At 39.9% G+C, this 999,658-nt stretch overlaps 4 protein-coding genes, 1 long non-coding RNA gene, 2 other non-coding genes and 2 pseudogenes across 19 annotated transcripts; 2 read left to right on the top strand and 7 right to left on the bottom strand.

Annotated features, from left to right (window-relative positions):
• Nucleotides 1–45,540: 45,540 nt before the first annotated feature.
• Nucleotides 45,541–66,280, bottom strand: DAPL1 (death associated protein like 1). 2 transcript variants are annotated; one of them, XM_033231411.1, is made up of 5 exons: nucleotides 66,109–66,280; nucleotides 56,911–56,998; nucleotides 54,172–54,232; nucleotides 53,479–53,578; nucleotides 45,693–45,826 (listed from the first exon to the last, which is right to left on the bottom strand). In XM_033231411.1, exons 1-4 carry the CDS (start codon nucleotides 66,164–66,166, stop codon nucleotides 53,495–53,497), a joined length of 291 nt encoding a protein of 96 aa, XP_033087302.1. In that variant the 5' UTR covers nucleotides 66,167–66,280; the 3' UTR covers nucleotides 45,693–45,826; nucleotides 53,479–53,494. The 2 variants fall into 2 exon arrangements, with proteins under 2 accessions (XP_033087301.1, XP_033087302.1); XM_033231410.1 differs by lacking the exon at nucleotides 53,479–53,578 and having other exon boundaries at nucleotides 45,541–45,826; nucleotides 66,109–66,268.
• Nucleotides 66,281–173,816: 107,536 nt separating this feature from the next.
• On the bottom strand, nucleotides 173,817–183,797 carry LOC117094974. Its single transcript, XR_004441761.1, has 3 exons — nucleotides 183,574–183,797; nucleotides 181,890–182,012; nucleotides 173,817–174,149 (listed from the first exon to the last, which is right to left on the bottom strand). It is a non-coding gene; the product is annotated as an uncharacterized LOC117094974 (long non-coding RNA).
• Nucleotides 183,798–193,514: 9,717 nt separating this feature from the next.
• PKP4 (plakophilin 4) lies at nucleotides 193,515–426,777 on the bottom strand. Of its 12 annotated transcripts, XM_033231424.1 has the most exons (23): nucleotides 426,458–426,777; nucleotides 352,917–353,053; nucleotides 352,699–352,795; nucleotides 299,762–299,874; nucleotides 273,378–273,412; nucleotides 254,721–254,852; nucleotides 254,421–254,611; nucleotides 250,446–250,995; nucleotides 243,897–244,085; nucleotides 241,545–241,764; nucleotides 235,123–235,255; nucleotides 233,195–233,408; nucleotides 217,559–217,742; nucleotides 214,449–214,566; nucleotides 212,827–213,018; nucleotides 212,470–212,643; nucleotides 208,673–208,823; nucleotides 205,363–205,558; nucleotides 201,181–201,265; nucleotides 200,942–201,059; nucleotides 198,064–198,192; nucleotides 196,290–196,363; nucleotides 193,515–194,513 (listed from the first exon to the last, which is right to left on the bottom strand). In XM_033231424.1, exons 7-23 carry the CDS (start codon nucleotides 254,577–254,579, stop codon nucleotides 194,265–194,267), a joined length of 3,135 nt encoding a protein of 1,044 aa, XP_033087315.1. In that variant the 5' UTR covers nucleotides 254,580–254,611; nucleotides 254,721–254,852; nucleotides 273,378–273,412; nucleotides 299,762–299,874; nucleotides 352,699–352,795; nucleotides 352,917–353,053; nucleotides 426,458–426,777; the 3' UTR covers nucleotides 193,515–194,264. The 12 variants fall into 12 exon arrangements, with proteins under 12 accessions (XP_033087315.1, XP_033087310.1, XP_033087307.1 ...); XM_033231419.1 differs by lacking the exon at nucleotides 352,699–352,795 and having other exon boundaries at nucleotides 241,545–241,761; nucleotides 254,727–254,852; XM_033231416.1 differs by lacking the exon at nucleotides 352,699–352,795 and having other exon boundaries at nucleotides 254,727–254,852.
• A 109-nt stretch (nucleotides 426,778–426,886) lies between these two features.
• Nucleotides 426,887–717,891, top strand: CCDC148 (coiled-coil domain containing 148). The gene is made up of 15 exons (XM_033231425.1): nucleotides 426,887–426,963; nucleotides 520,157–520,219; nucleotides 534,489–534,610; nucleotides 541,664–541,767; nucleotides 546,330–546,412; nucleotides 546,617–546,768; nucleotides 553,708–553,803; nucleotides 553,885–554,066; nucleotides 579,310–579,448; nucleotides 581,891–582,097; nucleotides 633,031–633,171; nucleotides 657,815–657,933; nucleotides 710,383–710,500; nucleotides 712,740–712,880; nucleotides 717,435–717,891. The coding sequence occupies exons 1-15, from the start codon at nucleotides 426,933–426,935 to the stop codon at nucleotides 717,579–717,581; spliced, it is 1,845 nt and encodes a 614-aa protein (XP_033087316.1). The 5' UTR covers nucleotides 426,887–426,932; the 3' UTR covers nucleotides 717,582–717,891.
• LOC117094976 lies at nucleotides 451,129–458,115 on the bottom strand (annotated as a pseudogene).
• A 33,155-nt stretch (nucleotides 717,892–751,046) lies between the features above and the next one.
• UPP2 (uridine phosphorylase 2) lies at nucleotides 751,047–782,686 on the bottom strand. Its single transcript, XM_033231427.1, has 7 exons — nucleotides 782,342–782,686; nucleotides 778,341–778,458; nucleotides 772,080–772,238; nucleotides 769,384–769,498; nucleotides 765,405–765,614; nucleotides 763,103–763,249; nucleotides 751,047–752,270 (listed from the first exon to the last, which is right to left on the bottom strand). Exons 1-7 carry the CDS (start codon nucleotides 782,401–782,403, stop codon nucleotides 752,128–752,130), a joined length of 954 nt encoding a protein of 317 aa, XP_033087318.1. The 5' UTR covers nucleotides 782,404–782,686; the 3' UTR covers nucleotides 751,047–752,127.
• A 36,244-nt stretch (nucleotides 782,687–818,930) lies between these two features.
• Nucleotides 818,931–819,455, bottom strand: LOC117094979 (annotated as a pseudogene).
• Nucleotides 819,456–906,406: 86,951 nt separating this feature from the next.
• LOC117095447 lies at nucleotides 906,407–906,512 on the top strand. The gene has a single exon (XR_004441990.1). It is a non-coding gene; the product is annotated as a U6 spliceosomal RNA (small nuclear RNA).
• A 72,553-nt stretch (nucleotides 906,513–979,065) lies between these two features.
• On the bottom strand, nucleotides 979,066–979,171 carry LOC117095470. The gene has a single exon (XR_004442011.1). It is a non-coding gene; the product is annotated as a U6 spliceosomal RNA (small nuclear RNA).
• Between the last annotated feature and the right edge of the window lie 20,487 nt (nucleotides 979,172–999,658).

Below are 999,658 nucleotides of genomic sequence, written 5' to 3' on the forward strand. Positions count from 1 at the left end.
CTCATTTATGTGAACATGTATTTTTATTTTTATTAATCTCAGTAGTATACACATACATAGGAAACAAGGTGATATATATCTTTGTGTGTGTATATATACACATATATGTATTTATAAATACATGTGTGTTAGATACATGTGTTATACAATATATGTGTTTTATACATATATATGTGTGTGTATATATGTATGTATGTAAATAACACACACCTTATTTGTTTAGCTATAGACAATGCCTGGAGTGCATTGATGGATTTGGAAGGCCCCATATTAGACTTCCATCAACGTTCTTTGGCTAGGCTTTCAACAAATACCCACTCCTAAACCATTACAGGCAAGGATAAACTAACTCAAAATTTTATATTAATCAGTATATTCTCCTGAAATGGGCATAGAGTCCCCTAGCCTGAGAGGCGGAGATGTGAAGATAATTGGGATTGTCTTTTTTTTTCTTTTTTTTGAGATGGAGTCTCACTGTGTGGCCCAGGCTGCAGTGCAGTGGTGCGATCTCAGCTCACTGCAACCTCTGCTTCCTGGGTTCAAGCAAGTTTTGTGCCTCAACCTCCTGAGGAGGTTTACAGGCTGGTGCTTAAAAGTTACCATCACTCCTGGCTAATTTTTGTATTTCAGTTTCACCATGTTGGCCAGGCCAGGCTGGTCTCAAACTCCTGACCTCAAGTGATCGGCCCACCTCAGCCTCCCAAAGTGCTGGGATTACAGGCACGAGCCACCGTGCCCAGCCAGGATTGTCTTGACAAGGAAGAAGTCCTGCTGCAGGGGTGGCTACAGGCTTACCTGAGTCTCCCTCCTGGGCGACCTCAGGAGGTGGGGGCTTGGGGACAGGCCCATGGGAGCATCCTCCCTGTGCAGGCACTAAGGCGGGCATTACCCGAAGAAAACTGAAAAACAATAGTAAAACTAACTAAAAGGTGGCCTGCTCTTTATTATCACCATCAGACTGTGATTCTAAACAACAGTGATTAACTCATTCTCCCTGAACATTTCTCATTTAAGTTCTAAACAAGGACTTTGCTTTCTTTCCAGTTTTAATTCTGTATGCTTCCAATTAGCATGTTTTCATTATATATCCTCTCACAAACATTCTGTTCTATGTCATGGAAGTCAGTTCGGAGAATTCCCAGTTACACAGTTGGCCTATGACATTTGCAGCTACAAGCATTTGTTTCAGGAGTAAGTTCGTGTTAAATTGTAATTGTTAGACCTCAGATTGGACACAGTTGTACCACGCATTTCTGAGTCTAAACTGTAGATTTGAAATGATCAGTGATAATACAGTGATTGTAAAGACAAAGAAACAGCTTGGGTAACTTTAATTCTGTCATTCTATGTGACCTCACAAACATATTAACAAACAGCCAGAATCAACCTAGAACAGTGTACAGTGAAATTGTTTACTGCAGAGGGAACATAGACTTCAAGAAGACCATTAACTCTGCAGAAACAAAATATAAGGAAATGGACATTTCAAAGAAAAATGTCGGGAGAAACAACAAAAGATGCAGGTCTTACATGGCCAGAAGCAATCAAAAAGACAATTTTGAACGCCTGAATTCTTTTCAGCAAGAACTGGACATTCATTCTAAAAGGATCAAATACGATGAACACTTACTATCACTCAGCCACTTTCTCTGATTTTTGCAAAAGAATAACTTGAGAAATTTTAACTAAACGCGGAAGAATTTATCATGAATTTCCTGGTAAGAATACTTGAGGGGATTTTTTTTTTTTCACTGCAGAGATGTTTGAAAACTGCTATAATTCATCCTCAAGAAACTACATGGACTGCATTACAATCTCAGGTTGACTTTGACATGGAATTTTTATGAATCAATCTCATCCTGATGCTTAAGTTTTTTCTTAACTATTTGTGTTTGTACTGACTCGTTTGAAAGCAGCTTCTCAACATTAAACTAATTAAAATATTATTTGTTTAATATGAGTGAAGAAGTTTGATTTTCACAGTTCTTGACAAATTTGTAGAAGGCTTGAAAATAGAAACCATAATCCTATTCATTAGTGCAACAGACCAAATGTACGTACGTGTTTGCCTTCTTTTTTCTTCATTTTTGAGACAGAGTCTTGCTTTCTTGCCCAGGCTGGAGGCAATGATGTAATCACTGCTCACTGAAGCCTTGACCTCTTGGGCTCAAGTGATCCTTTCATCTCAGCCTCCTGAGTAGCTGGGACTACAGATGCATACCACCATACCCAGCTATTTTTTTTTAAGAGATGGGGGTCTCACTATGTTGCCCAGGTTGGTCTCCAACTCCTGGGCTCAAGTAATTCTTCCATCTCGGCTTCCTAAAGTGATGGGATTACCTCTGCGAGCTACCATGCCTGGCTTGCCTTCTTCTTCTTCTTTTTTTTACACTAATGTGTTTTAGAGGTATCAGTCCATTACATGTTTCCTTTTTTGTTCTGTATATTTTTTATTAAAAATTTTAAAAATTGACTTGATTATATTGTTGGCTGCTGTGGAGGTCACTAGCTTGAAGAAATCTTAATAACAGGGAAGCCAGAGGTGGGGATATTTATGAGGTTTCTGGGGTCTGGTTTAAGGTGGGTCTTTCAATGTCAGGCTTGACTGAGATGGGACAAAGCTCATAATAGTTTAGTATTGGTGAATACAGAGAAGATGGGCTTTTGAAATGAGTCTTCAAACAGTAAACAATCATTTGATAATTTCAACTGAGCTTGCTATTGCTTTGAGAAGGTGCTATTTACCTGTGTTTTGGGCTGAATGTTTATGTCCCTCAAATTCATATGTTAGAGTCCTAGTCCTCAATGTCATGGTACAGTTGACCCTTGAATAATGCAAGAGTTACGGGCACTGATCCCCCACAAAGAAAAACAAAAATCTGTGTATAACTTTTGATTCCCTGAAAACTTAACTACTAATAGCCTACTGTTAACCAGAAGTTTTACTGATAACATAGTCAATTAACACACACTTTTTGTGTTATGTGTATCATATCCTGTATTCTTACAATAAAGTAACCTAGAGAAAATAAAATGCTATTATTAAGAAAATCATAAGGGGCCAGGTGTAGTGGGTCATGCCTGTAATCCCAACACTTTGGGAGGCCGAGATGGGAGGATCACTTGAGCTCAGGAGTTCAAGACCAGCCTGGGCAACACAGTGAGATTTTTGTCTCCATAAAACATTAAAAAAAAAAAAGAAGAAAATTGTAATGAAGAGAAAAATATTTACCATTCATTAAATGGAAGTGGGGCCAGGTGCAGTGGCTCACACCTGTAATCCCAGCACTTTGGGAGGCTGAGGCAGGCAGATCACGAGGTTAGGAATTGGAGGCCAGCCTGGCCAACATGGTGAAACCCCGTCTTTACTAAAAATATAAAAATTATCTGGGTGTGGTGGCGTGCACCTGTAATCTCAACTACTCAGGAGGCTGAGGCAGGAGAATGGCTTGAACCAGGGAGGCAGAGGTTGCAATGAGCCGAGATGGTACCACTGCACTCCAGCCTGGGCAACAGAGCGAGACTCTGCTTCTAAATAAATAAATAAATGGAAATGGATCATCATAAAGGTCTTATTCTTGCGGTCTTCACATTAAGTAAGCTCAGGAGAAGGAAAAAGGGGGTGGTTAGTCTTGCTGTTTCAGGTAGAGGTGGAGGGAAATCTGTGTATATGTGGACCTGTCCAGTTCAAACCTATGTTGTTCAAGGGTCAAGTGTATCTGGAGTTGGGGCCCTGGGATGTAGTTAGGTTTAGATGAGGTGATGTGGGTGGAGCCCCCATCATGGATAGTGTCCTTATAAGAAGAGACTACACACCAGAGCTTTCTCTCCATGTACACACACTGCAGAAAGGCCGTGTGAAGACACAGTGAGAAGGCAGCAGAGAACCAAATCTGCTAGCACCTTGATCTTGAACTTCTCATCATCCAGAGCTGTGAGAAGAAGAAAATCTGTTGTTTAAGCCACCCAGTCTATGGTATTTTGTTATAGCAGCCGGAACAGACTAAGACATCCTGTGGAGAGCAAATTGATAGCCTATTTAGAGAAATTGCTATTTCAGGAAATTCAGCTTTATCTTCCTGATCAAGAATATTCTGGATGAGTAAAGTGATGTTAATACAGACAGTAAGCTGTATGACTGTAGAGAGTTTTAGTTCTCAATATAGACAAAGTTCAATAAAATAAAATGATCACTGCCTGCATTTCTTTTTAGACTATCATTCTTACGCACTTCATTTCATGATTATTTCTTTTCTTTCTTTCTTTTATTTTGAGACAGAGTTTTGCTCTTGTTGCCCAGGCTGGAATGCAATGATGCAATCTCAGCTCACTGTAACCTCCGCTTTCCGGGTTGAAGTGATTCTCATGCCTCAGTTTCCCACATAGCTGGGATTACAGGCACCTTCCAACATGCCTGACTCATTTTTATATTTTTACTAGAGATGGGATGTTGCCATGTTGGCCAGGCTGGTCTCGAACTCCTGACTTCAGGTGATCCACCCACCTTAGCCTCCCAAAGTGCTGGGATTACAGGCATGAGCCACTACACCTGGCCCATTTCATGATAATTTCTAAAAATAATTTTGTTGCACAGAGGAGGGCTCTTAAAATCTATCTGGTTGCCAATTATGCTAGGAAGGCCTGCTAGAAGAATCATATAAAAAGAGCCTACGGCAGTCTGGGGTGGGAGCAGCAGGCCCACGTTGCCCTGGCCTCATACCCTCAAAAGAAAATAAAGTTATAGGAGCCATCCCAGAGATACTCCGAAAGGGCCAAAGAAATTATTTATCATGAAATATTTTTGATGTTAAAAATGTTTATTTGTACACCCACATTCATACCAACATTATTTACAGTAACCAAAAGGTAGAAGCAACTCAAGTGTTCATCGGCAGATGAATGGATAAACAAAATATGGTCTATACACACAATGGAAATTCTTAAAAGGGAAGGAAATTCTGACACATAATGCAACATAGGTGAACCTTGAGGTCATTGCTAAGTGAAATAAGCCAGTGACAAAAAGACAAATACTGTACGATTTCACCTATCTGAGCTACCTACAGGAGTCATATTCATAGAGACGGAAAGTAGAATGGTGGTTGTCAGGGACTGGGTAGAAGGGAAAATGGAGTGTTATGACTTAATGGGTATAGAGTTTCAGTTTGGAAAGATGAAAAGGGTTCTAAAGATAGGTTGCACAACAATGTAAATGTATTTAACATTTCTAGACTATATACTTAAAAATGGCTAAAAGGAGGCTGGGTGCAGTGGCTCACGCCTGTAATCCCAGCACTTTGGGAGGCTGAGACAGTGGATCGCTTGAGGTCAGGAGTTCAGGAGTTCAAGATCAGCCTGACCAACATGGTGAAACCCTGTCTCTACAAAAAAGATAAAATTAGCTGGGTGTGGCCGTGCATGCCTGTAATCCCTGCTACTCAGGAGGCAGAGGCAGGAGAATCGCTTGATCCTGGGAGGCAGAGGTTGCAGTGAGCCAAGACGTGACATTGCACTCCAGCCTGGGCAACAAGAGTAAAATATAGTCTCAAAAATAAAAAAGGGTAAATTTTATGTGAGATATATATACTTTTTTACCACAATTTAAAAAATATTGATTTGTAACATGGAAACATTGATGTCTACCACAATTTGCATAATGCTATTTTGGCATAGTTTTCTTTCTTCTTTTCTTTTCTTTTTTTCTTTTTCTTTTTTTTTTTTTTTTGAGATGGAGTCTTGCTCTGTCACCCAGGCTAGAGTACAGTGGCATAATCTCAGCTCACTGCCACCTCCACCTCCCGAGTTCAAGCAATTCTCCTGCTTCAGCCTCCTGAGTAGCACATGCCTCCACGCTTGGCTAATATTTTATATTTTGTATTTGTCTCCAACTCTTGACCTCAAGTGATCCACCAGCTTTGGCTTCCCAAAGTGCTGGGATTACAGGTTTGAGCCACCGCACCTGGCCTGGTGTAGGTTCCTTTTGAAAAGAGTTAGCACTGGAGCTAATCTCCTAAGTACCTTTGTGCAGGTGAGAAAAAACAACTTTGCCCCAGATGCTTGGCTGCCATCTGCAAAAAACGTATCCTAATGCATGCGCAAGTCTACGGTGACTTCAACATGAAGGGAGCCTCCTAGAGTTGTACAGTATACTACCTGCACAGTTGTTCAAAGAGTCCCCAACAAAACACAAGTGCCCAGGCCTCTCTACCTCTGGGAGGCTCTGCAAATAGTCCAGGGATGAGTGGTGGTGGGAAAAAAATAATTTTTTTTTAATATGGAGAGTTTGGATTATACTGGTTGTAGCAGTTGAAAATGCTATTCCATCAACATTAATAAGCCAAAAACAGTCTCCCAAGGTGCCCAGCTGACAACTCGGGAGGTGGCTTTGAATCAGAAGTGGTGGGAGTGATGTGTCAGGAAAGAAAGAAGCCACTGCCAGGGTCGGCCTTATTCATGGATAAACAGTTTTATATTATGCGAACACTGAAGAGGCCCTGTGCACATTTCTATTCTCTAGTTTCAGGGATGCCTAAAATTCCAGTGACTTTCTTCATGACTTATAGCTTGTCAAAACTACAAAGAGCCTTTGACGTCACCTGGTTCTAATCTCCAGTTTCTCAGATGAGACTCTGTAGTCTAGAGATGTAAAATGACTCAGCCACAGGCACACACTAGTTGGTATTTTGCTTTGCTCTCTACCTGAGTATCTGGCAGGGAAGAGGGTTCTCCAAGAGAGGAGAGAACATCAAAAAGGGCAGGGACGTGGTTCTAGAGTCAGGGGTGCTCCACTTCCCAGTCATTACAATTTCCCTTTTCCCATAACCCCTAAGCCCTAGGAAGGGTGAATGGGGAGGGAAAGGCAGAGGCTCGAGAACATTGATAACCCTGAGAAGTGTATTAAGGCTTAAGAAGAATCTATCAGTAGTGTGTATTTAACTTTTCATTCATTTATTCAGTAAATATATTGAGCATCGACTTAAGACAGGGATTATGTATCTGAGGATCTTGGGAACTAGTTGGGGAGAGAGACATGTAAACAGGTAAATTACAGTAAGACCCGTGATATGCTGATTTAGGTGTATGAACCTAGTACTGAGGGGACCCTGAGGAGGGAACAGCTCTTCTTCCACAGAGGCCTTGGGGAAAGCTTTCCAGAGGAAGCAATATTGGAGTGGGTTTTGAAGGGTGAATAGGAGTTTAGTAGGTGGGAAAGGTGTGAGGGAAGGTTCTAGGAATTCCGGGTGGAAATAACAGCCTGTGCCCTGGGGTAGGGTCTAGAGAGTGTGATCCCTTTAGGAATGGCAGGAGCACTCTGTGTTTTAGTAGCACATGGGAGGTGACCTGGGCCAAGGTACCGAGTTGGCATTTTATCCTGTAGCCAAGCAAGTCAACAAACGCTGTGAAGCAGAGCCTGACAGGATTCCCTGTGGAAGGAGAGAAGGGCTCTGGCTTCCAAGGAGGATGAACGGCAGTGAGAGAGAGCAGAGGTGGGGAGACTGGGCGGGGGCTGTGAACACTCAGGCTGTGCTCCATCAGTGAACAAACTTGCCAGGACAAGCCGGGCATGGGGGTGGAGAGTGGCTCAGCCCCAACCCCCTGCAGCCATCTGTTCCTCCACACGCACATTGTGCCTCCTCCCACTCCTGAGCCGACAGAACTTCTGCCACTGACATTTGAAACAGTGGGGGAGGCGCAGAAAGAGGGAGGCCTGTGGCGAATGCCCCCCACCCCATCCCTCCTTGGGCTTGGTCTGAATGCAGGATATGACGTATGTGGTTCCATGTATGGCACATTCCTCTAGCAGTCAGGAGGTGAGCAAGGAATGTCACTTTATTCCTTCCAATGGAAACAAACTGCCTCTAATTCTGAGCACAGCAGGAGAAACTGAGCATCTGGGTGTAAAGCAGAGGAGATTGCTAGTGGGAGAGAAAAGGGCTTTAGTCTGGTAGTGGCTGGTACCAGGAAAACTACATTAGAGCAACCCTAAGGTTGTCACCAACTTCTGTAGGAACAGGCAGAGGGTCTGTGGCCAGGGAGTCAGCTCAACTCCAGAGGCTGAGGTGACGTATTGGACCCTCAGCCTTTGGGTTAATGTAGCCTTAGCCTGAACCAGCTGAGGACATTTTCTAGCTGAGGGTTTGAGGAGAGTTCCTTATTTAGTAACCCCCAGCTTAGCACAATGCCGGGTTCAGTAAATGATTCCTAAATAGAATCAAACTCAAGTGAGGAACCTGCTGAGAGTCTTCACTTGTAACTGTACACACCTGTATATAGCCCCATGGCTTGTAGCAACATGTTTTTAAAAAGCTGCACATTGGCCACACATAGTGGCTCAAGCCTGCGATCCCAGCACTTTGGGAGCCTGAGGCGGGTGGATCCTTTAAGTGTAGGAGTTGGAGACCAGCCTGGGCAACATGGTGAAACCCTGTCTCTACAAAAAATACAAGAATTAGCCAAGCATGGTGGTGTGTGCCTGTAGTCCCAGCGACTCAGAAGGCTGAGGTGGGAGGGTCACTTGAGCCCAGGAAGTGGAGGCTACAGTGAGCTATGATTGTGCCACTGCACTGCAGCCTGGGTGACAGAGCGAGACTCTGTCTCAACAACAACAATAGCAACAACAACAACAACAACAACAACAACAACAACAAAGCTGCACATTATTATCTGGACAGGTGAATATTGAGAGAAGGAGGTGCAAAAAGCATGTGGGAGGCAGGAAACATGAACAGAGGCAGGGAGCAGAGAGAGAACGGTGCTGAGCAGGGGCTTGGAGGCCCCTTGTGTAAACGCAGAAGAGATGTTTAACCTTCAGTTGCCTGACAGAAAATGGAATGTTCCAGGAGTAGTGGTGGTGATAGTGGTAGAGGACACTTGAGGGACTTGCACACCTGAAGAGAAGTTTCTCAATATTTTAAATAACCACTATGGCCATACTGGTGCACGTGGTTACTGAGGGCAAAAGCTGAGGGGGCAGGAAAAGAGCTGGGCAAGTGCACAGCAGGATTTACCGAGACAGCTTCATGGCAGACGGACTGCTGGAGTGTCCAAGCTGGAGAAACTGGGAAATATTAATAATAGAAATACTTTCCAGGTTCTCTACACTTAGGTAAGTCATTTAATCCTCACTACAATTCCGTGAAATTGATACATTAATTTTCCTTATTTTACGGATGAGGAAAATTGAAGAGTGCTCTGGATCATAAAGTAATTGAAGAAAAACTATGGGTAAAACATAAGCCCCCTAACTGTCTCGTTATAGCCACCCTATCACAACCTGCTCTCTACCTAAGGTCTCCCATGACTGTGACGCACACCGAAACCTTGTTTTAACTGATGGATTTGAAGGTGGGAGATTCAAGTAGAATATGCGAGAAATAGCTTTAACATTTCACAAGGAGATCAATAAAAGCTGAAAACATAGTTGCCTCTCCCTGTATTAACCAGTGCTGGGATCAGGCAAAAATATGTGAGTTGCTTGCTCTGGGAAACGAATAGCCCTGGAAGGCAGAAATATGAACCAACTAGCAGCTTGCCCATGAAGACATCCCTCACGACCCTAACCTCATGGAGCCACCACGCAAAGCTATTATGTCACAAACTCTACCTCATTCCAACCAGTTCCCCACTTTGCAAGACCTGCCTGAAAATCCTCAGCCCTGGTCCTGAAAACCTGAAGACATCTCTCTCTACTTTCCTGTGATGAGACACTATGAAGACTTTGTCAAGGTGATATTCCCCCTTAGCTTTTCTTGATCAACAGGTTTTTCTGGGTTTCTTTGACAAGAGTTGGCGTTAAGCATGTATTTGACAAGACAGCCCTGGTAACATTGCGACCTTATCAGGACCAGGTATTAAAGCAGTATTATGGGTGTAAAACATGCATTTGGATCCTTCCTGCTGCAGTGATGTGTGCCCCAAAACCAGGACTGGAGACTCAGACACTGGGGAGCTGAGGGGGACTGTTTCCCTGTGATTGAACATGGTCATCACAATGACTCAGGAACCTTCAAGTACTCAACCACCCACACAGCCCCTGGAGTTCCTGCCTTCACCCAAATTGCTATGAAATGTGTCATGAGACCCTGCCACCCTGGCTGTACAGACTGGACCAGAAATGGAGTTCTAACAAAGGCACCTCTAGATGTTACAGGCAAGGACAGTGGAGGCTTTTGAGATGGCAGGATATGAGAGATCAGACCAATAGTCAGGGAATGCTAATTAACTCACCCAATCTTATTCTCTCTGGGGGTGACAGAGAAGCATAGGAAAAATTACAATGGGAACCAAGAGAAGTAATGAGAGAGGCAGCAGGAGAAATAATTGGAGAGTCGAGAGAAAATCTGAGTCATGAGAGCAGAGTCACTATATAAGGGAATGGCAGATGCTCAGTTCTGATGGGACCACAAAATATTGGAGTCACAGAGCTACTGGTGTATCCTGAACAGCTGCAGGTCCTGTTCCCGTTCTCCACAAGGCCTATGGCGTTGTTGATGATTTGTTGCAATCATGATAAAATAATAAGTAACATAAGTTATTTTAGATTGATGTGTGTGTGTGTGTATGTGTGTGTGTGTATATATATATACATATATATATATATATATTTTCTTTTTTTCCAGACGGAATTTCTCTTGTTGCCCAGGCTGGAGTGCAATGGTGCGATCTCAGCTCACTGCAACCTCTGCCTCCCGGGTTCAAGTGATTCTCCTGCCTCAGCCTTCCAAGTAGCTGGGATTACAGGCATGCACCACCACACCTGGCTAATTTTGTATTTTTAGTAGAGATGGGGTTTCTTCATGTTGGTCAGGCTGGTCTTGACCTCTGGACCTCAGGTGATCCACCCACCTTGGCCTCCCAAAGTGCTGGGATTACAGGCATGAGCCACCACGTCCGGCTGTCAATATATAATTTAACACAACAATATGCACAGATCTTAAATGCTCAGTTCTACGAATTCTGGAAATTATATACACCCATGTAACCACCAACAAAAACAGGATAGAATATTTTCCTGATCCTAGAAAGTTCTCTTGTGCCTCTTTCCAATCAATCCTTCTTGTACCAAAAGCACCATAGGTTAACGTGGCCTTTCTTGTGCTTCATATGCAATGTCCTTTTTGTGTGTAGTTTCTTTCACTCAACATAATAGTTTGGAGCGTTATTGTGTTGCAAGTATTGATAGTTGTTTTCTTATTATGGCTAAGTAGTATTCCATTGTAGGAACATGCTGCTATTTGTTCATCTTTTCTCTGTTGAAGGGCATTTGGGTTGTTTCTGCTTTGGGGCTACTAAAAATAAGGCTGCTACAAACATTCATGGGCAAGTGTTCTTTAGATTACAGCTTTTAATTTTCTTGGATAAATATAAGGAGTGTAATTTCTGGTTTATAGGCTTAATGTGTGTTTAAACTGATGGAAATGCCAGGTTGCTTTTCAAAGCAATTGCACCTCTTTATATTCCTGCCAGCCAGGTCTGAGAGTTCCAGTTGCTCTGCCTCACTGCCGATGTTTAATCAGTCTTTCTTGATTTTAGTTATCCTATTGAGTGTGAAATGGTGTCTCACTGTTGCTTTATATGCATTTCCTGGATGAATAATGATGTTGAGCACCTTTTCATATGCCTTTAACCATTTGTATACCTTCTTTTCTGAAGAGTCTGTCCAAGTTTTCTGCCCACTTTTAAAATGAGGTGGTTCATGTTTTTATTGTTGACTTCTGACAATTCTTTATATATGAGGATACAGATTCCCTCCAGCTTTTTTTTTTTTGAGACAGGGTCTTGCTCTGTTCATTCAGGCTAGAGTGCAATGGTGTAATTATAGCTCACTGCAGTCTCAACCTCCTTTGCTCAAGTGATCCTCCTGCTTTGGCCTCCCCAGTAGCTGGGGACTATACTCACAAGCCACTGTGCCTGGCTAGTTTTTTTTTTCCAGTAGAGATGAGGCGAGGTCTTGCTATGTTGTCTGTTCTGGTCTTGAACTCCTGGGCTCAATCTTCCTGCCTTGGTCTCCCAAAGTGCTAAGATTATAGATGAATATGCTGTATTTTTTTTTTCCCCAATCTGTAGTGTGCCTACTTAATGGTGCTTTTTTTTTTTTAACGGAGTTTCGCTCTTATTGCCCAAGTTGTAGTGCAATGGCGCAATCTCAGCTCACTGCAACCTCTGCCTCCCGGGTTCAAGCAATTCCCCTGCCTCAGAGTAACTGGGATTACAGGCGCATGCCACCATGCCTGGCTAATTTTTTGTATTTTTAGTAGAAACGGGGTTTCACCATGTTAGCCAAGCTGGTCTTGAACTCCTGACCTCAGGTGATCTGCCTCGGCCTCCTAAAGTGCTGGGATTACAGGCGTGAGCCACCATGCCTGGCTCTTAATGGTGTTTTTTGATGAAAGAACTAACATTGTTTTAAGTACCAGCCATTTAAAACATTAAGTGCTTTACCAGCATTATTTCATTTAATCTCACATAAGATTAAAAGTTGGATATTACAGATAAGAAAATGAAGCCCAAAGGCTTCATTTTAATTATATAATTTGCACCTAGCTCAGGGATGGGAGCATCAACATTTGAATCAGTCAGCTGTTTCGGCCTGAGGTTTTCTTTTTAATCATCAGAACCCATTGTTAAAAGTAGGACATTTAAGCTTCTTTCCCTGACAATCTGAAAGAGCCCCTACTCAGGTTGGGGTGATCTCCCTCCCTGGATAATGCAGACCTGCTTCTGTAAACCTGAAGTCGGTGTGTTACCCACTTTGATGGTAAACAGCCACTGGGGATGAGTTTTTACCATAATCCCAGGGTAAAAACTCCATCATCAATTGCTCTGAAGGGCATGAAGTTATTATGATCATACTGACCAGAATAATTCATGCTGTAAAATTGCTTTGAAGTGATGTTATAGAGCTCAGAGAAGAGAGGCTTCCTTCTGGGGAGTTGTGCAGATTTGAAGCTTACCTTGTCTTTTTCTTACTTCTTCCCCATTATAACAACCACCTCAACCTCTCAGATAGGGTCCTCTGAATAGTATTAACCGGTCTCTGCCACTTTGGGTGCTACTGCTAAATACTTAGCCCTTTAGAATCTCCTGTGACCAGTAAAACATCATCATCTGAATGTGCATTACACAGTTCGTTTCCACAACTCAGTGATAGTAGTAGCACTTGAATGTACATAAAGGCAACAAAGAACACAGCATTATGAAGTGCTAGACAGGGTAGAAGAGTGAACAAGAGCTATAAAACTTCAGGTACAAAGGACTAGGGGAAGCCTGAGTACTCAGGCAGAACATAACTGCAACAAAGGGAGCTAAGGGCTTTCCTAAAATTAAAGGTAAAGAGAGAAATCCTGGGTAGAAGGTCTCGCCCAGCAGGAGGTCTGCAAAGGAAGGGGCCCCTCGAGCTGAGAAAGCTGTTTAATGTGCAGTTGACAAAGGGCAGGGGAGGTCTCTGGAAATGTTTACAGGAATGCTCCAGAATTTAACCTGACACCACCAACCAGTCCTGTGAGCTTTGTGCTCTGGGCTCCTAATGAGCAAAATAGAGACACGGAGATTGTGTTTGTCTCACTTGAAATGATTCAGTGTTTATCTTGGCTTGATTGGTCCCAAAGTACTCGTTTTACAAAGACGTGTGATGCCTCGTGGGAAGCCTTGCACTGCTATTTCCTCAAATTCATGTTCCTTTTCACTCACCCTTAAATGCCAAAACTGAGAATCATAAAAGTCTACTCCTTTTGGCCATCTGGCTTTCTGCTGGCATTAACATTCAATAAAACAGACAGACCCAAACCTTTCTTTTCTGGTATAGGGTGAATATTAAAGCGTTTCATGAGCAACTGATCAAGTTCTAGTTCAAGAGAGAAGGCTAGATGTATGGCACAGCAAGAACAGCATGTATCTTGAGGGCACACTTACTGGCTGTGTGACTTTGGGGAAATCACTTTTCTGAGCCTTAGTTTCTTGGGGATGATAATACTCACTTATTTGTCCACTGTGAACACTTCATCTATAAAATAAGACTTGCCTCCTCTTTGCCTCATAAAGATCAAAAAAGAAAATCTATGTGTGGATGTGTTGTAAGCTGTGAAATGCTACACGTAGTAGCAAAACAGGTCATTATATTTTCATCAGATTTGAGTCACTCACTCTTCTGTGTTCCAGACATTTTAAAATGCCTTTTTTAAAGTCAGAAAACAACATGAATGACAAGTTATCTGTAGGTCCCCCAAACCTCCATTTTGAGGGGACTGGAAAATAAAGCAGCAAGGTTAAGAAAGCTTTCAGAATTCATCACAATGAGAACAGAGTCATAATGGGAGGAAAAAATGTGTTACACATTCTTCCAGACAAAAGGACATTTCAAGTATTGTCTTCAACATTCAGTTTGGAAAGGTATTAGCTTATAAAAGTGAGTTGTATGAAAGATCTAAAATTGACACTCTAACATCACAATTAAAAGAACTAGAGAGGCAAGAGCAAACACATTCAAAAGCTAGCAGAAGGCAAGAAATAACTAAGATCAGAGCAGAACTGAAGGAGATAGAGACACAAAAAACCCTCCAAAAAATCAATGAATCCAGGAGTTGGTTTTTTGAAAAGATCAGCAAAATTGACAGACCGCTAGCAAGACTAATAAAGAAGAAAAGAGAGAGGAATCAAATAGATGCAATAAAAAATGATAAAGGGGATATCACCACCGACCCCACAGAAATACAAACTACCATCAGAGAATACTATAAACACCTCTACGCAAATCAACTAGAAAATCTAGAAGAAATGGAGAATTTCCTGGACACTTACACTCTTCCAAGACTAAACCAGGAAGAAGTTGAATCCCTGAATAGACCAATAGCAGGCTCTGAAATGGAGGCAATAATTAATAGCCTACCAACCAAAAAAAGTCCAGGACCAGATGGATTCACAGCTGAATTCTACCAGAGGTACAAGGAGGAGCTGGTACCATTCCTTCTGAAACTATTCTAATCAATAGAAAAAGAGGGAATCCTTCCTAACTCATTTTATGAGGCCAACATCATCCTGATACCAAAGCCTGGCAGAGACACAACAAACAAAGAGAATTTTAGACCAATATCCCTGATGAACATCGATGCAAAAATCCTCAATAAAATACTGGCAAACTGGATTCAGCAGCACATCAAAAAGCTTATCCACCATGATCAAGTGGGCTTCATCCCTGGGATGCAAGGCTGGTTCAACATTCGCAAATCGATAAACGTAATCCAGCATATAAACAGAACCAAAGACAAGAACCACATGATTATCTCAATAGATACAGAAAAGGCTTTTGACAAAATTCAACAGCCCTTCATGCTAAAAACGCTCAATAAATTCGGTATTGATGGAACGTACCTCCAAATAATAAGAGCTATTTATGACAAACCCACAGCCAATATCATACTGAATGGGCAAAAACTGGAAAAATTCCCTTTGAAAACTGGCACAAGACAGGGATGCCCTCTCTCACCACTCCTATTCAACATAGTGTTGGAAGTTCTGGCTAGGGCAATCAGGCAAGAGAAAGAAATCAAGGGTATCCAGTTAGGAAAAGAAGAAGTCAAATTGTCCCTGTTTGCAGATGACATGATTGTATATTTAGAAAACCCCATTGTCTCAGCCCAAAATCTCCTTCAGCTGATAAGCAACTTCAGCAAAGTCTCAGGATACAAAATTAATGTGCAAAAATCACAAGCATTCTTATACACCAGTAACAGACAAACAGAGAGCCAAATCATGAATGAACTTCCATTCACAATTGCTTCAAAGAGAATAAAATACCTAGAAATCCAACTTACAAGGGATGTAAAGGACGTCTTCAAGGAGAACTACAAACCACTGCTCAGTGAAATAAAAGAGGACACAAACAAACGGAAGAACATACCATGCTCATGGATAGGAAGAATCAATATCGTGAAAATGGCCATACTGCCCAAGGTTATTTATAGATTCAATGCCATCCCCATCAAGCTACCAATGAGTTTCTTCACAGAACTGGAAAAAACGGCTTTAAAGTTCATATGGAACCAAAAAAGAGCCTGCATTGCCAAGACAATCCTAAGTCAAAAGGACAAAGCTGGAGGCATCACCCTACCTGACTTCAAACTATACTACAAGGCTACAGTAACCAAAACAGCATGGTACTGGTACCAAAACAGAGATATAGACCAATGGAACAGAACAGAGTCCTCAGAAATAATACCACACATCTACAGCCATCTGATCTTTGACAAAGCTGAGAGAAACAAGAAATGGGGAAAGGGTTCCCTATTTAATAAATGGTGCTGGGAAAATTGGCTAGCCATAAGTAGAAAGCTGAAACTGGATCCTTTCCTTACTCCTTATATGAAGATTAATTCAAGATGGATTAGAGACTTAAATGTTAGACCTAATACCATAAAAACCCTAGAAGAAAATCTAGGTAGTACCATTCAGGAAATAGGCATGGGCAAGGACTTCATGTAAAACACCAAAAGCAACGGCAACAAAAGCCAAAATTGACAAATGGGATCTAATTAAACTAAAGAGCTTCTGCACAGCAAAAGAAACTACCATCAGAGTGAACAGGCAACCTACAGAATGGGAGAACATTTTTGCAATCTACTCATCTGACAAAGGGCAATATCCAGAATCTACAAAGAACTCAAACAAATATACAAGAAAAAAACAAACAACCCCATCAAAAAGTGGGGAAAGGATATGAACAGACATTTCTCAAAAGAAGACATTCATACAGCCAACAGACACATGAAAAAATGCTCATCATCACTGGCCATCAGAGAAATGCAAATCAAAACCACAATGAGATACCATCTCACACCAGTTAGAATGGCAATCATTAAAAAGTCAGGAAACAACAGGTGTTGGAGAGGATGTGGAGAAATAGGAACACTTTTACACTGTTGGTGGGATTGTAAACTAGTTCAACCATTATGGAAAACAGTATGGCGATTCCTCAAGGATCTAGAACTAGATGTACCATATGACCCAGCCATCCCACTACTGGGTATATACCCAAAGGATCATAAATTATTCTACTACAAAGACACATGCACACGTATGTTTATTGTGGCACTATTCACAATAGCAAAGACTTGGAATCAACCCAAATGTCCATCTGTGACAGACTGGATTAAGAAAATGTGGCACATATACACCATGGAATACTATGCAGCCATCAAAAAGGATGAGTTGGCGTCCTTTGTAGGGACATGGATGCAGCTGGAAACCGTCATTCTTAGCAAACTGTCACAAGAACTGAAAACCAAACACCGCATGTTCTCACTCATAGGTGGGAATTGAACAATGAGATCACTTGGACTCGGGAAGGGGGACATCACACACTGGGGCCTATCATGGGGAGGGGGGAGGGATTGCATTGGGAGTTATACATGATATAAATAATGAATTGATGGGTGCTGACGAGTTGATGGGTGCAGCACACCAACATGGCACAAATATACATATGTAACAAACCTGCACGTTATGCACATGCACCCTAGAACTTAAAGTATAATAATAAAAAAAAAGAATGCCACATAATTAACATTATAATGGAATAACTTGATAGGTAAATTTACTAACTGCTTCTAATTTCACAAGGGATTCTGCAGCTTATTGATTTTTCAGTGATTGCAGCTACCATACATAATTGGAATATGTTTCAATATCATGGGTTATGTGTCTCTAATAAACTTATGAGTTATTTTTCGAAAAAATAAAATAAAATAAAAGTGAGTTGTATGTACTTGACAATGCTGTGGAAACTCAGAGACTCAGAGGTACTCAGTCATGAAGAATCAGCTATAAACGATTTGTTTTGAAATTATTGTCTTAATTCTTGACTACAATAGAATGTTAAAATGGAAGTTTCCACTAGGTACCAAGCTGCAATAGATGTGATATTCCAAAGTGAGCCTCTGGGCCGCCATATGCAGAATGAAGAAGCAGTGTCCTGACTTCTGACCTCCCTACCCGAGAGGGAGGTGAGGCCTGTGTGTGGGATGGGGTGGGGTACCACGGAACCAGGGGTCAAGCGGGTGTGGCCTTGAGGCTGGAATGCATTCTCAGTGATGGGACTCTCTAAGAACTCACAAAAGCTCCCACAAAAGAAAAAGTGAGTTGTGATCAAGCCATCAATAAGAAACTCAGAAACTTCTCTGATTCCCTTTCCCCAGCTCTTGCCCACTCAGGTGAGTAAGCAGGGATGAGGGAGTGGGCTAACGGAGACTTTGACAGTTCCCCTCCCTCCTGCGGATTCCCCAACAGCAGCCCTAAACCCCTGGGAGTTTTGGTTTTCACACTGGATCAGGTATTCTAATGGCTGAATAGAGACCTGCTGGGACTATGAAACAATGACTCCCTGAGGACCTGAGAATGAAGGAAGTCATGGGGCTGCCTGGGTTTTTTGGCAGTACCACCTCCCTAGAGATCATTCAGAAATATGTTGGAGTGTGTTTTGATTGTCACAATGATTGGCAGGGAAGATACTATTGGCATGTAGAGGGCAAGGGCCTGAGATCTTGATATCCTAGTAACGCAAGAACTGTCCTGCTTGAAATACCAACAGTGCTCCCAATTGAGGCCTACACTCATTGAGGCAGGTGCAGGATCACCCCTTCCTGAACAAGTTTTAAAAAGACAGTGGAACCTATGCCAGGCAGGGAAACCAGAACTGTAATTGATTACCTGCTGGAGGCTCAGTGTGGACAAGTCTGAGAAGAAAACTCCAGGGGGACCCAGTTACTTTCGTGAATTTTACCTGCTGGAGCTCAACCAGGTTCTCACAGTAAATATCTGAGAAAAAAAAAAATACAAAAATACAAAAAAAAAAAAAAAAGACAGTGGGAGACAAACATAGAAATAGATTTTGATTATGTTGCCCTTCATGCTTATTCACCACATCGATTACACTGAGGTTACAAGTATTTTGCAGTGACTTGAGAGCTCTTCCCCACAGCTGCTCAATTACATCCCAGCTGCTTGGATGCATTAGAGCCAGAAGCAGGCCGTGAAGTGGGTGAAGGACCCAGCAGAAGGTGCTATGGCATGCTGTGGTAGCCTGAACCCTTAAAAGCCCTAGCCCAGGTTAAACTTGCTCTGGTGACTGAAGACCAGGATCAGCCCCAGGTTTGAGAAAACATGGCTGTTCTTGGTGTGGTCGTCTGAACAATGTCTACGTTCTTAGCCCTGAAATCTGTGACTATGTTATCTTCCATGGCAAAAGAAGCTTTGCTAACATGATTAAATTAAGATGTTGAGATGGCAAGATTATACAGATCGAGGGACAAGGGGATCAAAGTCAGAAAAAGGACACATGACAACAGAAGCAGGAGTTGGAGTGATGCTTGTTGGAAATGGGGGCATGAGGCCAGGGCAGTGGCTCACGCCTGTCATCCCTGCACTTTGGGAGGCTGAGGCAGGCAGATCACCTGAGGTCAGGAGCTTGAGACCAGCCTGGCCAACATGGTGAAACCCCATCTCTACTAAAAATACAAAAATTAGCTGGGCGTGGTGATGTGCGCCTGTAATCCCAGCTACTCAGGAGGCTGAGGTGGGAGAATCGCTTGAACCTGGGAGGTGGAGGTCGTAGTGAGCCGAGACTGCGCTACTGCACTCCAGCCTGGGAGACAGAGCAAGTCTCTGTCTCAAAAAAAGAAAAAAGAAAAAAAGAAAAGAAAAGAAAAAAAGAGAAAAGAAAAGAAAAGAAAATGGGCATGCATGTGGCACTAGAAGCTGGAAAAGGCAGGAAGATAGATCCTCCTCTAGAGCCTCCAGAAAGGAACACAGACCTGCCAACACCTTGATTTTAGCCTGCAAGACCAATTTTGGGCATCTCATCTCCAGCACTGTAAGATATCCAATATGTGTGTGTTTTTAAAAGCCATTACATTTGTGGCAATTGGTTACAGCAACAATAGGAAAATAATGTACCCGGTTTAAAGTGTAATATAAACCTTTCTACTCAAGAGACCTTAGTAGTTCTCCCAAGTTCACCCGAAGAACCCCCAAACCCCAACACAACCCTCTCTCCCCTCTCTGAAGATTCCAAGGAGAAAGGAAAGCAGTCCTGGCAAAATCCTCCTCCGGACCCAGTCAACAACCTGCAACTATGGCACGTTGCTGTGTGATATAAACGTGTGTGTGTGGACGAGAAACCGAAAGAAATCAAAAGGAATTCTGTATTATCTGTGGTTTTCTTCACTAACCTTTCCCTTTCTGTCTACATAGATAATTGAGGACTCACTCCATTCTATCAAGGACAGCCATTGCTTGCTTTCAAGGGCTTTCCTCACCCCACAGATTCCTAGATCAGGTTCAATGCAGTCTCCGATCATGCAGAAGCCTTGATTAGCAAAGCAAAATAAAAATTAGAGAAAATTAAGTGGATATTGTTGGAAAAACAAATAAATCCTCCTTTATTGGCAGACTTGAGCGTTTAATAGAGCAGTAACTATATCACCATTTTCAACACTTTCTGATGACGGGTGTGTGGAAACACTTTCCATCACAACCGACTTGACTTTTCCCTCTTTCTTCAGACCATAGATAAATATTTAGCTACAAACTTCCAAACAGAATAAAACCAGACTTTCAGTTTGTTTGACAGGAAAGCTTAGTATGGGATACTTAAACCATTAAGGAGAAAAGACAGTTAACTCACTGTAAAGCTAAAGATTAACCAGGAGTCAACATGAATTCTCTTACAGTCTGTTTTCTACTCCCCTTGGTAAGAAAATGTTAATTCACTGAGTATGAGATATCTTGAGCCAAGTCTGGATTCCTTGGGAAGGTTTGTTTTCTCTCAGGAATACTTAGTTTGGCACAGGGAAAATGAAAACAAATTTTTAAAAAATCGTTCCTGGGTAGTCATTTTCTCTGGAGACTTGAAAGAAAAAAGACACCGATGTTGAGCAAAAAGCTTTCCCTGCAAGCTTCTACGGCAATGTCAAATAAAAATGCACAGAATTGGCTCCCCTGGCAGCTTGTGCCTACCTTCAACCTTTTTTTTTTTTTTTTTTTTTTTGAGACAGTCTCACCCAGGCTGGAGTGTAGTGGCATGATCTCAGCTCATTGCAACCTCCACCTCCTGGGTTCAAGCGATTCTCCTGCCTCAGCTTCCCAAGTAGCTGGGACTACAGGCACCTGCTACCATACCTGACTAATTTTTAAATATTTTTAGTAGGGAAGGGGTTTTACCACATCAGCCAGGCTGGTCTTGAACTTCTGACCTCAGATGATCCGCCCACCTTGGCCTCCCAAAGTGCTGGGATTACAGGTGTGAGCCACCGTGAATGGCTCCTTCAACTTCATGTCTAAAACACCAAAAGTAATGACAACAAAAGCCAAAATTGACAAATGGGATCTAATTACAATAAAAAGTTTCTGCATAGCAAAAGAAACTATCATCAGAGTGAACAGGCAACCTACAGAATGGGAGAATATTTTTACATTCTGGCCATCTGACAAAGGGCTAATATCCAGAATTACAAAGAACTTAAACAAATCTCAAGAAAAAGAAAAAAACAACCCCATCAAAAAGTGGGCAAAGGATATGAACAGACACTTCTCAAAAGAAGACATTTATGCAGCTAACAAACATGAGAAAAAAAGGTCATCATCAGTGGTCATTAGAGAAATGCAAATCAAAACCACAGTGAGATATCATCTCATGCCAGTTAGAATGGCGATCATTAAAGAGTCAGGAAACAACAGGTGCTGGAGAGGATGTGGAGAAATAGGTAGGAATGCTTTTACACTGTTGGTGGGAGTGTAAATTAGATCAACCATTGTAGAAGACAGTGTGGCAATTCCTCAAGGACCTAGAACTAGAAATACCACTTGACCTAGCAATCCCATTACTGGGTATATAGCCAAAGGATTATAAATCATTCTATTATAGAGAAACATGCACACGTATGTTTATTGCAGCACTATTCACAATAGCAAAGACTTGGAACCAACCCAAATGTCCATCAATGATAGACTGCATAAAGAAAATGTGGCACATATATACCATGGAATACTATGCAGCCATAAAAAAGGATGAGTTCATGTCCTTTGCAGGGACCTGGATGAAGCTGGAAACCATCATTCCCAGCAAACTAACACAGGAACAGAAAATCAAACACCGCATGTTCCCACTCATAAGTGGGAGTTGAACAATGAGAACACATGGACACAGGGAGGGGAACGTCACACAATGGGGCCTGTTGTGGGAGTAGGGGGCTAGGGGAGGGATAGCATTAGGATAAATACCTAATATAGGTGACGGGTTGATGGGTGCAGCAAACCTCCATGGCACATGTATATCTATATAACAAAACTGCACGTTCTGCACATGTATCCCAGAACTTAAAGTATAATAAAAGTTTTTTTTTTTTTTTCTAAAGTAACAGGTTGCCTTTTGTTAACTGAAAAATGGGAAAGGAGAAATTTTTATGGGTGTTTAACAGGAAACCGTAGAGTACCGAGTTAATATCGCACACGTGAATCCCAATTTTGTTAAAATCTGACCAATGTGAGGAAAATACCTAATGTTTCATGCTTAGCACACTTTACAGAGTTTTACCATGTTAGGATGTGTTATGTTAGTCCCTCGTATAAACTTACTACTTCATGTAACATGCCTATGGGCTAAACTGGATGAAGATCCAATAGTAGAAAGTCTAAGGTTTGGCTCAATAAACTGAACACATCCAGCATCTGTTCAGCACTGGAAAGTTCTCTGGCTTTCACTGAAGACTTCAGCACCTGACTCATGGTTCTATTTTCTATCCTGTGACTTGCTTTATCCTTGATGACCTTTTCAACAACCTTGTCTCCTCTTGCTCCACATAGCCACCCACCTCCATGGCCACAGCCCAGAGCCTGTCCTCAGAAAGGCTCTGGCCACACCCTCTCTTATGTCCTCCCGGTGGCCATGAGGGCTCTTGGAGCCCACAGAGACCTCCAATACTTTGTTACTGGCAGAACATATTCATATCCATATGGGGCTGCAGCAACCTCAATTATTGCCTCCTCAGAAGAAAGAATGGGACTGAGGGGCATAAGGTAGAGAGAGAGACCAAAGCAAGTTTCAGAGCCGGAGTGAAAGTTCATTAAAATGCTTTAGAGAAGGAATGAAAGGAAAGAAAGTACACTTGGAAGAGGGCCATGCCGGCAACTTGAAAGACAAGTGCACGGTTTGATGTTTTGACTTGGGGTTTTATATGTTGGCAAAATCCCGGTGTCTTGTGTTACTTCTTACCACTCACCCAGCTCTGAGATCTTATTGGGAAGCTGCTGATCACTAGTTTCAGGTGTTTTCTATTAGGAGACTGCCGTTCCCTGGTGCCAGGTGTGACCAATTATTACTTTAGTGAGAGAGTTAACAACAGCCTGACCATCATCTGATGGTCACCCAACACTCCTGGTGTGTTGAGGGAGCCTTCTCCTGCCCTGCTCATACCCAACTAGCTACCTACTGTAACAGGTTGACCCCTCCTTTTATTTCCCATCCCTGATAAGAGTACCTCATCCAGATGAGACTACGTAGTTACTCACTTGAAAATCAGGGAGGCTGCGTGCGGTGGCTCACACCTGTAATCCAGACACTTTGGGAGGCTGAGGCAGGAGGATCTCTTGAGGCCAGGAGCCAGGAGCTCAAGACCAGCTCGGACAACATAGGGACACCCCATCTCTATACATAAATAAATAAATAAATAAACAAATAAGCGAGTCGTGTTGGCATGCACCTGTAGTCCTAGCTACACAAGAAGGCTGAGGTGGAAGGACTGTTTGAGCCCAGAAGTTGGAAGTTGTAGTAAACTATGATCATGCCACTGCATTCCAGCCTGGGCAACAGAGTGAGACCCTGTCTCTAAACAGTCAAAAGAAATCAGGGCTAGATGCCCTAGGTGCTGAAAAATCATGGAGCCCTTGTCTCTGAAGGCAATTCCAAAAGTATAAGTCAGTCCAGTTTCTGATTTGGTTCACACGGTGACTAGTGTTCTTCAGAGGGAGGGGAGGGAGGAGGAGTGGGGAGAATATAGTGTTCTTAAAATTTGTTTTTCAGTTTTGAGTGCCCCCTCATTGGTACCCCAAGTGTGGGTTTAGTCTGTTCACTGGGTAATTGGAAGCATTCTTTTACAAATACCCACATCTCTGCTGCACACTTGTTTCCCGCTGTCCAGCCAGGCAAACTGAGTTCGGTCGTGCCCCACCTTAGCACGCCTCAGAATCACCTGAAATTCTTGTTTCTATTGCTTGTTCCAAATGTGGTGGGATTGCAGCCCACCTCAGCTCACACCGGTCACACACACTTCCCTGAGGTCTGCCACCACCCAGACAGTCCACCCTGAAGCCCTCAGCCACAAGGTCCTCTCATCCCTCACCATGGTGACCCTTGGCTTGCAGGCCAGCCCTCTCAGTTCCTCTTCTCCACCTCCTCCAAGGCTTGAAATTCAGTACCCTCTGGGTCTCTTGAGACAGAGAGGCTTATGAAACGAGAGGCTAGCTCAGGCCCTCTGTCTAGACCCATCCTGCTGAGATTGCTACTTGAGTGCAGCTGCCCACGGCTGGCAAGGAGCCTGGAGGAGATGGCTTCCTTCCAGGGATTCAAGAGGGAAGGAGATCATAAGCCCCTCCCCTCCCTGCATGCCGTCAGACCTAGCTAAGGGATTTAGGAGTCACTCTCCTATCTTTAAAAATTCCTTTTTGTAGAGATAGGTTCTCACTGTGTACTTCAGGCTGGTCTTGGATGCCTGGCCTCAAGTGATGGTCCTCCTTCCTCCACCTCCTGAAGTGCTGAGATTACAGGCGTGAGCCATTGAGCCCAGCCTCACTCTCCTGTAATACCCCTTCCTCCTCTCTGAATGCCCCTTCCATCCAACTGGTCAAATTCTTCCCTTGATGGAAAATTGCATCTATATTTTGCAGAACTTGTTCTCCTATGGGCTCTGAAAGAGCCAGGTTCCTGTTCTAGATATTTAAGAAGAAATTTTTAGAATGCAGGAAACTGCATTCTAGGTTTTTTTCTCTTAAAAACCTGACTCTTGGCCAGGCTCACGTCTATAATCCCAGCACTTTGGGAGGCTGAGGCCGGTGGATCACCTGAGGTCTGGAGTTGGAGACCCATCGGACCAACATGGAGAAACTCCGTCTCTACTAAAAATACAAAATTAGCTGAGCGTGGTGGCACATGCCTGTAATTCCAGCTACTTGGGAGGCTGAGGCAGAAGGATCACTTGAACCTGGGAGGCAGAGGTTGCAGGGAGCGGAGATCGTGCTATTGCACTCCAGCCTGGGCAGCAAGAGTGAAACTCCATCTCACAACAAAACAAAACAAACAAACAAACAAACAAAAAGGCAAACCTGACTTTTGCCATTGAAAGTTTGAATTCAAACCTAATGTTTCTGCTATGTTCTTTTAAGAAAGGTGTATTTTGAGCATCACAATTGATCAATGACTTTTTTCTTCTTCTTTTCTATGTTATATAAAATTCTTTTTTAAAATAATAGGCTGGGTGCAGTGGCTCACACCTGTAATCCCAGCACTTTGGGAGGCCGAGGTGGGTGGATCACTTAAGGTCAGGAGTTCAAGACCAGCCTGACCAACATGGTGAAACCCTGTCTCTACAAAAAAATACAAAAATTAGCTGGGCATGATGGTGTGCACCTGTAATCCCAGCTACTTGGGAGGTTGAGGTAGGAGAATCGATTGAACAGGAGGTGGATGTTGCAGTGAGCCAAGATTGCACCATTGCACTCCAGTCTGGGCAACACAGCAAGACTCCATCTCAAAATAAATAAATAAGATAAAATAAAATAAAATAACAGAGACGGGGTCTCACTATGTTGCCCAGGCTAGTCTTGAACTCCTGGGCTAAAATGATCCTCTCACCTCAGCCTCCGAAAGTGCTAGGATTTTAGGTGTGAGCCACTGTGCCTGACTTCAATGATTTTTTTGTTGTTCTGAACTGTATCTCACCCTCTGCCCCAAACAAGCATCAGTGGGTTAAAAGGTGTTGGGCTGTAAAAAGTAGAGGAATAAAAAAGACCTAGGGTTCTATTAAAACAGCATGCACACTACACGTTACTTCCCACTCCTACTTGCAGCTATGGGCTCCCAAGTTTGGTTTGACCTGTATAGTGTTTGAAACAACATTTAACTAATTGTCAATGTTTCCAATTGGATAATTTCATCTACAAAGCTGTATTTCTGCCTTCTCTTGGATCATGGAGACACTGGGCTGTGGTGGAGGCTCTAGGGCCCACCTTGATTAATCCTGCCCTCTTCAGTTTGCTGGAAACCCCTCCTGGCCACCTCACACATTGGCCTCTGAGGGCATTTCTTTCTTTCTTTCTTTTTTTTTGAGATGGAGTCTCGCTCTGCTGCCCAGGTTGGAGTGCTGTGGCATGGTCTTGGCTCACTGCAACCTCCACCTCCTGGTTCAAGTAATTCTCCTGCCTCAGCCTCCCGAGTAACTGGGATTACAGGTGCTCACTACCATGCCTGGCTAATTTTTTGTATTTTTAGTAGAGAGAGTGTTTCACCAAGTTGGCCAGGCTGGTCTCGAACTCTTGACCTTGTGATTTGCCCACCTTGGCCTCCCAAAGCACTGGGGTTACAGACGTGAGCCACCGTGCCGGCCCCTCTGAGGGCATTTCTAACCTTGATCTTAGGCAGAGTTTCTCACTTAGCCTCAAAAACTTTTCTGTCTTTCCTCTTACAAGTGCTTTCAGACCTTTGCACCTTCGTGAAAGTCCCTACTTCCCCAACACCCATTCCCTACACTCTCACCAGATGACTAATTTTGTTGAGAAAACTGAGGCCAAAAGTACAGAATCTTCTATCTGCTGTCCAACCTACAAACTTTTCTCTATCTGTACAAATCTTTTCTCACTCTCAGAGGATGGGATAGTCCTGCTTTTGGTCAAAGAAATTTCTTCAGTTATGCTATTTTAAAAACATAGTGTTTTTTATAATTGTGAAAATGATATAGCCTCAGAACCCTAAAACCAAAATTAAAAATAAGTCACCCCTCCACAAGCCCACAATGATATCACTGCCCAAAAGTAAATACTGTAAAATTACTGTTAAATATTTGGTAGCCATCCTCCAGTTCTATACACACACACACACACACACACACACAACTAAACATATGTGTACATATAATTTTATTGTATTTTTCCAAAACAGTGATTGTATATTTTTGTACAAATTGTCTTTACTACTTAACAGTGATTGTGAATGCCTTTATGTGTTAGTACATGTAAATCTACTAGGGCTATTCAGTGTTGCATGCATTGAGTATGTCATACTTATTAAAACCTTTTAAAAAATTGCCAAAAAGTAGTATGTACTTACTAAAAGTAATACAGATTATGCAGAAGTGTAAAATATGAAAGATGCTTTTTGTTCTTATACTCCCACTCCCATTCTCCAAGGGCTATTATTAACAGCTTACTGGGAATCTCTACAAACTTTTTTTAAAGTCTGGTTAATTGATGTGTAATTTACATACAGCAAAACTCACCATTTGTAGTGTACGGTTCTATGAATTTGTAAAAATACATATAATTGTGCAACCAAAGCCATAATTGAGTTATGGAACATTTCCATAACAATGAGAAACTTTTTTTGGGTCCCTTTACAGTCACCCGCTCCCTGACTCCCAGCCCTGGCAACCATTGATCTGTTTTCTGTTCCTATAGTTTTGCTTTTTTTAGAGGGCCATATGAATGGAATCATACAACGTGTAGCCTTTTCAGCTGAGTCTCACTCTGTTGCCCAGGCTGGAGTACAGGGGCACGATCTTGGCTCACTGCAACCTCCATCTCCCAGGTTCAAGCGATTCTCCTGCCTCAGCCTCCTGAGTAGCTGGGATTACAGGCATGCGCCACCACACCCAGCTAATTTTGTATTTTTAGTAGAGATGGGGTTTCTCCATGTTGGTCAGACTGGTCTCGAACTCCTGACCTCAGGTAAATCCATTTCTTTGTAACTTACTACGTCTAGATCTAACGCTTTCTTTTTAATAGCTGCCCAGTATTCAGTTACATACTTTCTATATAATGTATTTAACTATTCTTCTCTTTTTTTTTTTTTTTTTTGAGACAGAGTCTTGCTCTGTGGCCCAGGCTGGACTGCAGTGGCTGGATCTCAGCTCACTGCAAGCTCCGCCTCCCGGATTCACGCCATTCTCCTGCCTCAGCCTCCCGAGTCGCTGGGACTACAGGCGCTCGCCACCTCGCCCGGCTAGTTTTTTGTACTTTTTAGTAGAGACGGGGTTTCACCGTGTTAGCCAGGGTGGTCTTGATCTCCTGACCTCGTGATCCGCCCGTCTCGGCCTCCCAAAGTGCTGGGATTACAGGCTTGAGCCACCGCACCCGGCCAACTGTTCTTCTCTTAATGAACAATCAGGTCATGTCCAATTTTTCACTGTTCCAGCGTGTAAAAAGTATGAACAGGTAAAATACATACTGGTTCATAATTTCTTGTTAATATATAGATAGATTCTTAGCAGTAGAACTGCTGAGTGAAAAGGTACATTTAAAACTGTGAATTTGGGTGATAGATACCCTAAAAGCCCTGACTTCACCACTACACAATCTCTGTATGTAACAAAATTATACTTGTACCCCATAAATATTTTTATTTTTATACAAATAAAAAGAATTTGATAAGCACTTCCAAATTGCTCTCTACAAATGTTGTATATGTTTAAGCTCCATCAGTCTGCATTGGAGTGTTTTTCTTACCAACAACACATATTAATCTTTCTAATTTTTCTCAATCTTACTGACAAAGTGAAGGATCTCATTTACATAGCTTTCATTCTTAATGAGGTTGATTATTAAAAAAATAATATATATATATATATTAGTTGTTCTAGTTTGTTATCTATGAAATGCCAGTTTCTAGCTTTTGCCCATATTTTCTATTAGGTTGTTATTTTAAAAAATGAATTTGGGCTGGTATGGTGGCTCATGCCTGTAATTCCAGCACTTTGGGAGACAAAGGCTGGCGGATCACCTGAGGTCAGGAGTTCGAGACCATCCTGGCCAACATGGCGAAACCCTGTCTCTACTAAAAATCAAAAACTTAGCTGGGTGTGGTGGCAGGTGCCTGCAATCCCAGCTCCTTGAGAGGCTGAGGTAGGAGAATCACTTGAACCTGGGAGGCGGAAGTTGCAGTAAGCTGAGATCACGCCACTGCACTCCAGCCTGGGGGATGGAGGGAGCCTCTGTCTCCAAAAATAAAAAATAATAATAAAAAAAGAATTTGAAGGAGTTTTTTTATATATTAGGTGGACTAGAACTGTTTTTTTCCAGACTTATTTGTGGAGTCTATAGAGGCTGTATACTTTTGTTATCATTCTGTAACAGCTTCCTTTTATTATGTCTGGAAATTATATACTATGAGGGAGACCTTTCCACTGCAAGACTTTAAAGCAATTCTGTAATGCATAGCTTAACTAATCTTTTCTGATAGATATGTGAATTGTTTCAAATTTTCCCTATTACTAGTGATACTGCATTGAATACTCCTGTACATACATCTATCTCTTTGCCTTTGAACAATATTGTACAATTTTTCCTCCTTATGTGAACATTTTTATAAGTTCTTTTAAAAATTTTTTTCTTGGATGATAAATTCTGAGAAACTGCATCAAAGAATAGGCATATTTTAAATTTCAGTGATCTGAGCTTTTGAATTCCTACCCATCAGCCTCTTTCGGAACCTCGTTCTCTCAGTGACTCTTTTCCGCATAAATCTTTAGCCTCTCCCAATCCATGAGCTCTTTGTTTTCAGCCTACAAGCGTGCTCCAAACTCACGTCTTCTTAGAAACAAAGCAGAACAACACAAAACTGCTTCCTTTGTTGAGTCTGCATTTCTTTGTAGTTGCCATCATGCCTCTTTTCTTTTCTTCTTAGCCAGCTTGTTGAAAAGGTGGTCCATCTGTCCTCATTGCCCATGACTGCTATTTGCTGCCATCTGATGTCTTTTTTTCTTTTTTTTTTTTTTTGAGACGGAGTCTTGCTCTGTTGCCCAGGATGGAGTGCAGTGGCGTGATCTAGGCTCACTGCAAGCTCCACCTCCTGGGCTCATGCCATTCTCCTGCCTCCGCCTCCCAAGTAGCTGGGACTACAGGTGCCTGCCACCACGTCCGGCTAATTTTTTTGTATTTTTAGTAGAGACGGGGTTTCACCGTGTTAGTCAGGATGGTCTCAATTGCCTGATCTTGTGATCTGCCCGGCTTAACCTCCCAAAGTGCTGGGATGAGAGGCGTGAGTCACCGCACCCAGCACTGCCATCTGATTTCTACCCTTTGCACTTCACTGAAACAACCATGGAAAAGATGCCGGGGACCTCTAGGTGGTTTACTCAATGTCACCTGCAGCCCTGGGGACCTCTAGGTGGTTTACTCAATGTCACCTGCCGCCACTCCCTGTAACTCTCCATTCTTCGCCTCCATGACACCAGTTCTTTCCTAGTCTCTATTTTTAGTAGAGACAGGGTTTCACCATGTTGGCCAGGCTGGTCTTGAACTCCTGAACTCAAGTGATCCACCCACCTTGGTGTCCCAAAGTGCTGGGACTACAGGTGTAAGCCGCCACACCCAATCAATTATTATTAGTTTTTGAGACAGGGTCTTGTTCTGTTTCCCTGACTGGAGGGTAGTGGCATGATCTTGGCTCACTGCAGCTTCAGCCACTTGGGTTTAAGTGATCCTCCCACCTCAGCCTTCCAAGTAGCTGGGACTACAGGCACATGCCACCATGCCCATCTAATTTTGTTTATTTTCTTTGTAGACACAGGGTATCACTGCGTTGCCCAGGCTGCTCTCAAACTCCTGGGCTCAAGAGATCCACCACCTCGGCCTCCCAAAGTGTTGGGGTTACAGGCATGAGCCACCATGCTAGTCCAGTGCTCACTCTTCTAACTTTGGTATTTCCAGTATTCTGATCCTGAACTCATGCTTTTCTCTCCATACATATTCACCTTATCAGTTGTATCTACTCTCAGTAACTTTATTCTATCAACACCTACTAGGTTGAATAATGGCTTCCAAAGATGCCCAGGTCTTAATCTCTGGAAACTGTGAATAATATCTTATGAAGCAAAATGCGCAGTTGTGATCTTGAGATGGGAATATTATCCCGGATTATCTGTGCAATGTAATCACACGTGTCCTGATAGAAGGGAGGCAGAGGGAGGCATGACTACGGAAGAAAGCTATGCGACAACAGAAGGAAGACGCTGCATTCTTGGCTTTGAAGACGGATTAAGGACCAGAAACTGAGGAATGCAGGCAGTCTCTCAGAGCAAAGGCAAGGAAAAGGAGTCTCCCCTAGAGCCTCCAGAAGGAACCAACCCTGCTGACACCTTGACTTTAGCTCAGTGAGACTAATTTTAGACTTCTCACCTCCAGATTCGTAAGAGAATAAATTTACGTTGTTTTAAGCTACTAAATTTGTGGTAATTTGTTACAGCAGTCTCAGGAAACTAATATAATGCTTGAGTATGTATTTTTCATACCAGAACTCTCCTCCGATCATCGGATTCATAGCTGCATCTGCCTGTTATGCTCACAGTCCACAGGACTCAAACAGGACCCATCATCCTTTCCCTCCTGCTGTGTTTCCCTGATTCCTTTAATGGCCCCATCAGCCGGGCGCGGTGGCTCACGCCTATAATCCCAGCACTTTGGGAGGCTGAGGTGGGTGGATCACCTGAGGTCAGGAATTCGAGACCAGCCTGGTCAAATGGTGAAATCCCGCCTCTACTAAAAATACAAAAATTAGCTGGGCGTGGTGTCACACGCCTGTAATCCCAGCTATTCGGGTGGCTGATGCAGGAGAATCGCTTGAACCTGGGAGGCAGAGGTTGCAGCAAGCCAAGATTGCACCATTGTACTCCAGCCTGGGTGACAAAGCAAGACTCCATCTCAAATAAATAATAAATAAATAAATAAATGGCCCCATCATTCCCTGAGTCACAGGAGTCAGGACCAAGGATCCTCCTGGACTCCTCCCATGCACAGACCAGCAATCATCAAGCCCTGCAGTGTCTGCTGCCCAAACCTTCCTCAAATATGCCTCCTCCTTTTGGCCTCTATGTCTCTCTGCCCATAGATTTATCCCTTCCCACATTCATCCTCCATATCAAAGCCAAGGTGAGCCTTCTGAAAGGAAGCCTGACCAAGGTCCTTTCTTTAACCACCGCTTAGATTCAAGTCCGAACTCCCTGGCAGGCCATACAAGGCTCTCCCTTTTGCAGCCATGTCTCCTGCTGTGGACTCTAATGATGCTCAAATGGTTTGTTACTTTCCCACCTACAGTAGTTACCTTTGCGTGTTCATGAAATTTCACGACCTTTGCTTCTGCTGCTCCTGCCCTTCTTTTTCTGCTCAGCTTTTACTGGTCTTCATGACTTAGCTCATTTTCTCTAGTGAGGCAGGGCTCAGCATTGTTCTTTTGTCCTCCTGTAGCAGCCTGTGCCTGCTTGTGTACCATAGCAGTTTCCACATTAAAGAGAAATTATTTGTGTTCATCTGAGGCCAGGAGCAATGTCTCATTCATCTATTAAAGCTCAGTGGTTTGCACAAGGCCCAGTAAATGTCTGTTGAGCTGAGCTAAACTGCATTGCAGATAGAAAAAAAAAAGATTTCACTTAGTCATAATATTTCAAAAATTTAGAAACTCTTCTCTTATAAACTTAATCTCCTCTGACAGTTCTGGGTTGTAGCCATGTATAACAAAGGGCAGGAATACAAAACAAAGATTGTCTGAAAATTCCCCAAGTGAGGCATTTAAAAAAGGAATCATGAAAATGTAAGTAAACTCTGTGGCCAGCCCATCTTCTCTGTGTTCTTTCAAGAAAAATATTTGAAGTATCATTTTTCCTTGAAGTTCAAAACGAGTCGGAATATTTAAGAAAGTGTCTAGACATTCTGAACTTGACCTTTGACAACTGTAGGAGTTGACTTTTCTAGCCAGCTGTGAAGTGCAAATGCAAAGCACAGTTCATTTAATCCAGAGCCAGGTATCAGGCTTGGGTACACTCTCTGTGTGAATAAATAGAAGCAGCGATTTACGTCCGCCTTTCTACAGGCAGGGATGACATCCTAAAGGGATGAAGAGACTACGGGATATACTGCTAGGTGACCAAACCAAAGCACAGAAGGGTGTGTACAGCATGCCTCATTTTGTGTATAAAGGAGGGAGGGGGAATACTATATATTCATATTTGTTTGTATTTGCATAAGTAGTCACTGGAAAGAGAAACCAGAAATGAATAAATATGGTTACCTGTAGAGTGTGAGAGCAACGGAGTTGATGGGGATGGGAAGGAATGACAGTTCTCAGTACCTACCTTTTCATAGTGTTCAGAGTTTTCACTCATCTAAGTGTATTTTCTATTCAAAATAACTATTAAAAAAATGTCAGATGTAGGCATTACATTAATATCCTCAGGGTGCCTTGTTACTATTTGAGAAGCATCAATATATTCTTAGCTTTTGGCTTAGAGAGTCTTTTTTAATGTTTAGCACTTGATTTAGATATGATGGCAAGGTTTATTTTGTTTTTTTCCTTAAAAACAGACATGGTGGCTCATGCCTGTAATCCCAGCACTTTGGGAGGCTGAGGTGGGAGGATCACTTGAGCCGAGGAGTTCGAGGTTACAGTGAGCTGTGTTCATGCCACTGCACTCCAGCCTGGGCAATAGAGAGAGACTCCATCTCAAATAAATAAATAAATTAAATAAATAAATAAATAAATTTTAGATTTGGGGTACATGTGCAGGTGAATGTCATGGATATATTGCGTAATGCTGAAGTTTGGGCTTCTGTTGAAAGCCCAAATAGTCCATTCTGTCACCCAAATAGTAAACATGATTTAAAATTTTAAAAATATTACAAAAATAAAAACAGCACAAAGATCTCTATGCCCTCTGGGTGCAATGGCTTACAACTGTAATCCCAGCACTTTGGGAGCCTAGAGAGATGGCTCACTTGAGCCCAGGAGCTCAAAACCAGCCTGGCCAACATGGCAAGATCCCATTTCTATGAAAAATATAAAAATTAGCTTGATGTGGTGATGCACACTAGTGTTCCCAGCTACTCTGGAGGCTGAGGTGGGAGGACTGCTTGAGCCTGGCAGGTCAAGGCTGCAGTGAGCTGCCAGCCTGCCCAATGAGAGTGAGACCCTGTCTCCAAAAAAAAAAAAAAAAAAAAGATTTATATGCCTTAACCAGATTCCCTGTTATCAACATTTTATCCCACATGCGCTTCCTCTCTCTCTCTCTCTCTCTCTCTCTCTCTCTCTCTCTCTGTCTCTCTCACATACTGTATCTGAACCATCTGAGGTTCTGGATCCTCTACACCTAAATGTTTCAGTATGTATTTTCTAAAAATGCAACCATTGCACAGTTACCCACTTCATGAATTTATGGTGATGTAATACAAACAAGAGAGATTTTTTGTGGAAACAAATGTTTCCTAAACAGAAGATCAATCTTAACTTTCATATTGTACAAAATAGCCATTGGGCAATCTACTGTTATAGGTGAGGAAGTGAATTGGGTGTGTCACTGTGGAGCTCATCAAACACTCTTAATGGCATCCATTCATCAGTCTCTAGAGGGTTTTCTCATCTTCCTTTTGGTAAAATCAAGCCATTAATTTCTAAAAGTCTGCAGCTTCCCTTAAGTCCTAATGAAAAGGTTGCACAGGTTCCCATTATAGTTCAGTCATGAAGTTGGAAGAAGATTCCTCAACTACACCTTGTTTAAAAGTAATTAAAAATATATAGGCTGGGCGCAGTGGCTCACGCCTGTAATCCCAGCACTTTGGGAGGCCAAGACGGGTAAATCGCTTGAGGTCAGGAGTTTGAGACCATCCTGGCCAACATGGTGAAACCCCGTCTCTACTAAAAATACAAAAATTAGCCAGGCATGGTGGTGCGTGCCTGTAGTCCCAGCTACTTGGGAGGCTGAGGCAGAAGAATCGCTTGAACCCGGGAGTTGGAGGTTGCAGTGAGCTGAGATTGTGCCACTGCACTCCAGCCTGGGTGACAGAGCAAGACTGTGTCTCAAAACAATATATATATATGTAAAACTTTGTGTCAAATTCACTTGTTTGCTTCCAACTGCAGCCATGGTGAAAGGGCTGGACCTGCCTTTCATTGCTCACTCCCAGCTGAGCTTGTTCCTGTTGGAGAAAGAGGAGAAATATGGAGGTGGAGGTAAGCATGGAAGGTCTACGGAAAGAAAGGGGGCTTTCCTTTCCACAGAGTCCCTGTGGCTCTGGCGAAGACCCAGAGTCTTACATGGCTGCTTTAATTACTATGAGGTAGTATTTTTCAGCCTCCAAACCAGTTTACTTTTATTTTTATTTTTGGAGATGGAGTCTTGCTCTGTTGCTCAGGCTGGAGTGCAGTGGTGCGTTCTCGGCTCATTGCAACCTCCATCTCCTGGGTTCAAGCAATTCTCCCGCCTCAGACTCCCAAGTAGCTAGGACTACAGGCACATGCCGCCACACCCAGCTAATTTCTTTTTTGTATTTTAGTAGAGACAGGGTTTCACCGTGTTGCTCAGGCTGGTCTCAAACTCCTGAACTCAGGCAATCCACCCTCCTTGGCCTCCCAAAGTGCTAGCATTACAGGCATGAGTTACCTCACCCGGCCCCTAAAACTAGTCTAAAAATATTTCAGAAACATTCTATGAATAGATTAATGGTAGATGATATGTTTTGGGTAAATGACATTGAAGAATGGTTCTGTCCTTAATAGACACTGCTCTACAATCCTGGTGAAGACTGGAATGGTGGTGAGGAGGTGACATTTCCAAGAGTGTGACACACACATCAGCCCAGGCTGGGCCTTGTGACCTGGTTTGGTGAAGGGTTCTTCCTTCCTATTCTCCTGACCCCTCCTGCTCTCCCCAGATGCTAATCCACAGAACATCCCTTTCCTGAGCTCAGCTACACTGCCAGAGGGATGTGCTGGGCTATAATTTAGACAATCCTTTGTGGACATAAATACGAATTTTTCTTTTAATAAGTTTTTTTAAATTGGCTATTGCTATATATATATACAATACCTTGATGAACATCCTTATATTTGCATAGATATCTTTATTTACTTGTCCAATAATTTTTATAGAAAATTTTTAGGAGTAGCTGGGTTAAAAAGTATGGTTTTTCAAATAACTTTTGACACACCCTGTCAAATTACCCTCCAGAAAGTTAATATGTACCAATTTACAATACCACCAACAGCGTATGAGCATGTGGGGTTTTGTGTGGAAAGTCCAGGCTGTGACATCCAGCTGTCTGGTTTTGCACCCTGACTCTGCTACATACCAACTTCATTGCTTAGTAAATGATGCAGTCTCACTAAGCATTTCCTCATCTTTCCCATGGGAGTGATAATAATACCCTTCTTGTGGGGCTGTCATGGAAGTAAATAAGATACTGTATGTGAAATTCTTATGTGAGGGCCAGGCACAGTGGTTCATGCCTGTAATGCCAGCAATTTGGGAGGCTGAGACAGGAGGATCACTTGAGCCCAGGAATTCAAGGCCAGCCTGGACAACATAGGGAGACCTTGTCTCTACAAAAAATTAAAAAATTAGCTGGGTGTGATGGCTCACACCAGTAGTCCCCAGCTATTTCGGAGGCTGAGGTGGGAGCATCACTTGAGCCCAGGAGGTGGAGGCTGCAGTGAGCTGTGATTGCACCACTGCACTCCAGCCTGGATGACAGAGTGAGACCCTGTTTCACACACACACAAAATGCTTATGCCCTGGATAGTCTAAGGCCCGAGGTGTAGCCAAGCCACAATATTGAGGGATTGGACTACAGTTTGGGTTGGTGAAGAAGTTAGAATATAAAATTGGTGCCAATCTTTATTAGGTAATAATTTGTGTTTCATGACATGGAACAGATATTTCAAAACCAATATTCTCTTTATATCTTTTTTTTTTTTTGTAAAAATTCTATTGAGATAATTGATGTATCATACAATTTCACTTATTTAAGTGTATAATTCAATGATGTTTAGTATTTTCAGAGTTGTGCTACCATCAGTATAATCAATCTGAGAACATCTTCAGCATCCTTCAAAGAAACCCTATACTATTAATATTTAGGGTCAAAAATGCAACCTCCAACTCTCCCTGTCCCTCAGTCTTAGGCAACCACTTCTACTCACTACCTGTATAGTTTTGCCTATTCTGGACATTTTATGTAAATGGAACAATATGTGGTCTTTTGTGACTGGCTTCTTTCACTTAGCATAATGTTTTCAAGACTGATCCATGTTGTAGCATGAATCAGCACTTCATTCCTTTTTATTGTCAAGTAATATGCCAGGGTATAGAGATACTGCATCTTTTTTACCTGTTTGTCAGTTGATGGACATCTGAGTTGTTTTTAATTTTTGGCTATTATGAATAAAGCTGCTGTGACATTTGTGTACAAATTTGTGTGTGGAGATGTGTTTTATTTCCTGGTTATATATCTAGGAGTGGAATTATTTGACCATTTGTTGGCTTTTTAAACACATGAATAGTGTTGCAATGAATATTTTGGCAAAAAAAATGTAATGGAAAGATTTCCAGTTAAAGAAGAAAGCATAAAGGCCCAGAGACCTGGGTGCTGTGTGCCTTAACTCCTCTGAATAATCCTTCGGCGTTTGTAAAAGGGGTTGTTGTAAATATTAGAGATTAAATATAACGCACAGCCTCTGGCACACAGTAAATTCTCAGCAAATGATAGCTATTATTCTACACCCTCCAAACCTTGAAGCAGAAATCCTCATGGGCCTAGCCTCTTCATCCATCCATACCATCCGTATTATCAGATTTCTCTGTTTTTTATTTTTATGACTTTGTGTATTATTTTGTCAGTGCTGATGTAAACCTTCAGTAACTGCCAGAATGCTACCACCTGCAGAAACTAAAACCGGGCTCTGCTTAAAGTGGGCCATTTCCTTTTCATCTTCACATCCTACTTCTTGCCAAACTCTAAGGTTATTAACTATTTTCTTGCATCCCCCCTGCAAGAGAGGCAAGCCCTGCCCTTACATCCCTCAGGTCATCAGGAACGTAGGACAGTTGTGAAGGCTCGGCGTGAAAATCCCGGCGTATACGAAACGGTGGCCCATTGGCCAAATTGAACATGCAAATTCAACTGTTTGTCTGCACAGTGTATGGTAAAAAAAAACAAAAAAAGACAGGGTGCAGTGGCTCACGCCTGTAATCCCAGCACTTTGGGAGGTTGAGGCGGGCGGATCGCGAGGTCAGGAAAACACGGTGAAACGCTGTCTCTACTAAAAATACAAAAAATTAGCCATGCGTGGTAGCACGTACCTGTAGTCCCAGCTACTCAGGAGGCTGAGGCAGGAGAATGGCTTGAACCCGGGAGGCGGAGCTTGCAGTGAGATCGCATCACTGCGCTCCAGCCTGGGCAACAGGGCGAGACTCCGTCTCAAAAAAAAAAAAAAAAAAACCAGAATAAATAAATAAACATAAGAAAGTTGAGCCAACGTATCAAATTCAGAAGATTTCACACAAAACCTATATTTCAGATTGCTTTTGAAAAGAACAAAAAGATATGGCAGTATTGGGCCTTCCTTCTTGCCTGATAAAAATAGACTGATTTGTGCTACTCCAGCCCCTTTGGTGTGTTTCAAGAATTGGAAAAGGGAGGCCAAATGGCTAGTCCTTGGAGACACAGCAAAAAGGCTTTTTTCTTTTTTCTTTTTTTTAACAAATGCTTGTGTGGTCAGGGACCATCCCCCTCCCCCACCCCCACTGTTGATTATCCCTGCTAAGCCCCTGACATGTTTGTTGTTTCATCCCAGTCCAGACAACTTTTTAAAAAATTTTGTCTAGAATTCTGCTACAAAGTCTCCTACTACAAGTTTGTAAAGATAGTGACCTCTAGTTCCCAGCATCTACCTTGTGTTTCTTTTGGAAATATCACCAGCTCCTTGTTTTACTATACAGGACACTCCACCTTCCTCTCAAGTGTCTGTCATGGAAAACAGTGCTTTGCTCAGTTCGTAAATGCCTAATAGAACTACGCAGGGCACCTGCCACACCCGGGTGCTTCCTTCCTTCAAAACCCGCTCACTTAGAGCCACTTGACCCATGATGTCCGCTGTCAGATTGCTTGTTTCTTCGTCCACAGCCAAGCTGGCCACTCAATCTTTCTTTGCACTTGATACATTTGGTTAAACCTTTCCATTATCTCAAGGTTCTCTTCTGGTGCCTTCTTATTCTGTCCATTTTAATCTTGTGACAGTCCTCACTCGTCTCCCAGACCTCAGGTTTCTGGTGAGAGTGTTTTTGTTCTTGCCTGACCTTTTCTGCTCTCATCCTCCCCATTCTGTTTCATCTGGTCTTCAATTTCGCTATTTCTGCTCCAGTGTCTTCACCTCCATTTTATTTAACTGTGCTGTCTCTTAAACACTTCTGCAGCAATATCTATTTTATCCTTAAAAGCCTCTGGCTATACTCCTTTGGAAAACTCTCTTTATTTGTTAAAAAAAGTTTCATTTTTCTGAAATCTTTAAAGGGGAGCAGGACTTCTGTTCTTCTTCACTTCTACCCAATTTCCTATGTTTTTAGAAATTAATTTCAATCTCTTCATCGTGTACACAGAGATGACAAAATCCTGCACTTTACATTTTATGACCTCTAGCATTTTTGCTTATGATCCTCTCAATCCTGCCATATTCAAATGGCTAGCATGGGCAGCTAAATAAATATTCTTCTCTCCACTTGAATGGTTCTTTAACTTGAATAACTGATAGACCTTTTAAAAAAGAAAAAAAAAATTTCTCTGCATCCACAGTGTTGACCTAAATTATTTTATTTATGATCAATGGCTGTTCTAATATAGATATGATTCTGGCTAGTTTCATAACTTTAGCAAGCTTACAATGACTCAGTTCTTTCATTTTTCTGTTTTCACACTACCATGAAATTTTGTTCATGAGGAACATTTCTATAAGTCCTCCTCCCTTCTTTTCTCATAGGTCTCTGAGATAGAGTACTGGCACTGTTGATGGGTTAAAAATCCCATTGTGAACTTGGGCCACAGGTCCTGTAATACATTTGCTCATAAAGTAGGCATCCAGGCCATTCAAAACATGCTTCTGCAATGATTTAGACTTATTTGCAAAGCCATTGTAGAAAACATTCAGATGTCTGTTACTACACCTTACAGTCTGATAATGAATACTTCAGTGCAAGGTCATCTTTCCCCTACCCTAGCTCCTTTCCCAAGCCTCACTTGACATGTTCCCCAGCCTCATGTCTTTTGCTGTACACAGGAGAGGTGTCCTGTGCAAAGTTCCCTCTTATCTTTCATTTGTCTTTCAAAGGCTCATCCTGTACATTTGATCTTTTCTCCAAACCCAGTTCATTTCCATGATCTTTCAAGCTTTCACATTATATCTGTCTTAGTCTGTTTTCTGTTGCTTACAACAGAATACCGGAAACTGGGTAATTTATAAAGAGAAGAAATGTATTTCTTACAGTTATGGAGGCTGAGAAATCCAAGGTTGAGAAGCCACACCTGGGAGCCCTTTCTTTTTGGTGGAGGTTCTCTGAAGAGTCCCAGGGTGGTACGGAGCATCACACATGGGGAGGGGGCTGAGCATGTTAAGCCAGGCCTCCCTTCTTCTCCTTATAAAGCCACCAGGCCCACTCCCATGATAACCGATTAATCCATTAATCCCTGAATGCATTAATCCATGCAGGAGGGCAGAGCCCTCTTGACCCAATCACCGCTCAAAGGCCCCACCTCTCAACGCTGCCACATTGGAGGTTACATTTCCACATGAGCTTTGGAGGAAACAGACATTCAAACCATAGCACCTTTCAAAGAAAAATCTGAGAAGCTGTGTTTGTGTGGCTCTTGCCCTATTGAGGTATTCGGTGAATCCCACATCAGTTCTTTCACACACAGAATTCTCTCTTCAAATTCATCTCTATCTCTTAAGTCAAAATTACATCTCGATCCTCTCTGTTTGGAGACTTCTAAGCTTCAGCTCCAACCTATTTTCTTATGGGGTAGCAGAGATAGCTCTAGATTTGGGATTAAGAGAGCCCCAGATAAATTTCTCTGCTTAACAAACTGTAAGACATTAAGGAATCTCTTAATTTCCCAGAGGCTCATTTTTCCCATCGGTATAATAGGATAATAATAGCTATCATCTTTCAGAATTCTTGTGACAATTCCATGAAATACTGTATGGAAAACCGTGTTTAAAATTCTGTCTTATATATTTTTTAGTGGAAGCTCTGCTTGCCCTAATTTTGTGAGTGTATTTCTTTCAGGCCTTCAAGATTTTATTTGAAACTTCTCTTCCTTTTCCTTTGGCTTCTCATTTCTCTTGCCTCCAGTTCTCTATCATTTCATTTGTTCTAATGAATTCATTGTTCATCTGTTCTATCATATTTGGACAAAAATGTTGACATCTTGACAGTTGGTGTCAGAGCTGTTTGAGTGTGAGGAGACTATTTTGGGGTAAGGTGACATGGTTTTCCAGGAGTCCAACAACCAGAGAAGTAGCTGAATTTCTGATTTGAAACTGAACAGGGTAAGGGAAGAAAAGTGACGGAAGGGAGAGTGGGAGAGGGGAACACTTCCAGCAAGATGGAGGCTGCCCCAGGTGACATGAGCAGTGAACGAAGTCCTGGGGTGGGGTGCAGTGGGGGTGGCAGTAGGAAGTGGGTGGAAGGACCCACAAACAGAATGAGGGTAGCAGACGTCCTACTGGATATCGTCTGGTTACCATGATGTAAATTCTCTACCAAGTCTTTAGTAAATGTTGCCACCCACTGAAGAAGACTTTTAGGGAAATCATGGGAAAGAGCTGGGTCCGGATCAGGGTGGTGAGGGCACAGGGACAGCAAGCAATGAACAAATTCACTGAAAATCAGAGGTAACCACACCAGTGTAACCCTCCTGGGAATTTACACACATCTTGGAGAGGGCTTTAAATATCCACTGGGGACAATATGGCAATTGGAGCCAATCATATTCTGAAGGGGGTGGTGACACCAGCTGACATCTAGACATTCTTTAAAACAAAATATAGCTCAGGTCAGGTGCAGTGGCTCATACCTGTAATTCAGCACTTTTGGAGGCTGAGGTGGGAGGATCGCTTGAGCCTAGGAGTTTGAGACCAGCCTGTGCAATACGGGGAAACGCTGTCTCTACAGAAAATGAAAAATTAGCCAGGCATGGGTGTGGTGGCGTACACCTGTGGTCCCAGCAGCTTGGGAGAATCATCTGAAGCAGGGAGATTGAGGCTACAGTGAGCCATGATTGCGCCACTGCACACCAGCCTGGACGACCGAGTAAGACCCTGTCTCAAAATGAATGAATGAATGAATGAGTAAATGAATGAATGAATGAATAAAATAAAACAGATAAAACACGACATGTCATATGCCAGGCATATATTGCTTGACTTGGCATCTATCTAAATGAAGCCTATCACACAGGAGAAACCTGGCAAGTGTTTGTTGGATAAATTGATTTTAGTTTTTCCTGCCAATAATTTATCATCCTTTGTTCCTCTCTTACTGTATGTTTTTTTGAGTGACCTCAGAAATAGCTATTTCTAAGTGTTCTCTACATCTTTTTCCTCAGCAAGACCTAGTTTTGCCTGTCATTTCTTCCTGTTTGCTCTCAGCAGCTTCGTGTTTCCTGGTTCCCTCCTTTGACCTGAGGGCCAGCTTCATCATCTACTGTCCGAACTCTACCTGCTCTCTCAGCGATCCTGGCTCAGCGGGGGGTCTTCTGTTTGTTTTGGCTCTTGTGCCTAGCATAGCTAGCAATGCCGATCTCCCTTCTGTGGGGAAAGATTCTCCTCAATCTTGGTGAAAATTCAGTTTACAGAAGGAGAAAGAGATGAGAGAGAGAGAGCGAGAGCAAGAGAGAGAGAGAGAGAGAGAGAGAGAGAACGAGAGAGCACACACGAAGGCTTGTCTTTTGGAGATAACGTACTGAAGTATCTCTAGATGAAATGATATGAGGTTTAGGGCTCACTCTAAAATAACCCAGAAGGAGAGAGGGAAAAGAGCAAAGAAGTAGGCGGCCGGATGCTGTGGCCAAACCAAGATGGTCCACGTTGTTGAAGCCCTGTGATCGGTACGTGAGGGTTCAATATAATATTCACTCAACTTTTGTGTATGTTTGAAGATTTCATAATAAGCTTAGGGAATGTCTGTTTATTAAAGATCTGAACATAAGTTATTGGTCTCCATAGTCACCATGGTTTTTTTTTTGGCCTGCATGTGACCTTCGGGTGAGTTCTTGAGCCTCATCCACAGCATGACCCTGGCCCCCACCAAGCCGCATCTATACTCTCTCTTGTTATTGATTTGTTGGGTGTCCATTTCCCTTTGGTCTGAGAGATCCTGGTGGATAGGGGCTGTGTCTTATTCATCTTCATGTCCCAGTGCCTAGCATAGAATCTGGTGAATGGAACTCAAATGAGCTGAAGAAAGTTATCTGCCAGTGGATTCCCAGCCCATGGCAGCCCCTCCTCCTTGTCATGGCCTTTGCTGGGCCCATGACCTATGGCTGAGGGCTCCTGAGTGGAGCCACAGCACATCCATGCTGGGCTGTCTTCCTCAGGAGGGACAGTGGGCAGCTCTTGCACATGCCTCCATATCACCACAGAATTCTCTCCTGGACCTTCTTCTGCTGCTACATTAGCCAAGGGAATTCCAATTTCCTTTCAGATCTGAAGCTTGTACCAAACTTCTGACTTCCTGTGACTTGGTGATTTAAATGACTGTAATTGTAGACCTAAGTTCATGCGTGGGTCCTCACTGCAGAGGCTCCCTTTGAGCAGCCTCCCTTCCCCCACAGTACATCTCCCGTCTCCAGACAGACAAAATGGTACCCTTTCTCCCTTCTCACTTCCTTTGGGTGGCTGGCCCTCATATCACCCTAAAGAAAGGCAAATCTAGCAGTGCCACCATCTGTGTTCCTCATTTCTCTTATCACGCCCTCCCCATGTTTCCTTCCTGCCTCCATCCAGTCCCAAATCTTCAGCTTTTCTCTGAATTTCCTGTTCTAGTCTCAGCTTAATAGAGTTCTACTATTACTCTAGTTCTGGCAGCTTCTAGGATAGGCATCCCAGCACCATTTTGCTCTCACCACTACTCTTTAATTAGCTTTTACCAATCTCAGTAGTCATTTTATCTTCTTTGCAGTACGCAACACTGAAAGGGTTCAGTTGGGGAGTCAGGTGTTATTGTCCCCATTTGGCAAGGATTGGAAAGGTTGAGTGGCTTGCTTAAGGTTGCAGAACCAGTGAGGGTCAGTAGTAGCATCTCCGTCTCCTGAATGTTAGTCCAATGTTCCAACCTGTACCCACCATCTGGTCTGTGTTACTGTCCCGTTGGAAAACAGTGGCTGACCTTGAACTTCATCCATTTTCCTCACAACAGTTATCTTCCTGGGATATATCTAACAACAGTCCCAGAGGACTGGAAACTGAGCTAAGCCAAAATGAGGTGGTAATAACTGTCTTACTGATTCATGCTGGCATTGCCTGAAGGCCTGCTATTGTCTCTAGCAATTCCCTTATTCCCAAAAAAGAGCCAAAAAATGGAGGGGAGGAGGTGGATGCATCCCCACATCCAAGTGGGCATTAGCCAGTGCCTCTTGTTTCCAAGAATCAGAGACAGGTTCAGCACCAGGTCATACTCCAAGAGTTGTCAACCTGTTCAATGAAGGACTGAAGTGCTGGCACCCTGGGTAAAGAGTAGGGCTAGCATTCTCAACTGGAGGTGCAGAATGGTGAAGCAGTGAGTGACAGCCAACCTCTGTGAGGAAAGGATATGGCCGTCCCCAGCTGTCACCTGAGGATGCCCTTGACTGTTTACGTGTGAATTCATGAAAAGTGTGTGTGTGTGTGTGTGTGTGTATGGGGTAGAGGGGAGAAGAGCTAGTGCAAGCTCAGTTATGGCAATACTCTCTTTCCCACCCCACCTCCAGTGAAAATAACTTCTGTAGCCCAACCATGATGTCCTGTTCTGGAGCTTTCTGGGAGGCCTGAGCAACTCTCTCACTGAAGCTATAATTCTACCTTCTGTCTTTGATTGCTTGGCAGAAAATAATATGTTTGTAATCAATTTAATTTTTCATTTTCCCACATTGAGCCTTGAAAACAAACTATGTACTTATGTGGGAAACTGGAAAAGACATTTCACCTCAAGTGAAAACTTGAACATCCTTAGACAAACAAACTGAGAAGAGTCACTTCTTATGTTTGCATTGGATATTGGCCTTTTCCAAACCCAGTCTACTCCTCTCCAATCTCTGCCTACAAGGAGAACTCAATGAGGGTGGAACAATTCAGGGTCAGCATCAAGAAGAGTGCTTATGCAGGGAGGTGGATGGAACAGTCAGGTATTCTGGATGCTTCACTTAGTCTACAGAATTACACATGCAAACATCAATGGGATTCTGACCTGGACCAAAAAGAGGCACAGGGATGTGTTAGATTTACAAGTTTGGATGCTTTATTACCTAAAGTCAAAGGGGAAGATACAAAAGCTGTTTAATTTACCAAGCAAGTGCAGCACGCCTATGGAAAGCTTTGGCCCTTTTTGCTAAGCTGTCAGATGTTTGAGGCAGCTGGCCAGACGGCTGTGTTTTAAATCCAGGCTTAACATTTTCGAGGCTGCTGAATAATGTAGATCCTTTTCAGTGGAACAACCTTTTCCACAGCAGGTGCGGGTTTCTGATGCGCCATGTGCACTGTTGCTGGAAATTTATGGTTGAGCTAAAGGTGAGAAGGGAAGAAAAAATAGGCATATTGGATCTTCTTGGTCATGAAATATTAAACTAGTAGAAAGTGATATCGTTGATCAAGGGAATCTCATAATTTTGTTTATTTATTTGATAATATCTCTTTTTTTCCCCATACTATTTCTAGCCCTAAACCCATGGGAGTATGTTTTAACCTGGGTCTTCTCTCATTTACTGTCTTTAACTTTAAAAAATTCCAATTGACATTTTAAAAAGTGGGAATGGTTAAGTATGTCTGCAACAGTTCTCTGTGGTGTTAGCAATTATTCTGGCACTAGTATGCATCTATGAATCACTGAATTCTAAGAAGGCTACAGAGATATTGGAGAAGGTCCAGAGGGGGGACAAAAAACTCCTCAATTGTCAAAAGAAATAAATAACCTCTGAAATAAGTTAAGAAGAGTTAGGGTTATTTATTAGGTCTAAGTATGTACATTTGCTATTTTTAAGGTCAAAAATGGTGTGATATTGGCCATTCCATATGGTTCAATCTAAATATCCCAGTGAAGAGAAGGCTGAGGGCTGGCTTACTAGCCTCAGGGAACAAAAGTTCTGATTAGTCTTCTCCACAGAAGACATCTGTAAGTAAATAAGCTTAAATAGACTTATTAACACAGGCTGAGCCTTTTTGACAATAAGAGACATTTCATATGGAACCCAGAGACCTTGCGGAATTTACATTAATGATAACTTAAGACAGAAACCATGCCCAATGGTGCTGACCACTTCAGACATGGTTTTCCTAGGAGGAGAATTTGGACCCAGTGACCTTTTGGTTTTGAAAACCAACTGTCTTGGTTTCCAAGCCCATCAATTCATAAAAGTACCTAAAGAAACCTCCCTTGGCCAGCGAGGAAGGGATGCCTCAACTCAGTAGGAATTTAACTTATCACTATTGAACTTAGATGCCCTTGCCTTGACACTCTAAATAAGAGGGGAGATAAACTGTTCATGACCCCAGCCATCACACTGTTTATGGTTTGTTTGCACTCTTCTAAGCCAGAGAAAACATATGTGCCTCACATCTCTTCTCAAATATCTCTGCCCAGGCCCTAGGCACACAGCAGTCCCTTTCATTTGAAATGTGACTCCAAAAAGTCCTTTCTTCTTGGTTTTAAAAAATTAAACACACTGGCAGAATATACACTGAAGTGTTAGCAATGGTTACCTCTGGGGGATAGAATTACGGGTAATGCCTGGTCTTTTTCTTTGCTTTATTTATCAGTACTATTTTTTTTTCTTTTATAATGAGCAGGTACAAGTTATACAAAAATTAAGCCCAAGGATTATCTCTGCCAACATTCTAGCAGTTGGAAACAAAACATAATTGAGATATTGATCATAAATGTTGCATTAGAGTTTAAAAAAGACCTGGTGACTTTTTTTTTTTTTGTCAGATCAGTTATCATCAGACCATATGATGTGCATTTTACAACGTGTTAAGGGCAGAATGTTTTGTTTTGCTTTGGTTTTCTTCAGCATTAGATCCAGAAGGAAATTTAAGAGGTCATTGACTTCAGTAGTTTACTTCCAGACTGGGTGTCTTTAGTCTCAACTAAAATAGATGAATTATTTCAGGTTAGTTTTAAATCACATTTGAGAGATTGCGGGTAGGAATAAAAATTTGACAAGTTAGTGAAGGTAAAAGGGGGTGAGAAGGGAAACAAACAAACAAATTCTGATATAATAGAAATGTGGGCAATTAGCCAAGGTGAGGTGGGGTAAGAAGACAAGTTGGGACTGGAACAAAGAAAGCCACATGCTGATTGTTGTTCTTAAGTGTGAAAGAGATGATGGGTGGAGGTAGGAAAAGAAAAAGGAAAGGAGAGTAGTGTTAGAATAACTGATCGAAGATATTTTCTGCTTAATTTGGCACTAATTTGTTATTTGATCACCTCCAGGGTGATCTCCACAATTTAGGGGCTACATTGTTTGGGCATGTAAAGAAAATTGTGCTAAGATATACAAAACTTGCCATTTTAACCATTTTAAACTTTTAACCAGTTTAAAGTTAAACTGTGTACAGTTAGTCCAGTGGCACTAAATACATTCACATTATTACACAGCTATCAACACCATCCACCTCCAGAACCTTTTCATCATCCTAAACTGAAACTTGGAACCAATTAAACAATCACTCTCCATTCCCTCCTCCTCCAAGCCCCTGGCAACCACCATTCTACTTTCTATATCTATGAATCTTTCTACTCTGGGTACCTCCCATAAGTAGAATCATTCAATATTTGTCCTTTTGTGTCTGGCTTATTTCACTTAGCATAATGTCTTCAAGGTCCATCCATGTTACAGTATGTGTCGGGATTTCCTTCTTTTCTAAGGTTAAATAATATTCCATTGTGTGTGTGTGTATATATATATATATATATCACGTTTTGTCTATCCATTCATCCATTGATGAATACTTGGTTAGGATCTCTTCACCTTTTGGCTATTGTGAATGATGTGGCTATGAACAGTGGTGCAGGAATATCTGTTCTGAGTCCCTACTTTCAATTCTTCCAATATATGGGAAGATTATATTGGAAGAAGTGGAATTGCTGGATCATATGGCAATTCTCTCTCTCTCTCTCTCTCTTTTTTTTTTTTTTGAGTTGAGATTTTGCTGTGTCACCCAGACTGGAGTGCAGGGGTGTGATCTCTGCTCCCTGTAACATTGAACTCCCGGCTCAAGTGGTCCTCTTGCTTCAGCCTCCTGAGTAATTGGGACCTCAGGCATGTGCCACCATGCTGGGCTAATTTTTTATATTTTTAGTAGAGACAAGGTCTTTCTATGTTGCCCAGGCTGGTCTCCAACTGGGCTCAAGCGATTCTCCTGCCTCAGCCTCCCAAAGTGCTAGGATTCAAGTTGTGAGCCACTGCGTCCAGTCTGATATGGCAATTCTATATTTATTTTTTGAGGAACCACCATGTTGTTTTCCACAGCAACTGGACCATTTTACATTCCCACCAGCAATATAGAAGTGTTAAGGGTTACATTTTAACTGAGGCATTCAACCAGAGTTCTAAAAGCACCGCTCAACTATTTCCCAGAAGAGGAATTTCACAGATTAGAATATTTGAGAAACAAAGTCAGCTCCTGTGGCCCATTGGCCATCTGAACTGATCTGGGAAAGTTCGAGAGAAGAAAAGAAAATCAACAGGATTGAGAAAAAAGTAGGAATAATTCTGGCAAAGATAATAGACAAATTGCCCATAATTGTTAAGCTACAAGTGTACAGGTTTTGGGATTCCAGGACCAGGTTTCCATAGCAACTTGAAAATATGATAAAAGGAAAGTTCTCCTTCTCATCTCCCTACCTGCCTCAGTCAGGGGCATCCTCATGTAGGACTTGAGGCTATGGGTGGAGAGTCTATAAAGAATCTTCCGTCAGAATTGATGAAACTGTCAATAAAATGGTCAACTCCTCAATGTACTAATTCTTTGTTGTAGATTTTATATCAATGGAGATAGGAAAGGTTATTTTCAAGTCTAAACTACAAATAAGTAGAAACAGCTTTCCAGAGTATAAGCTACAACCAGCTGTGTTTTAGTCTGACATTTTAACTTTGGGGAAGCTGTGGAATTTTCATCATTAGTCTTTGTAAAATGATAGTATTTGTAGAATGAAAGGTGTTTCTTGTGTCATTCATTAGGGTAAGAGAATGCAGGGTAACTCCACGAGAGAAAGAATTCAAAGCCATGTATGTACGAGGATCCTGCCTTGCTGTGGCTCCATTATAGGGGCAACACATTGAACTCAGAAAGTGGATCAGTAGAAACTTCCACATGGAGATTTACCTTCATCTTGGGTAGCTGTGACCTCAGAACCTATATTTTTCCTTTCGGAGAAAAAGCAAAAGAAGTGTAATGGAGGTCTTTATGACTAGAGCGCTGAAATTCTAGATGCAAGAAAATCAGCTGCAGGTTTTGTTTTAGAGCCTGAAGTTGGGTGGTGTTAGCAGACTGGCAGGGCTTTCATTCATCTTTCCAGGGTGTTAACTTCCAACTCGAATGTTGGCACTTAAATTTCCACACCCTGTTAAGCAAACTGCTTAAAACAAAACATTCAGCTCTCGTCAATGAAATTCAAGGATACTCCTATAGTGATATTAATCTACAGAACAAGAGAAGCCTTTTAAAATCTGCAGATGCCTTTGATAGTTTTCTCTCCCCCAGGATCCCATTTCACATACATCTCACTGGCTTTGGCAGTGGTGACCTAGAGTCTGGCAGCTTGAAAAAAGTAGCCCCAACTTTAACCGGGCTTCAGCATTCCTCCTCCACACCATAACGCAACTCCATTATGGATGTTTTAACTGGATACTTTTATGGTCTGAGAAGTTTCACAACTATTGCCAAATTTAATTGCCATGGCTGTCCAGAGGATTAATATATTTGGCAGTATCATTCTTGTTCACTCCCTGTCTTAAAATAATTTTTTAAAAGTAAATGAATGAGCACAAATCCCAGGGGAGTTACGTGATATCTAAAAGGTCAGATAACTTCTAAGTAGTGGGTGGAACTTGATCTAAGACCAGGTCTCCCAGATTTCTAGCCCAGAGAGCTTTTGGGTTACATAACCTGTTTTCTGCAGGAATACCATGTCATATATTCTGCCACTGGGCAACATGAATTCTCTTAATATTGAGGGCTCCAAGAGGTGGGGAAGGCTGGCTGGAGAGCGGGGAGGAAAGGAGAAATGAGGTAGGGTGGGAGAAAGCAGTCTGTGTGGAGGGGAGAGGTGGGGAAATACTGGGGGGCAGGGGGCGTAGATTCTAGGCTGCTTCCCACTTTGATTTACACAATTCCAGCCCTTTGGAGATTATTTTCAATCTCCAAAATCTTAAACCCCATGTTGATTTTAAAGTAGGAATTCAGAGATGAACAGCGTACAGAGAGAATTTTCCTGCCACGGTTGAATGGTTGATGAGTTCCTATGGAGAGGGGTTGCTTTAGAGACTTCATTTCTTAAAATAAAGTATGAGAAATAACATGGGTTCTTGGGACTAGACATGATTGTAACTGAGGGCATGAACACATGTTAATAAATGCAGAGGATGTGACTCTCAATTCTGCCACTGCGTTTATTCTGACCAACTGCATATTGTTAGGTCTCTGTGGCAATACATATTGTGAGGAGAATCATTGTAATGCAGGACAAATGTATTAAAAGATACCTGTGTCTCTGTATCTTTTATATATTGTTTCCTATATTTTTTGAATCACCCTGTATAGTTTATAGCAGCATGGCTATTCAGTTTTTAAAATCAAAGTATTTACCTAAAGTAAAATTTACCCTTTTTAGTGTGCTGCTTTATGAGTCTTGACAAGGACATACAGTTTGCGACTACAACCACAATCAAGATAAAGAACCGTCCCATCATTTCCCCAAATTCCCTCTGGTCATTTGTAATCAACCCCTCCTACTCAGCCCCACACAACTGCTGATCTCAGTAGATCTAGTAGTCAGCAGATCTCAACCCCAGGTTGACCTTTATTGTGAAATCTTACTAGGTTTCTGGTTGAATGATGGATTCGGTGGGATTTTTCTTAGCTATAGGGAAACACATGGATCCTACCAATGTTTGTTTTTGAGGTAGTCCCTTACAGTACTCTTGGAGCTTATTTTTGTTGCTGGTGCCTTACCCTTTACCTGGGTTCCCAAGTGATGGTAGGATGCAGGCCTGGGAACAGAAGATATCACTTGCTGAGGGCTAAGTGTCCTAGCACTGTGCATGTATTATGTTTTACTCTCAGCATGTACCTGTGAAGCAGATACTGGTACTCACACTTCCATTTACAGATAAGGAAAGAAGAGCACAAAAAAAGTGAAGAAACCTGCCCTAGGACACAGAGCTAGTGAGAGACACAGCCAGCACAGGAACTGGGCAGCCTATGGCTAATGCCAGGACCTGCTCTCCTAACCAGTAACCTGTACAATCTTAGCCACAGTCCTACTCCATTAAACACTGAGCTGAGCACAGGGGTATATTTTTAAAAATAGGTATAGTTTCTGTTAAAAATATTTCTGTTTCTTTTCCTTTCTTTTCTTTTCTTTTCTTTTTTTTTTTTGAGATGGAGTCTCACTCTGTCGCCCAGGCTGGAGTGCAGTGGCGTGATCTCGGCTCACTGCAACTTCCTTCTCCCGGGTTCAAGCAATTCTCCTGCCTCAGCCTCCCGAGTAGCTGGGACTACAGGCGCGGACCACCATGCCCGGCTAATTTTTGTATTTTTAGTAGAGACGGGGTTTTACCATATTGGCCAGGCTGGTCTTGAACTCCTGACCTTGTGATCCGCCTGCCTCGGCCTCCCAAAGTGCTGGGATTACAGGCGTGAGCCACTCTGCCTAGCCTGTTAAAAATATTTCTAACAGCACACCATCTCAATGTTCTCTTATGGTTTCCAAATACAACTGATTATTATTGTTAAGTATTGTTACTCAGGGAAGAGATTATTCTTTTTACCTTTGAAATAAAGAAGTGATATGTCAAAGACATAAGCATATCATCTGTCTGTAAGAACACAATGTAAACTCTGGCATCGTACCTAATACACAGCATGACCAATCTTTATTGACCATTCCTTTTCAATACTTTATTTTGAGTTAACAAATATTTTAGGGGAACATGTCTAGTCTATCTAGTTCCACTTACAACTGTGAGCATTCTCTTGCCCTAAGGAAGAGGTGTTTAGTGGGCAGAAGCAAGAGAATGTAAGACGTGGGAGCAGACAGCTTCTGTTACCCTGGCAGGGTATCATGCACCAGCCCTGCCTCTGAAGCCAGGAAGGGAGAGAGTCACTTCTGACTTCACCCTAAATTGACCTGAGTGCAGAACCAAGGCTCCCACGTGAGAAGGCTCGATAGCTACGGCTCATCATCAAGATCTTACCTTGTACAACATGGACTTCAGATATGCTGTCTTATTTCACTGTCATAAAAACCAATGCTACTAACCCTAACAGTGCAAAGAGGCTACTCTGTGCTGAGACTCCCAAGACCTTCACGTTTGTGAGCTCATTGTCTCCACATAACAACCCTATAAGCCGCGTACTCTTCCTTCCTCCATTGTACACACATGGAACTGAACCACAGGATAAGTAACTTGCTCAAGGCCATACAGACGGTGATGAAGCCAGTGCCAAATGGGAGGCCCAGGGGCCAGCTGCACTCATCTTTTTCAAAGGCTGAGCTGCTGGTCCTCAGGCATCTGATTTTGGCTGCAACAGCAAGTCTTCCTTCTACAGGGGATGCTTTATCCCACCCCTTCCATAAACAGGGCAGTAGCAGAAAGAGTGGCTCTATATTACCTTGACTGTAACGTACCTGCCTACTAGACATAGAATAAGGGCCCTCGCTCAGCTCACCTACAAAATTTGAAAACAAACTTTTGAATCCAGAAAATCAAACCACTGTCTACTTGGTAAGAGTTTTCTGAGTTTCTAGAACTACCTAACAGGAATTCAGGATATATGGCTGGGCGCAGTGACTCACACCCATAATCCCAGCACTTTGGGAGGTCGAGGTGGGTGGATCACCTGAGGTCAGTAGTTTGAGACTAGCCTGGCCAAGATGGTGAAACCCTGTCTCTATTAAAAATACAAAATTAACTGAGGGTGGTGGTGCGTGCCTGGAATCCCAGCTACTCAGGAGGCTGAGGCAGAAGAATCACTTGAACTCAGGAGGTGGAGGTCGCAGTGAGAGCCGAGATCGCGCCATTGTACTCCAGTCTGGGCAAAAAGAGCAAAGTTCGTCTCAAAAAAAAAAAAAAAAAAGGAAAAAAAGAAAAGAAGAAATTCAGAATATAGAAATAAAAATAGTTTTGGTCAACTAGCTTTTTAAGCAGACTTTACTGGATAAACCCAGCTGGTGCCCAGCCTTCCTCCAACCCTAGACCATGCAGCCCTCTACCACCCACCCTCTCCTCAAATCAAATATCTCCTTATAGGAACACAGGGGCAGGGAGGAAGATCAAAAACTGCTGAAGCCCCACTCCACAGGCTGCCTTTTATAAAAACATGCCAATGTTTCCAAGAAATATTTGGGATAGCAAAGTACCATTCTGCAAATTCAGTATCACAATTTCCACTTTCTTATCTTATTTTGGAAAGGATTTATTAAATGGATACTTTAGGAATTTGAGAGACGCAGTTTCTCCCACTCAAATCACTTTGTGTTCCTCTGACCGAGAACAAATTCTTTCACAAGGACATAAAACCCCTGGGTTGGAAAAAACCTCAGTGGTCATCCGCGCATTCACCCAAGCAGCCGGATCTGCTTGGCAGACTGACTTGGAGCGTTATGTGATTTGCCCACGGCTCACCTTCTCCAGCGCGTCATTCAGGGCATCCAGTGTCTGTATTTTGGCAACATTTGCAATGGCACTGTGAAGATGGAAAGAAACTTTGAACAGGACTTAAAAAATTTTCCCACTGAAAAGGCCACATGATTTATACAGAGGGCTGTCTCTCCGGCCTTTTACGCTTTCACTCTGCTTAGGAACACCTAGAAGACACAGATTTTGCCTCTGTGTATCTATGTGCTACACACAACAAGCTTTGCAGGCCAAGTTATTACTATTGGTTTTTTGTTTTGTTTTTTTTTTTGAGACGGAGTTTTGCTCTTGTTGCCCAGGCTGGAGTGCAATGGTGCAATCTCGGCTCACTGCAACCTCCACCTCCTGGGTTCAAGCGATTCTCCTGCCTCAGCCTCCCAAGTAGCTGGGATTACAGGCGTGTGCCACCATCCTGGCTAATTTTTTGTATTTTTAGTAGAAACGGGGTTTCACCATGTTAGCCAGGCTGGTCTCAAACTCTCGACCTCAGGTGATCCACCCACCTCAGCCTCCCAAAGTGCTGGGCTTACAGGCATGAGCCACCGTGCCCAGCTATTATTATTATTATTTTAACTTTTTATTGAAATATGATATACACACAGAAACATTCACATACTATAAGCGTATAGATTGAATAAAATTGAAACCACTAGTCAAACCAGCTGTCCCTAAGGATAACTGCTACCCTGATTTATAGCCTCAAAGACTGGTTTTGACTGTTTTTGTGCTTCATAACATAAACCGTCTATAGCTTGTACTCTTTTGCATCTGGCTTCTTTCTCTCAGGCCAAGTTATTTTGTAGGAGAGTTTCAATCAGGGCCGAATCTACAGTACAATATGAATGTCTTGAAGAAACTCTGCACTTGGCATATATTTTTTTTCTGGATGGTTTGTGTTGGTTTGTAGAAGCTATTAGGAAGTAGACATGGATTGATGATGTTTGGAAAATTCTGGTCCAGAGCATATTTTTAAAAAGCTATTCTCTAAGATGACATAAAAAGGAGTGTTTGTCCATGAAAACAAGGCTTTCCTATCCTGTGCACATGCCCCGCTAGGAGATGTAAATAGCAGAGGGGGATACATGTGGAGATGATACTTAATTCCAGGGTCTCCTACCACAGTTGCTACTCCCAAGGCCCTGGGAGGGGCCCTACCCATTCCATATTGGTCATTTTTGGTTATTTTTCTTTTAAAATGGCCCTGAAAGTCTGTAAGTTTCAAGCTCCACATAACCTGTTTCTGTCCCTGGTACTTAGGGCAAGAGCCATCTTTTGCTGTTTAAGTTCTGTAAAAGTCCAATTTCTGTCATTTAACGACTGTTAGAAAACAATTGAGTTTTTAAAGAAGATTCCAATCACCACCTTATTACTCTCTAGCCAACTCCTCTACCTACATTGTTCAGTGGATGTTAGAATTAATAGTAAATCCCATTTTTCTGAGATGCAGAGAAATGAATGACCTGTCCTTTGGCTGCCCACTAGTAAGTCATTTCCAAGACAAGACGCTTTAGTTCCTGAGCCCCTGGCTCAGGCAGGTTAACCAATGTCACAATCAGCAGGGCACATGCTTGAGTCAGGTTTTAGATACAGAATGAATAGTTCTCAAAATTAATCAGCTTGCAATTCAATCGAAGTCTGATGTCATTGACAGAATGCACTCACTATTCTAGGAACTGTCCTAGATGCTGGGTCAGAAGATAAACAACGTGTGACCTCCACCCTTGACGACGTACAGCTTCCCTCTTGTCATGTGATGGCTAGTTTCTGATACAGCAGTAACAAATGACTGGCTGCTAATGGGGCAAATCAGCATCTCGTTCTAAGGTGGAGAGAGGCAAATCCTCAAAAAACGTCTTCCCAGAAATTAGGAAGAAATCTTTAAAAGTGACTTTAAAATAATTTTATAGAAAAGAGTCAAAGAAGTGCCATAGTCTATTTCCATTCTCTTTCTGAGATGGTTTAACTCTCATGGAGGTGCCTGGAGCATCCTCTACTCAGCTCCTTTTGAATTACTCATCAACTGATCTGTGGAAACCATTTCAAAATTAATAGTCTTTGAAACACTCCTCAGAAAGAACCAGTTCGGCGTGTTTATTGGTTTTTGAAATGCTCTGGTTTTCCTTACCCAATGCCTAGAGTGATTGGGCCATTTGCGTTCCTGATCCAGCCCACAGCTCTCTGCTGAGTTCTGAGAACAGCGCAGGCGTCAAGGTTATGGCGGAAGGAGCAGCGGGGAGGCTGCTCGGTACCTATGTGCCTTCCAGCTGTGCCAAATATAGTGGCCATTACTTTCTAAATAATTCAGTGATGGATTTAAGACAAAAAAGACATTCATTTTTAATTCAGGACATTTACTTCAGCAGAAAGTGTATTATGAAAACAGGGCCAACCTAGGAACAATATTTTAAAGGCTGATCTGAAAATAGGATAAAAGGATTGGTGTCAGGTTTGGATGCATTTAGGACGGTGCCTATTAAGTGCAAAGCCGCTGGGCTGGACACAGAGAGGAGGAGAATGGGTGGGGGTGCTGATGGGAGCCCTCCAGAGGGTAGCCACCTAACTTCCCCCCCCACCCCACCCTAAGTCACCACAGATTACACCCTCCATCCCCACCCTCTTCTCTGGCGGCCTCCAAAGGCACAGGAAGCCTTGGTTTGTCCTAAAATAACTCCTGGAGGCAGAGTCATTCAAAACTCAAGGTGATGGAGAAAAATTAAGAGTCTTTACCTTGTTTTCTCGAATCCTGTTTTTTTGGTATGTCTCTCCAAGGCGCCAATTTCTTGTTTTTTGGAAATTCTCATTCCTCCAGCTTTTACTACAAACAGATAAAAATCAGCAAGGAAGTTAGAATAGTGAGAGAAGGCTTGCTTTGTTATTAAAGGTATGACTTTAGATTTGAAAATAATTTTTGAACTTATTTTTTAAAGATCTAAACTTTTGTATAAAACAACACAATAAAAGGAAAAAATATATATTTTATTGGCAAACCAGGTGTGGGTGGAGGAAGGGCTGAGAGCTACTTGTTTATGCTCAGAGAAGTGGAACCAAGGCTGAAAAAGCAGAAGGTTACACCTTAGATTTAGGGAAGAGAATAACAACATACTCCCTCAGGCATTTCACTGAAAAACATTTTTTCTTATTATCAAACCAATTACATTCCCCACAATAGCAACCGACAATTACAATGTGACCCTTTGTGTTCCCACCAGATTAAAGTTGTGCGTGGCTTGCATTTTTCTTTTTCTAACCGAAGTTTTCAAAAGCCAGATTCTGAGAAATGAGCCAAAAGTCAGGGCACACAGCGATAAAAGGCATTTAACTCAACAGAGGTGGTTCTGAGTCTACCAGATACCCACCTTCCATCCAGACCCCAAACCTCCAGTGTGGGCCAAGCTCAGATGTTCTAATGAGTAATTAAACTCCATTAATAATCCTGCCATTCAAGTGATCAATTAGTGTTAATTAGGCTACAGATGACCTAACAGCAATTCAAGTGTTTAACAATGTCAGATGAAATCAACTTTTGAAAAGGAACAACCCATTTCAGATAACAAGTCAAAGCAAATGCTTTTTTTCCATTCCCAGGAAATTTGCACATCTAAAATCTGACAAGCTCAAATGAGAAAAAGCTAAATGGACATGGATTTGTTTGAGCCTGTTAATTCTTTTTATGAAAATGCCAGATTGGCGATTTTCTAAAACTGTGGTCCAATAAAGTGAAAAATAAAGAAAATCTATTGTATTTCTCTGTGCCCTTGTGAACTGACTTCATCATTGTTCTTTACAATTATTACTTAATTTATCATCTTGGTTATGTTATCTGCATAAGGCACAAAATTCAAAAGCCATAAAAAGGTCTGTAGTCTCCCTCCTACCATTATTTTCCAGCTTCCTAGATTATCTCCCAAGATACTGCTAATGTTACAAGCTTCCTGTGTCTTCATCCACAGTTATTCTACACATACACGTAGGTTTTATTTTTTATAAAAATGGTAGCATAAGGTACACATTGCTCTACGTCTTGTTTATTTTCTTCACTTAATCACACATTTTAAAGAAAGTTCCATATCTATATTTACATCTACATCTATATCTCTATATATCATGTATGTGTTTTTCTTTTTAACATCTGCTTTAGCATTTTATTATATGAACACCCTGTGTTTACTTAACCAGTTCCCTAATGTTGGACATTTCATGTGTTTCTCATCTACTGCTATCACAAACAATGCTGCAATGAATATCCTTTTGTTACCAGAAAGAGGTATCTTGATCCAGACTCCAAAAAGGATTCTTGGATCTTGCACAGGAAGAAATTCAAGGCAAATCACAGAGCTCAGTGAAGTAAGTTTATTAGAAACATTACAGAGTAGGGTGTCCTCAGAAAGCGAGTACACAAACAATGTGTCTCAGTTTTTCTTATATTGGGGCCTTGTCTATGTAAAGACTAAACTGTGACGACATGCAGGTGAGCAGACAACATGACAAGATTTATTATTCTACTGATGTAAAGAAAACCATCCTTGACATTTGGTCGGTGTGTGAGTACATCAAAGCGTAACTGTTATTATCTTGAAAGCATTATTGTTATGGGTATTGGCACATCTGGACTTTCTGTGGTTGTAAGAGTTTGTTCTTGCAGGCATTACCAAGCTGTTTCCTCAGCTGTAAACATCTTAGCACCATGGAGTTGTGACTGGCAAGGAATGTGCCTCGCTCATTCTAAGATGGAGGTGATTTTAAAATGGTGTCACTCTGGCTCTTTTGGACTCTTGCTGTCCTAACAGTTTTAGATATATAATTTTGCACAAATACAAGTATACCTGTGGGGGAAATTCCTAAAAGTGATCTTGTTAGTTCTTAAGAGTATGCGTGTCTGGAATTTAGTTAAATCTTGCCAAACTGCCCTTAGCGGAGGTTGCACCAGTTTAGAATCTCACCAGCCACGATGACAATGATTGTTCCTCCATACCCCTGTTAACAATGAGAGCTACAAAGTGTTTGCTTTTGTCAGCCAATAAGTTACAAAATAGATAAAGGTATCTCACTGTTTTAATTCTCATTTCTCATTTTTTGTTAAAGGTTGAGCTTGGTTCTGTGTTTTAGAAGACATTTGCATTTCCTTTCCTGTAAGCTGTTCAAATCTTTTGTCCTTTACAATTGGATTGTTAGTCTTTTTCCTATCTTTTTCTTATTGATTTATAGGAGCTCTTTTTCCATGAAATACATTGCAAATATAAAATATTATATTGTACCAGTTACTGCTTTTTGGCTTTACTGATAATGTTTTTGCCAGTCAGAAATTTAGTGTTTTTATGTGACCTTGTCAATCTCTTATGGGTTTTGTATCACTAAGGAGATCTGATGTTTTACTATTTAACCATTCCTGCATTCATGGAATAAACTCCATTTGGTTATTTGAATTACCAAGTTTAAAGCAATATTGATTTCTATATATAAGCCTCAGAAAATGCTATCTTTATACATTATCTGCTTTAATTTATATATATGCATTCTTTATATATGTAAATTATTTATATACACATATGGCATACAAAGTAATCAGCAACAAAAATGAAATTATATGGACACATTTCTGAATAGCCACGGAACACAGGTGAAATAAATCAAGGGATGGGCTTTTTCCCAAAGAATGTTTGAGGAGTGTGTGCCTCTGTATGGGAGATGGTGTCTGCTCATAGCTCTGTTGTTTGATGATAAGAAGAATCAAATAAGAGCTCTAGGGCCTTTGATACACCTCCCAACAGTATTTTTCATTCTCCTTATGACAAGTGTCTTTTATATATGGTGTGCTATAATTATTTTCTTGTTAGTGTTCCTTTTGCTTTCCCTGATGCTATTATTCCTACACATTTTCTTCTGCCTGGACTAATTATTATCACCAACTATAGAAGCAAAATTGTTTTAGTTAAAGATGAGAAGACCTGGCTGGGCACGATGGCTCACACCTGTAATCCCAGCACTTTGGGAGGCCGAGGCAGGTGGATCACCTGAGGTCAGGAGTTCGAGACCAATCAGACCAGTAGGGCAAAATCCTGTCTCTACTAAAAATACAGAAATTGGCCGGGTGTGATGGCAATTGCCTGTAGTCCCAGCCACTATTTGGGAGGCTGAGACAGGAGAATTGCTTGAACCTGGGAGGCGGAGGTTGCAGTGAGCTGAGATCGCACCACTCACACCACTGCACTCGGGCCTGGGTGACAGAGTGAGATTCTTCTTTCTTCTTTCTTTCTTTCTTTCTTTCTTTCTTTAAATAAGACCTTTGGAATATTGAGCTCTGTACCACTCATTTAGAAGGACATTGACAGTCTGGGAATCTTCAGAGGAGAGTGACGAGAGTGAAGGCAGGCATGCTACATGAGGAACTAGGGAATCTGGTAAGATAACTCCAGAAGAAGCAAAGACTCAAGATAGCTTAGGGAATCATCTTCAAAGATCTGAAGGGCTGTCATGAGGGCAGAGGAGCAATTTACTGATGAGGAAATGTTATGTAGGGTTGGACAACTCTACTCCTCCTAAGCTCTGTGACTGTGAGCAAGACACTTAAAACTGCTCTCAGACTCAGTCTCCACGTCCTTCAATAGGGAATAATACTGACTATTGCTGCCAGAAAATAGAGGTGACATAAGAACCTGGTGCATGGTAGGCACTTACTAATTACTAATTATTATTTATATTTATTTTATGTGGTTCCAGAGGTGAGAACGAAGATCAAAGACTAAGAGTTCCAGAAAGGTAGAATCTGGCTACTTGCAACAGCTTGTGTTATTCAACATGAAATAGATTGCCTAATACAATAATGAGTTTTCTGTACCTCAATATATTAAAGCGAAGGAAAGAAGTTCTCTTGTCATGAACACCTTAGGAGAACTTTGGGGAATTCAGTGGAAGTTGAACTAGATTATGTTTATTATAAAGTCCTTATTATAATTTCAACTCTTTTCATCTACCTCTAAAAAAAAAAAAAATCCATCACTTCTTTCCCTTTGGAAAGAACATAAGGCACTGAACAAAGAAATAAATGCCAAAATAAATTTTGTTTTAGACGGAGTCTCTCTCTCTCGCCAGGCTAGAGTGCTGTGGAGCGATCTCGGCTCACTGCAAGCTCCATCTCCCAAGTTCAAGCGATTCTCCTGCTTCAGCCTCCTGAGTAGCTGGGACTACTGGTGCGTGCCACCACACTCAGCTAAACCATAAACATGGGAGTTCTTCATCCTTAGGAACAATAAGGTAGACATTTTAGGGGGAAGAAGAAAAAGTCTTCCCCATAAGATTCCTACTTCCATCCAGCAGTCTTTAAATCCTCTCTGTCATAGGGCTGTGGGCTCTAATTCAGCAATTTAGGAAGCATAAGGGAACCACACATTGGATTTCCAGAACACGGTTCTTGTACCAAACTTGTTCTGGTAGTTAATCTTACTCAGTCATCTACGTATACTAGAAAGAAACAGAAGATAATATCCTAGACTACAGATGGATGCACTGATATAGATTTGGGCTCTCATTACACTGGGGTGACTGAACCAGGTGGAGTCAGTTTGTGAGAGGATCATCTTAAAATCTCTGCTGGAACACTGATCACAATGATCTCCTGGGGTCTAGACAAGCCATTATTTACAATGTAACACAATCAGGTTCTTGCTCATTTTGCTTATACTGGATACCTCTGCCTCAAGAGATCTTTTCAAAGTTTCACTGTATCCAAATCAATCCATTTAAGTTTGAAATTCTTTAGGTAACTCCATATTTGGGAATATCCTGCCTTTTGAACCTTTGCAGTAAGATCAGTTGGAATTGGGCAAAGTAAAATATGAACTGATTTAACATTTTAACAGAATTTTGAGTACAAATATGTAAATTAAGACTTTCAGTCCTTTCAATAATGAAGATGAACTAGAGATAGACAATGTAAAAAAGGGAGATGCTCTTTTAGATAATTTCACTAGAAAACCTAAATTTATATGGGGAAAATGAAGCTTTTCTTTCCCATCTCTGCATGAGAATTACACTCTTGTGACTGTTTTGTGGTTTGTAAATTTTTGAAAATACATCATTTAGTTTAGAATTCTAAATAATAATTTTCCAGTTAAGATTTTCCAATCTTTTTCAAAGTTTTTGGTAGAGAGTAGTGAAGATAAACATAAGCCTGCAAAAAATTAGGCTTTTTCCTTCACAAATACATGGACAATGTATGTGAAAAAGCTGAAAAGCACAAAGGTTTGTGCAAACTCTGCCTTGTGAATGAGAACATCTATTTGAAGGTTTAATGAAAAGTTTAGATATTTGCAAAATGCTTACTTTAGGCTGGGCGCGGTGGCTCACGCCTATAATCCCAGCACTTTGGGAGGCTGAGGTGGGTGGATCACGAGGTCAGGAGATTGAGACCATCCTGGTTAACATGGTGAAACCCCATCTCTACTAAAAACACAAAAAATTAGCCGGGTGTGGTGGCGGGTGCCTGTAGTCCCAGCTACTCGGTAGGCTGAGGCAGGAGAATGGTGTGAACGGTGTGAACCCGGAGGCGGAGCTTCCAGTGAGCCGAGATCGCGCCACTGCACTCCAGCCTGGGCAAAAGAGCGAGACTCCGTATCAAAAAAAAAAAAAAAAAATGCTTACTTTGTATTCACGGTTAATTTATCAGGAAATTTTAGGCTGCCAATCAAGACCCCCAAAACCCTCATCAAGAGAAGTTGTGGAGCAAACAGAAAAGGTTTTAGAGCAAGAGGGCTCACTAGCTGTGTGGCTTTCAGCAAGTCCCTCTATCTCACTGAGTCTCCGTTTGCTCCTCTGTGAAACATCACCCATCTGCAGGGCTGTTGCCACATCTAGAAGTCTCTGCTGTGCCAGGTGCAGTCAGCATTGAGCGAATGGCAGCTGTTCTTGCAGTCCTCAAATCCGTGTCCCCTGGGGCAGGAGGAGCTGAATCTCACAGCCTCTCTCTTCTGACTTCATGGTTCTGTCCTGTTCCAATGCCCACAAGTTGACTTGAGCAGATGGAATTAAGAGACTCAAGCCTTTGGAGTGTGTGAGGGTTTTCAAATGACCGTGGTCCATACGCAGTTTATGGTTGTCTCCCATTTTCTGCATTAATTTTACAATTGGACATACTCCCCCTGCAACTTCCTTCCCTCTTTAATGAGTTATAAAACCTATTCTCTTTAGGGATTCAGCGGTAACCCCTCATGGCTCTGATTCATTTGGCTTAGCCCCAATTAAAAAGTGCAGGAAATGTAGAAAAAGTCATGAACCACGGCTCTTCTTTCTATTCATCATATATCTGGCTTCCTGAAATCACCTTCTACTCACACATTTTTGGTGCTGCTGTTCATATAATGGGGTTCTTCCGAAAGTGAGAGTGAAACAAATCAAGAAAGCAGAAAATTCCCTGCTCTGCTTACTGGAGCCCAGGCCACCTTGTGTTTTATGTAGTCTCATTTCATAGCATAAATATATAGCCAGGGCTAACAGAGGTGCAATATATTAATATACATGAAAACAAAACCACTGAGTGCTCCGTATATAGGTAGGAAAGAGGTGCAGCTAGCTGACTTCTGAGTCTTTTTTTTTTTTGACAGAGTCTTGCTCTTGTTGCCCAGGCTGGAGTGCAGTGGCGTGATCTTGGCTCACCGCAACCTCTGCCTCCCGGGTTCAAGTGATTCTCCTGCCTCAGCCTCCCAAGTAGCTGGGATTACAGGCACATGCCACCACACCTGGCTAATTTTTGTATTTTTAGTAGAGATGGGGTTTCACCATATTGGCCAAGCTGGTCTTGAACTCCTGACCTCAGGTGATCCACCCACCTCAGCCTCCCAAAGTGCTGGGATTACAGGTGTGAGCTACTGTGCTGGCTGAGTGATTTCATTTTTAACTGTGATGGGATAGGCACACATTTTTTCTATTGCAGTTTTCTTCTGTTCCAACTACTGCAGTAGTGTCTTATGCCGCTCCAGCATCAGGATGTCTTGAAATTGGGGAGGATAATTTCTGTTGATAGTAATGTGTTCTACCAGCCTGCATTTTAAGGGGGCTAACATTCAGGTGCCAGGTACTTTACAGAGGTGATCTCTTTTAATCATTACAACAAACTTACTAGATAGATGTTATTTATTGCATCCTATTTCAGAGATGAGGAAACTCAGGCTCGAAGATGTGAAATGAAATCAAGGTTCGAACCCAGGTCTGTCTGATCCCAAAGGCTATGTATGTCCCACCCTCCCTACCAAATCACCTCGTCTTCCCACTTTTAGGGATCTGTATTTTGCTTATAAAAATCAAGTGAAAAATTAATAGAATTTTGGCTCTTGTTTTTATTCCATAAATAAAATTTTGCACCACCACAAACAGATTCAGACTTAAAATTAGTGGCAAGACAGGCTGAAGGATGACACTTCTTTGTTCCCTTGTGCTCAGTGGGGAGGCAAAAGTCTGCCTTCATCTCCATTCTAATTATCCAAAACCTCTTATCTGTAGTGTCACAGTTCATAATAATTAATTGTCATGCCAGAGGCATTGTGGCATGCTTGATGGAGTCATGGTGTGCTATGTACACAGAGTAATTAGCAATCATTAGTGGTGGGGACAGAAAGTTCCCGGTGGTTTCATTCAAACTTTCATTTGGTTAAGTTTATGTCTGTTCTTTGTGCGTAAGTGTTGCTTAGCAAAACAGGTTTCAGCTTAGACATTTTATGAAGGATTGGAGTGGAAATGACATAATGAGAATGGAGTTCTTTTTTCTTTTGTCTTTGTCTATGCAAGAAGCCTCTCTTTCAATTACTTGCATATATACTTCCAGATTAATAGCTAACATCATTAACTTTAAATATAGGTAATGTTAAATACTGCTACGTTTGATTACAAATATAAAATATCAGTAATCTGCTAGAGGAGATCAGAGCACGATGTCTAGAACTGGAAACTCTTTTTGGCTAGGCTACCTGCCAGAAAGCCACCAAAACAATGTTGCATTTTGACTTTCTGTGAAGAGGATACTGCCATCACCCTCTGCAGCAAAGATTATTAAAATAACCATGGCCTAGAGGTGCCAGAGAATTAGACAGTAAATATGTTTTGTAAATGGAGAAAGGCAAGAACAAAGCAGTCGAGCTTTTGAGGTCTTTCTTCAGTAAAAAAGAAGGAAGGCAGTTGGAAGAATGTAAAACTGACTAAAAATAGGCCTTTACACCTCAGCCAACCTATATGACATATGGTTAAGTACAATACAACTAATTTCCATATTCCCGAGGGTCAATATAGATAGCATAAATTAAAAAAAAAAAAGACAACCATGGATGCTTTGCAAACACCTTGACAGCTACCTTTTCCAGTCAGCCTCCTCAAGACCTGTGTCTTTATTTAAAAGTACTTCTCAGCTTATTGACAGGTAAGCTACATCCCCAAAGCCTGAGGAGGGAGAAAGAAACGTGATTGTTATCCTCTGTGCAGAAGCTGCTTCGCCTGGGTAGAAAGTCAGATGATGTACAGGCATCTTGGGGAGACTAAGTCTTACAGCTGGAACCTCTAAAGAGAAAGGTTTCCATGGTAGCAAATCATCTTCCTGGTGTGGATGTGTCACTGCTAACCTACAGCCAGGGCCCCAGGAAAGGAACGCTGCCTCAAGAGAGGAAAGGTACAACCTCTCTACCTATGCCTTTCCACAAGCACCAAATCCATACACTCCCATAGGTAATTAGGTTTTAACTCACTGGGGGGGTCTGACAAATCCCCAGGTGGCTTTACACATAAGCCAAGAAGGATCAAAGGCATAGGAGGAAGTCGGGCTGTATGGAGCTAAAGTAATACTAGGTAGGCAGAGAAGCTTCCGTCCGTTGGGGTGCTCCGTGGAAGACATTGGTGGAAGAGGGGTGCAGCAACAGCCTGCAGGACTGAGGGCAGGTGGCAGCCTACCTGCGGGAGGATGTCCCCCTTTCCGGGGGGAGAGCAGGTCTTGCACTTCATTTGTCATAGCGCGTGCCAGTGCCACTGCCAGTGCTGGTGCTCTGGAGGCTGAATGCCAGCTGTGGCTGTCCCACCACCGCACCCAGCTTTATACAGGCAGGGGGCAGGGCCCCTTAAGGGCATTGCTGAGCAGCAACAGGGCTTGTCATCCAGCTCTCTGGGAAACCTGCATCTCGTTGGCAAGTTTTCTCTTAGAAGAAGACTTTCTTCTTCCCTTCATCTGGGAGGGCAAGATAGATGTCTACAGGAGACAGGATATTCTTATTTTTTTTTCCACAGGAGGAAAGGGGGAGGATGGAGTTCAGTGGAATTCTTTTTCTCTCCAACTGTTGATCCCTCAAGTGTGTATAGTGCACCTACAATGTAACAGGCTTTTGTCATATTCCAGCATGGCAAGGAGGGCAAGACAAGTTCTTTGCTTCAGGACATCTACAGTTTTTCTAAAGAGACAGGTAGAGAGCTTTTAGAGGTATAGAGGTATAGAGACAGGTATAAATAAAATGGTACTTTTAAAGTCTTGTGCCTCTGTCCCAGTTTTTGCAGTTATAAGCATTTATACTAAGAAAGTAATTGGAAATGTATACAGAGATATCCGTGCAAGGATGGTAATCATATGCTTCTTTTCTTTTTAAAATATTGATGGGAATCAACACAAACATTTCCAAATACAGGGGGACAGTTAAGATGAATCAAGACCTCGCTGTGAGAGTATACCTTACAATCATGTTTTCAAATAATAGTTAATGATGTAGAAATATTAATGATATGATAGTGAAAAAGTAGACAAGAAACCAATCAATGCCAATTTTGTTAAAAAGGAAAAATACAACTTTAAGCTTAGACATTATTGTAATTCCAGTGCCAATAAAAGTTGAGCATGTGGCAGACACTTATAAAAATTTCTTTGTTCTTCAGTACAGTTAAAAAACAACTTAAAGATCTGTTGTCTTTTCTTCAAAAAACCCTGTTAAGAAAATAAAAACAAGCTACAAACTGGGAGAAAATATCTGTAAAATACATTTCTGATGAAGTGCTGCATTTAGAATATATAAAGAATTCTTACAACTCAATAATAAGAAAGCAGGCAACCCAATTAAAAATGGGCAAAAGATTCAAACAAAACTTCACAAAATAAGGATATTGACAACACATCATCACATAAAAAGATGCTCGACATCATTAGTCATTAGGGAAATGCAAATCAAAGCCACAATAAAATACTTCTACATATGTATTAGGATGGCTCAAGATAAAAAAAAAAAGGAAAAATACAAAATGCTGGTGAAGACGCAGAGCAACTGAAACTCTCATGCATTGCTGGGGGAAACGCAAAAGAACAAAGGTGTTTTGGAAGTCAGTTTGACAGTTTCTTATAAAATTCAACATACACATACTATATATGACTAACAATCCAATTACTAGGAATTTTCCCAAGAGTAACGAAAACATATGTACACACAAAACCCTATGTGCAAATGTTTGTAACAGCTCTATCAGGATTGCCAAAAGTTAGAAACAACTCCAAAGTTCAACTGTAGAATGGATAAACAGATTGTGGTGTATCCATATCATAGAATATAACTCAGCAATAAAAAGGAAACATGGATGAATCTCAAAAGCATCACGCTAAATGAAAGAAGCCAGACTAAAAAAAGCTACTTCCTGTATAATGTCACGTACACGACATTCTTAAACAGTTGAAATCCTAGGAACAGAAATTGGAGCAGTTGCTAGAGAGAGGTTGGGGAGAGTGGTTTAATTACAAAGGTGAGAAGGGGACTTTTTGAGGGTGATGGAAATATTTTGTATCTTGATTGTACTGGTTGTTACATTCATCATACATCATACACACATCACCTTAAAATGGTGAATTTTACTGTATGCAAAATATGCCTCAACAAATGACAAAAAATCTGTTTGTAAATAAATGAATGTAAATACTCCAAAATGTTAAGAGTGGCATTCTGTAGGTGGGAGTATCACTTGTGGATTTTTAAATCTTCTTTCAGTATTCTGTATTACTTGTTAAATAAATGAAAACTAAGAAAAGTTTTTTTTTGAGAGAAAAGTATGCTAAAGTGTTGTGACAAAGGTAGGTACCTCTTTGGGAGCAAAGAAGAAACATTCATATCATCTAGCAGATATTTTGTGAGTGGCCTTTCCTGCAGGGCCCTGGGCTAGGAGCTGGGGTTCAGAGATGAGAAAACCTCATTCTTGCTTTCAGTGATCTCACATTCTCATGGGGATATGGACAAGACGAGAAGGCTAAGAGAATTCCTTCTATGATTGACAAGGTTTATTGTGGCATTATTCCTCAGAAATTTCTGAGAAGATGGAAATATTTGTATTTGCTCTGACCAGTGTGGTAGCCACAAGACACACATTCATTTGAGCACTTGAAATGTGGCTGGTGCAACTGAAAAACTGAATTTTTAATTATATTTACAGTTAAATAGTTTTAATTAATAGAAATAGGAATAGCTACATGTGGCATGTGACTCTGGTATTGGACAGCACTGTGGGCAGCTGAGGCCAGCCTATTGCTTGAGCCCAGAAGTTAAGAGACCAGACTCCTGGGCAACATGGAGAAATCCCATCTCTACAAAAAATATAATACAAAAATTAGCCAGGAGTGGTGGCACATGCTTCTGGTCCCAGCTACTTGGAAGGCTGGGGTGGGAGGATCACTTGAGCCCAGGAGGTCAAGGCTGCAGTGAGCCAAGATCATGTCTCTGCATTCCAGCCTGGGCGATAGACTGAGACCCTGTCTCAAAACAAAAACCAACGAACAACCCCTAGAATTTGTGTTCTTGGCTTGGTGGGGGTTTTGTGCACCTGAGTCCCAGCTACTTGGAGAAGCTGAGGTGGGAGGATTGCTTGAGTCCAGGAATTCAATGGCAACATAGCAAGGCCTCTCTCTAAATAAATAATAAATAAATAAATAAATGAGAGAGGAAGGAAGGAAGGAGGGAGGGAGGGAGGAAAGGAAGGAAGGAAAGAGAGAGAGAGAGAGAGAAAGGAAGGAAAGAAGAAGGAAGGAAGGAAGGAAGGAAGGAAGGAAGGAAGGAAAAGAAAGAAAGAAAGAGAGAGAGAAATTTGTGCTTTTGAAATCCAAGTTGGAAAATACTGATCTGAGGTAATGGGAGTGGTGGTATCCAGGGGGTGATGGTAAAAGGTAAGGGGCGGCCGGGCGCGGAGGCTCAAGCCTGTAATCCCAGCACTTTGGGAGGCCGAGACGGGCGGATCACGAGGTCAGGAGATCGAGACCATCCTGGCTAACACGGTGAAACCCCGTCTCTACTAAAAATACAAAAACTAGCCGGGCGAGGTGGCGGGCGCCTGTCGTCCCAGCTACTCGGGAGGCTGAGGCAGGAGAATGGCGGAAACCCGGGAGGCGGAGCTTGCAGTGAGCTGAAAGCTGGCCACTGCACTCCAGTCCGGGCGACAGAGCGAGACTCCGCCTCAAAAAAAAAAAAAAAAAAAAGGTAAGGGGCAAAAGCTAAAATGAGGCCAGTGTGGCCTCCTGGGGGCCCCGCCCAGCACATCCTTCCTGCCCTGCCAGTCTTTCTGCTTCCACTGGAGGAGACCCAGGGTCCCAACTCTGTCTCCTTCTGTGCACGCTTAGGCACACAGGGCAGCCCCAAAGCGGGGTGGGGTCTTCCCTTGCCTTGTCTTTATGTTCATCATCAAAAGCCCAGGCCTGTTTTGTACACTGTGAGGTAAGTGGAGCCCGGGTGATTTACTCTGGGACATACTGGAGCTTCCGTCAGGGTAAAAGTCTCGTGGAAGGAAGGCAACATGTTATTACTCTTTAAATGGGCTTATAAAGCTCACTTTAAAAATGGCGTTAGTCTAGTTAACTGCAACAGGAGAGCAGTTCATGCTAGGACCAAAGTATTTGAAATTGTGCTTTGTAATGCGAAAAGCCTAGTAAAATGGATTCTCACGATGTTGAGGTTGCCAGAGAGCTTTCTGTTGTAAAATGAAAGGATGCTATAATATTAAAGACATTAATCATATTTTAAAATCATACAACACTTTCATCATAGTGTTGCACTTTCTTCTTTTAATTTGTATGTGGGAGACATTACCTTCCTCATGCACCTGTATATTTGCAGGGTGCATCTAATTTTTATATTTTCTCTTTTGTTTTAACATTAGTTACATGCTGTATCTAATGCTAAGTTCTGAAAGTATGAGAAATCTATGTTAGAAATCAGGGGCAAGAAAGCTAACTGGGAGGGTGGTGACTCTCAGGTGGTGAGGTGGTATCTTAATTTGTTTTCTGTTGCTTATAAAAGAATACCTGAAACTTGGTAATTTATGAAAATAAGGGGCTGGGCACAGTGGCTCATGCCTATAATCCCAGTAATTTGGCATGTCAAGGCTGGAGGATTGCTTGATTCTAGGAGTTTGAGACCAGCCTGTGCAACATGGCAAAACCCTATCTCTACAAAACATGTGAAAATTTAGCCAGGTGTGGTGGTGCATGCCTGTAGCCCCAGGTACTCAGGAGGCTGAGGCAGGAGGATCACTAGGCAGAGGTTGTAGTGAGCCAAGATCTTACCACTGCCTGAGGGATAGAGCGAGACCCTGTATCAAAACAAGAACAAACGAACAAAAACCATTATTCAGTTATGGAGGCTAAAAAGTCCAAGGTGGAGGGCATGCATCTGCTGAGGGCCTTACTGCTGGTGGAGTCCCACTCTCTACTGAGTCCCAAGACTCAGGTGGCACAGAGCATCACATCACGAGGGTGCTGAGCATGCTAACCTGCTCACTCGGGGTTTCTCCTCCACTTCTTTTTAGAGTCTCACTCTGTCACCCAGGCCGGAGTGCAGTGGCACTGCAACCTCCACCTCCTAGGTTCAAGCAGTTTCTCCTGGCTCAGACTCCCAAGTAACCGGGACTACAGGCATGCGCCACCATGCCCAGCTAACTTTTGTATTTTTAGTAGAGATGGGTTTTCACCGTGTTGGCCAGGCTCGTCTCAAACTCCTTACCTCAGGTGATCTGCCCACTTTGGCCCTCCCGAAGTGCTGGGATTATAGGTGTGAGCCACCATGCCCAGCCTCTCTTCCACTTCTTATAAAGCCACCAGCTCCCCTCCCAGGATAACCACTAACCTTTTTTTGAGACAGGGTCTCACTCTATTCCCCAGGCTGGAGTGTAGTGGCTCTATTATGGCTCATTGCAGCCTCAAACTCCTGGGCTCAAGTGATCTTCCTGCCTCAGCCTCCTGAGCAGCTGGGATCACAGGTGTGCACCACCATACTCGGCTAATTTTTATCATTTTTGTAGAGATGGGGTTTCACCATGTTGGTCAGATTGGTCTCGAACTCCTGGGCTCAAGCCATCCACCTGCCTTAGTCTCTCAAGTAGCGGGGACTACAGGTATGTGCCACTATGCCCAGATAATCTTTAAAACATTTTTAGTAGAGATGAGGTCTCTCTGTGTTGACCAGGTTGGTCTTGAACGCCTGAGTTCAAGTGATCATCCCTCCTCATACTCCCAAAGTGTTAAGATTACAGGCTGCACCTGGCCCCTTAACCTATCAATCCATGAATGGATCAATCTGTTCCTGAGAGCAGAGCCCTATGGTCACCTCTTAAAGTCTTCACCTCTCCAAACTGGCATATTGGCGATTCAGTTTCAATATGAGTTTTGGAGGAGACATTTAAACCATAGCAGGCGGTTTAGAGAACGCCCTCTCCAAAGTATCTTGCCCCCTGTTTTGTAAGATGCCTCTGAGCTTCCAGTGCCTGTCTAGACATTTTCACTCCAGCTTCTCCCTGTAGTCTATATCCATGTGTTTAGGTGCTTTGCTTTCTCTTTAGAGTTCATTCCGTATTTTCTCTGTTGTCTCTCCATTATGTGTGTTCTAGGTGGGGTGTGTCGCGGGCTGGGTAGGGGGCGTATTGTGGGAGCTACATTATGGAGAAAACTGTGCTTACCAGCTTTTTTGGTCTGTTTTTAAGGTATAGTGTGTCTTTCTCTTCACCCTCTCCAAAACACTGGGATTTTCCTTTCATCCGAGGACATTTTTAATTCCTAGTATTCTTTAGCAGAAAGTGCTCACTGTCTTCTCTCTCCATTTGCTGGACCTGAAACAAAGAATCCATTAATAATTTGGAGATGTGTAAGGATCAGAGGAAACTCTGAGTTATTCTACAGATAGACACTTTTACATAGAGGGGATTCCCCCAGCAACAAAACAATCACAATTCTGTGTGCAGGAATATAGAAACATAGCTTTGAAGTTAGCCAATCTTGATAACAAGGTAAACAATGAAGAATACATTTTTTTCCTGCCTTGGGGTCTTGAGGTTTTAGTGGTGAGTGTTGGAGCCAAGAGGCAAATAATATTAATTAGAAGATAATAATAGTTCACTTTGCTTTTAGAAATAAACTTGAGATTAGTTAAAACACAAATTTCTGCAATTCCCTACCTTCCACACCTATAAAGCCAAAATTTACTTACCCCATTTTACAGGTAGGAAAAGGCCATAAAAGGAAACAAAGAGAGGTAAATTAGTTGTAAAACATAACAGGATGGCAGTGGAATGATCAGAAGCTGCTACTGATCCATTGTTGGCCCAATCTTTATTATTGTCCAGCAGTTGGAAACCAGCATTAGGCATCTGAAAAGTCATGCCAGGAATCTACATAATGCACCACTAGTAAAGCAGACAAAGGACAGCACACTCTCTGAGCAGCAGATGCTAATAAGTTATCTGTTACAGGTTGTGTACCCCTTCCATGGGCCAAGCTGTTTCAGGTACCAAAGATTCTGAAATGACTTCCAACCATAGCCAGACTAGGCCATGGGAAAGACATACCTGGAAAGATGGCCAGCCTTTTGTGGGCCAGGATTTGACTTTTTTGGACCAGTGTTTACTGCACTGACTCCTTCCCTCTTCTCTCTGCCAAGGACCCTCCCTGCCTTTCCTGTTAAAGGAAAAACTAGAGCTGGAAATGTATATAAAATGCAGTCTTTATAGACATTTGCACTCCAGTTTTTTCCTTTAGTCTATATCCATTTGTTTAAGTGCTTTCCTTTCTCTTTAGATTTCATTCAGTATTTTCTTTGTTGTTTCTCCATTATATGTGTTCTAGGTGGGGTGTGTGTGGTGGGATCATGGGAGTGATTATGAAGAAAACATTCCCTTGGTCCTTGGGCTTAAAAGACCAAGACATTCTTGTCTGTGGGCACTATCTCTTGGTGTCACTCAGGTTTCAGTGGTGAATTTCAGACGCTGGAGATCCCTCTTCATGAATCTGGGCCCTTGTAGTCATGATATGATGACCCTTCTTTCTTCTGTAAGTCCCATCCTACTGTTGGGAAAACCCTCCAATTCAGTCATCAAAAACTATTGTTTATCTCTTCATCGGCAAAGCCCTGTGTTAAGTCTCCTACAAATGAATTTAATTTCTCCAAAGATTTTTACATTTTTATTTATCGAATGGGTAATGATGGAGACAGGAGGCAGAGAAATTTCAGGCAGAAAAGGCATGTCCCTAGGGAAAACCTCACCCTCAAGCTGAAAAGCCTGAAATGGTGGCCCGAAGTGAGAACATATATCCCTGGCTTCCTGCTGGAATATTACCCTTTCCTAAACCACCCAGGGCCCTGCCCCACCCCATCCTGTGCCTATAAAGACCCCAGACTCAGCCAGCAGACAGGAGAAGCAGCTGGACACCAGAGACTACGGCTGGACGTCGTCGACTTCAGAGGGACAGCTTGATGGGGTAACTTCAGAGAAGAATCTTACCGGAGACAGCAGGACTTCAGGGGAAGATTACCTACCCCATTCCGTCCCCTTTTCAGCTCCCCTTCCCACTGAGAACCACTTTCTTCGGTAATAAAATCCCCAGCATTTACCATCCTTCAATTTGTTCATGTGACCTCATTTTTCTGGATGCTGGACAAGAGCTTGGGAACCATGAGTGTGGACACAAAAGGCTGTCATACTGGCTCTTTTCCTGCTATGGTGAACGGCAGCTGCCTCATGTGAAAAGGTAAAGAGCCCACTGAACTGTTGACACGTAAGCAGTCTGAGGATGGCAGTGCTGAAAGAGCAATGTAATTTGCCCTCTGGGGCTTCAGGGGTCACAGACACCCCACTTGGATGCTGCCGTGGGGCCTACACAGTTTGCTCCTACCAGTGCTGAAGCAGTAGGCTGGTTCCAGTGCTCACGCACTCCAGTTCCCATCTTGTTCACTCACGTGTTCCCTCCTGTGAGGAGTTGAGAGTGGCAGGCTGAGTAAACCAAGCATCCCTGTCGTGAGTCCTTTGAAGGGGTCAGGGAAATATCCTGTTTCAGTAATACATGCATATGATTCAAAACTCAAAAGATACAAAAAGGAATATAGTGAAAATTGATTTTTTTCCCTCTCCAATGACTCCAGGTCCACTCTTTGGGGACAATGAAAGTTATAAGTTGTCCTAAGATGTTTCATACATTTAGGAGAAATTCATACATATGTTTTTAAATTTTTATAACACATACGGTAATATATACATATATTATTGTGTACCTAACTTTTTTCACTTACAGAATATCTTGAAGATACTTCCTTCATTAGACATAAAAGCTCTGAAATTACTTAGTGACTGTACCCTTCCACGTTATGGATGGATCAGAATTTATTTCATCAGTGCCTTTCTGATGAAGATTTAAGTTGTTTCTAACCATTTACTCCCCTAAATAATGTTGCAGTGAATAATCTTGGACAAATGCAACTTTGCCTGTGTATGCCATTTTATCTATAAGATAAATTCCTAGAAATAGATTGCTGTGTCAAAAGGCATGTGCATTTGTAATACTGATACTGTCAATTGCTCTCTATTGATGTTGGAGGGCAATTCCTGCCAGAAATAAATGAATGTCTTTGTCCCCCAAGTCTTACCAATTTGCCAAGTCTTACCAACTTGCTCTTTGTCAAGCTGATAGGTGAAAAATAGTATTCAATTTTGTTTTTGTCTACATTTCTCTGAGTATAAGTGAGTTTGAACATCTTTTTAGAGGTGGGTCTCACTCTGTCACTTAGGCTGGAGCAGTGGTGTGATCATAGCTCACAGCAATCTTGAACTCCTGGGTTCAATAAATACTCCTGCTTCAGCTTCCCCTGTAGCTAGTACTACAGGTGAATGCCACCACACCCAAGTAATTTTTTAATTAAATTTTTTTTTTTTTGGTAGAGATGAGGCCTTGCTATGTTGCCCAGGTTGGTCTTGAACTTCTGGCCTCGGGCAATCCTCCAGTCTCGGCTTCCCAAAGTGCAGGGATTAGAGATATGAACCAGTGCTTGGCCAGTGGAGTATCCTTTGTTTGTTTGTTTGTTTGAGACAGGGTCTCACTCTGCCACCCAGGCTAGAGTGCAGAGGCATGGTCATGGCTCACTGCAGCCTCAACCTCCAGGGCTCAGCTGATCCTCTCACTGCAGCCTCCTGAGTAATTGGGACTATCGGCACACACCACCATGCCTGGCTAGTTTGTTTTTTAAAATTCTTATTTTTTGGAGACAGTGAATATCTTTTAATGCTTCAGACTTATTTGAATTTTCTTTGCTGTAAATTATTATTCACCATGTTGATTCTTGTAGGGGTTTGATGGTATTTTGGTCATTTTTGTTATTACTTTTTAGAAGCTCTTTATATACTGTAATCAGTGTAACAAGCAACCCTTTTATAATTTTCTTGTGTAAATCAAAAGAGATAAAACTTATTGATGTATATGTTAAAAGATTCTAGAGGAAATCTGGTTATTTTTTAATGCTTTTACATATTCATTAAACAAAAACTTTTTTTTTTTTTTGAGACAGGGTCTTGCTCTGTCAGGCTGGAGTACAGTGACATGATCATAACTCACTGCAACCTCAACCCCCTGGGCCTATGTGGACATCCCTCACTCAGCCTCCTGAGTAGCTGGGACTACAGGTGCACACCACCACACCCAGCTAATTAAAAAAAATTTTTTTTTAAGAGATGGGACCTCAGGCTGGCCTCAAACTCCTTGGCTGAAGCGAACCTCCAGCCTCAGCCTCCCAAAGTGCTGGGATTATAGGTGTGAGCCACCATGGCTGGGCTAATTTAAATTTTTTTTTTTTTTTTTTTTTTTTTTTTTTACAGAGTCTGGGTATCACTGTGTTGCCCAGGCTGGTCTCAAACTCCTTGGCTCAGGCAATGCCCCTGCCTTGGTCTTAAAACTTTTTTTTTTTTTTTTTTTTTGAGACAGAGTCTCACTCTGCCGCCCTGCAGTGGGGCGATCTCGCTCACTGCAAGCTCCGCCTCCCGGGGTCAGGCCATTCTCCTGCCTCAGCCTCCCGAGTAGCTGGGACTACAGGCGCCCGCCACCTTGCCCAGCTAATTTTTCGTAGTTTTAGTAGAGACAGGGTTTCACCGTGTTAGCCAGGATGGTCTCAGTCTCCTGACCTTGTTATCCGCCGGCCTCGGCCTCCCAAAGTGCTGGGATTACAGGCGTGAGCCACCGCGCCCGGCCAAAACTTTTTATTATTGCCACTTTTAAACATGTACAGAAGTAGAGAGAATGACATAACAAACCCCCATGCACTCGTTACTGAGCTTCAGCAATTATCAACACATGGCCATCTTATTATCCATAACCCTCTCCCTGACCCGCCCCACTTCTGCCACAAATTTTCCCTTGCCCCTTTGACCATTGAGATGTAGAAATCCTGGGTGTTATATAGTTTCACGATAATGACTGCTGTTATATTGAAGTATTACTATTACGTATCCTTAGCAAAAGTAACAGACATTCTTTAATATCACTAAATACTTAGAAAGTATTCAAATTTGTCTGATTGTCTCATATGTTTATTTATTTATTTATTTATTTTTACAGATGGTTTGTTCACACCAGAATCGTTTCAAACTGGCCCCTTCCTTAATTTATTTATTTTTGCAATTATTTGTTGAAGACGCTGGGTCTTTAGTCCTGTAGAATTTGCTACGTTCTGGATTTGGTTGGATTTGTCGTATTGCATGAACATGTCCTGTTCTTTGTATTTCCTGCAAACTGGTGGTTAGATCTAGAGGTGTGATCAGACTCTTGCTTGATTGATTTTGGGCAAGTATATCCAAGGGTGTTACTGTGTACTTCCTGTTGAGGCACATCTACAGGCATGTAAGGTCTGGTTGTCTTTGTGTAATCAGTGTTGAGGTTAATCTGTCATTTTAGCTGACATTCTGTTCTTAAAGAATGCTGTTAGATACAGAAAACAAAATTTGCCTCTCTATAGAAAATGAAGTGCCAAAGGAGAAACCCACGACTGCATTTTCGAGAGGAGAGAATACACAATGTGGGTAGCTTGCTTTTATATTTAACACAGTGAAAGACTCACAGAAAAAACTGTGCCCTTCTGTTTCAAGTTCCCTTTAGTCCTCAGTTCAGCATCAGATACTTGTGTGATTTGGCTGGGCACGGTGGCTCATGCCTGTAATCCCAGCACTTTGGGAGGCCAAGACAGGTGGATCACTTGAGGTCAGGAGCTTGAGACTAACCTTGCTAACACGGTGAAACCCCATCTCTACCAAAAATGCAAAAATTAGCCGGCCATGGTGGCAGGTGCCTGTAATCTCAGCTACTCGGGAGGCTGAGACAGCAGAATCGTTTGAACCCAGGAGGTGGAGGTTCCAGTGAGAAGAGACGGTGCCACTGCACTCCAGGCTGTGCGATAGGGCAAGAATCCACCTTAAAAAAAAAAAAAAGATATTTGTGTGATTTATTTGATGGCTTACTGTGTCAGAATGTATTTAGATTTCAGGCATTTTCTACCATCTTTTCTTTTTCATTTGACTCAGAATATTTTCATCTTGCTTATTATGTTTCACTTTTAAAATAGCTGCCTCAAAAATGTGAGTGATAATTTAGGGGGTTTGGAAGACGTCTTTCCAGGAAGCCTTGGTGGCTGGGTCTCGGCTGTAGTCATACTGAACTTTCAGTGGGTAAATGACGGGCGCCCACTCTTCTTTCCCTGCCTCTGAGCTTTCATTTTCCTCTGTATGCTGTAATCCTCTACTCTTGGTCAACTCCCATGCCTTCCATGACCCCATCCATCCGTGAGTTGCTCCTGCAATCATTCCACTCTTCTCATTCATAATACTTTATGGGATTGATGAATTAAATCTCATAGTATCCTGAATTTAAATCAAACTGTAGATCTTCAGTAAGTACTTTTTAAAAGGGAATCAAATTTCTTTGTTTTGTATTACTTTAAAAACTGCATTTCTTCAAAGACAAGTAGCCTGAGTGGTTTCTCAATGGAAAGTTACTTTCCCAAAGCCATTCTGCAGTATCTGCAATTGCCTTAAAATTCTGCCAATCCGATTAGTTAACCTTATTTTAACCACAAAAATGACTTTCCTAAACCCATCTTATGATGATCCTAAGTGATATCTAAAGTGATAAACAGATGTTTCGACAAGTGAAGTGGCTTGTTTGAAAGGTTTCCGCAGACAGCCCTCCTTTCTGTCGCCCTTCCCTGTGGGTATAAAATAAACTGCAGTCATGTGAAAGATTTGTGCTTGCGTGGTTTGGGAGTACCCGGGCTTGGAAAAGAGGTGCGCGTGCCCTGTTCTCTCTTGGGTATTTTGCTGTGGATGCATGTGTTTCTGGTCTCACAAATGGCTGATGTGCTTTAGAAATTGAAAAATAAATGAGAATCCGAAGACACTGACAGATCATGTAGAATTTAATTTCAACTGTTACTTGAAGAGAAGTTGTGAGAAAATACCCACTTTCTGAAAGTAATCTTCTCTTTAATAGCACTGGTTTGAGATTTTCAAAATGGTTATGCACACACATTTATACACATTTATGCACACATATTTAAATTTTCATAGTAATAGATTTAATGGATTATCTTACCCAAGAATTTAATTTCTGAATAAAGAAACTTTCTAAGGTAGCTACTTATAATACAATTCTTCCTTTCCTATATGACCACAACTTAATGTAGAATTTTTACAAAACAATCCCTTAATTTCACTCCCTTTGCTTTGGAATGCCCAGTTAGTGTGCTGTTTGAAATCCCAAGGCTGGGTGTGGGTGGAAATAGTAAGTCAGGGGTTTTAAGATGCAGAACAATCAGGAAAGGAACTTTGGCTCTGGACTGTCTCTTCAGCCCCTTTGTGGATTTTAGCAAAGCATAACTTGCAACATCAGCATTTCACTCTTTGCGTGCACTTCTACCTTCCGGGCAGGATTAGAATCTCTTTGAGAGTAGGCTCTGTTTGTTATTCAGATCACATGGCATGCGGTTGGCAGGAAATAGATGCATGTTATTGATGATGCTGAGAATACCAGGATGGACAGCTGTGGGAGGTGTTTCACTCTTAACTGTGTGGCATGAAGAGCAGTCAGCAGGAGAGCTGGCAGCTCTGACTTTCAGAATTCCACTTAAGGAAGGGAGCGCCACCGATTCAGATCACCAGAGAATCTTATGGGTGCACCTCGAAGGCAATATGACAAACAGTGTGATCAATAGTCATTTCAGGGGTTCTCCTCTGCTACCAGTGTGTATTCCATGAAAATAGACATGCCAAAAAAGGAATCTTAAGCCTGTGAACCATGGAAAGGGTCAGAAAATAGCTATGGTAGCAGGCAAAAACTAGAAATGCCAAAAATTGGGCAGAAAAGAGAAAGGAGGAGGTAAAAAAAAAAAAAAGCAGATGTAAAGAATACCTTGTATAACAGAAAACCAAACACCACATGTTCTCATTTATAAGTGGAAGCTAAATGATCAGAACACATGGACGCATAGAGGGGAACAGCACACACTGGGGCCTATTGGAGGGTGGAGGATGGGAGGAGGGAGAGAATCAGGAAAAATAACTAATGAATATTAGGCTTAATACCTGAGTGATGAAATAATAATCTATGCAACAAACTCTCATGACACACATTTACCCATGTAACATAACAAACCTGCACATCCTGCACATGCATCCCTGAACTTAAAAGTTAAAAAATTACCTTGTATAAAATAGAAATTGGGTGGGGGAATACAGGGCTGGGAGAGGGAGAGGAGCTGATTTCAAGAGCAAACTCACATAGATAACTGCGCCTTTTAAAATGCCAGCATTCTGTGTTTTCAAGCCAGCAGGAAATGCTTTAGAAGAGTAGCAATATCCTTTACTGAAGCCCATTTAGTTTCAAAGTGGAAATGTCAGTAAGACTTGTGTGCTTGTGCCTCCCAAGCCAGAGGGATCTCCATGCTTTGTGTTGGGCAGTAAAAAACAGAGCTCTTAGGTCTGCGAAGAGTATTTCTTCTGAAAATAAGCCTACTGAAAATCAACTTTTATTACATTTTCTTGCACAATCCACATGCATTCTGGTTTTCTTCCTAGCACGCCAGATCCTGATTCATTAGGAGAGAAAAACAACTCCATTGTAAGCACTCTTTTCATCGTTTTCTAGCCCATGGACTCCATGTTTTGAAAGATTTTGTCAGCCAAACTGCATTTCATGAGCAATTTATATTTCCACTTTTCTTAAATCAAATGTATAGACCGAAGCTTTGTTTGGATGGGTATTTCTTTACTGCTGATAGAATTTTAGCAAACAACTTCGTGTCTGAGGTAGTCTGGGAGGCAGGACTTGCAATTTGACCCTCTGACTGCCAACATAGCTGACTCTTTTTGGGCAGTTTTGCCAAAATTGAATTTCAACACCTTGAGGTGGGACAAATGCTGTCTAGTTTTCCTTTGGTGTTACTTCGGCTTCATGCATTGTGATGGAAGGTCTGGCTCCTGAGGGCTCCTGCCAGGAGAAGGTATAACTTCCACAAACCTTCTGAATGAATGGAAAATAGCTCTGGATCCTGATTTCTAAGTCTCTGAGCATCCTGGAGACCCAGAATAGAGACCATAACTGGACATTCCAGGTAACCTATGTGGTTTCTGTCTGGTGTGATCGTGTTCCAAGGCCATCTTTTTTTATGATTAAAATTTCTATTTTGAGGTAACTGTAGATTCACATGCAGTTGTAAGAAATAACTCAGACAGACCCCATGCACATTTTATCCAGTTTCACCCAATGGTAACATCTTGCAAAACTATAATACGCTATCACTATAGGATACTGACACTGATACAGTCAAGATACAGAACATTCCTTCACCACTACAATCTCTTACCCTTTTGGCTTCACACACTTCCCTCCTGCCAACCTCTTTCCTAATCCCCAGCAATAACTAATCTGTTCTCCATTTCTGTAATTTTTGTCATTTCAAGAATGTTCTATAAATGGAAGCATACAGTCTGTAACTTTTTGGGATTGACTTTTTTCACTCTGCATGTTTTTCTGGAAATTCATACAGGTGGTTGCATGTATTAATAGTTCATTTCTTTTTATTACTCTGGTATAGATATTCTATAGTTTGTTTAGGAACTATTTCTAGTTTTTAGCTATTACAAATAAAGCTATACTATATACTTTATAGTGTGTACTATAAACATTTGTATATAGGTTTTAGTGTGAACATAAGTCTTCATTTTTCTGGGATAAGTACCCAGGAATGTGATTGCTGGGCTGTACGGTAGTTAAATGTTTACTTTTTAAAGAAACTGCCAAACAGTTTTCCACCCCATGGCATCTTAATCACCAACTATCTCTTCAAAGGATAGGCTGTTTCTATTAACTTTTTCATACTTTGCTTATAACTTTTGTGCAACCTTTTGGCTACAATGTGCTATGGCAAACTATCACTTAGGCAATGGAGAAACTCTCTTATCACATGCCTTTTGTTCTCTGTTTGCTTGTTTCTTCTTTTCATCTTCTGATCTTTAGAGAGCAATAGAGATAATAACCAGCTCTACCCAGAAAGGAAATCAAAATAATCTTTTAAAAACATACTGTAATATCTGCTCCTGTTCTCACCTTGGGTTAAGCAAAAAAGGAAAAGGAAATTTGATCTGAATATTACAGGAAAAAATAGACTTTAAACTCTGCCTAAAAAATGTCACACCAATTTGATGCTGCAGTCAACATCGTGCAAAAGAATGAAAATTTATAAAAAGTGAGTCCCTATGCAATAATCTTAGTTGCTTTTCTTTTTATAATGAAACATGTTTTTAAAATTACTCTAGTATTAAATATACACTGCACCTTTGTTGAAAGGTACAGTGCTTTGAAAGTACACTGCTCATTGCTGAAATCCTGCCACAATTAAAAAATGAGGCAGAAGAATAGCATTTTGGGTAAGGCATTGATCACAACAAGAGGAAGGAAAATAGTGAATAGTAATAATAGTAACAATATGGAAGTAGAATGATGGGCCCTGAGGGCAAGAAGAGCCAAGTAGAGGTCAATTAGCCCATCTGACTCCTTTAACTGTGTTTTGGATGACAGTATTATTCTGCAACACAGTACCTCCACATTTCTTTTTCATAAGTGCATACAAGATGGACACAATTCAATAGTCTCTGTTATCCTGGGGGAATATGCTCCAAGGTCCCTAGTAGATGTCTGAAACCTTGGATAGTACTGAACCCTACCTATATCTACTATGTTTAAAAAAATACACACATATCTACGAGAAAGTTTAATTTATAAATTAGGTGCAGTAAGAGATGAACAACAATAACTAATAATAAAATAGAACAATTATAATATTGCACCAGCATCACCACTTTTGTGTTTTGGGCCATTACTAAGTAAAATAAGGGTTCCTTGAACACAAGCACTGTGATAACGTGACAACCAAGAGGGCTACTAAGTGACTAATAGACAACTGGCCACTTGAATACAGCGTGAAGATGCTGGACAAAGGGAGGTTGCATGTCCCAAGTGGGATGAAGTGGGATGGCGAGAGATTTCATCACGCTACTCAGAATGGGGCACAATTTAACATTTATGAATTGTTTATTTCTGGAATTTTCCATTTAATATTTTCAGACTGCAGTTGACTGAGAGTAACTGAAACCATAGAAAGTGAAACCATGGATAAGGAGGGGACTTCTGTACCATCTGTTCTAAAAATATAACTAAAAGTTCAAAGCTTCAATTACAAGAAAAGCCCATTCTCATTGGGGCTTAACTCTGTAAACCTGAGCATAGTAATTTAAGAGACAGGATTGCACATAGGTTTTGATGTCTGAGGGAGCTGGATTTGAATACTGTCTTCACCTCTTCTTAGCTAGCTGTAATTGTTGTGAGATGATTCTCCGTCGGTTTCTCACATTTCTGCATGTCTTGTGTCAGCTTTTGTTTCAGAGAATCTATTCAAGCATGTTTGTATAGTGAATAGTCTTCGAAGATACAGTGTCTCCTTCCAGATCAGTGAGCAGATGTGTTTGCCATTCTAGATCATAAAATTAATGGCATCTTTGGGGGAAAAAGTTGGGTGAATTTGCTAGCAGCCCTCTTGCAAGACTGGATGTTTCCTAAGCTTGGAGTTCCTTAGCTCTCAGGTCCACTGCGTGTGTGTCATCCACCCGGACTGATCCCCATAACTGCGCGGGACTTGGAAGGTAAGGGGAACTTGAATGACTAACTGTCCCAGTTTGCACGGGACTTTCAATGTTAAGTTGAAACAGTCCTGGGCAAAATGATCATTTTAGCTGGGAAACCGATGAGTACCTGATGTTTACACAGCTGTCTGCTATGTCATGAAAATGAAGTCCTTTGTCTCTGACCCAGGAATCATATGTCTTTTGTGAGCACACATGAAACTGGCAGCCTAACTCATTAGTTTGCAAGTAGGGTAAAGTCTGGGACACCTCACGGTTCTTGATAGTGAGAGATGTTTGGCAAGTCCTTCCCTAAGCCTCCATTTTCTTTACTGTATAATGCAGATGTCAACATCCACCTCAGAGAGTTGTAAGAAATGTACTGGCCAGGCGCGATGGCTCACGCCTGGAATCCCAGCACTTTGGGAGGCCGAGGCAGGCAGATCACGAGGTCAGGAGATTGAGACCATCCTGGCTAAAACAGTGAAACCCCGTCTCTACTTAAAAAAAAAAAAAATACAAAAAATTAGCCGGGCATGGTGGCGGGCGCCTGTAGTCCCAGCTACTCAGGAGGCTGAGGCAGGAGAATGGCATGAACCCTAGAGGCGGAACTTGCAGTGAGCAGAGATCGTGCCACTGCATTCAAGCCTGGGCGACAGAGGGAGACTCCATCTCAAAAAAAAAAAGAGAAAAAAAAGAAGAAAAGAAACGTACCAGTTTTTCAGAGTCCTCTGCCCAGGACATAAGTCTTCAACAGATATTGACAGTTAACTATAAATCTTATTAGATATAATTGTTCTAATTCAATCATCTAACTGGTTGGGTTGGGTGTGGTTTGTATATTTGTATCTTCTTCTCCATGTCTTTACATAATGGAATGTGTCAGATTTTAAATGCCCAATTATTTTTAATCATTTTAATTACCAAGATCAGAGTGATTCATAGTTGAGTCTACCTACTGATTAAAATGTCCTTCAACTGGACGATTCAGTAACCTTATATAGTTGATGCACTTTTTGTAAAGCTCTTTGTAATCTGATAAAAACAATGTCTAATGGTGTTTAATGAATGACGTTTGACCTCCTTCCTTAAAGATCTCCAGGAAATCAAGTTCCAGGTAACACTCTTGAGAGATTATCTGCATAGAGTAATATGGAAGCATTTTGCTTTGATCGTATAAAATAAATGTCATATACATATTTGTTCATCTCAGCTGCCATGGCAAACAAAGTTGGAAAATAGCATTCCCGTTTTTCTTCGTATTTCCAAAGATTTTATATATTTTTGTTGTTGTTGATATGTGATATATTTATGGCTCTTTTTTCTAACAGTCAGAGACAATTTTCTTTTTTCTTTTTATATACAGAGTCTTTCTCTGTTGTCCAGGCTGTAGTGTAGTGGCACGATCATGATTCACTGTAACCTCGAACTCCTGGGCTCAAGAGATCCTCCCACCTCAGCCTCCTGAGTAGCTGGGACTGCAGGTGCATGTTACCATGGCTGGCTTATTCTTGTTTTTCTTTGTGGAGATGGGGTCTCAATATGTTGCCCAGGCTGGCTTCCAACTCCTGGCCTCAAGTGATCCCCCCACCTCAGCTTCCCAAAGTGCTGGGATTATAGGCTTGAGCTACTGCACCCAGCCGACAATTTTCTTCAGAAGAAAAAGAATCCCAGTTTTTCTTGATTTGGAGGATTCAGAATAACAAACATCTGGGCAGTCTTTTGCTCATTTGGAGACATGGATAATGCTCATATTTTGTGTGACAAAGGAATATAACATTCCTTTCATGGTTACCAAAAAAGCATATTTAAACTGAATGTGGTTATGGGATGATTTGAAACTGTCTAGGAAAATGGATCCCATTTGGGACACTATGATTATACCTTAGCCAGTTCATTTCATGTGCAAGACAAGAGCGACAAACAGAAATGAAAACCCAGGGCCTCTGCCTCTACTCAGATGTCATAAAGACTGGGTAGAGTTCACACATTATTCTATTTCTGTTCTCAACTACTGATTTCCATTTCACTCGCAGGCTCAGTTCATTTCTGGTTGTTTTGCAAATGTAACATGAAACTCAGTAAATTCACTCCGAGGCCATCTGACTTTATCTTTTCTGCACTGGCAACTGCCTTGGTAGTTTCCTTGGATCAAACATGAGGATTTATGGCTTGATGTTTATTTGTAGGAAATAGAAAACAATCAGAAATGTTGCCTAAAGGAGCCAATTCTTGGTGTGATGTAACCATATGAACATGGGCATCCCTCTCTGACCAAAGTTGGAAATCCTCCAACAGCCTCAAGTGTTCTATTAATTTCTATAAGGAAACTAGACCCATCATTAATGGCCACTAATGTACATTTTGATTTTTTTATCTTATTTATTTTTTATGATGGAGGTAAAATTGACATACTATAAGCACATTTTTATATTTGAAGAACTGTTTGTTCCCATTTTCCTTTTGAATCCAGTGGCTCTGCCCTGAGCCAGGAACTCCTTTCTCCATCTCCTAATGGCTCAAGCTCTGAACATGCCTTTCTTCACCCCAAGGTCTTATCTTTAGACAGTGTCCCCTTTATTCTGTAGGCCCAAGGCTCTATGGCTTTGTCTTACTCCTGTGCTATTAAGGAGATGTCTGTTGGCCTATGGCCTACTGCCCTGTGACTCCATCAGGCTTTCACTTACCCTCCACCCTTCCTTCAGGACAGGCCTCCATGTCTCCCCAACAGGGTTGCAGTTCTGCAATTCTGCCCTAGGTTTGTTTATTTATTTATTTTTATTTTTATATAGTTTTTGCCTCAGCTGAGTGCTTTCCACAGCCTTGGGAGACAGCTTTGGACGAGTGGTGACCTCTGCTGTAGTCTGGCCTTCGGCCCAGGTCATGCTCTGTGGCTGTGCCTTCTGCTGCAGCCTTGCTATTGGTCCCTATATTCATTTTCTCGGGCTGCTATAATAAAGTACCACAAACTGGGTGGTTTAAATGATGGGAATTTGGCCGGGCATGGTGGCTCACGCCTGTAATCTCAGCACTTTGGGAGGCTAAGGTGGGTGGATGGCTTGAGGCCAGTAGTTCGAGACCAGCCTGGTCAACATGGCAAAAACCCATCTCTACTAAAAATACAAAATTTAGCTGGGCATGGTGATGCACACCTGCAGTCCCAGGTACTCAGGAGGCCAAGGCATGAGAATCGCTTGAACCTGGGAGGTGGAGGTTGCAGTGAGCTGAGATCACACCACTGCACTACGCCTGGGCAACAGAGTAAGACCTTGTCTCAGGAAAAAAAAAAAAAAAAGGAAAGAAAGACAGGAATAATCATCAATCAACAAACCCTATTTCCAAATAAAGTCATGTTCATAGGTACTAGAGGTTAGGACTTCAATATCTTTTGCGGCAACACAATCCAACCCAGAACAGTCCCATTGCTTTCACTCTGCTTTCAGTGAAGGACCAGAAAAGAGCCCATCAAGAAACTGATCTGAGACTCAGGCCGTGGTGTGAGCCCAGGCAGCTGGCTCAGGGGCAGTGAAGGCTAAACTCCAACTAGGCCCCCCTCCAAGCCACGCCCCCGAGCCTTCTACCACAATGTATGACACATCCCATGAGGCTTCAACCACCCAAAATGAATTTTTTGTTTTTGTTTTTATTGTCTTCTTTGTTTTCTAATTTGCACCAAGGTGCTCTACAAGCTGGCTGAAGTCTCACAAGGTGAACATCTGGTTTATTCATGGATATCTGCTATGCTGAACTCAGATTTTTTTCCAATTTAAGCTTGTGATCCTGTATAAGCTCTATAGTTTGTCTTGCTTTAAAAATGAGTTTAGCCTTCTTTTAGCAGAAACAGCATAACAATTAGAATTTTTATCATCAGTCCAAAATTTGTTTTTCTGTAAAAACTGTCAAGGTTCAGAAGAAGGCAGCATAACAAGCCTATGTTGTGTGTTGGATGAACTAGGATCCACACAGGTGAGGCAGCCTGGCTTCCTGCCTCCCCTCCAATCGGCCTTCACGTGTGCCTCACAGACTCAGCATATGAAAAGCTGGAAGAAACAATGATCGCTATTTTCTCACAGCAGCCAACTGTGGAATGAAAATGGAGATCTGGACTTGCTTATTATTTGCAAAATTCCAGACATATTTCGCTAGTAGTTTGTAATTAAAACAGAAAATACCATCCACCACAGTGCAAACCTCCTCTCCCAGCAGCATGATTGAGCACTGAAACATCTGAATCACTTTTAAATCTAGTCATTGTCCATTCAATTCGTGGGACCACAGTAGCCCAGGCTCAGCTTTCTAATTCTGGAGTTTGGCAAACATGGACAGGATCTTGGTTGTTCACTGGGGATGGGAGTGCCAGCTTTGGAGAGACCAGCCTGAACAGCATCTGTCTCTCCATTTAGTGCTGACGCTGTGCTCAGCCTTCCCATGGATTTATTTGCCTGGGCATCTTTGCCAAACGAGTCGGGTACATCTGAATGGGGACCATGTTTCCTTCCCTACAACCTCTCTGGAGAGCTCGCAGGTACAGGACTCTGAGATAATGACCTAATTGCTCAGTATAAGCCATAAAGAAAGCTATTGTATATCTGAATCTACTGTGGGGATAGATTTAGGGGTAGATTAATAATTTTTGTCAGCATATACTGCTTTTCTAAGTAAAGTCTGAGCATGTCCCCTAATACTTTTAGATAAAATAGAGGATTTTTACATTCCTTTTTCTTCTTTATCTATAGTGATGGTTTACTGCTGTGCAGAAGAGCCTGAGTTTTGCTCATTAACTCATATGTTCATACAAATATTATAATAAAATATTCCCAGGGGGTTAAATCAGAGCCCGAGGAGCTCCAATGTGAATGGTAGATAGGGCTTCTTAGAAGCAAAATGAGAGTGAATATCCAAGAGGCCTGTGAAAATGACCTTGGGAAGGGATATCCTGGGAGGTCCACTTTGTAGCTGTCCTGTAACAAAGAGAAGCAGGGGCTGTGAAAAGCCTCTCAGGGCCGGTGCTGGCTGCAGCACAGTCAGGGCCTCAGGGCAGTAGAGGTCCCCCAGGCAGAGACCAGGTTTAGGACTTGCAGCGTTGGCCACTGGGATAGGGGTGGGAGGGTGAGGGAATGGGGAGGCCTTGCTGAGGGGAACCATACAGATGATTGTCCAAAATGGAACACTTTTGTGAATGAAAAAGGATTCTCTTTCTGAGCTTCCTACCTGCATGTCCTACTGAGGAATTATGGCTTTTTCCTTATGCTGTAGAGGTTAATGGGATCTGCTGAAAATTATATGTATAGTTTAGGGCCCGGAGCAAAGGGTCAGACTCAACTCTATTTCAATTCTCCAACTGCAGTGGTTAATTTTATGTGTCAACTTGGCTGGGTTAAGGGATGTCCAGATAGCTGGTAAAACATATTTCTGGGTGTGTTTGTGAGGGTGCCCTGGGAGAGATGAGCATTTGAATTGGTGGACTGAGAAAAGATCGGCCCCTTATCAATGTGTGTTGGCATCACCCATCTGTTGAGGGCCTGACTAGAATGAAGAGGTGGAGGAAGAATGAACTTGCTGTCTTCTGGAGCTGGGATGTTTCTCTTCTCCTGCCTCAGTCATTGGAGATTCTGGTTCGTGGGCCTTTGGGGTTGAAGATTCTGGTTCGTGGGTCTTTGAGGCCTTATATAAGTTCTTTCTCCCTCCCTGCTTGCCAGTTCTCAGGCCTTTATATTTGGACTGAATTACATCACTGGCTTTTCTGTTCCTCAGCTCCAGGTGGCAGATCTTGGGACTTCTCTGCTTCCATAACTGCATAAGCTAATTTCTATAATAAATCCCTTATCCATATATATATATATATATATATATATCTCCTATTGGTTCCATTTCTCTGGAGAACTATGACTAATACACCAAGATAAAGTCAGTAATGTCTATTTTGCTAAATGTCCGTTTAACTTCTTTACCAGAAAATATGGAAATCCTAAAGAGTAGACTTTTCTAGAAGGATAATACCTACCTGCCTTTAAGTGAATATGCAAAAGTATTCTAGATAATGCTCACCAGGGACAGTAAGTTTAAGAAAAAAAATGAAGCAAAAAGGAAAGAACTGCATTATTTTTAAGGAGTCCATGAAATTAACAAACCATGAAATGAATTGGTAATTGAGGATATACCTGAGATAAAGTTAGTGGTTCCACGGAAATCCATAGGACAGAAGCATACAGAGATGTTTTATTCTTTCAGCTTTTCCTTTGAGCAGGGTCTTCTGTTTGTTTGAAAGAAATACATATGAGAAGCTGCAGAAAAGAGTGAGGCCCCAAAGGACAGTCAGGCCACAAAAGAGAATGGGTAAACTGCCTTTCAAAGAGGGTTTCTGTCCATTGATAGGCCCTTGGTTAAGCATCTTAAAGAGTTTGGATATGCAGGCATGGGCTATGCAAAAATGGGCTTGAAGCTGGAGCAGAGCTTAAAGGCTCTGTACAGATCAGGGAGTAGGAAGTACAGAAGGAGAATAAGGGAGGGAGAAGCCAGAGGGACTGGGAACCATATGGAGAAGTCTTGGAGAAAAAAGCTTTCCTACATCAATTCTGCTGGGAGCAAGACTAGCGGGTGCCTTTAAGAGAAGAGAAGTATCTAATGTGCTGCCTAATTTGACCTCTCTTTGTTATCCACAGAGCTTCAGTAAAAACCAGAAAAATGAAATCCAAATGCTAGGAGTAATGAGTTTCTTGTGAGAGTCAGCGTTCTGCCTTCAAGTTGGCGTGGGACCAGGATGTAGTTAATGCACTGGGGTGAAGGGGTGGCTGACCCAGTGGGCATCTTCCTTTATAAAAATGTGCTTATTTTTTTACAGGATACAAAATTATGGCTAGATAGGAGGAATAATAATTCCCAGTGTTTCATACCACTGTAGAATTACTATAGTTAATGATAATACATAGTTGCAAGTAGCTGGAAGGAGGATATTGAATGTTGCCAACATTGAAACAATGTTGGATAAATGTTTGCAATGGTGGATATGCTAAGTATCCTGATGAGATCACTGTACATTACACATATTGAAACATCACGATGTACCCCATGAATATGTACAATTATTGTTGATTAAAAATAAATACATATATAAATAAAAATGTTAAAAAAATTTTTAAATGTGCTTATTTTGAAACTTGGCAAGGAGTCAGGAGAGGGAGGGAGGAAAGAAACATCAGGGGACTAAGGAGACCATAACTCTGGGAGAGCCGACATCGATGAGATGAGGAAAAATACGGAGCAAGATAAAAAGGGTTAGAATTCCAGAGGGAATTTGAGAAGGGAGCTCTGTCAAGATTTTAGCTCAAGTACAGACACGGAGTGACAGCATGGTGAGAAGAAGGACAGGTGATGCAGACATCCCTGTATCACTGAGGCTTAACTAGCTCACACCACGAGTCTTGGAGAAACATGGTTAAGAGGCTCAGCTAGGCAAAACACTTGGAATGCCTGGGGACAAGTTTAAACAATGTTGTTGAAGATAACCCTACTGAGCTTTGGTGAAGCCGTGGGCTTTGTTCACCCATCTGCCTTTAGTTTTCTTTCTCCAAATATTGCCTATTATTTCTCCAATTATGCCTAGTAGATTAAGCAGGTGGCTGTACATGGTGGAAGAGGGCACACTTGTGACTTTTCTCCTACCCCTACTTCTTCCTCTCTTCACTTCCAATTTCTGTCCCTCCTCCAGAGCAGAGAGTGCAAACATTTTTTTCTCATGAAGATTGTTGAATATCAGAAATATACAGGCCAAGCATGGTGGCTCATGACTGTAATCCCAGGACTTTGGGAGGCTGAGGTGAGTGGTTCACTTGAGGTCAGGAGTTCAAGACCAGCCTGACCAACATGGCAAAACCCCCATCCTACTAAAAATATAAAAATCAGCTGGGTGTGGTGGTGAACACCTATAGTCCCAACTACTTGACTTGGGAGGCTGAGGCATGAGAATTGCTTAAACCTGGGAGGTGGAGGTTGCAGTGAGCCAAGATTGCACCATTGCACTCCAGCCTAGGTGACAGAGCGTGACACTGTCTAAAAATTACTAAAAAAAAAAATCCAGGAAAATTGTAAGAACATTTATTTCTACTGATTAAAAAAATACATACAGTCAAAAATATTGCAAATGCAATAATATTTCAATGGAATATTTATCTTATTAATTTTAAAAGCATCTATAAACAGTTGAAAATATACATGTATTTGTTAGGATTAGACTAACTGTAACAGAGATCTGAAAAACAGTGGCTTAAACAATGTAGGGGCGGAGCAAGATGGCCGAATAGGAACAGCTCCAGTCTCCAACTCCCAGCGCAAGCGACACAGAAGACCGGTGATTTCTGCATTTTCAACTGAGGTACTGGGGTCATCTCACTAGGGAGTGCTGGACAATCGGTGCTGGTCAGCTGCTGCAGCCCGACCAGCGAGAGCTGAAGCAGGGCGAGGCATCGCCTCACCTGGGAAGCACAAGGGGGAAGGGAATCCCTTTTCCTAGCCAGGGGAACTGAGACACACAACACCTGGAAAATCGGGTAACTCCCACCCCAATACCGCGCTTTAAGCAAACGGGCACACCAGGAGAATATATCCCACACCTGGCCGGGAGGGTCCCACGCCCACGGAGCCTCCCTCATTGCTAACACAGCAGTCTGCGGCGATCTATCCGCAAGGCAGCAGCGAGACTGGGGGAGGGGCGCCTGCCATTACTGAGGCTTAAGTAGGTAAACAAAGCCGCTGGGAAGCTCGAACTGGGTGGAGCTCACAGCAGCTCAAGGAAACCTGCCTGTCTCTGTAGACTCCACCTCTGGGGACAGGGCACAGCTAAAAAACAACAGGGGAAGCAGCAGAGGTCTGTGCAGACGCGAACGACTCTGTCTGACAGCTTTGAAGAGAGCAGTGGATCTCCCAACACGGAGGTTGAGATCTGAGAACGGACAGACTGCCTGCTCAAGTGGGTCCCTGACCCCTGAGTAGCCTAACTGGGAGACATCCCCCACTAGGGGCAGTCTGACACCCCACACCTCACAGGGTGGAGCACACCCCTGAGAGGAAGCTTCCAAAGTAAGAATCAGACAGGTACACTTGTTGTTCAGCAATGTTCTATCTTCTGCAACCTCTGCTGCTGATACCCAGGCAAACAGGGTCTGGACTGGACCTCAAGCAATCTCCAACAGACCTATAGCTGAGGGTCCTGACTGTCAGAAGGAAAACTATCAAACAGGAAGGACACCTATACCAAAACCCCATCAGTACGTCACCATCATCAAAGACCAGAGACAGATAAAACCACAAAGATGGAGAAAAAGCAGGGCAGAAAAGCGGCAAATTCAAAAAATAAGAGCGCATCTCCCCCTGCAAAGGAGAGCAGCCCATCACCAGCAACAGATTAAAGCTGGTCAGAGAATGACTTTGACGAGATGAGAGAAGAAGGCTTCAGTCCATCAAACTTCTCAGAGCTAAAGGAGGAATTACATACCCAGCACAAAGAAATTAAAAATCTTGAAAAAAGAGTGGAAGAATTGACAGCTAGAATAATTAATGCAGAGAAGGTCATAAACGAAATGACAGAGACGAAAACCATGACACGAGAAATACGTGACAAATTCACAAGCTTCAGTAACCGACTCGATCAATTGGAAGAAAGAGTATCAGCGATTGAGGATCAAATGAATGAAATGAAGTGAGAAGAGAAACCAAAAGAAAAAAGAAGAAAAAGAAATGAACAAAGCCTGCAAGAAGTATGGGATTATGTAAAAAGACCAAATCTACGTCTGATTGGGGTGCCTGAAAGTGAGGGGGAAAATGGAACCAAGTTGGAAAACACTCTTCAGGATATCATCCAGGAGAACTTCCCCAACCTAGTAGGGCAGGCCAACACTCAAATTCAGGAAATACAGAGAATGCCACAAAGATACTCCTCCAGAAGAGCAACTCCAAGACACATAATTGCCAGATTCACCAAAGTTGAAATGAAGGAAAAAATCTTAAGGGCAGCCAGAGAGAAAGGTCGGGTTACCCACAAAGGGAAGCCCATCAGACTAACAGCAGATCTCTCGGCAGAAACTCTACAAGCCAGAAGAGAGTGGGGGCCAATATTCAACGTTCTTAAAGAAAAGAATTTTCAACTCAGAATTTCATATCCAGCCAAACTAAGTTTCATAAGTGAAGGAGAAATAAAATCCTTTACAGATAAGCAAATGCTTAGAGATTTTGTCACCACCAGGCCTGCCTTACAAGAGACCCTGAAGGAAGCCCTAAACATGGAAAGGAACAACCGGTACCAGCCATTGCAAAAACATGCCAAAATGTAAAGACCATCGAGGCTAGGAAGAAACTGCATCAACTAACGAGGAAAATAACCAGTTGATATCATAATGGCAGGATCAAGTTCACACATAACAATATTAACTTTAAATGTAAATGGACTAAATGCTCCAATTAAAAGACACAGACTGGCAAACTGGATAAAGAGTCAAGACCCATCAGTCTGCTGTATTCAGGAGACCCATCTCACATGCAGAGACATACATAGGATCAAAATAAAAGGATGCAGGAAGATCTACCAAGCAAATGGAGAACAAAAAAAAGCAGGGGTTGCAATCCTAGTCTCTGATAAAACAGACTTTAAACCATCAAAGATCAAAAGAGACAAAGAAGGCCATTACATAACGATAAAGGGATCAATTCAACAGGAAGAGCTAACTATCCTAAATATATATGCACCCAATACAGGAGCACCCAGATTCATAAAGCAAGTCCTGAGAGACTTACAAAGAGACTTAGACTCCCATACAATAATAATGGGAGACTTCAACACTCCACTGTCAACATTAGACAGATCAACGAGACAGAAAGTTAACAAGGATATCCAGGAATTGAACTCAGCTCTGCACCAAGCGGACCTAATAGACATCTATAGAACTCTCCACCCCAAATCAACAGAATATACATTCTTCTCAGCACCACATCGCACTTATTCCCAAATTGACCACATTATTGGAAGTAAAGCACTCCTCAGCAAATGTAAAAGAACAGAAATTACAACAAACTGTCTCTCAGACCACAGTGCAACCAAACTAGAACTCAGGACTAAGAAACTCAATCCAAACCACTCATCTACATGGCAACTGAACAACCTGCTCCTGAATGACTACTGGGTACATAACGAAATGAAAGCAGAAATAAAGATGTTCTTTGAAACCAATGAGAACAAAGATACAACATACCAGAATCTCTGGGACACATTTAAAGCAGTGTGTAGAGGGAAATTTATAGCACTAAATGCCCACAAGAGAAAGCAGGAAAGATCTAAAATTGACACTCTAACATCACAATTAAAAGAACTAGAGAGGCAAGAGCAAACACATTCAAAAGCTAGCAGAAGGCAAGAAATAACTAAGATCAGAGCAGAACTGAAGGAGATAGAGACACAAAAAACCTCCAAAAAATCAATGAATCCAGGAGTTGGTTTTTTGAAAAGATCAACAAAATTGACAGACTGCTAGCAAGACTAATAAAGAAGAAAAGAGAGAGGAATCAAATAGACACAATAAAAAATGATAAAGGGGGTATCACCACCGACTCCACAGAAATACAAACTACCATCAGAGAATACTATAAACGCCTCTATGCAAATCAACTAGAAAATCTAGAAGAAATGGATAATTTCCTGGACACTTACACTCTCCCAAGACTAAACCAGGAAGAAGTTGAATCCCTGAATAGACCAATAGCAGGCTCTGAAATGGAGGCAACAATTAATAGCCTACCCACCAAAAAAAGTCCAGGACCAGATGGATTCACAGCTGAATTCTACCAGAGGTACAAGGAGGAGCTGGTACCATTCCTTCTGAAACTATTCCAATCAATAGAAAAAGAGGGAATCCTCCCTAACTCTTTTTATGAGGCCAACATCATCCTGATCCCAAAGCCTGGCAGAGACACAACAAAAAAAGAGAATTTTAGACCAATATCCCTGATGAACATCGATGCAAATATCCTCAATAAAATACTGGCAAACCGGATTCAGCAGCACATCAAAAAGCTTATCCACCATGATCAAGTGGGCTTCATCCCTGGGATGCAAGGCTGGTTCAACATTCGCAAATCAATAAACGTAATCCAGCATATAAACAGAACCAAAGACAAGAACCACATGATTATCTCAATAGATGCAGAAAAGGCTTTTGACAAAATTCAACAGCCCTTCATGCTAAAAACGCTCAATAAATTCGGTATTGATGGAACGTACCTCCAAATAATAAGAGCTATTTATGACAAACCCACAGCCAATATCATACTGAATGGGCAAAAACTGGAAAAATTCCCTTTGAAAACTGGCACAAGACAGGGATGCCCTCTCTCACCACTCCTATTCAACATAGTGTTGGAAGTTCTGGCTAGGGCAATCAGGCAAGAGAAAGAATCAAGGGTATCCAGTTAGGAAAGAAGAAGTCAAATTGTCCCTGTTTGCAGATGACATGATTGTATATTTAGAAAACCCCATTGTCTCAGCCCAAAATCTCCTTCAGCTGATAAGCAACTTCAGCAAAGTCTCAGGATACAAAATTAATGTGCAAAAATCACAAGCATTCTATACACCAGTAACAGACAAACAGAGAGCCAAATCATGAATGAACTTCCATTCACAATTGCTTCAAAGAGAATAAAATACCTAGGAATCCAACTTACAAGGGATGTCAAGGACCTCTTCAAGGAGAACTACAAACCACTGCTTAGTGAAATAAAAGAGGACACTAACAAATGGAAGAACATACCATGCTCATGGATAGGAAGAATCAATATCGTGAAAATGGCCATACTGCCCAAGGTTATTTATAGATTCAATGCCATCCCCATCAAGCTACCAATGAGTTTCTTCACAGAATTGGAAAAAACGGCTTTAAAGTTCATATGGAACCAAAAAAGAGCCCGGATTGCCAAGACAATCCTAAGTCAAAAGGACAAAGCTGGAGGCGTCACACTACCTGACTTCAAACTGTACTACAAGGCTACAGTAACCAAAACAGCATGGTACTGGTACCAAAACAGAGATATAGACCAAAGGAACAGAACAGAGTCCTCAGAAATAATACCACACATCTACAGCCATCTGATCTTTGACAAGCTGAGAGAAACAAGAAATGGGGAAAGGATTCCCTATTTAATAAATGGTGCTGGGAAAATGGCTAGCCATAAGTAGAAAGCTGAAACTGGATCCTTTCCTTACCCCTTATACGAAGATTAATTCAAGATGTATTAGAGACTTAAATGTTAGACCTAATACCATAAAAACCTAGAAGAAAATCTAGGTAGTACCATTCAGGACATAGGCATGGGCAAGGACTTCATGTCTAAAACACCAAAAGCAACGGCAACAAAAGCCAAAATGACAAATGGGATCTAATTAAACTAAAGAGCTTCTGCACAGCAAAAGAAACTACCATCAGAGAGAACAGGCAACCTACAGAATGGGAGAAAATTTTTGCAACTACTCATCTGACAAAGGGCTAATATCCAGAATCTACAAAGAACTCAAACAAATATACAAGAAAAAAACAAACAACCCCATCAAAAAGTGGGCAAAGGATATGAACAGACATTTCTCAAAAGAAGACATTCATATAGCCAACAGACACATGAAAAAATGCTCATCATCACTGGCCATCAGAGAAATGCAAATCAAAAGCACAATGAGATACCATCTCACACCAGTTAGAATGGCAATCATAAAAAAATCAGGAAACAACAGGTGTTGGAGAGGATGTGGAGAAATAGGAACACTTTTACACTGTTGGTGGGATTGTAAACTAGTTCAACCATTATGGAAAACAGTATGGGAATTCCTCAAGGATCTAGAACTAGATGTACCATATGACCAGCCATCCCGCTACTGGGTATATACCCAAAGGATTATAAATTATTCTACTACAAAGACACATGCACACGTATGTTTATTGCGGCACTATTCACAATAGCAAAGACTTGGAATCAACCCAAATGTCCATCTGTGACAGACTGGATTAAGAAAATGTGGCACATATACACCATAGAATACTATGCAGCCATAAAAAAGGATGAGTTTGCGTCCTTTGTAGGGACATGGATGCAGCTGGAAACCATCATTCTTAGCAAACTATCACAAGAAGAGAAAACCAAACACCGCATGTTCTCACTCATAGGTGGGAACTGAAAAATGAGGAAACTTGGATTCGGGAAGGGGAACATCACACACTGGGACCTATCATGGGGGGGGGAGGGATTGCATTGGGGAGTTATACACGATATAAATGATGACTTGATGGGTGCTGATGAGTTGATGGGTGCAGCACACCAACATGGCACAAGTATGCATATGTAAGAAACCTGCATGTTAATCACATGTACCCTAGAACTTAAAGTATTAAAAAAAAAATGTAGAATTTATTTTTCTATCACATGAAATGTGGTGTAAGGCTCCACAATCACTGGCAACCCAGGCTACTTCCAGCTTTTGACTGCATAGTCACTAGAGTGTGGCTCTTGTCATCACTATCCAAAGATAGAAGTCTATCTAACATTTCCACATCTCGAGAAGTAGGGTGAAGGAAAGAGGAAGAGAAAGAGCCAAGGGCACACATCTCAGTTGTCTCTTAAGGAAATTTCTGGAAATTTCCATGTTATCTGTTTCCTGTTACATCCCATTGGCCAGAGCTTAGTCATACCTTACATCTAGCTGCAAGGGAGGCTGGGAAATTGAGTCTTTATTCCTGGCTGTCATGTGCACAGATAAACTGTGGGCACTGAAGAAGGGAAAATTTAGAATGTGCTTATTTTGAAATTTAGCAGGGATTATTATTAGGGGTAACTAGCATTTTCTGCCCCAATAGATATGTGTCATTGGCCTACAGCCACAGGGCAATTTAGTCCAGGGTTGGGGCTAGATAGAAGCTAGTTCTTCTAGATTTCTGGCTGCCTTCTGTCCCATAACATTTTTATTTTCACTCCTTATCTTGTCCACTGAATAGTGTACATATCTTTACCATGGGTAGATGCCTCTCTAGCTTTCTTAAATCATTTCCCTTGTGTGTGTGTGTGACATTCTGGTAATATTTAATATATGTGATGCTGTGTATGAGTCTTCTTGCCACACTTAATTCCACACAGCATAATACTCTCCAGTCACCATAGATGAGATATTTGAGGCACCTAAGAAAGTGCAGAGAAAGCAAGGAGCAAATAAGAATTGGTTGCAGCTCATGGAGTAATTCTCGAGATAATCAGGGGAAGCTGCCTTTGGCAGAGACTGGGATGAGACCCTTGAGGGTATGTAAGATGGTGAAATATGTGAATAACAAAGGAAGTTTTATTGCTTGGGTGGTCTCTTGTGTAATATACTTTCAGAAGGTGAAAAAATATTTATGATTTTTGACTATGTTGTTGCTGTACACAGCTCAACACTAAATATGGGAGTTTAATCATTTGAACAGGGCATAATAACCATGGCTTTCAATTTCTTTTTCCTTTGTGCACTATTTTGAAGTAGCAAGTAAAAGTGGGGTATCAACATTTGCAGAAATTTGACACATCCTACTCAACACTGTATCTTAACTTCCAAATCTTGCACAAATTCTTCTTTTGGCCAACTCTATCTCACCTTTGAAATTAAAATATGTATATATAAAACTAATAACTTTTTAGCCCTTTTACAAGGCCAGACCCTCATTTTTGATCACAGCAAAAGAATGAATGCATAGCTATAATTGGATAGATGTAGATATAGGTGAAGCTTAGCTTTGTATGCCTTTCTTCAGAAACAGGAACTGTGGAGCCAACTCTCGATTCTCTCTCAGATTGTTTAATGTGGAACTGGCAGGGAAACCCGGGAAGCCGGACACACCCAATTGCTACCATTAAGGAGGCTTTTATTGAGTGAGCATTGTTGGAGCCATTAGCAGTATTATGATAGTAGCTGAGGGAAGGTCTCAGAGGGACACTGCAATGGAACATTTTTACAGGAGCAGAGACAATGGAAAGTCTGAAGTAAGGCACTGGCCAATGAAAGCTGGCCTAAGGAGTGAACAATACTGAAAATGACCTTGGGCAATCAAAGTCTTCATGAGGGCCAGCCTACATGGCTCACACCTGTAATCCCAGCATTTTGGGAGGCCGAGGTGGGTGGATCACCTGAGGTCAGGAGTTCAAGACCAGCCTGGCCAACATGGTGAAGCCCCATCTCTACTAAAATGCAAAAATTATCCAGGTGTGGGGAATCTGGGAAGCCAGATATAGTCAGTTGTCAGAGTTGGACCGTGAGGGAAAGCTGGTTGAAAGGTGTGATCTCTGCATAGCAATTGCTTCTGAGGGTCTATAGCCAGGAATCTGGCGGTGGGCTGTCGGATGTGGTTGGTCAGCAGTGTTGGCAGTCAGCAAAAGCTGAACACAGAGCAGGAGAGAGCAAGGAGAAGCTACAAGCTGCCGCCTCCTCTCCATCTATCTGTCACCTTCAGAGAATAATGGCTATTGCTTTACTCCTGCCTTACGAATCTTGCACAAATTCTTCTTTTGGCCAACTCTCTCAGAACCATATGGGGTTCTGGGAAATGTAGTTCTAGATTGACCCAGTTGACACAGTACACATTCCCATAGTAAAATAGCCAAAGAAAAGAAAATCATTGTTTGTACATTTTAAGGAAAATTCCAATATTAATGAGCCCCCAGTTCACCTGATTCATATATTCACGTGTACTTGAAAATGAAAAACTCACAGAAAATTTGCCAGTTGCAAAATATTGTACAATGTTTATATTTTATAAATATGAAATTGCTGTAAAATCTTGCCCTTAAAATTCCCATTATAGATACAGTTTTGGTTTCTAGTAGGTAGAGGAGAAAACTGTCCAGGAGAATTAGTTGAAATATTGAATGCTTTCCTGAGTTTGACAGAGTATTAAGAACAGAGGGCTATACTCTGTGGACCATAAAGTATCCCACACCATTTACAAAGGCGATTTATCCCAGTGACAATTTTACTAATGGTTTCACACTTGGTGCTTATTAATGCTCATTACAGATTATTTCCCTTAGCTCCATTACACTTTAATCTCAGCTGTTTTCTGGCACATTAACAGTATGGCAGACCCCCAAAGGAAGGCTGGTCACAGACCCAATGTTATGCAAAAAATAATTTGGCCAGTGAATTGGATGGATTAGAAAACCCAAGTAGGATCTTATTCTCCTCAGAAGACTCCAGGAGGCTGTGGAATCTCAAGTGTGGATAGCTGTGTCTTCTTTATAGAGTAGAGGCCTCAGAGAAGCGTTGGGTGGAAAGCTGCCAGAGAAGAGGCCTCTTTAGTCTGGATTTTTTGGAAACTAACATAATATTTGAAAGTATATGCCATTGTTTCAACCTTTATACTTTATCCATTCCCTCCCAGGCTCTGACTAGTTTGGGAGGCATCAAGAGGTTGTGTCTCTTCCTCCAAAGGCTTCCATGAGCCATCTGCAGGGCTGGCCCATGGCCAACCCGTGCAAGAGGATGACAATGCCTTCTCTGCTGCCTCTCCTTCCACTCTCTTTGGCCCTTTAGACAGTCACTCTCCTGGTGCTAGGTGTCCTCATGAAGACTTTGTTTTGTTTTTGTTTTGAGACACAGGACTCTCACTCTGTTGCCCAGGTTGGAGTTCAGTGGCATGATCTCAGCTCACTGCAATCCCAGCCTCCTGGGTTCAAGTAATTCTCCTGCCTCAGCCTCCCCAGTAGCTGGGGGTACAGGTGCGCACCATGGCACCTGGCTAATTTTTGCATTTTTAGTAGAGATGGAGATTCACCATGTTGACCAGCCACACCTGGATAATTTTTGCATTTTTAGTAGAGATGGGGCTTCACTATGTTGGCCAGGCTGGTCTTGAACTCCTGACCTCAGGTGATCCACCCACCTCGGCCTCCCAAAATGCTGGGATTACAGGTGTGAGCCATGTAGGCTGGCCCTCATGAAGACTTTGATTGCCCAAGGTCATTTTCAGTATTGTTCACTCCTTAGGCCAGCTTTCATTGGCCAGTGCCTTACTTCAGACTTTCCATTGTCTCTGCTCCTGTAAAAATGTTCCATTGCAGTGTCCCTCTGAGACCTTCCCTCAGCTACTATCATAATACTGCTAATGGCTCCAACAATGCTCACTCAATAAAAGCCTCCTTAATGGTAGCAATTGGGTGTGTCCGGCTTCCCAGGTTTCCCTGCCAGTTCCACATTAAAAAATCTGATAGGACGATAATTTGGGCAAGCCTTTGGAAGTTTCCACTGGCCACCTACTCCACCTGCAAGTAGGGCCAATTACACACATAAATGTCTGTTTGGTTAGTTGTTAATGCAATTGATGGCTAGTGATTGCTCAAACTCAAATTTCATACATGTTTTGCATCTGTTAGGTACTTAATAAATGCCTGTTGGCTGAAGTAGTTTTGAATAGTCTTTGTTCAAAGATTTTACTCTCTAAATTACAGAGACAAGTGGGACATCAATATTCCAGGAAAGAGTTAGCAGGAGTTTCAGAGGAAGAGTGGTAATTATGGATGGCAGGGTTGGGTGTGTGGCCAGGAGAGCAGAATCCCTAGCAAGGATATCTGAGGATCTAGGCCAGGGTAATCAACATATAGCATGTGGCAAGATTTGGAAAAGGAGGTGAGTCACTGTTGGGGTCTATCATGGAAAAGGTCTAACTGCAAGTGTCCAAACAAAAGAACTAACTGAGACTAACTCAGCCATTGCCTACAGGGATTCAGACCACTCCTATAAGAACGTCCTTTTTCAGTAGGTCTTGGGTCTCTGGATTCCTTTCACGGGTCCTCTCAGGGTCTCAGTCCTACAGGGTTTAGACCCTGCTGCTCAGGGCTAGGAGGTTTAGACCCTTCTATGTTTCTATGGATTTGAGCACACGTGGCCAGGTACCTCACATAAGTGGAGTCATAAAATATTTCTCTCTTTGTGACTGGCTTACTTCACTTAGCATAACGTCTTCAGATTCACCCATGTTGTGGCATGTGTGAATTCAGCCTTTCTTTCCAAGGCTGAATAATATTCCATTGCATGCATAGATCACATTTTTTTTTTTTTTTATCCTTTCTTCCGTTGATGGACACTTGGGTTGTTTTCACCTTTTGGCTATTATGAACAATGCTGCTATATTGTGAGTGTGCAAATATCCCTTTGAGTCCTGCTTTTACTTCTTTTGGGTATATATACTATATATTAAGTGGAGTTGCTGGATTATATGGCAATTCTATGTTTAAATTTTTGAGGAATTCCACACCATTTTCCCCGTGTGACTGCATCATTATACATTCCCGCCAGCAATGCACAAGGGTTCTGATTTATTCACATTCTCAGTTACAGTCTTTATTGATGTATCTTAAGTGTGACACAGGTTAATTTAGCTTACATGCTTACCTGTTTTAATTTTTTTGACACAAGGGTTTTATTCTGTTAGCCAGGCTGGAGTGTGGTGGCGTGATCATAGCTCCCTGCAGCCTCAACCTCCAAGGCTCAAGCAATCCTCCTGTCTCAGCCTCCCAAGTAGCTGGGACTACAGGCATGCACCATTATGCCCAGTTAATTTTTAAATTTGTTTATTTTTAGTAGATATGAGCTCTCACTATGTTGCCCAGGCTGGTCTCAAACTCCTGAACTCAAAGAATGTTCCTGCCTCAGCCTCCCAAAGTGCTGGGATTACAGGTATGAGCCACCATGCACAGCCTTACCTGGCATTTTTGACAGCACATGTACCTTACAAAGATTTTGTAAGCTTGCCTTTGAGTGTAGGGGATTTGAACTGTGATAGCTGTACTGTAACATGAATGGATGGGTTGAACTTGTTTTTGGTGATCTATACTCTGTTTCCTTGGTAATACCTGTGAATCGTGTCCTGATCGCCAAATATAACTCAGCTTTGCTCCTGGAAAATGAAAACATGTTTTAAAAACTTGCTGGATTAGAAATTTCTAACCTCTCTTTAGAAAGATGTTATTGTCCACTTTATTCCAGACGGTTTGCAGCATACCTTGGGTCTAGGCAACATAAACTACTCATAAAAGCCTTCTGTTACCACAACCTGGCCAGAAACTCACGGATTTTAAGCAAATATGTATACAAAAATAAAATCTTCTTTAAAAAAGTGGGAGGACAAGGACAATGTAGAGTGGCGGTGGGAATGGTAGACATGCCTTTCGATGGGGGTGGTGGCAGGTGGTGGTGATGGGGGGTGGGCAGAGAGAGGAAGCTTCCCCCACTTCCTCCCTACAAGTCTCCCCTGCCCAGGGCAGGCAGGGCTCTTGTGGCACAGCTGTTGAAGAAGTCACAGGATGTGGCTGCATGTCACTGATGTCCGCATTTTCAATTTGCTCTTATTTAAAGAGCATCAAAAATCCAATATGGAGTATGTTGTTTTTCTTTTTTTTTTTTTTTTTTTTTTTTTTGAGGCGGAGTCTCGCTCTGTCGCCCGGACTGGAGTGCAGTGGCCGGATCTCAGCTCACTGCAAGCTCCGTCTCCCAGGTTCACGCCATTCTCCTGCCTCAGCCTCCCGAGGAGCTGGGACTACAGGCGCCCGCCACCTCGCCCGGCTAGTTTTTGTATTTTTTTTTAGTAGAGACGGGGTTTCACCGTGTTAGCCAGGATGTTTTTCAAACTAACTTTTATGTTTGTTTGTTTTACTAATTTCTTGCTTACATTTTCTAAATAGGAATCCTTTACCTCTGCCTTTAGGAGATGTTTTCTGAGCCAGTTCTTCCTGAATCTTCCTGGCTTTTTTTTTTTTTTTTCTTTCTGAGGAGGCTCTCAGGATTTATGCTCCTGATGGCATTTCCCAGCTTGGCAGAGAGGGCACCTCAACCAGTCAGGAACCCACCTCTCACCCAGGGAAAGAAGCCAGCTCAACACAGGGATCCACCTGCCTTCAACTCTGGGACAAGCCAGTTTTAGAGCTGATCGCTGACCCAGTTACCGATTCCACGCTAGCTTAGTGTGGGTGTGATAAACTGGGTTAGTCTGGGCAAAGAGTGTCGCATCCCTACGGACATGAAAGTAGTAATCCAAGGCCTGGTCTTGTTTCACAAGCGTCTTTGCAGCCAATGACTCTCCTATTCACCATTGTGGAGCCTCCTTTCTCCTACACACATTCTCCAGACAGGTTCTTACCTGACCTGGGATGGCTGGAAGGGAGGGAAGGGGGAGGGAGGGACTCTGCCTTCTGGAGGCCATACTCTTGCTCAGTCGGTCTTCAAGAACTTGTGCTGACTTGGTTAGGAAGCATCTACTTGCAAACCACGCTGTTAAGCAATGCATGTCCACACACAGACCTTAGAAATCTATTATTGGGCTGCCCTTCCCTGATTGATCAAAATGTCTGGTGCCTTTTGAAAAATATTTACTTGAAAATTAACAAGTTTCTTGTATAAAAAAAAAAAAGCAAACGCAAACGATAGAGAAAGGTGAAATGTAGGAGCTCCCCATTCCCCCTCCTCATACCAGCTCCCCAGTGCCGGGTGTGTATCCTTTCAGAGAAGTTCTACGTACGCACAGGTGTACACACACATCTTCACATACACTTAGAAAAAAATCCCAAAGAGATCATATTATGCATACAGGTATACCATGTGCCTTTATCAAGTATCATATCAGTTAGATCTTTCTCTGTTCATTCAGTTTTGTTTCATTTTTAAAGAAAAAGTATATTAAGAAAAGTCATCGACTTTCTAATAGGTACATATTCAGACGAGGTTCTGTGGCTCCACTAAGCCAAGTTTAGCTGAGAATCGTTGGTACCACTGACCCCAGGCTGCCAGCTCCCTGACCACTGCTGCCTTGTCTCACCTCACACCCCAGCCCCCAAGCATGTGCCCACACAAGGACTGTGGCATCTTATCAGGTACCCATGGAGGTGCAGGCATGAACTCCTGGCAAGGGAGAGTCAGCACGTGGCCAGTTTGGCAGGGAAATGAAAAGACCGGAAGGCCTCCTGGCTCAGTAGTTACCCTGGGTTTGGCAGAAGCACTTCAAACGCTGTCTGGTTTAGTGGATGCTGATGCCATTTCTCCGTATGAATGGCCCAGCATTGGTTGCCAGGCAGAATCTCCAATAGCCTATGATTTGTTGGTGGCCCAGACATGCTAAGGGGGTCAAATAGCTGGAGTCTTGTTTTTTTTTTTAACCCTACACTATGGTGTGGAGGCATTTTGCCAATTCTATTTTAGGGGTGCAGGGAATGTGGAGGTAGGTGGGGGAGCTTTGATCTTGTATGTAACAATTATAAAGGAACTTGAGTCTGACATATTCCTTTGGAAAGTCATAATTTGAACAATTTCTAGTATTTCGGAGGTTAATTCTCTTGACTAACACTGTCTCTTGTAAACTGCGTCTCTGTGATGGTGACTTCTAGACCTCCTATCTTTTGCCCCAGCCATTCTTAAATTCCCGACCTGTCAGACCTACTTTGTTTTCTGGATTCCCAGTCCCCTCAAATCTAATATGTTCAAAAGTATGCTATTATCTTCACCTAGTTCTTATTTCCACCCATTTTATCACCTAAGAGACAAACTGCTAAAACATTCTTAATTCTTCCCTTTCCTTCCTAATTGTTGGATAAGTCCTATTGACTCTAGCTCAGAAATGCCTTTCAAAATTGCTCCTTTTTTTCTATCCCCTCTGCTACTGCCTCTGTTGACTGAAATCATTTCCCAATAAATGTTTATCAACACTACTACATACCAAAGACACTCCTACCATCCAAGATTCATCATTTAATGATCCCATTTAACCTACAGAGGGATTGTATTAAATTACAAACCTGCTTGTAACTCTTCTCTGCTCAGAAAGCTACATTAGCTCCTTGCTGCCTAGGATTCAATCCAACTCCTTGGCTGGACTCAATCTTTTCACGTCATTCACTCCGTCCTGCAGTCTTGCTCCCCACCATTCCCCTTAATCTCACCTTCTGGTGGGGTTCCAGTGCACCTGCCAGGCCACAAGCCCTGACTGTTTCACAAATCCTTGTTTTTGCATATGCTGATTCCTCATATGGAACTTCTTTTTAAGATTCTGCTCAAATACTAACTCCTTTCTTCAGCCTTTTCCTGCCCTCTGTATTTTCACAACACTTTGCTCAGTGCTTCTGCAGGTACTTATAACCCTGTATTGCATGGTTTGCTAATATCTTGGACTCTGCAGTAGCCCGTTTCTAGACTGTTAGTAACCAGAAGGAAGGGACGGCATCTTCTTCATGTCGGTATCCCTCACATTCAGCTTGATGCCTGGCACATAAAACTAAAATAGGTGGGTATCAGATTTGTCAACTTCTGGGTCACACATCCACCCCTGTGGATAGGTAGGTGTGCAACACTGATCCAGCATTGTGAATGACTATCCCTGTAGGAATGACATAGGATGGGGACAGTTCTCCAGCAGGAAGAGGAGTGCTGGGCAGACAAAGCATCAGATATCCACTCCAGTTGCATGTTTGTGTTAGGATAGTAGTTCACTTTACTTGTCATTAAAAAAAAATCATTCAGTTTGCCTGTTAGCTCTTATGAGTGTATAGCTGAGGTTTGTGAGTGGCCCATTTTATCACACTGAAAGCAGAATAGAGGTTAAAGACAGCAGGTATTTGTTTTCACTTTCTGTAGCTATAACTGAATACCACAGACGGGGTGATTTATTTAGCTCATGGTTCTAGAGGCTGGGAAGTCTAAGATCATGGTGCTGGCATCTTGTGAGGACCTTCTTGCTGCATCATAACAAGGCAGAGGGCATCACATTGTGAGATAGAGCAAGTGTGTTCACTCAGGCCAATCTCTCTTCTTTTAAAGCCACCAGGTCCATCATGGGGGCCCCACCCTGATGACCTTGTCTAATTTTCATTACCTTTCAAAGGCTCCAACTCCAATCAACATATGAATTTGTAATTTATGCTTCCAACACCGGCTGGGTGAGGTGGCTTAGGCCTGCAGTGCCAGTATTTGGGAGGCCAGGGTGGGTTCACTTGAGCCCAGGAGTTTGAGATCAGCCTGGAAACATGGTGAAACCCCATCTCCATCCAAAATACAAAAAATTAGTCAGGCATGATGGTATACACCTATAGACCCCACTACTTGGAAGGCTGAGGTGGGAGGATCACCTGAGCACAAGAGGTCAAGGTTGCGGTGAGCTGTGGTTGCACCACTGCACTCTGGCCTGGGTGACAGAGTGAAATAAATAAAATAATAAAATTTCAAAATAAATAAAATATAATAAAGTTTCTAATGCATGAAATTTGGGGGACACATTTAACCATAGCAGTATTCTAGGACAATGCTTCTCAAACTATGTGCACAAAAATCCACCTGTTAAAATGCAGATTCTCATTAGGTTGGGTGGCACCTAAAATTCTGCATTTCTTACAAGCTTGTATTAATCTACTTGGGCTGCCAGAACAAAATACCACAGACTGGGTGGCTTAAACAACAGAAACTTATTTTCTCACATTTCTAGAGGCTGGAAGTCTAAGATCAAGGTTGTTTTCTGGCCTCTCTTCCTGACTTGCAGTTGGCCACTATGTCCTCACATGTCCTTTCTTCTGTATATTCAAGGAAAAAAGAGAACTCTCTGATGTCTCTTCCCTTTCTTATAAGGGCATCTGTCCTATTGGATTGTGGCCTTATCCTTGTGACCTCATTTAACCTTAATTATCACCTTAAAGGCTCTACCTCCAAATACAGTCACACCAGGGAAACACAATGTAGTCCATAACCAAGCTTAAAGTTGAATCTGTGTACTGCAGCATCAGCACCACCTGCCTGGCCAGCAGTGCTAAAGTGAGCTAGAGGCAGGTCTAGAGCTTTGAGGCAGCAAGAACCAGCCGGAGCTGAGGGCCCCACACTCTGAGGATCCAGAAGGAGTGTGGTTGACTCTCTTAAGATTCTCTGGGTACTGTTCTCTGAGTAGGTCTTCTTTGAATATTAAGACAAAAAGTGTCTTTAATTTGGTGACTATAGTTTTTTGTTTTGTTTGCTGAGATGGAGTCTCACTCTGTTACCCAGGCTGGAGTGCAGTGGTGTGATTTCAGCTCACTGCAACCTCCGCCTTTCAGGTTCAAGCGATTCTCCTGTCTCAGTCTCCCGAGTAGCTGGGATGCCCACTACTCGGGATGCCCACCACCACACCCAGCTAATTTTTGTGTTTTTAGTAGAGATGGGGTTTCGCCATTTTGGCCAGGCTGGTCTTGAATTCCCAACCTCAGGTAATCTGCCCACGTTGGCCTCCCAAAGTGCTGGGATTTCAGGTGTGAGCCACCATGGCCAGTCAGTTGTTCAGTTATTTTTCAAGTTGGTTTGAAAGTTTCATTTTATAATAGCCTTTCTTTCATTTTGAGAATGTGTGATAATAATAAAGGCTGAGAACCTGTGCCCGGAGTGTACCTTAAGGGGCTGAGAAGGTTCCCCAACACAGATGACTGCATCCTGCCCTGTGGAGAAGGCCAGGGCTCTGAGTCTTCCTTTTTCAAGGAGTGATCATCCTAGAATGGAGCATGTCAGAGAAAAATCTTGGCCCTGGCCTCAGGTGGTGCCTGGTCTGCTCTGTGGGATTCTAGGGTAGCCTCCTGGCTGGCAACTCCTCTCCCCACTCGGCTGGTTATCCAAGCAATTGAAACTGACTTTCACAGGACATACAGACTTAATGAAGATATATCTGTGAACTATGTGCCATCTAATTCTCTACCCCTCGGTAGAGCCCTCTCCAACCCCAAATCTGTCATGTGCTCCGTGTCCAACCCATGGGATTACTTGCAACAGCTCGAGTTGCCCAGTTCAGGCTGTGTTCCTCTTACTCACGATGCTATCTCTGATTCAAATGCCTTCCCCTAGGCCATCTGTCAAGACCCTGCTGTCCTCCTGCTCTCACGTACCTCTGGAGTGAACCTCTACTTTAAAAAAAAGTGACTGAGGTGAAATTCACATAACAAAATAAACCACTCTAGACTGAACGATGCCATGGCATTTAGTACATTCACAGTGTTATGTAACCACCATCTCTGTTTAGTTCCAAAACACTCCCATCATCCCAAAATAGAGCCCCACAGTCATTAAGGAGTTACCCCCCACCATTCAACACTCTCCCCAGTCCCTGGCAACCATCAATCCACATTCTGTCTCCATGAATTTGCATAATCTGCATAATTCATATACATGGGGTTACACGATATGTGACCTTTTGAGTCTAGCTTCTCTCACTTAGCATAACAGTCCACAGCTTCATGCAAGTTGTAGTGTGTATCAGTACTTCAGTTTTTTTTGTTGTTGTTTTTGAGACAGAGTCTCGCTCTGTCGCCCAGCCTGGAGTGCGGTGGCATAATCTCGGCTCACTGCAAACTCTGCCTCCTGGGTTCACACCATTCTCCTGCCTCAGCCTCCCAAGTAGCTGGGACTACAGGGGCCCACCACCATACCCAGCTAATTTTTTATATTTTTAGCAGAGATGGGGTTTCACTGTGTTAGCCAGGATGGTCTCGATCTCCTGACCTTGTGGTCCACCCACCTCAGCCTCCCAAAGTGCTGGGATTACAGGTGTGAGAGCACTTCAGTTCTTTTTATGGCTGTATAATACTCCATTGTATGTGTGCAGACACAATTTCTTTACCTCTTCATTCGTTGACGGACGTTTGGGCTGTTTCTACCTTTTGACTCTTGTGAATAATGCCGCTATGAATATTTGCGTACAGGGATTTGTCTGAGCACCTGTTTTCAATTCTTTTGGGTATGCGTGCTGGGTCATGTGGTAATTCTGTATTTAACTTTTTGGGGAACCGTCAAACTGCTTTCCATAGCATCTGAGTCATTTTTCACTCACACTGGCAATATATAAGGGTTACAACTCCTCCACAGCCTTGTTATCTGAAGCTTTACTTTTTTGGAGGGGGTGCATTTTTTCTACTTATTTTGTAATTATTAAGTAAAAAGTAGTTTGGTCCTTTCAGCCAAACATGTCAATCAAACTTAGAAAACATACAGGATACATTTTGGTGAGCAGAAAGTCTGATTTAATTAATTTAACTAATTAAAAAAGATTTAACGCTGTTTTTCCAATTATTTCATTTACTACAATTTGTACTGAAGCTGTACTTTTTAAACCCTGCAGTAACTTCCTTTTGTACCCAACTGTGACTCTCTCCACACCCAAACCTAACCCATCCCTGCAGCCTACCTCTTATCATGCTATATTGTGATTCTCTGTTCACGTGTCTCTTTGTGTTAGACTTGGCAGTTGCAGACTGGCATTACTTGTGGGCAGAGAGCCTCTGGTACCTGCAGAATGTGGACTGGCCACCTCACAGGTGGGCAACGGGTGTCCAGGAATGTGTTACTAGGAGGGCACAGGGGCGCCCCCTCGTGGCAATCAGGAATAAACTTACACACTCTCTCACCTTCCCTGGCCCTGACACTAGCATAACACACTTTATTGACTTTACAGCGATGAAACGAAGATAAACGAGACACCAGATGGGCAAGCATGCTGAGCTCTTTGGAGAAAAGAGGCTGTGTAAATCCAAGTCTTTCTTTTATTGAAGAAACAAGGCAAATGACTCCAAATTGTCTTTATTGTGCCTGCAAAAAAAACAGTCCGGATCATGGAAATGGCATTCGGTGGCATCCGAATGGAATTCTCATGCAATAAATACAAGACTTATGGGCAAGCTGTGAGTCTGGGGTGCTGCACTGTCATCTAGTGATGAGGTGAGAGTGTGCCACTGCGTGACTAAGCCCTTCCTTTTCGTTTGTTGTCTGTCGCTAGGAGCATATGAATCCTTCCTGCTGCCCACGTGAGAACATTTGTCACTTCCCGTTTATCAAAAGACATCACAAAGGTACTAAGCCCCAGCAAGGCAAAGATAAATACAATCTCATCCTACTCTCGATGTGTCCACATAGCAGATGCCACATGCTTTAAAGCCACATACCTGGAATATTTTGGAAGGAAGAAGTCTCAGTGGGAAGGAATATAAAATTTGCTCACAGGCACACACGAAAGATGTGGGGCAGAGCAGTTACAGTTTCTTTACTTGGGTTTTATTTGGTCAGTTGGGTCCCATCCTTAGACAAAAAGCTAAATATTTTTCAGATGTGTTGGCAGTTTTAGGGCTGTTATAACACTGACTTTTCTAGTACCAATAGATGGGCAGTACAGTAAGTCAGAAAGAAGCATTTGACTATGAGCTTTTCTCAACTGAAGTTACAATAGTTTCCCTTTATCTGTGGGTGATACATTTCAAGACCCCCAGTGGATGCCTGAACCATATATATAATGTCTTTTGCTATATATATGTACCTATGATAAAGTTTAATGTATAAACTAGGCACAGTAAGAGATGAACAATAATAACTAATAATAAAATAGACAGGCCAGGCGTGGTGGCTCACACCTGTAATCCCAGCACTTTAGGAGGCCAAGGTGGGTGGATCACCTCTCTACTAAAAATACAAAAATCAGCCAGGCCTGGTGGCATGCGCTTGTAGTCCCAGCTACTCGAGAGGCTGAGGCAGGAGAATCTCTTGAGCCTGGGAGGCAGAGGTTGCAGTGAGCCGAGATGGTGCCACTGCACTCCAGCATGGGCAACAAGAGTGAAACTCCGTCTCAAAAAAAAAGAGAAAAGAAAAATTACAACAATATGCCAACATCACTACCCTTGTGCTTTGGGGCCATTATTAAGTAAAATAAGGCTTCCTTGAACACATGCAGTGCAATATTGTACACCAATTTACCAAGAAGAAGGCTTCTAAGTGACTAACTTAGAAGTGTGAACAGCATGACTATGATGGACAAAGAGATGATTCATGTCCTGGGTAGGACAGAGCAGGATTGAGCAAGATTTCATCACGCTACTCAGAATGGCACACAATTTAAAACATATGAATTATTTCTGGAATGTTCCACTTAATATTTTCAGACCCTAGTTGACTGTGGGTAACTGAAACCATGGAAAGAAAAGCTGCAGATAAGGGGAGACTACTATATTTCATCATTAAAAACACACACACACACACAAACACACACACACAACACAATAAAAATAGGCTTTTTGTATGGGTGAGGCAGCATAACACGTGAGACGAATATGGGATTTGCAGTGAAAAACCTGAGTTTGAGTCTTATCTCTGCTACTCATTTGTCCAGTTCCAACAGACAAGTCTCTGAACCTCAGATTGCTCATCTGGGTCTGTCTTCTCTGTTTGTCCTCCCTTCCCATCTCTTGGAAAATTTAGATAACTAAACCCAAAGGAGTTTCTGCAGCTTATTTTACTGTTTGAAGATCACAGGTTCTGTCCCTGATCCCCAAAGTCATATTCTTCATTTCTGATTGGTATGGACCTTTATCAAGCTATCTTATTGTTGTTATTATTACACGAATGTTGGCATTCAGACTGGAGTTGCTGTTAAGTTTGCTTGTTGTCCCTGAAAACCCAAGCCTGAACATCTATTTTAGCCATGTTTATGGCTGTGTAACCTTGGTAGCTAGGGTTCCCCTCCCCAAAAGAGATCTGGTTCACCATGGTCCCACCCAATCATTGTCTCACTCCTTGCATGCTAGCTGTGACCTCCTGGGGCTTCCCTCCTTGTACTTCTCTAGGCCACCTCACTCCTGCGCTCATGGGCTATTTTCACCCTTGCATCAGCCCTGATGCAGAGCTCAGCTCCTCTTCGAGGTGCTCAAAAGGATCCCTCACGCACTGGTGGGCAGTAGACACGAATGTGAAGACTTGGTAGGGGTTGTGGTGGGGCTGGAACTGGGAGAGCTCACACATGGGAAGTGGGCATCCTTCCCTCATCTGGCTTTCTTACTTTCTCTTTCATTTTCATCTTCCCTTTCTCAGGCAGCAATTTAAAAAACAAACCCTAGGACGGGTGCGGGGGCTCACGCCTGTAATCCTAGCACTTTGGGAGGCCAAGGCGGGTGGATCACCTGAGGTCAGGAGTTTGAGACCAGCCTGGCCAACATGGTGAAACTCCCTCTCTACTAAAAATACAAAAATTAGCTGGGTGTGGTGGTGCATGCCTGTAATCCCAGCTACTCAGGAGGCTAAGGCAGGGGAATGGCTTGAACCTGGGAAGTGGAGGTTGCAGTGAACCGAGATTGCACCACTGCACTCCAGCCTGGGCAACAGAGCGAGACTCCATTTCAAAAACAAAAAACAAAACAAAACAAAACACACAAACAAAAACAAACCCTAGACCATTCTGTCCACACAGGCCTCAGCTTCTTACCAAATATTTTCCCATCAGAAATAACTTTCCCTTCCCAAGAGGAATTCTGGCTGGTGGATTTTCTCCAGCTCAGCATCCTTGCTTTGCAAAACCAATCAAGCCTTAGGGGCTCTGTGCTGGGAAGCTAATCCTGGGAAGCTTCAGTAGGACCAGAGAGGATTTGTGCACCGCTCAGACGTCCATTTCAATATTCACGACCTGGATTTGGTATTTTCAATAAAATTCAAAAGCAAATGGCTTTCCACCATTACAGCTTATTATGTAGGTGTTCGGAGGCATTCTCTTCTTGTCTCCCACACTCTGTACCGGTTCCTCCTGCTGTTTTCTGCGGAAAAGACCATCTGGTTGGGACTTCCTAGAGATGACCACTAGAGGGCACATGATTCCCAGCTCACAAGCCCTTTACACAGCCAATTCCCGGGGCTTTGCTGCAGAAAAAGACAGTTTTTGTTTGTTTGTTTGTTTGTTTGTTTTCCCTCAGAAACAGGAGGAAAGCACTTGAAATTCCCTGGATGCAGCTAAGACATTTTCTTCGGCATTCATCTGTGAAATGCTGGCTGCAAGAAGCAGACATTCTGGCGGGTAGAGGAAGGGCCGTATTCTCTGTTACCGTCACTCATTCCCACCAAGGGGAGGAGAAAAGGGCTGCAGAAAGCTGCTCAAATGAGTTTTGTTCTTTCTCAGATGGCTAAAGAGAATATACTTGTAGGCCACATGCGTCTATTCAGGCCTCATGGTGTAGTGAAAAGCATGTGTTTTGGAAGCAGACAAACCTGGGATTTATTTCCCACACCCAGGCTTCCTGCCAAGAGGGTGCACTGGCCTGGCCTGCCGGCTCCTCTCCCAAGTCAGCCCTGGAGAAGCTTCAACATTAACTCGAAGGGAGATAGGGGAGTGGTTAGGGAGACCAAATCACACGGGAGTGTCCCTTGGGCTCAGATACTCTGGAGGGAAAGAGAGAGCGCGATGGCACCGATAAAGTAACGTGGGAAAATAAGCATGAGTATGGTCAAACATTGGGAGTGACCAGGATAACATCAAAATTAGAATGCTTAACTTAAACTGGTAGGTAAAAACCCATGGGAAGTGGAAATGGAAAAAAAAAAAAAAAAGAAATTTTAAAATCCTGTATTATGAATGAGAAGTCTGAATTAAAATGCTGAACTAAGTCTTCATAAAATAGTAACTAAATATTGTTCAGCTGCAGTACTTAATAATTCCGTGATCTTGGATAGGTTGATAAACTTTCCTGAGCTTCAGTTTCCTCATCTCTAAAATGGATAAACTTTGTATGGTCACAAGCTTGCTGGGAAGGTTGAATTCTATGATGCACATGAAACAGGCCTCCGGTGCCTGGCTCCTGGGATATGGCTGGCCTTCTAGTTCTCATCTCTCTTTTCCATCTCTAGTATGTTTAACATCTAAATACCTATGCAGTCAACAATATTTCCTGAGTGTCTGTCAGGTTATGTTCAAGTGACAGAACATGTTACTTAAATCAACAACAAGGAAAACAGTATTATCTCTACAGTGAGATACAATCACAATATTATTATATAGGTAATATAGTGAAAAGGTATTATCGCATCACAAGAAGTCAAGCAGCAGGGCAGTTCCAGGGCTGGTTGATGCGAAGTCTTAGCAAAATCATCAAGACTTGGGTTCGTCCCATACTTTGGCTCTGCCATCCTCAGCAGGTGAATATCTGTCCCTGTGCCTTTCTTCATGGCTGTAGAACAGTTGCCTCCCACTCACCTGGAAACAGGGATGGGTTCTTTCCTCTCCTGAAACTCTTTAAAGTGTTCCTGAAACTCTTTCTCAGATGTCATTCCAGCATATCTCCCCTCATGTCTCACTGACCAGAGTGGGTCACATTGCCCATCTCTAAGTCAGCCTCTGGGAGGGTGAATAGGTTTCCATGATTGGAACAGACCAATCATGAATCAACCTTAGATCTCTCTTGGTCTTCTGGAGTTGTTGGTACTAGAAAAGAAATCAATTCGGTAAAGAAAAAGGGAAAAAATGGCTGTTGGGTAGGCAACCAAGACTGTTTTCCAGACACTGTATTTGGTGTTGGGCATATAGTAGTTAATAAGTCAGATGGCATCCTGGAGAGCTTACAGTACGGAAGGTTCCAGACAAGCAAACTGGTATTTATATTCTAGCATCTAAGAACTATGCAGATAGAACTAAAGGGCTCATAACTGGTGGTGAAGAAAGACTTTCTGGAGGGGGTGCTGTTTGCCTGAGACCTGAAGGATAAAATAGGCATTTTCCAGATGATTGGGTATAGAAGTAGAATGAGAGACTGAATGAAACCCTGGGAACAAAAGTGATTATGACATATTCAGGTAACTGAAAATGAGTTACGTGTGGGAGGGGAGACTGGGACAGAGGAGGCTAAGTGGTCAGCCGAGGCCAGGCATGAAGGCCTCGGAAACCATGTTGGAATCATATTATGTGAGCAATGTTCTTTAAAATGTGGGGTGTGAAACCAACATAGTGGTTCATGACCGGCATATAAAAATAAAATAATGGCAAATTCCTCAATGGCACTTAGTACATCCAACGCACTGCTTCGAGAGTTTTATGTGTTTATTAACTCACTGGTCCTCAGAGGTTGGCACTATTGTCATCCCCATTCTGTGCATGAGGGAACTAAAGCGCTTGCCCAGCGTCACTGTCACCCAGGGTCACAATTCAGGGTTGAATTGTGTCCCTCTCAAAGAGGTGTGTTGAAACCCTAATCCTCAGTTCCTCAGAATGTAGTCTTATTTGGAAATAGGAATTTTGGATTGAGCAGATGGAATTTGTTCAGATGAGGTCACACTGGAATAGTGGGGCCCTAATCCAATGCAACCAGTCCTTCTTTTTTTTTTTTTTTTGACAGGCTGTCACTCTTGCCCAGGCTGGAGCACAGTGGCACAATCACAGCTCACTGCAGCCTCAGCTTCCTGGGCTCAGATGAAATTCCCACATCAGTCTCCCAAGTAGCTGGGACTACAGGCATACACCATCATGCCTGGCCAATTTTTTAAAAAGTATTTTATAGAGATGGGGTCTCACTATATTGCCCAGGCTGGTGTCAAAATCCTGGGCTCAAGCAATCCTCCTGCCTTGGCCTCCCAAAGTGCTGGGATCGTAGGCATGAGCCGCTGTGCCTGGCCATGACCAGTGCTCTTGTAAGAAGATGGCCATGTAAAGATAGAGAGACAGGGAGAACGCTGTGTGAAGCTGGAGGCAGAGATTGGAGTGGTGCATCCATAATATAAGCCAAGGAGCACCACAGATCACCTAGAATAAACACTGAGCAGGTTCTTAATGAGTATTTGTTGAATGAACATAGAAGGAGATATAGTGAGGAATGTGAATGAAATTTAGTCAGACAGTTGTCATTTTTTATGTCGTTGCTTCCCCATCCCCCACTACTGACTGCAGAATCAAACACCTCCCCACAGAGCGCTGGCTACACACCTCCGCCTGTGTCCCTTCCACCTCTGTGACTCTGCAATTACATGTGTGCCTCTCCCTTTCATTATACACCAGAGGAAAGGGATGCTGGTGGCAAGTTGTGTAGCCTCTGCTGAATCATATCCCCTCCAACAATGAGCTGAACACTATTAACAGCCCCGAGTCAGCTGCAGAGGCGTGTGTGACATTTGTGGATGCCCTGAGCCCTGTTCCACAGCAAGGGATTACAGCAGTGTGCACAAATCCTTGTCTCTAAGACCTCGGTACTGTCTCAGAGTGACTGACAGAATGAAACATGGTCTAGACTGATGAGAAGTCCAAGGAGGATTTGTGGCCCAATATAAAGAAATGTAAATTTTGTTCTCATTCAAATCATTCCTATGCTACCATTGATTTTTTTTTTCTAAGTGTCAGGATGAATTCCGCTTTCTGTATTAGGAAGTTGACTCAATCCCAGGGAGGCCTCCGGCCTAGCCAGGCTCTGAGCCCCCAGACCTCTTTTTTCTTGGTGTACACACTGATGAGGGCTTGTGGCTCACAGATGCATCACAATGACCCAGCTGTCACCTGAGTTTTGTTTTAAGGGAGATTGTCCCTGCATCTGAGACATGTAGGGAGGAGCCCATCTAGGGTGATCAACTGTTACAGTTTACCTGGGACTTGCCCAGTTTTCACACTGAAAGTCCCATGTCCCAGGAAACCCCAAAGTCCTGGGCACACCAAGACAGTTGGCCACTCTGGCAGGTTCCCCTCCCACCCTCCCAGTCAAATGGATTAGAAGCAAAAGCCAGACTGCCTGCATTTCAATTCTGACCTCAGAACTCACTAACGGCAAGTTACTCTACCGCTCTGTGCCTCAGTCTCCCCATCTGTAAAATGAGGATGAAAGTACCTGCCTCAAAGGGTTGCTTAAAGATTAGAAAATAACACACACACGCACACACACACACACTGCTTCTTTGATTGTAACTAGTTGGAATAGGTACTCAGGGAAATGTGAGCAATTGATATTGTCTTATTGTCAGATCTCCACCTGCAGAAATGGAATTCTTCCATTTTCTGGAGCTAGCATTGCTTCCTTGCTGATGGTGATGGATGGTAGAAAAAATCCCTTTGCTATCTACAAATGAACATGACTAAGAGACATTTCCAGTGGGAAGATGTGATCTCCCCTTCTTTTAACCATTTATGTTAAATAAAACACAAATACAGAATATGGCATAAAACAAGTGGATTCTAAATAAGGCCAAAAGTCTTATAACGAATATGTGTTGGAAGACAGAAATTTGCCAGCCACCCAAGGAGTCCTCCATTGCTCTCTCCAAACTACCCCCTTTTCCCTCCCCAAGAGAGGAAGGAATATTTATTATATCCAGAAGTGCTCCATTTTATTGTTTTCTTTAGGGCATAAAAGAGGGCATTGTGGTGCTATTCAATCATGACTCTCTTATGTCATCTAGAAAACAGAAGGATCCATGTCTCCTTTATTTATTTATTTGTTTATTTATTTATTTATTTTTTGGGGGTGGGGGGGAGCAAAGAAATCTGATTTCTAAAGGAAAGTGTTTAAGTAGGAAGTTGTAAATATTACCTTTCTTTTTGCAGCTATGCATTACGATCACCTGTAAGAGGTGCATAGATCTTGGTGTATGTTGCTTAGAGAAAATAGACAATAGTCACAGTCCATTGAAATCCCATCTGCTCTCTATAAAATGGAAAAGTCATTACTGCTGAGTCGGGGGTCTCAGACCCACTGCAAGGAAGACATCACCTACTGATTCTTTACATCATTGCAGCTTGCAAAGGATAGAGTCACCCCCTTATTTTTCTACTAGGTCAAGTGCTTTTTACACAAACCATGCTTCTCCCTCAACAGCTGTTGGTATGAAACATTCTGATTACTATTTTGAATGATGCTGAAAAGAATACAAGGCGCAGCTCTCTGGTTACAGTATTAATTGTAAGATCTAGAAAGGGAGAGGCTGGGCAGATGTGGAAAACCGGGACTTCAGACTTGACTCACACAGCCAGGGAACATGCATCCCTGGGGAATGGGGTGTGGAAGGGAAACAGAGCTTAATGGAGGAAACTATTCATTGATGGGGCAGGCAGTTGCAAATAAAGACCAGGAAGCACAATTGGAAATATGGTCTGGTGTATCTGTTAGTATTAGCTTCATCTGCATAGAATAGAAAACCCAAATAAAGGTGGTTTAAATATAATAAAGCTAATTTCTCTCTGGAGGTATGCAGTCCATAGCTGGCATGTGGGTTCCATGATTGTTAGGAACCCAGACTTCTACCTTCCTGCTTTGTCATCCTTAGCAGGTGAGGTACATCACCTGCTTGAGGTTCAGGTTGGCTGCTGACACACCAGCCATCACATCCAGGTGTTAGGCAAAAGGATGCAGAAAAAAGTTTGACAAGGTGTGTCTTGAAGCAGGGTAGCCTTTTTAAGTAGCCATCCCAGAAGCTACTCCTGACAACTTCTGCTTCATTGAGCACACCTAGCTGAAAGGAAGGCTGAGAAATACAGACTTGGCTTCCTGGAATAAACTGAGATTCTCTTGGAAGGGTTGCCATGTAGGTGGGGCAGCCTGTCTTCTTTTCCACATATGATGAGGCAGTAAAGCCTCATGGTTACGCATGGAGCCTCTAATGCCAGATTACTTGAATTAGCATCTGGGCTCTATCACCTACTAACTGTGTGATCAATGACAAGACACCTAACATTTCTAAGACATAGTTTCCGCATCTGTGAAATAAAGAAAGTAATCGAAACTCCCGCAAAGGCTTGTGAGAGTCTGATAACGATGTAGATGTGGAGGGCTTAGCACACTGTTTGGCACCCAGAAAGCAGTTCAAAGTGACAGCTATTACTAGGATTCTGATTTAAAGGGCTCAGGAAGCAAAGTTTCAATAACTTTTATAACATGTGATAAAAATTAAATCCCATTCAAACAAACATGTCATCCAAAAAGTGTGATGGAGGGGTTCCCAAATCTGGATTGGTGGCTCCTTTTAAGTGTGGTTTCCATAGGACTAAATGATTTGAGGTTCCTTGCATTCCTGTGTGGTGGGGTGCGACAAGTTTGAGAGACTCTCTCTGAACTTGGGGGGACGTGGCCCCACTGCTGCCAACCTGGTGAAGATGGAAGGAAAGATGCTGCTCTGACCACACAAGTGGGCCAGGCCACCACGGAAGCTCTGCAGCTGGACGTTCTGCTCTCAGACTTGCCCTGTACCCACTCCAGGAATAAGCTCCTGCTGTTTGCATTTTTTTCTGAGCTTCAGATCATTCTGCTTAGATCATCAGCCTCCTTTACCTCTCTGGAAAGCTCTTTGTTTCCACGTTTTGGTGGTCCTGGTTTCTCCTGGGTTCAACGACCCACCCATTTTAGTCTGCACTTCCCAAACTGTGTCCTAAGGAACATTAATCTCAAACACTATTCCATTATCAACTATGTGTGGGAAACACTGTATACTGTAGTCTCACTCTGGGAAGTCAAAATGCACATTAGCATATTAAAGGATCTGAGAAGTCCTGCAAAGAAATCCTATTAATCAACCCAGTGTTTCCCACTTACTGACTGAGAAAGCTTGACTTAGAGGTCAGCTTTAGAAGGGTGTGTCCTGAACATCTCAAATTTCCTATAATTCCTAGTCAAATATGCTTTTCTCTCATATGTAGTTTTCTTGTTCCTGGTGGGGGTGGGTGGCGGCAGGAACTCCTACTGAGTCCCTCTTTTCAGTCAAGGAGATATCCAAGGTTTAAATCCCTTTTGCAGATCTGAGATGATCATTATTTTCTTGAAACCAATACATGATGCATCTTTTCTGGTTGTCTCTTATAAACTCTTCCACTTTTTTATGCTCTCTGCTTATTATAAGAAATGAGATCATGGTTATGAAAGCTGCTTTATCAACCACTAACTGCTGTATAAATGTTAATTGTCACTATTACAATGACTCACTCTGGTGCTCCAATCCCTTTCTCCCTGGGATGCAGCATTTACAGAATTGTAGTTTCATAATATAAAAATAATTGAAACCTACACAAATTGTAATAGTCATTTATATTACAAGAAGGTCCATTCTGTTAGTGTAATAAAAAAATGACTATAAAGTACACCATCGGTTGACTGTCAAGTGCAAGAAGAAAGAAGTGTAGACATCACCCCCCTTGAATCCTGAGGTTATATTCAGACATGAAAACCCAGAAACTTCCACGCCGACACGTCCAGACACTCAGAGCTGCCTCCTGCCTGACCTCAAACCTCCAGGGTCAGATCCTCTAGTTACCTGCAGCTCTGCAGTAGAGCTTTCTTCAGATCACTTTAAAATGGAGACAGTAAACACCAGCTGAGGCTTGATTTGCCCACGCTCCCAAACAACGGACCCTTCCTTGTTTGTTTTGAGAAGTTTGAACTTGGCTCTGCCTTTTCTGTAGACTGCAGCAGTTTCCACAGGCACAGCCGTACAAATATTGTATGATTCCACTTATAGGGGGTACCCAGAATAGGCAAAGTCACAGAGACAGAAAGTAGGGTAGAGGTTACCGGAAGCTGAGGGGAAGGAAGGAGGAGGAGTTATTGTTTAATGGGCATGGAGTTTTTGTTTGGAATGGTGAAAATGTACTGGAAATGGATGGGTGTGACAGTTGCACAGCATTGAATCGTACACTTAAAAAAAGCTAAAGAGTAAATGTTATATATATTTTGCCACAATAAACCAGAGCAAACAATGACAACAATAACATATTCGGTATCAATTCCCCTAAAATGGCGTCATCTCCGGGGGACAGCTCCTAGTCTGTGTTGTGTGGCAGCGACATGGTCATGGGAGGGAGGGTGAAGGGGACTGGGTCTCCAGTTCTGGGAGAATGGGCCCCATACAGGAAGACCCAGCCAGGAGTGCGGGTCAGACAGCTGCAAGAATATCCTAGCACTGAGAGCTTGTGTAGGTTTGGACATCAGCTGGAAGGCTCAGCTCATCTTTCCTGGGTACCTTTCTTACTTCTGAAGACAAACCAAAAAGTTCTTTTCCTTTGACAGAGGCTAGAAAGTGTTAGAAAGCTGTTCTGGTTGAGTGGGTCTGCTTCAGTCTGGGGACTCCGTGAGAGGTGTGTGGGATCACAGAAAGCCAACTTCGAGAAAGTGGAAGCACAGTGGAGCCTACTCAGGAAACACAGCCTTTCTGGGGTCTTTCTGTTGGTGAGGGAAGGAGACAGGTTGCTTACTGGAAAGAGTTTAAGACAGTGGCCTCTAGGTGGTGCACAGACCGTGATAAATACCTGAGAAGAGGATGAGATTTTATCAGTGAATCAAGCTTCATGGCTCAGTTCAGAAGCAGGGGATTTTTATAAGGACACTACTCCCTGCCCCACCTGAAGGCAAGCCCTAAATGTGAACCTCCTGGATTCGATTTAAAGATGGCAGAGCTTTGATCATCTTGATGGCAGTAGGGGGAAGGCATCACAGCTCCCTGAGGATGCCGCGGAGCCATCAGCTGTGGCCTTTCCTGGGAGGACAGAGGTGAAGTGTGCCCATGGAAACGTTCAATGCTCTGAGAAGAAAAGGCCTATTGTTACTCCCGGGAGGGTGTCAGCGGGGGCGCTGGCTGAACGCAGTGGTGGAAGGGGTGATCTCCCAGCCGTCAGGAAAGAATGCATTCAGACCCTCAGCCCCAAGAGTGTGTTTTCTCCCCCTCCTCTTTTCAAGCCTGTATCATCTCAGCAAGCGCCTCAAGTGAGCAGGAGACAGGACGGAGGTCAGCCACTGGGGAGGCAGGGCTGGAGGAGCAGGCAGCTCCTCTCACCCTCCCAGGGCCATTCTCATGCAACACACAACACACACACGCAAAGACCCGTGAGGACAGACTGACACGGCCTGGAGAGTGCGGCAATCCATTGCTGCAGAGTGGAGCAGGTGGTGCTCACTTTCAGTGCCCAGGTTAGTTCTGTTTTTCTCCATTAAACCACAAGAGCTCAGTCACTCCATCTTTGCTGAGCAGGTCTATTCATGATTCCGTGCAAACTGGGAGCACTTGGCTAGTTGGTGACATGCATTTACGGGAGGCCCTCCAAGGGCCCCATACTTGACTCAAGGCAGTGGTGAGGTACAGAGGAAGCAGAAACTTCTGTCTCAGGCTTCAGGAAGGTAGAGTCTAGAGCTACACTACCTGTTCTGGTAGCCACTGGCCATATGTGGCTATTTCAATTAAAAGCAGCTAAAATAAAAAATTCAACTCCTAGGTTGAACTAGCTATGTTTCAAGTGCTTGGTAGCCACATGTGGCCAGTGGCTACCGTACTGGACAGCACAAAAACCATTCCCATCCTTGCAGAAAGTTCTGCTGGACAGTACTGCGGCATTTTGGGCATCTATGGGAACGATACAAGGCCACTTACAAAGGTGGAAATTAAGAGCAAATGAATGGGGGGAAATGAAGGCTCAGAAGAATTGTGTCTTCCAGCCAGTTAGTGGTCTTCTGATTTCTACTCCAGAGTTTAGAAGCATCCTGAGGATGCTCTTGACCCTAATACATGAAATGTTTGCATTTGGGGCAGGGAGTGGGGTTGAGCACTAGTGTGGTGATGGTGGGTTAGCTATTGGAATAGATTTTAAGGTAACTAGAAGCACATTGTCTAAGCTGTAGCCCCCAGATATGTGAGTGATTCATTTCTGGTTTCACTTCACCTGTGGTGTTCTTCCCCACCTTCTGCCTTCCTCTCTCTTACTGTATTTACTCTCTCTCACTCCCTCCTATTGTATTTACTATGTGTCAGGGGCCGGGCTAAGTCCTTTCACACATCTCATTTAATTACCACCACCTTCTGTGAATTGGAATTGCTGCCTATCTAAGCAGCAGATCCATTTCCTCTCCCCAAATACAACTCCTGCTCTCCCCAGCCCTTGGCTGTCCCAGTAAGAGGACTGCACTCCCAGCTCTAAGGGAGGGCTTCACTGATCCAAGAGGAGTCCTTTGTGATCACCAGGCTGAGGAACACAGCTCAAGGCCGATCTCCTTGCCATAGCAATTAGTTGAGAAATGAGGTGTGACTTCTTTGGGCCAATAGGAAACAAGAGAAAGTTAGCTAAGTGCTTCTGGGAAAGAAGTTTGCTTTATCTTAAAAGAGAGTTACTAGAGATGTCTCTTTCCACTGACTTCCTAGTGTATGGATATAAGGCTAGACCTGCTGCATCCGTTTCTGTGCTGCTCAACACATAGCAGAGAGAAGAGCCAAAGACTCGCAGAGAAAGGCTGTGAGAGGGCCTGGACGAGGCTATGGCTGGTGCTCTGGGCTCAGTGATGCCAGCCAGTCAACCTCTTGGTTGTTTCAGCTTTTAGCCCTAGGCGTTCTGGGATTGCAGCCCACAAAACAACAAATGGTCATCTCCTTCGGCAGAAAATGAAACTCTGGCTAAGAAAATTTGGTAACTTGCCTGGAATCACCTAGCTAGGAAAAGGCAGAGCAGGTTAGAAATACAGATGTCCTTGACCTCAGACACATGCTCTTTTGTTCATCACACTGTTTCTTCTCTACATGAACCATGCTAGTATTTCAAAGGACTTACAAGAGAAACCAAGACAAAGCTGAATAAATCATACCTTTGAGGCCCCAAGAATACTTTTACCTTGAATAGTACCTGAGAATGCTCTGATAGTCTGATTTTTGTAGGTAATTGCAAACCATATACAGACTTTAACAATTCACTGGCAGCTACAGTTGATGGTCCTATTTATTTCTTGCTTTTTCCCAGGGCCCTTAGGGAACTCTTTTGGGCTTTTTTTTTTTTTTTTTGGAAGAGTGGGTGGGAAACTTCTAGACAGAACTGCTGGAAAAAAAAATGCCTTTCACTAGGTGATTTAAATTAAATACCTGAGCTCTTTTAAGGATTCAGCCAACTGAGCTCCTGGGCAGCTAGGGAGCTCACCTTTACCCTTTGCTTTTATTTATTGCATATCCAGGGAGCGTGCTGGGAAGCCAGCAGGTGACTCGACTCCCTTCAATGTTGGGAAGCTGTGGTTGCTGCCTTAGGGACTTTTCAATCTTTCAGAATTCAGTCAACAACCCCAGGGAGAACTGTGATTCTGTCTTTGTCTCTTTGTCAGTCTTCTGGTGTCTCTCAGCTCCCTCCCCTAATGGTGCCCTTGACCTTATTTAATGAAGGTCATCCTCATTGCAAATATCATTTTAAACGTATCAGGCACTGATCAACTGAAAGATTTCCTAGCAGAAAGGTCACAGCTGAAAAGCATCATCTTTCCTTGCTCCTCTTAGCAATTACTCTGGAGGAGATGCCCTGGGGGAGGCAGAAGTTGCCCACACAGGAAAGCCCTTAGGAGTCTGTGGATTAGCGTCAGCTGCACTCCTGCTGCTGCACGAAATGGGAGCACTGGCTGAAACAACACTGCCTTCAAGAACTTTTGTCTTGGCCCTGGTGGAAATGCTAGCAGTGGAACATATCTGTATCTGCACAGGGCTGCAGCAACCTCAGTTCTTGCCTCCTCAGAAGAAAGAATTTGACTGAGGAGCGTAAGGCAGAAGGAGAGATCAAGGGGAGTTTTAGAGCAGGAGTGAAAGTTTCTTAAAAAGCGTTAGTTAGCCTGGTGTGGTGGCAGGTGCCTGTAACCCTAGCTACTCTAGAGGCTGAGGCAGGAGAATCGCTTGAATCCAGGAGGCAGAGTTTGCAGTGAGCTGAGATTGCGCCACTGCACTCCAGCCTGGGTGGCAGAGCGAGACACCATCTCAAAAAAATAAAATAATAAAATAAAATAAAATAAAAAAGCTTTAGAGCAGGAATGAAAGGAAGGCACACTTGGAAGAGGGGCAGGCAAGTGGCTTGAGTGGCCACCCGCCCTGTTTGATCTTTTGACTTGGGGTTTTATATGTTGGCATACTTCTGGGGTCTTGTGTGTTACTTCTCCCGATTCTTTCCTCGGGGTGGGCTGTCGTCTGCATGCTCAGTGGCCTGCCAGGGCTTGGGAAGGGAACATGTGCAGTGTGTTGACTGGAGTTGTACGCATGCTCACCTGAGGCATCCTCCCTTACTAGGCTAGCATTCCTAGAGGAAGGTCACATAGCAGTTGAACTCTGCCATTTTGCCTCTTAATGCGCATGCTGGAGCCCTTGCCCAACTCCTGAGATGTTATTGGGAAGCTGCTCATCACCAGTTTCAAGTGTTTTCTATTTATTGGGAGCCTGTCTTTCCCTGGCACTGGCTGTGACCAATAACTATTTGAGAGAGTTAACAACCGCCTGACCATCACCTGATGGTTGCCTGACACTCCTGGTATGTGTGTCAGGGAGCCCTCCCCTGCTAGGCTCATGCCTGACTAGCTACCTACTGTAACAGGAGCTGTTCACTTCAAGAACTAACAACCTGCAAAACCTGCTGCTTTCAATGCTTAGGCTTCGTGGCTGAGTTGTTAGACATTTAAAGCTGCAGAGAGCTTTCCTCTCTCATCCCCACTGTCCTCTGTGTTTGCTGTCCTTTTCTGATTATTGAAGAAGCATATGGGTTTGATTTTTCCCCAAAGAAAAGACCAAGGGTTACCAACCCATTTCCTAACTAGCAACAGGGCCACTGGGCAGCCCAGAACAGGATGAATTGTATGTACCTAAAGACCTGAAGTAGGTGAGCCTTCAAGCTTTAGCCAACCCAAGTATCGGGCTCTTCCCAACCACAGGATGAAAGGTTAGCTGAGTAGGAGACGTGGTCTGCTGTCCATAGACACCTTTGGGCTTGGTGCCTTCCAGAGATTTTCAGACCAATACCATTGGACTGCTGTGTTTTTCATTCTCTTAAGTGCCTGCCCTGCCCCCAGGAGAGCTTCCACCCTGCAAACACAATCCCAGAAGGCTCCCTGTCTCCCACTATAAAGCAATTCTTATGTGCATGAGGGAGAGAATGTACAAGAGGACTCGTGTTGGATAAAAAATGATGGATTCTGGCAAAAATTCATGCTTTAAGTAATGATAAGAGATAAACTATGAGGGCAACATATTGTGAGCCTGGTTCTAAACCATGGTAACTCTGCACCATTTCCACACTAAGAAGATTTTATTGACTCTTCTGGGATTGAGACTGGGCCATGTGTTCCTCTAAGAATGAATTAACATGAGGCAACCATAATCCCGGAGGGAGACTTGGGGAGTGTCCTGCCCGTTCCCTTAGGTGCTAGATGACCACTTCAGCTAGCATCTGGCTTTGTGATTCTGTCCATCAGCAGGAACCTCACTGCAACAGCATTTGCTGGAGAATTTGGAACAAGAAGACCTCATTGGACTTTATCCAAGGGGATTTAGTCACTGAAGATCTAAAACTCCTCATGATAAGGCTGTGGCACAGTTCCAGAACCTGGCTCCAAGGAAGAGGTCATACAAGATACCATGTGTGTGTGTGCTGATGTCTTTTTGTGTTGTGTTTGTGGGAGGTACGTATGTGTCACGAGTTTGTTTGCAGATGTGCCTGTATAGTATGTGTTTGTGGGGGATGTGTGAAGACAGAGATGCTCAGTTGCTTATAGTAGACACTCACTGTATATGTTGGATTGAGACTGGGGCCTCCCCATCACAGCCTCCATCTGGGACAGAGGCGCAGAGATGCTGCCTTCCATTTTTCTCTCACCCCCTCCTCAGGAAGTGCCTCAGGCGTGTTTGTCTCTGTCAGGGCCAGTCCCCATGCAGATTAGCTAAAGCCAAAGGGTGACATGGACTGCAGCTTTGTCCAGCCGAGGCTGCAGCTCTTCCTGGGAGCCTTTCCTTAAATTCCAGATTCCTTGCTCAGCCAGCCGAGTCCATCCATTTCCATCTCAGGCCCTTCCAGTCCTGGTTTCCAGAGCAGTTCCTATTTCCTGCATCCAGCCTGCATCATCCCTGGGTCAGGGGGTCAGGCTGCCTTTTAAATCTTTTTTTTTTTTTTTTTTTTTGAGACAAGGTCTTGCTCTGTCACCCAGGCTGGAGTGCAGTGGCACGATCACCTCTCGCTGCAGCCTTGACCTCCTGGGCTAAAGCGATCCTCCTGCCTCAGTCCCCCAAGTAGCTGGGACTACAGGCTTTAGCCACCATGTCTGGCTTTTTTTTTTCTTCTGTAGTGACAGGGTCTTGAACTCCTGGCCTCAAGAAATCCTCCTGCCTCATCCTCCCAAAGTTCTGGGATTACAGACATGAACCACTGCACCTGGCCCAGCTGCTTGTTAACCAACTTTTCCACAGCCACTGAGGGAGCAGTTGCATTCCCCACCACCACCCTCAAGAAAGAGCTAGCCTCTGTCCCCACTCTGAACACCCTCTCACCCGCCAGCCTCCTCTGTCCTGCTAGCTGGCCTCTGCCTCCACCCACTGCTTGTTCTCTTTTGTTTGAACAGAACCATCTAACATCTCCCATATGCCCACTGGCTCCAACAGGGGCAGTGACTGCTAACAACGAGTCCCATCCCATTGATTCCCTCCCCTAAAGGTGTCTGCAAGGAAGCACTCTCCTGGACAGACACAAACAGGAAGAGAGGGCAGGTGGCTTTCCTCACAGTGAGAGAGCATGCTTGTGAGGTATGGAGGTGATGCCAGCTACAACTACATCAGGCAGGCTCCATGTGAGTCTCCCCTGTGGCTCTGATGCCTGGCAGGGAAGGGACCCTGCAGGGGGACTGCTGCTCAGGTGTCCAGACGCCTGGCTGAGGGAGAGAGGGTAGGGACCCACAGATCCTCTAGGACCACGACAGCCCAGCCACCCTGGACGGGATCCGCAGCGGGCTGTCAGGGCATGCTCCTTGGAGCTTGGTCTGGCTTCTCTTTGCTGTTCTTGGAAGCTGTGTCTTTGCAAAACAGAAGCTGGAGTTCCCCCACCCCTTCAAGGGGCTGGTGTTTGCCTTCTCTCTCTGCCCTACCAGCCGCACCTCTCTGGAACACTCTGATGTGCGTTTATGGAATGCCCCAGTCACTAATCGTACAATCAGTTTAATAAAAAGGAAAAAAACAAATCACCCAGTCACATATCTATGGCATTAGTCACAAAAACCTTGACCTCAAGTGCCCGGATTACACCAGCCCCTCCATCCCATGAGGCAAATGGTGCCCACATCACCACTCCTTCCAACGGATGGGTGTCTGAGCACTGGCCTGGCAGACTGGAGACTCACTTGGTGCCCTGTTCTCCTGTCCAAGCCATGGAGAACTCCAGAGGCAAGACTGCCTGGGTTCACTCTCCAGAGCCGATACTCCCTTGCCATGGGCTCTCAGACAAGTCATTAACCTCCCTGCGCCTCAGTTATCTCTAAAGGGCAGGAGGTAATTTTAGTGCCCACCTGATAAAGTCATAATGGGGATTAGTAAGTTTCCTGAGGACCTGGAAAGTGCCAGCTCTTACTGCTGACGCTAATATGGCCATGCGTAGCCCAGTACAGCTGCGGAGAAAGCCTATGCAAACAACCTTCCAGAGCAGAGATGATACTGCTTGCTCCGAGCCAGTTCACCCAAGGGCGATATGTGATCCTGGAACAAATGCACAGCTTGCTTCTTGCTATGGGATGCTGTTCCCAAAGACATCCACCATTTTGCTGTCTCCATCAGGACTGAGAGTGGCACCTCTTTAACAGGGTAGAGTCTCTCTGGTTTTGAATGGCTGCCACTTATCACATGCCTCTGCAGTCTGGCTAGGAGTGAGTCAGACGCAAAGAGAGGGGTGTGTGCAGTGCATAACCACAGCCTGGCCAGTGCTGGGCTCACCTGGCTATGTGTTGCACCTGATGACATCAGGGGTTGCCTTGCTCCCCAGTGGTGACAACTCGGCTGTCATAGGGACAGATTATGAGGGATTCCTGTCCACTCCCATGAAGGAGAGAACGGAGAAGCCAGGGAGAAGTGCTGCTCACTGGCTCTGTTCTTCTCTGCAACGTGGGATGTGTACTGATCTTCAGCTGAAACCCAGTAGATCACCTCTCATTTCCTTGTATCTGCAGGACTTTTCTTTATGTCTATGAAATTAAAGGCCTTGGAGCAAGGGGGTGCAGAAATATGCAGTGAGCTCATCTCAGACTCATTGCACCCAAATCTCTGCAGGTGGAACCCAGTCTTCCCCCCCTGAATCTGATGCACCTCCATGCTTGCAGACTGTGGACTTACAGGAATTACCTGACCCTTAGGTGTATGGAGTCAGGTGGTCATTTAGTAAGAGCCTAGCGGGTTCTAGGCAAAGGCAAACAGAAACTGGTGAGTCTCCATCTAGACTCTGGTTTTCTGAGAACTGCCCAAAGAAGTGAATGCTTGAGTCCACATGAAAACTGTCATCTGATCTTTACTAGTTGAATTCAGACTGCTCGCTGGGTGGTTTCTCAGCCTCATTCTGGGCCATATGCTGACATGGGTGCCACCACCCAGGTAGGAGATTCAGGTTGAGCTGTGCCCTGGTCCAACTGCAGAGCAGGCAGGCACTGGGAAGGAACCCAATGGCCTGGCTGGGAGCCAAAGTGAGAGGCACTGCAGGTTCTTAACCAGGCCCAGGAAAGGAAAGGGCTGTTGAGCAGGCTCTGTGAATGAATGAAGACAGCTCCCATGGCTCCCACCCCTCACTAAGAGCCTGGGGGCTTGGCAGGGGAGCCTGGGCCACCGCTTGGTCTTCCTCTGAGTCCTTTAGATGCTGTTTGGCCACCTCAGGCACAAGTGAGAACATGTGGCTGAGATGTTTCCCTGCAGGCTTGTTCCTGAGAACAGTCACCTGAACAGTCAGTCCGAAGGTGGCTGCTGGGAAACCTCAGGCCTAGGAGTTGGACCCAGGACTCACATGGTGTGAGCCCAGCTCAGAGAAACAAAGCTCATCCTTGGAGCAGGGCCAGTGGAGGCAGCTGAACTTCACGGTCCAGACCAACAAAGCCATCCTTAGTGGTGCTCATGGGAGAGGAGCCTGGGAGGGACAAAAGCCAGACACTGGCCACTCTTTAAAACATAAGGAGCTTCATTGTCTCATACCCTGCTGGTGGGGCCAATGGACAAGTGAGGACTGAACATGTGTGAGGTGCCATGTCACTTCTCAAAGACGGATCACAGAGGCCTGTGCTGTCAGTCTGGGCTCTGTCAGCTGCGTCAGCTGACAAGGCTGGCCACTCACCAGTTTCTAAGGCTGGGAAACATCTGTTGCTATTGTTTGCCTTGTCTCTTCTTGACTTGCTACAGAAAAGGCTTGTAATAGTTATTTGCAAAAACAGGTGGAGTGCTTTGAAGAAAAGCCCTATATAAACAGAAATGACACAAACAGGTTGCTCTGCTGCGAGGCCAATCTGACTCCACCCTGGCTCAGTTCTGTCATGTCAGCAAGCCTGCTGTCTTCCCCAGAAATGGGCCACTAGAGGTCTTGGGGAAGAGAATACTGAACATAGCATTGGGGTGAGAAGACCTTAAATCGCGCCCTAACCTGACCCTTACTGACTGTGTGACCTTGGCTAAGTCACTCAACTTTTCTTCCTCAGCCTGATTCTGTCATCTGGGAAATGTGGGTAAGCAGAACTCTTTTGGTGTTGTGTGAAGATTAACTAGACAGGGCTTATGAAATGAACTGGCTCACATTAGTTAGAAAAGTCAGAAAGTTCTGGCTTTGGGTATGACTTTATTCAGGTTCCAAGAATGTCAGCAGGTTTTGCCCCTTGGTCCTTCTTCCCCTGGGTTGGCCCTGTTCCTGGCTCCATCTGGAAGCTCTGGCAGCCTCAGCCTCACACCACAACAACACTTAGCCCAACAGACCAAAGCAGGTGCCCATGACTCAGTGTTCTGGTAAAGTCCTGAGATTCACTCTGCCTGGACCAGGTTAAGTCATGTGACCCCCAAACCAGAACCAACCAATATGGCTGGGACACTGAATGCTCAGATTGACCTCACTCGCTCACCAAGTGTTTATTGAGCATCTATTATGTACCAGATACTATTGTGTGTTCCAGAGACATAATATTGACAAGACAGGTTAGACCCCTACTCTGTTGGGGCTTACTTACCAGTAGGAGACAGAAAACAAACAAGTACATCAAACAGAACAATACAAAATTAGGAAATGATAACAAATATTAAAAAATAAGCCACCCACAGCAGATTAAGAGGGTAGAGAGTGATGTGGGGTATGGGGTGGAGTGCTGTTTAAATAAGATGGCTCTCTTAGGAGGTGACATTTGAGCAGAGACCTGAATGCAATGAGAATAGAAGCTGCAAGAAGATCCAGGAACAGAATATTCTAGGTAGAGGGGCCAGTGCAGAGGCTGTGAAGCAGAACAAGCCAGGCTGATGAAGGAAGAGCCACAGTGGCCAGTATGGACAGAGGAGAGTAGACTGACAGAGAGCAAGGGGAGGAGAGGTGGGGAAGTGGCAGACACCATGGGAGGCCAGGCCCTGCTGGCATGGGAAGGAGACAGAGCTTCATTCTGACCATGGTGGAGTCTGCAGACTTTTCAGAAGAGAAGAGGCACGACATGAGTTATGCTCGGAAAAGCCCCCTTGCTGCTGTGTGGAGAGGGGTGGGGGAAACAGGGGCCAGACAATAGTGGCTGGAACGGGGGTGGTGACAGAGCTGGTGAGAAGTGGCTGGACTTGGGACACGTTGTAGGTCATGAGTTCCATCCCTGGAACCGGAAGCTTGTGACCTCCCAAATGGAAATTGGGAGCTGTTGCCAGAAGTCATGGGGGTAGAGTTTTCCATGACTTTCACCATTTGTAGTTTCATCAACGTTTCCCTGTGGTGCTACAGTTTCACCATCATTAGCGTTTCCTTGGATGGAAACTGTATCTCCAATTTCTTTTTTTTCCTCCAAGGCCTAGAATCATTTCGAGGGATTTTAGAGATGATGTGGTCCAACTCCACCTCTTTACAGAGCAGAATCCTAAAGCTTAGGAAAATTTTGGAATTGCACAAAGTCCCTCAGCTAATCAGAGCTGGAACTGGCATGCAGCACTCCTGATTCCTAGTGCTGGCTCCGTTCATGGAACAAAGGCTTAATTTGGGATGCTGCCAAGAACTGGTGGGGGTGCTGCGAGAGGGTCTTACCCTTCTGCATTCTCCATCAGCATCTCCTCAAAAACCAGTGTGCTCAATAAGCAGATACCCCATTCCCTCTGACAATTACACCGTCCCCAAATCCCTCGATACAGAAGTCCTGGAGCTGCCCCCACGTACAGCCAACAGCTTTTCTTCAGCAATGCTAATGAGAGTCAAGCATCTAGGCCGTAAAAGGCAGGCTCACATATGGGAAACACTGGGGTAGTGCTTTATTTTTATTATTTTTATGTTTTTAGAGGAAACTTTATTTGAAGTACAGTCTTTTTATTCCAGCTGGGAGAGCTGCCAGTGGACAGTTCATTGCTCCTCAGCCACAGGGGCAAGCGTCTGCCTTTGAGGCAGAGCTGCAGTTCTACAATCTATAAAGCAAGACGGATGGGCAGCTTTGCAGGAGCAGAAAGGGCCGGCATGGAGCAGCCTGGGAGGGGACTACCTAAACTCTCCTGCAGACGCTCAGTGTGTCCTGGCCAGTCTCCTGTGGTAGAGGGGCCTGGGGACAGCTTTTGTCCTTGGGCCCAGCACAGTGCCTGACACTCCGGAGGAATCAATATGCTGGGTGAAGAAAGGGCCAGAGTGGTTGGATCCCCGTGACATGCACACTTGCTGAACTGTAGCACAAGTCCTCTGGACCATCTTCTGGGTGATGGGGGTGTCTGGTATCATGAGAGGGACATGCCTTGAGCAATCTGGAGTTCTTATTAAGAGCATTACAGTGGAACACACTCTCCCTCCATCTGTGTGTATGTGGTTTTAATTTTCTACTAAGAAAAATAATCCAGATTCTCTTTCATCAGTAACCACTATGGTCAGAAGAAGCTGTCACAGAGGCCAGTGGGAGTGGTTAGTGGGTTTAATCATGAAAATCGCCGGCTGTCCTCTCTGAAGAGGACACGAAATGACACCTTGGATGGCTTTCTTTCCTTGCTCATCCTCGTTTCAGTAGAGGGCCAGCTGGCTGTGCAGGGCTGCCATCTCTCAGTGTCTGGGCACTGCTGAGGGGACAACCAGGGAGGTGTAAATACTCACTAATAAGCTCCAGGCAAGAGCAGAGGATCTCGACAGAAGCTCTTCTGAGATGGTGAAGGCAAGAAGAGCCATATGTCTGGCGTCAGGCAGAGAAGTAGAGAGAGGGAGCCCTGACTCGCAGGACACACGTGCTGTACATCTCTGGACTAAACAGAGACATCCTTTCTCTCGGGTCAGCTGACGCATGACAGCAAACAAACAGAGGCAGCGATGGCCCTGCAGCCCGTGGCGCGTGGGGAAGCGGAGCCAGGGAGAGGCTGCTGGTGGTTGATGTTCGGGGGATGGCCAGTGAGGGATGCTGGGGTCCTGACTAATGACTGCCTAGTGCTGGCTTTGGTGAAGACGTGCAGGGGCTGCCCACATGAATGCCCACTACTGATACTCTTGCCACTGACCTTCAGCAGGGGTTTGGGGGTTGTTCCTGGGGGTCCACGTAGGCTGCGGACTTCAACGGAACACTTTCTGTGGCCGCTCGCCATAGGAAATTTCCCTTGCCATCAAGAAAGAACATGCAAGGGCATGTGGCTGAGAGCGCTCAGGAGGCTTCAGCTAATGTGTCCTCCACAGGGGGCCGGCTGGGAGGGGCCAGTCCTGGGCGGAGGTTTCCTCCGTCGTCTGCTACTCCAAGCTCAGCCAGCTGCCCAATGCCCCTGCCCAGGCAGTGACAACCTGGTTCCTGGGCTTCCCCCCACCTCTCACTCCTCACCCCAGCACCGTGTGGAGCCTCTATAGCCACGTGGAGAACAAGTCCAGGTGAAGGGCTGACTCACACCTTCTTTCCTCCCCTGTCCCCTGCATCTAGGAAGGGCTCTGTTTGAAGAAAGACGCCCCCCGCTCCTCGACCTGTGTCCTCCAAGAGGCTGCCCACCTTCCTTTTCACACACAACCTGTACACACCTGCGGGGAACAGATGGAATTTTCTAACCATGCTTTCCTCAGAGCTTTCTCTCCTCAGAATTTCAGCATCCAGAATGTGTGTGTGTCCGTGTTTATGTGTTGACCAATTTCTGCCCACCTAAAAAACAAATCACCCTAATATCTTTGCTTACATCACTGTGAGACCTGCAGGTGAGGTCTCACCTTAAAAGGTGTTAAATTCACTGCAAGGCTTTGTTTAGAGAGCAAATCTGAAATGTCTAAGGGTAAGCACCCCAGAGCCACAGCACAAAAGGCTCTCTCGAAGGAAAGCAGTTGCTGTCATTCTCGTTCCACACGTGGAACACATGTGCACCACAGAAATGCCGGTTGTCTTTCTCTGGTAACCACTCACATCAGAGATACCCCCTTGGCCCTCCCTTGTCAGATGAATTTAATTACTGGTATGGATGCCCACTGGGGGGTGGGGAGCAAACTGGGATCCTTGGATTCCAATAAAGTCCAAACTGCTTTGAAATCCAGATACAGCCAACCTTCAATTATCCACACTGAGGAAAGGGAGCGTGGATAATCCCAAACAGCAGATGATTAAAAAATCATTTCTTTTGGCTTTTGGGCAGGTACCATATGCTATTTGCAACAGAGCAGCAAAATTTCCTCTCTAGTTGTGTTTTGCTCAGATTAATATTGCAATGAGCTTGCATTTCTCCTCATGCACCACCTGCCAGCAGAGGGGTTCAGACAGAGGAGGTGTTCAGAAGCACATTGAGTGGTGGGGAGGGAGAGGGATGGCCTGGGGTACTGATGAGAAGCCAAAGGCTTGACAGAGAGGAGAAGGGAAAGAATAAAAGAAACAAATTAAAAACTCCACGTGGAAGGACCAGATATTAGAGGGTAAATCCTCCTAGGGCATTGCCTTACTCTTGTCCAACTTTCAAGCATACACTTTCTGCCTGTGTGCACGCACCATCTCTTTAGATGCCTGGTCGACCGTCTATGGTGTGTGACTAGTGCTTGCCTGCCTCCTTGCCTGGGCTTATGCTGTACCACCTGCCGGAAATGCTCCTTTCCTCTCCTGTCCCTTCCAAATTTCATCTATCTTTCAAGACCCAGCACATTTCTCGTCTTCTCCACAAAGTCTTTTCTAATCACGCCCATATGAGGATCTTCTTCCTCTCTTCCATCCCCCTTCTGAATGCCCCTAGCACAGTATTCTCTGTGGCAACCTATCTGGAGCATAGGCTCCATGAGGTGGGGACAGGTGCTGTGCCAGGCCTCTTGGTGTTCCCTCTGGCACCTGCACAGTGTTTTGGACATGCCCAGTAGTTGTCCCCTACTGGAAGACTGATGGACTAAATCTTTCAGGAAGGCACGAAGGCACTAAACCAGAGGTTCTCAAGCTTGTGTGGCCTAAGACTCCCCTGGGGGACTTGGTAAAAGGGTTTCCTGGGATCAGCCCCCAGAGATGCTGCTTCAGCAGGTTGGGTGGAGCTCAGAGTCGGGTATTTTCAACAAGTCAGTGCTCAGGTGACTGCTGGGGAGTCAGTTGTAAATGCACATATCACCAACACTCACACACCAAGGAACTTTCATCCTTGTGTTCCACATACAAACGTGAAGCCAAAAGGTTAAAAACAGAGACACAGCAAAACACACTGGTGTTATTAGTGTTATCTCTCATAATTCCAAATGCTGATTTCAGCATTTTCTCAAAAAGAAAAAAAAGGCAAAATGTGGAAGCTAGAAGTACAGAGGTTTGCAACAGATTCTCCATATTTCTTTGATCCCAAACTGCACCTTCTCTACTTTTTAGCATCTCTGATATCAGAGTACAGCTTGCAACTGGTGGTATGCTACAACTAGTTTGATCCTAGCTCCACTCTCCGCCATCACACTTCAGTGAATTATGTGCAATGCTGGCGCTACACATGTTGAGTTTCACTGCTATTTAAGTGTTTTTGAAAAGATTATGTGACAATTTGGCATTGAAATGAAAAATTACTGCATATACAGAAGAGCATGAAAACAGAGCAGCACGGCATAAATTTGATATTAGTGAAACAACCATTTGTTGGAGGAATAATCACACTTCCATATTTTCTTACAAAGAAGCAACCAATAGGATCAATTGCTTTATAGCTTTGCTGCTCAAACTGTAGCACTGGGGCCGGCAGCGTTGGCCTCAGCAGGGAGCTTGTGAGAACTGCGGGATCTCAGGCTCTAGCCCAGACCTGTTGTAGATCTATGGTTTAACAAGGTCCCCAGGTGATTTGTATGAACAGGAAAGTTTGAGAAGCTTAGCTTTATAGGACTTATGAAAGGAAGATATCCACAAGTAGATAAAGCTGAGTTAGGTTTGTTACCAAGATATGCACAAAAGGATCATCTATCACACACTAGGCAAAAAAGCTTGTGAAAAGAGATGTCAGCGGCTGGGAAGAAAATACGGGAGAGCATAAGAGTGTATCACCAGTTCACATGAAAGCCCCGAGGATGTTAATTGTGTGGGGAAAACGTGGGCATTGATGACTGCAAAGTGATTCAGAAGAGTGAGAATGTGAAGTTTTGTGGACCACCTTAAGCAATTCATTTCACATGTGTTTTCCTTTTTAGATATGTGGAGTGCTACATGGTAATAGGAGATGTTTAAATACATCTGAAAGAACTCTTTCAATACGGAAAACATTGTATCAGGAAAGAAAGCATTGTGTCATAGTTTAATTTGCAACTATTTTTTTTTCCTTACCCACATAGAAAATGCACATATCTTACAATAAAAGGCATCTCAGATTTAATGAAATATATACAGAAGTTGCCCATACTTTGCTATAAATGCCTTTTGCCTTTTAGAGTTGAAATTTCAGTAAACATTGTCTTCGCTCTGATGATTACTAACATCAAGATATTTTACTTAAAAAATAAAATTTTGAGTCTGTTGCTTTTACTTTTTTTTTTTTTTTTTCCTTTTCCTTGAGACAGAGTCTCACTTTGTCACCCAGGCTGGAGTGCAGTGGAGTGATCTCGGCCTACTGCAACCTCCGCCTGCCAGGTTCAAGCACTTCTCCTGCTTCAGCCTCCCGAGTAGCTGGAATTACAGGCACATGCCACCATGCCCAGCTAACTTTTGTATTTTTAATAGAGATGGGGTTTTACCATGTTGGCCAGGCTGGTCTCGAGCTCCTGACCTCAAGTGATCCGCCAGCCTCAGCCTCCCAAAGTGCTGGGATTACAGGTGTGAGCCACTGTGCCTGGCCATTGCTTTTGCTTTTAAACTTTATGTTTTTAAGGGCTACATACTCAATGCCATTAATCTACTAAGAAAAGAACAGTTTGTCTGCTCTAGCCACCTTACTTTAGAAAGCTAAATGAGAAGGGAAAAAGTGTCAGGTGAGAGGTGGAAATGACGCAGCACGACTGCCGTGCAGACGGACTTCAACAGCGATATATCCTCTCTTGCTATTTCAAACAATGGCAATGACATTTTAAAAAAACCCAACAGCTGCTTTCACAATGAGCTCAACCTGAGCTCATTTAATCCTGAGAAACCTGTGGAACAGGTAGTACTAGCTTGTTTTTCACAAATAAGGAGAGCGAGGTCAGAGAAATGAAATAACTCACCCAAGAAGAGAAGGATTGTCAGTGGTGGGCCCAGAATTCAAAGGAGGCATCCCCCAGCCCCCTAAGCCAGCGTCTCTGCAGTGGGAGCTCCGCCATACGCACTGGAGCCTGAAGCTTGGATTGGCCCTCTGGTGACAGATTATTTGAAAATCATTCCTCAGTTTTAGTGAATAATCCGTACATTGTCTTCGTGGACTTGAAGGTCTTCAGTGGGCTGCCTCCTGACACTGCCTTTTGCTGGGTAATACCTTAGGATGTGAGAGTCGCTTGCCTTTGAATACGGAACCAGCTGCCACGTGCTCTTGACTGGCAAAGCTGGCAGGACCTCAGATTTCCTTCCCATGTATAAAATGTCCCCATTTTTTGCAGAGTTTCTTGGAGCGTCCTTTTAAGGTTGAGCTCAGCTCGCTTTGCTAGGTTGTCACTTAAGAGCGTATTGTGGGACTGACCTCCTGCCTGAGCCTGGGGTGCCATCTCACTGCCGGCCTTTGACCCCACTTTATGGCCTCACTGAAAGCCTTCTCCCCAAGATTCTCATTCCTTTAAATAACTCAGAGTGCTAGGCTAAAAAGTTCTCCCTCTTCCTTCTCATTAACTACGTTAGTGGTTTTCCATCTTTGCCAACATTGGAATCACCTGGGGAGCATTCCAAACCTCTCCAGGGCTCAGACCACACCTCCTGTCAATTAAATCAGAACCTGTGGATGTGGGATCCAGGAACAGTGTCTTTGAAATTGTGCAGGTGATTTCAATATGCAACCAAGTTTGTGGGACAGTAAATCGGTTACTTCCTTTAGTTGTCCACAAGCTTTACTTTTATAAACCTTTCCACTTACGTTTTTCACTTTAAGTGAAAAGCCCTTCATTATTAGGCCAGACAGGGTGGCTCATGCCTGTAAACCCAGCACTTTGGGAGGCTGAGGTGCGCAGATCACCTGAGGTCAGAAGTTCAAGACCAGTGACCAGCCTGACCAACATGGCAACCCCATCTCTACCAAAAATACAAAAATTAGCCCTGTATGGTGGTGGCTGCCTGTAATCTCAGCTACTCGGGAGGCTGAGGCAGGAGAGTCACTTGAACCCAGGAGGTGGAGGTTGCAGTGAGCCGAGATGGTGCCACTGCACTCCAGCCTGGGCAACAGAGCAAAGACTCTGCCTGAAAAAAAAAAAAAAAGCCCTTCCAGTATTCTTCCCTCACCTACATAACCACTTTCCAAAAGCACCTTTTGTTTTTATTACAAAAAGAACACACATTTATTGTGCAATCTTTAGTTTTGCAAATACAGCCAAGCAAAGAGAAGGAACTACAAATCACCAGTGATCTTACTATGAGGCAATAATTCCTGCTAACGTGTTCATGTGGATTTCTCCAGCATCTTTTCCTTGTTTCTATCATGTGCATGTGTATTTTATTGTACATGGTTTTGTAGCCTCCTTTTCTCATCTGGACACCTTTTCAATTGAACTTCTCAACCTCCCGTCTTTTCCTCCTCTGTCCTGACCTCTATAACTTTAATAAGTCAGTTTTTCTTGGGCCTTTCAACTTGACCTTCCGCTGTGAATTCTGAAGTCTCCTTTTAACCTAATGGCCAATTCAGTTCAGAAGCACTAAACCTGTTCCTTCTGGAGTCACTGTCTTTCCAAATGGTTCTACCATCTGGCTGCCCAACTGCTCAAGTCAAATGTGTCTGAGGTCATCCTAGATTCCTTGGATACATTACACTGCATTTCTAACCAACTATCAAAGCATGTCTATTATGCCTCTTAAATATTTTTTGAATCTTTATTCATCTCTCCATCCATGGTTGCAACTTCCATCCAGGGCCCCATTACATTTTGCCTCCATTGCCACAGCCTCCTAACTAGCCTCTTTATCCCCAGCCTTGCTTCCCTCTAGACCACTCCCCCACAACATCTGGTGATGTCATAAAGTTATTACCTTTGAGATAAAGTTTACACTCCTCGCTAAGGCTTTCAAAGCCCATAAGAGCCAGTGTCTGCTTAAATAATGCCCCCTCTATCCTTCTCCCATGACTCTACCACACACCTGGTCCATGATGCTTCAGAAACACTGCTTCCCTCTTTGTTCTGCCTAAAACACGCTTCTCGTTTCTTCTAGTGAATGCTTGCTCATTTTGCAGGACTCAGATGGGTCCTCGCTTCTCTGGAGAAGTCTTTCCTGACTCCCCAAAGCTGGATCAGATATTAGGATTTGTGCTCCCCTAATATCCTGTATTGCCCTATTGCAGCACACATCACATTGAATTGCAATGGCTTCTTTGCTTGGCTGTGTCTTCTCCAAACTGGAACACCAGGGCCACATCTGTTTTGCTCGACATAATGTCTCCAGCATCTACCAACACTAATGAAAACACTTGTTGAATGAATGATGAATGATTGAAGCCCCTCATACCACAACATGCAGTCTTGCAGCACAGATAGGGGTCTTTTCTGTATTCTCTTAGTTGCAACACAGAACATCAACAGGTACTGGGCAGTGTCTTCTCTATAGAGCAAAGAGGCCCAGTGATAAGGGGATGACTTCTTCCTGCTCTAGAGATCAGTCTCCTAAACTTTCTCTGCTGCATAGCCTTTCCTAGTTCTTTTTTCCCCCTCTTTCTGGCTTCCTCCTGCTTTGCAACCTTCAAGTCAAATTAGCCAAGTTGAATTTTATATGAGCTTAGTTTTATTTTTCACAGTGGAAGCTCCTCATCTTTTTATCAACAATAGACGTCACTGTAACCCAATGCTCTGTGGCCCTTCCAATAGAATCATGTTAATAAATATCTAGTGTCAGCTTCTGTTGATAGCAACATTTCCAACTCTTTAGTATTGGCAAAAGAAAAAAGAAAAAAAAAAAAAAAGAATTGGCAAAAGCAGAGGAAAGGAGGCATGGTGTCTAGACTTTCTCTCAAAATGTGAATCCTTAGTGCCCCTGACTAGCTGGATGATGCCATTCTGGGGATGGATCAGGTTTTACAGAAGCTTGTGTATTTATAATTTGGGGACTTTAAGAAAAATAGTACAAAACTATAGATATACAACTTGCAGGTCTTGAAAGTTGCTTGTGCAAGTACAGTGGGGGCTCTTGAAAACTATTCTTCATTCAATAAATTTGCTTTCCATCTTCTATCATAATTTTTATAACTGGAGAAACTGAATCCCAGAGTAATGGAGCCAAGCATGAGTCAGCTTGAGAAGCGCTGGCTGCCCAGCGCTCTCTGTTGCAGGACCTGCAGTTCATTGTGAAGCTAGATGGACTCGAAACACTCAGGAAATCCCCAGCTCCTGGTTTCATTCACAGGCCATGCCAGAAGGGAAAAAACAGAAAGGTAAAAACTAAATATTTTTCAATGAACTGAGCCTCTGTGTGGGCAATAACCTGCTTGGTTTGGTAGGAAGAACCCCGGGCTGGGAGTTGAGAGGGGCAGTTGTTTTTCATTGTATTAAGCACTTACAAAAATAGACCTGCTGATGCTGATTTTGAAATGGATTAATATTGAGCCAGATAACAAGTTTCTACTCCACATTGATAGGAAAAAAAAAGATGGATTCTGAGCTCAGTGGAGCTAAGAATTTAGACAGGTAATCAGTTTTGTAAGAACAGGGAAGAAAAAACCATTGCACTGCTTTAATCACTGTGACCACCACAGCCCTTCAGGAGCAGAAGGCCACTCTCAGAACCCCTCCCAATCACTGTGACCACCACAGCCCTTCAGGAGCAGAAGGCCACTCTCAGAACCCTTCCCAATCACTGTGACCACTACAGCCCTTCAGGAGCAGAAGGCCACTTCTCAGGACTCCTCCCAATTGCTGTGACCACTACAGCCCTTTGGGAGAAGAAGGCCACTCTCAGAACCCCACTTCTCAGAACCCCCTCCCAGCCTCGAAGCCAAATCTGATGCCATCCCAAGGTCTTATACCTGGATTGCCTCTTCATATCTTACCTTTTGGAAGGCATCTTTGAGACATTTTGATCAGTCTGTGCCTGTTTGTAGCTTCAGTTTTGCCTCTAGATTCTCTTTCACGGATCAGCCTTGCCCAACCTGGGACCCTGAGTCCATTCTGTAAGCTCCCACTTGTCCAGGATAGAGGTTGAGATCTTCATTTAAGGAAAGTCCTACCAATGATAAGACTCCAGTTTCTAACCTTGTCATCAAGGTTGTCAAGGAATGATAATGTGTAGGGGTGGGGGACTGTCACATGATTTAAAACTCCAGTCCCAGCTACATGCCTTGGAGGCCATTCTTGCTTCAGTTTCCTAACTTACAAAACTAGGGGCTGCATTGACCAATGAGTGGTATATACACACCATGGAATACTACTCAGCCATTAAAATAAACGAAGTAATGTCTTTTGCAGCAACTTGGAGGGAGCTGGAGGCCATTATTCTGGTTTTTTGTTTGTTTGTTTTGTTTGTTTTTGTTTTTTTTTTTTTGAGACGGAGTCTCACTCTGTCGTCCAGGTCGTCCAGTGCAGTGGCGTGATCTCGACTCACTGCAAGCTCCGCCTCCCGGGTTCATGCCATTCTCCTGCCTCAGCCTCCCGAGTAGCTGGGACTACAGGCGCCCGCCACATGCCTGGCTAATTTTTTGTGTTTTTAGTAGAGATGGGATTTCACCATGTTAGCTAGGATGGTCTCGATTCCTTGACCTCGTGATCTGCCTGCCTCGGCCTCCCAAAGTGCTGGGATTACAGGCATGAGCCACCGCGCCCGGCCTGGAGCCCATTATTCTAAGTGAAGTAACACCAGAGTGGAAAACCAAAAACCATATGTTCTCACTGATAAGTGGGAGCTAAGCTCTGAGTGTACAAAGGCATGAGTCATAAAGTGGACTTCAGAGACGCAGAAGGGGAAGAATGAAAGGGGGGCCAGGGATAAAAAATGACACCATAGGTACAATGTATAAATATACCACTTGGGTGATGGGTGCACTAAAATCTCACAATTCACCACTACGTAATTCATCCATGTAACAAAAACCCACGTGTACCCCAAAAGCTATCACAATAAAAATTTAAAAAATAAATAAAATAAATAAAACTAGGGGCTGGACCTCACCACCTTGAATGCTTTTTGCAGCTCCACACTCTGCAGATGCTAAGTAAAGTTTTTATAAAATCCAAGGAAATTTGCCCACTTGTCAGGGATGCCTTTTTGTTTTGTTTTGCTACTGAGGTCATAGATAAGCAGGCCCCGTTCACGTGGGGCACGTCTCTATGCCTGCAGTACTTTTCATTTTAGACGATGAACATTGAGACTTGTCAAATTTCGATGAAGAGAGGGCACACCGTCGTGAGCTGGATGTGAGCCCTGGGGTCAGCCTGCACTGGTTGTTTACATTTGGGCAAGGCTGTGACAAACAGAAAGGTGCTTGGCTATGAGCCACCAGGGAGCTGCCAGAGCTCCTTGGGGAGCTTGGATCTTGTCACACTGCCTTCTCTGAGGGGCTCGGGAGAGAAGCAGAAGCCAGTGATGGGATTCAGGGCCGGAACTAGAGACAGCAGGTCAGAGCAGTAGGTTTGGTACTGAGGGGAGAAGGTTCATTTGGGACAAGTTCACTGAGTGAGGCCTTGGGCAGAGTGATAGTGCATTTCTATAGGACATCAGCCCCTCACCTATGACGGGAGGGCAGAGGTTGGCATACAATGGCACTCATACAAGGGTAGATTCCCTCCTTTCTGGATGACTGTGAGGTACACCTAGAGTGTGGGTTATGGGAGATCCTGCCAGGCCTGGAGTGCCTAGAGCCACTCAGGCAGGGCCACAATGGTTTCCCTGTGGGTGCCCTGGGCTTGGTGACCTCCAGAGTCAATGTTAGTCAGGCCATTGTTAGGCCGGTTGTGTTTGTCAAAGCTCTTTAAAACAACATGTACAATCACAGGCCTGTCCCACAACTGGATTCATGACTCTGAAAGGGTTTCTTGTCCAGGCAGAACCCCCTAGAAGGCTGGGGGCAGGGACGGGGCCCCCCTTGCTTTCCCCAGTCTGGCTGCCAGCCCCGCGACTGCAGCTGGCACTGGCTGTGAGGCTGGGCCTGCAAGAGGCTCTGAGCAGCGGAACAACAAAGTCCTTGAAGCCCATCGAGACTCAAGTTGGCCATGGGGGTGGAGGACAAATGGGGAATTATCCTGAGGCTTCCCTGCGCTCTGCTTTGCTGAGGGTTCATAGTGGACTTGCTGGGAGGCCCAAGGGCAGGGGCTAGGAGAGTCCAGCTGTTACAAACCCAGGAGCTCCTCTGTCTAGAAACCCCTTTCTAACCAGGCCAGCCCAACCAGCTGCAGATGGTAGTGGCAAAGCAGCAAGCATCCATGCTTGGGTACTCTCCACCGTGCAAGGGAGGGAGGAGCTGTGCTGGGGCAGGCCCTGCTTTCCACACCTGGGCAGGGCTGGGGACATTAATATGAGTTATCTGAGTGTTTTCATGCCAAATGCTGTGCTCAGCACTGTGCTTATCTTACAACAATTAACCCACGAGATAGACGCAGGCAGTGTAGCAAGGTGGTGTGCAGGATCACATGGCCAGTAAGTGCAGGGCCAGGATATGACTCATCCCAGCTCTGTCCAACTTGCACGTGAGCTCTTCCCCACGACAGGACTTGCGGGACTCAGAAGATGGACATACAGTGTAACTGTGAGCCCGTGGCTTCAGGTTGCCTGTTGCTCTGTGAGCTGCAGGTACCTTACATGTGAAGAGGGGCTAATATGACCCCCTTCTGGGGCTGGGGTAGGGATTAGCTAAGATGAAGTATGAAGAGTGCCTGGCTCTGCTTGGCACACTGTAGGAGATAAACTTGACTTTTTGTCCTTCTTCAGACCTGGAGTGCCCTCATCGAGGCCCAAGCCAGGCATGAGGGGGGTCAGAGTCACTTCCTGCTTCCCTTTCTGCCTCAGAGCATGTGACACTGTGTGTGCTTGGGTACCCATCATATCTGGGAGGCTGGGCAGTGACCTTGACGCAAGCACTGCACCCCCAGCCACTCCCTTCCCTGACAAGTGGCTCCATCTTGAGCTGGGCTCCTGCTGGGTTGGGAGAGCACCCCCGACACCCAGGACCTACAGAGTGGGGCCCTCCCCTGCCTGGGATGCTCATCCTTCCCCTGGACCTGCTGCCCCTAAGGCCCAAATCCCAGCTCTTTACTGCCTTTTTTTCTCCTCTCTCCACTGTGGCCCCCATTTCCTGGGAACTCTGACAGAGAGTATGGTAGGCCAAATAATGGTCCCCCAAACATATCCCATCCTAATCCTTGGAACTCATGAATGTTACCTTGCATGGTGAAAAAGAACTTTGCAAATGTGATGGAATTGAACATCTAGAGGTGGGAAGATTATGCCATCCTAAGTGCTCTTACAGGAGGGAGTCAGAGGGAGATTCCCCACCCAGAGAGAAGAGGAGAAGGTGATGTGAAGATGGAGACAGAGACCGGAGTTTTGTGGCCAGAAGCCAAGGATGCACCAGACGCTGGAAGAGGCAAAGAAGGATTGTCTGCTAGAGCCTCTGGAGAAAGTGTGGGGCTGCCAATGCCTTGACTGCAGCCCAGTGATACTGATTTTCAACTTCCAACCTCCAGTACGATGAGACAGTACATTTCTGGGGCTGGGGTTGTTTATCTCACATAAAATTTACCATTCTTACCCTTTTAAAATGTACAGTTTGGTGGCATTGGTGCATTTACATTGTTGTGCACCCATCAACACTATCCATCTCCAGACCTTTTTCATTATCCCAAACTTAAACTCTGTATTCATGAAAATAAATCATCCATCCTGCCCTCCTCACTAGACCCTGGTAACCACTATTCTACTTTCCATCTCTACAGATTTGACTCCTCTAGGTATCTCATATACATGGAATCATATAGTATTTTTTCTTCTGTGTCTGGCTTATTTCATTTAGCATCATGTCTTCAAGGGTCATCCACGTCATAGCATGTGTCAGAGTTTTCTTCCTTTTTAAGGCTGAATAATATTTCACCGTGTGTAATATCCATTTTGTTTATCCACTCATTTGTGGATGAACATTCGGGTTGCTTCCACTTTTGGGTCATTATGAACAGTGCTGCACATTTCTGTTGCTTTAAGCCACTAAATTTGTGGCAATTTGTTACAGCAGCCCTAGGAAACCTTGAGATGTTGGTTGGATCCTCGGCCTTCCTGCATTCCATGCCATAAATCAAGCAGAAGCACAGAGTTGCTCCAGGTGTGAGCAGCTGATACCCTGTATCAGAATCACCTGGGGGAGGGTGGCGGTGAAAGACTTTACGAAATAATAAAAAAAAAATAAAAATAAAAATAAAAAATAGAAAAAAAAATTCTTCCCAGATATTTTATGCTTAATAAAAAAATAAAAGCTGGAAAAAAATGTAGATTTCTAGGTTCTACTGTCTGCTGTATCAGGTTAGGGCCAGGGAAGCTGTATTTTTAACATGTGCACCAGAAGATTGGTATATCTGCTAAAGTTTGAGAACTTGTAGTTTGAGATCTGCTGGGTTATTCTTCCCAAATGAAATGTGTGGTTATGTGCATCTTCTGGATATAATCCCTTAACCTGAAGAGATGACCTTCTTGGTAGGGGTGTCAGGCATGGGGGTTAGGCAGGTCTCTCTAAGCTTTCAAATCACGTGGTAGACAGTGTGGAAAGATGATAGAAAACATCTGTTACTTCAAAAGTTGAGTGCGATTTTTTTCATTGGTCTCGGAGGAAGAAGAATTGTTTCTAGAGGCTGAATGGCCCTATTGTTTGGGAAAATGACAGGAGCCCTGCTACTGCTGAGAGATCAGGTTCTGGGCCTGAGCTGGATGAGTAAAGACAAAACAAAGGAAGGCTAAATTGCTCTTGGAAATGAAGAAATATTGAAGGTTTTTGGTGTCCAGGATGTAGATGAGTTGAGAAGCTAGAAGATCAGACCAGCAGGAGATGACACAGTCATCTAGAGGGAGCTCTGAGGGGTCATGGGGCCCAGTGACATGGCCTAAGGCTGGAACATATGGAAGGCGGGACCAGAGAAGAAGCCTCCCTGGGAAGCAGAGGTAGCCTAAAACTAGAAGTGGTGTCTGCCTGGTCATGAATTTACCTCATAGTCTATGCGGTAATGACCCTCTTTTGGCCACCAAACCTTCAGTAAAATCTGTTATGTGTAGCTTGTGTACAAAGACCTTTGCAGAAAAGAGATTTTGTGCCAGAGCAGAACATCTCAAGAAAGGGGAGAGGTGGGCATTGCAGAAATTGTGGTCCAGTGAGGAAGCAGACTCTAGGCAAGGACCTACCGGAAGAATGTGAGCTCTTACCACTGCAAATGCGTGGATACATCATTCGGGGATACTAGACTTCCTGCACCAGGAATGGGGACTTTTCTCACTACCAATACCATTTGATTTGGTATTGAAGAAAAGGAGGATCCAGAAGGATGGAGAATCTTTGGAAAGGATGGTTACACATAGTCAGAGACTGACTAGCCTGTCTGGGGAGCTGGCTCCATGGAAGTCACCTAACTCCATGTCTGTGCCTTTCAGCACTTTTTAGGTTAGCGGGTCTCTTAGCTCATCACTGAATTGAGTTTTCAGACACCACAGTTGGAGGATCTTTGGTGAGAGTCTCTCTGATAGAAGGCGGGTGTTGTGTGTGTGAAACAGAAGGTTCATCCAATTATTGATGGGCTAATAAAAACTTTCAAAGTTCTGAAGGTGGAGATGAATAAAAAACACAAACTTTTCTTTTTGATATTTTTCTGACATTCTCCTAAGCCAAATGCTCAGGCATGTAGAATTTAAATAATTGTTTTTAAGTCAAATCAATTTTGGAACAGAGAGAGTTGGAGGTTTATAGACTCCTCAGTCACTGGCGGATTGCTGATTAATGATGCTAGCATCTGTAATTATACTGCTGTCAGGAGGCTGAGTGTCCTCGATAAATCCAGGCCCATCTGCCTTCCCAAGACACCAGGAGAGGAGAGTCTTGATTTATGCCCTGATTGGCACATATTCTCTTTACTGTACCTTAGAGAACTCTCAACTACATAATGGTTTGAGAGGTCAATTTTCATCTTGCTTGTATTGAGCAACCTAGAATTTAAGTGTCCTTGCCCATGATTGTGATGACATAAATTGGGTTTTTCTTCTCATTGCTCTTTTTGTTCATTTTTCTCTCTCTAACTTACCTCTTTCATATGAAAAACTGGGTGTGGTAGATCACAGAAATTCAGAAAGGGGTGACAATTCCCACCCCTCTCTGAATCCATGCCCTTTAAATGTGACATCACCACTCTTCCCATTAAGAGACAGAGTCTATTTTTCCATCCCTTAAACCTGAGCTGGCCTTGTGACTTGCTTTGGCCAATAGAATGTAGCGAAAGTAACAACGTGCCAGTTTCAAAAACCCCCGCGGCCTTTTGCTCTTCTCCCTGTAAGAGCGCTGCCAGGCCTTGTTGCTGGTTGATGAGAGACACGTGGTCCATCTCTCTCCACCACCTCCATACGCAGAAGCAGTGCCTACATGGTCTGTGGCTGGGCCCAGTTGAGACCAGAAGAACCCCCCAGGCAGAGCTTGGCTTAAACAGCCTGGTTGCTGAATCATGGGCTAAATGAACTGTTGTTTTAAGTTTGGTTTGCGGTGCAGCATTATTGTGGCAGTAAATAACTGATCCCCTGGGTACCTACTGTATACTACTGCTGTTCTAGAGTTTGAAGCCACAGAGAATCAGAGATACAGAGGTGGATAGCATAGTTCTGGCCCTTGAGGAGCTCACAGTCTGTGGAGGCAGGCAGCCCAACAAACATGCCATTCTAATGGGAAGTGACAATGGGAACAATTTTTCTTGAACATCAGCTATGTGCTGAACATGATGCTAGGCATTTTATCTACATTATCATCCCACTTAGTCTTTGCTGTAAGGCTATGAAGCAGATGCTATTATTGGCACATGTTATAGGCAAGAATACTGAGAACCGTGGAGGTTAAGTCAGGACCTGATTCCAACCAGCCCCTGGTTTCTGCGCCCCTGACGCCCCTCTATAACAGGTATAAAGCATTAAGGAGTCAGAGGAAGGGGAAGCTGGCACTCAGGGGGTAGGGGCAAAAGGTTCACTGGGACCTGGCCAGTGGGGGAGACTGGAAGCCTGAGGTCTTGGCCTCCCAAATCAATCCAGGGGTGAGCTGTTGTGATCTTGAGCTGGAGAAGCTGATAGGATACATTTGGATGGAGACTGTGCTGGGGAACCTGGAAATAGCACCAGCTATTTTTAGGGTGCAGGCTGAAGAAGACAGGACATAACCCTCAGGGACCAGGGTGCATAAGGACAGGAGGAATTGTGTGTCCCTCACGACAAGCAGCATTTCTCTACCGCAGAGTATTCAACACGAGACAATGTCTGATTGGGAATTTCCGCATGGATTGTATTTTTAAAAAAACACATCACAATTAATAGGAAACTCAGTTTTTTTTCTTCATTGCTTTATCTGCAATGCCCTTTTAAGATGCTTGTTTCTAAATGGGTTATCTAGCTTCCTTCTGATGGCTCGTCTGGCTGAAGCGATTCCACACTGTGATGCTGCCACCTGTGTGATGGGTCAGTCCTGGTCAACTCCTTAGCTACGCTCCACTCTAACCAACATCTCCTTCCCTCCTTCCACATGGAGGGGCATGGAACAGACAAAAAACGGGTCTTGACATTTGCGGGGGCGACTTTCAACTGTGAGCTCCTTAAAGGTAGCACTCACATCTGTTACAGTTATCGCTCCCTTACTGTAAGTGAAAGTCAGATGCAATCAAAACAGCTGGCATGTAGGGAACATGGTGTCCAGGCATTGTTGTGGTTCTGTGTGTTCATTCACAGAAACACAGACACTATTATAGTTGTAGTTTTGCAGATGAGGAAGCAGGTAGGCAGGGGGAGCTGTGTCTAAGACCTCACCGTGGGAAGGACCTCACATGGGTTTGAACTGGGCTGTTTGTGTCTGGAGCCCGGGATCTTAAACACTCCCCTCCGCTCCAGTTGTCTGGAAATGAAGCCCTGGGGTCAACAACCTGGAGGAGGTGAAGCTGCGGGGCTGGGAGGGTGTTTTACTTTTCACTTCATGCACTTCTGTCTTGGTTGAGGTGAACATGTGATAAATATGCAAATCTGGGGTGGTGGAGGGAAGAAAAAAAAACTTAAAATATATATTTTAAAACATGGCATGTTAGAGCTGAAAGTGGCCTTGGAGTAGATCTAGCCCAAGGAGGAAGTGGGCTTGAAGGTGAAGCCATTTCCCCAGGCCCCATAGCTAGGTGGTAATGACAGAACCTGGCTCTCTGGACTCTCCTTGTTCCTTCCTCTCAGCGCTGCCCAAAGGACAGTGGTGGTGATAGCACGTGGTTGGGGTGGAACTGTGGTCTGAGGCTGGCGCTCCTTCACCTGCCTTTCACACCCCTCCTTCCCTCTCGCTGTGTCTCCTGGACTTGCCCAAGTGCCTGGGGCTCTCATGCCGGCCCCAGACTGACCACAGTAACTTTCGGGGTCTCCTCTTGGGCCAACTGTTTCGGACATGCTCCATGTTCTCCTGACCTTTCTCCCAGTCAAATCAGTCTTACGTCCAGGAATCAGTCTTATGTGGGATTCTTTAAGCCTATCTGGTCAGGCTGGAAAAACTAATCCAAGCTAAAGAGTGAACAATGGATGCTATTTTCCCTCCTACAGGCTGTAGCTAGGTTCCAACAGTGGCCTTCAATGACTTAAAGCAAAAGACTCCTATTGCCATTGCAGCAGCCAGGCTTGGCAAGTGGGGGAAATATTTTAAGAATTTAATGCTTCACTTAATGTCTTTAGCAGCAAGAAGAATTGTTAAGTGGGAAGGAAGAACTAATTGCAGGGCCAAAATAAATTCCATTTTCTGGCAAGGCCCGTCAGACCAGTGATGTCAACCATAAAATCCCTTGTTCTCTCAGTTCTTCCCTTTCCAAAGAATTGCCTTCCTCTGTGGCCATTTGCAGAGAAAAGGGAGGCTGTGCTATAACCATGGAGGCAGAGAAAAGTAATCGTTCAGACAGGAGCTCTTTTCTGGGATGAATGTTTCGTTTTTACAGCATCATCCCATGGCTCATTTTATTCAATGACCTTGCCCTCGTCCTGAACTTTTCTCAAAATAAGAGTGGTCATTTCCTTTTCCCCATTCCCTGAAGGCGACATGGCAGACAAGTCACTATTGTGTAGTTCTGAGGGGAAGGGGGGGCATGCCTCTTGGAGGTTATGTTTACTGGAATCATTTCTTCCCAGTAAATCCACTTTCTGAAGTCCCAGCCACTTCCTCTCTCAAGTCACACAGTGGGCTGTGATGGCTGCAGAGGAAGTGAGGGCCGGGGAGCAATTCTGAGCCTCATCCTGTATTTAGGATTCTGGCTTCCCCTCACCTCCCTGGAGGCTTTGTTCTGGAAAACAGCACTTGTTTTCCATGGAACAAAGGTTTCTGGAAAGCAAGAAGGCCATCCTGGAAGAGCCCTGTATGGGACAGTGAGCAGGGAGCCATGTTCTAGAAGCCCCTTGGGGTTATTTATTATTATTATTATTATTTTTACTAGGGAGGCCGAGCTAGGATTCAGGGTCTGGGATCCTGGAGGGCAGGCCCAGGAGGTGAGACTGTATCTGTTTCTGGCAGGGTGGGACTCCAGGCTGGAATCACAGGGGCTCAGTAATTACGGAGGGCCCTGTAGCCCAAAAGGTGCGCTTCTAGATCTGGCTCCTCTAGGAATATACTTTTATGTCTTTGGGCCTCTGTCACCTGCAACATGGAGATAGTAATACTTTTCCCTCTTACCTAGTAGAGGTTGGTATAGACTTAAAGGAAAGATAAAGGCACAGAGGTTTTTGGAATTGAAAAAATGCAAAGGATTACTATGTTCTCCCCACCACTCTCCTCTGCATGTTCTGTCAAGACAGAATGACCTTTGATCCTTTTGTGGACCTGGGGGCACAGCACACACAGTAAGATGCCAATCCCCTCCCTTGTGAAGGGTGGGTCCTGAGATAGCTCCCCAGATTATGTGGCTCAGTGGACACTATTTCCAAAGTGGACAGGAGTACAGGCTATTGTAAGTATGCTGGTAAAGCATATTTCCTGCTTAGTTGAATTTGGAAAACACTGGATTAAAAAAATTAACTACATTCAGATCTTCTCAGAGTATTTAATATGCTAATTTCATCGAGAATTCCAAAGTGAGGGGGCATAAAATGCAACCTTTCCTGGATGTTTTTGATCACAGAGAAGTATTTTCCTCATGGCGCAACTATTCATGTGTCTCAGAATAGGGTGGCAAGTGCTGATGTTCGTTCTTATGCTTTTGGCTATACAAAATATCTATGGTCTTGATTGATTTTGACCAAACAACATCATGTTGTTCTTGAAATCAGCCTCATTAGAAAAAAAAATCCACTGATAAAAACCATTCTCTTGGACTTATATTTTTGGGAAGATGGGATAACATACTTTCCCCTATTCTTCCTACAGCTTAAAGCCATTAATGTTATATGTAAAACAAATGTAAGGACTCTGAAAGGTAGAGGGAAGAAGGCAGAGTGGTTAGGACCTTGGGACCCGAGGGATGACACAGTGATGAGTTCTCTGGGTTTTCTTTTTGCCTCATACATCCCAGACTTGCAGCTGAAGAAGCCAGAAACCTGGAAACAGCAACAAGCACGGGCAAAAAAGTGCCCACAAAAGCCAGCTCTCTCCAGCCAAAGTACCAGAAGAGGGGCAGCCTAGCAAGACAGAAACCTTCCAGACAATGACAGCTCTACTGCAGCCAGACACCATGGAAAAACTTTGGCCCACTTCCACCCTCACTAGTGAAAGCCAAGTGGGGAGCCCAGATGTCTGCCCTCATTATGCCTTGATGCGGAGCCCTACTTAACACCCCCAAAGAGTGGGATTAGAGAAGGCCAAGCAAGGAGCCAACTTTTGTCCCTGCTGGACAGTCATGTTGCACTCCTGTCCCCACCATGTCTGTGGAAACCACAAAGGGAGCTTGGACTTCCCTCCCCACCTGAGAGTATGACATGCACCTCTATCCTTGGATGGGGTGTTGTTAGAGGACACCTAATAGAGAGTCAGGTCTTCTACCATTGCCCAGCTATAATGAGGCCACCTCCACAATGGAGTTAGTGGAGACCACACTGGAAGCCAGAACGCCCACCCACCAGCAACAGCAAGGCACACTCCCCTCCCCCATGGCAATGGAGACTGAGTGGAGAAACTGGTATTCTACTTCCATCTGTTGATAATGAGGCAGCAAACGCCCTCTTCCCCTGCATTGTCAAAGAAAGCCAGCTAAACCAGAAAATAATATGAAAATGTCCAGGTTTCTCTTCAATTGTCATCATACGTAAAAAGAATTGATAGATGGCAACACTGAAATGACAGATGATAGAATCATTTGATGAAGGTTTTTAATGCAGCTGTGATAAAAAAAGCTTCAACAAGCAATTATGAACATGATAGAAACAAATAGAAAAATAGAAAGCCTCAGTGAAAAAGAAACTCGCAACAATGAAATTGATAATATAAAGAACCAAATAAAATTTAAGAGCTAAAAAATACAATCAGCAAAATCTTAAAAACTAATTGATGGGCTCAACAAGAGAATGGAGGGGACAGAGGAAAGGATTGGAGAACTGGAAGATAGAAAAATAGAAATTATCCATTCTGAGCAACAGAGAGAAAACAAACTGGTGAGAAAAACTCCAAACAAACAAATAGAGCTTTAGGTGTTGATGGGACCATAACAAAAGATCTAACATTTGCATCATTGGAATCTCAGAAGAATAGATAGAGAAAAGAATTTTAAAATATTTGAAGTAACAATCACTGGCAAATTCCCAGGCTTAGCAAGAGATATACAATTACAGACTTCTGAAGCTAAGGAATTACCAAAGAGAATAGACTCAAAGAAATCCACACCAAGACATAATAATTTAGTTTCTGAAAACTAAAGACAAACAAAAAATCTTGAAAGTGGCCAGACAAAAATGAAACTTTATGTACAATAAAAAAAAAAACAATTTAAATGAAAGTGGAGCTTTTCATCAGAAACCATAGAAAACAGAAGGAAGCAGCATAATAATTTTTAAGTGCTGAAAGGAAAGAATGGTTAGAATTCTATAGCTAGCTAAAATATCCTTCAGGAACAAAGAGAAAATCAAGACATTTTGAGATGAAGGAAGATAAACAGAATGTGTTGCAAGTAGACCTAAAGGAAGTTCTCCACACATAAAGAAAAGAAAAAAAGAAGAAGGAACTTTGGAATATTAGGAAGGAAGAAAGAACATGTTAAGCAAAAATATGAGCTATTACAATAAGCTTTACAAGAGTTTTCTAAATTACGATTGATGGTTGAAGCAAACATTAAAACACTTTCTAATGTGGTTCTGAATGTATCTAGAGGAAATATTTAAGGCAGTAATAAAAACAGGAGTGTAATGTAATATAAAGGAAGGAGAGGTTTTTATATTTATTCAAACTGGTAAAATGTCAACACCAGTAGACTGTGATAAATTATGTACATAAAAAGCAATATCTAGAGCAACCACTAAAAAGCTATGCAAAGATGGCTGGGCGCAGTGGTTCATTCCTATAATCCCAGCACTTTGGGAGGCCGAGAAGGGCAAATCACTTGACACCAGGAGTTTGAGATCAACCTGGTCAACATGGCAAAACTCTGTCTACTGGAAAAAAAAAAAAAATAGCTGGGCGTGGTGGCACATGCTTGTAATCCCAGCTATTCAGGAGGCTGAGGCATGAGAATAGTTTGAACCTGGGAGGTGGAGGTTGCAGTGAGCTGAGATCGTGTTACTGCACTCCAGCCTGGGCAACAGAGCAAGACTCTGTAAAAAAAAAAAAATCTCGGCCAGGCGCGGTGGCTCAAGCCTGTAATCCCAGCACTTTGGGAGGCCGAGACGGGTGGATCACGAGGTCAGGAGATCGAGACCATCCTGGCTAACACGGTGAAACCCCATCTCTACTAAAAAAATACAAAAAAAAAAAAAACGAGCCGGGCGAGGTGGCGGGCGCCTGTAGTCCCAGCTACTCGGGAGGCTGAGGCAGGAGAATGGCGTAAACCTGGGAGGCGGAGCTTGCAGTGAGCTGAGACCCGACCACTGCAATCCAGCCCGGGCAACAGAGCGAGACTCCAGCTCAAAAAAAAAAAAAAAAAAAAAAAAAAAAAAAAAAAAAAACTCTGCAAAGAGATAAACTAAAAAATTATAGAAAAATCCTAACTTAATTCTGCAGAATATTTAAGCAACCCATTAGAAGGTGAGAAAAGGAAAAAGTAACTGAAAACAAAAGAAATAAAATGGCAGAGATAAGCCCTAACATATTAATAATCACTTTCACTGTAAATGGTCTAAAAACACCAACTAAAGGCAGACATTGCCTGAGTGGATCAAAAAACATAACTCTACTGTATACTGTCTATGAGAAACTTGCTGCAAATATAATGATAAAGGCGAGTTAAAAGCAAAAGATGGAAGCACTCCACACCCATTAGGATGGTTATTATTAAAGATACACATAAATACACACACACACAAAACAGAAAATAACAAGTGTTGGCAAGAATGCGGGGAGTTTAGAACACTTGTGCACTGCTGGTAGTAATGTAAAATGCTGAAGTCACTGTAGAAAACAATATGGTGACTCCTCAAAAAATCAAACATAAAATTATTATATGGTCCAGCAATTTTACTTTTGGGTATGTATCTAGAAGAAATGGAAGTGAGGACTTGAAAAGATATTTGTATACCAATGTTTACATCATATTTATTGACAATAGCCAAAAGGTAGAAGAAACTTCTGTGTCTATTAATGGATGAATGGATTACAAAAACGTGATATATACATACAATGGAATACTATTCAGCTTTAAAAAGGAAAAAAAACTTGACACATGCTACAACATAGATGAACCTTGAATACACTCTGTGCTAAGTGAAATAAGCCAGTCACAAAAGGACAAATACTGTATAATGTCACTTCTATGAGATACCTACAATAGTCAAATTCACAGAAATAGAAAGTAGCATGTTGATTTCCAGGGGCTGAGGAGAGGGGGAAATGGGGAATTATTGTTTAATGAGTATAGAGTTTTAGTTTGGGAACATTAAAGAAGTTCTAGAGATGGATGATGGTGATGGTTGTTCAATGATGTGAATGTACTTAACACTACTGAACTGTACACTAAAAATGGTTAAAGTGCTTAGTTAAAAAAGTAAAAAGCTAGAAAATGATATATTATGCAAACATTAATAAAAGGAAAGCAAGATTGGTTATATTAATATTAAAGTAGATATCAAAGCAAAGAAAATTACCAGAGACAGAGAGGGATGTTACGTCATGATAAAAGGGTCAATTGTAAATTTAAAAAATGGTAATTCTAACTGCATAGGCACCGAACAATGGAGCTGCAAATATGGATAGCAAAAACTCACAGAATAGGCAGGAAAAATCGGAAAATCCACAACTGTATTTGGAGAGCACAACACGCCTCTCTCAAAAATTGATGTAGGCCAGGCACAGTGGCTCATGCCTGTAATCCCGGCACTTTGTGAGGCCAAGGCATGTGGATTGCTTGAGCCCAGAACTTTGAGACCAACCTGCACAACGTGGCAAAACCCCATCTCTACCAAAAATAAGAAACAACAACAAAACCCAAATTAGCCAGGTGCAGTGGCGCACACCTATAGTCCTAGCTACTCAGGAGGCTGAGTTGGGAGATCAATTGATCCTGGGTGGAAGAGGTTGCAGTAAGCTGAGATCACGCCACTGCACTCCAGCCTGGGTGACAGAGCATATCCCTGTCTCGAATAAATAAATAAATAATTGATGAAAAGCTAGACAGAAAATCAGCAAGGATAGAAGAACTCAGCAAACATTAATCAACAGAATCTTATCAACATTTAAAGAAAACTCCATTCAAGACCAGGCACAGTGGCTCATACCTGTAATACCAGCCCTTTGGGAGGTCAAGGCAGATCATTTGAGGTCAGGGGTTCGAGACCAGCCTGACCAACATGGTGAAGCCTAATATCCACTTAAAAAAAAACAAAAAATTAGTCAGGTATGGTGGCGGGCATCTGTAATCCCAGCTACTTGGGAGGCTGAGGCAGGAGAATTGCTTGAACCCAGGAGGTGGAGGTTGCAGTGAGCTGAGATTGTGCCACTGTACTTCAGCCTGGGCAACAGAGCAAGACTCTGTCTCAAAAAAAAAAAAAAACAAAAAAAAAGGGGGGCAGAGCAAGATGGCCAAATAGGAACAGCTCCAGTCTCCAACTCCCAGTGCGAGCGACACAGAAGACCGGTGATTTCTTCATTTTCAACTGAGGTACTGGGGTCATCTCACTAGGGAGTGCCGGACAATCGGTGCTGGTCAGCTGCTGCAGCCCGACCAGTGAGAGCTAAAGCAGGGCGAGGCATCGCCTCACCTGGGAAGCGCAAGGGGGAAGGGAGTCCCTTTTCCTAGCCGGGGAACTGAGACACACAACACCTGGAAAATTGGGTGACTCCCACCCCAATACTGCGCTTTGAGCAAACGGGCACACCAGGAGATTGTATCCCACACCTGGCCAGGAGGGTCCCACGGCCACGGAGCCTCTCTCATTGCTAGCACAGCAGTCTGCGATCTAACCGCAAGGCAGCAGCGAGGCTGGGGGAGGGGTGCCCGCCATTGCTGAGGCTTAAGTAGGTAAACAAAGCTGCTGGGAAGCTCCAATGGGGTGGAGCTCACAGCAGCTCAAGGAAACCTGCCTGTCTCTGTAGACTCCACCTCTGGGGACAGGACACAGCTAAACAACAACAACAACAAAAGCAGCAGGAACCTCTGCAGATGCAAACGACTCTGTCTGACAGCTTTGAAGAGAGCAGTGGATCTCCCAACACGGAGGTTGAGATCTGAGAACGGACAGACTGCCTGCTCAAGTGGGTCCCTGACCCCTGAGTAGCCTAACTGGGAGACATCCCCCACTAGGGGCAGTCTGACAGCCCACACCTCACAGGGTGGAGTACACCCCCGAGAGGAAGCTTCCAAAGTAAGAATCAGACAGGTACACTCGCAGTTCAGCAATATTCTATCTTCTGCAACCTCTGCTGCTGATACCCAGGCAAACAGGGTCTGGAGTGGATCTCAAGCAATCTCCAACAGACCTGCAGCTGAGGGTTCTGACTGCTAGAAGGAAAACTATCAAACAGGAAGGATACCTATATCAAAACCCCATCACATATGTCACCATCATCAAAGACCAGAGGTGGATAAAACCACAAAGATGGGGAAAAAGCAGTGCAGAAAAGCTGGAAATTCAAAAAATAAGAGTGCATCTCCCCCTGCAAAGGAGCGCAGCCCATCGCCAGCAACGGATCAAAGCTGGTCAGAGAATGACTTTGACGAGATGAGAGAAGAAGGCTTCAGTCCATCAAATTCTCAGAGCTAAAGGAGGAATTACATACCCAGTGCAAAGAAACTAAAAATCTTGAAAAAAGAGTGGAAGAATTGACAGCTAGAATAATTAATGCAGAGAAGGTCATAAACGAAATGACAGAGATGAAAACCATGACACGAGAAATACGTGACAAATGCACAAGCTTCAGTAACCGACTCGATCAACTGGAAGAAAGAGTATCAGCGATTGAGAATCGAATGAAATGAAGTGAGAAGAGAAACCAAAAGAAAAAAGAAGAAAAAGAAATGAACAAAGCCTGCAAGAAGTATGGGATTATGTAAAAAGACCAAATCTACGTCTGATTGGGGTGCCTGAAAGTGAGGGGGAAAATGGAACCAAGTTGGAAAACACTCTTCAGGATATCATCCAGGAGAACTTCCCCACCTAGTAGGGCAGGCCAACATTCAAATTCAGGAAATACAGAAAACGCCACAAAGATACTCCTCGAGAAGAGCAACTCCAAGACACATAATTGCCAGATTCACCAAAGTTGAAATGAAGGAAAAAATCTTAAGGGCAGCCAGAGAGAAAGGTCGGGTTACCCACAAAGGGAAGCCCATCAGACTAACAGCAGATCTCTCCGCAGAAACTCTACAAGCCAGAAGAGAGTGGGGGCCAATATTCAACGTTCTTAAAGAAAAGAATTTTCAACCCAGAATTTCATATCCAGCCAAACTAAGTTTCATCAGTGAAGGAGAAATAAAATCCTTTACAGATAAGCAAATGCTTAGAGATTTTGTCACCACCAGGCCTGCCTTACAAGAGACCCTGAAGGAAGCCCTAAACATGGAAAGGAACAACCAGTACCAGCCATTGCAAAAACATGCCAAAATGTAAAGACCATCGAGGCTAGGAAGAAACTGCATCAACTAACGAGCAAAATAACCAGTTAATATCATAATGGCAGGATCAAGTTCACACATAACAATATTAACCTTAAATGTAAATGGACCAAATGCTCCAATTAAAAGACACAGACTGGCAAACTGGATAAAGAGTCAAGACCCATCAGTCTGCTGTATTCAGGAGAACGATCTCACATGCAGAGACATACATAGGCTCAAAATAAAGGGATGGAGGAAGATCTACCAAGCAAATGGAGAAAAAATAAAAGCAGGGGTTGCAATCCTAGTCTCTGATAAAACAGACTTTAAACCATCAAAGATCAAAAGAGACAAAGAAGGCCATTACATAAGGGATCAATTCAACAGGAAGAGCTAACTCTCCTAAATATATATGCACCCAATACAGGAGCACCCAGATTCATAAAGCAAGTCCTTAGAGACTTACAAAGAGACTTAGACTCCCATACAATAATAATGGGAGACTTCAACACTCCACTGTCAACATTAGACAGATCAACGAGACAGAAAGTTAACAAGGATATCCAGGAATTGAACTCAGCTCTGCACCAAGCGGACCTAATAGACATCTATAGAACTCTCCACCCCAAATCAACAGAATATACATTCTTCTCAGCACCACATCGCACTTATTCCAAAATTGACCACATAATTGGAAGTAAAGCACTCCTCAGCACATGTAAAAGAACAGAAATTAGAACAAACTGTCTCTCAGACCACAGTGCAATCAAACTAGAACTCAGGACTAAGAAACTCAATCAAAACCACTCAACTACATGGAAACTGAACAACCTGCTCCTGAATGACTACTGGGTACATAACGAAATGAAGGCAGAAATAAAGATGTTCTTTGAAACCAATGAGAACAAAGATACAACATACCAGAATCTCTGGGACACATTTAAAGCAGTGTGTAGAGGGAAATTTATAGCACTAAATGCCCACAAGAGAAAGCAGGAAAGATCTAGAATTGACACTCTAACATCACAATTAAAAGAACTAGAGAGGCAAGAGCAAACACATTCAAAAGCTAGCAGAAGGCAAGAAATAACTAAGATCAGAGCAGAACTGAAGGAGATAGAGACACAAAAAACCCTCCAAAAACTCAATGAATCCAGGAGTTGGTTTTTTGAAAAGATCAACAAAATTGACAGACTGCTAGCAAGACTAATAAAGAAGAAGAGAGAGAAGAATCAAATAGATGCAATAAAAAATGATAAAGGGGATATCACCACCGACCCCACAGAAATACAGACTACCATCAGAGAATACTATAAACACCTCTACGCAAATCAACTAGAAAATCTAGAAGAAATGGATAATTTCCTGGACACTTACACTCTTCCAAGACTAAACCAGGAAGAAGTTGAATCCCTGAATAGACCAATAGCAGGCTCTGAAATTGAGGCAATAATTAATAGCCTACCCACCAAGAAAAGTCCAGGACCAGATGGATTCACAGCTGAATTCTACCAGAGGTACAAGGAGGAGCTGGTACCATTCCTTCTGAAACTATTCCAATCAATAGAAAAAGAGGGAATCCTCCCTAACTCATTTGATGAGGCCAACATCATTCTGATACCAAAGCCTGGCAGAGACACAACAGAAAAAGAGAATTTTAGACCAATATCCCTGATGAACATTGATGCAAAAATCCTCAATAAAATACTGGCAAACCGGATCCAGCAGCACATCAAAAAGCTTATCCACCATGATCAAGTGGGCTTCATCCCTGGGATGCAAGGCTGGTTCAACGTTCGCAAATCAATAAACGTAATCCAGCATATAAACAGAACCAAGACAAGAACCACATGATTATCTCAATAGATGCAGAAAAGGCTTTTGACAAAATTCAACAGCCCTTCATGCTAAAAACACTCAATAAATTCGGTATTGATGGAACGTACCTCAAAATAATAAGAGCTATTTATGACAAACCCACAGCCAATATCATACTGAATGGGCAAAAACTGGAAAAATTCCCTTTGAAAACTGGCACAAGACAGGATGCCCTCTCTCACCACTCCTATTCAACATAGTGTTGGAAGTTCTGGCTAGGGCAATCAGGCAAGAGAAAGAAATCAAGGGTATTCAGTTAGGAAAAGAAGAAGTCAAGTTGTCCCTGTTTGCAGATGACATGATTGTATATTTAGAAAACCCCATTGTCTCAGCCCAAAATCTCCTTCAGCTGATAAGCAACTTCAGCAAAGTCTCAGGATACAAAATTAATGTGCAAAAATCACAAGCATTCTCATATACCAGTAACAGACAAACAGAGCCAAATCATGAATGAACTTCCATTCACAATTGCTTCAAAGAGAATAAAATACCTAGGAATCCAACTTACAAGGGATGTCAAGGACCTCTTCAAGGAGAACTACAAACCACTGCTCAGTGAAATAAAAGAGGACACAAACAAACGGAAGAACATACCATGCTCATGGATAGGAAGAATCAATATCGTGAAAATGGCCATACTGCCCAAGGTTATTTATAGATTCAATGCCATCCTCATCAAGCTACCAATGAGTTTCTTCACAGAATTGGAAAAAACGGCTTTAAAGTTCATATGGAACCAAAAAAGAGCCCACATTGCCAAGACAATCCTAAGTCAAAAGGACAAAGCTGGAGGCATCACCCTACCTGACTTCAAACTATACTACAAGGCTACAGTAACCAAAACAGCATGGTACTGGTACCAAAACAGAGATATAGACCAATGGAACAGAACAGAGTCCTCAGAAATAATACCACACAACTACAGCCATCTGATCTTTGACAAACCTGAGAGAAACAAGAAATAGGGAAAGGATTCCCTATTTAATAAATGGTGCTGGGAAAATTGGCTAGCCATATGTAGAAAGCTGAAACTGGATCCTTTCCTTACTCCTTATATGAAAATTAATTCAAGATGGATTAGAGACTTAAATGTTAAACCTAATACCATAAAAACCCTAGAAGAAAATCTAGGTAGTACCATTCAGGACATAGGCATGGGCAAGGACTTCATGTCTAAAACACCAAAAGCAACGGCAGCAAAAGCCAAAATTGACAAATGGGATCTCATTAAACTAAAGAGCTTCTGCACAGCAAAAGAAACTACCATCAGAGTGAACAGGCAACCTACAGAATGGGAGAACATTTTTGCATTCTACCCATCTGACAAAGGGCTGATATCCAGAACCTATAAAGAACTCAAACAAATTTGCAAGAAAAAAACAAACAACCCCATCAAAAAGTGGGCAAAGGATATAAACAGACATTTCTCAAAAGAGGACATTCATACAGCCAACAGATACATGAAAAAATGCTCATCATCACTTGCCATCAGAGAAATGCAAATCAAAACCACAATGAGATACCATCTCACACCAGTTAGAATGGCAATCATTAAAAAGTCAGGAAACAACAGGTGCTGGAGAGGATGTGGAGCAATAGGAACACTTTTACACTGTTGGTGGGATTGTAAACTAGTTCAACCATTATAGAAAACAGTATGGCGATTCCTCAAGGATCTAGAACTAGATGTACCATATGACCGAGCCATCCCACTACTGGGTATATACCCAAAGGATTATAAATCATGCTGCTATAAAGACACATGCACACGTATGTTTATTGCGGCACTATTCACAATAGCAAAGACTTGGAATCAACCCAAATGTCCATCTGTGACAGACTGGATTAAGAAAATGTGGCACATATACACCATGGAATATTATGCAGCCATAAAAAAGGATGAGTTTGCATCCTTTGTAGGGACATGGATGCAGCTGGAAACCATCATTCTTAGCAAACTATCACAAGAACAGAAAACCAAACACTGCATGTTCTCACTCATAGGTGGGAACTGAACAATGAGATCACTTGGACTCGGGAAGGGGAACATCACACACCGGGGCCTATCATGGGGAGGGGGGAGGGGGGAGGGATTGCATTGGGAGTTATACCTGATATAAATGACGAATTGATGGGTGCTGACGAGTTGATGGGTGTAGCACACCAACATGGCACAAGTATACATATGTAACAAACCTGCACATTATGCACATGTACCCTAGAACTTAAAGTATAATAAAAAAAAAAAAAAGAAAAAGAAAGAAAAAAAGAAAACTACATTCATTAACAATAAAATACACATTGTTTTCAAGGGCCCACAGAACATTATACCAAGATAGACCATATCCTGTGCCATAAAACAGACCTTAAGAAATTAAAAAAAACTGAAAACATACAGAGTATGTTCTCTGACCCAGTGAAATCAAACTAGAAATCAATAACAGAAAGATAAATGGAAAATCTCCAAACACTTGGAAACTAAACAACACACTTCAAAATAATCCATGGGTCAAAGAGGAGGCCTCAAGGAAAATAAAAACTACCTTGAAGTAAATAAAATGAAAATACAACATCTTGGCATTCGTGGGGCACTGCTAAACAGTGCCAAGAAGGGAATGTATAGCACGAAATGCTTACATTAGAAAAGAAGGAAAGTCTGAAATAAATAACAGAAGCTTCCACCTCAAGAATTTAGAAAAACTCAAAATAAACCCAAAGCAAGCAGAATGAAGGAAATAATAAAGGTAATATCTGAAATCTATGAAACTGAAAATAGAAACACAATAGAGAAAACTGATGAAACAAAGAGCTTTTTTTTAAAAGATCAATAAAATAGTCAATTTTAAAAGTAAAACTGACAAAATTAGAAAACACAAACTATCAATATCAGGAATGAAAGAGGGGCTATCACTACAAACCCTGCAGTTATCACAAGGATAATAATAAGAGACTGTTATGAACAAGTCTATATACATAGTTTGACTGCTTAGGCTGAATGAACCACTCCCTCAAAAAAGCACGCATTACCACAACTCACCCAACATGAAATATATAATTTGAATAGACCCTATAATAATTAGGAAATTTAGGCCAGGCACAGTGACTCATGCCTGTAATTCTGGCACTTTGGGAGGCCGAGGCGGGTAGATCACCTGAGGTCAAGTGTTCAAGACCAGCCAGGCCAACATGGCAAAACCCCATTTCTACTAAAAATACAAAAATTAGTGGGGTGTGGTGGCACGCACCTGTAATCCCAGCTACTTGGGAGGCTGAGGCATGAGAATCGTTTGAACCAGGGAGGTGGAGGTTGCAGTGAGCTGAGATCGTGCCACTGCACTTCAGCTTGGGGGACAGAATGAGAGTGTTTCAAAAAAAGAAAAAGAAAAGAAGAGAAAAAAAATTAGGAAATTTAATTTCTAATTTAAAAACTCTCAGAAAAAATAATCTCCAGGCCATATGGCTTCACTGGAGAATTCTATCAAATGTTTAAAGGATAATTAACACCAGTTCTTCACTATCTCTTCCAGAAAGTAGAAGAAAAGGAAATATTTATTAATTCATTGTATGAAGCTAGTATTACCCTGATATCAAACCACAGTGAGATACCCACTTACACACTTATAAGAATGGCTAACATAAAAAATAGTGACAACATTATAGGTTAGAGAGGATGTGGAGGAACTGATCACTTCTAGATTGCTGGTGGGAATGTAAAATGGCATAATCATTGTGGAAGGCAGTTTGAAAGTTTCTTTAACAAAAGAAAGAAACACGCAACTACCGTATAACCTAGCAATTGCACTTTTGGTCATTTATTACAGAGGAATGAAGACCTATGTTCACACAAAAACCTACATGTGGGCTGGGTGTGGTGGCGCATGCCTGTAATCCCAGCACTTTGGGAGGCTGAGGAAGGAAGATCCCTTGAGGTTAGGAGTTTGAGACTAGCCTGGTGAAACCCCGTCTCTATAAAAAATATAAAAATTAGTCAGGTATGGTAGCATGTCTCTGTAGCCCCAGCTACTTGGGAGGCTGGAGGGGAGGACAGCCTGAACCCAGGATGTCAAGGCTGCAGTGGGCCGAAATTGCACCACTGCATTCTAGCCTGGGTGACAGAGACCCTGTATGAAACAAAACAAAACAACAACAACAACAACAAAAACAACAACAACAACCCTACACATGAATGTTTATAGCAGTTTTTTGTAATAGTCCCAATCTGGAAACAACCTAGATGTCCTTCAATAGGTGAATAGCTAAGCACACTGGTACATCTATACCACAGGATACTACTCAGCAATCAAAAGGAATGGACTATTAGTACAGTAACAACCTGGATGAGTCCCCAGAGATGAATATAAAAAGACAATCCCAAAAGCTTATGGACTGTATGATCCCATTTATATAATGTTCTTGAAGTAATAAAATTATAGAAATGGAGAACAGGTTAGTGAATGTCAGGAGTTTTGAGGGAATCTAGTGTTCATAAAAATGTTCTGTACCTTGACTATCAATGTCAATATCCTGGTTGTGATACTGTATTATAGTTTTATAAGTTTTACCTTTGGAGGAACTAGGCAAAGGATACCTGAGATCTATTATTTCTTACAACTACATGTTACAGAATTGTAGTTGTTTCTTACAACTATGATTATTGCAAAATTAAAAGTTTAATTTAAAAAATTCTACATGGGTAGAAGAGCAGATGAAATTAAAATTCCCTTTCACCTGCTTGACAGGATTGGCATTCACCCAGCACAGGTGCTTGTCTGAAAGACAACTTGCAGAGTGAACCAAGGTGTAGTGGATGTCTCTGGAGAAGGGGCACAGTGTAGTAGAAGAGGGCTGTATTTACAGCTGAAGACCTGGGCGTGAGCCTCAGTTTCCCAACTTACTAGCAGGTGACTATTGGTACCTTATGAGTCCCAGTGTTAACATTGGCCAAATGGAGATAACTATACCATAAAGGGATGCTGTGAGGAGCAGACAGCACCTGTGAGTGAAAGCCTCACACACAGATATCCTCCAGCAGTTGGTCTGGAAATCACAGATCCAGGCTGGGACTCCATATGCTAGCACTGGTTGAGATTTATCCAGAAACCCCTGCTGCATGTGTATGGCATACTGTGCTATGCCTACTGCAGTGTGAAGTTAAGTCATCTAGTATAATTCAGCACTGAAAGTTTATTTCATAATGGAGAAGGAATATATCCCTCTAAATCAGGGGTTCCCAAACCCTGAGCTGAGGTCTGTTAGGAACCGGGCCACACAGCAGCTGAGCAGTGGGCTAGGGAGCATTATGGCCTGAGCTTGCTGTGATTTTTTTGTTAAGCCAGACATGATGCATTGGGTAAAAGAACATGAGGAAATTTAGAAATGTAGTGGCAGGATACTGGGGAAAGGAGTGTTCTATAGTCCTATGATTAGCCTCAGTGTTCTAGTGAGTCCGTATCCCTGGTCTATGACCTCCACAAGAGTGTCTCTGCCAGGGGCACAGCCTTAGGTGGGACAGGAAGTCTAGAGGGGCCTGGACGTGGGTATTTCCCTTTCCCCAGGAAGGTTTGGCTCTGATAAAACTCCAGCAGTTTAGGGTCTAGTAAAATAGCTTCTCCTGAGGTCAGGCCCTGTTAAGAATAGAATACTTTGATATATCTAAAAACAGTTTTTGTGTGTGTGTGTGTGTGTGCAAAAGGTACAAGGGGATATTTCTCTAATCTTTGCTGTCAGAACCTAGTTGGCTCCTAGAGGTAGAACCCACAAAAATGTTGAGGTCCCCCAGAGTTTTTAATCCTCGGACTTACCCACATTGAGCTTCCAGAAATTGAACAATTACAGTTTAGGGTTTCCTCGCCCAGCTCTGGTTCCCATGGAGGTCTCTGCTCATTGGTTTCTGCTCCAGTAAGTTGTGGTTCTCTGTATCCTCCTGTCTGTTTCTGCAGTTTTGGGAGCAGCGGTTTGCTCTAAGACCTAAGAAGAGCTGTTGAGTTTCAGTTTTTTTGGCTTTTTACTTGTTAGGATGAAGTGGCAACTTCCAAGCTCCTTACCTACTGAACCAGAAACCACGAGTCTAAAGGGTTGTTTAAAAGAAATATAAAGTTGTTTCTTCAGTTTTCTGTTTTACAGTTGGCATGGTAAGCAAGCTACTTTAATTTTTTTCTGGACAAACCGATGTCAGGGTATATGATGAAAAAGCCCCAGGAAGCATAGGACCCTTGGAGGGGCAGAGGAGCATCGCAGCAACCAGCAAGCACAGCATTTATTTTCTGCCCAGAAACCCTATGGTTTGTCCATTGTCAACCTGCTTTCCCACAAAGGATAGACTTGGAAATCAGGACCCTGTCCTTTGAAAGATCTCTCACTGTCAAGAAGGATATTTGTCATAAGCTTTAAGGGCAACATCCACATAAGGGAACCACATGAACATTGGTTGTGCCATCTTGGCAAAACATGGCTAGGGATGCTTTGATACAATTAATTCTTCCTGTGATGCTGTGCCCCTTTCAATAGTGTCCTAATGAAACTGCCATTGCAAAATTATAACTGAGACAAGTGTAAGAGTTCTGACCTAACCAACTCCATCTTGCTTCCAACCTCCAAGCTGTCCTTGTTCATTCCTAGGCATAGGCTGAACTAACTTTGGGATAAGCTTAGTTTATAGTTTAAAACAAAGATGATAACAGCCCCTTCCTAAAACAAACCCCCTTCTTGCCTGGGTACTAGACTGCCTTTGTAGGACTAACAAATTAGCCAAAAGATTAGGAATTATGATTTAGGAGTCATGCAGCTGGCGGCTACAAGATTCTGACCCTTCCCAAATTGCTCTTGGAGTTGACATCACTATTGTAAAGCCCAATACGTTAACTGGCTCATCTGCTCTTGTGGCCATGACTCAGGAACTGACTCTTGAGGCCTTGGCCCAAGTGCAAGAGGACAATTCGACTTCCTATGATTTCATCTCTGACCTGACCAATCAGAGCTCCTGACTTATTGGTGCCCCACCCACCAAATTATCCATAACAACTCTGATCCATGAATGCTTGGGGAGACTGATTTGAGAAATAATAAAACTCCAGTCTCCCACCCTGCTGGCTCTGTGAGAATTACTCTTTCTCTGTTGCAATTCCCCTATTGTGATAAATTGGAAAGGTGAACCTGTTGGGTGGTTACATTAATTTAGTTTTCTCAATAACACAAACTTCTAGAAAATTTGTATGGTCTTTGTATGAAGATTATTTAGGTGATTATCTAGGCAAGCTGTGCTCAAAGGCAAGACAGCATAGAGGCTTGGAGCAAGGTCCCCAGAGTCCAGTGGAACTGCTTTCATGCCAGGCTCCACTACCTGCCTACCTGCACTGCTTAACTTTTTGAGCCAATGTTTCCTTGTTTCTAAATCAGAGAGAATAATACCCACTTTTTGGGGGCAGTTGTGAAGATACATGGGAGAATGTATGTCAAGCATTCAGCACAGTGCTTAGGACATGGAGGGGATAAATAAGTGCTGCAATGACCTCATTCTTTTTCCTTCTGTGGAGCTGTTTGCTAATATAGAAGCCCAGAGACAGGGAAGGAGGGGAGGCCACAAAAACTATGAGGAACTTGATATCTGTATTTGTCTGTTTTCACACTGCTATAAAGGACTGCCCAAGACTGGGTAATTTATAAAGGAAAGAGGCTTAATTGACTCACAGTTCAGCATGGCTGGGGAGGCCTTTGGGAACTTACAATCGTGGTGGAAGGTGAAGAGGAAACAAGGCACGTTGTTCACAAGGCGGCAGGAAAGAGAAGTGCTGAGCGAAGGGGGAAGAGCCCCTTATAAAACCATCAGATCTCATGAGAACTCAACTATCATGAGAGCAGCATGGGGGAAACCGACCCTATGATTCAGTTACCTCCACCTGCTCTCTCCCTTGACATGTGGGGATTATGGGGATTACAATTCAAGATGAGACTTGGGTGGGGACACAAAGTCAAACCATATAAATATCTGACAAAGGCCCTCCCAGGTTGAAAATGGAGTTAGAGACTTTCAATTGTCTATTGTTGTATAACAAACCCCCTCAAACTTCATGTTGTAAAACAGCAATCATTTAATAATGCCAACGGCTCAGAAATTTGGACAGGTGACAGTAGAAATGGCTTGTCTCTGTGATGTTTGGGGCATCAACTGGAAGACTGAAGGCTAGGAGGTGGAATCTTCTGGAAGGTTTTTTACTCAGATGTCTACCACCAGGGTTGGCATTATTTGAGTTGGGGGCAGGGGACTCATGAGTCATTTCTTTTTCTCTTTCTCTCTATATGTGTGGTCTCTCCACCATAGTTGCCTCAGGATGGTCAGACTATTTACCCAGCATTCCAGTGAACAATGTGGGACTCTTACAGCCATCTACGACCCAATCTTGAAAGCTGTTGCATCATTTTCACCCTACTCTGTTGGTTGAGGTAGACATAGGCTCACCCAGATACAAGGACAGGGGACATGGGCTCTGTCTTTCAATAGGAGTGCCAAAGAAGCTGTGGCTATGCTTGAAAACTGCCACCAATACCACGGACCCTGTACTAAAATTGGTGGCAGAAGACTGGGAAATGCAGAAGACTGGGAAATGCCAGATTCAACTTCTTTGTTTTCACTTCTCTGTAGCTGCAACCTGGGTATTTAGGAGTTAAGGGTAGGCAGTGGATTTTTTGTTTTGTTTTGTTTTGCTTTTTAGCATTGACTGCCCTACTGTTACTTCCGGCTAAAAGGTAATTTTTTTCTAGGGTGTGGTGGGTTGAATAGTGTCCTCCTAAAATTTATATCAACCTGGAACTTCAGAATGTGACCTTACTCGGTAATACGGTTTTTGCAGATGTAATTGGTGAAGGATATTGAGATGAAATCATCCTGGTTTTAGGGTTTTCCTAAATCCAATGACTAGGGATCTTTTTTTTCCATGATAAGCAACACTTTATTATGTTCAGTTCTTCTACGTACATAAAAGAAACACAACATTTCCATTTTTAAAAATCTGAAAATTCCACCTTTGCCCTTAAAATCAGCCTTTTGACCCCAATTTAGCAAACTTACTTTGTAAAACTCAAGATAACCAGGAAGGGCAAACATTTCAAAAACAGTAACAAGAAGGAAAAAATAATTAAAGCAAGTTACCCATGTGTAACAAATTGGGCACATTTATCCTCTATATTTCCTTTGAAGGCCACAAACATTGTGGAACCCTCCAAAATACTATCACTTTTTATGTCATCATCTTCCAGTTCAGAGTCAAAATCTATCTATGAGTCTCTCACTGTTGATGAACACAAGGATATATAGATGTCTTCTAAGTCTGGAAGGTCATCCAAAACCCTGGTGAATATTATTCCAGAAGGGTACACCAAGGAGACAATAAGAAAACCAGAATCTCTTTCTAAATTTTTATCATGTATTAGGTCATCTTCTAAGTCCAAACAACTTGGCATTTTTAGGGTTTGGATTTCAAGGTAGTGGCCATATCAAAGTTATGTTGAAGAACTCTCTGACCACTCTCAGGAAAGTTAGTTAGTAGGTCCTCTCCCCATTCTTCCCAGTACCTGAGCCCTGCCCTAGCCCTCCAGGGAGGGCCTTGAGTGCCAGCCCGAGTCATGCACGCCCGCTGCCCTCCATGTGTCCACCTGCCAGTTCTTGTGTGCACCCGCCTGTCTGTTCGGCTGCTCACAGTTGGCCTCATGGAGCCAGCAGGGAGGGGGAATGGGCTGGTCCAGGCCTGACTAGGGTTCTTATAAGAAGAGAAGACAGAGAGGCTCACAGGGAGGAAGGCCAGGTGAAGATGGAGGCAGAGATTGCAATTTTGCTGTCATGAGTCAAGGAACGCCCGAGGCCCTCAGAAGCTGTGAGGAAAGAAAGGATCCCCCTCAGAGCCTTTGAAGGGAGCATGGCCTTGGTGACACTTTGATTTTTGACTTGTAGCCCTCTAGAGCTGTGAGAGAACAACTTTCTGTTGCCCAGTTTATTATGGCAGTCCAGGAAACTGATACATAGGCTAAATCCATGGATGGATTTTGGATCCACAGAAATGTTAGAGCAAGATTTGTAACTCTTGCAGTATTGATGTTTTGGGCCAGATAATAATAATAATAATAAGATTATTATTATTACTTTTGCAAAAGGGTGGGCTGTCCTATGAGATGTCAAGCAATGTCCCTGGCTTCTACTGGCCAGTAGCACTTCATCCCAGTTGTCACACCAAAAACTTCTCTAGCATTGCCAAATGCCCTTCTTTGAGAATCACTGCATTAGACAGACAAGCCTGTGACCCATGAAGATGACTGCTCTGAAGAATTGGAAGCAAATAAACACCTGGGGTTTTGCCTTTGATACGGTTTGGCTTGGGGTCCCCACCCAAATCTCATCTCGAATTGTAATCCTCATAATCCCCATGTGTTGAGGGAGGAAACTAGTGGGAGGTTATTGGATCATCGGGGCAGTTTTCCCCATGCTGTTCTTGTGGTAGTGAGTGAGTTCTTGTGAGATCTGATGGTTTTCTAAGTGTTTGATGGTTCCTCCTTCACACATGTTCTCTCACCTGCCGTCATGTAAGATGTATCTGCTTCCCCTTCCACCATGATTGTAAGTTTCCTGAGGCCTTAGCAGCCATGTGGAACTGTGAGTCAATTAAACCTCTTTTCTTTATAATTATCCAGTCTTGGGCAGTACTTTCTAGTAGTGTAAGAACAGACTAATATAGCCTTCTGGGTTTCCCTGCAGGCTGAGAGAAGACAGGTAATAAAATTGATTTGACAATGCTATTGGTTGTCCCTTCTCTGCTTGATTTATCGCTCTAGCCTGGACACATTCTATAACTCATCATCTTGAAAGGAGAGAGAGAGAGAGAGAGAGAGAGAGAGAGAAACAGGTGGTTGCAGAACCCAACACCCAACCACCCAACATAGGTCTTTACCCTGGTCTCAGCAGGGGCCCTCCTAGGAGGTCACATTGGAACAATAGAATCAGTTCCCCAGGGTCATAGTTTCTGTGGCTGGGACAGGGAGTCCTATACCCTGGTCTAATTTGGCTCCTTGGAGAATGGCTCCGGAGGACAGGCTGACAGGAGACAGGAACGGTGAGTGTAGGTCCAGCCAGTTCCTCTGAGGCCTTAGTGCTTCAGAGGAAGACAGCCTGGTTAAAACAGGATTTACACATCCATTGATTTTTTTTCCCATTTAATCTTGACATCATTCGTTTTCTTTCCTGAAGAGTCAACTCATTAATCGTTCAGGTGCAGCTGACTCTTTCTTATTTGTAGTGACAGGAGCTACTGATGTGTAGCTAATGGGAACCACAGATAATCCCAACCTTCACTGGAGTTCCTCAACATGGCTTTGACATTTCATTGAGAGCCTGGGAGAGGAGAGACACCCAAAGACAGACCAGTAGGGGAGGGAAACAAAACTAGGGGAGGGAAAAAAAAATATTTTGTGGATCTGTGAGATCCACAAAAATAACCAGACCATGGCTGTTTGAGTTGATTTTCTTTTTTTGTTTGTTTGTTTTTCTTTTTTTTCTGCCTTGGTTCTTTGGGTGGGGAAGCCATACTTCAAAACGAGTTAGCAGAGTGTGACAGCACAATACCCTCAATGTCCCACCTCCCACCTCATTCCTGGCAGGACAATAGCCTCCCCTCAAATCTGTGAAGAATACATGCCAACAAGCTCCATGGGTGCCTGAAACCTTGGATAGTACCTAACCCTGTGTGTGCTGTTTTTTACTGTCCAATAAGTCCTCACTTAATGTCATCAGTGGGTTCTTGGAAACTGGGATGTTAGCAAAATATAATGAAACCAATATAGTAAAACCAATTTTACCATAGAGCTAATTGATATAAACAAGGGTTAAATTTCTAGGGCAGATTTCTGGTTACAAAAACATCACCAAACTTCTCAATAAAGACCAAAATACTTCTAACATTAAACACTGGAATAAATATGAACTATACATACATTTAATAAAGTAATAAAAATAAGATCATGATTTACCTAATTTTTGATGAGTCAGTGAGTGACAGCAGTTGTAGCCTGGTGGGTTAAATCAAGGAATAAATATTTACAAAGAGAAAATTGTAAGGAATACCCCATACCACCACATGGTTCAGAAACAATCATAAATACTGCCGGTTTGCTGAGTAATTTTGTATTGCATAGTTTATTGTCATGCATTTGTATGCTTATTGTCTACTTTTTAAAAATTTTACAATAGTTTGTATTCATTCACTCATTCTTTTACCTACCCACTTACCTGTGGGTGGCTTAAGCCTATTTCTGAAGCTCAGGACATAAAGTGGGAACCAGCCCTGGCCAGGATGACATCTCATCACAGGGCACCCTCACACACACCCTCACACTCACTCACATGGGGACATGTAGACATGTCAATGAACCCAAGGTGCACATCTTTGGAGTGTGGGAGAAGACCAGAGTACCCAGAGAAAACCCACACAGACATGGAGAGAATGTACGACTCCACATAGACAGTGGCTCTGGCACCGAATCAATTTTTTTCTCATCAGCGTTACAATGAAACAACGTTGAATGAAATGACATTATTTGAGGACCTGCTATACTACACACCTATGATAATGTTTAACTCATAAGTTAGGAGAGGTAAAAAATCAACAACAATAACTCCTACTAAAATAGAACAATCATAACAATATGCTATAATAAAAGTTATGTGAATATGGTCTCCCTTATTATCTCCTTCTAAAAATATCTTCATATTTTTGGACAGCTGTTGACTGTGAGTAACTGAAATCATATATATCAAAACCATGGAAAAGAAAGGACTGCTGTATTTGGTCCATCTCTACAACAATCAAGCGCCCTCTCACACTTGGCAGGAAAAGTCACCAAGGCCGTTTACAGTCCTGACCTTAGACCTGGTTGAAGAAAGGGGTTCCTGTTCCAGGCCTCACACATCACATACACACACACACACACACACACACACGTGCACACAGCATTTATTAAAGAACACATGAGAGCTTCAGTCACTCAGGACTCATAACTCTCAACAACTGCTGTGCAGACACACTGCTCGTGCCTCAAAGAGGAACTTCTGCCCATCTCGTGCCACAGAAGCTCAGATCTCATTGCTATTGAGACTGAAGGCCTTGAAGGTGCAGGTAGAACTGAGGTCTAGGTCAGAGACAGAGTGCTTCAGAGTGCAGGAAGAATTTCAGTAGTGAAAATGCCAAGGACGGAGAAAGAAATAAAAGGAATCCATCACGGTCATGCTTCCCTTCCCATAGCATGAATGTGATGGATTCCTGCATCACACAGTGTCAGATCCCAATGGACAGGAATTCACTGCCTGCTTCTTTTCAAGTTGTTCTCCTTTATTCCTCTTCCTCCTCCTCCTCCTCCTCTCCCCTCTCCCCTCCTCCTCCTCCTTCTCCTCTTCCTCTCCTTCTCTTCTTCTTTGGATAGGTCTGCATTTTATTCTGGAATAATCATTATAGTCTAATACAGTTACAGTTCTGAAAGGTAGTGATGAAGGGAGATCCTCTTGGAGGCAGAACTTAGTCCATAAATCTGGTTTTCCACATTTTACAGGAGGAGAGATGGCCTGAAATATAGATCTATCCTATGCTCAACTTTATTTCAGGTTATTGTCTATAGTCTCTTGAATTATTAATTTATGTTTTTTATCTTTTTACTTTCTCTGTGTTGCAATGGCCTAAATTGTTTTCCATTTTCTGGGTATACCACAATTTATCCACCCACCTTTTGACGAACATCTTGTTTTTTTCTAGTTTTTGACAATTACGAATAAAGGCGCTAGAAACATCCATGTGCAGGTTTTTGTGCGGACAGTAGTTTTTAGTTCCTTTGAGTAAATACCAAGAGGTGCAACTAGATTGTATGATAAGACTATGTTTAGTTTTATAAGAAACTGCAAAACTATCTTCTAAAGTGACTGTATCATTTTGTATCCCTACCAGCAATGAATGAGAGTTCATTGTGGAACAACAGCTCCACATCTTAATCAGCATGTTGTGTCAAGGTTTTGGATTTTGGCCATTCTAATAGGTGCATAGTTGCATATTATTGTTGTTTTAATTTCATTCCCCTAATGATGTATGATGGTAACATCTTTTCATATACTTACTTATCATCTGCGTATCTTATTTGGTGAGATGTTTGTTCAAGGTTTTTGCCCATTTAAAAAAAATTAAATTAATTTTTTTACTTTAAGTTCTGGGATATGTGTGCAGAAAGTGTAGGTTTGTTACATAGGTATATGTGTGCCATGGTAGTTTGCTGCACCTATCAACCTGTCATCTAGGTTTTTAAGCCAAGTATGCATTAGCTATTTGTCCTAATGGTCTCCCTCTTCTTCTTCCCTACCCCCCGACTGGTTCTGGTGTGTATTGTTCCCCTCCCTGTGTCCATGTGTTCTCATTGTTCAACTTCACTTATGAGTGAGAATATGTGGTGTCTGGTTTTCTGTTCCTGTGTTAGTTTGCTAAGGATAATGGCTTCAGGCTTCATCCATGTCCCTGCAAAGGACATTATCTCATTCCTTTTTATGGCTGTGTAGTATTCCATGGTGTATATATACCACATTTTCTTTACCCAGTCTATCATTGATGGTTTTTGCCCATTTTTAATTGGGTTGTTTTCTTATTGCTGAGTTTTAAGAATTTTTTTGTATATTTTTGGATAACAGTCCTTTATCTGATGTCTCTTTTGCAAATATTTTCTCCCAGTTTATGGCTTGTCTTCTCATTCTCTTGACCTTGTCTTTTGCAGAGCAGGTTTTTAATTTTAATGAGGTATAGTTTCTTAATTAGCTCTTTCATAGGTTATGTCTTTGGTACTGTATCTAAAAAGTTATTTCCATACTCCAAATTATTTTCTCCTCTGTTTTCTAATTTTTTTTTTTTTTTTACAGTGTCTTGCTGTGTTGTCCAGGTTGGAGTGCAATGTTGCAATAATGGCTCACAGCAGCCTCAGCCTCCTAGGCTCAAGCGATCCTTCTAAGAATTTTATAGTTTTGCATTTTACATTTAGTTCTATGATCCATTTTTAAATCAATTATCATAAAGAGTGTAAGGTTTGTGTTTAGTTCATCTTTTTGCCTGTGGATATTCTGTCATTCCAGCACCATTTTATTTAAAAGACGATCTTTGCCCTATTATATTGCTCCTGCCCCTTTGTCAAAGATTAGTAAAATATATTTATGTGGGTCTATGTGTGGGTTCTCTACTCTGTTCCACTGATTTGTCTATCTTTTTATCAATATCACATTGTCTTAATTACTATAGCTTTGATAGGAAGTCTTGAAGTTGGGGAGTGTCAGTCTTCGAAATTTGTTCTCCTTCAATATTGAGTTGGCTATTCTGAGTCTTTTGCCTCACTGTATAAATTTTAGATTCAGTTTGTTAATATCTACAAAATAGCCTGCTGGGATTTTGATTGCAGCTCCATTGAATCTAGAGATCAAGTTGGGAAGAATTGACATCTTGACAATCTCATGGACTATCTCTCTGCTTATTTCTTCTGTTTCTTTCATCAGAGTTTTGTGCTTTTCCTCATATAGATCTTGCACATACTTTGCTAGACTCATACCTAAGAATTTTTTTTTACGGGGGGTGCTAATATAAATGGTAATGTATCTTAAATTCTGAAATCTACTTGATCATTGCAGGTATAAAGGAAAGAAAATGATTTTTGTTTATTTAATTTTGTACTCTTCAACTTGGCTGTAATCACTTATTAGTTCTGGGAGGGCTTTTTGTGTGAGTTATTTTGGATTTTCTACATAGATGTTCATGGCATCTGTGAAAAAAAAAGTTTTCTTTGTTTCTTCCCAATCCATATACTTTTGATTTCCTTTTCTTGTCTTATTGCTTTAACTAGGACTTCCAGTACACTGTTGGAAATCAGTGGTGAGAAGAGACATCCTTGCCTTATTCCTGACCTTAGTGGGAAATCTTAGATTTTCTCACCATTGATGTTAGCTGTAGGCTTTTTGTAGCTGTTCTTCAGCAAGTTGAGGAAGTTCACCCTTACTTCTATTTTACTGAGATCATTTATTTTTATATTTCTCAATGTGTATCTTTTTGGCCATATATATAGTGTTTTTCCCAAACCTCGGAGGGCTGACTATTGACTGACCATAACTATTTAGAGGAAAAAAATGGATATATACTCTTTTTAAAAATTGTGGTAAAAAAACATGTAAAATTTACTATATTTACCATTTTTAAGTGTTCAGTTCAATATGTTAAATATATTCACATTGTTGTGAAACGGATCTCCAGAACTTTTTCATTTTGCAAATCTGAAAGTACCCATTAAATAACAACTTTCCTTTCTCCTTGCTCTCAGTCCCTGGTAATCACCATTCTACTTTCTTTTTTTTAAATACATTCAACTACTTTAGAACCTTATATAAGTAGAATCATACAGCATTTCTCTTTTTGTGACTGGCTTATTTTACTTAGCATGATGTCCTCAAGGTTCATCCATGCTGTAGCACGTGACAGGATTTTTTTTTTTCAAGATGAGGTCTCAATCTGTCATCTAGGCTGGAGTGCAGTGGTGTGATCCCAGCTCACGGTAACCTCTGCCACGTGGGCTAAAGCGATCCTCTTGCTTCAGCCTCCCGAATAGCTGGAACTACAGGCACGTGCCACCAGGCCTGGCTAATTTTTGTATTTTTTGTGGAGACAGGGTTTCATCATGTTGCCTAGGTTCATCTCAAACTCCTGAGCTCAAGCAATTCTCCTGCCTTGGCCTCCCAAATTGCTGGGATTACAGGCATGAGCAACTGTGCCTGGCATCCTTCCTTTTTAAAGATGAATAATATTCCATTGTATGTGTATACCACATTTTGTTCATGCCTTCGTCCATTGATAGACATTTGGGTCACTTCTTCCTCTTGGTATTGTGACTACTGCTGCTATGATCATGGGTGTGCAGATATCTCTTTGAGATCCTGCTTTAAATCCTTTTGGATGTATACCCAGAAGTGAGATTGCTGGATCATATGGTAGTTCTATTTTTAATTTTTGAGGAAGCTGTTTTTCATAATGGTTGCACCATTTTATAGTCCCACAAACAGTCCACAATGGTTCCAATTTCTCTGCCTCCTTCCAAACACTTCTGCTTTTATTTTACTTTTTATATTGGCAATCCTAATGGGTGTGAGGTGATATCTCTTTGTGGTTCTGATTTGCATTTCTCTGATGATTAGTAATGTTGAGCATATTTGCAAATGCTTGTTAGCTATTTATACATCATCTTTGGAGAAATGTCTAATCAACTTCTTTGCCCATTTTTAAATTGGGTTGATTTTTGTTGTCGTCTCTTCAAGTTCTAATGTGTGGTTCCCACAGTAGTAAATAAGGAGCACTGTATACACAACAGTTGCACATGGTGATTGAGGAACGTTTGCAGTATTAATTCATGTTACTTTAAATTTGAATACATGACGGTCTAGAAGTAACATACACAAAACATGAAAATGATTTGGTACTAGGTAGATATACATGCTAGAATTATTAAAAGTTTCATATTGGTCAAAATAGGTAAAATATTTAGTACAAATTTTAAAAGTTAAATTAATGGCAGCTTTATTTAAATTAATTGATTTAAAATTTTATATTAATACATTAAAATTTATAATTTGCCTTTTATCATCTTGAATATATTAAAAGCAAAATGATGTTTTGGAAACATATGAAAAGTAATTTTGGCTGGGGGTGGTGGCTCATGCCTGTAATTCCAGCACTTTGGGAGGCTGAGGCAAGCAGATCATGAGGTCAGGATTTCGAGACCAGCCTGGCCAACAGGGTGAAACCCCATCTTTACTAAAAAATACAAAAATTATCTAGGCATGGTGGTGGGCACCTGTAATCCTAGCTACTTGGGAGGCTGAGGTAGGAGAACTGTTTGAGCCTGGGAGGCAGAGGTTGCAGTGAACCGAGATTATACCATTGCACTCCAGCCTGGGTGACAGGGTGAGACTCCATCTCAAAAAAAAAAAGGGGGAATTTTATGTTTTTGTCTCTTACATATGCTTTATGCCTTGATAAAAATCTATTTCTACTTTTTGAATACATTATAATTTAAATATAATTACATTTTATTTTCTAATTTAAATATTAGTAGAACAAAAATTATGTAAAAACCTTGACCATAAATCATCAGTGATTTTGTTAAAATACAGGAAGTGTTTTATGAAATATTTATAATAATAAATTGTGTTTGTATTTATTACTCATCCAAATAATGCTTTCCCTGAATGAGATATATGCAATAATAATAACATTCAATCATATTTTACATTTTGCAAACTTTTGGTCATATAAAAAATCATACCTTTATGCATACTTTAAAATTTTGTTTTTACAAAAAATAATTAAGATAAACATATGAGATACAGTGTATGTAAGAGTTTGTTAGCAGACATATCTTTAAAATATCTATGTTATCTATACAGTGTCCAGAATTTTGTTATTACACTGAGCTCTGCAAACATTAAGGCTGGGCCTGCACTTTTACTTATCTAATCATGTTAGAAGGTGAGCGGGAGTATGGAATACTGGTCAGCATTTATTGAGTGCTTATTGTAGGCACCATGGTAAGTGCTTTACATGCATGATCTCAGCCAATCCTACAATAACCCATTTTACAGATGATGAAACTGAGACTCAGATGGGCCACGTACTTTATTCAAGGTCACCCTAGTAGTTAGTGGCTAATGGGATCTATATCCTAGCCATTTAACTCCAAAATCAGACCTAATCTGAGCTTCATAAATGCAGGTTCTTGCCTGTGGGAACAAGTGTGTCGCTACTGCCATGGTACAAGAGGGATCCCCAGGGCTTCCTTTTCTCTCATTTTGGCCCAAAGCAGAAAAGCTGTTAGTTGTCTCTGACTGTTCATCTGCGGTCTCTACAGACCAAGGACCAACCCAGGCCTTATTCTTCTGGACCCATCTCTCACTCTATCTTAGGAAGTTGGTCCAAGGGAGGGGGCCCCTGCCTCGGGGTGTGGGGGTATCAACAGCATGTGGCCTTTACACTCAGATCTGCTGAGGCTGGTGTCTTCCTTTCTGTCTGTCCCTTTTCTGTCTAATCTAAAAACCTACCCAGGGCAAAGATGAAACACTGTTTCATCTTGTTCTATGTGTGAAGAAGAACAAAAGATAGATCTTGGTTTGCTCATATCATAGACCCACTGACACCCTGTAGAACAGAGCATGGATTATAGATAAAGTTTAAATTCATTTTTGCAGGAATTAGGCAGCTTACAAATGAAGGCAATATCTGTGTTTGGACAATGACTACCTTGGGGCCCTATAGATTTAATGAAATTCTATACATCAAAGCTCTTTAAAAATCTCTGAGTTGAGATCATGCAAAGTGAACCCTATTCCTCTGGGCCCAGGGACCATGGTGAGAAGCGGTGAGGAGGGGAGAGAAAGAGGCATCAGCCTGGCTGGGCCATAGTGGATGACAGCACAGGCTGACTTCTAGGTAGCCCCACCCCAGGGCTTTCTGAGAGGTGGCCCCACTCTGGGTTGTGAACCTGTTAATCTCAGGAGCCACGGAGACGCATCCATCCCTTCGCCCCTCTCATGGGGATGCAGAGCAAGGAGGCACTGGGTCACTTATCCCAAGCAGTGGTTCTTGAAGTGTCATATGGGGACCCAGGGGTCTTAGAGACTCTTCTGTGGGGTGGGCCTCAAGATCAAAGCTATTATCATCATGATGCTAACATGTCAATTCCCCTTTTCACTCTTACTCTTTCATGAGTGTAGACCCGCGTGCTCTGGAGGCTACATGATGTGTGGTGTCGCAACAGTTTGAGTGCAGAAGCAGGTATGAGAATCCAGCTGTCTTCTCTTATGCCAGACAGGAAAGAGATCTGCAAACATGTAAAATGCTGCTATTATGCTTCCTGATTGTTTGAAAAATAGTTATTTTTCATAAAATATATAATTTATGTTAGCATATAATGAACTCATTTTTAAAAATGTATTATTAGGTAGTTTTAAAATTTCCAAATTTTAATTGCTAACATCATAAATACCAAGAGAGATAACCCCCATAAACTAAAGTTTGCTGGATTTTTCAGTATTTTCTAAGAATGTAAAGGAATTCCGAGACCAAAAGGTTTGAGAACTACTGACATTACTGAGTCTATAGATCACCCCAAATCGTGTGGCATCAGGGGCTCTGGGCCACATTACATGCTCACTCTCGACCTTTACAGAATGAGCAAATGGGTCTGGATTTCATTTAGGCTATTTTGAATTTAAGGGGACCTTACAGTCAAGAAGATATATTTTAATTATAAACATATAGATTATGTAAGAAAAAAAGCACCTTCAGCTATGAGTAGGGAAAAATAACTTTTATCTACTTTCATATTTCAGAGATACTGGATTTCTGAATTCAATATTTACTGTAAATCTTCTCCAAGCCTTCAATATGAACATTAAAGGTATTGTGAATCTCCAAGAGAAACACACTATGCTATATTTTCCAGACTTATTTGATCATAAACTTTTTTAGGAACGACTTGTAGAGCTAATGTTCCAAGGAATGCACTTCGGGAAAGTTCTTTACTCAGCAAAAGGATGAAGTGCTTCTGAGACCTGAGAGCTGCTCAGTGACTACAAGCCCAACGGCTTGCTCCAGTGCGGGAACAGGGAGGACTGACTGTGCCCTGTACTCTGGGGGTGCAGGGCTGGGTCTGGTAGGGGGTGGAGTGGGCCAGGAAGCATTCAGCCCAACCCGATGGTGAACAATGCAGCAGAGGGGAGAGAGAGGTGATTCTGAAGCCCAGGGCAGGCCTGGGTGGAGAGCAGAAATCGAAGCTTTCTAGATCTGGTGAGAATGGGGGATACTGGGGATGGGAGGGGAAGAGCAGCGCAGAGATGGGACAATGATGCTGTAAGAGATGGGAAGCCTAGGGCAGGTCTCACCTGCCTTATCCACCCAGTCACAGCGCAGGGAGTTGGAACGGAATGAGAGCTAGTCCATAAACCATCATACTCAGCAAACTAGCACAAGAACAGAAAACCAAACATCGCATGTTCTCACTCATAAGTGGGAGTTGAACAATGAGAACACATCACACACCGGGGCCTGTCGGGGGTGGGGGGCTAGGGGAGGGATAGCATTAGGACAAATACCTAATGTAGATGATGGGTTGATGGGTGCAGCAAACAACTATGGCACCTATGTAACAAACCTGCACATTCTGCACACGAATCCCAGAACTTAAAGTATAAGAACAAAACAAAACAAAATGGGGCACCCACGCTCACTCTCCCAAGTGACAAGGCTGCCAAGAGGAGCTCCTGTCCCTCTTTCCCTGTGCTCCCCAGCAGAGGGCCATTGCTGATCTGACAGGTGACAGCCTGACACTGCACTGTCACTTGGGGTGGGCTTCCTAATCTCCCTTTACTGGGCTTCCTTACCTGCAAAATGGAGTTGACAACAGCGCTTTCCTCTCAACCTCCCAGTGAGGTCATTCGCCGGAGGATCTTGCTCAGTGCTTGAGGTGGAAGCATGGACAGTTGAGGGTGGTGGTGTTATTTCTTAGGCCATGTTTCACCCCTGGGCACTGGGCTGAAGGCTGGCCACCCTCTTGGGTTTTGTTCCCATGTGTAAGCACATGACTGGGTGGGGAGGTCAGTTCACACCTCACTGTGGATTTGGCTGTCTGAAGTTCCATCTGGGGAAGGGAGGGGAGAAGTGGGAAATCTAACTTCAACCTTGGGTTCAGCCATGTTCTCCAAAGAGCTTGCTTGAAGTTTTGTCCCTTGGGGTGATGGGTGCTGGCCCAGGCTAACCTGGTGGGAATTCCACCCTCAGTGTGTGTTAGCCCTAAGGCACTGGTGACAGCCCCTTCTTATCTACTCCCGGGAAGGAGTCCTGTTTCACATTCTGAGATTCAATTTGGTCCACAAGTTTGGATGTGCTGGGGTTTCTGAAAGCCCAGACATACTCCTCTTAGGGCTGAGACCAGAACCATCGAGGAATATACCCAGGGGTCATGTGGATTAAAACCCTATTGGCTTTCTCACTCCTGAGGTGGATTTGGGAACTATAGCTTGAACCAGAATAAAAGTCAGTCTTCTATAGACGCCTGGGTTAACTGAACTCATCCAACCAAGACTTGAAGCCTCCGTGCAGTGCAGCACCAGCCACCATAGTCTGCCCTGCGAGGGAGGCCGTATGCTCCAGCTGTTCGCCTGGCAGCTTGGCTCCCTGAGCTTACTTTGTTTCTTCTAGTCTCATCAGATGATCCCTCCTTTGCCGTTGAAGATGAGTGAGGAGTGAAGAATGAGTGAAGATAAAGATAAAAGGTTTCATTCCACATCTTCCAGAATGTCTGTGCTTCCCTTTTTATAGACTTGCAGGGCTGTGAGTGAGTCCTTGTTGGAGATGGTCTTTAGCGGGAGGGCCCTTCCCTCCCTTTGAGGTAACAGCCCTTTCCCAGCTGAACGGCCTGGCCTCCTGCCCCTGCTCCTGCCCAGTGGAGCTGCTCCTTGAGGCTAAGCGAGTGGGGGTGGGGGGCAGTGGGATTGGCCCGTGCAGGGGAGGGCCTCTCTTCTGGGTTCTTTTGATTCCATGAAGTCTTTAGTCACACGTCTGGACTTGGAGCATATTTTGTAAACAGGCCATTTGATAGTTTTCTTTTCAAAGGCATCAACTTTGATTTGTGCCAACATGCTATTTTCCTAGTAATCTTTGCTAAGGCAACACTAAAATGGGTTTGTATTATTTGAGCCTAACTTGTCTGCAAAGCTGGTAGGAAGCTGGAGGGGGATTCCTGGCTGGGAGAAGGTTTGACATCACAGGGGTTAGCGTAAACATGAAGGCTGGAGGGGATGGCTGTTCTGCTTCCTTAGGGACACAGGAACAGCTAATGGGGTCTCCGGCATGCAAAAGATCCACCTGGCAATCCCCAGTTGATGTGGCCTTGGGCCACTTTGTAATTCTGAGGACAGTTTTCTCTTGTACATTGTTTTAGGATTGTTATGAAGATTAAACGGGATAATGTGGTTAAAGCATATAGTACAGTCCTTGATATCTTACATCCTAGCAATTACTCACCAAAAGGTTATTATCATTATTTTTAGGAGTGATTGAAAGGCTGGGATTTCTTTCATCTTTACCCCAAACCGCTGAGAGAAACTTTTTTTTGTCTCTCCCTCTTGACTTTCTTCCTGTCCTCAGGTTCCCTGGTTTTCTCTGTAGTCCGCACCCCACCATTCTCAAGTATTTCCTGATGCCTTTGTTTAAAATTAACCCAAAGTTTAGCTTGAGTCCCTCTTGTTCTATTGGGCTTTCCTTGACAGCTCAACCCGGACTTGGTAGCTGCTATTTGCTCCAATGGCCTCAGGCATGCTACAAATTCTTGGGGGCAATGGCAGATGTGTCAGCCCCAGATAACCCCACAGTGCCCAGAACATTGCAGGAAGATTGCCACAGATATACAGTGAGTTGCAGCGACTCTCATCTGGGTGGCTGAGGGAGGCAGCTGCTGCCTCAGCCTACCTGGCTTGCCAGTCAGGGGCACACAGAGCCACAGGTCTCTAGGGAGCTGCTTATTAAGGTCAGGTGTTGGCTATACATGGTTTATCATTATTTTTGTTTTTAGCTACATAGCCTTTGCTAAAATGATCTCAGGTGGACGTAGAATATAGAAAGCAACGCACAGCGGGCTGCTCTTTGTGCAGTGGGGAGAGGCACCTGTCGCCCCTCCCTTTGACTCCTGCACTTCTGTGGACTCCCCATGGCTCTGCCTCTTGGAGACTGGAAGCTACCAGGAGGGTGGGGCTTCTGACCATAGATTGCTGATGGTTACTGGCTTTCCACGGTTAACTTTTACACTACGACATGGAGCCTGACCTGCTGAGGACTCCTACCTCGAGGACAACTTGAGCTTGAAAAGTTTCATCCAGCCTTACTTATCTTTCATGTCTAGGAGCCCTGGGTACTATGGCTTCTGCCCAAGCATGGGAATAATACAACACAGGTCTCCAGGTTGGAGCCTACATTCATAGGAAATGAAGAAATAAAAGTGCAGAGGTCATCTGTCATCTTGGGCAGAGACTGAGAATGCCTTCCTCCTATCCACCCCCTCCTTTTCCTTACTAACAGAACCTACATGAGTAGAGGTGCCAATAGGACTTGGTAAAGATTCCTTTTCCAAGTGTCCCTTATAGATAGGAATGGCCAATGAGATGTATAGGCAGGGATTTATGGAAAGCTTTTTTAGGGGTTTGACTCAATTGACAAGCTCCACTTTCCCAACTCCTTTCTCTTTGTTGAGGAATGAGGATGTGATGGTTGGAGCTCCAGCAGCTAGCCAGGAAGCCATGAGGATGAGGGTCCTACCCAAAGAGTAGGATAAAGCTTGGGTCCATGAGGGCATTTGTGGAACCCCATACTAGAAAGACAGACATCAGACTTTCTGTGGTCATCCCTTTCTGTGGTAGAGGAAAAAATTACAAATAAAACCTCTTACAACTTGTCTTGTTGAAGCCTCAATTTTGGATTTTTTTTTTTTTTTTTTTTTTACTGCCAGCCAAATGCAATTTCTCAGTGATGATATATCATCACCACACTCAGTGATGTGGCCTCAGAGGACAATATTTGTAGCTTCAGGTGGTTTAGCATCAGCTTTTCTCCAATTAAGATGTTATATAGTGACAGACCTGATTTCAACACCACTCCACCTCTCCTCTGATAGCCTTTTCCAAAGCAGTGTTAATTTTCAAAGAAGTGATTAAAAGGTTATGCAGAGATGAGAGGAAAATGAAAAACAAGAACCTCATCATTTGCAAGCTGAATAAACACACCATTATCTTTTGACCACAGTGAGAGACAAGGAGACTACTGGTCACTGTGGCCAGCCATAATTGCAGTGATTTTGGTAGACATATACATATACTTAAATCATTCAGCGATAGAACCTCCTGGTTTTTGTTTTTGTAAAGGCTCAAAATGCATTCCTCACAGCACAACACAACCATTTCTACGATGGCCAGGACCCCTCCTATGACCGTCATTTCTAACCTAGAACCCATCAGGATTGAATCCTTTCCTCTGGTCCCCAGGAAACTGGGCAAACCTCACTATGCTCATTCTTACCCCTGGAAATAAGAGAGCTGCCCTGAGTTGCGCTGGCACAACCACTGACTCTGGAGATCTGAAATAAAGACCCTAGAGGGGTTTCGTCCTCCCTGAAGTCATTTTATTAGATTATTACTCAGTGGATGGCAGCTCCTCAAGGCCTTGGAAGCCAAACACATTACATTTCATTGCCAGCAAATAAAGGCACATTTCAGGAGGCTTCTGGGGAGTGAATTAATAGTTATAAGGGATTTCTGAAGGAAGAATTGGATGTGTTCCCACTGATTTCAGAATTACACCTTTGACCCAGCATAAGTTGTGTTTTATTTTCCAAGACAATGCACTGGTCAGTCCTGGAATCACTGGGATGTGAATGGAGGGTGAAATAGCTCATCATATCATTAAGTCTTTATCAAAATTCCCCCAACCATTAGATGGGGCTTTAATAATGAAAGAGCTACTTATGGCTCATGCAAACGATTATGACAGCACAAAATGCTTTTTAGTGATTTCATTAGAATTAGGCATTAGTGACAGGCACAAACAGCCACTTCGGGGACATGCCAGCTGCTTCCAGTGAAGCTGCTGACATGAAAACAGGGAAAGGCACTAAAACAGGCACAATCCAAGTCATAATCTGCCTATTAATAATTTCCTTTTTGTGTCTGCAGCCTTTAAGGATAGTCCTGAATAAGGGTATTCATAAAGACAGAGAGTTAAGTCAAGCCATCACACAGGGGCAGAGCAAACTGCTATCACGAGGATGAATAAGGCTGGAGACCAAAGACGAGACTGATTAAAGGGTGGCGGAACTGAGTCCCAGCTGAGAAGCGTTCCTCTGTGTGGGTGGCAGCCCATGCTGCACATGGTCTCTGAGGCCCAGTCCAGTTCTTGGCACAGGCCAGCAAAGGGCAGCTGTGTATCAGCGGTGGAAGCTGCCCCATGGAATTCCAACCATCATTTGCATCTTTGCTACCCGCTAACTCCCTTCCCAGTTGCACACTAATTAAAGACTGTTTGGTTCCTCCACAGCAAAGATGCCTTTGACCTGCTGCAAAGTTCTCCTTTGAATTCAAAGCCTGCCCTGCATTTGTAACATTAAAAAAAAACCCATTAGCTGCTCTGCCTCTGATTTCACTGACCTGTTTGTTTTTCTGCTGACATCTTTCTGGTGCTTTGATGAAGGGGCTTCGCTCCCACACTCCTTCCCTGTGGCTTGGGAAGTACTGAAATGAGTGAGGTGGTTATTTACACATCTCTTTGGATCGTTAGGTAAAAGGGGTGACACACTTCTCTCAGCAACATGTTGAAACATGTGCCTGAGTGTTGCTTCTTAACTTTCCTTCTCGTTAGCACACACCTGAATCTGTACAATCATAGCTCATCCAAAAGGACACCCCTTGTAGTGCTTTCCAAGTGTATATTTTCCAGAATTCTGTTTAAACAACTTGGTAGGCTGTCAGTTTTTAAATGGACTTGTGTATAGAACTTTGTCCTAAAACCTTTTGTGTAAGAAACTATGTTTTCTAGGCCAGGCGTGGTGGCTTACACCTGTAACCCCAGCACTTTGGAAGGCCGAGGCAGGCGGATCACCAGAGGTTGGGAGTTTGAGACCAGCCTGGCCAACATGGCGAAACCCCGTCACTACTAAAAATACAAAAATTAGCTGGGCGTGGTGGCAGGTGCCAGTAATTCCAGCTACTTGGGATACTGAGGCAGGAGAATCACTTGAACCTGGGAGGTTGGAGGCTGCAGTAAGCTGAGATTACACCACTGCACTCCAGCCTAGGCGACAGAGTGAGACTCCATCTCAATGAAAAAATAAAAAAAAAAAGAAAGAAATTATGCTTTATGTTAGAGGTATATGGATTTTTCTTAACTCATGGGAGATTAATAATCAAAATTTTGATTCTAGTTCATAAAACTAAGTCTCAGACAATGTCGTGTATTTCCTTACTGATTTTTGAGGCAGATTTTACATACAATGAAATGAAGATCTTATGTGTACATTTTAATTTTTTTTCCCTTTTCCTTTAAAATTTTATTTAAAAAACCTTCGGTGCAATATTAAAAAGCAATACAGCCAGCTCAAGTGACAATCAACAGAAAGAAAAGAGGGAGGAGAGGAAAGGCCTGAGGAACCCCAACCCAGCTAGTCCCCTAGGGGTTGGAGGCCAGCAGCAGACTGAGAAGGGGGGCATCGGTAGTAGGGGAGGGAGGAAAGACCACCCACCAAAATAAACAGGCAGATCCAAACATTTATACAGGAAACATCTGGCTGAACGGAAGAGAATCTTGGGGAGATGAGAAGCCCCTCACATTTCATTTTTTTTTTTTCTAAAATGTCCTGCGCTGGGTGGGGAGCGTCAGCCACCTGGGGTTTAAGGAGCAATTCCCTCCCCACACCGACGTGCTGAGGGGCAGATGTGTGTGTGAGAGAGACACAACGGGCAGAGATGAGGACAAGAGGGTGCCCTCTCCCTGGAATCTGTTATGAGGGCTGAGGGTGTCCCCATCCAGAGAGTTTTGCTCTTTTTGCCCAGGCTGGAGAGCAATGGTGCGATCTCGGCTCACTGCAACCTCTGCCTCCCAGGTTCAAGCAATTCTCCTGCCTCTGCTTCCCAAGTAGCTGGGATTACAGGTATCTGCCACCACACCGGGCTAATTTTTGTATTTTTAGTGGAGACGGGGTTTCGCCATGTTGGCCATGCTGGTCTCAAACTCCTGACCTCAGGTGATCCACCCACCTCAGCCTCCCAAAGTGCTGAGATTATAGGTGTCAGCCACCATGCCCAGCCTATTTTGATGAGTTTTGATCAAGGCATACCCCTGAGTAACTGCCACCCCTACCTAGATATAGAGCATTCCCATCACCCAGCTCTCCAGTCAATACCTAGCCCCACAGGCAACCATGATTCTGACTTCTATCTCCATAGATGAATTTTTCCTCTTCTTGAATCAGTCATGCTTTATGTACTCTTTTCTGCAACTTTCTCCTGCATTTGAGCAGCATATTTTTGAGATTCATCCATGTCTCTGTACTGTGGCTCATTCTTTTTATTGCAGATTAGTATTCTATTACATGAATATACCATAATTTTATCTATTCTTGGATGTAACTTTTGTTTATCCATTCTTCTGTTGGAGATTTGGGTTGTTTCTAGTTTTTGGCAATTATGAATAATGCTGTTAAAAACAATGGTATTTTAAAAATCTAATAAGTGAATAGCAATGGCCGTTTTCAAATGTCTTTTCCTTGCAAGCCAGTTTGATCATGGAAATAAAACCACCATCCAATAGGTTTGGATAAGTGTTCCATCAAATGTACTGCTGAGGCCCCCAAATGAGAGGGTTGCCTAGTGACAGATTTTGTTTTAGTGGGCTTATAGGCATAGCTCATAGCATTCTTTTAGGGGGAGTTGTCAGCCAAACCTAAATCATCACACACATCAGAATAATCAGAACTCAAGTTTCCCAAAATGAGGTTCATGTAACACCAGTGGTGGTAGACAAGATAAATTTTGGTGGTACACAAGCATTTTTTTTTTTTTTTTTTTTGAGATAGGGTCTCCCTCTGTCACCCAGGCTGAAGTGCAGTGGTGCAATCATAGCTCACTGAAGCCTTGACTTCTTGTGCTCAAGTGATTTTCCTGCCTCAGCTTCCTGAGTAGCTGGGATTACAAGTGCACGCCACCATGCCCAGCTAATTAAAAAAAAATTGACATTTTTTATGTTTAATAGTGTTCATTTTTATGGTTACTAAAAAGGTATATGAGAAAACCATCACTTGCCCACAATTTATAGCAAGTGATGGTTTTCTACTTTAGAGTAGCAATAGAGTCCTTTGGCAAATTTAAAGCAATGGTGAAAAACACTTCGTAGAAGTTCAGTTGAAACTCAAATTATTAAATATGGAAACCACTGGCATTGTGGTTAAGATAGAGTGTAACGCTAATGGCCCCTTAATGGCTATATGATCTTCAGCAAGTTACTCTTCCAAGTTTGCTTCAGGATATGTGAAATGGGGTATCAGTACAGATGTCACACGTGCTGTGAGGGCTGGATGATAACGTATATGGTACTTTCAGTACATAGTGAGCAGTCAATAAAGTGAACTGTTGGGATTTCAGTGCAAGAAGCAGCATCAGGTGGACAACCAAACACTGGCCAGGGATTAATGATTGGAACAGTTATGGGACTGTGTGGTCATCACTTCTGATACTCATGGACTTCAAAGGACATAACCTTAAACAAGTGTACACAGGCAAAAGACATACTCTGGCAAAAAGAAAAACTTCACATCGACTTTCCAAGTTTAAGATCTCAGTGATAACACTCCAAATCTAACCCTCACTTCTAGGCAAACTCCGCACCCTAAACCCCAGCTGCTAAATTTTCAGGTCGTGCAACAGCAAGGGATGGAGGGAGAATGGGGAGTACCAAGTGGCTCTCAGCTGACTGCATGCTGCAATCACGCAGGGAGCTTTTCAAGAATATTGATGCCTGGACTCCACCTCTGTGGTTTTGATTGGTCAGGGTGGGGTCCGAGTGACTCTTAATGTGCAATCAGGGTAAGGAAACCCTTGTTTAGCTCACTGACATTGGCTCAGTTCAGCCCTGACCCTCTGGGACAGGGTGGAAGTGGGCTGAATTCTATATGCTACTTAGTGACGTAAAGACAGCAATAAAAAGTCAACTTTGTTTTAGCAAAGCTTGTTTATTCCCACACCTTGAAGGAATAGTAGGCTTGGTTTTTCCCTCAATGATGCACTTTTGTATCATTCAGGCTGTGTCTGCGATTTCTCTTCTCTGGTCTCAAGGGAGGAGTCTTAAATGGCATTAGATCTTCTGCCCAGTCCCCATGCACAGGCCTCTTTCTGGCTGTGTTAGGTCTGATTGGAGACCTAGGTGAGTTATTTTCAATCCAAATTTGGATCCGTTTTTGAAATGCTGCCTGTTACAGCATTACTCCAAACTAATGCGGTCACTAAAAGAAAGTTATTGTCAGTCAGCTTGGGCTGGCTCCGATTCCCTTGTTTTCCTGATTCCCCAACTGACAGCCTTTGGCCTCATCCCAGATTTGAAGATACCAGGTTCAGAGAAGTCAGTGATTGGAAAGTGAAGTGGTTACATCCCACAAGTCCTGATGCCAGTTCCTCAGGAACATCTGGTGACCTCTGTCGTCTAACAAGGGCTGTCTCCTGAGCTCCGCCAGATGTGAGGCAGCCAGCGCTCAGTAGCTGGGCAGTCAACTCCGCAGCTGGCTCGGTGTTCTTCAGAAGGCGCCCAGAAAGACTCCCAGCTTGTAGACCTTAGGAACCTTCATGCTCGCACTGGTATTTCCATTTCACTTTGGATGCTAATCTTGGGCTGCTGTCCATTCGGCAACAAAACATAGCTTTCTCTTGGGTTTCTTTCCATATACTCACAAATGTAAGCAAAACTGTTTTAATCTGTGATTTGTATCACACTTGCAGGGTATACTGAGCTAGACAACACTTCTGGGTTTGACTTGCCATGGGGGTTAGTTCCTAGTTTTCCTAGTACAGCTATAGGTAAATTAATTCCTAGTTTTCCACGATGGCACTTAACCAGTGTGGCATTTCCATATTTACACAAAGATCCAGGAGCTAGGGCTGAAGGGTGGAAACTGCAACACCCGAGAAGGCCTCAGATTTTGGGCCTGGTGCCCCTCATTGTGTCCACAGATGGAGAAAAGCTCCCAAGTAATCCTGTGTGGTGCTATGCGGACCTCTGCCTACCCTATCTGTGGGGCTTCTTTCCCCTGCCCCATTCCTAATCCAGGAATTACTGTCTCATGGAATTACTCAACAAGATCATAATTTAGAATTTATTTGATTATATTGGTGCCAACGAAATAAATGCCCAACCACTATTATTATGAAGTTACTGAGGTCTTAAAAACGATGCCTAAAAAAGTATCAATTTAGTTATGGCCAGGCTGCCAGATATAACTTGTCTTAGGTGAAGAGCGATGATATGTACACATGGGTCTGAGAAAAATATGATAAAACTGTAAAGTGTACTAGATTTAAAATAGATTCCAAGAAATAAAAATACCTAGACAGTCAGAGGAAGAAAGTTTATAGCTTAATTCTTTGGTGTGGTCCATCTTACAAAGTATATATAAAACTAGGAAAAGTCCAAAATAGTTGGATATGTTTAGGCTGTTTCCAACATGCAGTTAGATTTGTGTTTATTAAATCTGCTTTTCCATATACATACAGCAAATTTAAAAAGAATAGAGAACACATTTCCAAGGATGAAATTTCCACATTTATTTTTCTTTTATGTGCATAGAAAATGGCAGTGAAGTGTCCTATGAACGAGGCGAGGAATGGGCATGGTGCTGTGGTACCAGCCTGGACGTTGTGCTTCCAAAGTACACTACGCGTGGTGGGGACAAAGGGTGTCGCAGTTTGTTTTTAATTGCTCACAGTTCCTTGGGCTTCCCATTTGTTTTTGAAGTTGTCAGTTTCTTCAAATCTCTTCTCAAGTGACACACTGCATTACAAATGATGGCACTTAACCAATGTGGCATTTCCATATTTACACCAACAAAGAAATTTACAAGACATAATAGCATACAATCTTGACATTTAGTAATAGCAATAAAACATGGGCATCCATTTTATTTTTTCTGTATAAACTATCAGAACATAACTTTATTCACATTAAAAAAATCTTTAATTTGATTTGACCTACACATCCCCCATTTCATTTCACCCATTTCTCAAACCTCTCATCACGTCACCCACACCTTCACCAGACTACAAAATCTATAATTAGATCTAACAACTAAATACAGCTTAGAAAGTCCTCTCCCAAACATTTCCTCACTTCCCTGATAATTCCTCAAAAAAGAAAAAAGAAAAAAAAAATGCACTTCACTCATTCCTTCCACTTCACTTTCACATTTCAATCATCAAATCAGCAAGATGACTTTTCACCTCAATCCAAACAAGGTTAGAAAGAAAGAGTTCCACTGTCGGGCATCTTGATGCTACACCCATGAGTCCGGGGACCCTGGGTACTGTTCTGCTCTATAAGAAGGTCGTTTAGTGGAATAAAAGTCTACATAATTTGTGGTCGATTTCAGTCCGTACTGTGTTGAGTAATCAGTAGAAGCTGGAAAGTGAACTCGGTCATCAAAATAAGGGTCTTCATAGCTATGAGGAGACTGCAAATACAATCTGTATGCATCAAAGTTCTTTCTGTTGGAGTCATCTTGACTATAATACAGCTGTTGATGCTGTTGACAAAATGAAAAGGCAAATAAATAAAAGCAATTTTTTAAAAAGACATGTGTCAGGAAAATGAATGTGGGCTTCCTGCTTCATATTTTTAAAGCAATATTCAATATTTGCAGCTTAAGGTTAAAAGCTGCTTCTGGCATACACTATGTGTTTGTTTACTATTGGACTCTAAGGATTTTAAGCTGCACTCTCAGGCAGGCTGCTGAGTTTCCTGTCCTAAGACCTCTAGAGAAGTAGGTGCCTCAGGAGATCCTGAGATCTCCAGGCACTTGGCCCCAGTGGCCTCCCCTCCTTACTGGAGGCCCTGCTGTGTGCTCAGCTGTGGAGGGACCCATTACCTGGGCATGCTGAATGAGACGATGGTCTTGACATTTGCTTTGACACAGGGGAATTACTAGCACATCACTAATTTAGTCGAAGATTGGGTTTCTGGGCCTTGGATAATTGCATAATTACCGAACCATCTTTTAAAACATTTACTTCGAATATGAAGATGGAGTCCATCGCTCCACTTTAAAAGATGTATGTGGCTAGGTGAACGACAGTCACACTTTGGAAATTCTGCTGTAAGTCTAATATTAAAGGAATAAGCAATCTCAAGGCAGAAGAATAGTAAAATTAGGAGAGACATGTGAGCAAATACGGTTCTAGAGGAAAAGGCTTCCCCAAGCTAGGGCTAAGTCCATCTGTAAGTGGGCAAGGCCAGGCACAGGTAGGCACCCACAAAGGGCACACTGCTCTCCATTTCCTTTTGTTCAGTCTTAGCTTTGACCTCATGTTAATTTCTTCAAATTGTGATGGTTATTATGTCTACCTTCTTGATCATGCCCAAATCCCCCTACTTAGTAAGATGTAACAAATTTACCACACAGGAATCAATGTTATGTCCTGGAACTCAATGCATTCTAACATTATAAGGATTTCAGAGCTAAATTCTCTTTTCAAGCCAGAGTTATGTTTCTGGTCTATTTTTCCTGACTAAAAAAGTATAGCATAAATTATGAATAAGTTGGAAAATTCTTTTTCTTCCATCTACAGAGAAAAGATGATGAGAAGGAGAGGTCTTAGAACACATTCTTATCTGAAGGACAGGATATAGTCTTGTTTTAGGAAACTCCAGCTGCTCTGTGTTATTGAAAGGGAAGAGGAGCGACCAGATGGTCCGGGTTCACCATGGCACCGGGAAGGACCTGAGACTGACTGCAGGCCCTTCATGAAAGCAAAGCCTGGATGTGTTATAACTGGCAGTCCCACTCTCCCACAGTGAGGTCCATTCCGGCAGGGGCTGAGTCCACTTTGACCACTGACACAAACAGACCTGGCCATGGATTCAGTATTTTTAAATTGTGGAGCCTGGACAGAGAGGGGTGAGATGGAGAATGAGATATACACAAAAGAGAACAATGTGATGAGGGCATAAAGTGTGCTTACCAACCTTCCCTCACCCAGAGGCTGGAAGAGATTTTAGAGCTTAACAGAAAAAGAGTGGGAAAAGGACACTGCTGGGCAAAGGACATGAACTAAAGACTTCTTGGCTGTCCCCATCAGTGGCATGGTGGTCTCAGCAGTAGCGATGTGGATACTTAAGAACGTGAGGCTACCGTGGAAGTGCTTTGCTTAAACCACGGATGAGTTTCCAAGGAGTGAAGATCCCCAGGGAAAGCATCTAGGACCCTGCCGTGTTGGCCCAGCTCCGGGAAGTCAGCCGACGTGGACCCCTTACTGTGTTAACTGCTAATCGGCCTTCTGTAAAAATGATATTGCAAATTCACCTGTAGCCGTCTATTTTGTTCTCTTGCTGGTGAGGAATAGGAACTGATGTAAATTGGTGAAGGTTTGCTGGAGCCTGTAAGAAAATATTTTATGAAATTAAAACTAGTGCTTATTACTCTGGTCCATTAGGCTGAGCGGTCTCCCCCGCACTAGGGCTAGTGCTGTCCCCGACAGGGCCTGCCTTCCCCAGTGCCAATGCAGGCTGGGAGAGGTAGCAGCTCAGGGTCTGGATCTGGCCTGGCTGCTGCTTAACTCAGGGCTGGGGGCGGCTAATAGCAAAACCATGGCAAAAACAGGCCACATGTGTTTCCCCAAAAAGCAATGCCAGTGCAGAGCCCATGCGCAAAGGTTCCTGCTCAAGCTCTGCTCATACGTGAGAAGGTTTCTCCGGCTGGCTTTGGACAGCAGCACAGGATCCTGAGCTGAGGAACATCCTTTTTCCAGGGCTCTGAGCCACAGCAGTGGGTCAGAGAGAAGCAAAACACAATATTCGAACAAGCCCCATGCCTTCCAAACAACTGGGATTCAAAATCTCAGGTCAAGGAAGGAGCAGCAGTTGGACAACAATGGAGGCACAGTCTTGTGCCTGCTATATTTAAGTATGTTTTAATACAAAAGGAACTTGGTAATAATGAGATAATTGTCTTCAAAAGTCCATAGTAGACTCCTGATGATGTTACCCTTCCATTATTGTTAAGGCTAGCAAAGATTTTTATTTTTTTAATGAGGAAAATGAAACGTACTTGAGGCAAATTAGTTTATTGAAGCAAGCGAAGAAGATACAGAAGGGCATGCATGCTAAAGAGGCGATCTGTAAGATAAGGCAGGCTGCTGCAAGTCGGAAGCAACCATGCACTTCAGCTGGTATGTGCATTTCCTTTTGCACAGAGCTTGGTGCTGAAATGTAGCATCTGCAATTTTCTGAGCTATTAATTGCCATAGTAACAACAGTCGATTAGTAAATAGTCCTGTGAAATCACAATTTCAAAGGTAACAGTACAACGGAGACTGCTCCCCCAGCAGGAGTAAAGCTGCCACTAGCTTTTATTTATTTTTAATAGACAGGTTTGAGAAAAGAGTACTTTTTGTGGGGTAGTCTTAAAGTAGTTATAATCTGCTGGACGGTTGAGAATGGGAAGAGTATGAAATCTTAGTAACCCTTTGGGCTGGTATCCTTTAAATAAATTGTATGCACAGCTTTCTGAATAGGATATAAAAATATTAATACTATGTAACATTATTTGTTATTCTTAAAAAATAATCACTTTGAGAAGAATCACATTATACCTTTTGCTATTTATTCAAACTCTTCTCCATGAAAATGTAAATGAAACTGATCTCCATTCTCTGGTTTGAAGTTAAGAGATGAGCCTGTCTAGAAGATGTAGCCCCTGCAAAGCGACACTGGGCTGAGGGTTCTGATGCATGTGGAAAACACAGAGACTGCTCAAGGCAGGAGGGGGTGGAGCAAAGGGACTGTGCCAGTGAGCAGCCAGAAATGATTTATTTGGATACAGCCCTCTTTTTATTTATTTGTGGCCACCGTACAGCTACATACATACATACATACATACATACAAGTACATGCTTGTTTCACTTTAAACAAGCAGAAAAGGCAACAATCCCCAAAGTAGGAAAGGGAATGACTGGAACATGGTTTGCTGCTGGGGGACCGTCTCAATACAAGCACAGGCTACTTCCCAGGCCACTGGCTGAGTGCCTGCAAATGCGGCTTTTCAAGAGACTGTATCACACACCCAACTGGCGTCTTACCAGGGTACAGGCCTTTATGTGTGGCATCCCCTTGGCTATTGTAATACTGCATAGGTGGCTGGGTCCTATCGTATTCAGAGCGAGGGTCTCTGATTCCTAACAGTGCTGGTGAGGAAGAGGTGCTGCCGACTGAAGGGAGAGGCAAAGGAGGAGAGAAAGAGGGGAAGAAAGAGAAATCAGCATCAGTATCTGTGGAAAATCCTCTCCAGAAACACAAAGGTCAGTAACTAGAAATGACACACAGCTGGTGCTGAAAATATCTCAGAGGTGCTGGGAGTTGAAGAGCAGCTAGACTCAAGTACTGCAAGTGCGACCTGCACGCAGGCCTGCCACTGCACAACGCAGCAAAGTCAGCATCGAGGCTCACTCTCAAGCTGGAGGGCAAGCCGCCCGGCTAAAGAGGCACAGTGTAGAGATCATGCAGGTTTCCCCACCAGTGTGTCTCAGTGTCTTAATTAGGCCTTTGAAACTGAGTGAGTGATCATAACTTACTAGCCATGCAAGAGTTATACCTGTTATTTTATAATCTCAGTTCAATTGCTTGCAAAATACCCACCTATTATCCTTTAAGTATAGCTCTTCAGTCAACAGAAGTTTTATGGCATGTTTTGATTTCTAATTATTTAAAAAATATCTACATCTCTAAATGTGTTTGAATAAGAGCACCCAGTCTATAAAATTTATAATTCTTTTTATGGTTATCAAGGAAACAATTTAAACCCAGTAAGCCTGGCTCATCAGAAAATGCACATGGTGCTAAGTCCTGACCTCAGAAAGGCCCAGAGGATTTTTTTACCCCAGCTTCAGTCAACATCTAATAATACCGTATCTATCCTTACGACTCTTTTTGGACACTCTGGCACAGAAGGAAGAGAGAAACATTTCACATACGTTTTTTTCTTTTTCTTATTAAAAAAAAATCATCTTGCTTCCCTTAAAGTTAATTTCAAATAATAGCGGCCACTTATTCACTTGATACACTCGAAAGCAACAGCACCCCAAACCTTGACACCAGTGGTTTTGTACAAATTGACACTTTCAGAGGAAGACTGATAATGAAATACTTTTCCTAAAAAGTCACCTCGCTGACATAGGATTGCTCAGTGTTAAACATGTAAGCATGTATGGACAATGTCTATGCGCTGCTCACCTTGCTTACTTTCCAGAAGGTAGTAGGACAGAAAGCATACCCGCCTGCCTCCAATGACATCAGCCAGGCATCAGACATGCCCAGAAGCAGATCCCACACTAGTGTGAAGGGATGCATGATCAGCCCTTAGAATAACTGGAGAGCAGAAGTGGAATATTCCCTACCACTGACTAGAATCCCAACAGGCACCTAGGAATTTGAGTGGGGCTAGTCAACACTGTCCAGCATGTAAATTTAAGGGGTCCTGAAAACAAGGTCACTATTCAGTAACTATGTGCTAATGAGACCAGGGGTGTGCAATCTTTTGGCTTCCTTGGGCCACACTGAAGAGTAATAATTATCTTGGGCTGCACATAAAATACACTAACGTTAACAATAACTGAGGGACTAAAAAAAAAAAAAAATCACAAAAAAATCTCATAATGTTTTACGAAAATTTACAAATTTGTGTTGGGCCACATTCAAAGCCATCCCGGGACGCATACAACCCCGGGGCTGCAGACTGGACAAGCTCGCACTGATCTAAAATGATCCTTCGCTTGTCTATGTGCGTTTCGTTACGCAGCCACACCTCTTTATTTCCCTGGCACCTCTGTTCCCAAGACCCTAAAAGGTTCTGAACATTTTTCTAAAAGAAAGCAGTTTCAGGCTATACCTGGGAGCTTAGCAAGGATGTTAAAAACCAGACATGTAGGTTTCTTTCAAGAAAGCAACCCATAATTTAAAAACTAAGATAAATACCATATACAACAAGCACAGATAATTAAAAAAAATTCTAGTTCAAGTGGGGACATCCAATTATGTGGCAAGAACCACCGGCCATGTATATTAGTCTTTTTGGCCACATTTGTCCACACGAGAAATAAGACTGCCAGCAGTAACACTGCTGAATAAAATAGGTAATATTTTAAAGTCAGAATGGGTGATTTAAAGCGAAATAAAAATAAGATACTTATTACTTTTCCTTTCTCATTTTGGAAAGAATTAGATTTACAGGACTGATTGGCTTGGCAGTAATAATCTGCCCTTACATGTAAAAAAATTTAGTCTGAATCTCAAAACATTCTTTCATGAAGTTAAACATTACAAAGAAGTAGGTAGTATGGTTGCCAGGATTCCCAACTTAAAAATCAAAAGGAATTCCCACAGACCCACCCGTAAGGCCTACTTCCATTAGCAGCAGATGCTGGGGGTCTGCAGAGGAAGAAGGTTTAACTGGAAAGCACAGAGCTCTTCCAGGTTGCGGATCTGAAGACCTTAAAGGTCCTCTGTTAAAGGACCCTGCTTCTAAAAGGTTTCACTAAGAAAACTTAAAAAAATTCACTTTGGAGGAGATTCCAACCTTACGGCCAGCTAGCATACAGGGCAGCCACTTTCAGGCATAACCCAGTGTGTCTCGAAGTGTGGCCCTCCACTCTTGGGCACCCTGCTCCCCTGTCCAGTCTGTCAACTGCAGATTTCAGGGCCCCTTCTCACACTTAGTGAGGCAGACTTGAGGGCAGGGCCTGGGGTGCTCTTGCTGATGTAAACTGGTATAAACTTTTAAAAAGGAAGGAAGAAAGTGGGCTTGTGGTTTATAATGATGTGTGATTCCTACAGAAGGTTCTCTGCTGCATGGGTAGCGTTGGAGATGACAGGCTTAACCAGCTTATGTTTGATCTTCTCTGGCCGGGAAACAATGTTCTGTCACACAAAGGCTCTCGCAAAGGAGTGGCGTTTCCCACTGACCTGACTGAATGATGGGTGACATCTGTTGGTTGGTGGTAGACAAGGAAGGATGTGATTTGAATCGCTCTCGCTCCAAAGTCGACACAGGTGTAATAAAATGGTTCTGATTCCACCCATCCTGCAGAGTTAAGAGAAAAAGAAACCTCTCAAAATGAATAATGACATTTCATTACAATAAATGATCATGAGTGTGTGCTTTGATGAATGCTAATTATGCCAGAGCTATTCTTGTAGGTTACCTTTTTATAAATGCTCCGGAGGTCCCGATATTGCCATAATGTATTCAAGACCTGGGCTGCTGCCTTCACCACTTTCAGAGATGATCTAGGGAGAGAGCAAGGATGTTAATGAATGTGGGTGGCACAGCCTCAGCCCCACTCGGAGGGGTGCAGGATGAAAATCAGTGGCCAAGAGGCCATCATTCTCAGGGTCACAGGGACGGAGGCTACTGCAGGACACACCACAAAGGGACCAGGTGTGCCTGGGAGTTGATCAGGTTCGGGACTGGCCAGAGGTGGCAAGAACTGAAGTGAGGCCATCAGGCAGTGAGCTCTGTGGAGCAGCTGTGGCTTGGACGAACCTGAGGTGAGGATCTCTGTAGGTGTCAATCCCAACCTCCCTCCACATCTTCACTGAGGGCCACTGATCTCACTGGGGCTTTGGGATTCATGCAACCATGACTCTACATTCTGAGTGTCTGGGGACCCTCCCAAGTGAATATGTTTTATCCCTCCTTCTTTATTAAGCCTTCATCTAAATACCTCCATTGCCTTATCATTCATATCTCTAAGTAAAAAATGGGTGTTCTAATGTTGAATTTGGAAAACATGGTCACAGATATGATTTCCCCTCTCTGAGGGCATTTTGCAAATGCTGGTGCTCTGTTTAAGCACTGCCAACCATGAGTCACTGGATTCACCTTGGGAGTCGCTGCTGTAAGTCAGTGGCCTCACCAGTAAGTGAAAAGGGGACTTCCTGCCTCAGCTAAGGCCCTCAGATCTCTACATTGGGGTGGTACTCATGGACCAGTGCTTGGGGAGTTAGCCCTAAGAACAACTGAACACTTCTGTCTTAAGACTCCATTGACAGTTTGACTTCAAATGTATACACCAGATCTAAAATCTGGTTTTCTCTTCTACTCCTTATCTTCCCAATTAAACTCTCATGAAGTGGAGGAGGACGAAGGAGGGGAGCAGGCGGTGAGCTACTTCCTCAGCCCCTAACAACAGAACGTGGGTTGCTAATGATTCTGAGGGTTTAGGTGAACAGAGCCAGGTAAAGCCAACCCATTCAAAGCCTTTCCAACCTTTTTATTTCCAAATTGGACTATGGAACAAGAAATAGCTAAATACCCCAAAGAAATAAACAGAGATGAAATTTCAGGCACCCAAGACAGCCTCTGGAAGACAGATTTAGGGGAGCAGGGCACTTGCCCCGCATAGCCACCTGTTCTCAGCTGGGCCCTGCTGTTGCTGCTTTGTTCACCCATCTGTCTTTAAGTGCTAGGCAGCAGGATGAAGGCTCAAAAGGCAGATTCCACAGCTGCCTGGGAGGATGACAGCTGAAACACTTGACCAGGCAGGACCGTGCCCAGGACATGCCTTGACAATAACAGGCTACATATTTTCAGACACAAATTCCATGAGCAGAAACCTGACCCATGACAAAAGCAAGGAAGTTTCTTTGCTCTCCTTTGCAGCAAAACTCCTTGAAACAGTTATATACTTATATCTCTAATTTCTACCATCCCGTCTTCTCTTAAACATAGGACCTCCATATCGCTACATCCGAAAGTCAAGTTGCAGTCCTCATCCTGAGTCGTTGTATTTCACCTTGGGAGCCGCTGCTCTAAATCGGTAGCTTCATGGGTAAGTGTAGAGGGGATGTGGTGCCCTGCCTTGGCTAAGGCCATCAGATCACCATGCTGGGGTGGGCCTCCTATAACCCTCACTGGCTCTGCTCCAGCCCCACTGGCTTCCTTCTGTTCCTCAAGCACACGAGGTCCTCTAGCTTCTCAGGGCTCTCTCATTTGATGCCCCCCTCTAACTGAAATGCTCTTTCCCCAGGGAGCTGCACTGTTCCTTCCCCGCCTCCTCCAGCTCTGTGCTCAGAAGACACTATCTCTGCAAGGCCTTCCTTGATTAGCTTCCCTCTCCCCAGCACGGCCCATCACCTGCCCTGACATCATTATGTGTCCTGCCCCTCAGCACCACCCACCATGCTCCACGCGTTTCTGCTCGTTTGGCACCTCGTCTGCGTCTATCTTGCCCATGGAACGTAAGCTACCTCGGGTGGGGCTGTCGTGCAAACTTCCTGCTGCTGCAAGCCCAGCATAGAGAACAGCGTCTGGCACACAGCAGGCAGGCACTAAGTACTTGTGAAAGAATCAGGAGAAAAGTTAAGTGTGTGGAGCTAGCAGACAATTTGATTTGGTCCAAGACTTTCCGAATCTCTGGTTTTGAAAAAACAGATTAGACTGGGTAGCAATTTTCTTAATATGCAAAGGTTCTGGCACTAGCTCAGCATCTCAGCCTCTTCTTATGCTGCTCACAAGTGTAGGCTGTCCAGCGACATTTTAAGAGCATACGTGATTATGGTTTCACTCACTCCCCTTCCCAGCCCACTCCACCCCCTATAACCATTTATTACTAATGAAATAGAAAAATATACATTTAAAAAAAGGACTGAAAGGAAATATCATTACTGCTGATAGATGTGGTTTCTGGCAGATGAGAATATGGTTTGAGATTATTCTTATATTTTAGAAACTCCTTCAAAAGTATAAACTAAAGATTAGATGAGATGTAACGTGAGTTCCAACACTGTCATTTGGCCAATTAATAAATATTCACCGAACACCTATTATGAACAGGCCAGGTTTATTCTAGATGCTAAGGATATAGCAGTGAACCAAAATAAAAATCCCTGCTATGGAAGAGTCAGGTACAAGAGGAAGACATAACTTCCACAGCAAGGGGAAATCAGCACTATGGAGAGAGCAAAGCAGAGATGTTGGCGGAGAGGGCTGCCAAGCTACTATGGCTCAGGGAGGTCGCTGTCCTGCTGTTCTGAGATGGCACCAGGCATCCTACTAACATTTCTCTGATCTGATACTAAGGCAAACTTACAGTGACTGCTACAGCTCCATGACAAACGGCCTTCAATTTTTACCACTGATTCTCTAGTCCTTCCCTCCTGCTTCATCAGTGAGGTGTCATGCAGAAGCAAAGGGAAATGCGCCATCCAAGCCTGGGGCACATCCTGAGGCCACGCAGCAGCCCTGCTGCAGAGCAGTAATTTTAATACTTTCTGGGTAAGTGGCAGAAAACTCAGTTCCAGAACTGGGGATTCAAGAAGACGTTCTTCCAGAACAGGCACTCAGGCCTGGAGCAGAGACAAGGGCACGAGGGAAATGGTGCCCCCTAGATTTTCCGCATCCTGGCATTTCCAATTCTTCCAGGAGTTGGCACGACCAGTTGTGGCTTTAGGGACTGCTATGGTCTGAAAGTCTGTGTCCCTTCCAAAGTTCGTATGTTGAAATTCCAACCCCCAAGGTGATGGTATTAGGAGGTGGGGCCTCTGAGAGGTGATTAGATCATAAGGGAAGAACCCTCATGAATGGCATTGGCACCCTTATAGAAACAGGCCTGAGACCTCTCCCTCCTTCTACCATGCAAGGACAGCTGAAAGGCACCATCTATGAACCAGAACTGGGGCCCTCACCAGACACCGAATCTGCTGGTGCCCTGATCTTGGATTTCCCAGCCTCTAGAACTGTGAGAAAAAAAATTCTGTGGTTTATAAGCCACTCAGTTCACAACATTTTGTTGTAGCAGAACAAACAGACTAAGACAGAGACAAATACCAATGTAGGAGTGAGGGTGTTACAATAAAGTGAAAACCAAAAAAAGGCCCCATAACAGAAAACACTTCTCCCGGCACAGCAGGTTGTAAGTGCTGGAGACTGCTTAGCTTATCAGCATGTAAGAAATGCAAAAATAAATCCTTTCCAATAGGAAAGGTATCCTCGGCCGGGCGCGGTGGCTCAAGCCTGTAATCCCAGCACTTTGGGAGGCCGAGATGGGCGGATCACGAGGTCAGGAGATCGAGACCATCCTGGCTAACACGGTGAAACCCCATCTCTACTAAAAATACAAACAATTAGCCGGGCGAGGTGGCGGCGCCTGTAGTCCCAGCTACTCGGGAGGCTGAGGCAGGAGAATGGTGTGAACCCGGGAGGCGGAGCTTGCAGTGAGCTGAGATCCAGCCACCGCACTCCAGCCTGGGCGACAGAGCAAGACTCCGTCTCAAAAAAAAAAAATAAATAAAAAAAAAAGGAAAGGTATCCTCAAACAAAGGCCTCATCACAGCACAACCTCAGGAATAAGAGCCCTACTTGCACCTCCTTGCCGCAGACTTGCCTGTCGCCCCTGCCTTTGGTTATGTTCACCAGCTTCTCTATGCCTCCTGAGTCGGCCAGGGCTTTCGCGTTCTCCATGTTTTTGCTGGTGACCTCGTGCAGAGCACAGCAGATGGCTGCCATGGTCTCATCAGACAAGACACTGGGGCCGTTGCCGCCGGGGAGCCGGTTGACCAGGTCTCGCATGGCGTATTTACCTGCCAAAGGCAAAAGGGTAAATTCTACTTCCAGATACTAGGCTTTGGTTATTGTTGTTCAGATTCTGGTGGTATGCAATCTCTTAAAAATAAAACCCCCAAAGAGACAATAACAGGGGAATATATCAAAACCCATAGCACAGAAGAAAAGGACAAATGTCATTATAAGGGGAAAGCTAACATTTATTGCAACGTCACTTGCAGAAATGATTCATTTATAAAACATTACCGTCAACTGCTGAAAGCAAATGTAAATCAATGCATAAAACTGGGTAGACAAATCAAGTTGTTTTCGTTCAAGTATTTTCAGTAACATTGAGTAATGAAGGAATTATAATAGTAAATTTTATCCTTAAGGGAATTCCTATGCATCACAAATACCTCAATTTCCTCTTAAAGCTTTTTAAAACTTACCTTTGAATCTGGACCAAGTCAGGCTGTCAAACAATACTTTCCATTAGATCTTTCTGGATCTTAATGTGTGAACTGGGTACAGTTACACATTTCTGTGTACAGCAGCTGATATGACAACGGTGGCAACATGTTAGTTTCTTTAAAAGATGACACAAGTAAAAGTTCTGCTATGAAAATTATAGGTATGTTATCTCCCAGGAGTAATGCGATGATAATGAAATTCTTGCTAAGACAAGGTGAGGGGAGTCTCACAGTTATTGAGGTATTTCTTTATAGATACTGAATTTTTCTTATTCCTCTCCAAAAAGAGATTACCAACTGACAAACTCTAAGTGTACTACAAACAAAAAGAAATGAACTAAAGTGCAAGTAAACATTTTCTTAGTTTCCCCCATGCTAATAATTGAGTGGATGTGAAATGGGGTTTTTATAAAGGCTGTTTATATACAATGGTAAGCAGAAGACAGGTCTCAACTACATGCTGTGCAATGTACAGCACGTTGGAGGGAAGGCTCTGGCTCGCTCACAGCAAACACTGTTAGGAAGAGTGGAAAAACAGTGCTGACACTGTAAGGCCACAAGATAAATGTGGTTTACAGAGCAGATGATAAGTTAGCCCTGGTGATTTTGAATACTCATGAATGACCAAAAGGCCCATGACATGTAATTTGTCATTTTGCCAAGGCATAACTTTAAATTGCACTCCTGGGGGTTAGGCTGAGGCAGCTCGCTCTGCCTATGAGTGAGTGAGCGTGGTGGTCCCCTCAGAACTTGCAGCTCCAGACAGCAGGGTGGGTCTCACTCAGTTAAGTATGCAGTAACTTTTATGAAGTGACAAAACTTTGCTTCTTTGTGAAAAATGGCTCTGAAAAGAAAGTCCTTTGCTAGTGCTGATGATGAATGTGAAAAAAGAGGGAAGAGGTCAGAGAAGTGGAAGGTTCTTAGGAACTGAAGTGCTGGGTAAATTAGAGCTAAATACTGAATCCAGGAGGGGTACAGATCTCACAGGAAGACTGGAATAGGGAAACAAACAAACAAAAAAAACGGATTCATAGAATAGTTCAAGAGTGCTTCAGCCAGGTAAAAAAAAACGCTCATCACTGGAGAGACAGGCCAGTGGAAGTTAAAAAGGGTTATTCACAGAAAACACAGAAATGCACTGGGAGGAAGCCAAGACTTGGAACACACATTCCTCTTGCCAAAGGTCTTAGCACTTCACAGTACCAGCTCAAGGCCTCCTGTCTACCTGTGTCTTTGCGTTGTGAAATATAACAGGCCACAGGATACACGTGTCAAGCATGTATATTTTAGCATTAAAAATGTCCAAATTATATATGCTTCTTATAAGAAATCCAAACAATATAGACATAAGAAAAATAACTTTAAAGAATATCTCTCTTTAGGGACTTGAAGGATTTCTTCAAGGAAGTGTGGGAACTGAGAGATATGGCACATTTACAAGAATTGGGCGCGAGCTGGACCATGAACAGGGTGTGGAGGAACTTCCTTTCCTTTCCATAGGGGGATGATTTGGCTTAAAGGAATGGTGTGTTAAGAGCAGGTTAATCTGGGCAACAATTCAAAATAGCAATTCTGTCAGGCACTGTGTGAAGGGCTTCCATTGTAAGTCATCACGTTTAATCCTTACAGCAACTCTTTATGGTAAACGTCATCACCCTTGTTTCTCTCTCCTTCTCTCATGGCAGGTGTATTTTAAGTTTACTATAGATTCAGATGAATCCACATAAGATCTTGTCCCATTTCCCCTCCTTCTCCCCTGACCTGTCACCAGCTGTAGGACTTGGCATGGAGTTCTCTAATTTCCTCTTTACAGCAAACCCACAGTTAGGACAGCAGGCATCAACAGCTCCCCCTCAGAGATGAGGAGTTTCCTTTCCTTTCCAACCTAGAGAGAATAATGGAGCCTGGAGGGGGTTATACAGGACACCTCAGGTTGCATGGCCAGTGAGCAGCAGATCCTAGGAATGAAGCTCAGGTTTATGGGGGGGGGGTCCCTGATCTCTTCTTTAGCCTGCATCCTGCCTAAGACGTGGCAATGTCTCAGAGGCAAGCAAGCTGCCTGGGATGCGGAGCTTACAGAAGTCCTCACTGTTTGGTTTGTGCATGTGCCAACCCTACCTTTACAAACCTGAGAGTAAAGGCCTCCTAAAATGTTGTGGTCTTGGGGCCTTGCTTAGCTCACCCTAGTCCTGCCCCTGCCCTGGGTGGAAATGATGCTGGGACAGTGGTTCTTCTCTAGGATCAACATTTATACCGATGTGAGAGGGGAAAGCTACAAAACATTCATGTGATTTTTTATTTAGAGTATGGTAGTGTTGGTGAATTAGCAGATATCAGTCCAAAATTTGGAAAGGGAGAATTAAGATTTTTTGTCGCTCAGAATATAGGGAACTCTCTTAGAAATGAGAGACACTAACTCTACTACTGTTGTAAGGTACAACTAAAATTGCTGGCCTTTCTGAAAATTTACCTTCCCTAATCAATGATTAATTAATGAGCTTGACTCCTGCTGAAAAAGAATGGTCACAAAGCAGGAGTACTGAAATATGCCAAGAAACTGGAGACTAGGGCTCAGCTGTTAATGATTTTAGAAGCCATATATTTATCAATCAAAAGAAGAGCTTCACGAGTTTTGTAGCTGCTCTCACATTTACAGCTCATCTTGTCACCAGAACATACCTATGAGCTCCTTGTTGCGAACATCGAGTGCCATATTCCTCAAGGCGGTTGCCACGGAAGAAACAACTCTATCATTATCCATTCTCAGAAGCTCCACAAGGATGGGGAGCCCCTTTTCTTTTCGGACGGCCGCCCGGATGTATGCTGCAAACTAGTGAGAAAAATAAGGCAAGAAGTAATATAAAACAGAGTTCCACTCTCATATGTTACTGTCACCTAAAAAAGGTGTTTCCAAAAGATGAACTAATAGATTAAATGGTTTCTTTCCAATTGAAGATCAAATCTGTGGTGTCAGTGAAGAGAAAACCAAAGTTGGGGAGAAAGATAGGCTAGAATGACTGATTTAAAAAGAAATCCCAAAGCCTGAAAATCTGAAACCACCATCTGCCAGATATTTTTGTGCAGAAAAGAGAAGGCAGTGATTACTTTCTATCTCAGATACATAAACATGATTAAGGAAGGATCGTGTGTTTTCTTTGCAGTTGGTCCCCTGCCAAGCCCAGAGGCTATAAATAGGATGGCAGAGACAGTAACCCATCAGCACACATGAAAGGATAACCTGTCTCCATCAAGTCAGTTTTTTTTCTCCATTCCCTGCAACAATATTTAGAGTTCAGTAACCTGTCAAAGAGATTGGTTGGAAAAATCCCTTGCCTCAGAAGAAAGAGAATTCTCCAGAAACATCCAGCATCATAATTCATAAAGCCTGGTGAAAAAGTAAGTATATTTGTGTGCAAAATGCATTCTCACTCAAGATTAGTTAGCTGCTGATGCTGTTTTTTAAAAATCCATAGTCAAGAAATTTTTCTGTGACTATGAAGAAACTCTATATAGTGAGTCAGTTTGTGTATCTTATAAAATGGAAATGAGCGCTAACTCATCAGTGAAACAACCAAAAAGAGTAACATTAGAAAACGGTTCTTTAATCTTGAACGGTTCTTTAATCTTGTTTTCAGCTTTGAGCTTTAATTGACTTTTTCAACCAATGCAAATCATCTTTCAAATTTTAGGGTAATTGAAAGATGCTGCTCACAAAACATCTACTTTCCTACTGTGACCAAGACATGAGGACAGAGATCTACCAGGCCTTTGTATTATTTTGAACATTAAAATATGTGATTGACCATCCATTTTCTTGAATACCAACAGAATAGATTATTTTAATAATACAAATAAGAGGGAAAGATGCATTTCAAAGATCCTATTTATATTCTGCATATGAAATGCATACTCCTATTTTTCAAATCAAAAGAAGTCTACAGGGGGGAAATGAAGTACATGACTTGTTACTGGGCAAAGCACTCAGGCAGTTTTATGAACTTCTCTCTCTGAAACTTGCAACAACAGAACCATCTCTTTCTGTCTCACTTGGAGACCTACCAGCCCAGCCCAGCCCAGCCCAGCCCATCTCCCTTCTGGAGAACTACAGCTATTGCTCCTCCCGAAATAGCTTCTTACTTGATAACACTTGTGGCCACGATTATCTCATTTTCTTAGTGAAGGTCCAGTATTTTAACTCACTATTGAAATTGCTTAGATACAATGTTTACATTTTAAATGAGCTTGCCATCTAACTATCTCACTAAATGATCCCAGACACGAACTTCGAAACAACTCAAATCACACCGATTTCAATTATTGCCTTTTTAAGTATCATCAAATGATCCTCTGGTCATAGAAGCTGAAGGTGAAGGCTGTTCTACAACATAAATGTTTATAAATACCTATGTGCTGGGAGTATCTCACTAAATCCTCACAATCACCTTATAAGGCAGGTATTAATATTCGCTTTATTTTAGGGAGGTGGAAACTGTGGGCAGAGCCTCTAGGCTGCCAGACGGTAAGCAGAGTTGCCTGGATTCAGAGCCAGCATTTACACATGGAGTCACTGGCACTTCAGGAGCCACAACAAAATCACCACACTGGCTTAGCACTAGACCATAGTTATCGGTCTATATTCAACATAGCGGCCACTTGCCTGAAACAAACCATACCTAGGTTTATCAATTCTTTTCACTATCTTGAAAACACCATCACCAAAAGATTCTCATTTTGGGAGGTTAAGGTGGGATAAGTGGCCAAAAGCAAGCATTGTAAAAACTCTACAAAATACACCTGTCAGGAACTTTCTAGAGGTTGAAAATGTCTCAGACAAGGACTGTCTGGGAAGTTGCTGGGGGACATTTAGAAAGTTCTGAGAACTCGGCCCGGCGCGGTGGCTCAAGCCTGTAATCCCAGCACTTTGGGAGGCCGAGACGGGCGGATCACGAGGTCAGGAGATCGAGATCATCCCGGCTAACACGGTGAAACCCCGTCTCTACTAAAAAATACAAAAATCTAGCCGGGCGAGGTGGCGGGCGCCTGTAGTCCCAGCTACTCGGGAGGCTGAGGCAGGAGAATGGCGTAAACCCGGGAGGCGGAGCTTGCAGTGAGCTGAGATCCGGCCACAGCACTCCAGCCTGGGCGACAGAGCGAGACTCTGTCTCAAAAAAAAAAAAAAAAAAGAAGAAAGTTCTGAGAACTCGGCCGGGCGCGGTGGCTCAAGCCTGTAATCCCAGCACTTTGGGAGGCCGAGACGGGCGGATCACGAGGTCAGGAGATCCAGACCATCCTGGCTAACACGGTGAAACCCCGTCTCTACTAAAAAAATACAAAAAAAAAAACTAGCCGGGCGAGGTGGCGGGCGCCTGTAGTCCCAGCTCCTCGGGAGGCTGAGGCAGGAGAATGGCGTGAACCCAGGAGGCGGAGCTTGCAGTGAGCTGCGATCCGGCCACTGCACACTCCAGCCTGGGCGACAGAGCGAGACTCCGTCTCAAAAAAAAAAAAAAAAAAAAAAAAAAGAAAGTTCTGAGAACTCGCTTACAGTGGTAACAAGAGGAAACTGTCTTCAGTTTTCATAGTCATATACCTGCAAAGAGATGCAGAAACCTTAGACACAGGCATGTCTGTAACTACCTGAGAGGAACAGAGTGAGGTCCTCTATCCCTCCCCATAGCACTGCCCAACCTGTGTTCTGTTCTGCCACTCAAGATCTCTCACCTGTTTGTACTGCTGCACTGGCTCCCAAATGCAATCCCTGCTTCTAACTCTCCCTTCCTTGAATCCACCTTTTGCACTGCCATGTAAATGGGTGAGCAGTGATGACATTAGCCCGTCTCTGTCACTCATTTGCCCAGACTCTTTCAGTAGCCCCTCCTGTGTGCAGGTTAGGACTCAGCTCCTGAAATTTGGCCTTCAGGCCTATCCATGATGCCTGGCTCCACACTGGGCCCCAGAGGGCAGCCAGTAGTCCTGGCCCACACTGTCTTCTCTGCACCGCGAGACTTTCCTCCTGTTGTCCCTGTTATCTGGATGGCTCCCTCTACACTGCAGCCTCAGCCTCTACTGGCTTACTTTCATTCATCCTTAGAGATTCTGCTGGGCGGCATCCCCTTCAGGAAATCTCCTCCATGTCCTCACTCTGCTCTTTTCCTGACCTTCCCTTACTTGTGTGGCTGGGTTAGATGTCTTCTTTCAGGACCCCACAACACACACATCCTGTGGCTTCTACACTGTGCTGGCACCATCTATTTTTCTCACTAGCCTTCTGTTTCTCACAGTGAGGGACTTGTATTTATCTTTGGATCCCCAGAGCAACTGCTTGTCTCCCTTTTTTCCCTTTACCCTCTTCACAGACAAACTAAGTAACTGTGACCATTTCATCATCAGGGCTGATCTGAGGCAGAACATACACATATAACATTTCAAGTTAATTTGCAAAGATGGAAAGAAGTGTAGATACACGGAAGTCATCCTACCTTCCAGTTGCCAGCAGAGAGGTTCTGGAGAGACCCGGCAGAGCCTTCCAAGGTGGCTGGGTTGGAACTTTCTGCTAGAAGAGTCAGATATGGTTTTACCACCGATGGGTGCCACAGCATCTCAACCCCTTTGGGGGACTTCGACAATCCTGGGATAGGACCAACTCCATCCCACTGAAAGACAAACAGCACACTTTAAATGGAGGCAGAATGAACATGATCTTCAATACTTGAAAACATTCACCTTTGCGGGACTCAGCTATAGCTATGCAGAAAATTTATTTTCTTGCCAAATATGTGATTCCTCACTCCCAGAAAAATGAAACTTGAGAGTCTCATATCAGATAAAATGCTAACTTGATCTTCTTGCGGAGTCCTCTTTTTCTTTTTCTTCTTCTTCCCCCAGCAGCTTGGCTCAGAGTCTTTGCTGGGAGACTCTTTTCCTAGTAAGTCATCCAATTCGTTCAGTCCCAGTAACCGGGCCTGGGGCACCTCCAGCTCTAGCCGATAGGACAGGTTCCTCAGGGTGCACACGCAGTTCTCCACTGTCTGAAACCCAGCATGGCGTATAATTAAAAACAACTCGGCACATTAGAGCAAAACACTTCTGTACTGAACACTACAGACAGGAAATAAATGGGAAATATGAAAGAACTACTTTTTATTTTTGGGAACTTGAAACAATCTGAAGAGGGAATTATGATTCTAGAGTGTTTGTGGAATACCCAGATGACGGGATGCAGAGCCCTTCTCAGTCCTGCTGAGGATCTGACTTCATGCCGACTGAAATGCATGAGGCTCCAGCCCAGTGTTTCTCCTCAGGGCTGCTGCCGTGCAGGATGCACCCAAGACGTCTGAGCCTCACTTCTCACTACTGCAGATCCTTGGCATGACAACAGATGCCCCAACTCCCTCCCTGGGGACAACCATATCCCCAAGTTCCATGTCTGCCTCCTTCTCAATCTCCCAACTCCACCCTCCTTTGGAGCCATGTTCAGAGGTGTCTTTCTCTGTTGACATTTGCCTTCTGTGCATGGTCTTTTGTTCCCTAAAAGACTGTATCACACCTCTGATTGGGAGGCCAACTGTCATTTAACTGAGTGTCTAAAACCAAGTTCAGCATTTGCCTATCTAGCAAGCTTCCCTTTCCAACTTGCTTACTCCTCTCAATTTCATCTGCAGATCTCCTGGTTCAATGAGACTCAAATAAAAAGTGTTCCCTTGTACTCCTCTCTCTTTTCCCAGACACTTGTCATCCTTTTTCCTCTCAGGCTCACCCTTACAATCCAACACCTTCCAAAGGCCTCTCCTAGTCCAGTCCATCCTGACACCAAGTATCTGGCCCACTTTGGAAGTCCTGACACTTTCAGTCTCTCTTTCCTGTACTTCCCACTTTCCTTGGTCCCCAGGAAGATCCTGGATGGTCGTCACAGCTGACAAATGATGAGCAGAACGCCCTGCACTCGGACACAGGAGGGACAGGGTAAGGGGCTCATGCTGGGGACAGACCAACTACAGGGCAGCAGCAGGAGTGGGTGTAGAGAGGTGCAGCAACACTTAGTGCTGGGGGTGGGGACTGTGGACTGCACTGCAGCCAAGAGGGCAGAGAGTTTGCGGGGATTACAGTGCCTCAACCAGGAACTTTTATTCAGTAGATACTCAGGTACTGATGGCTCTGATTCTAGTGGGGATGCAGAACTGGAGGAAATAGCAGCATGGGCACCACCCTGAGAATGAGCCTAGGAGAACCAGAGAGAAAGCCTTTATCACACCAGCCACTCTGTTCTCACGGTTCTCAGGGTATTTTCTTAAGTTGCCACGCCCTTCCTCCTGTAATTTTGGAGACTTGCCCTTTGATCTGGAGAGTGGCCTCCTGAGGAGGACAGGCTCTACAGGTCAGAAAGAACCAATGGCATGCAAATAGTGGCACCAGGCACCATGGTAACCTGCCACCACGCCTTCCTGCAGCCAGCACTGACCTTGCTGTCATAATCAGATGTGTTCACACACGTGTGGATCACATACAACAGTGAGTCTACCAGCCCCTCGCAGGACCGCATTTGCTTCCGAGCTTCTTCCCCCGCGGAGCTGAGGTTCCTAAAGGGGTGGAGACAGGAGGAGCTGCTGAGATGAATCATGCATGCACTCATCAGCCACGTGGACTTACCTTAAGGATCTGAGAAAGCAGACAACAGGTGGCAGCCACTTAGAGGTCTGAGGCGGCACTGAGGGCTTGCACAGTAACATCCCTGAAGCTCACAATGGTGGCTGGCTCCTCATTATCCACACATGGAAGGGAACCTGCACATTTGGACTGTATCTCCCTCATGATGTGTCACTTTCTAACTCCCTCATGTAATTCTTTAGGGGCCTATTCTCCTGAGCTTCTTCATATGTAAAAGGAGGAAAATAACAGTAACTATCTCACAGAGTTGTTGTGAAGAAGAAGTGAGTTGCTACATAGAAAACAATCAGAAAAGTGCCTGCTTCCTGGAAGGCGGCCTGCTCTCAGTCATGGTGGTTGCTACTTCTAGACATGCTTCACCTCCCTTGTTAGGCCAGAAGCTTCTTGCAATCCCCCGGGCCTATTATAATATTTTGTGTGCAGTAAGTAGGTGGTCATTAAATGTTTCTTGGATGAACAGAGGAAACATATAATTTCTTGTATTATAAACATTTCAAGTTAAATATAGATATTTGCTTATGCTAAAACTTTTCTCATCTTTTCAATTATAAAACACCCAGAAAACAGTTTTGTGTCTACATTTTTTTATATCAATTTGCCTTCATAAATTGATACCAAATAAGGATCTATTTTATGTCCTATTAACAATGGTTCTAGGCTACCTGTAAAATTATGCAGATTGAGAATTTGCAAAACTGCGACTAGATGAGGGGGCGGTGGAACGGTGGCTCTCATCTGCCCTGCCTCTCTGCACCACCTTCTTTTTCTCCACTGGCTTCTGGGACCCCACCCGGCTTCTCTCTCATCTCGCACATCTCAGACTCATCTGCCCATGGGAGCGCCCCAGGTCCTGTCTTGTCTTCATCTTAGCACTCTCCGAGGTGCTGCCTTCTGCTCCTTGGCTTTAATACAACCTATGGACCCATGGCCCTGACTGCTCTCTAGAATTGCGGATTCTTTCCTCCAATTGCTTTCTTGACACTGGCATGTAGATAGCTAATTAGACTTCTCAAACTGGACATTGTCAAAACTCTGAGCTGCTCACCTGCTCACCCTTCCAAGCATTCTTCTCCCTTCCCCCCATCAATAGCACTTCTGTGCTTGCAGCTGATCCAGCCAAAGATCTAGGTGTATCCTTATTTCCCCCCTTTCCTCGCTCCTAATACTCAATCTATTAGTAAGCATTGTCAGCTTTTCCTCCACAAAATAACCCAAATCTGCCTACCTCACCCCAGCACCTGGGTCTAGGCCACTCTCACTGTTTGTCTGGATCTCTGCAACAGCCTGATGTTCCTGTCTCTACTTCTGCCCATACTCACTCTTCAACACTGCACCCAGAAACGAACCCCATTACTCCACTGCTTAGAACACTCTGATGGTTTCCCATGGCACTTGGAATAAAATGCAAACCCCACCTGACTTACAAAATCCTATATAATCTGGTACCACTCTGCCCTTTGCTCAGTAGGCTATGGCTGCAAGCTCATTTCTGGCCCAGAACCTTTACTTAACCATTCCCTTGACTGGCTTATGACTCTTGTCTTCCCCAACACCACCCTCTAGTGAGTCACTCCTTGTGGTATTTCAGATGTAGGCTTAAATTTAAACTCGAGACCCCCTGACCACCAAAGTAACCATTCAATAACCCTCATTATTTATTTTTATAGCACCCTATTTATTTTTATAGCACCCACTGTTATTTTCTTATTTCCTTGTTTGTCCGTCTTCCTGGAAGAATGTGGTTCCATCAGAGCAGGGACCTAGTCTGTTTTATTGGTCATTGGTTTTACACAGAGGGCATTCACCAAATGTTTCTATCCCTCACCCACTGGGGGAGTTAGGGTGAGTCCTGCCCCAGGCTCTCCCTGAAGCCTACCTGGCTGGCTGAGGAGTAATCCTAGCTCTTTGGATGATTGCTACGCCACGAGACCCACCCTAGGATGCAGGCATCTGAATTAGGAGGAGCTGGCCTGCATTCTGGGATCCTAACTCTTGTTACCTCCCCACCAGCACTGCCCCCTGACCGGGGCTGATAGCTACCAGTCACAAGGCTGCAGACCAGCCACGCAAGCTCTGCTCTCTTTCGAGCTGTCTGTCTTGGTGATGCTTAGATGTTAAACAACACTCACTGAGTGCTCACATGATGACACTGCGCTAAGCACCTTCCACAAGCATCTGCTGACCCCTCACAGCTCTGAGGCGGTATTATCATCCCTATTCTACAGATGAGGAAACGGAGGCTCAAAGGGGTCCTGGAAGCCAGGCGGTCTGAGACCAGAGCCCACTCTTTCTGTCCCTGTTCCACTCTGCCCTAAGGCTTGCTTCCAGTTCCCAGGATACTGTAAGGCTGGGAAACAGGGTCAAAATGGAGCTGATGAGTGTTAACGGCAAATAATGAACTCTACTGTGCACGCTTGCAACAGACTTTATATATAGACTTTAACTGTAAAAGATAATGACTAAAAAAGAGTATTTGGGCTCATGTTCACTTATTTATAAAACTTGAAACTGATTGTTTAAATCACACACCTCTTTAAAAGCAAAATGGTTTTAACCATCACATTTTGAATTTAAACAAACACCAGGCTGCAAACACATGAGCAATCAGAATGCGATTACCAGAAAAATGCTGTTAAAGTGGAAAACACTGGAATTTTGGCAGTAATCTTAGACTGAAAGGGCCTTTCTGGGTAAGTCACAGAAGAGTCATTTACAGGATAACTTCTTTAAGGCCACAAGTCTGTGCTCATGATGTTTTTCTCCCAGTTCAGTGGCCTAAATTTTGAAATAAAAACTGGAAACTTAGATAGATGTTAATAAAGCAAGTCCTCCTAAAATCAATTTACCTATGACACATATTATTTAATCACAGAACTAATTGGAAAGAAGAAATAAAGAATTTACCTCAGGCAACCTGTCGTGTTACGCAGAACTAGTGAAGTCTGAAATTTAATTTTATGATCATCATCAAAAGAAGAGTTATTCCATCCAGAATGTGGAACGATCACAGTGTTTGTTAAGGTTGAGAGAGCATCTCGAATGATTGTCATTTTTACAGCATCACATGAGGATAAATTCCAAAGAACTCCTAAAAAAGGAGATTTAAAAGATCAAATAGTTAGAGATCCTGTGGCTTTAGAAATAAAATAAACATATTAGCTCTAAATAATATGAAGTTAGTCTGTTCCAAACCTAATCTATGGCCTGTATTTGCATCCAGGTTGGGGAGAGACCTCTAATGAGTTTTGAGTGAATATATGAGCCTCCAACAGCATATTACAAATTCTTAATATTCACCCTCTTAGATTTTAGAGCCTCTGTATCTATCAGGCAAGGTGACTGTGGATTTTGCAAAGCAAATTAGTTACTCTGTAAAGGGAGAGGGGCACAATCCAGCAAGGGTCTTGAATATCATGCATCTATGATTTTTATAAAACTGCTATTCATTGCATTGTATTTTACATTTAATGGCTATGTGACAAACCATTTTTAGAATTTAGTACTTGGAAAAATATTTTTTTCTTGAAAGACTGGCATGTTTTTCTTCATCTGCTTCCTTTTCTTACTTTTGCTATCAGGAAACTCAAGCTTCAATAAAGCACTTGCCATAACTTTCCTGGCACGACATTTGTTATATTTGCTTCATCCACCTTACTTAGATAAGGTTTAAACACTTCTATATCAATTTTAAGAGTTTTATTATCATGTGCTTTAGAAATACATGTTACTGTCATTCCTTTTTGGAGACAGGTGAAACTAACAATAAATTAAGAAGCGCCTGTATTGTAATTCATATCAAGATTTCAGGATAACAGATCCTAAATGGAGCTTATTAGAGTTCTATTTAATGATATTACAGGGCCTTAATCTTTGCATCAAGTATGAGGTAGCTTAAATTATTATTATAGCACAGGTTTTCCAATAATTGCTCTCATAGACATTGGAGCGAATTTGAGATGATACCTACCCTAACGTCATTTTCACATCAGTGCATCTTCCTGAGTAAGAGGAAAGTAGGTGGAGAAGAGATGGTACAGCTGGTTTTCTCTGCATTCAAGTTCCCCAGAGCCCTCCACTCCTGGCACATCCCTGGCAAGTTGCTGGAGTCTGTACAGTGCTTTCACAACTACCAACACACAAAAACGTTTGTGGCCTTGCAGAGAGGGAGGGGTGGCAAAATCTGCCTATGTCCACGAGAGTGTGTCAGGCCTGTGAACATGACTGATCAAGAGCGTGGCCCAGAGACAAGACTGAGCACTGCTGCTCCAGCTGTCATGGCCCAAGAAGCCAGCCTGGACACTGCCTGCTCAGCCTTCTCTGGGTGCCCCTGTAAAGGAGGGTGGTATGGGGAGGAAGACAGGAACCCCTTCCTTTGTGGAGGAAGGGGAGGTAGAAGCCAAGGGCTAGAAGTGAAGAGAGTGAAACAATCCTCTGACTCTAAACTGCGTGAGGACTGCCCCTTCCCAGGTCTGTCCAGTGGAGGGAATGGTCGGACTGGAACCTGATGCTTGTGCTCTGGCCTCCTCTTGTGTTCTGCTCTGGACCTGTGCCCATTACTTTCCTCTTTCACTTGGCTTTGACTTCTGGATCTTGCTGATTTGGTTTCCCTTGTTCCCCAAGGACTCTTGCCCCTTTTCTGCTCCTATTCCACCATAACTGCAGCCTTCAGGACACAGAATGGGAGGGAGACTTAAGACAGTTCTAAATCAGGCAAGTAAAGACTCTGCTTTACCTCTGAAAGCTTGTTCTGTTCTTCTTTTCTTCTGTTCATGACAGACCTTTGCTTATATAATTATGTTGGGGTACACAAAAACTAGGGTCCTGGTTAGAAGGCAGCACACATTATGGGTACTTATGAAAAGAACTTAAATTCTACAGTTGGAGCTATTGCTCCACGGATTCTTAGAAAATTGGCTATGCTTCTATATAAAGTGCTTTTGGGCAATGGTTTTAAACTGTGCTCCCTGGATCCTGGGGGTTTTGCTGGCCTCCTGTAGCGGCAGCCACGTGGGAGTTGGGGAAGAAATGGTCCTAAGGCTCCGGATCCCCACCCCAATTGACTCATAGCAGCTTCATATTATCTATGCTCCATTTTGGGCTTCATTGTGTTTCTGTTTCAAATCTAAAAGACATTTGATAAGCCTGACGACCACAGAAGGGACCCGGGAGCTAAGGATGAGAAACACTTCTTTTGGCAGTCTGTCCTAACCAAATAACAGGGCAAGGGAGTGAAAACAGAAGACAGAGTTGGGTCAAGGCATAGCAGGGCAGGACAACAGACTCTGTCACTAACATGGGCTTTAACATTTCCTGCTAGGGAGGCCAACCATAGCCACCCTGGGCCCTGATGGGGCCTCCAGGAGCATGAGCCAGCTACAGTGGCAGCATGCGGCCCAGAAGCCATCAGTGGGAAAAGGGTGATTCCCTAACCTCCCCTGCGGACAGTTTCATAACATGTGATTCCTAATGCCATTGGCACAAATTTTCTGTCACAGCTTTCGAATTCCTCAATGCATGGTGGAGAGCTGCATTTTTCAGTAAGATATTTTCAACTTCACAGAATAAATGCATTCCAGTAAAGTCAGCTGTTTATGGAGAGTCTCTCATACGATAATACTGGATATATATACAGAAAATTAAACAAGCTGTGTCACAAACTTCAGGTGAAAACATGACTAAGAAGAGTGGTTCTTCAGCATATTGGATCCTGGAGGTGATGCCTAGAAATTATCTGATTGCTTTCAGAAAAACCCGCTTTTTTGTGGTTTCTGTCTCTACTCCCAGCTACTTCTAACACCTACTTCTGGCAAGAGGATATTTCTCTGATTTGAGAATTTCCCTGATTTTCATGCTGGTGGTAGAATTTTGTCCTGCTCTTTCTTTTTCTTCCCAGGCATTCAGAATGACTGATGGAGCTGTATGTCACTCTACAGCTTAGTATTAGCCAGTATATATACTTGGGATTGGACATAGCGTAAACATTCCTAAATCAATGTAAAGAATGGTAGCATCACCATTTACCGTGGCTTTACTCTGTGCTAGGCATTGTGTGCTTTACATATAATACCTTAAAGAGCCAAGTTGTCCCAAATTAATTAACTTTCCTTTTTAAATATTTTTATAGGTTTGAAATTCTACATGTCGATTAAAAAAAAAAGATGAACATTTATATGCTGAAATGTAATTTTAATTTCATTAAGCAAGTATTATATAATGAGGAAGAAATACCCTATTATTATCCATCCTTTTATATGTATGTTGTGTGACACAAATGCAGGACACATAGTAGGTGGTCAAAAATATTTGTGATGGATCCATTTTTATATCTTGTATTTGTTTTTAGATTTCTCTTTTATTTCCTGCCTATCGGACTTAGCTTATAAGTATTATTATTATTACCTAGCCTTTGTGCCTTTTTGTAAAACTGAGTATTCAGGAGTGTCTTTAAAATTTGCAACTGGGGGAGAGGATCTCTAACAAAGTTTGTCAGCATACTTTTGCCTGCCTTTCACATTGAGACCAAAATAGATGGATGCTGAAACCACCATCTTAGTTATGGGGATAGGAGAATCCAGTTGCCATTCTATCTCCCAGAATCAGAAAAGTCACACCAACATGCCAGAATCCCCATCCCTCAAAGTGCAAAATAGAAAGGAACAGTGCTGACAAATTATAAAACATAAAGTTGTTAAAAAATATGTTCCCCTTCAGTAGACAGGCTGACTCTGCTATCTTTCAGTCAACTAAAATGACTTATGGATCATAACAGTAGCCTACCATAGAAATTCAGGCTTCCATTTCTGCAACTTCCAAAAAAAAAAAAAAAAAAAGTTCACAGTTATTCTTGACCAGAAAAAAGGAAAGGTTCTATTTTTGCTAAGTATGTGGTGTTCAAGGGACCCACAAAAAGGCAGCTTTATCACCCTGCATTGCGTGTTATATTATCCCTCTAATCCTGCACTTCACAATGTAACACAAAGCTGCAGCCTTTGGTATGGATTTAACTCGCCATTCTGAGCAGCAAAGCAAGTCTCAAGGCACTGCTTTTTCTTCCTCACTTTCTATTCCAAAACTAAGGTTATATAAAGCCAAAACAACCAGTTCTAGTCAACAAATAATGGATGAAAAAGATTTAATTAAACTTCAAAGCCTTAAATATGAAATGATTAATTTGGCTTTTTTGCTCAAAGTAAAAAGCACCTCTCTTAAGACCGACTAATAACACCTGTGTGTGCTCGACCTCACTAAAACAGTGTTCTCTCTACTTTGTCTAGGGCTTCATTTAATGGGTCAGGAAGAATCTTGCTAGGGCAGTAAATAATGAATAGAGAATACACCAAGTCCCAGATGTAGTAAGACTGATGAGAAAATGAAGAGCTGTAGGATTAGCCTTCTCCATCAACATGACAAACCTCTAACTCCAACATCCTAATGCAAAATTTGTTTCAAAAACATTTATTGCTATATTCCATTATCTCCTGGTTCCCAATGGGAAAGTTAAAAATAAACTAGAATTGGGTTGAGGAAGCTTGAGGTTTTATTTAATTTAAAGCAATTAGCTATTTGTTGTGAGGACTAAGAATATAAATATACAAACTAATTTAGAAAATATTAGGGAGTTTCATGCATATTATTGTAGAAAATGCTGCTTATTCTCTGTCACAGGAACAAGTACATATAATTATGAGTAACCAATAATCACAATGAAATACTGCCATGAGAGATGAAAGTTCATTTTCCCCACAAAGAATGAATAAAGTAATTAAAATACCATTTCACATAAATCCTACACTGCACAATTTTGAAAGAGCTCACATTTAAAACTAGCTTTATAGCTATTCTAATGGCCAACTGATAATTTTATAGTCGAATTAGAAGCTGATTTTACTGATTAATTAAAATAATAGCAACTATTTGAAAAATGCACTTCTTAAAGGATATTAAAAAACAACCAACAACATTTGGAAAATGCGATTTCTCTGGTGGCGGATACGCAAGGCAGCCTACTCAACTGTTTTTCTTTTTGATGTGAAAGACAATCTTAAACCATTCATTTTGAGACAGCAGTCAATTTACGCCATGTTTCCTAATTATATTTTAAAAAGCCCAAGTGTTTGTAGACACAGTCAAAAGAAAAAAAGCAACAGCTAAGAAGGTGCCAATGTGCTTCAAACATCATCACTGGACAGGCTCCTGCATTTTCCTTCTTGAGTGAACCTTGCTCTGAGTGCTCTGGTTTCAGTTGTGCTCCTTCACAACACGTTCATGAGGGAGGCAGGTAAAACTACCCAGGCTCAGGGTATGAGGAATCGTCAAGGAGATAACAGATGCTAAGGTCTTGTGCACACTCAACCCCCACTCCATTCCCAGTACAAAGCAAGTATCATGACCAGTGGCTAATGGGACTGTGCATTCCCAATGAAGCTCTCTGGGGGAACACTGACCCGTATGTATTCCTCCCCACCGCCCGCCCCAGCTCCTGGCAATTCTGCATCTATGGGCTCACTGGAACAGACTGGTGTCATAAATAACCACCCTGCAAACATTCTTGAAAAATGGGGGTAGAAATATTAGATTAATAGCACAAACATAATAATATCAGGGTTGCAGATTTTATCAGGGCCCTTGCCTGCTTCTCCTAGCACATGCCTCCATTATCATTCCCTATATAGTCTCTGGCTGAAACACTCAGGACCTAGCAAACACACATCTTCATTTCTTCTCTATACAGCTGCCACTGAAGTTCTCCCCTTAGCCCAACGGGTTTTTATAAACTTCTGTGGCTTTTTCTTGGGAAGAGAGTAATGCCAAGATGCTATGGGGCCTACATCCTGCTACGATATGGCTTCCCGCCAGCCTTAAAGTTACACACCTTCCACCTTTGAGATTTACGTTACCTCTACCCAAACGCAGTATAGACCTGTGCTGCCCTATATGGTGGCCATCAGTCACATGTGGCTACTTGAAATATGGCTAGTCCAAATTGAGATTCACTGTTAAGTAAAAAAATAGATTATGAAGACTGGGTACGAAGAAGTGAATGCAAAACATCTCATTAATAATTTTTATATTTCTTAGAAGTTGAAATACTTTGAAACTATCAGGCCAAATAAAATATGTTATTAAAATAGGTTTCCCATGGCTGCTAGAAAACGTAGAAAATATGCAGCTCATATTATTCTCCTGTTGAACAGTGCTGGCAGAGATGCTTGCTTGCTTCATGCCAGACTCCAAGGGAGACACACAGGGGAGCTGTCTGTTCTCAGGGGGGCCTTACCACAAACAGTTACACCACTAGGCAGTTGTGACAAAGGGGAAGAAGAGCAACAAGTATGGCTTGAATATCCTGTGTGCCAGGCGCTAAACACACATCATCACAAAAACACCAAGCAGCAAGTAATGTGTTATCGCTGGCGACACTGAGGTTTGACAGTGGTGATGTGCCTGGAGCCACAGAGCTGGAAGGAAACAAGTCAACCTGGCTCCAAAGCTCACGCTCATTCGAGACCATGCCACTTCTCCCTGGATGTTTTTCAAAGTGTGTGAACTTCTGTTTGATAGGAGAATGGAAGACCACATTTGAGTTGGAGTGTCAAGGACAGAGGCCAGAAAGAAGCAGGTTTGGGGTGCAGAGCTCTTTAGGCCAACTATAGCCTGGGAAATGAGCAGAAGGGGCGACGGAGCTGGCTGGCAGGTCACAGGAGCTACTGATTTGGACAGGCAGGTGGGAAAACCTGAACTGCAGGCACAGGTGTTATCTCAGGGAAGGGGGTGAGGCCGATGGGCCAGGAGGGGCAGAGCCTATTTCACAGGACAGGATGCAGGAGGGAGGTGATGAGGACCTGAAGGAGTGAGGAGGCCAAAAGGGAAGGGAAGTGCCTGTAGTGAGAATTTGGAGCCAGTTGCAAACTGAGGGTGACGTCACAGGTAAGCCAGCAGTTTGAATTATGTGTGAAAATATGGTGCTGTTAACAGAAATGAGGAAGTCAAGGGGGTGGTGGGGAGAACCAGTGCCATAAAAATGTCTGCTGGGCTAATCAATTGCCCAAGCTTTCTAACAGGGCTGAAGGCTGTCAACAAATTATGAAATCTAAGTGAAACTGAAATAATGGGAAAACAATTATTGAGACAGGGATAAAACTACTGTCCTCAGTTATAGAAAAATACCTTTCTCTGGATAAATTCTGAGCAAAACAAGTCGTGGTGGTACATAGCCATTCCCAGCATTTCTAAGATGCCACTATCTGAGCAGAGTTTCTGAAACCTGTGCAGTGATCCCTCCATGCAGTGAGGCTCCTGGTCTACAGGTGTGGCTTGAGGCTTTCTCCTTCCTGCCCCGAAGCATGACAGACTGACTGCTGCACTCCCTGCTGGCTAGCACAGAGCACTGCAGGTGGTGGACAGGCCTGCCTTACTCACCTCTGTGTTCCCTGGGATTTCCTGCACAGCAGATGCATAATCCTCATGGGGCATGGGGGAGTTCACCAGGTCCAGCTGTGCTCGGAACATCACCATCTCAGCTTTCAGGGCAGTGGGAAGTGGATGTTCAGATGGTCTGAGGGCAAGATGCTTCCTAGGAGGGAGCTGTGTGGAAGTAAGCACCTGGGCTGGCCACAGAGGCTGCACACATGGGCCCCAGCCTGTATATTCCATTTGAAGGTGATTGTTCCTGCTGTTGAAATTTGCCCCTAGCTGGGACAAGATAGATCTTTAGTGCCTTTAGAGAATATAAGGGTTAGCCCGAGTTTCTGTGATTTTGCAGGCATAAAGGTGGATCACAGCACCTTTGAAAAGATCTATCAATTTTTAGAGATCTATTTACAGAATCATATTTGCATTTTAACGTATTCTTCTTTATTCTAATTTTACCACTTCATGGGCATGCTTTGAGGATTAATGACATAATGTAGTTAAACAGTTCTATGTTCCCTGGAAAGGCATTTCTATAGAAAATATATAAGCTTACAATTCAGAAATGCTGACTGAGAATTGCCCATATGGGACACAAAGAGTGGTTCCTTCTGTTGGAGCAGCGCTAATAAAAGGGAACAGGCCACACGAAAGGAAATTAGAGAATCTCTCTGGGGCAGAAACGGCAGTGGGAGCAGTGGCCCTGGCCACCCTTGTTCTGCAGGTTATTTCAGTGTGACACAGAATTAAGTCATTTACACTGTCACAGTTACACTCTCATAGAGATCTGCCCAAGAACTGTCACTGAAGTCATATATTCCACAGCTGACCTACATGTTCCAGGAACACACTTGCTCATTTGTAACTGCACTATTCAACACCCAGTTGTCTGGTGCTGGCAGAAGCTTAGAGACAAAGATGCCTCCAGCTGTAAGCTACAGAGCATCACACTCAGAAACCGCAAAGCATTTGCAGGACCTGGTCTGGGATCTCCAAATTTCCACCTTCCTTGCATTTATAGGCCATCTAGTCAACTGAGGGAGCATGTCATAACAGGGTCTCTCTCGTGCTGAGAAGTTTCACTCTGACTGATGTCTGAATACCCAAGTCTTATTGGTAATCTTCTGAGACTCCCTACTTGACTGCCTCCTTGTGCCTGGCACTCGGAAGCCTACACTCAAAATATAGGGTCATATTCCACTTACAGAGTTGAATCTTTTCATACTCAAAACTATAAATCTTGAATTACAAGACCTAAAAATCACATTTCATAGGTTTCCTAAGCAAACTGAAGCTTTACTTGATCCCTAGTTTGATATTATAGTGCTAGTGACAAAATTCAGGGATATTTCTCTATGGTCCCGGATAAAATGCAGAGAGTAAAGTTTACTGTGGGGCTTTTTTCTTCTCCCTTTTTGGTGGTAATCTTAAAGAACAAAGGAAATAACATTTGTACCCTCCAGGTTTAGCTCCTGTTCAGCCCTTTTCAGTGGCCAGGGTAGGCAGGGGAAGGGTCAGGGAAGAAACACCTCCAGCCTGGACATCAGGAACTCAGCCTGGAGACTTGCCTGCTCAGCCTTCCTGAACTTCAATTTCTAATCTGTAATAACGGGAAGATAGATTTCTTTAGGGTTCTTTCCAGTTCAAAGTTCTCTACCAATTGAGAATTGGTCTATTTATAATAGACGTTTGTCTTCTTAGCAATTAAACTTTTAAAAATTTGTCATTTCTCATCACACATTTTCAGGGTTTGAAATGTTCAGTAAATAAGGGAATCTGTTTCTGTTGTTATTGTTTTATTTATTTTTTTGAGAGAGAGTCTCTGTTGCCCAGGCTGGAGGGCAGTGGCGCGATGTCGACTCACTGGAACCTCTGCCTTTCAGGTTCAAGCAATTCTCCTGCCTCAGACTCTCTAGTAGCTGGATTACAGGCGTATGCCACCACACCTGGCTAATTTTTGTATTTTTAGTAGAGACTGGGTTTCACCATGTTGACCTGGCTGGTCTCAAACTACTGACCTCAAGTGATTTGCCTTCCTCAGCCTCCCAAAGTGCAGGGATTACAGGTGTGTGCCACCACGCCCAGCTATGTTTTATAAAGTGGACCAAGTGATATGGATCCTTACTGATTTGGGCTGGGAATTGGGAGGAGATGTTGCTAGATTTCTAAAAATGACCCATACAGCTTCTAACAGCCCTAGTGGTCCATTACAGTAGGACAGAAAGTAACAGACTGACTCCTCTCTGGATCAGAGAATAAATGACCTGTTGTGAAGGCATTTATTAACTAGGCTAAGGGGACATGCTTCGTAAACTGTTTTCATCCTGTAATGGCAAGTAACTGTCCAAAAGGCATGTCCACTAAGCTCCTGCTTTTTATAGCACATAAGACTAATTCTTGCCAGACTATTCTGCCCTTTGTTAAACTTTAGCCTGGCCCATCTACCCTTCCTTAGTTACAACTATTATTTTCTTATTAATTTATCATCGAATTAGAAATATGGAGCTAATGATCAGGAAAACAATACGCTTCATTTAATATTCTGCAGTGTCTAGAATCCATTGCTGGCATCCAAACATTTCACAATAAACAGTGGAAATATTTTACTTTGCTATATGGATGAATAATCACTAGCTAAATTGGAAGAAATGTACATGTAGCAGTCATATGAACAAAGTCTATTATTACTGAAGAACAAAGGCTACTTTCTGATATTTAAGAGGGTAACAGAAGTGTGACGGTTTGGGACATCTGGTATGCACATTAAAAAGCAGGCCTCCAGATTCTGTGCAATATCTTCAATGTCTATAGTTTCAAAAAATGATGTTTTCAGGATGCGCAATAACTTGAAACTCCTATTTCCTAGCTTAGAAACACTATTTAATTATCTTGAACAAATGAGTTCAACATATCTTTCTTAGTGACAAGATGTTTCCATCTTCCCTCCATACTTTGTGGCCCAGTAGACATTCATTTTATAACCAAACTGGGGAACAACCATACTTCATCCAGCTTTCAAGTTTAAGTACAACAACAGCAATACCTTTGGAATAAAAGAAAAATTACCCTAAGCACTCACATGTATCAGCACCTAACGAAAAGCTCATTAGGTTTCAACCTGGAAAATGTTCAACGCAATGAAGAAAACACAAGAATCATGTTACATATTAGAGAACCATTTTAATTAACAACGACAGTCATACTGTCTTGGGAAAATACATTTGAAGAAAAGTCCTTTTTCCCCTCTAAAAATAAAGATGTGGCCAAAAATATAGGCCCTGGGCAGTTATTGTGTTTAAAGCAAAGGCAAGGCATCTTTATAAAAAACAGCTAAAATTTCTCCACTTAAGTACAGTAAAAACTGCCAAACTGAAACAAAGGGAACTAGAAAAAAAAGACTGGATTAATAACTGGGTTGAATTACTTAATACTAAGAATAAAAAATTTCTAGTTTCAAGGGGATAGCAGTTTCTTCAAATTATATAATATTTGGAACACAATGGTTCACTGTATTTTAACATTTCATGATCCTAAGTTGACTATAATTTTCACTTAGGAACGCATAGACCCTACGGGCTACCCACAAAGGCCAAGCACCTGCAAGGCTGGCCATGGTATTTGTGAATGATACTAGCAGAACACTAAAATCTAAGGCTAATGTTCTGTTTTCAAAGGGGACTTTATAGGAGATGGGCACCTGATGGGGAATGCTGGGTGACATGGTCACACAGCACCTTGCAGCCTGAGTTTGGAGCAGATGTGCTTTAGTGACAGTTCAGATTGGGGGCTTACTTCCTTGGTTAGGAGTGCTGGTGGCTGGATCTAGGGTGGAACTGGTCTTTTTGTAGGGCCATTCCTATGCAAAAATGACCTCCTGAGCGTTTCTATTTTTTGCCTTTTCAAGTTATATAAGATGTCTTCTTGCTGCTTTCTGGATAACCTTGTTGTCCAGCCTTAACTCCACCAGGTAATGAGCTTCCTGTCCTGTGGGTTCATGCGCGTGACTGCGACTACTTTGTATGGAATCTGTACAGGAGATTCAAGCACTGGATGGATTACTGAACAAAATGAGTTCTGAGGTCTCCCCCAACCCTGTGATTCTATAATTAAAGACGGCTTGAGCATTTAATGTGAGGAAGACTTAATGAGAGAAGAAAGAAGAGTTCAAGGATCTCTTGATGTTTCCATGCTTTAAAATGTATCAAGGATCAATCATCCTTAAAATATTACTGAACATCAGTTAAGGTTAGTACCACTAAATTGTAGGACTGGAAAATGTGAGCAATTTTGCTGTCTCTATAAAGCTTAGACTATAAATACATGTACACACACACAAAAAGCAACGATGCTAGATTTATATTGTGACTTGTTTCATATTAGTTAGACAATGTTTAGGTATAAATCAAACACAGCTGCCATTTGGCTTTTTGAACTGGAAACTCATTGCTGAAGTCTTCTGGTCCAACCTACTTTACTTATGGCAACTGCGTGAAGTGTTTGCCCACTGACCACTCTCATTTCAATGTTTTGAAGAAAACATTTGATAATCAGACCACATGTCAAAATAAATGATTAGTGGTAAAAGTATACAGTTACAAAGCAATTCTTAATGTCTCCTACTCCAGAAGTATGGCAAAAAAATTGCTTCTTACAGCCTAAAAGCTACTGGCAGATATTTTCAAGAGAAATATCAGAGGTACTTCTTAGTTTTACATTAGAAATGATAGATCTATTAGGAAAATAGCTCTTTTTGAATTAGAAAACACTTATATCCTCTTTTCAAGGCCAAGGTCCATGTCTTAAAAGATCTCATGTTCTCAATAAAATAAGGAGGAAAGCATCTAAATTAGCACTCAATTCCAGAGTGTGCTCCAGGTAACCTAGTACATAAAAGTCCTTGGTAGTAAAGTCGGGCTCTACTTAAAGTAAATTTGACTTATTTTTAAATGTAAAGAAAAAAGAGCACACAATCATGTACTTTTCTTCCTGTTTAACACTAAACCTTACAAATTCCTTGAGCTCAGCTCAGGAAAGGCACTGTAATAGTCTCTCCCAAGGAAAAACCTCAAACAGAAATTCAGAAAAGACTCATTCCCCCTTTATAAGACGACAGAAGAGCAGGAAAAAGCTTCACATTAAGGATGTAAGGATCAAGTCATGATGAATCTGGCTAGTTAGATTTGAGGAGAAGCTATGTTTTCCATGTCATTTGTCCCTGCATCGCCACTGCTGTCTCAGGGAGCAGCGCACACAATTGTCTGCAGCCCTCCTGGCTGCATGGTGTTACTATGGGAAGACAATTGGACATGACACAGGAAGTTCAAAGTGATGGAAAGAGAGACATCAGACAAAGCAGGAAAGCACTCATGTACTACAGATGATTCTGTCTCCTCTATGCCTCCCTAACAGGCGGCTCAGGGTAAATTTGTGGGCGTAATCACGGTGACTGTGTTGACTTCTAGGATGAACATAGCTACATTTCAATGTTTTAAAAATTCTGTTTAGCTTGCTCTAATTTTCATTTTATAGCTACATGTACATGTTAGCAAAAATAATTTGTTTTTTGGTGAGATGCCCCAAAAGCATTTTAGAAAGTGGGAATATTAATTTAGAAGCACTGAAGAATTAATATTCGAAATACATTAAGGCAGATAGTCCATTCCAGACTTATGATTGTTTGTAAAGTATATTCTACGTTTGGTATTTTGAGTACAAGGGAATATTAATGTTGTATTTTGAACATTAATATCTTATGAGAAAGTTGATTCCCCTTAAATATTGGATGCAGGATGGTTTATTCATTCCCAAGGGTTACAGAAACTACAACTCTGATTTCATACTGGAAACCTGGGGGAGAACGAAATTAATTGTGAAGAAACGTTGTTTTAAAATTTTAAATTAAATATCTCAAGCATGAAAAAAGGCAAAGAAAATATAAAACAAACACCCAGGTATGCTAGCTTTATCAAATATTAACATTTTGTCTTATGTATTTCAGAGTTCTCTAAAGAAATAGAGCTGGAATACAACCCGCAGTCCCATTTTCCTCCTTCCTCTTCACAGAGGTAACCTCTATCCTGAATCTATTTTTATTATTCCAATTAGAAATTTTAATTTTATTGCATGTGCATATATCTATATCAATATACATATTTAAAAACTTTATTCAAATTGTATTGCTCTGTAGTTATCATTCTGCAAGTATTTCTAAAGCTATATGTATCTATGTTGTTATGTATAGTCTAATGTGCTTACTTTAACTGCTGTATGTGGTTTTGTTGTGTGAGAGTACTGCTACTGATGTAACCATCCTTTTGCCAATGAATTCTTAGTATTTTCCCTGAATTATCTATTACAAACAATGCTGTCATCAATGTGTCCTCCTGCAGAACCATTCTTCCAGCTCAATCTCAAGTATCCTTGAATCCAGCCACTAACACTGCAACATCCAGGCGTTACTTACTCCTCCCTCTCTCTCACTCCCCACATCTGACCATCATGCCCAGACCATGAAATATTTCTGACTGCTCCATCCTACTCTTTCTTTTCATCAGTGAAATAGTTCAAGCTGTTATCGTTGGACTGTTGGTCTATTCACAGGTCTCCCAGACTCTCCCACTTCATATCAATCCTCTACCCTGCTGCCTGCTGGAAGGCATTTAAAGGCCTAAACTGGCCATGCCATACCCCAGTGTCCCCACTGCATGTGGGACACAACTAAGTTCCTTATAAAAATTCCCTAAATGGCCGGGTGCAGTGGCTCACGCCTGTAATGTCAGCACTTTGGGAGGCTGAGGCGGGCGGATCACCTGAGGTTAGGAGTTGGAGACCAGTCTGGCCAACATGGTGAGACTCCATCTCTACTAAAAATACAAAAATTAGCTGAGTGTGGTAGTACATGCATGTAATCCTGGTTACTCAGGAGGCTGAGGCAAGAGAATTGCTTGAACCTGGGAGGCAGAGGTTGCAGTGAGCTGAGAACACACCATTGTATTCCAGCCTGGGTGACAGAGCAAGACTCCGTCTCAAAAAAAAAAAAAAAAAAAGTTCCCTAAATGAAGACTGTATCTCTCTCTGGCCTTGTTTTCTTAAATTTTTTTTTTTTTTTTTTTTGAAACAGGGCCTCACTTGTCATCCAGGCTGGAGTGCAGTGGTGTGATCATGGCTCACTGCAGCCTCAACCTCCTGGGCTTAAGTGATCCTCCTACTTCAGACTCCCAAGTACCAGGGACCACAAGCACGTTCCACCACATCCAGCTACTTATTTTTATTTTTTGTAGAGGTGGGATCTCCCTGTGTTGCCCAGGTTGGTCTTGGACTCCTGGCCTCAAGTGATCTTCTTGCCTCGGTCTCCCAAAGTGTTGGGATTACAGGTGTGAGCTACCACACTTGGCCCTTCACTAAGTTTTAATACGGCAGCCCCCTCTTGTTGGTAGCTCCAGAACTATATCCCATGCTGTTTCTGCGCTTGTAACTGGAAAGACCTCTGCCTCTCCAGCCAGTGCTTCCTACCCCTTTAGGCCAACTTTAGTTTCATGTCACCCAGGGAACTTCGCTACCCATCCTCTGTGCCCAATGCAACCTCTGTTGAGTGAGACTTGCCACATTTCCCTGACATTCACAAAACCACCTGTGTTCCTCACCAGTCTGAGGGTGACTTAAGCGCAGGCACTGGGTTTTATTCCTCTTTCTATCCCTGGGGCCTAGTAAAGTACGTGGGAATACAAACAGGCACTCAGACACCAGCTGAGCTAACATGAAAGATAGCCAATCCATTAAGCATATTTTATTCTCATAATAAAGGAGAGTCTGTCTATTTAAAACAACTAGATTTACTATGAAATACATAGTAAAAAATGTGGTATTTAGTCCTCCATGAAAAAGACATCTGTTAGCTGATATTTACAAATTATTAAGTACAGTAACTGCTACTAATAGAGATGACCACATTGTAAACGGTTTCTGACTCATCAGACTAAATAATACTCAGCCGTCACAGTTGTGAGCACTATATATATCTTATTATCTACTACCTGGAACCTCCAACTCCTCCACAGTGCCACTATACAAGGGCACAGTCCAGTCTGTTTTCAACATTTCCTCTAGGACAAGATCACATTCTATACCTACCTGTAACAAGCTCCCTTACTTCTGCATCAATAGATTTTCTCAACAGTCGCAACAAGGCAGGTATCCCACCAACATTCTTCATTGCTATTTTATTTTCATCTGTAGACTTGCCAAAAACGAGGTTTCGAAGGGCACCACAAGCATTCTTCTGAACTTCTAAAACTCTGTGGTCCAAAAGGTCAACCAGATGCTTGATTCCCCCTAACCTACAAACCTAGAATGAAAAATACTAGGTATCAGGCCTAAGTAACATGCAATTAATCAGTGATCAAACAGAAATCTGTTATGGAGAGATCACAGGATGTGGATATCTCCAGACCATTTCAAAGGTTACTTTTTATTCCAAATAAGACAACTTTTATAAATTCTAAGGAGAGGCCAGGCGCAGTGGCTCATGCCTGTAATCCCAGCACATTGGGAGGCCAAGGTGGGCAGATCACTTGAGGTCAGGAGTTCAAGACCAGCCTGGCCAACATGATGAAACCGTCTCTATTAAAAATACAAAAAACTTAGCTGAGTGTCGAGGCACACGCCTGTAATCCCAGCTACTTGGAAGGCTGAGGCACAAGAATCACTTGAATCTGGGAGGTGGAGGTTGCAGTGAGCCAAGATTGTGCCACTGCACTCCAGTCTGGGCAACAGAGCAAGACTTTGTCTCAAAAAAAAAAAAAAAAAAATCTAAGGACACTCTCTTAGCTGATACTTTTCCTGGGTTCACGGCTTAAAAAAGAGATAGGAGATATAGGTGGTTTAATATTCATTGGCAGGCGGCACAGTCCTCCTCCAACCCTCAGAGCACACAACAAGAATTGTGCTTTCACTCCAGCAGGGCAATGTGCAAATATACAAACATAGCAAAGTTATATGCAGGGCTTGAGACAATATAGGAAATAATTTTTGACTTAAGTTATTTAGTTTCTAGAAAGAGTTCTCTAGGCTACTCTCCTTAAATTTTCTTCCATTTGTCAATGCATTAGTACATTACTTGAGTATTTCTGGGCTTTATTTACTACATTCACTTTTAGGTCTGGAGCTGTATGCTGTTTTGCATATTAAAATGATGAAAAACACTTCAGTTTTATATAACACTGTGGGTCAGAAGAAGGTTTGAAACATTAAAGAAAGAATCTGTATGTTATATAGAATTATAGCCAATAACCAATAACTTGCTATGTTTCTATAAATACCAAAAAAACCCTGAAATAAAATATTCACATATGTTTAGCATTAGTGATGGTTATAATCCTCTATAACTTATTTATAGTTGGCATCAACCTGACTAGAATTCCATAAAACACATGAGCTCACTAGTTCAATGAATACTATAATTTTTACCTAGTAATTTTTTTTTTTTGATACAGAGTCTCGCTCCCAGGCTGGAGTGCAGTGGCTCAATTTCGGCTCACCACAACCTCTGTCTCCCAGGTTCAAGTGATTCTCCTGCCTCAGCTTTCTGAGCAGCTGGGATTACAGGCCACGTGCCACTATGTCCAGCTAATTTTTGTGTTTTTAGTAGACACGGGGTTTCGCCATGTTGGCCAGGCTGGTCTCGAATTCCTGACCTCAGGTGATCTGCCAGCCTCTGTCCCTCAAAATGCTGGCATTACAGGCATGAGTCACTGTGCCCGGCCTAAAAAATATTGTTTAAATGCAAGTTAAATTGATTTTTGCTTCATGATTTTATAAATAAGCTAATGAAGTAGACACATGATTTGAAAATGCTGAAAGCACTCCAAGAAATATATTTATCCTAGTTTTTCCTGAGAGATGCTGAAATGCATAGTTAAGTGAAAGAATATCCGGTGTCAAAATATCCCTTTAAAAAGACTCTTGAATTACATTGGGTAATTTCTTAAATACAGAAGCACGTGGCTGTTAAATGCAAAGGCACTGTTTTCCCCAGTCATCCCAGGCACCGTGTCCTGTACCTCCATCTTCACTTTGTTGTCGCCAAAGCACAGGTGCTGCAGGTAGGCCGCTGCATTTGCTTGAACAGATGGGAACTGGTGCTGAAGCATGTGAATGACCTCAGGCAACTCAGGATCACGCCAGGCAAACTCCCTACATGAGAAAAACATGGCTTCAGAAAGGAAGGCCCATGTTGTAAAAATACACTGAATAAAAACACTTGTTTTAAGGGAAAAAAGCTCTGCTGAGATAAAAATGGGAAGTTACAAAAATCCTAAAAAATACGTACCTAAATAATTTTTCCCCCTGATGAACATATGCAGAGGCCCAGATGCTTACGATCTTAAAGAAATCATGACGCACAGATGCACAGAAAGAGATTCAGGAGAACAAAGAAAATTCTTAATATAAGTAACTTTTCCACTCTAGTGCTCCTCCTCCTGGTTCTAATTTTATGTCTTTCTACCTATGTAAGAAATCTGCAGGTGCTAGGCACAGGTAAACACGTGCACTTTAACGAAGTGAGATGTCATGCCTGAAGGGAGAGGAAGGGCTGGTGGTAACAGACAGAGCTGGCGTCAGCCTAGAAATCACAAACATTGTGTGCCTGAGGATTTTTAAGAAACAATGTTTATGGTTGCTCTTGAGTATAACACAGAAACACAGAAAACTATAAAAAAGAAAAAGTATTTGACCAGTCATCCTATATTATTACTGCTGACATTTCCTATTTTTCTATATATGTGTGCAAATGTGCACACATGTGTGGGTTTGGGATTTTTTCCGTAAAACTGGGTTATTATTAAATAGCAGTTAATATTTCATAAACCCCTATCCTGTGTCAGGCACTATTCCAGGCATTTTATATGTATTTATTAATTTATCCTTACCGCAACCTTAAAGATGCGGACGTTGAGGCAGAAAGGCCATGTGACTGGCCACATGGCTGTAAACAGTGGAGTGGTACTCTGCCTTCAGAGTTTGTGTCCTCCAACACTATGCTATACCATTTTTTTGGACAATGAATATATAATCATGCTATGTATATGTACTTTTATACTTTGCTTTTTTTCAGCTAACATCCATTTTCAGGATTTTCTAACGTCCAGATGACATTACGCCAATAAGATATTGGCATAGTGTTTGGAATTCTTGTTAAATGTAAGTTTGCTCTTTTATTATGTGAAGAGCAGATTGTTAGAAAATGGCTTACAGAACAACAAATATACAGACTTTGATTACAGGATAAAGTTAGTTGTTTATTAAAAAAAGAATTCATACTGAGTAAACTTTTAAAATTATCTTTAAAATTAATGACCAAGTGATACTTCTCTTGCCTGGTTTTTGAAGCCTTAGAGTCTCTCTGGTCTGGGAAGGCTCCATGTATTAACTTGTTAGACCACTGCAAAGGGGCTTGTCATCCCACACCTGTGTGCACACATGCATCCACACACACACACCATACTCAGTGAATCCTTACTGTGCTACAGTGCTGGAGATACAAATACTGGATACGATATGATTCCATTTACAGGGTCTTCTAATGCCAAACTAAAAAGTTCCATCTTAATATCAACAACAGGAGGAGTTATCCTTTATTGAGTTTACCTTTATCAGGCTTTGTGCCAAGAACTTTACATTCATTATCTCGTTTACCTTTACTGTTCCTCATGAGGTAAGCACTATTAAAATAACATTAGACACAGATAAGGAACTCAGGATTAGTAATTAGTGGTGGAGGTTAGTGAAACCCAGGTGGTCTATATGTGTGCCTACACATAAGGAATGAACGTTGTGAAGCAGGAGAGTGAGAGGATATGACATGGTCACATTTATACAGACGATAACTCTGGTGGCCAAGGAAAGAATGCCCTAGAATACAAAAAGATGGGTGTCATGCAGAGTATCCACTATCCACACAGAAATCTACATAGCTGCTTGAAATGAAATAGACTTCTCTTTGATTTCTCTTTTCTTCATCTTCCCTCATGGAATCCATCGGCAAGTTCTGTTGACTATCTACAAAACATTTAACATATACCAAATCCATTCATTTTCTCCATTTTGCCCAGAAGAGTCTAACAGTTTCCTACATGTTCTCTCTGCTTCTAATATTATCCCCCCACCCCATCTGCACCCCCAATCCATTCTTTATACAGCAGCCAGATGATCTAAAAACTGAAGTCAGGTGTGAGATGGAGTTTCTGGCTTGGGGAACAGGTTGGATGATGACGTCATTAACAGACATTAGGAATATAGCCAATGCCAAGGAAGGCAAGATAACAGCATAAAAAGCACAGAATATGGAGTTAGATTGCCTGGGTTTCAGTCTTGGGTCCTTCAATTTCTGTGTGATTTTGAAAACCAATTAATTATTTGGAGCTTCAGTTTCCTCAACTGTAAAACAAGATCAATGAAACTAATATTTCAATCTTCACTGGTTGGTTGGAATGATTAAATGTGATATCAAATACTAAAATATTTTACATATTTTTACTTCGGATACAGATGTTTTACTAATATTCATCGTCCCTAAAAAATGAGCTATTCCAAACAGATGAATTCCTAGTAACAACTAATTTTCCTTTTATATATTGAAACTATATCAATCATTTCTCATGAAAATCTGTCTAAAGCCTATTATGTAAATCTCTGTTGTACTTAACAGAGTGCAAGAAGTATGATTTACTCTTTCTTTCATGACTCACAATCATTACAAATACACGTTTTTGTCCTCTTTAAATGGGACACTGAGGGTCAAGATTTCCTGACATCCCTGGGGCCAGACAGCCCCGAGGGTGGGCTCCTGCCAGAGCTGGGTAATTAGGCTTGCTTGGCTTCATCTCCAACCTTGATGTAAATTCAGTAGAAATTTACCCTGGAAAAACTGCTATCAATTTGTAGGCTGGCTGGACGGCATCAATGCCTGCCAGGATTTGCTTCAGTAAAACCTAAGCTCAGACTTCTGTTTCTAGCCATGATAGAGTAACTCGTACTGGATTTTGCCCTCCCACTATAAACAATGATAAAAGTGAATTTAGCTAAATGTAGGAGAAAACTGTTTTTAGACCCTCGACAACAGGCAACACAAGAATATAATCCTTGAGAGGAGGGAAACATCAATGAGTCCCATGTTTACCTGGCTTTCTGCCAGGGGGCACTTTCTGGACCATGATACAGGAAGCTGAGGACAAGTAGTACATGAGGGATTTAGTGAGCTGAGGCAGGGAGTGAGTGGAATTTGCAGGTGCTAAAGTGGTTATAATGTGCAAGGCAGAGTACTGAAGACAAGCGAGCTAAGCAGAGGTGATTCTCTGGGTTTGTGTGTGGACTATCTGCAAGTCCTCAGTTGTACCCTGAGCTGTAGGGCACATGCACAGGTCTGGTGGAGAGTGGCTGCTGCATGACTCAATGCTGAACAGGTACCAGTTGATGTGGACTCCCAACCTAGTCAGAGCACAGACATCACTGAAAACCTTGGGAATTTAGTCAAGACTCCACAAAGGCCAAGTTTTAGGAGTAAGGACCATGTTCTAAGGTTTAAAAGAAATATGAACTAGACCTAACAATGAACAAAACCAATTTTGATGGGATTGAAAGGATCTACCCGTAATTTAGTTCTCTGCCACAATAAAACTCAGCATCCTAACAGGAGACAGCCTAATCCAGATTCCCTATAATGTATCATCTAGAACAGTCGGTATATAATTTAAAATGACTAAACACGAGAAGAATCAGAAACATATGACTTATAAATATGTAAAAAAGGAAACCAATAGAAACAGACCCAGAGACACCCCAGATGTTGAAATTATTAGAGGAAAAATTTTAAATGGTTATATTAAATGTGTTCAAAGACTTAAAGAAAAAGATGTATATATGGAGTAAAGAGATGGAGAATCTCACAGGAACACGGACTATATAAAAGGAACCAAATTCAAGGATTAGAAATAAAAACAAATTTGCAAGGGCTTCACAATAGATTGTAGTCTACAGGACAAAGAAAACTAAATTTGAAGGCATCAATAAAAATTTTTGATTACAAGAATATAGGGAAAAAAGACTTAAAAATGAAGACAGATTCAGTAATGTGTGAAATAATAAAGTGATCCTGTGTGTTTAATTGGAGTCTTAGAAGGACAGAAGAGAGTTTGGGGCAGAAAAGAAGCTTAAAGAATTAATCGTTGAAAATTCCCCAATTTTGACAAAAACATCAACCTACATTCCAAGAATCTCAGGGAATCCCAAGCAAGTTAAATGCAAAGAAAATTATATTTAGGTTCATCAGAATAAAACAGATGAAAGCTAGAGAAAAATCTGAAAAGCAGCCAAAAAAAAGATACATTACATAATGAGAAGAATACACATGATGTCTGCCTTATCAACAGAAACAACGGAGGTCTGAAGACAATGAATGACATCTTTTAAAGTACTGAAAGAAAAAAATCCACACCTGTAAATCTTGAATTGTATATCTAGCAAAAAAAATCCTTTAGAAAAAACAAGTGAAATATTTTCAGATAAACTGAAGCTGAGAGAATTTGTTACAAGCAGAAATGCAAGACAAGAAAGGTTAAAGGAAGTTCTTTAGGCCAAAGGGAAATGAGATGGAAACGTGAATACACAGGTAATCTTTCATGTTACTCCTTTTAGAAGTATCATTGGTGTTATTGATAAATTTGGTTCCCAAGTAGACGACTATAAAAAAACTCATGGATTTCCTTTTATACAGTAAAGATCAATAAATTCCTCAGTCTTACAGAGAATTTTTCAGGGTAATTGTAATGTGGCATTGACAATAAAGGCTTACAAGTGAATAAAAATATTACTTCCAATTGCAATTTTCAAAACTAAAAATTAACAGCTGTCATGAGCTTTTAATTTTTGTTTAAATATTCAAACTTCAAAATCATCTGAATTCCAGTTTCAGCTAGAATAAATGCACCTACCAATATAACCACTTATTCACCTTACAAAATGCATTATCAGTAAAGTTTCACATAATCAAAGCTAGCCATAACAGTTTTATGCATTAGACTATGAAATTATCACACTATGAATAGCTGAGGTATATTATCATACATGAAGTCCTTGTTTATAGCGAATCAACTCATATTAGAGGTCAAAACTGAAGTCTTCAGGGACACATATTAAACTCAAAGCTCTCATCACACTTCACTGCCTTTCTAGGCAGCTATTATTTTCTCTTCAGGTCCAGTCAAGGGATGGTCTAAATTACCTACAATTCAAAACCCTTTTGGGAATTTCTGCATCTATTTGGGTGTCTGAGGCCTTTGTAATTTTGAGGACTTGGAAAAACAAAATCAGTAAGAGTATTTCTGACAAGCTGTAGGTGTTATTAGACAAGTTATTATGACAAAAAGGTGGCAAATCAGGAATAGCAGAACCAAATGCATTTATACAGCTTAAAGAATTTCAGGAATAAAAGTGAATAAGGGCAGTGGTTTTAGTGAAGCAGTGGATTTCCCACTCAACTTTAAAGTATCTTTAGTCATTTTGTTTTAATGACCAAAACCTCACTCATCATTTTAATTCACATTCATTAAAATAAGTTGGTAGGTTGCTAAAAATGAATTGATAATTATAACAATTTTCCAGTGAAGCAACTATTTGTGGGCGAACAGTGAATGAAATCTTGCATACACGCCTTAAAATAACACTAAAGCTGCTTAAAATTTAGCAGCAATTTCACTCTTTCAGAAATGAAAATTCCTTTAGTTTCAAAATATCTTTATTTCCTGAATATTTTAAATGGCTTTAAGGACAAGGTCAGTTTTTCAAAATCAATCAAGTATTAAATGACTCATATTATCTTAATAAAAAATGCTGTCTACAGGGCCAAACAAAATCAGGAGGAGGAAACGTCTACGATGTGCCAAATACTTTTTGCTTATTAGATAGAATTTCTTACAAAGACTATCTTCTCCTAAATGTCAGAAAGTTTTTTCAAAGAACCTGGTTAATAAAAGCGTTATATATTGTTGACCACTATGATTCAAAACGTATATAACACTGGTCTTTCTCTAGTTTGCAATAATCAAATCCATTTCTTGAAGCTGTTATCCAAGAAGTCGGTCAGGGATAAGGGCAAAGGGAAAACTGATCCTTCAAAGCCTTGTTTAATTCTAAGAGGCTATTCCAGGTAGTTGTCTTGATGAAATACTTCAGTGATGAATGCTGCAGATATTCCCACGGATCTGTGCATTCTCTAACTTACTATTAAAGGATGGAAAGAAGGAAGCTATCTTTAAAATGAAATTAACCTCAATGACCTATATAGCTGGAATACAACTGGAAGTATTAATAGATATGGAATTAATGATAGTATAATAGACTTAGCAACTTAAAAAGAGTCAAAAGTGAGGAACTGGCTAACTCCTGCAATACTGTAGCCTTCTAGAGACTCCTAACTGGTACTCGCCTGGGGTCCTTCTGAATGCTGTCTATTGATGGGGATCTTGTGGTGCCATCATCAGCCGACACTACGTGCTGAAGCCTGTTATAATTGCACTCTTGCACTCGGTATTGTATAGGCCTGTAGGGCTCCGCGTAGGTAGCTGTTGTGTTCAGAGCATAATTGTTTCTTTGGTATGTAAGGGTACTTCGTTGGCTGGATGTCCTTTGTAGATTTCCAATACCTACTAGAAAGTCAACATTTTGAAAAAGATTAGTATGTTCTCCATGAGCTCACACTTTAATAAAAGGTAAAACATTTTTAATTTTAAGGATTATAGTTTTTGGCAATTATATAAATCTCACTTTTATATTTCAAAATTCTACCTTATTAGTGCTAAAAAGGGTACTTAAGTTTTTAATGTACCTAAATATTTTGTTAATTTTATTAGCAAGAAAGAACAAAAGTGAAATTACAAATCTGCTTATATAATATGTTCATTGAGGTTCAGTAACAAAACTGAGAGAAACACAAGAATCTTAGAGACAGACAAAATACAAAAATTTATTAATTTCATTCTAGTGGTAAAAACAAGACTTCTTCAAGTTTGTAAGTAATTAAAACTATCAAAATTTTAACACTTCATGCATACAGGTTACTTGTTTTATTCTACAGCAGTCCATCCTTACCTTTTGGTTTTGCTTTCCATGGTTTTAGTTACCTGTGGTCAATTGTTGTCCAAAAATTTATCAAATGGAAAATTCCAGAAACAAGTAATTCATAAGTTTTAAATTGCACGCCATTCTGAATAACATGATGAAATCTGCCATTTGGCTGTGATCCTACTGGGATGTGAATAATCCCTTTGTCCAGTGTACCCATGCTATAGATGCTACTAGTCTGTTAGTCACTTAGCAGCTGTCTTGACTATTATATCTACTGTCTCAGTACTGCAGGGCTTGTGTTTAAACAACCCTTATTTTACTTAATTGTTCTATTTCATTATTTGTTATTCTTGTTATCTCTTACTGTGCCTGATTTATCAATTAAACTTTATCATATGAATGAATATATAGGAAAATATATAGTACATACAGGGTTCAGTACCATCTGCCATTTCAGGCATCCACTGATGGTCTTGGAACGTATTCCCCCTGGATATAGAGAGACTACCATACCTTTTATTTCTAGACCTGTGGATTGTAATAACACTGGAAAATCTACTTCACAAGAGGGAAAGAAGATTGATATATCAAATTATTCTACAGCTACTCCCCTAAATTACTGTATGATGCTATTATAAAGATACTATATACTGAATTTAAAATGACTTTCCTAATTATTGCAGTGGGTATCCCTCCAGTAACTATATACATATCTTCTTGCAATTAAAAAGATTTTAAACAATATCTATTTCTTAGTCCTATTAAAGGAATTCCTCAATTTACAGACATAAGGAAAAGAAAAATTTTTTTTATTAACATCTATTAGAAATGGTACATTTTATTAGAAGATAAATCCCTCAGTGGATCAAACTGTCAGTTTCCTGCAAAGAACCAATTCAAATACAGTCTTTCCCATTCTGGTGTTGAGATAGGTATTTCTCCTAGAGTTGTACCTTTGAGGGGTTATTATTGCTACCTAGGGTTCATTTGTAAGCATGTTAATGAATCTGATACCTCCTAAAAAAAAAGAGTAGTCTTGAGACTCCATGAGCCAGCCGTGCAGCATGACCTGGCAGCTCACACCACCATGGGCTACAGCTTCTGTTCTACCAGCCTTGATGGTGTGGCATAAACATGAGGACTGGTGGTACAAGGGTGTGATGCTCCAGCTCCCTGCTTTTATAAATGTTGCTATTGAATCCTGCCCCAGTTTGAGTCCATCACAAGAGGTATCTATTTCACACTCTCCATTTAACTATTCAGAGAACATCCAACATTAAAAAAGGAGTAATGCCAAATACACTTGGGCTTCACGCTTGCTAAATCAAAGATGGCCAAGTAACTCAGTTATGGATTTTCTCCAAAAACTTATTCGGCAAAAGAATTACAAAGAAATATTCCGACAAGGCTTTCCTTTTGATATTGAATATGCGTCCAACTTGGAGTCAGATTTACAGTTTTACAAACTTATTCCTGAACTAACAGTATAATCACTATGTTCATTGATTATATTGTACTAAGGTAAAAATATGCCACCTACAAATAGGTACTAAATGAACCTGTTTTATTGCTTATTGATCTGCTGTCACAGCTGATTATCTGACAATCAAATGGACATCATGATTTCCTTCTAACAGGGAACCCAATCTCAATAAAACGCTTCTACTGTGGGGCCTGTGAAATCAGGAAACCAGTAAACAGAGCTGATGCCCACCTGAACCTGTACGATACAACGCCGTCTGCGATCCTTGGAGCTCCACAGTTCCATGGTTTGGGCTGCGGTACACTGGGCTGTAATAGGTCCTCCCCTCATATATAGGAGTAATGTGCAAGTCGGGAGACACGGCAGAACGAAGGTCTTGCCCAAGCTGACTGTGCTGACTAGCATAGGAACTCCGTAAGCCTAGAGGCACAAAAATTACATCATTAAGAACTGAGACAATCACAGTGAGGTTAAAAACATAAACCCTAATTAAAATCCTAACCCCTGTAATCCCAGCACTTTGGGAGGCAGAGGTGGGAGAATGGCTTGAGCCCAGGAATTTGAGACAAGTCTGGGCAACAGAGTGAGACCCCATCTCTACAAAAAATAACTTTTTAAAAAATTAGTTGGGTATGGTGGTGTATGTCTGTGATCCCAGCTACTCAGGAGGCTGAGGCTGGAAGACTGCTTGAACCCAGAACATCGAGGTTGCAGTGAGCCATGATCACACCACCGCACTCCAGCCTGGGTGACCAGGTGAGGCTCTGTCTCAAAATAAATACATACATACATACATACATACGTAGATATATACTAAAAAAATCCTAACCAATAGGACCAAGTGTTAAGTCTAAACAGTAAAACTAGTAAGTTTTACCAAAGAGAAATGACACATGTGAAAAGGACTCCATATATATATTTCAAATACAACTTTCTCGGCCGGGCACGGTGGCTCATGCCTATAATCCCAGCACTTTGGGAGGCTGAGGAGGGTGGATCACAAGGTCAGGAGATCGAGACAATCTTGGCTAACATGGTGAAAACCCATCTCTATTAAAAATACCAAAAAAAAAGAAAAAAAAAAATTAGCCAGGCATGGTGGCGGGCACCTGTAGTCCCAGGTACTCGGGAGGCTGAGGCAGGAGAATGGCGTGAACCTGGGAGGCGGAGCTTGCAGTGAGCCGAGATCCATCACTGCACTCCAGCCTGGGCGACAGAGCGAGACTCCATCTCAAAAACAAACAAACAAACAAAACACTTTCTCTTGGCAGCAAGATGAAAGTAGGTTTTCTAAGAAAAATAACAAAAAATTAAATGATTTGATACACTGAGATTCATCCTTCAATAAGCTATTTTATGGTGGTGATCAAACAGAGAATGACCTATTATTATATTATTTTCACTTTAAGAGCTTTATACGAGCAGTGGTTCATGCTGCTCTCTTCCTACCCTGCGGACCTGCCAGTCTCATTTAGTGGACAATCAGCTTCTCTCTGGGTGCAAGGCCCACCATCTCACACCTCTTTGAATCCCAACATCTAACAGAATGCCTACATTATGTACTTGGTAAAGGTTGATGTTTAAAAGCTGTTTTGAAATGTCTATTAACTCACATATAATTTTTACAGAAAAACACTGGAAATTTTGTGCCATAAGTTTTGTAATATTATCAGTGAACTAATATTATTATAAAATACTATTTATCATTATGTTTTTTCTTTCTTTAAAAAAAAAATCAAACCCCAAAACTGTTGTTTTTATAAGAACTCACATACCAGATTCTTGTTTACTTTCTTTCTAGTATAAAGAAAAAACATAAAGTTAGTAGTACATGAACATTAAATCATTTTAAATATTTTGATTCAAACTGCTAATAACTAATGTTTACACATGGGACTCATGATAAAAAGGTATACTTCAAACCCAAACATTTCATTTTCTTAAAAAGACTGAATGAATATTTTCTATATTATGATGCTCAGAAGTGACTTGCATTATTAGTAAGTAGAGTCTGTCACTTGTAAAAATATCAATTAAGGGTATATCCCAAACATAAGAGAAAGCACAAACATATCTGAAGCCAGTCAGTATATATTTGCTTTTTAAAAAATGGCAAATCATTAACAAAATAAGTAATTATAAAAAGGTAAGACTGGCCGGGCACGGTGGCTCATGCCTGTAATTCCAGCACTTTGGGAGGCAGAGGCGGGCAGATCTCGAGGTCAGGAGTAACAAGCCTGGCCGAGGTGGCGAAACCCCAATTCTACTAAAAATACAAAAATTAGCCAGGCATGGTGGCAGGCGCCTGTAATCCCAGCTGAGGCTGGGCAGAGAATTGCTTGAACCTGGGAGGCTAAGGCAGAAAATTGCTTGAACCTGGGAAGGGGAGGTTGCAGTGAGCCAAGATCGTGCCACTGCACTACAGCTTGGGTGACAGAGCGAGACATGAGACTCTGTCTCAAAGAAAAAAAAAAAAAAGATGGTTCCCATCCTGTTAGTTCAGTTAATCAAATCACAACTAAAAGCAAATAGGCCTGAATATGCGTGCTAATTATATGTTGCTTAGTGAGGAGAGGCAAGAAAGTTAATGCATGCATAAAGCTTCTAAAGTGAATGATTATTACCTACTCTGGACAGCAATGTGACACGGAAAGAAACTAAACGAATCAATGTGGGTTTTAGCTACTGGTTCCCCTCTTGCTATAATGAAGACCATAGGTTTACACAATCTTATAACTGGGAGATTATCCAGCCAAACCTCATTTCAAAACCGAGGAAACAGAGTCCCAAAGGAAATGTGATTCGCCCCCATTGGAGAGCTACTTCCTTGCCGAGCTGGGAGGAAAGCACACGCCAGTGCTCTGTCATTATACATCCAATACTGGACACAGCTATGCCTCATGGAGCAATGGCATGTGATGAGGAAAAGTCTGAACTCCACAGAGCCCTCCACAAACACCAGGTTAAAGAGGAAGGTAAGCCCACCAAGAAGGGGGCCATGGAAAACAACTTCAAAGATGACACTATGATTGCTATTGCAAAATTCCCTTTTGAGGATTTCAGCTTTTTAGTCACTGGCCAATTTCTTCTTCTTCTTTTTTTTCTTCTTCTTCTTCTTCTTATTTTTAGCATAGTCTAAGCTCTTTCTTTATGGAGCCCATGAATACCTTAGACAAAAGTACACAGTTTTTGCTAACAGTGACATAAAGCAGAAAGGTTAATGTACCTAGTGCTCAATAATCTTATCATTATGAGGTGCTGTTGTAACACCCAACAGAGCCACAGACACTCACGGCTCAGTGCAAGACACTGAGGATCACCGACACTTGGACAGAGCCAAGCCGGGGACTGGATGCTTCTGACATTGGTTGAGTCCTCGTGCTCCCACCACTGCACTGGGATGTGAAATAAGACAAAGCATTCTGCATCTCCATTACAATGTTATATTCTCATTCTCTAAGTATCTGGCTGGATTCTTCACTGGAATCCACGCAATCTGAAAGGTTTTGTAAACACTGACTATGATTTCATGAGAAAGGTAACAAAATGAGCTCTTTGCATTTAGAAACATAAAAAGTAACTGGCAGATGTTCACTCACTATAGGATCATTAGTAAATTGGAATTACTATTATGTGATAAGACTATAATGGGAAATAAAAGACTTAGAACTTTAGTGGGATGTAGCACTTTCTTGATATTAAGAATCCTTCTAAATAACACAATAATGTCTACTACTATTTTTGTTTACCCGCTCATGTGTTTAAAAACACATGTACACAGTCTTATAGATTAGCATTTTAAAAAATTACAGTAAATAGCCTCTGTAGATTAAGTAAAATGAATATGTATAGAGAGCTCACTATAACTTACTATTATTGAAACTGGAATTCAAATAATTATGTTCTATAATTGGTATTAGAAATAATTTTTTCAGGGCCGGGTGTGGTGGCTCACGTCTGTAATCACAGCATTTTGGGAGGCCAAGGCGGGGAGATCACGAGGTCAAGAGATTGAGACCATCCTGGCCAACATGGTGAAACCCCGTCTCTACTAAAAATACAAAAATTAGGTGGGTGTAGTGGCGTGTGCCTTTAGCCCCAGCTACTCTGGAGGATGAGGCAGGAGAATCACTTGACCTGGGGGGTGGAAGTTGCAGTGAGCCGAGAGCAAGCCACTGTACTCCAGCCTGGTGACAGAGTGAGACTCTGTCTCAAAAAATATATATATATAAATAAACAAAATTTCATAGGTATTCCCACAGATTAATTTTTAATAACATTACTTCCCCTTCCAAATAATGGAAAACACTGATATGCCACTGCATTATTTATCCAACAATACCTTCTATTTACAATTCCACAAACATATTAGTTTAGCTAGTATTATAGTGATTCCATGTGATTCAAAATCTTTATATTTATGGCATTAGAAATAAACATAAATTTATCTTTCAAAGATCGATTCTTTATCTCCTCTAAAGTTTTCTTGACATGCTATGATTATTCTGAAATGAGCCTATTAGAGCATATATATATATGTCTGTAGTAGAAAGTAAGTTTGTGTCATCATTTAAATTACAATCACCAAATACCCAAGTCCCTGAATTTAGTACAAAACATTGCTTTAGGCTTATCAATTAGTAGGCTATTAATCCTTTGAAATTAAGAACACTTTGCTTCTTGAGAACACTGCAGTATTTCTAGAAAAAAATCACTGAGAGTCTAGGCCTAAAAAATAGACATTATATATATTTCTCCCCAAAACATAAAGTTTAATTTTACCTGCACTGTCAGAGAAACGGACTGTTTAAACCAGAGGAAATGAGCCCTCTTAGGGTTAAACATGGAGACAATAATTTATATGCTGGCTTCCTTCCTCCAGTCTTCTCTTTACTCTCTTACAAGCAGGAATTTCTGCATAGCTGTTCTATACACACAGGGAGAATATGGAAGTCCTCAGAACTATTTATTTTCTAAGATTTCCTTGGGAGGTAAAATTTCATAAATGATTCCTACATCATTTTGCTGCATACTTTTCAGAGGCATTGCAGAAAATATCTAAGCCAAACATACTTCTTGGATGGATGAGTGAATAAGAGGTGGTTTCTCCACTAAGAATTTCTTTGAGCTCAAAAATCAAGTTCAATATAAATTCTCCAGGCAAAATTATTCAATCAGAAAAATCTCAAAAGGCTTAAACTTTCCTAGAAGCCATAAAAAGATACTAATTTTACTATGTAAAAATGTTAAACAGTTTTGTAAATTAAAACTAAAATGAAATAAAAAGACAAGTGACAAAATGGAAAAAATACTTGAGAAGCATATTATGAGGTGCTAACTTATCACTAGTAAAAAAAAGCTTTCACAAATTATAAAAATAGACAAAAGACTTGAACTTGTAGTTTAACAAAATGAAATAAAGCTGTTGATGAACATATGAAATCTTCAACCTCAGTCATAACTCAATAAAAGCCCTTTAAAAAAATGAGGTACAGCTTTTTACCTATCAGATTGGCAAAGATGAAAAACTTGGAATATGCAGTGCTAGTGCAGTGTAGACAAGGTATAGAGAAACAGGCACTCAAACTACTGGCAGAAATATAAATCCGTGTGTAACCTTCTTAGAAGGCAATTCTAATTAATATCTCTCAAAGTAAAAATACACACATATTCTGATGCAGCAATTCTACTGGATCCCAGTTACCCTAGTACTTATGTGAAATATGCAGGAAGAACAATGTATACTATACTACATCATCTCTAATAGCTAAACATAACAAACAACCTAAATGTCCATTAGTAGGAAAATGACAAATAAATTGATATATCTATAAAAAATGAGTCCCATGCATCTATTAAGAATGAGGTAGAGCTCTTAAGACACAGTAAGTGAAAAGAACAAAGTATAGGAGATCTATATGACAGAATTCCATCAGTAGAAAACACAATGTGTGTGCAGATTTGCATAGATTGTGTGTATCTGTAAATGCAAAGAAACATTCTGAAAGTCACATCAACCGTGATGGGACTGGGTGAGGGTAAAAGGCTTTCACTCATTTCAATATTTCCAGTATAGTTTTAATTTTTACCATATGTTACTTTTAAAATATAATTTAAAACACTACAGTTAAATTGCATTTTATTTAAAATAACCAAATCTTTACATCATGTGGGAAACCCTTCATGAAAAACCCTGAAGTTGGAACAGCTGTATTAGGGATCCGGTGTCGTACTTCTTTAATAGGAGTGGCATGTAAAGGTAATTTTTAAGCGCTTTGTGCATTTTCCATTAAAATGCCAAAGTCAAGTAGGCGATAAAATTCATATTCTAGTCTATACTACTGAAGTATTTCTAAAGAAAAAATTTAAACATTTAAACAGATATTCTGATACCACCTTTTAATATAACTTTAGGGTATGTTTAGGGGTAGGCCTGGCTGGTAAAAAATATTTCATTAAAAAAAAGTCAACTGCTTAGAATTCCAACTAATACTTCTGAAATGCAAAAAAATGTACATCTTAAACCCTAATATTTTGAGGGGGAAATATTACAAAAGAGTTGTATCCATTGCAAAATGATTCTATTGATATAAATATATATAATTTCATGTATTAAGAATTACAGAGCCTGAAAGACAAGTTAACCTTAAGTTCATAGTTTAAATTTTGAGATGAAAAACATGAATGAGCCCTTTCCACCTTTTCATTCTTAGTTTCAGCTTTAGTTACACAGAAGATTTCCTCACTGGGTTTTATGTAGCACTGTCACCTTGTACGCACCTGTCAGGCTGTCTGGCCTGGGTGGAACCATCCTCTCATAAATGTCATACTGCTGCTGTCCGAATTGCTCCATGTCATGAACAGTCCTTTGCAGTGAAGGTCCCAGATGCTGTGGTACGGCGGTCATCCCTGAGCGTTTGGGGGACGACGACCCCACCTGGCCTTGGGATGGGGAAGCTACTCGAGTCTGTGCATCCGTCAGGGTCAGTGGGGACCCCACTCTGGCGGTGGTTTGGTATTGAGGGGTTGGTCCGTTGGGATTGGAGGTCTGCCGGGAGGTGACTGACCCAATCCGCCGTATAGCTGTTGGGGAGGCGGGTCTCTGTGAGTACGGAGAGGCTGCCCGCACAGCAGGTAATGTGGTGGAGGAATATGCACTGGGGTTCAGAGGTCGGGGGTCGGTCACTGACGGAGAGCCAAATCCACTACCCAGAGAAGTTCTCAGTGACCCCCTTGAAGGAGACACGCCTGTGCTGATAACATAAGAAGGAGACTGTGCTCTAGATGGAACTGAACTAACTCTTCTCATGGCCCGATTGGCTACTGATGGCTGATGAAAGGGGGGAAAAAAGAGAATGGGTTTATCCAGGGTTTTGTGTTCATTGCCATTACAAAAGAAATACACATAGCTCACTACAGAACGTGAGTCCACTATTTATTTTAGGTGTCTAAGTTTCTTTTCCTTTTTACGCTTTGAGCCAGACATTAATTTTTCCTCATGGTGCTTCAGTTGTTTTACATTTTTTTTTTTTTTGGTGGTTTAAACCAAATGCTAAAATTAACCCATAAAAAGAGATCTGAAGACATTTAATACTCCTTTTTATCTTTACATTTTTAACTATTGCCCATGCGTTTTTCACAGCACATAAAATGTTTTATTCTAAGTGTTACAAGTAATTCATGAGCGGGAAGGGGCACTGGAACAATGTACTTACTTCATTCCCTGTGAGGCAAAGTTTGGCCAAGACAATGCATTTATGTAAAACAAAAATTTGAATATAATTTGAATATATCAGTCTAAATGTAGTTAGTGGAATATTTATCATTATTTTTCTTTATGGGTTGGTCCCATTAACAAAAGGAACATGTTCTTTCATTGTGGAATAAATGAACATTTGGATCAAGTGTGGGTCTGGCACTCTCCACTGTGAATTTACTTCGGGGAACAGCTTGGCTACACAGGTGCTCTAGGCAAATTTGTTGATTCCTTTAGATCAAGCATAGCTTCTCCTCACTTTACCCATTTCTTTTTACCTCTTCCGATCTATGAGTTCTTAGCTTTAGTTGGTGGATTTAAAGAGATGTAAAAAAAAAAAAAAAAGCACCCCAAAATCTATTCCAGCAGGAGGAATGGTTAAAGCCTCTGCTGGGTTCTTGGCCTAGCCAGCTGGAAAAGACTACGCTGGAAAATGAACATTTCTGCCATGGCTGATCCTACTATGAATCTGTTGATTCCTGCAATTACAGCAGGTGCTGGACACTGTTTTTGATGCTGTGCAATAAAAAGGAATGGCTGGGCTGGAGAAGGGGCCCAAGGGGAACAGGTATGGGAAAAAGGAGAGCCAACTGAGAAATAAAAACAGACATTAGGGCTCCAGGTTAGAAGCTCAGGACCAGGCTGCTCTGTTATCTCCTTAGTGGTTGCTAGAGTCTAGCTGTCATCACTTTTAGGACGACAACCCACAACCACTTTTAGTTCGGGAGGTAAGGAAAGAAGTGGGGATCAGATAAGGGCTTGTATACCCTTAGAGGTCATGCAAGGATGTCTGCTCTGCCTCCAGGCATCAAATGCAACTGGGCTGGCTGAAACACTTGCAGTGAGACCTCACCGTGTGCTCAAGTTCAACAATTTTGGGAAGGCAATAAGCAGTGGAGAAGACATGGGGAGGAAAGAGGATGGTAAACAAACAACAAGGCAAAGAAGATGGGGTTTAAAAATCAGTAGATAGCTAGAAAGTTAACAAGCATGATTGGGGTTGGGTGTGGCGGCTGACACCTATAATCCCAACACATTGGGAGACTGAGGAGGGAGGATTGCTTGAGGCCAGGAGTTCAACACCAGCCAGGGCAACATAGTGAGGCCCAGCCTCTACAAAAAACAAACAAATTAGCTGGGCATGGTGGCATGTGCCTGCAGTCTTAGCTACTCCAGGAGGCTGAGTCAGAAAGATTGCTTGATTGTGCCATACTGCACTCCAGCCTGGGTGACAGAGTGAGACCTTGTCTCTATTAATTAAGAAAAAACAAAAGCATGATTGGGTGGTAATAGTGCTAACAAAATGCAAAGAGAATCCCACATGACTTGCAACTACCAAAATGAAGTGATAGTTGGTCCAGACAACTAGGAAATGTGTTGCCTAGACTACATGCAAATTAAGTCTCAGATGCCCCCTTGCAAACAATTCTTTAGCTCTAGTGAGAAAATCAACTTACTCTTAAAGAAAAGAGTGTTTACATGACCACTACTAAGGGCAATAAAATTTATATAGCTACACTGCTTTTGAAAAGTGTGATTTCAGACCCGCTGACATAGAAATTCACCTAAGTAGATGAACTCCCATTAGCATTTAGTCCAGAGCTTCTCAAATTTTTCCACCAAAGCAACCCCAACAGCAAATGAGTAAATGTATAATCTGAGGACCGGGGGTGCAGCCTGCAGTCGCTTGCCACATGCACAAGATTTCCCATTTTAGCTTGAAAAATTCATGTGCTATATTTGTGTTTAATACAAACATGTTTCAAATGACTTTGAAATTTCTCTTGAATTGCTCAGCAAAAGTGACAAAGTTGTATTATGTATCTCTGTGGGCACTGGGAACTGTGACCCATTGCTGTGTACCTGTAGAGCTTCCTGTAATGCAGTAGAAGAAGCACAGTGTCCTCCTAACTTATTTGATTATCTTGCTACTTTTCAGCTCCAAAGCAAGCACTGGGGTTTTGGGGTCCTGGCACAGATAGTTATCCTCACTGGTTACCACAATGCAGGACTCCTATTGCCTCTCTGAATCCTGGGACATGTTGGTGGACTGATGTGAATACAGTGGTAATGAGAAAGGAGCTAAATAGTTTTTAGAAATACACATGCAATATGTATTTTTTGCTATCAAGTTAGAGAACCCTCACTTAACAGAATGGATATGTTTCTATACAATACCTTTCTTTAAGCAGTAATATCTCTATTCTAGTAAAAGAAAAGAAAAGTACTTTTAGAGAATAACTCCAGTGATGATGGTAATAGTCTTTGGTTAGAATGGGCAAATCCCATTTTATGCAGGTGTGGGAATAGCACTCTGCCCTCTGGAGCTGTTTAGAGTGTATTTTAGCCCTAGTATTTTTAGGGACTCATAACCCCTCAGGGACCAAAACATTCCATCCAACCCTCTTACATTCCCCTTAGACTCTTCTCCTCATGCCAAACTTGTTGTTTCCAGAAGAATTACTCTACTGTGTCCAGGAACTAATCAGAATTCATCAGTGGGAGCTAACTCATAGAAACAAATACATTTAACATTGTATCTCAAATAGAATAAAATGATTTTACTATTTTATCCATTCTACAAAAATTGTACATATTGATTTCTAATAAGAAATACCTATAACAGATCTTCAACTAGGAGGGTATTTCTTTTTTTTTTTTTCTTTTTTTGTTTTGAGACGGAGTCTCGCTCTGTCGCCCAGGCTGGAGTGCAGTGGTGCGATCTCGGCTCACTGCAACCTCCGCCTCCCGGGCTCAAGTGATTCTCCTGCCTCAGCCTCCCGAGTAGCTGAGATTACAGGCGCCCGCCACCACGCCCGGCTCATTTTTGTATTTTTAGTAGAGATGGGGTTTCACCATGTTGGTCAGACTGGTCTTGAACTCCTGACCTCAGGTCATCCACCCACCTCGGCCTCCCAAAATGCTGGGATTACAGGCGTGAGCCACTGCGCCCGGCCTCAGGGTATTTCTTTGCAGAGATCTTGATGTGTTCAGCTTACCTGAACCAGTGTTTGTCCTTCAGCTCTTGAATTCCTCACCACATGGTTGTTAGTTGATCCTATGAATGAATGCTGCTGTCTGTTGTCTGCCTTGCTCACGTTCTGGCTGTTGTGGAAACTCCCTGCTTCCTGGTATCCGCTGTCAGAGTAAGAATTCATTTGTGTTGAACTTCTTGAGTTACCCAATGATCCTGTAAGAATGAAACCAAGAAATATCTTTATTATACACACTTCTGACACTCGCTTTCAAGACTAAAATCTTAAAAGCAAATCCAATACTTAAAAGATAACACAACAGACCCTCACTTTCATGAAGAGATGTCTGTTCTGGTGAATAGAGGGTTCCTTGTTCTGGCTCTGTCCTGATGAGATAGTTGTTGGGATGGACAGCGTCAGAAACTCTAGGTTTGCTTATACCAGTATTTGGCACATCTGTAAGAAGAAAAGTTTAAACAGCTAAACATAATAATATTACATAAAAACTTGCTAAAAAAGGTTCAAATATTTGTCAATAGCATCTTAGAATCTATATACTAATACAAGGCTGTATTTTCAGATTATACAGCACATTTGACTCTTAACTATATGAATGTGCTCCATAAACTTATACTTCATTAATATATTTTGCTGAATTTCATAAACATTGTTTGTTGTGATTGTAAGTCTCAATATTAAGTCAAAATCTGAAAACTGATCCTGTTCCCCTTGGAAAACTGACCTCTCAGACACCTTCCTCCAAGGGATTAAAAGACTGAGAATGGAGACCAAGTATTTTAAGAAGGGTCCTCCATCTTATGAACAATTAAAAATGAAAAATTACACAACGTTCATATTATTGAGCTTGGTGATGAAGCCTCTGAAGGTAGAGCACATTTTATGTTATATTTCATGTCATCTACAGTCAAAGGAACTCTATACAAAGTTTTAGAATTGCCAAGCAATGAAAACTTTCCTGTTCATCTGCTTATTTTATTCCTTTAGTCTTTTTTAAAGGAATACAGGCAAGTCTAGCCTAATCATTGTTTCTTCCAGCCAAACCCATCTCTTCCATTATCTCCTTTAATTTAACAGTACCATTTGCCATCTTCAACTTGAAAAAAACAAATCCCATTCAAACTTCTGTTTTTTATGCTGTAAACTTAGGTGGTATAGATCATGCTGCCTCTTCCCAGTTCAATTCCCATATGTCTGTCTTTCTCTAATATCTTCAAAATATATTTTCCCATTTTCTGATGGACTTCAATACAAGCCATTTCTTCTTCGCATTTAACCCTTATATTAACAAACTTTTTTTCAGAAATGCTGCTTCACTCTCACTTCAAAGATTTTAATTAAGTTCTAACATTCTGAGTTTAACATACAATCCTAAAGATTTAAATGTCTACCTCCTTTCCTCCTTCCCTTTCTCCCTCTGGGTACTATTACACGCCAGGCCCTATGCAGTTATGAGAGAAGATATGGGGTGTGTGCGCGTGTGTGTGTGTCTGGGGGAATGGAGCTTAGGAAAATTTTCCTAAAGGAAGTAACATCTAAGTAGCATCCATTTACCACAGGAGGCCAGCTTTCCCTTTCTGTATCGCACTTATCACCATCTCTCTCCACTAGAATATAAGCTGCACAAGGGCAGACAGACTTTTATCTGGTTTGTTATATCCTCAGTGTCTAGGATGGTGCAGAGTACTCAGTAGGTGCTCAGTAAATATTTGTTGAACAAGCAAACTCCTAGTAACAACAGCAGCTTCCTTTTACTGAGTGCTGACTCATGCCTGGTATTGCACTGTGGCTTTACCTTACTGTGTTCAATGAAGTTTGGCTATATAAAGCAAAGTAAAATTTTTAGGGACTGCTGATTAAGCTGCTCTAGAAGGTGAATACAAGGTTTAAGGGAGAAGTGGGAAATCCCAGTGCATTCTAAACCTTTAATTTGATGTCAGATTCAGTTCAAGATTTTGTTTCCTAGCCTCTGGAAAGATTAGCTGACATTCTTAGTATAGGTTTTTAACGACCTGCCTCCCGCTACATTATTTGACAGAATGCTTCTATGTGGTAGAATTCTGTGACAGTTCTGATTGCTTAAGTTTGGAATTTCAGCAAAGATTAAAGATTGTATATGGTTTCCCTGGTATACGTTGAAACATGAGCTGAGTCACCGTCAGGCTGACAATACCATAAAGTGCTCTGCTTCATATGTACAGCTTCTATCATGAGTTTCCAGAGTTCTAAACATTCTTATACAGTAATTCTCAAAGGAGTTTTGCTAAGGATTAAGTAAAATGCTAAGGAATTGGAATAGCTGGGAATAGCTGCACAGGTGCTGGCCTGAAATCAGAGCTATGCAGCAGTCAACCTTTGTTCCATCAGGAACGGAACCCTGGGAAAGCAAATATGAACTAGCAACAAACTACAGATAAAAAGTACCACTGGTAGCCTCAAGGCTTCACATACATGGAAAAATGTACTGTCTTGGAAAAGAAAAAGATGTTCAGATTGTTCTCAGCATTAGTTAAATGTAAGGTAAAATCTGGGACACTAATATTTTAAAGCTTTTGGTTTAAAAACACTAGGTGGCATGTAGTGTCAGGGTCTCAACATTTTTCACCATGGAAACCAAAACCATTAGAATTTTATGTAAGCTGCCCACCTACTTTTTAAAGAAAGCTATTCAGAGCTTAAAAAAAAAAAAAAAAAAAAAACACCGAAAAAGAGGAATATATACCCTAAAAACTGTAGCTCAGCAATTGTGTCTTTCCACTCAATGAAACATATTCTCAGAAACCATGTAACAATCTTGCTCATTTAAACTCTTCCTTATGAGAAGCTATTTAAAATAACCTCAGAGAAAGCACAAATCATGATATATGTGATTCCATACCGGTTGCCCTAATAAAACTTCACGAAATTAGTATCTTAAACAATACAAATTTATTCCAAAAGTAATAAAATAGCCATATTCCTTTTAAATATTATGACCTGACTCTGTTTCATATATTTTTTAATGCAACACCCTAGAAAACAGAATATAGAAAAGGATACTGAGATGCTAACTAGAACACTAAAATACAAAATTCTCAGGTACCCAGGATCCAATTTGAAAATCTAAGGAACTGGGTTTAAAGGATAGGACTTAGGTTTTGTGACCTATCTTTAAGCAAATATAAAACTAAGAGTTAATAAAAGATTTATTTAATATGAACTATAAAGCAATCAACTTCTATACTATAAATAGGGTCTTCAGTTATTTTTTCTTTTTCTTTTTTTTTTGAGACGGAGTCTCTGTCACACAGGCTGGAATGCAGTGGCACGATCTTGGCTCACTGCAACCTCTGCGTCCTGGGTTCAAGTGATTCTCGTGCCTTAGCCTCTTGAGTAGCTGGGATTACGGGTGTGTTCTACCACGCCCAGCTAATTTCTGTATTTTTAGTAAAGATGGGGTTTCACTATGTTGGCCATGCTGGTCTCAAACTCCTGACCCTAAGTGATCTGCCCATCTTGGCCTCTCAAAGTGCTGGGATTACAGGCATGAGCCACTGCGCTCAGCCATTCAGTTATTTTTCTGTTTCCTTAGCAGAGCCCAATGATAATGAAGAATAGCTGCAGAGATCAAAGTATTTTGAAATCTATTCTGATTTATGAAAAGAAATTTAAATGGTTTTCAAAATAGTGTTACTATTTTGTTTCTTTGAAAACTTGTAATCCACAAATTATCTATATACATGCACAAACCTATGTATGCACAGACATCATATCTCAGGTAAACAGAAGACACATCTTCTAATTTTACTGGATAAAGTATACCTCACTGTAGTATGGTAGGGTTCACATTTATCAATTATGTATTATTTAAACAATCTTACTTTAAGATGAATGAATTTTAAAAACCTCTGCTATGTGGAATGAAAGATGCTAGTCAAATTCACTAGAGAAACACAGAGGCATATAGTATGCAGTTAACCATTTCATGATGAATGCTGTAACCTATAATTAAATAGTGGGCATATTACAATTTAGCACAATCAGAATAAGACATCAAGAGACATTTTTATAAGTAAAAATGGCAAACAGCATGTGAATGTTACTTCTTTAATCAGTGTACTGAAGAACATGTGTTGCTTTAAAAAAAAAAAAAAGAAAATCACAAACATGTTTTCTGGGACACCAGAAATACACTATGGGGAACTTTCAAACATCAAATTAGCATCTTTGAAGAAAATATATATCTAAGAATACAGAAATTGAACAAGCTTCAAGGTAGAATGAAATCTCCATTTGTGCCAAAGACTGCAAAATTATTGGAATCATGGGCCTTCTTGTCTACTACATTTCATTTGAGTGCTCTAATATTTAAAAATATATAATTAGAAAAAGTGTTATGTTACATCTATAAAAAATACTAGCGGGTAAGGGACAATAACACTGTAGGGCTAAGAAAATCTGGTATATCATCCACGTCATTAAGCTCATGGTAAAAGATGGAATACAAACTGAGATATTTTATCTTTTTTATAATGTACATCCCCAAATATACAGAGTGTGCACGAAGATATGCTTAGTAAAAGAGTCTAAGGCCTCTCTAATGAACCTGAAATTATTAAAATGGTTCTGCTTTGTTAATCTATGTCTTGCTGTATGAAAGGAGGAAGGTCTGTAGTGTGTGTAAAATCACCATGGAAACAGGAACTGAGAGATCAGTAAGGAGATTTTTAGTATAGACAACTCTGTGACTAGTCTTTCATAGTCCAGCACACTGGAACCTCATGATAGATTCTCCTTGCTTGAGTCTGTTCTGAGTTGCTGTGGTATTTAGGGGTTTGCCCTTACATAAAGAATGTGTACTGTGAGTTCTGGCAGGACTCTTGGGACGGCAATAGCACCCGATGTTAAGGCAGATGATACTCTCCTTGACGGCTTCTTCCAACTCTCTGGCTTGTGAGCTGAGGTTAGGCTGTCATACCAAGAGGGGCAACATTTTGTGGAAAAAATGAGTAGAAAATATTGTGTTACATGGACTCAACTTCCTGTCTGGTCATGGGGCTCTCCTTTCCTGTAGGATCACAGGCTTACAAGGGAGTCTTTCCACAGAGGTGCAGAAAACGTCCAGTGCCTCCTATGGCAAAAAAGTAAAGCCAAATTCTGGAAGAGAACATGGGTGGTGGCACCAAAAAGATTTCTCCTCTTTATACCTTCTGTGACATACAAGATTTATTTCTATAGCAGGCATGCTTATCATCAGAGGGAATAAGGCCACTGGGAAACCTTGTTTCAGAGTGAGAAACGTTGTTTCAGGGTGATGGAAACATGAAGCACCAATAGTATTCCTTCCTCCACAGGAGAAAATACAAGTTGACAGATATTTTAAGAATATTACACATACTTGGAGTTTGTTGATTCAAATATAAGCTACTATATACATAGGATATCATTTAAAAGTTGGATTTTAGTGGAAGTAAAGACATAAGGAAAGGCAGAAAGACCATGTTTCTTGAAACTATTTCTGGTCTGGTTCTTGAGTATTTCTAGATTCTTGTGTCTTGTGCATATTTATATTATCTTTTCAATATTAATAAGGCAATGGCTCTAAAAATTTTACCTGTCTAAAAAGTGTTGCATAAAAGGCCTTGGAAAATGGAAACCATTAATGAAGTATCTTCTACTTCACTTTAAACTCTGCTTTAAGCATCAACTAGTCTGCCTTGCAATTCACTGTAAAGCTTGACTGCCTGGATTCAAATCTATAGTATAAGCAAATTTTGTGAATGCATAAACTGGTATCATAGTGATTTCCATAATGCCTAAACTAAAAGAGATCCCTTGGTCATATAAAAATTCTGTCCAAGAATATAAAACCATTTAAAAATAAATTTTACAAAAAATAAACTGAAGAGAAATTTCCACAAACAGTCATATAAAAATGAGTGTCAAGTATTTTTAGTCTGGATAGTAATTAAAATACAGATGTCACACCTACTATAAAAATTTATACTTTATACCTATAAAAAGAAAACAAGAAAAAAAAACAAGGAATTAAGAATTATAAATACAAAATGAAATGAACAAGACATAAATTGCCCATTACTGAGTTTAACGGGCTTCATAAATGGCTGAGGGGCTCTCGCTTCCTATGTAGGAAAGCTGAAGAAGGGATAAGTAAGGGATCTGCTGTAATGTAAAAAGTCAGCTTATGGAAAATACAATTAAATGCTCAAAAGTCACCCTAAAATATTTTTCAAAGACATTTTTTATTCTCTTTGGGAAAAAAAATGTTACCAAATATAGAAATGAGAATATCTGTCAGTGGGAGATACAAAGTAAGATTCCTTTTGTTAAAAACCAAAAAAGCCTTCTTAAAAACACAAACCTATAAAGGATGGTATTCACTATCAAAAAGAAAGAAATGATTTTTTGAAATAAGATCTTCTATATTTTTCCACTAGTTATCTTTTTTTCTTTAGTAAAATACACTAAGATAAAGCCACATGCCGACTAACTTTGTCATAAGAATGAAATGTGAAATTACAGAGGGTGACTTTCAGATGTGTCCCAAAGCAATAGTTATAAATTGAGGAACGAAGGCTCTGTGTTCTGAGGAGGTAGTAATAGAAAAAGGGTTTTCAGACTTGACAATTTCTATTTTATTTTAGATAGTTAGTAGCACGTTTCTTCACATATCACTAAAAGCACAAGGCAGTTTAAATATTTGGCATGTTTATATCAAACATAAAACATTAAAGGCTAAAACTGGATACTTGATTTCCATATAATGTGCTTTTGGGGATCTGTTCACATATTATGTGTAAGTTTGCTAAGGCAAAATCTAATATTCTTATTTGGTGGTGGCCCATGACAAACATATTGAGACATCTATGGTTCTAAACTCGAAAGGCTGATCTTCTGTATAATATAGGTAATTTGTTCAATAAAAATTCATTTAACAAAATCCCAAATATGTGGAAACTACAAATTAAATAATATCCACTGGCTGGGAAACTCATGCATCCATTTCATAGTTGGTTTCTTCATACCATTTATGTCAGGGCTGACCTTCAGAACATGGTCAAAATGTTGCTGGCTTTACCATGTCACTCCAGCACACCATTTTTAACCTCATATTTCAAAACTTTTGTTTAAGCATTTCTATTTAATTTTTTTAAGTTTTAAACATATATAAAGGTAGAAAGAAAAGTATAATGTATTCCAGGTTTAATAGTTATCAGCATTATGCACACTTTTTTTCCATTATCTTTTTCCTTTGTTATATAATTTCAAAACAAATCTCTCACATCGGATCATTTCAACTCTAAATACTTCCGTTTGTATCTCTAAAAAATAAGGACTTCATAAAACCATAATTATTCCATAATGCCATTTAGTGAGTTCAAATTCAAAGTTTTCAGATGTCTTGGAAATGTGTGTCTTCAGTTGGCTTGTACTAGCAAGGCTGAAATAAGGTTTACTGATTGCATTTCAGTACAATTGTTATTTAAGTCCATCAATTTAGAAAGGGGCACCCATTCCTTCATTTTCATGTTTTTGATGCACTGAGGAAACTGCAGCAATACACTTTTAAGTTGTTCCACATCCTGAATTTGTCTGATGGTTTTCTCATGTCATTTACTTATTCCTGTAAATACACTATTTCTTTAAGCAGAAGGTTATAGCTAAAAGCTTTCAGGTCAAACCTTTGTGGGTAGCATACTTTATGAATGGTGCCATGTATATGACACCTTTCATATCACAACTTTCAGGGTTGCTAAGATCTATCAGGCAATGCAGGTAGTGGCAGCTTAATCCTTCTGTCAAGTTTATCACCAACCTGTCTCCTAATGCAATGGTTCTCAACCTTGGTTGCAAAATGCAATCACCTGCGTTGAAAATTGTAACACTACTGCTGTCCAAGTCCCACACTCAGATATTCCAATTCAATCAGTCTAAGCTGTATTCTGAATACTGGAATTTTAAAAAACTCCCAGGGTGATTCTAATGCACAGCTAGGATTGGGAACTTAAGAGGTTTTAGCATCCATTGACAATCTTTGCTTGATTTATTTCATTAGGGCTTGCAGACTAGTGATTTTTCTAATTTTGTTATTCTTTTTTTTTTTTTTTTTTTTTTGAGACAGAGTCTCGCTCTGTCGCCCGGGCTGGAGTGCAGTGGCCGGATCTCAGCTCACTGCAAGCTCCGCCTCCCGGGTTTACGCCATTCTCCTGCCTCAGCCTCCCGAGTAGCTGGGACTTCAGGCGCCCGCCACCACGCCCGGCTGGTTTTTTGTATTTTTTAGTAGAGACGGGGTTTCACCGTGTTAGCCAGGATGGTCTCGATCTCCTGACCTCGTGATCCGCCCGTCTCGGCCTCCCAAAGTGCTGGGATTACAGGCTTGAGCCACCGCGCCCGGCCAATTTTGTTACTCTTTTTACATTTATCAGCAGGTTTTCTTTTGGAATATTTTACATAATAGCTAGGATTATTTAGTTATCCTGAAATATGAACAGGACAGGCAGGATAAATGTTTAAATCTTCTTTTTAATGACTAGGTTTTAGAATAAAGCAGTGGTTCTCAAACTGTGCACACTGGAGTCACCTGGGGACTCGTTAAACGCCACTGACGCCTGGTTCCCAACTCAGACTTTTGAATTGAATTGTGTTGGGGTGATGCTTGGGCGTCAAGATTTTAGTAGCTCTACAGGTGACTCTACAGTGCAGCAGTGTGTAGGAACCTCTGGAGTGAGCTGTTGGCACCCACAATTATATCTAATGGTGAGTTTTTAAACGTTTCTTTTTGCTTGATTTGGTAGTGGTTGTTGCATTTTTCGTGATAGAAAAATGTATCTGATCATTTTGAGCCAGCTATGAAGACAGAAGAAAGCCAAATTGACAGGAAACTTAGAATTTTACTAAATTCTAAGGTCATGCTGATCTCCAATCTCCATGAGAACGAGTTAATTAACATGGTGGTCAGGGGTATGCTCAAGTTTCTGGAGTGTTATGATTTAATGAATAGTTAATAATGATATTTAAAAATTATCTTACTTCATTCAATCTGTTCCTAAGTTTTATGATATAGAGAAATTTGAAACAAATGTTTTTGTTAAAGCCTAGTAACTTACTAAAATTTTAAGTATTCATGAAAATTTACATTCCTGTACTCTGGTAACACAGTAAGTGTAGATAGAGTGCTATCAGTAGGAGCATAAATTCTTAAGCTTTCTGGTGGGCAAATTGACAATATTTGCCAAAATTAAAATGTAAACACCCTTGTCCAGGAAGTTGCAGTTACAGAAATCCTATCAGAGACACTCATATGTGTGCAGAAAGAATCTTCGCCATTGTCTGTCAAAGTAGAAAACTGGAAAAAACAAAATGTTCACTGATAAGAAACTGGTTATATAAATTTTCAAACGATGGATAGTACTTAGCCATTAAAAAGAAACAGGGCTTTATATACTGACATAGAAACACATCCATTAATTTGTAATGTTAGGGGAAAAACTTAAAGGTCACAGAACAACGTAGAGTGTATCTTTATTTGTGTTAAACCAAAACTAACAACTCCAATGTGTGTGGATACTTCAACATACATACAAACACAGTTAACAGTCTGGGCTGTTTCATTATTCCAGACTTTTTCCTATACGTTGTGTCTGTGTATAGTTGTGTAGGTGTGGTGGTCATGGTATGGAAACGTTGGAATGAAGGAAATTTCTACCTTTTACTCAGATTCTTCTAGACTTTTTTTTTTTTTTTAAAGAAGCATATCTTATTTTCATCTTACAACAGTAAGTTAAGAAGAGCTTTTATAGTGGCAATCAGGAAGCTATCGCACTGCAGTTGGAAAGAAGGCAGTCATGACTGTGTGGCTAAAATGGGCCTGCAAAAAATAAGGTAGAGAAACTTGTACTCTACAGCTGATTTTAAAAGAAATTCTTACCATCCTTGTATTTAGAAGAGAAACAGGAAGAAATATGAGATAAAGCTTTGTCATTTGTAAAGTTTATGGCTACAATAAATGATGGCATCCAAAATCCTCAATAATAGTCCTTTATACATGACTGCTGATCTAATATTCTGTTTATGAACATGTATAATACAATACTCACTTCCTACTGTATCTCCTTTATAAATTCAATACATTTCTACTGAGGCATAAAGTGTTTCCATTTAAGTAAACTTCTTATCTCATGATGTGCTGATGAATTTTTGTGTTGTAAATTACTTGTACCAGATGGAGGAAAAAGAAAAGATAAATTGACTTAGGTCTACTTTCTCTTTTGTCATTTATTTTCAGTATTGATGGTTTTTTTTCTTTTTTTTAAAGCTCATCCCAGTGGAAGAAACTTATATCCATACATTTTAGAAACAAAATTTAAATACACAAACAAAATGCACAGCCTAGCTCCTACAGTCTTAAATTTAGTAGTAAACATTAACTAATGCCAGTATTCCACACAGTAATGATTTAAATGAATAGTATGTTAAAATCATACCACTTCAATACATGTTACACAATAAATGATGTAGCACTGTGAAGTTATGGAATCAGTTTTAAACTTCCCATTTTACTAAGGTCTTTTTTCTTCCCTTCCATATTTACTGTCTAACATCAACACTCCTAACTGCCTAGAATTGTTACTATTTTCTCTCCTGTTCATCTGAATCTATTAACCCCTTAGTGCCTTCTGAGTCAACCAGAAAATTTCTCTCACTTGTTTTGGTAGAGATTCCAATCTTTTTTGGCCTCTAATTTCATGAGTACCAATTCTTTATCACCTACGTAACATCCACTGATTTCTTGAACACTTTCTTTCTCTAGGAACACAGCAGTGTTAAAAATAATGAGCTTGGGTGACTGGCTGGTGGGGACAGAGCAGCACATTCCAGCTCTGTAAGATGGGCTGCTCCTGGTCTAATGTGCTAGGAAGAGCTGGGGCAGAGGGAGGCTGAATTCTGAGGCCGATTCTCCTCCCTTGCATTTTATACAGATCTACTCAAGTTGGCAACCACCTTAACTCTAGTAATGTTTTTTTCTCACAAACAGAAAAACTGTGATATTGTGGCTTGTAGCAAAATTCATTTCACGGAATGAGACTGGGGGACCTAAGTAACAATCAATGACTGCTTTGACCAAAAACTTCAATCCATGGCTTCAATCTGTGGATTCTTTCTGATGGGTAGCATATACTGTATGTAGCTATTTTTATTACTGAGTTGGTGTTTTTCTTAAAAAAGAGGTACATTCAGGCCGGGCGCGGTGGCTCAAGCCTGTAATCCCAGCACTTTGGGAGGCCGAGACGGGCGGATCACGAGGTCAGGAGATCGAGACCATCCTGGCTAACACAGCGAAACCCCGTCTCTACTAAAAAATACAAAAAACTAGCCAGGCGTGGTGGTGGGCGCCTGTAGTCCCAGCTGCTCGGGAGGCTGAGGCAGGAGAATGGCGTGAACCCGGGAGGCGGAGCTTGCAGTGAGCTGAGATCTGGCCACTGCACTCCAGCCTGGGCGACAGAACGAGACTCCGTCTCAAAAAAAAAAAAAAAAAAAAAAAAAAAAAAAAAAAAAAAAAGAGGTACATTCAAAGGATTTAAAGAAAAAGATTCTGTATAGTATTCTCCCTCATGAAGAATTATGATTATATATGCATTCTCACTTTAGTCACCCTTTACCTATTATTCTAGTATATATTTTCTGTGATTTTGATGTTTATTTTTTATTGTATTATATATGTTCTTACAAGTTATTTCAAATTTTGATGGCACACATAGATTGTATATTTATAGATGTGAAGAAGTGAACAATGGAAAAACTGACACACTAATATTATGGAAACAGAAGGGAACACCAACATAACATTCTCTCGGAATGTTTTAGCAGAATATTCAAGGTTATAAGACATGCAAGAAAAGACAAAGCTGAAACATAAACTGCTCCTCATAAAAAAACACAAAAGATGTGCCTTTATATTTTTAGAATGCAAATACGTAACACTGGTAAGCTAGAGGTACAGAATAATGAAGAGAAAGGGCAAAAGTCAAGATAATCATAAAGCATAAATGCTCCAAAACAACTTTATTACTTCTAGGGAAGAAGTTTAAAGACCTGAGAAAATAAAAATGTTTGGCAGAATGGGCAGCTCTTCCTCATTCTTTGGGTAGTATCACTCTCCGCTCCCATACTTCAGAAACTTGGGCTTTTTGTTTTCAAATGTCCTCCCCCCGCTTAACTTCCACCCCCTCCCCCAATAACAAACACACAAACAAGCAAGCTAGAGTCTCCTCAATCAAATGAAATGAAAGTGAAATGAAAATCTTTTCTGCCTAGGGCATCCTAAGCTCTTCCTTAGAAAATGGTGCTGCAGTAGGTTAGCTATTCAAAATCCAATTCAGCAGCTGGTTCCAGTTTACCACATTTCAACAGAATGTAACATCCTGAAAACATCTGAGTAGGCAGGGATCGCTCCTAAGCAGTGATCAAACCCTTGAATCTCTAACAATCCACCTATTGCTGAAAGGCTTTTAAAGAGCTAAGCTTTTCAAGTCAAATTTGTAAAACTTGAGAAAAGGTAGAGAAAGTGTCTGCAAGTAAACATGAGAAGTATAAAAATAAATGAGGACAAATGAGGACCTTCTATTTCACTATTGTGAAATGTTGTATAGGAAACCAGAAAACGAATAAAGATTTGCTTTTGTCAAGACCCAGCCAAAGACTAAGTGGACTGAAGGTCTTTTAAATATTTTTCACATTTAAGCCACTCCTCATTTATTCTGAGTAGGGCTGCCTAATTCTAAAATAGATGATTTTCATACTATGTTCAGTATCTTTGCAGTCAAAGCAGCAAAGAAAAAAAAAATTGTCAAAATTTATAGGAAAAGCAGCAGTGACACTGTTGTTTTATCCCAATTATTAATATATACTCAAAGTTATAAAGAGCATCTATAGTTACTAGAAAAGGAAATATGGGCCAGTGCAGTGGCTCATGCCTGTAATCCCAGCACTGTGGGAGGCAGAGTTGGGCAGATCACCTGAGGTTAGGAGTTCAAGACCAGCCTGGCCAATATGGCAAAACCCCGTCTCCAATTAGAAAAAAAAAATACAAAAATTAGCCGGGTATGGTGGTGCACGTTTGTAATCCCAGCTACTCGGGAGGCAGAGACAGGAGAATCTCTTGAACCCAGGAGGTGGCGGTTGCAGTGGTACCACTGAACTTCGGCTTTGGCAACAGAGCAAGACTCCTTCTCAAAAAAAAAAAAAAAAAGGAAATAGGAAGAAAATAAGATTTTACTCTTTTATTCATAAATTTTCAGTTTTCTACTCTTCTAACTATAGCTTATTGGCATGGTTACAATTTAAATGTCATAAATATAGCTGAAAAGTGGGTAAACTTAAGAAAAACCACAACATTATACAGTTAAAATATTAGAAAGTAAATACCAGTTGTGATTGCCATGTTTAGAAGTTAATAACCTTCCTCCTTCCCCTCAAAGGAAAAAAACATAAGTAAATGTAACTACTAGGCTTGAATATGAGTTTTAGGCAAGAGTGTGCTCTGAGAAAAATAAGGAACTATGCAGTTATTAAGTGTGAATTGTGGACACACCTGTGGCGAGGGGAGATGAGCCACTGAATTAGTATCTGCCTAACACTAAAGTACTTGAGTACTTGAGGAGCTATTTGGACAACACTTAATTATTATGTATTCAATTTAAATCATTTAATACATTTGCTTGTGTATTATATATATTTTTATATTTAACAGCTGATTGCTCAGCCTACTAGAAAAGTAAAAAAAAGATTTGAAAACTTTAATGTAAAGGAAAATACTAAGCACATAATAGTATATATGGTTGTCTCTTAATTTTTTAATTTTAAATTTTTCTGGGTACAGTGAAGGTATATGTTTATAAGGTATATTAAGTGTTTTGATACAGGCATGCAATGCATAATAATCACATCATGGAGAACAGTGTATCTATCCCCTTAAGCATTTATCCTTTGCGTTATAAACAATCTAATTATACTTATAGTTATTTTGAAATGTACAATTAAATTGATTATAGTCACCCTGTTGTGCTATCAAATAGTAGGTCTTATTGGTTTTTTCTATTTTTTTGTACTCATATTTGTTACTTGGCCATGATAAAAACCCTGAAGATGGCAGTCAAATGACTTAAGCAATGGGGATGCCAAGGCCCTAGGTATTTCATCCACTATAATGTGTCTTCATAATCTAAACTCATTCTCTCTAGACTGTAAATCAACATATGATTATATGCAGGGTCTGCTTAGCTTTTGGTAATTAAAAATCTAAAAATGCCCTCTCCAGCTCAGTTCAGCCAGTGTACAGACTGGTGAGGGTTAGGATAAAAATTGCATGGGGAAATCAGGGTATTTCTCTGGCTCTATTTAAAACATTTCTGGCAGGGGTGGCATCTCCTTCCTGGTTCCAACTAATGCTAGAAATCTCCCAATCCAAAGCCCCTACAACTGCTCCAGCTCTAGGACTCTGACAAAACCACCTACTTACCCCTTTCCCTTTGTAGTCTTAGGGATGATAGCAGCTTCCTGGCATCATTATCTCTTGGGTGCTTCATCATCCTGTTTAATCACTCAAATCTTCCAACCCACAATTTCATAACTGTACATTTTCTGTATCAAATTCCATATGTTGAACTACCCGGCATGGGTTCTGTTTTCCCAACTGAACCCTGGCTAATAAATACACCTATTATCTCTGGGTTACAAAGAACTCTTATCCATCAAACACTAATTCTCCAATAGAAAAGGGCAATCTATATTGTACTTCTATATTCTCCAGATAATTAGAAATACAAATGATGACACTAATGTGGCAATATGAGAAGATCAATCCCATACACCTGGAAGGAGGGAAAATTAATACAATCTTTCAGGAAAGCAACTTGATTACATATAGCAAAAGCATTAGAATATTCACGTACTTTAAATAAATTTCTTCCTGAAATTCTAGCCTAAGGAAAATCAAAGGTGCCGATATAATTTTATATACAGGGATGGTTACCACACTGTTATTTAAAATAGTAAAAAATAAGAAAAAACCTGAATGTCCGATACTAGAGATATGGGTAAATACGGTATATACGATTTTCCCTTATAGAATTCCCCTATCCCCCAATTGTAAGTGAATATAGTTATATATCTCCACTATAGTTCACCTTCATTAAACCTGAAGTTCTTAAGAGGGCAAGGATGTTTGCTTTAAACATTGACAATTATGTGCTAGACAAGTGTTTGTCTCAATAAATATTTCAGAAATAATTATGTAGTCTTAAAGATGAATTTGAAGAATTTTCACTCAAAAGGTAAAAAAAAAAACTGTGTGTAACACAAGAATGTACAGAAACGCTAAGTGATGAGTTTGATTATAAGTAATTTTATCCACTTTTTGTACTTTTAAAACATTTTCCAAATATCTTTTGATGAGTATATACTACACTTAGAATCAGGAGAAAAATTATGTTTACAAAGTGAAAAAGAAAGTCGAGATGAAAGCAGTTGGTAAAGTTAAAATACAACAAGCTCTATATTATTCACCACTGCTTGTATAACTAAAACTAAAAATTAACCTCCTCTCCCCCCAAAAAAGGAGTATTTGCTGTCAGGGAAATTTAATTCAAAACCACAATCAGATATTACTTCCTACCCACTAGGACAGCTATAATCAAAAAGATAATAACAAGTGTTTGAGAGGATGCGGAGAAGTCAGAACTGTTATTTTATTTTTGAGACGGAGTCTCGCTCTGTTGCCCAGGCTGGAGTGCAGTGGCGCTATCTCCGCTCACTGCAAGCTCCGCCTCCCGGGTTCATGCCATTCTCCTGCAGAACTGTTATTTTTAACTGGTGGAGATGTTAAATGGTACAGCCACTCTGGGAAATAATCTGGTAGTTGCTTAACAGGTTAACCACAGAGTTACCATGTGACCTAGCAATTCCACTAATATTTATACTTAAGAGAATTGAAAACATATATTCAAAATTTTTATATAAATGGTCATAAAAGCATTATTCATAACAGCCAAAAGTAGGAAGACCTAAATGTCCACCAATGGATGACTCAATAAATGAAATATTATTCAGCCATAAAAAGGAATAAACTACTGTCACATGCTACGATAAGGATGAACCTTGAAAAAATCATGCCAAGTGAAAGGAACCAGCCACAAGGACAACATGTATGATTCTATTCAACTGAAACGTCTAGAATAGGCAAATCCATAAAGAAAGAAAGTACAATAGAGTAGTGGTTGCCTAAGACTGGTAAGTTTGGTGGTAAAATGGGTGACTGCTAACTGGCACATTGGTTTCTTTTAGGGGTGATGAAAATGTTCTAAAATTGATTGTGGTGATAGATGCACTACTCAGAATATATTAAAAAACACTTAAGAGTATTCTAGAAGTGGGTAAACTATATAGTATGAATTGTCTCTCAACAAAGCTATTATAATAAAGAAATTTGTATATTATACATAAAGAAAAGGCTGTTAAGAGAAACAAAAAGAATTAAGTTCACATGCATGTGTGCCAAATTTGCCATAAAAAAGACAAACCTGCAATACTGTACTAAGGTCCTGCTAGGCTATAAAGGTTTTAAGGCATTGCGGGTCAAGTTATGAATCAAAAATAGTTCTTGTCATTTTAAAAAACATAACTTCCTTGTGTATACATTTTTTCAAAATACAGATTTTGTTACTAAATGAAAATATTCATCTCATTTACTCATTAGGTATATTTTTAACACCTTCTAAAGGTTGGGCATTTTCTAGGGATGAAGTAGGAGAGAAAAAAGAGACACTTTTCAAGGGCTTACAATTTGGTTGTGAAGCTAATATATGCACACTAAATATTCCTAGGACAGTGTAAAGAAGCATTTACTATTCATTCATGTATACAGTAGTCATTTGCTCAGGTGGTGAGTTATCTAGGGTCTACCATCCACAAGGCCCTTGGAATACTTCGTTGAACAGAGCAGACACGGCTCCGGCTCTCGGTAACCACCTTAAATGCTCTGACAAAGTGGGGGAAATAATACCGCATCTCAACTGACTCCCTCTGTCCACCCTGGTCAGATTTCAGATCATTCTCTCATCACCTCCCAAGAACAAAAAGCAGCAGCTTTCTCCTGGCATAGGCTGCTCTCCTAGGTTTCAGGCATGCTTTCTCTAACTCAGTTGTCCTTTATCCACAGCACTCTGGCTCACATGTCTGAACCACATAATAAAGTATTAATATGCATGGACCTATTGGTTTAACAGAAGTGTTTTCTTCACATTTGAATAAGGGCTTTCTTGAGTAATCACATTTCTAAATGCTTATTGAGTGGTGTCACTTGCTGCCCTTTAATCATCTCAAATCCAACATATCTCACACTGTGGTCCAGAGCACCCCCACTAAAACTGGCTCTCCATTTTGACACTCCTAATTGTTTTAACTGTACCATCCTTCCAAACACAAAACCTCACAGTTATTGCCTACCCACCTCACCATCACACCAGCCTCTAAATCCTTACGAATTGCCTAGATGATCTCACACACGAAATTCTGCAACAAGCTTTCACTTGGTCTATCTTGTCACTAATTTTTCTTCCCACTAGTTGACAGCTCTGCTGTTTCTTCTGAGAAATGTTTAAATAATACGACATTTTGCTTCAAGGATTTTTAGTGTCTCCCCACGGAGAGAGTATCAAGTCCCTGGAACTTACAGATCTCTGTAATTTCAGCCAGTTCAGCCCTCTGCCTTTGCACATCTTACCACCTCCCAAACCAGTTTTAAATGTTCCCTTCCCCTGACACTTGTGTTGTCTCTTCTCTTGCCCAGTGACAATGCCCTCTTCAGAGTGGTCCATTAAGCCCAAGGCTGCAGGACCATCTCTTCTGCCATCTCAGATGTGGCTTGTCCACTTCTATCAATATTTCTCACATAATACTTACTTGGCAGTCAACCACATGTTATTTCAAGGTGTGTCTTGCCTTGTATTAAACTGTTGTTTAGAAGTCTTACTGTTAGGTAGCTTTTCACATGTTTCTGCCTCATCAACAGTTTGAGTTAAAACCTTTTTTTGGGGGGATATAACTTCTTTGTATGACAGCCAAGTATCTTGTATGTACTATAAGGAACACCAGAATCCTGGCACCAGGTTTAGATAAACTCAGATACTGGGCATTTGGTTATCTAAGTCTTCCTCAATTCAAGTCTTGTTTGAAAAGGGCCAAAGTATTTACATATCAATGCCTATTCCAGCATTACAACATTGTTCACACTACTATTTACAATGTAAGCTCCATGGGGGAAGGGGACAGGGACAAGTGTGTGTTATGCCCATTACTGCCCAGCAATGTGCACAGCATCCGGTACATGATGTGAATGCTCAATAAACATTTACTGAGTGAAGGCTGGGTATGAAGACATCAACGATTTGTGTAAGTGGCAGACAGTCTCCTTAATGTAATTCATCCTTCCTATGTGGTGAATTTAGGTTAAAAAGAAAAGATAGACTACATGAAAAGCTACCACACTGTGTTAGAAACATGTGGATACATTAAAAAAATGAAAACTTCAAACAACTTTTCTTTGAGTATGATAAACACAGTGAAAGACCCAACTTGTATAATTAGCAGGTTTCTCGATTACATAATAACTTTTTTTGAGGTCAGCCCTGTGTTTTCTTATGATGGAAAAGGAAACTTTCAGATATGGGGTTGATATTAAAAATACTGCTGTTCAATGCTTTTTCATTACAGTTGACATATACAAATTTACTCAATTATACTAAAAACTTAAGCATATTATGAACTACTATTCCAAAGCAACATAGCTCAATATTGTCACTATTAAAGGCTGTGCTTGGCTTATTTCACCAAGAAATAGTAAATTAAGAGAGTAGGCTATGTAATTTGTGTTTATTAAACATAACTCTTATATAATAAAAAACATACCTGTTGATCTCCAAGGAAATGACTTCTCAGTTGAGCTAAAGAAAAAGAAGGAAAAAATGAAACATTTATTTATTTTGTCATAAAATTTAGCTTGGGACCTGTTTTGCATATTAACATTTAATTTCCACATTAAATTATACAAAGGCATAAAAACCCTAAATAAAATTTAAACTTATCTAAGTTAATTTTTAGATAGTATTTAAAATTGGAACAAAAATTGTTTCTATTTGGAAATTAAGGCAAATTATAAAATGACATAAAATTCTACTTGAAGACAAAACAGCACAACTGTATGATATTCACAGTACTTACATGATGTACTACAGTTTTTCTGTGATAATATGAAAACTACATATGTATCATATATATGAAGAGGAACCAAAAAGGCTGTTAAACAGTTTATTTTACTTATTTTCAAAAGTGGCAATTAGAACAGAGACAAAACATATAACAGAGACAAAAATTACCAAGGCCACTTTTGAATTGAATGTTGCCTTATAAAATTTAAAACACAGAACTTTATATCAAAAATATAAGGTCCTATAAGCCAGGATAAAGTGACAGCTATGTATTTTGCTTGGTTATTAGAGTATGCACTTAAAAAATTTGTGCATAAAAACATATCACTGCCTCCCCGCTTGCCACCCCTCTTGCCCCAATCAATACAGGAAATCATGGTGTTACAGGGACAGTGCGGCAGAATACAGGAACAAAATAATGGATTATTAAGCATTTATTAAAAGGTAGATTAAGCATTTCACATATGATCTCCTTTATATTATTTATCACCATCTTGTGAACAGGTACATCCTCATTGTTATCTTACAGATAAAGAAACATATGCTGGTAATTCGAAGAGCTGGAACCACACCCAGGACAGTCAGATTCCAAACTCTATCACTGTGCTATTCCAAACCGTATCACTGTGCTACCTGGCAGAACAGCTTGTGATCCCATTTTTGCATTAAACACACGCAGACACATAGACAATATGACTAGAAGTCTAGAAAAATAAAAACCAACGTGCTAGCAGTTATATCCATGAGTACAGTCATTACATTTTTTTTCTTTTTAATCATTTGTACTTTTTTTCCTTTTAAAAAACCAGAAAAAGGACATACATTCATGGTATTTTTTTGAGTGCTTATTAAATTTATAGAAAAAGGAGTGTGACTCCGGGCTTAAGGAAACATTTTGCAAAACAAAGAATGTGGAGCAGGGGAAGAACAGTCCTTTTAGTGCTGTATTTCTAAGATTTTAAGTTCTTATTACCCCCTTGATACTTTCCCCAAGTCATTATGTGGTTATGAAACTTGCTGGTTGAAAACCCTAGATTCCATAGAAACTCCCTGAACTTCAATTTTGTGTGTGATTTGCCTTTTTTCCATCACAGGAGCAATAGTTCACATTCCAGGACCCTGAACGAGCTGCAAGCAGGGGGACATGCTCCCAGCAAGTGGAGTCAACCAGTTAATGCTAATCTCCTCCAGGGCTCTGTGATGTTCCTTTATCTGAAACACCCTTAGTTGATTTCAAAGTAGACTGATAGGAAAAAGTGAAAACTTGGTCAAATATCAGTAATGAGACATTTGTCTTGCTCCTAAGGGTAGGCCATCACTGTCTTGTGACTCCAAAAGTGGTTTTGCACACTGCATTTCAATTTCTTCTCAATCTGTTTTTGTTATTTAATTGTATTATCTAAATTAGTTTTCTAAGCACTGAGATTGATATTACCCAACTGTGTTTCCTCAAAAGCATCATATTTTATGTCAATATTAAAACACATGCTAAATCAAACTGCCATCCAGAAATGTTTAGTATACCTCAAGTTTCTTGGGAATCTTAAGGAAGTTTTATCTTCTGAGTTTGAAACTTATATAAACTTTAATGAAATACAAGACTTTTTATCCTCAAAATTGTGAGTCACAGAATATAATTCCAGATAATTGCTCAAATGGAGCAAGGGCTGTGGCTGTTTTGCTCATCTCTTTATACCAAGTGCCTAGCATTTGTCAGGCACACAGCAGATGCTTAATTATATTGTGAAAAAATCAAGTTCTTTATTGTTTTGAAAGGTCAGGATTATATAAATTACCACATATTACCTAGTATAAGCAGGTCAACTTATTCTCCCTGAGTCTAGGTAGGAAGTTCCAGTAGCCTCATTGTGTAGCAATCAAGCAAACAGCATTTCTGCTGCTGAAAGAACCTTTGGTTACCAACATATAATAGGTATTCCTAGGTGAAGGCAATGGGAAGCCTCGGTTAACCAACATATAATAGGTATTCCTAGGTGAAGGCAATGGGAAGCCTCGGTTAACCAACATATAATAGGTATTCCTAGGTGAAGGCAATGGGAAGCCTCGGTTAACATAAATATTCCCTCCTCTATTTAAGGTAGAATATATAAATCATTAGAAAAACAAGCTAATAAAGAAAATTAAAAATAAAAAGTTCCATGGTGTATTTTGAAGATCATGTATTCAGCCCAACTAATTTCACATTAACTTCTATAATTCTGGGAAATAACTGGTCATTATACATTATTCATAACAGCCTATTTTCTTTTTGAATTACTCACTTCAAATGACTCTCAAATTGTTCACTACTTTGGGACTCAGGGATTGGACAACAAAACACATGGAATTTTGAAATGCTGTTTTAAACCACCAAATGCAATTGTTCTAATAAACCCAATAAACATGGGTTTATTAGAACAATCACAGGCAGCTTCATGTTAGAAACATAGGCTTATTTCCTCCTTCTCTCCCTCCAACCATCTATTCCTAGAAACACTTCCCCAACTTTTACTGAATGCCTACAATGTGTCTGCAGGCACTGTGCCCACAAATGACTCCATCCCGGTTCCCTTTCACTTCTCTTCTGAAGATGCCAAGCAGCTTGCGTTCTAGGAGCTTCCACTGGAATGTGAAACACATTTTAAAATACATACAGGAACTGAGTCACCCATGATAACTTTATTTCATTGGGAAGATATATTCATAATGTAATATGTTAATAACTTAATAACAATCATTTAGAATGAAATCCACTAAAAACCTTGGGGCTGTCCGGTCAGATGGTGAACATCAATCAGAAGCAAATTTATTACCAAATTAACAATTCATTTTAATGCAAAAAATCAGTTTGGTTTACAGGAAGACAATGTGCCTTCATCATATTACATGAAAATATGTTGTAGATCACTATAAAATTCTACACACTCCTGAAATTAATTTTTTTCATTCAGATGCAAATGGAGGCAAAATATCTTTGTTGGACATTGATGGCTGTGCAATATCTTTGAAAACTCTCCTTATTTTGCTGTTTTCCATATTAGGACTCAGAAAATTACCTGCTCATAATCCCCTGCAGCCAGAGGCAGGCCAGTGAGAGTCCACAAGAAGCCACATGTGGAGATAGAGTGGTCCTGAGCATTTGTGGTGGATACAGTGGTGGCAGTAGGTACTGCTCCCGGAAACCCAGATTCAGATTCTGGCTCCCTGGCCTTCCTAGAGACTCCATGAGTTGACACCCAATAGCTCTTAAAAAGTTCCTTTTCTGCTTACATAAGCCAGAGAAGATTCCATCGTTTGCAACCAAAAATCCTGACTGATGTTATCCTAAAACTAACAAAGACAAACTAGCCCTCTGAAAAGGGCCCAAGACTCGTAACTGTAGACTATTTCCAACTGCATACTGGATATATAACACAGATCAGATTCAATGTATTGAAATTACTTCCCTCTAAACTGACTCCTGCTTAGTGACTCCCACCTAGTCACTCAAACTGAAGAGCAGGGAGTAATTTTACTGTTTGTTCTTCCCACTAGTGTGTAAGCTCCATGAGGGTATGGGAGTCGGCCTTATTTACAGACAATGGTCAGAGCCTAAGGCAGTATCTGACACATGGCCATTACTCATTTTGAATTAATCTCTACTACCACTGCCATAGTTCTGGCCTTTATCCTCTTTTGGCTGGGTCCTTCTTCAGTCTCTCTCCTAACTGGTCTTACTGGCTTTAACTTCTCATCCTGGCAGGCTCTCTTCTACGCTGCTACTACTGTGATTTTTTTCAAACACTCACCTCTGATGTCATTCTTCTGCTGCTAATGCACAGCAGATCCATAGAGGATAAAATGCAAACATCTCAGATGGCACAGAAGGCCCTGCACCACCTGGCTCCTTCTACTGTGCCCTTTCCCACACAAACCTACATTCGAAGCACTTCTAACTGCTTGCAGTTGCCTCACACACCATACTGTTTCACACTTCCACTGCTATTTTTAGGGTAGAACATGCAGGAATAGAGCCTGGAAATTCTTTCAGAATTACTCAAATTCTAGAATGGCACATGCAGGTACCATATAACCTGTTTATATACCCATGAAACAGAACGCTCTAAAGTTTACCTTCACTTTGTATCACCTTCTACAATAACAGGAATATTAAAAAAAAATGTTTTACTTAAGTTGGTACCCAATTTCCTCCTGATTCTTCTGTCTGATGTGAGCAAGCCTGCTTTAGTGGATACCAGTAGGTAAATGCTAGGAGAAGGGATAGTAGAGAACTGGATGGAGCCACATGGTAATTCTGCCATGCCATTTCCCTCACCTTCTTTCAGGTCTAGGTAGGGCTCATTTTATCACAAGTATACACAAGCTACTGTTACTAGTCTCTTAGCAAGACATATTGAATTAGGACAAGATCCAAGGGTTACTCCTTTCTGAAAAAGAACCAGTTCTTAGCCTGAAATTAGAATATGGTCAAATTGCAAAATTTACTGCTTTATTTAAAAAAAATCAGGCTGGGCACAGTAGCTCACACCTATAATCCCACCACTCTGGGAGGCTAAGGTGGGAGGACTGCTTACCTCAGATGTTTGAGACCAGCTGGGGCAACAAAGTGAGACCCTATCTCTACAAAAAAGTTTTTTAAAAAAATAGCCGGGCATGGTGACATGCGCCTGTAGTCTCAGCTGCTTGGGAGGCTGAGGTGGGAAGATTGCTTGAGCCTGAGAGCAAGGCTCAAGGCAAGCAAGGCTGCAGTGAGCTGTGATTGTGCCACTGCACTCCAGCCTGGGCAACAGAGACCCTGTTTCAAAAAAAAAATAAACAAAAATAATTGTGTCAAGAGATTTTACACATACATGTATATTTATATATCAATATAAGTCATTAATAGCTGAAAAAATAAACCACAGTCAATAACAAATTAAATTTTACTCAGTATTAATTAGAAGGGATAACTCAGATTATCCTAGAAATTGTTTTATTTATGAATGGAGCATGGGTGTGTACCACTGTCTGGACTATGTGCCATCTACAGCCTTCTCTCTGGTGACCACCCATCATCCTTCAAGAATTACCTGAGGAGAGTTGGTCACCTCCTCCTTTTTGTCGTGAATGTACTCAATAATTTACCTGTATTTCTGCACTTTTCACATTGCAACCATAGTATTTGTTTACCTACCTGTTTCTACTACCAGACTGCAGCCTTCTTGAGAGTAAATATAGTATATTAATTCTACTTGCATCTAACCAAGAACTGGCGTTGAGTAGGATGCTTAAACAGATCATAGCTGATCTTAACTCTTTGGGTTGTTGTTTTAAAGATTAATGCTACATAATTTTAGAAACTGTTTCAATCATTCTGCAAAAGAGACAGATTCTTCATGATTTGGGCTCTTTGTATCTCACAGAAAAGATGTTTACTGCATATATGCATACATCACATGGATTCATTCAATAAATATCTGTTGACCATTTATTGAGTGCCAGCCATTGTTAGAAGCTGGGAATACATGGTGAGAAGAGCATCCTACAAGAGAGGACTCTGATGTCACTGTCACAGGGCCCAGCACTATTCCGATTAAAGACATTCACATATCTATCACAAACAAATGTGAAGCAACTTTTAAAAACAAAAACCAAGATCTAATTCTCCTTATCCTCATCTATGAAAAGAAGGTCAACTGGTACTGGGAGCACCCAGGTAGGAATTTGAACATGAAGTCTCCAGTGAGACAGGTATGGAACAATATGAACTATACGCCATAGTCTAGACTGCACCTCGATTTCCACAGCTCACAAACTGTAAGTGGTTGGGAATAAGACAGTTTGGGAGACCACCAAAACAATATGCTACATGTGTAAGAAATCTGACATTTCTCCCCTCTGTCATGACAGATGATCTCTTTAATGGCTATTTAAACCATCTCAAATGAGTAGCATTACATGATCTACTTTCACTATCACACCATAGTTTTTTACAATATTACAATATTCTTTTCTTTCTTTCTTTTTTTTTTTTTAGAGACAGGGTCTCATTTCATTTCTCAGGCTGGCATTACAGGCATAAGCCACTGTGCCTGGTACACAATATTCTCTAAATTATTCTTAAGTGTTCTTCTACTAAATAGGGGTAATCAATACACGAATCAGATGTATATTAATCTTTACTATGAAAAACTTTAAAAAATACATTTGTACATTTTTGGCCTTTCCTTGATGTTTCACTCCTCAGTTTCCTCTCAGTTTTACTATTTTGAGCTCTGATTCCAAGTTCCACAAGTCTGTATTTTTGTAAATATTAATTCTTGAGTTAGAGTTTAAAAACTCCCACATTTACAGATGAAATCTCAGTAGCTTCAGGACATAAGTTCCAAAATGCATTTCTCTCTTTCTCCACCAATTCGTTATTGTCTTACTTTCAATTTGTGATTTGCTCTTTTTTTTTTTGAGACGGAGTCTCGCTCTGTTGCCCAGGCTGGAGTGCAGTGGCCGGATCTCAGCTCACTGCAAGCTCCACCTCCCGGGTTCACGCCATTCTCCTGCCTCAGCCTCCTGAGTAGCTGGGACTACAGGCGCCCGCCACCTCTCCTGGCTAGTTTTTTGTGTATGTTAGTAGAGATGGGGTTTCACCATGTTAGCCAGGATGGTCTCGATCTCCTGACCTCGTGATCCGCCCGTCTCGGCCTCCCAAAGTGCTGGGATTACAGGCTTGAGCCACCGCGCCCGGCCGATTTGCTCATTTTATAACTTATGTTTCATATTTTCTTGTGCCATTGGTGGGCTTTATTTCTCCACTAATCAAAGTTACTCCATTCACAAACGTATAGGCTTTCTGGATTCTAAATCTATTGTGCGAAGTTCTAGCTAAGTCTATTTTTTAGTCAATTCCAAGGTCTATTTCTAAGTTAAAACAAAAAAAAAGGGGGAAAACTCATTTTGTGTTTTTATTTTTTGGCAACGAATTAACATTGCAATTACTTAATACCTTGTCATCCTCTAGGCATTACAAATTGCTTTTTAATGAATTACTCCAGAATCCTCTTAGTTAACGTGAACTGGGCTCCATAGTTCCCTGTTACTCTGTATTTCCCATTATGCATCTGGGATTTTTTTCCCCTCCCCAAGGGAATATGGCAAAATAACTACTAATGATTCTCAAGTTTGTCTCTACTTAAGAATATTACAGGACAAATTTTAAACAAACTACCTTAACGAAGTAACACATTCTGTCAAACACTTAAATTTCTATATTGTCATTAATTATAATTAAATGCAATCTTCAATTATGATCAGGAGATATAACATACTTTAAGATTTTTATTTCTATCTAACATTGCTTTGGCTTCTGTTTTAATTAGTACATTTAAATCTTTGCTCCGTCTTTCTCTTAACGCATTTGTAAAATATTCCATTAGTTTCTTGTGAGTTCTTAGCTAGGTAAACGCATTCTGTGCTTTAGCTTTCTTGAGTGCTCATGAATTCATGCTGAGAATGCCGCTTTCTGAATGTAATTCCTGTGGAAGTCCCTGGTCTTATTAGGACCTGTGGGCAGGTCAGATTTCTCCTTATCCCGACCCTCAACAAGAATGTCCATGAGCTCATTTTACACTTACAATTAGCAAGGTGAGAAGTAGGATCTAGAAGACTAAGATGGAATAAAGCGTTCTCTAATGCTATAACCTGTCTTCTGATGTTCTGAAAACTCATACCACCTACTAATAGGTAACTGTCAGGTTACAACCAGTTTTGCTTTTCCTGTTTGGGAAACAGGGTCTTTGGCTGTTGCTTTTAGTTAGATAAGGATTGCCCAGGAAATACATTCTTTATGCTAGAGACTTATGCTCTCTGTCTTAACATCAGAACAAATAGAGCAGTTACACAAAATTAAACAATATACCATGATTATTCTTCCCAAAACAAGTTTGGATACTCTTCATCATTGCACTAAGCTAGTTCAGTAACGTGAAGACAGGAAGGTCAACACGTGAAGACAGTGAAGGTGAACTGCTTTGCCCAGCTCAAGGACGGGTGAGTTGGAAGGCAAACAATTATCTCCACCACCACATTCACTACCACCTCGGAGGGGTTCTCAGGACCCTAGTTTGAAAAATCACAAATCCAGGCAGTGATGATTTCTTAGCAAAAATACTCTGAAAGCAATCCTCCTTAGTATTTAACTATATTTTTTGAAACCCCTTTCAAATTTACTTAGTGTCCATTCACAATCAATCTCAATGAAAACAAAAACAAAACAAAACCTCTTCCTCCAAATTCCTGGTTTTTCACTGACCGAGTCTCTCTTTACCATACTGTCAGATCCTGGGCAATTCTCTGTTGGATGGAGACTGATTTCTTTCTTCCCAAGAAAGGGCCACTAATTAATTCTTCCTGGCTTTTCATCAGAATGGCCATTAGTCCCCTCTCTTCCTAAGTCCATTCCCAAGATCTCAGCAGCCAGGAAAAGTGAAAATGTGACAACAGGTCCCTAACTGTAGTTTAGTTACTTTTATGTGTTATGACCTTGCCCCGAAAATGGTACATGCCTACAGTTTGAACTAAGCAAGGCATAACAAATGAGACAGGGCAAAGGGCCTCTTTTCATAATTCTATGATCCGAGGGCGATATCGAGGTTACAGAAAAGCAAGAGCACTTGAATTAAAAACGACACCCTTCATGTAGGCTACAGCTGTTCCTGACCCACCAGCCACAGGACATGAGGCTTGAGCTGCCTTCCACTAGTGAGGCTCTGCATCAGTCCATCTCCACTCCAAACCCAATCACTGCTGTGACCAACAGAATGAGCAAATGAGATGGCTACAGGAAGGCAGACCTGATGCCTCATGGAAGGCAGGAAAGCTCAAGGGCCTATAGTCAGACTCATATTTCCCTCAGTGACACTTTACCTGAAAAACTTGGCCATGCTCAGAATATACTTTTACAATTTTAGTCTTTAAAAAGTCATGAGCAACAGGGACAGCAAAATGTGGAATAAAAGTCCAGTCTTGGTTTACATTGGATGCTAGCAAGTTTGAGTGAAATGTATGCCCAGATACTGTAGTGAACATGTTTGGTCTTATTCATAGTCCTATTTTGTTTTCATACTTGTTTTCTCAGTTCTTCATTCTAGTTTTCCTTTGTGCTACTCTACTATATATTTTTGGACCCCTATAACAGCTGTCTAAAATGCATTCCAGGGAAAGGTAAGATTTAAATAAATAATACCATGACCAGCCTCCTGAAGCGAAAATTGCTTATTTGATGCGGAGCAAAAACATGAAAGGAACAGGAAATACAATTCAAGTAACCTTCATAGGGACTAGAGGTGAACAAATTTCAGAAGATGTTAAATATTCTGTGACAAAAGCATTTTGTGTTAGTGCTTTGAATCTATGAATAAAAGATTCAGAAGACCATATGGGAAAGGGAAGATCAAAAAGGATGTAGTACTAGACAAAAAATGAGACAAACAGTTCCCTCTAGTATCCCTATAAATTATACAGGAAACATGACTTCTGTTTATGCCCATTCCATAACAGCTGTTCCAACTAGCCAAAGTAGAAATCAGAATATGAAGGTTTTCTAATATTTCAAATGACACTTGAAAGAATGAAAGCAACTGAGATGAAAAGAGTAGAATGGCTAAACGCAACAAGACTCTATTCCTAAATATCCTGCCACAAACCTAGGATCCTATTTGGGCAAAGGGTTGGCCTTGAACCAGATAGGCTACCGGGAACTGTGTCCATGGTTTACAAAATGCTGTGGCCTCCCTCATTTCTATTCTTCTAAAACCTTCCAAAGTTGAAGAAATAGAAAGGAAACTTTAAAAAATTTAAAATAAAGAAGAAAGGGCATATAAACATACTATTTTCTGCTAGAAGTGCATGGAAGTATCTACATCTTATACTTGTCAATAAAGCAGATGCTGGTAAGGAGCAAGAAAAGGGCCCTGTTTTTCTATTTGTTCTACGTGAATCTGGTCACAGCATTAACATGGGACTAAGTTGTAGCAGTCTATAGTAAGAGACAAGCTGGGATACAAAACCCTTGAAATTCATAATTACAAATAATTTTATTTGATGCATACAATTTAATTTTGTACATTATTTCATATTTTAGGTGCTTTGAAAAGCCTATGTAAAATTTTACTTAAAAGGAATTTTAAGCCGAAATTTGTAATTAAACACTTATACCTCCAATCACTTACACAGAGAGTTCTTTGCTACTCATGTAAAGGTACTATCAAATCTGGTGTGTGTCTAAAGAATGATATTCACTTTCTGTCTACTGATTATCTGGAGTAAAGATTTTTAATTTTTATAAACAGTAAAGTTCCTTAAATTGCCAAAAAAAAAAAATTATAAGTGTGAAAAGAGAAGCATAATATACTTGTTAAATTTTTGCTTTACTTTTGGAAAAAGAAAGGTTTCTCTCTGTGACAGCATTTTCAGCTCTTGATTCACGGACAAGCAACATGAATAGCTGTTTTAGTGCAGAAGGAGGAATGAATCCACATGTGGGACAGTCCACAGACCCAGGATTATTAATAACTATCCTGGAAGAAGAGTGGACCCATAAGGAAACAGACAATATTCTACATAGTATATACTATGTTTCTATGTGGTAAAACATCTGGATCCTAGAAAAGTGGTTCTAGAATGCTTTAAATCCCTCTGAAAACTCTCATGGGTCCCTAATTTGTCTCATATCCCCTTACCCACCACTCTGGTTTCCTACCCTTCTCTATTTATCACCCACATGTTCCTAACTACTGCTGTAGGGGAATGAAGCAGAAAAAAGCCTAACAGGATGAATAAGGAGGAATGATGATAATGACAATGGAGGGACAGGGTAAAGTCTCTTAAAACAGCATTCTTGATAAACAGTGCATGATCCATAAACACTGATCAGGAGCTGAACAACTACCCTTCAAGGCAAACAGAAAAGGTAAGCGGTTGGTCAAGACTGCCTTAAATTTCTAGCTTTAATGTCCAGGCTTCTTTTGAGAAAAATGAATCCAAAAAGAAATGACAATTTACAACATACCAGAGGAGAGGTTGACTAACTTTATCTTTCTTTCCCTCTTTTTTCTCCCTGTCCCATTCATTGCCATGAGTGAACATCATTGATAGGAAAGGTATTACACGGTATGTGGAGCATATTATGTAAATTTATAATGTCTACATTGTAAAAATTAGAGCTAATAAATGGCGTTTATTTAAATATTCAAAAAGTTTATCACTCAGATCGTAAGAAATATAACCATACTAATCTTATAAACATTGAAATTATGGTTAATTTTTAAAATGCAATTTCATTCTGAAAATTAAGATCTGAATCACCTAACATTTTAAAAACTGTTATGCAACATTTAAAATATATACAATAAAAAACAGTATAACAAACACTCTGTATTTATTACCCAGCTTCAACAAGAAAGTGAACATGTGGTCAAACTTATTTTATTGACATCTTTATTCTACATTATATTCTCTACATTACTGGATTATTTTGAAGCAAACTCAAGACATCTTATTACTTCAGTAATGCTTTAAATGTATCTTGAAATATAGATACTTTAAAAAAGAACATAACCACAATAATATTATCACACCAAAAATTAACAGTAAAATTCTTAGTGTCAACAAGTATCTAGTCAGTATTCATACTCCCTGTTTCAATTTAAAAACAGTTGGGAGGTTTAAATCAGGACCAAAATAAGGTCCATATGTTACATTTGGTTGCTATGTCTCTAAAAATCTTTTGATACATAGTTTTACCTCCCCCTCTCTTCTTCTTCCCATTTGAAATCATTTCATTTGCTCTGTAGAATTTTAGCCTGGTTCTAATGAATGTATCAGCACAGTATCAATTGACATGTTCCTCTGTCTCCTGTATTCCCCATAAACTGGTATTAATATCTAGATGCTTAAATAATTTTAGGGCAAGAACATGTCATGGGTGACATTACATACTTCTCATTGCATCATATCAGGTGACTAAGATTTCTGGCTGTCTCCCTTTTGGCGATATTAACATAAGATAGATCAGTGGGTTCATGTCCTGTCAGCCCAATCCATTCACTGTAAAATTTCCCATTACCTTTCCAGTTGATGATTTTAGTAGCCATTGGTGGTCACTGGTTTGTCACTATTTTGTCAGTGGTTGCTAAGTTCAACCGAGTTAACTTCTAGACTTATTCTGATTAAACTACTTCATACAATAATATAATTTCTCCCTTTGTTTTATGTTCATAAGAAATATGATATAATACTATTTCAGTTGTCACTTATAAATGCCTTTACTGAAAAGTATTTTGCTAATGTTGTTCAGCAAACAGATATACTTCCGCATTTTGTACTTTGTAAACATTAGTTCTTGTATTATGGTTGATAATTTTACTTTAATTTTCTCTGTGGCCGAAATAGCCCTCTTATTGATAGTGTAACTCAATCTGGGAAGTAGATCAATCTCTAATTGACTTGGACTGAAGCAAAGACTACGCATCATAGGATCCTAAAATAACTGGCTATTCTTTTTCTCCCCCCCCAAAAAAAAACCTCTAGAAGAAATACACAATACACACACACACACACACACACACACTGAAGACATTCCTCTTTGGATTATATGCAGTCTACTAATGCAAACCAAACATTTGACAGTGGTTAAAATGTGTAGGGAGTTTTTTTAGCTGTGAAAATCTGTAGTCTACATACTTTTTCCTGCTTCAGTTTTAGAGTGTTTTTCTCCTATTTAATTGTGGAGTAACACAACAGCAGCATAGAAAAATCTATGCAGAAACAGATTAGATTGATTTGTTATTAAATAGATTGTGAAGCCTCAGGGAAGATAACTATAATAACAATTCAGACACTATAAAGTCTGGCAAACTTGTCATGTTAGTCCCCCACCCCCATCCCTAGGCAGACATGCCATGTACATTTTTATGACAAGCTGATTAACTGCTGAAAACGCACTAATGGAGGGTCCTCACTTTTAGGTAGATAATCACATTTTCAGTTTTCTTTCCCATACATCACTGGATTAGAGCTGTGTAGGGTAGTTCTCTGAAGGGTTAAGGATACATCACACATATTGCTCTTGTTGCTCTATGTCCTTAACCTGCCAGATGGTAATGAGAATGAGAGTTTACCACTAACCTTCTTTTATTTCATCATGAATATTAAAGTGATTAGATGAAGGAATTACAAAAAATTTCCCCCTAAAATAATTAACTGTGCTAAGTACATTAGTGGCAACAGGCAATATATTTTTAAAGGTTGTTTCCTAGAGTTGTTGAATGAATATTTATATGACCTCTTGTAACATGTTTGTGAATGACTAGGAATAGAAATATCAAGCACTTCAGAGTTTCCAGATAGGAGAGACAAAATAGTGGTAGCGGAGGTGGAGCTGGAGACGAGGACTCTCACAGATGCCTCTGTACAGCAAACACAACTTTTACCCAGATAGCATGTGTTTGGAGGGGTGCAGTGGCAACAAGGAGGTAAATGAAGTACTGAAGTCTTTCCAGCCACTTGAGACTCCAATGGAAAAGCAAGAGAAAAACACTGTCTTTAGGGGAAAATGTCATCCTCATGTTAGGTTCAGGTGTACAATAAATAAAACCAAATCAAAGCAAAACACACCACCACCGCCAAGACCAAAAATGAAACCCTACTGAAGAGTAAGAGGATAACATGCACAAAACATTTACTATCAAACTGCAAATTACATAATAGGTGTTTAATGGCTGCTGTTCTCTTTCCTACACCATAATTATAAAAAGGGATTTTACCTAAGGATATGATGATCAAAGGTACCAAGGTAAGGCATCCTGGGATAGAGCTAGGAGAGCCAGTGCAACCTCATCAACAGCATTCTTCACAAAATTAAAAATAATAAAATACAGGCAAACATTTTATGCTGCTAGGAAGACACTTTATCATCTGGTTTAGTTACAATGGTCCCTTGCTGATAGAAGGCAAATTTCTAAGCTTGTATCTTTGTAGCTCTAGAAAACAGCAAAAGCTAAGTATTTGGTGAATGAATTTAGAAAAGACCTCATAAATATTTGCAGAAAAAAACAAATGCAGAGTCATTAAAGAAAACATGGAAATAGAAACCGAGAGTAATGTTAGTATAATCTGTTTCGGCTTTCACTTACCCTAAGTGGCAGGTTTGGATAATTTGAGATTTATTATTATATTATATATAGAAGGTTATTTATTCTACATATGTGTCACTGTACTAAAATGTTCATATTCTATAAATAGATCAATATGGTGTACTTTGTTCTACAATGTACTAGGATCTGTACTATTTTAAGAAATATATCCCAGAGTTATTTTAGCTTTAAAAAACTAGCCGGACGCGGTGGCTCAAGCCTGTAATCCCAGCACTTTGGGAGGCCGAGACGGGCGGATCACGAGGTCAGCAGATCCAGACCATCCTGGCTAACATGGTGAAACCCCGTCTCTACTAAAAAAAAAAAAAAAAAAAAAAAAAAATACAAAAAACTAGCCGGGCGAGGTGGCGGGCGCCTGTAGTCCCAGCTACTCGGGAGGCTGAGGCAGGAGAATGGCGTAAACCCGGGAGGCGGAGCTTGCAGTAAGCTGAGGTCCAGCCACTGCACTCCAGCCTGGGCGACAGAGCGAGACTCCGTCTCAAAAAAATAAATAAATAAAAATAAAAAAATAATGATAGAACCAAAAATAACAAGCCAAATTACTCATTAGAAAAATGAGCAAACATGAACAGCGGAGGACACTCAAATGGACCATAACACATGAAAAGATATTCAACACCAACAGCAATTGAGAAAATGCAAAGTTAAATGAAATAACGTTAGTTTGGCAAAAATTAAAGAGACGGTTCAATATTAAACATTGGCAGAAAGAAAGAAGGAAAGAAAGCAAGCAAGAGAAAATGAACCTGGAACTTTTTTACACTGCTCAAGGGGGTGCAACTGTTGAGCTGCTTCAGAAAGCTGCTTCAAACCAGCAAGATCTAGAAAAATTAAAAATGTACATTCATTATGATCCAAATAGTCTACTTCTCATTATATATTTTCCATAATCTTACACATGTGAACCAGGATATATGTTCAAAAATGTTCACTTACAGTATTGTAAAACTTCAACAATGGAATGGCTAAACAGTTTAATGTCTATGGTATAAATATACAAGAGCAGTTAAAAGAATGAACTAGATTTACACATATCAATGTGGCTGGATCTCAAATGGAAAACATCAAGGTGCACAATGACACATAAACCACACCTACCATCTTTGATGTTAAAAAAAAAGCAACACAAAATATTGGTTACACAGGTGTTAATATATATGTATATAATATGTAAGTACTGTATATGTATTGACATAAAAGTATACAAAGTAATTTGAAACACTACACACTAGTGGTTAGCTATGGGGAAGAGAAAATGTGGCAAAAGGGACTTGAATTTTATGTTCAATATTTTTTATAAAAAATGAATTTTTAATAATTTTTAATTACGGGATGTGAGTACTTACATTTTCATGCTATTCTCTGCACTTACAATTTTTAACATTTCTCAAAACAAAGAAGATTTAAAAACACAGATAAAGGGAAAATAATAATAATGATAAGAAAATACAGGATTTAAGAGCATTGGTGCTTTTATGAGATGATAAATGTAATTACTAATTCCTATAAAGCAGTGCAAGCAAATTTGTTCAAGCATCTTGAAATATCCTGTATAACTGATTAAAGTACTTTATCAATATGTACACATAATTTCAAAAACTAATGATGAAGAGTAAGGGCTAATATTATAATTCTTATTTTGATTCAATAATTCAATACTGCTAAATAACTTAGTAATATAATTATAGAAAGTGAACTATGAAAATTTACAGAAAATGAAATACCGTTTTAACTAAAATTGTTTTTAAAAGATAATTAAATAATGGCATGATATATATATTTTAGATATATGGGCCTCTGAATTTTTGAGAGTATTAGAAAAATTAATATAGCTGAGGTGCCTCCATTTTAACCACATATATTAAAATAGTCTTAAAATAATCTGAAACATTTATCCTATTAACCTGATCTTTTTTGTGGTTCTTCCTAACCACATTATCTATTTAACATTTAAAATGCTCAGTCTAAGAGACAGGTAATTTATTTTGGAATACTTATTTGCTGTGATTAAAACGTTTTGTAGTACAACATTCTAGGTTCAAAAAAGATTCTATTATGAAAGGTATCTTGTTTAAAATTCTACATGGTGACATTTTTAGCTTAAAATATGTTAGCTTACTGCAATACTGGTTGAAATACCTTGGGGTCACATGTCCTAGGCAAGACTTAGTTATACTAGTTTAATTCACATGTGTGGAGATACTTGTCACTTGGATTTGTATGTCCCAGTTGAAATTGACTTGTGACTGGAATGGCAATGAGATATCATAATTAAAAATGCCTTCTGGAAGAACTGTGTTGAGCAAACTGCTCCACATAAACAACTTCTGTAGAGCTGCAGGTCAGCTTTGACACATTTGGTATCTTTCAGATGTGGAACTCTTTACTGTGTTTACAACAGGAGTTGCATCACGAAAATGCAATGTTACCAAATTTGCTCATAAGAGCACCAATTTAATAACTATTCACCATAGAGATCCCAAGGGTTTCTGGTAATTATACTGAAATATTAAACAGTTTAGTCTTCATTTAGTCTGAATTAGAAATGAAGTTAGGGAGCTTTAGAATATTTGACCATTAAGAGAGCCACTAGTGACCAAATACACTAAAAAATTAAAACTAAATCATTACAGACAACTAACTCACCAATAAACAAGGATTTACTAAAACAGGAAGCAAAGGAGAAAGGAAAGGAGGCAAGCCCACATGAGAGAGTGGGAGGATGGGTGGACAGGCCAAGGGAAATCTCCCTTTGCTCCTGCCGCCTCCAACTTAAGAATGTCTAGAGCAAAGCTCTTGATATTTTTCCCTCTTAAAATTCAATACCCGGCCGGGCGCGGTGGCTCAAGCCTGTAATCCCAGCACTTTGGGAGGCCGAGACGGGCGGATCACGAGGTCAGGAGATCGAGACCATCCTGGCTAACACGGTGAAACCCCGTCTCTACTAAAATATACAAAAAATTAGCCGGGCGAGATGGCGGGCGCCTGTAGTCCCAGCTACTCGGGAGGCTGAGGCGAGAGAATGGCGTAAACCCGGGAGGCGGAGCTTGCAGTGAGCTGAGATCCGGCCACGGCACTCCAGCCTGGGCGACAGAGCGAGACTCCGTCTCAAAAAAAAAAAAAAAAATTCAATACCCAGCAGCACTATTCATAACAGCCGAAAACAGAAAACAACCCAAATGTACAGCTGATGAATAATAAACAAAATGTGGCATATCTACATGATGGAATATTATTTGGAAATAAAAAAGAAGTACCAATACATGCCACAACATGGAGGAACCTTGAAAATTTCATGCAAAGCGAAAAATGCCAGACACAAAAGACCACAAATTGTAATATCATTTATTAGAAATGTTGAAAATAGGCAAATCCATAGATACAGATAGAATAGTGTGGTTCTCTGAGGATAGGGAAAAGGAAAAAAGGGGGAGAGTTTTTTTTTTGGAATGATATTTCAAAATTAAGTAGTGGTAATGGTTGCACAACTCTGAATATACTTAAGAACACTGAATTGTACACTTCAAAAGTATGGATTTTATGGTATGTGAAATGTATCTCAATAAAATAGTTACTTTATAAAAAGCATGCTCAGGTTTTGCCTGGTGAGTGCACTGAAGGTCAAAGGGACAGAACTTTCTCAAACATTCTCCTAAGTGGTGTATTAAATAAGTAATAAACTTTTAAAGCACAAACATTCAATCTATTCAAAGATTCTTCATGTTTTAAAGAATACATTATTTGAAGAGGTTGATTTCTCAGTGACTTAAAAATATTCACTGAAGAAAATATTTGAACCACAAAAAGGCCTTTTATGCTGCTGTCAGCCCTAAAATATTTTTAGAATTTTTAGTAATATCAGTTGAAACCTGATGACCCAATCAAGTGTAAAAAATAAAAAGTCTGAATGGCAGTGGGAAATCAAATCTTTTCATTAAAAAAATAACAGTTCTTTTCTTAAGTGGTAGTAAGAACACTATTTGTCAAAACTGTATGACCTTTTTGAAATCATAAAGAATTCTATTTTAGCAGGGCTTTAAACTAACCAAAAAAAGGAAGATAATCTTAGGAAGACTGTGAAGTTATTTAACTTCAACATTGCTACCATCTTCCTAATACCAGCAGCAGCCAGCCAAAGAATGAACAATGTGAAGGGACCAACTGCTTCTGAACGGGATAATCAAGTTTCAAAATCATTCGCAAAAAGCAAAAATGAAAATCTAAACTGTGATTTACTTCCAAAAGTTGCCATTAATATTTTCTACAATTATTAAAAGGCCCAATTTTTAAATATATATTTTTTATTTCAATACAAATCAAAAGTCAGGGCTTTGTTTTAGTAAGGAGACAAACTACGATTTGTAAAATCAAATATTTGGAACCAATTTATGATGTACAAAGAAATAAACTTTCTCTTTCACCATTTACAATTTATTGAGAAGTAAATAAAAAACAAAGAAGAGATAACCAAGATGAGTTTCTGGGAAACAGTAACATTCCAAGTCTGTTGTCAAGAATAGTTACAGTTTTGAAATTCTTTACTATAAAATTTCAGGGATAGTTTCTAGAATTCTAAGATGATCATATTTTATTTATGAAATTTTCAATTCTAACTATATACTTTTAATCCTTCTAGTTTTTATTGTTTAAATTTTTTGTAGAGATATGGTCTCACAACGTTGGCCAGGCTAGTTTCAAACTCCTGGCCTCAACTGGTCCTCCTGCTTTGGACTCCCAAAGTGCTAGGACTAAAGGCATGAGCCACTGTGCCCGGCCTATCCTTCCAGTTTCGCTACACAACAAGCTGAACCACTAGTGTAACTTCTCTGCTTGCATGAAATGTGAACACTGACCATACACTGTACACTGGAATGCTGAATTTATTTTGCAATATTTCTCCTGGCCGAATCTTTCACTAGTATGCACCTGCCATTGGAAGGCTACACTAGTCTCTAACCCACTAAGTTAGCATCCCTAGGCCCCAAGCTATTCAGCACTTGGGAATTCTGCTGGCACATGGAAACCATTAAATTTGATGTATGTGCTTGGCTGGGGAGCCAATGGGGCAAAGCTACCATCTGTGGGATTATGACTCAACACCTCTAAGTCAGAATCCCTCCCAGGCAGAGCCACACAGCAGGGTCACAGCAGGGCTGTGGACCCTCGGTTGGCCTCAAATCACTGGTCCCCTGTCGTCCCCGCCAGCAGGCTACTTGGACGCATGCTGGGACCCTGGTGCGGAGAGCCCCTGGTCCTGGGAAACAGAGTGTGGCTGGAAAGGGGGCTGCCCACTTACCCATCATGCAACGCATGTTGGGAACCTGGCACTAAACCATTTGGACAACCCGTTTCTGGGTTGGGTTTCGTATGTAGCAGAGCAGCTCCCTCACTGTGATCTATTGAAAGTCTGCCCTCGATACAACGGTTTGTAAAAAGAAGAAAACAGAAAATATAAAAATATAAGAAACAAACAAAAAAACAAAACATAAAAAAAAGTTGTTTAAAGAATATCCTGGCATACTAAAGTGGGACATTAGGAACAAGATAAAAAGTTACCTGTGGGGAATTACCTCAAAATTAAATTTAAATTTAATTTTTCAGAAAGTATTTTTTGAAGAGAAAGAAATATAGCAAACTTTTAAAAGTGGTTGCCTCTTTTTGGGGGGTTCATGAAAATGTTCCATATGTCAGTTGTGGTGGTGGTGGTCATCACACAACTGCATGCCAAAAGTGCTAGTAAAGGATTGTAAAACTACACTACAAAGGGTTACATTTTATGGTAAGTAAATCACACTTCAATGAAGTTGACTTAAAATGCATAGTAGTTATCTCTGAATGGTAGAATCATGAATTTTTCTCTTTATACTTTCCTGAACTTTACAACTTGTCTAAAAGGAACATCATTTAACTCCATAATCAATAAAATACAGAGTAAGAATACGGTCTTGTCTATACCCTTGCCTGCTCCAGTGTCCTTGGAGTGTAGGCATAAGGGGAAGTCCTAGGGGGAGTAGATGGCTACAGAATCCAAGTGGGCCCTGCAATGTGGGTTATTGGACCCTTTTACTCTCACTGTGTCCAGTGAAATCTCAACCCAACTAATGTGAAAATGATACCCCATCAATGATATTGCAGGGAATAAAAGAACAAGTTCCATGCTCATCGAAATTTGGATTTGAAGGATGTTGCTTAGCCTGTGGGAGACATGAGATTTAAAGGACATATTTCCCTCTGAGGATTCTGTGCCGTGAGATTTCCTAAGACAAGCTGTACATACCCCAGCATCCCCTGGGAGTCATTTCTGTTGCTAAGATGTATACACTATGCACCTGCACAATGACAGGCAACACAGGCCATCTCACATCTCAGCACTCATTGCCATCCATGACTCTAAAAGGCTCTACAGACAGAAACAGTCACGGTAGGCTGCCTGCTTAGTGGACCTAAAATTGATTCATCTATCTACATATGCTAAGTATTATCCTGGAGCCAAGCTGTAGTGTCAGAATTGGCCCCCTGGAGAATTACTTTTAGTTAAGGTGCTATTCCATCCATTTATATTCCATTTAACAATGGAAGAAAGAGCCCTATGAGCTTGTTTTTGTAATTTACTAGAAAGAGACCACTGAGGACACTGCTTGCCTCATCATACAGCGGTATGTTAATGGGGACACACGGGAGAAACCACTCAAGCCTCAACCCCAGGAACGGTGTGGATCCTCCTGAGCAACTTAGTTTGTTTTTCTCTTACAGACACGTGAATTGTGGAATTCATTAGTGTTTCTGTCTTTAGCATGGCTATTAGGTCACTCAGAGCGAACGTGGCATGGAAGGTTACAACATACATTTTGTGTACTAGTTTAACCTCGGCTTCATCTTATTTTTCTAAATTTTATCTTCTTTTTGCCCGCATTTCCTTTTAGTTTTTGTATTTTGAAAGGTGTTTCACGTACTTTTGGATGAGGTGAAATACTGAATGCATAAGCAACGATAGCATACTCAGAACAAACGCAGAAAAGCTTTTTCTTCCCTATTAACTGGTTCCTTTCAATGAGGTGAAATATAACTATACTCTACTCAATATAAATGCAGACAAACAATAACTTCTTTATTAATTCATTCCAAAACCAAACTTCAATGAGGTGAAATATTAAATACACTGATAACATTATCTGCACAGATAACTTTAGTGTACCTGGTACAAATGAAGAAAGGCTACAATTGCTCTGTTAAATGAGGCCATAACGCATCTTCAGGGCTTTTCAAGGTTGCAACGATTATTTCTGGTGTGATATATCATCTCTTGATACAGGCTTCATCAATTCCAGATGAAAGTTCATTATAATATATTGATAGTGCAAGTTTTATTAATTTTTTTAGAAGTAAATAAAACCAATGGAAAAGTAATCAGAAATGAGGTTTTTACCTTGTTGGGAAGACTACTACTTCTAAAGAGTCATTAATAGAAAAAGTAAGGAATTTTATCTTAAGATTTTAAAAATGTTCTCAAGAAGGCATACTGCAAATAAACTGCCAATGATTATTATGCAGTTCACCTTTTTGAGACACTTCCTGACAGGTGCAAATGTATGCAGAGGACTAGTTTCTACTTTTAAAATGGAAACATATTCTGGCATGGGTTAAAAATGAATCTTTGATCCTACAAGTGTGAGGAAACCAAAGTACTCACTCTTAGAGCCACTCATTCGGGGAGGAGGATTCCACAGTTTATTTATCACAACATAAGCATAATTAAACAGGTATTAAACAGGACCTCACGCCACTGCTGCATCTTTCTTCACAGGGTGAGGCCAATAATGACAAAAACTTTGGATAGGTGAAAAGGGTGAAAACAAATCCTTTTTGTTTTCCTTTGAGTCATTACTGTCATCTTTGGACCAGGAAAAGTAAGAAAATCTTATAGATCACCTTGCCAACTCTGCCACAGGATCCAAACACTATGAAAGGTAACTGGTGATCAAATCCCCCGTTTTGCTGATTAAACTCATTCCATGCAAAAACGAACTGAATCAAACAGAAGCTCGATGGCCCAAAGTAGCAATTCCACTTTTAATTGCTACTTTTTTAGCAAACTGGAAATGGCAGACGGGTCTGAGAGCTAATTTCTGTTCTTCTGTATCCCTTAGATTCTGGTTCCAAGACTGACAGTTGGCATGCACTGGAGACGCAAGGGGGATCTCTCAAGTGACACAATAAAAAAAAACCTTGGCTCCTCTAATGGCAAAGCACCTTTACTTGATGTGCCTGAAGCATCCTGGACTTAAGGTTCATTATCCATTCAATGATCATTTGGCTGGGAGCCCACCTGCTGAGCACCAGGCTCTGTGCCAGGGCCATGGGGTTGGAATGGGCCTTACTACCTGTTGAGCAGCTAACACGCACAGGGAAACAGTGATGGGAATTCAGATGAGGGAGGTGACTTTTCCTGAGAAACTTGAGAAAGGTTGTAAAGAAGGGTAAGCATTTGGTTGGGACATCAAAAATAGATGGGAATTCAACATGAGAAGAAAGTAGGGCAATCCAAGTGGATCAGTTACCATTCCAACCACAGCTCAGAGATCACTGAATGAAGAAACCCACCTTACTCATAACCCTTAAAATTTCATAATAGATTCCTATCTGGCTGCCTGGTCTCTTTATTCTGTTTTACACACTGCACTCTGAAAAAAGGAAAACTTCCAATAACCATCACCACCACCAATAACAACTTTCAGTAGGTCTCCTTTAAAGATCCAATAAAGTTCCTCACAATTAAATGCCGGCTTCACCTTTCCAATTTCATAAGGTCCTTTTAGGGCATATCCTAGACACTGAGCCTCTTAGTGCTCCGGGACGACTGTAATGTGGGATCATATATGCCTCTGTGTACATTTTCCTCCTTTCCCTGGTCAATCCCACTCCCATTTCTGCATGACCCATTCATTCACCCGACATTCACTGGTCGTGCCACAGTCACATGCCAGGCACAAATGCCAGGCACTGAGAACCAGAGAGGAACCACAAAAAAGAGTCACTGACAGAAACTACTGCCCACAATATGTATTTTACTTAGAGATTTTTGACAAACATATGGAATTAGCCAGCTGAATGATATAACCTTAAAATTATTCAACACTTTAAAATCCACAAGTCCAGAACATGATCTAATAGCCATGCATATATCAACCACTTCTTCATTTAACAGTTGTTAACATTTTGTTATATTTGCTCCAGATGGCTCTTGAATAAAATGCTACAGATTCAGTGAAAGCCTAATTCCTAGTATCGTCCTCCTTTCTTCCTTTCTAGAGGTTCCACCATCTTAAATTGGTGTCATTCCAAAATATTTTATACTTTTACTCCAAATGCATACACTGAAAAAAACACCAAGTACTGTTTAATTATTATGCAGTATTGCTATATATGTATATTTTAAATTGCTCATAGATTATTCCTCCTATAATTATTCTTCTGCAACTTACAGCTTTTCAAGTCTGTTTTGCAAACATGTCCATGTTGATACATGTAGATCCAGTTATTTCATTTTAATTGCTCTAGAGTTTCATTTTAACTGCTTTAGAGTGTACCTATTAACAGTTTATTTTCCATTTCCGTCCTGAGGAATAAGTATACTCTTTGTAATTTTTTTACTTTTGCAAATGATGCTGCAATGAGCATCCTTTGTATTTTACTGTGCACACCTGTCAGACTTCCCCGATGGTATCCAGTTCTTGGAGTGTGAAACTCTACTCTTTTGCTCACTGATTCTCTCACTCATGGTCAAGTTTATGGTATGTATTTCAATGCATTTTTTTTTCCCCCAAAATCAGAACTAATTCAGAAATACATGATGAACAAAGCACAGTGTGAAACTGTCCTTCCTATCCTCTTCGATACATCTTTTCTTATTTTTGTACACTCAGGTGCTATAATCTCTCATCTGGATTCCTTAGCTCTAGTGAAGGTATTTGTGTGTGTGAATGGTTGTTCAAATTGATGTTTCTGTGAGAGGATGAGCACTGACAAGTCCTATTCTGTCATCTTGCTGATGTCACTCATAAATCTGTGTTTTATACTATCTCACTGTGAGCTCATCTTTAGTGGTGTCATTTTCTCAGCTGGGGACTCCTAAGCAATGTGGATAGTTACATTTGGGCTCCAAACCCACATATGGTAGAAGCCTGGGGTTTGCTAATCGTGGGGTCCTTTAAAGGACATGGCTTAGTACAGTGATCTTAAGTTCAAACATACCATCTTGAGCTCACACAAGATTTCATTCTTCGGCTCCTATATGGGTATAAAACCCACCTCTAGTGCTTACTTTGAGGTTTGACAACTGTTCTCACATCTCCTACAGAGGTAGCTCAAGCTTCTGGCTCTGGCTTTCGGTGCTCTTTCTAGTTTCAATATCTGGGGATTTTCCCTCCTCTTGTGCCATTTCCTCTAGGTATTGGTCTTTATTATTGATATACCAAGTATTACTAGGAGTTTATCAAGAGAATTTCTATTTTAATTTAGTTAGTAAAATTGCCAGAATAAGAAGTACTAACAGAATTCTGTTAAATGTTGAATCACTTTTCCATTAAAATATAATTCTGGTTAGAAAAACAAAACCAGTTGGTTCATACCTTTTAGAAATATATAATACCATATTATTGAGTTTGTGAATTGTTCTTTTTGGTGCTAAAGATATGGATAATTTCTAAAAAATATTATAGAGAATTAAAGCTAATTTTTGTTTTCACAGTTTTAATTTCCTTAACAAATTATTTCATTGGGTATTGCAAAGTCTGAGTTAGAAATTTCTAATTTATTATTTTATACCTTGCTTATAATTCTCTTCCTATAAAAACCTTCCTGGATATTTATAAAATAATTACATAATCTTATATTTGTTTTGTAAAGGTTTTGGTGACCTTTATTTATATGCTTTATGCCTTACCAAACATATCAATATACACAACTGTTAAGAGAGATGAACAATTCATATGACTATAACTTACCAGCCCAATAGTTTAATGTTCATACCAACAATCAGTTAGAAACAACAGACAGCATTCTATTCACTAAGAAGTTTTTTTGCCCATGAGTAACACAAGATACTGAAAAGCAGAATAATTATGAGGTTAGAAATGACTGAGAGAAGTTATTGCAGGCATGTCTACCTAAGCATAAGCAGATCAAATTTAAAACTGCAAACAATGAAAGCATTTTACAGTAGGCTTTATAGAAATATGTAATTATTAAGGAAGAAATCTATAGGTAGGATAAGCAGTGATTTAACTATTTGGAACATGTAGTAATTTTTACAAGAATGATGCTTTTAAATAGCATGAGAGGTATTTAAATAAAAAAATAACAATCATGACTATGTTTTTATAGTAATGCACTCATTTTGTATTTACTATATGTGAGTACAGTAAATTATTCCTTATAGTAATTAGTTTGTGTGGTAGTTTCATAGAGTTCTAGAAAAACCCAAAGTAAACTGGACACATTTTTAAAAGTTAATGCAATCTTATTTAGAAATATTTCTTAGTTAAAAAAAAATCAATACCAGGTGTTCAAAGCACCAGCCAATTAGCTTTACCAAATAATTAGCAATCAATCACAACAACATCCATTAACTGTGTGGACATATGAGGAATTTGAAGGCAGCACAGTAGCTTTTGCTACAGAAGCTTGCCAATGCTATAGAAAACATTTTGAGCACAGGACTGAGGGATAGTTGATACAGCAAGAAGCTTCTCAAAATTAGAATAAATGGACATTTTTGGTTTCAAATTATGGAAGGCAAGTTAACAGTAACAACACTAACAGAATCATTTGCTGCATACAGAACAACTTAATAAGGCATGTAACTTGAGTGTGCATAAAGATGGAGCCATTGGCCCTGTACCTGGTGCTGGCGATGCTTGGTGATTCTGCTCCAAGCCTACATCTTTCTAGCTGACTGGCAACAATCTGCCTTTCCACTTCCAGTTCTCGGGTGAGTCGTTGAAACTGAAGCTCCTGTGATTCAAGGAAATAAAAGGCATATAAGGCTCCGAAGTATGCTGCTCAGGCGGATATATGAAGTAATGCATGTCACAGGAAACACAGGAACGTACCCGTAACATACAGCTATGGTGTGGCTTTGTGAAATGCAATTTGTGGATGAAATAAATGACCTATTGATTCCTAGCTTTTTCAAATCTAAAGGCAATAGAATATCAGCCTTTGTTTGGCATAGAAAACATGTAGATCTTTATTTGCCTTTTCTGATTTTGGTTCTAACTGAAGTCTTTAAACAGTACTTCTGCTATAGAGCCTTATTAAAGTTAAGGCTTCCAGAGACCTTACTTAATGTATCTACATCAGAGGCACAGCAAACAATGGCTAGTTTTTATATTTCTCATACTATATGTCAGCATAGTTTAAAAAATGTAAATCCCCATGATCAGAATCACTTTACCATGTTTGATATATAGTCTTTTAATGAATTAAAAAAAAATGATTCCAATGCCACAGAAAAAGTCTTGCTATATTTATCTATAATAAAACCAACAAAAATTTGCTGTGTCCAAAAGCAATCATATGCCACCGTGCAAAGGGGGAGAAGGAACACAAGAAATGAAAAAGACTAAGCCATAACATGGAATTTAAAATTTATTCAAAAGCTGGAAGAGTGTCTACAGAAATTATATTCTTCAATCTACATTGCAAAGTGAAGGCAAACAAGTTCTATGAAAGGAGAGGATGTTTTAACTTTATTTGTATTTCTCTCATTGCTAGCTTGATGGGATTTTAATAAGTAGAAAACATGTCATGTTATAAAATATCTAAAGATCAAGTATATTCCAAAGGTTTTAAGCCACAAATAGCATCTCAAGCTCCCCTGTGCCATCTCCTCACAAGTCTACTCAAAGCAAATGCTGAACTGTAAGTAGTTTAATTTGATGACTGCTAGTTCAAAATACCAGACATATGAGTATTAAATCTAGAAACTATTCAGAAATAAAACGACCTAAAAATATTATTTATGATTATATGTATACGTTTGCCATTAAAAATTTTAATTGAAAAGTACATGAACTCCCTGTGAAATCAGGCAAACATGTAATTGCTTGACAGCACTGGCTCTGCAAATTCCACAAGCTATTCCTAGAATAATTTTTAAGAAACAGTCCCTAAACTCCTTACCACCTTCTGATACTGCAAATCCTTTCCTAATGATCCCAGTTGGTGTGGGCGTATTGGACAGGGCCTAGAAGAATAATAGCTGGCTCAATAATGCTGTACAATATGATCATAATCGGTATGTGGGACAATGCTTGCCTCTGCCTACCAATTCTTAGGCTCTTAATAAATGTTCAGTAACAAAAGACTAGATAGACATAAATTGTTCAGAATTCAGTACAAGGCTAAGATCCAATTTGAAAATACTATTATGCTTAACTCACACTTACTCTTTCTTTGCTCTGTAACAGTATCTTTTTTTTTTTTTGTGATAGATTTCCATTCGTTCACTTCTTTTACTCACTTGTTATTATATGCATCTTTTCCCACAAGACTGCCTAGTTCTATCATGCTGGCCAGGAAAGGACTACTCGGGAATCCCAAAATGTTCCCCAAGCCATCACATTACCTTCGTCCTCTGAGTTCAGTGGCTACTAGGGATTGGGAGCTGGAGTATTGTCCTCATTTTGAGATGGCCAAAAGTTACCATATCAGGTATAGTATGAAGATACATTGCAAATAAGAACAAAGAAAAAAAATTCCATTCATAGAAAAAAATTCCACTGTACAGGAATGAATTTTTATCATGTCTGTGGCTGCCTATGACCTTGTAAACAACCTTTCAAGGAAATGGTTGGGAAAGTTCCTGCTTGAAGGCAGAAGTTGGAATTTCCCATATTTCCTTCCCTCAAAAGCACAGACAGGTGACTTTGGCTCTGCCAAGAAGGTACACTCATGCCAGACTGTGATGCAGGTGCTGACAGAGACTCTGACTCCAGTAAAAAGGACACTCATTTTCTCTATTGCCTTCTTGCTGTGCTTCCTGCATTAGTTCTCAAGGTCAAGTTCCTGACATAGAAACAACCTCCACACACAACTCTGTGTGTTTGGTGGCTATAACAATAGTTTCTTTATCTGATCAACTTTGTGGCACAAATTTGGACACCGTTCCTGGAATCTTAGTCTCAAGTCTTGTTCTCCAGTACTTGTAACAAGTGTAGGAATTCACTAATAATCCCTTAATGAATTACTTTTCTGTTTAATTAGCCATGTCAGTGTCTGTATCTTACAACCAGAAACTTTGATCGACGCATCCACAGAAACAATTCACAGTTGTTGAGTTGCTAGGAAAGCCTATACACACATGATGTAGCTATACGTTTTATTTAAAAGTAGGGCAATTCCTTTAACATTCTTATGGACTAAGTCCACATTATATCCCTACTGGCGCAGAGCCCATAATATTGAACATCACTTTTATCAAAATCATTCAACCTATTATGTGCCCACAACTTCTCACAAGTAGGACTTCATCAAAGTGCCAAAAGCAGACTATCAAGAAGCTATAAAGTAGTGAATCTGTAAAAGTTTCTTAACACCTGTGAATGTTTACAAACAAAAAATATGCTTTCTTGTAAAATTATTACTATTATTCCTACGGAATACAAGTTGAACACACACACATGTGAATGGCACCAAGATGTATGAGTGGGATATCAATATTTGACAATTCAGTCTCTACTGGGTTCTTAGACTGACTGATGAGGAGGAGGACAGCATTATGCAGTCATATGAAAACACATCTAATAATTTCCAAAATAACACTCACTAAGATGATGATGCAGAGACATCATCTATGAAGTTAAATTCTTGTATTTTATCCTCTAAACAAAAAATGTGAAGACTGGTTCTTAAATCAGTATCCCAAACTGGGAATCTAAATTATAGGGCAAGCTTATATTTGTTCTTTCGTGAGAAGACAAAAGTTAATGTTAAAAACATTTGTCAGTGATTTAGTGTATGAAAATTTCCTCGTAGAGCCTAGCAAACAAAACCACACATGACTTTAGAAAGTCAAGGCTACTAATATGCTTTAAAAATGGAATCTGTTCACATGTGTTACAAAGCTTGTCTTTTATATTTACTTCCTTCCTCTCAAATAAGAATACTGATAAATATTCTTTGAGAGAAAGTTAAGGAAATAGATGAAAATAAAGCAGCACTTTCAGATGAGCCATATTTGGTAGACAGAGCTACACTGCCCATGGAAGCCCACCGAAGGGTTGGCTGCCCCATCTGCCAGCAGGTAGCCTGTGGTCATCAGCTCCTTCAGGGGTGTCTTGGCTGCAGAGAGCCACTTGCATTCAGGCACTGATCAAGGTAAGAAAATAAAGACCAGGCCCAGATTTGCTCCCTTTGGCCTTGGCCAAGGCTTTGTCAGCCTGATTTGGAATTCTCCCTTGCCTAATCCTGCTTTCGCGTCCCCTCTCCTCCACAGGTGTTGATCCCTGACAAATATTCTGCATGTAAAACTCCACGTCAGTGAGAACCCAACCTGAAACAGTCTTTTTTTTTTTTTTTTTGCCTTCCATTTCTATAATGATAGATTTCTCTCTCCCAATTTAAGAATATTGTGACACTTCAAAAATACAGAAAATTATAGACAATAACACAATAAACTTCTGTGAATCTGACCAAGCTATAGCAAACTTTAATATTTTGCTACATTTGCGTCAGATGTCTTGTGAAGTAAAATATTACAATTTTATTTTAAAATACAATGAAATCCTGGGTTTCTCTTTCCTACATCCCATTCTTCTCCTTTCTTCCCTCCCTAGAAGGAATCATTACCCTAAATTTGGTGCTTAATATTCACATGAGTATTTTATATTACTACTACACATATACATATTTACAGAGCCATAAATGGCAACAGATATAGCATTGTTTTATACGTGCACACAATTTATGCCATTGGTATGTTGTACAGGTTTTGCAGATTGCTTTTACTGCAACATGATTTTGAGATTTATTAACATCAATACATGTAGATCTAGCTAATCTATTTTCACTTCTCAATAGTATTCCATTGCATAGCTATCAATGTCTTTATATGTTCTCATCATGAACCTTGGGTTGTTCCCAATTTTATGTTATCATAAACATTCTGTAAAATAATCTTTCTTGTATAAACCACCTTGTGCACCTGAATCATACTTCTCCAGAGTAAAGAGACCTAGAAGTGGAATTGCTTGGTCGAAAGATACACACATCTTCAGTTTTGCTTGATAATGATTGTCAGGTTACTTTTCAAAGTAGTAGTACTAATTTACATTCCAGCCAGTAATAAATGAGAGTTTCAGCTTCTCCACATTCTTACTGACATCAATTGGTATTCTGGGCCTTAAATTTCTCTTTTCTTTGGTCGTCTGATAGGCATGGAATGCTATTTTGCTTGTGTTTTATTTTGTATTTCCCTGATAACAAACACCTTTTTCCTATGTTTATCGACCAATTTAAGTTTCTGAATCTCATAGGTATCATAACTATCAGGGAAAATGTCTTCCTCCTGCCAGCACCCAGACCTGTCCTCTTCTGTGGGACAGATTTCTTACCAGTTTTAGCCAATGTTGTAGTTTTGGCAAGTTCTAGCTTTGGGCAAAGGATCTAATTTGAACCTTCACCTTAGGCCTCCTCAAATGCCTTTGGCATGGAGCTGTCAAATGGCATGCTCAAGATGACCTAGATTTGCCAGATATCTTCAGGGTAAAAGCCAGGTTTATTGCTTAGGATTCTCATTTGCATTTTGCTTTTAGTTTTTGTGAACTATTTCTTTTCTTTCTAGCTTAGCCTTGCTTTAAAAAAAAATCCAATATTTTATTGAGTATGTTTAGTTTCTTTCAGGAGAAAGACTGGTTAGAATACTGAATCTACAGTATAGCTCTTTCATATTTTCTCTTAATTTCTTCAAGCTGTAGTCAGGGAGAATTTCTCAGCACTGCCTTCAATTCACTATTTCTCTATGTGTCCTGTTGTCCTGTTTATGGTTTATCTCATCTACTTAACTTTTTTTCCAAAGACAGCATTTTCCATTTCTGAGACTTCTTATTAGTTCTTTTTCATGTCTGTTCCTGCATGGTCATTGGGTATGAAATCTCTATCTTTCTTCTTTTGTTTTCCCTTCTTGTTTAGGTTGACTTTTACTTCAACTCCCAAGTTACTCAGTTCTAAATAAGGCTTTAAAATTGTTGATTACTGTGTTTCTTTCAAATAGAAATACTAGGATACTGCACATCTAGTCACAAGGGTACCGTCTTCCTTCTGGTTTTCAGAAACCCCAGGTAGCTTTCAGAATTAGGTCTCTGCACTCCCGCTCCTTTGATAAGCAGGAAGAGCTCCACTCTTGTTCAAGGCTCAGTCCCTTGAACCATTTTCACTTAACAGTGAAAGCAGGTCATACTTCATCCTCCTGTGGCCTCCTAGTCTCTTACCCTCATTAAGTTCTCACTGATGGCCATAGTGACATATCTCCTGACCCTTTCCAACTGTGCCCTGTGGAAGCCTCATTCCAGTTTACAAACTCTCTATTTACAAACTCTTTATCTTTTAATCAGAATGTTCTCCACCTCTGAGTTACTAAGAATACTCTCCCCTTCCAGGCTTTAATTGAAATGTAGTTCTTCCTTGAAAATACTGCATTTTCCTACAACCCTCTCTGGTGAAGACTATGAATTCCTCCACACCCCAAACCCGAGGTGCCTGGAAGAGGGCAGAGGAGAGATGGTGTGCTCCTGGCTCCTTACTACCTCTAATTATTAGCATAAAGTGGTTCATAATATTCTTCGCTGTCAGTATATGTTATATAATTGTTCTCATTGTCAGTAGGATCCGCAGTCATATCCCCCTTACATTCTTGATATTAGTAAATCATGTTTTCCTTTTCTTCCTAATCAGTAAAAACCATTATGCTTCCAAAATATGTGCAAAAGCTCATTGTCTTTTGAGCCTCCAGCCATCTAGCTCAGTTGTCAATTTGCATCATTATGTGGATTTACTTCAAGTTAGTCCAGCTGACTAATTCAGGAGTAGCTGCAATAGCTACTACAACTATAATGACGACAATTAAGAAACAGTAAGAAACAGCAGTAGGCGCTCATTTCAGACCATCAGCTTGACAACTCAACTCCTGCCCCCCCATTCACACTAATCCTCAGTTCTCTTCCAGGTTTAGTGGAGGGACTGTCCCTTTCTCATCCAAGGCTGGTCTCTGCATGCTCTCCTGCCTCCTCCAGAATCTTGCTTCTCTCTGGAATCCTCCATGTTTCATTTAGTCTAACGCTCAAGTTTTTCTCATCTGAGAATATACCTTCTTGATTATAGGACTCCTCAGTCTGTTTCTTTCTCTTCTGACCTATATTATCTCTTTCATTGAGTATTTTCTTTAAAATGACTCCTATTTAAGACAGTATCATTCCAGGCATTGAAGTCATTGAAATCCTGGTTTCCAATGCTTGTATATTTTTCTTAATATAAAATATAGTAATTTTTAGAAATGTTCATCTGTTTGACAAAAATCATCTCATGCTAGCAGTGTAACACACCAAGAGACAACATACCTTTCCATGACTATATATCTCAGCAGGAAAGTACTTAGTTCCAGATATATTGAAAGAAGAAAACAGATGGTCGTTATGTGATGGAATTACTGGTTAAGCAAGCAAGCATTGTTATTTTATCTGTTAAAAATCTTTGAAAAAAATCTACTTTCTGCCTTAGTGTACTGAGAGTTTTATATCACTGAAATACTAATTACCACTGACTAGCTTTTTAAGATAGAGGGGATTGGGCAGGATTATGTCCTGTACCCAGGACATGCTATAGCATTTCTCCCCATTTCCCACATCGAAAAGATGAGTCAATTATGGTCATGATCATATCTTTGGGCCAAGTTTAGGAAACTATATTAAAAACAAATATTTAAGAACTACTAAGAAATCCCCCAAAACATCCTAAATATCGTCCTGTAACCTAGGCTGGTGCAAAAACCAAAGCAGTCATATTTACAAAGGTCCCTGAATTTCTCATCCTTAAGACAACCAGCAAATTCAACAGAGGTAATCAAATGTCCTGACCATCTACTACAATTTACTTAATAACTGATAGACCATTATTATCTACTTGGTAATCCCTAAATCAATGTATTATTAATTATAGAAATGCTGGGCATACGATGTCAGTCACCATTGTACTGGCTACCTTCCTTTGTTAAAAGGAAATTAAAAATCAAAGATGAATAACATTATGTTTCTCAAACTGAGAACACCAGCGTCCCACAGGATGTTAACAGATACTCCCTTCAAGGAAGGGTTCCGAGTCAAGCAGATTCGGGAAATGCTGCCCAGGAGACTCTAAATCTTGGAAAGTCACAGCAACCCTACCATATTAAAAGTTCTGAGAAGTCTACCAGCAGGAAGTCAGCTTACCTTTGTTTAACCCAGCACTTCTTTGATTTATTGAACACTAAGCACACTTTTTCTTTTGCAAAGAACAACTATTAACATCTCAAGGAACTATCATTTTGAGAACACAACTTACAAAACACTGAAAAAAAAGTTTATTTGTTGTATTTAGGGAAGGCTGAATTAAGAGGTACTATACTATATTCTACATTTAAAATATTTTTTAGAAATTGGAAAACAAAATTTTAATCACTTTTGTCAAGACTGAATACTTACATAGGGAAGGGCACTACAAAGGGTTAGCCTTCAAATGGAAACTGCTGACGTTGCATCAATTTGAAGACATGAAGGATATACATTATTAGGACAGCTCTGCGGGATTTGTTGCCCTAGGCTATGCCCATCGTCTGTTACATTGAGATCTCAGGATCAAAGAAAAGTGCAACATACAGCTACCCACCTAATTTCTTGCCTTACTAGCTAATATTCTAATAGGAGATGAACAATATTAAGATCATTGTTGTTTTATCCTACCACCAAAACAGGAATAAACCAAGTTCTAGTTGACATCTTTCCTTCAGTTTTAATGAAGCAGATTGAAAATAGTAAAGTTTATCAGATGTTTGAAGTTTATATTCTAAGACTCAGGCTCTTATCTGTAAACTTAGCTCCTCTATTAGGAAACCAAAATAAAGGAGGAGAGGTTTGGGGGTACATTAAATATACACAAGAAAAGCTTTTTACTAAAAACCATGTGTGGATGAGAACTTCAAAGAAAACAGAGTCCCATGCTTTTCCTACGTACCCACCACATGGATGGCTTTTTTTTTGGAGACAGATTCTCACTCTGTCGCCCATGCTGGAGTGCAGAGGCATGATCACTGCAACCTCTGCCTCTGCGGTTCAAGCGATTCTTGTGCCTCAGCCTCCTGAGTAGTTGGGATTACAGGTATGTGCCACCAAGTCTGGCTAATTTTTGTATTTTTAGTAGAGATGGGGTTTCACTATGTTGGCTAGGCTAGTCCTGAACTCCAGACCTCAGGTGATCCACCTGCCTCGGCCTCCCAAAGTGCTGGAATTACAGGTGCGAGCCAATGGCTTCTTAAAAGACTGTCTACTCAACAGTGACTCACTATGTAACTTGCCGTTGGCTTTTCAGCCTCTCACTTGACAATATGACCATCACACGGGTCCATGTATAGTGGTGATGTCCAAATTCACTATCTTTAATCGAATTTTCAGTGGTCTGCTATGTAGCTACATTTAAATGATGGATGAGCCATGGCCTTAACCAGACACACCTCTCTCCTCTCCCATACTTTCCCACCTACTGTGTTTTCTGTTTCTGCATGGAGTAGTTCTCAAAGTGTGGTCCCTGAACCAGCAACATCAGCACCACCTGGGAACTTCTTAAAGTCAGAGGGGTGGGGTTCAGAAACCTGTGTGTTTTTTTTTCTTTCGGAGATGGAGTTTTGCTCTTGTTGTCCAGGCTGCAGTGCAATGGTATGATCTCGGCTCACTGTAACCTCTGCCTCCTGGGTTCAAGCAATTCTCCTGTCTCAGCTTCCCAAGTAGCTGGGATTACAGGTGTGTGCCACCACACCCAGATATTTTTTTTGTATTTTTAGTAGAGAAGGGGTTTCGCCATGTTGGCCAGGCAGGTCTTGGACTCCTTAGGTGATCCGCTGCCTGGGCCTCCCAAGGAGCTGGGATTACAGGCGTAAGCCACGATGCCCAGCCAGAAACCTGTTTAAACAAGTCCTCCAGCAGATTCTCATGCACACGGAAGGTTGAAAACCACTGTTCTAATGGAACCACCATTTCTCTTTCATTCAGGCTCAAACTATAAGTGTTCTCATCTTTTTGTCATTTCCTCCCTTTACCTTGTTCCCATTCTTTGCACATTAAGTGATTTCCCAAATCCTGTCAGTTCACATCTTTATCATAGGCAGAATCCATTTCCTTCCTCACTATTCCTTCAGGTTCACATTAATTTAGACTATTGCAGAAACTCCTCATTAAGTTTTCTCCCTGCCATGGTGGTATGGGGTCCTGCTTCCACTACTTACATTTTTTCCTGATATATTTGCCAAAGTTCAATACTACTCACCAATAATGTCTATGTTTTAAAAAAGGTTTACTGGGCTCTAGGCTCTACGCTAAGTGCCAAGTATTTCTTCATGAACACCACATAATCAGTCTGTGAGGGAGTCAGAGTCAGCCTCATTTCATAGAGAACTGACTTGCCTATGGTCATTCAAAACCAAGATTTAAAATCACCTCAATCTGTCTTAACCCCATGGTGTTAACGACTGCACACCATGCTCTACCCAACCCAACCCATAAAACCACTTATAAAAAGCCAACTCAGCCTTGTTTTAACACACTCTGTATAGTCTGGCCCCCAAATATCTTTTTGTGGTCTCCCATCACTTCCCTTCACATACCTACACAGAATTATTTGTGGTTTCCTATACACACCACTCAAGGCTTTTCCTCATTTGTTCCATCCACTTGAAACACCCTCCCATAAACACCTACAGTTCTTTATCCAGCCCTTGGGTATAGTGCTCTGTGACATCTTCTCACTTTACGAAACAGGACTCCTCTTAAAGAAGAGTGGAACCTGTATTTCATTCATCTTAGTATCTCTGCAGCTTTTTGCAACAACAACGACAACAACGACAACAACAACAACGACAACAAACCCAGAAAACCCTGGTAAGTAATTCAGGGTGATTTTATGACTTACTCCCTTATTACAGCCTCCCCTTCCTCCTTGATTTCTTGATCTCTCAGACATCACATGATACGTTATCAAAAAACCAGGGGTTTTCAGCCTTAGCATGCCACTTTTGAAAACTCATTGAACAGACTACTGACATTTAATTGTTGAACTGGGAATGCCATTTATTTTCATTTACTTTTTCTCCTAAAATGTAGAATGTATAGATAGGATGTATAGGTATGTGTGCTGCGTGTGTGTGTAGATATAAATAATTCTAGTTCAGTCTTGTAGTTGAGGTTTTATTATGTTTAAAATTCCTTCAATTTGGGAAAGCCCTAGTAGTCAAATAAATATTGAGGAAAAGAGATATCACAAGGAAAATGGAAGTTGGAGGAGTGTAAGCTGTAGTTGTCAAGGACAACCGTTGCTATCATTGTTCAACAAGGTAGTTATGTGGTAGAATTAATGTCAAAAACACCATGAGATTTTCTTTAAAATGTAATGTCTTGAATATTTGATTAGCTATTCCTTTAAACCTTAAGAAATTACGAAAACTAATAATGACTTAACACGAACAATTTGGGTTTTCACTGTGCATGTGTATATATACGGGTGTATATACATATGTATATACATACACACATATGTATATCAAAATTATTAAGACCAATGATGCATATCACCTAATGTTAGATGCTTATTTGGGGGTTAATTGACTATACAGTATATGACAATAATCCACATAAATCATTATTTGCTGAAATGGAAAACTAAAAAGAATAAATGACCAATTTTCTCCTTCCTCTACGTAGACTAGTTAATGAAAACACTGTAAAAAACATAAAAATGATAAGAGAAACAACAAGGCTAAACTTAACCTTCTATTCCTCAGTAGGGGTAATCAATTGCACTAGAGAATAGGAGGCTTATTTTAAAAACTACTAATTTAAGGTTTGGTTAGCAAGTTAATGAAATCTAATGGTAATGAAAACAAATACCACCTAATACAGGTAGATTTTTTTCTTAAGACTACACTAGGTTTACTTTTACAACTGTCCTTTCTGCTCTGCAGATATTCTGTGTCTTAATGTGTGTGTGTGGGTGGCAAGGGTACTAGAATTAGAAAACATATTTATTAGTTATGCCCTAGTCAATTAAATGGCTCCTTGGGAATGCTGGGTAGCTGGCTCAAGAGGTACAAGTGTTCAAAATCTTGTCTTAACTTTTTTCATGTTATCTGTATGGTTTCAATAATATCATCATTCCTTTAGAAACTTCCAGAAGTTATCGTGGGCTTCTTGGGAAAGAAGGTTAAGAAAGATCAATCTATTATCGATAACCATAAGCCATATCTAACCTATAAGGAACATTAAAGCTGTAGAAGAGCTCAGGCACATCCAGCTACAGGCTGAGTCCAACCTCAGTGCATATATGCATCCAGAATAAAGCCCATTTCAGTCTTTGGGTCCACGAGTGCTCTGTTCCTTGTGCTTCCATATTTGATGTCCCTGTCTTTCTCTGACTCTCCTGCTTTCTCCCCTATCATTTGGCTCCTTCCAGCTAAATATAAAAGCAATTTTACTTTTTCTTACCCTTATTGAATATCTGCATACTCCCTATTTACCAACAACAACAAAAAAAGCAGGCAAGTAATGTTACTTTTCACTTGTGTTACATCTATAGGGCAGTCAACAGTCAACAGAAAAGGAAAAAAAAGAAAAAGGGAAAAAGAAGTTCCAGATTTGAATATATACTTTGTTCAGACTAATTTATTTGACCAAAAGAATCTTTAAATTGCCATATTGAGAATTCTTTTTCTCTTGCATAAAATACATCCTCACTTATGAAGAAATCTATTTGCTTATGTTTGGAAAGGGCACAATTTAATATCAAATGTCTACCTTTCCTTTTAAGTCATAACAAAAATAATAATATCGAGCAGTACTGAATGGATGCCAATTGTGGGTCAGGCACTCTATTTATATTTTCTCTAATCCTTAAAAAGCCCAGCAGAGTTTTGAGTTAAGCAATCCTAAAATGGGAGGGGCAAAGTAAATGATTTGCTCAAGGTCACATGAATTAGTAAGTGAAGAGTTGGACTGAAATTCTAAATTCTTGCTCTTTCCATTATAGGAAGCTGAAAAATTAAGGTTGTGTCATTTTCTGTTGCTGAAGGTTATATTTAGAACTGTACTTGACTTTATTACTTCAAAACTTTCTTCTCAAATCAAATAAAACCCCGTAATTTAATAAGAATTAAAGAGCCAGATGCAAGTATACATGGGAACTTAACTAATGACAAAGGGGAAATTTCATTCAATGGGAAAAGTACTGCTGTTGTTAAGTAGAGAAAACAAAGCTAGATTACTACCTCAAACTGTACACACACATGTATACACACATAAACACAAGTTCCATAATTAATATAGAAAACAAAAACAAAATGACCTAGGAAAATGTTTTTATAATCTTAAGATGATAGAAATCTTAAATAAGGCAAAAAAAAAAAAAAAAAATCCAAAACCATAAGGGAAAAGACAGGCATATTTAACTATACAACAATAAAACTTTGGCTGGGCGCAGTGGCTCATTCCTGTAATCCCAGCACTTTGGGAGGCTGAGGTGGGCAGATCACCTGAGCTCAGGAGTTCAAGAACAGCCTGGCCAGCAAGGTGAAACCCCATCTCTACTAAAAACAAAAAATAGCCAGGAGTGGTAGCTTGCGCCTGTGATCCCGGTTACTCAGGAGGCTGAGGCAGGAGAACTGCTTGAATCCGGGAGGCAGAGGTTGCAGTGAGCTGAGGTCCTGCCACTGTACTCCAGCCTGGGCGACGGAGCGAGACTCCGTCTCAATAAACAAACAAACAAATAAACAAAACAAAACTTTGTACTCAGATCACATAAAGTTAAAAGATGAGCAAGAGAGAGAAATATTTGTAACACATAACCTATAATGGATCAATAAAATGTTATGCACAATTTTTTAAACATGTAAAAATAGTCAAGGAATATCAGCAAGCAAGTCTCCTAAGATGAAATGTAAATGCTAACTAAAATATTGAAAAAACTGCTCAATTTCATTAGTAAGGAGAAAGAAAATCAAATAACAATGACATGTCATTTTTAATCATATTGGCAAACATTTAAAAAAGTAGTAACAGCCAGGGCTGGTGAGGAACTGGAGGGAAATGGGCACTTGCACGTACGGTTCATGGGAGTGGGATTTGCCATAACCCTTTGAAGAAACAATCTAGTAATAACTATTAAAATTAAAAAGCCGTATTCCTCATTCTCTGTCATCCACTTGGAAATCTAGTCTACAGAAATAAAAGCAATGGTATGTATTAAACAGTAATTGCAGCATCATTTGAAACAATTTGAATGTCCATCCACATAGCAATATTGTAATAAATGATGCCATTTCCATTCTACAGCATACTATGTCCTTATTCAAAAGAATGAGTTGGACTTTTATCCATTGCTTCAGAAGGACGATTACATATGATTATGTTAAAAAGTCAACTGAAGAACTGAGTAAAACACAACAAAATTTAAAAACCCAAAGGCTACATAGGTTTGTTTGAACAGACACAGCTGTGAATGAGACACAGCAGATCAGTACGATTGGTCACCTCAGAGGGGTGGTACTGAGAAAGAACAGAGAAATTATCTCCACTTTTATATTATCTCTTTTAATTGTATCACTTGTTACAACACAATTTCTGTAATTAAAATTGAATTCAGAAAATTAAGCAGAAAGAAGAGACACAAAGTATTATTTGCATACACCAGGACAAACCTGTTGAGGAAACTGTCAATTCCTCAAACACGGTATTCTGATTTAGTGGACAACTGATATTTCTGCTTTTCTGAAGCCATTAAAGTATGCTAACAGTGTTCAATAATATTCTAATAACCCATTATGGCCTATTCTAACAATTGGAAACAACACATCAGATTTGAAAGTACACAGCATTGGTGAGGCTATGAAGAAATGGTGTTGCAGGAATGTAAACTGGTACAAACTCTTGGTGGGGCAATTTAACAACATCTAAAAACAGGTAAATACTACATATCTACCTGTTGTCTCATTAGTTTCAATGCTGAGGTTTTGATATACTTGGAAAAGTACACAAAACTAACCAATCAAATAAAACTGGAAACAACCCAATAATCATCAAAATGAGAATAGCTAGATATATACATACATCTACATAATAGGATTCCACGCAATTGCTAGAAAGGATTGAAGTAAGTCCAAACGTGCTGATGCAGAATATCTTTAAGAAAGATTATGCAGGAAAATAAAGCCAGGCAGTTGTTTTTAAAAAGACATCTATGCTAAAATATGCAGAAATAAATTTTTTCTTGATGTATCCTCAAAAAACTCAATTTTAGAGGAAATTTTAACCTTTGGGAAATGGGACTGGATGCCTGTAGGGTGGCTTACTTTTTATTTTATACTTCTGAGTATTTAATTCCTTTTACCTTGGGCATTTATTTTTGTGATTAATTTTTGTAAATAAAATAGAGTAAGAGTTGTTTGCTTATGTAAAACCACACTACGACCCCAATTTTTACTAATGCTAAATGTTCCAATTCTGACCTATCAAAGAAAATGTTTTAAGACTTAACTTTCATGAGGGGCATGAAATATATAACATCTTAAATATATATGCTGTAAAATGAACTGTTTGCTTTAATAGATTCTACCGTATGTATTTCTCTGGAAACTCCACAGGATTTAATAAAGAACTAGTATCTTTAGAATGATGCTTTTTGGCTTACTCTATGGTTTTAATTAATTTCTTCCATAAACTGCTAACCAGTAAGGAAGGAAAGAGTAACTGATAATCAATTGTAATCTTGTATCTACCTAATCTTTCTTACAAATTTTATATAAATATGCTTTGAAAATAAAACATGCAAGAGGACCCAATTAACTTTAAATTTGAATTATGTCAGGGCTGAATCACTTAGATACCATGTATCATATGGTAAATTTTTCAATTGATAAACAAATAGTTTGAAAGGGTAATCTTTCTTTTGTAATATATAATTTTGATTAGGTATTCAAAGTAGACATGATGTTTTAAGTAGCTGATGATATATGTGTATATTTTTACCGTGGCAAAATATATGCTAACAAAATGTAATATTTTAACCATTTTTAAGTGTACAGGGCTATAAGTATATTCACATTGTTGTGCAACCATCACCATCATCCATCTCCAGAACTTTCTCATAATCCCAAACTGAAAAAACAACTCCCAGTTACCCCTTTTACCCAGCCTCTAGCAACTACCATTGTGCTTCTGTCTCTATGAATTCGACTACTCTAGGCATCTTGTATAAATGAAATTACTTACATACCATTTGTCTTTTTGTGACTGGCATGATCTCACTTAGCATAATGTCCTCAAGGTTTACAGAATTTACTTCCTTTTTACGGATAAATATTCCATTGCAATATATATGCCACATTTTGTTTATCCATTCATCTGTCAATGAATTGTCAATAGAAACAACTTGTCAATAAAAACTTGGGTTATTTTTATGTATTTTTTAAAAATCCCAAAAGTCTATACAAAACTTAAGCCAAATTCTGCAACAAAACATATCTTAAAATTCACACTTCTATTTTCTCCTCTCCTGGCTTCTTTTCCTGTCAGGAAACTATTAACATTCACAAAATTCAATAGTGAAAGGTCTTATCTCCCAGGATGAAAACAGTACTATGACTTTTTCTTCTGTAATTTAAATGGTTGACTTGATTATAAGAACACTTGGACACAGGGCAAGGAGCATCACACCCCAGGGCCTGTTGGGGGTGGGGGACTGGGGGAGGGATTGCATTGGGAGAAATATCTAATGTAGATGACGAGTTGATGGGTGCAGTGAACCAACATGTCACATGTATACCTATGTAACAAACCTGCAGGTTGGGTACATGTACCCTAGAACTTAAAGTATAATTAAAAAAAAAAAAAAAAGACTTGATTGATTATACATTCATTTGTTTAAATACTGTGGTGGGTAGAGAGAAAGAGGGAAAGGCAGAGGCAACACCAGTGCCTGCACTCCACAGTCACAACAAAGTGCAACAAGCACTCATGTAACCCAGGAAGTCGGCCTGGGGCTACAGAGCAGAGGTGGTCTAAATCTGACATGCAGTTTCTCCTTAAGGAGGTAGGGGAATTGGATTAAAACATTCAAGCTGAAGGGTCAAAACAAATCCCTGTTTTAAGATGTCAAAGAAAAGTAGGCACCTAGAAGTGAACATGAACAAACTGCATGGTGCTGATGAGACCACAGAGCTTGGCATCCATTCCCCATTGGTTCAACCAAGCAACACCATCTGCCTTGCCGGCTGCTGGAATGATCAAAAGACCTAAGGTGTGAGAGAGCTTTAACGTGCTTTCGGGCCCCATACAGAACTTCTCATCACAGATTTTTGTTCTAATATCCTAGAGCAGCAGTAGGCAAACTTTTTCTAGAAAAGGCCAGATATACGGTAAATATTTTAGGCTTTGTGGGCCATAGCATAGGTCTCTGTCACAACTGCTCACCTTTGACCTGGGATTGCAAAAGCAGCCATAAACATAAATGAAGAGTGTGGTTGTGTTCCAATAAGATTTTATAATATATATGGAAACTGAAATTTGATTTCATCTAATCTTCAGGTGTCATCAAATATTGTGCCTTTGATTATTTTTTAACCATTAAAAATTGTATAAAACATTCTTTTTTTTTTTTTTTTTTTTTTTTTTGAGACGGAGTCTCGCTCTGCCGCCCAGGCTGGAGTGCAATGGCCGGGTCTCAGCTCACTGCAAGCTCCGCCTCCTGGGTTTACGCCATTCTCCTGCCTCAGCCTCCCAAGCAGCTGGGACTACAGGCGCCCGCCATGTCGCCCGGCTAGTTTTTTGTATTTTTTAGTAGAGACGGGGTTTCACCATGTTAGCCAGGATGGTCTCGATCTCCTGACCTCGTGATCCGCCCGTCTCGGCCTCCCAAAGTGCTGGGATTACAGGCTTGAGCCACCGCGCCCGGCCAAAAATTGTATAAAACATTCTTAGCTTGCAGGCTATAAAGAACAGGCAAGGGCCAGATTCGGCCAGTGGGCCACGTGTCCTGTAGTTTAAAAACTTGTAAGCCTCTTTAAAGGCATACGATTTGACAAAGATTAGAACAAATATGGAAGGATTACAGGATTTTGGTATCAACTTGAATCTGACACTAGGCTCTGTCACTTACTAGCTATTATATAATATTAGACAAGTCACTTTAACATCTGTAAACCCGTTTAATCACCTGTAAAATGGGAATAACAACCACATCAGAGGAGCTGGGTGTGAAGTACATGAACAAAATGCTAAATGTTGTTAGCTATTTTTTAGAGTCATGATAAAGTAAAAAATAAAACTTTATTTTTTTTTAATATACCATGTTCTTTCCTAAGAGGTTCACTTGCCAAAAATTTGGAAATATATTTTCAATTCCTAAGTATAGAAAAAAAATGAAGTAATTTCTGCCACAGACAGATGCCTTGGATTCCATTTTTACTAAGCTCTTAGCATTGTACAATGTTATTATGCCACTTAGTTAATAATTTACCTCTTTTATCTTCTGATCATATTCTGTTGTCAATAATCCTATTTTGTTCTCAATGTCGTTTTTTGTTCTTTCCTCTTAAACTTCATATACAGAAGATCCATTTTTTTTTTTTTTTTTACATAAAATCACAAGAAGGAAGCAGTGGCGGAAGCACCACTCATGACAAATGAGTGAGAAAAATAGTGGTTCCTTTTTGCTACAGCCATAATGCTCTATTTATTTAATTTCAAAGCAAGTAATTTACACAAATTAGGTACTCTCATAACCCTTACAAAATTAAAATGCATGATTTCTTTATATAGCCAGTCTGCAGACATCAAAATATCAATGCTGGCCAGGCATGGTGGCTCACGCCTGTAATCCTAGCACTTTGGGAGGCTGAGGCGGGCAGATCACTTGAGAGCAGGAGTTCAAGACCACCCTGGCCAACATGGTGAAACCCTGTCTCTAATAAAAATATAAAAATTAGCCAGGCGTGGTGGTGCATGACTGTAATCCCAGCTACTCGGGAGGCTGAGGCAGGAGAATCTCTTGAACCCAGGAGGTGGAGGTTGCAGTGAGCCAAGATCACACCACTGCACTCTAGCCTGGGAGAAAGAGTGAGACTCTATCTCAAAAAAAAAAAACCAAAAAAAAAAAAAAAAAAAAAAAGGAGTCCAGTACAGGGATGGTGGGTACATTTGTGTTGTTCTTTAATATTCAGATACTGATTTAAGGTAACCCAAAGTCTTAATTCAGTATTTCCCATCATATTACTCTTTTAAGAAATTCCTTTGTCAATTTTATGAAAATACTAAAAAACAAAAAAAACTCTTTGCCCTTGTTTTCTGAAACTACTCTGGGCAGTTTTCATGGTAACAAATCCCCACCTCCAGTTAATACACAGGAAAAGATCAAGTTTACTTCCATAACAGTCTTCTCTCCTTCCAGAAGCAGGAGCCAGAATTGCAAGATAATGCTACCTCTAAACCAAATGCTTGGTGTAAATCCTCCGCAGAGTGCCAAGTTAGGTCAGGGCTCCCGTGTAGGGCTTGAGGCTCCTGCAAACAGCAGCCAGCACGCTGGCCCATACCTCCCCAGGGATATCGTCAACCTTAATGCCTGGGACAGTGCCTGCCTGCCTCCCTGCAAGCATGTGTGTTAACAGGGTTAGAAGACTGGGTCCCTTTGGAAAGAAAGGACAACACAGTCTACCACCGAGACCCACAACCTTCTGAATTTATCAGCAAAGTGAATAAAGGGGCTATAGAAAGGATCACCTCTGGGCAAGCCATGGGTTGATCCCAATTCTCTTGGGCCTTATGGGGAAAAAAGTGGTTCTGTGAACAGGTCCAGGAACCATGAAGGAATCAACACTTCACTGGGCAATTTTTGCTCTTCACAAGAAATATCCTAGGATCCTTACAACTCAAACTGGAGTCTGAAATCTAAAAACAGACAAGGCCTTCCATTCATGAGAGTTTGCGGTTTCCCACAAAAGAGAACAAACTAACCCAACTTCCTACATAGCAGGCGAGACTTTTCTCTGAAGTACCACCAATGCAGCTGTGGTCAGCTTTTTCCAAAGTCCTCCCATTCACTCAGGAGGCAGTGGTTTCCAAAGGGAACCCTTCTACTGAAGCACTGACCCTGATCCTCCCTTACTCATTTTGCTTGGGGACCTCCTAAACTACTCAGAACTTCTACAGCCTGCAGTAGCACCCACGACACCTTCACCTTCTGTTTAGGTATTTCCATATTCAGCCTGACCATCGCATCACTCTCTGACAGTGCCCCGATTCCCCAGTCCTTCACTTCAGACACTTCCTGTTTCCCTTTCCAGACACACGTATTTCAAGGACTCTCCACTTATTCAGGTCTCATTTTCTCTTCAACTCTTGTCATCCGGCTGCTGCTCTAAACTCTGTACCAACTGTTCTCCCCAAGGTTACTAACCATTTCTTGGTGGCTACATCCAAAGGGCACTTTTCCGTTCTCCATCTATCTACCCTGATGTTTCTGCATCCTTCAAAATCACTGATGACATCCTCCTTGACATTCATCCTTCCTCTGGCTTCACTGATACCATCTTTTATTTTTTGCCCATCCTGCCTCCTCTGGCTATACTGTCTCCTTCATAGAATCCTGTTCCTTCCTCGCCTCTTGTAAATACTGCTTTTTCCAGTTTTCGACTTGCTCTAGAAATTTTCCCTAGGTGAGTCCCTCAATAATAATAGTGACAACATCAGCCAAAATGTACTAAAAGCATGTACTATGTGCTACCTGTCATTCTAAGTCTTTAAATCAAATTGATTGAAAGGCAATGATCTCTCAGTCATTGTGCCTATGATGTAGGAACTGTTAACACTTATTATTCAGAGGAGATAGAGCCACGGTCATATGGTGCACAGGGAACACTGGGGACTAGATTCCCTGAGGATCACTGTAGGGCCTGTGTTCTTCATGCGTCTGTTGCTCCCATGGCTTCAAGTAATGACTATGTAGTTGTGGATCTCATATCGACAACTTCGACCTAGATCTTCCTGACCAAGGTGCAAGTCCATGTGTCTGGCTATCTAATGGGTCTCTTCTTGGGGATGATCTACAATCATCTCAAGTTATACACCTGCAGAACATTAAGTTTACTCTCACAAATTCTAGCAATCTGTAATCAGCCGCCTGCTTCAAACCCAAGCATCCTCTTAAATAGCTCCACCACCTTCCACACACAAACGTAAATAGGTCCTATTCCATCTCTCATTCTCCTTGGATCTAAACCTAACTTATCACTTTACTACACGTCTGTGACACTTATCTTTTAAAATGAACTAATGCATTACAATAAAAACAAAGCATTTTAATAGTATTACGTTATGAATGACATGAATATCAAACAACAGGTAAAAATACAGGATCTGGCAAAACCTGACATTTTCTCAGCAGCACACATTAAGTTAATTTGAAAAACACTGTGTTTTAAAATGGCATGTACTTAGCTGGATTTAAGAACAGCAACATTTTCACTGAAAAGGCTCCTAGGATGACTTCAGTCCCAGAAACCTTGCATGTGTATACTTCAGGGCAGTATAGAGAATGACTTGATGTTTTCTGGTTCACTACTCCGGCTCATTCATTCATACAACTAAAATTTATGATAAAGTCAAATTTTAGCCATTCCCTTATATTTCCTCCTAAGTTTTCAGTAAGTCTGCATCTGACACAGACTCATTTAAGGTATCATGATAATAGTATTACTATTATTTATTAAGTGCATACAATGAGCTACATACTATATACTAAGGCTTTCTATGCATATCAAAAGTGTGAATATAGCCAACACCCAATGAATAATTTCTATGGGTGAAGCATCTTTTATTTAAATTCTACAACCACCCCATGAGGAATATATTACTATTACCCTCATTTTAGAGATGTAGATCATGAATATCTAAGGTTACACCAAGTAGATGGCATGGTAGGGATACGCAGTTAGAAGGTGTGACTCCAGAGTTGGTGTTCTTTATCACTCATTCAGCCGCATTCCATGATCTCCAGGGTGTGGAAATGAAATTGATTTCAAGGTGGAGGGGACAAGATAATAATCTCTTAAAAACAATATAAGCCTAAGTAACCCATCAGAAGTCTCACTACCTGGCTTTACTCTGACGTGATCATCTCCTGCAATTTAATAACCGTGACTCATAAGCCTTTCTTTGACATTATCTAAATACGATGGCAGTACCAAACAGTGATGGTCTGCAACAATTATCACAGCTGCCAAAGTTCCAGGGAAGCAGCTGTGGGTACAGAAAATCTAGTTTGCAGGGTTTTAGAGATTATCATCTTCACAGTTTCTCATCTGATAAACAGTGCCTTCTATGACATCCAGCATCCGTTACAGTGAGAAAGTAATATCTTTGGTAGATCTTAAGGCTCTTGGGATGACAAACAAGAATTGGTAAGTACAAGTTAAAAAAAAAACAGAGAGTCACATTGCTTCATTTATGTATCCGAATTTCTCCATTCTGGATTTTCCATGAGTTCTGTTTTTAAGCTCATTTTTGTCAATATATCTGATTGAGAAAGCTACTAAACAAGTCCCAGGTGAGACTGCACCATAGCAACAGGCTTCCCAATAATTCTTTGGGGAGCAGAATCTCAGAGAAGTATTTGATTGCCTATTCACACTCTTGATTACAACACACCGAGCTGTTAAACTAAATTGTACGCCATTAGTGCATTGAAGGAACTTTAAAAACTAAACTACCCAATATGAAGATATTTTTCACACATACAATCACACTGAGATGTGTTTAATTGTTTGTAGCCCATTTCCCTCTTATTTAGAAAATAAGGCAGACATCTTCAAGATATTTCAAAACTTGCCAATGTCACAGTATAATAATATGATAAATAAGACATTGCCCTTTATCACTAGCAAATACTGAATCTTGGCTCTGATTCAAAAATGTCTTTAATTGTTCACTGTTAATTATGACAGAATATAAATGCACTGTCCTTAGAATTTGATCAGGAGTTTTAAAGTATCTTGAGTTAGATCAGCAGTGGCCAAAATAAGCTATGGAAAAAACCAAGCTCAGTCCCAGAGTAGATTATACTTGGATTTGGCCTATTAGTTCAGCTGGCATGGTATTTTGAGAACAAACAAAAAACAGGCCACAGAAGAAAAAAGCAGTTTATGTCTGTGGGTTGTACAACTCAAACTGTTAGCCACCCTATGAATTATATCATGACCAAAAGTGAGACCAGGTGATGATACAGGTGGCATGCACAAAACCCATGACACAAACCCATGACAATCAGAAAATCAACCAAAGGCAAACCTAGATGAGTGTGAATTACTAATACCATGCATCTTCACATCCAAATACAACACATTTAACAAAGACATTTTCTGCACTTGGGTATAAATTGTGTTGGAGGCAGTAAAACATTTCGGAAATATTTAAATCAAAGAACACAGAAGCATTTATTATGTAAGGTTATTTTTATACAACCAATTCTTAGTTATTGATGCTAACAGAGCTATCCAGTGGTGTCTACTTCAAATTATTAACACTTGTATCTGTAATGCAGAGTATGACGTTTCTGTAGCAGATCTAATGACATTTTGCTTTATTATTAAAATTAGCTAACATTTATTTAATATACACATGTATGGGAAAGGTGGTGTCCCTGAAACCTGCTAAGCAGGAGAACAGCTGGCTCATAATTACAAAGACACCACAGACAGGCTTCACAGACAAAAAATGGACTGAACAACTCAAACCTTAATTACTTTATAAGCACTCATAATTTACATAAGATTGGCACAGGTCACTTGGTATAGATCATTTTTGCTGATGTTGCATTTCACCTTCTTAGGAGCCTGGGAAACTTCCTGAACTACCTAGAGAACAATTAGAAAATATTTCACTAAAGAAAACATGTACTAATATTTAAACACAGCTTTTAAGAAGAAATACTCTTTGGAAGTTATTCATACAATTAAAATATTCAGGATTATTTATTTTAAACAATAGCAAAAAATCATAACACAATATATGTACTGTGCAAGTATTATGTAGTGGACCCCTATTGTTCTTGCTACCTAACATCTTTGTACCTTTCTTCTAGGTGTGGCATTTTGATTTTTCTCTAAAGAAACCTACCTCCCCTATTCTTGGGCCACAAGAGTTTGGTATATTAAAAGTAGGGTTGCTTGAGGTATAGAAAAAGTGGCAAGACCAATGGATAGCAATTTCTGATGAAGAATTATTTCTGGCAGGGCGTGGTGGCTCACACCTGTAAATCTTAGCACTTTGGGAGGCTGAGGCAGGCGGATCATGAGTTCAGGAGATCGAGACCATCCTGGCTAACATGGTGAAACCTCGTCTCTACTAAAAATACAAAAAATTAGCCCGGCGTGGTGGTGGGCTCCTGTAGTCCCAGCTACTCAGAAGGCTGAGGCAGGAGAATGGTGTGAACCCAGGAGGCGGAGCTTGCAGTGAGCCAAGATTGCGCCACTGCACTCCAGCCTGGGCAAAAGAGCTAGACTCTGCCTCAAAAAACAAACAAACAAAAAAATTTCTGCATGAATACTAAGAAAGTGAACTGAAGGACAGGAGTTTGTGGCCTAAGAATATAATGTCTAAAGGAAATGCAAGATGAGAAAGCCAAGGGGCTGCCCTACCAGAGACTGGATGGGCTGTTTGGGTAGATACTGAAGTCACCTACAGACCCATAGCAGAGGTGAACTGGAGAAGGCGGCCATGAGCTGAACCTTCAGTGAATGATAGTGAGTGCCAGAAGGGTAGTGAATGTCAGGAGAGAGGAGGAAGCATGGTAAAGCCAGGCATGGAAGTCTCAAAGAAGCCAGGAACGTGTAAAGGCAGGCAACAACTGGGGAGCAAGGAGAATGCTGACCCCACCTACTTAGCTTGAGAACCCAAAGGGTAGGAGAATAACCAGATTTTAAAGAAACAAATTCATGTCTGTCCCATGTGCCAAATATATGCAACCCAGTCCAACATCTCCAGAAGTCTCAAACCATTACAACATCAACTAGAAGGGTCAAATCTCACATAAATTTCATTGCTCAAAAATCCCAAATCTCATCATCTAAACATCTAAATCAGGTACAGGGGAGACTTTGGTATAATACATCCCGGAGCAAAATTCTTCTCCAACTATTGATTCTGTACTAAAAGATAAGTTATCTGCTTCCAAAATACAGTGGTGGGATAGACATAGGATAACAGTTATGACACTCCCATTCCAAAAGGAAAACAAAAATGGAAAGAATAAAGGAGTCACCTTTCCTAAGTAATTTCAAAACACAGCAGGGCAAGGTTTAAAGTTTGAGAATATGACTTTAGGCCAAAGCTGTATCCTTGAAGTCATTTTTCCTTTACCTTAAGGGTAGCACATATTTGCAACTGAGCACTGTTTTGATAAGCCTGTATAGTTTGATAAGTCTAACAGCCCTCTCATATTTCATCCTGTCTCTGTCCTTTTCAGTTCAAGCTGGCAGTATTTTTGCTGATAAAACACTTTCAAAAAACCTATGGGTTTCCTGTGTATTTGTGCCATTAAACAAGTGGGTCCTCCACTGATCTTCCCTGGATAATTTCATCTCCACTCCTGATTTCTGTTGAGTCACATGCTTGATATCTTCAGCACTAGTCAAAGGTTATCTAGTTACATCCTTGACCTTCTCTCTGGAGTACTTTCCTAAAAGTGAATCTCCTAATTTTACCATCTTTTGCAACCTGGACAGGCTGAGAAGTTTCCAAATTATCAAACTGTGATTCATTTTTGCTTGAGAGGTTTCCCCTTGATTTGTTTTTCCTCTCACATTTTGTTATTAGCAGCAAGAAGAAACCAGACTGTAACTTTTGCGCTCTGCTTGAAAATCTCTTTACCTAAATATCCAAGTCCATCATTTACATGCTTTCTACAGGACTGGGAGAGACAATTCAGCTAAGTTTTCTACCAGTATTGGCCTATCTTGTTTCACTGCACTTCGCTTCATTACTCTCTGCGGCTACTGCATCTTTTACAAATTGAAGGTCTGCAGCAACCTTGAGTTGAGCAAGTCTATTGGCACATTTTTTTTCCAACAATATGTGATCATTTCACTAGCATTTTTAGCAATACAGTTTTAAATTAAGGCATGTACATTGGTTTTTAGACATAAGGCTATTGCATACTTAACAGACTACAGTATAGTGTAAACATAACTTTTATATGCACTGGGAAACCAAAAAAAATTATGTGGCTCACTTTATTGGAATATCAGCTTTAGTGTAGTGGTCTAGTACTGAACCAGTAGCTCCAAGGTATGCTTGTAAATATTAAGAATCACCTCTCTTTCCTCTAGTTTCCAATTACATGTTCCTCATTTCCTTCTGAGTTCTCACCCGAACCACCTTTAATACCCACATTTCTACCAATATTTTGCTTAAAGCAATCTAGGCTTTCCCTATCATGGGGCTAAAAATTCTTCCAGACTCTACCCGTTACCAATTCCACAGCAATTCCACATTTTTTGGTATTTGTTACAAGGGTACTCCCCTTCCTGATGCCAAAATCTGTAGTAGCATCCTACGGCTGCTGTAACAAATCACCACAAACCTGGTGGAATAGAACAACAAAAATTTATTCTCACAGTTCTAGAAACTGGAAATCAGAAATCAGTTTCACTGGGCCGAAATCAAGGTGTAAGCTGGGATGTACTCATTCCAGAGGCTGTAGGGAAAAACCTCTTCTTTGCCCCTTATAGGCTCTGGGGACAGCTGGCATTCCCTGGCTTGCAGTCACATCTCTCCAATCCCTGCCTCCACCTTCACAGAGCCTTCTCGTGTGTGTGTGTCCCTCTGCCTCTCTCATAGACAGATACTTGTGATGGCATTTAAAACTCACCTGGATAATCCAGGATAATTTCACCATCTCATGATTTTTTAACTTATTTACACCCATAAAGTTTTGAAATAAGATAACGTTTACAGGCTCCAAGCGTTGGGATAATAAATCTCTGGGGAGGAGAACATTATTCTGCCTCCCACGATCACAGTTTAGACAGACAGTATATTAATTTATAATAAGACTATCCTATCTATAAAAAAGTTATAGTTCTTTCAAAATTACTACTTAATATTACAAAAGCTGCAAAATTACTTTTCTGAAGCTAATATGTAAATGTGAGATACTTATTTTGATTTTTTCATTTACAAATAAGTATAATTAACTTTTAAACATAATTTTAAAAATGAGGTTGATGGTACAGCTAAGTAGAGTAAGTACTGGTAAATTAGCAAATATAAATAGTTGCAAAAATTTAAAAAATACTTCTGCATAAAGTAAAAACATTTTAGAAATAGATATGCCTTTATTTTAGGAAATTACTCTTTAGGAAAATACTATATTCCCTTAAGAGTTAGAGTAAATAAATGGCTTTATCTCTCTTTCCAATCTTGGTTATGTTTCAGTCTTTAGGGTTAGGAAAGGCAAGGGTGATTGAATACCAGAAGGGAGAATACTGACAGAGATGGTTTTAGTAGAGCAACAGGCAGCTAAGTTCCTGTCAATATGATCCATTACCTTGGGAATGGCTTCACAGTCTAGCAATTGGCTCCCCCACTTGCACTGTCCACTACAGGGAAAAGGGAAGATTCAGAGAGGCAATGGTAATGCTAATTAATGTTTTATCTCTAACAACCTAGAAGCAAACAGTTTGGGGTTTTCTGTCTAGAGCTTTAATGGCCAAATAAAATGGTGTGCTTGTTTAACAGCTCTAATTACTTTTATAAAGTTTATAAAGCTGACCCGAAGACCACAGGCCTGACAGGATTCTTATTATTTTTTTCCATGTAAGCCTAAAAGCAAATCAGAGTTACATTATAGAATAATAATTAATACTTAATAGTGAAAATGACAACTGTATTTGTAAAATCTTATTCTAAAAAATGGTGATTCATGCATTGTAATTTGAATATATGGCCAAATTTTTTATATTAAAAAACATAAATAACACAGCAAGGCAATGTAGTCTTCTTTCTCTGTTATGTGCATCTTTAAAAGGCCAGGTTGCCTAGGTTGTAAATTCCCAGAAGGGCACCACATTTGCTTCCTAGACATTTATAAGCTTTCTCTCAAAGTGTTCATTTTGTAATTCTAAACTAACAACAAATATTACTTCGTAAATGTACCTAAATCAATAAACGTCCAATCCTGCAAAAATTTAAAATCCACAGTTTAAGAACCTGAGTGATAAAAAGTTTCAAACACTATTTCTCATTGTGTTGCAGGAATTCTCCACTAAGTCTGAGAAGTAGACAGGCCCCACCAGTCTATCAGAACACAGGGTCTTACATTAACATGATTCCAAGTTGCCACCTTTGCTGAGAGTGCAGCCGAACAGCAGGACTAGAAATCACACCCTACCAGGGAGTCAGCCCTGGTGGCAAAGTGCTTGTTGGGTCACATTGTGTTTGTCCAAGGACTCACAACCACTGTTTGAAAACTGCTTTAAAGAACATTTTCTGGGGTGATGAAAATGTTATATATATTGATTATGGTTACGTGACTACATTCATTTGTCAAAACTCATTAAATTTTATTTTACATAAATTATACCTCAGTAAGCTTGCCTTTAAAAACATTAACACACACGTTCATATTTTCTTTTTATTAAGTTATGACTTTGTAAGCTATAAGTGACATTCTTACAACTCTGGCAAAATACTGCTATAGATTCATTCATGAATCCACTTTGATACACATTACAAACAGACTTCTGTGTTTGAAGCAACATTTTTCCACATTAATAGATTGGTTAACTTCTTGGCAGAAGGATAAAGTTTTATTCTGAGAGATCTATAAATGCAACCTTGTTTAGAGAGCACAGCCATAGATGGAGCCTCAGGAGAGAGAGATTTTGATCTTCCATCTGTGCCTGACCCTCCTATGTTGGACAATACTACTCCCATTAGTGACAATGCTAGGAGATAAAATATTATTTACATTAGGTTGAATAATTTTAAAACCACAACCATGCATTTATTAGGCATAATCTTAAGTAGTTTTCACAACCTAAATGTTTTGTTTCTATAAATTCACAGAATTTAAGCAATAATGAAAAACAAAAACATGTTTTATGAAAACAAACTACTATCACTTCAATAAAATCATCACAATTAAATCAAAAAACCTTTTTAAACTTTTGTGAATAAATGCAAAATATGAGTGTTGGAATACTAATGACCCTTTCCATACTGGTCAATATGGAAGGTTAAAATACTGGGCCATTCAGTTAAATCAATCTTTACCTCCTCCCTCTGCTTATTAAAATATTATAAGAAAAAAAGTTCTCTTTTTGAATTTCAAGCAGAGGGGCAATGGCACCCAATCACTTGCCGGCCCAGCAGCCCTTAGTGTGTAGAACAGCAAAGGGCGGGGGAAGAGGTCTAAATCTAGGAGTAGTGGTGGGGAGGAACATATTCAACCAAAGCACTTGTCCCTCACAGGGATGTAGGTGCAGGGCCACTAAACAATTTCCCAAAAACTCTGAAAAATACTGCAAATAAAATTTAAAAGGATTAAGAAGCAGAATACACTGACTCAAGCCTATTTTTTTAGACATGAAATAAAACATGATCCACCCCTGTAAAAGTACCTTTCTGATAATACTGAAAACTTACTTATTTTTGGAAGGAGAATTTTTATTATTTTTATGTGCAGAAAACTCAACCACGTACATTTAACCCAGTTTAGTGGCAAGTCCTTTAGCGTTTGCCCTTTCCAGCTTGGCAAAGCAAGCCACAGACTTGGTACTCAGGATACTGCCTCCCCAGTGATGGTGGATCTCATCATATCTGTCATTGTAATTGGTCCTGATAGCTTCCACCAGCTAACCGAAGCTCCTTTGTCTTCCAAGTTAACCCGTGTGAAGGTAACAGTCATGCGGGGTCTTCCTATGCATAGACATCCCAGGCTTGCCTTCCCCTTGATAATGTAGTCAGGGACCCCCATTTTAGGACACAGGGCAGGCAGGAAGACAACTGGCTCAATGGGATCCATGTCACATGCCATCACAACCAGCTGAGCCTTCTTGTTCTCCAAAGGTGGTGACAGTGTTAACCCCTACTCAAAGGACAGGTGGTCTCTTAGTGGGGATGTGCCCTTTGCCGGCAGCTTTCTTCTTAGCCCAGGTCAACAGTCTCTGCTTCTTCTCTTGCTTTGTCTCTTATAGGCCAGCTTAAGCAGCTGAGTAGCTGTTTGGAGGTCCACAGCCTGGATGAACTGGTTAATTACAAGAGGTACTTTCAGCTCTGGATAGAGGACAGCTCTTTGCTGCTGCAACCTGATGCAGCAGGGGCATTTGAGAAAGTGGGTAAGATTCCATTTGGGCTAGATGTTCTGTCCAATGCCAAAATTCTCAGGCCTTTTCTCAAACAGGGGATTCATCACTTTCTTGGCCTCCTGCTTCTCCGCAACAGCAGGGGACAGGGCCACTTCTTTTCCTTGGCCTTCTTTCCTTTTGGCATTCTGGGTGGCTGGAGGAGTGAAACTTAGCATTCATGAAGTTGTATAATCTAAAGGAATTTCTTCAGGGTTAACATAAGCCAAATAAAAATATTATTTTTCCACAGGGTTAAAATTTTACTTATGCACACATTTTGTTCTTTCATAAATATGAGTATAACTGTTCCAACCCTAAAATTCTCCTGAAGCATAAGATGTTATTTCTATAATCCTGGTCCTCCAATAGATGAGTCAGGCTTGATTTTATTAAAACTACCAATTCAGGCTCCTTACGTTATTTCAATAAAATTGTTTCCTATACAGAGTACTCCATAGGCGGTTAATAGTCTGAATCCCTGTCTGCCATTCAAAAGACTTTATCTGTAATTCTAGTCACAGTGGATTACATCGCACATATTTACCTCCAATAGAAAAATAAATGTTAAGATGAACAAACCTAAAACAAAAGTTTTATATCCAACAGCTTTACCTAGCCTCAGCACAGACTTGAACTCTGGCCTTGAGCATTGCTGGCCGACTTCACGGAGCTTCACTCCTCAACGCTCAGCCTAATGTGCTGTCTTGTTTCTTTCTTTCGCTCAGGGATCTGCTCAAAAATATTTTATGGGTGCCTAATATTAAGCTGCATGCTGGAGTTTTGTAAAACAGTGTCTATCCAAGAGTCTGTGCTCTATGGAAGCTCACAATCTAGTTTAAGCCAGGTCTTACTGTGATTCTTAAAAATATGTTAATGTGTTTTAAAAAGTCAACTTTATTGAGATATAACTTACATACAATAAAATGCCCCCATTTTAAAGGCAAAGAGTTAGGGGTTTTACTAAATGTACACAACGACGAGCCACAGCTCCAATCAGATTCAGAATATTTTGGTCATGCCACCAACCCGCAAAATTGCCTTAGCTCCTTTGCAGTACTGCCCCTCCCTCTGTTCCCCAGCAATCATGGACTTGCTTTCTGTTGTTACAGATGAATTCTGCCTGCTCTAAAATTTCTATCAGTGGAGTAAAGCAGTATGTACTCTTTTAGTTTACTCCCTTCACTCAGCATATTTTTGAGGTTCATCCATGGTGTATGTATCAATGGTTGGGTTCTTTTCTCTCGTTGTATGTATGAATATAATTTATTAATTCACCAGTGACAATTAAGTGGTTTCTAGTTTGGTGGGTATTTTTGAATAACAGTGCTATTATTCACAAATAATAGACAAGTTTTTGTGTGGACATACTTTTTCTTTGATTCTTATGTGTGACCCAGGAGAACTGCTGGGCCATATGGTAAATGTGTTTTAACTTTATAAAAAATTGTCAAATTGTTTTCCAACATGGTTGTGCCATCTTACACTTACCACCGCCCTCCCCTCCCACAGCCCAAAAATGTAAAAGTCATCTTAGGTCACAGGTGATTAAAAAAAATAGGTGGTAGACTGCATGCAGACTGTAGGCTATAGTTTGCTTATTCCTGGTTAAGAATTTTCTATATACACAGTAATATCCTTTGTGAAAAACAATTTCACTTTTCCTTTCCAGTGTGTGTACCTTCTATTTCTTATCCTACTGCATAAAAAAGAAGTCTTTTTACTTACTATAGCCTCTTTGTGAATTCAATCCTCTGACCTTTTCTTCTCTCAACTTGGAGATGTCAGCATTTCTGCAGTGCTCCAGGCCTAGTTTCACACTGTCTCTATGTGTGTAAATCACATCCCCTTGCTCTTTATCCTTAACCTGTGCCCACCTCAAAGATCCCATGCTGTTTTTCTGTGCTTATCTTCTATCCTCTGAGCTGCACTGTCTGAGAGGAAATCTTCTTCTCAAAAGTGAAATTAGCTTGAATTTGACACCTCTCTTGGGCTGCCTACTGCTACATTTTTTGGCTCATGCCCTATGGTGCTACTTCTCTCAACCAAAATTTCACGTTTCTTTCCTGTGTACTGAGAAGGACAACCAAACTCCCAAATATCTTGTGATTACTTAAAAAAAGATTTCAAAAGCATCACATTTAAATATGCAGTGCTTACTATTTTTGCCATCTAACCATCTTTACCTGGGCATTTCCTGTTTGCAGGTTTCACTCTGAATGCAGTTACAGAAGAGACAGTTTTCATAATCTTGCAAAGAGAGTAAAGCAAAAATCCGAAGAAAAATGATATCTGAACGAAAGGAAACTATATGACAAAATAAATTGGGAAAAGAACATACGGCAAAAGAATCTAAAAAGATTAATATTTGAAATCACTCTTTTTCATTTTATTTAATGCCACTTAAAGTATATCAAAATTCTTTACTTAACTAAAATTCAGTTCAAATAAAACCCAGAATAGACACACAAATTCAGAATACATTTTAAAAATAATCGGGCCGGGCGCGGTGGCTCAAGCCTGTAATCCCAGCACTTTGGGAGGCCGAGACGGGCAGATCACGAGGTCAGGAGATCGAGACCATCCTGGCTAACATGGTGAAACCCCGTCTCTACTAAAAAAAAAAAAAATACAAAAAACTAGCCGGGCGACGTGACGGGCGCCTGTAGTCCCAGCTACTCTGGAGGCTGAGGCAGGAGAATGGCGTGAACCCGGGAGGTGGAGCTTGCAGTGAGCTGAGATCCGGCCACTGCACTCCAGCCTGGGCGGCAGAGCGAGACTCTGTCTCAAAAAAAAAAAAAAAAGTAATCGACAGTCAAATACAAAGAATTTAATGGGCACTATCCAAATGTCAAAAACACATTCTCGGTACTAAAGAGACACCAATTTAATCTGAATTTACATTTCATTTTCTTCAAGATTCAAACCAGCAAGAATAATTCAGTATCTACTACAACCAAAAATATGCTTCTAATCTTGAAATATTTTTAAAAGGCACTGTGTATAAACCTTCCTTAAGAGAGGAACTATATGTAGGAGAAACTGAGTCTTAGAAATTACATGACAAAAGTAATCATAAATCTTGGCATTTATGAAAATATTTTACCTTCAAACAATTTTTACAAACACTAAATTAATTAAATTATGCAATACACATGTGAAATCTCATCATCAGTTTACAATTAGGAATAACTATGGTACCAGGTTTAAATCAAGCATAAACCTAGGGGGTAAATATGCAGTTATATATGGATATAAGAATGAGTAGCTATAATTATTCATGGATATGATGAAAAATGACTAGAAACAGGTTTAAATAAGTGTGAAGGTTATGAATTCAATGCAGTTATTATTAGGAAAATCCTAACCTCTGCAACTGCTTAGACTCCATAATAGCTATGCTCTGTTATATCAAAAGTATTAGGTTCATGAGATTTTATTAGTGCTCTATAATATTTAACAAGGGCACTTGACCTTCAGCGGTTTATGACTTAAAAGAACATATTTATTCATTTCTCAAAATTTTAAAAATCTTCTCTACCTCCCTTTCTTTCTCGTCCTTATTTCCAAACAAAAGGGAACACTGCTGCTGGTGGGATTACAGAAAGTGCAAAAAGGACAAAGCTAAGGGAACAGGAAAAGGAAACCTTTGTCAAAGGGAGTACAGAGGGAGAGAGTGAAGGCCCAGATGCCTGGTGAGGAAGCTGAGCACCCAAAGGGGGAAGTGATGAAAGGCTTCCTCGTGAGCTAACAAAAGCTAATCAGAAGGAATACCCAATTGCCTTGTGCCCAGTGGCTCAAAAAAATAAAAAATTAAAAAAAGAGGAAGACTTAGGTTAGGCCTCCTCTCTTTTACACTTTGGACTAAAAAATACAAGTGCTGGATCTCTGTGTGCTCAATGGCACCGTACATTCAGAAGATGGAACCAAATCCTAGTCCTGTGAATGAGAGGCCTTGGAAAGTAGATGGCTCTAGGTGGGACAGGGGACTTTCATTCATTAAGCTCCAGCTTCCTTCGAAGTCACTTCATGGCTATTGCTCTGTTTCCACCTGCAGTTAAAAAGGGCCCTCTTGACACAGTTTTTGTCTTCTGAAGCTCCAACAGATGAGGAACATGAACTCATCCAACACCTATGGATAACAGGTAAGTTGGAGTAGTGGCAGAGAAACACTCTGTATTTACTGGGTTGAAGAGACAACTGAATGACAATACAGGACCTTCTGGCTCCTGGTGGGATGTTCAATTCATACCATATTCATCGATCAGTGTAAGAAGCAAATTCATTACTCTTGCTGTCTTTTTTATGCAGCCTACATATCATTAGAATGAAATTAATACAATATAACAAGAACTTTTCTTGTTGAGTTGGGGGAGGGGAAGGTAAGAGAATATTTATGGTGGGGAAAATCAAATTAAAATTTCTAATTTGACAATATTTAGGACTAAATTACTCTAATTCTTATTTCTTAGTGCATAATGTTATATAATACCTCCCAAAAGGAAATAAATATATTTTTATTCTGCTGACTATAAGGATATCATAACAATGCTTTATAACAATCCTTTTTTACAAAATTGTTTTTGGATTTCTAAGAAACTTTATACTCATGAGTCTTACAATGCCCCTAGGCAATAGGCAGTCAACTACTTGCTCTTATCCCCACTGTCTAACAGGCAGACTGAGGCTTGGAAACACTACCTGGCTGGATGCCCTGGAGCCACAAAGCTAGGAAGTGGTTTTGCTTCACTTAAGCATGACTCTAGTAAGCCCTGGCAAGAGCATAAGCTCTGTGAGTAGTGGTGGACTAGGGGTGGGGAGGAGAATTCAGGCTGATTGCTTATGCATTGTGTGTCACCATCAACAGCTTTAACAACCAATTTACACCTCAGTTTCCTCTCATTTCAAATGAGATAATCCTCGTAATTCCTAAACTGCAAAGTGATGAGAAACTATATGAGGTACACATGTCATCACCTGCACAGTGATACCCATAGTAACTGTTCAGTGAACACTAATTATCATTCTAACAACAAAATTCTACCTTGCCTTTCTGGGTGAGAGTAACCACATGCGGAGAACTACCCTGGTCTCTCAGTGCTCTTCTCCCAAGGGAGTTATGACCTTTTAATGCATTACATTTGAAAACTGGCTACCTTGGTCCTTTGCATTAGTTAATAATTTTTCATTTCTCTCATCTTTGAATCAAGAGCTGTTCTGCAGGATTACAATTTCTGGATATCCAAAGTTTATCCTTCAAATGCCAATTTATTTTCTGATTTCAAATATGACTCTACTATTATGACTTATTTTCTGCCTTATTAACCAGAATAAATAGAACACAGACTTTTCTTGATGACTGAAAGCACCACTATGAACATTCACAACTGCAGGAGACACCGTTAGGCCCCGGACCTATCTTGCAGTTGTTCTGCCTCTTCCCCTGACACAAGACCATCAGCTGCTGCTGTCACTGTTCCTCTAATTGTGATCTGGTGTCTTCTCTTTCTTGTTCTTTGGTCCCTTCTCCTCTCTTTAGCCTCTACCACTAACGTAACCAAATGTGCACATCTAAAATACATTCCACAAAAATACAAAGACACCAAATATATACCAGTTAAGCATTCCTAACCAGAAAACCCAAAATTCAAAATGCTCCAATATTCAGATATTTGGGACTAGAGATGCTCAATTGGTATGTATACTTTGCAAATATTCCAAAAGTTAAAAGAAAAATCTGAACTCCAAAACACTTCTGGTCCCATGCATTTCAGATAAGAGAAACTCAACCCATATTTCAAACTACAGCAAATAAGGTTGAGTGTGTGAGGGCCTAAAGAGCAAAATACAGGCTCTTTCTTATGCAGAGACATTCAAGTACAATTTTAGTGTGTTTCCAAGAGCTGCAGTTGCTACAGCCTAATGCCACATGAATACATATGTGTATGTATGCTTCCTGTCCACACACAAGGGTGTGCTTAAGTATATGTGTGTGGGTGCTGTATGTGAATGTATTGAGTATCAGGAGGCAGTTACTACAGTCAAAATATTTTAAGTACTTTAATAGCTTTGAGGATAGAGATTACAAATGGGGATTTTTTTTTAATTTACACATGTAAATATGATTTAGTCAACAAACACTTGAGTACTACACTTATCACATGACAGCCCCTCTACAAGGTACTGAGAATAAAATGTTCAACAAGATAAATAATTATTCTACTCTTAAAAAATCCTGTAATCCCAGCACTTTGGGAGGCCGAGACGGGCGGATCATGAGGTCAGGAGATCGAGACCATCCTGGCTAACATGGTGAAACCCCGTCTCTACTAAAAATACAAAAAACTAGCTGGGCAAGGTGGCAGGCGCCTGTAGTCCCAGCTACTCTGGAGTCTGAGGCAGGAGAATGGTGTGAACCCGGGAGGCGGAGCTTGCAGTGAGCTGAGATCCGGCCACTGCACTCCAGCCTGGGCGACAGAGCGAGACTCCGTCTCAAAAAAAAAAAAAAAAAAAAATCAAAATGTTTGAGGATAGAACACTTTGTCTCCTTAAAAAGAAATGTTTTTTGTTGTTGTTGAGATTGTACTTTGAGTTTTGCTCATTTCCAATTATAAACTGTAAACAAAAAAGGTTTTCCGGCAATGGGGAAAAAAATCTGTGTTCAATAGCCTTACAAATATTAACTTGAGATTCTGAATTCTCTGGAGAGAAAATTGGCGATATTATAAAAATAAACTAAAATTAAAACCCTGGAGTAGCACAACAATTTTCCCAAATGCAGGAACTGAGAAGTAAGGAAATAGAAACACAACATTCAGGATATCAGAACAACATTAATTACTCATATTGGGCGTATTTAGTGATTTCCATTACTATTTATAAAGGGGTAAGAGCATGAAAAGTTCAATACAAGGATTTTATTTTTTAAATTTAAACAATATTTACAGGATTTCAAAAACCAGACTATTAAGGCTTAAAAGGAAAATGAACTTAAAAATATTTTACAATAAAAATGTATTGTGAACACAAGAAAATAAAATTATATCCTATCCTCCATAGTACTTATTACAGATATTAAACAGTGAAACAAAATCATCTTCTAAAAAAATATAAGAATCAGAATAATGCTTTTGGCTCTTTACTGACCACTATGGAACATCCACAACAGTCCAGTACATCCTAGCCCGGCCTGACTCTAATCAAAAGGAGGATACAGTAAAGCAGGTAGAAAAGAGAGCAGAGGAGCAACCAGGCTCAGGTGCCAGGGCACCCGCACTCTTCCAAAGTAGACTGTGGCAGAAACTGCTAGTTGTTTAGGGTCATTTTAGCTTAGCATATGGCTGCTCACTGGAGCCTGCAATTCCCAGCTTCTGGGGAAGCTTGCAGCCATGAGACCGAGTTCTAGCGTGTGAGGAACAAGCCTCTTCTAGACCGTGCTTTTCCAAAGAAATGCATCTGCTCCCATGGTTTTTTATCCCTACCTGCTGCCTAGGACCTGATGAGAGCTGGGAGCTGCCTCAGGCCCAGAGATGGCAACCTTGCAGCAAAGCTGCCCTGGATAGCTCTGGACCACTACTCTCTGGACTGTATCCTAAGAAATACATTATCATCTTGTTTAAGCCAAGGTATTTTGATGCCTCGTTGTTACAGCTGTAAAACTCGAGGCCCGTTTAACACCCAGTTTTACAACAGACCTGACTGTTTTAGTGTCTAGCTGCCTCAACTCCTGTCCTAAAGCTTAGAACCACCTGGTAACTGATGTTCCTAAACAAAGTACATTCTGAGCACCTTTACTGGGTTGTAAGCATCTTCAGGGGATTATGCATCTGGAGGGCTAGGACTATGTCCTCTATACCCTTTTATTTCTCTGAAATGTTTAAGCTGTAGGTTTCAGGGTCAGACAGCCCCCTGCAATTGAATTCCTTGGCAATTCCTGGGCTTTAACCAGATGTTCAAAATACCAACTGAACGTTCCATTCCAGAAACTAAGGCTTGTGATCACTGCAATCTCTGCCTCCCACGTTAAAGCGATTCCCCTCCCTCAGCCTCCCGAGTAGCTGGGATTACAGGTGCCCACCACCACACCTGGCTAATTTTTGTATTTTTAGTAGAGACGGGGTTTCACCATGTTAGCCAGGATAGCCTCAATCTCTTGACCACGTGATCTGCCTGCCTCGGCCTCCTAAAGTGCTGAGATTACAGGCGTGAGCCAAGGCACCTGGCCTGTTATTGTAATTTTAAAGAGGAAACAGGCTATGAGAAGTTAAGGGGCTTGCCCAATAGAATAAAGTCCTTTGTAGGAGTCTGGATTTGAATCCAGGTCTGTTTGATATCAATGCCCGCATTCTTCTTACTATATCAAGATGCTTTTAAAAACTCTACTAACTTCTTCAGAAGAGTACAGTAAAAACACTGGAAGAGTTTACTGATGAGTCAGAATTATTCAATTATCACACTAAGTAATAGTAAATGTAACACTTACAAATATTCTTTGTGGTATAATATCCCAGGACATACTGAAGCCCCTGGGGTCCATGCACCTCTTCTAGAGGGTCCTGGGGGCTGGCTGGTGGTGGGAATGTCCTGGTTGATCAGCCTATCCAGTAGCACCCTCCAGAGTGCTCAGCTGAAGGAAATGGGAGAGAGCTCAGTTTTCCTTGTTGGTAGACTCCTCTGACTGGCTCTCAGCAGCCATTTGACATATATTTTTCTGAGCGGTCAGGGGGCTAGTGCTTCCAGCTTGCCAATACTAGTCTGCTATGGGAATCAAAACTCACTGTACTGGTTGACATGGTAAAACCTTATTTAGCGCTTACTTTGGACAGTCGAAATGCTAACTAAAACAGTCACAGAATAGCAAGATGTTGTGCTTTGCAATATTTTGTGGCCAATCTACTCTATTGTGCATTTCTAGTCAGCCTGGATAAAGGACTATGAAGCTGGGACATATTTTTTTTTAACACGCAAGAATTGTATTGGAAATGTCTCCATATTTTTTGCATAGTGCTAGTCATAAAATAAGACAGTCCTAATTACTACATTTACCTTCTTCTGTGTAGGAATATATCACAAGGAACATTTAGAGGATACCGACGTGAGCTCTGCCAGTTCAAATAAATCAGTCAGAGTGACTACAGTTGGCTTTGGATTGCAACCAGGTTATGGAAGGCAAGAATAGATTAGGGGTATGTGCCATCTGAGCAGGGACAAAATCTTGACTTTGTAAAAGCCCCAGTATTTCTTCAGGCTTAGACATGACTTACTAGAGCTACATTTTCAATGAAATATTGCTGGAAGCATTTAAAAGCTGGAAAATACAATCTTGTCAGTAGAGATGCTCCCCCAATTCTCCAAAAGATGTGTGACATCATTTCAAAATACAGTCAGTCTGCTGTCACCAATAGGTTGGATTAGAGGGGGCAAAGTCTGTCCAAGTAGAAGCAGCCCAAGTTTGGTGTTGTCCTATAGTCAAGATTCAGGGACCACCATTTCACTTTAGAAACAAAAAAGATTCACATTGGAACAAAACTGTTTTGACTATTAATTTCGTGCAGAATTGACTTAATAGAAAGGAAAAAAGTATTGGATGTAAATTATAGCATACATGTCTTAAGAAAACTTTTTTCTGAGATAGAGTCTTGCTTGGTCATCCAGGCTGGAGTACAGAAGTGCGATCCTAACTCATTGCAGCCTTGAACTCCTTGGCGCAAGCTATTCTCCTGCCTCAGCCTTCCAAGTGGCTGGAACTACAGGCACTTAGTGATTTGGAGTAGGTGGGACTACAGGGATGTGTCACCATGCCCAGCTAAATATATGTATGTATATATAGTCTCAAACTCCTGGCTTCAAGAGATCCTGTTGCCTCAGCCTCCCAAAGTATTGAGATTACAGGTATGAGCCACTGGGCCTAGCTGAGGAAACTTCTGGGTTTTCCCTTGGACAGCTCCTCCCAACCAGTATACTGTCTTGAGAGGAGGGGCTTTTACTTCCTCCCTCACCTCTCCTAGATAATATGAATGTGAATTTGATATTCATTAGCATATTTGTGTTTAGTTTCATGAAAACCAACATTTTTAACAAACATGTACTCTACAAGTACTGAACACGAACTAGCACCGCAGTCCATTCTAATCTCTGAAATATAGTGGAAAACATGTTTGGACTTTATATACTGAGTGGGACAGTCCAGAAAATGGAGGCCAGGCACGGTGGCTCACATATGTAATCCCAGCACTTTAGGAGGCTGAGGTGGGAACATCACTTAAGGTTAGGAGTTCGAGACCAGCCTGGCAACAGGTGAAACCCTGTCTCTACTAAAAACACAAAACTTAGCTGGACATGGCGGTAGGCGCCTGTAATCTCAGCTACTCAGAAGGCTGAGGCAGAAGAATTACTTGAACCCAGGAGGCGGAGGTTGCAGTGAGCCAAGATCATGCCACTGTGCTCCAGCCTGGGTGACAGAGTGAGACTCCGTCTAAAAAAAAAAAGGGGAAAGAAAAGAAAATGGGGTATTTTACATACTTGTGTGTAACTTCCTTCTCTTAGTTAACATACTTTGTGGAATTCCCTCCGAGGCAACAGGTAAAGATACATGTGAATGATCTCTTAATGAGATTCCCGAATATATTCTGTAAAGCTATCTGGAAAGAGTTGGATTTGCAGGATTATTTTAGGATGACACAACCCATATCTCCATGAGGCCAGACAGATACTGACCTTTTCCATCAGCTTCTGAAACATCTTGACCGCATAAGGCTGAGGCACATGACCGAACTTCTGCCTCACCCTTTGGCTAGAATCCTTACTGTGGGGCCAAGTCTTAGCCTGAGCCTTCCATCTATGAGCATTCCTCAGTCTGGATCCATGTCCCTCATAAGTGGCCCCAGGCTAGAACATGTGTTTCCACTACCGTTCTACATATCACCTCAAGGATAACAACTGGAGAATGTTTACTGAACATTTATTCTTAGCAGGATTGGAACCATTACCTTCATTTTACAAATAAGGACACAGGAGGCTCCACTCAAAGTAACCTGCTCGAAGTCACACAACTTAGCAGGTATGCAGGTGGGAGTTCTTGCTTTTAACTTCTGTTCTACGATATCCTTCTGGATCTGTGGTCATACTAAACATTCCATTTATTTTTTAGGCAAGACAATCCAGTTTCTCAACCATAATTCATTTGACAAGTTTTCCACATCTTGCAACCTATAAAAACTTGTTTTCTTTCTGTCAACCCTAGCCTATGGTAACCTTTTATTATTATTATTTTTGTGATAATAAAAATGCCATTTTTAGTATCTTTTATTCTAAATTACCATTTTATTTTGTAGCTTTAGAATTTTTATGAAATACTCTATGCTTTTCATAAGCAATTTGCAAAATACAGGGGGAAACTTAGCCAAAGACATCTATTCAACATTTAGGAGTATCTCCTTCTATTTTATTAGTGAGTGAATATGTGTTTGGATACACACATGAATGTGTATTTCTATAGCAAAACTGGATTATTCTATAACCGTTTTTAAGACCTGTACTACAGATCATTACTTTCAAAATGGTTGTGCCACTGTACTCGCACCAATACCACATGAAATTGCCCTGCCCACATCAGTACACCCACACTATTTTATCTTTAATTTTTGTTGTGGCCAGTGTGAAAAGCAGATACATTCTCAGTACATTAATGTCTATTTCTGTCATTACTAGTGAGGTAGACCATTATTTCACATGCATATTAGTTATTAATGTTTCTTTTCACAATTGTTAGTTGATGGCAAGTACTCCCTTTTCATTAGGTGGTCACGGTTTTGCCTTACTGATTTGTAAGTAAGGCAAATCAGTACTGATTTATTCCGCACAGACTGCATTCATTTATTCACTCATTTGATAAGTACCTGCCAAACCCCTGTTGTTTACTTCCTCCTTTGCTTAGGACACAATTCTTATCCTGTGTAGCCAAAAACACCTTTGAGAATTGCCTTACAAGACTTTTTCAAGTGAGTACATATTTTAACATAACATAACATAACATAACATAACATAAATATCAATACTGATATTTTAAGCACAATTAAAACAGTTCTCATGGGTCCAAGAAAGATGATAACATGTATAGGAATCTGATCTCAGCTTAAACATCAGGGTTTTCCTTTGCAAATTCAATAAGCCAACAACCTATGACATAATTTATTACACAAAGTCTATCAATCTGAACTACTTGAAAGAAAACATGGCTTACGGATGGTGAGAAGCAGGAAAGCAGAGGACTTCAAAATGTAATTGACTAATACCCAATAACCCTTGACTCTTGGTTTGGAACCTTAACTAAGAGAAGATCCACTAGTAATTACATACTATGAATTTCTAATTTTTGAGTCTTAAATTTAATTCCTCCCTAAAGGGAACAAATCCTTAATTATCAAAAAGGGTAAACAGGGGGGAAAGAGTGAACACATTTCATGAATCCTTGAATGTCTGAGAATATCTTTTTAATCTTTCACATATTAAAGACAACTGAGCTGGGTATAAATTCTTGGATTACAAGCACTTTCCCTCAAAACTCTATACACATTGCTCTAATCTTCTCTGGAATTTAGTTTCACTGAAGCCTGATTTTATCTTTTGTAGATAAACCATTTCTTTTATCTGAATTGCAAAGGTTTTTCTTCCTTCTCTTTGTAAATATGACATTTTATAAAAGTAATTTCGAGACTGGTCTTTGGTGCCTGGAATACGATGATTGCTTTAAATCTATACACTCAGAGCTTTATTTTCTGCTCATAAAAATTGTTTTTAAATTATACTTATGTACTGCTTCTAACTACTCTAAAATCCTTCTCAAGAAAACCCACAATGTTTTCATTAGATCTACTTTCTATGGCCTCCATGTCTAGCAGAATTTATTACAACATTTTCATTTTTTTCTTCCATATTCCAGGATAAGGTCTCACATGCTTGTCACCATCAGTGTTCAGTTTTCCTCTGTATGCATTCTTCTCATTAATGACTCCACTGCAGATTTTAATTGTTTACTATGCAAATCTGGCATAAGACTGCCCGGATATGAATCTCATATTCCCTATTTATTAATTATATAAGTTTGAGCAAGTTACTTAACTTTTCTGAGCTTAGTTTCCCAATCTGTAAATAGTGGTAATAATGATACTGACCTGTATAATCAGGGTTTTTAATTACAAGCACCAGAAAACACTCTGGGTAATTCAAGGATAAAAATATTTACTGAAAGGATATTGTACAGTTCAAGACTATATATTGCTCCACTAGTTGAAAAAGGTAGGTAAACACATAGAACTAAGAAATTGAGATGAGATGTTCAGTGGCCAAAATAACCTGAAAGACTTTTTACTACATTAACTCCAAAATTTGTGATAAGGAACATAGAAGATCTTCCACTTATAGAATTAAGTACAATGCCTGGTACATAGTAAGTATTCAATAAATGTTAGCTATTACTCTCCTATTGGATTTCTATTCCATAGAGATCACCGATTCTTATATCTTACTCACAATTATAATTTTTCTAGATTTGTCATTTGTTTCCTGTTGTGGTAGCAGCAGCAGCAGCAGCAGTAGTAATAGTGGTAGTGGTGGTGATAGTAGTAGTTGTAGTAAGTAGAACAGAGACAGCAATCTAGCTGCATCAAAAAGCAGCAGGCCCAGTAAAGCAATGAAGGGTCTTTGTTCGCACAATGGCAGACCTGCCAGACATGATCCATTCTTTGCATTTCTGATCTAATGGTTTTAAACTAAGAAGAGCACTCTCCAACTCTGACAAGGTTTTCGTTAATAAGTTTGCTTTCTTAAAAAAATTGTTCAAGTAGATAAATTATTCCACATCAATAAAACAGATTTGCCCAATTTGTAGGGCAGATCAAATGAGCTAAGTGCAACAGCATTCTGTTCAGTACCCATAAATACACAAATATTTTTCACAGTCATACCTACAGACCTTCAAATCTTCTACTCAATCAGCTTAGAATGTCAACAGCAGCAATCACTAAGATATATTTTTTTCACATAATAGTTTAACATGAATTTGCTTTTCATTATTCTTTGCTAACTGAAATAAAATCAAAATCTTGCTGTTAAGAGCTTACATTATAGAAAAATAATATTACTTATCTTATTAAGGAACAAATGAGAAAGTAGGACAATGGGAAAACTCCAGTAAGCATCGTCCCTTCCAACAGTCCTAGACTTAAACCAAGGAATATATAAGGCAGCTAAGCTTATGAATGAAAAACGGTGTTACTTGACTCTTCAGTTGGGCATAAAGGGCTTACTTTAAAAATAATTAATAGAAGTATTTTCAAAAGAAGAGAAATCATGGCTTATGTCGACTTTGTGATGGAAAGGTATTTCTAAAGGAATATCAGAATACAGAAATACTACATATGAATGAAATAGTAAGAGTTATTAATTCTGCCAGAATAGTTTATTAGAAGGCCATAGCTAGTGGTTAAGACCTTAATCTTGGTTTAGACTCTAAGAATGATTTGGGGAAATTTTAAAAATGAGATATATGCCTATTAGGGTAGATGATAACTCATGATAAACACTTCACTGATGTCACACTGCTTTATAGGAGTTTTCATAAGAAAAAGACTATAAGTTAAAATACTAAATAGTTTAAATTGAAATGCTTTGAACTCCAATTTTTAAAGGAAAATTAAATTTTCTTTCAAGAGCCACACAGATTGAAATTCTAAGTATATTTTTAATTTATGGTAGCTATTTTCATATTTGAAATATAACTATATAGAATATAATTGCATAGTATGTTATTTGTCTTTAAGTTTCAATAATGTGTTATTTCAATTTGCTTGCAGACTATTTCTACTTTGTGTAACTCCTACATTATTAAGGTTTGGGTACATAAAAACTCTTAAGATTCTATAAGCTAAAACATAGATTTATCTTTGAACTACTTGAAAAGAACTTTACATTTTAAATGATCTTTCTTAGGAATGCCTGAAATAAAATAACCATAACCCAAATTACTTTGCTGAGGTACAAGCAGATCTGATCACTTTGGGAACAATACATTCGTAAAATATAAACAGATGGAGTAAGACCATATGGACACATTTTTGCAAAGTAACAAAAATGGCAATTTAGAAATTGGGAGCCCTTAAACATGAAGATAGGCACTAGATAGGCTATGTTTTGCAAAAGCTATGGAATAACTTTAGGGTTATACCTGAAGGGAAAAATATGTTTCTGAAATATTTTTCTCTCCAGAAGTGATTCTAAAGAGAAAAATGATCATGCAAAGCAGAGAATTCAATGCTGAATAATCCTCTCATCCATTTAATCTCACCAACTCAGCAGTCACTCATTTCAAATTTAACAGCATAAAGTTTGCGTGTACAGGGGGAAATTATTCCATATATTCATAATTTAACTCTGAAAAGAAACTGTAAACTGGATTATTCAACTGAAAAGGAAATTACAACTTTAAACATGCAGTCACGGTTGGCTTTAAGTGTTAACAAAGGAAAAATATTCTATCACTTTCAATGTAAACGACACAATGCTAATTCAATGGTAAAAATTAAGTAAAAATATTCCATTATTTTCAAATGTAATGGTAATTCAGTGGTAAAAATTAAAGCTAAAAATGCGTAAGTTAACAAACTTACCTAAAATTGACATAATACATATAGATAGCCTGTTTAAAAGGGGGCAAAAGTACAAACATTCTTGTCTGTTAGGGATCAATTAATGAATATTTATAACGTGTCAATTACTCTATATTGAAGTATAAATATGGTTTGTGCCTCTGCATTATTCTGAGAGTAGAAACTATATGAAATAGGTCATCTTTATATGTCTGCTTATCCCCCCAACCCATTCCTTGACAAGGTACTTTGCTCAGAGTAGTCTTTGAACAAACAATTCTTAATTAATTAAAAGCAAGCTTAATCTAAGTATGGAGGCACTGTAAACATGTTTACATTTTTAGTTCATTAACTGATAAATATTTTGGGCACCTACTATGTTTTCCATGTTTGCATGTGTGATCCAGTTATGTGTGAACAGTCACAGGGAGTCTGTTCAAATTCATAGAATTTAATAGTCTTCCAAACAAACCCTTCAGTGTCAATACAACCTAAAATGATGCTTCCAATGAAATCAAAGAGAACAAATACTAAGTTATTCTGAATATATAACTGAAGACATATAAGACTGGAAGCTTTGCTAGCAGGTCCATCTGATCATTCATCAGACTACTGGAAAATGTAGACAGGTAGCCAAATGCATATGCTTGTTGTTAGCTACCTCTTGGCAGTCTAATTTTTTAAGGTTGAGAAGGACAACTTCTTTGGCAGGTGGGGAGTACTCAAATACTGAATAAACCTGTTGGCCATACTCTGTAGTATTCTTTAATCACAGGGATGCTTGAGGTGGAGGACACCCTGTATCATTAACAAAATGAAGGGAAATGTTACATTCTGACCATGGTACATGCAACTTAAGAGGACTGATCTCCTGAGAGCCATTTTAGAGTTCAGAATTCTTGAATACAAGTCAAACAGTGCCACAAGAGCTTTGCCATTTGTCCTCATTTTGAACCTCATTTCTACAATATTATGGATATAAAGCTGTAAAATTTGATGATCCCACAAAAACCACTGAGATCCAATCTTACCTTGGGTTAGATGATGCAGTTCAGGCACTGGAAACTTCACTATAGGTTATACACAGTAACAACAACTGCCAGGATAAGTTAGTTACCAATTGGAAAAATAACTAAGTTGCCAATGGGAAAAGTCAGAAGTTTCAGGCATTGTACTTACACAGCACAGGGCTTCTAGTTAAGTGACAAACTATGCTTGTTTACAGCTGAAACAAAAATTCTCTCTTCTGCATGTGGCTGAGGTGTGTCAAAGAGGACTATTTCATTGTAAATAAGCAAAACGGCCAAACAAAAGGAAGTTACAAAGGCAGGTGTGTAACAGTTGAGTTGTTTCAGTTCCAGAGGAATAAAGCAATAATTGTACTGGAATTTGTTCACTTCTGGGCATTTTGCCATACAGGAAGGGTGTGTAATTACTGAAGCTAAGATATCTATGTAAAAATGAAGTAACATCAATAGGACACAGCTGGGCTTCAGATTTTCTTATTTTATCTTCAAAAAATTAAGGATCTCTGGCTCTCATTTCACTCTTTGATATTTAAATATTGCTTAAGTTAATATGGACATACTGAAGATAGAATGGTTATTTTCAAAAAAGCCAGAAAATATCTTGAAAGTGGTATTCTCTTTAAGAGCCACACAAATGAGGAACATTGCAATTTTCACTCATCAAAGATAACAAAAGAAGCACACACAGTATCTAATTTGAGACCTCACCAGAGTAAAAAGAATGCATATAAAATTAGCATATTTTACCAAATCTATTCTTTGCTTACCAGTTCATACTATCTGGATTGGCTTCAACCTTAAATCTAGATTCTAAGCTTCGGAAATCATTAACCAAAATATAAGAATGTGGTTTGTGGGCCAGGCACGGTGGCTCATGCCTGTAATCCCAGCACTTTGGGAGGCCAAGGTGGGCAGATCACCTGAGGTCAGGAGTTTGAGATCAGCCTTGCCAACATGGAGATACCCCGTCTCTACCAAAAATACAAAAATTAACCGAGTGTGGTGGCATACACCTGTAATCTCAGATACTCGTGGGAGGCTGAGGCAGAAGAATTGCTTGAACCCAAGAGGAGGAGGTTGCAGTGAGCCAAGACTGCACCACTGCACTCCAGCCTGGTTGACAGAGCGAGAGTCTATCTCAAAAAAAAAAAAAAAAAAGAAGTGGCTAAAGAGCCTGAAAATATGGCCAAGTTCAAATAGAGATCTAAATTATTCAAGCAAATTTATGACAGAAGATGAAAGACTCTAATGAGTATTACATGTGCAATTCTACAAAACCAGAAATCAACTTGTACCCTGTATAGAACTGTGAAAGACATTTGCAAATCCTAGCCATGATTGGCCATATTGTCTTTTTTAAAGAGTGTTTCTAAAACCAAGAGATCATATCAGAACCTTTATAAAACTACAATGTATTCTACCAATTGATAATAATACCCTGCACATGGTGCTTGGCTCACTGCTTCCTTGTGCCTGTGAGTGAGTATTCTGACACATCTAAGTAAGTCGCAGAGGGCAGCAGCAAGGCTCTCGATGAGCAGCGAATGGCTTATGAAATTCCAATTCCTCTGCATCCAAGGGTGTGCTGTGCATTTCAGTGACAAATCAATCAGTTTAATCTAAAGTTTTCACAGGAAGAGGCAGGATCCTTTGAGGGCACTACATTTTTCTTTCTTTTTTTGGAGACAGGTTCTCGCTCTGTCACCCAAGCTGGAGTGCAGTGGCATGATCACAGCTTACTGCAGCCTTGACCTCCCAGACTCAAGCGATTCTCCTGAGTAGCTGGGACCATGGGCGCACACCACCACTCCTGGCCAATTTTTTATATTTTTTGTAGAGACAAGGTTTTTGTCATGTTGCCTGGGCTGGTCTTGAACTCTTGAGCTCAAGCCATCTGCCCACCTCAGCCTCCCAAAGTGCTAGGATTACAGACAGGAACCACCATGCCCAGCGCTGTATTTCTTTATCTAGTTATTACATGTAAGAGATTATGCTAGGCACTAACCAGCATCAAGTTTGTCAGATATTTTTGAAAACTATTAGGAGATTCCTCCTTCCTACATCTGTATTCATCATGGACTCCTGGATTCTTACTAGGAGTTGAGTTGAGCAGTAGAACCTGCTAAAGGATGATCCTAATTACAGCCAACTGGTGGCTGAAGTTCTGACATTTCCTGTAATTTCAGAATCATGTCCAGGAATCACATCACCTTGTTATTCCTGTGGATTGACTTTTTATTTCTCTTAAAGCATATTTCTTAACATTTCTTTAGTAGTTACCCCACCCGACATACATAACACTGGTGGATAGTTTGTGACATCACCAAGATAACCACGTCCTTTTATTCCCTAAACTTAACTTTCAACTAAATTGGACAGATGGGAGATGAAAGTTATGACACTTATATCATTATTTGACCATAGACACAAAATAAAATTTTATTTTGCACTATGAAGAGATAGGATTTAAATCCTGTATCAATATGGATATAGTGCAATTCAAATTGTCTTAAGAAGAATGTTCAGCTGAGTGACAAGTTTTCTAGGTGCTGTGAGACTCTCTTGCTCACAATATTTCTGTGAATGTGGCTATAGGTTTTGTTATCTTAATAAAACCGCAAATTGGTGACAAAGTAATCGACAGTAAGTATTATCTATTCATTCCCTGCTCAAACAACCGTTTATTGCAGGTCTAATATATCCATGGTGTTGGGAGAGAAGCAACCTGTAACACAGGTATAAAACAATGCATAAAACATGGCTCTATCCTTAGGTAGCTGATTATATAAATTCAAAAAAGCATACTATTAAGAGTCATGACAGTGGCATAAAGTGCTAAAAGAGATCAGGAGAGAGATTTGACTTCAGGCTGAGTATGTTTCATGAAAGAGGCAGTGTTTGAACAGAAGTAGCAAGGATTCTTTCTGTCAAGGAGCGAGGATTTTTCTGTACCTTCGCGGGTACACATCCACATGACTGACATCACTATGAGAGGTTATCACTTCTCAAAAGACATTGTAAATTCTAACATTATGCGAAAGAACAAGGAACAGCTAGTTTCTGGCACTGGAGGATTCTACGGAAAGCATAGCCCAGTGAAGAAAGAGTTCGTTGTTTCATGACACTGAATGTCCAATTTCAGATATTTAATAGACTAATGGTTTGTTAACAAGACTGCTATTGGTTGCTTGCCATTTCCCTTCCTACAAATTACCATGAATTGCCCAAGGGGAGTATGTGTGAGGTATTTTACTGGCTTAGATGTACTTTACTGAAGAACCCAGACTTTTCCTCTCAAACTTCAGGTGAATTTTATAAGATACTTAACCAAGTGCCTTGACATTATGTTTGGGGTTGCAATAAATTAGCATGTTCATAAAATTTATTTTTATATGCTCTTTCTCATAACATATACATAAAACTATATGTTTATGTATAGTTTTTGTGAGATCAATATGAAGTTTTTAAAGTTTAGTGTCTGCATAAGTAAACTACTGTCACAGCATAAACATTGCTCAATATTCAAAGTTCGTCTTCTGCTATCAATGTCCAAAAAAAGGGCTCACTGAATCTTTAGTATGGTTACAAGTAGAATCACTAGCTCCTCCTAAGAGGAGCCTTTTCTTCTTATGCAGAAATTATAATGACAATTGTAATGTTAGCCCTTACTAAGTGTCAGGTACTGTTGTAAGCATTTTACCTACGTTAATTTAAGGTCCTCACTATTATTATCTGCATCTTATAAATAAGCAAACTGGGAAAGGAAAGGTTAAGAAATTTTTCCAAGATCACATGGTCAGCAGAGAAAACAGAATGGAAACCCAGTCCATGTACCCAGTTGCACTGCTAGGGTCCCTTCCTTTCGTGACCTAAGGAAACACCATTCCTAAGACACGGCTGCCACTAAACAAGGACTGTTATTTGAGATCACAGAGTGGATACCATTATGGCATGGCAGTGAGACTTTTAAAAAAAATAATAATTATGGGCCAGGTACAGTGGCTCATACTTATAATCCTCACACTTTAGAGAGGCTGAGGCAGGAGGATTACATAAGGCCAAGAGTTAAAGACCAGTCTGGGCAAGATAGTGAGACCCCGTCTCTACAAAAAAAAATTAAAAACTAAAAATTAGCCAGGCATGGTAGTACATGCCTGTAGTCCTAGCTACTAGGGAGGCTGAGGTGGAAGGATTGCTTGAGCCCAGGAGTTTGAAGCTGCAGTGAGCTAAGAAGGTGACAGTGTACTCCATCCTGGGCAACAGAGCAAGACCCCATCTCTAAAAAGTAATAATAATTATGCATTCCATCTAAGAATATTGCTCTTTTGGATATAAAATATGACCAACACTTATTGTAACTGCATGTAACAGTGGGCTAAGAGTGTCACACTCTGACCTGTAAATTTTAAAATCAAACATATAAGGTGAATGGTAATTAGTTTTCTTACTTGGATCTAACTTTTCTGTGCTCTATCCCATTGGGTAGATGATAGGAAGCGACATATTTCAGGAGTGTCTTTTTTTTTTTTTTTTTTTTGAGACGGAGTTTCGCTGTGTCGCCCAGGCTGGAGTGCAGTGGCCGGATCTCAGCTCACTGCAAGTTCCGCCTCCCGGGTTCACGCCATTCTCCCGCCTCAGCCTCCGAGTAGCTGGGACTACAGGCGCCCGCCACCTCGCCCGGCTAGTTTTTTGTATTTTTAGTAGAGACGGGGTTTCACCGTGTTAGCCAGGATGGTCTCGATCTCCTGACCTCGTGATCCACCCGCCTCGGCCTCCCAAAGTGCTGGGATTACAGGCTTGAGCCACCGCGCCCGGCCAGGAGTGTCTTAAGAAATTTTTACTCCAACTATATTTTGCCTAGTGCCACAAAAATTGCAGGGGAGCTATTTAAAACCAGGAGAGTACCTTGGAAAAAGACACAGATGTGGTCTCCTGGGTTAAACAATTGAAATGCTAAGTACTTAAAAATTTTAAAATAAATTATGTATGAAACTGCAAATATATATTAATGAACTCCAATTTCTCACAACAGGAATAGAACCAAAGACTAGAGTATAGCATCCCACTAACTAACTAATTACATATAATAATTGTTTTAATGAATAGGATAAGTACATTTTTGGCTGCCTTGAGAAGCTAGAACTCTTCTTAGCATTTCCCACAAAATACTTATTCAGAACGCTATTTACTGCCAGAAGATAAAATTTTGAAGTCATTTGAGGCCATCAAGGAATTCTAGTGTCAAAATGTTAACAAGTTTCCTTATTTTCTTACATATAGGGTATATGGTCTCAAGGTACAAACAGAACGTTCCCATTGCTATGTTTACTGCACGCAGCTAATAGTTTTAAGTCATTTCTAAACATTCTGATAAATTTACCACATTTCACCAAAACACAGTATATACTAAGAGCCCCAAATAAATCTGAGGCTTCTCATCCTTAACAGCTCCGTGGGTCAAATCTTGACAACTATGAAGGGTTATCGAAGAGTCCTTTTTTCTCCCCTAAGGATAATAGAAGCTTAGACATTCTATAGTTTGGTGGAAGATGAAAATTGTACTGACTATATCTTTTACCTTTTCAAACTCTTTGTGGAAAGTTTAAAAACTTCAAATTTCATTGAGGAATAAAAAAATTATTTTGACATCTTGTTACTAGAATAAACTGAAATAACTTTTCTTGAAAACGTAGTTCTAACGTCAGACATGTGTCACGGTTATAGAGCAATCTTTCACGCCACATTCCAAGTTACAGCAAATAGTACAACAATAAGGTAATAAATGTTTCCTCAGTCTTCGTCATCATTAGTCATCTGAGTTACTGATACTGACTTTTAAAGGAATATCCCAGCCAATAAAACATTACCTATCTTGAGAAAAAAAATCCAGTGGCTTAATTATAAGATTTTTTTAAAAAAAACTTAATCTTAGATTATTTCAACAAAATAACCCTCACAGGGGACATATAATGTTTTTTGAAGAGAAGAAGCAGGAAAAAAACAAAAAACAAAAAACTATCCCTAGAGCTTTAAATTTACATTTACCTTATTAAGCTTTTAAATCTTAAGAAATTAAAATTGCAGAATTCTAATTTCTCTAAGCACAACAGATAAGACCTAATATAGAAGGTTACTTGAGTTTGAAGGATAAAGAGTATTAATGCCTTAAAAAAATCAACATAAGCATGACATTGAAGCAAACTGGCACAGTTCGACAAGTTTTAGAACATTAGCTCACAAAATGAATATACTTAAATTTAGACAAACACACAAATATAGCCTTTATCCAAAAATCACAGAGACAACCCTATATACTACCTATGTTAAAATGTTCAAAATACCTAACGCTATTACAGGCCTCAGGTTGTCAGAGTCCTGATAGAAAAGTCAGCACTGAGAACTATGCTTTACACAGCTTTGCGTGCATGCACACACTCTGCAATGTGGGAGAGACAGAGACACCGATCACCATCGAGATTGTCCTTACTTGCAGACGCACAAGTATCCTGCATGTTCCGATTCTGACTGGCACCTGGAGCAGCTCTACATGCCAGTCATCCCAATGTACTCAGGGATGTAAACACCTTATAATTAGAAAACGTGAAGGCGTCAAGGACGTTAGACAAATTTAAAACATATCCAAAGATTAATTTTTTAAAGGCATTAAAGAAATAACTCATTGCAAATTTCAATACGAGTATGTACCTGCTCCTTCACGGATGCTAGAATAGTGGTGGCTGTGGTCTCGGGTTCCATGCCTGGGCCAGTGGAGGCAGCTTCCTGGCGGGTCTGTGGTTGCCCCTCCTCCACCAATGAGGCCTGCTCAGGAGCTGGCATTCCTCCTGCAATCAAGCAGGCAAAGGGTTAACACTTTCTTCTGGGCTCCCTTGCAGGAACCGAGGATTTACAGATGGTTCCTAGCAACTACAGTAGACTATAGTCTACACACCATGATCAAAAGCTTGTTAAATTGCTAAATTTTCTAAATGGTAACCAATAAGTAAATATGACTAACTTATCAAGAAACTAAATAATAAACATTCTAGATTGCTATAGGGGTCTGTTTTCAAAGTAACATGCACACAAAAAGACATCTACAAATGTTAACTAACATGAGGAGAATGTTTTACCAATCGCAGAAGAGGTTTTTGCAACAGAAAAGAAAAAAAGAGTTTAAAACCTAAAGAAGCCTTAAAAATAAAAGTCTGCTTATTTTAAAGAAATATAATATATTAATAACTAGCAACAAGTTCATCCTTGGTGGAGTCTTACAGCTAGCTTGGTTTCTTTAGAAGAATCTGATTATTCAAAGATAACAATGACTAGGAATGCGGTGTTGAAAAGAAAATCTATTTTTTAGGCCCATAGCTTATGACAGAAGAATAGGTTCTTGGCAGGAGATAGAGTGCCTTTCCTAAGACAACACATAGTGAGAGCAATGTGTTTGTCAAGAGACATACTGACCTAATACGGACTTTCTACAATTTTGGAAAATAGGGGGAAACGATGGTTAGCGTAAAGTATTATTAAAATTTTAATAACTCATTTACATGTCAGTCTCTCTGTCTTCTTGTGAGTACAGTCTTTATCATACCATGAAACTAGTCAAGCGTCTGGCATATTAAATGGTATTCAATTAATGTTCACTAAAATAAATGAATACATAAATGAAGGATGATATATTTTCATTGTCTCATTCCAGTCATTAGGTAAATTCCGCCAAGTCCTAAGATGTCCGAGAGACCCTATCTGTTTAGATGTGTCACACTGTATATTCAAATACGGACATCTGAGGCTATAAACATTTTCCTCAACATTCTTCAGTTTTCTCTTGCAAATTACTCTACTATTATATATTTCAATTTAATCAATTAACTTCCACAGTCTTCAATTCTATAGTTGATCTGGGACTTGTTTCCCCATTCCCTCAAATTTCAGTATCAGTCTTGTTTCCAAAATAATAATCCATAAGTAAAAGGGGAAATTACATACCCTTTGAGCTCCCATCTTCTTCCCTACTCTCCTGGCTTCCACGTTAGTGGAGAGGGTCTAAGTTTCAGGTTTCTGCTGGTGGCTGTTTTATTCTTGTCATATTAATAGGCATAAATGGACAGTGGATCTGATTAGTTTATCTGTGCATTTCCCCTGACACCAGCCTCATGAGTTCTCATCCCTGCTCTATCTAGCAAGTGAATTCTCAATCTCCCATTTTCACAGCGCATAAGGCCTAGATAGACTTTGAACTGCAAGCAGGATCTTCTCAAGTATGAATAGAAGGATCCTGAGACATGGAGATGAGTAGGATCAAAACCTAAGTGCCCTGGGTGGGGTGGGGGTGGGGGGTTCTACCTCACTACCTCACCGATAAAAATGGCTAGTTCTTTATACAATGTAATAATTTTATGGCAATCTATATTTTTTAGCGTATGTGGAATGTTTATTGAGATGTAAAACAAAATATTATCAACTGAATAAAATTTTCTCTATCAAGTGCTCATTAAAGAGAAGATATAAGCTCTATAAAGGAAAAAAATGCTACACAAAGATCCTAGATTAGCATTTAAGGCAAGTAAAGATATAAAAGTATTCTAGCCATTGAAAAATTACACACCTTAAAATAAGCAGATGGTTGCAGAGAACAAACATGTTACTATGCAACAGTGAAACAAATAATGCCAAGAACCAAAAATTTTAAATGTCAAGAGTATAATATCATGAAACAACCACTGTGTAAGAAGAAAAAGAAAAGGAAAAATTCAGTGAACAAAGAGAATTTGAGAAAAGGAGAAACAGAAATGTAATTGGGGAAGTAATTATTTATTAACATAGAAGGAGTCTTACTGTTACAAAGACCTAGAATTATATTATGGTATTACATCACTGTGAGGATATCATACTTAATTTCACAATATTTATCTTGCTGACCCTGCTTCCCAGGACCAATGAGCCCAGAGGAGCATTTTCTGAGTACCACTCTCCCAGGGACACTGACCATTAGGGGGCTCATCACCTAGCTGATGCAGCAACACAGAATCAAGGCAAAGTACAGCAAGATGTAAATGAAAAGTAGTAATGCTAAAGTCAAGAGGAGGAGGGTCAGAGACTGTATAAAAGAAAGTAATATAATGCTGAGAATCTTGGCAGGAGAGGAGATTTTCATAGACATGGATGATATCTATTCTGATTCCTCAAAGGTTAGGTCACATCACAGGCAGCCATGAACAGTCACCAGATGAGGAGCAAAGCCAATGGTACCTGTCATTACTAAGCGTGAGACACTTCCCTACCCCTTATCTCTGGGGCTGTCTCAATATGCCACAACCAACACGGGGCAGGGGAGCGATCACTGTGCTGACAAGTTATAAACCTATGAATGTTTCCTAACCATTTTCTCGTAGTTTTCATAATTGTAAGATCATTTAATGAACTGGAAAGTATCAAGCTAAGACTGGAGTCACAGAATAATATTATTGCTCCATTCCACTAGCAAAAAAAAAAAAAAAAAAAAAAAAGGACTTATATTGTAAAGAGACTGTGAGAAATTAGGCCTCACACTTCCCTCAGTGACCTCAATTTGCCTGATTTGAGTGATCACATTCAGGAGAACTGGGAAAACTTACAGATAGGTTGCTGAATCATTTTTGAGGGTACGGAGAATGAAGGCATGCCAGAAAACTGGAAGGAGGAAAATGCCATGGCTGTTTTTGGAAAAAGGGAAGGTAGACTCTTCACATTACAAACTACAGAGCTAGACACAGATCTTGGGTGAGATTCTTTAAAGGATTTTATCCAAGAGGTGATTTGTGAGAAATAAAATGGGGCACCAAAGAAAAGTCATGTTAAGCTGGTCTAATATCTGTCTGTGGCAGTGTAACCATGCAGTGTTGCCTGAACTCTAGTGGGGCGTATATGATATCAGAAGTCCCCCGTGACATTGTCATTAACAGAGAAATGGGGCTGGAATAAGGGCAACTGCTGACTTCAACAATCTGTAAACAGCTGAATGAAATACATCAATCTATAGAGGTTTCTAATGTAATGCCAGAGTTCTGACCTTGACCCAACCCCACCAAATGTTTTAACCATGATATCAATACAAGTCATACACAAGTTCTTCAATGATGATGAAGAATATAGAATTTACCAGAGGGAGATAAAATTAAAATACAAAAAATATACTGCTACACTGCAGTAATGAGCTGCCTCTGATGAGATTTAAAACAACAGGAATAAATACAAGGTCCTGTATTTAGGTTAGCTCAGCAGCATACTGGGAAATAAATGTAGGCATTTCGGGTTCAAGAGCAAAATGAGTGAATCATAAGTGAAACAAGACTGCCCAAACCTAAGGTGATCTTATGCTGTTTTGATATAAGTCATTAGGATGATAGGAAGGGCATAAGTGAGCTTACAACTTTCCTTCAGGCTCCTTGGGACATAACTACTTCCAGGTAAGGGCAGCACATTAACAGGAATGGACACAGTGTACCCATTCAAGAGATGATGAGTGGGATGTTAAAGGGATCCAGTCATTTATTTCCAGGCAAGGGGACAGGGAGGATGTGAATGACACAGCTCCTGCTCTTTATGAGCTCAAAGCTCACTGGGAGACATGAGAGTGGTAGTTAATGGAACAAGAAGAGAAAATTTGACCTGAAGAAGAGAAATCCAGCATTGACAAGCAGATGCCTATAAGCCTCTGAAGGCGGCTTTTTAGATTATAATCCCAAGAGCCAGACTAAAAATGAATGGTTTTGTAACAAATGTGTATTAACCTATATTATTACTATCTTTATATTTGGAATCAAAATTAAAGGTTGGAACAATAACGGAGGGCTTTCCTTTTGGAGCTAATACTCAAATGCTTAAAATTTCAAGAACTGATTGCCTCTGAAGGTGGCACACTCCCATGATGAGAGATCTTTAATCAGAGTCTGGATGATGATTGCAGGAGGGATAGTGTAGAAGGGATGCTGCACTGTGTGTGGCAGAAACAGGAAACTCTAAACCTTGAGGCCCACACTAAGATTAAACAAGTTCTGGATTCTAAACAGATGTGAATGTTCCTCAGGAGTTTTCAGAATGTTGTCTACTGTGTCACACTGTCTCTGTATCAGCCATCTGAAAACCAGGACCTAGGCTTTTCCTAAGGGAATGGTGGATGCTATTGGCAACTGTAGCATTAGCTGGTTTTCTCTTTGGCTATACAAAGCTCAGAGATGAATCTGACCAGCTCTTACACGTGTGGGTATGCCTATCTGTGTTCTCATTTTATTCTAGCCTTTACTTAATAAATGTTTTCTTTGCCCAGGTCTCTTTTTTTAAATCATACCATTAGACTGAATTCTTTTGAGGCTTCTAAAAAGCCTCCTCTGGGTTCATTGGTCCTGGGAAGCAGAGTCAGCAAGATAAATATTGTGAATTAAGTATGATATCCTCACAGTTTTAGAGGAGGGTTGACTATGAACAGCTGTGCATTTTCATCATAATCTTTATTGAACACAAAGAGGTTCATATGTGAAACTGGCAGTATAATTGTGTGTATACGCATGCATATATCTTAATCTTATATTCAACTATCAGTGATTAACAGGCAGTTTTTCTGCTCAAGGCTGCAGACCACATATACTCTAGTATGACTACTGAAGGCTTTCTTGGCATATTATAGATGTAATATATAGGTGTAACCTATTATTCAATATGTATAATCTCTTTTACCACAGCTGATAATAGTCCACAAAATCATCTGTCTTAAATCTTCCAGAGATGGAAAATCAACTAAATACTGGATTTTTCTCTACTTAATTCCCTTCTACTCGCCTTACTAATAATTTTTGGTGAAAGCATACCAAGTACACTTTATTTCATCTTTTTAGTAAAATAAGTTGGACTCCAGTTATTTTTCTCTTTCTCGATTTAGGTGTCCAGAGTACAACATATAGTTGTCATTATGAACACTCAAAAAATGTTGATGAGAAACACAATTTCAAAACTGATATGACAAAATAATGATGCCTAAGAAAAATTAATAAAAAATAAAGGTTAAAGTGTGAATATTTAAATTTGATTCAAAAAATAAAGATACTAACGTCAAATAAAAGTATAGAAAATAGGCATTAGATGAAGAAAATATTTTAACAGTAATAAGTAGAAAAAATTGCTAAGAGTATCATCATATAGCAAAGATAAGTTTCTCTTTGTTTTACTTATAATGAAACTGGAACAGATATTGCAGAAGAATGAAGTACTAGGAAATTAAGAATCTGCCTGAAAAGTTAAACATCTTCAGGAGCATATGGCATCGAGTCTAGAATTCTAAAAGGAGTATCAGATAAACTTTTTGCAGTTATATTTTTAAAATATCCTGGAAATAGAAATATATCCAAAAGCTGCAACTCTTCAGGAGGATTAGAGGTAGCTGCATACTAACCTTCTAATCGGGCGGTTCATAAAAAATTCAAATGTCTTGGCAAGAATTTGCTTAGAAAAGAGCTCTATGCCAAACAGCATAGTAGTTCAAGAGAATAATCTATGCATAGTAGTTAAATGTTTTTGATTATGAATTTATTTTTCACTAGAAATATCACTGCAAGGTAATCTGGTAAAAAAAATTAAGCAAAAGGTTGTATAAAGAGGAGAAAATCTAGATGACCAATAATGAAGTTCTCAACCTTATTAGTAATTAGAAAAATGAACATTAATACTGCAATGAGTAGTCAATACACAAACACCACAATGGCAAAACAGTATCAAATTCTGGTGAGGATGTGGAACAATGGTAACTATCCCATGCTACTGATGACAGTGTAAAGGGCAACGACTCCTTGGAATCTATTTTGGCATTATCTAGTGCAGCTGATGACATGTACATTCTGTAGCCCTGTAATTCCATTCCTGATTAAGTAGAGACACTCTTGTACATGGGCACCTGGAGAGTTATAGAAATATGTTCACGGCAGCACTCTTTGTGAAAGCGATAGGCTGCTAACAACTCAAGTGACCATTAACAGTAGAATGGATAAATACAATGTAATATATTCATTCAATGTATTTCATCTATAGCAATAAATCAATGAACCAAAGCTCTATAAAACAAGGATGACTGTCAACCATAATACTGAATAAAAGAAGCAAGGTGCAAAAGAACACAAACAGTGGGATTCCATTTATGTAAAACTCTACAACAGGCAAAATAAAACTATGCTTACTAAGAATGCATGCAGAGGTAGCAAGGAAATGACCATCACCAAAGTCAGAGGAGTGGCTACCTCCGTGGAGAGAGGGGGCTGTGATCTCAGAGGGGCACATGAAGAACTTCTAAAGCGCCGGCGTGACATGGGTGGCAGTTACACAGATGTGCTTGCTTTTCAGTAATTTTTAATTGTATGCATATTTTATGTATTTTCATAGTTTTCTCATAAAATGGAAAAAGAATAATATAGTGGAATAAACACGATATAGTATTAAATGAAGTTTACAAATCAAATAATTTAGAATAGTTCAATGATGATAAATAGAATAGTATTTAGTAACTTAAATACTAAAGATTATCCACTTTCAATAGAATTAAACTAATTCTTGTTTTAAAACTAGACTAAATATAATTTTATGATGCATAAATGCCTAGAAGGAATCCACTTCAATAATAAGTGGTTTAAGTTACAAAATATAATGTCCTCAGCCCTGTATAACATTCAATAACAATTTTTGACAATAAAACACACGGTTAACGTATAACACCAGAGTCAACACTGTTGGCATCCTGGGCTGCTCACACTGTCTTTTATGAATGGTGCTCCTCTGGCCTTACGCAGCATTGACTTGGCCTCTATAACACAAGGAAAGCACTGCAAAATGGTTAATGAAAACTGGAAATTCTATCTTGATAAACATGAATTACATGTGGGCATTTTCAACCTTTCCCCAAAATATCTTACTTCTTATAGAGAAGAAAAAAGGAAAAAAGGAAAATCTTTTTTGGAAAGTACTGCAGGTTCATTTTTGTTTTCTTTTTGAGGATTCAGGATCCTTTATAGCACCATAGATGCTAGGAGGAGAAGAAATGAAAATCATGACAAATTCAGAGCTCTACCTGGAATGTTAAAGAGTATACCAAGATAGGATGGAGGTAATCAATACAGTAAGAATGTAATTAAAACTCTGATGGGGAAACTGGATCAAGAGGCAAGATGAGCACAAATTTCAACTTTTCTCCAACTCACAACTCCATGAAATAATAGAAAAGGCATTTTCTCATTCTTAAGATAAGAAAATTAGCCTGGAGATTTTAAAAATGTCATCAGTGTGCCAAAATGTCAGAAAGATAACTGCTATAGACCTTTGGTAAGGCAACGAGAGGAAACCATAACACAAAAAGGCAAAGGCTGGCTTTAGAGGGTGGAACATTGGGTGAGAGAGCTCAAGGCTCAGAGTCTGGTAGATCCCAGACTTGAGGCTCTCAGGCCTGGGGCCAACGTCAGGATAATCAAGGGGAGAGAGAGTACAGCTAGATGGTCAGCGCCTACCCTGCAAGTGCCCAAGCATTTTGTCACTGGCAGAGAAGAGATTGAGACAGAGCAGGCCTCAGACACTGATACCCAGGAGGGACCAAATTCCCCAAACAGAAGAAAGTAAAGTAGAACAGGTAGAACTAATATCCTAGTGTTAAAACTAAGAATTGTATGTAGGAAAGAGAAGCAGCCAGAAACCTTGAAGAAAAAGTTACAGGATAAAAAAGAAGTCTTAATCATGAGATGAATAGCAAAATGAATTTTTTAAAACAGAGTATTTCATAAGAGTGACCTAAATAAATCTCTCAGGAACAACAACAACAAAAAAGAGTGAGAGATTTTACAAAAAGATAAAAGAACAGTTTGGTGACTAGAGTTCAGATGCAGGAATGACATCTGTTTACTCCAAGATCTTGGAAAAGAGAAAAAAGAAGAAATACTACAAGAAGTAAGAAATGAAAATTCCCAGAGCTGAAAACAAATCACTTAAAATGAGACAATAAGTGAATAAAATGAACGAAACAAGCTACACCTGGACCAAGCCAGTGACATTTCTAGGTTCCAAGGATAAAGCAAAAGTTATGTATGTTACTATAGAGAAAAAAGAAATAAAATCAAATTAGCATCACACATCTTCTCAATTACAGATTTATCAATAGCTTCCAAGTACTGACCAAAAATTATGATTCAAATATGAAGGCAAAATAAAGAGTATTTTAGGACATACCAGGACTCAGAGAATTTGTTTCAACAAAACGAAGTTCTGTAACCAAAATCACCCAACCATAATGCTGAATAAAAGGAAATTCTGCAGCAAAATAATAAATATGACAAAGGAAGGTTTAAGGACACAAAAAAACAGTGCAAAGCAAATGATTTAGGAAAACTGAAGATTAAACCTACATACCTTCTGTGTAGTATCAACATGAGAGGAGTGAGGAGCTGATAAAAGGGAAATGACACTAGTGTTTTTATTTATCTCGGGGGAAGAAATAGGTAGACAGTAAGTCCAGGTGACTGCAATTTTGCGGCTCTCAAAATTGCAGGAGGAGGGAGCATCTACTGCCCCACCCCTGGAATCTGGGGCCAGCCAGGTGACTTGCTTTGATCACAGAATGTGGCAGAGGTGATCTTGTGCAACATCTGAGTCTAAATCTTAAGAGGACTAATAGCTTCTTTTGAAACCCTGAGATCACTAAGCTGTGACAGAACTTGGGATTAAAAGACGCTATGTATACACAGCCCAGCAATCGCAGCCATTCCAGCCAAGACCTCAGAATATGTAAGACAGGCCATCTTAGTCTTGCCCTGACCTAGTCACCAGCTGACTGCAGGCACCTGACTGAGCCTAGGCCAGACCAGGAGAACCTCCTTGCCAACTTAAAAACTCATTGTTGTGGCCGGGCGCGGTGGCTCAAGCCTGTAATCCCAGCACTTTGGGAGGCCGAGACGGGTGGATCACGAGGTCAGGAGATCGAGACCATCCTGTCTAACACAGTGAAACCCCGTCTCTACTAAAAATACAAAAACTAGCCGGGCGAGGTGGCGGGCGCCTGTAGTCCCAGCTACTCGGGAGGCTGAGGCAGGAGAATGGCGTAAACCCGGGAGGCAGAGCTTGCAGTGAGCTGAGATCCGGCCACTGCACTCCAGTCCGGGCGACAGAGCGAGACTCCGCCTCAAAAAAAAAAAAAAAAAAAAAAAAAAAAAAAAAACTCATTGTTGTTTGAGCCACTGAGATTTAGGATGGCTTGTTATACCCTGAATAAGTCAATACTACCTGAAATAACCATCAGCAGATGACAGGGATACAGAAAAAAGTTTTAAACTTATTTTTTCAGTATAATATTTGATGTACGAAATTATCTTATTTTGGTTTTTTTTTGAGAGAGGGTCTCGCTCTGTCACCCCAGCTGGAGTGCAGTGGTGGGATCTTAGCTCACCGCAGCCTTGACCTCCCAGGCTCAGGCAATCCTCTCAGCTCAGCTTCCTGAGGAGCTGGGACTACAGGGGCATGACATCACAGAGCTAATTTTCATATTTTTTTTGTAGAGTCGGGGTGTCACCATGTTGCCCAGGGTTGGTCTCAAACTCCCGGGCTCAACCTATCTACCTGCCTGGGCCTCTCAAAGTGCTGGGAGTACAGGCACATGCTACTACCCAGAATTATCTTATAACAATATTATTTATTTAATGTATTATTGATATACTTATGTATCAACCACATTATAAACCAGGTGTAAGAGTACAAAGATAAATAAGACCCTGAATTCCCATCCAACTTACAATCTAAAAGGCACAAGACAAATTAACAAACTACAATAAAATGCAGTGTGAGATAAATGAGGAAATAACAGCTGAAACAGATGGCAGGGGCTCAAAAGAATTTCAACAGAAATGCATAAATGAAGACACTATTCTAGGTGGGGCAGAAGGACCCAGGTGGGAAAAAGCCCATCTATAATGTAGTAATTAATTTTATTCAGCTTTTTTTTTTTTTAATTTGCTTTAGGTTCAACAGATTTCTAAAAACCTCCCTAGACTGCTGTTTTATGTCATTTGTAATTAGGGTATGGTAAACCATATCAAATCTCAATCTGTTTAAATAAAAGATTTGTTTTCATCATTAGTTTTTCATATCAAATACTAGTGTTAACAAAGATTAAAGACTAATGAAATCACCAGCAGAGCACATATGGGGATTTAGAAATACGGCAATTTATATGTGATTACTAGAGGCAGTAAAAACAAAGTAAAATTGTTTAAAGACTTGAATATTTAACAATATTTATAAGGTCATTAAAAATAAAGAAAAGTAGGCTGGGGGTGGTGGCTCACGCCTGTACTCTCAGCACTTTGGGAGGCTGAGGTGGGCAGATCATGAGGTCAGAAGTTTGAGACCAGCCTGGCCAACATGGTGAAATCCCGTCTCTCCTAAAAACACAAAAACTTAGCCAGGCTTGGTGGCAAGTGCCTGTAATCCCCCAGCTGCTCGGGAGGCTGAGGCAGGAGAATCGCTTCAACCCAGAAGGCGGAGGTTGTGGTGAGCCAAGACTGCACCACTGCACTCCAGCCTGGGCAACAAGAGAGGAACTCCGTTTCATAAAAAAAAAAAAGAAAGGAAAGTATATAATCCAGTGCACTTGCTTTCTTACCTAGTGGTTGTCTTTTTAGCCCATAATGGTTTTTCCTTCTACATGAACTAGCTAAATGATTTTTTCAGTGTCTTGGGATTTACACGGGGCTGTTTGGCCAATCATAACTTAGAAGATCTGCATGAGACTTCTATTTAAATTATACATTAATTCATCTGTAATTTTAAAGATTCAATTTAAAATTCTCAAATGTGCTCCATGGACAACTTCCAGCATCTCAAAATGAGGTTCCTATGGTTAGCAAGTCTGGGAAATGTGGCAGAACATGGTTCCTCTTGAAAATCCCTAAGAATCTTGTTACTTTAAGTGTGATCTGTGAGCCAGTTGTGCAGGCTGCACTTTGGAACTTGTAAGAAATGCAGAATTTCAGGCCCGCCCCAGACCAAAGAAATCAGACTTTACATGTGGGTCAGATCCCCAGTGTTTTCTATACACATTCAGCTTTGAGAAGCACTGGTGTGGAGCATCATAAAGACTCCGAGAAATCATGAAAAAAGTGAACCTGTTTAATCTCACCTAACCCTACATGTCAACACTTATTAACCAGAGACCCTCATGTGTATTTAAAAAAAAAAAAAAAGAGATGGATTCTCACTCTGTCACCCAGGCTGGAGTACAGTGGCACAATTATAGCTCACTACAGCCTTGAACTCCTAGGTCACGCAATCCTGCTACCTCAGCCTCCCTAGTAGGTAGGACTACAGGCACACACTACCATGCCCAGCCCATTTTTAAATTTTCTGTACAGACAGGGTCTCACTATGTTAGCCAGGCTGGTCTTGAACTCCTGGCCTCAAGCAATCTTTCCACCTCAGCCTCTCAAAGTGTCAGGATTACAGGTGTGTACCACCAGACCAGCCAACCCCCATTTTTTTTGAGGATCACCTATTAATATTCAGAGGAACATACTTTGGGAAATCCCACAGTATGATAATCATCATTCATGAGCAAATGTAGATGGAAAGAGACATTGTTCCATCCTTCACAATTTGGCTTTCCTCAGCTTTTCCACTGATGTTTATCTATTAAAGAAAAACATTAATACTTTTAAGAAATGGTACAGAAAAATTAAAGCTCTTTTCAATAAAGATTCCTGACACCAAAAACATGAAATTGTGTTTTTGCTGAAGGCTGGGTAGCAATTATTTTCTTTCTCTTTTTTTTTTCAAGAGATAGGATCTTGCTATGTTGCCCAGGCTGGACTCAAACTCCTGGGCTCAAATAATTTTTGAGCCCTCAGACTCTCAAGTAGCTGGCACTACAGGTGCACATCACCATATCTGGCTTACATTTCTTGACAACTTAGCTTGAAAGTAAATGAATAAATGATTTTCCAGAAAAAAAGCCCAGCCTACTCCAGGCCAGGTGCAAGTTTTAGCTACTTTTTCATTCTTGTTTCATGAACACTCACATGGAAATGACCTTGGTATACTGTACACTCTGGTACTTTGGTTGACAGAGAAATTCCCCATCTGGGTTATAAACAATTTGCCTAAAACATATCCAGTTTATACAGACGTTAATTTATAAGTTACTTTACTGAAAGCAGGGGCAAAAAAAGCAAAGTCAACAGTTTTGAATTATAACATCAGAAGTGTTGATTTTATACATGTTTAAAGTCTCTTAATAATGCTGATTTAAGCAATGATGCATTGAGTAATTTGCAATTTTTTTTTTTTTTGAGACAGTCTCACTCTGTCACCCAGGCTGGAGTGCAATGGCACGATCTTGGCTCACTGCAACCTCCGCCTCCTGGGTTTAAGTAATTCTCCTGCCTCAGTCTCCAGAGTAGCTGGGATTACAGACGTATGCCACCATGTCTGGCTAATTTTTGTAGTTTTAGTAGAGATGGGGTTTTACCATGTTGGCCAGGCTGGTCTTGAACTCCTGACCTCAGGTGATCCACCCGCCTTGACCTCCCAAAGTGCTGGGATTACAGGCGTGAGACACCATACCTGGCCTAATTTGCAATTTTTTAAAGTAGCTCTTTAGAGTTAAAAAAAAAAAAAACTCTTGATTTTAAAAGACATTTTTTTTAAAAGTACCATAGATTCTCAGTTGTGATAACACCCTTTCTTTCTGTCTGGTCTTCAGCAGGATAGAGGAATGATGGTTATCTCTCAGTCTCCTTTATCCCATTTAGAATCTGTGTGCTTAATACTATATTTTGTTTTCAAGGAGACAAATTTTCACACTTAACATCTCCAAACAGCTTTTTGAAGAAAGTACAAGAAAAAATAACAACCACTACAAAGTTTCTAGAATTTTGTTGATCACAGATGGAGAATGCAATGGACTGGATGATAACTTATTTACTTTTCTGCAATCTAACCATACAGTCTTGGTTCAGTAATGGGAGGGACTATTTTCATCTGGATTGCCACTGCATTCTCAGCAGATCCAGAAAGTGCCCGAAACTCAGTAGGTGTTCGAAAGTGTTTGTTCAATGGGAGCATGAAACAAACTGAGGGAAGGCATGACAACATATCTGTGTTTTCAATGAAAACACATTTATACACCAGATGGTGTTAGGTTTTGTGGCCATTATGATTCTGAAAGAGCTGTCTAGCAGGAACAAAGGAGTAAAAATAGTGTGATAAATGCAAGAGTAAACATGCATAAAATATACCACCACAGAAGTGAGGGGAGCTCAACTTCGCACGGGAGAGCAGGGTCGTCAGGGAAGATGAGACTTACTACAAAGACATAGAGGCATAAAACACCACAATGTGCTATGTTCAGAGAATGCCAACAGTCTAAAATTGGGGTGGACGTGGGGTAGGAGAGAAAAAGAGAAAGAAAACTCTGGAGATGAGAAGACGAAGGAACAATAATAAGCGCAAGGAAAGACATGAATTGTCTCCACAGCCTTTAAATTTGCCTAAGATGATGGTGACAGTTGAGGCAAAGGGTCAAACTGAATCAGGTTTCACCGGTCCCAGTGAAGGTAATGTGACCTGCAGTTAGGAGAGTAAAAGTGAGATGGTGTCAACTTAGGACTACTGGGGAAATGTCTGGAAGGCCCGGTGAGGAGCTAGGAAGCAACTGTGAGAAGAAAAGAAGACTTTAAAGACATCAAAAAGAAGAAATCTCCAACATCTGTAAAAGAAAACAATGTTCTCCTCTCCTTCATGTGCCAGATCCCTGGGGGATACAATCATGAATCGAATCCTAGGAAACTTCGTCCTTCCTTGTCTAACTGGGCCACTTAAGGACACTAGGAAGATGTTCTCGGGTATTGCCATCCTCCTCGTTTCAGTATCCTCACAGGTAGAAGCATCAGGGAGCTGCTCCTCAAAACTTCAAGCGAAAGGACACAAGGTTGCTTCTAGGAGAAGAAAATTAGAAAAATCAATAAAATGAGGATAAGACTGGAAATGGGTGGACTTATATAAACTAAGAATCAGTAAAAGTATCCCCCGAAGAGCTCTAACCTATCATCAAGGAACAGACTCTTAACACATAGACCAAAATCAGATGATGATTATGACTTATCACATGTGATTGTTGTCACAATTGGAGAAGAGGTTAGTTAGTATGAAACACAGAAAAGGAAAATCCAGATTCCTGCCCTCCCCAAAGAAGTAAAAACAAGTGAGATTACAAGAAAGATCTTTGCTCTCAGGGACAGAGATGGTCCTGAGATGAACTCTCTTGCAAACACGTCTTCCCCTTTGACAAGATTCTAAGTTCACAATGGCAACAGTCACCTGATCATAGAAAGGAGAAGTGTATTTGGCAAATATGGACATTGTGGTAATTATGAATTAATAAATTTGTGTTCTGGTTTATATACTACTCCAGGTTCTGAGAACTGTAAAACTAAGGACAGGCTCAGGACTGCAGTGACTTCAAAGCTCCGTGATGTGACTTTAGGGAGGTCTGGTCACTATGGTGGTTGTTCTCCACAGACAATAATCTAGCTGATTATTCCAATTCAAAAATTTAAGAAAGGGTTAATATGAACCTATACAAATGAAAAGGTTGGTCACCATGAGTAATATATGTCTATTAGTCACTTTAGAACATGATGAAAACAGCTATATGGTCATTCACAAGTGTACAGTGGGACAGCTGATGGAGTTGTGTTCCATGCCACATGGGCACACCACAGCTTGTCAGTCAGAATCTGCACTAATTGACAGAGCTGGCAGAGAATGTTGTAGATGTCAACCGTTCCACAAATCTCTACCACAGTTGTGCAATGGCTATGCTCATGCACTGTATCACCACCGCGAGCATGTTAATCTCTGTTCTTTGAATATTCATGGGTTTAAATCACCTTTTCCAAAATAATGCCTTAATTCTGAGATATCATCTGTGTCTAATAATCTGTTTAAAAATTTTGTTTTCATGGCAGTGTATTTCCATTTCACCTAAAGTGCAATTTCAAATCCAAGAACCAAGATACCTGGGTTTAGTATTTCATATGATATCTAGAAACGACGTAGGCAATTACTCCAATTTTGTATATTTTAAAATAAAGCCTGCCCTTATTAAAATAATAGTAGTTTGTTTCTAGTCTGGTCATCCCAAGAGCATACATGCATGCAAATGTGTATGTAATATAATTATCTTCAAATATGCTCTAAGCAACCAGAAATACTCTCTAGACAAGGCATACCATAACATTTTAAAAACTGAGTTATGATTCATGCCATACCATTCTTGCTGGCTTTAATACAACCCATTTTTAGGACAATATGGTTTACTCAGCATTTTTTTTCCTTAAACACCCAATGGGCTGATTCAGAGTAGGGTATCTTTCATGACTCGCTTGTGTTTGCTTGTGCTTCTACTTCATGTGTAAAACTTAAATGCCATTTCATAGTCAGAGGAAGGTAAATAATCATGTTCTACATGAAAGCTTGTACAAAAATAAAACTGCAAATCAAAAATATTTCATTTTGAAAATTTATTCCTAATTGGTTGGCTGGGTTCTCCCTTTCTCTCTCTGATAAATACAATTTGTCACTGTTTTCTAGAAGGAAATTAAGTCAGGTGACAGTTAATTGAGCAAATATAGTACATCAGATAAACACCAGATTAAATTTTTCAAAGTTAAAGAAAATTCTTCCATTCACTAATTTCTTCCAAATGATAGAACATTTGTTTTGTAGTAATGGTAAATTATAAGATTCAAATAAAACTGTTTAACCAAAATCACACTTTTGATACATAATACACTATGTACAGAAAATAAAGAGCACCTACTTAACTTATTTATTTATTTATTTATTTTGAGATAGAACCTCATTCTCTCCCCCAGGATGGAGTACAGTGGCGCCATCTTGGCTCACTGCAATCTCCGCCTCCTGGGTTCAAGTGATTCTCCTGCCTCAGCCTCCCGAGTAGCTGGGATTACAGGTGTGTGTCACCACGCCTGGCTAAGTTCTGTATTTTTAGTAGATACAGGGTTTTACCATGTTGGTCAGGCTGGTCTTGAGCGCCTAACCTCAGGTGATCTGCTTGCCTCAGCCTCCCAAAGTGCTGAGATTACAGGTGTGAGTCACTGCACTCAACCCCTGACGTGGGTTTTGGCAGAGCTCTGCATGCTCCCTCCAGCCCAGCTCTCTCCAGGGTTCTTCCTTCACCATATTCAGGCTCAGAGAGGCCTTCCGCTACCACTCTGTGGTCTGACACAACAGGAATTGAGCTGCACTTTGAGGAATAGTGAGAGAAAAGTAGAGCAGGTGCTGTGGTAGAGATCACTAAAGAAATCTTGGGCAAAAGCTAGGTGTAAATTTGGAAGGGGGTCCCTCTGCATCTGCTTGTCCCCAAATGGTGGGTACGTGGGCATTCTTGCTGAAAGCAGTTTCCTTTCAACATAGCTGCCCTAGAATCGGTCTATTCTCATGCCTTCCATCAGCTGCCTGGGCAGGGGAAGTGAACTCACCCTAACCCATCAGCCTAGTCCAGCCCAGTCCTCCTGGAGCTCCAGCCCTGCTCTTCCTGTCATTTTAAAGCCCGCAAGCAAGTGTCAAACAACTTCACTACCACTTGAATCACCAAACCATTTCTTCCTTTGACACACAGGCCCTCTGCAAGTGCCTCATCCTTAAGAAGACATTCATTAATGTGTTCTGAAATTGCCTTTTTTCCATGACTCACTCCTCTAGTCCAACCAATCTAGTTCAAGTCTTAGCAACATGCAATGCTCATTTTCACCCACTTGTATTTGCTCTTTAAAATGCTCCCACATCTTTTTAGATTTAAGTTTAATAAGACCAAGATCCCTGTCTTCTATGTCTGTTATTTTCTAAAATGTCTAACACATGTTCTGAGGCATTTAATAAAATGCCTGCTGACAGAACTGGTTTTACTATTTGAGGAGTTGAAAATAGAAACTCGCACTATACTGCTACACTTATAGAAAAATGTTTAATATATTAGATCAGTCATATTCAGACACAAAGAACCACTGAACAACCTGCTTCCTTAATGAAGTCTTTTGTTCATTAGTTGGCAGCAAAAATGTCAGAAAGAATCCGATTTCATTTTCAATCTTCTTATTTGGGTAACTTCTTTCCTTTTAGGTGAGGGTTCTGAATTTCTTAAAAGAAGAATTCAGGGAAATAACCACAAGTCAAGGAAGCTACATTCCATTAACAGGAGATAACACAACCTGTGTCACAGTGTGGTCACACTGGTATTTCTTTTTTTTTTTTTCTTTTATGAGACGGAGTTTCGCTCTTGTTGCCCAGGCTGGAGTGCAGTAGTGTGATCTCGGCTCACTGCAACCTCCACCTCCCGGGTTCAAGCAATTCTCCTGCCTCGGCCTCCCGAGTAGCTGGGATTACAGGCATATGCCACCACGCCTGGCTAATTTTGTATTTTTAATAGAGACAGGGTTTCTCCATGTTGGTCAGGTTGGTCTCAAACTCCCGACCTCAGGTGATCCACCCACCTCAGCCTCCCAAAGTGCTGGGATTACAGGCGTGAGCCACCGCGCCCGGCCCATGCTAGTATTTCTATATCATCACCTCCAGACCTAGTGTACACAAAGGTGTACTTTTAATGTGACCCTATAAATCAGAGCTATAATTTACCAACAATCTAGAAAGCTGTTAACAAAGTCTTGATTGTCTTATGTCTCAATATACTGAAACATCACCTGTTTAGATTAAATGAGCAAGACAATGAAAGACTGGATTATTTCCTCACAGACTGTTTTGATTGTTGCCAATAAAAATATAGATATCTGTTCCGATTTGATGAAAAGATCAAAGTAGCATTTGATGATTCTAAAAGTGTACGGTAAAATACCTCAAAGATTTTAACTGTGTTTATATCTTTTAAAATATTGTTACTTTTAAAATTTTGCTTGATACTTTATTCAGAGTGCAAAGATAATTTCTGTATATAAAATTGAAGTGATTACAAATTCATAATCTATCAGAATCTAAGTCAAATGTGACATAATCAAATCTCAAAAAATTAGTATTCTCAGTTTCAACTATTGTGATGTTCCCAAGATGCGTTTTTGTGTCATTTTAATTTTCGGTGAGGGTGAGGGTGGAAACTTGCTTTTCATTAATCTGAAGATCATAAACTATAATTTGAAATTCACTGATAGGTAGATATTTCTCTTAGATACTAAAGAAAGTCTATCTAACGCCCTCCAAAAGATGGAACATTCACCAATAAAGTATGGCATTATAGAGTATAAATAAATAATGATTAATAAATATTTAGAACCCCGGCAGTGCAAAGAAAGAGAACACATGTTAGATGACTTTCCACAGTCACCCCAGAATCTCTCTACAATTAAGGTAACAGTAGAAATATAAAATTTTGATGTCCACCCTACTAGGATTATAAAGCCTGTGTCAACAGTACCATCTGTTTACTCAGAAGAATGTATGCTCACAATTCATAAGAATTACAGCAGCATATGCAATTTTGAACATCAGAGGTACCATGATAAATAAGACATTTAACCTAATGTTTAGCAAAGATGGAGCAAGCTGGCACTTCAATGGGGCAGAAAAAGAAAGTGAAAAGGCAATCTGCTCATTTTACAGTACGACAATTCTCTACTCTTTCTGAGTTACTACTAGTATTCTAGGAGCAGCTGGGTTTCTCGGTATCAATTTTCTACCTATATGTCAGTTATAAACTATTATAAAACCCATGCTAGAATTGTCCATGGGAGTTAGGAACTGCCTAGGACATGCAGTGGTTTCTAACTTTCCTTCACTTTTTCTTTTTCTTTTTTTTTGAGATGGAGTTTTGCTCTTGTTGTCCAGGCTGGAGTGCAATGGCGTGATCTCGGCTCACTGCATCCTCTGCCCCCCGGATTCAAGCAATTCTCCTGCCTCAGCCTCCCGAGTAGCTGGGATTACAGGTGCCCGCCACCACACCCAGCTAATTTTTTGTATTTTTTTTTTTTTTACTAGAAACGGGGTTTCACCATGTTGGCCAGGCTGATCTTGAACTCCTGACCTCAGGGGATCTGCCCACCTTGGCCTTCCAAAGTGCTGGGATTACAGGCGTGAGCCACTGCACCCGGCCTCATTTCTATTTTCAATGTCCTGTGTGGAATGTCTAAAGGATGAAATGCTCTTTGAGTGGCGCAAACTCAATGTACCTTATTAAAGGAGAAAGGCAACAGCCACTCTGTGGCAGAGCGGAGGTAAAGGAAGTCCACTTCTGGCAGTGAATCCAGGAATATTTCAATTATGGAAAGCCCACCATGGAGAGCAACAGGGTCACATTACTCTACATTCAGCCAGCAGAAAAAATTTAGAGAGCTTTTCCTACACAGCAATCCACACTCAAAGAAATTCTATGGACCTGGAGATTCCACACACTACCTTCTTATCAGACTGCTCAATTCAATGTATTAACTCGGTTTTTTGAAATGTGTGAGAGAAACAAAATAAGTTTGAGCAAGACATCAATGTTAACTTCAGTAATGTGATGGTCACAAAAGACCTGAAACTTTTTTAAAAATTAAAAAAAAAACAAACCAAGAAGTAAAGAGTCCAAGTCTCTGTCAAGACCTGCAATCCATTCTCCTTCCAAAAGTAGAGTTTTTCAAATGGGGAAAGGTAAGCAAGGGATTGAACTGGGAAAGAGACAGATGAAACACATCAGAAACAGTTAGCTAGAACAGCCTCAGGTTGCCATGACCGAGTCCCCGTTTCACGGCACTCTGTTGATCTTCACCACTGTGATATCTAAACCATCTGGCTTTGAATTTACCTTCGACTAACAGCTGCCATGGGCAGCTACTGAAATTACATCACAACAAAGCTACCCCATTAGCAGCATAAACTCATCTTCATACCTTGACAGTGGTGAGTCACATAGTGAAAAACACCGAGAAACAATTCTCTCTAGAGTTGAATACATGTACCTTGATTCAGTATGTAACACCAATCACTTATGGATCAATATATCTGCACCACTGCAAAATATATGGAGCAAGAGAGAGGTATAGAACGTAAAAACATTCAAGTAATGGGCATGTCATCTTGGCCTTCAAAGCAAAAGGAAGAACAAAATAGTCAGTTGCTGGATGGAACAGGCTTTATGCTGACCAGGAGAATCACAAGACTATTTTCCCACCCTTTCTTTTTTATAATTCCACACTGTTATTTAGGAGAGACAAATAGTACCAGCAACCTAACAAGAACACATCCTCTAAAGTGAGTGCAATCATGAATAACCAGAAACTAAATATGATCCTTTTAAAAAGACCCATCCACCCTATAAGCGAAACTGCCTCTATAGGAACTTCTTGGCAAAATGTCATATGAACACTCTAGTCTGAGGGAACTGGGTAAAAGTTCCATTCTAACAATCCGTTCACATTCTCTTCAGAATTTTAGAATACTCCAAGTAATAAAGTTTTCCTAAAAGGTTAAAAGTAGGCATAAGTATAAATATCGAAGAGATTTATTGTGTCATTTCTTGATCAGATTTCAAAAATAACAGAATAGTATTTAAAGAGAGTGGAAACTATCACCAAGGAAGCCCTTGTACTAAATACACAATCAGTCAAGAAGCACTTTTGTCAGGAAGCCCTGAGGTCCTTGACACGTATCTAAACATTTTTGTGGCTAAATTGTATGGCAGCAACATATACTTAAGGACTAATGAAAACAGCAGCTTCAAATAGCTTTAGAAATGACAAGGACCTTGGCGATCATCTAAGTGAGCTGTATGACAAATTCTTAAATTTTGTTAATACCTTTACCTAAATACCCTTGGGAGGGAACACTGATACAAAAAATTATAAAAACGGGAGCTGCTCCTCTTAGGCCTTCTTCATCTCCTCAACCACAACCCGCACTGAGACTTCCTAAAGGTTGGAGGAAGGCCATTTAACATCAAGGACTGCACTGCACAGCAAGGTGACTGAAGGCTCAAAGCCAGGGCATCACTTGCCCACAGTCCTGCTCCTGGGATCTTTCAGTTGCCATGTGCAAGCAAAGCAACACAATTCTGAAGGAAACGCAGTCTGATCATCTAATTTGAAAGTACTTTCTTCATATTTACACAACCATTCTTTTTAAAATTCACATTTCACAGTATAGCTTGGAGGAAAAAAGTTCAGGCTTATTATTTTCCAAATGTTTTACTTAAGGTTTCAAAACAGGGCTCTTGAAGCTCACAGTTGAGGGATGCGCCTCCTGTGTACTTATGATTTTCCTCACCAGATCTGCTGGTAGAGAGGTGGGCACACTGCAGACCCCACCTCCTCCATACCTGTACTTCCAGGGACAGCAGCACTCTACCCCTCCCTGCCACTACCTCTGCACTTACAGTTCCAGGCCCTGGCATGTCCTCTCCCCAGCTTTATCTTTTCCTTCTTTCTGCTGAGTCACCTCACCTGAGAAGGCTTCCTTGACTTGACTCTGATCCTGATGAACCCCCTTCCCTGCCACTCCAAAACCCTCACTTCTCCCGTCACCCACCCTGCTTCCTTTCTCACCTTAATGCTTATTACCACCACCTAATACATCTCTCATCCTCCCTACCCCAATCTCAAAGAGAAAGCTACATGAGTACAGAGGAGACTTTGTTCACTGGTTTATCAAATGCAACAGCTGTCAGCAGGCAGCACGGTACAGGAGGAAAAACCTGGGCCTCAGAGAAGCCCTGGACAAATGACTAGGGTTCAATCTCCTGATTCCCCCTAAGCTCCAAGAGTTCCTTAGTGGTTGTCTTTGGTTTTCCTGATAGGCCTACATTTGGCAGTTGGGTAGAATCTTAATACTCTGGTGATCATTTCTAGGCTACCCACTAAAAATTTTATTCTGGATCCCTGAGCTCAGTTTTGATTTCATGTCTCCCAGTCATCAACAGGGTTTCCTCCCAGATATTCAGCATGCCTATGGCAGAACTCATACTCTTCCTATACCTGTATAGTTAACAAAGTACCTTTCCTATCAGTGCCTTAAGCCACTCAAAATAGTTATTTAATTAACTCTTACAATATCCTCATGAAGTAAGCAGGAGCAGAATATAATTCTATAAGCATGCTATCAGTCCCAGAACAGGAATAGAACTCTTAATTTCCACCTGAAAACACTATTAAGCTCTTCTGTCCATTTTCTCCTTTGGAAGAAGCATCTTTGTGAAGACGATAGAAACAGATGGCTTGGCAACGTACAGTAACTCTTATCCGTTATCTAATCAACAGGATAGCCATCAAAAACAGACAAAACATGACTGAAATTGCACTGAAATAGTTGGAAAATGAAGCACTAAAGAGATTTCAACATATTCAGTATCTTCAGAACTCTCATAATAAGCTTTGTTAGAATGCAATAACAGAGTACTGGAAATTCCTGTGAATTTGTAAGAAGGATATAAAAGTAGTATCTGATTTACTGTACATTTATGTTCCAGATTAGGTAATAAAGTTGTTGTTTTTTTTAAAGGATATTTAGAAGATCATAAGGCCAGCTTGAATAAATCCACCTGACTCAACCCCCGAAGAACTTTTAAGTGAATACTACCTATTCTAGTAAATAATTAAGTACTACTAACAAGAGACAAGTGAAAACTTAATTTTATGTTTAACTTGTCTCCTCTCTTAGAAGGGCTAAATTGCCAGTGAGATAACCATCCTCAGGACTACAAGAATGAGAAGCAAAGAAACAGTAAAGATCAATAAATCAGATAATTCTCATATATTCAAAGTTGGATCAATCAAGTTTTCAAGGAGTAACTATTACACTGCGGGGAAGTAGGACAATTGTTCATTTGTTCATTCCAGCATTTACTCAGTGTTCAGTATGTGTCAGGCCCTGGGCCATGTACTTCATAGGAACTTGTTTACATTGACTTCCTAATAACTAACACAATGTTGACAGTATAAAAGTCATTGGAATGCTCCCTTCATGACCTAATTATTAAAGTAGCAAATGTACATTGGTCATTTACCAAGTAATATCAGTCATATTGTCAGCACTAAATACATTTAAATCAAGTACGAAAAATGCAATATTATGAGAACAACAAGGGGAAGTTAAAAAGGAACTTTAAATATAATTTTGTGAACTATAAAATCTATGGCAAACCTTTCCTATGTTCTCTTATATCTCAAACCCATTACTCAAAAAAAAAAAAAAAAAAAAGCCAATATTTATCAGAAATCCTAAAGCAGTAGTTCTCAAAGTATGGTCCAGCACTATCAGCAACGCTCCAGACCTACTGAATCAGAAACTCTGGGTACAGAGAGCCCAGCAACCTGTTTCTAGCAATCTATCCAGGTGATTGTGATATACACTCAAGGTTGAGAAGCACTGTCCTGAAGTAACACATCATGAGGTAATATAACTGAATAAAATGCTTTCAGAATTGTGTATACAATTAAAAGACAAAAAGGCAGTTTGGGTGGTGGGGTTAAAATAGTTCTAAGTATATGAATGATACAAACTTTGCTCAGCTGCTAAAATTTCCAATAAAAAAGGTGTTTAAAATACTTGGAATGTCCAAAATTTTAACATAAAATTTCAATGAGAAGTGGAAGATCTTAAGTTTAGAAAGCACAATTAAAAATTACAAGTGTATTCCCACTTTAAGAAAACAGGATTTGATAAAGTATGAGTTTATATATGAGAATATAATTTCATTTTACAAAACTATTATTTGCCCTATTATTCATGGAACTTACTTTGCATAGCAAGTTTCCTTAGTCAGCCATGGAAGTATTTGTTTATAAATTATCAAAATATTTTTTAATCCTAGGTGAGGGAGGAAATTAGAGGCAAAAGGAGAGTCAAGGGACTCTGCACTGCTGAAGTGTTAAAGCCAGCCACCAAGTAAATATGGATTGAATGAAAGATAACGCATTACTGGAATTCCTTTTGACATATCTTCTACATGAGTTGATATGCATCTATGAAATAGCAGAAGCATAGTAAGTACAGCTAACAAATTGGATATTGCTTACATCATCTGACAAATGTTGCTTCCAAGAGCGGTCCAATTCCTTCACATGTGTTATGGCTCAAACTTTTAATTAGGCTAAAGAAATCCTACAAGGGGAGGTGCCTAACTAGATTTATGCAAAACACATGTGGACAGCAAAGCTAAGAGAGGTATATTACAGGCCTAAAGTCTTTAAAATTTCTTAGCAAGAATAAGGACAGCATTCTTAATATATAAATAGACGACCACAGAGCAGAAAGTCTCGAGGATTTGTGCCAAAAGTTTATTTCAAAACAGAGAGAACTTACTATTCTTTGCTTTTATGAATGTCTACTTCTATTCTTACAAAAACCATGTCTAACACACTGTAAAAGTAGTACTAAATGTAAACAAATATTCTGCATCACCATTAACTCCTATCAGCATGAGGGTTAACCCAACTTTTGAGCCACCTTTTGTGTCCATCTGCACCAATTGCAATTGGGCATTTCCCTTAAGGTGACTTGGAAAACTTGTGTTTTACAGACTAGTTGGGCTACAGGACTGGAAAGAAGTCAGGTGGTAGCAGAGATTTCAACTAGAAGTGACTGCAGTGATCCACAAGGAAGGGGACCGGGAAGAAGGTGAGGGGTGATGAGAAGGCAGTTCACTTGGAGACAAGTATGTGTTAGAGAACTGAAGGTGAGGCCTTCTGTCACTGAAATTTAAAGCTCAAATGGATTTGAGCGACAATTTAAACTACGATTTCCAGCCCAGGGCACTAACTTGGGAATGAGGGCTCTAACTTCTTTGGAAGCTTTTTGGGGATCCCTCCCCTACTGCAACTAGGAAGACTTCAATTTCAGAAAGGCCAGAACCAGAATTCTTATAGACCCTAAGCTGCAAAGGAGGAATCTGGTTTAAATAGAACTAGAGGTCACTTCTGTGTCCAGTGCTTTATTTGCAGGAACCATCATCAAGAACAGTTCCTAAAATATGATTGGCTCATTTGTTCTAACATCTTGGGATTTCATGATCATAGTTTTAAAATCCAAGTGGATGGTCTACTTTTCAGGATGAATGCAATACAGCAAGGTCAATTAATGGATTTCATTATACTCTATTTTACTTAGGTAAGTGTTTCCAGCCCTCAGAAAACCTTCAATTATGTTGTAAGCATCATCAAACATGCTTTATAAATACTGTTCAGATGCTGCCTGATGCCAACCACCACGCTCCTGAGACACACATTCAGGAAAGCTGCTGAGATCTTACACATGATCCTGAAACCTTAACGATACCAAGGACTGAAAAGTAGGAAGATCAAAGCCACCTGTCTTAAACAGGCAAATCTTACCTAGCCAAACATCTGCATGGTGATACTGTGCATGTGCAGACAGAAGACAGTATAAGAGTGAATCAAAATAGGCACACAATAGAGACTGAAATAATAATCATGCACCTTTCATAGATCTGTGAAATTTGGTTTGCCCTCACTGGGTTTAAATTTCCCTCTTCAACAAAACACTTAACATCGGCTGGCCAGGCAGGGGTGGCAAAGTCCTGGAGAACAGCCAGTTCACTGGCACTACAGCCACATTCACTGCAGTTGAGCTCAGTTGGCTAGGCATGTGCTGTGGACGGATGTCAGCAGGGCATGCAGGCAGCTGCTACATGAGAACCTCAAGCAGGGAGGCTGTGCAGGGTAGGGAGGGAGAAATCTGTGAAGATGCACAAAAGCACAGCTTTGAGTAATGTGGCATCTGTGGAATGCTGAGAAACAGACGCATACAAACCAACCTGGCATGTAGCAATTAGAAATAAAATGGTTCATTTTAAATGATGTCAGTGGATACCCAGAGAGGCCAAAAAGGCACAGTTGCAAGGCAACAATAAATATTGGGGTATGTTGTTTTGTTTTTGTTAAGTGAGCGGTTACCATTGGTAATATTAGTCTTCTTGTTAACATATCTCAGAAGTCAAATGGACCACTGGAGGCCACAACCCAGAGAGTATTAATGCCTGGTACAGCAAAATAGGGATGCCTGCCTGAAGGGAATATGGTGTCTGCAGTGTTGTTGATCTGGACCCTTCCTTAGGGAGTTTCCAAGATGCCTGTTGTCCCTGCCAAGTTTAATCTAAAATCCATCTGTGCCCAGGTCTGGCAGTCATGATAAATTTTTCTAGGTTTCTCAGGCCTCAGACAAAGTAACTGCTCTATGAGAATGGCTCCTTCATTAGAGGCAGTTATCAAGCAGCAGAGTAAAAGCAGGGAGGCTGGGCACCAAGATTCTGGGTCTTTCCTGCCCCTCTGCTATTCATTCTGCCCAGAACAAAGCTGCTAAGAGACGAGATAGCTTCTAAAGACAAACTGTCAGGAGCTCAGAATATGAGGACTTTCTCATGAGTGCATGCCCTCTCCCAGATACTTGCATCTCTGAATTTACTTCCCATGCTCAAACTCCAAAGTGGACAACTCTACAAAGGTAGCTCCATGGCCCTAGGCCAACAATGTAAGAGGGCTGACTCAATCTTATCCCTGCTGTTGTGTGCTCTGTGGCTGAAGGAAGGCATGGGCTCTGAATTGGAGGAAACTTGTGGAAGAAAAATAGAGGCCATTGCCATCTGCAGGCTTATATTTTTACAAGGCATTGCTGCTAAGTTAAATAAGCACTGCATTTTCTGTTGCTCAGGGAAACAAAATATCTATAAACAGAGCAGGCTTTGTGTCTTTTCTTTATGGAACTTAGGTTTTAATGAGGATGGGTTATCTTTATTTTTTGCTATTATACATGTTTACGAAAGAACAAAAACGTATTTGTGAGTCAAAAATGAAAATTTCTGCACACTTAATAATAAACCTTGACTGGTACAATCAACAAGGTTGTCATTACCGGCAGTTATCAGGGTGATTGCTTTCTCTACAGAAACACTGGATTGACTGGGGCCCTCATTTGCTACTGTTCTGTGGGTGTATGCCCTGCACTGTGGTTAGGACATTCCAACTTCTTGCAGGAGAAAGAGAAATGATGGGAGTAGTAAAAATAGAATAATTAGAAACAAATATGCAAGATTAACCTGCCCTGATTATTCATGAATGTAAAATACACTAAATTACCTTATATACTGTCCATAAAAGTGCCAGCAACTTAGTACTGAGGATGACTTTCATGGTTGCTCTCTAGCATCAGTACAGTAATTAAAACTTTCTAATATTTCTGAGAAATTATCTCACTTTCTGATACATGCTGTTGTGCATAGTAGAATCAGAAGTTGCAAATTCAAGTCTGGAGAGGTGAGACTTGGTTTACTTCATGCATCCTGTTCTCTAAATTTTGTCTATATTCTATATGTTTCAACATCATTCATTTTATTCAAGAAGTCTAAGACAAATCTATGGGCAGGTGCAGTTTTTTACTTAATCCAAGTATTACCAATTTTTTTTTCAGGAATAATTGACCTCATTTCTAACTGAGTGAATGAAGACTAAGTAAAATCGCATGATTTAGAACACACTGCTATTGAAGCAAGGCCACTGTGCTTTCCAATGGCAGGAGGGGTCAGTGGTGCTCTGCTTGGCCACTCACACAAATATGTGTTCCTCCAGGCCAGTGAACACAGGCCCAATTATCCTTCAGGATTATCAGTACTCTGATCTCTGCTATTCTAATGCAAATGCAGACATGTGTTAAAAATGTTATCCAGCTAAAACCCAGTGGTGTTACAGTTTCTCTATAGCTGGAAACACAACTGGATCACAAGGAACTAACTTCTTTTAAGAGCAAGTGAGGAACCTGAGCAAGGTGGGTCAAAGGCAGTACTTCACTAACAGAGGTACTGCATGGGGCAGGCTGTTGGAACTGCTCTGGGTTCAGGGTGGGTGGCCCCACTGGGATGCTGACCACTTTTGTTGGCTGATGTGCACCTCAGGTAATGTATCTATCTTCAGTGTTCAATTAAAAAAAATCAGTGGGTCATTTGATCTTATGTATTTAACATTAACCTTCACCAAGCCTTTCCCCTTACCACCATAGTATAATAAACTGCTCAGATTGTGGAGAATCTAAAGTAACTGCCATTTTGGACCACTGAAGGCACCCCTAGGGCAGGCTCTTTCATGTAGGGTATTTTACCGTTCTTCCTGAACAATATTCTACAACTGTTTTGAATCCAGGAGCTGGTGCACTGAACTAATGCACCAGCCCAGTGGGCTCAATCCTTAGGTGACCACAGGAGTTCTGTTTTCTTCTGTGGCCACAGGCTGTGCTGTTACCACCACCAGCTGTGCTGCAGAAAGCTGTGCCTGGTCAGCAGAGGCAGAATTGAATGATCACCAAAAATCTCTCACCCCTGAAGGAAAAAAAAAAAAAACCCTCTCACAACCTACCTACTGCAGGCACTGGGTCAGCAGTATTATTTGGACAAACTGAGCAGGAGTTTATCAGAGCAGAGCACAGAGGAGTCAAGGTTCTAGAACAGGCCAAACTGTTTGCCCTATCAACCTATCTCCACTGTTTAACACTGCAGCACCCCCAGCCATTTAGAAGAAACATCCTGGGGAAGATGGCTGCAAGGCCAACATCAGCAGAGTGCACGAGATTCCCAATCATCACTACTACAAAAGGAATGATGCTGAAGAGAAAGCTGAAGCCCAAGAAACAAAATCAATCATCTAACAATTGAAATTTGATATTTACATTCACTAAAAAATGTGTGAAAAAGCTGGGCCTGGTGGTACATGCCTGTATTCCCAGCTACTTGGCAGGCTGAAGTGGGAGGATCCCTTGAGCTCAGGAATTCAAAGCCTAGGCAACATAGAAGGCCGGGCGCGGTGGCTCAAGCCTGTAATCCCAGCACTTTGGGAGGCCGAGACGGGCGGATCACGAGGTCAGGAGATCGAGACCATCCTGGCGAACACTGTGAAACCCCGTCTCTACTAAAAAAATACAAAAAACTAGCCGGGCGAGGTGGCGGGCGTCTGTAGTCCCAGCTACTCGGGAGGCTGAGGCAGGAGAATGGCGTGAACCCGGGAGGCGGAGCTTGCAGTGAGCTGAGATCCGGCCACTGCACTCCAGCCCCGGAGACAGAGCAAGACTCCGTCTCAAAAAAAAAAAAAAAAAAAAAAAAAAAAATTACATTTCACAACATAGTTAACCTTTTTGGAAAACTAGGTGAAACTGGTAACATGATAAAATGTTAACACTTTTAAAGTATCTCACAACAAAAAATCTGAAACAAAGTACAGAATCCATCATGAGAATGTAGTGGACTATAAAATGCTTTTAATATCTGGATAAGTTTTGATTTTCCCATTCTCAATCATCTAACAATTGAAATTTGATATTTACATTCACTAAAAAATGTGTGAAAAAGCTGGGCCTGGTGGTACATGCCTGTATTCCCAGCTACTTGGCAGGCTGAAGTGGGAGGATCCCTTGAGCTCAGGAATTCAAAGCCTAGGCAACATAGAAGGCCGGGCGCGGTGGCTCAAGCCTGTAATCCCAGCACTTTGGGAGGCCGAGACGGGCGGATCACGAGGTCAGGAGATCGAGACCATCCTGGCGAACACTGTGAAACCCCGTCTCTACTAAAAAAATACAAAAAACTAGCCGGGCGAGGTGGCGGGCGTCTGTAGTCCCAGCTACTCGGGAGGCTGAGGCAGGAGAATGGCGTGAACCCGGGAGGCGGAGCTTGCAGTGAGCTGAGATCCGGCCACTGCACTCCAGCCCCGGAGACAGAGCAAGACTCCGTCTCAAAAAAAAAAAAAAAAAAAAAAAAAAAATTACATTTCACAACATAGTTAACCTTTTTGGAAAACTAGGTGAAACTGGTAACATGATAAAATGTTAACACTTTTAAAGTATCGCACAACAAAAAATCTGAAACAAAGTACAGAATCCATCATGAGAATGTAGTGGACTATAAAATGCTTTTAATATCTGGATAAGTTTTGATTTTCCCATTCTCAATCATCTAACAATTGAAATTTGATATTTACATTCACTAAAAAATGTGTGAAAAAGCTGGGCCTGGTGGTACATGCCTGTATTCCCAGCTACTTGGCAGGCTGAAGTGGGAGGATCCCTTGAGCTCAGGAATTCAAAGCCTAGGCAACATAGTAAGATCCCATCTCAAAAAGAAAATAAAAATAACAAAAAATAAAAATGTGTCAAAAGCTGCACAACTTAAAATCTGCCCATCCTCACATTGCCTCAAGGCAGTCATCCAATCTTCTTTTTTTAACAAAATTTAGTCAGAAACAAGACTTGGGTTTTTCCCTTCCTCCATTATCCTCTCTTCATTCTCTTTCTACAACACTCCATATCTAAGCTCATAACACTTATGAAACACCAGATGCACCTGTGTCTCACCCTACACTTCTGTGTTGTGGATTTGTTTTGGCGAATTCTGATTGTATACTGAACAGGCAATATTTACTGGGATTTTTGATTTGTTTTGGGGAATTTTGACTGTATACTGAACAGGCAACATTTACTGGGATTTTTAAAGTTACAATGGTATTTGAAATAAGATGTCTGGCCTCTACCTTCATCCCTAAAAAGTTAATGTTATAATAGCAACATCAGCAACCACCTATTGAATACTGTCTATGACTCATACAGTGCTAAGCACTTTAAAACATTCTATCATTTAATCTTTAAGGCAAAACTGAGTTACACATTATCTCTGTTTCACAATTGAGAATACAGAGCCAGAGAAGTGAAATAACTTGCCTAAGGTTAAGCAGCTAGTAAGTGACACAGTTTAAATTCAAGCCCGGGTCTATCTGACTCCTAAGCTCTTCACTACCACTCTGTGAGTTTCCAGAATAACTGTCAGACTGTTTTTTAAAGCCACATTTTAGAGAATTAAAAGGAAACAATTTAAGAGAACACAACTCCTAAATCAGTATTTGTTTTCTCCATGTGATTCTTATCTAGCACTGGGCAAGCAGAAGCAAGTGAACTAAAGAGAAAAAGCAGGAAAGAGGGAAGGTACCTTGAAGATAAATTCTAGGCAAAGAACCAAGGGGAAAAGGCAGGCCACTCAAAAATATACAAATGCAAATACTGCCTAACACTGAAAGTATAGTTAGAATATCACTCTAGTCATATAAAAATATACAGGAGCTTCTTGATAGTTGAATGCTGCACATGGAGGTTCCTGTGGGGTGGAGGCTCTGTTCCCTTTCCCTGACACCTGGCCCTGTGGATCTTTTCATCTCTAGGTGAGGCACTGTCCAATGGATAGTCTACAGAACCTGATTCATCTTTAACCAAGCTGAATAACTGCAAGTTCCTAGAGCTGAAGAATCATGGCACACCTATAAAATACCAAATTATTCTTTCAAGAAAATCAACATACCACTAAAAATGCATAGAAAAAGATCTGTTACTGGGACTTCAGACCATTATTTTTTTTCAAGATATAATGAAAAAGGCAAGTTATCAAGAGTGCAGGAACCTAAATGTCTTTTTACAGGAAGAATCCATAATTGGTTATTTGAGAGTTTCGTTCATCAAGAACCACCTACCCAGGAGAATAAAGAAGAGACAGAGACAGAAAGAGTGAGACACACACACACACACCACACACACACACACACACACACGGGGCGGGGGGTGAGGGGGTGGGGAGAGAGAGAAAGAGAGAGAGAGAGAGAGAGTGAGAGAGAGAGAGACTGGCTGAAACTGAAACTTCTCAGTCAGCTTGCTTTTTTCTGAAGTAAGAACATTTTGGGGAAATGTAAACATGAGAAGGCTGAATTCTGGAGAGACAAAAGACAAGATTCTGGTTAAAAGCAAGAAATGAAAAACTTCTGAACTTGCATAGGTGAAAATGAAAAAGGAGATAGATATTTCAGACCAGAGGACAGATCAATGTGGATCATGAGGAAAAAGAGTGTTTACAGGAGACTGATCTGCCACCACTTTTGATTTTTAGTACATTGTCAAGAGGGATGCACCAACAGATTCACAGCATCGATAAATTCAGTCCTCAAAGCCAAGGCCTTCAATTTAAATGAATATACACTGCTAAACAAGAAAACATAACATGGCATTTATTAGGTAAACTATCAAATGTTTATTTAAATTTCTATTTAAAATATTTCTGGGCCAGACGCGGTGGCTCAAGCCTGTAATCCCAGCATTTTGGGAGGTTCAAGCGGGTGAATCACTTGAGGCCAGGGGTTCCAGACCAGCCTGGGCAACATGGCAAAACCCTGTCCCTACTAAAAATACAAAAAATTAGCCAGGTGTGGTGGCACACGCCTGTAGTCCCAGCTACTCAGGAGGCTGAGGTGGGAGAACTGCATGAACCCAGGAGGCGGAGGTTGCAGTCAGCTGAGATTGCGCCACTATATTCCAGCCTGGATGACAGAGTGAGACTCCAACTCAAATAAAATAAAATATTTTCAAGTAAAAATGTATACAAAAAAGAAAAATATATGTTTAAACTGATACGATTTACCAAAATGAAAGGTTAAAAATACATACATATACCCCTCTTTATTTATTTATTTATTTAGAGATGGAGTCTTGCTCTGTCATCCAGGCTAGAATGCAGTGGTCCAATCTCGGCTCACTGCAACCTTCATCTCCTGGGTTCAACCAATTCCCCTGACTCAGCCTCTAGAGTAGTTGGGATTACAGACACCCACTACCACGCCTGGCTAATTTCTGTATTTTGAGTAGAGTCGAGGTTTCGCCATGTTAGCCAGTCTGGGCTCGAACTCCTGACCTCAAGTGATTTGCCCACCTCGGCCTCCCATAGTGCTGGGATTACAAATATGAGCCACGGCACCCGGACACTCCTTTTTTAAAAACATAGTTATTACTAAGGGTTACAAAAAAATTCATTGTCTGATGTATTAATATTTAGAGTTTTTGATAGTATAAACAACTCAGCAGAAAAAAGGTTTTATCCACTTTTGTGATTATTTCCTTGTAGCACATTAGAAGTGATGAGCCAAGCGAACTTTCTGGGCCTTTTTTTTTTTTTTTTTTACTCTCCAGAATAATTGTGGCAATGTGAGTCCAACTTGATGACGCTCACCCACATGAGGTTTTATCATTCTTTCCAGTGTTTGTCAGTCTAATCTATGAAAAAATGGTACTTCTTATTTATTTATTTATTTATTTATTTTGAGACAGGGTCTCACACTGTCACCTGGGCTGGAGTGCAATGGTGCAATCTTGGCTCATTGCAACCTCCGCCTCCTGAGTTCAAGTGATTCTCCTGCCTCAGCCTCCCGAGTAGCTGGAATTACAGGCACCTGCCACCGTGCCCGGCTAATTTTTTGTATTTTTAGTACAGACAGGGTTTCACTATGTTGGCCAGGCTGGTCTTGAACTCCTGACCTCATGATCTGTCCACCTTGGCCTCCCAAAGTGCTGGGATTACAGGTGTGAGCCACCGTGCCCGGCCACCTCATTGTTTTAATAGTTTTCCTGACTACTAAAAATGCAGAACTTAAAAAAAAAAAAAAATAGAGCAATGATCATTTATTTCATCTCATTAAAGTTTTTGCAAAACCTCTAGAGGTAGGAATGATCCTCACTTCACTGATTAGGACATAGGTTCAAAACAGTTTAAATATCTGCCCAAAGTTTAAGAGCAAGCAAAGAGCAAAACTAAAATCTCAATTTGGTTATAAAAAATTATTTGCTGTTTGCTTACAAATTAAAAGAACCATTAAGTGCACTTTATTTATAATGGGAATATTTAGTACTTTGAAAAAGTCTTTGCAATTGGTCTAGAAAATTTCATATTAAAAATCTAAATAACTGAATAATGAAAGTAATCTACTACCATATTTTAAAGTGCCTTAGCTATCCATGATTGCCTAGTTTAAATATGTTATTCCAAAACAAATCATCCTTAATTGTATTAATCATCACTTCAGACATATCAGGTTCTTAATTCGCTCACCTACTTTCAAATAACTAAGACATACTTCATTTATTCATACCATGCAAATAACGTTCTAGTTGACAAGTATATTTTTTGGCACAATGGATATTTCAACTAACTTCAGGTAAGACTATATAAAGGACACATTTTTTAGTGCTAAGTGTTTCTTGTTTTATACAGAACTCATTTTCCCCTCCACAAAAAAAAAAAAAAAATGCACATAATATAAATATATACTCTGCTGTCGCAGAGTAGTAGAAACATAGCGAGATGCCTAAATTGGTGTAATAGATGAGTTTCTTAGTTGAAGTCGAATAAGCAATATGCTAAGTACAAATAGCTTTTCCCTTCTCATCAGTGTTTATCATTTAAAGTTCCTAAATTATATTTAAAAAGATCCAACTTTTATAATGGCAAGAATCTGCCTCCTTCCTGATAAGTCTGAAATGAAAATGTCAGCTTCATTTTAAATGAATTTTGCATCCCTGGACTCCATTCACTTCTTCCGCAAAGACCAAGGGATATTAGTAGAGAAATCAATAATCACACTGGAGAACAAAAGACGATGGTCTTGAAGGAAGGGGTCTACATGGGTGGGGAAAGGGGAGAGTGAGGGAAGAGGAGAGAAAGGCAACAGTAAAACCTAGATTAGCAGGAAAAGCTCACCAGTCCTGAAACCTCAAGGAGGAAAGCGTGTTGCCAAGTGAGCAGCACTCATAAAACAGAAGCCCAGGCCAAATGCTGCTCGATGCCCTCAGGCAGCAGTGCTAGACACCTACAGGGACTAGAAGCCTCCCGAGACCTTCTCAAATCTCTCAATTTGCTAACGTCACTGTGTCACCGACTTCACTTTTGGAAGAGGGCTACTCAGGCATTAATGACACTGTGCAGCAGGCCTAGAGAGCAAGCAGTCCAGCCTGGAAAAGGAGGACAGACGGCTGGTCCCAAATGTGAGGGTTAAATGGGATTCACTGATGAGCTGCTAGGGTAACCACATGGAAAATGGCACTAAGAAGCTGAAGGAGGGTGTGAGAAGATTTGGCTGTAGATCAAAACGAAGTTAAGGAATAGAAAAATGAGGCAGGTATTTCCATTGGTGGAAAAAACACTTGTACTTAAAACACGATGAGAAACTATTTGGCTCATTGGTGAATGATATATGTAGTCAAAATAATGGAAACAATAAATAGTAATTTAATAAAAAATCATGATCTGTCATTACTAGGAAAATGGGAAGAGAGCAAAGGAGTATAACGCAGAGATTCTCATCTATGTATTAATAATAATAGATAATATCTAAAATTAATGATTAAGAAATAATATGTTATTTAGAAATAAGGAGATGAATATCAGAAGAAATAGACAAAATAATTGAAAGTATATACTTCTGGCAAAAAGAATGAGACAAGGGGGTCAAAGGACTTATAATTTGTTATAAGGCTTTCAATATTATTTAACTACATGCCTGTTAATTTAAAAGAATAAAAAACTAAAACAAACCAACATTAAATATAAACAGTTTAGAAAATAAATATTATTAGTAGGGAGCAAATAAAGGTTATGTATAAAGACTATGCCTATGAAGCATAATCCCCCTTTTTTAAAGAAACAAAACCAAAAAGCTATTCTAAATGACGAAATTATGGGTAGTCCATCTTTTGGTTAGTTTGCATTTTCTACTGTAAACACATATAACACTTCTGTAAGAAGAAAAAATAGTAATTTAAAAAGGTACGCAGGAGGAAAGTGGTCAGCTGGAAACAGAACTTAAGAAGTAAGAGTCAGAAAGATAAAAGGAGACAAAAGAATACTATTTTAACAGGCAAAGTAGGAAAGCAATTTTCCCATGGAGTGGATAGTCAAGTGTGGCTGGGCAAGACAGATGAAGAGTCCTCAGGAGCAAAGCCTGGGCAGGGTGGCAGGAGGGGAAGCAGGGTGGCAGGAGCCAAGCAGAGAGCAGGGTTGAGGAAGAGGAGCCTGCACCAGATTTTTAACCCTGAAAGGAAACAGGGTTGGGTTGGTAGAGGGAAGAGGGAGTGCCAGTACAGCCCTCTGGAGGTGAAGGCAGGTTGCTGGCTGTTGTTAAAATCTGAGGAGACAGAAGATACTTAAGGAGAAGCAACCAGTGGAGAGGAAGCAACTGAGGATAAGACAAAGATGATCCCTCTGTTAAAAAAAAAATTAACTTCGCATAACTTGCTTTTTGGGTTCTAATTTTTATAAACCTTAGTTGCTATTGACTACCTGAATATGTTCTACCATTTGGCATAAAAACATAGTACCCATGAGGACTTTGGCCATTCATTATGAATTTTGACTAGCTGAGTCCTAATGTAAAAAGGGAAGAATTTTATGCTATTATATGCAAGTCAAAAGCTACCATTATTCAAAATACTTTGTCCCTTTATAATAATTGCTCTTCAGGCCGGGCTCAGTGGCTCACGCCTAGAATCCCAGTCAAGGTGGGTGGATCATGAGGTCAGGAGTTCGAGACCAGCCTGGCCAACATGGTGAAAACCCATCTCTACTAAAATACAAAAAATTAGCCAGGCGTGGTGGTGTGCTTCTGTAGTCCCAGCTACTCGGGAGGCTGAAGCAAGAGAAACTCTTGAACCCGGGAGGCGGAGGCTGCAGTGAGCCGAGATCATGCCATTGCACTCCAGCCTGGGCGACAGAGAGAGACTCTGTCTCAAATAATAATAATAATAGCTCTATAATATTAATCAAATTGATTAACAGGGTTTGCGTGCTTGAAAACATTTTCAAAAATAAGTGGAATTTTTCATTACGGTTAAGTTTTAAGCCAAAGGTAGGGTTTTAAATATCACTTAGTAAGTACTTGGGGGAAAAAGGCAAGATGCTGAACATTATGTTTGGTATGATGTTTTTATTTTTTCAAGTGTTGTAAGAGCCAGTTATTTCTAACCAAGCTGCATATTAGGATCATCTAGGGAGCTGTTAAAAAATACCAGTGCCTGGGACCCACCTTGGCAATATTTGTTTATCTGGTCTGGGACATGGCCCAGGCATTAAGGTTTTGTCATCCTTCCTCCACTACCCTCATCTGTATGATTCTATGTCACAAAAGTAGGAAACGGTTGGGGTTCAGAACTTTTCATTTCCTCCTTTGTACATTTCTGCACTGTTTGACTTCGGAAACAATGAGAATGTGCTATCATTATAATTTAAATACAAATATCTCCATTTAAAAATTAACAGGCCGGGCGCAGTGGCTCAAGCCTGTAATCCCAGCACTTTGGGAGGCCGAGACAGGCGGATCACGAGGTCAGGAGATCGAGACCATCCTGGCTAACACGGTGAAACCCCGTCTCTACTAAAAAAATACAAAAAACGAGCCGGGCGAGGTGGCGGGCGCCTGTAGTCCCAGCTACTCGGGAGGCTGAGGCAGGAGAATGGCGTAAACCCGGAGAGCGGAGCTTGCAGTGAGCTGAGATCCAGCCACTGCAATCCAGCCCGGGCGACAGAGCGAGACTCCAGCTAAAAAAAATAAAATAAAATAAAATAAATAAAATAAAATAAAAAAATAAAAAAATAAAAATTAACAAAAGAAATACCTCTTTATAAGTTTTCAAATGACTTAAGTAGGCTTAAGTAGGGAAAATACCTTTTGAATTATGTCACAATGCTCATTTTCCTGTTAGAGGGTGCTTTTAGAAGATATCAAACTCAGTATACTTGGAATACAAAGGTGAATAAGAGACCATGTGGGAATATCTGAACAGGGGAAGGTGTGAAATAGATCCTGAGGAGCTTCCTATGCCCTGTGATGTCTTGGCTTCACTCTGTGGGTAACTGAGGCCATTAGATTTTTTTTTTTTTTAATCAGGGCAGTGACACAATGTAGACTCCAGGTACGAGAGAGCCAGATTGTATAAAGTAAAACTATAAAGTTAAAAAAAGGGGCCCAGTGCAGTGGGTCAAGCCTGTAATCCCAGCACTTTGGGAGACTGTGGCAGGAGGACTATTTCAGCCTAGAGGTTTGAGACCAGGCCTGGCAACATAACGAGACACTGTCTCTAAAAAAAATTTAAAAATTACTCCAGTATGGTGATGCGCACCTGTGCTCCATCTACTCCACCTCCAGCTACTAGGGAGGCTGATGTGAGGGGATTGCTTAAGCCTGGGAGGTCAAAGCTGCAGTGAGCCATAGTTGCTACACTGTACTCCAGCCTGGGTGACAGAGTGAGACCCTGTCTCAAAAATAAAAAATAAATAAAAAAGAAAACATGAAGAATACCTTGAGAACTAGGGCTAGAGAAGGATTTGAATAAAACCTTTAAGCTATATGGCTGGGGTAGGGTGGGGGGAGAATGAACGATGATTTTGATAGCACATTTAATGGTTTCTGTTCAATAAAGTTTACAGGCAAGTGAGATATTAAAGATTTTTGTAACGCCATAACATGGGATATATATCCAAAATATAATGATGTCCCTCAAATCAACATAAGATTGGAATCCCCAAAAGAATATTGGGCAAAATGGACAGAAAATTTGCAGAAGAGGATACCCCCAAAAAGATAACAAGCAGGTGAAAACATTATCAAGTTCATATGTAGTCAGAGAAACACAAACTGAAAATGAGATGATTTAAACCTGGCAGACTGAACCATGCCAAGTGTTGGGTTGTGGAGATATATAGATGGATGCAGCCATTCTAGAGAATATCAGCACAGCACAGCTTAAGCAAAGTAAAAGTACTCATAGTCTATGATGCAGCAATTCTGGTGCTAGGCATATTTCCCAAAGAAACTGTCACACAGGTTCCAAAGATCATGCACCCCTCTTTACAATGGTGAGGAGGTGAATGCAATGTAAATAACCATCACAGAAGGAGGGGAGAGATAAAACTGGATGGATTTATATCATGAAATACTCAACTGTGGTCAGAATCAACAAACACTACCCAGGGACACATCTTTAAAATAAACTAAGTGAAAAATATTAACTGAATGAGAATAACAACATTTATGTAATGACTTACATAATGCAAAATACATATTATACAAGAGTACACACAAACAAAAAAAAAAAACCACTAAACACATTAGAAATGCTGACAGCCGTGGGAGGTAGATGTAGAAGATGGGGATAAAGAAATAAAACACTGACCTGGTCCTGACAAATGCCATCAATGGAGATATAGGAACAGCTCAACCCTCCCTAACATCCAACTAAAGAATTTCTCCAAAATAAAGAGCAGCAATGTGAACAGAAAAGAGAGAATCCAGAGCCAAGGAGAATAAACAGGAGGTGGTCAGATCAGTCTTCTAGAGGATTTGCTATTGTAAACCTACAGAGACTCATGCCTTCCTTAAGACAGAGGAAATCAATGTTTAAAATTATTGTCCACATTGACTCCTGAGGAACCCTATTTGCACTTCTTCCTCCAGAAAAACGCCTGCTTATCCCAACTTGTTATTTCCCATTTCTAAACTTCAATCTTCTATGACAAATCAGCTACTCTTACCATTTAAAACCCAACAGCATTCTTTTAAACACAAGTGGAAATCTGTTACAAGCTTTTTGAAAATCTAAGAAAAATCCATCTACTTTACTTATGCATCTTTTAACCCCCTAAAATATTCTAGTATTTTTTTTCTTGTAAATATCACATTTGTTTGCCATCTTCTGGTGTTTAAAAAAAAAAAAATCAATTTGGTGACCTGGTCTGTTATCAGGAAGGTACCAGAAGCTTAGCAGGAAAGATGGACAACAAAAGCTCTAAATCCTCTTGCATCGACACACTCAATTTGCACTGACCAATCTGTTGGCACAGTAACTGTTTATAAGCTAAATTTGTACATTTTGGATACAAGTATCCCAAATCCACCTTTTAAAAAATCCTAGATAGATGCTATCTGGTGTTAATGATTTGCACACCCCTTAAATTGAAAATATTTTAAATAAATCTCACTATTTTACATAGTATCATTAATGTGATTATTTTAAAAAGACAATCTGAGAATAAGACTTCCCCTAATTGTTGTCTTAATAATGACCAAGAGCTGAAGAAAAATGATTCACACTGTTAGTTGTTTTGTTGTTTTGCTCACGGGGGAAGGGGGTGAGGTAACTGGCTCTCCCTGGGTTTGGAGTTCATCAGCACTAGAGCCACACTTGAGGAATCCAGACTCCTCTCACCTTAAGGTTTTCCTACTATAGATTGTGAGAGTTTTGTTGGACATAATTATGTTTTTAATATGTATACTTTCGTCTTGCTTGATAAACACAGCTTAAATTGATTTGCAAATGATACCAAAAGAAAAGAACATTTTGTAAATGACATGAATAACACAGGGCTTAAATGCAGCAAGTGAGTAGAATTCCATTTCTGATACTGTAACACTGAAAAGAAAGGGTTAATAAATCTTTAGACTAGCTGGGAAGAGCCTCAGCAAAAACCCACCTGCCTGCATCCAGTTAAGGCAGCTGCAGGGGGCAGAGGAGTCAGGGAAGTCCCAAATCAGCATTCTGAGTGCTGCGATGGGTAGCTGGAATATTTTAGGTACAGAAGATGATTTCAGGGATGACATAGCAACTCCACTGGAGGAACAAAAGACAAGCAGCCAATCGTTTTCTTCTAGCAAGGAACTCTGAGAAGGGTTATTGATAGGTTTTAGCTTCAGAAATCTCTTTGATTTGTCAGGGACACAAACTCAAAATGATTAAGAGAGCGTGGCCACATTAAAACTCCATAACTATGAAAAGCAAAACCCTAGAAAGTTACTATAAATAGCAGTTCAAAAAGAGAAGCTCAGATATGCTAATACCCAGAGAAATAATATCAAAAGATGTAAGATTTTATATAAATTTCACACCCTACAATATATGATTTCTGAAGGAAACAAAATGACTTCACAGTATGTGGATGAATTTTGTTTTAAATAAAATCTTATCAAAATGTAAAATATTGGATTTCTGGATGTAGAGAATGAGAATTGAAAAGATTTATCAAAACCATCATCATCAAGTTCAACTCCACTGTACAGATGAGAAAATAATGGCTCTGAAAGATGTAATGCCTTCCCCAAGGTTGTTAAAATAGTTGATGCAAATGAAGACACATTTTTTGAAGACACTCTGCCTTGTGCACCCGTTCCTATCTGATTCCAGGCACTCCTTGGACAGTTCTCTTTTAAACACCCATAGGCTTCATTCTTTCCCTGACTCAGGTGTGAATTCTAAGCTCTTTCTCCTGAACACCATCAAGAATATTGATAATTCTTGATAAGATATTGTTAACACTGCTATTCTTGGAAGTGATGCACTATCACCCGAAGAAATAGTCTATTCATCAGAAATGAATAATAAATTCAGGCATGCTCAAAGGACAGGGATTACACAAAGGCATAGATTCCAGGAGGTGGGATCACTGGAGACTATCTTAAAGCTGCCTCCACAAACCTATTGGTGAAAGGATACCTGGATATAAGTGAGACAGTGAGTGTCAAACAGAGTCAAAACAGGGTTGGCAATGATCTCTCTTCTCTGTGAATGCTTCCCCACATTGTTTAGAAGTAGTGGGACATTACAAGTGGTGTAATAAACATTAAAAAAGAGCACATGGTATATATGGGAATTTAGCAAGGCACCATTTCTGGAAAAGCCTCAATAGTCAGAATAAAAACATATGAAGAGTCATCTCAGAAGGAAATGTGGAAAAGTGCTCAAGAGAAGCTGAAGGAACTCTAGTCGGGGTATGGCACCTAGGAAGTGTTAAAGAGGATGCCCCAGCACATAGTAGGCTCAACAAATATTTGTTAAACTTTCATATACCACCTATATCTTTCACTCCTTGCCTCCGTTTTTTTATAATTTGGTTTCATGACAATGTGAAACTTACTTAGCAACACATGTATACAAAAATCAGATCATACAATGGTTATAAATAATTTAGTAGGTGGCAGTAATAAATTTGTGGATACAGACGGAACAGATTGAAAAATATAAAGGGTCTACCTAGAATATAGTTAGATCCTATGCAACGAAATCAGAAGTGTGTAATTCCACAACTGAATAAACAAATCAATATTTTCATTTATGATTTAGGCACATCTCCACAGTTTTCTTTTCTTTCTTTTTTGAGACAGAATCTCGCTCTGTCACCCAGGCAAGTGCAGTGGCGCGACCTCAGCTCACTGCAAGCTCTGCCTCCTGGGTTCACGCCATTCTCCTGCCTCAGTCTCCCAAGTAGCTGGGACTACAGGCACCCGCCACCACGCCCAGCTAATTTTTTGTATTTTTAGTGGAGACGGGGTTTCATCACGTTAGCCAGGATGGTCTCGATCTTCTGACCTCGTGATCTTCCTGCCTCAGCCTTTGGATCCCAAAGTGCTGGGATTACAGGCGTGAGCCACTGCGCCCGGCCACATCTCTGTAGTTTTCTACTAAACTTATATTACATGGTATATTTCAAGACTATATTTATTCCCCAAAGACCTTCTCTTACAAAACACATTCACTTGTCAAATCTTTGTCCTTCCTCCCTTCCTTCCTCCCTCCTCCTTCTCTCTCTTCTCTCTTTCTTGGTCTTTCTTTTGCCATCAAGTCTCTATAAGCCAGAACTATGCTGGGCGATGGTACAGTACAATGTCCTTACTCAGCATTCAAAGTGGTATAAAGACAGTGTGGAATAGTATTTGCAGCAACTATTTTTACCTTCAAGTTGTTTCAGCATGTGTCTATCTAAATTTAACTTGAATAATTATATAAACATTATACTTGAACAAACCAAAACTCTAAACTCATGGGTACTTTACACATATGACATCTCCCATATTAACTCATAGCAACAGTGTGATCCAATCAGAGGCCTTTTCTTTATACATCAGAAAATTAAAGTATGAATTCTGATTGAATTACTCACTAGTTGCAGGATCCTAGGGCAAGTCATAGATTTCTTTTACTGTTTTCTCATGTGTAAAACACACATAATGAGGCCGGGCGCGGTGGCTCAAGCCTGTAATCCCAGCACTCTGGGAGGCCGAGACGGGCGGATCACGAGGTCAGGAGATCGAGACCATCCTGGCTAACCCGGTGAAACCCCGTCTCTACTAAAAAAATATAAAAAACTAGCCGGGCGACAAGGTGGGCGCCTGTAGTCCCAGCTACTCGGGAGGCTGAGGCAGGAGAATGGCGTGAACCCGGGCGGCGGAGCTTGCAGTGAGCTGAGATCCGGCCACTGCACTCCAGCCTGGGTGACAGAGCAAGACTCCGTCTCAAAAAAAAAAAAAAAAAAAAAAAAAAAAAAAAAAACACATAATGATTATAAGATTATATGCACTTCCAAAGATTATGGTGAAGACAACCAGTAAATGAGAAACTATACAGAAACACTGGTTTATACAAATGTGCTTTTTTTAAAAAAAGGCTTTGTGCCAGTTAAAAATTCCTCTTTATGGCCTTAAGGCTCTACTATGTCACTTGCAAATTGTTTTTAACTATCACACAAAGCTGACAGGCAGTGTGAAAATCACTCCCACAAGCTGAATCATAGTGTGACAAACTCCATTCTCTGGCCACTACTTCTCTGTCCCACCCCGGTTTATAGGTATGCTTTATATAAGGATGCTAACGTAATGTTTCCTATGGAATATATCAGAGGGCTGGGAATAGGTACAGAACTATGAAGCTGACATGGAAGATACTCTCCTTTGTGTTTAAAATGTTACTGTAATTCCGACTCTAATCATTCCGTGGATGCATTACAACTAAAATGGCTAGTAGACAAATAGTCTTACTCAACCTACAAAGACTGTCACTGGACTCACGTTTTATTGTCTACAATTCTGCCTCAAGCTGCTCGTGCTTAAGACAGACCATCCCAAGCAAGGGAGAATGACTTTCAGTCACTGTTTTTCTATACCATGACAACAGCCTGCTGCTGGCATTACACATCAGTACATCTTTCAAGTATCTTTCTAGACTGCTTCCCAAAATCAGTTTGCCATGTGACAGGTCCTAACTTATTATGCCTTACTTAGTCTATTCTCTGCCTTATAGTTTAGAGGAGTTGTATTTGGAATGTAGGTCCCTGTGTTCTGAACACCCCCTGCCTCACTGCCACACATTACCTTCCACACTCTTAGTAAACTAGAATACTGCTCAGAAAGCTGAATAATATCTGTAGGTCTTATGGGTCTCATGGTCCTTCAAAGTTTCGTCCTTTAAATACTCAGTTTTACCTAAAACTCAGTTCTATACTGCCACCAAACTATAGGTTTTCCCAAAACCCATTAGATTTGACACAGTGGAAAATATTCAGTCATATGCTGTGTAAATTTCTTCACTTCAACATGATTTATTACTCTAGTAATAACCTCAAAGGAAAACAATTCTACTTTACAAGATACAATTAATATTGTCTCTATGCCTCATACAAAATAATACAATTTTCTCCTTATATCATATCTATATATATTCACATAGGAAACAACTAGTTTAATTATAGCCTATCATAAAAGAAAGAATTTTAAAAATTGAGCTGCCAAGTATCTTCAAAATAATATTGCTATGTACAAATTTAATGTTATAAAATCCAATTTTCCTGATCAAATTCCATTTCTGTAATTCTTTTAGTTTGAACTCCACTATTAATAATTACATAGATTTAATTAGAAATAAAAAAAATTTAATGTGGCCAAAATTAGAATGTGTATTTTTGTTTGGTAACAACTGCTATTTAAAAGGTTTTCAATAAAATAACAATTTACTGTAAATATAACCTTAATTAGATTACATATGCCAATGTATTTTAATTATTGACATTAAGGATGGGTGTTATTGAACATAAACTAATTAACATCTATTCTTACACTTGAGATAAAAACAAAACTACAAAAACGAATCTTTAGCCATTATGAAGTTACACTTTTTTTTGGTATTAGAATCCAATAGGCATATAGAAATTTCAGTATCATTCTCCCATTTTATAAAAGAGGCCCTATTCTCATGTTTAAGCTCAGTGATTAATCATATCAAATCATTTTCATTCATTCAACAAATACACACTGACCAACTAGTATATGTAAGGTGCTTGCAACGGCTCTAAACATGCACGGTTCATGGAGCTTAGAGTCTTGGAGAGGCTTCAAATAATTCGACAAATATGAAATTATGAACAATGGTGTTATAGGTTACATGGAGAGCCTATCTCATCTCAGAGAGTAATGTGGGTCTAGGGTTAAGTGGGTTGGATGAGATTCCAGCACTGTCATTTCCTCGCTATGTATTTCTGAATGACTTAACTGTTATGTGTTTCTGTGTTTTCATCTGTAAAATAGGGCTAATAATAATTGGCTTGTAGAGTTGTTGTGATTAAATCAGTTAATTCACATTAAATGTGTGGAATAGTGCCTGCCATACAGTAAGTGCTCAATAAACAATGACTATTGTTTTAAGAGTAGCTGCAAATCTCGCCTTGTATACAGGCCAGGCGGTCATTTGGGACATTCTAATTATAGAGAAGGGTGGGCCACAAAAGGCCTTGAAGACCATGGTCAGGCTTTCAGTCTATCACAGAGCAATAGTTAAGTCATTCTGGTAGGAAAGGAAAGTTACCTAATCAAATGGTTTTTCTTTTTCTTTTTAAAGATCTGGCACTTGGGGAGAACTGAGTGAGGTATATTGAGGTGAGATATGAGTATACTAGGTTGGATGGCTTGCAGTAACAAAATCCTGTACCATTTATTCTGACTGTCACCTGCCAAGCTTTTCCTACTGGAAGTACTCCCTTCTAACAAGTTCATATGGGTCTGTGCTTGCACGCCACTTATGAGCAGTTTTCGGCATTTACAGAACCATGCAATCTTCTATTTACCATACTCTGTTACCACACCTTAAAAAAACAGCTTCGTGGCTAACAAACCATTTATAAGGGAAAAGAATCCACTTATTGCAACTCTATAAAATGCCACTTGGTATAAAGGCCAACTGTCGTCAGCTTTATCATAGAAAATATGCCAGAGGCCTCTTAGGTAAGGCCCTCTTCGAGAAAGTCATCTACGTGTATATTCAACAGGAACCAGGCATTTTAGTCATTAAAAGTTCCGAGTATGCAAACAAAGGAGAAATCCTCACTAAGAATAGACAACAATATGCATATTAAGGAGAAATGCTAACTTGGAACCATAAACATCTCTAACACATTCACCACATCAGGACAGCAATGGACACTTGGAATAGCAGAACCTCAATGCTTCAGTTCTCAAGGACAAACAGAAATGATGCTGAGTGAGCTCAGATTCAAGAGGCTTTGAAAAAATGTGCAACTGTGCATGCTGTTATGCTCACTTTTAATGTACACACACACACACACAGAAATTCATTAGTCAGGCTGGCAATAGATGGAAAAAGGAAAATAAAATCAGCTGACCATGGTTTCTGCTGGCAGTTTTAACAATACTTTGGCAGAACGATGACGAAAAACAATACCTTTCAAATTATTTGTTAATTATCTGTTAATCTCCTAATTTTATCTACACATTTCCTTAGAACAGAACATAATTCCAAATTCACTTGGTTCTAATAAGATGTTAATAATAAATTCAAGAGTTAACTTTAGTGAAAATTATGTCCCTTAGTATTTTTCTTTATGTTAGGGGCTTTAAAGTTTCAAAATGGCATTTTTAAAAAAAGAAAGAAATCACTACAATGACTTTTCCAGATAGTAGATCCCCCAAACACCATTTAACACACAAAAAGCTACTTGCTTTCCAACCTGCCACACTGATGGTCTCTATGATGCTATATTGCATATTTTATTATTAATATGTAGCTAGAGTTAATTAATGACCAGTTGTTAATTCATGACTCATGAAACTTATATAAGATCATCAAAGTTTAGAAACAGCAAGTTGGGGATCCAAACCTCAATAATAAAACGAGAGAATGAGAAGACAAAACGATAAAAAAAAAAAAAAAAACTAACAAATAACACATAACAATGAAGAACAATCTGTTTATACACAGAAAGGAAAAATTAGAGAATGATCAAACATTCCCAGAATAGCATCAGAAATTCGGGAGTCTTTGAATAAAATGCATTAACAATGAATAGAACAAACAATTGAGGAAAAAAATTCCACCATGAGAAAGGGATAAACAAAAAAGAAAAAGAAAACCAATCACAGGTTCCTAATCCTTACCTCAACTTTCTAAAAGATACAACTTTCCCAACTCAAAACACTGATTTTTTTTTTTTTTTGAGACGGAGTCTCGCTCTGTCTCCCAGACTAGAGTGCAGTGACGGGATCTCAGCTTACTGCAAGCTCTGCCCCCCAGGTTTACGCCATTCTCCTGCCTCAGCCTCCCGAGTAGCTGGGACTACAGGCGCCCGCCACTTCGCCCGGCTAGTTTTTTGTATTTTTTGGTAGAGACGGGGTTTCACCGTGTTAGCCAGGATGGTCTTGATCTCCTGACCTCGTGATCCGCCCGTCTCGGCCTTCCAAAGTGCTAGGATTACAGGCTTGAGCAACCGCGCCCAGCCAACACTGATTTTTTTAAGGACACACTAATGCAACAGACAGCTAACTGCTCGTGACTTAGAGATGAACCAATGACTACTTCTGAGGTCTAAATTTCAGGACCTAGCTCGCCATAAGTATTCAGTATTTCCACACTGGATGAAGAAAAGCTACTTAAAAAATAACCAATTGGCCTGTGTGTAGGCTAAGAAATACTTTACCACAAACTTTAATAATACATACAGGTATACTTCCATTCTGTGCAATGACCTGCATGTTCTCTAAATTTCTCCCTTCCCGCCCCTGCCTCCCTTTTATTTTTTGAAACAAGGTCTTGCTCTTTCTGGAGAGAAGTGGCATGATCGTGACTCAGTGCAGCCTCAACCTCCTGGGCCCAAGCAATCCTACCACCTCAGCCTTCTGAATAGCTGGAACTACAGGCAAAAGCCACCACACCCAGTCAAGTTTTTTATTTTTTGTAGAGATACAATCTCCCTATGTTGCCCAGACTGGTGTTAAATTCCTGGGTTCAAGCGATCCTCCTGCCTTGGCTTCCCAAAGTGCTGGAATTACAGCCATGAGCCACCATACTCGGCCAAAATGTTCAATTTCAAATGGTAAGGCTCTAAGATAACGTGGGTTAAAACATAAATGAAATAAAACTTCCACTGACATTTTCCTTAGAGTAAGAAACTTCATAATAAACCAGGTGCAGTGGTGTGTGCCTATAATTCCAACTACATGGGAGGCTGAAGCAGGAGGATCACTTGGGTCCAGGAGTTTGAGTCCAGCCTACGCAACACAGGGAGACCCTGTCTTAGAAAGAAAGGAAGGAAGGGAAAGAATGGAGGCAGGGAGGAAGAAAGGAAAGAGAGAATTTCAGGATATAGTACATCTACATTAGCACTATTCAACTGAACTTTCTGTGATGATGTGGAAATGTGTATTTGCAGTGTCCTACATGGTAGGCACTAGCTATATGCGGCTACTGAACACTTGAAATGTGGCTAGTGTGACCAAGTAACTTTTTATTTTAATTAATTTAAACGTAAATAGCTACACGTGACTAGTAGATATATTTTAGACAGCACAGATACATAATTATGGCATGAGAGATCACAACTGACAACTCTATAAACTTTACCAACATTATTCTAAGTAGAATATAGTAAAATATCACTAACATTACAACAGTTTTTAAAATCAGACACTGAAGTTATAAAATAATTTGGCACCATTTCAATAATACATGTAGGTGAATACTGTCCACTTGTATAAACCAGTTTTGCTTATTTTTATGTGTTATGTGGAAATCAACTCTCCACATACATTTTACTTATACATTATCATTCAATTCTACAAAATTCTCTCCCTAAAACTAATCATAGTACTTATAACAGCACTTGAAATATGCCCATTTTAAAAAGGGCAAAGGATTTAAATAAACGTTTCTCCAAAGAAGACATACAAATGGTCAAGAAGCACATGAAAAAATGCTCAAATGTATCTAGTCATTAGGGAAATGTAAATCAAAACTACAATGAGGTATCACTTAACACTCACTAGGAAAGCTATAATTGAAGACAGACAATAACATGTATTGGTGAGAATGTGGAGGAGTGGAACCCTCATACACTGCTAGTGGGAAAATAAAAACTGTGCAGCTGCTTTGGAAACAATTTGGGAGTTTCTCAAAAAGTTAAACATAGAGCTTCCATATGACCCAGCAACTCCTCTCCTAGGTATATACCTAGAAGAACTAAAAACATATGTTCACACAAAAATGTACACAAATGTTTATAGTATCATTATTCATGACAGCCAAAAACATGGAAACAATCCAAATGCCCATAGCCGATGAATGGATAAACAAATGTGGCATAGCCATATGATGGAATAGTATTCACATATAAAAAGAAATGAGGCCAAGAATGGTGGCTCACACCTATAATCACAGAACTTTGGAAGGTTGAGGTGGGAGGATTGCTTGAGCTCAGGAGTTTGAGACCAGACTGGGAAACACAGTGAGACATCATTTCAATATTTAAAAACAAAAAGTATAGTATCAATTTTAAAAAGAAATTAATTTAAAAAGAAACACTGATTTAGGCTACAACATAGATGAATCTTGAAAACATGCTAAGTAAAAAAAGTGAGACACAAAAGGCCATGTACTGCATAATTCTATTTACATGAAATGTCCAGAACAGGCAAATGCATAAAGACAGAAAGATGAGTGGTTCCCAGGTGCTGAGGGGAGAGAGAAATGGCAAATGACTGCTTAATGAGTGCAGGGTTTATTTTTGGGGTGATAAAAATGTTCTGGAATTAGATAGGGATGGTGATTGTACAACTTTGTGAATATACTAAAAATCGCTGAACTATATCCTTTATAGGAGTGAATTTATGGTATGAGAATACATCTCAATTGTAATATGCATTTCAATTCTTAGTTTTAAAATTTTACTAATTTCCTATTTATATGATTGGGTATGGTTTTTATATCCTCTTAAAGAACTGCTGACCATTTTAATCATTTTTCTGTAAGTACAAACATCTGGGGGGAAAAAAAAAGCATCCCAGAGGCCGGCACGCTGGCTCACACCTGTAATCCAGCTACTTTGGGAGGCCGAGGTAGGTGAATCACTTGAGGACAGGAGTTTAAGATCAGCCTGGCGAACATGGTGAAACCTTGTCTCTACTAAAAATTCAAAAATTAGCTGGGCGTGGTGGTGGGTGCCTGTAATCCCAGCTACTTGGGAGGCTATGGCAGGAGAATCACTTGAACCCAGGAGGCAGAGACTGCAGTGAGCCAAGATCGCATTATTGCACTCCAGCCTGGGTGAAAAGGTAAGACTCTGTCTCAAAAAAAAAATAAATAAATAAATAATAAACAAATTCCATATAGGAGGCAAATTTTCAGAGTTGCTAGATACTTAAAATTAAGACAAAAGCAAATATTTTACAGAAATCTTTAAAACCTGTGAGTTGGCACTGACTTCTGAGCAGAAAAAGACAGGCATGTACTCCTGACCTAGAGATACGGGACAGATCTGCAATTTGGTGCTCTTTGTAAAGCAGCAGCAGTTCTGAGTCAACGTCTTGAGAAGATGAGTCTCCCCTCTTTCTGATACCCTTCTCAGCTGACGAAGGATACAAACATTTAAGCCACATGGGCAGCCCTGGTTGTAGCTAGGACAGAAGCAAAACTGTGGAGTCAGTTTATGGGCAAGTCCTAGATTTCAATATTAAGTCAAGTAAACAGAGGAATCAGAAATGATTTAGATACACACTTCCAAGTTATGACTTGGAAAAAGGATTGCTTGTCTGGGTCATACAGTAAATCAGAGACTAAAGAATAAACCAAGAGTTATTAATGCTTTTTATTCACCTGCCATCAATGACAGAATATAAAGCTTTTTTCCCTTAATACAGCTGATATTAGTTGAACTCTTTCCCAAACTGATAAAGACATCATGATGATTCTAATTTTAAGTACAAAAGTGACAATCTGCCTATAGAAGCGTAATAAGACTATATTAAGGAAAAATAAAATTTAAACATTTTAAATTACAAAATAAAAAATTAATTTTAAAAATTGGGCTGGGCAGTGGCTCACGCCTGTAATCCCAGTACTTTGGGAGCCTGAGGCAGGCGGATCGCTTGAGTCCAGGATTTTAAGACCAGCCTGAGCAACACAGCAAAACCCCGTCTCTAAAAAAATACAACAATAAACCGGGCATGGTGGCATGTGCCTGTAGTTCCAGCTACTTGGGAGGCTTAGGTGGGAGCATCGCTTGATCCTGGGAGGTGGAGGCTGCAGTGAGCCAAGATTGTGCCACTGCACTCCAGCCTGAGGGAGACCCTGTATCAAAAAAAGGCAAAAAATAATAAAAAAAAAATAAATTTAAAAATTAAATGCTGAACTAAAAGTTAGCTAATGTTTAATATTTAAATTGTTTGAGAATTAAAAAGGTTTTAAAAACAATACTACTTAGGTAACTCCTACTAATGGAAAAATAAAAATAATAGAAATGCTATTTTGGAGAATGCTGGCTTGGCAGCCTAGCCTAGAAAGGAATAGAAACAAGTCTCTCCATGGAAGTACTTAGTGGGTGGGATTTACTAATTCCAATACTGGGGAAAATGTGTCAGGAAATCATAACTATAACAAAGATTTTCCGCATCTAAAAGCCCATGTTTATGGAGATACAGACATGTAGTAAAAATAAAAACATAATGAAGAGGATAAACACCAACTTCAGAATCCTTAAGCAAGGTTGGCAAACAAGATTTAAAAATATGAGTAAGTTTCATGGGCACTCCATACATTATTCTCTGTACTGTTCCATATTTAAAATGTGCCATACAAACCCTAAGCAAAAAGTTTAATTATCATTAGTGATCATCAGTTTCATTTACAACAAAAGTTCAAATTATGTTTTTAAACAGTTACCAAAATACTATGTGGATAATTCACATTTTGTTTGTGTTTACCACACTGAATTAAGGTTTAAGCCATCACTGATAACTTAGGCGAGCTATCCAAATATTTAGAAAACTACTTAACAAAAAAAGATGAGCTATTGCCAAGACAGAGAGCAGTGGGCAGACCACATGCTTGCTGATGATTCCATTTATCTTGATTAGGACAGCACTTAGTACCACTCTTCTAAAACATATTAATGTCTTTAAACACAAGAATGTAAAAAACACTTCTATTGGCATAGTCCAAAGGGTTTACTATGAAAATCAAAACCATAGCATGTCATCTGCCTGTGAAAACCCCATTTTACAACATTCTAACCCACTGAATGGGAGAAACAAAACATACAACTTAATAAAATTACTTTTAAGGTTCAGAAGTAATATTTCTGAACACTTCCCTAATCATAAAAAAAATCTAAATAATAATGTCTTTAAAATCTGGGATAAAGCTATAAGCTCCTATTCAATAGCCTCACATCTTATAGCTAACATGAGGTTAACATTAAGCTTCAAACCACACCCTTTCAAAACAAAACTGCAAATTTAAGATCTCTAACCTTTGCCAGTCTACTTTAGGACACTGAAAACATTTTTTAGCCTGAACTAGAAATTTCTCTTAGAACATAAGAACTGAGGGAATAAACTTTATCCCTGGCTTATCAGTTATACATATGAAGCATTAGTATAGCCATCAGTTTATTTATTGGCACACCTCAGAAGCTGGTCTACAGCTCAGTTAGCATGAGGCCCTGGACTTTTTTTTTTGAGAGATGGGTGCCTTGCTATGCTGCTCAGGCTGCAGTGCAGTGGCGATTCACAGGTAGGATCACAGTGTACTGCAGCCTCACTCTCCTGAGTTCAAGTAATACTCCTGCTTCAGCCTCCCGAGTAGCATTGATTACAGGCGTGTGCCATCCTGCCCCGATTTAGCCATTTTTTAAATCAGGATATTGTCGCCAGGAAATTGAACTTCAGCCTAATCCCAGTTGATCAATATGACAGCAGAATTTCAGGAAATCTTACTTTAAGACTGATACTTCTTTCTTCTTTATGGGGTCTATCCCCTGCTGCTTGACTTCCTGAGGTATCAGGCCATAATTACTATCTCAATGGTACAGGAGCTGATACTTCTGCTTCAGTTAAGTAGTTCACTCATTTTGGTATGGTTTTCTTCTAATTTCTTATTTGTAAAAAGCACACCTCCAGCGGAGTTGGCTAGATCATTTCCTGTTTTTTCAATTAGTAGGGGAGAGGAGCAGCAAAGTCTGATATTTCCGGCCAGATAAGCTGATGGGAAACAAGATACGTAGCCCAGGCCTCCTGATACAGGTATGCATGCTGACCTCAGGGACCGTGTCTCCAGATCTCAGGCTCTTCCCCTGTAAAAGGGAAGAACTGCATATGGTGATCTCTAACATCTTTCCTTAGTCTAAAAGCTTGCGATTCTACAAGCACTAACCTCATCAGCAGTGTCATCCTCAAATAAATGTGGTCATATCTGTGGCTTAACTTCAAGGCAGTCATAAACTAGAAGTGGATTTTCATTATTTATAAAAGCAAAAAAAAAATTGTCCAATTATAAGGGATGAATTAACATTTACAAAGAATTCTATCACACAGGTGTTCACAGAAGAAAGAATATAATTCTTTGTAAATGTTTTAAATACTTGTGTTAGAAGAGCATTTAATGGAGTAAGAATATGATGATTATTGATTCTAATTCTTTTAGATATATACATGCAGAGGCTTAGAAAATAAAAACCTCCTGGAAGCATATAAGACAAAATGACAGCAGTGGTCACCTGTGAATGCAGCTAAACTATACTTGGGTTTTACTTTCTTCTTTTGTGCTGCTCTGTATTGAAATAGTGTTCTGCAAATGCATGGATTTCATTTACAATCAGAAAAAGAAAACTATTTTAAAAGTGAGATCGCCTAAATTTGAAACAGCAGGTCTCTAATCTGAGACTATTTTACTTCAAATAAAATCTTCAGGGGCCGGGTACAGTGGCTCACACCTATAATCTCAACATTTTGGGAGGGAGAGGTGGGAGGATCACTTGAGGCTAGAAGTTCAAGACTAACCTTGGCAACACAGCAAAATTCAGTCTCTAGAAAAGAATAGCCAGGCAGGGTGGTGTACGCCTGTAGTCCCAGCTACTTGGGAGGCGGAGATGAGATGATCACTTGAACCCAGGAGGTCAAGGTTGCAGTGAGCTATAATCACACCATTGCACTCTGGGCTGGGCAACAGAGTGAGACTGGTCTCTAAAAAAATAAAATAAAGTTTAAAAATCATCAGAGGATGAGCCCCCAATTCAAAAGTGCAGGAAAGCAATCATATGACATCCCAGCACACTTTTCACTGTGCATGTGGATGATAACCAATAACATGAATATAAAAGTAAAATCCTATCTTTGAAATTCAGTTACTAGGATACAATCACATGTGTACCTAAAACACACCCCAATGATTTCCTGATTGCATCTAAAAAGATTCAGCGCACCGGTCCTCTGAAAGGAAAATAGCTGCTTTAATATTCTAAGTTAAAAAGATAAGGATGTTTCTTTGTCTTTATTGCAATGAAAATGAATTCTATGAGAGGAAGGGAGAGGCAAGAACATTTGAAAATCTGATGAAAGCTGTAATTGCCCTCTAAAAGCTCCTTGATTTTGCCGACTGTCCCTATTAAAGAAAACTATTCTAAATATCTGAAAATTTATGTGAATTATAACTGCCTGTATTGGGTTGTGATTCTTCCAGAATCAGAACCCAAGACAAGAATTTCAGTGCATGTAGTTTATCTGGTAGGTGGATATGGGAGATAGGCCAGGGAAGTCCATATGGGGTGCACTGAGTCACTTATCACAGTGAACAAATGGGTCTTACTTCCACTCGGCACTTCTGCCAGCCTACAAAGAACACACCTCAAAGATATCCCAACTAAGGGGTGAAGACACTTAGCTACTGACTGAGGGTTGCTCCTGGAGGGATAACCCACTGGCACTTCTTACCTGCCCCAACACAGGTAGGTGGCAGAGAAGTCTTCTGGCTAAAAATTCTAGAAGCTTGCAGTAGAAAGCTGTCAGGCCACTGCAAGTGCCACAGGATGTGGACAGAGCACAGACAGAATCTGCTGCCGGGTTGTTCCTACTTACTGAGAACAATAAGAAAGTAAAAATGCCCTCCCTGAGATTAAAATGCAAACCGCTGTGTCTAAAATACTGGGCACCTACTCTATGCCACGCACTCTGCTGGGTGCTGAAGACAAAAAAAAAAAAAAATAATGAAGTCAGTTTCATGACTTTCAAAGTCCACAATTTAGTGAGGAGACAGCATATAGATATGTTATCAAAAATAATAAAATTCTAATAAAAAGATTTAAAAAGTGGCACCAGGGGTCCTTGGCATTTTAAATGGAAAGGTGAACTTCCTTAAGGCAGTTATAAAATTATCTTACTTTTCTTCTAGTAGAAAGATCTTCTAGTAGAAAGATCTTACCCTGGTGACAATAAGAACAACAACAACAAAAACGCCACACATTCTGCTAATTGATGATTTTCTTCAACCCATCAGAGAGCTGATATCTCAGTATAACCAATTAGCCTGAAATCCAAGGAAGGAAAGGCATCTCCAAGGTTGGGCTTGCTTACCTGGGACAGATGATGCTGGACACTAGTAAGAAAAACTGAGTTAAAAATGTTTAGCAAATTGCTAAGTGTTGAATGTGGGCAGGCAAGAGAATACAGAACCCCATAGGGCATCAGTCGGGCGGTGAATTCATATCCCTTGAGGGCTCTTCTACATGGACCTCCCCTGATGCTAATTTAAAAAAGATTGGCCAGAGTCCTGAGAAGGCCTCCCACTGAGTGCGGGCCTGGGAGAGGAGCAGCAGCCAGTGTGGGAGAGGCAAGAAATCCTGCCTGCATCCTTCTCCCCTATCTCTACTATGGAACAGCCTTACACTGCTGAGGGAAAGGCAAAAAACCCTAGTCTTCCTTAGGGCACTGGTGAAAAACCATTGCAAATGGGAAGCAGGAAGTAAATTTTCATTTTCGAAATGGATTATGGAAAACATTTTACGCACAAGCAGTTGTCAAATTATTCTTGCCTTCACTTAAAATCTCATGGTTTATTTTTTTAAAATTTTTATTGGGCTTAACTTTGACATTTTCAGTGTAATTCTGTGAATTCTCATCAATAACTGATTTCTGAGGCCCAGTGCTAGGAGTGGGCAGGGGTTCAATAATCAACATGGCCTAGATCCTTTGTTTCTAATACCTTTGGTATTATAATATCTTAGAAGTGATACCGTAACAGCAAGTGAGCCTCAGGGATCCCAGAATGTCATTACTGATTACAGAAAGACTCTATTGTTTTCAGCTATGTGGTAGCTTCAAGTCAGCCAGAGTCTTGTACTTTCGGAGCTTCCCTCTGTCTTTGCTCAGTACTTTAGGGGCAGCAAACGTGTAAAAGGCAGATTATCTGTCCTCAAGTAGCTTCTGCTAAAACTTGTTCATGGTTATGAGGATGAAAGAAGGAAAACAATTGTTCTGGTTATCTTTGTAGTTTTGCTTTGGGAATTAAAATGAAAAAAATACCCCGTAAACACAGAAATTGTATTATGTAATCCACATAATAAATATAATTCATTTAGTATCACCTTGCTTCGTAACCATTGGAAAATCAGAGTCCTCCACTTTCCTTAGGTTTTTTAATGCTGACCTTACAAGCCACACAAATTTTACCTGATTTTAAAATTTCATAAGCTAGCTTCAAAGCAAAAAATAAGCTAAGATACAGTATGAGTTGCTTTAAATGGATATATATGTATTTTAGACTTTTATTTTAGGTTCAGGGGTACATGTGAAGGTTACATAGGTAAACTCCTATCACTGGGGTATGTTGTACATATTATTTCATCACCTAGGAATTAAGTCCCATATCCCATAGCTACCTTTTCTGCCCCCTCTCTGCTCTCACCCTCTAACCTCAAGTAGACCCAAGGGTTGTTTTCTTCTTTGTGTCCATGAGTTCTCATCATTTAGCTTCCACTTATAAGTGAGAACATATGGTATTTGGTTTCTAGTCCTGAGTTAGTTTCCTGAGGATAAGAGCCTCCATCTCCATCCATGTTCTTGCAAAAGACTGGATCTTGTTATTTTTATGGCTGCATAGTATTCCATGGAGTGTATGTACCACATTTTCTTTATCTAGTCTGCCACTGATGGGCATTTAGGTTGATTCCATGTCTTTGCTACTGTTAACAGTGCTGCAATGAACATTTGTGTGTGTGTGTATTTATAGTAGAATGATTTGTATTCCTCTGGGTATACACCCAGTAATGGGATTGCTGGGTCGAATGGTAGTTCTGCTTTCAGCTCTTTGAGGAATCACCATACTGCTTTCCACAATGGCTGAAATAATTTACACTCTCACCAACAGTATGTAAGTGTTTCCTTTTTTCTGCAACCTCACCAGCATCTGTTATTTATTGACTTTTTAATAACAGACATTCTGACTGGTGTGAAATGGTATGTCATTGTGGTTTTTCGATTTGCATTTGTCTAATGATCAGTGATATTGAGCTTTTTTTTAATACACTTGTTGACCACATGGATGTCCTCTTTTGAAAAGTGTCTGTTCATGTCCTTTGCCCACCTTCTACTGGAGTTGTTTTCCTCTTGTAAATTTAAGTTCCTTACAGATGCTAGATATTAGACCTTTGTCAGATGCACAGTTTGCAAATATCTTCTCCCATTCTGTAGGTTGTCTGTTTACTCTATTGTAAATGGATATATTTTAACATTTCATGCTTGTAACATTTAACATAAATCTATGCTACAGAGTCTGTAGTCTTTTTTTCACTGCTTTTAAAAAATTAGATGACTGGCCCTCCTCATAGGAAAAGCATAGGTTGTAATGAGTATGCAGATCTTTTCCTTTTCTCTATCTGACTCAATTTGGTTGAAAAGACATAAAAACTGATATGGTCAGCCTAAAGACAGTTTTTAATTCTACTTTTTAAAATTCATTTTGATTTTAAATTTTTAGAAACTAAAAATAAAACTGTATTTATTGAGTACAGCACGATGTTGAAGTATACATACATGTGGAATGTTAAAACTAGCTTATTAACAAATGCATTACTTAACATAGCTATCATTTTTGTGGTGAGAACCCCTAACATCCACTCTCTGCATATTTCAAAAATATATTATCATTAATGATATTTACTATGCTGTGCAACAGATTCCTTGAACTCATTCTTTCTGTCTAACTAATTATATATTCTTTAACCAACATCTTCCTATTGATTCACTTTCAGTTCTGTGCTAAGCTTCCTAGATAGAACTTTATTGGTACAGAAAAAGAGCTGAAGAGGAATGCATTCCTACTCTATACCTTTCAGAAACCACTTGATAAGCTATGTTTAAATTCTAGCTATGAGTAGAATGAGACCAAATAATTTAGGCATGTTTAATTTTTCAATAATCAGAAGTGTTTAAATGCTATTGTTAAGTTTAATGGAGTAACTGAAAAAGGAATTACTTTCAATGACGAGTTCTTTTTTCTTTGAAATAATGCTTAGTTCAATAAATGGCATTTAATAGAAGAAATAAATTGTCCTGATTTTGTAACTATGAATAAGATTGGAGAAATATTAAAACAGGCATTCACTGATATTTAGTTGGATAATACTGCTTATGTCAAATCAACTAGAAGAGATGAATCTTACTTCCAGTATGTCTTCTCTCATGTGTGATGAGCCTCTGTTACTGCAGTGATGTGCACAATTTGAAATAAAGCACAATCCTTCGTGTCAGCACTTAAAGGCTTTTTTTGACAATAAGCAAAATGTTAGACATTTCAGTGTGAATAGATCTCATGATCCAGAAAATACGAGCAGACAATTTAATTGTTCTTGACTGTAAAAATTAAATCTGATACTAAATTTAATCCAGGAATCTATTCATGTAGGGTTTTTCCCCCATTTTAAACAAAAATTAAACTTGCATGCCTAAGCATCTACACTGATGAAACATTCAGGAAGAAACTTCATGCTATATGATTTACAACCTATCCTCCTTACTCCCTGATTTCTATTAATTCTATTCTTTGGCTTTCCTCACTCCATCCATTACCATGCTTAAGTCCTCTCTATCCTAAAACTTTTTCAACCAAAACCTTGTCTTGGGCCATCATTCTCTCTCCTTCACCTCCAAGGCTCTGAGATTCCCCTGCCCGTGGTGGGTGCGTAGTGTTTGTTGAGGAGGAGCTTAGGTTGGTGGCTGGGCTGAAGGGGCTGTGTTTGCAGCAAGCATGCTGTTTTTGAATTGGCATGGCTTAACAATACTCTCAGAAATTTTCACTCTCAATGGTTTTCACTAGTGCCCTAAGGAAGACTGAGGTTTTTTGCCTTTCCGTCCTCAGGCTGCTGCTCCCCTCCCCGGGCCCGCACTCAGTGGGAGGCCTTCTCAGGACTCTGGCCAATCTTTTTTAAATTAGCATCAGGGGAGGTCCATGTAGAAAAGCCCTCAACGGGTATGAATTCACCACCGGACTGATGCCCTATGGGGTTCTGTATTCTCTTGCCTGCCCACATTCAACACTTAGCAATTTGCTGACAATTTTTAGCTCAGTTCTTCTTACTAGTGTCCAGCATCACCTGTCCCAGGTAAGCAAGCCCAACCTTGGAGATGCCTTTCCTTCCTTAGATTTCAGGTAATTGGTTATACTGAGATATCAGCTCTCTGATGATGGGTTGAAGAAAATCATGAATTAGCAGAATGTGTGGTGTTTTTTGTTCTTGTTGTCATCAGAGTGAGCTCTTTGCTCTTTCCTTCCTTCTACCAGAAAAAAAGTTAGATACTATTACAGTATCTATTTGAACTAGGTCTTGAAGGACTATGAAGATGTGAACCCAGAGTGGAGGGAGACAGAGAACAATGAGTAGAGACGAGTCTTGCTGATGTGGAGGGTTCAGGAAGGAGAGTAATTAGGGTTTGACTGTAATGGGCCTTATATGGTAGGTTGTTAGAGAATCTGAATATGATCCTGCAGGGCAAACAATGGGGAGCCACTTAAGGTTAGAGGAGAAAGGGATAACTAAGGTTGTAAACAAATTATTTAATTATTCATTCACTCAAAGAAAGCACCTGTTGCTTACTATATGTTAGGAATACTGCTCCACGAGAGAAATACAGTGATGGCTATGACACAGTTCTAACCTGCTGAGAGCTCACAACATGGCCAGGAAACAGACACAGAAACTATTCACAATGTGACAAGTGTTCAAAGCAGAGTTATGTGCAGAGTGATGACAAGCACAGGTGGGAAGGTTGAAATCTGGAGTGTGGCAGAGCAAAGAGCCAGGGAAAGCCTCATTAAAGAGGGGTCATTGAGTTAGACCCCGAAGAAGAAAAACAAGGGCTCACCAGGTAGAGAAGGACATAATAAGTAATCACAGAAAAACCTTCAGGAAATACACGACTTATTGGGAGGATCATATTTCTGTGAAAGTAAATAATGCTGAGGTTATATCATTCAAATATAGAAAAAGGATCAAGTCCTTAAAAGCACCATATTAAAAATGAATGTTATTGTATAGCTGTATTTTAGGACTGATTACAGTCAACACTTACCTTCTCAGCTAGGATTTTGGAAGACTGAAGTAATGATAATAAAAATATTAAAATGAACGTAAAATTAATACCGAACAGAGTATAAAGCTCGTTAAGTAATCTGATGGTGTTTTAAACTACGAAAATAAACAGATTTGACCTTCAAGGTAGAAAAGACATTAATAAAAACTAACCAAAGTATCAATCATGAAGACTTTATTTAGCCAGATGCAATTTCAACATATTTCTCTGGCAGAGGTATATACAACAGTCACACAAAAAGCATGGTGGGAAGGAGGGGATAAGAAAATCACTTTAGAAAATGTCTTTTCTGGCCGGGTGTGGTGGTTCATGCCTGTAATCCCAGCACTTTGGGAGGCCAAGGCAGACAGATCACCTGAGGTCAGGAGTTCGAGACCAGCCTGGCCAACATGGCGAAACCCCATCTCTACTAAAAACACAAAAATTAGCTGGGCATGGTGGTGTGTGCCTGTAATCCCAGCTACTCGAGAGGCTGAGACAGGAGAATAGCTTGAACCCAGGAGGTGGAGGTTGCAGTGAGCTGAGAATCACCCCACTGCCCTCCAGCCTGGGCAACAGAGCAAGACTCCATCATAAAAAAAAAAAAAAAAAAAATGTACTTTCGGAAGCTGGGGCAGGAGGATTGCTTGTGGCCAGGAGTTCGGGACCAGTCTGGGCAACATGGCCAGACCTCACCTCTACAATAAACAAAAACAAAAAAAATCAGTTGGGCATGGTAGCATGTGCCTGTAGGGCCGGGTAGTAAGAAGGCTGAGGCGAGTGGGTCCCTTGAGCCCAGGAATTTGAGGCTGCAGTGAGTTATAAGAGTACCGCCACTGCACTCCAGCCTGGGTGACAGAGTGAGACCCTGTCTCGAAGAATAAGAAAAGAAAATGTCTGATTTCTTTTCTTCTAGGAATGAAACAATCCTCACCTTTTAAAGTATCACATATGCTTATTGGCTTCAACCTAATGACTGGATTAATTCCAATCACACAGAAGAATACTGTCTTCATTTCACATCCTCACCTTGCCTGTTAGCATGGTGCACTATCAACATTTTTTTGTAAGAATATTACCTATGATCATATACAGGTGAAATTCTGAAAGAGTCAACATTAATGATTACATTTTAAAATACAATACTGTTACAGAAAATGAAATGTGCCTGCTATCTAAAACAAAATAAAATATAACAAAACCAAACAAATCCTGAAGCCAAGTTACAAAGCAACTTCACAAATTCTGCTTAAAATCAATGGGGTTTTGCTAAAAACTAAGGTAAACTTGTGGGAAGTACTACTTATAAAACAGTAACAAAAGATAAAAGACTTGATTTTATAGACAAGTTTTTGTAATTTACCAAGCTATAAATCTAACTTATAAAATTCTTTATTTTAATTTACCAACACATTGATAAAGATGGCTGGATTACTGAGGTCTCACATAATTCAGTGCATAATTTAGAAAGAAAGCTTTAAAAATTATGATTCGGGCTGGGCATGGTGGCTCAGGCCTGTAATCCCAGCACTCTGGGAGGCCAAAGTGGGCAGATCACGAGGTCAGGAGATCGAGACCATCCTGGCTAACATGGTGAAACCCCGTCTCTACTAAAAATACAAAAAATTAGCCAGGCATGGTGGCGGGCGCCTGTAGTTCCAGCTACTCGGGAGGCTGAGGCAGGAGAATGGCCTGAACCCGGGAGGTGGAGCTTGCAGTGAGCCGAGATCGCGCCACTGCACTCCAGCCTGGGTGACAAAGTGAGACTCCATCTCACAAAAAATAAAATAAATAAATAAATAAAAATAAAAATTATGATTCAATGCAGCAATTGCATTTCTGGGCGTTCCCCCAGAGAAAAGTATACTTATGCTAAACTGTACATACATATTCATAGTAACTCTATTTGTAGTAGCTATAAGTTAGAAACAGCAGGTGAATGGTTAAGCAAACTGTGGTACATCCGTATTATGGAATATTACTTGGCTATAAAACAGAACAGACTACCCATACATGCAGGAATCTGGAATAATCTCCAAAGAATTATGCGGAATGGGAAAAAATATCCAAAATTACATACTTTATCAACGTATTTATATGTTTTTTTTTTTTTTGGAGCTAGAGTTTCACTCTATTGGCTAGGCTGGAGTACAGTGGCACTACCATAACTCCTTGCAGCCTCAACCTCCTGGGTTCAAGCAATCCTTCTACCTCAGCTTCCCAATTATCTGAGACTACAGGCACCTGCCACCACACGCAGCTAATTTTTAAAATTTTTTTTAGAGACAGGGTCTGCCTATGTTGCCCAGGCTGGTTTTGAACTCTTGGCCTCAAGCAATCTTCATATCTTAGCCTCTCACAGTGCTCAGATAATAGGAGTGAGCCACCGTGCCTACAGTTTTTTTTTTTGGAGACAGGGTCTCACTCTTTCACCCAGGATGGAGTGCAGTGGTGAGATCATGGCTCACTGCAGTCTTGCCCTCCCAGGCTCAAGCCATCCTCCCACCTCAGCCTCCTCAGTAGCTGTAACTACAGGTGTATGCCACTAGCATTCTTAAAATGACAAAACTATAGATGTGATGAACAACGAATGGTTGCCAGAGACTTAGGAGTTGATGAGGATAGGCGAGATGAGCTTTGTGGTGATGGAAATGTTCTGTATCTTGATATTATCAATGTTAATATCCTGGTTGTGACATTGTATTACAGTTTTGCAAGATGTTACCATTGGAGAAAAACGATAAAAAGGGTACACAGGATCTTTCTTTCTGTAAATTTTATTACAGTAATTATATGAGGTTGGGAGAGGGACAATCAAAATGTATAAGAACATTTCTATCTACTATATTAAGACCAAACAAAGGTTTACTTACTATACCAACTAGGTCAAAACAAGCTACAAAATTTCGTTTTGTTACTCTTAACATTTATGTAATTTTATAGTACCAATAATACCCTTAGCATTTTTGTAACATTTCCCCTTTGAAAAACTTCATGTGCTTTAAATTATATCTACTTCTGTCTTCAACTCTTCAGCTGACTATACAAAGATATTACTGATCCACAAAAGGTATGGATACAGAAAGTTTGCTCAACATCACACTTTCAAAGCTTAGTTTAGTCTTGGTGCTTGATGGGTGCCTAGTAATAGTATGATAAAGAGCATTATGAAAACTCATCTCACTGTGGTTATAATCCAGGCAATTAAGGTTAAAATGAACATGAACCAATCTGTTTATAATCTTCTAATTTAATTTCTTTTCTTTCTTTTTTTTGAAATGGAGTTTCGCTCTGTCACCCAGGCTGGAGTGCAGTGGTGTAATCTCTGCACACTGCAACCTCTGCCCCATGGGTTCATGTGATTCTTTCACCTCAGCCTCCCACGTAGCTGGGACCACAGGCGCCTGCCAAATTTTTTTTTTTCTTTTTTGTATTTTTAGTAGAGACAGGGTTTCACCATGTTGTCCAGGCTGGTCTTGAACTCCTAATCTCAAGTGATCCACCTGCCTCAGCCTCCCAAAGTGCTGGGATTACAGCTTGAGCCACTGCACCCGGCCATTAATTTCTTTACTAAAGAATTTGGTATAATGAATTATTTATCTAGCAAGTTGTATTACAAAAGCATTTTTTTAAAAAGTCTAAATAGTTTTTTCCTTTGAAACATGCAGGATAAATGTCATTAGGGTCTCAGACCAGTTTACAAAAGGACAGAGAATAAGTATTAGGCACAGACAGACAAGATTATCAAAGAGTAGTAGGTGAGGGTATTCAAAAGTAGAAGTCAAACTCATTCATTCACTTAAGGTATGGAGAACCGTTGAAGGTTGAGATTAAGTCACGCAGAAAGATAAAGTCCCTGCTGTTGAGTAGCTTAGAGCAGGACTATGTTCCCATGGAACTGATATACTCTAGTTACACTATAGGATGGGAGATTTATGGATTAATGTTGCTTCTATGAAAAATTATATTCACAGTTCTAAACCATATTTTGGAAGATTGACACTTGCCAATATACTATCCAAAGATTTCAGACTGACACTTATTTTTCATCTGTTAACAGTCTGAATTAGACCTTTAACATCTGAGTTGTTTATCACAAGTCTCAGACTAATAGTATTAATAGTTCTTGTGAAGTCCAGTTCGATTTTCTGATTCCTTATTCAGTGCCTTTTTTAAACAGACTTACTGCTTATGTAGTCATTGACAAACTGACAGTAAGTGAAAAATTCCCATCAGTGCATCATTCTGAGATTCAAGGTAGAGTCAGCGAGACCATTTATTCTAGCATATGTCACAGAGATTTTAAAACATTCTGTTTATTCCTAACAATGGGAGGGAATATTTTCAACAGTAAGTTTGGGCTTATAAAGGCACACAAACATAGAGAATACAAGAAAAGCAAAAAACACAGTAAACCAAAATATTGCTGTATGAAAAATAAAAATAACAAAATGGTAGATCTTAAGACATAAATTATGATTTCTCATAAATAATGTATTGTCATTATGATTATTTCACATAGGCTATATGGTAAAGTGTTTCAAGAGATACAGCCAAAATAATCAAGTTCATAATTAAAATTTGTTTTGAAATCACTATTTATCTTTGGTGCAGACTTATCCCAAAGAAAGCTAATGAGAGTGGTTAATGCATATCTCCAGAATCGGGTAATTTATCATGTAATACACAACTAAGCAAGTAGAAGTATGAGCTAAAACCTGGTTATTTTATAGCTCATCCTTAATACTTATGAAACAATTTTACATGTTTATTTATATACCAACATTTCTAGGACAATCTTCTCTACCTTATGTGTCTTATCTTTCCTAACCAGATTGAAAAATGTATCATGGATTCCTTAAAGACTGAGACTCCCATTACTGAATCTAACACAGACAGTAAGTATCCCTGGAGGAAGCCATCTTTTTTGGCCATAAGACCTATCAGAGTCTGATATGGAGCAGGGGACTAAAAAATGTTGGTTAAAAGGAACTAAAATGAATCATTTCAAATAAGTAGAATGGTTTTAAATAAGTATGCAAAACGAAACACAATACCTCACACACAGTAGGACTCCAACAAATATCTAAAGTAATAATTGTCTACAGTCCCCTCACTTGCACCCCTAGTGGTATACAGGAATAAAGTTACCTTTAACTCATCAAACAGGCCCTGTTTCCCACTCAACCCAGGATACAGGTATCAGAACACATGATCCATTTTACTGCAAAGTGGTAAATAATGGTTTGTTTTACATGAGTGTTTACAATTCTCATGAAGGTATGGGAACAACAGCCAGTTCTTCAAGGTTTTACTTTGATCGTGACATTGACAATTCATTTAATACTGCATACCATAGTAGTATAATTAATGCTTCCCTTTGCAAATAATGTCCTTATTGCATTAGCAAAGGGGAAGAGCTAACCTCAATACTTTTTAAAAATTGTTTTATAGATTTATACATACTAGAGTTCTGTAGGGACTTTTTTTCCTCCACAAAGGAAGAGAACAGGGTCTAGAAGAAACTTTCATCACTGAATTTTTAAATTACTTTTTATAGAAGAGCACAAATCCAAGTAAAAAATTATCCTCAGGAAATGTGCCACAATTTCTGAACACTGGTAGATTGTCTATTTGTAATAATTAGAGTTGAATGAAAAGTACCTATAGTCTATGAGATACGGATTAGTGAGTTCCCTATGAACCTAAAGTATTCATACAAAATGTGTTCAGAGGAGCGACTCTGTGTCAGTTGTTTAACTTCTCTGAGGACAAATCAAACCATCTGAGCAAGTAAGAAGTGGGTCATTCTCACTGTAACAAGACTAGTCCCTTCTAATCACCATCCTAAATCCCCTTTCTTGTTTCTATCCAACTTCTAGAAAATGTAGTCTCAATCAGAGGTGAAATCTCCAGTGTGCACAGTGGACTGGTTGTAGATAAATGAGTCCCAGAAGGCAGGGCTGTGACAAACTGCAGATGTGCAGCTCCATAAAGGCTCACTGCTCAGCTCCTGCCCCGAGGAGCCCCAAGGATCCTCACTCCTGGAGCACTTCACACCACTATCACACAAGACACGGAGCCACTGACTCAGCCACAAAGGGGTCACAGGTTTGTCTGGCTGCGACACTTATATTTTCAGGAGCTGAGAATTTCAAGTATACAACTTCAAGTTTCTCTCCTTATCCCAAAGGGTAAATTGTCATAAATCCTTGGGAAGACAGTACATTCTTGCTGAGGAAAAAATGTAATGGCTTGATGTTCTAAGAGTTGCGAAATGTAAGTACTAGAAGGACTCTAGAGAGCATCTGGACCAGCTCCCTCATTTTATAGACAAGAAAACTAAAGCCCACGAGAGTTAAATGACTTGCTCATGGGACACACACCTGCACAGTGGCAAAGCCAGGACTAGAACTAGAGCCTCTTGATATCTGTTTAACCACTGTCTGTTGATTTATATCATGTATCTTCCAAACCTCCTTCCTCTTTTCTAGCCTTTCTTGATTTGGGAGTCTCCTGCTGATTTCAGATATCCATTTATTTATTTTTTCAACTGTGATCACTTTCAGACAGAAAAGCCAGCTTAAAGAGTTAACTTACAAGTTGCATTTGGGCAAATGGCGTTAAATGATCAACAGTTTCTAACGCTTTATTCATGTACTGACTAGCAAAGACATTTTATAAAATGACTACTAACCTGGGATTACAAATGCAATAATTGTATACATTCTCCTATACTTGTTGGCTAGTGGTGGTTAATGCCTCTCCAAGTATTACCTACCACAAGAAGCTACAACTTCCTTACTTAAAAAGGCCCTTGGCCGGGCGCGGTGGCTCAAGCCTGTAATCCCAGCACTTTGGGAGGCCGAGACGGGCGGATCACGAGGTCAGGAGATCGAGACCATCCTGGCTAACACGGTGAAACCCCGTCTCTACTAAAAAAATACAAAAAATTAGCCGGGCGAGATGGCGGGCGCCTGTAGTCCCAGCTACTCGGGAGGCTGAGGCGAGAGAATGGCGTAAACCCGGGAGGCGGAGCTTGCAGTGAGCTGAGATCCGGCCACTGCACTCCAGCCTGGGCTACACAGCGAGACTCCGTCTCAAAAAAAAAAAAAAAAAAGGCCCTTAATTACTGTGCTGGATTCTCTTTCTTACAGACAATGCCCTGCAAACTATCAAGCTCATAATGGTTCTCTTCAGCAGTTTATTTCTTCCCTGAAATATCCTGTTGAAATCCATAATCATTTTGACAAAACCCACACAGAAAGCAAGCCAATAATTTCCCTGGCATTTGGTAAATGCGGCAGAAACCATCATAAAGCACCACAATGTAAAAATAATGATTTAAAATTATTAAGTGCTGGCTCTGAGCCAGTTCCTGTTGTAAGCACTTTACATGTATTAATTCATTTAATCTCCACAAAAACCATATGAACTGGGTACTTTCATCACTCCATCCTACAGATGAGCAAAACGAGGAACATAGAGTTTATACAACCTGCCAGGTTACACAGCTAGCAAGTTGCAGTGCCAGAATTGGACCCCGACAGTAAGGTTGCTAACCATGACACCTCACTACCTTAATGACACTTCATGAGCCTCACTGAATGTGAAGGTGAAATCTCCAGCACTTTCCCTGGCCAAAACTACCATATGTAATCTTGGACTAGGGTAGAGGTAGCAAGACTTTGAAAACATGTGCTTCATCCCTTCCTCTCACTTCCCAAAATGATATTGTTTTAAAATAAAACAAAACAATTAAAAATGAACGTGAAGAAGGTTCAAGTCTCAAAAGAGAAATTCAAATTCCTTGCTGCCATGAATTGAGATACAAGAGGGAACAGTATATTCAAGCTTGGAAAAGTTTTTTTTTCTTTCTTTCTTAAGAAAAATTTTTAAAAACCACCGTGAACTTCAGGAATCTTAAGCTAAAAATGTAACTCAGATCAATATAATCCAAACTGTATTTTTAAAAGGAGGAAACTATCATCCAAACGTTAAATGGTTTGTCAAGGTAATAAGGTTTAATGGCAGATCTCCTAATTTCTGATTTGGGATACTTTTTACCCCCCTCATGCTTGCAATTAAAACACAGCTTGCAATGGGACAAAACTTCACATACTACCTAGCCAATAAGGAAGAGCAGTACTAACACCACTGAATATTTGCAACTCACCAAATTTGTATTTAGTGGAGAGGAAACTATAGAAGTCAAACATGCCTCGGATGTCAAAGAAAGGTGCTTCCCCTGGCCCCCTCCCTCCCTCCCCTACAGTTCTGGATTTTGTGAGGACTGTATCATTCTATATCTAGCTACCTGGACTGGCACCCACCCAACCACCAGGCATTATTCCATTCAGGAAAAATGCTTTGCAATCACATGACTTACAATAACTCAGGCACTTCCATATTTTAATTTATATATTTAGTAGTAATAATATCTCACAATGCAATCCCTAATAGTTTATCAGCTGCAATGAATCATTATATATGAGTCATAATAAACTATAATGTTATCAAGACTCTGAATAATAAAATGATCAGTGATATAACCAACACTTATTGGTATATCAAATAAATCTAAATTATGAAAAGGAAAAAACAACAGGTCAATGATGAAGAAAATGTCTGCAACATTCCTGAGTTTAATTGAAGATCACCATCATGTAACATCCCCAATTTAGTAATGGTAACATAGCACACTAAATTAAGATAATTCCACTGAATTATTAAAGTGACAATGTAAGAAATATTTGAATGTTGTGCAACTTCCAGCAAGTACGTTCTTGGCAACTCAGGGCCTGACTACCTTACCCTGAAATAACCCTGTTATTTCTTATCACTGAGCATCGAACTGACCTGCTGACTGCTATCATCACTTCCACTGATGTAAGAAAGAAAGCTTACATCCATGTATCTTAAAAGTTTTCCTTCTTTTCTCCATTTGCAGCTGTCTGTAGTACTGTCTGGCTGTGAAACAGTCATTTAATTCTCCAAACATACCCAGTCCACTGGTGTTATGTTTCAGATTCTTCTTCCCCTTTAGTGCAGGATGGGCACTACAGAATCATTTCACACATTGAAGGAGTAATTATCTCCCTGTACACTTGAAGGCGTGAAGGCAAACTTCCCAAAGTGACATGCAATTCCATAGGCATTTATGCCCTAAAATAACCCTATAATAACCTCTGTTTTACCTTACATTTAAGAATGAAGATATGATGTTCATTTTAGAATTAAGGAAGGTAGGGAATTACTGCTCAATTGAAATAGAAAAAACACATTCAATTACAGAGCATTCTCGAAATACCTTAATATTTCAAAAGAGTCAGGTAAGAGGCTAGACTTACCTGATGGTTGGCATCATCCAGGGTATGAATATTATTTAAACTGATCCCTGAGTAACAGCATGGAAATTACTCAGGTCAAAAATTGGCAATAATTGCATTTTTAAAAATTAAAGTGAGTTTCAAATTTTTACATTAAATTTACTTTGCCTATTTACAAGAAAAGGAAGAAAACTGCGTTTCTGATTTAAACCTAATCCAAATACTCAAGGTCATACAAGTGCTAAAGTTTTTATTAAACTGAATTTGGTAGTAGTTTCTTTAAATTCATATTATGTCAGAACTAGTCACAAAATTAGATTTGATTTATTCAGCTTATAAATGCGTTATTGCTGCAATAAAGTATATAATTTTACTTTCTGGTTGAATACTAGCTGACCCTAGTTTCTTCTTCCCTTGTTTTCCATCAATACTCTCTGCTCCCTTACCTCCCTCCAAAAACAATACAGGTAAAAATTAAAATAACTGGATACTTCGCTTCCCCAACTTCAACTCTTCAGTATAATATGTAAGACGCCAGATGCAGCACCCTCTCCTTACATAATAGTAGGGGGTGGGGAGGGAATGTACTTTGGTCAAAATATGATTTCGGTTATTTTCAATTGTGTAGGATCTCTAGTTGAAAAACTTCCTCTCTTCAAATATCTGTAACAAATAGAAAGCATTTCTAACCGAAAGGTTACCTTTACCTGAAGCAGGCAAAACTATTTGCACAGCCAATTGTGTGTGTGTGTGTGTGTGTGTGTGTGTGTGTGTGTGTGTGATCCATACATCTGAACAGGGTTTTCAATTTCTAATGCGGCAGGGAAACTAAATTTGCTTTTACTTCCTCATCTTGACATTAAGTCAAATAAGCACGGGTTAAGCATGGGTTAAACTCTGCTGTAATATGATATTGTTACATAATAAAAGTTTCCTGTTGGCATTTACAAACACCTCCCAATATCCTCCACAGTGTTACTGGACACAAATTAAACCTCTAAATTAGAAGATTCACTGATTATGCACACAGCTGGAAAACAACGTAGCAACCAAAAGATAAACCTTTCTGAGTGCAAAATATTTTTTTCTATTTTTTTTCCTTTCTGTTGAGTCCTTAACTAAAGGCTCCTATTTGATAGTTTTCGATGTCCTTGATCTACACAAAGTAGGTGTTGGAAGAAAGCTGATTGGTCAGACAACTGACTTATTATTTTACTGAATCTGACATAAAATAACCAGGTGCAAAGAGGTTTATCATAAATGCAACCTCCCAAGCAAATTGTGTCAAATAAAAACACACATATGATGCTTTTCAACATCCGGAAACACTTATTTCAGACATTAGTTGTTCTCGTTTTCATGTTGCCATTTTCCGTAACTGTTTCACAGGCACCAAAACGAAGATACTCTCACAGCAATATACTGCATTCAAGACAAGCATTCTTCTAGTTTCTCTTTTAAAATAAAAAGAATCTAAGCTCAATTCTCGCGAACCATTTTCTGTCAAAATTTTGCTCTCCCGTATTAAGGAAAACAAAATTTGACCAAAAATGCCTACTGACCATCATTGATTTTACACGTAAATAATTACCGTTCTTTAAAAGTTGTAGGGCAGCATTTATTTTTTTTTAGTCAAACTCAGTAACAAAGAACTGAGACCTCCACTAATAAATAACATCTTGAAATATACATGATTGTGGTGTCCCCGTGTTACTTTCAATGGTAACTGACACGCCCCGAATTTAACTGTACCAGACAGTTCTATCTGTCCCATCGCTGACCAAACAGTGCTTCTCTGTTTCTATTCATTATGTATTATACGAAGTCTAAACACAGCCCAGTATGACGAGGGAAAAAAATTACACTTCTTAGGATACCAAAGTGATGCATTCAAGATCTCTCTTGCAATACATGCCCGTCCATAAGCACTAACAGGCATTTTTCTGATAGAGCTAAAATATGTTGGCTCCAAGCTCATTACTCTATGAACCTTCAGGTCCCCTGTTACTGTTGGTTTTCAGAAAACCCTGGTAAAAACCAGGCACTATCCAAACCTTGCACACCAAACTTGCAAACAGCCTTGTGCAATGATCCATAACCTTGGCCACTGAGTCATCGGCCCCAAATTCACGGTCCTGAAGACCAATGCAGCAAAAACCCAGACGAAATGCTAGCTGGAGCCCCAAAGAATTACCGCGCTCCCCCTCTGCCGCATGGAGGGAAGCAATGGGAGAAGAGGGGTGGAATGAGGCTCACCAGCTCCGAAGATGCTCCGGTGACCTCTGGCTGCGCGGCGAGAGCTGGGGAGGGAAGGCGCTAGTGCAGCCTCGGCGGGCTGTGTGGACTCTGCCCCTGGTGCATTCCTCGCATTCCTGCACAATCTGTCGCCAGCCCAGGAGCCGGCAGCGCGCGTCCCCCGCTGTACACACACACCTGACTACCGCTGCGCCCCGAGCGGCCACTGCCGCCGCGGCGCCTCCACTGCCCGCGCTCGCGGTGTGTCGCACTCAGCCAACACGCAGCCAAATCCCGGCCCCGCCGCTCGCTCTCCGGGTGGCGGTCCAGGGGAGAGGGCCGGCAGCCTCAGCAGCCGGTGGGGGGGGGGATACCAGATCCGCCAGGGAGGTGCCGCAGCTCCGCTTCAACTCCTGGCAGGGAGAGGAGGAAGCGGCGGCGCAGGAGGGCAGCGGCGAGGCTCCGGGCTGGGAAGCCGGGAGGGGTGGAGCGTGAGGATCCGCGGCCAGTAGAGAGGGGCGCACTGGGCAGAGGGGGTGGGCAGGACCGGCAAGGAGTGCAGGACTTCGGGGAGAAACGCAAGACAGCGCGGGCAGCAGGGGCGTGGGAAGACAGGGAGGGGGCCAAGGTGCAGGATCTGGGGCTGGAATGACAGCCAGCCAGCCCCGAGGGCTGAAGAGGGCGGGCGTCCTGTGGTGTCGGGGGCGCAGGGGGGCGCGGGGCGGCAGGCAGCGGGGAAGCCGCCGCGAGGGCGTCCAACAAGGCTCAGTGCGGCGCTCAAGTTCGGGGCTGGGGGCTCCTGATCCGCACAGCCCAGCGTAGGCAGAGGTCGTGCGCGGCGCGTACGGGAGAGGAGGGAGAGGAATCGCCGGGAAAAGCAAATGGAGGGTGAAACTTGTGCGCCTGCCGGGGGGAGGGGAGCAGCAGGCGAGTGCGGGCAGGAACACGAGGCGGGGCAGGAAAGCCGCGGCGGCCGCCAAGCGCTGGGGACCGGGCAGCGGGAGGGAGGACCCCAGCCCCCGGTGCGCAGGTCCCGGCTCCGGCGCGTGTTTGGGGCGAGGGCCGAGGGGCTCGTGGGCAGGAGTCTCTGCGCCCTCCCGCGAGCCCACACACTTACTTTCCAGCTTAGGCTGCGGCCGTCGTCGCTCCAGGGATCAGGGACATCGGCGCCGAGGGGTCGCCGCTGCGGCACCCGAAAAAATTAAAAAAGTGCCGCGGCCGCGCGGCTGCCCGCCCCTCCCTCCCCCACCCGCCCCCTCCCCCGGAGCGGCTCTCCCACCACCCCCGGCGGCGGCGGTGGCCAACTTGCCCCTCTACCCCTTGCCCATGGTGCCGCCTCCGCGGCCGGCGTCGACGCGGACTCAGCCTCGGAGCCCCCTCTACTGCCCAGAGGCCGCCGCCGCCGCCCGCCCCGCCGCCAGCCCTCCCGCCCGGCCAGCCCCGGGCTCCCGGGAACGTCAGCACGCCGCCGTCCCCGGGCCAGCTCCCGCCACCCCATTGGCGGGAAGGAGAGGGCTGGCCCTCCCCATTGGCCCGGCCCTCATATTGAACGGGCCAATGGGAGCTGCGGTTTCAGGTCGCCATAGAGACCGATGCTGTTCGGCGCAAGAGGGCCTGGAGAAGGTGGGTGTGAGGATGAAGGTGTCTCAGGTCTCCGGCGCGGGAGGGGGTGGCGGAGAGGACAGGGAGATTCCCCAGCGCTGGCTCTGAAATCTGGAGCAGGTTTTCCTTTGCCCTACTGCCAACCCCAACTGTTCCTGGTAGGGTTTGTCCCTGGCATCAAAGGTAGGAACAGCTGAGCCCTTAGGCGTACCCCTGACGGTGAGAGCCCAGGAATGGTCGTTTCACTTTTCCTGCGTTTGGGGAGTCCCTGAGGCTATGCCCTTTGACCTTTGATATGTGTGCAGCTTCTGCTTCTCCAGGTGAGTCTGCACCCCATCCCTTCCATCGCTGCTTCCTCCTGACGTCACTGAGCCACCTAAATCCTACTTACGCTGTTCTCCCCAGCCACTCCCCCTTCCCTGAGGTGGATCTTGCCTCAACGTTTTGGGTCTTCAAACTTATAACCCTTCTCAAAGAAGATTCAAAGAGGATTTCCTTTGAAGTTATTTTGGTAAGGGAACAAGGTGGCGGATTGTATGATAGATGCCAAAGCGTCAACACATGAGCTAGCCTGTTCCCTGATTCTCAAAGCAAACCTCTAATCTCCCTGCGGGCAGATATTTATTAAACACATCTGTGTGTACATCCTGCACGATGAGCTTGACAGGTGCATGTTCTTTCGCTTGAGAAGTTACAGGCTTGATAAAGATAGAGGAAATAGAAGCGGTACTTAACGCCTTCTGATGATTTCACAAAAGAGTAAGGGAAATGGATTACAGTTGATGGATTTTGTTTTCTATTTTCCAATATCTCTTTAAATTTGATATGGAAATAACCTGAGGCATGAAATCAGTACACACAAAAATCTTGAGCTTTAGTAATGTCTTCTACTTTCATTTAAAAGCATTTTGTGCTAGTTTGTCAATACTAATTGTTTTGTCAATATATTTTATATTTAGATATCACCTTCTTAAAGTAGATTTCATGAACATATTAGGCTTTAAAACATGATATTGCTCTAGCTTATAGCCACTGATATTCTTACATTCTTCTTTTGATGATTTTACTTTTTTTAGACTAATCTCTTTAGTAAGGAGACTATGTTTACGTTACTGCCCCTCAAATTGGAGGGACCATATTGTGTGAAAAAGCTGATAGGATTTTGGAAATTACAAATATTTTGTTGAGAGAAACAGATTAATGTGTATGCAAGCTGCATATGTCTCAGTATTCTGAATTTTAAGTTGGGTGATACGCTTTGCTACCGGTTTTTATCTTACTATATTTGAAGATTACAAAGATGAAACCTAAGAAATGTTAATATGGTGCCTTGATTGGAAAAAAAAAAACCTCTCCACGTTTGTAGTAAGAAACAGGTGAACATGTGAATGTTCCCCCTAAATATTTTCAGAATTGAGAAGGGATCTGCAGGGGCCAGGAAGTGCTGTGCCATGGCTGGCCATCATGGAAATAGGCTGTTTTTAACTTCTTCTGGCTTTTTAGTATGTGTTTTTGTTTATAGAATAGAAAAAGTAAACGACAAATTGTTATATAAGACACATGTTCAATGAAAAATACCAATGATTTTCCTTTTTTAAAAAAAAATTTCAATAACATCGAATGAATGGAAGATGTGTTAATGGAAAGAAAAAATGGGTCTTTCCTTTTCTCTTGTCTTAGGCTAGCATAGAAAGAAGAAAAAAGCTTATTATTACTCCAATAATCTTTGTGTGTGTGTGTTTTTCTCTGATGACTATTTTGATATTGTAGATTTCGTGTTTGTCATAATTAAAGTGTTTCTAAAATCCACCATGAATAATGTCCTCTGAAATAGTTGCCACTCAACATTAATTATTTTATTTTTGTATTTAGTTGAAAGGTTTCTTTTGAACTTGCTCCTGCGCTACTAAGCATTGCTAGATAGGGTGAAAGAATCACTTCATTCCACTAAAAGTTCATGCTATTCAGACTTGGCTGCGTCTTCACTGATTCTCAATTCCTTTCCTCATCAGGAGGATGAGTATCTGGAACTTATCCAGGAACATTATCCAGGCCACTTCCAAACCTGTCCTATGTCTGCTTTCCTCAAGCCCCCACTTTACGTGGTTTTCCTCCACTTCTGCAAATGATCTTGCCTCGTACTCTACTGAAGGATCCACCATGAGGTTCCTCAACTTAACTTTCCTAAAACCCAGTCCTAGTTTTCACACATCTGTACCTCCTTCAGTCATGGCTGAGAAGGGGTGTCCTCATTTCTCTTCAAAGCTCATACTCCACTTATGCTCCTAAACATAAGCCATCTTCTCTTTACCAGGATTTTGCTCTATTGATTATAATTTATCTCTTACATGATGTGTTACACCCTCTCCTCCAAAGATTTTTCCTAAGTCTTCCGAATATCTGGCTTTTGGTAAAACCACCTTCTTTCTACTCTACCACCATCTGTATCTACTGGCCTTTCTTTTCACCAATAAACTGTCTGAAGGGAATTTCTTGAGGTTTCTACTTTGTTGCCAATGTTTTGACCCTTGAATACAACAGAAATAATTTTGAAGATTGTGCTCTTTCTCCTCAAAATCCTAGCTTATTTTGCCAATTAAGTTCTGTCCTACAAAAATGTCCTTTGCCTCCAAGTTGCAATGGCCCAATTCCAGATTTCCAGTGAAGGAATGAAACCATTGTCACCTAGCCTGAGGATCCACAGAAATGCAAATGACCAGCTTGAGAAGAAGATGATTTAAACTGCTAGCCTGGCGGCCTTGGAAAAAGTGTTGGGAAGTAGGGGTGGGAAGAGGGCCTGTGCTCAGGCTGACACTGGGGCCCAGGGCAAGGTTAGAATATTAAGAGGTTTGGTTACTCCACCCTCAAGAACAAAAGTAAACAGCAGAAATTCAAACAACTTTTCAATTACCAGCTCAGAAAGAAGTCAACCTGAAACTTTTAAGGTTATGAAAACTTTGTAACTTTCCAATGTTTATTATTTTCATATTATCCCATAAAAATTAGTGGTAAATTCCCTAAGAAGCATAGCAGAGGCAGCAAGGAATAGGAGGAAGCAGGAACACTGAGTCTCTTGTCGTATCTGGGTGTCTATGGAGGAGTAGGGGAGGTAAAGATAAAACCTTCAAAAAGTACACCAATACTGATAATTTTGGGGTTTTCTTTTTAAAGAGGAATGTTAAAACAGAGGTGGGTGGCAAAGGAGGGAAAGAGAGTGGTGGAATAAGCGGGTCCTGAGAAGGGTTGCTAGGGCTTAATAATAGTTCTGCTCAGGTGGCTATGGTGGTTTCAGGATTGGCTGAGCCCCACCCCATCCCCATCCTCTGAATATATTATTGCAAATCCTCCCATGACTCTGCCTAATAATTACCTGTAAAAACTTTCTGAAAGTTTCCTGGCCTTCCCCATTCTTGAGAGGGTGAGTTCTTTCTTACTGTATTGTGACCCTTGATACTCTCTCTCATGTTGTGGTTATTTTTGTGTGAGCCTTTTCCCCTAACGGATAGGATCCACATCATGGTCATGACTGTGTCCCTCACTGCCTTAAACTACTGAAACACCTCCCACACTAAGAAAAGCCAATATTTAGTAGTCCTTTGTTTAGTTCTTGGAAGAACTTGACTTTGAATAATAAAAAATTGGAATCAGGATGTTGGGAGAGAATCAGGAAAAGTTGGGATTAGCTGTTCAATGCGGAAAAATCAGATAAAGTATGATAGAGCAGAATAGAGGTTTTGAAACTCAGCTTTGCTAAGCAAGTTAAACAAGGGTTACTTTTTTTTGGTGTATAAAACTTCTAGGTTGTTCTGTCTCTTGGAAAACAGTGGGGTCATGAGATTTTAATAACTTCGTAAAATCAGAATGGTGTCAAACATCTGGTATGTGTAATAGTCATGCTTCCTAGTACGTATATCCACAGCCCTTGAAGGAGGCAGCCCTGCACACCTCATAACAATGCACCTGGCATGGCATCAGCACCTGTGGAGACCTGACCCATGTAGCCAACCCATTGCCCCCTAACTGGTAATGATGCCAATCAGATTATTTCCCAGGGAGTTTGAAATTGAGAGGACAAGTGAACCAGAGAGAGCACTGTCTTGGTCCTGATGTTTTCTGGGTTCCTATTGATGGGACAACAATATGCCTACCCCAAAATGTGCCATTTTGGCATAAGGAATATTTTGAGCTGAAAGCAATTGAGAAATAGCAGATGCAAGAAAAACTCTTTCCCTTCTGCTTTTCTATCTAAAAGTAGGCCATTACTTTCTATTTGTAAAGTTGTCTCCCTCTCTACTACCAGGAAAGGATCTACTTGGAAATGACTCTTATTACTGGAGAGGACACTTATGCACGTAACACACGTTAATAGACAACCCTTACTTATATGTTTCCTAGCACCTTTCCATAACTTTCCCCCCTCAACTCTGTTCTCCACAGGAAGCCCCATACCCCCTTTCCTTTGTGTAGCCTCTTCACACTTTATCACTTCTGTTAAGACGGTATCGGTCAAAAATTCTAATTGCCTCCTTGAGTCACATTTCTTTGTGAAGCTTTTGTGTACATATGTAATTAAATGTTTTTTCTCTTGTCAGTCTGTCTTTTATCAGTTTCATTCTCAGACATTGAACCTAGGAGGATAGAGGAAAAGTGTTTTTCCTTCCTTACACTATTCTCCTCATAAGGTCATACTTAAATAAACTTCATTTTCTTTTTGTTTTGTGAGATTTTTGTTCCCTGTGATCATCCCTACTCCATTCTTTTCCTTGTTTGCCTTTAGTGAGTCCCTGTTCCTTGCCATCCAAGGCTTCATTTACAAATTATGCAAATATTTTAAAACAAAAGAAAACAGGTATGACTTGTTGAACTATGAAGAGTAACACCCTAAAGGTTTTTTTAAATAAGCAAATAATAGAAAATGAATTATCTATCTAGAATCAAATTACTGCCAACCTGAGTTAGCCAAAATAATTTTTTTTAGTGCGGTGTTTCTATCCCCTACTCTCCCATATCAAACCCTGTATTCCTCAATTCTCTGTTCTCATCCTTTCAAGTTGGAGATAAGAGAAGGACTTTGAGAAAATTAGTGATATAATTTTTTTTCAGGGTAGAATCATTTTGCCACATCATTGGTATGGAAAGAAAATATTGGAACTTGTATTTCTATTATACATTTTAGGAATCAGGCTGGAAAATAATTTATTAGAGACATCAGTAGTTTTACAATGCAGGAGAAATAGATTCTGATGTTTAAGTTCCAGCAATTTAAAAATTTCTCAGGAGGAAAATCTGATGTCATCCAAAATTGCTACACTATTTTATTTAAAATACTGAATTATCAGCAAAAATTATGAGACCTGCATAAAAACAGGAAAGTGTGACTGAAATTCAGGAAAATAATCAGCCATTAGATACTCTAAGTGGCCCCACTTGTTGGATTTAGTATACAACTAATTCAAAACAACTAGTATAAGTATGTTTTAAAACTTAAAGATGAAATGACTAAACAAATATGGACTCTAAATAGAGAAATATAAACTATGAAAAAGAAACTAAAAATTTTAGAGTTGAAAAATATAACAACAATTAAAAAATCTGCTGTATGGGTTCCATAGCAAATTTGTGATGGCAGAACAAGGAATCAGTGAACTTGAAGACAGACTAATAGAAAATATCCAACCTAAAGAATAGAAGAAAGATTGAAGAAAAATGAACAAAGCTTCTGGGACTTGTGGGACAGAATCAAAGTATACCAATTTATGCTGGGAGCCCCAGAAGGAAAGGAGGGATGGAAGGGTATAGAAAAAATATTTGAAGAAGCAATGTCCTAAAACTTCCCAAATCTGTTTAAAATCTTAATGCACACATCAAAGACACTCAGCAAACACCAAGTAGAATAAACATAAAGAGAGGCACAACTAGATACATCTTAGCCTGCTGAAAGACAAAAACAACAAGAAAATTTTGAGGCAGCAAGAAAATAACAACTCATTTTACACAAGGGAATCACAGTAAAATTAACGGCTGACCTCTCATTAGAAACAAAAGATACTAGAGGGTCGTAAAAGGATATATTCAAAATGCTGAAAGAAAAAACCTGTCAATCAAGAATTCTATATGTAGCAAAACTGTTCTTCAAAATGAAGGTGACACTTACCATAAGTGGACCTATGTTGGAAGTGTGCTAATTACTGACAGATCCCATACAGCCAGCAGCTTTGTGCAAAACTCAAAGTAAAAGAAGGTTGTCAGACAGATGCAGGGCACCTGGCAAGTCATCCATCATCTCCACTTGGAAAGCAGCTCTTTACTCAGTGCTAACACTGGGTCATCAAATGATCACCACAGTAGAGGGCTGTTGTAAAACGCTAGATCTGAAGTTCTTCTAAAATAAAACCTCAGAAAATATGACCTCATTATTTCCCTAACTTCAGAGCTCTTTTGTCTGCTTCATAGAGGTAGAAAGAAGCTTATTAGAGCAGTAGCAGAGAGAAAATAAATCATTCAAAAAATATCTGCCTTCACTCTGTCCTTCAGCCATGATGCCTGGCCCTTTACATCCCTGGGCCACTGTTGTTGTTTTCTGTACATCTCTGGGGTTGGATCAGCACAGCAAGACAACAGTACCTACTAATACATCATCTTGTCAGGAACTTCCACATTTTTCTGTAGTTTAGTAAATTTTTAAAATACAAAAAGAAAATGAAGATGACAATATGTGCCAGAAAAAGCAATTGACAAGATCCAACACCGATTCATGGTAAAATGCTCAGCATACTAACAGTATGACTAACAGTATGATGAAGGGAACTTCGTCAGTGTGATAAAGTGCATCTATGAATACCAACAGATAGCAACATGTTTATGGTGAAAGACTCCATGCTTTCCTTTTGAGAATAAAGTATATGGCCATGCCACCTTGAACATACCTTATGTCTGATCTCAGAAAGTAGGGAGGGCCGGGCATGGTGGCTCATGTCTATAATCCCAGCACTTTGGGAGGCAAAGGTGGGCAGATCATTTCAGGTCAGGAGTTCAAGACCAGCCTGGCCAACATGGCAAAATGTCATCTCTACTAAAAATACAAAAATTAGCTTGGCATGGTGGTGGGTGCCTATAGTGCCAGCTACTCAAGAGGCTGAGGTAGGGAGAATTGCTTGAACCTGGGAGGTGGGGGCTGCAGTGAGCCGAGATCCTGCCACTGTACTCCAGCCTGGGTGACAGAGTGAGACTCTGTCTCGGAAAAAAAAAAAAGAAAAGAAACCAAGGAGGGCAAGAAGGGACAGAGCTCATTAGTACTTGATTGGGAGAATAAATAAGGGTATCCATTCTCAATTCTTTCAGTCAACATTTTACTGGAGATTCTAGCTAGTGTAACAAGGAAAGAAAAATAAATCGAAGGCATATTGATTGAAAAGGAAAAATTAAAGATATCTTTATTTACAGATTACTTGATCTTATACATAAAAAATCCTACTAGGACCTAATAAATGAATTTAACAAGGTCACAAAATACAAGATCAATATATAGAAGTCAGTTATATTTTTATATGCTAGGAACTAGGAATCTGAAAATGAATTTTAAAAGACAGTTGTGGCTGGGCACGGTGGCTCACGACTGTAATCCCAGCACTTTGGGAGGCTGAGGTGGATGGATCACAAGGTCAGAAGTTCGAGAGCAGCCTGGCCAACATGGTAAAACACTGTCTCTACTAAAAATACAAAAATTAGCCGGGTGTGGTGACAGGCACCTGTAATCCCAGCTACTCAGGAGGCTGAGGCTGGAGAATAGCTTGAACCTGGGAGGCGGAGGTTGCAGTGAGCCAAGATTGTATCACTGCACTCCAGCCTGGGTGACAGAGCAAGACTCCATATCGGAAAAAAACAAAAACAAACAAACAAAAAAAGTTCCACTTACAATAACATGAGAAAGAAGACAATATTTAAGAATAAATTTTAGAAAACAAGCATAAGACCTCTGATCTATAGATTAAATGTCATCTCTAGCAATATCTTAGCAAGCATTTTTATAGGACTTGAGAAGTCAATTTTAAAATGGAAATACAGGCCGGGTGCAGTGGCTCAAGCATGTAATCCCAGCACTTTGGGAGGCCGAGGGGGTGGATTGCTTGAGCTCTGGAGTTGAAGACTAGCCTGGGTAACATGGCAAAAACCCATCTCTACCAAAAATACAAAAATAAGCCAGGCATGGTGGCTCACACCTGTGGTCCCAGCTCCTCAAGAGCCTGAGGTGGGAGGATGGCTGGAGCCCAGGAAGTCAAGGCTGCAGTGAGCTGTGATCACACCACTGAACTCCAGCCTGGATAACAGAATGAGACCCCATCTCAACAATAAATAAAAAAATAAAAATAAAATGGAAATACATATCAAAAACAATCTTGTAAAAAAAGGTTAAGAGTTATTACAATACTAATTTCAAAACTTACAAAGCTATAATAGTAGAATGTAATATTGGCATGATGATAGACACTTAGATCAATGAAATAGAGGGTACAGAAATTAATATATTTACAATCAGTTGGTTTTCAGCAAAGATGACAAAGCAGAGCAATAGTGAAAGGGATGCTTTTTTAAAGAAATACTGCTGGAATAATTGCATATTCATATGCAAAATACTGAACTTAATTTCTTACCTCACACCATGTAGAAAAAAATTAATATATATCACAGACCTACATGTAAGAGCTAAAATTATATCTGAAAACAGTAGAAAATCTCTGCAACCTTGCTTTTGGAAAGGTTTCTTAGATACAACACCAAAATTGTGATCCATTAAAGAAGAAATTGATAAATCGCATTTTATAAAAATGAAAAGTTTTGCTCTCCAAAAGATACAAGTAAGAAAGTGAAAAGACAAATAGCAGCCTGTGAAAAAATTCCTAGGTCAAATATCTGATAAAGGTCTTGTATCTAGAATATATAAAGCATGCTAAATGTCAAAAATAAGATAAGCAATTCAATTAAAAATAAAATGTTTTAATAGCGATTTCACCAAAAAGGCATATGAATGATTAGTAAGCACATGAAAAGATGTTCAACATATTAATCATTAGGGAAATGCAAATTACAACCACAATATGATACCAGCACACTACCAGTTAAATGGATATAAGCCAAATATTGACAATACACAGTGATGACAAAGATGTGAAAAAACTGCAACTCTCATAAATTGTTAAATGTGTAACGGTATACATACTTTTTGGAGTCATTTAGCAACTTCTTGAAAACATAAACATAGCCAGACACAATGTTGCATGCATGTAGACCTAGCTACTCAGGTGGCTGAGGCAGGAGGATCCCTGGAGTTCAGGAGTTCTGGGCGATAGCGCACTATGCTGATCAGGTGTCTGTACTGTTATGCGTCAATATGGTGACCTCCTGGGAGGAAGGGACCACCAGGTTGCCTCAGGAGAGGGGAAGCAGCTCAGGTGGGAAACAGCAGGTCAAAACTCCTGTGCTGATCAGTAGTGGGATTGCACCTATCAATAGCCACTGCATGCCAGTCCAAGCAATGTAGAGAGGCCTAGTCTAAAAAAAAAGTTATATATGTAAATACAAACTTATACTGTATGACCCAGCAGTCCTACTTCAATAGAAGTAAATATGTATGTCCACAGAGACTTTTACATGAACGATAGTAATATTGTTAATAATAGCAAAACATTGGAAATAATCTAATTATTTATGAGCCGATGATTGACAAAACAAAACATGGCATACCTGAATACTATTCAGCCCTAAAAATAATGAACTACTGATACATGGCACTGTATCGATAAACCTCCAAAATATTATGCCAAGAGAAAAAAAGGCAGACAAGAGGCCTCATTTGTGTGATACCATTTATATGAAACTCCCAAAAAGGGAAAAAACATAGAGATAGAAGACAGATCAGTGATTACCTTAGACTGGGATGGGAGGATTTAATACAAGTGACTGAATGTCCTAAAAGTGGATAGTGGTAATGGTTACACAATAATACATTTATTAAAAATCATACAGTTCTAATGGGTATATTTTTATGGAATGTAAATTAGACCCCAATAAAGCTATTACAAATAAAAAAATTTTGAATAATGACATAAGCACATCTTAGAACTCGCTTATATGAAGACTTAATAAATTTGAAAACATTTTCTAACATGATTAAAAATATTCCTAATGGCATTTCGGTGGATCAGAACCCAGCTATTAAACATTAAAAAAAAAAAAAAACTTTGTGAGGAAAACTGTTTGACCTCAGAGAAGCCAGAAATTCACTAGAGAAAAAGACTAAATTACAATCTTTGCATAATTGGTGGATGGAATTGATTTTTTTTTTTTTTTTTTTTGAGACAAGGTCTTGCCCTGTCAGAAAGCTAGAGTGCTGTGGTGTGACCATAGTTTACTGCAGCCTCAGACTCCTGGGGTCAAGCAATCCTGCCTCAGCCTCCTGAGTAGCTGGGACTACAGGCCTGTGCCACCATGCCTGGCTAATTTTTACATTTTAGGTTTTTTTGTAGAGATGAGGTCTCACTATGTTGCCCAGTCTGGTCTTAAACCTCTGGCCTCAAGTGATCCTCCCCTTTTGGCCTCCCAAAGTGTTGGGATTATAGGTGTAATCCATAGCACCCAGCCCATGAATTGAAATTTGAGCATCGTAATTGATTACATAGAGCCTATTTTGTACTTCTTCCATATTTTTTCCAGTGTCTATTTTAATGACTGTATTCATTAAAGCCAAGTATAAGGGTGAACTGATCTTAGAGTTTGAATTCTTCTATGACCAACCATTAAACCAAGATTTTCAAGTAGTGAAGCACAGTCCATCACATAACTTTCACTAACATTTATTCGAATTGTCTATACTACATATGTCCACATTATATATCTTTTTTCTTGTACTCATAGATTTTCTGTATTTGTACTTTATAATATATATAATTTACAACACAATTACACTTAAAGAATTTAAAATAAGTAAATTTGGAAATATATCCTCAAAAGTGTTAGTAAGAGAGATGTGTGAGTGAGACCTCAAAGTTTTAGTAGAATATCTTTAGATAAAATGTTCATTATTTCCCTGCCATTTTTGTGTATTTTGTTGTCGTTTTAGTTTTTTCTCTTCTGTCTACCCCAATTACTAGAAGTAAGTCTTTGAAAGACTATATTTTAATCTTGTTCTTTTGCTTTTTTCTTTGTCTTAAAGATCACTTAAATTATTTAGCTCCAATGAATTTGAATCTCAGATACACTGATTATCAGGTACAGTGATCATTATTGTGATTCAAACTGAGAAAGGTCAATGAAATCTCCAGTGGTATTGAGAGGAGTAGGCTTCTTTGGACATTTCTAAATGATGTAAAAGTAGGACATAAATAACAAAAACACAATAGGAAGAAAGACAAGGAAATTCCTATAATGTAGAGAATTTGATAAAAGAAAAATATCTGCCCACACAGAATTAATTCATTTTTATGGTCCATTGAAAACTTGATTTTTAAAATCATAGGCATTTAATGATTTACTGTTTGGCCTTGGAAAAGTCGCTTATTTTTCCATTGTCTCTTTCCCACATCTATGAAAATGAGGTGTAATGTACTTTTCTATTTCTTACAACATTATTAACGTTTAAACTTAAAAAAAAGTGTGAACTATGTAAGCTTCTGAACTTTTTGTATAAGTATGCTAGTGTTCCTATGCTAGTGTGCATAAACACAGAGGGCTTTAGTATCTAAGAGTTTATATCAGGAAATAACTTCTTATTTCTACTTTACATTAACTGTTTGCCCCCCCCATTTCTATTTGTTAAGAGTAATAAAAATTTCTTTATTAACTAACATAATTTGTAATCCCATAGATAACATAATCACCAGTATTTTATCAACTTTTTGTAAATCTTATTATTATTATTATTTTTTCAAGACAGGGTCTTGCTCTGTCACCCAGGCTGCAGTGCAGTGGCAAGATCTCAGCTCCCTGCAGTCTAAACCTCCCCAGCTCAAGTGATCCTCCTGCCTCAGCCCTCCTGAGTGGCTGGGACCACAGGCATGTGCCACCATGGCTGGCAAATTTTGTTTATTTTTTATAGAGATGAGGTCTCCCTATGTTGCTCAGGCTGGTCTTGAGCTCCTAGGCTCAAGCAATCCTCCTACCTCAGCCTCCCAAAGTGCTGGGATTACAGGCATGAGCCACTGCATCCAGCCTCTTCTCCCTTTTTTGAAACCACTAGAAATAATTTTCTTTAGGTGGTATGTCATAATCTCATTAGTCAAATACTTAAATTTAATATTTTAATCCAATGTTTTTTTCAATTATGAGCTTTCTAAAATTATAGAATTTTAGGACTAGAGGAATCTTAGAGATTATAAATCAGTGTTAATACTGGCCTAATAACTCTCAGCTTAAATCCCTTTCTATTCAACCCTTTGATTTCCCTTATAGAGAAGAAGAAATTAATAAGATTCAGTTATTTCACCATGTTTGCTGTATATATGTGTATATGCATGTGACTAAATTTTCCAAGTTTAAAATAATGTAAATATTGAAAATGTTATATGGATAAAATATTGGAAGAAAAAAAGTGCAGTTATGCCAATAATTCTCCTCCTATTTAAAAATGACTACTTTATCTAACTACTACTTTACAATATTATTTGGCTATTGAGAAGGTGATAGCCTGAGGTATTGTGTATTTAACCTTCGATATGGGTACACTGTAATTATTTTTTATGTTCTTAAAATTGAATTGCAACCTATTGACTATGGCTTTTGTGTTTTAAAAGCTGATAAATTGTGTTTAATATAGTTGGTGGAAGAGCACTGAGCTCAAAGTCAGGAGGTGTGGGTGGCTTGTAGCCTTGCCTGTCCTGCTTGCTTCCTCAAGTCTTGGGCAGGGCATTCAATCTTTATAGCCTGTGTTTACCCATCTGTAAAATGACTCGGTTGGGCAGAAATATTTCCTGGCCTAGGTTAATTTGTGTATAAAATGAAATACTACATGGTCTCAGTCTATATTTTGATTTTTTTTTATTTTGAAAGAAATTTCCCAAAAATGTTTATCACATTACTATAGCTCTTAAGTCTATTTTCACCCCCTTGTTTGTTTTCAATTTTTCCAGAAGCTATGTTTGAATAGATTTTTCTCCTGCCTTCACTTTTTTCTTTTTCTTTTTTTCTTTCTTTCTTTTTTTTTTTTTTGAGACAGACTTGCTCTGTCCCCAGGTTGGAGTGCAGTGGCACCATCATGACTGACTGCAGCCTTGGTCTCCCAGGCTCAAGTGATCCTGCCACCTCAGCCTCCTAAGTAGCTGGGACCACAGGCACAGGCCACTACACTTGGCCATTTTTGTTATCATTATTGTTATTTGTAGAAATGAGATCTCACTATATTGCCCAGGTTGGGATCAGATTTTTGGTCTCAAGAGATCCTCCCACCCCAGATTCCCAAAGTGCTGAGATTACAGAGGTAAGCCACTCTGCCTGGGTGACTCTTTATTTTGTTGTTGTTGTTCGAGATATGCCTTTCTGCTTTGCTCCTACTTATATCTTGCCTTCCTGTCCCTAATTCTAGGACTTTACCCCTACCTTAACAAGGGAGCAGCTGTTTACTGGAAAAAAAAAAAAAAAAAAAAAAACAGTGACTGATCTTCTTCTATGCCTGTTGAGGAGCCACTAACTGTAGTCATCTCCCTTTACTGGAGAGAGAGTAGAATAGAAACCTTTGCAGGCATTGGAGGCAGACTGCCTGGGTTTGCATCTGGTCTGTCCACTCAGCAGCTGAATGATCTTGAACCACAGTTTCTCCATTTGCAAAATGAGAAGAACGGTGTTACTCAAACATTGTTGTGAGTATTTAATGAGTTAAAAGAGCTAAGACTCTTAGGATAGTGTCTGCCACATAGTAATTGCTACTGACTCTCATAAAGTGGCAGTGACTTCAGCACAGGCTGGAAGAGAGGATAAAGCTGAAGCAGGGGAACAACACTGGGTGAATGGAATGCTGTGTTCTTACAGTTTCTGGGCCTTTTGCAATGGCACTCAATTCTTTGCTTCCTGTTCTTTTCCTGCTATCATCCTGGGATGTAAATGTTGGGCAAAAGCCTGATGAGAAGAGGAAGACTGGCATAATTTGTGGGTGATGTTCCTTTTATTTAATTTGAAAGAAAGGCTACCTATGGTAACTTTTTCTCCCAGTACATTTCCTGTTTGAAACATGATTTTTTGTCTTCTACCATGCTTCTGAACTGGCATGCCATAATTATTATGCTCTAAGACCTTAAGATCTTAGAAAAAAGCCCAAGAATTGTCCTTTGGACAGGCCTGTTTATAATATTATTGCATTTGAAAAACAGCACTGGAAAAACTGTTCTTAGCAAAGAATATTAATTGACAAAAACATTTCTTTGCTAAGAATCTGAGGGAAGCAATCTGTTCTTAGCTCTTTGAAACCACAAAATAGATTTAGCCTCTAATGAACAAAAGCCAATTATTTATTTTCAATACTACTTTTAAAAAGCCTTTGTTTTTTATAACAGAGCTCTTTTTCTATTCTCTATCAAAGCAAAAATTTTAAATACAGCAGGTCTTTTTATAAGAAAAAGGCAGCCAAATCCAATAACAGGATTCTAGTTTGGGTGTAAAACATACTTTCCACCTCAATATCTAAGTATGTAGATTTTTAAAATAAGAGGGTATTTATCCATTTTGATTAAGAAATACCATTATGCCAAATGTTCTGTAGAGTGAGCATGACAAATATGTCATATGAAAAGAAGGCACGTAAAAAGATTTTTGCTGGTAAAATGTTAAAATTCTATGGTAGTTAGAAAATTATAATATTGCACATTCTTGATGAACATGGAAGATATTAAAATTAAATCTGGATAAATCAATCACTATTTAACTTTTCCTCTTACTCTTCTAAGGTGGAAGTAAAATAATACTAAACAATATTGACAAAAGGCCAATTAGTTCATGTACCTTTTCAGATCATAAATACTGTGTTTGAAATTCAAAAAGAAATATGTCAATAAAAGAAAGAATTAAAATTCCTGAGCCATAGGATGTCACATAGCAAAGATTTTGGCCTTTGAATAAAACATCTTCAGCATATTTTTTATTTCAAATATGTTACTAAGAGGAAAACAATCATACTGCATGGTCATGTCAGAAATCAGTAGACCTTTCTGTATGTATAAGGCAACTACATTCTGTACTTACTTTGTAAACTTTTAATTAGATACTTCTGATTTACTTTAAAATTTTTGGTGTGATATTTAGTTAGAAAATATTATTTTAAATACAATTCATTCAGAAGATATCTTGATTTTGTGTCTTGCATATTGTTCATTTAGGGTTCTATAGTTCATTTTGGTGAATTGACAGTCCTAGAAATAAAAATTCCATTTTTCCAAAGGCTCAGAAGAAGAGATGTTGAAATCTCTCTAGTTTGTCCAAACCTGGAACTGTAGCATAATCCACTCACCCCAGTATTATAATAGTAGTGCAGATTCTCTTTCAAGCTATCTTTCCCTGAAACTGCTGGTCTATTTGTTTATATAGCCTATACAGGGAGTAATTGTCATTGTCAAGTATGGTACTTTTTCTTTCTTTTTTCTTTCTTTTTTTGAGACAGAGTCTAGCTCTGTTTCCCAGGCTGGAGTGCAGTGGCACAATCTTGGCTTACTGCAAACTCCCCCTCCTGGGTTCACACCATCCTCCTGCCTCAGCCTCCCGAGTAGCTGGGACTACAGGTGCCCGCCACCATGCCCAGCTAATTTTTTGTATTTTTAGTAGAGATGGAGTTTCACCGTGTTAGCCAGGATGGTCTCAATCTCCTGACCTCGTGATCCACCTACCTTGGCCTCCCAAAGTGCTGGGATTACAGGCGTGAGCAACCGTGCCTGGCCTCCTTTTCCTTTTTTTAAGAGACAGGGTCTCACTGTGTCACCCAGGCTGAAGTGCAGTGTTACTATAAACATTCTATTTTATTATTGGTTATTTTGTTAATCTTTAACTGTGCCTAATTTATAAATTAAACTTTATCATAGGTATGTAAGTATAAGAAAAAATAGCGTATACCGGGTTTGGTACTATTCAAGGTTTCAGGCATCCACTGGGGGTCTTGAATGCATCTCCCGAGGATAAGGGGGGACTATTATGCATATATTTATTTCTTTATTCATCTGCCTGTTGATGGACATTTGAGTTGTTTCAGTTTTTGATTATGATGAGTAATGTATGTATATTTATGTACAGTTTTTTGTGGAGGTGTACGTTGTTTCGCTTGAGATTGCTGGGTCCCAGAATAAGTTTATGTTTAGCTACTTAACAGTTAAGAAACTGCCAAACAGTTTTCCAAAATGGCTATACCATTTTACACTCCTGCCAGCAATGTGTAACGTTTCAGTTACTCTACTTTCTTGTCCACACTTGATATTATCAACATTTAAATTTTAGGCCGGGTGCTGTGCCTCACACCTGTAATCTCAGCACTTTTGGAGGCTGAGGCAGGAAGAACTCTTGAGCCCAGGAGTTCAAGACCAGCCAGGGCAACATAGTGAGACATCTCTACTAAAAGTAATAGTAGTAAAAAAAAAAAAAAAAAAAACAGCTGGGTGTGGTGGCATGTGCCTGTGGTCCTAGCTACTCAGGAGGTGAGGTAGGAAGATGTTTGATCCCAGGAGGTAGAGGCTACAGTGAGCCATAATTGCACCACTGCACTCTAGCCTGCACGACAGAGAAATACCTTGTCTATAAAGTAATAATAATAAATGTTATCCATTGTAATGTGTGTGTAGTGGCATCTTATTGTAATTTAAATTTGCATTTTCCTGATGACTAAGGATGTTGAACATTTTTAAATATGCTTATTGAGCATTAGTATGTCTTCTATTGTGAAGCATATGTTCAAATAATCTACCCTTTCTAAAATTAGGTTGTCTTACTATTGAGATTTTAAAAATTCATTATGTATTTGGATACAAGTGCTTTGTCAGATATCTGTACCATAGATGTTTTCTCCTAGTATTTTGTTTACAACTTAGGTTTCTGAACAGTTTTTATGACAAAAGTTTTAAATTTGATAAAGTCCACTATATTGTTTTTCTTTCATTTGTGTTTTTGTTATATATATATATATATTTGAATCAAGGTCTTACTCTGTTGCCCAGGCTATAGTACAGTGGTTTGATCTCAGCTCACTGCAGCCTTGACTTCCTAGGCCTAAACAGTCCTCCTGCGTCAGCCTCCTGAGTAGCTGGGACTACAGGTGTGGGCCACCACACCCATTTTATATATATATATATGTTTTATTTTTTGTGGAGGTGAGGTTTTGCCATATTACCCATGCTGATCTCAAACTCCTGAGCTCAAGCAATCCACCCACCTTGGCCTCCCAAAGTGCTGGGATTATAGGTGTGAGCCATTGCACCCAACCTATAATTTTACCTGTGTTAATTTTTGTGTATGATGTGAGGCATCACATCATGCACATGTTCACCATGTTGGCCAGGCTGGTCTCGAACTCCTAACCTCAGATGACCCACCCACGTTGGCCTTCCAAAATGCTAGGATTACCGGCTTGAGCCATCGCGCCTGACCTCTTTTCCTATAATTTATTTTTTGGCTTTGATATCATGCAAATACCAACATTATAAAAATATTTGGGGTGTATTCTTTTCTCCTTTAATTTCTGAAAGAGTTTGTATGGGATTGATAATTATTTATTCCTCAGAAGATTGATGAAAGTTACCAGTCAAATGGTCTAGATCTGGAATTTTCTCTTTGGGGAAGTTTTTAATAATGTAATTGAGTTAATAGATATAAGGAATTCAGATTTGCTGTTCTTCTGGAGTTATTTTTGGTAATTTGTGTCATTTAGGAATTTGGACATTTCATCTACATTGTTGAATTGTTTTCATGGTATATCTTTTGCTGTTCTTGTATTTTTTACCTATACTTTTGTTTGTATTTAAAGTGGGCTTTTTGTAAATACCATATTGTTTTTCTTGTTTTTATCAAGTTTGACAATCTCTGCCTTTTAATTATAGTATTTATGTCATTTACCTTTAATATACTTAAAAATATGGTTGAATGTAAGCCTACCATCTTGCTGTTTTTTTTTTACTTGCACCATCTATTATATTTTTATCTTCTTTGCCTTTTTCTGCTCCCTTTTTATTATGTTTTATTCTACTTTATCTGTACTATGAGATTATTAGTTATAATTTTTAGTGGTTCCTCTAGAATTTGTAGGTTAGCTCATTACAGTATATCTTAAATTATGTTTTATCAGTCTGTTCCTTATATAAAACCCTTAACACATGATATTTCCATTTCCCTTCTTCTATAATTTGCCGTTGTTATAATTTCTTTTTCATCTCTATATATGCAGTGAACACTGCTACATATATTTTCCATCTGTTATCATTTTTCTTTCTTGCTCTGTTGCCCAGGCTGGAGTGCAGTGGCACAATCTTGACTCGCTGCAACCTCCACCTCCCAGGTTCAAGCGATCCTGGTGCTTCAGCCACACAGGTAGCTGAGATTACAGGCACACACCACCAAACCCAGCTAATTTTTTATATTTTTGGTAGACAGGGTTTGGCCTTGTTGGCCAGGCTGGTTTCAAACCCCTGAACTCAAGTGATCTGCCCACCTTGAGCTACCTGATGTGCTGGGATTATAGTCGTGAGTCACTGTGATTGGCCTTTCTTTAATAATTCTTATGGTGCAGGTCTTTCTTTAATAATCCTTTTTGGGCAGCTAAAAATCTCTTCACTTTTATTTGCCTGAAAAAATTTTTGTTTTGTCTTTATTCTTCAAAGATATTTTCATGGAGTGTGTAGGATTATAAATTGACAGGTTTTTTTTTTTAAAAAAACAACAACAAACTTTTTTTCAGCACTTTGCAGATGTTCTGTCATTTTTTTTGACTTGTATAGTTTCTTAGAGTGATCATTCTTATCTGTAAAGTCTTTGATCATTCTTCTCTGTGTTTTTCTATATATAATGTCTCCATTCTTGACCCCACCACTGGCTGCTTTTAAGATTTTTTTATGACAGTTTTTTTTTTTTTTTAACAATTTGATTATTGAATGCCTTTGAATAGTTTTATTAAGGCTTGTAATTCTTGGTTTGTGGTTCATCGGTATTCTTCAATCTGTGATTTTATCTTTTTTTTCAGATTTGAAAACATTTTGACTTTTATTTTTTAAAATATTTTTTTTTCTTCATTCCCTCTCCTTTCTTCTAGCACTCCACTTACATGTATATTAGTATTCTTGGTATTACCTGATATATCATGGAGGTTCTGTTAATTTTTTGGTCTTTTTTCACTCTGTGTTTCATTTTAGATAATTTCTATTGTTGTATCTTTAAGTTCATTGATTTTTTTTCTTCTGCAGTATGTAATTTGCTGTTAATTCCATCCAATGACATTTTCATTTTACATATTATATTTTTTCAGCTCTAGAAATTTTGTCTCTCTTTTTTCCTTATGTTTATGTTTTCTTTTAAGCCCTGTAGCATACTTATAACACTTATTAGATCTATTTTCAAGTTCTTTCATACTAATTCTATCATTTTTGCCATTTATCTATCTTTTATTTACTGGATTTTTTTGTGCTTTTAAAAATTGATACATAGTAGAAACGTATTTTTCAGGGTACTTGTGATAATTTGATACATTCATATAATCAAATCAGGGTAATTGGGATATATATCACCTTAAATATTTATCTTTATGTTATGAACATTTGAAGTATTCTCTCCAAGTTATTTCAAAATGTACAATAAATTAATATTAACTGTAGTCACCCTACAGATCTATAGAATACCAGGTCTTATTTCTTCTGTTTAATTGTATATTTGTACCCATCGCTATTTATGGATTTTTATTTTGTTCATTGATCAACTTTTTTATCTGATTCTTGGTGCTTCTAGTGTTTTTTGAGTGGATACAGGATATTGTAAATGTCAATATTGTTGAATGCCTGATTTTTCTTTTTTAAAAAAATTAGTTTTGGGCCTTGTTTTGGCAGGCAGTTAAGACTCATGGATGAGGTTGAGGCTTGTTTTTAAGCTATGGTAGAATGTGTGTGGAGTAGCCTTTACTGTAACAAATTTTAGTTTTTCTACTAAGGCTCCTGAGGTCTCTCCTGTGAATGACTGGGGTGATTCACAAAGACTTTCCACCTTAACTAGTAAGAGGTCAAACATCTTCATCCCTGTGTGAACTCAAATAACTGCTTGCGTTTTATCTTCCTGTTCCATTTTTGTTGGGATTTGTACTACTTTCCTCTCTGCACACACCTCTCAGTATTCAGCAAAGACTCAAGAAGAGCTACATGCAGATTTATGAACTGATTTTATGCATAGCTCCCTCTTTTTTATAACTCTGCTTCACAACTTCCAGAGGCCTTCCATTCCCTGACTGCTGATCTCTGTTTCCTGAAGCTTACTAATGCTTGAGAATGCCCTCCCTGTTGTATGGCCTGAAGCATACCTCCAGTCAGAAAGCTATGGCAATCATGAGTTCCACCCAACCTGTTTCATTTTCTTCAGTGATCGCAGACATGTTTTGCCTGTTATCCAATTTGTGAAAACATGGGTTTTATATATTTTCTCCAGTTTTCTAGTTGTTCACAGTGGAAGGGTAAGCCTGTTCTTTGATACTGCATTATAGCCAGAAGCAGATGTCTGGTTTGTATTCTTAATTTTGTTATTACTATCTTAATCCCTTAGAAAAAATTGTAACAATTTACATTTGTGTTTATGTATGCACTTCTGCATTGGATATGTTGGCTCCTTCTTTCTTGAAAGGTTCTCTTCCACTAGTTTCTAGAATATCATACTAATCTGATTTTTCTCCTTTTTCTCTTGCTATTTCTTTTAAGATTCCTTTTTACCTCATCATCCTTTACCTTAGCATTATATCTTGGAATTTTTCAAGGCTTAGTTCTAAGTACTCCTGTCTGTCTGTCTGTCTGTCTGTCTATCTATCTATCTATCTATCTATCTATTCATTCTCTTTCTAGGAAATCTTACCTATCACACTAAAGATCATCAAGGACTTTCAAACTTCTGTTTCCAGCCTAGCCCTCTCTTACATGCTCTAAACCCTCCTGCCTGCTTTGACATCTCTAAGGCAACTCAAAGTCAAGTTAATGAAATTGCTATCTTCTCACCTTCCCTGACACCTGCCTCCAAATCTGGCCCTTTTCCAGTGTTTCATATTTCAGTGAATTATTCCTCCATCTCATCTAGTTGTGCTGTTAAGAAATGAGGAAGAAATCTTGGACAGTTTCCTTTTCCTTATTCCGCTGCAATCCCTGACCCTACCTCCTTGTATAGTCTCTCTATCAGCAAGTACTGTAGTTTTATCTCTTAAGTCTTTTGACCCTATTTACTTCTCATCATTGCCACTGAATTAGTTTAAGCTACATATCATGTTTCATCTGATCTACTGTAACAGTCTCCTAAGTGGCCTCTGTATATCTCCTCTAATCCTCCACTCAAATCTGCTCTCAATACCCCAGGCTGAAGTGACCTTCCAAAGATCAGATCTGAGCATGTCAGCCCCTTCCTTAAATCTCCTCCATAGAGTCTTATTGATTTTAGGATAAAGACTGTAATCCTAAATAAAGCCTAAAGGACTCTCTGTGTTTTGGCCACTGTCTACCTCTCCTGCTTCTTCTCTACCACAGTGATCTTGACTGTGCTCCCCAAACAACTGGCTTCTTTCAGTTTTTGGAAAATGCCCCACTTCCTTCTTTTTCTTTGAATAAAGTCCCACCCTGCCACCTAGGCTACAGTGCAGTGGTGTGATGATTGTTCATTGCAACCTCGACCTCTTGGGCTCAAGCTATCCTCCTACCTCAGCCTCCCAGGTAGCTAAGATTATAGGCATGTGCTACCACACCCAGCTAATTTTTGTATATTTTGAGAGACAGGGTCTTGCCATGTTGCCCAGACTGGTCTCAAACTCCTGAGCTCAAGCACTCCTCCCGCCTCAGTCTCCCAAACTGTTGGGATTATAGGTATGAGCCACTACTCCTGGTCCCCCGTTTCCTTCTTGCCATAGGATCTCAGCATATGCAGTTCTGTTTGAGATATTTTTTCCCACCTTTAAATCACACTCTCCTCCAGGTTAACTCCCATTTATAATATCTATAGATTCTAGCTTTGCCACCTCTTCAAGAAAACCCCTTTTTCCCTTTAAATACACACTCTGTTTATAATTGTATAAAACTGATTATGACACTGCCACTTTGTCCCCCAGTGAAAATAAGATCCATATCCTCAGCACTGGGCCCTACATAAATATTTTTGAATGGATAAGTGAATGAATTACTCAATGGTTTCCATTTACTTTTATAGAATCAGGAACATAATAAGTCATAAATGAAAATTTGTTGAACACTTTGTGAATTGTTGCCTAATGTGCATCATCATTTCATCTGTTCTGAATGTCTATTTATGGCCTTTAAAATGAGGTTTATATTTTATTGAAATTATAGTATAGACAATTTTAGATAAACTCTCACTGTGAGGTCAAATTATTATTTCTTTATTATTTTTATGTATTTCAAAAGCCTTTATTCATTTTTGGTCAGAGAAAAGGACAATCTCAAGGTCAACTTTTCACTTAATTATACATTTGAACTTACAGGATTCACTGCGCTAGATACTGTACCTACTGACAACACAAAATGAACTCCCTCCTAGTCCCTAAAGTTGCATGTTGAAAGAATAAGCAGAGTCCCTTGCAATAGCCAACACTGGTACTTATCCTAGGTATAAGGTGAAACAGAAAAACAGAAGCAAAAACGGCCAAGAGCATCATAACTTGATAGCCCGACAAGTACAAATATCACTGGAACAAATAAAGTTGTAGGCACTAAATTTTTTTAAAAGGCAAGTTCATAAGCATAAAAAACTTAAACTGGTTGCACAAGATTAACTACTCTACATGTGAACACGTGTGCCAATCCCAGTAGTTAAGCTGGAGACAAACATCCTTAAATCCAACTAACTATACTGAATGCAAAATTCAAAGTTTGTGTTTACGCAGGTCCTCTAAAACCTAGATATGAAATTATTTCTTTTCAATGCACCAGGAAAATCTACTGTAATGACACGAGTCAGGCACACTTGGATCAACATTAACATACCTAAGACTTACCTTTTCCACTATTCCTTCCAATGTCTGAATATACAAATGCTTACCTACTCGAATTTATTCACTAACTACATTAAAATGATATTTAGTATCATGACTTTTTCTAAACTCACATGGCATTTGCAGTTAACTGTAATACAGCTTCCTCAGAATGCCCAAATAGAAAATATTTGGTTTGGTGTTGTGATGGCTGTGACGTAACACTAACAGAATATAACTAAATTAGTAACTCTGCCACTACTTCAAATTTTAATTGAACTTTTGATCATACTTGAATGGATAATCTGTGAAATTCCTTGTGTTATTTCAATACTTTATAGCTCCTTCACAGTTTTACAGTGTTCTTTTCTATATTTATTTGGATTTTTACTAAGAGAATTAACATCATGGTGTTATGATTATAATTGCATATAAAGCTTTTTCTAGCAGACCACTGATTAGCTCTAAAGTCAAAGAAGTAATTAGCAATTCAAAAATGGCTTTCCAGAGACAAGAACAAAGCAAACGAAGCTACTAACAATCATTATGTTACAATCCAGAGGACAAATTGTCTACTAGAAAGCTTCCAGTGATCACAACACTGTGACTCTGTCTCAGGAAAGTGTCGTCAGATATCCAGAGGGGAAAGAACATCATCCGAAGATGTGGTGGAAGCTTCAGTTAACAGAGAGATAAAGCCTTAAGAGCATGGAATATAGCTACATATTGGGAAAGAGGGTGACACTGTGGCTGGCTATTTATAAAGGACCACAGTTTCTCCCTATGGATCACTTCTCCCTGCAAAACAAACTGTGCCTTAATTATTGCTTATTTAAAATTATATTTTTATGGAGCTATGCAGTACCTGACACAGAAAAATAATCATATAAGGAAGCATTTATTTGAGGTTTAATATAAAATCATACAAATAAAATGTGTGTAAACACAAATCCACATTGAGTCATAACATAAATAGCAAAGGACAAAGTAAAAACAAAGAACATGAATTGGCAGCTATATACATTTGCACACAATTGTGTCTTGTACACTAGAAAGTCTTCTACAAAATAATCATCTTAGATCAACAAAAGACCAATCTTCAATGTCATCCTGCAAGATAGGTTATTTTAGCATCTCCTCCTGTTTTCTCCAATGTCCTCCTTTAGTATGACTGATAACTGTTTTGGTGATTGCCACCCCCTGGAGATGCCTTGCGATAAGTGCTCTTTTGGCCACTATAGTCTGCATACACCTGTGCATAGTCATGGTTCCTATAGTTTATACCCAGCATGATCGTATCTGCCATAGCCACTACAGTTTTGATCACTCCATAGGCACTATTGTAATTCCCATATCCAAGATCATAGTAGTCACTTGATCATTGATTCCAGTTATGTCCTGACCTTGGTCATGACCCCCTAGGGCCCCCTCATTGACTGGTTGCAGCACCTGTTCTTCCTTTTTGTTTTGGTGTTGCAGCTTCCATACCTCTTTGGGTTGTGCACCTTTGATTTCACACTTCCCAGAACCAATTTGATAATAATCTGCTGTCTTACCATTTCTTTACTGGCTCTTCATCTGTATATGTGAGAAAACAAAATCTTCTTCTTCATTTGTTTTTGTATCCATGGGAATTTCAGTATTTTCAAACTTCGCAAAGCCTCCAATATATTCTTTAATTTGTTTTACAGAAGTATCTGGGCTCAATCCACCTGAAAAACCTTTTTGGCAGAATTTTTCCCTTTTTTTACATTATTTTACTTTAAGTGCTAGGGTACACGTGCACAACGTGCAGGTTTGTTACATATATATACGTGTGCCATGTTGGTGTGCCACACCCATTAACTCATCATTTACATTAGGTATATCTCCTAATGCTATCCCTCCCCCTACCCCCACCCTATGACAGGCCCCGGTGTGTGACGTTCCCCTCCCTGTGTCAAAGTGTTTTCATTGTTCGGTTCCCACCTATGAGTGAGAACATGTGGTGTTTGGTTTTCTGTCCTTGCAATAGTTTGCTGAGAATGATGGTTACCAGCTTCATCCATGTCCCTACAAAGGACATGAACTCATCCTTTTTTATGGCTGCATAGTATTCCATGGTGCATATGTGCCACATTTTCTTAATCCAGTCTGTCACTAATGGACATTTGGGTTGGTTCCAAGTCTTTGCTATTGTGAACAGTGCTGCAATAAACATACATGTGCTTGTGTCTTTATAGCAGCATGATTTATAATCCTTTGGGTATATACCCAGTAATGGGATGGCTGGGTCAAATGATATTTCTAGTTCTAGATCCTTGAGGAATCACCACACTGTCTTCCACAATGGTTGAACTAGTTTATAGTCCCACCAACAGTATAAAAGTGTCCCTATTTCTCCATATCCTCTCCAGCACCTGTTGTTTCCTGACTTTTTAATGATTGCCATTCTAACTGGTGTGAGATGGTATCTCATTGTGGTTTTGATTTCCATTTCTCTGATGGCCAGTGATGATGAGCATTTTTTCATGTGTCTGTTGGGTGCATAAATGTCTTCTTTTGAGAAGTGTCTGTTCATATCCTTTGCCCACTTTTTGATGGGGTTGTTTGATTTTTTTTCTTGTAAATTTGTTTAAGTTCTTTGTAGACTCTGGATATTAGCCCTTTGTCAGATGGGTACATTACAAAACTTTTCTCCCATTCTGTAGGTTGCCTGTTCACTCTGATGGTAGTTTCTTTGATGTGTACAAGCTGTTTAGTTTAATTAGATCCCATTTGTCAATTTTGGCTTTTGTTGCCATTGCTTTTGGTGTTTTAGACATGAAGTCCTTGCCCATGCCTATGTCCTGAATGGTATAGCCTAGGTTTTCTTCTAGGGTTTTTATGGTTTTCGGTCTAACATTTAAGTCTTTAATCCATCTTGAATTAATTTTTTTATACGGTGTAAGGAAGGGATCTAGTTTCGGCTTTCTACATATGGCTAGCCAGTTTTCCCAGTACCATTTATTAAATAGGGAATCCTTTCCCCATTTCTTGTTTTTGTCAGGTTTGTCAAAGATCAGATGGCTGTAGATGTGTGGTATTATTTCTGAGGGCTCTGTTCTGTTCCATTGATCTATATGTCTGTTTTGGTACCAGTACCATGCTGTTTTGGTTACTGTAGCCTTGTAGTATAGTTTGAAGTCAGGTAGCGTGATGCCTCCAGCTATGTTCTTTTGGTTTAGGATTGTCTTGGCAATGTGGGGTTTTTTTTGGTTCCATATGAACTTTAAAGGAGTTTTTTCCAATTCTGTGAAGAAAGTCATTGGTAGCTTGATGGGGATGGCATTGAATCTATCAATTACCTTGGGCAGTATGGCCATTTTCACTATACTGATTCTTCCTATTCATGAGCATGGAATGTTCTTCCACTTGTTTGTGTCCTCTTTTATTTTGTTGAGCAGTGGTTTGTAGTTTTCCTTGAAGAGGCCCTGCACATCCCTTGAAAGTTGGATTCCTAGGTATTTTTTCTATTTAAAGCAATTTTGAATGGGAGTTCACTCATGATTTGGCTCTCTGTTTGTCTCTTATTAGTGTATAGGAATGTCTGTGATTTTTTCCACATTGATTTTGTATCCTGAGACTTTGCTGAAGTTGCTTATCAGCTTAAGGAGATTTTGGGCTAAGACGATGGGGTTTTCTAAATATACAATCATGTCATCTGCAAACAGGGACAATTTGACTTCCTCTTTTCCTAATTGAATACCCTTTATTTCTTTCTCCTGCCTGACTGCCCTGGCCAGAACTTCCAACACTATGTTGAATAGGAGTGGTGAGAGAGGGCATCCCTGTCTTGTGGCAGTTTTCAAAGGGAATGTTCCCAGTTTTTGCCCATTCAGTATGATATTGGCTGTGGGTTTGTCATAAAGAGCTCTTATTATTTTGAGATACGTCCCATTAATACCTAACTTATTGAGAGTTTTTAGCATGAAGGGTTGTTGAATTTTATTGAAGGCCTTTTCTGCATCTATTGAGATAATCATATGGTTTTTGTCTTTGGTTCTGTTTATGTAATGGATTACGTTTATTGATTTGTGTATGTTAAACCAGTCTTGCATCCCAGGGATGAAGCCCACTTGATCATGGTGGATAAGCTTTGTGATGTGCTGCTGGATTTGGTTTGCCAGTATTTTATTGAGGATTTTTGCATCAATATTCATTAGGGATATTGGTCTAAATTTCTCTTTTTGTGTGTGTGTCTCTGCCAGGCTTTGGTATCAGGATGATGCTGGCCTCATAAAATAAATTAGGGAGGATTCCCTCTTTTTCTATTGAGTGGAATAGTTTCAGAAGGAATGGTACCAGCTCCTCCTTGTACCTCTGGTAGAATTTGACTGTGAATCCGTCTGGTCATGGACTTTTTTTTGGTTGGTAGGCTATTAATTATTGCCTCAATTTCAGAGCCTTTTATTGGCCTATTCAGGCATTCAACTTCTTCCTGGTTTAGACTTGGGAGGGTGTATGTGTCCAGGAATTTATGCATTTCTTCTAGATTTTCTAGTTTATTTGCATAGAGGTGTTTATAGTATTCTCTGATGGTAGTTTATATTTCTGTGGATCAGTGGTGATAACCCCTTTATCATTTTTATTGTGTCTATTTGATTCTCCTCTCTTTTCTTCTTGTCTTGCTAGTGGTCTATCAATTTTGTTGATCTTTTCAAAAAACCAGCTCCTGGATTCATTGATTTTTGAAAGGTTTTTTTTGTGTCTCTATCTCCTTCAGTTCTGCTCCGATCTTAATTATTTCTTGCCTTCTGCTAGCTTTTGAATGTGTTTGCTCTTGCTTCTCTAGTTCTTTTAATTGTGATGTTAGGGTGTCAATTTTAGATCTTTCCTACTTTATCTTGTGGGCATTTAGTGCTATAAATTTCCCTCTACACACTGCTTTAAATGTGTCCCAGAGATTCTGGTATGTTGTATCTTTGTTCTCATTGGTTTCAAAGAACATCTTTATTTCTGCCTTCATTTTGTTATTTAACCAGTAGTCATTCAGGAGCAGGTTGTTCAGTTTCCGTGTAGTTGGGTGGTTTTGAGTGAGTTTCTTAATCCTGAGTTCTAGTTTGATTGCACTGTGGTCTGAGAGACAGTTTGTTATAATTTCTGTTCTTTTACATTTGCTGAGGAGTGCTTTACTTCCAACTATGTGGTCAATTTTAGAATAAGTGTGATGTGGTGCTAAGAAGAATGTATATTCTGTTGATTTGGGGTGGAGAGTTCTGTAGATGTCTATTAGGTCTGCTTGGTGTGAAGCTGAGTTCAATTCCTGGATATCCTTGTTAACTTTCTGTCTCATTGATCTGTCTAATGTTGACAGTGGGGTGTTAAAGTCTCCCATTATTATTGTGTGGGAGTCTAGGTCTCTTTGTCGGTCTCTAAGGACTTGCTTTATGAATCTGGGTGCTCCTGTATTGGGTGCATATATATTTAGGATAGTTAGTTCTTCTTGTTGAATTGATCCCTTTACCATTATGTGATGGCCTTCTTTGTCTCTTTTGATCTTTGTTGGTTTAACGTCTGTTTTATCAGAGACTAGGATTGCAACCCCTGCTTTTTTTGTTTTCCATTTGTTTGGTAGATCTTCCTCCGTCCCTTTATTTTGAGCTTATGTGTGTTTCTGCATGTGAGATGGGTCTTCTGAATGTAGCACACTGATGGGTCTTGATTCTTTATCCAATTTGCCAGTCTGTGTCTTTAATTGGAGCATTTACCCTGTTTACATTTAAGGTTAATATTGTTGTGTGAATTTGATCCTGTCATTATGATGTTAGCTGGTCATTTTGCTCATTAGTTGATGCAGTTTCTTCTTAGCATTGATGGTCTTTACAATTTGCAGTGGGTGGTAACGGTTGTTCCTTTCCATGTTTAGTGCGTCCTTCAGGAGCTCTTGTAGGGCAGGCCTGGTGGTGACAAAATCTATCAGCATTTGCTTGTCTATAAAGGATTTTATTTCTCCTTCACTTATGAAGCTTAGTTTGGCTGGATATGAAATTCTGGGTTGAAAATACTTTACTTCAAGGATGTTGAATATTGGCCCCTACTGTCTTCTGGCTTGTAGAGTTTCTGCCGAGAGATCCACTCTTAGTCTGATGGGCTTCCCTTTGTGGGTAACCCGACCTTTTTCTGTCTGCCCTTAACATTTTTTCAACTTTGGTGAATCTGACAATTATGTGTCTTGGAGTTGCCTTTCTCGAGGAGTATGTTTGTGGCATGCTCTGTATTTCCTGAATTTGAATGTTGGCCTGCCTTGCTAGGTTGGGGAAGCTCTCCTGGAGAGTATCCTGAAAAGTGTTTTCCAACTTGGTTCCATTTTCCCTGTCACTTTCAGGTACACCAATCAGATGTAGATTTGGTCTTTTCACATAGTCCCATATTTCTTGGAGGCTTTGTTTGTTTCCTTTTACTCTTTTTTCTCTAAACTTCTTTTCTCGCTTCATTTCATTCATTTGATCTTCAATCACTGATACCCTTTCTTCCAGTTGATCAAATCAGCTACCAAAGCTTGTGCATTCATCGCATAGTTCTTGTGCCATGGTTTTCAGCTCCATCAGGTAATTTAAGGATTCTCTATACTGGTTATTCTAGCTATCCATCCATCTAATCTTTTTTCAAGGTTTTTAGCTTCTTTGCAATGGGTTCAAACATCCTCCTTTAGCTCAGAGAAGTTTGATCATCTGAAGCCTTCTTCTCTCAACTTGTCAAAGTCATTCTCCATCCTGCTTTGTTCCGTTGCTGGCTAGGAGCTGCGTTCCTTTGGAGGGGTGAGATGCTCTGACTTTTAGAATTTTCATCTTTTCTGCTCTGGTTTCTCCCCATTTTTGTGGTTTTATCTACCTTTGGTCTTTGTTGATGGTGACGTACAGATGGGATTTTGGTGTGGATGTCCTTTCTGTTTGTTAGTTTTCCTTCTAACAGTCAATACCCTCAGCTGCAGGTCTGTTGGAGTTTGCTGGAGGTCCACTCCAGACCCTGTTTGCCTGGGTATCACCAGCGGAGGCTGTAGAACAGTGCATATTGCAGAACAGCAAATGTTGCTGCCTGATCCTTTCTGGAAGCTTCATCTCAGAGGGCCACCCGGCCATGTGAGGTGTCAGTCGGTCCCTCTCGGGGCTTGTCAGACAGTGGGTGCAGGACAGTGGGTGCAGCCCACTGAGCTAGAGCCGAAGCAGGGCGAGGCATCACCTCACCGGGGAAGCACAAGGGGTTAGGGAATTCCCTTTCCTAGCCAAGGGAAGCTGTGATAGACAGCACCTGGAAAATCGGGTCACTCCCCCCAAATACTGCACTTTTCCGATGGTCTTAGCAAACGGCACACCAGGAGATTATATGCTGCACCCGGCTTGGAGGGTCCCATGCCCACGGAGCCTCACTTATTGCTAACACAGCAGTCTGAGATGGAACTGCAAGGCGGCAGCAAGGCTGTGGGAGGGGTGCCCACCATTGCTGAGGCTTGAATAGGTAAACAAAGCAGCTGGCCAGCTCCAACTGGGTGGAGCCCACCTCAGCTCAAGGATGCCTGCCTGCCTCTGTAGACTCCACCTCTGGGGGCAGAGCATAGCTGAACAAAAGGCAGCAGAAACTTCTGCAGACTTAAATGTCCCTGTCTGACAGCTTCAAAGAGAGTAGTGGTGGTTCCCCCAGCATGGAGATTCTTTCCCTTTTAAAGCTTTGATCGTCTTGGGGTCTATCAATTTGCCATCCAGTTTGTGTTCTTTCAGTTCCAAAGCATTATCAACACTAGCAGTGTCTCTGAAAAGCACAAATCCAAATCCCTTTATCTCCCAGTGATTGGATCTGTTTTAATTGTGCAGTCTACAACTTCCCCAAATTGAGGTAAGTATTCAGTCACATCTTTTTTGCTTTTATCCCAGCTCAAACCTCCAGTACACATTTTACTATCATTTTGCTGATTCTTGCTTGCATTGATCTTGGGTCCCTCTGTGAATTCTGTTGCTGTATTTGTTCGTGTCCTCCATAGTGGAGGAGTTGTCAGCAGAGAGGTGCTGGCATGCAGTCTGGGTTGCTGCGGTAGTGGTGGCAGAGCAACTATTTCTGTATTTAATATGGTTAAAAGATTCACCTCCTGGTTCCAGTTTTTCTTTCTAGGAGTGGGACAATTTTTCTTTCTAGTGGGGGGAAAGGCCTACTTTCAAAATATTTCAGCTTTCAACTGTATAGATTGTATATTTTCACAAAGGAGGGGATGGTTATCCAGTTTCTAATGAGGGAAATGGACTTGTAGAGGTAGTTCTGACATCTATCCCCTTTCACACACATACTCCTGATCACCATAGACTTAAGTGGTCAATGTATTTTTATTGTTTGGCTTAGCTACCTTTTATTTTTTAATTTTTTAATTTTTTAATTTTTCTTTTTTGAGACAGAGTCTTGCTCTGTCGCCCAGGCTGGAGTGCAGTGGCCGGATCTCAGCTCACTGCAACCTCCGCCTCCCGGGTTCTTGCCATTCTCCTGCCTCAGCCTCCCGAGTAGCTGGGACCACAGGCGCCCGCCACCTCGCCTGGCTAGTTTGCTACCTTTTATTATCTCATATGTTCCTAGCTGTATGTTTAGTGCTTTAGAGTATTACTAATCTCCAAAACAAGCATACAAACATTACTAATCCTATTTTACAAATTAAAAAATTGAGAGCCAGAGAAATTAAGCAAATTGTTCAAAGATATAGTTAGTAAGTGGCAAGGCCAGTATCTCTGAAGCACCAAAACTGATATATACCCTTCCTACTACTTCTTCATGAGCTAATTCCTGGTTTTATCATGGAAAATAGAGAGTTGACTTCACATTTGGCTGTTTCTTAGTTTTTGTGACATAAAATTCAATTCCAAAAAAAGGTTTTTTAAAACTTCTATGACTCATTCTTAATATAACCTTTCCATAGTAATTAAATTTTCATAGAGCTATTTGATGACTTTTTAAAATTAGGCATCATGATTTTTAATTCTTTGGAAGTCAATAGAATTATTTTGATGCTTGCTTGTTTCCAAATATTAAAAGCTGAGTAATTTAAGCCTGTGAGCTCAATTAGTTAGAACATGATCTTGGTATTGATCATCATACAATTCTATTGATGTCCCACAGAAAAAACCCAGTCCAAAGCTAAACATAACGCTACTCCTGGCACACATTTGGTTTATTATCTTCTGTAATTATGAAATACAGCATGGAAAGCCAACTGTATTTCTGCTTCTATATCACCCTAAAAAATGGAATGGGGGTGATTTTTATACTTTCACTCTTCTAAAAGTTGCAATTTTGTTTTCTTTTAGCATGCACATATTGATTCCCTCATTTGTTCATTAAAACACATTTATTGTATGCTTTCTATATGCCAGGCATTATTCTAAGAGATAATATATGATAAACAAGACAGAAAACATGTTTGCCCTGTGGAGCTTCTGTTCTAGTGGGGAAAGACAGACAAGCAACGACAACAACAACAACAAAATAGTGATAATTGTTTGTAAAATAATATAACAGAGTGTTCTGAAAAAAGCAGTTGGGGATTGGGGATATTATTTTGGGCAGGATTGTCACATATTGTCACATAAGATCTTCTGGTAGATGTGACTTTTGAACCACAAGACTTGAACTATGAGAAGGAACTAGCCATTTGGGAACTACTTCCCAAACAAATGCAACAGACTTGGAGGCAGAAATGAACTTGGGAGGTACCAGGAACAGAAAGAAGGTGTTACTAGCATAGTTTTTAAGGCTGGAAGAGGAGGCAGAGGCCAGACCTTGAGGATTTAAAATAAATTTAATTTTTTCCATCAGTTTCTTCTGAAATGACATTACTGATATTATTATATTGGCCTTAGAGTTAGTTTTGCCTTCTTGATACTGTTATGCCAGAGAGAAAATCATATATTATCATAAAATTTTAGAATGGAAAGTCTCCTTAGAAATTACCTAGTCCAACCCCTTCATTTTAGAGATATGGCAATTTGAGCCCAGAAAAGTTAAGTGACTTGTAGGAGGTTAATCAGCAAGGCTAGGTAAGCTAGGATTTGAGCTCAGGCTTTAGTATTATAGGGTACGATGTTCTTTCCATAAAACTAATTAAAAAAAAAAACACTCAAGGGATTTTTAAATTTATGGTGTTTTAATGGCTCTCTTGTTACCTATTTGATTTTTTTAAAAAAATAAATTACTATAATTTAACCAGTATTTAAATATAGTTGTTTTAGATTTGAACTATGCATATTGTAAAAAAATCATTTGCCAAAGTTTTATAAGAGCAGAATGATGCAAAAATTGGCTTAGTATCCATCTTTTAATTGCCTTTAATTGTACCACGTGCTGAGGTTCTTAACTTGGTGTCTTTTTACCTCAGGGGGATCCACAAATGGGCTTCAGGGTTCCATTAACCCTTTGAAAAAATGTGCAGTGTTTTACACACCTGTGATTATCATTTCAGGTCCTCTGAGGAATAGACAACAAGACAGAATTACATAAGCTTAATTTATAGGGGAGTGCATGTGGAAGGCAAAAGAGAGGGAGGAGGAATAGAAGGCAAGAGCCTTGAGACCACAAGGCAAGTCTGGCGTCTGTGAAAGGAGAGAGGGGAAGGAGGATTAGGTCGGAGACATCAGACTGCAGTATAGTTCTAAGAAAGTCTCATCCAAGCTAATGTGGAGTCCCCAAGCAAAATTTGCTTATTGGAAGCATCCTATATTGGGCAGAAAGGTACAGGTACCATTACCTCTTCCATGCTTAGTTATTCGCTCCAAGCAGCCCTAGGGCAAGTGCTGTGAGCAGTCATGAATCCAAGGGGTAGTAGCTGAAGCTGTCTATAAACTCAGCTCCTGGAAGGAGTTCTATGAAGGATATCTGAGTGGTACACTTCCAGGGCCACCACAGTATGCTTATTTGCACTCCTTTGAGGGAACTATCTGTGGCTGTTGTTACATTTACAAAGTGTTTGGGTTCCAAAGAAAGTTCAGAACAACTGACTATTCAGACACCTTGATATAGTTTGGATTTGTGTCCCTGCCCAAATCTCATGTTGAATTGTAATCCCCAGTGTTGGAGGAGGGAACTGGTAAAAAGTAACTGGGTCATGAGGGTGGGATTCTCTTTTGCTGTTCTTATGATATCGAGTGAGTTCTGATGATATCTGGTTGTTTAAAAGTGTATAGCACCTCTCCCTTTGCTCTCTTCCTCCTGCCCCAGCCATTTAGAATGTGTCTGCCTCCTCTTCTGCCATGATTGTAAGTTTCTTAAGGCCTACCTAGCCATGTTTCCTGTACAGCCTGCAGAACCATGAGCCAATTAAACCTCTTTTCTGTATAAATTACTCAGTATCAAGTAGTTCTTTATAGCAATGTGAGACTGGGTGAATACAGAAAATTGGTATTGAGAAGTGGGGCATTGCTATAAAGATACCTGAAAATGTGGAAGTGACTTTGAAACTGGGTAAAGACAGAGAGGTTGGAAGAGTGCAGAGAGCTCAGAAGAAGATAGAAAATGAGGAAAAGCTTGGAATTTCATAGAGACTTGTTAAATTGTTGTGACCAAAATGCTGATAGTAATATATGGACAATGAGGCTGATGTGGTCTCAGATGGAGATGAGGAACTTATTGGGAACTGGAGCAAAGGTCACTATTGTTAGGCTTTCACAAAGACAGACAGCATTGTGCCCCAGCTCTAAGGATCTGTGGAACTTTGAACTTGAGAGAGAGAATTTAGGGTATCTGGCAGAAGAAATGTCTAAGCAGCAAAGCATTCAAGATATGGCCTGGCTTCTTCTAACAGGATATACTCATATGTGTGAGCAGAGATGATCTGAAACTGGAACTTCAAGCTGGCTGCAGAAATTTGCCTAAGTAAAGAGGAGCCAAATGTTAATAGCCAAGAAAATAGGGAAAATGCCTTCAAGTCATTTCAGAGACCTCATGGCAGCCCCTCCCATCACAGCCCTGGAGGCCTAAAAGGGAAGAATGGTTTCCTGGGCTGGGCCCAAGGCCCTGCTGCCCTGTGTAGCCTTGGGACACTGCTCCCTGTGTCCCAGCCCCTTCAGCCCCAGCCATGGCTAAAAGGATCCCAGATATGTCTCAGGCCACTCCTCCAGGGGGTGTAAGCCACAAGCCTTGGAAGCTTCCATGTGGTGTTAAGCCTGCAGGTGTACAGAGGACAAGAGCTGAAGCTTGGGGGCCTATGCTTAGATTTCAGAGGATGTATGGAAAATCCTGGATGTGCAGGCAGAAGTCTGCTGAATGGGTGGAGCCCTCATGGAGAACCTCCTCTAGGACAGTGCAGAGGGGAAATGTGGAGATGGAGCCCCCACACAGAGTCCCCATTGGGGCACTGCATAGTGGAGCTGTGAGAATAGGGCCATCATCCTCCCGACATCAGTATGGCCTGAATGTGAGACATGGAGTCAAAGGAGGTTATTTTAGAGCTTTAAGATTTAGTGACTGCCCTGCTGGGCTTTGGACTTGTACAGGGCTTGTAGTTCCTTTCTTCTGGCAGATTTCTCTCTCTTGGAAAGGGAGTAATGCCTATACACCCATTGTATTTTGGGAGTAAATAATTTGTTTTAGATTTTACAGGCTCATAGGTGGAAGGGACTTGCCTTGTCTCAGATGAGACTTTGGAATGTGTGGACTTTTGAGTTAATGCTGAAATAAGACTTGGGGGACTGTTGAGAAGGGATGATTGTATTTTGCAATTTGAGAAGGACATGAGATTTGGGAGGGGCCAGGGGAGAATGTTATGGTTTGGATTTGTACCCCTGACCAAATCTCACCTTGAATTGTAATCCCTAATGTTAGAGGAGGGGTCGAGTGGGAGGTGATTGGATCAAGGGGGTGCACTTACCCCTTGCTGTTCTCATGATAGTGAGTGAGTTCTTATGAGATCTGATTGTTTAAAAGTGTATATAGCACCTCACCCTTCACTCTCTTCCTCCTGCTCCAGCCATGTAGAATGTGTCTGCTTCCCCTTTGTCTTCTGCCATGATTGTAAGTTTCCTGAGGCCTTCCTAGCCATGCCTCCTGTACAGCCTGCAAAACCATGAGCCAATTAAGCCTCTTTTTTTTTAAATGAATTACTAAGTCTCAGGCAGTTCTCTGTAGCAATGTGAGAATGGATAAATACACACTTAAATAGTTAAATTATGGCCCCAAACTATGGACTCAAATTTATCACCTTGAGTTTGGTAAGTAATACATACCAAATCATTGCTAATTGTGATACTGTTGCCATTATCTCTTTATGGGTGACAGAGACATTTATACTTTTTACATTCATATCTATCTCTGTGAAAGCAAGGAGTGTCAGACTACTGGCTCTAGGTTTATACCACAGGGTATGGATGTACCTATTTTTCCTTAGGAGAAATGCTAAAGTTTCAGATCATGGATGATGGAAACCAAATTTCTGGATTAATGTCATCATTCTGGCACTGATTGACTGCTTGACTATAGCAAATTACTTCATCCCTCTGTCTTACATTTCTCATTTCTAACATTGCACATAATCATGATAGTGTCTGCCTTCTGCAATTGTGGGAAGGATTCAATGAGATGATTTCCAGAAAGCTCCTCATATTGTGCCTAGCACACATTATTCTTATGGTGATAGGCTATTGGGCATTGGGCATTGCAGTTTGCCCCACTTGAGCAAATTCAGCACTCTAAAATGTGAACTTTGGGAGTGAATGAATGGATTAAGCTCTGATCCTATCTGATCCTACAAGCTGCAGAAGAATCCTATGAAGACTTGGCTCTTCTAACATATTTGAAAACTTTTTTAGTAAAACAGTAGTGTTTCTGGTTTGGTAAGATTTGAGGAGATACTTATTTTTTTCTTTGGGCTTATTTGTATTTTTAATTATAAAATTATGCATTATTTGTATAATTAAACATTTTAGATTTTATGCCTGTTTAACACATCTGTTTTTAAAGCAAGTTAGAGCTATAAAGATGATTTTACATAGAAGTGGATTATTTCATAATATATTACTATTACTGTTGTTGCATATATGTTTTAAAAGTTTTCAGATTTCCCCTAGAGAGCTTGACCTTTACTGATGTATCACTTTCTGTTTGGGTGACACTGCCTTTTCTCCTTTAACAACTTCCTTGATTTATCTCAGTCTGTTTTTTCTGTAATTCCTTTTAAATTTCCTATCTTCTTGGTATAGCTACTTTTCACTATTTCTGGTATAAATATTTTAGTAAGGCAGATATGATAAAAATTTGAAATATTAAATAAGCACTCACAAGTTATTTAGTCCAGTGGTAGCAAATTACAGCCCAAGGGACAAATCTGGCCAGCAGCCTATTTTTGTTATTAGAACCATGCTTTTAAAATTACACATTGGCTATACAACTCTCACGCTACACAACTGAATTGAATAGTTACAACAGAGACTGAATGACAAGCAAAGTAGAAAATATTTACTGTCTGTCCTTCTACAGAAAAAGTTTGCAAACACCTGATTTAGTTTCCTCAAAATAAAAAAAAAGACAAGAGAAAAAAATGTTCTAGAGCAAGATACTTCTTTGAGGGTAGGAACTGTGTCTTACTCATCACTTTATCCTTAGTAGCTAACCTACAGCCAGGCTTATTTGTATGAGATAATAATCAAATATTTGTGGAACTGAGTTGACTATGGCTTTATTTTACATTAATTTTAAAAATTAAATGGCTTAAATTAAAAAGAGATTTCCTCCCAGTATGTTTTTATTAAAATGGCACTGTAGAGTAAACTAGCTGGGATAGCCCACTGAAGTGACCATTATAAATAATCTCTCTGGGGTGATTTGTAATACATTGGACAAACATTCCTTTTGTGAAAAAAAAAAAAACTATTAGTTTAATGGGATAATATGTTTGAGAGAGGCTGCTTCACCACCTTCTGCTTCTTTTAACATTTTGCTTTTTATACTAAGACTCCTTTATAATTTCTTAATACTTTAGGGATGAAAACTCATCAAATTACTAAACTCAAATGCATTTTTTACAAATATTTTCTGTAAGTTTATTTTAGTACCTTGTTTGGAAAAATTGTTGAGGTAGTAAAACCTTTGTATGTGGCTACATGTGAATTACAAAATTAATTTTTAACACATATTGCTATAAAGGTCAAAATGTTTTAAACAATTATAATTTATTAATCATTTCTATTATGCAGAATTTCACAAAGTAACAAACCTAGCATTAAGTGGAAAATTGCTATGTTAAAATTGTTAAAATTGGGGCATAGATTTCTTGTTTTCTGTTTGTAATCCATTTGTTTTTGTTTGATGAACAACAACAACAATTATTAATAACTTTGGCAATTTTCCATAAAGTGCTTCCTATTGATAGAAATAATCTGAGATATTTCTTTCAAAAAATTCCTATGCCTCTCTCTTTTAAATTCTGATTCAGTATTTGTGGGCCGGGACTGGGGAATTTTCATCTTTAGAATACAAGCACTATGAGTTCTTCACATCATAAGAGGACTTTAGGAAATGTTGATTTAAAGAATACCTTCATGGGAGTGATGTCACCAAGATGACAGACTGGGAGTCCCATTCCTCATCTCCTTCAAAAACAATGACTTACTATCCACAGATGAAAATAGTTCTAGGAGAGTTTTAGAGTACAATTTAAAAGCTACAGCAACCCAAGGAGCACAACAGCTGGGGATAGGCACATAGAAAAGCACCGGAAACAATTTACCTGTGTTATCCCATCACTTAGGCCACCACAACTCAGTGCCAAAAAGTTTCCTTGGCTGAAACTTCCTGATGTAGTGGAAAAGGAAAGCAAGAGGACCCCAGTAATCATCACCATCACAGACCCTTCAGCTTTTCAGCCAAGGATCCCCACAGCCTTTGTCAGTAAAACCGCAGCTGACAGAGCTGCATACAGCCCACACCACTGCACCACCCCGAGCCAGAACTACCTCTATGACCCTTGGAGCTGGAGCCACTGCACTACTCCCAGCGCCAGCACTGATGCACACCTATGCCCCTGACCTGGTTCCACTGTGCACCCATGCACCCAGCACTGCTGCACATCCCACCCAGTTAGTACCCTTGCAGACACTCTCAGGTTAAGGCCTCTCCCCACCGAAGCCAGATCATAAAGTATAGAAGAGGTAACTCCTTCAAATGCACAGACACCAACACCAGACTATAAGGAACGTGAAAAATCAGGGAAACATGATACCATCAAAGGAAGACAATAAATTTTTAGTAATTGACCCCAAAGAAATGGGGATCTACAAATTGCCTGACAAAAAATTTAAAATAATTTGTTTAAAAGAGCTTGATGTACAACAGGAGAACACAATTAGACATCTTAATGAAATTAGGAAAACAATACATAAACAAAATGAGTTCAACAAAGGAATAGAAATAACAATGAAGAACGAAACAGAAATTCTAGACTGCTTTCTGGTGCTTTTCTATGTGCGTATCCCCAGTTGTTGTGCTCCTTGGGTTACTGTAGCTTTTAAATTGTACTCTAAAGCTCTCCTAGAGCTATTTTCATCTGTGGATAGTAAGTCATTGTTTTTGAAGGAGATGAGGAATGGGACTCCTAGTCTGTCATCTTGGTGACATCACTTCCATGAAGGTATTCTTTAAATCAACATTTCCTAAACTCTTCTCATGATGTGAATAACTCAGAGTGCTTGTATTCTAAAGATGAAAATTTCCCAGTTCGGGCCCACAAATACTGAATCAGAATTTAAAAGAGAGAGGCATAGGAATTTTTTGAAAGAAATATCTCAGATTATTTCTATCAATAGGAAACACTTTATGGAAAATTGCCAAAGTTATTAATAATGGAATGAATGAAATGCAATAGTTTCTACAGCAAACTCAATCAAGCAGAAGAAACAATCAGGGAATTTAAATACAAGTTACTTGAAGTTATTTAGTCAGAGAAGGAAAAGAAAAAAGAATGAGAAAGAGTGAAAGAAGCCTTCAGGATTTATGGTACATTTTCAAGTGAACCAATATACAAATTATCAGAGTCATAGGGAAGGAGAAGAGAGAGAAAGAATAGGGCAAAAAGGTTACTTAAAGAAATAATGACTGAAAACTCCCCAAATCTGGGATAGGAAATAGATATCCAGATTTTAGAAACCCAAAGGACTCCAAATAGCTTGAACATAAAGAGGTCTACTCTGAGGTACATTATAATTGTAAAAAGTCAAAGACAGACAATTTTGAATGCAAACAGAAAAGGAATCACATATAAGAGAATTCTGTAAGTGTACCAGTAGACTTCTTAGCAGAAACCTTGCAGCTCAGAGAAAAGTGGGATGGTATATTCAAACTACCAAAAGAAAAAAAAATTGCAAACCAAGATGATACCTTGCAAAACTATCCTTTAAAAATAAAGGAGTAGTTAGAGTAGTTCTCAGACAGACAAAAACTGAGGGGTTTATCATCACTAGATTTTCTTTTTTCTTTTTTTTTTCCTGTTTTTTTAAAAATTATTATTATACTTTAAGTTCTAGGGTACATGTGCACAACGTGCAGGTTTGTTACATATATATACATGTGCCATGTTGGTGTGCTGTAGCCATTAACTCATCATTTACATTAGGTCATCACTAGATTTTCCTTTGAAAAATGCTTAAGGGAGTTCTTCAATTTCAAACAAAAATATGCTAAACAGCCACATAAAAGCATATGAAAGCATAAATCTCACTAATAAAGATAAATATATAAACAACAAATAATTTAACATGGTAATGGTGGTATGTAAATTTTAACCCTAATATTAAAGTTAAAAGACAAAATATTTGTTAATGGATACACAATACAAAAAGAAGGAAACTCTGACTGTAAGAACACAGTGTGTGTATGTGAGGGGTGATAAAAGTATAGAGATTTTATATGTGATTGAAGTTAAGTTGTTATCAACTTAAAATAAATGAATACAAGATATTTTTTGCAAGCCTCAAGGTAACCACAAAGAAAAAAAACCTATAATTGATACACAAAAGATAAGAGAGAAGGATCAAACCAAATTACTATAAAAATCATCTCATAACAAAAAAAGACATCAAGAAAGCAAGAAAGGTAGAGAGGCAACTGCAAAACAAACAGAAAACAACTAACAAAATGACAACAGTTAGTTCTCACTTATCAATAATTACATTAAATATAAATGGATTAAACTTTCTAATAAAAGGCTACAGTGGCCGAATGGATTAAAACCAAGATCTAGCAATATCCTGTCTCCAAGAGACTTACTTTGTTCTTAAGCACACACATAGGTTGAAAATGAAAGGTTGGAAAAAAATATTCCATGCAAATAGTAACTGAAGAACAGCGGGGGTGGCTACACTTACGTTAGACAAAATAGACTTTAAATCAAAAACTGTTCTAGAGGAGGTCATTGTATTAGTCTGTTTTCACGCTGCTGATAAAGACATACCTAAGACTAGGGAAAAAATAATTTTAATGGACTCACAGTTTCACGTGGCTGGGGATGCCTCACAATCATGGCAGAAGGTGAAAGGCATGTCTTACATGGTGGTGGCAACAGAGAATGAGAGCCAAGTGAAAGGGATTTCTTATAAAACCATCAGATCTTGTGAGACTTATTCACTACCACAAGAACAGTATGTTGGAAACTGCCCCCACAATTCACTTATCTCCCACCGGGTCCCTCCCACAATACATGGGAATTATGGGAGTACAATTCAAGATGAGATTTGGGTGGGGACACAGAGCCAAACCATATCATTCTGCCCCTGGCTCTTCCAAATCTCATGTTCTCACATTTAACAACCAATCATGGCCGGGCACAGTGGCTCATGCCTGTAATCCCAGCACTTTGGGAGGCCAAGGCGAGCAGATCACAAGGTCAGGATATTGAGACCATCCTGGCTAACACAGTGAAACCCCGTCTCCACTAAAAAATACAAAATAGTAGCCAGGCGTGGTGGCAGGCACCTGTAGTCCCAGCTACTTGGGAGGCTGAGGCACGAGAATGGCGGGAACCTGGGAGGTGTAGCTTGCAGTGAGCTAAGATTGCGTCACTGCACTCCAGCCTGGAAGACAGAGTGAGACTCTGTCTCAAAAAAAAAAAAAAAAAAAAAATCGTGCCTTCCCAACAGTCCCCCAAAGTCTTAACTCATTTCAGCATTAACTCAAAAGTCCACAGTTCAAAGTCTTATCTGAGAAAAGGCAAATCCCTTCCACCTGTGAGCCTCTAAAATCAAAAACAAGTTAGTTACTTCCTAGATACAATGGGGGTACAAGGATTGGATAAATACAGCCATTCCAAATGGGAGGAATTGGCTGAAACAAAGGGGCTACAGGCCCCATGCAAGTCCGAAATCCAGCAGGGCAGTCAAATCTTAAACTCCAAAATGATCTCCTTTGAGTCCATGTCTCACATCCAGGTCACCCCGATGCAAGAAGTAGGTTCCAATGACTTTGGGCAGCTCCACCCCTATGGCTTTGCAGGGTGTAGCCCCCCTCCTGGCTGCTTTCATGGGCTGTCATTGAGTGTCTGTTGCTTTTCCAGGCTCATGGTACAAGCTGTCAGTGGATCTACCATTCCATGGTCTGGAGGATGGTGGCCCTCTTCTCACAGCTCCACTAGTCGGTTCCCCAGTAGGGACTCTGCGTGGGGGGTCTGACTCCACATTTCCCTTCTGCACTGCCCTAGCAGAGGTTCTCCGATACATAACCAGAAAATAATTATATGTACATATATATATATATAAAAAATATTTCAAACAACTCAACTCACTAGCAAAAGCACAAATAATCCTGTGAAAAAATGGGCAAAAATCTGTATAGATATTTCTCAAAAGAAGACACACAAATGGCTAACAAGTATTTGAGAAGTTGCTCAACTTTAATAATTATTTGGAAAATGCAGATCTAAACTACAATGAATTATTACCTCACACCAGTTAGAATGGCTATTATCAGAAAGTTGGTGAGGATGTGGAGAAAACAGAACCCTGGACATTATTGGTGGGGATGTAAATTGGTACAGCCATTATGGAAAACAGTGGGTAGTTACCTCAGAAAGTTAAAAATAGAACCACATGATGATCCAGCAATCCCACTTATGGGTATATATTCAAAGGAAATGAAATCAGTTAATGGCAATATGATTCAGATAGCCCAGATATGGAAACAACCTTAATGTCCATCAATGGATGAATGCATAAAGAAAATGTGGTATATATGTGTGTCTATATACGTGTGTGTGTGTGTGTGTGTGTGTGTATGTGAACATTATCCTTAAAAAAGAAAGACACCCTGTCATTTGTGACTACATAGATGAAACTGTAGGACATTACGCTAAGTGAAATAAGCCAGGTGCAGAAAGACAAATAAGACAAATGCTTCATGATCTCACTTATATGTCGAATTTAAAATAGTCAAACTCATAGAATTAGAGTGTAGAATGGTGCTTGCCAGGGGCTGGTGGAAGAGGAAATGGGGAAATATTGGTCGAAGGGTACCAAGTTTCAGTTATGCAAGATGAATAAATTCTGGAGATCTAACATACAGCAATGTGACTATAGTTAATAATACTGTATTGTATATTTGAAATTTGTTAAAAGGGTATATATTAAGTGTTCTCACCACAGAAAAGAAAAAAGAAAATGGTTATGTGAGGTGATAGATATATTAATTACATTGTGGTACACATTGTATGTATATATCAAAAGATTCAGTTGTATACCTTAAATATTTATAATTTTGTCAACTATACTCCAATAAAGCAGAAAAATACTTTCACATTTTCTTATTCATATATAAAGTGTTTTGAAGGAAACTTGAAAAACTTACTTGGATCCATAGGGTACTCCCACCAATGAATGGACCATTTTTATATTTATTCAAAGAATTTAGTGTTTGTACTTAAAATAGGCTAAATATTAGATAATTTTATCAGTACTTAGAGTAAGTTTCTTTTAATATTTTAGTGACTGACTCTCCTTCAATATCTTAACCTTATTTGGGTCACAGATTCCCTCTGAGAAGTTGATGAAATCTGTGTGATCTCTCCCCAGGAAAATTAACACATGCAAATTTTGCATATAATTACAAGGCTTCTACAAACCCAGACATACAACAGTGGATTCCAGCCATGAACCAGTTTAAGGTCTATTCTTCAGTTAGGACCTACATTATTTTTAATTTTGCTCTATGCTAAGTATTTTAGCCTTGCCCTTTAACTTTTTTTTCTTGCCGGATGCTATATTGCCAAAATTTAATAACTGGTCCAGGGTTCTGGCTGAATATACCTCTCTTTCCAGTTAAATATGACATATGTTACCATTGTACTACTTTTCCTTAATATGTCAATTTTTAAAATCCCATGTATTGTGGTACAACTCCAGTTTTGGAGAAGCTATAAGAGTAAGAAGTTGACAATTTATTGGGGGAATAATAGAGGGAAAAATACCTTAAGATAGGGTGACTCCTAATAGACTACTGATCGTGCAATCCAAGAAGGGAGATGCCTGGGGGAAGAAGGTAAGGTGACCAGAAGCTAGCCACAAAAAGCCTAGTGCATACTGGAATCAAAGGGATGAGTTCAGAGAGCTGGCAGCATATGCCCTTGGTCCCTCCCTAGTTTTAGAAATGAGAATTCAGGGAGGAATGAAAACAGCTTGGGTGGCAGATGGCTGCAGAGAAAACTGTTTCAACCCAAATTTGAGGATTGTATCAAAAAGCCCAGGCAGAAATAATTTTATTTTCTTCAAGGTCTTAGAGTTGACATCCGGGGGTAGAAAGAGAAATACTGAGTGGGGAAGAAATGGGAGTAGAGGGGAAAAAAGAGAGAGACAGAGGGAGAGAGCAGCTCAGGAAAGAAGCCACACTTGTATTAATCTATACAAAAGTAGTCTAATTGATTATCTCATGGAAATATAAAGTGGCAGGCTGAGCGTGGTGGCTCACACCTGTAATCCCTGCACTTTGGGAGGCAGTGGTGGAAGACTCACTGGAGCTCAGGAGTTCAAGACCAGCATGGGCAACATGGCAAAACCCTGTCTCTACAGGTAATACGAAAATTAGCCAAGCATGGTGGTTCCCACCTCTAGTCCCAGCTACTCAGGAGGCTGAGGTGGGAGGATCACCTGAGTCTGGGAGGTCGAGGTGACAGTGAGATGTGATCATGCCACTGCACTCCAGCCTGGGCAACAGAGGGAGACCCTGTCTCAAAAAAAAAAAAAAAAAGAAAAGAAAAGAAAAAGAAATTTAATCTGTCTACCTGGCTGTAACCTCAAGAGTGTGCACTTTAAAATTAGTTACTGAAAGTGTATATGTACTACTTTATGCTTCATTGTGAGAAGAGGAATATTAGAGAAAACAAAAGGGCCAGCATCTCCCCTGTATGTCAAATTGTGGCTCAGAGCTCACAATAGCCCACAGGACATTTTATTTTGAACTAGAAACATACAGGTCCAGCACCCCACTAGGACTTGTGGCCTAGCGAGCACAATGCTGTTGGGATATCAGTGCCAATTTCTCTCCATTGCCATCCCTCTCTGTGTTAACCCTATTAAAAAGAACTGAATTTCTGCTTAGGCTTCAGGCAGCAGAGGGGATGCGGACAGCCTTTGGGTATGTGTAAGCATATTCAGGTCTCTTGCAAGGCCAGAGCCCCTACAATATTATTCATTTCTAGCATTCCAGCTATCCATGTAAATGTGAATCTGGGTAGGAAGGTTACAGAACAGCAATTTGGGAGAGATGCAGGTGGAGAGATCAAAAAGGAAAGAGGTGCTGGTTCAGCAAGCCATACCACATAGAGCCACCCCGACGGTCAATAAGGAGGCAGATGTTTCAGCCAGACTGCTCGTCCATCCAGAAACTACTTGTAATTTTAATCTTTTCATAAATAATCATAGAAATCATTCCAGAATTATATTTGTATGTATTTATACACATACATTTATATATGATTCATATACATTTTTCCTATATTCATGAATGCTAGCCATTCTTTCATATGAGTTACTTTAAACTATTACAGTATTCAATGAATGTACTATCCAATAAATGCACTTAATGTCAATAATTCCTATTATGTCTACTCTAACAAAATATGAAACATGTAAATTAGGTAAATCATTAACTTATGTGAGGAATTTTGAAACCATGATCCAATCTTATTGAACTGTTCTTTAATGTTTAATGCTAATTAACCAGTCACATAAATGATTATGCTAAAAATATTTTACACTTATTTTCAATATTTAGCTTTTGCTTTATCTTCTTTTTCAAATTCAGTGAAAATCTGGGCAATAAGATATTGCTGATCAAATATGATTTGTGTCCATGTCTTTATTTGTATCAGTTTGGATTGTCCTCAATTAAGGCTGCTTCATTTCCTTCATTTAGGCTTACTGAATGTCACATATTGCCACTAGTAAAGCTTACGGTTATAAGAGGTATACAAGCACTATATCTTCCTTTGTATTTAAAACCTATATTACTGTTTGCAGGTTCAAGATAATCTGTAGGGCTTTTTATTTTCTTAAAATAGGCAATTTAAAAATTCTATTACTGTTTTGAATATGTAATACTTGATAATGGTTCAAAATTAAAATGTCAGAATGTATACAAGGAGAAGTCTTGTGACTACTCCTTCCCCGTTCCCCTGTTCCTCCTAGCCCCATAAGGAACCATTTTTAGTAGCTTCTTCTTAATCATTTCTGTATTTCTTAATGAAAATAAAACACAAATATATGTTCTTATTTTTCTCCCTGTCTTTCAAAAAGAGGTGATGTTTAAAAATTCTTCCCACAATGCCTTTTAACCTTGCTGCTTGACTTATTTTTCCAGTTGGTAACTTACTGCTTTGCAAAGAGAATTCATTAAATCATCTATGTATGCATTCACAAGATCTCTATAAAGTTATCAAAATTAACAGGATGATTTTAAATAATTATTAATTGATTCCACTCTTACAAGTTTTCAGAATGGATTGGTTGATTTGCTGGGAACACAGCGCTTGAGTTAAGGACGTCAGAGAGGGAGTCTGGTCCTCCCTAGTGACTGGAATGTTCTGGCGCACTATGCAGGTTACTGCCTTCCTGGTTTGATGATCTGGATAACTGCTGAGCTATTTTTTTCATAGTTTAAAAATTAGTTTAATTTCTAGCGTAAAAGCTGTGCTAAAGGCATGACATAGGAAAGTATATACAGATGTAAAAAATGATTAAGGATGTTTTACACTCAATGCAAATTTTAAAAACTTGTAATTTCAAAGTCTTGTAAAAAGTGACGTTGCAAGAGTTTGAACTGTTCAGAATGCTGAAGAGGAGTTTGATGCTAACAATTATCTCTCGTGTGATCATATCACCAACTAATTACAAAATTGGAAGTTTTTATTCACTCAAGCACTTTCTTGTTCTCATTGCTAATATTTCTTTTCAGGGTCTCTAGGCATCCTCATTCACTAATACGATTTTGTATTTCATGTTGTGTAGCATTAGAACCTTGCTCCCAGTCCTCAGCATTCCATGATACATGACTATGCTGCACAGACCATGGTTAGGGTGTGCTTCCATCCTTGCCACTATGTTGCAAATAGAGCCCCCTTTCAACCTCAGGAGTGCCCTGGATTTGGTGTTAAATTCTGTGGTCACTCTGTGAGATTTGTCAATGATAATAATGGCTTTTATTGAGCATTTGCTCTATATCAGGCACTGTGTTAAGGTCTTTGCATGTATTATTTCTTTTATTACTGCATAGAGCATAACTCTTCCATTAGGCAACTGTATTAGAATGCTATTTTACAAAAGGCAATGGGAGCCAAGAGAGGTTAAGTAATTTACCCAAAGTCAAACAGCTAGTAACTGATAAACTGGGACTTGAATTCAGACTTGTTGTATCTGCACAGTAACTGTTTGTGCCTTTGCTGTGTTATGAGAACAAGTCTATGGCCACCGAACCCAAGTTAGGTTGGTAACAACTTGTGATGCTGGGACAACTGAGTTTCTTTTGATTGCCTTAAATTTATTCAGCCCATTCATCTGTCAACTAAAATAAATACATTCTTTTTATTTTTATTTTTTAGTAAATGACAAGACAAACAATGTTGTGTGTGTGTGTGTGTGTGTTTGAGACAGGACCAATAATCTTGGCAGTGTTATGTTACAATGGCTTTTTAAATTTTGTACTAAATGCCAATTTAATTGTTTAGTTTGATGGGTGCATTAGGAACAGTGGTTCACTGTTTCACTTTGGAAAAGCTGCTCTCTGTCAGGTTTATGAACAGCTTTATTGTTTAGTTCATATAAAGGTCAGTAGCTCTAAAAATACACACTTTAATGTGTGATGTAATAGACATTTTATATGTGTTGCAGGTACTTTCCCTCAGTGGTTGAAATGAATACCTTTTGTGCCTTCTGGAGAAGGTGTCTGTATGTATGGTGTGGGAATATGTGTGTGTCTGTATATGCACACATCTTGTTTGAAAGCCCCAGTCTTACAAAATTACGAACTGGATTCTTCAATCTCTTTCTTATGAAATATCAACATCTACTGTGAATCTATCATATATCATTGGATTTGACAGACATTTTGACTGTGTAACTTGCAAATACAGGCTTCGGGTTGGAAAAATAAAGAAAAAATATTTGTGGTGGATTCTGTTTGATTTAAAAAAATGGAATCAATTGATTCAATTTAGCTTGGCAGCCTAACAGGTGACTTCAGCTTCTGCATCTTCAGACCTTTCTCAGCTTTTCCCTTGCTCAATAAACTATTTCTTTTCTTGTGTTTCTTTTCTTAGCTTGAGGAAGTGTTAAGATTTGTTCATTTCAAAACAGATCATTTAAAAATGAAGAAGTCACATTGTTTAGTTCACTGGACTGGGGGCCTTAGAGACATGTTCTATTCTCAGCTCTGGAAAATCTCTTAAAACAAAATCACATGACCGGCCGGGCGCGGTGGCTCAAGCCTGTAATCCCAGCACTTTGGGAGGCCGAGACGGGCGGATCATGAGGTCAGGAGATCGAGACCATCCTGGCTAATACGGTGAAACCCCGTCTCTACTAAAAAAAAATACAAAAAACTAGCCAGGCGTCGAGGCGGGCGCCTGTAGTCCCAGCTACTCGGGAGGCTGAGGCAGGAGAATGGCGGTAAATCCGGGAGGCGGAGCTTGCAGTGAGCTGAGATCCGGCCACTGCACTCCAGCCTGGGCGGCAGAGCAAGACTCCGTCTCAGAAAAAAAAAAAAAAAAAAAAAAAAAAAATCACATGACCTTCAAATAAAGATATTACTCTAGTTTGAGATAGTATACTTTACTTTCTAATCAGCCCTGAAAGCACAGTATTAACTGGAAAGACCTTGGCAAAGTTATGCTGTCTAATAGGAAAGTTCCAAATCCTGGCGGAGAATATTCCTTTGAGTTACATTTTTCTACAACTTTTAAAAGTCTCTTCTCAACTGTAATCCTTCACTTCCAATAGGATAATACAAGATTAATATATCTATTACGAGAATGAAGATATTTTGGATGAAGTTATTATACATCCCTTATGGAAATATTACCACATTATTATCCCCAACTGGAGACTGGAGTAGTGGTGGTGGAATTAGGGTTATTCTGATCTGTAGCTGAGACTGTTGATGATCCCATACCTGACACCTCAGGAAAACGGATCTGTTTAGCTATGTTGGCCCAGGTTCTGATATACCTTTTTTTTTTTTTTTTTTTTTACTTTTTTCTCTGTATTTAACAAAGCCAATCTGTATTACAAACAAAGAACAAACAACAACACAAACTTCCTTAATCATATAAGGAAAATTATAAAGAAAAAACAAACCAGGAAAGTATGTGGTGAATGACATGAAATTTCTGAACATAGTGCAATGAACAGTACAAAGTATTTGGTTTATGAAAAATTTAACTCTAGTCCTTACCGTTTAACTGATTTTGTACCTTTAAACAATTGAGTTAATCTTTTTGTTCTTTACCTTTAAAATAGGAGAATAACACTTCATATGGCTAGTTTAGGATCAGATGATAACTATGAAAGTACTTTGTAAAAGACAGATGTTAGTTATTGTGTTGATGATACAAGTCCCGCCTATGGGCTATTAGGTACATTAAGTACACAACTCAGTTGTTTTTCTTCACTCTGTGGAAGCCCTAAGGAGATAAATTTCAGATTGTGTGCACTCATGCTTCGTGGGATTCTCACTGTCTACATGGTCATCCTTTTCTTCTGGTCTATTCTTTGGTTCTGTAGCTGAGGTCTGGGCTGCTCTGCTCTGGCCACAGTTTACACTCCATTTCCACTTTGCAACAATTCTGCTATTTTCTCCCTGTCATCTCCTTTGCCCTGCCCTCTCCCTCATTCCCAAAGAGAAAGGCTTGTTTTGCTTGAGTCAGAATCAACTTCAGGACATTTCCTTTTTCCCTCTGACATTTTCTAGCTTCAAGTCTTTTTTTATTTTTATTTTCATTTTTCTACTCTTCATACTTATTTTTTATTTTTATACTTTAAGTTCTAGGGTACGTGAGCACAACATGCAGGTTTGTTACATAGGTATACATGTGCCATGGTGGTTTGCCGCACCCGTTAACTTGTCATTTACATTAGGTATTTCTCCTAATGCTATCCTTCTCCCAGCTCCCCGTCACCCAACAGGCCCAGTGTGTGATGTTCCCCTCCCTGTGTCCATATGTTCTCACTGTTCAACTCCCACTTATGAGTGAGAATATGCAGTGTTTGGTTTTCTGTCTTTGTGATATTTTGCTGAGAATGATGGTTTCCAGCTTCATCCATGTCCCTGCAAAGGACATGAACTCATCCTTTTTTATGGCTGCATAGTATTCCATGGTGTATATGTGCCACATTTCTTTATCCAGTCTATTACTGATGGACATTTGGGTTGGTTCCAAGTCTTTGCTATTGTGAATACTGCTGCAATAAACATACGTGTGCATGTGTCTTTATAGTAGCATGATTTATAATCCTTTGGGTATATCCCAGTAATGGGATTCCTGGGTCAAATGGTATTTCTAGTTCTAGATCCTTCAAGAATCGCCGCAGTGTCTTCTACAATAGTTGAACTAATTTACACTCCCACCAACAGTGTAAAAGCATTCCTATTTCTTCACATCCTCTCTAGCATCTGTTGTTTCCTGACTTTATAATTATTCCCATTCAAACTGGCGTGAGATGATATCTCATTGTGGTTTTGATTTGCATTTCTTTGATGACCAGTGATGATGAGCATATTTTCATGTCTGTTGGCAGCATAAATGTCTTCTTTTGAGAAGTGTCTGTTCATATCCTTTGCCCACTTTTTGAGGGTCATTTTTTTCTTGTAAATTTGTTTAAGTTACTTTGTAGATTCTGGATATTAGCCCTTTGTCAGATGGAAAAATTGCAAAAATTTTCTCCCATTCTGTAGGTTGCCTGTTCACTCTGACGATAGTTTCTTTTGCTGTGCAGAAGCTCTTTATTTTAATTAGATCCCATTTGTCAGTTTTGGCTTTTGTTGCCATTGCTTTTGGTGTTTTAGTCATGAAGTCTTCGCCCATGCCTATGTCCTGAGTGCTGTTGCCTAGGTTTTCTTCTAGGGATTTTATGGTTTTAGGTATTACATTTAAGTCTTTAATCCATCTTGAGTTAATTTTTGTATAAGGTGTAAGAAAGGGATCCAGTTTCAGCTTTCTACATGTGGCTAGCCAGTTTTCCCAGCACCATTTATTAAATAGGGATCCTTTTCCCATTTCTTGTTTTTGTCAGGTTTATCAAAGATCAGATGGTTGTAGATGTGTGGTGTTATTTCTGAGGCCTCTGTTCTGTTCCATTGGTCTATATATCTGTTTCGGTACAGTACCATGCTGTTTTGGTTACTGTAGCCTTGTAGTATAGTTTGAAGTCAGGTAGTGTGATGCCTCTAGCTTTGTTCTTTTTGCTTACGATTGTCTTGGCTATGAGGGCTCTTTTTTGGTTCCATATGAACTTTAAAATAGTTTATTCCAATTCTGTGAAGAAAGTCATTGGTAGCTTGATGGGGATGGCATTGAATCTATCAATTACTTTGGGCAGTATGGTCATTTTCACAATATTGATTCTTCCTATCCATGAGCGTGGAATGTTCTTCCATTTGTTTGTGTCCTCTTTTATTTTGTTGAGCAGTGATTTGTAGTTTTCCTTGAAGAGGTCTTTCACATCCCTTGTAAGTTGGATTCCTAGGTATTTCATTCTCTTTGTAGTAATTGTAAATAGGAGTTCACTTATGATTTGACTCTCTGTTTGTTATTTGTGTATAGGAATGCTTGTGATATGATAGAGTTTTGTACACATACAATCATGTCATCTGCAAACAGAGACAATTTGACTTCCTCTTTTCCTAATTGAGTACCCTTTATTTCATTCTCTTGCCTGATTGCCCTGGCCAGAACTTCTAATACTATGTTGAATAGGAGTGGTGAGAGAGGGCATCCTTGTCTTCTGCTGGTTTTCAAAGGGAATGCTTCCAGTTTTTGCCCATTCAGTATGATATTGGCTGTGGGTTTGTCATAAATAGCTCTTATTATTTTGAGATACATTCCATCAATACCTAGTTTATAGGGAGTTTTTAGCATGAAAAACTGTTAAATTTTGTCGAAGGCCTTTTCTGCATCTATTGAGATAATCATGTGGTTTTTGTCATTAGTTCTGTTTATGTGATGGATTACATGTATTGATTTGTGTATGTTGAGCCACCCTTGCATCCCAGGGATGAAGCCAACTTGATTTTGGTGGATAAGCTTTTTGGTGTGCTTCTGGATTCCGTTTGCCAGTATTTTATTGAGGATTTTTCCCATTGATGTTCACCAGGGATATTGGCCTAATAGTCCCTTTTTGTGTGTGTGTCTCTGCCAGGCATTGGTATCAGGATGATGCTGGCCTCATACAATGAGTTAGAGAGGATTCCCTCTTTTTCTGTTAATTGGAATAGTTTCAGAAGGAATGGTACCAGCTCCTCTTTGTACCTCTGGTAGAATTCAGCTGTGAATCCATCTGGTCCTGGACTTTTTTTGGTTGGTAGGCTATTAATTATTTCCTCAATTTCAGAACCTGTTATTTGTCTATTCAGAGATTTAACTTCTTTCAAGTTTAGTCTTGGGAGGGTGTATGTGTCCAGGAAATTATCCATTTCTTCTAGATTTTCTCGTTTATTTGCATAGAGGTGTTTATAGTATTCTCTGATGGTTGTTTGTATTTCTGTGGCATTGGTGGTGATATCCCCTTTATCATTTTTTATTGTGTGTATTTGAGCCTTCTCTCTTTTCTTCTTTATTAGTCTGGCTAGCGGTCTATCAATTTTGTTGATCTTTTAAAAAAACCAGCTCCTGGATTCATTGATTCTTTTTGAAGGGTTTTTGATGTCTCTATCTCCTTCAGTTCTGCTCTGGTCAAGTTATTTCTTGTCTTCTACTAGCTTTTGAATTTGTTTGCTCTTGCTTCTCTAGTTCTTTTAACTGTATTGTTAGAGCATCGATTTTATATCATTCCTGCTTTCTCTTGTGGGCTTTTAGTGCTATAAATTTCCCTCTACACACTGCTTTAAGTGTGTCCCAGAGATTCTGGTATGTTGTGTCTTTGTTCTCATTGGTTTCAAATAACATCTTTATTTCTGCCTTCATTTTGTTATTTAGCCAGTAGTCATTCAGGAGCAGGTTGTTCAGTTTCCATGTAGTTGAGCGGTTTTGAGTGAGTTTCTTAATCCTGAGTTCTAGTTTGATTGCACTGTGTTCTGAAAGACAGTTTGTTGTGATTTCTGTTCTTTGACATTTGCTGAGGAGTGTTTTACTTCCAATTATGTAGCCAATTTTAGAATAAGTGCAATGTGGTGCTGAGAAGAATATATATTCTGTTGATTTGGGGTGAAGAGTTCTGTGGATGTCTATTAGTTCTGCTTGGTCCAGAGCTGAGTTCAAGTCCTGAATATCCTTGTTAACTTTCTGTCTCATTGATCTGTCTAATATTGACAGTGGGGTGTTAAAGTCTCCCATTATTATTTTGTGGGAGTCTAAGTCTCTTTGTAGGTCTGTAAGAACTTGCTTTATGAATCTGGGTGCTTCTGTATTGGGTGCATATATATTTAGGATAGTTAGCTCTTCTTGTTGAATTGATCCCTTTAGCATTATATGATGGCCTTCTTTGTCTCTTTTGATCTTTGTTGGTTTAAAGTCTGTTTTGTCAGCGACTAGGATTGCAATCCCTGCCTTTTTTTGTTTTCCGTTTGCTTGGTAGATCTTCCTCCATCCCTTTATTTTGAGTCTATGTATGTCTCCTTGTGGGAGATGGGTCTCCTGAATACCGCACACTGATGGGTGTTGACTCCTTTTTTTTTTTTTTTTTTGAGACGGAGTCTCACTTTGTTGCCCAGGCTGGAGTGCAATGGTGCGATCTCGGCTCACTGCAAGCTCCACCTCCCGGGTTCATGCCATTCTCCTGCCTCAGCCTCCCGAGTAGCTGGGACGACAGGCGCCCGCCACCACGCCCAGCTAATTTTTTATATTTTTAGTAGAGACGGGGTTTCACTGTGTTAACCAGGATGGTCTCGATCTCCTGACCTCGTGATCCACCCACCTCAGCCTCCCAAAGTGCTGGGATTACAGGCGTGAGCCACCGCACCCGGCCAGGTGTTGACTCTTTATCCAATTTTTCCAGTCTGTTTCTTTTAATTGGGGTATTTAGCCTATTTACATTTAAGGTTAATGTATGTGTGTATATATGTGTATACACACACACACACACACATATGAGGTTAATATTGTTACATGTGAACTTGATCCTGTCATTATGATGTTAGCTGGTTATTTCACCCATTAGTTGATGCAGTTTCTTCCTAGCATTGATGGTCTTTACAATTTGGAATGTTTTGCAGTGTCTGGTACCGGTTGTTCCTTTCCATGTTTATTGCTTCCTTCAGGAGAACTTGTAAGGCAGGCCTGCTGATGACAAAATCTCTCAGTGTTTCCTCGTATATAAACAATTTTATTTCTCCTTCACTTATGAAACTTAGTTTGACTGGATATGAAATTCTTGGTTGAAATTATTTTCTTTAAGGATGTTGAATATTGGCCCCCACTCTCTTCTAGCTTATAGGGTTTCTGCAGAGAGATCCACTGTTAGTCTGATGGGCTTCCCTTTGTGGGTAACGCACCCTTTCTCTCTGGCTGCCCTTGACATTTTTTCCTTCATTTCCATCTTGGTGAATCTGATAATTATGTCTCTTGGGGTTGCCCTTCTCGAGGAGTATCTTTGTGGTATTCTCTGTATTTTCTGAATTTGTATGTTGGCCTGCCTTGTCTAGCTTCAAGTCTTTAGAGGTCTTATCCTCTCCATGCCATAGTTCTGTCTCCTTAGTTGGTTTACCTGAAACATATTCCTTACTGAGATTTTGAGACAGATTTTTGCCTTCTTCACCTGGGCTTAAGTGTGGGTCTGGCTTGCTAGTGGTCTTGCTGACTGGAGAGTGGGAGTGCTCTTACTTCATTCTGCACCCTACCTCCCTGTTCTGAAGGTCAGCAGCAGATAGAAACTGCTCTTTCCCACTTTTGAAAGACTCCATACTCCATAAGGGTTTCCAAATGAATTTCAAGTTCTAGCTTGAGAAAGCAGAAATAAGATTGAAGAAAGCCAGTAAGTGTTTTTAACCTTCCCACCTAAGAGTAGTAGTAATTTTGGTAGTGCTGCTAGAAGTAATTTTGGTAATAGCAACAAAGCAATAATAATAGTAGTAGTCGTCGTCATCATCTTTGTCTTAGTAGTAGTTAACATTTATTGCCCCTTTTTACAACCAAATATGATTAAAAGTTCTGAACATGCATTACATGATTTAAACCTTGCAATGACCCTGTGAGGTGAGTCTGTTACTGTTTCTCTTTTAGGGTTGAAGACGCTGAGGCTCTGCAGGTGAAACAACTTGCCTGAGTAATAACATGGAGAATCGGTATTCAAAGCCAGGTTTGATTTCAGAACCTGAGTGTACCACTCCACATTCTGGAATACACTAATTGGCTCTTGGGGCAGAGGCTACTGACTCAAATGCCTATAGGAGCCAGGTCAGAAGTAAAAGTTGGTGGACAGGGCCCACAATTAGGAAGACAGCAGTGTAAGCTAGATGATAAATGGCAATTGACATTCTTCCTCAGTGTTGGGGTGCTATGAGGCACAGCGGGGACTGGGGTTTTTGGAGAACATGTGTCCTATCCAAAAAAAATGATAGCTACTTAATCCAGCAGTTGTTCTCACAGAGAAATAAACTTTTTAATAAGAAATTTTAAAAAGATGATGAAAACATGGATTTTGTATAATATTTCTCAATTATTAAATATTAGCATTGGATGCAAATGAAAAGCTAAACAAAACACTGTGAAGGTTAAAATAATTATGTCTGGGGACCAAGTAGGGCCTGATGTGTTACCTCTCTCAGGAAAAAATTTTGGAACATTCAAACCATGTGAATGAGTGATGACACAATACAATAAGAGATATAATGTTCCGTATTGGCCAGTAGTTGGACTGTCCTTAGCCATCCAACAACGATTTCTTTACAGAAGACTCTGGGGAAATCCCAGTTTATTAAATGCTGTATAAAGACTGAAAGAAATCACATAAATAATAATGATTCTATTCTTAAGCCCCTACTGTGTGCCAAGCACTTTGTATAGCTATTTTATTAATTTTAATTCCCATAACATTCCTGTTAGCCATGTGAGGATAGATATTTGAGAAGTCAAAAAGTAACAGCAGCAACTTGCCAAAACGTATGTCTCTAGCAAGGGGGCAGTGTGGGGTGTGAATCCAGATATGCATGATTCCAGAGCCCTTTGTCTTCCTGCGCAGCTCTGCTGCCTTTACAGTGACATACTGCTGTGAAGTTTGCATTATGCTGGATCTCACATAGGCAAGGAAAGGCTATCCATGTTGTTCAGCATGACTTTCAGTTTCAACAAAGAGATTCCTCTAATCAAAATTATCTTTGTACACTACCAGAAGTTCTTCCCTTTCACATTATCACTCAGCCTGAAATTTGAGCCTTTACAGATTTTTTAGTGTTAGCAAGCATACTCCTGTGAAAGTGCCTGCTTAAGCAATCTTTCCTTCATTCACGTGTTAACATGAAGTTAATCAGATTATATCCTTCAAACAACTAGCTGAGATCATGGGAATTTCTCTGGACAGCAGGGAGGAGGAAGTGGCTCTTCAGAAGTACATGTCATTGATTAGATGGGGTGACCAGACTGTAGAAGTTGGGATAGGCCCTGTGTGCCATGGGCAGGTTTCTGGCTGCTTCAGAAGCAGGAGAGTGGGCACAGAAGTTTGTTAATTATGTTACCTTTTGCCTAGATCTGTCTTCTCAACTAAACAAAACCAAAACCACATTATTGGCTGGTGATTTTTATCCTATTATATTTATGGTACAGAAATGTAGCATTCTTTTTTCTTTTTTTGCTGTGAATTAGATTTTGAATATCTTTTCTGTTTCTAAAAACTATTATCTTTAGAAAATTAATGTTCTTTTTTCCTGATTAAGGAACAGACTCTGTCAATAATTAAAGAGAAAACAAAGCTGAAGAAATACTCACAAAATAGCTGTCTCTAAGGGATAGGATTATGGACTTTTAATGTGTTGTTTGAATTTTTTTATAATAAGATAACTCATTTTAGAAGGAGAACAAACAATAGAGTTTTGGTGTTGGAGGAGGGTGAATGAAAAAAGTCTTAGTTGTCAGGGTGTAGTCAGAATGAGGTGGGCAAGTTTTGCTGCCTGTGAGTTAGAATCTGTAATTACCTCAAGGAGAGGGGCCCTATTGAGGATATGAGGCTCATGAAAGGGAAGAGAGGAGGGGCGGGCTCTCCAAGTTTTAGTTGGTCTTTCCTTCTCCCTACTCCTGAAGCCCCAAGGAATATGGGGTTTCTCCACAGTTTTTTTTTTCCTTCTGGAAGTGAGAATGAGAATTCGGAAGAATTCAGGGTGATTCAGTGCTTAGAATTCCCTGACATCTGTTAAACCTTAGCACTGACTGTTATTTATTAGACAGCTTTGCCCAAAACAGCCCCTAAATGTTTACTATGCAAGCCTTGCTAGAGTTTACTCCTGCCTTCTTGTAATCTGAATCCTATCTCCCAACTTTTCGGAAGTCTCAGAATAGTTCTATTTTCTTTCCCTTTTTGTTCATTTTGGATATCAGCTATGAAAAATTTTATTCTTTCATTTGGTTCAGATGCAGCTTGGGATCCTCAACTCATTTCCCTATTTATCTGTCATTGAAAATTGTTGCTTTGCCTTACTATAGTATACTGTCTCTCTGCAAATTCTGAATTTTCCAGGAGTAGAATATATGCAAATATTTTGCATTTATTAGTGTGTAATAACTAAGCTTTACCCTCTGTAAATAAACTCAAAACTGGTGAACATTGGTTGTAAGTGGAATGAATCAGGTATTACTGACTTATCCATTTGAACCTTAAACACACCTCTTTGGTCAGTCCTCAGAATCCCTTACTGGTATTGAAGAGTAAGAGCTCTACAAAGAAGAATATTAGGGTCTAGGAACTCAGAAGGCTCTTTGGTCATTAAAGGCAAAATGACAGTCACATCCTTTAAAATCAAATTTGTTATGTAATTATTCCATTTGTCTATCCCATAGATATCTGGTACCAGGAAAGACTTTTATGGGTGAAACTGTTCTATTCTTTGTAATATTGTTGGAGAAAAGACCCATTTATTTAGTTCCCAAGAAAGCTTTTCTATAGCAGTGTCTTTTAATATGACATATTCCTCAATGATTTCTCTTTAAAAATCCATCCACCTCTGTGATCTGCTCTCTTGTCAGCTCATCTATTTAATTTTGGCTGCCCTTTCCAAAATTGAAGCCATCAGTGTTCTTGGCATCAGCAGATTTCTGTCAATCCTCTTTTTATCAATTTTTTTCTCTGTCTATATCTGAGGCTGCCCACTTGGCCCCCTAACCTGTAGTCACACAGAATTGCTTGCTTGTACTACTTCAAGCGTATCCCACCCTTGTGGCCCCTTCACTCAAATATCTCTGTTTTCTAAGACCTTCTCTTCCCTATAATTGGTGAAGGGATTAGAGACTGCTGTTAAAGACTCACCTTATATATCACCTGTCTATCTTTCTCCACCTTGTCCCTCCATCCTAAGCAAAATTAGGCTGTCTGCCTTTTGTGCTCCAGTAGCATAGCTACGATATCATGATCTCTGCCTCACTCCACAGACCAGAATTCCTTCATGTAGAGTACAAGATGATCCAGGCAGTGTTAGACCTATTTATATTGATTTGAAATCTAAGGCAATACGGTAAGCTTTTCTAATCTTTCATATATACATCCATCCTGGCACCTTCACTCAGTCCCGCCATTATTCCAGGTTTGCTCTCACACATTTGCTCATATTCAGTGTATTATGAAATGTTATAGTTATTTTTATCTGATTTTAAGAGGATTTACAGATTATGTTACCTTTTTTTTTAAAACTAAAACTACCTTCACAAGATGGACAAGTATCTTAAATACATTCCTATAAAAACACCCTGACTTGTAGATAATACTTGTAATGTAAGCACAACACATGACAGGAAAAAGCCAGAGCTGACTCCTCTATACTGCTACGAAGACTTTGTCAGCAATAGCGTGGCATGTGGTTGTGTGAAGTCATGTGCAGTGTCTCTGACATCAGGCCCATCACAGTAACAGCAATGGTAGCAATCCAATAACATCTTATAGAAGATTTAAAATGACTCAAGTAATTTAAAATATAGATTTATATCTGTATTTCACTATTGCTTTCTAGTAACATTATCTTAAGGGTTTATTTTGCCCTGAGAGAGTAGATAAAAGTAAGATAGCAATACAAATAATTTATATAGTATATAGTAATGCAAATAATTTATAATAATTATAATAGTTTACAAATATAGGTTTAGTATCCTTTATCCAAAATGCTTGGGACCAGAAGTATTCTGAATTTTGGATTTTGGAATATTTGCATTATACTTACCAGTTGAACATCCCAAATCCAAAAATCTAAAATCTGAACTACTCCTCCAGTGGACAATTTTTGAATATCATATTGGTGCTCAAAAGTTTCAAATTTTGGAGCATTTTGGATTTTGAGATTAGGATGCTCAACCTGTAATATTCATTATTGACAGAACATGCTTAAAAGTATATTAGTAGGCATATGTAATAAAAAAGTAACAGACCACCACTATGAATTTAGAGATGAATGCCCAGAGCTGAATAGAAACTGTATTGTTTTCATCTTTGTAGCTCAAGCACCTAGCACAATGACTGGACCATATTATGTGCTCAGTAAATATTGAGTGAGTGAATAAATCAACAGAAGAACAAGTATAGGTCGGGGAGTGTTCTGCAGAGAGACTCTACCTGGTATAATATCCAACTAGAGGTGACAAACCAAGATGAAAGAATCTGATGACTCAGATGTGGGAAGTGGATTTATGCCTGAGTATGCAGTGAAATTATGACCCTACTGCAGTGTGAATTTATCTGGTGAAGTCATCACTTCCTATCTCATGGGGAAAGAGAGATACTGCTAGTTGGGAAGAATCAGGGACTCTTCTTCATTTGATTTCACCTAAAACTGCCCCCTCTTTTTCAGATCCTCCTCCAGGTCTCATCCCCTCACACCACCACTTGTGCCCCTGTTACCAAGGAAGCTTTATTGTCTGAAATGCTCACCTGAATTACTGAGTGGTTTTGCTTATGTCTGTGTAATCACAGTCCCAAGGCTATTTTCTGATAAATGATTGCAACTTTACTTACAGTAATTCTGCAAGCCTAGGCCTCATCCTTCAGTATAAGTGAAAAGAATCTCTCTAATTCATGTCATGATATTGCAATACAAATTTCACCTTAGGACTCAATTGTTTTACTTTTTAAGAATTACTTATCCTTGGATGTTGTGGGTTCCTAATAGAGGGATCCATTAATTATTTTTATTAATAAGTAATAATAAGTGCTGAGGCAAGCAATATGGACTAGCAATATACTTGTGCTTTCAGAAATAAGGAAAGATATCATTTTTCTAATATTTTAATAGAGCAGAACAATTTCAGCATCTAGTAGTAGAAAATAAAGCCTCATTACTTGGGTAGCAAATGTTTAATTCATCTGTGTCATCTTGATTAAATGTTCTCTAAAATTTTATAGTTATAAGGTTACCATATATGTTTCAGGAGTAGTAATATAGGCATTTCACAAGTAATACTCATCTTTTAATTAAATGTTCATGGTAAATATAGAATATACATTTTGAGCACAAATATTTTTTATTGCATTATTGGGAAAGAGTTGCAACCATCAATAACAAACGGAGCTTGCCCTTCTGTAATTTACTCTTCATAATCACAAGAGGCCACTGACAGTAAGCACCATGAAAGCAAGAAGCATATCCTTTCACTCACCATTGTAGCCTCCATGCATAGTAGAGTGCCTAGCATGTAATAAGAATACAACAAATATTTTGTCAAATGAATGAATGAAGTATGTGTATGTTCACCCCGGCACTAGCCATGTGTTACACCTTTGCTTGCCCATAAAGATAAGTCTCAAATAATATTGTATAGGGCAGGGTTTTCAGTTTCTGATCTGGGGAAACTTGGTGCTCTGTGGAGATGCTGAGTGGTTCTGCCAATAGCAAATTGCTTTCTGTCGAACCTTTACACTGCTGGAGTGTTATTTGTCAGGATTCTTAGTTACAATGCAATCTACCTTAAGAAAAAAAAAAGATTTATTGGCTTAGAAATACCAAAAAAGGTAGAGCAAAAGACATCAGGGAAAGGCTAGAATGCAGCCTGGGTCCCAGAGTAAACATCACCTTTTCATCTCTCAGTATGTTGGCTTCATGCTCACTGCACACCAGTTTTTTCAGTGGGAAACATAACTTATGACAGCTGTTAAGCTTTAGTATGTCTTAGATCCCTAGTCACTGGTTAAAGACTGACTTCAGGCTTTCTTTGGCCTCAAGTTTAAAATTTTGGAGAAGGAATTTTGTTTACAAGAGTTTGGCTATTTAAAACGAGTTTCAGAAATTTCTGCTGTAACAATTAATTTGCAGCCCCACCACTCTTTTTTGAGTCTCCCACTTTTATCCCCATCTGTTCTTTCTCAGCATCATTTCCTTAATTCCAAACTTGGACTCTTGGCCCAGTCTTTCTCACTTCTTAACTCTCTTCCTGGCCTATTTGGCTCTTAGCTTTCCTGTTCTTTGTGTCTTGGTATGTTGTTTGGTCCTTCCATCCCTTTGTCTTGACTGAAGACTCGTTTCCCAGAGAATCCCCTTCCAGCGTTTTGTCTGGGAGGAATTGAGCCATATAATGTGTAAATTTCAAGATTATATAAACCATGCTGTTTTAAGTCTTCCTTGTACTTTCAAATGGTTTTCACTAAAGGACAAAAGGCAGTTATTTTATATCTACTGTAGTCCTAAGCAGCATATAGGGTAGAAGTTCTTAAAATAACTTCTTTTGTAAAGTGGGACACCTTCAGTCATTAGGCTAGAATTTTCTCTGATGCAAGTGCTAAGAAATGACCTTGATCAGTAAAAAGGTACATACATATTGAAGCATGGGAATTACCAATATAATCTTTCTTTTCTGTTTCTGGAAAGGCAATTAAGGCTTCTACTCCTCCAGCAGCCAGTGCAAAGCCTGCCCTGAGTCGGATTTGACAATAGCATTTTAAAATGACCAGAGGAAGTGTAAGACTAATTTAGAGCAGGACATTTTATCTGCACTACTCCACTTAAACTTTTGTGCTGAATTTTTTTAATGTGCAAAAATTGTCATGGAAATACATTTTGAATCTTGAGAAAATAATTACAAATAAAGTCAGAGAGAGAGCAGGATGAATTCTAATCAAAGAGGACATCTTTACAAATAAATAGGTAATGTTGTGGTCCTACAGAGCATTTTTCACTTAGCTCTATGGTGAAATGATTTTAAAATGAAGAAAGATGAAGTTTTACTTTAATTAGTTTGTGAAGACGTGGATAAGTGCTTTTGAAAGAGTAATTATCTGGCCCTTCTTTTAAGAGAATGTGAATTGAGAATTGAAGTTGATCTGGGATCAGCCCCATTGACTTTATCACAGTTTTGTCATGTTCTGCAGTAAATTAGCATGAATTCTGTCATACATAAACTTCATTTGATTTTCTTTTGTTTCTTTTTCATTCTTGTTTTGTGTTTTATTTATTTAAAATAGTTGAAAGGAGTTCTGGCTAAAACCAAATTCATTGAAGGACTATTTGGTCTTTTTATATATTTCCTCGAGTCATAGAGAGAATGAAAAATATATTATTATGTTATACAAATGTGTTTCTCATACTGGGGACCACCAACATATGCTGTGAGGTTTTTAAGTTCTCTGTGAGAATTTAAATATTTTGTGTTATTTCAAACATAATTTTTAAAGAAGTGTATGTGTAGTTTAAATCCATCCACAGAATATTGATGCCTATTTTTGTGTCTGTGGATTTATGACATTAGTGCCAAGACAGTCACCTATGTGACAGTATCTACATTTTAATATATTGCTTCTCAAATCAGGCTCTAAGAATCACAGAACCTCTGGACAGGTTTTCAGGCATCTGCAACTACCTTTGTAATAACATTAATAACTAATATTTTCAGATGATATTTTTGACACCAGATATCTTCTAAGAAGTTTTTATGTATTATCTGCTATAATCCTCACAACTCTAGAAAGTATTACTATTTTCCTCATTTTAAAGACAGGAAGAGGCCAGGTGTGGTGGCTCACACCTGTAATGCCAGCACTTTGGGAGGCCCAGGTGGGTCACCTGAGGTCAAGAATTCGAGACCAGCCTGGCCAACATGGTGAAACTCTGTCTCTACTAAAAATGTAAAAATTAGCTGTGTGTGGTGGTGGGCATCTGTAGTCTCAGCTACTTGGGAGGCTGGGCCAGGAGAATTGCTTGAACCCAGGAGGTAGAGGTTGCAGTAAGCCAAGATTGCACCATTGCACTCCAGCCTGGGCAACAAGAGTGAAAATCCATCTCAAAATAAATAAATAGATAAAATAAAGATAGAAAAACATAAACACAAAGAAGTTAAGGAACTTGCCAAGGGCGTTAGAGCTGGGGTTTGAACCCCCAACTCTAGCTCCAGAGTTCATGCTCTTGAATACTGTGACCTTTTCCTCCCTGGTGGGGATAATGGGTACTGTCCCCTGCCTTTGTCATTGGTTACCCATAATTATGAGGACTTAAAAAGTAACTGCTTTCATTAATTTGATGAATATGGGTTTCAATTTCTTGGAATAACAAGACTTCGGAAAATGTTGACTGGCTTCTATTCTAAGGGTATGACTACTTATAGAAGGAATTTGTGATCAAACATTTTTAGAGTTGTCAATAGAAAACTGTTAAGCCATAATAGCAACAAATTAGAGAATTTCTGTTGTTGTGCATTATCCATATAGGAAGAAAACAATGTTTCCTCTACCCAATTTCCTTCTCTTCTTCCTCCCTTCCTAAACTTTCAGTCCTAAGTCCATTATAAGGAGCAGAACAGTGCTGGTCTCTACACTGGAACTAGGAGGGAGCTGCAGTGGCCCGAACTATGGTGTTGGAGCCCAAAAAGGGGAAAAGAGGGCATTTGTTTAGGAAGGCTGACCTTCAGTGGGTCAGAAACCAATGCGGGTAAGGATCATGTTTATGTGTAAGGGAAGCCTGATATGGGTGTCAGAGCTCAAGCAAGGTGGGGGTGGAAGAGGTACCATGAATGAGTGTGTCAGTGCCCAAGCAGAGTGAGAAGAGCATCATCATGGAGGGACAGCCTGACATGGGGTTTTGAAACTCAACTGGACTGGGAAGCATGTTCATGCAGTGGGGTAGGGGGCAGAATGGGGAGTCAGAATGAGGACGAAGTATATTTGGAAGGGTAGAATGGAATATTGTAGCTCATGTGAGTGAGGGCAGGGGAGCACCTGCTATGGGCTGTTGGGACCCAAATGGGATAAGGGAGGCATCTGTGTAGAAGAGAGGTGGTATTAGAGATGAGGGATGAGATTTTATATAGGGAGTTGATCAAATAAAAGATAAAAAGTTAATGGCAGCTGGGCTTCTCACTGTTGGAGAAGGAAGTTACAAATATAGGAGAGGAGACAACTATAATGACCCCTACATTGTTGTATTGCAGTTGGAGATATCAGTGTATGTTCATAGATATAGATATAAATGTATGGGCCTGTCTTTTCTAGCTTTGCCTACTGGGTGGGCCTAGAAGTAGTGACATCTCAATGACCATGAACACATCTAGTGCCCAAATTTTGCCTTCTAATGCCATTCTCCAAGGAACCAGAGGTCCTTAGAAAAATATTTGATCTGGACTGTGACCAGCAAAGACCCAGAAGAGCCTGGAAAATTATGTTGTGACAGAGAGAAAGAAAGGAAACGTTTAAAGAAAGGTTTCAAAAGAACACAGAACTCCACAACCATATATGTATTTTTTATAGTCCCATTTTTGTCCCTGCAAAGACACTTGTTATATGGCTGGAATGTAACCATGAGTTTGAATTGAATGCCAGAGATTCACTGGCAAAAACTAGGACAAGAATGGGGCAGATTGTTGGAGCTAGAAATGGGTGAAAATTAAAGGTGAATGAAGGTGAATGCAGATTTAATATGGGGGGAGGTACCATATGTAGGAAGGAGTATGGAAAGGATGAGGGGAAAGTCCCTGAAGGAGAAATGGACAATTTGGTGACTTCAGGGCCCCTAGGCATTGATTTTTTTAAAAATCAAGAATTGTGTCAGAGAATAGTATGAGGTAGAGAAAACTAGCCTGGTTGTTGAATCTATGAAAAGATGATAGTTCCAAAGATTATGGAGTCTGGAGCATCTCTCTTTGGGTTGAGATGATGGGGAAAAAATTGTTCAAGCTGAACTTGTAGTATATCTGTTAATTTGAAATTTAAGTTGTGGGAGGCTACAGCTGAAAAAATACTTAGGAGAAAAATTAATCTGTATTGCAACCACAGTGTATATGGTTAATTTGCCTTCGGTACAGGGAAGCAGAAATGGTTACTGCAGTAATTCTTAAACTAGACTAATTATGAACATTTCTTGGTGAGCTTTGAAAACAAATACACAATCTCAGAAATTAATAGTAATCACTGGTATGGTAAAAAGGGTGAAACCAGTTGTTTCAAAACATGGTTTCTCCATTTTCTAAAGGTGCATCCTTGAACAAGTTGCTTAACCTCTTTGAGTCTCAGTTTTTTCACCTGAAAAATGAGACTAATAGCAGCTGTTTTATAGTGTTATAATGTATGCAACAGGTGGTCTCTTAGTAATTACCTCCTGCATCAACTCCCCGCACTGCCCCCCAACCGCTGATACATACTTTGTATTGTGGGATGCTTCATATTGTTGCTAAAACCAAGCAAAAGCCATACTCTAGAATCTTGGCTGAGAGTATAATATAACCAATTTAGTATAAAGGGGACAACACATTAGGAGTGAGAGGCCAGACCCCACTATTTTGCACTTTAAGGCTTGGATGAAGCTGTAGCACGGAAAACCAGGGAGACAGTGCAGAGGCTTCCTTCCCAGGATGCCCTTGTTTTGGCAGATAGGCATGACCTAGATATTACCATAGACAGATGGCAACAGGGTATGCTCTCTTGCTTTTCAAGAGACCCTATCTTGCGAAAGGCCACCTCACATTCCAGGAAGAAGGCTGGGTCTCCCTAAGAAGTTGCCAGACGTCTTGTTTGACCTACAGCAATGTCAGGAGGCTAAGACCAATTGTGACATGCCACAGAAGCTTAACTGTAATTAATATCTTCTTTTATATATCTTTGTGTATACCTTTGGTTATATCATTAGGATGAATTCCTAGAAATGGAAGTACTGGGATTTCTATATACATTTTAGCAAATTGCCAGAAGTTTCTACCAATGTCTGTTTCCTTAATGGTTCATTGGAATGTTATTTTGCTCTGCCCTTGGCTTGCTGTGGCATTGCTATTTTAAAGATGTTTGTGAATTTGTTCAATTATACATCATAATATCAGTTAATACATGTATAGTGCTATGTGCCATGCCCTGTTTTAGTACTTTACATGTGTAGTATAATTCTAGGAGGGCCCCCAAGATTTCCTGCCCTCTAGCACATACGGTCTGTGTGATTCCTAGTAGCGTGAATATGTTGAGCTATCTCTGCCATGACTGTGTTACATTGTATGGCAAGAGATTTAGAGATGTAATTAAGGTTCCTGATAGTTGATCTCAAAATAGGGGAGATTATCCAAGTAGGCCTGATCTTGTCACAAGAGCCCTTTAAATTTAGTTCTAGAGAAAATTAGAGCTCCAAAGCATGAGAAGGAATTGGCATGAGGGTGATTATCCATGGCTGCCTTTGAAGATGGAGAGGGCCACATGAGGAATGCAAACAACTGTGGTCACTGACAACTGTCCCTGGCTGACAGTGAGCAAGAAGTGGGAACTTCGGTCCAATAGCTACAAGTAACTGAATTTGACTGACTGTAAGAATGAGCTGGAAAATGGGTTTTCCCTTAAGGTTCTGGAAAATAACTCAGCCAGGTGATACCCTGATTTCAGCTTTATCAAACTCTGAGCAAAGTCACGCCATGCCAGACTTCCGACCTGCAGAACTGTGAGCTAATGAATGGATATTGTTGTTTAAAGACATAGGGCACAGAAACCAGCTTGAAGGGGTTTCCACTGGCCAAATTTGGGATTTGAGCATCAAATAAATAAATACAGTAACAGATTGTAACCCGTTTGTTTTGGTCCCTTCTTGCATTACTATAAAGACCTACTTGAGAGTGGGTAATTTATAAAGAAGAGAGGTTTAATTGACTTGCAGTTCCACAGGCTGTACAGAAAACATGGCTGGGGCAGCCTCAGGAAACTTGTGATCATGGTAGAAGGTGAAGGGAAGGCAGGAATGTCCTCATGACTGGAGAAGGAGGAAGAAAGAATGAAAGGGGAGGTGCTACACGCTTTTAAACAAACAGATCTCATGAGAACTCACTCTATCACAGAGCAGCAAGGGAGAAATCCACCCGATGATTCAATCACCTCCCACCAGGCCCCTCCTCCAGCACTGGGGATTACAATTCCACATGAGATTTGGGTAGGGACACAGAACCAAACTCCATCACCATTGAATAAGACAAATCTGCGCAGATATGAACAAACAAAAACATACATGTTTAACGAGAAATTAAATTTCATTAATTTCAAAGTACCTCTCCACAAAATACAAGTAGGAAGAAACAGTAACTTTATAGTGGAGAAACCTGACAGGCACTACCTTAATTAAGCAATCAAAGTCAACAGCATCAGTAATGGACAAAGGGAAATCAGGTAATACAATGAGAAGAGCACAGCATCACTTCTGTGATATTCCTGCCAGATGCATGTTCTGGGCCTAATCGTGAAGAAACATCAGACAAACCAAAATTGAAGGACATGCTACAAAATAACTGGCATGTAATCTTCAGAAGTGTCAAGATTCTGAAAGTCAAAGACTGAGTAGCAATTCTGGGCTGAAGGGGACTAAAGAGACATGACAACGATATGCAATGCTTGTTTCAGAACTGGAGCCTTTTTCTATAAAGGACATTATTGGAACGTTGGCAAAACGTAAATGAGATCTGAGGATTGGTTGATAGTAATATTATCGATGTTAAATCTCTTGTTGCTGCGAGTTGTCTTGTGGTTATGTAGTAGAATGTCCTTGTTTGCAGGAAAGACACCCTCAAGTATTCAGGAGGGATGGGAAATCAGGGCAACAGTTTCCTCTGAAATAGAACCTTCCTTCAGAAAAATAAACTTCCTTATACTCTACTTGCAACTTTTCTATAAGTCTATGATTATTTCCAAACATAAAAACATAACAAATTTTAAAAAGAAAAAAGAAATTCTTTCACTGAAAATTTATAAAATATGGAACACAAAGAAGAAAATAAAAATAAATCTATTCACATTGATTACTACTACTCCACTTTGGTGTATAGCTTTGCTGTCATTTATTATTATTGCTGTCATATTATTATTATCCACACACACACACACACACACACACACACACACACGTATATACTTTTAAAATAAAATTAGAACTATTCCTATCTCTGATCTTGCTTTAGAATTTTAATATTATATGTAAGCTATATGTCACTAAATAGTCATTTATAATTTTGTTTTTGAGATGGAGTCTTTCTCTGTCACGCAGGCTAGAGTGCAGTGGTGTGATCTCAGCTCACTGCAACCTCCACCTCCCAGGTTCAAGTGATTCTCCTGCCTCAGCCTCCCAAGTAGCTAAAATTACAGGCATGCATCACCATGCCCAGTTAATTTTTTTTTTTTTTTTTTTGTACTTTTAGTAGAGACAGGGTTTCACCATGTTGGCCAGGCTGGTCTCAAACTCGTGACCTCAGGTCATCTATCCACCTCAGCCTCACAGAGTGCTGGGATTACAGGCGTGAGCCACCACACCCAGCATATAATATCATTTTTTATGGCAACTTTTTTACATGTAAAAATGTGTTATCATTGAAATATTCAGATTTGTTGTTGTTGTTGTAGTGTTTTTTTTGAGATAGAGTCTTGTTCCATCACCCAGGCTGGAGGGCAGTGGTACGATATCAGCTCACTGCAACCTCTGCCTCCTGGATTCTAGTGATTCTCCTGCTTCAGCCTCCTGAGTAGCTGGGATTACAGGCACCTGCCACCATGCGCAGCTTATTTATTTTATTTTATTTTTTGTATTTTTAGTAGAGACAGGGTTTTACCGTGTTGGCCAGGCTGGTCTTGAACTCCTGACCTCATGATCCACCTGCCTTGGCCTCCCAAAGTGCTGGGATTACAGGCATGAGCCACTGTGCCTGGCCTCAGATTTCATTTTAAAATTATGTGAACACTTCTATTCAAGTTTATCAGCTCTGTTACTTGGTCATGTCAAACTAGCCTTAGCTAGCAGTTACAAAATATGACTTGGAGCAAATAAGTTAATACATATGTCAAACAAGAATGATGCTAGCTGTTTACACACACTTTGCCTTATACACATTTCCTGTTGGACAGGACTAGAAGCATCGTTTTCTAGACATAAGTTGGCACTAGTATTAATATTTCAATACTCATTCTCCCTCTCAGCCCTTTTCCCAACAACAAAAATATAATAGTGAATTTGTGAATATATGTCAATTTATTCTACTCTTGGTAGATATCTGGTGTGTTAGTCCATTTGAGCTACTATAACAAAATACTGTAGACTAGGTAATTAATAAACTTCAGAAATTGATTGCTTATGGTTCTGGAGGCTGGGAAGTCCAAGCCTGAGGTGCCAGCAGCATTTGGCGATGAGAGCTTGATGAGGCAAGATGAGGATTGTTCTCTGCCTCAAAGATGGGCCCTTGTTGCTGTCTTCACATGGTGGAAGAGGCAAATACACACCTTTCAATCTCTTTTGTAAGGGCACTAATCCCATTTGGAAGTAAGAAGCCCTCATGACTTAATAACTTCCTAAGAGGCCCCAACTCTTAATACAGTCACATTGGGGATTCAGTTTCAGCATATGAATTTAGCCAGGGGGTGGGGGCATGAAACACCAACATTCAGACCATAGCATCTGGGTAGTTTCTTTTTGTTTGTTTGTTTGTTTCAGGTAGTGCTGTGGTGTGATCGGGGCTCACTGCAGCCTTGACCTCCTGGGCTCAAGCCATCCTCCCACTTCAGCTTTCTGAGAAGGTGGAACTATAGGCACATACCACCATACTTGGCTAGTTTTTAATGTTTTTCATAGAGCTAGTATCTGTTTGTTGCCCAGGCTGTGGGTCATTTCTAACATGGGTTACTAGAGGTAGTGCTGCTATGACCATTCTTATATATGTCTTCTGATGAATGTATGTGCAAATTTCTGTTGAGTATATAAAAGGTATAATGGCTAGGTCATACTAGATGAACTGCCAGTGATTTTTTTTCTAAAGAAGTTGTTCCAGTTTACACTACCACCAGCCATGTGTGAATGTTCTGGTTGCTCCACTTTCTTACCAACATTTGGTATTTTCTATCTTTTTCATTTCAGCTACCCCAGTGTGTTTATAGAGGTATTACACTGTGGTTTTAAATTGGATTTTGCTAATGGATAGAGTTGAGCGCATTTTAATATGTTTATTGGCCACTTGGGTATCCTTTTATTGTGGAGTGTCTGTTGAGGTCTTCTGCCTCATTTTTTATTGGGTTGTCTGCCTCATTAATTAATTTCTCATTAATTTGTATATGCTTTAATATAGAGATACATATTTTGGATTCAAGTCTTTTGAAAAGATATATGGCAAATGGATTTTCCTGCTCTTCAGGCTCCCTTTTCACTCCCTTAATGATGTCTTTGGATGAATAGATGGTCTTAATTTTAGTATTTCCCAACTTATTACATTTTCCATTTAAGATGAACATTTTTTTAAAAGAAATCTTTGCCAATTCCAAGGTCATGAATATGTTCTCCTTTATTTTCTTCCAAAATGTTCATTTTTATCTTTCACATTTAGATCTTCTGTACATCTGGAATTGATTTATGTGACTGTTGGGAAGTAGGGGATCAAGAATCACTTTTTCCATGTGGATATCCAACTGACCCAGGACCATTTATTAAAGACTGTTCTTTCCATACTGCACAGCAGTATGACTCACTTCTTCATAAACCAGGTGATCGTGTATGTATGGATCTGTTTCTTGAGACTCTTTATACTGTTCATTGACCTATTTGCCCATCCTTGCTCCAGTAACAGTCTTGATTATTAGAGCTTCATAATGGATCTTGATATATAGTACTATAAATCCTCCAGCTTTGCTCTTTTCATCAAGATTCTCTTGGCTATCCTTTGTCCTTGCATTTCTATACATATTTTTAAACCAACTTGCCAATTTTCACATGCACAAAAAAACTTTCTAGGATTTCAGTTGAGATCATATAAATCAATTTGGAAGAGTTGACGTTTTTACAATACTGAGTCTTTTCCACTCATTTAAGTAATTTGCTGAGGGTGCCAGTTTATAAGTGGTGGACCTGGAATTCAGTCTTTCACAGCCTGACTCCAAAGACCAATACTACCCTAGAGTTTAGGTATACCTTAGTTTTGAGGATATGCTATTTTTATTTCAACTATATTTTAAATGAACCTATTTTATTGGTCTATGATAATGCTTTCTTTTACAGTACTATTGTCTTAAAACCTTGCATTGTATGGGTATCTCATAATTTAATTTAACCAGTCGCCTATGATCATTAATTTTAAAGTCATTTCCAGTTTTTCTTCAAGTAGATAATTCAGCTACAAGCATACTTGTAAAGATATCTTTTTGTACATGTTTTCTTGGGATAAATCTCTAAAATTGTCACTGGGTTAAATGGTATAAAAATGTTAAGAATTTTGGTACAGAGTTGGCTGCAGTCATGCACACCTATAGTCAGCTACTCAAGAGGCTGAAGTAGGAGGATCGCTTGAGCCAAGGAGTTCAAGACCAGCCTGGGCATCATAGTGAGACCCCATCTCAAAAGCAAAGAGAATTTTGGTACAGGTGTACCTTGGAGATATTGCAGGTTTGATTCCAGACCACTACAGTAAAGCTAATACTGCAATAAAGAAAGTGACATGAATCTTTTGGTTTTCCAGTGCCTGTAAAAGTTATGTTTACAGTATACTATAGTCTATTAAGTGTGCAATAGCATTATGTCTAAAAAATAATGTACATATCTTAATTTTAAAATCCTTTAGTGCTAAAAAATGCCAGTGCTCGTCTGAGCCTCAGTTAGTCATAATCTTTTTGCTGGTGGAGGGTCTTGTTGATGGCTGCTTACTGATCAGGGTAGTGGCTGGGGAGGTTGGGGTAGCTGCGACAATTTTTAAAAAGAAGACAACAGTGAAGTTTGACACATCAATTGACTCTTCCTTTCATGAAAGATTTCTGTGAAGCATGTGATGCTTTTGATAGCATTTTACCCACCATAGAACTTCTTTCAAAATTGGAGTCAATCTTCTCAAACCCTGACATTGCTTTATCAACTAAGTTTATATAATATTCAAAATCCTTTATTATTTCAACAGTGTTCACAAGCATCTTCGCCGGGTATAGATTTTATCTCCAGAAACCAGTTTCTTTGCTTATCCACAAGAAGCAACTCCTCGTCTGTTCAAGTTATATCATGAGATTGCAGCAAATTCAGTCACATCTTAGGCTCTAATCCTAGTTCCCTTGCTATTTCCACCACATCTGCAGTTACTTCATCCATGAAAGTGTTGAACCCCTCAAAGTTATTTACAAGGGTTGGAATCAACGTCTTCCAAGCTCTTGTTAATGTTGCTATTTATTTTGACCTCTTTCCAGAAATCATGAATGTTCTTAGTGGCATCTGGAATAGTTAATACTTTCTGGAAGATTTTTAATTTACTTTGCCCAGATGCATCAGAGGAATTACTATCTATGACAGCTATAGCCTTATGAAATGTGTTTCTTAAATAATAAGACTTGAAAGCTGAAATTACTCCTGATCCATGGGCTGCAGAATAAATGTTATGTTAGCAGGCATGAAAGCAACATTAATCTCCTGTACATCTCCATCACAGCTCATGGGTGTCTAGGTGCATTGTCAATGAGCAGTAAATTTTGAAAGGAATCTTTTTTTCTGAGCAGTAAGTCTCAACAGTGGGCTTAAAATATTCAGTTAATCATGATGTAAACAGATGTGCTATCACCCAGGCTTTGTTACTCCATTTGTAGAGCACAGACGGTAGATTTATCATAATTCTTAAGAGCCCCAGGATTTTCAGAATGGTAAAGGAGTACTGGCTTCAACTTAAAGTCACCAGCTGCGTTAGACCCTAACAAGAAAGTCAGCCTGTCCTTTGAATCTCTGAAGCCCCACATTGTTTTTTCATCTCTGGCTATGAAAGTCCTAGATGGCATTTTCTTTCAGCATAAGGCTGTTTCATCTACTCTGAAAATCTACTGTTTAGTGTAGCTACCTTCACCAGTGATGTTAGCAAGAGCTTCAGGATAACTTGCTGCAGCTTCTGAATCAGCACTTGCTGCTCCATCTTGCATTTTTATGTTCTGAATACAGCGACTTTTCGTAAACCTTATGAGCCAACTTCTGCCAGCTTCAAACTTTTGCAGCTTCCTCACATCTCTTAGGCTTCCTAGAATCAAAGAGAGTTAGGGCCTTGCTCTGAATTAGAGTTTTGCTTAAAGACTGTTGTGGCAGTTTTGATCTTCTATCCAGACCACTCAAACTTACTCCATATGAGCAATAAGACTGTTTTGCTTTCTTATCATTTGCATGTTTACTGGAGTAGCCCTTTTCATTTCTTTCAAGAACTTTTCCTTTGCATTCACAGCTTGGCTAACTGGCACAAGAGGTCTAATTTTCATCACATTTTGGCTTTTGACATGTCTTCCTCACCAAGCTCAAACATTTTTAGCTTTTGATTCTAAGTTAAAGATGTACTCTTCTCCCTCAATTGAACATTGTAGTGTTATTAATTAGCCTAATTTCAATATTGTTGTGTCTCAGAAAAGAGGGACACCCCAGGAGAGGGAAGGACAGGGGAAAGCAGCTGGAATGAATTAGTCAGAATACACACAACATTTATCAAGTTTGCTTTCTTTTTTTTTTGAGACAGAGTCTCGCTCTGTCGCCCAGGCTAGAGTGCAGTGGCCGGATCTCAGCTCACTGCAAGCTCCGCCTCCCGGGTTTATGCCATTCTCCTGCCTCAGCCTCCCGAGTAGCTGGGACTACAGGCGCCCGCCAACTCGCCCGGCTAGTTTTTTATATTTTTTAGTAGAGACGGGGTTTCGCTGTGTTAGCCAGGATGGTCTTGATCTCCTGACCTCGCGATCCACCCGTCTCGGCCTCCCAAAGTGCTGGGATTACAGGCTTGAGCCACCGCGCCTGGCCGTAGTTTGCTTTCTTATGTGGATGCAGTTTGAGGTGCACTAAAACAATTACAATAGTAACATCAAAGATCACCAATCATAGATCACCATAATAAATATAATGAAGGGTTTTGCAGTAATTACCAAAATGAGACACAGAGACATGAAGCAAGCACATCTGTTGAAAAGATGGTGCTGACAGACTTGCCTGACACAAGATTGCCACAGACCTTCAATATCTGTGAAGTGCAATGAAATGAAGCACAAAACAAGGTATGCCTGTTGCCAGATAGCCCCCTAGATACCCACCAACAATGTGTACGAGTTAATTTACTGCCACCTTCCCAATTACATATATATGTTTTATTTTTTGTTAATTTGATTGGGAATGTTGTGGTTATTTTACTTTGCATGTTTTTGACTGCCAGTAACAAGCGGTAGTCATATGTTAGTGACTATTTCATATGTTACTGACCATTATATTTTGAAACAAAGTATTCGCTGGTAGTTTTAAAGCCAAGTGGAAAATCCTATGCAGCCACATTCTGTTTGTCCTTGTGTTACATGACAATTTGCCCCCCACCCACCATCCACACACCATACCCCTCCAGGCAGAAAGGAAAACTCCCTTCCCTCTTTCTCTAAGGAAGAGCAGTTTTTTTTTTTCCTCTACTTCCCCTAGTTTTCATAGACATTGAGGGTTTTTTTTTGTAAAAGGACTTCCAAATCATTGTTCAGAGAATATGGATCCTTGTGCAAAGAGATTATGAAATAAAAGATAGTGGAAAATTGTCCCCTCCTTGCCTCTGTGAAGGACTAGGTTGAAGCAAAAATTAAAACAACAGAAGACTGACATTATGAACACCCCCCATTCAGCCCCTCTCCTCACATCACCTCCCTCTTCTCAGTCACCACCTCTCCCTGAAAACCCCACCCAGACCTGAGGGCCCGCCTTTCGTGCTTCAAAATTAGCCACTCTAGTTCCTCTGCAGTAAAAACTCTACCCACCTCAGTGCAGCTAACAGCTAATGTCAACTATAAATTTGCCTTTATAGGGAGGAAGATTTTCTTTTATGATTTAAACTTGAGAGAATTGAAAAGACGAGATAGGAAGGGAAGGACATTTTTTTCTCTTTTTGTTCCTTCTGCGTTTCTTTTTCCTCCCTCTTCCTTTCTCTCCCTCTAAACTTTATCTTAACTCCTTTCATCTTCCCCTTGCATTTATTTACTTCCTAGGCTGGAGATCTTTTCAAACTTAACTGGCAATAATACAAAATGCATTAATATTTCTTACCTGTTATAACTATTTCATTTATTCAAAACATGTTAGTGGCTACCATGTTCTAGGCCCTGTAATTTAGTAGAGTTTTATAGTCTTTGTTGTTAAAGAGTGGTAGGTTGCTATTTTTTATTAAAAATTTTAAAAATACTCTTTGTGTCACATTTTAAAGGAAAATTACTCCTTGCATAACTGATCCTTCATGGAAAACTATTCTGGAGTATAGTAAACTCACAGATGTATTCTTTTGTGTTACTTTTTGGTAGTATACTTAAGTTTCTGGCCGGGCGCGGTGGCTCAAGCCTGTAATCCCAGCACTTTGGGAGGCCGAGACAGGCGGATCACGAGGTCAGGAGATCGAGACCATCCTGGCTAACACGGTGAAACCTTGTCTCTACTAAAAATACAAAAAACTAGCCCGGCGAGGTGGTCGCGCCTGTAGTCCCAGCTACTCGGGAGGCTGAGGCAGGAGAATGGCGTGAACCCGGGAGGCGGAGCTTGCAGTGAGCTGAGATCCGGCCACTGCACTCCAGCCTGGGTGACAGAGCGAGACTCCGTCTCAAAAAAAAAAAAAAAAAAAAAAAGTTTCTGAGGGTTTTCTTCTTTCCCCTTCCAGAACCACCTACATATCTCTTAACCTACTCTCGTTTAGCTATGTTAAAACTACATGTAAAATTCCATTGGAGTTTTAAGATAGGAGATTTTGCTAGATGTAATTTTCTCATGCTACTATTGAAAAGAAATGACAGTAATATTTTCTAGTATTTTACCTGTATCTATATTGATAGGTGTTTTTCTAGAACAATTTTTATACTGCTTTATGTAGAGAGACATCAGAATCTCCTGGGTACTTCATATTATCCCAGTCTATCTCAGTTGAGGATTTTGTTTGGCTGAAAGTTACAGAACCTGATTGCAGAAGCTTGAGGATTTATTTTTCTCCTTACAACAAGTCCAGAGGGAAAGAGTCCAGGGCTGGTACAGCAGATTCTTGATAACAACGTCCCAGGCTCCCCTTGGCTTTCTTCTCTGCAACAGTATGAATCTTTCATCCTAATACTCACTCCATGTCTAGCTTTATGTCCGCATTTCATGCAGGAAGAAAGGAGAAAGGGCAAGGAATAAGGAGGTTTGCCTGTATGAGAAAACATATCTTGCTGTGAAATTCCCAGCAGACCTCTGGTCATGTCTCATTGGTTGGAATTGTATCACATGGTCACTTACAGTCTCAGAGGTGTCAAAGGAAAGCCAATATTTTACCCTGAACAAAATTAGAATGTGTTAGAAAGGGAAAAAGTAGAATATTAGTACCTAGCTGTGTCTTCCACAGTTTTAAACTTCAGAGGATAAAATTTCCTCAGCAGTGATAGTGAAAAGCACATCAAAATGCCATTTAATTGTTGAACTCTATAACCTTGCTTGTGGCCTTTGCTTTCATGGTTTTCTTTTAATTATTAAGCTTGTAATCAAGGGAAAGACGATCCTTTTGTGATCATTAATCAGAAGAAAAACTGTTTTGAATAATTTTTGTTAAAGGTGTCAGAAGAAATTTACAAGGCAGAACAAATTTATTTAAAAATTATTTAATTATATACAAAATTAAAGTTAACTGGATATTTCAGGCTGGCCTTCACAGGGTTTGTGTGACTTGGTAGGGTCGAGGGGCTCTGAGAAAGTGGTCCAAACTTGGTGGGTTCAGAAATGTGAGTGACGAGTGATCAGACTGGGGTTGTCACCAGCAGAACCCACTTGGTTCTGCTGGTCACAACTCCATTTATAGGCTCTAATGTTGTTGCATTAATTTTACAATAGAAATGAGAATTGCAGTCAGCCCTCCATCTCTGCAGGTTTTGTATTTGTGAATTCAAACAACTTCATATAGAAAATATTTTAAAATAAATAACATAGAACAACAAAAATTAAAATACAGCATAACTATTTATATAGCATTTACCTTGTATTAGGTATTGTAAATAAGTTAGAGATGATTTAAAGCATACAGGAGGATGTGCATAGGTTATTTGCAAACACTACACTATTTTCTATGAGACACTTTAGTATCCATACACTTTGGTATCCATGGAGGTCCTGGAACCAGTTCCCTGCAGATACTGAGGGATGACTGTATTTAGTGATAGGACCCTCTGGGGCAATGTTGATTACTTTTAATTACATATACACACACACACACACACATATACACATATATATATGGATATATATACATATATAGATACACACACACTCATTGCAAAAATGCAATGATTTTATTACAGTTAAAGCTAAATTCCCCTTTGACACTAACCTCCAATTGCAGTATCCTCTTCAGTTTGGTCTACGTGTGGGCCTTTAGGCTTTTCTTCTTGAGAGAGAGCACATGCACAAGGGGGGTGGGTAGTATTGTTTGAAGTCTGTTCGTGTTTATATAATGGTATCATATGGTATGTATCATAGTGCAACTTGCTTTTTTCACTCAATAATATATGTTGGAGGTAAAACTACATTATTTGTGTCTACTATGCATAGAATCTCCCTCTTACCCCCAAGCTCTTGGAGAAGTAAGATAGCATAGATATCCTTAGATTACTAACAAAATGCAAGTTTCTCCATGCGGGGGTTGTGTGCTATGATTGACAGCTGAGTAGCTGGTCTGGAGCACTGGTCAACTGTAGTTAATGTGAACTTAGAGCCACTGCTTCAAGTTTAAAGTGGGCATGTGTTTTCTTCCTCACTTCTTCACATATACCTCAATCTATGCCATTTTGACTTGGAGGTTGTTCTTGATAATGGTTTGCATCTCATACAGGTGAGCCTAGATTTAAATTAAGGGGAAAGCAGGTGAAAACTATGTGTTTGCTTCTAATACTACCATGCGTTATGTGCAGGAGTGTGATCTATAATGTAATCACTTAATGCTGTTTCAGCAAATATGTATTGAATATCTAGCAGGTACCAGATACTATTTTAGGCAGTCTGGAGAAACAGAGATGATCCGCTAAAGGCCTTGTTTTCATGGAGCATTTATCCTAATGGTAGACGTGAACAATAGGAAAGTTAATAAATATATAGTATAATGCCACACAGTGAGCTGTACCAGAAAGGAAAATAATTGGAATGAGAGGGTTAAGAACAATTGGGGTTAGAGGGAGCTGCTTTAGATGACATTGCCAGAGATGGTCTCTCTGCAGAGGCCTGAATAAATCTATAGCCCTTAATCTAGTATACAATAGATATTTAATAAACATTGGAATAAGAGCATAAATAAATTAGAGAAACAGTGGGGACAAACACAAAGTATAATAGTAGCACAAGGTAAAGGAAAGATCATTTCTGTCTGTATTAGGAGAAGCTCCAGTAGGATGATTAAGATGAGACTGAAAAATAAGTAGGCATTGGTCAGAGAGGCAATGGTAGAGAAAACCCTTCCAGGCATAGGTAATAGTGTGTGTACTATTTCAAACAAGAGAGATATGAAAGAGCTTATCAGTTTCCTATTGCTAAAAAACATTACCACAACCTTAGTGACTTAATACAGATTTATGATCTTACAATTCTGGAGTTCAGACATCCAAAATAACAGCAAGCTGTGGGCAAGGCTGTATTCCTTTGGAGCCTCTAGGGGAGAATCTGTTTCCTTTCCTTTTCCAGCATCTAGAGGCTACCTGCATTCTTTGGGTCATGGTTTCATTCCTCTATCTTCAAACCTTCCTGCTTCTGACCTCTGCTTCTGTCATCACATCTCTGATTCTGACCTTCCTGTCTCCTTCTAATAAGGGCCCTTCTGACTACATTAGGCCCACCTCGATAAGCCAGGATAATCTCTTTATATAACATTAGCTGATTAGCAATCTAAACTATCTTTGCCACCTTAATTCCCCTTTGCCACATAACATAACATATTCATAGGTTCTGAGGATTAGGACCTACATGGACATCTTTGGGGCACTATTGTTCTGCTTTTCACAAGCGTTGTCCATTCAGGGATCTACAAATGGTTTGGGAATGCTCAAGAGTAATGTACAAATAAGGTAATGGGTAATGAAGGGGCTAGATAGTCAAGAGCTAGATTGTCCTGGAGAACAATGAGAAACTATTTGGTAGGTCAGGGAGTTCTATGATATATTTGGGTGTTTGAGACATCACTTATCCAGGCAGTTGTGTGATGGTAGCTGGCCTAGAAGAGCAGATAAAAGGATATTGATAAAACTCTACATACAGGATATGGAGGAGGTGAATTATATAATACCCTGCAGCTGTCGGAGAACTTAGGCATAAAAGGGACCAAGAGGAAGCAGGTGAATCTCTTATATCAAGTACAGGTATGTAGGATGGGAAAGTAGACTCCCAAATTGTGTCAGAAAATTGACAAATCTTAAATTTAAGCATGTCCAAAATGGCAAGTCATGTGGGGGGATAAGTGGTAAGTCTTTCCAAAGCAGAGGATTACTTTCATTATTCTTTCTTTATGGATCCCACATTCAAGGGGAAAATTAGAGGCAAAACTGTATTTCTTCACAAATAAGTACTTAGTTTCCCTAAGGTGATTTGTCAAACTCAAAACTCCCAGTCATAGTTTCTGGTCAGAATTTCTGAGACAGTGGAAGCTGTGTGAATTCATCTATTTCCCCCCAAACAACATCTGGAAAATTCCCATTTTTATGTAGCATATACCTAATTTATACCTTTTCTGTTGGGGTTTTGGAATTATTAAAATAGTTTGGAGGATATATAGAGGGAGTAAGGGCATGAGACGCTCCACTGCAGTTACCTTCACTCTCCGTGGGGCTCTGAAGTCCCATGGAAAACGGGCCCTTTTAGGTTATTTGCTGTGGTTAAACTCTTCTTTCTCCCGTACTCTGTTCCCCAGACTGGAAAAGCCTATGGGATGTATAGAGCTGTATTTGAATTATTTTATTAGCAAGGTTGATTGAGGCTCTCTACTTTGAGCTGTTTTAAACATAAAAACTGAGAAAATCATATAGGTTGACTATATGTGGAATCGGTTCATAAGCAAATTTATGTGAATTATAAAGAGGGCAGAGATTTGATAGATTTTATTTTTCTGATTATGAATTTTATTTTTCAGTAAAAAAGGCAGAATTCCTTGAGAAAAATTTCTGTCTTTATTCTTGTACTGGTTGAATGAATGTATGTATGTATATATGCCATTTTCAGTCATTAAAGGCACATATATGTGTGTGTATATATATATGAATACACAAATAGAATGATATGGAAAGATGGCCAAGTTACATTATTAAATAAAATAACTTGTGGAATTGTATATATGTCATTATTATACCTATATAAAATAAATAAACGTGAATATTCTAATGTTAACATTTTAAAGTTCTATACCATGCAACAAGTGTATTTTAATATAGTCTGCGTTTTGGTAGAAGGTTAGTAAGAACTCAATTCAGTATCAGTATCATGAATTACACTTACATATGTTTATATCTTAAAGGATTCTTGATGTCACGAAATCCAGTTTCTTTTTTAATTGGTAAAATAGGCATACCATGGTAGTGTTTTTCCAGAATATAGTAAAATAACTATTGCCTCTGCTTAGTACTTTTAAAACTGTGTTGTTTTTTCTTCCTATAAAATAAGAAAAATTTAGAAATTATGCTCAAGCATAAAGTAGCAATCAAAATTAAATATAATCCTACTACCCAGAAATTGCCAAAGTTAAATATTTGGTATGCAGTATTAGACTAGTTTCTTTCTGTTCAATTTTTTTTTAATTTCCTGTAATCAAGTTTGATAGTTTTTTCACAGTATATGTCTTACAAACTTCTTATACAGTTTATTCCTAGATATTTTGTTTTTTGTTTGTTTTGAGTGAGATCTTTCCCATTGTATTTGAATTGGTCATATTTATTATGTGACTGAGTACTTTGTTTAACCATTTATATTAGTTCTAATAGTACATCTTTTGGTTCCATTAGTTTTTTCAGGAAAATAAGTTTATCTTACATAAACTACAGTGCATAATGTTTTATAATAAAAGTGATATGTAACATTCTGCTTAAAATTTACAAATGAATTCTGGATGTTAGAAAAATACCGCTTCAGCTGGACTTTGGCCATAATATTTGAACGAAAACACTTAAAATGTTATGGGATCTTTCATAAGAAAATGTCCAAGATCGCGTACCTAGTCAGTAGCAAAAGAACTTTAGTTTCAAAATCTTTCATTATAATACAAGAATCTCTAAAAATGAAGGTTTATTTTATAATCAATATCATGGCCAACTTTTATTATTGATAAGTTAATTTTTTATAATAATTTGATACCACATCCAAGATGTTTCTACATGTATATATTTTTAAATTTTAATTTAATTTTATTTTAAGTGCCAGGATATGTGTGCTGGACATGCAGGTTTGTTACATAGGTAATTGTGTGATGTACGTATGGTTTGCTGCACGTATGAACCCATCACCTAGGTATTAAGCCCCACTTGCATTAGCTATCTATCCTGATACTCTCCCTCCACTAACCCCCTGATATGCCATCCTCAGGCCAGTATCCCTGATGAATATTGATGTAAAAATCCTCAATAAAATACTGGCAAACTGAATGCAGCAGCACATCAAAAAGCTTATCCACCATGATTAAGTTGGCTTCAGCCCCAGGTTGAAAGACTGGTTCAACGAATTAATAAACGTAATTCATCACATAAACAGAACTAAAGACAAAACCGGATGATTATCTCAACAGACACAGAAAAGGCCTTTGATAAAGTTCAACATCCATTCATGTTAAAAACTCTTAGCAAACTATGTATTGATGAAACATACCTTAAAATAGTAACAGCCACTTATGAAAAACCCATAGCTAATATCATACTGAATGGGCAAAAGCTGGAAGAATTCCCCTTGAACACTGGCACAAGACAGGGATGCCCTCTCCCACCATTCCTGTTCGACATAGTATTGGAAGTTCTGACCAGGGCAATCAGGCATGAGAAATATATAAAGAAATAAAGAGTATTCAAATAGGAAGAAAGGAAGTAAAACTGTCTCTGTGTGCAGATGACATGATCCTATATCTAGAAAACCCCATTGTCTCAGCCCAAAAGCTTCTTAAGTTGATAAGCAACTTCAGCAAAGTCTCAGAATACAAAATCATTTGCAAAAATCACAAGCATTCCTATATACCGACAATAGACAAGCAGAGAGCCAAATCATGAATAAACTCCCATTCACAATTGCTACAAAGAGAATAAAATACCAGGAATACAGCTAACCATGGAATTGAAGGACCTCTTCAAGGGGAACTACAAACCACTGCTCAAGGAAATAAGAGAGGACACAAACAAATGGAAAAACATTCCATGCTCATGGGTAGGAGGAATCAATATCGTGAAAATGGCCATACTGCCCAAAGTAATTTATAGATTCAATGCTATTCCCATTAAACTACCATTGACATTCTTCACAGAATTAGAAAAAAAAAAAACTACTTTAAACTTCATATGGAACAAAAGAAGAGCCCGTATAGCCAAAACAATACTATTTCTACATATTGGTATTGTTTTTAACATCATTTCACCTGGCCGAATCCCCACTGTGGAAAACTCACTATCATGGGGTGATTGACTAGTCTACATATTTATAATCAGTTTAGAGTTTACAAGCTATCCCTATGTGGTACAACCTTAACCCTAAATATAATTGACTTTTTCCTTCCTCAGTGTATTAAAAAAAGATTTTCTTAGAGAAGAATAAGAATATTAAGTGTTAAAAAACTGCATCCTTATATAAATGATGTCTCTCTTATTTTTTCACATCTCTAAAGAAGTCCTGATTTTCCCTATAGAGACTGGTCATAAATAGACAAATAAATGGCTTCATTTATTTATCTATTTTACAAAAGTTTAGATACTCCATCAACTCTGCAATAATTAACTTTTCGCTAAAATGTTTTTCAACCCTCTAGCTATTGTGACACTGTCATTCTATTATGTGTCAAAGTGTTCTTCCTATGCTATAAGAAATTTCTTACAAAAATATTTTCCATAATTGAGTAGATCTAAAAGCCTTAACATTTTGGTAACATTCATAAGCTGTTTCTAAAATGTCATATAATGTGAATATGGAATAATTTCTAAAACTAACTGTTCTTAAGTTATTTAACATAAAAAATTCTGTCCAAGTTAGCAGTTACTCAGCCAAAGCATTTTAACTACAGGCTGAAATAGCCACTTTGAATTTCTCACTAGTAAGCATAAAATTGAAATTGTCTGGATGATGTATACTTGTTTGGGAATCAGGAAATGTTTGTTTTAATACAGTTTCATAAATCCCTTATCTGAAATATGTGGAGCCAGATATTTTTTAGGTTTTTCAGATTTTTAGAAATGGGATAAAAAACATATGCCCATTATTTTTTGAAACCCTGTTGGGGCCCCGGCATCATCCCATAATTAAACAGATTAATATTTTTACATAAATGTATGAAGGTTCACATTAATAGTGTAAACTTCAGTTTGGGTCAGGTTTGCCACCAAATGATTGCAGCTCAGGTTGGGTTTGGCCACCATATTAATTATGAACTAAACCTTAATTTTCAGAGATTTTTGTATTATAATGTGAGATTTTGAAACTGAAAGTTCTGCTACTGACTAGGTGTATGATTTTGGTCATTTTTCTGAGCCTCAGTCATCTCAAGTGCTAAAATGAGACCTGAACTAAGTAAATTACTTGTGAACTTTGCAGATTCTAAATCTGAATGTCTAATCATTTCTCTCATATAAGAAACATTACAATGAAATCAGTTTTATAATACCTCAGCTTAGTAACTCTTTAGTTCACAGGCCCTCAACATTTTTGGAAGGCAAGTTGAAATTATACATGATTTATATATAAAGATTAGAGTAATATAGGTCAGGAAGTATTTCCACTTGGTCTTCTAAATAGTTGGAACCAAATGAGGTTTCCAGTTCATGAAGACAGATTTGGCTACAACTTTGATTTCCAGAATATATTCTAATGTCAGATTTCTTATGGCCACAATTAAAATTTGAAGTATATAGAGATGGTGAGAAACATTTTATGGCTTGCATGGTTTTCTTCTGAAAACCAGGAGGAACAAGTTAGGCAGGGTTAGACCAAGGTAGCCAAAAGGGAATCTGCAAAACCCTATTTTGTTTCAGAACCTCGATGTTTGAGTCTCAATGCCAAGAAAAATGAGGCCTAAATCTAAAGGGGCTGGCTGTCCAATGAAAGAAAACTATACAACTGACCAATAAGGGGACAGAGGAAGTCTTCTATGAGATAAAGATGGCAAACTTGAACAGCTAAGCTATGGGTGGCAGAATTAAATGAAAACCAGGGAGGGGATGTAGTAGGCCTGAGCAGACAAACCAGCATAGATTTATTTCTGGAGGCTTGCTTTATCTGGTACTTGTGTTATAAAAAGGAAAAAGGTATATTTGCTTATCTTTGGGTGTGGAATGCTCTTCAGTTTTTCATATTTTCTGCCACTCTTCTGGTCTTGCTCCTTGTCATTTCTTTCCTTTAACTTACTGATGGCTGCTGAGTGCATTTACATTTGCCACTCCTGTCTGTAGATTATACTTTTAAAGCAGATTAAAATAAATGGGAAGGCTATGGTAGTGACAGGGAGGCTATAGTAAGCACTTAGGAATTCTTGGGGAGTTTCCAAAAGTCATGGACCTTAACTATCTTCTCCTCCATTTAAGAAGGTTTAGGTTACTGAAAGGGCCACTAGACATGGGTAGTTCAACCTAGTGGATATGGAACACAAACTTTTGAAAAGTGAGTACTGTTATTTAAAGAGCCACCTGAAGAGTGTGGAGTGGAAGATGTTTAGCAGGCATCTATACCTGTGAAAGGGAGAAGAAGGAAGTGGGATTGGACAGATGAAGACAACAACTTCAATGCAGGTCCAACAAACTCTAGCCCAGCATGGCAGAAAGCTCTGGAGCAAATATTACATATCAGAGTGTCCTACATTGGGCCCAAATAGCCTTACACTCCTGCCTTGCTCAGTCACTTGGTGTGGGCTGCCCAAGAAAGCATATGCCTTTGGACGAGGCTCTTCTCTGCAGCTGAGTCCTACCCTGAAGAGGGTGTTGCTGGAGGCTATCTGCAGACTGCATTCCCACAGCAAGGCAGCGAGTCCTTTGATCTGGCTGGTGCATCTTTATATCTTTCTTTTTTTTTTTTTTTTGTCTTTTATATGTCTATTGGCTGTTTGGGTGTCTTTTTACATGAATTACTTGTTCAAATCTTTTCTTTTTAAATATACTTTGAGTTATAGGGTACATGTGCACAACATGCAGGTTTGTTACATATGTATGCATGTGCCATGTTGGTGTGCTGCACCCATCAACTCATCAGCACCCATCAACTCGTCATTTACATCAGGTATAACTCCCAATGCCATCCTTTCTGCCTCCTCCTTCCCCATAATAGGCCCCGGTGTGTGATGTTCCCCTTCCCGTGTCCAAGTGATCTCATTGTTTAATTCCCACCTATGAGTGAGAACATGGGGTGTTTGGTTTTCTGTTCTTGGAATAGTTTGCTGAGAATGATGGTTTCCAGCTGCATCCATGTCCCTACAAAGGACATGAACTCATCCTTTTTTATGGCTGCATAGTATTCCATGGTGCATATGTACCATATTTTCTTAATCCAGTCTGTCACTGATGGACATTTGGGTTGGTTCCAAGTCTTTGCTATTGTGAATAGTGCCGCAATAAACATACGTGTGCATGTGTCTTTATAGCAGCATGAATTATAATCCTTTGGGTATATACCCAGTAATGGGATGGCTGGATCATATGGTATTTCTAGTTCTAGATCCTTGAGTAATCGCCATACTGTTTTCCACAATGGTTGAACTAGTTTACAATCCCACCAAGAGTGTAAAAGTGTTCCTATTTCTCCACATCCTCTCCAGCACCTGTTGTTTCCTGACTTTTTAATGATTGCCATTCTAACTGGTGTGAGATGGTATCTCATTGTGGTTTTGATTTGCATTTCTCTGATGGCCAGTGATGATGAGCATTTTTTCATGTGTCTGTTGGCTGTATGAATGTCTTCTTTTGAGAAATGTCTGTTCATATCCTTTGCCCACTTTTTGATGGGGTTGTTTTTTTCTTGTAAATTTGTTTGAGTTCTTTGTAGGTTCTGGATATTAGCCCTTTGTCAGATGAGTAAATTGCAAAAATGTTCTCCCATTTTTGTCTGTTCACTCTGTTGGTAGTTTCTTTTGCTGTGCAGACGCTCTTTCGTTTAATTAGATCCCATTTGTCAATTTTGGCTTTTGTTGCCGTTGCTTTTGGTGTTTTAGACATGAAGTCCTTGCCCGTGCCTATGTCCTGAATGGTATTACCTAGGTTTTCTTCTAGGGTTTTTATGGTATTAGGTCTAACATTTAAGTCTCTAATCCATCTTGAATTAATTTTTGTGTAAGGAGTACGGAAAGGATCCAGTTTCAACTTTCTACTTATGGCTAGCCAATTTTCCCAGCACCATTTATTAAATAGGGAATCCTTTCCCCATTTCTTGTTTCTCTCAGGTTTGTCAAAGATCAGATGGCTGTAGATGTGTGGTATTATTTCTGAGGACTCTGTTCTGTTCCATTGGTCTATATCTCTGTTTTGGTACCAGTACCATGCTGTTTTGGTTACTGTAACCTTGTAGTATGGTTTGAGGTCAGGTAGCATGATGCCTCCAGCTTTGTTCTTTTGACTTAGGATTTTCTTGGCAATGCAGGCTCTTTTTTGGTTCCATATGAACTCAAAGCAGTTTTTTCCAATTCTGTGAAGAAAGTCATTGGTAGCTTGATGGGAAAGGCATTGAATCTATAAATTACCTTGGGCAGTATGGCCATTTTCACGATATTGATTCTTCCTATCCATGAGCATGGTATGTTCTTCCATTTGTTTGTGTCCTCTTTTATTTCACTGACCAGTGGTTTGTGGTTGTCCTTGAAGAGGGTCCTTTACATCCCTTGAAAGTTGGATTCCTAGGTATTTTAGTCTCTTTGAAGCTATTGTAAATGGAAGTTCATTCATGATTTGGCTCTCTGTCTGTTACTGGTGTATAAGAATGCTTGTGATTTATGCACATTAATTTTGTATCCTGAGACTTTGCTGAAGTTGCTTATCAGCTTAAGGAGATTTTGGGCAGAGATGATGGGGTTTTCTAAATATATAATCATGTCATCTGCAAACAGGGACAGTTTGACTTCTTCTTTTCCTAACTGAATACCCTTTATTTCTTTCTCTTGCCTGATTGCCCTAGCCAGAACTTCCAACACTGTGTTGAATAGGAGTGGTGAGAGAGGGCATCCCTGTCTTGTGCCAGTTTTCAAAGGGAATGCTTCCAGTTTTTGCCCATTCAGTATGATATTGGCTGTGGGTTTGTCATAAATAGCTCCTATTATTTTGAGATACATTCCATCAATACCGAATTTATTGAGAGTTTTTAGCATGAAGGGCTGTTGAATTTTGTCAAAGGCCTTTTCTGCATCTATTGAGATAATCATGTGGTTTTTGTCTTTGGTTCTGTTTATATGCTGGATTACATTTATTGATTTGCATTATATTGAACCAGCCTTGCATCCCAGGGATGAAGCCCACTTGATCATGGTGGATAAGCTTTTTGATGTGCTGCTGGATTCGGTTTGCCAGTATTTTATTGAGGATTTTTGCATCGATGTTCATCAGGGATATTGGTCTAAAATTCTCTTTTTTTGTTGTGTCTCTGCCAGGCTTTGGTATCAGGATGATGTTGGCCTCATGAAATGAGTTAGGGAGGATTCCCTCTTTTTCTATTGATTGGAATAGTTTCAGAAGGAATGGTACCAACTCCTCCTTGTACCTCTGGTAGAATTTGGCTGTGAATCGGTCTGGTCCTGGACTTTTTTTGGTTGGTAGGCTATTAATAATTGCCTCAATTTCAGAGCCTGCTATTGGTCTATTCAGGGATTCAACTTCTTCCTGGTTTAGTCTTGGGAGAGTGTAAGTGTCCAGGAAATTATCCATTTCTTCTAGGTTTTCTAGTTTATCTGTGTAGAGGTGTTTATAGTATTCTCTGATGATAGTTTGTATTTCTGTGGGGTCAGTGGTGAGATCCCCTTTATCATTTTTTATTGCATCTTTTTGATTCTTCTCTCTTTTCTTCTTCATTAGTCTTGCTAGCAGTCTATCAATTTTGTTGATCTTTTCAAAAAACCAGCTCCTGGATTCATTGATTTTTTGGAGGGTTTTTTTGTGTGTCTCTATCTCCTTCAGTTCTGCTTTGATCTTAGTTATTTCTTGCCTTCTGCTAGCTTTTGAATTTGTTTGCTCTTGTTTCTCTAGTTCTTTTAATTGTGATGTTAGCATGTTGATTTTAGATCTTTCCAGCTTTCTCTTGTGGGCATTTAGTGCTATAAATTTCCCTCTACACACTGCTTTAAATGTGTCCCAGAGATTCTGATATGTCATATCTTTGTTCTCACTGGTTTCAAAGAACATCTTTATTTCTGACTTCATTTTGTTATGTACCCAGTAGTCATTCAGGAGCAAGTTGTTCAATTGCCATGTAGTCAAGCGGTTTTGATTGAGTTTCTTAGTCCTGAGTTCTAGTTTGATTTCACTGTGGTCTGAGAGACAGTTTGTTATAATTTCTGTTCTTTTACATTTGCTGAGGAGTGCTTTACTTCCAATTATGTGGTCAATTTTGGAATAAGTGCAACGTGGTGCTGAGAAGGATGTATATTCTGTTGATTTGGGGTGGAGAGTTCTATAGATGTCTATTAGGTCTGCTTGGTGCAGAGTTGAGTTCACTTCCTGGATATTCTTGTTAACTTTCTGTCTCATTGATCTGTCTAATGTTGACAGTGGAGTGTTGAAGTCTCCCATTATTATTGTATGGGAGTCTAAGTCTCTTTGTAAGTCTCTAAAGACTTGCTTTATGAATCTGAGTGCTCCTGTATTGGGTGCATATATATTTAGGATAGTTAGCTCTTCCTGTTGAATTTGATCCCTTTACCATTATGTAATGGCCTTCTTTGTCTCTTTTGATCTTTGATGGTTTAAAGTCTGTTTTATCAGAGACGAGGATTGCAACCCCTGCTTTTATTTTTTCTCCATTTGCTTGGTAGATCTTCCTCCATCCCTTTATTTTGAGCCTATGTGTGTCTCTGCATGTGAGATGGGTCTCCTGAATACAGCAAACTGATGGATCTTGACTCTTTATCCAATTTGCCAGTCTGTGTCTTTTAATTGGACCATTTAGTTCACTTACATTTAAGGTTAATGTTGTTATGTGTGAACTTGATCCTGTCATTGTGATATTAGGTGGTTATTTTGCTCGTTAGTTGATGCAGTTTCTTCCTAGCCTCAATGGTCTTTACATTTTGGCATGTTTTTCAATGGCTGGTACTGGTTGTTCCTTTCCATGTTTCATGCTTCCTTCAGGAGCTCTTGTAGGGCAGGCCTGGTGGTGACAAAATCTCTAAGCTTTTGCTTGTCTGTAAAGGATTTTATTTCTCCTTCACTTATGAAAGTTAGTTTGGCTGGATATGAAATTCTGGGTTTAAAATTCTTTTCTTTATGAATGTTGAATATTGGCCCCCAGTCTCTTCTGGCTTGTAGAGTTTCTGCTGAGAGATCTGCTGTTAGTCTGGTGGGCTTCCCTTTGTGGGTGACCTGACCTTTCTCTCTGGCTGCCCTTCACATTTTTTCCTTCATTTCAACTTTGGTGAATCTGACAATTATGTGTCTTGGAGTTGCTCTTCTCGAGGACTATCTTTCTGTTGTTGTCTGTATTTCCTGAATTTGAATGTTGGCCTGCCTGATTAGGTTGGGGAAGTTCTCCTGGATACTATCCTGCAGAGTGTTTTCTAACTTGGTTCAATTTTCCCGGTCACTTTCAGGCACACCAATCAGACATAGATTTGGTCTTTTCACATAATCCCATATTTCCTGGAGACTTTGTTCATTTCTTTTTCCTCTTTTTTCTCTAGACTTCTCTTCTCATTTCATTTCATTCATTTGATCTTCAATCATTGATACTCTTTCTTTCAGTTGATTGAGTCGGTTACTGAAGCTTGTGCATTTGTCATGTATTTCTCGTGTCATGGTTTTTATCCCTATCAGTTCGTTTATGGCCTTCTCTGCATTGATTATTGTAGTTATCCATTCTTCCATTCTTTTTTCAGGATTAGTTTCTTTGTGCTGGGTACGTAGTTCCTCCTTTAGCTCTGAGAAGTTTGATCGACTGAAGCCTTCTTCTCTCATCTCGTCAAAGTCATTCTCTGTCCAGCTTTGATCTGTTGCTGGCGATGAGCTGCGTTCCTTTGGAGGGGGAGATGTGCTCTGATTTTTTGAATTTCCAGCTTTTCTGCCCTGCTTTTTCCCCATCTTTGTGGTTTTATCTGCCTTTGGTCTTTGAAGATGGTGACGTACTGATGGGGTTTTGGTGTGGGTGTTGTTTCTGTTAGTTTTCCTTCTAACAGTCAGGACCCTCAGCTGTAGGTCTGTTGGAGATTGCTTGAGGTCCACTCCAGACCCTGTTTGCCTGGGTATCAGCAGTGGAAGCTGCAGAAGATAGAATATTGCTGAACAGCAAGAGTTGCTGTCTGATTCTTGCTCTGGAAGCTTCATCTCAGGGGTGTACCTTGCTGTGTGAGGTGTGTGGTGTCGGTCTGCACCTAGTGGGGTATGTCTCCCAGTTAGGCTACTCAGGGATCAGAGACCCACTTGAGCAGGCAGTCTGTCCATTCTCAGATCTCAGCCTCCATGCTGGGAGATCCACTGCTGTCTTCAAAGCTGTCAGACAGGGTCATTTACATCTGCAGAGGTTTCTGTTGCTTTTTGTTTAGCTATGCCCCATCCCCAGAGATAGAGTCTATAGAGTCAGGCAGACCTCCTTGAGCTGCAGTGGCCTCCACCCCTTTCGAGCTTCCTGGTGGCTTTGTTTACCTACTTAAGCCTCAGCAATGGCGGGTGCCCCTCCCCCGGCCTCACTGCCGCCTTGCAGTTAGATCTCAGACTGCTGTGCTAGCAGTGAGGGAGGCTCCATGGGTGTGGGACCCTCTGGGCCAGGTGTGGGATATAATCTCCTGGTGTGCCGTTTGCTAAGACCCTCGGTAAAGCGCAGTATTAGGGTGGGAGTTACCCGATTTTCCAGGTGTTGTGTGTCTCAGTTCCTCTTGGCTAGGGAAAGGGATTCCCTTCCCCCTTGTGCTTCCCAGGTGAGGCGATGCCTCGCCCTGCTTCAGCTCTTGCTGGTCGGGCTGCACGAGCTGACCAGCACCGATTGTCCCGCACTCCCCATTGAGATGAACCCAGTTCCTCAGTTGAAAATGCAGAAATCATCTGTCTTTGTGTCGCCCGCGCTGGGAACTGGAGGCTGGAGCTGTTCCTATTCAGCCATCTTGCTCCGTGTCCCTGCATCTCTATATCTATCAAAAGTGCCATATTACTTGTAATAAAAGTAGTGAATAATTTATTCTTCAATTTAGGTAATTTCTTTCCTCCCAGGAACACAAAATAAAACACATAACAACTTTCTAATAACAAAATTTTTATCAGTCACTGGAACAATCCAGCAGGGGAGGATTAAGAGGGAAAAAATAGGAAAGAGTGGACCAAGAACAAGAAAGGCATGGAAAAACACTAATGGAGGGAGGCTTCTAAGGGCAAGAAAAGCAAATTTTAATAAAATAAAAAGCATATGGCAGCCAGTTACTTCAAGTAACACAGCTTTAAAAACATTTATAAAATAATATTATGAAATTTTAGTTCTCTCTTGTTTCCTTAACAGATACAGAAAAAATGAATCAAAGAGACCGACCATTCATGACAATTCAGAGAAATGATAGCTCAGGTATTTTTCCTACTTCCAACTCTGTTTTATTGTTTGCACTGGTTTATGTACTTTTGAAATTATATACAATTGGAATGTTGATTTTTCAAATATTTAATAATGGAAAGCTTACTTTCCGGTTACGTTGAATGACTGGCCAGTTCCTTACAATGAGTTTATTTTAATCCTCAACAGTGGTCAGGATACTCTTGCTTTCTTCTTCTTCTTCTTCCTCTTCTTTTTATTATACTTTAAGTTCTGGCGAACATGTACAGAACGTGCAGGTTTGTTACATAGGTATACATATGCCATGGTGGTTTGCTGTGTCCAGCATCCCATCATCTACATTAGGTATATCTCCTAATGCTATCCCTCCCCTAGCCCCCCACCCCCCAACAGGCCCCGGTGTGTGATGTTCCCCTCCCTGTGTTCATGTGTTCTTATTGTTCAACTACCACTTATGAGTGAGAACATGTAGTGTTTGGTTTGCTGTTCTTGTGTTAGTTTGATAAGAGTGATGGTTTCCAGCTTCATCCATATCCCTGCAAAGGACATGAACTCATCCTTTTTTATGTCTGCATAGCATTCCATGGTGTATATGTGCCACATTTTCTTCAACCAGTCTATCATTGATGAGAATTTGGGTTGGTTCCAAGTCTTTGCTATTGTGAACAGTGCTACAATAAACATACGTGTGCATGTGTCTTTATAGTAGAATGATTTATAATCCTCTAGGTATATACCCAGTAATGGGATTGCTGAATCAAATGGTATTTCTGGTTCTAGATCCTTGAGAAATTGCCACACTGTCTTCCACAATGTTTGAACTAATTTACAGTCCCACCAACAGTGTAAACGTGTTCCTATTTCTCCACATCTTCTCCAGCATGTGTTGTTTCCTGACTTTTTAATGATCACTATTCTAACTGTCATGAGATGGTATCTCACTGTGGTTTTGATTTGCATTTCTCTAATGACCAGAGACGATGAGCTTTTTTTTTTTCATATGTTTGTTGGCTGCATAAATGTCTTCTTTTGAGAAGTGTCTGCTCATATCCTTCACCCACTTTTTGATGAGGTTGTTTTTTTCTTGTAAATTTGTTTAAGTTCTTCGTTGATTCTGGATATTAGCCCTTTATCAGATGGATAAATTGCAAAATTTTTCTCCCTTCTGTAGGTTGCCTGTGCACTCTGATGATACTTTCTTTTTTTTTTTTTTTTTTTTTTTTTTTTTAACCTTCTTGAGATTTATTTAAGCAAAAATAGAATCGAATATGTTGAGATAGAGAGGTTCATAGAGTTCCCTGCCTCCTTGGTTAGAATTGATAAAACAGAAATTCAGAACTCACATTGTGCTTAGAGGCAGAAATGAAAAAAAGAATCTGTTGCCCAAATTCATACTTCAGGTAGGAGCAAGCAGCTATCTGTACCTTAAATCATTCTCTTGATTGATTGATTGATTGATTGATTGATACACAGCAATACTTAGTTTGAACATTATTTGGTGCCTCTTACATCAATACCTGATGTTTTCCATTTTCACAGTTTGGAAATAAGAAAAAGTAGACAATCTTGGCCCCGCACGGTGGCTCACTCCTGGAATCCCACTTTTGGGAGCTGAGGTGGCTGGATCACCTGAGGTCAGGAGTTCAAGAGCACCTGACCACACGGAGAAACCCCGTCTCTACTAAGAATACAAAATTAGCTGGTTGTGGTGTCACATGCCTGTAATCCCAGCTACTTGGGGGCTGAGACAGGAAAATCGTTGACCCAGGAGTTGGAGGTTGCGATGAGCCGAGACTGCACCATTACACTCCACCTGGGCAACAAGAGTGAAACTCAGTCTCAAAAAAAAAAAAAAAAAAAAAGAAAGAAAGAAAGAAAGAAAGAAAAGCAAAAGTAGACAAGCATGCCTACTCTCTCTTTAGCTTTTTTTTTTTTTTTTTTTTTTAATTATACTTTAAGTTCTAGGGTACATGTGCATGACGTTATATCATGTATAACTCCCCAATGCAGTCCCTCCCTCCTCCCCCCTCCCCATGATAGGCCCCAGTGTGTGATGTTCCCCTTCCGAGTCCAAGTGATCTCATTGTTCAGTTCCCACCTATGAGTGAGAACATGCGGTGTTTGGTTTTCTCTTCTTGTGATAGTTTGCTAAGAATGATGGTTTCCAGCTGCATCCATGTCCCTACAAAGGATGCAAACTCATCCTTTTTTATGGCTGCATAGTATTCCATGGTGTATATGTGCCATTTTCTTAATCCAGTCTGTCACAGATGGACATTGGGTTGATTCCAAGTCTTTGCTATTGTGAATAGTGCCGCAATAAACATACGTGTGCATGTGTCTTGTAGTAGAGTAATTTATAATCCTTTGGGTATATACCCAGTAGTGGGATGGCTGGGTCATATGGTACATCTAGTTCTAGATCCTTGAGGAATCGCCATACTGTTTTCCATAATGGTTGAACTAGTTTACAATCCCACAACAGTGTAAAAGTGTTCCTATTTCTCCACATCCTCTCCAACACCTGTTGTTTCCTGACTTCTTAATGATTGCCATTCTAACTGGTGTGAGATGGTATCTCATTGTAGTTTTGATTTGCATTCTCTGATGGCGAGTGATGATGAGCATTTTTTCATGTGTCTGTTGGCTGTATGGATGTCTTCTTTTGAGAAATGTCTGTTCATATCCTTTCCCCACTTTTTGATTGGGTGTTTGTTTTTTTTCTTGTATATTTGTTTGAGTTCTTTGTAGATTCTGGATATTAGCCCTTTGTCAGATGAGTAGGTTGCAAAAATTTTTTCCCATTCTGTAGGTTGCCTGTTCACTCTGATGGTAGTTTCTTTAGCTGTGCAAAAGCTCTTTAGTTTAATTAGATCCCATGTGTCAATTTTTGCTTTTGCTGCCGTTGCTTTTGGTGTTTTAGACATGAAGTCCTTGCCCATGCCTATGTCCTGAATGGTACTACCTAGATTTTCTTCTAGGGTTTTTATGGTATTAGGTCTAACATTTAAGTCTCTAATCCATCTTGAATTAATTTTCGTCTAAGGGGTAAGGAAAGGATCCAGTTTCAGCTTTCTACTTATGGCTAGCCAATTTTCCCAGCACCATTTATTAAATAGGGAATCCTTTCCCCATTTCTTGTTTCTCTCAGGTTTGTCAAAGATCAGATGGCTGTAGATGTGTGGTATTATTTCTGAGGACTCTGTTCTGTTCCATTGGTCTATATCTCTGTTGTGGTACCAGTACCATGCTGTTTTGGTTACTGTAGCCTTGTAGTATAGTTTGAAGTCAGGTAGCGTGACGCCTCCAGCTTTGTCCTTTTGACTTAGGATTGTCTTGGCAATGCGGGCTCTTTTTTGGTTCCATATGAACTTTAAAGCCGTTTTTTCCAATTCTGTGAAGAAAGTCATTGGTAGCTTGATGGGGATGGCATTGAATCTATAATTACCTTGGGCAGTATGGCCATTTTCACGATATTGATTCTTCCTATCATGAGCATGGTATGTTCTTCATTTGTTTGTGTCCTCTTTGATTTCACTGAGCAGTGGTTTGTAGTTCTCCTTGAAGAGGTCCTTTACATCCCTTGTAAGCTGGATTCCTAGGTATTTTATTCTCTTTGAAGCAATTGTGAATGGAAGTTCATTCCTGATTTGGCTCTCTGCTTGTCTGTTACTGGTGTATAAGAATGCTTGTGATTTTTGCACATTAATTTTGTATCCTGAGACTTTGCTGAAGTTGCTTATCAGCTTAAGGAGATTTTGGGCTGAGACGATGGGTTTCTAAATATACAATCATGTCATCTGCAAACAGGGACAATTTGACTTCTCTTTTCCTAACTGGATACCCTTGATTTCTTTCTCTTGCCTGATTGCCCTAGCCAGAACTTCCAACACTATGTTGAATAGGAGTGGTGAGAGAGGGCATCCCTGTCTTGTGCCAGTTTTCAAAGGGAATTTTTCCAGTTTTTGCCCATTCAGTATGATATTAGCTGTGGGTTTGTCATAAATAGCTCTTATTATTTTGAGGTATGTTCCATTAATACCAAATTTGTTGAGCGTTTTTAGCATAAAGGGCTGTTGAATTTTGTCAAAAGCCTTTTCTGCATCTATTGAGATAATTATGTGGTTCTTGTCTTTGGTTCTGTTATATGCTGGATTACGTTTATTGATTTGTGAATGTTGAACCAGCCTTGCATCCCAGGGATGAAGCCCACTTGATCATGGTGGATAAGCTTTTTGATGTGCTGCTGAATCCGGTTTGCCAGTATTTTATTGAGGATTTTTGCATCGATGTTCATCAGGGATATTGTCTAAAATTCTCTTTTTTTGTTGTGTCTCTGCCAGGCTTTGGTATCAGGATGATGTTGGCCTCATAAAAGAGTTAGGGAGGATTCCTCTTTTTCTATTGATTGAAATAGTTTCAGAAGGAATGGTACCAGCTCCTCCTTGTACCTCTGGTAGAATTCAGCTGTGAATCCATCTGGTCCTGGACTTTTTTTGGTGGGTAGGCTATTAATTGTTGCCTCAATTTCAGAGCCTGCTATTGGTCTATTCAGGGATTCAACTTCTTCCTGGTTTAGTCTTGGGAGAGTGTAAGTGTCCAGGAAATTATCCATTTCTTCTAGATTTTCTAGTTGATTTGCGTAGAGGCATTTATAGTATTCTCTGATGGTTGTTTGTATTTCTGTGGGGTCGGTGGTGATATCCCCTTTATCATTTTTTATTGCGTCTGATTCTTCTCTCTTTTCTTCTTTATTAGTCTAGCTAGCGGTCTGTCAATTTTGTTTATCTTTTCAAAAAACCAACTCCTGGATTCATTGATTTTTTGGAGGGTTTTTTGTGTCTCTATCTCCTTCAGTTCTGCTCTGATCTTAGTTATTTCTTGCCTTCTGCTAGCTTTTGAATGTGTTTGCTCTTGCCTCTCTAGTTCTTTTAATTGTGATGTTAGAGTGTCAATTTTAGATCTCTCCTGCTTTCTCTTGTGGGCATTTAGTGCTATAAATTTCCCTCTACACACTGCTTTAAATGTGTCCCAGAGATTCTGGTATGTTGTATCTTTGTTCTCATTGGTTTCAAAGAACATCTTTATTTCTGCTTTCATTTCGTTATGTACCCAGTAGTCATTCAGGAGCAGGTTGTTCAGTTTCCATGTAGTTGAGCGGTTTTGATTGAGTTTCTTAGTCCTGAGTTCTAGTTTGATTGCACTGTGTTCTGAGAGACAGTTTGTTATAATTTCAGTTCTTGTATACATTTGCTGAGGAGTGCTTTACTTCCATTATGTGGTCAATTTTGGAATAAGTGCGATGTGGTGCTGAGAAGAATGTATATTCTGTTGATTTGGGTGGAGAGTTCTATAGATGTCTATTAGGTCCGCTTGGTGCAGAGATGAGTTCAATTCCTGGATATCCTTGTTAACTTTCTGTCTCGTTGATCTGTCTAATGTTGACAGTGGAGTGTTGAAGTCTCCCATTATTATTGTATGGGAGTCTAAGTCTCTTTGTAGGTCTCTAAGGACTTGCTTTATGAATCTGGGTGCTCCTGTATTGGGTGCATATATATTTAGGAGAGTTAGCTCTTCCTGTTGAATTGATCCCTTTACCATTATGTCATGGCCTTCTTTGTCTCTTTTGATCTTTGATGGTTTAAAGTCTGTTTTATCAGAGACTAGGATTGCAACCCCTGCTGTTTTTTGTTCTCCATTTGCTTGGTAGATCTTCCTCCATCCCTTTATTTTGAGCCTATGTATGTCTCTGCATGTGAGATGGGTCTCCTGAATACAGCAGACTGATGGGTCTTGACTCTTGATCCAGTTTGCCAGTCTGTGTCTTTTAATTGGAGCATTTAGTCCATTGACATTAAGGTTAATATTGTATGTGTGAACTTGATCCTGTCATTATGATATTAACTGGTTATTTTGCTCGTTAGTTGATGCAGTTTCTTCCTAGCCTCGATGGTCTTTACATTTTGGCATGTTTTTGCAATGGCTGGTACCGGTTGTTCCTTTCCATGTTTAGGGCTTCCTTCAGGGTCTCTTGTAAGGCAGGCCTGGTGGTGACAAAATCTCTAAGCATTTGCTTATCTGTAAAGGATTTTATTTCTCCTTCACTGATGAAGCTTAGTTTGGCTGGATATGAAATTCTCGGTTGAAAATTCTTTTCTTTAAGAACATTGAATATTGGCCCCCACTCTCTTCTGGCTTGTAGAGTTTCTGCCGAGAGGTCTGCTGTTATTCTGATGGGCTTCCCTTTGTGGGTAACCCGACCTTTCTCTCTGGCTGCCCTTAAGATTTTTTCCTTCATTTCAACTTTGGTGAATCTGGCAATTATGTGTCTTGGAGTTGCTCTTCTGGAGGAGTATCTTTGTGGCGTTCTCTGTATTTCCTGAATTTGAATGTTGGCCTGCCCTACTAGGTTGGGGAAGTTCTCCTGGATGATATCCTGAAGAGTGTTTTCCAACTTGGTTCCATTTTCCCCCTCACTTTCAGGCACCCCAATCAGACGTAGATTTGGTCTTTTTACATAATCCCATACTTCTTGCAGCTTTGTTCATTTCTTTTTCTTCTTTTTTCTTTTGGTTTTCTCTTCTCGCTTCATTTCATTCATTTGATCCTCAATCGCTGATACTCTTTCCTCCAGTTGATCGAGTCGGTTACGAAGCTTGTGCATTTGTCACGTATTTCTCGTGTCATGGTTTTCATCTCTGTCATTTCGTTTATGATCTTCTCTGCATTAATTAGTCTAGCTGTCAATTCTTCCACTTTTTTTTCAAGATTTTTAGTTTCTTTGCGCTGGGTATGTAATTCCTCCTTTAGCTCTGAGAGGTTTGATGGACTGAAGCCTTCTTCTCTCATCTCGTCAAAGTCATTCTCTGACCAGCTTTGATCCGTTGCTGGCGATGGGCTGCGCTCCTTTGCAGGGGGAGATGCGCTCTTATTTTTTGAATTTCCAGCTTTTCTGCCCTGCTTCTTCCCCATCTTTGTGGTTTTATCTGTCTCTGGACTTTGATGATGGTGACGTACTGATGGGGTTTTGGTATAGGTGTCCTTCCTGTTTGATAGTTTTCCGTCTGACAGTCAGAAGGACTGTCTGTTGGTCTGTTAGAGATGCTTGAGGTCCACTCCAGACCCTGTTTGCCTGGGTATCAGCAGCAGAGGTTGCCCAAGATAGAATATTGCTGAACAGCGAGTGTACCTGTCTGATTCTTGCTTTGGAAGTTTCCTCTCAGGGGTGACGCCACCCTGTGAGGTGTGGGGTATCAGACTGCCCCTAGTGGGGGATGTCTCCCAGCTAGGCTACTCAGGGGTCAGGGACCCACCTGAGCAGGCAGTCTGTCCGTTCTCAGATCTCAACCTCCGCGTTAGGAGATCCACGGCTCTCCCCAAAGCTGTCAGACAGAGTCGTTCGGGTCTGCAGCGGCCCCGCTCTTTCCCCTAATGGACTGCAGCTGTGCGCTGTCCGCAGCGGTAGAGTCTACAGAGACAGGCAGGCTTCCTTGAGCTGCTGTGAGCTCCACCCAGTTCGAGCTTCCCAGCGGCTTTGTTTACCTACTTAAGCCTCAGCAATGGCGGGCGCCCCTCCCCCAGCCTCGCTGCTGCCTTGCGGATAGATCGCCGCAGACGGCTATGTTGGCAGTGAGGGAGGCTCCGTGGGCGTGGGACCCTCCCGGCCAGGTGTGGGATATATTCTCCTGGTGTGCCTGTTTCCTTAAAGCGCAGTATTGGGGTGGGAGTTACCCGATTTTCCAGTGGTGTGTGTCTCAGTTCCCCTGGCTAGGAAAAGGGATTTCCTTCCCCCTTGCGCTTCCAGGTGAGGCGATGCCTCGCCCTGCTTCAGCTCACGCTGGTCAGGCTGCAGCAGCTGACCCGCACCGATTGTCCGGCACTCCCTAGAGAGATGACCCCAGTACCTCAGTTGAAAATGCAGAAATCACCGGTCTTCTGTGTCGCTCGCGCTGGGAGTTGGAGACTGGAGCTGTTCCTATTCTGCCATCTTGCTCCGCCCCCTCTCTTTAGCTTTTCTGATACTTTCTTTTGCTATGCAGAAGCTCTTGGTTTTGATTAGTTCCCATTTGTCAATTTTGGCTTTTGTCGCCATTGCTTTTGGTGTTGTAGTCATGAAGTCTTTGCCCATGCCTATGTCCTGAATGGTATTGCCTAGGTTTTCTTCTAGGATAGTTATGGTTTTAGGTATTACATTTAAGTCTTTAATCCATCTTGAGTTAATTTTTGTATAAAGTGTAAGGAAGAGATCCAGTTTCAGTTTTCTGCATATGGCTAGCCAATTTTCCCAACACCATTTATTAAATAGGGAATCCTTTCCCCATTTGCTTGTTTTGTCAGGTCTTTCAAATATCAGATGGCTTTAGATGTGTGGCTTTATTTCTGAGGCCTCTGGTCTGTTCTGTTGGTCTACATATCTTTTTTGGTACCAGTCCCATGCTGTTTTGGTTACTGTAGCCTTGTAGTATAGTTTGAAGTCAGGTAGCATGATGCCTGCAGCTTTGTTCTTCTTGCCCAGCATTGTCTTGGGTATGCGGGCTCTTTTTTGGTTCCATAATAGTTTAAAGTATTTTTTTCTGATTCTGTGAAGAAAGTAAATGGTAGCTTGATAGGGATAACATTGAATCTATAAATTACTTTGGGCAGTATGGCCATTTTCACAATATTCATTCTTCCTATCCATGAGCATGGACTATTTTTCCATTTGTTTTTGTCCTCTCTTATTTCCTTGAGTAGTGGTTTGTAGTTCTCTGTGAAGAGGTCCTTCACATCACTTGTAAGTTGTATTCCTAGGTGTTTTACTCTCTTTGTAGCAATTGTGAATGGGAGTTCACTCATGATTTGGCACTCTATTATTGGTGTATAGGAATGCCTGTGATTTTTGCACATTGATTTTGTATCCTGAGACTTTGCTGAAGTTGCTTATCAGCTTAAGGAGATTTTGGACTGAGATGATGGGGTTTTCTAAATATACAATCATGTCATCTGCAGAGACAATTTTAACTTCCTCTCTTCCTATTTTAATACCCTCTATTTCTTTCTCTTGCCTGACTGCCCTGGCCAGAACTTCCAATACTATGTTGAAGTAGAGTGGTGAGAGAGGGCATCCTTGTCTTGTGACAGCTTTCAAAGGGAATGCTTCCAGTTTTTGCCCATTCAGTATGATATTGGTTATGGGTTTATCATAAATAGCTCTAATTATTTTGAGATCTGTTCCAGCAATACCTAGTTTATGGAGAGCTTTAGCATGAAGGGCTGTTGAATTTTATCAAAGGCCTTTTCTGCATCTATTGAGGTAATCATGTGGTTTTTGTCTTTGGTTCTGTTTATGTGATGGATTAAGTTTATTGATCTGCATTATGTTGAACCAGCCTTGCATCCCTGGAATGAAGCCAACTTGATTGTGGTGGATAAGCTTTTTGACGTGCTGCTGGATTCGGTTTGCCAGTGTTTTATTGAGGATTTTTGCATTGATTTTCATCAGGCCTGAAATTTTCTTTTTTTGTTGAGTCTCTGCCAGGTTTTGGTATCAGGATGATGCTGGCCTTATAAAATGAATTAGGGAGGATTCCCTCTTTTTCTATCGTTTGGAATAGTTTCAGAAGGAATGGTACCAGTTCCTCTTTGTACCTTTGTAGAATTCAGCTGTGAATCCATCTGGTCCTGGACTTTTTTTGGTTGGCAAGCTATTAATTACTGCCTCAATTTCAGAACTTGTTATTGTTCTATTCAGAGATTCAACTTCTTCCTGGTTTCGACTTGGGAGGGTGTATGTGTCCAGGAATTTATACATTTCTTCTAGATTTTCTAGTTCATTTGCATAGAGGTATTTATAGTATTCTCTGATGGTAGTTTGTATTTCTGTGGGATCAGTGGTGATATACCCATTATCATTTTTTATTGTGTCTATTTGATTCTCCTCTTTTTTCTTCTTTATTAGTCTGGCTAGTGGTCTGTTTTGTTAGTTTTTTCAAAAAACCAGCTCCTGCATTCATGGATTTTTTTGAAGAGTTTTTCTTGTCTCTATCTCCTTCATTTCTGCTCTGATCTTAGTTATTTCTTGTCTTCTGCTAGCTTTTGAATGTGTTTGCTCTTGCTTCTCTAGTTCTTTTAATTGTGATATTAGGGTGTCAATTTTAGATCTCCATGCTTTCTCTTGTGGGCATTTAGTGAGATAAATTTCCCTCTAAACACTGCTTTAAATGTGTCCCAGAGATTCTGGTACATTGTGTCTTTGTTCTCACTGGTTTCAAAGAACTTATTTATTTCTGCCTTAATTTTGTTACTTACCCAGTAGTCATTCAGGAGCAGGTTGTTCAGTTTCCATGTAGTTGTGTAGTTTTGAGTGAGTGTCTTAATCCTGAGTTCTAATTTGATTGCACTGTGATCTAAGAGACTGTTATGATATCCATTCTTTTGCATTTGCTGAGGAGTGTTTTACTTCCAACTCTGTGGTCAATTTTAAAGTAAGTGCGATGTGGTGCTGAGAAGAATGTATATTCTGTTGATTTGGGGTGGAGAGTTCTGTAGCTGTCTATTAGGTCTGCTTGGTCCAGAGCTGAGTTCAAGTCCTGAATATCCCTAATTTTCTGTCTTGTTGATCTGTCTAATATTGACCGTGGGGTGTTAAAGTCCCCCATTATTATTGTGTGGGAGTCTGTCTCTTTGTAGGTCTCTAAGAACTTGCTTTATGAATCTGTATTGGGTGCATACATATGTAGGATAGTTAGCTCTTCTTGTTGCTTTGATCTCTTTAGCATTATGTAGTGCCCTTCTTTGTCTCTTTTGATCTTTGTTGGTTTAAAATCTGTTATGTCAGAGACTGGGATTGCAACCCCTGCTTTTTTTTTTTCTTTTGCTTTCCATTTGCTTGGTAAATATTCCTCCATCCCTTTATTTTGAGCCTGTGTGTATCTTTGCATGTGAGATGGATCTCCTGAATAGAGCACACTGTTGGGTCTTGACTCTTTATTCAGTTTGTCAGTCTGTGTTTTTAATTGGGGGCATTTAGCCCATTTACATTTAAGGTTAGTATTGTTATGTGTGAATTTGATCCTGTCATCATGATGCTAACTGGTTATTTTGTCTGTTAGTTGATGCAGTTTCTTCATAGTGCCGATGGTCTTTACAATTTGGTATGTTTTTGCAGTGGCTGGTACCAGTTGTTCCTTTCCGTATGTAGTGCTTCCTTCAGGAGCTCTTGTAAGGCAGGCCTGGTGGTGACAAAATCTCTAAGCATTTGCTCGTCTGTAAAGGATTTTATTTCTCCTTCATTTATGAAGCTTAGTTTGGCTGGATATGAAATTCTGGGTTGAAAATCTTTTCTTTAAGAATGTTGAATATTGGCCTCCACTGTCTTCTGGCTTGTAGGGTTTCTGCAGAGAGATCCACTGTTAGTCTGATGGGCTTCCCTTTGTGGGTAACCGAACCTTTCTCTCTGGCTGCCCTTAACATTTTTTCCTTCATTTCAACCTTGGTGAATCTAATGATCATGTGTCTTGGGGTTGCTCTTCTGGAGGAGTATCTTTGTGTTGTTGTCTGTATTTCCTGAATTTGAATGTTGGCCTGTCTTACTTGGTTGAGGAAGTTCTCCTGGATAATATCCTAAAGAATGTTTTCCAACTTGGTTCCATTCTCCCTGTCACTTTCAGGTACACCTATCAAACATAGGTTTGGTCTTTTCACATAGTCCCATATTTCTTGGTGGCTTTGTTTGTTCCTTTTCATTCTCTTTTCTCTAATCTTATCTTCACATTTTATTTCATTAAGTTGATATTCAACCTCTGATATCCTTCCTTCTGCTTGATCCATTTAGCTATTGATACTTGTGTATGCTTCATGAAGTTCTTGTGCTGTGTTTTTCAGCTCCATCAGTTCATTTATGTTCTTCTCTAAACTGTTTATTCCAGTTAGCAGTTCAACTAATTTTTTTCAAGGTTCTTAGCTTCCTTGAATTAGGTTAGAATATGCTCCTTTAGCTCGGGGGAGTTTGTTATTACCCATCTTCTGAAACCTACTTCTGTCAATTCGTCAAATTGATTTTCCATCCAGTTTTGTTCCCTTGCTGGCAAGGTGTTGTGATCCTTTGGAGGGGAAGAGGCATTCTGGTTTTTAGAATTTTCAGCCTTTTGGCACTAGCTTTTCCCCATCTTCGTGGATTTATCTATCTTTGATCTTTGATGTTGGTGACCTTTGGCTGGGGTTTCTTTTTTGTTGATGTTGATAGTATTCCTTTCTGTTCATTAGTTTTCCTTCTAACAGTCAGGCCCCTCTGCTGCAGGTCTGCTGGAGTTTGCTGGAGGTCTACTGCAGACCCTGTTTACCTTGGTATCACCAGTGGAGGCTGCAGAACAGCAAAGGTTGCTGCCTGTTCCTTCCTCTGGAAGCTTTGTTCCAGAGGGGCACCCGCCAGATGCCAGGTGGAGCTCTCCTGTATGAGGTGTCTGTCTGCCCCTGCAGGGAGGTGTCTCCCAGTCAGAAGACATGAGGGTCAGGGACCCAGTTGAGGAGGCAGTCTGACCCCTAGCAGAGCTCGAACACTGTGCTTGGAGATCCGCTGCAAGGAGCTGACAGGCAGGGAAGTCTAAGTTTGGTGAAGCTGCACTCAGAGCCGCCTGCCCCTTCCTCCAGGTGCTCTGTCCCAGGGTGATGGGAGTTTTATCTATAAGCCCCTGACTGAGGCTGCTGCCTATTTTTCAGAGATGCCCTGCCCAGAGAGGAGGAATCTAGAGAGGTAGTCTGTCTACAGCAGCTTTGCTGAGCTGCAGAGGGTTCTGCCCAGTTGGAACTTCCCTGTGGCTTTGTTTACACTGTGAGAGGGAAATCACCTACTCAAGCCTCAGTAATGGTAGACACCCCTACCCCCACCAAGCTCAGTCATTCCTGGTCAACTTCAGACTGCTGTGCTGGCAGCGGGAATTTCAAGCCAGTGGTTCTCAGCTTGCTGGGCTCCATGTGGGTGGGATCCACAGAGCTAGACCACTTGTCTCCCTGGCTTCAGCCCCCTTTCCAGGGGAGTGAATGGTTCTGTCTCACTGGCATTCCAGGCACCACTAGGGTATGAAAAAACTCCTGCAGCTAGCTGGGTGTCTGCTGAAATGGCTGCCCAGTTTTGTGCTTGAAACCCAGGGCCCTGGTGGAGTAGGCATTCAAGGGAATCTCCTGATCTGTGGGTTGCAAAGACCATGGGAAAAGCATAGTATTTGAGCTGGGGTGCACCATTCCTCACGTCACAGTCCCTCATGACTTCCCTTGGCTAGGGGAGGGAGTTCCCCAACTCCTTGTGCTTCCTGGGTGAGGTGACACCCCACTGTGCTTCAGCTTGCTGTCCATGGGCTGCACCCACTGTCTAACCAGTCCCAGTGAGATGAGCCAGGTACCTCAGTTGGAAATGCAGAAATCACCCACTTTCTGCATTGATCTAGCTGGGCACTGCAGACTAGAGCTGTTGCTATTTGGCCATCTTGCCAGGTCTCCCTACCCTTGCTTTCTTTCACTGTGATTGGCCTGAAATCATTTGAGAGCTTTCTATAGTCATGTGATCCATGATTTACTTAATAAATCCTAATTACTTTATATGACACAGATGAATTATTCATATAATTGAGGTGGAAGTACATGTTTTGTTTGAGTTACTCAAGTTATTGTATACTTTATGCTACTTGAACTTAGAGTAACTCTTGCTTGTGTTTTGCTTTATCCAAATGGCTCATATCATACCGGACTAGGACATTGTATGTATTTGGATGTAGATTACTCAAACATTTTACATGATTTTAATATTTTTCAATGTATTAAAGTTTTAGCTTTCAGTTTCAACCTTTTTTCAAATTTAATTAAAATTATTTTGATTTTTCTAAGTTAAAAATGCATCTATGATTGAAAAATCTATTTATATAATTTGATTTATAATGATGTGATACTTAATATTCACAGTTGATGTCTATCACATTTTAAATAAAAAGAATGGGTTAACAGTCATCATACTTTGTAGCTTGGCATTATAATTTTCTAAAATCTTCAATATACGGTACTAATTTAGCTGAAAGTGTTCCCTCTGTACCCTTTCAGAAGTAATGTTGTGCAAGAAATAAAGGGGCTATATTATAATAATTTCTAGAAATAGAGGCCTCAAATATATTATCAATATTGTAATATATTGTTTCTTATATTTGCTTAAAAATATTTAAAAATAACATCTGAAGTCGATATGTTGCCCTAATTATATTTTGACTTCCAATAACATGATATTCTTTCTTTGTCATTTTTCTATTTTTATACCTAATAGATAATCTGGTATTGCATATGAAAAATGAGATGAGAAACACCAAGTGCAAACCAGTAGACTATCAACAATTGCGTGTATTAACTGAAGCAAAGAAATTAGCTTCTGCCTCTGCAGAGCTAAAGGTTAGAAGTTATGTGTGTATGTGTTTTTCTAGTTTTAGAAAATTGAATTGCTAGAAAGTGTTTACAATGTCAATGTGAAAATAAATGACATTCCAAATAGTTGTTAGAAACTCCCAAGTAGTAATAATAGTGAATAGCAGCTAACATTTATCGAATGCTCTCAGGCACCATTATATAGTTTACATGCATTCATGCATTACCCATTTAATGTTCAGAACAACTCTTTGAGGTCTGAATTCAACTTTATTTTTTGAAAGACAGTTTTTTTACTAGCTTTCAACAACTTCCAACTTAATCTGAAGAATAAAAATTGTTAGTAATTACCAGCTGCGGACTATTACCTGATTAAGACTCCTTCTCCAACACTATACAAATATGTCCTCAGGTGCTCTCTTCTCTAGAATTCCGTTTTTGGCTTAAAGATATGTTCCAGGCCAGGGTGAACCTAGGCTAGATTTGAAAGGAGATTATGTGCAAATGATTTTGCACAGTATTTTAGGACCATGTATAGTTTAGGATTATTCACACAGTATGATTCTTTCTTGTGGAAATAATAGAGTTCATTAAAAACAGTATTTTCATTACTTGACTGCAGTAAAAACAGATTAGGTGAAGCAACTTGTTACATAATTTGCATGTTGTTTGTATTCACAATTTTCATGGTTTGTTCATTTTGCCTTTTATTGTTAATACCTTTTTTTATAGAAGGCAATTGTTATGATTTCAAAGCACATTTGATACTCTATTCTGGAGAGATTACCATATATTCATGGGCTATATCTCCTCAAACTAAGGCAACCACTTAAAAGCCAGGGCATTATTTATTTGGTTTATATAAATTTAAAATAAGTTAATGTTATGGGAACATTCAAAGAAATTTTGTGGTAAAGTCACTTATATTACTATCATCCTAACAAAACTTTTCATATTCCTGACTTCTGTTTATTGTACACATATATATAAACATAAACATAATATGCATTTTATTTTTCCCATGATAAGCATAGACATGAAATCATGTATACTTTTCTCCCTAACGGTCTGTCACATAATCTTTTAAATACTTAATTGTTCAAGCCAGTACATATTTATTATGTGTCTACTATTTGCCTTGAAGATACAATGGTAAGCAAAATACAGCCCTTACCTTTATGAAATTTACTGTTTGCTGGGGGAGGGAGAGGAGTCAGTGTTTATCAAATAAGCCTGGAAGTAAAATTATCCCAAGTATAAACTGCAATAAAAACCATGCTGTCTGGTGTATAATAGGATTTGATCTTCACTGAGTGGTTAGGGAAGGCTTTTTTGAGGAAGGGATATTGGAATTGGGATCTCAAGGCCAATAAAGTACAAAGTTACAATGAGATAGGAAGAATCAGTTCTGGTGTTCTATTGCACAGTAGGGTGAGGATGAATAACAGTAAGGTGTTGTATATTACAAAACAGAAGAGAGGCTGTTGAATATACTCCCCACAAAGAAATGATAAATGCATGTGACGATGGCCGTGCTAAATACCCTGATTTAATGTATATTTTTATATAACGTATATATGTATCAAAACATCAAATTGTGCCCATAAATATGCACAATTACAATATATCAATTAAAAATATAATACAAAAGAATTAACCAGGTAAAAACAGGAATGACAAGTACTCCGAAGAGAAAATGATCCATGCATTATCCCACCCCAATTTTTAGATATTTGAGATGTACCCAATTTTGTGATAATAGAAATTATGCTACTTCAAGCATAGAGACTTTTCATGTTTTAGAATCCTCTACTTTCATGGGAAAAATTCCCATGATTGGGACATCTGGATCAAAAGTGTGAGTGTTTTTTAGTGTTTTTGAGACCTGTTACCAAGTTTCTTTCCCAAGGTATTGTTTTAATGAAGATACCAAACAAATGTATTCTCTACACCCTTGTCAGTATTGGAATAGATAAATAAATATTCATGTATGTATATATACACACTTATATTTCTAATACCATCCATCCATCCATCCATTCGAGATGTACCAAAAAAGACATTTTGACTGAATGTAGAATGGTTGAGTGTTAAAATCAGTAGTTTGTCAAAGTGAATTTCTCTTTGGTGATAGACTCATTATGAAAGAATCAATATATTTCAGATTTTTAATTATTATTGTGGTCTTTATAGTTTGATATCAAGTGCAGGAACAGTAATTTCTCAGCACTGTCAGCCACTGGATTGCTACCCTGGTCACTGTATTTACGTATTTGTGCGGTTAAACAGATGCTCACGTTCAACTGGCATTTTAAATAACATCAGTAACCTTTTTGTTCATAGCGGAATGTAATTCAGGAAGAAGCTTTTCTAGAAATAACTGTGTACCTGGGATTCATAGCTTGGCAAATCTCCAAAAAAATCCCTTGTCTTTAACTAATGAAAACGGTTCACAGTCTGCAGCAATCGTTTTGACAAGCTTTTGCTTCCATTTTCGGTCTCGGTAGATTCATGATGATAAGGAATTGTCCTTTTAAAGCATTTTGGGATGTCTGTTGTTTTGAATTCCAGCTAGTGAGAACAAAATGTGTCCTAGGTACTTCATCATTTTCTAACACTTGCTTTTTTTTCTTCATGCAGTTCTCATTTTTTATTATATCTGGATTAAGGAAAATGCATTGGGAATATTGTTGTACGTTATTTTTTGGAGTCTTCCCTTCTAATTTAATTTAGAGGTGGCAAGTTGACATTTTGCTTTTAATTTATTCTTGTAAGTTGTGAACAATTGCCAAATAGGACTTTTTCTTAAAAGACTCATGGCTTAAGTGGAATTAAATAAATGGAAATTAAATACAACTCAAATTTTTTTTTAATGTCCTGAATGCTAAGATAAAAAATAGTCCACACTAACTAGAATTATGATTATAATAGTATCTCTGTTATTCTTTCATATATTACTTGAATTAAAAATATATAGGCTCAAAAAGAATATATTATTATTCTTAATGTTTCATAGCTAACACATTCTCTCTTAATATTTATATTAATTATTGGCCTACTTCCCTATTTATTTTACCATTTAAATGCACTCTTTTTTTAGACATGTAATTTACAGTTTTAATAATCATTGTTAATTATTACAGCACTTTTCTCTGGCAATATTAAACATATTTAAATAAAATGATAAAATATTAACATTTAAAGCACATAAAGAGATTATTGCTTCAAGTTACATCTAGAATGCATAGTTACTTGTCTGATTTGTACTACTGATATTATTAACAAGCTAGATGTGATGGTCATTTATATAATCACTGTGTCATTGATCATGCACAATTTCTGGGATGCCAACCATATAAGACTGAAGTGGACAGTCAGTGATCTAGTCTTTCAAAGGCTGAGATTGAACCTGAAGACAAATAATAGAGTTGGACTAAAAAGTGAGACCAATTTTGGTACATTGTATGTAACTGTTCATTCCCAGTGTATTAACTGTTAAAGAGATCTTTGCAATTATTTTTAAATTTGAATTTCTTTGCTGAGATAATTCTTGTACAGCTCAAGGCTTTATTAATTCTTTTAAAAAATGTTATAGAAAATTATAAACATATGAACAATTGGATTGAATGGTATAGTGAATCTCCGTGTCACATCATTCAGCTTCTACAATAATCAACTTTTGACCATTGTTTCCTCTATACTCCTACCCACAAACCACCCCCTGTGCCAGATTGTTTTGAAGCAAATCACAGACATCATAATATTTCACCCATAAATATTTCAACATATATTGCTGAAATAATAAAGATTTTTAAAAGCCTATAATACTATTACCATGTCTAAAAATGTTATTGTCTTAATAATTTCAAATATGTAGTGTTAAATTTTCCTGATTATCTCAAAAATTTTGTCTTAAAGTTTATTTAAATCAGCTTCTAGATATAATCTGTACATTATAACTTTTTTTTTAGATTTGCTCCTCTATCCTCTTGTATTTTGTAATTTATTTTTTGAAGAAATTGTATTGTTTGTCTTATAGTCTGAATTAGGCAGATTACATCCTGGTGGTGCCATTCAACATGTTTTTCTGTTTCTTGTGTTTCCAGTAAATTGATAGTTATATTTAGGGACTTGATCAGATTCAAGTTCAATTAATTTTGGCAAGAACACTTATTGATGAAAGTTTTGTGCTCTAATCTTTTTCTATTACAAATGGTACTGCAGTGAATAGCTTTGTGCATATATCTTTTATACGTTCACCAATATAGTTTTCAGATGAATTTCTATAAATGAAGCTGCTAGGTCACCGGATAAATCCATGTGAAATCTTGTGATACATCTCCAAATTCCCTTCTATGGGGGTTGTATCACTTTGTATTCCCACTAGCAATATTAGAGGGAACATGCTTTCTTTAGTTTCACAGAGTGTTTTGTTAAACAATTGAGTTTTTGCCAACCCAATAAATGAGAAATTGCATCTTACTGTAGTTTTTTTTCCTTTTTATTTGTGTTAACAGTTCTTTATTGAGTTATAACTCACAGGTAGTAAAATGTATATATCTCAAACGTACATCCCAGTGACATTTGACAAACATATACATACATGTAACCAGTTATCTACTAGTTATTGACATCTGTCTCAAAAGATGGATCTTCTGGTTCAAAGGACTTTTGTAATATTTCAAGATGCCTATTTAGGTTTTATTATCTTGGACCATCACAATAAGCCATACACAGGAAACCCCTGGTTTCTAAGTCTTTTGTGAATTCATTGTTTTGTCATTTTTCCAGAGTATTTTTGAATCGTCAGCATTCTGCACAAATTATCATCCACCCTAAGTATTGACTTTATATGGCATATTGCCCAGTAAAATGAATTAGAATCACCTAGACATCTCTCTCTTGGTAAAGACAGAACTTTAAATCTTTTTGCTCTTTTTAAGACTTTTTTTTTTTTTCATTTTTAGCCCAAGGATAGAAGTGGAACCAATGAGTGAATTTATAAAAAAATCAGTGTGTTGTGCAAAATATTGGAATTGTCTAGTGAAAAATATTAGGTTTATTTTGACTTTTATTGTCTACGTAATTGGACTTTCCCTGGGCCCAAAGGCGAGAGCATTGATTTTTTTTACAAACTATAAAAATGTGTCCCCGTCTTTCACCAATGTATTTTAATTTTTTTGTACCATGTGTACCAAATATGCCAAAGAAATCTAATTTTAAAAGTTGTATCTGTTACAACAGACTTTAGATACTGTCTATGGTAAATGGCTAGAATGAGTTTTAAGCATTCTTAAAGTGAACATTAAAATGTCAGATTTTAGAAATACTGTGTACTTGTATTTTTTGGTAGGTAAAATAGAGACTGCTGAATGTTTTTCTGCAGTGTCCTGTGCTTTTAAAAATGTACTTCCCTCCTAAATTTCATAATTGCAACACTCTTAAGATCTTCTTAGGAAAATATTTGACTTTGACTTTGTAGTTTTTAAAAGTAATCTTTGGGTTGTTTTCTTATATCCCTAATTTTGAATCAGTAACCAGAACAGCAGAAAGATAAACTCAAGGTTAAAGCAATCAGTGAATGACGGCTGGAAATAGCATGCATTATAAAGATTCCTTTTTAGAACTTGTCTTCTGAAGTCTTTACATCTCCAGTATTGATCTTTTAAAGCTTGTAGGGTACTAAGTGCTTTAACAGCAGAGAAATTATGAAATGTGTGTATTTCATCAAGTTTCTGATTTACAATTTTGTAGTTTAAAATTGTTAATATGGAATACTTGAGTTTGGAGTATGCATGAGTATAAGTTAGAGTCTAACCAGGGAACAGACATTACTTGAGGATTCAGAGTAGAGGGATTTTTAATGTAGGAAGATGGTTATGCAGGTGATAGCACTGAGAAGGCAGAGGACTGGGAGGCAATACAGAAGTTGACAAGTACAGGAAGTCACTGCCATCTGTAGGTCAGAGGGACATACAGAAGAAGCAAGGCCATGCCACATTCCTGGGGTGAGGTTACCCAGAGATAGTTGGAACGTAGCGGAACTGTTCAGAGAAAAGTTGGGGCAATGGACATGAGCAAATGCTCCTGGAGACCCTGTGAGAGTAGAGAAGGCAAGATGATGTAATCTTTTGGCTTCTCCTTTCTTCCTTGCCTTCAGTCTCCCATGCCAGGGTCTTGCTTTGGCTGAAGCCAACTGATAGGGGTGCCTGAGAAACACAGGCTGCTCTGTGAGATGGAGCAGATCAGGCAAACAGCCAGAAATGAATCTAAGGCAAACAGATCCAGGGCTGATAAAACCTTTCAGCTGAAACCCAAAAGCATTCATTATGTGCTACATTTTTAAAAAGTCATAAAATTGAGGAAAAATTAAGTTCAGTTGAAAATTTAGATTTCAATGCTACGTGATTTTTCATATTCCTTTAAGTATCATCAAATAAATATTTGCTTAAATTAAAAAATTTTGTTTACAAAGATGTACATAGAGTTGAAAGATTAAAATTGTGTGTTCAAGGTCATATTTCTAGTAAATGTTGAAGCCAGGCCTTCTAAAAACTTATCCAATGAATCTTTCCCATCTTATGCTGAGGGATAAACCAATCTAAACATCAAGGTTCTTTGTTACTCTGATGTTTATGAGCTTTATAATCTTGATGACATCTTTTAACTTCTCATACATTCAATAAATATTGTCCTCCAAAAATGTGAATAAAGATGCCTATTATACCTGACAGGGAAGATAAACCCAAAAGGGTAGGAATGAGACCTCTTGAAAAATTTTCTGGGGTGATATGAATTAAGGTATTATTTATTTCATGTATGGAAAATAGAATGACTTCACCTTTAATAAGTACTTTAAAAACAGTTCTTAAGGTTGTCAGTATTCCTAACCATTTTTCTTTCTCCTCCCTGCTTTAAGAAACCAAACTTATTTTAGGTAGATTTTGTGTTAGAAGATGCACTAATAAGAATTTAACAAGAGCAACTATTTAACTTAGAAAATTCAGATTAAACATTTCTTTGTGAAAAACACATTCTGAAATCTTTGAAGTTGCTCCTCTTTTGTTCCTCTAAATCTAGATCAGAAAAGCAATGTTGACTTCAAAGATATCCAAAGAACAAACACTAATAAAACAACACAAGCAAGTGTGGTGGCAAGAATACCAGAGACTGAATGAAGTCAGGTAAGAACTGGGGGAAATAGTTAAGAACACGTAGGAATTACTAGGAATCGCACTTATCTCGTCAGATGTTCTATAATGTTCCATGTTAATTAACCATTGCAATAAAAAATTTAAAGTTACAGCTTGAATGTGAGTTAAATTAAAATCCTTTCATTTCCTCAGCTTAATCTGAAATCCAGTGAATATATTAATATGGCTTTTGCCTCCTTTCGGAAAGAAGATAATCTTCTGTATGTGCCAATCACTTCCACACTCCCACTCTCATACTTGTATTTAGTTGTATCATACTTAGCATATTGGATTATAATGTTTTGGTTATGTGTTTTTCTTCCCTATAAAGTGGTAGAGATCCTATCACAGGCAAATATCTCATCATATTCATTTTTATGTAGTAGAATACGTAGGAGAGATGTAAATGCTTTTAATACATGGATGACCTAATGAACAAGGAGTTCAAGTTGCAAATGGTTTCTGGGTGTAACTGCATCATTACTAACTTACTCAATTTTGCTTTTTGACTTTTGTTATTATTTCCAGCAGTCACATAAAGATAAATTAAAATGAAATATTGATTCTACAGTTGATCTTCATTGTAATCTTTGAAAAATTAGTTTTTTTCAAAAGTCAAGGCAAAAAAAGAAGGCAGATGTGTTTCTCCTTCATTTATAGCATATATACTTGTTTTAGTGATGATGTTTATAAAGTGTGCTTTTAAAATGTGCATTTTAAAACATTTATATCAAAAGAGGTAATTTCTGTGGTCTTATTCTAAGTAAAGTTTCTAAATACCATTAACTTTACTTTTGACTTAGGTATTTTTCATGTTGATGAGTTTCTTATTCTGGCAGGTGACTCCTCTGTGAAGTAGAAGGCTTATAATTGAAAGTGGTTTTACATTATTGTGTAACTTAAAACATAGAAAAACAAAGTTATATGGATTTCATCACCATACATCTACTATAAAAACAATGAAATTAGACCCATCCTATCCCTCAAAAGTCACCTTTTGTGGAGAGAATGTTTGAGCCCTTTGGAATTTTTTTTTTGAAAATGTGCATAACTTGAAACATGACAAAAAGGAAAGCCATTAGGAAGCTTTAATTATGGTGTTCACTGATTCAAGTTCAAATGTAAAGGAAGACACTGGGTAAAGTTTTTTTTTTTTTAATCTTGGCTGTTCCACATCTTTCTTACTGTGTATATTAAGTTGTTCTTAAGCTAGGCAGAAGAGATGTATATATATCATGATGGAAAATAATTCTTTTGGCTGACCTGGAATGACACAAAGAAAATGGAGGTGGGGAACACTTAGGTAATGATAACCTTAATGTCTCAGAACTTCTAAGGGGCTGAAAATTGGACAAAATGAAGAATTCCAGGATAAGTTTCTGTGTTATTCTAGAATGCAGGCTAATTTCAATTTGTGTTTAGTGCTACTGAAAACTAACAGCAATAGGAGATAAGTTAGAGAAATGACTACCTTGTGGAGAATTTAGGGCCACCAACAAATTAGAAGTAGTTAAAGTCCTAACAGTGTTTGTCAACCTTTAGAAATCGACATCCCCTTTTAATAAGTAAGATTCTATGCCTTACCATAAAAGACAACATTTAAGAAACTCAGGCAGGCAGAGGATAAGGGCCTACAATGACACCTAACGTTTGTTAGGTAATTCAATATGTGCCACGTAATACTAGGTTGGGCAAAAGCCACAATTATTTTTGCACCAACTGAATATGTTAAGTCCTTTACATGTTTTATCTCCTTTAATATTTACAATGACCCTGCAAAGTAGTAGTTATTGCTGTCTCAGTTTTACAAATGAGAGTCTTGTGTCTCAGATGATGAAAGTTATTTGTAGATCATAAATAACCTAGTCTGTGTGGAGCTGGGATTGGAACGTTTGCCCCTAACTTCTGTGCTCTATGACCTTGGAGTTGAGTAGCTTTTTCCTTTTTCTACAGGGTTCTGTTTACGTCAGCTGAGATCCAACTGGTCTAGCCTTGCTGGCAAAAACAAAAGAAGTTTTGCCAGGGTGTGATGGTGCATACCAGTAGTCCCAGCTACTTGGGAGGCTGAGGCAGGAGGATCACTTGAGCCTAGGTGTTCAAGTTTGCAGTGCGTTATGATTGCACCTGTGAACAGCTACTGCACTCTAGCCTGGGCAACATCGTGAGACCCCATGTCTAAAAACAACAAAACAAAATGAAAACAAGTTGCCAAATTTTAATTCTTTGTAATCTGTACTAAGAAAACTAGACAAAATTTTCAAATGTAAAATTATGTTTAATATTTATATTTGTACCATTTTATTTAAATTGTGTTATGCTTAATGAAACTATATACCCCTTGAGGTTTTTGATATACTTTCCCAGAGGTACTTTCTCCATTGTTTCATTCTGGTACCACAAAGAATCCCTTAAGTTTTTGTGTGCTCATTTGCCCAGATGACATAATAATCTACTCAGTGCAACCACCTGCAAATAAGACATCCTGGTGAAGGGCATTTTTGGGCCTTCAGGTGTCTACCTGGTACAGGTTCTTATCCTTCCAGAGAGGTGCCAAAGTTCTAGGTGGAGAATCAGTCTCCTCAGAACATCAAAAATTACCCATGTCTTCATTTTTTTGGCAGTTTATATGCTCTGTTATGACTTTCTGGGTGCTGAGCTAGATGGTTTTTAAGTGCTATGTTTTTGGTTAAACAAATCTGTTCTGGAATAACTTCTGGTTTGACTCAACCATTATGCACTCATCCTCCATGTAACAGTTGCAAATGTGATCTTAAAAATATTTCTGGCAGAAACTACCTGCTGGAAAAATAGACAGTGAGGTATCATTTACAATATCACCCCTCCTTTATACATTCAAACAAAAACCAAATCCTTGCCCCATGTAAATTGGCTTAGAAAATTATGACACAGCACTTTGGGAGGCTGAGGCAGGTGGATCACCTGAGGTCAGGAGTTTGAGACTAGCCTAGCCAACATGGTGAAATCCTGTCTCTGCTAAAAATACAAAAATTAGCCAGGCATGATGGCGCATACCTGTAGTCCCAGCTACTCAGGAGGCTGAGGCAGGAGAATCGCTTGAACCCGGGAGGTGGAGGTTGCAGTGAGCTGAGATCACGCCACTGCACTCCTGCCTGGGTAACCCAATGAGAATCCTTCTCAAAAAAAAAAAAAAAAAAGAATGACACATACATAAAATGGAATACTATGGAGTCATTAAATGATAATTATGAAAACCATTTAGAAATATCTAAAAGAAAATTAGTGTTAGTAAAAAAAAAAAAAAAAACCCACAATATAAAATGTTAAGTATGCCATGTTATGACCATGTGAAATATATCTACATGTAGATGAGGGCTAGAAACTTATCTGGAAAAATAAAAATAATAATTATATTAAAGGATTATAATTGCTGCTTTTTAATTTTATACCATTTTAATACTGTAATAATCATGATAAAATTCTTTTCTTTTCTATGATTTAATTGAATCTGCCATAAGCAAGGGGTAGACTATAATATTTGTGGATACCCATTTCGAGTTAGTTATGGTTTTATTCTAAAAAATGACTCTTTTTAAAATATATAGGCCAGGTATGGTGGCTCACACCTGTAATCCCAGCACTTTGGGAGGCCAAGGTAGGCAGATCACCTGAGGTCAGGAGTTCAAGACCAGCCTGGCCAACATAGTGAAACCCTGTCTCTACTAAAAATACACGCACACACACAAATCAGCTAGGTGTGGTGGCACGTGCCTGTAGTTCCACCTGCTTGGGAGGCTTAAGCATGAGAATCACTTGAACTCAGGAGACAGAGGTTGCAGTGAACCGAGATTATGCCGCTGCACTCCAGCCTGAGTGACCAAGGGAGACTCGGTCAAAAAATATATATATATAATATACATATATAAAAAATATATAATATATATATTATATATTTTATATATTATATAATATATATTATATATAATATATTTTATCTATATATAATGTATATATTTTATATATGTACATACTTGTGTACACATATATATGTATACATATATAAGCTCATGAAGATTTGTTGTTCTTATTAGTATATAAAAAATAAAGTATACTTCCACCTCTGCGATTCAGGGTCTCATTCTTTCTGAACTTTAAAAATTACCTCCTTGTTGGTCTAGGTTTGTCTGACACCCTCCTCTTCATATTCCATCTCTATCGTTCACATCTCCTTCTGCTCTATCTTGCTGTCTTGGGAATCTTTCTGAAACATGGATCTGAGGAAGTGAGGTCAGTCTACCGACCTTCAATGCTTCCCAATGCCCCAGGCCCTCTCCACACGCAATGCTAGGACCTGCTGTGGGCTGGCCTTTGCTCATGCTGTTTCTTCTGTCTGAGCCTATGCATCTATCTCAGTGTCTAGCAAGGACTCAAGCCATGTTAGGAATTTAGTACATGGTTTAAATAAATGAATGGATGACAAAGCCACATTAGATTAAATATCTCTTTGGTTATTTTTTAAAAAGCTAGATGTATGTTTATGATTGTAACATTTATTGAGATCACATCTATTTCAGATGTAAAATGGAATCTGAAATAAAATCCCTTCTCAATGAAGAGAACATTGGAAATGAATGTCTTTGTGACCTTACAAATTTTGGTAAGATTTGTTTAATCCTATATTTAAAGGAGAGTTTTATTTTGAAGAATGAGAATGGGCCACTCACTTCATGTTCTTTTAATATTAACTGCCGTTAGTTTTTTTCTAAAGGAATCCCCAAATAAATCTGTACTCTAATCATCTGTTCTTGGAGACACTTAAAATAATAATGTGTTCCTTTGATTCCATTTTGTTTCACCATAGAGCAAGAGCTATCAGAACAATGGTGCACATATCTTAAAAATGTGATAAATCCTATTCAGCAGCTGAGAGCAGATCTAAAATACAGACAGCATCACACTTTGCAGCATTCACACCCACATATTGAGTGTAACTCCGTGAAAGTATTGGAAGAGGTTAGTATGTTACCTTTCTTTTCGATAATGTAATACTTCATTTTTATCCCAACTAGAAGAGTTTGAGAAAAGAAACAATGTGTGACTTGTGTATTAGTTAATATTAATATGTAATTAATATTTAAATAGGTCAGCTAATTCTATCCGCTAAATATTTTTTGAGTTATTCTTTTATATGTGTATATATATATTTTTTTTTTATTATACTTTAAGTTGTAGAGTACACGTGCACAACATGCAGGTTTGTTACGTATGTATACATGTGCCATGCTGGTGTGCTGCACCCATTAATTCGTCGTCATTTACGTTAGGTATATCTACTAATCCTATCCCTTCCCACTTCCTCCACCCCATGACAGGCCCCCAGTGTGTGATGTTCCCCTTCCTGTGTCCAAGTATTCTCATTGTTCAATTCCCACCTATGAGTGAGAACATGCGGTGTTTGGTTTTCTGTTCTTGGAATAGTTTGCTGAGAATGATGGTTTCCAGCTGCATCCATGTCCCTGCAAAGGACATGACATCATCCTTTTTTATGGCTGCATAGTATTCCATGGTGTATACGTGCCACATTTTCTTAATCCAGTCTGTCATTGATGGACATTTGGGTTGGTTCCAAGTCTTTGCTATTGTGAATAGTGCCGCAATAAACATACGTGTGCATGTGTCTTTATAGTAGCATGATTTATAATCCTTTGGGTGTATACCCAGTAATGGGATGGCTGGGTCAAATGGTATTTCTAGTTCTATATCCTTGAGGAATCACCACACTGTCTTCCACAATGGTTGAACTAGTTTACAGTCCCACCAACAGTGTAAAAGTGTTCCTATTTCTCCACATCCTCTCCAGCACCTGTTGTTTTCTGACTTTTGAATGATTGCCATTCTAACTGGTGTGAGATGGTATCTCATTGTGGTTTTGATTTGCATTTCTCTGATGGCCAGTGATGATGAGCATTCTTTCATGTGTCTGTTGGCTGCATAAATGTCTTCTTTTGAGAAGTGTCAGTTCATATCCTTTGCCTACTTTTCAATAGGGTTGTTTGTTTTTTTCTTGTGAATTTGTTTGAGTTATTTGTAGGTTCTGGATATTAGCCCTTTTCGTCAGATGAGTAGATTGCAAAACTTTTCTCCCATTCTGTAGATTGCCTGTTCACTCTGATGGTAGTTTCTTTTGCTGTGCAGAAGCTCTTTAGTTTAATTAGATCCCATCTGTCAATTTTGGCTTTTGTTGCCGTTGCTTTTGGTGTTTTAGACATGAAGTCCTTGACTATGTCTCTGTCCTGAATGGTATTGCCTAGGTTTTCTCCTAGGGTTGTTATGGTTTTCGGTTTTATGTTTAAGTCTTTAATCCATCTTGAGTTAATTTTTGTATAAGGTATAAGGAAGGGGTCCAGTTTCAGTTTTCTGCATATGGCTAGCCAGTTTTCCCAACACCATTTATTAAATAGGGAATCCTTTCCCCATTGCTTGTTTTTGTCAGGTTTGTCAAAGATCAAATGATTGTAGATGTGTGATATTATTTCTGAGGGCTCTGTTCTGTTCCATTGGTCTATATCTCTGTTTTGGTACCAGTACCATGCTGTTTTGGCAATGCGGCTCTTTTTTGGTTCCATATGAACTTTAAAGAAGTTTTTTCCAATTCTGTGAAGAAAGTCACTGGTAGCTTAATGGGGATGGCATTGAATCTATAAATTACCTTGGGCAGTATGGCCATTTTCATGATATTGATTCTTCCTGTCCATGAGCATGGAATGTTTTCCCATTTGTTTGTGTCCTCTTTTATTTCACTGAGCAGTGGTTTGTAGTTCTCCTTAAAGATGTCCTTCCTATCCCTTGTAAGTTGGATTCCTAGGTATTTTATTCTCTTTGAAGCAATTGTGAATGGGAGTTCAGTCATGATTTGGCTCTCTTTGTGTCTCTTATTAGTGTATAGGAATGCTTGTGATTTTTGCACATTAATTTTGTATCCTGAGACTTTGCTGAAGTTGCTTATCAGCTTAAGGAGATTCTGGGCTGAGACGATGGGGTTTTCTAAATATATAATCATGTCATCTGCAAACAGGGACAGTTTAACTTCCTCTTTTCCTAATTTAATACCCTTTATTTCTTTCTACTGCCTGATTGCCCTAGCCAGAACTTCCAATACTATGTTGAATAGGAGTGGTGAGAGAGGGCATCCCTGTCTTGTGCCAGTTTTCAAAGGGAATTTTTCCAGTTTTTGCCCATTCAGTATGATATTGACTGTGGTTTTGTCATAAATAGCTCTTATTATTTTGAGATACATTCCATCAATACCGAACTTATTGAGAGTTTTTAGCATGAAGGGCTGTTGAATTTTGTCAAAGACCTTTTCTGCATCTATTGAGATAATCATGTGGTTCTTGTCTTTGGTTCTGTTTATATGCTGGATTATATTTATTGATTTGCGAATATTGAACCAGCCTTGCATCCCAGGGATGAAGCCCACTTGATCATGTGGATAAGCTTTTTGATGTGCTGCTGGATTTGGTTTACCAGTATTTTATTGAGGATTTTTGCATCGATGTTCATCAGAAATATTGGTCTAAAATTCTCTTTTTTTATTGTGTCTCTGCCAGGCTTTGGTATCAGGATGATGTTGGCCTCATAAAATGAGTTAGAGGGGATTCCCTCTTTTTCTGTTGATTGGAATAGTTTCAGAAGGAATGGTACCAGCTCCTCCTTGTACCTCTGGTAGAATTCAGCTGTGAATCCATCTGGTCCTGGACTTTTTTTGGTGGGTAGGCTATTAATTATTGCCTCAATTTCAGAGCCTGCAGTTGGCCTGTTCAGGGATTCAACTTCTTCCTGGTTTAGTCTTGGGAGAGTGTATGTGTCCAGGAATTTATCCATTTCTTCTAGGTTTTCTAGTTTATTTGCATAGAGGTGTTTATAGTATTCTCTGATGGTAGTTTGTATTTCTGTGGGGTCAGTGGTGATATCTCCTTTATCAATTTTTATTGTGTTTATTTGATCCTACTCTGTTTTCTTCTTTATTAGTCTTGGTAGCAATCTATCAATTTTGTTGATCTTTTCAAAAAACCAGCTCCTGGATTCACTTATTTTCTGAAGGGCTTTTGTGTCTCTATCTCCTTCAGTTCTGCTCTGATCTTAGTTATTTCTTTCCTTCTGCTAGCTTTAGAATGTGTTTGCTCTTGTTTCTCTAGTTCTTTTAATTGTGATGTTAGGGTGTCAATTTTAGATCTTTCGTGCCTTCTCTTGTGGGCATTTAGTGCTGTAAATTTCCCTCAGCACACTGCCTTAAATGTGTCCCAGAGATTCTGGTACGTTGTATCTTTGTTCTCATTGGTTTCAAAGAACATCTTTATTTCTGCCTTCATTTCATTATGTACCCAGTAGTCATTCAGGAGCAGGTTATTCCGTTTCCATGTAGTTGAGCAGTTTTGAGTGAGTTTCTTAATCCTGAGTTCTAGTTTGATTGCACTGTGTTCTGAGAGACAGTTTGTTATAATTTCTGTTCTTTTACATTTGCTGAGGAGTGCTTTACTTCCAACTATGTGGTCAATTTTAGAATAAGTGTGATGTGGTGCTAAGAAGAATGTATATTCTGTTGATTTGGGGTGGAGAGTTCTGTAGATGTCTATTAGGTCTGCTTGGTGTGAAGCTGAGTTCAATTCCTGGATATCCTTGTTAACTTTCTCCCTCGTTGATCTGTCTAATGTTGACAGTGGGTTGTTAAAGTCTCCCATTATTATTGTGTGGGAGTCTAGGTCTCTTTGTCGGTCTCTAAGGACTTGCTTTATGAATCTGGGTGCTCCTGTATTGGGTGCATATATATTTAGGATAGTTAGCTCTTCCTGTTGAATTGATCCCTTTATCATTATGTAATGGCCTTCTTTGTCTCTTTTGATCTTTGATGGTTTAAAGTCTGTTTTATCAGAGACTAGAATTACAACCCCTGCCTTTGTTGTTTTCCATTTGCTTGGTAGATCTTCCTCTATGCCTTTATCTTGAGCCTATGTGTGTCTCTGCACATGAGATGGGTCTCCTGAATACAGCAAAATGATGGGTCCTAACTCTTTATCCAGTTTGCCAGTCTGTGTCTTTTAATTTGAGCATTTAGCCCATTTACATTTAAGGTTAGTATTGTTATGTGTGAACTGGATCCTGTCATTATGATGTTCACTGGTTATTTTGCTCGTTGGTTGATGCAGTTTCTTCCTAGCCTCGATTGTCTTTACATTTTGGCATGTTTTTGCAATGGCTGGTACTGGTTGTTCCTTTCCATGTTTAGTGCTTCCTTCAGGAGCTATTATAGGGCAGGCCTGGTGATGACAAAATCTCTCAGCATTTGCTTGTCTGTAAAGGATTTTATTTCTCCTTCACTTATGAAACTTAGTTTGGCTGGATATGAAATTCTGGGTTTAAAATTCTTTTCTTTATGAATGTTGAATATTGGCCCCCAGTCTCTTCTGGCTTGTAGAGTTTCTGCTGAGAGATCTGCTGTTAGTCTGATGGGCTTCCCTTTGTGAGTAACTTGACCTTTCTCTCTGGCTGCCCTTAAGATTTTTTCCTTCATTTCAACTTTAGTGAATCTGGCAATTATGTGTCTTGGAGTTGCTCTTCTCGAGGAGTATCTTTGTGGCATTCTCTGTATTTCCTGAATTTGAATGTTGGCCTGCCCTACTAGGTTGGGGAAGTTCTCCTGGATGATATCCTGAAGAGTGTTTTCCAACTTGGTTCCATTTTCCCCCTCACTTTCCGGCACCCCAATCAGACGTAGATTTGGTCTTTTTACGTAATCCCATACTTCTTGCAGGCTTTGTTCATTTCCTTTTCTTCTTTTTTCTTTAGATTTCTCTTCTCACTTTATTTCATTCATTTGATCCTCAATCACTGATACTCTTTCTTCCAGTTGATCGAGTCGGTTACTGAAGCTTGTGCATTTGTCACGTATTTCTCGTGTCATGGTTTTCATCTCTGTCAGTTCGTTTATGGCCTTCTCTGCATTACTTATTCTAGTTATCAATTCTTCCACTCTTTTTTCAAGATTTTTAGTTTCTTTGCGCTGGGTACATAATTCCTCTTTTAGCTCTGAGAAGTTTGATGGACTGAAGCCTTCTTCTCTCATCTCGTCAAAGTCATTCTCTGACCAGCTTTGATCCGTTGCTGGCGATGAGCTGCGTTCCTTTGGAGGGGGAGATGCGCTCTTATTTGTTGAATTTCCAGCTTTTCTGCCCTGCTTTTTCCCCATCTTTGTGGTTTTATCTGCCTCTGGTCTTTGATGATGGTGACGTACTGATGGGGTTTTGGTGTGGCTGTCCTTCCTGTTTGTTAGTTTTCCTTCTGACAGTCAGGACCCTCAGCTGTAGGTCTGTTGGAGATTGCTTGAGGTCCACTCCAGACCCTGTTTGCCTGGGTATCAGTAGCAGAGGCTGCAGAAGATGGAATATTGCTGAACAGCGAGTGTACCTGTCTGATTCTTGCTTTGGAAGCTTCCTCCCAGGGGTGTACTACACCGTGTGAGGTGTGGGGTGTCGGTCTGCCCCTAGTGGGGGATGTCTCCCAGTTAGGCTACTCAGGGGTCAGGGACCCACTTGAGCAGGCAGTCTGTCCATTCTCAGATCTCAGCCTCCGTGTGGGGAGATCCACTGCTCTCTTCAAAGCTGTCAGACAGAGTCGTTTGCGTCTGCAGAGGTTTCTGCTGCTTTTGTTGTTGTTGTTGTTGTTGTTGTTTAGCTGTGCCCTGTCCCCAGAGGTGGAGTCTACAGAGACAGGCAGGCCTCCTTGAGCTGCTGTGAGCTCCACCCAGTTCGAGCTTCCCAGTGGCTTTGTTTACCTACTTAAGCCTCAGCAATGGCGGGCACCCCTCCCCTAGCCTGGCTGCTGTCTTGCCGTTGGATCGCAGACTGCTGTGCTAGCAGTGAGGGAGGCTCCGTGGGCGTGGGACCCTCCTGGCCAGGTGTGGGATATAATCTCCTGGTGGAGCACCCTCATTTCTTGACTGGAATGTCCCAGTGGTCACATAACTGGCTTCCCTGCTTTCATTCTTGCCTCTCCTCCCAGTGCATCCTGGGATCTTACCCCAGCACAGGGGGATTAAGTCATCCTATTGCTGAAATTCCCCAGGGGCTCCTGTGAGTACATAAGTCCTTCTAGCCACCTGGCCCCCTTTTTGCTTCTTCAATCACATCTGCTACCTGACATTTCCCCTTTGCCATAAAAGCTCAGTCACACCCAGGCTGGCCTTCTTTCTGTTTCTCCGACATGCCAGGCCCTTTCCTGTACTGGCTATTTCCTCTCTCCTCTTGATGCCACTTTTTGCCGTGTAGATCTTCGCTTAAATGTCCTCTTCTCTGAGAGGCCTGTGCTAAGAAGCCTCAGTCGCTCCCTGTTACACCACCCTATTTTGACATTGCCTTCCTGCTCCTGACCCTTTCTCACATTTTTTTAAAATTAGTTTGTCAGCTGCTTCCCCTTAATTGAGCATAAGCTTCTTGAGTATATGTGTGCTATGTTTGATAAAAATTTAGGCGGTTTTGATTTTTTCTATTTTTCAGTTATTCTGTAATGTTATATTGCTTTATAAATAGTCATAAAAAATATAAATGTATGCCCAGCTGGGGATTAGAGGCAAGAATGCAAGAGAAGGAAGGGGTGATTGGAGCACAGACATCTGGTAAGTTCTCTGCATTACCACAGAGAAAATAAAAATGTGTGTGCAGAGTGGCTGTGACTGTACTGAACTTTCTGAGCTTATTTTTGGGATGTCTAGAAGCCTCATTGCAGCTCATTTGTCTGATGAGCACTGCCTACCTGGCTGGCATCTCTTTAACTCTCTTCCACAGGTCTTTAAACTTCATTACTGATTGGCGTTTGAGAATAATTCTTGTGTCTTTAAATATAAGTATGGAATGAATTGCAATAATTTGCATATTACTTGTTCCAAATGTCCTATAGGTTGACTTTGTGAAGAAACAATTGAAAACTATCTTTGAAAGACTTAGCCTGGAGCAACAGAGAATAGAAAATGATCTTTCACACTGGAGTATAAAGGTAAGTGTGATGTGGCTAGTAATTTATGTGTTTTTCAATTGTCATTTATGTTAAATAAAATAATCATATACTTTTTTTCAGATTCTAGATCATTCTTTGGAAGAAAAGACTAACATGCTTAGTGAACTGCCCATTGAACTAGAAAGTTTGGAATGCCCATACCCTGATTTGAAATCTTCAATCCACAGTGAGTTCTGTAAGTTTACACAGAAATATCAAAAGAAGCTTCAAGACTTTGATCTGCAGTTGGAAGACATATACAGGTGATAAGATAAAACTTATTGAGTTCTGTGTAGACTTTTGACGTTAACTTTTTGTTTTTGTTTGGGGTCACTATACTTCCAACTTACTGAATAGTTACTATGTAATTGGAATACAATCAATAAATGTTTAGATTGACTATTTGCTAAATGGAGAGGGTTTTATTTTTTCAAAAAGTTTCTTGACATAATAGTTCTTAATTTTTTTTGTAAGGTTAAGACATGTTGAAAATATCTCTCTTATTGAGCTCTTCACAACACAGATAAGAAATAGTTTTCAAATATGAATTTTCAGTAACCAGAACTTTTCTTTTCAAGATATGAAGCTGCTCTGCAGTAATTGATACAGTGGAAAATGTACCCATGGAATTATGTTACTTGTAATTGACTGTAATTTTATCCTATGATAAACACAGAGTATGTTTTATAAATTAAAAAATTTTTTTTTCTATGTGTTAAATTTCATTTTTAGGAAATAGACTTCTGGTTTTCTCCCAAGAGTGATTAATCACTTCTTCATGGTGAATGTAATGTTCAGTGATTTAAAATTCAGTTTGGCAGTGGTCATCTTCTCTAGTGTCTTCTATGTTAAAATTCGCTTAGATGACAAATCCAGATACACCACTCTGAACTAGATCAATGGTCTACCTTATAGTGTATATAAAGCTTCTAGAGGACATTTGGTAGGGAAACAGCTTTGTGTGCTATGATATTGACCTCAATATTTTCCCCAAAAGAATGTATATTTAAAAAGAAAATTATTGAAGGGACACATTTATAGTAAATTAAAATAAAAGGTTTATAACTTTGGAATGGAAGAAGATGAATATGACAAATATTTATATTTGTTATGAATTGCCTGTGAACTGCAGCTCCTCTGTATGAAACTACTACTGGTAAGAAATAAATTACAGGGGAAAAACCCTTAAATTATACCAAGTAGAGTTATTTGCTTTGGTGGCTTCCTGATCCAAACTCTTCAGTTATAGCTGCTATTTGTTTTAGCACACTTGTCAGTGATTAGAGCCAATTCTAGGTGAAATTGGAGCCCTTTTTCTGACATTAGCTTCTCCCCATCACATACCTTTTGGTCTCCTGATAGCCTTTCCTTCCCCATCTCTCTCCTTTCCTTTCTTCTTTCCTATCTTGCAGTAAAGCTGAGAAATAATAATATACAATTTACACTTGATGATTGATTAATTACATGTTAACTGGAACTCAGTCATAGTGAAGTCCTAACTCAACCATGCACTACACTGAAGTTTCCAATTGTTAAATGAACATTCTCTTCCCACTCCCCCATCCCAATCTTGTTAAAGAGATTTTAGAACTCATCAAGAAAGAGGAAGAGGATTTTTTGTTTGGTAGTGGAGAGGGCATTATAATCAGACTGATTAACTGCAGCTGGGAAGAGGGTAGATCTGACCCTATCATTTAAAGCAAGTTGGCTGGCCCGGGACCTCCTTTCCCAGGTGATACCTTGTCCCCTGAGAAAGCTGGCTGAGATCATGATGTTTCTAGGTTAGTAACTCCTCAAGAGGAAGGAGTTTGCCTTAGCAGTCTAAAATGGCTTCCTTCCAGTAACACTTATGCTTCACAGCCCATTTTCCTTCTTTCTTTTTAATCTAATCTCAATTTCGGCTCTTTTATAGTGCAACCCTGTGTGACTCAGAAACAGTTGGCATTCACAGCTACATTACAATTACTGAAGATTAAGTGGAGGATTAGATGAATATATTTCACAAGCTAACAATTCTGCAGAAGGAAGAAATATTGAGGATAAAATAGCTTAGGAAGGCTTGATGGAGCAAGTAAAATTCACTATGGACTTTGAAGAAGGGGTATGCTTAGCATAGGCAGAAGGGAGTGGGGAGGCATTCTTAGAAGGGAGATTAAATGACTAGACTGTAAACCCCTTGAGGACAAAGTAATTTAGTAGTTATATTTGTATCCTTAACATCTTCTAAATAAATGATTGTTCAATTGAGTTGAATTTGAAAGGAAAAACAATGAAGGAAAGGCATGTTATGGGAACAGTAGGAATCTACTTTGGAGGAATATAAAGTTCATAAATTCTAGTTTAATAGTCTGCTTGCCACCTATAATTATCCATAATACATTTTATTCAGTTGATGGTGTGTTTTACTTGATGAATATTTATTGAATAAAATTTAAAATACTGTAGTCGTTGCAAGCTCCCTGGTAGGGGATTCAACAGACAGATTAGTTTCGTCTGTTTTGCCTCTGAGAAGGCTTGGAATATTTGGGGGAAGAAATATATATACCTCTATCCTGATCAAATAAAAATAACATGCAAATGTCAACTAAAGAAAATATTTTATAAATATGCTGGCAGGAAATAATGAAGCATCAATAAAAACGGAATGAGGTTTAGGAGTTGTATCTTTGAGAAGAAAGAGTAAAAGAGCTATTTCTGAATAAATACAGAGGTGGTAGCTATTAGTAGTCTGTGGCTTTTGAGCAGTAAGGCATAAAAGTATACTGTTCTACCTAGGACAATGAATTATAGGTTCAATCATAGTATTATTTGTACTTCCAGTTTACCAGTATCTTCACTACTTTGATATGGCCTTCTCCCCTCTTTGTTCTAGTTATTGGGTTCACATAGATTGTGTTCATATATGTGGGAGTGTGTGCATAGTTTAGACAGTTGTGCACTGCTATGCCATATGAAAATTGACATATCCAGGGGGCATTGTTTAATTATAAAAGGTTTTCATTGGCTAAAGGCAGTGGACATCACGGTTAGTCCCAGTATTTATTCAATTCTTCCTATTTCATAGTAGTTCGCTGGTTTGGTTTGAAATGACTCCATCTCTAAATCCAAAGGTAGGCAGTGATAGGGAGTATGTACCAGTCAGTGCAACCTCATTTCCCCAGGTCACAGTGATTACCTCAGGGAGGTCTAATCCTCAGGAAAGGATTAGATGAATATACATCACATGCTGATATGGTTTGGCTATGTCCTCACCCAAATCTCACCTTGAATTGTAATAATCCCCATGTGTCAAGGGTGGAGTCCGGTGGAGATGATTGAATCATTGGGGCAGTTTCCCCCATACTGTTCTCATGGTAGTGAATAAGTCTCGAGATCTGATGGTTTTATAAATGGGAATTCCCCTGCACAAGCTCTCTTGCCTGCCACCATGTAAGATGTGACTTTCCTCCTCCTTTGCCTTCTGCCATGAGTATGAGGCCTCCCCACCCATGTGAAACTGTGAGTCAATTAAACATCTTTCTTTTATAAATTACCCAGTCTTGGGTGTGTCTTTATTGGCAGCCTCAGAACAGACTAATACACATGCTAGTATTTCTGCAGAGGAAAGAACCATTGAGGATAAAATAACTTAGGAGGGTTGATGGAGGAAGCAAAATTCACTATGAACTTTGAAGAATGGGTAGGGTTAGCATAGGCTACCCTGAGCAAAGCTCAGGTACTTGTGAGAAGCAGTATCTTTTCTTCTGCATGGATGTTACCAAGAAAGCATATGGCTGAGGTTGCTGCTGGCATCATCTGGTGACCGAAGGAAGACAGCTCTTAAAGACAGGGCAGAGCCCCGGGAGTCCTGGAAAAACTGAGCTGGTGCCTTATTTGAATGCCATGGGAAGTCCACCTCACTGCTTTAGTTTTAAGGGCCATTGGTCCAGTTATTGTCTTAAACCAGTGTGACTTGGGTTTTTAATTGTTTGCAACTAAAAACATCCCTAATTCAATACAGTAATTGATTTGGCTTCAAAATATCCATGACTGATGGAATTAATCTGAAAAATTCTTAAATATATTCCAATTTATTAGGAAGATTAAGCTTGTAAAATCAGCCAAACTTTAAAAATCAAGATTAACTAGTGGTGGAGGGATGGGACTTGCACAGCCAATTATAAATATATATTTTAAAATAAAAATGAATTAGAAAGTTCTATGTGACTATGGAGTATGTAGCAGATCGGTGGAACAAAATAGAAATAAAAAGAAAATAGAAAAATATAATGATTTAATTTATTATAAAGGCTAATTTCAAAACTGGGGTAATATTAGATTATTAAAGAGATAGCATTACATAATAGGCAATTGGAAGATAAGGTTAGATCTCTTCATTCTATTTGACTCAAGAAACTCTAGATGCATTAAGATATGAAGAAAGAAAATCATAAAAGAACAAGATAAAAATAAAAATTAATAACCTTGAAGTGGAGAAGGCCATTCAAAGCCTATTATTTTCAGTGAAACTCATAAAGAAATAGTTTAAATAAATGCAATGGCATAAATATTTTTAAAAATCTAGCTTGATCGTTTCTCAGAGAAGTTTTAACTCTAGAAAACAGAGACTTCTGGTTTCCAGTCTAGTATGTAGAAACATAGTTGCCACTCGTTTATTACAACAAATAAAAAGCTGAACAAACTGAAAAATCAACAGATCATCTTCGATCTTTCAGATAAGTGAGACCACAGTACAAAATGCTTCCCCCAAAATTGGAGAGACAGAAAGATACAAAGAATTACAACCTACTGGAGCAGAAACACATAAGGAGAAACCTCTGCAGGAACCAGTAATGAGCTAAGAAACCCTGAATCATAATTGATAAACTGCTAGAGGCTCACTGTGGACAACTCTGAGAGTTGAAAACTCCAAGAGGACCCAATCCTAGGAGGCGCTCCACACTTTTATGAGTTTTACACCAGGAGCTATATCAGGTCCTCACTGATACGTAAATATCCGAGAAAAATTCCCTTTTGCTTCTGGTAGCAGGAGGATAAAAGGAACCAACTTGATCTATGCATTCAATGCAATCCCGGCCAAAATCCCAGCAAATTAGTTTCTGGATATTGACTAGCTAGCTGATTCTAAACTTTATGTGGAAAGATGAAAGACCCAAATAGCCAGATCAATATTGAAAGAGAAAAGCAAAGTTGGAGGACTGATACTCTCCAACTTCAAGACTTACCGTAATCAAGATTGTGTGGTATGGCCAGAAAATAGCCAAGCAGATCCACAGAACGAAGAACCTAGAAATAGGTAAAGGGATCAATGCAACGAGAATGTCTAACTATCCTAAATATATATGAACCGAATACAGGAGCACCCAGATCCTAAAGTACGTTCTTAGAGACCTACAAAGAGACTTAGATTCCCACACAATAATACTGGGAGACTTTATACCCCACTGTCAATATTAGACAGATCAACGAGACAAAAAATTAACAAGGGTATTCAGGACTTCAACTCAGCTCAGTACCAAATGGACCTAATAGACATCTACAGAACTCTCCACCCCAAATCAACAGAATATGCATTCTTCTAAGCATCTCTTCACACTTATTCTAAAATCGACCACCTAATTGGAAGTAAAACACGCCTCAGCAAATGCAAAAGAACGAAAATCATAACAAACAGTCTCTCAGACCACAGTGCAATCAAATTAGAACTCAGGATTAAGAAACTCACTCAAAACTGCTCAACTACATGGAAACTGAACAACATGCCCCTGAATGACTACTGGGTACATAACAAAATGAAGGCAGAGATAAAGATGTTCTTTGAAACCAATGAGAACAAAGACACAGTGTACCAGAATCTCTGGGACACATTTAAAGCAGTGTGTAGAGGGAAATTTATAGCACTAAATATCCACAAGAGAAAGCAGGAAAGATCTAAAATTGACACTCTAACATCACAATTAAAAGAACTAGAGAAGCAAGAGCAAACACATTCAAAAGCTAGCAGAAGGCAAGAAATAACTAAGATCAGAGCAGAACTGAAGGAGATAGAGACAAGAAAAACCCTTCAAAAAATCAATGAATCCAGGAGCTGGTTTTTTGAAAAGATTAACAAAATAGATAGACAGCTAGCCAGACTTAATAAAGAAGAAAACAGAGAAGAATCAAATAGACACAATAAAAAATGATATAAGGGATATCACCACTGATCCCACAGAAATACAAACTACCATCGGAGAATACTACAAACACCTCTACGCAAATAAACTAGAAAATCTAGAAGAAATGGATAAATTCCTGAACACATACACCCTCCCAAACCAGGAAGAAGTTGAATCCCTGAATAGACCAATAACAAGTTCTGAAATTGAGGCAGTAATTGATAGCCTACAACCAAAAACAGTCCAGGACTAGGCGGATTCACAGCCAAATTCCAAATTATACCAGAGGTACAAACAGGAGCTGGTACCATTCCTTCTGAAACTATTCCAAACAATAGAAAAAGAGAGAATCCTCCCTAACTCATTTTATGAAGCCAGCATCATCCCGATACCAAAACCTGGAAGAGACTCAACAACAAAAGAAAATTTCAGGCCAGTATCCCTGATGACCATCAATGCGAAAATCCTCAATAAAATGCTGGCAAACCGAATCCAGCAGCACATCAAAAAGCTTATCCACCACGATCAAGTCGACTTCATATCTGAGATGCAAGGCTGGTTCAACACATGCAAATCAGTAAACATAATCCATCATGTAAGCAGAACCAATGACAAAAACCACATGAGTGTCTCAATAGATGCAGAAATGGCCTTTGATAAAATTCAACACCCCTTCATGCTAAAAGCTCTGTATAAACTAGGTATTGATGGAACGTATCTCAAAATAATTGGAGCTATTTATGACAAACCCATAGCCAATATCATACTGAATGGGCAAAAACTGGAAGCATTCCCTTTGAAAACTGGCACAAGACAAGGGTGCCCTCGCTAACCACTCCTATTCAACATAGTATTGGAAGTTCTGGCCAAGGCAATCAGGCAAGAGAAGGCAGTAAAGGGTATTCAAATAGGAAGAGAGGAAGTCAAATTGTCTCTGTTTGCAGATGACATGATTGTATATTTAGAAAACCCCATCATCTCAGCCCAAAATCTCCTTAAGCTGATAAGCAACTTCAGCAAAGTCTCAGGATACAAAATCAATGTGCAAAACTCACAAGCATTCGTATACACCAATAACAGACAGAGAGTCAAATCATGAGTGAAAGTCCGTTCACAATTGCTACAAAGAAAATAAAATACCTAGCAATACATCTTACAAGGGATTTGAAGGACCTCTTCAAGGAGAACTACAAAGCACTGCTCAAGGAAATAAGAAAGGACACAAACAAATGGAAAAACATTCCATGCTCATGGATAGGAAGAATGAAAATTGTGAAAATGGTCATACTGCCCAAAGTAATTTATAGATTCAATGCTATTCCCATCAAGCTATCATTTACTTTCTTCACAGCACTGGAAAAAATTACTTTAAACTTTATATGGAACCAAAAAAGAGCCCGTATAGCCAAGACAATCCCAAGCAAAAAGAACAAAGCTGGAGGCATCACGCTACCTGACTTCAAACTATATTACAAGGCTACAGTAACCAAAGCAGCATGGTACTGATACCAAAACAGAGATATAGACCAACGGAACAGAACAGATGCTTCAGAAATAACATCACACATCTACAACCATCTGATCTTTGACAAACCTGACAAAAACAAGCAATGGGGAAAGGATTCCCTATTTGATAAATGGTGTTGGGAAAACTGGCTAGCCATATGCAGAAAACTGAAACTGGACCCCTTCCTTATACCTTATACAAAAATTAACTCAAGATGGATTAAAGACTTAAACATAAAACCAAAAACCATAACAACCCTAGAAGAATACCTAGGCAATATCATTCAGAACATAGGCATGGGCAAAGACTTCATGACTAAAACACCAAAAGCAATGGCAACAAAAGCCAAAATTGATAAATGGGATCTAATTAAAGAGCTTCTGCACAGCAAAAGAAACTATCATCAGCATGAACAGGCAACCTACAGAATAGGAGAAAATTTTTGCAATCTACCCTTCTGACAAAGGGCTAATATCCAGAATCTGCAAAGAACTTAAACAAATTTACAAGAAAAAAAACAACTTCATCAAAAAGTGGGCAAAGGATATGATCAGACACTTCTCAAAAGAAGACATTTATGTGGCCAATAAACATGAAAAAATGCTCATCATCACTGGTCATGAGAGAAATGCAACTCAAAACCGCAATGAGATACCATCTCACGCCAGTTAGAATGGCAATCATTAAAAAGTCAGGAAACAACAGATGTTGGAGAAGATGTGGAGAAATAGGAATGCGTTTACACTTTTGGTGGGAGTGTAAGTTAGTTCAACCATTGTGGAAGACACTGTGACAATTCCCCAAGGATTTAGAACTAGAAATACCATATGACCCAGCCATCCCACTACTGGGTATATACCCAAAGGATTATAAATCATTCTACTATAAAGACACATGCACACGTATGTTTATTGTGACACTATTCACAATAGCAAAGACTTGGGACCAACCCAAATGTCCATCAGTGATGGACTGGATAAAGAAAATGTGGCACATATACACCATGGAATACTATGCAGCCATAAAAAAGGATGAGTTCACGTCATTTTCAGGGACATGGATGAAGCTGGAAACAATCATTCTCAGCAAACTAACACAAGAACCGCAAACCAAACACCACATGTTCTCACTCATAAGTAGGAGTTGAACAATAAGAACATATGGACACAGCAAGGGAGAACACCACACATCGGGACCTGTCGGGGGGTGTGAGGCTAGGGGAGGGATAGCATTAGGAGAAATACCTAATGTAGGTGACATGTTGATGGGTTCAGCAAACCACCATGGCACGTGTATACGTATGTAACAAACCTGCACATTCTGCACATGTACCCCAGAAATTAAAGTATATTTTTAAAAATAAAAATTAAAAAAAATTTTAAAAAGAACCTAGAAATAGATCCACATATATGCGATGTTTGATAAAGGAGCAGAGGCAATGCGATGAAGCAAAGATAGTCTTTTCAACAAATGTTTCTGGAACAACTAGACACACATATTCAAAAAAAAGAATCTAGACACCTTTCACAAAAATTAACTCAAAATGATAGGCCTAAAAGTCAGCCAAAAAACTGTAAAACTCTTAGAAGGTAACATGGGAGAAAACCTAGATGATCTTGGGTATGACAATGACTTTTGAGACCAAAAGCATGATCCGTGAATGAAATAATTGATAAGCTGAACTTCATTAAAATGACAAACTTATGCTCTGCAAAAGACAATGTCAAGAGAATGAGAAGACAAGCTGCAGAGTGAGAGAAAATATTTGCAAAGACACATCTGATAAAAGACTGTTATCCAAAATATACAAATGACTTTTAAAACTCAACAATAAGGGAAACAACCTGATTAAAATATGGGCAAAATCCTGAAGACACCTCAGCAAAAAAGATATACAGATGGCAAATAAGCACATGAAAAGATGCTCCACATTATGTGCCACTAGAGAATGCAAACTAAGACAAGATACACACACTTATTAGAATGGCCAAAATCCAGAACACTGACAACACCAAATGCTGGCAAATATGTATGCAGAGCAACAGGACCTTTTATTCATTGCTGGTGGGAATTCAGAATGGTACGGCCACTTTGGAAGGCAGTTTGGCAGTTTCTTACAAAACTAAATATACTTTCATCATACAATCCTGCAGTCATGCTCCTTGGTATTTACCCAAATGAATAAAAAATATATGTCAACACAAAAGCTGCAAATGGATGTTTATAGTAGCTTTATTCATAACTGCTAAAACTTGGAAGTTACCAAGATGTTCTTCAGTAGGTGAATGAATAAATAAACTGTGGTACATACAGACAATGAAATTTTATTCAATGCTAAAAAGTAGAGAACTATCAAGCCATGAAAAGACATGCAGGAAATTTAAATGCATATAACTAAGTGAAAGAAGTGAATCTGAAAAAGCTTCATAGTGTATTATTCCAACAGTATGGCATTCTGGAAAAGGCAATATTATGGAATCAGTAAAAAAATTAGTGTTGCCAGGGATCAGAAGGGAGGGATAAATGAGTAGGCAGAGCACAGTGTAGTAGGACAATAAAGCTATTCTGTGCAATACTACAATGGTGGATAAATGTCATTACGTGTTTGTCAGAACTCATAGGATGTGCAACATGAAGAGTGAATCCTAATATAAACTATGGACTTTGGGTAATAATTATGTGTCATTATAGGTTCATTGATGACAACAAAATGTACTCTCTGGCGAGGAATACTGATAGTGGAAGAGATTTTATTTTGCATGGGAGATGAGGATAAATGGGAACTCTTCTGCTTAATTTGGCGTGACTCTAAAACTGCACTAAGAATATAAAGTTTATTAAAGAGAGAAAAAAACAAAAATTTCATTGCTATTTAACTGTTGCAGAGAGTAGATAAAGGAGGGAAACTTATAAGTTATGTTCATGAAACAAATATAACATTGATAGACAATCTTGTAAAATATTGCACACATACAAAAACTGTGGCCCAATCTCACTTAATATCTATTAATACAAAAATTATAAATAAAATACTCACTGTCATGATTCCAGCACCTTAAAATAGTTAATGTAAGGATATCTATTATGGCTTATCTTCATGAACACTGAAATGCTATTAAAAAGCTAACATTTATTCTTTAAAAATGTAAAAGGAATAGATGAATACTTTTTTCCTATAATAAAATATATAACTTCCAAAAACTTAATGGGAATACAATAGAAGCATTTTTGTTAGTGACAAACAAGTCTGTAATCACCACCATTATTTAATGTTATTCTGGAAATACTAGGCAGCACAATTAGACAAGAGAAAGATATTAGAATTATAAAACATAGATATAGGTAAAATTATCTTATTTGCAGATAGTGAGCTTTTACAAGAAAAACTCATGGCAATCAATGGAAAAAACCTACAGAAATAAGATAATTTAGTAAGATGGCTGGGTATAAATTAATATAAATAGAACCCAAACTTTCATATATATATATATAAACAATGGCCATCTGGAGGATCTCATGAAAGAAACAAACATAGTTTGCAATAGCAATTATAAATATAGAATATTTGGAAATTAATTTAACAAGAAATGTAAAAGATCTGTACTATAGGAAAAAACATTTCAAATGTTACTGAAGGACATAAAACTTGAACAAGAGATGTTTTAGTCTCAGAAGATTGAATAATTATAGATATATTTCCTGTCTATCTATAAATTTAATTATCTCAATAAAATTATTCACAGGATTAAAATATTAATCTGAATTTGAATTTATCTAGGAAAATTCTGAGGAAAAGAAGCAATAATGAGGGAAGACCATTGCTATCTTATATTAAGCATTTTATAAACAATGGCATGTTGCCATGAACAGATCGGTCAAGGGATGTGATTTGGGCTCAATCCAAAATCCTTGGATGAATTTGGATTCAAAATTGAGTTAAAGGGAAGAGAGGCAAGGAGTGAGGCATTCATGTTGCTCATGTGATCACATTCTGAAATTATAGCTTCCTGAGGTGGTAGGTGGGGCCTTTCCTAATCATGGCAGAGGCATTATTGTGTAAGTCATATAATATCTTGTCATAAACTCTTTTTTGCTTAAAGAGTTTGAATAGTTTTTATCATCTGCAACTAAATCTAACAGATATGGCAAAGGTGTGGGGAAAACAGGTATTTTATATTCTGCTAAAGTGAATCTAAACTGGTGAAACTTTTCTATAGAGCAGATCAGCAGGACTTCCCAGATCACAGAGTATATGTCCTTTGTCCTGACAGCCTCCAAATCTCAATAATATATCATATAAATATAACTGAATATGTATACACTGATTTATTTTTACAGTTATTCATTGCAGTAGTGAAAGATTGAGCAAAAACCTTAATATCAATAGGGACTGGTTTTATAGATTATTGTACATCCATACAGTATATTATTCTGCGCATTAACAATTGTGAAAACTTACATTAACTGACATGGAACAATATGTAAGAGTTGGGGTGAGGTATATAGTTAAGTAATCAAAGCAATGTACAGTCTATATTGTGTAAAAAGAAAAAAGCCAACATATATATTTTTGTATATTTGCTTTTACATGTCTGAGACAATACACAAAAATTGTTAACGTTCATCTTGAGGGAGGGGAACCACATGCCTGGGTGAGTAGGTGTAAGAAAGAATTTTCATTGTATCCTCTTTCATTAAACCTTTTGAATTTTGAACCATATGAATATTGTTTCTATTCTAAAATTTTTTTAAAGGAAAAAATTTGACAAGGGTAAAAATGAAGTAACAGGAAAATGTTGGCAATATATCAGGCACAAAAGATTAAAATCCCTAATACATAAAGACATTTCGCAAATTAATTGATTGGTGAACAGCCAAAAGGAAAATGGAGCAAAGGAGATGAAAATATGGCTGACTTACCCTTCGTATTTTCAACCAATATTTATTGAGCATCTATTGGCATAAAATATACAAAAATTCGTGTACTCATGAAACAGTAAGAAACACACTGAAAACCATAAACATAATACTTAAGTATATTATACACGGTAGTGTTAGAAAGTGATAAGTGCTATGAAAAAATACAAAGTAAGAGAGATAGAAGGTGTTGGGATTCTAGGGGGCAGACTGTAATTTTAAGTAGATGTTTAGGAGTAGGCCTGGTTGAGAAAGTGACATAAAAGTTAGGACGGGGTTGGGAAAACTAGTCCTGAAGATATTTAGGTAAAAGTATTCCATCCAGTGTTTACTGAGGTGGGAGTATGCCTGGCAAGAGGCCAGTGTGGCAGGAACAGAGTGACAGATCCAGAGAGTAGTAGAAGGTGGGGTCATAGAGGTATGGGTGGGGGGGTAGGACGTTTAGAGCCTTGTAGCCATTTTTAAAACTTCAGCTTTTACTCTGTGTGATATGAGAAGCTGTTGGAAGGTGTTGAGCAGAAGTGAGCAGAGTGACAAAATCAGACTTATGTTTTAGCAGAATCACTTTGGCAGTTACTGTGTTTAAGATAAACTGTGGGGCTGGGGGTAGAAGTGCAAGAAAATATTGGACACTTAGATAAAGTAATCCAGTTCAGCTCTTGGATATATTTTAAAGGCAGAGCCAACAGCATCTGTTGACAGATTCAATGAGCCATGTAAGAAAAAGAGAGCAACAAGAATAGTTCCAAATAGCTGCGTTTTGGGGACTGAGCAACTAGAAGGATGGAGTTGCCATCATCTTAGATGGGGAACACTGTATGTGAAGCAAACTTTGGCTGTGGAGAAAATCCGGGGTTGAGATTTAGACACGATGAAGTTGAGATGCCATTAGGTATCTGTGTAGAGATTGTGTGGATGCAGTTGGCTATATGGGTTTGGAATTCAAGAAAGAGATCTTGACTGGAATTACATGGATATGAGTCATTAGCATGAGATTGGATGTGATCACTAAAGTAGTGAGTAAAGAGAGAAAGGAGAAAAATCAAAGACTTATCCCTTAGGCCTGCCAACATTCCAATGTCAGGGACAAGAGGAAGAGCCAACAAAGGACACTGAGAATTTGTCTGTGAGATATGAAAACCAAGAGAGTGTAGTGTCCTGGAAGGCAAGTGAAGAGGAAGTGGTCCATCCATTGAATACATGCTGCTCATAAGTAAAATACACTGATAATTGACTGTTGGCTTTAATAGAGGTTGTTGGTGGCTTTAGATGGAGGTTCAATTTTCATTGAATAAGTGGAAGCAAATGCCTGATTTAGTAGATTTGCATGGGTAGGAAAGGAATTGAAGATGTGTACAGGTAACTATTTTGAGAAGTTTTTCTGCAAAGGAGAGTAGGCAAGTAGGGCCAAGCTTTTATGTAGTTATTTGCTTTTTTTTCTTTTCAAATGGGAGAAGTGGCAGTGTGTTTGATGCTAGCAAGAGTAATCTAGTAAAGGATAAACTCTGAAGATGCAGGTGAGAGTAATTGCTGAATGATGTCTTGGAGTTGTAAGGAGAGTTGGGATTTAGTACACAAGTGGAGGAATAAGCACAGACGGTTCATCTGCTACTCTAACAGGTGAGGTTGCAGAGTATATGTTGCAGATGCTGGGAGGGGAATGAATAGATGTTCATGGTGGCAGTCTGTGGAACTCTGGTTGGTAATTCTAAATGCAAATGACTAAGAAACTTATAAAAGCCTTTCTACTCATCAAAGCAATGAAAATTTAAAAAATACTCATTTTTTTCCTATAAAATGGTAAAACATTGTGTCCAGAGTTTAAAATGGTATGGAAGAAATGAGCATTTTTATATATAATTGGTGTTGGAAGTCTGACACCATGTCATCAAAAATCTTTTTAAAGGTGAATACTCTTTGTTTCTTTAGATATGATCTTTAAGGAAATAATCAGAGACATAAAGTGGATATTGGCTTCAAGGGTGTTCAACATTAAATTTTCTTTCCTTGGTGATGGCAAAATCTTCAAAACTACCTAAAGAGCCAGCAACTAGGGAATGAACTTCATCAAGTATGATATATCCACACAATGGAATACTACACTGACATTAATGATTATATAAAGGATATTTCTAATGACACAAATGATTTGAATATGTTGCTATGTAATTAAAAAGTAGGCCACAAAATAGTTTATAGAACATGGACTTTCTTTTTTTCTTTCCTTCTGAAAGCGTTACATCTATATATAGCCACAGAAAAAAGACTGGACGGTTATTCACCCAAATAAACAATAAAAAATAGTTATCCTGGGCCAGGTGCGGTAGCTCATGCCTGTAATCCCAGCACTTTGGAAGTCCGAGGTGGGTGGATCATTTGAGGTCAAGCATTCAAGACCAACCTGGCCTACATGGTGAAACCCCATCTCTACTAAAAATATAAAAATTAGCCAGACAGTAGTGGTACATGCCTGTAATTCCTGCTACTTGGGAACCTGAGGCAGGAGAATTGCTTGAGCCTGGGAGGCAAGCTGAGATCACAGCACTGCACTCCAGTCTGGACAGTAGAGTGAGACCCTATCTCAAAAAAAAAAAAAAATCTATCCCCAGGTGGTGAAATTATACATAATTTTGGCATATTTTTACTTTCTATTTTTTAAAGCAAAATACATGTTTTTAAAAATCAAAGTTAAAGAGTAAAGAGGAGACCATTGATATTTAATGGGTACCTATTACATGATCTGACAAATACAAATGATTTTAACCCCCAGTTTACCCCATCTTAAAAGCTCTGTTTTACAGATGAAGAAACTATAGCTCAAGGGAAGGTGAGCAATTTCCCCAAAGTCTCTGACATGGTAAATGGTTGAGCAAGATTAAGTCTCTTCTGCACATCTGAATAGAGAGTTTTCCCCCGTTACCACACTGCTTCAAGAATGTACACATGCCAGGATGCTGGTAAATCAGGTTGAGTACCAGTATCAGCTGGTAAAACAGGTTGCCATTTCATAGAAATATGATAAAAAGCTGTACGTGTGAGCACATATGTAATTTTAAGTTTCAAGTTGCTGTATTAAAAATTTAAAAAGAGCAAGGTGAAATTTAGTTTAAAGTGTGTCTTATTTAATGCAATAGTTCCATAATATTATAATTTCAACATATAACCAATATTTTTAAATTAATGAGATATTTTACATTCTCTTTTTTCATATGAAGTCTTTGAAATCTGGTCAGCGTTTTATACTTAGAACACATCTTAATTTGGACTGCCACATTTTTAAGCCACATGTGGTTAGGGGCTAACGTCTTGGACAGCACAGCTTTAAAGGATGATCTCTTTTACTAAAACACATTTTAAAAACAATTTGACTACAATTGAACCTCTTCCTTTATTCAGTGTTTTTGTGAAGCTATTTAGATTCTATTTGGGCTATATTTCATCAGTAACATGAAGACAAGTTTAATTGCTTGTTTGAGACTCAGATGAGATTGTGGCTTTAATTTCCTAACATTTGGATAAATTAATCATATAGATGAGACATAATTGTCTGATGCTGCATTTGGCTATGTCAGATATGAAGTCAATATGTGGAAAAAGCTATAGAGTGATGGCAAGTAATTTCTACTTTATTGTTTGATAGGTATATTAAATTTTATGATGTTAGTTTATAATTAATATTCTATTATTATTCAAGATCTGAATCTGAATGCTATTTAAAATCCACAATGATTTAACAATTTTCTCCTCTGTATGTACATTGCTGATGCCCATAGTTTTATATTTTCTCAACTAAATTATTTGAATTTACCCTAATTGTTAGTAGCTTTACTTTACTCGTTAGTAATTTTTAAGATAACTGTTTAGTGCTCTATGAGCTTTTCCTTTTACGCATATTTCTCTTAATACAGAAATAATTATATTTGTTAAAGAAAATTTGTAAAATACAGTTAGAAAACTAGAGAAGAAACTAAAAATTAATCTAAATTTCCAACACTCAGATATATCTTTTGGTAACATTGTATATATTTCAGATCTATGAATGTTGTTTACAAAAATGAAAAAAATCTATACACATATCTACTGATTTTTCCTGTTTTGAATCACATCCAGTGTTATTCCTTTTTCCAGTAAATGGTTATTGAGCTTCTTCTATGATTTAGGTCATGTATTAAATATTATTTTATAATATATTTTAAAATTAGATGGATAGTATTACAATATATGGCTGTATCACATAAATTTGACCAATTTCCTATTAGTAATTCTGTAATTATTCCTTTAAGATGAACTCCTAGAAATAGAACTGCTGAGTCAAAGGGCATGAAAAATTCTAAGACTTTTGGTAGCATTGGTAAATTGCCTTCCAGACAAGTAAAAACAATTTATGTTTTCATTACTAGACTTTATATTATTTGGTTCATCTGTACTTGGAGATCAGGGCATTGGAGATTGCTGTCATGTGTGAATATCATCAGTGTCATGTTCATGTTCTTTCTCTTTCAATATTTATTTGTGTAGCATAGCTCTTTCACTGTCCTTATGTGAAAGTTTTGCCAAAAGGGAAATCTATGCATAATTTTCATAATAAACTTGACTCTTCTCTTGTTTCAAAATAAACCATATTTCAAAATAAACTCTGTTGCTAATAAAGATGAGATGGATAAAAGTCAGCATCAGAAGGCAACATTCAAGAAATACCATGTGGCTTCACATAATTTTCTTTAAAAATATGTGAAATAAACAAATGCTTACATATATGACCATTGCTTGATGAATACAAGAGAGAAGAAAGAGAGGGAAAGGGGTATAATAGGTAACTGACATTTGCCTACTTGATAAGGTGGCAACAAGTTAAAACATTGGAGCCCTAATTCCCATGTGACATTTTTCTCTGAGAATGAAGTCTCAGAGCTGTTAGAAAGTTTCAGTGCCTGGGCATGTCCAGTCTCAGATTCTACACTTCCAGTCTAGGCTGGTTGTGTGCCAAGGGTGATTAATAAGGAGAGAAGTTCCCAGAAACAGCGGCATAATTACCTGATCTTCCAGTGTTCACGTAGTCTCATTGGTTAGACGACCCCTCACCCAGCATCGTGGGTCACTGTAGCTCCCATTTTCTCTTGTCCAACTTGATGTTGGGGTTTATATTTTCGGAAGGAGTGGGTGATAGTGTGGACCATGATTTTATTTTTGTCACATATATTTAGTAGCTTTCTCTTAAAATATATCATTCATAAAAACTACTTTATGGTTTTATACTCTTTCTTTAAATACCAAAAACCACATGTGGTGTTTATTCAACCTACTTTGAGTTTCTCGTGGGAATAAAACATTTGAAATTCTCTTGGCTATGGTAGAATGCCTTTTTTCAAGGGAAAAAAGGGTTCAATTTCTGCAGGATACCCTCAAAAACTAGTCTTAGAGTTTACCTTTGCTTAGTTGTATTTACTTGCATGTTATTTACTTGCAAAAAGTATATCTAGGTATTTAAGAATAGTGGCTTAAATACCTAGTTTAAGTCTTTATTAGTAATATCACTGCAGCTTCACCTGCCTTTTTGATGTAATTGTTTTAGCTAGTGACTGCACAATGTAATAGTGCATGAGGCTACATTTTCAATACTTCAGGAAACTGAAAAATCTGGGTTTTATATGATGAAGGGGTGAAAATCATTTATAAGGGGTTTCTATTCTTCACTGGGTGTGAAATCAAATTAATTTGAATAAATATGATTGAAGAAAATGGAAACATAACAGCTTGACGGGTTTGTGTCTAGGACAATTGACATTTGTTATTAGATAATACAGAAAGAATGTATTGTAAAAATAATAAAATATGTGTAGCTATATGCAAAGCCAAGATTAAAATTTCTATGGACAAGATTGTCAAGTTTTAACATGAGAAGAATTTTAATACCTATTTTATATAACAAACTGATTGTTCTTAAACAACTTTTCCCTATTCTTTATACCTTGAAGTCCAATTGCAGTTAAGATACAATCTTTTAAAGTAACTATAAGAACAAACACTATGGAGAGCAAGTAAGGATAACCACACCATTCCCAGGTTTATGTTTATTTGCCATATTAGTGCCTATCAGAAAACATAAAGTTAAACATTGCTAATGTCTCAAAAATAAACTGAGAAGAACCATCACTCTTTAAATTCATTCTTATAATTTCTTAATGATTACTTATGGTTGGTTTGAGATGACATTATGACATTTTATGTAGCAATTAAAATTTCAGAAGACCTTATGATGGTTAATTAAAAATTTCCTCCTACTGTCCCAAAGAAGTAGGCCAATTTTATTACTCTTGCTTTTGGACTTAGAAAATTGAGTCATAATGTCCATATAAGGTAATTTTGTTTAATTCAACTTTACTGCAGTTTAAAATGTTCTTGTCCCCCCAAAAATGCAGAATAAAATGATAACATGGAGACAGATTTTGGTTCAATATAAGGATTTAAAACATAGAGCAAATAATGAATTTGCAGATGATCTTGTCTTCACTGATTCTGTTCATTTGAGTTTGAGGGTTTTTTTCTAGTCTTAAAAATGGCCCTTGGTGTTGAACATCATTGGCAGGCAATCAGCTGCAGAGTATTCATCACCTTAGATGCTGGTCTCTCCCTGCATTGGGTCTACATCTCTTTCATCTCCACATCGTTTCATAGTACTTTTCTTCCAAAGCAATATTAAGATGCTATGTTTAAAAAGTCATTTTTCTCTTTTTCAGTTTACTGTCAATTATCTTTATCTATAAGAGAATACCCAATCCAACTCAAAGTAACTTACATAATAAAGCAATTTCTTATGTAACAAGAAGTCTAGAGGTAGAGAAGTCCAAGAACAGTGAGGTCTGGTGTTCTGCATTCTCTCGCCCAGACTTCTTGCAAGTTAGATGACTTCCTACCAGACAGTTCTGCATAACAACGTCCAGAGGCAGAGAGGGACCTTCCTTCTGTCTTTGTGACTCTACCAGCTAGGAAAACTTTGCCCCTGAAGACTTCCCCTCACATTTCATTGGCCAGAATTGGATCTTTTGTCCATGTTCCTACCAAACACTTGTTAGAGAAACAGGAAGTTTGTGAATGGGTGTTTGTGAATAGCTGAAAATCAATCCAGATTCACTGCCAGGGCTGGAGATGGGGCTCACTTTTCCTGAAGCAGGGCCAAGTGTGGATGAAGGAGAGAGATCTTGAATAAAGTCAGCATTCTGGTAGGCAGGAGCAGGGGTGGGAGCAATGTCTGCTACAGTTTTCTTTTCCTTACACTTCTTATGATGAATGTAATTATTAAAAACCTAGCATATGGGGTGTTTGAGCAATTACGTCTTACTTTTAAAAGGCTATTTTAGGTGAGGTACGGTGGCTCATGCCTGTAATTCCAGTACTTTGGGAGGCCAAGGTAGGAGGTTTGCTTGAGTTCAGAAGTTCAAGACCAGCCTAGGCAACAGAGCAAGACCCCATCTCTACTGAAAAGAAAAAATTATCTGAGTGTGGTGGCACATGCTTGTAGTCCCAGCTCTGTGGGAGGCTAAGGCAGAAGGACTGCTTGAATCCAGGAGTTCAAGGCTGCAGTGAGCCAGGATCATGCCACTGCACACCAGCCTGGGTGACAGAGCGAGACCCTGTCTCCAAAAAAAAAAAAAAAAAAGTAAAAGGCTATTTTATCTCAGTCATGTTATTTCAAAACTTCCACCAGAAAACTACTGGTGGATGGATGTTTTAGAGACAAAGAGTGGTTTAAGAGGCTTGCCATCAGGCCAGGCGCGGTGGCTCAAGCCTGTAATCCCAGCACTTTGGGAGGCCGAGATAGGCGGATCACAAGGTCAGGAGATCGAGACCATCCTGGCTAACACGGTGAAACCCCGTTCGGTGAAACCCCGTCTCTACTAAAAAATACAAAAAAAAAAAAAAAAAAAAAAAACTAGCCGGGCGAGGTGGCGGGCGCCTGTAGTCCCAGCTACTCGGGAGGCTGAGGCGGGAGAATGGCGTAAACCCGGGAGGCGGAGCTTGCAGTGAGCTGAGATCCGGCCACTGCACTCCAGCCTGGGCAACAGAGCGAGACTCAGTCTCCAAAAAAAAAAAAAAAAAAAAGAGGCTTGCCATCATCCCCACCATTCTACTTCCAAAAAATACACATTCTAAGTATAAAAAAGTGAGCTTTCTATGTAAACTTCTCTAAAAAATAATCTAAGTAAAAACAATATACTTGCTATTTGGAAAATGCAACTTCCAAATAAATCACTTAGCCTCCTGTTCTGACCAGATTCCCAAAGTCATTACTTTTAGAATCCTGCTATCTTTTCATCATCCTTCAGAAGAATGAGGCTTTGGAATTTGGCACAAGTTTTGGCTTTACCCTATAGCATCACTTTTTTTTTCTTCATTTCAATGGATTTTGACCTTGCTCCTGAAAGTCCACTTTATTCTGGTTGTCACCTTCCAGCTAAGTAGCCAGACTGGTAGAGCCAGGGACTGTGGAGGTGGGTATAGATCTCTGAGGAATAGAAGATGCATACCCAGGGAAGATTTGGGGAGCAGATTCTGTTGGTCAGAAATGGGTCTGGGAGCAGGGAGCCTCCTGTAAACCAGACTGAAAATCAGACATAGATTTATATTTGGACAGTGGGCCTGGGCTGGGATCGTTGGTAGATGAAGAAACCAGGCTGATTAGATTGGGTGTTTGGATGGTTCTGTATTGGAAAGAAAAAACTGAAAGGTGAAGTCAGATTGTGTATTACAGAGGGTCAGATCTGATGCAGCCAGACAAGAGGATGGTCTGTCATCCACATTAATTGAATGGTGGCTCACTGCACCCCTACTTCTCCGAAGGAGCAGTAGGTGTCCCCTAACACTGTTATGCTTTTTAAGAGATGAGTTTTTCTTCAGGTCAAGTTCACTATTGCATCAGCTAGCTTCAGGAGGCACTAATTACCATTTCGCCTGGAAAGCTCCTTTACTCTGAGAAAACATAAGACAGCTTTCAGCCAGTTTGTAACCACAATGTTTAGTTTCATAAACTTGTTTCTGTTGTTAAAGTACCTGTTACCTGTACGTGTCTTGTTTACCACCATTGCCTGCCCTCCATCCGTAAGTGTATTTGAATGTCACGCAACTAGAACCCAAGGAAAGTGATTTAAATGTGGCTATGAGGAACACTAGTAGATAAGTTAATTGTGAGTCACTGTAGGATTTTTGGGATAATTCAAACAGGCAGAATTAGGGAGACAATGGCCTGGGTCAGGGTGAATTTTTACAGCTCTGTTGTTGTTTTCTGAATTACCTGTTTTGTCTCACTTCCTGAGAAATCATAATGAAATGATATCTGTGATCAGATACCATATTGTAGGGCAGGAGATGGTGAATAACAATTGAGTGGTAAATACCTCACCTTTTTGTAGGCTGAAATTCCCTGAAGTGTTCAAAGTACTCAATAACCTTACAAATTGTAAAATCTTGGCAGGCTGTGATAAAGATGAATATTCTAAAGCACTTTAAATTAGAAAGTTTAGATGGACAAAAAGGAATAGAAATTACAGAGAACTGCTAAAGATTTTTTGTCTAAAGTTTTTTTTTTTTTTTTGGTAAATTGCAAAAAGCTTAGGACAATTTGAAAGTTTTCTTTAAAATGTTCTTAATATTCTTTTAACATTATAGAGTCATTTTTCAAATTCAGAAAGTAGATAAGGGATCAGAATATTTTTCACTGTCTGTGCAATTTAGCTAGTTCTGTCATTAGAATCACCAGCAAAGCAGTTGAATTCAATAAGAACTTTGAAAGGTAAAACCTAACCTTAGTTTCAGCTACTTTATATAGATTTTTCTGTATAAAAAAGATGAAGGTTTGATTTAAAAAGATAAGTGTCCAGATTTACACTTGGAAATGCAAGTATATTGAATCTGATTTTATTTTAGAAGTTCAAAGTCCACGGTCCTCAGAAGTGGCTACTTTGTTATTGTGATGAGGCTACTATGTTTAAATATTCTTCTTAGATTTTTACCATCCAAAGGCTCGGTATATATGTAGGGTATGTATGTAGCTGAGGGAGAGTTCTCCTTTCCTCACATGCAGCATTCTAATGGAGATGCAGGGCTGTTTCATTATTCCTGCCTATGTGAATATTTGCTCCAATGTTTAAGGCTGCAACTCTGGAAACTGCTATAAATACATAACCTAAAAATAATAATATTGTGAGTATTTATGTATCATTTCCTTTAAGCATGTTTTAAAAAAATTTTTATTCTGCATGTACTAAAAAGTGACTTGCAATTTGAGTAATTTTAGTCACTGGGAAAACTGTTGGGATGTGAGGCTTCTAAAATCAACAAGAAGGTCAAAATGGATATGGTGACAGTTCATGGCATGCTTGCTTTGAAATATCTGACTTTAATGTTTTATGATCATTTCATATGTTTAAGTGGTTTAATATCGTCACTAAAATGGCAGCTAATTAATACATTGAGGCAATGTATAAAAATGCACTGAGTGCCACAAATTCTCCTGCTGCTATATTTATTTATAGCAATGTACACTGCTTGATGTGTGCTTCTATTTGGAAAGCATTTTTGTAAATGTCTGCCATTTTCACTTTCTCCTTGAGCACAGCCACAATCTTCCACTGCCACTCAGTATGAGATATCATGAAAGAAAATAATTTAGGAGTACTTCTCCATTTACCAAAAGATTTAAACTATTTTTGAAAATTACGGGTAAGATTGCCTATAGATTATATTAGGGTAGGTTCTATTGAAACAAAGCTGAGACAAGGATTTCTAAACAAGAGATTTGTTGGGAGGTGCTCTCAGGGGGAGGGCTGTGAAGGAAGCCAAATAGAAGAAGGGAAATGTGTAAGCAAGAAGGTGTCAGTGGAGATTGGCCATGGTTTGCTCCCATGGGGAAACACCAGAGTGCAAAGGTATCATAGAGTTGATCCTCTCTGGAGTCAAGTAGGCTGGCTTTCTGTACCTCCAGGTAGGTCAGTCATTGGTTATGGTTGGCCTTTGAAAGAGGGTGGGAGGGTAGCCTTCTCTAAAGAGGGTGGGAGAAGCAGCTCCCACTTGGTCCAGGGCAATTCTCCAGAGAAGGAAGAGGCATCTGTGAGTTATCTGCCAAGACTCACAGCATCTCGGTGATAAGAATTCCATCTAATAAAGGCAATCTGGGTGTGGTACCAACAGCATCCATTATAGAGATGAATCACAATTTAGAGGAACAGAGAACTGGTTGGACCTAGCTTCTATTGCTTCCCCCTTCCCAGGGCACACACAACCATGCATCCACATTTATAATCAAATAAAAGGTGGAAATTCAAACTTTTTTCAAGTCCTTTTGATTTAAAAAAACATTTTACAAACATTAATGAAGATATGGACTTTAGTTCTGTTTTTTGTTTGTTGCTTGTGGTATGGTGATGCAGAAGTTATGTGGCTAACTCTGCTATTAAAATGCATTTATGTTAACCTGAATGAAGATAGGCTCCTTGAAAGAGGACCTGAGATATTGTCCATGAAAACCTGAGGATGTTTTAAATGCCAGGTTTACTCAGGCAAATCTTTCTTCTGGCTTAATACTCCTATTTGTACTGCTTTATTTGCAGAAGCCTTTGTCTGTACATGCATAACTGATTCAGACAGGACTGAAACACTTGGTGTGTTCAATGAATTCGTTTCCAATTCTCTCTGCAATAAATTATTATGTCATACTGAAGAACTGTAGAGTATTCCTCTTCCTGGTAGAATCTCCAACCCTCTTTTTTTCCCCTATTATGAAACAGATAGGACTTTTTTCTTTGAAAAAGAGTTTTTCTTTCTTGCTATTTATCAGAATAATAATCTTGTATGAGAACATTGGAATTCCCATCAGTATCACTGATTTAAGAGGTGTTTTATTCTGTTTTAAATTGTCAAATATTTTTCAGGGGCATGGAAGATATATAAGAAATTCTTTGAACTGCACAGTTAACTTTAAAGTATAAGACCACTAATATAGTAGAAATAAACAATGACAAGTCTCCTCTTGGATTAAGAAGTATTTGTTGCTAATAATATTCCCTCTGATTACATTTTTATGTGATTATTCTAATTCATTAAACAGGAATAATGATATGCAAAATAAACTCAGAATATAAAAATATATTAATTCAGTTTAGCATTCAAGCTGATATTGCAAACTTTTCACTCTGCACAAGACTGTGCTAATACTCTATAAAGAATGCAAACCAGGATGGTGCCTAGGAGTGTTCTGAAAGGAAAAAGGCTTTTTGGAGCATAGTAGATATGTTATTGGGAAGGTGACTTGAAGGGATCCTATTTGCAAATGATTTCTTCAGTAGTTTTAATGCCATTGGTTATCTTTTCACTACCAATATTTAGTATTGCCTCTATGAAGCACTAAAAGGTAAAGTAATAGATAATTTTAGACTTTCTTTTGAAGTCAAACCTTAAATAAGTCTTCCTCAGTCTGTCTGTCTTTTCCTTTACATAATTGCTCATTTAACTGTCTACATTTGTACTTTTCTCCAGTTTAGACATAGGAACCTTGTTGAATAAATAAAATTCCTTTTTAATCTCTATACATAATAATTTATTCCCCAGTGTTTATTTCATTCATTGGTCATGATTTCTAAAATATCGTTATAGGCAAGATAGAATAATTATTTTTGAAATACTATGTCTCATCAAACTTAATCGAATTATGGCTGATACTCATGGCAAGACCAAATAAAGAATTGAAGGAACCCATTGCATTAGAATTTAGAAACTTTTCTGAAACAGACATTAAATTTGGCTAATGTATTTAAAGTACACAGAAACCTTGTTTTGCTTTGTCACTATCACTTGCTAATAGCTTGAACAGTTTGAGTCCCTCAGATTTCGTGATTGCTCAGTAATATGTTGTGACATTTTTGTTGCTTCCAGAAACTGCCAACTAAGTGAAGAAGACCACTGGATTTACCAGGCTATTTTGGATCAGTACCCTGGAGATCTCTTTGGAAGAAGGACTCTGTATCTGGACATGTTACAAAGATATTTTCCTCACAAATCTAGGCATGATTTGGTGAGTGCTGGGCCTACGTACATACTGGCAAGTTCAATTGTTTTAGTAGTCAATAATTGTTAAGCAATGTACATGTATTTTAAATGGTTCTTTAAAATTTATTTTTTCCTATACTCTAGAAAATAATAGGGTTATATAATGGTTTGAAAGCCTGTGCAAGTCATTTTTTCGAGTTTGTCCTGTCCATAACGGGGTGGAGGGCCCCCTCGGGCAGAAGTCACTCTCTGTGCCTACTTGCTGTGGAGATCTTCACTGTGATCCCAGGGCTGCTCTGCTAGTATTTGACTGCTGGGTGTCTGGTCAGCCAGATGCTCACCTTCAGGGTCTTTGCCATCTCCAGGTCTTGCCTGAAAGTGAAATGCCTGCTCCACTATTCACAGAGCCTGCTTCACCTCAGTCTTTCTAGTCACAGGGAGGCCAGCACTTGCCCTGGGGGTGGTACTTACTTATCTCTGCTGCTTGATCCTTCTAGATGGATCTGAGACATAAATACCCCAAATACAGAACTCAAAGATGTGACTGATATTTTCCTAAAAAGGAACTGGGAAATTACTGTTTTGTTGTTTCATTCTGTAGTCAACAAGAACACAAGGGCAAGAAAACAGAAGTTACCCTGTCACTAATTAATTTCACAATAACTCACCTTATAACATACACATAAACACGCAGACTTTTAATTTTTAAGTGAGCCATGCTATAGCATCTTAAATACTCTGTGTTTTTGTAATTGTTTTAAATTAAGCAAGTAACAACAATACTCACATGTATATAGAAGTTAACCATGTATCAATCACATGGAAACTCCTTGAATACACGTAAGAGTGGATGAGAGAAGTACTGTTCCCATCCTTAGATGGAAAAACAGAAGCAAAGGTCACACAGCTACTGTGACCATTTTTTCCCATCTTCTTTCATCCTCTTCACCTCTCTCCCTTTATTCAGTAACAGATACCTGTTATATGATAAATAATTCACTCTGAATTTTTAAATAACTTTCACTTATTAAATTAGATCTTTCCTTTTGTTGCCTATTGATTCTATTTGCTTCTATGACAAGTTGTCATTTATAACTTGTAGATTTTTATATTTTTCTATTATCTATCATGATAAAGATTTTTACATTTACATTTTTATTTATTTATTTTTTGAGGTGGAGTCTCGCTCTGTCGCCAGGCTGGAGTGCAGTGGTGCAATCTTTGCTCACTGCAACCTCCCCCTCCTGGGTTCAAGTGATTCTCCTGCCTCAGCCTCCCGAGTAGCTGGGACTACAGGCATGGGCTACCAGGCCCAGCTAATTTTTGTATTTTCAGTAATGACAGGATTTTACCATGTTGACCAGGATGGTCTCAATCTTTTGACCTCGTGATCTGCTCTCCTTAGGCTCCCAATACATTTACTTCTTACATTAGATTTATTAGCATCCATTTCTGTGTGGTATATGCTTAATGTTTTACAGATGTTAAGTATATTTTTGGCTTTATAAAACAAAGCTGAGAAGTTTACAGAACAGATCTTAGTAGCTGATACTTAGTTTAAGTGAGACCAAGTAGGTGGTTTTACTGCATACCTCATTATACCTAAAGTATTATTTTAGGTGGGACATACAATGTCCTGTTTGCTAGCTGCTTTTCTCACAACTCCTGGAGGTTAAATAATGTATTAAATTCAGAGTCATGGTCTAAACTGGCAACATAAAGAATTATTTAAATCAGTGACTCTCAACTTGGGAAGACACACCTTTTTCTGAGGAGCATTTCAGAACGACCCACAGAGGTTTTCCAGGCTACTCAGGTTCTCTCCATTCCTGTTCTTCCCTCAAGACTCTGCTAATTCCCATGGTTGAGATTCACTGCCAAAAGGAGCTACTGCTGCCAATGTGAAAATGCCATGTCCTTCATGAGCATAGCATGGGAAGGGCTCAGTGTCATTGCTATTATTACTTTAAGTTTAGGCATCCTAACATCTGAATGTTTCAGTAATTAAGGGTAAAATTGTGAGTTTTCAGGATTGTGGTAGCAATTTTTATGTTTATTAGCATTTTGTCTAACTAAAACACTTGAGGTAATTGTTAAAATACCAAAACTGATGTAAAGATGGGATATTTTTAAAATTAAATATAGGGAAAATATTGCTTTCTGGTCATAGAATCATTACCATTTAGAAACGAAAGTGGTTTTAGAGGTTACCTGGTGTAACCGCATCCTATATGAGGAAACTAAGGACTTACAAACATTAAATGACTTGTCCTCAGTCACCAATTAGCCACGAGTTCAGAACTTTGGAGGTAGTATCTGGTTTCTGGTTGCTGTATTTACGATTAAATATTTGTCCCCAATTTTTCAAAATCATTGGTTATAATTCTTTTTTTTTCATTTTTGTAACAATGACACAAAATATAAACTCATTTTCATGATAAGTGTTCACCCTCTGTTATCTTTTCAGATTGAACATGAGAAATATTGTGACCAATTTCGCTTTGCTATGGAGCAGCGAAAGATCCTGATATCAAATTGGAATAAAAATAAGAAAGACTTTACACAGAAGGCTGTGCTGACACTCATTGAGGCTTGTGCAACTCATGAAATGGAGAGCACATTGGCTAAGGACAAGAAAAAGCAACAGGAATTGTGTGCTGATCTGAAAGCCAAGGTAAGATGCTGCACAGGTGTTTCAGTATTTGTCTGGAATTTAAGAATCAATTTTTCCCTTTTGTTCAAACTCACCCTAAAGTTCAGTTTCTCTTTAAAAAAAAATAAAGCCTATCTTGAATAAAACTGTTAGTTTGAACTGTATAAAATTGCATTTTTAAAGTCAAAAACAGTCAATAATCAATAATTTCATATGGTTCAACCAAAAAGTTACTATAACAGGATGTTAATATTGAAGTTTTGATTGAGATATCCAATACCAACCATAGACGTGCACGTCAGACTGAGGTGCTAGACAAAAATGCAAGTGTAATGACAAAGTAACTGTCTAATGCTGATCCAAAGACTCTTGGACTTCTCATTCACATCAAAGATAGCAAAAAGTCCAAGTGAGGAGGAGAAGAGAGGCTTCATGATGAAATACATTGGGGCAAGCTTGCTGGGCTATGTGTGAGTCCTCAGCGAAGTGTTGGGAAATGGATAGGGTTTTCCTCCTCCTCAGACCCAGAAATGTCTAGCGGGGCTGGATTGAGGGTGGCTTGGGGAGTTGGTAGGTAACCCTCACTGTTAGCAGGATTGAGGACTGGAGTGATGCTCAGAGGGAAGTAGAGGCGCTGCTTCAGTGGCAGAACTGTAGGTAAGAGTGGCTGTTGTGCTGGGAACAATTGCATTCCACAGGAGGGTCACAGTGCATGAGTCCTGGAGGCCTGATGTTGATATGACCTCCCCAGGAGTGTTGGCCAGGGCCATTAAAAACAAATTGTATTGAGGTATAACATACTTGAAGTGCACAAATCTTGAGCTGATAAATGATATGGTAGAAAGATGATGGTGCAACAAAAAATTTTATTCTCCTGATAGAAAACAACTGGCAGACATTAAGCAATACCAATTAAGAGCATATAAAACAAATGTCTTTGTTTTAAAACATTAGAGGAAAAATGTTTCATCTACATATTTTTAAAACAAAAAGATATTTCTTTTGACATTGCATAAGCTTGAGACCTAAAAGGAATAGGAGCTGCATCAAGGCTGATCTGTCATGGGCTGCAGGGCTAATACGTGTTTCTTCTCTATCTTCAGGCTGATAAGAAATACACAGGGGCCAGGGGCCATGACAAGTTATTGTATTCCTAGTTTGTTTATATTCATTTTGCACACATTATCACTAACTGTTGAGCTATGCTGAAATTGATATTTTCTTTATATTGTATTGCACTGAGGTCAGTATACAAGTAGTAAAGTGCACAAGTGCACTTTAGGTCAAAAACAGTCAACAATCAATAATTTCATATGGTTCAACCAAAAAGTTACTCTAACAGGATGTTAATATTGAAGTTTTGATTGAGATATCCAATACCAACCACAGACATGCACATCAGACTGAGGTGCTAGACAAAAATGCAAGTGTAATGATAAAGTAACTGTCTAATGCTGATCCAAAGACTCTTGGATGATGCTTTACAACACACACACCCCCCCATGAAAAACCACTGAGATCAAAACCTGGAATGTTTCCTGCAGCTCAGAAGACCCCTTAATGCCTCTTCTCAGTAAATACAGTCCCCACCTGTAATCACTATTCTGACTTCATGACCATCCATTAGTTTTGTCTATTCCTGAACTTCATATAAATCAAATCATATTTGTCTATTCCTGAACTTCATATAAATCAAATGAGATACTACTATATATATAATATATATAGTATATAGTCCTTTGTACTTCTTGCATTCATCATATCTGTTTAATCTTTGTGGCATGTTACATTGTTCTTCTTTATTGCTGTGTAGTATTTCATAGTATATGTATATGTTTTCCTATTAACAGGAATTTGAGCCATTTTCAGGTTTTTGCTATTATGATAGTGGCACTATCAACATTCTTGAACATGTCTTTTGGTGGACATATACATTCACTTCTATTGGATAGATAGTATGCTTAGGAACACAGTCAGTACATCATAAGGCTCAGATGTGTTTAGCTTTAGTAAATACTGTCAAAAAGTTTTCCAAAGTGGTTATACAAATTTGCAACCGAATTCAATTGCTTCACATCTTCCCCAACATTGGTATTGCTAATCTTTAATTTCCTGTAATGTGGTGACTGAGTAGTGATACCTCATTATGGTTTTTATTTGTGCTTAGGATAAAGCTGTCTAAGTATCTTTTCATATGTTTATTAGCCATTTGGATATCCTCTTTTGTGAGAAGCCCACTCAAGTCTTTTGTCTATTTTTCTTTTGGGTGGTGTGCTTTTTCTTTTTCTTACTTATTTGTATGTTCTTTGTATATTCTGTATGCAAGAGCTATTTCTTTTTATTTTCTCCCAGTCGATGACTTGTGTCCTCACTCTCTTAATGGCATCTTTAAATGAACAAAACTTCTTAATTTTAATGAAGTACTTTTTTAAATTTGTAAATGTATTTGAGATATATTATATACAGTAAAATCACTATTTTTTTTTTTTTAATTTTTTGAGATGGAGTCTTGCTCTGTCCCCCAGGCTGGAGTGCAGTAGTGTGATCTTGGCCCACGGCAATGGCAAGCTGCGCCTCCTGGGTTCACGCCATTCGCCTGCCTCAGCCTCCCAAGTAGTTGGGACTACAGGCGCCTGCCACCATGCCTGGCTGATTTTTTTGTATTTTTTTTTTTTAGTAGAGACGAGGTTTTGCTGTGTTAGCCAGGATAGTCTTGATCTCCTGACTTTAAGATCCGCCCGCCTTGGCCTCCCAAAGTGCTGGGATTACAGGCATGAGCCACCGCACCCAGCCAAAATCACTATTTTTAATGCATAGTTCTATGAATTTTGAAAATGCGTGATGTATCACTACCACCATAATCAAGATATAGAACAGTTCCACCACCACTCAAAAATTCTTCACACCCCTTTGTAGTCAACCCCTCATCTACCTCCAGCGTTTGGCAACCACTGATCTGTTCTCTATCCTTAGAGTTTTGCCTATTCTAGAAGGTCATGTAAGTGTAACTCAACAGTATGTAGCCTTTGAGTCTGGCTTTGTTCACTTAGCATAATGCATTTTAGATCCACCCATGTTGTTTGTATCGATGGTTCTTTTTTATTGCTGAGTAGTATTCCATGACATATCTATGTTACAGTTTTTCCATTCATCAGTTGTTTCAAGTTATTGGCGATTAATGTTACCTTGCTTATAGTGGGAGTAGACTTTAGGCTTCCTGGTAAGCCTGTGCCTCAGAGAGTGTCCCTCCTTTTTTTTTTTTTTTTCCTTATTTTTAAGAGACAGGGTTTCACTCTATTGCCCAGGCTGGAATGTGGTGATGCAGTCATAGCTCACTGCAGCCTAGATGTCCCAGGCTCAAGTGATCTTCCTGCCTCCGTCTTCCAAATAGCTGAGACCACAGGCATGCACTACCATGCCTGGCTAATTTTTCAGTTTTTCAATATTTTGTGGAGACGAGGTCTTGCTATGTTGCCCAGGTTGGTCTTGAGTTTCTGGCCTCAAGCAATCCCAAAGCTGGAGATTGCAGGTGAGCCACTGGGCCTGGCCCTGCCACACTCTTGTTCCTTCCCCTGCACTAGATTGTTACTAGACACTTGCTAGCCTGGTAGGGGAAGGGGCATTCTGCAATACTGGTTCAGCCTCAGTCTCAGGCGGGGCCTGTGTCCCTGCATCTTGGGGCTAAGGGCCTACCCAGCAATCCTGCTCTTTTTCCCATGGCAGACAAATTCTGCCTCATGATTTTGATGTTTTTGTGAGGGAGACAGTTTCCCGCACCTCCCCCAGGAGAAGAGCATTTCTTCATTTCCTTCTTCCAGTTGTGATGGGTCCCCACTTGTACCCTAGTGGGTTTGTGGCTTTTCCTCCAGCAGTGATAGGTGTTCATTCTATAGGACTTTGGATCCTCTCTGGCAGATCTGCACTGCCATAGGATGCTTTCTCTACTCTCCTACCCTGACTCTGATTTTTTTTGTGTGAGCACTCTGTGAGATCTATGGAGAAAAGCCTGAGAGTGGGTGCAAATTCCTCTTGTGTTTGTAGCTTCCACAGGTTCTATATTCTCATGCTCTGCGAAGTCATTAAAACTTGTAAATCATTAAAATTTGTCAATTTATTACAACATTTTAGCTGCAGTCTTCTGACTTCCATAGTGACCTCATTTCCCCAGATGCTCTGCAGCAAGTAAGCCAGTTGTCACATCCTGGCTCTCCTTGGAGGCATCTATCTTTCCTTAAATTTCAGGCTAATTTATTGCCTTGTGACCTCTGCTCTCTGAGGAGTTCAAGAAAAGTCCTGATGTAGGTGATTCAGCTTTTCTTTGTGGTTAAAGTGAGAACAATATTCTGTCTAACTTTCTACACCTAAATGGAAGCTCATAACTCCTAATGAAATATAATTCATCAATCTTTTTTGTCCTATTTAAGAAATCACTGGCTAATGGTAAAGGGCCATTATCAAAGATATTCTGCCCAAGATTTTGCTGCCTAACAGGGTTCCTGCCAGAAGTAAGAGGACCCCAAAGACAGTGGGATGGGACAACAATAAATGGGACCCTGATGGATAGAAAAGAAATGGCTAGTCAAAGGTAAATGAGCATGACCCACATCAGGAGCATCTTTCCTGGAAAACCCAGCTAGCAATCAAGGCAACAGCACTGCTTGGAGGGCAAGGGTCAGCATGAACCTCCCGCCTAGCTGACTTAGGACAGTGTCAGTCACCCATCAACTGAGAACTTTGCTTTCCTTTTCTTTAGCCCTCCCTTTTCTTTTCCTCCTCCCACCTCTGGGCCCCGAAGGTTTAAGCATCTAGGTAATGAAAGAAGAAGCTGTCTTCTGCATGAAGAGGGAATTGCTAACTAATATCTTGGAACCAAGCACTGATTTTGAACCAAGACTGTTTTGTGACTTAAAGTTACCATGGACCTCTCTGTAACTCAAGAGTGAGCCATGCGTTCTGCTGAGTTTTCAGCTGGTGGTTGGAGAAACATCTGAATGGAGGACAAAAACAATGCCACATTTTGATGATGTCTCACACATCATGCTGTACCATATACCAAGCATACTTTACTGAGTGTCCCCTACCCACCAGGCATCCTAATAGATGCTTTCTATGCATTTCCTGATATTCTCTTCAATGACAAATCTAAGCTGAGATGTGCAGAGGTTGCTGTAGAGCATCTAGTCACTGAATCAAGGCTGCAGCTCGAAGAGACAACATAACATGTAGCCTCTTCAGAAAGGTATGGTCACACGAGGATAAACAAATATCTGAACGTTCAGGGATGAAATCTGAAAAGCGTAAATGCAGGCAGACAGTGGGGGAAATCAGAGCATAAAGCACACTGTAGTAAAATGGATTCTGTTTTTTCTAGAGAGGGTGTTATCATTGGAATTTGTATTCATGATGAGGGACTGAGCTCAGTAAATTATAGCTGGGATCTGGGATCAAAACGATATCATAAAAGAAAAGAAGTAAATCTATAAATTCTGCAGTCATTTAAAATGTTAAACTATGCTTATAATTTTTTTTAACCTGGAAGGAAACTTGGCAATTTATCCCTGCCCTTCATTTTACAAGCCTGAAAGCTGAGCCCTGAAAAGATGAAGTGACTTGCCTGAGGTTCATACCAGCTGATTCAACTTGTAATTCAATATTATCTTGGCCCTACAAAGGTTTGCATACAAGAATTCTACAAAATAATAGAAGATATTTATTATACTGTAGGCTCCAGTGTGCTATAAAGTAGGCCCACAAAGTGTGAAAAATATTACTTCATTGTATCATAAATTTGACCTTTCTAAAACTAATATGCCAGCTATAATAAACATTAATTAAACATTTAACCATAATTTTGTTCTCAGCCTTGGAATTTAAAAGGGCTTTTTGGGGGTAATTTAGATGATTTGTGTCTTTTAAGAGAAGTGTTAAAGGAATTTTGAAACAATGCTCTCGTGCTCTCTCTGTCTCTGTTTTGTTTCATTTTGGTTTTTTGTCAGTAAGAGTTGCTGTAGCAAGCAGAGGCATTTGGGCCTCTCACCAGAGGATGACAGGAAAGGGAGGAAGGAGAGCTCTCAATCTCCTGCTCCCATGAAACCTGCTCTTCGATCCCCCAAGTTTTCCCAGACTACTGCCTGAACCAGTCTGTTAGCTGTACACTCGATTCCGTAGCATCCTTGTCTTTCCATGGCATGGCTAGGAACATCCTCCCCAGAGCCATCTCATTTTTTTTTTTTTTTTTTTTTTGAGATGGAGTCTCACCCTGTCACCAGGCTGGAGTGCAGTGGTGCGATCTCGGCTCACTGCAACCTCCGACTCCTGGGTTTAAGCAATTCTCCTGCCTCAGCCTCCTGAGTAGCTGGGATTACAGGCGCCCGCCACCACACCCAGCTAATAGTGCTGGGATTACAGGTATGAGCCACGTGCCTGGCTCTCATAATTGTCTTTCTTTGCTTCCATGCTGGGTGGCTGAGTGCTGCCTGGTGGTCAAAGGGGAAGAGTTAACTTCATCTGGATGCTCAATGCCACATGAGAGGCTTTCGTCCTGTCCTTAGTTTGCCCACTCTCCCCATGCCTTTTATGACTGTTTCCCATGGTCGCCACTCCATAGGACCCATACCCAACACCATACACTCTCATCCTCAGACTCCCAGGAGACAAGCCACCTCCTTCTTTAGCAAGAAAATTAAGTCATTGAGGAGTGAAACAACCCCTAATTTCTTCTTCCCCACCCTATGCCTTTCTGTCTCTTGCCAGGCACTGGCCTTCCTCTAGATGAAGGGTGTGATGTTTCCTATGTGTTCAAGTTCAGTCCTTCTCCCAAAAGTCTGGAACTGTGACCCACCTAACTACTTTAGAAATGTGATGCTAGTGATTATCGCCTTTCTTTATTTTTGTCTCTCTTATTCTTTGTAGTGTTTCCTTTAGCCTATAAACATGGCTAAGTAAAAGACTATCCAAAGAAGTCTTCTCTTGTCATCCTCAAGGTCTTGGGCAGTCCCTAGCTCTACTCTTTCATTTGAAATCAATCCTTTGAAAGAATAGTCTACATTATTGTCCCAAGAATTTCTGACTTCTCAGTCTACTGAAATCTTCTCCACCCCTTAATGTCTCCAGTGATCACCGTGTTACCTAATCCAGCAAGACTCTTCCATTCTGATCCTCCTGGACCTCTCCCCTTCACTTCCTTGTTGATGACCTACTCTTTGACATTCTTTACTCCCTCAGCTTCTATAAAACCTATCTTGCCATATCTTACAGTGGTTCCTAGTCTTCCTGTGTATTTCCCATTGTCTGCCCACTTCTAAAACCCTGGAACCTTCCAGTTTTCTGTCCTTGTTCTTTGCTCTTATTTCTTTACTTCATTGGCCACTAAGCCTCCTCGTGATTCCGCCTACCCTGATATGCTAACTGCTCTCAGATCTCTATTCCCATTTCTGCATAGTTCTCTCTTCGGCTTCATGTATCCAGCTACATGCTGATTATATCAACTTAGAAGGCTGAATGCCTCAAATTCAGTGTCCAAAATAGAAATCCTCATTTTCCTGTGGTAAATTTTCACTTCTTTCTTGAAACTCCGCTTCCTCTTTTCTCTTACCTTCGTAGCCATTTATGTACTTTTGAAAACTTTATCTATCTGCCCCTTCCTTTCTATCATGAAGCCCTGGCCATTGTTCCTGAGCTATTGTACCTCTCATGGCCATGTTTCACATTCTGCCCTTGAGAAACCGTTTCTCTAAATTGCAGGCAGAATGCTCTATCTAAAATTCAATTCAGGCCAAGCCCAGTGGCTCATGCCTGTAATCCCAGTGCTTTGGAAGGTTAAGGTGGGAGGATTGCTTGAAGCCAGGAGTTCAAGACCAGCCTGGGCAACAGAGCAAGATCCTATCTCTACAAAAAAGGGTTTAAAAAATAGCCAGGAGTAGTGGTGCATGCATGTAGTTCTAGCTACTCAGGAGGCTGAAGCAGGAGGATTTATTGAGGCCAGGAGTTCAAGGTTACTGTGAGCTATGATTGCATCACTGCACTTTGATTCAGCCTGGGTGACAGAGTGAGTCCCTGTCTCTTAAAAAAAACTGTAATTCAGGTATGCCATTCCCTGATGATACCATCTCATTTGCTTACAGTAATCGCCCAACTTTGTGGCATGGCTGTCCAGGTTTTCAATAATTTGGACCCTGGCTTTCTTTCCAGCCTCCTTTCTTGACACACTCCACTTTACACATTACAATTTAGAGATATCAAACTCCTTGTAATTCACTCTCACTCTACCTCTGCACAGTACAACATTCTATTTCCTGTCTCTGTGCCTTTGTTGTTGCTATTATTGGCTTTGCCTGGAATGCCTCTCTTACCTTCCTTTGTCTGAATAAATCTCATTCATCTTCAAAATTCAGCTCAAATGTCTGATACAGGAAGACTTTGATGAATCCCTGACTAGAGTCAATACACTCTTTGTTCTCCCTAACTCCTGGTACATAACTCTGGCTTGCCTGTGATTATGATTATGTCACACTGAAAACTCTATTTCCCCAACAGAAGTGCAAGCAGGAACACCATCTTATTCATCTTGGTGTAAGCCTCCCCCTACCCCTGCCCTAGATTTTCACCTAGACAGGTGCTCAGTAACTCGCTGAAGTGAAGTGGATAAGCCTTAGGCATTTTGTTTCTTCTTCCCAATACCTCCTGATACAGTACCCTCCTCACTACCTTCTTTCTAATGTATTTCTTAGGAAACTTGCTGTTGAAACAAGTATATGATGTGCAAAGTCATCAAGAAGTAAAATACAAGACTGAATTGTCAACATTGAATATTCCGAGATGCCAAATGTAGTTTTAAAAATAAAACCTGACTACCCATAAAATTGAGGTGTATTTTAGGCATGAACAAAGTCACCAGGCACTTAGTTTTCTTCTTCATCTCATTTGTTTTTGTGCTCCTTTTTGTCTCTCTAGCTGATTGTATGACCCAGTCAAGCAGCCACAAGTAGTTAAGAAAATCAGATAATGTTGAGATGGAAGATACCTTTTTGAGTAAATATCACTTGAACTCTCTCTCCACATTTGGTAGTTCTCCACAGTATCAGTTCCTTCTATAACTCGCCTTCTGCACAGATTTCAGCCTCCTTTGCTGTTGGAGAGCAGACTTGGATTTAGGTTTCACAGATCAGATTTGAGCAGTACTTTAATTCAAATAGAAATTTCTGAGTTCCAATTCCAAGGATGATGAATGGCTGATGTCGTACTTAGACTCACCCTCACACAGTAAGCAACTATAGAAACTTGACAAAATGATATAAAAATGTTTGCAGGCAATGGATAACCAGTGTATGGATGAGATTTTTAAAATAAGAGAAGTTTTAAAAATGAGCCTCATATTCACCCTGGATTTCTTCTTGAGGTCATCTTTCAATATGGGGTGTATAGAAACAGCCTAAGCAGAGAATGATAGTCTTGATAGGTAAAAGAAGCAGAGATTGGAGTTTGGGCTGCAAAGGCAAATATGATTTGGGGGCAGGATACTAGAGATGAAGGACTGGCATATAAAGAGCCTCAAAATGTGTATAAAAATATTCCTTGGGTCCTTTATCAGCTTCTAAGTTCTGAATGCACAGGATGAGATACTAAAAGACAAACAGAGAACAACCACTAGAAGGCTGAGAACCAAATAGAGATTTCAGAGATCACAGGACACAGGCCTGGGGAGGTGTAGGTCTCGGAGTTCTAATTTAGTCAAAGTAGAGAAATCTTGGTGAACTCTCTAGACATTCAGCTGAGACCCTAGAAAGGCCATGCCGTAGGGGTAAGGGCTGTACTCTAGGATTATGAAGAAAATAGAAACAGACTTACCCTCTAAAAGGCCAAAATAAAGCATCAGTAAGATTCAGAAGATTTTCTGGCAGCTTAAGTGTCTTCCTGACTAAGGCTCAACACTGTTTAGAGGAAAACAGTATAACCCAGAGGCTCTACAAAATATCATTTGCAATGTCCAAAATATAATAAAAATTACCAAACATTCAAAGAAACAGGAAAAGTGACAGACAGATAATCAAGGAAAGAAACTGTCTCAGAGATTATCCAGATATTTGTAGTTAAAAGACAAGAACCTCAAGATAATTATGATTAATTTGTTAAAGAAAGTAGAAGTAAAAATGGAAAAAATGAATGAAAGTATGTATTTCAGTAGAGAATTTGCAGATATAAAAGTGGGTCAAATGGAAATTCTAGAAATGTAAAATATAATGTCTTAAATTAAGAATCTATTGAATTGGCTTTATCAGTAGACGGGGCATAACAGAAGACAGAATTAGTGACCTTGAAGACAAGCCAATAGAAGTATTCCAACTGAAGCACATAAAGAAAAAATAATAAAATGAAAGAATAGAGCAGAGAACATAAGAGAGATGTGGAACATGGTTAAAAGTTGTATTATATATGTAATTAAAGTCCCAGAAAAAGGAGAGAGAGAATAAAATAGAGGCAGTATTGAAGAAATAATACCTAAGAACTTACCAAATCCAATGAAAGACATCAACCTATATTTTTAAGAAGCTCAACAAACACCAAAGTAGACAAACACACCAAAAAAAAAAACCACACCGAGGCACTTGATAGTCAAACTCCTGAAAACAATGGTGATATGGTTTGACTGTATCCCTACCCAAATCTCATCTTGAATTGTAGTTCCCATAATCCCCACGTGTTGTGGGAGGGACCAGGTGGAGATAATTGAATCACAGAGGTGGTTTCCCGCATCTCGTTCTGGTGATACTGAGTGAGTTCTCACCAGAGCTGATGATTTTATAAGGGGCTTCCCCCTTTTGCTGGGCACTCATATTCTCTCCTGGTACCATGTGAAGAAGGACATGTTTGCTTACCCTTCTGCTATGACTGTAAATTTCCTGAGGATTCCCAGCCACGCTGAACTGTGAGTCAATTAAACCTTTTTCCTTTATAAATTACCTGGTCTTGGGTATATCTTTATTAGCAGCATGAGAACAGACTAATTCAGATGGGTAAAGAGAAAGGGAGTTATATGAAGAGACAGATATGGCATGGCCATCGTTTTGCTGGTATGGTCACACATGAAGGCAGTCTGTTCTGAGTCACTGGTGATGCAACAACTTCCCAATTGCGCCAGAGACAGTGTGGCTTCTACCTGTGGTACATGGTTCTGGATGTTATTTCTGGAAGCTTAGTCTGGAGCTTCCATAATTAATACATTCTGCTAAGCTATCTAGGGTGGATTCTGCTGTGTGCAACTGAAAACTCTGACACAGAGGGTGTCTGGGTCCTGCAGTGCTATTTTGACAGGCCTTCTTGCTGGCTGCAGGTTAAAGATGAACAGCAGACAGAATCAGTAATGATTCATCATTCTCCTGGTCCAAGCTGAAATAGATCTTGCAGGCACACACTATGTTGGATCACCTTTGAAACAGAGGTAATCACAAAAAGCTCATCCATCAGTCACATGGCCCACGTGACAAGGTATAGGGAAGGAGATGCATATAATAAGGATATATCAACATCTGTAGATGTAATTTACTTTCATTTGTACTCTGACATCATTTAGGGGGTGTTTGCTCAGGAGGTACAGCAAGTTGCTTCTTTTGGAGCATTAGGGATCTCTACACAATATACTTCCTTGATTAGAGAAGAGAAAACAACATAATTGGAGGAACTTAGGTGTCCAGTTTACTATGGGAACTGGCAAGGATTCAATAGTTTCTACCAATTTAAGGCAGTTGTTCATGAGTATTTTGGTGTGGTCAATTGTGCTGTGCATCATTAGCATAATCAGTGCTAGTGATGAATTCTTTGTATTATCAGCTTCCATATAGTCACTGCAGTCGGGGGCATTTTTGGAGAAGTTTCCTGTGGTTAACCATGGATACAATATTGGCAGAAGAAAGTGAGCTCTGAGGAACCATAGGCATCAATGCCAGAGTGATTTTTGGTCACAGCAGCAGATGGCATTTCCTCTATACAGCTATATTGCACTATCTGTGGCTCTTGGCAGGTAGCTAATTGAAATTCCCAGGGTTCGAGGACTTGATGAATCTACATATTAGTTCCAAGTAAAATATTCCAAGTAGCCCTGCTCTTAAAATGTCTTAGTTTTTAAAGTATATCTGTCTGCATTGGGGTCTATTTTGTAAAGTTTGAAAGAGGCTGTACTTTTTAATGTTCTTTATAATGAGGGCCTTGTATTTCTGTGGCAAGTCATAACATCTCACATGATGTTTTGCAAATGAGGATACTTGGTCTGGAATATAGATGTTCGCATTTTAGAATGACTTTATGCAACAAAATTTCAGGCAACCATAATCTCAAGTACTGGGTAATTTAGGAGGCGAAGTTACAACTTGGAGTTGGAAAGCCAATATTCTCAAAATATCTGTTAAAAATAAATACATAGCTATTAAAAAAATTTAAACATGTCTAGTGGGACAGAATAGAGAGTCCAGAAATAGATCCACACATCTCAAGTCAGTTGATTTTCAACAAAGATACACAGTCAATTTAATGAAGAAAGGGTAGTCCTATGAAAAAACGGTGTGAACCATTGAATATCCAGATGCAAAAATAAGTGAGCCTTAATACATACTTCTACCCTATGTAAAATGAACTCAAAATGGATCATAAGCCCACATGTAAAACCGAAAACTACAAAACATGGGGGAAGACAACTTGGGGGAATTGTTATGATCTTGGTTTTGGCAAAGATTTCTGAGATACGACACCAAATGCACTATCCCTAAAAGATATAATTGATCAATTGGACATCTTCAAAATTGTTGAAAGACACTGCTAAGATAATAAAGAGACAGGCCATCCACTGGAAGAAAATATTTGCAAATTGCATGTCTAATGAAGAGTCGTGTACAGAATTTATTAAAATTTCTTGAAACTTAATAATAAACAACTGAATTTTTAAAAAGAACAGAATATTCAGTCACTTCACCAAGGAAGATATATGGCAAATAAAACAAGAAAAGATGTTCAATACCACTAATTAGTAGAAAAATACAGGTTAAAACCACAGTGGGATATTAGTATTACCTATCAGAAAGTCTAAACTAAAAAATCTGACCATGACAAATATTGTTAACTGGAATTCTCATACAGTGCTGGCGGAGAATGCAAAGTAACATGGTCATTTTGCGAAACATTTTGGCAGGTTTCTTTTTTCTTTTCTTTTTTTTTTTTTTTTTTGACAATCTTGCTCTGTCACCCAGACTGGAGTGCAGTGGTGAGATCCCAGCTCACTGCAACCTCTGCCTCTTGGGTTCAAGCAATTCTCATGCCTTAGCCTCCCGCGTAGCTGGGATTACAGGTGCCAGCTACCACGCCTGGCTAATTTTTGTATTTTCAGTAGAGACAGAGTTTCACCATGTTGCCCAGGTTGGTCTAGAATTACTAACCTCAAGAGATCCACCCATCTTGGCCTCCCAAAGTGCTAGGATTACAGGCATAATCTTGGCAGTTCTTTATATGATTTTGGCAGTTCTTTATACTATTTTGGCTGGGTTTGGCAGTTCTTTATACTATTAAACACACACTTACCACATGACCCAGTAGTCCTACTCATGGGTGTTTATTCATTTAAACTGGAAATCTATGTTGACACACAAACTTGTAAGTGAATATTTATAGCAACTTTATTTATAATTGGTAAAACTGGAAGCAACCCAAATGGCCTCAACCAGGGAAAGGATAAGCAAGCTGTGATACTTCCATGCAATGGAATATTACTCAGCAACAAAAAGTAACACACTACTGATACAAGCAACAACATGGACAAATCTTGAATGTATCATGCTAAACAAAATATGTGAGACACAAAAGGCTACATTCCATATGATTTCACTTACGTGATCTTTTGGCAAGACAAAACTATAGGAACATAAAATAAATCAGTCCTTGCCAGGGGACTTGGTGGGGAAGGATTTCCAATTCAGAAGGGATGAAGGAAAGGAGGGAAATGAAGGAAATGAAGGAAGGAAGGAAGGAAGGAAGGAAGGAAGGAAGGAAGGAAGGAAGGGAGGGAGGTCACATCCATGGCCCTCATTTGTTTTCCAGAAGTTGCACATTCTGTTCTCACTACCTGCGTGAGGCAGAATCTACTTATACTTGCCATGCCTGGCTGCAAGCTGAGCAATGCAGTCTATTTTAGGTAGTTGATGCCAGCCAAAATTCAGAGATTATTACTATGAAGTAAGGAGAGAATAAAATAACAGGGACAACTAGCAGACTCCAGGGTTGTGAGTTGCCAGCAAGGAATTTGGGGGTACCTTTCTTTCTAAGACTCTACCTCTGCTTCAGGTATTCTCACAAAGATTCTCTATGGCTTATTATCTCTAAGGCCAACTACACGGTCCTCTGATCAGCACAGTTCTCCTGGAGGGCTAAGCCTGTGATATTGTTTCAGGGAAAATTTTAGGGGAAAAAAACATTTCGTTAAGTGGTCCTTGGCTTCTCTTAGTCTCCATCTACTGTACCTTCTCTTTATCCTCCCTACCTGCACTTGCTATGTGATTGCTAAATATTTGTGGAATAAATAAATGAAACTTTGCTTTAGAAACAAAAAGGTTAAAATGTGTCAATTTACTGTTTCTATCGGTCAGGAATGGCATAATACCAGCAATATCATATGGTGCAACCTAATGTGCAGATAAGTGCAAGGTGTGTTGGCTCCTATGAGAGTATATTACCAGTGCAACTTTCTCTGGAGATCTGCTCTTTACAATAATGTCATAGATATTGTGAATGTGCTCCTCCCCCACCCCCCATATTGTCTTCCTAGTGCTCATCTCCCATATTACATTTATTATATCTGATATACATATTTGTTTGTATGTCTATTTCTGGACTCAAGCATATGAAAGGAAGGGTACATTTATTATTGAGTTTTGTATCACTAATGCCTAACACCAGTCCTAATCCATAATGGGTACTCAATAAACACAGCATTAATTTACTATACCTTTGAATATGCTGCATTTGTAACAAATTGACTTTATTTTAAAAAGTGCTATAGGAGGAATCTTGTGTACTCCTTTATGTTCTCTGATAATTTACTTGTATTTCAAATAGCTTACATCTGGCTTTTATATATTCTTGATGGTGTTTTTAAACATTGTATTGTAAAATTTGCTCATGCCATTAATGTATCTGAGTCTATTTTAGGCAATCCCTATAGATTGCATAACACCAGAGCTCATTCTGGTTTCTATATATACTTTCCTCCAGCTAGAAACTCAGAAGGCAGATCTAACTGCCTTTTGTAGTTTGCCCTTTACCCTGGCATTGTTTGATTGGGGAAACTTTAGGCAGTGAATGAGGGAATAATTGGTTAGAAAGACTCAAGTCTTGATTTCTTGCTCTTAGCTCCAGATAGCACAGGAAAGCTTTTATCAAGAGAATTTCAAGGTCAGAATGGAAAGTTTGCAAATGTACAGATGATACTTTTAAATATATCGTTTATTTTCATAGAATTATGTGGGTGATAATGGAGTAATTAAATATATTAGTTGTTGAAGGAAATCTCTGTTTTGGTATCTGCAGTATTGAAGTACATTTCCACCTAGTGGAGCGTATCATTCTCTGAACCCAGTTCCTGCTTGGTATTCCTTGCCAAGCTGATTATAACCAAATGAATTCCCATCAGAGTATTTTCGCTGAAGACTATTTGAGAAAATCCCTATTTTGTAAATGTCTAAAATAATGTATATTGAGTTTCTCCAATATTGTTTTATTATAATAAATGTTTTATTTGGTTATAGTGGTTTGCTGAAAGTTCTTCTTGTGGATGAGAGAGGCAGACTAGCAAAGGGATAAAGTTGAACAAAAAAAATGAAAAAAGTGATCTTTCAGTGCCTGAGGCGTTTGTAATAAAGAGAATCAACTTTCTGGGCATGAAAAGACCATAAATGACATGTTAAACGTGATTCTTCTGGGCTCTGTGCCTATTTCTTTACTTTCACAAGAGATAGAGTTTATAAAAGACATATGTTGAATGCGTGGGTATTTGAAAGTGACACAAGTTGCTTGTTAGTAATATACTTAGTGATTATTACAAAAATTATTTTTCTTTTATATGGTATAATTTATTCGTTTACTCATTCAACAAATAGTTTTTGTGCACCTACTTTGTGCCAGACATTATGACAGGCACTGGGCATTCAGAGATGAGTAATTCATCCTCAGGGATCTCAGATTCCAGTAGAGGAGGCATACACATAAACATTTGGCTATTATGGAGTGCACTATATACCATGGGAGAGATATGTATAAGAGTTACAGTAGCACAGAGGGCAGCACATAGCCTAAGGAGGAAGGCAGCCATATAAACACCAAAGAGGCAACCCTTTGAACAAATTGTTCAAGGATGGGATTGTTAGCTGGGTAAAATGAGAAGGGGGAGGACCCTCTAGACATTGGGAAGAGATGAGTCAGTCTTCCTTAGATCAGAAACAATGTTTCAGGATGCAAAAGCAGTTCAGTGGTTCTTATTTTTAAGGTGTGAATCAGAGTGTAATGAGAGAAGGGCTAGAGAACTAGGAGTGTGCTAATCTTGCAGGGCCTTGTGTGCAACATCAAGGAGCAGGAGTTTTTCTCTACCTGTGTGATGAGGAGCCATTGGAAGCCTTTATTAGAAGAGGGACATGTTTTAAGATCAGCCTGGGAGCTGGGGACCATGGCACATGCCTGTAATACCAGCCACTCGGGAGGCTGAGGCAGGAGGATTACTTGAGCCCAGAAGTTCCAGTCAAGCCTGGGCAAAATAGCGAGGCCCCATCTCTTTAAAAACCAAAATATATGTAAAAGAGGATCAGTCTCATAGTTGGGAATATTAGGGGCAGAGATGGATTTTATGGAGAGAGGGCTAGAGGCGGGGAGTCAGGCTTCTATTGCCATCGTCTCAGTGACAGATGATGTGGTCTGAACTAGAGTGATGGTGATGGAGGTGGAGATAAAGGAGTAGAGGGATATTGAGAAAGTTGAATGGGCAGAACTGAATGAAGGAGAAGAAAGCCAAAGAATTGAAAGAAATGAAAGGTTTCTACTTTCATTATGGGGTGGATGGATAGATTCATTCATCCAACAAATATTTAGTGAATGCTGAGTATACGCTAGCATTCTTCCAAATATTAGAGAATCAAATTGTGGAAAAGATTCCAAAATCTCAACCCTCGTGGAGCCTCGTTTCTAATGCAAGTTAAGACGACTAACAAGATATATCAACAAAATATATAATAAATAGCACAAGAGAGCAAACAGTGCTAGGGAGAAAAGTATTAAGCAAAGAAAAAGATAGAACGTGGGGAAGGAGGGAAATGATAATTTAGATGGAACTATCTATGGAGAGCCTTATTGAGAAGACAGCAATTGAGTCAAATCCTAAAACTCAATTCTAGGGGAAGTATATTCTAAGCAAAGGGAACAGCAAGCATAAACACCATGCTGATGTATTCAAGAACAGCAATTAGAACAGTGTGGCTGGAGTAAGCAGAGGATGACATGCTCTGGCTAAACAGTCGAACTGTTGGCTTGATAATGGACGATGGGACAAGCGAAGAAGCTGGCAGATATATTAGGAAACTTTTGCAGTAAGGTAGATTAGAGACCATGGGATGAAATGTGATTATATACTGACAAACTGTCCTGAGTGGTGGGGTAAGCCTGTGCCCAGTCCTTCCTCACAGCCAGCCTCCTTTCTTCCCCAGCTTGTCTTGGTGCTCCCAGCTTGTGCCCTCCTCAGCTACCTGCCATCCTTCAGCTCCCTCTCCTCTGTGCCTCACCTCAACCTGCATGTCTGCATCTCACATGTCTCCCAGGTGCACCTTTACCATGCTCTACCCTTTATTCAAATACTTGATGTAGCTTCACCCTACCCCAACCCCTTACCTTCCCTTGTTATAAACAAACTTGTGTGTCAATCATTTCCTTGGTTTTACCACTAGATATGCATCCCTGAGTAATATAATTTAGTTTTGCCTGTGTTTGAACTCTGGTGAATAGAATCAAGTAGTATGTTACTGTACTGTGTTTGGTATCTTTCCCCCAATATTTTGTTATGTGTGGTCATTGTGTACCATCATTTATTGATCCGTTTTGCTGTTGGTAGACATTTGGGTTATCTCTACTTCATGGTTATTAGAAACAATGTTGCAATAAACATTTTTATATGCATTCCCTGGTATATACACTTCTCCGGGGTCCAGGGGTCCATACCTAACAGTATAGAATATGTATCTTTGCAACTTTGCAAGGTACCACCACACTTTTTCCTAAAAAGCTTGTACCAAAACTTGTACCAGCTACATATAAAAGATTCTGCTGTTCCACATCCTTGTGAATATTTCTATCATCCTACTGTATTTTTTAAACCAATCTGTCGTGATATTTCATTGTAGTTTTAACTTTCAGTTCTCTGATTTCTAGTTAAATTGAGGGACTTTCAGCATGTTTAATGGCTATCTGGATTTTTTCTTTGTGAAACTGCTTAAGTCATTCATTCATTTTTTTCTATTGTGTTACCCCACTTTTTCTTAGTGATTTGTACTTGTTCATTAAATATTTTCCATATTAGTTCTTTGTGGGTTATATGGGTGTTTCAGGTATGTTTTCCAGCCCTGTATCACTCATATTCATTCTCTTAATAGTATCTTTCAGTTAAGAAACATTTACAATTTTTATGTAATTGATTTATCAATCTTTGTCTTTTTTGGTTAGTTCTTTTATATTTTATGTAAGAAATAATTTCCTGACTTCAAAGTCATTGATATGGTTTGGCTGTGTCCCCACTGAAATCTCAAGTGGAATTGTATCTCTCAGAATTCCCACGTGTTGTGGGAGGGACACAGTGGGAGGTAATTGAATCATGGGGGCTGATCTTTCCCATGCAATTCTCATAATAGTGACTAAATCTCATGAAATGTGATGGATTTATCAGGGGTTTCCACCTTTGCTTCCTCCTCATTTTTCTCTTGCTGCCACCATGTATGAAGTGCCTTTTGCCTCCTGACATGATTCTGAGGTCTCCCCACGATGTGGGAGTGTAAGTGCAATTAAATCTCTTTTTCTTCCCAGTCTCAGGTATGTCTTCATCAGCAGCATGAAAACGGACTAATACAGTAAATTGGTACCAGTAGAGTGAAGTGTTGCTGAAAATATACCCAAAAATGTGGAAGTGACTTTGGAACTGGTATCAGGCAGAGGTTGGAGCAGTTTGGAGGGCTCAGAAGAAAACAGGAAAATATGGGAAAGTTTGGAACCTCCTAGGGACTTGTTGAATGGCTTTGACAAAAATGCTGATGGTGATATGAACAATAAGGTCCAGGCTGAGATGGTCTCAGATGGAGATGAGGAACTTGTTGGGAACTGGAGCAAAGGTAACTTTTTTTGCCCCGGCCCTAGAGACTTGTGGAACTTTGAACTTGAGAGAGATGATTTAGAGTATCTGGCAGAAGAAATTTCTAAGCAGCAAAACATTCAAGAGGTGACTTGGGTTCTGTTAAAGGCATCCAGTTTTTAAAAGGGAAACAGAGCATAAAAGTTCAGAAAATTTTCAACCTGACAATGCAATAGAAAAGAAAATCCCATTTTCTGAGGGGAAATACAAACTGTCTGCAGAAATTTGCGTGAGTCACAAGGAGCTGAATGTTAATTCCCAAGACAACGGGGAGAATGTCCCAGGGCATGTCAGAGGTCTTCACAACAGCCCATCTCATCACAGGGCAGAGGTGTAGGAGGAAAACATGGTTTTGTGGGCTGGGCCCAGGGTTCCTGTGCTAGGGACTTGGTGTCCTGCATCCCAGTCACTCCTGTCATGACTAAAAAGGGCCAAGGTACAGGTCAGTCTGTGGCTTCAGAGGGTACAAGCCCCAAGCCCTGGCAGCTTCCATGTACTGTTTAAGCCTGCGGGTGCATAGAGGTCAAGAATTGAAGTTTGGAAACCTCTGCCTCAGTTTCAGAAGACGTATGGAAAGACATAGATGTCCAGGCAAAAGTTGCAGGGGTGGGGCCCTCATGGAGAACCACTGCTAGGGCAGTGCAGAAGGGAAATGTGGGGTTGAAGCCCCCACACAGAGTCCTAACTGGGCCACTGCCTAATGGAACTGTGAGAAGAGGGCCATCATCCTCCAGACCCCAGAATGGTAGATCAACCAACAGCTTGCACCTTGCACCTGGAAAAGCCTCAGACACTCACTGCCAGCCCATGAAAGCAGCCAGGAGGGAGGCTGTACCTTGCAAAGCCATAGGAGCAGAGCTGCCCAAGATCATGGAAACCCACCTCTTGCATCATTGTGACCCAGATTTGAGACATGGAATCAAAGGAGATCATTTTGGAACTTTTAAGATTTGACTGCCCTGCTGGATTTTGGACTTGCGTGGGGCCTGTAGCCCCTTTGTTTTGGCCAATTTCTCCCATTGGAATGGCTCTATTTACCCAATGCCTGTACCTCCATTGTATCTAGTAAGTAACTAACTTGCTTTTGATTTTCTAGGCTTATAGGTAGAAGAACTAGGCTTATAGTTCAGATGGGACTTTGAACTTGGACTTTTGGGTTATTGCTGAAATGAGTTGAGACTTTGGGGGACTGTTGGGAAGGCATGATTGGTTTTGAAATGTGAGGATATGAGATTTGGGAGGGGTCAGGAGTGGAATGATATGGTGTGACTGTGTCCCCACCCAAATCTGAACTTTAATTGTACCTCTCAGAATTCCCATGTGTTATGGGAGGGGCCCAGTGGGAGGTAATTGAACCGCGGGGACAGTTCTTTCCTGTGCTATTCTCGTGATAGTGAATAAGTCTCACAATATCTGATGAGCTTATAGGGGTTTCTGCTTTTGCTTCTTCCTTATTTTTCTCCTGCTGCCACCATGTAAGAAGTGCCTTTTACCTCCCACTATGATTCTAAGGCCTCCCCAGCCATGTGGAACTGTAAACCCAATTAAACATCTTTTTCTTCCCAGTCTCTGGTATGTCTTTATCAGCAGCATGAAAACGAACTAATACAGTCATGAATCCATTTTCCTTTTAATCTTCTAAAGGCTTTATAATTTTGCCTCTAATACTCAGACCCGTAATCCTAGACTTGTTTTTTTTTAATGGTATGAGGTAAATGTCTAATATTACTTATCATAAGGATACCCAGTTGTCCCAGTACCTTTTGTTGTAAGCTCTGTCCTTCCCACTGTTTTGCAGTTCCATCTGTGCCATAGGCAAGCATCTCTAAATCTACTTCTGAATCCTCCATTCCATTTTATTTGTCTATGTCCGTGGACAGGTACTATCCTACCTTAGATATTATAACTTTGTAATGAGTATTGTTATAGAGAATGTCCTCCTATCTTGTTGTTCTTCTTCATAAGTGTCTTTTTAACTCTTGAACCTTTGCATTACATTTTAGAAACTATTTGCCAAGTTCTAAAAAAGAAGTCCTGTTGAGGGTTGTTTAATATTGTAATGAATATATGAATAAATTTGGCAAGAATGGAGAGCTTTGCAAAATAAAGAACATAGCATACATTTTCACTTACTTAGGTCTTCTTTAATTTTAATTTCTCTCATAAAGTTGTTTTGTCTTTTTTTCATTAAGAAAGTAAAAGAATAAAGAATGGCTACTCCATAGGCAGAACAGCCGCTTACAAAGTTTTATTGTTTCTTTGCAGAGGTCCTATACAATCTTTTGCCAGATTCATTTCTACATATTTGGTGTCTTTGATGCTATTGAAAATAGTATCTTTAAAAAAATTGTGTCTTATTTTTTATAGAACATAAAAATACAATTTTTATTGATTTTATAAGCAACCTTGGTATACTAATATTAATACATATTAATATGAGTACTATCAATTCTAGTAATTTTTCTGTACATTACATTAGTTTGTCCATGTAAAGGACATTGCTACCTATGAATGACAATCTTGCTTCTTTTTACCAGTGCTTATACCTTTTACCTATTTTTATTGTCTTGCTGCACTGGTTAGAACCTCCATTACAGTATTTAATAGAAGTGTTGATAAGAGCCATTTTTGTCTTGTTCCTGACCTGAAAGAGAACATTCTCAGATTAAAGAAGTTACCTTTCGGCCGGCACGGTGGCTCACGCCTCTAATCCCAGCACTTTGGGAGGCTGAGGCGGGTGGATCATGAAGTTAGGAGATTGAGACCATCCTGGCTAACACGGTGAAACCCTGTCTCTACTAAAAATACCAAAAAAAAGAAAAAAGAAAAAAACAATTTAGCCCGGCATGATGGCAGGCACCTGTAGTCCCAGCTACTCAGGAGACTGAGGCGGGAGAATGATATGAATCCAGGAGGCGGAGCTTGAAGTGAGCTGAGATCACACCACTGCACTCCATCCTGGGCGACAGAGCAAGACTCTGTCTCAAAAAAAAAAAAAAAGAAAGAAAAAAGTTACCTTTTAGTTTTAGTTTGCTAGAAGTATATGTATGTATGAATGTATGTGTATATATATGTATATCACTATTATTATTACTATTATTAAATACCTTTTCTGATTCAATGTTTACCTTTTTTTTCTATTTCCTATTTCATATGCTATACTTTATTCTGGAGGGTTTCTTCTAATCTACCTTTCAGATTATCAATTCTTTCTTTAGCTATTTCTCATCTGCCATTAATCTCATGCACTGATCTTTTTTTTTTTTTTTTTTTTGAGATGGAGTTTTACTCCTGCTGCCCAGCCTGGAGTGTAATGGCGTGATCTCAGCTCACTGCAACCTCCACCTCCTAGGTTCAAGCAATTCTCCTGCCTCAGCCTCCTGAGTAGCTGGGATTACAGGCACCCACCACCATGCCTGGCTAATTTTTGTAGTTTTAGTAGAGACGGGGTTTCACCGTGTTGGCCAGGCCGGTCTAGAACTCCTGACCTCAGGTGACCCACCCACCTTGGCCTCCCAAAGTGCTGGGATTACAAGTATGAGCCACCACGCCCAGCTAATGCACTGAATTCTTAATATCAGTTTTCAGTTTTGGAATTGATATTTGCTTATTTTTCAAAATTTTAAATGTCAGTGTTCATAATTTTAAATTCCTTGCTTATTTTAAGCTGAACTTTCCTCTCCATAAACACAGTAAGCACTGTTGTTTTACAATCTGTTTGTGATAATTTCTACAGATGCCTTTGTTTTTGCTGGTTCTGGCTCAGGTTCTTTCTCTTCATGTATCTTGCACTTTGGTTATTTACTAGACATTGAATTGAAAATGCTCACAGAAATACTTTGATATGTAAGTAATATTAGCCTCTTCCAATGAACATGCTGCATCCTTCTGCCATATTCCTGAAAGCATTAAAAGTCCAGGACCAAAACTTGAAGCCTTTTTAATCGCTCCAGTTATCGAGGGTCCCAGCTGACTGCTGTAGTTTTTCACTCAGATTCCTTCATGATCTTTCCAAAGCCCTGTCCTCCTCCCTGAGTTGGTGAATGCCCCAGTACTCACCCTCAGTTTTTCACAAAAGAATCTCTGATTTTGAGTAGCTATCCAAATTTCTAAAAGGAGATCTTCACTTGTCACATTAGTTTCTCACCATCTTGTTAAGTTCTTTAAGAGGTTATTATTATTAATTTTAAAAAATACTGAATAGTTATTTTTTAGTTTAGCAGAAAGTTTGATCTGAAATACTAATCTGTCATTATTGGTTTTATTTTCAAATAAATTTATGTTTTTAAAAATGAGTTAATTTAAGGAAAAATGTTAATAACATAGATTATTTGTGGATCTAGTTAGAAGGGGACCCTCGAATGACTGAGGTTTACCAAACACAGTGTAGTGGCTAGAACCACAGGTGCTAGTCAAATTGACTTGGTCATGTCTTATCTAGATCAGTTATGAGTTTGTTAGCATTGAACATGTTACTTAACCCCTCTAAGCCTTGGTTTCTTTGTATATAAAGTAATGAAAATAAAAAACATAATTCCTTTGGGAGGCTGAGGCGGGCAGATCACAAGGTCAGGAGATCGAGATCATCCTGGCTAACACGGTGAAACCCCGTCTCTACTAAAAATACAAAAAATTAGCCGGGCATGGTGGCAGGTACCTGTAGTCCCAGCTTACTCGGGAGGCTGAGGCAGGAGAATGGTGTGAACCCAGGAGACGGAGCTTGCAGTGAGCCAAGATCGTGCCACTGTACTCCAGCCTGGGCGACAGAGCGAGACTCCGTCTCAAAAACAAAAACAAAAAAACATAACATTGTGTTGTTGTGAGTATTGAAAGGGGCCATGCCTGTAAATGACATGGCATAGTCCCTGGCATTTAGTGTAGTAAACACTTCATAGCATTTCACTATTATTTCCCCTATTTGTGAATCAGACAGAAAAATGACAATAGTATATATTTAGATCAGTCGTTATTCTCCTTGACTATGACAAAACATTAGCCTAATTTGGAACATTCTCAGTAGGTGTGAATGGTAAGTATCAGGAATGGTCATTATTACCTCAAAGAAATGTAGGCCAAATCCTTTAAAGGACTTTTTGCATGAAATAGCCAACACTGCTGTGAATAGCCATGGAAGTTGTATACTGTACTGCCCAAATTTTATGCGAATGTTATCATCGCCTCGAGTTGTGCTGTGTTGTTTATTCAATTTGCACAACTAACTACACGCAGTGGCACTGGGAAAATTCTTCAATAATGATATAGTCTCTATACATTTGCAGTATTAATTTGCAAACCACCATTGGACTTAAGGTGTCTGAATTTATTCATCTGTCAAAGAGGAGAGTTGAGCTACATTATCTCCAGCTCTAAACTTTTATGATTTGCATGTAAAATGCAATTTTAGTATCTCTGTAGGAGATTTACGTCTTTTAGTAAATTTCTAGTATTAGCTGGACAGTTTGGAATTTGTAGGCTGATAATTAGCATGAAACATCATACTTCTTCTATTTGTCATATTAACAAAGCATACATATTCTAGAACAAATGTGTGACATTTAAAATCACGGGATTTAGTCTGACCTAAGTGACCTTTTCAAAGTCTGTTTCAGCACCATAATTGTCTAGGTATAAAGGACCGTATCAAATGCCTTCTTCACAATATTTCGAATGGCTGAAAGAAAAGTCCTCATCAGTGATAATGGAAATGCTGTCTTGTGTGTCTGAATGGAGTTTCAGCTCACCTAATGTGATAACTTCATGCCCGGTCTTAAAGGCAGCTCATGAGTAAACGAGGCAGTTTTTTTTTTTTCTTGAGACCGAGTCTCACTCTATCACCTAGGCTGGAGTGCAGTGGTGTAATCTAGGCTCACTGCAACCTCCACTTCCCAGGTTCAAGAGATTCTTGTGCATCAGCCTCCCAAGTAGCTGGGATTACAGGTGCATGCCACCAGGCCTGGCTAATTTTTTTTGTACTTTTAGTAGAGACAGGGTTTCACCATGTTGGCCAGGCTGGTCTTGAACTCCTGACCTCAAGTGATCCACTTGCCTCTGCCTCCCAAAGTGCTGGGATTACAGGCGTAAGCCACTGAGGCAAGGCAGTTTTTAATGCAAACCCAGTAAACTCCCAGTGCCTCATCCTGACCTGACTCTTGAAAACCTCCAAGTCATATAAATAACTTAGAATTACATATCACTGTTTTACATGTTAATATTTTACTTAACCAAATCCGTTTACTACTTTTTTTTTTTTGAGAAATTAGGCATTTTTTTAAAGCCTTTCGGGAATCTATAGGTATAATGATAATTCTTTGATTTTAAAGTGAATAGATGCTCAGGCCATAAATTTCTATGGGTACAGAGAAGTACTGCTGATGATGTCCATAGAAGAGTCTGTCTGGAACTTCCATTGTAAAAGAAACCCTCATCATAGGATATACTTTTCAGTCATCATGACTACTTACACTCTTCCAAAGCAATAGTAATTTCTCCAGAAACTTTTTTTCTCAATTTAAATTTTTCCCATCAAGAATCTTTTAGAAAATACTTTGCATAAATATAACCAACTGCAACTCTGACTTCCAGCTGTCACCAAAGGTCTCTAAAGAATATACTTTGATTATAAAACTAGACTGACAGGGATTTGATAAAGAAAGAGACTCCAAAAAGCCATAGAACCGTTAGACCTCTTTGTTCATAAAAATTCCCTAGTATAAAGCCATAGAGAAGTGCTAATATGAAAAAGTTCTTTCCCTTTTGAGAAAGAAAAAACCTAATGATTACCTAGAGCAAATGACATGGCTCCCACTCATGCATCCAGATGCTCTGAATGGAAACCTATTATATTGTCTAAACCTAAACAATATAACAATCACAATTAGTTCTCTTCCTTAATTTTGCAGAATACTTTGACATTTATTTTTCTGTCGTCAGAGCTATCTTATAAGAGAGGACAAATTATTATCCCTAAGCCACAGGTAAAGACACTGAGTCACAGAAAATTGGCCAGCCAGAAGTTATGCAGCTCATTGGCATTTGATTTGGTACTAGAATTTATTCTGCAGATTCTTAGCAATGACGTTTTCCAAAGACTATAGAATCTTTTATGAGGAAGTAGGGATGAAGGGGAAAATGCTGCTCAGAGAAAAGAAAGCAAGTGTTTCTTCTTCCTCCTTCTCTTTTTCCTTGTTCCTTGCCCTCCAAGACTCCTGCCAAGGCAAAGTGAGTTGGCCTTGTTCCCACGTTTTGTGGCCAATTTATAGAATTCATATAAATCCATGTGACTCTGTTGACTTGCTCCTTTCATCTTGAAATCCTTTTATCTTTGCTTCTGAGAATCTTCACTGGCCAGTTTTTCTTCTAGTCCCCAGCCACCTGTCAGACTCACTTGGACTATAGTAGTATTCTCCCACATTGACTTCTCTACCACCAGCCTTGTGATCCTAAATCCATCTTCCAAATAGCCACCAGAATAATCTACTTGAAACAAATCTGACCATGTTATTTGCCTGCTATAAACTTGTTGGATGGCTTCTCATGACTCTTGGTTGTCAATTCTCTTAGACCCAATGCTCCCTTCTTGTAACAAATACTCTGCAATATTTCATTTACTCTCCCCAAATGAAATCCATAGGAAATATAGTAGACTGACTTACATAGCTTGAAAATAAAATTAACTAATGCCTGAACAATAATATAAAAGAGAAATAAAAAGAAAATAACTGAGTGTAAAATAATATATATTTCAATGCGTAAATATTTGGATGTGACATCACCAGGAGACACAATGGTCAGTTGCTTGCACCTATGTTTAACACAGTGACTATGACAGCTGCAGGTGCAGATGGACCTAGATGTTTGTATTCATGACTCAAACCCATGAGCGGTGTTGCTGTCAGTAATTTTCTAAAATGGAAAAATTCAGGGACGTAGTCTATAACATTTTCTTTTCATACTTTAATGTAAACCTGAATCACCTGAAAATCTCTTTAAACTGCAGATTCTGGGGTGGAGCCTGAGACTGCATTTCTAACAAGCTCCTTGTGCTTGTGCTACTGGTTCACAAACTTCATGTTGAATAGCCAGAGCCTAAACTTGGGGAACTTCATTTTTATTCAGAGGCTAATGACATCTAGGTACATTCTAGTGACATCTGAAGTCCCATGCAAAACTTCATGAATTCTAGCTTCTAGTATGGGGTCATCTATATGTTAGAGTAACTGCTATTCTGGAACATAGCCCTGGAGGCCAGTAACCCTTGGCTCTGAGCCCAGAGAAAGGGCCAGGGAGTTGCAAAGAATATACTATCCTCTTCTCTGGGTAATCAGTGGCTGACATTGGAATCCTTTCCAAAGCACTTGTAATATTTTTTTTTGGTTGGGTGGGGGAGGCACCATGTAGTAAAGTAGATCATGCTGAACCTAAATTGACCCTATAATCTCATGTCGTAAATCTATGCAGGTGTCTGAGACAGATGCATGAGAGAGAGTGATGGAGGGATGGCACAGTGAATGCGTCCATCAAATCAGCAAGTAATAAGCATGATTCGTTTCTGTAAGGAACCCAGAATTGCTGTGGCACAGAAATACTATAGGGAATGCAGGGCCAACTAGCACCTCTAGGATGTAACATCTTTGTGAGCATTGGGAGATGGCATTCAAGGAGAGCTTCTGTAAGAGCAGCTGCAGATTTAGTGGATGCATAGTAGAGATGGCAGCTCTTCCCCTGAAGTCGGCAAACAGAGACACATGCCCATCAGGTACATTCTTGTTAGTGTATCTTCTGTTAAGCCCCAGAAGTACTTTAGGGGGCATTTTATAGTGAAAGGAGGTGAGCATGAGGAGGCAATAACATTTGTACACAAATGCAAATATGATTTCATGTGTAATCACTGGTCAAAGAAATCTCAGGACATTGGGGATATATTGTTATTATGTTTACTACTAATCAGGTCCTTCACTGTTGTTCCCCATATATCATGCCTACAATCACCATAATATACACCTTTAACCTATCTTCATCTTCTTTTAGCTTGATGCCTTCTGTATCAGGTCTATATGACTCCTATCAAAATTTTCCTCTGATTGTTATAAAATGCTCATCTAAATCATAATTTGTAGCACAGAAAGAAAATCTTTTCTTGGTCCTTTTATCATAGCCAGTTATTCACTTCTCACATCCTCCAGCCTCTTCCAAAGTCATGATCTCACATTAGAAGAAAAAATGAATCCACCTGTTATGTTTCCAAGGCTTTAAATCCTTTTTAAATTGACAAACAATAATTGCATATATTTATGGAGAACAATGTAGTGTTTTGCTATATGTATACATTGTGGGATGATTAAGTCAGGCTAATTAATATATCCATCACCTCACCTACTTCTCACAAGACTTCAAATTCTGAGACGAGTTTTTATGGTGGACAAATACATTCTGCGTTTCATTGTTTCATGCTTTCCCAGTGAATGAGCAGAAGTATAGGAGTCAGTACGCTTGACTCAATGCCAGTTCTTCTTGAATGTTGACTGGATACTCCAAGAAGACAGATTCCCCACATCAGGCCTGCATTTGACTGCCTCATCCTCTGCAATAAGCTACTATACATCCATCTCGGCACAGCACTGTGCATCCTACTCTCGGGGGCTGGGGATTCTGCAGCTTCATCAAAAGGTCTGAGTCTGCCTTGCCTGGAGACAGCTTCATATTTAACCTATAGCTAAGGCCTTCTAGTGTTTCCTCTTTTTCTCATCTATGTCAAAGATAAGAACTACCAAAGAATTGGCAGTAGTTGTGTACTTTTTCTTTTTGACTTTTATTCAAGAATATTTTGTTCCATTCATCCAAGAACTGTACTTCACCTTCCATAAACCAGAGGTATAAAGAAATATTACCGAACCCTTCTCCTCTGTCAACGAGACCAGTGTGTATTTAGGGCTCATATACTGTGTTGGTCTCTACCTCTAGCACATGCTCTGCTTGTTCCTGAGATTGTTCCAAGATGATTGTTAAGTCTGAAATTGAGCTAAAGCTCTTTGTGCTTTCCACAGAATTTCACTATAAATCTTCTTATGAAATCTCTTGGAATGCTGTCTTTAAGCTTGTTAGACAATTTTCATATCATCTAAGAGCTAACTTACATTTTGTCTTGATATTAACCAGCTGGACATCAGTCCTGCTTTTTGAACTTGGACTGGAGGAGTGGAAATGGAAAAGAAGGATTGAATAAAACAAAGAATGAATTAATGCAACTTATCATATGGAAGCAAAAGGATGTAGGATGCCTGAGATTTCTAAGCTAAAGTAGTTAGGGAAATAGAGAAACAGGAAGAGCAATTTACTTTTGTGACAAAATCAGTAAGCTTGGTTTTAAGGCATGTTGTTTAAATGACAGTAGTAACCCTAAATAAAAATATTTAGTAGTCACATGTTACCTGATTTCCATACTGTAATAGTCCCCACTTATCCATGAGGGATACATTTCAAGACCCCCGCTAGATGCCTGAAACCACAGATAGTACCAAATTCTATATTTATATTCTTTTCCTATGATAAAGTTTAATTTATAAATTTGGCACAGTAAGAGCTGAACAAGAAGAATAAAATAATTATAGCAACATATTGTAATAAAAGTTATAAGAACATGGTCTCTCTCTCTCAAAATACTTTACTGTACCATGCTCACCTTTCTACGTCTGATCTGTTGATCTGATAACCAAGATGGCCACAAAGTGACTAATGGGCCGGTAGTGCATACAGCATGGGTGTGCTAAACAAGGCAGTGATTCACCTCCTGGCCAGGACACAGCAGGACAGCACGAAATTTCATCACACTACTCAGAACGGCATGCAACTTAAAATTTGTGAATCTTTTATTTTTGAAATTTTCCATTTAATATGTTTCTAACCATGGCTGACCTTGGGTAACTGAAAATGTGGAAAGTGAAACCATAGATAAGGGGGGACTACTGTATAAGAAACATAGATATGTTGCAAGGTATTCATTTAGTGGTGAATTAGTAATTGAGAGATTTAGAAGAGTACGTATAAAAGCCTCAAAGTAGCTTGTTAACCCCCCAAAAATCTTCTTCATTAAGTCGATTAGATGATGAAAGTGAAGGTGATGATGATTATGCTGAAACAGTGAATGGATCGATTTCACAAAGGCACTATGTTACAAATGTTTGCAATGCTTGGTTATAAATACTAAGCAATTATTTGTATAATTTTCCCTTATACATTTTTATCTGAAATCAAATCCAATGTAGATTTCCAATTTTTCTCAGGAGCTATTTTCCAGCATTTATCTATGAAGCTATGAAATGTTGAATGAAATTCAGGAGCTATCCTCTGACAGGGTTCACATATGTGGCTTCTGTCTGCCACTATATCAGCTTTTACCATTTTGAAAATACTAACAGTGCTTTCTATAATTGGAAAAGTACTCCCCCCCACCCCCCGGCAACAGTGCCTGTGGATATAATCAACATGTATATGTAATATGCATGTGCCAGAAAGCTGTGCCAAAAAGAGTTGAGCTATATTTGTATCATCATCAAGGAACTTGAGAAATCCATCCTTTGGAATAGACTAGCTTTCTCGTGCTTGCTAACAAAAGCTACTTTTGTATGGACAGTCAGAGAAGTGGTGTCAGTTGTCAAAAGTGATACCAATCCAGTCCCTTACAAGATCCCAGGTTTACCCATGAATTGTTCTCTATATGGACATTTCTTCCGTGTAGGATTCATCCGAGTCACTTGAGTATAGCTTTAGTGGTTGGTTATCAGAATCACGGACTCTTTTCCTCATACAAAGTAAAGTAACCCTGTCCTTTGCTATTTGCTTGTGTCCTAAATGATACACCGATTAGTACACTCGTGTTGTCTCTCTAGCCCTGGTGTGAACCCTTGTACAGAGTAATTCCCCACTTCTGTATGAGACCAGACCTATACAAGCCACCTCACTTGTTTTTCATGTGATTCTCATGAGGCTATGTCACAAAATGTGCAGGTAAAATAAAACAATGCCAATTTACAAATGACTTTAGTGAAGAATAAAAGTTAGATGTTAATGTTTAGCAAGTTGACATTACTATTTTATTGCTTTTCAATAAATCTAAAATACTATATCCACATATCTCCTTATGATTCTAATTGAAGAGACATACTTAAGAATTAAAAATCCAATAGTTTAGCCATGTGACTTTGCAATCTTATATCTCATGCTTGAAGACATGCCTAAAAATAATACTCACCAAAGAAGGAAGAAATGCATACTGTGTTCCTTACAGAGAATATTAGTGTAGGTTCTACTTTGTTCCATTATTAACTTCCCTTTTGAACGGAAATATTTTCTAATTTGTTCTGTTATTTACTTCGTTTAGACTTAGCAGGGATAGCACCTAAAGTGGAGCCCAAGACAAGGGCTTATGTGCAGGTAATTTATTTCAGAAAATGACCTACATCAAGGAAGAAAAGTAGAGGCTTTGAAAGAGTCAAACAAGGAAGGAGGAAAAGCCATTCCAAGGATGCGTTGTTTTGTTGATCACCACTGTGGGCACTACAGTGTTCAGTCTGTGTTTGTTGCAATTAGGTATCCTGTGCAGAGCCATAGAGAATGTGCCTTATAATTATTCTTCCAAGGCGTGGAAGAGAGAAACATGTATTCATCAGCTTCCCTCCATCAGTGGTCAAGGGTTGACAAGTAGGGTATAAACTTTCTTGTATTTCTAGGTTTACACATGCTTCAGAATGAATAAGTTTTTGCAAACATTTTACATGGTCATTGGAGGGCAGAGAAACCCTGGAGCAGAAAGTGAGATACATGGTACAAGTGAGATGAGGTTGAGTTGCTGCCAGGTCCTACCTATGAGCAGCTGGTTGCCACAACACTAGCTGCAGTTAAGAGGCTGACCAAGAGCCAACAGATACATGAATATGTCCTCAAACATGAGGGAAATGCAGGTTAAAACCAGCATGAGATACCGCCTCACACCTGAGAGGATGGCATGACCAAAAAGACGAGAGAATGAGCGTCAGCGAGAATGTAGAGAAAAAGGGATTCTTCTATACTGTTGGTGGGAATGTAAATTGGTACAGCCATTATGAAAAAATGGTATAGGTGTTCCTCACAAAATTAAAAGTAGAACTACCATATGCCCAGCAATTCGTCTTCTGAGTATATACCCAAAGAAAATGAAATCATCACCAATCAAAGATAGCTACACTTCTGTGTTCATTATTCACAATAGTCAAGATATAGAAACAACCTAAGTGTCCATCGAGGGATGAAAGGATCAAGCAATTGTGGCATGTATACATCCAACGGGGTATTATTCAGCCATAAAAAGAAGGAAATTCTGCCATTTGTAGCAACACGGATGAACCTATGCTAAGTAAAATAAGTTAGAGAAAATAAAATACTGCATGATCTCACTTTTACATGTGGAATCTAAAAATGTTGAACTCATAGAAGCAGAGAGTAGAATGATGGTTACCAGGGGTAAGGGCATGGGAGGAAAGGGGAGATTTTAGTCAAAGGGTACATACTTTCATTTATAAGATAAATAAGTTCAGGGGATCTAATATACAGCATGATGGCTATAGTTAACAGTCCTGAATTGTATATTTGAAATGTGCTTGAATATTCTCACCACGAAACAAAACAAAACAAAAAGGGTTACTAGGTGAGGTGATAAATGTGTTAACTAACTTGATTATGGTAGTCATGTCACAAAATTCATAGATATAGAAGCCTCGTGTTGTATACCTTAAATTAATATAATTTTGTTTGTCAATTATACCTCAATAAATCTGGAAATTTTTAAAAGTTTGGTGTAAAGGACATGAGATGGTACACAGATTTTGATTTATCAGCTAATAAAGAATAGTGAAGGAGGAGTTTAAAGGAGGTCAGACAAATGCTTTAGAGGAGGTATAAGATATTACTACACCCTATAAGAGCACATAAATCAACCCCTCTCCCCCAGAAAACTAGCCGTCTAAACTCTGACAGTATCACATGCTGGTGAAGAAGTGCAGCAACTGGAATCCTTATGCACCGCTGATAGACAGGCAGAGAAGTACAGCCATTTTGGAAAACCAGTTTGGCAGTTTTTTATAAAGTTAAACATACACTTATAGGACTCAGCAATGCTACTGAGTGTTTATCAAAATACAAATAAGTGAAATAAAAACTTATATTCACACAAAACCTGCACATGAATGTGTATAGCAGCTTAATCTGTGATCACCAAAAACTGGAAACAACCCAAATGTCCTACAACTAATGAATGTATAAACAGTCTGTGGTACATCCATACAATGAAACACTTCTCAAAGTGTTCAGAGGAATCAACCACTCATACATGGAACAACCTGGATGAGCATCAAATACATTATGCTAAGTGGAAGAAGCCAACTGCAAGGACTACATGCTGTGTAATTCCTTTTATATAATGTTCTAGAAAAGGCAAAACTGTAGGGACAGAAAATAGGGTTGAAGCCACTGCATTGAGTGAAGGGCTGACCAGTCTAGGAGAAAAGGCAGATAGATAATGGACACTTTTTCAGGTAAGGCTGAGATTTTATATGTATGTGAAAACAGAGTTAAATTCTTTTAGATATCAATGACAATCTCTAATTTATATGTTTTTCTGTTGTTAAAATGACATAGTTACTTAGTTCCTATTTAGTTGTAATACTATTATATGTCTGCTAATAGGTTATGACCTAGTGGTAGATGTAAAAAGCTGAATAACAACAGTCCTTGCCCTTAAAAACCTGTATTTTCTGATAGGGAAGGCAACTGTAAAATAAAAAATTTCAATTCAGTGTGACTAATTATGTAAGAAGTACATGTCCTCGATGTGGTGGTAATACCAAGAGTGAAATGATTGCCTTGTCTCATCCTGGGTCTGGGAAGGCAGCACAGAGGAAGAGATGCTTGAGCTGAGTCTGGGCAAGCAGATAACATTTTACTATTAAAACAAGAGGTGTGTAGGTGTGGCAGGGCATTCCAGAAGTGGAGAAGACTGTCCGAAGCCACGGGGCTGAAAAGAGCATGGCGAGTTTGATGTTTAGTGTGGGTGGAACACAGGTTTATGTGGGGAGAAGGAAGGAATGAGTCTTCTTTGACAGATAATAGAGGGCCTGGCATGTCATGCTAAGAATCGGAGTTTTATCTAGTTCAGGAGAGGTTGAAATTTGATAGCCTGAATATTAAGCTAGGGCTTCATATGTTTGTTTTTAAGAATGTGAGTATATTTCCATGCCCATCAATGGAGTGGTTAAAGAAACTGTTTTATATATATATATGTATATTCATATATACACATATGTATATTCATATATGTGTATATTATATATGTATATTCATATATACATATATGCATATTCATATATGTGTGTATTTATATATGTATTCATATATATGTATATTCATATATATATGAATACTAGTACTCAGCCATAAAAAGGAATGAATTAATGGCATTTGTAGCAACCTAGATGGGATTGGAGACTATTATTCTAAGTTAAGTAACTCAGGAATGGAAAACCAAACACTGTATGTTCTCACACATAAGTGGGAGCTAAGCTATGAGGATGCAAAGGCATGAGAATGACACAATGGACTTTGGGGCTCAGGGGGAAAGGGTGGGAAGAAGGTGAGGGATAAAGGACTACAAATTGGGTTCACTGTATACTACTCGGGAAATGGGTGCACCCAAATCTCACAAATCACCACTAAAGAACTTATTCATGTAGCCAAATAGCACCTGTTCCCCCAAAAAACTATGGAAATAAATAAATTTTAAAAAGAATGTGGGTATATTTTCAACATGAACATTTTGGAAGTTGTGCATACAAATCCAGGCTTCAAGCTTCTCTTGAAAAACTGGAACATCTGGTGACTGTGGGCCTACACTCATTTCTATGTGGCAGCAACTGGCTGAAGTCAAAAGCAGCTGCCTCCTTTAAGTGCCTTGAGGCGGAGCATGTGTCTCTTCCTCTGGGTGCAGTCCCAACCACCACTTGTCATTTTACACCCAAACCCCTTTACTCACTTTTGTACCTGCCTGCCTGTGGCAGGTATTTGAGCTTGTGCCTCTGCTGAAGACAGTGGGGAGCCAATGAAAGGATTGAGGCAGGGGAATCGTGATCAGACTTTTCACTCTAAAAGGATTAGTCAGGCATGCATATGGAAGGTGGATTGACATGGGATAAATCTGAAAGTGGAGAACCAATTAGGAAATAATTGCCAGTCTAGGAAAGAGATGAACGCTTAACTGAACTTAGTAGGGGGCTGGAGGTGAGATAACAGAGCCTAGATACATTAAGGAGGATTTGCTGACAGGATGTGAAGGGTAATGGAGAAAAAGAAGTCTAGGGTGGCTGTTGGCTTAGGCAATCAACTGGGTGATCTGTGATGCCATTAACCTAGATATGGAATACAGATTCTGAGGGGAAGATAGTGATTCTGTTTTGAATGTGCTGCTTTTGGAGGTATGTTGGCTACCCAACAGAGAGCTGAATATATGGATCTGGAGCCAAGGACTTGGGAGCTGTGAGCACATTTGTGGTACTGAGGCCCCAGTGGGTTGAGTGAAAAGGAAAGAACCGAAAAGGAAACACTAGAGGAAGTGGACCCAGCTAGCCAAGGGAGATGTACAATTGGTGTTATTGATTCCGCATGCTACTAACTCTTTAAAATATACTTATGAATTATAAGTTAGAAACATTTTCTTATTAATTCAACAGAATATACTTTAAATACTAATGACAATAGTATTCGAAGATTGAAGTTTCCCCTTGTGTGAAGATTAAAGCTTCCATGGAATGTATATGAGACAGAGGAGTAACACATATGAAAAAACTGACTCTTATGAAGAGACAAAGTAATTTTAAATGTAAAAAAATAAAAAACCAAGACATTTGCGCATAATGGTGTATAGGATTATTGGTTGGTTGCATTAGCTCTGTTGTGAAAGATAGCATCTTTTTCTAGCTGAGAGTAGTTATCTGTAAGCAGGAAATGTTCAATAGAACATAGACTTGAAAGACCAAATTCATATTTCTAAACCTCCTAGCATAAGTGTCTATTAGATTCACACCATCATGCTTTATATGTTCTATTTAATACATTTTTATGGATTAGGACAGAGCTGTCTCCTTGGGTGAATAGTATAGAATTTTATATGAGGGGTCATAGCTATTCCTTTAAGAAACATATACGGAATAAGTAATTCAAAGATTGGGGAAGCTGGAGGAATGTATAAATGAGCTTTGGTGGAGTTATCATTTAGAAGTAAAGCTGGCTAAATCTTGAACATAAAACAAATGAATTCAGAATAATATACATTATTCTAGTGTTTATCTGGTCAGAACATTCATTGCAGAGGTTAACTAAGGCTTTATGGAAAAGAATAAGATTTCCCATTTCCACAAACATATTGTAATATCAGTACAGCATCTTGCCTTTTAGTATCTATTTGGAAAAAATTCAAGATGACTGAATTTATCATATTATGAGTACTCAGAGAATTGATGTTTGTACCTTCCATTTAGCATTTTGGGGATAATCTGGGTGAGGCCCCTGTGCATGGATATAATAGCTCCTTAATTTTACATTTTATCCTTTGCCTCCCATCCCCACTTCTTTTTCTGTCTTGAAGGTGTTGCTTCCTTTTCCGCCAAGTATATTCTGACTATTCTTTCTAGAAGATGGCATTCAGAAAATGCACACGTATCAACATGCACTATATTTAGTTTGAAATATTCGTTGCTGAATAACATCCCACGTGAAGGGAGTTCTGCTGATGATTATGGAAGTCACTTTCTTTTATGATTTTTCCCAGTTAATAATCTTGTGATTCTTGTTTGAATTCCATTCTTGGTTCCCTGTATAGCTAAGATGTAACAAGTCAAGAGATTAAAAGTACCGCCGGTTTCTTTAAATTATCAGTTGTTAATTCTGTGCTATATCTAGAAAGGAATGAGCTGATGAGGGAAAAAGTATTCTCATTGAAGGTTTCCTATTTGGGTCCTATAAGTTAGTAAATCCATATACTGTAATCACTTTTATCACACTCTATAATCACTTTCCTTAATTTTTGTTCTCAGCAGTGGTCTCTATTTTGTAGCTCCAAAGTGGTCGTTAAAAAAAAAAAAATTACAGTGGTTACTGATCTATGAGCAGTTCTCTTGAGGGTTCTGTTCATTAAAATAATAACTCTAAAGGAAATATCAGAGCTTTAAGGAGTATGGTTATATTAATGTAAACCTGTACATTTAAGAATAGTTTACTAATGCTTTTTTACATTATATAATATATAATGTAAATATGTATATTTACATTATATAATATACATCTTTCACCTTCCCCTGCTAGGCATCATAATCCCCTAATTACAGAAAAGGATTTTAGATAACTCCTTTTCTTCTTTGTAATCCATTTAACTTGCATTAATTAAGCAAATGCCTTGTTAGGTAAATGTACTAGATATTTTATTTTTAACCACAGCCCAAGATAAGAAAGCTCAGAATTGCAGAATCAAAAGAGGAGTCATTTCCGGGGTTTGGTAGATCTATGGAAAATCTCTGATATTAAAATTAAACTTCAGGCTCAGCAGAAAGCTGTCTTTTTAAAGGGATGTTTGTAAGATCACAAGTATCTTTAAGAATGAGTTTTATTGAGTATCACCTTTGAATTTAGCATGTGGTAGATTTTATGGATTACAAAATTGGCATACAACTTGTCCCCAGAATACAGGGAGTATATAATCTAGTTGGGAAGTGGGATACACATGTGAAGTGATTAATAAACTTTTTAATATAGGATAATAAAGTGCTAAATATATTTAATACACCTTTAATAAGTATTTACTGTGCCAGGCATTGCAATAGTTTCCATGGGAGGTAAAAAGAACAGGTAGGTGCCCTCTACCCACTGCAGAAGATAGTTACACATACATAAGCCTTACTTACTCAAGGCCTCAATTCATAGAGTATATGCCCTAAAGTAGAGTCTTATTGTATTCTAAACTTTACTATTCCCTTAGAATCTGAATCCTCCTTTGTGAATTCTTCAAAGCTGAATCCAGGTCCTAGCAGCTGTGTGAAACCTTCATGACTTTAGCCTGCCTCCTTAATAAAACACTAGAGACACAAAGAGGGCAAGGGGATAGGTGGAAGGAAGTGTGGTCTGTGTAAGAAATTTGTCAGGCTAAAGTTTCCTATTGAAATCACGTAATCTCAGCAGTGACATGCTAGATGGTACTCATCTGGCCCTGTGTGGTTTAGGTACTAGACAAGTATATGATTGCCAATCAGAGATTTCTTTTTTCTTTTATTACTATTATTTTTAAACTTTTAGGTTCATATGGTTTGACTCTATGTCCCCACCCAAATATCATGTTGAATTGTAATCCCCACGTTTCAGGGGAGGGGACATGGTGGAAGGTGATTGGATCATGGGGGTGGCTTTCTCCATGCTGTTCTCATGAGAGTGAGTTCTCATGAGATCTGATGGTTTAAAAGTGTGACAGGTCCCCCCTTGCTCTCTCCCGCCGCTATGTAAGACATGCCTTGCTTCCCCTTCACCTTCTGCCATGACTGTAAGTTTCCTGAGGCTTCCCTAGCCATGCAGAACTCTGAGTCAATGAAACCTCTTTTCTTTATAAATTATCCAGTCTCAGGTAGTTCTTTGTATCAGCGTGAAAACAGACTAATACAGGGGCACATGTGAAGATTTGTTACATAGGTAAACTCATGTCATGGAGGCTTATTGTACAGATTATTTCATCACCCAGGTATTAAGCCTAGTACCCAATAGTTATTTTTTCTGCTCCTCTCCCTCCTCTCACACTCTACTCTCAAATAGACTCCAGTGTCTGTTTTTCCCTTCTTTGTGTTCATGAGTTCTCATCCTTTAGCTAAAGGATAAGTTATAAGAACATGTGGTGTTTGATTTTCTGTTGCTTAGTTTGCTAAGGATAATACCCTCCAGCTCCATTTATGTTTCTGCAAAATATATGATCTTGTCCTTCTTTATGGCTGCATAGTATTCCGTGATGTATATGTACCACATTTTCTTTATCTAATCTGTCATTGGTGGGCATTTAGTTTGATTCCACATCTTTGCTATTGTGAATAGTGCTGCAGTGAACATTCATATGCATGTCTTTTTATGGTAGATTGATTTATATTCCTCTATATACCTAGTAATGGGATTGCTGGGTCAAATGGTAGTTCTGCTTTCAGTTCTGTGAGGAATCACCATACTGCTTTCCACAATGGTTGAACTAATTTACACTCCCACCAACGGTGTTTAAGGGTTCTCTTTTCTCCACAACCTTGCCAGCATCTGTTATTTTTTGACTTTTTAATAATGGCCATTGTGACTGGTGTGAGATGGTATCTCATTGTGGTTTTGACTTGCATTTCTCTAATGATCAGGGATATTGAGCTTTATTTCATATGCTTGTTGAAGACATATGTATGTCTTCTTTTGAAAAGTATCTGTTCATGTCCTTTGCCTGCTTTTTAATGGGATTGTTTTTCTCTTGTAAATTTAAGTTCCTTGTAGATACTGGATATTAGACCTTTGTCAGATGTATAGCTTGCAAATATTTTCTCCCATTCTGTAGGTTGTCTGTTTACTCTGTTGATAGTTTCTTTTGCTGTTTAGAAGCTCTTAAGTTTAATTAGATGCCGTTTGCCAATTTTTGATTTTGTTGCGATTAGTTTTGGTGTCTTTGTAATGAAATCTTTGCCCATTCCTATGTCCAGGATGGTATTGCCTAGGTTGTCTTCTAGGGATTTTATGGTTTAGGGTTTTATATTGCAGTCTTTAGTCCAACTCAAGTAGATTTTTATATATGAGGTAAGGAAGGGGCCCAGCTTCAATCTTCTGCATATGGCTAGCCAGCTATCCCAGCACTGTTTATTGAATAGGGAGTCTTTTCCCCATTGTTTTTGTCAGCTTTGTTGAAGATTAGATGGTCATAGGTGTGCATCCTTGTTTCTAGGCTCTCTATTATGTTCTATTGGTTTATGTGCCTGTTTTTGTACCAGTACCATGTTGTTTTGGTTACTGTAGCCCTGTAGTATAGTTTGAAGTCAGGTAACGTAATGCCTCCAGCTTTGTTTGTTCTTTTTGCTTATGATTGCCTTGGCTATTTGGGCTCTTTTTTGGTTTCATACAAATTTTAAAATAGTTTTTTTCTAGTTCTGTGAAGCGTATCATTGGTAGTTTGATAGGAATAAGATGGAATCCGTAAATTGCTATGGGCAGTATGACTATTTTAATAATATTGATTCTTCTTATCCATGAGCATGGGGTGCTTTTCTATTTGTTTGCATCTACTCTGATTTCCTTGAGCAATGTTTTGTAATTCTCATTGTAGAGATCTTTCACTTCCCTGGTTTGCTGTATTCCTAGGTATTTTATTCTTTTCATGGCAATTGTGAACGGGATTGCATTCGTGTTTGGCTCTCGGATTGGCTGTTGTTGGTGTATAAGAATGCTAGTGATTTTTGTACATTGATTTTGTATCCTAAAACTTTGCTGAAGTTGTTTATCAGCTGAAGGAGCTTTTGGGCTGAGACTATGGGTTTTTCTATATATAGAATTATCATGTCATCTGCAAACAGGGGTAATTCGACTTCCTCTCTTTCTATTTGGATGCCCTTTATTTCTTTCTGTTGCCTCATTGCTCTGGCTAGGATTTCTAATACTATGTTGCATAGTAGTGGTGAGAGAAGGCATCCCTGTCTTGTGCCGGTTTTCAAGGGGGAATGATTCCAGCTTTTGCCCATTCAGTATGATGTTGCTGTGGGTTTGTCATAGACAGTTTTATTATTTTGAGTTATGCTCATTCAATACCTAGTTTATTGAGAGTTTTTAACCTGAAGGGATGTTGAATTTTATTGAAAGCCTTCTCTGCATCTGTTGAGATAATCATGTGGTTTTTGTCTTTAGTTCTGTTTATGTTAATCTGAGTTTTAGATACTTATTCATCCACCCTAGAAATATTCATTGAGTATCTGCTTTGGGGGAGGCACTATTCCAGGAGTAGGGATAGAACAGTGAATAAGGCAAGTCCCTGCTATCATGGAGCTTACTGTCTAAACAGAAAAACAGACATGAAAATAAATCAATTGATTAATAATACAATTTATATAGTGGCAAATGTAAGTGAAATGAAGATAAAACAAAGTACGTAGTTAAAAAGTCATTAAGAGGGGTGTATTTTAGACACTATTCACAGACACAGGTAAGAGATGGGATAGACAAATGTTAGGTGAAATCATTAGGATGGGGCACTGAATAACCTTGAAGGGTCAAGAAGCAGGAATGAGAGCTTTTCAGGCAAGACCTGGGATGGAGATAAGCAAGAATATGTAGGAGTGGGGAGGAAAGGAAGAGGCAGAGAAGGACGAAAGCCTGGGGAGTCATAGGAAATAAAGTCATGTGTACAGGGTCACATCCAAATACACCTTGAAAGATTGAGTCTTTCTTTTGGACAAGGTGGTATACAAATAAATGAATAAATAAATAACTCTAAGTCCACTTGAACTGGTGGCCAAAAAGCCACTGCTATTAGAGGCTTGAGCAGAGAAGCAAAAATGTGTGAAAATTAATCCAATAAATATATGTGTACACAATGGTTTGAACCAAAGTGACAATGAAGTCAGGAATGTCAGCTAGAATGCAACTGCAGCAATCCAGGCACATAAATAGCATTTTTATATCACATTTGCTTTCTTACCTCATTTCATATTCATTTAAACATATCTATTGAGCATCTATTAGGTGCCGGGGGGTTTGTAAAGCACTGGAGATACATTGGTTAGTCAATCAGTTATGTTCCCTGTCCTCATGGGGATCACAGTTGAGTGGCGAAACAGGCACCAGTCAAGTAATTACAAGAATGAAAGGCTAATTTCGAATTATGAGAATTACCTTGAAGAAAAAGTAAACAGCATTATGGGAGCACATAACTAAGAGGCTTGATATCATGTTGTGGTGGGCAAGGCTTCCCTGACAGAAATTGCAGCAGAAATTTGAGATTGAATAAATATTGATTAGAACGTGGAGTGTAGGGCAGGGAGGGGGAAAGAACACTCCAAACAAAAAGAAAAAAAAATAGCATGTGCGATATCTGTATAGCTGGAGGGCATATGGCCTGTTCAGGGATCTATCTGTAAGGTACATCTGGAACAGAGGGTAAATTGGTAATTGGTGTGGAATTATGAGTTGGGGTTGCAGACATAGGCTAGGCCAAATACTGCGAGCCATGTAGTCTATACCTGGAAGTTTACACATTACCCCATGAGCAGTGGAAACCATTGAAAGATGTTAGGCAGGGAGATGGGAGTGTGGACAGGGAATGAGATGGATCAGACATCTGTTTTGAAAATACTCACTCTGGCCTCAGTAGAGAGAGAGGGGCAACCGTGGATGCAGGGAGGCTCTTATGGAATTAGGGTAGTGGTTATGGAAATAGAGAGAACTGAATGGGTTTAAGAGATAGTGGGAAGTACAGTCAGGAGTAATGGGCAACAGAACTTGGATACATGGAGTGTCAGGGACAGGCAGTGTTAGGATGATTCCTGAGTTTCTTGTTTGTGCAAATGGGTGGTGTTTGCAGAACCACCTGTCATGTGTGCATCATTATCATCTCATTTTACACTTACCTGAGGTTCTAAGAGGCTAAACAGTATGCCTAGGAACACCTTTCATAGGTCACAGAGGTAAGACTCAAACTCTGGTGTATGATTTCAAAACTTGGGTTATCTCATCTATGCTGTGCTTCTGAGTTGATTGCAGAAGGAAGAAAGACTATAGCTCAATGATGGTGACATAAAAACATTGGTCTTTATTATCACAGAGCCATAGAATCTTAGCATTGGGAGGGATTATAGAGAGCTTTCTGATGTGTTTTTCGAGCTTCTTTGACTGTGACTTACAGTGAGAAATGTATTTTACATCACAAATGAACACACAAAGAATGGAAACAATTTCTTGACACAGCATTAATCTATTGACATGATCTCTGTTATTTTCCACTCTATCATGTTGCATAAAAAATGCTAGTTGCTATCCACAAAATTGATTTTATAATCTAATTAATGAATTGTTTAGACAATACTAATCTAGTCCTCTTAATTTTTAGAAGAGTATTTGAGGCCCAGAACTGGGAAGTGATTTCCCAAAATCTCACAGCCAAGAAGCAAGTGAATTCCTTACCCTTAGTCCAGCTTTTTTTGTTTCTTTCATAAATAAAATTGACTGATAGGCCCTTTGTAAATTTTATCATTTCAGAAAAAGTAGCTGTTGATAATTTTTGCTTATTGGCATTTAGTTTGTTTCTTCCTCTAAAAGTTTTGTTTTATACTAAGGTTAGACCTTCCAGGACCCAATTAAATGGAACATTGCAAGATTTTATTTGAAAAGTAAAGGACATGGAACAGTCAAGATAATAATAGTGCATTATCTTTGAGAATCTGAGAAAGACTAATAAAAGGCCACAGAAAATGAAAAGCGGTTATCAAAGAGAGGTGATAAAAAAATGAACTTATGAAGTTACCTAAGAAACCAAGGAATAATTGTGAAGCCAAGAATAAAAACAAAATTTTTCTGCTAAGCAGAAATGCCAAATGGAGAATAGAAAGTTTTAATAACATGCAAAATCACAGGTACTGTATTTCATGAGCAAAGTTTAAACATAAACGAAATACATAAGTTTAAAAAGCTTAGGTAGGTAATATTGAAAAACAGTGGTACATTGGAAAAATATTTAATGGAGCTATCAGACTGTTAAAGATTTAATAAATGAAAATTTAAAGTTTACTCAGCTGAACTGAATTTAGAAGCTTATAGTAACATTTAGGAAGAAGACAGAGAAAGGGATTTGTTTGCTAGTTTTTACACATGTCCTCTAATCTTGATGGACATATAAATTAGTTGCTGAAAATCCTGACAAGTTTTCTGATTATTTTCCCCATCAGATATGCACAAATGAAGCTTAGGAAGCAGTGAAACAGCTAGGACTGAGGAAAGAAGGGATCAGAAGTCCCATGGTGGGGGAGTTGGAAAATGGTAGCATGTGTGATGGGAGACTTTTTCTTTTTAAAGACCAATGCAAGAGGCAGAAGAGAAAATATTGTCCATCTAACTTCAGGATATTGTCCATGCGGTCACCCAACAAGTACTTATTGAACCCTTACTGAGTGGCAGATGCTGTGCTAATCCTTGGAGACAACCTATGAATAAGACAGAGCTGGTCCCTGCCCTTATGAAGTTTGCAGTCCCTTAGGTCATTCCAAACACTTGATACATGCTGTAATAGAATAGGGACAATGTGCTACAGAAGTAGAGAGGTATGTGATCTCGGCATGGTGGGTTAGGAAAGGCTTCCTGGAGCAAATGGCATCTGAGCCAAGACTTGAGTAGGATAAGTAGAAGTTAGGCAGATGAAGTGTGAAGTAGACAGGTTTGCTTGTTTCAAGGATTACATCATACCATGTGTTTAACATCTTAATAAACATTAGCCTGGCACAGAATAATCTCTCGTAAATGGCAATTTTTTGTATTTCATTATTGTCAGTTATAGGCACTGCTCAGATGGTACCTTTCTTTTGATTTTCCATATAAAACAACCACATCACACACTGTTTCCATAAATATGGCCAATAGAATATAATATTAATGTTTAATTGTTATTATTTAAAAGGTTTACAAAATACTGATGTTTTTCATTGAAGTCAGCTTTGCTTGGAGAAGAAAAATGCAGAGCATATAGTATATTACAATCTGTCTATCTAAGGAAAATGTAGAATCAGAGTAATAGAACTTAAGTGAACTATAGTGGTGACCTGATACAGTCCTTCCCTTTAACACATGAAAGAACTGAATGAGCCATTTGCTCAAAGTAACAATATTGTTTGTTGGTGGCAAAGATGGGTCTCAAAAGCAGATGTTCATTTTTCATTTCCTTTATGCCATACTGACACTTATAATAAATTGTTTTCAAAGCTCTCAACTTTGATGTAAAATTGTGTTAATGTTGTTTCATTGATGTTAATTTCAATCATTACCTTTGAAGTTTTCATGGACTTCATTTTTGTTTTTCTACTACTTTGTTCTTTCTGAGAATGTGTGCTTATTAATTTCAGTTGAACCATTTTACTGTACATTAAGAGTGAGGAGTATACGTAATGCTACTATCCATTTTCATTTTAAACCATTAATTTGCAGTAGACAAACATATTTTAAATGTCATTTATCCTCTGTTAGGTTAAGGTCTCAATCAAAGGCGACCATTGGTAGGCATATTAAGCAAAGTATTAATTAAAACCTGGAAAAATGCCCTGTAGTTAGTAGTCTAAATAATACTTTCCTATAACACACACTCCTGGCTGCCACTGTGGTAATGTTCTTTTGTGATTATTATTGTTACATGGTTATATGTTCACATACTCTCTTTAAAGCTATATAATTAGCAAAGCCTTTAAAATAAAACTACTAAAATGTTCTTCTGTGCTATTTTTCCTTTTCCTCACTGTTCACTCAGAGTCTTCTGTGCTTTAGTCTATTGTACTAGTATTGATTCCTTTGCCCACCTGCCAGCTTTCTTATCCTTAGGCGTCTTGAAAATACCATAATTGTTTGTCATTCTCTCCACATGGGAGCCATTCACATCCCTTGACTATCTCTGTGAGGATCCATTGGATAAGGATTATTTCAATGGCCACCAGATTCTTCATCTTATCTAGTGTGCATTCTGAAAAGCTGTTTTGCCTTATTGCTTACATACCAATTGCTGCTGAGTCTGTTTCTCATTGTCAAGATCTCACCACTCTAGCTTCCGACAACCTTCTTTCCTTTACCCCCCTTTTTTTTCCTGGTAGCATTATAATTAGAAATAATGCTGTGAATTATTGACTTCCGGTAAAATTCTATGAGTTCCTGACCATCCCCATGATTCCAATATTAAGTAGAAGCAATTTAGTTTCTGAAGGCTGAAGCTTTGCTCTAGGGTGTTTTTTTTTTTTTTTTTTTTACAGCATTTCTTTTCTTTTTTTCTTATATTACTTAAGATCTACAAACTATTGACTTTTGGTTGTTGAATTTGCAGCTGTTTCAGGATTTTCTGGTGTGTACATCAGTGTTTAAAAATCAACATAACTTTATCACTTTTTTTTTTTTTTTTTTTTTGGAGTAAAGAAGCATCATTTAGACTTGCCAAAGACAGGGAATGGTAAATTAAATAAATTGGTGAGTAAACTGGTTGTACCAGTTTGATTGGTCTAGTTATTCTCTTGCTATACTTGCCTTAGGAAACAGAAATCTTTTCCATTTATAGATTTTGATTTATGCTTTTGCTTCTTTAAATCATAGGACATCATATAATATGCAAAGGTCATTCAGTGATGGTTCCCATTAGTTTTAAATAAAAAAATGAGAAGAGTAGTTCTAAAGTCCTAACTTATTTCCATTAAAATTTATAAAAAATAGTCTCAGTGCTCAGAAAGGCTGAATTTTTCTTTTCACTATTTCAGTGTATTACAAATCTTCCTTCCTACTGCCTCAGAACCCCCCCCTTTTTTTTTTTGAGACGGAGTCTTGCTCTGTTGCCCAGGCTGGAGCACAGTGGCCGGATCTCAGCTCACTGCAAGCTCCGCCTTCTGGGTTCACGCCATTCTCCAGCCTCAGCCTCCCGAGTAGCTGGGACTACAGGCACCCGCCACCTCACCCGTCTAGTTTTTGTATTTTTTAGTAGAAACGGGGTTTCACCGTGTTAGCCAGGATGGTCTCGATCTCTTGACCTCGTGATCCGCCCGTCTCGGCCCTGCCACAGAACCTTGAGACTACAGTATTTTATTATATAAATCTCTTTGCATATGCATTACATTTTACAGTTTATTTTGTTTTTCAATTTTTTTTAGTATGGAAAATTTTTAAAACCTATAAAAGTCTATCATCACCTGACTTCAACCATTATCCATTCATTAGTCACATTTGTTTTATCTGTATTCTTACCTACTCCCTCCCGCCCCTTGAAATAGTAGTAAGAATCACAAGCACCATGTAATCTGTTAGTATTAAGTATCTAGCTTTAAAATTAAAGTCTATATCTCTAAAGTTATAAAACATAACCATACTATTATCATACCTAAAAACTTTAACAATATTTCCTTGATAGCGTCAACTAACCAATAGCATCAGCTAACTAATCAGTATTGAAATAGCTCTAATTATCTCATAATTTCTTTTTACATTGGTTTATTTACATCAGAATCCAAATATAAACCACGTATTGCATTTGGCTAATATGTTTATTAAATCTCTTTCAATTCATAGTTCTTCCCTCATTTTTTCCTTGTAATTTGTTAAAGTTCTTTGAGTGTTCACAAATTTTAATTTTGTGGGTTGTGTTCCCATATACTATTGCATAATGTGTTTCTCTGTTGGCTGAATTTCCTATAACCTGATAGGTAGGTCTAGGGCTTTGATCAGATTCTGTTTAATTTTTTGGCGAGAATAATTCATGGGAATGCTGTATGCTTCCATTAGAAGGAACAATGTCTGCTTGTTCCTCTGTGATGTTAAGATTATTCCATGTGTTTGTTTCCAGCTTGATCCATTCATTATAAAGTTTTCCATTAATTGTTAATATGAAGTTTTTAGCAGCCATTGATGATCATTAACTAGGATCCATTATTACAGTACTTGTTGCAAAGTGGTATATTCTAATACTAACATTTTTTCTTATTTATCCAGCTTCATTTAAAATATTCATTTTGATGGATTGAATAAAAGTTAATTATTGAGCACCTATGATGCACCAGTACTCTGCTAGGCAGTATAAGGGGAAGGCAAATGCATGGACTGTGCTCTAAGTGGAAACCAACAATGTATTTAACATTCTCAGAGAGCAGTTATGGTATGGTCAGTGAAATAAGACAAGAGAGATAAGCATGGGCAGTAGAATGTTTCAAGGAAGATGTGGACCATGAGTATTTTATGAAGAAGAGGAAATCTGAGGGAATTCCAAGCAGGGGGTACTTTGAGTCACTCCATGAGCTAAGAATAGGAATGGCCATATAAGGGAAGGCAGAGGAAGAACACTACTTAGAGATTATGTATTAGCAACATCAAAGGGGGGCATTTGTTGGTAGTGAGAAAACTAAATTATTTAGATTCTATATTGATCAGTTGACATCATCCTTTTGAGCTTTCTGATCTTGTTCTAAATACTTTTGGCAGAAAGACTTTGGATGGACTAGGCAACTACAACCAAGCTCAATGATTTGGAAATTAGTTTGTCATAAATAAAAATTCATCTGAGCTTAGGAAATTTATGAGCTTCCAAGTCAGATATAAAATGTAAAGAGACAGTCATGTTGATGTGTATACATAGTAATAAAAAAATCCAAACTACATGGTGACTTGTGGTTCCACAGACCAAACCAGGATATTTGGAAAGGAGAAGCAAGTGCACAGGGTTTGATGTGAAGCTGTGGCAAAGTTAAAGATGTTGAATTTAATTTTGGAAATGTTAGATTTTAAGTGCACATACAGATAGCTAAGTCTTAAAGAATTTGTTAATATAGGATTGAATTGCAGACAAAAAGATAGAGCGGATAATATAAATTTTGTGGTCAGAAACATTGAATGAACTCCTAGAAGTGGATGAGCACATCAGATAATGAACATAGATAGAGAGGTTGGAGGTTAATGAGAGGATAATGTAGGGTTGGGATTATAAGGTAGACACAGGAAACAGGAAGAAGAGAGCAGTATCTGTTGGTAGAGAAACAGGGGAGAGAAATGTCATGACCTGGGGCAGGAAAGAGTTTTAAGCATAAAACAATAGTCAACAGGGTCAGCCATCACCATGAGGTCAAGGAATGGAGAACAGAGAACTATCTTTTGGGCATTTCAGAGGGAGATCACTAGTAATATTTGATGGGATGACAGAACACTGATTTTAATTGTAGCAAGTGAAAGATGGAAGATAAATTACAGAAAGGAAAGGTTTGAAAGCAGGTCAGCACAGAAGCAGGGATGATATATTCTGAGAATGGGGTTCCCAAGAAAAAGGTCAATATGATGGACAGGATAAGCAGTAAGTGGGCTAAACTGAATGATGTTTAAAAACCAGGAGTAGAAATTTCCTGGGTTATTTTGATAAACAAGGCAAAATATTGCTTTAGAAAATGAAAATTTTGCAAAATGAACTTAATTGTTTAGACTCACTTTAATTGTATTTGTATGACATTATTTTATTTAATTTTCATCATATATATTACCATTAATAAATGATGCTTACATGAAATACGTAAGAAATGAAGTATTTAATTGGGAATGCTAATATAAAAAGAATTTTTCATACCTCTACATTTCCCTGCTGTCTGCTTCCTTAGCCAGATATATACATGGATCAGATAAGTATTTGTTTTTATTTCATTAGTTTCATTGGTTTCCTGCTTACAAGGATAATAAATACTTATTGAAAAAATGTCACCCAGCACAGAAAGGTTTAAAGAATAATTTTTTTAAATCCCAGGAAATGATTCTATTCAGAGATAACCAATATTGTTATTTGGTAAGTCCCCTTCCAAATCTTTCTATGCATAGATACATAGTTGATATTTTACGTTAATGAGATCTACTGCAAATGTGGCTTTGTATCTGCTTTTCTGCATCTAATAATATATTGTGGATATTTTCTATTTCAATGACTATGGAGTTATGGCATCATCTTTCAATGGCAGTCATTGTATAAAAGTACCATAATTGATTTAAGCCATCTCCTTGCCAGACTTTAGACTTTCTCGATTTTTCTGTTTTAAACAGCACTGTAGTGCACACTCCTGTGGGTACATTTTTGTGCACTTGTCCAGTTAATTGTCTTCTTTAAATAATATTCTGGAAATAGGGTTGTGGATCAAGGCTATGCATTTTTTATATTGTGCCACATATTTACATATAACCTAATACCCAACAGAAAGGCTGTAGCAAGTATACTTCTACCAATAACACATACCGGTACCCAGAAAGTTGTTCTAAGTGTCTTACAGTGGTTTTTCATCTTAACTCAGGCCTGTTTTCCATTCTTATAAAACAAGAAAGCTGAAATATAGCAGAGATTCTTAAACTTTTAAGCATTTTAGGATTGAGAATTTTTGAAAGTTGTTTAACCTCTGGAAAAAAAAATGGGCAAAACCAGAAATTTTTACTTACTATTTGTGGGAATATACAGGTTCTTTGGAGTTAAATCATAGACTCTTTAGGAACCCCACTCCATGAATCCAGGTGAAGAATTCCTGAATGACATGATTTTAAAGTTGCTTTTTCCTTTTAACCCGCACACACACACGTTTCACAGATACATCACACAGTCATGTGCACATAGAATTTAAACATTTATTTGGGAATAAATTGACATCTGCTTTATATAGAGCCTAGTCTTATTATGACTTGTGAAATAACTTCAGTGTGCATAGTTACTGGAATGAAGTTTTTCTATTTATTTCAGGTTCTTCAATGGCGAGCCCACCAGGAAGAGGTAGCAAGACTGGAAATGGAAATTTCTGCCAGAAGAAGAGAAAAGGAAGAGGAGAAAGAGAAATTGTGGAAGAAGAAGGAATTGTTGCAAAGGGCAGAGAAGAAAAAAAAAGTATAAAATCTATTGTCAATATGAATGTGTGCATGAATGCTTACTGGCCCGATTGAGTTTTTTGGTCTTGATGTTTGGCATGAAATTCTCATAAGCAGTTCTGAGAACATTCATAAAGATCTAGTGGAATGTTACTCCTAATGAAAAGTTTATTTGAGCTTCAAAGATTTGTTGACATGGAGGAGAACCCACTTTGTTGATTTGTGTGAGCACAGGTACCTGTGATTAGAAGAGGTGCTGTAGGTTAAAAAACAAAACAACAACAACAAAAAAACAAGGTTTGTGAAGGTTGTTAAATCCTGTAATAAGTAGGGACGTGGCAAAAAATGAGAGGGTGCTGGGATAGTGTCTTGGTTGATGGCAATGTGGTAAATAATTGCCAAAAACATCCTTGTTGGTAGAATATATTATACTAGAGGCAGTGCAATTCATGGAAAGTCAAAATGCCCTTTAAAGAGTTTACTTCTTGGCTATGTATTAGATGGTTTTGTTTCTCGATTACTAACACAAATTCATCATTCCTCTTTTGAGTAAACATTTGTTGCACAATCTTAAAACTATACACCAAAAGAAATGATTGTTGATTCTCCATGGAAGATAGAATACACTTAAGGGTTGTTGTTGTTTTAAATATATGTATGAGATACTTATTTAGGCATTTATGTTTTTTCCCACAACAAAAATTATGAAATTTGCCATAAAAATATTTTTGTTACACATTTAATCAGATATATTAACCATTTTTTAAATGGAGTGGCTAGTCTCTGTAGAAATAATTCACAAAAAGTCAATTAATTTGTGATCAGCAGAATAAAAGGAAATGGCTTTAACTTACACACCTGTTTTGATTTGATCTATATAGTGTAAAAAAATCTTTTCTTTGCAAAAGCTGCTTACAGTGCTAAGAATGATTAATTAATTTATGGTCATTGGTGGACAAACTTTTCCTTTTTGTGAACATAGTTGACATTTTGCGCTATGTGACCAACTAAGTCAAAGAAGCTCATGCCTAGAAGTTGTTCCTTCCAAGTTGAATATGTGGGGTAAAGGAACTATGTATTTTAAAGCTATAAGCCAGTTTTTCCACATTTTATTAGACTTCGGTTGTCATTATTATTGATTTGTTTTGTGACTTTGAATCAGCAAATTGGTGTAGAGGCAGCATGTGTGGAAAGCAGCATACATAGAAGTTATATGATCATTTGACAAAGTCAGCTGCCAAGAAGATAGACTTCACAGTGCTTATTTTAATTCAAAAATGAATTTGATTTCTGCTTCTGAGGAAGTAAATAGGGTGGTTTTATCAAGTCCCTATCAAGAGAGTTGATGATTAAAGGGAATAATTACATGTACCTCCAAAACTCATAAATATTGATCATGTTTCAAATAATGTAAGTGAGCTATGTATCTCTGGAGTGGGGGAACTTACCAATTATTTACTGATATGGAAGTACAGCATGTGAAAAGCATATCCTTCTACCTGGGCCCTCGAAGCATTTTCTCACTGTGAATTAGCATGACCACAAAAGGTAGTATATTTGTAGGCACTTGTTTGCATGCGGTGTCAACTTAAATGTCATATGAAGAGATTTGGAAACAGTTTCATTTACTGGGGGTTTACAAAGACAGGTAAAGCCATTTAAATCAAATAACTCAAGTATTGAGAATGGAGTTGGTACAATTAATTGTGCGAATTCAGTTTGGGTTGAGGAATTGGCATGGCTACACCGGAGAGGATGGGGGGACATCACTAGTTTGTAAGATTTCTGGAAGTGAGAGAAAGGCATTTAATAGATGAGAGAGAGAGTTTCCTGAGCTTGCAGATGGGGCTGACAATTGCCTCATAAACACTACAACAAAAACCAAACAGAGTAACGGAAGGAAGAATTAAGCTGTTTTAATGGCTGAGGCCCCCAAAGGGCTAACCTAAATGCAGCTTAAAACAAGGACACTTAGGCCTGAAAAGATGAAGGCTGAGGAGAATTTCAGTATCATTAGTTATGTGTGTAAATTAAATATCCTCTCTTCATCCTAGAATGCAAGATGAGATCTATACCTATGAGCATTAAAGTAGCACATGTTGAAAAAACATAAAAGCCTCCATGCCTAGAATGCATTTTTTCATCCCTAGTTGCATTTTGCTAAGCTTCATGCAGGGTGTTACATGTATAAAGTGTCCTGCCCTTTATAGTAAAAGATATTATAAGTGCCCTATCAAATTTGTTGTCCTGTTTATATAGAGTATAGAGGACATTACAATGTTTTGGGAAACTAAGCCAAATTTGTGGTCAAACCCTAGCAATTGTGTAGGACCAAGGCATACGACTTATTTTATTTTTAAAATACTTTTTCATTTAGAAAATAATTTTTAAAGTAAAGATTGATACGTTATAGACATTAGCACACATTGGCTAGCATTAAAATGTTAACATTTTTCATTTTGTTTCAGAGTTTTAAAATTTAAATAAAGGAGAGAATATTACAGATAAAGTTGAAATCCTCTTTGAGACCTTCCTCAGTACCATTTCCCTTCTTTCCTACATAGAGACAATCATGATCAGGAATTTTACTTCTATCTTTCCAGGCCATATATAGATTTTAAGATATTTTGACATGTAATTTGTGACTTTAATTTTTTCATGAACACTATCATGCTGTGTCATTCTGCAGTGTTTTAAAAATATGTCTGTGTTTCAGCGGGTGGGGGACAAGGGGAGGGAGAGCATTAGGACAAATACTTAATGCATGCAGGGCTTAAAGCCTAGATGATGGGTTGATGGGTGCAACAAACCACCATGGCACATGTATACCTATGTAACAAACCTGTATGTCCTGCATATATATCCCAGAACTTAAAGTAAAATTTAAAAAAAAATACCGGTGTTAGTAATACACATAGGCCTAGTTCACTTCTTTTTTTTTAAAATGGTGTCTCGCTCTGTCGCCCAGGCTGGAGTACAATGGCGTGATCTCAGATCACTGCAACCTCTGCCTCCAGGATTCAAGAGATTCTGTTGCCTCAGCCTCCTGAGTAGCTGGGATTACAGGCGCCCGCCACTGTACCTGGCTAATTTTTGTATTTTTAGTAGAGACGGGGATTCACCATGTTGGTTAGGCTGGTCTCAAACTCCCGACCTCAGATGGTTCACCTGCCTCAGCTTCCCAAAGTGTTGGGATAACAGGCGTGAGCCACCGCACCCAGCCTTGTAATTGCTACAGTGTTCCATAGTAGAAGTGAGCTAGTATTTATCCATTCTCTTTGGTGGTTGACATTTAAGTTTCCAACGTTTTGTTCTTACAGGCTGTGCTGCAGCAGCCAGCTTGTACTGATGCATGTATTCAGGCTTTCACTAGGGTGCACCTAGAAGGGGAATAACTATGTTGTAGATTCAAATACTTTCAACTTTATAAGATTTTGGGGGGTGGTTTATAAGATACTACAACTTTGCTTTTTGACTTTTGTCAATCTGGTAAATTTGAAAAGTATCTTATCAATATTTTAATTTGTATTTCCATGATCATTTGTGAAGTTGAAAATCTTTCATGTTTACTGGAGAGTTTTCTTTCTCTGTAACTCATTTATTCATACTTTTAAAATCCATTTTTAAATTAATATGTAAAAGCTCTTTATAAATTCTACATTCTATTTCTTTTTTTTTTCTTTTTTTTTTATTATACTTTAAGTTCTAGGGTACATGTGCATAACGTGCAGGTTTGTTACATATGTATACTTATGCCATGTTGGTGTGCTGCACCCATCAACTCGTCAGCACCCTCTCTTTCTTTTTATAGCTATACGGGTTGCATGTATTTTCACTCGTTGGTTGTTTGCCTTTTAATTTTGCCTGTAGTATCTATAGTGTCACGGAAATTTAAAATGATCAAGTAATCAAGATTATTAAACTGTTTCTTATGAATTATGCTTCTCTTCATGAACTGTGACCTGGTAGCAAGAGCATCTCTACAGGTGGCTCTTACGTGTGTCTCTGTTGAGGGTCATATGCACTTTACCCTTTGGCCTGGGAACAATTTTTGTATCAGTTTCTAGACTTGGAACACTATGCCGTGAGCCTAGAGTGCATCTGATTTAGGGCTAGTGCATAGCACTGGTCTGGGGTTCTGCACTTGACCCCTTTTCTTCTCTGGTCTCCCTGGAACTTTTGCAGAGAGTGATTATGGTGTATCTAGTCCCGATTTTGTGTCTGGACAAGTCCTATGTGACTTTGTGCTATTTTTAAGTAGCTTGATTCCAGCTCCTGTGAGCACAGGTCCCATGACAAATGTTAAAGGCCCGGCCACCAGCTATGCAGACCTATACTGGGTCCCAGTTTTCCTCAAGCCCTTTTTCTTCAACTCTCTCTGCCTGCTCTGAGTTTAGGTTACATCTTTATTTTTGACAGTGTGTGTATGTGTGTGTGTGTGTGTGCGCGCGCATGTGTGTGTGTAGTTGTGTTATAGTTTGTCCAGCATTTCTACATGTTTGAGGTAGGAAAGGAGATTTCCATGTCAACTCAGAGATACTGACCAGAAGTTCTAGCTGTCTTTACATATACTCACCACAAACCTAGATGATCTTTGTTTTAACTATTTTATCTGTTGGAGACACATTTTGGTTCTTCAGCTTTTAACAGCAGCTTGGCAGAAAATTCCACCAGCAGCTCCCTGCTGTCATAAGAGGTGTTGCTTTGCTGTCTCATCTACCTGGCTTTCCCTTCTCCTCAGAGACTGGCAGTAGAGGCAGAGAAACTGTGCCATGTGAAAACTTCACCATACAATTTCTGAACAAGAGATAATCTTCCTCCTAATTCTTCTTTCCATCAATTTGTCTGTTATGACCAATTTACTGGAATAATATTTTGGTTTGTATTCGATGCTAATTTTACCCATAGATGCCCAGCTCCTTAAATCACTTTTTCTTCTATGCTTTAAAACTCAAGCTGAATATAATAGTTATAGTTTTCATAGTTTTATCTTAAGACTTAAAGAAAGTTTTGATTCCTAAGTTGTTAGATGATATTGATGTTTTTCAGGAGCATCTCTCTATTTCTGAAATTGCTGTCATGATAAAAATCAAAAGATAATGCCTCTCTATAAATGATCCCTGGGAGCTATTCTAAGAAACACAATTTCCATGCTAGATGGACCCCATATAATATTGGCTCCCATACCACCCTTTCTCTAGATGTGTCTCTTTGTGTAGCTTAAATCACAGAAAAAATTATCTGCATTATTGAGGTTTAGGAGATGTTGTTGCTGTGTGATGCAACAACATCTAGAGTTCCACAGAATCCACCACAAGGATTCTAGCCTCACTTCCAAAATGGAGATGTTAAGCAAGACTCACATAAAAAGAAGATATATCTCCCCCTTGGTCTGGCATTTCAAAATTCTAATTTAGCCAACTCCTAATCTGCACACCAGCCGCTTTGTACAATTGAGGGGTGGGGAGCATTTTCAAAGATATTAGGATACCTCTGATGTGACCTTCAGCCTTACCTTACAGATCTTTCTGGGGAGGGATCTGTCACTTTGTGAATTCTTAACTTCTTGTAACATCATACCAGTAAATACCAAAAGGCATGGCTTTGCTAGGGCATTGGTACTTGGGTATTCCCCCACGCCCTCAGGGGATCTCATAGTACCCCAATTACATGCTTTCTGCAGAGAACCAAGAAGAGGAGAAATAGTGTAAAACAAAAACCAGTACACTATCATAAACAGAATGCAGGTTCTTATTTCAGAAGACTCTGGAAGCTCTTGCACAGGAGAGAATTCAGAGTACCTCCCCAGTTCAGATCTGAGCCATTCTCCCAGTGTGGGAATTTGTAGGTTCTTATCAGGGCAATGAATCATGGCATTATAAAATCTCTTCTCCAGTGTCTTTTAATCTAATAGTATACTGATCTAAAGAGCTAAGAGTAGGAAAAAAGGTGAGCACAGAAGAATAATTTTTTAAAAAATTCCCAGGCTTTAAACTCTGCTTTTTCAGGATTGTTGAATTTAAAGGGGTCAATGAATAACACCAAAATAAGTAGGTTTCTAAGATGGGCAATAGGATCCCCTACCTACCCTCCAGACATGTCCTGTATAATCACCCAGACCATAAATACTGTGGATTTTACTCCCATGATTGGGTCAGATTATATGGCACAGAAGACCTTAAAATTATCTGAGTGGTCTTGACCTAATCACATGAGCCCTTTAAAGGCAGAGTGATCGCAGAGTGGGGTGGTCAGAGACTTGAAACATGAGAAGGATGTGACCACCATTGATGGATAAAAGACTGAGGGAGTCACATGGCAAGGAATGTGGTAGCCTCAAGGAGCTGAGGGTAGCCCGGGCTGACAGCCAGCAAGGAAATGGGACCTATAGCCTGCAGGCCCATAGCCATAAAGAACTGGATTTTTATGAATGGGATTGGAAGCAGATTTTTTCTCCAGATGAGAACTCAGTTTTGTCAACACCTTGATTTCAGCCTGGTGATAACGTAAGCAGAGAGCCCAACCACACCATGCTAGACTTCTGGTTTACAGAATTCTGAGCTAGCAAGTGAGTGTTGTTTTAAGCTGCTAAACTTGAGATAATTTTTATAAACAACGATTTAAAAAAACTATTACAGATTTTAGTATCTGGAAGTGAAATGCTGCCTTAATGAATACCTAAAAATGCAGAAGTGGCTTTGGAATTCGTAAGTGGGAAGAAGCTGGAAGAATTTTGAGGATATCATCTTGAGGATGATAGAAAAATACTGGAATACCTTGAATCAACTGTTAGTAGCAATATGCATGTTAACAATGTGACTGGTAAGGGTTGAGGAGTAAGTAATGAATGTCTTATTGGAAACTGGAGAAAGGAGGATCACTGTTAATGTGGTGAGAGAAAGCCTAGGACAGCCATGTCCTGCAGTTAGATGGAAAACAAATTAACCAGAAATGAACTTCCTAGTTGATGAACGAAGATATCAAAACAAAAAAAAAATGTTGAAGGTGCCACCTGGATTCTTTTTGCTGCTTGTAGTAAAAAGAAAAGAGATAAATAAAGGGAAGAAGTTTAAGTGAAAAGAATCAAGACTTGATGCTTTGGGAACGTCTTGGCCTGTCTAGATTGGAAAGGATCTTAGCGTTAACAAATTACTGCCAACACTGTGGTATGAAGAACAGACTGAGGTGTGAATATACAATCCTTTGTTTTAATCCTGAAAAGATCCAAAGGTCAGAGTATTTATATTTAGTCATATGAAAGACCCTTCCAGGAGATTAACGGTGCTTCTCATGGATCTTTTCAAACTAGCAGGCCTCCAGGAAGGTTAAGGGTAGTATCCCTTAGCCATCTCGGCAGGAGACCGAGAGAGAGACAAGATTATTTCAAAAAGATTGTGGTATAACTTTTGTCTGATGTAGTGAATTCCCAAAAAATCCACAGAGGTCCTGCTGGGTTCTTGGGAAAATTTTATTACAAACACTGCCAGCTTGGACTGAAAGGGACAGAGAGAGTATGACGTGAAAAAAGGCTAATAAACCCCCAAAATTCTATTATAGTAGTGAGAGGCAGGCCGATAAAAGGACTCAACTGCAAGTGTGTTCTACCATTCAAGAAGAAGGACGAATGACCCTTGAACCAAGAGGGCAGAATTTAGTAGCCCAGGTATTAGAGACTGTGGCTGGCCCCTGTGGCCCCTGGCATTTTTTTGATACTTCCACCGTTGAACAGACTCACCTCTAGGCTCAGAAAGAGCTGTGACTATCCAGATCTTCCTGTAAAAGGACAGGCTGCTCACTGCAAGGCAGAGAAGGGAGAAAGTGCCACCTGAAGACGGATGGCATTTTAAGAGAGAGACTGGGCTGAGCTGAACTTGTTCAGTCATTTCTCCCACATTTGCCAATTAGAATGAGAGGCCATACTGTGAACCCTCCAGCGGAGAGGAAGTCCCCAGCTATGTGAGGAGTGGAAGATGAGCATTCCCCCTAAGAAGAGTATAGGGTAGTTTCCATATCCCCTGGTACCTCCATGGTGCTGAAATGATATTTCACTAAAGACTCAAAAGAAGGAGAGCAGGCCAAATACACCTTTATTCAATTATATCTTGGCCTTAAAACTATAACTAAATGGTACACTAACAACCTCATTAAGACCTGAGCCAAGAAGTTCCTAGATATGGAGGTATCGGAGCTGATCTAAGAGGGTGTATTTAGCAGAATAAAGATGAAGAAGAGCCATGATGGAAGGAGAGAAAAAAAAAAAAACTACAGAGTGGGTAGCAAATATGGAAGGCCAAAAACTCAGTGAGCCCACTGCAAGTTGGGAATGGCTCAGGGTGGTATTGAGCATGGGACTTTTTGCATTCCCTCAGACCTGAGCTGGAGTTACAGCACTGCTACTTGTTAACTGCGGGGCCTTGAGGGAAATTACTTTCTCTCCATTTCAGTGTTTGTGTCTGTGTGCTATTTGCATTTGTATGATAAGAAAAGGCATGTGAAGCAGTTAGCACATGCCTGGCACTTAGAAAGGCCTCAGTAAATGATGTTCTAATTGTTACTGTTATTATTGTTACCCCAGTGGAATGGTAGAGCAGATGGCAGTTAGAAAAATCATGAGAACCAAATACAAAAGATAGAAATGAGATAAAGATAATAATAATGAGAGGCAGTGGTTTTAACGCTGGTTCAAAAACTAATGTCATGAATACAGTTCTTTTTCTCGTTGCCTGGTTACTCTTCACCTGGTAGCAGAATGTCTCTAGAGTGGCAGAACTCTACCAACACTAGTGACTGTGGAATCCTTTGAAAGGTCAAGTAAGAAGAAATGTTCTAATTACAGCATAGGGCATGCAGAAATAGTTATCTGTAGTTATCCACTTTAAACTAAAGAATCTTTGACTCATTTGTACATCCTGTTGTTCTAAGTGACAATCATCAACAAAATGTACTCATTAGCACCTAAATAGTTCAAACAAATAAAACATACACTAACTTCATAAGTTTCATGACTTCATGACTTGCTGATCTTATTTTAAACTATATACACAAGTCTTCCAATCTGTGTTTTATTTTGAAATCCCAAAGTCACCTTTCAGAAAATACTATGGCTCAACATATTTCATTTACTGTTATATTGAGTATTGGTACCAATGCCCTGTGTGGCATTTGCCTCCTCTCCAATAGCCTCCCCACCCTTTAACATAGGATAATGGTATCAACTCCTAGTAAGATACATTGACAATAAGATTGTGTATAATTCCAAATGGGGCATTAAGGGTCCAAACAAAATTATCATTCATTTATTCACTTGTTCAATAAGTACATACCAAGTGCCTTTATTGTGACATATATTATACCCAGTCCTCCATTCTCCATACCTCATGCAATTATAAGAGATCATCCACTCAAGAAATTGCCCCCTTTCTGGTCTCTGTTTAAAGGGAGGTGTTTACCTGCTCTGCCACAAAATGATGTACAATTCTTAGATCAATGGAAGCTCTTATTAATAATGCAGAAGGATGTCTTTTAGCTTCAGACTTTATAAGCACAACAAAAAGAGTTAATAGAGAAAAACTAAAAATATAAAATGAAATGAACTATATAGAGTTTGTCACTGGTTAAATTAAGCATGCCTATGTATAGCAAATTAAATATATATGTGCATATACATACATACATGTATATGCAAATATATGTGTATGCATGTGTACACACACATGTAGAGTGTGACTTTGAGATTTACTTCCTGCCTTTCTCAGGGAGTATCAACAAAGCCTTAACCTAACCTAACCTAACATTAACCTAAGCTGGAGCAGTTAGGAGAGTGCCTTTGTTCTCATCCATGCTTAGACCTCCTTTTATTTCCTGTTCCAGTATCATCAAACTATAATTTGGGCAGGTGTCTTCACACTGGCCCATGCTGGTCTGACTGCTTCCTAGTGTGAATGCTCTTATGCTAACAGAAGTTATAGTTTTGCTATAGCTAATCAAAGTTCAGGCCTTAGAGTATAGACTTTTTGCCCTGACTGATTCCACAAGAGTTTATTTACTCTCTTTCTATTAATTTATCTGTTTCCATTGAGGCCTTTAATTGTTGTTGAAGGCATGTGTGCACTGTGGGGACTGCAGGATGTGGGACTGTCCTCTGCAGTTTTCTTCAAATGCCTGTGATTGATTGCCTTTCATCTCCATTGAATGCTCTGCTGTTGAGGGGGGAGAGTGATACAGATCTCAGGGCTTCAGGTAGTGGGAAAATTAGAATGTTGCCTGGAAGCAAGTACATAGCAGAGAGGGCCCTGTGAGATGGTAGCTGCTGGTCCTGGCCCAGGTCATCCATTTCTTCCAGGTCCTTTTCCCTCATGACTCTCCTTGTTAACCTTGTGTAACAGAGAGACTGAGACTTCTTTTAAAGAGGAGTGTGTGTGTGTGTTTGTGTGTGTGTGTGAGTGAGAGAGAGAGAGAGAGAAAGAGTGATCTAACTGGATCCCAGTTAGACAAACATGACTCAAACTATAAATATTGTTAGTTTATATAATATGTTACTAGGGCCACCTGAAATGTGAACACAAATAAAAACACCATGGCAGGACTCAATAGTACAGTGCCATTCAGATGATCTAAAATTGGCTTATAGCACTCTTTTTACATGTTCTTAAACCTGAGAATATGGAATATAAGACCTCCCGTAGACTTCTTGGACCCCGGAAACATGTCTTTGAAGCACTCTGAACACCAACTTGAGCTTGGTTCTAACATCCATCCACTGAGATCTTTTAGAGCAAGCATCCTCACTGCAAAAGAACTTGCTGCCAGTAGAGCTGAAGTGTCCCTACTTGGCTGAGGGCTGCTCTGATTAACTGCTTCCTACCCTCCCTTTTGTGATTCTTTCCTTTTTTTTTTTTTTTTTTTTTTTGAGACGGAGTCTCGCTCTGTCGCCCAGGCTGGAGTGCAGTGGCCAGATCTCAGCTCACTGCAAGCTCCGCCTCCCGGGTTTATGCCATTCTCTCGCCTCAGCCTCCCGAGTAGCTGGGACTACAGGCGCCCGCCACCTCGCCCGGCTAATTTTTTGTATTTTTTTAGTAGAGACGGGGTTTCACCATGTTAGCCAGGATGGTCTCGATCTCCTGACCTCGTGATCCGCCCGTCTCGGCCTCCCAAAGTGCTGGGATTACAGGCTTGAGCCACCGCGCCCGGCCGTGATTCTTTCAATTAATAACTCCTAGACATGTGATCTTGCAAAGTTTAAGGGAGTATTTTTTATTTAGTTATTAGTCTTTTTCTTTGGGAATCTGATGGCGTACTCCAAATATGGGAACTAAAAAAAGAAACCTAATTGGTAAATTAACTATCAGGATAATATAATAGTCAAAAGGAGAAGATAGCATGTATTTTTTGTGGACAGGACTCCAAAATAAACTGGGATTCAGACCTTATTTTCTGAAGATTTAATATTGGTTCTTTTAGTATTATTGTATGTGTAAAGAAAGTAAGTAGAATAGGAGGTTTAATTATGCAGAAGAAATAAACTAGGGATCATCTAATTTTTAAATGTTCATAACGTTCCTTGCTTTGTTATTAAAATTTAGAAATAAATATTAAATTAACTTATTAATTTAAATTAACCTTATTAACTTAAATTAACTTTAAATTAACTTAAATTAACCTTCACCTTCTAACATGAGACTGAGCATACGGTCAACTCTTGGTACAGTATATGAGTCAATAGGTAACAGAAAACGTGTGGTGGCAACCCACAGATGATAGAATGGTAATCCAAGAAGCTCACTTTTCTGGTTTCAGCTGTCTTGTAAAAATAAAAACTTCCAGTAGAGCATCTTTTTAAAAGGTAGAAAAGCTGGTAGAATCTTTCTACCCTCTGTCAGGATGTAGTTTTAAGCAAAACCCCGAAAGAGAGAGGGTGAGAGAAGCCTGGATAATCAGGAGCCAGATATATTTGTTTTTCTGGGAAAGATTTCCCATTAGACAGTTTTAGAGAAAGAATCTTGAGTTTACCTCCAGGTATAAATTTTTGACTATACTTTCTGGCTAGGTCTTGATTATTCATAGGGATTTGATTTAATTAACAGATACCTAAACAGTACTTGCTATGTGCAAGGCAGTATTCCATGTTCATTTAATCTTCTTAACAGCCCTAAGGGGTAGATACTAATATGATCCTCATTTCATAAATGAAGAAACTGAGGTACATAGGGGTTATATAATTTCCCCGAAGTCACATGAACATTAAGTGTGCAGTGAGGATTTGAACCTGAGTGATCTGACCGGTCTGATTTTAGACACTGTGCTATGCTCCCCATCATCATGATTGCTATGTGCTGTTAATTTTGTGATTAACTAATTTTGAGAAATTTCAGTTTCAAACTATTTACTTTTGGGTCACTTTAATGGCTTTGGTCCTGTCCTGGTTTACTCAGAACTATTCAATGGATAGGTAATTGATAATCCTAAAACTCTTTGTTGGTGCCTGCCTGCTTTCTAGTAGAATTTCTTTTGTGTTCTAAAAGTCCACACCGCTTACTATGTCTGTCTCCCTATGCTTCTTAAAATTCGTTTAAGATTCTTCTCCCTGGGATAATGAATTATGATGTCTAAACACTTTACAGGAAACCAGACCATTATAATTTGATCATAGTTGAAGTATCAAGACATGTGTTACGGAATAGATAAAAAATACCTTCTTCATTGCCTCCTTGGTGCCATTCTTTTGTTAAGTGGACTGAAGAAAATGTAACGATTTTGGTGTGATTTCTTTTCCTACTGACATCATATTTCACAAGAAGAGAATTTCCACAGGTTTCCAATATGACATCTGCCCACCTCTCAGAATCTGTATCCCCCCCCCTTACTTTGTTCACAGTGCATGACATGTCATGCTCCTGTCTAAGGCTAATCCCTCCATTTGTGTGTGGAATCCTATCCCCTTTCTCCTGCTCAAGGTTATCCCAATTTCTCTCCCACCACCATCCCCGCTTTTTCTAGCTCTTTCCAGGTACCCTAAAAATACACCATTATGACCTCCATCTATAAACTATCCTCCCTCGATCCCACATCCCCCCTTCAGAAAATCTCATCATTCCTTGGCCTATACACAGTGTCTCCAGCTTCTCTTCTCCCATTCCCTCTTGAACCATTTTGTCCCTCCACTCTAGCAATGTTGCACTTGCCAGTGTCATTACTTACCTCTGTATTTCAGTCATCAATTCTTGGTCCTCACCTTACTTGAATTATTATGATAGAATTGATCACTGCCTCCTCCTTGGAAAACTTGATTCCCTTGGCTTCTAGGAAGCCACTGTTTCTTTGTTCCTCTGTCTTACTGGTATCTTCCTCTCAGTAAACTTGGATGAATCCTCCTCACCATTCCATCTTCTAAGCTTTGGAGTCTCCTGGGGGGGTCAGTCCTCTCAGTGTGTGTACTCTCTAGTGATCTCAACCAACCCATATGACTTCATATACCATTTATTTCCTAATACTAATTCATACCTCTGGCCTGGACTTTTCTTTTGAACTCCAAACTCACATGTGTAACTCCTCAAATCTAATATTCTCAAACTATATTCTTGCTTTTCTCTCCAAACATACTCTTTCCCTAGTTTTTCTTTTCTCAGAAAATGGAAATCTAGTCCCCTAGCACTCAGGTCAAAAGCCTTGGTATCCTCTTTGACCTCTATTTCCCCCATTATACCCTTACCTGTTGGCATGGATAGAAGGCGCTATCTTTAAAATATAATTAGGACTATTATAATAGCTTCCTAATCTTCTAATTAATTTATCTGCCCCTTCCCTTTCCGTTTCCACTCTGCCTTTCCAATCAGTTTCCCACACAGCAGGCTGATCGATCATTCTAAAACTCACTTTAGATCATGTCATTCCTCGGCAGAAAACACGTCAATGACTTCCCATTCTACTCAGAATAGAATCTAGAGGTCTAGCAGTGACATACATGGCCCTGTGTGATCTGCCTCCCTGCTCTGCTCCAATACCTCTTAGATCTCATATCCTACCCCTCTTCCCATCGTTGAGCTCCAGCCCAAGCAACCTACTTCCTACTCCATGAACACTCAAGCATATGTCCCCCTAAGCCTTTTGCCCAGGATTGGAATAATGCGCTCCCAGATGTCTGCATGAGTCACTCCTGCACAGCATTCAGGGTCCTACACAAATGACATCTTAGAAAGAAAGCCCTTGATGGCCCAACAAAAATGGCATCCTCTTTCCCTGTCACTATCTATTTATCCTTCTTCATTTTTTCCTTAGCACTTATCACTCTCTGACATCTATTTATTGACTATCTTCACTTGCACTTCTAGAATATAAGCCCCATGAGAAAAGAGAATTTGTGTAGTTTCTTTATTGCTTTAGCCCCAGTGCCAGCACAGGGCACTCAAAAATAGTGGTTGAATAAATTAATTCAATGAATGAAAAGTATACTACTCTCCTTTGATGTTATGGCATAGAGGAAATCATGCCAAGCTGAGAGGTCTTCACAAGAGCAGTGACCTTGGCAAGTTATGTAAGCTCTGTGGATTTTGCCTCCTTAGTTGTAAAATGAGGTGTTTGGATTAAATGATTTAAAAAATCACCTCGGCTCTAAACCATGATTGAATGACTCAGGTTTGATTACTTTTCACTTTTCACTCTGTCTGACATTTCAGGTTTTGAAATACAACATCCTCAGTCTATATACTCCCTTTTTAATGAATAGTGAAACAAGAGAAATTAAACAAGATTATAGACAAATTCATTTCAGCAATATCAACATATGACACGATCATTATGCAATATTTCAATGCCCATACTGAAAACAGACCTTCCTCCTAAAGAAGACATGACAGTTATTTTTTAATCCACCTGGCATTTCAATTAAGGAGCAGATAACTAATGTGTTTACCCAGGAATACTTTCTTGGCTCATCATGTTATAAGGACATGGGACTGCATCACAGCAGAAAATAGCTTATTGCCAATTTGAGTGGGAAGCTTTGCTATGGGAAAATGCTCACATAAGTGACCAAAGTGAACATCACCTAAAAGAGATTAATGTTATTTATTTATGCATATAGACATCATCTACTTCCAAACAATTTATAATAAAAGGCATTAACACTCTTGTGCTAGATATCTTCTTCCTGAGTCGTATCACTCTCCATTCTGCTCCGTAGCAGTTTTCACAAATGGCTTCCTTGACCTCTGGCTTTTGGTTTGGTTCAGCCAAAGTGGAACATGGGAGATCAAGGTGAGGGAGAGGTGTGGGGTTTGGAGAGTTGTTTCTCCAGCTCCTTATCCTGCAGGATTCTGCTGATCAGTTGTGTCCTTCACCAGAGGTCTCAGCTCCTGTCGGCGGTCCTCTTGCCCAGCACTGCATGAGCCCTTGTGGTTGCCCTGCATTCCCACACTCCTTTGTCAGTTGTCTGCTTATTACATTCTTCATAACTTATCCTAATTTTCAGTGTGCCATCTGTTTCCTATTAGGAATCATTAAAAGAGAAAGTCAGTAAAAGAACAAAAGATGAGAAATTAAGGGAATAGGAATATCATTATGTCAGCAAGCCAAGACTAAAGAAGGGTATTGTAATTGAGCATGGTTAAAGTCAAAGGGAAACATTTAGCTCTTATTTGCTGATAGTAGAGAACATACCAGCAGATCAGGAGCTGGCAGCACTGGAAGGAGGAGTACAACCCATTCAATGGATAGCATTTTCAGTAGAAATTTTATAAGAGCCTAAGTCAATCCTCTTATGAGATTGCACCAGCCTTTATAAGACCTGTGGCATAAAATTAAATCATAATTCTTTGAAACTTTTCTACAGAAAATGAAACTGCTGCCACATGCAAGGTGATAAAAAAATAAAAATGTTACATAGAAATATATATAGGATTCTTGTCATTTGACCTGATACAGGAATAGAATTTGGAAACTTCAGGAATGAATAAGAGCTATACCCCGTACGTGCTCCTCCCAAATATTAATTTCCTTGGCCAGACTTTATAAAAACGGGTCATAATATACTTACACATAATATACACAATATACTTTTGTAGTTATTACTATTATTATTTTTAACTTTTATTTAAAGTTTAGAGGTACAAGCGCAGGTTTGTTACATAGGTAAACTTGTGTCATGGGGGTTTGTTGTACAGATTATTGCATCACCCAAGTATTAAGCCTAGTACCCATTAGTTATTTTCCTCATCCTTTCTCTCCTCCCACCCTCCACCCTCTGAAAGGCTCCACTGTGTAATTATAAAGTATTTTATGTCCATTGTAGATAATTTGGAAAATACAAACAAGCATACAAAATACAATAAAAATCACTCGAAATCCTAAACCACTGCCAAAAGAAAATTAATGATGTCTTTACACTCTTTTTGCTACATATCCAAGAACTTTAACTTAACTAGAATCACACAATATATGTTATTTTTAATGAGATTTTTTTCTCATTGATCAACATTTTGCATATTTTCCCCTTTTTCTCCTGCTGCATAATTTTTAGTGATTGCATAGTATTGGATCAGAATAGTGGATTTGTAAATCTTGCAATTTGGGATCGTTTTATTGTTTCCAATTTTCACCCTTTTAAGGTTGTGTTGAACATACCTGCATATAAATCTTTGCATAGATTCCTGCCTGTTAATTCTTAAAAGTTTATTTCTTAATTCTTAAGATTTTTGCTAGTTATTTTCTTATTTTTATTTTTTAACATTTATTCTTCAGAAAAAGTATGACAATTTAGCCTCCTGCCAGAGGTAGATGAGCTTGTTTATCACCTTGGAGATTGGTTGCTAAAATGTTCAAGTTTAGGGCACTGATAAGTAGCTGAAATGCACACAGTTTTAATTGCAGTCTGAAAGGAGATCTATTAAGTTCAAATAACCAGGCAGGATGGTTGCCAAATTGACTTTCTATTTTGAAAACCAAGGATTAACTCTGGTTTCTTACTCATGTAGAGAGTTTTTCCATCTTTGCATAATAAGTGCCCTGGAAGGTAATTCTTTTGAAGCCATATTTTTTTATTTATTTTGTTTGTTTGTTTGTTTGTTTGTTTGAGACAGAGTCTCGCTCTGTTGCCCAGGCTGGAGTGCAATGGCGTAATCTCGGCCCACTGCAATCTCTGTCTCCCAGGTTCAAGTGATTCTCCTGCCTCAGCCTCCTGAGTAGCTGGGATTACAGGTGCATGCCACCATGCCCAGCTAATTTTTGTATTTTTAGTAGAGATGGGGTTTCACCATGTTGGCCAGGATGGTCTCTATCTCTTGACCTCGTGCTCCACCCACCTCGGCCTCCCAAAGTGCTGGGATTACAGGTGTGAGCCACTGCACCCAACCTGAAGCCAATTTTTTATTCAGAAAGTTAAGCCAGTCCTAGGTTGAAGCACACAGAAGCATACCATCAAACTACAGAAGAGATAATGTTGGCTGAAAGGTTTTGAGAATAGGAATAACTAAGCATAGAATACCTTTAATGTGTCTTCCATGAGCAATTTGACCTAGAGACATACCAGGTCCCCATTCTCTGTTGGGATTAAATGCACCTCTATACCCCTGCATGAACTGGCTAAATGAACTGGCTCACTGTTTGAAAAGTTGCCTATCCAGATGTTTTTGGATTCATATGAGCTGATATAAGAAGAGTATTTTGGGTATTGCTATCTTTCTATGTTCTTTCTCATTGGGTCAGTTTAGCAAATGTATACCTTGTGTCTCTCATCTGAAAGGTGCAATACTAGATACAAATAAATATGATGGTACAAGGCACGCTCCTTACCAGTCAGAAGTTCACACAAAGTTGTAAAAAATTATGTGGCAAAATATAGATGATTGTAAAATTGATCACATAGAAAGAGGGGTCATACTTCAATTGGTGGTGATTTTAGGGGGTACAGGGACCATCATTGATCTAAATGAAGTGCATGGGAAAAAATTATAGTAAAAAAAGCATACTTTTCTATTAAGACGTCCTGTTATGTTTTTACATATAATAATGCTATGTTATACGTAAAACATACTTTTTGTGTGGAGTTGCATATTCCAGGCCAAAAGTAGAAAGGGGATCTTTTTAAATAATTGATGCGTAGGGATTGTACAAATTTCTGGGGTACCTGGGATATTTGATACATGCATAAAACATGTAATAATCAAATCAGGGTAATTGGGATATTCATTACCTCAAACATGTATCATTTCTTTGTGTTGGGAACATTCCGAATATTCTCTTCTAGATATTTTGAAATATACAATGAATTGTGATTAACTATAGTCATCCTACTGGTGCTATTGAACACTAGAATTTATTCCTTCTATTTAACTGTAGTTTTATATGCATGAAACTACTTCTCTTCATCCCCTGCCCCTTACCCTTCCCAGCCTCTAATAACCACCATTCTACTCTCTACCTTAAAAAAGGATATCTTTAAGATGCAAGGAGCTATCTAATTAGAATCTAGAAAATTGAATAAAAATGTGCTTTATCTTAATGGCTTATGGGGACTGGAACTGGATGCTTTGAACTTCATATCTTTTATGAGTCTGGTTAAGTGTTATGACTTCCTTCTGACTGAGTCACAGGTCAGAGATAATGACCTGACAACAATGTACAGAAGTCTATGTGTTCAAAGATTCAACATCACACAGCATGAAATAAGAGACCAACTGTTTGCTACTCTAATCCTTTTGTCCTAACTTTCTGCTTCCTATGTATAAATAAGAAATTCTTTTTTTTTTTTTTTTTTTTTGTTGAGACGGAGTCTCTCTCTGTCGCCCAGGCTGGAGTGCAGTGGCCGGATCTCAGCTCACTGCAAACTCCGCCCCTCGGGTTCACGCCATTCTCCTGCCTCAGCCTCCCGAGTAGCTGGGACTACAGGTGCCCGCCACCTCGCCCGGCTAGTTTTTTGTACTTTTTAGTAGAGACGGGGTTTCACCGTGTTAGCCAGGATGGTCTCTATCTCCTCACCTTGTGATCCGCCCGCCTCGGCCTCCCAAAGTGCTGGGATTACAGGCTTGAGCCACCGTGCCCGGCCCATAAATAAGAAATTCTTATTTCATGTTGAATTTAACGGTTGTATAATATTGGTTCAAGTTTTTTTTAAAGTTAAACTTTGAGATACTCTAATATTATAAATGTTCTGTTTACAAGTGTAGTTTTTAATAGGAAACAAATCTGAAAGATTACAAAAGTAAAGTAGGATATAAAAATGATCTTAGACTGAAAAGTAGCATGACATTATTTTGGCTCCAAAATCTACATGGTGAATAGTTTCTACAGTTTTTATTTCTACAGTATTTACTACACTTTTACTGGCTTAACTTTATTAAAATGAACAAAATGTGGGATTGTGAAAATAAACATCTTGCATTCAATACAAATCAGAACTATAATAATAAGAAGAGATGGGGATAATGAGTGCTTGTTGTGTTTTTCTGTAAACTTCATGTGGAAGTAAAGAGACAAGCTATAAATTCAACTCCTATCATATGCTGACTTTCTGATTCTTCTATCATTGGAACATAGTAAGAATCCTTCAGCAATCAGTGCATTTCAAATCTCTGTCTCAACAAATGTCCCAAAGGACTAGTTAAATACCCTCAGTCTTTATTTCAGTTTGAGGCTTACAAAGCTAATAATTCTTGATACATACATTGTAGGATGAATTAATTGATGAAAAGTGAATGGAACTGTCCTTAGGAAGTACTTAGTTCGGCCTTTGCCATCCTGAAAAGAAAACTGCTCTCCTGGTTCCCATGAACAACTTTGTTATTCTTGGACCGGAGACCAGAAGAAGCTTCCAGTCACCTAAGAGTGAACAATTGTACCCTCTTATGTGTTAGACATGGTACAATATACTAAGGATACAAAGATAAATAATGCAGATTAATATGGGAAATGCTATGCTAAGAATACACAAATAATGCCTTAGAAGGTACAGCTAGCTATGTCTGAAGGAGAGGAGAGGGAGAAAAGCTGAGAAGGCAATGCTAAAACTGAGTCTTTAAAGGATGGATAGAAAGGATTTACCAAGCAATAAGGCAGGGCAGAACTTTCCAGGCATGTAGTAAATGCCCAAATATATTGGTAAAGATCCAGGGGCAGAGCCTCATGAAAAAAGTAAAGGAATGCAGGTAGTCAAAGAAAGGAGGGTCATAAACTGTAAGCTATTGGAGTGCCATGGATGGAGCTACCGTTTTTCTAGAGGGCTCAGGAGAAGATTCAAGGAGGAGGTGGCATTTGTTCTGATCTTAAAGATAGAGTGAGTTTGACAGGTGGAAGAGGGAAATTAAGTCATTCTAGTAGAGAAAGCTGTGCAGAAAAGCAAATAAGCATGAGAGTGCATAACCACATTCTCTTTTCTGTTTACATCTTCATCCTGGAGACCTCATCCAGTCCTCTGGTGTCAAATACTGTTTATGTGGCTATCTCCTTAATTTAGGTCTCCAGCACTGAGTTCTCCCCTAAGCCACCCATCTGTGCCTTCAGATGTTCGTCTGGCCCCTCCACTTAGAGGTCTTATGGGCTTGTCAAGTGTTATATGTTCAAAACTGAGCTCCCAATTTTCTTCCTTTTCCAAGCCTATTATTCTCCCAATCTTCTATCTCAGTTACTAGTATCACCATTCAACCAGCTGTTCAAGCAAAAAACCTAGGAATTGTCCTTGATTAGTCTTTCCTCCAATCTTCACATGGAATCTCTCAGTGAGCCCTCCTGGAATCTCTCAATGAGCCCTCTGATTCTACTCAAAAGCACATCTCAGATCTGAACACTTGAATCCATCTCCTGAGTCCAGGGACCAGCATTGCCTTTTCCTTCTATCTGGTCTCCCTGTTTCTCCTTAGCTTCTCTACTACCCATGCTCCACTTCATATCCAGAGCTCTCTTTTTAAAATATAAGTCAGATCATGCTACTGTTTGCTTTAGTCTCTTCAATGGTTTTTCCTTGTTTCTAGAACTAAATCCTGGCCAAATCATCTAACCCCCATGCAGTTCTCCAATCTTGCTTCTAATCTTAACCTATGCCACCTGCTCCAGCTCCCTGGCCTCTTCCTAGCTCTCAACATATGTGAGGTCTTCCCCATCCAATGCTGTTACACCCTCTTCCCAATGTACTCCCCTTCATCTCTTCCCATGGGTGTTTCACTCTCATCTACCAGGTTTTCAAACAAATGTCATGTCATCCAAATGTCCTATTTAAGACATTTGAAAGATACCTTCTACTAATTCTACTCAAATTTTTCTAAACCATCACTCTACCTATCCCCTTCTTAGAGGTTAATACAACATGTAATATTCCATTCATTCATTCATTTACTATCTGTCTCCCTTTCTAGAAAGTCTCAGTTCCACAAGGCAGAGGCTTTATTTCTTTTTAAGTACCAGTATCATGTGCTCAACAAATACTTGTTGAACTAATGAATGTCAAAGTCCCAAAGTCAATAATGGTTTAATACTATAAGTAAGGGTTAATAGAATCAAATACACAGAGACATCAAGTAAAATCATGATGGAAAAGGATATTTGATCTGATACTTTGGAACTCACTAGTGAGAGCAGTGACTTTGGAGTGGAGTACAGAGGTAGGAATACCATGGGTGAGGAGTGAAATAGAAGATGTGCATATGGGATAAAGCAAGTATGCTAAGATGCCTGCCCAAAGAGAAATAATGAAATGTATGATGCTACAATCTTGGGGTTCTAAAGAATTTATGAATTATTGCAATGGGATAAAATTATGTTTAATTCCATGTGAGAAGGAAGCAGCAAAGAGCAAGAAGCTGAAGGTACAGGGGAGAGGAGGAGACAGATGAGGAGGGGGCCTATGAAGAAGGTGGAATTGGGAATGGGATCTGCAGCCCAGGTGAGGCATTAGTCTTGAACAGAAGGAAGAATACCTCTTCTTGTGATGGGCTGAACATTAAGAAAGGTATCTTGTAGAGCTTCTATTTGCTCTGATGAAAGTGAGGAAATAGCAGCAGGTATGGAGCTGAACATAGTGAACAGGTTTTAGCATATCACTATGAGAAATTGAGAGACATTGTCCAGGAATTCACAAATGGAATGCTTATTGTCATTGAAGATTCAATTGAAACCATAAATTTAGTACTAGTTCCTACAATTATGTCATCAATCAAATGGGTATTAAGTACATGCTATGTTTTAGATACTTTAGCTGAATATATCACAATTCTTGCAGCCTAGTGGGAGAGAAGAAAAGTATATTGATTAGCAAAGCTGTATGATGAGAGATGCACTAGGGAAATAGCATTATATAACTGGAGACCAGAGGATGATGGGAAATGGGGAGGGTAGGTTCTGGTCACAGAGTCTATTGCTATAATTCAGGATTTCCCAGTTGGAACTGTTTTCAATGATAATAGAATTCTGGAGGAAGAGAAAGTTCCCTAGAATGGAGGAAGTCATCGAATTATGAGAAAAACAGTTTGGAAGGCATTCAGACAGATGCTGAAGTTGTCTAGGAAGGTTGGAAGGGCATTCAGACAGGCCGAAGTTGCCTGTGTTTAAGAAGACTGTGACTAAAGTATCTGAATTCTTGATGAAAATTTGGGAGTGACTTGGAAATTTACACATGCCAATGGAAACAACAGGTAGAGGGTGATATATCCATGTGGTGTTAACACCAAAGGGAGAAAGAATTCTACATATCATAATGGCCTGAAATAGGCAGTTAACAATGAGGAAAATGCCCAAGCTATTCCCCAGCTGAATGGCACATGGGGTATCAGAATATGAGTATCCTTCACTCCAGAGAATTTCAGTGAAAACAATGAAATAGTTTTCTGAAGGTTAAAGATGTAGGGAGTTTTACATATGATGACACAGGGGTTCCAGAGGGCTCAGTAGAAAGCACTGAAAAGGATTAGATCGAGAGAGAGAGCAAGTGAGAGGGAGAGAGAGAGAGAGCACACTTATACTATAGCAATGCCTGAAGGTAACAGAGAGTCAAAGATGGAAATAATTGGTCTTGAGATTGCAGAAAGCTCCAGGTATAACATACGCCTAGGGCCTGCACAGGACAGTGTATCAAGTGATCAAGTGGTGTCAGAAATCTGAGGATGCCAGCAACCCAGGGTTACTCTGCTTGTGGTCAAGGGATTGTCTGCAAAAGAGCCACTGACTTTCTCCAAGGCCAGTGCTGGGAGTAAGGAAATATTATTGGTCTGTTTTAACCCAGAGAAAAATGCTCTTTGATTTCGTATCTGTTCTTTTAAAAATAACTTGTTTTGAAGTAGCTTAATTTTTTTCTGATTATAAAAGAAATATGATTCATTGGAAAAATAAGGTAATACAGAAAAGAATAAGATAAAGGTTGTTTATAATTCCCAGATGGAGATGACATAATCATTGCTAACATTTCCGTGTCTGTCATTAATAGAATTCCCTGGCATTTATCAGTTAGGACTCTAGAACTTTCCTTGTCAATCAATGTTTCCTCTCTCTCCTGCACCCACCCTCTCTGTCACGCTCCATCTTGGATGCTGCTGCCTTTCTAGCTTTATCTCTGTTCTCTCTAAATCCAGAGCTCTGTCATATCTGGAGTGGATATCACTGCACATTGGGCTTATTTAGTTATTCATTAAACATTGAACAGATGTTGCTCTTGTGGCTGCAGAGTTGCTATGTTTGTGGCGATGGTGCTTGGGATGCTTCTTTTGATTCTCCCAGAAATCAGAGACCATGTTGGCAAGTCAGGAAACCACTTAGATTTTCCTATTCACCTCTGTCTCAGAAGAGGAAATGCCACCTTGGGGGTAGGGCTAGCCCAGCCTCTACAACAGACCCCCTGCTGCCAGTCACTCACTATGTACCATTGAGGTACTCCCCTTCAAGAGCCAGTCTCTTGACCCAGGGACAACATGGCAGGCCAGAGTGGTGGAATGGGCCTCTGTCAAATAAACATTCATTGTCTCATCCCACTGGGAAATCCTGAATAAGGGTTTCAGCTCCCTGAAAACAGTTCATACCTACTTCTGGTTTTCTCATTTTGCTTACATTTCTGGAAAAGGGAAGTAAAACAGGCCTACTGTTAACACTGCTTTCACCTTTTTGCACTTGATAAGCCTGACCTTTATTTTACCACATAAGTCAGAAGTACTATATACCACAACCCTGCTAATTTGCTCTTTTCCTCCTTCCTCCCACCTATCTCCTGCCACTTCCCCAGAAGCATAAAGCTTTCAACATCCTGCTGTCCATTAGCATAAATAAACTAATGCTTTTAAAATAAAAATAGTTTTAATGCTATATTTGTTAAAGACTGCATTACCATAAGAAGATAAAAATATTCTTGAGTAACAGCTAGATCATATACTTTAGAGACAATAACATACTTTTATTGTGGTTCTCTGGAAAGTTGATTATTTTAACCATAGATTAAACCTTAGGTCTCAGCACAAGTTATATTTCCATTCATTGCAGAAATTGTTAAACCTTGCAGTTTCTCAGGGCATCTACCTTCGTGTTTTAATTTATTTTTCTGTTGCCAATATATTATAAACATATCTATGAAACAAAAAAGATGAAGTGCCCTTTAAATTCAATTTTGTAATATGAACCAGTGGATATGGTTATGGCTTTTCCCCTCATTTTTACATATCTGTTGTTAATTTAAATTTTATATAACATTTATACAATAGATTAAAAAATACTGGGCTAAGAAAAAACAGAAGTGGCAAGAAATGGAAATGAGAGATCTTCAGCGTCTAGAAGAACTGAAGAAATTAATGGCTGAACAGTCACTAAAAGACAGAGAAAGGTAAAAGAAAATTTAAAATTGTGTGGAAATGAAGGTGGTGAATGGAGTCTTTTGTAATGTGTTAGAATAAATAATATCAGAGGGAGCATTTTTCTGTACTTAATGTATCCTTTCAATATTTATATTCACAAATGAATACAACGATATCTATAATGCATTTTAAATTCTCATATTCATACATTAACCTCCGGTTTTTCATTTTGTTCCTTAGATAGCTTCCTAGTTAAAACCCTCACAGAGGATTTGATAGTATTTGATTACCCACCGTGTGCATAAAATGATACTGGCTGCTGCTGTAACTATCTCTTGACCCAGAAGGAGAAAACCGTTATTCAAATAAGAAGGAAAACCCATTTACTGTGACAGAGGCTGGGGAAGACAGTACACAATTATACAGTGCTGTGTGGTGTTTATTATAGCATACTTAGGGCATGCCCAATACATGAAAAAAAATTGGAATTTCCTAGAAATATGTAGTTTTAGACCTGGAAAGGATATTTGAGATCAAGTAGCCTAGTCTCCTCATTTTACATGTAAGTACAATAAGAGATTTAAGTTATTTTTTCCAAAGTTACTGTATCAGTTAGGGTTGATTAGGAGACAAAAAACATATAGTAATTTGAACAGGGAAAGTTTAAGAGAAAGCATGATAAACTCTAACAGGAAATCCTTTCTATATAAAGAGATAAATAGCATGCTAAAGAATACCCTAGGACTTAAGGAGGGTTCCCATGGAAGAACCAAGTTTGGAACTGAGGAGCCCTCTCCATGGTTGGGATTCACACCTTACCGAAGAAGCTATGGTCATGACCCTCTGAATGGTGAAGTTCTCGGGTGGATTAAGACAGAGCTAGCTCAATAGTCACTAGGCAAACAGGGAACACCCAACTTGGGTGCAGGCAGGCCAAAGCTGGAAGCCAATTATTGAGATGCTTGCAAGGCTCAATGGAAATCTGACCATAGAAGTACCTTTGAAATTTGATGGGACTGACCATCAGTGCGCCATTGGAACTCCATGGACACAGCAACACTTGTGTCCCCTACACATGCTGCTGGCAGCTGTACAGTATGAACAAGAAGGCATAAACACACGAACCAGGAAGGAAATCCCCTTCTTCTGCAGTGTCCTTCAAGCACCCTCTTGTGACACAGCTTAATATTTTGCCAGTGGCAAGGGACAGATAGAGGGTCCACCTCCATTTTCAGAGAGCAGACAATGAAGGGTGGAGCTGTGAGACGTTACACTGATAACTGACATAGTTATCTAATTTAGCTAGCTCCTTAGTGAATTTTCACAAAAGATAAAGAAGAGAGAGCTCTCATTTCATAACATAAATCACAGTAAATTTCCTTTAAATAGTGAGCTTCCCTGGTATATTTACCTTAGTCACTCTAAAAAGATTTCCTGGAACTCTATACTTTCTGCTTAATTTCACTCGGAACCTAAAATTGCTATAACAAATAAAACCTATCTTGAAAATTGCCCCTCAGACTTACATATAACTTTGGAAGGCATAACCATTGGATACAATGAGGTTTACTTGTATCTAGGAAGCTTCCTTTGTGACCCATGTGACTGTTATCTCAAACTCTAATCACTGAGGTTGTAGATTGAATCTGGAGTTTCAAATAGATGCTAAGCATTCCTAAGGATTTTCTGGACAAAATGTACATTATTTCCCAGGTAGCTCAGGATTTTAGAGTTTAGTATAATCTATTACTGAGAGAACTGAGAATATAGCAAAGCCAGGGCTAATGGTTAGAAGGTGAAGCCATCAATGAGAACCCAGATTAACAAACACAAACCAAGACCTAAGTGGATAGAGGCCATGGGTCAGAAACAAGGAGGTGGATAAGAATTCCCAAACAGCTAAATACTAAAGGGCAAGGCAAAGGCAGATTGATCAGTGTAAAGCTATCCTAGCAAAACGAAAGAGAGCCACAGAAATTAAAAGGAATGGGGAAAACAGAACAGATATGTAGTTCCAGCATTAGGAGACAGGCTTCCACTAAAATTACCCCTCATAGTCAGGGAGCTTCTTTGATTACAGAGTCATTTCAGCTTTTGCTTCCTGTCCCAATAATTATCAAGATTAGCTGATTCAGAACTTCAGTTGAAAAAGAAGAAAAGGAAAATCAGATTAATCTGCATTACGCAACAGAAAAAAATAGGCATATTATAAGATACTAAAAAGAGCACTAAAGACTAGGAGCCAGGAGACCGAGGTTTTAGTCTTGACTCTTCTTTGAATTTTATATGACCTTGGGAGAGTCTGTCATTTCACCTCCACAGGCTCTGTTTTGTCCTCTGTAAAATTGAACTGGATAACTTCTGAGGACAGAGTTAATCAACTTTTAAGGGCCTATGATCTGTTTGTTCAACTCTTATGTTAAAATACTGTAGATTCAGATAATTGAGTCCAATGCTTATTTGCCAATGGAAAATCACTGAAAAAGGCCTTTAAAATGTCAGTATATATAAGAGATATAATTCTCAGAAAACGTTTTATAATATTATAGAAGTATATTCCGGCCGGGCGCGGTGGCTCAAGCCTGTAATCCCAGCACTTTGGGAGGCCGAGACGGGCGGATCACGAGGTCAGGAGATCAAGACCACCCTGGCTAACACGGTGAAACCCCGTCTCTACTAAAAAAATACAGAAAACTAGCCGGGCGAGGTGGCGGGCGCCTGTAGTCCCAGCTACTCGGGAGGCTGAGGCAGGAGAATGGCGTAAACCCGGGAGGCGGAGCTTGCAGTGAGCTGAGATCCGGCCACTGCACTCCAGCCTGGGCGACAGAGCGAAACTCCGTCTCAACAAAAAAAAAAAAAAAAAAAAAAAAAAAAAAAAAAAAAAAAGAAGTATATTCCTCGTTTTGTGACTTAGGAGATAGAGTTCAACATACAAAATTACTGATAGGTTTTGCTTTTGATAGTAACCAGAAGTTGTCTTCTTTCATAACTACATAGCACTAAGAAATCTGGTTGATTGGTTAAAACATTTTTCTGTACTACTGAAATACAATTCATAAATCTTGTGTTTGATATTTTAACTACGGACACTTTTTTTCCGTATCAAAATACGCTGGCTTGAAGCAGTTTCCAGATCTGTGTTCAGAACACACACACATATCCTTGAGGGTTTGAAAACTTCTGTCATTTACTTCCCTTTTCTATTTTTAAGTTCTAAGATTATATTTCTTAAAAACAACATTCAGCGGGACATGGTGGCTCAACCCTCTTATCCCAGCACTTTGGGAGGCCAAGGCAGGCGGATCACAAGGTCAGGAGATCGAGATCAATCTGGCTAACACAGTGAAACCCTGTCTCTGCTAAAAAAAAAAATACAAAAAATTAGCTGGGCGTGGTGGCGGGCACCTGTAGTCCCAGCTACTCGGGAGGTTGAGGCAGGAGAATGGCATGAACCTGGGAGGCGGAGCTTGCAGTGAGCCAAGATCGCGCCACTGCACTCCAGCCTGGGCGACAAGAGCGATACTCCATCTCAAAAAAAAAAAAAATTAATAAATAAAATTATATATTAGGTTGAACCACATAAAATTCCATTTTTGTAGGTCAAAATGGTTGAGTATTGGCAATTTCATGTGGTTCAACATTAAAAAAAGACATAGAATTGTTTTATTAATTACATTTACCTTCTCAGTCTATTAGAATATGTTTTTTGCCCTCTTCATTTTATCGAAATTGTTTTTGCCCAATTTTCCACTAACCTCCTAATACCCTATTTTTATTTCTCAACATGCCATTAAGATTAAGAGGGAAGGCTCTAGAATTGTCTGACATTAGAATACTGGCTCTATCCTTTATAGCTGTGTGAACTTTGGATGAGTTATTTAACTTCTCTGTGCTTCAGTTTCCTCATCTGTACATTGAGGATATAAACAGTATCTACTTCTTAAGATTGTTGCAAGGATCAAATGATACATTGAATGTAACATATTCACTGCCTGGAACACAGTAAGTATTCATTAAATATAAGTGATTTCTATCAATTGACTTTTACATCATGAAATACTAACGTATTTTTTCTCAAAATATTAAAGCAAGAAGGCCACACTTCAAGCCAGAAGGAGAGCCCTCACCAGAACCTGACCATGCTGGCACCTAGATCTTGGGCTTCTAGCCTCCAGAATAGTGAATAAATAAATTTCTGTTGTTCAAGTCACCCAGTCTATGGTATTTTGTCATGATGGCCCAAGCTAACTAATACAATGTTACTATATTATTAAATGTATTGTGCTTTTTAAGCCAGGCCTGGTGGCAGGTACCTGCAATCCCAGCTACTCAGGAGGCTGAGGCAGGAGAATTGCTTGAACCCGGGAAGCTGGGGTTGCAGTGAGCTGAGATCATGCCATTGCACTCCAGCCTGGATGACAGAGCGAGACTCCATCTCAAAAAAAAAAAAAAAAGTATTGTGCTTTTTGTTGCTGTTCTTAAAGATTTTATGTAGTACATATATAGGTACATTTTAAATGAATATTTTAAAAATATTCTAAGTAAAATGTAAAAATGAGGACATTATTATAAAAATTAAAGTTAAAGCAAAAGTGCCCTTAACCACTACCCTCATGTCATCTCTTCTCTAAAAGTCATTACTTTTATTGTTTTTAAATGCACACACATACATGCTATCTATTTTGTATGTACCTATGTAAAATCAAGTTTAAGAACAGCAACAAAAATCACAATACATTTAACAATATAATACCACTGTATTAGTTAGCCTGGGCGATCATGACAAAATATCATAGACTGGGTAACCTGAACAACAGAAATTTATTTTCTCACTATTCTGGAGGCTAGAAACTCAAGATCAACGTGCCAGCATGGTCAGGTTCTGGTGAGGGGTCTCTTCCTGGCTTGCAGAGTGGGGCCATCTTGCTGTGACTTCACATGATGAAGAGAGAGAGTCAGCAAGTACTTGAGTGTCTCTTCTTATAAGGGCATGACTCCCACTGTGAGGGCTACATCTCCAAATACTGTCAAATTGAGGGTTAGGCTCTCAACATATGAATTTTGAGCAGACACATCCAGTCTATAGCAACCATTTGTGTAAAAAAAGCATTTATGTATGTACAAATCGACTATTTACTACTAACTTCTATTTATAGGTTGCTGCTGGCATATAAGTCCTTTGTGCTAGTTAGAAAAAGGTGCCTCCTTCTGGTGGCAGAGTGCATATTGCTCCTACTACAAGTGGACAAATTAGGAAAAGACTCCCTTCTGAATCACAGCATACAGCTTGACAAGCAGAGGCAAAGCTGGATGTCACACTTCATTTGGATCTCTGGTCATGGATCATTTTTGTAAAGCACAAACTTCAAAATGATACATGGTATCTCTGCAAATAAACCTACCTAATTCTTTTAAAATAGTATATATTATTCATATTTCTTCTAAAATGTAGTTCTGTAGCCATCTGGAACTTATTTTAATGAGTGATATGAGCTAAATTGTTCTAAATTGATAGCCAACTATCTAAACACCAATTATTTAATGATTCATCTTTACTCACTGATTTAAAATGCCACCTTTGTTATATATTACATTTCTAATTATACTTTTATATCCATATGGACTCTTGATTAGATTAAAAACTGATCTATGTTTATAGTTCTACATTGATAGCATGCTGTTTTAATTATTCTGTTTTGCTATCTAGTAGAACAAGTGTTCACTCATTATTCTTTTCAAAAATATCTTAGCTATTCTTATGTCAGATTTCACTTGGAAATGTTGTTGATTTTTTTGTATTGAAATTTTATTAAGGAGAGCTGACACATATACCAAATTAATCTCCAGCCTGGGGACATGCTTCCAAATAGCTCTACAGTTCTAGACTTCTACTAGATCCTTTAGAAAAGTTCATCATTTTTTTTTTTCTGGTGAGGACAGAAATTATTTTTGAAATAGGTAGAAATTGGTGACCAAGAAGCCAATTATAAGTTTCCTTCAGTAAGCTCTTCGAGAAAAAGTATCTGAACTAAGGAAGTGACAGTGGGAAGCAGAAGTGCTACAAAAGCTGACAGATGTGTGTGAAGTATTTACATGAGTTAGAGTTGATGACTCATGTCATCAGGGATGGAGTCTGAAGGAAGACAAAGAATGAAACCCTGAATATTATTGTGCTTTTTCTGGCCTCTTTGTTGAAAGCTTTAGTTATTTTGTTTTCAATGTATTTTATTTCCTAACCAATTCATTTGGCTATAGTTTTTTTTTTTCTGTTTATTTTGGCCATATTCTACAAGGTTTGAAATATGTGTTTTTATTACCTAATTTCTAGTAGTTTTCATTTCATTTTTGATGTCACAACAATTGATGGATATTGGGGTGATTGCCACAGCTAAGTTTCAGTTTCATTGATTGTCTTGCGATGGGCTTCAAATTGGTTAGCAAACTGTATAGCAAAATGTGTACAAGTTAAAATACTAATCAAAATATGAGTATTAAATGGAAGATACCTTTAGTTTTTTTGGGTAACAAATAACAGTCTTCAAAATAGACATAAGAACGTATCTTTGTCTTTTTTTTTTTTTTTTTTACCACAACGTTTATTCTTTGTATTATTTCGTTTCTGTCACTCTATGCTCGAGGTTCCTTTCTGGCCATCCCAAAACGTTGCCACTTAGGCCTCCAAAGTCTTCTCCCCCTCCCCCCACCCCACCACTGCTGAAAGCTAAACTGTCTCTCTTTCGCATACAGTGGTTATTCTTTCTTTTCAGCAGGGCACTGACTGCGCTTCCTAACTAACCTTGTTGGGACCAGTACTGGTGCCCTGGTCACTGCAGTGTAGAGTTCTCTACAGCTGCAGTGATTCTTTGATGTATATGTTTATTTTGTTTTCAGGTGATTTTAAACACTTACCCTGTTCCCAGAAACTTTCTTTACTGAGTATTCTTTATGTTGGGTAGTGAAAGATTCTAAACACAGGGAGGAGTAGAAAGCTAGGATATGTAAGGGTCATATCTCATTCGCTGTATATCCTTAGCATCACTGCTTTCTATTATCAGTGACTGTTGCAGAGCAAGCAAGCAGAAATTAGACTGTTCTTCCAAGCACAGGGGCCTTTCTCCCCTTTACATTATGACATTTTGAAAATGCTTATTACAATGTTCAATCTTTAACTTTTCTGAAGTTCAGCTCTCTTGTAGTTAACATAACAATCTTCTTCCTCTGTATTTGCCAATTATTGCTTTAATAAGGATAATTATAATTGTGGCCTTTCATTTACTTATCTCCATTGCTGTTTCTTGTAATTTAATAAATAGCTTGCTTTTCTCATTTTACCTCCTTTGTACTAATTTTAATGATTCAAAAATGTTTTAACAATATACTCCAGAAGATAATTTTAAAGATTTCTAAAAGGAGATTTACTTAGCTAAGGAGTTCCTCTAGATACCATTTCATGACCAAAAAAACTGAAGTTGCGTACAACCAACAAATGGATGCTACAGGTTCTAAGAACTTTATCAGTCAATGGTCATGTAATACTAGAGCAGCTGTTATTCCATTCTTTGCTACATTAGAATCACTTGGGGAGCTTTTGAAACTCCTGATGCCCAGGCCAGACCCCAGACCAACTAAATTCATATCTCTGGGGAAAATTCTAATCCCCACATTTTTGGGAAATTCTTAGGGAATTCTAAAGTGCAGCAAAATTTAAGAGCCATTGTGCTAGAGTTCTTTCTACACTTTCTAAAGTGTGGGCCCAAAGTCATCTACTGGGTTTTTGAGACCATTCCACTTTTTGTAGAAATGCCCATAATTTTGCTTTTCCCAGACAGTACCCTCACTGAGCTCAGAGAGGTCATATAGGTGAAACTTACATTCATGGAACAGTTTATCAATTCTAGAAAACCTCTTCAAGTAAAAATTTTGCATGTTATTTTTCTTTTTTCTTTTTTTTTATTATACTTTAAGTTCTAGGGTACATGTGCATAACGTGCAGGTTTGTTACATATGTATACTTGTGCCATGTTGGTGTGCTGCACCCATCAACTCGTCAGCACCCATCAATTCGTCATTTATATCAGGTATAACTCCCAATGCAACCCCTCCCCCCGCCCCCTCCCCATGATAGGCCCCGATGTGTGATGTTCCCCTTCCCGAGTCCAAGTGATGTCATTGTTCAGTTCCCACCTATGAGTGAGAACATGCGGTGTTTGGTTTTCTCTTCTTGTGATAGTTTGCTAAGAATGATGGTTTCCAGCTGCATCCATGTCCCTACAAAGGATGCAAACTCATCCTTTTTTATGGCTGCATAGTATTTCATGGTGTATATGTGCCACATTTTCTTAATCCAGTCTGTCACTGATGGACATTTGGGTTGATTCCAAGTCTTTGCTATTGTGAATAGTGCCGCAATAAACATACGTGTGCATGTGTCTTTCTAGCAGCATGATTTTAATCCTTTGGGTATATACCCAGTAGTGGGATGGCTGGGTCATATGGTACATCTAGTTCTAGATCCTTGAGGAATCGCCATACTGTTTTCCATAATGGTTGAACTAGTTTACAATCCCACCAACAGTGTAAAAGTGTTCCTATTTCTCCACATCCTCCCCAGCACCTGTTGTTTCCTGACTTTTTAATGATTGCCATTCTAACTGGTGTGAGATGGTATCTCATTGTGGTTTTGATTTGCATCTCTCTGATGGCGAGTGATGATGAGCATTTTTTCATGTGTCTGTTGGCTGTATGAATGTCTTCTTTTGAGAAATGTCTGTTCATATCCTTTGCCCACTTTTTGATGGGGTTGTTTGTTTTTTTCTTGTATATTTGTTTGAGTTCTTTGTAGATTCTGGATATTAGCCCTTTGTCAGATGAGTAGGTTGCAAAAATTTTCTCCCATTCTGTAGGTTGCCTGTTCACTCTGATGGTAGTTTCTTTTGCTGTGCAGAAGCTCTTTAGTTTAATTAGATCCCATTTGTCAATTTTGGCTTTTGCTGCCATTGCTTTTGGTGTTTTAGACATGAAGTCCTTGCCCATGCCTATGTCCTGAATGGTATTACCTAGGTTTTCTTCTAGGGTTTTTATGGTATTAGGTCTAACATTAAGTCTCTAATCCATCTTGAATTAATTTTCGTATAAGGAGTAAGGAAAGGATCCAGTTTCAGCTTTCTACTTATGGCTAGCCAATTTTCCCAGCACCATTTATTAAATAGGGAATCCTTTCCCCATTTCTTGTTTCTCTCAGCTTTGTCAAAGATCAGATGGCTGTAGATGTGTGGTATTATTTCTGAGGACTCTGTTCTGTTCCACTGGTCTATGTCTCTGTTTTGGTACCAGTACCGTGCTGTTTTGGTTACTGTAGCCTTGTAGTATAGTTTGAAGTCAGGTAGCGTGATGCCTCCAGCTTTGTTCTTATGACATAAGATTGTCTTGGCAATGCAGGCTTTTTTGGTTCCATATGAACTTTAAAGCCGTTTTTTCCAATTCTGTGAAGAAACTCATTGGTAGCTTGATGGGGATGGCATTGAATCTATAAATAACCTTGGGCAGTATGGCCATTTTCACGATATTGATTCTTCCTATCCATGAGCATGGTATGTTCTTCCATTTGTTTGTGTCCTCTTTGATTTCACTGAGCAGTGGTTTGTAGTTCTCCTTGAAGAGGTCCTTTACATCCCTTGTAGTTGGATTCCTAGGTATTTTATTCTCTTTGAAGCAATTGTGAATGGAAGTTCATTCCTGATTTGGCTCTCTGTTTGTCTGTTACTGGTGTATAAGAATGCTTGTGATTTTTGCACATTAATTTTGTATCCTGAGACTTTGCTGAAGTTGCTTATCAGCTGAAGGAGATTTTGGGCAGAGACAATGGGGTTTTCTAAATATACAATCATGTCATCTGCAAACAGGGACAATCTGACTTCTTCTTTTCCTAGCTGGATACCCTTGATTTCTTTCTCTTGCCTGATTGCCCTAGCCAGAACTTCCAACACTATGTTGAATAGGAGTGATGAGAGAGGGCATCCCTGTCTTGTGCCAGTTTTCAAAGGGAATTTTTCCAGTTTTTGCCCATTCAGTATGATATTGGCTGTGGGTTTGTCATAAATAACTCTTATTATTTTGAGGTACGTTCCATCAATACCGAATTTATTGAGCGTTTTTAGCATGAAGGGCTGTTGAATTTTGTCAAAAGCCTTTTCTGCATCTATTGAGATAATCATGTGGTTCTTGTCTTTGGTTCTGTTTATATGCTGGATTACGTTTATTGATTTGCGAATGTTGAACCAGCCTTGCATCCCAGGGATGAAGCCCACTTGATCATGGTGGATAAACTTTTTGATGTGCTGCTGAATCTGGTTTATCAGTATTTTATTGAGGATTTTTGCATCGATGTTCATCAGGGATATTGGTCTAAAATTCTCTTTTTTTGTTGTGTCTCTGCCAGGCTTTGGTATCAGGATGATGTTGGCCTCATAAAATGAGTTAGGGAGGATTCCCTCTTTTTCTATTGATTGGAATAGTTTCAGAAGGAATGGTACCAGCTCCTCCTTGTACCTCTGGTAGAATTCAGCTGTGAATCCATCTGGTCCTGGACTTTTTTTGGTTGGTAGGCTATTAATTATTGCCTCAATTTCAGAGCCTGCTATTGGTCTATTTAGGGATTCAACTTCTTCCTGGTTTAGTCTTGGAAGAGTGTAAGTGTCCAGGAAATTATCCATTTCTTCTAGATTTTCTAGTTGATTTGCGTAGAGGTGTTTATAGTATTCTCTGATGGTAGTTTGTATTTCTGTGAGGTCCGTGGTGATATCCCCTTTATCATTTTTTATTGCGTCTATTTGATTCTTCTCTCTTTTCTTTATTAGTCTTGCTAGTGGTCTGTCAATTTTGTTGATCTTTTCAATAAACCAACTCCTGGATTCATTGATTTTTTGGAGGGTTTTTTGTGTCTCTATCTCCTTCAGTTCTGCTCTGATCTTAGTTATTTCTTGCCTTCTGCTAGCTTTTGAATGTGTTTGCTCTTGCTTCTCCAGTTCTTTTAATTGTGATGTTAAAGTGTCAATTTTAGATCTTTCCAGCTTTCTCTTGTGGGCATTTAGTGCTATAAATTTCCCTCTACACACTGCTTTAAATGTGTCCCAGAGATTCTGGTATGTTGTATCTTTGTTCTCGTTGGTTTCAAAGAACATCTTTATTTCTGCCTTCATTTTGTTATGTACCCAGTAGTCTTTCAGGAGCAGGTTGTTCAGTTTCCATGTAGTTGAGAGGTTTTGATTGAGTTTCTTAGTCCTGAGTTCTAGTTTGATTGTACTGTGGTCTGAGAGACAGTTTGTTATAATTTCTGTTCTTTTACATTTGCTGAGGAGTGCTTTACTTCCAATTATGTGGTCAGTTTTGGAATAAGTGCGATGTGGTGCTGAGAAGAATGTATATTCTGTTGATTTGGGGTGGAGAGTTCTATAGATGTCTATTAGGTCCGCTTGGTGCAGAGATGAGTTCAATTCCTGGATATCCTTGTTAACTTTCTGTCTCGTATATCTGTCTAATGTTGACAGTGGAGTGTTGAAGTCTCCCATTATTATTGTATGGGAGTCTAAGTCTCTTTGTAAGTCTCTAAGGACTTGCTTTATGAATTTGGGTGCTCCTGTATTGGGTGCATATATATTTAGGAGAGTTAGCTCTTCCTGTTGAATTGATCCCTTTACCATTATGTCATGGCCTTCTTTGTCTCTTTTGATCTTTGATGGTTTAAAGTCTATTTTATCAGAGACTAGGATTGCAACCCCTGCTGTTTTTTGTTCTCCATTTGCTTGGTAGATCTTCCTCCATCCCTTTATTTTGAGCCTATGTATGTCTCTGCATGTGAGATGGGTCTCCTGAATACAGCAGACTGATGGGTCTTGACTCTTTATCCAGTTTGCCAGTCTGTGTCTTTTAATTGGAGCATTTAGTCCATTTACATTTAAGGTTAATATTGTTATGTGTGAACTTGATCCTGCCATTATGATATTAACTGGTTATTTTGCTCATTAGTTGATGCAGTTTCTTCCTAGCCTCGATGGTCTTTACATTTTGGCATGTTTTTGCAATGGCTGGTACCGGTTGTTCCTTTCCATGTTTAGGGCTTCCTTCAGGGTCTCTTGTAAGGCAGGCCTGGTGGTGACAAAATCTCTAAGCATTTGCTTATCTGTAAAGGATTTTATTTCTCCTTCACTGATGAAAGTTAGTTTGGCTGGATATGAAATTCTGGGTTTAAATTCTTTTCTATAAGAACGTTGAATATTGGCCCCCACTCTCTTCTGGCTTGTAGAGTTTCTGCCGAGAGGTCTGCTGTTAGTTTGATGGGCTTCCCTTTGTGGGTAACCCGACCTTTCTCTCTGGCTGCCCTTAAGATTTTTTCCTTCATTTCCACTTTGGTGAATCTGGCAATTATGTGTCTTGGAGTTGCTCTTCTGGAGGAGTATCTTTGTGGCGTTCTCTGTATTTCCTGAATTTGAATGTTGGCCTGCCCTACTAGGTTGGGGAAGTTCTCCTGGATGATATCCTGAAGAGTGTTTTCCAACTTGGTTCCAATTTCCCCCTCACTTTCAGGCACCCCAATCAGATGGAGATTTGGTCTTTTTACATAATCCCATACTTCTTGCAGGCTTTGTTCATTTCTTTTTCTTCTTTTTTCTTTTGGTTTCTCTTCTCGCTTCATTTCATTCATTTGATCCTCAATCGCTGATACTCTTTCTTCCAGTTGATCGAGTCGGTTACTGAAGCTTGTGCATTTGTCACGTATTTCTCGTGTCATGGTTTTCATCTCTGTCATTTTGTTTATGACCTTCTCTGCATTAATTATTCTAGCTATCAATTCTTCCACTCTTTTTTCAAGATTTTTAGTTTCTTTGCGCTGGGTACGTAATTCCTCCTTTACCTCTGAGAAGTTTGATGGGCTGAAGCCTTCTTCTCTCATCTCGTCAAAGTCATTCTGTGACCAGCTTTGATCCATTGCTGGCGATGAGCTGCACTCCTTTGCAGGTGGAGATGCGCTCTTATTTCTTGAATTTCCAACTTTTCTGCCCTGCTTCTTCCCCATCTTCGTGGTTTTATCTGCCTCTGGTCTTTGATGATGGTGACGTACTGATGGGGTTTTGGTATAGGTGTTCTTCCTGTTTGATAGTTTTCCTTCTAATAGTCAGGACCCTCAGCTGTAGGTCTGTTGGAGATTGCTTGAGGTCCACTCCAGACCCTGTTTGCCTGGGTATCAGCAGCAGAGGTTGCAGAAGATAGAATATTGCTGAACAGCGAGTGTACCTGTCTGATTCTTCCTTTGGAAGCTTCCTCTCAGGGGTGTACTCCACCCTGTGAGGTGTGGGGTGTCAGACTGCCCCTAGTGGGGGATGTCTCCCAGTTAGGCTACTCAGGGGTCAGGGACCCACTTGAGCAGGCAGTCTGTCCGTTCTCAGCTCTCAACCTCCGTGTTGGGAGATCCACTGCTCTCTTCAAAGCTGTCAGACAGAGTCGTTCGCGTCTGCACAGGCCTCTGCGGCTTCCCCTTTTGTTGTTTAGCTGTGCCTTGTCCCCAGAGGTGGAGTCTACAGAGACAGGCAGGTTTCCTTGAGCTGCTGTGAGCTCCACCCAGTTCGAGCTTCCCAGTGGCTTTGTTTACCTACTTAATTAAGCCTCAGCAATGGCGGGTGCCCCTCCCCCAGCCTCGCTGCTGCTGATTTGGTTAGATCGCAGACTGCTGTGCTAGCAATGAGGGAGGCTCTGTGGCCATGGGACCCTCTCGGCCAGGTGTGGGTATAATCTCCTGGTGTGCCTGTTTGCTTAAAGCACAGTATTGGGGTGGGAATTACCCGATTTTCCAGGTGTTGTGTGTCTCAGTTCCCCTGGCTAGGAAAAGGGATTCCCTTCCCCCTTGCACTTCCCAGGTGAGGCAATGCCTCGCCCTGCTTCAGCTCTGGCTGGTCCGGCCGCAGCAGCTGACCAGCACCAATTGTCCGGCACTCCCCAGTGAGATGACCCCAGTACCTCAGTTGAAAATGCAGAAATCACCGGTCTTCTGTGTCGTTCACGCTGGGAGTTGGAGACTGGAGCTGTTCCTATTCAGCCATCTTGCTCCCTGCATGTTATTTTTCTAACAACCCAGTTATGTGTATGTATGTGTGTGTGTGTGTGTGTGTGTGTGTGTGTGTTTAGTGGAGAAAACATTGCTTTCCACAGTAAAAATCAAACAAACAAACAAAAAACACTAATTTTAGGTTATTTTTTCCCAAATAACAGCATTTTCCTGGTTGTAAAACAGTAAACATTTGAAGTTTAAGATGTCAATGACCATTTGGGAAGGAAGAGACTAGAGCCAGCTGCCTTTCTAACACTAAATTGGCCTTGCAAATCTAGTGTGTGTTTTGAGGTGCTTGCCAGCATCGGGGAATTGACAGTTACTGCGTTTTCTAAGTAACAAAGCCAGATGTTTCTATTTTCCATGTCTTTTCTTAACAATGTGCAAATTTCAACATGTTGTATTGGAAGGCACTAAGGAAATTTAAAGTGGGTTCACAGTCTAATATTTGAGATCTTTAAAGAGTATGTTTAGTAAAGTGACTTCATCAGAAATTTTTACAAACATTTGTCATGTTTTTGCTTCTCAGCATGAGATTTCTCAAAATTAGTGGGATTGCTCTTGTTCATTAAGTCTCTGTCAACCAAATCCCCATTCCAAGTGGATGTGCCAAATGATACAGTCCAAAGATCAGTGTGAACCATTAAACAAATATAGTTCTTAATAGGACTGTTTTGTATTTTATATGTATATTAGAAATGTTTTGCAAATTAGCAGTAACTTAAAAGATGGAAAGAAACCTCATTGGTGGCCAACAGTAATAATAATAATAGTACTTATGACCTGCTCCTCAGTGTAACAAAACAAATTGTGGGAGATGTGTGTGTGTTCATAAATTGGGACATGGATACACAGATTATTTGGATATGATTGTAGTAGCTCTCGAATGGAGCTTAGCTAAGCAAGCATGATTGACAGAGAGGATAAGAAATTCAAGGACAAAGCAATATATAGCCATTTTGATGTGAAAATGAGCAAGCAAGCTTGTGCCTGTGGGCAAATGGAACACCAGATGGGCAGAGATGGCACAGCTGAGGGTCATTCAAGAGGTCTTGGATGATGATTTAGCTCCTGATGACTGTACATCAAGTTGACTGTACGTATGTGGTTCCTTCTAAACCACAAGCAATTGAAGCATGTCATTTGCTGAGTAGTTTAGGCTGCTTTTACTTTGTTGTTTACAAGTTTGATTTTTGATTTTGGAAATTTTGTTCATTTAAAGAGATACTGGATTTTCATTGTACGCTAAGTTGATCTGTCTGTTGCATTTACTTGTTCGGGTCATAAAATGGAATGTCAGCAAGTATGTGTCTGGTAGAGGCCAGACAACAATCAGAAATGCTTTAGAATATGTTTTTTAATGTATAAATGGGCATTATTACATCCCTTTATGCCCACCATTATTTTTGTTTCATATGTATGTGTCAGTGAATTGACCACAGATGCTGTAATTCCAAATAGAACATCTAGGTGCTATGATCTTTTTGAGAATCAGTTATCTCAAATTCTCCTCTTCAGTAACACAGACTTTTATTTTGGTACATAACTAGTGCTACAGATATTTGAAAGTTTTTTTTGGAGCATTAGGTTGTTTTCTTTCTTTTTTTTATTATTATACTTTAAGTTCTGGGATACATGTGCAGAATGAACAGGTTGGTTACATAGGTATATACGTGCCATGGTAGTTTGCTGCACCCATTAACCCATCATCCACATTAGGTATTTCTCCTAATGCTATCCCTCCTCTAGCCCCCCACCCTGCAACAGGCCCCAGTGTGTGATGTTCCCTTCATTGTGTCCATGTGTTCTCATTGTTCAACTACCACTTATGAGTGAGAACATGTAGTGTTTGGTTTTCTGTTCCTGTGTTAGTTTGCTGAGAATGATGGTTTCCAGCTTCATCCGTGTCCCTGCAAAGGACGTGAACTCATCCTTTTTTACAGCTGCATAGTATTCCATGGTGTTTATGTGCCACATTTTCTCTATCCAGTCTGTCACTGATGGACATTTGGGTTGGTTCCAAGTCTTTGCTATTGTGAACAGTGCCTCAGCAAACATATGCGTGCATGTGTCTTTATAGCAGAATGATTTATAATCCTGGGTATTAGGTATATACCCAGTAATGGGATTGCTGGGTCAAATGGTATTTCTGATTCTAGATCCTTGAGGAATTGCCACACTGTCTTCCACAATGGTTGAACTAATTTAAACTCCCACCAACAGTGTAAAAGCATTCCTATTTCTCCACGTCCTCTCCAGCATCTGTTGTTTCCTGACTTTTTAATGATTGCCATTCTAACCGGCAAGAGACAGTATCTCGTTGTGGTTTTGATTTGCATTTCTCTAATGACCAGAGATGATGAACGTTTTTTCATATGTTTTTTGGCCACATAAATGTCTTCTTTCAAGAAGTGTCTGTTCAAATCCTTTGCCCACTTTTTGATGGGGTTGTTTTTTTCTTGTAAATTTGTTTAAGTTCCTTGTAGATTCTGGATATTAGCCCTTTGTCAGATGGATAGATTGCAAAAATTTTCTCCCATTCTGTAGGCTGCCTGTTCACTCTGATGATAGTTTCTTTTGCTCTGCAGAAGCTCTTTATTTTAATTAGATCCCATTTGTCAATTTTGGCTTTTGTTGCCATTGCTTTTGGTGTTTTAGTCATGAAGTCTTTGCCCATGCCTATGTCCTGAATGGTATTGCTGAGGTTTTCTTCTAGGTTTTTTATGGTTTTAGGTATTACATTTAAGTCTTTAATCCATCTTGAGTTAATTTTTGTATAAGGTGTAAGGAAGAGATCCAGTTTCAGTTTTCTGCATATGGCTAGCCAATTTTCCCAACACCACTTATTAAATAGGGAATCATTTCCCCATTGCTTGTTTTTGTCAGGTTTGTCAAAGATCAGATGGTTTCAGATGTGTGGTGTTATTTCTGAGGCCTCTGTTCTGTTCCATTGGTCTATATATCTGTTTTGGTACCAGTACCATGCTGTTTTGGTTACTGTAGCCTTGTAGTATAGTTTGAAGTCAGGTAGTGTGATGCCTCCAGCTTTGTTCTTTTTGCTTAGATTTTCTTGGCTATATGAGCTCTTTTTGGTTCCGTGTGAAATTTAAAGTAGTTTTTTCCAATCCTGTGAAGAAAGTCAATGGTAGCTTGATGGGGATAGCACTGAATCTATAAATTACTTTGGGCAGTATGGCCATTTTGATGATATTGATTCTTCCTATCCATGAGCATAGAATGTTTTTCCATTTGTTTGTGTCCTCTTTTATTTTGCTGAGCAGTGATTTGTAGTTCTCTGTGAAGAGGTCCTTCACGGCCCCTGTAAGTTGTATTCCTAAGTATTTTATTCTCTTTGAAGCAATTGTGAATGGGAGTTCACTCATGATTTGGCTCTCTGTTTGTCTGTTATTGGTATATAGGAATGCTTGTGATTTTTGCACATAGATTTTGTATCCTGAGACTTTGCTGAAGTTGCTTATCAGCTTAAGGAAATTTTGGACTGAGGTGAGGGGGTTTTCTAAATATACAATCATGTCATCTGCAAGTAGAGACAATTTAACTTCATCTCTTCTTGTTCGAATGCCCTTTATTTCTTTCTCTTGCCTGATTGCCCTAGCCAGAACTTCCAATACTATGGTGAATAGGAGTGGGGAGAGAGGGCATTGTTGACTTGTGCCAGTTTTCAAAGGGAATGCTTCCAGCTTTTTCCCATTCAGTATGCTATTGGCTGTGGGTTTGTCATAAATAGCTCTTATTATTTTGAGATATGTTCCTTCAATGCCTAGTTTTTAGCATAAGAGGGTTTTAGCATGAAGGGGTGTTAAATTTTATTGAAGGCCTTTTCAGCATCTATTGAGATAATCACATGGTTTTTGTCATTGGTTCTGTTTATGTGATAGATTACAGTTATTGATTTGCATATGTTGAACCAGCCTTGCATCCCAGGAATGAAGCCAACTTGATCATGGTGGATAAGTTTTTTGATGTGCTTCTGGATTTGATTTGCCAGTATTTTATTGAGGATTTTCACATCAATGTTCATCAGGGATATTGACCTGAAATTTTCTTTTTTGTTGAGTCTCTGCCAGGTTTTGGTATCAGGATGACACTGGCCTCATAAAATGAGTTAGGGAGGAATCCTTCTTTTTCTGTTGTTTGGAATAGTTTCAGAAGGAATGGTACCAGCTCCTCTTTGTACCTCTGGGAGAATTTGGCTGTGAATCTGTCTGATCTTGGGCTTTTTATTTTTTGGTTGAAAGGCTATTAATTACTGCCTCAACTTTAGAACTTGTTATTGGTCTATTCAGGGATTTGACTTCTCCCTGGTTTAGACTTGGGAGGGTGTATGTGTCCAAGAATTTATTGATTTCTTCTAGATTTTCTAGTTTATTTGCATAGAGTGTTTATAGTATTCTCTGATGGTAGTTTGTTTTTCTGTGGGATCAGTGGTGATATCCCTTTTATCATTTTCTATTGTGTCTATTTGATTCTTCTCTCTTTTATTCTTTGTTAGTCTGGTTGGCAGTCTATCTATTTTGTTAATGTTTTCAAAAAAACAGCTCTGGGATTCATTGATTTTATTTTTTTTGAAGGGTTTTTTGTGTCTCTATCTCTTTCAGGTCTGCTCTGATCTTATTTATTTCTTGTATTCTGCTAGCTTTTGAATTTATTTGTTCTTGCTTCTCTAGTTCTTTTAATTGTGATATTAGAGTGTCAATTTTACATCTTTTCTGCTTTCTCCTGTGGGCATTTAGTGCTATAAATTTCCCTGTAAACACTACTTTAGCTGTGTCCCAGAGATTCTGGTACATTGTGTCTTGGTTCTCATTGGTTTCAAAGAACTTTTTTTTTTTTTTTTTTTTTTGAGATGGAGTCTTGCTCTGTCACCCGGGCTGGAGTGCAGTGGCGCAATCTCAGCTCACTGCAAGCTCTGCCTCCTGGGTTCACACCATTCTGCTGACTCAGCCTCCTGAGTACCTGGGACTATGGGTGCCTGCCACCATGCCTGGCTAATTTTTTTTTTTTTTTTTTTGTATTTTTAGTAGAGATGGGTTTCACCATGTTGGCCAGGATGGTCTTGATCTCCTGACCTCGTGATCCACCCACCTCGGCCTCCCAAAGTGCTGTGATTACAGGCATGAGTCACCGCACCCGGCCTTGAATGAATTTCTTAATCCTGCATTCTGATTTGATTGCACTGTGGTCTGAGAGACTGTAATGATTTCTGTTCTTTTGCATTTGCTAAGGAATGTTTTACTTCTAACTCTGTGGTCAATTTTAGAGTGAGTGCAATGTGGTGCTGAGAAGAATGCATATTCTGTTGACTTGGGGTGGAGAGTTCTGTAGATGTCTATTAGGTCTGCTTGATGCAGAGCTGAGTTCAGTCCTGAATATCCTTGTTAATTTTCTCTCATTGTTCTGTCTAATATTGACAGTGGGGTATTAAAGTCTCCCACTATTACTGTGTGGGAGTCTAAGTCTCTTTGTAGGTCTCTAAGAACTTGCTTTATGAATCTGTGTGCTCCTGTATGGGGTGCATATATATTTAGGATAGCTCGCATTTCTTGTTGCTTGGATACCTTTACCATTATGTAATGCCCTTTTTTGTCTTTTTTGATCTTTGTTGGTTTAAAGTCTGTTTTATCAGAGACTAGGATTGCAACCCCTGCTTTTTTTTTTTTTTCTTTCCATTTGCTTGGTAAATATTCCTCCATCCCTTTATTTTGAGCCTATGTGTGTCTTTGCACGTGAGATGGGTCTCTTGAATACAGCACACCAATGGGTCTTGACTTTTTATCCAATTTGCCAATCTGTGTTTTTAAATTGGGGCATTTAGCCCATTTACATTTAAGGTTGATATTGTTATGTGTGAATTTGATCCTGTCATTATGATGCTAGCTGGTTATTTTGTCCATTAGTTGATGCAGTTTCTTCATGGTGTTGATGATCTACAATTTGGTATGTTTTTGCAGTGGCCGGTACTGGTTTTTCTTTCTGTATTTAGTGCTTCCCTCAGGAGCTCTTGTAAGACAGGCCTTGTGGTGGCAAAATCTCTCAGCATTTGCTTGTCTGTAAAGGATTTTATTTCTCCTTCACTTATGAAGCTTAGTTTGGCTGGATATGATATTCTGAGTTGAAAATTATTTTCTTTTAGAATGTTGAATATTGGCCCTCACTCTCTTCTGGCTTCTAGGGTTTCTGCAGAGATATCCACTGTTAGTCTGATGGGCATCCCTTTGTGGGTAACCCGACCTTTCTCTCTGGCAGCCTTTACGCTTATATGCAGAGGTAAATGCTTTGCAGCTTCCTCAGCAGCAAAGGATGCTGTGTCCTCTAGTACGTCACCCAGTATTGGTGAGTGATATGGAGGCAACCATTATATACTTTATTGATGTCTTTATTACTAACCTCTTAGGGAGTTTTACTAAGCAGTTTTAAGTAATGAAATACTCACCTTTTGGGCATAAACTTTGCAAAGATTTTATAAAGCTGCAGGGCTAGGTAGGCAGAAACTTATCCGGTATGGGTTAAATGAAGGAAGGAGAATAAAGCCATGGATTGGGAGAAATAAAATGGTAGCTTTTACAATATGCCAGTACCCTGGTGGATACCATAGAACTCCAGGCACTTGAAGTTTATTCTTTTGGGGGACTACCCCTGAAAAAATATATGTATGTATAAAAATATGCATTTATGTTTATTTATATCTATACATACATAAATACAGCCATCAGATGATATTAAATAAGAATTAGAAGGTTAGTGAAGGGAGTATGTTTATAATCTGGGGTTATTTTCTTTATATATTCTAACATAAGTTTTACAGTGTCACATAATTTTAAAGCTGGGAGGAATCTTACAATGCATCTAGTCCATCCTCCTTGCATTTACAAAGATTTTAGCTTACAAGCAACAGAAATCCTTTCTAGTTAAATTTTGTAGTAAAAAGATTTCTGTGGAAAGATTTTTTTTTTTTTGAGACGACGTCTCACTCTGTTGTTCCAGGCTGATGTGCAGTGGCATGATCTCGGCTCACTGCAAGCTCTGCCTCCTGGGTTCCCGCCATTCTGTGGACTCAGCCTCCCAAGTAGCTGGGACTACAGGTGCCCACCACCATGCCTGGCTAATTTTTTTTGTATTTTTAGTAGAGATGGGGTTTCACCGTGGTCTCAATCTCCTGACCCCATGATCTGCCCACCTTGGCCTTCCAATGCCTGGGATTACAGGCATGAGCCACCGTGCCCAGCCGGAAAGATATTTGACTAACCCTCAGAAGCATCAGTTAGGCCACAGACCCAAGCTTACCAAACAGTTGGGAATAATGAAATCTGGGAAGACAGAAAAGAGTCAGGTTTGGAACCCAACTCCCTTTGGAATTATCCTCTTTTTTTTTTTTTTTTTTTGAGACGGAGTCTCGCTCCGTCGCCCAGGCTGGAGTGCAGTGGCCGGATCTCAGCTCACTGCAAGCTCCGCCTCCCGGGTTTACGCCATTCTCTCACCTCAGCCTCCCGAGTAGCTGGGACTACAGGCGCCCGCCATCTCGCCCGGCTAATTTTTTGTATATTTTAGTAGAGACGGGGTTTCACCGTGTTAGCCAGGATGGTCTCGATCTCCTGACCTCGTGATCCGCCCGTCTCGGCCTCCCAAAGTGCTGGGATTACAGGCTTGAGCCACCGCGCCCGGCCGGAATTATCCTCTTAAGTTTAACTATGACTACTGGACACCATGGCGTGCCTCCCCCTCTGTGGTCTCATGACATTGGACATCTCTGCTGGCAACACTGCCTTTGTTCCTGTTCCTGTCATGCCACCCAGCTCAGGGTCCTAACAGCTCCTCAACAGGCCCTGCTTCTCTGCACCACTGGCTTCTAAGTGCAGCATCCATGGGGCTGAGCTCAGGTCCCACACTCATGCTCTAACTGCAAAGGAGGCTGGGAAAGCATGCATCAGGCCTCCGCTTATAGTGGGGATTTCTACAAAAGAGGAAGGGGGCTCAGAAGCTGAGAAAAAAGAAAGAGAACACCTTCTACAGTTCACAGTTTTAGTTGGAAAAATCAACACATAGCCTTCTTTCTATACTTAAAACAGCAAAAAATTTGCTTCCACCTAACACTGTTGTTTTATCTTTTACAACCCAAAATGTACTCACTTCATTCCCAAAGGGAATAAACTTAAAGTCTTATTTGTGACAGCATCCAGCTCCAAATCCAAGATCCCTAGGTCATATCTTTTTGTCCCATCATCCTCTCGTCTTGTCATGATCTATCTTGATATTCCGTGACCTGTGAATGGAATTTTAAAGTTCACTACCAATAACAACACCTCATATAAAATAGTATAGAAAAGGGAGGTGAAGGAAGTGAACAGAAAATGTGTATGTGTTCGTGTGTGTGTGTGTGTGTGTGTGTCAGATCAAGGATGAACACCTTTCTGTAAGTGGTCCTTGCTTCTGCAAATGGTCAAGATCATAATTCAGATTTATAATTTCCCTTCTCTACTGTGAATTACATATGCCCTTTGCTTTCAGCCAGCATCTTGACTGATTGCAGTTCTTTACTTAATAGGTTGACTGCTACCTTAATTTCTGAAGGACTTACTTGCAGAGGTTGACTTTTATCCCTGGCATACAATTCCATAAGGTGTCTTAGGAATTCTTTGGATTTCATCTGCTTCTCCCTGCCTGTATTAAATTACAGCACTCCTATATCCCCTTGATAGGTCTATTGTTCCAACCAACACTGTAACCTTCTTTTATGTCTGTTTGCTTCATGGTATGACAAACCCCAAAAGGCAAACATTTGCATCAGATCTTAAGTCAATGTAACCATTGTTGTCCTCCGATGGCAGCATTAGAAGTAAAACCAGCAGAGCCTGGAGTCCTGGGGATGGGGAACCGAAATTTTATTAAAGGATCTTTGGGGTTATTGTGAAAAGCACCATTCCCACTTGTATTTAATGGTACAACTATGTGCATATTCTGTCTTTGTGAGAAATGGCACCATATATTGGTCACTAATCAGAGCAAAATCACTTCTTACAAAACAGCATTGAACCTCAGAAAATATTGCTTCCCAGTTCATTCTGTAGCGGAGTCTTCAATTGGCTATCTGTCGTTTTATAAGGACAGCAGCATCCGGGTGATGCGGTGAATGCCTGCGCTTCAGCCTATTGCTCTACTTCTTACACAGTAAATGGACTTCCTTAGGAAGAAACAATGTCCTGTGGGATATTATGGATACACAGTTGGCACAAAAACAGTGTATAGTGAAAGAAAATCCAATTTATTTTTTCTGTCCTTTCCATGATAAAAGTGTGCAATAAATATTGGAACTGGCTAAAATCGGCTGATTCCCTTGGGGTATTATACCATGCTAAGGACTCACAGGTACAGTAGTCGGATTAGCCTTGATAAAAGCAACCTACATGGTTGAGCAGTCCATAGCCCCTGTTCCCATCACTAGGAGCATTTTATCGTAAGCCCATTGAGCAAGTGGCAGGTTGCTGGAGAAGAAGACTGATACACACATAGTAGGCCATGACTCCCACCTACTTCTTTAAAATCACCTCCATACAATACATGTGCACTCTGGACTAACTTCAACAATTTTTCGGAGACTTATTTTCACAAATCCTCCAATCTTATTCCTTCAATGTCCGTAACCTACTGGCCAAACCATTAGCTACTGCCCACAAAATGTTACTAATCCATCTTTTATTCATCTGGTAAAAACTATTTGTTGAGTACTAATATGAGCCAGTCACTAATTCTTTACATCAGGTAGAGTGAACATGGAAATCATCCTATTGAAATTACATTTGCATGGTAAATTTCCCTCCTCAGTCCCCTTTCAGGGACTTCTCTGAGCAGTACCATCAATCCCAGCACTCAGCTTCTGTCTGGACCAGTGCATGTGTAGATCCAGCTGTAAAACTGGCTCATTTTTTCCTTTCTCCAGAGGGGGTCTTAGGGGCTATGGGTGTGGGTTGAAGGAGGGATGCTGCTGAGGCAGGAGTGGCATGCTGAGTGGGAGCTGCCTGTCTGTGTAAATTACATGGGTCTTCACGCCCATTCCACATTGGTTTCATAAGTTGGTACTGCTTAGGCACTCCTAGAAGCATCTGGTGGCTCAGATGACACCCAGCTCATTAGAATAGCTCTGAGTCTCATTGTTACCTGGTATCTTAAGATCAGGAGCCAAACTCTTGTTTATGAAATGGAGGTTAAAAAAATACATACCTCATATGGTTCTTGTGAGGGATAAACACACTAAAACATGGAAAACACTTACTACAATGCCTACTACATGTATCTGCTTGACAAATGATAGTTATCATAATGATCACCAGGGTCCAATAGTGATTAAAGAGCTAGATCTTAAAAGAAAACTTAAAACTTGTAAAGACGGCATGATTGTGCTGCAGAACCCTGAAGGTCTCTACTATGTGAGAACCTATAAAGGTTTTGACATGCTCTATAAGACATTCTAGTCACCCAGAATACACCGTGACACCAGTGAACTCTGCATCAAGGCCAAGTGGCATTGCCGTCTGCATCATGACCTGGACCAGTTGGACACCTTTCTCTTGTTCTGACCCGTGTTCATACTGTTAGCTGTTTAGGTCACTCACTAAACTGACTGGAATGGCATTCACAAATGCTGATTTTGCTACCTTCCAAACCTACAAAGAATCATCTGGCATTATGATTGTCTTTTTTTAATGTGGAGTAAGAAAATCTGTATTAAAATCCGTACCTTCCCGCTTCCTACCTCTATGACCTTAGTCAAGTTACCGATGTCACTGAACACACCCAAGTGGTTGTTAGCAGAATTAAAGGAAACGATGTATATAAAGCACCCAGAGTACAATACACACTGTTATATTCATTTCTCTCTACACCTTCCTCCTTATCTACAATGTTTAGCCAGCTGTCTCTGGGGCTTTGCTATGTGGATGTCTCTCCGGCACTTCACATTTTCCATGCCTCAGGTAAAGATATTCATCACTCTCTCCACCCTGTTCTTCCTCCAGCATTCCCTTTTCTGTAAATGACAACAGGATGTACTCACTGCCCAATCAGAAGCCCAAGGTGACTCTTCCCTCTCTTACTCCCCACTCCTACAGCCAAGGGCTTATTAAATTCTGGAAATTTACCTTTTGAATATCAATATCCTTTGCTATCACCCTGATAGGGCCACCATCCTCTCTCACCTGAATTGCAGCCGCAACACCTACTTCTTCAGCCTTGCCCCAAAGCAAACACAGCTAGTCATGTCATTCAGATACTGAAAACTCTTCTGTGGTTTTTCTTCACATTTTGAGTAAAGTTCAGATGCCTTAATGTTGCCCATGGGATACCCAAAGCTGGACTCTGCTTAGCTCTTTAATCTGTCACTGGACTCCTGCCCCTCCTACTCCTCTCCAGACTGCTGGGCTCTGTCAGTTCCTGGTAGATCCACTGGGTCTTCAGATGGATGTTTCTTCTACTGAGAACATTCCTGTGGCTGATTATATTCATGTGTTCTTCATGTCTCTGCACAAATGTGACTTCCTCAGTGAGACCTTCTTTGGGCCCTTGTCGAAGTTAGGTCTTCTTGGTGTATGTTTCTATGATGCCTATTGAGATGAATTTGGACAAAGTCAAGAATTTTGACAGGACATGGAGAGGATAGTTTGTCTCTGCTTCATAATTTCTGGAGTTTGAGCTTGGAGGACTTGAATGGCTGGCAAGGAGAATAATCTGATGACTTCTTTCGTCTGGGCTGAGATGACTAGAAAGCTGGGTGTAGCTGGGAACTGTCATCTGGAGCGATGCATGGCCTCTCCATGAAGCTTGGCTTCTTCAAAGCATAGTGGCCTCAGAGGAGCCAGACTTCCTATATAATGCCTCTGAGCTCCAGGAGCTTGTCTTCCATCAAAAAAGGCGGAAGCCTTAAAGCTTTCATGCCTTAGTCTTAGAAATCACATAATATTGCTTCTATTTTATCCACTGGTCAAAGTAATTATACGGCCCATCGAGATTCAAGTATAAGGCATTTACATCCAAACTCTCAATAGGAGGAGTATCAAATAATTTGTGATCCCATATCAAAAACCACCCTAGTGCCCTTTTCCTGTACAATCTTAACACTCATTTTGTATTGTAATTACTTGTTAAATGTTTATCTTCTCCAGTAAACTCTAGTAAATTCTATGGAAGTGGAATTTGCATCTGTCTTCACCATCCTACCTTTGCATCTGGCACATTGTAGGTAACCCAATCTCAATAAATATTCATTGAGAAGAGGAAAATAACTAGCATAAACCACTACTAGACAAATGGTAGGGCCCTGATTTGTTATGGTGGAATGAACCACACTTGTTTTAGTTCTGGTTAAACTAGAAGAATAAGGAATTGTCTCTTGGTTATTTATGTTTGCCTTTTTGTTCTAAACAAAAGAAAGAGTACCATCTCAAAATTGTCAAGCCTGAGTATTAAAGATCATAAATCTTAAAAGTCATCTAGCTCAATGGTTTTAATGTTAAAATCTCTTCCACTTCTCTACTAAGTGTTCCTACGTTTCATACATCCTAGGTACATGTCCATCTCCTGATGTTGAACTTGCTATCTTTGAGGGCATTGTATTTTATCTTTTGATAGCTATAGAATTTTTTTCTTTTCCTTTTTGTATTCCTTTTTTTATACTAAGCTCAGATCTGTCTCTGGTACACATTGGTCCTCCTTTTATTGTTTGAGACCATGTGAAACAAATGTAAATCTTTCTCCTAACAAACTTTTAATATTGAGGATATTATATCTTTCTCTTTCCCCATATCTGTCTCCATCCCTATAAGGTCTTTCTTTTATGAGTTCTTTTTGGAGGGAGTATGCTTTCAACTCATTTGCCATTTTAGTGGAGGAGCGTTTAGGAGGAAAATCCTCACTGGCCAGAGGACACCACAGTAATGATGCCCACATGTCGTGGTTCAGGATCACTATGGCATTATAGTTAAAGGATATAAATTATTACAAATAAAGCTTATTGCTTAGGAAGTTATTTGTATCAGTATCTAATATATATTTATTTAAATAAGACAAGTTCGTATCTGAAAGCAAACCCATTGTACTGCGCAGATATATTAACATGAGATTGACCTGTCAAGGTAAAGGCCTCAAAGCACAGATAGTGGGTAAGGTGGCTTCACTTGCAGAAGGGAGCAAATAAGACATTGCTCTCCAACTCTGAGTAGATTCTGGACTAACAGACCAAGGTTCCAGTTACCATTACCTTCATTATGACTCCTTCAATCACGCTGATTGCAAACTAGAAGCAAGCCTCCCTACTTAGAGCAGCTCATGGACTTCTTTAATCTTGGAGGTCTCAGAGGAGTCTCCTGCTCTCTGCTCAATGGCTTAAGAGTATAGTGCTGCTCAAACCTGTCGCACCATCCAAGAGAGCCCCTTTCCTTCACCAAAGTTAAGCTAGGCAGCTAAAGGACAGCTAACACAAAGATTCAATTGTAAGTTTTCCCTTTTGTTCTCTGGGTTAGTCCATATCTGGCCCTCTGCCTGTTTTTTGTATTGCATGCAAGCTAAGAATGTGTTTTTGTGTGTTTAAATGGTTGAAAAAAGAAGATAAAAAAGAATTTGTGTTGTGTAGAAATTAAATGAAATTAAAATTTCTGTGTCCATAAGTAAAGTTTTGTTGGAACAGAGCCGAGTTTATTTGTCTCTGGCTGCTTTCGTGTGCTGCGATGACGGAGTTGAATAGATGCCGACAGAGACTGTATGGCCTGCCGGCCTGAAATATTTATTCTTCGGCACCCTTTCCACAAAACGTATACTAATCCCAGGTCTAGCAGGATGGTGGAAGATGCGGGGAACATTAGTATTGCTGCTTAAAAGCAAAATATTCTTAAATACTTGGGTTCTATCTCACCTTTAGAAAAACTGAACTGAAATGAAGGAAAGCTGAGAATACTTGACACTCTGTTAAACCTAAGACACCATTCTCATCTGATTACATTCCTTTCTGCCTATTCACTGCCACAGGGTAACACTCAGAGCCTTATGTATGGTCTGACCCTTCTGCTAAAACAGAGCAAACTTATAAGCTTCTTTCCCCAGGATACATACAATAATTAATTTTGCCCAAAGTGGGAAAGTGTTTGTGTGTATGTGTATGGAACACTGTAAAAAATTCACATGGAACAGTGATAATATTTTTCTTTCTCTCCCACCCTTTTCTCTAAATTTTAATTATTGATAAAATTTCAAGCTAAGGAAGAGTTATAAGAATAGTGCAAATAATTTCTACCCAGTTTTTCTAATTTTTAATATTTTGCCCAATTTGCTTCATCGTTTGTACTCTTTCTCTCTATATATATGCACACACACACACACACACACACTTTGTTTTGCCATGCCATTTGAAAGAAAGTTGCAGACATCATGACACTTTATCACTATGTTGACATGAATTAGCTGAGAATAAGGACAGTCACCTACTTAACCACGATACCATTGTGATACCTAAGAAAATGAATGGTAATTCCATAATATCTATTAGTATCTAGCCATATTCAAATTTCCCCAATTGTCCTAAAAATGTTTTTCATAACCCCTCCCAACTAAGACAATATAACCACATGAGGAAAAAAACTATTTTAACTAACTTGAAAACTCTGGGCCAGGCTTGGTGGCTCACACCTGTAATCCCAGCAATTTAGGAAGCCAAGATGGGTGGATTGCTTACATTCAGGAGTTCCAGAGCGGCCTGGGCAGCATGGTGAAACCCCGTGTCTACAAAAAATACAAAAACATTAGCCAGGGTTGGTGGCATATACCTGTAGTTCCAGCTCCTCAGGAGGCTGAGGTGGGAGGGTACTTGAGCCTGGGACGTGGAGGTTGCAGTGAGCCAAGATTATAATACTGCACTCCAGCCTGGGTGACACAGTGAGACCCTGTGAGTGAGTCTCCAAAAAAAAAAAGTAACAAATGAAAGACAACAGTACCCTGTATATGTTATTTGGATATATTATTAGGGAAAAAGTACTGGAAAGAAATCCTAAACTTCACTCTTTAGGTTTATTATTAATGGTAACACTGGTATTGAGACTTTGAAATATTTTAAATTTGCAGTAGAATAAAACATATAAATTGACATATTAATATTAACAGGACTAGGACTCAGTATAAAAGAAAAATACCAATATTAAATGAAAATTTCAAAACTAATATTAAATATAAAATGAACATTTTTCTCTCTCTAGAAAGCATCACAGTAAGGGCCTAGAAACAATGACACTCCAGTGGCAATGAGTGTACCTAGCATCTAGATATTGATTTCTAGATGTTATTTCCCACCTAAAGGAACCTGGACCAACTGGGAAACAAATGACTGATTCCAGGTCTGGGGCAGGGAAATTATAGGGTGAGTTTAGGCTATTTTATTGAGTCAGCTAATAAATGCTAAAGAAATGATAGATTTGGAAAATAACATTCTTTATTTCTTAATATAATAATTCAAGATCATCAATGGATGGTGAAACTTTTAGGTAAAGGATTTTTCAGAAAATCGGACGTTTACACAGAACCAAATATAACTCTATGAATTACTAAATTAAAAGGGGAAAAATATGCCTTTACAATGGAGGGAGCTGGCTATCACTACCTTAACCAAGTCTACTGATTTAGTATCACAACAGTGGGGCCACTTGACGGTGTGCCTCATGATGGTATAATATGAAGTACATCACCTTGGTGCCAAAATATTTTACCTGAACCTAATCAATTTCTTAGTCGATGAGTTGGCAAATTTTATTTGGAAAGAGTTAGATCATAATTATTTTAGGCTGTGTGGGCCACCCTGTCTCTGTCACAACTTCTCAGCTCTGTCAATATATAAGCAAATGGGTATGGCTATGTGCCAATAAAACTTTATTTATAAAAATAAGCAGTAGATTGGATTTGGTCCCAGAGTCATAGTGTGTCAACGCCTGTTTAAGACCCAACTTATTGTTTACAGGAAATTCAGGGGAAAGAGGAACCAAAGTAAATAATTGGATATCAAGAGGAAATAATCAGACAAATCAAAAATGAGGAACATCCTACAAGACTTTAAATTAAACAGCATTCCTTAAGTACTTCAAAAAACTTAATAGTATGGGAAAAAATTGGGTCTGTTCAGACTAAAATAAACCAGTGAGATGTAAAAACCAATTTCAGGGCATGAACCTAGATAATGATCATCTTTTTTATACATGCACCACTAAACTCTGTCTCCCCAGCCCTGTCTTTGTGCAGCTGACTTTTTTTGGACCAGAGAGGAGAATCTTTCAATTATCCTGTCCCTGCCATCACAATGATCTCTGATCACTACTACAATGACTAGTTTGAATGTGTCTCAACCCTCTTGAGCTGCTTTTCAAAGCCTCATGATATAAAATCAATGCCATTTCACCTGAACATTTGATTAAAATCATTAAGAAAGCAAGTTTATGGAGAGAGGCAGAAAAAGAGATGTTTATGTTTTAAGCACCAATCTTTAGTTATCATGAGACGCAAGTGGAAGATTTATATCATTTGACCCTTTTTCTTTTCAAAGAAAAAGAAAAATGTGCTTGTTCCCAATAATGATCTAAGCAGATAACTATATTTTCACTAATAATTGTCATAAAGTGACCTTCATTATTCACCTACAATTTCCTGAGACTGGACTTGGAGTTAAAATGATGATTTATTTCAGAAACTATCATCTAGAAGCACCTAAAGTCTATTATAGAAAGATAATTTAAATAACTTATAAGCTGAAAACTGGTTTTAAATTAATATCAAAGGCTAGACGTGGTGGCTTATGCCTGTAATCCCAGCACTTTAGGAGGCCGAGGTGGGTGGACCATCTGATGTCAGGAGTTTGAGACCAGCCTGGCCAACATGGTGAAACCTGTCTCTACTAAAAATATAAAAATTAGCCAGGGGTGGTGGCGGTTGCCTGTAATCCCAGCTACTCGGGAGGCTGAGGCAGGAGAATCGCTTGAACCTGGGAGGCGGAGATTGCAGTGAGCCGAGACGGTGCCAGTACCCTCCAGCCTGGGCAACAGAGTGAGACTCTGTCTCAAAAAATAGATATAGATAAAATTAAAATTATTTAAAACTATAAGAAAATTACTTTCCAATCTTAAAGTATCATACATCTTAGAGTAGATGAATAAAACCAAGTAAAAGCTTTTATAAACCAAGACATCTTTTCTTAATTCATACTTTGCTGCCATAACACTCTTCTGTTCTCTCTATACATAACTTTCAAGCAGATCCCTTTATGCTTAACTAATTTTTACTGGTCCCGAGGTCCTTGCCTCTGGTTTTTCACTCTTGTTTTGGTCTCCTCCCTTAAAAAGTCATCTTTCTGAGAACAAAGCTGTTTCAGAATCAAGGTTTGTTTGATTTCACTCATCATAACAGAAGTTTTCTCCTGTTTTTGTTCCTTAGGGGAGACGTTCTTGAACTTTACAATAGCTTTTCAGCTCTCTTTGACAAAGAGATACAATTTGTGCTGCTGGTAACATACAGAATCTAACTTAAGATAAATGTAAACTCAGTTCACTGTTTCTGATTTTTTCTATCCTACAAACCATGCTTATAGGATGATAATTCCAAATAATTATTTCCTACCTGGAAAAAAAGACACTGAAACCATTACAAGTATTATCTGAAGATATTAGCCAAAAAGTCCAATGAAGACCCAGGCATCATTAGGAAAGAAAGCAAAGGCATGAAATGACATGTGTGTAAAATCATCATGAATTTGCGTTTGGGAAACTTCATGATTCCTGGCATGATTCAGAAAATGATGAATATAATAGCCATGAAGTTGGGCCATTCTTCAGTTTCAACTTCAAAGGCACAGAGTTGATAGACTGGCCTCTAGACTGAAAACATAATGATACTATTATTTAAAATCCACCAACTTATTTGATTTACACATTTAATAATTATTATTGAGTGTCTACTAGCTTGGGATACAATGATGGACAAAAATGACACTGTCCCTGTTTTCAAGAACCTGAAAGCCTAATGAGAGATTCAGATATTCCTGGGGAAGGCAAGCACAAAGTGCTATGGACACATATGGAGGTAGCACTTAAACTAGGGGTAGGGGATGCCAGGGTTGAGTCAGGTGTTTTCACAGTAGAAGGAAAGGCCCTCCAGATATAGGAAATGTCCTCCTGCCAAATCTCCATGAGGAACTGAAAGTAATTTAGTAATTTACTATAGTTGAAGCATTTGGAGTAGGTTGGGCAAAGGTTGTGGTGAGAGAAAACATTAAATAGATAAGTAGAGGCCAAATTACAAAATTCCCTAGAAGCCTTAAATACTGTAGAGCTTGAATAAGGTTAATTCTGACTTTTTAAAGTAATTGATTTATTCATTTGAATTAATTGTATTAACCAATTAATGAATGCATTTAGTGGTTTTTACCTTTTCTATTTCAAAAATATTATAATATATACCCAGAGATTTAGCAAATTCCAGGATACTGGAAGAAACTTGTATAGAAACTATGTCTATCATTAGAGTGGCAATAAAAAATAGGGAAGTAATTACCAGGAGATTGCACATAAATTGTGCATAGCAGGTTAATACATAAATTGGTTCAAAATGAGACTAGACAAACACAAGGGCCTCATGAAATATTAGGGGAAGTTGTTTATTAGAGGCTTTCATATGCTCTCCAGCAAAATAACTTCAGTGACTTTACCAGAAGCAGGGTTTTAGACAGGATGTTTCTTTGGTCAAATTTGGTATCATGTGTCTTAGGTATTTATATCCTTATCCCTTAACTGTACACACTCTACTTGGGGTAACCTTAGTAAATAAGATCTTCAGTTAAGCTTAGAACTTTGTAGGATATTAGAAAGCCAGAGTCCATATCTGTTTGTGGGGACAACTCAGACATCCCATCTCCCATTGACTATATTTTGAGTGACTTTTTCGTAATTAGACTCTCTACCTTCAAATTCAGCTTCTGTAGGATCATTGATTAAAATGTTGATTAAAAACAACTTTAGGAGAAAGAAAACCTTTAGATAATTTTCTCTTACTGAATTCTTCTACAGTTCTTTAGATGAAGTGCTGTAAGTTGAATCTCTCCTGACTTACTGTGAGTGGAAACAGAGAACAAAGACTTCTCTGTATAAAATTCCCAATCATTCTCCATGATCACTTTCAGTTCCCCATTAGCCTTATCATTGCCGCATAAAGAGTCTTACTTTCTTTAGATTTTCCTGAATCCATTTTCTGATCTTTTAATAATGTTTGCTAACCTCCTGAATTCCCTCTTAAGGACTCAAGTATTGATTCTAAGACAGTTAATGATCTCACTTTCTAGTGTTTTAGTAGATACTAAGCTGGGCTTAAATTACAGATATTTTAATTTAAAGTTAGTCAATCAGAAGTAACTGCCCAGCTATTATCTGGTACATACAGATATGAACACATAAACCCAAACACGCAGATATAAACACATAGACACACAAGTGCAGAGTAGGGTATAGGAGACAATGCAGGTAAAAGAGCAGGGACTTTAAGCAGAGAAAAAGTAGATGTAAAATTTTTGTGAAAGAATTCCTGAAGATTTTTAAAAGGAGGGCCAGTGTGAACGTTATTCAGGTAAGTTATTTGATATAGGTCGTGCTTCCACAGGCCTTGGCTTGAGACATGTTGGACCATATGGAAAGGAAAGCAGATTGGGGGCAGTGAGAAAGTTTTAAGTTAAGATGGGAAATTTGACTCGTAACCATGGCGTACTTTTGCGCTTTCCATCTTAATACTAAGTGAGCTGGGTTCACAGCAAATAATGCACTAGTACGTATTTAACAACTGGCTGGGGGTCGGAGGAGAGGGTTGGTTAAATCCTGATTTGCAGCACGTGCTGATTTCTGTGGTGTAAATATCCCACCGTAACCTATTTCAAATTACCAACTTGATATTACTGAACACGGAGATGGGAAGAGATGTGCAGTGGCACACTCTCATCTATTATTTTCGCCATACAGATTTAGTAGATATAAATTATCTCAAGAGCATAGATAATAGTAAAACATAGTAAAATAATTAAAAAGTGGTGAGTTTTTAGTATTTGTTACCTTTGTTTTTAATAGATTTGATTGTAAATTTACATAATTTAATAATGCCCGTGTTTAACGACTAGCTTGTAAAGGTCCCAAAATGTAACAATTGGCTCACTCCCTCCAACTAGTATGAAGCGGCTCTGGCATGTGACTGATGGAAGAAATCCTGTGAGTAAGTCCCATGAGGAGCTAAGTGTGATTCCCTATGGGTTGCTCTGGAATTTCCCGTGTTACAGACCTGATGTGCTGTATCTGCTGTGCTGCCTCCCCTGATAAACTTTTCCAAAATTCAGAAGTGAGATCCTAAGCCTTCTGCACCCACTGGCCACTCTGCACTTGTCCTGGCTTGTATGATCAGTTTGAAGAAAAGTGGGAGGCATCCTAAACACTTTCAAGTCTTGAGTAGAAGAATAAAGGAGATGAGTATAGAGGTAGTATTTCTATCTTATCTTCTTGCAGGTTGCTGAAGATTCATGCAGATTGCTTTGGAAGCAGCATAACCATAGAAAACTCCCAGAATGTGCTGTCCATGCTCTTTTAAAAATGATTTCCTGAGTGGTATATGACCAGAAAGGGAGGCTCTGAGCTAGGGACAATGGGTACCTCTCAAGAATGGAGCAAAGATTTTTGACAGGAGTCTTAATGATTCCACAAAGAGGGAGGGGTGGTATTATTGTAAATTTTTAGCAAAAGGCAAAACTTCACAGGGAACAAGAACAAACAAAATTACTTGGGGGTAAATGAATGTTACATGATGATGAATTCCCAAATATATGACTAGAGAATTCATAAGTTTAGTATAGAAATTAGGACCGTAAACTTAAAGGCCGGATGTTGGATATGACTTCATATGAAATTGTCAAATGTAAGAGGCACATCATAAGACAATAATATAAGCCAATAAATATATGGGGGAAAATGGAAAAGAGCAGGGGCAATTGACTGTGTCTGAGAGTGTGGAAAGAGTGGGAAAAGTATAAGATACACACCTCAAATACAGAGAATAAGCCAATAAAGCCAGTAAACTGGAAATATCTTTCAAGAACAAAGAACAGATAATTTCTCCAATGTAGATCCATACCTAGGCATTGATGGCTAGAAGCTGGAGTAGGGAGGGTCTCAGACGGACCCATGACCAGCATGGAGTGAATTAATCCCAGCAAGACAAGCAGAGACTGTAGCACATGCAGACCTATCAAAGTGGGCTCAGGAGTAACCAGCAGGTTATGGGGCATGCACAATTATCAGGGGCTTGTGGCAGGAACCAAAAAAAGTATGGATGGGCAGATGGGGGATGGGATGCTGGAAAGAGAATAACATAATAGTCAGAGGAGTTCAAACACATGGATGGGACCATTCAAAATAAAAAATTAAGTGAACTGTGCACCATTTCAATATATTTCCTGTACAGGGCAGAAATAGCAAAGCATACAGCAATATCCAAGGGGCTGGTCACTACAACAGTTTTCTATCTCGTTGTTGCTGACTTTTCTATAGTTCCCATGCAATTGACACCATTCCCAGGAAGGTAGTGGTTTCCAAATTTTAGAGAGCAAAAATGTCACCTGGTGGGTAATATGAAAATGCAAATTCCAGAACCCTATCTCCAGAGAGCCTAGGGCAGGCCCAGGAATCTGCATTTTAAAAATAGGCATCCTTCAAGATTCCTTGAAGATTTCTCACCACTTTCTGAGAAATAAAGCAGTATAATTAATCCAGGGCCCCTGCTGGTGAGAGAGGTCTAGAAACACCCTGTTAAACAGGCGCAGAGTTTCAGTAGTTCCATCTGGTGAGCAAATGCTGACACCTGTGGAGGCAAATTCATGGCCCAACTGTGACAATTAACTTGTTACAATTGCTTGGAAATATCTACTCCTTTTACCTTGTCTTGTCTTTGATTTTTAATGTTGTTGTTTTACCTGTGTTTAATACTAAATATCAGTTCAAATCTTGCTTGGAAACAGGTGAGTAGAAATTTTTATTAAATTTTTAAAAAATTGCCAACACCCTTCCTCATTTAATCAGAAGTGGAGAAAATCAATGATGCTGTTTAAATATTAGTTGAGTAATAAATTATTTTTATACTAAATGTCATGATAATGTATCAGAGAATACTTTTAAAACTGTACATTTTTATGCAAATGGATGATTTAAAAAATATAAGGTACTTCATATTTACCTAATAAGCATGTGTCTTTATCTGTTGTATGCCTATAAAATCTTATATACTCCAATGTTCTTGCAATTATAATTGCAATTTTATCAGTTGAACAGGGAAAGTCCAAAAGTTTCCATCAACTACACCTAGAGAAGAACGCATCACTTTGTCAAAATATTGTGGCTTTTTAAATTCTTTGTAGCTCTTCCAAATCCCACAAACAAAGAAAGGATTATCATTACTATGTGAGCGTGTGTGGGCTTGAATGCGCTAAATGTTTCTAGAGGAGCAAGGCTTTTTGATGCTTAAAAAAAATACTGTGAGCTTTCGGTGCACACTAATCAGGGTATTACTCCACAAGCCATACCCTCCTAGGACTTCCATAGCTGATGTTATGTTAGACCAGTCTCAGAATAGGATCTTCTGTGGTCCATGAGTGACAGTTGTCTTATTTGCAGAAAGGTTTGTCTCTGTTCACAATTATGCCAACTTCTGCATCAACACTTTTATGCATAGAATTGGGGCGGTGCAAACAAAACATTCTGCTTGAATTGAAGAAAGCATGTAAGAGAGAAATGTTGATTGTGCCTGGCTAAACTGATACAATTATTTTCAAAGCCTAGAATCCAGGCACAAGATAGGTTTGTTGATGTGACAGTCTTCAGGGAAACCAGAGACATGATATCAGAAAGATGTATATTCAAAAGGAGGCCTTAAGGAATATTCTTGTCTCTTGAAATAATAGAGAATCTGGCAGAGAGGAGTTGTGACATCTGGGAAAGGATAATAAAGATTAAAATTTAGAGTCATTTGGAGAGAAAATGTGAGTTGCCTTCCATATATTGACAGGGTTGGCAATATCTCTAAGAAATTATAATCTTTTGGACATAAGCTTATTGCTTTTAGAGAAAATAAAATAGCCTTTTTTTTTTCTATTTAGACCATGGGATTGCCAAGCAGCTTAGGTCAGAGCAAATAAACCTATCTTTAATGGGCAATATTGATACCCCTTTTGTCAGCTTAACTTGGACTAAGCGGAATTTTCCCTTGGGTTGACTGTTTGGGGGGTCATGGTTAGGCCCCATGAGAGAGCCAGGTCTGTTTATTTCCTGACCTCTATTACTGTGAAGTTCTCATGAAGGGAGAGAGCTCTTTTTCCTAAGGAGCCTCTCCTGCTGCTGCTTTACTTTCTATGTAGAATGTGAACAAAGAGACACAACCCCTTCCTGGTGTCCTTTGTTAGCTGTGTCTAGATGGCCAACCCTTGGCCATTGTAATTTTTATAAAAATAAAATTTCATAAAAGTTAGCTGTTTTCCTACACCATGATTTGCTTAGTAAACCCTGTCCTACTTCTCATTCAGCCTGTCTACCCTTCCCCAGATGCCTTCCAAGTTTTGATTTAATTATAATCCAGACATCCGACTAAAGTTTACAAATCGTGAGTTGTTGGCAGCCTGTTTTATTCTCTGGCCCACGACCCTCCTCTAGGAATTTCTGTTTCCTTTGAGAGAGCTATCCAAAGAGAGACCCATATGGACATCTCTAGCTTAATGTAGGAAAGGAAAAGACAAGGATTCTTGAGGTTTATTTCTGTCCATACTTGAATAAAGCTAGTGAGAGGATATATACATGTTTCCTTTAAAAGAGGGGGCTATCAGTGATCTATGTGTTGTTTGTAAATTCATCTGAATCTCTGTCCAGTTTATTGCTTTATCTTTTCTAGTAAAGTTGGTTCCCTATTAATTGTACTATTTTTGACTTTATTGTCTGAGTGTTGGAAAAAGCCACACATCTCTCTCTTTGCCTTTCTTCAACATAGGCTTTAGCATCTCACCTGAAAAAAACTGCAGTGTAAGTAACAGAGTTCCCCAAGTAGGCACTGGAGATGGGCTTTCCTCCCCAAATCCAAACACCAGGGTTCGCTTGGTGGGATTCTAGGGTGAATTGCTTTGTAGAGTTGTCTGTCTCCAAAGAAAAAAAGGAACAGTGATTCCGGAGCTCAATTCCAAAAGCTGAATTCTGAGACAAAAAGGAAACTGCTAAGGTAGGTGTGACTTGGCAGAGTCACCAAAGAAGCTAGTTGAAACTCTATAGCCAGAGGAAATCAGCATTTGAGAGCGCCAAGGGGAAAAAGCACTAGAAAAAGTCACGCCCAATACATAAATATATTTTATCATTTTTTTTTAAAGCATGTTTAAAATGCCTAGCCAAAAACTTAAACTAATGAAAATATTTTACTGGGGGGATTAGAAGGGTTACTTTAAAAATGGAAGAAAAAACCCGGAAGGTGTTTGTGAAAGTAACTGTTCTGCTCCACTGACTTTCTTTTTTAACCTCAAATGTTAGAGGCTGTTTGTGAAGCCTCTTCGCTGATCATTTCCTAGGCTGAAAGAAAATCAGGGTTTACTTCTTTGCTGTGGGCGGCTGAATCGCTACAAAAATCTTTGGTCCTTTTGATGTTTGCTTTCTACAGAAGTTCTGAGAGATCTGGGAAGGAAGAAAGAGAATGTAATGGGGATTTTTTCAAACAGCATTAGAGAAGCCATGTTTTATTAATCGTATTTACTTAAATCATTTGTTTGAGGGAGAAGACTGTGGTTTCTTTTGTGGTCTCAGTGTCCTCTCGGTTCAGCAGTGCTGCTAAAGAAGGGAACCCAGTCCCATCATCACAATCATACAGATGTCTATCTCTGGAAAAACGAGGACCAATTAAAATCAGTTCTCACAATAAGTAGCTGAAGTTAAAAATAGATAGAACTATATGAAATATTTGATAACACAGTGGTATATTTTATTAGCATGTTTTTTAAAAGCTCAATACTAAAGCAATGCCTCTTGCAGTATTTGTGATTCTGAAAACACATTTATGAAAATTTTGGGCATCAGAAATTATATGTGTCTTATGATAATTTTTCAGCTGAAAAAAACCTCTCCAATAAAAGTAATCACCCATGCTTATCGTTTTCTTACTTTTAAAGGCATCTTTTCCTTTACAAACAAAATTGGCATAAGAATTTAAAGAAAAGTTCCAATATTATGAGGTAAACCCTCAACAAGAGTTCCCTTCTTACACAACTGTTAAAATGATTATATAGCCTCGTAAAGATTGTTAAAATGCAATACATATTAATTGTGGAGTTATACTATATCTACCATAAACCATTTGTGAGTTCAAGAGTCACTGTGCAAACTACCCAATTAGTATTAAATGGCAGATGTCTTGTTAGTGAGTTCATATGATGGCAAGTGACAGGTGCCTGTAAGTATTCAAAATCCAGATGTAAGCTCTGCCTTTGTCTACTTGATAGGTGTTTCTAATTGCTCTGGGTTTTTGGTTTGTTTTGCAGAAATATGATTGTTACACATTTACATATGTGACACTTTGTATAAATGTGCTGAATAAATAAATGTATGGAGGCAATTGGGCAAATAAATGCTGATGTGCCTGGGTGGCCTTTTAAATTTCAGTTCATGATAAATAATTTCTGAAAGCCAACATTAGTTCTGCCTGTGCTGTCCCTCCAAAATCATGATCCTAGCAAGTCTGTGTCATGGTCGTGGATGTCATGCCTGAGTTTGGCTTTTAGCATTCCTGGCTCCTTATTCTCAAAAGGAACTAGAGACTAGATTTGTTCTCCAGTAATTCAGCTTCTCTTCCAACTTCTCAAATGATCAAATATCTTACAAAGACATACTCACTGACTAATTAGACAGGCTTTAAGGAATAATGTATATTTAATTTATTCTTAAATTTTTATTTTGCCCACTCCTGTGTCCCGTTATTTACCTACAGCTTGGGATATTCAATGGAATGCTTTCCATCGCTTTTTAATTTCATTAATTTATTCGATGTTTCTTTCATTTATTGGTGCATATCTTCTGTGTTTTAGGCACTCTGCTAATTCTTTGGGATACACAGGAGATTGAGTCATAGCCACTAGACTCAGGAAGTGCACAGTCTAGTAGACAAGACATGAAAACAAAAACTCTAATACAAAGCAGGAAGTGTCTATGTGTCTATGCCGTTCAGTTTGTTTATTGGCCATTCCTGCTTTGCTTATGGAAAGGCAAGTGTTATTTCCCAAACTGGGTCTATTGAAAAAGGTTTCTGTTATCAGATAACTGAGCAATAAGCACAAGTCCTCCGTTTAGAGATTCATAATGCGCTCCACCATATTATTATAAATATTCTGAAAGCTCCTGCCATAAATAAATTTATTTTACTTTGTTTATCTTAGTATTTCCCAAACTTACTTGAACACATTTTTATGGTATACATGTTAACATCCTGTGGGAAATTAACATTCCATGGACCATCAATTTGGGAAAAGAGCTGATTACCCTTTGGAACAGCTAGATACATGCCCTCTTGTTATAGAGGACAAAAAGACACAGATTTCCTTACACATAGAAGATATGTCTACTAGTCAGGAATCTTCAGAAGCAGCTGACAAAACCTAACTCAAACTAGCTTAGGCAGAAAAGGGAATGAATTGATTTACAAGAATGGGAATCCAGGGCATGAGTCTTGCCTCAGTGACTCCAATGGTATCTTCAGATTCCTCTCATTCTCTTTCTAACTCTTTACTCAGTACCTGTCTCTGCATTGATATGAACTTCCTCTATGGGCCTGGCTGCAGGTGGGAAGAAGAGGAGGCATGGCTGTAAGCAGCTCCAGGCTTGATTATATCATTCTAGCTTAGTGACCTCAGAGAGAAGAGAAGGCTTTTCTTCAGTATCTGTATATAAATCCCAGGAAGAGAGTCGAACGGGCTAAGCTGAAGCCGTGTGTTCACTCAGGGCCAATCCCTGTGGTCATACTTGTAATGTACTATCATTAACCATATCTGGACATATGTAAATCCTAATACCAAGAAGAGGTGGGTGGTTCTCAGAATGGAGCCCTCAACAGACGTACATAGAACAAGAATGGGCAGTTCTGCAAAAGAAGGGGGTTGGAGTTACTAAGTTAATGCTAGAGGGATTAAAAAAGGAAAAGCTGTCTACCACATTGTGGTTTACATATTTTTCTTAATTTTATTTTATTTTAGATTCAGAGAGTACTTGTGTAGATTTGTTCCATGAGTATATTGTGTGATGCTGAGGTTTGGCCTTCTAATGATCCTATTGCCCAAGGAGTGAATATAGTACTCAATAGGTAGTTTTCCAACCGTTGCCCCTCTCCCTCCCTCCCCCATTTTGGGATCCTCAGTGTTTATTGTTCCCATCTTTGTGTCCATGTGTACTCAATGTTTAGCTCCCACTTATAAGTGAGAACATGTGGTACTTAGTTTTCTGTTTCTGCATTAAATTCACTTAGGATAATGACCTCTAGCTGCATCCATGTTGCTGCAAAAGATACGGTTTCATACTTCTGTACAGCTGCAAGGTATTAGGTGGAGGTTATGTACCATATTTTCTTTTTCCAGTCCACCATTGATGGGCACCTGGGTTGATTCCATGTCTTTGCTATTGTAAATCGTGTTGCAGTAAACATGTGAGTGCAGCTGTCTTTTTGGAAGAATGATTTATTTATTTTTTTGAGGGGTAATAAATTCCCAGTAGTGGGATTCCTGGGTCAGATGGTAATTCTTTTTATTTTTTTTCAGTTGGAGATTTGAGATTTGAGAAATCTCCAAACTACTTTCCACAGTGGCTGAACTAGTTTACATTCCTACCAACAATGTATAAGTGTTCCCTTTCTCTGCAGCCTTGTCAATATCTGTTATTTTTGTTTTATACTTTTTAATTATAGCCACTCTGACCTGTGTGAGCTGGTATCTCACTGTGGTTTTGTTTTGCATCTCTCTGGTGATTAGTGATGTTTCTTGGCCTCTTCTGTGTCTTCTTTTGAGAAGTGTCTGTTGATGTCCTTTGCCTACTTTTTAATGGGGTTGTTTCTTTTTCTTGTTGACTTAAGTTCCTTATAGATTCTGGATATTAGTCCCTTGTCAGATACTTGGTTTGCAAATATTTTCTCCCATTCTGTATGTTGTCTGTTCAATCTGTTGAGAGTTTCTTTTGCTGCACAGAAGCTCTTTAGTTTAATTAGGTCCTACTTGTCAATTTTTATTTTTGTTGCATTTTTAGAAGACTTAGTCATAAATGCTTTGCCTAGGCCAATGTATAGAAGATTATTTCCTAGATTTTCTTCTGTGATTTTTATAGCTTGATTTCTTATTCTTAAGCTTTTAATCCGTCTTGAGTTAATTTTTATATATGGTGAGAGGTAGGGGTCCCGTTTTTTTCTTCTGCATATAGTTAGCCAGTTTTCCCAGTACTGATTAATGATTAAAATCTAGATGTGTCCATAATAGGCAGTTGGCTCTGGTATCTAATTACTGCTAGAAAGAAGACACATATTAAAAAACTATTCTAATATCAAAGTCATTATTTTTAGGTTATATAAAGTGGTTTATAGCTAATAATCGCAAATGTGGAGTCACTGCAATCAGTTGTTTAAGCATATACATGATTTTCTTGGCCCCAGGAAGTTCTATTGCTCAAAGTTACATATTTTATGAGTGCTTTCCTTAGGTTTTTAAGTAGCTGAAATAGCCAACTCCTCTATAAATATTTCAGGCTAAAATTGTTGCAGCCATGTTATAAGACATTAAACATTGGGAGCTTGATTGTCTGCTTTTGGATTGGAGTGAACCCCAAATAATTGACCAGACATAATCTTAGCTCTGTCCATGGTACCCAGGGTACCATCTGTCTTTCTATTTAGATGTGTCATCAGGTTCGTTCCTAACTTTGCACAAGAAGATGTCAACCTTATACCCAACTCAGATGCCCTTAAAGCAGCAGTTCTTCATTTAACCAGCAATGTAATATAGTTACACTTGAGAAATTTGTTTGAGGGTAACCCTGAACGTACATAAAGAACAAATAAAAGCTCAAAGGATCTGGGACTTTGAGGGAGGTGGAGGCTACAGATATTTGTGCACTGATTGTAGTTGGAGTCAGATTTCTCAGAATTAATTTTCAAATTGAGAAAAGAAGAGGATTCATGTTGGAACTTTGGGTAGACAGATGAGGAGAAGCTGGTAAAAGGAATGGAGAGAAAGCAGTGCAAGAGATAGGAAGCATATTCCAAGAAGAAGGTATCATCAGTACCAGTCATTGTAGACAGGTCACATTGAAGGAGCTCTGAAAGACAGCTCTGATTTTTGCAATTTTGAGTCACTGGTGTTATTGAGGAAAGTGGTTTCCATAGAGTGGAGTGGACAGAGGCCAGACTGCAGGATTGTTCGGACTAAATGAGAAGTGAAGAGCTGGAGGCAGAAAGTATGACTTCCTCAGTTAAGAAATTTTGCAGTAAAAGGAATGAAAGAAAAAAGGTGGTACCTGAAAAGGAGCCAGAGTTGAGAGATACATCCCTCCACCCCATTTGAATACATTTATACGTAGAGGAAAAAGAACCATGGAAGGTGGTTGGTTAGAGAGAGAGAGAGACTGAAGAATTAAGAAAGAAAGAAGTTTACTTCTGGAGCAAGATCCTAGCAGCAACTAGGTTTATATGATTAAGAGCCCAGATTTAAGGAGGAAAGGATGAATGAAGTTGAGTTTTGACAAGGTTGGAAGTGGGCAAAGCATGTTGAGGAAATGAATGCTCTTTTCAGTGGAGCAGGTGAGGTTCTCTACTAAGAGGGAGAGTTAGCCATGATGTAGAAATTCAAGAAGAACATCAAGCAGCTGGGGAGAAAATAAATAATTCTGGAGTAGTGTTGAATGTCCAGTTATGGTTCAACTTCATTAGAGTATAATAATTTCAACAAAGAATTAGAGCTGGATATTGGCAGGGTAGATGAGAAAAAAAAAGCAAGATAATTAAAGGATACTGTTGACAATGCCTTTGAAGAGATAGACCCAGGGCTCCAAAGCTGGGGAGAGAATGAGATAAAGCTTGATTGGTTCTTGTAGCCTGGGCGAAAAGGCAAAAACTAGAAAGAAAATTTCAAGAGGGAAGGCCTAACCTGGTACCTAGCAAGATTTCCATTGTTCAATGAAGTTAATAAATGAGAAGTGAAGAGCTGGAGATGGAAAGTATGGCTTCCTCACTTAAGAAATTTTGCAGTAAAAGTAATGAAAGAAAAAAGATGGTATCTGAAAAGGGAGCCAGAGTTGAGAGGTACATCCCTCCACCCCATTTGAATAAGTTTATATGCAGAGGAAAAATAACCATGGAAGGTGGTTGGTTATTAATTTAAGTTAATAAATATCGTTGAACAATGGAAATCTTGCTAAGCTCAAGTCACAGACTGAGTAAGGTTAAATGAGTGACAGTGTCAGAAGGAGGGTGACAGGCAATCCATGTGAATGACACTTCCTAGACTTGTGCAGCATACAGCCTTTCTAAGTCTATGCCATGACCCCAGACCTTGGAGACCTTGGAGTCATATAACGGGATTCCCCAGTTTAAGGTTTTGGCAGGGGAACGGTTCTAGGTGATGACAACTCCAAGTTCAGCCTAAGGAAAAGATTGTCAAAGTAGGGATGGAGTTAATGGTGCTGGATATCAAGAGATTGTGTGGGCAGAGTTGAATAAATATTGGACACTGACTCAGCCAGCCAGTAGTTAATTCCAAGAACCATAGTACAGATAGGATGGTATCATCCCAAAGTCAATGTGTAAAACTTTCTGGAATTGTCACTGAGGAGCCAGAAAAACTCAGCCTCCTCTCTGCAGGTACCTTCTATTTTAAGAGGTTGCAATAAAAGTAGTGGCACCTGGGAAGCACTGGTTTTCAATTAAGGCAAATCACTGAAAGCAGTGACTGAGAATGGGGTCAGGTGGGGCTGAGTGTTCCAGTGGAGGAAATATTTTATCACTAACATTATTTAGACTATTGGGGCATGGTGATTTTTTTAAAAGGATTTTTGTCAGCTTATTATTTTAAAATTCTCTACAAATAATGAGCCCCATTTGGAATGTTATTGGAAAGGAGTAGTTGAGGAAAATGTTGAAGATATGTAAAGATATAAAAAGATTACAGAAAGTCAGGTAGAAAGGGTTAGGAATGGTTCAAAAAAAGAAGAAGAAATAAGTTGTAGCAGAAATAGTTTTTTGGGTTAGTTTGGGGAACGGGCTAATATGATATTTGCAACATTCTTCCAATGTCTCTCTCTTCACAGCTTGTCCTGCTGTCAACATTGAACTCCCAGATTGAAGTCCTTGTTTGTATCTCTCACGTCCAGCTCACCTGAACTCAAACAGCAGGCTTAGCACTGATTAAAATCAACAGGAAAAATGTACTCTTATTTATAGGTTTTTGCTTCCATTGTGATAAAATATCCAACCCTTGGAGCTGTCAAAATGATTCTCGAAGAAAGTGGTTCATACCTCTTTCAAGGCTGAGATGCCTTCCAGTTATTTCCTCTTCCTTTGATTTTACTGAATAGACTCTTTAAATATTGGCCGGTAGCCCGAGGTTTTCATCTGTCATCAGGATACACCAGTGTTTTGTCCATCAGAGGGAAAGACAGGTTCAGTAATAGCCATTGTTGCAACTGCCCATCACCAGCATTTATCCAAGCCTGAGAAGGCTCTGGTCTCTGAAGGAATCTGTCATCCATGTGTGTCAGGGCCATAGGGGCTGGGAAAGGACGGAGTTGAAAGGTCCTGCTCTGGAATGTCAATAGTGCCAAGCAAGAATTTCTAGTTTAGAACAGTCCTGAGGCATACAACTGCAATGTTTAGCACAGGCAAACAGAAATAAGCCCTGTCTAGGTAATAATTTGTATCTGATTTTGTCTTGATAACAATAGTCAGGTAGAGTCCTTTTAATCTGTATATTTATCTATGCTGTAGTTCTCAAAGTGTGGTCCCCAGACCAGCACAATCAGCATCACCTGGAAACTTGTCAGAAATGTAGATTTGGGGGCTCCACTTCACAACTATTGAATCAGAAACTTTGGAGCTGGCCCAGAAGTCTGAGGGTTAACCAGCCACACAGGTGATTCCGATGTACGCTCGTTTGAGAATCACCAGGCTATGTAGCATTGGTTCTCATCCCAGGCTGCTCATTAGAATCATCTAGTGGAACTTTCAACAAAATACAGTACTTGGGCCTGACTACTAGATTCCAATGTAATTATTCTGGAGTGAAGCCTTGACATTGCAGGTCATTTTATAAGTTTCAGTGATTGAGAACCATGATTCTGTAGCAATCTGAGAAGGGGCTCTCTAATTTGGAAATTTGTGAATAAATTCAAAAACAATTTATTAAGAACAATTTTGTTTTACTACAGTGTTCATTTAGGCATGCTTATACATAACAGACCACAAATTATGTAAAACTCAACAGAGCAGAGACTTTTTTTCCTCTGTTTTATTTCCCCCCACTATTATAACCTGAGCACCTAGAACAGTGCTTGGCACATAGTAGGTGCTTAAGTAACTCTATGTTGACTAATTTAACTAATTAATCTATTAAAAGATAGGGTTCCAATAGCTTCACAAAGGAACCAGGAAGTTCTCTGAGCTGGAACAATGGTCTATGTTTGGGGCTGGCATGGGTTCATCTTTTCTGGTTCTGCAGAGACCCTGTGAGTTTTCTTTGTTCTTGCCTCATGCCAATCTGTACCAGGATGTCACTGTCTTGTGTCAGGATTCACATTCCTGTTTGCAGAAATTGGTCTTTGCTTATGTCCCTAGCCAGAATCCCCACTGAGTGGAGACTCCCAGCCCGTGTGGTTAGAGGGGTGATGCCTTTCAGTGTGAATGTCTGCCTGTGCAATTTCCATTCTTTTCTCTGGGCAGACTTCTCCCCTCCACTTGAAACATGTCAGCACCTGGCCTGCCTACTTTGATCTGCACATTCTTCCCTGTTGGGGTGCCCTGTGGTTAATGGAGGGGTCCCCTTTGCCTGGTGGGAAGAACAACCTCCTGAGTAAAATCTGAGCCAAAAAGGAATTTCCCAACAGGCAGAAAGAGGTTCCCCATGATGCTGCCGCTGAAACACCTGATAGTAGCACCTCCGGCATGTGCCTGTTTAAAGATTTCTTCTTCCATATTGACTAAGCCACATGACTTAAACACTAAGTAGCAAGTTTGTTTATAAACTGCCTTTAATTCAGTAGGGCAAATTACTTGCCTGAAATGTTAGGTGGTGGGGGGATTCCATACTAGTTAGAGACTCTAATTAAGGTATGTCTTTGGCTGGGCACAGTGGCTCAAGCCTGTAATCCCAGCACTTTGGGAGACCGAGACGGGCGGATCAGGAGGTCAGGAGATCGAGACCATCCTGGCTAACACGGTGAAACCCCGTCTCTACTAAAAAAAAAATACAAAAAACTAGCTGGGCGAGGTGGCGGGTGCCTGTAGTCCCAGCTACTCGGGAGGCTGAGGCAGGAGAATGGCGTAAACTGGAGAGGCGGAGCTTGCAGTGAGCTGAGATCCTGCCACTGCACTCCAGCCTGGGCGACAGAGCGAGACTGTCTCAAAAAAAAAAAAAAAAAAAGATATGTCTTTATGCTCCGTTTTATTGCTTAAGTTTTTCGTTTGTTTGTTTGTTTTAAATTGTAGAACTTGCCACTATTGACCATTTGTCAGAAGTCTTTTTCCCCCTTGGTGGCTGTAGGGTCTTTTGAGAGGAAAGTTAGCTGCAACTCCAGATAAAAGGGAGGTCAAGATTTAGTACTTATTATTTTGCCCGGTTCTTACTGAAGTTTCAGGGAAGCTGTTACTACAGATCAAGGTGTTTCCAAACACTTGCATTTGTATACTTATTTCTTAGAGTGCAGTGCACACATTAAAAAGTCTCATAAATGACACATAAATTCTCCATTTCTACATGAAAGCATACTGTCCCTTCAACTACACTCAGGCCTGGAGGCTTAAATAAAATCCTTTCCAGATTATTGTTAGTGCTGTGCCTGATTCTGCAGCAGCTGTTACTTTTGAACAATATGATGCTTCTCCTCCCCCAAGAGAAGTTGAAAATGCCTCTTTTGCAGCACTTTCAACCTTTGTAGACTCAGGGAGCATATAATAGACTGAGAAATGAACCCAAAAAGGTTTCTGTTTGGGAATTCAGTGCACAACTTAAAAACTATTGAGTTTAGCCACTTCCTGACATTGACTTTCATAGCAACAGTTTAATTTGGAGAAAATCTGCTACCTCAAATGGCTAAAAGTATTTATGTGGAAAATTTTCCAAATGATTGACTTTACTGTGTTGCTATTTTCTTTCCCCATGAATATGTATTTGGCTTCCTCCCAGGAGTTTTTCTGCATCACTTCTCTTTAGGCAAAGAAAATTTTCTATCGAGAGTAGAAGAAAGAAGCACCAAGAGTTTCTCCTTTTTAAAGTGAAGTATTATTTGAGTTTAAACTATAGCATCTGTAAAAATGAAGAAATTGAGTGTGTCTCCTAAGTCCTGAAATTTTTTCATGGCCAATCCTTGAGGCAGTCAGAGTAACCTTGATTATCATTTTGGAGCCAATGCAACTGTGGTCGGCTCTGTGCACCCTCCATCTCCCCCTTGTCTCTCCCCTCTCCATTAGCATCAGTGTTGCTGCAGGACTTGCTTATCTCCACACCCTCTCTTACTGCCTCACCTTACCTCATCCACCTCTGCGGGATGTTCTTGCCAAGGTCAACAACGACTCCCTGTTGTTTAACCCAATAATTATTTTGCACTAGAATTGATCTTTCCATAGCATTTGATGTTGTTGACCCCATTTTCCCTAATGTCTTAGACCACTTATCCTCCTCATTTCTCTAAATGATTTCCTCGCCTTCTGTCCCTTTCCTAAGTGTTGTTTCCTTAGGAATCAATCCCAGGCCTACCTCTCTTCTTACTCTACACTCTTTTTAGATGATGGCATCTGCCTTGTGGCTTCAATTCCGTTCTACTGGTAAAGACTCCCCATGTATTTCTCCAGCCCAGATCTTGTGAAGACCGGTCTGTGTTCAAACTGAACTTAATTCCTTCACTTCCTTGTTTCTAACGTAAGTTCCCAGTCTTAGGAAGGAACACCACTGTTCACTGTGTAGGACAGAAAACTTCCTCTATCTCTTTGCCTCTCCCATAAAATAAATGAAAACTTTCTATTTATTTTTATTTTCTACATGTCCTTTAAATCCCTATCTTTTCCCAACCTCCTATGAGTACTCGTCCCCCATCCTAGATCAGGAAGCCTTCCACTCCCATCTGGATTGCTCATCTCTAGTCTTGCCTCCCGACAACCCATCCTCCATATCACAGCAGATATTTCTCCCTGATAAAAAGCCCTCATGCTTTCAAAGCCCTCACAGTCCAGACCCTCTTACTTCTCTAGCTTCAATTCTTGGTCCTCAGCACTTTATTTTGTTCATTTTTTGTTATTCTGAATTTCTTTTAGTTCTTCAAACATACCTGCTCACTCTCACCTATGGGCCTTCAAATGTTACTTTTTTGTCTAAATCATTCTTTCTATTCTCTCCCCTCCTGGTGCATTCCTGCTCCTTCTTTGTATCTTAAATTCAGAGTACTTCTTCCTATTATAGATACTGCCCTGAAAGCCCCAAGTGTGGCAAAGCTGTCTTTCCCATGGTCTCTGCCCCATTGTCCCATCAGAGCACAAGCTGCCCTGTATCATAATTGCCTGGGTCATTGTATCTACATTGGATTGTCAGTTCTTCCAGGACAGGAGCATGTCTCTATGTTGACGTTGTATCACCAGCGCCTAATACAGCCCTTGATGCGTGGCAGGTGCTCAACAAATATCTGTTACATGAATGAATGAGCCTCAGAGTAAACGATGAGTCAGCCTTCTCTACCACACAAGTACAAATGCCTTTCTCTCATTTGCAATTTCTTCCTCACTAGTCAAGCTCCCCTGACTGTAACAACTATTACTTTTCCACAAAGCAGACAAAAACTTTGTTGCAGACAAAGCAACCTATATATCCCAAAGGAAGAGAAACTTTCCAAAGTTCTGAGAATTAGCATATGGTAATTGTCAAATCCCAGGGTATTTTTTAATTGAACCTTCACAGTAGTTCACTTAGCTTGTACTCAGTGCTTAAATTGAGTAGAACCTCACTAGGGAGGTTGTGTCATGTCATGCCTTAGTGAAAGTGGAGAGAATGAGAAATAGAGCTTTCCAAGACATGGAGGCGTGAAAGGGAGCATTCTGGTCTGTGGGCTCTTTAATCCTTGTTTCTTGACTATATTGACTCCTGATTTTGTCAAGAACACTCATGGTCATCAAAGGAGATTAGGATTTTCCTTCTAAATCCCATTCTGGGTTTTGTATTCCACAAGGATCCACTTTATGCTTCCCTCCTTTCCTCTCCTGTGCCTCTCCTTTGATGACAGCCTCATGAGCAACCTGTTTCTAGGGTGTTCCTCTCCCAGGAGCATGTCTTCCTAAGGGAACCCTGTGGCCACCAGCCTCAGCCACCAGTGCTTGCCTGGGCTTCTCTGTCACTCATCATTCACTTGTTCTCTTCTTGCCACCCTGAGCTCTTCCCCTCTCGTGGCCTCCATGACTAGGTCATCGGAAGTGAGGGCCACTCCTAGATACCAACCTTGCACTTGCTGTCTCTGCCTGGAATCCTAATCCTCAAGACCCTGCTTAGATATTGCCTCCTCCATGAAGCTCTTGCTAAGTTTCGCCAGCCCCTCCCATAATGCAGCGATTGGTCATCTCACCTTTCTCCAAATTCTCAGTGGCTCTTATTTGTACATCTCTTAAGATCACATGTCTATGCTTCTCTTTCTTTATATCCATAAAATAGAATCTTAAAATGGCACCCCAGCATATGATTGTTATGAGGTCTAAATGAGCTAAAACATATAAAGCATTTATCACAAGACCTGATGCACGGTGAACACGCAGTAAATATCAGAATCCAGAATGTAAAAGGTCTAGTGAAGGTGTCTCCACCTTGGAAAATGCAGGTGTGCACACTAAGGGTAAAGGACGTTTGTGACTGATGCCACAGAGAAAGCTAAATCTAAACTGTCAATGATGGAAGGCAAAGGTGGAGAGCTAATACTCCTCTGAGAACCCAGGTGCCTACTCTTTTGAAAGGATGAATTCCATCTCTGTAATTCAGTAGAAGAATAGCTTGGGCAAGAAGATGGCAAGGGAAGCTGCCCAAAAAAGGCAGCAGAGGAGGGCCAACGTGCACAGGGCTTTAAGCTGGTGTTTAAGTGTGCCATAATTTAATAGCTGATGATTTCAAGGGGGTTGGAAATAGAATGCTAAGGAAAAGTCATGTTTTTGCTGCCATCTACAGATGTCAAAGTGCAATTTTAAAAGTTGCTTAACACACGTATGCACCTACTCAGAAAGTGAGAATGTAGATGACAACATATGTAAAGTTTAAGTTCTAGTAAGTAAAATAATTTAGACATTATTATAGTAGCTTATTTTACTTTTCCTTCTAAAAATTTGTATATTTAATCAGTAATGTAAACTTTCTAACAACTCAAGGTGTGCTAAAACTTCTCATTGGGAGACCACGATAATAGCTCACTTCAAAGTGAGCCAGTCACCTCTCAGGGCAGGTTAGCCGGAGCCAAGGCAGCCAGTGGGTACTTTGAGAGTTAATAAAGTGATTTCTGTGAGGAATGAGATGAACTGAATTTTACTCCCACATTTTCCTGCATTTCTCTGGTTGTTATTAGAATTACTATGAATTCCTGTAATCTCAGCACTTTGGGAGGCCGATGCAGGCAGATCACGAGGTCAGGAGATTGAGACCATCCTGGCCAATGTGGTGAAACCCCCTCTCTACTAAAAATACAAAAAGTTAGCCGGGTGTGGTGGCAGGCGCCTGTAATCCCACCTACTCGGGAGGCTGAGGCAGGAGAATCGCTTGAACCCGGGAGGCAGAGGTTGCAGTAAGACAAGATCGTGCCTCTGCACTCAAGCCTGGCAGCAGAGTGAGACTCCGTCTCAAAAAAAAAAAAAAATACTATGAATTGCATTTTATATATGTGTTTTTTATTGGTTTGGACATGAGAAATCAATTTAAAAAACAAGTAAAAACAAAATGTGACAGCGATGTCACCTGTGAGATGTGTTCTGCCCCTATGCTATTTTCCGTATAATCTCCAATATTATTATGATGCTTCTACAACTTCCTTCTGTGTTATTTTTTAAGGGTTAAATATAGAAAAGAATTATTGGAAAGGCGTTTGATGGAGAAAAAGGAAGCGGCCCTTCAAGAAGCTCATGAAGACAAAGAGAGAGCGAGGCGGCTAGAAGCCCTTAGGAAACAGGTGTTTTTCATTTGGAAATTTTCATGGGTGGTTTTGAAAAAAAAATGTTTCTAAGTGCTCTTAATAGCATTCTTACTGGGGCTTAGTTCATGGCATCTGCTATATAAAATGTAACTTTTCCAAATTGGGATACTGCTGTTCATTCCTAGGAGCAATTAAATTATATCGAACCATTTCCAGTTTCTCAGTGTATTGAAAGAACTTTATCATCACCTTTTAAAAAGCTCTCCCAATATTTAAGTATATCATATCACCTAGAGTTTATTAGCTGGATAGTATCCATTTACAACAGTGAGGCTCTACATCTAGTCTACGAATTTTACTGTCCTCAAAAAACCTGGTGGAGCTCGAGCAAGATAATCTTGTTTGGCATAGGAGCCTCCCTTTGGAAACATTCCACAGTCAACAAATGTGTTAAAAATTACTTTTTAGAAAATATCTATGTTGTGGAGAAATAAAAGCCTCCCATCACTTTGCCTAGTGAAAGTAAGCAAAAGTAGATGAAAATGGATGGTAGATGGCAAGGGTGAGAATTTGAGAACTTGGGAAATGTGATAGTTCTACTTGGTAGTTTTTCAGAGTTTTGAACTTGAAGTGGTTGTTTCAACTCAAAATCTCTAAAATCTTCATTGACACCGTTTCCCAGCTAATAGGAAAGGACTACTTGGTTCCCTCCTATGTTGCTGGAGGGAACACAGAATCATGGATAAGAACTTGGCCTCTGGTGTCTTTCCAACCTGGTACAAGCTGGTTCAGTACTCACTAGCACTGGAAACAGGTCGTTTACTTAACCTCCATAAACTTTATTTCCTCATCTGAAAAATGGGAATAATAGCATCTGCCTTATAGATTTGCAATAATGTGAGTTCAAATTTATTATTGACTAAGTGTAAAGCCCTCTTCTAAATGCTGTTAGGTGTTACTTTAATTTCTATAACAACTTTATGATGTGACCAGTATTAATATCCCCATTTTATAGGAGAGGAAACAGAGCAGACACAAAGGTTAGGTGCCTTCCTCAAAGTCACATAGCTAGTAAATGTTATACTGATTCAAACCAAGAAACTCTAGCTAAATGAGATGGTGTAGATGTGGTGTAAATGCATACAACTGTTTGTATGCATACATCATCTTCTTTGATAAAAAAAAATTATAAAGATAAATGTAAAGCATAGGAATGTAAGTCCTGGTAATCCTGGATCCTACAAAATTTTAGTTATTCAACCATTAGCAAAGATTACCATGGCCTTCTGGGCACAAGATTAATGTCACTGTTACTAAACACATTCTTGTTCAAAACATAACTTTGATAACTACAGTCTATGTGATTAGAATTCTTTCCATCTGTGAATGCTTCGAAAGAGGAAATAGCTGTTTTCTCTTATCTATAATCAGTATTTAGAACTGTGATGGAAGCTATTTTAGCTAGCAAACCTAAAATAATTAAAGCATGTTCAACCCTCAGTTATTTTATTACAGTCTTTAAATGGCATTAAGAATGCCACTTTCTTCATGCTAATTCTTGACTTTCAGAATTAATAGGCAGGTGTTACTAATGGTGCATATCATTTACAAAATTAGTGACTTCTTTTCATTAAGATGCAGGTTTGAATTATAAAAGACAAGGACATTTGGGTTAAAATGACTTTGCAATTTTTCAGTAGAAGAGGGACAATGGTTTATAGCAGTCCCTAGAAATCTAGTTGCCTGTTACAAAGGAAATTCACCCACCTTGCTCACTAATGCCAACACACTTGACTTGACCCTTGAATTATATGCTCTAGATCCAGGTCAATCAGATTAAACATCCTAGAAAACTTCATGGGGTTGTTGCCATAACCATAAATTGCTAATGGTTAAAAAGTGGATTTTTTTTTTTTTTTACTTTCTATGACTTTCAAGTTGGTTGAATATGTAAGGTTTTCTATACGAGGATTTCCTGTGACTTCATATAAGAAAGATAAATTGTTATCTGAAATTAATTATAATTATTCAATCATTAGCAAATAACTATATGCCATAGCATTTTAATATTTTGTCTTATATGTATTGTCTTGTTTTGTGTTAACTCCTTTGTGGATCTCTAGGATTGGCCAATTAATACTTTTTTCTGCCCTTTTCTCCCAGGCTTTACCTTTAATAAAATTTCTAACTTTAATGGGCATTAAACATAAATAATGTTGCCCAGAAATATTTAGTTTGTACCTTGTTCCAAGTAGCCATGCTTTCTCATTTTTAGGTTGCTGTTGTTGCTCAATTTGATCCTGTTAGAATGATGTCAGATACAATGGCATCGAAAGCTAGGATGGGCATTGAAATTGAAGAAGAATTTATTCTTCAAAAGCCACTCTTCACATTGAATACATACAATGAACAGCAGGTAATTATGGAAATTAGCATGACTGATGAAAAAGCCATGATGATGGTAAAGGCTGTAGAAGTGTGTGTTTGGGGTTACAACAGTTTTCAATATTTACATTTGAATATCACACATATTGGCATAATTTTTACTTCTAAATGATAGTACATAATTGCTACATAATTCTTAATATTACAAACTAGTTAATAGGCTACCACAGAACAAGAGCTTACCTAAAAATGTTATAAATCTGTCATTGAAACTTATTTTTTAATTAAAAAAATGCTTTATAAAATTTTATTTGAGAGTTCTGTATTAATATTGTATTTTGTTGTTTAAATGTTTCTCTGTTACATTAAGAATTATATTTAAATTCATAATATAAATTATATTAAATAAACAACTGATACTGATAAAGCAGAGGAAAGCTTTCAGAAATGAAAATGAACAGATGATAATACATCAGAGCTAATGATAAAATAAAACATTTTCTACAGAAAAAGGTGTTAAGAGCTTATTTAACCATTTTTGGGAACCTAAGGTTCATTTTAGTCTGTGCCTGTAACAGAAAGGATTTTTAAAAGATCTTTTAGATGGATGGATTGATGGATGGAGGGTTGGAGGGAGAACAGATGAATGGATGGATGGAAGGATGGATGGATGGGTGGATGATATGTCAGTCACTGAAATTAAGAGAGAAAGTAGTTGTCAATTTTACAAATCTAAGGAGAGAAGCTAAATAATCATTTAATTATTTAAAAACCAGGAAGCCATCCATTCATCCACTTATGTCTCTACTTTGTGTGACATACTTTGCTAGGGACTCTAAAGAGGCATAATTCATTCATTTATTAATTGAACCAATATTTATGCAACATATATTATATTCTGGCTCTGTGTATGGGGCTTGGGCTACATCTGAGCAAGATAGGCTGATCTTGTCTGGAGGAAGTGAGCAAAAGATCCCGCTGGGGAAGGAAAGTAGCATGTACAGCAACAATGCCACTAGGGTGGGATCAACTCTATAATGAAGGTCTAAGGGTTGCCCTAGGAAGAAGAAGGGAATGAATGGCTAACCCTGACAGGAGAAGTCAGAGAAGGTGTCAGAGAGGAAACTTCTGAGCCCTAGCTTAGTCAAAGATTTTTAGAAGCAGAAGCAAAATCCACTCCAGATGATTTACAATAATAACAACAACAACAACAAAAATAGGTTGTGGGGGAGAATACATAGGGAGAAGGATTAATTACAAAGTTTAAGAGGTGTCTCTAGACCCTGGCTGCCAAAGTGGCGAGAATAGCTGAGGCTTGAAAGGATTGAAATCAGAAGCTGCAAAGTGTCCGGCCGCTGGGCTAACCCTTATGCTGAGAAGACCTATTTCACCTCTGGGTTTGACCAAGTGGAAGAGGGTGGGGCAAGGCTTTTCCTAGGATGTCTTCAGTGTGAGATACATGACAAGGGGTACATGACAAGTGCTGGGAGAGGAGACTGGAAACATGGGTTAGGTTCAGGCAGTGAAAAGCAGGTCTTGCTACTAAGGCATTTGACCAGTAATAGCAAGTAGGCCTTGCTACTAAGACATCTGTATGCAGATGCCAGACTTTGGAGCTTTAAATTACATACAGTCACGTGCCCCATAACAGTGTTTTGGTCAAAGACGGACCATATATATGTTGGTGGTCCCTTAAGATTATAACTGAGCTGAAAAATTTCTATTGCCTAGTGGCATCTTAACATCACAGCACAATGCATTTCCTCTTCTGTGTTTAGATTCAAAAGTACTTAAAATTGTGTTACTACTTCCTACGGTCATGAGCACAGTAACATGCTGTACAGGCCGTAGCCTAGGAGCAGTGGCCTATATCATACAACCTAGGTGTGTAAAAGGCTGTACCATCCCAGTTTCTGTAAGTACATGCTATGACATTCACACAACAAAATTGCCTAAGGACACATTTCTCAGAATGTATCCTTGTCATTATGTGACACACAACTGTAATCAGATTTATGTTTTAGCTCTGTGTACTGAATGTAAAATTGGTGGGGGTGGGCGTGGGTTGGGGTGAGTTCCTTTTAAAATGGCAGAGCCTTCATAGAAGTAGTGGTGGTGGTGGGGTCATGAATGGCTCTGGCTGAGAAAGGGAGGGGACAAAGAAAGTAAGGATGATTCCAAGCTAGACAACAAGTAATATTAAGAGCTGGTGTTGGCCAGGCGCAGTGGCTCATGCCTGTAATCCCAGCACTTTGGGAGGCCAAGGCGGGCAGATCACAAGGTCAGGAGATTGAGACCATCCTGGCTAACACGGTGAAACCCTGTCTCTACTAAAAATACAAAAAATTAGCCAGGGGTGGTGGCGGGCACCTGTAGTCCCAGCTACGTGGGAGGCTGAGGCAGGAGAATGGCGTGAACCCGGAAGACGGAGCTTGTAGTGAGCCGAAATCATACCACTGCACTCCAGCCTGGGTGACAAAGCCAGACACCGTATCAAAAAAAAAAAAAAAAAAAAAACGCTGGTGTTTTGGATTCAAATCCACATCCACTGTTTATTGGCTGGGTGCACTTGTATAAGCTATTTATATCTTTATGCCTTGTTTTCCTCATCTGTAAAATAATTACTTACAAAGCCCTTGTGAGCATTAGAGATAATAAATGTCCACTGCCTAAAATATTTCCAGGCACCTAGTAGTAATTCAGTAAATTATAATCATCTGATAGTGCTGCCATTAACCATATAAGAATACAGAAAGAAAAACAGATTTAGGCAAAGAGAGAATTTGTTTTACTTATACTATGTTTAGAGTAAAAGTATCTAGTACGTATTTACGAGAAACTGATGGGCTGCCTGTGGGGAAGAGAATTGGGAGGATGGAAGTCCCAGTAGTGAGGAGATCTCCATTTCATGCTCTAGCTCTGCAAAAATTGAATAATAAAAAAAATTTAAGCCTCACAATGTGGAGCTGAAGAGAGAGGTGAGTCCTGGATGTAATTGGGAATCAATGGCATACAGGTTGCACATGAATCACTGGAGCACATGAGAGCAGACCAGGGAGAAGACATTGAGACAGAAGAGGAAAAACCTGGGTCTTAGGCTCATATTTGTTGCTTCTCAGACACAAATCTCTGTATTATTCTTGACTTCATACTCATTGTTGCCCCAAGCCCTGTATCTGATCAACTGCCAAGTACTATTGATTCTTGTTTTCATAGTGTTTCTGACGATTATCTCTTCCTTGCTACCAGCCAAGTTCAGACATTTATCACTTTATGTCTAGACAATTGTAGTAAATTCCTAACCACTCTTTTGGCCTCCGTTTCTTCTTTCCCTGCCACCTTAATTTATTCTGAACTTACAATCAGACCCATCTTCCTATACAACTAAATGATTATATTATTTTTATACAAAAACCAGAAACAAACATACCCTAGTAGCTCCTTAGACTCGGCATGGCCATGCAAGCCTTTTAAGTTCAAGTCCTTGTCTGAGAAGCATCTGTTTCCAGTGTTCCTCAATGATAACCAGTGCTCTGCTCAAACCACCCTTATCCCAGGTCGACCTATTTCACCTCTGAGTTTGTATGTGTCTTCCTTTCTCATTAGGTCTCTCTTCCTCCCCAGTCTGCTTTATAGACTAAGTTGGACTTTAAGGGTAGTTCAATTGCTCATCTTCACCTGAGACCATCCTCATGCTGCCAGCACCAGGAGATGCTCCCCCATGTTTTACTACTTTTAGGGCATCTGCCACATGTTGCCATAATCTGTAGTTATCTGTCTACAATTTTATTGCCCCAATTCGCCTAAGAGCTCCTGGAGGGGCTGCTTTTACTAGCTTATTATCACATCCTCTAGGGGGACTTCAAATCCATGTAAAATGCCTCATTAGGTAAAATCCATATGTGGCCACCTTCTTATCATTTCAGACAGTCTCTGTTGACATTTAATATTCATAGGAGGAGGGGAAGAGGAATAAGATCCAATCAGCTATAAATGAAAACAGAAATTGAACTACTCATATGTCTACTCCCACTTAGAATCAGATTGATGGAGGCATTTTCTACTTCTGTTTGAAATAGAAACCCAGCCTTGGAAGAAAAGTCCTATTGATTTTGTTTTTCAAGTGGTAGCCATGTGTTTAAACTTAATTTACATATCGCCAAATGATGGAGAAGTTAAGATGCTTTTTAAAGACAGATGTACAAGGTTGTGGCTTAGATTTATTTTAATCAATGCTTATCTGTATTTTATAATTCCAACCAGCAATAAGTAATAAATAGATAGTAGCACTGAAAGTAAGCTTCTTTTACTTCATCTTCTAATAATTTTAAGGCATTATATTTTGACTAATCTAGTACACAATATTCTATACACCCTACATTGGAAACCACTGAAGTACTGAAAAGTGATAATGTCAAAAAGGTTTGGATGCTTCCAAAATATAGTCACTGTATTCACAAAGTTTACTGTCACCTAGTCATCTGTCCAGAAAAAAACAAATTAGTTTGGGAAAACATGAAACTAAATGTTAAAAGTTATTTTAGTTCAGTGAATTGCTATTTAAATTGTATTTTTATTTCTACAGATAATTTCTGACCCTAGACTTCGCTTCGAGTTAGCACTTCGAGAAGCTGGACTTCATAGAACACTTTATGCCAAAGAGATATTACCAAAAATTAGTCCTCGAAAACCTCCAAGGAAGGACATGGAGTCTACTGTATTTAAAATATAGAGCTCATCCTCAAATTCTATATGTAAAGAGTATTTTTCTTTGAAAACATTTATATGGATAATAATAATTACTACTTTCTAAAATGTTTGAAATATCAGACATAGAAATCATAGCATCTATTAAAACAACTTTGCCTTTCTTTTGTGGTTCTTAGAATTTTATGCACTATATTTCCTGTATCTTTAAGTTATATTTAATAGTACTAAATTCCCCCAAATTATGGAACTTAATTATGGCACATATAGTACTTATACTATAATTTAGCAAACTACATGTTGGAGGTTGTGTTATCCTATAAAAAGAGTTCAAAGTAACTTTGTAAGAATTATAAATTATGTAGCTGCTACCTGCCAATGTTCATTTCTGCTTGTTATTTCAGAATTTGACTTTTTAATTATGGAAGCTTCACTATCATTAATACTTCTATTATTTCTTGATTATTTTAAGAGGAGATTCAACCTTTCTCTAAATTTAGAAACCAATTTGGTACACCATGTTTACTGCAAACCAATCATCCAAACAATTTCATTTTGCAAATTAGCCCTTAAGAATAAATTAGAAATTAGAAATAGCATTTCAATCATGGGAATATCTGTTTTGGTTTGGAAACATGTATATTTGTGTGATTGTTTAGAAGAAATATTTAAAATTTCATAATATTTGGAATGCTGTCAAAAGTTCCAAATTATTAAATATTTAGATGATTTTATAGAAAAGGAGCATTTCAAACAAAACTCAAACATAAATATTTGACTATTTCTAAAAAATGATTTTTCAAGCAGAATAACAAGTTAGTGTTGTTGAAAGTTGCCATTGTTACCGTTAAGATTACCCCCACTCCTGGCCGGGCGCGGTGGCTCAAGCCTGTAATCCCAGCACTTTGGGAGGCCGAGACGGGCGGATCACGAGGTCAGGAGATCGAGACCATCCTGGCTAATACGGTGAAACCCCGTCTCTACTAAAAATACAAAAACTAGCCGGGCGAGGTGGCGGGCGCCTGTAGTCCCAGCTACTCGGGAGGCTGAGGCAGGAGAATGGCGGAAACCCGGAGGCGGAGCTTGCAGTGAGCTGAGATCCGGCCACTGCACTCCAGTCCGGGCGACAGAGCGAGACTCCGCCTCAAAAAAAAAAAAAAAAAAAAAAAAAAAAAAAAAAAAAAAAAGATTACCCCCACTCCTTTTTCTCTCTATTGCAGTTCCGACATTTCCCACCTGCCTTCCAAGGATTGCAGCCTCCGTGCAATTACTGGAATAATGTAAAAAAAAAAAAAAAAAAGACCTGTCCAACTAGTGGAATCTTTGACTTTATGATTGTCCTCAACTTCATGGAAATAAAAAATAAGAGTACAGCCTTGTTAGAATAAATCTTCACAAAAGATTCTATGGGCAATATCCTTATCTGCATTCCAAAATTCATTCTAACACCCTTCTTGTTGCCGCATCATAACATCTCATAAAAAGAGAGGAAGAAGTGTTTAACAAGAGCTAGGGAGTAGTGAGCATTATTGTTATCCTTACGGTATCTCCCAGGGTTACAATGTTCCTTTATGGGTCCTCAGTTTGCTTGATGTGGCGCCTCAGACATAGATCCAAGAAAGCCCTGCCATGTCAGAGCATACCCCGTCTAAACAGCATGACACCGATATTCCTCAGAGTCCACAGATCCTTCCCAACATCAACATCCACACGGATGTCCAGAAGATCACACTCAGATTCCAGCTGAATATCATCCCCTTTACGTTTTCCCAACAGACTAGTAGCTGGTGATAGTACTGTGAGGGATAGCACCACCATTTTGAGAACAATCGGCTGACATGTGGTGGCTCCTTGTAGACTCTGGGTATCAGACCTTTGTCAGATGGATAGATTGCAAAACATTTCTCCCATTCTGTAGGTTCTCTGTTCACTCTGATGATAATTTCTTTTACTATACAGAAGCTCTTTAGTTTAATCAGATCCCATTTGTCAATTTTTGATTTTGCTGCAATTGCTTATGGCATTTTCATCATGAAATCTTTGCCTGTGACTTTGTCCTGAATGGTATTGCCTAGATTTTCTTCTCAGATTTTTATGGTTTGGGGTTTTACATTGACATCTTTAATCCATCTTGAGTTCATTTTTGTATAAGGTGTAGGGAAGTAGTCCACTTTCAGTTTTCTGCATATGGCTAGCCAGTTCTCCGAGTACTATTTATTGAATAAGGAATCCTTTCCCCATTGCTTTTTTTTGTTTTTCAGATTTGTCAAAGATCAGATCTAACTAGCATTTTTTAATGAAACAAAATTGAATAAAGAAATCTGAAATCCAAATAGCCAATGAACATATGAAAAGATAGAAGTAGCAATTAAAGCCCACAATGAATTACCAATATATACCCACCAGATTGGCAATAATGTCAAGAAGTCTAAAAATATCAAGTAGTGATAATATACAATAGTGGGAAACGCCTACTGGTAGTGGGAGTGTAAATTGGAAGCATTTGAGCTTTATCTGATAAAGTTGAAAGTATTCATACTCTTTGATCCAGCAATTCTACTGCAAGATAGATGTTCTTGAGAAGCTCCTGCATGTGTGTAGGAGGACATAAACTAGGATTCCCAAATGAAAGCAAGCAGAATGTTCATCAACAGTAAACAAATATAAAAAATGTGGTATATTAAATACGGAATTGCATTCAGCAACGAAAATGAATAAATTAGCATCATGGACATAATATTTAGTGAAAGGAGCCAGATACAAGAACATGCCTACTGTGTAGTATTGTATTTATCTAAGGTACAAAAGCAGGACAAACTAACCTATATTATTTAGGGATATATGCATAAGTGGCAAAATAATAGAGAAAAATGGAATGATTAAAAGTAAAATCAAGGTAATGTTACCTCTCAGAGATGGAGAGACAGTTGGGAGTGGCGGCTTCCAAGTTACTGAAAACATTTTATTGCTTAACCAGGGTAGTGAGTATACGATCTGTCTGATTGTCCTTTAATGTTTACATAAGTGTTTTATTTATATACTATAATAGGTCAATGCTATAAATTCCCAATAAAATTTTAAAAATTAGAAAATTATGAAAAACAATATTTTAGTATATAAGTGCATTGGAAATAATCTTGTTAGCCAGTTTCTGATTTAATATCCTTAATTTACATGTATTTCTGAGACAGGGAGGCCAGTCCCTACTCAGGAGTCATATTTACCCTGACATGGGATAGGATCCCCTTTATTTTCGTCCTCCCCAACCCATGTGCTCTGCTTCATGACTCTTGCCAGTCTAGTTAGACTAGTAGGCTTGAAAAAGAAAGAACAGAGAACATACCTGATAGGAGTAAGCACTGGGCCATGAAATTTTATTTCAATTAGCTGTGTATGTGTATAGTGGGTCATAAGAAAAATCCATTTATTAGTGGGTAATGGTCCAAAAAAATTTAAAAACCACTAACCTGAATCCCATGGTTAACAAATGGGATATCCTGATACAGCTCCACATCTTTGAAGATGATGGGCTTGTTTCAAACTGAAAGGAAAGAATGTAATCCATCTGGTAGAAATTCCCTTACCTCCCTACCACCAAATCTGCAAGTATACCCAAAAGGGCATTTACCTTTTGCATCCTCTAGCAGATGGAGCAACCCTCCCTCTATCAGAGATCAATGTTTCCATGTGTGTTTTGGGTTTCATCCCATCTCAACTCCGCAAGAACTTTTCTTTTTTGTTTATCCTTTTTCTCTCCTATATCTTCAAGCTCTCTCTCAGCATACAAATATGCTAGAATAAACTCCACTTTAAAAAGAAATCTCCATTAACCCTGTATTGTCCCCTAGCTACCAGGCTGTATCTCTGCTCCTCTTCTCAAGCAAACATTTTTAAAGAGTTGCCAATAGCCATTAAATGTCTCTTTTCTTCTTCCAGTTACTGTCACTCATTTGATTTAGCTTTGCCTTCAACTCCTCTGACACTGCTTTCAGCAAGGTCACCAGTGAAGTGTGTGTTGGCAAATCTCATGACCACTTCTCAATTTTCATCTTACTGACTTCATGATATTTGATTCAGTTGACAACTTCCCCATCTCAGAGCATGCTTTTCTCTTGGCTTCTATGATATCAGCCTGCTTTACCTCTTGCTTCTCTGGTCATTCCTCAAATTCCTTTTCTGACTCTTCCATCTCTATCCTTCTCTATATGTTGAAGTGCTCCAGGATTAGACCCTTTAACTCTATCTTTTTAATTGTATTATCAAAGGGAACATCCTTCAAAGCTATACTTTACTTTTAGCTTTAAATTATGTCTTTTGAGTGTTTTTTAATTTACAGGTTTTCCCCCTCCATCCATTTTCCCCTTTTGCATTTTATTTTTTGAAGAAACAAAGAAATTTATATGCAGAATTACCTATGCTGGATTTTGTTGACTTTATCTTTTTGGTGTATTAATAGTTTAATATATTCCTCTCTCCTATGTTCTTTGTGTTTGCCATAAATTGGTAGTAGACCCAGAGGCTTTATCAGACATAAGATTCAGGTCGTTCTCTTTTTTTCTTTTTTCCAAGACTGCTTTATTGTGGTGGGGTGTTCCCCCAGCAGAATATGCATGTTGTCTGATGGAACCTCTTTTTGCAATTTTTGCTGCCACTAATTCTCAATGCCTAAGCCCATTAATTAATTACAGATGCATGGTAGAGAGATACTCAAATTCAATCACTCTTTCCTTTATTACCTAGAAAAATCATATAAAGAAAAAATTTTCCTCTTCTGGTATTTGATAGTATAAGAGGAGTAGGCTAAGTAAGTGTTTACATTTTGTTTGTTTTTTTTACTTAACAGTTTTACAAATAATGAGTTTATTCTTTCACATCCTACAAAGTTGATCAATTTTGTTGTATCTTTATGAAGTTATGAATTTAAATGTATTCGATCATTTAATCTATTAAAGTGTTATCCTTACTGATGCTCCATTTATTCCCTCTTTGCCCATTGGAAACCTTTCCAGTTTGGCTCATGAATTCTGTTAAGATAGCCTAATAGACTTGGTAACTCCCTTGCTATTCCAGTTATCTATTGCTATGCAATAAAACTTAGTGGTTCAAACTTCATTTTTAAAAATTATTTCTCATGTTTCTATGAGTCGACTGGGCTCTACTGGGTAGTTCTCACTTGGGGCCTATATTAATTTCCTATTACTGCTGTAACAAATTACCACAAATTTAATGGTTTAAACAATGTAAATCTATCTTATAGTTTTGGGAGGTCAGAAATCAGAATTGAATCTCACTGGGCTAAAATCACAGTGTTGACAGGGCTGTATTCCTTTCTCAGTGCTCTAGGAGATAATCAGTTTCTTTGCCTGCTCCAGCTTCTAGAAGCTGCCTATAGTCCTTAGCTTATGCCGTCTTTCTTTTATCTTCAAAACTAGCAATGGCAGGCCTAATCCTTCTCACATCCCAGCACGCCACACTCCTCTTCTGCCTCCCTCTTCCACTGTTCAGAACTCTTGTGATCACATTAAGCCCACTCTGATAATTCAGAATAACCTCCCTGTTTCAAGGTCAGGTGATTAGCGATCAGAATATCCTTTGCCATGTAACATAACATTAACAGATTATGGGGATTACGAAATTGACATCTTTGGGAGACGTTTTCTGCCTACCACGGGGTATATTATAAATTTGTAGTCAATTGCTAGATGAGGGTGTAGTCATCCAAAAGCCCAACTTGGCTGAATGACCAAGAGGACTCACTTACCTGACTGGCAGTTGATGCTGGTTGTTGGCTGGGAGCTCATCTGAGGCTGCCAATGGGACTGACCACCTACACATGACCTCTTAAGATGGCTTGGCTTTTCATAGAATGGTAGCTGGGTTCCAAGATAGAATTTTCCAGGAGCAAACATTCTAAGAGGTATAAAATGCAAGCTTCTAGACCAGTTAAGATCTACTGCTGGAACTGGGATAGGGTCTCTTCCTCCATACTTTTTTCATCAAAGCAGTCATAGAACTCCCCCAGATTAAAAGGAGTTGAGAAAAAGGTCCACTTACTGGTAGCAAGGTCACATTGGATAAAAGTATGTGAAATAGGAAATATTTTTGCAGCCACTTTTTGAAATCTGTCATGTTTGCTATTGGGCATAACAAGATGTTTTAAGCTCTTTTTTTTCACTTGGCAAAAGTTTATTGAACACTTACTATGTGCCAGGCACATGTGAGTTAAAAAGAACCATATCATATCAAAGTGTCTTCATCGTTGTTATATTTTTAAATTTTTTGTTATACTTTAAGTTCTAGGGTACATGTGCACAACATGCAGGTTTGTTACATATATATACATGTGCCATGTTGGTGTACTGCACTCATTAACTAGTCATTTACATTAGGCATATCTCCTTACGCTATCCCTCCCCCCTCCCCCCACCCCACGACAGGCCCTGGTGTGTGATGTTCCCCTTCCTGTGTCCAAGTGATCTCATTGTTCAGTTCCCACCTATGAGTGAGAACATGTGGTGTTTGGTTTTCTGTTCTTGCGATAGTTTGCTGAGAATGATGGTTTTCAGCTGCATCCATGTCCCTACAAAGGACATGAACTCATCCTTTTTTATGGCTGCATAGTATTCCATGGTGTATATGTGCCACATTTTCTTAATCCAGTCTGTCATTGATGGACATTTAGGTTGGTTCCAAGTCTCTGCTATTGTGACTAGTGCCACAATAAACATACATGTGCATATGTCTTTATAGCAGCATGATTTATAATCCTTTGGGTATATACCCATTAATGGGATGGCTGGGTCAAATGGTATTTCTAGTTCTAGATCCTTGAGGAATCGCCACACTGTCTTCCACAATGGTTGAACTAGTTTACAGTCCCACCAACAGTGTAAAAGTGTTCCTATTTCTCCACATCCTCTCCAGCACCTGTTGTTTCCTGACTTTTAATGATTGCTGTTCTAACTGGTGTGAGATGGTCTCATTGTGGTTTGATTTGCATTTCTCTGATGGCGAGTGATGATGAACATTTTTTCATGTGTCTGTTGGCCGCATAAATGTCTTCTTTTGAGAAGTGTCTGTTCATATCCTTCGCCCACTTTTTGATGGGGTTAAGCTCATTTTGAATATTTCTTGCTCTGACCTGGAACTAACCTTTTCTCTGAGAAGCCTTGGTTCTGTTTATTGGAAAATGATATTTCAAAACCAAAATTTGGATGCAAAGAATACACATTGCTACTAGGTTGGTCTTCTATTCTAGACCTTTTCAATGAGCATGGTTAGAAAATACACACACACACACTCTCCCATACATATACATATACATATACATACATATATACAAAACAGGCCAAGTGCGGTGGCTCATGCCTGTAGTCCCAGCACTTTGGGAGGCTGAGGCAGGTGGATCGCTTGAGGCTAGGAGTTCAGGACCAGCATGGCCAACATGGTGAAACTCTGTCTCTACTAAAATTATGAAAATTAGTAAGGTGTGGTCGAGAGCACCTGTAAGCCCAGCTATTCAGTAGGCTGAGGCATGAGAATCACTTGAACCCAGGAGGTGGAGGGTGCAGTGAGCCGAGATCACGCCCCTGCACTCCAGCCTAGGTGACAGAACAAGGCTCGGTCTCAAAAAAAACGAAACAAAAAACAACAACAACAAATCCAGATATATGCATATATTATCTAAAGATAAAATATTTTATTATTCTGTTACTTCAAATTCCATAGGATTTTCACTTGATATCTTGTATTTTACTTTTGTATTTTCTTTTTTCCTTACTGACAATTCTGGTGCCCAATTACACACAAATGTTAGAGTATGACATAATTACTAATTTACATTATCCCACATTTTACCCACAAAAGTCTTAGAATAAAATACTAATATAATGAAAACAAAAATAATAAAATTTGGGGTTATTACACCTTTCCTATTCTTTTTCCTTTTGTTGTCTATATTGTGAGGGATTATGTAGATATTATGCATACTCTCTTTTATCCGTGATTGAATCTTATTCTATAAGTAAATATATATTTACTGATACTGCCAGTTATTATGTCAGTTTCTCTCTTGTCATTTAGGTTGTGTGAAGCCCATTTTCCAGAAGATTATTCAGGAATTGGTCATCAAACAATATTTTCTGGGTCCTTGAATGTTAATAACAGATTGATGGTCGTCTTTATAGTTGAATATAAATTTTTCCTGGGTCTAAGATACTTTATTCACATTTTCTTTTCTTAGCATAAAGTGTCAAAGGGCTGGTTATAATATAGTTTTCTTTCCCTAAGAATCACTTGATCTTTTTGCCTGGTAGAGTTTTTTTCACTTTCTTTATAATATAGCAGTTTAACTGGACTTTATCATTGTGTTTGTCATTCTGGGTTAATATACTTAGTAAATTATATTCCCTTTCACAATGTAAATTCAATTTTATTTCAGGAATTTTTTAAAATTATAATTTTTAGTGTTTGTTATGTTTCCTTTTTTCCCCAGGACTCTTATTACGCTATTTTGCTATGTTGGATCTTCTTTTCCTATAGTCTTTGTTTGTCACTTTGTTTTGAATTCTTTTAATCTCTTTCTTCATTTTTAAAAACTTTTTTATTTGGAAATAAGTTTCTAGAACAGCTGCAAGAGTAAAACTGTTGTAACTTTAACCCAGATTCTCCTATTATTAACATTTTATTCAACCTTTAAATTGCTTTTGTAGTCTTCTTTAATTTGATTCATTTCTACAGCCTTTTTTGTCTTTCAAGACATTGACTTTTTATTGTGGTAAATATACATGATATAAAATTTACTATTTTAACCATTTTTAAGCATACAATTAAGTGGCATTAAGTATTTTCACATTATTGTGCAACCATCACCCCTCTACATCTTCAGAACTTTTTCACCATCTCAACCTAAAACTCTGAACCCATTAAACAAAACTACCCACCTCCTCCCCTCAGCCTGTGGTAACCACTATTCTAATTTTTTTCTCTACTAATTTTTCTATTCTAGGTACTTCATATAAGCAGAATCATATAATACTTGTCTTTTTATGTGTGACTTATTTCACTTACCATAATGTTTTCAAGGTTCATCCATGTTGTGGAATGTATCAGAATTTCATTCCTTTTTAAGGCTGACAACATCTTCTATGTAGAAAACCTTAGAGATTACACACTTATACAAACTGTTAGAACCAACAAGCAAATTTTGTTTATTCATCTGTCAAAGGACATTTGGATTGTTTTCACCTTTTGGCTATAATAACAGTGCTATAAACATTGATGTACAAATACCTGTTCAAACCACTACTTTTAATTCTTTTGAGAATATACTCAGAAGTGAAATTGGCAAATGATATGGTAGTTCTATGTTTAGGATTTTGAGGAACTGCCATGCTGTTTTCTACAGTGGCTTTGCCATTTTACATTCCCATTAGCAATGCACAAGAGTTCCAATTTATCTACATCCTTGCTGGCACTTGTTATTTTCTGTTTTTGTTTGTTTGTTTGTTTGTTTTTTATCATAGCCATTTCAATGGGTGTGAATTGGTATCTCATTGTGATTTTGATTTGCATTTTCCTAATGCTGGTGAGAATTTTTTAGATGCTTTTTGGTAATTTGTATATATCTTCTTTGGAGGAATGTCTATTCAAGTCCTTTGTCCATTTTTGAATTGGATTGGTTTGCTGTTGTTCTGTTGTAGGGGAGCTCCATATATTCCAGAAATTAATGCCTTATCAGATATATATAATTTCCAAATATTTTCTCCTATTCTGTAGGTTCCCTTTTTATCCTGCTGATAGTATCCTCTGCTACACAAAAGTTTTTAATATCGATGTCCAATTTATTTTTTCTTTTGTTGTTGTGTTTTTACTGTCATATCCAAAAATTCATTGCCAAACCCAATGTCATGGAGCTTTTCCTCCATGTTTTCTAATAAGAGTTTTATAGTTTTAGTACCTACATTTAGAACTTTCATCCACTTTAAGTTATTTTTTGTATACGGTATGAATCCACTTTCATCCTTTTGCATGTGGATATTGTTTTCTCAGCACTGTTTGTTTAAAAGACTGTCCTTTTAATTGAATGGCCTTGTCACCCTTGTTGAAAATCAGTTGACCATATATGCGAGGGCTTATTTCTATTCCACTGGTCTGTCTGTCTTTAGGCTAGTACCACACTAACCTAAAGACATTATTCTGATCACTGTAACTTTGTGGTATGTTTTGAAATCAGGAAGTCCTTCAACTTTGTTCTTTTCCACGATTGCTTTGTTCGTATTTTTTCAAGATTTTTTTGGCTAGTCAGTTTGTTGAATTCCATACAAATTTTAGAATTTAAAAAATATTTCTGCAAAACAATGCCATTGGGGTTTTAATGGGGAGTGCATTACATCTTTGGATGGCTTTGGGTAATATAGATATCTTAAAAATATTAAGTCTTCCAATCCATGAGCATAGGATATCCTTCTGTTTATTTATGTCTTCTTTATTTCTTTCAGCAATATTTTGTATTTTTCATTGTACAAGTCTTCCATCTCTTTGGTTAAGTTAATTCGTGTTTTATTCTATTTGATGTTATTGTGAATGGAGTTGTTTCCCTTTCTGAATTTTTCATTGTTAGTGTACAGAAACACAACTGACTTTTGTATGCTGACTTTGTATCTTGCAACTTTGCTAAATTTGCTTATTGGTTCTAACAGTTTGTATAAGTGTGTAATCTTTAAGGTTTTCTACGTAGAACATGCAAATGATCATTTTACTTGTTTCTTTCCAATTTGGATGTTTTTATTTCTTTCTCTTGCCTAATTGCTCTGAAAAACTGTTATGATGTTATCAGTGGGTTTTTCATATATGGCCTTTATCATGTTGGAAAATTTCCTTTAATTCCTGATTTGTCAAATATTCTTTTTAAATCACAAAGCAGTGTTGAATTTTGTCAAATGCCTTTTCTGCATCAATTGAGATGATTGTGTGATTTTATTTACTTTGTTCTGTTAATGTGGAGTATTACATTGATAGATTTTTGTATGTTGAATGATCCTTGAATTCCAGGAATAAATATCTTTTGTTCATGGCATATAATCATTTTAATATGCTGCTGAATTCAGTTTGCTAGTATTTTATTGAAGATGAAACTGACATTTTTGAAGAACACAGTGTCATTTTAAACAAATAGAATGTTTTTCATTTGGTCTTTGCTTTTTAAATTTTTATATTTCTTACTTCCTGTTTTTAAGGTATTATCTGTTGCATTTTAATTCATTTGCTCCTTCTAGTGTACTCTTCATTTCTAAAATATTTTTCTTTTATTTATAATATTTCCAGAGATATATTACCTAATTTTTGAGTGTTCCTAATTCTGATTAATGTTATTTCATATATCATTTTCATAGTTGTTTAGCTTTTTCGTTATTTTATTTTTTAGGTTATAATTTTAATCTATTTTGTGGTAATGTTTTTCTAATGTGCATTAATTATTTTAGCGATATTACTTAGCTTCTTGATCTGTTATCTGATGTTGACTTTAAGATCTGATCCTTCCTTTCCTCATTTACACTTGAAATTAGTTTTCCTTGATTTTTAAAAATAGTTGTTATTCAAGATAGTTTCTCTAACCTCATGGCTCTAGAGCTCTCTCTTTTGTTTAATTTGTGCAATATTCAAAAAATTTGGAAGCTTATTTTCTGGAAATACATTTTCCCTTACTTTTATCTGGACCTTCCCTTTCCTTTAGTGCTCTTGTCTCTGTGCTGCTCAAATGGGCGTCTCCTTGCTACAGTTTCTCTTCATTTGAACTCTTTGCCCTCAAAGTAAGTTTTGATGAGTTAGTTTGGGAGTTCATAGAGCCCACACTTCTCTGGTCCTTTCAGACTTTACTGCAAACTCCTTTAACTCACTCATTATTAGAGGGTGTAAAACTCCTCTCAGTTTCAGATAAAATTTCCAATGAGTACTTTTTGGATATTTTAGCATTCTCAAGTTCATCTGATGCCCCTTGTTTTTCTCTGGTTCCTCCTGCAAAGGTACTGATAAAGTGCAGTTCTTATTGGTGTCAGCAGTTACTCTTCGTCCACTTATATTTTACAGTCTATGGATATATACTGTCACCTATTTTTTTGTTTGTTTGTTTGAGATGGAATCTTGCTCTGTTGCCAGGCTGGAGAGAAGTGGTGTGATCTCAGCTCACTGCAACCTCTGCCTCCTGGGTTCAAGCGATTCCCCTGCCTTAGCCTCTCGAGTAGCTGGGATTACAGTTGCGTGCCACGATGCTGGGCTGATTTTTTGTATTTTAATAGAGATGAGGTTTCACCACCTTGGCCAGGATGGTCTCGATCTCTTGACCTCGTGATATGCCCGCCTCGGCCTCCCAAAGTGCTGGGATTACAGGCATGAGCCACCATACCCAGCCACTATCACTTATTTTTAAGGATGATCTCCATGGGTATTTGGCTTTGTTATCCTATTTGCTCTGTTTCTCTTTATAGGCTGATTTAAGGAGATTCAAAATATTATGCCATTTCTGCTGTCATCTTCCTAGAATTCACCAAAAACGAACTCTTGATTCTGACTGCCTTTCCTGTACTAAACATGCTCCTTCCTCAAGCCCACTTCATCTCAGTCATGCCGCCACCATCTACCACAGTATGAAAACCTGAAATCTGGGAGTCATTCATGATACCCCGTTTTTTCTCATTTGTAACATTTAATCTGTCAAACTTCTTGACTTCCTATCTCCTACACTGGAACCATACTGCTGTTGGGGGACATTTGCTGATGGAATATATTTGCTGTTCTCACATTTGGGCAATGTCCCGCATTATGCCTCTATCTTCCAGAGTAGAAGCTAGAGATTCAGTTTCCCCAATATCTTGTGATATATTATCTTCCTATCAGATGCACCCATTTGAGACTGCAGTTCATAAGACAGCTATGTGATAAGGCAAGAATCCACTTCTGACAAAAGTAGCAGTGGAAGGTTTCAGCTTCAAGGAACAATAGTTGCATAATTTAAAGTCTCTGGTTCTTAGTTCTTAGGGTAACTGATGTAAGCAAAGGTGCAGGGGACACAGCAGCAGTGGGTCTTCAGCGGGGCCACTTCCTGGTTAGAGTTGAGCATTTTCTCTAGTTGGATAGCCTCAAACAATCACTTTCTGGCCTTTCCAGAAATTCTAAGAACTACCTAATACCCATAAAATATTGCTTTCCTACTTACATTAACTCGAGAGGATTTCAGTATTTGCTACTATGGATGCAATGATATACCACTGCTCTTTTTTCAGTTCCTCTGATGCACCAACCACAGCCTCATGCCCTCTGAAGATAATCCCTCCATCTCTGCAACTGTCCTCTCAACTACCATTTCCACTCTTTTCTGAAAATAGGAAGAAGAGAACATTTCAGTTTCTTTTTAACCTGACTTTAATTGCTGAGTACTGTTTTTCACAGCAAAGACGTCTGCACTACAGAAAAACTAACTATAAAAGGACCTTCTTTCCCTCCAAAGAGCTCAGCCCACTTTTCCACACCCGAATTCCTATGATTTATATGGTCCTATTAATTGTAAAAATCATAGAAAGGGTGGGGCTTTCTACATTTGATGTGTATTTAGTTGTTTTTTATGGAGCTTATACTTCCATAGGTTTTATTTTGCCCTCATTAAAACAGCTTCGTCATCTCTTAAAATCTAACATAGCTATATTTTACCTCTGTGTTCTGTGTTCAGGACTCAAAGATAAAATATGAAGCCATTTTGAAAGTAAAAGATATGGGGGAGAAAATAGAAACTTGTTAAAACCAATACTTTGCCAGGAGAAGTCACGAGGAAAATCTAAGTTATAAAATTTTTGAAAACTTCAAACAAATTCCAGAAATGATGAAGTTTGACCTAGGAAGAAAAAGCAATCTGGGAATTCTACTGTTTCTGACATTTGACCAATTTCTTTGGAAAAATGATTGAATGGCTGCTGATACACTTGAAGATGAACACTTAATATATTACTGCTAAATACTAGAGAGATCCTGAGAGGAAAGTCTGAGGAACTTAGACACTGAACATTTAGGAACAGTAGATATTTGAAACTCAATACAGGACTGAATTATAACAATAGAATCCACAAGCTGCCCAACCACTTATGGAATCAACTGTACCCCTCAGTCCTTAGGGAAAAAATATGACATCAAATCTATTACTACCGTATTTTTATAATCTCCAGAAAGAATTTCCACCCTCAACAGTACTTCTTGTACTAACAAATGCCTGTGTTCCTTTTCTTTCCTGCCTTTAATAGTATAGGGGTCAAGGTTTTTTTTCACTGCTTAACTTGATACAGATTTGTATTTAAATACATGTTTTAAATGTCACTGTTGGCCTCACTAATTTCATCACATATTTTTTTCTCAAAGGATTTATTTTGCTTATGGGTAAGTGAATTTGGGGAATGAGTAGTTGCCTTATTTGCCTTCTATTTTGCACATTTTCCCAGACATGTCAATATTACTTAGCACCACATATGCTTAAAACTCCTAATATTTATAAACAATTTCAAAAACAATTTGCTTACATTTCTTTAGACATTTTATAAATATGGTATTCATCTGAAATGTTTATCTTCACAGTATATTACAAACAAAATGATGCCACAAATGCCCTGTTACTATTGAAATATACATTCGTTTACTTTGGGAAGATTATTACAAATAATATTTTTAAAACTAAAATAAAATCAAACTTTACTTGGTAGTGAAAATAAATGCCTTGCTAAAGGAAATCCAGCACAGCACAACATGAACTTCTGTCTACATAGATTGGGACCCTGGTATCTAGAAGAAAAGGTCCAGATAATATGAAGAGAATATTTTGTTATCCACTGATATCATTATATCAATATAACGTAGTTACTTAACACTGGCTTGAGAGATCAGCGGAAGCCTCAGAGTTTAATGTTTCTAGACAATTTCCTTTTTTTCCTCTTTTTGAGTCCAAATCTGTAACAGATTAATTCAATTCAACAAACCTCCAACATGGAGAAATGGAAAAACCTCCTCATCTCTACACAGGTGTAGATAAAGGAAATTGCATCATCTGTGGTGCAGGCACAGAGAAAAACTTGCAGAATATGATGGATTGAAAATATTGGGACTGAGAACCCAGACACCATGCATGGGTGACTGTTCTAAGTGAACCACTAGCATGGAGTTCTGCCAATAACCTGCCATGCCTAAGCCGGTGGCTTGTTGAGTGGCTTTACAAGAAGCAGCAATTGTTTTTGGGTGATGGTGGACTCTTCCAGTAGGGAAGATAACAAATTTCTGGGATCCCTTTGGTTCAGACCTAGCAGATGTTTCACCCTTGCAGGCTGCTGACCAGTTGTCACCCCCTTGGTCTGTTCCATGATAAAACAGACCCCCTTGGTCTCTTTCCATGTTCTTTCTGAAAGAACAACATTCAGATGTTTACTGGTCTATGCTGTTTTTATCCCTTTTGAGGCTTTATAAAGCCAGAATGCAATACCTCCTGGTATCTGTGAGTTTTACTTCTGCCATCCTCCAACTCCATCCCATTCTTCACAGACACAGGCCTAGGGTTTCATGAATGAACTTCATTATGTAGAGAGTACAAAATATTTAAATATTTGTGGAACATGAAAACAAAGACAATGCTTCCAGAAGGTTAATAGGAGAGCAGGGTACAGTCAGATGGAAGCAGGGAGAACACTGTGAGTGGGGAAACCGTTTATGATTAATCAGAATAAATCAGGTGTGAGGTGATGTGAACGTGGAGGTCAGTGGGATCCAATCCTTACCACTTCAAGAGGAAGAGCAAATTTATTCATTGTTTTCTCTCTTGGAAAGTTCCTTTAGAGGGGTAGGTCTGTCTGCAAAGTAAGCCTTGGGCAAGTGGATATGCAAATGGAAATATTCATAACTCTGCAGAGACCAAAGGTGTGATGACTGGCCTGGCTCTAGCTGCTGTTTCTCTCTTGTCCAAATCCCAAACAGTACACTTAATGCTCTTACAGAATCTCTGAACAATCCTGATTCGAAGCACAGTGTGATAAGAAGCCTGCCTTCACTCAGCATCAAGACCTTGAGTCTGCTCCTTCTGTTGCCAGCATGTCACTCCACTGCCCAGGGCCTGGTTGGTTACACCCTATCCTGTCCATGGACACTTTTCTGTGGTTCCTTGGTAATGGTTTTTCTGTCTGTGGTACTCGAGGACTCAGCGGTTGCCTTCTGTGATCAAGATCTCCAGTTCCTCTGGTAGCTACCTTCAGCATCTTCTGTTACCAACCACTGACATGGAGTTCTGCCAACCATCTGCCAGGCCTACCCCTGCTTGGATCTATTTATACCACAAGTCTTGGTTTCTGTTCACTTCAGTTATGGAACTCACACCTTACCTGTCCTTTCTTCATTTTGGGTGTAACACACTCTTCATACTCCCACATGCCAACTGTAGCTGTTGTCACTGAAAACCACCCCCAGTGAGCCCTGCCTCCCTCTCCTAATGCTCTTCTCTAGTGGCCTCCCTCCCATATTGAAGCTGGATGACCTTGTGACTTGCCAGTAGAATGGGGCAGGAATGATCCTGACAGTTCCGAACCTAAGCATTAGAAAGGACCAGCAGCTTCTACTCTTGTGTTCTTAGAAGCTAGTTACCATGTGAGAAGTCCAAGTATGCTGTTGAAGGATAGGCCCCATGGAGAGCCTTGGAGGATGAGCTCTGTGGAGAGCGAAGCCATGTGGTGGAGCACTGAGGCACCAGACAAGTGAGGAAAGAGCTCATCTAGGACATCCCAGTACAGTCAAGCCTCCAAATGCCTCCAGCCCCTGCTGTCATGTGACTGCAACCACATGAGAGACCCCAAGTAAGACCAGCAGGAAAACCACCCATCTGATCATAGTCAACTTATGAAATTATAAAGAACAGTAATACATTATTGTTTTACAGTGATATGTTATGCAGATGCAAATATAGAAATCAAACCCCTAAACAACAGATTCTTGACTGACAGTTTTTTTTTGTCAGAACTGCTAAGAGTAACAGCCAACATTTATGGAAGACTAAATTCTAGGAATTGTTTCAGGTGCTTTGCATGTATGAGGTAATTTGATCTGCAACAACAATACTATGAGATACACACTGTTACTAGCCTGCATTTTACAATGGGGGAAACCAAGGCTTAGAAAGGTGACTTACCTTGCCCAAGATTACAGAATGGATAAGAATCTGAATTTAAAGCCAGGTAACCTGGCTTCTAAGCCCTCAACTCTATTGTCTCCTGATCTCAGCATTTGTCAAATTGACCATCTTCTACTATCACAAGTATCAAGAATTACATTGGGTATTTACAGAACATTATGGGACATATCCATGAATCAGATAATGATGACTCTTCTTTGGGTTTTTACCAGGATATGGAATCACATATATCATAATGGTATAATTTAAGAAGTGCTGGGAAGGTCCCCTGGACCCCCAAAATGTTTCCACTGAGAAGTCGGCTGCTAGATGTATTGGCGCTCCTTTGTATGTTATTTGTTTTTTCCCTCTTGCTGCTTTTAGGATCTTTTCTTTATACCTGACCTTTGGAAGTTGGATTATTAAATACCTTGAGGTAATCTTCTTTGGGTCAAATCTGCTTGGTGATGTATAACCTTCTTGTACTTGGATATTGATATATTTCTCTAGGGTTGGGAAGTTCTCTGTTACTTTTATTTTTGAATAAACTTTCTACCCTTGTCTCTTTTTTCTACCTCCTAAGGCAGTACCTCTTAGATTTGCCCTTTTGAGGCTGTTTTCTACATCTTGTGGTTATGCTTCATTGTTTGTTATTCTTTTTTTCTTTTGTCTCCTCTATGCATTTTTAAATAGCCTGTCTTCAAGCTCACTAATTATTCTGCTTGATCAATTCTGCTATTAAGAGACTTTGATGAATTCTTTAGTGTATTAATTGCATTTTTCACTTCCAGAATTTCTGCTTGATTCTTTTTAATTTCAATCTCTTTGTTATATTTATCTGATAGAATTCTCAATTCCTTCTCTGTGTTATCTTGAATTTCATCGCACTTCCTCAAAACAGGTATTTGGAGTTCTCTGTCTGAAAGGTCACATAGCTCTGTCTCTTTTGGTTTCTGGTGCCTTATTTAGTTTGTTTGGTGAGGCCATGTTTTCCTGGGTGGTCTTGATGCTTGTGAATATTCATCAGTTTCTGACCATTGAAGAGTTAGGTATTTATTGTAGTCTTTGCAGTCTGGGCTTCTTTGTACCTGTCCTTCTTGGGAAGGCTTTCCAGGTATTTGAAGAGACTTGAATGTTGTGATCTAAGATTTTGGTCACTGAAGCTATATCTGCATTAAGTGGCACCCCAAGCCAGTAAGGCTGTGACTCTTGCAGACTTGTAAAGATACTACCTTGGTGGTCTTGGGTAAGATCCGGAAAATTGCCTGGATTACCAGGCAGAGATTCTTGTTCTCTTCCCTTACTGTCCTCCAAACAAATGGTGCCTCTCTTTGTGCTGAGCAATCTGAAGATGCAGGAGGGTGACACAAGCACCCCTCTGGTCACCACCACTGAGACTGTGCTGAGTCATCTTGAAACCAGCATAGCACTGGGTCTTGCTCAAGGACCAGGATGGCCACTGCTTGCATACCACCTAGGTTTACTCAATGGCCAAGGGTTCTACAATCAAGAGGTGGCAAATTCAGCCAGGCTTGTGTCATTCCCTTCAGAGCAGTGAATTTTTCTGGGCCCGAGGTAGGTCCAGAAGTACCATCTGGGAGCCAGGGTCTAGAGTTCAGAACCTTACATGTATACCCAGTGCTCTATTCTACTATGGCTGAACTGGCACCCAAGCTGCAAAACAAAGTCCTTCTCACTCTTCCCTCCCCTTTTCTTTCTTTCTTTTCTTTTCTTTTTTTTTTTTTTAGAGGGTGTCTTGCTCCATCGCCCAGGCTGGAGTGCAGTGATGCGACCTCAGCTCACTGCAACCTTCGTTCCAGTTAGGCATAGTTGAAGCAATTCTCCTATCTCAGCCTCCTGAGTAGCTGGGACTACAGGCATCTGCCACCACACTCGGCTAATTTTTGCATTTTTAGTACAGATGGGGTTTCACCTTGTTTGTCAGGCTAGTCTCGAACTCCTGACCTCAGCTGATCCACCTGCCTCGGCCTCCCAAAGTGCTGGGATAACAGGCGTGAGCCACTGTGCCCAGCCTTCCCTCCTCTTTTCTTAAGCAGAAGATTCCTTGTAGCCACCAGTGCACTAGATCTATGGTGAGTATTGCCTGGCTACTGCTGATGTTCATTCAAGGCCCAAGGGCTCTTCTGTCAGCTTGTGGTGAATGCTGCCAGTCCTGAGTCTCCATTCAGAGAAGTGGGCTTCCCTGTGGCCCAGCGCAGGTCCAAAAATGCCATCTAGGAACCTAGACCTGGAATCCAGGAGCCCACTTGTGCTCTATCCCACTGTAGCTGAGCTGGCAACCAAGCTGCAAGACAAAGTTTCCTTTACTCTTCCCTCTTCTTTTCTAAAGCAGAAGGAATCTCTCCCCATAGCCACCACAGCTGGGAATGTGCTTGGTCACACCTAAAACCAGCACATCTCTGAGTCTCAACCAAGGCCTGTGGTGAGTATTGCTTGGCTACTGCTGCTGATAATTCAAGGCCCAAGGGCCCCTTAGCCCGCAGGTAATAAATCCTGCGGCAGCTGCATCTTTCTCTTCAAGGCAATAGGTTCCCTTCTGGCCTATGGTGTCTAGAAATGTCTCTGGGACCTAGGTCCTGAATGGGGGCCTCAGAACTTTGCTTGGTCCCTATTATACTGTGGCTGAGCTGGTATCCAAGTTGCAAAACAAAGTCCTCTTTACTCTTTTCTCTCATCTCCTCAAGCAGAGTGAAGGAGTTTCTCCTAGAGCTGTGAGCTGTGCTGCCTGGAGCTGGCGGAGGGGTGATGCAAGCACTCCTTTGGCTGTCCAAGTTAGTATCTCACTAGGTCACATGCCCTTTAAGTCCACTAGTTCTCACCCCAGCACAGCACCAGGATTTGCCCAAGAATTGCAGTCTTTGTGGCCTAGACTGCCTTTCAAGTTTATCTAGAACTCTAGAGAACTTTAGCCCATCATGGTGAGACTTGTCAGAACTCAGGTTCTGACAACTGGGATGGACAATTCCCTTCTGGCTATGGTGGGTCTAAATGCTCCCTTTGTGGGCACCGACTGAGTTCTACCCCAAGTTGTTTTCCACTATGACAGGGCAGCTCTGAGTTCCAATGTAAAGTTCCATGATTTCTGCACTTTTCCTCTCCCAGATGCCCAGATTCTCTCTCTGCATCATGTAGCCACTGCCAAGGGATGAGGAAGGAATGGTGTAGGTAATTCAAGACTGTCTTTCATGCCCTCTTTAGTGCCTCTTATGATGTTAAAACTAGGTGCTGTGGTCACTTACCTGGCTTTTAGTTCTTATGAAGGTGCTTTTGTGTATGGATAGTTGTTCAGTTTGGTGTTCCTGTGGTGGTGGGGGGATAATTGCTAGAGGCTTTATTCGGCCATCTTGCTCTGCCCCCTCCTCCAACCTTGTATTTTAGTATACACAAGTAATAAAGTCTAATGTTATTTCAAACCTCTCCTGTCCTCTCCAGTGATGGTGGACTCTTAGGACCCTTCAATTCTGTATTTCAGATTTCCATTTTAATATTATTTAGTACTTATTTTTAATCCCTCAGATTTTTTTTCAGTTATTATTTTTGTATTCCTTTGCTCACCATTTCTTCTTGCATCCTCTTTTCCTGAGTCAATTATTTTTTTACCTGAAGTGTATCCTTCAATTAGCTGTTCTTTCATCAATAATCTAAGTGTAGGGGAGTCTCTCCATTTTTATTTGCTTAAAAATGTTTTCTGGGTCGGGCACGGTGGCTCAAGCCTGTAATCCCAGCACTTTGGGAGGCCGAGACGGGCGAATCACGAGGTCAGGAGATCGAGACCATCCTGGCTAACACGGTGAAACCCCGTCTCTACTAAAAAATACAAAAAACTAGCCGGGCAAGGTGGCGGGCGCCTGTAGTCCCAGCTACTCGGGAGGCTGAGGCAGGAGAATGGTGTAAACCCAGGAGGCGGAGCTTGCAGTGAGCTGAGATCCGGCCACTGCAACTCCAGCCTGGGTGGCAGAGCGAGACTCCGTCTCAAAAAAAAAAAAAAAAAAAAAGTTTTCTGTTTTTCCTCATACTTGATTGATCTTCTACTTGCTTATAGAATTCTAAGTTGAAAATATTTTTCCTCAGGACTCTGCAGATATTATCACCTAGATAATCTAGAATTTTCTAGTGTTTGCGGTTGCTATTGAGATATGTGCTATCCATCTAACTGCTCCTTCGTAAGAAATCTCTTTCCTTTTTTGCTTCCTTTTAACATTTTCTTAGTTTTCTTAGACAACCTTATTACATATATTCATTTGTGATGTATCTTTATACTGTGCTTCTTGAATATTTGTGTCTTTTACCAACTTTGGAAATTTCTTAGTCATTATATTTTGAATTTTGCCTCTTTATTATTCTCTGTATTCTTTCCTTCTGAAACTTTCAGAAATATATTGGATCGTCTTTCTTCTCTTGATTTCTTACTTTTGCTTATATATTTGCCATTTCTTCCTTTTTTACTACATTCTTAGATTTTTTTCAGTTCCATTATACATTATTATACATGCCTTTTTTCTTCAACTATGCCTAACTGGCTCTTTAACTCACCTGCTGAATTTTCTCTACAATTACCAGCATTTTAACTTTTGTAATTATCAAATCCTGAAATTCTTTTGAAATTTCATTTGGAAATTGATTTAGTTCTTAATTTAGTATAGTGCTTAAGGCCCTGTACTCCAAATAAAGAATGCCCTTGTTCAAATGTCAACTCGTCACTTATTAGATCTATGACCCAGGGCAAGTTACTTAACTTCACTGTCCTTTAGTTTCCTCAACTATAAAATGGGAAAATAATAATGCCTCATAACACAATAATAATACTATAATGTTGTGAGGATTAAATGAGTTAATATTTGCAAAAATAGAGTATGTAGTATGTGGTCAGTGCTATGCTATCATCATCATCATCATCATCATCATTAACATCATTCGAAGCAAACTCGTCTTTTTGTATTTCTTTTAAAAAGTTTTTAAAATTTTTTTTATTTCCATAGGTTATTGGGGGAACAGGTGGTGTTTGATTACATCAGTAAGTTATTTAGTGGTGATCTGTGAGATTTTGGTCCACCCGAGCAGTATACACTGCACCCTTTTTGTAGTCTTTTATCCCTCACCCGCTTCCCACCTTTTCCCTGAGTCCCCAAAGTCCATTGTGTCATTCTTAGGCCTTTGCATCCTCAGCTTACCTCCCACTCATGGCTGAGAACATATGGTGTTTGGTTTTCCATTCCTGAGTTACTTCACTTAAAATAATGGTCTCCAATTCCATCCAGGTTGCTGCGAATGCCATTAATTCATTCCTTTTTATGGCTGAGTAGTATTCATACGTATATATGGATACTACTATACATCTATCTGTCATTATATATATATATATATATATATATATACCCTTCAGAGGGAAGGCCTAGGGCTGAAGGCTGTTGTTCAGATTATTTTGTCCCATGGGGTGTTGCCTTGATATAGTACTCTCCCCTTTTTCCTATTGATGTGGCTTCCTGAGCCACATCTCTCTTTTGGATCTAGCCACCTAGTAAGTCTACCACTAACTGGCTGGTACTGGGGGTTGTCTGCTGAGTCCTGTGATGTGAACTGCCTGGGTCTCTCAGCTGTGGATACCAGCACCTTGTTATATATAAAGTTTTGGTGCTGCAAAAGAAATAGCACTCGAATATAAAATTTTCTTTTCAATTCTCAGCAAGGCAAGGTACTTCTATAGAAGGGTGCGCCCTTACAGATGAAGCAATGGTGAGCACACACTTGGACAAGGGAGGGGAAAGGGTTCGTATCCCTGATGCAGGTGGCCCATGCTGCTGTGTCATTCCCCTGTTGGCTAGGGTTAGACTGCACAGGCTAAACTAAATTCTGATTAGCTAATTTAAAGAGAGTAAAGGTGGGGGGCGGTGAGTGTTTTTGGCGGGAAAAATGGTTATGACAGAGCAGGTAATCAGAATGAGTCAGGGTGGAGCAGGTGATTGAAATGAGTCAGGGTGGAGCAGGTAATCGAAAAAGTTTGCTTTATGAGGAAGTTAAGTTTAAAAGTAGACGGTAAAGAATTGAACATACTGACATATTGATTCTTTGAAAAGAAATTTAGAACTCATATCTAACAACCTGTTCCAGTGGAGGTGGCAGAGGGGTGAAATGGACTCTGTGAGGGTTCTTAGGTTCAGTGGTTAAATGCACTATTTTTGTGCTGTTTGGCCTCTGGCCAGGAGGTAGTGCTTTCCAGAGCATCAGCTGTGATAGTATGGGGAGGAACAGGTGGTGAGCAGGGCCTCAGACCTCCAAGAGTATACGACTTTTGTCTTCAGCTACCTGGGCTGAGAGCTTGCCCCAGGCTACCTGCCTCCCAGCTGCAAAAGCAAATATGGCTTTCCTTCTTCCCCCACCTGTGGAGTCAGCACATCGGATTGACGCCCTCCCCCAAGTTCTGGCCAGGAGGCTTCTCCGTCAGTTCAAATTGTTATAAAATTCAGCTGGAGATTTCCTTCTCCCTGTGGCCTTTTCCCAGCACCTTTGGCTATCCTTCCAAAGCGCCGCTGTGAGGCCAGGCAAAAACAGCTTGCCTGGGGACCCAGCGAGCTCCCAGGGCTTTTCCCACTGCTTCGTCTACCCTGTATTTCACTCGGCTTTCTGAATTGACTCAGCTCCAGGTAAGGTCAAAATCTTCTCCCATAACCTAGGCCTTCGGTTTCCCCAGGAAGGAGGGGTGTTTTGGGGCGGACAGTCTCCCTTTCCCACTTCCAGTTTGGGCACTCAGAGTATTTGGGTTGTCTCCCGGACCCTGCAGGAGCAATCTGCTTTCTTCAGGGGGTCTGTGGGTCCTCTCAAGTTTCCTGATTTATTCCCGCAGCCGTTGTGGAGCAAAAATTCACGATGCAAGCCTGCACACACAGTCCTGTCAGAGATGGAGCTGCAATCTAGTCCTGCCTCCCGTCCGCCATGATCCTCACATGTCTTTTCACATTTCTTATTCTTGTGTTTTAATTACTTCTGGTATAGCTTTGAGATATTAAAGCTATTCTATGACAGTTGCTTTCTAAGGCCCAATTCTAGTCACATTCTTGGGTCTAATCCTCCTGTTGACTGTGCTTCACACAAATATTGTTACTCGCTTATTCTGTGACTTTCTATCATGAGCTTATCTTCAACAAGTCTGGCTATTTTGTGAGAATCTTGTGTCACCTGGGTGTGTCTGCTTCCCCAGGTGGTTTTGCATTTATTATGCTAGAAGTACCAGGGGCATCTCTGTTCCATGACCCAATTTTCTGTATATCTTTTAAAATGGGAGTTCCTGAAACATAAATTCAAATTTTAAGCCAGACTCAGGCATGGAGTTTGACTTTCTTAGGGAATTGTATGTTTTTTCCCATTGCCTTGTTAAACAGAGACAAACTAGATTCACTAGAATCTCCTGTGTAGGTGGGAAGATTTCTTCAGCTGGGTCTTAGTTTCAATATCCACCTCACCTGACATGAGGCTTCATGTCTACGTGAGCTTTAAACCTTAGCCTTCATGTTTGGTATCAGCTGTAAGCTCAGGTCACAAACCTGGCTTTAAGTTTTCTCTTTTTTTCTAGCATGTTTTGATTCTCTTCCCAAAATATTTCATGCAGGCTTTGTAGGTGTTCTTGATGCTTTGGGGTATAATAGCTCTCCCTCTTGCAGAACCCCCAGTAAACTTCTTCTCTTAATATCCTTCCACAACTGTCCTCCTTGCTAACTAGTCTCCCTTCCCTCTCAATATTTCCTTTCATTTTTTCTTATTATTTCCCTCCACTTTATGATAATTCATTTCTTTCTCTAGCAACATATTTTGATCCCACAGAGTCCCATGTATGCTATGACAACCTGAAAAGATAAATTACCTTATTAGTTGTTCTTTTGTTAATGAGACACCAGAGTATTTATACCCAGGGTAATGCCTATAGGATTGATGCAGGAAAATTTCATTTTAAACTCACAGACTTTGATCCTGTAGAAATATTCCCTGGTGTGTCTACCTTCTTCTCTTCTCTCTAGTATTTTAGATTTAATCATTCTTTCTGATAGCCATTGATGTGTCAGTCATATCTTCTCACTGCATTCCTGAGTCTGATAAATTGCTTTAAAAAATAACTTCAGTCAGCTATGCTATCTTGAGCAAGAATGTCTGAACTGCCTGATTCAAAGATTTAGGACTTCTTGGCAGATACAGTCTTATATTGGAGATAAGAACATCAGGCTACACGGTCTCCCTGCTGGTAGCAATTACGACACTCAACTCCTTTGCTGTGACTCATCACTCACCACAGAACCTTCTTAAAGCCATTTAACTAGTCCTGTAGATTAGAGAAGCCCACATAGAAATAGCAACCTGCAGGCATGAGTATCAGCAATGAGTAAATTAATGAAATGAGTAAATTAGAATTTGGTATTAAAAAAACACAAAATAGACCTTACTGAACCTTTGCATTTTTATAATAGTGAAACTTACATAACATTTATCATTTTAACTCTTTTGCATGTACAATTCAGTAGCATTAAGTACATTCACGTTACTGTGCAACTATCACCATTATCCATCTTCAGAACTTTTTCATCATCCCAAACTGAAACTCTGTGCTCATAAAACAATGAATCCCACTTCCTCTTTTTCTCAGCCCCTGGTAACCAGTATCCTACTTTCTTTCTCTGTGAATTTGTCTACCTCATATAAGTAAAATCGCACAGTATTTATCTGTATGTGTGTAGTATTTCATTTAGCATAATATCCTGAGGTTTATCCATGTTGTAACATGTATCAGAATTTCACTGAGACTTTACTTTTTAATGAATTAAATTTTATACATTTTTTTGGAAAAGCTAATTTTTTTTTTTTTTTTTTTTTGAGGCGGAGTCTCGCTCTGTCGCCCAGGCTGGAGTGCAGTGACGCAATCTCGGCTCACTGCAAGCTCCGCCTCCCGGGTTCACGCCATTCTCCTGCCTCAGCCTCCTGAGTAGCTGGGACTACAGGCGCCCGCCACCGCGCCCGGCTAATTTTTTGTATTTTTAATAGAGACGGGGTTTAACCGTGGTCTCGATCTCCTGACCTTGTGATTCGCCCACCTGGGCCTCCCAAAGTGCTGGGATTACAGGCTTGAGCCACCGGCCGGAAAAGCTAATTTTTTATTAGCCGCAAAACCATAAAAGGTTTTATCTGCATAGATGCTGAGATCATCACTGACATCTCTCACTCATCAGTCTTTTCAGTGCCACTGTCTTCCACAGCCTCTGCTCAGGCTCTGTCATATTTGAACTCTCCTTAGCCTTTTAACATAAGAAGAGTTTGGAAGCACATGATCTTTCACATGAAAAGGCAATTTTTATTCTGAAATATGTAAGTGGCTTGACTTTTTAGGTAAAAATTTGAAGCCACTGACCTTCACAAGTAAAGGAACTGACTAATCTGACAAGCAAATAGTGTCTTTGGAGGCCTCATCTTACCTTTAATCTATCTCCCCCGATCACCCACCACGACCTTGGAAATTGTGAAATGTAGCCGGTCGAGTAGTGGTCGTCTGCATCCAGGTGTTCTTGTTAGTGATCTTTATCTGAAAAAGAACCAGTGCTTTTACACTTTTTAACAACTTCCCATTGCCTGGCCAATACGGTCCAATCTTCTTAACCTGACTTTTAGGACCCTACCTAATAGACTCCCAAAATACATTTCCAGATTCAGCCAACCAAGAATCTTCACCATTCTAGTCATATGTCCTGTATTTTCCTCATTTTTCTTAATGCTTTTCCTTTTAGTGACAACACCTCCCCTAGAACCTCTATCAAAATACCCTTAAGTAAAGCTCATTTCGAATATCCACCTTAGCCAAAAACCCTTTCAAACCCTCTTAGCTGCGTAGTATCATTTTCTTGGTTTAACCTCTCAAAACACTTGTATTTCTACCTCTTTTTTTGGAGTCTATCAGATCATCCTTTGAGTCCTAGTCATTCACACATTTGTCTTAGTGCCTCGAACTTATTAGGTTGCAAATTGCTTAACAGAGCTGGCTGCATCTTGTTCTCTCATAACACCTAGCCTTGTGACTTACAAAAAGTAGATTCTTAATAAATATATTTGTTCTGTCATTTGCTTGTTTACTTGGAGCGAGTTCATAGCATTGTAGCCTTAAACCAACTGTGGGACTGGCTCTTTAAGAGGTGAGTCCTCTGGGGTCCTAGTGGAAGGAAGAAGATAGCGCTGAAGGTAGGACCATGAAGTGTAGGAAACAGATCTGAGTAGAGGACTCATGGTCACTGCTGATCATTTACCTAGAGGAAGTGGAACCTGGGTGACATTTTATTTCATCTCCTCATTGGTTTTGGTTGGTTGGAATGCTGGTAGGAAATGTACAAACTTGATCTCAAATGAAAAAAGTTGATTTGAATATGAAAAGCATCTAGATTTTTAAAGATCCATCTTCCTGTTTTAACAAGGAATGGGCAAAATCCAAGGGCTCAGATAATGTCTGTAACCCTGGAACATCCACCGTGCTTCACAGTGTTAACAATTAAGCTACAGGCCGGGTGCGGTGGCTCAAGCCTGTAATCCCAGCACTTTGGGAGGCCGAGACGGGCGGATCACAAGGTCAGGAGATCGAGACCATCCTGGCGAACACAGTGAAACCCCGTCTCTACTAAAAGTACAAAAACTAGCCGGGCGAGGTGGCGGGCGCCTGTAGTCCCAGCTACTCGGGAGGCTGAGGCAGGAGAATGGCGGGAACCCGGGAGGCGGAGCTTGCCGTGAGCTGAGATCTGGCCACTGCACTCCAGCCTGGGCGACAGAGCGAGACTCAGCCTCAAAAAAAAAAAAAAAAAACAAAAACAAACAAACAAACAAAAAAAACAATTAAGCTACGATAGATGGAATAGCTTTTCCAAGAAATATTAGAAATTTAGAAAAATAGACACAACCTTAAATTACTATTTTTTGGTAGGGTAATTCTAGGCCAGTCCTGTGCAAAATATACTGGTCTAGGTTATTTGCCTAATGAATTTCTAAACTACTTTATACTAATAAAAATAATATTTAAATCAGGCTTAATGCTTCAAGGGGAAAAAGTGGTTTAATAGCTTTTGTTCTCAAGTGAAAACTGCTATGCTCAGTGTTTTAGAAAAACGAATCTTAAATTGATTCTAGATTGAATGACTTCTGTTTGGGAGGAGTGAAAAAACAAATCAGAAATTGAGAAAATCATTGAGAAGTGAATAATGAAGCAGATTGCAAATGGTAAGTTTTTCCAGTTATTCATTTTAGGAGACAGTGGTTTGCAGAGTCACTGGCTATAGTTTTAGGATCATTAAAAGATGGAGAAAGTCCTGGAGGATTGGGAAAGAAAAAACATGTATAATTCATTTATTTTTAAAAGGAACAAAGGGAGATCTTAACAATTAAAGATTAATTTACATAGCTCCAATCCTGAGGTGAAGATTGTTGATCAAATCCTCAAAAAAAAAAAAAAATCTATTTATGGTATAGACATCTAGAGGCACACAGGATCCTGGAGAGGAACAGTGTGGCTTTATGAAACTCAGTATGTATCAGACAATTTTAATTTCCTTCCATGACGGGATGACAGGACTTGTAGCTTGGAGGCAAACAATAGAGGCCATTAATCTGTCTTTTACTCAAGTTTTCCATTCTATCATACATGTGATGCCCAGCAGCCAGCCAGGAAAATAAGTTGAGCACCATGTTTCTCAAGCTGCAGGCCCTGGAGAGTTCGTGAGAATCTCTAAATAAAAGAATGCATTCTTGTACAGAAGATTATATTTTTAAAAGTATTTAAAAAAAGAATTAGCTTCTGTTTTGCAATTTTAAAAAATGTATAATTGAAAGATCTTCATATAGAATGACTTCAGTTCCTTAAGTCAGTGATTTTCAAAATGGTTTAGGTCCCCAGATGTATTTTGGAGGTTGTATTACTGAGTCTCAGCAGGAACCAGATGGCATAATTAAACAGAGAACTGAGAGAACTTACTGAAGGGACTGTTTACAACGGGTGGGCAGGATTTAGGGAGCAACAAGGGATGATGCAGCTGGAAACAACTGTTACCAGCCGTGATCCGAGAAGGGTGAAGTGGGGAAATTACCAGAACCCAGGGAGGACAGCAGTGTGGCAAGAGCCACCCACATGAGTTGTGGCCTTTGGTAGAGGACACAGGTGTCCTGCCACAACCTGGCCTGAGGAAGGTGCACAAACCCATGAAATTATATGCAGATTTGGGGGCATATGTATGAATGTGTGTTTTCCGGAAGATCGGGCTCATAGATTTTATCAAGGGTCTCCAAAATGAATCCCAAATGTTAAGAACTGTGTTTGTAAAAGGAATAAATAAAATTCAAACTGTTATATTCCTGAAGTTGATAGTTTACATCCCTTATGAAGCCTCTACAGGATGCAAACCACTAGATAACATTCTATAGCTGATAAAAATAAGTCAAAAACGTTATTTTGTGTACTTTGGATTACAGATTGAGTTTTTCTAAGCAATGATTAAACTTAACTGTTTCCTGTGCTGATGTTTGGGAATGAAAATGGAATACAAAAGCAAATTATATTGACTAATATATACATGTCGATCTGAAGACTTGTTCAGGAGATAACATTTGGATAAAATTACCCTGAGAGGTAGTCAGCTATTTTTTGTTATTTATTTTTGTGATTTTGTTCATTTTTGTTTCATCTTTCACTGGGGTTTAGTTTTTTGTATGTTTTTGTATATAATTTTATACACACCAACAAATATGTGTGTGTACCTGTGTATATGTATGAATATATTTATATACACATGTGGCCGGGTGCGGTGGCTCACGCCTGTAATCCCAGCACTTTGGGAGGCCAAGGTGGGTGAATCACTAGGTCAGGAGATCGAGACCATCCTGGCTAACATGGTGAAACCCCATCTCTACCAAAAATACAAAAAATTAGCCAGGCGTGGTGGCAGGCACCTGTAGTCCCAGCTACTCGGGAGGCTGAGGCAGGAGAATGGCATGAACCTGGGAGGTGGAGCTTGCAGTGAGCCGAGATTGCACCACTGCACTCCAGCTTGGGCGACAGAGTGAGACTCCAGCTCAACAAAACAAAACAAAACAAAAACATATATACATGCATAGTAAGATTGAGGTATATATTATTTTATTAATGTATAATGTATAGTATACAATTATGTCATAATTATATGTAATTTTTAATATATCACCTGTTATATAAATTGTAAACGTGTGTGTGTGTAAAATCCTTTCAGTGATACTATGTGCCAGGCACTGTGCAAGTTGCTGGGATATAAAATGAATAAGATACTGTTGCTAGCATCGAGGAGTGAGTTAAGTAAAAGAACTTGATCTTTATATAACTATTCCAGCGGAGACAAGGCCTAGAGAGTTTTAGAAGTTCAACTGGAAGAGCACGGGCCAGAGTCACAGACTCTCCACTCTTCTAAATTGGTAAATCTCAACTTAGGCGGCAAAATGAAAAATAGAGCTTCCCAGTCCCACTCCCAGAGATTCTTGTTGAATTGGTCTGAGGTGGACCTCTGCGCAGCGTTTTCAAAAGGCTTCCCTGGTGATTCTAGTGTGCACCCCTGTTGAGAACCTCAGGGCGGTGTCCTGGAGTGAACACACTCACCCCCAACTTGGGCTCATCCCCCAACTCCACACCCAGGCAGTCTGAGATCCACACTCATCTCTACACACTGTGGCCTCTTAGAATCAGGACTAGTTGTTCTTCTCCTGATCATTAGTTTGCATTTTTATTTTAGAGATGCTGTAAATTTGTTCTCTTTATGAGGCAACCGCTAGCTGGCCCCAAGCCAATTCAGGGCCCAAATTCTGCTGAGGCGCAGACTCTCTAGAATGCACAGGAGCACAAGCTTCAGACTTGTACCAGTTGATGCCCATTCCCTTTGCTTTTCCTTTTCTTGCCCACTTAGTTCTAACTTATACTATCTTGATGTGCTATGATTCAACCTTATAAGCTGTCTCAGATTCTACTGGGGAAGAAGAAGGTAATATATGTTTATAATGAATGAATGAAAAAAGGAAAAAAAAATACAAAAAATGCACACATACATACATAGAAATGACCAGAAGAGGGTTTTTGCAGGCCAATCTGCTTCTTGAAGGGTGTTCAAAGACGGTAAGAGTGAATGAGTAGAGAAGCGTGTTGCAGGTGAAGTAAAAAGCCGGTGCCCAGACCAAGAATATGCATAGGTAAGCAGTCAGAAGATACCTGTAGAGAACAAAACATGCTAAGAATACAAAGGAAATGAAGACAGCTCAGGAGCATGAACAAAGGATAAATGTTCTCAACACAGCATCTGCATGAGAACGAATTCCTGTCTTCCCAGTGCAAATCTAGTTCTAAAGGAAGGAGGGAAGAAGTGATGACTTGAGGGGAAATTGAACTTGGAGACCTCCCCAAAGGAGGTGAATTTGGGGCTTGGTTTTGACAGAGGGGAAAGCCATGTGCATATGAGGAAATAAGAGGTTCTAGACACTGCCACAGATGTACGTTGATGGTACAGAGGACTTTCCTCCCAACAGTGTGAGATGTAAGCGGAGGAACAGCCAGGGAGAGCTGTACTGACCAGGACTGAATAAGGAAAGTATGAGTATTGCAAAGACTATGAAATTATAGTGAGAGTTTACAAGGGAAATGCTATGAAAAAGATTCATTCTTCACTTGACAAGTATTTATTGAGTGCCTAGCGTGTTCTTGTATTGTTTTAGATGCTTGGAGCAATAGACACAAAATATGTGCAGTCTTTGTTCTCCAGAACCTTATAGTCTAGACAGTAGGCATTAGTTAAATAATGACCCCAATCATGACATAGTTGCAAGCTGTGTACTTTGAAGAAACAGTCGAGGAGGCTGTGGAGGGGGCCTACGGGTGACCATGGGAGGAATCCTATTTGAGGATTAGAAAGACTTTCTGAAGGAAGGGATCTTCCTTCAGTTGAGATTGAAACCATGAGCATGAGTTAAGTGAGGGCCCTTCAGGGACAGTAGACAGCAAAAGGCTCTGAAATGGGAAGGGACATTGGCACTAAGAGTTCCCATCATCCCATATAACACCGTTGTATAAATCAGGAAAAGGCCCCTCTCAGTCGATGTGGCTCAGGGTGTTCTGAGATTCACCCTGTCCAGGTCACACAGCTAGCTGGACAGGGTGGATTTCAGTCCCACTTGTCCCCACAGCCAAGCACTCCCATTGGATGGTTCTGTAGGCAGTCCTTCCCAAGGGACTATGCCTTTGTGAATCTGTGCCCTGGGTAAGACTGAAGAACCAAGGATGATGTGCCTGGAAGGTAGACACAAGGGGAAGAAGTGGGCAAGGTGAGCTGGGCTACCATGCTGGGTCCGGTCGGGAATGCCTAAGCTGTGCAGAGGGCTTTGGTCTTCATTCTAAGACCAATGTGAAGGCCTTGAAGCAGGAAAATAACCCAATCAAACTTCAAGAATGGAGGCAGGCGATCAGGAGCAAGGCTTCCTCAGTGATCTGCAGGAGAGATCATGGTGACCTGGACTAGGATGGGTGCCAAAAAGATGGAAGGAAATGAACAGACTGGGGAAATATTCAGGAGGATCAATTAATACGACTTAGTGATTGACTGGCTGTGAGAATTAAGGAGAAAGAATCATCACAGGGATTTCCCAGGTTTCTGGCTTGTGCAAGCGATATGGTTACTGAGGTAGGAAATACCAGTGAGGAAGACACAGACACAAATGCACGCATGCGCACACCTGTGCACACACACACACACCTCGTAGGAGTTGAGAAGATTAACTGTAATTATTTCATTCTTCTCCCTCTCATAGCCTCTCCTCCTCCCTGTATTTAAAAAAAAAAAAAAAAAAAAAAAAGGATTGTCCAGGAGCATACAGATCAAAGTTCAAACTGAAGGCTCTCTGAGGTGGCTTCCACTACATGGTCTAAAAAAATATGAAACAAAGTAAAAATCCCATCAGAAAATGATGGCAATACTATTCTAGCTTGCTTTTAGCTCTGATCTTTGAATTTGATGGTCAATTATTGGGATACCCTAAAAACAGCACTTAAAGTGTCTCTAGTGCCAAAAAGAAGTTCACAAACCAATGTACCTCTTGGTGGATTGTTTATTGGTGACAATAAACACCTCTTGTTTATTGTTGTTGCTTAAAAGAGAAAGCCATTCCCCACACAGGAGCAGGCCAGTTCAGACTCAACCAGCCAGGACCTCTTTCCTGCTCCAAGCCTCCATTTGGTCACATGTGACAATGGCTCCAGGAACCAAATAATCTGTATTGTGTTGGAATTAAACTTTATTTGAGCCACAGCCATATAAATATATGTACACCACATTACATACTATACAAGTGTGCCAGTCATCCTCCACCATCCCCCATCCAGTCATTCCAACTCCCAAGTATGTCAAATTGAGAAGAACCCAAGATGCAATCAGTTCACAGAGAGCATGTGCAGCCGAGAGGAGCACCATGGCTCCCAGAGGATCAAACGGGTAGGGCAATAGGCTGGTCTAGACAAGTCACATAAAAGGATTCCTTTAACATCTTGAACTCAAGTCTTAATTCAATTGCTACTAATTTCTTAGCCTATTTGGTTAACATTGAAATGGAATAAAAAATACAGCCTCCTCAAAACACATTTTTTACAAAAAAAAAGTGGCTAGAAGGCAATTTAGTCACTTGTGATTCTGAAGAAAAAGGAAGGCCTTTCTTTGCATTACTGAGAGTTTTCAGTTGAAAGGAAAATGTAATCCAGAGTTGTTATATTCCAAGACAAAACACAAACAGGCATATGTAAATCTTGAATCCTCTTCTGTGGTGCATTGAAATTGTGCAGGGGTAAAAAGAAGTATGGCCATATTTTCCTAATGATAACTTTTCCATATAGACCTATATTTCATTGACACTTTTTTCTGTAAATATTTTTAATGTGGATAATCAGTTTCTGTCACTTGTCCAATACCTAGAAGTGCCTGACAATGTTCTAACATGAATTTCTGGATTGGTTTCAGAAACAGAGTGACTGGCAACTGTATCTGCAAATGGCTGGTCTATTTTGATGTGAGCTTAATTAATGCTGCATATGAAACTCCAAATGTCATAATCCAGTAGTTTTAAAATTTTAATTATTGGACTGATTTTGTTAACTTATAAAATGAAATTTGAATTTAATTTAGTGTATTAAATTCTTTTACAATATATTCCTTTTTAAGAGAGAAGGATTTCGTAAAGTCTTTCCATTATGATTTTACCATGTGGATGAGAACTATATAAAAGTGCCACAAATAAAATATGACTTTCACATTACAACTTGAGCTACAAACTTGCAGGGGAGGGTTGGGCTGCCCTGTTAGGATGTCTAGTCACAAAGTCCAAGCCGCCGTCTGATGAAGTTGGAGATTAGGAGCTGAGGCCATTGCTGGTACTCCACAAGGACATCATGAGTCAAGTTGATCTGATCACAGTCAAGTCTGTCGAGAAGTGTCACACAGACCACAGCAGCTAGAAGAGCAATTAGCACAACTGCTGGAATCAATGAGTTCATCTTCTCTATAGAAGCATTAGTCAAACAAGCCAGCATCCATAGCACATGTACTTTGTGTATTCCTTTTTTGTAATGTAGACGCAACCTACTGAAACTTCTGATCTTCAATTCAATATTCTCATATTTTTGTGGAATCCCACCAAATACTTTATTTAAATAAGTTAACTGAAATGTTGCAAACACTCCTCCTTCCTCTTTTCCTCCACAATTGACTAGATTAAGGCTCAGGAAAGCATCATATTCAAGATAAAGGAGAAAGCTGTGCAATCTGAGACATGCCATCTCCAGTTTTCTATCCTATTTCCAGTTCTTAGAGGAGGGTCTTCTTGCTGGAGGATATAACTAGAGAACTAGCCATTATTCCCAAGGTGACATTTTACTCCTTGGTGCAATGGTTGAGTTTGCCTGCTGCATTGCAGCCCTAGCTGAAGAGAAAAGTAAGAGATATAGAATGAGATACAGAAGAGATATAGAATGCTGACCTCAGGAAATACCAATAAAGGTGAATACTGGTCCTCATGAAATTTGAGAGGATAAAACATGATATGAAATGCTTAAATGTAAGAAGCAGCACCATGAAAGAGCAAATATATTAGCATTTGATTTCTAAAGAAAGAGAATGAAATCTTATGATTTAAACTGGAGAAAAAAGAACAAAAGTCTTTTTTAAAAATTGAACCTCATTTTTGAAAAGTTGTCACAAGGGCAGTGTCTTTGGTTTCATCAGCGAGAAGAATTGAGTTCCATATGAATTCTTTATTGTCAGTTTCACATCAAATCTTTGATTTCAAGGAATGTGGTTACTCACATCGAAATCAGTGTTAGCCACTTTGAATTGCTAACAGTGTGATAATCTCCATCTGAATCTGCATCATTTTAAAAAGGATTTCGGTGCATATGTGATTTGATTGATGTGTCTATATTAACAAACTTGGAAGGCATGGAGAGAGTTGGGCATGAGGGTAATGTTTATTTCTTTGACCTCTCTGCTACTTCACACTTCTTTATAAGATCTAGATTTGGGAAGAAGTAGTATACTGTAATTATAAGAGTACATGCTATCTTTATTTTTAAATGACAAATAGTAACTGTATATAATTATGAGGTACAATGTGATGATTTCATGTATGTGTACATTGTGAAATGGTTAAATTAGCCTAATTCACATATCTATCATCTCTTATACTTGCATTTTGTGGTGAAAACAATTAAAATCTACTCTCTTAGAGATTTTTCAATATACATTATTACGAACTCTCGTCACTATGCTATGCAATAGAGCTCTCAAGCTTAATTCTCCTTATAACTGAAATTTTGCACCCTTCGACCAGTTTCTCCCCATTCCCCATCCCCCTATACTCTGGTAACCACCATTCTACTCTCTACTTCTATGAGTTTGATTTTTCTAGAATCCACATATAAATAAAATCATATAGTATTTGTCTATCTGTGCCTGGCTTATTTCACTTAACAAAATGACCTCCAAATTCATCCATGTTGTTGCAAATGAGAGAGTTTCCTACTTTTTAAAGGCTAAATAGTATTCCATCATGTATATATACCACATTTTAAAAATCTATTCATCTGTTGACGGACACTTGGTTGATTCTGTATCTTGGCTATTGCGAATAATGCTGCAACAAACATGGGAGAGCAGGTGTCTCTTTACAGCACACTGATACCAGTTCCTTCAGATATGTACTCAGAGGTGGGATTGCTGGCTCATATGGGAATTCTTAGTTTTTTGAAGAACCATCATACTGTTTTTCATAATTGATGTACTAATTTACATTCCCATCAACAGTATTCAAGGGTTCTCTTTTCTCCACATCCTGCCAACACTTTTAATCTTTCATCTTTTTTGATTATGGCCATTCTAGCAGGTGTGAAGGTGTGAAGTGACACCTCACCATGGTTTTAATTTGCATTTCCCTGATGACTAGTGAGGTGGAGTGTTTTTTGTTTTTTGTTTTTAATATATATGTTGGCCTTTTGTATGTCTTCTTTTAGAAACTATTCAGATCCTTTGCCTATTTCTTAATTTGTTTTCTTGCTATTGAGTTCCTTGCATATTCTTTATATCACCTTTTATCAGATGTATCAGTTTAGAAATATTTTCTCCATGTGTTTCTCCACATTTCTCCAATCCATGTATATCTTTTTGTTTGATATGTTATTGCTACATGCCAAGCATTTATGATATCACTTAATCCTTTACAGCTGTTCCTTGAGCTAGGTATTATTTTTGTCCCCTTTTGACAGATGATTAAATGAGGGCTTAGAAAAATCAACCGAATGACCCAGTATTACACAGCTAGTCAGAGCCAATCAACTCCTAGCTTCCTAAACTGATGAGAAGAGTTCTCTACCTTCCATCCACTCCTCCCCTGAGCTAGCACATGGTGAACCATTAGGCAATCCTGCCCTATCGGTTAGACTGACCCATTGGTCAGACTGACCCTCTTGTTCAGTGACGTGAAAAGCAATGAAAATATTCAACTTGAGCTGCGTCAAATATTTCATCACCTAGGACCCTATTTATTCAAAACTCAGTCCGTTGTAAAGCAACTTGGCTGTACAGGTAAATGAGCAAATGGAAGAGCTAGAAACTTCCCACAGCTTTTCAAGTTAATGATCAGCAAACCTGTGAAGCCTAACATGGGCTGGCAGTCACACAGAAAAGTTGAAAGTCCTGCTCTAATCCTTCACTTTGGCAGAAGGATAAAAGGAAACCAGTGCTCTGTACTTTTTACAGAGTGGGAACCGACTTTACTAAATGTCTTTTCTGGACTTCAAGGGGAATGCCAAAGATAGAAAAGAACAGGTTATAGCAATCTCAGTGGTGTTTTCTTGACCCTTGAGAATCCACTATCAAGCAGCGTATAATAATCTTGTCACCTAATATTACTATTTCCATGAGCAATTAAAAGGGACTAATTACCCAAAAAAATTTGCTGAAATTAAGCCTGACAGCTTTGCTAGCATAATCCTCAGATTAGGCAGGGAGGCTGGCTGCTGGAGAGGAAGAGATACTTAGTGACCCAACTGCCACCAAGGAGATTGTCAATGAACTGACCTGAGGCTAGAATGTTCTGGGAACACACAGACCGGAACATGGAGCTTGATGCACCCTGAGCTGAACTAGGACTGCCCAGTGATTGTCAACTCTTTGGGAACATTTATGACCCCTTTGAAAATCTGATGAAAGTCTTAATTGGAACCTCTTTTCACACAAAAATACACTTCTGCCTATACACACAAAATATTTGTGTGTAACTTCAGGGGTCCCAGGGCCCCTGAAAATTCACTCATGAATCCTTAGGAATCCATACACTGCTATGGATCACCACTTTAACCCCACCTCTCTGATTCAGAATGAACTTCCAACAAGGATTTCTCATGAACAATGGGCAGAGATAGCAGGGCTGGGCACAAATGCCTATGTGCACAGTAGAAGCCAAACAGGGCTTGTCTTTGGAAAATGGCAAAGCAGAAAAGATTAGCTTTGGAGTTCCCAGCCTGGTCTTTCTTCTACCTCTTCCTGGTTGTGTTCATACCCTCCCCATTGCTCCTCAAGGGTTTGAGTTTATTAAGCAAACACTGCCTTTGCTCCCTATATGCCTGGTACGTAAAGCACGGAAAATGTTTTTTAATCAACAACCCAGAGCCTTTGCACTTCCTGTATCTCCACTGAACCACTAATCTCAGGCTGTTGGCTGCTTATTAAAAACAAGGTGGGGAAAATTTATATTCAAAGGGGCTAGTCAGCGGTAAGAGACATAGAAACAATTTGTTCTTCTAGATTGGTGTTTCTCAAAATGTGCTCCTCTAGTCTCTTGCATCAGAATCAGAGATACTTAGGCTTTATTTCAGACATACCAAATCAGAATTGGGGATGGGGGTTGGGAAAGGGCAGTGAATCTGCATGAAAAAATCTTCCCAGTTAAATTATTTGTACATTAATATTTGAAAATGACTGCTTTAAAGACTTGAAACTCTATCTCTGAATCATCATTACCACAAATATACATACCTGGACCCCAGTTCTTTGGGTGCCCAAACAATGCTGAATTAAAACCAATTCATTATACCTATGAAGAATTGTCCCATACCTTTTATAAAGGTGCTACCAAAGACACTACACATTATAATATAGCTGATAATTTCATTTAAGTTTAACATTTGGATCAAGATTTTGTGACAAACTGCAAATGTTTTTGTTTAGTAGCTAAATTTTGAGACAGAGTCTTGCTCTGTAGCCCAGGCTGGAGTGCAGTGGCGCAATCTCGACTCAATGCAAGCTCCGCCTCCTGAGTTCACGCCATTCTCCTGCCTCAGCCTCCTGAGTAGCTGGGACTACAGGTGCCCGCCACCACACCCGGCTAATTTTTTTTTTTTTTTTTTAGTAGAGAAGGGGTTTCACCATGTTAGCCAGGATGGTCTCGATCTTCTGACCTAGTGATCCGCCCGTCTCAGCCTCCCAAATGCAGTGTTTTCATTTACAGCTTGGCTTCCAGGAAACTCAGAGCTCAATCTAAGTGTTTAAATTAAGTATTGTACACCTGGGTGGCCTCTTTAATACTGATAACTTCTAGCCAGACACAGTGGCTCATGCCTGCAATTCCAGCATTTTGGGAGGCTGAGGCATGAGGATTGATTGAACCCTCGGAGTTCAAGACAGCCTTAGCAACAAAGTGAGACCTCGACTTTGCAAAAACAACAACCACCACAACAACAAACCCACACCCCACACGCACACAAACTAGTGGTTGTATGAACATGTGGTCCCAGCTACTCTGGAGGCTGAGGTGGGAAGATGGCTTTAGCCCAAGAGGTGGAGGCTGCAGTGAGCTGTGGTCATACCACTGTGCTCCAACCTGAGTTACAGACAGAGACCTTTTCTCAAAACATAAAAATTTAAAAAAGGATACCTTCCTATCTATTCCCTTAAATAAATGCCTCCTATTTATTTTTTTACCTCTGCTTAAATTATATTATTATGCATTCCTCTTTCATTGAAAGCTGCCACAAACGCTTTTTCAAATAGAGGCAGTACAGGTCATCTTTCAATAGATGAATACAGTACTTTTTTGCACCTTATGGAATAGTGAAGAGAGTGGTGATCAGGAGACAGGAGATCTCTATTCTAGTTCATCTCTGTTTTAGTCTATCTGTTTCCTCAGGCAGGTCAATTACACTCTCTAGACCTCATTTCATCCTCTGAGCAAGGAGCAGGTTAGATCTCAGAGGCTTCCTGCAAGTCTACATCCTCAGCTTACATGCTTACATGCCTCACATGATTTGGTTAGTTCAAAAAACTGCTGTCTTCTCCAGGAGGTCCAGAGGTAACCTCGAGGACTTGGGCTTCTGCCAGATGTGGGACCCTTAACCAGAGATGCGGCAGGATAGGCAGAGGATGGAGCCTTGAGCACTTACTGGAGGTGGGGGTGGGAGGCTCACCAGGGGAATCCAGATGGCCTCCCTGGGGTCAGAGCAGGGGAGAGGAGGGCCACAGATAATGACAGCCACAGATAGGGTGGAATCAATGGCCCTGAATGATCTCTAATGTGTGAGTTGTTGGCAGTGGGGAGGGAAGAGTGGAACAGAGGCTAGGAGGGTGGAATTAAAATGAATGAAACAAAGCTATAGACACTGACCTTGATTAAAATATGTGAAAACAAAGCAAAAAGAAACATTTTTTAAAAAATCTTGTCCCTGTAAAAGTAATAAATGAATTATGTACCATTTATACCTGATTTTCCAGCTACAGTGACTGATTTTCTTGGCAAAATAAGGGCTCTGCATACTAGTAAATAAGTATCTGCTTAATGTTTTATTTGATCCCATCACTAAGTCAATTGATATGTGCTCAGCCCTTAGGGTTTGCTTGTAGCAGTGGTGCAACTATCTGCTCACGACACTTAAAATGGAAAAATCTGCATTGACTTTTAGTGGTGCATATTTTGGCTCTTCTGTCCAGAGACTATGACCGTGTTGTCTCCACAGGGAGGCTGCTGGCAAGAAATGGCAGGCAGGGTGCAAAGGGGCCTGAGTCAGCAGAGCTGGGTTTAAAGTCCAGCTCACCTGTTTCCCAGCTCTGAGAAGGTGGGAAGGTTATTTAACCTTCCTGAGCTACAGTCTATTTTTCTCTTGTAAAGGTGAAGAGCACTGCAATTGGTCGCCTTGTACCCTGGCCTAAGGATTTTTCAAAATCTGGATTTATCTCCATTTTAGGGTTAAGAAATACTCTAGCTCCAAACCGATTATAACCTTTAATCCTTGTAGTATCTTTTTACCTTTATCAATGATCCTCATGTAGTTCTCAGAGTCCAATATCCTTCATTGTTGGGAACAGCAGAAGAATATAAACATGGAATTAAAGTCAAGATTCTTCTCCCTCTCATTGAACTGTATTAAGATAATATTATAAAGACTAAATACTTCCCTAAGTTACCAGTGTCTATCCACGGAAATAACACTGAATTCTTTAAAGAAAAGCCACTGTGAGTGCTGCAAACAACTAGACATAGAAGAGGATTTAAGCAGAACCTAAGCTTAGACAAATATTAGGCTTCATATATTGTCATGCAAGCCTGGGTCAAAAGGCAACACTGTCTTTAAAACATGAATGCAAGTTAAACATACTTATCACAAGTTCATAGTACAAGAGGATTATCATCTTTAACCAGAATGTTTGGGGCTTAATTAAAGTAGATTTTGCTTTAAGAGAGACACAGATATGTGCATATTATAAAATGACAGGAGAATGCATTTATTGAGCATTACACAGAGCTTCCATTGTACAGGTTTACCTTATGCTGAAAATTTAGCCTTGGAATAATTGAGTGAATTCCACTATTTCCCTTCACCTGAATCTTTGTTAAAACAGTATTGGATTCCCAACTCTCTTTTCTAAGATAATGAGATCAGGATAGCAGCAGTGACTTATGGGTGTCAGTGGCCTTATTATAGGTAGTTTGTCCACCTATCAAATATTGAAAAACCCAGAGGTTGTAGATCTAGCAAAATAAATATTTGTATAGACCTTAGAGCAAAGGGAGGCTTGACTTTAAGGCTTTACTTCCTCTTTTGTGGACAGTTAGGAGATACTCCTAAGTCTTTTAGACAATTCTAAGCCACTTATATGGCTGGGGAATGAAGGTTAAAGTTTCCAATGGCCATTTTCCATGGTGAAAAAGAGTCTAGTGGCCCTTTGTCTTTTTCATTCATTCACTCGTTCAGAAAATATTTAAAGCCCATATGGCAGGCATTATTCTAAGTACTGGGGATACAGCAATGACAAACAAGGTCCCTGTTCTTATGGCACTTATATTCTCATGGAGAGAAATAATCAATATAGGCCTTCACACATTAATATGCATGAAATAATATATAAGTTAATTTACAAACAGACTGGAAATATAGTCAGTAGCGGTAAATGTGATGCAGATAAATGAAATAGAATGACACCATTGTGAGTGAGTGAGTATAGGTAGTCATGCAAGACTTTTTTGAGGTGGTGAGATTTAGGGTGAGATGTGTAATACTAACGGCAAAGATAAGTGGTAATCCACATGGACCCAAGGCTTCCTTGTGCTAAATATATATAGAACGATCTGTTTCTGCAATGGTCCAAACTCTGAGTAATTCATCTAAATTAGTACAGTGGTTCTCTAGAAGACCCTTGTTTATGTAAAAAATTGTTATTTATAAGCCATCACCTTAGTATGAATTCAGATTGGTTATCCAGTCATCTGGTAGTACTAAAGGAACAGAAGAGGTCTCAGAAGGTTGTCTGGTGAAACAGGATAGGGTGAGCCATAACTAACAGTGGCAGGGAGTGGGTTGCAGAGACATGCCTATGGACCCTGGGCTCTTAGTGCCAGGTGAAATCTTTTTTTCCATATTGCTTACCATTGGATGCCCTCTCTAACTTCCTCTGTTTCAGCAGCTGTCCGTTAATGCATTCTCAGCCCTTCTCCAAGCAAGCTTTTCTGGCTCACACAAAGTGTGTTATAAATGGGTTAAAATCAGAAGGTGCCAGGTGCCAGCTTCCAAGTTTCAGTGTTACAGGAACAGGATGTTATGAAGTAGTAATGAAAGAAGAGAATATGATAGCATCCTATGTATGGGGTTTTCGTCTCTATACTTGGTGGCTGATCTTCCAAGGGACAGCATACCAGGAATCCACCTTTTAAAACAGTAGTATCTGAGGGAGATAAAGAGCCCCTGGCACCATGAAGACATTCAGATAGAAATACTCCCAAGAACTACAGAGCTGCAGATGCAGCCTTTAGTGTGAATGTTGGCAGTCTAGAAAGGGTCTACTCCATGAAAGGCTGCAGCAGTGGCCTGGGAGAGAGCTATTTGCAGGTGAAAATCAGCTACCAGTAGGTCCAGCAGCAGCATAAGAAAGAAAATGCAGTGGGGGCCGGTAACTACAGAAATGTAGAGAAGAAAGTATCCAGGAGGGAAACCTGCAGGTAGCAGAGAGAGCAAGGTCACAAAGATTTGCAGCAAGGACAGAAAGGCTCTTCGAATAACTTCACTTAGGTTTCTGCAACATCCTAAAGAGAGAAAGAAAGACTCAGAGTCCAGAGTCCACAAGCCTAGAACTCTTCTTGGCTGCCAATTGGTGCCTCTTAAGGAAGAACTGCTGGTCATCACCCAGTTTTCACAAAGGCAACATGTTGATATCTCAGCATTTTATATTTAACTATTAACAAAGTGGTTAACAGATTATGTTACACTTACATATTAGGTGGAGACATGACTCAAGTGATCATTTGTTTATATAATAAATAAATGTGAGGAGGCATTTCCTAGAGCAGAAACATCTGAATCCAGGTGTCCCTGCAGGCTGTGTGGGGTGCTGCTTTCCCACTGTCACTAACTTGTAGAGAGAAAAGCAGATGCTCTTGTTCTCTGAAAGAGGGTATTAGCAATGACCTTCAAAAGAGTACAAAGATAGCCTGGGCGTGATAGCTCACTCCTGTAATCCCAGTACTTTGGGAGGCCGAGGCAGGCGGATCACTTGACATCAGGATTTCAAGACCAGCCTGGCTAACATGGTGAAACCCCGTCTCCACCAAAAATATAAAAGTTAGCTGGGCATGGTGGCACAAGCTTGTAATTCCAGGTATTCGGGAGGCTGAGGCAGGAGAATCACTTGAACCCAGGAGACAAAGGTTGCTGTGAGCTGAGATCACACCACTATACTCAGCCTGCGCAACAGAGGGAGACTTTGTCTCAAAAAAAAAAAAAAAAGTACAAAAATGCATTGTGTGTTCTTCCCACATTTTTACCAATAATTTACATGTGCATATATTCTGACAGGTGCAAGTAGTTAAGGATAGTAGTTCGACAATTAATCTCCTTAGAACTACAGCTTTTTTTTAAAACACATTCTTAGAAATATGACCACATATATTCTGTTTGTAATGTGTAGATTAAAAATGATTGACTATAAGGACAAGTATTGCAAGTCAAATTCCACTTATGATAAAAATGAAGCTTTATTGTGCTGTAATTCTTTACTTCTTTGAAGCCTTCCTCTCTGCATATCAGGATGTGACACTTCCCTGGTGTATTGCCAACTTCATGAGCCACTCCTCCTTGGTCTCTCCCATCTCCCTTAACTTTTAATGTTTAAGCAAGGACCTCTTGTCATCTGTGTCTAGACTCACTGTTCATTATCTTATCCATTGCATAGCTTTAAATGCCATCTATATGCTCTCAACTTAGAATTTTATGTCTCCAGTCCAAACGACCCACCTAAACTCCAGATTCATAAATTCACCTGCTTCCTTGGCCTCCATTTTGATGTCTACTACCCCAACATCTTCACCCCAATTTTTTCTATCCCAGTTATACAACCTCATGCTTCCAGTAGTTTAGGTCATAAACATGGGAGTCGCTTTTAACTCCTGCCATTCTCCCCAAATTTACATCAAGTCATCAGCAAATGTTGCTGGGTTTGTCTTCAAAATGTTTCTACAATCTGACTACTTCTCACTGCCTCCGCTGCTATCACTTTGTCCATCAACTCTCACTAGACTACTGCATTCGCTCTCTCGTTCTTCTCCCTGCTTCTGCCCTTGACCCCATTCAGGTCTTCCCAGCTCAGCAGCCACCACGATTCTGTTAACACACAGGTCAGATCCAGCCACCTCTTTATTCAAAGCTCTCCATTTCACCTAGAGTTCTCACAGTGTCCTATACAATCTGTGTACCTTCCCTCTCTCCTACCATTCTCCACCACTGCCTCTCCCCTCCTGATCTCTTCCCTCTTCCTCCAATTCTCCCTGAGTGCTCCTGCCTGTGGCCTTGGATTTGCATTGATCCAATGCTCTTCCCCCAGATATCCATGTGGCACATTCTCCTCCCATCCTTCCCTGACCATGCGATTTAAAATTATGACTGATGGACTATTTTAGGAATTTTTTTTTTGTATCTTGTCTCGATAAATTCAGTTGTAAAAGAAACTACTAGCCACTACCAGGATGAAGGAAACCGAACTTGCTGTTGAGTCCTGAACATGTCACCAACTAGCTGTTGACCTTGGGCAACTTGATTTTGACCCTTGAGGTTTAGTTTCCTTATTTGCATAATAGGAATAACATCCTGGCCACTCACAAGATATTATGAGATAATGTACATTATATACAATTACAAGCCATGCATTCAGCCCAAGGTAATATATAGCTGGACCCCTTTTTCTTCTCCTAAAGTGTAAAAGTAGCTGCATGAAAGAGGAGAATTTGACCCTAAGCATTCATGAAAAGCTTACCTTTTAGACCACAGAGTCCACACATGGCTGCCAACACTGTAGATTCCATTTCAATATTCCTGATGCCAGCTTTATATGCTCTCTTCAAGTAATCTAACTTTTTTTCTCTGGAAAAGGAGCACAGTGCTCCATCTAGTCGGCCTTGGCCTGAAAGGGAGGGGAGAACATTTAGTGACGATGTCCCACCCCACTGGCAGTGGCGTCACAAGAGGCTTACTGTTGGCTGGAGCCCTCCACAGCTGTCTCTAACTCTGCAGTGTGCTTCCCATGTAGGATAAACTGAGCTGTGTGACTCTTCCTACCAGAGGACCATGGAACGAGGCTGTCCCTGGCTCAGGAGTCTCATATGTAGGAAGGAGCGTCCATGGCCGAGGGCCTCAATTCTGGGGTCAGTCACTGCTGAGTGGCTACTGTAGCCAGCACTGTGCCCAGGCAAATCAGGAAGCGGCTTGTTGCTGTGAGAGCTACCCTTTGAGGAAAATCTCAGGTTGCTCCAATGACTGGGGAATGGCCCGGGGATGGGTGCTGGGAGAAAAAAAGAGGCTTCAATGATACTAAGCTACTTGAGGATCAGGACAGTGTTTGCACATTGCGCCTCTCCTTATGCCCTTTGCGACACTGTCCGCCTTCCCCCTTTCCGCACACCTCTCAGGCTGTATGCCACCCCTTGTGATCATGTTTTCCTTTCCAGGCTGCTCCCAGTGTTCATTCATCACTGAATTTCACCTGTATCCACCAGTGCAGGCAAAAGCAAGAAAAGGAAAGTCTGATGTCATTACTCCTCCTGTACCCTGTGCACACCCAGAAATAGACCTTCTAATGCCTCCCCAATTCCTGAAAAGGCCTGGATTCAAGCAAATGGGCTAATAGCACGCTGTTGCCATCCATTATTTTCACAATCCCCTTTTTGGTGCTCTTTCCTCTCTTTTTCTCCTTTTCCTCTAAGTCTTTCATGCTACTTTCACCCCTGGCAGTCTGCTTCCCCTTGTTCCTTCTCTTCTCATTACAGCTGCCTGCGGACACCTCTGACAGAGTGCGATTTAAGCTGATTCAAACAAGACCTCGCAGAAGCCACGCGGGTAATGCCGACGCAAGTGTCTGGTCGGAGGGGAGCAGCCTCACCCCAGCCTCAGCAAATGTAGCCCCAGATGTGGGTCAGAGCTTGCCAAGGCTGCCATGCATATATTCCACATTTTTAAATGTTAGTTCTTTCAAAAAGCCAGAAATGTGGATGTTCATATAACATCTCCAGATATTGTAAATGTTGGCAAAATAATTCACATTTTAAAAAATACTGTGCAGGCCAAAAGAAACATTGACTTTAACAAGCTGCCATTTGCAAACTCTGCTTAACATATCAGTGAGTGACCCTCGAGACAGAGGGACTGTGAGTCAGTGGGGCTTGAACAGAGGGTCTCAGCCCTTTCAGACCCCAACAGCCCTCCTATTTTACAACATCTATATGGTAAAACCACCTTTACTAACTGGAAGTAAAATGTATAGATAATATGACCTATCTCCAAACATAATTTCTTAAAATTCAATATAGTATTTTAAGTTTGATCCAAAGGGAAAATAAAAATAATTTATAATGAAATAGTATGGATTTTGAAAAGAATATAACTATACTGCCAGATTTTCAGAATGCCCTTCAAGGCATGGTACCGACTCTATGTAGATTCTTTCTTCTGGGACGAGAAAAGTCGGGGGTCTGTCTTTGAAGGTTTCTTCCCCTGGGCCTTTCATCCCTAGTAGCAAGCGCTGCTCCATAGCAGTCACCTTCCATTTGTCTCTAAACTTGGTCTGGGGACCCCTTACTCATGGCTGAGAGACAAAACCCCACTCAGATCACACCATCCAGTGGGATTTATACCTCCTCCCCAAGCATTTCTCCCCATTTTCTGGCCCACTCTTTCCTGGGGACAGAATCCCTTTTAAGGTACAGACGAATGGCAGAAACACAGAATCAGTATACTTCCCTTCTCTTAGAGCTGCTAATCTAAGTTAAAGGCATAAACAGAGATAAGATTTTGTGAACATCACTAATTGCATTTTAGTGTTCAATTTGTTCTTGGAGGATTAAATTCACCCTCAATATAAATTCATTCTGGGTGTTTCTCTGCTGCTCGTTATGTCCTTGTGTTTTAATGCTTTAGTAAGTAAAAAAAGGCTGTTTCAGTTCCTTTTTAATCCACAAATATTAATTTTCTAAAGTAGAGCTTTTAATATAAATTATGGGTTTGAATAATAAAGAGTTGCTGGCATTTTTCTGTTGCCTTCCCAGTTTATAAATTGTTCTCACCTTCATAAAAATCATAGGTACACATTGTATGTCCAATGAGGGTTCGGAAGTTGGGGATTTCTTTGCTACGGTTGAACAGTTCTTCAGATAGTTCCTTGTGAAGTTCAGTACTTCGGGTGACGATGTTGTCCAAAATGACCTGTTCAAACCGGGGCTTAAAGAAGGAGTCTACAGCTATATCCGTTATTACAACAGTCCCTGGTGCAATCCCTGCAATGTGGTAATAAATGATTACAGAAGAACATCATTTAGAGTTTACTTTTGACACATAGCATATATAACCAATTCTGCGAACATTAATGCTAGCTGCTAATGAGTCTCCTTGTTTTCAACTTTAAAATTATTTTCTTCTCCCAGTGCAATTAAATAACATTCAGAAGAGGCATTTACATTTGTTGTCTTTCCAAATGCACATTTACAATGTGATGGGGTTTAGATTTCAAGACAAACATGACTCTTGGACATGCAAATTAGTGCCAGCCTTTGGGCTCAAATCTGAATAAATTAGGTCAGGAAAAAAATAAATAAGCCTGCCAGCAAGTAGCTTTCATAAAGTGATGTGACTTCTTAATATTTAATCTTCTCTGTGACTTCTTGATTACTGTAATTTCTTTGCATCTCTATCCTCTTTTACTTCTGATTCTTGTCACATTTGTTCCCTCCCCGACTCCATGTAAATCAGGCCTCTTGGCTGACCTTCCATGGCTACAAAGTCTGGGATGCTCAAGGGACTTGGGCTTACTTAAGAAACTGTTTTCTGCCAACGGTTAGTCTCCCTGCCTGGCATGCCCTCTCATCCTCCCCCAACCTTTTCGTCACACACCAAGTCACTCTTCAGGTGTCAGCTTAATTTACTTCCTGAAAAAGGTCTGAATCCACAGAAGGGAAGCAAACAAATGAAAAAATTAAAAGGCAACACAGATAGGTTACACTAAATTTCCCCAGGCCCAGTTTTGACCCAGCTTCTGACCCAGTCTCATTTCTATTTAGAGCCTGAATAAGAAGATATATCTTCATATATGCCCTAGACTCTCTCTGTCCTAACCATTTTTATAATTATCCATTTGTTTATTTTTTTCTCTGATAGAACATAAACTCTATAAAGGCAAGAACTGTGTCTGTTCACTGCTCTCTCCTGGTCTAGCTCTGTGCCTGCCACATTATAGGTACTCAATAGCAATTTGTCGAATGAGTGAATGTTTTCACAAAGATGCCATAGATTATAGCTCTGCAAGCCTATGGTTCATAAACCAAATCCTGTCTTTGTAAATAAAGTTTTATTATCACACAGCCACACCCATTTATTTACATATTGTCTATAGTTGCTTTCAAGCTCTAGTGGCAGAGTTGAGAAGTTGCAATAGAAATCACACAGTCAGCAAATCCTAAAATATTTACTATCTTGTCCTTTACAGAAAAAGCTTGACAATCCCTGCTGTAGAATATAGCCTTATCCTTCAGGGTGGCATAAATTTTGATATTGATCAAAGTAGACTTAATTACAAAATGCTTTAGAAGATCCAACTAGAGACCCAAGGTGGCCACTGATAATAGATCCTTATGGGGTGAAATACTTTTTATTTTTTTATTTTATTTTTATTTTTATTTTTATTTTTTTGAGATGGGGTTTTGCTCTGTCACCCAGGCTGTAATGTAGTGGGGTGATCTCAGCTCACTACAGTCTCTGCCTCCCAGGTTCAAGCAATCCTCTTGCCTCAGCCTCCAGAGTAGCTAGGACTATAGGCACACACCACTACATCTAATTTTTTATATTTTTAGTGGAGATTTCACTATGTTGGCCAGGCTGTTCTCAAACTCCTGGCCTCAAGTGATCCACTGCCTTGGCCTCCCAAAGTGCTGGGATTATAGGTGTGAGCCACCGTGCCTGATCAGATACTTTTTAAACAATCCAAGTAAGTGGCTCCTTGAATTGTTCACAATGTCCTAAGAAAGTGATTGAGAGAGAAGTTGAAAGCGTATACATAAAAATGATGTTGTTTATATGCCATCCTGATATTTAAATGTGTTAGTGTATTATGTCATGGTTGAGGTTTCTCAAAGGTCAACATACTAATTGAGTACTTTATGCTTATCAAGGTGTGTTGGCTCATGTAGGAAGGGATCATGTGAGCAACATAATACCATGTACGTCTTTCATCTCCAAATGCAAAACTGCTTAAAACAAAATAAGCAAATACAACTTTTTGATAAGCTAAGAGTTCTTAATGAGGATAAAACTTCAAAATGAAGGTGTCTACACCAGCACAGTGGGTTAATTTGCCACCATCCATGGACCTTCATTGTGTGCTGTATGTATCATGTTGCCATGAAATAAAAGACCATTATCAAGAGCTGGATGGTCATCGGAGCACCTTGCCCATGCTGGTGTTCATTAATATCAAGTGGTAACTGTAGCAGTCAGGACTTTATAATGCATGAATGTGAGCTATGAAGGCAGATCCTTGTAACCCACAACCCAAGAATTATGAGCAACTTTAAGAGGTATGTTATCTGAAATTCATGTCCAAATGAGTAGTTCCCTACTACTGATTATTTGGGGTATTGCATAAACTACAATCTAGAAGGATGCCTGATCTAACACTTATTGCTAACACTCTGCTTCTCTCTCTGGATGGATATCCACAAAGGTCTTACTTTCTCCCAGATGTAAGGGCCTTGGCTGGACTTTATTCCTGGACCACGGCTGTGGAAAGGCCACCATCTTTTCCAACGTGTATGATTTCTAGTGAAGCATGGTTCAGCCATGGTGGCTTTGTGATGTTGAACACAACACTTCTCCAGCTATTTGTGTGAGGATTTCTGACATCCCTTTTTGCTCCATAAATGTCTAATTCTACAACCATTTCTCTTCCCAAATCTCAGCCCTTTTTATAATGCCCATTCAGTTCTATTGCCCTGTCAACCGAACTTCTCCATTTACCATGTGCAGTCTGTATTTACATTTTGGTGACATGGTAAAATCATACCCTGACAAGATGTGCTCCTTAAGAAAAAGTTGAAGAAGAAGACGTTTCCTCAAAACTTCATCACAATACATTCTGGAAGCAAAAACAAGGCCTCTTTACAGCTGCCTGAGAAGCCAAAGAAGAAGGGAGGTCAGGAGGCTCCTGTGAAAACTTTAGGAAGCATCACTTAAGCCTTCCCTGAAAGCCTGGCCTGGTTTCTTTCTGGTGTACTGATGAGGAAAAGATACAGCCAATAGAGGTGATGTAGTAACTGATGTGGGCAAAAAGCAATGTTTTTCTAAGAGCTTCACAGTTTGCTCACTTGGCTGATAAAACTGGGAAATTTTTGTGATTTTTTTTTTTTTACTTGAACACACTTATTTCTGTCACTTAAAAAAATTCCTGGCGGGGCGCGGTGGCTCACGCCAGTAATCCCAGCACTTTGGGAGGCCAAGGGGGGCAGATCACGAGGTCAGGAGATTGAGACCATCCTGGCTAACATGGTGAAACCCTGTCTCTACTAAAAATACAAAAAATTAGCCGGGCATGGTGGCGGGCGCCTGTAGTCCCAGCTACTCAGGAGGCTGAGGCAGGAAAATGGCATGAACCCAGGAGGCGGAGCTTGCAATGAGCTGAGATTGCACCACTGCACTCTAGCCTGGACGATAGAGCGAGACTCTGTCTCAAAAACAAAAACAACAAAAAAATTCCTAAGATTTGAAATTTACCCCTACCCTCAAAACATATCTTCTAGCAATTTTTCTACTCTTTATAAACACCTAAGACCATCCTGCAATAGGTAGTGAGATCTCTCCCTGTGGGTTTCAATAAAGAAAAAAGGAAGAAAAGAAAAAGGCAATGTGGGTGGATTTCCTTAAATTTCCTCAAGTCCAGCCTTCTGACACTTTTTAGCCCATCTGGGCTTCTGCTGGGCTCTGAATAGGATGGTATATTTTGGCAGCTACCACGTGTGTAAGGATCACTCAATTCTAATAGAAATCAATCCGTCTCACCTATTCCCCCTGATGTACCAATTCTAATAATGGTGACATCACAGCATTGTGCATGGTGGAGTAATTTGATGAGTTCATGAAGCATAATAGAAATGGAGGGGATGCCCATGCCGTGCTGTTGAGAGAAAGATAAAGTCTTCATACATCTTGCAAAGTGATACATGAAGAGGACATATCTTCTTCCTTCATTACAAGTTAACAGGCCTCAGATAAATGTACATAATCATTAAGACTTTGCCAATGCTGAGGAAAACGTAAGTCCTCCCTAACTGGCGCCTACATGACATGCTGACAGATGTGTCCATCTGTGAAGATCAGAGGGAGGCATCTCGCTGCCAGTTCTGTTGACTTCAGCCCTCATCAGCAAGAGCAGAAGGTGGGGATGGTATAGTATACAGGTGTGTCAGGGCAGAGCCATTTCCCATCTTCCCACTGGGCTCTTCATCATGAGCCTTTGAAAAAGAGCTTTTTGCACGATTGACCTGATTTTGAGGAAATATAATTTTGGCGGCCAAATCAAGAGTCCTTTTCAACCATACTAAATGAAGTAGTGAATCCATTTCATTTGCTTTTAATTTTGTGTGCTCTGAAAAGTACTAGGGTAGAAATGTGGGCTAGATTCCCCATTTCACAATTTTAAACTTATACTGAATGTGGAAGTGAGTTTAAATTACTATAGATCATGACCATAACCCTGTTTTTTTCAGTATTCAGGACAGTGGAATCAATGTCACCAGGAAAGGGATCAACACAGGCTAGAGGATTTAGCAACTCCTGGTGGCTACACGATGTCCTAATAACCCTCCAGAAAGATCCTCCATTCTGTAATTTGTAGAAACTGGAACTGAATTCAAAACTGGTAGTAACTTCATTCCTGACATGACAGCAGAGAGTCAAATGTGCTCCTCAATGTGTCCTACTCTTGGATACAAAGACTTTGGAAAACCACTGGCCATGACCATGATGTTTTCACCTGAGCTTCCTCCTTCTATCAAGAATGTTGAGCTATGGAAATTTCGAACCTCTGCGTTCCCCCTTTCTGGTTCCCACTGAATATGCCCTGACTTTCAAATGCTTAGTAAGCGTCCTGGAGCCAGGAATCAAACTTGTATTGATTTGTATATTCAAGATTAACAAGTCTGGGACTTTGGAACTGTCTCTGTGACTAATGAATAAACTCTCTCAGTATTATTTTTTCTTACCTAATTTTCTTACTATAATTAAGATGAATTATTATTTGACCTATTAGATTCCTTCCAGTGCAGACATTTAGTAAGTTAATGATTGTCACTTATTATGTGACACGTTGATGAAATGACAAATGGACTTGTGCTCTCTTTCACACACATGCACTCCATTCAACCGCTACTGGAGAGGAAGAGTTTTCAAAGAAGAAATCACAGTTGTCAGTCCCCTGCCTGCCTAGTAAGGCCCATTTCTAATTGATAACCTTGACATGACACATATTTCAGGTCTTTTTCCCAGACAGGACAGCAGGATCAGTCTATTGCTGTTTTCATTTCTTACTCTGAAGTTTTACTGCTTATTTATGGCAGTGTTACATTTTTAAGAAACTTAACTTTTTTATGTTTCTCCATTTACTGTACAAAAAACAGTTATAGTCTAAAAGTCCAGCAAATGTTGGTAAGAAAAAATTTGCCAAGATCAGTGGATACTCAGCTTCCTTCTAATGTAGATATTCTGTAATCATTTATTGAATGCACAAGCGAATAATTGAATGGATTCTCCCATTTGAACAGGTTTCAGGCACTCTTGGCCCAGAGAGGAGATCAGTTTAGCTGCCTCATTGTTGTTGCACAATTTTTTCTTCTTTACCACAGGTTTTCATCAATGCTCGTCCACACTGTAAGGCAATCAATGGATGATGCCTATTCCCTCTGGTAGGAGCCACTTACAGCTCAGTTCCTTAGAATTGCCACCCTGTGCAGGAGATTCTTCCCCTGTCCCCTGGCATGCCTGCCTGTGCCTCTTATGAGGATTGCACTGCCCAGAAATGTGATGGCTTCAGAGTTATTGCTTCAGAATACAGCCCTGTCCAGAGAGATAAACATGGGAAGGCAAATTGGACACCTATGCACATACGCCCTCATCAGTGTGTGCCCAGCTGAGTCCAAGGGGGAAATGGTCTGCATGTTCCCTAAAACTGCAAATCATTCCCCTTTCATTTTGTCTTAGGACACTGTGTGCTTCCATAACTGTTCACATGTTCTAAGTGCAGGAGAGTAATTCACAAGAGCTCAGTAGAAATGCATTAGCAGCTTTTCAGCGAGCTTATTATGGTGTTAAACAGCAGCACTTTAGCAGTCCTGAAAATTAGCCTATGTGTACTAAAAGCTCAACATTTCCAAAGCTGGGTAAGGGATAGAGGAAGGAAAATTGCCATTGGGTGGGGGGAGTGAGGGGTGTTAACCAGTTACAAAGTAAAAAGAAAGGAGGGTGCTTTGAGTATTTTCCCCCTAATTTGAATACCTAAGTGGTAACTAATGAACAACAATGATGCTGCATGCTATGTTCTGCCCTGGGGGCTTTTTCCAATAAGGAACTCATACCTGGACACCTAGCTTAATTGTGTAAGAATGTAAAGCAGGAGGGAAAAGGAACTCCTACATGTAAAAGTTTCCACTTTTTTCTCTAGCCTGCAATGACTAGCTGAAATGCAACCATGGATACTTAACACTGATGGTGAGCACAGGCCCGGTTTTGTACATACAGTATCTGTCTGTCCCAGCACAGATGTCTTTTATGTCTTCTTCAGCTTCCTCCAACCCAAGCTCCTTGTGCATGAACAGTGCAAATGCTTTCATTCTGTTGGGGCTCCGACCAACACAGACAAACTGTTAATAAAAATAAACAAGGGCCTGCCATAGTAACTGGGATAAGAACCATGGGTCAGTTTCAACTCTAATTTTTTATTTTACTTTTTAGTTAATTTACTTAAGAGTGTGTGTAGATGTCATGGTTTATGTGCCATGAATTAGCTATTTTGCATCAACCTGTAAATAAGGCAACAGATGCAAAGTTTTAAGCACTAAATTAGTAAAAAAAAAAAAAAAAATCACAAAATCAAAATAAATGTTGATATTATTCAAGGAGGTGTTTCCTGGTGTTTTTGTTTATAGTGAACACCAACCAGCATCTTAAATTGACGTAGACAGCCTATTGTTGAGCATTACCATGACATATGCTTAGGATGTAAGTTCCGAGGCCACAGCATGTAAATGACACAAGAGCAAAAGGAGAACTACCAGTTTTAGGTATGTTTTCTGATTCCCCATCCCCTATCATGAATTTATATTGTGAAATGGATTATGTGAACTTAAAATTTTAAAGGAATCATGTCAAGACTTTTAAATTTCTTATTCAGAAGAAATTCTCACGGAACAAGCCTTATTATTGTAAATGCGGGATCTCCCTGTGGCATTTCATCAATTCCAGTGATTTATTTTTGTTTTTGTTTTATTCACATTTTCCCTTCTCTGAAATTAGGATAGGTGTTGCAGTCAAGGATGTCTAATAGAAGATGGCAATACAATTGTCTGGCAGTTACTCATACAACAGTCTGTTTAGGGGTACACTAGCCCCAGGGACCAGGAATGGGAGAGGTGGATGCCAGGGAGAGAAGCAGAGAAGCACTAGGGGTCGGCAACAAGAGGGTGAGCACTGGCAGACTCTCACACCCGGGAGGAAGCACAGGCCACAGCAAGGTGGCAAGAGTCAAATCCTCCAGGATTCTGAAGTAAGTGGCGAGGAAAATGCAAAGAGAGAGAAGACAACATAGTGGAGGGTCTGCCCTTTGAGGTTAGGTAAACCTGGCTTTGAACTCCAACCCCATCAGTGAGTAAGAAGGTTGCTCAGTGTCACACAAATAAGCTATGTGCCTCAGACCATCTCCAAAACAGGAAAAATACAGTACCCCTCAGAGAGTTTTGAAAGAAGAACGTGAGATTGCATATGGCAAAGGACATTGCACAAGTCCAGACACGTTCTCAGTGATGGACAAATGGTAACCATTAATTTATATATCACGTAGCAATTTTCTATTCCTGCGTCTGAACTTGCTTACTATTCCTATATTGCAGAATTTAGTACAAATGAAGCTGGTCTGAGTCCTCTAGTAAGGAAAAGGCAGTTGGTGGTATCTAGCTGATGTGGGCAGCATTGGACAGAGGATTGGGAGGGCTGACGAGGTCCATTACAGGGATAAAGAATATCTGTCTAATGAAATACCTAACTGAGGTTATAGAATAGGTAGCCCCTTTCACAAATGATTTACTCTAACTGTTGGGTGGTCTGATAACATGATGCATCCTGTTTCCATTTAGCGATAGTTCCTGAGCTACACTCTTTCGCAATTAGCGGTGTAATTAGCCCTATATCCAGGCCCTCTGCTTCTCTTCTACCCTTAATATTGTCTTTTCTCTGCCTTCTTATGAGTTTCTCTGATGAAGCCTTAAGCTAGTAATGAACTGCAATAGAAGTCAGCCATAAAGACTGGTAACAAAGAGGTTAAGACCATGGTTTCAGGTGAGTTTTAAACTTGTTATTAATAATTCATGGAATTTTCTTCTTTGTTGGTGTGGATAGTTAAGACTTGGCTCACGATCTAAGTCCAAGGAAATTTTTTAAACACAGTACAGTAGTTTGAAAATAACCTCATTGTGTGGTGCCAGCGAATGTAAATTACAACTATTCAGATTGACCATAAAACCAAAACAGATGTTAGAATAGCTTGTGGTTTGAATTCTCCTTTGAACTGTAGATGTTACTATAATCAACAGGAATTTCTGAATATTTCTGGAGACATAAAGATCATATGCATAGACAGAAGCAGCTTGGTTCTTCAAGCCTTCCTTACTCCTAAACCAGACTCACTAAACATCACCTCTGGACACAATTTTCAGTCTGGCTGCTTTAATGAGAAGTAAAATATGGCTGAAGACCACCAACCAACATTGACCTTAAGTGACATTTACAGTGTTTATGTCTCAAACAAAATGATCAATTGTCCTGGTTTTATCAAAGAAGTTAGAAACACACTGGGAAGGAGTCAGAGGCATCACAAAAATATGTTAAGGACTTTAGCTAATGACTGCCAGAATAAAGCTCAGCTTTAGATATCCCTAGTGTCTTAAAAGTCTCAACTATGCCATGTTGTATCAATCTGGTCTATTGCATCTTATGCATTTTCTATGTTAACAAGGGAATATAAACACATTCAAAATGCATATTATATGGTATTATAAAGTAATAATTTTGCATATTACTAGAAATTTCTAGTGAGAGATTAGAGGATACCAGTTAGTGATTTTATAAAAGACATATTTGGATGTTGATATCGAATAGATAACTCCTAAGGATCCTCCACCGTATGTATTAATTGTCTGAATCTTTCTAGTGAGTATGGCAGAGATTGATTAGCTCTTCACCTAAACAGTTTGCCGTTCTTTCTGGGCACCCAGCTAAACTTAACATCTCAGCCTCCTTTCCAGTTAGACAAGGTCATATGTCTGAGTTCCAGGGACTAGAATTTGAGCAGAAGTAATGGGTACCATTTCCAGTCCTAGCCCATAGAAATCTCCTGTCCTACAAGGAGGATGTATTGGTGACCCTACATTTTGTCACTCTCATCTGCTGGACAGATGTTGACACATTGGAAAATAGCAATTTATGCCTTGAAGGAAACAGAGTCACAATTATGGAAGGAGCCTGGGTCCTTGAATCTTCAGTTGTAGGGAAACCATCCATCAACCAAGAACTCCCACTTTGTACCTAATGTGAGTGAGAAGTAAACTTAACTTGTATTAAGCTACTGAGATTTTGCAGTAGCACATAGCAAAAATTTTTAAATATAGTAAGAATATGAAGGCAATGGGAGCGATTACTGGAGTCTGAAGTTTCAACTTTATACACCCAGAGTTCTCCTTTCTTTGAAGATAATGCTATTAATAATGATTATCATCTCTGTGAAGACAAGGCTGAGTTTTCAGGTACTGGTGGATTATGTCCTCTTTTCTGAGCCAGGACTGCTGCCCTGAGATTTAAGGGACTCAAGAAATTGAATGTAGAATGTTCTCGTTCAAAGAGGAGAACATGGCTGGAGGAAGGCAAGTTTCTGAGGAAACCATCTATGAGAATAAATCGGACTTTACCTGCTGCCTTGAAAAAATTCTAGTTCAGGTTAAATGGCCAGTTCTGATCATTTGGAACTAGGTTACCTGCTCCTCAATTTACACACACACACACACACACACACACACACACTCACACACTCTTTTGCCTCCTATTCATCAAAGTGGCTCAATCAGTAGAGTTGCTCTCTGATGGGATAAACAGGTTTGAAACAGAGCATATTTTTGTATCCAAAAGATAATTTACTGAAGGTTCACAACCAGGTGGGTGGTGAATGTATAAGGTTGGATAGTGGTTATGATAGACAGTGTGTGAGAATAAGTGCTGAACAAAATCTGGACAGACAGAGATGTGAAGGTCTGGTTCCTGGGATTATAATCGAGATGGGACAACTATGTGTGTGTGTGTGTGTGCGTGCATGAGAGAGAGAGATACATACATGTGAGTCCCTTTATTTTTATCTCTAAAACAAAGCTTTCCATCCCAATGATTTCCCAGAAACTAATACTTGGAGTACTAAAAAAGTACTAAAACATAGTGCTTTTATTTTTGTTTTTGTGTTGCTTTGTTTCGTTTGAACAGAGAAAGAGCCATTACTTTTTTTTAATCAGAGAAACCTAAAGTTTAATCTCAGTTGTTTCACTTACCAGCTGTGTTGTGCCTATTACAGATAAACATATATTATATATATGTTATAACACTATGTATATATTTGAGTCTGGGTTTTCTCATCTGTAAAGTAGAGATAATAACTAGTTGCTGTGGGGACTGACTGTACCATTCACACGTGCCACACAGAGTCTGATATATAGAAAGCACTCCATAAATGGTAGAAGAGAGACAGAAACCCAGATATGTAGATAGCAAATCACTTTCTGTCTCAAATACATGTCTCAAGTCTTTTAAATGTATTAACCAGCTATGTGTCTTAGTTCATTAATTATGAAAAGTCTTTCAGTTAATCAGAGTCATCTCTAGACAAGGGTCCTGGGATATTATTGTGAGGCATGAACCTCAAATCTAACATTTGAATTCTGGTACAATCTGATTATTGAGTATTAAAGACCGCCTTGATCAATGACTCTTGGAGCATAAGTAAACCAAAACAGCAGCAGGGGAAGAGGTTACATTGAGAAGATGAAGCAGAAGATAGAGGGAGGCGACACAAAGGCAAGGAGCACAGCCTGGAAAGGAGTGAAGACGGTGGGTCGCCTCGCTGCGAGGACACCCACCCACACCCTCACACCTTCCTGCCTAGGAGAGAGGGAGTGGGAGAAGGCCACTCGGCACCTACTGACCATAGGCATTGTAGATCGATTTCTTCTCATTTTCCAACCTTTTTTTCTTTCCCTCCTTACTTTCTTGTTCCCTTCCTTTTCCTCTGCCTCCAACCTCTTCCTCCTCCTTCTTCTTAACCTCCCCCTCTTCTTCCTCCCTTTTTCTCACCCGCCTCTTGACCCAATGGGTAAGTGAAAGAACTAGGATTAAATAACTATGGATGATCCTGAGTTACTGTGACCCAAAGGGTCCTCTTAGTGCAATGAGCAAGGACCCTGGAGATTGGACTTGGAAGAACTTGGTCCAGGTCTCAGTGCTACTACTCTGTGGTGTAACTGTAACCTTCTTCCACCTCTCTGAACTTAATTTTCTTGTTTTATGGAGAGAGTTAATATCTGCTAAACCCACCTAAAAGAGCTAAATCTGCAGATGTTGTGAGATAGTACATATGATGCTTTTATTTTTGTTATTGTAATTGCCAAAGAAATGAAAAAGTCAGATGAAAACTGCACGATTCTCCATTAGTGCAACTGTAAATAGATATAGTCTTTTGGAAAACAAAGTTCTTTAAAAATTCAGTCTCTTTGAGCATTTCTGTGAATCACCCTAAGCAAACTGACCTAAATGTAGAAAATCTTCAGGTACAAAAATATTCATTTGAGTCCTGTTTATAATGGAAAATAGTTTAACATACAAGTTAATAATAGTCTCTGCAATGTGTGGTACACCACTTGACACCCATAAATGATATGTTTCAAAAGAATGTAATAATATGGAGAAATGTTAATGATGTAAAGCTAAATGATAAAGTATAGAATGCAGCTATATAGTTACAACTATTTTAAAGTCTATTCATTAAAATGATTGAAAGCAATAAATGAGTTGATCATGTGTATGTTTAGGTGGTAGGACTACTGAGTGTTTTTTTAAAAATCGTATTCTTTTTTGTATTCCCTGTTTTAAATAAGGAACACAAATTGCTTGTATAATTAAAATACATGTCAGATAAAACAAATAATGCAGAAGTACAATTTTATGTAGTATTTAATAAATAATTTTTACGAAATATTTCTTATGAAACAAAATCTTAATATGAAATATTAGATGATTATTTTCCAGAAGTGAAATAATGTTGTTAGTTTTGTTGAGTTATTTTTATGATTTAATAAAATGAGAACTAGTGAGATTAAGCTATAAATGTAGATGTTAAGTAGTGAGCTGAATCTGTTAAAACATAATGAATTCTCGACACCCAGCAGTATTGTCAATAAAGTTGTATTTATCTCCAGGGACCAGAGTAGTCAAATAACATGTTTGCATTAGATTTAGTTTGGGAACCTTTATGTCTTGTTGGGGTGGAAATGATTGTTCATGATATACACATTCCAAATTGTTTCAGAGAATGAGTGTGACTTTAGTTCCTATTGGGACTTTGCTAGCCAATGGTGTATAGATTATTTTGGCAAGGTAAGAAGAAAAATTAGTAGAAAAAACTGAATCATTTTTCCTGAAATTAGAAATGTTTTTACCTTTACATCTCTAAACATTGCTGGTAGGTTGTGTGTTTTTGTTCCCAAATCCAAGTGATAGAGAATGTCTTCATCCATTGAATCCAAGTAAGGATTTTTAACATGAACAAACCTTTTTCTGGAAAAAAAAAAAAATGACACAAAGAAGATATAAAAGAATTTTGAGAGAAAGCTCACAAGAAAGAAAGTCTGAACATAAACCTTCCTTTAGGGTTAAATTATTTGTTGAGAAGCAATGCAGTATAACAATAATTATGGCGAATATTTGCTCTCACTATGTGCCAAGCATAGCACTAAGCATGAAAATGGCATGAAAACTGCATATAACAAATTCATTAACTCATTTGTCCCATAACTGCTGTATTAGCTGGGTAAGATTAATAATTTAGTTTACAAACAAAAAAGCCAACGCTTACAGAAGTTGAGAAACTTGTGCAAGACTAATAACCAGTAAATTATAAAACAGCCATTTCTATTCAGTTCTGACTGTAATAGTCATCTGATTTCTTTGCATGGGAGACTGTGGAATATAAGCTACTGGGCTGTGGATTCAGATTGCCTGGGTTCCAGTATAAGTTCAACCATATATGTCCTAATTGTGCAAACTTGAGTAAATTATTTGTATTTTATTTTATCTTCTCAAAGTGTATCATGCATAAGAATCAGCCAGACACTTCATGGACTCCTCTTCTGGAAATTCTGATTCAGCGGGTTGCTGGTGTGTGTCCGAATTTGCATTTCTAGCAAACTCCTCATTGGTCCTGACGCTAATAGTCTGTGGACAACACTTTGAATAGCACTGCCATTGAGAACTCCACCAACCATGCTGAATACACCACTTTCTTTCCACCCCAGTGGCCACAGCCCTGGCTCAAACCCCCATCACAGCAGTACAGCTAGAACACCAATCTTTCCTCTCTTTTCTTTGTAAAATACCATGAAATGCGAGACAGTGAACTGATGACGGCTATAAGAATGACTTTAATTCAATCCAGTTCATATTTATGAAGCATATCATTTGTAGCTTTTGGTTATTTGGGTGGTAATCATATGCCACTAGAGTTATCAGTGATAAAAATGTATCTACCCCCACACCACAGTGGGTCCAGACGTCTTTGCCAAGAACTGTCTGGGACTTCTTTGTTCTTTGTTCCTCCCATTTCTCTCCACATGCCTTCTCTTCTCTTCTCTCTTCTCTCTCTTCTCTCCCCTCTCCTCTCTCCTCTCTCCTCTTCTCTCTTCTCTCTTCTCTTCTCTTCTCTTTCAGAATTTTGCTCTGTTACCCAGGCTGGAGTGCAGTGACCCAATCTCAGCTCACTGCAACCTCAGCCTCCCGGTTCAAGCGATTCTCCTGCCTCAGCCTCCTGAGTACCCGGGATTACAGGTGCCCACCACCATACCCAGCTATTTTTTGTATTTTTAGTAGAGATGAGGTTTCACCATGTTGGCCAGGATGGTCTCAGACTTCTGACCTCAAGCGATCCACCCACCTTAGCCTCTCAAAGTGCTGGGATTACAGATGTGAGCCACCATGCCTGGCCTTTCAACATGCTTTTCTTTCCATACACTTCAAAACATTTTACCAAGCCTTGTGTCTTTCTATATCTTTATTGATTGTCACTTTGATTGTGCATTAAAATTACCAGGGAGCTTTAAAAAAAAAAAAAAAAAACACTGTTGACCAGGCACTAATTAATTTAGACACTCTGTATTTTAAATTTTAAAAATTAAGTATTTTAAAAATCTTCTCAAATGATCTTTGGTACAGCCAAAGTTGAGAACCCCTGCTTCAGGCCTTTGTCCTTCAAACATCCTTCCCCCTTTCTTCTATTTTTCACCTACCAAAATTCCAATTTTCCTTCATGGTCCAATTCAAATATTACATCTTCCATAAAGGCTTTTCCAAGCATCTTCTCTCCTTGGTCAGTATTAATTTTTTTCTTACTGTGTTCCCAAAGCATTTGTTTCATGCTAGTGCTGGTAGATAGCATTTCACATTGTAATGTAGTTAAGTTTCCATCCCCCTAGAAAGACTACGAATCCCCTGAAGCAAGCTATCTCAAATATCTTTCTTGAATCCCTAAGTTTTAATAAATTCTATTGTTGAATTAAATTGAACTGTTCAGAAAGTAGAACAAAATACTATTAATTTCCTTCTCAAAAACATCTAGAGTAATAGATTTTTAATTAGTTACTGGGTCATACATACCTAGTTTCCAAAATAAAGTATTCCATGGTGTTAGTGCACTTTACTACTACAGAACAAGCTTCAAAATCTCAAAGCAAAGGGACATTTCCTTTCTTCTCTTGTGAGGCAAGAATTTAGCCCAGTCCCTTGTTATACAGTGTGTGGTCAGTGAACCAGCAGCATCAGCAACACCTGGGGAGCTCCTTAGGCATGCAAAATCTTAGATTCCACCCCACACCTGCTGAATCAAAATCTGCATTTTAACAAACTCTGTGTGATTCACATGCACGTTATAGTTTGACAAACACTGCCATCCACTTTTTCTTCCAAATTCTATTACACTTTCTGTTTCACTCTGCCAAGATTACTTTCACGACCTGGAAATATTCCTTTGGATTCCCAACTGAATCTATGAATCATTATTCTATAAAAGAGTCTTATTCCTCTACCCCAGTGATTCCAAACTCTAGCTACATATCAGAACCACTAGGGGCACTTTAATCCCTAGACCCTATCTCTAGAAATTCGGATTGACTTGCTCAAGGAGACCTGGGCTTTGGTGTTTTTAAAATCACTCATCTATACCACTCTTCCTGTCTTCGGGGAGAAATTCTCCAACCAGCAGAGCCATTAATTATTTTCACTTGTATTATAATACATTAATTCATTAGGATTACTTTTCCTTGATGCCCTGGCCCACTGTCTAATGATTTATCAGTCAGAAAGTCTGGGGGACTGTCTATAGAAGTGTCTTGTTTCACTGGGTTCATCAAGCAGCACTTCTAAGATGATCACTCTGTCAGTACCAAAGAAAAAGCTTGTTTGGGATTTCACACCAAATTTCTACCCAATGTGAATGCAGTTTTTGCAATACTTTGATTTTTCCAAAATATATTATTTTTACTAAATAAGTTTGTACGTGTTGTTTTCAAACTCTTTTTCCTTTCCTGACACAGATAATAGTCTTTTTAGTAAATCATGACAAATTACCCTACATGATGAGTATTAAATATTGCTAAACAAAAGAAATTGCTGGCTGGGAAGAAGTCTTTCCATTTGCCATTACCTTCATCTTCATAATTTTTCTTTTTCTCTTTCTCCTGGGCTTCCCTGAGGAAGGGAACGTGCAGGAGGCTACCTCTGTTTGGGATGGGCAAATGGAGTGTTTTCTCAAATGCTGCTATCATGGAGGCTCTGAGCAAGACATTTCACACAACTCTCAGGAAATCAGAGGGAACCATCAAAATCTCCTTATGCCTCATGATGATTAATGCTCTGTTGTGTTCTGTTAACCTGGGGCAGGAACTGGAGCTAAATTTGTAGACAGCTTCAGCAATTTTATATCTACCCATGAGATTAATCACATAAACAGTATTTCAAAAGTAAATTCTCTGTAAGGTCCATCATGAAGCATATTAAATCACTCCACAATATCCTGCAACACAATTAAACCTCCCTCAGGCACTGAGAGACCCTTTTAATTATTTCTCAATTGCAGCCCATGGTCTTGGAATTAAGGGCTGAACGCTATAGTGAGTCCTAGGCTGAACCTTGAATTTGTTTACTACTGAAGGTTGGCTAAATTTTTGCATGTTTTTTTTGACTTTTTTGCCCCATTTTCTTAGATGAGCCAACCCCTAACCCCCAAAATCAAGGAGTAAAAATGTCACTGAAAAGACATTTTGCATTGTTTTTGTTATTTTATGAGCTATATCCAGTGATAACCGTAGAGGTCCATTATCTAATCATTTAATACAAAATCTAAGGAGCATCCATCTGATCAAAACAAATTTAGAAAATCAAAATTACTCACCCAACATATGTATTCCTATCAGATCTCATGGAACTATTGGAGACAGGTATAACCGAAGCCATTCTCTCTACTATGTGAACAGTCACTCTTAAATTGATGTCAAGAAAGAGAAATATTGTGACTTGTTATTATAGATCTAGTCATAATAGTTCAGTTCCAAGTTAGAATGATACCCTCTCTTAAAACTTAGGTTTTCCTGTGAAATTGCTAAGAAAAATTTTCCTTTAGCGTTTTAAATTTTCCTATCAAATAAAAAACACCCTCCCTGACATGCCTTTTATACCATAGCCCAGCTCTCAGAGCAGAACTTTCTCAAGAAGATAGGTCCCCTTTGATGGTGTGCCATCCTAGCTCTTTGACCAGGTTGGTTAGCTTGTTAACTATTGGTGAGAACCTTTCCCTTACATTTGTCTTTGATCCCAACACAGGTTTGATGTTGCAAACAGGCTTATTTGCTCTGAGAAAACTGTATACGGATACAAGCCCTCTTTTGGTTTCTATAACACGCCTACCAGGTCTTCTCAAAACTGTGTCCAATACATACAAGAACGTACAGTTCTCAAACATTTCAGTTTCCCCTCTCCATCCAGCCCCTCACCAACTTGTTTTCATTCTTTGTCATCACAAGTTAGGAAAGCATCCAAAGTCAGGACCTCAGAATGTCCCTTTATCTGAACTTTGCTCATTCCAGTTCACACAGAAGGACTGATAATTTTAAAAAAACGTTATTTCCCAGGGCCTCTTTCTTTAAACTGTAGGCTGTCGGTGAAATTTATTGAATCAGGGGTTAATCCACATGGAATCATATAGCACAGTATTTTCAGAAAATGGAGTCTGCCAAGAAAGGCATGAATTCACTACTTTTGCTAATGTTTCTCACTTTTCACTTTGGGGATGGAAAAATCTAGAAAACTAGATAACTTCATCCTGATCTTTTTTCCCTTCACTCCCAGAGCAATCAACTGAAGTTCTATGCTGGTGAGAGCTTCAAGAACATAGTCTCATGGCTTTCAGGCGAATCAGAACCTAAAATGTCTATAAATGCCAAACAGCAGCAAATACAAGACACCTCCTAATATGCCTGGATTTCTAAGAATGTGCATCACAGTCAAGAATCAAGTGCTCATATCCTAACTGAGTTCTCCATGTTAGAAGATGCTCCTCTTCCTGCTGACAGTCATTCTTGGCAAACTCTTTGAGTGTCACACTGGCAGTGTCACATTGGCCTCCTTTGGTCCATCTTGGTCAGACAGCAAAGTTTACAGAGTAGGAAGGAAAAAGAATAGGGGACTCTATATTGAGGAATCCATGTAGCCTAAAGCTTGCCATTGTTACCACCAACTAGACATTTGCAACTGTGCCCAGATATCAAAAAATTCCTGAGGACACTTATCCTGGAAAAGGTAATGATGACTATGAGGCAAAATAGTCTTTAACATGTGTGTTGCCTTTGTAACTTAGGATAGTAGTTATTGTTGATAGCTTGTAATAATACATCTGTCTCTTACTCCTGACTCATCTCAGGCTGGTCTACCTGCTGCTCCTTCCCAGTAACCACTGGCAATTTTGAGACTCACCATACTCACTCACTACCACGGGCACCAGCACACTTTTATTTGCTATTCCATGCCATATCTCTCAATTTTATTTTTAAGGTATAATGAGGAGAACCACCAACTTCAATCTGGCATTTACCTCTGGGTTTGAGAGGTAAAAGCATTAGCTAATTAGATAAGTGTTCAGTAATTAATTACCACAGTGAATTAACTAGGTTGATTAACATGTCTGTTTCCAGTGCAGATTCAGTCAACCAGTGATCTTGATCACTAACAGTGCCAGGTAATGCCATCTGAGATTTATCGACCCCATGAAACAACTCGGCCAGACATTAAGGCAAGTGATTGTCATTTGGATGAAATTCAGAATAATCTTATGGAATCTATAAAAGCTGATCTATGAAAGTAGAATACTAGTTAATGCCTTCTGGGCAGTCTTAAATTATTCTCCCCACTTTTCAATCTTCTCAAGACTCAATCCTGCTCTTATGGTAGTTGGTTTCTCAGCAATGTTTTTTGATTGACTGTATTGCAAAAGGCCAGTCTCCTGAAGAGCATGGGAAAAGGTTTTGTTTTTAAAAATTATGCACACAGGAGTGCACAAGGCAAACTCAGGGTCGGCCACTGGGTGATTTGCAAACAAAGGCTATGTGCCAGGCACAGCCCATGACTCAGTCCAGCCTTGTGATCAGGAGGGTCTTACATCAGATCTGCCAAATCCATGCTTCACAGTGTCTGGCCTGAGACAAAACACTTCACTTCCTACCATCTTCCTTTATGATGCCGACACTATCACATTCTCAATTCCATTACAATTTTCTATCTGGCTTAATTTTGTCCCTGAACCTCTAATATTAGAGGGGGGAAAAAAATAAAGCATGGTCTTGATGTACAACCGGATAGCATTTAGGCCTCCCTGAGATGTTTTTGTGCTCTTTTCCTGCTTCCTAGACTAGCCCTGGGACCAGAGTCTCAGTTCTTAGATGTCTCTCCATGGGGTATCAGCAAAGGTTGTACTCGTTCACCTGAGGCTGCAGCAAGCACCCATACCCAGAAAACACTGCCCCTTGCACATGCACGCACACACACACACTTACACTAGCCTTACAGCCTATGGGAGTAGGGGTGTCCAGGCACAGCAAAGTCGTCACATCTCCTTCTTTGGCGGGTTTTGTCAGAGTGGGGTTGGGGTAACCAAGAGCCCTTTCCTCCTGCCACATCAGATTCCCCTGGCTCTTCCATTCAGCCTATAGCACCAGTAATGGCTTGAGAGAGCTCCAAAAATGTCCTAAGCTATCCATTCTGAGGTTAAGCAATTTGTTTTTTCATTTATTCATTCAATAAATATTAACTGAGCATACACCATGCTCCAGGAAGTCTAGGAAGTGCTGAAAATAAAGGTATTAATAAGAGTTCTTGCTTCTTTTCTTCCACAAAAATATTGACATTCTGTGAATAAAGAACATGCAAGTTACCACACTTCTCATACTAACCTTCTATATGTTAAAACACATATACTAAGTGTAAATTCAGCATTCGCTCCTTCATGACAAATAACTAAAACTAATTAAAGGTCTTTTGATCGTTCCTTGAGTGTTTGTTTTCCAATATATAGATTATAGCTGCCTCAAAACCTTTGTATAAAAGGGGAGCTGTTAAAAATATACAATTGTTTTATAATATAGATGTGTTATAGTTTAACATTATTATACATATGTGCAAAGAAAACGTACAGTATTTTCTATCAGCTATCCAGTCTTTCTCACTGTACCCACCCTCCTGGGAGATAGAGCAGATGATAGTGTTTTTAAACTTGCCAGATAGCATCTCTGTTAATTGCATCTTTGGTTTAAATAGTCTCATTTAAATGATTTATTTTTTTTTAGATATGTATTCATCCAATTTCTTCCTTGTACCCACTGCTCCCATCTGAGGTGACATATACTAAATGGAATGGTGAAGAGGAGCAAGAAGGAAGAGAAGGGCTCCGGGATCCATGCGCTCAGTTCCTTGTATTATCCCTTGGCTCGATGTGATGTTGTAGCTCAGGCATTGTCCGCTGTGTCCTCATGAGGGACCTGTGGCTACTTAGGTGTAGTCTATGGGTCCTTGAATGGGCTCACTGAGATGCAGCTGGCCCCATCTGGCCCTAAGGGAGCATTATGCTGGCCCTCCCCATCACCATATTGGATGCGGGCCTGAGCTGACTATGGAGATTCTCCTGGAGAATCGCAACCTTTCTTAGGCTGCATCAAAGGATGCAGGCCTCTGGCTCTAGTGTTCTCAGGCTGGTCCATGCCTAGTTGGATAGGAATAGTGCCCTCCTCCTTTATTTTCACCCCCAAGAGTGGATGGTCACCACAGACCTTGGCCTGTCTCTTGCCCCATTTCTCCTGCCCTCTCACTCTCATAATTAGAAGAAGAGATCCTCTTTGTACTTTTTCTCTCTGTTTTATGTGAATTCCCCTTATATTCTGTCCTGAGTTCTCTTTGGTTTCTAGCAATCTCCATGTTCAAGTCCAGACCTAGGTTTTGTTGTGTTAATGACAGCATAAACATATCTAAAATCTTTATTTTTCCTCACATTGCCTTATTAGGGACTCAAAATTGCTATTGAAAGAATCCTAATTTCCTACTCTACCTCCCATTCCCCCAGCGGATAGATGGGAGTGTGCACTCTGAAAAAGGCCATGTATACAGAAAAGAAAAAAGAGATTAGTATTAGGTTTCACAGTACTATATTGATTATAATTATAAGCAACAAAGAATTGTATCCCGAGGACAAATGCTATGACCTTACAGTGTTTGTTTTGCTCTTTTTTGGAGGGTGTTTCCCTCCACAATTCTGTCAAAATGCACTGCTCTTCTAGGCAGGGTCAGGCAGAGGGGTGGCAGCTGAATGTTTGCACAGATACCCTCCCCCGAGGGTTAGTGTAGCAGAGGCTGACCCATGCTGAGGCGCTGGGGAGGACTGCAGCATCCCCCAATCCTTGCAAAGGACTGGAATCTTTATAAAGCTGAAATTTGCCTGAGGAAAATTTCTTGATTGACAAAATTTATTTTTTACCAGAATTATGCTTCCTAATACTTAGAGTGTATATATATATATATATATATACACACACACACGCACATGCACACACACACACTCTCTCTACATATATAAAGAGTTGTTGATTTAACTCATATATATATAGAGAGAGAGATGCTGTATATAGAGTGTGTATATATATATAAATATATGTAGATATACACACATATATATACCACCAGGAATTTCTCTTTGGACAATGATTAAAGTCAATAAAATGACAAGTTTCAAATTGTGTGAACATTTATTTATAGGCTTTTGTAGGGGTTTGGGTAGGGAGGACTGCCTATTGTCAACCATTCCAGAAAGGGCCTGTCTCCAGGTAAATGGAGACTCCACATAAGAAGTGTCGTGCTTATCATGCAGTAAGTGATTATTAAGCACCTACTATGTGCTAAGTTTGTTAATGCTTGAAGATGAGTAATGATTTATTTTAGTATTTTATAATAATGGTCTTTGTTCTCAGCCTGTTTTTTCTGGCAACATCCAAAAGAAAAGAACTTTACTTACAACTTCCTGGCTTTTCTGGAGGCCTTTCTTAGCAGGAGCCGGACTCCCACAGTGTGACCAAAGCATAAATTCACTGTTTTCTAACAGCTGGCCTTAAGCCAACATCAGAGCCTCAGAGTCAACAGAAAACTGAAAAGCCAGCAAAGGTCATCAGTGCCTCTAGTGGCTTGGTCAACAGAGGGCCTTAAGACTGAAGACCCTTAACTTCTGCATGTACTTGACTTCAATTTTTAGGATGTTTCTGTTCTTAATGATATTTGAGAAAATATGAGGCACCACATGTCTAACAAAAATTCAAGAAAAGCTATTTCATTGGAAATAAAGCATATTTTAAATCAATACCAGTAGGGAATAAAATGTAAAAGCTTTTGTCTAAGTTCAAAATTACCACATTCAACTCAGAATAGAAATCTGAAGGACAAGGAAAAATGGTGAAAAAAGCAGGAAGAATGTCAGTAACAACAGTGGCTAAAAGCGTTACTCCAGGCCAGGCTTTGGACTAAACAGTTCGACTCTATCTCATTTCATCCTCACAACACCTCTGTGAAATAGGTATTATTATTTCCCCAATTTTCAGATGAGGAAATGGAAGCCTAGAGAGGTTAAATGAAATGCCTGAGATCCTACAGTGAGTAAATGGAGATTGGAGTTCAGATCTAGATCTGTGTAGCCAGAAAACCATGAAAACTCTTTCTATTTCACTTCTGGTACATGTTGGAGTCCATTAAAGAAGACAAGAATCCAAGGAGAATGGCGTCAACAAGAAAAGGGAATTTGATCTGGGTGTTGAAGGTGAAGTAGGATTGGGATGTAAGGAGCATCTCTGCCACATTTTACCCTGCTAGTCATCAGGTTGTTAATTTAACTCATTTATAGGAAAAGAGGGCACAGTTAAACCATAGCAGCTGTGTGTTCTGTGAATGCCGATGAACAAGATGGCCCCATCAAAATGATGGCCCAGTCCCAAAGGTGATTTTAAAATCATCTCATTGCCAAATTTTCAATTGACCCTTAAAATGTGTCTCACACACACTTTACGGTTAACTCATCTCAGACTCAACACTTCCCTAAGATTTTACCCAAATAGCAGGGCCCAACTCACCACCCTGTCTGGAGCAATTTCTGTCTGCCCGAGCCGTCCCTGAAATGTGAGTTAAACGTCATGAGGGCTGAAAAGCTCTGTTTCTGTTGGTCTCCTAGCCTGGCTTCTCACTGCCTGTGATTGTGGTGACTTTAGGCCTTGGAGATTAAAGCCCGTGTTTGTCTTTCAGCACCTGATGAAAGTGCCTGACCAGAACGTGAAGTACACTGGGAAATCAGCCTCCACAGCTGGAGGAAGTGAGTTTGACAAACCCCACACTGAAGGGAGAGGGGGTGATTTTCCTGGGAACTCAAGGAAGGTTCAGTCCTAACCTCTAACACACACCACAGATTATTACTGTTGCTGCCCAAGAGGGCTCAGATGGGAAAATAATGCTAATACATTGCGGAGGTGGTGAATTCTAGGCCCCCAAAGTCATGAAATTTCAAAGCTGACTGATTCTAATTTAGGTTCAGCTGAGTGAAAGAGAACAGCGTGTTTTATGGTACTCTCTTAACATTACTAAGTGCAATATATTGAGTTAACCATTAATTTTTTTCTAAAGAAGTAGAAAACCATGGTTGTATAATCATGGTCACATTCACATTTCTGTAAATGCTTCACCTTAGGCACGTCATGACTTTTCAAAAATGTTATTCTTTTGAACACTTTACTTGTTTTTTTTATTTAAAATAAATAAACAGAAAATACTGTTGCTGTGACAACTGTTAGGTCTTTGTGACTACTTGGTGTTAGTTGCTATATTTTAAATTTTAAATTTTAAAATATTTTAAACATAAAGAAATGTACAGATACATTAGATGCCTGTGTAGTTACTACCCAAATTTAACAATTGTTAATATTTTGCCATATTTAACACATATTTTTTAAAAGAAAGATTTCATTAAAGCCCTGTCCACATTCTTTACTTTAGATTACCTTTACTTTCTTCCCGAAGGTAATCACTGTCCTGAAGGTGGAGAGTTGGTAGGTGTGCTTTTGGGGTGCATTTTAAAACTCATACTCCTAAGTATGTACTTATAACTACATGAGCAGGTTTAAGGTGTGTGTGTGTGTGTGTGTGTGTATGTGGTATATGTACATATATGGTAGATATGTATATATAAGAAATACATGTATATATAATATATGGCATATATATATTAATGTGACATATACTATACATATATTTTTAAAACTGGCTTTTTTATGTTGCTTCTAATTTTTTCCTGTAAACATCCTTATGGGTATCTTCTTGTGTATGCACCTAAGGGTTTCTCTAATGTGTGGTAATAATATGTTTGCATGTATTCAATTTTGTTAGTATTACACTGCCCTACAAAATAGTTTTACCAAGTTACACTTGTGTCAACAGTGTATACTATACCCCATTTCCCCATATTCTTGCCAATAAATCTTATATGTTGTTAGCCTTATAATTCCTTTGCTAATGTGGTGACTGTAAAATGGTATCTCTTTGCTTTATTTCATTTCCCTGATTACTAGTGAGATTAAATGCCTTTATATATGTTTGGCAGTCTTTCAGCTTTCTTCTCCATTCTTTGCCCATTTTTTCTTTTGGGTATTTTATTTTTATCTTACTAATTTATAGGAGATTTTTATATATGATGAATACTGATCCTTTGTTGGTTATATATATTGTCCTTTACTTCCATATCATTATGTTTTAGGAGTATATCAGGTAAACAATACATCAATGGATTTTCAAAAGTTGTCTTTTATCTGTTTTACAAATACTGTGATTCCTGATATATTTTTATTCATTTCTTATTTTGTTTCTAATTGTGTCTGTGTGTGTGCATATATGCTTCTTTTTACCTCCTTTCTACCTTCCATAGAATGATTAAGTTCTCTGTGCTGGGCGCAATGGCTCACACCTGTTATCCCAGCACTCTGGGAGGCTGAGGCGGATGGATTATTTGACGTCAGGAGTTTGAGAACAGTCTAGCCAACATGTTGAAACCCCATTTCTACTAAAAATACAAAAATTAGCCAGGTGTGGTGGCGTGTGCCTGTAGTCCCTACTACTGGGTAGGCTGAGGCACGAGAATCACTTGAACCTGGGAGGCAGAGGTTGCCCAGATCACGCCACTGCACTTCAGCCTGGGTGACAAAGCGAGAAAAAAAAATGATTACATGATTCTTTGCAGACTCCATTTCCCTATGTTATTTTGGAAGTTACATATTTTATTTCTGTTCTTTCAGTAGTTACCCTTACATTTTAACAAGCATACTTGACTTAATAAAATTCAAAGTTAATTAATACCTATACTCTTCTGCATAACACAGGCAACTTGGAACAATTTAACTCTAATTACTACTTCACATTTTTGGTACAAAGTAACTTAATCTATCTTGTTTTCATCCCTCCTTCCCTTTTAGTGTTATGGTTACTGCTTTGTTGACAGTTAATAATAATTTATATTATCCATGCCTGCCAATGTCTTTGATCATGATTGATTCTCAGATCTCCTTCTTTCTGGATTTCTTTCTTTCTAAAGTACATTATATAATAGTTCTTCATCATGGGCCTTGAGCTGAAAACTATCTTTGTTTTATCCTCATTTTTGAGTGACTATTTAGCATGGTCTAGAATTCCAGATTGTCAGTAATTTTCCCTCAGCACTCATAGCATATTCATTCATTATCTTCTGGTACCCATTGTTGCTGATGAAAAGTTTGTTTTCATCTGCTTGTGTTTGAGTAAGTAATAGGTCTCTTCTTTCTGGTTGCATCTAGATTTTCTCTTTATATCATGAAGTTTTATTAAAATGTGTTTAGGTGTGACTTTTTTAAAAAATAAATCATTCTCATGGGTCACTGTGCTTCCAAATTATGAAAAAGTCTGTTATCAATTTTAGAAAATTCTCACTATTTCTTCCTTGAATATGTTATCTTCTTCTGGCACCCCTCTTAGATGTACGTTAAGCCATCTCAGTTTGTCCTCCTAATTTATTAACTTCCCTTTCATACATTCAGTTTGTCTCTGCAACAAAATGAGAAATTTTCTCAGATCTTTCTTCTTCACACATTCTCTAGGTGTGTTTAAACAGCTCTTAACCTATCTGTGGTTAGTTGCAGTAATGTCCTCAATTATTTACTCCTCCCTGTATCTACACCCTGTTCCATATAACTATGCAATGCCTTCTCACCATAAACTGGGTAACATTGACTGCTCCTTGACCACAGACTCGATCATGCCATTATTTTGATCAAGAAAATGAGGCAGAACTGACAGTGTGCCACTTGTTCATGCCTTGCACTTCCCCATTGTCACACTAACATGCCCAGGGTAGTCTGCTGGGGGAAGAGAAGCATGTGAAACGGAGCCCAGACACCTCGTCACCCCAGTGAGGGCCAGCCTAGATCATCCAACAGTCAGCTGAGCCCCAGAAGTGAGCAAGCCCACCAAGATCAGCAAGATCACTTTGCCATCCCTGCTGACCCCAGGCACGTGAGTAGGAAATGCTTGCTGTGTGCCTTTCAGGACCTAGGCAATAGCATTGTTGTGGCAACAAGTAACAAATATACCATGCACTGAGATTTTTATTTTACTAAACTTTTTTTCATTTGTAGGTAAGCTAATTATTACTTTTTCAAATTTACCTATTTTTAAAAACCATATCCTATTTTTTCTACGTATTTCTGTTTCATCTTTTGTCTATTTAATAATTTTAAACATAGATATTTTATAACTTCTTTCAGGTTGTTGATCTATCTGAAGTTCTTGGAGTGCTAATCTTCCTGTTATAGCTGATTTCTGTCATTAGTGTGTCCTCATTTTGCCTATAATTTCAATTTTTTAGTCCATATCTATTTTACCATGGTAATCCAGTACACAGACATTTTTGAAAGCATCCGCAGACACCTGTTTTGTATTTGCTTCTGCTAGAGGCTACAAGTGTGTCCACAGTCTGGGACCAGTTTGACATTAATGTCTTAAAGATTTTGGTACCATGTAGATAGCATAAATTGTCATTCTACAAACACAAGTGACACGTTACTTCAGTTTCTCACTGGAGACTGTTTTTGTACCCACGTGCTGCAGAGACAAACTTTCTTTGCATTTCAAGACAGTCATTGGGATGTTAACCCTCTTTCACCGAAGGTACAGAGTTTCCCAGTCCTGGCTTAATGTAGAAGTTTCAGGTTCAACGGTCACCTCCTACAGACCAGGACCCTGTGTTTACATCCCGCGGAACCACAGCACCTTGGCATGGGAACCTGTTCCAAGTTTGATCCTCTCTGGGCCTCAATGGCATCAGCTCATGAGCTTACATTCTTCATTTCTAAAACTTGGGGGTTATCTCTTTTATTCCTTAAAACTAGCCCATGCTAACCTTTACACAATACTCCTTTTATGTCTGTTAGGAAAGTTGTCCATGTGGGTCAGTGTGCCATGCTGCTGGCAGATTCATTGTTTAGCAACCAAAAGTAATATTGCAAAAAATTAGAAATGAAATGTTTTTAAAATTTATTTTGAATTACTATGGGTAAATAATAGATGTATATACTTAGATACATTTGATGGGATTTTTTTGTTTTTTTGCTTTTTTGGGTTTTTTTTGAGATGGAGTCTCATTCTGTTGCCCAGGCTGGAGTGCAGTAGCACAATCTCACCTCACTGCAAGCTCCATCTCCCGGGTTCATGCCATTCTCCTGCCTCAGCCTCCCAAGTAGCTGAGACTATAGGTGCCCACCACCACGCCTGGCTAATTTTTTAATTTTTAGTAGAGAAAGCGTTTCACTGTGTTAGCCAGGATGGTCTCGAACCCCTGACCTCGTGATCTGCCTGTCTTGGCCTCCCAAAGTGCTGGGATTACAGGTGTGAGCCACCATGCCCAGCCTACATTTGATGTTTTAATACAGGCACACAATGTGTAATCATCACACCAGAGCAATTAAGATATCCACTACCTTAAGAATTTATCATTTATCTGTGTTAGGAACATTCCAATTCCACCCTTTTAGTTATTTTAAAATATATAACAAATGATTGTTGACTATAGTCACTGGGTTATGCTATCAAATACTAGAACTTGGGGGAAAATGGAGGCTAGGAGGCAGGACTCATTTGCAGCTCCTACTTGGATGGACAGAGCAGCTTGTGGAGACTCACATCATGAACTTTTGCTCCAAGAACTACTGCAGAAACAGCCAAGAGAGTCCACAGACCCTTTGCAGGAAGTGGGTTGCTGCTGCAGGCCCCTGGAGATAGCTAAAACACTGTGAGTGCCCAAAGTGTGAAAGGGGATATTCCACCCCCAACATACGCCCTCAATGGGGAATCTGAAGGTCCAGATCCCAGATCACAGGAGAAGGATTTGACCTTACCTAGAGCTGAGATGAATTTAGAGAGTCAAGTGAAATACAGGGGTACAAACAACAGCGAGAAGAGCGCTATGGACACTTTCATTCCCCAGGGAAGCCATTTCTGACTTTGTCTCACAGGGGTCCTTAGGGAGGGCTGCCTGGGGAACTGGGAAATGACCAGAGAGAAGGAAACTTCCAGCTGAACTTTGTAACAGTTTCAACCGAATGCAAAGTCCCCTGGACAGAACTTGGGGTGGGGGGGTCGTTGAATCGGGAGTGCAGACATAGCACAGAAACTGCAGCAGGCAGGGAGGTGCAAAATCTGAAAGCCCTGCTTGCTTTCTAAGCCGGGAGGCTGGTAGCCTGGGGCAAGTTCTCAGCCCTGCTTACTCACTGCCTGAAAACAAACTCAGTGCTGTCAAGGGGGCATGGTGGGAGTGAGCCCATCCATTCAGGCTGCGGAGAAGCTGGGTGAGGCCTGTAACTACCAGCTTTCCCCCACTTTCCTGGTGACCTACATGATGCACAAAGGCAGTGATAATCACCCTAGGAACATAACTCCATTGGCCTGAGAACCACACTGCCATCGTCCACAGCAGCCACTGCAAGCCCCCACAAGAAGACTCAGAGCTCAGACATGCCTAACCCTGCGCCCACCTGATAGTCTTTCTCTACCCACTCTGGTAGCCAAAGACAGAGGACATAATCTCTTGAGAGCTCTATGGCCCTGCCCACTCCCTGATCCTCCCAACACTATCACAGCTAATGCTCTCTTGAAAGCACCACCCCCTGGCTGGAGGCCAACCAACATGAAACTAGCACAATAAGCAAAACTACAACCAAGAACCTTCATGGAGTCCACTTCACTCCCTTGCTACCTCTGCCAGAGCAGGTGCTGGTATCTACAGCAGAGAGACCTGAAGATGGTTCACATCATAGGACTCTGTGCAGACACTCCTCAGTACCAGCCCAGAGTCTGGTAGTTCCAAAGCGTGGCTAGATCCAGAAGAGAAATTACAGTCACTGCAGTTCAGCTCTCAGGAAGCCACATCCCTAGAGGAAGGGGGAGAGCAGCACATCAAGGGAGCACCCCGTGGGGAAAAAATCTGTACAGCAGCCCTTGACCCCAAGATCTTCCCTCTGACGTAGTCTACCCATATGACAAGGAACCAGAAAAAAATTCTGGTAATATGACAAACAAAGTTCTTTAACACCCCTGAAAGATCACACTGGCGCACCAGCAATGGATCCAAACCAAGAAGAAATCTCTGAATTGCCAGAAAAAGAATTCAGAAAGTCAATTATTAAGCTAATCAAGGAGGCGCCAGAGAAAGGTGAAGTCAAAGTCAATAAAATTTAAAAAATGAATCATGCTGCTATAAAGACCCATGCACACGTATGTTCATTGCGGCACTATTCACAATAGCAAAGACTTGGAATCAACCCAAATGTCCATCTGTGACAGACTGGATTAAGAAAATGTGGCACATATACACCATGGAATACTATGCAGCCATAAAAAAGGATGAGTTCATGTCCTTTGTAGGGACATGGATGCAGCTGAAAACCATCATTCTCAGCAAACTATCGCAAGAACAGAAAACCAAACACCACATGTTCTCACTCATAGGTGGGAACTGAACAATGAGATCACTTGGACTCGGGAAGGGGAACATCACACATTGGGGCCTATTATGGGGAGGGGGGAGAGGGGAGGGATTGCATTGGCAGTTATACCTGATGTAAAGGACGAGTTGATGGGTGCTGACGAGTTGATGGGTGCAGCACATCAACAAGGCACAAGTATACATATGTAACAAACCTGCATGTTATGCACATGTACCCTAGAACTTAAAGTATAATAATTAAAAAAAAATAAGAGAAAAAAAAGGATTGAGGAAAACAACTCTCCTGGAGCATTTTCTTATCAAAACCCCTTATCATGTGTAGGGCGTGGTATCCTTGGTTGTTTCCTTATGAAACTATGTCTGGTTCTTCAAACTTAACTGGGGCTTGTAAGGTCTTTTAAAAAAAAAATTTTTTTTTAATGATATATGAAGTGAAAAAGCTTCAGTGAAATAAATAGCATAAATAAAAAAACAATCACAACCTCTGGAAATAAAGGACACACTTAGAGAAATGCAAAATACACTGGAAAGTTTCAGCAATAGAATCAAAAAGTAGAATAAAGAACTTCAGAGCTCGAAGACAAGACTTTCAAATTAACTCAATCTAACAAAGATAAAGAAGAAAGAATTTTTAAAAATTAATAATGCCTCCAAGAAGTATGGGATTGTGTTAAATGACAGAACCTAGGTATAATTGGTGTTCCCAAGGAAGAAGAGAAATCTAAAAGTTTGGAAAATATGTTTGAGGGAATAATTACAGAATACTTCCCAGGCCTCGTAAGAGATCTAGACATCCAAATACAAGAACTTCAAAGAACATTTGGGAAATTTATTGCAAAAAGATTATCACGTCAGCATAGTCATCAGGTTTTCTAAAGTCAAGACGAAGGAAATAATCTTAAGAGTTGTCAGCCAAGGGCCGGGCGCGGTGGCTCAAGCCTGTAATCCCAGCACCTTGGGAGGCCGAGACAGGCGGATCACGAGGTCAGGAGATCGAGATTATCCTGGCTAACACAGTGAAACCCCGTCTCTACTAAAAAATGCAAAAAACTAGCCGGGCGAGGTGGCGGGTGCCTGTAGTCCCAGCTACTCGGGAGGGTGAGGCAGGAGAATGGCGTAAACCCGGGAGGCAGAGCTTGCAGTGAGCTGAGATCTGGCCACTGCACTCCAGCCTGGGCGACAGAGCAAGACTTCATCTCAAAAAAAAAAAAAAAAAAGTTGTCAGGCAAAAGCATCACATAGCTTAAAAAGGAAACTCTATCAGATTAACAGCAGGTTTCTTAGCAGAAACCCTACAAGCTAGAAGGGACTGGGGAATTATCTTTGTTCTCCTTAAACAAAACAATTATCAGCCAAGAATTTTGGATCCAAAGAAACTAAGCTTCATAAATGAAGGAAAGATAGTCTTTTTGAGGCAAATAAAGGCTGAGAGAATTTGCCGCTTCCAAGCCAGCTCTATAAGAACTGCTAAAAGGAGCTCTAAATCTTGAAACAAATACTCAAAAAACACCAAAATAGAACCCCATTAAAGCATAAATCTCACAAGATCTATATAACCAAAGCACAATGTAAAACAAAACAAACAAATAAAAAACAAGGTATTCAGGCAACAAATATCATGATGAATAGAATAGTACCTCACATCTCAATACTAAAATTGAATGTAAATGGTCAAAATGCTCCAATTAAAAGACAAAGAGTGGGAGAATGGAGAAGAATTCACCAACCAAATATCTGTTGTCTTCAAGAGACTCACCTAACACATGGGGACTCACATAAACTTAAGGTAAAGGGGTGGAAAAAGATATTCCATGCAAATAGGCATCAAAAATGAGCAGGAGTAGCTATTCTTATATCAGACAAAACAAACTTTAAAGCAACAGCAGTTAAAAATGCCAGAGGGACATTATATAATGATGAAAGGACTTGTTAAACACAAAAATGTCACAATCCTAAACATATATGCACCTAATATTGGAGTGCCCAAATTTATAAAACAACTACTATTAGATTTAAGAAATAAGATAGATGGCAATATATTAATGGTGGAGGATTTTAATACTCCACTGACAACAACAGACAGGTCATCATGACAGGAAGTCAACAAAGAAGCAATGGATTTAAACTATACTTTAGAACAAATGGACTTAACAGATATTTACAGAACATTCTAACCAACAACTGCAGAATATACATTCTACTCCTCAGCACATGGAGCATTCTTTAAGATAGATCATATGATAGGCCAGAAAACAAGTCTCAATAAATTTAGGAAAACTGAAATTATATCAAGTACTCTTTCAGACCATAGTGTAATAAAAGTGGATATCAACTCAAAAAGGAACCTTCAAAACCATACAGATACCTGGAAATTAAATAACCTGCTCCTGAATGATCACTGGGTCAACAATGAAATAAAGATGGAAATTTAAAAATTCTTTGAACTGAATGATAATAGTGACAACTTATCAAAACCTCTGGGATACAGCAAAGGTGATGATAAGAAGAAAGTTCATAGCCTTAAATATATATCTACATCAAAACATCTGAAAGACCACAAATAGACAATCTAAGGTCACACCTCAAGGAACTACAGAAATAAGAACAAACCAAACCCAAGCCCAGCAGAAGAAAGGAAATAACAGTGATCAGAGCAGAACTAAATGAAATTGAAACAAAAAAAAATACAAAAGATAAATTAAACAAAAGCTGAGTCTTTGAAAAGATAAATACAATTGATAGATCATTAGTGAGATTAACCAAGAAAAGAAGAGAGAAGATCCAAATAAGATCAATTAGAAACAAAATGGGAGATATTACAACAAATACCACAGAAATACGAAAGATTATTCAAGGCTACTATGAACACCTTTATGTGTATAAACTAGAAAATCTAGAGGAGAAACTAGAAATATACAACCCTCCTAGATTAAACCAGGAATAAATAGAAACTCTGAACAGAACAATAATAAGCAGTGAGATATAAATGGTAATTTAAAATGCCAAGAAAAATAAGTCCAGGATCAGATGGATTCACATCTGAATTCTATCAGACATTCAAAGAAGGATTCGTGCCAATCCTGTTGACACTATCTCACAAGATAGAGAAAAAGGGAATCCTCCCAAATCATTCTATGAAGCCAGTATCACCCTAATACCAAAACCAGGAAAGGACATAACAAAGAAAACTACAGACTAATATCCCTGATGAACGTACATAAATGCAAAAATCCTCAACAAAATACTAGCTAACTGACTCTGACAGCATATCAAAAAGGTAATCTGCCATGATCAAGTGGATTTCATACCAGGGATGCCGGGATGTTTTAACGTATGCAAGTCAATAAATGTGATACACCACATAAACAGAATTTAAAACAAAAATCACATTATCATCTCAATAGATGCAGAAAAAGCATTTGACAAAGTCCAGCATCCCTTTTTGATTAAAACCCTCAGCAAAATCAGCATACAAGGGACATACCTCAGTGTAATAAAAGCCATCTATGACAAACCCACAGCCGACATCATACTGATGGGGCAAAAAGCTGAAAGCATTCCCTCGGAGAACTGGAACAAGACAAGAATGCCCTCTCTCACCACTTCTATTCAACATAGTACTAGAAGTCCCAGCCAGAGCAATTAGACAAGACAAAGAAATAAAGGGCATCCAAATCAGTAAACAGGAAGTCAAACTGTCACTGTTTGCTGATGATGTGATTGTATACCTAGAAAACCCTAAAGACTCCTCCAAAAAGCTTCCTAGAGCTGATAAATGAATTCAGCAAAGTTTCAGGATACAAAATTGATGTACAAAAATCAGTAGCTCTGCTATTCGCCAACAGCAACCAAGCTGAGAATCAAATCAAAAACTCATTCCCTGTTATAATAGTTGCAATAAAATAAAATAAAATAAAATACTTAGGAATATACATAACCAGGAAGGTGAAAGACCTCTACAAGGAAAACTGCAAAACACTCCTGAAAAACATCATAGACAAAACAAACAAATGGAAACATACCCCATGCTCATGAATGGGTAGAATCAATAATGTGAAAATAACCATACTGTCAAAAGCAATCTTCAAATTCATTGCAATTCCCATCAAAATACCACCATCATTCTTCACAGAACTAGAAAAAAAATTCTAAAATTCATATGTAACACAAAAAGAGTCTGCATAGCCAAAGCAAGACTAAGCAAAAAGAACAAATCTGGAGGCATCACGTAAACCAACTTCAAGCTATACTATAATGCCATAGTCACCAAAACAGCACGGTACTAGTACAAAAATAGGCACACAGACCAATGGAATAGAATAGAGAACCCAGAAATAAACCCAAATACTTACACCAAACTGATCTTCAACAAAGCAAACAAAAACATAAAGTGGGGAAAATATATCCTATTCAAAAAATTGTGCAAGGATAATTGGCAAACTACATGCTGGAGAATGAAACTGGATCCTCATCTCTCACCGTATACAAAAATCAACTCGAGGTGTATCAAATACTTAAATCTGAAACCTGAAACTGTAAAAATTCTAGAAGATAACATCAGAAAAACCTTTGTCGACATTGACTTAGGCAAACACTTTATGACCAAAAACCCAAAAGCAAATACAACAAAAACAAAGATAAATAGATGGGACTTAATTAAATGAAAAAGCTTCTGCACAGCAAAAGAAACAATCAGCAAACAGACAACCTACAGAATGCGAGAAGATCTTTGCAAGTTATATATCCAACAAAGGACTAACTTCCTGAATCTATAAAGAACTCAAATCAGCAAGAAAAAAACAATCCCATCAAAAAGTGGGCTAAGGACATGAATAGACAATTCTGAAAAGAAGGCATACAAATGGCAAACAAACATATGAGAAAATTTTCAACATCACTAATTATCAGGGAAATAGATATCAAAACCACAATACAATACCAGTTTACTCCTGCAAGAATGGCCATAATCAAAAAATAAAAAAATAATAAATGTTGGCATGGATGTGGTGAAAAGGGAGCACTTTTACACCGCTGGTTGGAATGTAAACTAGTACAGCTACCATGGAAAACAGAGTGGAGATTCCTAAAATAACTAAAAGTAGAGCTACTATTTGATCCAGCAATCCCACTACTGGGTATCTACCCAGAGGAAAAGAAGTCATTATATGAAAAAGAAACCTACACAGGCATGTTTATAGCAGCACAATTCTTAATTGCAAAAATATGGAACCAGCCCAAATGCCACTCAATCAAGTGGATAAAGAACTTGTGATATATATATATATATATATATATATATATATACACACACACATACATACATACACACACACACACATATCACATGTGTCTGTTTCTTCTTGTTTACATATATATGTATGTACACCTTGGAATACTACTCAGCCATAAAAAGGATGAAATAATGGCATTCAGAGCAACCTACATGAAATTGGAGACAATTATTCTTTTTTTTAAAAAAATTATGCTTCAAGTTCTGAGATACATGTACAGAACCTGCAGGTTTGTTTCATAGGTATACACATGCCACGGTGGTTTGCTGCCCCCGTCAACCCATGATCTACATTAGGTATTTCTCCTAATGCTACCCCTCCCCTAACCCCCCAACCCCCGACAGGCCCTGGTGTGTGATGTTCCCCTCCCTGTGTCCCTGTGTTCTCACTGTTCAACTACTTATGAGTGAGAACATGCGGTGTTTGGTTTTCTGTTCTTGTGTTAGTTTGCTGAGAATGATGGTTTCCAGCTTCATCCATGTCCCTGCAAAGGACATGAAATCATCTTTTTTTATGACTGCATAGTATTCCATGGTGTATATATGTCCATTTTCTTTATCCAGTCTATCATTGATGGACATTTAGGGTGGTTCCAAGTCTTTGCTATTGTGAACAGTGCCACAATAAACATACGTGTGCATGTGTCTTTATAGTAGAATGATTTATAATCCTTTGGGTATATACCCAGTAATGGGATTCCTGGGCGAAATGGTATTTCTGATTCTAGATCCTTGAGGAATTGCCACACTGTCTTCCACATTGGTTGAACTAATTTACATTCCCACCAACAGTGTAAAAGCATTCCTGTTTCTCTGCATCCTCTGCAGCATCTGTTGTTTGCTGACATTTTAATGATCGCCATTCTAACTAGCGTGAGATGGTATCTCATTGTGGTTTTGATTTGAATTTCTCTCATGACCAGTGATGATGAGCTTTGTTTCATATGTTCGTTGGCTGCATAAATGTCTTCTTTTGAGAAGTGTCTGTTCATATCTTTTGCCCACTTTTTGATGGGGTTGTTTTTATCTTGTAAATTTGTTTAAGTTCCTTGTAGATTCTAGATATTAGCCCTTTGTCAGATGCATAGATTGCCATTCTCTAGGTTGCCTGTTCATTCTAATGATAGTTTTTTTTTTTTTTTTTTTTTTTTTTTTTTTTTGCTGTGCAGAAGCTCTTTAGTTTAATTAAATCCCATTTGTTAATTTTGGCTTTTGTTGCCATTGCTTTTGGTCTTTTAGTCATGAAGTCTTTGCTCATGCTTATACCATGAATGGTATTGCTTAGGTTTTCTCCTAGGCTTTTTATGGTTTTAGGTCTTACGTTTAAGTCTTTAATTCATCTTAAGTTAATTTTTGTATAAGGTGTAAGGAAGGGGTCCAGCTTCAGTTTTCTGCATATGGTGGAGACCATTATTCTAAGTGAAGGAACTCAGAAATGGAAAACCACACATTGTATGTTCTCATTCATAAGTGGAAGCTAAGCTATAAGGATGCAAAGGCCTAAGAATCATACAATGGACTTTAGAGACTTGGGGAAAGAGTGGGAGGGGGTGAGGGATAAAAGGTTACACATTGGGTACAGTGTACACTGCTCTGGAGATGGGTGCACCCAGATCTCACAAATCACCATTAAAGAACTTATTCATGTAACTGGACAGGGTGTAGTGGCTCATGCCTGTAATCCCAGCACTTTGGGAGGCCAAGGCAGGCAGATCACTTGAAGTCAGGAGTTCAAGACCAGCCTGGCCAACACGGTGAAACCCCATCTATACTACAAATACAAAAATTACCCGGGCGTGGTGATGGGCGCCTGTATCACAGCTACTCAGGAGGCTGAGGCAGGAGATTGCTCAAACCTGGAAAGCAGAGGTTATAGTGAGCCAAAATAGAGCCACTGCATTCCAACTTGGACGACAGAGTGAGACTCTGTCTCAAAAAAAAAAACAAATTATTCATGTAACCAAATACCACATGTTCCCCAAAAACCTATTGAAATAAAAATAAATTTAAAAACTAGAGCTTATTGATTTTATCTAACTATATTTTTACACCCATTAATCATCTTTACTTTGTCCCCACTCCCCACTACCCCTTTTAGCCTCTGGTAACATCGTTCTACTCTCCATCTCCATGAGTTCAATATTTTTAATTTTTAGCTCCCCAAAATAAGTGAGAACATGTGAAGTTTGTCTTTCTGTGTCTGGCTCCAGTTCCATCCACATTGTTGCAAATGACAGGATTTCATTCTTTTTATGGCTGAATATTATTTTATTGTGTATATGACCACATTTCCTTTATCTATTCAACCACTGATCGACACTTAGATTGCTTCCAAATCTTGGCTATTATGAACAGTGCTGCAATAAACATGGGAGTGCAGCTATCTCTTTGGTATACTGATTTTCTTTCTTTTGGATATATACTTCACAGTGAGATTGCTGCATCATATGGTAGATCTATTTTTAGTTTTTTGAGGAGCTATCATGCTATTCTCCATAATGATTGCTGATTTACATTCCCTTCAATAGAAAAAAATGTTTTAACTGACCTAGTCCTCAAGCAAAATAAGAACATAGTGCAATACAAAAAAATATGGTCCAGGACACAAGCTTTTCTTTAAAGTGACCTTATTTTTTGTTAAGCATTAGAAATATTCTCTATCTTTGTTAAGCAGTAAAAAATGACATAAGCAGTGTTTGGACTATGGTCCTGTTTTCCCAAAATCATGATTTCATACAATTCCTCTATATTCTGTGATTTAATTTATGAGACTGTATCCATTCTTTATTTTCCTGGCAACACTTGATTTTATGTCTGTAACACATTTGAGATGTAACAACACTGCAAATCAACATTTAGAAGAGTACACAGGCACGACACACTTCATTTTTTAATGTTAGATTTTATTTGAAAATATTTTAAAATAAATGCCTTTAAATGAATACTTTTAAAATGCTGCAGCGTGGTTTTCTAACAAATAACTGAGGTTTCTGGAGATCTTTCCTCTCCTCTCTCCACAGCCTGTTGGGGTGAGAGAAGGTCAGGGGATCAGAGAGCAGAGATGTTCCACACTAATTCTAATCCTCCCCTACTTTGCCTTAATCCCTTCTTCATTCCCACACTAATGAGGGCACAGTCTGGTGGACAAAATACAGAGGCTGGCTTTTTGGTAAGAGTCATAATTTTGTTTCAAGGTAGAAAAAATATTTCCAATGTTTGGCCAGTTTTGATTTGAACTGGACTAGCTGGAAAAGATAACTATGGCTTCAATAAGTTGGAAGGGAGTAGCGCATCAAGATTTATAAAAATAGACCAACAATATACCAAATGATGCATTGTTCCTGAGTATAATCAGTGTGTGGATAAATGGAAAGTAATTGTACTCAGAGAAAAGCCGTTCTCCTGGCTGTGGAAGCAGGAAAAACAGTGCATCACAATTCTGTCACAGGATATAGATGCTATTTTATTTCAAAATGGTAGACTAACAAATTGCACCTAAAGAGGCAGTGTGATATACAGAAAGGATAATTCTTTTAAAGCCAAATGGACCCATGTATCATTGGGCCAGCAAGCTCATAATCTTAGTATTTTCTTCTTGTAAAGTGGAAAATAATAATGATTACTATGCAGGAGTATTGGGAAGATAAAAATGAGAAAATATATATTAAATACTTGGTTTATAAGCACACGATAAAAGATACAATTACTGTTATTTTAATACCATTTATCTTAACATATACTTTTTAAATAAAAATTTATGGAATATTTATTTAAGAAGCATGAAATGGTGTGTGGCTCATGGAACCCAAATCTCTTAATCAAATGAGAAGGCTCTGAAAGGGAAATTCCAGAGAGTCAAGGGGCTAAAACCAGGGATATTTATGTAGATCTAAGCAAGACTCTGCCCCCAGACAGTCAGACTTCAAACACAGATGATGATTACACTGAACGGCTTGGTTGTCTCTGTGCAAATAGTGCCTGACAGGAAACTGTCTCCCATGATACACTTCACAGAATACAGTTAGCTTTACATTTGTTAACACTGATTATGCAAAAGAACAATGAATGAGGCAGCATGGAGCTTACCCCTCTCTCAACTCTGACTCACTTGAACTCATTCAACATTATTCTGCCAGAAACGCACTCATTGTTGGAGAGCAGAAACAGTGTCAAGTTGGGGAGAAAATATTGGAAAAGGCTTTTTTTCAGCCATTTGAAAAAAGATATGTGTAAGAGAAATGTATGAGTGGGGAAAATAATTGAATGAAGTGGAATGGGTTTAGTATGATTTAATCACCTTTTAATTTTTCTAAATTTGCCTAATGATGACAGGTGCTACCTGTCTGTGATCTTGTTTTGTCATCACAAGTACCCTGTAACATAGATATTTCCATTTTACAACAATGTTAGTTCATTTGCTCCAAGTCCTCCAGGAGGTGAATAGCCCAAGTCTCTCCGACCCTAAATTCCATACCTCTTTCATTAACCCCTGGGCAGCCAACCCAAGAAGCATATCTAGGACCAAATCCTTATAATTTGAATATCTTACAGGGACATATACAAGTAGGCTTTTTTTCTTTTTTAAAAAAAATATTTTTAATTTTTGTGAGTACATAGTATGTATATATATATATTTTGGGGTATGTGTTAGTCTGTTCTCATGCTGCTATGAAACTATACCTGAGACTGGGTAATTTATAAAGAAAAGATATTTAATTGACTCACAGTTCTGCATGACTGGGGAGGCCTCAGGAAACTTACAATCATGGCAGAAGGCACCTCTTCACATTGTGTCAGGAGAGAGAATGAATGCCGAGCAAAGGAGGAAGCCTCTTATAAAACCATCCGATCTCATGAGAACTCACTCACTGTCATGAAAACAGTATAGAGGAAACTGCCCCCATGATTCAGTTATCACCACCTGGTCCCACTTTTGACATGTGGGAATTATTACAATTTGAGGTGAGATTTGGGTGGAGATGCAGAGCCACACGATACCATGAGATACTTTGGTACAGGCATGCAATGTGCAATAATCACGTCAGGGTAAATGGGGTATCCATCCCCTCAAGCATTTCTCTTTTGTGTCACAATCCGATTCTACTCTTTTCATTATTTTAAAATGTGCAGTCATTATTGATTATAGTCACCCTGTTGTGCTATCAAATACTAGATCTTCTTTATTCTTTCTAACTACTTTTTGTACCCATTAAATATCCCCACATTCCTGCTCCCATCCCCCAACTACTCTTCCCAGCCTCTGGTAACCATCTTCTACTGTCTATCTCCACGAATACAATTGTTTTCATTTGCATCTCCCACAAATAAGTGAAGTGTGATGTTTGTCTTTCTGTGCCTGGCTTATTTCACTTAACATAATGACTGCCAGTTCCGTCCATGTTGTTGCAAATGACAAGATCTTATTCTTTTTATGGCTAAACAGTACTCCATTGTGTCTGTGTGTCACATTCATTCATCCATTCATCTGTTGATGGACAAGTAGGTTGCTTCCAAATCTTGGCTGTAGTGAACAGAGCTGTAACAAACATAGGAATACAGATCTCTGTTCAATATACTGATTTCTTTTCTTTTGAGAATATACCCAGCAGTGGGATTGCTGGATCATATGGTAACTCTATTTTACAGTTTTCTGGGGAAACACCAAAATTCTACATAGTGGTCATACTGATTTACATTCTCACCAACAGTGTACAAGGGTTTCTTTTTCTCCATATCCTCCCTAGCATTTGTTGTTCCCTGTCATTTAAATAAAAGCCATTTTTATCAGGGTGAGACGATATCTCATTGTAGTTTTGATTTACATTTATCTGATGATCCATGATGTTGAGCATCTTTTTGTATGCCTGTTTGCTATTTATATCTCTTCTTTTGAGAAATGTCTATTTAGATCTTTTGCCCATGTTTTCATTGGATTACTAGATTTTTTCCTATAGGGTTGTTTTGAGCTCTTTATGCATTCTGATTATTAATCCCTTGTCAGATAGGTACTTTGCAAATATTTTCTCCCTCCCATTCTGTGGGTTGTCTCATGCACTTTGTTGATTGTTTCCTTTGTCGTGCAGAAGTTTTAACTGGATGTGATCCCATTTGTCCATTTTTGCTTTGGTTGCCTGTGCTTGTGGTGTATTACTCAAGAAAATTTTGGCCAATCCAATGCTTCCCAATATTTTCTTGTAGCAGTTTTATAATTTGAGGTCTTCAATTTAAGTCTTTAATCCATTTTGATTTGATTTTTGTATATGGTGAGACATAAGGGTCTAGTTTTATTCTTCTGCATATGGATATCCTGTTTTCCCAGCACCCTATATTAAAGAGACTATCTTCTCATCAATGTCTTTTCATCTTGGCACCTTTGTCGAAAATGAGTTCACTGTAAGTGTATGGATTCGTTCCTGCATTCTTTATTCTGTTCCATTGGTCTATGTTGTCTGATTTTATGGCAGTACCATGCTGTTTGGGTTATGATAGCTCTGTAGTATAATTTGAAGTCAGGTAATGTGATTCCTTCAGTTTTGCTCTTTCTGTTCAGGATAGCCTTGGCTGTTTTGAGTCTTTTGTGATTTCATATAAGTTCTAGGATTTTTTTTTTCCATTTCTGTGAAGAATGTCATTGGTATTTTGATAGGAATTGCTTTAGATAGTATGAACATTTAACAATGTTGATTCTTCCAATCTATGAAATGGAATATTTTTCCATTTTTTAGTGTCCTCTTAAATTTCTTTCATCAATGTTTAGTTTTCATTATAGAGATCTTTTACTTCTTTGGTTAATTCCTAGGTATTTAATTTTATGTGTGGCTGATGAAATTAGATTACTTATTTGTTTCTTTTTCACACTGTTCACTGTTGGCATATAGAAATGCTACTGATTTTTGTATGTTGATTTTGTATCCTGCAACTTTACTGAATTTGTTAATCAGTTCAAATAGTTTCCTTAAGGAATTTTTAGGTTTTTCCAAATATAAGATCATATCATCTGCAAACAAGAATAATTTTACTTCTTTCTTTTCAATTTTGATGCCCTTTATATCTTTCTCTTCTCTGATCACTATAGGTAGGACTTCTAGTACTATGTTGAATAACAGTGGTGAAAGCAGGCATCTTTGATGAGTTTCAGATCTTAGAGGAAAGGCTTTCAGTTTTTCCACATTCAGGATTATACTAGCTGTGAGTCTTTCACATATGGCTTTTATTGTATTGAGGTATGTTTCTCTTATACCCAGTTTATTGAGAGTTGTTAATCATGAAGCAATATTGAATTCTATTAAATATGTTTTCAGCATCAATTGACATAATCATATGATTTTCATCCTTCATTCTGTTGATATGATGTACCACATTGACTGATTTGCATATGTTAAACCATCCTTGTATCCCTATGGTAAATCCCACTTGGTCATGATGAACAATCTTTTAAATGTATTGTTGAATTTGGTTTTCTAGTATTTTGTTGAAGACTTTTGCATCAATAGTCATCAGAAATATTGGTCTATAGTTTTCTTTATTAGATGTATCTTTGTTTGGTTCTGGTATAAGGGTAATACTGGCCTCATAGAATAAGTTTGGAAGTATTCTCTACTCTTATTTTTTAGAATAGTTTGAATAAGGTCGGTATTAGTTCTTCTTTAAATGTTTGGTATAACTCAGCAGTGAAGTCATCAGGTCCTGGACTTTTCTTTATTGGGATAATTTTTATTACAGCTTTGATCTTGTTAGTTGTGAATGGTCTGTTCAGGTTTTGGATTTCTTCATAGTTCAATCTTGTTAGGTTGTATATATCTAGGAATTTATTTCTTCCAGATTTTCCAATTTATTGACATATAGTTGCTCATAATAGCCACTAGTGATCCTTTGAATTCCAGTGGAATTGGTTGTAATGTCTCCTTTTTCATATCTGATTTTATTTATTTATGTCTTTTTTTCTTAGATAGCCTTGCTAAAGGTTTCTCAATTTATCTTTTCAAAAAATCTTTTCATTTTGTTGATCTTTTAATTATTTTCTTCATTTCATTTTTATTTATTTCTGCTCTATTTATTATTTCTTTTCTTCCAATAATTTTAGGTTTAGTTTGTTTTTGCTTTTCTAACTTTTTTAAGATGCATCATTAGGTTGTTTATTTGAAGATTTTCTCTTTTTTTTGATGTAAGTGCTTATAGCTATAAATTCTCCTCTTCATACTGCTTTCACTGTATCCCATAGGTTTTGGTATGTTGTATTTTCATGATCATTTGTTTCAAGAAATTTTTCAATTTCCTTCCTAATTTCTTCATTGACCCAGTGGTCATTCAGGAGCATATTCTTTAAATTTAATCTATTTGTGCAGTTGCCAAAATTCCACTTGATATTGATTTCTAGTTCTATTCCGTGGTGGTCAGAGAAGATGCTTGGTATTATTTCAGGTTTTTTTTTTTTTAATGTTTTAAGTCTTGTTTTGTGACCCAACATATGTTCTATCCTTATTCATATGCTGAAGAGAAAAATGTGTATTCTGCAGCCATTGGCTAAAATGTTCTCTTAAAACATTCACATTTTTATTACATTAAAAATGTTCTCTTAGAACATTACATTTATATTGTTCTCTAATGTAAATATCTCTCAGGTCCGTTTGTTCTACAGCATAGATTAAATCCAATGTTTCTTTGTTAATTTTCTGTCTGAAAGATCTGTCCAATGCTGAAAGTGGGATGTTGAACTCTTCAGCTATAACTGTATGGGGGTCTATCTCTCTCCTTAGCTCAAACAATATTTGTTTTATATCTGGGTACTTCAATGTTGGGTGCATATATATTTATAATTGTTATTTCCTCTTGCTGAGCTGACCCCTTTATCATTATGTAATGACTTTCCTTGTCTCTTCTTACAGTCTTTGTCTTAAAGTCTATTTTGTCTCATGTAAGTATAGCTACTCCTGCCCTTTTTTTGGTTTCTATTTGCATAGAATGTCTTTTTCCAGCCCTTTATTTGCAGTCTATGTGTGTGTTTACAGGTGAAGTGCCTTTTTTGTAGGCAACAGATACATGGGTCTTTTTTTTAAAAAAAATTCTTTCAGTCACCCTATGTCTTTTCATTAGAGAGTCTGATCCATTTACAATCAATGCTATTATTGATAAATAAGGACTTACTTCTGCCCCTTTGTTATTTGTTTTCCGTGTGTGTGTGTGTGTGTGTGTGTGTGTGTATGTGAAGATCTTCTCTTCCTTCTTTCCTTCCTTCCTGACTTTCTTTCACTAAAGGTGATTTTCTCTGGTGTATGATTTAATTTCTTGCTTTTTATTTTTTGTGTATCTATACTATGTTTTTAAATTTCAAGTTATGAAGCCTGTAAATACTGTCATATAACCCATTGTTTTAAAGTGATGTCAGCTTAACACTGCATAAGCAAACAAATAAACAAGCAACAAAAAAACTAATAAAAACTCTACACTTTAACTTTATCCCCCAGGTTTTTAACTTTTTCTTTTCTTCTCTTTATGTCTTATTGAAATGTCTATGTGTTGAAAAGGTGTTATAGTAATTATTTTTCACTGGTTCACCATTTAGTCTTCCTACTTAAGAGAGTAAACACATCACAATTACAGTTTTATAATATTCTGTGCTTTTCTGTGTGCTTGCTATTACCAGTGAGTTTTCTATCTTCAGATGATGTCTTTTCTGTTTGGTTTTTGTTTGTTTTGAGACAAGGTCTCACTCTGTCACCTTGGCTGGAATGCAGTGGCACAATCTTGGCTCACTGAAACCTCTGCATCCCAGTTCAAATTATTTTCCCTCTTCAGCCTCCCAAGTAGCTGAGACTGCAAGTGCATGCCACCACACCCAGCTAATTTTTAAATAAAAATCTGGAGAGACAAGGTCTCACTACATTGCCCAAGCTGGTCTCAAGCATCTAAGTTTAAGCTACCCTCCCTCATTGGTCTCCCAAAATGCTGGAATTACAGACATGAGCCACTATACCTGGCCCTCAAAGGATTTCTTCTTGCTTGTTAGCATCTTTCTTTCCAGGTTGAAGAACTCCCTTTAGCATTTCCTGTAGGAAAGATCTGGTGTTGATAAAATCCCTCAGCTTTCATTTGTCTAGGAAAGTCTTTATTTCTCTTTCATGCTTGAAGGATATTTTCATCGAACGTATTCTAGGGTAAAAGTTCATTTCCTTCAGTACTTTAAATATGTCATGCCACCGTCTCCTGGCATATAAGGTTTCTACTGAAAAGTCTGCTGCCAGACGTATTGGGGCTCCTTTGTATGTTGTTTCTTTTCTCTTGCTGTTTTTAGGATCCTTTCTTTATCCTTGATCTTTGGGAGTTTGATTATTAAATGCTTTGAGGTAGTCTTCCTTGAGTTAAATCTGCTTGGTGTTCTATCACCTTTTTGTATTTGAATGCTGATATATTTCTCTACATTTTGGAAGTTCTTTGATATTATCCCTTTGAATAAACTTTCTGCTCCTATCTTTTTCTCTGCCTTCTCTTTAAGATCAATACTGTTAGATTTGCCCTTTTGAGGCTGTTTTCTAGATCTTGTAGGGATACTTCATTTTTGTTTATTCTTTTTTCTTTTGTCTCTTTTGACTATATATTTTCAAATAGGCTATCTTCAAGCTCACTAATTCTTTCTTCTGCTTGATTAACTATGCTCTTAAGGAACTCTGATGCATTGTTTTAGCATGTCAATTGCATTTTTCAGCTCCAAAATTTCAGCTCAGTTCTCTTTAATTAGTTCAATCTCTTTGTTAAATTTATCTGATGGAATTCTGAATTCCTTCTCTTTGTTACCTTGAATTTCTTTGAGCTTCCTCAAAACAGCTATTTTGAATTCTGTGTCTGAAAGATCACATATCTGTTTTTCCAGGATTGGTCTATGGTACCTTATTCAGTTTGGTGAAGTCAAGTTTTCCTGGATGGTCTTGATACTTGGGGGTGTTCATTGGTGTCTGGGCATTGAAAATTTAGGTACTCATTGTAGTGTACACAGTCTGGGCTTGTTTGTGCCCATCTTTCTTTTTTTCTTTTTTTTTTTTTTGGAGGCGGAGTCTCGCTCTGTCACCCAGGCTGGAGTACAGTGGCCGGATCTCAGCTCACTGCAAGCTCCGCCTCCCGGGTTTAAGCCATTCTCCTGCCTCAGCCTCCCAAGTAGCTGGGACTACAGGCGCCCGCCACCTCACCTGGCTAGTTTTTTGTATTTTTTAGTAGAGACGGGGTTTCACCGTGTTAGCCAGGATGGTCTCGATCTCCTGACCTCGTGATCCGCCTGTCTCGGCCTCCCAAAGTGCTGGGATTACAGGCTTGAGCCACCGCGCCCAGACATGCCCATCTTTCTTAGAAAGGCTTTCCAGGTATTTGAAGGGATTTGTGTCCCATGATCAATAATGCTGTGGTTCTTGTAGACTCATAGAGTTATCACCTTGGTATTCTTGGATAAAATCTAGAAGAATTCTCTGAATTACCAGGCAGAACTCTTGTTCTCTTCCCTGATTTTCTCCTAAATAAATGGAGTCTCTCTCTCTCTCTCTCTCTCTCTTCTCTCTCTCTCTCTCTCTCCCTCTCTCCCAGTCTGTGCTGAGCTGCTCAGAGCTGGGGGTGGAGGGATGCCAGGCCCCCTGTGGCCACCACCACTGGGACTGTGCTGGGTTCGATCTGAAGCCAGCATACCACTGGGTATTGCCTAAGGCCCACTGTAACCACTATTTGGCTACTGCCTGTGTTCACCCAAGGCCCTAGGGTTCTACAGTATGCAGATGGGAAGCCAGTCGGGTCTGTGTCTTTTCTGTTAGGGCAGCAAGTTTCCCCAGATCCTCGGCAGGTACAGAGATGCTGTCTAGAAGCCAGAGATTGGAGTTTAAAAAAACCCTAGAAATCTACCTGATATTTTATTCTACTGTGGTTAAGCTGGCCCTCAAACCACAAGACAAAAGTCTTTCCTGTTCTTCCCTCCCTCTTCCACTGGCAGAGGAGGCTCTCCCAGTGGCCACCACCACCACTGACCTGCAGGGAGTTCTGCTAGGCCACCACCAATGTTCACATAAAGCCCAATGGCTCTTCAGTCAGCTTGTGGGGAATGCTGCCAAGCCAGGCATGCCATGCCTGTGACTCACACTTCAGGGCAGTGGGCTCTCCTCTGGCCCAGGGCAGGTCCAGAAATGCTGTCCAAGAATCAAGGCCTAGACTCAGGGCACCCAAGAGCCCACTTGATGTTCTACTCCACTGTAGCCAAGTACGTACCTAAGGTGTCAGACAAAGTTCCTTTTACTTTTCCCTCTGCTTTTCTCAAGCAGAAGGAGTCTTTCATAGTAGTCCCTGCAGCTGGGAATGTGCTGGGTCTCACCTCTAACCAGCATATCTCAGACTCTCACCCAAGACCCACTGTATATTACCTTAGTATCACTTTTGGTTATTTGGGGCTCAAAGGCTCTTTAGTCAGTAGATGATAAATCCTGCCAGGACTTGGTTCTTCTCAAGGCAGTGGGTTCCCTTCTAGCCCAGGGTGTATATAGAAATGTTGTCTGGTGAACTCATAACTCTGCCCAGTGTCCTATCTTATTGTGGCTGAACTGGTAGTCAAGATGCAAGCCAAAGTCCACTTTCCTCTTAGCTCTCTTCTCCTTAAATAGAAGGAAGTCGTTTTTATTTATTTATTTATTTATTTTTGAGACAGAATCTTGCTTCTTTGTCCTGGAGGAGTGCAATACCACGATCTAGGTTCACTGCAACCTCCACTTCCCGGGTTCAAGCAATTCTTCTGCCTCAGCCTCTCCAGTAGCTGGGATTACAGGCATGTGCCACCATGCCCAGCTAATTTTTGTATTTTTAGTAGAGACAGGTTCACCATGTTGGCCAGGCTGGTCTCGAACTCCTGACCTGAAGTGACCCACCCACCTCAGCCTCCCAAAGTGCTAGGATTACAGGCGTGAGCCACCACGCTGGAAGGAGTCACTGTTGTTGCTGCGAGCTGCACTGCCTGGGGTTGTGGGAGGGATGATGCAAGCACTCCCTTAGCCACTCCAGCTGATGTTTCCCTAGGTCACATGCCTCCCTAGTCCACTGGCTCTAGTCCTATCCCAGCACTAGGACTTGCCTGGGAAATGCAGTATTTGTGTCCCTGACTGCCTTTTAATTTTACCTAGTACTCCAGAGCAGTTTAGCCCTTGGTGGTGAGGCTTGCAGAGAAACTCAAGTCCTGACCACTGGGATGGATGATCCCCTCTAGATAAGGCTGATCCAAATGATCCCTCTGTGGGCAGGCACTGGCTGAGTCCCGTTCAACTTTGCCCTCTGTCGTGACAGAACAGCACTGAGTTCAATATCAAGTCCTACAGTCATGTGCTCTCTCTCCCTAAAGTGCTCAGATTCCCTCTCCATGCCACGTAGCTGTTGCTGGGGAATAGGGAGGAGGTGGCATCAGCGATTCAAGACTGTGTCCTACCCTCTTCAGAGCCTCTTTCAATGATATAAAGTTAGATCCAGGTACTGTGACTCTTCACCTGACTTTTGGTTCTTAAGACTTTTGGCTTTTTTGTTTGTACCTAGTTGTTAAAATTTTGTGTTCCTTTGGGGGCGGACAATCAGTAGAGCGTCTATTTGGCCATCTTGCCCCGCCCCCCGTAAACACTGGCTTAATTGATATTTTTAGTGAAAAATGCCAGTGTGGCAGAGAGGAAAGAACATTGGGTTGGGAGTCAGCAGACTAGAGTTCTGATCCCAGCTCCATAACTAACTGGCTATGTGATCATAAGGAAACCATACAACCTTTCTTGTTCTCAGTTATCTATTAAATGAGGTTGGATAATTAACACTGTACTCAAATCAAGAGACTCGTGCATAGATAGAAACACATCTGTGATTTCTGGGCAGGGACAGGTAGAGATGGCTTGTCTGGAATGGGTAGAAATGTCCTATTTGAATGACACCAACATAAATGGAAAAGCTGCTGAACACTTGTGGGTAGCTCAGTTTGGGTTCATTCTTGAGACAGAGTCCACACAGTAATTTGGACAAGGGAAAGTTTAATATAAAGAGTTGTTAATTATAGGAAGAGACTACAGTAACAAAAGATTGGCTAGTAAGAAGTGAAGAGAATGCTAAATAATATAAAAATAGCAGATACAAAGAGCCACTATCCCCAGAGCTGAGCTAGAACATGCAAGAAAAAGCTCCCTGCACTCAAGGTTGAGATCCAGCCCATGTTTGGTCAGGCCTTTGGGAGGTGATTAGGTCACAGGGTGGAGCCCTCATGATTGAGCTTCAGGCCCTTATAAAAGGGACCCCAGAGAGTTCTCCATGTGAGGATACAACAAGAAGTCAGCAGCGTGCACCTGGAAGAAGGCCTTTACCAGGAACTGACCATGCTGGCGCTCTGATCTCAAACTTCCAGCCTCCAGAACTTGATAAATAAATTTCAGTTATTTAGAAGCCATCCACTCTATGGTATTTTGATGTAACAGCCTGAACAAGTCAAGACATTGTTGGAGGGCATGGCTGTGGTTCACAGAGTGGCTGAGAGATCACTGAGGTGCCATGCCAGTGGAACTTGCTGAAAATCCTCTCTCTAGGGTATCAGGGAGAGCTGTTCATAGGGACATGTCTCACCAGAGACATTCTGCTACAAAAGAACCCAAAGGCTTCTAGGGGAAGCTGACAACCACAGTGCACTGTAGAAGCCAGGCACTAAATAAGCTGTGTATAAGGCAAGAACTGGATGCTTAAGGAGTCACCCCTAATGTAGGAGCTGGGCACTAGAGAAGCTTTGCACTCTGCATAAGCTGGACGCTGGAGAAGCTGCCCACACTGCAGGAGCCTGCCAAGAGGGCTCACTAGAATCAGGGAGCAAACCCCTTTCTCCAGCAATGTCTCTTCAGTACACTCTACTAGCATAGCTTAACCTTGTGTCAGCTGACAACTGAAAACTAAAGGGTTCAACTTCATTTCACGGAGCAAGCAAAAAGGATAATTTTGGATCTCATGGGCACTAAATCAATAACTTGCACAGGTGGACATCAAAAGCAGTTTCCTAAAAGACAGAAGTTCATGAAATGTGTCTTGTACCTTGGCAATCATTTGTTCTGGAGGCAACTAGCCAGAGAGAGGCCTGCTGACCAAACTGAGGCCCTCTGGACAGCAAAGAGCCTTAACATTTTGAGTTTGATCACACCTATAATCCCAGCACTTTGGGAGGCCGAGGCAGTGGATCACAAGGTCAGGAGATCGAGACCATCCTGGCTAACACGGTGAAACCCCGTCTCTACTGAAAATACAAAAAATGAGCTGGGCGTGCTGGCGGGCAGTTGTAGTCCCAGCTACTCAGGAGGCTGAGGCAGGAGAATGGTGTGAACCCAGGAGGCGGAGCTTGCAGTGAGCTGAGATTGTGCAACTGTACTCCAGCCCGGGCGACAGAGTGAGATTCCATCTGAAAAAAAAAAATTGAGTTTGAATGCTTTAAGGAAGGCCATACCTGTTCTATTTATCACAGTCCTCAGTAACTCCGTAGGATCTTAAGCTCAGCAGCAAACTTCATACAAATATATGCTGGGCCCACATAAGCATCTGAGCACGTGGTCCTCAACCATTTAATCACTTCATTTTACAGGTGAGGAAACAGCATGCTTAAATGACTACTTCTGCCCCTACCCCCATCTCTGTCATAGTCACACAAAACAGGGGGGAGGTAATACAAAAACCTTCCTTTAGTGATGATTTTTCTCAAACATTTGCTTTGAATCTGGGCTGTTTGTATTGCACAGATTTTGCTCATTTACATAAAATCAGGACCGTTGGAATAAATATATTCAGGTAATCCTCTGAGGCAAGAAAATAACCAAACACTTACCCAGACTTGTTTCTTCTTGGGTTAACTAGCCTGATATTACATATGCCTTAATGTAAAATCCCATTCAAAATCTCCTAAAACAAAACCAGCACTTCACAATTTGTAATTAGTACTACAAGAACAATTTAATTGATTCTCCTGTTCTCCCTTCTCTTGCATTTTCAGAGCCATTACTTTCCATCTGATGAGGTTGTAGCGCTTTCTATCACTTCACCAGAATGGGAAATCTATGCTATTTTCATTAAGTAACTAAATGTTAGGCCATGTCCAATTCTTAAATAATTTCACACTCTTGGCAAGGGGGGAAAAAGATTACTCCAAGTTATTTCAAAGTTTTTACAGAATTGCTAATAATAATAACAGTAGCAATGCCTTACTAATGCAGAATACTTTATGGTTTATAAATATGTATAATATGTAGTATATGTGACATAATATTATAGATAAAATATATATAATTTCATTTGAAATAACTCTTTAGAAATGTTACTTGCTAGACCAGTTTTATTGCAACTTAAAGATGCTAAGGTGAAAAATAATTTGAAAACATTTTAGTTCATTCCAAACAGAAACATAAGCCTAATTATTTTATTTAAAAATAAAAGACACCTCCACACATTGACAACTACTGAAATTTTAGGTAAATAAGTAAGTTTCAGAAATTATTCTGGGGCACAGTATTTGTAAACAAATAAAAAATGGGCATGGTAAAAACTTGGAATCTGGCAGTCTGAACACATCGATTTGTAAATCTTCTCTGCCCATAATGGGTCACATTCATCTTCTCAAAGTTTTGGTTTTCCAATACCTGATGCAGGTAGGATTCCATATTCCTTTACAACTTTTGTTTCTCCCTCTCCCCACGAAGGCAGTGAAGAGGAATTCCCTATATCCTTCACCTCATTTGTCTTTCTTTGTCTTTACTCCTGATAGGGAAGGAGTTTGGTTTGTTTTCTTTTTCTCTCTCTTTTTTTTTTTTGTTTTTTGATGATAAATGCATTTCACTATTTATTTAGATGTTTAAGCTCTCACATTGTTTTTACAAGCTGATGAACACTGACAAATTATTTCTGCCACAGAACTAAAGCCACACATCCCCAGACAGTATAAATATATGGTTGAACTAACCTTAATATATATCACCATTTTATCAATTACATAATAAAACAAATTATCAAGTATCCAAATATTAAGTTACACAGCTCGAAAGGCATATAAAATATTAGATGTCTGCTCAGTTCATTTGCAGAAACCCACTTCTTTTTTTGCAAGAAAGGTTAGGAAGGGATGGAAATAAAAAATCATTTTCAAACAAAAATAAGTTGGTAAACAACTTCTGATAAATATGGAAAAAATTACAAGAATTTCAGAAATGTTATGATTAAGAATTGTTTTAGCTACAGTAACAAATCATCTCTACCTTTAAAAAATATTTTACTAAATTAAAGGGCATATCTCACATGGTCTGCACAAGACCAAGGCAATATTTTGCTAAAAATAATGAATAGCCCCCTCCCATTCTTTTCTCAGGCCGTCCCTGTGAAGTTGCACCTCAGATTGCAAACATTAAATTAACTGTAAGGCCTTTCTGTCTGAAGACATTAAAGACATGTGCTTCTATACAATGTAGATTTTTTAAATGGAGGTTTTTCATAACAGCGCAAAGTAAGATTTATTGAAACACATTAAGTAATCACTGTAAGACTTGGTAAAAAAAAAAAAAATGGTTAAGCAAACCTGATATATGCGAGTATGAAAGAGAGCAGGCAAGTCAGCATGTAGGCCCTACTTTCAATGTTTGAAATGATTGAAGGAATAAACTACATAAGGTCTAGAGTGTTCATAGTTCCTAGGATTTTAGTTCTGTATGGTACTAAAAATATACAAGTATTGTGCCAGGTGGCACCTAATCCTCCCAATTTTCTTATATATTGATAAGATTCTGGCATGGGAATAGATTTAAACAACACATAACTCAATACTGCATGATTTCAGGAAAGGTCAATTGGTACAAATGACAAGCACATTTTAAATGCTAACAGCAAGAATCTTTTGACAAGTGTCCAAATAGGTTGACTGTAACCCAAACACAGATGTTGTCAAATCTATCCAGCTTGTGGCCTGATAAAACTGCCTTTCAGTACTCCTGTGGAAGCTTCATTAGACTTGATCACTAAGCCAACATGTTGGCTAATATGTCTAATAAATCAGGTCCTATCTCAAGTTCCACTTCCAAGGCAGTAGCATCAGGGACCCTGATTTTATTGACTGCAACAGTTGTATCTATGACCACTGGAGTCTTTGAAGCGAAGCCACATCTTTAGGACAATACTTCTCCAAATACAAAAGTTAATTGCTGTTAAAAGCTCGACGCTGCTTTTGTCTTATGAATTGTACTGCATCTTCATCTTTCATTTTGCCTTCAATTAATGCTAAGGCAACAAGTACTGGAGCTCTCCCAAGGTCTGCAGTGCAATGAACAGCAGTACCACAACCAGGTTCTTTATGAAACTTAAATTTTACAGGACTTAACCAGTCATCAACAATCTGGTTGGATGGTGGTGCACCATCATCAAAAGGCCAATAGAGAACATGGATACCTTCTTTCTCCAAAAGAGTAGTGTCATAAGTTGCTTCACATACTCTTATCTATTGTGAAAACTCCATACTTCTTACGTTCCTCTATAAATTTGTTTAAGGTCACATTGGTTGGATTGTGTGTAGTAAGAAATCCTCATGCTCTTGTATGTGACTTCCACAGGAACTGGGTGGTTCATTCCAGCCATGTTAATTTAGTTAAAAGACACTCAATAGGTTTATGAAAGAATTTTAAAAGTTGAATATAGAAATGATGCAAAGAAACTGAAGTCTACTTCAATATACTCCACTTGAAATTCTCAGTGCTTTGAGTATGAAGTTGTAAGTAATGATAAATGAAACTAACCTCCTAACAAGAAGCGGCAATTCTCCAATCCAGTAATACCGAGGCAACAGAAAGGAAGTGCACTGAGGTTTACCCCATCCAGGTCAGAACTCTTGTAAAATGCCCTGTGGGTTTCAATACAACACTTCTGTGTCCAGGATAACCACTCTTTTGGGTGCCTCTTGGTGGAGTAGTAATGAATTTCTACAGTTTCCTTGTTTGCATAGAAGTCGTGCTGTGCCTGGCAGTAATCTCCACTGCCCTTCAGAAACTCCATAAATGTGTGACCAAGAACACCACAGAACTGAGGAATGTGTTTATGCATTGAAAATGGTGGCCTACTGCGTCAATCTCACTGGGAGCTGCAGACCAGAGCTGTTCCTATTCAGAAGTATCACGCTACCTGACTTCAAACTATACAACGAGGATACAGTAACCAAAACAGCATAGTACTGGTACCAAAACAGATATATAGACCAATGGAACAGAAAAGAGGCCTCAAGTCTACAACCATCTGATCTTTGACAAACCTGACACAAAAAAGCAATGGGGAAAAGATTCCCTATTTAATAAATGATGTTGGGGAAAAACTGGCTAGCCATATGTAGAAAACTGAAACTGGACCCCTTCCTTACACCTTATACAAAAATCAACTCAAGATGTATCAGAGACTTAAACGTAAGACCTAGGACCATAAAAATCCTAGAAGAAAACTTGGGCAATACCATTCAGGATGTAGGCATGGGCAAAGACTCCATGACTAAAACACCAAAATCAATGGCAACAAAAGCCAAAATTGACAAATGGGTTCTAATTAAACTAAAGAGCTTCTGCACAGCAAAAGAAACTATCATCAGAGTAAACAGGCAACCTACAGAATGGGAGAAAATTTTTGCAATCTATCCATCTGACAAAGGGTTAATATCCACAATCTGCAAAGAACTTAAATAAATTTACAAGAAAAAACAACCCCATCAAAAAGTGGGCAAAGAATCTGAAAAGACACTTCTCAAAAGAATAATTTATGTGGCTAACAAACATGAAAAAAATGCTCATCATCACTGGTCATTAGAGATATTCAAATCAAAACCACAATGAGATACCATCTCACATCAGTTAGAATGGTGATCATTAAAAAGTCAGCAAACAACACACTTTTTTTGTGTCAGATTTGTCAAAGATCAGATGGTTGTAGACAAATGCTAGAGATGGAGAAATAGGAACACTTTTACACCGTTGGTGGGAGCGTAAATTAGTTCAACCATGGTGGAAAACAGTGTGGCAATTCCTCAAGGATCTAGAACAAGAAATACCATTTGACCCAGCAACCCCATTACTGGGTATATACTGAAAGGATTACAAATCATTCTACTATAAAGACACATGCACATGTATGTTTATTGTGGCACTGTTCACAATAGCAAAGATTTGGAACCAACCCAAATGTCCATCAATAATAGACTGGATAAAGAAAATTGGCATATATACACCATGGAATACTATGCAGCCATAAAAAGGATGAGTTTATGTCCTTTGCAGGGACATAGATGAAACTGGAAACCATCATTCTCAGCAAACTATCACAAGAAGAGAAAACAAAACAAAACAAAAAACCCCACATGTTCTCACTCATAAATGGCAGTTGAACAATGAGAACACATGGACACAGGGAGGGAAACATCACACACTAAGACCTGTCGGGGGATGGGGAGCTAAGGGAGGGATAACATTAGGAGAAATACCTAATGTAGGTGATGGACTGATGGGTGCAGCAAACCACCATAGCACATGTATAACTATGTAACAAAACTGCACGTTCTGCACATGTACCCCAGAACTTAAAGTATAATAAAAGAAAATGGCGGCCTAATCCTACAGCTGGTCCCTTAGCAGTGGTGGCACGGGCTGCAGGGCAGGAGGCAGAGATGGTCATCGCCAGATGGCAGTGGCCATGTTGCAAGTAGTCAGGGGGTACACCAGACTCTACCATGCAGTGAGTGGCTCCTGGTTTGTTTTCAGACATCAAAGTTATACTACAAGGTATAATCTAGATTATTTTACTTATTCAAAAATATTTTAGTACCTACTTTCTGTCAGGCATTGCTCTGTGTAATAAGAATATAGCAATGAATCAAATAGAATTCCTGCTGTCGTGTAGTCTATATTCTAAAGAGGGAGACAGAACATGCGCTCATCAGGTAATCGCAGAGTTTGTCAGGTGATGAAGTGCAGGTGGGGAAGAGTAAAGCAGGGAAAGAGGACAGGTGAGTGATGTGGACCTAAATGAGGTGATCAAGAATGGCTCTCCAGAAAAGGTAATTGTTCAGAAAAAAAAAAAGTTAAATCATTCAAGAAAAGGCTATGCTTATATTGCAAGTATTCCCTCTACAACTGCTGAAATCTGACTCAAAGGGATGATTATGAAACTGTATTTGTCAGCTTGGGGATGCAGGAGAAGAACAGAAAAGGGGGGCGGGGGAGCAGATTGTGTTCTTCCTAACAGTGGATTGAGTGCTTGAAACGTGTCACATACCCAACAAATGTGCAATGAATCTGAGCATAGTCAAGCTTCACACCTCTCATAAATCGAGGTAATGCAGCAGTCCTATCAAGCACAGTATTTTGGAATGCCAGTATGATGGATCTCCCTTATAGTTCAGCTGGTTTCTATCTCTGCACCTCATCCATCGGATAGTCCTCTGACAGGAAAAGAACCAGTGTTATCGTGGAGGAAGATAGAGCATCTTATAAGGGAAGTCCTAGCCACATGAGAAAGGAGGGAATTCCTGCCCTCCTAGACCCAAAGGATAGTGTAAAACGGAGAGCACTACAAAGTTCTCTCTTTGTGTCCTATCCTTGGGTCAAACACTGGGGTAGGGTAGATAGTGCTGGACATTTAACCTTTGCTAGATATGGGAGAATCTGGAACATCAGGGTTTAATAGCATGTTTTCCCCACTGTGCCTGAGGAAAGATGCAAACCCCTGGTTAAAAACCTTGCACGGGAGGCCGAGACGGGCGGATCACGAGGTCAGGAGATCGAGACCATCCTGGCTAACACGGTGAAACCCCGTCTCTACTAAAAATACTAAAACTAGCCGGGTGAGGTGGCGGGCGCCTGTAGTCCCAGCTACTCGGGAGGCTGAGGCAGGAGAATGGTGTAAACCCGGGAGGCGGAGCTTGCAGTGAGCTGAGATCCGGCCACTGCACTCCAGTTCGGGCGACAGAGCGAGACTCCGCCTCAAAAAAAAAAAAAAAAAAAAAAACCTTGCACGTGGATACATGTCCCAGGAGCAGTAATAGAGAAATGGCCGGGGAGAAGACCCAAAGGTAGAATTCCTGGCTCCCCAAGGCTCATTCAGTATCTAGAACTACACTGTCCAATATGTTAGCCACTGGCCACACAGGCTCCTTAAATTTAAAGTAATCAAGATTAAATATAATTTAAAATGTGTTTTCTTAGTTGCATTAGCCACATTTCAAGTGCTCAATAACTATGTATGGCTCAAGACTACTGCATTGTACAGCACAAAGAAAGAATATTTCCATCATCATAGAAAGTTCTATTAGAGAGCAGTAGTCAGCAAACTTTTCCGTAAAGGGCTAACTAGTAAATATGTTTGGCTTTGTGGACAAGAAAGTCTCTATCACAATTATTCAATACTATTGTTTTAGCATAAAAGCAGCTGTAGTCTGTTATGTACATAAACAAGGATGGCCATATTCCAATAAAACTTTGTTTTAAAACACAGGCTTTGGTCTGAGAGATGCAACGTGCCTGTCCCTGGGATAGAGGAGCCAAAAGTTCCCACATGCCTCAGTAAAGGGACAGAAGCCACTGAAAGAATCAGTGAACTAGTGGAGGCCTGGGCTAGGGCCAAATTACCTGATCTGTACACCCAGAGGCGATATGGGTCCAGGTACAACTCAGACACATAGGCCAAAGGCCAGACCATAAACCTGCACCCAGATTCAAGGCCATCCTGAGAAGGAGCAGGAAGAGAGGAAAGAAATTCAAAAGACCAACTCCAAATTATCGAAATGATCTAGAAGAAACTGTTTAAATGGAAGAGACAGTGATACTGTCTGTTGGCAGATGTAGGTGGCCCCGCCCACTGTGCCAGTCCCACCACTCCCCATATCCCTAACCCCCTGAGGGAGTAGGAGCTCAGGAGGAAGTTTAAATCTATTATTTTAAAAAAATAAGCTACAGTTTCCTTGACTCTCTAAGTTATAGTGAAAATAAAAAGTCAGTGCTGCTACACAGTGTTTTCTCAAATATATATAAAGACACTTTAGAAAGGAAATCTTTGCACTCTTTCTAGGAGCACTGATTTGGCATAATTCATCTCTACAGCCCCTCCAGGGTCTCCTTGTGACTGAGGATATACACTAAGGCCTTGTGTGAGGGGAACACTAGCATGAAGGGAGAAAATCTGGGCTCTAGCTGTGTGACTTATGCTAAACCTCTAGCCACTCTGGGCTTCAGTGACCTTATCTGCCATATGGGGAGACAGATCAAATGACTCCTAAGTTCTTATTCAGTTCAGAAATAATATTTTATGATTCATCTGAAAGAAATCTGACTGGGGTTGTGCCCTGTTGTTATAATTAACATAGTTAGCCTGATCACATGTCAATGGATTAAGTCTTAGCTTTACTATTAAGATAAAACTGAATAAGCTAAGTTTCTTCCAGTTCACTGAAAAGTTCTGATATTTAATACTTGGATAGTTGTAAGGACATGCTATCACTCAAACTACATCAGTCGTCTCAGGCTGCCATACTAAAATGCCATAGACTGGGTGACTTAAAAAACAAACGTTTATTTCTCACATTTCCGGAGGCTGGAAGTCGAAGATCAGGGTGCCAGCATAATTGGTTTCTGGTGAGGGCTCTCTTCCTGACGTGTAGACGGCCACCTTCTCACTGTGTCCTCACATGGCAGGGAAAGAGTGAGCTCTCTGGTGGCTCTTCTTTTAAGGGCACTAATCTCATTATGGGGCCCTACCCTCATGACTTCATCTAAATCTAATTACTTCCCTAAGGTTTCATCTCCAGATACTATCTCGTTGGAAGTTAGGTCTTCAACACATGAATTTTGAGGGAACACAATTTAGTCCATAGCACAAACCTTCAAATTACTTTAAGGTAAGATGCTGACTTCTTGGAATTTTGCAGTCTACTCATGGACAAAACAAAAGAAGATGTGTTTCTCATCAGCAAGAAATTTTTGAGAAAGGAATATCAAATTGTGTCCCACCTTTCTGATATTCAAGCAGAGGCAGGATGGGAGGACGACTGTCTCAATTACCCATTATCATAATAACTAACATTTACTTGACAACTTACTGTGCACCAGACACTCCTTGAAGTGCTTTACATGTATCATCTCATTTAACTCTACAATAACCTAAAGTGATAACCTTTATTACTAGACCTATTGTAGAGATGAAGACACACTAATACTTGGAAAGCCTTAGTAGCTTTCATACAGTGTCACAAATAATGAGACTGAGTCCAGATAGAAAACTCAGTAGACTAACTCCAGAGCCTGCCCTCCTAATCACCATGATCTACAGCCTTCAGGTTGGACACAAGTCATGGGAAGAGTGCCTGTGTGCATGCCTGTGTGTACACACACACATGTGCCTGCACACGTATACACATAAATCAGTTGTGCTTGAAAAAGGTAGCATGCATTTAATGTATTCATAATATGTGTTAATTAATGTGTTAATGCCTATAAGTTATTCACAGCCTATGATGGACTTCTTTAACCAACTAAGCAAAACGCATTCTCCTAACATCTTAATGAGATCAGAATCCCAGAAAATGGGAATTTTGATGAGTGGTGAAGACCAAGAAGATATTTTGAACTGGGGCCCTTGAAGGATGAAAGGTCCAGATAGAACATTGAACTCAGAAGCCATGAACAGCTAGGGTATGAGACAAAGGCTCAAGTGCTTGATAAGAGGAAAAGGATGGAAAAAAGGAGGAAGCCCTATTGGGGCGAGAACTACAGCAAGTGAGGTGTTCCCACTCCAGAGCTCTGTGTGCCAGATGCTGTACAAATTCTCCCCGCAATAATCTGTAGTCTGTACACAGCCTCCCTAGGACAAATCACTTTTACCCTGTTGCCCAAGATGACCAAAGGCAAGTCATTAAGACCTCTTTTTGTGCCAGCAAGATGCTTAAGTTAGGTCATTCCTGGCTGCCAAGATATGATGTATGACTTATGTTAAAATGTGACTGCATGTGGAACAACATTCAGAGGAAGCTCAGAAAATTCAATGGTTGAGTTTAAAGACAAGAGCCCAGTTCAGTGACAGAATGGATGTACAACCAGTCATCCTAGCCATCAATTTAAATGGCCACATAATTTGAAAGACTGACAGTCATTAGTGTACAGTATGAAGCTGTCTGAAGCACTAGCTTGGTTACCTGATGGTCAAGTTCACTAGATGGCTAGAGCTGGGCAGCAAGGTCTGTAAGTGCAGAGATTCCCTACCATATGTTTTCGCATCATGCTTGGACTTTGTGAAGACATCTATGATCTCAGACTCCGAAGTCACAATCAACTAGATAGTTGTTCTTTGAAAGTGGGGCAGGCAATGGAACATGGATATCTTTAGTCAATTCTCAAAGACCTCCTCAATGGCTGAGAATCAGTAGCTTAGCTAATAACAAAGCCCTTTGCTTTGACCTCTTAGCTGACTTTGGGACCTTCTGTGCTTGTCCTCTTCATATCCCTGCACTCATCTCTCTTCACCTTAACCACTCGAATCTCTAACCAGGAAATCTTTGCTTGACTTGGGAAATTCCCTGCCTTCCTTTTTCATGGGCATTGTGCCTACAACTCTCTTCTCCCTCTCAGCTTCCCGAACTATTCACTTTCCTTATTTAAAAGCTTTTTATTGCCCAAATCTTGGTGTCTAATATCTTTCGCTGATAAAAGGAACCAGCGTTCCATCAAAACAAATGGCTGATTTTAGGACTGGGCAGGAAATATACAAGTCTGGAGCATCTTATAGTACCAGAAAATATGGAAGTGCTTGAAAAAGAAATTGATGGGATGTATTAGTCTGCTAGGGCTGTCTTAAGAAAAAATACCACAGACTGGATGGCTTGAATAATAGAAATTTATTTTCTTATGGCTCAGGAGGCTAGAAGTCCAAGATCAAGGTAATGTCAGGGGATTGGTTTCTGGAGAGGCCTCTCTTTCTAGCTTGTAGGAGACCATCTTCTCATTGTGTCCTCACATGTCCTTTCCTCTGTGCATGCACGTGCACACACACACACACACACGCAGAGGCTGGGGAGAGTGAGAGACAGAAAAGAGGGAAAGCGTATGAGTATGCTCCCTTGCTCCTTTGTGACTCTTCTTATTCTTTTTTTTTTTTTTTTTTTTTTTTTTGAGACAGAGTCTCGCTCTGTCGCCCAGGCTGGCATGCAGTGGTGCCATCTCAGCTCACTGCAAGCTCTGCCTCCCGGGTTCAAGCTATTCTCCTGCCTCAGCCTCCCAAGTAGCTGGGACTACAGGCACCCACTGCCATGCCCAGCTAATTTTTTGTATTTTTAGTAGAGTTAGGGTTTCACCGTGTTAGCCAGGATGGTCTCGATCTCCTGACCTCATGATCCACCTGCCTCGGCCTCCCAAAGTTCTGGGATTACAGGCGTGAGCCACTGTGCCCGGAAGCACACTACTCCTATTGGATTAAAGCCCTATCCTTATCACCTCATTTAACCTTTATTATCTACTTATAGGCCCTGTCTCCAAATACAGTCACATGGGAGTTTAGGGCTTCAACATATGGATTTCAGGAGGACACAATTCAGTACATAGCATGAGGTTATAAGCCACCCACTTTTACAAAAATTTTTAATGGCAGCCATAGAAAACTACTACAGCATCCTGGGACAATAAAAAAAGAAGTTAAAAAAAAATAAGGAATCTGAATCATCTATAGACTATACTTAATAATAAAAATTAGGTTAAAAAACACAAAGAACCTGAATCAACTATAGACTATAGTTAATAATAATATATCACTATTGGATCGTTAATTGAAACAAATGTACCATAGTATAATATAAGATATTAATAAAGGAAAAACTTGGTGTGGGGTAGGTGAGAACTCTGCACTAGCTTCTCAAAAGGACACAGGTGCCAACTATAAGAGTTTCCACTGGCAATACTAGAATAATCTGAGCAACAAACTAGAGTAGTAATGGATTATAATCCAATGTATAAAATATCCATGAGGTCACACAGATATAAATACATGACTAAATAAATTAATAAATGCGGAGAAGGGGACAAATCTCCCACACAGATGAATTTCAAATAATGTATGTAGATATTTCACCCTAAAGAGCAGGAGCCTAAATCCCCACTCCTTAGGTGCGGGCTGTGCATAGCGACTTCTTTCCAAAATGCACAATGTGGAAAGGGAGAAAAAAGAGTAACCTTACAGTAGAGAAACCTGACAAACACTGCCTCAGCCAGGTAACCAAGGTCAACATCAACAGTGATAAATCTTGTTGACACTGTGTACCCTTGATAAGATGTGATGAAAATATCACTTTACCTCTGTGACCTTCCTGCCAGTAACACATAACCCTAGTGTTATCATAAGAAAACATCAGACACATTCCAAAAAACGGGACATCTTACAAAACACATATCCAGTAGTCCTCAATTTGTTGAGTCATCAGAAAATTAGGAAAATTTGAAAAACTGCCACAGCCAAGCAAAGTCTAAAGAGACATGACATAATGTGGTGTCTTGGATGAGATCTGTTATGGGTTGAATCATATCTCCTCTCACAAAAAAGATACGTTGACATTCTAACCCCCAGTACTTCAGAATACAACCTTAATTGAAAATAAGGTCATTGCAGTGTAACTAGTTAAGTTGGGATGCAGTCTAGAGTAGGGTAGGTCCTGAATCCAGTACGACAGCTGTCCTTATAAGAATCTCATGGCCATGTGAAGATACATGGAGAAGGCCATTTGACAGCGAAGGCAGGGATTGGAATTATGTAGCTGTAAACCCTGGGAACCAGAGATTGCCAGCAGCCACCAGAAGCTAGGAGGAGAAAAGGAAGGGCTCTCCTATAGGTTTCAGAGGGAGTATAGTCTTCCTGGCACCTTGGTTTTAGGCTTCTAGCCTCTAGGACAATACATTTCTGTTATTTTTAAGCCACCCAGTTTGTCAAAAATATTTACAGTGGTCACAGGAAATGAATACCGGATCCTGGAACGGAAAAAAGTAAGTAAACAAAATAAAGACATCTGAATCAACTATAGACTGTAGTTAATAATAATGTTTCCACTACTGGATCATTAATTGTAACAAGTGTACCATAGTGTAATGTGAGATATTAATAATGGGGAAACTCGGTGTGTGGTGGATGGGAACTCTGCACTCGGTTCTCAATTTTTTAACAATGGAAAATTGTTTTTAAAATAAAGTATATTTTAAAAGAACCATTTTTCTTATTTCAGCAATTGTTGAAATAAGGTCTCAATTTCTCAAAGCTTTGATTTTGAAACCATCTGCCTTTGTGTAGTTTATATCAAATGCATTCTAATTTTAAAGAATCAGGAACTTCTCCACAGAAAGCCATCATCCTAAAGGCATCATGCCTCCCAGTTTAGTCATGTCTCCTTCCTCTCCTCTCTTCATACATGAATCTTTTAGGTCTCGTTAACCCTCCATTCATTCACTCTATGCCAGGAAATGTACCAGGGATGTAGGGTACAAAGTGACCTTGCCATCCAGGGAAGGAGACAGACACTAGAAATATCATCACACATAGAAGTGCCAAATCACCCTGTGACCTTTTAAGCTTGAATGGCTGACTGTGAGGACAACACAATCTCCGCCATGAGTGGAATGCTTAGCTTAGAAGGAAACCAACACAGAGAGGTCCTGGGACATTGCTGGAAATGCTGGAGTTGGTTATGCCTGAATTCCCTACCCTTCCTTGACATCATAGTTGCATGGCCTACTAAATAGCCATTTTTAACTTAAAAATCACAACTTTCACAAATTATATAAAAGAGAAGTTCATCATGTTATGGGAAACTTTTAGAGGGATATCACTTGGGGGTGTCAAGAAAGACAGCTCTCAGGATGTATATCCTGTAGGACATGATGCAAAGTGAACAAGCCAGTTACATAAAAATACTGTATTATTTCACTTCTGTGAGGTACCTGCTATGATTTGAATGTCCCTTGCAAAATTCATGTTGAAACTTAATCCCCAGTGTAACAATATTGAGAGGGGGGGCTTTTAAGAGGTGATTGGATGGTGAGGGCTCTGCCCTTATGAATGGATTAATCCATTCATGGATTAATGGACTAATGTGTTATCCTGGGAAGGAAACTGGTGGCTTTATAACAGAGACCCAAGCCAGCACCTTAGTATGCTCAGCCCCCTCACCATGTGATACCCTGCACCACTTTGGGACTCAACAGAGAGAGACCCCACCAACAATAAGGCTCTTACCAGATGTGCCCCTTCAATGTTGGACTTTCCTGCCTCCAGAATTGTAAGAAATTCCTATTCTTTATAAATTACCTGGTTGGGGTATTCTGTTATAAGCAACAGATAATCAACTAAGACAGTATCTGAGCAGTCAAACTAATCGAGACAGGAAGTAGAATGGTGGTTGTCAGGGGCTAGGGAGAGAGGGAAATGGGAAGTTTAGTCTAATGGGTACGGAGTTTCAGTTTTGCAAGATTAAAAGAAGTTGTGGACAATGAGATCACTTGGACTCGGGAAGGGGAACATCACACACTGGGGCCTATCATGGGGAGGGGGGAGGAGGGAGGGATTGCATTGGGGAGTTATACATGATATAAAAGTTATGCACATGTACCCTAGAACTTAAAGTATAATAAAAAATAAAAAAGAAAAAAAAAAAAAAAGAAGTTGTGGAGATGGATGGTGGTGATAATTCACAACACTGTGAATTTACTTAGTGCCACTGAATTGTATATACACTTAAAAATGGTTAAAATAGCAAGTTTTATGTTTTGTATATTTTATTGTAGTTTAAAACATTTTCAATGGGAAAAAATTTGTTAGCTCAACATCATGTAGAAGTCATTGACTATTTACAGGGATGAGAAGAACCAATTAAAATACTAGTGGCAGATATTTCTGGAAAAGGCAGTGAAAAAGCTGCAAAGTCAATCTCCCAACAAGCCCCTAGTACACACCAGATTCTCACAACTCACTGGCTTTGGGATGGTTTTCATGCATTTTCTTACTCTTTCCCATGTCCCACTACAGAAATTTCAGCACAATCTCCTATCATCAGAGGAAAATGACTTTCAATATGCAAAGCCCATGATTCTCCACGGGAACATAGAGAAATACATTAATTAGTTTATCTCACTTCCTTATTTCTCCGCATATTGCAAGGATTTTGTTCTTTAAAAAAAAACTCAACCAACAAAACAAAAACATGAAGAAGTAAACCAAGCACTTATTAATTATTTATAAGCTATATTTTTCCCTTTTGCACTTTTTCTTTCTTTTTATTTATTTACTTTTCCTTGAGACACAGTCTCACTCTGTCAGCCAGGCTGACAGATGGTGCAGTGGCGCCATCTAAGCTCATTGCAACCTCCCCCAGGTTCAATCCATTCTCATGCCTCAGTAGCTGAAACTACAGATGTGTGCCACCGTGCCGATCTAATATTTGTATTTTTAGTAGAGATGGGGTTTCACCATGTTGGGCAGGCTGGTCTTGAACTCCTGACCTCAGGTGATACATCTGCCTCGGTCTCCTTTTGCACTTTTTCAAAAATGCAGACTTTTACTCAACACAGCTACTAATATTTTGCTGTAAGTCACTGGGAAATTGTGAAAATGCTTGTGACAGATAGTTACATTGTCCCATCAAACCTGGTAAAGAAAACTCTTTCTTTGGAATAACACTGCTTTAGTTTTTTCACTATTTACTTTTTGCAATTAAGAAGGCCTATAATCTATCTATGCCCCATTCTCCACATTTGAATTGTGGAAGATAAATTCCTCACACTTCTAGTAAATTATGGTAATGTGTGAGACATCCTGTGGCTAAAATACTTCAGATTCCCTGGAAAACCTAATCTATAGCTTCGTAAGATTATTTATAAACATGGTAACAATTCTGCCAAAGGTTAAGTATCTACTGTATGGATAATGATTTACCTAGAAATAAAAGCCCTATCCATCTGTCAATCCATCCATCCATTTGCTTGTTCTACAAATGGTTATAGAATGGTCCTGAATCCAGCCCTGTACATGGTACTGAGCTAGGCCTGTACAAGATACAAGCAATATGGTACGGGAGGTAGGCATTCAGACATTGGAGTCAGACTGCTTGAAATTGAACTCTGGGTAACTATGATCATGAGTCTTTCCAAATCTCAGCTTCCTTATCTAGAATGTGGGGAGAGTAATATACCTGTTCCTTGAGAATTTGGGGTGTACTAAATGAGATAATGCATATAAAGTGCTTAGCACAGCAGCCAGCACATAATATAGCACCCACTATATGTTAGGTATTATTATAGAAGTATGTAAAATCCAATCCTTGCCCTCCAGGTTTTGTTAGAGAGGCTACATCTTGTTTACTTATTCTTCTAAGTCAGGGTTTCCCAGAAGGCTATTGTTATTCACCACACACAGTTGACACCCAAGTCTTCTACTACTTTCCTTTCTCTACACTTCGGTGTGGGGCTTCTACACACCTGCTAGAAATGTGCTCCAGCTTATCTACCAGTTCCAGGGGCACCTCCATTCTTCTTTTCCCATCCTTTCCCTGTAATGATGAGATTTGCGAGGTGATTGAGGAGCCCTGCTTTAAATCAGGGATTGGCATACCACAGCTCTTTGGCCAAATCTGACCCAATGCCTGTTTTTGTAAATAAAGTTTTATTGGAACAGCCATGTTCATACTTGTTTGTATTGTTTGTAGCTGTTTTCAGACTATAATGGTAGAGTTGAGTCTTGGGACTGAGACATTACGGCCCAACAAACCTCAAATGTGTACTATCTGGGACTTTACGGAATACGTTTACCAGTTCCTACTCTAGATAATGATGATGATGATGATGACAACAATGAAGAAGACAAGCCACTTCTGCCATTTATTGAGCAAAAGGCAATAATATTAACTCTATTCTACAAATAAAGATATTGAAGCCCAAAGATGTTAAGTAACCTTATCAAAGTGACAGAGCTAATGCACGGCAACTAATATCACTCCTAAGTTTGTTCTCTTAATTCAGTTATTCAATGCCCATATAATGAGTGGCTACTGTTGGTGTCCAGGGCATTAGCCATTAGGGATAGAATGGTAGGCCTCACTCCAGGGAATAATAACTGAGTCCTTTCTAGATAAAAGTAACTCTTGATACTGTCCCTGTTATTGAAAGCTTACCTCAAGTATACTTCTTTCCAGTTTACCCACATCTTGATATTGCCACCACTTTCTACTACAGCTTCATTTGATAGAAGAGTAAGTCAGATACATCTTTTGTTCCTTAGGAATGTTCCTCACTGTTTATTGGACCTTGGGCTCATTGTTGGGTTCCAATTTCTTACCTACTTTTTCCTTTAGGTGCCTTGTTCCCATTATTCTCTTACCTAGAGTTGCCAGATAAATTACAGGACACCAGTTGAATTTGATTGTCAGATAAACAACAAATTTTTTTAGTCTAAGTATGTCCCATATATTTGGGACATATGAAGGGTGTTCTCTATTTTTATTTGCTAATTCTGGCAACCTTACCCCTATGTAAATATTTTTGTAGGTAGAAGAATTATCCACTGTGAGTAGCAGCGTATTTACTGGGAAGGCCTCAAGGGTTAGGACAGACAGCACTGGATTTCCCAGCAGAGGGTATGTGTGCCAGGCCAGCTGGGCAGCATCCCTCCACAGAATGGGAAAGAGAGCCCTTACTCTCAAGGTCTGGTAAAGACTCAGTAAAATGTTGTACATGAATAGCATTGTGTTTGGCGAAGTGTAGTTGTGTTGCTTTGTTTTGTTTTGTTGTTGAGGTGGAGTCTTTCCCTGTTGCCCGGGCTGGAGGGCAGTGGTATGAACTCAGCTCACTGCAGCCTCTGCCTCCCAGGTTCAAGCGATTCTCCTGTCTCAGCCTCCTGAGTAGCTGGGATTACAGGTACCCGCCACCACTCCCAGCTAATTTTTGTACTTTTAGAGACGGGGTTTTGCCATGTTGGTCAGGCTGGTCTTGAACTCCTGACCTTGTGATCTGCCTGCCTCAGCCTCCCAAAGTGCTGGGATTACAGACGTGAGCCACCGCCCCCGACCATATAATTGTTATTTATCTTCACTTCAGGTTATATTTGTTCATTCATTTTAGTTATTTCCTCCGGTAGTTCAGATTCTAAAAAACAGATATTCCTCAGTATGCCCTCAGCACAGCACTGTCAGATTGTGTCCCTCTAGCCTCTTCTTTTTCCAGGATCTTACTGAAAGATTTAAATGACCATCAAAGTTAATTTAATTTATGAATTTATGAAGTATACAAAATGCTTCTCCCAATTTATAAATTCCATGGGGAAAAAAAAGGAAGTTTGACAGACTGCGTTGTTATAAAATGAAAGATATCGGCCGGGCGCGGTGGCTCAAGCCTGTAATCCCAGCACTTTGGGAGGCCGAGACGGGCGGATCACGAGGTCAGGAGATCGAGACCATCCTGGCTAACACGGTGAAACCCCATCTCTACTAAAAATACAAAAACTAGCCGGGCGAGGTGGCGGGCGCCTGTAGTCCCAGCTACTCGGGAGGCTGAGGCAGGAGAGTGGCGTAAACCTGGGAGGCGGAGCTTGCAGTGAGCTGAGATCCGGCCACTGCACTCCAGTCCGGGCGACAGAGTGAGACTCCACCTCAAAAAAAAAAAAAAAAAAAAAAAGAAAGATATTATACATACACATATTCCTAGAGTGGCCCTCAATTTTTTTTAATTTTTAATTTTTGTGGGTACATAGTAGATAGATATATTTATGGGGTACATGAGATGTTTTAATACAGGCATGCACTGTGAATTAGTCACATCATGGAGAGTGGAGTATCCATGCCCTCAAGCATTTATCCTTTGTGTTACAAACACTCCAATTATACTCTTTTAGTTATTTTTAAATGTCTAATTATTATTGACTATAGTCACCCTGTTATGCTATCAAATAGTAGGTCTTTTTCATCCTTCCTAACTACCTCAGTGCATTTCAGTAGTTCATATTCACTTACATTATCTGCTTTCGAGTTCCACCCTGTTTCAAATTCCATACTCACATTTGACGGCAGCAAATAAAAACTCATTTTAAAAAAATTCCTGGAATAACAGAATTTTTGTTTTCTTTGTCCATTCAGTAAATGCCAGATCCACCTTACTCTTTCTTCTTTTTTTGAGACAGGGTCTTGCTATGCTGTCCACACTGGCCTCGAACTCCCAGGCTCAAGGGATCTTCCTGCCTCAGCCTCCTAAGTAGCTTGGACTACAGGTGTATATCATCACACCTAGTTAGATCCTTCTTATTCTAAGGTCTCTTTTAGAAACTGAAATTTGATGGTTATAATTAATGCAATTTTTCATCTCTTACCTTATCAGCGAATAAGGATACGATAGAGTAGTACATTAAAAAAAAAAAAAGAAAAAAGAAAAAGAAACTACATCCTGACTAACACGGTGAAACCCCATGTCTACTAAAAATACAAAAAATTAGCCAGGTGTGGTGGCAGGCGCCTGTATCCCCAGCTACTCGGTAGGCTGAGGCAGAAAAATGGCGTGAACTTGGGAGGCGGAGCTTGCAGTGAGCTGAGATCTTGCCACTGTACTCCAGCCCGGGCAAAAGAGCGAGAAACTGTCAGAAAGAAAGAGAGAGAGAGAGAAAGAGAGAGAGAGAAAGAGAGAGAGGGAGGGAGAGAGGGGGAGAGAGAGAGAAGGAAGGAAGGAAGGAAGGAAAGAAGGAAGGAAGGAAGGAAGGAAGGAAGGAAGGAAGGAAGGAAGGAGAAAGGAAGGAAGGAGAGAGAGAGAGAGGGAGGGAGGGAGGAAGGAGAAAGAGAAAGGAAGGAAGAAAGGAGGGAGGGAGGGAAGGAAGGAAGAAAGGAAGGGAAAGAAAGGAAGAGAAAGAAAGAGAGAGAGAGAGAAACTAAATAATCCATGTAAACAAATTGGAGCCAAGCTGTTTACTTCTCAGTCTTCACTTTAGAGTCTTTGCTTCTGTGCTTTTAGCAAATATTTGCTAATGCCTCTCACACTTTCTTAAAAATGCAGAAGAGAATGATATGTTACCTGTCTCCAGGAGATGGTCAATGTGGGAATGTGCTCATGGAAAACCTCAGTTCATAAAGGTGTCTGTTTATTTCTCATAAAACTCTTTAATCAAACACTCCGCTAAATTTCTGTATCAGAAATTAAGCATAAAACACTCCACTTTCTGCTGTTGCCTATGACTCTTAATATTTTGAGAAAAAACAAAAGGTAAATAAAATGGAAGGAATCAAGGAGATTAACCATTAGAAATAAAAAATGAATCACCACACTGAAGAAAAAAAGCTTAAATTCAAGGGAATTTTTATTTCAAATGGTAATGGGGCCTGTTGGTTCAAGTGAAATCACATAAGAGCTATTTTGCTCAAGTCTTTTCCAAGTGAAAAATTGTCAACAGGATTAAAGAAATATATTTGAATTCTAATGTATGCTCATAAGAAACTAGTGTAAAACATTTACAAAATTCTTCTCCCTAGGTAATATTCCCCAGTTCACTTTAAAATCCCAAATGAAAGCTGACAGACTGTTCTACCGCAGACTGAGATCTTTTAAAATGGTCTCAGATCCCAACTGCATGAGTCAATTAAAGTGCCTGGCGCTCCTCCTCCCTGCAGAGTGTATTAGTCTGATTGCTGCTGCCTGTTCTCCCCAACTATGATTTCCATGCACCCGTTGTTCACAGTAGAGAAAAAGCTCACTAATGTATTACCCCTAAAATGAAAAGAGGCTGAAAAACCGTTCTCTCCTGCTAATAAATGCTAGGCTACAGTAAGCAGATGAAGAAATTTAAAAAGGAAATCAGGGGAAGAACATTTAACAAAACCTGATGTCCTCTGGTTTGTACTGCACCTGAAAATCACTTGGAACTTAACCAGTGAGGTTACAATAAGAGGCCTGTGGCATGAATGGGAACTTCTTTTGCCACACAGGTGCTGTGGTTTGGAGCGTGCCACTGACAGATGCACATACCCCTAAATCTCTCTCCGTCTGTCACAGAGCCAACCATGACAGATACATGCCTTTGAAATAAACTACCCATCTCTCATGTTTTGCTTTTGAACTCTATGTCTCTATCTGGAGAAGTTAGACGTGGCTCCAAAGTCAACCATTATTTTAGAACACAGTACTTTAGTAAGAATCACCTAGTAAGGCCATAAGGGGACCAAACAGGTAACAGTTAAATTGTGATGAGGGGTGGGCAGGCGGAATGTCTGGAACCACGCTGGAGAACTCTAAATTGTCAGGGCTCACACCCACAGCACTTGGTGCCTGGAGCAAGGGAGATGCCATAGTGGAGAAAGGAGAGATGGTCAAAGACACATTGACTCACATCACAGTTTTCAAAAGCCTGCTCTGCTTTGCAGGCAGAAGGGCAGGGGTAGAAATCGGGCTGGAGTTCTCCTCTAACTCTAAACACCCCTGTAGCTCTCACGTGGCTTTCTGCCTTCCTCCTTTTCAAGCCACACAGATTGTAGATCCCAGAGAAGCAAGAAGATGATTAAACATGGAATCAGGCACCTTGTATAGCTAATTTACAATTTTTTAATACTCTTTAAAGACTTGTTTAACTTGGAAGAGAGACTGTGCACTACAAAGGGGAAAAGCTGAGAAGGAAGATATGTAGGGAGTCCTCAGTTTCTTTTGTTGTGGTGGTAGTGGTGGTGTTGTTTGAGACATAGTCTCATTCTGTCATCCAGGCTGGAGTGCAGTGGTGCAATCACAGCTCACTGCAGCCTCCACTTCTTGGGCTTGTTCAATCCTCCCACCTTAGCCTCCCGAGTAGCTGGGACTACAGGTGCATTCCACCATGCCTAGGTAATTTTATATTTTGGTAGAGATGGGGTGTCACTATTTTGCTAAGGCTGGTCTCAAACACCAGGGCTCAAGTGATCCTCCCACCTTGGCCTCCCAAAGTGCTGGGATTACAGGCGTGAGCCACCATGTCCACCCTCAGTTTCTTTTATTTTCCTCAGCAACTCGGTTCTTTCAACTAAGCATGGGGGCCCCACTCAGGAAATCAAAACATTCATCTGCCCTTGCCCCAATCCAAGTCTCTTGTCCAAGTGTTCCTTCCAGCCACACAGAATGCAATCTGTGAGGAGAGTTCTTGCAAAAACCTGTGTCCTTTCTTTTCTATGTCTAGTACTGTTTAGTGCCCCTTATAGATTAGGTGCTTGGGGAAATGCCCAGAAACCTCACCCCTTAATCCTTCTCTGGTTGAGTGTCTAGCTATATAATCTCAGATGCCCCCAGCCTTCATTAACCCTCACTGAACTCTCTGCCCAAGACTGCTCACTGTACATACTCCTCTCCTCAGATTTTGAGCTGTGTTGGGAGCAAAAATTCCACAAACAAGCAAATATCCTAATAAGTCTGAGGTAAGAGAGGGTCCTTCTAGAATTTAGAAAAACCAATTGGGAAGACTTGTAATCCAGCAATTTACAAAGAGCCTGGCATATAGTATATGTTCACCAAGTACTTGTTGAAAGAAAATTAATGAATGAATGAGCCACTGTGACAAGAGGATAAAGGATGATATGCTGTCTTCTATCTGCAACTGTAACTGAAGCTACATTCCTTTACAATTTGGCTCTATCATGATCTGTTTTTTAACAATTACAGATACTGATATTGAAGTGCATTTTTTTGACATATGACACTAAGGAGTGGTGCTGGAAAACAAAAGACTTTCTGTGCCTTCTCATTTCCACTGGTCTCTTGGTTTGGCCTTGGGTAAACCCATGTGATATTTCCGAGTAGAGAACAATGCCCAGGTTTAAACCGAACGCCAGCTATAAAATCCTCATATCAGCGTGCTCCTCTTGCCACTGACACATGAACAGGGAAAAAGGCAGGTTTAAACCCAGCTGATGGTAGACAAAAAAAAAAAAAAAAAAAAAGAGGTGGCAAGTAAACCAGTAGCAACCTCTTTTTCCCAACACCCTTGGGGGCATCATGTGGCTTTGCCATCAGCTCACCAGACTGTGCTCAAGCTAAAGTGTACATCACCTAAAATCGGCTTTCCAATTGGTTCCCCTTAAATGAACCTCAATATCCCCGCTGTGTGAACATGTGGAGTTCCTGACAAAGATGTTTATGAGATAGGAAATGCACCACAGGACACTCTGATTTGCTTTTGGATGGAATGAAACTTAGAACAAATGCAACATGAGATACATATTATAGGCTGACTTTGACTATTAACCAAAAACTCTCTTAGATGCACATAGAAAGAACAATGATAGCTGATTTCTATAATTATAACCCAGAGAGTCTGCAAAATTCTGAACTATCTTCTGAATCTTCAAGCATGGTGTGGTTTTAGTTCATCTCTTTTAATATATTTAAATTCTTTGGAAAATCATTCTATTCTATAATGGCAACATCTTATTAACTATAATATCTGGGTAGTTATAATATAAAAATAAAATTCTGCATAAGAAAGAATGGACTGATTCCCTGGTTCCCTATATAAGGAAAAGAGATGAAACTTACAGAACTCCCTAAGCTTATTTCTGGTAGTAGAAAAACTCAATCACAATTACATAAGTGGAGAGGTTTATAAGAATTATATAAGTGGAGAGGTTTAAAGGGAAGCAACATGTTGTCAAGACAGAACTTTTTTTTTTTTTTTTTTTTTTTTTTTTGAGACGGAGTCTTGCTCTGTCACCCCGGCTGGAGTGCCGTGGCCGGATCTCAGCTCACTGCAAGCTCCGCCTCCCAGGTTTATGCCATTCTCCTGCCTCAGCCTCCCGTGTAGCTGGGACTACAGGCACCCGCCACCTCGCCCAGCTAGTTTTTTGTATTTTTTTAGTAGAGACAGGGTTTCACCGTGTTAGCCAGGATGGTCTCGATCTCCTGACCTCGTGATCCGCCTGTCTCGGCCTCCCAAAGTGCTGGGATTACAGGTTTGAGACACCGCGCCCGGCCAAGACAGCACATTTTTAATATCTTGACAAGGCACTCTTCCCAGTTCTCCTTTGGTCATGATGTTAACCGTAGGCAAACTAGTGAAGAATTGGCTATTAATTTATCTACCTTTAGATGCTTTCTTGGAAATTCTTTTGTGTGTAGCTCCGTCTCCCTATTTCCTAACCCAAAATTAAAATCTCAATCCATACAACCTGGGACAGAAAAATAACTTGAGGCAAGCAGATTCTCTGGCTAGGGGATTCCTTGAAATAATAAATAATGAGCAAGCCAGATGCTTAAGAGTGAAAAATGAAGTTGTAGGTTATGATTTAAAGAGCAATTGAGAAGTTGGCAGGGATGTCATGATGGATCATATTCAAGTGAGGGTATGAGGGAGTGGAAACTATGAGCAAACATACACTCTGGTGATGAGGCTATATGTTTATTTAAACTACAATTCCACTATGCAGACAGAATATGGCTTCTTTATTTGATTTAGAACAGCCTTAATCTTGTTAATGAGCCCCACCCACTGGGTAACAAAAAGAACAAAACAAAGTAAAATGCTTTAGTCTAGTTCTTAGTTTGAAGCAATAATTTTGACATTCTTAGGTATTACTCAGTTTTTTAGAATCTTATTTCTTTTCCTTCTCTGTGTCAATGTGATATCTGGGTAGGGCAGATTAGAGTTTATATGATGTTGTGGCTTTGAGGGGAAAGAGGCCCAAATGCCATTTAATATTCTTTGTCTCCTCTAGTCCCCACAGCCATGACCTTGAACAGCTGCTCATGGCTGGCCCCGCTGGTACTTGCAGCTACAATTGGCGGCTGGTACCACTTGCGATCTAGCCTCTCGTAGCTTGGGCGGTGGCTGATGGCCTTCCCTGGCTCATGTGGCCTCGCTGCACTTTACTGATGCGAATAACCCTTCCTAAAGGGATGTGCCTCCCATTTGTCTGTCACAGCATCAAAACACGCTTACTGAGAAATAGAGCTCCCCAAATTCTGTTTCCTCTACATTGAATCCACGTCACTGGAGCACCAAAAGCTGACCCAAAAACTAAAACATCAGGAAGTTGATCTCACCCCATGGCACCTCCAGGTGGACAACTTGATGAAGTTGTCCCAGAGGTGCAAAGGGCAACATGGGAAGTGACTGCCTCCTAGAGTCCCAGGCATGGATTGGAGCAAAATGCTCATGCCACTCCAGTACCCCAAATTACCTGGATGTTCCTAAAGCTGCCCACTGCCCTTGAAGTTTGGCCTTGAGGTGGTATGGCGAGATAAGAGGAAGTTAGTCTTTCCATCTCTGCCTCTCTCCTTTTTCCCACGGTGCTTCAGGCTAGAAAGGGTGGGGTTTTCCTTGTCTTTGCCTGCATCTTACCATCCTTTCACCATCACTAGTTAAGCCTGTGACTAAGTCATATTAGATAGAAAGGGTATCATCTCTGTACCCCAGGAGAAATTCTATGGTCTGATTCATCCAAGTTAGTTCCTGAAATTCTAAAAGGGATTTTGAAAATTCTTCCTGTCATCCAAGCCTGGTTTTCAAGCCCATTATTTTCTTGCAGGACAAGGGGGTTTCATGGCTTAACCTGCAAAGAATACAATTTGAGAGGGAAAAGAAAATACATTCAAGAAAAAGGTGAAAGGTAGAAAATTGCAAAGAATAGGATTTGAGGGGGACAAGAAAATACATTCTTTTAATATTTGCAAAGTATTCACTCATTACCTATCAAGAACAGAAGCTATATTTATAAAGGGTAGGGAATTGGTCAGAAGTGAGAGGACTGCCATTCAGACACATGGAGTGGAGTTAAGGCTGTGATTGGTAGGGACTAAAATGAAACGGCAAACATCTTACTAGAGCCATTTAGGTTACAGAGGACTCTCTGGTTACCGTCTCTCTGGAGCTTCCTTTTGTTGGTTTATTTGGCTTTTCCTGTGTTCCCATGCTTGTGTACAAATCTTTAATTACTTAAGTGCATTTCTGTTCCTTAAAACCAAAATAACTGAAGGAATATAAGCATTCATTTAAGACTTTTATATTCCACAATGTATACATTGTGCACACGAGTGTCACTAAATCCCATTTCCTGTTCCCTGTAAATGTCCTAATAGCCTCAGATTCTGGCTGCCATACCCCCAGGTCACCACCATATCACCCTAGCTGGCTGACCTGACTCCAGGCTCTCTCTGGGTTATCCTGCCATCCTTGTCCCTTTAGTCTCCCTGAAACTCCACTGTCACTACATCCTCTCCTGCTCTGTAAGCAAGACTTACACATTGCTCTTCACCCTCCTCTCAGTCGTTGCAAGTTGGATTTGCCTCAGTGCAGTTTCCAGGCTCTGCCCATTTAAAAGAATCCAATTTCCCACTATGCTCAGCCTGCCTGTACCTTAGGCAGGCCAAAATCAAAACTGACGTGCAAAGAGGAACACCCTGTCTGTGCTTGCTCTCTCATTTTCTGCAATTCTTCAATGGTTTTTGCCCCTGTCTACTGCTAGTCTAAATCTAACCCATTTTTCCAAGCTTCCTCAAATCCTATTTATTTTCTTTACTCTGAGCTGTTAGTTACTCTAGGCCATGCTAGTGTCAAGCTTAATTATATTTCATATTTGGATAATAGGTATCTAAAGCTAATTTTTATTGAGCACCTTTTTTGGGCCAAGTGCCTTCCCAGGATAGCTCATTTGAGCTGCACTCCACCCCTGTGAGGTGGGCACAATGATGCACATACTGGAAATGGGGAAATGGAGCCTCCTGGTGACTAAGTAACTTTCCTAAAGTCATACAGGTGGTAAGTGGATGGAACTAAAATTCACACCATGAAATCAGATCGCAGAGGCTGAACTTGTTAATGTTGGCATACTGCCCCCAGAGAATCACTGCTTCCAATTTCAAGTGTCTTCATCTTATCTCCCCAACTAGATGGTAACTATGCTGGCAACAATATGGGCAGGATCATGAATTCTCTGTTCTCTGCATCCTCCTAAGCAAGCACATACAAGACCCTAGAATGGTTATCTCCCCCCAACTGGTCTCTCCCATTGAATCACCATTGTCTCCAATATAGAGCAACATGGTCTTTACATTTGAGGCTTATTCAGATTCTGTTAAGTTTGAATGCTGCACTTCTTATCTTTCCTCCCATGAATACTCTGTGAGCCCCCGGATGGCCAAGGTGCTGACCGCCAAAGGTAGGAGGCATGTGGATGCTCTCCCAGAGACTCTACTTCTCTCTCTCTGCCCATCTGCCAGGTTGACTTCTGATGTCATGGGACTCATCATCATGATGACATGCCCTTTTGCAATGTCGGGATTGCACAGTGTTCCTAAATCCACCTTCCAGACAAACCAATCCCAAAGGCGTTCGTGAGCAGGATTATAGCCTGCAGAAGGTGTTCCCAGACCAGCTCCCCTGAGGCTGGGCTTTTTGTACAGTGTTGAAAGGGGACCCCTAAGATTTCTCATTTAAATGCTCCCCAACTCTGTGATTTATTTAGAGAGAAACCAGCTGCCCCAGTGAGAGCAGAGAAATGGATAGTTTGTGACCAGATTTTAAACATTAGAGCTTATGCCTTCAAAGAGTAGTTTCCCAAGGGGATCTCTCTTCCCGTTCCTAAATGAAAAGCTACAAGCATTTAGGGCTGCCTTAAGATGTGGTGAAATGAGGTTCTGAGACTGTCAACATTTGGCTTTGCTCTTTGCGGAGGGTGTTGGGGAGCTTCACAGGCCCAGGCCTGGCAGGAAAAGGCTCGGCAGGGGCCTCTTTGTTGTGAGAGGACTTGGGGTGGAAATCACTCGTTTCCTCCAAAGGCCTCCTCCCCACCAACAGTGTGGCTCCTCCCTTCCTCTCCAGCATCCTCGCTGGCCTCTCCAGTCTCTCTGCTTTCCCTCTCCCACCCAGTGTCCTCCTTGGGAGGAGGAAGAGAACAAAGTACATTCAAAAAGGCCTCCCTCTCTCTTCCTGTAAGGTTACACCAAAAAAGTCTCCCCAGTGGAGTGCAGGTTTCTTGTTATACCAAGGTTTGGCTGCAGAAACTAGAAGTAATTCCATCAGTGACGACATGACAAGATCATTTAAGGATCCCCTTAAAAGCCCTGTTGTTTGTCTAAATTTCTGCCCACAGCTGTCTGTTTAAGAAACCTCACAAAAACACCATGAAATCCTGTTTGGTCTCAACCTTTAATCAATGCTAATCCCACAGGATAGGAAGGTGGAGCTTGTTTTAAGACGGGGGAAGGGCAGCGTCTGTGATCATGACACACATCAGACACTTCCCCTTCTAGACATGTCAGGGGATGTTATGGCTTATGGGAGGTGCTCTGGAATAAAAGGGGGGAGTTGTTCTTCCCTGGCCGGCTTTTATCTTTAATTGTCAACACTCCTGGCCTGCAGAGGATTGAAAAGAAAACACTGTACAGGCCTAAATCAGTCAGAGTAGCAGGGAAGGGGTGAGATGCTCCACACTCAAGATTTAAGTCTCTTCCTGCAAGTGGGGAACTTTTTTCTATGCCTGGCCCACCTGTGCCTACTTTAAAATGGTCCTGGACCTGGCCCCTGGTCTGCAAAGAATGAAGTGAGGCAACATTACTTGACCCCTAAATCACTGAAGAAATGTATGTCTACCCAAGGAAATGTGATTCCTGGAAATCCAGATTTATAAAGGTAAGATTAAGTCAGGGATTAGATAGGCTTTTTGTTTTCCTTGGGAAACATGAAAGGATGCCTTAAAATGGTGTCTCCCAACCAAGAGCATTTGAAATACGGTCTGATTTTTAAGAATTTGGTCCTCAATCAAATTCTTGGCAATAGAATCATATTCAGTGTGGGGGAGGTGGGAGAAGAAACTCATTTACTCATTAACTACATCTATGCAATTCCAACATCGGATGGGAAAGCAAAAAATCTCAGGACAGAAAAAGATTCACTAATTAATTGACCACTTATGTAATTAGTTCTCGTTTAATCATAAGTTTCCACTTATGCTGTTGTCTACTCTCACACATGGCACCAAGATCTTTGTTGGTCACTCCCACGAGGTCATTCATACAATGCAAATCAAATGCAAATTGATTGCAATAAAGTGAAATTGCATATCCTACAAAAGATGTAGGCTTTCGTCCAACTTGGATGAGGACATAATTTGAGCTTCAAAAGAGAGTGATTTGAATATCAGAGAATTAAAAGAGACTCTTGGGGAAATGAGTGAAGTCCTTTATTATTTTTGCAAAAATGACCCTCTCATGACTGTAGCAAAAATCAGTGTAAAGTAAAGGAGATCTTAAAATTTTGCCAGCAAACTTAAGCCAAAAAATCAACATTTAATTCATTTCCTGATTCTAAAATTAGCAATTGATTATAACTCTAACATTCTGGTAAATATAAAATAAGTACTAAATTATTTTATACCTTTAATTTTTAAAAATAAAATTCAATCAATACTTTCAAAACACCATTTATTGTAAGAAAAATACTTCTTGTTTCAAGTGATTATGAATTTTTAAAATATCAACTATCCTTGGATAATGAGGACAATCTGTGGTTATTATTTCACATATATTATTTCATTTATTGCTCACAGCCACCCTGTTAGTCTGAGCAGCTATTAGCACCATTTTTACAGGTAAGAAAATTGAGGCCTTGGGAGGTGATTTGAACAGTATTACAAAGTTAGTAAATACTAGCTTCAATTAGATAGGCAATGCAATTATTCTTATTTTGTAAAGGAGAAAATTCTGTCTCTAGCAGGTTCAATGATGAACCCTTGGGCACACGGCTAGTAATATTAATCACATTCCAACCCAGATCTTCTGTCCCCAGATCAAGGCTTATCCTACTATAGCCACCAAATTTATTTACAAATAAAAATAGCCAAGCATGATGTAACCAAAGTTTTAAGAGCTAAAGATGTTAAAGGGAACCTCTAGTGTATTCAGAAAGCAGGGTTCTGTTGCAACCTCCATTGAGAGAAAGGAAGGGGTAATCCCTCTTAAAGTGTATGCTTAATTCGTTTTAGATTGAGTTAAATTGGCACTTCAGTCATGAGTACAGCAGGCTATATTCTTCTTCAGTGACCCATTTGCCAAAAGTACCACAGCAATTAAACACTAAGCAAATACATACATAGGTAAGATAAAAACAGCACTCATATGTTGAAAACCTAAATTTATCCAGCACATTTAAGCCTAGTATAGCAAAGCATATGTGGTATCTGTTTTTATTAATGGATTTTTATTTCTGGCTTCTTTTTCCCTTTCAGCTTTGGTAATGCTAGATGTATGTACAAAAATCTAGATATCTATCCAGAAATTGGCACTTTAGTAATCATGAGTTGATACAAACAATATAACTAGGGCCATTATAATGTTAAGTGAATTTTCAACAAATAGAGTTAGAAATCCAATTATCTTTCCATAGAAAGCTTTTGTGTGGGGTCATTGTTAAATAAAGGAGGGAAGCCAATGGGAGAATTAGAACAACAATCTCTCCTCCCTACAAAAGGACGTTGGAGAATTTCATCCTGCACAGACATTAATCCATTCATAATGGCCTCCCCACTGCAGTCAGCCCACAAAGATCATTTTTAACTTTTGTTTCACTTCTGGTTACTGGAGGCTTCCTTTTGGACACAGAGCAGCAAACCAGGAGCTGACAACTTGGGCACAAAAAACCTGCAAGATGAAACACACAGCGCTGCACACAAACAGATGGCTTAAAACTAAGTTCCACATGGAAGGCACAGTACCCCTCCCCGGGGGCCTCAGTCCAGGGCCTTCAGAGCTTACTGGAAATGAGAGAAAAGGGAAGTTTCTTACCTTGGTTCCAGTTTGACTAGACTTTGGTCGGCCTTAGATTAGTGCCTCTCAAGCTTTAATAGGTGCGTGGACCAAGTTAGTATCTGGGTTAAAATGCAGATTCTGATGAACAGATTTGGAGTGGGATCTAAGATTCTACATTTCCAGAAAGATGGCAGGTGATTCCCATGCTATTAGTCCATGAACTTTGAGTAGCAAGAATCAAAACTAACCTAAGCCTTAGCTGGGACACTGAGTCTTATGCCTGACTCTCAGCAATGGCCATTAAAATTATATTCAACGGAGACATTAAAGACCCTCTGGCCTTTGGCAATTACTAGCTGTGTAACCTTGAGCAAGTTGCTTAACTTTTCTGTACCTTGATTTTCATAAAAGTTGGGTTATAAGGATTAAATGAAAGAATGCTTACTACAGTGCCTGATATTTAGCATTTGCTTTGTAAATACAACTGGTTTCACTGCTTCATTTTACAGATGTACAGAAAAGTCATTCTGAGGAGAAGAATCTTGCTCGATGTGACACAGCTTACTAGTGCCAGTGGTTGCACAGGAACACAATCTCCTAACTTTTAGTTGAAAGCCCTCTCTACCACCTGTGGGTCTGCTGCTTAGTTAGAGCCCATTACTAATTGAGAAAGCTGACCCCAGGGTACACCCAGACCCCCTTCACTGCCCCAGCCTCAGAAACCCACAGAGCAACTATGGCTTATGTCACACACCCAAATATTTTTGCTATAGCCAGTCCTGACAGCACAAGTCTGCTGCCTGCCGTTAATTATGAAGATTACCCAGATAATTGATTTAATTGGGAACAGAGTATCTCAGTGCAACCAGCCACAGTGTATTAGATCTTCTCAGTGTGGTGTGCAGATCCCTGCAGCTCTCAAGGGAAAAGCATTTCCTTCATGGGGAAAATTATGGATGCCCCGATGGAACCTATTGTCTACTCTGTGCATAACACTAGCCTTGGTGACCTGGTCCCTGGGGATAAAATTAAAATTAGTGCTGGGCACATACAACCCTTTCTTCTTCCCTGCCATCTTTATAGAAACTCTCAGTAGAGTTCTAATGCCCACACTTGACAATGAGGTCTTTTGGGAGGTCAGGAAGCAGAGAGAGTAAAAAAATTTCTCTCCAATACTATTTTGCAAATGGGCATTAGCCACAGGCTATTCCAGCTCAAGGGTGAAGAGTAGCACAAACTCTTTTCTTTCTCTGCAGTAAAAAGAATGAAATTACTTCTTTCTACAGCAGTGCTAAGATATGAATAACTGAACTGGAAAAAAATATTAGCTGTCTGTCTACTGTTGCTGCATAATACAAAATATATATCATTCCAGCATCTGCCCAGTGAAAAATTACAAGAACACTAGCAAACATGTGCTACAAAGTATCTTTGCTTTGCTTGGCTTCATTATTGGTGCAATCAAAATGAGTTTATCAATCTGGTTCTTTGAAATCAGCTATTTTAGTATCCATTTATTCTAAAGACACACACTTTTAACAAATCAGCCTCGCATCACTTTAACCTCTGTGGAATATTTTCTTTTCTGTTTCTTCATGGATTAAAGCCATTTAAAATATCTGGTAGACTGAAAGCCCAGGAAAGAGAAGCCACCTGAATAAAATACAAAAAGCGGTGTTATTGATACAAATACTAAATTATGTGTTCTACCATTCTTAAACTTGGCAAACTGAAAATACGATGGTTCTGGAGACTGATGATGGAATATAGAGCCTTTGTCTTTTAGGTGACTGTTGACATTCTAATCAGAGCAGAAATGGGAAAACAACGCAGCAGAAATACTTCCACCCATTGCAGATACACACTGCCTTAGTTTCTTTCTAAGGGCCCATGAATCTGCCACCATAAATCAAAACCATCTAAGATGTTACTTTACATGCTTTGGCAACATTCACTGTTTGATGGGATCAGATATTTCCTCATTCCCTGTTATGGATTAAATTGTATCTCCACCCCCTCCAAAAAAAATGCCAAAATATTAACCCCCAGCAACTCAGAATTGAACTTATTTGGAAATAGGGTCATTGCAGATGTAATTAATTAAATTAAGATGAGGTCATACTAGAGAAGGTTGGATCCTTTATTCTATGTGACTGGTGTCCTTACAAAAGAGATGGTCATGTGAAGACAGGCATGCACACAGAACACCATGGAAGATAGAGTAGAGATTAGACTGATGCCTCTACAAGCCAAGGAGACCCCGTGACTGCTGGCCATCACCAGAAGCTAAAGAGAGGCATGGAATAGACTCTCCCTCGAAGCCCTCAGAAGGAATTGACCCTGCTGACACTTGGATTTTGGACTTCTAGCCTTTAGAACAATCAGAGAATACATTTCTGTTATTACAATAGCCCTAGGAAACTAATGTATCCCCCAAAAGGATTTTTTTCTTTTTGAGACGGAGTCTCACACTGTTGCCCACACTGTTGCTCAGTCTCCCGAGTACCTGGGATTACAGATGCCCGCCACCACAGCCAGCTAATTTTTTTGTATTTTTAGTAGAGATGGGGTTTCACTATGTTGGCCAGACTGTTCTCAAACTCCTGACCTCATTTTTCCCCCGCCTCAGCCTCCCAAAGTGCTGGGATTATAGGCGTGAGCCACCACACCCGGCCAAGGATTGTTACATTTCTATCCTTTATGTCAAGTGAGAGCCTGGTTAGCTCTCTGAGCTAGGAATGAAACTGAGATTCCAAAAAATAAATGAACCTGAAGATAGGAAACTTTCCCAGCCCCATGCAGACTTTCTGCTGAGTCAGTGTTCTGTCGGAGATGTGTCACTTTCTTTTAAGGAACATACAGAAGACCTTGGGGTCTCCTTGACTATGTGTCTGGTACCCTTCAGCGTGAAGCAAAACACATTTGGAAATGTGAAATTTTGGCTGTTCCCCCTTTCAACTGTTCACCATTCTTTGATTTATTCAATGAATATTTATCTTCTGCCCACAGGGACAGAAAACTGACGTGTTGAGAACGTAAAAGTAGCTGGTCTTATCTTCACCTGCCTTTCCATAAACATTTATATTCATAGCATCAGTGTCACAATCTATCGTTGATTGATTTTGAAGTTGTGTGTTTCTCAGAGCCTTACTTACACCAGCTTATGAACAGATTAAGAGCTAGCAAAATTTCTGCTCAGAGTCTGTAAATAAAATGGCACCACTGGCTATAGTTTATGCTGGAAAATAGCTTTCATCTTTCATGGCACACAATAGGCCCACACTAATGGCCTGGTGATGAATGCTGATGCCGAGAACTCTGTATTGAGGTCAATTACGAGACCACACCTGGACTCCGCAGGAGCTGTGCTGAGATGCATCAATGATGTCTCCACCAAGCGCTCGGGGGTACAGTCACAGTGAAGGAGCTGGGTATTTGTCCACCCTGCTCTTCAGGCTCACGTGAAAAGACTTTAAAATTATACCTTAAAAAAAGAATATTGTGAAACATAAAATATAACTTTAATAACAGAATGTGTGACACTGTGAATCTTGGAGAATGGCTTAAGAAACTCAGCAAGCATTTTTTTCTAGCCCTTCTCTAATGATAATGTATCTAATTTTACAGACTAAAGAAGCAAAGTTGAGTATTTTGCTTTTTAAATCATCACCGCTCCTTTCCAAGCTTGTGAGCTTGAGTTCTTTTAGGATCTACGTTCACGACCCTTCTACTGCCCAAGTGACTTACATGTCAGAGGAGCGACAACATCTCCAGGAGCTTGGTAACCTTTGACCAACTATTTGACACAATCCTTATCCCTTGGAAAACATTAATGTATGTTTAAGGTGAAAATCAACTTCCTAGAAATCCCCTATTCAAGTAGCTTATAAGGATGACAGCTGTTTAACAGAGGAAAACTGGTTTCAACCCTTGTATATTTGAACAACTGCTTACAAGGTAAAATAAGAACATCTCTGGACCAGTCAATCCCTTCCCTGCAGAATTACATGCTGGTTTTTATACAGCGTTAAACAGTTTGGCAGATCTGGTGTCATCAATATATGAATTAGTTTCACATCTCTTGCTGTAAGAAACTGATAACACCCATAAAGCAATTCCTGGGTAGACTCTCATTGGCGAGCCCAGGTTACAAGCCCATGCCGCAGTAGTAGGGTATGCTGCCCAATTAATAACCCATCGAGATGCTGTAAAATGGAGGAGGAGTTCTTTTGATTGTATCCAGCACAATAGGAATGGGATAATACTCTGATCAATGACAGAATATCAGAGTCCACTTCAAGATTCTGATCCTTGGCTGGGTGCGATTGCTCACACCTGTAATCCCAGCACTTTGGGAGGCCAAGCGGGTAGATCATGAGGTCAGGAGTTCGAGACCAGCCTGACCAATATGGTGAAACCCTGTATCCACTAAAAATACAAAAATTAGCTGGGCGTGGTGGTGCGCACCTGTAATCTCAGCTACTCAGGAGGCTGAGACAGGAGAATCACTTGAACCCAGGAGGCGGAGGTTGCAGTGAGCAGAAATCACACCACTGTACTCCAGCCTGGGCGACACAGTGAGACTCCATCTCAAAAAAAAAAAAAAAAAGATTCTGATCCTCTTAAACTCAGCACCCCATCTTATATCTCTACATATCCTCTGTAGTTTCTAGCACTGTACCTGAAAATGCAGTCTTTTAATAAATTCTGATCAAAAGAAGAGGATGTAGCAAGGTAAAGAACTCTTTTCCACACCTCTGCTTCACATCTTCCAGAACCCCATTTGGTGCCAGGCCAGAAATGGGGCTCTAATCCAAGCTACAGTGGCTCTGGGGCTTCTGATGTGCACTTTATTTGGTGGAGGGTAGAGGACCACCTTAATACAGAATACAGTTCTCCAGGCTGGACTGACAGTGACCTTTCCACAGTGACCTCAGTTTAAGGCCTCATTCAATTTGAAGGAGAATCTTAAGGCTAATTTGAACAAGCTGCCCCTGAGAGAAGGCCAGAAATGGTTCATGCTCTGCAGCAGAGGAACAGACATAATGAACTGCTGACTGGTGCCAAGCAATCTCTTTCTTTTCATTCACTATGCGTAATTAGTCCAGATTTATAGGACAGACTTCCTAGAATCCTCAGGCGCACACACACGACAAATTTCAGTCCTTCTCTGGAAGGAAATGGACTTCAATTTCCCCTTCAACAGCTCCCGTCTTGGAAGCTTTGTCACTCAAGGCCCTCCTGTCAGTCACATCTCCTCTGAGATCCTTGAAGGCTGAGCTGGTTTGGAAAAGAGCACACTCCATCACACAGCCTCAAGCCAGGCTCCTTACACGTCTTAGAACTTACTGACACCTGCTGGACGGTTTCCTTCTCTCTGAAAAGCATCTGAGCCGAAGCCTTTGCCCTACATGTGAGGTCGAAGGAGCCAAGACATTGGCTTCTGCACTGGAAGAGGAACGGAGAACTTTCCCCGCCCTGCAGAGTGCTGTGTCTGCTCAGTGAAAACGTGCCTCCTCCCCACAGAGAACAGACTTGAGAATCCCCAGGCAGCTTCAAGAACAAACGCCCTGATGGTAACAATGCATGCAGGAAGGAACACCAGGAAGAGCAGTTCAGAGGTGGAAGTATGGAATTCATGATCATGGTCAAACTCCTAGATACATATGGCTTTTCCTCCTGGAGAGACTGAACAAACAGCTAGCTTGGAAAGTATCCACTTTCAAGTGTGGAGCCTTACCCTGGGCTCTGGGTTGCCAGAGCCAGGAGATGCTGCTTAACTGGGTCTGTGTTGGCCCAGAGCAAATCCTGAAGGAAGTAAAGGTGACCCTTGGTACTGTCCACTCTCAAAACATCTGGTTGTCTTTGGCTGCCTTCTCCGACTCCTCATGCTTTCAGGGCAGTGCACTCTTTTCAACAGGTTGGAATAAGCCAATAAACTAATTCATTGCACCCTTGTGAAACTGCATGTTTTAAGACAACCTTGGGGTGAGATTTGTGCTAAAGTCCAGTGAAACTCTCCTAACGGTAGCATTTTAAACCTGAGGATAGGCTAATAACAGAAACTACTTGGAAAAGTGGGCTTGTAGGACCCCTTTAATTATAATGTGTGGGACAACTGCCTGCAGGTAGATCTTGCATAGAACTAGTTAGTTATTGCTGCCATCTTGCCAAGGAATTGCCCTACGTGGAGACCAACTACTGGACTGCCCATTCCCCAGCCTCTTCTCCGGCTGGCTGGCTGGCTCCTCTCAAGCTCCCTGGAAGATCCCTTCTGTAGAAGCTATTCTTCAGCATTTGCTGCTGGAACCACCCATCCCACCTGTAGTCATAAGAGCATCCCCGAGTCTCATCTCAGTTTTCCTCCCTGAGAGCCCAGCTAAATGCAGAAAGCAGGAGAGTAGGTGAGTGTGAGAGCATCTGTGAGCCTTCTTGCCACCAGGGCTCTAGTGTGGCAGAGAGGCCTCCCTGGGAGTGGAGCTATACCCTTCCCTCTACAGGAACACAGCCTGCCCAGGCCAACCTCAGAAACTAAACACCTTCATTTCAAGCAAGAAACGCCACTCTCAAAGGTCCCCCACCTTTGAGGCACCCCTCTCATCTTCAATAGGCTTCAGGGCAGAATTTAGGTAGAGCTCTGAAGTTTGAGTTCTAATAGCTGGGTGTTGCCTACACTTGGTGTTCTAAATGACCCCTGGCCTCCTAGGGGTAATTATAAAGCGGGATTTGAGGGTTTAAGGATGGGTAGGCCAGTACTGGTAAATACCAGAAAGAATGTACAATTTCCCCCTAAAAGCCTGTTAGGGCCAGAGCCTGCAGAGATGAAAGAGGTCAGGATTTAAAATGCCATGATATTACTTGCTTCCTGCCCTAACATTCGGCCTCTCTGTGGCCCTGCACAAAGAAACCTGTGCTGCCTGTCAGATATGAAAAGCATTGCTATTTAGCAACTCAAAAACCATTAGAGGATTTACTTCAATAACCTAGAACTCATGGATTTCCAGAATCCAGCCTTTGTAGTGCTCTCTAATTTTATGATCTGTATCCTCACAAATCCTCCTCTGTCACAGACATACTGTGTTCCAGTGCAATCTTTTGTTCACAATGTTCCCCGTAGCCCCAAATGCAGCCCTGAGTCTCCCTCTCCAGTGATCTCATTCCCAGCCATGTTTCAGCACCTCCCCCCATCCCACCTCCTAATGAAGCCCTCCTCGGCCACTGCCCTCACCACCCACAGCTCTTAATATTTCGCCTGTCCTGTGTCATACACTTCCTTAGGTTGTTGCTTATATTTTCATGTAGGTAGCCTTTGTTCTGGAAGACCGTAGGCCCCTCAGAGGTAAGCTCTTTGTCATACACCTATTTGACTGCTCAGTTCAAACCCAGAACTTTTCACCACAAGTTAGCCCATGGAGGAGGTCCCCTACAGGGCATCCCTGAAAGATGTTTGCCCAGTCTCTCCATGAACATTTCTGGTGACAGGACGTGCATGGCTTCATCCCAACCCACTCCAATACTGAATAGCTGTAAGTTGTATTAAGTTCTTATTTCTACTAAGCCAAAATCAGCAGTATCTGCTCCCAATTCTGCATTACAAGCAGCTGCTAGCTCTCAATTTTTGTCAGGATTCTCTTCCCCAGAGCAGAGATTCCCCAGTTCTTTTGATCTGCATCTATCATAGTTTCCAGACCCTGTGCCGTCCCGGCAGCTCTCTCCTGGGAACTTTCTCGTTTCCAGTATCTCTCATGAAAGGTGCCGCCCAGAAGGGAACACCGTTTTCAGCTGTGTGAAGATGCTCGCTCTAAATGATGAACATACTCGAGGGAGGTATCTTGGTGATAATTGTGATGATCATGATCACAATCAAATTCTAACCATCTTTGTTTAAAACACAAGGAAATTGCTAAAGGAAGAAAGCTAGTATTTTACCCATCCAAGGAATTCCAGTTTTGAAGAAAACCAAAAATGTAGGAAATGCAATCATCTGGATTGTGGCAGACATTGAATCTATCTTCTCAATGTTATTTCATCGCCTTCTGATGGTAGAGTTGTGGTTTGAGTGAGTTATACGAAGAAGTTCATGTATCTGATTAACCAGTTTTATGTGTTACCAACTGGAAAGATAACTACAGCCTTCCAAACCGACACTGGCTGCCTCTGCAGATCCTTGTTAGAATAGAGCTGACTCGACGGGTGGATCACGAGGTCAGGAGATCGAGACCATCCTGGCTAACACGGTGAAACCCCGTCTCTACTAAAAAAATACAAAAAATTAGCCGGGCGATGTGGCGGGCGCCTGTAGTCCCAGCTACTCGGGAGGCTGAGGCGAGAGAATGGCGTAAACCCGGGAGGCGGAGCTTGCAGTGAGCTGAGATCCGGCCACTGCACTCCAGCCTGGGCGACAGAGCGAGACTCCGTCTCAAAAAAAAAAAAAAAAAAAAAAAAAAAAAAGAATAGAGCTGACTCGGAACCTCAGCAGTCCTGGAGATACGCCAGTATGCCAGCAGTTCAGGTTTCACAGATCTCTGCACTCCTCACCCATCCCTAAGCCTGCTCCAGGGCCTCAAAATCTCAAAAGTCCCTTGAAAGAGCCAAATTAAGATAACGAAATCATCACATGTAAGAAGAAAACCACCAGGAACAAACAATTTACTTTTCTCCAAGCCGCTCAACATACCAAGAAATGCCTTACATAGATTTAGGGCTTGGGAGGCCAGATTATGCTTTAGTTCTTGAGGGCCTTTTATGTAGCCACAGGACCTTACGTGAGTGAATTCTCCTCCCCGGCCCTCACTTTACTTCCTACTCCAAAATCTGTGAACGTAAAGTCTACAACTAATGAAGGAGGAAAGCCTAATAAGAAATCAAAGGATCCCCTAATCACTCCAGCCCACACTGATCTTTTGTTTCCTTTTAATTCTGAGGCATTTATTTTCTGTACCATTGATTTAATTTTAATATTTTGCTGCCTTTTTATTTTTATTTTCATAAATAAAAGGATAGTAAGCTCTACGGAAACACACACACACACAAACACACACACACACAAACACACACAACTCATCTAATGCTCTTGGAAAGCTGAGGGAACTGACTGGCCTAAAGTTGCAAAGCTGGTTAGTACAAGAGTACAGATAACCACCCCAGCTAGATGCTAAGCTCCCAAGAGGTCAGAAGAGAACAGGTTGACACACCCTTCTTTTTAGATCCAGCCAGCAGCTCACTTTTAATAACTGTACCTAAGGTCACCTTAATAGCAAACTAGGTTAGGTCTTGGGTCTATGACTGAAGGCTTCTTAGAGAAGTGAGATGAAAAGGAACTGCCCCTGGGACATTTAGTTATCCTGGCTGTCATCTACTAAGCTGTAGGATCTTCTCACATTCATAATCTCTTACCTTACATGTGGTGGTATCTTGAAAGACAGTAGCTGGGCTTAGACATCAGCCCAAGCAAGACATAGTTCACAGCCTCAGTGCCTTACCCTGTGACCTGGGGTCCTGATGAAGTTTCTGCCCAAACAGAAAGTTGGGGCACCCTTTATTCTCCAAGCCTTAACTTCAAGAGTCTGTTGCCACAAACTTACACAGAACAGAAATCTATATGGTGATTATAACATAGGCTGAAATATAAGATGGCCACAAATACAAAGTGATTTCCCATAAGAACAGCCAAAGGAAAAGTTTTTGGCCAATTTGAATATATAAACTTTTAGGGATATGGGTGAAATATTCAATTGTCTACTCATAATAATTTGTTAATTAAATTACTTATTGATATTGAAAATCATGTACTACCTAAAATATACTTCATTTAGAATTTCTTGCCACCCTCATGTTTCAGAATAGTTTTGTACATTCTCAAAATACATTTTCCATGTTCATTGTCTCTTTCATCATAATCGCCAGTTTGTTTTTTTTTTATCTTTCACCAACTTGTCCAGAGCACATTGTTTGACATACAGCACTTTTTGAAGTCATGTGAGATGATGTCTGTAGAATTTCTTCCAAACCATAAACTTTCCTAACAGTAGGGGTTCCCATTCATTCTAAGTTGACAATACAACCACTTCCCTTTTTGCTATTTTAAGTGTTTTCAAAACCCAAATTTGGAAGTTTGAAGGACTACCCTAAGGAATGATTATGAAATCTGTGTCAAATTTCTGTGCCTGCTTTCTAAAACGCATTTTTGTAAGCTGTTCTCTATAAAACTGTAAAACTAGCAGTGATTGAGTCATTTCAGGGAATGTATCTTTCCTAAATAGTGTTATGTTTTTTTAAAAAAGGAAACGAGATGACCTAGAATATGAGAAACTTCCAGAAGTCTTGAATAATACCTGTATTTATATCTGTGTCTATTTTTATATATCTGTCTCCCTCCCTTTGTGAAGTAACTTTGAAGGAAAAACCTTGCCTAATAGGTAAGGAGTGCCCAGTTTATACCTGTTTTCTGCAGTAATTATTAATAGTGCATTCTTTTATGCTCAAAAGTGTCCCAGTTTGGACAATATATTCAGTTACCACTCTACTGATGGCAAGGAATATGCTATATATTATAAATCTGTGGCCTTGTCAAGGCATTCACCATATTGGTCATTCAGTAAGCTTCCTGAAAGTTAATATCTGCATGGCAGCCAGATGGAACTTAAAGGCGTGGTGCTTGGAAATTAAAGCAATGTAACTAATTATCTAAAGTGATATTAAAATGTGTAAGATACTGAAAATTTGACTACCAGTCAACACAGCATCTGCTTCAAAGAAAACATTTTTTAAATGAATCTTTATTTTTTAGAACTCTGATTATGAAGAACTCAGTTAAGAAGTGCTGCTTTGATCTTAGAACAGTGCATTTAGTTTATTATTAGTTTACACTAAATATTTCATTTAATATCTCTAAATATTTGGAGATAAATTGTCCTTATTAACTTACTTTACCATTGAACCATTCAGACTTACAATGATGTCTCATTTAAGGCAAAATTTATTTCCAAAGGACTGTCTTGCAAGTGAGTGCATTATGTGGATTGAGGGGTGAGTGAACAGATACACTGGCTGCAAAGAGCTCTAGGCTGATGAAGCTCAGATCGGAACTCCAAGCCCCGGACAAGCCTGCCAGCCTTTCTCACTTTCTCATGTGTTGTGGGAGGGGCCTGGTGGGAGATAATTTGAATCATAGGGGCGGTTTCCCCCATACTGTTCATATGGTAGTGAATAAGTCTCATGAAATCTGATGGTTTTATCAGGGGTTTCAGCTTTTGCATCTTCCTCATTTTCTCTAGCTGCTGCCATGTAAGAAGTGCCTTTTGCTTCCTGTCATGACTCCGAGGCCTCTCCAGCCATGTGGAACTATAAGTCCAATTAAACCTCTTTTCCTTCCCAGTTTCGGGTATGTCTTTATCAGCAGCATGAAAACAGACTAATTCAGTAAATTGGTACCAGAAATGGGGTGTTGCTGAAAAGATTCCTGAAAATGTGGAAGCAACTTTGGAACTGGGTATCAGGCAGAGGTTGGAACAGATTGAGGGGCTCAGAAGGAGACAGGAAAATGTGGGAAAGTTTGGAACTTCCTAGAGACTTGTTGAATGGCTTTGACCAAAAGCCTATTAGTGATACGGACAATAAGGTCCAGGCTGAGATGGTCTCAGATGGTGATGAGGAGCTTGTTGGGAACTGGAGCAAAGGTGACTCTTGCTATATTTTAGCAAAGAGATTGGCAGCATTTTGCTCCTGCCTTAGAGATTTGCGGAACTTTGAACTTGAGAGAGATGATTTAGGGTTTCGGGTGGAAGAAATTTCTAAGCAGCAAAGCATTCAAGAGGTGACTTGAGTGTTAAAGGCATTCAGTTTTATAAGGGAAGCAGAGCATAAAAGTTTGGAAAATTTGCAGCCTGACAATGTGATAGAAAAAGAAAAACCCATTTTCTAAGGAGATATTCAAGCAGGTTGCAGAAATTTGGATAAGTAAGAGGACCCAAATGTTAATCTCCAAGAAAATGGAGAAAATGTCTCCAGGGCATGTCAGAGGTCTGCACAGCAGCCCCTCCCATCTACAGGCCCAGAGGCCTAGGAGAAAATGGTTTCATGGGCCTGGCCCAGGATCCCAGTGCTGTGTGCAGCCTAGGGACTTGGTGTCCTGCATCCCAGTCACTCCAGCCGTGGCTGAAAGAAGCCAATGTAGAGCTCAGGCCATGACTTTAGAGGGTGCAAGCCCCAAACCTTGGGAGCTTCTACATGGTGTTGAGCCTGTAAGTACACAGAAGTCAAGAATTGGGGTGTGGGAACCTCCGCCTAGATTTCAGAAGATGTATAGAAATGCCTGGATACCCAGGCAGAAGTTTGCTGCAGGGGTGGGGCACTCATGGAGAACCACTGCTAGGGTAGTGCAGAAGGGAAATGTGGGGTCAGATTCCCCACACAGAGCCCTTACTGGGGCACCGGCTGGTGGAGCTATGAGAAGAGGGCCACCATCCTGCAGTCCAGAATGGTAGATCCACCAATAACTTGCACCATTTGCCTGGAAAAGCCACAGACACTCAACGCCAGCCCATGAAAGCAGTCGGGAGGGAAGTTATACCCTGCAAAGTCATAGGGGTGGAGCTGCCCAAGATCATAGAAACTTGCCTCTTGCATCAGCGTGACCTGGATGTGAGACCTGGAGTCAAAAGAGATCATTTTGGAGCTTTAAAATTTGACTGCCCACTGGATTTTGGACTTGCATGGGTCCTGTAACCTCTTTGTTTTGTCCAATTGCTTCCATTTGGAATGGCTGTATTTACCCAATACCTGTACCTCCATTGTATCTAGGAAGTAACCAGCTTGCTTTTGATTTTACAGGCTCATGGGCGGAAGGGACTTGCCTTGTCTGAGATGAGACTTTGGACTGTGGACTTTTGGGTTATTGCTGAAATGGGTTGAGACTTTGGGGTACTGTTGGGAAGGCATGATTGGTTTTGAAATGTGAGGACATGAGATTTGGAGGAGCCAGGGGTAGAATGATATGGTTTGGCTGTGTCCCCACCCAAATCTCATCTTGAATTGTACTCCCATGATTCCTATGTGTTGTGAGAGGGACCCGGTGCAAGATCATTTGAATCATGGGGGCAGTTTCCCCCGTACTGTTCTCATAGTAGTGAATAAGTCTCACGAGATCTGATAGTTTTACCAGGGGTTTCCACTTTTGCATCTTCCTCGATTCTTGCTGTCACTATGTAAGAAGTGCCTTTCCCCTCCTGCCATGATTCTGAGGTCTCCCCAGCCATGTGGAAATGTAAGTCCAATTAAACCTCTTTTTCTTCCCAGTTTTGGGTATGTATTTATCAGCAGCATGAAAATGGACTAATACAGACTGCTTGCCTGTTATATCTTATATTAAACATGACCTGGTCATCTCATGGCAGTCAGCAGGTTTGAACTCTTTCTGTGTGGCCAACTTTGGGAAGCCACTCTCCTGGAGCCACAGGTAATGCCATGGAAAAAGATTCTCGCCAAGGGGTGACTTACGAAGTATCCCCTCTCCTTAACCATATAAGCATCTCCTCCAACTACCAAGCAACACAGAGAGGGTTCCCATGGGATATGGTCCTAGAGAGACACTCGTTCTTACATCGGGAACATGAGTCCTGCTCTCTGTATATGCTGTCATCCAATTTTGCCTGCAGTGAGCTGGCCTGATCAGAGAACAACCAAAGGACAGCTGTCCCTCAGAACAATCAGGACCTTGAGGCCTTTACTTGGGCCCCACACTGTCCTTTCTCCTTGAGAGCGGAAGGTATATTTCTAGAAAGAAGGCAGCCTAAGCACCAAGGGCAATGCCCCGGGAATTTTCAGCCCCCAATACTGCTCTGGGAGGATAAGAGAAGAGGCAGAAAGAGAACCATACTCTCCAAATATCTAAGAAACCAGGCCCCCTCAGGTCTCTTATCAACAAGAGCTTTCCCTTCCCACCATTTCCTAACCTCACAAAGGGCACAACGGGAAATACAATGAAGAAGGATGGAGAGGAAGGCCTCAGCTATGGAAGCTGTTGTACTTCATCACCACCTCTTACGTCCTGGTGGCCTTTTGCCTCCCTCAATTATGTTCTCTTGCTTTCCAGGGCTGTTTCTTCCAGATGAAGCTGAAATGAGAGGGTAGGATGTGAGGCCAACTTTTCCCATGTGCTCTTGGAACATGAGGATGTGATGTTTATCCCTCCAGACCCCCTTCTGCTGACCTCTCTAGGCACATTGTTCTTGAATTCAGATGAGTCAGAGGATGTCTTCCATGTGAGGCTCTGGCCAGGAGTTGGTCTCTGCACTAATTTTACACAGATGTGTACACATATGGCCCAAAGCCCACTAAGTGACCAGCAACCTTGTCCCCAGCATTCTCTGCTGGTCTGATGCCATTGCTATATTTTCCAACCTATCCCTGTGGAATGGTGACTCTGGCCTCACCACAAACCCCAACTACTGGCTGCTCTGTCCTTGAGGTCACAGGCCGGCAGTGACCTTGCCAGTGGCTTGGCCTCCCAGAAGCTTGAGGCAGGGCTTCTTGGCTTGCAGTTGCACTGTGGTGAGTCCTCAAGGCCTCCTGTATCCTGCTTTTAGCCCATTTGGCTTCCCTCCACTGTAGCTGCTCCTCCCTGCATGCCTGCTCTCCTCCACACTCCAGGACAGTTAGGATAACATCTAAAGCACGTGGAGTTGCTGGGAAGAAAGGCTCAGGTCTGCATCAGCCAAGCCATAGCTCTGCTGTCATTTTTGGTCCACAATGGCCCTGAGGTTATTGCATTTATCCAGAGCATTTCCATGCCCACACCCGCCCCTCCACCCCTACCTTTTTTATTTTCTGATCCTTTTTTTTTTTTTTTGAGTTGGAGTCTCACTCTGTCACCCAGGCTGGAGTGCAAAGGCACGATCTTGGCTCACTGCAACCTCCACCTCCCGGGTTCAAGCGATTCTCCTGCCTCAGCCTCCCGAGTAGCTGGGATTACAGGCACTCTGCCATCATGCCTGGCTAATTTTTATATTTTTGTAGAGACGGGGTTTCACCATGTTTTCCAGGCTGGTCTTGAATTCCTGACCTCAGGTGATTCACCTGCCTTGGCCTCCCAAAGTGCTGGATTACAGGCGTGAGCCACTGTACCTGGCCCTATTTTCTGATCTTGATTATACACCAATAAAAAGAAAAATTTAGCAGATGATGCTTTTTTAATTTTTTTTTATGACCAGATTGCACCTGCTACTTTTCCAGAAAGCCAAGTTTTCAGAATGCTTTAAAAAACACTTCCTTTGAGTGACATTTTTCATTTTGCAAACACTATGGCTTTTTCTCAAACAGATTTTTATCTTTTTTCTGAGGTCTGATGTGGAAACCTCACTAAATTCCTCCATCTAGAGCATGTCAATATTTGATTAAAATGTGAGTTTGAAGGCTCTCTTGTGAAGCCATTTCTTCTTGCATCCTTTTAAAATTAACGCTCACGTTAAAAACTGATGACAATTAATGTTGAAAATAAGCTAAACGTGATGGTAACGCTCTGAGCTCTTCAAATTGATGCCGAAGGTGGCCACCTTGTGGCTACTGTTGAAACTGCCACTTAGACCTGATTTTTCCCAGACGTTGGGGCCCTACTGCTAATTAAAGTAAATGACTCTTAAGATTGTCTTTTCCCATGCAGTTTACATCCCATACCTGCTCCTCTACAGGTCAACTTGTAGTGATATCCTGGCAGTTTGGGGGCAAGAAAGCTATTCTAAATGGCCTCAGTGGGTTAGCTGAAGGAAGCCTTTTGATCCTTAAACTAAGGAGAAGAGATAACCTCCCAGGAAGCCCAGGTCTTTGTCTTCCTCTAAGTCCCATATTTTAAAACGTACGCTCCAGGGGATCCCTATATCAGCATTCCTAGGTAAGATCTTTAAAATGCAGGTTGCTGGGTCTCAAGACCTAAGAATTGGAACGTCTAAGTCCTGGGATTTGCATTTTTAACAAATTTCCCAGGTGAATTTTTAATGCACATTCAAGGTCTACATTTTAGTCAACTAAGGAAAGAAACTAGAGGCCTAACACATTAAATGCTTTTGACCCTAGGCAATCTCCCTCTGGCCCTGGGAGGGAGGGGATCCAGAGCTGAAGAGAGCTCAAGAGATCAATGCAGGAGTTCTCAAAAGCCCCTGCCAACCCAAATGTTGGCTGCTTGAACATGGGAGGCTCCACCACAGTGACCTGGCAACTTCGGTCAAACCCTCTAACAAGAAACCATGGGCCACCAGAAGGGTGCCTTGCTTGTGTAGGGTGTCTCCCTCTGGACTGCACAGGAAGCAGCAAAAGGCAATTAAAGAGAGAAAAAGAGGCACCTTTGCAGGCTACTCCATCACCCCCACCCAACTCCACCGTGTCCACCCCACCCCAAAGTTCCATGTCCTACCTCAATGTGAAAGGCAAGAGACCAGCTTCCAGGCCAGGCTTTCCTGCTGACCAGTCATGTGAACTTGGACAGGTCACTGGCTTCAGGTGTTATTGCTGTAAATGGAAGCAGTTGGATAACCATCACTTAGCTTCTTTCCAATTCTAACATTCTGTGATCTCATTTTGAGCTTTCAGAGGGAGAAGAGGCTCTTTAGGAGAAGTGATCTTGGGAGTCCAGATTCCAAGCTTAGCATTAAGCCTTTGCTGTTTGTAGCAATTAATTCTTACGGAGTGTCACAATGAGACATGAGATCCTCTGCCAGTAAACAAACAACAAACTTTGGCAATGTCAACTCTCTATATTGGGGGTAAAGCAGCACTGTACTGAAAGCCCTCCAAATGCCCCCACAACCGACAGCAACCCCATGACCTCATCACACCCTCCCCTCCTCACCCACTATTCTCCAAAAACTTTAACACACCCCATCCTTATACATGCCGTTCCCACACCCACCCCCACCTCCCAACCAGGCCTCCTGTCTCTGAACCCACTTCCTGCTCTAGCATTCATTTTGTAGAGTGCTGAGATACCTGTAAGAATGTCTAGGTGGAGACTTCACCCACATCATATTTCTTATCCTTTCAAAGTCATTGCCCCAGGTGCCACTCCTCTGAGAATCCACCATTCCCTATGCATACTCAGCTCAGTTCTTAACCTGTGGCATTATAATCATCTGCTTTTATGCCTGTATCCCTAAATGGAAGATCTGTGGCTGCCATATACTGAATATTCAATAAATGTTTCCTTGAATGAATGACAGTAGGAATGAAAGAATGAGTGGATAAATAAGGAATTAAGAAGATGCAAGCTGACTATTGTACAGAACCTCTATACCTATTCTTTGCACAAGTCTGGATGAGGAAAGAAGAACCTGGTCCAGACTCTCTTGACTCTGGAGCATTTTGGGAAGAAGCTGGGAATGGAGGGCTGCGCCTGTAGTAGAAGCAGCATGGTGGATTATCAAAACATTTGCTCATCAAAGCACAGGCCAGTGAAATCAACTATTGGGTTGTGTCAATTTAGTGGGCTCAGACCAACATTTTTACATGAAGTATAACATAATAGAATAAATTAAAAACGTGTCTCTTAGTAAATTCAAGTACAGTTTCATGGAACTTTTTTTTTTTTTTTTTTTTTTTTGAGACAAGTCTCACTCTGTTGCCTGGGCTGGAGTGCAGTGGTATGATCTCGACTCAGTGCAACCTCTGCTTCCTGGGTTCAAGTGAGTCTCCTGCCTCAGTTTCCCCAGTAGCTGGGATTACAGGCACCCACCACTACGCCCAGCTGATTTTTTGTAGTTTTAGTAGAGACGGGGTTTCACCATGTTGGCCAGGCTGGTCTTGAACTCCTGACCTCGTGATTCGCCCGCCTCAGCCTCCCAAAGTGCTGGGATTACAGGCATGAGCCACTGCACCTGGCCGAAACTTATATAGTCATGGTACAAACTATACTCCTTTATTACACACAGTGGTCAAAAAATGTAGAAGTCACTCATCTAGGAAATACTTCCTAATACTTCACTAAATACTTCACTGACTCAATTTAAAAAAAAAAAAAACCTACTGACTTTATGGTATGACTTCCATTTATTGGAATGTGGGGATCCATTTGTCAGGAAATGTATATAGATTCTGTGCTGTTTTTGAGAGAGCTATATATTTTCTAATTACTTGAAATGATGATGATCTGATCTCATCTAATTTCAATTATGTTCTGTATCTTTCATAGAGATAAATAATTTAAGAAAATTTTCTTAAAATAGGGACCTCTCTCTGTTTTGTCTTTTATGTTTTCCCATGTAGAGCCTGTCAATGCTGATAGTATAATACTAGCTCTCTCTCCCACCAAGGTGAAAAAGCCATTTTCTAAGAGTTAGTAGAAAAGAAGTGATAAAAGCAAATTAAAAATCTTAAATTCCAATATCAAACTTTATAATAAATCTATCTAAATATCTCCACGGGAAATCACAGTGATAGGTGAGATATTAAAATTAAAATCACAAAGGAAGGCAAATATCAACTAGCTCTGTTAAGAACACGAATCCAAGCACATAGGACACAATTTCTTCTCTCCTGTGTTTTGTTCTCTTCCGATGAACAGACAGCCATGTGTTAGGCTTTCCCTGGTTTGGCCATAACACTGTCCCCAGTCTAGTCTGTTGACACCATATGGGATTGTCATGCTTCTTTGTTTATGAAGAGTCTCCTGGAATCTTAAAATTAAGTTTCAGTATCAGACCAACATCCAAAACCAATCCAGATACATACTTAGACTGGCTTGGTGTTTAAAAAGACTTCATGTTAACAGTTAAAAGTCAGAAAATTTCTTTTTTTTTTTTTTTTTTGAGACGGAGTCTGGCTCTGTCGCCCAGGCTGGAGTGCAGTGGCCGGATCTCAGCTCACTGTACGCTCCGCCTCCCGAGTTTACGCCATTCTCCTGCCTCAGCCTCCCGAGTAGCTGGGACTACAGGCGCCTGCCTCGTCGCCCGGCTAGTTTTTTTTTTTTTTTTGTATTCTTTAGTAGAGACGGGGTTTCACCGTATTAGCCAGGGTGGTCTCGATCTCCAGACCTTGTGATCCGCCCGTCTCGGCCTCCCAAAGTGCTGGGATTACAGGCTTGAGCCACCGCGCCCGGCAAAAGTCAGAAAATTTCTTTTTAAAAATTAGGGTTCTTGACTTCTCTTGGAAAGGTCAAAATATTTAGAAGTGTAAGACCCATATTCCTGCACAGAGACTATTGCTCTTAACCTAGGTCCAGGGGACCCGTGTGTTTTGATAGTTTCCCCTGTAATCCTATGTATTTTATTTTATTTAAAAGCATCATCTTCAGAAGGGATCCATGGGCTTCGCTAGACTGCCAGAGGGGTTCATGGCCCAATAAAGGCTGAGACCACCCTAGTGTAGAGCTAGGCAGCAGCTGTCCCCTTGATCCCTGTTCTCATCATTCTTTACTTTTTCTGAGGCCACGCATCTGTTTTCATTTTCCATTGCACTAACAATTTTCCTGGAGTCAAGAAATATTTTCCTGTGATTATGTCTCTATCAAAAATTGGAAAAAGAGAAATGAATTGACGATTTTGGAATTCTTACACTAAGCTGCTCCACTTATTTATGCCAGCTCACTGGCCTCTGGTCCACAGGGATTGCGTTGAACATCCTTGAACACCAGTGAAGCACAGCCACCAACCAGTCAGAATGGTTGCCATCTGTGCACAAACAATGCCGGTGCATGCCCTGTGAACCTCAGCCCTGTGCCTGGAGGATTTTCATCCCTGCTTCAGCAGGTTTCTCTAGCTCTCTGGGTGTCATTTCATGTTGCATCTGTCCTTCTTCCTGAAATATCAGGGAGTGTGAGCAGTGTGCTATTTGCAGTGTGCTTGGGAGCATCCTGGGGAACTAGGAGAAGATCAATTTCTCCTTTTTGGCAAAGGAGTGGAGATGCCAGCTCCACCCTGCCGTCCTTGAGGGGAAATGGACCCGATCATCATGTCCACGCTTGTCCTGCATAGTGCAGCTGACAGAGCTGTCTCCCTGGGCCCTCAGCTGAGGGATCCTCATACCAAACTTTCTGAGGAAAGAGCGGGAACTAACCCCACTTTGCAAAGGAGGACCATGGACAGTCAAACAACAGGAGCAGCGAAGTCAGAAGGAGAACACAGACCCAGACCTGCATTTTAGTCCATTCGAACACTTCGAAAACACTCGCTCCTCAAGGGAAGTGACTTTTTGGGATTTCCACAGCAAGTGCTTAATAAGTGTTAAAAAACAAACAAACAAACAAACAAAAAAACAAGCGTTGTTGAATGCTTTGATATTTTAACAGAGCAAGTCTGCGCCTTTCAGGCAAATCTAGTCACTACTCGACAGTCACCTTAGCTTTTATGCTAGGCACAAAGACAGAGATTTTGGATTTTATATGGAAGATGGGCTTTTTGTGGCAGTAAAATGTTTTATTTTTACAAATTATAATACAATAAAATCGACTTTTTCTTTTGGTGTATACAATTTTAACCCACATATACATTTATGTAACCACCTTCAGGATACAGATCTATTACGCTAAAAAACTCCTTCATGCTAGTTGTTTGTCTTAAAAAAAATTATACTGATGTACATGTAAAATGAAAGCTACAAGGATATTTGTAAAATAAAGTATACATTTTATCCACATGAAATCAAGATAGAATTTCTCTTTCTTTCTCTCCCTCTCTTACTCTCGTGTATGTGTGTGTGTGTTAAAGGATTATATTTCCTTCCACTTTGGAGGATATAAATTCTTGAGAAATAACCTATACAGGCTATTATTAAAGAGAATTTTCAATAATTCTGTAAAGCAATATGATGGTTTGACCATTTTCAGATTGTGATGGAAGGCATAAGAGGAAGCAAGGTGAACCATTGGGGTGGTGCTTAAACATAGTAACCCTGGGAGTGAGGCTTCTGAACATTTTCCCCACCCCAACCCACAAGATCTTCTGCGCCTATACTACTCCCCGCTCCCTCCTTCAGCAGTGGATCTGGATATCTCTCCAGGTTTGTTCTCTCTTCTCTCTTCTGCCTCGTTTCATATCCCACCAACTTGCCTCTTTTTTACCTTCTGTGGAGACAAAAGTGACTCCATCTTGGATGCTAATCCACCATCTTGACTTTTTATCAGCCCCAGTTCTATGAAGACCTCCTGATTCCTCCTTTATTTACTGTCCCTAGTGTAAGAACATGTGCTCCTGATTTTAGATCAAAGCAATCTTGATGTTTTCACACAAATTATAGGCTATGACACATTTAGCATTCTTGCTTGTTCTGGATGGTTTAATTGTCTTTCTAAAGCACGTATACCCTTTCCTTATGGTGGATAAGCCTTGGGTTTGCGGGGTAACATGTGGAGATCTACCTATCTTGGGGCCACCCAAGACCATGCTTCTGTCTATAAGTTCCCTCAATAAATTACCCAATACAAAGTGGATTTGTCTACCACCTCCTTAGTTTCTCCTTAGTTTCTTGGCTCCTTTGATATCTGGGGGCTGTTAAGCATATACAGCCATTTCACAGAACTCCTAGGAAAAGGAGATACAAAGATCCGAGAAGAGTGGGAAAGAGAAGGTGTTCTGAGAGACAGGAATGTAAGAGTGTATTGACAAAACGGAAAAGATATCCTTTTCCTGTCCCACCAAAATTTTACCTAGTTTGGACTCTTCCTGTTCACCTAACATGGCCTAAAGTAACAGGTAGCTGTCCTCTCTCCCCACCTGCTGTCCAACTAGAGAGATTACGCAGCCCCCTTCCCCCACCAACACATGGGAAATAGTCATGCACCTGCCTTCCAGCCTTGTAGCCTGCTCTTCTGCACCCACTTGGTCAACCCTGCCCTTGGGCCCCTCCCTTAGAAGAAGGCTGGGAGCTGAGAGAAAAGGGAGGAGGAGAGAGAGAAGAGAGGGGAGGAACAATGAGTACAGGTAAAAAGGAAGCTAATGCTCACTTGCATTCAGTGAATTCCTAATAAGAAAGAAAGACACACTGCTAGGTTCACTGCCCTCTATAAATATTGGAACAGAGAATATTAGCATAATCCAAACCATCTTAATAAGACTTCTGAATTCTGTAAACAAGTACACCCTTACTAGATATTTTTGGAAGTAGCTATTTCTTGGGATTTCACAGGAAGTGGAGCTTTTATTTAGTCACTAAAACTAGTGTCCTTTGGATAATGCTTACTATGACACCACTTACGAGAGGCTGTTTACTAAATGATTTTCATTGGTTATGATATCATCTAGTTATTCTATGTGACTTCAGTGGGAAAGAGAAGAAATACCTAAGTCAGTGGTTTTCTCATTTTTAAAACGTTAATTATCATTACATTCAAATGAGGCTCCACATACAGTGTTAAGGTAAAGACCAAACTGTGTATTCAGTGTGTATGCATTTATATATGACATACATATTTAATAGACTACAACTATACAACTATTTTCAAAGTATATAAGCTTAAAAAGAAGAAACAAAGAATGATAGAAAATGAATTGTTTGTACTTCATTGAAAAATGTACAAGAGTTTGATATAATCGAAGAATTGCAACCCAGTGAAATTTTGGCCATAATTAGAAAGCACTTGAGTATCTTAATTAGATTTGGAGTCAAATTTGGTTCCTCCTATATGGGAATGAACTCATCTCACAGGCCCACATCAGCTTACAGGTTGTATGTCCAAAAACTAATAATTACATAAACCAGATATTAAGAGAATGAACTTCTCCCAGTTTCAACATTCAGCTGTGGAAAGATTTGACTTTATGTTTCTATAATAGCTAGCTTTAACTTTTGAATCCTTGTTTCAGTTTGGTAGCAGACATGTTAAGTGTGCCCATTTGAAGTAAAACTTAGTTATTTCTAGAGTTAAAATTAGTAAGTTTTGGGTAAACAGTCATTTCAAGATGCATCCCTGCTCCTGCTTCCTTCCAGCAGAGATATAAGTACTAAGACGACTTCTGTATTGTCCAGAAAGGTGGATTTATGGCTTAAATATGTTGTTCTATTATTCACAAGGTACTTCTGGGTCACCTTTGCTATAAAAGTGGAGAATATTTTTTAAAAAAGTTAGGACACACTCCATAAAAGTTTTACAACTCACTTAAAATCATAGAAGAGCTGGACATTTCAAGATGAAGATTTAAGCTCTGGTTATTTAACAGGGTCTTAAGAGGCAGGAATTGCTGTGTCAACTAATGTTGTTCACTATATTTCATTACTGCCTTTATGTTTTTTTAAATACCTCAAGAATAAAGCTTATTTAAAATGTCACACTGTGCAAGCTGCATATTATATCCATAGAATATACTAGTACTACTGCCATTCCTTTTATTTATTACAGTAGATTAGTTATGGACCCTCTGCCATAATATCTTGGCTTATTAAGATACTGCATACTAAAAAGCCTAAGAGATGGCCCCGTAATGAGCAGTTACAAAATCTAGTCACCCATTCTTCATTGGCTCTCTTTTTTGTTCAGAGGGAAAAATTGAAGAGGATTGGACCTGTGCCTGAAACATTAACCACTTGATTCTGCTTGTGGGGTGGGGACAGAAAAGGGCCATCTCAACACTTAATTATTAAGAAATCCTCCATATCTCTCCAGGATTAGAGAAAAGGATTAACAATCATCAAAGTTGCTTGAACAAATCTCAAGTTCAAATTCCAGAGGAAGACGGGATGGTCTAGGGTGATCAAGACCTAGACCCAGGGCTGGGTGCAGTGGTTGACACCTGTAATACAGCACTTTAGAGGCCGAGGCAGATGGATCACTTGAGGTCAGGAGTTCAAGACCAGCCTGGTCAACATTGTGAAACCTCGTCTCTACTAAAAATACAAAAAGTAGCTGGGTATGGTGGCGGGTGCCTGTAATCCCAGCCACTTGGGAGGCTGAGGCAGGAGAATTGCTTGAACCCAGGAGGCGGAGGTTGCAGTGAGCTGAGATTGCACCACTGCACTCCAGCCTGGGCAACAAGAGCAAAAATCCATCTCAAAAAAAAAAAAAATCGTCTAATTCACAAGAATATTTTTTGCTAACATAAGTCATCCATAAACCTCTACGTAAGGTGAGCCCTTTATGAGACAACTTGATGCCTACAAAGTATTCAATAAATACAAAGGGCACTAAAAGAGAGTCTTAATGAAAAGAGACAATTTAAAAATATTTTCTTAATTGACATCAAGGAAAAGTAATTTTTTTAAAAAAAATCTGTTAGTTAAAAAAAAATAGTGTTAGTGAGGATGTGGAGAAATTGGAACCCTTGTGCACTGTTGGTGGCATTGCAAAATGGTGCTACTGCCATGGAAAATAGTATGGTGGTTCTCCAAAAAATTAAAAATAGAATTACCATATGACCCAGCAATTTCACTTCTGGGTATATGTATTAGTCCTTTTTCATGCCACTATAAAGAACTACCTGAGACTGGGTAACTTATGAACAAAAGAGGTTTAATGGACTCACAGTTTCACAGGCTGTACAGGGAGCATGGCTGGGAGGCCTCAAGAAACTTACAATCATGGTGGAAGGTGAAGGGGAAGCAGGCACATTTTACCATGGTGAAGCCGGAGAGAGAGATGGAGAGCAAAGGGGTAAGTGCCACACATTTTCAAACAACCAAGTCTTGTGAGAGCTCACTGTCACAAGAACAGCAAGAGGGAAGTCTGCCCCATGATTCAATCACCTCCCACCAGGCCCCTCTCCTGACACGCGGAGATTACAATTCAAGATGAGATTTGGTGGGAACACAGAGCAAAACCACATCCATATATAACCAAAGTCTCAAAGAGATATTTGCACATCCATGTTCACAGCAGCACTATTCCCAATAGCTAGGAAATGGAAGCAATCTAGATATCCAACAACAGATGAATGGGTAAACAAAATGTGGTATATACATACCACAGGTATATTATTCAGCCTAAAAATAATAATACTCAGTGGAGTATTATTCAGCCTAAAAAAGGAAGGAAATTATGTCACATGCGATAACATGGTTGAACCTTGAGGATATTATGTTAGGTGAAATAAACCAGTCACAAAAAAGATATTTTTTTATTATATGATTCCACTTATATGAGGTATCTAAAGAAGTTAAATTCATAGAAACAGAAACTAGAGTGGTGGCTGCCAAGAGCTGGGAAAGGGGGAGTGGGAAGTTGTTGTTTAATGGGTATAGAGTTTTAGTTGTGCAAGATAAAAAGTTCTGGAGATCTGTTTAACAAGAATGTGAATATACTTAACACTACTAAACTGTATACTTTAAAATGGTTAAGAGGGTAAATTTTACATTGTATGTTTTTGTTTAATTATAATTTTTAAAAATCTGTCTAATGATCATAATGAAGATTAATTAAATTGTGCTCAAAAGATGTCTTATGGGATAGGAATACAGGTAATTTTATTCTCTTTACTGTTGCTGGACCAAGTTTTCTGCTTCCTACAAACCAGCATGGCTAGGCATTCCAAGATAATCTATCACCATACAATCTAAGGATTCTTTTGGAATGTAAGCATCGTTTTCAAAAGTAATTTGTTATTGAAGAGTTGCTTAGAACCAAATTTCCCTAGGAAACATAATGGTTTGGGTGTTTTGCTATGGGGTGGAGGGGAAAAAAGATGTGGTGGAAGTTGGCATGATCTCTATTTGGGTGGGGCTCTTTTTGTGTTTTTGATAGAGAATAGCTGTATTAATCAGCAGTGTATTATAGAAGGCATATGTCTTATGTTTCATTGCTTAGTTTTATGTTGTGCAGCAGCAATTTGCTAACCACAGTCCTGATGAAATATAGCCGTGCAGCAAAAGGAGCATTTATTATCAGAAACACCTTTCTTTTCTGACATTGGGGGGGGCGGGGGAGGGCGGGAGGGAAGGTCCAGATTAACTGTACTTTTTAATAAGAGATGGAGTGCTATTGGAAAACTATTAAGGAAACTGTGGCTTTAGCTCAGATTCAAGGAAGCCCATAAGAAAACTTTACTACCTTCCAGCTTAATACTGCAGTAAGGCCCGTTCTACAGACCCACTGCTGCCTAAATTATTCTGCTGAGTATTTGTGAGCTGGGGTTGTTCTAGGAAAGGCAATCAACCGCTGATGAGCTCTCCTGCTTAACTTTCCTAATTGATTCCACCAGACCTCCTAGTAGACTAGTTGCTAACCCTACCCCATCCCAACTCTGGCCTGGCTCCTTCTGATGGCAAAGTCTTCAGGGACCATTTGCCAGTTTGGAGCTGGGCCTTGGAGCTGCAGAACAGGCTTGTAAAGCAGATGCATAGTAAATGCTGCAGCCAAGTGCACAGCACATTTTCCTAAGTGGAAATCCTGTGTTACAGACAGAACATTACTTAACAGTAGGTGGGCAGTTCAATCCTAAACAGCTCAGTTCTTCCCCATCAGAGACCCTGCAGAAGCATGCTTCTGCCGGAGCTGTGGGAGGAAGAGCAGTTCTTGTAACTGTTAGGAGCAGACAGTGGCTAACAGAAACAGTCTCGTGGGAAGTCCCTGTCTGTGATTTTCCTACGTAAACACAAGAAAACAAAACCCCTGGGCTTGCCGTTCACACAAACAAGCTGCACAAAGCTTTCTTTCCTTCATCTGCATGTGCTAGAAGCTGTTCTTCCTTTAGTTTTCACTGCTGCTTAAAAGTATTTTTGTCCAGATATGTAAAGATGCCTCACCCTTCTCCTTCTCAGGAAACAGAACTATTTATTGAGTGCCTGACGCCATGCAGGAACCCTGTATCCATCATCTCACCTCTTCCTCATCAAACACATCTCTTCCGAGTGAGTTGCCAAATTACACTGCTGGCTTCCCAACCTGAGGTTTTGCTTCTGTTTACATTTTACCAGAGCAAGAGAGAAAAAGTCACAAATGATGTGCTGTCTTCTCATCCTACTAATCCCTCTTCCCCAGGCCTTTCCACTTCTGGAATTAAATATCTGGGCCTTGGCAGCCAGGCCAACCCCTAATATCAGTAAAGCCCAGGCAAGAGCACAAATGGATGCCCATATGCCTAAAGCTGTAAAATTTATAATGCCACTTTAATGCTTCCTAATGTCCACGTCGGATATGTGCATTAAAATTCATGAAAAATAATTATCGGCCAGGTGCGGTGGCTCATGCCTGTAATCTCAGCACTTTGGGAGGCCAAAGTCAGAGGATCACTTAAAGCCAGGGGTTTGAGACCAGCCTGTGCAACATAGTGAGACCCCATCTGTACACAAAATAAGACTTAAAAAAAAAATAGCCAGTTTTGGTGCCAATGCCTGTCGTTTTAGCTACTCGAGAGACTGAGATGGAAGGATTGCTTGAGGCCAGGAGTTCAAGGCTGCAGTGAGCTACGATTGCGCCACTGCACTGCAGCCTGGGCAACAGCAAGAATCTATCTCAGAAAAAAAAAGAATTGATTATAATAGCATAAATTGGAAACAATGTAAATATTTGACAATGGGGCATTGATTAATTTGATTATAATATTTCTCCATATAGTAGGGTATGATACCATCATTTAAAATTTTTCGTAATATTTATAAGTTATTTTGAGTTTAAGTGAATAAAAATTATTAAAGTGTCTGTAATTATTGTTTTGTTTAAAGTATATGTACACATAAAAAGATCCAACAAAATAGTAAGTTACTATCTCCTTGTAGTGACTTCATAAATTATATTTTCTTCTATGTATTTTTAGTATTTTCTAAAAATTGGTATAATGAGGGAAAAGAAATAAATTTACAATAAAAATATTTGTATGCTTTAATAATTCTGTTTCCAGGAATCTCTTTTAAGGATCAAAGATGTGGCTAAATATCACAAGATACTTCATCACAATGTTATACATAATTTAAAAATTATATCGGCTGGGCACGGTGGCTCATGCCTGTAATCCCAGCACTTTGGGAGGCTGAGGTGGATGGATCACCTGAGGTCAGGAGTTTGAGATCAGCCTGGCCAACATGGTGAAACCCCGTCTCTACTAAAAATACAAACATCAGCCAGGTGTGGTGGCACGTGCCTGTAATTGCAGCTACTTGGGAGGCTGAGGCAGGAGAAACGCTTGAATCCCGTAGGCGGAGGTTGCAGTGAGCCAAGATCGTGCCACTGCACTCCGGCCTGGGCAACTGCACACTCCCTCTCAAAAAGAAAAAAAAAAATAGAAACAATTCAGTAAGATTGTTGAACCTTTGAAACTTCCTCATGTTTGTTCTGTTCTTATAATTTTCTATTTTCCTCAGAGTGATTAGCAATCAAACTCTTTTTTAAAAGGCCTGTATGTACTGGTCTATGTGGGCAGAGAGTACAGGGAGGCTCAGAGAGTGAGCATGCAAACACTAAAGCCAGGACTGCAGAGGAGAAGATACCCAAAGGATGAAAAAGACGCTCACTGAGTCAAGTAGATGAAAACCAGCCTTCTGGTGTAAACTCTAAGCAAGAGGGGACACCATATACGGCCATAGCCAGGGAGTGGAAAAACCCCAGAATTTTAGAAGGAAAGGAACCTTGTGATTTCTTCAGCTCCAGGAAATAGCAAACACAGCCCTATCCCCACCCCACTACCATTTGCACCTACCCTGGGATCTTCTATTCAATTAGAAAATCTTTCATTTATCGAGCAAATATTTGTTGAGAGATGTGCCAGGCATCTCTCAACCACAGGAGAGGAAAGAAGGAAATCTGTTTGTTTCAATTAGCCAAGTTGGTCTCTTCATCTCTTCCTTCTTTAAACAAACCGCACCTTCCCTCCCTCCCTCCAGACAAATGTTCTGTGTGAAATTTCTTTTCACATGACCCTACATCCTTGTCCACAGTGATTGGTTCCCTTCAGCGGTGGACTACTTACCCAAGCTGAGCCAATCAGTGTGCCTCACTCCCTTGACCATTGCAATTGAGCAAAGGGTGGTCACGTGGCCCAAAACAAGCCAATCAGACTTCTTCCCTAGCTTTTTTTCAAAACTTTATGGGAACGGAGGGCTCCTTCCCTCCAGTTAGAGAGCCATGAGCCCAGATGTGAGCCTGGAAACTGCAAAGAGCCAGAAAAGAAGCAGAGAGGAAAATGAGACAATGAGCAAAACACTCAGAGACGCAGGAGGGAGAAAGAGTCCTGCTGGCATTCAGAATCCTGTGTCAGGTCTTTCTGAATCACCCATTTCCTCTGTCCTTCTGGTTGTCTCCTTACCTGAGCCATTACCTTCACGTTCTTCTGATGCTATTTCCTATTGTATTTCTGCCATGTGAAACCAAAGGGTGTTCCCCAGTACAGGGGTTTGGAATTGCAGAGCTCTGTACGAGCTCTGGTAAGCCTCCTGGGCCTAGTGAAGCAGACAGGCGCCAGATCAGAAGATTTATTAAGATAATGAGGGAGGAGGCCTGGCACGGTGGCTCACGCTTGTAATCCCAACACTTTGGGAGATCGAGGTGGGTGGATCACTTGAGGTTAAGAGTTCGAGACAAGCCTGGCCAACATGGAGAAACCCCGTCTCTACTAAAATACAAAACTTAGCTGGGCGTGGAGGCTCGCACCTGTAGTCCCAGCTACTAGGGAGGCTAAGGCGCCAGAATCACTTGAACCCAGGAGGCAGAGATTGCAGTGAGCCCAGATTGTGCCACTGCACTCCAGACTGGGCAACAGAGCAAGACTCTGTCTCAAAAAACAAAAAAGAAAAGAAACAAACAAACAAAAAAACGATAATGAGGAAGCTAATGATGTTCTCATTTGAGGGACCTCATTGTATTACCTTTTACCTATTAATATAACTGTGCCTTCACTTAACATTAATGCAAACAATCTTTGTTGAATATCTGCCCTGTATTTCCCTCACCAGTTTTTGGCCTTTTAAACTGAATTCGTGCATGCCCGTTCTTCTTTCCTGCTTAATTTCATTCAGCCTACTAGGAAAGATAAAAGGGAGGATTCCACTTATGCCCGTAACTGTGAAAATGCAACATATCTTTAGTGGAAAATTTACAAATAACCACAAGATGGGGCTGTTATGCAAGTAAGTAAAAGTTAATGGTTGGTGGGAAGAGGATGCAACAGTTTCCAGCATCCAGGATAGGATATTTAAATCTTTCCTCACTAGAAAATAAGGAAAGGAAAATATTTTAAGAACATATATTCATAAAATCAAAGCACTGCTTATAACAAATTCAGGGATTACTCTTTTTAACAATCTAGTGTTCCTTTTGGGAAAGTGATACATAATTATTACAGTAGATGTTTTCTGCCTATGTCAAGGTTGATTGCTTGTCTTTCTTCCGGGTTTTCTTCATCCTCATTCTTCTGCCCCTTTCAATGAAAAGCCATAGCATAAAACTAAAATACACGCATTAATTTATTAATTTATTTACAGACTTCTATGTCCTCTGTATTCAGTTTCAAAGACAAAGAAATAGCATTAGCATTTGATATATTTGATTAACATACTCTTGTTTCCTGATGTCTTCCATCTCAATCTAAATTAAATCACTTTGACCTCATTTTTCCCCCCTTGGGTTTGCAGTTTGAAGATCTGGAAAATTCTTGATTAATAGCAATAATGTAAGGTAGCCACGTTTTTAGAAAATCCAAAAGAGGCAAGAGGAAAGTGAGCCCTGAATATCCCTTTGCCTTAAGAGAAACTACAGCATTTGCTGGGGCAAGATGACCACAGAACGCAGCCAGCTGGAGAATGTCCATTCACCCTGGAGCTGTGTAAAGCAGGAAGTCTGCAGGTAGATGCAGGGGGAGCCACAAAGAGGAAGCATTCCTGTTCCTTCTAGGGCACAGTCCAGTCTGCATTGCGCTAACTCAAAACTGGGAGCCTCCTGTTGAGAAATGGGAAACCTAAAAATAGACCTGCAAAAAGTACTTTGACCTTGGCTTGAAAGTCAGCCCAGTGCTATGACAGGAAAAGCCTTTTCCATGAAGATTATGTTCTTAAAAGCCATATTTCATCTGCACACAGACTCCCAGTAAAACCACACTCAGAAAATGTGTGTCTTGGCTATCCTTCAACTGTAGAATCATTATGTTTGGCTCTGGTTATTCTGGACATTAGATGTCTATGTAAGGGTTTCTTTCTGAAATTCCTTGTACAAAATGTTAGGGGTTGTAAACTGGATTAATAGTGACATTTAAGCAAATCTGCTATTACTGTATGTATCCAATACTTTATGATTTTTGGAAAGAATTCAAGGACAAAGCAGAAAAATTGTTGTATTCAAGTAATTCAGAATGTACATGCTTTAGAATTAACTACAATAAACTAATAACTTTTCCTGAAGAAATCTAGCCAGAAAGCCAAGAGAATACATTTTGTTAAAGCTTTCGTAATTAAATCCAAAATTAAAGGGTACTGTCCTATAATTTCTTGCATGTGTTAGAATTATAATATTTAAAATTAGTAATATCAAAGCATTTCAGGAGACCTTCATATGTAGTCTGCATGTATTTCAAGGATAACCCTTAAACAGTGATAAAAAGCTGTTAAAGAGGGGAGAAAAAGCACTTTTATATACTTAGGTAACTTTCTAAGGAACAGCTGCCACCAATTAAACAACAAATACCTTTTAAAGACTCTTGGGGGTTCAATGTTCTTTCAGTGGACTGAAAAATCTGGGAAAATGGACTTCATTAGCAACTACAAAATTATTGAAAGGATATTTGAAATGGCATTTAATACCTGCAAAGACAGAAACAATCAGTAGTTTAAAGTTTCACCATAAAGATTGGTAAATAACACTGATTACAGGTCTTATTCAAACAGAAAATAATGAATATGTAATGAAAAGAGAAAAATGATCCAAATTGCTCTTAATCTTGGAGTTGTGCCTATTGATTGGCCTGGAAATAATAGTGCTAATCTTTCAGTAGGAAAGTCAAGTACTTTAGAAAGTCATTAGCTTTGGGGAAACAGGATACCCATTTTATTGTACCAGTACAGTATTTCATTGAGTAAAGCCTCAAACAACTGTGTGTTTAAGAAAAATTCCAAGGTTAGCCTAAGTCACATAACATTCCTCTCCACTCTGCTCTGTAACTGGTAAAAGCAATTTAGGTACTCTTTCTAATTCATCCAACTAAACACCTACTGTATTCCTGCAACACGAGATAATCAAATACAGTAAATAATTCAGCATTCCAAAAGGTAATTATTGATCTCACACTGGCTTATTTCTTTTTTTTTTTTTTTTGAGACGGAGTCTTGCTCTGTCGCCTGGGTTGGAGTGCAGTGGTCAGATTTCAGCTCACTGCAAGCTCCGCCTCCCGGGTTTACGCCATTCTCCTGCCTCAGCCTCCCGTGTAGCTGGGACTACAGGCGCCCGCCACCTCGCCTGGCTAGTTTTTTGTATTTTTTTTAGTAGAGACGGGGTTTCACCGTGTTAGCCAGGATGGTCTCGATCTCCTGACCTCGTGATCCGCCCGTCTCGGCCTCCCAAAGTGCTGGGATTACAGGCTTGAGCCACCGCGCCCGGCCATACACTGGCTTATTTCTAATAAGCTGAAGAAGTAATAACCTTCTCAAAATATTAAATTTACATTTTAAACTGACATTCCTGAGACACTCTGACAGTTTCATGAACGAACATATTTATAAGCAAATATACATTAAAAAGACACAGAGTCTTTTTAAAAGTCATAATTTCTCATCTCTAGGAACAACCTCAAAGGATTCTGAATTTGAAATATCTTTACTTACCATTAACTTTCCATGTATCCAATTACAAGTTAAATTTACATTCTTTTCAATCCATTTTTGAGATCTTAAATGTATTCTTAGATCCTGAGCTTGAAAATTGATTGCTTTTACTTTAAATGATAACACAGGAGCATCTGGTTAATGAAAATAGACATATGTGAAAAGCCAGGTATGGTGACTCATGCCTGTAATTCCAGCACTTTGGGAGGTCTGTAATCCCAGCACTTTGGGAGTCTGAGGCGGGTGGATCACGAGGTCAGGAGTTCGAGACCAGCTGACCAACATGTTGAAACCCTGTCTCTAGCCGGATGTGGTGGTGTGCACCTGTAATCCCAGCTACTCAGGAGGCTGAGGCAGGAGAATTGCTTGAACCCAGGAGGCAGAGGTTGCAGTGATTGTTCCACTGCACTCCAGCCTGGGCGAAAGAGCAAGACTCTGTCTCAAAAAAAAAAAAAAAAAAAAAAAAAAAAGGAGAGAGAGAGAAATACGTGAAAAACCCATGCTCCTCTTAGCAAATGTGCATGGAACAAGGAACTGGCCAGTGTTAAAGTTTGCCAGGCAGGGCAGCAGAGAGAACTTCCCAATGACATGGTTAGATGAGGCCCTCAAGACCAGCTGGCTGCCAGGGAACACTCAGGGCGCCTGAGAAGTGAGCAAGATCAATTTGTTAAGGGGAAGTCAGCTGAATGCAGAGCTGAAAAGAAAATGCAAGCCAGAGGGAACAAGAAAAGACTGAAGTCAAAGTGGAAAGAGCTTGGGCTTGGAAGTCATGAAAACCTGACTTCTGATGCTTATCAAATGTGCCACCTCCGGGAAAGGACTTCGTCTCTCTGACTTGGTGTTTTTCACGTGTCAACTGAGTATAATGATAGCATCGCCTCGTGGAATTATTATAGGGTTATAAGATGATGCGTGTCAAGCACTTAGCACACTGCCTACGAGTACACAGAAAGGGCTGAGCAAAGGATATGAGTATTACTACTGACTGCTGCTGCCGGAGAGGCTGGCAAAGTGAAGCTGAATGCCAGTCTCAGAGAAGGAAACAAATAGGTACCTCACAGAGTCAAAGTCAGGGAGGCAAAGGAAACAAGGCAAAGGGAGCCAGGATGGTGTGGAGTCTCCTCACTAGGCTTTGCATTGAACCAAGGGTCTTCTTGTACACAGAATCTTGCACACTTAAATATGTCCCTTTCCCCACCCTGTCTTAAAGATACCTTGCTCTAAATCCAGTTATTTGTAACAGCTGCTCTGGAAAGCAAATCTAGTGTCATTTCAGATCTAACAAGTGCCTTTGAGTAAGAGCAGGAAGGAGAAGCTCATCCCATTGAAAGGCTTCCTCGAGTATGCCTAGGAAGGCACCCACTGGAGATGGTTTGTTAGCTTGTTTGCCAAAACAAGTGATTCTTGGAAGTTGCTTTTATCTTTTTAATTCATTTGGATCGTCCTTTATTTTTTAAAATGGGAAGTAAGTATCTCTCCCTTATTTCTGGAGAAGATGGTGAAGTTTCCGTGTATCTGAGTGCAGACACTGCAGTCTGGAAGATGTTGAGTGTTCTGCTTCATATTGGGAATTATGGACATTCTTTTTTTTTTTTTTTTGAGATAGAGTCTCACTCTGTCACCCAGGCTGGAGTGCAATGGTGTGATCTTGGCTCACTGTAGCCTCCGCCCCCCAGGTTCACACCGTTCTGCCTCAGCCTCCCCAGTAGCTGGGACTACAGGCGCCCACCACCACGCCTGGCTAATTTTTTGTATTTTTAGTAAAGACGGGGTTTCACCATCTTAGACAGGATGGTCTTGATCTCCTGACCTCATGATCCGCCCACCTCGGCCTCCCAAAGTGCTGGGATTACAGGCATGAGCCACCTTGCCTGGTCCTTATGGACATTCTTAACCACACTGTGCTCTTGAAGAATTCAAGAACTCTTTATTGGCCATAAAATGGTGTTTATAAGCTGAACTCTCCCCTATTTACTGCCCTTTAGGACTAAGAGCCTAGACTTGGGGAAACGGAAATGTGCTTGGGGGCGTTTTGCTGATCACTTTAACTGTGCAGTGTAATGAGACCATTCCCTGGGTGAGTGTGAGGAGGGGCTGAACATGCCTAGAGAAGGAGAGAAGCTTATTTGCTTCAAGGGACTGATGGTTGGGCACAGGGCTGAGGCTTGCGGATGCCTAGAAGTCCTATGTGTGGAGTGTGAGCTGCTCCTGGCCATGGAGAGGCCTTCGGGGACTGGGTCAGGACCCTGAAGTTTGTTTAGGGTCAGCTGTAAGCCCGAAGAGCACCCACTGGTCCCTGCAGTGTCAAGCACTTAACTTGATTCCATTGGCACTGAGTAAAGTTTTTATTAAGTATCATGTTACTTTTCATTTTTAGTAAATGGCAGAGCCATATAAATTCACCAAAATGTTCAAATTGAAAACTTCCCTGTTCCTTCCCACTCCTCCACTGAATCCATCAACAAGTACTATCAATTCTGCCTCCAAAGAGACTTAAGCTCAAGTTTGTGCTTTGTTTGCCTCTCCTGTCTCCCACCCTGATTCCGATTCTGTTGTTTCCCACCTGGGTGACAACAGGATCCTCTTCCTCTCCTGGCTTTCTCTCTTCACCTTCTATCCCATTCTTTTTTTTTTTTTTTTTTTGAAGCGGAGTCTCGCTCTGTCGCCCGGACTGGAGTGCAGTGGCCGGATCTCAGCTCCCATTCTTTACCAGCAACCTGAGGATTCCCTTTACGATATAAATGAAGTTAAGTCATTCTCCGGCTTAAACATTTCCATTTCCCAGTATTCTCAGGATAAAGATCCAAATGCTTAGCACGGCTTTGCAAGGTCCAGTTTGGGCTTGGTGAGCTTTGGAAAACTCAGTGAGATCCCTGGCCTCTGGGAAGAGCTGCCTGGAAAACACAGTTATAGTCAGTGCAAAGTGATCACTCAAAGTGTAGGCTGCAGGGTAGGTGACAAGAGACTATAACAGATTTCTTGAGATTCCTTCTAGAAGGGAACCCAGTAGAAGAACAGGCTCTGCATTCCTGTTGGTGAGAGGTGGTGATAGGGCAGTAAAGGAAACATGACTAGTGGTGTAGGCACTGGTTGATAAGATTTAGGGATATATCAGTGACACACCCAACCTAGGGTACTGTAACTATAAATCGAAACAATCTTTTAGTCTTAAGAACAAGAACCAAAAATTGTACAATTTAACATGTAATAATGGCTTCTATTTATCAAGCATCTGCCAAGGGGCTGGCTTTATGCCAGGCATTTTACATATTTGATTACAAAAGCCTTATAAGATAATTATTATCTCCATTTTTTATATATGGGAACCGAGGCTCAAAAGGTTACTAAAAGTCAAATGAGTAATAAGGCACAAACTTTAAAGAAATTACCAAATTGCCTTTCTTTATGAAGGAAAGGGACAGATCTAATGTTAATTTGTCATTAACTGAGGCAGCACAGAAAGTTGGGTGTTTATTTGTTTCTTATCCATCTCCCCCGACTAGGAGGAGAGAGCTTCATGAGGGGAGAGCCTGTTTTGTTCACAGCTGTCTCCCGAGCGCATTGAATAGTGTCTGGTCGCAGCAGACCTGTAGGGGTTTGTTCACAGACTGAAGCAATGAAGTTTGACAGCTGCTTTCATTACTCAGTGATTTTGATTCAGAGCTTTACAAAAGTAGGAAAAATTAGCGTGAATATCCATTTTTCCATAGATTTGGTGTTGGATGTTTTTTTTTCTTATTCTCTCCACTAAAGTACTGCTATTAAAATACAACTAAGCCTTATTCACCCAGAGGTTTCCATTAGCAACAAGAATTAATTAAATTATGAGTCATCAGCAGATGACATACTATAAGGCAGATTATCCCCCCACAATGAATGTTTTTTGTTTTTCTAATTATAAAAGTACTACAGTAAAGAACACTAGCAAGATTTATTAATTTTAAAAAGTAAAGTGTGTACTGTTACGAAAATATTTCTAACATATATTTTTAGTGAAAAGAACATGATGTAGAATAGTGTTCATGGTAAGCTTTTCTCCCATGGGATAATAATAATAGTCATTGAGAGCTTACTGGGTGCCAGGCTTGATATTATATCCACTGCATTAATTATCTCATTTAATCCTTTAATAACACCATGTTGTTGGTACTATAACATTATTAGTACTAGACTCCATTTTAAATAGTACTATTGCCCTCATATTATTTTTCTTGTTTTTATTTTGAAACAGTCCAGCACTTAGAGAAATGTTGCAACATGCAAAATGCACATACACACACATAAGCATATACATGTGTACATTTTACATCTGTATTTACTTCTATATACGCATATATTAAAAGCCATGAGGCTCTACTAATATCTATAATTCCCTTCCTATGTCCCAGAGTTGTAGTTTTCTCTCTCTCTTTTTTTTTTTTTTTTAATTTTTATTTTTTGAGACAGAATCTCACTCTGTTGCCCAGGCTGGACTGCAGTGGTGTGATATCAGCTCACTACAACCTCTGCCTCCCGAGTTCAAGTGATTCTCCTGCCTCGGCCTCCCACGTAGCTGGCATTACAAACACACATCACCACACCCAGCTAATTTTTGTATTTTTAGTAAAGATGGGGTTTCACCATTTTGGCCAGGCTGGTCTCAAACTCCTGACCTCAGGTGGTCCACCAACCTTGGCCTCCCAAAGTGCTCGGATTACAAGCGTGAGCCACCCTGCCTAGCCGGCTCTCTTTTTATATATATATTAGTCTCCGAAATAATGCAAAGGCTGGCTTCAATTGTCTTCAATTTATTTATTCATTGGATCACTCTCTTGTTGCCTCCACTTGTCCCTATCCCTAGCAGGAATCTCTCTCCTCTCACTAGTCTCCAGCACTCCGCATCAGACCCTCTCACCCCCTACAACCTCCAAGACCTCGTGCCCCGTCATGCTCCGACGCCTCCCACCAACACAAAAGTCCTTCTTCCTCTGTATCAGGACCTCCCTGAGCCCCCGGGTTGTGACACACCACCTCCGCATACCTGACAAAGACAGCTCCCTTGCCCAACAGGGATAGCCATGAGAAAGTGGCTCCAAGGGTTCTAGTATTTTGAGACTGCATCAAACTTAATATGTCAGCATCTTTGGTAGCCCATTCTTAACGAGGACCAGCAGTTAGACCTAAAGCATAGATGGCCATTTCGCTAGTCTTTTGCTTGAGAATTAAACATGAGAGATAAAAGACAAGAAAAGAAAAAGGAAAAAGAAAAACATTGTACCAGGAAGGAAGATATTTCATGAGCTGAATCCCAAGCAGCAAAGTCACTACTAATGTCACAACGGTGTTGCCAGCTAATAATGGGGCTGCTTCTTAACTGTCGGGAAATGCAAACAGCACAACATTAAAATGGTTCTATTTTTTTCCATCCTTACAATAGCAACAGAGCAATAGAGTGCTGATTTCTGAAAGACAAAGGCTGTGAAAATAAACATGCACTTAAGGCAGGGGGCACTTGCGTTGTGATTTTTCTTTTGAGATATTTGGTGACATATTCCCAAATCCTCAAACCACCGCAGGGATCTTCCCTTGAAGTACAGTCTGAATCACCCACCAGTCTCAAATGGCCCAGCAAAGTTCTTGCTCTGTGCAGGCAGGCCTGCCAGATAGCTGCCTTTTTCTTTTCCTCTTGCCTTGGCTAAGTGGCTTCCAAGGTGTTTCGGAAAGGAAAATGTAAGATTCAAAATAAAGAGCAGAGAGTTGGACCAGGCCTGCATTGTCCTCTAACTGTGATAATGGCTCGGTCCCTGGTTCATCTTCCACAGCAAAAGCTGGACCAAGGCCTGCTTTTTCTCTCTAATGGTAGGATTGCCTCTGGCTTCGAGTTGCACGTTTATCTTTAGTACTCATCACTTTGATTTTGTTATTACTTCACCCTCCCCTTTGTCTTCACTTTTATCTGTCTGTATATTTCCCAGCAACCTGTTTTTACCTCATCTCCCTCTTTGATTATTACCATTTTCATTCCCCTGCCCTACATCCTTGGCTTCCCCTCTAAGCACTTTGAAAAATGAGGTGAATGTTATATTGGTTAAAGATGCTGAAAGGTGAATCTGTGAAGCCCCCACCCTAGTAGCCTCCTTCCATGTGAGTACCTTCTTTCCATGTAAGGTAATAGCTCTTCTCTTCCTTTTTTTTTTTTTTTTTGTGCTCATTCTCTCCAGGCAACCAGGAAAGCTGTCCCCTTCAAGGAATAGGTTGATCTAAGATCCCCTCATGGGACACAACTAAAGATAAAAACCTCCTGTTATCAGGTTGAAAATGTCCAGGTATAGTTAGAATGGCAATCATTAAGAAGTCAGGAAACAACAGGTGTTGGAGAGGATGTGGAGAAATAGGAACACTTTTACACTGTTGGTGGGATTGTAAACTAGTTCAACCATTATGGAAAATAGTATGGCGATTCCTCAAGGATCTAGAACTAGATGTACCATACGACCCAGCCATCCCACTACTGGGTATATACCCAAAGGATTATAAATTACTCTACTACAAAGACACATGCACACGTATGTTTATTGCGGCACTATTCACAATAGCAAAGACTTGGAATCAACCCAAATGTCCATCTGTGACAGACTGGATTAAGAAAATGTGGCACATATACACCATGGAATACTATGCAGCCATCAAAAAGGATGAGTTTGCGTCCTTTGTAGGGACATGGATGCAGCTGGAAACCATCATTCTTAGCAAACTATCACAAGAAGAGAAAACCAAACACCGCATGTTCTCACTCATAGGTGGGAACTGAACAATGAGATCACTTGGACTCGGGAAGGGGAACATCACACACTGGGGCCTATCATGGGGAGGGGGGAGGAGGGAGGGATTGCATTGGGGAGTTATACATGATATAAACGTTATGCACATGTACCCTAGAACTTAAAGTATAATAAAAAAAAAAAAAAAAAAGATTTGGCTGAGGACAAATAAAAAAAAAAAAAAAAAGAAAATGTCCAGGTATTTGCAAGCAGTATTTTGCTTTCTTAAATACCAGACTGTGGCTAGCAGTCTTCCCCCGCTTTAGGTTATAGAAATTCAGAGCTCCCTATCTCAAGACCAGGAAACTCCAGAGCAGACGCAGGTTGTGTGAATATGACCAGGAATAAGTTATTTCATCTTGGGAATAAAATAAGGCCAAGATCTAGGGCGTGCTTGATGTTTCCCACTTGTTCTTCCAGTCCACCCTATTCCCTTCATCACTCTTTGTGCCCCAAGTAGGAGGCTGACCTATTAGGCTGTATAAACAGGCTCTTTTGCACTATAGCTTCCTATTGGATTCACCCCATGGGGAGCATTGGAGATCAGAAAGAGGGTAGAATAGTGAGAGCAGAAGGCCAGGGTATTTATTCACTGGCTCCCTCTCCGTGGGCCACTACAGGCTGGCTGAATATCCCCACTCCTGTCAGGTGACCCTCTCTCTCCAGCACCAGTCACCATTCTGTGCTTTGTCCCATCAGGCCTTCTACTAGCCCAGGGTACCTGCACTACCCCTTGTGATTTCCCTATAACCTGCTAATACCTTTATAAATAATCTCCTTAATAAACTCTACTCAAATTACCCAATTTGAGTGGACCATTTGTTTCCTGCTGCTGGTTTGATGCTTACAAAAGATCTCTGCTTAAGCAAGGCAGAAACAGGTGCATTTGTGAAACGGCAATGGCAAATGATTGGGAACCCAGTTACCTGGAAACTGAGGCCCATGGTAGGAATTCAAGCAACTCTTGGCACAGATAGATAAAGGAGAAACTTCTTTACTGAGAATTAGTGATACAAAGAAGTGAATGCAGTTACTGAAAACTGGAGGTACTAAGCTCAGATTATTAATAATAACACAACATTTACTGTGCCCTTATGATAGGCCAAGTACCTAATAAATACCCTGTCACATTCTAGAATTTTTTATCCACTTTACTGATGAGGAAACTGGGTGAATTGATCATTGCTGTTTTGTAGACCCAAACTCCCTCCTTCAGCATCTTCTAGTAATAAAACTATTCTCTCCTGCAAGGAGCTCATTTCACAGGTTTTAACTAGTGCTAACCCCAGCCTTGCCTGTCAGAACACACCTCCTCCCATGCACAATGCTTGGCTCAGTAATGGACATGTGACTCTAACAGGCCAATAAGTTTCTCCAAGATTTGATACTTGGACCTAGGGAAAGACTAGACGGATGATGATAATAGCCACCACTGCTTCAGACCACCTTTCCCTCTGCTTGGAGGAACCCATCTCCGGTAAGAAATCATTTAGCGTCAGCAAAGAGAACAGGAGAGAGACAAGGGATAAATGGAGGAAGAGCAACAGTGAGCACAGAAGAGATGACCTCATTTGCTACTGCAGCAAGTCTCTTGAGTGAGTTTTATCCTTCAGTTTTCCAGTATTATGAGACAATGAATACTTTGTTTTTACTTAATATAATTTAAGTTGGATCTCTCATTTATATTTCCAAAAAATCCTGTAAGTAGATTAAGGCTGCCTTGCAGAGACTCTTCAGCTGGGCAGTGATCAGCCCATGTGTATGAGAAAACTACCCAAAGTTGGATAAAGAGCCACTCAAAAGGAGCAGGTAGAGCAATCTCCAGAACTTACAGAGACCCAGAAATGGTTGGTGATCTCATCAGCCAGAGAGGAAAAACATTGTAATGCATGGGACACCAGGTAGAATACTCAGAAGTATATTACATTGGTAGGAGGGAAAAACCATCAGTCCTAGACTTTGTTAGTCTGCATAACAAACCTTAAAAGTAAGCCTTGAAAGGATAAACTGTTTCCAAGCAAATTAACTGTGTCCTAGAAAAAATGCTCAAGTATATGTAGAGAAACACAAGCATATTCAGCTCCTAAAAATGTAAATTTTACAACTGCTGCCACCCATTCAAAAGTTACTAGGTATATGAAGAGGTAGAAAAATAGGACCTGTAATGATGAAGAAAAATCAATTAAAATAGACCCAGAATGTTACATGGATCACTTAACAACATGGATGTATTCTGAGAAAAGTCATGGGTTGCTTAACAAAAGTCATGGGTCGCTTAAAAACATGGATATATTGTCATTAGGAGATTTCGTTGTTGTGCAAACATCATGGTGTACTTAAAGAAGCCTAGAAGGCACAGCCTACTATACGCACAGCTACTTGGTGTAGTCTATTGCCCCTTGGCTACAACTGCACAGCATGTTACTGTACTGAATACTGTAGGCAATTGGAACACAATGGTATTTGTATATCTAAACTTATCTCAACAGAAAAGATACAGTGAAAATATGATATAAAAGATTTTTTTAAATGGCATACCTGCAGGCCAGGTGCAGTGGCTCACGCCTGTAATCCCAGCACTTTGGGAGGCCGAGGTGGGCAGATCACAAGGTCAGGAGTTTGAGACCAGCCTGGCCAATGTGGTAAAACCCCATCTCTACTGAAAATACAAAAAAATTAACCAGGTATGGTGGCGCATGCCTGTGAATCCCAGCTACTCAGGAGGCTGAGGCAGGAGAATTGCTTAAACCCAGGAGGTGGAGGTTGCAGTGAGCCGAGATTGCACCACTGCACTCCAGTCTGGGCAACAGAGCAAGACTCCATCTCAAAAAAAAAAGAAAATAGCATACCTGTGTAGGGCACTCACCATGAATGGAGCTTTCAGATCTGGAAGTTGCTGTGGTGAGTGAGTGACTGGGCAGTGAACATGAAGGTCTAGGACATTACTATCCACTACTATAGCTTATATAAACACTGTACATTTAAGACTTGCTAAATTTATTTTAGAATTTCCCTTTCTTCACAATAAATTAACCTGAGCTTACTGTAACTTTTACTTCGTAGACTTTTTAATTTCTTTAAAACCTTTTGACTCTTTTGTAATAACACTTAGCTTAAAACACAAACACATTGTGAAGCTGTATAAAAATATTTTCATACTTTATATCTTTATTCTGTAAGCTGTTTCCTATTTTATTTTTTCTCTTTTCTATTTTTTATTTCTTTTTTAAGCTTCATTCTATTTTATTTACTATGTTCATTCTTGATGAACATTGATGCAAAAATTCTCAGCAAGATACTGGCAAACAGAATCCAGAGCACATCAAAAAGCTTATCCACCACAATCAAGTAGGCTTTATCCCTGGGATGCAAGGTTGGTTCACCATATGCAAATCAATAAATGTGATTCATTACATAAACAGAACTAAAGACAAAAACCACACGATCATCTCAATAGATGCAGAAAGGTTTTCAATAAAATTCAATATGCCTTCATGTTAAAAACTCTCAATAAAACTAATTTCTTGTTAAAAAACTCTCCTAGGTATTGAAGGAATGTACTTCAAAATAATAAGAGCCATATATGACAAACCCACAGCCAACATCATACTAAATGGGCAAAAACTGGAAGCATTCCCCTTGAAACTGGCAAAAGACAAAGATGCTGTCTCTCACTATCCCTATTCAAAATTGTATTGGAAGTCCTGGCCAAGGCAATCAGGCAAGAGAAAGAAGTAAAGTGCATCCAAATAGGAAGAGAGGCAGTCACCCTATCCCTGTTTGCAGACGACATGATCCTATGTCTAGAAAACCCCACAGTCTCAGCCCAGAGCTTCTTAAACTGATAAACAACTTCAGCAAAGTCTCAGGATGCAAAATCAATGGGCAAAATAACTAGTATTTCTATACACCAACAGTCAAGCTGAGGGCCAAATCAGGAATAAATTCCCATTCACAATTGCCACAAAAAGAATAAAATACCTGAGCCAGAGCAGTGTCTTATGCCTGTAATCCCATCACTTTGGGATGCCAAGGCGGGTGAATCACAAGGTCAGGAAATCGAGACCATCCTGGCTAACACAGTGAAACCCCGTCTCTACTAAAAATACAAAAAATTAGCCAGGCATGGTGGCACGTGCCTGTAGTCCCAGCTACTCGGGAGGCTGAGGCAGGAGAATGGCGTCAACCCAGGACACGGAGGTTGCAGCGAGCCAAGATCACACCACTGCACTCCAGCCTGGGCGACAGAGCAAGACTCCATCTCAAAACAAACAAACAAACAAAAAAAACCCCTAGGAATACAGCTAACAATGGAGGTGAAGAATCTCTACAAGGAGAACTACAAACCACTGCCAAAAAAATCAGAGATAACAGGCCGGGCATGGTGGTTCACAACTGTAATCCCAGTACTTTGGGAGGCCAAGGTGGGCAGATCACTTGAGGTCAGGAGTTCAAGACCAGCCTGACCAACATGGTAAAACCCCATCTCTAGCCAGGTGTGGAGGCAGGTGCCTATAATCCCAGCTACTCAGGAGGTTAAGGCAGGAGAATTGCTTGAACCCTGGAGGTGGAGGTTGCAGTGAGCTCAGATTGTACCACTGCACTCTAGCCTAGGCAGCAGAGTGAGACTCTGTCTCAAAAAAAAAAAAAAAAGAAATCAGAAATGACACAAACAAATGGAAAAACATTTCATGCTCATGGATGGGAAGAATCAATAACATTAAAATGGCCATACTGCCCAAAGCAATTTATAGATTCAACACTATTCCCATTAAACTACCATTAAGATTCCTCACAGAATTAGAAAAATCTATTTGAAAATTCATATGGAACCAAAAAAAAAAAGCCCAAATAGCCAAAGCAATCCTAAGCAAAAAGAACAAAACTGGAGGCATCACACTGCCTGGCTTTAAACCAAAACAGCATGGTACTGGCACAAAAACAGATACATAGGCCAATAAAACAGAATACCAAACCCGGAAATAAGACCACACAACTACAACTATCTGATCTTTGACAAACCTAATAAAAACAAGAAATGGGGAAATGATTCTCTATGCAATAAACGGTGCTGGGATAACTGGCTAAGCATATGCAGAAGATTAAAACTGGACCCCTTCCTTACATCATATACAAAACTTAACTCATGATAACTTCAAGACTTAAATGTAAAACCCCAAACCATAAAAACCATAGAAGACAACCTAGGCAATACCATCCTGGACAGAGGCATGGGCAAAGATTTCATGACAAAGATGCCAAAAACAATCACAACGAAAGCAAAAATTGACAAATGGGATCTAATTAAACTAAAGAGCTTCTGCACAGCAAAAGAAACTATCAATAGAGTAACAGACAACCTATAGAATGGGATAAAATATCTGTAAACTATGCATCTGACAGAGTTTGAGACCAGCCTGGCCAACATGGTGAAACCCCATCTCCACTAAAAACACAAAAAAGTAGATGGACGTGGTGGCCGGCGCCTGTAATCCCAGCTACTCAGGAAGCTGAGGCAGGAGAATCATTTGAACCCAGGAGACGGAGGTTGCAGTGAGCCGAGATCACGCCATTGCACTCTAGCCTGGGGGACAAGAGCAAGACTCTGTCTCAAAAAAAAGAAAAAAATTTGAAAGGTGCAAAATGAAGAGAAAAACACATTATCTTTTCTACCATTATTACATTAATACTTATTTTTAAATTTTTAATAACTTTTTTGACATCATTTCTACCTCTCTCTCCTTTCCTCCTTCCCTTTTTATCCTAATCCCTCTAGTTCAATCTCCATCTCTTTTGATGTTTTTAGTGTACTTCTCTTATTCTCTCTCACACTCACTGATTCTTTTTGGGTAAGTGTATGTGTGATTTGAATAGCATCCCAAAATAAAAGAGATATAAAATTTTTCTTAAATTTTATTCCATTTACTTTTTAGACTTTTTTGTTAAAAACTAAGACAAACATGCAGGCCTACATAGAGTCAGGATTATCAAGATGTCACTAGGCAATAGAAATTTGTCAGCTTTATTAAAATTTTATGGAACTACTATCATATACATAATTCATCATTGGCCAAAACGTTGTTATGTGGTGAATGACTATAGCAGTCATGGTTATTAAAACAGGTTTGGCCGGGCGCGGTGGCTCAAGCCTGTAATCCCAGCACTTTGGGAGGCCGAGGCGGGCGGATCACAAGGTCAGGAGATGGAGACCATCCTGGCTAACACGGTGAAACCCCTTCTCTACTAAAAAGTACAAAAAACTGGCCGGGCGAGGTGGTGGGCGCCTGTAGTCCCAGCTACTCGGGAGGCTGAGGCAGGAAAATGGCGTGAACCCGGGAGGCGGAGCTTGCAGTGAGCTGAGATCCGGCCACTGCACTCCAGCTTGGGCGACAGAGCGAGACTCTGTCTCAAAAAAAAAAAAAAACCGGTTTATAACTATAGTCTATATGTTTAAGAAAGTAGAGGAAACTATAAGTGTGTTAAGAAAAGACATAGATGATGACATAAAAGAGACCCAAGTAGGCTGGGTGCAGTGGCTCACACTTGTAATCCCAGCACTTTGGGAAGCCAAGGCAGGCAGATCACTTGAGGTCAGGAGTTCAGGACCAGCCTGGCCAACATGGTAAAACCTTCTCTCTACTAAAATACAAAAACTAGCTGGGTGTGGTGGTGGGCGCCTGTAATCCCAGCTACTTGGGAGGCTGAGGCAGAAGAATCGCTTGAACCCAGGAGGTGGAGGTTGCGATGAGCTAAGATCACACTATCACACTCCAGCCTGGGCAACAGAGTGAGACTCCATCTCAACAACAACAACAAAAACCCAAATCAAACTTCTAGAGTTGAAAAATACAGTATGTGAGATGAAAAATAAACTAGATGGGATTGAAAGTAGATTAGACACTACAAATGAGGACATGTCAACAGAAACTACTCAAAATGAAACACACAGATAAAAAATGACTGAAAAAGATCAACAGAATTTCAGTGAGCTGTGGGACAACCTCATGCAGCCTACTCTAAATGTAAATGTGGTCTCCAAGATGAGAGAGAAGAGAGGACAGAAACAAAGTTTGAAGAAATATGGCTGAAATTTTCCCAGATTTGTTGAAGAACATAAATGTATAGATCTAAGAAACTCAATAAACTTTATTTATTTTTATTTTATTTTATTTTTGAGATAGAGTCTTGCTGTGTCACCCAGGCAGTGCAGTGGTGCAATCTTGGCTCACTGCAACCTTCACCTCCTGAGTTCAAGCGATTCTCCTGCCTAGGCTTCCCTAAGTAGCTGGGATTACAGGCGTGCGCCACCACACCCAGCTGATTTTTGTATTTTTAGTAGAGATGGGATTTCACCATGTTGTCCAAGCTGATATCGAACTCCTAACTTCAAGTGATCCACCCACCTGGGCCTCTCAAAATGCTGGGATTACAGGCATGAGCCACTGTGCCTGGGTGTGAGCCACCGTGCCTGGCCTCAATAAATGTTAATGAAAAGAAAGATGAAGACATGCATCAAGGCACATTGTAATCAATCAGGGAGCCCATCTCAATGGGCAGCACAAAGTAGAGTAATCACAGAGCATTTCAAGGATTCAGATGTGCCCTCCACTGAAGTATTTCTCAATATCCTAGTGGAGGAAAAGTCTTCAAGGCCTTCTGGTGGAGCATTAGGTGGGAGGATGGGCACCAGGTTGCACATGATAAATCCAGTTCAACCTTATGTCTTAAGCCTGTGGATTCCCTTCTCCGTAGCATGCCAAGGAAGCTCTGGCATGGCATCCCCATTAAATGTAGACCACCACTGAGTCCAAGTTTTAGTCAATCCACCAAGAAAGATGCTAAAACCACCTCCAGTTGCATGAGCTAATACATTAAATCCAGAATCTCTACTAAGTACACCCATATCTATGAATTTAACCCAATCTAATGTATCTTCTTATGAAAAAGACCCTTAGAACGTACTCTCACACATGTTCCCGGGTTTCGGTTGCTAGATATTTATTAGCAAAGTCTTGAAATGGTTGGGGCATGTAAGTTATTTTATCCCAGATCATTGTGTGTACTTATCCACCTACAACATTCTGAGATTTGGCCCTGTCCAAACATTTAGTGGTAAGAGGGGGTGATTGTGGCGCATCTTAAGGAAAATGAACATCCCCTTTCAAAGCATCTTCCCCAGATGAAGGTTTTCCTAGCAATGGTCTAAATGCCTCATCACACACCCAGTCTCTCAGAAATAGCTGGGCTATTTCAAAGCTGGAATTGTTCACTGAAGACTCTGTTATGGTGCCAACTGGGAGACAACAGCTTAAAAGGATGATACAGGATGTGGTACACACTTTGAATTAGAGACCATGGTGGCATCTTCCCCACAATCAAAATATATGTGTCTGGGAATCAAGGCATGGAAGTAAAGGAGCAATCTGTCCTCAAAAGTAAATTCAAAATTTTACCTCTAGAGACAGAAGAATTTGCTAACAATTTCAAAATAACTATTTCCAGTTTCTAGTCCCACTTTCTCCTTATTACTACCAGGCAACAGGTTTCCAAAAAATATTAATATCCAATTTTAGCTACCTAAAAATGTGAGGACCTTTACAGATGTTCAATGGTATATTATAAAATGGTAAACTTATAATAAAAGAAATGAGCAAGGTTCCCAAAATGAGCAGTAGAGTGACTGGCAGTAAAATTAAAAAAAAAAAAAAAAAAGGAGATTCAAACACAAAATATTATGTAGTGTCCCAAATATGTTTTCTGATTTTTTGATAAGCTCTCTAGTTCATCTTCTTATTTGATCTAATAATCAGACAAGCAGTTCCCTGACATTATAGGCAAATGAATTACCCTTAGAGTTTAGGGCACTATTCCAAAGAAACGTTTGAGAAAACAATAGGGAAGAACTGCAGCAATCTGCTACTACAGTGATGTGAAGACACACTGTTGAGGTTAAAAGTCAAAGGTCAAGTTGGTGTTACTCTCTTGGTCCTCCTGCAGTTGATTAAACAATATTACTTGAGATGAAAGCAATTAGTGAAAATAATTATGATTATTAGCATTACTGAATAAGTGTCTTTTCAGAATCCAACTTATCACTCAAAAACATGTCATATTGCCCTAAAATTACTTATTCAATTTCTGGCCAGAGATGATTTCTTTATAAGAGTTTCCTATTAAACTTCTCATTGAAGTTTAATCAATATGATTCATCGATATGTGTCCCCTAAAGCAATCCTAGGATTTAGAAAAGGATCTAAGTATGTGGGCTTCTGTGAGTAATACCTGAGCTTACTCAAAAGGTTGGTTTTCAGGCTGTTTCTTCTCTAATTCTAGAAAACTCTAGAAGGCCATAATAAATCCTCACAGAGTACAACTAAAGCATAAAAATAACTTTCAAAGATTTATAATTAGCTGGAATAATTTTCTTTGGGATCTATTTACAAGTCATTTTAGAGACCTCAAATTAGGCAACAACATTGCAACATTACTTCAGATTGGAAAAAAAAAAAAAAGCCATACATTTATTCAATAGGGAGTAAATAACTTCTAGGGAAGTATGTGAGAGAATAAATTAATAATATCATTTAGCAAGGAAAAAATAGCTCAATACATATTATAGCCTAGTTTAAAAAAGAAAGAAAAAGTATGTTTAGGCAATAGTCATATATCCTCACTAAAGGTATGGTAAACTAAGATACAACCAAAGCTATAGTAAACCAAGAAAAGCTCTTCTCTCCAGTGGAGAGAGGCAATGTTGCCTCTACAATCACGTGGTCACAGTGTGTATGGTAGAGGGGCAAGGCATCTTCTGTTCCCTTTAGTCCAAAGTATGCACCTTGTTTGATAAGCAGCTAAAAGGAGAAAACCAAATAGGTTTAGATCTGAACTTTTAAAAATAGGTTTATGGAAAAGGCATTCCCACATTGAGCTGGGACTGTATATTGGTAAAACCAATCTTGAAGACAATTTAGCAATATATATGAAGGGTCTTGTAAGTGTATATGTCCTTTGAATAGGATATTTCACTTTAGCTTAAGAAAATAATCAGATTTTTTTACAACAATGAACTTCATGAAAAAAAAAACAGGAAATCACTTAAATGACAAAAAAAAACTATTACAGCTTTTTTTCAAAACCATTAATGTTCAGTATAAGTAGGAAAAATCCAGATTACAAGAAAGTATGCCCACCATTTTCTATTTTGTAAGTCTGTGTATGTGTGTGTATGTGCATGTGAAAAAAAATGTGGAAAGATTTAGAATAATTTTTCTAGGGTCTTTCTTTTTGTATTTTCAATTTTTTTTTCTAATTTTTTAAAAAAGTATTTGTTAAAGGGATAGAGTGGCCAACTACCTTAAAAAGTGGTATGAATTAATGGTTTAAAAAAGTGGTTGAAAATAAGGCACCAGTGTAGGGCTGTTCACATAGCATGTTTTTCTAAAATATCTTCTTCCATTGTCTGTAGTAGCTACCTGAATTTCAGTGGGACTAGCTCTAAAAAAGTTGAGAAATTGTACCAATATGTGTTGCATCATCTCTTAATTATTTGTGCCAATTGATGGAAGCTGAAATGTGGAAAACATCAACCAGATAATTCAAAATTAATTTGTGCTGAGACTTGGAATATGACCAGACACATGTGCTTAGACATGAATGTGTTTCTCCTCTTTCCTCACTAATCTTCAAGCCTTGTCCTTACCACTTCTTGGTCTGGGTCCAACTCACAGCCTAGGGCCAGCATGGCAGCACTGGTGAAGTCCCTAGGAACAAAAAAATGTTTGAGAAAAAAGTGGTGACAATGACTGGGCTCTGAATTGTGAACATTTACACGTGTAAATGCAGAAACACCCATATACAATCATACACATAATAATTTTCCACCTAGACTCATTAATTTTCCATAACTCTGATGAAAAGGGGAGTTTCATTTGTGTAGAATCTTTCAGATTTGGTGATAGTGGTAACCGGAATAATAGTAAGAAAAGCTATCTTGGCAGAACTGGCTACATCATTTAAGGGATCCAGTGCAAAATGAAAATGCAGGCCCCTTGTTCTAAAATGATTAAGAATTTTAATACTGACAGAGCAGAGCATGAAACCCAGCACAGAGCCCTTCTAAATTCAGGTCTCTGTGTGACTGTACTGGCCATAGGCCCATGAAGCCAGTCCTGACTTTTAGAGTCAGGTAGATATGGGATCAAATTCTAGATTTTTCATTTATAAGCTGAGTATCTTGGGAAAATTATTTAAACTTTCAAAGTTTCAGTTCTGCCATCTTAAAATGGGAGTGATGTGACTGTGGCACTATTCTCAAGATTGCTGTGAGGATTAAAAGAGAGAGCATTCTATTAGGTGCACAGCATAGTGCCTGGCTCAGGGAGACTTTGTTCATCTTCTCTATGTTGTATACTGCAGTTAGAGTTTGATGTACTTTGAATATTCATCCCCTCCAAATCTCATGCTGAAATTTGATCCCCAATGTTGGAGGTGGGGCCTAGAGAGAGGTGTTGGGGTCATGAGGACGAATCCCTCACAAATGGCTTGGTGCCATTCTCATGGGATTGAGTGAGTTGTCACTCTTAGTTCCTGTTAGATCGGTTAAAGAGTTTGACACCTCCCTCCCCGCCCCTCTTCCCCTCTCTCTCATTCTCTCTCTCTCTTCTTTCCCTTTACCATGTGATACCTACTCTCCTCTGCCTTCCACCATGAGTGGAAGCTCCATGAAGCCCTCACCAGAAGCAGATGCTGGTGTCATGGTCATATAGCCTGCAGAGCCATGAGCCAAATAAACCTCTTACTTTTACAAATTACCCAGACTCAGATATTCTTTTATAGCAACACAAAACAGTCTAAGAAATAGTTCATATTCTAAAATGCAAACTTGAAAGTTTGATATGGTTTGGCTCTGGTCCCTACCCAAATCTCATGTTGAATTGTCACCCTATGTGTTGGAGGTGGGGCCTGGTGGAAGGTGATTGGATCATAGGAGTGGTTTCTGATGGTTTAGCACCATCCCCCTAGTGCTGTCTCATGATAGAGTTCTCACGAGATCTGGTTGTTTGAAAGTGTATAGCACTTCTCCCTTTGTTCTCTCTCCATCTAGTACTCCACCATGGTGAAGATATGCTTGCTTCTCCTTTGCCTTCTGCCATAATTTTAAGTTTCCTGAGGCCCTTCAGCCATGCTGCCTATACAGCCTGCGGAACTATGAGTATATTAAACCTCTTTTCTTCATAAATTAGCCAGTCTCCGGTAGTTCTTTATAACACTGTGACAACAGACTTAATACAGGGTTTCTCCCTGATTTAAGATTATTTTTGGTTATCCATTATCTACAAAACAAAATGAAAATGCACATCATGACATATAAGGACCTTAACTATTCAGGTTTTATCAATCTTTCTAAAACTTGCCACCTACTACTCTCCCATATGTTCAAAGTATAATTTGTATTTATTTTCACTTTTCCTTAAGAATCAGTAATTATAATAGGCATAGATGACAAATAATAAATGTTTCTTTGTGCCAGGCACTGTGCTAATCATTCTGTGGGAGGCAATACTCATTCTCCACTCCTGCTGTTTCCTCCCATGAGAGGGAGCCGCATGAGCTGTAACATTCCTGGATACTTCCACCTCCTCATTTATCCTCCCCTGGCAAGGATAAGTTTGAGAGAATCTGGGTATTTGTATTCCAGCCTCTTTCTCTTTTAGTAGCAAATCTCACAGGGAGCATGATTTTAGGCATACTGTAAGCATAGTGGCAAAGACTTTTTCCCAGTGGAATGACCCATTGTCCAGGACTACCTGATACCAGTTGGTGAACCTGTCTAATTCTGGTATTTAGCATCAGGAAGCCTAAGCTCTCCAGTGTCAACTGTATCAATGATAATGGTCTCCTCCCTGCATTACTCTTGTCTGTTTCTAAATTGGTTCAGAACTTGGGAGGGGAAAATGGGTATTATTTACTGAGTAAGTATCCCAACAAAGTCTACATTCATTGTCTCCTTTATACCTCAGAGCTACCGTATGAGGTAAGCATGTCTATCATCCAATTTTTATAGATAAGGAAAGTAAGGATTAGCAATCAATAAGTGGCATAATCGAGATCTAAACAGTTCTATCTGATGCCACAGATTATGCCCTTACATTTTCCCATTTTGTTTTTGCATGAAGGTTTAATAATAAACTGATAAGAACATTCAAAATTTGAGTTCATGTTGAAAAGAAAAAAGCTAACACAGTATTATATGCAGTGTACTTACATTCTATCTGGCAGAAAAGTTAGCCAAGCTAAACTTAAATTCAGCACATGCTGAATTTTATTTTAGGGAGAACAAGCTGCAATCATAATAAAGAACTGTATTTACAGCTAACAGCAATACCCACGTTTCTCTATAGGTCTTACACTACAATCTGAAATTGCATTTCATGATTTACAAGGTCTGAGACATAAACAGTAAAAGGTGTGTTTCAGGGAATTTTCTCATTAACAGCCACAAAACAAGCAATTTTGTGTGGAATTGCTTTGTTCACCTTTTCTCAAATATGTGCAAGATCTCTCTTTGATGTTGAATCTATTCTGATTTGAACATCTCAATATTTTCGATGTTCTGTGAACTCCTCCACACCCCACCTATCTCTGGGAAGTTCTGACCTCCCTACACACTTGGTGAAAAGCAGGAAATTTAGAACATTTGAGGTCACAGGCTGCCTACTTATGACTACCCCAAGTAGTCATGAGTAAGCTCTGCTTACCCCGTTCCTTCGTAGGTACATGAATGAGTCATCAAAAATTCACTAATACTTGAGTAATGCAGTTGTGCTAGTATGAAAAACAACAAAAGGAGTGCAGTGCTGAAGAAATTCTAGATCTTGCCAATTTAATGCATCCACTGATATCCATAACTCAATCCCTTTTCATATGATACTAGTTGTTGTTGTTATTGTCTTCCATAACTATTCCTACCACGACTCCATTCCAGTGCACACCCCCTTCTTCTTGTCACAAGAACATCAACACTCTGCAGTCTTTTCTTCTTTATCATGTCTTTATCCCTCCATACTTTGCTTACCAAGATGTGTTTTTCCATCTGTCATATTTGTCTAATCCTGTTGATTTAATGCACTATATTTCTACCAAGAAAACAGTACATTCAAAACACTCCCAAGCATATAACTACTTTTAAAAATGTAGATCTTTCTACATTACCTATATATATTGCCTGACCTGACATCTCCCTGTATTTTCATACAGTGCTCAGCACTCCTGATTAATTGTCTCTTTAATATTTTATCCAAATTTGCACTGGAAAACCAAGAAAACAGGATGAAGGAATGTCATTTGTACTTTTTATAATAATCTTCATTATTTGCCAAGTATATTTTTCTTATAACCACCTTTATAGCACTTCTAGATATGCCTAACAGGCACTGTTAGCTCTTTTACAGGCCTGTGGATAATGGAAAGTATGGAGAATCCTGGCTTGGAAAGGAAATAAATAAGGTTATTTTGACACTACTCTCTCTTGGAGGAATTGCGATTGTTTTCGTTTTTGTTTCTGTTTTGAGAGAAGAAGTTTGCCTAATGGCAATCCATAAGACATTCTGGAGAACAGTTATAGATTCAAAACATGAGTTTTAGTCTACTTGGGTGTAGCACCTTGTTAACAAAAAGGCTTCACTTTTATTGCGTCACTGATATTCACATAACCTGCTGACATAGTGCTATGGTCTGAATGTGTGTATACCCCCAAAATTCGTATATTGAAACTTAGTTCTCAAGGTGATGGTGTTAAGAGGTGGGGCCTTTGGGAGGTGATTAAATCATGAGGGCTCTGCCCTCAAGAATGATGTTAGGTACCCTCTTAAAAGGTCTTGAGTAAGTGAGTTTGGTTCTCTTGTTCTTCCACCTCCCACCCCATGACATTGCAGATTTCACAACAAGGCACCATCTTGGGAGCAGAGAGCACCTCTCCAAACATCAATGCTAGCACCTTGATCTTGGGCTTCTCAGCTTCCATCACTGTAAGAAATCAATTTCTTTTCTTTTTAAGTTACCCAGCCTAAGGCATTTTGTTATGGCAGCATAAACAGACTAAGACATATGGAGTTTATGTTGGCCATTTAAAAAAAAATTTACAAAGAACTTGAGGCACTGAGAGGCAAATGACTGGCTCAAGAACATGCAAAGCATGATCAAGTAATTTTGAGGTATTCATTTTTAATCCAAGCTCCCTTGGTAATCAGACGGTGAAAAGAACTTTCAATTTTCAAATTTCCTAGACTACATGCAGCAGATAACTCAGGAGCATGGCATCAGCTTATTTTGTCTTATTATGTAGAAGGATATCTGACTTGAGATGGAGAATTCCACATCAGAATCTATAGGCCTTTTCCCCTGCCCAGTAGAGTTTAGTTACCTACCTTCAATCTCTGCCAACAGCAATCTTCTACCCCTCTGGTTTAAGCAGGCTGTTCTAAATAGTTGTCGGTGGTTACCGTGGCAACGGACGCTTAGGTTTCAGCTTCAAATGCCCCTTTTAATGAGGCAATTTCAAGAATATTTGTTATAAATTACCAGACCACAGACTTAACTGCAGGGAGTTTTGCTTTGGAAAATCTAATAAAAAGATAGCAGAAAGAATGAGCAGTAAATGCAATAGAGAAAATGGGGCCAGATTTGGAGGGGCAAATGGAAGAGATGCCAGATCTGACTACCAAAAGCCAAATCAGAATCAATTCAAAGCAGAGCTTTAAATTACAAATGGTCCCTGAAGGGCTTCCTGACATGCTGAGCCAAGATTCCTTGGGAGGAGGAATGGTAAAGTGAGAGGCGGTGAGGGCAAGAGTTGAGTATGTCCTGCAGAAGGCTTTGTATTTTAAAGCTTCCATTTTTTATTTTATCATTAACTGTAGTGGCTAAATCAGAAACAGTCTTCTTTTGTTTCTCCATTTCTCCATGTAGGAAACCAAGAGACATTGCCACCTGGAGAGGACATAATGAATTAAAATGTGGACTTTCGCCTAAGTGAATTTCACAGCAACCTAGGTTACCCACATTTCCCAAAGACATACCTGTCTTGATAATGGTCCAGGATTCTGTTATTAATCTCTTATCCATTGTACCCATTAAAAATTTCACAGAAGGATAAACGTACTTAAACACATTGCTACACTATTGTGTGGAAAGAAACATCTCCTAATTACTCAAAGGAAGACATGTCATTCATCCTTATTATGATTGAATATAAAAAGTATGCCTCTGCTATATAAAATAGCTTCAGTTTATACTTGGTTGAAGGCAAGAGGGCAGCCTAAAAGAGCTTTCACTTACACTGTAAGTGCCTTGCCAGGCTCCCTAGGTCCCTTCAGGAACGTCTTACTCTCGCTGCTCACGGAAAGCACCAGGGAACAGATGCATTACAGTTTGTGACAGGAGAACAGCCTGTGGATTCCGCCTACTCCCTTCAGTCCATCTGGGAGGTGGGTGAGACAGGGAGCCCACAGAGAGGGGGGCTCTCCTGGGAATCCCTCAGGGTACCATGGCTATTGGTGCTTTATTTTCAGTAGATGGCACTGTGTCTGTTGAGATAAGCAAAGGGAGATTCTAGATGGGAAATTTAATTGTTTCTAGAGAAAGCACAGGGCATGTGAGAATGCATGTTTTTTTTTTTTTTTTTTTTTTTTTGCCTTAGTTACATGATAATGCAAATACTATTCAGTATTCAGGTTATATTCTCTTTGGAGCCCAGGGAACTTTATGATTTATTATTCTGGCTCCATCTCAGATCTGTGGTGAAGCATAGGGCCATCCTATACAGTATATACTTGGAATAAGAATAAATCATTCTGAGTGTTTACCTCTGTTACCCAACACATACAGCAGCACCTATACTCCATCTGTGCCCTGGATCCCCATCCTATGCACTGGCTGTCTCCCATTTTTCCAGACAGGAAACTCTGACACTTCAGTTCCTGCCTGGAACCCAGGAGTTTTCACACCCCAAGAATGAGACGACCAGAACAGTTTCTTGCAGACCGGTGGTCACATGGAGCAGACATTCTCATTTGTCCATCCATCCTTTTTCTTTTCTAATAGATATCCAGTTATTTTTTTCTCTCTTCTGAGTATTTTCAGGGAAGTAAACTCTAGTACCAGAAGATGAATCCATTTTATTAATTTTTTTATTATACTTTAAGTCTGGGATACATATACAGAACATGCAGGTTTGTTACATAGGTATACACATGCCATGGTGGTTTGCTGCACCCATCAACCTGTCATCTACATTAGGTATTTCTTCTAATGCTATCCCTCCCCCAGCTCCCCCCCGCAACAGGCCCCGGTATGTGATGTTCCCCTCCCTGTGTGCATGTGTTCTCATGAATCAATTTTATTTTAAGCCATATGTAGTCTTTTAAATGGGAGGAGAGAACCTCAAGTATGTTTCATAGAGAATGAACTGTAGACACAGGATGGAAGATGGAGTACATGTGGGCCAAACACTAGGCGATGCACTTAATATAAAACTCTTTTATTCCTTATGATAACCTTGAGATAGATACTTTGCTACCCATCTTACAGATGAGCAAATGGAAGTTCAGAAAGTTTAAATAATTTACCTAAAATCATCCTCGATATTGACTGGACATATAATGAGACTCTAAACTTTTGAGTAGTTTGCTAGAATACTTCTGGAAAGGGACTTGCATGGAGAAACTTATTTCTGTCCCTTGACATTATCTTCTGAATATGACCCCTGGAACTGCAGCAGTCATCTTGAGACGATTATGGAAACACACCTAAGAGAACGAGATAAAAGTCCGAAGACAGCAGAGCAGAATGATAGAAAGAACCTGGAACTTTGAAGATACCTTTTGAGCTGCTGAGTTAATCAACCTTCAAACTTCAGATGTGTTTTAGCCACTTTGAGATATGTCTTCTATTACTCGTAGCCTGAAATACCCTAAACAATACTACTTAAACACTCTAGTCATAGATGACTAGAAAATATGTTAGTGCCTGAGCCATAGGCAGCCATCCACAGGATGACTGCTGAGGAGGTAGGATATGAGAGTTCACTCATCCAGGCATCCATATTGGATAATATCTAATGAAACCAATCAGGTCCTTTCTAGGGGCATCTGAATAAGAGAGCATTTCCCTGTCTCCTCAGGAACCTTGCTCCATCAATTAACTCATCTCTCCTGTGTCTTCAATGTTTTTTACTTAAACGAACACTTTTTCTTTTCTTTTCTTGAGACAGGGTCTCACTTTGTCACCCAGGCTGGAGTGCAATGGTGCAATCATGGCTCACTGCAGTCTCAACCTCCTCTCGGGCTCACATGATCCTCCCACCTTAATCTCCTAAATAACTGGAACTACAGGCATGTACCACCACGCCTGGCTAAGTTTTTGACTTTTTTTTGTAGAGATGAAGTCTCACTGTGTTTCCGAGGCTGGTCTTGAACCCCTGGCCTCAAGCTGTCCTCCTGCCTCAGCCTCTCAAAGTGCTGGGATTATAAGTGTGAGGCACCACCTAACCCCTTCTTAAATACTGTTTAATTTTTCCTATTAAAAACAAACAAAACATCCTTTGTCAAATACAGAACTTCTTCCAATACCACTCTAAATAGCTCCTCTCTTTCACACTCCACTTCTTAAAATAGATGTCTGCAGTTTCTATCCTTCAAGTCACTCTTCAACCCATTACAATTTACACCGGCAGTTCCCCAATAGGACAGCTGCTCTTATGGACATTACAAAATAGTAAGAAAATATGTCAATTGCTGAGTAACACAGTACCTCAAAACTTAGTCATTTAAAACAACAGACACCATTGGTTATCTGTCATGATTCTGTGGGTTGACAAGCCTCAGCTAGACAATTTCTCTGTTCTGCATGGAACTGCAGTCACCTGGAGGCTTGACTGAGCTGGAACATCCACTATGGCTCATTGACATGACTGGCAGATGGTGTTGGCTTTTGGTTGGGAACTCAGGTAGAAGTTAGTCCTTCTCCTCCTGGCCTTTCTACATGTGGGCTTCTCTCAACATGAAGGCTGAGTTTCAAGAGGAACAATTTCAACCTTGTGAAAATAGAAGCTGCTCAGCCTCAGAAATTAAAGAACCTCACTTCTGCCACATTGGTCAATACAAGTCCAATCCAGTCCAGATTCAACAGAAGGCAAATAGACTTCACTTCTTGATAGGGAGAACAGCAAATAATTTACAGCTATCTTTAATGTACCACAGTTATTAATTAATTTCTTTATTGTTAAATCCAATGAAAACATTGTAGTCCTTATTTTCTGTGGCATCTTGATTCTGGAAATACTTTCTTCCTTCAACTTTCATGACAGCACGTTCTCCTGCTTGTCCAGGTACTTCTAGGGCTTCTCCTTCTCTTTTTTGGGAAGAATCTTTTCCTCCAACTCAAATATTACTGTTCCTTGGAATTCCATCCTTCATCTTCTTCTATTATCACTATATTCACTCTTACTGGGCATTCTAATAAACTTATTAGGCTTCCATTACTATCTACATACTAATCACTCAAATCTATACTCACAGCTCATATTGCTCACTTTAGTTTCAAATCTAGATATCGCATTCTTTTTTTTTTTTTTTATTTTTTATTTTTTTTGAGACGGAGTCTTGCTCTGTCACCCGGGCTGGAGTGCAGTGGCCGGATATCAGCTCACTGCAAGCTCCGCCTCCCGGGTTCACACCATTCTCCTGCCTCAGCCTCCGGAGTAGCTGGGACTACAGGCGCCCGCCACCTCGCCCGGCTAGTTTTTTGTATTTTTAGTAGAGACGGGGTTTCACCAGGTTAGCCAGGATGGTCTTGATCTCCTGACCTCATGATCCGCCCGTCTCGGCCTCCCAAAGTGCTGGGATTACAGGCTTGAGCCACCGCGCCAGGCCTGATATCGCATTCTTTATTGATCATCTCCGGGTCTCTATTTGAATATCCAACAACTATCACAAATTCAAAAGGTCTAAAACTGAGCTTGTTGCATTTTCTCCCAAAGCTCCTATTTCAAAGTTATCTATTTCTATGAAATGCACCATATCCCTTCAGTTACACGATGCAGAAAGCTAAACATTTTTCCTCTTCTATATTCCTCAACCCTACATTCAGTCACCATAGCGAGTTAATATTATCTCTTTAACATTTTTCAAATTTGTTGTCAGCTTCTATTCTCTAGCATGTCAGTACTGAACTCTAGTTTAGACCACCATCTTCTTTCATCTGTTTATTCCAGCATCTTGTATCAGTCTTCTCACCTCCTCAATGGCCTCCTCTTTAATCCATTTTTCACGCTGTCACAGTGAAGTTTTTAATGGTAAAATCAGATCACATTGTGCTCAATTCAGCAACACATATACCAAAATTAGAACAATTCAGAGAAGACTAGTATGGCCCTTGTGCAAGGATGACTTAAGATTTGCAAAGTATTTCATATTTTTTCTGTATTCAAGGGTACACAATGGGCCGGGCGCGGTGGCTCAAGCCTGTAATCCCAGCACTTTGGGAGGCCGAGACGGGTGGATCACGAGGTCAGGAGATCGAGACCATCCTGGCTAACATGGTGAAACCCCGTCTCTACTAAAAAATACAAAAAACTAGCCGGGCGACGAGGCGGGCGCCTGTAGTCCCAGCTACTCGGGAGGCTGAGACAGGAGAATGGCGTGAACCCGGAGGCGGAGCTTGCAGTGAGCTGAGAGCCGGCCACTGCACTCCAGCCTGGGCAACAGAGCGAGACTCCGTCTCAAAAAAAAAAAAAAAAAAAAGGGTACACAATGTACTGGAGATGATCAGTAATGAGTAGGATATCTAGATTTGGAATTATATATTATAACTTGCATGACAATAACAACAAAAAATGAGGGGGAAGGGGATGGGCTACATAGGAACAAAGTTGTGTATATTATTGTAATTAAGTTGGCATTAACTTGAAATAGATTGTTATAAATTATGATGTTGTCATAATTCTAACAGCAACCTGTGATGGTTAATTTTATATGTCAACTTGACTGGCCTAAGGAATGCCCAGATAGCTGGTAAAGATTATTTATGGGTGTGTCTGTGAAGGTGTTTCTTGACAAGGTTAGTATTTAAATCAACAGACTGAGCAAAGAAGATCAGCCCTCATCAGTGTGGGTGGACATAATCTAATCTGTTGAAGGCATGAATCAAATAAAAAGGCAGAGGAAGGGTTATTTTTTTCTCTCTTCTTGAATTGGGACATTTGACTTCTCCTGCCCTCAGATATTGAAACTACTGGTTCTCGGGCCTTTGGACTCCAGGACTTCCAAACCCTCCCCAACTCAAGTTCTCAGGAAATGGAGTTACACCAGTGTACACCCCACACCAGGATTAAACTTTTCTGGATGGAGACTTATGTCATTAGGTACTCTTGTTCTCAGGCCTTTGAACTTAAATTATACCACTGGTTTTCCTGGTTTCCCAGGAAATATGCAGACAGTATATCACTGGACTTCTTGGCCTCCATAATTCTGTGAGACAATCCCTATAATAAATCTCCTCCTACATATCTCTATATACCCCATTGTTTCTCTTTCTCTTGAGAACCCTGGCTAACATATACCCACTAAGAAAACAATTCAAAAATAGCACAGCAGAATACCAGGTAGACTTCTAAGGTTTTTTACTCTAGTTCTTGGTGCCTGGATGGCCCCTCAACCCACACAAGACCTGGGGGAATTCGCTGCCCTGAATAGAAGGACATAGGCCTGGCTGCTTTTGCCAGCTGATGATTGTAGAGCCCTAGAGCATTGAGTGAACATAGTGGTAGCCAGGGAGTTGTTATAGCAGGCCTTGGGCCAGACCCAGTGCTGTTCTCACTTTATGTTCTACCCATCTCAGTCCAAAAGGTGGTGGCCACAGGGGTGCTTGTGTCACTCCATCCCTAGCTCCAGGTGGCTCAGAACAGAGAAAAAGAGACTCTCTTTGTTTGGGAGAAAGTAAAGGAAGAGAAGAGTCTCTGCCTCGTAATACAGAGAATTCTTCTGGATCTTGTCCAAGAACATCAAGGTAGTACCTCTATGAGTCTGCAAGAACCAGAGCATTACTGCCTCCTAGAGCAGATACAGCTTAGATCACAAAACCCTAGTCCTTTCAAATAGCTGGAAAGCCTCCCTGAGAAAGATGGGTATGAACAAGTCCAGACTGTGAAGACTACGATAAATACCTAACTCTTCAATACCCAGACTCAGAAGATCTACAAGTATTAAGATGATCCAAGAAAACATTATCTCACCAAAAGAAGTAAATAAGGCATGTGGGACCAATCCTGGAGAAACAGAGATATGTGACTGTTCAGACAGAATTCCAAATAGATATATTGAAGAAACTCAGAGAAATTCAAGATAGCAAAGAGAAGGAATTTAGAATTCTATCGGATAAATCTAACAAAGAGATTGAAATAATTAAAAAGAATAAGGAGAAATCCTGGAGTGAAAAATGCAATTGACGTACTGAAGAATGCATCAGAGTCTTTTAATGCAGAATTGATCAAGCAGAATAAAGAATTAGTGAGGCTGAAGATAGGCTAGTTGAAAACACATAGAAGAGACAAAAGAAAAAACAATAAAGAACAATGAAGCATACTTATGGAATCTAGAAAATAGCTTCAAAAGGAAAAGCTGAGAGTTATTGGTCTTAAAGAGGAGGTAAAGAAAGAGATAGGGATAGAAAGTTTAGTCAAAGGGATAATAACAGAACTTACAAAACCTAGAAACATATCAATATCCAAGTACAAGGAAATTATAGAACACCAAGCAGATTTAACGCAAAGAAGACTACCTCAACGCATTTAATAATCAAACTCCCAAAGGTCAGAGATGAAGAAAGGATCCTAAAAGCAGAGAAAAGAAATAAATAACATACAATGAAGCTCTAGTACATCTGACAGGAGATTTTTCAGTGTCAAACCTTATAGGCTAGAAGAGAGTGGCATGACATATTTAAAGTGCTGAAGAGAACAAACTCTTAACCTAGAATAGTAAATCCCGCAAAATTACCCTTCAAACATGAAGGAGAAACAAAGACTTTCCCAGAAAAAGAAAAGTCAAGTGATTTCATCAACACCAGACCTGTCCTACAAGAAATGCTAAAGGGAGTACTTCATTCAGAAAGAAAAGGATGTTAATGAGCAAGAAGAAATCATCTAAAATACAAAACTCACTGGTGATAGTCAGTACACAGAAAAACACAGATTATTATAAGACTGTAACTGTGGTGTGTAAACTACTTTTATCTTAAGTAGAAAGATAAACAGTGAACCAATCAAAAATAATAACTACAACATTTTAAGACATAGACAGTACAGTAAGATATAAATAGCAACAACAAAAAGTTAAAAAGCAGGGGGATGAAGTTAAGACATAGTCTATTAATTTTCTTTTGGCTTGTTTGTTTATGCAAACAGTGTTAAGTTGTTATCAGTTTAAAATAATGGGTTATAAGATAGTATTTGCAAGCCTCATGACAACTTCAAATTGAAAAACATACAGTAAATACACAAAAAAGAAAAAGCAAGAAATGAAATCATATCACCAGAGAAAATCATCTTCACTAAAAGGAAGACAAGAAAGAAAGAAGGGAGAGAAGACCACAAAACAACCTGAAAACAAATAACAAAATAGCAGGAACAAGTCCTTACTTATCAATAATAACACTGAATGTAAATGGATTAAACTCTCCAATCAAAAGACATAGAGTAACTGAATGGATTAAAAATAAATAAATAAAACTAGGCCCATTAATCTGTTGCCTACAAGAAATGCACTTCACCTACAAACACACACATAGAATGCAAATAAAGGGCTGGAAAAAAATATATTTCATGCCAATGAAAACCATATAAGAGCAAAAGTAGCTATACTTACATTAGACAAAATATATTTCAAGACAAAAACTGTAAGAGACAAAGAAGGTCACTATATAATGATAAAGGGGTGAAATCAGCAAGAGAATATAACAATTTGAAATATGTATGCACCCAACACTGGAGCACCTAGAAATATAAAGCAAATATTATCAGAGCTAAAGAGAGAGATAGACTCCAATACAATAGTAACTGGAGATTTCACCACCCCACTTTCAGCATTGAACAGATCTTCCAGAGAGAAAATCAACAAAGAAACACTGGGCCATGGCCCAAAGAAACATTGTACTATATACCAAATGAATCTAGTAGATATGTATAGAATATTTCATCCAATGGCTACAGAATACACATTATTTTCCTTAGTACATGAATTATTCTCAGGGATAGACTACATGTTAGGTCACTATATGTTAGGTCACAAAACAAGTCTTAAAATATTCAAAATAATTGAAATAATATCAAGCATCCTCTTTGACCATAACAGAATCATACTAGAACTCAATAAAAAGAGCAATTTTGGAAACTATACAAATACATGGTTAGTATTTGTATGTATATTAGTCCATTTTCATGCTGCTGATAAAGACAGACCCAAGACTGGTCAATTTACAAAAGAAAGAAATTTAATGGGCCAGGCGCAGTGGCTCACACCTATAATCCCAGAACTTTGGGAGGCTGAGGTGGGTGGATCACGAGGTCAGGAGATCGAGACCATCCTGGTCAACATAGTGAAACTCTACTAAAAATACAAAATTAGTTGGGTGTGGCAGTGTGTGCCTGTAATCCCAGCTACTCAGGAGGCTGAGGCAGGAGAATCTCTTGAACCTAGGAGGCAGAGGTTGCAGTGAGCTGAGATCATACCACTGCACTCCAGCCTGGCAACAGAGCTAGACTCCGTCTCAAAAAAAAAAAAAAGTTCCACATGGCTAGGGAGGCCTTGCAATCATGGCAGAGGGCAAGGAGGAGCAAGTCATGTCTTGCATGGATGGCAGCAGGCAAAAAGAGATAAGTTGTGTACAGAAACTCCCCCTTATAAAACCATCAGATCTCATGAGACTTATTCACTATCATGAGAACAGCATGGGAAAGATCTGCCCAATGATTCAGTTACCTCCCATGGGGTCCCTTGCACAACACATGGGAATTCAAGATGAGATTTGGGTGGGGGCACAACCAAACCATATCATTCCACCCCTGGCCCCTCCCAAATCTCATATCCTCACATTTCAAAACCAGTCATGCCTTCCCAACAGTCCCCCAAAGTCTTAACTCATTTCAGCATTAACTCAAAAGTCCATAGTCTAAAGCCTCATCTGAGACAAGACAAGGTCTTCCACCTATGAGCCTGTAAAATCAAAACAAGTGAGTTACTTCCTAGATACAGTGGGGTACAGGCATTGGGTAAACACACCCATTCCAAATGGAAGAAATTGACCAACACAAATGGGCTACAGGTCCCACGCAAGTCTGAAATCCAGCAGGGCAGTCTAATCTTAAAGTTTCAACATGATCTTCTTTGAATCCTTGTCTCTCATCCAGGTCATGCTGATGCAAGAGGTGGGTTCCCATGTTCTTGGGCAGCTCTGCTCCTGTGGCTTTGCAGAGTACAGCCTCCCTCCCAGCTGCTTTCACAAACTGGTCTTGAGTGTCTGTGGGTTTTCCAGGCACATGGTGCAAGCTGTCAGTGGATCTACCATTCTAGAGTCTAGAGGACGGTAGCCCTCTTCTCACAGTTCCACTAGGTGGTGCCCAGGTAGGGACTCTGTGTGGGAGCCCTAAGCCCACATTTCCCTTCTGCACTGCCCTAGCAGAGGTTCTCCATGAGGGCCTCACCCCTTCAGCAAACTTCTTCCTGGGCATCCAGGTGTTTCCATACATCCTCTGAAACCTAGGTAGAGGTTCACAAACCTCAATTCTTGAGTTCTGTGCATGCATAGACTCAAAACTATGTGGAAGCTGCCAAGGCTTGGGGCTTACACCTTCTGAAGCCACGGCCCAATCTCTATGTTGGCACCTTTCAGCCATGGCTGAAGTGCCTGGGATGCAGGGCACCAAGTCCATAGACCACACACAGCATGGGACCCTGGGCTTGGCCCACAGAACCATTTCTTCCTCCTAGGCCTCCAGGCCTGTGAAGGAAGAGGCTGCTGCAAAGGTCTCTGAGATGCCCTGGAGACGTTTTCCCCATTGTCTTGGGGATTAACATTGGGCTTCTCGTGATTTATGCAAATTTCTACAGGCATCTTTAATTTCTCCTTAGAAAATCAGTTTTTCTTTTCTACTGCATTGTCAGGCTGCAAATTTTCTGAACTTTTATGCTCTGTTTCCCTTTTAAAACTGAATGCCTTTGACAGTGCCCAAGTCACCTCTTGAATGCTTTGCTGCTTAGAAATTTCTTCTACCAAATACCTTAAATCATCTCTCTCAAGTTCAAAGTTCCAGAAATCTCTAGGGCAGGGGCAAAATGCCACCAGTCTCTTTGCTAAAATATAACAAGAGTCACCTTTGCTCCAGTTCCCAACAAGTTTCTCATCTCCATCTAAGACCACCTCAGCCTAGATTTCATTGTTCATATCATTATCTGAATTTTGGACAAAGCCATTCAACAAGTCTCTAAGGAGTTCCAAACTTTCCCACATTTTCCTGTTTTACTCTGAGCCCTCCAAACTTTTCCAACCTCTGCCTGTAACCCAGTTCCAAAGTTGCTTCCACATTTTTGGGTATCATTTCAGCAGCACCTTACTCTACTGGTACCAATTTACTGTGTTCATTTGTTTTCATGCTGCTGATAAAGACATACCCAAGACTGGTCAATTTACAAAAGAAAGAGATTTATTGGACTTACAGTTCCATATGGTTTGGGAGGCTTCACAATAATCATGGAAGGCAAGGAGGAGCAAGTCCCATCTTACATGGATGGCAGCAGACAAAGAGAGAAAGCTTGTGCAGGGAACTTCCCCCTTATAAAACCACCGGATCTCATGAGACTTATTCACTATCATGAGAACAGCACAAGATAGACCTGTCCCCATGATTCAATTACTTCCTTCGGGGTCCCTCCGACAACATGTGGGAATTCAAGACGAGATTTGGGTGGGGACACAGCCAAACAAGATCAACGTGGAAATTAAACAATATGCTTCTGAATGACCAGTGGGTCAATGAAGGAATTACAAAGGAAATTTAAAAATTTCTTGTAACACACGCTAATGGAAACACAACATACCAAAACCTATGGGATACAGCAAAAGCAGTACTAAGAGGAAAGTTTAGAGCTATAAATGCCCACACTAAAAAAAGAAAAACATCAAATAAACCACCTAACAATGCATCTTAAAGAACTAGAAAATCAAGAGCAAACCAAATCCAAAATTAACAGAAGAAATAAAAAAGATCAGAGCAAAAATAAATAAAATTACAAGGAAGAAAACAATACAAAAGATCAATGAAACAAAAAGTTGGGTTTTTTTAAGTTAAACAAAATGGACAAGGCTTTAGCCAGATTAGCTCAGAAAAAAAGAGAGAAGATACGAATAAATAAATTCAGAGATGAAAAAGGAGACAAAACAACTGATTCTGCAGATATTCAAAGGGTCATAAGTCACTACTGTGAACAACTATAAGCCAATAAATTGGAAAATCTAGAAGAAATGGACAAATTTCTAGACACATACAACCTACCAAGATTAAACCATGAAGAAATCCAAAACATTAACAGATCAGTAACAATTAATGAGATGGAAGCCATAATCAAAAGTCTTTCAGTAAAGAAAAGCTCAGGACCTGATGACTTCACTGCTGAATTCTACCAAACATTTAAGGAAGAACTAATGCCAATCTTGCTCAAACTATTCTGAAAGATCAAGGCAAAGTGACTACTTCCAAACTCATTCTACAAGGCTATTATCGTCCCTGATACCAAAACCAAAGATACATCAAGAGAAGAAAAGTATGGGTCCATGTCTCTGATGAATACTGATGCACAAATCTTCAACTACATACAAATTTAACAATACATTAAAAAGACGATTCATCATGACCAAATGGGATTTATCCCAGGGATGCAATAATGGTTCCAAATATGCAAATTAATCAATGTGATACATTATATCAACAGTATGAAGTACCAAAACCATACAATCATTTCCATCGATGCTAAAGACCCATTTGACAAAATTCAGCATCCCTTCATGGAAGAAAACCCTCAAAAAACTGGGTAAAGAAAGAACATATGTTGACCTAATAAAAGCCATATACAAAAGATCCATAGCAGATGTCATACTAACTGGGGGGTAGCAGGGGGTACTGAAAGCCTTTCCTCTAATATCTGGAACACGACAAGGATGCCCACTATCACCACTGTTATTCAACATAATACTGGAAGTCCTAGATCGAGCAGCTAGACAAGAGAAAAAGAAAAGGGCATCCAAATTGGAAAGGAAGAAATCAAATTATCCTTGTTTGCAGATTATATGATCTTATATTTGGAAAAAACTACAGGCTCCACCAAAAAACTATTAGAAGTTATAATCAAATTCAGTAAAGTTGCAGGATACAATATCAACATACAAATATCAATAGCATTTTTATATGCCAACAGTGAACAAATTGAAAAAGAAATTTTAAAAAGTAATCTCATTTACTATAGCTGCAAATAAAATTAAATGCCTAGGAATTCACTTAATCAAAGAAGTGAAAGATCTTTATAATAAAAACTATAAAACACTGATGAAAAAAGTTGAAGAGGACACCACAAATTGGAAAGATATTTCACGTTCATGGATTGGAAGAATCAATATTGTTAAAATATCCATACTACCCAAAGCAATCTATAGATTCAATACAATCCCTATCAAAACACCAATGACATTCTTCACAGAAATAGAAAAAAAAAATCCTAAAATTTATATGGAACCACAAAAGACCCAGAATAGCCAAAACTGTCCTAAACAAAAAGAACAAAACTGGAGGAAGCACAATATCTGGCATCAAATTATACTTCACAACTATAGTAACCAAAACATCATGGTACTAGAATAAAAACAGACACACAGACCAATGGGATAGAATAGAGAACCCAGAAACAAATCTACACACCTACAGTGAGCTCACGTTTGACAGAGGTACCAAGAAGATACACTAGGGAAAAGACAGCCTCTTTAATAAATGATGCTGGGAAAACTGGACATTCATATGCAGAAGAAAGAAACTAGACCCCTGTCTCTCAACATATACGAAAATCAAATCCAAATGGATGAAAGACTTAAAGACCTCAAACTATGAAACTACTATAAGAAAACATTGGGGAAATTTCCAGGACATTGGACTGCACTAAGATTTCTTGAGTAACACCCTACAAGCACAGGCAACCAAAGCAAAAATGCATAAATGGGATCACATCAAGTTAAAAAGCTTTTGTATAGCAAAGGAAACAACCCAAAAAGGAAAGAGGCAACCCACAGAATGGCAAAAATTATTTGCAAACTACCTATCTAACAGGGGATTGATAACCAGTATATATAAGGAGCTCAATGAACTCTATCAAAAAAAAAAAAAAAACTGGCCAGGCACGTTGGCTTACACCTGCAATCCTAGCATTTTGGGAGGCAAAAGCGGTTGGATCATCTGAGGTCAGAAGTGGGAGACCAGCCTGGCCAACATGGTGAAACCCCATCTCTATTAAAAGTACAAAAATTAGCTGGGAATGGTGGCACGTGTCTATAATCCCAGCTACTTGGGAGACTGAGTGAAGCAGGAGAATCACTTGAACCCAGGAGGTGGAGGTAGCAGTGAGCCAAGATTGCACCATTGCACTCCAGCCGGGGCGAGACAGAGAAAGTCTGTCTCAAAACAAAACAAAACAAAAAGTAAAAAAAAAAAAAAATCTAATAATCCAATTTTAAATGGGCAAAAGATTTGAAAAGACATTTCTCAAAAGAAGAAATACAAATGGCAAATGGACCTATGAAAGATGCTCAGTGTCATGGTCATCAGAGGAATGCAAATCAAAACTACAATGAGATGTCATCTCACCCCAGTTAAAATGGCTTAAAAGACAGGCAATAGGCCAGGTGCGGTGGCTCAAGCCTGTAATCCCAGCACTTTAGGAGGCCGAGATGGGCGGATCACGAGGTCACAAGATCAAGACCATCCTGGCTAAGACGGTGAAACCCCGTCTCTACTAAAAAATACAAAAAACTAGCCAGGCGAGGTGGCGGACGCCTGTAGTCCCAGCTACTCTGGAGGCTGAGACAGGAGAATGGTGTGAACCTGGGAGGCGGAGCTGCAGTGAGCTGAGATCCGGCCACTGTGCTCCAGCCTGGGCGACAGAGCGAGACTCCGTCTCAAAAAAAAAAAAAAAAAAAAGACAGGCAATAACAAATGCTGGCTAGGATGTGGAGAAAAGGGACCTTTGCTACACTGTTGGTGGAATGTAAATTAGTACAGCCACTATGGAGAACAGTTCACGGTTCCTCATAAAATGAAAAATAGAGTTACCATATGATTCAGCAATCCCACCACTGAGTATATACCCAAAAGAAAGGAGATGAGTGTGTCGAAGGGATATCTCCACTCCCATGTTTGTTGCAGCTCTGTTAACAGTAGTCAAGATTTGGAAGCACTGAAGTGTCCATCAACAAATAATGGATAAAGAAAATGTGGTTCTCATACACAATGGAGTACTATTCAGCCATAAAAAAGAATAAGACCCAGGGCAACAACATGGATGGAACTGGAATTCATGTGTTAAGTGATGTTATGTAAGCCAGGCACAGAAATACAAACATCACATGGTCTCATTATTTGTGGGATCTAAAAATAAAGACAATTGAACCCGTTGAGATAGAGGGTAGAAGGATGGCTACCAGAGGTTGGGAAGGTTAGTGGGGGATAGGAGGGAGGTGGGATCATTAATAAGTACCAAAAAGTTAAAATGAATAAATAAGGCCTAGTATTTGATTGTACAATAGGGTGGCTACCATTAATATAATTTGATTGTTCATTTACTATTAAGAATAGCAAAGACATGAACACAATTTAAACGCCCATCAATGATAGACTGGATAAAGAAAATATAGTACATATATACCATGTAATACTATGCAGCCACAAAAAGGATGAGATCATGTCCTTTGCAGGGACATGGATGGAGATGGAAGCCATTATCCTCGGCAAACTGATGCAGGAACAGAAAAACAAACACCACAACCGAGAATTTCATATCCAGTCAAACTAAGTTTCACAAGTGAAGGAGAAATAAAATCCTTTATAGACAAGGAAATGCTAAGAGATTTTGTCACCAGCAGGCCTGCCTTACAAGTACTCCTGAAGGAAGCACTAAACATGGAAAGGAACAGCCAGTACCAGCCACTGCAAAAACATGCCAAATTGTAAAGACCATCGATACTAGGAAGAAACTGCATCAACTAATGAGCAAAATAATCAGCTAACATCATAATGACAGGATCAAATTCACACATAATGATATTAACCTTAAATGTAAATGGGCTAAATACTCCAATTAAAAGACACAGACTGGCAAATTGGATAAAGAGTCAAGACCCATCAGTGTGCTATATTCAGGAGACCCATCTCACCTGCAGAGACACACATAGGCTCAAAATAAAGGGATTGAGGAAGATCTACCAAGCAAATGGAAAACAAAATAAAAGCAGGGGTTGCAATCCTAGTCTCTGATAAAACAGACTTTAAACCAACAAAGATCAAAAAAGACAAAGAAGGCCTTTACATAATGGTAAAAGGATCAATTCAACCAGAAGAGCTAACTATGCTAAATATATATGCACCCAATACAGGAGCACCCAGATTCACAAAGCAAGTCCTGAGAGACGTAAAAAGAGACTTAGACTCCCAAACAATAATAATGGGAGATTTTAACACCCCACTGTCAACATTAGACACATCAACAAGACAGAAAGTTAACAAGGAAATCCAGGAATTGAACTCAGCTCTGCATCAAGCGGACCTGATATACATCTACAGAACTCTCCACCCCAAATCAACAGAATATACATTCTTCTCAGCACCACATCACAATCACACTTATTCCAAAATTTACCACATAGTTGGAAGTAAAGCACTCCTCAGAAAATGTAAAAGAACAGAAATTATAACAAACTGTCTCTCAGATAACAGGGCAATCAAACTAGAACTCAGGATCAAGAAACTCACTCAAAACCGCTGAACTACATGGAAACTGAACAGCCTGCTCCTGAATGACTACTGGGTACATAACGAAATGAAGGCAGAAATAAAGATGTTCTTTGAAACCAGTGAGAACAAAGACACAACATACCAGAATCTCTGGGACACATTTAAAGCAGTGTGCACAGGGAAATTTATAGCACTAAATGCCCACAAGAGAAAGCAGGAGAGATCTAAAATTGACACCCTAACATCACAATTAAAAAAACTAGAGAAGCTAGAGCAAACACATTCAAAAGCTAGCAGAAGGCAAGAAATAACTAAGATCAGAGCAGAACTGAAGGAGATAGAGACACAAAAAACCCTGCAAAAAAATCAATGAATCCAGGGGCTGGTTTTTTGAAAAGACCAACAAAATTGATAGACCGCTAGCAAGACTAATAAAGAAGAAAAGAGAGAAGAAGCAAATAGACACAATAAAAAATGATAAAGGGGATATCACCACTGACCCCACAGAAATACAAACTACCATCAGAGAATACTATAAACACCTCTACGCAAATAAACTAGAAAATCTAGAAGAAATTGATAAATTCCTGGATGCATACATCCTCCCAAGACTAAACCAGGAAGAAGTTGAATCTCTGAATAGACCGATAACAGGTTCTGAAATTGAGGCAATAATTAATAGTCTACCAACCAAAAAAAGTCCAGGACCAGACGGATTCACAGCTGAATTCTACCAGTGGTACAAAGAGGAGCTGGTTCCATTACTACTGAAATTATTCCAATCAATAGAAAAAGAGGGAATCCTCCCTAACTCATTTTATGAGGCCAACATCATCCTGATACCAAAGCCTGGCAGAGACACAACAAAAAAAGGGAATTTTAGACCAATATCCCTGAAGAACATCGATGCAAAAATCCTCAATAAAATACTGGCAAACTGAATCCAGCAGCACATCAAAAGGCTTATCCACCATGATCAAGTTTGCTTCATCCCTGAGATGCAAGGCTGGTTCAACATATGCAAATCAATAAACATAATCCATCATATAAACAGAACCAAAGACAAAAACCACATGATTATCTCAATAGATGCAGAAAAGGCCTTTGACAAAATTCAACAGCCCTTCATGCTAAAACCTCTCAATAAACTAGGTATTGATGGGACGTATCTCAAAATAATAAGAGCTATTTATGACAAACCCACAGCCAATATCATACTGAATGGGCAAAAACTGGAAGCGTCCCCTTTGAAAATTGGCACAAGACAGGGATGTCCTCTCTCACCTCTCCTATTCAACACAGTGTTGGAAGTTCTGGCCAGGGCAATTAGACAAGAGAAAGAAATAAAGGGTATTCAATCAGGAAAAGAGGAAGTCAAATTGTCCCTGTTTGCAGATGACATGATTGTATATTTAGAAAACCCCATCGTCTCAGCCCAAAATCTCCTTAAGCTGATAAGCAACTTCAGCAAAGTCTCAGGATACAAAATCAATGTGGAAAAAATCACACTCATTCCTATACACCAATAACAGAGAGCCAAATCATGAGTGAACTTCCATTCACAATTGCTTCAAATAGAATAAAACACCTAGGAATCCAACTTACCAGAGATGTGAAGAACCTCTTCAAGGAGAACTACAACCCACTGCTCAGCAAAATAAAAGAGGACACAAACAAATGGAAGAACATTCCATGCTCATGGATAGGAAGAATCAATATAGTGAAAATGGCCATACTGCCCAAGGTAATTTATAGATTCAATGCCATTCCCATCAAGCTACCAATGTCTTTCTTCACAGAATTGGAAAAAACTACTTTAAAGTCCATATGGAACCAAAACAAAGCCTGTATTGCCAAGACAATCCTAAGCCAAAAGAACAAAGCTGAAGGCCTCATGCCACCTGACTTGAGACTATACTACAAAGCTACAGTAACCAAAACATCCTGGTACTGGTATCAAAACAGATATATAGACCAATAGAACAGAATAGAGCCCTCAAAAATAATACCACACATCTACAACCATCTTATCTTTGACAAACCTGACAAAAACAAGAAATGGGGAAAGGATTCCCTATTTAATAAATGGTGCTGGGAAAACTGGCTAGCCATATGTAGAAAGCTGAAACTGGATCCCTTCCTTACACCTCATACAAAAATCAATTCAAGATGGATTAAAGACTTAAATGTTAGATCTAAAACCATAAAAACCATAGAAGAAAACCTAGGCAATACCATTCAGGCCATAGGCATGGGCAAGGACTTCATGACTAAAACAGCAAAAGCAATGGCAACAAAAGCCAAAATTGACAAATGGGATCTAATTAAACTAAACAGCTTCTGCACAGCAAAAGAAAGTATCATCAGAGTGAACAGGCAACCTATAGAATGGGAGAAAATTTTTACAATCTACCCATCTGACAAAGGGCTAATATCCAGAATCTACGAAGAACTTAAATTTACAAGAAAAAATCAAACAACCCCATCAAAAAGTGGAGCGAAGGATATGAACAGACAGTTCTCAAAAGAAGACATTTATGCAGCCAACAGACACATGAAAAAATGCTCATCATCACTCACCATCAGAGAAATGCAAAACAAAACCACAATGAGATATCATCTCACACCAGTTAGAATGGCAATCATTAAAAAGTCAGGAAACACCAGGTGCTGGAGAGGATGTGGAGAAATAGGAACACTTTTACACTGTTGGTGGAACTGTAAACTAGTTCAACCTTTGTGGAAGACAGTGTGGCAATTCCTCAAGGATCTAGAACTAGAAATACCATTTGACCCAGCCATCCCATTACTGGGCATATACCCAAAGGATTATAAATCATGCTGCTATAAAGATACATGCACACATATGTTTATTGTGGCACTATTCATGATAGCAAAAACTTGGAACCAACCCAAATGTTCATCAGCGATAGACTGGGTGAAGAAAATATGGCACATATACACCGTGGAATACTATGCAGCCATAAAAAAGGATGAGTTCATGTCCTTTACAGGGGCATGGATGAAGTTGGAAACCATCATTCTGAGCAAACTATTGCAAGGACAGAAAACCAAACACCACATGTTCTCACTCATAGGTGGGAACGGAACAATGAGAACACATGGACACAGGGTGAGGAACATCACACACTGGGGCCTGCTGGGGGGTTGGGGGAGGGAGGAGGGATAGCATTAGGAAATATACCTAATATAAATGACAAGTTAATAGGTGCAGCACACCAACATGGCACATGTATACATATGTAACAAACCTGCACATTATGCACGTGTACCCTAGAACTTAAAGTAAAATAATATAAGTAAATAATAATTTTTTAAAAAAGAGTTAGTTGGCCAGGCACAGTGTCTCAGGCCTGTTATCCCAGCATTTTGGGAGGCCAAGGCAGTTGTATCACTTGAGGTCAGGAGTTCGAGACCAGCCTGGCCAACATGGAGAAACCCTGTCTCTACTAAAAATACCAAAATTAGCCAGGCGTGGTGGCATGCACCTGTTATCCCAACTGCTTGGGAGGCTGAGGCAAGAGAATCACTTGAACCCGGGAGGTGGAGGTTGCAGTGAGCTGAGATCGCACCACTATACTACAGCCTGAACAACAGAGTGAGACTCTGTCTTAAAAAAAAAAAAAAAATGAGTTAATTGATCCAAAATATATCAGAATTAATAACATATATGCACCAAACAACCCCAAATTCACAAGCAAAACTAACAGAATTGAAGGAGAAAATAGTCAATTCAACAGTAGTTGGAGATTAATTAACACACTTTCAATGGTGGATAGAATAGCTAGACAGAATGTCTTCAAAAAAATGGAAGTCTTGAACAAGGTATAATCCAGTTTCCAGAGACGTAAAGAACCTCCATTTATTGATAAGAGAATATACATTCTTCTCAAGCACACGAGTAACATTTGCCAAAAGAAAACCTACGTTACACCATAAAGCGAGCCTTAATAAAGTGTAAAAGACTGCAATGATACAAATTATTCTACGTGACCACAGTGAAATGAAATTAGAAATTAATAACATGAAAATTTGGAAATTTCACAAGTATATGAAAGTTGAGCACAGTTGTAAATAATAAAGCTCAAAAAGTAAATTACAAAAGAAATTAGAAAATGCCTTGAGATAAATGAAAATAAAAACAGAGTATACCAGATCTTATGAGATGCAGTAAAAATAGTGCCTAGAGGGAAATGTATAATTAATGCCTATTTAAAAAAAAAATAGATCTCAAATCAAAACCAAAACTTTATCTTAAAGAGAAAAAAAAAAAAAAGCAAATCCAAAGCAATCAGAAGGAAAGAAATAATATTATAGAGAAAATAAAGGAAATAGAAAATAGAAAAACCATAGAGAAAATCTGTAAAACCAAATGTTGGTTCTTTGAAAAAACCAACAAAACTTTAGCTAATCTTACCAGGCAAAAAAAAATAGACTCAGCTGGGTGCAGTGCCCAGGTATGAAATCCGAGCACTTTGGAAGGCTGAGGCTGGTGGATTACCTGAGGTCAGAAGTTCAAGACCAGCCTGGCCAACATGGTGAAACCTCGTCTCTACTAAAAATGCAAAAATTAGCTGGGTGTGATGGCACGCGCCTATAATCCTAGCTACTTGGGACGCTGAGCCAGAAGAATCACTTGAACCCAGGAGGCAAGGTTGCAGTGAACCAAGATTGCACCACTGCACTCCAGCCTGGGTGACAGCGCAAGACTCAGGAAGGAAGGAAGGAAGGAAGGAAGGAAGGAAGGAAGGAAGGGAGGGAGGGAGGGAGGGAGGGAGGGAAAAGAAAAGAAAAGAAAAGGAAAGGAAAGGAAAGGAAAGGAAAGGAAAGGAAAGGAAAGGAAAGAAAAGAAAAGAAAAAACAGACTAAAATTAGTAACATCAGAAATGAAAAATGGGACATGATTAATAACCTTACAAAACGAAAAGGATTATAAGGTGTTTTTGACTGAATGTTCCCCCTCACTGTCTCTAAATCCACATGATGAAGCCCTAGCTCTCAATGTGGTAATACTTAAAGAAGGGGTTAGAGTAAGGTAAATAGGGTTAGGTTAGCGTGGGCCCTCATCCTGGAATTAGTGGACTTAGAAAAAGAGGGAGAGATGAGATCATGGCAGACAGGAAGCAGGACTAGATTGAAGCTCCCACTTGGACTGACAGAACAGCCTGTGGAGGCTTGCGCTGTGAACTTTTGCTCCAGTATGACTGCAGAAATATATTCGGAAAGCCAAGAGAACCCATATATCTTCTGAAGGAAGTGGGTTGTTCCTGCAAGACTCCAGAGACACCCCAAATACTGTGAGTGCCCAAACTGTGGAAGTGGGAAAGGAAGATTGTTCGTCCATGAACACTCATCCCCACAGGGGAACCTGAAGGTCTAGATTATGGGAGAAGATTCTGACCTTACCTGGAGCTGAGTCAATTTAGAGAGCTGAGCAAAATACAGGGGTAGAGGAAGTAGCAGGAAAATCTCTGTGGGCTTGTTGGGTCCCTTAGCAAGCCGTTTCTGCCTCACTTCACAGGGGTCCTTGAGGAGAGCTACCAGAGTCACTGGGAAAAGGCCACAGGGAGAAGAAAAGCTCCAGTTGAACTTTGTAACAATTTGAACCAATTGAGAAGCCTCCTGGCCAGAACCTGGGGGAGGGTGTGAATCTGGTGTGCAGACTCCACAGGTGGGAGAGGAAGGAAAGCCCTAGTTATTTTCACAGCTGGGAGGTGGGTAGCCTGGGGCAAGTTCTCAGTCCTGCTAGCCCACTGACTGGAAACTGACTTGTTGCTGTTGGGGGTGGGGGCATGGTGGAAGTGAGATCGGCCCTTTGAGTTGCGTGGGAGCTGGGTGAGGCCTGTGACTGACAGCTTTCCCGCACTTCGCTGACAACCTGCATGACACAGCAGAGGCAGCCATAATCCTCCTGGGAGCAAAACTCCATTGACCTAGGAACCTCACCCCCACCCCCAACAGGAGCCGCAGCAAGACTCGCCTAAGTAGAGTCTGAGCTCAGACACACCTAGTCTTGCCCCCACCTAATGCTCCTTACCTACCCACCCTGGTAACTGAAGACAAAGGACAAAAACTCTTGGGAGTTCTAAGGCCTCTCCCACCACCTGTTCCTCCACATACTACCACAGCTGATGCTCTCTTGAAAGCACCACCTCCCAGCAGGAGGCCAACCAACACAAAAATAGTGCAATAATCAACCGAAGCTAAGGGCCCTCACAGGGTCCATTTGATACCCCTGCCACCTCCACCAGAGCAGATGCCAGTATCCATGGCTGAGAAATCCACAGATTGTTCACATCATAGGACTCTGTGCAGACAACCCCCACTACTAGCCCAGAGCCTGGTAGACTTGCTGGATGGCTAGAAGAGATAACAATCACTATAGCTCAGCTCTCAGGAAGCCACATCCCTAGGAAAAGGGCGACAGTACTACAAGAAACCACCCCGTGGGACAAAAGGAATTGAACAACAGTCTTGAGCCTGAGATGTTCCTGCTGACAGAAGCTACCCAAATGAGAAGGAACCTGAAAACCCACTCTTGTAATATAAAAAAGTTTTTTTAACACCCCCCAAAAATCATACTAGCTCTCCAGCAATGGATCCAAACCAAGAAAAAAATCCCTAATCTACCTGAAAAAGAATTCAGAAGGTTAGTTATTAAGCTAATCAGGGAGGCACCAGAGAAAGGTGAAGCCCAATGTAAGGAAATCCAAAAAATGATATGAGTGAAGGGAGAAATATTCAATGAAAAAGATAGCATAAATTAAAAACAATAAAAACTTCAGGAAACAATTGACACACTAATGCAAATGCAAAATGCTCTGGAAAGTCTCAGCAGTAGAAATGAACAAGCAGAATAAAGAACTTCAGAGCTTAAAGACAAGGTTTTCGAATTAACCCAACCCAGCAAAGACAAAGAAAAAAGAATAAGAAAATATGAACAAAGCCTCCAAGAAGTCTGGGATTGGCTGGGTGCGGTGGCTCACGCCTGTAATCCCAGCACTTTGGGAGGCCGAGGTGGGAGGATCACAAGGTCAGAAGATCGAGACCATCCTGGCCAACATGGTGAAACCCCATCTCTATTAAAAATACAAAAAAAGTAGCCGGCGTGGTGGTGGGCACCTGTAGTCCCAGCTATTCGGGAGGCTGAGGCAGGAGAATGGCTTGAACCCAGGAAGCGGAGCTTGCAGTGAGTAGAGATTGGGCCACTGCACTCCAGCCTGGGCGACAGAGCAAGACTCCGTCTCAAAAAAAAAAAAAAAAAGAAGTCTGGGATTATGTTAAACAACCAAATCTAAGAATAATCAGTGTTCCTGAGGAAGAAGAGAAATCTAAAAGTTTGGAAAGTATATTTGGGGGAAAAATCAAGGAAAAATATTTTGGTCTTGCTAGAGAACTAGACATCTAAATACAAGAAGCTCAAAGAACATCTGGGAAACTCGTCACAAAAAAGATCATTGCCTAGGCACATTGTCATCAAGTTATCTGAAGTTAAGATGAAGGAAAAAATATTAAAAACTGTGAGGAAAAAACATCAAGTAACCTATAAAGGAAAACCTGTCAGATTAATAGCATATTTCTCAGAGAAACTCTACAAGCTAGAAGGGATTGGGGCCCTATCTTCAGCCTTCACAAACAATTATCAGCGAAGAATTCTGTACCCAGTGAAACTAAGCCTTGTAAATTAAGGAAAAATACAGTCTTTTTCAGACAAACAAATGGTAAGAGAATTCACTGCTACCAAGCCAGCACTACAAGAACTGCTAAAAAGAGCTCTAAATTTTGAAACAAATCCTGGCAACACATCAAAACAGAACCTCTTTAAAGCATAAATCTCACAAGATCTACAAAACAAAAATACAATTTAAAAAACCCCAAGGTATACAGGAAACAAATAGCATGATGAATGGAATGATACCTCACATCTCAGTAAAACATTCAATGTAAATACCCTAAATGCTCCACTGAAAAGATACAGAATTGCAGAATGGATAAGAATTCACCAACCATCTATCTGCTGCCTTCAAGAGACACACCTAACACAAAAGGACTCACATAAACTTAAGGAAAGGAATGGAAAAAGACATTGCATGCAAATGGACACCAAAAGTAAGCAGGGGTAGCTATTCTTATATCAGAGAAAACAAATATTAAAGCAACAGCAGTTGAAAAAATAAAGAGAGTCATTATATAGTGATAAAAGGTCTTGTCCAATGGGAAAATATCACAATCCTAAATATATATGCACCTAAAACTGGAGTTCCCAAATTTGTAAAACAATTATCAGTAGACATAAGAAATAACATAGACAGAAACACAATAATAGTGGGGGCCTTTAATACTCCACTAATAACACTAGACAGAAAGTCATTTCTGTCATTAAGACAGAAAGTCAACAAAAAACAATAAATTTAAACAGTACCCTGGAACAAATGGACTTAACAGATATACACAGAACATTCTACCTGACAACCACAGAATATACTTTCTATTCAACAGTAAATGGAACTTTCTCCAAAAGACCATATGATAGGCCACAAAACGAGACTCAATAAATGTAAGAAAATTGAAATTATATCAAATACTCTCTCAGACCACAGTGGAATACAACTGGAAATCAACTCCAAAAGGAACCTTCGAAACTATGCAAATACATGGAAATTAACCTGCTCCTGAATGATCATTAGGTCAAAAATGAAATCAAGATGAAAATTAAAAAATTCTTCTAACTGAATGACAATAGCAACAAAACCTATCAAAACCTCTGGAATACAGCAAAGGCAGTGCTAACAGGAAAGTTCATAGCCCTAAATGCCTACATCAAATGCATATTGGGTGGGCTGCTAGAATACTACTGGTTAGATTATGTAGCACAGCAGCCCTCCCAGGCTTATACTACAAGGGGATTCTGAGGCAGGAATGTGGTCCTCATGGTTCCACTCACAGCACTAGGCTTGCCATTGCTGGTAGATATTTGGTTGGGACTTGGTTTGCTGTGATTTGGGATATATACTTGTTTCAGAAACTTATTCTCAGTTTCTGCTGCTTTTAACCATTTCTGTTGCACATATCTGTCAGTAGTTCTCCACAAGAAATAACATTCAGTGATACTAGTCAATGATTTCCAAGGGAAAAAGTTTTGGCACATGTTGTTGAAGTCTGCCATATTTTTTCCAGTGCCTTTTCAAATAAGCTAGATTAAGAGGCTGACCATTCTTCCATTTTATCTCTGCATAAAACAGCTTCTTCAAGTGGTACTGAGACACTAATTGCACTGCTTAAATCATAGCTGTGTCTATACAATGCATCGATAGCATGAAAGAATATGTAATATGCCTACATCAAAAAGGCTAGAAGAGCACAAACAGATAATCTAAAGTCACACCTCAAGGAACTAGAGAAGCAAGAACAAACTAAACCCAAACCCAGCAGAAGAAAGGAAATCACCAGGATCAGAGCAGAACTAAATGAAATGGAAACAAACAAAAAACTACTTCTTTGAAAAGATAAATAAACTTGATAGACCATTAGAAAGATTAACCAAGAAAAGAAGAGAGAAAATCCAAGTAAGCACAATTAGAAACGTCTGGATGTCCTGGCAGAAGTTTGCTGCAGGGGTGGAACCCTAATGGAGAATCTCTGCTAAGACAGTGTGGAAGGGAAATGTGGGCTCAGAGCCACAGCACAGAGCTCCCACTGAGGCACTGCCTAGTAGAGCTGTGAGAAGAGGGCCACTGTCCTCCAGACCCCAGAATGGTAGATCCACCAACAGCTTACCCCATGTACCTGGAAAAGCCACAGACATCCAATGCCAGCCCATGAAAGCAGCTAGAAGGGAGGCTGTACCCTGCAAAGCCACAAAGGTGGGGCTGCTCAAGGCCATAGGAGCCCACCTCTTGTATCAGCATGACTTGGATGTGAGACATGAAGTCAAAGGAGATCATTTTGTAACTTTAAGGTTTAATGATTGCCCTATTGGGTTTTGGACTTGGGTGGGGCCTTTAACCCTTGTGTTTTGGCCAAGTTTTCTCCCATTGGAATGAGTGTATTTGCCCAATGCCTGTACCCCCCAGTGTACCTAGAAAGTAACTAACTTGCTTTTGATTTTACAGGCTCATAGGCAGAAGGGACTTGCCTTGTCTCAGATAAAACTTTGAACTTAGACTTTTGAGTTAATGCTGGAATGAATTAAGACTTTGGAGGACTGTTGGGAAGGCATGACTGTGTTTTGAAATGTGAGACCATGGGATTTGGAAGGGGCCAGGGCATAATTCTGTGGTTTGGCTGTTTCCCCACCCAAATCTCATTTTGAATTGTAGTTACCATAATCCCCATGTGTCATGGGAGGGACCCAGTTGGAGGTAATTGAATCATGGGGTGGTTGCCTCCATGCTGTTCTCATGATAGTGAGTGAGTTCTCATGGATCTGATGGTTTTATATGGGGCTTTTCCCACCTTTGCTCTGCACTTCTCCTTGCTGCTGCCATGTGAAGAAAGACATGTTTGTTTCCCTTTCCATCATAATTGTAAGTTTCCTTAGGCCTCCCCAGCCCTGGAGAACTGTGAGTCAATTAAACCTCTTTCCTTTATAAATTGCCCAGTCTCAAGTATGCCTTTATTAGCAGTGTGAGAACAGAATAGTACAACGGTGTTAGAATGAAACTCCTTAATTGAGACAGCCAGGTCCATTCATATGTAGATTAATTCGGTCTAAATAAAATTCACCCAGTCTGGCTAACACAGTGAAACCCCACCTCTAGCAAAAAATACAAAAATTAGCCAGGTGTGGTGGCATGTGCCTATAGTCTTAGCTCCTTGGGAGGCTGAGACATGAGAATTGCTTGAGCCTAAGAGGTGGAGGTTGCAGTGGGCCAAGATTGCACTACTGCACTCCAGCCTGGGTGACAGAGGAAGACCCTGTCATAAATAAATAAATAAATAAATATTGCCAATTTACACTTAAAAAAGGATTTTATACCATAACCAAATGAGATTTATCACAGGAATGCAAGGTTGGCTCAACATAAGGAAATCAATCATTAGGATATACCATATTAATAAACAGAAAAACCCATATGATCATCTCAATTAATGCAAAAAATGCATTTGACAAAATGCAACATGTTATGATTAAAAACAAAAACACACACACTTGGCAAATGAGGAGTAAAAGGGAACTTAACCTGATAAAGAGAATCTATGAAAACCCCAGAACTAATATATTTAAAGATCAAAGACTGACAGTTTTACTCTTAAAATCAGAAAAAAGACAATGGTTTTTCAGTCTGATATTACTTTATAATTATAAAGCCATGTGTGTTATAATTTAAAATATATTGTATAAAGTCTGGATGTGGTGGCACATGCCTGTCATCCCAGCACTTTGGGAGACTGAAGTGGGAGGATTGCTTGAGGCCAGAGTTTGAGACCAGCCTGGGCAACATAGTGAGACTCTGTCTTTACAAAAAATTACAATATTAGCTGAGTGTTGTGGCATGTACCTGTAGTCCTACCTACTTAAGAGGCTGAGGCAGGAGAATTGAGAGGATCAATTGAGCTCAGGAGTTTGAGGCTGCAGTGAGCTATGACTGCACCACTACATCCAGCCTAGGTAATAGAGTGAAATCTTGTATCTAAAAAACAACAACACTTCTTAAAGGATATGCATGGTATAATCCAATTTTCATTCTTTAACACGTATATATGATGTACAGAAATGAGTTTGGAAGGCTGTATACCAAGATGTTGTCAGTGGTAATTGGGATGGTGGCAGTGTTGATGATGTATATAGTTTATATTTGTTGTTTTTCTTTTTAACAACAACTTTATTGAGATGTAACTCAGATGCCATACAGTCCACTCATATTTAAAGTATACAATCCAATGGTTTTTAGCACAATTATGCAAGTATAACCACTATCTAATTCCAGAATATTTTTATCACTCTAAAAAGAAATCTTCTATTCATTAGAAGTCACTCCCCATTTCCTTCCCTTCCAGCCCCCAACAACCACTAACCATCTTTCTGTTTGTATGAGTTTACTCGTTCTGGATACATGCTATGTAAATCGTATCATATAATATGTACTTTTTTGTGTGTGTCTGGCTTCTTTCATGTATAATAATGTTTTCAAGGTCCATCCATATTGTAGCATGTATCAGTACTTTATTCCTTTTTACAGCTAAACAATATTCTGGATACACTACATTTTGTGTATGTTTTTATCAGTTGATGGACATTTGGGTTGTTTCTACTTCTTGACTATTATTATTAATGGTGCTATGATCATTCATTTACAAGCTTTTATGTAGACATGTATTTTCATTTATCCTGTATATATAGTAAGTATATGTTTAACATCTTAAGAAATTGTCAAGCAGTTTCCAAAATGATTGCATATTTTATATTTCTATCAGCAATATATGAAATGTATGTATGAAAGTCCTAGTTGCTCTATATCCTCTCCAATATTCGGATTGATTAGTCTTTTAAATTTTAACCCTTCTAATGGATGTGTCATAGTATCTCATTGTGTTTTAATTTGCATTTACCTGACGATTAATGATGTTGAGGGTCTTTTCATGGACTTATTGGCTGTTAGCATATCTTCTTTTTTAAAGTATCTTGCCAAGACTTTTGTTCCTGTTTAAAATTGGGTTTTCTTTTTGATACCTATTTGTAGAAGTTTTTATATATTCTGAACACACATCTTCATGAATATTTTCTGTAGTCTGTGGCTTGCCATTTCGTTTTCCAACTTTGAGTCAAGGTCTACTATTAGACTCCAAACACTGGGCAGGCCGCAAGCTTTGTCTTCTGTTCTCCACCCCACTTCCTGTGAAACCATTACAAATGCAATGTCGCCGGGCACGGTGGCTCAAGCCTGTAATCCCAGCACTTTGGGAGGCCGAGACGGGCGGATCACGAGGTCAGGAGATCGAGACCATCCTGGCTAACACAGTGAAACCTCGTCTCTACTAAAAATACAAAAACTAGCCGGGCGAGGTGGCGGGCGCCTGTAGTCCCAGCTACTCCGGAGGCTGAAGCAGGAGAATGCTGTAAACCCGGGAGGCGGAGCTTGCAGTGAGCTGAGATCTGGCCACTGCACTCCAGTCCGGGCGACAGAGTGCGACTCCGCCTAAAAAAAAAAAAAAAAAAAAAAAATGCAATGTCAAGATCACCAGAGTTTAGCATATGTTCTTAAGACAAAGGCCTTAGCACATTTCTCACCTCTTAGGAGGTTCCATGTTCACTTTATTTTTAACTTCTGGGAGGCTTTACTTTCTTGGCAGTTCAGTAATGTGTTTGAAAGTTTGTTTATATTTTATATGGCAGCAGTATTACTTTGAGGGAGAGGATGATAGCTTCCCTTGCAGCTAGTACTGATCATGTGACATAGTTCTGGCCAATAAAAGAAGAGAAAGTCTGCTGGCAATGATCCTTTCCTCTTCCTTCCACTTTTCTGCTTTGAATATGGATGTGAGACCAGAGACGAAGCACCCATCTTTAATTCATTAGGAAATAACACATTTGCTAAGCATGGCTAAATAGAAAGAAAACAGAAACCATGAACAATGATGACATCATGAGGTGTAGGACCAATCCTGGGTTGCCTAATTTCAAACTTCTTAGTGAAAAGTTATATACTCTAGTTTGTCTAAACTACTGTTGGTTGGGTTTTCTGATACTTACAGTTAGAAATTAAAGTTATTTTTGGAGATTTAATATTTATATAATCATTCATCCATCTAATCAATAAGCATGTATTAAATACATACCAAGTGCCAGACATTGTTTATAGCAGAATTTCTCAGTAGGGGTGGTATTACTATTAGTTAGCATTTTAAACATTTGTGAGAAAGTTTTTGTAGTGTTACAACTGGAAGCAACTAATATTTAGTGGATTGGTACTGGGAATACAATATTTCCTTTTTTATATCTTTTTTTTTCTTTTTTTGAGACAGAGTTTCACTCTTGTTGCCCAAGCTGAAGTGCAATGGTGCAATCTTGGCTCACCACAACCTCCGCCTCCCAGGTTCAAGCAATTTTCCTGCCTCAGCCTCTCGAGTAGCTGAGATTACAGGCATGCACCACCACGCCTGGCTAATTTTGTAGTTTTAGTAGAGATAGGGTTTCTCTATGTTGGTCAGGCTGGTCTTGAACTCCCGACCTCGGGGGATCTGCCCACCTCAGCCTCCCAAAGTGCTGGGATTACAGGCGTGAGCCACTGCACCCGGCCAATACAATATTTCTTAAAATGCGCAAGACTGTCCCATGCAGTAAGAATTGCCCTATATCTTGCATGCTTTTCAATGTCCACCAAAGACATATATCTAACTGAAAAAGGTGTTTTTAATGATCTGAAATTAGAACTTAATTCATTTTGCAAATAAATACCAAGTAGTTTCTTCACGTGTTTTATAGATTTAAATTTTCCAGAAATTTTTTTTAAAGAACGAGGCCTTGCTCTATTGCTCAGGCTGGAGTGCAGTGGCATGATCATAGCTCACTGCATCCTCAAACTCCTAGATTCAAGCAGTCCTCCGACCTCAACCTCACCCTCCTGAGTAGCTAGGACTACAGGGGTAGTCCTACCATGTAACATGGTAGTAGTAACTACCATGCCCAGCTGTTTTTTGCTTTTTCTTAGAGATGGGGTTCTCCCTATGTTGCCCAGGCTGGTCTTGAACTTTGGCTTCAGGAGATCCTCCTTCCTTGGCCTCCTAAAGTGCTGGGATTACAGACATGAGCCACCATGCCCAGCCTCCAGGAATATTTTGTTAGAAATATACCATAAGGTATTCAACATTTAGGAAAATCACATAATCACTAGTAATGCTGCATATGGTTTTAAAGTTTCCAGTATAACACAGCTATGTCATACTACATTTATAGCTGTCTCATTTACATTTATTCTATATATTAGTGTAAGCATCTGACTATATTATTAAGTCTAAAAGTCAAACTTAGATATTTACCTATTGAAATACATACTACTATATTATAAACAACTTTGCTTTTATTACTCCCCTACATAATTAGGCATCATGTTGCTTTTAAAAATTATGTTCACTTGTAAGTAATATAGTCTATTTAGTTAATGACAGAATTGTAAGCAGGCCTTACAAAATATCTATAATAAGAAGGGAGTTGCATTTGGATAGAGTTAAGAATCATTGGTTTTAATGGTGATTCCTTATTTTTAAGAAATTGTGGGCCAGGCACAGTAACTCATGCCTGTAATCCCAGCACTTTGGGAGGCCAAGGCGGGGGGATCACTTGAGCCTGAGTTCAAGACCAGCCTGGACAACATGGCAAAACTCCATCTCTACTAAAGATACAAAAAATTAGCCAGGCATGTTGGCGCACCCCTGTAGTACCCAGGAGGATGAGGTGAGAGGATCAACTGAGCCTGGGAGGTTGAGGCCACAGTGAGCTGTGATCATGCCACTGCACTCCAGTCTGGGTGAGAGTGAGACCTTGTCTCAAAGAAAAAAAAATTGTTACATAGTATATAATACTTTTCATTCAAGATGACAAGAAAATGCCTACAAGCAAAGAAAATCCCTGGTTGCTTGGAAAACCTGATCCCCAGCTAGAATTCCCTGCCTATAGATTTTTAATATCTGAGTTTACACTTTATGGCTCTTTGACTCAGATTACATTTTACTCCGGTGGGCAGCAGAAGTTCCTGCCACTCTCCCAGATCCTGGTGACTACTGGGGAGGGTTGTGAAGTCACCTCCAGCGAATCCATATGGGTCTGCAGCAATTTGATTCTTGCTTCCTCAGAGGAAACAATTCGACTGAGGGGCATAAGGCAGAGTGAGAGACTGAGGCAAGTTTTAGAGCAAGAGTGAAAGTTTATTTGAAGTTTTAGTACAGGAATGAAAGGAAGCAAAGTATACTTGGAAGAGGGCCCAGCAGACCACTTGAGAGATCTAAGTGCCCCATCTGACCCTTGACTTGGGGTTTTCTACATTGGCATGGTTCTGGGGTTTGGCATTTCTTCTTCCTTGATTTTTCCCTTGAACTGGGCTGTCCATATGCGTGATGGCCTGCCAGCACTTGGGAGGGGCCACACGTGCAGTGTGTTTACTGAAGTTGTGTGCATGCTCACCTGAGGCATTTTTTTCCTTACCAGTTGAGCGTTCCTAGAGGAAGGTTAAACACTGCCATTTTGCCTCTTAGTGTGCATGTTTGACCCCATTCGCCCAACTCCTGAGATTTTATCAGAAAGCTACTGATCACCAGCTTTGGGTATTTTCTGTCCATTGGGAGGCTGCCTTTTCCTGGCACCAGCTGCGACCAATTATGTTGGAGAGGCAGTTTAACAACCACCTGAACATCACCTGATGGTCACCTGACATTCCTGGTGGGGGCCCTCTCCTGCCCTGCTCGTGTCTGCCTAGCTACCACTCTAAAAACCTAAGAACTTGGATGTATTTCTCCTAAGTTTGACACCATTCCTCTGAAGAGAACACAATTAAGGAGGACTTACTGACTTACAGATGGAGAATGAGTGAAAGAAGAAATGCAACATGTCTAAGATTATGCAAAAAGCAGTGAGTGTTCAGAGGTAAGAACCAAATCTGATTTTCCAATTCCTGGAGCTAAATTAGGCTTAACCCATTAGTGTATGCTTTATATTTATTTATTTATTTTTGAGATGGAGTCTCAATCTATTGCTCAGGCTGGAGTGCAGTGCCACAATCTCGGCTCACTGCAACCTCTGCCTCCCGGGTTCAAGCAATTCTCTTGCTTCAGCCTTTTTGTATTTTGAATTTTTTTGTATTTTTAGTAGAGATGGGTTTCACCATGTTGGCCAGGCTGATTGGAACCCCTGACCTGGGGTGATCCACATGCCTTGGCCTCCCAAAGTGCTGAGATTACAGGCATGAGCCACTGTGCCCAGCCTGTTTTCTATTTTGAAAAAATAAAAATAAAAGACATGGGAATATCTGTGTGGTCAGAAAGACCTCTTTCCTCTTGAAGCTTAATAACTTAAAAAAGTGGCTTACCACAGGCAACAAAAGGAAAAATAGATAAATGGATAAATGGGATGCCATCAAACTAAAAAGCTTCTGTATAACAAAGGAAACAATCAAAAGGGTGAAGAAACAACCTACAGAACGGGAGGAAGTATTTGCAAATCATACAAAGAGGTTAATGTCCAAAATATATAAGGAACTTGTACAACTCAATAGTAAGAAAACAAATAACCCAATTTTATTTTATTTTATTTTTATTTTTTGCTGTTCCTTGCAGAGCAGAGCTAATTTTTAGGCAGTGGGCCCAGAGTCAGCCCCAATTTTAAAATGGACAAAAAGCTCGAATGAGCACTTTTCCAAAAAAGATATACAAATGTCCAACAGGTATATGAAAAAATGCTTGATGTCACTAATCATTAGAAAAATGCAAATTAAAATCATAATGATATATCACCTTATGCCTGTTAGAATGGCTATAATAGAAAACACAAGTGTTGGTGAGGATGTGGAGAAAAAAGAACACTTGTACACTGTTGGTGGAAATGTAAATTAGTGCGGCCATTATAGAAAAGAGTATGGAGGTTCCTCAAAAAAATTAAAAATAGAACTACCATATGATCCAGCAATCCCACTTCTGGGTATATATCCAAAGGATATGAAATTAGTATCTCAGACAGATATCTGCATGCCCATGTTTATTGCAGCATTATAAACAATAACCAAGATATAGAACCAACCTAAGTGTCCATCAATGGATGAATAAAGAAAATGTGGTATGTATACAATGGAATGCTATTCAGTCTTAAGAAGGAAATCTTGTCATGTTACAACATGGGTAAACGTGGAGGACATTATGTCAAGTGAAATATGCCAGACACGGAAAGACAATCTGAAAAAGTCAAACTCACAGAAGCAGAGAGTAGAATTACAATGGTGGTTATCAGGGGGTCATGGTTCCCAGTTGGTTGGGAAGGGTCATGACATAAGACAGGGGGATTGGAGATATAGATGCTAGTCAAGAAATACAAATTTTGAGTTAAACCTCAGAAATACATTCAGGAGATCTATTGTATGTCACAGTGACTATTGTTAATAACATATTGAATATTTGAAAATAGATAAGAGAGTTGAAGTGTTCTCAGCACAAAAAAAATAAGTGAAGTAATGCATATGTTAATTAGCTTTATTTAGCCCTTCCACAGTGTATGCATATATCAAAACATCATGTTGTACACCATACATATATACAATTTTTAGTCATCAATTTCAAAAAGGAAAGAAAATGTAGCTCACATTTCTCCCATTGAATCTTCTTTTTTGCTAAGTACAGTCATCCCTTGGTATCCTCAGGGGATTTGTTCCAGTACCCCCGAGGATACCAAAATCCATGGATGCTCAAGTCCCTGATATGAAGTGATGTAGTATTTGCTTATTATCTGAGCACATCTCCTATACACTTTAAATCATCTCTAGATTACTTATAATACCAACACAACATGAATGCTATGTGAAGCACTGTTATATTGTACTCTTTTAAATTGGTATTCTTTTTTATTATTGTCTTGTTATTTTTAATTTTTTTCCAAATATTTTATAACTGAGACTGGTTAAATCCATGGATGGTAAACCACAGATACAACAAAGAACCAACTATAATTTCACTTGTGTAAGTTCCTTCGAGCTTCACAAAAATCCCATTATTTCATTTATAAGTGAGGAGAATGAAGGGAAGAAAATTTCAAAGGTCACAGAATTATTAATTGACAAGGTAGTAACTCAGTTTCCTGAAGTTCTAGCCAAGCTTCTTTGATATAGTAAAGTATTTATAAAGGAGTCAATGTTCACCTCTTATTAATATTATGAGTTTAAAATGTTTTCATTATCTAATTATACTTGGTCTCCTATGATTTCGTTACCACTCCCCACTCATGAAACATCATGCTCTCTTACTGGATACCTAATGGTTTCTTCCCTCTTATACTGGGATCTTTCCATTTGGCTCTACCAGACAAATTTCATTTAAGCAAATTATTAGAATCAGATGAGAAATTTTAAAGGCAATGTGACACTTTTTGCCTAAGACTTGGGCAAATGTCTGAAACTCTGTATACTCCAGTTCATTTTAACTTCATAGCTGATTGCTTGCTCTTTATAAATACTCACAACAGAGTTATAATATCCCAGGTATTAACTAGGCCTGTAAAACTGCCTGTGATTTTAGGTGGAGGATTAAGGGGAAGAGACAGAGCTGATTTTACTGGGGATCCAACAGAGCTCTGATGATATGTGCTGCTTCCTGTTTTGCCTGTGAAGATTGTCCAGAGCTAAAGTAAGAAAACATGTGGAGAATATGGAGATAAAATATGAGACAAAAGGTAGAAAATAGACAAAAGGAAAATAATATGTGTATTACACATTTTGTAATTAAGAATGTAAAGGATTAGCTGGATGTAGTGGTGTGGGACTGTACCCTTAGCTACTTGGCAGGCTGAGGTGGGAGAATTATTTATAAGCCCAAGAGATGGAGACTGCAGTGAACTGTGATTATGCCACTGCACTTTAGCCTGGGCAGCAGAGTAGGACCTTGTCTCTAAATTAAATTAAAGAATGTAAAGGGGAGCCAGGAACAGTGACACACATCTGTAATCTCAGCTACTTGGGAGGCTGAGGTGGAAGGACTACTTGAGACCAGCAGTTTGAGGTCAGCCTGGGCAACATAGTGAGACCTCATCTCTACATAAAAGAAAAAGAAAGAATGTGAAGGAGAATGCTCAGGTGGTATTGCTATGAACTACACCGTTACTATATCAAACAGAGTAATTTTAGCTGTAAATGACAGAGATCTTAATCAATGGTGACTTAACCATTAGGAAAGTTCTTCCTCAATGGACAGCAATCTGGAGGTAGGTGACCCCAGTTTGCTGGGGAGCTCGTGGCATAGCAAGGGCCCACACTTTTCCCACCCGTTTAGTGGACCATCCTCTTCATGTCAACCAAGTTTCCCATTTTGATCATAAGGTGGCTGCTGGAGCTCCCAGCATAAAATTCTCACACATGAGCTCCTATCAATACCTAAGTAGGAAGGAAGTGGATATGGGTAAAGAGAGACTTTTCTTTTTCTATGCCTTTCTCTTAACTGAGAGGACAGTCTTTTTCTAAACTACTCAACAGAGCAGAACTTGGTAGCATGCCCCTAGACCAATTACAAAGAGAAATGGGATTGCAATGTTGTAAACCAATCCTAATTCATGTCTGAGGATTAGACATACTACTACGAGAGAAGGTAGACTGGCCAACGGGTAGGCAAGTATCAGAGTCAGTCACACAAATACACACACACACACACACACACCCACAAACACACATAGAATCAATCAACTATCAGAATTAATAAGGGATTTGGGCAAGGTTGACAGACACAAGACTATATTAAAAAACTGATTGCCTTTAGCCTCAATAACCAAATAAGAGTATTTTATAAATTACGCCATTCATTTTTGCAACAAAAATAAAGTATCTTAAATTAACCCAGATATTTTGTTAACATTAGCCAATTGACCAAGAATACACAAGACACCTATGGAGGAAATTTTAAGACTTTTATAAAGGGCATAGATATGAATTTAGTACATGAAAAGACCATACTCTCAAACACAATATTTTAAAGATCTAATTACACTAACATAAAAATCTATTAATTAGTATATTTAAAGCAATCGATTAAAATTCCAGCTAGATTTCATGGGGAAATTTACACTCTAGAATTTATATGCCAACTAATTTCGTAGACTAAGTTGCATTTTAAATGTAGACTCCTACTTTGTAATATTAAAACATAAACAGTAGTAATAAGGAGCAGGATGGTGTTTATATGAATAAGGAATTGAAAAGAGAGGCAGAACTTGTATTCATAGAATAATGGATTTACTATAGTGTTAGGCTTTAGGCAATTATGGGAGCTGGCAGAAGAGTCTATATAAGCTTTTGCATTTGCATCTAGTGTTGACCTCAAGTGTTTATAGTTCAGACAGACTAGCAGATGGAAAGGAAAGCTAGCTGTGGCTGAGAGGATGGGCAGACTGGAACCAGTGAAGACAAACTGGAGCTGGAACTGGAACCCACAAGACAAAGCAGAACCAGTGTGTGTCTCTTGCCATTTCCAACATCAGTGCTATGAGTGATCAGTAGGAGAAGCTGGGACCTTTCGCCATGGAACTGTCCACACACTTGGGGCAGAAACTGGAGAATCTGGCAGAGATTTGACAGGAGCTGGAGGAGCTGGATGTCTCAGTTGATTCAATAAGATAAGCCAGCAGATCAGTAATAATGCATGAAAGATGTTGCTGTACCTGCCACTTTCCAAGGACCTTCAGAGCAGATAGATGATAGATGATAGATAGATAGATAGATAGATAGATAGATAGCTGCCCCGTCACTTACCACTTTTCAAGTATCACACAAAATGCCTCCTGTGGCCAACACAAACTGAGGACCATATGGAAAAAATAATTACAGGAAATGTAATTCCAGTAAAACTAATCTCACACAGTTCAAAGCTATCACAATATTATATTGTTGGTTTGGTTCAAGAACAAACAGAGACAAAAAAGAACAGAAGTGAGTGACAAGGACATGTTTATACAGGAACTTAATAGATACTAAAGGAAAATTAGCTTTATTCACACAAAGACTGGATCTTTATATAACATAATAAAAAAATGGACTCCAGATAGATTTAAGAAGAAATATGCTGTAATCCCAGCACTTTGGGAGGCCGAGGTGGGTGGATCACAAGGTCAAGAGTTCAATATCAGCCTAGCCAAGATGGTGAAACCCCATCTCTACTAAAAATACAAAAAATTAGCCTGGCGTGGTGGTGGGCGCCTGTAATCCCAGCTACTCAGGAGGCTGAGGCAGAGAATTGCTTGAACCTGGGAGGCAGAGGTTGCAGTGAGCTGAGATCGTACCACTGCACTCCAGCGTGGGCGACAGAGCAAAACTCCATCTCAAATAAATAAATAAATAAATATGAATGTTATAACTATAAATTAATAAAACAAAATAAAATATAGAACATTTTTGTGACTGAGGAGTGGGGAAGCGTTACTTATACAAAACTTCAGAAGCACAAGCCATAACAAAAGGAAAAAAAGTAAAGTAATTTGATTACATCTAAATTGAGGCTTTCTGTTGAACGAAGAATACTTTGGACAAGATTGTGTAGTTAGGGCTGGGTATGGTGGTTGACACCTATAATCCCAGCACTTTGTAAGGCTGAGGCAGGAGGATAGCTTGAGGCCAGGAATTTGAGACCAGTTTGGGCAACATAGTGAGACTTCATCTCTATTAAATTGAAAAATAAATATTTTTTTAAATAAAAATTTTTGAATGTAGAAATAAAATCACAGTTGAGCAAAGGAATACAAAAAAAAACACTCAAATGTATTAGCTGGATGCACGCATATTTATTCCTGCCCCCATTGTGTAAAAGCAGCCCTACTGCCCCCTAAAGAACAGGGTCCATGATCCCTGCCAAGATGATAACTTCTCTTCTTGTCTGCCAGTCCCTGGACACAAGGAGCATGGTGGCAGTTGTTGTCTACATTTGCTGGATCCCCTAGCAAAGCCGTACCTCCTTTGGTAACCAGGACCTCTACCCTTCAGAGCGTAGAGTTGTGGGGAGAGAAAGTTCAAGTCTCCACTAAGTCTTTAGGAGAGATGGTAAGTGGGGTCACTCCTGCTTCTATCCCTTAGTTCTTGGACCCCTGATTTTTATTCCTGGAGATACAGTCTCATGTAAAATTGTTTTGATTCAGTCTCCTGGGAGATGGAAGCCAATCTCTCCTGATGCCCAGTAACTGGAGCTCTTTCCGGAGAATGAAACCCTTTTTTGGTAAAGTATTGTCTCTAAGCTAGCATTTCAACTGTGTCTTGGGCATGACATTTCAATGCTCTCCCAGGCTGCCAGCTTCTGAGTGGTGTGGTATGTGATATGACCAGTGGATCCAATTGTCACAGGCTCACTCCTATACCTCCTTCGCAGTAAAGTGAACTCCTTGCTCTGACAGTGTCAGGAAAGGATCCTTTCCTAAGGAGAAAACGTTTCACAAGTTCTTGGATGGTGATGGTAGCTGAGACTGTGCATGCAGGAAAAGTAAACCCATTCCCAAAACGTGTGTTTATTCTTATTAGAACAAGCCTCTGGCCTTTCCAAGTTCAAAGGGGCTTGTAGTAGTTAACTTACCACTAAATTGTCTCCTTGAGAAACTATAAATCAGGTGCTCAGCATCAGTGTCTGCCCCTGGCAAGTTGGACATTTGATGCCGGCAACAGCTAAATTCACCTTGGTAAGTGGGAACCCATGCTCTCTGGGCCATACATAACATCTGTCTCTCCTACCATGCCTATTTCACTCATCAACCCATTGTTGCCAGCACTTGGGTAGCTGATGACAGAAACCGGTGGAGTAATGCTGTTTACTTGGCTGTTTAGATCGATCTCCATGGTTAATGCTCTTTGGTGGGCATCAATATGTGACACAAAGACTGTCTCACTTCATTCCTACTTCCATTTGTTCAACCACTTCCTTATCTCATTCCTTCAATCTTACTCTTTCATGCGCTCCTGCCCATGAGTCTGGATTTATTGTTACATCAAGCCACTACTCCTTTTACACAAAGTGGATCAACAGGTGAATCATTCCAAACTACCTATTAGGAGGATTGTCCCTGTCCCTCATTATAGTCTTTTAAAACCTCTTCAGAGTGAGACTGCAGTTCAGTTGTTTCCATTTTTAAGAACCACATACTAAACTCTTCCGTTTCTAAATCAAGCTTTGGATTTTGGTTCTTCCATTAGCTGGTCATGAGAGATTCCCAATATGATCACAGCGAGATGAGAGACTGGTCCTAGTATGCAGTGGTGAAATTCATGGGGGTCTGGCCTACATGCTTATGCTGCTTGTTTTTCGCTAGTCCTTCTTATGCTTGGAGCTCATGCTTATCTTTAGACAACTGCTGTGGCGCTTAAGCAACCTTATGATTTGGAGGTTCTGTGTGAATCAAGCTCATGATGGCCATTTCTTGGAGGTATGGCCATTGGTGTCTCCTGGTCAGGCATTTTTGTGAATTATGTGAATGCCTGGCAGTATCCCAGGAGTTTTGTTTTGGTTTTTTCAAGTACATAATTCTTTTTGCTCCAGAATCTCAGAATCTGGCACTGTTATTCTCCTGTTGGGGCTTACTGTAGCCCCATTGCCACTTTGTATCTTTTCTTGTTACTGGTATTTCAAATAGCATAGTATCTGCAGGGTCTTGTGGTCCAAGTAGTAGAGCTGCTAGTCCTACACCTTGGATTTGGTACAGAACTCTTTTCTGCACTAGAACCTTCTTAAAGATGGCAATATTTCTTTCTTTTTTTTTTTGATCTTTTTTTTTTTTTTGACAGGGTCTTGCTCTGTTGCCCAGGCTGGAGTGCAATGGTGGGATCACAGCTCAGTGCAGCCTCAACCACCCAGGCTCAAGTGATCCTCCTACCTCAGCCTCCTGAGTAGCTGGGACTACAGACTCATGCCATCACACCAGCTGATCTTTTTTATTTTTTGTACAAACAAGGTTTTGCAATGTTGCTTAGGCTAAAGGTGGCAATATTTCTTTTTTTTTTTTTTTTTTTTTTTTTTTGAGACGGAGTCTCACTCTGTCGCCCGGCTGGACTGCAGTGGCCGGATCTCAGCTCACTGCAAGCTCCGCCTCCCGGGTTTACGCCATTCTCCTGCCTCAGCCTCCCGAGCAGCTGGGACTACAGGCGCCAGCCACCTCGCCCGGCTAGCTTTTTGTATTTTTTAGTAGAGACGGGGTTTCACCGTGCCAGCCAGGATAGTCTCGAACTCCTGACCTCGTGATCCGCCCGTCTCGGCCTCCCAAAGTGCTGGGATTACAGGCTTGAGCCACCGCGCCTGGCCAGGTGGCAATATTTCTTATCAGTTGGTGCATGGGGGGAAGAAGTATTCCCTAGTGTGGAATAGGCTATCTCCAGAATTGAGGGCAATGTCTTATGCATAGAGTTTCCTTCTTTGTAGTGGGAGGTACAAGATGTAATGATTTGTCTTTTATTTTGAAATATGTGCCCATATATATTAATACTTCTAACTACGGGACCCCTAAAATTTTGCTTACATGTCAGCCCCTCGTGCTCTACAGGCTTTATCTCATATCCTATGGAGCACATGTGTCTTACTAAGTCCTCTACTGCACTAGCCATTTTTTATTCATTAGCTCCAATTAACATAATATCATTGATGTAGTAGGTCATTGTGAAGTTTTATGGGATGTCCAGATGGTCCAGATCTCTTTGGACTGTATTATTACAGAAAGCAGAAGAATTAGCATAGCTTTGGGACAAAACCATAAATATGTCTTGTTACCCATCCCATGAGAATGCAAACTCGTTCTGATCAGAATATAGAAGAAAGTTTTTGCCAAGTCAGTAGCTATGTACCATGTACCTGAAACCATGTTCATCTCCTCTAGCAAAGATATTAATTATATCTAGTCCTGTGGCTGAAATTAGAGAAACAACTTATTTAAGTTTGCAGTAAACTGACATTTTCCAGGAGCAATCTGGTTTCTTCTGGGGCCAAATTGGCAAATTAAATGGAAATATGAGAGCATCTATCATCTCTGCATCCTTAAAAGTAGTACTAATTTCTGCCCTCTACCAACCTGGGGTGGTAATGTTGTTTTTGGTCCTTTGATGATATCATAGTTCATTTGTGCTACTGCAACAAAATACCACAGATTGGCTAATTTTTAAAGAACAGCAATTTATTTTCTAGCAGCTCCAGAGGCTGGGAAGCCTAGGATTAAGGTGCGGGAAAGTTTGATGTTGTCAAGGGCCTGTTCCCTGTTTCCAGGCTAGCACTTTGTTGTTGCATCCTCATATGGTGGAAGAGATGGAAGGGAATAAACCTGCTCCCTCAAAGCCTTTTATAAGGTCCTAATCCTATCCAGGATGGCTCTGCCCTCCTAATTTAATCGCCTCCAAAAGGTCCTCCATCTGGCAGATCACTTGAGGTCAGGAGTTCAAGACCAGCCTGGACAACATGTCGAAAACTCATCTTTACTAAAAATATAAAAATTAGCCAGGCATGGTGGCACGTGCCTGTAATCCCAACTACTCGGGAGGCTGAGGCAGGAGAATTGCTTGAACCCAGAAGGCAGAGGTTGTAGTGAGCCGAGATCACACCACTGTACTCCAACCTGGGCAGCAGAGCAAGTCTCTGTCTCAAAAATCAAAACAAAACGAAATACCTCCCTCTTAGTACTATCACATTAACCATAAAGTTTCAACACATGAATTCTGGGGGACACATTTAGACCATCTCAGATGGGATTGAGTAGATGATGGGGTATTTTTAGAGGCTTCCACTTGGCATTTCCCACTATGAGATCCCTTAATCTACATGCCAAAGACCCAAAGTTAGAGTTGTCCCAAGTACTACATAGGGCGATCCCAGTTCTACTTTTGTGAACCAGAGGAATGACAGCTAGTTGGGAAAACAAACCCAATAGGCCCACTATAAGCAAGACTTTGGTCATAACACTGTAAGGCCTCATTCAACAGGGAGACCGTGATGCTACCTTGGGTCTCTGGATTTTGATATCACCTCAGACCTTTGCATCCCACAGTGTCCAAAATATTTGGGATACCTAAGTAAGTGGGCATTTGTCCCTTTAGAGAAAGATTAGCAGGTATTATTAACATGGATATTTGGCTGGGTGTGGTAGCTCACGCTTGTAATCCCAGCACTTTGGGAGGCCGGGCGGACTGATCACCTGAGGTCAGGAGTTCGAGACCAGCCTGACCAACATGGAGAAACCCCGTCTCTACTAAAAATACAAAATTAGCCAGGCGTGGTGGTGCATGCCTGTAATCCCAGCTACTCAGGAGGCTGAGGCAGGACAATCGCTTGAACCTGGGAGGTGGAAGTTGGCCGAGATGGCGCCATTGCACTCCAGCCTTGGCAACAAGAGAAAAACTCCATCTCAAAAAACAAAGAGACAAACAAAAATGTATATTTGGCATGAGGTTAGGGTCTATCCTCCTGGAAACCTGGCCCTTTCTTCAGTCAATGGGTTCTGTAGCTGAAAACGAACTTATATCCAGGAGCTAAATTGCTCTCAATTTAGTGGTCACCCATATTCAATTTCCTCTGATAGTACAAGCTGAGTTATCCTCTTATAGCCCATATATTTTGCCCCTATGAATACTGTATTACAACCATCTCCTTTACTCTCTGCAGGTCAGGCCCTCTTGGTTATAACCCTATGATTCTGCTACTCCTTTAGATAATTATGTCAACCTGGCTTCTGGCAGTTCCTACCATTACACACCCTCTATTGTTTTAGAATCCTAACATCCCCGTTGCTTTTATTGAGCCTACTCTGTAATGGCCTCTCCTACTATTAACCCTGTCTAATAAAGAAGTCCCAGTACTAAACATGTTAGTGATGCTGGTACCCCTCTCACCAGTGCATTATTGTGGCCTTGATAATGGTGTGCTCAGTAGTCCTTCTCATGGTACATAATCATCTGGTGAGTCTTTCAGCATTACATAGATATGTAATGACCATTTCAGCATACCCATTCCCCTGAGCTTTTAATCCTTTCCTCCACTGCCTACCATGGCAATTCTGGCATTTCAACTTTAGTAGGGGTTATCATTTTCTGCATGCTTCTAGGATCTGTACTAGTAGTGAGTTGCTACCATCTCCTCAGATCCTTGACAGAGTATTGAATCTTATATTTTTGGAGAGTGTCCCAAATAAATAAAGTCTCTCCTATCCAATATATTGTTCCAGATTGCTTGATAGTGCACCCTCAGAATCCAGTGCCAATAATGCCAACCAATATTCTGTTTAGGTCTTGCAAATCCTTTGGGTAGAGCTTCTTTCCATTCTTATCAAACCCAGCAAGTCTGAAGCTGCGTTATGTTGGAACTTAACCCTAGTTATAGATCTAGTGACCAGGAAGGGAAATGGGAGCAAATCAGGAGGCAGGCACATGTGGCTACAGGAAAAGGCCTCTCCATTGTCTTCAAGCAAGAAGGATGTGCTAACTCTTGGAGAGGGATGGTCACTTCTGCAGACCAGGAGAATTCAAAGAAGCCTAGGGGTTCAAAATCTTAAATGACATTCACCCAAATCTCCCCAGTTTAAGGGACAGTGTCCTGTTCTTCCTAATCTTGGCCCTAATCTTGGCATAACAGAATTGCTTTAATTCCGCATTTACTCTCTTCCCATTATTATTACTAATTAACAAAAAGCCCTCTCTGTCTGTATGTGTACAAGTGTACACATATGCATGTACATCCAATGAAGTGCATGTGAATTTAAAGAAATCTCTAGAAGAAAATATCAAACTTTTAACACTGGTTAAATACGTGGAGGGGAGTACAATGAAAAGCTCTGGAGAAAGAAATTTGCACAATTTTCTATACATTCTTCCATGTCTAAATATTTTTGCAAATATTTGTATAACATTTTAAAGTATTAGGAAAAGTAAAAGGATCAATCAATGTAGGGGAAGAGAACTGGAAAAGGGAAGAAAGCTTTAGCAATGTTCTTTATTCTCTCCTAAGAAGTTTGGCCTTACTTCACCCAACCCAAGAGGAGAGAATGAATGGGTGATAGGCATTGAGAGCTTGTGTGATGAGTCATTTCCTTGCCCCTGGAGAAGGTGGGAATGAGGAGAAAGGGGCTTACTGTCCCTAGTCAGCTATACTCTTTCATTCCTCCTTCAGAAGGGGCCCAAGGGCTTAGGGATTGCAGCTCTGATCCAGGGACCATGAGAACCATATGAGAGGCATATGAACCTGGGTGCATTACAGAAGGATGATTCAACTAGGGACAGTTGTGAGAGACACCACAGGAGGAGGTGTATCTGGGCAGAAACAGCTCTTCACAGCTTTTTGGAACATTGGCATGGTAGGAAAGGGCAAAATAATCTATATAAATAAAATTAAGTTTCTGTCTATTAAAACAATGGATTAGACAGATTCTCAATACATTTGACAAAGGTACTTAGAATCACATATTGGTTTTCTGTAGCTACTGTAATAACAAATTACCACAAACCTGGTGGTTTCAAACAACAGGAATTTATTCTCTCACAGTTCTGGAGGTCAGAACTCCAAAATCAGATTCACAAGGCAGAAATCAGGGTGTTGGCAGGACCATGCTCCCCTGAAGGCTCTAGGGCCTTGACTCTTCCAGTTTCTGGTGGCTGGCAGTATTCCTTGACTTGTGGCCATGTCACCCCAATTCTCCTCTGACTTCACATCATCTCTCTGTGTGGATAAAACTTCTCTCCCCCGCCCTCCCTCCTATAAAGGCCCTTGAGATTCCATTTAAAGTCTACCCTAAATGTAATTTGAATAATCTCCCCATCCCGAGATCCTTAACTTAATCAAATCTACAGAAACTCTTTATCCTTATAAATTAACACTTACAGGTCCCAGAGGTTACAACCTGACATGCTTGGGAGCCATTCAGCCTACTGCAGATGGACTGATTTAAAACACGCAACACACATGAAGTTAACGTTGGGAATTCTGGTTTTTCAAAGAGCAGTCCGCTTCTAGATAACCCAAAATTGAGAAATAATAGCAGTTTCATGTATCTGTCAATCAGAAGAGAGCTTTGGTATGTATTAAGACACCAATTAGAGAAAATAACTGGTGACTTCAAAGTCGAGCTCTGCCTCCCCAACTCAACCTAGTGAGTAGAATTTCTACATATGATTCTTACCCTGACTAAAGGCATAAGAGTCGACACTGATGTGTAGGCTTCAGTTCACAGGCAGGCTGCTTCTCACATGAGCAACTCCCTATACCTGACATCTCAGTAATAAGTAGGGATTTATTTGTGTAACCACGTAGAATCCAAGTAGGAAGTCAAATTGTAGTAATAATACTAGCTAACATTTATTGAGCAATTATATCCCTTGTAATGTGCTAATTGCCTCTCATGTATTGTCTTATTTAATTTCGAAGCAAACTTTTGAGGTAGCTTGACTCACTAAGGCTCTTTGATTATATCCACCACAATCATACAAGATTAATTGAAAGGCTTCTAGGCTGGCTCACAAATCAGGAGAGCTGCAAAAACAGGGTTGGTAAGGACAGAAATAACAGCAGTTCAAGTGTGAAGAACTCAGTCACAGCTCTTGGTGCTTTTCTCAGTTCGTGGCACTATCATTGATAACTATCTAAATGACCTTTCACCTCTGTGGGTTTCCACTCAGAGTTTGAATTCCAAGCAGAGTTAATCTCACCGTGGTGGGACAAAGCCACAATCATTGGCATTGCCTGGGACAAATGCCCACCTTGGGCCAGCGGAGCAGGTTCAGACATGAAAAAAGAGTGAGGAGTCGGGTGCAGTGGCTCAAGCCTGTAGTCCTAGCACTTTGGGAGGCCAAGGCGAGTGGATCACCTGAGGTCAGGGGTTCAAGAACAGTCTGGCCAACATGGCGAAACCCTGTCTTTACTAAAAATACAAAAATTAGCCCAGTGTGGTGGCACACGCCTGTAATCCCAGCTATTTGGGATGCTGAGACAGGAGAATCACTGCAACCTGGGAGGCAGAGGTTGCAGTGAGCCTAGATCATGCCACTGCACTCCAGCCTGGGTGACAGACAAGACTCTGACTCAAAAAAAAAAAAAAAGTATGTGTCTCAAACACTATTTTGCAAGCGTGAAAGAAGGAAGAGATAGAATTGTGATGTTAAGTTCCCCAAGTCACTAAGTAAGCTGATAGTGAAACTATAATATATCGGCCCGGCGCAGTGGCTCAAGCCTGTAATCCCAGCACTTTGGGAGGCTGAGACGGGCGGATCACGAGGTCAGGAGTTCGAGACCATCCTGGCTAACACGGTGAAACCCCGTCTCTACTAAAAAATACAAAAAGCTAGCCGGGCGAGGTGGCGGGCGCCTGTAGTCCCAGCTACTCGGGAGGCTGAGGCAGGAGAATGGCGTAAACCCGGGAGGCGGAGCTTGCAGTGAGCTGAGATCCGGCCACTGCAGTCCAGCCGGGCGACAGAGTGAGACTCCGTCTCAAAAAAAAAGAAACTATAATATATCTTTCAGTCTGTGACCTTTGGAACTCTCTGATAAGATGCAGACTACTTTAGCAATGTAGTAGGCAGCTAATGTTTTTGCTAGGCCAGTACTGTGGATTAAATTGTGTCCTCCCAAAATTCACTTGTTGAAACCCTAACCCCCCAATGTAATGGTATATGGAGATAAGGCCTTTGGGAGATAATTAGGTTTAGATAAGGTCATCAGAATAGAGTCTTCTTGATGGGATTAATGCCCTTATAAAAAGAAGAAAAAGTTACCAGAGTGCTCTCTCTGCCACGTGAGGACACACAGCGAGATGACAGTTTTCTACAAGTCAAGAGCGCGTCCCCACCAGAACTCATCCATGCCAGCGCCCTGATCTTGGTCTTCCCACCTCCAGAACTGTGAAAAGGGTCTCTGTTGTTTAAACCACAACCAGTCTATAGTATTTTGTTATAGTTGGTGCCCAAGCCAACTAAGACAACCAGCATCCTTACCCCTTATTTTGGAAGCAGCTTTCCAATTCTAGGAAGCCTTTTCTTTTTTTTTTTTTTTTTGAGGCAGAGTCTCGCTCTGTCACCCAGGCTGGAGTGCACAGTGGCACAATCTCGGCTCATTGGAACCTTCGCCTCCCAGGTTCAAATGATTCTCCTGCCTCAGCCTCTCCAGTAGCTGAGATTACAGGTGCCCACCACCGTGCCCAGCTAATTTTTGTATTCTTAGTAAAGACGAGGTTTCACCATTTTGGCCAGGCTGGTCTGGAACTCCTGATCTCAGATGATCCACCCATCTAGGCAGTCTTAATAGGAAAGTCAAGGCCGGGTGTGGTGGCTCACGCCTGTAATCCCAGCACTTTGGGAGGCCGAGGCAGGCGGATCACGAGGTCAGGAATTCGAGACCAACCTGGCCAATATAGTGAAACCCTGTCTCTACTAAAAATACAAAAATTAGCCGGGCATGGTGGTGCACACCTGTAATCCCAGCTACTCAGGAGGCTGAGGCAGGAGAATGGCGTGAACCCGGGAGGCGGAGCTTGCAGTGAGCCAAGGTCGCACCACTGCACTCCAGCCTGGGAGACAGAGAGAGACTCCGTCTCAAAAAAAAAAAAAAAAAGTCAAGCACAGGGCCCTCTACCAAACCAAGTCAATTAGACTCTCCAGGGAGAATGACAGAGAGACTCTAGGTGGGTGAAATGGGGTTATTTCCATGACATGACCTAAGGAAAGACCTAATGTATATTTCTGACTAAGATTCGGTAGCTTCCTGTTCCTCTTTCTTCCCAAGACCTGGCTCATCAGTGTTTCCTTCAATTCTGTGAGCTATAAAGCGTCCTTCCAATAAATTCCTTTTTCCATCTAGGTGAGTCAGAGCTTCTTTCAGTTTCTTGCAGAACTGATTCAGAAATGGTACCTGGGAGTGAGCACTGCAAGCAACAGAACTTTGCTGTGGAAATAGCAGAATTAGGTGCAAGGCAATGAGAATTCTCCAATTTAGTTTAGAAAGCTGAAGCCAGTTATTTTTCTTGAACTTCCCAATTCATATATTCACCAATAAATTTCCGTTTTTGCCCAATCTAGTCCTGATTAATATAAGCTACTTATGCAAAATGCAAGGACTTATGCTAGTAAGGTGTTTCTCTTCTTGTGGTTATTTGGTGAATTGATGTGGGCTGCCATTGTGTATCTGCCTGGTAGCACTTTTTTTAACCCATTAGAGTAGCCTCAATGCACATCAATACCTGGCCCCAAACCAAGCCTTTGGCTTTTATAACCCTCAAACTAATAAATGAGAACTGGAAATTTAGGTGCATAGAGAAGTACCCAGCCACACTCCCCTTCTAAGATTATTGTATTAGAAAGAGCTTATGGAAAGCAAAAAGGTAGAGCACAGCGGGCGAGCATAATAATAATGATGACCACCATTTGTTAAACCCTTACTGTGTGCCAGACATTGGACTATTATGTCACTTAATCCTGGAAGAGCAATACCATTATGTTTTGTTTTATTTTGTATCTAAGGTTGAGCTGCAGAGGCTCAGAGCTGAATTGATTCAATCAGTCATTCTTTTCCGTTACAGGCATGATATAATCATCTGTCTAGACATGATCCCCGTTTTTTCTTATCTTCTTTATCCTTCATCCCCAAGTGTATCTAATGTGTGTCCTTCCAATCTACTTTCCATAGACTTACAGATCCGTAAAAATATGTAGTATAGTGTCTGCTTTTAAACTGTATATAAATGAATCATACTGTATGTCTCACTCTGCAATTTGCTTTTTTTACTCAGCATTATGTTTCTGAGATTCATCCACGTTGATATATATAGAGAGAGCTAGTTCATCTGTTTAAACTGCTCCATTGTATATGATCATATCAATATACTGTACCTTACTTAGGTATTTTCTCCTGACAGATATCTAGACTGTTTCTAATTTGTATTAGGAAAATACAAAAAAAAAAAAATAATAACTTCAATGAATAATCTTGCACACATCCCTCCAGGCATTGTGCAAGAGTCTCTCTAAGATTTACCTAGAAGTAGAATTGCCTTAGACTATATATATTTTCAGTTTTAGGAAATCTTGCCAAATTACTTTTCAAAGTAGCTTTACTAATTTACACTCCCACCAACAGTGTATGAGAGTTCTTGAGAGAGATACTATTTAGTATCTCCATTTTGCAGGTGAGGAAACTGAGGAAACACAAAAAATGTCCAAAGTAAAACACTGTATCTCTCTGAACCATGTCTATCTAGCTCCAGAACTACACTATTCAATGTCATGATAAGATATGTACTAATTAACATAAGAAATACATTCAGCTGCAAGTGACAGAACCATCTACCAGTAGCTAAAGCAGTATAGGCATTTACCATCTCACTTAACACCATGGACTGAAGAGAGGTAGTTCCAGAGCAAGTCAGTAGCTCAGCTATGGCAACACAGGTACTCTTCAGTTTTTTTATTCTGTCAACCTTTAGCTGTTTTCACCCTTATCTTATCTCTTCTCAGTCCTAGGATGTCTGACATTGTTCTGACATTGTGTTTGAGTTCAAAGCAGGAAGAAAAGTGTTGGGGGGGGGGGTGGTGCATGCAGCAGTGGCACCATGAAGCCCTTCGCTTGTTTTCTCCTTTTTATTGGAAAGAAAAATGACTTCCTTGAATCTTTACTCATCTAAGCCTACTTCCTTTATTTGTCTCATTGGTCAGAATTTGGTCAGATCCCACTACTGAAAGAATTTCAGGTAAAGTGAAATGAGATGATCATGCATGGTTTAGATAACCATGACTCAGCTACTGGGACTACAGGAAGGATCTACTTTCCTGGATCTAAAGTCATCTTCAAGACTAAAACCTGTTCTGTTAGCGAGAAAGAAAGGAAACAACTCTTGGATATTGACATGGCTTTTCTTCCAATTTGGTATCTTCTTAGATTTCTTTGCTGACATCCTCATCCCACTGAGATGTTAAATTCTTGCTTGGTCCTGGTCCTCTTCTCTTTCCAAGATATTTAAAAGAAGGCCAACAGATGGCCAACAGGCCAAATTTGAGTTTTTAACCCCTGCTGTATGCTCCCTAGGCTGATAGTATCCATTTTTATAGTTTTAATTACCATTTACATATTGATGACTCCTAAATTTGTATCTCCAGCTTCCTCCTCTGCCTTGAGCTTCAGATCCATATGTACCATTGCCTACTTGGATATTCCTAAGACACATCAAAGTCAACGTATCCAAAACTGAGTTTTTCACCTCCCACCCAAACTTGCTCTTTCTTCTTTGGTGACTCCTAGCTCAGTGAATACCACCCCCTTCCACTCAGTTACCCAAGTTAGAGACCTGCAAGATATCTTGATATTTTCACTCACTTCCCACATAATAACTCTCACATTTATCTGCTTTTCTTCATCTCCATTGCAACCCTGACCTAAAATTTTGTGATTCAAGTGTTTGTAGTGTGGACCAGCAGCACAGCACCTGGAAGCTTGTTAAAAATGCAGAATCCCAGGCTCTACCTGAGATCCACTAAATCAGAAATCTGCATTTTAACAAGGTCCCCAGGCAAAATTCTTTAAAATTTGAGAACATCTCTTCTCGTCTTTTGACATAGTTTACTATGTCAAAGTAAATCTCTGGCCCCCTAAAACTTTTCCTTTACACTGCAAACCTCATAAGTCACCTCCCTCATTAAAGTCCATAACTAGCTCCCCATTGCTTTAGAGACAGAATGCAAAAGCCTACAGAGCACAAAGCCCTGCGGAAGTTCCCCCGCTGCCTAGTCTCCAGCCCCATTCTGTCTTCCCTTGTGGATGCCAGCCACATTAGTCTCTTTCCAATTCCTGTGCCAGGCTATATTTTTTCCAACTTGGGGCCTTTTTGCCTGCTGCCCACCCCTATACCCAGCATGATCGCAACTGCCCTGGCACATAGCTAACTCCTACTCTTTTGCTTCCTCAAAAAAAGTCCCTTCTCTCACAGCCCAACTGACATTAGCAACTCTCCTGTTAAGCTCTCTTTGCACATCATGCTCCTTTAAACATTTATCACAGTTGTATTTAAATAATGAAGTGTGTGTTTCATCATTCAATGTCAGTCTTCCCAATTGAACTGAAGTTATACAAACAACTGTATCGGCTCTGTGCATTGTTATATCCTTTCAGCGCCTAGCACAGTGCTGGATGGACATTAGGCTGTTCAATCAGTACCTGTTGACTTAATGAATATGAATGAATAATCGTTCCCTGGGATTTGTCTTGGCTCAGGGTGGCCCCACTTTCTTAGTTCAACTGGAATTGAGAATCAGAAAAAGACTTCAGAGGGCCAAGGAAGTATAAATTGACCACCAGCAGCTAATCAGGGATGAAAATGTCCAATTCTGACTGATGGACCCCATGCACGTGGTGAAAGGAAAACAGAAGCAGCCCGCCTGAGGGTGATGGTAAACATTTTGTTCCCCAGCCAGTGCCCTCCTCCTCAATACACTCCCAAACTGACCTTTAGAAGCACTTTTGTATTGTGGGAGGTCTCTTTTAACCTCCAGTGAATAGGGGTATGAAGTGGTGTTTGCTTTTTGCCCTTTGTTCTCCGGCTGAGAAAAGTCTGGAGGCGGTGGAGTGAGGCTTAGTAATACAATTGCCTTCCCTTTCATATGCTAAAGAGGGTTTTTCCTCCTGGTTTAGTATAATCTAAGAGTTGTGGAGGTCTGGAAGGGATCCACTCCTCTTCCTTTTGGCATCTCATTTCCTGCAGACTAGGGATAACTTTGCAATTAATAGAAAAACCAGAGCTATAAAAATATCATCAACATTGCTCACCAAGCAACTCTGTGAGTTGAGCCAGTGTAGGATCATTAAATGCTAAGTTTACAGGAAGGACATCCAGGTGAAACGCGGGGAAGTCCTGCTATCGTTGAAGCTGGCCAGAGATCCTTGCATTCCTGCCATTCTCCACACCTGGAGGAATAGTTGAGGTTGACTTGCTCAAGATAGCATGTTATCACAGCCTTTGACTCTCATACAGGGGTGGATCTGGGTTTTGGGGCATTACATTTATACAGTTCGGAGGGTTCCCCAAATTAAGAAACAGAATGTTATGAATAAAATCAGGTTCCGGGCTTCAGAAAGATCTAGTGCAACTGAGGACAGGCTTTGCAACATATCCATGTCTACCCTCAGCTGAGTATACTGGAAAAACTAGGCTTCAAAGCCCTTGGGCAAGTGTCTCACTACCTAAAGGCTTTATCCAGTAATCTGTAAAATGGAACTCTCAATTCCTTCTCCACAGAGATAAGGTAAAGACAATGGCAGAGAAAGTATCCATTATTTGACAGGAAGTACTCAGTAAAAATGTTGTGGTGGAGATCTCTTTGGGAATTTACAAATCCCTTCTGGGCTACCTTCTCCTTCCCTTTAGTATCTCCTTTGCCTTTAAGTTTTTGCAGGTACTTCTGTGATCAAGCTAGGAATCTAGGATGAGGATTCTTACTGGAGACTTAAGGAAAGCTCCCAAACAGGCAGCTGAAGTCAATACATTTGTTGGGACATCACAAGATTTTTTAAATAAATTTAATTTGCTTTACTTTTACTGTTTTATCCTTAGCTTTCTTTTTTCATACTTTTCTTTGTTTTACTTCATAAACAGCCAATGCGATGTTATTTGTTTTGTTTTGTTTTTTCTTGTTTGGTTTGTTTAATTTGATTTTTCGTTTAATTTTTTGCCACTGTGCAAAAGGCAATCCAAAGGTCAGTCTAGAGTGTGTGTGTGTGTGTGTGTGTGTACTGAATTAGGTCCATATTGTTTACCATCCCTAATGTTTACCATCCCTTACCAGCTCCATGTTTATAATCCCGAGGGCATCTGGGTTTGTAATAAATCAAAATCAGCTAGCAAACACACAGAGGAGTAGGAAAGGAATAAGGAAACTGCTGGGAACTAATACATAGCAAGTAGGGAAACAGCACTGGAGTTTGTGAGGGAGCCTCTGGCCTGGTACTACCTGGTTCAATTCCCACTTTAGCCACTTACCAGCTTTTAACCTATAGCTATATTCATTTGAACTTTCTAAATCTCACTTTGCTCATGTAGAACACTGGGATATTTATAGAGCTTTCCTTAGAGTTTTGCTGTGAGGATTAAATGAGAAAATCCTCTCGAAGTGCTAAGAATAGTCAGTGGAACAGGGTAAACCCTCAATAAATGTTAGTTATTATTAACAGCACCTCCTGTGTAGCCCATAGTGAGCTTTATATATGTCACCTCGTGTCACAGCAGTGAGAGGTTAAATGGCCTCCCCAAGATGGGGAAATGTAAGAGTTTAGACAAAGAAGCTATTTTTAATGAGTTTCCATTTACTGCTTTTTACCAAATCAAAGACTCATGGATTTGTAAGATTTGTAATGCTTATTTTCAAGCATTAAAACTTGAGAAAAAGTGTATGTCTCAGAAACAAAATATAATAGTGCTCTTTCCACTATACTACATCATGTATCTCCCCCCAAATTTTTCTTCATTAGCACATTGTCCAATGGTAGATGTGCCCATTGCCAGCATTATTTATTAGCTAGATCATGTACAGATACCTCAGTCTGGAGTCCTGTAGCACTTACTGTACCTTCCATTGTCATCACTTCAAGATGTGATCCAGATATTTGGCAGATCAAGCTGGGAAGGTCACCCTTCTCCTAGCTAAAAAAAACCACTAGGCCACTGTATAGTAATGTTCAGTTTCTACCCTAATCCTGTGCTGACCTTCTCTGCAGAATACCTTAGTAGAGACTGGGGAGACCTGACTGTGGAAACTGCCCTGTAAAAACTGGGGTGATGTAGAAAATAAACTCAGAGTTTGGTGTGAAGAACCTGAGTCGAGTGGCAACCTTTTCAACACAAGTAACTATGAGACTTGTGGGAAGGGACATCCTCTATAAAATGATGGGAATAATCCCACCCCACTTACTTCTGATCATCAGAGTGAAGATCTATGATATGCAGGTTGAGCATCCCTAATCTGAAAATCTGAAATCTGAAATGCTCCAAAATAAGAAACTGTTTGAGCACTGGCATGACACCATGAATGGAAACTCCACACCTGACCTCATGTGATTGGTCATGGTGAAAACACAGGCACATAACACACAGTTTTTCAGTATTCCCAAAGGAAAAAAGACTCTCTCAGCCCCTTGTTAACTGTGACATCTTTTCTATACATGCCCAGATTTCCCCACACAAACACACCCACCAAGGTTCATAAAATGGCACATGTGCAGGCCAGACACGCCAATGGCAGGTTCCCCATGATGCCCTACACAAGGCCAAAACCTACACGCATTACTCACTGTGGGTTTTTGCTTATTCTCTGCTCTGTGGTGTAAAACTTTGTTGAACATGTCAAAAGTGCCTGTGGATACTCCTTTGGGTAACAGTGATAAGGAAAAGAGGAAGCATTTATGTTTATCCAAAGCACACAGAAAGTCAACCTGTTGGAGAAACTGGACAGCAGTGTAAGTGTGAAATGTCTTATACAAGAGTATGGTGTTGGAATGACCTCCATATGTGACCTGAAGGAAAAGAAGGATAAACTGTTTAAGTTCTATGCTGAAGCGATGAACAGAAGTTAATGAAAAATAGAAAAACACTGCATAAAGCTAAAAATGAAGATGTTGATTATGTATTGAAAGAGTAGGTCTGTCAGTGTCACAGTGAACTTATGCCACTTAACAATATGCTGATCATAAAACAAGTGAAGATCTTTCATGATAAACTAAAAATTGAAAGGAACTGGTGAATATTCAACAGACTGGTACAAAATGTTTATGAAACCAATCAACAATGATGTCCCTGGGGATCCATGTCTTTTTGTTAGCATAATAATGGACTGGTAAGAAATTCACTCCAGAACTTTAAGAAAAGACATAGCATTAAATTTTTGAAAATCTGTGGTGATATACCAGGTACAGTGGCTCGTGCCTATTATCCCAGAACTTTGGGAGGCCGAGGCGGGCAGATTGCCTGAGGTCAGGAGTTTGAGACCAGCCTGACTAACGTGGTGAAACCCTGTCTCTACTGAAAATATAAAAATTAGCCAGGCATGGTGGCACATGCCTGTAATCCTAGCTACTCGGGAGGCTGAGGCGGGAGAATCGCTTCAACCTGGGAGGCAGAGGTTGCAGTGAGCCGAGATCACGTCACTGCACTCCAGCCTGCATAAGAGAGTGAGCCTCTGTCTCAAAAAGAAAAAAAAAAATTATGATGGTAAAGCACCTGCTAATCACAAAGCAGTGAAGAAACTCATTGATGAGTTTGCCAAGGTCATTGGTTATGAAAATCGGATGCCGGAACAAGTCTATAATGCTGATGAGACATCGCTGCTCTGGCATCATTGTCCCAGAAAGACATTGACTACAGCTGATGAGACAGCACTTACAGGAATTGAGGCTGCCAAGGACAAAATAACTGTACTGGGATGTGCTAATGCGGCAGGCGTGCGTAAGTGTAAAGTTACCGTGATAGGCAAAAGCTTACATCCTTCCTGTTTTCAAGGAGTGAATTTCTTACTGGTTCATTATCATATTAACAAAAAGAGATGGATCACCATGGAATCTTTTTCTGATTGGGTTCACAAACACTTTGTACCAGTGGCTTGTGCTTACTGTGGATGGCTTACTGTAGATGGCTTGTGCTGAATTAGATGATGACTGCAAGATTTTGCTGTTCCTTGACAACTGTTTTGCTCATCCTCAGTTGAAATTCTTGCCAGAAATAATGTTTATACCATGTACTTTCTCCCAAATGTGACTTCAGTAATTTAGCCATGTGACTCAGGTATCTTTAGGTCAATGAAGAGTAAATATAAAAACATTTTCTTTTTTTTTTTTTTTTGAGACGGAGTCTTGCTCTGCCACCCAGGCTGGAGTGCAGTGGCCGGCTCTCAGCTCACTGCAAGCTCCGCCTCCCGGGTTCACGCCATTCTCCTGTCTCAGCCTCCCGAGTAGCTGGGACTACAGGCGCCCGCCTCGTCGCCCGGCTAGTTTTTTGTATTTTTTAGTAGAGACGGGGTTTCACCGTATTAGCCAGGATGGTCTCGATCTCCTGACCTCGTGATCCGCCCGTCTCGGCCTCCCAAAGTGCTGGGATTACAGGCTTGAGCCACCGCGCCCGGCCAAAAACATTTTCTTGAACAATATGCTAGCAGCAGTGACCAGAGGTGTGGGTGTGGAAGATTTTCAAGAGGAGTTTAGCATGAAAGATGACATATATGCTGTTGCCAACACTTGCAATAAACAATGACTAAAGGCACAGTGTACATGCCTGACACAACCTCTGGCCTGCAACTATGTTCAGAGTTGATGATGAACAAAGTGGTGACTTTCAAGCATTCCACATGTCGAGTGAGAAAAAAAAGTCTCTGACCTTCTTACATATACAAAAAAATATATTTTCAGAGGCTGTTGTAAGTAAGCTGGAAAAAGCGGATATTGAAGACATTTTTAACATGGATAATGAGTCTCCAGTTGTTCACTTATCAACCAATGGTGAAATAGCTGAAATGACTCTGAATCAGTATGATGGTTATAGTCCAGGCCTGGTGGCTCACTCCTATAATTCCAGTGCTTTGGGAGGCCAACGTGGAGGGTCACTTAAGCCCATGAGTTCAAGACTGGCCTGGGCAACATAGGAGACTCCCATCTCTACAAAAAATTAAAAATTTGCTGGGCATGGAGGCGCACACCTGTAGTCCTAGTTACTTGGGAGGCTGAGATGGGAGAATCACATGAGCTCATGAGTTCAAGGCTGCAGTGAGCTATGATCTATAATTTATGATGAAGCCATTGCACTCCAGCCTGGATGAAAGAGTGAGACCCTGTGTCTACAAAGAAAATTTAAAGAAACAACAACAACAAAAAGATGATAGTGACAATGAAGTTGATCTTAACATTACAGAAAAAGTGTCTATAGGCAGCATGCTGAAAATGTGTGATGGGCTTATTGAAGGATGAAAGCAGCATGTATTCATAACAGAACAAGAAGTCATGTCCGTTAATAAAATCAGAGGCTTCTAAGACAAAAACCATTGTTAATGAGGCAGATGCCTTTGGAGGAAACATTTTAAAAAGCTATCCAGCAGAAAGTTTCCTCATTGCTAGAGGACCCACTTCCAACTGCTTCTGATGTTTCTTCTTACCTGAAAAAAAAAAGTACAGTGTTCTATAACCTGTTAATCCAAACCTTTTAATTGTAGGTGGAGACAGAAAGCCCACAGTTGTTTGTTTTGCTGTTGTTTGACAGTTGATACAAATATCCTGATGATGTCACCGTGCTGCTCAGTTAGCCCAAACACATCATTTTTTTCCCTGTATTAATTGTATGTCATACTTTTTCCTGTATGTATGTGTGAATAAGTGTAAGAAAACAATTGCTTATCAGTAGCATATAAAATCAAAGTTAAGAATGATGGTGATGCCAAAAAACCACATATTGTCCACATAAGATAGTGACACCTTTGCTTTCTGATGGTTCAATGTAACTGTTTTATACCCAAAAATGATCAAACATGTTGTATACAATTACCTTCAGGTATGTATATAAGGTGTATATAAAACATAAATGAATTTTGTGTTTAGACTTGGGTCTCATCCCCATGATATCTTATCATGTACATGCAAATATTCCAAAATTGGAAAAAAATCTCAAACCCAAAAATTTCGGTTGCAAGCATTTCAGATAAGGGGTACTCAACCTGTAACACTTGTGAAATATAATATGTGTGGATGTGCTGTACAAATGTAACCTTTATTAATGTCGTTGTTAATTGCTGTGGCTTGTTACTTTTAGCAGAAAATAGGCAATAAGATGGTGGGAGTTGGGCAAATCACTTACAGAAAAGGTATATGCATATACGATTGTATATGTATTCTGAAAATTCTAAAAGGATGTGTTCCAAATGGTATATAGTAGTGAGGCTTACTTCCATATTTGTGGATTAAGTTGTTCTTACAACAAACATGTTTTTTATTTTTTGTTTTTTTAACATTTCTTTGTCAATATTCAATAAAAATAGGTAGTTTTAATAATAGTAAACTACATTTTTTTTATTTCAATGAATCTATAAAAACAACAAAGAATCCCATGCTATAAAGAGGTTCTTTTCAGGCCAGGCGCAGTGGCTTGCGCCTGTAATCCCAGCACTTTGGGAGGCTGAGGTGGGTGGATCACCTAAGGTCAGGAGTTCGAGACCAGCCTGGTCAACCCTGTCTCTACTAAAAATACAAAAATTAGCCAGGTGTGGTGGCACATGCCTGTAATCCCAGCTACTCGGGAAGCTGAGGAAGGAGTATCGCTTGAACCTGGGAGGTGGAGTTTGCAGTGAACCAAGATCATACCACTGCACTTTAGCCTGGGTGACAGAGCAAGACTCCATCTAAAACAAACAAACAAACAAACAAACAAAAAAACACAGTAGAGTTTCCAGAAACTGGTTTGACCAAATTGAATCAATTCTTAACACATCTTATTCCAGCCCACCACCCTGCCCCTGTAGGTTACAGATCATGTGAAAAAACAGCCCCTACTAACCAACTCTGTTTTAAATTCTATGGCCTAATTTTTTTTTTTTTTTTTTCTTTTTTGATGGAGTCTTGCTTTTGCTGCCTAGGCTAGAGTGCAGTGGGGCAATCTCAGCTCACTGCAGCCTCCACTTTCCGGGTTCAAGCTATTTTCTTGCCTCAGCCTTCTGAGTAACTGGGATTATAGGCGCCCACCACCACACCCAACTAATTTTTATACTTTTAGTAGAGACGGGGTTTTGCCATGTTGGCCAGGCTGGTCTCGAACTCCTGACCTCAGGTGATCCGCCCGCCTCAGCATCCCAAAGTGCTGGGACCACAATCATGAGCCAGCATGCCCGGCTATGGCCTAATTTTTGATGGTTGTTAGTTTTGGTTTGTTTCTTCTTACAAAACTTTAGTTAGATATCTTCACTTAAGAAGGGAGTACCTCTTTTGAAAGAAAAACAATGAATTTCATACCACTAATTATTAAGATTTACAATCAAAAGAATCTCAATTTGAGCAGAGAATCAGCAGTTTCCTCAAACGAAAAGCACAACATCTCAGAAATTGGAAATTTCTCATACAATTTTAAAAAACAAAACAATTACTTTTTTTTTTTTTTTTTAGAAAGAGTCTTGCTCTGTTGCCCAGGCTAGAGTGCAGTGGCGTAATCTCGGCTCACATCACAGTAAACTCCGCCTCCTGGATTCACTTTTTAAGAAAACTAAAACATTCATCATTTCACCTCCATGGCTAGTCTATGACAGGCTTTTTTGCTGATAGGACTTCCTCCTCTCACCTTTGAGATTGATAACATGCTTATAGCTCTCTCCTCAGACCTGGTCTTCTAACAGGCTCTTCTTTGAAGATCACACATCTGGTACCACCTCTTTGCATATAATTTCCAAATATTATTTTCTGGCTTGAAACACCCTTTTCATTTCTGTAAAACTTTTCACTTATCAGTTAGCCCAATTTACATTCATTGCTAATATCTCATCCCAAACTTGCTCAGAGCCAAACTAATCTTTCCTTCTTTTTGTTTTGTTTTGTTTGTTTTGGTACACCATAATTCTTCCCAGTCAACCAAGACCAGCCAAGACTGACATGTTTTTTCTTTGACTTCTTCCTTCTCTATGCCCCACAATTCTTTGCTTAGATTTTTATTATGCCCTTTGCTTCTTCCCGTGTCTATTCCCACCTCTCTGGTTCAGGCTCTTGCTTTCAAAGCAAGCAACACAAGTGAAGAGAAACAAGCAATAGGAGGTGAGAGAAGCACTCACAATGGGTCTAGCATGTGACCAAGAACTTGAAAGATATTCTCCTTAAGTGAAATAGGTATTCCAAAATAATAAAACAGCATCAATAGAGGCACCCCAGGCACAGATATGCCAGGCATCATGAGAGAAAAGGAAGAAGCTGGTGGGGCTTTTGTGTTGGGGCTGTATAAAGATTCTCAGGGATTAGGTTGGACAGGTAGGTTCATTCCAGAAAGACTTTGAATTACATTCTCTAAGCAGTGGAAAAATAAACTTATGTGGCAAGAAAATCTGTTATAAAACTGGTGTGGGCCAGGTGCAGTGGCTCACACCTTTTATCTCAGCATTTAGGGACACTGAGGCAGGAGGATCACTTGAACCCAGGAGTTTGAGACCAGCCCAGGCAACAAAGTGAGACCCTGTCTCTACAGAAAATTTAAACAAAATAACACAAAAACTGTTGTGATAGCCAAGGGAACAAATCATGGAAGTACTAATTATGGCAATAGGAATTGACACACAACATATTTGACTCTTAGAATCCACTGTTTTGGTGACTAATTGCTTGTGGGAGAGGGGCAGGTGGGAGATGAAGAGGTAACTCTGAGTTTGGTAGCCTGGGTACTTAAAAGTATGATTCACCTTGAAGAGCAATGCAAATTGAGCTTTGCATTTCTGAATGACAGTAAAGCTCAGTTTTAGGCATGTAGACTGTGATGTGTCAGTGGGATATACAGGTGGAAAGGTCCAAAACACACTATTACCTCTGTGAGAATGATCTCCTAGGAAATCTATTCCTAGATCCCTGTTGGATATATGCCTTTTATTTATATATCCCATCAAAACAAAGACAACCTGTCTAGCCCTGAACCTATCATGATTTATTTGCCACAAACCACCTTCACATTCCCACTGCTCTATTTTGGATAATGACATTTTCATTTTCCAAAGTCCTTGTCTAGTACCTATAGGTTGTTTTCAATTCCTTTCTCCTTTAATGCTTATCTTTACTTAGGCACCAAATCTTATTAATTTTTTCCTTTACAGCGTTTCTCACATCCACAAATCTTCTGCCTCATCTAACTGCTGCTGCCTAACTCTGGCCCTTATTTTTTTTATAGCTTAGTAATCACTTCCTAACAGGACCCTTGCTGCCAGGCTGCCCTCTAACAACCCATTCTATCTCCCACAATAAGGTTACTCTTCCTAAAACCCTATATTGATCTTGTCACTCCCTTTCTCACAAACCTTCATTTCAAAGCAAGCAACACAAGTGAAGAGAAACAAGAAATACGAGGTCAGAGAAGCACTCACAATGGGTCTAGCATGTGACTCAGAACTTAAAAGATATTTTCCTTAAATGGAAAAGCCTGGACAACATAGTGAGGCGCTGTCTCTACAGAAAATGTAAACAAAACAACACAAATCCTTTCTCACAAAATTTCATTGACTTTCTATTATCAACAAGATAAAGTTCAAATTCCTTAATATGATTCAATTCATGATATGTATAGTCTAGCATTTTCTCCAGCCAAACTGATCTGCTTAGCATCCTAGGAAACGACTCTACTCTCCCCAGGTTTTGCTTCATTGTCTGCATTTTAATCAGAGTATATGGAGGGCAAAAACTAACTTTTTAAAAACACCCTGAAACGCAAAAGAAAGGTGTTGGTGTCTTGGCATAGTCTCAGATGGGACTCCATTGAACACATCTGGCCAACTTGCCATGCCAGGGGCTCCAATCACAGATCTAAAGACTACATAAAAGAAGGGAAAGAAAAAAACAAGGGAAAGTAGGGAAGAAAGGAATAAAGAAGAGATCAAAGAAAGAGATGTATAGGAGTTGGCCATAAACGACACACATCAGATTTCTCATCCCTTTCTAAATAACCAGTCTTTATAAACTTAAAAGTGATTATCCTCCTCCCTTGGAGTGCCTCAAGGGTAGAAATCAAGTCTTTTTTTTTTTTTTTTTTTTTGTCTCCAGCGCCCAGCACAAAGGCTGGCACATAGATGGTGCTCAGTAAATGATTCTCAAATGAATTGCCAGCAACTGACTCATCTTCAATTAAAGGATGTTGGTGACTTCACCATCCTCCCAGATTACATTCTGCACTTGTAAAGACTTCTTTTGCTTTCTGTGTGCCTTTTCCAAGATGTCCAGAACAACACTGAGAAAAAAACAGCACTCAAAAAGGGATTTTTAAAAATACAGTATATATTGGGAAAATTGATTTACTCTGACATACTCCTATTTGTTGGTCCTTTTTCTAGAAACATATTTGACTTTCTGTCTCATTTCCAGTTATGAGTAACTTCCACCATTAACTCTTTCAAGCAATAATCATTCATTGCTAGTCACTGTTCTTGCTATGTTGGTATAATCTGTTTTTCCCTCTTAATAAACGTATTACTCTGTGATAGTTGCTAATGAAGTTCATTCTTTCTGCCTCCACCTCTTCCCCATCTTGCCAGACCATTTGGAATTCTAATCCTGTCCTGGATGCTCGCCTTCCTAACTGACGATGGGTGTCATCTGCTAACAGCATGCTATCATCTGTCAGCTCTAGGAGCTTATTTTCTGTTCTATCCATGTAAATCATTGATGAAATATTAAAGAATCAGCCCCAGAATGCAGGCCTGTAGGACATGATTTCTAATATCCCTGAGTTTGACATGAATACCATTGACAATAAATTTGTCGTAAAACTACCTACCACAGAGCCAGACTTCCCCCAGTGTATTGGTGGAATACACAGTCTTGGGGAAGGTAATCAAAAGTCTTCCTGGGGCCAAATAGCCATGGAAAAGTTTAGGGAGAAAACTAGTGTACTGACTGCCCACATTTCTGTTAAGCAGGCACTTCATGTATGTTAATTTAATCAATCCCTCCACCATTCTATAAGGCAGTATAGTATAGTGGTTAATGCCAGGGATCCTAAGGTTAACATGTCTGATGTTGAATTTTTACTCCATCACTTTCTAGCTGCATGAAATTGGCAAAACATTGAAATTCTCTGTGTTTAATTTTTTCATCTAAAAATAACAATAGAATTCACCTCAAAGAATTGTTTTGAGGATCCCATTGCATGTAAAGCACTTAAACAGTGCCTGGCACACACTGAATTTTCTACAAATCTTAGCTGTTATTATTATCACACATTAAAGTTGAGGAAACTAAGGCTGGTATGTAGCAGAGCCAAAATTTGAGACCTAAGTGTGTCTGACTCCAAGTCTCAGCTCTTTCTACTCTATTGTACAGACTTTTGGATTTATATTCAACATATTTTCAAAAGAGATTTCAGATGAAAATGACTCTAGCAGTCAGAAATGCATTAGATTGTACCTAAGCCTCATAATTTAAGCCACTATTTATTTGTTGGGGAGGTATTTATATTTGATTGAGTTCTGTTTGAAAAACAAGTTATTTTATAAGAGAAAAAAAATGACCTAAGTATAAAATGAGAATCATATAATACTAGGTTTGAAAAACTTCAGGGATCAACTAGTTAAAACTATAGACTAATGACTAATGAAGGGTTCTTCTGGGATTTTTGTTAAATTTTTTTTTCTAATTACATAATGGTAAGTGCTCAAAGTAGAAAACTCAGAAAACGCTGACAAGCCCTGAGGAGAAAAATCACCCATAATTCAAATAATACTGATAATCACTATTAATGTTTTCATGTGTGTACTTTCTTTAATTTGATCTTTCTTTATAAACTGAAAAAAATAACAAAATGAAAAAATGTGTATTTGTTTACAAAAATATTCTTTACAAAGTTGTATCGCAGTATGCATGCTATTTTAGTAGGCTGCTTTTTCACTTAGCAATAGATCATCAGCTGTACTGATTTCTAATATTTGAAAAATCTATAAAAAAAAAATCATAGGAAAGTACCATAAATAACTAATCCCCTTTTGTTGGACATTTAGGTTGATTCTATTTTTTCCCTTACTATTATAAATAAAACTGTCATGAAGAGCCTTGTATTATGTTGTTGCATAATTCTCTCATTATGCACAAATCCTTCTTATCCTTAACAGATGGTTAGCCAGCCTCTGTTTGATCACTTCCAGTAACAGGGAGCTCACTTCTTTGCCAGACAGCTCATTCCATTTATGGACAACTCTAATTGTTAGAAAGTTCTTTATTTTTAACCAAAATCTGTTCCCCTTAACTTACACTCATTGATTCTAGTTTTGTGGTCTGGAATTACCCAAAGCAATCTTTTTTTTTTTTTTTTTTGTACTTGGAAGCCCATCAAATACTTGAGGAAGGCCATAATGAAACTCCCTAAGTATTCTCTTCTTGAAGATAAATATCCACGTTTATAAGTCTTATGATAAAAAAGGATGAGAAATTGGTTGTGGTGAAGGGGTTCCTCAAGAAAGATATAAATTCAGTGACAGATCATATTTCCCTTTTTGCTTTGGCCTCCTGGAAGCTCAGAGCCTACTTGGCTGCCCTGTTTTTGTAACAGTAGATCCTTGTCACCTGTTTATATGTGCAGTATCTTTTCTCTTGGACCTAATCATCCTATTTTGCCTACATTTTTATGTCTATAAGTTTTCCTTAAAAAAAAAAAAAACTTACTGGTAGATCTCGTGAAGATGCAAAGTAGATTGGTGATTACTAGAGGCCAGGAAAGGTAGAGGGGTGGGGTGATAAAGACAGGGTAATTAAAGGATACAAATACACAGTACAATACAAGAAATAAGACTTGGTAATTTGTAGATCAGTAGGGTGACTATAGTTAACATTAATCTCATATATTTCAAAACAGAAGAGAATAATTAGGATGTTCCTAGCATAAAGAAAAATAGTTAAGGTGATGGATATTCTAATTATCCTGATGTGATTATAGGAATGCATCCAATGATCACATGTACCCCTGAAATACGTGCATCTATTATATATCAATTAAAAACATAAAAGTAAATACATAATAACAATTTAAAAATTTACTGTAAGCTCTCATAAATCCTCTGTAGTACAAGATGCAATATAATCATGTAGGTTTCTCTATTATCTTTAGCCACTCTGTAAAAAATTAATTGATCCTTTTGGTTCCCTCTTAGTATTTAGTACATATGCCCATCTTTAACTTCCAAAAGCTATCAGAGCAAAGCAATCGTTTTAATTCCCTGCCCCTTTTCTCTGGTGGGGGAACTGAATGGAATGGGAGGATAGAAAACAGACTCTCATTCCTCCAAATCATTAGTTGTTTCTATCAAATTTTCAATATCTCCTCTGTCATCCAATGGCATCATTTTCTGTCCTTAAAAGACACTATAACACGTATCTCACTGACCCTCAGAGCAATGATCACCACGCATGACACTGCAGGGTCCACAGACTATCCATACACGTGTGAGGATGGGTCATCCTCCCTGCAGCACCTCTGATAGCAAAGTACCATTATCCTCATTGTAACCTCGGAGAACTGAGGCTCAGAGAGGTCACACTTGAATCCAGGTCCTCTAACTCTGAATCTGAGAGCCCATCCATGCCCCTACAGTGTATGGACTTCAGAAGAGCTCTGGACAGACCCAAGCCAAGAGGATTTCACTCCTGTTGGCCAGGAGGCAGGCAGCTCTGCATGTTCCTCCTTTCAGTCAGGAATCCAGCTCTGATGATCCTCTTCCCACAGAGAGAAGCATGCTGGCTGCCAGTTGCATATGGCTTGACGAAGATAGGAGAGGACATAAAGACACCCCCTCCTCCCTGTGCCCCCGGAGGAGAATCAAGCAGATTGTTTCCTACGTGGAGGAAGTGGATATGAGAAACCCAAGGCAGCAGGCAGACCTCAAATGGGTGAGAATCACAGTGACTCCCCTGACCCCCTTGCAAGCTCTGTGTTGAGGAGCCAGGTTCGAAGGCACCAGGGCTGCCTGTGGGCCAAAGAGCTAGACCATTTCAGCCCCAGGAGCTTCCTCCCTGAGATGCCCACCTGAAGAGAAGCTGCTCTTGCCTTCAGCCTCCCTGGTAGACCTCTGCTGCCGGCAGGCTGGTCGATGTAACAGCTCAGAGTTGAAACCCTCTTAAAAATAGCTCTGTTCCCTTCTGGGTTTAGCAACTCACACTTGAAAAGCTCTTTATTCTTTATAATGAATAGAGAGCAGGAACTTTTCATTGACAAAGAGGAACTAAAATACAAAATAAAGGCAGACCGATGGTAGTTATTCTTTTGAAGCGGTGGACAGAGAGGGCTTCAGTACTCAGCTTTCACAGATATCTACCCTTTCCTTGGGTTATTCCTGGAATAGAGGCATGAAGAGGCTTTTGAGCGGCTCTTGCTGTCAAAAGCTCATGTGTGGTGGGCAGTATTTCAGGTGACAGCATTAGCTAGAGACCAGCAGAGCAGTTTGAAGTTGAAATTTCAATCTAATGGCCGGGCGCGGTGGCTCAAGCCTGTAATCCCAGCACTTTGGGAGGCCGAGACGGGCGGATCACGAGGTCAGGCGATCGAGACCATCCTGGCTAACACGGTGAAACCCCGTCTCTACTAAAAAAAAAAAATACAAAAAACTAGCTGGGCGAGGTGGCGGGCGCCTGTAGCCCCAGCTACTCGGGAGGCTGAGGCAGGAGAATGGCGTAAACCCAGGAGGCGGAGCTTGCAGTGAGCTGAGATCCGGCCACTGCACTCCAGCCTGGGCGGCACTCCATCTCAAAAAAAAAAAAAAAAAAAAAAAAGAAATTTCAATCTAATTAATCGACTGAAGGAGAAAAAGACCTGAAAGAAGGACTTAACTCTTTGCTATGCAGACCTTCAAGACTCCTGACCATACTGAGGATGGGCTGAGCAGGTCTGACAGTAACAGGATGGGAGTGAAAGGTCAAGAAGTCAATACTTATCTGGGTGGGAGGGACCACCATTAGGTACATGTTGGGGAACCTTGTCTGTCAGTCCAAAATTACTCAATTTATGTCCTGCCCATAAATCAAAAGTAATACAGATGGAGGAATAATGTCAAATCTAGTTTCAAAGTAATTTATTTTCTTTAAATCAAATGAAATGCATCTCTCAGAGTCCCAATGAGTTGGTGAGAAATTTGATCTCAGTTATTATTTGGGTCTTCTTCCCTCCTTCCAAATATAAATATCTGGGAGGCATATGAGTTACCTGAGAAAGAGGGAAAAGACGTGTACATTATGCAGGGTAATTGAAGCTGGTCATATGCCACAAACTCCAAATCACATTGTCTTAAGATAGGATGTTTATTCCTTGCTCAAAGTCCAACGTGGATGTTCATGATCAGGAAGTCATCCCAGGCAGCTCTTCTCCAAGCAGTGACTCAGAGATCCAAGCCCCTTCCATCATGGGGCTCTGTCATTATCTGGGCTTTGAAATCATTTGCTTCCTGCCACTCTGACTGGAAAGGAATTAGAGGTAGAGATAGAGAGATCATGAGGATATATTTATGAATCAGGCCCTAAAGTGGTATATTACTTTAGCCCACATTCAATCAGTCAGACTCAACCACTTAGCTGTAAGTTGATACAAGGAGGCTGGCAGAGAAATAGAATTTAACTATGTGCCCACTGAAGAGAAATATCTATTGATAAAATTTAGCAATCTGTACCAATGTATCTAATCTTTGGGTCAGATGGTTTTTTCTGTTATTCTTCTCGTTCATTCCACATGGTCCATAGAAGCTTGATGCTCTCTCTTTGTCAGAAGGATTCAGTGAGGCTGGAAACCACACCTGCTACAGTCTTGCTGCTGCTTCTACAGAGGGGCGTCATGGACCCATCAAATTCTAACTCTTCTTTTTCTCTTTCCTCTAAAGCATCCTTTTCTCTTCTCCTAGGATTTCTAGTATAATTTTTTCTTTTTTTTCTTTTTTGAGACAAAGTCTTGCTCTGCCGCCCAGGCTGGAGTGTGGTGGCACGATCTCAGCTCACAGCAACCTCCACCTCCCGAGTTCAAGTGATTCTCCTGCCTCAGCCTCCTGAGTAGCTGAGATTACAGGCACACGCCACCACACCCAGCTAATTTTTGTACTTTTAGTAGAGACGGGGTTTCACCATGTTGGCCAGGCTGGTCTCAAACTCCTTACCTCAGGTGATCTACCTGCCTTGGCCTTCCAAAGTGCTGGGATTACAGGCATGAGCCACTGCGCCTGGCTGTTCAGCATCATTTTCATACAGACAGAAAAGACATAATCACTGTGAAGAGAAAAGAGTAAGAATACGAAGCACACAGTTGAGACGGGCATGTTAGGCAGTTGGCTGGGCTCAGCTAGGCATGCTTATGTCACTTACAATTATGACAGTAGGCCAGAGTCCAATGCCTCAGCAAAATAACAAATTACTACCTACCATGTATTTCTGAGTCTATTCATAGTTGAAAACTACGCATGACAGTTGCCATAGTTTGTTTTAGTTTGCCCAAGAGAGACAAGATTTCACCTGGTGGTCTTTATGAGTTCCAGTGTCTAGACCTTGAGAATTACACTCCATGGTTCTGAAGGAAATTCAGGTACCATATAACTACTACAATGGGCAATCTCAGAGGAAGTGTGGCTCATGGGAGTGGTTTCCAAAGACAAGAAATGGGTAAGTAGTCTGCTTTTCAGAAAGGAGAAAAAGTGGGAATCACAGAAAGTACAAATGTGTAAGTTTGAGGTTTGAGGCCAGTTCTTTATTTTTTATTTTATTTTTATTTATTTATTTATTTATCTGGAGACAGGATCTCACTCTGTTGCCAAGGCTGGAGTGCAGTGGTATAATCATAGCTCTCTGCAGCCTCAACCTCCTGGGCTCAAGGGATCCTCCCACCTCAGCCTTCTGAGTAACTGGGACTACAAGTGCGCAACCACGCCTGGCTAATTATTTTACATTTTTTGTAGAGACAGAGTTTTGTCATGTTGCTTAGGCTGGTCTTGAGCTCCTGGGTTCATGTGATCTACCCAAAGTGCTGGGATTACAGGCATGAGCCACTGTGCCTGGCCCCCAATTCTTTTTAATACTCATCTAGATTTTACTAATCAACAGTTAATTTATAACTTTTTAAAAGTTTTAGGCTGGGCACAGTGGCTCACGCCTGTAATCCCAGCACTTTGGGAGGCCGAGGCGGGTGGATCACGAAGTCAGGAGATTGAGACCATCCTGGCTAACACAGTGAAACCCCATCTCTACTAAAAATACAAAAAATTAGCTGGGCGTGCTGGCGGGGACCTGTAGTCCCAGCTACTTGGGAGGCTGAGGCAGGAGAATGGTGTGAACCCAGGAGGCGGGTCTTGCAGTGAGCCGAGATCATACCACTGCACTCCAGCCTGGGTGACAGAGTGAGACTCCATCAAAAAAAAAAAAAAAAAAGGTTTTAAAAGAAACATAGGCCGGGCGCGGTGGCTCAAGCCTGTAATCTCAGCACTTTGGGAGGCTGAGACGGGCGGATCACGAGGTCAGGAGATCGAGACCATCCTGGCTAACATGGTGAAACCCCATCTTTTTTTTTTTTTTTTTTTTTTTTTGAGACGGAGTCTTGCTCTGCCGCCCAGGCTGGAGTGCAGTGGCCGGCTCTCAGCTCACTGCAAGCTCCGCCTCCCGGGTTCACGCCATTCTCCTGTCTCAGCCTCCCGAGTAGCTGGGACTACAGGCGCCCGCCTCGTCACCCGGCTAGTTTTTTGTATTTTTTAGTAGAGACGGGGTTTCACCGTATTAGCCAGGATGGTCTCGATCTCCTGACCTCGTGATCCGCCCGTCTCGGCCTCCCAAAGTGCTGGGATTACAGGCTTGAGCCACCGCGCCCGGCCGTGAAACCCCATCGCTACTAAAACTTACAAAAAACTAGCCGGGCGAGGTGGCGGGCGCCTGTAGTCCCAGCTACTCGGGAGGCTGAGGCAGGAGAATGGCGGGAACCCGGGAGGCGGAGCTTGCAGTGAGCTGAGATCCGGCCACTGCATTCCAGCCTGGGCGACAGAGCGAGACTCCATCTCAAAAAAAAAAAAAAAAAAGAAACATAACAATCACTTCATATTATGATCAGTTTGCTCAAAATAAGTCATACTTTTGAACCAAAATGAACCAAACACTACCTTTCCTTTTTTAGTTTGGACTATTAAGTTGTCAGGTTAGGGGACTATGACAGACTTACTTTTTCTGGAATTGGTTGAAGGCCTCAATAATGTGTTTTGATAGATTTTAAGCTGTTGAACAATCAATCTTGAGTGTTAAGATTGAGCTTTGGGAACAGTCCATTAATAACAAGTTGCTCTTACCCATCTAAGTTCTGAAGCAATGAATAAGTAAACACAGGTGTCAACCAGATGGGGGAAAAAAACCCTCACCTCTGCTTTTGATTAAACTGATAAGAGAAAGTGGCTTGTTGTGTGTCTACAACCTGGCCCTTAATCCTTGCTAATATTCCAGGCCTGACACAGTTAAATATCCCTCTCCAGTCATAGGCACAGCTGAACTGCCTCTGGCCTCGCATTCAGGGGCAGCTCAGTGATTGGTGGAAGAGGAGAATGTAGGTGTCCTGCACAGAGGCAACTTCAAAGAATTCGGAGAGGGCTTGTTGAGGCAGCTTCAGTTCCTTCTCCAATATTCACCAATTTGGAGGTAGAAGGAGTGAACTAGAAGCAGTAGAAGTTATGATCCTGACATTTCTGCAAGGGCAGAAGGTCTTATTTCATGGATCAAGTTAGGAATGCATAGAGGGGAACAGAGTGATTCCTTTTAGCAAACAATAGGGTAACCTAGAGTTCTTTCCGCTTGTGCTGTTACAGTCAACATTTTGCTATTTGATGCATATGAAGGCACAGAAGGAATGTATAGCTTTTTTGAGGTTCTTACCAAAATAGGAAGAATAACTGACATGACAAATGATGGAAAATTAAAAATCACCTCACCTGCCCGGGCGCAGTGGCTCATGCTTGTAATCCTAGCACTTTGGGAGGAGGTGGGTGGATTGCTTAAGCCCTGGCATTTGAGATCAGCCTGAACAACATAGCAAGAACTCGTCTCAAAAAAAAAAAAAAAAGTGGAAAAAAAAAAATCACCTCGGCTGAGTGCAACCTATGCTGGAGTCTCCTAAACTCAATTATTTAGGTTAAAAGAAAATTTTAAAGGAAAACTTCATACACTATGCAATTGCTTAGATACAGAGTGAAGAACAACAGTGATGGCATCAATTTATATTAAAATATGGCCGGGCACGTTGGCTCATGCCTGTAATCCCAGCACATTGAGAGGCCTAGGCAGGCAGATCCCTTGGGCTCAGGAGTTCGAGACCAGCCTGGCCAATATGGCGAAACCCCATCTCTACTAAAAATACAAAAATTAGCTGGGCGTGGTGGCACGTGCCTATAATCCCAGCTACTTGAGAGGCTAAGGCAGAAGAATCGCTTGACCTCTGAGGGGTAGAGGTTGCAGTGAGCGGAGATCGCGCCACTGTACTCCAGCCTGGGCAACAAGAGTGAAACTTCATCTCAAAAAAAAAAAAAAAAACGGCCGGGCACGGTGGCTTTTTTCCACCACTTTTTTTACAAAGTGCTGTAATCCCACCACTCTGGGATGCCGAGGCAGGTGGATCACGAGGTCAGGAGATCGAGACCATCCTGGCTAACACGGTGAAACCCGTCTCTACTAAAAATACGAAAAATTAGCTGGGCATGGTGGCAGGCCACTTGTAGTCCCAGCTACTGGGGAGTCTGAGGCAGGAGATTGGCGTGAACCCGGGAGGCGGAGCTTGCAGTGAGCCGAGATCGTGCCACTGCACTCCGGCCTGGGCGACACAGCAAGACTCTGTTTCAAAAAAAAAAAAAATTGTATTACAATTTTCTAGGGATTTTTAGTTCCCCTGAACTGATATAATTATTATGCATCCGCTAAAAATGTTAGTGTAGTCTCCAGTTGCATTTGTTCAACAAATACTTGTTTAGCATGTATTCCATGGCAGGCACTGTGCTGGGTGGGAGTTAATGGTACCACAGTGTCTGGAGTAATCTGCCCGTTTAGTGGCACATACTTTAAGAGCAACATTAATCAATTAAGTTGGAGGATTGGTGGGTGGAAACCTAGTCCTATTTCTTCAGCTTTCCATGAGGCAATTTCTTTTCCTGTGTGTGTGTGTGTGTGTGTGTGTGTGTGTGTAGGCAATTTCTTTTCCTGTGTGTGTGTGTGTGTGTGTGTGTGTGAGACAGAGTCTTACTCTGTAGCCCAGGCTGGAGTGCAGTGGCGCATCTCGGCTCACTGCAACCTCCGCCTCCCTGGTTCAAGCCATTCTCATGCCTCAGCCTCCCAAGTAGCTGGGATTACAAGTTTGCGCCACCACGTCTGGCTAATTTTTGTATTTTTAGTAGAGACGGGATTTCGCCATGTTGGCCAGGCTGGTCTTGAACTCGTTACCTGAGGTGATCCCCCCACCTCGACCTCCCAAAATGCTGGAATTACAGGCGTGAGCCACCGTGCCCAGTCCCATGAGGCAATTTCTACTAAATCATAGAAAAAATATTTGAGTATTTTATTGGTAGAAATTATTTTAGCTGGAAATGACAGAGACATTGACATGACCAGCTTAAACAATTTAAAAAAATAGTATTATTTTAAATAACAACAACAAAAGCCAAAGGTAGAGTGTCATAACTGGGGCTGGGGATTTATTGCTTTGCTGTTCTTTGAGCTCCTTTGTCCTCCAGATAGGGGCGTTTTCTTCAGGTTGCTTCCTCCTGGTGACTGCCATCAGCTCCTGGAACAGCATGCTTCCTCATTAGAAAATTATTTCCAGGCCAGGTGCGGTGGTTCACGCCTGTAATCCCAGCACTTTGGGAGGCTGAGGTGGGCGGACCACCTAAGGTCAGGAGTTCAAGACCAGCCTGGCCAACATGGTGAAACCCTGTCTCTACTTTAAAAAAAAAAACACAAAAGAATTAGCCAGGTGTGGTGGTGCATGTCTGTAACCCCAGCTACTTGGGAGGCTGAGGCAGGAGAATCGCTTGAACCTGGGAGGTAGAGGTTGCGGTGAGCTGAGATCACGCCATTGCACGCTAGCGTGGACAATAGAGTGAGACTCCATGTCAAAAAAAAAAAAAATCTTTCCTCCCACCTTTGAACAAAAGTAGTCTGATTAGGCTCGTCTGTATCACTAGTCCATCTCTCATCCAATAGCAAGCTCTGGGAGTCATGCCATGCGCTGATTGGCTGAAGCCTAAATTCTGAAACCGATCACTAGCAAGGAGATTAGAGTTACTAGGATTGGCTTCAGTTGAGGATAGCGCTGGCTTCCTCAGACATGAAAGGGGTTGCGGTGGGGCTTTTGTAGATAACATTAGGGTTCTGTTTGAAAAAAGGAAAATGATGGGAAGGATGCTAAGGAGGCAACCCTGGGAGAAGGAAGTCTCTTGGGATGGGTGGATTTGATGGAAGAGAAAGTAGACATCTTTCCTTTCTCTCTTCCAGGAAAACCTGATCTCTCCTAGTGCTGTTACATTTCTTTATGTGGCAATAGCTGTAACTCATACCCTTAAAACCTTGCACAGTGGTGTGGAGTCAATTGTCCTGCTTCTTTGTATGTGACTCTATCACATAAATTCAATTAAGTGGGGGTTCATAGGAAGGCTGATTGTGGTCAAGGTCCAACTTCTACCCTCCAATCTATGCTTACTGGAAATATAATTGATCTTTTGATCTTCATCTGTTGGATTCCTATATCTGTTTCTAATTAACTCATAACCGGGGGTGGGGGGACATGATTATCACCCCTGAAAACCTCAACAAGTGTGCCTTTCAGAGCAAACCAGAATCTAAAGGATTTGGAGAACTGTCACAAAGAGGAAATGTAAAATTCAATACTGAGACTTTGTGCAGCCATCAGAAAAAATATCGAGACTTTCTGCTGCCATACATCAGCTAGATGTATCAGATATTCGGAAAGTTCAAAGGGCACAAATTTCAAGAGCATAGCCATCAAGAAAGCTGCACTGCTAGTAATGGGAACTCTGTCTTTGGAAGTATTCATGCAATGGCTGGATGACCATCTCCCAAGTATGCCTAAACATGGAATTCTGCACATTTGGGAAGTGGAACAGTTACTTCCATGGTACAATCCAACTTTTGTTCCAAGTAATCCTGTTTTGCTAATTGTTTGACCTGTGGTTTTCAAAGTGTAGTTCCTGTAGCAGCATTAGCACCAGCTACGGAACTTGGAAATGCAGATAAACAGGTCACATCCTAGCCCTCCTGTTATGGGTGGAACTGTGACCCCAAAAGGATATGTTGAAGTCCTAACACCCAGTACCTCAGAATGTAACCTTATTTGGAAATAAGGTCATTGTAGATGTAATTAGATAAGCCAAGATGAGGTTGTACTCGTGTGGTGTGGGCCTTTAATCCAGTATGACTAATGTCCTTATAAGAAAAGGAGAGAGAGACACGGATACACAAGGGGAGACCTCCATAAGATGATAGAGGCAGAGACTGAAGTTATATACCCGTAAATCAAGGAACACCAAAGATTGCCAGCAAACTACCAGAAGCTAAGAAGAGGCAAGGAAGGATCTTCCTTACCAATTTCAGAGGAAGTGTGGCCCTGCTGATGCTTTGATTTCAGACTTTGAGCATCCAGAAATAGGAGCTTGTTTTAAACCACCTATTTTGTGGTAACTCAATATGGCAACCCTATGAAACTAACACACCCTACTGAATTAGGAACTCATATATTGTGGCCCAGCAATCTGTGTTTATAAGTACCCCAGATAATTCTGAAATATACTAAAATTAGAAAATCACTGATTCCTTCCTTCCTTCCTTCCTCCCTCCCTCCTCCCTCCCTCCCACCTTTCTTTCTTTCTTTTCTTTCTCTTTCTCTTTCTTTCTTTCTTTCTTTCTTCTTTCTTTCTTTTCTTTTCTTTCTTGTTTTCTTTCTTTCCTTCTTTCTTGTAATTTCAACTTTTATTTCAGATTCGGGGGTACATGTGCAGGTGTGTTTCATGGGTATATTGCATGATGCTGCAGTTTGGGGTACAAAGGACCCCATCACCCAGGTAGTGAGCAAAGGGTTTTCCAATCCTTCCCCTACTCTCTCCCTCCCCGCTGTAGTAGTCCCCAGTGTCTGTTGTTGCCACCTTTATGTCCATGAGTGCCTAATGTTTAGCTCCCACTTATAAGTGAGAACATGTGGTATTTGGTTTTCTGTTCCTGGGTTAATTTGCTTAGAATAATGACCTCCAGTTGCGTCCATGTTGCTGCAAAGGACATGATTTTGTTGTTTATGACTGTGTAGTATTCCATGATGTATATGTACCTTTTCTTTATTCAATCCACTTTTGATGGGCACCCAGGTTGATTCCATGTCTTTGCTATGGTGAACAGCGCTGTGATGAGTGCATGTGTCTTTTTGGTAGAATGATTTGTTTTCTGTTTGTTTTTGTTTTTGTATTTGTTCTATTGAGACAAGGTCTCATTCTGTTTTCTAGGCTGGGATGCAGAGGTGTGATCATGGCTCACTGCAACCTCAACCTCCCAGGCTCAAGCAACCCTCCACCTCTGCCTCCCAAGTAGATGGGACTACAGGCATGCCCACCATGCCTGGCTATTTTTTTTTAAGAGATGGGGTCTCACTACATTGCCCAGGCTGGTCTCAAACTCCTGGAATCAACCGATCCTCCCATCTCAGCCTCTCGAAGTTTGGGGATTATGGATGTGAGCCATGACGCCCTATCCTTCTTTTGGATATATATCCAGTGATAGAATTGCTGGGTAAAATGATAGTTTTGCTCTTAGTTCTTTGAGAACTCTCCAAACTGCTTTCAGCAGTGGCTAACTAATTTACATTCCCACCAACAATGTATAAACATTCCCTTTTCTCTGCAGCCTCACCATCATCTGTTGTTTTTTTACTTTTTAGTAATAGCTATTCTGATAGGTGTGAGATGGTATCTCATTGTGGTTTTGATTTGCATTCATCTGATAATTAATGATATCAACCATTTTTTATGTATTTGTTGGCTGCTTGTATGTGTTTTTTTGAGAAGTGTTTGTTCATGACTTTTGTCCACTTTTAATGGGGTTGTTATAGATTCTGGATATTAGAGCTTTGTTGGGTGCACAGTTTGTGAATATTTTCTCCCATTCTGTAGGTCTGTTTACTCTGTTGATAGTTTCTTTTCCTGTACAAAACCTCTTTAGTTAATTGGTCCCACTTGTCAATTTTTGTTTTTGTTGCAACTACTTTTGAGGACTTAATCATAAATTATTTCCCAAGGCTGATGTCCAGAATGGTGTTTACTAAGTTTTCTTCTAGGATTGTTATAGGTTGAGGTCTTACTTTTAAATCTTTAATCCACTCTGAGTTAATTTTTGTGTATGGCAAAAGGTAGGGCTCCAGTTTCATTCTTCTGCATATAGCTAGTCAGCTATTCCAGCATCATTTATTGAATATGGAGTCCTTTCCCCATTACTTATTTGTGTTGACTTTGTCAAAGATCAGATGGCTGCAGATGTGTGGCTTTATTTCTGGGGAGATCCCCTGTTTCCTTTCTACTTTCTTTAAAGTTTTTTTAATGAAACCCTTCATGAATTTGCATGTCATCTTTGCACAGGGGCCATGCTAATCTTCTTAGTATATATACTGCTGAAGCGAGTACAGAACCGGATCTCAGCTCACTGCAAGCTCCGCCTCCCGGGTTTATGCCATTCTCCTGCCTCAGCCTCCTGAGTAGCTGGGACTACAGACGCCTGCCACCTCACCCGGCTAGTTTTTTGTATTTTTTAGTAGAGACGGGGTTTCACTGTGTTAGCCAGGATGGTCTCGATCTCCTGACCTCGTGATCCGCCCGTCTCAGCCTCCCAAAGTGCTGGGATTACAGGCTTGAGCCACCTCACCCGGCCATAGAACCACTGTTTTCTATTCTAGATCTAGACCAATGCCTCTCTCACATTTGTGTGCATGTGAATGAATTGAGGATTTTGTTAAAATGCAGATTCTGATTCAGTGGATCTGGGGTAGGACCTGAGTTTCTGCATTTCCAATATGCTCTCAATACATGCCCAATATGCTCTCCAAGGACTGGACTTTGAATACCAAGTGTCTAAATCAGTGTCGTCTGATAGAACTTTTCATGATGATGGAAATGTTCTATACTTCTACTGCCCAATATGAAAGTCACTAGCCACATCTAGCTACTAAACACTTGAAATGTGGCTTGACTGAGAACTAAATTTTAAGTTTTTATTTCCTTTTACTTTTTTTAAAAAAATTATTCAATAGAGACAGGTTTTCCCTATGTTGCCCAGGCTGGTCTCAAACTCCTGGGCTCAAGGGATCCTCCTGCCTTGGTCTCCCAAAGGGCTAGGATTACAGGCATGAGCCACCACACCCAGTCAAGAACAAAATTTTTAAATGCTATTTAATTTAAATAGATTAATAGCTACATGCATTATATAGTACAGGTCATCAATTTCCTGTTTCTAGTGTTAAATGGCATGTTTTGCAAAGCCTTCAGGGCTCTCAACTTTTGTTCATCTTGAAATATCCATAATTTGATAGTCAGGACTGGTGGTGTTCCCTATGCAAGACTGTGTGTGCTCAGCAGTATATTAGGAGCCACTGGAGAGCATAAAATAAATAGATTGCAGGGTCTTTGCCCCTGAGGAACTTCCTGTTTATTAACCAGCTCTCATTGTGTTTTCTTCCAGTTTCTGCCAAGCCTGAAAGTGTTCAATGTTAAAGGGTGGGGGGAGGAGGAAATTAAGCAATAATTAGGAGAGATGATGCTTGGCAGGGGCTTTTTTATCTCAAGGCTACCAGATTTTGTTCATGGAATTTGAGAACATGAGTGATTTGCATATGTTGCATAAATTTGCATCATGTATTCAAGAGACCTGACTCCAAGTCTATGAAGTACAATTTAATTAATTAGTGGAACCTACTATGGCTGTATTCAGAATAGAATTCATGGCATAACACACATGAAATTGCTAGCTGTTGACAGCAATTCAGGAGATCCCAGACCAGGTCAGGAGACCAAAAAAAAAAAAACAAAAAAACACAGAGCAGAAGAGGTTGACAGTTAAGGGGGAAGAAAAGGTACCAGGACCCTTGTTATCATCCCTCACCTCTGCCTTCTGTGCACCTCCAGCCTTTGTATATAGGGTCATTAATCTCCCACAAACAGCACTATGTAAAATGAAGTTGCACCAAAGAATGGAATTAGACCTCTTATGCCCACTAGTGTCAGTTTCCTTATCTTTGGCATACCCCATACTTCCTGCCTTGCTTCTCTGCCTACAACTGAACTCTGCATGAGTGTTAGCAGATAGTTTAAAAAAGGAAAGATAGAGTGAAGGAGAGGATGTCTAAAGAAAAGAAGAGTCAGGTCATTTTTTCTGCTCTCTCTTCCCTTCTCTTTCTTCTCTCCTTTACTAAGCACCTACTCAATGTCTGTGCCAGGTCTGTGGTAGGCCTGGGAGATACAAAGTTAAAGTAACACAGGCTTTTTGTCTCAAAGGAGCTCAGCACTGCAGCAGGGGAGATGCAACATATAAGCAGCAACTACCATACTGTGCATAGAAAGAAACGATAAAGGTATGTCCTAGGAAGGGGACCCAGAGGAGACAGAGATGCATCTGTTGATGTGGAGAGGTAGAGGGGAAGTTTTCTCACAGGAAGAAAGGGAAAGGACTTGAAGAAAGAGAAAGGACTTAAAGAAAGAGGACTGTGATGGGGCAGAGAGAACAGCATGTGTAGAAACAGCACGATGTGTTTACTGTATAGTTAAGTATCACAAATGTGAAGGGGAGGAGGGAGGTCAGGAAGAGGTACAAAATCCAGACCAGCCTATAAATGCCTTATTAACTTGCTTTCAAGCGCCAAGTGAATGGAACTAAAGTAGAGTACTTTAGACCACCTTACCTAGGAATGAAAACATGGCACCTACCCCAGCAGCAGGGCTAAAGGATCTTTCCCTTAGGAGTTAAGTCTCCCCTCCTAGCATCTCTTGATCAATGTTAGTTAGCTGTAGATTTGCCCTTAACATTTCCTACTTGTGCCCCTTTCTAGGAGAACTTGAATTCTATTATGACCCAAGTTGACTAGAAATAGGCATCTGTATAATATATCTTCTATCTGTTGTCTGTAACCAAATATACCCTTTGCCTGCCAGGCAGCCTGGAGAGGTCAGGTGGAGGTGAAGGGTCATCCTAAAATGGTCGTGTTTACCACCTGAATGATTCTCCTGATTCTCTCCTCTCCCCATCGTGTGGGTATTTACTCCTTCTTTCTTTTCGGAAACTCAGAACCAAATGTGGCAACTGCATGTGGCCCCAGAGATACTAAAAACTCTCCTGCTCCCCCACCACCTCCATGGCCAAATCTGGGAGCCGTAGAACTACCCCTGACTGCAGAGCTAGTGGGATGGCATAAGGATAGAGACTGTGTCTGGTGCCTCCTCCCACCCCACCCATGCAACTCTATACTCTGTGGGAGAACTGGCTGCCATATTTCATTGAATTACTACTAAATGTTTTAGAAAAACAAAAAGCACAGAGTATACAATCACTAATTCATACCTGCTCCTCAGCTTAAGAAATACATTTCAAATTCAACTGAAGCTCTTCTGTTTCCCTCATTAATTACCTTCCTTTCCTTCCTCTTAAGAGGTAATCATTATCCTGAATGTGGTATTTATTATACCAAATACTTGTATTTATATGATATTATGGTATATTTTGTTAAGAATTTAAAAATTTTTTAAAATGTTATGCCTCAGATGCCATCAACAACCAACTCTGTTAGTTTCTTGTGTGGGAAAGCTTCTGAATTGTGTGGTCTTGCCCCTCTGGACCCAATGGCTGTATCATAATAAAAAGATAGCTTTTGGAAAGACTTTATCTTATGCTATTGATCTACATTGTCTCATATTTTTCCTTTATTCTTGTATATTCTATGAATATGGTGCTATCCTGTCATTTAGTTATTGTAATGTGTGTGAACTGCTGGGGACAGACTGATGTGAGTGCAGTTCTTAAACTCACAAAGCCCTAGACATCACAATATTGGTGTTCAAGGTATGAGGAACAGCTCTACAAACACGGGTTGATTGTATTGAATATTCTCCCTGCTGAGCCTGCCTTGTGATGGTGGTTGCTTGGGGATCTTGGAGCAAAAGAAATGGCTAATCGTTCAATAATGGTCCTGTAATATTCATCACCCATGAGCAGTTATTAAAAAATGGCTACAAAGCCAGAGTTAGGCTACTAACAAGGAATTTATGTAGATGTGCCATGTCTAGCCTGTGTTCTGGAACTATAGAGAAGAATAAGGTATGATCCATTCTCTTTGGAGGCTCATAATTGAATAGGGAGTATTAATAATTGAATGATTGCAATTCAGCATGGCAAATGCTAAAACATACGTATGTAGCAGCTATAATAGGAACAGAGTAATAGTGAGAGTCAGAAAGTATGGTCAAAACCCAAAAAAAGTCAGGTATGTAATATGTGTATATTTGGTATATACATGTAAACTCTAACTATGAGGTAATAATCTCTGGTCTGTCCTTATTACCTGTGTGGATTGGGCAAGTTACAACACTCAGCCTGTTTCTTCATCTGTGAAATGGTGATAATATCTAGTAGTGTTGATATATGGATTAAATGAGATAATCTAAAAAAACGTTATCCAGTGATATCCTGGTTTTAACAACAGGCTCTCTAGGGAAAAAAAGACAACTTAATTTAAAGCATCTACCAATTTCCATGCTTACATACTCCCACCATAAGCAGTCAGTAAAGAATGGCTGCAAAGCCAGAGTTAGGCTAATGCCAATGCCAAAGGCCAAATTCAAATGACCACATTGTGTCAGTGAAGAAGAAGTTAGGGCCGGGCGCGGTGGCTCAAGCCTGTAATCCCAGCACTTTGGGAGGCCGAGACGGGCGGATCACAAGGTCAGGAGATCGAGACCATCCTGGCTAACACGGTGAAACCCCATCTCTACTAAAAATACAAAAACTAGCCGGGCGAGGTGGCGGGCGCCTGTAGTCCCAGCTACTCCGGAGGCTGAGGCAGGAGAATGGCATAAACCTGGGAGGCGGAGCTTGCCGTGAGCTGAGATCCGGCCACTGCACTCCAGCCTGGGCGACAGAGCAAGACTCCGTCTCAAAAAAAAAAAAAAAAAAAAAAAAAAAAAAAAAAAAAAAGAAGTTAGGAAGAGACAACCCCAATACATGTGAGCCAGCTCTGGCACCCCACTGATTTATTATGCTCTATGTTCTTCATTAACTTGATTTTTTTCCTCAACATTATTATATTTGAGATTTGTTCATGTTGATACACATAGGTCTAGTTTTGTTTTGTTTTCGTTTTTGTTTTTTTTTTTCATTTCTACTGCTATGTAGGGTTGAATGTATGAATACACCAAAATTTATTTTCCCTGCCAGACACAGAGGCTCAGGCCTGTAATCCCAGTGCTCTGGGAGGCTGCAGTAGAAGGATCACTTGTACTCTGGAGTACAAGACTGGCTTGGACAATGTAGCAAGACCCCTTCTCTGCAAAAAAAAAGTTTAACAATTACCATGGTATGGTGGTGCACACCTGTAGTCCTAGCTACTCTGGCGGCGGTGGGAGGTGGGAGGTGGGAGGATCACTGGAGCCTAGAAGTTTGAAGCTGCAGTGAGCTATAATCACACCACTGCACTCCAGCCTGGGCAACACAGCAAGACCCTGTCTCAGAAAAAATTAATTAAATAATTTGTTTTTCCTTTTTTTTTTTGATGGATATTTAGGTTGCTTTTGATCTAGGGACTCTTGAAAATAATGCTGTAAAAATCGTTTTGAATGTACTTCATGGTACACAGCTGTAAAACGTTTCCCAAAATCAGAGTAGAATTCATGGGTTTTGGACATACATGTTCCAACATGAATAGATTTTGCCAGATTTTCCTCTTAGGTAGCTGTGATGATTTACTTTCCCACTAGTATGTCAGTGTTTCCATTACCTTCATTTTCTCCTGTTCTTAGTTTTGACAGATGTTATAAACTGAATTGTGTCCTTCCAAAATTTATATATTAAGTTCCAACCCCCGATGTGACTGCATGTGGAGATACAGCCTTTATGGGGGTAATTAAAATAAATGAAGCCATAAGGGTGGGGCTTTAATCCTATATAATTGGTATCCTTATAAAAAGAGGAAGAGACACTAAAGCTCCCCCAACAACTCCACCCAACTCCCACCCTCTCCCCACTATGTGTGCATAAAGGAAAGGCCATATGAGGACACAGTGAGAAGCCAGCCAGCCATAAGCCAGGAAGGGAGCCCTTACTAGAACCCGAATTTGCCAGAACCTTGATCTTGGACTCCTAGACTCCAGAAGTGTGAGAAAATAAATGTCTCTTGTGTCAGCCACTCAGTCTGTGAGATTTTTGTCATGGCAGCCTAAGCAGATTAATGCAACAGACTTTTAAAATTTTGCCTTTAAACAGATGTAGTTTTTCTTTATTTTAATTTTAGAAACTCTTTGTTTCCTTCTAATCAAGCCTCAACTCTTATCTAGTTTAAACAAACTCCCAAACTGACCTCTTCCTTTGTAACCCACCTAATTTACTTATTCCCAATTTACTTCTTTTGAAATTGCTCTATTCAGGCTGATTTTCTCAGATTCCCCAAATATACCATGCTCATTCTTATCTCTGGACCTTCATTAAAGCGGCTCTACTTGCCTGGAATACCCTACCATTTTCCCTGGGCACATCAAAATCCCGCCCATTTTTAAAATGCACAAGTCAAATCCCATTCTCTAAAAGTTAGGACTCCTTCTGGGTCAAATGAAAGAACATCCAAAGCAAACTTCTATGGCACAAAAAGGAAATTTGGTTTTATGAAAAACAGAACAGCTTGCTTCAGAGATGCCAGGGACCTAGACAGTGCTATTAGGTTCCTATTCTCATATCCAGTCTCACTTTACCCTGCACTGGATGTATTCTCTCCTTCTATAGACATCATGCCTGCATACTGAAGGACCAGCACAGGGTCACAGAAAGCTCCACACTTACAACATCTTATGCATAACCCACAAAAGACTTCCTCTCTCCCACCCTCCATTTGTAATATCTTGCCTGCGGGGCGGGGGTTGGGGGGGGGTTTTCATTGGCCTAATTTGGATCAAATGGCATCTTCTTGTTCATTCATTTCATCTAGAATGGTGGGGTACTATGATAGCTAAGCCCAGGGTATATGCCCACATCTGTAGCCAGGGAGGTACAGTATTATGACTGTCAAACCCATTAAAACCACATGGAGTGTGGAAGATCAAATCCCCTTGCTATGGTCTGAATGTTTGTGTCTTTCTAAAATTCTTGCGTTGAAACCTAATCCAGGGCTGGGCGTGGTGGCTCACACCTGTAATCCCAACGCTTTGGGAGGCCGAGGTGGGCAGCTCAATTGAGGTCAGGGGTTCGAGACCAGTCTGGCCAACACGGTGAAACCCCCATTTCTACTAAATATACAAAAATTAGCCAGGTGTGGTGGTGGGTGCCTGTAATCCCAGTTACTCGGGAGGCTGAGGTGGTAGAATCGCTTGAACCCAGGAGGCAGAGGTTGCAGTGAGCCGAGATCCTGCCACTGCACTCCAGCCTGGGCAATACAGCAAGACTCCGTCACTAAAGAAACAAACAAACAAACAAACAAAAAACGGAAACCTCATGCCCAACATGATAGTATTAAGAGGTAGGGGCCGGGCGCGGTGGCTCAAGCCTGTAATCCCAGTACTTTGGGAGGCCGAGGCGGGCGGATCACGAGGTCAAGAGATCGAGACCATCCTGGCTAACACGGTGAAACCCCGTCTCTACTAAAAAAATACAAAAAACTAGCCGGGCGAGGTGGCGGGCGCCTGTAGTCCCAGCTACTCCGGAGGCTGAGGCAGGAGAATGGCGTGAACCCGGGAGGCAGAGCTTGCAGTGAGCTGAGATCCGGCCACTGCACTCCAGCCCGGGCGACAGAGCGAGACTCCGTCTCAAAAAAAAAAAAAAAAAAAGAGGTAGGGCTCTTAAGAAAGGGTGCAGGTGAATCATCTTGAGCATGGAGTTTGAGATCAGTCCAACATGGCAAACCCCTGTTTCCTTCCTTCCTTCCTTCCTCTTTCTTTCTCTTTCTTTCTTTCTCTCTTTCCTTTCTTTCTCTTTTTCTTTCTCTTTCTTTCTTTCTCTTTCTTTCTTCTTTCTTTCTTTTTCTTCCTTTCTTCTTTCTTTCTTTTCTTCTTTCTTTCTTTTTCTTTTTTTCTTTCCTTCCTTCCTTCTTTTCCTTCCCCTCTTTCTCTCTTTTCTTCCGTCCCTCCCTTCCTTCCTCCCTCCCTCCCTTCCTTCCTTTCTCTCTCTTTCTTTTTTCCTTTCTCTCTTTCTTTCTTTCTTTCTTTTCTTTCTCTCTCTCTCTCCTTTTCTTTTCTTTCATTTTTGAGACAAGAGTCTCACTTTGTTGCTCAGGTTGGAGTGCAGTGGCGCCATCACTGCAACCTCCACTTCCCAGGTTCAAGTGATTTTCGTGTCTCAGCCTCCTGAGTAGTTGGGATTACAGGCATGTGCCACCACGCCTGGCTAATTTTTGTATTTTTAGTAGAGATGGGGTTTCGCTATGTTGGCCAATCTTGAAATCCTGGCCTCAAGTGATCCACCTGCCTTGGCCTCCCAAAGTGCTGGGATTAAGGCGTGAGCCACTGCGCCTGGCCGCAGAACCCTGTTTCTACAAAAAATACAGAAATTAGCTGGGCGTAGTGGCTTGTGCCTGTAGCCCCAGCTACTGGGGAGGCTGAAGTAGGAAGATTGTTTGAGCCCAGGAGGTCAAGGCTGCCATGATCTGTGATTGTGCTACTGCACTCAAGCAGACAGCAAGTGTTTGCCAGACACCAAATCCACTGCTGCCTTAGACTTCCCAGCCTCTAAATCTGTAAGAAATAAATTTCTGTTGATTATTAATTGCCCTGTCTAAAGTGTTTTGTTATTGCAGAATGGACTAAGATACCCTTAAAAAAGGGTCCTTGACAGACACAAATGACAGAATCTATCACATGCATTATCCATGAAGCTACCCCATTTCTTCAGCCCTCATAGCTCCTCTTTACTTTTGAATTGTTACTGTATCTAGAGCATCTCTCACTTAATTATCAAAGTATCTTTTGTTTTATGTTAAATCATAATCTTGTTAATATTAGGAATCATGTCTTCACTTACCATGTATCTTTCACGGTCCATTTTTTTTTTTTTTTTTGAGACAGGGTCTTGCTTTGTTGCCCAGGCTGGAGCGCAGTGGCGCGATCTCAGCTCACTGCAACCTCTGCCTCCCAGGTTCAAGCGATTCTTGTGCCTCAGCCTCCTGAGTAGTTGGGACTACAGGCGCCTGTCACCATGCCTATCTAATTTTTGCTATTTTTTAGTAGAGACAGAGTTTTGCCATGTTTGCCAGGCTGGTTTTGAACTCTTGACCTCAAGTGATTCGCCTGCCTTGGCCTCCCAAAGTGCTGGGATTACAGGTGTGAGCCATCACACCCAGCCATCTTCACAGTCCTTAACAGAGAACTGAGTATGTATCAAACACCTGACAAATACTAATTCTCAGAACCTGTAGCCTGCTATTTCTAATGGAAGCAGATCTTTAAAATCCACTCCTATTGACTTCAATTGTAGTTTAGCTGAAATTTGAATTTTGAAGCTATGATGCAATTTTGGAGATATCATGGCCAAAAATGTATATGGTGCATAGCAGTTTAGAAAATACTTTCACATTCTACGATCTTCACAAACAGACAGAAGGCAGGTTCTGCCCCTTAGGAAACTGAGATTTACCCATCAATGCATGTAATTTTTTTGCCCAAAGTAGACTGGCTAGTGAGTGGCAGAAACAGATAAGCCACAGTTTGACTGGGCCTTGGGAGAAATTTACCTTTTGTCACAGCCCTATAGAGGGCTGAATGTTCTGGGAGGTGTGTTGAGAGACTCTTCTAGAAATAGTGCTCTAGGGGGCTGCCTTCAGGAAACCCTGATTGCCCCTCCATCCTGTGAGGGTTGCATGAATGTATCAGCCCATGGAAACTCTACCTACATTTGGACACCCACTGTCTGGAACATGTGTTTGGCGCCTGGAACCAAAGCATCTCTGTGGCCCCGAATGCTACTGAGGAGAGATTCAGCCCACATCTAAATGCCAGATGATAGAAGCAAGTGGCCAAGCAGTGCAGGCATTTTTGCCAAGTTGGAATGGGAGCAAGTGTGACTAAGCCAATGGGACTAGAGGTGGCAAACAATTCGTGTCTGGTTGGAATCAAGCACTGTGTTGGTGATAACACTTCCAGAACAGGCAAGGGTGACCATAAACTTGCATTCCAAGGCACCCTGTAAAGGAATGAGCTGTATACGCTCATGCTATTTAACAGAAATTCACCAGTGAGGCCCATCTTTTAACGTCAGCTAGAACAGCAATGTCGACAATGGCATCACTAGCCTTCCCCTGCCTGCTGCTAGCTTAGCAGAAGCTTGTAAAGGCAGAACTTTCGGGCCCAGACGTCTTGTTTCTGTTGCTTTTGCCAGAGAGCTGCTCCAGAGGGGGGTTGCATTGTGTTATAATCACATGGTTTGCAAAATGATAGTTAAGAGTCTGTTAGCATTTCCACCCCAAACCTCATATTTTCAGCTGCTCAGAGTGACTCAAATATAAGAATTCTCTTTAGGCTGAAATTTGGCACACAAGGTCTCAGGCCCAGCTGGGGAGCAATTTCAACCTTTCTTGGGACCGGATTTCAATAACATCCATTTGGCTGTTTTTGAATAACAGCAGAAGTACAACAGAAGAGAAGTTAGCATTTTTATAGCAAAATGTTGCCATTGTGTGACTCAAGAATTGGTGGTGAGGGGTGGGTGGGTCCCATCCACCCCAGCAACTCCCAATAAACCCTGGCAGGTGATTAGCCTTAGAGTGGACTAAGCATGTATACTTTTGTCAAGTATGTATTAAAAAAACCAACTGCTAGTCTGTTGTTCAGAACAGAGGGGAGATTTTGTTTAATAACATATTGTGTTTTTGAAAAGCAAAGTTGACTCAGGAACAATGACACATACCAGTGGATATTGAATTTCTACTACACCCACTCCTTGGTGCAACTGGGGCAGTGGCAAATTGTAGGATGCAACTGAGTTCCTGAATGTAAAGGAAAAAACTGAGAGGGGGCAGGAGAAAGGGAGGGGAGGGTAGTGCCATGACCGCAAACATGGTATGAGGAATATTCTTGATGGTCTAAGATCTCAGATCTGGTCCTTCCTTCTGGAAGGAAGAAGACATCGGAACTCAGTTCCTCTTCTGCACCTCCCCACTCACTAATGACAGTGCATCAAATTACAAATGACAGATTCCAAAAAGGCAAAATGATACCAAGTTTTTTTTTTTTAACGAAATATTCCAGGAAAAAAAAACATAGAGAGTAATAAAACACACATTCATGTGCCCACCACTCAGTTTATGAAATAAAACATTGTAAACATAGGCCAGGCGCAGTGGTTCACACCTGTAATCCCAGCACTTAGGGAGGCCAAGGCAGGTGGATCCCTTGAAAACAGGCATTTGAGACCAGCCTGGGCAACATGGTGAAACTCTTGTCTCTATTAAAAATGAAAAAAATTAGCCAGCATGGCAGTGTGAGCCTGTACTGTAATCCCAGCTACTCGGGAGGCGGAGGTGGGAGGATCACTTGAGCTCGTCTCAAAGAAAAAAGAAAGCCAATACAATCAAAGTCCTATCTGTGTATTTATCAGTATTCTTGATGATTTCCTTGTTTCTTGTTTCTTTTTTTTGTTTGAGATGGAGTCTTGCTCTGTCACCCAGGCTGGAGTGCAATGGCACGATCTTGGCTCATTGCAACCTCTGCCTCCCAGGTTTAAGCGATTCTCCTGCCTCAGCCTCCCGAGTAGCTGGGATTACAGGCGCCTGCCACCATGCCTGGCTAATTTTTGTATTTTTAGTAGAGGTGGGGTTTCACCATGTGGGCCAGGCTGGTCTCGACCTCCTGATCTCAGGTGATCCACCTGCCTCAGCCTCCCAAAGTGCTGGGATTATAGGCATGAGCCACTACACCCAGCAATTCCCTTGTTTCTTAATATGAAGATTTATTATTATTCTCTTTATATAGGATGTTATATCTCCAGTTTGTATTTCATAGGAGTAATTATCTATGATCCTCCTCCTCTTCTTTCTACGTTACTCAGATTTATAGAAATTCTGTTTAAATTTATGCCTTTTCTTTCCAGAAGTTCCTAGTTTCCAACACTGAATGGCAATCAGCTATAGCAGGTTTGCCCACGTGGGATCCAAAAGCACCTTTCCTGGTTAAAGTCAAATGAAGACAATTTTCCTCAACCTCTGCTAAAATGATACCCCAACATACCTTAAGAATTTTCTGGCTGTTACATTATAGGGATTGATACCCACAGTCTCTAAATTCTAGACTTCATATACTTTCTGCTACATCAAAGTGTCTTTTCTGCAGTTTAGGAGACTGCCCCCTGCTGTAACCATCAGTTCTATCCCTTCTGTGCTATCAATATCTTTGCAAATAGAAAACTTGATTTACAAGCCCCTTATATTCTACGTAAGCCACCTCCAGTTCTATCCTGATCTCCTAACCACGACCTCAGGGAGAGCGTCTAACTATAAATACAGTGGTTTTTACCAACTCAGTCAATTCTCAGATTTGAAGATACATCGGTCCCAATGAGCAGGCTATAGAAGTCGCAGTAGTTTCCCCTCTAGAAGTCATCCCCACCCATTTTTGGGTCATAGACCCCTGATTTTGTTCAGGCATCAGGTAGCCACATGCTTCAGGAAGGCTGGGCCCTTCTCCAGCCCCAGAGCCAAAAGACCAGCACTGTATTTCAGTTAAGAGTCTGGTCTCATTATTCCTCCATAGGCTCTTGTGTGATCTTAGGTAAGTTACTAAAACTTTATGTGTCTTGGTTCAATTCCTCTTGTCAGGGATTGTTGTACCTGACTTGCTGGGGTTGGCAGAATTAAAACAAACAAATAAAAAATCTGAGAATTTGTTAATGCTGCCGAGTCACAGAATTGACCAACCATAGAATATAATAAGCTCCCTGAAGGCAGAGATTATTGCCTGCCTCATACATCACCAGCAGTGCCTGGCACTTAGTAGGTGCTCAATAAGTACTGGTTAAATTGCATTGACTTGAATCTCAGACTCACTAAATTTCAGGCAAGACTTTTTGTTATGTGACATAATAAATACCCAGCCCAAAGCATTTTCTTTTCTTTTTTTTCTTTTAGATGGAGTCTCGCTTTGCCGGCCAGGCTGGAGTTCAGTGGCATGATCTCGGCTCACTGCAACCTCCACACTCCCAGTTCAAGCAATTCTCCTGCCTCAGCCTCCTAAGCAGTTGGGATTACAGGCGCCTGCCACTGCGCCCAGCTAGTTTTTGTATTTTTAGTAGAGATGGGGTTTCACCATCTTGGCCAGGCTGGTCTTGAACTCCTGATCTTGTGATCCACCCACCTCGGCCTCCCAAAGTGCAGGGATTACAGGTGTGAGCCACTGTGCCCAGCCACGAAGCATCCTGATACATAAATACCCTTTGTCTAGTCAGTACCATTCTTTCCTAGGAACTGTCCCCTTCACATGTTTACAAATATGGCAGCGATGGGAGCTGAGTTAATACATTGTGACCCAGTGGCTACCATTAATTCATTCAGGGGTGGCTACCTGACCCAAATGGGATCAATCTTAACCCTTTCCCAGGAGTTTGGAATTAGACTAAGACTCAGGCCAGTCTTGCTGCTGTTTGAAAAGGAAGAAACATAAAGATGTGGCCTATTGGCAGTTGCATTTCCCATGTGCACGCATGAGCACTACAGCAGGTTAGCTGGCAGTGAGCAAAGAAGGAAGCCGACTGGCAAAACAAAGACAAAAGATGGACAGAGAGTGCTTGTGGTATTTAAGTGTGGTTAAGTGTGACCCACCTACATTCCAGTTCTTGGAGTCTGGGGAACACATGGATTTTCTTATGATAGTCTTTTCTCCTTAGGCTATTTTGAGTTGGGCTACTGTTAATTGCAGAGAAAAGATCCTAAGAGGTTTTTTGTTGTTGTTGTTTTAATTATAGCTATGAATTCTGAGCAAACCACACCTTACTTCCTGTAACTATTATATGCACCCATGAAAAGTAAACACTTTTTAAAAATTAGGGCCGGGTGCAGTGGCCCACGCCTGTAATTTCAGCACTTTGGGAGGCCGAGGCGGGCAGATCATGAGGTCAAGAGATCGAGACCATCCTGGCCAAGATGGTGAAACCCTGTCTCTACTAAAAATACAAAAATTAGCTAGGCATGGTGGCATGTGCCTGTAACTCCAGCTACTTGGGCGGCTGAGGCAGGAGAATTGCTTGAACCTGGGAGGCAGAGGTTGCAGTGAGTCGGGATCACACCACTGCACTCCAGCCTGATAACAGAGCGAGACCCCATTTCAAAAAAGAAAAAAAAAAAAAGAAAAGAAATGCTGAGGGACAAATATAACCCAAAACATAACCATAAAACCTTTGGAAACTTAAATGAGAAACAAACTCTGAGTACAGTTGTCTCAAGTCTACCTTTAAGCCATCCTCTACATCCCTTGCAATCCAGTCCTCTTCTTTTGTCCATGCAAACATGGTGACCCATGAGATTCTTCACTGTTTACAATGGCATGCTCCTCTGTCATCCCCTGGTTTTTCCATGTGGCAAACTCAATAACTGGAAACACTTTCTATTCTAGCTGTTTAGTACCTAACTCCTAAAGTTCTCTCTTCTCGTCAGCTTTAAATGACTTCATGGTTGGTTTTGCTTTTATTTTTCTCTGAGGTTTCAATGTACAGTTCCAGGAACTAGCTATCTCTATCAACCTGAAACTGTGACTGGGTTCTATGTTGATAATTTTTTACCAAGCCACAGGGACCATCTGGTCTAAGGTCATGACTCTGTTTGCCATTTGTGCAGCTGCCTGCACATCTGTAGGTTCTGATGCATTCTTTTATTATTGTCTTTCGATTGCATGTTGTCAAAGGCCTGGGGACTGCATCTGTTTGAATTTTGTCTGTAGGGCTCCGAACATAGAGCAGTGTGTGGTTGGGAACTCAGAAAACATTACTTTCAGCAAACTGGATTCATAAAGAGTCATGATGAATGGAAATGATGAGGGAGATTTGAGCCCAGGAATAGGGACTGGATTTCCTATTTACCTCCTCACTAGCAATGATGATTTTAAATGTTCTCGCTCTGAACAACTAATGCTTTGAGCTGAGACCCACTCACATAATGATTATTTCCTTGTAAGTACTTATTATTTAGTTGAGTTAGCTGTTTAAATATGAAGTTTTTATACTAGTTTTTAGAATTGTTCACTATACATTCTCTTTAATATGCATTCTCTTAGTCTCTCTTTCTCTTTCTCTCTACACACACACACACACACACACACACACACACGTGTTCATTTGAAAACTCAGGTTTTAAGGCTGGGTCTATACTTGGCCAACATCTTCAAGGTCACTAATGTTACTTCTTGCCTCTGCTGTGTGGGAGCCAGAGTGTGAGTCATCAGGGTGAATAATGCCTCTGTAATACTACCAGATTGTGTTTGTCTCCACTTCAAAGCTCTTAGTTTTAACAGAATAGTATTTCTCCATCCCGCCCACCCAAACAGCAGTCTAGATGGCTGAGAGGCAACAGTTATATGAACAGTACTATCATTTCCATAGGATGGGCTACTCCCCACCCAACCCATACCCCTCAAAAAACCTGCAGGACCCTTTATAGACGTTATCAGGCAACATTCTAATCAGGTTTTGTTGACTAGAGATTACAGCTCATCACCTCTTTTTTTTTTTCTTTCCTTCCTTCTTCTTTCCCTCCCTCCTTCCCTCCCTTCCTCTGCCTCTTCCTTTCCCTTCCCTTCCTTTCCCTTTCCCTTTCCCTTTTTGAGATGGAGTCTCACTCTGTCACCCAGGCTGGAGTGCAGCGGCGCAGTCTTGGCTCACCACAGCCTCCGCCTCCCGGGTTCAAGTGATTGTCCTGCCTCAGCCTCCCGAGTAGTTGGGATTACAGGCGCTACCACCACACCCAACTAATTTTTTGTACTTTTAGTAGAGACGGGGTTTCACCGTGTTAGCCAGGATGGTCTCGATCTCCTGACCTCATGATCCACCTGCCTCGGCCTCCCAAAGTGCTGGGATTACAGGCACGAGCCACCACGCCTGGCCTCCTTCCTTCCTTTTCTTTTCTGTTTTTTTTTTGCCTCAGATAGGTCTATAAATCTATTTCTGATCCATCTTCAGTGACTTTTTTTTTTTCATAGTTCACTGCAGCCTGGAATTCCTTGGTCCAAGCAATCCTCCCATTCAGCCTCCCAAGTAGCTTGAACTACACAGGTACACCATGGCACCTGTTTTTCAGTTACTGCTCTTCCCTTTAGTCTTTCACTTTCTTTTCCATTCACCAAAGACTTTATGACTGAGTTTGTCAAAAAAAGAATCAGTGAAAGGAAGAACAGAAGAAAGGAAGCAAGCAAGCAAGCAAGCAAGACAGAAAGAGAAAGACCAGACGTGGAGGCTCATGCCTGCAAGCCCAACACTTTGAGAGGCTGAGGCAGGTGGATTGGTTGAGTCCAGGAGCTCAAGACCAGCCTGGGCCATGTGGTGAAACCCCATCTCTACAAAAAAGACAAAAATTAGCTGGGCGTGGTGCACATGTAGTCCCAGCTACTCAGAAGGCTGAGGTGGGAGGATTGCTCGAGCCCGGGAGGTTGAGGCTGCAGTGGGCTATGATCATACCACTGCACTCCAGCCTGGGTAACAGAGCAAGACCTCTCAAAAACAAAAACAAAAATAAAAAGTCTTTACACCCAAGAATCAATTCCCATTTCCACAGCCTCCCCATGGCTCCTCTCACAAGAACACTTTAAGAGTCACGTGACTCTGGTAAAACTATAGTGCAGAGTGGCCACGATGGAAAGAATAATGGTGGAACCACCATCATTGAGCACCTAATCACAGTGCCAGCTGGTTTACACACATATTTCATTAACTCCCCAAAACTGAAGTAAGCCTTATTATCTTTTTTATGCATGAGTAAAGTGAGGTTCAGAGATACTCAATAACTTGCCCAAGATCATAGCCATTAAGCAGAAAGGAGGAAAATAACTAACTGTACGGTGCCGAGATTCATGCTTTTTTTTGGCGGGGGGAGGGGGGCTCACTTGCTTGGTGAGAGAGGAGATATTAACCTGTCTAGACGTCCTAGTTTTTCCATGTCCTGCTTTCTTGCTGCTAATTTATGGGATAACGTGAGAGTGTAATTTTCCCTGATCATTCCTATGTCACTTCCCAAAGCATCTTCTCATTGTTGTCAATGGTATCTGGGTATATTTCCCCATACTCATGAATAACTCATGAATAACGTATCTTAGAAATTTTGCCAGTCCTCATCCATGTCCTACATGTGTTAATCAAATGTCTTCTAGGCCTAGGGTAATGGTATATAATCTATCATCCAAATGCTTTTGAGATGAAAAAGAGTGCTATTAATAATTATGCTGGGAACACTGGGATGTATGACCACCCATTTAGAAAAAGCTATAGTCAACCTAATGTCTCCTATGGACAAGGAAGGTATGAGTAGAATAGTCCAGTCTTAACTAGACAGAGAACAGAGGTGGTGGGGGAGAGAAGCTAAATCTACCAGATTCCAACCTTTTTGTCTCACTAGCAGTTGTTGTATTTCTGGGCCTGAGTGTGTGTGGCGAAAGGAGGAAGGTAGCTGAAAACCACTCAGAATTAGAATTATCACTATCTCCATTCCTTAAGGAAGTGGTGCTCAAACTTCAGTGTGCTTAAGAATTACCAGTTGGCCGGGCGCGGTGGCTCAAGCCTATAATCCCAGCACTTTGGGAGGCCGAGATGGGCGGATCACGAGGTCAGGAGATCGAGACCATCCTGGCTAACACGGTGAAACCCCATCTCTACTAAAAATACAAAAACGAGCCGGGCGAGGTGGCGGGCGCCTATAGTCCCAGCTACTCAGGAGGCTGAGGCAGGAGAATGGCGTAAACCCGGGAGGCGGAGCTTGCAGTGAGCTGAGATCTGGCCACTGCACTCCAGTCCGGGTGACAGAGCGAGACTCCGCCTCAAAAAAAAAAAAAAAAAAAAGAATTACCAGTCGTTTTTAAATAAAATGCAGATCCTTGAACTATATGCCTTAGAGATGCTGAAAATACGGTCTGAGATGGGCCCTGGAAACTGCATTTTAACATGCTCCTGTAAAGATTTTGATCTAGGTAATTTATACATTACCCTGCGAAGAAAAACAGTATTCCTTGATAGAAAAATTCCTGCACACTCACTCTACAAAGACAGGCAAAATTTCAGAAGAAGTCCTTGCGGGACTCAATAACACGACTGTTTACAACACTGATATTTGTTCAAAGATACTGTCTATATGACCTGAATCACTATTTGAATCAAATAATTTAAACCACATTAACCTAACAATTACTTTCAGCATAGATTCTTAGGGATTCCTAGCCAAATATATATAATTTATCTTTACATATATGGTGTTATATATATTCTTCGTATCTTTATATTATAGTCAAAGGAAAGAGAATAACATTTTCTGTGCTTTCTGGTAATCACAGTAATAATAGTTTTTATATATTAAACATTGCTCTTGTGTCAGGCATTTATATACATTACCTTGAAAACAAAAAGCCTTGAAAGAAGTCAGTCAAGCGAGCTCTGTTTTGGACAGGAGGTACTACAGGCTCAGAGAAGCTAGGCGACTTGCCTGAAGCCTCACAGCTAGTAACTGGCAGAGTTGCCATTTAAAACCAGGTCACCTGCCTCACACTTGAAATATTTAGTGAACTCATAAGCGCCTTGTGAATACTGAAAAATACTGGTTGGAAGGCCACATCATGCATGTAAGCTAGTATGACCTTTCTAGAATAGTAATTCCTAGAGAGAGAGAACAACTGAATGGTGACTTTGAGACATGAAAAGGCATTTCTCTGAAATAAAAGGCTGAAGAAAGCTGATGATCGGTTAACATTTGGGAAACTCTGAGGTACAGCTAACCATTTGCCAGGCTAGCCTTTGGATTTATTTCTCTTTTGTTGGCTGTGCCGCTGCTACGCTCTTTATTCATATTTTCAAGGAAACACAAGCAAAGCGAATGTTCTCTAATTGCGCTCCCTTCCTGCAGTAAGCCCGCTCCTCCTGAGCACCCGGGCTGGTTCCATACGCAGCTCGTTGTGTGGAAGGGCTGGTGGCAGCTGCAAGTTGGTGTGTGACACATTGAGTAGTCATATTTCTCTTCTCTGTGGCCCTCCAAAGCCCTTTCCAACATAACTTTTCCCCATCTGTTCTCGTTTGCACTGCATAATAGGGGACAGGTTTTGGAACTTGGGATTCAAAAAAACATTAAGAGAAAATAAAAATGAGATGGAATTTGAGTAGAAAGAAACTCACTGGCTTTCCCCACCACAGCCCCCTTCCTTAGTTGCTGGGATCATTACCAGAGTAGTAAATCGATCAAGTTTTTACTCTTGTCTAGTTGGTTCTCTTTATGGGGTAGTAGGGAAACGTGAGACCATTAAAAAATCTCTTCAAACTGTCTGCAATAAAGTAAGGCAGGGCTGAGTCATTAGTAGGAACAATGTTGCCCAATACCTGACAAAGTTTTTCCACATTTGCTTAGAATCTCTAATAAGTTACATTAATCATCTCCTGCCTCAGGTTCCTTCTCTATGAAAGGGATGCCTGAAGTGAATTTTAGGAATATTTAGAGACAGTGTTTTCCCGAGTGCCATAAGCCCATCTCTGTTGTATGCACTAAATAATTTTGGAAATGATACAAACATTTTACAATTTTAATAGTAATAATTTAAAAAATTTTAATAGTAATAATAGTAAAAAATTTCTTCTAATATACATTAGGAAGAAAACTGGCAATAGCAAAATATACCCCTGATTTCACAATTATTTTTGCTTAAGTAGAGGCTAAACTGGGCATGTAAGTTTAAAAAGTGAACAAATTTAAAGAGGAATATTCAGTAAATAATAAAAGTGAATATGGCAAAACAGAGAGTACAAGAATGGGTGCTTAAAAAGCAACTATATCAAGGCAGTGGTTCTTATATTCTTTATGTTTGTGGGAAGCTTTACTGTATGGTATGGGCCTCTGGTTCTCAGGGTTGGATTAATCATAATCCTTGGGTCATGGCATATGCTATCATTGTTGGTTTAGCAGGGGCTTGGAATCCTTAATGGATAGTAGCCTTCTTTGAGAATCTGATGAAAGTTGTGGGTTACCCTGGAAAAATGTATATTCCCATATACAGACAAACTTACATAGAATTTCTGGGTTTTCAGGACCATTTGGAGTATATCTGTGAGCTTCTGGAAGTTTCAGGTGCATTCAAGGTTGTGTCCACTTGCTTCTCTGCTTTCTTAAGCTCGCAGGCCAGCCAGCAGCTGAGCCTTTAAGTCACACCTACTACATTTCTGCAAGGAACAGCATCTTCCCTCACTGCAGGCACCATCCAGCCTGCTGCCTAGGATCATGTAGATGGTACAGAAAATATCCACCCCCAACCCACCTCCCCACTTTCGCCTTTTCAAAAACAGAGACACTACAAAAATATCAGTAGCCAGGATCAGTTGCTGTGTTTGCCCAGTTCACCTCCTCATCCACTGAGATCTGTTCCTCCTCACTCCAACAGCTTGCACCTCTGAGCATTGCTATTTCTTTCTCACTTGTCCAGAGACAGGCACCTACCCCAAACCAGACCAATCACCATCTTTCCATTTTCTACATCAGAACTTGGAAAGAGAGGTACACGACATGAAACTCAGTGGGGGTGCTTGTTTGTTAATTCTGCAGAGAAGAGCACTAGGTACAGACAGGGGGGTCTATACATGCTTCTGATGATATTGATTCCTTCAGCATGTCTTTGGAGCTGAAAAATGTTTAAGTAATCACTTCCATAACTCCCACCACAATAGTGCGCACTGTTCTTCAAGTACCCAGTTATTTATGAGAAGGTTGGTGATACTATTAATCAGAAAGATCAT

The sequence above is a fragment of the Trachypithecus francoisi genome, unplaced genomic scaffold (genome assembly GCF_009764315.1).
Source record: "Trachypithecus francoisi isolate TF-2019V2 unplaced genomic scaffold, Tfra_2.0 Lachesis_group13, whole genome shotgun sequence".
Taxonomy (NCBI): Eukaryota; Metazoa; Chordata; class Mammalia; order Primates; family Cercopithecidae; genus Trachypithecus; species Trachypithecus francoisi.

What these genes read in the sequence shown, in the direction of transcription:
- DAPL1 (XM_033231410.1), bottom strand. Translation starts at nt 66,166, where the DNA reads ATGACAAATGAAGTGCAAGACCTGCTCTCCCCCCGGAAAGGGGGACAT. An exon ending in AGGGGGACATCCTCCCGCAG is followed by an intron (nt 56,999 to 66,108) that starts GTAGGCTGCCAC and finishes ATCTGTTTGTAG; the next exon opens with TAAAAGCTGGAGGAATGAGA. An exon ending in TGAATGACGCGCTGGAGAAG is followed by an intron (nt 45,827 to 54,171) that starts GTGAGCCGTGGG and finishes TCTCACCTTTAG; the next exon opens with CTCAACCATAAATTTCCAGC.
- PKP4 (XM_033231412.1), bottom strand. Translation starts at nt 353,048, where the DNA reads ATGCCAGCTCCTGAGCAGGCCTCATTGGTGGAGGAGGGGCAACCACAG. An exon ending in AGCATTCAGAAGGACCCCAG is followed by an intron (nt 235,256 to 241,544) that starts GCGAGTACCAGT and finishes TTTCTCATGTAG; the next exon opens with GGAGTTTGCCTGGCGTGATC. An exon ending in GTCACCCATCATTCAGTCAG is followed by an intron (nt 198,193 to 200,941) that starts GTCAGTGGGAAA and finishes CTCTCCCTTCAG; the next exon opens with TCGGCAGCACCTCTTCCTCA.
- CCDC148 (XM_033231425.1), top strand. Translation starts at nt 426,933, where the DNA reads ATGCTGTTCGGCGCAAGAGGGCCTGGAGAAG. An exon ending in GTGCTGATCTGAAAGCCAAG is followed by an intron (nt 582,098 to 633,030) that starts GTAAGATGCTGC and finishes TATTTATTTCAG; the next exon opens with GTTCTTCAATGGCGAGCCCA. An exon ending in GGGCAGAGAAGAAAAAAAAA is followed by an intron (nt 633,172 to 657,814) that starts GTATAAAATCTA and finishes TTTATACAATAG; the next exon opens with ATTAAAAAATACTGGGCTAA.
- UPP2 (XM_033231427.1), bottom strand. Translation starts at nt 782,403, where the DNA reads ATGGCTTCGGTTATACCTGTCTCCAATAGTTCCATGAGATCTGATAGG. An exon ending in GGCCTGTGCTCACCATCAGT is followed by an intron (nt 769,499 to 772,079) that starts GTTAAGTATCCA and finishes TTCTCTCAACAG; the next exon opens with CACGGCATGGGCATCCCCTC. An exon ending in TGGTACATCAGGGGGAATAG is followed by an intron (nt 765,615 to 769,383) that starts GTGAGACGGATT and finishes ACCACATTGCAG; the next exon opens with GGATTGCACCAGGGACTGTT.